Source organism: Dendropsophus ebraccatus, chromosome 3 (assembly GCF_027789765.1).
Source record: "Dendropsophus ebraccatus isolate aDenEbr1 chromosome 3, aDenEbr1.pat, whole genome shotgun sequence".
Taxonomy (NCBI): domain Eukaryota; kingdom Metazoa; phylum Chordata; class Amphibia; order Anura; family Hylidae; genus Dendropsophus; species Dendropsophus ebraccatus.
The window spans coordinates 27,786,866-28,778,166 of record NC_091456.1 but is presented as its reverse complement, the minus strand read 5'-3'; the positions used below and the strand labels follow the sequence as shown (position 1 = coordinate 28,778,166).

General features: G+C 43.4%; 8 protein-coding genes and 1 pseudogene across 21 annotated transcripts; 3 read left to right on the top strand and 6 right to left on the bottom strand.

Annotated features, from left to right (window-relative positions):
• Positions 1-29,918: 29,918 nt before the first annotated feature.
• PITPNB (phosphatidylinositol transfer protein beta) lies at positions 29,919-68,553 on the bottom strand. The gene is made up of 11 exons (XM_069961298.1): positions 68,303-68,553; positions 57,198-57,228; positions 53,884-54,029; positions 51,952-52,043; positions 45,527-45,534; positions 43,118-43,192; positions 42,904-42,987; positions 36,539-36,616; positions 34,369-34,479; positions 32,646-32,768; positions 29,919-30,277 (listed from the first exon to the last, which is right to left on the bottom strand). Exons 1-11 carry the CDS (start codon positions 68,548-68,550, stop codon positions 30,227-30,229), a joined length of 1,047 nt encoding a protein of 348 aa, XP_069817399.1. The 5' UTR covers positions 68,551-68,553; the 3' UTR covers positions 29,919-30,226.
• On the bottom strand, positions 32,973-33,145 carry LOC138787677 (U2 spliceosomal RNA; annotated as a pseudogene).
• A 32,434-nt stretch (positions 68,554-100,987) lies between the features above and the next one.
• On the bottom strand, positions 100,988-612,119 carry TTC28 (tetratricopeptide repeat domain 28). 4 transcript variants are annotated; one of them, XM_069961294.1, is made up of 23 exons: positions 611,944-612,119; positions 576,368-576,646; positions 390,299-390,446; positions 379,448-379,720; positions 373,638-373,768; positions 307,465-307,972; positions 254,669-256,010; positions 252,911-253,434; positions 251,238-251,347; positions 246,474-246,603; positions 242,140-242,358; positions 240,961-241,126; positions 211,138-211,278; positions 154,720-154,864; positions 126,467-126,646; positions 124,681-125,401; positions 121,064-121,188; positions 120,311-120,542; positions 116,882-116,958; positions 114,704-114,727; positions 111,319-111,445; positions 109,667-109,774; positions 100,988-107,290 (listed from the first exon to the last, which is right to left on the bottom strand). In XM_069961294.1, the coding sequence occupies exons 1-23, from the start codon at positions 611,974-611,976 to the stop codon at positions 105,729-105,731; spliced, it is 7,305 nt and encodes a 2,434-aa protein (XP_069817395.1). In that variant the 5' UTR covers positions 611,977-612,119; the 3' UTR covers positions 100,988-105,728. The 4 variants fall into 4 exon arrangements, with proteins under 4 accessions (XP_069817395.1, XP_069817396.1, XP_069817397.1 ...); XM_069961295.1 differs by having other exon boundaries at positions 154,720-154,861; XM_069961296.1 differs by lacking the exon at positions 114,704-114,727.
• A 48,594-nt stretch (positions 612,120-660,713) lies between these two features.
• Positions 660,714-712,313, top strand: LOC138787001 (solute carrier family 2, facilitated glucose transporter member 11-like). 3 transcript variants are annotated; one of them, XM_069964095.1, is made up of 12 exons: positions 660,714-660,813; positions 684,160-684,258; positions 685,760-685,920; positions 693,066-693,190; positions 699,288-699,417; positions 700,623-700,771; positions 700,978-701,165; positions 704,508-704,618; positions 706,203-706,304; positions 708,361-708,436; positions 709,582-709,709; positions 712,119-712,313. In XM_069964095.1, the coding sequence occupies exons 1-12, from the start codon at positions 660,766-660,768 to the stop codon at positions 712,311-712,313; spliced, it is 1,512 nt and encodes a 503-aa protein (XP_069820196.1). In that variant the 5' UTR covers positions 660,714-660,765. The 3 variants fall into 3 exon arrangements, with proteins under 3 accessions (XP_069820196.1, XP_069820198.1, XP_069820197.1); XM_069964096.1 differs by lacking the exon at positions 660,714-660,813 and adding an exon at positions 678,066-678,152; XM_069964097.1 differs by lacking the exon at positions 706,203-706,304.
• A 4,074-nt stretch (positions 712,314-716,387) lies between these two features.
• On the bottom strand, positions 716,388-793,582 carry CHEK2 (checkpoint kinase 2). 8 transcript variants are annotated; one of them, XM_069961291.1, is made up of 15 exons: positions 793,515-793,582; positions 741,865-742,107; positions 739,074-739,198; positions 737,657-737,804; positions 735,222-735,312; positions 731,020-731,122; positions 730,278-730,331; positions 727,587-727,651; positions 724,964-725,066; positions 722,217-722,306; positions 720,455-720,618; positions 719,511-719,638; positions 719,300-719,385; positions 718,804-718,875; positions 716,388-717,221 (listed from the first exon to the last, which is right to left on the bottom strand). In XM_069961291.1, exons 2-15 carry the CDS (start codon positions 742,085-742,087, stop codon positions 717,114-717,116), a joined length of 1,560 nt encoding a protein of 519 aa, XP_069817392.1. In that variant the 5' UTR covers positions 742,088-742,107; positions 793,515-793,582; the 3' UTR covers positions 716,388-717,113. The 8 variants fall into 8 exon arrangements, with proteins under 8 accessions (XP_069817392.1, XP_069817388.1, XP_069817385.1 ...); XM_069961287.1 differs by lacking the exon at positions 793,515-793,582 and adding an exon at positions 744,926-745,258 and having other exon boundaries at positions 735,222-735,297; XM_069961284.1 differs by lacking the exon at positions 793,515-793,582 and adding an exon at positions 744,926-745,257.
• HSCB (HscB mitochondrial iron-sulfur cluster cochaperone) lies at positions 744,841-764,151 on the top strand. Its single transcript, XM_069961293.1, has 6 exons — positions 744,841-745,268; positions 747,075-747,171; positions 748,368-748,457; positions 752,830-752,974; positions 755,435-755,482; positions 763,497-764,151. Exons 1-6 carry the CDS (start codon positions 744,943-744,945, stop codon positions 763,583-763,585), a joined length of 795 nt encoding a protein of 264 aa, XP_069817394.1. The 5' UTR covers positions 744,841-744,942; the 3' UTR covers positions 763,586-764,151.
• LRRC74B (leucine rich repeat containing 74B) lies at positions 766,571-807,297 on the top strand. 2 transcript variants are annotated; one of them, XM_069961282.1, is made up of 14 exons: positions 766,571-767,059; positions 768,768-768,945; positions 771,829-771,971; positions 772,179-772,311; positions 772,552-772,758; positions 774,351-774,460; positions 775,548-775,663; positions 776,429-776,507; positions 779,953-780,048; positions 781,572-781,688; positions 784,149-784,277; positions 785,694-785,779; positions 805,616-805,718; positions 807,157-807,297. In XM_069961282.1, exons 1-14 carry the CDS (start codon positions 766,892-766,894, stop codon positions 807,220-807,222), a joined length of 1,731 nt encoding a protein of 576 aa, XP_069817383.1. In that variant the 5' UTR covers positions 766,571-766,891; the 3' UTR covers positions 807,223-807,297. The 2 variants fall into 2 exon arrangements, with proteins under 2 accessions (XP_069817383.1, XP_069817384.1); XM_069961283.1 differs by lacking the exons at positions 805,616-805,718; positions 807,157-807,297 and adding an exon at positions 789,284-789,841.
• A 1,392-nt stretch (positions 807,298-808,689) lies between these two features.
• Positions 808,690-833,780, bottom strand: SLC7A4 (solute carrier family 7 member 4). Its single transcript, XM_069964094.1, has 5 exons — positions 833,635-833,780; positions 819,588-820,637; positions 815,180-815,874; positions 813,493-813,601; positions 808,690-809,556 (listed from the first exon to the last, which is right to left on the bottom strand). The coding sequence occupies exons 2-5, from the start codon at positions 820,567-820,569 to the stop codon at positions 809,360-809,362; spliced, it is 1,983 nt and encodes a 660-aa protein (XP_069820195.1). The 5' UTR covers positions 820,570-820,637; positions 833,635-833,780; the 3' UTR covers positions 808,690-809,359.
• Positions 833,781-849,572: 15,792 nt separating this feature from the next.
• On the bottom strand, positions 849,573-871,098 carry LOC138786999 (protein DGCR6-like). The gene is made up of 5 exons (XM_069964092.1): positions 870,937-871,098; positions 867,162-867,322; positions 865,901-866,001; positions 855,674-855,814; positions 849,573-851,361 (listed from the first exon to the last, which is right to left on the bottom strand). Exons 1-5 carry the CDS (start codon positions 871,044-871,046, stop codon positions 851,278-851,280), a joined length of 597 nt encoding a protein of 198 aa, XP_069820193.1. The 5' UTR covers positions 871,047-871,098; the 3' UTR covers positions 849,573-851,277.
• Positions 871,099-991,301: the final 120,203 nt, after the last annotated feature.

Here is a 991,301-nt window from a genome sequence, read left to right as displayed (position 1 = left end):
TGCTATGTGTAAATGAAAGGAGGAGGAAGCCAATTTGTATATTGCAGTAGATTTTCCGAGGCTTTTTTTTCCCTGCTAGATCTGGATGCTGGGCTGTGATTAAATATTGATTTTATGTAATTAGTTTTCATGTGAACTATCCTCCTTGCTGATGGCTTAGAGATTTCACAAGTAGAAAAGAAATGGATTTGGACATGGAAATTATTACTTTGCAAAGTGACGGGGGAATGGGGACTTGTGATCTGTTTGCTTGGCACAGTTTATGGGATAGATATAAAATGGGATCATTAGAAAAAAAAAAAAAACTCCAGTGTAATGCCATAAGTGACTGTAGATCCTGGCCGTGTCAGCACAAAGGCCTAGTCTGGTTTAACGTTATTATAGAATCAATTGTGCTGATTATTATACTAACTGACCGCCATTCGGAGACGCTTCCTATGGAGATGATGAAGATAGGTTGTTTGCTGTACTTTCCGAGACGTTTTCGAGTTGCCATCTTTATAACTTGTTTTTCTTTCACATAAAAAGGCATCGGATCTCAGACTAATTATGAGTAGCCCAAGTCCAAAAGGCTTGTATCTCATTATATGTAACAATGATTTTTTTTTTTTTTAGTTCAAAGTCAGTTCAAGAGGATTTCTTTTAAGATTGGTACAATGTGTAACTTAGGAGATTTTACTAAACAGCCACACTGCCACCTAGTGGTCACCTGAATTAAAACAAAAAAAAAAAAAAAAAACTAAACACCCAATTGATTTGTACTGTTCATTTTAGAGGAACTTTCCCTGAATGTTATATATTTTTTTTCTTACCATCATAAAGTCATCTCCTCCGCTCCATTCCAATAACTTCATCACGTTTATAAAAGGTTCTGCTTAGGAAACTTTGAATACGGGGATGGTATGTACAGCAAAGATAATCCATTTTCTTCTCGAAATAACACTGGCGGGATTCTCTAGGGAAACACAATCCTTATGAATATTCCAGCAGTGTTTAGACCTTGTGGCCTGCGAGCTAGGAATTACATTCACTATCACATCTAATAGCATTTCCATGGTAGTACATCCATTTGCATAGTTGTAAAGAGGAGAGGCGGCAAGATTACTTGTAATGTATATCAATCGGAATTTTATATATATGTATATGTAATTATATATTTATTTATTTATTATTATTTATATAATTTTTATATATATATATATATATATATTTTTTTTTTTTTACTATATTTTATTTTATTTAGCGTGAAAGTTAACAGGGTGTATATTTCTTATTTGAGGAAGGACAAGAGCACACGACACACACTATTTTAGCTTTCCACTCGCTTTTAGGCTCTTAAAGCTATAGTGTGTTGTATAATGATAGTGAAGAATTGTCACCATTTGGACTCTCTCAGCTTTCCCTATCACTTGCTCCTTAGTTGCCCTTTAGCAATGGAATCATGGTGCTTTGTATGTGCAGAGAAAGTGGCTGTGTGAATTCTATTGCTGAGGAGCAACTAACAATATTTTTAATGGTAACTGCCTGTGAAACACTCACTGTATTCCTTAATAGGGCCGTTGTCACACATACAGTAGCATTTTCTTTGGCGTTTTTACCTTTTTGGCGGTTTTTTTTTGCCTAAAAACACTGTGTGCAATTGCTAGGTGGTGGTCATATAAACCACACTACAATGCTCCTTTTATAATCTTCTGCAATTGTGCTGCTTTATGGGTCAGCAGCATTTTTATTCCAAAACATATAATTTAAAAAAAAAACATTTTTTACATCTTGTGCCTTTTTTGTCATTAAAATATATATATATATATATATATATATATATATATATATATATATGCTAAAAAGTATACAGTACGGAAGGCAGAATGGTCACTTAGGTCACATAGGACCTTGAAGTATAGACAAACAATGACCAAGCAGCACATTATACAGTATGACACTGAGAGAAAGTTGCTATTGCACCTCACACCTATGGCTGTCACTAATGCCACTCGGCTACATTTAAAAACCAACGCCAGGATGTTGGTATATACTTTGCTAATTTGGGACCCACATGACCCAAATTAGCAGGATTCACCTGTGCTCACATGTTAGTACCTCCTATCTCTCCCATTCAAGCCGTAGCAGTAATGGTGAGAACAAGTGCATATTCACACTTGTGTTGTTTGGCGGCAGCTTTCTCCTCTGGTGGTGCCAACTGTTTTGTTTTTTTTTGGGGGGGGGGCACTTTGGGTTTGGTCCTGTGACATTGGGGTTGCACAGCCATTCCATGGCCTCCCTTCCCTGTTTGTGCACGCTCTGCGGGGTTAGCGGTCGCTGACTGACACAGTGTGGAGTTAGTGTAGGGACTCATGTGAACCAGGAGATATACCAACATCCTGGCGTTGGTTTTTAATATAGCCGAGTGGCATTAGTGTCAGCCATAGGTGTGAGGTGCAGCAGCTCCTTTCTCTCCATGTCGTACATTATACAGTATATTATACAGTATACATGGAATAAAAGTTGTTGATTAGAAATACTATTGTGGCCGCTGTAGTACAGGGGTAGGCAACCTTGGCTCTATAGCTGTGGCAAAATTACAACTACCATCATGCCTGGAGAGCTAAAGCTTTGTCTGTCCAGACATGATGGGAGTTGTAGTTTTGCCACAGCTATAGAGCCAAGGTTGCCTACCCCTGATCTAGTAAATGCCTCTTGAGGCTATGTTCACACATTGGGGGAGATTTATCAAACATGGTGTAAAGTGAAACTGGTTCAGCTGCCCCTAGCAACCAATCAGATTCCACCTTTCATTTTCCAAAGAGTCTGTGAGGAATGAAAGGTGGAATCTGATTGGTTGCTAGGGGCAACTGAGCCAGTTTCACTTTACACCATGTTTGATAAATCTCCCTCATAGTATTTCTGTCAGTATTTGTAGCAAAACCAGGAGTGGAACTGACAGGGCAAAAATTTTAATGGAAAGATTTGCACGGTTTCTGTATTTTCAACCCACTGCTGGTTTTGGTAAAAAAAAAAATACTGATTAAAAGACTGCCGGGAATACTATGTGTGAACATAACCTAAATGTAGTGAGATGAAAATCTGTATCCTCTCATTTTTATCTGCAATCCTCAAAGAATCGTCCATATTGCATCTGTAGTGTCTTCTGTATTGTAATACCTTTCTTTTGCGGATTTTATTTGCAAATAAAGGTGTAGTGAAGAAAAAAAGAGGTGATGGCAAAAACTGTCATTAGCTGCCCCCCCCCCCCCCCCCAAAAAAAAAAAAAAAGGTCACATGGTCGTCTGGGGGCCATTTTACAGTCATTTCTATCAGGTAGGGTATTTCTGGCAGGAGGGGCTTGGTGAAGTCATAAAAAACGGATCAGTGATATGGACAGTTTTTCGGATTGAAGTGAACTCTCCGCAAATTTTGCACTCTCCATAGACTTCTATGGGGGTTTCCCTTCCCTAATCACGGACTGCATTACATTTCCTTTTTTTTTTTTTGTTACGGATTTCGGATCCGCAAATTTACCGGGTGTATGAATAGACCCATTGAAATAAATTGGTTGCAGCAGATTCATTATTTCTAGGTCCGTGAAAACGGAAGAAAAAAAACTGACGTGTGAACGTAGCCTAAGACATTTATGGCGTATCCTGTGAATACCCCTTTAGGGTACATTCACACTTACCGGATCCGCAGCTGATTTTCTGCTGCGGATCTGCAGCGGATCCGCAGCAGATTTCATTTAAACAACTGAACACAGCATCAAATCTGCACCATCAAATCTGCTGCGGATCCTGTAGGTGTGAACGCACCCTTAAGATTCTCAGCTAATGAAAAGGCGCATAATGTGTCAGTCAGGGCTGGTACCCAAGTTAATTGGTGTGTCTGTATTTGTGTGATTATTATTATTATTATTATTATTATTATTATTATTATTATTATATCAGTCCAGGATGTGAACAGCAGTAGCCGTGCAGCTTGTTGTCCTGTATAAGCAGTCCTGTCAGGCAGGGTTGTAGCTCAGTGTATTGTATGTGAGAAGCTCCCTGCCCCCCATGTCACTGTTTTAGCTCACATCCCTCCTTGGGCATTTCCATACAAGTTTTATTTTGTGGAGACTTCCATGAAAAATTGCATGAAGAAACTTGCAGGAACTAGTCATTTTAAAGTGTTGGTGTGTTAATGTATATGTAATGGTAATGTAAAGCAATGCATTGTTCATTGTTCTAAGCCACACCATGTTATTGAACATAATTATTAGCTGTTTTCCCAATATGGTGGTATTGATGTCATGGTGAACGTTGAACACTGATGTCATTGATAAGTATATATTACAAGGGAAGATTATCGTTCGAAAAATTGTTAGATCGTTCGGATTTAAACGATAATTGCTCGTGTAATAGCAGGCAACGATTAAACAGCCAATGAAAAAACATTGATCGTTTAATAGAATCTGGACCTATATTCATCATTGATCGTTCAAAAAAATCGTTCGAACATAATTCGGTCCAATAACACGTTGTTCGGACAATCCCTGGTCTATCAGCCAGGAAAGGACAAAAGCAAGAACAACCGCAAGTAACGATCATCATCCTGTGTAATAGGGTGTACGATAAAAAATTTGTCAGAGAACGTTTATTGTTAAACGTTGAAATATCGTCCCATGTATTACTACCTCCCCTACATAATAAACTATTAAACAATAAGTAAACATGAATTAGGCGACAGATGAAAAGAAGTATGTAAGATCAGACTGCACAGGGTAAGGCTATGTTCACACAATGTTTTTTTTGGCTCCATTTAAAATGACGTCTTTTCATTGACTTCAATGCATTGCCATTCCAGTCAAATAAATTGCGGCAAAAACGGCCGATTTTAAATATCAAAATTGGCCACCTTTTTTCTATTTTTGACATTGTGTGTACATACCCTAAGGCTGGATTACATGGCCATCATTTTCCAGCAAATAACAGCCAATATCTTATGACAATAGACGTTATTTGTAAAATTACGGACATTGTTATAAAATAACATACATTAATTTTCGCCAAATGGCATCTGTCCAATAAAAACGCCCGTCATTTTGACAGTGTGTGGACATAGCCTAAATCTCGTGGGCAAACAGCCGTCTCATTAAATAGAAGAATGATAGTAAACAACATGATCTTTATTAACGTCGGTCCATTTAACGACACGGCCGCTTTCCCGCCAACTGTTCCTGAAGTGGGAACATAGCCTTGGGATATTTTTTAGTAGGCTTCTAGTAGTAAACCAGTCTTCTCTGTATCTCGGCCGCATCAACTATACAAATAACTGAATGTGAAGAACATTAATGATTGGATAACCATTGCCACAATAAGTAAGGATGTGTTCACACCAGCAGCTCTATTGGGACCCTCCATTGGCATTGCCCAGCAATGGGCACCATAACAGAACCAACCAGACCCATTATTATGTCATTGGGATTCAAATAGGCAAAATTCATGCTCATCTTTCTGCCCAAGTCCTGCCCAATGTTTTCAAAGTGGCAATGGTGGTGTAAACCCATTGAAAAGCTGCAAACCTGGGGTAAACTAAATGATATATTCCCTTGTAATGTACCGTCCATGCAATAACAGCAAGGCTGCATGCTACACAGTACAGTATTGATGTATTAAAAGAAAAATTATGTAAAATTTGGTAAATGTATGGTTTTTAAATCTATGTTCAGAAGTGGCCGATTTGTTAAGCTGTTCTAAAAAAAAAATGCGATAAATGACCGATTTGTGTGTGAATGTATCCTAATACTTATGAGAAGACCCATTCAACATAGAGAAAAATGAAGAAAAAAAAATCCATGTGAAATTTACGGCATACTGGATATTTTTAGTTTGGCAGCATGCCCATTAGGTTGTAAAGTTGACATTAATTTTTATCCATTAATTTCACCCAAAAAGAAAAGGAATCCACAATGGATATTTTTAAAGGCTTGTTAGAAAAAAAACAAACTATGAGTTCAAAATTGTCACTGTTGTTAAAACTTTTGAAATCCAAATCAGCAGTAGATGGGAAATAAAGCAAGTTTGCAATTCACATACATTTTTATTTTATTAGTTATCATACTTTATAACAAAGCTATACTTACTTGTATCCAGGTCCAGGCGAGTTTCTAGTCTTTTGCTGGTTGAAAAAAAGAGACTAAATGCAGGAAGTCCTGGCCAATACAAAGTGTCACAGCTCAATGTGTCCGTCAATCACATGACTTCCTTCTCAGTGAGTGCAGATGACCTGGAGTTCCCAGGTTTAGTCTTTTTTTTTTTTTTTTTTTTTAAACCAGCACAAGACTAAAAAGCTGCCTTCAGGAGACTGGACCTGGATACAAGTAAGTATGGCTTTGTTATAGAGCATGATAACTAATGAGATAATCACTGAGTTCAGGGAGATCAGCAAAAAAATTCAATGGAGTACTCGTTCAAGAGTCGCTATTTATACATTGCCCCCTAAGAAATTTGAATATGTAAAGAAAGGGGTTCGTGGTGCCTTAGTCACGAGTCTCAGAGAAACAGGAATAGGCACATATCCTTCCTGGGAAGGAAACCCATTGCTAAGGGTTGCTAAGGGCTCCCAGTGAGGAGATCACCAAACCACCGTGATATGTAGCCCATTAAAAAGACTCTGTCAGCAGGTTTTTGCTGTCCTATCTATGAGTAGCATAAACTAGTGACAGAGAAGCTGAACAGAATGATGTATCACTTACATTGTTCTGTGCAGCTGATTCAGAGATCTCCTCCTGAATAACATGGAAAATAAGTAGTCCTCTGCATTATCTGCATGAGCTCAGTAGTCCTGGATATTCATGAGAAGCAGAAAACTCCACCCACCGGCTGCTGATTGGCACTTATCTATCTATGCTATGTTTAGGCAGTCACCTGTCAATCAGCAGTTGGAGGGAAGGGGGAGGGGTGCGGCTAGAATCCTATTCTCCTGCATATTAGGAGAACAGCTGAACAGAATAATGTAAGTAATACACTGATCTGTTCAGCTATTCTGTCACTAGTTTATGCTGCCCTCCTTAAAGCTGGAATAAACCTAGTAACAGATTGCCCATAAGTTCCACTCCATTATGAGTATTAGGACACAAATAGGAAAATACCAGGGTGGCCCCTTTTGTGTCAAAGTCTAACTCAGTTGCAAGTCCATCCACAGACAGCTGTTTCAGGATATTGCCCCTTATCAGTGTGGAGTAGGATTCTGACTAATAGGGATTTCTCCTCTTTTCAAATCCTTTCCTGGCTTTGGCTTCAAATCTTTGGCAGATAATCTGTCAGATAATCTTTCTGTGTAAATGGACCCTTAAAATGATTAATCATCCAACCATTTTACAGTTTTACAGATGTTATGGAGTAAAAATTACAGATCCGCAAAAATTACGGTCCGTACTAAAGTTTGTAAGTAATTTTTGCGGATGCAATTTTTGCGGATCTGTAAATATATGAACAGTGTGAAAAGCTCAATGGAAATCAATGGGCCCTAAATTTGCGGATCCGCAATAACGGACAAAACTGAGGAGCATTTGAATGTATATTTAGACAGCAGTTTCAAATGGACAGATCTATCATTACCTGCAGTAACTTGCAACTCATGAAATAATTGTGTGAATGTAGCCTATGAGGATTGAAACACTAAGCCCCGCCTTTTGACTTAGCTCCTCCTCTCATCCATCTGCTAACCAAAATGGGGATTTTTTTTTTTTTTTTTTTTTTAAAGAACCTTCTGTGTTGTCTGTTATAAGACTGTATCTTTCATAAACATCCTCAGACTGACAAATATTGTTAGATAGTTGTTTTTTTCCTTTCTGTTTTTACTTTTATTATTCATTCTAGGTTTATAGTGCCTTTAAAGGGGTTGTCCAGCCAAAATCTTTTACTTTCAAATCAACTGGTTTCAGAAACTTATATAGATTTGTATTTTACTTCTATTTAAAACTCTCCAGTCTTCCAGTACTTATCAGCTGTTGTATGTCCTGCATTAAATGGTGTTTTCTTTTCAGTCTGACACAGTGCTCTCTGCTGCCACCTCTGTCTGTGTCAGGAACTGTCCAGAGCAGCAGCAAATCCCCATAGAAATCCTCTCCTGTTCTGCACAGTTCTGTCTCGGACAGAGGTGGCAGCAGAGAGCACTGTGTCAGACCGAAAAGAAACCCCCCATTTCCTGCAGGGCATACAGCAGCTGATAAGTATGGGAAACATTGAGATTTTTAAATAGAAGTAAATTACAAATCTATATAACTTTCTGAAACCAGTTGATTTGAAAGAAAAAGATTTTTCGCCGGAGTACCCCTTTAGTATACGCTTAGTTATAGAATTTATTTCACAGGTTAGATATAAATGATACCTTACGCTTATATAGTACAAAGAGCATTATTTTCTATAAAATCGAACTGAAAGGAGATGTTGCTTATAGCAACCTGTTCTATTTATTGGTGTCTATGGGGGAGATTTATCAAACATGGTATAAAGTGAAATTGGCTCAGTTGCCCCTAGCAACCAATCAGATTCCACCTTTCATTTTCCAAAGAGTCTGTGAGGAATGAAAGGTGGAATCTGATTGGTTGCTAGGGGCAACTGAGTCAATTCTACTTTACACCAGTTTGATAAATCCCTGACATAGTATACACTTCGGCCGGGATCGCAAGCAGCGACGCAAAAAACAGACAGCCAAATTCAGCAGAAGTAAAGATCATCTAGCCGATATTGCAGTACCGTTCTCTGATCCAGCCGGGTCACAGAACGGCCGGTGTTATACGCCATGGAAACATGGCCTTACCACCGTATTTTCAGGCGCATAAGGCGACTGGGTTTATCAGACGACCTCTGACTTTTAAGCAAATTGTCAGGGGTTCGCCTTATACGCCGGAAGATGTTAAACACTGCCTGACATGGGGTCAGGTCAGGCATGGGTTAACTGCAGCTAAATAAAAAAAAAAAAACTTTAACTCACCTAGGGCCCGTTCCCGGCCTCCGCGCGCCTCCAGCACCGTTCCTGGCGCAGGCAGTGTAACGTACACTACCTGCGCCGGTGACGGAGATCGCCGAACTTCTCCGGGGCAGCCGAGTGCCTCATCAGAGAGGCTCGGAGACGCTCGGCTGCCGGGAGAGCTTCGGGAGAATGAGAGAGGCATCGGAAGTTCCTGAACCTCTCTCATTCTCCAATGAGATGCTCGGCTGCCCGGGAGAGGTTAGGCATTCTCCGTCCCCGATGCAGATAGTGTACTTCACACTGCCTGCGCCGGGAACGGTGCGGGAGGCGCGGAGACTGGGAACGGGCCCTAGATTAGTTAAAGGTTTGTTTTTTTGTAGTGATTGGATGGGGCCATTTTTGTGCCCCCCCCCCCACACACACACACACACCGTATGGGGCGACCATACCCAGCGTATAAGACGACCGTGGACTATAACCCCGATTTTTGGGGGTTAAAAAGTCGTCTTATACGCCGGAAAATACGGTATATTTTTTTTATTTATATTAGTAAATAATTTCAGTTCATTGGTAGAAAACACAACCTTAGCAAATGCCGAAAGACAATAAAAAAAAAAAACATCTCATGTCTCGTCTGTTGCTGTATATATTGACTGGGAACGGCTTGAAGTGACATACTACTCCCTTCTATCAGAGAAGGAAGCTGACATTTAACAAACAGCCTTCCCCTAGAAATCTTCTCTTCATACACCAGATGATGTTGTTTAAAAAAAAAAAAAAGAAGAGCGATTATGTATACAGAATGCAGGGAGACGGTATAAAATGATGGCTTTCACGTGGTAGCGTTTTAAAAGCGCAGCTTGCGCTATAAAACTTAAAATAACTTGATCCTTAACCTGGAAAGTGAGCTGCAGAAGTTTCATTCTATAAACCCCAATGGTTAGAAATTCCTGTTTTGCTGGAATCCATGGTCTCGGATTAGTCATGCTTTGAAAGTTCCAATGAAATAATGGTTTAGAAAAACACAAAAAGGTCATGCTGTGACCCCTACGCTTAAAGGATATAGTCTTAATTGTTACCAATAGGCTTAGATCTGTAGAACTGGGTGAATGGGGAATAATCTGCAGAATTTAACGTTCCCCTCGAAGCAAGATTCAAACCATCGCCGCAACGTTACGTCATAGTGTCATGAAACGTGATATATTATTTAGAAGTCTGGAGGTTTACGAGCATTTATACGGTGTCAGCTGGGAATGCGTGCTCCATGTTTCTTATATTGTTATGATTATTTATTTCTAGTATTATACACTCGTGTGTTCTTCATTTTGGGGGGGCGGCAGGGTTATGGGTCATTACAAGTTAATTCTCCATATACATTTATTTGCTATGAAGATATACTACTGTCAATAAAATGATAGAAATAAAAAAGAAAAAATAAATAAAAAATAAATACATATATATACATATATATATATATATATATATATATACACACACACACACACACACACAAATATGTATACTCTAAACATAACAGCCTACAATTTAATTCTTAAAAAAAAATATATAATTAAAAATATATATATGTATATACAATATATATAAAAAGTTATGCACATTTGTAATTCACTTCTATTTAAAAAAAAAATCTCAAGTCCTGCAAGAAGTGTATTCTTTCCAGTCGGACACAGTGCTCTCTGCTGCCACCCCTGTCTGTGACAGGAGTTGTCTAAGGGTGCCTTCACACCTACCGGATCCGCTGCAGATTCGCGGATCCAGTCCCATTAATTTCTATAGAGCACATACTCGCAGCGGGATTGACATCCCGCTTTGAGTATGTGCTTTAACTGTTGTCCTGTTGCCTGCAGCCCCACCGCCAAGATCATACATTACCTGCTCTGGCGAAGCGGCTGCATGTCAGGCTCCCGGCTCCCATCGGTCCCGCTCAGCCGGGAGCCTGACATGCAGCCGCGTCGCCAGAGCAGGTAATGTATGATCTTGGCGGCGGGACTGCGGACGGCAGGGCTGCGGGCAACAGGGGGTTAAGGCACATACTCAAAGCGGGATGTTAATCCCGCTGCGAATATGTGCTCTATAGAAATTAATGAGACTGGATCCACAGCGGATCTTGCTGCTAATCCGCAGCATGAGATCTGCTGTGGATCCGGTAGGTGTGAAGGCACCCTAAGGGTAGCTTCACACGTACCGTATCACTGCGTTTTTAACGCTGCGTTTTTGGTGCGATTTTTACATGCGAGTTTTGATTTTCACATGAAAATCATGTGAAAATCAAAACGCGCATGTAAAAAACGCAGCAAAAACGCAGCGATCCGGTAGGTGTGAAGGCACCCTAAAGCAGGAAAGGTTTTCTATTGGGATTTGCTACTGCTGCTCTGGACAGTGCCTGTGACGGACAGAGGTGGCAGCAGAGAGCACTGTGTCAGAATGTAAAGAATATTCCACTTCCTGCAGGACATACAGCAGCTGATAAGTACTGGAAGGCTTGACATTTTAGTAATTTAGAAATCTGTATAACTTTCTGGTATCAGTTGATTTGAAAAATTTGCCCTTTAATATTGCCATTCTGTCAGTGGAGGGTACAGATAATGTGTGCCTCAATATGTGTCCTACATTGGGTTTTTGGGGTAAAACTGATCAACATGTAAGAATTGCTGACAATTTTAAAACTTTTGCTGAGCTGAGACATAAACCAGGCCGGATTATAACACCAATCTGACAAATACATAGGGAAGGGAAATGGTGTAATAATCCTGGAGGGAGAGCTAGTTCATCTTAGAACAGGCAAGGCCTTAGGCTGGGTTCACACACACAGTATCTTGTTCCCCATATTGCAACCAAAACCAGGAGTGGATTGAAAATACAGAAAGGCTATGTTCACACACTGTTGAAATTTAGTGGATGGCCGTCATTTTATGACAAATAATGTCTGTAATTTCATAGGAACGGCCAATTTTTAAAAAATAACGCCAATTATTTGCCATTAAATGACGGCCATCCACTAAATTTCAACAGTGTGTGAACAGATCTTTTCTGTGTTTTCAATGCATTCCTGGTTTTGGTTGCAATATGAGGGGCAAAATACTGAGTAAAAATACTGTGTGTGAACATAGCCTCACTTTGGCCAGTGACCTGTAGAGTGCTAGGTGTAGTATATGAGGTGGGGACTTCTTCAGCTGAACACTACTCCATTTATAAGCACAAACACTAAGGGGGAGATTTATCAAATATGGTGTACAGTGAGACTGGCTCAGTCGCCCCTAGCAACCAATCAGATTCCACCTTACATTCCTCACAGACTCTTTGGAAAATGAAAAGTGGAATCTGATTGGTTGCTAGGGGCAACTGAGCCAGTCTCACTTTACACCATATTTGATAAATCTCCCCCTTTAAGAGCCCTATTACACAGAACGATTATCGTTTAAAAACTCGCTATAATGACTGAAAATGAGCGATTATCTGCCCGTGTAATAACACCTAGCGATCAAATGACAATTATGTTGTCTTTCAACTTGTTAAAAAATCATCGCTGTTAGTTCAGTGATCATTCGCTTATCTGCTTGTCTGGTAATTGGGACTTATTCACTTTTCCCGTAAACTTGTCCGGAATTGCGGATCCGTAATCACGGTTCAACTAAGAGCACATTGATTTATTCATTTATATTGGGCAATTCACACAGTCCGTGTTAATTTTGATTTGTGATCCATTATGTAAAAAAAAAAAAAAAAAGTCACACAAGGAAAAAAAGAAATGGACGTATTTTACAGTAGCAGGTCATAAATAACGAGCATGTTCATTATTTGGATGGTTGGAATCAATCATGGCCGCTATTCTATACAATGTGTGCACTGCCGGACAATTTCCCATTGACTTCAATGGAGCATATTATCAGGCTATGTTCCCACACTGTATTTTTGCTCAGTATTTTTCAACCAAAACCAGGAGCGGATTGGAAATACAGAAAGGCTATGTTTACAGACTGTTGAAATTTAGTGGATGGCCCTCATTTAATGGCCAATATCGCCTATTGTTTTAAAATAACGCCAATTATTTGCCATTAAATGACGGCCATCCACTAAATTTCAACAGTGTGTGAACATATCCTTTCTGTGTTTCCAATCCACTCCTGGTTTTGGTTGAAAAATACTGAGCAAAGAAACTGAGCTGACAGATCTATTTTGTACGGCCGCCGCGTGCGAACTATTTAAAATTAAGGCCGTTGTTCACTGAATAACTGCCGCCAATGAATGTCCTGAACATTAATTTCATGACCGCTGTGAACAACGGCCGTCCTTCTACGCATTGTGTGAACCAACGGCAGTTGTTTCCATAAACTTCAATAGAAATCACTGACGACTAAAAACGTGTTATCTGTGAATCGTAAAATGGTCGTTATTTTAATAAAAAAAGTGAGGAGGATATTTATTAAACAGGTGTAAAGTAAAATTGTCTCAGTTGCCGCTAGCAACCAATCAGATCCCACCAGTCATTCTTCACAGATTCTTTAAAAAAATGAAAGGTGGAATCTGATTGGTTGCTGGGGGCAACTGAGACAATTCTACTTTACACCATGTTTGATAAATCTCCCCCAGTGTGTGTGTGTGTGTGTGTGTGTGTGAACATAGCCTAACGCTGTAATTCACATTGTAAAGGTTTTCGCTGTATTATTTTTGGGATAGATTTTTGCAAAAATTGTAGCAAAAAATAAATAAATAAAATTACAAAACTGTGTAATGGGGGTTAAATAATGTTAATGTTTAAGTCCAGTGTTTTTCAGGATAAACACATTCTGAGACATCTTTCTTGACGTTTTTCTGGACGGAAAACACTGTGGCCAGATGTTAGCTGGAAGTCAAAAGCAAAATATTAAACTAACAACAAACTATTTTTTCTTCTCATGGTTTTCTTCATTCTGGGTGCGTTTTTTGGGGGGGTCGGCAAACAGACTGTGAACTGGTGAGGTTTTCTTTCCAGGCAGGTTGTAGTGTTTTTAGCCATAGAACGCCATAGTTTTCTTTTTTACAAATAGAAATCATTGAACCACATGATCAATGAATGATTTGTAATAGTAAAAAGCGAAAGAAAAAAAAATCAGGTAAAGGGAGGGTGTACTTCTACTTATTAGTGAAAAATATAAATATACAGTATATACACACACACACACACTATGGGAGATTTATCAAACATGGTGTAAAGTGAAACTGGCTCCGTTGCCCCTAGCAACCAATCAGATTCCACCTTTCATTTTCCAAAGAGTCTGTGAGGAATGAAAGGTGGAATCTGATTGGTTGCTAGGGGCAACTGAGCTAGTTTCACTTTACACCATGTTTGATAAATCTCTCTCTATATATATATATATGGTGTGTGTGTATGTGTATATATATATATTGCACTGAAAAATTAGGAAATTACTGTATATATATATATATATATATATATATATTATATATAATATATATATATATATATATATATATATTTATATATATTTTTTTTAAATTCTTATTATCTTAAGCCAGCACTAGATAATTCTCCGATGGCATGGAACGTTCTGCTATCCTGAATTGAACGGGGTGAAGGGTTACCTTTGTGAGCCTCCCCCTTACAAGCATATGGCCTAGCGGTATTGAACGTGCTTACCTAAACAGTGTTTATATCAAAGAAATTGCAATGTATCGATCGCAGCGCAGTGAGTCAGGAGCGCCCCTAGTTTGTGCATCGCCTGCTCACAGTCACTTCAATGAGGCTGTTTATTTTAAATGTTCCCGAGGATCAATAATATGCAAATAATTTGACATAATCTGGCCGTGTTGTCCATACTTGACCTTCTCTGAATTATGGGTTTATTAAAGCTCCTCACCTCAAAGGACACACAGTATCACATCCTCTCTAATAATAGTCAAGGGCTTAGGACTCTCTGGAGAATGGAGGTTTCGGCTCACTTTATTTTTATAGGAATCTTGCTAAAAGCTCATTGCAAACATAAGATTGACGTCCTATGCCGTCTTTGTACATCTCAGTCATAGGCTTTCTGATTACAGATCAGGAGCCGTGCTGACATCTACGTGCTGCACAGGCACACACTATAGTGAGCTGCATTAGCATCATGGCTGCGGCTCTTAAAGCGATACACACCTTCTTCTCTTATCATTTCAGTATTGTATTGTTTGGGGTCAGGATTAGTTCTAATAATAATATTATTTATAAAAATAATCATAATAATAATTCTACAACAATTGGCTTTTTTTATTATTATTAAAATTAATATTAGGTTCTAGGCAATAAATAAAATTAATTTATAATAAATTATAAATAAATTTATAATAATGGATAATTAATAAAATAAATATAAAAAAATATATAATATAATAATAAAAAAAAAATGATGGTTAATGTTCTGTGAGAAGCGGCTGCACATAAGTAACACATTCATGTAGAAGTCAGGAAAACACAATAAAAACAATGCCGTATACAAAACCACCTGCAATCTTTTTCCCAGATGCATTGCGTGTTGAGACTTTATACTTCGTTTACCATTTTCACCACCAAGAATAATAATAATAGAAAAAACGTTAATATGCATCATAATTGCTTTCACTTTTAAAATGAAAGGATTTGCTTTCCTTGAGCTTGAGAAGTTGTGTTACATTGAAGGATGCTCTGCTGCCATCTTTTGGATAAAAGTGGAATTGCAAGATTATTCTGAAAAAAAAAAAAAAGTGCAGCTGGTATGCAGCTGCATACAGACAAAGTGTTTGTTTTAATTTTTTTGCAATGTATGTAAATAGGATTTTTTATGCTGACCTAAAATAGAGGATGAAAGCACTTCTTCCTGGCTGTTAGAACTACTCAATAAAGGGGTTATCCGGGCTTAGAAAACCATGGCTGCCTTCTTTCAGAAACAGCGCATCTCCTGTCCTCAGTTTGGGTGTGGGTTTTGTAGCTCGGTTAAAGGCAAACTCCGGCAAAAAACTTTTTCTTTCAAATCAACTGGTTTCAGAAAGTTATATAGATATGTAATTTACTTCCATTTAAAAATCTCAAGTCTTCCAGTACTTATCAACTACTGCAGGAAGTGGTGTATTCTTTCCAGTCTGCCACAGTGCTCTCTGCAGCTACCTCTGTCCATGTCAGAAATTGTCCATAGCAGCAGCAAATCCCCTTAGAAAACCTTTCCTACTCTGGACAGTTCCTGTCTCAGACATAGATGTCACAGAGAGCGCTGTGTCAGACTGGAAATAATACACCACTTCCTGCAGGACATACAGCAGCTCATAATTGTTGGAAGACTTGAGATTTTTAAATACAACTAAATTACAAATCTATATAACATTCTGAAACTAGTTGATTTTAAATATTCCAAGCGAATAGAGCTGAAGTGCAATACCACACACACCCTGGGGACAGGGGTGGTGCTGTTTATGCAAGAAAGTAGCTGGTTTTCTAATGCTGCGTTTACACAAAACGATAATTGGGCCGATCGTACGATTAACGATGTCGGAGTAACGTTTTTTTTTTCATAACGATCAGCATTTAGATGGTACGATATATCGTATGTAAAAATCGTTTCGCGATCGTTTTAAGATCGCCCGCCCGCAGCCCGCCCCCCCCGCTCATCCGCAGCCCCCTGCGCCGGCTCGATCGCCACCCCCGTCGCCGCTCCGATCGGCAGGGCCTCGAAATTCCTGGCTTCCCTCTTCAGTGCACAGTGCTGCCGTGCATTGATTGGCTGAAGAGGGGAGCCGGGAATTTCAAACGACTCCTTTTCAGCCAATCAGTGCTGAAGAGAAACACTGATTGGCTGAAGAGGTGCTGTTTGAAATTCCCGGCTCCCCTCTTCAGCCAATAAATGCACTGAAGAGGGGAGCTGGAAATTTCGAACACCCGCTACGCCGAGCAGGTAAGGTATGCTTGCGACGGGGCAACCGGAGCGGCGGCAGTGGCGGCGATCGGTGCGGCGGGGGGGGGGGGCGATCGGAGCGGCAGGGTTGGTGATCGGGGCGTCGGGGGTGGCGATCGAGCCGGCGCACGGGGCTGCGGATGGGCAGGGGGCCGGGCTGCGGTCGGCTGGATTTTCGCGACGACTGTTTACAAGGAACGATCTGCGAATTTTTGGCGAACGACGATTTTATAACATATTGTAAGATCAAAATGAACGATTTCTTGTTCGCCGTTTGATAGTTCACTGCGTTTACACGTACGATTATCGCTCAAATTCGATCGTTATCATGGGAATTCGCACGATAATCGTTCAGCATAACTCTGCATAATTTGATGATAACTTGTCACACAAGGGTTAGCCACAAAGCAGATGACCTATCCTGAGCACCAGTAACAAGAAATCTGAGAAAAATTTTGAGATAGGCTATTACTCAGCACCTAGAGCTTTATGAGTTTACATTTCTATCTATTCTACAATGTATGAGTGTAACTTTTACATGAATTTGCAGACACACAGTAATACAGTATGGACCCACAGGCAGGCTATGGGTGATGTATTACGGATATAGACCACACTCTTCCAGTTTTGTATATACAGTACTAGAAAATGTACCCGGCGCTGCCCGGGTATAAAGTGTCAGTGTGTTAATTAGATTTGTTCTAAGGTGCCCAGGAGGCCAAGCTAAAGGTATTGTTTCATCTGAGTTAATCAGTGGAATTAGTGTATACCTGTAGTGCATAGCTGGAGGGGTTCTGTATACCCACAGTGTATAGTTTTTAGGGGTCTTGCATATCTGTAGTGCATAGTTGGGGGGGCTGTATACCTATAGTGTATAGTTGGGGGGGCCTGTATACCTGTAGTGTGTAGTTGGGGGGGGGCTTTATACCTGTAGTGTATAGTTGAGGGAGGTCCTGTATACCTGCAGTGTATAGTTGGTGAAGGTCCTGTCTACCTGTACTGTATAGTTCGGGGGTTCTGTATACCTGTAGTATATAGTTGGTGCTGTATACCTGTAATGTATAGTTGGTGGAGGTCTTGTATACCTGTAGTATATAGTTTGGGGGTCCTGTATACCTTTAGTGCATAGTTTGAGGGTTCTGTATAACTGTAGTATAGAGTTGGTGGAGGTCCTATATACCTGTAGTGTATAGTTTTGGGGTCCTGAATACCTGTAGTGTATAGTTTGGGGTCCTATATACCTGTAGTATATAGTTGGTGGAGTTCCTGTATACCTGTAGTGTATAGCTTTGGGGTCCTGTATACCTGTAGTATAGAGTTGGTGGGGGTGCTGTATACCTGTGTTATATAGTTGGTGGAGGTCCTGTATACCTGTAGCGTATAGTTTTGGGTTCCTGTAAACCTGTAATATATAGTTTGGGGTCCTATATTCCTGTAGTATATAGTTGGTGGAGGTCCTGTATACCTGTAGTGTAAAGTTTGGGGTCCTGTATACCTGTAGTATATAGTTGGTGGAGTTCCTGTATACCTGTAGTGTATAGTTTTGGGGTCCTGTATACCTGTAGTGTATAGTTTGGGGTCCTGTATACCTGTAGTATATAGTTGGTGGAGGTCCTGTATATCTGAAGTATATAGTTGGTGGAGGTCCTGTATACCTGTAGTGGTAGCACCTTGCAGAGGGGCAGTACCCTCCCGTTCAGACTTGCCAGAAAATCTGGTGTCTTTTTGAGGGGGGTATGGCGGTATTGGTCAGGTCTGGTATGGCAGTGTTATCCAGTCACAGTATGGCGGTATTGGTCAGGTCTGGTATGGCAGTGTTTTCCAGTCACTGTATGGCGGTATTGGTGAGGTCTGGTATGACAGTGTTATCCAGTCACAGTATGGCGGTATTGGTCAGGTCTGGTATGGCAGTGTTATCCAGTCACAGTATGGCGGTATTGGTCAGGGGTAAAATGTGACGTGTGGAGCTATTACCTACCTATCCTGATGCTAATTGGTGAGTGAGTATGGGGCATCATCAGGTTTATGGCTTAGGGAAGCAGCAGATGGTAATACTGTCCTGTATACATGTACTGTATAGATGGAGTAGGGGGCCCTGTATACATGTACTGTATAGATGGAGTAGGAGGCCCTGTATACATGTACTGTATAGATGGAGTAGGAGGCCCTGTATACATGTACTGTATAGATGGAGTAGGGGCCCCTGTATACATATACTGTATAGATGGAGTAGAGGGCCCTGTATACATGTACTGTATAGATGGAGTAGGGGGCCCTGTATACATGTACTGTATAGATGAAGTAGGGGGCCCTGTATACATGTACTGTATAGATGGAGTAGGGGGCCCTGTATACATGTACTGTATAGATGGAGTAGGGGGCCCTGTATGCATGTACTGTATAGATGGAGTAGGGGGTCCTGTATACATGTACTGTATAGATGGAGTAGGGGGTCCTGTATATACATGTACTGTATAGATGGAGTAGGGGGTCCTGTATACATGTACTGTATAGATGGAGTAGGGGGTCCTGTATACATATACTGTATAGATGGAGTAGGGGGCCCTGTATACATGTACTGTATAGATGGAGTAGGGGGTCCTGTATATACATGTACTGTATAGATGAAGTAGGGTGTCCTGTATACATGTACTGTATAGATGGAGTAAGGGGTCCTGTATACATATACTGTATAGATGGAGTAGGGGGTCCTGTATACATGTACTGTATAGATGGAGTAGGGGGTCCTGTATACATGTACTGTATAGATGGAGTAGGGGGTTCTGTATACATGTACTGTATAGGTGGAGTAGGGGGTCCTGTATACATGTACTGTATAGATGGAGTAGCGGGTCCTGTATACATGTACTGTACAGATGGAGTAGGGGTTTCTGTATATACATGTACTGTACAGATAGAGTAGGGGGTTCTGTATATACATGCACTGTATAGATGGAGTAGGGGGTCCTGTATACCTGTAGTGCCCTGTATATACATGTACTGTATAGATGGAGTAGGGGGTCCTGTATACCTGTAGTGCCCTGTATATACATGTACTGTATAGTCTACCACTTATGTCTGTGGATGTTGTGAGGCAGCTGCCCTAGCAACCATTTAGTTTCCAGCTCCCTGTGAAAATGAAAGCAGTAATCCTATTGGTTGCTAAGGCTCCCAACTGCCGTTTACTGCTGGAGACATGCAGCTAATTATATCACCTGTGTTTGCAGTGAGGAGATTTTCCCATTCATCTCTATGGGGCGCCGCTCTTCCCCCTCCCCTCCTGTACATCTGGCGGGGACGGGACCTTTGCAATAACCTTCCCGGGCACCCAATGTTGGGGTCAAACAGACAAATTTGGGGTCAAACAGACAGACTTTGATTTTTATGATTATACACTGTGAGGGAGATTTCGCAAACATGTTGTAAAGTGAAACTGACCCAGTTGCCCCTAGCAACCAATCAGATTTCACCTTTCATTTTCCAAGGAGTTTGTGAAGAATGAAAGGTGGAATCTGATTGGTTGCTAGGGGCAACTGAGCCAGTTCCACTGTACACCAGTTTAATAAATCTCCCCCTGTGTGTACTTTTTCACAGTGCCTTACTGGATACCAAACAAAAAGCATAAAAACTATATGAGAAGTAGCCTGACTGTTGAATTGGATATTTGTTCCTGCAGTTATTTAGCTATTAAAGATAAAGGACATAAAATAAGATGGCTACATTTTACTGTGAAGGCAGATGATGTAAGATTATAGGGGAACTCTGCCAATATATATTTTTTTCTTTCAAATCAACTGGTGTCAGAAAGTTATATAGATTTGTAATTTACTTCTATTTAAAGGGAACCTGTCACCCCCCGTACCAGGGCAGAGCCCGGACAACCCCCCAGTGGAGACCCTTATACTTACCCCGTGCACGAAGTCCCGCTCCTGGACCCGCTCCCGTTGCTGAGATATCGCCTTCGGAAGCCCAGCGTGCGCTCATCAGAGATGAGTCCAACGCTCATAGAGAATGACGGCTCCATTCATTCTCTATGAGCGTTGGACTCATCTCTGATGAGCGCACGCTGGGCTTCCGAAGGCGATATCTCAGCAACGGGAGCGGGTCCAGGAGCGGGACTTCGTGCACGGGGTAAGTATAAGGGTCTCCACTGGGGGGTTGTCCGGGCTCTGCCCCGGCACGGGGGGGTGACAGGTCCTCTTTAAAGATCTCAAGTTTTCCAGTACTTATCAGCTGCTGTATGTCCTGCAGGAAGTGGTGTATACTTTCCAGCCTGACACAGTGCTCTCTGCTGCCACCTCTGTCCATGTCAGGAACTGTCCAGAGTAGTAACAAATCCCCACAGAAAACTGGAGATGAGCGAACCTGGAGCATGCTCGAGTCGTTCCGAACCCGAACGATCGGCATTTGATTAGTGGTGGCTGCTGAAGTTGGATAAAGCCCTAAGGCTATGTGGAAAACATGGATATAGTCATTGGCTGTATCCATGTTTTCCAGACAACCTTAGAGCTTTATCCAAGTTCAGCAGCCCCCGCTAATCAAATACTGAACGTTCGCTCATCTCTACAGAAAACCTCTCCTGCTTTGGGCAGTACCTGGCACAGACAGAGGTGGCAGCAGAGAGCACTGTGTCAGACCAGAATGTATACATCAGAATACCAGAAAGAGGCTGTAGCTTTGGAGCCCTGCACTCTAATTTGCCCACAGAAACTTCTTCATGGTATTTGTCTTGTCAACCCATAAATTGCCACTAAGTTATTACAGGGAGACAGTGTTCCCACCTCGAGATGGTGAACGATGGACGTGAAATTATTCTGAGTATACCTGGGAAGCATAGGTTGATGTTGCCATAGAAATAACTGGAACAAACCTTCATGTAACATGTATTGATTTTGCAATGTTGTTTGTCACCTCCAATCGCTTGTATAGCATTTTGGAATCAAGGGCACTTTAAAAATAAATATATAAATAATAATGATCATTTGGTTAGATTTAGTAACATCCATGCAAAACAATATATATATATATATATATATATATATATATATATATATATATATATATATATATAAAATGATAGTAAGTTCATCACTAACTGACATTGCTATGAGGTGCAATGAAGCCCAAGCCATGAAAGATTAGATAGCTGCACCCTCTAGTGGACTCAGTAATACAGTTATAGCACTAATTCTGCAGAAAATCCACCCTATATACCCTAAGGCTGCGTTCACACTACGTATATTTCAGTCAGTATTGCAACCAAAACCAGGAGTGGATTAAAAACACAGAAAGGCTCTGTCCACACAATAGTGAAATTGAGTGGATGGCCGCCAAATAACAGTAAATAACGGCCATTATTTCAATATAACAGCCGTTGTTCTAAAATAACAGCAAATATTTGCCATTAAATGGCGGCCATCCACTCAATTTCAACATTGTGTGAACAGATCCTTTCTGTGTTTTTAATCCACTCCTGGTTTTGGTTGCAATACTGACTGAAATATACGTAGTGTGAACGCAGCCTAACAATGTATGTCTCATATACCATATTGTTATGTGGTTAATTGAGCCTTTATGTAGATCGATTGGATAAGTGAATTGGAGTTTAATGTTGATACACGCTTAATTGTGATTTTTATTTGGGCCCTTATGGTGCGTTTACACAGGCAGATTTATCTGACAGATTTTGGAAGCCAAAACCAGGAATGGATTTGAAGAGAGAAGAAATCTCAGCCTTTCCTTTATGACCCGTTACCTGTTTATGGTCTGTGCCTGGCTTTGGCTTAAAAAATCTGTCAGATAAATCTGCCTGTGTAAACGCACCATTAGCTAGTCTCTAATATCAGTAACTCACAGCGAACCTCACGTCCCCCGTCTATCAGGAAGGATTATGCATGCTGTATGGAAATTAGATTGTACACTGGGATGGGAATATAAGTGTGACAGCTCACCTATAAGGCTTACAGAAATCTGATTGGTTGATAATGGCAAATGCTCCATTGTTTATTTGCTCATGGTTTGATACACTTCCCCCTTACTGTTATTACAATTAACACTAAGGGACCCCCCCCCCCCCCCATGCATGCATATACTCGCATGACCCGAAGGAGGATGCAGCATCTTTTTCAGGGGAAGGAGCCAGGGGCAGATGGCACCAGTAGGCAGTGCCTGCCCCAGCTGTCAGTCCATTGGGGGCATACCAACAGGAGGATGGGATGGCAGTGCCTGATCCTGTCACACAGCCACTGTCTCTCTGGGGGAGGAAGGTGCTGTTGGTGAGTAAGCTGACAGTGCCACCCGCTAGTACCATGGAGATAGACCACGTGTTTTGCCAGTTGGGGCCTGGGCCTCCGTGCCCCACAGCAGTTGCGTGGTCTGCCTCTATGGTAGCTACACCACTGATTGCAGGCTCTCCTCCTCCTCCGTTAGCAGTGTATAGATGTTAGGCTCCGCCCAACAGATTTGTGAGAACTGAAAATGACAAATTTAGGTTGCAGAGCAGAAATCTGAAGATAAGATGCTATATATATATATAAGAGAAATTCAGAATGAATGCAGCACTCGTGTAGCGATGAATGTGGTGCCAGGCGGTATATACCAGCGACCACCCGGTATAGGTAATATAAATCAGAAGAATACCGCAGCACTCATGGGATAGAATTTAACACAACCTGTTTATTTCCCCAAACCGCGACGTTTCGCTCTCCACACTGAGAGCTTTTTCAAGCAGTGGTCTGCTTGAAAAAGCTCTCAGTATGGAGAGCGAAACGTCGCGGTTTGGGGACATAAACACGTTGTGTTGAATTCTATCCCATGAGTGCTGCGGTATTCTTCTGATATAGATATATATATATATATATATATATATATATACACACACACATATATAGCACTAATCCTCATATACACACGCAGCAGCTTATCCTGAAAAGTCACCTGAAATGACAGGTATGCACTAAGGTCAAGACTGGATAGTATAATGCAGTATGGGCTCTACAGAACATAAGACATAAAACAAACATTTGTTGAATCTTAAAATTCAGCTCTCACACAAGGTGACAGTGGCCTTGTCCCGAGGATAGGAGCTGCCAGCGAGAAGTACATGGAGAGTGAACAGTAACCGACCCAGGAGGCCCAATTACTCTGCACTTCCCCTCTCGCTGGCATTTCTTTACACATTCTATATAGTTTCAAAAGAAAAATTTCACTTAAAATAATTGTTCTAACTAGCCAGCTTCATCCCAAGCTAGAGGAACAGCAGCAGCCCCATGTCAGCTAGCCCAGCACTCTCTCACTTAGCTTCCTCCATAGCCATACGAGCAGGAAGCATTTACATTCATTTCACCCAACCATTATTACCATTCAGATCTTGGAATATAATCACTTTTTTTTTTTTTTATAAAATATATTTTCTACGACCGGATCTTTTTATCCCCAACTGGCAGACATCTCGGTGCAGCAAGTCCATAAAAAAGTCAGTCATCATAACATCAAAACCGTAACATATTTAGTTACAATATCATGCAACGATGGGGTCCAACAGCACCAAATAATACAGTCTATAGTGGATGCATGCTGGATAAACCAACAATCCCCATTAAAGGGAACCAATCACTAAAAAAAAAAAAAAAAGGCTGTAATGCTAAAAAAAAATCTTTTACATATCAACCAGCACACTTCCCAAACATGTATATAGTCTATAGTCTACGTCCCTACCAGATACAACCCAAAAACTTTCTTTTATAAAATCCGGTGCTCTGTTATTGAGGGCCAACTAGTCATCTTGGCGATCTTTTTGTCATGATCCCTCTGGACATGATTCAATGAGCTGTATCTCCAGTACGCCACCGAGAGGCAGGCCTTCCATTACATTGGCGCTCCAACATCTTCATTAGATAGGACGCTGCTGTACTGCGCATGCACCGTAATATAGACGTCGGAGCGCCAACGCATTGAAAGGTCTGCCTTTTGGGGACGTACTGAGATACATAGCTTCGCGCCCAGTGGGGACCACCAGAGGACTGTGACTACCTGGCAAAAGGGAAACACCCAGATGACTTGTTGGCCCTCCTTAACATAGAGCACGGGACTTTATAAAAGAAATTCTGAGGGTTATACCGGGCAGGGACATATGGGAAGTGTGCTGGGTGATGTATCAGCACGTTTCTTTAGTGGTATGGGAATTTTTTGGGGGCGATTGGTTCTTGATCCGATTCTGCAGAACACTGGAGTAATACTGGGCCCATCGTACTTTGGGAATACAAAAGGTCATAAGGCCCAGCACCAACATATGTTCCTTAGGGAGGTAGAACCCTATACAGACTCTCAAGATAACATCTACCTTCTAAACCCTCAAATCTAGTTATATCCGTAAGGAGGAGCACAGTTTTATTTATTTCCGCCATTGTTGTAAAACTTAAAGGGGTTATCTAGCGTTAAAAAAAACACACGGCCACTTTCTTCCAGAGACAACATGATTGGAATTGAGTTGCAAAACCCCACCCAAACTGGACACATGCTTCTCCCTAATAACCAGGCTTTGACACGCCAAAAGCTTATGGCTTCAACCATTATTAGGGCTAAAAAGAGAGATTTATCAAGCAGTGTCCTTTTTATCATAGCAACCACAGCTCAGCTTTAAATTAATGAGCTCTAGTAAAATGAAAGCTGTGCTATGATTGGTTGCTAGATATATGTATATTTTTCTATAGACTTTAATGTTGCATATTAGACTCAAAATAGGGCCACATTTTATACCTATGTTACCTTTGTATTTTGCTTTTATTTTATTGTGTGTGAACATAGCCTTAGGGTACTAATACACAAAACAATTATTGGTTGATAATAAGTAAAGTGTAATAGACCATGCTAGGGTCCATTTATACAAAAAGATTACCTGCCAAAGATTTGAAGCCAAAGCCAGGACGGATTTGAAAAAGGGAGAAATCTCAGGCTTTCCTTTATGAGCGGATCTGTTTATAGTGTTTCTGGCTTTGGCTTCAAATCTTTGGCAGATAATCTGTCAGACAATCTTTCTGTTCAAATGGACCCTTAAGGGAACGATTACCCAACATGCACATCTTCTGATCGTTGTCTTAAAGCATGTTTCAGGGTTGTTGACCCTCTTCAGTACAGAGCAGGGTGTTGTCTGGCTAGTGAGAGGCCTATAGACATGGGTCAAATGGATACTAGTTTTCAAAGTCTCATGGAGCCGTCCAATTAGTGATAACCACCTTTCTTAAAAGGAACAAAGCTTTTATTACTAAAACTTTCTTAAAATGAGTCACCAGTAAATCCAGGCGGTAGGAAAAGCTATTGCAGAAAAAGGAGCAGTCTCCAGCTCTCATAAAATCAACAATTTCTTTATTATAAATTCATTTAAAAGGCCGACATGTTTCATGCGTGCTTGCCCTTAATCATGGCTCTGTGTGGGAGGACAGCATCTGACACAAGCCGGGGACCTGTTATGAGGATTTTCACCACCCTGTGGAGGTCCTCGCTATTATTCTGCAATTTTGGCATTATGTAAATGGAATTCACAGAGCCATGATTAAGGGCAAGCACGCCAGAAACATGTCGGCCTTTTAAATGAATTTATAATAAAGAAATTGTTGATTTTATGAGAGCTGGAGACCGCTTTTTCTGCAATACATACATGTTTCGCCTCAAGGTCCAGGGTATCCTTTGGTCTTCCATGCTCCATTTTGGCAACTAGCCTAAGGAGACTTACATATCAATATTTACAAATATGTGCTGACCCATTTCTGGACTTTTCTTGAAAGCTTATCATATGCTGGGCTGTATAGCTAGAGGTGTAACCAGTAGGAAGAGGGAGATTGTGATCCTGCTGTATAGAGCTCTAGCGACATCATATCTGGAATACTGTGTCCAGTTCTGGAGACTAGAGATGGTCGAACAGCGCTGATGTTCAGGTACGAACTCGAACCGTCGGTATTTGACTCCCGCAGTCTTCCCGTTCTTTGGGGAAGGTGGAGACCCGCCTGGAAAACAGGAATACAACCTGGGCCATAGGTTGTATTCCTGTCTTCCAGGTGGGACTCGGGCTGTCTCCACCTTCCCCACGGAACAGGAAGACTGCGGGAGTAAAATACCGATGGTCCAAGTTCGTACGAACCTGAACATCAGCGCTGTCCGATCATCTCTACTGGAGACCTTAAAAAAAAAAAAAAAAAAAAAAAAGGTGGCGGGTGAAGGATGTGAGGCATAAAACATATCAGGAAAGGATCTAAGTCTGTATAGTCTGGAGGAAAAGAGGGACATTGGGGGGGGGGGGGGTCGGGGGAAATATTAATAAGAAAAAAAAAACAAGAACGAGGGGACATAATCTGATGTTAGTTGGAGGAAAGGTCAAAAAACAACAAAAGAAAAATAAATAGTTTACTGAAAGAGTAGTAGATGATTGGACCAAGGAAATACTAAACTGGCAGACAAAATGGACCAAAGGGGTCTTTTTCTGCCGACAATCTTCTACGTAACCAAAATAAAGACTAAATATGGCTAGGGGGATAAGCTGCTCCGATAAGAACGTCCCTTTAATATTTTAGTCTTCTAACAATCCATGACGTTTCTCCGGAGATTAGCAATCCTCTTTAGGTCACTGACACAAATGTAATAAAAAGCCCTTGGTTTTATTTGGTGATCAAATTTATTGGTTACTTACATTTAATTGACATACTGTTCACACACCAGACTGCAATTCTTGACATTTTACATTCATTTAAAAGTTCCCCTGAATATTAAAATCTGGACTGAGACTCTGCAACATTTCCTCGTGTTTGACTCTAATTCCCACCTGAGGGAAATAAGATTTGGATCATGATAGTAACAGATTTCTACATGAATAGCTTTATGTATAGAAGTCGAAACCAGGGGGTATATAGGTGTAGTGTAAAGGCAAGTGTGAACCCAAACTACGAGAGTTTAACGTTGCAGTCCTAGCTGAACATTTTGTAAAAAAATCTTTCCTAAAATATTTCCTTTAGAGTTCAATTTAATAAGCCGAACAAATACTAAAGCATCGAGCGCGCTCTGTTACAAAAAAAACCTATTGCAGATATATCTACAACCGTACTGTATAACATTGTTAACCTCTCTCACTCGCGTTATTAATGTCTTTATATATCATCATAAATTAATTGTTCATTTTACACATAAAAGTGGAGAAATAATGTCAAAATGAAACAGTGTGCATAGATTCCAAACGGCAACATTGACGTCTTCCAAGACTCATTCCAAAAAAAGGGGAAAATGAAGGGCAGAAATTTTTAAAAGAATTTACATGTGAATGTCCATGATAGATTTCAGACACCACCCAAGAAAACTACAGGGGAAATAATATCCCATCCCCTCCGTGTGTGCACAAATATCCTCGCACTATTTCACCAGTAGTTTTCTTGTACTTTGCTCCATTTAAAACAAAAATGGTGAGAAAAATCTTGACAAATATCCCAGACACATCTCCGACAAATAAGCATAGACCGAAATTTTGGGATGTCGATCAACTAAACAAATTAAAAAAAAAAACACTACAATTCTGACAATAGATTGTTACCAATGAAACCAAAAGATATTTGCTGCAATGGTAAATTTAAATTAATCTGGTAAAAAAATAAGCATATATGACCTTACTGGGTATGTTAGAGAAAATCTAAATTTACCCTACGAGAACATAGCTTATAGCAGGTGCCTCATAGATACAGGAGTCAGGCCCATCTCCAGTGTCAGATAAAGGTTTTACAGCAACAGAAGCTTTTAGGAAAGCCGATGGGACGGTGGTGCAATCCCATGGCTGCCTGTGATGACTAGTGGAAGCAGAAGACATAAAATACAGACTACGCATTTCTGGGGGAGACCCCACTTCCTTCTTCAGGGAGGACTTTCTCCCAGAAATGCAAATACTTTGATGCGTTTAAAAAAAAAAAAAAAAGTCCTTTATTATTTTAAAGGGGTAATCTGGTTAAAAAAAAAAAAAAAAAAAAGTGCGAGCATAGGAACATAATAAAGAATGTATACTTACCTGTCCCTGTACCCCTGCAGCGTCAAAAGGGTCCCAGACCCCGGCAAGATATAATTTTCTCCCAGCTTTCTGCTACGCCATGGCCCAAGGGAAAGTACCCGCTCAGCCAGTGAACACACTGATGTCCCGCCGCCCCAGGGCATCCATCAGTACTGTCATGACGTTGCAGGAGGGAGAGAAGGATGATGCCGGCAGAGTTTGGGAGAAGCATGGCAGGTGGGCCAGAAAGTATACATTTTTTTATTATGTGTGCCCCACCCCCTACCCACACTGTATTTTTTATTTTTGCCTTTAAAGGGGTACTCCGGGCCAGGGGGTATTTCTGAGGATTGCCTGGGAGCGGGTGGAAATTGAAGCCGGTCGTCACTTACCTCCCCTGTTCCAGCGTCAGTGCCCGAATCATGCTGCCCGGTACTTCCATCCCGCGGCCGCTTCCTGTCAGAGCTGGTGACTTTTCAAGGCAGCTCTGCCATTCAGCGGCCGAGGCGGGACTCCGCTACAGCCGCTGATTGGCAGAGCTGCCTTGAGACGTCACGTCTCATGTAGCAGCTCTGACCAGGAAGTGGCCGCGGGACGGGAGTACAGGGTGGAGCGATTTGGGCATCGGCGCTGGAACGGGGGAGGTAAGTGACCTCCGTCTTCAAATTTCACCCCCTCCCCGGCGATCCACAAAAATACCCCCCCGGCCCGGAGTACCCCCTTTAAGTCTGGCCCTGGTCTTCTGCTTCCATGAGTGATCGCAGTTGCCACCTACCTACCTGGTTTCCCAAGGAGGTGTGCTTTCTCTGCTTCTTCAACCTTCCCGTTCCTGCTATCGGCAGCAGTAAAGGTTGCACCCAACTTAGTGTTTTAAACCTACAGCTGTGTTGTATTCATGACACAACCCATCCAGGTGGGCGTAGAATCTTTCCATTTTCCGGCACATTTACTTGTACCATTTGTGCCGTTCTTTTCTATATAGATATTTCCTGGGTAAAAGGTTGTGCATGATGCTATAGTAATATTTGGTAAATCTGTTATAGAACAAAATTATAGTTTATTTGCCTGGCATGAAACTAAAATAATTAAAAGTACAACAGGTTTTTGCAAAAAAGATGGCCTGGCTGTCTGGAGTCCATGCCTTGCAATGCTAGTGACATTCATAGGGTTTGTAAACTAGTCATGTACAGTACACTTTCGTTACATTTTTTTTTTTTTTGCTCATGTCAGGTACAGTACACTTAAGTAGTTTATGCTCTGAGTGTTTATATAACTATAAACATACAGGTATATAAACACGGATGTAAATGACAAAATTCTGCATGCGCTTTGGTCAGGTCCATCTTCATTCGTCATTGGCAGCACTTGTTCCTCTCACTTGACCTTGGTTGCGTAGCTACATTAGAAAACAGAAAATGAAGAATTATTAAAATTGGGTAATGCACTAGAATTACCCATCTTCATTAAAAGTCGTACAAAATAGAAGTGCAAGCTCCAGCTGTATAATATAAGCACTTATTTATATCACTGAACAGATAAAATGGTGCTTGGAAGAGAGTCCCCGCCAAAACTAGATCATCCTTAAACTTCCACCAGGCAAGCAGATAGAAAGCACAGAGAAACGACAAAGAAATGTGCAGCCAAAAGAAAGAGCGAAAAACGAAGCGATTTGGGCAATAAAGTAGTACAAGACCATCACCTTATTATTAGCCCGCTATTTACTTACAGACCTTAATACTGCCCCTGTAACTAGCCTTGGCTTGTTTAGGTGTCTGCCGCAGTTGTACCTCGAACAGGACCCCTCTTACGTATCTAAATGTGGAATGAAATTAAAAGCTGCTCAAAAAAAAAACAAACATAAAATGACAAAAAAATAAACATGAATAGGAGAGACTACAGCACTCAAGGCCACCAAAGAAAGCTGAAAAAAAACACCTGGTCCTTTATGGACTAAACCTGAGCAGTGCCCAGTCGGTATGTGCACGCTGCCTGGGAGTCTGTAAAGGAAAAACTTAAAGGAAATCCACATAAAAGAACAGGCTGCATATAGTAAAATACTATGCTATAAACCCCACAAAACAGTCTTTACCTTTCAAGAGAAAATCTGCTAAGAGTAGTTATTTGTGCATAAAAAAAAAAACCCATTTCCATGCAATAGCTCCCAGCTATTGCTGAAAGGCAGGGGAGTAATCCTTACCTCTGTCCTGTCGAATTGGAGTGTGCAAACTCTCTGTGCAGAGCGCCGATAATACTATGCAATGGCACAGCATTGATCAGTATAAGCAATCTAATGACTGCTTATATAAGTCCCTTAGGAGGACTTAGAATGAATTACGCAATTTTTTTAAACTTTATATTAAAATATAACAATATTGTTCTTGCACTGTAAAAGGCATATAGGGAAAAAAAAACCACCAGGATGGTGATATAAATAATTTAAAACTATAAAAAAAATTCTCTCACACCAATATGATACAAATAAAAAACTTAAGATCACGGTGCACAAAAATCATCCCCCAGCTGGCTAAGCAATGTGTTACAGTTAAACATTTATGTAGTATGGAAAGAAGTTGAAACAGGAGGTAGAATAGAAAGTTGTATACCTTTTCATCTATAAAATGAGTAAACTTTATTAACCTAAAACCAGAAAACCCTTTAATTCTGTTCATCTGTGATTTATTTGGGTAAGTATAGTTAGGCCCACATTTTCAGAACACAGCTAATTGCTTAGACATGACCCAGAGGTATGAAGAAGGTGTAATGCTTCTATTCCACCCAGGGTCTCTATTCTTAAAATTTCAAATTCTGGAATAAAGACATCACCAAAAACCGATCAAGAGGCCCCTTAAAGTGATCAGATTCATTCACTTTCACTACGGTCCCTAACACTGTGTCTGGAAATGTTCTATAGTAAAGCTTTAAAAAAAATTAAAGTGAAAAGAATTGTTCTTCTAACAATTTATTCCTTAGTATAGCACTGCACTGCAAATGTAGAAGTCTAGCAAAAATAAAAAATAAAAATACTGTGCAGGCAGAGGGTTAGGGGAACATAAACAATCTATACTTACCCGTCCCTGTGCCCCTACGACGCCACAACCCGGCTGATGGATTGCCTGCTCAGCCAGTCAGTGACTGGGGCCGGACACCGCTGCAGTCACTGAATGGCTGATCGGGCAATCCAACAGCCAGGTTGGTCATTACGTAGCAGAAAGTCAATGGCCAATGAGCTCCAGCAGCTGTCAAGAGAGCCAGTGAAGCAGGGGGAATGGGGACAGGAAAGTATGCATTCTTTATTATGTTACCCGCCAACATGCACAGGATTTATTTTTTCCAACAGACTACTTCTTTCAAGGAGTTGTCCAGGCAGGGGGGACATGTTGATATGTTGGTATTTGCTGCAGGGAACATAAACTGGTAGATTTACCTGACCTACCTAACCACCACTGCTTTTTTCCCCAAGTGCCCAGTCCCCACCGTGGTCCTCTTCTTTACTAGTTCTGCGTGGACATGGGAAAGCGGTTCAGTGGCTTATCAATTTTTATCAGCTGCGGAGTGGGCATTTCCTGCCCAAGTGAACTAGTAAATAAGACGACCATGGCAGAGACTGGGCACCCGGGAAACTGTCAAGAAAGCAGGCAGAACAAGTATACCTGTTATGTCCCTGCAGTCCCAGCAACATAAAAAAAAAAGCTTTATGCCTGAACCACCCCTTTATTTAACAAGACTAACAATTTGAATACTATAGAACAAAATAAAATTCTTACCGCTTCTAACTCTTTTTGCGTTTCATCCTCCATTCGCCTTATGTCTTCCATTGTTAGGTCAATCCATCTGTCAATCCAGCAGAACAACTGGCGATGAAAGTTGGTAAATATTCGTTTTTCTTGCTTAAAAAGAAAAGAAATATTTAAAAATCATTAAATGCAACATTCAGTAACTTTATAATCACTAAGGGTCTTTTTTCTACAAACAGAGATTAACTGGCAGATTTTTAAAGCCAAAGCCAGGAATAGGTTTGAAAAGAGGAAAAATCTTAGACTTTCCTTTATGACCTGTTCTTTTTTTTTTTTTTTTTTTTCTGTGTGGGGGGGGGGTTGTGAACTGAACCTGGAAGCACTACAATATCAGGCCAATGCCTGGAGATGACAGAGCAAGCTATTTTTCCATCTCCCTGTTCTAAAAATCCATTTAATATATGGTCCCCAGATAGGGGACGTATCAGATATTAAACTACACTTGATCTGAGCCAAGACCAAGAAGCGATTTTATGACTTGTTCTCTGTTTATATTCTGTTCCTGGCTTTGGCTTAAAAAAATCTGTCAGATAATCTCTGTGTAAAAGGTCCCTTAGCCAGTTATCAGGTTTCCCTTAACAGGTAGCCCTTAATGGATAAGTCCCACAAAATGTAAAAATCACGAAAGTCAGGGGGTGCCGAAACATAATAAAGTATACTTACCCATTCTTGTGCCCCCTCTAGGCAAGCCTTACTGTTATCTCCAAACTGCCATCCTCCAGCCCATGCTGCTGCAACATCACATACACCATTGATGGACTGACTGCTCAGCCAATCAGTGCCAGGAACATGACATACACGGATGCCAGCTAAAAATGGCATCAGTCTGCTGCTGGAAATGGCGCTATGGAGGCACGGGAACAGGTAGGTATAAGTTCTTTATTATTGTTATATTATATGTTGTTATTATTATTATTATTATTATTGTGTTACCCCCACCATCACCTTCCGGTGATTTCTACATTTCGTGGGACTTCCTCTTTAAAGGGGTTGTCCGACCTAAATGACAAAACTATGTTTCTGCTGGGGACCGCTCCACAGCAGCTGCCAGATTCCGGGCCGCCCACTGTCCTCCACCGCTGTCATCCTCCTCACAACTTAAGATGACATGACGTTCCCACAGGAAATGGCCATTTAGTATAGACAGTATAAAGTCCCAATTTCCTGTGAAAACGGCACGTCACCATAAGTTGTCAGAATGACGACAGCGGCAGTGAGTGGAGGACAGCGGGTTGGCCTGGGCCAGCAGCTGCGGTGGAGCAGGATACAGCACTGTTAAGTCACCCGCAGCCCCAGCAGAAGTGTAGTTTTGTAATTTATTCAGGACAACCCCTTTAAGGCCGTATTAGACAGGTCGAAGCCTGCCCCCCCCCCTCCCCCAAATTAATGCTGAGAATGAAGCAGCTGCAGAACAAGCTCAATATGCAATCTACTGAATTACAGCCCCAAGACATATCAATATCCAAGAACTGTATGTAGATCAACCTCATTCAAGTAAATGCGGCCGGTGGCAGTACACTGCACAGCTGGGTTCCCGAGATGGTCAATGTGCTAGAAAAACAAACCAGCGCTGCCACCCCTTCCGTCTGAAGAGTAGTGTAGGCGTCCAACTGATCATTAAGTGATGGTACAGTATATACTAGCAATATAAGATGGGAAAAGCCATCTGTTTCAGTTACCGGGAGATTCTTACCTTTTGAATAAAACTTTCTACTTTATTTTGAAGTCCCCACCATCTAAACTTAATTGTGACTAGTTTGTAAGCACACATTCGTGGACAGTCTTCTGAGTTTGCTAGTTCTTTCTACAAATCAGTGAGATAAATAAATGTTAGTTTTTCATTCAATCCAATGCAGGTAGACAAGTTTAACGCCTTCATTTTAGTATCAGAAAACAAACAAAAAATAAATAGAAATAAAACCACCATCTGCTACACAAGCCATGATAGGAAACTAAATGTTACATAATACCTGCCCTAGCGTAACATCTGTGCATGTGATCCTCTAAATCCCTATGATGGAAGGTTTCATTACTCGTTTACAGTAGATAGAAGCTCTAGATTCTACAGAATATCATTTTATTAAAAAAAAAAAAGCCATCCTCAGCGCTGGACTATTACATTATAACTAGAAATAAAATGGGTTTTGTGAGTAGTAAATGTTCACCATAAATACAGGACAAATCCCTGTTAGTGCTATGCCATCTAGTGGCAGAAGAATGTAATGCAAACTGTACAGAGTAAACCAGGGACGGGGAACCTGCTGCCCTCCTGCTGTAGCAAAACTATAATGTCCCATCATGCCTGTCAGCCAAAGCTTTGGCTGTCCAGGCATGATGGGAATTGTAGTTTTGAAACTGCTGGAGTTCAGTCATGATGGGAATTGTAGGGCTGCAGGTTCTCTGGTATAAACCATAGGGCCTCATTTAATAATAATAATAATAATAAAAAAAACCCTAACCATATACTTATAAGGGGATAGCTGTTCTTCACCTATAGGAAGGTTGAGTGCCAGGGGATAAACTACTGCCAGATACCTCAGACAGCACTCAGCTCATGAAGGAGATTGTAATGTGATTGCAAGTTTCAGGGAAAGCTTATTCTCCTCAATATACAGTGGATCTCCCAACAATTATCTAAAGGGTAAGGATTAGAGTCAAGTAAACGTCAAGCATGCATGCAGCCCTAAGGCTACCTGCAAAACATGGATACAGCCATAGGCCATATCCATGTTTTCCAGGCAGCCTTAGGATTTGATCCAGGTTCAGCAGCCACCGCTAAACAAATGCTGCACGCTCAGGTTCAGATGAACCTCTAGTAAGGATACTCTAGTAAGGATACAGTACCTTAAAGGCTGAAAATGAAAAAAAAAGGACAAGTGCTTTACTTCCATTCATTTATTTGGGGAGATGGCCATAAATTTGTGGTATAACCTAATGTCAATCCCCCCCCATGCTGAACACCTATTGGTGTGACCCAACTACATGACAGGGGAGGCTACAATGTAGAAAACCCTATGGGCCTAAGAACATTGATAATTAAAAAGGAACCTGTCACCTTAAAAACACAGTCTAATACCCAGGCATCCTGCCATAGAGCAGTAGCTGAGAAGAATTCTACCTAGTTCTGTGCAAATGTTCCAGAATAACTTGTCTTTTGTTCATGTATACCCCTGCTCATTCTGGTCCAAGTAGTCAAGATGGCAGAGTGAGTTATCTGTGTTTACAGGGAATCTGTCACTAGGGTTATGCCTAGTTTAGTTTATGACAGAAAGGCTGAACAGATCAGTGAATTACTTACATCATTTAGTTCAGCAGTTCTCCTAATATGCAGGAGAATAGGATTCCTGCCACACCCCTCCCCCCACCCTCCAACTGCTGATTGACAGGTCACTGCCCATATACTGCATGGATAGATAACTGCCAATCAGTAGCTGGTGGGTAGAGTTTTCTTCTCATGAATATCCAAGACTACTGGGCTCATGCACATAATGGAGAGGACAACTTATTGTCCATGTTATTCAGGAGATGATCTCTGGATCAGCTGCACAGAACAATGTAAGTGATACATCATTCTGTTCAGCTTTTCTGTCACTAGATTATTCTACCTGCTGAAAGAGCCTCTATAAGTGTATATATACAATAAACAGCTGTCAATCAGCGAGTAGGATGGTCCACTTGACTCTGTAGCTCAGAATGAGCAGGGGTTTACATACAGGAGGAGATGAGCAGCTAGCTATATAACATACTGCCTACAGAAAGGAGAACATTTTCACTATAACAGCTTCCCTTTAAGTAAATATCACAAATCTCTATATCTATTAACCACAATCTGTGTGGATTTTTTTTTTTTTATTAAAATTTACCTTCCAGTTGGGTCCCAAAGGTCCCCGTTTTGTTTTGATCGACTGAAATATTGCTGGATCTTCATCGGCTTTGTAATCCTGCAAGAAAAAAAACAAACATGCAGGTATAGAATTGAATATACTGTACATGTACAATAGGAGGTTTTTCTTTTACATTGTGATATTATCATACTGCATAAACCTGCCCAACATTGTTGACACTTTATCAAACAGACCTGTAATATACGATCTGCCGAAACCTGCCCGGACCAGGACACAAAGTCACAGGTCATAAGAAATCCTGCCGATGCCCAGTCTCCTCCTAGCCTTCAGTATAAAGCACCCACTTACTCCATATAGTCCAATGGCACTGCAGGGCAGGCCGGTTACTCCAGTCTATATACAGCACCTACACCAGTACTTACTCCATATAGCCCAATGGCACTGCAGGGCAGACCTGTTCATCCAGTCTATATACTGCACCTACACCAGTACTTACTCCATATAGTCCAGCAGTACTGCAGGGCAGGCCGGTTACTCCAGTCTATATACAGCACCTACACCAGTACTTACTCCATATAGCCCAGCAGTACTGCAGGGCAGGCCGGTTACTCCAGTCTATATACTGCACATACACCAGTACTTACTCCATATAGCCCAGCACTACAAACCTGTTCATCCAGTCTATATACAGCACCTACACCAGTACTTACTCCATATAGCCCAGCAGTACTGCAGGACAGACCTGTTACTCCAGTCTATATACTGCACCTACACCAGTACTTACTCCATATAGCCCAGCAGTACTGCAGGACAGACCTGTTACTCCAGTCTATATACTGCACATACACCAGTACTTACTCCATATAGCCCAGCACTACAAACCTGTTCATCCAGTCTATTTACAGCACCTACACCAGTACTTACTCCATATAGCCCAGCAGTACTGCAGGACAGACCTGTTACTCCAGTCTATATACAGCACCTACACCAGTACTTACTCCATATAGCCCAGCAGTACTGCAGGACAGACCTGTTCATCCAGTCTATATACTGCACCTACACCAGTACTTACTCCATATAGCCCAGCAGTACTGCAGGACAGACCTGTTCCTCCAGTCTATATACTGCACCTACACCAATATGAATTGCCAGCATTTATTCCCAGCAGCAGCATAAAAAAAACCAAACCTCCAGTTCATCTATATTTAACCGAGGATTTAGTTCGTTAAAGAAGCAGAAGAAAACCAAAAGCAGATTCTATGCTACATGACAGTATTCAGCATAGGAAGCCCAATGCGCGGCTCCCAATTACAGCTGCAAATGAGCAATAGTGTGGAAGGAGACAGCCTTCTGGCTTTGTTAGCATGCAATCTCCTTCAGGATCCCACAGGGAGAGCGCAGCCACTGGAGGCCAGCCTTTGGCTTGTGGTTGATGTTGTTTGCCACCAGCTGTACACTTCTCATCTCATTAGGTTAGTTAGAGGACTCTGGGGGATGACAGCTGGAGCCCACTTGAATCTTCGGCTCGGAGGATTACTGGAGGCTAATTCCGCTGTGCACTTTCTGCAGCCCGTAAACCAGCAGCGGCGGCGTCCACTACAGATCACTGTACACAACAAACTGTTTGAGCTCCTGAAGTAGGTTACAAATGCAACAGGCAAAGATGTCAGAACGAATGAAGCTGCTTTCTGTCTGCGGAGAGCGCTCGGGCAATGGAAACAATTCATTGTACAACAAGGGAAAGTGTAGACATGTCACGCTGCTAGCATCCCGGTATTAAAAACACTAAAAATACCAAGCAAAACCAGCAAGTAATATTAGCACAAATGTGGTGTATTACAGCGTACATGGTTATGTTACAAGTGATGGGCAGGAAGACACAGGTTGGATGGCAAAGCGATAATACTACCATGTACAGTAACTGTGTGCAAGAGCAGCCAATGGCTACATGAATTTAAAAGGGAACTCCAGAATTTTTCTTTCACATCAACTGGTGCCAGAGATGTGTAGTTTACTTTTATTTAAAAAAAATCTCCAGTCTTTCAGTACTTATCAGCTGCTGTATGTTCTGAAGAAAGTAATGTATTCTTTCCAATCTGACAGAGTGCTCTCTGCTGCCATCTCTGTTCGTAACAGGAACGCTCCAGAGCAGGAGGGGTTTTCTTTTTTTATATTATAACAGTACAGGCATTAGTTTTATATATTTGTTTGCATCTGCTCTGGACAGAGGTGGCAGCAGAGAGCACTGTGTCAGACTGGAAAGAATACACCACTTCCTCCAGGACATACAGTAGCTGATAAGTATGGGAAGGCTTGAGATTTTTTTTCATAGAAGTAAATTACAAATCTTTGGCACAAACTGATTTGAAAAAATATTTTTTTTTAGTAAACAGCAGCCGCACAAGATAGCCTGTGCTCACAGTGTAAAGTACAGCTCCTGGACATACTTTACATTGTATGCCATCTATGGCCAATTGGAGTGCAGGCACACCCAAATGTGTCCGCATTCCAATTTGAATAAAGTGATGTTCATCCGTCCGATACTGCAGTATTGGCTGGGTGACGCAGGTAAGACAACGTCCATCGTTTGACACGGCTGTGTCAAATAACGTCCATTGTCTTACTCCATGTGGACATGGCCTTAAAAGTGTAACTGACTATTCAAACCACTTTGCAGAAATCAATAGTACAAGTAATTTTAAGTAACTTTGTAATAGAAAGCCTATTACAAAGTTACTTAAAATTACTTAAAATTGGGCAAAAGAGCTTCCTTCTGTACTCACGAGGAAGTTTTCCCATCTCCCCCTCTCGCTTCTTATCTGTTTATTGTCAAGGCAAAGTCATCTACACTACAGAGAAAAAGAGTGAAGACTGGTTTGCACTGCCCATTATGGTGTAAGGTAAAACTGGCTCAGTTTCCCCTAGCAACCAATCAGATTCCACCTTTCATTCCTTACAGACTCTTTGGAAAATGGAAGGTGGAATCTGATTGGTTGCTAGTGGCAGCTGAGCCAATTTCACTTTACACCAAGTTTGATAAATCTCCCCCTGTATTCACATGTTAAACTGCTCCATGCTGGTCTGGGAACTTCTAAAGGCTTACAACAGAGAGGTAGGTTTGCAAGATGTTGTGTTTAGTGACTATATAGTGTATAGGAGGAAGCACAGAGACTAGACTGCATCTACACTGCAGCTGAACATAGGAAAAGCAGGCACCGAGATGGAGTTTGCAGGGGGGTAACAAGGTGGAAAACAGGCATATACTAGTGGCCAGATATAGTCCTGCGTCTCATATACATACACAGGACAGTGCATCCAGACAGGTCTCCCGAAATTACAAATACACTTAAAGGAGAAGTCCAGCCAAAAATTTTATTAAAGTGTTGTATTGCCGCCCAAACGTTATACAAATCACCAATATACACTTATTATGGGAAATGCTTATAGAGTGCTTTATTCACTGCACTTACTACTGCATCAAGGCGCCACTTCCTGGACAACGTGGCGGCGCCACTTCCTGGACAACGTGGCGGCGCCACTTCCTGGACAACGTGGCGGCGCCACTTCCTGGACAACGTGGCGGCGCCACTTCCTGGACAACGTGGCGGCGCCACTTCCTGGACAACGTGGCGGCGCCACTTCCTGGACAACGTGGCGGCGCCACTTCCTGGACAACTTGGCGGCGCCACTTCCTGGACAACTTGGCGGCGCCCCTTCCTGGACAACTTGGCGGCGCCACTTCCTGGACAACTTGGCGGCGCCACTTCCTGGACAACTTGGCGGCGCCACTTCCTGGACAACATGATAATGTCACGCCCCGACTCCCAGAGCCGTGCGGGCTGTGGCTGCTGGAGAGGATGATGGCAGGTGGACATTGAGGGATACAGGGCACTGGAGGGACACTGAGAATCCCTCTGCCATCATCCTCCCCAGCAGCCACAGCCAGCACAGCTCTGGGAGTCGGGGCGTGACATCACCATGTTTATCCAGGAAGTGACATCACCATGTTTATCCAGGAAGTGACATCACCATGTTTATCCAGGAAGTGACATCACCATGTTTATCCAGGAAGTGAAGCCTTGATGCAGTAGTAAGTGTATATTGGTGATTTGTATAACTTTTGGGGGGCAATACAATACTTTAATAAAAATTTTCACTAGACTTCTCCTTTAAAGATCCTACATCAAAGGCAACAGTGGCAGATGCATATCCCTTTCCCTGACGTCTCAGTTAGCGCCCATCATTTCTGCGCAGTGTGAATAGACTTTCATCAGTGAACAGAAGGTCCCACGTCCAGTGTAGGAGAGAACTATGCACCAGCCACTGTTGCCTTTGGTGGTGGTGGTGTTAGTCAGGGCAGATGTATCTAGTCATTACAGAACTGTGATACAGTGACAAGCCCATACTACTTCAATATCATTAAGAATCCAGTCATTGAGCCTCTGCACAAACACCACAGCCGCCTAATCTCTCATCTTCATGGAGGACAATGCTCCAGGTTATCGAGGTCTCATCATTAGGGAACGGCTGCTGGAGACAGGGGGACCTCGCACGGAGTGGCCTGTACTTCCTCCAGACCTGAATCCTATAGAAAACCTATGGGATTAGCTGAAATGCTGTGCAAAGGCTTCTAACTCCATACCCCAGAGGTAAGAGTGGAATGCTAGGCCTCAGCAGACAATAAGATGACTTGTGAACAGCATGTAATGTCCTATGTTCAAGGGCACGTGAGAAGTTATTGAGACATTGACATTTTTTGTTGGGGTATACAACCCATGTTATTGGTCTTTGTTTTAATGCTGTTATAATACAAGCTGAAGACTGCCACTTACAATCGATAAAACAAGTTCCACTGGGTTAAACTGTATTACTAGAGTTCTGATATGTGGTGTCTTCTCACAGGAACATTTAGTAACCCTTTCACTTATACATAAACCTACCATTGTACTGAGGAATAAGAAGGAATAAGCTGATTTCCAGGTTACTGTATTGTTTCTAACAAATAATTGAGGTTAGACTTGACTCCTAACCAGGTGGTGACTATTTTAATTATTTTTTTTAACGCAACACATTTAAAGTTCCAGGTTTTTTTTTCCCCTTGGCAACTTTGTAATTCTCATTGTGGCCACTAGAGGTCAGCAGAGACATCCCTGGAATAGTAAAAAGCCCCTTTCTTCAACCCTTGTGCAGTCCAAATATTCTTCAGTTTTTGATACCTGGTTCAAGTAAACAAACAGTCAAGGTGCGTCTTTATGGGCTGATGATTGGCAACAAATAAATATATGAAGCCAACCACTGCCCAATGTAAACAGGCCACTGATAATTTATACGTGCATGAAAACAGGGATGTGTAGCCAACGTACTGCAAACTCTTTGGGGGACGAGTGATCAGTAGTGTCCATCGGCCTGTGTTATTGGCCTCATGAGCGCACACCAAATGAAACACACGTCTCTGATCTTTATTCTGCCTTTCCGCTTACACTGGTCCTACTGTGCTGCATCTGTGACCAGCGGCTTCTGTGTGCGGTCAGTAAGGAGGCAACGTACTTGTATTACACAGCATAGGCCTTAAAGAAGAGGACGCTGTGCACTACTCCCGGACATAACAGATCAGCAGTCAGTCTCTATAGATCTGGTAAACCAGCAATGTTTTTATCTCAGGAAAACTCCTTTGCAGTAGAACTATGCTCTTGTAAACCTATCAATTCAAATTTCTATTATTTTCTTTTTGCCAAATAAACAAAAAAACTTTCCTTTATCCCTACAGGTAGCCTCAGATATGGTGTATAAGGCAGCAACTGTATTGCTTCACACAGTAACAGCCATGGCCGGGGGATCTTCTCTTCTGTGCAGGCAGCGGGGGTGAAGCGGAGATCCTCTGCTGCACTGGACCCAGCAGGGGGCGCTCTCCCGGGACTCTCACAGTTGCAGCTCTGGGCCACCTACCAGCAGCTGGAGGCTATTAGTGACCATGCTGCTCCCCAGAGACCTGCTGCTCCCCCTGAAGAATAAAGGGGGAGATTTATCAAACATGGTGTAAAGTGAAACTGGCTCAGTCGCCCCTAGCAACCAATCAGATTCCACCTTTCATTCCTCACAGACTCTTTGGAAAATGAAAGGTGGAATCTGATTGGTTGCTAGGGGCAACTGAGCCAGTTTCACTTTACAACATGTTTGATAAATTTCCCCCAATGCGCTACAAAACGTAGTAAGGAGCTTCTGGCATCAGGAGTCATTATATGTATTACATTAATCAGTTTAAACCATTGCTGCGCGGCTGTGCTAGTTCCACGATTCCGTCCCCTTCCACATGTTCCATGCACGGACAGAAAATGACAGTACTTGTGAATACACTACCATATTATATACCGCAAATCACTTACTGCTGGTTCTACTTGGCTTCTATCTGCAATATCGATATGGACCACTTCAACAGTTTTCCACACATTGGGATCTAGACAGTGTACCTAGAGGAGGAGGAGGAACAGGTGAGTCCTTTAGTATTCGCACATTATAACTAGAAGAACTGAAGTTTAGTACAGATAACGTATCTGCAGGTCACAACAATCAGACATATTTATAAAACAAACGACTTACATTTTCTTGAGTCCCCATGTCTGGTTTGTGCCAAGTCTCTATTTTAATAAAGAAGTCTTCTTTCATATATTCATTCTAAAAAGACATAAAATACATAATTATATATGCATAAAATTGAGAAGGGGGGTAAAAAAAAAAAAAAAAACACTTGGTGGTGCTGGTGGTAAGCCTAAATTTAAGGGTCAGTTCACACGTACAGACTCGCAGCGAGTCTGTCAGGTCACGGCTGTTCACTGTCACTACATATTCGCAGCAGTCTGAACGACCGCTGCGTGTATGTAATTCTGCTGGCCCCTTAAAGTGACACTGTCACCTCCTTTTTGCATTCTGACATCTCTACACAGGTGTAAAGGGTAAATTTAGCGGTTTTCATACTTTATTTTATATCATAGGTCATGGTGTTTGTTCAAGTAAAAAGTCATCTTTTATCAACTGCAGATTGTGTTAAGTGGGCGGGGGCTCGCTGCATTAGCGCCACTTAGCCCCACCCACAATGCCACAGTTGTCCCCGTTCCCTCGCTGGCCATTGGAACTGGCTGGCCGAAAGGTCTAGACCCCACCCCCTTTACGACGGCCAACCAATGGGTGTCAATGGGGCGGGGCCAACTGTGCCGTTGTGGGCGGGGGTAAGTGGCGCTACGCCCACTTAATACAATCTGCAGTTGATAAAAGGACATTTTTTACTTGAACAAACACCATGACGTATGAAATGAAATAAGATATGAAAAACGCTAAATTTACCCTTTACACCTGTGTAGAGATGTCAGAATGCACAAAGGGGGTGACAGTGTCACTTTAACCCCTTCTGCTGCCGCCCGACTCCCGCTATGTATACATTACCTCTCCTCGCTGCACGGGGTCCTGGCGTACTGCTCTCCCGCCCGGCCAATCAGTGGCTGCGGCTGGGCAACACACTGATTGGCCGGGCGGGAGAGCAGTACGCTGCGACTCCGTGCAGCGAGGACAGGTAATGTATACAGAGCAGGAGCCGGGCGGCAGCAGTGAACAGTGAACTGCCAGGACCTGACAGACTCGCAGCGAGATTTACACTGAGAGTCTGTACATGTGAACTGACCCTAAAGGGGACCCATCCTGGTGCAAAAGCTTTTTAATTCAAAAATTAGCCCTTGCAAGAATGTGGCCTAAATAAAAGCAAATAAAAAAGGAAAATAAAAAAAAAAAGGTTGATATAACGCTACTTACAGGTAAATTCACACGGGCGGATCTGCCGTGAGTTTCACGCTTAAAATCTGCAGCTAATCAGCAATACATGCAAGTGCGTGTTTAATTGCGGGTAAATCTAAATCTACCTACATGCGATTTACCAGGAATCGAACACGCACTTACGTGTATTGCGGATTAGCTGCGGATTAGCAGCGTGAAACTCGCGGCAGATCCCCCCAGGTGAATTTACCCTACAGCATAAGCCAATAATGCAAAGAAGCCAAATCACCAACAAAACTGTGCAGCTTTCTGTAAAGTAACAGACTTTTGAAATGTACCCCTGACTTGGCGAGCGAGGCAGGATCCCCTGAAAAAATCCTGTGGGTGGGTGGTCCTCTTCTGACACAAGCCGCAGTATGGAACTTCCAGAAGTGCCGTAGACTGCAGTGTAACACACTTACAATGCGGTCTAGCGCTTTCGGAGGATCCTGCTGCACTCACCAAGCGAGAGGAAATAACGTCATGGCATTTACTGTAGCGGATTTTGCAACAACAACAAAAAAAAAGTACCCAGTATTTTCAGTGGTTAAAAAAAATGATGGCTGATAAAACAATTCAGTGTGTGAGATATCCATGGCTCAGGGGCCATTCTTTCTCAGCATGACCATGCCCCAGTGCCCAGGTAAGGTACATGTAGACACGGTTGGGTTAATCTGTTGTAGAACAACTTTACTGACCCACAGTGAGCTCTGAACTTAACCCAGATCAAGTAGAATGGATACAGCGAGCTAGTTTTTTTTTTTTTTTCTTTTTTTACAACATCAGTGCCTGACCTCAAATGCTCTGGAGGATCAGGAATTTCCACATAGGAAAGTTATTAAGACGGCACTTCTGTGTCTATGGGTGGTGCTGGCAGTAAGAAAAAAATTCCAGCAATATTGTAAAAGTTCAATCTCGGCACTGTTGTATCTTGTGATGGATTTTTTTCTACAATACAAATTATGAAGCATTATGGTGAGTGCCGAGATTGAACTTTTACAATATTGCTGGAATTTTTTTCCCGTAGATAGAATGTGTAGGTGCCCAAAACAGTGTAGAGGTGGGAAACCTTTGGCCCATGGGGTCATCATTCAGTCCAGACAATGGTGTATACTGTTATATGGACCATACATTATCCTCCCACTGATTTTAGATATAACAAGAATGCTACCCAGGTCTATAACAAAAACTGAAGTATAAACTCACCGTTACAACTGATCCATCCAGTATAGGAATGCGGATAAACAGAAAACGAGGGAGGGGTAAAAAAAAAAAAAAAAAAAAAAGGAAGAAGGATTAGAAATTTCAATGGACAGCATAAAAATCACAGAAAAAAAAATAACTAGCTGGAAAGACCTCATTTGTATAAGATGCATACAGGTGTGATTTTATACAAAGATTACACTAAATTACCCACACAAACAAATACGATGAGGAGAATATCATCTTATCAGGAGCCAAAACCTCATTTTCCTGTCTATATAAACCACAATCACAAAACCAGATTATAGAATCATAAGACGCTATATCAACCACACAAATGTTCTTCTGGCTCAGATCTTCTCCATTGTGTATGATGAGAGAACTTAAGGGAGAACTTAACAGCAACGTGAGAATACACACATAAGGCAAATTAACCCCTTCCTACCACAATAGTCGCTGCTGTACCTAATAGTCTCCCTATCCCTTGTTGCTGTACCTGATTGTCACTGCTTTACTTCACACTCACCTCATCATTGTTGTACCTAATAGTCTCCCCATTGCTTGTTGCTGTACCTGATTGTCACCGCTCTACCTAACACTCTCCTCATCCCCTGATCATTGCTGTACCTAATAGTCTTCCCGTCCCCTGTTGCTGTATCTGATTGTCGCCCCTGTTGCTGTACCCGATTACCTTTGCTGTACCTAATAGTCTCCCCGTCCCGTTGCTTTACCCGATTGTCGCCCATGTTGGTGTACTTGAAGTTACAAAAATTTGCTGCTAAAGCTCTATAACATCCTAAGTGGTTAAAGGTCCTTTACCAAATAATGCAGATATATTGTAAATGTGAATTATCTAACTTGGGTTCTCTGTTACATTATATTTTAAAATTTTTCACAAAAAAGGGCAAACGTATTAACCAAAAACTCTCTTCAAATCACTTGGATAAGTAAGTTTCACAAAGTTATTAGCTCAAAAAAGAACCAGACCATAAAGGGGTACTCCAGCCAAATTTTTTTACTATAAAATAAACTGGCGTCAGAAAGTTATACAGATTTATAGTTTACTTCCATTTAAAAATCTCCAGTCTTGCAGTACTTAGCAGCTGCTTTATGTCTTGAAGGAAGCGGTGTATTCTTTCCAGTGCTGCTTCCTGCTGCCACCTCTGTCCATGTCAGGAACTGTCCAGAGAAGTAGCAAATCCCCATAGAAAACATCTCCTGCTCTGGACAGTTCCTGACATGGACAGAGGTGGCAGCGGAGAGCAGTGTGTCAGACTGGAAAGAATACACCACTTCCTGCAGAACATACAGCAGCTGATAAGTACTAAAAGGCTTGCAATTTTTAAATTAAAGTAAATTACAAATCTATATAAACTTTCTGACACCAGTTGATTTGAAAGAAAGAAAAAATAGCCGGAGTACCCCTTTAAAGGGGTAGTGCGGCGCTCAGAAATTATTCACAAAATAACACACATTACAAAGTTATACAACTTTGTAATGTATGTTATGTCTGTGAATCGCCCCGTTCCCCGTGTCCCCCCACCCCCACCCGTGTACCCGGAAGTGTGGTGCATTATACATTACCTGATCCGTGTCGAGGGTCGTCCGCCATTTTGTGCCAAACGTCATCTTCGGATGGACGGCCGATTCGCTGCCGCCCGTCCCCCCTACGCCGCGTCACAACTGTGCTCAGCCAATCGCGGCTGACGACGCGGCTGCCTCATCAGCTGCTCAGCCGCGATTGGCTGAGCACAGTTATACTCAGCCAATCGCGGCTGAGCATCGGATGACGCTGCAGAGGGCGGCCGGCATTCGGAACAGTCGGAGCTGTTCGCCGTCCGCTCGAAGAAGACGTCGCTGAATGAAGATAGAAGACTGGTGTCGGCACGTGACAGGTGAGTATAGCGCACCACACTTCTGGGTACACGGGCGGGGGTGGTGGGACACGGAGAAGGGGGCCATTCACAGACATAACATACATTACAAAGTTGTATAACTTTGTAATGTGTGTTAGTCTGTGAATAATTTTTTACTGCCGCACTACCCCTTTAATGCTAAAAGGTGGCTACAGACCTAAGGGGTTAATGTAGAATATGATGACAGTGGCCCTTTATTGCCAAAATAGTCACTTAAATACCTATAAATACCTTATGCCCTAATGTGCATAACTATGTAGCATGCATTGCCTTGTGCGAACATTTTGAAATTCTAACCTATCACTATACAGGTAGCCTTCCTCCAGTCTGCTGACACAAACCTTCTCAATGGCAGAGTAACAGATGGCCGGAATTCCAGAGCAATAATTACAGTAAAATACTTAACTAGCTCTAGATAAGTACAAAGACAGATTACAGGTGACGTCCCCTGGTTCTGCAGCCTGACATGTAACAGCAATATAGTGGAATCTACACTGGTGGTTACAGGTAACGGTATTCACTGCTAAAACCGCTTATTGGAGTAGTTTAAAGTGTACCTGTCGCTGTATTTATATTGCATAATGTAACATCTTAATAGATCGGACAATTCCGCACACTACAATATGTTTATTTTCTACATATTTTTATTTTTATAATGGGAAAGGATGTATTTTAACCCTTAGAGGACCGGGCCAATTAAAATTTTTGCATTTTTTTTCTCCTTGTGTATATAAGGCCATAGCACTTGCATTTTTCCACCTAGAGACCCACATGAGCCCTTATTTTCTGCGCCACTAATTGTACTTTGCAATAACAGGCTGATTTTTTTTCATAAAGTACACTGCAAAACCAGAATGTCTGGTGAAATTGAAAAAAAAACAAACAGAAAAACACATTTCTTTTATTGGGGGGGGGGGGGGGATTTGCTTTTACGCCGTTCGCCCTGGGGTAAAACTGACTTGTTATATATGTTCCTCAAGTCGTTGCGATTACAACGATATGTAGCATGTATAACTTTTATTTTATTTGATGGCTTGTAAAAAATTCAAACCATTGTTAACAAATATATGTTCCTTAAAATCGCTCCATTCCCAGGCTTATAGCGCTTTTATTCTTTGATCTATGGGGCTGTGTGATCTTTACCTTAATTGCGCATATGCGACTTTTTGATCACTTTTTATTACAATTTTTCTGGATTTGATGCGACCAAAAATGCGCAATTTTGCACTTTGGGATTTTTTGCGCTGACGCCGTTTACCGTGCGAGATCAGGAATGTGATTAATTAATATTTTGGCCGATAGCAAACATGTTTATTTATTTTTATTTATAACATTTGAAAAGGGGGTGATTCAAACTTTTATTAGGGGAGGGGGCTTTTTATTAACACCACCACTAGGGATGGCTGACAGCAAGAAATCAGATGCAGCTGTCAACTTTGACATACAGTATAGCGCATTTGTTGCAAAACTCCTTGCGATCACAACCCCTGTAGATTTCTTTTAAAAAAATTTGAAAAATTGCAGCAGTGCCTGTACAAACCAGGGCTCAACAAAACCATCCAAGTCAGCCTAAGGCGATGTTGCCATGACGTGTGCATTGGGCGGACGTCATTCCATTGACTTTAATGCATACCATTGATGTCAATTAAAATGCAGCAATAACAGACACCTTTTCTTTTTATTTTACTTATTTATTCACAGTCTAAAGCAGGGGTGGGGAACCTTTTCCATGTCGAGGGCCGGTCGGGCATTAATAAAATCATTTGAGGGCCGCATACCGTGCACGGCAATTAGTAGTGTGGGTTTGCAGCACCCAGGGCAAGGCAAAGTATTGTTCCCCTAGTGCCCCTGCTATTGTAGTTAACCCCCAGTGATGCCCCTGCTATTGTAGTTAACCTCCAGTGATGCCCCTGCTATTGTAGTTAACCTCCAGTGATGCCCCTGCTATTGTAGTTAACCCCCAGTGATGCCCCTGCTATTGTAGTTAACCCCCAGTGATGCCCCTTGTAGTCTAGTTAACCCCCAAGTCATGTCCCTGGTAGCCTAGTTAACCCCCAAATAAAAAAAATAAACATCCCACTTACCTTACCTCCGCTCCCACGCTGTCCAGGTCCTCTTCTGTCCCAGGTCCTCTGTGCCGGTCTTCTCCTGCAGGCGTCGCGCGATGAAATGACATCATCGCGCGCGGCCTGCAGGAGACTGAAGACACGCGCTGCTCTGCTGGGGAAGGAGCCGGCACAGACAGCATCCTCCTGTGTCCGCCAGCTGTCACAGACACAGGAGGATGCTGTGTGCGCCGGCTCCTTCCTCCTCCAGAGCGGCGCGCATCACAGGGGAGCTGCGGGCCGCATCGGGAGGTCTCAGGGGCCGGATGCGGCCTGCGGGCCGGAGGTTCCCCACGCCTGGTCTAAAGCTTTAATCACAATAAGATGCTATTAAGGTCATAACTAGAAATGAGCAGAGTGAATCTTGCAAATTAAGAACACGCTGTCAATTCGCTTCGTTCTGCGAAGCGATTTCCCGCCGATTTGTTAAGGAAATTCGCAAAAAAAAAAAAAAAATGGCGGCCCCTTATGCTGCCTGGAGCATCACTGAGCAGGAGAAAGGGATAAACCATAAACCCTAGCGCCCATCCAATCAGCTGCAGGCCCCTCTGTGATGTCAGCCCCTCCCCCTCTACATAAGGCGGTTCGGTAACGAAGGTGGCCAGTGGGCTGTGTGTGGAGGAGAGAGCAGGATGGCAGCAGGCAGTTACAGCAGAGCAGGGAGAGACTAACAGAATCAAAACTAGTTTGACCGAAAATTTGCGAAGCTCGTGAAGCGTCTGCTTCTAGTCTACCCATCTCCAATAGTGCAACCCAATAAAGCTGGGGACTTGAATGACTTGGCATTAATACCTACAAATACTGGAGGTAAAGGTTAAAATCTTTTTATTTAATTTTATTTGAAAGTCAAGATGGAAATAATGGATTGCAGAAAACCCAGATAGAGAGAAAGCAGCAGTGATGTCCTGATCCTGAGGGGGGCGTTGTTGGAAAGACACTGATTAAACGTCTGTAAAACTCTTTATCTGGAACATGAAGGTTTGGAATTACTGCTAACATGGCACCCCACCGCCACAATCACAACACCGCCATATTAGCGGGAAATTACCCAAAGCTTCTCATGTGCAAGGTCAGGCCGATAAATCTCAGGACCATTGTGTCTGTGGTGCTCAGCTATATTGTTCCTGTTTTATAACGTATATCTGCTAAGTAGTTTTAAGGGAATATTTCGTCAAAATGTCCTTATTAGAGCCAGATACTAAAACTTGGTCTTTTTTTTTTTTTTTTTTTCCAAATCTGCTTCTATTTTTTGTAATCTTAATTTTTCGTATATTGCTATGGAGGGCATCTATAAAGCGTCAACCATCAAGGGGAGTGCCGGAAAATCCCATGGAGGGGAAATTGTTGTAGAAAATACTGTATGTAGTGCAACCACGCATGTTGTATGTAACTTGTGTATTAGATGTCTTCTTGGTACACCCTTTCTATGTCCATTACAGCATATGGTGCTGGTATAAAGCACGCAGTACCAGTATAATTTGCCCCATCCTCCAGATCCTCCTCCCTTCTCACAGTTTGTAGTCTTACAAAATGAGAAAAAGAATGAAAAAAAAAAAAACACAGAACCCTGCAGCTAAATACAACTGCCCATTTACAGTTTTACACTAGATGGATTTTTTGCTGACTGAGGAGGTCTTCATCAGGCTAATTGAGCGAACCGGACTTCCCGAACACAATTTCGTTTGGAACCAAACTTTCTTCAAAGTTTGCAACAAGTTCAGAAAAAGATGGTGGTTGCATATGTTAAAAAAAATAATGGTTCTCACCTGTCCACGCTCCTGATGTCTTCAGCCCTCTCAGCCAATCCCTGACTGAGGCGGGACCTGACCGAAGCCAGTAATTGGCTGAGCGGGCTGTCACTCTGTTAGTGTTTGGATAAAGAGGATTTGGGCAGCTGTGGGGGACACTACAGAAGGAGGACACAGGGGTAGTGTGGACAGGTAAGTATAAATAAGTGAATTTTTTTTAAACACCATTGAAACAGCTAAACACCTGCAACCATTTAGCTATTTTAGAAACCAAACTTTATGTTTAAGTTCTGCAAACCTGCCAAATGGAACTTTTCAATAGCTTTTTGTATAGCCCAATAAAGTATGTCCTAAAGGTGCCATGTGTCTCCTTGACCTAACAGTTACCTAACAGTGTCAGCAGTTAAGACACATGGATCGCAGCCCTCACATTCCCTTTAAGCATTGCACATTTATATGTACTACTGATTTAGGCAAATAACACAATGATAGGTATCTGCTAATGAGAAAGAACAGGCAGGAGGTGGCTCCCCTAAATGTATAGGCCAAGACTTCATGGTTCAAGCTTATGAAAGCTAACACAAGAGAAACTTTGAGTTTTGCAAATGAAGTAAAATAGCAATTCCCACAAAAGACGCAAGAAACAAAACCCCGCTTACTTGTTCTACAGTAAGGATAAGCGTTCCAGGCTTTTTCATGGAATACCAAGGATCCCTCTGGAGCAAACATCTTTACGAAGCCAGGGACTTTGCTGGGAAAAGAAACAGATCCGATCACTACATGTCTGCATGGCACTGGACAGAACAATTTTAGGCCAGGTTTAGCTGTCGTTTCTCATTACGGCTATTTTCCCATCTATAAATATTAGGCTTCTATAGACCTATAATTGTCAATGTCACAAGTGAATTTGGAGATATGCATCTGAAATGTCAGGCCATTGTTGATACAGACGTTGGGATGTAATTGGACTTCTCCATAGTGGGATGAGATATTGACCTTTCTGCTCACTTCATTATAAAACCTGAGCCTTGTAATATTATTACCCACAGGGCAATGCCAATGCATCTTATGTCAGCCCGAGGAAGCTGAACATACAGAAGGAGTTAGAGACGCACAGAATGAAAACTATCCATATTAATAATATTCATCTCTCATAGAGCAAGATGAATGATTTGGTTATCCACATTCTGTTTCATCTGTAACTCCTGCATTGGGTTTGAAAACTGTGATAAGGGGGGAGGACAGATTGCAGGAGTGCTGGACCTATTCCACTAAGGGTATGTGCACACTACGGAATGGCGACGGAAAATCCATCGCGCATTCCGCAGCTCAGGGACTGTGGTGGGTGCACGCGTCTCCGCCTGTGTCATAGACTCCATTCTATGCATGGGGGGATTTGTAGTAAATCAGCTCACTGCAATGCACGGACCAGCCAGGAAGGAGCTCGTAGCAAACATGGAAACTAATTCAAGCACTCAATGCAGATGAAAGCTTGTATCCAATCTTCATTACAAAGTAGAGTTTTATCCCTTTGTTCGTGATGGATACAATACAGCTGTAGTACCCCTTTACCACCACTGAATAGGACTGACACACATTCAAAACTCTAGACAAATCTGCAGCAAACATACTGAAAATCTGTGGCTGAAGTCAGAAGAGTAAAGTTCCGATTTCTGCCACAGATTCAACAATGGATTTTTCTCAGGGACATCTGTCATGTGAACATACTCCAACTGGGCTAGCTTACTATATACAGAAAACAATAAGGCTGGAATAGTGTCACTGTTGTTTTATTTTATCTTTTTTTGCAGAAATCAATAGTACAGGCGATTTTAAGAAACTTATTGGGTTTATTAGCCGAAAAATGCATTTTTATCATGAGAAAGCAGTTTGAAGCTCTCCCCCCTGTCTTCATGGTTTTCTATAGAGAGGGGAGGGGTGGAGGGAGATAATGCATCAAAGCAGGACAATAAAGAGTTAATTTACAGCTATGTCACCGGGCTATCTCCTCTGAAGTCAGCACTGACCTCTTGACTGACCTCTTTGACCTCTGAATATCAGCTTTCACACAGGTCCCGCTGTGTAATCCATTGTTCTCTGCTCTCTGCTGGTGACTAATCTCCCTCCTACCCTCTCCATAGGTTTCACAGGGCTCGAATGATGTAAAAGTCGAGATTTCCTGATAATGAGCAGTGAAGGGGAGAGAGGAGGGGGTGGGCCTGGGGAAAGGCTTTTTGAATGCAGATAATGACATATTTGCCTAATAAACCCAATTACAAAGTTTGTTAAAATTGCCTGTACTATTGATTTCTACAAAAAAAATAAATCATCAGTGACACTTTAACTATTACACTTAAAACTTTTCTGAGCTTTTGGACATTAACTAGATGTGTTACTGCACCAAGGTTGACTGTTGACTCTGCGACATCTGTACTGACCCCTCAGCATGAGTCAAGTACCAGGCTAGTCCATAGTACCCAGCAGAGGTGCCCTGGAGGGGTCTCATACACTCTTCACAGGATGCTATAGCCAATCACTGGCATCCATGTGGTCACGTCCCCATAAATCAGAGATTGTAGGGGGAGGCTTACCTTTTTAGATGGTAGATTTTGTGTGTATATTGACCCTTTTCTCCATCTTTTTCATATGGTTCATTCTTCAAAACTTCAATTCCTTCGCCGCCCCCTGTTTCATTTTTGCTAGCTTCTGCCACAGAATAAAGCTGACCAACTTGATACTGAAAAATGCAGAGGGGGAAAAAAAAAAGTCATATATGGAATGGACAAACATCTGTCATTCTCAGTGATCATCAATACATGAAAAGTGTACAAGCTATAAACAGTGGGTGACGTGCCAGTGTCAGTCAGGATGAACTAAGGGCCGTACGTACTACACGGCCCGATATTAAGGAGCAAGCAAGCCCCCACCTGTCAGGTCAGTGCTCGCTTGCTGCTCGTTACCCGCTCACTGTCTGTGCTGTAACACGCAGACACAGACATCGAGCAGGGAACAGCGGGAGGGGCTTCCTGGATCATCTTCAATCCTCAGGGTGGCCTACAGAAGATAACGGCGGTCTACTGCTGCTGCTCCTATTACACAAAGCGATGGCTAGCAGACCATCCCTATTGTTGTAGTTTTGATAGGTCATATTTTAACGCAACGATCAGCTGACATCATGCATGTTGGCTGATCGTTGCCTTTTAACATGATCTATTAAACCAAACGATTATCAGACGAATGGTAATACACAGATTTCTGAAGCCAAAGCCAGGAATGGATTTAAAAATGGGATAGATTGCAGGCTTTCAAAATGACCAGTTCTCTGTTTAGTCTGTTCCTGGCTTTGGCTTCAAAAACCTGTCAGATAAATCTGTCTGTGTAAATGCACCCAAGGGGGGCCGATAATCCTTAGGCTCAATAGGGCCCTAACTCAATGCACACAGTAAATGAGGACCTTCAGAGCTGGGAGTCCATTGTGGGAGGACCCCCTAATGTATAAGATGTCTCATAGCAAACAGAGATTAAGAGGTTATACATACACTTAAAGTTTGTTAACGACAACATGGTGTAACTGTCTTTTTTTATTTTGCAGAAATCAGTAGTACAGGCGATTTTAGGAAACTCTATAATAGGTTTTATTAGACAAAAAGCCTCTTTCTGTACTCAAAAAACTATTTCCAAGCCTCCCCCCTGACTTCTTATCTGTGCATTATCAGGCAAACACGTCTTCATTACAGAGAAGCCTGTGAAGACGGGTTCTGCTCTCTCCATTCTATCCTTATGGAGGGGGGAGGGGCCGAGGGAGATGAGGGAGCAGGAAGAGGTGACATGAAGTTCAGCTGTTTGTAGACTGTCTGGGCACCTAAAATGCTGGATTCAGAGGTAAGAAAGGTCAGTGCTTATCTAGGAACTTGCTGAGAGAAGATTGCAGGGTGTTGTGCTGTGCAGGGCTGCTCCGTGCTCACTCACTCCTCTAAGCCCCTCCCCTCTCCATAGACACATAATGGACACAGAAATCCTGCTTCTTCTGAAGTGGGGGGGGGGGGGGGGGGCGGCTAGGAAAACAGCTTTTTCAGAACAGAAGGAAACTCTTTTGGTAAACAAAACCTATTACAGAGTTTCTTAAAATCGCTTGTACTATAGATATTTATTGTTGTCTGAAAAATGACCCTGAAATGACAGTGACACTAACATCATATAAAGTAAATATAAAGTAAAGAGAACAACTACATGTGACAACACTTATCTGGATAACAACAATAGTCACATAAATATCTAATCTTATGTCAGATCTTTAATATCTCCACATCAGAGATGTAAATCCTGTGGTACACCACACACATTTCAGGCCAGCCCTTTGAAAGATGTTGCACAGACATGTTTCCCTCAAATTAACATATTTCCTTGATGTCTCAGCTATAATTCTGTCCTCACGTCACTAATAATACACGTGTCTAGTGCAGCCAAACCCATTACACAGCACTTAGTACCACAGATCATTGGAGGCCGATAGTGTCAGGTATACTACCTAGAACTGACCCGCATATGTTCCTATTCACTATAATACTGATGCTTTAAATAAGGGTAAAAGTATCAGTATAGACGACTTTTCATTAGCGAGACACATTTTACATCAGCATTTACTGTACAGATCAAGCAAGAGGTTTTTTTTTTAGAATTTAAAGGGAACCAATCACACAGAATATGCCCCTAATGTTAAGGAAACGTGCTGGTACATCGCAAAGCACGCTTCCTAAACATGCCCCGTCCCCTCTTTGGTTATGCCGCAATCTTACATTTTTGAAGTCCCGCGCTGTATGGTAATAAGGTGTAAGTAGTCACGGTGAGCGTATGTAGTCATGGTGTGGGCGGCTGTAGTCATGGTCCTGGGCGGCTGTAGTCATGGTCCTGGGCGGCTGTGAACGCTGTAGTCACGCCCAGAGGGGCGTGATTGAAGGAGCTGGCTCTGCCGACGTCACCCGTGGTATGCGTTCCACATCTGCGGCGCGGCGACGTCTTCAGCACGCCGCGCATGCGCAGTACGGCAGGAGGAGACGCTGCTGATCTGCGCTTGCGCAGCGTGCTAATGACGTTGCAGCGCCGCCAACGTGAACGCAGTCCCCAGTGTGACGTCGGCAGAGCCAGCTCCTTCAATCACGCCCCTCTGGGCGTGATTACAGCGTTCACAGCCGCCCAGGACCATGACTACAGCCGCCCACACCATGACTACGTACGCTCACCGTGACTACTTACACCTTATTACCATACAGCGCGGGACTTCAAAAATGTAAGATTGCGGCATAACCAAAGAGGGGACGGAGGCATGTTTGGGAAGTGTGCTGGGCGATGTACTAGCACGTTTCCTTAACATTAGGGGCATATTCTGTGTGATTGGTTCCCTTTAACAGGTTGAAGACATAGCCAAGCAACCTCCAAAAAGGAAAAATCTTGGTTGGATCTCCAAGAATACATAAAAACTTTTTTTTTTCTTTTTAATTCACCAGGTTCCATTCTCCCTCAAACTCATAGATCACTTAGAAATTGACAATTTGATATAAATCAACTCACTGATGGATCAAGTTAAATGCTGCCCATAGAAGACTATGAACAAAGAATGGGGTTGTAATAGTTCGCTGCAGGATCAGACACCTCCAGGTTGCAGCAGCTTTTAGCAAGTGTAATATAATGAGAGTGTAAGCTCTTGTGAGCAGGGCCTTCACGCCTCATGGCTAACTGGATGGCTCCATGTATCTCTGTAAAGTCTGTTTTTTGTCTTTGTATGTACCCCCCAGCTCTATGGAATAAATAAGATGAATGGGCACGCACATGGGCAGCTTATCCTGAAAGGTTAGTGACAATCTAAATACCAGACAAGGAAGACAGATAATAAATAGGTAACACTTACCTCTTCTACGGAGCACGGCAAAACTACTCGGCTGAAAAGACAAAAAAAAATAAAAGTTGTTTAGAAAGGAAAATAATGGTAAGAATTCACAACTATTTACAAGGTAATGTACAGTCTGTATGGTAAGAAATGTGACGGCCAAAGGGTCTGTCCCACCATATAGACTTATCCGCACAGGAGAGACGATAATGTATGGGGGGTCCCAAGTCTCCTGCTGGAGAGGCGCTCATATTCAACCTGGTCCAGAATTGTACGTTTCATTCTTCAGCATCAATACTAGCTATGCATGGCTAGCACACACTGCATTTTTGCAGTCTGTTTTTCCATCATAAATTTTATTTAAAAAGGATAAAAAAAACTGATGAATGAGACCACAAAATGAGACACGGGTGCATCTTGAGCAGTTTTTGAGCCTTTTTTTATAATGCAAGTAAGGCTGGGTTCACACTACGTTTTAGCAATCCGCTTTTTTAACCCGGTCTTTTTTTGGGGGGGGGGGGGGGGGGGGGGGGGCTAGAAACAGATGAAAAAACTGATGCAATTATGTGCATCCGCTTTGATCCGTTTTTTTCATTGACTTTCATTGTAAAAAAAAAAAAAAAAAAACAACGATCAAAACGGATGTTTTTTTTTAACAGACACAAAATGAGGCTGACTACATTTTTGTGTAAGCTAAAAAAAAACGAATCCGTTTTGATCCCTTTTTTTTTATAACGGAAGTCAATGGAAAAACGGATCAAATTGGATGCACACAATTGCATTAGTTTTTTTTTTCATGTTTTTTGCAAAAAGGATGAAAAAAACAGATTGCAAAAACGTAGTGTGAACCTAGCCTAAATGGAAAACAGGATTAAAACAGATGCATCCATGCAAACAGATGCATCACACAAATGCATCCATTTTTCATCCGTTTATTTTTGCATAAATTAATGAAAAATCGGACTGCAGTGAGAACCCAGCCTTAGGGTCCTATTACACGGAGCGATTTTTAACGAATAACGACTAACGATAAACGATTGCAAACAAGATTATTTATCGTTAACCTGAAATCGTTTACCATATTACACAGAACGATAATCGTTAGTTACTATGTCGTTATTGCTATCGTTACTATGATCGTTTACTCCATCTGATCCCAGCAAAACAATGAACAATGAGCAATTACACTGAACGATTAGTGAACAAGTGCGGAACTTGAGCGAACGAATGTGGAATTACAGCGAACCATTAACGATAATTTTAAGTTCAGATCTAAATCAACGAACAACGACATACGAACGATTTTTCGATCGTTGCCTGCTATTAGACAGAAAGACTATCGTTTAAATTCGAACAATTTTAACGATTTTTTGCACGATAATCGTCCGGTGTAATAGGGCCCTAACTAACGTTTAATATTAAAAAAAGGACATAGGAACCCAGATGACTGTAATGCCATCATCAAGAAGTGGTATTGTATATTTTTTTTGTATTCCAAAACAGACTCTGTGATTTTTCAGAACAGGTGTAATGCAACCACCAAGTTATACTTAAAACCACTGAGACATCCCACCCATGGGTGACAGTCATGTACCCTTTCACGCCACCATATAGAAGATGTCCTGGCAGCCCCCCCCCCCCCCCAACAATCCACCTTAAAGGGGTTACCCCACATAGTCACTAAAACACAGGTTCCAGGCCCTCCAGACTTTCTCCCTACATGACTGCAGGGGGAGACCTTCAACTGAGCGGTGTCCAAACATATGATCCACCGCAGATTCACTGACCTGTTGCGGTTATGTGACCACCACTCAATTAACGTTCCCCCACCTTAGTAAAGACCACATTCTAGTATGCAGCTGTCACACTCAGGCCCTCCAGCTGTTGTAAAACTACAATTCCCATCATGCCTAGACAGCAGAAGCTTTAGCTTTGGCTATCCAGGCATGATGGGAATTGTAGTTTTACAACTTCTGGAGGGCCGCAAGTTTGACACCACTATTCTAGTAACTGATGGGGCCGAGAACAATGATTCATTTATCACATATTCTATGGCGGCTCCACATTGTCTTAGACAACAAATAAGCCCAGAAGTTATTTTAAAATTGCAGACAGGAAGGTGACAGAGTGAGAACCGATGTTATTTTTCGCTGGATGTGGCCTCCCATTAGACACACTTGACCTAACAATCTAGGATAATGCTGATGTCGGCTTCCCTGAGAAACGACTACAGGATTATACTGTGCGCTTCCTGGGCTGCAGGACGTTCCACCATTGTCTGCAGTGACAGCTCCAGATTTAGCCAAGAGGGTGGTGTCCTAAGTCAGCTGGTTTTAGAATTTTCGCAATTCAAATATTTCCTGTAATTTTCTACATTTCCATGATGCTTAGACTAGGTTCACACTGCGTTTTCAGCATCCGTTTATTGCAAAAAACGCATGAAAAACGGATTGCAAAAAACGGATTCATTTGTGTGCATCCGTTTTTCCATTGACTTCCATTATTAAAAAAAAAGGATCCGTTTTTTTTGACGGACCAAAACGGACAAAAAAACGTTGATGACCCTATTTTTCTGGACGTTAAAAAAAACGGATCCGTTAAACGGATGCTGAAAACGCAGTGTGAACCTAGCCTTATGTATTGATTATTATAAATATCGATAAGTATTTCCTTAATGTTAAGTGTTCTCATATTTTCTTTTCTCTACTTCATCTAGAAAAATGTGTTTCCATGGGGGAGATTTATCAAACATGGTGTAAAGTGAAACTGGCTCAGTTGCCCCTAGCTACCAATCAGATTCCACCTTTAATTCCTCACAGACTCTTTGGAAAATGAAAGGTGGAATCTGATTGGTTGCTAGGGGCAACTGAGCAGTTTCACTTTACACCATGTTTGATAAATCTCCCACTTGGGACGCGACGTGGCAGCCTGCCCAGCCATTTAGCGGCAGTAGTGGTGTCCCGTCTCGACCGCTGAATGGCTAAGCGGGCCTGCCACCTCACATCGCTTGACGCTACCAGAAAGAGACCGGAACGGCGGAGTGTGAGCATGAAAACTGGAGCCGGAAAGGGGGGGTGGGGGGGGGGTGGAAGGGGTTTTGTTTCCACCCACCCCCTCCCATATTGAAAAAATGTCCCACCCAGAGTTCTTAAGCAGACTGCCCCCTTCACACATCAGGAAAATCTGTCCGTTTTTCTCATCAGGATTTCCTGACCTATAGGGTTGCATTGAACAATGACAGCCTTCAGGATTTTCTCTGAAGGGTGTCCGTTCAGGAAAATGGGTCAGGAAATTATAGAAACTGTCCTATTTTCATCAGGGTTTCCTGAACGGTGCCCCCATAGAAGTCTATGGGAGCTCAGGAAACCCTGATGCACCTCAGGAAATCCTGAAGACACTACTAATGGTTTCCTGAACATAAAAACTGGTCAGTGTCAGAAAATCCTGATGGTTTCCTGAAGCCTTTTAAAGGCCTCCTGATCAGGATTTCCTGACAGGAAAAACTGACACTGATGTGTGAATGAGGCCTAAATCAGTCGTCTGACAATCTGCTAGATCGACGCTCGTTTACTGGGCCTATTACACGGCCCGATAATCGTTTAACAAGGGGTGCAAGGACATCGTTACCCATGTCCTTGCAGGCCTTGCTTACACTGTATACATTACCTATCCATGCTGCAGGGCTCCTCTTGCGCTGTGCTTCTTCCCGGGTCCCGCACACTCCAGCTTCAGAGCGGCCTATCTTAGCTGACAGGCCGCAGCAGTCCCAGCCTGTGATTGGCTGAGCGGCCTGTCATGTCACACAGGCCGCTCTGAAGCTGGAGCGCACGGGACCCGGGAAGAAGCAGAGGGCAAGAGGAGCCCTGCAGCATGGATAGGTAATGTATACAGTTTGGAAATCGTCAACTGCCGACCGTGCACCGTTATTACATGTAGCGGTGCGCGGTCGGCACTCGACAATTATAGGTCCAAACCTATATCAACGATCAGCCGATGATCGTTGTCATCGGCTGATCATTGTGTTTATTACACAGAGCAATAATCGCCGGGATAGGGCCGATTATCATTCCGTGTAATAGGGCCCTAAGGGTACTATTACACCTGACAGGTCAGCGCTTGCTCGCTTCTAAATATTGGGCCGTCTAATACAGCTCTAAGGAGAAACAGGATGCTGAGGATCCCAGTTCTGGTCATGTGTGGGGTCCACAGTGATCACACATTCATCAACTACTCAAAATGTTTCTTTTACAAGTCATGTGATTCTGTCATCATGTGAGGATTTCAATTGAAAAAATGGCTATATGAATAAAGATATGGCTTTTTCCCCCTAGAGATGTCTATGGGAAGAAAAACACCACTATTTCTTTAAAAAAAAAGCATGCTACGATTTTGCTAAACTGCCAGAATGCACCAAAAAAAAAAAAATGTTTGGATGGTGTTTCACATTTCCCATTTAACACTCAGCTAACATTTGACTGCAGCATTTAAAGGGGTTATCCAGCGCTACAAAAACATGGCCACTTTCCCCCCCTCTCGTCTCCAGGTCAGGTGCGGTTTGCAATTATGCTCCATTTACTTCAATGGAAATGAGTTTGAAACCCCACCCAATCTGGAGACAAGAGTAGGGGGAAAAGTGGCCATGTTTTTGTAGCGCTGGATAACCCCTTTAAGCCAAATAATATTCCATTCACCAATTGTGCCACTTGGGCTACACACATTAACACTCCCGTACTTTTGCAATGCACAGACCTACGGTATTCCGATGAATAGTAGTTGTGATCTGTACTAGGACAGATGTGGCACGGATAACCTCCCTGTAACAATTACAGACTTGTGAACTGGGCCATTTAAATTAATGGGTCTGTAGTTTGTCCACAACTGCAGATAGATTTTACAGATGTGTGAATATAGCCTAATACAGTTCTCTTCTCTATCTATACTTCTGGCCTGGGACACATCAAATAATCCCATGGCTTCAAGTACCACCTCTCCGCCGATGACACTTAGATCTATCTCTCCAGCCTGGATGTTAACCCCTTGCTATCCAAAACTCCAGAGTTTATTGGCTATAACGCCCTTCTTCTCCTCCCGCTTTCTAATCTTTCAGTCACAATCAATGGCTGTACTCTGTCCCCCAAGTCCGCTGCCTTGGGGTCACCTTTGACTCTTCCCTTTCTTTTACCGCACATCCAGACCCTGACCACCTCCTGCCACCTCCACCGAAAAAAACATTTCCAGAATCCGCTCTTTTCTCACCCCTGAATAGACAAAACTGCTGGTACATGCTCTCACTATCTCCCGCTTGACCACTATAACATCCTCCTCTCTGGCTTTCCATCTAACACACTTGCTCCATTCCAGCCTATCCTTAAAGCAGAAGTCCGGCGAAAAATTTTATTATTGTATTGTCCCCCAAAAGTTCTACAAATCACCAATATACACTTATTACGGGAAATGTGCATTATGGGTGAGATTTATCAAACTAGCGTAACGAAGAACTGGCTCAGTTACCCCTGGCGACCAATCAGATTCCACCTTTCATTTTTAAAAAAATCTGTGAGGAATGAAAATTGGAATCTGATTGGTTGCTAGGGGCAACTAAGACAATTCTACTTTACACCAGTTTGATAAATCTCCCCTAGGGTGCGTTCACACCTACCGCATCCGCAGCTTATTTTTCCGCGGAAATCCGCAGGTCTGGTAGTGCAGATTTCAACCTGCGAGAAATCCGCGTATGTGTGCGTTTTGCGGTTTTTCCGCAGCAAGTTTATCGCAACTGAAATGTCAGTTTAAAATGTCTCTCATTCTAAACTGACATTTCAGTTGCGATAAACTTGCTGCGGAAAAACCGCAAAACGCACACATACGCGGATTTCTCGCAGGTTGAAATCTGCACTACCAGACCTGCGGATTTCCGCGGAAAAATAAGCTGCGGATGCGGTAGGTGTGAACGCACCCCTAAAGAGTTTATTTCCCTGCACTTACTACTGCTTCAAGGCTTCACTTCCTGGATAACATGGTGATGTCACGCCTCAGATAAAATAGTGATGTCACGACCAGACTCCCAGATCTGTGGGGGATGTGGCTGCTGGAAAGGATGATGGCAGAGGGATGCTCAGTGTCCCTCCAGTGCCCTGTGTCCCTCTGCCATCATCCTCTCCAGCAGCCACAGGCCATGCAGCTCTGGGAGTCGGGTCGTGACATCACCAGGTTATCCAGGAAGTGACATCACCAGGTTATCCAGGAAGTGACATCACCAGGTTATCCAGGAAGTGACATCACCAGGTTATCCAGGAAGTGACATCACCAGGTTATCCAGGAAGTGAAGCCTTGATGCAGTAGTAAGTGCGGGGAAAAAAGCACTTTCTGTGCATTTCCTGTAATAAGTGTATATTGGTGATTTGTATAACTTTTGGGGGGGCAATACAATACTTTAATAAAAATTTTTACCGGACTTCTCCTTTCACTCTGCTGCCCAACTAATCCACCTTTCCCCTCTGCCAATCCCTTCACTGGCTCCACATTGCCCAACACATTCATTTTAAAATTGTTGACCCTGACATACAAGGTCATCCTCTGACCGGATATCCCGCTACCATCCCTCACGCACCCTTCGATCCTCCAATAACCTCCTTTTGTGCTCCCCCTTGTTTGCACCTCACACAACCGCCTCCAAGACTTTGCCCGAACCTCCCCTATACCCTGGGACTCGCTACCCCGACACATCCGGCTCTCATCCACCATCAAGACCTTCAAAAGTAACCTGAAAACCCATCTCTCCAAACTACGCTACAACCTACAAGAATTTAGTTCCACACTTTGTCTCTCTCCCTGTACCTTATAGATTGTAAGCCCTCGCGGGCAGGGTCCTCTTCCCCATGTACCTGTCTACAATTTACCTCATTCACGTCATGTGTTTTGATCTTGCAATGTTCCCATCTGCCCCCCCTATTGTTTGTATACTGCTCTGGAATCAAGGGTGCTGTAAACAATGAATAACAGCTTATTGTTCTCCTATGCAACAACGCCCAGTGTGACAGCACCCTCAACAAAGGGTCCTATTACACGGAGCGATTTTTAACGATTAACGACTAATGATAAACGATCGCAAACGAGATTGTTTATCATTAACCTGAAATCGTTCACCATATTACACAGAACGATGGTCGTTAGATATGATCGTTATTGCGATCGTTACTATGATCGTTTATTCCTTCTGATCTCAGCAAAGCAACGGACAATGTGCAATTACACTGAACGATTAGTGAAAAAATGCGGAACTTGAACGAACGTGGAATTACAGCAAACGATTAGCGAACGATTAACGATAATTTTAGGTTCAGATCTAATGGTGGTTTTACACAGAGCGATAATTCGCCCGATCAACGATTTTGAATGAACGATGTTTTTCTTATAGCGGTCAGCGTTTAGACGGAACGATACATTGTACGGAAAAATCGTTATGCGATCGCTAAAGCCTCTCTCACACATAGGTGAAATCATTGAACGACTGTTTACACGGAACGATCAGCGAATTTTTTGCGAACGATCAACCACGATTTGAGAGCTTGTTGAAAGATCAAAATGAACGATTTCTTGCTCGTCGATTGACCGTTCGCTGCGTTTACACGATAAATCGTTCCGTGTAAAACCACCATAAATCAACGCTCAACAAAATACGAACGATTTTTCAATCGTTGCCTGCAATTACACAGAACGATTAACGTTTACATTTGAATGATATAACGATTTTTCGTACGATAATTGTCACGTGTAATAGGGCCCTAACCTATTCTTCCTTCGGAGAGAATCCAACCATTTCGGTTAGATGTGAAAGAAAAGGAAGTGTGCCAAAACTCTCCGTGTGAAACGAATATTATACCCGGCACTTATAAGATGAAGTAACTTAACAGAGTCATAAAAGGCAGGTTACTGGGAAGTTACACATACTGGTCAATGTGTTCTCGACTACATAACACATTAAACAGCGCAATAAAAATACAATATCTATAATGAAAATAAACCAAGATACTACCAGGCTAAACAGGGCAACCTAACAAATGACCGTGCTGACGCTAAGGGCCCTATTCCACCGGACGATTATCGTTCGCATAATCATTAACGATTACCGATCTCAAACGACCGCTATTGCGAAAGACCTGAAACCATTCACTCATTTCCATGGAACGACAATCGTTACTTATGATCGTAGTTGCGATCGTTTTTTCTTCGCTATTGCGTTCATATCTACTGCGAACGACATAACGACTTTTTATTCAATGCGAATGATTTGCGATTGTTTTGCGAACGAGCAACGATAAAAATAGGTCCAGGTCTTATAAAGCGATCAACGATTTCTCGTCCGGTCGTTAGTCGTGGAATAGGGCCCTAAGCACGCTGCCAGAAGATGGAGAAGCAGGTCTACGCCGAATACCATACGCTCTAAAAAAAACATCCAAACAACAACGAGAATGAGTATAGACATCATTAAAGTGGCCATGTTTTTCCAACACTGTGTAATCCCTTTAAACCCCCCCCCCCCCCCCCCGTCCTTCTACAGGTCACATAGCCGGCTGATGGACAGCCCACTGAGCCAATCACTCAGTCACAGGTGAGCGGGCAATCTGTCGGCGGGGCTGTGACGTTGCAGCAGCCGCCGGACCGCAACGTACCAGGAAGCTGGGAGAAAATAACATCTGACAGCGCTACGGGGGCACAGGGATGTAAGTATACATTATTATGTTCCTGCACCCCCTTGCCTGTTGTTGATTTTGTTTTACTTTTGAGAGAGTTCTCCTTTAAATGGGATGATTCAACACAGCATGGGTCCAATAATAGCGTCAGATAATGCACCGGCCATTACTGATAGTCATTCAGAGATGGAGGAGATAGAGTAAACTATGCATTAGTAATACAGTTACACATTATACACAGTACAGGGTGGAATCCTATTATACAGAGTGCATGGTACAGGGTGGAATAGTGGACGGCACAGTCATAGAAAACCTTACACAAGGCCGTGTATGTCAGCTATGTGCATTCTAGCCGGACTATTCATTCCTGTACTTGGCGACTGTGACACATGAGCAGAGTGTATGGGGTGGAGAGTGGGCACAGCATGACATGTGCGCCATGTTTACAATGTATCCAGCAGATTTCAGTGATGGTGCACGAGCGGCCTCAGGATTTATGTAGACGCGCGCACATGGTACAAAAAAGAGGGGATTATTTAAAGGGGTATTCCGCTCAATCATAACTTTTCATATGTTGCTGCACATTGTGAGACTAATTTTTTTCCATACTTGTTATCTATTCAGTCTCCTTCCCCCAGTTCTGAGCTGCTGCTTTGTGGATGAAGACGCATACAATTGTATGTGAGCTTTCTTCTCTGTCCCCCCCCTCCTTTCTCAGACGGCTGATGTAAACAAGTCCCTGACAGGCTGTATCTGCAACTTTGTGGCTTTTATTTAATGCTGGGGGAGGGTTAAACTGAGTTCACGTTACTGAAGAACTCACTGCGATTTATCCTCCCAGAATCACAGAATTGAAGATAGGGACTTGTTTTCATGAGCCGTCTCAGAAGGGGGAGAAAAGCGCACAGTTTTCTGTGTCTTCAGCAGAAAGCAGCAGCTGAGAACTGGGGGAAGGAGACTGAAAAGATAACAACAAGTATGGAAGGAATTGTTACTCTCACCGTGGGCAGGAAATATACATGTACTGCTACATATCCAGTCATATACAAGGAGGAAACTTTTCCAATATTTCTCCCGCCTGGCCCCTTTGAGCAGGGCACAGTCCTCCCCGCCTGGCCCCCGGTGAGCAGGGCACAGCCCCCCCCCGGTGAGCAGGGCACAGTCCCCCCGCCTGGCCCCCGGTGAGCAGGGCACAGTCCCCCCCCCCCCCCCCCCGGTGAGCAGGGCACAGTCCCCCCCCCCCCCGGTGAGCAGGGCACAGTCCCCCCCCCCCCCGGTGAGCAGGGCACAGTCCTCCCCCGGTGAGCAGGGCACAGTCCCCCCGCCTGGCCCCCGGTGAGCAGGGCACAGTCCCCCCCGGTGAGCAGGGCACAGTCCTCCCCCGGTGAGCAGGGCACAGTCCCCCGGTGAGCAGGGCACAGTCCCCCCGGTGAGCAGGGCACAGTCCCCCCCGGTGAGCAGGGCACAGTCCCCCCGGTGAGCAGGGCACAGTCCCCCCCGGTGAGCAGGGCACAGTCCCCCGGTGAGCAGGGCACAGTCCCCCCCGGTGAGCAGGGCACAGTCCCCCGGTGAGCAGGGCACAGTCCCCCCGGTGAGCAGGGCACAGTCCCCCCGGTGAGCAGGGCACAGTCCCCCCGGTGAGCAGGGCACAGTCCCCCCGGTGAGCAGGGCACAGTCCTCCCGGTGAGCAGGGCACAGTCCTCCCGGTGAGCAGGGCACAGTCCCCCCCGGTGAGCAGGGCACAGTCCCCCCCCGGTGAGCAGGGCACAGTCCTCCCGGTGAGCAGGGCACAGTCCCCCCGGTGAGCAGGGCACAGTCCCCCCCCGGTGAGCAGGGCACAGTCCCCCCCCGGTGAGCAGGGCACAGTCCTCCCGGTGAGCAGGGCACAGTCCCCCCCGGTGAGCAGGGCACAGTCCCCCCCCGGTGAGCAGGGCACAGTCCTCCCCGGTGAGCAGGGCACAGTCCCCCCCGGTGAGCAGGGCACAGTCCCCCCGGTGAGCAGGGCACAGTCCCCCCCGGTGAGCAGGGCACAGTCCCCCGGTGAGCAGGGCACAGTCCCCCCCGGGGAGCAGGGCACAGTCCCCCGGTGAGCAGGGCACAGTCCCCCCGGTGAGCAGGGCACAGTCCCCCCGGTGAGCAGGGCACAGTCCCCCCGGTGAGCAGGGCACAGTCCCCCCCCCCCCCGGTGAGCAGGGCACAGTCCCCCCCCCCCCGGTGAGCAGGGCACAGTCCCCCCCCCCCCCCCCGGTGCGCAGGGCACAGTCCCCCCCGGTGAGCAGGGCACAGTCCCCCCCCGGTGAGCAGGGCACAGTCCCCCCGGTGAGCAGGGCACAGTCCCCCCGGTGAGCAGGGCACAGTCCCCCCGGTGAGCAGGGCACAGTCCCCCCGGTGAGCAGGGCACTTTGGCCGGTAGATACAGCTCAGGGCACATACGTCACTTCCCCAGCCAGCGCTCCGCAGCACATGGGTGTCGGTGTGCCCGGTACACAGGCCGGTGAGCGCTCCCGGTGAGTTCCCGGTAAGTCTCCGGGCAGCAGCCTCTCTATGATGCAACCTGCGCTGCCCCGGGGCACAGAGCCAGAATAACCGGCCCCTCCAGCCGCCAGGCCCCGCACCGGCCACGACTCCCGCGCTGAGTAAGGGCTGAGCCGTGAGCAGAGGCCACAGGCGGCCCGCAGCATTATCCTGCCTGATAACCGGCAGCCCCCTCCGGCCAGCTGCCTCTAAGCCGACTACCGTACAGCCGGCGTGCTGACCTCACACACCACCCTACCTGCCGCCCCCCGGCCCCGCTCCCCTCTCCCCTCTCCACACCGGCCCGCACTCACAATTCCTTGATTAACACCATTCTCCGCAGCGACCGCCGCAGCTCCTGTGCGGCACCGACGTCACACGACGCTTTCCGGGAGAGCGGACGCCGCGCTAAACCACGCCCTCCGACTGCACGGAACCACGCCCAACTATCCGCCTATTGGTTGCTTAGAACAGTCTGGTTTTAAAATCCCCGCCCACAGAGCGCTGATTGGCCGAGACGCTGTCATCTGTCAGAACGCCTATTGTGCCAGGTATTGCTGGTGGGCACTCTCGCAGGGATACCGCAGTCCTGTGCTCGGGCTCCGCTTCAGGACGGACGGTGCCTGCATTTAAAGGGACAGTCACTCGGCTTAAGGCCCTATTCCACCAACAGATCTGACGACAGATTATCTGCCAAAGATTTGAAGCCAAACCCAGGAACAGACTATAATCAGAGATCAGGTCATAAAGGAAAGACTGGATCTCTCCTCTTTTTAAATCCACTCCTGGGTTTGGCTTCAAATCTTTGGCAGATAATCTGTCGTCAGATCTGTTGGTGGAATAGGGCCTTTAGTCCATTGATTACAGTGATTGCTGCCTGTAGGTCTGATAGTAACAATAACTCAAATCAACTGGTGCCTGAGAGTTATATAGATTTGTAACACTTCAGTCTTCCAGTACCTATCAGCTGCTGTATGTCCTGTGGGGTATTCTTTCCAGTCTGACACAGTGCTCTCTGCTGCCTCCTCTGTCCTTGTCAGGAACTGTCCGGAGTAGTAACAAATCCCTATAGAAATCCTTTCCTGCTCCCCAGACTGGAAAGAATACACTACTTCCTTCAGGACGTACAGCAGCTGATAAGTACTGACAGACTTGAGATTTTTTTTTTTTAATAGAAGTAAATTACAAATCTCTGGCACTTTCTGAGCTGTGGTAAGGATTTTTTTATGTGGTTATCTGTAGTTTTTATTATCTTGGACTCCATATGCTTTTTCATAAATCAGTTTATAATGCAAATATCCTGAGGTGAACGAAATATAGCAATTCTGACATTGTTTTTTTTTTTCTGTTAATAGTTTGGATGTTTCCAAATGCAATAATACCAGTTATAGGGTTTTTTTCAACTTTTTTTTTTTAAATTGAGGACAGCTACAGATGCACACCAATAGCACTGTCCATAGATACCGGTCTGCGGCTATGGACGTGAATACAGCCTAAGTTGGCCAACATTTCTAGAACCACCAAGGTACTTTTGTTGAAAGAGATACAATGAGCAAAGTAATTAAAACTATGTTAGAGGCCATGTGCACACACCATTTTAATCGTACAACCGTCATTCAACAATTATCATACGAATAACGTCCATTATTTGTCATTAAAGGAGAAGTCCGGCCAAAATTAATTTTTGATATGTTGTTACTTATGAAAAGTTATACAAATTTCTAATGTACATTAATTATGGGAAATGCACATATACTGCTATTTCCCTTAATTTAGTAGATCAGGAAGTGTTAGAAATATCTCTGAAGAAGTGACGTCACGACCCAGGGTGTAATTCCTATGGAGTGTCCAGCAGGGGGCGCTCTCTATATAGAAGTCTATGGGACTTTATTGTTTCTATGGGTTTCTATGTAATGTAATGTAATGTAGTGTACAGTGCTTTATTGAATGAATACATCTATGGAATACTTTGGGGAGCAAGTGTCCTTGCTCCCCAAAGTATTGCATAAATGTATTCATTCAATACATTCAATACACAGTAAGCCCGCCGATCCGCCGCATTTCCGCCGCATTCCCGCCGATCTGCCACACGCTGATCCGCCGCATTCCCGCCGATCCGGACCATATACATTGAACTACAGCTCCCATCATCTGCTTCTAGTATGAACAGGTGATGGGAGCTGTAGCTGGGTAATGGATATGACATGCCGCCGGGCGCAGGGGGAGCCGCTCAGTACACAGGAGCGCTCCCCCCTCCTCCTCCTCCTTCCGGGATAACTTCCGCCTATACCAATGCTGACTCCCTGCCTGGCCGCCGCTCTCCGCTCACATATACCGGCTCCCGGCATCAGCGCGGACACCAGGATGCATCGGGAGCCGGTATGTATGGGGGGGAGAGCGGAGAGCGGCGGCCAGGCAGGGAGTCAGCATTGGTATAGGCGGAAGTTATCCCGGAAGGAGGAGGAGGAGGGGGAGGGGGGAGCGCTCCTGTGTACTGAGCGGCTCCCCCCTGCGCCCGGCGGCATGTCATATCCATTACCCAGCTACAGCTCCCATCACCTGTTCATACTATAAGCAGATGATGGGAGCTGTAGTTCAATGTATATGGTCCGGATCGGCGGGAATGCGGCGGATCGGCGGGAATGCGGCGGAAATTCGGCGGAAATGCGGCGGATCGGCGGGAATGCGGCGGATCAGCGTGTGGCAGATCGGCGGGAATGCGGCGGAAATGCGGCGGATCGGCGGGCTTACTGTGTATTGAATGTATTGAATGAATACATTTATGCAATACTTTGGGGAGCAAGGACACTTGCTCCCCAAAGTATTCCATAGATGTATTCATTCAATAAAGCACTGTACACTACATTACATTACATAGAAACCCATAGAAACAATAAAGTCCCATAGACTTCTATATAGAGAGCGCCCCCTGCTGGACACTCCATAGGAATTACACCCTGGGTCGTGACGTCACTTCTTCAGAGATATTTCTAACACTTCCTGATCTACTAAATTAAGGGAAATAGCTCTATATGTGCATTTCCCATAATTAATGTACATTAGAAATTTGTATAACTTTTCATAAGTAACAACATATCAAAAATTAATTTTGGCCGGACTTCTCCTTTAATAAAACGTCCATCATTTTGAGTGTGTGAACGTAGCCTTAAAGTGTCAACTGTCGTTTGGAAAAACTTTTTGAAATGTCATGGAGACACATAAAAAGTTTGGATTGGTCCTGTTCTGAGTGTTCAAACCCATACCGATCTGGAGAACAAGCCGCAAAAGCAGTGTGTCCTCTCCCCGCTCCCTGTCTTAGCATGGTCTTCTCCCCGCTTGTTGTCACAATCGGTACAGGTCTGAACACTCAGACCTGGACGGATCGAAACCTTTGACATGTCTCTATTGCAGTGTCCAAGAACAGGAGTCCACTGCTTTATTTCTGCAAGTATAGGTCGGTACTGCTTGTGTAAATGCTCTCAGAGCTGTAGTGTGCTACTCCCACCACCAGGTGTCACTGTGACTTGCACCTTATATGGCACAGCTAAAGGAGAAACAGTGTTAGGCTATGTTCACACTGCGTATGTTTCTGGCTGTAGTGCGAACCGCGAATATACGCACGTAGTTTTGAGGTTGATGCGTTTGCTGGGAAGTATACGATATACGCCCGCACAATGCACACTACGTATGAGCTTACGGCCGGATTGTATACGGCACCGTGAAAAATGAACAAGACCATTGTGTGAGGACGGAAATGTTGAAACTCACGGCCGTGGATTTCCATGCGGTCCCGTACGAAGTACTTATTTCAGCCAAATTGAACTTGATTTTTCGATCCAAAAGGTTCTGTGTGGTTCATGGGGCTGGGCGAAGATTTCCAAGTAAATGACCTGCCTCAGATCGCTTCGAAACAAGCTAGGGAAGCATAACTGTACTATGGGCATATGTTCGCGGTTCGTACGCATCCGGCCGCATGGCGATTTTTCCCACGTCCGTAGTTTCAGCCGCACATGTACGGCGGCGTACGAAATGCGGCCGGACTCATACGCAGTGTGAACATAGCCTAAAGGGTTAACTGATTATATGTAATCCATGTGACTGTCTGGTGAATTATACCTAACCAATCTCTGAGATGGTCAAGCAAGGCTCAAAAAAAGTTCCACACTGGAGCAGAAACGTTGCATTTTGTAAGGCTTTTTTTGTGTGAGAAATAAACTATGGAATTTACTACTGAAACTTAGTGCTACAGGACTTCCTTTGTGCTCTCTCTCTCTCTCTCTGTATATATATATATATATATATATATATATATATATATATACACACTCACCGGCCACTTTATTAGGTACACATGTCCAACTGCACGTTACCACTTAATTTCTAATCAGCCAATCAAATGGCGGCAACTCAGTGCATTTAGGCATGTAGACCTGGTCAAGACAATCTCCTGCAGTTCAAACCGAGCATCAGTATGGGGAAGAAAGGTGATTTGAGTGCCTTTAAACGTGGCATGGTTGTTGGCGCCAGAAGGGCTGGTCTGAGTATTTCAGAAACTGCTGATCTACTGGGATTTTCACGCACAACCATCTCTAGGGTTTACAGAGAATGGTCCGAAAAAGAAAAAACATCCAGTGAGCGTCAGTTCTGTGGGCGGAAATGCCTTGTTGATGCCAGAGGTCAGAGGAGAATGGGCAGACTGGTTCGAGCTGATAGAAAGGCAACAGTGACTCAAATAGCCAACCGTTACAACCAAGATAGGCAGAAGAGCATCTCTGAACGCACAGTACGTCCAACTTTGAGGCAGATGGGCTACAGCAGCAGAAGACCACACCGGGTGCCACTCCTTTCAGCTAAGAACAGGAAACTGAGGCTACAATTTGCACAAGCTCATCGAAATTGGACAGTAGAAGATTGGAAAAACGTTGCCTGGTCTGATGAGTCTCGATTTCTGCTGCGACATTCGGATGGTAGGGTCAGAATTTGGCGTCAACAACATGAAAGCATGGATCCATCCTGCCTTGTATCAACGGTTCAGGCTGGTGGTGGTGGTGTCATGGTGTGGGGAATATTTTCTCAGCACTCTTTGGGCCCCTTGGTACCAATTGAGCATCGTTGCAACGCCACAGCCTACCTGAGTATTGTTGCTGACCATGTCCATCCCTTTATGACCACAATGTACCCAACATCTGATGGCTACTTTCAGCAGGATAATGCGCCATGTCATAAAGCTAGAATCATCTCAGACTGGTTTCTTGAACATGACAATGAGTTCACTGTACTCAAATGGCCTCCACAGTCACCAGATCTCAATCCAATAGAGCATCTGTGGGATGTGGTGGAACGGGAGATTCGCATCATGGATGTGCAGCCGACAAATCTGCGGCAACTGTGTGATGCCATCATGTCAATATGGACCAAAATCTCTGAGGAATGCTTCCAGCACCTTGTTGTATCTATGCCACGAAGAATTGAGGCAGTCCTGAAGGCAAAAGGGGGTCCAACCCGTTACTAGCATGGTGTACCTAATAAAATGGACGGTGAGTGTATATATATTCTTTTATTCCTACCATGGCTGGAGAAAGCTCAGGGATTGACCGAAACGTTGCCTAATTATGTTCTCTGAATAATTCTTATCATTTGTCTTTTTGGCTATTGTTCACAGAAGCAGTGGCAGAGCTACCATAAAGGCAGACCGCGCTGCTGCTACAGGGCCCTTTCTCTGTCAGCGTTCATGATGAGTGCTTAACGGGTAAATGCTGCGACGCTCTGACTGACAGAGTAATAAGCCATCGGCTTTCTGCCCTGCTAGCGTCTCTTGTGGCCAGAGGCAGCATTGCACCTCCAGCCACAAGTGCTCCCCACCCACATACACATACACAGGATTAATGGGGCCATACTGTACAGGGCCCCAAAAATCCTGAATCCTGTGACATCACTCATGCATCGGAGAGCTGGATGAAAGAAGGAACGCTGGGCAGACTGTACCAGGCCAGGTGACTAAATGTGGGGGGGATACAGGTTTTATGGGGCACTGTATAGTTTTTTTGCTATGGCCCCAATAATCCTAGCTACGCCCCAGCACACAATGGCACAGCTTTATTATTATGTTTACTCCAGTTTGTTTGGCTTATTTTGCACCTTTTTTTTATGCAACTGTGTTTTGCGATATGTGTGAAGCCTTTACACTTGTTTTGCACCTTTTTCCCCTGGTACTTTTTTCATGTGGTGTTTCACGAAGCTCTTCGCAGCAACTATTCCAGAAAATTCCAAGCCTTTCCCCGCTGCCATCATCATATTGTCAGATGATGCCGTGTTTGTGAGGCCTAAAGGCTATTTCCACTAGAAAAAAAGCAACACTGTGCGGTGCACATCACGTAAAAATGCAGCTTGCATAGAATTAAGAAAGTGGATGACTGGTGGGGCTCACCTTGCTACGAGCCTGACACCGCCAATCACTTTTATTAGCCGTTATTTAGCCGTTTTCGTAGTAGGTCTAATAAAACTGTATTGCAGAAAACACGTTTCGAGGGGGTCCCTCTACATCAGATGAATAGCATAAAACATAGGCAGACGAATAGGATATTTATAGGGGAAAGGGCAGGAGTTTCAAATTCAAAACCACCCGGGAATGTCTCCCATAGGCCAGTGTATCACCGTGTAAAAGAGCAGGCAATACTATTCATTTTAACCATAGTACCATAAAAAGAAGAAAAAAATATAAAACTATGTGCTGACTCTGAATCTGCCTGTTGCCGTCCTCTATTCGGTTTCATTGACTGTGGAAAACTTTTGTTTGTGCATCGCAACATTGGCCTCATCGAAACATGTGTCTTATAATTTTATCTCTAATAGTTGCGCTCCTGGATTTCCTCAAGATAACTGAGCACCATATGATGTAAGTAAACCACTGGAAGGGGTGAAAACATATAGGGTTGGGGGGCAGGATGGCAGCTGCTTGTCTCTCTTCCGCTCTATACGTTTTGTTCTGATCTGTTAACATAAAAAAAATCAGAAATGTCAGTGAGATACTAAAGATGAATATAGAGAAGAAGAGGCGACACCCAGAAATCCGACTACTCACGCTTTGGTCCTGAATACTTTGGCTATACTGATCACAGCAGCGATTATGAAGATCAGGATGACGGCGGAGATGAAGGCGGATTCGATTTTATCTGGAGAGAGAATGTGCTCATGTTATTCTATAGAGCCCTGTAAAGATGGACGTGACTGCCGTCCATAATACTAAAGTGGTTGGAGCCATTCGCACAGAGAGGGGGAATATATAAAACTGTCTATCATGGGCGGGTATGACAAGGAGGAAGCCACTCCTTATACTGAGGGGCCTATAGGGTGGAGAACCTTAAAGGGGTTTTAGCTAAGATATGACTTCACAATTATAGGGTCTATCTGCTGTTGTGCAGTCCCCTGCACAGCCAGATAATTAGGGGGCGCTGTGCAGAGAAAAACCAGTGAGGAGACATTTATACTCATGATTGTTCGGGGTCCAATAGGTGGAGCTATTACTGACCATAACGCCATAGCACAGTGTAGCAATATGCCATCACTTTATGGAATAGGAAGACCTATTAAAGGGGTTCTCCAAACAAGTTGAAGGGAAATGGAGGACCCTGAGATCCGACTACTATAAAGACACATGAGGAATCCGATATTATAATTAAGGAACATCACAAACGAGTAAGGATGGAAATGTTGTCATCCGGGGGAGATGATGATGCCAGTGATGCCGCTGCTGGTGAGTTTGAGTCTGAAAGAAATAGAGACATTCATTGTGTTAGAGGAAATTCACATCAAATCTCTGGCGGACATAGATATGACTGATGGGACATGTTATCTTGCTGTTGGTCCATCCTGCAGGATACAGACATACTTACCTTCATTATCAGGTACAGATGGAGTCATGTCTGGTAATTCTGCGATATAAAAAAAGGAATGAATAATAAATAAATTAAATAAAAAATATCTATAACATTATTGTCACCTCTGCCCTCCTTTACAGCAGGATACAGTCATACTTACCTTCATCGTCTGCTGGCTCGAAAGTCATAGCTGTTTTTTCTAGATATTAAAAAAAAAAGGTTGATATTGAATAAAAAAAATCTTAATATTAAAGCCTCCTGTATAATAATGTGTTTCTCCACCATTTTTCTATAAAACGAGTTTGGATGAGAGAACATAGATAACGCAGGATACAGTGATACTCACCGTCATAGTCCGGTATAGGAGTCATTGGTGTTATTTCTGAGAAGAAAAAAATTGTGATATTTAAAAAAAATTAATAACATTTTTTTTTTTACAAAAAATGTTATGATAAGAGAACACAGATACAGAAGTATACACAGTCATGCTTACCGTCATATTCGGGTATATGTGTCATTTCTTGTAAATCTGAGATGTAAAGAAAAAATGTAATGTTTAATATTAAAAATAAAACCTATATATAACATTAAAGCCTTCAGCTTAAAGGGGGAGTGGTAAAAGGAGGGGCCCACCTAAAGTGGAGGTGGTAAGAGTATGGGCCTAGCTAAAGGGGGAAGGGTAAGAGGATGGGCCCAAACAATGGTGGTGGAACAAATAGAGGGGCCAGCTAAAAGGGTGAAGGATAAGAGGAGGGACCCATCTAAAGGGGAAGGGTAAGAGAAGGGGCCCAGCTAAGGGGGAAGGGTAAGAGAAGGGGCCCAGCTAAGGGGTAAGGGTAAGAGGGGAGCCCAAACTTTGGTGGAGCAACAAAAGGAGGCACCCAGCTAAAAGGTGGAGGAGTAAGAGGAGGGGCCCAGCTAAAAAAAAAAAGGGTAAGAGGAGGGGCCCAGCTAAAAAAAAAGGGTAAGAGGAGGGGCCCATCTAAAGAGGAGGGGTAAGAGGAGGGGCCCAACTATGGGAAGGGGAAGAGGAGCCTTCCCAACACAGGTAGTCTGATGTGTGAGCACTAAAGCATTATGGGATATTTTACCGTCATTGTTGGTGGGGAACACCTGGCAACAGCAGGAGCCTTGTCTACAAGAAATAAAGAGAAAAGAAGCCATTAAACCAGCAGGAAATCCTCCTGAGGACCATGCTGAATATCCAGCCATCCTCCCGCTCATCCCCTGCATGCCTGTGCACTCACCGGACCCGCCGAGTGTCAGAATTCTCTGATTCATATCAAATCCATGAGTCCGTCCTGGAAGTACAGAGACATAGTTATCAGACTCTATAGATTCTATTATATCTGTGTAAAATATTTCTCATAGTCACAGTTCCTATCCTGTATATAGTGCTATTGTACATATATAGGCTATGTTCAGACAATGTAAGAGACCGGCCGGGTCATGGAACGGACGGTCTCAGAAAAGATCATCCAGGCTGGTACTACAGTACCGGCCAGATGATCTTTAGTACCGCTGAGTTCTGATGCGGGCACATCAGAACTCCCCACTGCACACTATGGAGCGTGCGGCCGGAGCCACTCGCTCAATAGTGTGCACTGACAGGGTTTTCTGCGTCCGCTATTCAATAACTGACATGTCAGTTTTCTACGGCAACGCTAGGGATCCTGGCCGGAGTATATACCACGTGTATACACTCTGGCCAGGATTCCTACGGCCTGCAGCAAAATTTAAGTTCCATACCAATCACGGCCGTTGCAACAACGGCAGGGATTAGTATGGAACTTACGTTCTGTGAACATAGCCATAGAATGTATAAAGTGCTATTGTATATGTATATACTGCAAATAGTGCTATTGTATATATAGACTGTATATAGTTCTATTGTATATATATATATATATATATATATATATATATATATATATATACTGCAAATAGTGCTATTATATATATAGACTGCATATAGTGCTATTGTATATGTATCTACTGCATATAGTGCTATTGTATATATAGACTATATATAGTGCTATTGTATACGTATAACCTGTATATAGTGCTATTGTATACGTATAACCTGTATATAGTGCTATTGTATATGCATACACTGTAAATACTGTAAACTGCTATTGTATATGTAAAGACTCTATATAGTGCTGTTGTATAGATATGGTGGTATTGTATATGTAGAGACTCTATAGTGGTATTGTACATTTTCTCAAGCATGTGAATACATCAATACACACGTGTTTTTTATAGTCAAAATCTCATTAATCAATCAATACAAAATTAGTGAAGTACAATACAGAATTAGTGCAAAAATCGTGAAATCATGTCTCAAAAATTCAAGTGTTAAATTCAAAAGTCATTAGGGATACATGGTATCCATTTTTACATACATAGTGATAGTGAAAATACATAGATCATAAACGTGTTAGAAGTGTAATAGAAAAAAAATACTTAATTATCTAAATATAATCATACGGAGCATTTGGGTCTTCATCACCACACGTCATCAGTAATGATTGAAGCAACTGTTAAACAGCCCTATCCGTTAGATGCCTCAGTGGAACGCACGCCACTAGACAGCGCACGCCGTCCTGGAACGCAGGTTGCTTCCGCACTTGCGCATCAGAGATTCCCGCAAAGACGTCCCCCGTTAGGCTCCTGGTGCAGCACGTCAGCATCCTGTGGACCAATCGGAGGCCATGTGCGGCCGTCATAATATATATTTTTTTCATATATATATATATATATATATATATATATATATATGTGTGTGTGTGTATATAGTGCTATTGTATATATAAACTGTATTTAGTGTTATTGTATATGTATAGGCTGTATATAGTGATATTGTATATGTATAGACTGTATATAGTGCAAACCCAAACCCCCTCCTGGACATTACTGGAGACCCCTATAACTCCTGGAGGAGAAGCTTTCCTATTAGGGATACTATATAGATTACCTGGCATAGGCCGTCCTGATGAGCTACTTATCATGTATACTCCAAGTATATAGAGCAGGAACGCTGCTCCTGCTCCTGTCGCCATGATAAGTGTGAGGAAATCTCATCAGGCAGAAGAATATAGAACAGGATTCTATGATGTCATCACATGATGTCACCACCACGGGGAAGATTCACATGCTACAGGGGGGAGATTATTCCAACTGACAACTTACTTATTGTGTCAATGATGTGACATAGTAATATGAGCTCTGTGGCGCCCCCCACAGTTGCAGGTAGATATCACCTACTCTTGGTTACACCTTTAGGACATTGAGATTCTTTGTAGAATTTGTAGATTTTATCAGAGCTCCATTAAAGTCTATGGCCAAATAGCCCTCACATTCTGTGCACAGACCCACATTGTCCCATAGACTTTAATGGAGCCCAGTAAAGGATTCCAGATACACATTTTACCCTTTTTTACTGTGTGTGAACAAATCCCAATACAGCCTGAGGCAAAGTCTAGTAGCAGCGGTTGATATTACTGAACAATGCTGCAGCAAAGTATAAGCCTATGTTCACACACAGTATAACAATGGCTGTTGCTTAGCAACCGCCGTTGTTATAGTGGCCGACCGCCGGCAGTTGTTTGGAAGTTCCTGCGGCCGTCAGCCGCAGCCACAGAAAAAAATTATTTCCATACGGCCCATTCAGTTTTTTTTATGTAAATCTAAGCATTAATCTCTATACACACCAGGGATGAACAATCTGCAACTGTGTGTATATAGAAGATTTATAACGGCCGCTGTTTGTGGAACAATGGCCGTTATTAATCGACATGCTTATTATTTTGCACGGCCACGGACAAGTGACAAGCGTTGAAGCAGAATTAATTCTTCCCATATCCCCTCCAACAGCTCATTGAGGGATATGTCTCTGCCCTGCCGGACGTTCTTTAGGCATTCATACTATAAGTTACATAAGGGTTTTAGTAGTTTTCAAATCATGAAGGGGGAGATTTATCAAACATGGTGTAAAGTGAAACTGGCTCAGTTGCCCCTAGCAACCAATCAGATTCCTCCTTTCATTTTCCAAAGAGTCTGTGAGGAATGAAAGGTGGAATCTGATTGGTTGCTAGGGGCAACTGGGCCAGTTTCACTTTACACCATGTTTGATAAATCTCCCCCGATATGTCTATACTTTTATCTAGAATCAGGAATCTGGAATTTCTATGTTATTAGTTGGTTCCATTCTATATAAATAGCTTATTATATGTATTAAGTAACATAAATAGATAGATCTAAAAAAGAACTCATTTTTTTGTCTTCATGTTTGTGTTAAAGTGAAAATGATTTATCAGCTTCGTGGTGTGGTGATCGAGGGGTCTACAGGATGTTATATGCAGGGCTAGCAGGGGTTGTGTTATTGCTGCGGCTAGGTTCACACAACGTTTTTGCAAAAAACAGATGCATGTGTGTATCCGTTTTGATCCGTTTTTCCATTGAATTCCATTATAAAAAAAAAAACTGATTCTTTTTTTTAACGTACACAAAAACGTACTCAACCTCATTTTTGTGTCCGTTAAAAAAAACAACGGATCCGTTTTGATCCTTTTTTTAATAATAGAATTCAATGGAAAACGGATCAAAACAGATGCACACACATGCATCCGTTTTTTTTTTCTTCCAAAAAACAGATGGAAAAACACGGATTGCAAACACGTAGTGTGAACCCAGCCTTAGGGGCTTGAGTTGTATGCTAGCCTTTCTTAACCAGTAGTCCCAGAGCATCCAACCTTGCTGTGATGCCACGCTTGCGGGGCACATCCAGGAGGACTTGGCACCAACTTGACAGCTGGTACCAAAAAAACATCTGAAAAACAGTAATCAGAACATACACAGAATAGTAAAACAAATCAAAAAGCCAAGTGTGTTATCATTGGATTCATACTGACACCTAGAATACATGTATTACGTATTTATTTATTAAATGGGGTGATATTGGCCTGTTTGGGCCGTTATCCTCATCACTATTCAACCACTATGTTGAGAACTGTTATAACTCCTACTTCAGTAATTACGCATTACTCTTTCTAATGACTTGTGAGGAACCCCAGCCTGCTCTTCCCCTTACTATATCTCATATCGCAGCCTTTGCGTGTTCAGTTCAGTATTGATGGATTCTTCTCTACAGTAAATACAAGCTGTTCACGTCCTAAGGCAGAAATCCTCCCCACACTGTTACCTTGTTCCTGTGGAATGTGCTTTACTCCAGGCCAGAGTTGTAGCTAGACATTTCTTTCTTCATCGGGCCAAAGATTCAGTATGACTCCCCCCCCTCCCCTCCCACCAAACACACAGAATGTAACACACTCCATAACATATGTAGCACTATACTACACACACATCTTACCGCTAAACCACACACATTCAGCTATGCGTCACCTCACACATATATAGTACTTCTTCTTAACTAACATATTGTCTTGGTAAACCAGGTTCCGAATACTGCTCAACTTTGCTTTGATCAACTTTAAAGGGGTACTCCGGCCCAGGGGTATTTTTAAGCTATGGCCGTAGCGGAGTTCCGCCTCGGCCGCTGAATGGCACGTCACGTCTCATGCGGCAGCTCACACCAGGAAGTGGCCGCGGGACGGGTGTACTGGGCGGCACGATCCAGGACCTGGGGAGGTAAGTGACCTCAGCCATCCATAACCACCCCCTCCCCGGCCATAGCTTAAAAATACCCCTGGGCCGGAGTACCCCTTTAATATCATGGACAGACATTAAAAAAACGAAAAATTGGGGAGCGATCTCTAGCAACCAACATTTATCCTTGATATAATTGAAATAGGTGGGTTACTCACGTCTCGGAGGGGAGATTGGTCAAACTCCCCCCAGCCGCCAGGAAATCTCGTAGCCGGCGGGTGGGAGTTTGACCAATCTCACCTCCGAGACATGAGTAACCCTCTTACTTCAATAATATCAAGGATAAATGTTGGTTGCTAGAGAATAGATTGCTCCCCAATTTTTCGTGCTTAAAGAAGTAGAGTAGAGAGGTAGTTGTAGGGGTGCTTACAGAGTTGAAAGTGAAGAAGAGGAGAAGAGTTTGTAGAGGGAGTCCTAACCCAATGGAGCAATGTAATCTGCCAGAACTTTGAAAGAATACTTCAGAGTGAGAAGTACCTGTGTATAGACTATAGTGTGACCACCTTGTACCCTACAGTGTTGAGTTTCCCATCCTACTAGGGTGATACAAGCCCCAGTCATGGTTATCTTGGTGAAGCTAAGTTTCCAGGGGTGTCCCAGTTTCCTGCGCTGCGAGATAGGATACGTAGACCATCCTTGGTGGCTTTTTTCCTATCCAAGTTAATTCCTCTTGTGCCTTAGAATACTGCCCTGCACTTTTTAGACTGGTTCACGGTGTGGGCTAGGATGTTCCTAGACTCTTCTCCATTTAAGTGCTTAGCACTGCATAGTAGGTAGAGTAGAAATACTGGAAGAACTACAGTAGTTGTCTCTAACCACATCTGCTCACACGTGTGTCAGACTAGACTAGACCAGACTAGACTGAACTGACTTCTGTCCCGGACAAGGGTCCTGGCAGGAGCCAAGCACTTGCTTGGCTACAGCAGGGACTGTCTTGTTTGTGTCCATCCTCTCTGAGAATCTGGATAATACTGAAGCTACACCTCCCCCCACTAAGTAACTACTTCCTACAGGTGATAAGTAATCTACCCTGTGAGTGGTGGAAAGGAATGTGTGCAAGAGAAAGAAGAAAGATAATAGGCTGACAGTAGAGAGCACCTCCTATAGGTCAACAAAAGCACGTGGTACACAATAAAACATTAACCTATTACCTTCCTTGGCTGTGCAATACACATAAACACTGACATCTAGTGGCGAAATTTTAGAACACTACCTTCATCACCGCTTAACCTGTAGTGAGAAGCTTTTTTAGGGGAGACAAAGAAGACCCGTGGTGGGACATCACACTTTGACTCATGATGGATATAGTTAGATATAGTCTGGAAGGAACACTTAATATTGTGATTTTGGTGGTCTCCTAACTGGAGACACCATTTGCTACGTCCTTCCCTTGAGGGATATATGGCTAGTCCCGTGTTTTGAGTCTCTTAATTGAAGCTCTGTGGACTCTTTAGCATATGCAATATATAGGGCTTGGTGGACGGTGGCCCAGTCAGGGTCTCAGGAACGCCATTGAAGTTTAAAGTCATCTTTGTCCTCTGGGGCACAGTTTCTCTCTCTGTTTCACCATGAAAAATAAACATTAAAACGTAGATAAATCTATCGTTAGCTCACACTACAAAAGTAACCATAAAGAACCAAACCTACACTACCACATGTATTGCCTCATACATCACATAAACACTTATATCACCCATACAGAACACCCCACATTTACAAATACATATGGCAGCCAGAGCTAGGCCGTTAACAGGCAACACCTTTAGCTGGCATCTTGCCCATAGAGGACAGTCACATGCCGCAGGACTAATTTTTTGTCCAATACATAATTTAGCAAAAAGATGGCTAAAAACCATGGCTGCCCCTAGCACATGATCACAGACATTAGCCACAACATATAAACATACAGCCATCAACAGCCATCATACAGCACACAACATGTACAGCATGTATAAGATAGCTTGTGGTCTGCAATTATGGTATGGTAGCAGTCTTCACCTTTAGTTAGTATGTTGACCATGCTATACAGTCATTTGCCCCAGGACTTGTATTCTACTGGATTTTTATTCTGGCCAGCACATCCTTTCGCAAATAGGAACCCACAGCTACCCCTAGCACATGATCACAAACATCTGCCAGAACTATTATACAGCAAATAACACTCAGATGTGCAACATAGATGATATTTAGCCAATATTGATTGGAATGATAACAGTCTTCACCCTTAGGGTAATATTACACGGGCCAATGGGGGCCCAATAAAAACTGTAAACGAGTGCAGATCTGCTAGATCGGCGCTCGTTTACTGGGCCTATTACACGGCCCAATAATCGTTTAACAAGGGCTGCATGGACATCGTTACCGATGTCCTTGCAGCCCTTAATTAAACTGCATACATTACCTATCCAGGGTCCAGGGCTCCTCCTGCTCCTCTTCTCCCCGGGTCCCGCGTGCTGCAGGTTCAGAGCGGCCTGTCTTAGCTGACGCGGTGGTCCCGGTCAGTGATTGGCTGAGCGGCCTTTGAGCTAAGACAGGCCGCTCTGAACCTGCAGCGCGCAGGACCCGGGGAGAAGCGGACTGCAAGAGGAGCCCTGGAGCATGGGTACATAATGTATGCACTTTGCATATTGTCAGCCGCCGGCGGCGCACCGCTATTACACGTAGCGGTGCAGAGTAGGTGCCCGACAATTATAGGTCCAAACCTATATCAACAATGAGCCGATGATCATTGTCATTGGCTGATCTTTGTGTTTATTACACAAAACGATAATCGGCTGGATAGGGCCGATTCGGCCGATTATCGTTCCGTGTAACATGGCCCTTAGTTAACATATTGTCCATAGAGGGCAGTCATTTGCCCCAGGATTTGTGTATTATCACATTCCACTCATGACCAATACATAGTTTTGCAATTAGGAACCCACAGCTACTCCTAGCACATGATCACAGACATACACAGCTACAACGCTTACATGAGCAACATATAATGATGGGTATGATAACAAATGATGGGTAGTGAAATGATGGGTATGATAACAGTCTGACAATCTGTAATAATCACATCACATTGGCATCCATTGTTTTATAAGATCAGATATGTATTGTCAGATTGCTGTATCTGTATCTAGTTTACTGTGTGATTTGTGACATGTAGCTTCTACCCTTAGGCTATGTTCACACTGCGTATGTTTCCGGCCGTAGTGCGAACCGAGAATATACGCACGTAGTTTTGAGGTTGATGCGTTCGCTTGAAAGTATACGATATACGGCCGCACAATGCACACTACATATGAACTTACGGCCGGATCGTATACGACGCCGTGAAAAATGAACAAGACCATTGTTTGAGGACGGAAATGTTGAAACTCACGGCCGTGGATTTCCATGTGGTCCCGTACGGAGTACTTATTTCAGCCAAATTGAACTTGATTTTTTGATCCAAAAGGTTCTGTGTGGTTTACGGGGCTGGGCGAAGATTTCCAAGTAAATGACCTGTTTCAGATCGCTTCGAAACAAGCTAGGGAAGCATATCTGTACTACGGGCGTATGTTCGCGGTTCCTACGCATCCGGCCGCATGTCGATTTTTCCCACGCCCGTAGTTTCAGCCGCACATGTACGGCGGCGTACGAAATGCGGCCAGACTCGTACACAGTGTGAACATAGCCTTAAGGTAGAAGAAGAAGGATATGGGTGTATCTGATATCTTGTGTTTCAGTTCTGTTTGTTTAATTTCAGCAGGAATGTCAGGTGGAAGATCACTTATGAATCTTGTAAAGTAGGATTTTGAGCTAATAAAAGTTAAAGGGGTTATCCTGTGAAAAAAATATTTTCTTGCAAATCAACTGGTTTCAGAAAGTTATATAGATTTGTAATTTTACTTCTATTTAAAAAGTCTTCCAGTACTTATTAGCTGCTGTATGTCCTACAGGAAATGTTGTTTTCAGTCTGACACACTCACAGTGCTCTCTGTTGCCACCTCTGTCCATGTCAGGAACTGCCCAGAGGTTTTCTATGAGGATTTTTTGCTACTCTGCACAGTTCATGTCTTGGACAGAGGTGGCAGCAGAGAGCACTGTGTCAGGCTGAAAAGAAAACAACATTTCCTGTAGAACATACAGCAGCTGATAAGTACTAGAAGACGAGATTTTTAAATAGAAGTAAATTACAAATCTATATAACTTTCTAAAACCAGCTGATTTGAAAGAAAAATAGTCTCGCTTGATAACCCCTTTAAGGTGAGACTCGTTATGAGACCTTTTTTTTATTGTTTATGTACTTCATGAATGCAAAATAGGCCACATGGGAAGCAGGGGTATAGGTAGCAGTATAGATGACACAAGGGGCCATGGACAGCAGTCTGTGATATAGGGGAGCCATGGGTTACAGCCTGTGAGAGAGATGGGGTACAGTGGTACAATACAGTCTATTGGACCGACTTCACTGGGACACTGAGAGGACAAGATGATGGATTTGGTTCTTGACACAGGACTTTAAAGTAAAACACTAGTACAATCAGAGGTCAGCATATAAAATATATAATGGCAACATTTAAGTATGAAATGGAAATGTGTCATTTGTTAGTAATGTGTGGGTGTACTGAAGGTACATGGGGAGCTGTGGGTTACTTGTTAGTGATGTGTGGGTGTACTGGAGGTACATGGGGAGCTGTGGGTTACTTGTTAGTGATGTGTGGGTGTACTGGAGGTACACGGGGAGCTGTGGGTTACTTGTTAGTGATCTGTGAGTGTACTGGAGGTACATGGGGAGCTGTGGGTTACTTGTTAGTGATGTGTCAGTGTACTGGAGGTACATGGGGAGCTGTGGGTTACTTGTTAGTGATGTGTGGGTGTACTGGAGGTACATAGGGAGCTGTAAGATACTTGTTACTGATGTGTGTGCACTTGATATACATGGGGAGCTGTGGGTTACTTGTTAGTGATGTGTCAGTGTACTGGAGGTACATGGGGAGCTGTGGGTTATTTGTTAGTGATGTGTGGGTGCACTGGAGGTACATGGGCAGCTGTGGGTTACTTGTTAGTGATATGTGGATGTACTGGAGGTACATGGGGAGCTGTGGGTTACTTGTTAGTGATGTGTGGGTGTCCTGGAGGTACATAGGGAGCTGTAAGATACTTGTTACTGATGTGTGTGCACTTGATATACATGGGGAGCTGTGGCATGTTTGTTAGTGATGTGTGGGTAAAGTGAAAGTACACTGCGAGCTGTAGGATACTTGTTAGTGATATATGGGTGTACTGGAGTTACATGGAGAGCTGTGGGATACTTATTAGTGATGTGTGGGTGCACTTGATATACACGGAGAGGTGTGGGATGCTTGTTATTGATGTATGGATACACTGAAGGTACATGGGGAGCTGTGGGATACTTGTTAGTGATTCGAGGGTGCACTGGAGGTATATGGGGAGCTGCAGGATACTTGTTAGTGATATATGGGTGTACTGGAATTACATGGGGAGCTATGGGATACTTGTTAGTGATATATACTGTAGGTGTACTGGAGATACATGCATAGCTCCCAACTGTCCAGGATTCCGCGGGACGGTCCCGTTTTCGGGGTGCTGTCCCACGGTCCCGGAACGACACCCTGTGTCCTGCATTATATGTGGCCCCACCGAAAAAAACAATAAACCAGTAGGTTTATTGTTTTTCTGGTCGGGCCACACAAATGGGAGGATTGGCTACTATGTGGGGCGCTATATGGGGGATTGGCTACTATATGGGGAGGATTGGCGACTATGTGGGGGCATTGGATACTATGTGGGGCACTATATGGGGGATTGGATAAAATGTGGGGCACTATATGGGGGATTGGCTACTATGTGGGGCACTATATGGGGGATTGGCTACTATGTGGGGCACTATATGGGGGATTGGCTACTATGTGGGGCACTATATGGGGGATTGGCTACTATGTGGGGCACTATATGGGGATTGGCTACTATGTGGGGCAATATATGGGGGCATTGGCTATGTGGGGCACTATATGGGGATTGGCTACTATGTGGCACACTATATGGGGGATTGGATAATATGTGGGGCACTATATGGGGGATTGGCTACTATGTGGGGCACTATATCGGGGATTGGATACTATGTGGGGCATATATGGGGGCATTGGCTACTATGTGGGCACTATATGGGGGATTGGCTACTATGTGGGGCATATGGGGCATTGGCTACTATGTGGGCACTATATGGGGCATTGGCTACTATGTGGGGCACTATATGGAGGGATTGGCTACTATGTGGGGCACTATATGGGGATTGGCTACTATGTGGGGCACTATATGGGGATTGGCTACTATGTGGGGCACTATATGGGGGCATTGGCTTCTATGTGGGGCACTATATGGGGGCATTGGCTACTATGTGGGGCACTATATGGGGCATTGGCTACTATCTGGGGCACTATATGGGGCATTGGATACTATGTGGGGCACTATATGGGGGCATTGGATACTATGTGGGGCACTATGTGGGGGATTGGATACTATGTGTGGCACAATTGGGGCGATTGGATACTATGTGGGGCACTATACGGGGGATTGGATACTATATAGGGCATTTTTTGGGGGATTGGATACTGTATAGGGCACTATTCAGTCAGCAGCATGTGGTGACTGTAGGGGAGTGGCTATGGAGGGTTGCTATGGGGGCGTGGCTATGGAGGGTCACTATGGGGGCGTGGCTATGGAGGGTCGCTATGGGGGCGTGGCTATGGGGACCGCGGCGCACATGTCCCTCTTTGCTCTTTGCAAAAGTTGGGAGGTATGTACATGGGGAGCTCTGGGATACTCCACTGAGTCTGTTTGGGTGGCCATGGGCCCATCAGAAGCTCAGGGCCCCGGGCTACCGCCCGAAACTGACCTATTATTATTTGCTACTGCTTGTTAGTAATCTGTGGGCATGGCCGTTTAAATACATTGGTGGGCCCAGTGCACAGCCCTCAAGAGTGGGCCCCCCCCTCCCTTTCGGCACATTGTATAATGTACTGAATTTGCCCCCACACTGTATCAGGAGCCCCAATATATACAGTAGTTGCCTTATAACACTATTTCCACCATACAGTGATTACATATTACATTAAAACTGCACTGAACAAAACAGAAAGATATCACCAATGATACCATTACATAATACCGCCACATCATGACCCCTAACACTACAACCCTATAACAGAGTGCAGTTACATCCAGTGACTCACCGGGGGCGTCTTCTCCGATCAGAGTCTGTCACCTTTTCTTTTTCTCTCCATCCAGCCTGGGCCACCTTGAAGTCTTCTCCTGGCTGTGAATCTTCTCTCCAGAATCTGCCAGACAAATATTTTAGGCTCCAACACATACAGTAGTTAGGTCCCTTGTACCCCTATACAGTAGTTACACCCCTCTGTACCCCTACATAGTTACACCCCTCTGTGCCTCCATAGTTTTAATGTGTCCCTGTAGTATATAGACCCTCATGTGCTCCTCCAGTTATATACAGCCCTCCTGTGCGCTCCCCCATTAGTATATAGCCCCCCTGTGCACTCTCCCCAGTAGTATATAGCCCCCCTGTGCTCTCCCACAATAGTATATAGCCCCCCTGTGCTCTCCAATAGTATATAGCCCCCTATACTCTCCCACAATAGTATATAGCCCCCCCTGTGCTCTCCCACAATAGTATATAGCCCCCCCTGTGCTCTCCCGCCAATAGTATATAGCACCCCTGTGCTCCCCCAATAGTATATAGCCCCCCTGTGCTCTCCCCAATAGTATATAGCCCCCCTGTGCTCTCCCCCATAGTATATAGACCCCTGTGCTCCCCAATAGTATATAGCCCCCTGTGCTCCCCAATAGTATATAGACCCCTATGCTCCCCAATAGGAAATAGCTCCCCTGTGCTCCCCAATAGGAAATAGCTCCCCTGTGCTCCCCAATAGTATATAGACCCCTGTGCTCCCCAATAGTATATAGCTCCCCTGTGCTCCCCAATAGTATATAGCTCCCCTGTGCTCCCCAATAGTATGTAGCCCCCATGTGCTCTCCCACAATAGTATATAGCCCCCCTGTGCTCTCCCACAATAGTATATAGCCCCCCTGTGCTCTCCCACAATAGTATATAGCCCCCCTGTGCTCTCCAATAGTATATAGCCACCCTTTGCTCTCCCACAATAGTATATAGCCCCCCTGTGCTCTCCCACAATAGTATATAGCCCCCCTGTGCTCTCCCCCCAATAGTATATAGCCCCCCTGTGCTCTCCCCCCAGTAGTATATAGTCCCCCTTGCTCTCCCCCCTAGTATATAGATCCCTGTGCTCCCCAATAGTATATAGCCCCCTGTGCTCCCCAATAGTATATAGCCCCCTGTGCTCCCCCATAGTATATAGCCCCCTGTGCTCCCCCATAGTATATAGCCCCCTGTGCTTCCCAGTAGTATATAGCCCCCGTGCTCCCCAGTAGTATATAGCTCCCCTGTGCTCCCCCATAGTATATAGCCCCCTGTGCTCACCCATAGTTTATAGCCCCCTGTGCTCCCCAGTAGTATATAGCTCCCCTGTGCTCCCCAGTAGTATATAGCCCCCTGTGCTCCCCCATAGTATATAGCCCCCTGTGCTCCCCAGTAGTATATAGCCCCCTGTGCTCCCCAGTAGTATATAGCTCCCCTGTGCTCACCCATAGTATATAGCTCCCCTGTGCTCCCCCATAGTATATAGCCCCCTGTGCTCCCCCATAGTATATAGCCCCCTGTGCTCCCCCATTGTATATAGCCCCCTGTGCTCCCCCATAGTATATAGCGCCCCTGTGCTCCCCAGTAGTATATAGTTCCCCTGTGCTCCCCCATAGTATATAGCTCCCCTGTGCTCCCACATAGTATATAGCTCCCCTGTGCTCCCCCATAGTATATAGCTCCCCTGTGCTCCCCCATAGTATATAGCCCCCTGTGCTCCCCCATAGTATATAACTCCCCTATAGTATATAGCTCCCCTGTGCTCCCCCATAGTATATAGCCCCCTGTGCTCCCCCATAGTATATAGCCCCCTGTGCTCCCCCATAGCATATAGCCCACTGTGCTCCCCCATAGTATATAGCTCCCCTGTGCTCCCCCATAGTATATAGCCCCCTGTGCTCCCCCATAGTATATAGCTCCCCTATAGTATATAGCCCCCTGTGCTCCCCCATAGTATATAGCCCCCTGTGCTCCCCAGTAGTATATAGCTCCCCTGTGCTCCCCCATAGTATATAGCCCCTGTGCTCCCCATAGTATATAGCCCCCTGTGCTCCCCAGTAGTATATAGCCCCCTGTGCTCCCCCATAGTATATAGCTCCCCTGTGCTCCCCCATAGTATATAGCCCCCTGTGCTCCCCCATAGTATATAGCCCCCTGTGCTCCCCCATAGTGTATAGCTCCCCTGTGCTCCCCAGTAATATATAGCTCCCCTGTGCTCCCCCATAGTGTATATAGCTCCCCTGTGCTCCCACATAGTATATAGCTCCCCTGTGCTCCCCCATAGTATATAGCCCCCTGTGCTCCCCCAAAGTATATAGCTCCCCTATAGTATATAGCTCCCCTGTGCTCCCCCATAGTATATAGCCCCCTGTGCTCCCCCATAGTATATAGCCCCCTGTGCTCCCCCATAGTATATAGCTCCCCTGTGCTCCCCCATAGTATATAGCCCCCTGTGCTCCCCCATAGTATATAGCTCCCCTGTGCTCCCCCATAGTATATAGCCCCCTGTGCTCCCCCATAGTATATAGCCCCCTGTGCTCCCCCATAGTATATAGCCCCTTGTGCTCCCCCATAGTATATAGCTCCCCTGTGCTCCCCCATAGTATATAGCCCCCTGTGCTCCCCCATAGTACATAGCCCATTGTGCTCCCCCATAGTATATAGCTCCCCTGTGCTCCCCCATAGTATATAGCCCCCTGTGCTCCCCCATAGTATATAGCTCCCCTGTGCTCCCCCATAGTATATAGCCCCCTGTGCTCTCCCCCATAGTATATAGCTCCCTGTGCTCCCCCATAGTATATAGTCCCATGTGCTCCCCAATAGTATATAGCCCCCTGTGCTCCCCCATAGTATATAGCCCCCTGTGCTCCCCCATAGTATATAGCCCCCTGTGCTGCCCCATAGTATATAGCCCCCTGTGCTCCCCCATAGTATATAGCCCCCCTGTGCTCCCCCATAGTATATAGCCCCCTGTGCTCCCCAATAGTATATAGCTCCCCCTCCCATATAACATTGAAAAAAACAAACACTTACTCACCTAGGTCCACACGTTCCTCTTCTCTTCCCTCTTGTGGCCGCACTTCCTGCGGTCACAAGAGGCTGCACTCCCCTTACCCTTGCGCCGACGCTCCAGTGACGTCGGGCGCTAGAGGGAGAGTGCGGCCTCTTGTGACCACAGGAAGTGCGGCCACAAGAGTGACTGACAGGGAGGGAGCCAATGGCTCTCTCTCTATCAGTATCGCTGCTGCTGAAGCACCGCAGCAGCAGCGGGCGAGCGGGGGCAGCGGTGGACGGGGGGGCCCTGCAGGGGATTACACACCCATGGTGCTTCACCCTGGTAGGCTGGTGGCCGGAGCCCTGTGCGACCGCACTGGTCGCACATAGCAACGGCCGGCCTGCTCGGGGGGGCCCCTTTAACCAGTGGGCCCGCTGCACGTGCACCATGTGCCCTCTGGTTAAAGCGGCCCTGTCTGTGGGTGCACTGGAGGTACATGGGGAGCTGTGGGATACTTGTTAGTGATGTGTGGGTGCACTGGAGGTACAAGGGGAGCTGTGGGATACTTGTTAGTGATGTTTGGGTGCACCTGATATACTGTACATGGGGAGCTGTGTTAGTAATATATGGGTGTACTGGAGATACTTGGGGATCTCTGGGATACTTGTTAGTGATGTGTGGATGTACTGGAGCTACATGGGAAGCTGTGGGATACTTGTTAGTAATGTGTGGGTACACCTGATATACATGGGGAGCTGTGGGATACTTATGAGTGAGGTGTGGGTGTACTGGAGGCAGTGGCGTAGCTACCGCGGTCGCATGGAGAGCTGTGGGATGCTTGCTAGTGATGTGTGGGTTACTGGAGGTACATGGGGAGCTGTGGGTTACTTGTTAGTGATGTGTGGGTGTACTGGAGGTACATGGGGAGCTGTGGGTTACTTGTTAGTAATGTGTGGGTGCACTGGAGCTACATGGGAAGCTGTGGGATACTTGTTAGTAATGTGTGGGTGCACCTGATATACATGGGGAGCTGTGGGTTACTTGTTAGTAATGTGTGGGTGCGATGCCCTGGCCCCTGGGGGCCACTTCCGCAGTGCTGGTGTTATGAGCGGGCAATGACCGGGGCAGCTGCAGGGGTTATACTTGTCACGGTATAGGCCTGAGGGCAGCACAGCTGTAGGGCCGGTCTGTGGAATCTGCGGGTGATGATGGGCATGCGATTCTTCGCTGCACCTAGTCAGGGCACCAGTTAGTGGACACCAATGCCAGAGTTCAGTAACAGCGGTTTTATTATAGATGAGGTAACTAGTAGCAACAGTTCTGTCCGGATGCAACCGGGTATATAGCAGGCTTTGACAAACAAAGCAGGAGTGGTGCTGCATAGGCTGTGAGAATACATGCCGGATGATGGGAGTAGGAGTATGAGAGAAATAGCGTTGCTGGGTGGATTAGCTTGAGAATAATACTTGCTGTGAATCCTTGCAGCGATGAGGAGAGACAGGGTCGGACTGGGCCACCGGGGAGCCGGGGAAACCCCCGGTGGGCCCCTCCCCCTTTCTCCCCCCTGGTGGGCCCCTGAACAGGAGGCTCCCTGTTCAGCAGATCCAGGCCCAACATAAGCTTCTGCAGACTATGGCCCCTAGGACACTCCTGTCACCTCTTAACTATCCTGGCAGGGGCCCCACGTGTCCCCCCTGTGTCCCCCCGAACGGTCTCTGAGAGGAGAAGCCCCGGCACTTCCTGCATACAGAGTGTCTATGGGCTTACTCTGTGCACGGGGCGTGTCTTAGGGCAGCAGGAGCTCTGTGTGCTGTTATCTGTATGGACCAAGAAACAGTGCAGAGAGCAGGAAGTGCTGACACAGGACGGCTGGAGGCAGGAGAGAGAGGTGAGAGGATGGGTAATGTCATCTAATGGCCTCCAGCCGTCCTGCTGGCATCCAGAGTGCAGGTGCCTGTCCCCTCTACATTGTGCAAATACTCCTTCCCCACAGCACAAGAGCCACCTCCTCCCCCCAGCCCTGTACATATTCCCTCTCTGCCTCCAGCCCTGTATATATCCCCCCCCCACACCTCCAGCCCTGTATATATCCCTCCTCCCTCCAGTCCTGTATATATCCTCCCCTACCTCCAGCCCTGTATATATCCCCCCTACCTCCAGCCCTGTATATATCCCCCCTCCCTCCAGCCCTGTATATATCCCTCCTCCCTCCAGCCCTGTATATATCCCCCTCCCTCCAGCCCTGTATATATCCCTCCTCCCTCCAGCCCTGTATATATCCCCCTCCCTCCAGCCCTGTATATATCCCCCCTCTCCTCCAGCCCTCTATATATCCCCCTCCCTCCAGCCCTGTATATATCCCCCCTCTCCTCCAGCCCTGTATATATCCCTCTCCCTCCAGCCCTGTATATATCCCCCCTCTCCTCCAGCCCTGTATATATCCCCTCTCCCCATAGCCTGTATATATTCCCTCTCCCCATAGCCTGTATATATCCCCTCTCCCCCAGCCCTGTATATATCCCTCCTCCCCCCAGCCCTGTATATATCCCCCCTCTCCTCCAGCCCTTTATATATTCCCCCTCCTTTCAGCCCTGTGTATATCCCCCCTCTCCCCCAGCACTGTATATACCCTCTCCCCTCAGCCTGTATATATCCCCCTCCCTCCAGCCCTGTATATATCCCCCTCCCTCCAGCCCTGTATATATCCCTCCCTCCAGCCCTGTATATATCCCTCCTCCCTCCAACCCTGTATATATCCCCTCTCCCCCCAGCCCTGTATATATCCCCTCTCCCCCAGCCCTGTATATATCTCCTCCTTCCAGCCCTGTATATATCCCCCTGTTATCGCTTATCTCATGGTGTATACTGTATATAGTGTTACCGCTTATCACTGGTCTCATGGTGTATACTGTACATATTGTTACTGGTTATCACTAATCCCATGCTATATATAGTGTTACCAGTTATCACTGATCTCATAGTATATACTGTGCTGATGGCTGGATCATTAGTCCGTCTGTTATGTTGTACGTAATGGGCTCAATACATTATAATGGAACCTATCAACTGCAATTGGTGCTGAGCCCGTCACTTGCAATATGACAGGTGAGCAATGATCCAGCCATTGTTGGGGGTCTCAGCACTGAAACCCTGGCTGATCAAACTTTTTACATGTCAGTCTGACAATGTTTTAATGACCACTCTATGCCTTTCATGATGGACATTAGGCTTCACTCTCGCTTAAAGCCGCTGTACTAACGTAAAAGGTTTGTCACTTGTTAAATCCGTCTATGTAGGGTCGGCCTCTAGAGTCAGTTTCCCTGGTGGGCCCAAGGTACCCCAGTCCGACACTGAGGAGAGATAACGGAATGACACCCAGATGAGAGAGAAGAATCCGGTCACTTGAGCAGGCAGATACAGCCGAAGACTTGAATACAGCAGCAGACTCAGTCACTCTTCTGAGGGAGAGGACAGAACAACACAACCTCCTTGCTTGAAAACAGGGGCTGAACTCACTTGTCAGCAGGAAGTGGGAGGTCACATGGTTGCTCCTGGCCAGAGCTAGTCGGCCATTGGAGGAACCATGGTTACAGGTCACGTGATCAACAGCCTTGCATACCACTGTACAATGCAATAATACACAGGAATACATGAGAATACACATGAGAATGCACATTACTGGAGAATACTAGGGGAAAACCAGCAGCAGTTGCAGTGCAAACACTTACCAGAACAGGCATTGACACAGCAAGAGAAATGGTCATAATAGGAGTAGTAGTCTGCATGTTCTGGGACACTGCATGGGTGCACTGGATATATATGAGGAGCTGTGGGTTACTTGTTAGTAATGTGTGGGTGTACTGGAGGTACATAGGGGGCTTTGGGTTACTTCTTAGTAATGTGTGGGTGTACTGGAGGTACATAGGGGGCTTTGGGTTACTTCTTAGTAATGTGTGGGTGTACTGGAGGTACATAGGGGGCTTTGGGTTACTTGTTAGTGATGTGTGGGTGTACTGGAGGTACATGGGGAGCTGTAAGATACTTGTTAGCGATGTGTGGATATACTGGAGGTACATGGGGAGCTGTGGGTTACTTGTTAGTGATGTGTGGGTGTACTGGAGGTACATAGGGGGCTGTGGGATACTTGTTAGTGATGTGTGGGTGCACATGATATACATGGGGAGCTGTGGGTTACTTGTTAGTGATGTGTGGGTGCACCTGATATACATGGGGAGCTGTGGGATACTTGTTAGTAATGTGTGGATGTACTGGAGGTACATAGGGAGCTGTGGGTTACTTGTTAGTGATGTGTGGGTGTACTGGAGGTACATAGGGAGCTGTGGGTTACTTGTTAGTGATGTGTGGGTGCACCTGATATACATGGGGAGCTGTGGGATGCTTGTTCTTGTTAATGATGTATGGGTGCACTTGATGTACATGGTGATATGTGCGATTCCTGTTATTGTACTATTACTGTGTCGGGCCTGAAGGGGGCACTATCACTGTGGAGCACAAACAGTGATACTAATACTGTGTGGAGTTGTGTGGACTGGCTAGAGAAGAAAAGCAAGAGCTAACTACTCTAGCAGTGGTGCTGCCCATGAATCCAAAAGCTTCCAATTGAAGCCGCTTATACATGTAGAATTTTTGTAGTGCATATAAAACACATGTAAAACACACACACACCACATTGGAAGTAAGTACATCTGCTTACCCCTACTGTTCACAGAGCCTGGATGGTTTACAAGACCATCCCTAATTAGGACATAAGGGAGGGGGGATGGGATTTATCCAACATGGTGTAAAGTGAAACTGTCTCAGTTGCCCCTAGCAACCAATCAGATTCCATCTTTCATTCCTCACAGATTATCCGGAAAATGAAAGGTGAAATCTCATTGGTTTCTAGGGGGCAACTAAGCCAGTTTCACTTTACACCAGTTCAAGGTCATCCCCCGAGGTCGTTTTGTTGTTCTATATAACTGGTTCATGGTTTTATTTCATTGGTCAGTCTTGATTCCTTACGGGACTTTTGAACGTGCATTTTGGTTAAGAAACATACAATTTGCATGCAGATCCTTCTGGCTTCTATAATTTTTATAATATTTTTCTTTTCTGTTTTTTTATACCCCACCATAGATTTTGAAGACTTTTTTTTTATCACATTTATTTGTAATTATATGATTATTATTATTATGGCATTCTGGTTCTTATTTGGAGACTGTGCAATCTTTATGCTCACATTTTACCCTGAACTGGCCAAAAAAAAACCATTCCTTCAGGAGACGTCACACCGTATATAATTGGTGGCGACAGATGAAAGTGATGGCATTTTTACTTTGTTGTCTTTCTGCCCAGGCACATGCGCACTTAAGCTTTGGGTCAGAGAATAAAAGCTTCTCCCTTTAAGCGGTATGTGACCTTCTTCGTGTTAACTGCACTTGCCAGCTCTTACAGATGAATGTCTTCAGCTTATCAAGACTTGAATTGTTAAATGCGATCAGACGGTTTTCTAGCTCGTCTTGACTGGCCGCATTCTTGTGCGCTATTATACGCCGCTCTCATTAGATGAATGTACATTACCTGTCCCTTAGTTTAAGGATTATTCATACTGTCAGAAACTATTAGAGAGATAAAATAGATTATATGGATGGGGAGACGGTGACTAGTTACTATTTGGACAAACCTGTATGCATTGGTGTGGTATTGGCCACATGCATCGGTTTGTCGTGTACTGATCTGAAATTGGCACAAGGAAAAGTAGGGTCATATTAGTGTCCAGACTCCAACTGATTGCTAGATAGAGTTGGGAGATGTGCACACTAAGGGCACTATTACATGGAACGATAACCTGCCCGATCAGATTGGCAGATTATCGCTCCATATAATAAAGACAACAATCAGCTGAAGCGCTGATCATCGGCTGATCGTTCTCCTTTAAACATTTAAAAATCATTGGCTGCAAACCGCACATCACTATGTGCAATAGTGACGCCTGGCCAACAGCTGATGCTAGGTTAAAGGAAAAAAAAAAAGCTTATACTTACCTGTCTAGGCTCCCCCAGTGTCCCCCACAGCCAATGCAGGCTCCTCCTCCGACACTTTCAAACTCATCTCTGAAGTGACAGGCCGCTCAGCCAATAACTGGGCACAGCGATGTCCTGTCTCTTCAGAGATGAGATGGGATCAGAAGTCCCAGAGGCGGCTGCGGTGAGCACAGGAACAAGGCTGGAAGACACCGGGGGAGCCTGGATAGGCAAGTATATTTTTACACCGAAGCAAAACCGAGACCCTGACCAATCAAAACTTTTAAAATAATCCTGGCACATATGAAAATGTTGACCGTGTTTTAGTGTACGCTAAAAAAAGGGATGCATTTTGATCCGTTTTTTAACCTGTTATTTTATTATGAAAGTCAATGGGAAAATGGATCAATATGGAGGCACACAAATGTATCCGCTTTTTTCATCCATTTTAAAAAATGAAAACCCAGCCTAAAACAGCTTGGCTAAAAAGCTACGCTAGGGTAGGATTTTGCTCAAAAAACGAAAATTTACACGATAAATCTAATAAAAATAGGAGTTAAGAGAAAACCCCGCCCCCTCCCAGTGTAAACATTGAAAAAAGGCGCAAGCGGTGGAAACTGATGGAAAATAGCGCAAAACCCTTCATAAATCTTGCACAGATACACTATTTGTGAAGTGCACAAAATCTCCTTATTAGCTAAGAAAAAAAAAATTGTGGAAACGCAATGATAAATCCCCCCGATTAGTTCATACTCTTCGTTACATCAGCAGCTTCTCACTTAACTCAGCAGACAAAGCTGAATCCCCGATAAAATGTTAACAAATTAAGTAATTTTCGTGTCTATCACTCAATGTTACTGATATCATGGGGGTATAAAATGGCCTGAGGCGGCTTGAATTTGCCTAAGCCAAAATATACCCTGGGGTATAATCCAGCCTAGGCCATTTTAACCCCGGGTATACTCTGGACTGAGGGTATACTCTGGCCTGTTACAGCAGTAAAAATAATACACAGCAAAGCTTACCTGCCGGCGAGGCTTGCTACTTTAGTGTGTCAAAGAAATTGCATACATGTCATAATAAATTCCCCTTAATGTCTTTCACTTAATACCTGCTTTACTCTATGGAAGTATATAATATTTTCTTACTTTTTATTTGCTGTAAATACCAACCATATATAAAACTGTGAAAGAAACAAATAAAAACAAATGCTTAGATTGCAAGCTCTTAAGGACAGGAAACTCTTGGACGTTCATTTCGTTTTACTTTGTCCATATTTCCTTGTAAGTTGTTGGGGAATATGTTGGCGCTGTATGAATAAAATGTATTTCATGAAATCGGAAGCTTACACTATAAATATTTCCGTTCAATAGTACTGAAGCTTTGTGTGCTTCACATAATGGCGCAATATCGCCCTCTTGTGGTCAACTAAGACAATGATCTTAAACCAGTGTGTGATGTGGAGAGCTAGCACTTGCCAGGTAAGGAGGACTGGAGATGGCATATTAAAGGGATAGTGCGGCGGTAAACAATTATTCACAGAATAACACACATTACAAAGTTATACAACTTTGTAATGTATGTTATGTCTGTGAATGGCCCCCTTCCCCGTGTCCCCCCACCCCCACCCGTGTACCCGGAAGTGTGGTGCGCTATACATACCTGTCACGTGCCGACTCGTCTCCGATCTTCAGTCAGCGATGTCGTCTTCGGCCGAATCCCTCCGTCCGTCCTTAGTGCCGGCCGCCCTCTTCAGCGTCATCAGATGCTCAACCGCGATTGGCTGAGCACAGTTATGCTCAGCCAATCGCGGCTGAGCAGCCGATGACGCGGCAGAGGGTGGCCGGCACTCAGGACGCAGGGAGGGATTCGGCCGAAGACGCCATCGCTGACTGAAGATCGGAGACGAGTCGGCACGTGACAGGTATGTATAGCGCACCACACTTCCGGGTACACAGGCGGGGGTGGTGGGACACGGGGAAGGGGGCCATTCACAGACATAACATACATTACAAAGTTGTATAACTTTGTAATGTGTGTTATTCTGTGAATAATTGTTCACCACCGCACTACCCCTTTAAAGTTTATTACTTTATAAAGTAAGAGATATGTTTTTTTGAACAGACTACAAATGTCTAGAGCAACTTAAAGGGGCATGCAGGTGACATTTTTATTTATTTATTTATTTAAATATATTTACAGATTTGTAATTTACTTCTATTTGAAACGCTGTCCAAAATCTATTTTTTTTTATAAATGTTATTTCCTTAGCAAAGTTAGCACTATATGTACATTGCCCGTAATTAGTGTACATTAGGAATTTGTCTATTCCCCTCAATTTCAGGAAGTCTTCAATTTCTCTAAAACAACCCTTTCATAAATCTCCCCCGAAGTGTCCAGCAGGGGGCGCAGTATATGTAGACATTGCATGTTAAAATTAACTGGGGCCTTTCCTGTGCTTCAGGAACTGGGAGAAGGAGACTGAATAGATAATAACTTGAATGAATTGTTAGTCTCACAATGGGCAGCAACATATGAATAAGTTATGTTTGAGCGGAATACCCCTTTAATTCTACAATTGGTTTTACACGTTTCTATTCTGACAGAGGCCTCAGTTATTTTTTCCCATCTGTCCTGTGTATTTTGTAGCTCACTTTTTTAGGTGTTATCCTATACGTTCCTATACGCATCATAGACAATAAAACGGTGATGGAATCGGTGAGCGCTCATTTCCGATGTCCCCATGGGGTAAATTACGAACGCTAAGGTCATCTTTTCTAATCGCTTTATTTGGATCTCGATAATGACGTCATACTGCCAGGTAGGGAAACCTCAGCACTGTAGAAAAAAGACAATTATGGCTTCAACAATGTGTTAGCATTGGATCAGGTATATGACACATCATATATACTTTCATGCTTTAATAAACACAGATCACAAAGAAAAAGGCCAAATGCCTTTGCAGTTTCAATAAAAAATATGAAATACTTTTTACAAGGTACATATTATATTATATAAAAAGTTTAGTGCTGCCTGGGAAAAAGAACAAAAACAAAAAAACATTGTTTAATTTACAAAACCAAAGTAGATCAGACACACGGATACAAGGGCCGCTGCCGGGAGCTCGGGTGGTTCGGGCCGTCCCGCAGGCTGCTTAGGAAAAGTTCTCTTTACCCAAAGTAGGGATCATCTAGACGTTAACTCTATGAAACCCACCGATACACAAACACAGATGTATTTCAAGGGCTCGGATCACAAAAAAACGTGCATGCAGCTTCTTAACATGGTTCTATGTACAGGTTCTCGAAACATCTGCAGACGAGTCTATCGACGGCCCGATTCTTCACAAACGTTTTTGCATAGGGATAGGTGGATACAACAGTGTCGTCGAGCTTGTCGCTACAAAGTACAAATACAAAAGTGGCTTTTGTAAACTCACAAGTGGCTAAAATATTCAAGGGAAGCAGGGTTTAAGGTTAGGACAGGTTCACGCTATGGAAAAATAACGGCCGTCTTTCATGAAATTTTTTGAAATAACGGACGTTAACGTTATGAAGGGCGGCCGTCATTTTTACATAGCGTCAACCAAGCCGTATAGTTTTGGTATTGTATCTCAGGGGTAGAGGGGTAGTGGTGGAGCTTGTGCTGGGGCTTGTGGTTCTGCAACTGTTGGAGCAGGTTGGCTTCTTTAGGTTCTAAGGCAGCTAGGAGATTGGAGACATTTACAGCAATGGGTTAGAGATAATACAGACCAGGTATAGAGGTTGTGAGAAGAAGTGCTGTGGACTGATACATGCATGTGTTCTTGGCTGTGACCAATGTTATAGCGAGTCCACTAGATTGGGATAGGCTATGCGTCCACAAGGAATTTTTTTGGCCGTTTGAGGCCAATAACGGCCATTACTTCATAATGACGGCCATGGTTTCTACAACAACGGGCATTGTTATGAAATAAAGGCCAATATTTGGATTCAAACAGCCCAAAAAAGATGAACATAGCCATAAAATGCATTATTTTAAGTACTGCAGCCAACCAAGATTGCACCTACTGTATAGGTACATGTTACAGCTTTAAGCCAGGAGCACACAATGTCTTTCTTTAAAGTGACACTGTCACCCCCTTGGTGCATTCTGACATCTCTACACAGATGTAAAGGGTAAATTTAGCGTTTTTCATACCTTATTTCATATCATACGTCATGGTGTTTGTTCAAGTAAAAAGTGTCCTTTTATCAACTGCAGATTGTATTAAGTGGGCGTGGCCTCACTGCATTAACACCACTTAGCCCCGCCCTACAACAGCACCGTTGGTCTCGCCCCCTTGACGCCCATTGGCCGACGTAAAAGGGGTGGAGTCTAGACCTTTCGGCCAACCTGTTCCAATGGCCGGCGAGGGGGCGGGGCCAACGGTGGTGTTGTGGGCGGGGCTAAGTGTGGCCCCGATGCCGCGGGAAAGCGCCAGACAGGTGTGAAACGTCAGTGGGGAGGGAGCGTCCTCTCAGTGTCCTGTGAAGCATGTGTTGGATCTAATAAAGGTGAAATTTTATGGTGAAGTGCCGCTGAGACATTCTCTTCCTTTGTATGTTTAATAAATATGTCGACGGCACGTCCACTTTTTTTTTTTTTTTTTCTTTTTACTGCCACGTCCTAGTTACCATATTTGTGGCACTGATTTTCCCATAGAAGTCATTGGAAGCATCTGGCATTTTTGTGGATCTGTAATTTTATGGATGAGCATTTAAAACCATAAAATCACCTTTCCTTTTTTTTTTTTGCTGATCAGCACAAAATACGAATTATGGATGCAATACAGATGCTTTCCAGATTATTCTTTTTGCGGATTCCGGACATCATATATGGTACTGAAAGAGCACTTAGGATAACTATATGCAGATTGGTTTGCCCTAACTAGGCCTTAAAGGAGTATACCCAACCTGAAAAGTTATATATATATTTCTGTATTTTTTGACCCACGAGGAAAACATCTACACCAAACCTGCCAGAATATTTTTTTTTAAGTAACATACATCTATATACTCCCTGATTTATATTTTTGTCACAATTTTTAATCCAGATTCAAAATTTATTTAGATTTCTAATAGGTAGTAATAAAGAATTCTGCTTTTAGCCTGCAGAAGAACTGTACTGTTCCCTTGTCACAATGGTATTGGCAATGTTAAAGACACTCTTTTAGGCCGTGTTCACACTTAATAAGACAGCGGCCATTCTTTGACACTGCAGTACCAGCCGGAAGAACTTAATTTCTTTTTAATTGGAATGCGGGTGCACTCGTGTGTGCCCACAGTCCAATTAACCATAGCCGACAATGTAAAGTGCGGCTGCAGCCGAAGTTCACATTGTCTGCTCTGTCAGTCTTGTGCAGCTGCTAATCAATGAATAGCGGGTGCACAAAACTGACATGTAAGTTTTTGTGCTGCTGCTTGGAATCCCGGCCAGAGTGTATACAGTGTGTCTATTCCATAGACTTTAAAACGATTCAATACAAACCTGCAACTACGGCTGTTGTTTTTATGTTGTGTGAACTTAGCCTTAGCTGTATGCCCAGGGAGGGGGGGTGAATGAAAAATGTGATTTGTAGTTACCTCCTTGGCTCCTGTGTCGGGAAACTGCTAATTGGCCAGCTACGTCATGTTCCTGAACTTGATAGTGGCCACACAACGTTGACCAGATCACCATAGTACCAAAAGCAGTGCAGGAGCCAAGGAGGTAAGTAGATGCAATTTTTTTTTGTTCATCCCATGCCTGGGCATATAGTTAAAAAGAGCCCTGCCCTGACTACCCCTTTAATGTCCAAATAAACAATCATGAGTTAATGATTGGATATGAGCGAACTTTGAGCACGCTCTGGTCCCTATGAACCCAAACTTTCAGCATTTGATCAGTAGCGTCCGGGATGATCTTTTCTGAGACCGGCCAGTCTCTTACCAAGTGTGAACATAGCCTAAGGTTGTATTTATCTTCTTTAGCCACCAGTCTCCAGTTGAGCTGTGGTTTACAAATAAGCTCCATTCACTTTAATGGAATTGAGTTGCAAACCCCCACCCAAACTGAAGACAAGAGTCATGTTGTCTCTGCAAGAAAGTGGCCATGTTTTTCTAACTCTGGCTAACCCCTCTAAGTAGGGATAAAATACAAATAAAGTTTAAGGCTCAAACATGCCATATCCGCATCCTGTAGGATCACCCCTATAGCTGCATACATATCTGCAGTTATTTATTGGTGGAGACTACATAGGCAGCCATCTAATTTATGTTGCTATCAGTCAGAATTAAACATCGGTCTCAGTTGTCAGTGTTGCTTTATTAATAGAAAAATCATTGTGCTCTTTTGATATAAATCCAGAAATTAATAGATGGTAAAACTTTGGTCCCCGGTAGCTGCATCCTCTCCGCATGGCACGGGGGGTATATTCTAGTACTTGCTGACTAGGATGCTGCTCACTGATAACTATGATGGCAAAGTGGACATACTTGGTTAGTTTTTGTATGGGTATATAGAAGCTGTAAATACAACTATACAACAATTCAAAGGAGACATCCGGCCATCTTTAAAATCAGGCAGCCGGCAGGGGGGGAATTTGATCTGGAGTATGAACTTACCTCTCCCCGTGCCAGGGGTGAGTGGTGGGACCAGTCTCGGGACCCCGTCCGGGATCTCTAGCGCTTACATGTCACGACCCAACTGATGGACTGGTCGCTCAACCAGTCAGTGACTGGGGCGGGACGCCGCTCCAGTCCCTGATTGGCTGAGCGGCCAGTCCATCAGCCAAGACAGGTATTTTCCCCCGAGTCGTGACGTCATCACAACTTGGGGCAAAATGTCTTCCAGCAAGGTCCCGAGGCCCGTCACGCTGCTCAACCGTGGGCAAGTTCATACTCGAAGAGATAAGTTTATACCCGGCTGCTACATTTTAGAGATGGCTGGACTTCTCCTTTAAGTCAAGCTACGATGGGCCAGTCTTAATAATGATCTATCATTTATAAAGCAGCTATTATAATGCCAACAAGGCATCTTAGTGAATACATGAGTAGTCTGTGCTGGGGGCAAAAACAAAAATTTTGCCCTAACTTTTTAACAGGAGTACAGACTTCACCACATTTGCATCATTATTGTTCATCCTACGACACTATGAGGCTGCCCTAAACTAAGCATAAAACAGAATAACAAAGAATAATAGAATGGTCTCCATGTATCAAGCGACAAAATCTGCACACAAAAGTAAGAATTAACGGTTTATAGGAATTATAAATAAATAATGGTCTATGTTTCAGTACTGTGTTAAAGATTCTCTACCCCATCATACAGTTGCGAGTACTGTTGTTCCCAACACATTGCTACTAATATATTATTACTTGTCTAGTCTGTTCAAAACAGACAGTACTTTTGGTAAATGTTCGGTAAAATCCCCTCGATATCATATCCATGATAACCACTGCTTCACAAGTAATATTTTAGTCTTTCAGTTATGAAGGCAATTGGACATATACAATATATAAATGGCAATACAGGCTTAAAAGTTGTAAAAAAAGACATTTTAACACTTTGACGAAGGAAAAAACCTTCCAGGTGAAAGGAACTTGTACCCATTTCCAGATGACAGTTTTAAATTGCGTATAGAACCGGACATGTTTATGGAAGTCGCTGACTGAGTTATGTTTGCTACATTAATGTTTTCCGTGTGTTTATGTCCATTTTGAGGGGTTTGCTGTGTGGCTTCAGCATGCTTTTTCTGAACGGATAATTCCTTAAGTTCAAGATTATCCACAGCCTCTTCCTTCTTGTTATGTCGCGGAGACAAGTTCAATAAACTAAGAACGTCCTTCTTTGAAGTCATTGTTCCAGGAGTTCCACGTAATATTTTGATAGGACCTGATGTATGCTGAGGATTACTTGTCCAGAACATCTTGAGATTGTGGATGGCCTTCACCTTCTCGTCGATTGCAGCAAGTTTTAATTTATCCAGATCGGGTGCATCAGCGGGGCTGGACCGAGCAGATCCGGCGGAGGAGTAAGAAAGAGCTGGAGATGAGGTACTTCCTGCTGGAGACTGGTGACCTGAGCTTGGAGATAGGTTTCGAGGAGATCTCGAGATGTGGGAGCTGTAAGGAGAGCTTGGGTATTTCAGTTTGAATGGTGAATCTGAACTTGGAGAAGGTTGGTTACTGTGAAGACTTGCACTTTCCTTTAGGGATGAATCGGAATTTGCTGGACTGTTGTATCCTGAGCTCACCTTTTGCAGAGAAGAGCTTCTAGTTGGAGGCTTTGGTTTCACAGTAACTGGAGAAGGCATCCCTTTCTGAGCAGGTCTGCTAAAAGCACTTGTTTCTGAGGACCTGAACATCGAGCTGCCATTCGGAGTTGAAGCACCATCAGGTGAATGGTTCACCCTGTTCAAGCTACCACTTCTTTGAAGACGTTCGACCGCGATTAAATGACTTTGGGTCTCCTCCAAGATCTTTTGTGCAAGTTCTTCTGGATTAAGTTTAGGGTTGCCTTCTTCTTGAGACTTCACTGTACTGTCTGTTTCTGTACTAGATTGGTCTGATTCTCCGGTATCAGAGCTTACAAGTTTTCCAACTTTTTGGAAAGGTGAATTTGGACTTGTTATCAGAGAAAGTTTAACAGGTGAACTTGGTGTGCTTATGCTGCCTTTAGAGTTTACAGACACTTGAATTGTTTCCTGAACGTTATCCTTTAGGTTCTCCGTGTATGACAAAAGAGGTTCATTGCTTATTATAGAAAACCCATCGTACTCTTCTTGTTCCTCTTTGCTTAATGACATCTGGGTCTGTGGGGAAGACTGGCCTCTCGTTGAGCTTCGGAGAGAATAAATATTTTTTGGTCTGTCGTGGTCCTGGCGCACCTTCTGTTCACCCTCTAAACAGTCTGGCTTCGAGACAAAACTCATAGATGATGCGATGGAACTTAAGCTGTACACAGAGATAGCGTCTGAAGACATGCTATCTGGACATGTTGGAGAGAAAGGATGGCCCAGATATCCTGGAGGAATGGGGTTAGAGACAGACTGTGCAGATGCCAAGGACTCAAGCGATGAGGAACTGTCAAGGCTAAGGCGTTTTGGAAGCTCAGTGGAATCTGTAATACAAATAACAGTACATCAGCACTAGAAAATACAACGTACAATATAAAACATACAACATAAAATACAATATAACACAATGAACAGGATAGGATTATTATGCTAAACCAGGGATTGAAAAGTTTCTGCAGTTTATAAGTTTATAGCCACGACAACACAACATATTTTTTTTTTGGCTTTTTTTTTGGTTGGCCTTCATTTTACGCACAAATAATGGCCATTATTTTGAAACAACAGCCGTTATTGGGTGCAAAATGATGGCCGTCTAAAAAAAAAAATGGCTGTCAAATGGCCAAAAAAAGATGTTGTGTGGTCGCAGCCTGTACCTCTTGTTATAATTACCTAAAACCTTGAGAAGCCTTGGTTTAATGTTTTATCTATTTTAGGAATTATGTATCAGATGACGAAGGAATATACTGTATTGTAGATGTTAGTAACTTCCTCTTGTCTTCTTTGCTGCGCAGGTTCGGATGCACCTTGTAAATATTATTCCATGGCTAACAAGGGTTTAGAGTTAGGGTCTCTCATTTTAACAACAACACAGAATTTTCTATTCTTTGCCGAGGACCAGACAAGCCAACTATTGTCAAAGTGTATATTTTGTGATATTTACTATCTCGGTACACATTGGTTAGTAAATCCCTGTCCAGAAGCGGAAGTGTTTTATGCTTTAGCTTTTCTGTAGCTTGCACCAGAACTTGTGGCAGAAATGATCCTTTTCCATTAGTAAATCCATCAAGAAAACATACATTACTTCTCTCTAGCCATGCCCCCTGCTCGGAAAGTAAATATCCGAACATGAATATGGTGAAAAAGTGTCCCCCAAATAGTGTACATTTATATTAAAGGGGAACTCCAGAGAGGGAAAATTATTTTCTATCAAAAATACAAAGTTACATAGATGTCTCTATATAATATATTGGATGTACTGAAGAATGACGCGAGGCGGCACTCACCAAAGTCAGCTGTCGGCTGTTTATTGCAAAATCACCGGTAACAAAATGCAATGAATGCACACAGCAAATGAGCAGGGGCGTTCCACTAGGCTACAGCCTGTTTCACGCTATACGCGCATCATCTGGCCTGTTTGGTCCAATAGGCCAGATGATGCGTGTATAGCGTGAAACCGGCTGTAGCCTAGTGGAGCGCCTCTGCTTGTTTGCTGTGTGTATCCATTGCATTTTGTTACCAGTGATTTTGCAATAAACAGCCGAGAGCTGACTTCGGTGAGTGCTGCCTCGTGTCATTCTTCAGTACATTCTGTATATTACTTCCTGAAAAGGGACTGAGCACCGCCATCGACACTGGTAATATACCACTATATTCCGCTATTTGATATGCCACGTCCTCCCATTGTATTGTTGATGTCAGTGAGAGAGAGCAGTGTCAGGATTTTTTTATTGGATTGACTATAAAATGTATTAATGTCTGTGCAGTTCTGCAGCACTGGTAGTTGGTTGACATCCAGGAAGTGAACAAAACTGGCCTCCCTGCAATCCACTCTGCCTCCTGCTCCCCCCCGCAGGAGAGAGAGATCATGTGACCACTGTCTCACATTCAGTTTGTTTGATGAGCACAGATTGAGGATGCAGACATGACGGTTGTGGAAAGGGGGCCAGGTGTGAACAGAGAGGGGCAGGGCATGGACAGGGGGCCTGGGAGGGGACAGGGTTATGGGAGTGGGAGAAATAGGATGTTCTGAGCATACACCCCAAAGATTACTGGGAAATGTAGTCTGATAGCAGTAAAGGAAGAGGAACAGTAAGAGAGATGGAGTTGGCAGAAAACTGCATCAGAGGAGCGGGATTATTGTAAAACCCCATGTCAGGGGGGACATAGGTAAGAAACTTGCATTGTTTTGAATTTTTTTTTTCTAAAAAGGCTATCTGCAGTTCCCCTTTAAAAGCATATAGGAGAAGTCTGTGTGCATCTAGGTCCTTTTCTCTATATGAAGTACAATGTATTGGTAAATTAAAAATAGAGAAATATGTTCAATATAAAATGACACCATTTCATATGTAAAGAAATACTCCCTAAATACACAGGAAGGTATTAAAGGAAACGTAGTAATAAGCTCTCACTCTGTGTGTTGTAAAACTACATTGATAGTTGTGTGATGATCAGCTGTAGATCAGTTTACTCGGTAATAGGGGTCGTCCAACTATCTGAATCCAATATGCTGCGCACAGTGGAATAATGCAGTCCCCGTGCCTATAACTTACTGGAACTTGCACTCATCCAGTGATTTATAGCGATAGCCTTATTACATTTGCCTGCAGTGCAGCAATATGAATTCCAGAATGGTAATGCAGCTTTGATTTTCCTTACATCAGCAAAAATTACCTTATATAAAGTGAAGTGATAAAACTTACCAAAGAGAGCTAAGAGAGACTGTAAGGCAAATTGCATTGTCCTTTTATTTGCCTGTTTGCCAGTCTTCAGTATGACTTCTTCTTGTCCGACTTCACACAGGTCAAAGCCTAGGAGAAGGAAAAACATACATTTTAGGGACGTGTAAAGCTTGTAGTATACTTTATATATCTGTAAATGATCGTGACGAAGTCTATCGATAGCCCTGTAGCTATGGGGACATTGTCACTAACCCCCAATTTTCTATTTACTATCTATACTATAAAATAATTCTGACATTGGTTTTCAGTTTGGCCACTGGGCTTAAAGGGGTTTTCCAATTAAAACAAACGTATCCACAGCATAGGGCACAAGTAAGAGATTGTGGAGAAGCTCTAACCTCCATGCTACCCCACGATCTCCAGATCAGCCCCCGGCTCCTTTGTTTTGAATACAGCCGCCATTACAGCAGTTGGCTCTTTTCGGTGGCTCCATAGAGAATGAAGAGAGTCACGGGTCATGTTTGGGGCCAATCTGGAAAACATTGGGGGCACGGAGGTCGGACTTCCCGCAATCTCTTACTTGTCTGCTATCCTCTCCTATAGGGAACAATGTCCTATGGGGGCAATTTAGTATTAATCAGAGAACCCCTTTAATAATAAGCTGACACTTCCTGTTCTGTACAGATTGCTTTCCAGCAGTGTCCTCCTTTCGGGCGGTAGCCCGGGGCCCAGAGCTCCAGGGTGGCCCATGACCACTCAAAAAGACATATACTTTCAGTGGTGTGTTGTCTCCTGGCTACAGTTCTGCCATGATGTGCAAAAAAAAAAAATCGCTGCTTTTTACCGCAATTTTGTACAAATCAGGGCATCATGACATCAACTATCCTGTACTATGAACATCAAACTAGAGCTGCTATAGTTACAGTGGGGTGGGGGCCCAAGCTTGGTCCACAGCCCGGGGCCTATGGTAAAGTCAATCCGCCCCTGGTCCTCCTTATCATCAAAGACAGGATTACAGAGATAGTTGGCACCAATATATAGATAACAGAGGCTGTACCATCCTTCACAATACCTGATGGGCACAGCTCTGCCGTCGCCATCCTATGGTATGACACAGGTCTCAGGTCTGCACATGTCATAGAGCATGCCTAGAAAATTCTTTCATACACGCGAACAATGTTATCTTAGTTGAGCTAGTTCATCCTTCATGTGATATGTGTAGGAAAAATTACTTGCTTGGAACCAACTTCCAACACATGTGGTACGTAAATCTACAATAACTAAATGTAAAGCAGCCTGGGATAAACATATATCTATCCTAAGATAATAAGAAGGGAAATACTAAAAGGGCAGACTAGATGGACCCAGTGGTCTTTTTCTGACGACAATCTTCTATGTTTCTACCCCTTATATCTAGAAGGGTCACCAGGAGGTCATAATTTGGCTCCTGGTCACTAAATTCTTAGGCTACTTTTGGGGACTTTATTGGTTGGTTGGTGTCCTATCAGTAAACAATCATTCTCCAGATGTGGTCACTCAAAGTGCTTAGGGGCCATATGTAACCGATTATCATAGAAAATGAGGACACACAATGTACACAATGATGAGAATTAGATAATGACATATATGTGTATACAGCATCTTATATTATCATAGTAAAATAAATCATATACCTAAAGCTGCTAAAAATTCATGACACCCGGGCAATCTCCAAAGCTGAACGCTGATAGAAACCTGGATGGGGACTGAGGAGAAATCATGTTCTTTGTCTGTCTGCAGCTGAACAAGGACCTGATGCAGCTAACAGGGAAAAATAACAGCAATGATTATCATATAACAAGCGAACCGCAGAGGACATGGGAATACACTCATGGATAGCTAGTGAAATCCTGAGGACCATTTTCTAACAATAGGAAATAGCTTTTTATTTAAAGGGGTTATCCAGCAAAAATCTTTTTCTTTCAAATCAACTGGTGTCAGAAAGTTATATAGATTTGTAATTTACTTCTATTAAAAAAATCTCAAGTCTTCCCATACTTATTAGCTGCTGTATGTCATGCAGGAAATGTTTTATTTTCAGTCTGACACAGTGCTCTCTGCTGACATCTCTGGCCGAGACAGGAACTGTCCAGAGCAGGAGAGGTTTTCTATGGGGATTCATAGAAAACCGAGACAGAGTTCCTGTCTCGGCCAGAGAGCACTGTGTCAGACTGAAAATAAAACATTTTCTGCAGGATATATAATAGCTAATAACTATGGAAAAACTTGAGATTTTTTAATAGAAGAAAATTACAAATCTATATAATGTATATACAGTAACTTTCTATCAGTTGATTTAAAAAAAAAAAAAAAAAAAAAAAAGATTTAAGCTGGATAACCCCTTTAAAGGAGAATTCTGTATCAGTGGTCATTCCCCCACACACACCTAAATGTAGCAGCCATTAAACATGTGCACTGCCACCCCTCCATTCACTCTCTTTAAGACCAATGGAGATAGTTCAGGTCGAGTATGGCCTTAGGTGATGGATAATTTTAAAGGGAATGTACCACTAGGCACATTGCTTTGTGTTTTTTACATGAACAGACCAGTGACGTCTTTTTTTTTTTTTTTTTGAACCAACGCCAGGTTCAAAATTGTAATGGAGCCGCGTCCCAGAGGCGAGAGGGTTTTGTCACACTGAGGGCCACCGGGCGTGCCTCCAGTGCTTCATGCCGGGCCAGTGCTTGGGAATAGACCAGCACCGTGCACAGGAAGCGGGCAGCAGTTAAAAAAAAGGACCGCAGTACCGGCCTCTCCGCACAGGCGCCAATCTGTTCATGTAAAAAACAAAAAGCACTGTACCTAGTGGTACATTCGCTTTAAGCACTGTGCACAATTCTTTCACTTGACTAATGCACATCTAGTTTGAATCTCCCGCTAATCTCGCGCCAATCTCCATGCTCCCCGCTCTACACAGCTTGACCTTATGATATGGAGCTTCCCACTGTATCTCCATAGCTCATGTCTCCAGTATGACGTCTAGTGCATACACCTACATTACACTGGGTCACACACTGGACACAGGAGCTATGGAGATGCAGACAGGGTCTCATAAAGTATAGCTGTATGTGGCAGCGATCAGGGAAAACAACAGAGGTACACTTTGAAGCGTACCTGTCACACTTTTTTTTATTCTGAAATCAAAAGGGGTTGTGATCGCAAGCAGTTTTTGCAATATACTCACCTTTTTTTTTTTTTTAAGTTTTCTATGTTTAAAGCACCGTTATACATACAGCCAAACTGTGCTCCATGCTCCCTCCGTGCTGATATTTGGCCTTTTCTCTATTCAAATAAAGTGACTTAACACAGGAAGTTACAAGTCCATTGTGCACAATTCAGTCAGAATAATGTCACTGTCTGCAGCTGTATACATACACAGTGAAGGGAGACACGTAGTGGCCATATGTATAACACTGAATTAAACATAGACAACTTTAAAAATAAAGTGTATATTGCAAAACTGCTTGTGATCACAACCCATGTTGATTTTTTTAAACTAATATTGTAACAGTGCTTCTTTAGGTATATACTTTAATTTTATGATCTTTCAAATGAACAAAATTGAAACTGACAGAATTCATGCCACATTCAGCCTTTTTTTTTTGCTTTGGAATTAATGCTTTATCTATGCAAATCCTATTTAGCCAAACTACTAGTCTACAGTACTAGTCCACCAAGGAGCCAACAGTATAAAGTTAAAGTGGCCACACACTGTAGATAGAAGTTGGCTAAACAAGCATTTAGCGGACAGCTATTCCTCTTGACATCTCTCATACACATGTGTTCTGCCAGACACCTCTAGTAGCTGCTGATCTCATATGAGAACATTATAACTGGGTATAAAATGTGACTCATCTAATGTGTACGGCCACCTCTTGCCTCACGCTAATGTTAGGCTGGGTTCACACTGCGTTTTTGCAGTCCAATTAACATATCCATTTAATGGGAAAAAAAAAGAAATAGATGCAACTGTGTGCATCTGTTTTTCCATTGACTTCAATATCTATCTATCTATCTATCTATCTATCTATCTATCTATCTATCTATCTATCTATCTATCTATGTAACAGAAAATCTAAGCAGCACTGCTCAAAAATGTTCGGGTGCCAGCGGTCCTGGATCCTGACCACAGATCGTTCCCAAATAGCAAATAGATAATCCACGGCACTCACGGGGTTAAACGGTGAAAAAAGTAAGTGATTTATTGCAGCATTCCAAAACAAGACACAACGTTTCGGTAACCTCACGTTACCATCCTCAAGGATGGTAACGTGAGGTTACCGAAACGTTGTGTCTTGTTTTGGAATGCTGCAATAAATCACTTACTTTTTTCACCGTTTAACCCCGTGAGTGCCGTGGATTATCTATTTGCTATCTATCTATCTATCTATCTATCTATCTATCTATCTATATCTATATATATATCTCTACAGGGTGGTCCAAAAGTAGGTAGACAGTATGTGTAATAGGGTTATGAATCGGGGCCGATTTATCAAACGTGGTGTAAAGTGAAACTAGCTCAGTTGCCCCTAGCAACCAATCACATTCCACCTTTCATTTTCCAAAGAGTCTGTGAGGAATGAAAGGTGGAATCTGATTGGTTGCTAGGGGCAACTGAGCCAGTCTCACTTTACACCATGTTTGATAAATCTCCCCCGTAGTTACACATACTTTCCACCTACTTTTGGACCACCCTGTGTATATATATATATATATATATATATATATATATATATACACACACACACACACACTATCTCTCTCTCTCTCTCTATATATATTTTTTTTTTTTTTCTTTTTTCAAACCACGGTTTTCTGTACGTTAAAATTTTTAACTATAACAGGACTGCAAAAAAGCGCAGTGTGAACCCGACCTAACAATGTTTACAGTAAATGGTTTTAAGAATTAATGATGAATTTTGGACTTTCTTAGTCATCAATGTGTGGATAAACAAGAATCCTATAGGGAAATAGAGGCACATATTGCAAAATAAACCAATCCATTGTTGTGTACTTACCATTCCAACCATATTTTTAACAGCCTTCAGAAGCCAGCAGATTACAAGCAGAAAAAAATAAATTTAGCGCAGGAAAAAAGAAAAGAGAAAAAGAACCTTAAAACTCAAGCATAGGTTATTGTGTAACATCATCATTCATGTGTGAGCATGCTGAGCGAGGTGGTGTTAGCGTCACTATAGATGGAGACATGCATCTGCAGGAAGGAACCTCACACACTCCATGGATTACTAGAGGTTTATTTTATCGAGATTTTAAATGGCGATACCTATTTTATTTGCTGCCGCTATTCCATGCCAGTCCTGTTGTTTATGTGTAAATGTACAGTACAGTATATGTATAAGTTGCTGATGCTTTTTTGAATATCATAAAGAACACTTGTCAGTAAATAAGAATCTCACTATTACTAGGGGTACTCTTTTTTTTTTTTTTTTCAAATTAACTGGTTACGGAAAGTTTCATAAATTGTTACTATTTAAAAATCTCAAGTCTTCCAGTACTTATTAGCTGCTGTATGTTCTGCAGAAAGTGGTGTATTCTTTCCATTCTGATACAGTGCTCTCTGCTGGTTTTCTAAGGGGATTTGCTACTGCTTTGGACAGTTCCTGTCATGGACAGAGATGGCAGCAGAGAGCACTGTGTCAGACTGGGGAGAATACAGCACTTCTTGCAGGACATGTAGCAGCTGATAAGTACTGGAAAACACCTCCCCCCCACTGGAGTACCCTTTAAGTAACTGTAGATGTGTACTATGCTATGTTCACATGTATAAGAGAACCTATGTTTGTGGTATAAGCTGGCAAACTAACCGAGAAAAAACAGACTTGGTAGCACATCCATAAACTTATGACTGACCATCTGCTTCTCAGCACTATATACTACTAACATCAGGAGTTAGTTACAATTTGATCAGAGTGCATAAGCCCACACACTGCTTTAAGGTTCCTGATTCGTGTGGGTCACCAACTAAAAATGTGGCAACCCCATGCAGTGACCACCACCGCAAAAACAACAGCGCCAGAGGGGGTAGCATGGTTCCATGCGGCAGCCATTGTTGTAGCAGCACAGTGTCTGGGGGTGGAGTGGCCCAGAGCCCAGTGGGCTATGTCTTGCAGCATTGGCGCTGCTGGACTACTGGGTCGCTCCCCCCTCTGGCGCTGTTGTTGTTGCGCTGGTGGCCACCCTGTGGGACTGCACGATTTTTATTTAGGGACCCACACAAATCAGGAACCTTGAAGCGTTGTGCCCGCATTAGAACCCTGCGGCCGAAAAGATAATTTCAGATGATCTTCTTAGAGACCGGCCGTTCCCTGACCCGGCCGGGTCACGGAACGGCCGGTCTCTTACATAGTCTGCACATTACCTTAGAGGGATTCAGATTTGGAGTGAAACATTAAAATAATGCTGTATATGCGTTTCCTTATTCACTATATATAAATGTAACATCACGCTTGGCCAAGTGAAGGTCAGTGAAGCCTTTAGATCAGGGGTAAGGAACCTTTGCTTTCCAGCTGCTGCAAAACTACAACTCCCATCATGCCAGGCAGCCAAAGCTAAAGCTTTGGCTGTCCATGCATGATGGGAGTTGTAGTTTTGCAACAGCTGAAGAGCCAAGGTTCCCTACCATTGCTTTGCCTTCTACCTATCCCTGTACCTGTCCCTGTCCTTTGTGCGGGGGATTAGAACACAGTAAAGCTAGCGTGCAAACAATACAAGCAGTTCAAGCTGCAGATCTGGTCTCCGTAGTTTGTTTAGACATTCGTAACATTCTTAAAGGAGATCTGTTCTTACTTTGGGACGGCACATGCAAAGCTCATAGCGCAGATCAGCTTAAATACAATGTAATAGATGGCTAAAAAGACTATTTCAAGCACAGGACAAACCCAATGGATTATTTATCACATCACATCCATGCATCACTCTGCTCCTAACCGTGCCGGCAGCTCTCATGCACTGACATGGTTGGCTTCAAGGGTGTTAGTATGAGTTATACCGGATTGATAAGTCACAAATATATTGCAATATAAATGCCAGGGTGTATAAAAGAGTTAATGCCTGACAGCATGGTTTCGGCTTGGCAGACATTGTTTTCTCGTGCACCCTAGTGAAGGTATTTTTATTAAGAGATGAATTTCTACCATCTACAGGGAAGCTGCGTTGGTCCGTCTGGCCTCACTTACCCGATTAATCAGCTGTTCTCCGGTTTCTGAAGCGGTGATAAGTTTACACAGAGCCTGAAGTGCAGCGTGCGGCAAGCCTAAGGAAAAGAGTACATCTCTCCGAATGAATTATGATCATGGAGACCGGCACAATATTTTATGCAAGACTGCCAATGCCACAGTTGACTACCACCTAATGGTTGCACCTTAAAGTGTCACTGTCATTTAATTTTTTTTGCAGAAATCAATAGTACAGGCGATTTTAGGAAACTTTGTAATTGGCTTTATTACCCGGAAAATCCATTTTTATCATGAAAAAGCAGTTTGAAGCTCTCCCCCCTGTCTTCATGGTTCTCTTATGGAGAGGGGAGGGGTGAAGGGAGATGAGGCACCAAAACAGGACAACAAAGAGTTAATTTACAGTTACATCACCGGGCTATCTCCTCTGAAGTCAGCACTGACCTCTCTGACCTCTGAATATCAGCTTTCACACAGGTCCCGCTGTGTAATCCTTTGTCCTTTGCTCTCTGCTGGCGACTAATCTCCCTCCTCGCTCCTCCCCCCTCCCCTCTCCATAGGTTACATGGAGGTTAAAAGAGTTGAGATTTCCTGATAATGAGCAGTGGATGAGAGAGAGGAGGGGGGCGGGGGCTGGGGAAAGTCTTTTTGAATGCAGATAATGGCATATTTGCCTAATAAACCCAATTACAAAGTTTCTTGAAATCACATGGACTATTGATTTCTGCAAAAAAAATAAAAAAAATACGACAGTGACACTTTAAATACTGAGAAAAATACTTTATTCTTAAGTCTTACTCTATTCTTCTAATACTGTTCAAGGGGTACTCCGGCTAAAAAAAATTCTTTGAAATAAACTGATTCAGAAAGTCAGAAATCAACTGATTCAGAATGTCAGAAAGTTATACAGGTTTGTAATTTTCTTCTATTTAAACATCTCTAGTACTTATCAGCTGCTGTATGTCCTGCAGGAAGTGGAGTATTATTTCCAGTCTGACATGGCGTTCTCTGCTGCCACCTTTGTCCATGTCAGGAACTGTCCTAAACAGGAGAGTTTTTTTATGGTGGTTTTCTACTGCTTTGGACAGTTCCTGTCACAGGCAGAAGTGGCGGCAGAGAGCACTGTGTCAGACTAGAAAGAATAGACCAGTTCATGAAGGACATACAGCAGCTGATAAGTACTGGAAGACTTGAGATTTTTTAATAGATGTAAATTAGAAATCAGTATAATTTTCTGACACTGGTTGATTTGAAAAGATTTTTTATTTACTCCAGAGTACCCCTTTAAGTATATACTGAGCTTATGAGAATTATAGTAAAACAAAGGACCCAGGACACAGAGAAATACTTCTGGACTGACTTCAAATTCACACATTTTGGACGCAATCTTTCTTTACATTTCATTAAATAATACACTTACAGGGCTCTTCATGATTTCCTATGTATAATGGGGAAGATTTATCAAACATAGTGTAAAGTGAAACTGGCCCAGTTGCCCCTAGCAACCAATCAGATTCCACCTTTCATTTTCCAAAGAGTCTATGAGGAATGAAAGGTGGAATCTGATTGGTTGCTAGGGGCAACTGAGCCAGTCTCACTTTACACCATGTTTGATAAATCTCCCCCTACATGTTTACTGGTTGTAAAAACCCAGCAAATCAGTCAAAAATACTGCAGAGCACACATAGATGACAGCCCACTGTTATATGTAATGCACTGGACTGGAGGGGTTGAGGCAGGAAAGTGGGTCTTCTTTCTCCCTTTAACACCCTAATTATTTAGGTGGCGGTGATCCCCAAGTCCCATCTTGTACAAGCTTCATTGTCCAGTACTGTGTTTGTGGCTGGAACTGATTTCCGTATCGCCATTGTGGCTAAATGACTGTAAGGGCCGTATTACGCAGCCCGATATGCCAGATAAGCAAGCACTAAACTGCTAGATTGGCACTTGCTAAGAGAACCTATTAGATGGCTCGATTATCACTCGGCAAGGTCTGCACGGACATCGTTAACACTTTATACAGTAAAAAATAAACATGTATACTTACCTGACCAGGCTCCCCCATTGTCCTGCTGTAATGGTAAACCCGAGTGACACTTCTAACCTGTCTCTGAAGTGAAAGGATGCTCAATCACTGGCTGAGACAGGACAGCGATTAGCTGAGCGGCCTGTCACTTTAGAGATGGGTTAGGAAGTGTTAGTTGGCAGCTCCAGTCAGCAGGGTAAAGGTAGCAGGAAACCGGGGGACCCTGGACAGGTAAGTATACATGTTTATTATTTTCTATACACTGTGTACCCTTCTCATCAGCTATCGGCCGTGCACGGCAGCAATGGTTTTAAAACATGTTAATAGGCATCGATCAACTTGGCTCCTTGGCTGATGGTTGTCTTTATTACACTGGCCGAATTGGAATTATTTGGCAGAGAGTCGTCCAAAGTAATGTGGCCCTAAGCTTGCTGATTCAAAGCCTCTATAGAATATGGGTCCCCCTTCCTTTCCTGAACCCCTGGTTAGAGGGATGCTGGTGTAGCATGTTCCCTGTTATACTAAACTGTAAGCTTCCTGACCCCTTATACAACTCCAATCTAACTTTGGCCTCTGTCTGTTTCTTCTCTAAGTATTTTTTATAACGTGACATGATTGCAGCTATGGTTCTTGTGAATTGGATGGAACAACTTTACTATTAGCATCAGGGGAATGGAGAGAAACCCTTGGAAAGACAATTATGTTTTTATTGTATATTACTCATCCCATGAGATTATTCTTGTTATCTGAAATTTCAGCAATGACTTCCATCTTTATTAATACTTACCTGCAAAAGTCCCAACAGATCCTACTTTATTAGTAGAGATGAGCAAAGTGTGGTTCAGCAGGTTCTCCGAACTTTAACGTAAAGTTCGAGTTCGTCCATATTGAACCTTAAACGAACCAAACTAAAACAGCTAGGCGATTGCAGGCATTTATCTGTTTTAGTGCGGTTTAAACAATTTGCTCAACTATACTTACCTGCCCTCGCTCCCCTGGTGTCCTCCTTCTCCAATCTCTGGTATTTCTTCTGCAGCTGCCAAAATTCCTTTCAGCCAATTACTGACTGAGATGGGACAGCACCACAGCCGGTGATTGACTGAGCGGGCTGTCACTCTTGTCTCAGCCAATCACTGGTCGTGGCTCTGGCCTGTCTTGGTCAGTTAGTCATTGACTGAATGGGCTGTAGACAGTTGAAAACATGGGAGACCCGGAGGAGGACACTGGGAGAGCACAGAAAAGTGGGGGAAAAAATTTTTTTTTTTTGGGACGGCCGCCATCTTTATGAACTTTGCAAAAAATTTGGTTCCGTATTGAACAGAACTTTTTGCAAAGTTCGAAAAGAATCTTGGTTCGGGAGTTTGGTTCACTTATCTCTGTTTATTAGTATTAGAAATGAAAGGTACCTAAGAGGGACTGTATGGTTGTGCTGCACTGCTGAAGACGATCCCCAGGATCAGATGTCGGGAAGAAGACTGCTGCAGGAAGTCCGCTGGCCGGTGGATCAAGTCGAAATCCGACAGCTGTTAACAGTGACTGCCAGCCTGGTATCCCCCCCACTTTATTCTCCACGCTCTGCTGTGATGTATACATAGAATTCCGCTGTCCATTCTGAATCCGCTGTAAAGACTTTTCAACCTGGAAAGTAACGACATGTGATAGAATGGAATTAATATGAAGAGAAAACATAGCAGATGTGGTATAGAGGGTGACAGCTGACCATTCTCCATAGAAATCAGAACCTGTGAATGAACACTGGCTATACACTACATGTAAATCTCTATTCAGCAAGGTCTTTGTTAAAGTGTAGGTTAATACTACATGTAAACTACATGTAAGTCTCTATTCAGCAAGGTCTTTATTAAAGTGTAGGTTAATACTACATGTAAATCTCTATTCAGCAAGGTCTTTATTAAAGTGTAGGTTAATACTACATGTAAACTACATGTAAATCTCTATTTAGCAAGGTCTTTATTAAAGTGTAGGTTAATACTACATGTAAACTACATGTAAATCTATTCAGCAAGGTCTTTATTAAAGTGAAGGTTAATACTACATGTAAATTACATGTAAATCTCTATTCAGCAAGGTCTTTATTAAAGTGTAGATTAATACTATGCAGGTGAACATCCTAAAACTGAGATGTGAAATGATCTCACCAGATGTAATAAAACCCTCAGAGCATCTCTTGCTCGCTCAGGGTTCTGGAGGATCTCCGATAGAGCCTGACCAATCAATGATGATGTACTATTCAGCTTCACGTCACTCCCGATAAGCATGAATCCTGTGGAGAGGAAACAGACAAGAAATATAAAATCAGTACAATTCAGTGCAAGCATTTAGATGATTTACAACGGGGCCCAAAGTTACCGGCTGGACGTTGAGCTGTGATTGGTTGCTGTGGGCAGTTTACACCACTTTCTATATTGCAATATTGAATATTGAGTTATAGTAATATTCTAGTATGCATATAGTCAAAATGTTGCTCATCCGTAGTATGGTCTGGCCTAATGCTATAGGATTACAGGGCTAAACATGGTGTCAGTTACATGACTCATTGAGTTAAAGGCCACATTTGTCTATGGCCTGTCATCATAGGGCACCCTCATCAGATTTGTGGGGTGCTTATAGCAGGCACCTCCCCGATAAGTTATCTGCCGGAACCGCAGCATCAGCTCACACAGAAAATAGCTGGAAGCAGAGAGATCAGCCCGAAAAACCCTGTTGATTTAGATTTTGAAAGTTATAATGACAGCTACACTTTAACTATAGGCCTCAGGCTGTTCACCAAGCCTGGGCCCCCCACCCTACTGTAAGTATGGCAGCACTAGCACGGTTTACATAGTCCAGGATAGATAATATCATGATGACCTATTTTGTGCAAAATCACGGTAAAAAAGCAGCAATTTTTTGCAAATCATGGCAGAACTGTAGCCAGGAGAGTGTTGGGCGGCCATTGGCCCCCCAGGAACTTAGGGCCCCGGGCTACTGCCTAAAATGGACCTATTATAATCCGCTTAAGCCATTGAAATGTTGTTGCTCTCTGGCTTATATGTCCATATACCCTTATATCCCCTAGCTGTACCATATATGCTCAGCTTGTAAACGCCTATTGACTCCAGCAGAAATGTGAATGTGGTAATGTGACATGAGTAAAGATTATTTCAAGTTGTTTTTATGATTTTTAAAGCTAGTAAATCTATACTGTATGTCCCCCCTGCCTTCTATGTTGCCCTGCTTACACTGCGACTAGCGCCGTTGACCTATCCAGCGTCAGACACCAAAACTGCTGAGTGCGGAGGTCGAGGTAAAACTGCAGCTTTTTACAATTTCTCCCAGTGCTAAAATACTTGCTGAAAACTGCGGATCTGCATTTATGGGCCACAAGTGGCAAATTCATTGTCTACAGTCTGAATAATTAACATGGCCCCAAATGAAGCCATCCATCCCCCTCTCCCCAGTAAGCGGCTATGTTCCATTTATCTGTAATTATTACCGCTATAAGGTACAATAGGAAATCCATTTAGTAAACCTCATTCTTCCAAGTGTTCTAGTTGTGGGATTTTCATTTAATTTCTTAACTTAATAAAGTGGTAATACTGAAATATTGATCCCAACCTTTTCCTTGCCATTATGTTTCGGTTAACGTATGAGAGGCAATAAACAAGAAATTCCCCCGTACTAAAGAATACCGATCAATAATTTAATTTGCTGAATCTTTGTGGATTACTGTACAGATTAGTTACTGCCACATAGGGAGAGCAGTAACAATACTACTGCATCATCCCGGTGTTATTACACCGCTCCATTGTTAGCAGCAGGGGGGCGGTAACTCAACCAATCAGCAATCTGTGTCATTCCAGGTGATATTGGATTATTAGGAGCAAAGGTCTAATTGCTTCTCATTAGGAACTGCACCGTAATCTTTCAGCCTCCTATTTGATGTGATTGGTACATAAAGAATTGCCTTGTGCTGTGGTTTCAGCTGCTCCCATCTTTAGGGTAGGTTCACACTGAGGAATAGACAAGGAATTTCAAGCTGAATCCGCGAACCTATTCCGCTTAAAATTCCGCCTGTAAAATATGTACAGAGCAATGTCCTACTGAGTTCAATGGGATAGACGCGGAATGTTCCGCCATGGATCCGTTTTCGATTCAATAAATGTCAATTCTTTGGGTGGATTCCACAAGAGAAATCCCATAGATTTAAATAGTGCTTTGAATTTCAGCTTTCAGCTCAAATTCTGTGCCAAATCCGAAGAAGGAGAAATTTCAAGCAGAAAACTTTCCTCTCAATTACTCGCCTATTCCTCAGTGTGAACATACCCTTAAATTGGAACAATGCTCTGTAAACTCACTGGATCACTAAAGGGATCATCATGATGTTTTGAGTAAGAGCCGTATTATGTGGCCTGATTCATAGTGTAAGTAAACGCGATCTGCTAGATGGGTGCTCCCTTACATGCCTATGACACACCTCCATTTCTGAGACAGCCTCGCCTGGCAGTGACAGCCCGCTCAGCCAATCACTGACTGAGACGGGACAGTTCCACAGCCTGTGATTGGCTGAGCTGACTGTCACTGCCAGGCGCGTCCGTCTCTTTTTATATTAATGGGATAGTCATGCATATTAAAATGCCTTCTTTATAAGAACCTAAATGTGCAAAGGCCGATGACGTAATAATTTCATAAATTTGTTGAGCTTTAGGCCTCATTTAGATGATCTGTGCAGCGACCCCCTCCGCGATCTGTGACAGGTCATGTCCGGAAGAGGATTGCGGCATGGATCCCCCAATAGAGGTGCAGCCCCCCCCCTTGCCACCGCCCAGCAGCAGAGATGACAGGAGCGCCGGATTACACGTTATCCAGAAGTTATCACTTCCGGTGAGGGAGTAGGCGAGTAATTGTCAGATTATGCGCTCTTGTCACCTTTGCTTCCGGGTGGTAGAGAGGGTTATGCACCTTTATTTGGGGCTCTGTGCCGCTATTCTCCTCCGCACTATAACATGTCCTATTTTTTTGTGGCACAGATCACGGTGGGGGACGAGGCACAGATGATTTGAATGAATTGATTTGATTTCCCGGGACGTGTGAATTCAGTCTTAGGCTATGTTCACACTACGTATATTTTCGTAAAACTACGGATGTTGTTGCCGATTGCAACAACGGCTGTGATTAATACGAAAATATATGTGACGTTGCCGCCTATGGAATCCCGGCCAGAGTGTATACACATAGCATACACTCCGGTCGGGACCTCTAGTGGCGCTGCGAGAAACTGACATGTACGTTTTCTGCGTCCGCTATTCATTGAATAGCGGCCGCAGAAAACCCTGTCAGTGCACACTGCGGAGCAAGCTCCATAGTGTGCAATGGAGAGTTCTGATGAGGGTGTGTATGGATGCGCTCACATCAGAACTCAGCGGCGCTAAAGATTATCCGCCGGTACTGCAGGTGATCTTTTCTTAGACGGGCCGTTCTGTAACCCGGCCGGGTCACGGAAAGGCCGGTCTCTTACAAGGTCTGAACATGGCCTTAAGAAGATAAAAAATAATTTTCCAATATAGGCTCCAAAGAATTTCTAGATTATAATCAGATTTTCTTGCAGATAGTAAAGCGGATAAAATTCGGGCTACAACACTCAAAAGAAATGAAGACAATTAAAGATCTACTGCAAATGTAATGTCAAGTCGCGAGACGCAGCTACAAATGACACGGATAGCAGCTGCATCCAATAAAAATGATGTACAGTGTAGACACGCGGTAATTATCATACCTGCCCAGTTTGATGGATGGGAGTACTGCTTATTGCTCTGCACCGTTTTCATGGCCTCCGAGAGGGAAGCACTGGCTTTCATTCCATTTAGAAGTGACGAATAAAAAGCATGAACAAACATTTTTGAAGCCGCAACAGGAACGGGCCAAAGAGATACAAGGACGCACTGAGCCCCGGCAGCCAGGAAGGCTCTTGTTAAGCCAATAACTCCATCTGCCGTAACTTTGTTGCTGGATTCTTGGTAAGATCCAAGAACTACTAATTTAACGGGGAGCCGAAGATCCAGGACATCTGCCGCTGTCAACAGGAATTCTTGGAGTGGTGGACAATCTGTTATACTCTCTACATCGCTGGCATCGTCCTGCATTTGTAAGGACTCCGGAATAGTATAGGTGTTGCCAAAGGTGCTTTTAGTGGTTCCAGGGTTGTTCTCGCTATTAGGAGTTAGTATCAGAGCTGCAAGTTTCCATGAGATGTGGGTGGCAAAGTGGACGCATTCGGCTTGTGTGAGTGCACTCATGACCTTGTCCTTTGTGGCTAAACCGCCGACCAGAGGTTGACATCCCAACAATTCGGCCACCATGTAGGCTTCTTCTTCCGCTGAGGGCATTGGACCCCACAGCCATCTATCCATCACGGATGGGGGAAGTTTAGGGTTCCCTATGACAGCTGCCATCGAGGTAGAACTTGAGTAGATTGGAGCATTCTTCCGTAAGTGAGACTGAAAAATCAATATACAAAAGTTATGGTGATAAACCATGAGCATCTTTTTACTGGGGGGTGGGGGTGTAGTGTAGGTTTAGATCTCTGCTTGCTGACTGTGGATGAAGACATTCTAGTTCCATCCAGACTCTAAGAACATCAAGACACAAAGACAGGTACATATGCCTTCACTCACTGACAGCAAGCAGAGGTAGAACTGAAACTTTTCATATTACAGAAACCCAGGCTCAGGGACACATGTAAGACTATGGAAGCAGCACAGGTGCATGGAGATGCAGATGCTGTCTCTTGAAGTCAATAGACAGCTAACCTGTCCCCCAGAGAGAAGATTACATGTCTTCTGTCTACAAAGGGAGGGGGAAGAGGGAGCAGAACGTTGTCAGAGAGCACACAAAGAAGATGATTTTAGACATCCAGAATGGGTGTCTGAGAAAAAAAACTGGGAAAGGGTGCAAGATAGGTTATACTTGAATATTAGACATAGGGTGGTATTGGGAAGGGGGATTGTTTAGAATATTGTTTTTGTTACCTGGATAACACCTTTCAGTTTGCTAGAAACAACTGATAATTGTCTTCTACACTTCTAGGTTTGTCTGGAAGATTGCATATGTGAATCTGATCTAGAAGTGGATATGCGCTGTACTATGGAGGGTAACAACTTTTACAAACTTACAATTATAATAGTGACATGTTATAAGATAGCCAACACGCTGACATCTTTATGGTATATTGCTTCCATCACAGCTCCTTTTTATTACAGCTCCCCCTCCCATTATAACGTGCCCCCTTTCCCATGCAGCCCAGCCTCCAGGTCACTGCCCCCATCAGGATAAGTACACTCATCTGCTGCCGGGAAATGATGTCAGATACACAGGGCGAAGACTGCAGATGAAGGCTGGAGAATAAGTGTCCGGAGGCTTCACTAATACACCTCATGATAGCCCCATCCAGCTGATAGCCACAGGTAACAATAAATGCTGTCACTCATAGACAGGAGGAAAGTATTAAAGATGTATCAGCGAATTACTGTCATCTGAGGTGAAGCAATCTTCTCTCCCCTTACCTTGGAGTTTATGTTCAGAGATCGGATGGAGGGGACAGCAATCAGACTGAAGCGTTCATAAAGATACTCATTTGATGAGCTTCCTTTTAAGAGAGCGAATGGAATAAGGTAGAGCTCTCCCTCCAGTACCAGCACCAGCTGTCGGTGTCTCCCCACAGGTCCGCTGGAATGCATAAGTCCCTGCAGAGATGGAATATAAAACATCCTATTACTCCAGCAGATGCTTCCTCATTCATCGCAGAGATGGAACCTGTTCATAAAAGTTTCATTTTTATCACATTGTGTTAAATACTGATATAATTACCTTAGAAGTCCGACCTTGGGAACTTATTAGTGCAGTCGCAGACATGAAATTACCAGGAAAACTATTATTTTAAACATTTTTTTTGTCTCTTATTTCACTTTGTCTTTTATTTCAGTGGGTGACTACTTAACCCTTAGAGGACCGGGCCAATGTCAATTTTTGCGTTTTCGTTTTTTCCTCCTTGTGCTTAAAAGGCCATAGCACTTGCATTTTTCCACCTAGAGACTCACATGAGCCCTTATTTTTTGCGCCACTAATTGTACTTTGAAATGACAGGCTGAATTTTTTCATAAAGTACACTGCGAACCCACAAAAAAATTCAATGTGTGGTGAAATTGAAAAAAAAAAACCTGCATTTCTTTTATTTGGAGGGTATTTTTTTTTACGCCCTTCGCCCTGGGGTACAACTGACTTGTTATGTATGTTCCTCAATTTGTTACGGTTAAAACGATATATAACATGTATAACTTATATTGTATCTGATGGCCTGTAAAAAATTCAAACCATTGTTAACAAATATATATTCCTTAAAATCGCTCCATTCCCAGGCTTATAGCGCTTTTATCCTTTGGTCTATGGGGCTGTGTGAGGTGTCATTTTTGGGGCCATGATGTGTTCTTTCTATCGGTACCTTGATTGCGCATATGCGACTTTTTGATCACTTTTTATTACAGTTTTTCTGGATTTCATACGACCAAAAATGCGCAATTTTGCACTTTGGGATTATTTTGCGATTGCACCGTTTAACATGCGAGATCAGGAATGTGATTTATTAATAGTTCGGGCGATTACGCACGCGGCGATACCAAACATGTTTATTTATTTTTATTTATAACATGGTAAAAGGGGGGTGATTCACACTTTTATTAGGGGAGGGGGCTTTTTTTATTAATAATTACACTTTTTTTTTCTTTTACACTTATACTAGAAGCCCCCCTGGGGTTAGGGTTATTCCCCCAGTGTATAAGTACACTGATCTCTCATTGAGATCTATGCTGCAGCCAGAAGCAGCTGCAGCCAGAAGCAACCGAATGCCGAGCCGGGATCAGCACCATTACGGCGCAGACCCAGGCCAGGTGAAGACACGTGGATCGCACCTCCGGGACAACATCCCGGGGGGGGGGGGGGGGGCGATCTCCGCCACTAGACACCAGGGAACAGCTGCATCAGGTAATCGGATGCAGCTGTCATCTTTGACAGCTGCATCCGATTATCTAATTAGCGGAGACGGCGATGGGACCGTGCCCGCTAATAGCCGCGGCCCCGGGCTACATGCGGCATCCGGTACCATGGCGGTTCAGAGCGCGGCCGCAGCGAGGCCCTGCTCTGAACACCTCTAGGTGGCCCAGGACGTATGGGTACGCCTAGGGTCGTCTAGGGGTTAAAGGGGTATTCCGCTCAAACATAACTTTTCATATGGTGAGACTAAAAATTCATTCCATACTTGTTATCATCTATTCAGTCTCCTTCCCCCAGTTCTGAGCTGCTGCTTTCTGCTGAAGACACAAAAATCTGTGTGAGAGCTTTTCTCTCGATCTCTCCCTCCTCCCTCTCCCTTCCAAGATCACAATCTAAAACTCTAATGACACGTTAAAAGTTAATGACCCTACCATACATGAACATGACATAAAATAAAGAAGTTAGATTGTATGCTTCCCCGAGGACAGGGGCAAATGAGTAATAAAATATGCTGACATGGCTGTTGAGTTACCAAAGGTAAAATATCCACTGCCAATAGTTTCAATAAACAATAGACTAAAGCCCCTATTACACAGGGTGCGCAAGGGGGTTCCGGGGAGCCCATAGGAGATAGTGGCGGTCTGCTGTCTCCTATTACACGGAGAGATGGCGGCAGATAGTTGTTATTGTTGTGTTTTGTCTTTAAACATGATCAGCCGACATCGTGCATATTGGCTGATAATCCGTAATCAGCCAAATACGTCTGATAATCACTTCGTGTAACAGGGCCTTTATATAAAAGTGGACAGATTGATAGATGGCTATGTCTACACTATGTAAAAACGATGGCCATCTTTTTTATAGCGATGGCTGCCATTGAGCAAATAACGTCTCTTATTTTTTAAATAACGGATGTTATTTACTCAATGGCGGCTGCTCTTACAAAAGACGGCCATCGTTTTTACATAGTGTGAACCTAGCCTATCTATGAATCTGTCCAGTATCAATGTATTCCGCTTCTGGTTATCTATCTACTGCATCCCTTATATGCAATAGGTAAACGTCTTGAATCAATGTATCCTTAATAAATCTATACAAACTGGCTCCCACGCATTTCCACAGGCAGACATATAAACCTGTGTTTCGGTTGCAGGCAATCCCTCTCTTTTTCATGCGCAGAATTGTGCTGAATATTTTAATATGTTGAGATTCCCTTGCATCCATAAGCATGGCTTCCCAGTGTAACACATCATATTTAGTGCGGTGCTGATGCTTTCCCAAGAATCGTTCCATAATTTACTGGAATCTCCTACTTGTGCTCATTTGGCATCCCGAGCTCACATCAGCGTATGTGCTAGAATCCGAGATTTAGGGTCAGCCATGCTGACATTAAGCTGCCTCGGGAGACTTCATGAGAAACCTCTTCACTTCATTCTGACAAATTGTTTACAAAAACCAATGATTCCTTTAGGGAGACGTCCATAGACCAAAGCCCATGGTGAACTTGCTCACATTCTCCGAAGCGAAATTTACCAGCGTTTGCTCAATCTTTCCTTTCCCTGCACAGTATGAGCTGACAAGAAGTATCTTCCCACTACCGGGAAGTGTTCTCCAGAAATATTTTTCCTTCTATATTACGTTTGACTTAGTGCTCTCAAAGCATTAGCTCCAGGTAACTTTTAGCAGCTACTGTAAGTCATAGTGACAACTGCCTAACCACAGTTCCAATTTAGAAGAAACCCCCGAGGTTTGGTATTATGGTTTATGGAAGCCGCATGCGAGAGCAGGGCAAATGAAATAACAAAGAACATTTGCATTTCCCTTCCATTTACTGTCATTAAGTAAAATAAAAAAATAAAAAAATCCTTTAAAATGAAGACCGTACAAATACATTAATATTAATGAGCAAAAGGGAAAAACAAGCGAGGCTGGTGTGTTCACGGGAGAAGAATATGCAGATATCGGAGCAAAGAGGAAAAGATAGATTTATAGTAGTAATATCATGTGAGGGGAGACGCATGCATATCATTAAAGCTAATGCTTAATATACAGAAACAAGCCTCATTAGAACACTTGCCATCTCTATACATTAAATAGTCCATCTCAGAGAAAGGTAGGAAGGGTTGCTTTCCCTATTTATTTATTTGTTTATTTATTTTTCTTTGTTAAAAGGAAAATAAATAAATAACAATATGAAGCGATCAACCTGTGGCAGCTCTGCGTGTTTCTAGCTTCGCATTGCACGTTCAACTCTCTTCATCTCAAGCAGGTAACTGGCATAACTAATACATGGGGGCAGGCATGGAGAACAGTGTTTGGCAGTAAGTGCTTTAGCAAGCAAATCCTGCAGAAATTGCTACATAAGATATCAAGCGGACTTTCTGCTTCTGGAAAAGAGACACCTGTCATGGGGTCCGGTATTTTTAAGGTAGCCACGAACATTTTTGACTGATGGGCTACGAATAGCTAGTTTAATAAGCACAGTTCTGTTCATTAAAGAGAAGGAATTAGGTCCAACCCCTTTCATATTTTTGGGTTTATGCAAATCAGCTTTCCTCCAGAAGGAAGAAAGATGGCTCTTTTATGGTCACCTATTGGAGGTAGCTACCCTGTAAGCCGATGTTTGAACCGTAGAAAAGCCTTAAAACATTATTATGGATTAGAAGACAAACTAGAATATGCTTTAAAAGGGAAAGGAGTGATATATAAAGGTCCTTTATATGTGAAAATTTGTCAATCATAATATCGGCACTCATTTGCAGTATCTTTACACGGCATGACAAGTCGAGTTGCACAAACAATCCATTTAACGTTTGTGCAGCCATGGAAACTGACAGCACAGATATACAGATATCTGTGCTGTCAGTTTCCAGATCACACAGCAGTGCATATTTACCTGGTGCGCTGCTGCGGTGATCCGGCATTCTGTGCTTCATCTCTCCTGTCTTCAGGTGGCGCCTCCTCTGGTCATCAATTATTCTGGAGTAGGCGGACCTGAAGACACATGGCTGAAAGGGAGAGCCGGAGCACAAGATGCCTGATCACAGCAGCCGTGCACCAGGTAAGTATGTACTGCTGTGTGATCTCAAAACTGACAGCAGAAAAATATGTATATCTGTGCTGTCAGTTTCCATGGCTTCCAATGTTACATGGATGGTTGTGCAGCCTGGCAGATTGATTTGTTGTGCCGTGTAAAGGCACTGAAAAGGAACGTCGATCTCGCAGCTGACAAATCTTCATGTGTAAAGAACCCTTACATGCTAGGCAATAACTGCTGATGAAGGCCATAGGCTAAAATGCGTCCTCCTTAATTGTACCTGTTTGATGTGACACTTTAATAAAAGAGCATAAAGAACTTTGGTGAGTGCCAGGATCCTCCAGAAATAAATTTTAAAGCATGTTCCAAAAATACAATCAACAAAAGATCAGGTGTTTTCCCTCTCCTTGGCTATTCGTTGTCATTTTTATGTTTCTTGCAACTCTCCTGGGCGATATAATCGGCCTGTGTAGAAGGCCCTTAAAGCGACTCTGTAGCCACTATGGAACCCCCCAAAACTACTCATGCGCATGCTGCGTTTTTTTGAGCTCCGGCGCCGCTGTAGTGACATGGCCGGGTCCGCGCCGCCTCTGTGGTGTCTCCTCTGCCCGTCTTCCAAGCCCTGTTTAGTGACGCTCTTGGCCCAGCCCCAACTCGCATGCCTGTCAGCGGCCACCCCGCCCCATCGTATGCACCTGTGCGGGATCCGATCCCAAGAACTGTACAAGATGACATAGGCAGTATGCGCCAACATGAGATGCGATGGGGCAGGGTGGCCGCTGACGGGCATGAGAGCCGGGGCTGGGCGTGGAAGACGGAAAGAGGAGACACCACAGAGGCGGCGCGGACCCGGTCATGTCACTACAGCGGCGCCGGAGCTCAAAAAAATTGGAACATGGAACCCTGTGAAGGCGGGCAGGGGGCGGCACGGGAGGCAGGGGGAGACGACCAGCAACACCACAAAGGCGGAGCTACACTAGGGCACGAACGCTCTCGACCCGCCTCTTAGACTTGCCAGCCCCGTTACTAAAGTTGGATTTTCTGCCTCATGAAAGCCTAACCTGCTTTATAAAACATACCACCAGAAAGGACTTCGCCTAGGCTACAACAAGGTATAAGTAGTTTGGGGGGGTTTCACAGTTGCTACAGAATCGCTTTAAGATGCCCTACACCTGCTTGGCATTCTCCCCAAGGAAACATATTACCCCTCAGACCCATACAAAGCCATCCAGCACCCAGCTCTGTAGTCACAAGGAGCAGGAAAAAATGTACATGTGGGACCAGACTAAGGTTTGTGTTTGACCATTTAGGACTTGTCAAGTTAGCAAAAACATTAATTTAGCAAACTTGCCTCCTTCTCCTGATCTGCCTGTTCTTTCCCTCCCATTGTTGACAGGTCATTGTCCACCGCCCTGCACTTAAAGCAGTGGTCGGACTGTTAGAACACCATGGTGGTCGGAGAAAAGTTTGCTAAATAAATCTATTTTCAAAAATATTTAACTTTACGAGCCCTTCAAGTATAACTATATTAGCTGAGATGGTGATACCCTTTTGATGAGCTGATTTTATTTGTACATTACTGATAATATAGTCACAGTGGCTGCGCCATTTACTAGGTTAATTTAATGTAACCACTGAACTTTGTATTTTCTCTAATTCTCTCTAAACACGTGGAGATCCGGACGCATCCTACATTGTCCTTGTGAATTATTCAACGACTAATTAATTCCTACTGAGAATATTCTGCTGACTGAAGTGTGTGAAATTTCACTCTTAGATCTGGCATTGGATTCCTTTTAAATACCAGTCGTTCTAAGCCCCAATCTTTCCTACGCTTGGGAATTCATTTAAAAGCGGGCTCTAAGGTAAAACGCGCTGATGTATTTATTTATTAGGCTTTTATCAAAGAGACAACCTTGACCAAAAATATTGGATTTGGTCAAATTTTTATGATTACTGTAACTGAGCTATTAGGATCATGTATTAGATACCACGGCTGGAAATTCTTCCATTCTGGTATAAATAGGTAAATGTGCATTTACAGTTCAATACAACTGTGTATAGACTTCCAAGCAATGGAAAACACAATGAGGGAGATTTATTAAACATGGTGTAAAGTGAAACTGGCTCAGTTGCCCCTAGCAACCAATCAGATTCCACCTTTCATTCCTCACAGACTCTTTGAAAAATGAAAGGTGGAATCTGATTTCTCTCACATTTGCACGACATCATCAGGGGAGAAAAAAATTAGGAAAGCCCCACGGCAATACATACAGGGTACAGTGAGTAGCCAGCTGGCAGCAAATAACACACCACCAAGGCACACTTCACTCATCGACAACATCTCTGAATTTTACACCTTAGTTTGGGTTAGTCTGGCACCTCCAAGTGATCCATTCCCCCAATTTTTTCTCCCCTGATGATGTCACGCAAGTGTGACAGAAACACGTTGGAAGTCAGGCTTACTTAGTGCTCTCCTGTTACTGGCTATAGCTGCACCTCAGTGACTGCTTGTGATAATGTTATACACTGTAATTTTCTGGAAGTACAAAGCATAGGTGGCCACACACAGGATGCTCAAGATGTCTTATGCCTGACAAAATGTAGAAGAAGGCCTCTATATTATGCACCAAGGCTTAAAGGGAACCTGTCACCCCCTGTGCCAGGGCAGAGCCCAGCAGACCCCCCATTGCAGAACCATATACTTACCGCTTCCACAAAGTCCTGCCGCCGAGACCTCCCAATCCGAAGCCGCGCGCGTGCTCACCAGAGATGAGTCCGACGCCTGTAGAGAATGACAGCTTAAGTCATTCTCTATGGACGTCGGACTGATCTCTGGTAAGCGCGCACGGCTTCGGACGGGGATTTCTCGGCGACGGGACCAGGTCCAGGAGCGGGACTTTGTGAAAGCGGTAAGTATATGGGTCTGCATCGGGGGGTCGGCTGGGCTCTGCGCTGGCACGGGGGGTGAAAGATTCTCTTCAAGGTCTCACACATATGGTTCTATTATGGCTTCAAGTTGCACACAGAAGTAATAGAACACCTACAGAACACTGTACTTCTGTATAAGGCTATGTTTGTTCACACTGCGTAAGTTTTGTAATAATCACGGTCTTTGCTGCCGATTTGCAACAACGGCCATGATTATTACAGAACTTACATAGTGCTGCCCTTTATGGAATCCCGACCGGAGTTTATACACATAGGGGGACATTTATAAAGTCCGGCATTTTTTACGCAGGGCTTACAAATGTCCCCGGAGCTCCGGAGCTCCGGGGATTTATGTAGAGGTGCATTGCCTCTACATAAATCCCGATCGCATGGAGCCCGTCCGTGGGGAAATTTTGCTGGCCAGAGCTGGCGTACGTTTCAGTATAATTTTTCCACGGAAAAAAATATAAATGCTGCGCACGCAGAGGCCACGCCCCTCTGCGTGCTGCTGCACTCCCATAACGCCCCCTCTCTGCCCCACTTTTGAAGGTGGCGCAGATGGGAAACATGGCAGGCACATGGGAAAAAAATATTTGCAAAAATACAATTTGCAAATATTTTTTGCCCCATCTGCGCCTAAAAAAAAGGCATTTACGCCTTTTCATACATGTCCCCCATAGTATACACTCCGGCCTGGATCCCTAGCGGCGCCGCAAAAAACTGACATGTCAGTGCACACAATGGAGCCGCGCGCTCCATTGCATGCAGTGGCGAATTGGGATGCAGGCGCACACTGCTGTACCAGCTGGGATGATCTTCTCTGACACCGGCCGGGTCACAGAATGGCCGTTTGTCTTACGCCATGTGAACATGGCCTTGTTCTGTAAAGGACACACCCCTAGTTTAGACAACTGAAATCAGGCAAAAAATATTTATTACTAATTACTTATTTCCCTGGTGGTCTATAGCAGTGAAGAGGTCAAAGTTTATTGAAATGACAGGGCCACTTTAACATTCTCCATGACAGTACATATACACAGCTCTATAACATGCATAATACACACCCTTCTCTGCTACATCATACACACCCAGCTCTGCTACAACAAAACACACACAACTTTGTAGCATGCACAATACACACCCAGCTCTGCTACAAAAACACATTACAGGCACACAAAGTGCTGTATCAATATACAGACACACAGCTCTGCTACATTACCATACACAAACAGCCCTGCTACATAAACACATTACAGGCACACAAAGTGCTGTATCAATATACAGACACACACCTCTGCTACATCACCATACACAAAGTGCTGTATTAATATACAGACACACACCTCTGCTACATCACCATACACAAAGTGCTGTATCAATATACAGACACACAGCTCTGCTACATTACCATACACAAAGTGCTGTATTAATATACAGGCACACACCTCTGCTACATCACCATACACAAAGTGCTGTATTAATATACAGGCACACACCTCTGCTACATCACCATACACAAAGTGCTGTATAAATATACAGACTAGAGATGAGCGAACCTTGAGCATGCTCGAGTCCATCCGAACCCGAGCATTCGGCATAGCGGGGGCTGCTGAACTTGGATAAAGCCCTAAGGCTATGTGGAAAACATATCCATGTATAAATGTTTTCCAGACAACCTTAGAGCTTTATCTAACTTCAGCAGCCACCGCTATGCCGAACGCTCGGGTTCGGATGGACTCGAGCATGCTCAAGGTTCGCTCATCTCTAATACAGACACACACCTCTGCTACATCACCATACACAAACAGCCCTGCTACATAAATACAGACACACAGGCATACTTTAATACACTCCTCGAAATCATGCGAGGCACGTATGCAGCCTGTACACAAGAGATGTGGTGTGAGAGGGGCCTAACCTCAGATAAATACAGAACAGCCTAAACCAATGTGTATAGGGCAGCCAGTGCACCTTACATTACTCATCCGCTGTATGTCTATTACGCTTTTATTGCTTCTTATTCTAGCAGGCAGCTAAGATTTTTTTTCTGTTTGCCCTAAACCTCAAGACATGACTTGATCTTGGGACCTCAGCTATATCCAGGGAAGCTTTATGTCTATCAGCAGCAAATTACAATTTGCCGGCGCTGCATTTCTGCGTCTTTGAAGACCTTAAACACGATCTGTTTATATCCGAAACGAAAAACGATATGACCAGCTCAACAGTTTTCCGAAAATTAAAAAAATTACTGTTTGGCAATAAGCTGGATAAGTCAGATGGACTCAGCCGGAGCCCGGAGCACCGTCCCCGCTTCCAAAGGGAGGTCTATTGTGAGAATTATGTAGAATCCTTGACTTGTATTGTCTTCATTTGTTTTTCTTTGTTTCCTACATAACCGCATGAGACAAATTATTTTTCGACTTATATCCTACAGACAAAAAAAATATATATTTATATTTTTTTTTCTTGTTTAGATGTTGGAAGCTTTACAAATGAAGCATTTTTTTTTTTTTTATCCTTGAGGGATGAAGTGGGATTTGATGTAATTTTCGGTGATGTTTCATGTTGTATGCTGTGTGCTTCTTAAAGATGCAGTCAGTGAAAGTGTTGCTTCATTTATGACAGCAAAGGACACAGCGCTTTGAGGAACCATAGTGTAGTTATCACCCAAGGCAAAAATTAAATCAAATACTGGTATAACACCGGGGGTAGGATGCATTGTTCTCATGTTCGTGGTAGTGGATTAAAGCTGTTAACAATTACATTGGAGGTAACATTAACACTGTACTTTGATTATTCTCATATACAAATGAAAGGGTTGGCATCTTTTAAAGTTTTCATGTCATGTCATTGTTGGAATGTGATTCATATTTTGCTGATACCAATCTTTTTTTTTTTTTTAATCTTTTTGTTCCATAAATGTTATAAGAATGAAAGGAAAATGCATTTTCATCACCTTAATTATAATAAAGACTCCATAGGTGAAATACTGTACATATATGATTATGTTGACAATAGGACTACTGGGTAAAAGATTGTGAGGGTACTAGGGCATCTAATATACTGTGTAAAGCATCAGTTTATGGGGGGGACCTGAGTGTGGCGGAGTCATTATATGGATGGGTCTGGCATATGCACAAGGTCTTCGTTAGATATGAGCGAACTAAACTTCAAGTATCGAGATTCATTATGAACCTTGCAATTTTAACTTGTTACTGAACAGAATTTGTAAAAAAGTTTGTAAAAAGTTTGTATAGTTTAATATTAGGGATGGTCTGAACCTGCCAAGGTTTGGGTTCGTATGAACCCGAACGCTCGGCAGCAGATTCCCGCTGTCTGCCCGCTCCGTGGAGCGGGCGGATCCAGCGGGAGTAACGCTCTGAAAACTGGGATACAGCCTATGGCTATGGCTATACTCTGTTCGGACCATCCCTATTTAATATACATGAAAAAAAAAAAAAAAGAGCCTATGTGTACCTGTCAGGGCTCCCCCCCCCCCCCAGTTCTCTTATGGGTCTCCGAAATCCCCCACTGATGCATTACCGTTAGAGATGAGCGAACCGGGTTTGGGTTCGAGTCGATCCGAACCCGAACGTTCGGCATTTGATTAGCGGGGGCTGCAGAACTTTGATAAAGCCCTAAGGTTGTCTGGAAAACATGGATACAGCCAATGACTATATCCATGATTTCCACATAGCCTTAGGGGTTTATCCAACTTCAGCAGCCACCGCTAATCAAATGTCGAACGCTCAGGCTCAGATGGACTCGAGCATGCTCAAGGTTCGCTCATCTCTAATTACCGTGTATGCTGAGTGCTTCCTCCCCTGCCAGCTTATTTCGTGTATGATTACTTATATCCTCCTTCCAAGCAGCTGTCCTCCTCCTGTCCTCTCTGAGCTCCTGTGGCTCCGTGCCCCGCTGTGCCTCAGAGCTCACCCTGCCGCTCGGTCCCGTTGGGGTGTGCGCTCCTGCACAGGACCGAGCGGCGGGGTGAGCGCTCAGAGAAGATGGGCGGCAGTGAGGGCACGGGCAGCTGCTTGGAAGGAGGTGCAGCGGGGTGAGCAGCAGATAAGGAGCACTCACCCCCCTGCATGGAAGGGAGACAGGCAGCAGGATGGGATGGAGGGGGGACATTGCAAGCACTGGGCACCACTGGAAGGAAGGGAGGGATGGAAGGAGAGGGCACTGATTCACTACACAGACGTTTACATAGATGTCTTTTCTTATTCTATTCTTTACATGCGCCCCCTGCCGGAACATTTGCTTTTTTAGAGAACTTGAGCCTGCCTTATCTACTAAATTGAGGGTAATAGCACTTATTTGCATTTCCCATAATTAGTGTATATTAGGGATTTGTCTAAGTTCCCTTATGTTATAAAAGATTAAAAAATACATTTTGCCCGCAGGACCCCTTTAAAAGTAACCACATTATAAAGTGATGAATATCAGGACACACAGGTTATTGGCATCTTATCATACAGACTTTCCTGTATAACTTTAATGATTTTCATTACAAAAAGGTTTTCTGTCATAAAGCAATGAAAATTTGTCAAGCTTTATTCTAGAAAGGATCTGAAAGGATATTATGGTGGGATACTTTACTTGCCATAGTGTCCGCTAGTCAGTAATAAGACTCACCTTTAATGCTACCGACCTACTAAATCCCATTCAATCAGGCTGAAATGAAATAAGGTGTATTCTTCCGTAAAGTGCTCCGGATCACTCCTCTGAGTACTGGTTTTAGTATTGAGAATAGAGAACTAATTCCAACATAATATTAAAATGCTTCCCCATAAATCTGAAATGGTCTTTAAAAGCTTTCTCCTCTCCATTCAGCATATGGTAAAGTAACATTGCCGTAAACATATGTGGCTAGAAGGTAAAGCTGCGTGTATAGAACATGATCTCATGCACTCTATCAGTTCTGTTTAGCCAAAACAATCATTCATGCACTTTCTACACTGTGGTCGCCATAATGAAGTCCAGGCAAGGAGCTGCTCTATAGATGTATGGGAACCTCGGAGGTATGTGCAGGTGGTAATGACACATAAGCAGAACATAGGATGCACAATGTGTTTTCCGAGCCTGCTAAGTAGGGTTACATATATACACTAAGGGGAGATTTACGAAGCGCACGCCAGAGGCGTACACCAGGGAGAAGGTGCAGATCTGCCCCTTCTCCCTGGCGTACGCCTCCCGTACGCTCCGCTCGCCCGATGGGTGGGCTGCCGGAGCTTGCAGGGGTGTGATAAGGCGGGGAGGAGGCATGCCCTCCTCCCGCGCCTAATTTATCATGATTTACGCCTGCTCGCAGGTATAAATCATGTTAAGAATCATGCGCCAGGCGCAGGTTCGGGCGCCCGGCCAGCCAGATTCACTAAGAGGCGTGCGCCTCTTAGTAAATCCTGCCGGTGGAAAGGGGGCGGGGCCTTTTATAAAGCCGGCGTACTTGTATGCCGGTCTTCGTAAATCCCCCACCTAAAGGGTCCTAATAGACAAAGTGATTTTTAACGATTAATAATAAACGTTCATCATTAACCTGAAATTGTTCACCATGTTACACAGAACGAGGGTCGTTAGTTTACTCCATCTGATCCCAGCAAAAGAAGGAACAATTTGGAATTACAGTGAACAATTAGCGAACAGTTAGCAAACGATTAACAATAATTTAAGGGCCCTATTACATCGGACGATTACCGTGCGGAGAATTGTTATATCGTTCGAATTTAAACAATAAACGTTCTGTGAAATTGCAGGCAGCGATCGAAAAATCGTTTGTGTGTCGTTGATATTTGATTTAGGGTCCTATTACACGTGCCAACTACGGCCCGATCATTTTAGTAAACGAGCACCGATCTGGTAGACCTGGATCTGGATTTTTTTCATAACGGTCAGCGTTTAGGCGGTACGATATATCATAAGGAAATTCGTTTTACGATCGCTTAAGCCTATCTCACAGCGAACAACTGTTTACACGGAACGATCTGCGAATTTTTTGCGAACGACGAACAACGATTTTAGAACATGTAAGATCAAAATGAACGATTCCTCGTTCATCGTTTGATCGTTCGCACCGTTTACACGTACGATTATCGTTCGAATTCGATCGTTATAGTGCGAATTCGCATGATAATCGCTCCGTGTAAACGCAGCATTAGACGGCCTAATAATCAGGCAGTAAGGGCTGCATGGACATCGTTAGCGATGTCCATGTAGCCTTTGCCCAAACACCTGATGCCTTACCTCTCCCCGCACCTGGTCTTCTCTCCTGTGCTCCGCAGCTTCCCATTCCTGGTGGGAGCAGTGTCTGAGCGGGCTGTCAGCTGAAGCTGCTCTGAGAAGCTCCAGGAAGCTGCAGAGCACAAGAGAGAAGACCGTAAGCGGGGAGAGATAAGGTATCCGGTGTTTGGGCAATCGTAAATGTAGCGATGCACGATCTGCGCCGAAGGATTTTAGGTACAAACCTAAACCAACGATCAATCAATGATTATTTCATCGTCTGATCATTGTCTCTATTACACGGGGTGAAAATTGGCCGATTATCGCTCCGTGTAATAGGGCCCTTAGATCTGACCCTAAAATCATCATTAATCTTCCCTAATTATTCGGTGTAATTTTGTTGGGATCAGATGGAGTAAACAATCGTATGAACGAATGGTGAACGATTTCAGGTTAATGATAAACAATCTCGTTTGCGACCATTAAAAATCCCTTTGTCGAATAGGACTCTTAGGGCTCTATTATACGGAACGAGTTATACTGTTTGAATTTAAATGATAATCGTTTTGTGTTCTTGCAGGCAATGATTGAAATATCGTTACGATTGAAATAATGTTTGTGTGTCTTTGATCGTTCATGTAGATCTGACCCTAAAATCATTGTTAATCGTTCGCTAATCGTTCTCTGTAATTCCGCATTTGTTCGCTAATCGTTCAGTGTAATACCGAATCGTTTCTTCTTTTGCTGGGATCAGTGACATTCGTTTACATTCGTACGATTTAACGATTTTCTGCACGATAATCGTCCTGTGTAATAGGGCCCTAAGGCCATGTGTCACTTTTTGGCCAGAGAAGTTTTTCTTCTGACAATTTATAACTCCGGCAGCTCCCTGAATCATTGCGGGCTATTGATCCAGGTTGATATTACAAATATTGACTGTAGGAAGCAATCCGTTCTCTGTGAAACATAAATGTTAAATGTCGTACACTGGGGTCTTTTCTTCTACTACATCACAATCAATAAAACACCTAAGCAAGGAAACACAGAAACAACAACTCTGAAGCAACACAGTGTAGGGCTATGTTCACACAACGTAAATTTTCGTAAAATCACGGCCGTTGTACAAGATTACGAAAATATTCATGCCTTTGCTGCCTATGGGATCCCGGCCGGAGTGTATACACATAGTATACGCTCTGGCCGGGATCCCTAGCGGCGCCGCAAGCAACTGACATGTCAGTTTTCTGCGGCCGCTATTCAGTGAATAGCGGCCGAAGAAAAGCATGTCAGTGCACACTGTGGAGCGAGCGGCTCCGGCCGCATCAGAACTCTGCGGCCCGAAAGATCATCCGGCCGGCACTGCAGTACTTTTCAGAGACCGGCCGGGTCACGGAACAGTCAGTCTCTTACTGTATGTGAACATGGCCTAATGCTCTATATTATAAGTTCCTTACATTTTGTGGAATCTATAGGTAGCAATGCCAAAAACTCAGAGCAAGTTCTGTATGTATAAACTGTTATATTGTCCTGTGATGTTAAGAGTTTTAATTTTGGGGAAAATGAGCTCCAAAAGAAATTCAAAATTCTGTGGCCAAGATATTGTTTGTGTGAACCCAGCCTAAGTGTGGGTTCATACTACGGAATTCTCGCGGATAAACTCCAGCGGAAAGCGGAATACGCCGGCCCATAGAATGGTGTCTATGGAGCCGCCGAAAAGGCGCACGGCCGAGCACGCGGATAAACTGCGGAATTCCGCGGAGTTTATCCGCGAGAATTCCGTTGTGTGGACCCACCCTAAGGCTATCTTCATGCCATGTTTGTAATATATGTTTAGTGTATATACTGGTATAGCTATGGGGGAGATTTATCAAACATGGTGTAAAGTGAAACTGGCTCAGTTGCCCCTAGCAACCAATCAGATTCCACCTTTCATTTTCCAAAGAGTCTGAGGAATAAAAGGTGGAATCTGATTGGTTGCTAGGGGCAACTGAGCCAGTTTCACTTTACACCATGTTTGACAAATCTCCCTCATAGAGTCAGTTATCCTGACTGAGACAAAAAAAAAAAAAAAACGCAACATTTTGGCCTTTATGTGTCTTGTGTACGACAGTATGCAAAAAACAAAACAAACACAAACTATGAAATAGCATAGTAGACTATGTTATTTGGATACACAATAGTAAGCAAAAAATGTATATACTGTAATGAACATACAGAGGGGGGGGGGATTTATGAAGACCGGCGTACAAGTACGTTGGTCTTATATTAAGCTCGGCCCCCTTTTTCGCGGCAGGATTCACTAAGAGGCGTACGCCTCTTAGTGAATCCGGCTGGCTGGGCGCCCGAATCTGCACCCGGCGTACCCACGAGCAGGCGTAAATCATGATAAATGAGGTGCGGGAGGAGGCCACGCCTCCTCCCCGCCTCATCACGCCCCCGCAAGCTCCGCCAGCCTGCCCATCGGGCGAGTGGGGCTAACGGGAGGCGTACGCCAGGTAGAAGGGGCGAATCTGCACCTTATCTCTGGCGTACCTTTCGTAAATCCCCACCACTATGCACATTAAATGGGAACTCTGGAGAAACAAATATTATGTATTCAAAAATCTCAAGTCTTCCAGTACTTATCAGCTGCTGTATGTCCTGTATGAAGTGGTGTTTTCTTTCCAGTGAGACACAGTGATCTCTGCTGCCATCTCTGTCTGTGTTAGGAACTGTCCTGAGCAGGAGAGGTTTCTATGGGGATTTGTTACTGCTCTGGACAGTTCCTCCAATGGAAGGCTAAGCCCGGTTTCCCATATAAAACTCTGTTAGTTCCTGGTGTTTTCATAGTTCTATAGTGGGCTAGTCGTGGAGGAGTCTATCCAGTTTGTTCCTATGTGAGCCACAGCAGCATGCGTTGCTAACACCCTAAGAGGGGCAGTTTCCTCCCAAGGGACCTAACCTGTCAAGGTCTGGTGTGACCTTGTTCTGTAAAAGTATTCATCATCATCATCAAGTCCTTCAGCTGTCTGGACAATCCCCAGTGGCTGGCAAAGATCAGTTGAAGAGTTAAATATGACGTACCCCACTGAACCTTTGCTCGATCTCCTCGGTTAATCTTAAGGGATTAGCTGGTTGTCAAGTCCCATGTTCCCAGATCTGGCACTCCATGATCTCTTTCGGCGTAAGGCGGTATTCTCTAAATCATCATCACCCTGATCATTCCTTCATGCTCCCTGTAGTCTCTGTCAGCCCTTGTGTTTCCCATCCTTACCATTCCTGCTATAATGTGCCTGCACTCACACTCAGCTATTAATACTGCTGCTATAATGTGCCTGCACTCACACTCAGCTATTAACACCGCTGCTATAATGTGCCTGCACTTACACTCTGCTATACACACTGCTGCTAAAATCTGCCTGCACTCACACTCAGCTATAAACACTGCAGCTATAATGTCCCTGCACTCACACTCTGCTATACACACTGCTGTATAATGTGCCTGCACTCACACTCAGCTATACACACTTTGCTTTGGTTTAAGAGTCATTTGGATTAAAAGCGTGGTCCCGGAACGAATTATGCTTGTATTGCAAGGCACCACTGAATATGAATATAAATATATATATATATATATATATATATATATATATACACTGTATATATATAACTTTCAGTTGGTTTGAAAGAAAAACACTTTCGCTGGAATACTCCTTCAATGTCCAAGCACTAAGCTAATCTGTATTTTAAGAAATGGAGGTTAGCTTTTATAGTTGTGAAACACGCCATTCCCTTATGCTACGCTATATGAATTCAGTGTTTCGATGCAATCTGCAATACACACAAGGAAATGAATATGCACGCAAGTGTGAACGCTGATGATCTTAAGGCATCGGTGGTCAAATCCAGCGTCTACATTGTTCTGACAGCATGGCACAAGAACAGCTAATCCTTCAGCACTGAGAACAATAAACTCTGTTGTGTTGCTGTGCTGCCCCCTGTGGACCGGATTGTGTAAATTCTACTATGTAGATTAAGGAGAGATCTCCGAGTGGATTTAGCCGAAGAGGGTCATAAATCTTGCTTTTAACCTAATGCTTTCTTAGAACTATTTATTCTCATTGTCTATTTTTTTTCTTTCTAGAAGACACAATGAAGTAGGCAGAGAAGACACTGAACACGTGCAGACACTCTACACTCATTGTAAATTCTATTACCCAGAAATGATGCAGATGGTGTGACATGGTATGGTGTAGAATTTAAGGCTATTCATATATGCTGTAATTATGTCATTAATACAGTCATGGCCGCTATACAGGATTGTGTAGACTGTAGAGTGATCCATATATATATATATATAGCGTTCATGTCCCCCTGTATGCTGGTAATTACTACTGAGTTTATTAGAACATCAATACAAAAGGTCTAGATATGAACTGGGGTCATTAATACTACTAGAATGATATACAAGTTCACCATTGTCATGTAGGTAAATAATAGTTGTATAAACCTCCCATATTATATTACATATAGAACATATAGCACTGAAGGAAGTTCTTTTTTTTCTATGGATTGACTGATGTGGTGCTTCCTTAAAGGGGTACTCCAGTATAAAAAATTCTTTCAAATCAACTGGTGTAATAAAGTGCCAGAGATTTGTAATTTAGTTCTATTACAAAAAAAAATATCCAGTCTTCCAGTACTTAACAGCTGCTGTATGTCCTTCAGGAAGTGGTGTTTTGTTTCCAGTCTGACACAGTGCTCTCTGCAGCCATCTCTGTCCAGAGCAATAGCAAATCCCTGTAGAAAACCCTTCCTGCTCTCCAGACTGGAAAGAATACACCAATTCCTACAGGACATACAGCAGCTGATAGGTACTGGAAGACTGGAGATTTTTTTTTTTTTAAGAAGTTAATTACAAATCTCTGGCACTTTCTGACACCATTTTTTTTCCTTTAAAGTAGAAGTCCGGCCAAAATGTATTTTTTATGTTATTACTTGTGGAAAGTTAGACAAATTCCTAATATACACTAATTATGGGAAACGAACATAAAGTGCTATTTTCCTCAATTTAGTAGATCAAGCAGGGTTCAATTTCTCTACAAAACTGTGACGTCACGAATCACATGTAATTCACATGAAGTGTCCAGCAGGGGGCACAGTATATGTAGAAGTCTATGTAGTGTAGTGTCTATGTAGCTGAGCCTGCATGTATTCACCATAGGGAGAGGGGTGTAAGATGTATACAGTCTCCGACAGATCTCAAGGAAATGCTACTCTCCCACTCTTGTAGAACTATAACCCTTAGCAGGCTCTGCTCCGGAGCACACTTCATAACCCAGGACATATCTGTATGCCCAGGGTCGTCTGGTGGGCAGGGCGTACAGGTATGTCCAAGGTCGTCTAAGGGTTAATAGATCGGATTGCGGCGGCCCATCATTAACAGTGAGGAGTCGGCTGAGCTGATGATAGCAGCCAGCCCTTACTCTCTATAAAGGAGCTCACTTCATAGAGCCGCTGCAGGTAATAGCATAAATGTATGCCAGGCATCATTAAGGCACAGACTTCCATGGCATACATTTATGTCCATTGTCGTTAAGGGGTTAATGGGCAGTTTTTATTATTTTAATGCAGCCTGAAGCAGAGGCAGTATATAAAAGGGACAAGCCCTCTAACTAGATCCATTTATGATTTGTTGTGAAACTCTCCAACATTTCAGAAGAATCCTAGTTTTAAAGACATAGCGGTAGCAAAGCAAGCAGCTGGAGCCGCTTGCGTCACTGTGTGAACTGACAGGTCTTTCTGCGGCCGGAATTCACCGAATTCCGGCCGCAGAAAACTGACATGTCAGTTTTTTCCGGCGCCGCATGGGATCCCGGCCGGAGCGCATACGATGTGTGTACGCTCCGGATGGGATCCCATTGCAAATAAGGCTATGTTCAACTCCTCAAAACTACGGCCGTAGTTCTGCGGCGAGAACTACGGCCGTAGTTTTACGTAGTGTGAACATAGCCTAACACAGCGCACTCTGCTGTCACCCCAGTGCAGGAGAGGTTCTCTATAAGGATTAGCTGCTGCTCTGGACAGTTCCTGACATTGACAGAGGTGGCAGCAGAGAGTGCTGTGTCAGACTGAAAAGAAAACACTTCCTGCAGAGCATCAAGCATCTGATAAGTACTAGAAGACATTATATTTTTAAATAGAAGTAAATTAGAAATCTATATATATTTTTGAAACCAATTGATTTTGAAGAAAAAATGTTTGTTTTGTTTAAAGAGTATTCCTTTAAGACCCCCTCTACTTTGATTTATTCTTAGCCTTTCGTTACCATGATGTTTGCATTACGTCCTTTACGTCCAGGCAATAGGATTATTACAGCCTTAGGTTATGTTCACACAATGTCTTTTGAGCTCCGTTTGAAATGATGTCCGTTATATTGAGGCTAAAATAACGGACGTTATTTAGCTGCCTAGCCTCCCATTTGGGGTTACAAATTGGACTTTGGGTGCAGCTTAATTGAAAAGTCCATTGAATTTAATAGTAAAAATGGAAAAAGAACGGTGGAAAAAGAAAAACTGTGTGTTAAGAACTAATAAAAAAACGTCCACTGTTTGCAAAAGACGTCCGAAAATAATGATCATGTTCATTATTTTGACGTCCGCGGTAAAAACAACCGTTATTCAATGCATTGTGTGCATTGGACGTCTGTCTTCCCATTGACTTCAATGCATTGAAATTGCAGTCAATTAAATCGTGGCAAAAATGGACGTTATTTTAAATATTAAAATCGTCCGCCTTTTCTTTATTTTTGACGTTGTAGGGGTACATAAAGCATCAAAAAATTTCTACATCTACTCTTTATCTGTAGTTAAAATTACCGATAAATCTGTAAATAGTTGCTCCTTACATTACAATAAACTATACATATATATATATTTTTTTTTTTTCTTTTTTCCCTATATGTAATATTTATACCAGACATAAAACTAAATGTATAATAAAAATAATCATCTAAGTATCTTCTGCACGGCTGAGATTGCTGGAGACCCCGGCACACATCCCGGCACTGACAGAAGACACTGCTGCATTGTTTCCTTTTGTGTTCTATAATGAAAACATGGAACAGTCTCTCATGGTCAGCGATGCTGCGGCAAATCATTAAAGTGGTTAATGATACTGAAATGGCTGCCAAACCGCTGCTGGAGAACATGGTTTCATCAATGAGTTACAAGGTACATGAATGCCAAACAACTCATCCAACACGGCCTGGAGGAATTCATATGTTACACTGGGCGGATAGGTAAAGCAGGGGCTAAGATGATGGAGGGACGTGGGGATACAAAGCCATTGTTACTTCTTTTTCTATTTCCATCTTTTCAGCTGTGTAGTCTTGTAAATATATGCTTTAATGTATATATGGTATCGTATCTGGTTATTATTGTCTTAGCACTGTGTAATATCAGGTGTAACTCCTGCAGACTTGGTTGTGATGCCGACCATCAGATTCCTACGCTGCACAATGTAAGCTGACATAACGGTCTTCGAGGGTTGGTTCAGAAAAGTAGCAAAATATAGGAGAGACCCGTACATCATCATCATCATACTGTATGTTCCCTCTAAAGGCTTTGCTTACAACCATTGTTTCACATAGCCTATAAAGAATTAGGCTATGGTCACATGTAGTATGAGACCGGCCGTTCCGGGACCAAGCCGGGTCACAGAACGGCCAGTCTCAGAAAAAATCAGTGCAGTACCGGCGGGATGATTTTTAGCGCCGCTGAGTTCTGATGCAGGCGCATCTGTGCGCGCCAACATCAGAACTCCACACAGCACACAATGGAGCGTGTGGCCGGAGCCGCTCACTCCATTGTGTGAGCTGACAGGGTTTTCTGCGGCCACTATTCACTGAATAGCAGGCTGCAGAAAACAGACATGTCAGCTTTCTACGGCGCTGCTAGGGGTCTTGGCCAGAGTGTATATGCAGTGTCCCAGAACATGCAGACTACTACTCCTATTATGGCCATTTCTATTGCTGTGTCAATGCCTGTTCTGGTAAGTGTTTGCACTGCAACTGCTGCTGATTTTTCCCCTAGTATTCTCTGGTAATGTGCATTCTCATGTGTATTCTCATGTATTCCTGTGTATTATTACGTTGTACAGTGGTATGCAAGGCTGTTGATCACGTGACCGTGCCAGTGCCCTGTAACCATGGTTCCTCCAATGGCCGACTAGCTCTGGCCAGTAACAACCATGTGACCTCCCACTTCCTCCTAACAAGTTAGTCTTCCCCCTGCTTCCAAGCAAGGAGGATGTGTGTCATCCCTCTCCTGCCTCAGAGGAGTTGGGCTTCTTCTCTGCAGCTCCCACTTCACCACTAGAAGTGTGGATCAGGTGCTCTGCTATATTCAAGTCTTCGGCTGTATCTGCCTGCTCAAGTGTCCGGAGTCTTCTCTCTCATCTGGGTGTCATTCCGTTGTCTCTCCTCATCGCTGCAAGGATTCACAGCAAGTATTATTCTCAAGCTAATCCACCCAGCAACGCTATTTCTCTCATACTCCTACTCCCATCATCCGGCACGTATTCTCACAGCCTATGCAGCACCACTCCTGCTTTATTTGTCAAAGCCTGCTATATACCCGGTTGCATCCGGAGAGACTGTTGCTACTAGTTACCTCATCTATAATAAAACCGCTGTTACTGAACCCTGGCATTGGTGTCCACTAACTGGTGCCCTGACTAAGTGCAGCGAAGAATCGCATGCCCATCATCACCCGCAGATTCCTCAGACTGGCCCTACAGCTGTGCTGCCCTCAGGCCTATACCGTGACAAGTATAACCCCTGCAGCTGCCCCGGTCATTGCCCGCTCATAACACCAGCACTGCGGAAGTGGCCCCCAGGGGCCAGGGCATCGCATATACTATGGGGGAGATTTATCAAACATGGGGTAAAGTGAAACTGGCTCAGTTGCCCCTAGCAACCAATCAGATTCCACCTTTCATTTTTCAAAGAGTCTGTGAGGAATGTAAAGTGGAATCTGATTGGTTGCTAGGGGCAACTGAGCCAGTTTCACTTTACACCATGTTTGATAAATCTCCCCTTATGTGTATACACTCCAGCCGGGATTCCCTCAGCCTACAGCACTACGTAAGTATCTCAGAAATTTCTGCGGAACTTACATAGTGTGAACATAGCCTTAGGTAGTGTGAATTGGCTTTAATAAGCTAGGCTTATATATTATACATACCACCCTATTCTATCATTATAATACCTTTTGCGCTTTTTTCTAGTAGTTTTAAATACATGAAACTTTGTGAAACAGACAGCGAGTGTGGACCTGCTTTGGTACTCCACCAGTTTGGCTTTGGGTCACACTACGGTGCGGAGTCTATGTGCCCTCTAGGTCGTCACCCTTTATCCTGCTTTAGGTTGCGGAAAATGGCAGCAAGAGGGCACCAGTTCGGTCCACAAGTGTGGTCCCAGTGGGAGTAGCAGCTGACCCCTACGAATCAGTCGGTGTGAGGCACTGGGGAGCAGGCCGGGTAATTATAGTCAGCAGGCCGGGTCATCAGCAGAAGAGTCAGCACAGTACCAGGGAAGAGGAAGGTATCATAGTCAGGGAAGGAGGCAGGAAGCGTAATCTGGAGAACAGGCACAGGTCAGGATACACAGAGAATAAGCAGGATCACAGAAAGGCACCTTCACCTGCACAAATGCAACAACACTCAGGTAGGGAAGAGCAGGTGGAGCTAGCTTAAATGGCTGCAGGTGGCTCAGGATTGGCAGAGGGCAGTAGCAGGTAGAGACAGGCTGCTTCTATAAATCCAGAATAGTCTAGTAGCCAGAGGTCTCATTGCTGCAATGACCAGAAGAAGGAAGGCTGCATTCACACGTTCAGTGTTCCTCACGGACTCTCCCCCGCCCGGGCAGCACCTCTAATTAGATGCTGGGAGCGGGGGGAACAGTACAGATATGCGCCGCGCTGTAATGACAGCGCCGTGCGGCTGATTCATTACAGCGTGGCGCATATCTGTACAGTTCCCCCACTCCCAGCATCTTATCACAGATGCTGCCCGGGTGAGGGAGAGTCCGTTACAGGCATTCCACGTCATGTGAATATGTGAATGCTGCTGAAGACATGGGAAAGCCCAGAATAAGCATACAGCACAGCAAGGTGTAATATCAAGTGGGTGGTTACGCAGCCTGGGGTTACTCTTTCTCTCATTGCAGGCTCCTGTAAATGTTTAATGTTCAGTCTACCAATAATTTGTCCATAGTAAATCAAAGGTACGAGGCACCATGAACCCTGTAGGCCCCGCCCCATACATACTCACCTGTCCCAACACAGTCCCCCAGTGTTCCTACCTCTATATCCCACCATGATGTATTGTGGAAAGCACATGGGGCACCTCTCCCTAACTCAGTATACCCTGTAGTTACCATGGCTGTAGTACACAGAAGAAACTCCATTAAATTTACCAACTACTTTAGTAAGCCGAGCAAGTGACACCGACTCCCAGTAAAGCGGCTGATACAGTGAGAGTGTGCAAGTAAGTTCCACTTAAGTGTTTGTTACCTTGATTCTAAACATCTGTAACTTAACATTCCATCTCCTGCTGTAAAAGTTACATGTAAAATTCTTTTTGGCACTTCCATATAAAAGACTTGTCCGGAAGCCAGAAATCACATAGGGAATCATAATTCTAAAACGGCATTGCCAAGAGCTGGTATGCAATGGATGGAGCCAAAACTATCTAAATCATGGTTCACAAACTCAAAGCTACAAACAGGAGGCAATGAGGAGGAGGAGGATGAGAAGGAGGAGGATGACGGATTCACCGGGTCGTCTTGCAGAAGATAATGTTATAATAGGATTATATGATGTGCCGGGTTCTTCTTACCTAATTATAGCAAAACTATATAAGTTCCGCTTAAGAAATTTGTAAGTTTCAGGTTTATAGGCTGTAAATGGCGTATAATATTCTGAGGACAAGCGAGGCACTGAATGAAATAGGTTACTGTATGCCGGATCCATCAGACACAAGATGCGAGGGGTTATAGGCCGGAGTGAAAAAGTGGGATTAAAATATACTCTCTGTGAGATGCAAGGCAGATTTTCTGAGCGAAAAAGAATGGCTGGAAAAGTGTGCAATCTGCCAAAATCAACAAGTGAGCCACTCAAAAGTAGTAAAAAAAAAAAAAAAAAGAAAGAAAAAGAACATATATATATATATATATATTCACGGGAGATGGAAACATTTTTGTAAAATGAGAGAATGCTGGACAGAAAGAGAAATTACAATGTGCGGCCACAAGCTACATTGCTGTGGTCGGGTTAATGAGAAGTACAGATTGGCAACCAGAAAAGTTAATTGAAATGGCAGTACATATGTGAGCGTTACATAATGACCCAGCACAATGAGCAGATATAGTCAAGCAAAAATTATATATATATATATATATATATATATATATATATATATATATATTATAGTGAGGACTAAGAGGGAGCGTTATAGAGCAGTCCTACAATAAGCATGTCCTTTGTTGCCTATAACAACCAATCACAGCTCGACATTCAAATATTCATGAGCTCTGGTGCAATAAGAGCTTCTCTTGGCATAGATCCCCATTAAATTAGTATTCTAGGACTCTTACATGGAGTGAAACACTGACTTCAAGGGACACCACTTTGCTTAAAGGGGTACTCCAGCGAAAAGCTTTTTCCCAGTAAGTGAAGCGCATTACAAAGTTATATAACTGTGTAATATGCTTCAATCACCTATCTGCCCCCTTCCCTATCTTTTTCCCCCTCAATCCCCCACCAGGAAGTAAAGTAAACTCATTCTTACCTAATGACTGTTGAACCCCAGGCTGCTCTGTGGCAGCCATTTTGTGACAATGACCTCATGAAGAGGAAGGCGGGTCTAAGACCTGTTAGGCCAGCCTCCCTTTGTCAGATGACACAGGTTGCTCAGCTCTGATTGGCTGAGCAAGATGTAAGCCAACTAGCAGTTCTACAGAGTCAGTTAGACATTACAGGGGACAAAGTGCATCATGGGAAAGCCCAAACCAGGAAGTAAAGAAAAAATGAAGACACCAACTGGAGCTTTAGGGACCTGCAAACAGTGGGAAAATTTAAAGAGAGACACGTGGTGTTAGAACTATTTTTCATATCCTTTCTGTCCACATTCTAGTAAGGCACAGACCACCACTGGGCTTGGAAACAATGGGATGAAACATGCCTCGTAATCTAGTAATCTGATGGATAAATGCGGGAGAACTTCAGGAGTCCCTTCTGAGACGGCTGGTGTAAGTCCCTGGCAGGCTTTATCTGCAACTTTGTAGCTTCTTTGTGATGCTGGGAGGGTTAATCTGAGGTTAAGATGCTAATGAACTCAGGCCGCATTCACAGGCCTGTACTGGAGTCTGTCAAAGCCGTCATTAGAGCGCTGCGCATATCCGTACAGTTCCCCTGCTCCCAGCAGCTTATCAGAGATGCTACTGTGCGTGGGACAGACTCCGGTACAGGGCTTCCACGTCCGTCTTCCATGCGGAATGTGTGAATGCAGCCTCACTGTGATCAATCCTCCCGGTATTATAAAGAAGCTACAATGTTGTCTTGAAAGGGAGGAGAAAGAGAGAAAAGCTGATACACAGATTTTTGTGCCTTTAGCAGAAAGCATCAGCTTAGAACTGGGGGAAGGAGACCGAATAGATAACAACAAGTATGGAAGGAATTGGTAGTCACACCATGGGCAGCAACATACTGTATGAAAAGTTATGTTTTTTTTTTTTTTTTAGGTCACACTGGAAAAAACATACAAAGTGACTATTTATATATAATTACTATATTCTACTATTATATGCAAACAGTTAAAAAAAAGTACGCCAATGTATATTAATCTGAAATATACCAAGAGGACATTTCTGTAGTGTACCTTGGGTAAAATAAATACGCATGTGATGTGAACACAGCCTACACTACATGTTATTGTTGCTGAATGTCAGTGCGGTTATGCTGGATGAACAGAAGTCACAGATCACCCCTGATGTTCTCTGTTCACCTGTGAAACAATTAATATCGTTGTATCTATCACAGTAATAGCTGCTATGCTGCAGTTAGTGAGATCTGTGTCATTGTTCACAGCCGACATCCAGCAGAATCATTTGTTTTGTGTTTTGATAAATAGATCAGATCTCTGGCTCCCTCTAGAGGTCATTATATGGAAACTCTCCATGTATTCCATCTCTATGGATGTGGGATATAATATAGGCTGCAGATGAATGGGGTATTTCCCTGTTTAGTGTCTTATAGATGGGCTTTTCTCACAATTTCAGGCCTTAAGGACTGATGCAAACAGTGATATTGAAATTTACTTGTCACCTAAATAGTTCTACCTGGTTCCAGAAAGTTGAAAGTTACAAATTGGGCGTCTGTAGTGCATCCGCATTTACGTAAATCCGTTTTTTTTTTGTTTTTTTTTTCAATATGTGACAAATTTTTCTTAACAAAGGTTAACAGAAGCCAAAAGGTTACAATCTGTAGAAAAAAGCGTATCCCATTCATTTCCATTAAAGAATCCGTGAAAAAATCTGGTTCCGCACTAGGACATCTCCTTTTTTTTTTCAGGATTGGTTTGCGTCCTTGTAATCTACTGATCGTGTGAATAGCCCAACAGAGATCAATGTGCACTAACTCAATTATGGAAATATGGATCAGTAGATTACGGGACATGTGAATAAGGCCTTACTAAGAGTAACTTCCTTCTGTATCTCATAGGGCAGGAAATACATTTTTAGGCTATGTTCACACAACGTATCTTTTCGTAAAACTACGTCCATTGTTGTAATCGGCAACAACGGCCATACTTTTTATGGAAAGATACGTTGCTTAGTTCTATGGGATCCCAGCCGGAGCGTATACACTCCAGCCGGGATCTCTCGCGGTGCCAAAAACAACTGACATGTCTGTTTTCTGCGGCTGCTATTCAGTGAATAGCGGCCGCAGAAAACTCTGTCAGTGCACACTGTTGAGTGAGCGGCTCTGGCCACACACTCCATTGTGTGCTGTGGGGAGTTCTGATGCGGGCGCGCACGGATGCGCCTGCATCAGAACTCAGCGGGGCTAAAGATCATCAGTACCAGTCGGATGATCTTTTCAGAGACTGGCCGGTCTCATACGTTGTGTGAACATAGCCTTAATCTGCAACATAATTTGCTTAAAGAAGTTGTCCAGTATGTATGTATGTGTGTATAAGAAGAATATTTACCATATAATGAATAGATAGGTGACCTTCTAACATGCATTTTCAAGATATTTGCTTACTGTCACTGAAAAATATTAATTGTTTGCATTCATTGCGTAAAGTCCTCAGTATGAAAACACTTTTCAAAAGTTTGGTTCGGCAGATTCGCTGAACTTTGAACTGTTGTACTGAATATAAATTCACTACAACATACAGGTACATAAATATAGTATACCACGCATACATAATAACCCTCCCCCCAGCCTTGTTGGCCATAAGAGGTCATGTGACCCCATAAATAATATTATTATGTGCACAGTTGTAATATTTTCTGAACGTTAAGGAACACATCCTTACCCCTTCCATTGGTGCCAGGAGCAAATCGTACAGGGCCCGAAGTGGTGGCTTACTATTACAGGACTGCTTTCGGGGGAGAGAAGAGGTATTTTCCTTCACAGGTGACATGGTGTTGCTGAATAGGCTGGTCATGCTTTGGCAACTTCTGAAAAAAAAAAAAAAAGTTATTAATGCTCCTTATTTTAAAGTTTAAAGTACTGCATATGAATCGTACTATGTATACAGATAATGCAAATGTCCAAGGTAAAAACATGGAAAATATAAATCGGGAGCACATGGTCTCAGGTTTTCCAGGTACAACAAATACGCTACATATCAACACAGTCTCAAAATGGTTACCTACCTTTCATCTAACTTTTCACTACAAGTTCTTGTGATATGTGTGTATACATGAGGAGTAGCTCTGTTTCTGACCATCATATTTTTTATACATTTGCAGGCTTAGGCCATGTTCACAAGGGGTATGAGACCGGCCGTTCTGTGACCCGGCTAGGTCACGGAACGGCCGGTCTCTCCTGGCCGGATGATCTTTCCGGCCGCAGTGTTCTGATGGGGGCGCATGATCGCGCGCTCGAATCAGAACTCCTCATAGCACACAATGAAGCAAGCGGCCGGTGCCGCTCGCTTCATTGTGTGAACTGACAGCTCTTTCTGCGGACGCAATTCACAGAATTGCAGCCGCAGAAAATTGACATGTCAGTTCTTTGCGGCGCCGCTTCGGATCCCAGCCGGAGCATATACGATGTGTATACGCTCTCGCCGGGATCCCATAAAGAACCTGCAGCGGCCAACAACGGCTATCATTTTACGTAGTGTGAACATAGCCTTACACGTTCAGTTGTGCCTGAGCTAGTGAGGTGGAGCCATGACTCTATGATAGCTTTCATATACTGCACACACTTAGAGATGATTTTGCTCTCCTGTATCTCTAGCACAACCTTAAAGGTAAGTATAGAGCAGCTGTACAGCACAGTGTAAGTTGTGCATCAAGCACTAGGGTGAGATTGAAGTTTTAGGGGTCATTCACACTTTTCCGTATACACTGACAATGTGCTATGGAACGGACTTGGGAAATCCTGACATCATCCTTCTTGATGTTGCCGGGAGCTCCAAAACTATTTAAATCTTTGTGCTACTGTACTGACAGAGCTGCGTGGCTGTGTCAGTGTAGCAGCGGAAAGATTTAAACTGTTTTGGATCTCCCCGCTTCATCATGAATGATGATGTCAGGATTTCCGAAGTCCATTCTATAGCACATCGTTCATGTACGGACTGTAATTGCAGTAACTGTGTAACTTTACTATGTTTCCCTACAGCTTCCCCATGTTCCATAGACTTCTATACACAGCTTCAGTGAATGATGAGTTTAAGGGAAAGGAGGGGAGCAGGAAAACAGCTCGATAAGTGAATCAAGAGGCATTTTTCTCTGTTAAGATACTACGACGTTTCTTATACCTGCTTGTTCTATTGAGTTATGCAAGGTTATGAGTTAAGCAAGGTTTGTTGAGAGATAGTGACTATTTGGTCATTCTTTCATCTCTAAAGGTCCTGATACACAGAGCGATTATCTTACCAATCAGACAGATTTAGGCAGATATCACCCCATGTAATAAAGACAACGTGGGAGATTTATTAAACATGGTGTAAAGTAGAACTGGCTCAATTACCCCTAGCAACCAATCAGATTTCACCTTTCATTTTCCCAAGAGTCTGTGAGGAATGAAAGGTGGAATCTGATTGGTTGCTAGGGACAACTGAGCCAGTTTCACTGTACACCATGTTTGATAAATCTCCCCCAATGATCATCGGCTAATCAGCAGGTTTAAAAATGGCATTTCTATTACACCCTGAGGTGGGCGGTCAGCGGCCGATGAAACAATATATATAAAATAATACTTATCTCTCCACACTCCCCCGATGTCCTTTTGGCTTCTCCCCACTCACTGAAGCTTCTGAGGCCATCTCTGAAGTTACAGGCTGCTCAGCCAAACATTGGCTGTCCCATCTCGGCCAGTGATTGGTTGAGTGGCCTGTCACTGCAGAGACATGTCATTGGCAGCTGCGGTGGGAAACCAGGACGACACCGGGGTGTGTGAAGAGGTAAGTATTACTTTATTATTTTCTATATATATAACTATACACTCACCGGCCACTTTATTAGGTACACCTGTCCAACTGCACGTTACCACTTAATTTCTAATCAGCCAATCACATGGCGGCAACTCAGTGCATTTAGGCATGTAGACATGGTCAAGACAACCTCCTGCAGTTCAAACCGAGCATCAGTATGGGGAAGAAAGGTGATTTGAGGGCCTTTGAACTTGGCATGGTTGTTGGTGCCAGAAAGGCTGGTCTGAGTATTTCAGAAACTGCTGATCTACTGGGACTTTGACGCACAACCATCTCTAGGGTTTACAGAGAATGGTCCGAAAAAGAAAAAACATCCAGTGAGCGGCAGTTCTGTGGGCGGAAATGCCTTGTTGATGCCAGAGGTCAGAGGAGAATGAGCAGACTGGTTCGAGCTGATAGAAAGGCAACAGTGACTCAAATAGCCAACCGTTACAACCAAGGTAGGCAGAAGAGCATCTCTGAACGCACAGTACCTCCAACTTTGAGGCAGATGGGCTACAGCAGCAGAAGACCACCCGTTAATAGCATGGTGTACCTAATAAAGTGGCCGGTGAGTGTATATAAACAGCGCTTGCTGCATCGAGCCATGTAACAGGCTCAGTACGCGAACGATGATCTAGCAGATCGGCACGATAAAGGAAACACTACTGGCCACTTTTTTTTGACACAACTAACAATTTCTGTTTGTGTTGGAAAAAACGTATGCCGTGCCCCAGTTAAAGCCATATCCATGGAAGTATTCTCCCTTGCAAATATTACTTTTAGAAGAGAATTGCTCTGTACAACTGGAACCCAACGGAGCCTGTACGGCAGCAGACGGAGGCTGTGCAGCTTTATACTAGGAGGCAGTACAGCCACCATGCATTGCCAAACAGCTCTGCCATGTGTATGGGGCCTAAGATAAGGTAGACAATGCTTTAGTCCTTTCCTTTTAGCTCATCTTTTGTCTTCCTGCATCCATTAAAGCGGACTCAATAGCGCTTCATTTTTCACAGGTTTAATGAGTGAATGAGTCGCCGCAGTTTACGAATGGAGTACAAAACACAAATACATTATAAAATAATTACCCCTAAATATCAGACGGCACAGAACCTTTAAGGAGACTAACAATCTGCTCTGGTTTTTAATTCCACTCAACGTAACCGTGAATATTTTTATGGGAAGTTTCAATTATGAACATTAGGCGACTCTTATCTGAGTTCTCCCGCGCGCCAGACTGTAAATTTTACAGGAAGACTCCTGTAATGTGGGTTGCTATGACAATCTGAAGAGGACCGGACAGAAATACGGTAAAATAAAGAATAATGCATGCATGTTTTCCTATCTTTGCACTTTAAAAAGTTCAGTATTGAAATATGGCCTCCAATATGAAGCCATTACCTATGCGGAGGCTTTGGTGCAAAGTCAACGTTAATTAGAACTTAACATTTTCTTTAATAGCTAATGGCAGTCTGTACATGGATAATATTTTTAAGCTATAATGATCTACTAATGATTTGTAAGTCTGAAAATGCTGTGAAATTCAAATGCAGCAAGTGTGGCTATATAATATTACCCCGCACTGCATGTATTTCATTCTGATCTTTAGTCATTTTTTCTTGTCATTGATTAGATTCAATTTCTTGGAATTTACATAAATATTCATGTACAGTACATGGTAAGTGAGAGACAACGCCATTTACAATATGTCCCAATGTGTCTCTCTAGAATTGAGACCTACGGGGAAGCGTCTGTTTTTCGGTTTGGTACAGAAGTCTATGGATACAGTGCTAGCACATTGATTAAGTTGCCCAAATCATTGTACAAAGGAGGATAAGAGGCTGTTGTCTTAGGTAAATAAAGCACAATTCTAGTACAGTAATACTCTGGTGCTTGAACGCTTCGGAATTCTATCTGTTCAGTATTCAAATGAAAATTTACCTGAAGGTGACGTTCGGAATTCGAACTTTGGTCAGTATTCAAAAGCTTTTGCGAGCATGGACTGTGGGTTGTACCTGTTAAGTTTAGCAGTGGTGAGGCTTCACATACAGTACAGTACTGTATAAGACTGCAGGAGTGCATATACAGTACAGAAGTAGTACAGGCAGTGCACCACCATCTCCCATCCTGTACTGTATAAGACTGCTGGAGTGCATATACAGTACAGTAGTACAGTCAGTGCACCATCTCCCATCCTGTACTGTATAAGACTGCAGGAATGCATATACAGTACAGTAGTAGTACAGTCAGTGCACCACCATCTCCCATCCTGTACTGTATAAGACTGCAGGAGTGCATATACAGTACAGTAGTAGTACAGTCAGTGCACCACCATCTCCCATCCTGTACTGTATAAGACTGCAGGAATGCATATACCGTACAGTAGTAGTACAGTCAGCCATGATTAAGGAGGGGGGCCTCCGCAACGTGTCGGCGCTATTTTAACTGTGTGAAGCTTTTAATGTACCTACAATGAAGACTACAAGTTTTTATGGAGCTGTGGATTCCCAATTTTTGACTGTATAAGACTGATTGACACTGACACACTCTGACACAGTACTTACAGCTCAGTTTTCTCCGTCTTCCTCTCTGTCATGCTGCTCTCCACACTGTATTAGGTTGAGGACCTTCCAGTCATGTGATGAGGTCCTTTACCCTCTCTCTCTCTGCAGGACTCTCACAGGTCTTACTTCTTCTCTGTCTTCTGATGTTCGAACGGACTGAACATCAGAACATAGAGCCCCTCTCCCTCTCTGGGCCCCTAGAGGCGCTGTGGGCCCCAGCACTTGCCCAGATAAGCCCTGTGCTGATGCCGGCCCTGACTACTGTATTATACTTGCTGGTTTTGTTGAACATTTCTTGTTATGAATGTACTGTACAGTATGTGGCTATGTTCACACAACGTATATTTTCATAAAATCATGGCCATTGTACAACGGCTGTGATTATTATGAAAATATACGTTACCTCTCCGTCTATGGGATCCCAGCGAATAGCGTGCACACTGTGCTCCGGCCGCTCGCTCCATAGTGTGCTGTGGGGAGTTCTGATTCGGGCGCGCACAGATGCGCCCGCATTAGAACTCTGTGGTAACAAAGATCGTCTGGCCGGTACTGCAGTCCTGGCCGGGATGATCTTTTCAGAGACTGGCCGTTCCGTGACCCGACCGGGTCACGGAAAAGCCGGTCTCTTATGACGTGTGAACATAGCCTAATACTGTACTGTTCTGTTCTGTACTGCAGTGATTAAACTGGGCACTTTTCAATGTAATAAATGAGTTAGTGCTGGAACCAATGAAACACATTTATATTATTTCCTATAGGAAGACACTGCTCGCTTCTTAAACTGGCCTATTGAACCAATTAATGCTGCGTTTACACGGAATGATTATCGTGCGAATTTGCACGATAACGATCGAATTCGAATGATAATCATACGTGTAAACACAGCGAACGATCAAGTGACGAGCGAGAAATCGTTCATTATGATCTTTGAACATGTTCTCAAATCGTCATTGGTCGTTTGCAAAAAATTTGCAGATCGTTCCGTGTACAGTCGTTCACCGATTTAACCTATGTGCGAGATAGGCTTAAGCGATTGCAAAACGATTTTTCCGATCGTTCTGTCTAAATGCTGATCGTTATAATAAAAAAAACTGTTACTCCGAAATCGTTAATCGTACGATCGGGCGAATTATCGCTCCGTGTAAATGCAGCATAAATTTGAGAACAGAGGTACCACTGTATGATAAAATGTAAAAAAAAAAATACTGGTTTGGAAGTTAGATTGTAAGTAAAGACGAGTGAACTTTCCAGGTTCGACAGGTTTGAAAAATTTTAACAAAGTTTGGGTTGGTCTAAACTGAACCTTAAAGGAGAAGTCCCGCGAAAATTTTTATTAAAGTATTGTATTACCCCCCAGAAGTTATACAAATTACCAATATACACTTATTACAGGAAATGCTTATAAAGTGTTTTTTCCCTGCACTTACTACTGCATCAGGGCTTCACTTCCTGGATAACATGGTGATGTCACTTCCTGGATAACATGGTGATGTCACTTCCTGGATAACATGGTGATGTCACTTCCTGGATAACATGGTGATGTCACTTCCTGGATAACATGGTGATGTCAGGACCCGACTCCCAGAGCTGGTGAAGAGGATGATGGCAGGGGGACACTGAGGGACACAGGGCACTGGAGGGACACTGAGCATCCCTCTGCCATCACCCTCTCCAGCAGTGAAAGCCAGCACAGCCCTGGGAGTCGGGTTGTGACATCACCATGTTATCCAGGAAGTGACATCACCATTTTATCCAGGAAGTGACATCACCATGTTATCCAGGAAGTGAAGCCTTGATGCAGTAGTAAGTGCAGGGAAAAAAACATTATAAGCATTTCACGTAATACGTGTATATTGGTGATTTGTATAACTTTTGGGGGGGCAATACAAGACTTTAATAAAAATTTTTTGCTGGACTTCTTTAAATGTCTACACTAAAACAGCTAAACAATAGCAGACAATTTGCTGTTTTAGGCTGGGTTCACACTATGTATATTTCAGTCAGTATTGTGGTCCTCATATTGCAACCAAAACCAGGAGTGGATTGAATACACAGAAAGGATCTGTTCACACAATGTTGAAATTGAGTGGATGGCCACCATTTAATGGCAAATATTTGCTGGTATTTTAAAACAACGACTGTTATATTGAAATAATGGCCGTTATTTACTGTTATATGGCGGCCATCCACTCAATTTCACCATTGTGTGAACAGATCCTTTCTGCGTTTTTAATCCACTCCTGGTTTTGGTTGCAATACTGACTGAAATATATTGATTGAAATATACGTAGTGTGAACGCAGCCTCAATGTGGTTAAAAAATTCCCTCATCTATATTACCTGCTTCGGTCCCTGCAGCTGCCCAAATCCTGTTTAGCCAATGGCTAAATTAAGTTTTTTTTGTTTCCGCTTATTTTTTTTTTTTAAAATGACGTCAGTCATCATGAGTTCCAAATGACGTCTGTCTTCTCGAGTTTTTGCATTAAAATAACGGCTGCTGGAACATTATTCTAGTTTGGATTGGCTAATTGCTCTTCGTGTGTACGGCGGTTAGTGTGAACAACTGAATAATGTCCGTTGTAGAATTGGCTCAGTTGCCCCTAGCAACCAATCAGATTCCACCTTTCATTCCTCACAGACTCTTTGGAAAATGAAGGGTGGAATCTGATTGGTTGTTAGGGGCAACTGAGCCAGTTTTACTTTACACCATGTTTGATAAATCCCCCCCTATGTGTTCTCAGCCTTTGAACCCTCCCTGGCAGACATGTTGAAGCTATGTAAGTTACCAGACAGCTACTTATCATCTATAGGCTAATGACCACCGTTGCTGGCGTACATTATCATGGAGGGTGAGCCGCTTCTAACTATATGATTGATCTGCAGATAAACACCGATGTGTAAAATAACGGCCAGAGAAGAATACATTTATAGAAAAACATTTACCAAGGTATTATGACTGGCCGGCTCTCCCCATAAGTGCCAGCATGGCCTATTCTCTTTCTTATCTCAATAAAAAGGCTACAGGATAAGTAATGGTTTCTTTTATCTTGAAATGAGGTTTTATTGCTTCACTTGCCTCGCTGATGCTGATACAGCATCTTCTTTGTCTCTATAGTCAAGTATACTTTTCTGGAACAGCTATTGATTTTCCTGCACAAACCAAGAGGAGACCGACTTTATTTTCCACTTCTCAAGAGTAAACAAAACGGACAAATGAGAAGCAGTGAATTAAAAGGGTTTCTAGAATATCGGAGGGCTCATTTCCTATTAAAAACGTCAGAGCTGGAGAATTATAAGATATGAGAGAAGCAGGTCTGGGGGAGAAGAGAAGTAAAATCTTCTATATCCAACCTGTTCTGTTTAGGCTAGGACAAGTTTCATCTTACATGTTGCTTTCCCTGTGGGGTTCTAGTAAAAGTCTGTTAGTCTAGTTAGGATTCTTGGGGCCACATAGCAAGAAACTGTACAGGGCCCCCATTAATCCTGTAGCCCCCCCCTCAATGCACGTACATGACCCAGTGTTGGTTCTGCACTGTGTCGTTCCATTCTCCTAGACCCCCATAACTGGTGTGTCAGGGAGCTGGGAGAACGGAACAACGAGGGACTGAGCCGACCACCGGGTCATGTGAGTATGTGCATTGGGGGGCTGGCTCTTGTGGCTGGAGTTGCAATGCTGCCTCTGGCCAAAAGAGAGACTGGCAGGGTGCTCTAAACGGTAGCCACCATGGAGGCAGACCATGTTTTACTGGGGGAGGGGGGGGGGCCTGCCGCACGGGCTCGGTAGCAGTTGCGTGGTCTGCTTCCATGGTATCTATGCCACTGAGTAGTACGCACCTCATCATCTGGGACGTTGGGAGTAGTGCTGACCATTGTGCTATTCTGTCTTTGTATATGATTTCAGTTTAACTTCTTCCATTCTACATAGAAGTGCCATCTCAACTGTTTGTATAGAGACGTACTGTGTATCGGTAATATTCTGAAGTAACAAACAAGATGACAATAAAACAAAACATTACCATGAAACCACAATAAGAGCTTACAATCTCAATGGTAGGAGAGGTAGGTACATTTTTTTTACAAAGTTTTAAAAAGAAGTGTTGCAGGGAATTCATATACATGAGGTTCAGCCTAAATGGGATTTTTTCAATGCATCTACACTGGAAAATTACCTAAACAAATATGTTTAATTATAGTTAATTCAAAAATAAAGTATAGAATGCTAGGAGTATAAAACACACTTTACTCATCTTGCCTGTCCTGCATCGGCATCTGGGGCCCACCTTTAAATACATTGCCTCACTATGGTTACTTGGTATGGTATGCTCTTAGAGTGTTATTTATTAAGTATCACTATTTCTGCAGCAGTCACGTATGGTTACAGAGTAAGTCTATGTTCACACAATGTATGTTTTGCATAACTCATGGCCATTGTTGCAATTTGCAGTACCGGCTGGTATGATCTTCGGTAACACCGGCTGTTCTGAGACCCGCCCAGGTCACAGAATGGCCGGTGTTATATGTAGTGTGAACCTGGCCTAAAGATACATGCACACTACACAATCCGCGCGGATAACTTTCGTGTGCTCCCCTGCTTGAAGTTCTGCCCAACTTGTAGGCTCCATTCTATGCTCAGGCAGATTCCACCACTCGCCCAAAGAATGTCAATTCTTTGGGTGGATGGCGGAATCTGTCTAAGTATAGAATAGAGCCTATGTGATGGGCGAAGTTCAAGCTGGAGGGGGAGGGGACGAGTGATAGAATCCACTGGAAGTTATCTGCACGGATTCCGTAGTGTGCACCTACCCTCAATTCTTTGGGCAGACGGCGAATTCTGCCTGAGCATAGAATGGACCCTATAGGACGGGCGTAACTTCAAGCGGGAGGGGAAGATCAACGGAATCCTCTGGAAGTTATCATTCCATAGTGTGCACATACCCAAAGGCTACATTCATATGTTCCGTAGTTTTTCAGGACCGTATATGAAGTCTGCAGTCGTCAATCTTTGATAAGGCCATGTTTACACAACGTATGTTCCGCGGTAATCACGGCCGTTGTTGCAACGGCCATGATTAGTATGGAACTGCAGTACCGGCCATAATGATCTTTTCTGAGACCGGACGTTCTGTTACCCAGCCAGGTAACGGAACGGCCGGTCTCATACAGCCTAAAATAGTCAAATACATAGGAATAGTTTGAAAGGACTACCCATCCTTATTTTCTATGGATTTGCAGACATTACAGAAGTTTATTCCGTAAAAATTATGAATCCACAATGGCGGACGCTCGTATGGACTTCTGTGGGAGAATCTGTGCCGCCGTTTGTACTAGAGCTCATCAGTAACTCTTGTGGATGCAATTTTTGAGGGTTTTGGATCCTTTTGCTTCCATCTTTTGGCGTTAAAAAGCCGGGCGGGTGACCAGGAATAGACCATCGCCATGCGTGGGAACCGATCCACTGTTCAATAAAAAGGACCACAGCACTGGCATCCCGACACCGGCGCTGGTCTATTGATATAAACACCACAATAAACACCAACAACTTCCACAAAAGAAAAGACTACTGATACACGTGGACTGTGCTCAACCTGCATAGGAAAAAATACATGGGTCTAATCTATGAAGAGTATCCATAAATTCCCTTTTTTTTCCCAAACATTTTACCAAACTCAACATTTCAGGAAAATAGTATTCCGAAATACTGTAGCAGGAATGAGCTCCAATGCTTCTCAATCACCATAATATTCCGACTATATTATCATAGACATCTGACACGGCGTTGACCCCTAAACTGGGAAGTATATGATTCCACCGACATAAGTGGTACTAAATGTAACGTCTAGCAGAGAGCACTGGGGATAGGAAATGCTTCATCTATTGCTCACATCCCAATGACTTTTTTGATGTCTGACAAGCGGGATTTGATGTGCTGTAAAGTGCATGTGTAGCACCAGTGGGCTAATATCCCATCAATGTAATCAAGTTTAGAGGCGCTATATAAATATATAACCGTTCTAATTCCACGAGTCAAAGGAGGCAGATTAAGGGTTTGCCATAAATTGGCCGTAATGACGGTGCGGTGCTGAAAGCCTTCTAAATCATGTTATCTTCCAGAAGATGGCACTGCTCAGCTGAATATTGGCCATTAAATAATTAAAGCCAAGCCATCTATTACAGCCCGAGCTGATCTGTCTAATCAGTTGAGATTGTTTCATTTTAAAAGAGATGATCACATCATTGTATCCCGGCATTTATCAGTTTGCCTCGGCAAGGATGTTCTTTTATTAGTGCAAATACATAAGGCCAATATAAATCATCACCTCCTCTGAGCTCTCAGCCTGTCTCATGCACAGAAGCCCACGTGGCTCAGACCTGGCACACAGCACGCTGCATATGGATGGCACAGCACTTTTTTTTTGCCTTTTATGTCTTCTCTCTGCTTATGTTTATTACAAAGGTGCAATGTCCTAGGCTATGTGCTGGATTCCTTAAATACAATGGGAGGCTGGTGTTCCACTTTTTGGCTGCTTGCTGTTTTTTTTTTATTTTTTTGTTGTTAGTTTGCATAATGTTGTGTCTGGCAAGTGAGGTGCCTTATTGTGCCATAATTGTCAGATGTCCCCAATTTCCAGAAAAAGATTCATCCCAAGCCTGTTATTTCCCTGGAAATGTCTGGTGGGCCGTCATCCTGCTGTCTCATACATGAACTGTTAAATTATTCTAGTGCTATCATTATTCCTATCATTGATAACATTTAGCTATAGTTGTATCTTTATCAGTATTTCTATCATCAGAATGTTACACTCACGTATGCAGAAACACATTCTTCTGACTGGCTGCTCCTATGTAGCTATCAGTAGGAAGGAGTTTAGAGAATATATATATATATATATATATATATATATATTATTTATTTATTATTATTATTTTATTATTATTGATAAGGATCTCTATAATTGGCCATAGGGGGCACTATATAAGGGGGTACTGTGATTCTCTTTCCAGTTCCTGGCAGAACCTAGCAATACAGAGCTCAGCTGCTGCAAATTAGGTTATTCAGATAAAAAAAAAAATAATAATAATGGTCAGAGTATGAAATGTAGGACTAATGGATTGGGGGGAATTTTGCTAAACACTACAGATAAGCGAACCGAACATCACAAACCGAAATTCGTCACTAACTTAGCAATGCGGAACCAAGTTTCTTGCAAGGTTTGTACCCAGTTTGTAAAAATGGCGGCTGCACAATTTAACCCCTTAAAGACAGAGCCAATTTCGATTTTTGCGTTTTCGTTTTTTCCTCCTTGTGCTTAAAAGGCCATAGCACTTGCATTTTTTCACCTAGAAACCCACATGAGCCCTTATTTTTTGCATCACTAATTGTACTTTGCAATGACAGGCTGAATTTTTGCATAAAGTACACTGCGAAACCAGAAAAAAGTTCAATGTGTGGTGAAATTGAAAAAAAAAAACCTGCATTTCTTTTATTTGGAGGGTATTTTTTTTTACGCCCTTCGCCCTGGGGTAAAACTGACTTGTTATGCATGTTCCTCAAGTTGTTACGATTACAACGATATGTAACATGTATAACTTATATTGTATCTGATGGACTGTAAAAAATTCAAACCATTGTCAACAAATATACGGTCCTTAAAATCGCTCCGTTCCCAGGCTTATAGCGCTTTTATCCTTTGGTCTATGGGTGTGTGTGAGGTGTCATTTTTTGCGCCATGATGTGATCTTTCTATCAGTACCTTGATTGCGCATATATGACTTTTTGATCGTTTTTTATTACAATTTTTCTGGATTTGATGCATCCAAAAATGCAATTTTGGATTTTGGGATGTTTTTGCGCTGACGCCGTTTACCGTACGAGATCAGGAATGTGATTAATTAATAGTTCGGGCGATTACGCACGCGGCGATACCAAACATGTTTATTTATTTATTTATTTACTTTTATTTATAACCTGGGAAAAGGGAAATTCAGACTTTTATTAAGGGAGGGGGCTTTTTATTGACAACAACACTTTTTTTTTTACTTTTACACATATACTAGAAACCCCCCTGGGGTTAGGGTTATTTATATAAATGCTTTGATCTCTCATAGAGATCTCTGCAGCATAGATATGCTGCAGAGATCCATGAGATAGGCACTCGTTTACTTCCGGCTGCTGCAGTCGGAAGTAAACGAGTACCGAGCCGGGGACGGCGCCATCTTGGAGCGGTCCCCGGCCGGCTTCAGAAACGGAGATCGCTCCTCCGGGATAACGTCCCAGGCAGGGGCGTAACTACCACTATAGCAGCCATAGCGGCTGCTATGGGGCCCGCCGCATAAGGGGGCCCCATGGCCTGCTCCTGCAATACACTGGGCCCCCTGAACCGTCATCATTTGCAGCACCGGGTGGCCCTGCTGGTCTCATGGGTTTTGCAAATGTCCCTTTAACTGCAAGCACTCCTGACCAGAGCTAGCAGTTATGTAGTTATGACTTCACTTGACCGTTTAGTGGTCAGTCGGGGGGGGGGGGGGCCCAATCAAAAGTTTGCTATGGGGCCCAGCCATTTCTAGTTACGCCCCTGGTCCCGGGGGAGCGATCTCCGCCACTAGACACCAGGGATAAGCTGAATCCGGTAATCGGATGCAGCTGTCATGTTTGACAGCTGCATCTGATTACTGTATTAGCGGGCACTGCGATCAGACCGTGCCCGCTAATACCTGCGGTCCCGAGCTACAATCGGCACCCGGGACCGCCGCGGTTCAGAGCGGGGTCGCCGCGCGGACCCGCTCTGAATGCCCTTACCGGCAATAGGGCGTAAATATTCGCCCTTTGTCGTTAAGGGGTTAATACACATAAAAAACAAAACAAAAAAGAGCCTATACTTAACTGTCTGCACTCCCCCATCCTCCTATGGGTATCTAGTGTCCCCTACCAGCTTATTCTGTGTATATTTACTTACACGACAGCATGTTTTTGTTCCAATGTTGATTTTGGAAATAAAAAAAAAAAAAAAAAAAAAAAAGAGCAACATTGGAACAAAACATGCTGTTATAAGTAAATATAGACAAAACAAGCTGGCGGGGTAGAAAGCAATCAGCATACATGGGGATCTGGTCTATTGCTTTCGCCAGCTTGTTTTCTGTATATTTGCTTATCACAGCATTGTTTTTGTTATTATGTTGCTGCTGGAAATGAAATACTGTAACATTGGAACAAAGACACACTGTCTTAAAGGACAACTCCGGGAGAGGTAATAGTGCCAGGGAGGCTGAAAGAAATAATGTGCTCTCACCTGCCCAGCTCCAGTGCCTAGTGCTTGCTGGTTAGAGAGGGGCCCCAGGTCATGATGTGTCAAAGCAGCTCAGATAGTTAGTGGCCGTAACGGGGTCCCATATCTACCACTGACTGGCTAAGTAGCCCTGACACTTTACAACCTGGGTCCCCTCTCTAACCAGCAAGCTGCCAGGGACCAAGGAGACCAGAGCAGTGGTACATGAGATCAGTGCTGGAGCCGGGAGGTGAGGGCAAGTTACTTCTTTCAGCCCCCCCCCCCCCCCTTTGGCACCTTTACAAAAAAATTGCCCAGTACGGACTTGTCCTTTAAATAAGTTGGCGGGGTAGAAAACAATCAACATACATGGGGATCATGTCTATGCAAAGCTAGCATACAGAAAACTAACTGTATGCAAGTGCTTAATTATGAATGAATTATATTATTTTAGTGGATTGATAAAAGTTTTCTGAACATTCTTTTTTTTTTTTAAAGAAAAAAACAAAAATAATAATAGGTAGAAGAAATAGAGAGGTGTAAACTTTTGGGCAACCGAGGCATTCACAGAAATTAGCAACTTTTGTACACCAGAAAACTGGTCTACGTGACTTCCTGAATTCCCTCCATTGAGTTTAATGTGTTTTGGGCCATATTAATTAGGAGCGTAAATGTTGATAAGTTTAACTGCTTTCTAGTTCATTTTTTATGACCCAGTCTGCTGACTCCCCAATGAACCAGCCAGCTGCTGACCTGATCAAATCTGCTTTGTGAAATACACAAATACATATAATGATGCATAAATTAACGTACCTCCGAGAACATTCATTTCTTCATGTTTCAAGATATTTAAAAAACAACAGAACAGCTATAGTCATAAAGTAGAATTTTAATATTCTTATTGTAAATATTTATATACATAACACATTGCTTATTATAGAGGAACTCCCCTACCCCTATCCTCATAAGTTTACAGTATTACCACACTGCTTTCTATGCTACTCCGGGAAAACTTTTTTACTTTTAAATCAACAGGTGTCAAAAAGTTATATAAATTTGTAATTTACTTTTATTCAAAAAATCTCCAGTCTTCTAGTACTTATCAGCTGCTGTTTGTCCTGCATGAAGTTGTGTTTTCTTTCCGGTCTGACACAGTGCTCTCTGCTGCCACCTCTGTCCATGTCAGGAACTGTCCAAGAGCTGGAGACGTTTTCTATGGGGATTTGCTGCTGCTCTGGACAGTTCCTGACATGGACAGAGGTGGCAGCAGAGAGCACTATGTCAGACTGAAAAGAATACACCACTTCCTGCATTTACTTAACAGGATCATACACTACAACACGTGTGTCACTACTTCATTGTCAATAACCCGTCGCAAGTTTTAGACCCTCGGTAAGTGAGTTTCGGCAGCAGGAACAGCAGATTTACCAACCACTGCACATGGAACAGGTGCGCACTGCTGTTTTATAGTTCAATAAAATGTTACTTTTGAATGATGATGAGTTTATATTTGGAGTTATTACTATATAAAAGATAATGAGGCGTTTTCATCATAATTACAGGTAAGAAAGAGAACAGATGACGTACTTACCTACATCCCTGACTGGTGAATGTTCTGTTACATCAAATATGAGGATATGGCTATGTTCACACAACGAAATTTCGTGTTCATCATTACCGACGGCTGTCAAAAAGACGTCCGTTATTTGCACTGATGGCTGTTTATAATGAACATGATCATTATAGGCGGCCGTCATCTGCAAATAACTGATGTCATGAGAACATAGCCTTAAAGGCGCTAGGCGTTGAATTAGGTGTAAGTTAAAGGTGAAGCAGAAACCTTGAAGCAGAAACACCAGTGCAAAAAAGAACAAAAAAAAAAAAAAAAGAACCAAGAAGAATCTGATACAAATAAGTAAAATATTATAGGTAGCATTAAGCGAACTGTTTGGGTTCCACAACACCTCTGAACGCTCGGCATTTGACTTCCTCCTGGTGGAGAAGTTGGATGCTGCCCCAGGTCTGCCAGGAACAGATGTAAACACTCTATGGCGGTATCCATGTTTTCCAGGACTCTCTAGGACACCAGCACATCACCAGCAGCTGGGAGTCAAATGCCGAGTGTTCGGGTTTGGAGAATGTTGACGAAAACACTCAACAGTAATTGTAGGGTAAATATTGCAGAAAAAAGAAAAAAACAAAACAAAAAAAAAAAAAACAAGATAAAACTATACATTTTATATATATATATATATATATATATATATATATATATATATTATTTATTTGTTTATTGCGAGACTAAAAAGTGTGGTAGATTACAATTGTGAGTCCTTAAAAAAAGAAATATTAAATAATAATAAAAAACAAATATATATATAGAAGACCACTCTCTGCACCATTAGAGAACAGGACCAAATGTGATTGCAGTCTATTTTAAAAGATTAAATTGCTCCATGATTAGAGTGCTGTATGATTAGAGTGCTCCACAGTTAAAGTGCTCTATGATTAGAGTGCTCCATGATTAGAGTGCTCCATGACGAGAGTGCTGCATGATTAGAGTGCTCCATGACGAGAGTGCTCCATGAATAGGTTAAAACATGATTAAATTGCTCCATGATAAGAGTGCTGCATGATTAAAGTGCTGCATGATGAGAGTGCTCCGTGATTAGAGTGCTCCACGGTTAAAGTGCTCTATGAATAGAGTGCTTCATGACGAGAGTGCTGCATGATTAGAGTGCTCTATGATTAGAGTGCTCCATGAATAGAGTGCTCTATGAATAGAGTGCTGCATGATTAGAGTGTTCCATGAATAAAGTGCTCCATGATTAGGGTACTACATGATTAAAGTGCTCCATGACGAGAGTGCTGCATGATTAGAGTGTTCCACGAATAAAGTGCTCCATGATTAGGGTACTACATGATTAAAGTGCTCCATGACGAGAGTGCTGCATGATTAGAGTGTTCCATGAATAAAGTGCTCCATGATTAGAGTGCTCCATGAATAAAGTGCTCCATGATTAGGATACTACATGATTAAAGTGCTCCATGATATGAGTCCTGCATGATTAGAGTGCTCCATGATTAAAATACTGCATGATTAGAGTGCTCCATGATTAAAGTGCTCCATGATGAGAGTGCTTCATGATTAGAGCATTCCCTGATTAGAGTGCTCCATGATTAGAGCATTCCCTGATTAGAGTGCTCCATGATTAGAGCATTCCCTGATTAGAGTGCTCCATGATTAAAGTGCTTCATGATGAGAGTGCTGCATGATGAGAGTGCTCCATGATTAGAGCGTTCCATGATTAGAGTGCTCCATGATTAGAGTGCTGCATAATTAGAGGGCTTCATAAGAGTGCTCCATGATAAAAGTGCTGCATGATTAAAGTGCTGCATGATTAGAGTGCTATATTTTGTAACTTTATCTACACAGACATAGGAAGCAAGTAGCAAACCTCATAATGACTTGTAATATAGACAGACATGACACATAACACTTTGTATTCTGCATCCCCTCTCACCCAAATTCCAATCACTAGGAATTCTAAAAAAAAAAAATTCCAATGGCCATTTAGTCTGGACAGTTTTGAAGAACCATCAGTATAAGGTGAGACTGATGAATATGTCCTGCAGTCTCTCCAAGCTGACATCGCTCTCATTCTATTGCTCTCCTAAGGGCACTTGCCTGAAGTCCATTGCACATACACATATCCATATTAGAGCAGTCAGAACCCTATAAAGCAGCTACTGTATAACTGAGTTGTTTGAAAATCAACCTTGAGGAGACACTTTACTCCAACAATGTCATTTACCAGAAAAGAGTAAAGCAGGTACGTGAGACCTGAGGCGAATATTAATACGAATCCCGCACCTAAGGGACAATACACATGTTTATTAAAAGTAGAATCATATTTATCTGCAGCCCCGACGGGTTTCGCACATCTGGGATGAAAGTTAAAGGCGTTGTACAGGATTAGAAAAATATGTCCATTGCTTGTGTCTCTATCAAAGTGAATAACAGTTGCACTGCCATGTCTCTGTGTGTAACATACTGCAGAGACATGGCGGGATGTGAATGCAGTATGTTACACACAGAGTCATGGCGGGATGTGAATGCAGTATGTTACACACACAAAGGAATGGCGGCATGTGAATGCAGTATGTTACACACAGACATGGCGGGATGTAAATGTGTGTAACATACTGCATTCACATGCCGCCATGTCTCTGTGTGTAACATACTGCATTCACATGCCGCCATGTCTCTGTGTGTAACATACTGCATTCACATGCCGCCATGTCTCTGTGTGTAACATACTGCATTCACATGCCGCCATGTCTCTGTGTGTAACATACTGCAGAGACATGGCGGGATGTGAATGCAGTATGTTACACACAGAGACATGGCGGGATGTGAATGTAGTATGTTACACAGAGACATGGCGGCATGTGAATGCAGTAGGTTACACACAGAGACATGGCGGCATGTGAATGCAGTATGTTACACAGAGACATGGCGGCATGTCTCTGCAGTATGTTACACACAGAGACATGGCGGCATGTCTCTGCAGTATGTTACACACAGAGACATGGCGGCATGTGAATGCAGTATGTTACACACAGAGACATGGCGGCATGTCTCTGCAGTATGTTACACACAGAGACATGGCGGCATGTGAATGCAGTATGTTACACACAGAGACATGGCGGCATGTGAATGCAGTATGTTACACACAGAGACATGGCGGCATGTGAATGCAGTATGTTACACACAGAGACATGGCGGCATGTGAATGCAGTATGTTACACACAGAGACATGGCGGCATGTGAATGCAGTATGTTACACAGAGACATGGCGGCATGTGAATGCAGTATGTTACACACAGAGACATGGCGGCATGTGAATGCAGTATGTTACACACAGAGACATGGCGGCATGTGAATGCAGTAGGTTACACACAGAGACATGGCGGCATGTGAATGCAGTATGTTACACACAGAGACATGGCGGCATGTGAATGCAGTATGTTACACACAGAGACATGGTGGCATGTGAATGCAGTATGTTACACACAGAGACATGGCGGCATGTGAATGCAGTAGGTTACACACAGAGACATGGCGGCATGTGAATGCAGTATGTTACACACAGAGACATGGCGGCATGTGAATGCAGTATGTTACACACAGAGACATGGTGGCATGGGAATGCAGTATGTTACACACAGAGACATGGCGGCATGGGAATGCAGTATGTTACACAGAGACATGGCGGCATGTGAATGCAGTATGTTACACACAGAGACATGGCGGCATGTGAATGCAGTATGTTACACACAGAGACATGGCGGCATGTGAATGCAGTAGGTTACACACAGAGACATGGCGGCATGTGAATGCAGTATGTTACACACAGAGACATGGCGGCATGTGAATGCAGTATGTTACACACAGAGACATGGCGGCATGGGAATGCAGTATGTTACACACAGAGACATGGCGGCATGTGAATGCAGTAGGTTACACACAGAGACATGGCGGCATGTGAATGCAGTATGTTACATACAGAGACATGGTGGCATGTGAATGCAGTATGTTACACACAGAGACATGGCGGCATGTGAATGCAGTATGTTACACACAGAGACATGGCGGCATGTGAATGCAGTATGTTACACACAGAGACATGGCGGCATGGGAATGCAGTATGTTACACACAGAGACATGGCGGCATGGGAATGCAGTATGTTACACAGAGACATGGTGGCATGTGAATGCAGTATGTTACACACAGAGACATGGCGGCATGTGAATGCAGTATGTTACACACAGAGACATGGCGGCATGTGAATGCAGTAGGTTACACACAGAGACATGGCGGCATGTGAATGCAGTATGTTACACACAGAGACATGGCAGCATGTGAATGCAGTATGTTACACAGAGACATGGCGGCATGTGAATGCAGTATGTTACACAGAGACATGGCGGCATGTGAATGCAGTATGTTACACACAGAGACATGGCGGCATGTGAATGCAGTATGTTACACACAGAGACATGGCGGCATGTGAATGCAGTATGTTACACAGAGACATGGCGGCATGTGAATGCAGTATGTTACACACAGAGACATGGCGGCATGTGAATGCAGTATGTTACACACAGAGACATGGCGGCATGTGAATGCAGTATGTTACACACAGAGACATGGCGGCATGTGAATGCAGTATGTTACACACAGAGACATGGCGGCATGTGAATGCAGTATGTTACACAGAGACATGGCGGCATGTGAATGCAGTATGTTACACACAGAGACATGGCGGCATGTGAATGCAGTATGTTACACAGAGACATGGCGGCATGTGAATGCAGTATGTTACACACACATTATACACGCTTAGGAGTCAGCATTTACAGTCTGGGAAAAGATCAATGGTGAATGACTATACAGCCTGAACAATCTGCTACTGTTATAATAATCTGGCATGGAATTTCCATTAATCCCAATCATACGGACAGCTCTGGACAATGGTTCCTTCAGTCCTGACCTTTGTTTCATGATAATGATGTGCTAAGTAATAGGAATAAACAGGTTTTACTGAGAGTCTGTGAAGTGGTCCAGACAGTACTGCAGATAGATGAAGGGTGAACACGAGAAAACCACAGAAAGAATCTATACATTGTGCAGTCACCTCTCAGGCCATACACTACACATAAAGCAAGTACTGTGTACGGCTATAAGACTATGGAGATTTATCAAACGTGGTGTAAAGTGAAACTGGCTCAGTTGCCCCTAGCAACCAATCAGATTCCACCTTACATTCCTTATAGACTCTTTGAAAATTAAAGGAGGAATCTGATTGGTTGCTAGGGGTGACTGAGCCAGTTTCACTTTACACTATATTTGATAAATCTCCCCCCATGTTCCCAATTCTGAAACATAGCATAATATAGATGGCTGCCAATAATGATCCTGATCTATATTATGAGACGGTCGCCTTCCCCCGCTATATACTCAAAGTCTATGTTTACACACCATTGAAATGACGGCTGTTTTTATTGGATGGCTGTCATTTACTTGCAAATAACGGCCAGTATTTTTTTTTGTATAATAACGGTTATAGGTAGAAACATAAACATAGAAGATTGTCGGCAGAAAAAGACCACTGGGTCCATCTACTCTGCTATTTTAGTATTTCCCTCCTTATTATCTTAGGATAGATATATATTTATCCCAGGCAGGTTTACATTCTGTTATTGTAGATTTACCTACCACATCTGCTGGAAGTTTGTTCCAAGGATCTACTACTCTTTCAGTAAAGTAATAGTTTCTCACATTGCTTCTGATCTTTCCGCTAACTATCCTCTCACTGTATCCTCTTGTTCTTGAATTCTGTTTTTTTTTTTTAAAACACTTCCCTCCTGACCCTTATTTAGTCCTTTAACAGACTATACAGATAAAAATCCTTAAGTCTTTCCTGATATGGTTTATGCCTCACACCCTCCACCATTTTTGTAGCCGTCTTTGGACCCGTTCTTATCTTATCAATATCTTTATGTAGCTGAGGTCTCCAGAACTGGACACAGTATTCCAGATGTGATGTCACCAGAGCTCTATACAGCGGGATCACAATCTCCCTCATCCTACTGGTTATACCTCTAGCTATACAGCCCAGCATATGATTGGCTTTGCTTTAAAGTAATGGCCATTATTTGCCATTAAGTGATGACTCTCCAATAGAAACGGTCGTCATTTCAACATTGTGTGAACATAGTCTAAAAATTGGACCCAACAGAAAGGAGAGGTTTACAAGGCTGGGGCTACACAGTGGGGCACATATATTAAACAGGCACCCCTGGTGTACGCCAAAAAACAGCCTGTGTAGATTGTGCTGCGTTGCACCTAAGGTAAATAGTAGATCACATCGCAAGCCAAAACTTTACTTGCCATTTTATAAAAACTTTGAACATTATTTAGTAATTTAAGTAATGGGAATGGTAGTTTTATCTGGCTGGTGTGTTATATCTCTAGTAAATTGCACCATTTGTAATAATTATTTTATCTCAACAGCTGTAAATCAGCGTATCCCCCCCCACCCCCATGTAAAAGTAAGACAAATAAGAAAGAATGCCTCCACCCTTCATCCTAGGAAAAGTACAAGTGCAATATATTGAATGCTCCTCCGGCCTTAACTGGGAGCACATGTGAAGGTAATGATGAATGAACAGTATTTCAATATGATATTTTATCTGTCCGTCAGAGGTAAAATATGTGCGGCCATCTGTAAGCAGTTTGAAAGGTCAAGGGTCACAGATCAGGGCCTCACACCACCACCATTAATATACCATCCATCATTAGATGCGCAAACAAGGAAAACCCCCCACAAGTTTTCCCTCTGGATCAGAGTAGGTCTTGTTCATTATATCCGGTAAATTAGGAGGCATGTGAAGTTGTGAGATGCAGTAAACAGCAGTAAACAACATACTACGGCTTCCACAATCTGGCGGAGCTGCCACCTACCATGAGTTTTCAGGTGTCAATCATTCTTTGACAATTTGCGGCCGTTCTGCCAGCTACACCAGGATGCACGAGTGCTGAGCCAGCGGATTTACAAAGACAACAACTTACATTTCATGTCCTAGTAAATATCATCGGCTGCATGCTCATGAATATTCATATACTTGGTCTGTTTTCCACTACCGAAACTCGACCTGTAGTGGAAAGTAGCATGACGAAAACTAAACCCCCCCTACTAAAACATTCCTTTCTTTCTTCATCCTCTTTTTTTCTTTTCTTCCCCATTTTTTCTTATCTTTTTTTCCTTTTTTTCTTGTTTTTTTTCCCCTTCTTTTTCTTGTTTCCTTTTTTTCCTTCTTTTTCTTGTTTTTCCTTTTCCTCTTTTTTTCCGCTTGACCCTTGTTTCTGTCCAGGTTTTTAATGCGGCATCTTTCTGTAGGATATTTTGTATATTTAATTTTTTTTTAACCCTTTTTCCCTTTTTTTTTTTTTTTTTTTTTTTTTTTAGCACTATCACTTTGACAGTCTATGGATTGTAAAGAAGTCCCAATATCCTACATGGCCATGTGATTCCTTATGCTATTTTCTCCATGTTTATATATTTAACAAATTATTTGCAGTTATTTATTGTTTGGTATCAATTTAATCTAGCCCGGTATGTCAGGCAGACATATGGTGGCTATACTCCGTGCTCATACTTGTATGCTGTAGCGGAGTTTTAGTTCAATCAGTAACTGGATGGGCGTAGAGTTTGGTATGCAAGTATAGAATATGAGTAGTCATTCATTGAGTAATCAGAGTATTCAATGGCTTATGTGCAAAACAACTGTTTACAAACACTGAGTAATGCAGCCGGTGGGTGATCGGCACAAGGGGCGGATTAACTTTACCATGGGCGGCAACTGTAACTATGGCGGCATTAGCTCTAGTCTTTTTCCTTCATAATGCAGCATGTACAGGACCTGTGGTGACATCATTGTCACATGATAAGGTCCTTCAGTATATTCTCTAATGTTACTGCATTGTCTCCTGGCTGCAGTTTTGCCCTGATTTGTGCAAAATGGCAGTAAAAAGCAGCGATTTATATGGAAATTATGGCAGAACTGTAGCCTGGAGATAATATACCACTTTTTACCACTTTTTTTAATCAATTACCATGCAGGGAGGCTGTGAGGGACCCTGGGAGTAAGCACGCAGCGCGAAAACGGCGTCTACCCTCATTGGATAGCTGAACCACATGACCCCAAATCCTAAATACTTGGCTCACGCCTCTCGACCACAGATGCGCTTTCAACCTAGCCAGGGAAAGATCTTGGAGCAGGGAGAGATAGGTTTTAGTAGCGTTTTGGTTAGGCAGGCTTACTACAGAACCCAAAAGTCCTTTTCAGGGCTAAGATCAAGCGAAAAAGTCATCTCTGAATCAAAAGCACTTCTCAGTGCTAAGACATAGATGATAACAGCAGCAGGTGTATTCATTCCAGTACCCTGTGTGTACAAGTGACTTATAGTGTCCCTGGTTTAGCCCACTAAGGGCACGTTATACATACTGTTCCAGTAGCCCACTAAGGGCACCTGATATATACTCTTCCAGTAGCCCACTAAGGGCACCTGATATATACTGTTCCAGTAGCCCACTAAGGGCTCCTGATATACTGTATACTGTTCCAGTAGCCCACTAAGGGCACCTGATATATACTGTTCCAGTAGCCTAGTAAAAGGCACATCATATATACTGTTCCAGAAGCCCAGTAAATGGCATGTGATACATCTTGTTCCAGTAGTCGAGTAAAAGGCACGTCATACATACTGTTCCAGTAGCCCAGTAAAAGGCATGTGATACATATTGTTCCAGTAAGCCAGTAAATGGCACGTGATACATCTTGTTCCAGTAGCCTAGTAAAAGGCACGTCATACATACTGTTCCAGTAGCCCAGTAAAAGGCATGTGATACATATTGTTCCAGTAGCCCACTAAGGGCACCTGATATATACTGTTCCAGTAGCCCAGAAAAAGGCACGTGATACATACTGTTCCAGTAACGTTCGTACAGCATGACGCGTGATATGCGCAAATAACATGACGCTCTACGGATGCACATTGGAATCATGTAAGTAACACTGCGCAAGAAATAAGAAGGAAATGTGTGAACATTGCCGTAAACGTTCGCAAATATTTTTCCTTCGCAACTGCAGAGAGTGGCATTATACTGCAATTGTGGGGTGTTGAGTGCACCCAGGCATGCTCCCCCTAATGTCCCAGTGTCATTCTGGAGGTGTTGGCATCATCTAAGGTGGTTTCATGGGGGACTTGGTGACCTCCAAGTGGTCGAATTTGGATTTCCAAGTGCCGAGAATTTTTTTCCCATAGACTAAAATGGGATCGAATATTCGTTCGAATAGTGGAATCTCGGTGACTATTCAATTCGAATTCTCGAAGGTCGAATATTTCACTACTCGCTCATCTCTAGTGCACACATAAACTTGACTGTAATTGCTACTGATTTTATGCTTGAAAAAGCATTGTTGCCGAAACCTTGCCTTTTTATGTGGATTTTAATAAAATTCAGTACGGCTGAATCTGATCGGACCTTCAGTTCCATAGTGATCTCATTGTGGTAGTAGTCCATGCAGTCACTCGCGGTGTGGATGGTGACCCGGTGTTGGCTTTACTCCCTTGGGCTATGTTCACACTACGTAAAACTACGACCGTAGTTCTCGCCGCAGAACTACGGTCGTAGTTTTGCGGGGTGGAACATAACCTTACTTTCAATGGGATCCCGGCTGGAGCGTACACACATCATATACGCTCCGTCCGGGATCTATGCGGCGCCGGAAAAAACTGACAGGTCAGTTTTCTGCGGACGGAATTCAGTGAATTCCGGCCGCAGAAACACCTGTCAGTTCACACTGTGAAGTGAGCGGCTCCGGCCGCTTGCTTCCATGTGTGCTATGGGGAGCTCTGATGCGGGCGCACACTGATGCGCCCGCATCAGAGCTCCGCGGCCGGAAAGATCATCCGGCCGGTACTAAATTACCCGCCGAGATGATCCGGCCGGGGTCACGGAACGGCCGGTCTCATACGTAATGTGAACATATTCTGGACTGTTCCAAGCTATTCCTAATAAGATTGAGAAAATGCTACACGTAATCCTTCCCCATGATGAATAATGATTGCTTCATCTTTGTCAGGTTCTTAGAGGGACCATTCCAAAATCACATTAGGTTTACAGTATGTTAAGTTGTTCCACTATAAAAGTAGCAGCTTTAAGGGGAAGCAATGAAGAAGCACTTACAATAAAACGTGCTCCTCACTTGCATCCAGCTGAGCTGCTGATTCTTCATTTTATAACGCATGCTGTAATAGTGGGAGATTGTGTACCGCTAGCATGGGACGCCCATAAAATAGTCCATTTACGGAGCAGCTAAACCCTGAATTGGTCTTCCGTCACCTCGTCTATTGATCACATCTGCTGCTCAAATGCACGTTCGGTCATTTTCATTACTGTAGGCTTCCTATACACATACCTATATTGAGCAGTCATTTCCTATGCTGATGGAAAAGAGGCAGATTTGTAACCCCTTGTATTCTGATCATGGTTAGCTGTAGATGTCTTTATAAATTACTTAGATGGAGATTTATCAAACATGCTGTAAAGTGACACTGGCTCAGTCGCCCCTAGCAACCAATCAGATTCCACCTTTCATTCCTCCCAGACTCTTTGGAAAATGAAAGGAGGAATCTGATTGGTTGCTAGGGGCAACTGAGCCAGTTTCACTTTACACCATGTTTGATAGGGGAAGGATGGAAAAATGGATGCAATTGTGTGCAATCCGCCTTTGCATTGATAATATACAATAAATGGATCAAAATGGACCCTTTTTTATAGAGTAAACAACTACGTTTTCGTGTATGTTAAAAGTAACCATGTAAAAATGTATAATTGGATGCCGAACCACAGTGTGAACCAAGCCCAATGTGAATGGTGGGCTCTCAACTGTCAGCCAATGGCCAGATGTCGGGGACAGGAGAAGGGGCCGTGTTGGGTTTCAACTGCCCTCTTCTGGAATGTAGATGTGTTCCAGTACTTATCAGCTGCTGTATGTCCTGCAGGAAGTGGTGTATTCTTTCCAGTCTGACACAATGCTTTCTGCTGCCACCTCTGTCCAAGTCAGGAACTGTCCAGAGCAGCAGCAAATCCCCATAGAAAACCTCTCCTGCTCTGCAGAAAGGAAACAATACCACTTCCTGCAGGACATACAACAGCTGATAAGTATTGAAAGACTAGAGATTTTTTAATAGAAGTAAATTACTAATCTTTAGCACTTTCTGGCACCAGATGATTTAAAGTGTCACTGTCGTTTAAACTTGAAAAAGCAGTTTGAAGCTCTCCCCCGTGTCTTTATGGTTCTCTTATGGAGAGGGGAGGGGTTGAGGGAGATGAGGCACCAAAACAGGACAACAAAGTTAATTTACAGCTACATCACCGGGCTATCTCCTCTGACAGTCAGCACTGACCTCTCTGACCTCTGAATACTGGCTTTCACACAGCTCCCACTGTGTAATCCTTTGTTCTCTGCTCTCTGCTAGTGACTAATCTCCCTCCTCCCCAGGGAGACCTGGGGAAAGGCTTTTTAAATGCAGATAATGGCATATTTGCCTAATAAACCCAAATACAAAGTTTCTTAAAATCGCCTGTACTATTGATTTCTGCAAAAAAGCAAACAAACAAAAAAAAAAGGACAGTGACACTTTAAAAGACTTTTTTTTTTTTTTTTTGCTGGAGTACCCCTTTCATTTATCCCCTATAAGTGTATAGCTCCAGCAGCTCCATAGACAATGAATGGAGCAGTGATGTGTGTGTGCAAACCCAACACTTAATTTAAGCCAAAGGAGTCTGGTTTGGGCCCCACTTTGGAGGTCAAAGGAGGGTGGCTTGGACCCCTGCAATCTCACACTCATCCCCTATCCTGTGTCCGATTATCCTATTCGGTGCCCAGAAATCCCTTTATTCAGATACAAAATTACAATTTCCTTTAATACAGTTCAACTAATGCAATGTGATTTTGGCTAATAGGGTATTTCAGGTGATTTATATACAGAACATAACCTCTATATACAAATCATAAAATAAGGAATAAGTGGGGCATTCAGATTCGCATGCTTACAGGGAAGAGAGGCAAAGCCTATGCAGATTGCGGCTATAGGTCCACAGATATACTAGGGCAATAGACTTATGGTCACTTCCTATTAGTCAGACCTAGTTTATGCATTGAAAAAATTAACTTTATATAACTAACAATTTCACATCCATTTAGGACAATTGTAACCACGGAATACAAAGAGGCATCTTGTACACTTCATTGACTATTCAGCACAGATAGATGTATTTTGTAGACAGGAGGATGGTTTATCGCTGTCTCCTATAATGGAGCAGAAAGCACAGGCTGTAGTAAATCTGATTTCTCTCAGTTACCACGCTGTATTATTGGATCATTTCTGCCCGTAAAGGTAGCAATTTCTATAATGCTTATATCTTATGGAATTCTTCATCTATTACAGTAGATTTAAGGGAGATGAAATTGCAATCTGCTTGGATATCTATAAGGGGGGTGGGCAAAGCTCAGGCTGAATCTATCCAGGTTATTATGAGCTGCACAGGGATATACCTCTCTACAATAACCAAGTAACAGGAGTCAGAAGACTTCATTAGCTTTATATTTCTTCATATTGTTAACACAAGGACAGTCGTACAGCGTGCTGATTCTTAGCACACAGCGAAGATGTGTGTATACTTTAATATTGGTTCAAAGAACATTATTATAGGAACTTTTTTTTCTTTTCTTCATTTATGAAGGGGAAAGGGCGGAATGCAAATCGTATGCTGGGCTGTATATACAGTGTAATGGTATGCTGGGCTGTATATTTACTGGTATGCAGAGATATGTATATATAGTGGTATGTTGGGCTGTATATATAATGGAATGCTGGGCTGTATATATATAATGGTATGCTGGGCTGTATATACAGTGTAATGGTATGCTGGGCTGTATATACAGTACAGTGTAATGGTATGTTGGGCTGTATATACAGTACAGTGTAATGGTATGCTCGGATATGTATATATAGTGGTATGCTGGTCTGTATATATAATGGTATGCTGGGCTGTATATATATAAAGGTATGCTGGGCTGTATATACAGTGTAATGGTATGCTTGGCTGTATATTTACTGGTATGCTGAGATATGTATATATAGTGGTATTCTGGGCTGTATATATAATGGTATGCTGGGCTGTATATATAATGGTATGCTGGGCTGTATATATAATGGTATGCTGGGCTGTATATATATATAATGGTATGCTGGGCTATATATATATATAATGCTATGCTGGGCTATATATATATATATATATATAATGGTATGCTGGGCTATATATATATATAATGGTATGCTGGGCTGTATATATATATAATGGTATGCTGGGCTGTATATATAATGGTATGCTGGGCTGTATATATAATGGTATGCTGGGCTGTATATATAATGGTATGCTGGGCTGTATATATATATAATGGTATGCTGGGCTATATATATATATAATGCTATGCTGGGCTATATATATATATATATATATATATATAATGGTATGCTGGGCTATATATATATATATATATATATATATATATATATATATATATATATATAAACAGCAGAACGGAGTGCACTCACAGGAACAGGTGCTCGGAGTGCCAGCAATGGAGACTGGATCCACGTCTCCTCTTCAAATAGTAGCAAGGAATTGCAGCACTTCCAAAGTAGTGAAAACAACTGGTGGTTTATTTGGTGAAGCAAATAACAAAAATCAGCAACGTTTCTGTCTCATCACGAGACCTTTCTCATCATGAGGGAAGGGTTTTTAGTAAAAACCTGAACTCAAGAACAAGGGGACACAGTGAGAGGTTATTGGGGGAAAGATCGGAAGCAACATGAGAAACTATTACTTTACTGGAAGAGTAGTAGATACTTGGAACAAACTTCCAGTAGTTGTGGTAGGTAAATCTACAATAACAGAATGTAAACCTGCCTGGGATAAACATATATCTGACCTGAGATAATAAGGAGGGAAATACTAAAAGGGAAGAGTAGATGGACCAGGTGGTCTTTTTCTGCGGACAATCTCCTAGGTTTCTATCTCAAGCAATTGGTTTTGCATTACTGAAGCCTTTCTATAGTTACACATTTACAGAAAGAGATTGATAGTGGAATCACTTATTACAGCAACCACAAGATAAGAGGAATCTACAAAGCTGCAAGAAGAATATTTAGCATTTTTTTCCCGTTCTCATGTAGCATGACGGGAATGTAGAAACCCAGCGTCATCTGCCCATTATTATTTCAGGAGTTTCAGTCTTTCATTTTCTACCTGGTCTTATGATTTATAAATGCAAGTATTTTAAAATGCAAGTACTGTCAAGTGATTCAGAGCAAGAAGAACATACTCATTGTCTGTTATCTAACTGTATCTTTAGCAGTGGCAGGTCACTTTGTGGCTGAGGTTTGTAGCATTGTGTAGTTATTTAATGCTTAGCAGTCTCTTCCTACTGGTTATCCCTCTAGCTATACAGCCCAGCATACGATTGGCTTTCCCTACGGCCTGGTTGCACTGGTGACTAATTTTAAGGCTGTCAGAAATCACTACCCCTAAATCCTTCTCTTCTGAAGTCTTTGCTAACACAGAACTGCCGATATGATACTCGGATAGAGGATTTCTCCTCTCACCTAATACCCAGGGATAGGATCTGGTTAGTGCTCCATCTCCTTAGCTGAGAGTTAACACTGACAGACAGTAACAACCAATCTATGCAATGCTGCAGTTAATAGCAAGCAGGCTGAGATTACTGGAAGGCACGGAAATGGAGGTGTGGGGGACAGGAGTAGGTGAGTATCACTCATCTTTTTATTTTTACTCTATCCGCAACCTCTTCTTGCTTGTACCATCAATGTGACCATGGAGTGTATGTAGTCGACAGACAATGGCAACATGCAAATTTCACCCCCCCATGAAGCTATCCTTAGCACCTAAGTGCAAGCAATAGGGGAACAGCAGGTTTTATTTAAACTAAAATAAATGGCAAGCTTAGCTATGGTTATGTATCCGTTATTTTATTTCTACACTTTTGGCCCCTTGGTTTATTAGTAGTTCTACCCATTATGGTGTATTATCAGAGACTGCCCCTGAGGTCCACCTCCCGCTGATCAGCCAGTAACTCTGTTACTCCCCTTAGTTTATTTAGCAGGAAGTAAGTGCATAGAGAGAGGTTTTTATTTAAACCACATAGTGGAAGAAAGATTATCATGTCTCCCCGAAAATAAGACCTAGCTTCATTTTGCAGATGGAGTAAGCTTGAAATATTAGCCCTACTCCACGAATTAGCCCACAAGAGGAAATGATCCTGGGTGCCCACCAGTGAAGAACCATTGAAAAAAGACATGTCAGTCAGTGTTAGTGCAGGTTCTAAAGCTAGAGGCCCACCGGAGGATTCTCCGGTCCTTTGGTGGGCCAGTACGACACTGCATTGTCCTCATCTATAAGTTTTGTTCCCTTTCCTTGTTGTAGTCACCAGTGTCGGACTGGGGTATCTGGGGCCCACCAATGAAGAACCAGTGAGAAACGACATGTCAGTCAGTGTTTGTGCAGGTTCTAAAGCTGGGGGCCCACTGAAGGATTCTCCAGTCCTCTGGTGGGCCAGCCTGCCACTGAGTAGGGGACATTGAATGGGGGGGAGGGGGGGGAGAGGGGGGGTAGATGGGACAGCTACGAAGGGGGGAGGGAAGTATACAGTATGGGGAATACCTGCATAGGGGGAGTGTATACAATATAGGGGAACAACTACAGAGGAAGCACAGAGGTATACAGTATGGAGGGCCTTACAGCAGAGGGGGGATGTATACAGTATATGGGAGGATCTACAGGGTGGAGGGAGATATACAGTATGGAGGCCTAACTACAGCTCAACAACAGTGAGACATACAATATGGCAGCTAAGTACCGTGTGAGGTGGGGCTACAGAATAGAGCAAGGATGGGGAACCTTCAGCCCTCCAGCTGTTGTGAAACTACAATTCCCATCATGCCTGGAGAGCCGAAGCTAAAGCTTTGGTTGTCTCGGCATAATGGGAATTGTAGTTTTGCAACAGCTGGAGAGCCATGGTTCTCCATTCTTGGTGTAGAGGCATACCAGGCTTCTCCGAAAATAAGCCCTACCCTTTTTTCCCAGGGAAAAAATAATATAAAACCCGTCTTATTTTTATAGAAACACACTGGGGGAGATTTATCAAACTGGTGTAAAGTAGAATTGGCTCAGTTGCCCCTAGCAACCAATCAGATTCCAAATTTCATTCCTCACAGACTCTTTGGAAAATGAAAGGTGGAATCTGATTGGTTGCTAGGGGCAACTGGGCCAGTTTCACTTTACACCATGTTTGATAAATCTCCCCCACAGTGTATATACCAAGCCAAGTGAGCCTCAGTACAAGGCTCCATCCTCCATTTACAGAACAACCTGCAGATATTACTTCCCAGCATAACATTTTACAGTATAACTGAGGACAGGGCATATGCAGGAGTACAAATAAATAACAATATAGGGTTCATTTTTACAAAACAAACTGTTAGCACATCCATAACCACTATAGCCTCCCCATAGGACATGTCTGCCTCTACAACCCGGATCCAGTGTCTCCCTAGTCACGCTTTCTCCAGCTTATATTGTTTGCACCAGTTGCTCTAATTAACTGTTTTTAGTGTCACGGAGACCACCCGCTGCTTAGACAATATTCCGCTGCATATGTTACGCTATTAAGGCAAAATCAAACTTTCAAAGTGGATTAAAAAAACCTCTCCACAAGGACACATTGTCTTGCACAATAAACCAAGGAGGGGAATGTAACTAATTAAAGGAACAATCTGTTCTAAAATAACTTTATTTTTTTATTTTTTTTTACAAGAAGCATCAATAAAAAGATCTATTAAAGTATACTTGTACTTTCATATAACTTTTCAGGATAACCTGTTGCATGTGAAGAATAGTATTTCTAATCATTAAATAACTTGTATATGGCATTTCTAAATAGTTTTCCCCCCAGCAGACTCATTTTCTAATTCAGATGTCAATCAAATGATCACATATATTTATAGCAGACCCACAGATGCACCAGCAGCATGGAAGACATTATAGAGCAATATTGATCAGTGTAAGCGGTGACTTCTAGCAGGTGTTCCATCCTGCTCCAGACTTTAAGCAGTGTATCTGTCTGCCTCGGCAGCTCTCCTAATCCTCTCTTCCCTCTCCATACGCAGCAAAAAAAAACTGACCCCTCTGTTGGATGAGCCATCTCGCAATAGAATTTATCTTTGTTTTTTATTTTTTATTAATGGTAAATAATGAGTTTAGAATGGAGTGAGGAGACGAAAAGATGTCTGATAAGTGGAAAAAAAAGGTAATACTGTAGATGGCAAATATTTGCTACCATATCAATTTATGCAAAGGTTTGTTGGAAGTTAGTGACCAGTTGAGCCATTTACCAATAGGCAACTTTAATGTGTAAGGGCCCTATTCCACCGGACGACTATCGTTCAGATTATCGTTAATTATGTGTTATTGGATCCATCTAGTCGCCTTAGCAGTGTGTACTTCTATCTATAGTGCGATTCAGATATATTGCTATATTTGCGCAGTGCACTACTATCATGCTATGTTATATGGAACATGTGCAGTGCGCAATCGTGTGTCATTGTATCCATCTAGTTGCCCTGGTAGCATGTGTTTCTATTCTTATTGCAATCCATGTATATTGAAATAATTGCGCAGAGCATCATTATATGTTTTATTATTTGTTGGGGTCATTTATTGATTTCTTTAAAATAGCCTATGTTAAAGGGTTACTCCGGCGCTGATTAAAAAAAAAATAAAAAAATGAATCAATCATAAACATAGTTTTCCCACTTACCACCCTTCCTGAGTCTGTCTCCATTTGAATTTCCGGCTGTTTGCAGGTCTCTGAATCTCCAGTTGGTGTCTTAATTTTTTCTTCACTTCCTGGTTTGGGCTTTCCCATGATGCACTTTGTCTCCTGTGATGTCTAACTGACTCTGTAAAACTGTTAGATGGCTTACAGCTTGCTCAGCCAATCAGAGCTGAGCAACCTGAGTCATGTGACGAAAAGAGGCTGGCTTAACAGGGCTTAGACCCACCTCCCTCTTGATGAGGTCATTGTCACAAAATGGCTGCCACAGAGCAACAGTCATTTGGTAAGAATGGTGGGTACTCCACTTCCTGGTGGGGGAATGAGGGGGGAAAAGATAGGGAAGAGGGGCAGATAGGTGATTGAAGTATATTACAAAGTTATATAACTTTGTAATGCGTTTCAATTACTGGGAAAAGGCTTTTCGCCGGAGTACCCCTTTAAATTATTATATTCATTTGCCTATTCATATCATGTTACGTAGCATATAATCAGGCGTCATTTGACCCGCATAGTCGTTGTAACGAAATATATTACTACACTCATTGTCCCACTTGCATTGGGATCTATATATATGCAATATTTGCCCAGTGTACTATTGTTGTTATGATATCTATATCTCTTTATGGAACACATAAGGGGGAGAGAGTTTGCTATATATTGCGATATGTGCCGATGGCTCACGCTGTGACATAACATGGATGAATTGGTGATACCCGTCTTACCATAGATCAGATCATATGTGGTGGAATTGTTTTCTGCATAGTGGTGTGTGCAGATCATGAATGGGGGAAATCACACTTATTAATTTATTTGGTATCAGTTGCGTCTTATTTTTTTAATTTACACCTATGCAAATGCTATTGCTATTTCTATTATTTGCACATTTTGGGGATAATTATGCATTATTCAGTATTTATATTCAGCATAGACTTTATATATATTTCACAATTTACACTTTGATGTTATCCCTCACACTTTGTTTCACTCTATTTCTTTACTATCTCACACTTTACAGCACAATGTTCATTTCTTATATTGTGATATGCTCATTTATTTTTACTTAATTCCTTACTTACTCATTATACTGCAATGGGATCCTAACCATGCCCTCATACTAAGAATAGGTGTAGGGATTCAGATACCGACTGCTTAAAGGGGTACTCCAGCAAAAAGCTTTTTCCCAGTAATTAAATCACATTACAAAGTTATATAACTTTGTAATATGCTTCACTCACCTATCCGCCCCCCTTCCCTATCTTTTCCCCCCTTAATCCCCTACCAGGAAGTGAAGTAAACTCATTCTTACCTAATGACTGGTGACCCCAGGCTGCTCTGTGGCAGCCATTTTGTGACAATGACATCATCAAGAGGGAGGCGGGTCTACGCCCTTTTAAGCCAACCTCCCTTTGTCACATGACTCAGGTTGCTCAGCTCTGATTGGCTGAACAAGATGTAAGCCATCTAACAGTTTTATAGAGTCAGTTAGACTTCACAGGAGACAAAGTGCATCATGGGAAAGCCCAAACCAGGAAGTGAAGAAAAAATGAAGACACCAACTGGAGCTTCAGGGACCTGCAAACAGCTGGAAATTCAAACGGAGACAGACTCAGGAGGGATGGTAAGTGGGAAAACTATGTTTATGATTGATTGATTGATCGTTTTTATCAGTGCCGAAGTACCCTTTCAAGATTTTTTTTGGAATAGGTCACATGATCGGGTCTTGTACCTGATCATGTGACTGGCGATCACATGGCGCATATGAAGACTTACTTCCGGCTCCTAGATATGCGTTCCACTGTGGACCTAGCAGGATGTGACGTGACTGGTTCATCATGTCACATGATGCACCTTTGGCCTATTGTCAGCAGTGGGAAGGAGAGGATATTGCGCCGGCCACCTGGTACGCGCCGACATGAGTGCACATGTTATTGTTGTTAATTGTTTTTTGCGCTTCTCCGACGCTCCCTGATCCGGGCGTGAGCGTCCCACGTGACGCCGCGCCATCTTGGATGTGTTACAGGCTGCAATCGTGACTCCATCTCCTCCCAGGACATCTCCCTCATGTCCACTCCTGATGAAGTTATGGGAACATAAAGGAACGCGTAGGGTTTAAGTGATTCATTTTGCTGCTATTTTGTATTTTTTTGTATATTGAAGTGTCTTTTGTTTGTGTGTGCATTTACATGTTAGCCGTATAGGTTACCCATTTGCCTTTTCCTGGTATTATAGCGTTACCCTAAGGATTGTGGGGGGTCGCTAGATTTTGTATTTGACCCTTGTGGTCAATTTTAAGAGGTTTTAAATTTTGTCTGTGGTGTCTGTTAATAAAGATTTTTGATTCTTTGACAATTCATTTTTTTTTTGTGTGCATCTGGTATATAACGCATTGGCTTTCTGTTTGGTTGTATATTTATGTTATATGACATACACGTGTCAACAGATGTAAAGGTCAAGTGACCTATCATATACAGCACAGATCAAAATTAAAATGGGGCCTCCTGGTTGTTTTTTGCCATCCTGCCCCACAGTCTCTAACACCGAATGGGAAAAGCCATTGGGCCAAGTGCAGCTGCTGAACCTGTTACAAGAGATACTCCAGCAAAAAAAAAAAAAAAAAAAATAATAATAATAATAATAATTCACACATATATATATATATATATATATATATATATATATATATATATATATATATGTAACTCATGTCAGAAAGTTATATAGATTTGTAATTTACTTCTATTCAAAAATCTCGTCTTCCAGTACTTATCAGCTGCTGTATGCCTTGCAGTCCGCCTTTTCTGTCTGCCACAGTGCTCTCTGCTGCCACCTCTGTCCTTGACAGGAACTGTCCAGAGCAGCAGCAAATCCCCATAGAAAACCTCTCCTGCTCTGGACAGTTCTTGACATGGACAGAGGTGGCAGCAGTGAGCACTGTGTCAGCTTGGAAAGAATATACTTCCTGCAGGACATACAGCAACTGATAAGTACTGGAAAACTTCAGATTTTTAAATAGAAGAAAATTACAAACCTATATAACTTTCTGACACGTTGATATGAAAGAAAAAAAAATCACTGGAGTTCCCCTTTAAACTACAGCTGGGCTAGCCTGATATACTAAATATACAACATATACATCATAATGGAGTGCTCAGCTACGTTCCTACTTTAAATTCACTCTTCCCTACTATCAAAATTACTTTTTTTTTTTTACAAGTTTTTAACTAGCAATACATATGTGAATATAGAATATATACCCCAATTACATACATTTGCAGCTGATGGTCCTTTAGATTTTTCACACACATAAAAAAAAAAATTCTATAATAAAGTAGACAGGCCCGCTGTGACCTAATTTATGCGTCCCAGAAGATGACGGAAACAGACTTACAGCAATATTTATACCCTAACATGCCAAAAATGCTAAAGAACTCTATACCTTGTATTCTCCATAGTGAGATGCGCTCTGCTCTAGTGGCCGTGGATGCCCAGAGTCACACATGGATGGAGGCTAAGTGACAGACATATATCACAGGTCATCCTCTGCTGACTGGTGACATCTGGGGGTACCGGGCTATTTAACTAATTTATGTTTTCAGTTCCTTGTTATTAGAATATATGTGTGGTCTAGGTGCACTGACCTTTACTACTGAATATGCCTTTGTTTTATGTATTCACTACTGCCTTGGCTTTCATTGCTATAGTCAGCCTTTGGTTATCGGAGAAACAGCTGCCCGTCCAATCTATAAATAATACACATATATCTGAATATTTATTCATAGCTGCATATTAAAGGGGAACTCAAGTGGTGTCAGAAAGTTAAACAGATTTATAATTTACTTTTATTTAATAATCTTTTCTTCCAGTACTTCTCATCTGCTGTATGTCTTGCAGGAAGTTTTCCAGTCTGACACAGGGCTCTCTGCTGCCACCTCTGTCCAAATTAAGAAAGGTTTTCTATAGGGGTTTGCTACTGCTCTGGACAGTTCCTGACATGGACAGAGATGGCAGCGAAGAGCACCGAGTCAGCCTGGAAAAAACACACCACTTCCTGCAAGGCATACAGCAGCTGATAAGTACTGGAAACATCTAGATTATAGAAGGAGGCAGTAGAAATCACAGTTAAATAACAAAACTATAAAACTTACTGACACCAGTTGATCTGAAATCCTTGGGATACATGGGATTGCTGCCAGCTGAGCGACTCGCTGTCTCTGGCCATTCACTGTATCTCACGTTGATGCATAAAAGAAGGTTTGATTGTATTACTGGACGTCCTAGAGACATGTCAAATGATTTGATGGTTCAGGGCCCTCACTAGTCATTGGATAGAGTCAGAAGAAGCACTCAGCTAAGCGCTTCACTCCCTAACTGACTGTGGTCTCTGTCTCACTGTAGTAGATGGGCTCCATAGACATTCAATACACACTGCCAGGGAGTGAAGTGCTTAGCCAAGCTCTTCTCCCAGCTCTAAGGATTGGTGGGGATCTTAACACCCTGACCAATTAAAACTTTTGACATGTCACTAGGACATGCCCTAATTTATTTATTTTTTTTCAAAGTGACAGTACCAATTTCTAAATAAATTCCAAAGTTTAAAGGGGTTATCCAGCAAAAATCTGGAGTCAGAAAGTTATACAGATTTGTAATTCACGTCTATTAAAAATTCTCAAGTCTTCCTATACTTATTAGCTGCTGTATGTCATACAGGAAATGTTTTCTTTTCTGCTGACATCTCTGGCCGAGACAGGAACTGTCCACAGCAGAAGTTTTCTAAGGGGATTCATAGAAAACCGAGATACAGTTCCTCTATTGGCCAGAGATGTCAGCAGAGAGCTCTGTGTCAGACTGAGAATAAAACAACACTTCCTGCAGGACATACAGTAGCTAATAAGTATGGGAAGACTTGAGAATTTTTAATAGAAGTAAATTACAAATCTATATAACTTTCTGACACCAGTTGATTTGAAAGAAAAAGACTTTAGCTGGACAACCCCTTTAAAGGTGGTCTGTATCTCTTTCAGTAAAGTAAAGCCAATGAACCATACAATACTGTCAGTGAAGTCACACAGAGGACATTATTCTTAATCCATACTGTACTTGTTATCAAAATGAAAAAGAAAAAAACAAACAAAAAACTTCCAGTCAATAAAGTGACAGTCTATTTCCATCACTGTGTTCATATATACAATGTACATACGTATAGGGAATATAAACAGGTGAAGTCTAAAAACATGCCTGAACATATGAACAAAGAGAAGCCTAGCTAAGTAGAGCTGACAACTCAATGGAGCGCAGTCCTTCCAACTTCATCAAGGGACTGCGCTCCACCAAAATGTCAGGTCTCTTTAGATAAATGTTTGTTTGCTCATATTGTCAAGTTTACTTTACCACTTGAAAATGCTATATATGCCCATGTATTATCATCATCATGGGAGACAGATGAAGAGAGTCATTCTAGGAGAATGGGCAATGCAGGATTGGTATAACTGTATGGTACTACTCTGTCTGGGTACTGGAGTATGGACACTGCCCTATGAATAGTTAAAAGCTACCATACCAAGTATAACTATTAGAAATGAGCAAACCTCGTAGATTTGTAAATGACTTCTATTTAAAAAAAAAAATCTCCAGTCTTCCAGTACTTATCAGCTGCTGTATGAAGTGGTGTATATTTTCCAGTCTAACACAGTGCTCTCTGCTGCCTCCTCTGTCCAGGGCAGTAGCAAATCCCCAAAGAAAATATTTTCTGCTTTGGACGGTTCCTGTCGCGGACAGAGGTGTCAGACTGGAAAGAAAACACCACCTCCTGCAGGACATACAAATAGAAGAGTAAATTACAATTATATATAACTTTCTGACGCCTGTTAATGTGAAAGAGAAAAAAATAACAATCAGCGTAGTACCCCTTTAAGAACAAATGTGTGGGAGCTTGAGTAAAGGTACTAAATATTCCATAGAAAAAGACTGCACCAGTAGATGGGAAGTGACTTAGTAGCTTAAAGGAGAAGTCTGGCGAAAATGTTTATTAAAATATATTATTACCCCTCAAAAGTTATACAAATCCCCAATATACACTTATTACGGGAAATGCACATAAAGTTCTTTTTTTCCCTGCACTTACTACCAGTGGCGGTCTTTGGCACCAAGCACCCCAAGCGATCGCTTGGGGCCCCCAACATCCAGGGGGGCCGCCACAACCCGCTCTTGTGCTCAAGACTGCTGAACAGGGCCGCTGCCCCACTCGCTGCTGCCATCTTAACTGTAACTATGAGCACTCGTAATGAGCGCTCATAGTTACATGCAGCAGCACTGACAGGGTGGGAGACATTGGCTCCCTTCCTGTCAGTCACTCTTGTGGCCGCAGGAAGTGTTTTCCCTGCGGTCACAAGTGGCAGCTTTGTCCTTGTGGTGTTGGTGCTGCAGTGACATCACTGGAGCATCGGCTCCAGGACAAGGGGAGTGCTGCCTCTTGTGATCGCAGGGAAAACCCTTCCTGCGGCCACAAGAGTGGAGATGCCCGGACCCAGGTGAGCATAAGTGTTTGTTTTATTGTGTTATATACTATATGGGAGGGGGAGCACACAGGGGTCTGTTTAACTGGGGAAGCGCACATCGGGGGTCTATATAAATGGGGGCAGCACACAGGGGGGCTATATAACAGGGGGAGCACACAGGGGGGCTATAGACTACTGGGGCTGGACAGAGGGGTCTATATACTACTGGGGGCAGCACACAGGGGGTCTATATACTACTTGGGGCAGCAGAATGGGGTCTATATACAACTTGGAGAGCACACAGGAGGTCTATATCCAAGTGGGGGAGTACACAGGGGGGCTATATACTACTGGGGGACCACACAGGGGTCTATATACTACTGGTGGGGCACACAGAGGGTCTATATACTATTGGGGGAACATACAGGGGGTCTATATACTACTTGTGAGGCACACAGGTGGTCTATATATAACTGGGGGAGCACACAGGGGTCTGTATACTACTGGGGCAGCACACAAGGGGTATATATAATACTGGTGGGGCACACAGGGGGTCTATATACTACTGGGGGAACAACACAGGGGGTTTATATACTACTGGAGGAGCACACAGGGGTCTATATCCAAGTGGGGGAGCACACAAGAGGTCTATATCCAAGTGGGGGAGCACACAGGGGGGCTAAATACCCCTGAGGGAGCACACAGGGGGCCTATATACTAGTGGGGGAGCACACAGGGGGTATATACAACTGGAGGCAGCACACAGGGGGTCTATATACAACAGGGGCAGCACACAGGAGGTCTATATACTTCTGGGGGAGAAAACGGGGGGGCTATATATAACTGGGGGAACACACAGGGGTCTATATACTACTGGGGGAAGCAAACAAGGGGTATATACTACTGGGGGCAGGACACAAGGGGTATATACTATTGGGGGCAGCACACAAGGAGTATATATTACTGGCGGGAGTGCACAAGGGGTATATACTACTGGGGGCAACACACAGCGGTCTATTGTTTTGGAACGCGTGTCGAGGGGGGGGGCCCAGACATAACTTTGCTTGGGGCCCCAGAAATGCCAAGACCGCCCCTGCTTAGTACTGCATCAAGGCTTCACTTCCTGGATAACATGGTGATGTCACTCCCTGGATAACATAGTGATGTCACTTCCTGGATAAAATGGTGATGTCACGACCCGACTCGCAGAGCTGTGCGGGCTGTGGCTGGTGGAGAGGATGATGACAGGGGGACACAGGGCACTGGAGGGACACTGAGCATCCCCCTGCCATCATCCTCTCCAGCAACCACAGTCCACACAGCACTGGGAGTCGGGTCGTGACATCACCATGTTATCCAGGAAGTGACATCACCATGTTATCCAGGAAGTGACATCACCATGTTATCCAGGAAGTGAAGCCTTGATGCAGTAGTAAGTGCAGGGAAAAAAGCACTTTATAAGCATTTCCTGTAATAAGTGTATATTGGGGATTCGTATAACTTTTGGGGGGCAATATAATACTTTAATAAAAATTTTCGACGGACTTCCCCCTTAAGGTGCTGTGCCCATAAACACTAACAATGTCTAACCAGTCAGCACATGTTACTTTTTTATGCAAGGAGTGGTGTTTGTTTACTTATTTATTTATTTTTTTGTGGCTATTGAAATTAATGGAAAAAAAACTTGTATTGTAAAGGGGTTTTCTGGATCTATGTATAGGCCATCAATAATTCATCAGCAGAGTCCACCCACCGATTAGCTGATCTGCAGAGCTAATGCTGCGTTTACACGAAACGTTTATGGTTCAAATTTTTGCAACAACGATGGCATTTGAGCGATAATCCTTCTGTGTAAACACAGCGAGCGATCAAGCGACGAGCGAGAAATCTTTCATTTTGATCTTTCAACATGTTCTCAAATCATCGTTTGTCCTTTGCTAAAAATTCGCAGATCGCTTCGTGTAAACAGTCTTTCACCGATTCATCCTATGCGTGAGATGGGCTTAAGCGATCTAAAAACGATCGCAATAACGATTTTTCTAAACGATATATCATTCCGTCTTAACGCTGATCTTTACAAAAAACACATTGTTATTTCCAAATCGTTATTCATTCGATTGGGCGAATTATCGCTCTGTGTAAACGCAGCATAAGCAAAGAGGATATTACTATACTAACATGTCAGGGTGGAGCTTAACTTCTTCAGTCTTCCAGTACTTATCAGCTGCTGTATGTCCTGCAGGAAGTAGTGTATTCTTTCCAGATTGTAGAGCAGGAGAGTTTTTTAATGGGTTTTTGCTACAGGTCTATACAGTACCTGACATGGACAGAGGTGGCAGCAGAGAGCACTGTGTCAGACTGGAAAAAATAAACCACTTCCTGCAGGACATACAGCAGCTGATAAGATTGAGGTTTTTTTTAATAGAAATAAATTATAAATCTCTGGCACTTTCTGACAACAGTTGATTTTGAAGTTTTTATTTTTGGCTGGACTACCCCTTTAAGAGCCTGTGGCACAATGCATTTTAACCAAGGACAGACCTGGAAAATCTTACAACACAAAGCAGAAGTATTCATCAGATACCACACTGCTGACCTAAACAGAACATGTTGTGTTTGCATAGAAATTTCTTGTCTCTGAAAGTAGAGAGCAGAGATAGAGGCTTTATAAATAGACTGTGCATGGATGGTCCTGGATATAAATCTGAACTAGCTATCAAAAAAGAAGAAATTTATGCATTTGAAAATAGTCAGAAAGTAGGAGCAGAGCCTGCGGATGATATAAATCTGGATTCTCTGGATCCTGCGCTGCATTTTAAAGCATTTCCCGAGCCGTGCACTTAAAAACCAGGTAACTGGGATGGAAAAATGAGGAGTGCAGATCCTACAATGGCTGCGGCCTCCGCCAATCCCCCTCACCGCTGCAGAGGGAAGCAGCTCAGGCCTTTACAGACAAAAAGAAGTCGCCTCTTAACTATAGCAAGCGCTCATCTATCCGTGCGAGGAGAAACAATGATCATCAGGACCTGACGGCAGAAATACTAGTTTTCATATAAAAATAATATATGTCATGTATACAGTGTATATATATATATATATATATGTGTGATTTTGACGGAAATACTATGTGTGAATAAGATATTATTAGAATTAAAACACTGCCACTTTTTATACCTATATTAGAGACATTTTTGTTTTACAAAAAGCACACAAAGGCAATGTTTAGATAGATTTTATGTTATGCTGGGTTTACACGGAACGATTATCGTTCCAATTTGCACCATAACGATCAAATTTGAACGATAATCGTACGTGTAAACGCAGCGAACGATCGAACGACGAGCGAGAAATCGTTGATCTTGATCTTTTATCTTGTTCTTAAATCGTTGTTCGTAAAAAATTCGCTGATCGTTTCGTGTAAACAGTCGTCGTGCGATAGTTCGGCCGCCGGCCGCTCGCAGTCCGTCCCCCCGCTCATCCGCAGCCCCCTGTGCCAGGTCGATCGCCACCCCCGCCGCTCCGATTGCCACCCTCGCGGCCCCGATCGCCACCCCCGCTGCCACTCTGATCGCCACCCCCGCTGCCACTCTGATCGCCACCCCCGCCGCCCCGATCGCCACCCCCGCCGCCGCTGCCGCTTTGATCGCCACCACCCCCCTCGCCACTGCCGATCCGATCGCCACCCCCCACCCCCGCCGTCGTACCGTTTAAACACTGATCGTTATGAAAAAGAAAACTTACTCCGACATCGTTACTCATACGATCGGGCCAATTATCGTTTCGTGTAAACCCAGCATTAGGGTCCATTTACACAAAAAGATTATCTGACAGATTATCTGCCAAAGATTTGAAGCCAAAGCCAGAGACAGACTATAAACAGAGATTAGGTCATAAAGGAAAGCCTGAGATTTCTCCTCTTCTCAAATCCACTCCTGGGTTTGGCTTCAAATCTTTGGCAGATAATCTTTCTGTGTAAATGGACCCTAAGGCCCTAATCCACCGGACAATTGTTGTTCAGATTATCGTTAAATCGTTCGAATCTAAACGATAATCGTTCGGTTGAAATGCAGTTAACGATTAACGACCGAACGAGAAATCGTTGATCGCTTTATAAGACCTGGACCTATTTTTATCGTTGCCCGTTCGCAAAACGTTCGCAAATCGTTTGCATCGAATAAGACATCGTTCGGTCGTTCGCAATAGATACGAACGAATAAATAGCGAAGAAAAAACGATCGCAATTACGATCATAAGTAACGATTATCGTTCCATGGAAATGAGTGAACGTTTTCAGGTCTTTCGCAATAGCGGTCGTTTGAGATTGTTAATCGTTAACGATTATGCGAACGATAATCGTCCGGTGGAATAGGGCCCTTATGGTGCGTTTACACAGAGAGATTTATCTGACAGATTTTTGAAGCCAAACCCAGGAATGGATTAGAAAAGAGGAGAAATCTCAGTGTTTCCTTTATGACCTGATCCCTGTTTATAGTCTGTTCCTGGTTTTGGCTTCCAAGATCTGTCAGATAAATCTGTCTGTGTAAACGCACCATAATGCTAAGTTTACAAGGAGCGATAATTGGCCCGATCGCACGATTAACGATTTCAAAGTAACCATTTTTTTTTTTTTATAACGATCAGCGTTTAGACGTTTAGACGATATATCGTACGGAAAAATCATTTTGCGATCGCGCGCCCGCAGCCCACCCCGATCGCCACCCCCGCCACTCCGATCGCCACCCCTGCTGCTCCGATCGCCCCGCCGTCTGCCGCTCCGATCGCCACCCCCGCCGCTCCGATCGCCCCACCCCGCCGCCGCTCTGATCGCCCCCCCGCCGCCGCTCCGATCGCCACCCCCGCCGCCGCTCCGATCGCCCCCACTGCCGCGGCCCGCGAGCATACGTTACCTTCTCCGCGCAGCAGGTCTTCCGACATCCCCGGCTCCTATCTTCAGCGCATTGATTGGCTGAAGAGATGAGCCGGGAATTCCAAATGGCTCCTCTTCAGCCAATCAGTGCTCCTCTTCAGCACTGATTGGCTAAAGGGGAGCTGTTTGAAATTCCCCTCTTCAGCCAATCAGTGCTGCCGTGCATTGATTGGCTGAAGAGGGGAGCCGGAATTTTCAAACGGCTCCCCTTCAGCCAATCAGTGCTGAAGAGGAGCACTGATTGGCTGAAGAGGAGCAGTTTGAAATTCCCGGCTCATCTCTTCAGCCAATCAATGCGCTGAAGATAGGAGCCGGGGAAGACCTGCTGAGCGTAGCAGGTAACATATGCTCTTGGCCGTGCCGGTGGGGGCGATCGGAGCGGCGATCGGAGCGGGGGGGGGGGGGGGGGGGCGATCGGAGCAGCGGGTGGGGGTGGCGATCGGAGCAGCGGGTGGGGGTGGCGATCGGAGCAGCTGCGGATGAGCGGGGGGCCGGGCTGCGAGCGGGAGGGCCGGGCGGCGCGCGGCCGGACTATCGCGCGACGACTGTTTACACAGAACGAGCGCCGAATTTTTTGCGATCGGTGAACGACGATTTCTGAACATGTTAAAAGATTAAAATGAACGATTTTTCGATCGTTCGCCGTGTTTACACGTACGATTATCGTTCGAATTCGATCGTTACCGCGAATATTCACCCGATAATCGCTACGTGTAAACTTAGCATTAGATGAGCCGATGGTGGCCTGATCAATAATGAAAACGAGCACTGTTCGGCTAGATCGGCATGCATTTACTGAGCCTATTACACAGCTCGATAATCGTTTAGCAAGGGCTGCATGGACATAATTTGCGATGTCCGTGCAGTCCTTGTCCTAAACCGTTCATACATTACCTCTCCATGCTCCCGGGCTCCTCCTGCCTTCTGCTCTCTTTCTGGCACCATGTTCTGCAGCTTCTCTGAGCTGACAGGCCACTCAGCCAATCACTTACAGGATTTCTCTGGAGAAAATGTTACTTTTTATATCAACTGGTGCCATAAATTTATATAGATCTGTAATTTACTTCCATTAAAAAAAATCTCATCTTCTGTATCAGCTGCTGTATGTCCTGCAGGAAGTGGTTTATTCTTTCCCTCTCTGTTGCCACCTCTGTCCATGACAGGAACTGTCCAGAGCAGGGAAAAATCCCCATAGCGAACCTCTCCTACTCTTTACATTTCCTGAAATGGATAAGTTTTCTATGGGGATTTGCTACTGCTCTGGACAGTTTCTGTCAAGAACAGAGGTGGCAGCAGAGAGCACTGTGTCAGACTGGAAAGAATACACCACTTCCTGCAGGACATACAGCAGCTGATAAGTACTGGGAGACTGAAGATTTTTTAATAGAAGTCATTTACAAATTTGTATAACTTTCTGGCTCCAATTTTTTATCCTCCAGAGTACCCCTTTAAAAAATAAATCGCAAGCAAAGGCCTGATCTGACTTTACAGTAAATCAGCAGCTACAACATCTCTTCTGATGCCGATAATTTGATTCTTGCTCACGATAAAATAAAAAATCATTACTTGAAACGTGAAGTCTCGCCACGTTATAATAAATTTGCTTTTTGCGGAGGAAGCGGGATATTAATGGGTGATTGCACAGTGTGTGCTAAGTGAAGGTTTTCATAGGGAAGCGTGCGGGAACAGCACTTCCCATTTCTCTACAAATTAAGTGATTAAATAATTATGTGTGAAATATCTTCATGAAGATGTTCTCATAATGATGAAGCGGCTGGAGAGAGGAGCATCCCGCCACACCTGGCTTTCCTCCAGCTAATCGAGTTGTAAGATTCATCAGGAAAATCTCGTCTGCACGGACATAAACAGCAGCTGTTTGCCAGATGACGTCCAGATACTGTAATTGAATAAACACGGATGCTGATTTATCCTAAGAATTGCCAGTAAAGTGCCGGCTCCCATATCCGCTTGGCAATGTAGGAAGCTGAGACAAAGGTCTGCGGAGACTATTCCCCATCCTCAGTGCAGGGGGGTACAGCTGGGTTATAGGAAACGTACTGTCCACATCCAATCTACTGTACAGAATGTGCTCGGATCACTTGCAGGCAAGTATTTGGACCCTATTCATGTATTATACTATTGTGTGCCATAGGAAATGTTACATGACGTGGCTGGCCGTACACATAAGGCAGCTGTCAGTCGAACACTATGCCCTTAGTATTAACTCGAATATATCCATAGCTCTGAATTACTATAAAATAAGGATCAAGTGTAAATTACAGTTTTATAGCCCATAACTCATATTAAAGGGGTTGTCCAGCGAAAAGCTTTTTCTTTTAAATCAACTGGTTTCAGAAAGTTATACAGATTCGTAATTTACTTCTATTTTAAAAAATCTCAAGTCTTCCCATACTTATCAGCAGCTGCATGTCATGCAGGAAATGTTGCTCTCTGCTGCCACCCCTGTCCAAATTCCATAGAAAACCTTTCCTACTCTGGACAGTTCCCGCCTCGGCCAGAGATGTCAGCAGAGAGCACTGTGTCACTGTGTCTGAAATAGAAAAAAATTCCTGCAGGACATACAGCAGCTGATAAGTATGGGATGACTTGAGATTTTTTAAATAGAAGTAAATTACAAATCTTTATAACTTTCTGTAACCAGTTGAAAGAAAAAGATTTTTTTTTTAAATCTATGCATCATTATGAAGGCCGGTGCCACTCAGGACAGGGAGGAGCGCAGCCGGTTAAAAAAAACCTTTTTTTTTTTTTGCTTTTTAGATGTGCGCCCACCATCTTTGTGAACTTGCTCCAAACTGATTGCAAAGTTCAAAATGAATCTTGGTTCGGCAAGTTCAGTTGTCTCATCTCTAAATGCAAGTGTATTCCATGGTGAGTTATACATTGGAGCAAAGCGGTGTACATGGCGACGAACAATGAAGCAGATGAAAATGTACATAGATAAAAAAACAAAACAAAAAAAACAATCCAGCAAAAAGAAAAAAAATCTATATAGTTGATATTATTTATTGGGATTTCCTTACTTCACTAAATTTTATTCTATGTACAGTGAAAAGTTAGAAAATTTTACTATATAATTTCCCTATCTAGGGCTATGTTCACACATCACAAGCATTTTTTTTTTATTTAAAGCCAAATAAAGGCCGATATTTCAATAAATGACGGTTGTCCAATAAAAACGTCTGTCACTTTGATAGCCATAGTAGTGTGGGTTCAATGTGACAGAATATAACACCTCTATGGACGCTGTATGCACTGGGTTCTTCCAGATGCTTATGGTAGATATCCTCCGCTAAGCTATATAGAAGACATACAGCCGTGTCTTGGACTGTAAGCGGCTACATCCCAGCACTCCCACCATAGCAGATAAAGCTCCGGCTAGTTGAGCTGATTAAAGATTCTACACAGGTTTTTAGATACCAACTATTAAAATTCCCCCTATAACAGGTTATACTTGTGAAAGTTAATAGACCGGAGATCTCCCACATACACAGATAGGGGAGACGTGTGAATCATTGCTAAATAAACAGCTTCTCAATGGAATTAGGGAAAACGCCACTATCTTGTATTAGGCTGGGAAGACGTTCCGGCCACAAGGCAGCAGTGTGACCAAGAACTAACATGGCAAAGCCACACATGGTTTACCATGAATTTCTGCAGCTTAGCATCAAGTACGGATGAATTACAGATGCGTCCAGCTTTACCTTTGCTCATTCAGAAGCATTTGTGAAATTTACTTTGGATTCCCTTCTACTGAATTTCCTGTTCACTACTGGTTACTAGGTGCAGCAGTCTCTAGTAAAAGAGAGATTACAGGGGAACTCCAGGTAGAGGCTAAAAAAAATGAAACTTCTGCAGAAGCATAACGCATTACTTACCTATCTATCCCAGTTTTGAAACTACCAAAAATATATTTGTTTGGGGGGAGGGGGGGGGGGTTGCTCTGTTTTGTGTTTCTGTTCTTCCTGGTTTGGCATTTTCCAGAATGCAATGCTTTCCCTCAGGTGACCATCACAGCCCCCACCCATTACAATCAGTAAAAGTAGTACAGCAGCTGCTTCTGTTTGGTCAGAGATGGTGAGTCAGGGGATTGGGGGATCCAGCCGCTCCTCCTGTGACATCACGCCCTGCCCCCTGTATGCATCATCAGCAAACACACACAATGTGAGACAGAAGCCTGGAAGATTTGTCTCCTAAGGGGGGAGAGCAGCAGGAGCAGGAGACAATGTGAATTGGCACAGGGGCCATTTTTTTCACTTCCTGGATTTCTATCAGCTACCAGTGTGGCAGAACCGCACAGAGACAGTAATACATTGTATAGACACATTTATATAACTTTTAATGTACTTTTAATAGAAAACAAGTTTTTCTTATCCGGAGTTCCCCTTTAAGACAGAATACAAGAAGTTTGGTTGTGGAGATTGCTACCAGCTTTCAGATTCTTGCCACTGCTATAAGCCATATTACTGTTCCCCTGCCGCTGCCATCATGCATAAGATTGCTGCCACTTCTATCAGCCAAGGATTACTCTTCTCTTGCCTCTGCTATTAGCCATAGTAGTGCTACCTTACTCTTCTCCTGCCTCTGCTATCAGCCATAGTAGTGCTACCTCTGCTATCAGCCACAGGATTACTCTTCTCCTGCCTCTGCTATTAGCCATAGGAGTGTTGCCTCTACTATCAGCCATAGTAGTGCTACCTCTGCTATCAGCCATAGTAGTGCTACCTCTGCTATCAGCCATAGTAGTGCTACCTCTGCTATCAGCCATAGGATTACTCTTCTGCTGCCTCTGCTATTAGCCATAGGAGTGCTGCCTCTGCTATCAGCCATAGGATTACTCTTCTGCTGCCTCTGCTATCAGCCATAGGAGTGTTGCCTCTGCTATCAGCCATAGTAGTGCTACCTCTGCTATCAGCCATAGTAGTGCTACCTCTGCTATCAGCCATAGTAGTGCTACCTCTGCTATCAGCCATAGTAGTGCTACCTCTGCTATCAGCCATAGGATTACTCTTCTCCTGCCTCTGCTATCAGCCATAGGAGTGTTGCCTCTGCTATCAGCCATAGTAGTGCTACCTCTGCTATCAGCCATAGTAGTGCTACCTCTGCTATCAGCCATAGTAGTGCTACCTCTGCTATCAGCCATAGGATTACTCTTCTCCTGCCTCTGCTATTAGCCATAGGAGTGCTGCCTCTGCTATTAGCCATATGATTGCTGCTCTGCTCATCTGCTAATCTTAGAGATCTACAGACTGACTGTGTATAATATACTACTGTAGCAATCTGCTAGCCAGCATTTGTCTTGATAATCAGTTACATCGGCCTACATTAGTTCTGTGTACTGGATTCATCTTGAAGGCTTCTCAGCACTTCCTATAAGGTTTGCTCATTGAGCATTACTGTAGATACAGCTGCATAAAACTGGTTCAGCACCTAATCCTTAAGGCCCTATTACACATAGCAACTAACTATAACAATTGATTGCTAATAAAAACTAGCGATTTAGTATCGAACAATTCTGAGGTTATTACATTCACCAATTGCTGTTAAGAATGATCATTTTTGCGTTGTTATATGGTCACTAATCGCTCCTGGGCGCAAACTACACAGCACGTTTTATCTGTGAACGACTTATTAGACTGCCAATGATAATTTTTAGACATGTTGAAAGACAACGATTAACGACTTTTTGCTCGTCGTTCGATCGCTGGGTGTTATTACACGGACAAATTATTGCTCATTTTTGGTCATTATAGCAAAATTAGGACCTTCAGACAATGAAACCCAAGGCCTTTTTTTAATTTTTCCACAAATAATCAGTTACCCTTTAAGGATTCAAATTTCTCATGATACAAATTCAATACGATAGCGCAATTTACTGGAAAAATTTACAGGCTAGAAATCACATCACAACTACTGGGTGACCACACACACCGCTTTTTCATGGCATATGCCAGCCGTAACACCCACTCGCCTAATGGGTAGGTTTGGAACAGCAAAGCGGGGAGGAGGCATGGCCGCCTCCCCTCCTTAAAGGGGTTGTCCGGCGAAAAAAAATTATTCACAGAATAACACACATTACAAAGTTATACAACTTTGTAATGTATGTTATGTCTGTGAATGGCCCCCTTCCCCGTGTCCCACCACCCCCACCCGTGTACCCGGAAGTGTGGTGCGCTATACATTACCTGTCGCGTGCCGACCACGGTCTCCGATTGTCAGCAGTGACGTCTTCTTCGGGAGCTTGGCGGATCTTCCCGAGAGCCGGCCGCCCTCTGCAGCGTCATCCGAAGCTCAGCCGCGATTGGCTGAGCATAACTGTGCTCAGCCAATCGCGGCTGAGCAGCTGATGACGTGGCCGCGTCATCAGCCGCTCAGCCGCGATTGGCTGAGCACAGTTATGCTCAGCCAATCGCGGCTGAGCTTCGGATGACGCTGCAGAGGGTGGCCGGCACTCGGGAAGATCCGCCAAGCTCCCGAAGAAGACGTCACTGCTGACGATCGGAGACCGTGGACGACACGACATGCGGTGAGTATAATGCACCACACTTCCGGGTCTAGCGTGGGTGGGGGAAACACGGGGAAGGGGGCCATTCACAGACATAACATACATTACAAAGTTGTATAACTTTGTAATGTGTGTTATTCTGTGAATAATTTTTTTTCGCCGGACAACCCCTTTAATTTATCATGGTTTACGTAAACCATGCAAAAAACTACACAACCTAAAGTTTAGTAGCTAAATGCCAGCTGAAAACTCACTTTAAGTAGATGTCTGGTTCCCTTGAAATAAAAGACAGTAAATATTTGGATAATTTGTAAGGTTTATTAAAGTGATAGTAAGATAAGGTGGCCCGGAGTTATCATTTACTGACCCCTCTTACTAGTTATTAGTCTCATACAATCTTTCTAAATTCCCTCCAATTCCAATTTGGATGGACAGAAAAAAATGATTTCTATAAAACACATTAGAATACACCTTGTAGTGATTCATTAGCGAAAAAGCCATTATCATTAGGCAGGCAGCCTCAGAACCGGCAGCGCTAATTCATATTCTAAAGACGTCACTTATATTAGCTGATATCTTCAAGGTAAGAGGAGGCCTTCCTGATTGTATCATTACTGTAGAACATCAGTCCTCTACGAAGCATGCAGTCATGTAATATACATACATATATATATATATATATATATATATATATATATATTTATATATATATATATATATATATATATATATATATATATAGTTATCACCTATACTGTAAACACCTATTCCCCCCAACCCTCCACATTTTGAGTGAAGTGTTTCAGGTTCTCACTACACACCCAAATCCTGTATACTGTAAATATACACAAAGTACAACATGAAGGGGTGTAAAAATAAAATAATAACATAGTTATTTCCTCAAAGTTTATAAATTGACAGATTACCATAGTGCAAACAATTTTTACGCGGAAAACAGGCGATGCTAATTTATTGGGAACCGACCTCTAGTACAGACCGTGACCCTGTTAGAAGATTTCCATGATTCACTAAAGTTTGTGCGATCAGCGGCAGATTTCCCAATGACAATATTCTGTTCTTTTTGTAGATTGGTGGTTCAGTATTGTATGTTTGTAGCTATTGTAGACAATGTAGAGGACCTTGTAGATTTAATGGACTAGTTTGATTAGGTTAGGGAATCTGTTAGGGCTTCTGAATAGTGATAATCGAACCTCGAACAGTAGTGAAGTTCGGTTCGAAGTTCGACTTGAACTCGAACCCCATTAAAGTCAATGGGAGATAATTTTGACACCTATATGTAGTAGGCTTTAAGAATGAAAGGGGAAAAAAGGGGGATAAAATACTGCTACAGATGAGCGAATAGTGAAATATTTGATCATTCGAAATTCGATTCGAATAGCTCCCGGTATTCGTATATTCGAACGAATATCAAATCCCATTATAGTTTATGGGAGAAAAATACTTGGGAACTCCTCTCTACAAAAGATCGATAATTCTAACAGATAAAGAGATTGATTTTTCAAAAAATTATTCAGCAATATAAACTGGCCAAAATGGGCTTTTTAGCCACTCAGGAAAAATTTGACCACCAACTCCTCTGTACCAAATATTGATTAATCTAACAGATGTTCAGATTAATTAAAAAAAAAATATATTATTTTGCAATGCAGACTGACATTTGATGTATGTTTAATTATCGTATAACAGATGTCTACTATTTCGTATTTTTGCTCATGGACAGAGGACGTTCTTCAGTTTATAGGAATACAGCTGTAATCACTAAACAAATGCACGTACACAAATGAGATGTACGTTTAGTTAATGTATAACAGATGTGAGCAGACCAAAATACACTTTTGGGCACTATGTATAAATTGGCAAATCCAATATGCAGCCTGCAATACCAAAGCTAAGTATTGCTATGACTGCAATGTGTCTATGGACAGGAAAAAGCTTGTTGCAAATATGCAAGCCTAACCTTAATAAACACCCCACTAATCTCTCTAATCTCAATACTTTTCTCAGCAATATCACTAATCTCACTGCCTGTCTAATCGAAATGCCAGCGTGCAGGGAGACAATGATACACTGAGATAGCAGTCTGTACAGCACAGTGAGTGAGGAGAAAATGGCGTCCAGAACGCAGCACAGTGACTTTTATATGAGATGGTCATGTGATTTTATCAGCCAATGAGACCCCTACACCTCAGCAATGACGTTTCTGACACTTCTATGTGCTCTGTACTGATTGGCTGGCAAAAAGGCGCTCGAACGCTAAATTGAACTCAAACGCTAACTCGAACGAACAGTAAAATGTTCGGTTCGAGTTCGAAAAAAATCGAGATGTTCGACTTGAACCTAACTTTTTTCGAACAGTTCGATCAACACTACTTCTGAATCCATGAGCTCTATCTAGAGCTCTATGGTGGCACACACTGTACTATTGGTACATAGCGTACTTTGAATGTTGCCACATATACATGGAAATTACGTGTTCTCCCATTGTTTTGTGTGGGGCTCTTCTGGGTAATTTGTTTTTATAACCCTTCAAAACAGGATAATTTAAAGGGGAACTCCATCAATTCCCCCCCCCCCAAACAACCAGTGTCAGAAAGTTATAAAGATTTGTAAATTACTTCTATTTAAAAATATCCAATCTTCCAGTATTATCAGCAGCTGTATGCCCCGCATGAAGTGATGTACTCTTTCCAGTCTGACACAGTGCTCTCTGCTGCCACCTCTGTCTGTAACAGGAACTGTACAAAACAGGAAATGTTTTCTATGGGAATTTGTTCCTGTTTAGGACAATTCCTGTCACAAACAGAGGTGGCAGAAGAGAGCACTGTGTCAGACTGGAAAGAATGCACCACCTCCTGCAGGGCATACAGCTGCTGATAAGTAATGGAGGACATGAGATTTTTTTTTCTACAAATACAAATTTATATAGCTTTCTGAAACCAGCTGATTTAAAATAATAAAAAAAGGCTGGAGTGCCCATTTTAAATCTACCCTATTAATCTAATTTGGGGACAGCTCTGTACTGTGCTCTGGAATATGTGAGTGATACAGAAATACATTCATGATTTCATATAGACTGTCTTAAAGGAAAAGTATTTATTATTGTACAACACTAAAAGATATTGCTCAAGGAAGCACTTCAGCAATATCTTTTAGTGTTGTACAGTAATAAATACTTTACCTTTAAGACAGTCTATGTCTGTTCTATGGAAGTTTCATCTGTCTAGCAGACACAAATCCTAGAGATTCACCAGTCACTGAGAAGGGATGCTCCTTGCCCGATGCCGTAATGTAAAATATGAGGGAGCAGAACAGATTGCTGCTCTATGGATAATTAGATCCGCTCAAAGAAGCCAATTAAGTTCCATGGTGAGTTATGCAGAACTCTCATAATAGTTGCGATAAAGAACAATTTCATAATAATAACATTTGCATTTTATAGAGTGCGGCTCCTCTGTAGCTGCAGAATGTCTCCGCTAATTGACTCGCACCGAAATTGTATCAGGAGGATAGAACGGACAAAGCCGATGAAATCCTGCGGCTGTATTACAGTGCCCTGTAAGCTGCCCCCCTCTCATAGTGCCCTGTAAGCTGCCACCCTCTCATAGTGCCCTGTAACCTGCCACCCTCTCATAGTGCTCTGCAAGCTGCCACCCTCTCATAGTGCCCTGTAAGCTGCCACCCTCTCATAGTGCCCTGCAAGCTGCCACCCTCTCATAGTGCCCTGTAACCTGCCACCCTCTCATAGTGCCCTGTAATATGCCACCCTCTCATAGTGCCCTGTAAGCTGCCACCCTCTCAGTGCCCTGTAACCTGCCACCCTCTCACAGTGCCCTGTAACCTGCCACCCTCTCATAGTGCCCTGTAAGCTGCCACCCTCTAATAGTGCCCTGGAAGCTGCCACCCTCTCATAGTGCCCTGTAACCTTCCACCCTCTCATAGTGCCCTGTAACCTGGCACCCTCTCATAGTACCCTGTAACCTGGCAGCCTCTCATAGTGCCCTGTAACCTGGCAGCCTCTCATAGTGCCCTGTAACCTGCCACCCTGTCATAGTGCCCTGTAACCTGCCACCCTCTCATAGTGCCCTGTCATCTGCCACCCTCTCATAGTGCCCTGTAAGCTGCCACCCTCTCATAGTGCCCTGTCATCTGCCACCCTCATAGTGCCCTGTAACCTGCCACCCTCTCATAGTGCCCTGTAAGCTGCCACCCTCTCATAGTGCCCTGTAAGCTGCCACCCTCTCATAGTGCCCTGTCAGCTGCCACCCTCTCATAGTGCCCTGTAAGCTGCCACCCTCTCATAGTGCTCTGTCATCTGCCACCCTCATAGTGCCCTGTAACCTGCCACCCTCTCATAGTGCCCTGTAAGCTGCCACCCTCTCATAGTGCCCTGTAATCTGCCACCCTCTCATAATTCCCTGTAATCTGCCACCCTCTCATAGTGCCCTGTAAGCTGCCACCCTCTCATAGTGCCCTGTAATCTGCCACCCTCTCATAATTCCCTGTAATCTGCCACCCTCTCATAGTGCCCTGTAAGCTGCCACCCTCTCATAGTGCCCTGTAAGCTGCCACCCTCTCACAGTGCCCAGTAACCTGACACCCTCTCATAGAGCCCTGTAACCTGCCAACCTCTCACAGTGCCCTATAACCTACCACCCTGTCATAGTGCCCTGTAACCTGCCACCCTCTCATAGAGCCCTGTAACCTGCCACCCTCTCATAGAGCCCTGTAACCTGCCACCCTCTCATAGAGCCCTGTAACCTGCCACCCTCTCATAGAGCCCTGTAACCTGCCACCCTCTCATAGAGCCCTGTAAACCGCCACCCTCCTATAGTGCCCTGTAACCTTCCACCCTCCTATAGTGCCCTGTAACCTTCCACCCTCCTATAGTGCCCTGTAACCTTCCACCCTCCCATACATAGCACACATATACATCTACTAACCCACTTACAGCCACCCGTACCTGTTGAAGGTGTTGTTTCTGTTAACCATCCTTAGGAAACCCGTCGGGTCGGTTACAGAATTCATTTTATTGTTGAGCTCATCGTACTGCTGGTCCATATAATCTCCAGCTTCGCTTTCGGTTTCGCTGCTTGCACAAGTCCTGGGGATAAAAACAGACAACGTTACGTCTTAAACATGCTTGGCAGGATTTAATTTGCTTTCCTTTAAAGACACGCTGATAGGAAATTATATCACTCTGAGCAATAAAGTCGGAAGGATATTAAAAGTGATCGAGCATCCAATAAAGCCTACAACTGAGTACCGGCGCATTCTATGCCACATAGTAAAATATGGAGCGCCCAAAAATATTAACTATTTAAAAAAATATATTGTATTCAAGGTTTGGTAGGAATGTAGGAACAAAATGGCCAACACGATGAACACAGGTCATCGCTAACTGGCTGTAGACAATGACTTCTCTTTAAAGGAGTACTACGGCAATTTTTTTTTTCCCAAATCAAAGTTAGATAGATTTGTAATTTACTTCTTTTTTTTTTTTTTTTTTTTTTAAATCTCCAGTCTTTCAATACTTATCAGTGCTGTATGTCCTGCAGGAAGTGGTGTTTATTTCCAGCCTGACACAATGCCATCTCTGTCCATGACAGGAATTATCCAGAGCAAAAGTTTTCTATGGGGATTTGCTCCTGCTCTGGACAGTTCCTGTCTCAGACAGAATTGGCAACAGAGAGCACTGTGTCAGACTGGAAAGAATACACCATTTCCTGCAAGACATACAGCAGCTAATAAGTATAAAAAGACTGGACATTTATTTTTTTTTTTTTAAAGAAGTAGATTACAAATATATATAACTTTCTGAAACTAGTTGATTTAAAAGAAAAAGATTTTTGCCGGAGGAACTTTTAATTTCCCCAGGAAGCAAAGTTAGTAAAATCAGATGTGTACCAGATAGACGTTTTTACAGGACAGACAAAAAAAAACAGAAGGTGCAACAGCAACCCACAGGTGCAAGGGCTTACCGTATATACTCCTCCCAGTGTAGCTAGAGTAGGACCATGTCTCGAGGACGCCTTAATGTGGCGACATGGTACAGTCTGTTTGATCAAATAGTTTGCTAAGATTCTCACTTTTTAATATCTACAAAGCAGGTGTTTATCGTGTGTACACTGGGAGGAGTATATACGGTAAGCCCTTGCACCTGTGGGTTGCTGTTGCACTTTCAGTTTTTTTGGCTGTACTTAAGCCACAAGCAGCGTGCAACCTGCAGTGTGAACAGAGTCATAGATGTGCTGCCAATTTTTCCTTTTTTTTTCTGTTTTTAAAGGACAATCTTGGCCTTTATGCTTCAAGAAACCATCAGTGTTTCCTGGCCGCAAAAATGAATGAGTAAAGGAAAAAAAAAAAAAAAAGAACATACTCACCTGCTTCAGTGGTGTCCACCTCTGGCTTCTCCTTCCATCTTCTGGCACTGCATGCTAACAAGTTACATCACTCGTGCACTACAATGCTGGGGGTAGGGTGGGGGGCTAGAGACCTCTTGTGGCCAGAGGTATAATGCTGCCTCCAGCCATAAGACTAACTGACAATGGCTCCCAGCCCGGTCAGTCAGAGTGCTGCATTAAACTGTATGTGCTTCTGATTTAAGGAGCACATACAATTAAAGGGCCAGCGTCAGCACCCGGCAGCTAGTGGTCCTAGCCCTGGCCAAAGCTGCCATACTATGCATCCAGAATTCAGGACAGATTCCCGATGTGCATCTGAAGCTGTCCGGAATTCTGGATGCCCCCTATATTTTTCAGAGTTATTTTCCAGACACCCTTTAGGAAAAATCCATGCCCGATAGAACCCTATGGGTCCAAAAATTTACCCGATTTTCCTAATATGAAATCCAGGTAAAGGGGGACTAACACTTTAACTCAATATTTCCAATGATCATCAAAAAAAAATCATAAGCAACATTAATTTGAATCCTGGTTGAAACTATATGGTAAGTGTAGCTCCTCAGATGGTATATAGGTGGCAGGTGCTTTGTCAACAGTAATATTTCCGAATATTCATCGAAACCATTTCCTTTAGAAGCTATAATGGTGAGATATTGCATTTGTAGAATATTTTCTTTCACATTCGTATCCCATTTTTCATATTGAACAACGTATTAGATTAATGAAACAGGTTCCTAAAGTGTTTCATAGTACAACCTGATAACTACATTGGTTCTCTCTATGGACATCGACCTGACAACGGAGACATGCTGCAAGTGTGACATGTCTCGCACCGCCTGCTTCCACTTCTTAATCCCAGTGTTTCCTTGTGATCTAATAAAATGTTAAAAATGGATGAAGTATACTAAATTATGCATGCAAACAAAAAATACCAGCCATGCAGCTGCTTTATAAATTTCACTAGAGATATGCCGAGCTATGAACTGTAACCATGTATGAAAGTCAAACCATATTAATCCCTGTATCACGCGTAGGCCTGATGTGTAATGTACGGCCTGTACAAATCCTCTCTATGCTGCATGGATGACATCTATAATCTTCAAAAACAAATCTAAATACTGGAGCAGAGCAGTAATTATTCTTGTAGGGAAGATGATTTTATCAATTACCGCCCACAGTGCACCGATCCGCCCCACCGGCCAGCCCCTCCTCAAGAACACTTATTTATTCCTGCAGGGATAGGTACCAGAGTGGCGTCATAGCAGAGTGCCGTCCCAATATTCATGAGGAAGGGTGGGCCGGATCGGTGCCCAAGGGTAAGGGTAGCATAAACTAGTGGCAGAGAAGCTGAACAGAATGATGTATCACTTACAATGTTCTGTGTAGCTGATGCAGAGATATCATCCTGAATATCATAGACAATAGACCTTTCCATTATGTACATGAGCACAGTAGTCCTGGTTATTCATGAGAAGCAGAAAACTCCACCCACCAGCTGCTGATTGGCAGTTATCTATCCATGCTGTGTATAGGCAGTCAACTGTCAATCAGCAGCTGGAGGGCGGGGGGAGGGGTGTGGCACAAATTCTATTCTCCTGCATATTAGGAGAACGGCTGAACAGGATGATGTAAGTAATACACCGATCTGTTCAGCATTTCTGTCACTAGTTTATGCCGCCCTTATTTAAGACAGCATAAACCTAGTGACAGATTCCCTTCAAGGTTTAACAAAAATAACAATGAGGATGAAGGTAAGAAAATTACCTTCATTCTCATCATTCTGTGCATCATGGGAACATAACAGCAAGCTACCATCTTCTAACCTGCTATTAGTTTCCCTTCTTGATTGCCAAATGTCTTGGTTCATGCCAATAGTTATATTTAAACATGTTTATTCCCAGAAGAAAAAAAAAAAAAAAAAAAAGATTTTAAAGGTCATCTGTCATTTTTGTATATAGAGTGCTGCGGTAGCGGATCACCACTACCAATATGCTGGAGACTGAAGGCGCACACAGGAACCATGATGGAGGTTGTAGTAGCTTAGAAAAGGATAATGTATAGGATAGTAAAATGTATAGTTTCTTTTTATCTATACTTTTTTATAAATGACTTTTTTATTGCTTTTATATTCATTGTTTTAGAGGCAGATGGATAAAATAAAGCAAATACAATACTTTTTTTTATTATTATTTATAATAAAAAAGCTGCAGTACCAGAGGCAGCCACACGGGTATATATGGCCTTGTATTATCTATATAATTTAATATATTTAATATATTTTTAAACAAATTGAGAAAACTATACAGATTTGTAAATTACTTCTATTTCAAAACTCAAGCCTTCCAGTACTTATCAGCTACTGAAAATGCTGTATTCTTTCCAGTCTGGCACAGTGCTCTCTGCTGCCACATCTGTCCATGTCAGGTAATGTCCAGAGCAGGAGCGGCTTTCTATGGGGATTAGAACTCTGGACAGTTCCTGACACGGACAGAGGTGGCAGCAGAGAGCACTGTGTTACACTCAATAGGATGCACCACTTCTTGCAGGACATACAGCAGCTGATAAGTACTGGAGACTGGAGATGTTGAAATAGAAGTAATTTATAAATCTGTATTGCTGGAGTACCCCTTTAAGGCTAAATGACTAAAAGCCCAGAATTCTCTGATATACAACAGATACTAAATTCTGCAGAAATTGAAAGTAACCAATGTCTACGTTAAAATACTCCTAAATGTATTGCGCACAGATACTTTAGTGGCTATAACATTGGTTTGCATCACTCCTTGGTCTATCAAATAAATCAATACTACTCCTTTAGAGTCCAGCACTAATTGTGTGCATAGCACGGAGCCAGATCAGTAATCCAATAGTTCTATGTTTTCTACTATTCTAGGAACGATTTCTGTGCACATCAGTGACAATCCAGTGGGCAGCTTAATAGAGCCGGACCTGGAGACACCTTCCGTGATTGTCAGCTGAGCCTCAGATCACTGCACAAATGATCCGCTTCTTGGAACTAATTCAAGGGGATGATATTTCCTTACAAGAATGGGGGGGGGGGGGGGTGGCCGATGTTCTACAAATAAGAGATATGGATGGAATAGATACAGATGTTGTTAGTGAAACTGTTCATGGACAAAAGGACAGAAAACGTTTACAGCTGTATCACTCATTCTGTCCTATTAAGTCTTTACAATGTGTCCGGGATGGTTTTATTCTTGCCATAAAAGTTATTTGTCTCCGAGGACAGCTATGGGGGTTTTCATCCCGGGAACTACTCTTAGCTGAGATAAGGTACAAAAACAGGCCAGGACTTTACATTTGGGTCAGTTTTATATGTTCTACCAAATGATAACACAGCCTAATTGTACATCAAATTGGGAGGTTAGGACAATCCACTGAGGACAAAGACTGATGCAATGATGACAGCTGTCAGGTTGGGGACAGGAGGACACAAGACAGGTGAGGCCCTGTGCTGGCACCCGCCCCTCTGTCCCTGCCTACTTACCACAACTGCCCTAAATGGCAGCGGTAACTGGGCGACAGTCCCTAACCTGCACAGGTGAAAACACGGAAACACTGACAAGATAAACAAACACAATAATACGTAGTCAGCAGGGGCGTAGCTAATGTCACTTGGGCCCTGGTGCAAGAGTTCAACTTGGGCCCCCCCTTCCTCGACCAAGCGATGCGATAGATAGATAGAGACCGATATTACCAATAATACCAGTATATAGGAAATATTATCATGATACATATTACCGCCATACTGTTACTGACCAAATCCTGTATCCTGAGACCAATATTGCCAATAATACCAGTATACAAGGGGGAAATATTACCACCACACCACAACCATCACCACCATATTGTTACTGACCAAATCCAGTATACTAAAACCAATAAAACACAGTACCAGATAACAAGTAACAAATATTACCACCACATACTGGTTAACCCACCGCTGCTACTGACTAATACCACCACATACTGACTAACACCACCGCTGCTAATGAATAAAATCTACTGTACAGAGATCACTATCACCTCATACAGTTACATAGAGGTAGCCCCAGCTCCACACAAGGTCTATACACCATATACATTACAATGCAGTTATATCAGGTGACTCACAGGGGACGTCTTCTCTGATCAGAATTGTTTCCTTTTCATCTTCTTCTCCATCTGCCCTGGGCCATTATGAGAACTTCTCCGAGCCACGAATTCACAGAATCTGCCAGACAGACATATTAGGCTCCTCACTTTGTCACCATCCTCATCTGTAATGGCCGCTTTACACCCTCAGTTAGTGGGTAGGCTGACTCTATGTGATCCCCCTTATAGTATATGCCCCACTCTGTGTAGCTGGCCCCTTGCTCAGTCTTCCATATAGATGGCCCCATGTGCGTCTCCTTGAGAGACCCTCTCTGTGTAGTCCCCCTATAGTAGATGGTCCCCTCTGTGTATCCCCTATAGTATACGCCCCCGCCTCTGTGTAGTCCCCCTTTCAGATGGCCCCCTTTCAGATACCCCCTCTGTGTAGTGTCCCTTACAGATTGCCCATTTCTGTGTATTTCCTCTTATAGATGGCCCCCTTAGACGTCCCCCTTACAGATGCCCCCTGTGTTGTCCTCCTCTGCCCCCCTTTTAGATGCCCCCCTGTGATGTCCCCCTTATAGATGCCCCCCTTATGTTGCTACCCATTTTAGATGGCCCCCTCATGCTGCCCCCCCTCCCTTCTAGATGCCCCCCTGTGTTGTCCCCCTTAGAGATGGCCCCCTTATGTTGCGCGCCCTTGTAGATGGTCCACTTATGTTGCTCTCCCTCCCTTACAGATGGCCCCCTTGTATTGTCCCTTATAGATGCCCCTCCCCCCGTGTTGTCCCCCCTTATAGATGGCCCCTCTGTGTTATCCCCCTTATGTTGCCCCCCTTATAGATGGCCCCTCTGTGTTGCCCCCTTGTACATGCCCCCCCTTATAGATGGCCCCTCTGTGTTGCCCCTTATACATGCCCTCCATATTGATGCCCCCTTATAGATGGCCCTTTTGTGTGGTCCCCATTATGTTGCCCCCCCATGTAAATGCCCCCTTATACATTCCCCCGTGTTGTCCGCTTATACATCCCCCCCTTGTAGATGCCCCCACTGTGTTGTCCCCTATACATGCCCCCGTGTTGTCCTCTTATACACCCCCCCTTGTAGATGCCCCCACTGTGTTGTCCCCTATACATGCCCCCTTAAACATCCCCCCTTGTAGATGCCCCCACTGTGTTGTCCCCTATACATGCCCCTTATACATGCCCCCGTGTTGTCCTCTTATACATCCCCCCCTTGTAGATGCCCCCACTGTGTTGTCCCCTATACATGCCCCTTATACATGCCCCCGTGTTGTCCTCTTATACATCGCCCCCTTGTAGATGCCCCCACTGTGTTGTCCCCTATACATGCCCCTGTGTTGTCCTCCTATACATCCCCCCTTGTAGATGCCCCCACTGTGTTGTCCCCTATACATGCCCCCTTATACATGCCCCCGTGTTGTCCTCTTATACATCCCCCCCCTTGTAGATGCCCCCACTATGTTGTCCCCTATACATGTCCCCCTTGTAGATGCCCCCACTGTGTTGTCCCCTATACATGTCCCCCTTATACATTGCCACTGTGTTGTCCTCTTATATTTGCAAATCGCAGAGCAGATAAAAACAAAGAAAAAAAAAAAACTCACCTAACACCTCGCTCCCCCGTCGCAGCTCGCTTCCCATCTATTCTTCTGTGGTGTTGGACAGGTCGCCGCTGATGCTAAGCTCCCTGGGGGTGTCCCCAGGATTCCCGGGCAGAACACGCCCCAGAGAGCTGTGTGCTCTGGGGATGTTACTTCCGGGTCAGGGAGCGCTCCCTGACCCAGAAGTAACAGTCTAGGCACACACAGCTCCCAGGCGAGTGTTCTACCCGGGAATCCCGAGGACACCCCCAGGGAGCTGAGACAGGAACCCACGGCGGCGGAGGGCGGCCGGTGTCTGGGGATAGGTTGTGGGGTGCGGGCCCCCCTCGACGTTGGGCCGGGTCGCAGCGGTGACCCCTGCGACCACGGTGGCTACGTCACTGGTAGTCAGCAAGATGGTTTGGTATCAGTCTGCACCTGCCAGTCAGCATTACAGAGAACTAAATACAGCTGGGACGCCCGAATAAGAAGCGGTGTGGCCCGGGACGCGACGTATGTAGCTAAGGACGCCGGCGGCGGGCCCCTAGAAACCGGCCTGGCTGTTGCTAGCGTTCATGCCAGGGGCCGAGCATACCGGCTAGTGCCGGCTCCGGACAACAGCACTGTGAAATACTATGGTGTTATATTAGTGACAGGAAATAATGTTAATGTAATCTATCTATTTCATGTTTCCAAATAAAACCTGGAAAACATTATTTTCGGACAAACAATACAGAATTGGAGTTGAATAGCTGTAAAGAAGATGGTTATTTCCACTGTAGCGCAGAATAAGCCACCGTTCTCCCTCGCCGTGGCCATGAACCGCTACTGCTGGGAAACCGAATTCCCAATGTAAGACAGCTCAAAATATAATTCAAAAGGTCAAATGAATCTTGCCGAGTTCTGTAAGACGGAGTTTCCACCTGATTACCTATAAAAATGAACACTGCTCCCACATCTTACAAAAAACATCAACCTTCAAATAAATCTTGTTAGTAATTGTTTCTGATCATAAGTCACCACTTCCCAAATAGAGTGAAGCAGAAAAATGTAATCTGACCTATTACTAGGCTTCTAGTCCCAGCTCAGCCAAAAAATTGAAAATGCATCATTTTGATAGTCGTCCCCCCCCCCGACTTGCTTTGTAAATTCACATCTACTTATAAGACGGCACTAGAAGAACATTAAAATTTAAACCGGAATCTGCGAGTAAATTGAGATGAGACCATGTCATCTGCTGAGCCGTAGCGCTAAAAGCAGGCGCACAAACAATTTGATTACAGGTCACTTGTTACAACAGAAATCCAAAAAAGAATGGCGATGTTTAATTAATATACAGACTCGGCAAAACAAAAGGAAGGGGTCAGCGGAGCGATGCCAGCCACAGCTGAGCAGAAAGATTAACTGCATCAAAATGACACATCATTAAAATAGAATTTATCTCTGCCAAAAGATAAGAAAGAATAGTATATTAAAAGCACGCAGCCGACATATGTTAGCTATCAGCCCTTATTATTACTGCTCGGTGGCCGACAAAATGGAGATTTCCCTTTTTTTTTTGTTATATTCAATCAAAATCAATCAAAAATTTTATTTGCACATATTAAAAAAATTGACAAAAATAAAACACAAAAATAAAAATCACATGGATAAAACAACACAAAAATAACACAAATAAAAATAACAAATAAAACAACACAAAAATAACAAATAAAAATATTATAAATAAAACAACGTAAAAATAACGTAAATAAAACAACACAAAAATAACATAAATAAAAATCGTAACATTTCCAGAGACGGCATCGGAAACGTACTTTGCATTTAATATCTTATATTTATCATGACAACTGGAGGTCTACAATTAATGCAATCATTTTCTCTTCTGTCTCTGAAATAAGCAAGGAAGCCGGTTGCCTGGTTTGTGAATTGAAAGCATGTAAATTATTTGCAAGCATCAATCACACAGCTGCGGATCTCAGAATGTATCCTTGCTATTTGGAGTCAAAGTGACTTTGGGAAAAGGGAGGTTCGAACCTTATACTTTGGCATCTGTAAAATTTCCACAACAGCTCCCAATGTGCCCTGGTGAGGTTCAGTTTTGGACTGCTGAACTGGAAAAGCTTATGTTTATATAGAGAAACTATATAGGAGAATGGCGCTGTAGATAAGGGACTTAGGCAGCTCAAACTCACTCGCTTTTTTTTAATTGCTAAATAAATATTCAGATTCCTAAGGCCAAAGTAAAAAAAAAAAAAAGAAAAATCTTCTTATCCATGGAAATGCATTACCATTTGATGTCCTATTTACATGATTAAATATGTAAATATGAATAGGAAGATAGCTATTTTTATTGCCTTGCATCAAAGTGTTAGTCACATAGGCCAGATTTTTTTATTTTTTTTTTTTTGCCCAACATTGCATAAAGAAATTGTATATAATGTCACTGAAATACCATTTCACTAGAGCGGAATCTTGGTTAATAAAATAATTACTCTATGGTCACCTAATGAGAATGTCTAGAGGTGACCTTCATCTAAAGGTCATAGGTAGTGGTGTAATGATGGCTTCACACTGCACAGGATCCATTATCAGCAGGTTGGATGAAAGTAACCTGCTGATAGCTCCTATAGCGCCCAGGGCATTGAGGAGCAAGGTATGTGTCTTACAGTCCTTCTTGACGCCAGTCCCGTACTGTTAGGGCCCTATAACACGGAGCGATAATCGGCTTGATTCGGCCAATTATCACTCCATGTAATAGAGACAACAATCTAAAATCATTGCACACTGACCGCGCATCGCTGCGTGTTATAGTGATGCGTGACGGGCGACCAACAATTCCACAAGCAGCATACTTTACCTAAGCATGTTGCAGGTCTTCGCCAGCACTCCTTCCTCCTCCTGGTCCCACGCGCAGCAGTAGCTTCGGAGCAGCCTGTCTGAGCTGACAGACCACTCAGCCAATCACTGGCCAGGACCACCACGGCCAGTGATTGGCTGAGCGGTCTGTCAGCTGAGACAGGCCGCTCCGAAGTTGCTGCTGCTGTGTGCGGGACCCGGAGGAAGGAGCAATGCAGGAGAAGACCTGCAACATGTTTAGGTAAAGTATTGTGTTTAAACAAAGGCTACAAGGACATCAGTAACTATGTCCCTGCAGCCCTCGCTAAACTATTATGGGGCAGTTTAATAGGCCGATAGGTTTACATTATTGATCGGGCCCCCATCGGTCAGTGGAATAGGATCCTTAGTGTGTTATTCGGCCGGGAGTACTGTTAGGAGCACTACCCCGCCTGCACTCTGCCCCCCTCCCCGCTAAGTAACTTACCCGGCCATGCTCCTGTCCTTGCTCCGCCTCATAGGGCACGCGCGTGCAGGCTCAGTAAAATTTAAAGGGACAATATCTCCCTAATTGGTTGTGCATCTAAGCATCTTCCCTATAAATTCCTGCCCTGCCCCTAGTGTTGGAGCCTCTGCATGCTTCCTTAGTGTGTGGTCCCAGCTCGCCCGTGATTCCTGGCTTTCCTGGTTCCAGCCATCTGTAGTTCCTGCCTGTGACTGCTATACCAGTTCCACGGGAGTCCTGCTGTGTTCCTGCCTACTAGTCTCCAGCTGCACCTTGTCCACCACCGCTAGCCAGCCAAGCCTGGGGTAGTGACCTGGGGGTTGCCTGCCACAGAACGTCTATTCCGCCTTGTGGTAGGCACTGGTAAAGACCACCAGCCCCTTAGACATTGCTCCCTGGTGTGGCTTACACCATAGCTAGCCGCGGTACAGCGGATCCTTAACTCCAGCCGTTACAGCATAACAGCCCTTCCTGACTTGGGTATTCTCTAATGTCACTCTTTAAGCAGGATAATGGGGCCCTGTAACTCTGGACCTTTCCCAGACAACAATCTGGGACTATACAGCAATGGACAGATTAGGCCAAGGATATGTGTGGGGGGAAACGAAGAAACACTCCTTAGTACAGCTAGAATAACATGATTACTATAGATTCGGCAAGAACAACGCTCCAAAAATATATAGGTTGACTTTCAGCACCAGTACGTAGACGTTCAGCTCGGTCGGTATAATTCTAGCATAAGAAAAACACATCTGATATGCGGTGACACCTACCGCGCACGCTTCATTAGCTGCAAATAGCAGAGAAAATTATTTTCTTTTTAAAGCAAAGGAACAATAGCTAATGTAATGTAATGTAATGACAGCACAAGCAAAACAATGCAATAAGATCTGACAACACCGCACACTTGTTTAGCATTGTGCGTTCTGGGTTATCACCGCAACATTGATTATGGAGCATTGATACCGACATAGCTTCAGTCTGCACCTTTTTCTGTATTCATAAACCAGACGTAAGCGTTGATAACAACATGGAATCAATGTCAGCTGATGTTATCGCTTTAAGAAGTGATGTTAATACAGCAAACATGATGTTATCGGGGGATGATGATCCTGGCGTGGAAAGTGATGGAGCTATCAGATTCCGCAGGCATATTAAAAAGCAAATAATGATGTTATCAGATAATGGCGAAGATAATAAAATCAAGCGAGCTGTAGATGTGATATGGAAGGGTTTCTGTTATAGGAGATGAGAAGATGGGGCCTAAAGTGAGGCAACATAGAGCATGTAGCTGTGAGAAGTGATAACACACATTTTATATATATATATATATATATATATATATATATATATATATATATATATATATATATTATAGTAAGGCAGCAGCTGGAAAAGTCTGTAATGGTATATATATCCCGGCCAGGTTCTTGGCATATACCTGGAGAGACGCAGGTGCATGTCACCAAGGTATGGAGTCATGGTGAAATAAGAGCCTTTAGATGGTGTTAGCGGTGTAAGGCAGCTGGTACGTGTAGTGTTAGATTGACTGTTTCAGTCAGTTCCGGGTCGGCTCTTATTGGGAGCAGGCAAAGTGTTGGGTGGGTGCCTGCTCCCCGTGTTCCATGCCGAGATTTGTTAGGTATATCTAAGTCAGCAAGTCAGCTGACTAGGTGTGGCTACTACCCTGGACTAAGAGCCCTATTCCACGGGACAATTATCGTTCGGATAAATCGTTCGGAACAAATCGATAATCCTTCGGTTGAATAGCAGTTACCGATTAAATGACAAACGTGAAATCGTTGATAGCTTAATGAGGCCTGGACCTACTTTTACGGTTGCTGGTTCGCAAATCGTTCGCATGGAATAAGATGTCGTTCGCAGTAGCGTCGAACGCAATAGCGACGACAAGACAACCGCAAGAACGATTATAAGTAACGATAAGTAACGTTCCGTGTAAATGGGTGAACGATTTCAGGTCGTTTCCAATAGTGGTCGTTTGAGATAGTTTATCGTTAACGATTATGCAAATAATAATCGTCCCGTGGAATAGGGCCCTTACTGTTTGGCCCTGGAAAAAGGAAGACTGGAGCAAGCCAGTATCTGCAACACATGGTTCTGTTTGGTTTCTACAAGTGTTATTCCACCTGTAAAAGACCTGTAACTCTGTCAGGTGTCACACTCTGGGATGATTAGTGCCTTTCTGCACTATCACCACTTGGTGTCTCACTCTCCCCTATTCCTAACTTCCTAGGATTATATCACTATTGGGCATGGTCCTGTAGACATCATCCTAGGAACTAAAGGAATTTGCGCTCAATTATCTATCACTTCTGACTGACATCATCTTATACACTAAGAAACGTATTTCTGTGCAATACTTAAACCTGGTTGACATATCAGAGACCTTCTGATGATTTTTGGCACGACTGAATATCCACGTACATCCCTAATGAACCCAGATATCCTTACCATAAAAAGGTGAAACGCGTCGGATGACTTGTGGAGAAGCCAAATCTTTGTTCTAAATACCAACCTGTATATCGGTCAACCCAAAAGTGCATATTGCACATTGTTGCAGCTATTCACATAACAGAGCCCAAGCAAGAACTACCTGACATTCCCTACCTTTAGGAGTGACTGCACAACCTAACCAATCAGACTGTCTCTCCTGTCTAGAAATAGGGAAAGTCTTCCGCTTGGTACTGGGGACGCTCTACCCAAGCGGCTCCTTAGAGTAAGGTAGGGTGTAATAGCTACACCCACCTTCAGATTACCCTTGCTCTATGTCTAATTTATGGATGCTATTTGCCTATTTTTTTCACTGTATATATAGAACACAATTTTCACCTAATAAATATCTAATTTACACTATTTACTCCAGTGTTTAGTCTACCACTTATTTTATATTCACATACTCCTGTCTCCTGGGAGGAAGATAAGTGACCTCTGGCAGTCAGATAGAACGATCGGAACCACCGCATCACACTGTTAAGCAGCGGCCCGTCATTAACAGTGAGGACCTGGCTGCATATAGCAGCCGGTCCCCACATGCTTTGAAGAGAGCTGAGCTCCTGAGCTCACTTCAAAGCACCGCCGGACTCCATGACGTACCCGTACGGCATGGGTCTTTAAATTACAGGATTCCATGACGTACCCGTACGGCATGGGTCCTTAATGGGTTGACTATAATCAATGGAGCGGGCAGGCCAGATAAGCACTCTGGGGGCGTGACAGTGCTCCTAACGGTGCTCCAGGCTAAGGATTACACTACTAACTGAACGGAAATGGTGCTGAGGAGGAAGGTAAGACACATACCTTCCTCCTATGCGCCCCATATGCAATAGGGGGCTATCAGCAGGTTAAACTTGTCTAACCTGCTGATAGTTCCCCTTTAAGCACATTTTACTTAAAATAAATAAGAGAAAATGACTATAATCATAATAATGAATACTAATAGCACAAAACAAAGTCAAAATTGCCCATGATATCATCCATCCTCACTACAACTAAAAAATAAAGGAAACTTAAGAGAAATAAAGAAAACATGGAGAATTAAAAAAAAATGGTAACAATATAAACACCTGAAGAAAATGTAAATGAAAATTTTTTTTACATGAAAAGATTTGCGCTGGTCTATTTCCAAGCACCGGCCCGGCATGAAGCACTGAGGATGGGCCCTCCAGCCCCCAGTGTAACAAAACCATCACACTGGGGACCGGCGGGCATCTCCTCACTGCGGAATCGGCATCCCTACGCCAGCATGGGTTTGTTTGTGTACCTAGTGGCACATTCGCTTTAAAAAAACTGATTTTCATAAATGCACGCTAACCCTTTTACGACCTGGGGTCATTAAAGCATCAATGCCCAGGTCGTTTTAAACATCAGCTTATGGGATCATAAGCGGATGACACAGGCGCAGCTCCTGCGCCTGTGTCATCCTGGATCGTAAATTAACGTCGCTACAGCATCAGGCATAGGCTGCAGGGACGTTAATTTACTGTGGAGTGGCGGGAGGGGGTTAAATAACATAGAAAGGATGCACCCTGCAAGTCACATCGTATCTATACCTTTGTAGATTAAAAAAAAAAAAAAAAAAAAGAATAAAAAAAAGAAAGAAAGGAATTTTGCATCCATTTCCACCACCCCTTAACTGGCTGTCGAGCTCTGACAACATGAGTCCAAAATCATAACAAAGGAAAATGAGGAAGGATGATTGTGGCCTCAGTATCAATTCCGCACCAGGAGCTGGCGAGCGCTCTGGAACATGTTACAATAATTTAACCTCAACTTTATCACTGCACTCTGTACAGCCGATAAGGAAAAAAAACTCATATTATTTGTCTGTCTGGAGGGATCCTCGCTGCTTGATAAGCCGTGGCCCTAGAGTACACTAAAATAATTCTGTTCAATTCACTGACAATGCACATAAAGGGGGGGGTGTAGCCTTTCATGATTTCTCTGTTTCTCTTACTTATAGCCCAGACGTTGAGGATGACATTTAGGAGGGACGTATAAAGCAACGTGACAGACGATTATTACAGGGTAACAACTAGAACGTGTCAAAAAGCCAAACCCTATGCGTAGTAGAAAAAACAAAGAATTATTTGTGTTCTAACGCTATCTTCTGCATGGGCAGAGAGAGAGAGACCAGATATCATTATATCCTTTCACATAAAAGCAAGGAAACAATTGACAAAACAAGACAGCGGGGAGAGCAAAGGGAATGCTGGGATATGTGGAAGGATGTGTTAGCGGCAGGGGATGCGAGGCGCTGGGGGGAGCTTTATAGATCAAAATAACACGAAGAATGGAGACTATACAAGTCACTTTGTCTTAAATAAACACAATAGACTATATTAATAAAAACATAAGCGGATAATAAAGAATTCAATGTATACATTGGATGAGAGGTCCCTATAGCCGCTGCTTTATTCACAACACAGATGACCACTCCACAGACACTTCTCCTCTATACAAATGCTCATCATTCTTAGACCCATAAAATGTTTAACAACCTACCCGTGTCTTTCTGTAGGACTTTTCCCGGCCGTTAAAATGATCTATCCTCACTAATTTCCCCGGAACACTGGATGTTACAAACAGTAAAAGGAATTCAAAGTGTAATGAAATGTTCCGGATGGTAACAATAATGCCAGTTGTGCAATAAGGTTTGGATTTAGAGAAAAAAGAGTGGCGTCAAACATTACATGAAATTACCTTCGGAGGGAAGCTGGCCCGGTGCTAGATAAGTGAAATTACCTTCGGAGAGAAGCCGGCCCGGTGCTAGATCAGTGGGGGTGTTACGTTTAGAGAGTTCTCGTAAAGAGATTTGTAGGGGTGAACTTTATTATAGAGAGCGACTGCTTATTCATCTGTATGGAAATGACAATTACCTGGAAGCATAAGCACAATAGGTTTCATGCCACCTTGGAAAGGTGGCTTTACCTTCAAGTCATTGACTAGAGATACTGTATATGCAAAGCCAAGATGAGGATACTCATCTGCAAGTATGTAGTCTTTCATTTTGGAGAGATTTTTGGCTTGGCAGATATCCCCAGTCAATATTCTAAGGGTCCTATTACAGTGGCCGATGGTGGTCCGATCAATACTTGGCCTATTACACAACCTGATAATCATGTAGCAAGGGCTGCACGGACATCATTAGCTATGTCCATGCAGCCTCTGCCTAAACAGTTTACATTACCTGTTCACACTCCCATCGGACGCCGACCGTGCATCCCTACGTGCAATAGCGTTGCGTAGCCGATGGCTGGCAATTTAACAAACAGTTTACATTACCTTTTCATGCTCCCATTGTGCTCCTGCGCTCTGCATGCTTCCTTCCTGATCCCGCACTCTGGCTGAGCAACCTGCCAGCTGAGATAGACTGCTCTAAAGTGGCAGCGTGCGGGACCGGGGAGAAAGCATGCAGAGCGCAGGAGGACACCAGGAGCGTGTACAGGTAATGTAAACTGTTTGTTGAATCGCCAGCCGTTGGTCGACGCCCAAGGGTTTCAGGTCAGGGGCTAAAGAAATGATTGTTGACTCTAATGCACGGAGCGATAATCGGCCGAATCGGGTCGATTTGGCTGATTATCGTTTCCTGTAATAGGGCCCTAAGACTCCTAGATGGAGTGAAACAATTGGGTTGATTTATTAACAATTTGTATATTTTAAGTCGTTATGTTGTTGGTTGTGTCGAATTTTCCAAATTCACTAATGCGTCCCATTGCCCTCAGTAAATTTGTCAGTTTTTTCAAAGGACAAAACCAAAACCCAACTACCCCACGATTTTTAGAATAGAAAACCTGTAAAAAAAAATGACGGTTTGCTTAATAAATTTGTAAATTGTGGTGGGTTTTAAGGGACACACCCACAACACACCCACGGCACACCCACCTGGTGGGGGTTTTTTGGACAAAAGTGACACGTTTGTCAAGTTTTTGGAAAAATTGTGTCACACCTTTAGTAAACATGTCAAAACACCAAACCGACAGGGAAAATTAAAAAAAAAAAAAAATAATAATAATAATTTGCTGCCGAGAACACGTTAATAATTCTGTCCCAATGACTTGAAAGAACGCTACCTAACCAAGAGGGTGTGAGCTATTTTGCATATCTTTTTTTCTTTGAATTACCAGTAGAGCTGGAATGGCCTTTAAATCCCCACACATCTTCATGATGCTCTCCTTAAAGGAGTATTCCGGGAAAAATTTACTGATCAGCTCCCCACAGACAAACTCTGTTCACTGTACAGTGCGGCGCAGAACAGCTGATTGGCCGATCAGTTACTGATTAACTAACCTATGAAGAGCAAAATTTTGCCTGGAAACGCCCTTTAAGGAGGATTAATTTCCCTGTGATCTCTGTTTTTAGTTAAAAGTTTTTACTGGCAAATAACATGTATCTATTGGTCTGACACAGCGAACACTATGGGAGCTGGATTTTATGGAGAAGTAAAAGCATTACTGATATCTGGAAAGGTCTACACTACCAACTACAGTAAATCCAGAGGGTAAATGCCGAGTGCGATTCTGGTCACTGATAAGTAATGATCGCCATGGCCAAATGATTTGGAGACGGTGTCAGAAAGTAACAGAAATCATGAAACACAGACTGGGGAGGAGGATGGATCAATAAGATAAGTATATCGGAATGATTTTTAGAGTTATAATTGGTGTCCAAATAAATCCCCGGATATCCCCTTTGAGTTGGTCGTTCATTATTTAACACTTCAGGAGGAATCCAAATTTTTTGCCCAAGGGACTCCACAAATTATGATCCAATCCTGATGTATGAAGTTACTTGATGTAGTTGTTGTAGCTCTACAGAAATCAATGGATGTTCAGATTGGGTTGCCGCCATTTACTAAAAACACTATGACATATTTACTGCAATACATTATTGTTTGCCAAATCTATCTATCTATCTATCTATCAATCAATTATCTATCAATTATCTATCTATCAATTATCTATCTATCAATTATCTATCTATCTATCTATCTATCTATCTATCTATCAAATGTGTTTAGTTTAAAGTGGTTATCCAGTGCTACAAAAACATGGCCATTCTCTTCTAGAGGCAGCACCGCTCTTGTCTCCAGTTTGGGTGCAGGTTTTGCAATTTAGTTCCATTCAAGTGAATGGAACTTAATTGCAAACCGCACCTGAACTGGAGACAAGAGCGATGCTGCCTTTAGAAGAGAGTGGCCATGTTTTTGTAGCACTGGATAACCCCTTAAAGGCCATGTTCACACATGGCAAAACAACTCACACTTTTTTTTTTTTTTTATCAAACAACGGCCGTGGTTGCAGGTTTGCACCATTGATTAATCACAGCAGCCAATCGCATTAACCCCCATGGAATCCCGGTCATAGTGTACACACACCATAGCCTAAGGCTATATTAACACACAGTATTTTTGCTCCAAAACCAGGTGTGGATTAAAAACACAGAAAGGCTATGATCACACACGGCTGTTGTTTAAAAAAAATAAAATATTTTCCATTATACTTAATTTCAACGGTGTATAAACATAGCCTTTGTGTGTTTTTAATCCGCTCCTGGTTTTGGTTGAAAAATACTGACCAAAATACTGAGTAAAAATACTGTGTGGGAACATAGCCCAAATGTGATGTTTAGATACGATCTTAGGTTTGTTCACAACCTGCTGAAGCTTCTGCTCTGTCGGCAATGGGAGCCAGGTGAGCTAATCCCCACCTCTTTTAGGTAAACCCCATTCTCTCAGCTGGTCCCTCAGATAAAATGGAGGGGATTAGGACAAGGATGCCTCTTTTCTCTGCAAGGTTTCTGCTAGACTAGCTGTTTTAAGATTTAAAAAAAACAAAAAAAAACAGCGCTTTCAGTTATATTTCTGGATTCACTTTTACCTTTGGTGATCTTTTATACAGATGATCCTTTTAGGAAATGATGGTATTTTAGGCTCCGTAGAAACACAATTTAACTAGAACTAGATTATGATTTAAAAGTGCAATTCCCATCCCACAGTGTTATAGTATACAGCTAGCCTATGACATAACATGATGATGAAAGGGGTTTGACCTCTGAGACCCTCACCCATCCTGAAAGCAAAATGGACATGTTTCCCTCTGCCTTTTTTCCCAGTAATGGCCGCCCGCTGTGCAGGTTTGCATACCAACACCAAAATGAATGCGGTTATGCTGCCGTTCCCTACATACTGGGCAGCCGGGAGCTTTGTGAAGAACCGTGAGGTGCTCTTAACTAGCACTGCCGTCTTTTTATTAATACGATCAGAGAGGACCCTGCCAGTCAAACCCCCACTGATAAGAAACTGACAGCAAAAAGCCATCATTTTCCATGGTGGGAAAACCCCTTTAACTCAAAATTTTCCAGCAACATCAGAAAGCTTGTCATATTAGACTTGACCAAAAAACATAAACTGCCCCCCCCCCAGGAGCAATATTGTTCTATTTTAATAGATAGAATAATTCCTGTAACTGACTCCTTTAAAGGGGATATCCAGTTGTACAAAAACATGGCCACTTTCTTTCAGAGACAACACGACTTCATTTAAAGTGACTGTACCACCAGGCCCAGGCTGAAGCACTGGAGGCGGGCCGACCCACCCTTAGTGGGAGGAAATCCCCGCCCCTCTATGACAGGGTTCCATTGATTCTAATGGAGTCACGTCATGGAGGGGCTGCGGTTTCTTCCCACTGGGGGTGGGTCGGCCCGCCTCCAGTGCTTCAGCCTGGGCCTGGTGGTACAGTCACTTTAAGCTCCATTCACTTCAAAGGAACTGAGCAGCAAAACCCCGCGCAAGCTGGAGAAAAGAGTGGTGCTGTCTCTGGAAGAAAGTGGCCATGGATAACCCCTTTAAATGCCATGATCACTATAGCTCACAGTGTTTAGGAGCTAATGGCAGGCAGCTGAGAGATTGCGGCTGCCTGTTATTATCCCTGGCTCCTGTCGCATTAAAGGGGTATTCCACTCAAACATAACTTTTATATGTTGCTGCCCATGGTGAGACTTACAATTCCTTCCATACTTGTTATCTATTCAGCCTCCTTTTCCCAGTTCTCAGCTTTCTGCTATAAACATAAAAAGCTGTATGAGAGCTTTTCTCTACGTCTCCCCGTCCTCCCCCCTCCCTTCCGAGATGGCTGCTGTAAACAAGTCCCTGGTCGGCTTTATCTTCTTTGTAATGCCGGGAGGTTTAATCTGGGGTAGCTCACTGTAATTAACCCTTCTTGCTACAAAGTTGCAGATAAGGACTTGTTTACATCAACTGTCTCAGAAGGGAGGGAGGAGGAGGGGGAGACGTAGAGAAAAGCTCACATGCAGATTTTTGTGTCTTCAGCAGAAAGCAGCAGCTCAGAACTGGGGGAAGGAAGCTGAATAGATAATAACAAGTATGGAAGGAATTGTTAGTCTCACCATGGGCAGCAACATATGAAAAGTTATGTTTGGGCTAGGAATGTATATAGCCGTATTTCTGATGTGAAGGGGTTAATAGCCAGATAGTAAATAGAAAGCTACACACTGACCAAACAACAGTCCTATATTAGTAGACGAGTCCTTAAAAAAAGTTTTACATAAAATATTTACAAGAATTTCCAAAAAGTACACAGCAAGCCAATCGCTATTCTGTTTGATTAAAAACATAAGTATAGAACTTTTTTTGTACGTGAAAGTGAGGGAAAATTGCAAGCGGCCACTGGAGTCAGGTACGGACATGGAACAGATTAGAATAAGAGAGCAAAGCAACAATCTAAACATTTACTCAGAGCGTGCCGCACATCACATCAAACGGAGTGGCATGCTTGGCAAATGACAATAAACAGACCAACGGTGAGTACAAAGAAGCAACCACATCTTGAAAATGTATAATACAAATAAAAACAGTGCCGCAAGTTCTGAAGGACTTCCAATTCTCCCTAATCCAAATAACTCCATGTATTTTTATTTTTCTGTCATTTGTTAGACCATCCCTGGGAACTGGCAGGATCTCGGTTACCCCGCACTCCGACTGACTGACAGACTTGGCCCCTTCGGGGAAATGCACAGCTAGAAGGGAAATGAGTGTGTTTGATCAAGCTGCAGACTCTTGAAAGGATGCACCTTCTTTGATTTTGTATATCTCAACATGGTTTCTTTCCTGAAAGCAAATAAAGCCAAGAACAAAAAAAAAAAAAAAAAAAAAAGCGAAAAAAGAAAAGAAAAAAGTGTGTTTCTTTATTTGAATTGGGTGAACAGCAAAGAACACAGGAAGAATTAGCCATAGACTGTAATGATATGTGTCCGAGCTATCATAATATTATTGATCATAAATCATCTGTCAGATACTTTTTAGACACCGTATTTCGGTGCCAGGAAGCCGGTTCTGTATCTTTCGATATTTTGTCATTCACTTGACTGAGCAGCTACACGGGGTATTCATGCTCCAAAACCTTCTAAGTCATTGCAGTCATCCGTATACATCCTACCTCTAGTTTTACTTTGGTAAGATGACTTCTCAGAAGAGATTGCTTCAAGTGAGCAGAATAAGAATGATGGTGAAGGGGGGGGGGCAACAGTTTTTTTTATTTCTATTTCAAAAATGTTAGTTTCAACTAAAATTCTGTGGTCTTGCAAAGAAATCCTAATGCACTGTAAATATTAAAGGGGTAGATCAGCATAGAATAATAAAAAATATATTTTAAATCAACTGGTGCACGAAAGAAAGATTTGTAATATACTTCTATTAAAAAAAAGTCTTAAGTCTTCCAGTACTTATCAGCTGGTGTATGTCCTGCAGTAATCGGTATTCCTTCCAGTGTGGAGAATAGGAGAGGTTTTCTATGACCTGCTCTGGACAGTTCCTGACATGAACAGAGGTGGCAGCAGAGAGCACTGTGTCAGACTGGAAAGAATACAGCACTTCCTGCAGGGCATATAGTAGATGATAAGTACTGGAAGACTGGAGATTTTTATTAGAAGTAAATTAGCAATCTCTAGCACTTTCTGGCAGCAAAAATTAGTTTGTTGAACTACCCCTTTAATCTGACAAAATGCTGAAATCCAAATGGGAAAATTGGAGAATAAATGGGAAAAAAACATCAATACTTGGATGAGAACTGTAACATATAACAAACACATAAATGGGAAAATAGCCTTAAAGGGGTAGTGCGGCGGTAAACAATTATTCACAGAATAACACACATTACAAAGTTATACAACTTTGTAATGTATGTTATGCCTGTGAATGGCCCCCTTCCCCGTGTCCCACCACCCCCACCCGTGTACCCGGAAGAGTGGTGCGCTATACATACCTGTCACGTGCCGACTCGTCTCCGATCTTCAGTCCGTGTCATCAGCTGCTCAGCCGCGATTGGCTGAGCCAAACTGTGCTCAGCCAATCGCGGCTGAGCATCTGATGACGCTGAAGAGGGCGGCCGGCACTCAGGACGCCCGGAGGGATTCGGCCCGGCCGTCCAAAGACGACATCGCAGACTGAAGATCGGAGACGAGTCGGCACGTTACAGGTGAGTATAGCGCACCACACTTCCGGGTACACGGGTGGGGGTGGTGGGACACGGGGAAGGGGGCCATTCACAGACATAACATACATTACAAGGTTGTATAACTTTGTAATGTGTGTTATTCTGTGAATAATTGTTTACCGCCGCACTACCCCTTTAAAGCAACTTACAATTTATAAGACAAAACAGTCAGCTATAGTGTCGCCAAGAGGAAGTTCTACAACTGGGGAGGAGGGTGCAAGTATACATGAATAGCTGATGAAAATCTCAGAGGCCGATCCTGGTAAACTAAGAACTCAATAAAGTTATCATGGTCCTCTACACACAATGGATTTCCACTTTCACCTAAAAATCACATTCTATTGTTTTTAAATTTAAAGGTTTTATTTTAAGTTTCAAAAAACAGGAATGAATAGATGAAGGCAGCTCGCAGAACTCCAGATAGGATCAAGAGAAATATTGAGTGCACTGGCTTGTAAAATCCATGTATCTACCAACCGAGAATAGATATGAAGAAAGAAAGATGCCAGCAATCAAAGAAGGTCGCTGTATAGTTGTCATTTTATTCTTATGTTGGTGTAGGTTACACTTAAAAAAATAGCAGTGATGCAAGATGTGACAAAACTGATAGGAGCAAGAATGAAAAAAAATAGATAAATAAATAAAAAAATAATAAAATGAATACAGATAAGCAAGTGACAAAATACTCGAGTATTTTTTAATATTCAAGTATTCTACTTGAATAACAAGCCGCACTGAAAACAATGCGAGATCCAAGTATTTGACCAGGTGTCCCCTACTAGGCAGAGCTGAGGGTACCAGGTTAGTCTGAAAAAGACAGTCTGGCCCCCAGTGTGTTAAGGTAGCCACCTAGGGGGTCACACTGTGCTCTGTTGATGGGGAGGAGGAAAATTATACTTAAAGTGTCACTGTTGTTTCTTCCTTTCTTTCTTTTTTTTTTATGCAGAAATCAATAGTCCAGGCGATTTTAAGAAACTTTGTAATTGGGTTTATTAGGCACATATGCCATTATCAAAAAGACTTTCCCCAGGTCCCCGCCCCCCCCCCCCCCCCCCCCCCCTCTTTCTCATTCACTGCTCATTATCCGCAAATCTCTTTTACATCAGACATGCCCCTGCCTGTTCTTTGGAGAGGGGAGGGGGGAGGAGGGAGATTAGTCGGCAGCAGAGAGCAGGGATTACACAGCGGGACTTGTGTGAAAGCCGTATTCAGAGGTCAGAGAGGTCAGTGCTGACTGTCAGAGGAGAGAGCCTGGTGATGTAGCTGTAAATTAACTCTTTGTTGTCCTGTTTTGGTGCCTCATTTCCCTCCACCCCTCCCCTATCCACAGAGAACAATGAAGACAGGGGGAGAGCTTTAAACTGCTTTTTCATGATAAAAAATTACACAATTACAAGGTTTTTTTAAAATCTCATGTACTATAGATTTCTGCAAAAAAAATAAAAAATTAAAGGACAGTAACACTTTAAAACTCTGGTATTTTATCTGTCTTCAATATTGCTGCTTAGCCAATAAGCGCACACGGTCCTGCCTCAGCCACTGATTGGTACAATCATAAATATACTTTCCCCAGCTCCCCCTCCAATGTGGTTTAAAGTGTAGCTTTCACGGTTGGACCTTCCGGATCAGCGCTGAGATCCTCTGCTAATTCGGAATTCCCACATTTTTCGACCATGTAGAACGTGCGATGGATATCCAAGTGAAATGAAACCTGACCTGTGATTGGTTGTTATGGGCAAATTATACCAGTTTTTGGTTCACACAGATTTATACATCTGGGTCAAGCATAAACTAAAACGCCCAAAGGTCTGTTCACTGAACTAGACAGCCAAAAACCGTTGTGGTTGAAAATAAAAAAAAAACATCAGAAGTGCCACCATGGTGAAGATCATACAAAGACTGCACTTCAAAAAAATATTTATTGGTCGACATTCTTTTAAAGAAATTACTGTATAAAAGATCCTAATCAATATTCTCTATAGGTAAGAACGCTTATAATGTAAATATTCTGCAAGTATAGCAAAACTATTCTGTGTTTTTATAAATATTATTTACTGCCAGAAAACAGTCGGCCTCCAATGTTCTAATTAGATCCTTACAATGACATAGTAAATATAATATGACATTGGGGTCTTGCTTTATAAGCTTGGGCCAGCAGAACCAAGTATGTTTTTTAAAGGGGTACTCCGACCAGAGAGGAAGTGTGTGAAAACAATTACATCCACTTACCTCCCTTACACCCGCATCCAGCTGCTCCAGTCCCCGCTCTTTGCCCACTTCCTGGTTTGAGACTGGACTTGGGACATGACGCCTTAGACCCGCCTATCTATTCAGCAATAGAGGCGGGACCCCGTTACAGCTGCAGAACGGCTGAGTGGGCTTGTCTATGTCCTGTTTTAAGTCTGGCCTCCAGAGAAAAGGCCTATACACCCACCCCCTCCCAGGCGATTGGGAAAAATAGGGACAAGTCCAAGGCACCCCTTTAAGAAAGGACTTTCAACTCCTATTTCACCAATTCTTCTATAGAGACAAGAAAACTCCCCTGGAAGTTGACAGAGAGAGATGACAAACAGCTACTAACCAGAAACTATTAAAATCCAAACACATAATGACATGGCAGCTGTTGATAAGCCAAGAGTAACATCGATTTATGATTGGTGATCATTTAACCTCTGGGATGGGGCTGCTGCACAGCTAGGTGGTTGGGGTACTACTGTATAGGGGAAACCAGTGCTATATCACTATGACTCAGAAATCATGGGTGTCCCAGAAATCATTGGATTGGATGGGAAACCCCCTTTAACATATGTAGTATAGGGTATTGGAGAATATAAACGTACACGTAATATTATACCAAAAACAGCGCAAACAGTAAAAAAAACAGTAAACTGGATGCAGCAGCTCATTATTATGCTAACGCCATTGCTTTATGATTTGGGAAACCCCTTTAACGTATCTAGTATAGGGAGAATATGAATGTACTTGTAGTATTATATATAATAAAAACAGCGCAGGTAAAAAAAAATGTTTTAAAAACAGTAAAGGGGATGTCACAGCTCATTATTATCCTATCGCCCTTGCTTCTTGATTTGGGAATAGCCCTTTAAGGGTATGTTCACATTGTGTAAAAGCGGTGGAGCTCTCTGCCGTGGAATCCCGCCTGCCTCAGTGTCCCACAGTGTCTCTATGGGAGGGCTTGCGTGCCTGTGGGACACCAAGGCAGGTAGGATTCCGCAGCTGAATTCCGCCACTTTTACTTAGTGTGAACATACCCTAAGGGTGGGTTCACACATAACGGATCCACAGCAGGACCCACTGTGGATCCCTGCTCTGTACACCCTATGGGCAGACAAACTCGAAGCAGAATGGACATCCCGCTGCGTGTTTGTCAGCAGCCTGCCCCGTTAACCCCCCGTCGGCGGAGCCTATATATCACCTGGTCCCCGCTCGGGCTTGCTTCGGGGGTTCCCGGGACGTCCTGCTCGACCAATCAGTGCGCTGCCCCGCTGCAGCTCACTGATTGGCTGAGCGGGACTTAAAGACACCGGGAGCGCCGAAGCAAGCCGGAGCGGGGACCGTGTGAAGTGTAGGCTCCGGCAGCCGGAGGGTTAACAGGGCGGGCTGCTGACAAACTCACAGCGGGATGTCCATCCTGCTGCGAGTTTGTCTGCTCATAGAGATTACATGGTAGGAATCCGCAACGGATCTGTTACGTGTGAACGCACCCTAATAAGGTTTCTGTTTACAAAGTGAGTCCTTTTTTATTTTGCAAATAAATATCCTTATTCATAAATAAATAAAAAAAACCTTGAAGCCTTTTAAATGTCTTGTTCTGCTAGATGTACCAGCTTTGTGAGAAGAATCTTGGAAGGTGGGTTATTGCACCCCAGACACCCCCTCGCAATCTGTCTCCTTGCTGACTGTGATATATATCTAGTCGGCATCTAGTCGACACATTGTATGTGAATCTGGCGCAGTCCTGACAATATAAAAATGTAAATCAGCAGTACCAGGGACTTGTCTTTTGACAAGCACCACATGTTCTAGCTTGGGTAAATGACAAAACCTTCTCCTTTATAATGACAGAGTGTTTTTACTCTGAAGCAAACAGAAAGAAAAAAAAACAATAAAAAAAAATCTTATAGTAATACGGAGGAAGTAGCAGCCGTCTGTGATCCTACTGAAATGTGCAAGGAGCGTGTGACGATAGTGGTAGAAGTGCATTGCCGGCGTCATTAAATATAATGGTGCTTGTGCGCAAAGTGCTTTTGTCAGAGGTCTCTTTTAGATCCGTGGATATCTCTTTCCTTGATAAAAAATCCCCTGGAGGTAGCGCTCACATAGAAGATGTACCGGCTGTCAGACTCAAACAGCAAATTATGCAGTTTTTACTGACTTCCCCTGCATGCTGCCTGCCTGCCAAATATATTCCCTTTCTGTTTACATTCTAAAAGGACTCATCCTGCACTTTGTATCGATGCTGCTGACTTGGAGCGGCTTCATTCCGCATTCAGTGGTATTATGGGCTGGAAAATGAGCCGAACTGAGGACTATTAGAGGGAAGATGAGATATCCTCTGTGATGAGCCTGCACTTTGCATCATACACTTTCCCAGGACAGGCCATGACATAAGTGGATCTTTTTTTTTTTTTTTTTTTTTTTTACACTTTCTACATGTACTAAGGTGCTAAAAACTGAAAGTGTCGGATATCATTGGTTTAAACTTTTTGACTTTAGTAAGAAAATCTGTTCTGCAGGTTTTAAAGTTCAGATATATGGATTGCAGAATCCTGATATTCTTATATCTATTTGGCATCGCTACAGGTCATGAGCAATAATTCAATTTTGTGTCATATTTTGTGCAACGTCCAGATGACCTTAGATGTAGACTTATTTATCAGACCAGAACAACTTAAAGTGTCACTGTCGTTTAGATTTTTTTTTTTTTTTTTTTTGCAGAAATCCATAGTACAGGCGTTTTTAAGAAATTTTGTAATTGGGTTTATTAGCTGAAAAATGCATTTTTTATCATGAAACAGCAGTTTGAAGCTCTCCCCCTGTCTTCATGGTTTTCTATGGGGAGGGGGGAGGGAGATGAGGCACCAAAACAGGACAACAAAGAGTTAATTAACAGCTACATCCCGGGCTATCTCCTCTGACCTCTGAATACCGTCTTTCATGCAGCTCCTGCTGTGTGTTGCACATGAATAGAACGGTGCTGGCACGGGGAATCCGATGCCGCGGTCCTTTTTTTTAACTACACACAGCGCCGTTTAATACCGAGCACTGGTCGGGGCTGAAGCACTGGATGCAGGCCAGTCCGCCCCCAGTGGGAGGAAACCCCCTCCCCTCTGTGACACGGCTCCATTGGAATCAATGGAGCTGTGGAATCGAGGGGAGGGGTTTCCTCCCACTAGAGGCGGACCGGTCCGCATCCAGTGCTTCAGCCCCGACCAGTGCTCAGTAATAGACCAGCGCCGTACATGGGAACTAGGCTGCAGTTCAAAAAAGGTTGGTAATCATTGGTAATCAGATACATATAATGTAGTTTAACAAATATTCTAGGTCAAATAAATGACATCACAAGTAAGTACATCACTGTCCTTTTTATTCTCCTCATTAATTTAATCACTTTCTGGTCTCCTCTCTGAATGGCAGACATTAGACCTGGCACACACTTTGCCACAATCCCCCTTGCTTCCATGCATGGTAGAGATAGCCAACACTCAGGGAGAAAACCATGTGACTGCTGTTGAACTGAGCATGCTTGACCACCTAAGTGGAATCTAAAACGTGGACAGAACTACAGGCAATAGGTTGCCAAAGCAAAGCAGGTGCACATAGGGGATCAGTATATATTTCTCCAATAGTAAATTAATACATAATGCATCAGCTTATACTTATAAGTCTTAAAACCCCTTTAAAGCCTACAATTCTGTGGTTCAGTCCATGTTCTGATTGTATTCTGCCTTCTTGCAATTAAATACATTGCGAGTAGATTGAAAACATTGACATCGAGGACTCACAAGGTCATCCAGAGCAAGAATTCCTTTTGCACCTGTGCCCTGTACTTTCTAATAAAAAGTTTTTCTCATATAATACTTACTTGTTCTCTATCCACAGGATAGTTAAGAGATTGTGCAAGTGGTCCGACCTCCGTGCCACCGGCAATCTCCAGATCGCCCCTCTGGTTACTTTGTTTTGAATAGAGCCGCGTGTTGTCACATTACCCTTGGCTCTATTAATTCTCTATGGAGCCAACGAAGGAAGTCGTGTACAGCACTTGTCACTTTCTGGCAGCTCCATAGAGAATGAATAGAGCCATAGGTCACGTAACAACCCGCGGTTCTACTCAAAATAAAGGAGCCGGAGGCCAACCTGGAGATCACCAGTGGGCATGACGGTCAGACCCACCGCAATCTCTGACTTGTTTCCCATCCTGTGGATAGGTAAGTAAGTTTTAATTGAAATCCCCCTTTAAGGAAAGCCCATGTATTAAATGTTCATAGCAAAATATGGTACCTCCCATATTATGCATATTCTATATACGTCAATATCTATATCTGTCAGGGTATTCAAGTTAAGATTGTCTGCTACAATTTTTTTCCTTGTTATAAGAGTCTACAGTGTTTGCAAGAAAACAGCTCCATTATAGAAATAAGAAGACACTTCAGATTTATTTGCTGCCATGTTCATAATAGGTTGTATATTCCTGTACAAGTTGATAAGAGACTTTTTGCCGCATTCCCTACAGTCCCTCTGAGATTAGACTATTGTGTGCAAACTATAGAGAACATTAGTCATTAAACAGGAACATCAACTGCCAGGATGACTATATGCTGAGTTATTAACATAGATGGCTATGGCTGGGCACAAACAGCATTATTATATAAGGGCTTTTCCCAACAAACAGCCAGAAAACAGCACAAATATGGAAATGGTATATATATATACATATATATATATATATATATATATATATATATATATATATATATATATATATATATGTATGTCATATGTATATGAAAGAAAGAAGAGCTGTACCTAACTGGTGGCTCTGCATTATATTTACACATCTTAAGCCCTCGTCTGATGAACATTACAAATAGCACAATGAGTCTTGAAGTAAAATGTTCAATAACTGCACCAAGCGACATAGTATATTGACGTGTAGGACAATGGCTGGGTGGTTAGCATTGTTTTCTTGTGGCATAGGCGCCAATTGATGCAGTTCACTTTTTTTTTTTCCTTTTTGGACACATATACAATTTATCAAAATAAAATACACAAAACACAGTAAACAACAAACCTTGTGTAGTAAGAGTCAACTCCAAGGCTTTCCCGGACGTTTGCGATGTGCTGCTCGAGAACAGAACTGTTTGATCCCTGAAAACTTAAGCTTCCAGATTCGGTGAAATCACTGGTGCTTTCTAAAGTTGTGTCTCCCAAATAGTATTCATGAAACTTTAGTATTCCTGCAATAAGATGTCAGGTGTTATTAGACATTATAAATACATTATCTATCTATCTATTTAATATTATAGACTGACAGGTTAAAGGGTGTTTCCCATATTTTATCTCTCGGATATGTCATCATTTTGGGATTGGCAGGAGTCCTCTGAGACCCTCAAAAATCCTGAGAATGAAGGGAACACAGCTTTGGTTTAGCACTTGGCTATTTTTCCTGTGCACCCCAGCCATCCACTAGGCGGGAAACTGTAGCAACCCCATTCAAGTGCATAGGACCAGCTGTTGTTTTCTGCACAGTTGGGTGGTGGCCAGTGCTTCTATGCAGGGAAACCTTAAAAGAAGATCCTGCATAGTGTTGCATCCTTTTTCTTCTCAGAATCTCTAGGAGGAACAGATAACGGACTCCCACCAATCATAAAGTGATGGCATATCCTAGCAAATGGTAAAGCCCCTTTAAGGGGCAATTTGATAAAAAAAAAAAAAAAATATATATATATATATATATATATATATATATATATATATATATATAGTTTGTAGTTTCTTTTATTCTGATTACTGCAATGCTATTCCTTTTTTACACCCCTCCCACTTGCAAGATATAAGGATTTTACTACTTGACTGCAAATGTGCACATTTCACCAATAGCCAACTGGGTGGTAACTTTGTTTCGAAAAGAACTGTGACTCTGAGGGTGTCAATTGGATTCTCCAGGAGCATAAATCTGTGTCTCGGGAGATGCAAATTTTATGAGTTTAAAACTGAACCCAAAATCCCAAGAAAGTTATGACCCTCTTAGATATAGGTAAAACTGGTCACAGGTCCTCTTTAATTGATTCCCTATAATATTGGCTCTAGTGTTTCTGACATACAGAAATCAACAGAGAAGGATGTCACAACGTTCCCTGCACTGAACAATGCTGTATGCTGTCATTGTACATACAAAACAAAAAAAGTATAGATTTCAGATTCATACTTTTTTTCATTATAAACAAATATAAAATAACGTCAGACTTACCGGATCCAGGAGCAAGCAACCAGCTGTAAAGATAGCCTGCAGCCAATGAGTAGTAGAGCACCAGGCCTCTTTGGCTATTTACAGTCTCCAGGATTTGGTCTATTGTCACAGGTGTGTAAGGATCTGAGTCTTGCTGCCCAGTTTGGCGTTCAACAAGCAGGTCTGCAAAAGCTCGCGTCCTTCCTCTTTCCGCAACTGCTAAAGCCTCATCATGATGTCCTATAATAAAAAATAAAATAAAATAAAAAATAATATATATATATATATATATATATATATATATATATATATATATATATATATATAACACATTTTTTAAGTATTTTGATAGGTATAACACGTTTACAGCCTCTTACTCCTTACTCTGAGATCCCTCGGCACAATCTTTATTACACTCAGTCTCGGCGGAAAGCCGTAAAGTTTTCCTGTGAAATGTTTACCACCTACACCTTTAATGTGTCACCTAGTTGTGATGGCTGGCGATGCTTTTCCATTAGCACATCTCTCCTAATGGCTTATGATGAAGGATTTCATTAATAAATGCATTCTGATTCTCAGGCAAAGTAGGGATGAGATTTATCAGCAGAAAAAAAACCCATAGACACACATTACACTTTTCCGATACCATCCTATTCAGAAAGGCATTCAGTGGGTTCATTTATATATTGAACTTCTTAAACGCTATTTCTGTGATAGAACTGAATACAGATATGAAATTATGTGGATGTATTTGAGATTTTTTTTTCTGATCAGTAGCCAATATTGCAAGAGTTTGGGTCCTATTAAATCTGATCATTTCAGTAAACGAGCACCGATCGGCTAGAACGGCGCTCGTTTACTGGACCTATTAGACGGCCTGATAATTAGGCAGTAAGGGCTGTATGGACATCGTTAGCAATGTCCATGCAGCCCTTGCCCAAACATCTGCGGAATCTGTGTGCGCTATACAAATAAAAAAAAAACATAAAAACAAAAAGACAAACACATGATACCTTACCTCTTCCCGCTCCCGTCTTCTCTCCTGTGCTCCACAGCTTCTGGGTCCCAGCAGCAGCACAAGCAGCCTATTAGCTGACAGGATACTCAACAAATCACAGGCCAGGACCACTGCAGCCCATGATTGGCTTATCGGCCTGTCAGCTGAAAGGACCAGGGGCGGATTAACTTTACCATAGGCCCCGGGCTGTTCACCAAGCCTGGGCCCACCCACCCCTCTGTAACTATGGTAGCAGTAGCCTGGTGTTCATAGTAGAGGATAGATAATGCCATGATGCCCTGATTTGTGCAAAATTGTGGTAAAAAAGCAGCGATTTTTTGCAAATCATGGCAGAACTGTAGCCCGGAGACAGTACACCACTGAAAGTATAAATCATTGTGAGTGGCCATGGGCCTCCCAGGAGCTCAGGGCCCTAGGCTGCCGCCCGAAAAGGACCTATTATAGTCCGAAACTGGAAAGGACGCTCAGACGTTGCAGCTGCCGGAACCGGGAAGCTGTGGAGCACAGGAGAGAAGTCCGGGAGCGGGGAGAGGTAAGGTATCAGGTGTTTGGGCAATCGTCAGCATTGCTATTACATGTCTGCACCCAATGATTTTAGGTCCAAACCTAAACAATTGATCAGCTGATGATCGTTTCATCTGCTGATAATTGTCTCTATTACTCGGAGCGATAATCGTCTGAATATGCCCCATGGCGTACCCATAAGCCGGTCTTAAACAAAGATCCATCGGATTCATAGAGTCACATGTCTTCTAGTAAATCCAGTCGGACCTTCTCCTGCCGCTATGGTGTCCATTTTTTCCATGATTTATGCCATTAGGCGAGTGGGAGCATATACACCAGGGAAAAAAGGGGCAGATTTATGTGCAAACCGAATGGGCGCACAATGATAAATTCCTCCCCATATGTGTAACCATTCCCTATAGTCTAGGTAACACTGTCAGTATTTTACTAATGAATTTCTGGGTAACAGATTCCCTTTAAGTAAAGTTTCTGTTTTAATAATTTAATAGTTAAAACAGTGCTGAATCCTAAACCTATATAAGGCTATGTTCACATTACGTGAACACCCGGGCCGTTCCGTGACCCCGGCCGGGTCACGGATTGGCCGTTCTCAGCCCGGATTAACTTAAGTACTTAAGTACTGGCCGGGTGATCTTTCCGGCCGCGGAGCTCTGATGCGGGCGCATCAGCGCATGCCCACATCAGAGCTTCCCATAGCACACAGTGAAGCAAGTGACCGGAGCCGCTCGCTTCACTGTGTGAACTGACAGGTCTTTCTGCCGCCGGAATTCACTGAATTCCGGCCGCAAAAAACTGACATGTCAGTTTTTTCCGGCGCAGCATGGGATCCTGGCTGGAGCGCATACGATGTGTGTACGCTCAGGCTGGGATCCCATTCAAAATAAGGCTATGTTCCACCCCTGAAAACTATGGCCGTAGTTCTGCGGCGAGAACTACGGCCGTAGTTTTACGTAGTGTGAACATAGCCTAAATGTATAACCGCTTCATTCTTTGGACGGACGGCGGAATCCTCCCGTACATAGAATGGAGTCTATGGCACGGGTGGAGACGTCCTCAGCCGTGAGCAGGGGCGAGCTGCAGAATACGTGGCAGGTGATCCGCACGGATTCCTCAGTGTGAACATACCCTTAGAGTAATCGCTTCTACAAACAAGTCATCATGAATATTGTTTTATAAAGGTCCACCAACATTGGGGGCTCAAAAATCACAGTATTTACACATTTCTTTCCTTCTCTGTACATTAGTGGCGGCCATGATGGAAAAAGGTCACCCTGGCGGATTGCCCGTCATTTAGGTGCATGGCCGTGACTTGCTTTTTAACCAGAAACGAAAGTCAATATACACCACCTTTGTGATCTTTATAACAAGTCTGAAGATCACGTTGACTGAACTTTCTCTTAAGGGTACATTTTTATATCTTGACTATGACTATTATAATCCAGGGTTCAGCTGTTAGAACTTTTACTGCAAATCATAAGGGATACTACTACTACTACAAATAATATTAATATGTAAATGATAAGAAATAGGGATCAGCAAGCACGCTCTATCGAGTATAGTATTCGCTAGAATATCGGGCTACTTGAGAGTACTGTATGCTGCTTAGATGCTCATGTACAAAAAAATTGTTTAAAGGCTGCCGAGCATAATGCATTTCCACAGCCTTAATAAAGTGTACGTGGACCTTCCGGATCAGTAAGGACATCCTCTGCTAATCCGGAAAGTTGTCACGGGGACACAATCAGCCAAAAATGCATTATCATCTGATTGCATCTCCGTATCCATGGAGACCCGACCTTCCAGATTAGCAAAGGATCTCTCCTCTGATTCGGAAAGGTGCGATTGTGACAGGTACACTTTAAACCACGTAAGGGGGGAGGGTGAAGTCTGGAAAATATACCCATTGGAGTGGTCTTCCTACTGTCTTTACTATTGCAGCTCAGCCAATCAGCAGCTGAGCAGGACTGCCTTAGCTGCTGATTGGCTAAGTGGCAATAGAGAAAATAGAGGAAATACCGGAGCGGTAAGTATAATTTCCCCGCCCTCCTCCCCGCCATCAGAGCACAGACCGGCCCCCAGGGCATTAACTTGACCCTCTGGGGGCCAGACTGTCACTTTCATATTAACCAGGTCCCCTTCTCTACTTTGCTGAGCTTGGGCAACTGGTTAAATACTTGAATCTCTGAATTGAGCTCATCTGCTCATCTCTTGGGGGGACATTTACAAAGCGTCCACCCAAGGCGTATGCCAGGAAGAAGGTGCAGATTCGCCCCTTCTCCCTGGCTTAACCACCCGTATGCCCCACTCGCTTGATGGGCAGGCTGGAGGAGCTTGGGGGGGGGGTGACAAAGCGGGAAGGAGGCGTGGCCTTTTTCCACGCCTCATTTATTATGTTTTACTTCTGCTCGCTGGAAGCAGGTGTAAATTTGGTACGCCGGACGCAGATTTGGGCCCCCAGCTGGATTCACTAAGAGGCGCACGCCAGGGGAAAAGGGGGTCGGGGGCCTAATATAAAACTGGCGTAATTGTATAAATACCCCCCAAGGTGTTTGATCATCTCTAAGGAATAATGTACGATAAATTATAAGAAATAATCACACTGTAATCATAAGAAATAATACAATATGCTTAGGTCAGGGATTGGTCCAGTTGAATATTAGTCATTTATATTTCCTTTTGTTGTTTTTAATCTCTATAGAAGATAAATCTTCATGTGATGATGTCAAGACACGAGTGGGTTATTTGTGTATGATAGGTCCCCGGTAGGTGCTATGACAGCATGTCTATGACCAAGGACTGCAGTGTTTCTTACCGAGACTGATGAGCACCCGCTGCAGAGCCTGGTACGATGACGTCTGCAGATCAAAGAGGGAGAGCTTGTAATCCGTGCTGAGCTGCGCCTCCCGTCGGATTGTTTCAAATAACGCTGAAGCTCTGTAAAGCTGAAACCAGAGAGAACACTTTACTCATTAACTATCTGACAACCTGTCTTGAAATGTAAGCTTCCTGAGGGGACTGATGTTATTTCGGTCATTTCATACCGTTGTAATTAAACTAGAATTATGAAGAAAGAGAGAGCAGACGATGCGGTGTATTTATTTACAGTGCGCGGTATGTTTTCATTTTATGTCTATTGATTATGCTACATTTCTGAAACTTGAGCCAAATGCAGGAGAATGTAAGTATGTTCAAAGAAATCTAGCCTCTATTTTTAGGCCTTTCTTTTTTTTTTTTCCATAAACAGGTTCAGCGGAGAATTTGAGCAGGGTTCAAAGAAACAGGAAACTTTTTCATTTTATGGTTGCTATGTTTTTGTTTTCTGAAGGAATAACATAAAAATTGAAACAAAGCAGGTTTCTGTGACTATAACAGTGAAGGTCCATCCTTAAAGTGAATGTACTACTACTGCTTTGTGTTTTTACACAAACAGACCGGTAGCGGCACGGGGATGGCGGTGGAGCAGTCATCTTTTTGAACCGCCATTTTGTTCCTGCACACGGCTCTGGTCTATTCCCGAGCACCGGCCCAGCATGAAGCACTGGGGATGGTCCCATCCGCCATTGTAACAATCTCCCTTCCCCTCTGTGACGCAGCTCCATTGATTCTAATAGAGCCACGTCAAAGAAGGGAGGGGGTTTCATTATGCTGGGGGCCTGCCCCCAGTGCTTCATGTCGGCCAGTGCTCGAGAATAGACCGACCCGTGCACAGGAACCAGGCACCGACACAGAAAAAGAGGACCGAGGCACCGGCATCCCCACTCCAGTGCTGGTCTATTCATGTAAAAAACACAAAGCGATGTACCTAGTGGTACTGTACATTTGCTTTAACATCCTCTGCCTGTTAGCTAACTGAAGGGGCCACAGTTCTCCATTAATGAATATCCCTCACTGTAGTTGGTAGCACAATAGTTCAGTGGTTAGCACTAGAAAACTTTGAACATGCTCAGATTCGTCTGAACTCTCTGCATTGGATTACCTATGGCCAAATCCATGTTTTCCAAGCAGCTTCCAACTTCTTCAGCCACCAGTAATCAAATGCAGAGCGTTCAAGTTTAAATTAGCTCAAGCATGCTATAGGTTCGCTCATCTCTAGTTAGCACAGTTGCCTTGCAGCACAGGGTGTTGTTTTTAGAGACTAACGAACAGCGCTGATTTGACTCCTGCTGCCTTCCCGTTCCGTGGGGAAGGTGGAGACAGCCCGAGTCCCACCTGGAAAACAGGAATACAGCCTGGGCTATAGGCTGTATTCCTGTTTTCCAGGCAAGACTCGGGCTGTCTCCATCTTCTCCACGGAAAGGGAAGACTGCAGGAGTCAAATGCCGATGGTTCAAGTTTGTATGAACCTAAACATCAGCGCTGTTCGATCATCTTTAGTTGTTTTCAGTTTGACCAATGGAAATATCGGCATGGAGCTTGTATGTTTTTCTCATGTCTAAGTGTGTTTCCTGCAAAATCCAGTCTGTAAATTTGCCCCCATCCAGTAGGAAGAAAACACTCATACTAACCAATCCAGAGTCCTCTACAATGGAAGTCTCATTCATTTGTAGAAAGCTGTTTCAGGGTTCCTGACCTCCCCACATTAGTACAGAGCAGGGTTTTGGTGGGCTAGACAGATGTGTTAAGGTGGCCATACACCTTCAATAACTGCAAAGATGTCCGCAGAGCCTCATTTACAAGTGTCAAAGCACAGGAAAAGCAGATATCCCTCCAGGGAAGGAAAACCAAGCAAAGGGGTGGCTCCTATAAGGAGACCATCAAAAGCATCATGATAGGTGGCCCTCAACATCCAACACAGTTACAAGTCTCAGTTATCCTTAGACTCATAACTGAGTATGATATTGACTTAAAGAGACACCTATTATGGAGATTTTGGTGGTCTCCTCGCCCCTTTTCTTGGTTTTCCTTCCCTTGAGGGATATCCATCTTTTCCCGTGTTTTGAGACTCGTAAATTAGGCTCAGTAGACTCCTTTCGAATTTGAATTTACCAGGGGGCAATGTACCTAGCTTTTTACTGTGTTGAGCGCTTTAACAAGTGAACTATCAGTTTTTTTCTTTTGCTGGTCTCCCCGAGATCAGTGATTGTTTTACCTTCAATAACTGACAGCCTAATGATTTTTCAGCCGCCACTTATCTCTCCCGTCCTCCCCATACACAAGAACATTCAGCACATTCGAGAGATCCCATGTTCTCTAAAGAAAGGGAGGGTTAAGCCGCAGCCAGAGAGCTCTGATGGTGGCTTATCTCTCCAAGAACAAAGGGGTTGGGCAGGTAAGGATAATCCCATACACCTCCTACTGGTGTGAACGGCAAGTACGGCCAACAAAAGTATAAAGTGTATGAGGTTCTTTAGATGCAGCTCAGGTGGGTAGTAATTGCATCTGTACTGAGAAAGAGCTTTTTGCTTGCTTTACCTTCTGGAATGAGAGAAAATTTGCATACTTCTTCCAATAGAGAATTGCCTGAAAAATAACACTGATCTATTATCGATTCGATAATAATAATTTAATTTAATATCGATTTATTAAAAGTCCACTATAGTCCCTTCTTCCCTGTGCTTACTACTTGGACTCTTCCTTACTATATTTGTGCACCCATCAGCATGTTCATATATGCCGGGTACATATCTCCATAATTTGATCCACTGGCTTAATATGAATGGAATGTTTTATTTATTGTTGTATCTTTAATGTTTTATTGCTGAGTGAGATTTAATAGGTTAAGGATCTCAAATTGTAACTGAAGAAAATGCACAGCTGTGTACAAGAACAATAAACACGGCGCGGGGCTCGGATGCGCAGAGTGTTTAGTTTGGAAGCCTAAAAATGATTTAATAGACTAATTATTCCATTATTTAGGTAAAGGATTGCTTGAAATGGCTTCATAGAGTGAGAAAAAACTGTACAAATATATGTGCCTCTCCATCCTATGGATCCTTAAAACGCGATATACAATTGGAAACAATTTGCCAGGTATAGGATAGGTGCTATTTTTTTTTCTTTAAAGAGGTGTTCCAGTTAAATTAAATGAGTCTTGTGCCCAAAATAATTTATTAGTATAATACACTTATAATAAAAAAAATTATAAAGAAAAAACCCTCAAGGTTTTTTATTATCTCAGCATACTCACCCTACCCTGGAAACAGTGAAATGCTCTTCTGTGCATTCTGTGCTCGCTTCCCCTCCCTGTCTGAGCGTTGGGAGCTGAATCCTAATCTTTTGTGTTGGTTCACATTTCCTTTTTAAGGGACCACCATGTCGGTGGATAAAGTTAACTTTTTCTATCCATGATACTATTAGCTGTATTTATTCTGTATTATTTATATTTGGACATATACAACTTCTCATATTTTGCTGAGTGCACTATACAAGAAACATACTCACCTACCGGAGTTCCCCTTGGTTCTCAGTATGACATCATCCAGTCACTTTCTTCTCACTCTTATTTCTATTTCTTGTCTTCTTCCTATTACTACCGACCTGAGCTGCATCTAAAGGACCTCATATACTTTATACTTTTGTTGGACCTACTTGCTGCTCGCACCAGTATGAGGTGTATGGGGCTCTCCAGACCAGCCCAACCCTTTTTTTCTTGAAGAGATAAGCTTCCATCAGAGCTCTCCAGTCCCTTTCTTGTCACCCTTCTCAACACGGCCATTCAGCCATGTGCATCACTTTCCCACCTTAAAGGGAACCGGTCACCTCCCTGAGGGAGTGTCGAGAACATAGCTGTTGAGAACAGCTCTTCAACCCTGTGCCCAGCAGACTCTGGCGCCTGGCGGGGTGGCAATTTAAATATTTTGATCTTTAATCTTTAGTCCTGGCACCTTGTAACAAGGCATGGGGGCAGTTCCATGGTGGCATGTAGTCACTCTGACATTACCCTCTTCCCAGTCATTCACATTTGTTTGGCAGCTTGATCATTGTGAACTTAACACATAGCCCAGGGTTCAGGCTGCCAATCAAGCATGACTGGCTGAGAAGAGGGCGGAGGCAGCGTGACTACATGCCGCTGTGGCTCCACCCTCATGTCTACTCACCAGGGCCCGGGACAGAGGAATTAAGATCGATCTATAACAGGTGCTGAGGAACCCAGGTAGGTGAGTTTGCCTTTTTGTTTCCTTTTGTAGCACCTCAAAAATATGAAAAATTGTATATGCCCAGATAACCCCTTTAAATCCTAATCACTAATAAGCAACATATAAAAAAAAAATAATATTGTATAGTAAAATCATTTTGCATCTACCCATCAGAAATAGTCTCTGGTGTTCCTCTATAAGAAAACTTTAAAACTTTATTAGATGGATGGACAAAAAGGGAGGGGGGGGGGAGACTTGAGAAACTTGAAAGCTTTGTAATGAATAATGATAAGCTTTTTACAAAATTTATTTATATATTTTATTATTTTGCCTATGGTGCTTCTAGATTAAAAGTATTATAAGGTTATACGATTACTATTGTTTTAGTTTTTCCGCATGGAATAACATTTTCTTTCAAGCATGTGTCTACACCACACAGGGTAATCATATCCACATCTCCCTAGTGTATGTATGACTTCATGACTGATATACACACTGACCTGGTGTTGAGCTTCTTCCAAGTTCCCACTCGCCCAAAGCGAAAGTCCAAGGCGATGTCTGATTTTTGCTTCATCCTCTCTGCGGGCCAGCTGTTCTGCTAACCTCAAGCCTTTGCATAAGACAAACAAGCAGAATGTAAACTAATGACCGTTCCCTCATTGACAAATTAAAGATGGTTCGTAAAGGGATCATCTTTCTAACACTGAGCCAACTTTCATGTTTGCATAAACACCGAAGTCCTTCACTGAAAAAAATCACAAGCAGTGCAGATGGTAAGTATGAACTGCAACTTGTGATCTTGAAACTGACAGCCCGGATATATATATACATACATTATATATATATATATATATATATATATATATATATATATATATATATATATATATATATTTCTGTGCTGTCAGTTTCCTTTCATTCATTATCGGGCATACATTACCCTGTTTACACAGGATGATGTGTGACAAAAAATGATAAATTTTGAAGGCTGCTCTAAGGAACCGATCAGCAGCTTGGTTGATCGCTGTCACTTTTACACTGCTCTTTTATAGGATGCAGGAGCATTTCTAGCAATGCTGCTGGCCAATAATCAGCCCATGTTAGAGACCCTTAAGCATGTAAGGGTCCTGTCAGGAAAAAGGTGAAGATTGCAGATCACAGCAGCACTGAAGGTAAGTATTCACTGCCATTGTGATGGCATTTGTAAACTTGCAGCACAGATATATGCCTATCCATGCTGTCAGGTTCCCTTTTGCTATCGGTCGCACATCTCCTGTTTACACAAGAAGATGAAGATATGCAGCCATTAACTACCAATCTGGAAGCAAGCTTTAAAGATCGATCAGTTGAAGATCGGGCATTTTCCCTGTCCTCATCTGATTGCTGCTACTTTTACATGAGACGATCATTGTCTGAATGAGCATCAGCTGATTGGCGATAATTGGCCTGTGTAAATGGCCCTTAAAAGGGGAAATCCTGCGAAATTCAAAAAAGAAAGAAAGGACCGAGGGTGTGGAAAAAGAAACAAAGTAAACTTACCTGTCCCCGTGCCTCCGTAGCACCGCTCCCGGGTCCTGCTGATGGATGCCGGATGTCATTTTCAGCTGGGATCTAGGTACGACACATACCAGGTTCGTCCAGTTGCAACGTCACAGCCCAGCTGAGCAATTGCCCGCTCAGTCAGTCAGTGACTGGAGCAGTAACCCACCTCAGTCACTGATTGGCTGAGCAGGCAATCGCTCAGCCGGGTACATAACCGTGCAGCAGGAAGAGCTGCAGGACACCAGTGTCTTTCAATGGAACATAGAAGTGGAGCTACAGGGCACAAGGACGGGTATTTTCCCACACACCCTGCCTTCCTCCCTTTTTTGAATTTTTTGGACTTCTCCTTTAAGTCAACAATTTAAAACATGGAAGAAAGACAAAGTAGCAGCCTGACCTCTGATAAAACCGGAGGTTTATGACAGCCTCCCCCAGATTCTCATTGCCTTTCATAGTTATGTCACACTGAAGCACAGCTAAAAAGCATCTAAGCAGAAGAAACTAAATAAAATACCCACAGCTAGTCATTTACATTTCATTCTTGTGACAACTGCATTTACATCATATCGTCTTTCCGCTTAAATATATTGCACCATTACACTGTAAACATCCTGAATACCATTCCGCTTACCTTCTTGTAAGTACATTACAGCTTGAGAATAGTTCTGTAATGCATGATGGGTCCTTCCTAAACTACTGTAAGCTAATGTCTTTGCTACCAAGTCATTCATTTCTGCTGCAATGCTAAGGTGCTGTTCCTGATAAACCACGGCTCTCTCAAAGTTGCCCAGAGATTCATAGGTAAGCCCCAGATTTCCGTAAGCTCGAGCTTGACATGATGGATTGTTGGTTTCTTCCGCTATCTGTAAGTCCAGCTGATGGTACTGTAATGCTGTATCGAATTCTCCCATCTGCTGATACACCCCACCCAGACCACAGGCCGCATCACTCTCCAGTATCTGGTCTTTCATTTCTCTGGCGATATTTAATTGACGTTCTAGACAGGATATTGCTTGCTCATAATTTCCGAGCTGACTGTGCAGGTTACCCAGTTCACCATATGCTTGGGCTTTGTTTGATGTTTCCCCAAGTTCGTGAGCGACCACAAGTCTCTTTTCAAAGCATACAAGTGACTGCTGTAAGTTCCCCATGGACCTAGAAGAAATACAAAATGGGAAAAAGTCTTAAGACTTCAATATGAGCCAACATGAGTTTACTTGATGGTAACAACTATGTGAGGTTTGTGAAGCAACTAAAGGGCTTTTCCTACTTTACTATTGCTGGAGTTCTGACTTGTTACCCCAAAAGGGAATGTGCACACTACGTAACCCAGGCGGATCACCGCACACATCTCAGCCTGTGCCATAGACTCCATTCTATGGTCAGGCAGATTCCGCCGTCCATCCGAAGAATAAACAGGAGTCTATGGCACAGGTGGTGATGTACGCGGGGGCGAGCTGTGGAATCCACGGAGGGTGATCCACCCGGGTTCCACAGTGTGCACATACCCTCACCCCCCTTTTGTTAAGAGTTAAGTAGCATTAATTCAGCACAGTGATCTCTTTCTCTACAGCAGATGCTCAGCTACCGGGCTATATAGGAAAAAATAAGAAGTTGCAGTGCTGAACCAGCATAGCATCTCCATTGTTCTTAGGATCATCGGGGGGTTCCATTGGCTTGAACCCTACTATTTATCCTAGCAATATGCCATCACACTTTTTTAAACTAGGAAAACAAATTTAAATGTCCAGATATCCTTCCCAATAAGCAATACATCTAAAGGAAAACTGCTCCATTCATTAAAGGAATATTCAGGAAAAATATTTTTCATATGTTGCTGGGGTGCTGTAAAAATAAAAAATTGATACTTACCAACCCAATGTCCCTCAGGCTCCTGTTTCATAGCCTTCCGTTCCCCCACTTCTATACTTCTGAGACGAGGCATCAGAGCAGGATCTGCTTGTTCATGAATGTGATAGGACACCGCAGCGGATCCTGCTCTGACTCCTAGGCTCAGATGTAAGGAGAAGAGACAAGCAGTGGTGGACCAGATGTCATTGGAACAGGAGCTGCGGGGGTCTGAGATAGGTAAGTATCAATTGTTTTTTTTTTTTTTCTGCAACATATTAAAAATGTTATTACACCAGAATAAACTGGAATTGAAATGAGGGGTGTATGGAGGAGAAGTAAAGTGTAATAACGTCTGATATACCTCAAAAGGTGCATGAGGCCTTACATGAACAAAGGCAACAATCATGCGGAGAAGTGTCCATGTGTATAATATATGCACAGTACATAGTTTTCTCCTCTATTTCTTTGTGGAAATTGTCTACTGCTGATTTACATTCAGGCTAGAGCCCAAATATTTCATGTTGAATTATTTTCTTACCTGTGTCCATTCCCAAGTCCCCTGTATGCTTTGGATTGATCTTGGAGGCGGTTTAAGCTCTGAGCTACAGATAAATACTTTTCATAATATTTTATTGCTTCTTCGTAATCTCCAAGTGCATCATAACAATCGCCCAGATTTCCATATGCGCGTCCTCTGTCTAGTATCGAGTCATTTCCACTTAGTTGCTGTAACATCGCCAGCTGCTGCTCAAAATAGCCAATGGCCTCCTCCATCACGTTCATATTCATCTTGGTAATGCCCATATTGCCGTATACCTGAGCTTCGATTGCAGGATCTTTTAGCTTTTGTCCGAGCTCAAGCTGTTCTTCGTAGCATTTAAAGGCCATAGTATACTTCTCTAGGGACATATACACTGCAGCAAGGTGACCATGAGCTCTACATTCTCCAAGTAACTCATTTAATTCTTGGAAGACCTCAAGTTCTTGCGTATGATATCCCAGTGCCTTGTCATACTTCTGTATCATTCTGTAAGCACTGCCTAAAGCGGCATAGGCGCTAGCCTCCAGCCGTCTGTCTTTGACTTGATGGGCTAAGCTCAACTGCTGTTCGTAAAATTTTATTGCACCGTTTATGTCTTTCTTAGCAACGAAAATATCACCAAGGTTCCCGAGAGCTCGGAACTTTGCCTGGGAATTATTCAACGACTGTGCCAAAGACAAAAGGTATTTCTGGCACTCCTCTGCTTTATTATAGTTCATCAGTGCCTTAAAGGCAAGGCCCAAGTTGCAATATGCCTTGGCTTGGCTTAGTTTATCATGGAGATCTTTAGCTAAGGCCAGATCTTGTTCGTAGTATTTAACAGCTTCCTGGTAATTTCCTAGGCAATAATGGGCATAACCAAGGTTGTGGCAAACTTTTCCTTCTCCTTCCATGTCCTGTAATTCTGGCGATAGCCTCAAGTACTGTTCGTAGAAAGGTACAGCCTGCATGTATTCCCCTCGCGAGCAATGGAAGTTGCCAAGATTTCCCAGTGCTCGAGCTTCACTTTGGATATCTCTCAGCTCTCGGGCAATATTCAGATGGTTTTGGTAGTGCTGCAACGCTCTATCGTGAGCACCTAAAGCCTGATATGCCACTGCTAGATTTCCATGAGTGGACGCTTGAGAAGCTCGGTCGTTGACCTCCATTGATATCTGAAGCTCTTGTCGATGATACTTGACCGCTTGGTCGTACATCCCTAGGGCGTTGTAAGCGTTCCCCATGTTGCCATACGCCCGGCCCTGGGCGGCATAATCGTTTAATTCCTGGGCGATTGAAAGGTGAGTTTTATGTAATTTCAGTGCAGTATCGAAATCTCCTTTCATCTGATGAATTATTCCTGCAATGCAAAGTAACAAAACATTGATATTAACTTAGCATATTTAATTACGAGAGAAATCATTTGTGACACCGTTTTTATATGCAAGAAAAATGTGTAAATGATTCTTTTATGGCTCCCTTGAAACACATTCTGAAAGAACCATTTGTCTTACTTCGGTCGGCTTCATCTAGATGCTTAGCTTTTTTTTTTTTTTTTTTACGCTTCAATCCAAAGATATATCACATTCACACTTCTTATTTATTTAACATACTCATGTCTGCGCGGTATTGTCTGTCATCTGGGGAACTCCTGCAAAAGTGCGCTCATGTGCAACAAAGACTGAGGAGCGGATTATGGAATGGGTTGTGTGAATCTGACAGTACACTGTCTTTCTTATTAATGGGAATGGATAATTATCATCTTTCATTCCGGTAAATAGCAGTTTAATAACAGGAACCTTACACCGCAGAGTGATGATGGGCATTATACTGCTTTATAAATAGCCAACAGCGATGAGATATTTGGGTCACTCTGTGTACTGCTTCTATGGCACGGCAGCAGAGTTCATCTATGGGTAAACCAGAAACATACTCACCCTCCTTTACCTCCAAGTATACGGAAAAGAAAAAAGTCTCTTCCCCAGGTTTATGCAAATATTAAAATCCAATTATGTGGATTTTTTTCTACTTACTGCCAATGGGACCTTGTTGCTGTTTTTTCATCTGCTGGCTAGACGCTAAATTTAATACTTCTTCTAGGGTTGTCTACTACTATTTCACTTCTGGATTGCTTAAAGGGGTACTCCAGCAAAAATTTTTTTTTTTTTTTTAGATCAACTGCTTTCAGAAAGTTATAGATTTGTAAATGAGTTCTATTTAAACATTTCCAGTACTTATCAGCTGTTATATGTCCTGCAGGAAGTGGTGTATTCTTTCCAGTCTGACACAGTGCTCTCTGCTGCCACCTCTGTCTATGTCAGGAACTGTCCAGAGCAGCAGCAAATCCTCTCCTGCTTTGGACAGTTCCTGTCACTGACAAAGGTGTCAGCAGACTGGAAAGAATACACCACTTCTTGTAGGACATACAGCAGCTGATTAGTTGTTTTTTTTTTCTAGATAACTTTCTGAAACCCGTTGATCTGACCTCAAGTAAACAACAATCCCATAGATCATCTTTGTTTACAGGTGGCCTATCATCAGGGGTGTATACAAAGGGGAGGTTTCACAGTTTTAAGCGCTTCCTTAAAACCTTTTGAATTGTGTTGGCATCGTAAGGACGCCCACACAGTTGAATACTACACGGGCAAACGGTGCTTTTTATTGAAAGCACATACTAACATGCTTGAAGTCAAGATCAGCTGTGGTAAGCGTCCTGCCTGCGGCTACTAGTGTCTCTTCCTCCATGATACACACATGTAGGATGACATCACTCAATCTGTGCAGGTGCATCCTGGGAGGTTGTAAATGGGAATGGTAGAAAAGGGAAAGAAAAAATGCTGCTGAATGCAGGGAAGCTCAGGTACGTGTTTTTTTTTTTATTTGTTTTTTTTTCGGGGGGAAGGGGGGGGGGGCGCATCGGGGCCACAGGGGGAAAATGCCTTATAGGGACAATTTAGAGTGGGAAACTGGGGACTTTCTAAGGCTACATTCACACTACGTAAGTTTCCAGCCGTAGCGCGCTCCGTGAATAAGCGGCCGGAGATTTGCGTAGTTTGCGTACAATGGAAAGTATACGATCTACGTACGAACTTACGCCCGGATCGTACGCGGCGCCATCAAAAAATAACCAGACCATTGTTTCGGGACGGAAATGCTGTAACTTACGCCCGTAGCGTTACATGCGGTCCCGTACGTAGTGGTGATTTCTTCATTTTTAAAGCCTTTTTTGCCGATCCAAAAGGTTCTGTGGTGTGTTCGGGGCTAGCCGAAGATATCCCAGTAAAAGACCGCTGTCAGATCGTTATGTACGCCGCTCTGGAAGCATACGTAGCTTGCGGGCGTAAGTTCACGGACCGTACGTAGCCGTCCGCAACTTGCGTAAATTCCGGCCAGAGTTTTACACGTATATGTCCGGCTGCGAAAAATATGCGGCCGGACATATACGTAGTGTGAACATAGCCTTATAAAGGTGTAAACTGCCTACTGGGGCTATCTACAGGGGAAGCTACCTACTGGGGGCTATCTAGAGGGGAAGCTACCTACTGGAGCTATCTAGAGGGGGAACTCTACCTACTGGGGCTATCTAGAGGGGAAGCTACCTACTGGGGGCTATCTAGAGGGGAAGCTACCTACTGGGGGCTATCTAGGGGGGAACTCTACCTACTGGGGCTATCTAGAGGGGGAAATGCCTACTGTTGGCTGTCTACAGGGGGAAATGCCTACTGTTGGCTGTCTACAGGTGAAACTACCTACTGATGGGCCTATATATTGGGTGAAACTACCTAATGAGGCCTATTTACTGGGAAAGCTGTCTAGTCCAGGGTGTCTTATAGGGGAACCTACCTACTGGGGCCCTTTAGGCTATGTTCACACTACGTATATTTCAGTCAGTATATGTATATTTCAGTCAGTATATTTCAGTCAGTATTGCAACCAAAACCAGGAGTGGATTAAAAACACAGAAAGGATCTGTTCACACAATGTTGAAATTGAGTGGATGGCCGCCATTTAATGGCAAATATTTGCTGTTATTTTAGAACAACTGCTGTTATATTGAAATAATGGCCGTTATTTACTGTTATATGGCGGCCATCCACTCAATTTCACCATTGTGTGGACAGATCCTTTCTATGTTTTTAATCCACTCCTGGTTTTGGTTGCAATACTGACTGAAATATACGTAGTGTGAACATAGCCTTATACTGGACCTTTAGATTTTAAATCGTCACATCTTTGCCTGTCTTGGAGAAATCCACATCAGCAATGAACTTAAGTCGATTTCCACATATAATATCTGTCCATGGCCCTCCTACAGAATCCTACCAACTTCTTAGAAAAGTAGTGAGTGCGGAGCAAGCACACTGCCAAGTCACAAATTTCTTTTGCAAATGCAAGAAATCTGCAACCATTTTTCTGGCCTATAAAGCACAATACCCCCTATGAGTCTAAATGAGGAAAACCTGTCCATATGTCTAGGTTTTTAGGTTCAAACAAATTTAAATGGGTCAACGCAAGAATCAATTTCTAACTAATGCACATCTCTAAGAAAGCCACGGATCACGGGAAAACCGTATTATATTCTCTCCATCCTCTTACTCGGTATACCTAAGCAGTCAGATGTTTGAAGTCAACTCTTCTTTTCATGCATATACTGTATAAAAGTCAGCCGAAGGGCATGATTAAACTACAGATGTCACTGTAACATGCAAAGGCATCTCAGCACAGATGACAAAACCCTTCATATGTTCTGGCACTATGCAGACTATACAGGCTATATAATATATATTACACTTGATTCTCCATCAAGGCATTCCTTGCAGTTGGAATAAGACTGTATTTTATGCCGCTATTAAATTGTTTTACTGTCAATATGTAACAAGTTTGGTAATACGAATGTAAGAATACGGATTTATGCTCTGAAGGAAGAGATCTTCACTATGATTACAGTTAATCCAGCCTCTCGCTTGGGAACTATTTAATTACAAATAGATTAAAACCCCTTGCACGAAATATAGATAAGTGGAAACACTAATTATACAATGTTAATTAATCTTACACAATATTTTGCTGAATTTCATGAATATTTACCAGATATGATCTTGGGAAGTGGAGCCGAAATATTTTTAGGTAAATTACTTAGTGTACATGGAAAGTACCAAGCACAAAATGTGATATCTAAGTGGCCCTATGGTTGATACAATTTGTTTCTTTTCGTGGATCAGTCTGGGTTATTCCAGTGCCATCAGTGTACGAAGGGGAAGGTTTATTCAGGATAACATTCTATATGCCTTAAAACGTACATTGGTGCAATGTGTGGAAACTTTATGAGAAGGTGCATCCTCTTAATACAGTTGGGGAATCTATGAATGGGGTAGGTTGCTGCCAATATGTAATATTTCTGCTATATGGGTGCATTCAGACTACGGAATCCGTGCAGAGAACATCCTACAGATTCCGCTGCTCACCTCGGAGCGCTCCCGCTTCACTTGCTGCCCGTGCCATAGACTCCATTCTAGGCTCCATTCTAAGCTATGTCTATTCTTTGGGCGGATGGCGGAATCCGGCTGAGCCTAGAATGGAGTCTATGGAACCGGCAGAGAGAAGTTAAGCAAGAGCGCTGGTTTCTTGTGCGGCCGCAAGGAATCCCAGCCGGAGTGTATACAGTGTGTATACACTCTGGCCAGGATTCCATTAAAATCAATGCAATTTATTTTTTTCATTTAGGGTGCTTTCACACGTACAGGATCCACAGCAGATTTGATGGCCCAGAATAGATTCAAAGCAAATCTGCGCCATCAAATCTGCTGCAGATAATAACGGCCGGTGTTACAATCTGCAGCAACAGTTGTTATTGAATGAAAAAATATGTTGTGTGAACGTATGAACATAGCCTAAGTTGATATTAAAATAAAATGTCAGATTTCACTTTTCTGTAGTGCTGGATTCTTCTTCTTGTGGATCTTCTCCTTCTCTCTTTTTGCTCACAGCTCCCACAGACTCCACCTGCATCTCCTCTTCTCTTGTGACCTCTTGTGGCTGCAGGCATAATACTGCCTGCAGCCATAAGTGTCAAGCTGAGCGCTGTCGGAGTAGGGGGACCCCAGTATAAGCCCTAGTTTGCCATTTTTGTAATCGGTGGGGGTCCCAGTGGTCAGGGGATAACTTAAAATTTTGGGATAATACCTTTAAAGTAATCACACACACATACATATTGGAGATGAGCGAATACGATTCGATCGAGATGGTATTCGATCGAATATTGCAGTATTCGAAAGATTCTAATTCAATTTAGTGTGAAGAATACGCGGGAAACAATCGAAAGCCGTCGTATCGCAGTTGCCACTTTTTTAAATCCAATCACCATGCAGGGAGGCCGTGAGGGACCCTGGGAGTACGCACGCAGCGCGAAAACGGTGTCTACCCTCATTGGATGGCTGAACCACATGACCTCGAATATTTAATAATTGACTTCCGCCTCTGGACCACGGATGCTCTTTCAACCTAGCCAGGGAGAGATCTTTGAGCAGGGAGAGATAGGTTTTAGTAGCGTTTTGGTTAGGCAGGATTACTACAGAACCCAAAAGTCCTTTTCAGGGCTAAGATCCAGCGAAAAAGTCATCTCTGAATCTAAAGCGCTTCTCAGTGCTAAGACATAGATGATAACAGCAGCAGCAGCAGTAGCATCAGGAGGTGTATTCATTTCAGTTAGGGCACGTAAACGTGGTACCTATTGTGCCAGTTGCCCAGTAAAAGGCAAGTAATACCTATTGTGCCAGTAGCCCAGTAAAAGGCACGTGATACATATTGTTCCAGTAGCCCAGAAAAAGGCACGTCATACCTACTGTTCTAGTAACGTTTGTACAGCATGATGCGTGATACACGCGAATAACATGACGCTCTACAGAGGCACATTGGAATCATGTATGTAACTCTGTGCAAGAAATATCGCAATTATCTTTCCTTCGCAACTGCAGAGAGTGGTATTATACTGCGATTTGGGGGTATTGGGTGCTCCCCCTAATGTCCCAGTGTCATTCCGGAGGTGTTCGCATGGTTTAGGGAGGTTTCATGGGGGACTTGGTGACCTCCAAGTGGTTGAATTTTGATTTCCAAGTGCCAAGAATTTTTTCCCCATAGACTATAATTGGATTGAATATTCATTCAAATAGTCGAATCTCGGTGCCTCTTCAATTCGAATTCTAATATATATATATATATATATATATATATATATATATATATATATATATATATATATATAGTCTGATAGATTACATGTGGACCTGTTTATTCTCACAATCCTTAAATGCACTGTAAAACTTGGCCCACCAGAAATGTTGTGCCGAGCTGCCTATGTTTAGTACAGTCTCAGAATATAAACATTAAAGGAATTATATAGATTTGGCAAAGAAATATACAACTATATCCCCCATATATCGGTTAATGAATCTCATTCATCTTCACCTAGCAGGAAAACAAACAATAGCTCAAGCAGAGAAGGGGCTGTCCCCTGAACTCACAGTAGCTGGGAGGTGGCGTTCCCAGTATACAGTAACAATTTGACCTTTATTCTTTAGGGGAAACACGATCATTTTCTGAAAGTGCCGGCATCTTACATCCTTGCTGCAATATTGATGACTGTTCATTCTTAGAACTAGCCAGTGTTGACCTGCTGCAGCCCTTATACCTTTCTTATCCTCTTTCCATGTCTTTGTGTCTCTCATGTGTCTTGAAAGCACTGTGCCTACAAGACAACAGTCTATGGTTCTATCGTTATGTAATGCAGAAATGATATCTACTCTTATTTCCTAAATAAGGGCCAGTTCACACAGGAATCAGAGCTGAATTTGCGCTCTGCAGTTCACACAGCAGAATTTATGAGCGGAATATTCTGCGGCAGATAGAGACATGTCAAAAGTTTTGATCGGTCCAGGTCTGAGTGTTCAGACCTGTACCGATAGTAGATGCGCTGCAGTGTGTACTCTCCCAGCTTTGATTCACGTAATCAGTCAGACTCACAATGGAGCTCTATGGAGCCTGACTGATCTGTGTGACTGATCACAGGACTCTGTTGCTCTTGCTGACAGAATATGAGTAAGTCATGTACCCAGCTCTTCCAGCTGCAACATCACGGCCCGGCTGATCGATTGCACGCTCGGCCAATCAGTGACTGGAGCGGTGTCCCACCCCAGTCACTGATTGGCTGAGTAGGTACGTCATATTGCAGCTGGAAGAGCTGCAGGAGGCCGGCCGCTGTCAACTGGACCTGGGAGCTGCGATATGGTATCGTAATCATACTTAGTTTATTATGCTCCTGCACCCCCATGCCTTCCTTTTTTTTTTTTCTATTACATATGACTTTTCCTTTAATGCTGTTATGTTCACAAACGATATGGTATCGTAATCATACTTAGTTTATTATACTCCTGCACCCCCATGCCTTCCTTTTTTTTTTTTTTCCCTATTACATATGACTTTTCCTTTAATGCTGTTATGTTCACAAACGATGGCAGTGAATGTTAAAAGGCAAGGACGAATCTGAACAGCAACATACATATCCAACACAGGCACACACTCCTATCCGGACCTAGTCTGGTTATACGTTACTGAGCCATTGCATCTTCATCACAGCCTGGCACTATAAAATAAACTTTGATAACAAATCATCTGAAGTATCGTATTTTACGGAACACATCCATCTCATATATCGAGAGACGGTTTATATAGATTTTAAATGAATTAAACAGAATCCTAAAAATGTGTTATTACGGCAATGAAACGCTGTAAGGCAATGACTGGCGTTCTTTACGACTAGAGACGGCCATTTTCTACCTGCTGGCAGATATATAAATCGTGCAATGTTCATATAACAAGGAACCCCGGAAAATGGCAAGGAAGAATATCCAGATCAATAATGAAGAAACTGCTTTGAATATCTCACAATGACTTTTGTTTCCAGTAAGAAAGACAATTTGTATCAAACCGTTCTCTGCCGACTTTATTGTCTTTTATGTTTGATAGTAAATACTTTGTCTTTATCTAAAAGATCTGGCTTTTTACAGGCCGGTCTCATGTCTGTATCATGCCATTTAGATTGGCTATTAAATGCGTTCACTAGCTATTAAAGCTGCAGTAATCCCCTTTAAGTTGATGCAGTTTTTCATTAAGCATGAAGATTAATTGTAGCGATTTGACCTTAACAGTGACCAGCAGCGCTCTCCCGCCTTCTCCCGTAACGTTACTGAGAAACCTTGCATAGAACAACAGAACAATATGGCCGCTTTTTCAAGTCAATACATCTTTACAAAGCCATGATACTCCTCTGATCAAATTAGAAGACTGCCAGGGAAATTCAATATATTTATATTGAATTCAGCCATGCTTTATGAATAACAATATATCCCTCCAAGAGATCTCGGAAATTCGAACGCTAGGCTTCCGAAGGATTAGAATATTTTATTTTGTTTGTTTTGGATGAATGTTGCTCTAGAAATATATATTTTATATGGTTGTATAAGATGAATATTAACCGGCAAATTATAACGAAAGTAATAAATTTACATCCTTCCAGTTGTTTATATGTATAATCGAGAAATCCATAGGGAACGGCTATAGATTGAAGCTTCTTGGCCTCGGCATGATCACCCTCCAAATATTTATAAAATATTCTATTATATTGTATTGTTATGGTAGTGCAGAATCATGGGGGATATTTTTCTCAAAACCCCCAACCCATGATGCATGAGCGGAGTCAACAGCCACTTGTGCGCAGACCACCCAAGTGTAACACATTCAAAATTGTGGCACTTCTAGATATTGGATTGTAATTGTGCCTGTCATGTAATTATTGACTATATGGAAATAAAGACCATGGGGAGATTTATCAAACATGGTGTAAAAGTGAAACTGGCTCAGTTGTCCCTAGCAACCAATCAGATTCCACTTTTCATTCCTCACAGACTCTTTGGAAAATGAAAGGTGGAATCTGATTGGTTGCTAGGGGCAACTGAGCCAGTTTCACTTTACACCATGTTTGATAAATCTCCCCCATAGTCTGCTTTGACCTCAAGTATTCTACTGTATTGCTGTGCCTGCGTGATACTAGTGGCTCCGGCCTAAATACTTATTGTGGCATCTTAGAAGTAGATATTAAATTTTACTTACATTTTTGCCTAAAAACTACTACTATGTCTAAAAGGTCATAAAAAAAAGTCATAAACATTTTTGCTATAACTCCAACCATAACAACCAATCCAATAAAGGTAACGTACTATTCAAGTTTCTTTATCAGTTGTATACTACAATTTAAAGGGACTGTAGAAACAGATGGACCTAACTTACTGATGGAGTCTAATAGGGCAGGGGATGGGGAGTGCAACCATTGCTTTATTTAGAAGGCACGCTGCCCCATTAATGATAAATCTTTCATTTTTAATATGTAAATAAGGTTTGGTTCACAGGAGATGACACTGTAGTCCTCGATGAACCGCTCCATTGGCCCGCTAACTCCTCCTCCCAGCGGGTGGGCGAAGTGGTGCATTAGGGACTACAGAACCACCTCATTTACATATTCTGGAGAAGTAATCTGTATCACTGATAGGGGAGCGGACCATATAAATGAGTCTCCACAAAGAATGGAGTAGCAGCTGTTGCATGTGCGTCACTGCTCTATGGGCGATGAGGAGACGTCAGAATTCCTGGGCGCATCTCCGCTGGTCCCATAGGCTTCATTCTATGGTTTGCCAGATTCTGCCATCCGCCCAAAGAATGTGCAGGTTTATTCTTCGGGCGGACAGCAGAATCTGGCAAACCATAGAATGAAGCCTATGGGAACAGTGGAGATGTGTGCCGCCGCCAGTGTCCGCGAGCGGGGGCGAGCTTCGGTATCTGTGGTGGGTGATCCGCCTTACTGTATCTCTGGCAGGTCCCATAGAGTCCTCAAGATCAGGGGAGGCCAAGTGCTCAGATGCCCCTTTAGCAGCAATCACATCCACCAAATGTTTCCTGCAGGGGCAAATAAAATGTGCAGAAGACATTTGGACCATTCCTTGCTGCAAATGTGTTTCAGCAGAATTTCTAAAATGTATCTCAATAGGTTAAGACTCCCAAAAACACAAGTCTTTAAACCATTATTTGGTTGATTTACTTGGGGTGCTTGGGTCATTGTCTTGTTCCATTAGCCCAATAGACTTCTTTAGCTTAAGGTCATGGACTGTTGCCCTTATTCTGCTGTAAAATGATTTGCTATACCTTTGAATTGATTGTTTTTTTAGATGTATACAGCTGTATGCAGGGCTGGTAATAAAGCCATCTCTGCCTTCTCTCTGGAGAGTCCAGTTACCAGCTGACAGATGGCTTTCCTTTCCTGCAGCTGTACAATTTCCATGCAGGTGAAGACTTTCTGGAACGCTCTCGCATTGTCACTTGTGGACCAGATGGATATTTTTTTAATTAACTTGAGGTCCACAAACTGGTAATCGGATGATAACTGAAGTCCACAAGATTGCATACACTTCAATGTTTTTCTCTGGACTGTTGGACTACAGTTAAAGATTAATGAATAGTGGAACAAAAAGTCTCAGTATAGCTCTAGCTTAAAGGGGTATTCCGGCATTCAAGTAATATGGTGCAGGAGTCATGGAGAAATTAAAAAAAGTCTCTATACTCTCTGCTTCCAAGACAACAACACTGAAAAGGACTTGCCTGTTAAGCCAATCACTGGCCAAGACGGAACCAGAGATTGACTGTGCGGGCAGGTCCTGCTCTAACCTCTTATTGACACTAGCAGCAGGGAACTTCCTTTCCAGAACCCATTTTTCAAACCTGACCTGTCTCGTAGTTATAGCTCCATGGTGCTTTAACTTATCCTACAGATTCCTAGTTTTTACGTGACGCTGTGTACTTAAGGTTAGTGGTAAATTTTGGCCGATATCCTAACAATTTACTTGTAACAACGCCCATGTAAATGAAAAAATGGCAATATTGGCATTTTTTTTTCTAATTTAGAATTTCTCTGTGTTCGCCAGGTTAAATCATGAGATTATTTTCTTGGCAGCTTAGTTATGTACACTCCGCGGCAATATCATACATGTGTACTTTTTTATTTTCCTAAATAGATCATGTGCAATGAAGGACATTGGGGAATTGTGAGTTTATTTATTTATTTTCAGTTTATTTTTTACTTTTCACATTTTATTTTACTGTCTCATTAGGGGACTTGACTGTGCCATCTGCTGATGGCTGGTATCATATACTACAAAACTGATCAGTACTGTTGTGTATTATGCCTGGCAGATCAGACTCTGCATCGGGGCGGAGCCTGGTTGGCTTCTGCAGCCAGGACATCGGAGGCCTCACTGAGGCCTCTGGTTGCCATGGCTCGCATCAGGACTCTTGCGATCACTTTGCTTATTTTCAATGGTAAAGAGAGGGAGATTTCTCCCTCTGTATTCCTGCTAAATGCCGTGGTCGCACTGCAGCACCTATAGGGTTAACTGTCAGGATAGGAGTGCAACTCCAGTCCCAACAGTTGCGGCTATGATTGACAATCCGGATCCGCCGCACATAGCACGGGCACTACTTTTATGCCTGAACGAATTCATCTGCTCATGCACAAAACCTGAATTTACATGGAAGGCGCCATTTGCGTATGATATATTTTATTTCTTCATTAATGATATTAAGCAGTATTTATGGTGACAATAGTCTTCTCTGCCTGAAGTCTGGGATATCACTGTTGCGATTAATGAAGAGGTTCACTCTCATGAGGACAAAAGCAATAAAGCGATATCCTCAGGCTATGCAAATTCTTCCCTACAACACAGGACATATAAATAATGCATATTTCAACAATGTTTTAATTAACCATGTTTTAATTAACAGGTAAAACCTTAAATTATATACACATTGTAATTAAGTGTAGTGTATATGTATGAGCATGTGCTCTTAAAGAATACACTGTAATTGTCAGCTAATTCTCAGTATTCTGTGGAATCCCTAAGCTACACAAGTGATGTTTAGTAACACAAGGCGAGGTGTGAGGATGGTCGGATTGTGATAGAATTTTACTAATTCACTGCTAATCCTTTTTTACGGATAATTCTCCAGGTCTCCAGCTCATTACCTTGAAACAAAAATCACCCTAAATTGTTCATTTATGCCACAAGACATGATAAATTGATTTTTCCATTTATAAGGAGGAGGAAGAAGAAGAAAAATTGCAAGTGATTTCCCATAATGGGATGAAATTAGGGAAGACTATCCTTAATGTGCAACTGAAATGTCTTCTCTTCTCTTGGCTAGTCCGATCCTGGAGGATGGCTCCAATCCTTACCAAATTTTCTCACTCCAAAATAAATTAGACAATGGTCAACGACAAATGTTTCCTAATGAAGAACCATACGGTTAGAACCCATGGATTCACTATTTATCGGCTAAGTCGTCCAATTAATAAACAAGACCTTCAGCCCCTCTATTCGGGTCCCGTCCATTTTCCTTTTTTCTTTCCATTTATTTCTAATGAGATATACTGAATGGTACTATTAAAGTTATTGTTATTACTATTGCACAGTTAAATTATTTTTATGTCCGATTTGTGTTTTTTTTTTAATTATGGAAATTTAAAAATTTTATATAAACAATAGAAATTACCCTAAATCCAATTTATAGAAAGCCAAGAAAGTATTTCTGGACACGACCTGGCTGACCTCTATTGATGTGATTTTTTGACATGTCTGAATGAGATGTCAGAATATACCATATGCTTAAACCTCCTAACACATTTCAGTACGGTAAAGCAAAGTCTATACTGCTGACAGGGAAATGATTGCTTTCTTATGAAAAACGAGATTATTACAGGTACTGAAGACCACTCACCCTGATTGAAGGTCATTTTGCAAAATAAGGAAAAATATGTTATATAGTCATAGGGAATAATTAAAATAATGGTCATCGGAGAACTTCTGTTTTCTGTCTAGATCTGGGTTGTACAACCTCTTTTTAATCTGTGTGCTCTATTGTCATATCATGATTATTATTTATTTATTTTTTTACATATAAAAGAAATAAAACTTTTGCCAAATATTTTACCATTAACATACCAAACATAAAAATAATTCTGCCATTGATTTTTAAAGCAACTCTGTACCCACAATCTGATCCCCCACTCCCCCCCAAACCAATTGTATCTTCTGATAGCTGCTTTTAATCCAAGATCTGTCCTGGGATCCGTTCGGCAGGTGATTCAGTTATTGTGCTAGAAAACAACTTTTAAACTTGCAGCCCCGTGCCCTACGGGTGTGGCTTAGCTTGTGTATGCATTAGGTGAACATTGCACAGGTGTCTTAACGATCCAGCCCATATGCCGGGCTGACACAGGTGGGGAATAGGAGGCAATCTGCCTGGAGCATTCCTAATGATGAGGAGGGTGGGGAGGAGGGACAGAGAGGTTGTGCCAGCCTAATGCATACACAAACTAAGCTAAAAAGTTTAACTAAGTTTAACTAAGTAACTTAGTTTAAAAGTTGTTTCTTACGACAATAACTGCATCATCTGCTGAACGGACACCAGGACAGATCGGATTAAAAGCAGTTATCTGAAGGTACAAGCGGTTTGGGGGGGGGGTCAGATTGTGGGTACAGAGTCACTTTAAATTTTATGTTACAGATGAGGTCATAGGAGATTATTCTAGTAAGCGGTGTTACAAGCACCCAGCAGTTCTTACTGTCCTTATGTTTACCAGGTCTGGCCCAAACCCCTGATTTTGCTCTCCCGGCTCACCAGCGCACGAGTGACATCACTCATGCACTGGAGAGATGGGGGAAGGAAAGCCGGGGGACTATGCAAGACCCAGTAAACATAAAAACAGCAGGGACTGCCGGGTGCTTGTAACACCGCTTAACGAAGAAGGTGGGGCAGTGCTTTTGGAGTCGGGAAGAGCCGCCTTATGATGCTGTGAGGGACTGGAAAGGGAAGGGGGGGTATGCACGCCAGACCCTCTGACACCATTCCACTTCTCATGTGGCCCCATGGGAAAATTAGTAAATTAATTGTCTACTCCTGCCCTATAATTATATCCAAGCATATGTACCTCCAAACCAACTATATAATGATCTCCTAGTTTATTGTAAATCCCCATACATGGTAATAAGTGGTTATACTTTCATATAAACAGTATATGGTCCCAGAAGCATAACTTGGAGTTGGTGGGCCCCAGTGGGGAAGAAAGACTTTATGGTCCCCTCAGAATCTTGGACCCAAGTGCAGCTGCACCTTCTGCATCCCCCATAGCTAAGCCCCTGCATGGTCCACAATCTCCTATGTTTTACAGGAAAACAGCTAGCTGTAAGAAAAGTGCTGACCTATGTTATAAACAGCGCCCTGATCTCTTCCCCCCAATCATCACTCATACTCAATAATTAGAGCGTCCCACAGTGCTTAGAGTCCACATGATCTAATTAAAACTGTATGTCATTGTGTCTACCGCTTCGGAAATTCTCTTTGGGCATACATTGGACTCTTTCCAGCTTTGTCCATTTGTTTCAGCAAATTGGATTGTGAACACTGTCGAACATTTGCTTTGAATATACAGATGGGAAACCACCATCTACGAGTAAGAAGATTTAGATGTCACAAATGCCAATTTTTAAAGGTCTAGCCTGGTAGTAAAAGTTACCGGTATACATTCTATTATATTTTATCACCTATTTGTCAGCATTCTCCATTTTTGCCAATGATAAAATGTTCTAATTTTCCACCGTTTTCACCAACGCTTAAAATCGTATCCTTAAAAAATAAGCTGAAATATTAGACGGAAAGGTAATAATCTGCTTTCGCGAACGACGACGGCTGCAGTTTTGTACGGCTAAAAACAGTTGGATTGAAGCATTCAAACAAGATTGCACAGATGGAAAATTAAATCATCTGCCTGTTTGAACAAATCAATGAAGATTATCAGTGTTCAGGAGTACGTGGCTCATGAAAAAGAGGTCGATTATACAGCTGGCGAGAAACGTGTCTGCACAAACCTCTATGGCAAATTCTTCAGTCATGCAAATTTCTCAACTCTCCATTGAAAACTGAATTAATTCAGAATTTAAAAAAAACAAAAAAAAACGCTCTACTCTTTAACAGTCCATTACGTAACTTCGGCATGCAACTCTATACATTTTCCTTACGAAGAGTGTTTCATTATTCTAACTCAGCTGCAATTTGTTTGAAATATAGGGTTTATTAGCGTATCTATGGAGAGCAGTCAGCTGTATTGGCTGACTAGCACAAGACAGGACATTATTGAGAAGCTTAGTTGGGTACTTAAAGGATTATATTGTAGCTAGGGATTATGCTGTTAGAAGGAGTAGGGTCTGACCTGTACACTGGGATGAAGAAGACGGGTCAAGAGATTTAGCTAGAACAAGCTTATCGGAAATCAATAATGGCTATTGTTATTTCCTTTGAATAGAAAGCTTATTGTATGAATGTTTTTGTGAAATATTTGGTAGTTGAAATTACAGTGGAAAGTTACATAGGGAGCCAACATTTAGTTCTCTATAAATGATCATAGATGAGTATTACAGAGGCATCCTGCAGAAGGACACTATGGCCGATTCATAGTACAAAGCACTCAAGCTTTCTTATGGCATTAATCCAAGAGATACATTCATTAGGACAAGCGCTGTCCTTATGTCCTATTAGATCACATTCACAAGCGGAGAATTTGGTGCAGGTTTTTTTTTTTTTTTGCAGATTCTACACTGGAAATCAACAGCAAAGTATAGTACAATATGTATAAAAAGTCTTTAAAAAATTCTGTATACCGATCGGATGTGGGTGAAATGGGGCAAAGCCAAAAAAATGTAAAATGTATTTTATTTGTAAAGGCTAATTAAGATGTATAATAGCTCAGAATGGTAAAAACTGTGGCAGCTGTGTAATAGATAGAATCTAGAGATGAGCGAACCTCGAGCGCGCCAGGTTTTGTCTGAATCTGAGTGTGCGGCATTGGATTATTGATAGTGAAAGTGTAAGATCTGAAATACCCAAATATTACACAGTTGTTATTAGAGAAGAGTGACGCTTAAGTTCGTCTAAACCTGAGCGTGCAGCATTTGATTACCGGGGGCTGAAGAAGTTGGATGCAGCCCTAATTGAGTTCAATGGAACCTGTGCACTGCAGTTCACACAGCGGAATTTCCGTGGGGGATCCACTTTCCGTCAGAAGAATTGACATGTCAATTCTTCTGGCTGAATCCCATTGAAATTAATTGACCAGTAAGTTTCTGCTCTGAAATTTTTCAGTGCGGAATCAGTGTGGATTCCGCACAGAATGCTTGCGGAAATTTAGCTCGGAATCCGGGCGGAATTGGAAAAAATGAATGAATTTGATTAAATGAAAAATGAATTTGCGGGGAATTAAGCCAAAGTTAATTCTGGGCAAAACATTTCTGCCTGGAACACTTTCCTCGCTGATTCCTCGGTGTGAACTAGCCCAAAGAACCAATATGATTCCTATAATACTGGCCTCCATCTATAACCTGTTCCTTTACACACAAAATATAAATCCTCCCACTAGAACAAACCATCTACATATATCACAAGCACACATAGAGTACATAGATCTAGCAGCTACTGTACATTGTTTTGTGTATATCATACAAACATCTTTCCTAGTAACACAATGGGTCCAAGGCCTTGGTAAAGCCCATGAGAAATGTAATTTATCTGAGAGTCGCTGAAGGTTCAATTGTTAAATGTTAGGCACCCGTTTGAAAGGGCAATTTCATGAAGGGTCAATTTGTTTGGTTTATAACACTAACATTTTAGTTTCAGGAGAGCGGCGATTTTACTTGCATCTAGAAAGGTCACATTTCTAAAGTCAGGCATTGCGGGTGTAAATAATCCTAAAGTGGAATCTCTTACTTTACCTGCTTAAAATTCTAAAAAAAACTACTTTTAATAGATAAAATTTCAAATATTCTCAGTAAATATTTAAACTTTTTGTGGCAGATTTATCAACAGTGCGACTGGCGTGAAGCGGCAAACTGAGTGGTCTGAGGGGCGGGCAGGGCAGGGATATGTGTGGTAAGGCTGGGAGGAGGCATGGTCTCTTCATGAGTCTGATTTATCATGATTTGAAGGGGTTATCTGGCAATTTTTTTACATGTTGCTGACATATAAGAAAACATAATAAACATTATGGGGGAGATTTATCCAACACGGTGTAAAGTGAAACTGGCTCAGTCGCCCCTAGCAACCAATCAGATTCCACCTTTCATTCCTCACAGAGGAAAATGAAAGGTGGAATCTGATTGGTTGCTAGGGGCAACTGAGCCAGTTTCACTTTACACTATGTTTGATAAATCTCCCCCTGTGTCTCTGAAGTAGCAGTAGCTGGAGTCAGCAGGGGACACCAGCAGGACTCCGGGAAAGCGGAGACAGGTAAGCATACAATGTTTGTTATGTTCTCTTTTATGGCAGCAACATGTTAAAAATTTGCTAGTGCCGAAACACCCCTTAAGGCCATAGTACAAGTATGCTAGTCTAACATAAAGCTCCGCCCCCCTTGCCACCTCTTAGTAAATCCAATGAATCTGAGGCTGCCATACGCAGTCACAGAAATCTGTCTGACCATAGCAACCAATCACAGCTCAGCTTTCAGTTTTGGTAAAATAAAGCTCAGCTGTGAGCTGTGATTGGTTGCTATGGTCAGACACACTTCTGTGACTGCTGTATGGCAGCCTCATGATTACCAGATTGACTGAGAGGTGGCATGGGGCAAGGGGGGCGGGGCTTTATGTTAGACTAGTGTACTTGTATGCTGGCCTTGATAAATGTCCCCCATTATTTTGAAGATACTAAATCAGGTAGGCATTAATATTTTTAACAATTTTGCCTTAGATTTTTGGTGCAAAGTAAGCCAGCCGACAATTGGCATAAAAAGTAAGACAAATCTACAGATGTGTTAAATTTATTAATTTATCCTTAGATCGTCTAGTTTAACCTTCAGCTAGAAATCAGGCCGATTATTGGCAGGCAGGAACGTTCACTGACTAATCGGCCTGTGTAAATGGGCCAGCGATCAGTTGACAAACTATAAAGCTCTCTGTTGTCAGTTGATCCCGTCTTTTGTGCAGGCATTAAAATCATCAGACAACTATCATACAGTTAAAGGGGTACACGGGAATTTTTGCTTCTTTCAGATGGTATCAGAAGTTATATAGATTTGTAATTTACTTCTATCTAAAAATCTCTAGTCTTCCAGTACTTATCAGCTGCTGGATGCTGTACAGGAAGTGCTGTATTTTTTCCAATCTGACACAGTGCTCTCTGCTGCCACCTCTGTCCATGACAGGAACTGTCCAGAGCAGTATTAAATCCCCATAAAAACTTCTCCTGCTCTGGACAGTTCCTGACATGGACAGAGGTGGCAGCAGAGAGCGCTTTGTCAGACTGGAAAGAATGCACCACTTCCTGCAGAGCATATAGCAGCTGATAAGTACTGGAAGGCTTGAGATTTTTAAATAGAAGTGAATTACAAATCTGCATAACTTTCTGGCACCAGTTGATTTGAGAGAATTTTTTTTTCTCGCTGGAGTACCCTTTTTAAGGGCTGCACAAACAGCATTGCCCTGTGTAAATGTGCCCTTACGATAAGTAAATCTTCCCCAATATTTCTATAATCAACTTATCTGTGATATCCAGGGTCAAATTATGGGAGTCAGAATTGTGTACTTTCAGCAATATAAAGATTTAATAGATGGCAGACGAACTGATTATGATGATTTAATAACTTATAAAGGGCGGAAGCTTAAAGGGATCATTAAGAATTAAAAAAACCTGGCTAACTTCTTCTAGAAACTAGAAGGCATAGAAGTATATTTGATTTTTTTTTTTTTGTTAAACCTTTGGACTTTCCATACAATGATAAATAAATTTGTCTTAGGCCTGAGTGCAGCTTGCAGTTGAAGGCTTCTTACCATGTATCAGTCTGGGCAATCTTATCATTGCGGAACAAAATGATAAAATAAATCTCTATCTAGTCCTTGACTCTAGGTTGATAGTCTTTGCCTACTGATATATTGTAATAAACTCTTGGCTTTGTGAAAAGCACCAGGCCAAGGGGTTACGGCTTTTAAATGTAAGACCAATTTTGGTAGCACATAATACAGTTGTATTTTTGTACCTTTTTTATGGCAGCAAGTCCCCGTTAAACCATAGGTCCAGTGACCCAAACTGAAAGTTTTAGATTAGAAGTTGGATTTTCAGCAAAGTTCGCAAAAATTCACTTAGTTGACGAAGCAAAACTTTGCAAGCTTTGTTTAAAAAATTATTTTAAAAAAAGTTTACTTACCTGTCAACGTTCCCCTGGTGTCCTCTTCCAGTGTCTTCAGCACGCTCAGGCAATCACTGACTGAGAGACAGCAACATGGCCTGTGATTGGCCGAGACAAAAGAGTGACAGCCTACTCAGCCAATCACTAGCCATGGTGCTGTCCCTCAGTGGAATGGAGGTGGCTGAAGACGCCGAAGACTCGGAGGAGGACACTGGGGGAGTACGGACAGGTAAGTATAGATGAGTGAACTTTTTAAACCTCACTAAAGCAGTTGAACACCTACGATTGTTTAGTTGTTTTAGTGCGGTTCGTTTTGCAATGATGAAGAACTAAAAACAAAAGGACACCAACCAAAGATCATGGCACATCTACAGTTTAGGCTGTATCTCACTATGCCACAATTTTTTACTTTTCACTGCTGTGATTGTGGTTGTCATCACTCACCAGTGTCGGACTGGCCCACCAGAGGACCAGGGGATCCTCCGGTGGGCCCCCAGCTTTAGAATCTGCACAAACACTGACTGACATGATCTTCATTGGTGGACCCCCAGGATCATTTTCTCTGGTGGGCCCCAGATATCCCAGTCCAACACTGTCACTCACAGAAGGAAACAGAGAACAATATTCCATTACTTTGATAAGAAAGAGCAAATTTACAGAAGGAGTGAAGCGCCTCGCTGGGCTCGGCAGTCGGCTTGTCAGCTGGCTACCTTTGAACCATCCATGCAATCCATGCAGCTCCATGCTGTTCCGCTCCAGGTGCCTAGAAAAGCTGGACCCAGTCCTGGGAAACTTCTCCCAGTTTCCAAGGACTGGATACAGTGTCTTCAGGTACCCAGAACGGTACGGAGCAGTACAGAGTTTAAAGGCAGCCGGCTGATAAACTGACCGCCAAGATGTAGCCATTAAAGGGGTTATCCAGCGTTACAAAAACATAGCCACTATCTTCCAGAGACAGACCCACTCTTGTCTCCAGCTTGAGCGGGGTTTTGATGCTCAGTTCCATTGAAGTGAATGGAGCTTAATTGCAAACCGCACCTGAACTGGAGACAAGAGTCGTGTTGTCTCTGAAAGAAAGTGGCCATGTTTTTGTAGCACTGGATAACCCCTTTAAGAGCACATTTGTGGGTATCTCTTATGTTTGTTTTTATTATTGTCTGCTTAGTGGTGACACGTAACATACTTGTGCCTCTATTCTCTTGTACATATATAGCATTATCGTGTGAGCTTGCCAGGCTTCTCTGTTACGAAACCATAGAGTCCTTCCCACATAATATTGTTTAACGCTTCACTTCTCTTCCAAATAGCAGAACAATCCAATGGATAACTTAAAAGACCAATGCACAGCAGAATTAATACCATTCCTTGCCCAGAGTCCGCCAAGCCGCTGCTCAAATTGCTTGACACAAATAGCTATTTTCTTCCTTCTTTGTCTTCCTCGCGGGACTCCGGCTGGTTAATCATGCCGGTTCTTGGTTTCCACCTGTGCTGGGTTTTAATTGCTGCTTTATCCAACCTTACATGCCCCAAATCCCTAACCTCTTACATCCGCAGTAAACCGAACTGTAATCTCCGCTAGCGCCTTCACCATGATAAAAAGCCGCCGTCTGCCTTTGTTCACAAATCTTTATTCAGGTGCATAATTGACACAACATTAACTTGGTAATAATAACCGCAGCAGTTCAAATGAGTCACTTAATACATCAGCTTTTGTATCATTCTTTCCCAGTCAAAAAATATAATCGATGTCCCAGTGTTCAATTACTACGTGGTCACGAGCGGCGGTGCTGTAACTGATGGCAGCGGCTAATGACACACAAGGCCGTCTCCTCGTCCATCACTCCGTTGCCTTTTGCTTTTTACCTTACTGTAAATATTTTCATTTTCCGCTGACCTTTCCTTAATCCTCTCTTATTTATAGCCTTGTTTTCCGCTTAGCAAAATTAATCCAAGAAATATCTTTTATTGGAATGCTGCCTTAGTAGCAGTCTCTGTAATATTTCTGAATGCTGAATAAAACGCCTTTACGGATCAATTTTCACTAATGAAAGATTATAGGATCAAGATTGCCAAAACTATCAATCACTGTGCACTTCATTTTCATTTTTTTTATAGTTTATATTAAATGACATGTATATTGGCAAAGCAAAAAGAGGTGGGGTTTCCTGAGGTTGTAACATGCCCTGGGTAAATCTACAGGTCCATTTTTTTTCCCATTTTTTTACTTCTATTTAAAAAAATCTCAAATCATCCAGTACTTATCAGATGATGTATGTGCTGCAGGAAGTGGTATATTATTCACAGTCTGACACAGCGCTCTCTGCTGACACCTCTGTCCATGTCAGGGACTTTCCTGGAAACCTGTTTTGAATAGTTCCTGACATGTCAGAGGTGGAAGCAGAGAGCACTGTGTCAGACTAGAAGAATACACTACCTGAGGCAGGACATCCAGCAGCTGATAAGTACTGAAAGACTTGGGATTTTTAAACAGAAGTAAATTGCAAATCTAAAAAAAAAACTTTTTCACTGGTGTTTTCCTTTAACTGATCAGAAGAACCAATGGATCTCTTTGTGTAGCCATGCAGACCCTGTCAGGTACCTTATTTACAAGAATTTCTTAAAATTTATTGTTTTAAAGATATAGATTCATGTATCCACCAAGCGCTGCTTTGTTTGTTAACCTGTTGCCCTTGGTTAAAGAGAACCAATCATGGACGTAAATCAATTTTTTTCCCCCTAATTGGATGTAAATTATAATTTTATTAATATTTGTAATATTTGTAAATACAATTAGATATTTTTATGGCCGCATTTTAAATTACAAACTTTTTCCTTTCCTGTCGCGCATCGGCTCTTTTCAAAAGAGCCGGCGCGAGACTGGAAGCTCCAGTCATGCAGAGCGGCAGCAAGGCCGGGCACCGCCATCTTGATTACGTCACTTGCGTTCCAACGGTGGAACGCAAGTAATGTAATCAAGATGGCGGCGCCGGGCTTGCTGCACCAATCAAGAGGATTAGGTAAAGTATAAGATACAGACTGCAAAGGCAGTGTGTATCTTCATAAATAGACATAATAGAGATACAGACTGGCTTTGAAGTCTGTATCTTATACTTTACCCAATCCTCTTTTTCGCTGCAGGAAGGCTGAGCGCCGCCATCTTGATTACGTCACTTGCATTCCAGCGGTGGAACGCAAGTGACGTCATCAAGATGGCGGCGCCCGGCCTTCCTGCACCGAAAAAGAGGATTAGGTAAAGTATAAGATACAGACCGCAAAAGCAGTCTGTATCTTCATAAATAGAACTAGGGAGAGATGAACTTTGATAATAGGGACAGTGAGTTTTAGGTGATAGGTTCTCTTTAAGGCCCGCCAGGAATCCACTAACTAGGGTCACTCATGCTCAGTTCAATTGCAGTCACATGATTTGTCCCATTAGTACTGGCAGTTGGTTTTCACATGGAAGCAAGGGGGATTGTGGGAAAGTGTCTGTACTGTTTCATAGCAACCACAGGGTCACAGGGAAGAAAATGGCACAGGGGTGTAAGCTACTTTGCTAAAACTTGCTGCTGATTCGGAAAGTACATTTTCACTAAATTCAAGATAAGTTAAAGGGGCACTATCTGCAGTTTAGAAAATTATAACCTGCTGTTTTGTCCCTATTAGAGATGCTGAGGAGAAAGGCCTACTCCATTCATAATCATTAGAAAGGGGTGGGCCTACCGGGGGGCAGATTGGGGCTATGGGGGCGGGCAGTGCTCCTAACGAGTGCCCCAGTGCTCCTAATGGTGTCACTAGACAATGGAGCACATGACTTACTACACCGCAACGGCACAGAGGAGGAAGGCAAAAGACATATCTTCCTCCTCAGCATCTCCTGTGCAATACAGAGGTATCAGCAGGTTAGATTCGTCTAACCTGCTAATATTTCCCCCTTTATTTCCCCTTTAAGGGTAGACACATCTACACACATTTCAGTATATAAACATAATGTATTGTAATTATTTATTCAGATTCACACAGCTGGACACACAAGTGATAGTAACATAAGGTTTTTAATATTAGTAGACAGGCAGTTCTACCATTTCTAGCAACTATCTAATAGTAGGGAACAAAATCAGTCACCTCCATTGTTACCCAACAAATAATAATATGATGAAGAGGTGAAATCTCATCTAAACGGCGTCCGTTCTAGGAATGGGAAAGCGTGCCTTCCTCGCCATGCAGTAGACATATGCCTGTGTGTAAGGTTCAGTCCCTGAGCTTAATTGATTCTCCATTTCACATCTAGGAAGCTAATATAAAGGGCAGACAATGAGACCGTAGAAGTGTACTACTAGAGTAGCGGTAGCAGTTTTAGATGAGATTAAGAACACAAAGACTGGTATCTCTCCCTGCAGGGAGCCATAATACTCTCTGCTTCCTTTCAGTGCAAGTTTTCACTTAATCTCATGTTGAGCAACAAGGAGGGATTGTACAGTAGAACTGAATTCATTATCTCATCCCTGACTTTCGCAGATGCGAGCCCATGAAAAGACGGACGGTCTTGCCAATTTAATTAAATCTTCGTGATTCAGCTTTACATATCAATATCCCTTACTGATATGCACAAACCGGCCAGGTCAATGTAATTCCATGATCATATGGAATAGCTAAACATTGTACAGTGCAAAGAGGAATATACCTGTATCAAAGCAAGAGAGAAGCAGCAATGTTGGTGGCTTCTCCAATATACTATCTAATTAATTAGAAATGGGCACCCTTGCATGAATGACAGATGAGGCACAAAATGTTTAACCGATATCCCTTGTTCTGTTGGAACCTACTTAACGCTCTTAACAGAAATCTGACAGCCCTACCAGCAGTAAATAACAATTCTGGAGTATATCTTGTTAGAACTTTCCATTATGCTGTCCCTCTGTTATTTCTCTTGAAAATGTATGAATAAATTGACAACTGGGGTATTAAAGTGAATGTACCACAGGTACATTTTTTTTTTTTTTAGAATAGACCGACACCTGCGCGGGGATGCCGCTGCAGCATCCCTTTTTTTGAACCGCCACCCGATTCCTGTGCACGGCGCAGGTCTTTTACCAAACACCATCCAGGCATGATGCACTGGAGATGAGCCTGCTGGCCCCCAGTGTGACGAAACTCCCTCTCCTCCATGACACGGCTCTATTAGAATCAATGGAGCCACGTCACAGAGGGGAGGGCAGATTGTCACATTGGGGGCTGGCAGGCCTGCCCTCAGTGCTCCATACCAGGCCAGGGCTTGGTGATAGACTGGCGCCGTATACAGTCTATTCATGTTAAAAGCAAAAAAAAAAAAAAAAACAATTTGCCGGTGGTACATTTGCTTTAACAACTGGGCATGTCCTTTACACTGAGTGTCAGTGTCAGCAATACAGGTAGGGAAGGAACGGTGGACACAGACCGTGAGCCCTGAACTTGTTCCTACCAGCTGTCCCTGCCTACTTGCCTTGGACAGCCCTACGTGACTGGGTTACAGCCCCTAACCTGCAATAACGTCAAACACTAAACGAAGACAAGACGAACAAACACAAAGGCTAGTCACACAGGCTGAGGTCAAACCACATGGGCAACGTGTGACAAAGACAGGATCCAAGAAGCAAGGTCAAAGGTACAAAGTATACCAGGTATAAGGAAACAGATATTAAAAACAAGGGATTGCTTAGCACACTTTCAAGAAAGACTAACAGTCAGCGGGGGTTGAAAGCATAAAAAGACGTTATATAGGAGGTTAGCGGTCTAGTCCAGGATGTGACTGGACCAGAACCCTGATCCCAACTGCAAACATCTGAAACACGCTTGACCAACTGGTAGGTAGACCGCCAGTCAAACCCAGTAATTAGCAGAAGATTCAAGTCTCCCGTCAAGTGGACCTGCAGAATGCCAGAAACACCGTCAAGGATCCGTGATGTCAAGCGGCCAGAAAGGAGGTGGAGACGATCCAGAGCACCCTCCTGCAGTGCACTCACTGTAACACACCTAGAGCTGGCGGTGCTCCAGCTATGGACAACGCTGGAGGGCAGTCAGGTAAGTATGTAATGTGTCTGAGTGTGTAGAGAGAGAAACCATATACTGATGAGTAAAATGGTCATGCCCAGGAGCAAATACTACAACAGACATGTTAGGAGAGACACAAATTGACTGTGTTTAAAAAAATTGTGAAAGAATATTTTTATTAGGAATGAAATAAGGGCATCAGATAATAAGAAAATGTTAATATCTGTAAAGCCTGTCTGTAACGCACTCAGTTAACCTCAAAGCCTTCCCGCTTACAAAGCCTTTCTGCAACAGACACAATGGATTGCATTGGGAGAGCACCTAATAACTTTTGTTACTCTCATTTGATCTCAATTAATGAATGATTTATTTGTTACAATGTGCTAAACACCTAAGCACTATATTTCCTTTTCAAAAGGCAATTGATGTAAGGGTAAGATCTCCTTTGAAGTACCTCTATCGGCAGGCGGGAGATAAAAGACTGGATGCTGGAAAGGAGCTTAAGGGATCTGGAAATGCACTTCTAATGATTTATATTCTTCATTTCCAAACCCTGTGCAGAGCAGAACTGAGGGAGCCTCCATGACAAGAGGGACCACTCGCTGCTTTCCCCCCAGAATTCACATAGAGCCAGACAACGAGTGATTGTACCTTTGCTACTCTAAGTCTGTTATGTTGTCACCCGAGCCACAAACTAGTTTAATACAAGGAAGACTAAAGGATATTCACAATTAGGACTGACAGTTTGGGTTCATGTCATGGAGGTCTTCATTACCAAGTCACTTTCCATGCCACATTTCATGTAAAATACCATAAATAATTATAAAACTTTGTCTGGAAGTAGAACATGAAATGTTCTAATAAACCTTGACTAGCAGTATAATATGTATTAGGCTTCGAAAAAGTGATCTTCTAACCTCTAGGACATAATGGGGGGTGGGGGGAGATTTATCAAGACCAGTGTCTTAATTTATTCCCCACCTGTGTTGCATACCTCAACATGAATCCCGACACCCGTGAACCACCCTGCACTCTTGCTGACCAAGTCCTGGCATTGATTTCAGCCATAACTATAGTAAATTCAGCACAGAAGGGTGGCATGCCTACTTCACTCTATGTCTAGTGTCCTGTTCCTTTATATAAAGGCTGCTCTGGTGTTTATATTAAAGATGTTGCTGAACCTATAACCTAGCTGAAATATAACCAAGGTCTTTACACCTGTTTCTCTTATGGCTCTACTAGGCATTGCTCCTGAATAGCCAGAATCTTGCTCCACACTAATGAGGGGCAACACCCCGAAACAGCTGTCTGTGGATGGATACCTGGCCTTGGTTTTTCCCTTGTCATTGCATTCACTTTTACGGTCACTTAATATGGTTTGGTGGTTTCTCTACAGGAGCCAACCATTGGCTGGGTCCTTCCCGGAGAGATATCTGGCTAGTCCTGTGTCTTAAGGCTCCACAGGCTCTTCTTTTGTACCTGGAGAGGAACCAGATGTTGGCCCAGCCACCCACACTCAAACTTTACAATTCACTCATCTCTCTCTGCTGCCACCTCTGTCCATGTCAGGAACTGTCTAGAGCGGGAGAGGTTTTCTATGGGGTTTTGCTGCTGCTCTAGGCAGTTAATGACATGGGTTTTTTTTGTACTAAAAAGCTCTGCCTATATTATATTGTTTGCACAACCCAATATAGATGTTAATTTAGGTTGTTGGAGCTGCGTGTCAGATTACTGTTACCTGTAATCAGTAAATTGGAGATAATCTGTGTAAAAATGTGGCTGATCGCGCTCCTGTGTGAGTGCAGCAACTAGAGGAATAGATGACTCTGCCAGATGGATACGCTATCTAGCCGGATGAAACAAACAGTTGTATTAGTATACACTAATGTCTCTCTATGTTTGCTGGCCCTCTTCCTATGTTATGTGATGTGATGGTATATATGCAAGTGGACTGTCAAGCAGTCCAAAAACGTTCCTCTGCCCTGTTTGTATCCACGCAGTGATGGTCAGTGTTTAAAAATAATACGATATATGGGTATCACTCACCCAGCAGTGTGGTTTGTCTTAATGTTCTCCACATTGGGTGAAATCAGCTCCCGGATATCCGAATAGTATTCGGCTGTCTGAGTCCTCGAAAATATAGTATAAGGGGGGGGGGGGGGGGGGGGGGGGGGGGGGGGGGGGGGGGGGGGGGGAGGGTCGCGTTCCGGCCGGTAACGCTCCTCTCTCCGACTGCAGAACTTTGAATAGAGTCCTTCAGATTCCAACATGATGTCACGTTTCCTAAGGAAGCCTGGAATGGTCAAACAACCTTCAGAATGTTTCGAGGGATACGCCCCTCTTTGTCAAGAAGATCTGGCCCTTCCCTTGATACTTTTTATAGGTGACCTGGATCCTGAATGGCTTTATTTTTAAAGTTCTTATATAAATGCAAAAAGTTCTATTTCCGAGTTTAGGCCTGCTGGTGTGATTGTATTGAAGTTGAATATATGTTTACTTTTAGCTCTTGACATTTTTTTGATGTAATCTCCTTTTCTCCAGTCACTCTTCACTTTTTCTATGGAACCCTCTAGTTTCCCTTGATGTTTTTCCTTATAATGATTTGACAATGGGCGTCCTTCATACTTTCTTTGGATATTATAAATATGTTCATTTATTCTTATGTATAAGGCTCTTTTGGTTCTGCCAATGAGCCTTATACATAAGAACGCGACCCCCCCCCCCCCTTATACTATATTTTTGAGGACTCAGACAGCCGAATACTATTCGGATATCCGGGAGCTGATTTCACCCAATGTGGAGAACATTAAGACAAACCACACTGCTGGGTGAGTAATACCCATATATCGTATTATTTTTAAACACTGACCATCACTGCGTGGATACAAACAGGGCAGAGGAACGTTTTTGGACTGCTTGACAGTCCACTTGCATATATACCATCACATCACATAACATAGGAAGAGGGCCAGCAAACATAGAGAGACATTAGTGTATACTAATACAACTGTTTGTTTCATCCGGCTAGATAGCGTATCCATCTAGCAGAGTAATCTATTCCTCTAGTTGCTGCACTCACACAGGAGCGCGATCAGCCACATTTTTACACAGTTAATAACATGGACAGAGGTGGCGGCAGAGAGCACTGTGTCAGACTGGAAATAAAACACCACTTCCTTTAGGACATACAGCAGCTGATAAGTACTAGAAGACTTGAAAATTTTAAATATAAGTAAATTACAAATCTAAAAAACTTTCCGACACAAGCTGATCTAAAATGATTTTTTTCCCACTAGAGTTCCCGTTTAAGATCAGCATCTCGCAACTATGTATCTTACCTTTGAAAGATATGATAACAACACTTACTTCTTCTTAGTATCAGTTTGCACAAAAAAAAAAGTGTTCTTTCGGGTAATGTATATTTTACTACTCGTATAGAAATACATCTGATAACAACGAGGGGCTAATGGAGGGTATCACTGACATTTTGAATCTTTAAGTAAGATGACTTTCTACAGGTATTTTGCCAAGATAACACAATGATCACGAATATGATTCATAAGCAGAATCTGACCACTGAAATGACACTGTCAACAATTTTGGCTGTATGTCTTCTTAATGACCTTGCTGTAAGCTTGAGCTTGGATCAACGTAATATCCAAGGCTAAGCTTACAATTGATTTCTATCTGGTTCACGAAAAGTTTATACCAGCTGTACAAAGACTGCCACGTCTTACTTTAATTAACCCCTAACAATACAAGTGTTCAAATACTGTACGGGCTGGAAAATAACTCTGGAAAACATAGCTCTTTATCTAGATTTTTGTGGATGGTTATGCATGAAACCTGTGTGCTCCTACATACACTCGTGGCTAGAGATAAGTGAATCCAGTGTCAGACTGGGGTACCTTGGGAATTTGATTCTTGGGGCCCACCCTACATACACCAGATATACCCAGCACAAAACTTTCATATTAATATAGCGATTTTACACAGAGCTGTGTATGTGACCAGCGATGCTAGGTCACTGCTAGTAACTGGTCAGTCAGCATAGCGTGCCACTTAAGTTGAAAGGAGAAGTCCCATGAAACTAACTGGGGGATTATATGTCGTCCTGGAGCTGCAAAACAAGGATGCAGACCTCCTGCTCAGGGGCCAACCAAGGGGTAGGGCCCACGGGGGGATTCCCCTGCTCTCCTGTGGGCCAGTCTGAGCCTGGGTGAATCTACAGCAAAGCGTTTTGTTCCTTATATGTATTCCACTCATCGGGGTGCGGGTTTTGAAGTCTGCTCCACTCCCTGCTGCTCCTCCCCAGGTGCTGGGAAAAGTTGGATCCAGTCCTGGGAAACTTCTGCCAGTTTCCCAGGACTGGATCCATCTTTTTCCACCACCAGGGGAGGAGCAGCAGGGAGCGGAGCAGACTTCAAAGTCCGCAGCCTGGTGAGCAGAATCCCGATAGCAACAAAATGCTTCACTTCGTTTCTGCTGTAGAGTCGCTCTTCTCTACTCGTGGTAGAGGAGGGGATGATCACCTGCTTGGGAACGTCCTCTATGAGTTGGCTGCTAACAAAGTATAGCCAGAAACTGTTGATTGGTAGAGATGACCGAACCTCAAGCATGCTCGAGTCCTTCCGAACCCAAATGTTCGGCATTTGATTAGCGGTGGCTGCTGAACTTGGATAAAGCCCTAAGGCTATGTGGAAAACATGGATATAGTCATTGGCTCTATCCATGTTGGCTTCTATCCATGAGCTTTATCCAAGTTCAGCAGCCCCCGCTAATCAAATACCGAACGTTCGGATCGACTCGAACCCGAACCCGGTTCGCTCATCTCTATTGATTGGCTTTCTTTTCAAAAGGGTTTGACTACACAAGAGACAGAAATTTCTGTAGTTGTTATATAAGACCCTATAGATATATTTTGTATATTCTAGAAATTTCGAGGGAGGGATTTCTGGGTGAGACTGACCTTTACTTGGTATCAAAGAGTTCAGAAGACTTTTAATTATGTGTCTTCCAAAGGTCTATCATGCTGATTTATTCATATAACTAGAAAGCAAACCAGCCACAAACCGTTTTTTTTGTAGGTCGATTGTATTTTAAGAGCCTTCTGTTCAGTTTACTGCATCCTAAGGCAGTCGGGTAGTTTTCTAAGCTTATGACATTATAAATCTTATTTATGTCACGCATTTGGTTCTGTATAATAGCAGAGGTAATGTTTAATGCTTTCATTCTCCTTGCCTTTTCTTGTTTTTTATTTTCCACCCATCACCTACAGCTATAACCACTGTAGCAGCAGGACACACTTTTCAATAAGAAAAATAATTTGCTGTAGAGGAAGAAAATATATGTTCGCTATATGACAATATATGGTATCGTTCTACCGGGCTTATTATATTGCTTCTCAATTACTGGCAATGCGTTTCTGTTTGAGGTTGTTCTCTAACTCCTGTGGTGCAGCAGATTATAAAAGGAATAACTTGGCTTAATGAAGTAGGAATACAGAATATTGAAATTGGTATGAACTGAAAGCTGACATAATCCTAAAATACAAACCCAGCTACAGGTGTAGGCAGCTGTGACACTGAACACTTGGAACTATACCAAGTGTTTTGTTCAGTCTCCAATAGTCTACACTAGTGTTGAGCGAGCATGCTTGGATGCCGTTAGAAAACTGACGGCTCTACAAAAGTACAGTGGAACCTTGGCAGTATCGGACTGGAATACCAGTGGACCGGAGGATCCTCCGGTGGGCCCCCAGCTTTAGAACCTGCCCTAACACTGAATGACATGTTCTTCATTGGTGGGCCCCCAGGATCATTTCCTTTGGTGGGCCCCAGGTACCCTACTCCGACACTAAACCTTGGTTTATGAGTAACATGGTCTACGAGCATTTTGCAAGATGAGCGAAATATTTTTAAAAATTTTTAACTAGGTAAAAGAGTAAGTTTTTCTTAAATGAGCAACCCGTCCCGCTACTGCCTGTATCGGAGACCTGGTCAGGACATGAAGGAGGCACAAATACCTGGTGTAATCACTACACGTAGGGGCAGAGAGTTACCGAAAGAAACAGTGTGGAGGGAGGAGAAAAAGAAGAAGGCTGCTGAACCGCTGCATCGCCCTGGATGTCATGGACGACACTTCACCGGACGCTGCGTACACACAATATGAAAGCAGCTCAACATTTCGTAAAATTTTCACATCCAAAATTAATTTTTATTAAAATATTTAAAAAAAAAATATTGACAACTGGGTGTTGCCATTCCTTGTCGACTATGGCCCGATCATTTTAGTAAATCAGCTATACTGGACTTATTAGACCGCCCGATAATCGAGCAGTAAGGGCTGCATGGACATCATTAGCAATGTCCATGCAGTCCTTGCCCAAACACCTGATACCTTACCTCTCCCCGCTCCTGGTCTTCTCTCTTGTGCTCCACAGATAAGACCGGAAGCGGTGAGAGGTAAGGCATCCGGTGTTTAGGCAAACGTCAGCCATCGGCTGTGCATCGCTATTACACGTATTACACGGTTGGTGCCCGGTGATTTTAGGTCCAAACCTCAACCAGCGATCAGCTGATCATTGTTGTCATCTGCTGATCTTTGTCTCTATTACACGGAGCGATAATCACCCGAATCAGCTGTATTCAGACGATTATCGCTCTGTAAAATAGGACCCTAACTTCTAAGTGTCAATGATTTTCTTTTTCACTCTGAAAGGAGAAGGTACTTACCTCTACTTACAGGGATGGATATTTACTAAACCAATTCTTAATGATATTGAGATGTCTACTATTGTATGTCCAGTTATCTTACAATATAAGCATAAAAAACACCACTGGTTACCATTGTCAAGACCTATGTGTTTCTTTTCACTTTTAAAAAGACTGATGTATATTCTGAGCATAGGACGCCGTCTGATACATCTCCTTACAGCGATATCGGGAGACATGTTGTGGAGTGTTTTCTTCTAACCCGAGTGTTATTGCTCTTTTAAAAGAAGATTAAATGGCAACGCAATAAGAATAACTCGCCACACTGAATTTTTTAGCATATGTTTTGTCAGAGTGAATGAACCTTTAGTATTGCTTGAATGAAGCGGCAAATTGAGGCACCCTGCTGGCGGCTGCATATGGAAACAATTAATGACACGCCGTTAATAAATTACCACTGGCCAGATTAGCAGTTCCACTCACCCAGAAAACACAATACTTATGACATATGTAAAAGATGTCCCGTTCTGCGTGGCTATAAAACACACCAGATTTTTACTAAGTACATCGAGTACATTCTTGACTCATAGTCTCGGCAATCTCATAATAAAAAAAATATTATATATATATATATATATATATATGAACATTAAAGGGGTATTCTGGGGAAAAGTAGGAGATCGCATGGGGTCCAACCCCTGAACCCCCCGGGCACGGGACCCACAGCTCTATTCATTCCTATGGAGCAAACCCCTGAAACTCCCCCGGGCACGGGACCCACAGCTCTATTTATTCCTATGGGGCCAACGGAAAGAGCAGAGTACATCGCTCTTCTGGCGTACTCGGCTCTTTCCGATGCTCCATAGGAATGAATAGAGACCTGGGTCGAGGGCCAACCAGGGGCTCTATTCATTACAAAGTTGACGGGGTCCGATATGGAGAATGCTGAGGGGTTCAGGGGTTGGACCCCCTGCGATCTCCTACTTTCATTTTTCTCGAAATACCCCTTCAAAGGAGAAGTCCTGCAGATTGCGGAGCCCAGTGGGGGTCCCACGGCTGCTCCAGCCACTCACCATAGGCATGTGGAGAGGTAAGTTCCTACTTGTAATCATTTTCCCACCTCTCCCTGCACGCTAACGATTTTTAGAAATCGACAGACTTCTCCTTTAAGAATGTATTCACGTTGTGGATTGTGGTAGGTGACCTAAATTTCCCAACACTTGTAACATCCACCACTTCTGACAGTTTGATAGTTTCTAAGGCAATGCTTTCTAGATTCATCTGCTTCCAAGCCCATAAAAATGTAACCAATACAGAACTATAACTGGATTACTCAGTTTATTGAGGCCTCTGGTGGATACATCATACAATGGAATATTACAACCTGCATCACATCTGTCTAACTCTTACTGTTGTATATATGAGACCAACATATTGAAGCTACCGGTGAAATTTCCCAAAGGACTCAGTGGTGATTTGAGACGCATATTGGGTGATTAAGTGACATGTGAGCAAAGGTTTGCAAACTGGTTGTAAACAATAACGTCTAGTGAAATGGAACTTATTGTCTTGTAGTATCTGTTTATCTTTGGGCTCATGACCTATAGATTATCAGTGAAAGGCTTAAAACACATGCCCGAGTTCATCCTATGAAGCACAGCCCGCATGCTGGCCGAAACTCAAGAACACGCAGCTGTTAACGGGACTCGCAGCATCATAGTGTGTTATGATTAGTATTGAGTGCCTATGCTCGGTCGAGAATGGTACTCGATCAAACATTGGAGTGGCTCGATTAAGCTTGAGGCTCGACCAAGCACCACAGTGTGTCAGAACAGTAGCACGAATATTTAAACAGTATCGGAGTCTCTGGCATCATCATTCATGATGATGCCGAAGTTCCAAATGGTTAAACAGTACAATACAGAAAAAAACAACAAAAAGGCCATACTTACCTGTCCCCACTCCTCCTAATGCTCGCTGGCTCTGGTCCCTCGCTCAGTGACAACCCGCTCAGCCAGTCACTGACTGCAGTGGAATGAGGCAGTCAGTGAGCGAGGGGACCAGAGCCAGCATCGGAGGTCATCAGGAAGAGGAGCATGGACACGTAATAGGGCTACAGACTGCATTTTTTTTGTTTAATTTTTTGTAAATTTCATGATGACTTAATTGGATGTTTAAACAAAATAAGCAAAAATCTGATTAGTTTTTGGCAGGATTCTGACAAAAACTATAGACTGTATATAGTCTATAGACTGGCTGTTGTATATGAGCCTAGCCGCACCACAAGCTCAGCAGGATGTAAAGAATTGACCAAGAAATGATACAGTAAGTGTCACAACTGAAAAAGAGCTTCAATAAATATACTGTAGATGTCAATGTTCCCCTTTAAATTGTCTCTTGTACCTACTGGCTAATAATAAGAATGCTTTAATTGTATTTGCGTCAACTGATTCCACATCACTGATCACAATCTAAATTCCCCTATCTGTATGTTTTGGGAGGAAACCCATGCAAACACGGAGAGAACATAGAAATTCGGTGCAGATGTTGCCCTTAGTGGGATTTGAACCCAGGGCCCCATTGCTGCAAGGCTTCAGTGCTAACCAATGACCCACGGTGCTGCTAAGACTCCTATAGTTAAAATGTCTCTGATTGTTAATCATGGTATCCTCTTAGATATTATTTCGGTAATAAATAAATGCAGAAATGCATTAGAGTCAATTGACAATTCCCAGGAATATCAACCTGGACAGCGATATAATTTGTTGCTTGGCTTTAATGATCACCGATGTCATTGCTTTCCAATAAAAGTACAAGAGTAGTCAAAACACATGCTTGCACTGTAACCCTCCAACCCCCCCTCCTGCCATGACATCTGTTCCTCCTGCCAGCAGCAAAAGATGCTTCCCAGCTGTTTGGCTGACTGCAATGATCAAGGTCACCTCCTGACCTTTTTACCTTCCCTTATATCTTACTGCACTGCCTCCCTCCTGCTTACTTACTATGTCTCCTGCAAACCGTGATTTACTAACTTATTGCTCTGCTTGGCTGCTAAGAGAACAGCAATTTCTTCACTCATTTTCTGGATCTAAATGCAAAAAACAGAACTTAAAAAAGAAAAAAAAAGCCTCCTCTATGCGGGGAGTATAAGTTGTGTGAATCTGTTTTGTCTCCTCTGCTAAGATAGGGTTACATAACGTATAACGTTATATATCTCCTATTACAAAGTCTGGTTTCTTTGTGTTTTTTTTATACTTTTCATACTAGTATATTAAAAGTATGTAAGGTTGGGTTCACACTACGTTTTTGCAATTAGATTTTTTTTTCATGTTTTTGCCAAAAAAGGATGGAAAAATGGATGCATTTGTTTTCCCATTGATATTCATTATAAAAAAAACGGATCAAAACGCATCCGTTTTTTTAACATACACAAAAATAAGGTCAAGTACGTTTTGCTGTATGTAAAAAAAAACGGGCCCTAACTCAATACACATTTAGTAATTCAGATCTCATGGTACTTCATTCTATAGTAAACTATAACAGGTGGACCACTTGTACAAGCCCTTGATTGGCATCAAACACCCCCCATCTCCTATGCCCAAACATATGTTCCTATACCACAGTGACAATGCTGTAATGTAATGAAGCTGTGGCAATGTAAGTACAACACTGCATTACAACAAGATTACTAGTGATTTATTTGTGTGCTTTACGTTAAATGATAATTAAGTATTTTATCTAAACCTCGATGATGGACAATCCTGACGAGATCCCAGAAGTTTACTCATGAAGAAAAGTCTTCCAGCTTAATGGGACTCTAATCTAGAAGGAATTCTGCCGGAGCCTCACAGGCCTTCTTTAAGAATTAAACCAGCTGTAAGACCTGTCCTCTTTAACTATTATTACTCTAATAGCTTTCAAGCATTTCAAACATAAACTTTTGTGAACCGTTTTCACGTTTTCATGATAAATCTTCTACTGTGTGTTGTGAGTTATTCTACTGGTAGGACATGTCAGCACCTAACAATTAGAACCATTTGTGGTAGCTACAAGCAAAGATACTCTAACATTCTCGACTTTGCACGGGGCAAATCTCTGCTTTTCATTATGGCAGAACCTCTAACCCCATTTTACAAAGAGTTTATGCTTAAACGGATACATGATGCTTTACTGTATAACAACTATAATTTCCATCCTAACAAGATAGAACAGTAGAAGGAGATGGTGCCTTGTTTCTGTAGACTTATCTAAAATTGTCCAATCTTCCTCGCCTTGGTGTTTAAAATATAATGGCGAAAGGGGAACCCCTATTCATATTTCGTGGGACTATCCCAAAGTTAAACATTTTTGAGAGGAGTATTTAAAGGGAAGCCAACAGCACGGATATGCATACCAAGCAGTTTTTTGAAAAAAGGGTCTTTATTTTGGACTGACAGTGTCGCAGAGGTGGGTCTCTGAAAGTCCTATTCCACGGAGCGATAATCAGCCGTATTGGCCCAATTCGGCCAATTATCGCTCCGAGGAATAGAGACAACGATCAGCTGATGATCTTTACCTAAACATGTTGCAGGGCTTTTCCTGCGCTCCTTCTTCTCCTGGTCCCGTGCGCAGCAGCAGCAGCTTCAGTGCACCCTGTCTTAGCTGACAGACCACTCAGCCAATCACTGGCCAGGACCGCTGCGGGCAGTAATTGGCTGAGAGGTCTGTTAGCTCAGACAGTCCGCACCGCAGCTGTTGCTGCATGCGGGATCGGGAGGAAGAAGGAGCGCAGGAGAAGACCTGCAATATGTTTAGGTAAAATATGGTGCTTAAACAAGGGCTTCAAGGATATAGGTAACGATGTCCCTACAGCCCTCGCTAAACGATCATCGGCCCATTTAATAGGCTCAGTAAACGAGCGGCGATCTAGCAGATCAGCGCTTGTTTACATTATTGATCGGGCCCCCATTGGCCCGTGGAATAGGACCCTGACACTGTTTTCACCCGCCCCATTTTCCCGGCACCGCTCTTTCTTCAGGCCACCCCTGTCTCCTCCAAGAATGATTGACAGCCGGCTCATCTTCATCAACAATGAAATCCTGTACAGCCAAAGATCAGACGGCTGTGAATAGTTCTCCAAAGGAAAGCAAGGGAGGCCTGAAGACAGAGAGGTGGTCGGAGAGTGGCACTAGCACTAACATTGTCATAGACCTCTGTGACACTGTATGTCCGAAATAAAGATCCTTTTATCCAAAACCACATGATCACAAAGACAAACTAAAGGTACCTACAGGATGCAGGCTTAGTAGATAAACTAGCAGCAGAGTTATCCTCCATATTGCGAATCATTATCAAGTTATCTTCCATACGAGCCCTGTAAAATTAAATTATTCCTGGTATTTCTAAACATGACGATAAATGTACCTCTTCCAAAGACTGCAACAGTAACATTGCCCCCCTGGACTAAGTAAAATCTGAACTGAATTGGATAATTATCTATAATCGCTTACATATTATAGTCATTAATAAAGAAGAATTGTTCTATACGATCTGGCAACCATTATTGGATTATTCCATAGTCACATTTAGACATCACCCGGTAAAGTCCACAGAAGTAGAGCCAAAAGCTTTTGGGGTTTAGGGTCACCTCACTGATATAAACTAAGCCTAGTTTCATTTCTAAGTTTTGCATCAGTAAACTTCCCAAAATATTGATAACTTTGTAAAGAACATTGCATCCAGCACTTTTAAGGCCAATGTGAGAATAGGCTTCATATCCCATAGATTACACTATGAGCTAATGTTTCAATAACCAAGAAATCAATTTCCAGGAATAAACTATGTTACTGCTTTGAACTAAAAAAGATCAAACCTAAAACATGTGGCATTTCAATGTAAGTCAAAGAGCTTTCCCAATCACTTTTTCTACTAGAACAAAGTAGACACCACATGGGTATTAAGTGGGCAATCATATATGTTAATAGTTAATTAATAGTCTTTCTGCCTATTAAAGATTCCAAAATCTGCACTGAGGGTTCCCAAGAGCACAGTGGCCTCCATAGTTCTTAAATGGAAGAAGTTTGGAATAACCAGAGCTGCCGCCCCACCAAACTAAGTATTCATGGTGAAAGGGCATTGGTAAGAGAGGTGACCAAGAACCCAATGGTCTCTCTGGGTGAGCTTGAAAATTCCTATGTGCAGATGGGACAAACTCCAAAAAGTTCAACCATCAATGCAGCACTCCACGTATCTGTGGCTAGAAAGAAGCTTCTTTTTACATGGGTATTTCAAAAAATAAAAACTTGTCCCCTATCTGTGAGGCACAGGGAAGGGGGTTTCATCACACTGGGGATGGGCCAGTCCACCTCCAGTGCTTCAGGCCAGGCCAGTGACCAGGAATAGACCAGCGCCATGCATGGGAACCAGGCTGCGATTCAGGACAGCAGTATCGGCATCCCTGTGCCAGTGCAGGTCTATTGATTTTAAAATCTTAAAGCGATGTACCTGCTGGTACATGCTCTTTAAAAAATAAAAACAACCATACTCACCTGTCTCAATCCCTCATCGATACCACTGCAATGGCACCTGGTCCTTGCTGCGCTCCGCTGCTTCCTCTGACTAGTTGTTCCCACAGGAACTGCATTCTCAGTCAATCATTGACTGAGTCAAAGGGTCACTAGCCTTAATCAAGAGATTAAGCTTCAGTATGACCTAATCTAAAAATAAAAGTGATGAGCGAAACTCGAGCATGCTCGGGTTCGTCCCAACCATCGGCAAACCAACTCTCGGCATTTGATTACCAGTGGCTGAAGAAGTTGGATGCAACTCTAGGGAGTTCTGGGAAACATGGATACAGCCATTGGCAGCCTTACCTAGGGTTCATCCAGACCAGAACTCTCGCCATTTGATTACCGGTGGCTAAAGAAGTTGGATGCAACTCTAGGGAGTCCTGGAAAACATGGATACAGCCATAGGCAGCCTTAGGGCTGTATCAAACTTTTTCAGTCACCGGTAAACAAAAGCCGAAAGTTTGGGTTCAGACGAACCCAAGAGTACTCGAGGTTCTCTCATTTCTAATAAATAGCCCAACATACTTCTTGTACAATGCACTGACTGACTAATTTCTAAGCATTATACACTCAGCAGTTCTGTTCTGTGACCTTGTGTGGTGTACCACCTTGCATATGTTGTCACCTCTTGATGTTTCCACCTCCCCGTAATAACACTTACAAATGACCATCTCTAGCAGTGAAGAACAGTCATATATTTTCTATTCTTTATACAGTGCTATTGTAGATCATATCACTACTAGTAAAAAAAAAAAATAACCACTGATGGTGCTAGGTCCACTGGCATTGAGCACACTCCATTCTATCCTTGTTTGCACTATTTTAGCAACGTATGCGCTTGAAATTTTTTAATCCATCCTTTAAATATACAAAATGTCTCAATGCAATAAAAATATGTAATTCTTAGCTCCTTACAGATGATAGGTATTTGCTTACATTACCTAATCCCTAATGTTAGTTATTTGGTTGGCTCTCTGTCAGAATGATCTGACATTACCAGGTTTATACTTCAAGGCTTCACATTGCTAAGGGTAATATCAAACAGTCTGGCATTTAAGAATTCTGCTTAAGATTTACACAGCGCTTACTAAACCTGATTAGGCACTCCAGAAACTAAATGGCATTCATCCATATTATAATTTCTATCTGAAATCAAGCAGGCTTGACATCGAAAACACCAATACTTTTAGGTTTTTTGCTGTTTTTGAAAGTTTTAAGTGCTTTGTGTCCCTTTCCAATTATTTCATTTTGACTATTATTTCATTTTATTTGAAGATCAGCAAAAATTTTGATGAAAGGGGGGGCAGATACATTCTCATAGCACTCTTCTATTCACTATATGCCATTCAATGAGCAGTTGCTATTCTTTGGAATGCTTTGGAGACCTGATCGTTAAAACGCTCCAGCGGTATACCACTTAAAATAACAAAGCGATAGGAAACTGGCCCTTTGGGATGAAGTTACCATTTACTTTTGCCTTAGAGTTTTATTATTTTTGACCACAAAGAAACATACCAGGCATCCTCTGAACTGCGAAATATGGATAACGTCCCACCAATGCGGCCAGAACTTGACAAACAAGCGAATTTGGCATATGGGCTAATTAAACATATATCAATGGCTTCAGAGGAAGCCAATTATTAGATATTTTCCGAATCCCCTCGACACAGTCAGACAAGGTAGAGCCGTAGTTGACATGCCAGATCATCTGAAGCCATCTGCTTTCCCAATGTCGACAGCATGGGGCTTCTGGTAGAAATCCAGACATCCCTGTTGCACAGGACTGAAAACTTGCAACACGCATCAAGTCTGTTAAACTCAGTTTTCTGAAACATAGAGCAATATTATGTTTCCCCTTGGACCACTTCAACAGCTGCATGATGTTTTTGTGCATTCTCAATTCTACAATGCACCAGAGACCACATTTTAAGCGCCATTCCAACGAACCCACTGAAAAATTAACTACGCTTTATCGGTTTTCTCTGAAAACTTTTCTAACCGAAATGAAACACATTTAACAATGTAGATATCTCAGTGTTAAAGAGTAGTTGTTCTTAGCACCTACAGGACGGCAAGCCCGAGAAAGCATTCAGAGTATCCAAAGTGTCAGGTAATTGTCTCGTACTAGACATAGATCTTTTTGTATAATCTTCATTTGAATTTCACTTCAGGGTCAACAGAAGGCTGTGACCACATAATACACAGAGTAAATGGCCTAGTTCTTTACCTGGAGGCTATGTTCACACTTAAAACAATGTGTGAAGAGATAAAAAAACAACAACAACAACAAAAGGTTTAAATAAAGAGCAAGATCACTATTTTTACGCTCATACTCAATTACGGCCATCTTTGTCTACTGCGTTTGCACTGGTGGTCTATTCCCCACAGACTTTACACATTACTACATTGAAAATACGGCCGTATTTTTCACATAAAACTATGACAGGATTTTGCCTTTATTTTGCTGTGTGTAAATAACAGCGTAGTGTTAGGCCATGTTAATGCACAGTATGAGACCGGCCGTTCAATGAATTCCGGCCGCAGAAAACTGACATGTCAGTTATTTGCGGCCCCGAATGGGATCCCAGCCGGAGCGCATTCGATGTGTATACGCTCTGGCCGGGGTCCCATAAAGAAACAGGCATTGTTCCACCGCGCCAAAAGTATGGCCGTTGTTGCCATCGGCAACAACGGCCGTACTTTTACGTAGTGTGAACATAGCCTCATACAGGACTGTGAGTGAGAGAATGGACGGATGAGTGCAGAGAATGTGCCACTTTTTTTTTTTTTTTTTTGGGCGGCTGCTATGTTAAGTGTTCCTTTAAACTTAATATGATCACTATCTAGCAGAAAGCTATGGCGTACCTTTACAATGAAAGATGAAACTTAAGGATAGATTTTTCTTTATTCTAGACTACCGAGTTCACATTTATGCGTGTAGTATTAAAGGATAAGAGTAAGTTATGCCTGGTATGCTACAAATATTTCACCAGGAAACTGTGGCTACAAAGTACTTTTTATATGGCGGTGACTAATACTATTCAGCTTTAATGAAGGGCTAATGCGATTACTGGAGAGACTGGAGCAGACACGGTTGTTTTCTTTGCCATCTTAACAAGAACGTATCGCCTCACAAACCAGCCGACATCTCACTGATAGGAACGTATTATCTCAGTCTTCTCTTACTGTTGCCTTGTCTATGATATTTTACATCAGTTATGAGTACACCGCCACTAACAGCCCATAATCCTGTCACAAACATTTAATCGGGTTACCGCAATCATGTACAAAGTGGACATCTCTTCTCTGCTATACAGAATCAATGACCACAGGAGTAATTTCTATGAACTAAAGTAATAGGACTGTGGAAATTAACTGTGCTGACCATGTTTATCTGGCTGGTGTACTGTGCGCCTCTCAGTATATCCGATGTGGGACATGGGGATGACGCTTTGTGTTAGACCAGCATACTTGTACGACGGTCTTTATAAATGTCTCCCCAAAAGTGTACGGCATAGTGTCTATCGGCTATATCATCCTTCTCCTCCCACTTTCTAAAACTTAACAAGGGTAAAACAAAAACCAATCTTTTTCGCCCATTTTGCTTCACCCCCATCTAATCTCTCAATCACAATCAACGGCTACACTCTGTCTCCTGTCCCCCATGTCCACTGCCTTGGGGTCACCATTGATTCTACCCTGTCAGTTTCACCGCACATTCAGACCCTGGCCACCTCCTGCCGCCTTCACCTCAAAAATATTTCCTGAATCCGCCTTTTTCTCTGCCATGATTCAACAAGACTGTTGGTACATGCTCTCCTTACCTCCTGCTTGGACTACTGTAACATCCTCCCCACTAGCTCTGCTTCTCCTCTCTGCCAATCCCTTCAATGGTTCCCAATTACCCAACAAATTCATTTTAAATTGTTGACCATGACATACAAGGCCATCCACAACCTGCCCCCCCCCCCATATATCTCTGACTTTATATCCTGCTACCATCCCTCACGCTACTATCCGCCATGACTTTCATTTTTCTTGTTCATACTTGTTCCACTGCGGAGCTCTTGCTTTTGAAGGTCTTGATGGTGGTTGAGAGCCTGATGTTTCATGGTACTGAGTTCTAGAGTATCGGGGAAGCTCGGGGAAAATCTTGGAGGTGATTGTGTTAGGGTATGTTCACACGGAGTAAAAACAGCGGAATCCCGTCTGTCCCACATTATCTCAATGGGAGGACTCGCACGCCTCCGCTTCCAGCGTTCTCCGCTAAAAGAATTGACATTTCAATTCTTTGCGTGGAGAGCAGCGGGAGTCGAGGCGTGTGAGCTCTCCCATACAGACACTTAGAGACACTGAGGCAGACGGGATTCCGCTGTTTTTGCTCAGTGTGAACATACCCTAACACAATCACCTCCAAGATTTTCCCTGAGCTTCCCCGATACTCTAGAACTCAGTACCATGACACATCAGGCTCTTACCCACCATCAACACCTTCAAAATCAACCTGAAAACCCATCTCTTTAAACTAGGTTAAAACCTACAATAACAGCATTGTAATAGAACACAGCTCCATTGTTTGTCTTCCGTATGGTTCTGCATGAAATCAGCGGCATACTGAATTACAGTATGGGCCTATAGAACTTCTATGGGTGCTGTATTTTATCTCTGTACACAGCACAGGGAGGTAATATGGCAACGTGCATGAAACCTATGACCTTATTTTAGAGAACGCCAATGATAATTGCCTAAGGTCAGATCTGGAGTATGCTATCAGATGTGTCAAGGTATGTTTTGTTCTATAAAAATTTCCCAACATGAGTGAAAGATAAAACGTGACTCTAGAGAGATATAAGGTATTACAGATAAAATGTGTATGAGTGTAAAATTATCAGTGTAAAAACAATGAATGACTCGAAAAAAATGTCAAAAACAAGCAAACAAATCCTATCAGATTCCCATAAACCTCCCTTAAGAACTATATGGCTATGTTCCCACAATGTAAAAATAAGTGCAAATAATAGCTGTTATTAATGGCCGTGATCATTAATTTCTTAACGACCGCTGGTACGCCTTTTTATGGTGGGCCGACAGTTGTTACATATAGCGCGGGCTCAGGAGCTGAACTCACACTATATGTTGCAGCTGACATTTGTCTGCAATACCGGGAGCGGATTTCAGCTGCAAAAGCATAACATTTATCAGTGTATACAATCTAATAATTGCATACTATAGCACCATAGGGGGACCTAAAAAAAATGTGAAAAGGGAAAAAAAAAGTTTTGAAAAGGAACCAATTAGCACAATTGTGCTAATCTGGTTCCCTGCAGCACAGTATAGAGCTATTGTGCAGCTATGGTTGGTACACTCCACAAGCTGCACAGTAGCTCTATATTGTGCTGCAGGAAACCATATCAGCACAACCCCCTTTGCTCATTTTTAAAATAAAAAACATAAAAAAAACCCACAAAAATGTTTGATATCTCTGTGTGTGTGCAATTATCTAAATTAAAAAAAAACTCAATTATCCCGCACGGCGATCAGCATAAGTAAAAAAAAAAAAAACACCAAATGCCAAAATTGCTGATTTTTGGTAATATTCACACCACATACATTTGATATTTAACAATGACTGACACAGAATTCGTCTGTAGCTTTCTCCAGGGAATAATCTACTTATCTGAATGCACTTTATAATGACCAATGCTTTAATGATAACTGGGATTGTGTACATGAGCGAATCGTCTAATGAAGATTTACCATTTGAGCGTCCAATGACACCTCTGAAACATATGAGGATTTTTTTAAAAATTTTATTGACCACCATTGCCTTGCTGTTTTTGTTGCAGCCATTTAAGGGCTTATTTAACTAAAGCATGGCCTGGCTGTGACCCTAGAGAACAGGGATTGATCTAGTGAAGACATGAAATAGTAACACAAATTGTAATATCCTCTTCCAGTGCATACAGTTCAGTCTGTCAGATGAAAACAGCTAAGGTGCTACTGGGGTCATTAACTAGAGAATGAATCTCCTGTATTAATTATTCATATTCCGTGCGGGTTGTATACCCAAGTGACTTACATGATGAAAGAATTTGCTTTTTGATCAATAAAAACGCTTTTAGCTTAAAACTAAATGAAACGCCCAATTACAGACGCTGGAAGATAAAAAAAAAACTTGACTGTAGCATCGCAGTAGAAATCCCTTTTAATGCACTAAAAACAAATTGTATTTCTAGAGATATTAGGCAGCTGGTGCCAGTTGGCGACTGTAGCATCACCCAACTGACTACATTCATGCGAACGCCTCTTTTAAATGTCTTGAACAAGAATATTAGGAATACTTCATTTTGGCTAATATTTTCTATTTTCCCTTTCCATACCCCTCTCTCTTTCAGTAGTATAGTCTGTATGTCTTGTCCGTGCCTGTTCAGATCTCAGGGCAGTCCTCTGTCTGTAAAATACGGCTGATTGTGCACTTTTGGCCATGATTCAGAGCCTGAGTTTTATGTTTCCTTTGCACCAGTCTGAATTCTGTCTTATTCCAGCAAGTTCTGTGTGGTCATTGACAGGTGTCTACTACACTCGTAGGCTTCTGCTAGCCTAGTCCTGGTTTTATTTGAGTAGCGATGGACAACTTCCTTCGCCACTTATCTCTATTTCTTGTCACTCTGTGTTCTGTGTGGTCTGGATGACAGAGGGCTGGTCCAATCACACCCTGGACTGGGACTCATTTCATAAGAAGTCCACTTCACTTGTGCTTTGGGACCTTAATTGAGACCTTAAAGTCTCTTGTAGAGATGACATTTCATAGTGGATTGTCTTGCTTGGAATTTTGACCTCTTTGCTTGTCCTTCTGACCTCCACATTTGCTTGTAGTTCATGTACCTGTTCTGATATCTCTGGTTTGACCTGCAGCTGCCTGACCATTCATTCTGTGGCGACTTCAAACCTTTGCTTGAGGTTCTGCCCATTCCATAGACTCAAAGATATTTTCCAGCGAATTCCGCCGTCCTCCCAAAGAAGTGACATGTCAATTCTTTGGGCGGACAACGGAATCTGGCAAATATCCAGCATATATTATTAAGTCTATGGAATGGGCAGAACTTCAAGCGGAGGCTGCCCAGCGTAATCCACGTACCCTTAGTCTGTCTTCTGTCTTTTAACCTACCCAGTGCAAGACCAGCAAACAGGTTTGGGCTCACACTGTCTGTCTGTCCCTGTATTCCATCCAGGTCCTGGGGTCCCTTACACTATCACTATTCCTGCCAAAAATACATTACCCAATGGATCCCATTATATGTCAGAGTGTATGTAAAGACTCTTGAGGATGGAACATGACTAGACCGGTCATTGGCCTTGTTTCCCCTTTGTGAATGGAAGCCACAACACTAGTGTGAACAGAGCTTTAGATAGCTAAAGAATACTGTGAAAATACAATACACTGTAGACAATTTGGCACAGGCTTTTCCGCAGTCCAGTATTTTCCTGAGGGGGATACCGCTTTCCTTTGTCACTCAATCTTAATGACGCCACTGAGATTTGCTTATTGCTTAACTGCTATGGAGGAATAAGAATACAATTTTTGACCAAAACTGAATAATCAACGCTGGTCAATGTCAATTCTTCAATGCTTTAGTTACAAGGTGCGGTTTACATTAAACAAACGCTATAAAGGGGTCTTCCCATCTGAACATTTAAGGGTATATGTTATTAATGAGCCATTCACAGAGTGGCGATACAAAAAGAGGTACAAAAAGGGGTTTGGTTTATGTAGACCTTTATCAAACAGCCCGATAATTTTGGCACATTTAAAGGGAAACTATCAGCAGGCTAGACCAATCTAACCTGTTGATATGTTCCTATTACGCACGGGGCATTGAGGATGAAGAAAAGTTTTTACCATCATCCTCGAAACTGTTTATGTGCAGTTTTTAGTTTAACTAGGCTAGTATGGTGGTTTGAAGCACTGGGGATGGGACTACCACCGCTCAGTGCACTGATCTGGCCATCCTTCTAACACATGAGTGGAGCCACCTGGGGGATGGCTGAATTGGTGCACTAGAGGCTGTAGTCCCGCCCCCAGAGCTCCAAACTACTGTACTAGCCTAGAGATTGAACTACAAACTGCACGGAAACCGCTCCAAGGATGAAGGTAAGAAACTTACCTTCATCATCAGCGCCACATGCGCAAAAGGATCATATCAGTAGGTTAGATTCGTTTAACCTGCTAATAGTTTCCCTTTAAAGATTGTTTAGTCTAAGTTTGCACTTAGACAGTTTAAGTAAATGTGGGTCATTGTGTATAGCTCATCAGTACATGTTGCCCAGAAAACCCCCTTTAAGACATACTGTACAAAGTGGATATGCCATTAATATCCCATAGATGCAGGTCACACACACATCTGAAAATCGTGTGATCACCTCTGAAGGACCACTACAAGGACTCAAACCCAGAATAAGCAGGAATTTAAATGAATAAACAACAAAATGCTCCTGCTCTGTAACATGCTGCCTGCTGCTATGCCTGCTTCAGTACAGTGAGATAGGTATAAAGTGAGTGTTTGGTTGGATAGAAAGTAGTTTATGAGCAAAACTTTTTTTGTGTACAGTTTTATAGAAAAGAGGAGTAGACTATGTTTTTTCAGTACAAATAGTATGCCATAGCCTAACATATCTGGACACTGGGGGCATTTATCATGGCCTATCTGTGTATCTGTACACCGCTCTTTCCTAAATCCTTGCCCCTATGCCCAAAATGCTAGATATATCGGAAGGTGAACACCTCTCCGTAAATCTGCGGATCTGAGGCTGCCGTACAGCAGTTTCAGAAATCAAAATAATCTCTGGAGCTGGCATATATTTTTGCCATGTATCATAGGAAACTCAGGTGCTGGAAGAGGCCATACCACCACTGCGCCTTGCTGGGCCCTCCCTGATGTGCCCCCATGAGGTATGTAGGGTGTACGTCGTCGAAAAGTTGCAGATTTTTACACAAACCATTTGTTTTTTTGCAAACATATGTCAGGCACTGGGTTAATACCTCATATGTTCTTCTTATCTTTGCAATGATTTAAGGAGAAGCCCGGAGGCGGCCTTTTTTTTTTCCAAAAGAGCCGGGAAGGAGGTGGCTGAACGTGACAACAGGCACCTCCCTCCTCGGCTCCAGAGCTGGGGTCCGCTGTCCTTCGCTCTGGTTCCCCGGCCGCTTCCTGGTCTGAGCAGGGACCTGGGTTGTGACGTGTTAGTCCTGCTTAGCCAGTCAGCGGCTGTAGCAGGGTCCCACCTTGGCTGCTGACTGGCTGAGCGGTCCTGACACATCACAACCAGGGGGCCCCGCCTAGACCAAGAAGCAGCCCTGGGAACCAGGAACTGGAGAGGACAGCGGACCCTAGCACTGGTGCCAGGGAGGTAGGTGCATGTTAGCTCTTTTGAAAAGTAAAAAAAGGCCGACCCCGGACTTCTAGACAATTAAAAAATAAACTGATATGTTACTTGACACCCTATTCTCCTGAGTGATTACAGTCTTCATGCAGCACTAAAGAATATATTGCCATTTTACTATATGAGCAAAAAGGGGAGAAGAGAGAAAAAAGCATATATATATATATATATATATATATATATATATATATATATATATATATATGGAGAGAGAGACAGAGAGACAGAGAGAGACAGAAAGAAAAAGAGTGGTAATGTCGCAATTACACTAAAAAGATTTTGCCATGTCTCTTGCTATGTCAGTGATGGGTGAAGAGCTGTACCACTCATAAATATGCACCACATCCTCCAAAAATATTAATGACTATTTCTGACACAGCGTTGTGTTTGAAGAATAGGCGGCAAGTTGTCTAATATTTTTCTCAATTATAAGACAATTTAACTGAACTAGCTACTTTCATTAAAATCAAGGGTCTGACAGTTCCACCTTAATAATATGTCCTTTGAATTTGCTGTGATTGCTCTAGTACAAGGGCTTCTCTAGACTGCAATTAGCATCTAGAAATTAAAGAGAGAGGAGAGGATCCCATTTTCCAGGAGATCAGATCTGACCAAACTAATGGCTGAACAGAGAAAGAGAGAGAGATGCCCTGTTTTCTACAGAGCTTGTGGTGGGTATGTGCTTATGCTTAGTAGCCAATCTGAAGAAGCAGAGTTTGTCCCACCAAGCTTCAGGGACTCTTTTTTTCTGCTGATGAGGTCCTAGGGCGTGGTACACTAATATAAAATCCCATAAAAATCATTTAGTAATAGGGATGAGTGAACTTTTAAAAAATTTGGTTCAGCAGGTTTGCTAAACTTTGAAGCAAAGTTTGGGATCAATTCGGACTAACCCAAACTTTTCTTAATTCTATAAAATAATATAATTTATATTATGCTGTGAGAAAACATGCTATGATAATATATACACAAAACAAGCCAGCAGTATAGAAAGCAACAGACACAATTGCTTTCTACCCTGCCAGTTTGTTTTGAGTATATTTACTTATCACAGCATCGTCCCAGTGTTGCTATTTTTTCATTGCTGTCCTGAGTAAATATAACACCGTAGGAGAATACAAGGGGAACTCAGACAGGTAAACATAGGCTCTTTTTAGTTTTTTATGTGTATTAAATTGTTCTGCCGCCATCTTTGCAAACCAGTTACAAACTTCGTTGGAAAACGAACCGAACTTTTTGCAAAGTTCATAACGAATCTCGGTTTCTGAAGATCCGTTCACTCATCTATTTATTACTAATAATAGCCTTTTCTTACAAGGCCATAAAAAAAAACATTGTAAACCGTGTTTAAATGAAATAAATACATGAAAATATTAATTTCATTATGAAAAACGCTGTAGCAAAATGATGACAGAACATGTGATATTCATCCACCCACATTACAGAGCAGACAGACTCACAAATACAAAAATACATAGTTTTTCCAAACCCCAATGGATTTCAAAGCAGCCAAATAGTCTTGGTGTGAGCAAGCTTAACAGAGAAGCAAAGACTGATATTAATAAAAAAAAAAAATCTCTGTGCTACTAATATTCCTAGACACATTTATTATTAAATTTCATGAATAGCACAGCATCATTTGATCAACAGCATGTGTCGGAACCGAATAATATGTAGCACACTTGAATTCAATTTAATGGGAGTCTCATTTATAACATGTTTGCTAAGCCCATGCATAAGGAAATAGATGGCCAAAATTAGGTTTCTATATTGTTGCAGATATTCAAGACTCATCCAGTTGTGCAAATGTTATAATGAAATCTGTGAATTTAATACCGTCAGCAATTTATTCTTTACACGCTAGATTCAAGCCAGGCACAGATAATAGCACAAGCAAAAATTCTAGAGTCTTCAATAATAATCTTATTATATACAGAGGCAACATGGTTTCACTGTGATTACTAACTCATTTAGAGAGACTGTCCAATGGCGGATATTGTATCCTAACCAATGTTCTGGGCAGCTGTCTAGCGATAACATGCTTTAAAGCTGTGTGACCGTTATGATCACACATCGCTCTACAAAAGTGTTGGCGTTGTTCATTAGTGACATGTCATTAACCTTTCAGCACTCAGGATTTCTGAGAAAAATACGCGGCCATGGTACTAGTCTTAATGATTTCTGTTGGCGGAAGGTTTGCCAGGATGTATAGGTAGGGTTGAACTGGGAGGAAACAATTAGTGTTTTTTTTTTTACATGGTAATGCATATATATATATTGTAAGGCAGCGGCTGGAAAAGTCTGCAATGGTATATATATCCCGGCCAGGTTCTTGGTATATACCTGGAGAGACGCAGGCGCATGTTACAAAGGTATGGAGCCTTGGTGAAATAAGAGCCTTTAGATGGTGTCAGCGGTGTTAGGCAGCTGATACGTATTACTTTACTGAAAGAGTAGTAGATGCTTGGTAGAAACTTACAGCAGATGTGGTAGGTAAATGTACAATAAGTGAATATAAACCTGCCTGGGATAAACATATATCTATCCTAAGATAAGAGGAAAGGAAATACTAAAAGGGCAGACTAGATGGACCCAGTGGTCTTTATGTGCCGACAATCTTCTGTTTCTATGGTCCCGAATTCTGATTATTTTTGATATGATGAATTGTTGCATGTATGTTTTCCTGTCTAATATACCTTTACTTATCACCGGGCTAATGTAGTCATATTTTACCAAATGCCCACTTCTTTCTCTTTAGCAGCTACTAGTCCAGAAAAATTCACAATTTTGCTTCTGGTCACCAGAGCTTCACCCACATTCATCACACATTCATAGTCTGCAATACTGCCTACTCATCCAATCTTAAAGGGAACCTGTCACCCCCCCGTGCCGGTGTGACAGGCTCCCGACCCCCCGTTAGAGCCCCCTATACTCACCTGATGAGTCCAACGCTCATAGAGAATGACAGGAGAGTCCAGCGCTCCGTCATTCTCTATGAGCGTTGGACTCATCTCTCAGCGCGCGCGCCGGGCTGCAGCGGCTGAGATCTCCGTCACCTGACCGGATCCAGAAGCGGGATCAGGTGAGTATAGGGGGCTCTAACGGGGGCTCGGGAGCCTGTCACCCCGGCACGGGGGGTGACAGGTTCCCTTTAATGTGGCCATGCACTTTATATACTGTAGATAGCTGTCGGCTGAACACTCTTTTGGCCAACAGCCAATTTCTTAAACACAACCACACATCTAGTATACACAATCAGATTGGCATTCTCTATGGCAACAGAAGAATAGACAGCTGCCAGACTCCGACATGTCCAATGCTTCACCTGGCATCTTCTTATGGGGGGATGCCTCCATATACATTAATACTAAAAGCTGAACACTGTCACTTTCCAAAAACTCTCATTGATCTGAAATGTAATAACCACCATGTATAAAAATCTATGCTCATCATAAAATGGCCAAAGTATAAGAGTAATATCATATATAGACTCCATCCACCAATCTATTCAATTGGAAATGGTTTGGAAGTTGCTCATTGTGTTTGGTGGACATCTCTTCATACCTATTCCTAATTATTTGAAAAGGAAGACTATTTACGGAAATAAAGGAGAACATTAAAAGGTGTATGGTATGGGAAAATCAATCTAACCATGGCCAATTAATCTGTTTAATTTCATTACAAAGCTAAAAAAGAAACCTTGTGAAACAATTTGGAAGAACACTGAAAATTTTTTAAAATTGTAATGGCACTTACCTAAATTGGAAGAAGCTCTACCCTCGGCTGCCCGGTCTTTGAGACTTTCAGCAATAGACAGTTGTTGCTCATGGTATTGTTTAGCCCTCTCCAAGTCTTGCATACAGCGTGCAGCGTGACCCAAGCCGGCGTAGGCACGCATCTCAATGGACTTTTCAGATAACTCCTGCGCAAGTTCAAGAACATGGTTGTGGTAGGACATTGCCTTGTCAAAGTTTCTCCTGTAGTGAAAGGCACTGCCAAGGTTACTGTACGCCCGGGCCTCTTCCCTCTTGTTGCCAAGTTCCTTTGCAATCTTCAAATGTTGTTCATGGCAATGAACTGCATTCTCAAAGTCCCCCATTGCAATGTAGACGGCACCCATGTTCCCCAGTTCTCGAGCTTCAGACAGTTCATCTTTGGATTGTTTAGCCAGGAGAACGCATTGCTTGTGGCTGGCCAGTGCATTAGGGTAATCGCCAATTGCAGTGTAGACATGACCCAAGCTGCTTAAAGCAGATGATGCTGCCTGTTAAAATAATGGGAAAAATGTAGTTAATGCAATATAATTGATTTTTAAAGGGTTGTCCAGTATTTGAAAAAATAATCTGCTTTTTTTTTTTTTTTTTTTTAACACAAACAGTGCTACCCTTGTTCATAGGTTGTGTCTGATACTGCTCATTCCTTTTTAAAGGTAACCTGTCACCAAGACAATGCTATCTAATATATTACCATAATGTTATAGAGCAGGAAGAACTGAGCAGATTTTTATATATATATATATATATATATATATATATATATATATATATATTTATTTATTTGAGGGAAAAGATTCAGTAACATGTTGATTGAAATCCCTGATCATTCTGTGGTAAGGAGTCCAGTGGGCGGTGTCACTCAATGGACTGGACTCTTTAGCATGGAAACATCAGAGATTTCAATCAACAAATTGCAAGTTATACTGAATCATTTACCATATAAGATATATATCAATCTGCTAAGCTTCTTCTGCTCTATAACATGATGCAGATAGCTTAGGTAGCTTTTTATGGGGACAGGTTCCCTTTAAAGGGGTTGTCCAGTAAAAATCTTTTTCTTTCAAACTGGTTTCAGAAAGTTATATAGAGTTGTACTTCACTTTTATTTAAAAATCTCAAGTCTTCCCATACTTATCACCTGCCATACGTCCTGCAGGAAATTTTCTTTTCATGCTGACATAGTGCTGACATCTCTGTTCGACAGGAACTGTCCAGAGTAGGAGAGAGAGGAGTCCAGAGTAGGAGGAAGATTTGAGATTTTTAAATAGAAGTAAATTGCAAATCTATATAACTTATTGAAACCAGTTGATTTGGAAGAAAAATATTTTTGCTGGATAAACCCTTTAAGTAAATAGAACTAAACTGCAACTCTAGACATGGTCCATGGACAACTGTGACCAGTAAAAAAGAACTTTCCTTCTAATTTCGTAGGGTGAGTTTAAAAGGAGAACAAAAGACACTCTGTTCTTGTACTTCATCCTGAAAGGATATGTGAGACGCAGTCAATTTCTATTGTTTATAAAGTCCATCAGCCTTTCTAATGCAAGCCAGAATATAGCCAAATGACTTTTAAAAAAAAAACTGCTAATTTTTGACTTTCTAGTATTGTCTTGTTATATTTAAGACCTGGGGGGAAAAAAACAATACAATAATTTTTGCCTGAAATATAAAAACCTGCAACCCATTGCTCAATGCAGCGGAAATTTCACCTATTATATCTGCCATCCTATAATTGCAGTTTGCCTGATGTTAGGATATAAAGTAATACATTGGATGACTCGCCTGTTCAGTAAGGAATTTAATCTGTAAGATACGGCAGAAATGCCCATAAAAAAGATAAATTTCCAAATGAGAAGATGTCTTCTATGGAAGCTTGCAGGGAGAAGGAGATTATCACTCCTGAGCTTGATTATTATTATTAATAAAAGTATAATATTTCTTCCAGAATTATATTTTATTATACTCCTAATCCACGGCCCTGTGAAGAGCTTATCTTGCCTTTTTCATGGTTAACAATAAAAATTAAACACTTAAATTAAACTGAAGTAGTTGAAATTATGCATTTTATGTAGAAGCAATGAAGATGTCTCCAGAAAACCCAAAGAAAAATGATTATTCAACATAATACTTTCCGCGTATGATATAAAGCCCCTCTATGATACCTTCTGATGGACTTCCCGGAGATTTATGCCGCGGCTATAATTCTTTTTGAACATCAAAAATCTTATCCCGTTTTAATATTTATGGATATACATCTTTTTGATGTCTGGCTTCCACATAGCACAGACTCCCAATTCTATAAAGTTACTCTAAATCACTGAATAGATTCCAGGAGTAAGCCAATATGTAGACAATAGTTCAAACAATGAAAAAAAAAAAAAGGATTCCCGAACTCCAAAAGTAATTACTAGGGTCGAGCGGACTTGTTGAAGTGTTCAGGTTCGGCAATGTTCTTCGAAACTTAACTGAACCTTTAACTCCCAGGGTCTGGAGAAGTTGGATGCCGCCCTAGGGCTGCCAGGCTGTATCTGTGTTTTCTAGGACTACCTAGGGTTGACATCTAATTTCTCCAGACGCCGGGAGTCAATGCAGTGGTTTCGTATTTGGAGACCGTTACTGAATCTTGTCACAGACAGAGGTGACAGCAGAGAACACTGTATCACACTGGAAAGAAAACCACACTCCCTGCATTACATACAGCAGCTGGTAAGTACTGGAAGGATTGATATTTTTAAATAGAAGTTAATTACAAATCTGTGTAACTTTTTGAAAGCAACTTTTTGAAAAACGTTGGCGGAATTCAGTTTTATCATACACATATTAATAGATATGGCCCTTGGCAATTATTGTCATTATTTGGCAATATAGCGCATTACTGCGACTCTGTAGTATGGAGCTAACTAGTTGTTGGTAAGCAAACGTACACTGGTCTGCACATAAGAAAGGCCAAAAGCAGAGTGTTTTGGGGGAAATAATTATGCCCAGAGATTAAAAAAAGAATACCACCCTATATTTCTGCACAATACAAATATGGAGGTCATGATAACTGTATCTCACAAATAACTAAACTAGACACTTATTAGTATTCATACACGCTTGGCACAGCTGATAGGTTGGCTATAATTTTCATTCATGAAAGTCATACAGAAGCATGGAACAATAAAACACCCAATATTGTCCTCTTGTATATATTTCCCCTATGCAGAATAAACAATATGCCAGGAAGACACATAGCAGAGTCCTTAGTACTTAGAGGATGCAATAAATTAAAGCCTCCTGTAGCAAAGGAAAAAAAAAACAAAACAGCTTGCCATTTTGCTGTATAAATCCTGGTGCGCTGTTTTTGGAAAGTAAGAGATTAATAAACAAACAATCTTTCTTTTTAAGAAGGAGCAGTAACAGATTAGCTATAAAAAAAACAATTTATAGCTAATTAGATACGGAAGTTGGCAGGATCCACTACCTTTACCAGCTTCCGAAATTGAAAAACTATACCGGGTTTCCCCGAGGCAATTTAATTGCAACATAAAAGCTGACAAATTGTAATGACTTACAGCGCTGTAAAATCAATATTATTTTTGCTTATTTTGGGGTAAAGTGATAGGCTTCTACTTAAATTAAATTATGGCCGAGTAATTTCCGACCTTACCAAGAGGCTCACAAATACCTCTCCGCTTACAAGTGGGAAAAATCCGGTTAGGTTTTTGGATTTTCAATTTCGTTTCACAGAGTCGAGACCTACGGGGACCTAGAGGTATTTACAAATGTCCTCTCAAATGATAAATTGAGCTGTTTATCAAAATTAAGCTGATATTTCAATCAGTCTACCATAGAAAATTGATTGTAGAAAAAGCTCGTTTCTAAAAGCGTTGACTTAAGACATACGCCTTACATTGTAGTTTTCTCCAGGCAAAATATATTTGGGATTATTAAAATTATCACAAAAAAGTCTTTAAAGGGGAAATGACTATGTTTTGGAACTTATTATTAAAAGTTATTGCCTGTTTCTTCAACAGTATTTGCCCTCATTTGGTCTGTGGAGATAATGGCCTCAGAGGGCAATGGGGACCACCATTTATATGGAAACGGCACATTGGTTTTCACATAATTCTCACATTCATTTACAGCAAATGATCACAAAAATCTAAATATGAAACCAAAGAAAACCAAGATGCAGTACTATTACATTATATTAAAGTAACCTTTGCAGCTCTTCCTGGAGGGAACACCCTTCCTCCAAAGTTATACTTACCTAGTCCCTACTGTTCCGGTTATCCATGGGTGGGGGGGGGGGGTCTTAAAGTGGTTGTATCCTTCACAACAGACCTCCGTGCAGGTCCTGAGCAGTGGCTGTCATCAGTAAATAACTCTGCAATTACCCTGATGATGGAGCTGCTCCCATGACACCATATAGATCTCCAGGATAGCAGGGAACTTGTAAGGAAGATAAAAGCTATATCTATCTTGCTCTAAGATTTTTGTTTAAGTCTTGTGATATGAAAATGAAGGAGAAACGAGTCTCTCTGTCTCAGCCTGTATCTGAGACTTGTGCTGTGAGAGGGAGGAGGGAGGAGAAGAGTCTCTCTGTCTCAGCCTGTATCTGAGACTAGTGCTGTTAGAAGGAAGGAGGATGGAGAAGAGTCTTTCGGTCTCAGCCTGTATCTGAGACTTGTTTTGTGAGAGGGAGGAGGGAAAAGAGTCTCTCTCTATCTCAGCCTGTATCTGAGACGTGTGCTGTGAGAGGGAGGAGGGAGGAGAAGAGTCTCTCTGTCTCAGCCTGTATCTGAGATTTTGCTGTGAGAGGGAGGAGGGAGGAGAAGAGTCTCTTTGTCTCAGCCTGTATCTGATACTTGTGCTGTGAGAGGGAGGAGGGAGAAGGGAGGAGCAGTCTCTCTGTCTCAGCCAGTATCTGAGACTTGTGCTGTTAGAAGGAAGGAGGATGGAGAAGAGTCTTTCGGTCTCAGCCTGTATCGGAGACTTGTTTTGTGAGAGGGAAGAGGGAGGAGAAGAGTCTCTCTCTGTCTCAGCCTGTATCTGAGACTTGTGCTGTGAGAGGCAAGAGGGAAAAGGGAAGAGACTCTCTGTCTCAGCCTATATCTGAGATATGTGCTGTGAGAGGGAGGAAAAGAGTCTCTCTGTCTCAGCCTGTATCTGAGACTTGTGCTGTGAGAGGGATGGAGGAAGGTTCAGCCTATATCTGAGACTTGTGCTGTGAGAGGGATGGAGGAAGGTTCAGCCTATATCTGAGACGTGTGCTGTGAGAGGGAGGAGAAGAGTCTCTCTGTCTCAGCCTGTATCTGAGATTGTGCTGTGAGAGGGAGGAGGGAGGAGAAGAGTCTCTCTGTCTCAGCCTGTATCTGAGATTGTGCTGTGAGAGGGAGGAGGGAGGAGAAGAGTCTCTTTGTCTCAGCCTGTATCTGATACTTGTGCTGTGAGAGGGAGAAGGGAGGAGGGAGGAGGGAGGAGAAGAGTCTCTTTGTCTCAGCCGGGTTTTGATACTTGTGCTGTGAGAGGGATGGAGGAAGGTTCAGCCTATATCTGAGACTTGTGCTGTGAGAGGGACGGAGGAAGATTCAGCCTATATCTGAGACTTGTGCTGTGAGAGGGAGGAGGGAAGAGTCTCTGTCTCAGCCTATATCTGAGACTTGTGCTGTGAGAGGAAGGAGGGAGGAGAAGAGTCTCTTTGTCTCAGCCTGTATCAGACTTGTGCTATGAGAGGGAGGAGGGAGCAAACACAACCCTTTGGGCTTCCCTACTTTTAATCCACGTTTACAGATACCTAGCATTAGTATATTTTTCTTGCAATGATAGATACACTTTAAAACACAACATTAAATCCCCTTTCTGTTCAGTATCTGGCAGTGCACAATAATTGAAAAAAAAAAAAGGCACAAACACGACAATATGTATTTCATATGTTGGATATGGTCTTCCTCCGGCTTACTGACAGCCAGAATAAGTAGTACTTTTTGTTTCCCATTTGTTTTGTAATCTTTTATATGGGGAATTACAGACTACACGGCCACTTATGATTTACATAAACTAAACATCTCTCATTGTGTTCCGAGCCTTCCTGATGCCATTTCACAAAGCTTCAATTCAGAAATTGCCATCTGTCTGGTTATACATTTGGGAGCAACATGTTTTGACTTAGCTTTTTAATGTGAGTTTATGAAGCAGTACGAGTGTCTACCTGAAATGCCATTTATAAAGAACTTTTATAAATACCTTCGGTTTCCAGCTCCCTTAATGGAGCTTCTGCTGTAACTCAATATCAAACAGCAGAAATACATAAACAATGAAATTGCACATTTCATTACAGGCTAAAAGCAAAGTGCAGCATAATTGTCTCAACATATTAAAAGAAAAAACTTACAGCACAGACTAATGTTATTTATATTGAATAAAATCCGCCGCTCGCCTGTAGTTTTCACAGGTTCCAAACATTATGCAGATTTATTATTCCAGAGTTATTAAATGTATGGCTTATTGCAATGTGAAATCAGTGGGGGCTCAATACCTGGGAACCCAACGACCAAGCTGTGTTTTGCCCTTCATAGTGCCGCTTTCTTCCAGGCCCTTTGTCCTAGGGATGCCATCAATGTTAGTCCATAAAATCTAAAGCTGCTAGAAAATAGGTAAAATACCCACTAAATGAACCTTAAAAGAGCCGATTGTGACTATAAATATATATACTGTAATTTCTTAGGCTATGTTCACACAACGTCCAAAAAAGGAAAAAAACATCCGCTTTTTGTGTTTAAAAAGACGGCCGTTATGTTAATTGGCTTAACAAGAATGCATTGAAGTCTATGGAATAACGGATGCTGTTGAAAAAGGCCTGATGGCCGGAACGCGTGCAGCGTCCCATGTGTGAATAAAACACAGAATCTTACTTTGCTTCGCAATACGTGAGTGCCAGGATTTATTTCCTTATACGTGTGTGACTATTCCCTTGGCACCTCGGTGAGCTGGTGTGCCGATCGTTGGTTTGGAATAGATTCAAGTCAAGCATGTATGGTGAAAATATACAAAGTCCAAATTCAGAGAAATGCTGGTTCTAGAAGAGTCCACTAAGCTAAAACCAAGTATAACTGTTGACGATACAGTCTTCAAGGAAGACTGGAGAGGATTAGTGAATTTTACTTTACTTTGAAAGGGAAAGGGGTTATGGATTTAGAAGAGACATTGCATGTATTAAAGGATTTCCGAGTCTTCAAGCACAAAATGGAAAGTATATAGCATGAAATTATTTATAACTAGTGATTGTGTAAGTCGGATGCATTATGTACATTTCATTTATATTCCTCCAGCATACTGGCAAGGATTAAGTGTTACTGTAATGCATTTCACAAGAGCCACGCTGTCAAAACTTTTACCATCTCAAATAAAATATTAACTTTGGTGTTCGGTAACATGTAGAAAAACTTCAAATACAATTTTAAAAGAATAGAAGCACCTTCAAGAATCTGGACGTCAGCGTGCTGTATGTAGGAGCGGGACACAAAAATGTACTTGACAATGTGGGTTGCCAAGAATACATGAAAGATTAAATACTTGAGGTGAGCAGAGCTGCCGGAAATTAGTTGCAACAAGCTTTGCAAATTTTTGGTCAAACTCATTAAGATTCGCAAATGGAATCTTAATGAATTTCATTAAAACAGCCAAAACTATAGTAGCTACAATGCTGGGACTATTATAGAAGGAAGAATTTGTTAAAGCATGTTGGTGTAAAAGTGTCAAAAAAAATCAAAAAATCACAATAAAAAAAGTCACTCAGCCAGTCACTCAGCCAGTCACTCAACCAATTTCCGCCATTCCTCTCCTTTCTGTCTATATTGCTGTTAGTCTCTCCCTGCTATAACTGCTGCTTCTGCCATCCTGCTCTCTCCTCCACACACAGCCAACTGGCCACCTCTGTTACCGAACCGCCTTACATGGAGGGTGAGGTGCTGACATCACAGGGGGGCCTACAGCTGATTGGATGGTTCAAGAAATTATGGTTGATCCTTTTCTCCTGCCTAGTGACGCTCCAGACAGCATGTGCGGCCGCCATTTTGTTTTTTGGGGAATTTCCTTAACGAATCGGCAGGAATTCGCTTTGTAGAACAAAGGGAATTGACAGCGTGATTTGCAGCAAATCTTGATTCACCAAATTCGCCTCACTCATCTCTAATAAAAACCTTTTTGTGTATAATTTTTTATTGTATATTAAAGTGAGTTTTATGCCTATCATTAGATTTTAGGACTGACCATCGATAGGTGATCAGTGATACCTGATGATCAGCTATTTAGGGTAGGTAAGCTGCGAAACCCTGTGGTTCGATACACTGTGTCACCTGAACAGCTGATGAGTGACAGGTGTTAGTACCTCACCAATTAGTTACTTATGGGCTATCCTGAAGATAGATCAATCAATTTTTCCTGAAAAACCCTTTAACAAGAAAAAAAATCTCATACTTAATACAGTTGACTTCTATAACGGTGTCCTTGACCTTATATGAAACAATCTACAAAGTCACCTATGTCTTTGCAAGATCCTTAAAGGGGTTGTTTGGATTTCATTATTTTATTAAATGAGTTGTTTGTCTGGGACACCATCTTTACGTGAGGATTAGGAGGAACACAATATAGTCCTATAAGTGGAACTTTAGGATAAATATACAGAAAATAATTACGATTGATAGTGTATTTTAGATGCTGAGGAAAGGCAAATCAGATATAGAGGATCTGTTCAATAAGTCCAATCAGGCTTAGAGGGAATTCTTAAGAAGTCAAATCAACACAGAGCCAACATGCAGTCAGTGGTTCAACAGATCTTTGAAAGAAATTATGATTTCAGCATGTTCTAAAATCCCGATTACGATAGCAACAATCTGCTGCCCTTTGCTCTGTGTAATAGCAGCAGTGGCGGCAGCAGACCGTCACTCTCCTCTATGGGCCACCCAGACAATCTAAATATAGTCCCGGCAACACCTGCAGCTTCCCGCGGCCTCCCTGCTCCTCTCCGCTCAATGTCTGTGCGTGTAACAGCACAAACAGCAAGTAGGGAACAAGGAGGAAGCTTCCTCCTCAATATCGGGCCGTGTAATAGGGGCTCTAAGATATTTTTGTAATGGACATCCCTGAAGATGCTATTCATGAACCATTGGAAGACAGGGGGGGCACTGCGGAGTGTCCATCTTGGGTATTGAAGATGGTTTTACATTCATCAACCTCTTAGTGAAATTAAGTGCAAACCAGGTCTTGGAGACAATACTGGAAACTCAGGGGACCCCTCCATACATCTAATAAAAAAAGACTTATTAGCAGACAACCCATCCAATTTTCTCTGAGGCCTTTGAGATTTTAGTAGATAGAAAATCAAAGAACTGTATGTCTCTCAGATTGAAGATGTCAGCATAGAGGGGCGTGGCGAGCCGCTGAGGAGAATGGACGCGGAGTGAGGGAGCTCCTCAGCCACACAGCTGCATTACAGGGACCCAGACCTGCCTTACCCGACCCAACACCCCCAGCATATGTGGAGGGGCAAGAGGGGGACCCCCAGACAACGGCCGCCTCCAGCGGGACCGGATTCCGGGGCTCCGTCGGCGTCCCCGTACCTCACACGGGGCGCCGCTGCTACTACGCCGCGACCGCGGCCATCTTTTCCCGCCGCTCCGGAGGCCCGAGAATCACCTGTGTGCCGGGGGCCTGTAGATCCGCTCCCGCCCGCCGGCCTCTCCGCTGAATCGCAGCCGCGGGCACAGTCTGTCCGGACCCTGGAACCGAGCTTCCCTGCAGATCCCTCTGTGCAGCCTGAGGAGGCCGCGGCGCCATCTTGTTTTCTGGAGCGCGCCTCCGGCCTCGTGGGTGAGTTAACCCCTTCCCTGCGGCCTGCCAGCAGCCAGACGTTGTCCCTGCCTCATCCCACCTCTAACGCTCTCCATTCCAGTGCCCTAGACCCCCGTCATCCTCCATCACCTCTCAGTGACCCGACAGCCAAATCTCACGGGCTCTTAAAGGGTCAGCAGCGCATTTCAGCATACATCATGGCGACCTCAAAACCGCCAAAAAAGGACAAAACTAAGGCTGGCAGTAACAACCAAGATGCCACCCTGCCCAGAACCTCTCAATCTGTTGCCCGATCTGAGGTCCCACGTAATCCTGGGGGACGGCACTCTGACTCGGACTCTGAAGCTTCCCTACTGGGGCCTGCATCCCCCCAGGGCGTTCGGGATATGCTTTCACAATTGCCTACAAAGAGTGACCTCCTAACCCTTATCACTGAAGTGAAAGATGCGTTCAGGGTTGAAATCGCTGCAGTCCGGAAGGACATCCAACATATTGCACTGAGGGTTGAAACCTTGGAGGATGATCATGACTCTACTCGGGCATACATTTCTAGCCTGCACTCCACTGCTTCCTCACAAGCTTCTGCCTTGGATGATATGCAGCGCCACATTGAGGATCTCGACAACAGAGGCAGGCGCAATAACATCAGGGTCAGGGGTCTCCCAGAGGCGACACAGGACAATGACCTAGAATCTACCCTGGAAGGCCTCTTCAATATGCTTCTGGGCGAGCCATCTACCCACAAAATTAAATTTGATAGAGCTCACCGGGCCCTTCGACCCAGGAACTCTTCCGGTCCACCCAGAGATGTCATCTGCTGCTTGCATGACTATACCTTGAAGGAAAGCATCATGGCCAAGGCCCGTTCCCTTCGAGAACTGGAATTCTACGGTGCCCAAATACAGCTGTATTTGGCTCCCCCACCCCCTCCCCCACCATCCATCTGGCACTCGGCTAGCCAGAAGAGGCGACGTCCCAGATCTGCGAGTTCCCGCTCCCCCCCTGGTCCTACTGGCTGAGGGAGGGGCCCCCTCCCCCCCCCACCCCTCCAAGATATGTTATAGTGATCTACATTGTTGCTGATATTCTGGGTCCCTTCTTTCCGTTACTCATTTGCTATATATAGCTGTGTGGTCTTCTTAGGCCCTCCTCTCCGGAGTGTTCCCATGTTCTTTGTTCCCCTCAGGTGGCGCCCTCTTCCCTCGTGGGGCTGCCAGTTGACAGCCATGGTGCTGTTTTGGCATTTTTTCCTGCCTCGTTGCAGGCCACTTAGGCTTGTTTTTTGGGCCATGTGCCCTTCCTTTTCCTGGTTCCTTTTTTCTGTTTTTTGTTGTGTTTGTGTGTCCATGTGTTCTCCCTCTTGTTCCCCCCCCCCCCCCCCCCCCCCCCCCCTTTTTTCTCCTTTACCCTCTAGGAGTCCACGTTGGCCGATGCTGCTCTGGAGACTGATCCCTTCCACCCATTGGGACGGAGTGAGTACCCTCATCCTCGTTAGTGCCCTCTTATCCCTTCCCAATGGCTAAGTGCATATCTCTCAATGTCAAGGGCCTAAATTCTAACACCAAAAGACGCCTTCTCCTGAGGGAACTTCGCAACCTGCATGCAGATGTTGCCTTCCTTCAGGAGACGCACTTCGATCAGGAGGCATCTTTTAGGTTCGCCCGCCATTCTTATCCCACTGTTGCTTCGGCCTCTAGAGGCAATAAGACGGCGGGAGTAGCTATCCTATTCTCTCACAGGTGCCCCATACAGATTTCCTCCTCGTATTCTGATCCAGGGGGGAGATATGTTATTGTAGACGGCACCCTACAAGGCCGCCAATTTATTTTCTGCAACGTTTATGCCCCTAACCGCTCCCAGATACCCTTCCTCCGTAGGGTCCTCAATAGATTGGCGAAATACCCTCCGGCTCCACGGATCCTTGGAGGGGATTTCAATATGCCGTTCTCTGAGATAATGGATAGGCACTCAGTGGACGGCCGGCCTTCCTCTACGGAACAGGCTAGACTATCAGCAGAATTCCGCAAGCTCATACGTGCTCATAAGCTTTATGACCTCTGGCGGCTTGACCACCCTACGGAGCGGGGGTATACCTTCTTCTCCCATCCCCACAAACTCCACTCTCGCATAGACTACCTCTTTGGCAACATTCCTACCGTTCGACTGCTTCAGAGTGCGACCATTGACCCCATTTCCTGGTCTGATCATGGCCCCGTGATAGTTCACCTCAAGGCCATTCCCCTACGCGACACTGTCACTGGCGTATGAATGACACCCTTTTGAAAAATCAGATTACCAGAGACTCTATCAAGACTGGTATCTCTAATTACTTCTCGGAAAACGAGGGGTCTGTTGCCTCTGAAGGGGTTCTATGGGAGGCCCACAAAGCAGTTGTCCGGGGTCATTGCATAGCATTAGGATCCCGCCAGAAAAAAGACTCCATGATAGCCATTCAGAATGCTAAATCTGCCATAGCTTCCCTAGAACAGCGTCTGGCCCGTCGCCCCTCCCTGGGTGTCCTGCGGAGGCTTGTGGCGGCTCGTGAAAAACTCAAAGACCTTTCGCTGCAAAAGGTGGAGAAGCTTCTTCTCTACTCTAAGCAACGCTTCTATGAAAAGGGCAATAAGGCTCATACCCTCCTGGCAAGGATGCTCAACGACCGGGCTGCCGCACAGTCTCCGCAGGCTCTCAGGGATGCAACGGGGACCCTACACTATCACCCTAAGGACATCTCCTCTATTCTCCACCAATTCTATTCTAAACTTTACTCCCTCCCCTCAACCTTACCATCGGACCCGGAGGCCCGAACCCGATGCCTTTCTGATTTCCTTAGCGAGTGTAATCTGCCTTCTTTGACCGCTAGTGCGCTCGAGGAATTGAATGCACCGATTACCGTGGAGGAACTTGCAGAGGTTCTTAAGGCCCTTCCATCGGGGCGGGCGCCTGGGCCGGATGGCTTTTCCTACCTCTACTACAAAACCTTTTCTTCTGAACTGTCCCCTAAACTACTTTCTCTCTATAACTCCTTTCTCCAGGGATCTCCTATCCCTACTTCCATGTCTCACTCTTTCATCACTCTTATCCCCAAACCTGGCAAGGACCCCCTGGATTGCTCCAATTACCGGCCGATTGCCCTCCTAAACTCAGACTTTAAAATATTCACTAAATTGCTGGCTACTCGATTGGGGTATTGGCTCCCTTCCCTAGTTAATGCAGACCAGGTGGGGTTTGTGCCGGGGAGACAGGGTGGGGACAATACGAGGAGGGCTATTGACCTCATTGATGTTGTTAATCAACGAGATGAGAGTGCCCTTGTGCTGAGCCTAGATGCTGAAAAGGCCTTTGACCGCCTTGGGTGGCCTTTTATGTTTGAGGCATTGCAATGTTATGGCTTTTCTGGGCCTTTCCTAACAGCGGTCAGGACCTTATACTCCAATCCCACAGCGGCACTTAAATTTCCTCATATGTTGTCTGAGACCTTTTCCCTTGCGAATGGCACCCGCCAGGGTTGCCCTCTGTCACCCCTACTTTTTGTTCTTTGCATTGAACCCCTGGCGGCGGCGATTCGAAACTGCCCGGACATCAGAGGTGTGTCGGTCAGAGGTAAGGAGTTTAAAATCATGTTATTCGCAGACGATGTCCTCCTCACCCTGTCAGACCCGCTCATTTCCCTTCCGAACCTACATTCCCTCTTGGGTACGTATGGTCGTCTATCGGGGTACAAAGTCAATACCTCTAAATCTGAAGCTATGCCCCTAAATCTGACGGCCCCCTTGATTGCCCAGCTTAGCTCAAATTTCAAATTTAAATGGACCTCTACCTCCATTAAATATTTAGGTATCCGCCTTACTCCCTCCTATCCGTCCCTATACTCAGCTAACTACCCAGCCCTCTTCCGAGATATACGGAACCTCCTGACTAAATGGTCCCCCCACTATATTTCGCTCCTAGGCCGTGTGGCGGCAGTAAAAATGACCATTTTACCTAAACTTCTATACTACTTTGAGACGCTCCCGGTCCGTATCCCCCTTTCAGAGCTGCGTAGTGTCCAAAGAGCAGTGTTCAAAATTATCTGGGTGTCCAAGGGGTACCGAATCCCCAACTCGGTTATGATGAGTAGCAGATCTCGAGGAGGGCTGGGGGTCCCTAACTTTCTCCACTATTATTGGGCGGCACACCTACGCCAAATCACGGCATGGTCCAAATATTTGGCATACAAGAAATGGGCGGAAATTGAGAAAATATGGCTAGCTCCCTTTCATCCTAACTCTTTCCTGTGGCACTCTTCACCGCCTAGTTTCTCACATCTCTCGCTCCTGGGACCTATCCGTTTTACCCTCCACATATGGTCCTCATGTTCTGCCAGGTTTGGGCTCACCTCCTCTGCCTCCCCCCTGAACTCTTTCTTGCTCTTTCCAAATTTCCCTCCTGGTCTTCAGTCCCATACTGTCAAACTCTGGGGATCGAAGACACTCTTTCAGTTTGCCGACATCGTTGATCCCATATCTCGTGCACTCCTTCCATATGATAAATTGACTGACAAATATGCTCTCCCTCCCTCGGCGCACTTTATGTACCTCCAGCTCCGACATTTTATGATGGCGCGTCTGGGAGCCCTCACAGTTTCTAAACCTTCGGCTTTCGAGCAACTAGTCAGAATGGGGACCTCAACCTCGGGCCTTATCTCTGACATTTATCGCATCCTTGGCTCCCCAGCGGAGGGAACCCAGGTGCAGCACGCCTATATGACTAAATGGGAAACGCTATTAGGGAGGACTCTGCCTCCAGAGTGCTGGGCCACTATATGGGACAGAGCTGCCACCTCCTCCATATGCACTACCTACAAGGAATCCCATTATAAAGTCCTGATGTTCTGGTACCGCACGCCGGAGGTACTGCATAAGTTCAATGCCTCTATATCCCCACTATGTTGGAGATGTGCTAGAGTATTAGGCTCCCAGTTCCATATCTTCTGGGAATGTGAGCTTATCCGACCCTTCTGGAGGGAGGTGTGCGAGATATCATCAGCTATCCTCAGTGTTAACATACATAGGGACCCAGGCCTTTGCCTCCTCAACCTTTTCCCTAAAACTATCAAGAAAAAACAAGCTAAATTGCTTTTGGTCCTCTTGACCGCGGCCAAGTCCCTAATCGCCAAATGCTGGAAGCAATCGTCCTCACCTTCCATTTCGCATTTTAAGGCTCGAGTCAGGGAGCTACGCTCCCTCGAGCGCCTTACGGCATCCCTGAACAACCGGCTGGAGGCCTTTGAATCTATTTGGGCTCCTTGGGACTTGTATTCCGCCCCGGCGGCACCTGCCTCTGGTTCATCCTAGATTCCCGTCCTTGTCCGTCTGTTCCCGTCTTCGTTTTCCCCTGTCCTTGTCTTCCCCCCCTCCCCCTTCCCCCCCCCCCCCCCCCCATTATTCCCTGCTCCCTTCTCGTCCTACGTCTGTGTATTGTTCTGTGTTGTTTTTGTTACTGGCTCAGTACGGTCTACGGACCCTACCCACGCAGACATTGTTTTTTCTGAACCCTGACCGGGACCTGGTAGCTGCTGTTCTATTACGGTTTATCATTTTGGACTTCCTACCTGCTCCTGCTTAGGGGCTAAGTTATCCCATTAACATTTATATTATGCATTATGACAATGTTCTGCTGCCTTTACATGTGCTTCACCCAGTTTGTACAATTTTATGTCTTTCTTTTTTGGAAAAATAATAAAAATTACAATTGTTAAAAAAAAGAAGATGTCAGCATAGAGAACCGATTAACAATGGAAATTATCCATATTAGTTTCTAGGACTTTTTCTTTGATGGTCACAGACTATGTGCTTTAAGGTCATGTTCACACAATGAAATTTCAAGCAGATTTCAATGCAGAGTGGGCTGAAATTCCCATGAACTCAACTTTAAGGTTATGCACCCATTTAGGAATTTTTTTATAGTCCAAATAACGATCATTATTTCATAATGGCGGCCAATATGTGTACAATCACAGCATCACTGCCAAATAACAGCCGTTATTTGAACGGCCGAAATAACACAGTGTGTGAACATGCCTCAAAACAGCATTCTATTCTCTTCAAAGAGAATCTACACCCTAGTCATACAGAGCAGATTTGTCAAACAAGGATTTGCAAAACAGAAAAAAGTGACATTGTAAGGGTGTAAAACAGCAGCATAAAGAGTGAAAATCCATATCAGAAATCCAAGGGTATTACCTTGGATTTCTGCCAAGAATAGGCAATGGATTTTTTCAATGGAAATAAATGTATACATGGGGCTCTGTACAGATTTTGATTTGTGAGGTGACTTTTAATATTTTTACAGAATAAGGAGAGGTACATTGTTCCTGATATATATATATATATATATATATATATATATATATATATATCTCAATTGCTGCATGCAGAACCTCATTTTAAAGTGCAAGATTGAGCTTAATGTTAATGTTAATCATACAAACCTCTTCTTTATTATATTTAGAGCCACGATGGGCACCACATGCAGTGCCAACCACAATGTCAATGTCCCCCACTTGCAACCACAAAGCCCCCACTGATAGTATCCCTATGTCAGAATGTTAAAGGGGATATCCAGGCTTCCAAAAACATGGCTTTTTTCCTCCAGAAATAGCACCACTCTTGTCTTCAGTTTGTACGTGAGGTTTTTCAGCTGAATTGTAATACCACACGATCGGACTTGGGTTTCGCTCATCTCTAGTGAGTACTTATACAGATTAAGGCTATGTTCACAAACTGTCAAAATATGGATCATCATTTATTTACTATATATTTATTATACGAGTAATGGACGTTGTTATATGGGTAACGGACATTGTCGTTACCAACGCCCACAATTTTGATGGTATATGAACACAGCCTTATAATGTCATGTTCCAAGAAAAAGTTCTGATCTAAGTTTTCCTCTTCGTCTCCCTCCTTTATTTTTCCTGTTGTTCATTTACAGACAATTCCCGCTTCTATTTATACAGCCCATTTGCATTAAACCTTCGCTTATACAGAAGGAAATTACAATATATATACGTCAGCCGGACATCTACACGTTACTCTCAAATGACTCTTCAAATTGATACCCTAAATAGGTTTCTACAGGAAGGCCTCATCTGATGTATGGATCATTCATAAATATGTGATTCACCATAAGATTGTGATTATTAGAGCAAAAAATCTGGAAAACATGCAGGAAAATTTCCAAATGAGTCTGTCAGAAACTGCTAAGAGCATATATTTCAGCTCCAGTTGGTCTGTATTTTAGTGGGGAAAAAAAAATTATGCCATAATAATCAGAGCAAGCCATGAATAATTCATGAGAACAATTTGGTTAACCTCTGTGTCAATGGAGACAGCAATTAAACCTGGAATGTGTGAAGTGAAGAAATGTATGCATGTAGCTTTAAATAGAACATGCTAGCCTAAATTAATTGCAATTATTACAATGAAGCAGCATAATAATCTAAATATCTCCATCAAGTAATTTATGGAATCATTGTAATTAACTGTTTCCAGCAGAAGCCGGCTTTACTAGGGGGATGTCTCGGCGGCATTGTTTGTGCATCATGATGGTAACCACTACAGATTACCATAAATTACTAGATTAACCAGCACTTCTATGTGAGAGGACTGATCAACATAAACTACTAGATTAACCAGCACTCCTATGTGAGAGGACTGATGACACATTGTGCTATCACAGTGATAAACATGGTAATGCAAAACCACGTACATAGTACTGTGTAGGTGCCCTTGTGCATTGACTCATGGACAGTGTCGGACTGGCCCACCAGAGGACCGTAGGATCCTCCAGTGGGCCCCCAGCTTTAGAAGCTGCACTAACACTAACTGACATGTCTTTTCTCACTGGTTCTACATTGGTGGGCCCCCAGGATCATTTCGTCTGGTGGGCCCCAGATACCCCAGTCCGACACTGCTCATGGATTCCACAAGACTGCTAGTCTGTATCTAAGGCCCCGTTTACACTATGGAATCGGCGCTAAGATTTCTGAATCCTGCCTTCAATGTGTTTGAATGGGAGAGCTTGCGCGCCTCCACTCTCCGCTCCTCTCTGCTTAAAGAATTGACATGTCAATTCTTTGAGCGGAGAGGCGTGTTGATCGGAGGCGCACGAGCCCTCCCATTCAAAGAGATTAAAGTCCATGCGGGGGGGTTTCTACATGGAATCTCGGAGCTGATTCTGTAGTGTGAACGGGGACATTAAAGCGTTTAATTCCTACTTCAAAATCAGTCTCCTTCATCCTCTGGTAGCTGACAGAGAAGGAGCTCTACCACCATGTTTTTGCATAGGCTTTTGTCCTTTCTATATGAGCAGATATCAATCCGATCAAACTTCTCTAGGATGTGCTGCAAAAAAAATCTCTATCCCAGAGTTAAAGGGGTATTTTCATCTCCTAAACTTTTAATATTTGATAGAAAATGTTTTTTTCTTTCGCAAAACTGATTTGTTTTGTATTTTGACTCTATCCATTTACACTATAGTAGACATTTCAATGCCTGTTGCCCCACACCAATCTCCACTCTTTGAGCAGTGGCTGTAATGTCTCTCGGTGGTTGGGATCCTCGGGAGAGGTAAGTATGCTTTTTACTCCTTCTATGTCTCCCTCTGGGATTACAGACATCTCTAGTGGATTGTCCATAGAGGCGTGTGTAATCTCAGCGGGAGACACAGAGATGCAGAGCTGATTCAGTATGCGCCTTCATCTCAGCTGAATGCTAAGATATTTTAGATGGGTGATTGTGATAACAAACCTGCTGATATCTCTCATGTTTCCCGGGATGGTCCTCTTTTCTTTGTCAGAAAGAACTTTAATCAGAAAGAAATATGTAAATGAAATATGTAAAAGAAATATGTAAAAAGTTTCTGCCCCCCCCCCCCACAGTGCTCCAAATGGCCTGCCTTGTTGAAGTGTTGGAAACAATTGGAACAATACGTTGGAACCAGTGTATTTATCATGTGTCAATGGAGATCGCAGTGCAAATTATATCACTACTGTAGCCAAAAAGTAGTAGAAAGGTACAAAAATATTAAGAATAGGCATAAAATACATAATAATATCCAAAGAAAAGCCTCCAAAACATCAACTATGTGTAGACTTCACTTGAGGTAAGAGCCTTGAATTCTTAGCCCAGAATTCATATAGAACAAGAAGCCATGTAAAATGTATGGTCCAGACGATAAATAAAATATTGCGGTGACATTCCAAATTCTACTTATTACTTGGCTGGCAGACATCTTTACGTTTGCCACTGGCAGGTAATAATTCCTGAACCTGAAGGTGACCTCCCGCTTCACAAAGCTGTATAAAGAAGAGGATGGAATGGGGATAAAATACAATATTTCTCTTTAAATGAGAATTAATTTTCTATGTGCCAAATAACATCTCTTATTGACATATTCATGTTTTTCTGTTATTATCCTTGTACCAGTAGCCATCATTGACAATGAACCAATCTTACTGTTTTTTATTAAAAAAGTTCAATTATCAGAAGAACGACATTCATGAACCACCGGTATACACTGAAGATGCTTATGGCATAGATTTTAAAGACCCCCCCCTATAATGAGACTGAATTTTGTCACCTAGGGTAGAAGGTTACCTACGTCTTTAAGATGAACAACAATGTAGTTTCTCTGGAAAAGTCCAACACAAGTTCTCACCTCCTAGCACTACAGGGTATGAAATTAGGGCCCTATTACACGGGATGATTATCGAGGCAAAAATTGTTAAATTGTTCGAATTTAAACGATATATTGTCCTGTGTGATTTCAGGTAACGATTGAAAAATCGTTTGTGTGTCGTTGATCGTCGATTTAGATCTGACCCTAATCGTTCGCTATTCATTCTCTGTAATTCCGCATTTGTTCACTAATCGTTCAGTGTAATTCCAAATAGCTCCTTCTTTTGCTAGGACGAGATGGAGTAAACGATCGTAGTAAAGACCATTGTAACTATCGTAACTAACAAATATCCTTCTGTGCAATATGGTGAACGATTTCAGGTTAATGATTAACAATTTTGTTTGCGATTTTGTTTATCGTTAATCGCTAAAAATCGCTTTGTCTAATAGGATCCTTAACTAGAGATGATGTTTTCCCCGCTCCATGTGTACAGTGATTTCCAGTCCAGTTCCCAGTATCTGGTGGCCTAAAGGAAACCTAATCAGGTGCTGCATCGCGCCCGGACCACAGGATCTGACGGGAGGCTAAACAACCCATTTAACTGTGAATGGCCAAATGGATAACGCAGGAAGACTGAAGTTCATCTGTACATGAGCTGCCCTCATAGTGTCGGGGAAGTGGGGGGTGGTCTTGAGCTGTAGACCCCCATTTATGATGTCCACGAAGGAAGATGTACATTTTGTTTTATATATGGTACATTAGGTATGGTACAATATGAAGAAGTAAAATATCTTGGGAAACAACAGACTATTTGAAGGCATTAAAGAGGACCTGTCACCCCCCGTGCCGGGGTGACAGGCTCCCGACCCCCCGCTAGAGCACCTTATATGTACCTAATCCCGCCAGGTCCCGCTTCTTAATCTGGTCGGGTGATGGAGATGTCAGCGCCCGAAGCCCGACGAGCGCGCTCCTGAGATGAGTCCAACACTTATAGAGAATGACGGAGCGTCGGACTCACTATTCATTCTCGGGGGGTGACAGGTTTCCTTTAAAGCGACTTTGTACCCACAATCTGTACCCCCCAAACCACTTGTACCTTCGGATAGCTGCTTTTAATCCAAGATCTGTCCTGGGGTCCGTTCGGCAGGTGATGCAGTTATTGTCCTAAAAAACAACTTTTAAACCGTGCCCAACGGCCGGGGCTTAGTGAATCTGTGCCCTAACTTTGCATCACCCCTCCGTCCCTCCTCCCCACCCTCTTCATCATTAGGAATGCCACTGGAACATTTTCTCCTGTCTGAGCATTGCACAGTTCCCCTATGATCCAGCCCATGTGCCGTCCTCTCACAGCTGATGAATAGGAGACAATCTGCCTGGAGTATTCCTAATGATGAGGAGGGTGGGGAGGAGGGACAGAGAGGTTGTGCCAGCCTGATGCATACACAATCTAGGCCATAGCCGTTGGGCACAGGGCTTCAAGTTTAAAAGTTGTTTTTTAGGACAATAACTGCATCACCTGCTGAACGGACCTCAGGGCAGATCTTGGATTAAAAGCAGCTATCTGGAGGTACAAGCGGTTTGGGGGGTCAGATTGTGGGTACAGAGTCGCTTTAAATCCTGGCATGCTCGTGCTGGTCTAGTTATCCCATAATCATTGCTCATTCCATACATGTACATCTATGAGTTATGAGGCCTTATTTATGTGTAATGTTAACCCAGATCTTTCACATTCATTATTTTCCAATTTTAAGAACAAAGAAAATGAGTAACCCGCAGTTCCTAAAAGCTTGAAATTAATTTTTTATTCCGATGCTGTGTTTGCTATGCATTCTGTAATTAAATGAATACACAAGAGCGCTTTACTTCTACTAGACCTCCTCCATACTTGCCAACATTTTCCTTTGGCTCAGATCCCAAGCAACGGAACGTAAAATATGAAGTATAAACACCGTGCGTGGTGAGTGGAAAAATAGCGATAGCACATGGATTTTCTGCTAGGCCTCCATATACATGTCTTAGTTTATTATTTTAATTTGTGCAAATCAGTGGTAGTTGTACTGGGAAAATAAAACCCACAAATCAAGTTCTGCCGAGTATATGTATTTGGTGCAATGGTCGAAGTAAAAAAGAAAAAAAACCCGTGTGAAGTATACGCATCGTAAGTGTTACTACCCTCTATTAAAAAGAAAAGTCCGGACAGACCCATTTTTTTAGTAAGTGTCGGGGAGGGGGAGGATGAAGAAATACTGTTTCCTCCCCCACTCCAGTGCCGGTGGCCACATCTTGCCTCTTCAGTCCCTGGTCGCTTCCTGGTCTTAGCAGGGATCCGGGTCGTGACGTGTGAGGTCTGCTCAGCCAGTCAGCTGGCCGTTCCAGCACTGGTGGCCACATCCTGTGGCTCCAATCCCTGGGTCTCTGGCCACTTAACCTCTATACATCCAGTCTCCCCCTGCCTTCTGCTCTCTTCCCAGCACTGCATGCTTCAGCTTCTCTGAGCTGACAGGTCATTCAGCCAATCACTGTCCGAGACTGCCACGGACAGTCATTGACTGAGCAGCCTGCCAGCTCAGAGAAGCTGCAGAGCATGGTTCTGGGAGGAGAGCAGAAGGCAGGAGGACACCGGGAGCATAGAGAGGTCATGTATGAACAGTTTAGTGCAAGGACTGCATGGACATCCCTAACGATGTCTGTGCAGCCCTTACTAAATGACAATAGAGCCAAGTAATAAGCTCAGTAAACAACCGCCAATCTAGCAGATCAGTGCTCGTCTACATTATTAATTGGGCCATCTAATAGGACCCTAAGGCTACATTCATTAAAGGGGTAGTGCAGTGTTAGACATTTATTCACTAAATAACACACATTACAAAGTTATCCAACTTTGTAATGTGTGTTATTTAAGTGAATGCCCCCCTTCCCGTGTTCCCCCCACCCCGGAAGTGTGGTGCATTATAATCACCGCATTACTGTCTTTTTGGAACAATGACTTAATCTTCAGGAGGCCGGCAAGACAGCTCCAGCCGTCCCTCATGCCGGCCCCCCTCCAGCGCGTCATCAGCTGCTCAGCTGCAATTGGCTAAGCATAACTATGCTCAGCCAATCGCGGCTGAGCAGCTGATGACGCGCCCGAGGGGAGCCGGCATAAGGGCCAGCTGGAGTGTTCCAGCCGGCCTCCTGAAGATGATGCGATCGACCCAGGATGGCGGCCGTGGTCAACAGTAATGCGATGAGTATAATGCACCACACTTCCGGGGTGGGGGGAACACGGGAAGGGGGCCATTCACTTAAATAACACACATTACAAAGTTGGATAACTTTGTGTGTTATTTAGTGAATAAATGTCTAACACTGCACTACCCCTTTAATAAAAAACGGAACTGCATTTCCTCAGCACATAGGGAATCCTACTAGTTAGAAGATCGTCAGTCTTTCTCAAGTTGTGTCAGATTTTCTCCCCTTCACTCATACTGTACCGTACTGTAATTCCTATGCAAATTCTGTGAATAAAATTCCACCACTAGTATGCAGCGCTTAGATACAGCCCAATGTTGTGTCAGGCATTCAGACAGCTAGAATACCTGACATTGCCTGTAACCTTGTTATATACCTCCCTGTAAGCTATAATTCTCTATTACATCAGTCATTTAGGCTCAGACAGTCGAACGGCCGTTTCATTTAAAGGTCTTATTATCCGAAAATCTAGAGCACAAAGAACACAACGTCCTCCAGCTAATGACTTTCTCCGAAATATCTTGAGTTTTCATATTTTCTAAAAAAAAAACAAAAAAAAAAACTTTCTACTCTTTACCCATTTCTTAATGTTATTATTGCCATCGAGATTAAAGGAAATTGGCCTTTCGTTTTAATGAACCTTAATGGCCGAGCGCTGGCTAGGACGTGGAGTGGTCCGGTTAGACAGAAAATTATACAAAAAAAAAAAGTACTTGGTGGCGTTTTATAGCTTCCGAGTGATTCCTGAAGCAATTAATTTTACAATCCCTCATTTTCTTCTTGTTTTGTCATTATCTCACGGAAACCACTTCAGGGACTGAATCGTGCCTTTGTCAACACCAGGGACCTGTGTGATCCTGACAAATTTACCTTTGTACATGCAAGTTAATGAAAAAAATACATCAAAATGAGCCTCTTGTGTGTCTGCTGGGCTGCTAGCTAAAGATTAGGCTTTATGGTAAAAGTATCGCTAGTACGTCTTACAGCGGCTATTTAAGATGCATCAGTCTCTACAAATGGATGTGGCTGCGACGTATCTATTATTACTCCGGTTTAGGATTACTTAAATGTTCTGTTTTAGACTGTGGTGAAGAATAGACGTGTATGGGCTCACTATTCACATCACTATTGTGTGTGTACATCAACAACCTGTCCAAATAGGTTGTGAAAGTATATGTGCACACACCGGCAATGGCCTCATAGACTTTAATGGCCCGGACTTACAGTAGCTAAACAATGAATGCATTTGGGCCATGTTTGCAATTATGAGGTGGGACTTAAAAAAGCAGCTCACAAAGTAAGGCCATGTTCACATGGCATAAGACAAGGTGTCAGAGAAGATCATCCCGGCCGTTACTACAGTACCAGCCGGATGATCTTAATTTCTGATGAATTAGGATGCGGGTGCAACTGTGTGCGCCCACATACCAATTCGCTGCTGCACACAATGGAGAGTACGTTCGGAGCCGCACACTCCGTTGTGAGAACTGACAGGTTCTCTGCGGCTGCTATTCATGTCGGTTTTTCATGCGGACGGATGGATACTGTGTATATGCTCCGGACGGGATTCCATTCATTCAAATGCAACATATGTTTTGCATAAATCATGGCCGTTGTTGCAAATTGCAACAACGGCCTTGATTTATGTAAAATATACGCTGTGTGAACATGGCCTAACTGTGGGAAATGGCCATAACATAGTCACTGGTTAACTGCGTTCAGACGTTGAGCCAGTATGCTCATGTATACATCAGTATTCTACTTTGACAGGTTGTGAAGTCATGCTTAAAGAGATTCTGTCAGCAGGTTTGTACTGTCCTATCTCAGGGTAGGATAAATAGCGACAGAGAAGCTGAACAGAATGATGTATCACTTACATTGTTCTGTGCAGCTGATTCAGAGATATCCTCCTGAATAACATGGACAACAAATAGTCCTCTCCATTATGTGCATGAGCCCAGTAGTCCTGGATATTCATGAGAAGTAAAAAAAAACTCCGCCCACCAGCTGCTGAATGGCAGATATCAACGCATGCTGTGTACAGGCTGTCAACTGTAAATCAGCAGCCACTTTCTTCCAGAGACAGCACTACTCTTGTCTCCAGTTTGGGTGATACTCAGCTCTAACTATTAAGTTGGCTTACAAACAATATAATAATACTGGACAAACTGCAAAGGGGAACCCCAAAGAAAAATAAATGTTTTCATATCAACTGGTTACAGAAAGTTTACCAGATTTGTAAATTACTTCTATTAAAAAATATTGAGTCTTCCAGTACTTACCAGCTGCTGTATCTCCTGTAGGAAGTGGTGTATATTATTTTCAGTCTGACACAGTGCTCTTTTAAAAAGAAATTCCAAAAATTTAAATTAAATTTTTTTGGAACCGAATAGGCCACACATTTTCTCAAAGACCACCCAATGGCGTGTAGTTGCCACAGCGGTAAATCTATGTCTCTTAGGATATCCTAACTGTACCAGATCTGCTGGATTTGGCACAACCAAAGAAATAATTTAATGGCGGCAGCATGTTTCCCTGAGAGAATAATGGCTTGTATGTCTTGTACATCGGAGAAGCAGGCGGCTTAGCCCAAATTTCCATTCATCAAGCTGACAATTTACCACCGACTCGAAAACTGTCTGTGTTTAAGACATTGTCTCGTTCGTCAAATCACTTACTGTCTCCCTAAATTAGGATTTACATTAGTTATGGATCAATTACGCTATCATGTCTGCTTAGGATGTTACAGTCTATTGTATCAGAACATCTGAAAGTATTAAACTTTTATTGTATCACACATTGTTTAGCCATTTGGAAAATCCCCACTTAATGTCTGTTTCTCCCTCCGCTGTGAGCGCAGATGCTACGTCGCGATTATTATGGCTGCAGTTGTACTTCTAAAACATACTGCGACTTTGATGGCCATTATATATGAAAGCCATACTACTAGCCAAATTACGATGCGTATAAACACTGTGCATTTATATGTTACATAAGAAAGTTATGGCTGTAAAGTATTTTACCAGATCCTTTACAGAGGATATCATGTAGAGCGCTCATCGCTGTAAACGATTATGTAACATTATTTACCAAATTATTTAAAATTTTGGAATTCTATCATAGAGGAATTGTTAATATAATGGCTTGCTAATATAATATTAATGTATATAAAGGAAATTTTGCTATGGAGAATATAGAAGAGAATTCAATTCATATACATAGGAGGGGTTAAAGGGGATAACAAAAACAATATTCTAAACGATCCCCCTTCCCAATAGCACCCTATATCTAATTTATATGTATAACCTATCTTGCACCCTTTCCTTGTTTTTTCTTCTTCTCATATTTACCCACTCTGGATGTCTAAATTCATCTTCTCTGGGTCCACTCTGTGGGTAGGTTGCACTTGATCATGCCTGATCCCTTTGTTTTCAAGAAAATAAGGAAATAAGGAATAAGGAAACTCCAAGTGCTTATTCCCCCTTCTTTATGGCTGGGTGGAGTATACATTACATGGTGCGGTCTATCAGCCAAACTAGCTTTTGGCTAAGATTTATCTAAGGGCTCGTTCCCATACATCTGGCAATGCAGCTCCGTTTCCCTCTGGCATGGTAGTAAAACAGAGGAGGGAAAATGATGTCAGAACTGACCCCACAGTTGTCAATGGAATTCTTCCTGTCATCTGAAACTCCGCTAGTAGGAAAGAAAGTAAAAACCTGATGGATTTTTGGGCAGGAGTTCTTGCACACAAACACTGATCCCCATGCACAAGATCTATGAGAACCCTAACATGTATGACCACAATTAGATTTCATATTACAGGTCAAAAAAATGTCTACATATACAACAATAGAGACTGTCCAGCATGTCAGAGATAACCTGTTACAACCATGGCCAAACATAGAACTGAACTAACAACAAATACAACATAATACAGAAGGATATTCTGAATGTAATATATATACAGTGGTGCCTTGGATTACGAGCATAATTCGTTCTGGGACTTTGCTTGTAATCTAAATCTACTCTTAAACCAAAGCAAATTTTGTCTGATCTGCAGACAATTGGTTCTACTCCCCAAAAATAATGATTTTATATTTTGAATAACATGTAAAACAAATGAAACAAACATTTATAAACAGCTGAATATGTGATATTATAGGTTACTGTACAGTATAGCAATCAGCATGTGGAGTAAAAAGTATAATAAGTGCATAACCTGAAACACAGCCGCAGTTTGTAGATACAGGATGAAACTGCAGATCCCTATAATGCAGTAGCGTAGTACAACAGGCTAGAATAGAGAGGAAGGGCTGCTGTCAGAGATCTGTGTGGTCACATGACAGCAAGAAGGGGTGTGTGCTCAGCATGGACCAATCAGGGCTAACAGAGACTGCAGGGAGCAGGAAGGAATGAGCATTGCAGATGTGGGCACATACATGCAGCGCTCTCTGTCCGGGGAGTGAGGGGTTACAGCTATGGAGAGGTTACCTCCCCAGTCCTGTCCCCTGATGTAAGCCCCAGCCTGAGGTGGATCTGCTATGATTTGGAAGGCAAGGGAGACTTCCTGGGTCAGAGTACAGTGCTGTAGACCCCGCTATACAGACCATGCCCCTCCCCCACTCCCCCTCCCACCCAGTACAGGGAGCTCTTAAACCAAGTCACAATTTTGAAAAACTGTGGGCTCTTAAACCAAAACGCTCTTAAACCAAGTTACTCTTAAACCAAGGTACCACTGTATATATATATATATATATATATATATATATATATATATATATATATATCTAAGAGACTAACAGTTTATTCCATACTTGTTATTTTCTATTCAGTCTCCTTCTCCCGGTTCTGATATTGCTGCTTTGTGTTGAAGACAAAAAAATCTAAGTCTGAGCTGTTCTCTCCATCCCATTCCTCTCCCTTCCAAGACAAGTCCCTGGCTGGCTTTATCTGCAACTTTGTAATGCTGGGAGGTTAATCTGAGGTCAAGTTGCTGATGAACTCACTGAGATGAACCCTAACAGCATAACAAAGTTGCAGATACAGCCTGCCAGGGACTTGTTTACATGATTCATCTCAGAAGGGGGGGGGGGGCTGAGAGAGCAGCTCAGACACAGATTTATTTGTCCTTGTCCCAGCATTACAAGATACAGCCTGCCAGGGACTGATTTGTCTCAGAAGGGAGGGGGGAGGAGGGGATGACAGAGAGAGAGCAGCACAGACAGAGATTAATTAGTCTTCAGCACAAAGCAGCAGGATCAGACCTGGGGGAAGGAGACTGAATAGATAAGTATGGAATAAATTGTTAGTCTCACCATTGGTGGCAAGATGTGAAAAAATACCCCTTTAAAGTCTATCATTTACTGACACTGTATGATTATCGGTTGTGAGTGGCTGACCGGCGGACAGTGGCACATCATATGCTTTCCAGAAGGTTCTTGGCAGCAGGGCAAGGAGAATGGCGCTTTAACTGGCAGTGCCCAGGATCTAAACTTTCCATTTGTTCCCATGCGGTTAGCCCCTATGAAGTGGATACATCTTAGCTCTAAGATTGAAGAAAAATAACTCTCCCATACAAGCAGAATCTGGGCTGGTCTCCCAGAACACACTGGTGACTAATGGGATCTAATAGTTTCCAGAAAGAACTGTGCAGTCCTCTGGTAAGATAGCTGAAGCTATGTGCTATAGAATTCTGTCTGCATATCTTTAAATCATTCATTTTCCCTCTTGGCTGCAACATGCGGAGTGGATAAATTAATTACAAGAGAGGCCAGCGGGAGAAGGCCCAGCGAGTCGCACTTCATTGCCGGCTTGGTGCTGACAGTACTGAGCTCCGATGCTCTAGTCATGAGCTGACATCACTGCGAGCAGGAGATCTGAAAAAAACCATGACACAATTCTTTTTCACAGAGAAAAGAGTCTACTTAACCTCTTTCTGCCCCATATCCCTAACTGGGACTCGTCACTAATCTGAATAGTACATAGCGCCGTGCGTGGTATACATAGAAATGGCTCTCGGAGGCTCCCTTCAGGCCCTCGGCAGCAACTTAAGTACTTTGTGAGGCTTTTTACAGGAAAGTATTGCGTGCCAGGGGCAAGTCAATTACAAGTGCAAACATCTTGGTTAAACAGATAAAGTATTTATATTACAATGTGTCCCGTAGGTGATCAGGATAAAACGGCAAGTCAGAAAAGTTTCTAGGAACTCGCCTATTTGTCTACAGTGTGATACCGGCAAAGCTTAATACAACGATATGTAGCGTCCTACAGTATGGTATGTTGTTAGAGTGAACACAATGGGTAAGGTTTATCAAACATGGGGGGAGATTTATCAAACAGGGTGTAAAGTGAAACTGGCTCAGTTGCCCCTAGCAACCAATCAGATTCCACCTTTCATTCCTCACAGACTTTGAAAAATAAAAGGTGGAATCTGATTGGTTGCTAGGGGCAACTGAGCCAGTTTCACTTTACACCATGTTTAATAAATCTCCCCCATGGTGTAAAGTGAAACTGGCTCAGTTGCCCCTAGCAACCAATCAGATTCCACCTTTCATTTTCCAAAGATTCTGTAGGAAATGTAAAGTGGAATCTGATTGGTTGCTAGGGGCAACTGAGCCAGTTTCCCTTTACACAATGGGAGAGATTTATCAAACATGGTGTAAAGTGAAACTGGCTCAGTTGCCCCTAGCAACCAATCAGATTCCACATTTTATTTTTTAAAGAGTCTGTAAGGAGTGAAAGGTGGAATCTGATTGGTTGCTAGGGGCAACTGAGCCAGCTTTACTTTACACCGTGTTTGATAAATCTCCCCCATAATGAGTGCTGCACAATAATGGTTGTGCGAATGTAGAAAGAGCGATCGCCACTATGGTACAGGTGCATGTCAATGTGGGGGGACCGGGCTAGCAGCCAAGTCCATTTAATGGGGTGCTTACTTTCCTATGAAAAGGTAGAGTATTTGCAAAATCCAAAACTGAGTAATAGTAATGAGAAGTGAATCTGAAGAAGTGTGCACAAAACAGCTGTAATGTTCTGATTGTGGAGGAGCCGGAGTCCATGCCGTCTGCTACAGCTCCATATAGATTCTATATGCTGAATTAGGCTATGTTCACACAGCGTATCTTTTCGTAAAAAAGTATAGGCATTGTTACAAGCGGCAACAACGGTCGTACTTTGTACGAAAAGACATGCTGCCTTATGTTCTATGGGATCCCTGCCGGAGCGTATACACATAGTATAGCGACCACAGAAAGCCCTGTGCTATGGAGTGCAATGACAGGGCTTTCTGTGGCCACTATACAAGCATAATGAAAATATAAACTGACCTTCCCTGAATACTATCTGGGTAAGAGGCTCCTGCATTTCCGGGTATGGAGCCACACCGTAATACATAGAACATAAAATACATATTGCTGTATTACTGGGCGGCTCACTGCCCGGACAGAATGGAGCCTTTTACCTAGAGAGTATTTAGGGAAGGTCAGTTTGTATTTTCATCATGCCTGAAGAAGGCTTGTTAAAATTTTCTGAGCCAAATTGTGTTGTTTTTAGTTGAATAATAAAAAAAACTATTGCACCCGTGAAATTGCTTCTGTGGTCCGTGAATCTAGAGGCCTTCTCTGTCCTGCCTACATGGTCCAGTACAGTCCCACACCTCAGAAACCTCCATTGGTGTTGATCCATGTTCTGTGTTGATTGATGCATATAAGATTCGATAGTGTTGTGCCTACTGCATCACACAACCTCATAAGGCAAGTCCGTTTCAACTTGGATTTGACTAAAGTATTGTATTACCTCCCAGTATTGTATTACCAATATACACTTATTGCGGGAAATGCACAGAAAGTGCTTTTTCCCCTGCACTTACTACTGCATCAAGGCTTCACTTCCTGGATAACATGGTGATGTCACTTCCTGGATAACATGGTGATGTTACGACCCGACTCCCAGAGCTGTGCGGGCTGTGGCTGCTGGAAAGGATGATGGCAGGGGGATGCTCAGTGTCCCTCCAGTGCCCTGTGTCCCTCAGTGTCCCCCTGCCATCATCCTCTCCAGCAGCCACAGCCCGCACAGCTCTGGGAATCAGGTTGTGACATCACCATGTTATCCAGGAAGTGACATCACCATGTTATCCAGGAAGTGAAGCTTAGATGCAGTAGTAAGTACAGGGAAAAAAGCACTTTATAAGCATTTCCCATAATAATTGTATATTGGTAATTTGTATAATTTCTGGGGGGTAATACAATACTTTAATAAACATTTTCACTGGACTTCTCCTTTAACTCGCACAGCACTAAATATACACTTGAAACTACTACACTAGGAAGCGGCCCTCCCTCCCTTCTCCTCCTTCTTTCAGACTTCTCGATTCTGCTGAAGCATAAGGTCTCTTTACACAGTGATAACACATGGAGGAACCTCACAGAAACAGCAGCTGTTAAGCCACAACCATGTGAATATGACTGTTAATGCTCAGCAACTTGTTGATGTGCAGTTTACAACATTTTCTACATACCAATCAGACCAAGAATACAGATTATCATACCTCCCAGTCTTCTATGTGTTCCGTCCTATACTAGGCCAAACCATAATGACTGCATGGTCCTAGGACTCAGGAGATCTGTGGCATGGTTGGGGGGTCTGTGTGGTTCTCTCAGGTCATGACTTTGACCACCAGTTTTTCACCAGTTACTCCCTCTTATACTCAGACACAGATATGGGGAAAGTGCTAGAAACTGGTGTTTTACGGGAATGATTATAGGCTGCCCCAATCATCGGGGCATAGTTGCTGAATCCCTATTTAGTTTACGATTTATTATAGTTTGTATGGCCAAGAGGAGTAGCTGCGAAGGCACGTATAAAACATCACGTACAGTATCTGAATCCCACCACTTCTAAAAGTCCACTTGTAGTGTGTAGAGATGAGCGAACCTGGAGCGCGATCAAATTGGTCTGAACCCAGTCAACATTTACCAGTGGGAAAACAAAAACGTAGAAATGTCGGTCAGCGCCCAGGAGAGTGGATGAAGCTTCTTATAGTAGAGGTAACAGAGCACGAAGATGTATCCCCTGGATACCGGGGTATATACAGTGAAGAAGAACAAACTGGATTCCTTCAGCTCACGTAAAATCATTCAAGTTTATTTCAATAATTCATTAAAACGACAGCCGACGCGTTTCGGGCCCAACCTGGCCCTTAATCATGGCATCCGTAGGACCCGGACAACAGGGGAAGCGCAGATTGTTCTTCTTCAACATTTACCAGTGGCTGTTGGATGTAGCCCTAAGGTTCCAAAATTTAGCTGGCTCCACTTTACAGGACTGCAGAAACACCCATTACCACTCTAGATATCTACTGGCCCATCAGGACTAGATATTACCCTTTAGCCCCCAAACTGGGTCTACCTGGGTCTCACTCTCTTTGTGAAACCCACCACTCAAACCCTATATGTTACCCATACCAAACTGATTTTATTGATGATAGATATCATTGGAAGTCTTGACAGATACACACGAGCATCCTCTGGTGGCTTCTCACAGGTATTTTCCATGTCAAAGGGAGCAGGAGTGAGGCACAGTGCAGGAGTAGGGTTAGGTAAGTATTAATAATGCATTGTGTGGCTGCCAACAGGGGGCACTAGAGGGCTGTTTGAGCCCTAATTCAATTAACAATTTAAATGAAACTGAATTTATTGTGTTATGCTTTTTAAAAGCCTTTGGAGAGATGGTGCATGACTGTTTTTTTCTCTTTGGTGTTCTTTGTATTCCTTTGTCATATACTGCTCCCTACTCTAGACATAGTAGTGCATCAGTTTTATACGGTCTTTTATGGTCCCTTGGAGTGCTACAATATGACAATGTTGATCCTAGACCAGGAAAGGTTATACACCCCCCCTCCAAACAGTGTATAATACAAACAGCACTCTCTGATGACAAGAAACAGGCTTGTATGTGTCACAATCACAAGGAATACTATATTTCACAAGCACCGTAGATATAAAACAGGTATTTCCCTGACAATGTACCATTAAAGCAGAAGTGAAAATTGCCATCCATGCAGCGTAAATAATATATAATATTGATCATCATATTTGCCCAATTAAAAGGAAATTTACCAATGCTGTCAGCGTGATGGAGGACGGTCCATTGTCTGTGCAGATAATGCGGAGACGCGGAGTAACAGGCAATTATTTTTCACAGCAGGTTCTATCGGAGGACCTTAGTGATGGTCAAAGAGATAACCTAAAGTGATTTCAGACAGCTGTCATGTACCTTAACATCCATTAAGTGTCTACATGTCAGATGCGATAGAATGCTTTCTAAGTCAAAGTGTCTCTTAGAAGAGACCTTTACATATACAAGGGAAAAGGCCATTGTCATTTCACGTTACAGTATGGTACCTGACTCTCTTAATTGCTATCAGCGCACATTACTGCTCCGGAGACAGCGGGGACTCTATTCCTGATTCCCCTGATGGTTGGAAACATATGGACACATAGAGAATAAGTAGCTCTAATATTCCAGCGATGAAACGACTATATCTATAAGGATTTTTGCAGTTGTTTACAAGGTGTCACTATATCTTGTATGGTAACAAAACGGGTCACTTGAGTCCTACAGATAGTACACCGAGCTGATGGGAATGTTCATATGCTCCTTGCAGACTTATATGGACTCCACTGTATATCCAGACTGCAACTGCAACCTGTTCTCACTAATCACTTGTGTGAAAAACAACTGTCCACAGAATCAGACAGATCACACAGATTTCAAGTCTCCAACATGGGTAAAACCAAAGAGCTGTTACAGGACCTCAGAGTCAGAATTGTTGACCTTCACAAAGCTGGAATGGGCTACAAAAAGATTAGTAAGGTGTTGGATGTGAAAGTAACAACTATTGGTGCAATTATCAGAAAGTTTAAAGAGTATAACATGACAATCAACAGACCTCAGCCCGATCTTCCAAAGAAGATTTCGCCTCGTGGGGTGGCAATGATGCTGAGAACAGTCAGAAATCGTCCTGCAACCACTCGGCAGGAGTTAGCAAATGACCTGAAGGCAGCTGGGACCACAGTTTGCAAGGAATCAATTGGCAACACTTTGCGCAACAATGGATTCACATCTTGCAGTGCCCGAAAGGTTCCCCTGCTGAAGAGAGCACATGTGGAGGCGCGCCTCAAGTATGCCAGTGATCATTTGAAAGATGAACCAAGTTATTGGGAGAAGGTTTTGTGGTCAGATGAGACCAAAATTGAACTTTTTGGCCTCAACTCCACCCGCCATGTGTGGAGGAAGAAAAATGCTGCCTATGACCCCAAGAACACTGTTCCCACCGTCAAGCATGGAGGTGGAAGCATAATGTTTTGGGGGTGTTTCTCTGCCAAGGGTACAAGGCTACTTCACCGCATCACTGGGAAGATGGATGGAGCCATGTACCGCACAATCCTGAGGGACAACCTCCTCCCCTCTGCCAGGGTTCTGAAAATGGGCCGTGGTTGGGTCTTCCAACATGATAACGACCCTAAACATACAGCAAAGGCACCAAAGGATTGGCTCAAGAAAAATCACATTAAGGTCATGGAGTGGCCCAGCCAGTCGCCAGACCTCAATCCGATCGAAAATCTATGGAGGGAGCTGAAGGTCAGAGTTGCCAAGCGACAGCCCACCAACCTTCATGATTTAGAGAGAATCTGCAAAGAAGAGTGGGCCAAAATTCCCCCTGGTGTGTGCGCTAAACTTGTGGTTAACTACATCAAACATCTCACCGCTGTGCTTGCAAACAAAGGCTTTGCCACTAAGTATTGAGTGTGTTTGGCAAGAGGGATCAAATACTTATTTTCTCATTGAAATACAAATTAATTAAAATATATTGTTTAAAATTATATTCTGGATTTTTTTCTTGATATTCTGTCTCTCCATGTTAGACTATATCTACCATTAAAAGTATAGAATGATCATGTCTTTATTAGTGGGCAAACAAAGAAAATCAGCAAGGGATCAAATACTTCTTGGACTCACTGTATCATCATTTGTGTTGTTGTAATGATGTTTTTATTTACTTTTTTTTTTCTTCTAGTTTTTCTAGTTTCTACTAGAAGAGAAACTACTATGGTCAAAATTAGTAAGATTATGGTGCTGGAATTTAGGCTTCAAATACATAAGAATTGTGCCAAAATTGTGGCATACTGTTTTGTTCCAAAAGAAAGCTAAAAAACAGTCTTAAAGGGGTACTCCAGCAATTTCTTTTCTTTAGATTCATAATTTACTTCTATTTAAAAATCTCCAGTCTACCAGTACTTATCAGCTTCTGTATGTCCTGCAGGAAGTGGTATTTTCGTTCCTCTGCCACCTCTGTCCAAGACAGGAACTGTCCAAAGTAGTAGAAGTTTTCTATGTGGATTTAATACTACTTTAGACTGTTACTGACATGGACAGAGGTGGCAGCAGAGAACACTGTGTCAGACTGAAAAGATACACCACTTCCTGCAGGACATACAGCAGCTGATAAGTACTGAAAGACTGGATATTTTTAAAAAGAAGTAAATTATAAATGTGTATAAAAGGGTGCGTTCACACCTACAGGATCCGCAGCAGATTTGATGGTGCAGATTTGATGCTGTGTTCAGTTATTTAAATGAAATCTGCTGCGAATCTGCTGCAGATCCGCAGCAGAAAATATGCTGCGGATCCGGTAAGTGTGAACGTACCCTAATGTTGCAACACCAGTTGATTTGAAAGTAAAAAAAATAATAAATTGAGAATTTAAATAGAGTACCCTTATAAAAACTAGAACAAAAGTGCCCACTAGACAGTCTACAGATGCTCCAGATTTATCAATGTTTGCACTCTTAGGGCCCTAGTCCACCAGACGATTATCGTTTGCATAATCGTTAACAATTAACGATCTCAAATGACCGCTATTGCGAAAGACCTGAAAACATTCACTCATTTCCATGGAACGATTATCGTTACTTATGATCGTAATTGCGATCGTTTTTCTTCGCTATTTATTAGCTATTGCGTTCGTATCTATTGCGAATGACCGAACGATGTCTTATTCAATGCGAACGATTTGCAAACGTTTTGCGAACGGGCAACGATAAAAATAGGTCCAGGTCTTATAAAGCGATCAACGTTAAAGCGGTCGTTAATCGTTAACTGCATTTCAATCGAACGATTATCGTTTAGTCTGAACGATAATCGTCCGGTGGAATAGGGCCCTTAGATTTAGACAGTTTTAGTACATTTTTTCCCAATGTCTCTATCTACTTTCACTCATCTGTGTTATATTGTGTACTATTTTTCCTATCTTGGGTCTTTTTCTAAATCTATAAATGTCAAACAGTGAAAAATCATTGATGGCATATTCTTAGGAGCGACCATGAATGAGTGACTGGTAGAGGAGTGACCCCCCAGGATCCCCACTGATCCACAGTCCAGTGAGTGCCGCAGCCCATTCAATGCTTGAATCTAAGCACAGCAGTATACCATAAGCGCAGCTGTGCCAAGCAGTCTCTGAAAGCTTGCATCATAAAAAGCTATGGTATAAGGAAGGTACTTGTACATATATGTGTATCCAGGATGGTTGGAAATAAGTGACCCGGGCAGAAGAAAGTACACTCCATGTTTTGAATGCTTGTCTCTGTATCAATATTACCTAGTTTTGTAAAATAATGGCTTTCCTAGCAATGTATGTAGTTTTATTTATGTGACATGGCATTAAAGGGGTTATCCAGCGCTACAAAAACATGACCACTTTCTTCCAGAGACAGCCCCACTCTTGTCCCCAGTTTGGGTGGGGTTTTGCAATGCAGTTCCATTGAAGTAAATGGAGCTTAAAGGGGTTATCCAGCACTACAAATACATGGACGCTTTCTTCCAGAGACAGCACCACTCTTGTCTCTAGGTCACAGGTAAGCTTTGGTATGCAATTAAAGGGGTTATCCAGCGCTACAAAAACATGGACGCTTTCCCCCCTCTCTTGTCTCCAGTTCAGGTGTAGTTTGCAATTAAGCTCCATTTACTTCAATGGAACAGAGTTTGAAACCCCATCCAATCTGGAGACAAGAATGGTCCTGTCTCTGGAAGAAAGTGGCCATGTTTTTGTAATGCTGGATAACCCCTTTAATTGCATACCAAAGCTGACCTGTGACCTGGAGACAAGAGTGGTGCTGTCTCTGGAAGAAAGCGGCCATGTTTTTGTAGCTCTGGATAACCCCTTTAAGCTCCTTAATGCACTGCAAAACTCCACCCAAACTGGAGTCATGCTGTCTCTGGCAGAAGGTGGCCATGTTTTTCTAATGCTGGTGTTGCTGCAGTGCAGTAGGTAGGCCCGAAGCCTAAACTTAGTTGCCTGTGAGAACCAAATTAGAGCTAACATGTTAATATGAATTCTCCCTTGGTGACGGAACCAGCTGGGGAGAGGGAAACACATCCACGCAGATTGGTGTATTATAGAGTCTCTCTGTCTGTTTGTTTTAGTTGCCCTTACCAACCAATCAGATTTCACCTTTCTGTTTCCAAAGAGTCTGTGATGAATGAAAGTTGAATCTGATTGGTTGCTAGGGGCAACTGAGCCAGCTTCACTTTACACCATGGCGGAGATTTATCAAACATGGTGTAAAGTGAAACTGGCTCAGTTGCCCCTAGCAACCAATCAGCTTCCACTTTTTTTCCTCACAGACTCTTTGGAAAATGAAAGGTGGAATCTGATTGGTTGCTAGGGGCAACTGAGCAAGTTTCACTTTACACTATGTTTGATAAATCTCCCCCATGGTGTCTATCTAGAGCAGGAATGAGGAACCTTCGTCCCTCCAGCTGTTGCAAAACTACAATTCCCATCATGCCTGGACAACCGAAGCTTTAGCATGGTGGGAATTGTAGTTTTGCAACAGCTGGAGGGACGAAGGTTCCCTATCCCTGATCAAGACAGATGACGAATCAAGCCCATGACAATTTCCCCTTTAAATTAGTTGTTCAAAGACTAAAAAAAAAAAAACAAGTTTCAACGCTTATCCCTAATCTGTTCAATGTAATATTAGAGACAGCCCATGGAACTGGTTCTGGATATTAAAAAAAAAAAGCTAATCCTTTTGCTTTAGGGAGGCTAGATTACCTTATCAGCAGTGAGTCTTGTTAAAGGGATTCAGAGTAGGGATCACCGACCTGTACGCTAGATCTTAGGAAAATAAACATGGTTTACCTGCTAAGAAAATTGGTATACATGGTGTTCACAATCTATCATCCATGATTATAGGATCCCCAGTGCTGTGACAGAAGCTTAGAGATGTATGGTCCCTCTCCCCAGGTTAGTTAGCGTTCTTTGTACCGCCAGCAACAATATTAGTCTCGCTCATATGATCTATTACTTAGGTGACGCTGCCTAAGATGAGTGTTTTCTGCTCCTTTATCCCACATTATCTGGGCTGGAAATCCACCATGTCATTTTATGGTGACACCTTTCCTAATAAACTGGCAGAGTACATAGAAGCCCCAGACATTATAATAATAAGGAGCCACCGACTTAAGTCTAGGTGTATAATCGGTAACTGAGGCGAGATGCATTGTTCGTCTCATCCCGGTGTGTAAGACGTTTATTACTCGTTTAACGTTTCACAATTTTCCTATTTGGTTTTCACCTAATATATGCAAACCAGATGGGCCATATTGGAGCACTTGCCTCGATTGTAAGCCAAGCGCTTTGACTGTAAATGTAATGATTGAAAGCACCAATGAACACGTTTTACATCACCTCTCTAGCAGCACTTTATCTCTCCCTCACAGCTGACATTCCCCTCCTCCTTTGGCATCTGTCACTGTATCATGCTGGGCTTTGCTTCACAGATCCGGCTATTCCTCATGTTTAATGCTTTGCTCCTGCCTATTAGGGTAACATAGACGCTTTCTACAGCAAAAGCTACCGCCGCTTATTACGGGGCTCGAAACGATGGAGAGATAACTCATTTAGACGGCACGGAACTAAAGACTTGTGAGTGCAGCATTTAGAGGGTCTGTTGAATCAAGCACCCTCTTAGGTACCAGCTGAGAACCTCACACTTTCCATTTCCAGAACGGTGGGAGGTCTAGTGAGCCAGGCACTACATGTCCTCATACAGCCTGGCGGAGGAGATTTGTCAGGCAGGCGTATTAGATCTGCAACAATGTCATTAAAAAGACAAAAGTGTTTTACAGTAATACAAGCTTTTCTGTATAGGGTGGCATGAGCGATCCAATCCTTGTCTAGCTGAGCACTGGATTAGCTGGACCGTCCAAAATGTTTCATCAATGTCATTACAATTGTTAAAGGGGCTGTATGGGAAATATAATTTTATATACATATATATATATATATATTGTGGACATGTCACTGGTAAAGTGCTCGAGGGGATGTACATCTCACCCAGGTTGATACATAGTGTGAGATGGTGAGTCCAGGAGGCATCTGTGCTCAGCAGTGTTATGCTGCTGAGCTATTATTTATTATTGCCGGGCCTGGACTTACATGGAATGGCAGGTAGGTTTTGGTAGTGGGACTTGCCATTCCCTCCCCCTCGATCCAGTGTGGGTTTTGGGATCAGGTGAGCTCTGATCCCAATCAGCCTGAGAAGGCAAAAGGTGGGCTCAGTATACAGGTCTCTCTCTCTCAGCCAGGAGTGAACAGCCTGCATGCTGTTTGGTGAGAGCTGGGAAGACAGCAGCTGCTGGGGCCTGTTCACACCCCGCAAAACTGACCACTGAAGTGCCAGAGAGGTAACCTGTGTTGTTAGTTAGCGCCCAGACGGGCAAGACCTTTTTGTTTTGTTCTTAAAGCACAGTGTTGCTATATTTCTGTTACGGACTGTTTATGCTGAAAATAAACGCCAAGCTGTTGTTTTACAAGTCCAAGTCTGCTGTGAACTGTGTCCAAACACACCATCCCCCGGGAAGATCCCTACAATTGGTGGAGGATGCGGGCAAAAGGGTTGCTAGGGGCAACGGTGTGCATCAACTTGGCTACAGCGGCATATGTCCTGGGTGAAGGCTGCTGCTTCACTCCAAAAACAGACAAGCAACATGGAGGAGATGATGAAGCAGTTAATGCAAGTGAGTCTGCAACAGCAACAGGCATTGGCCGCACAACAACAGGCTCAGGCAGCCGCTAAACAGGATCAGGAGGCCGCTAACCTTCGCCATGAGCAGGCTAATATGCAGCAACAACAGGCTCTGACAGACGCTAACCTGCGCCATGAACAGGCTAATAGGCAGCAACAACAGGCTCTGACAGACGCTAACCTGCGCCATGAACAGACAATGGCTGCACATCAGCAAGCAATGGCTCAACAACAAAGACTTATTGAGCACCTGATAGCAAAGCAAGAGGCGTCTGCAGGTGCTAATCCCCAGCTGGTGGCAGCAGCCGCGCCAGAGACTTTGTCTGTAAGAAGAGCTGTGCAGCGTGCGCTGCAAAAGATGACTGCTGATGACGATGTTGAGGCCTACTTAACTGTCTTTGAGCGTGTGGCTGAGCGAGAAAAGTTACCCTCCACTGAGTGGGCAGAAGTGATTGCGCCCTATTTAACAGGCGAACCTCAAAAGGCCTACTATGACCTCAGTGAGCAAGAGGTCAAGGACTATGCTCGGCTAAGAGCAGAGATACTCGCCCGACTAGGAGTTACTGCTGCTGTCCGTGCCCGGAGGGTCCGCAACTGGAGCTACAGTCTGGACAAGTCAGCGAGGTCCCAGATGTACGACCTGATTCATCTGGCAAGAAAATGGTTGGAGCCAGACACTTCTACTCCTGCCCAGATCCTAGAGAGGGTCGTGATGGATCGCTACCTCCGTGCACTTCCTGCTGATCTGCAACGCTTGGTGGGACAAGGCGACCCTAAGAGTGCCGACGAACTTGTCAACCTTGTGGAGAGGTTCCAGGCGACTGAGGACTACCTCCGTGATGTTCCTGCAGCACCGTCACCTCCCCGGAGTGCCAGATCTGTGCCATCAGCTGGTAAGAGACTTCCATCTATTGGGGGAGTGTGGAGGGGTGCTGATAGAGGGAAGAGCGCTCAGGAGGTGTCTCAGGGGCAAAAGACTGGTGATGGTCCCCGGTGGCTAAGTGGCCCTAAAAAGGACTCCCTGCCAAGGAGACCAGGCCCTATCCAGTGCTGGAGATGCCATGAGACGGGACATATGTCTGCCCATTGCCCTCTTACCACTGAGCCCATGGAGTGTGACGCTAGCCGGCGTCAGTCGCTATTTGCGGAACCGTCTTTTGTTGCGGTCACTGGACTAGAGACTGAACCGCAAATCTGCAACATTACTGTAAATAACTTTCCTGTTAAGGCGTTGCTGGACTCAGGAAGCCTTGTCACCCTGGTGCATGCCAGTCTGGTGACTGGGGACTTTGTGCCAGCAAGACATATGAGTGTGGTATGCATACATGGTGATACAAAGGTTTACCCTATAGTACGGGCTAATGTCGGGACTGAACTAGGCGCTGTACAATATGAAGTGGGTGTGGTTAAAAATCTTATGCATAATGTGATATTGGGGCGTGATTTTCCATTGTTCTGGGCTCTATGGGGAAAACAACAATCCCCTGAAAGGAGTGAGGAGACCCCTAAGTCTATTGCATTACCCACGGTAAATGATAAAAATGTACAGGATGAAAATGATGCTTTTCCTTTGCAGGTCCTGGCTGGTGAGGAAGAGGCTCCTCCCACTGCGCAGAATGTTCCAGACTTAGAGGTGTCTAGGGATAATTTTGGTACTGCACAATTACAGGACCCCACTCTCAAAAATGCGAGAGAGCAGGTCACTGTTATGAATGGGGTACCTCAGGAACCAGAAGCTGAGAGAAAGTTTCCACATTTTTCTATGGCTAATGATCTCTACTATAGAGTCACTAAAATTAATGATGAGGTTGTGGAACAGCTCCTGGTGCCTAAGTCGTACCGGCGTCAGGTACTCGACATGGCCCATAATCACGTCCTTGGGGGCCACTTGGGGACAGATAAAACGCAGGAGAGAGTCCTCCAGAGGTTTTATTGGCCTGCGATTTATGCTGACATAAAAAAATACTGTGAGTCGTGCCCCACATGTCAGCTTAGCGCTCCAGTGTCGCATTTCCGCAGTCCTTTGGTCCCACTCCCCATCATAGAGGTACCTTTTGACCGGATCGCAATGGACTTGGTGGGTCCCATTGTAAAGTCAGCTAGGGGTCACCAGTACATTCTAGTTGTGTTAGACTACGCGACCCGCTATCCTGAGGCTGTACCCCTAAGAAACACTGCCTCTAAAACAATTGCACGGGAATTGTTTTATATGTTTTCCAGGGTGGGGATCCCCAAGGAAATCTTGACTGACCAAGGTACCCCATTTGTGTCAAAGGTGATGAAAGAGCTATGCAAACTGTTTAAAATCTCACACCTACGTACCTCTGTATATCACCCACAGACAGACGGGTTAGTGGAGAGGTTTAATAAAACCCTGAAACATATGTTAAAAAAAGTGGTGGAAAAGGATGGTCGTGATTGGGATCACTTACTACCTTACCTGATGTTTTCTATTAGGGAAGTACCCCAAGCGTCCACAGGGTTCTCTCCCTTCGAATTGGTCTATGGTCGTCACCCTAGGGGTTTGTTGGATATAGCGAAAGAGACATGGGAAAGTGAGTCCACCCCATACAAGAGTGTTATAGAGCATGTAGCACAAATGCAGGACCGTATAGCCACTGTAATGCCCCTAGTAAGGGAACACCTCCAGAGGGCGCAAGAGGGCCAAAGCAGAATTTACAATCGTTCTGCAAGAGTCAGGACATTTAGCCCAGGTGACCGGGTACTCATACTTGTTCCCACGGTAGAAAGCAAATTCTTAGCCAAGTGGCAGGGTCCCTATGAAATTGTAGAGAAGATCAGTGAGGTCAACTACAAGGTACACCAACCAGGTAGAAGGAAGCCTTTCCAAGTTTATCACATAAACTTGATCAAGCCCTGGAAAGACAGGGAATCCTTGGTGGCGACAAAGCCTGTTGGTCATCTGTCACCACCAATCCCTCCGGTCAGGATTGGTGACACCCTATCAGTATCCCAGAAGCAGGAAGCTAAGGAGTTCCTGCAGAGAAATAAAGACAAGTTTTCTGACCTACCAGGGCGTACGCATCTCATTAGTCATCATATTGAAACTGAGCCTAGAAGCAGAGTAAACCTGAAGCCCTATAGGATACCAGAAGCACGGAGGGAGGCGGTATCATCTGAGGTAAAACGTATGCTTGACCTAGGAGTCATTGAGGTGTCCCAGAGCGAGTGGTCCAGCCCGATTGTGTTAATCCCAAAGCCCAATGGAACTTGGAGGTTCTGTAATGACTTTAGAAAGGTAAATGAGATCTCCAAGTTCGATGCCTACCCCATGCCCAGGGTAGATGAGTTGATAGAAAGGATGGGTAATGCCAGGTACATAACTACCCTCGATCTCACTAAGGGCTACTGGCAGATCCCACTCACTCCTAAGGCTAGAGAGAAGACTGCATTCTCCACCCCTGATGGGCTCTTCCAATACGTAGTGATGCCATTCGGGTTACATGGAGCCCCTGCCACTTTTCAGAGGTTGATGGACTTGATTCTGCGACCACATCGTGATTACTCTGCTGCCTACCTCGATGATGTGGTCATTTTTAGTCCGGATTGGGAAAGTCACCTCTGTAAGGTCCAGGCGGTGTTAGATGCCATAAGTGCTGCGGGGTTAACCATCAATGCAGAGAAGTGTGCATTAGCCTTAGAGGAGGCCAAATACTTGGGCTACATTATTGGGAGGGGGTTAGTGAAACCACAACTAAATAAAATTGAGGCAATACAGAATTGGCCTCAACCCCTCACAAAGAGACAGGTCAGAGCTTTCCTGGGTATTACGGGCTATTACCGAAGGTTTGTGCCGAATTTTGCTTCAGTTGCAGCCCCACTAACTGACCTGACAAAGGGTGCGAAGTCCGCAATGGTGACATGGACTCCAGAGGCTGAGAAAGCTTTTCAAAGCCTTAAGTCTGCCTTGTGCCAACAGCCTGTGCTAGTTACCCCTGACTTTAGGCGAGAGTTTCTAGTACAGACAGATGCCTCTAACACAGGGTTAGGTGCCGTCCTCTCACAGGTCGTGAATGGCGAGGAGCATCCGGTGATGTACTTAAGCAGGAAACTATCCCCGGCCGAGAAAAACTACGCCATAGTTGAGCGAGAATGTCTGGCAGTGAAGTGGGCCCTAGAATCCCTGAAGTACTACTTACTAGGCAGGAGGTTTAAGTTAGTGACAGACCATGCCCCCCTAACATGGATGAAATTAAACAAGGAGAAAAACGCGAGGGTGACTAGGTGGTTTCTTTCCCTCCAAAACTTTAATTTCATGGTGGAACACCGGCCAGGGAAATTACAGGCAAATGCTGACGCCCTATCTAGGGTACACTGTCTGTGGGGACAAAATGCTCAGCCCTCCGGTCTGAAGAAGAGGGGGGGGATATGTGGACATGTCACTGGTAAAGTGCTCGAGGGGATGTACATCTCACCCAGGTTGATACATAGTGTGAGATGGTGAGTCCAGGAGGCATCTGTGCTCAGCAGTGTTATGCTGCTGAGCTATTATTTATTATTGCCGGGCCTGGACTTACATGGAATGGCAGGTAGGTTTTGGTAGTGGGACTTGCCATTCCCTCCCCCTCGATCCAGTGTGGGTTTTGGGATCAGGTGAGCTCTGATCCCAATCAGCCTGAGAAGGCAAAAGGTGGGCTCAGTATACAGGTCTCTCTCTCTCAGCCAGGAGTGAACAGCCTGCATGCTGTTTGGTGAGAGCTGGGAAGACAGCCGCTGCTGGGGCCTGTTCACACCCCGCAATACTGACCACTGAAGTGCCAGAGAGGTAACCTGCGTTGTTAGTTAGCGCCCAGACGGGCAAGACCTTTTTGTTTTGTTCTTAAAGCACAGTGTTGCTATATTTCTGTTACGGACTGTTTATGCTGAAAATAAACGCCAAGCTGTTGTTTTACAAGTCCAAGTCTGCTGTGAACTGTGTCCAAACACACCATCCCCCGGGAAGATCCCTACAATATATATATATATATATATTTATATATATATGAGGTGATATTAAAATTTAATGAATGCATACTCACCTACCTTGGTCGCTTACATCTCCTGGTACTGGTGTTTATTTAAAGGGGTTATCCAGTGAAAATCTTTATCTTTTACATCGACTGGTTTCAGAAAGTTATATAAATTTGTAATTTACTTCTATTTAAAAATCTCAAGTCTTCCCATACTTATCAGCTGCTGTATATCCTGCAGGAAATAGTGTTTGCTTTCAAGTCGGACACAGTGCTTTCTGCTGCCACCAATGTCCATGAGAGGAACTGTCCAGAGCAGTAGCAAACACCCATAGAAACCTCTCCTGCTCTGGACAGTTCTTGACATGGACAGAGGTGGCAGCAGAGAGCACTGTGTTAGACTGGAAAGAAAACATAATTTCCTGCAGAACATACAGCAGCTGATAAGTATGGGAAGATGTGAGATTTTTAAATAGAAGTAAATCTCAAATCTACATAACTTTATGAAACCCATTGATTTGAAAGAAAAAGATTTTCACTCGATAACCCCTTTATCTCTTTCTGTGTTTCACTTACCCAGCATAGGGACTGTCACCCTGTTGCTGCTTGTGGCCTACTGCTAGACCTGCAAGTAGGTAGGGACAGTCTGGGAGGGGGGGGGGGGGGGGGGGGGGGGGCGTTTAGCGTTAGGGCTCTCACTGTCTGTCCCTATATTCCATCTAGGTCCCAAGTTCCCTTACATTCACACTCACAAACATGCATTGATTTTGCAAAATGTCCATTCCTTCCCAATAAGGCATCTAAGTCCAAAAATACTTGAGGCTACTGTACAGAAGGAGAAAACAATACAGTGTAGTACAGTGCTTTTCTGGTGTAAACCTTCCTTGCTTTGGACAGGCTCATAGGGGGACAGTTATTAAGGGCTTTGCCCCTATTTTCTGAATAATTGGATTTTCACCCATTTTTGGTTCTATTTATGAACCAGTATTCGATGGTCAAATATTTTTTAAGTGCAACTTTTTTTTTTTAATCTGTCAATTTTGAGTATTCACCTAAAAATTCACATAATACGGAATTTGCGCCAAATTTATCATTTGCAAATTTCAGGTTAACAATAAACAATCTCGTTTGAGATCGTTTATCATTAGTCGTTAATCGTTAAAAATCACTATGGTAATAGGACCCTATGGATATTTGATAAATGCCTCCCCCCCAATGGTCTCTATGACATTGAGAGACATTACGTCTTTGGTCTTGGTTCATAGTAGTTTATGGCTCCTAAAGGCCCTATTACACGGAACGATTATCGTCCGTTACGGGCAATAATCGTCCCGTGGAATAGGAGGCAACGATCAGCCGGCATCATTCATGTCAGCTGATCGTTGAAGTTGTTTGTCTTTCAACATGTTGAAAGACAAACGACTCATATAGCAGTGATCTGGTGCTGTCGCTCTGTGGAATAGGAGCGGCGGCAACAGACCACCGCTATATCCTATGGGCTGCCCGGAAGATCAGCGATCACCCGGCCAGCCCCCCCCCCCCCCCCCCCCGCTTTTGCTCCTCACTGTCGGCCCGTGTAATAGGGGCTTAACACCTACCATCTCCAGAGACTACAGATTGTAATTGACCACTATCGTAATAAATCATATATGTACAGCTGAATTGAACATATCGGTTATTAATGAAACATGTGATCAAAACTGACCTTCCATGTCTCTTTCTGTTAAATATATCACAAGCTTTATTTTCAGGAAATTCTGAAGTCACACATTTGGCAGGGATTTTTTCTCAATGTTAAAAGTTTGGCCTGAGCATAGGCTAAAAGCAAAGTGATACTATGTAGATCTATAAATATACAATGACCACATTGTTCTCAACCCTAAAACATCATGTCCAAAATGGAAAAAGAAAGCTTGCAAGATTTAAGTAGATTATGATATGCTAGAAAGCCAAAGTGCCACCCACCATAACAGGTTTATGTCCATACTGTAATTAACCAATCTCATGAACCACATGGTCGGATGAGCGTACACCAGAATGTCAGGGTGTACACTAATAAACAGAAGCATGGCATGTTTTATTTTATATATATATATATATATATATATATATATAGCTGCCCTGTGGATTCTCCTAGTTAACAAGTATATACAGTGTTTATTTAGCTATAACTAGGAGAATACATATAACCGAGGTCAGCACTCACACGTTGCTTTTAAGATACCAAACAGAATTGCTAAGGGGAAACCCTTTTAGTGGTCTTGTCAGCAGCAAACACAATTATAAAGTTTTCTCCTAAAACTAATACAGTACATGAATAAAGCATATGCCATCCCATCCCAACCGTCAGACATTACAGAAAGATACCAAGGTGGCAGCAATATATTGCAGAGAGATAGCGTCGCTGTCAATGTATTTATGGTGGCACTCTTATCACTCTGTGATATACTTGACACAAAATATTACCACATCACTCATACTAGTGAATTATCATGCTGCCTTATTCTAGGTAAACATATACATCTCCACAATATGTTTTACAGAAACATCAAAACTTGAGGTATATATTATACTTTAGGGAGGTGTACCCACATTGCAACGGCATACCCTAATTTTCAGAGTATTTTCCAGCGTATAAGACAACTTTTTAACCCTGAAAAATCTTCTTAGAAGTAGGGGGTCGTGTTATACGCCGGGTATGGTCGCCCCATACAGTGGGGGAGTTAAAAAATGGCCGCATCCCCACCGTATGGGGCGACCACTATAGAAAAAAAAAAACAGTACACTCACCTAGGCATTGGCACGCCTCCTGTACCGTTCCCGACGCAGGCAGTGTGATGTACACTACATGCGCCGGAGACGGAGATCGCCGAACCTCTCCCGGGAGGCCAAGCGTCTCATTGGAGAGGTTCGGAGATGCTCGGCTGCCGGGAGAGCTTCGGGAGAATGAGAGAGGCGCCGGAGGTCCCGAAGCCTCTCTCGTTCTATCGGGGCTGCGGTCAGGTAGGGGTTAACATTTTCCGGCATTTAAGGCAAACCCCTGACAAGCCAAACCCCTGGCATGTTTCCTGGAGTGGCCATAAATTATACTGTTGGCTATACACCACTGACTTCATTGACCCCATGGCCTGCGAGACAGCTGGAGACAGACGTAGGATGCAAGGAAGTCAGAATTGCAAAAACTTTGCAGGTATTATTATATACTTCAGACAGAAAAAAAGATCACTACCCCTTTAAATTGAGCACAAGGTGTAATGGTAGTATGACCATGAATAAGATCACAATGAGTAGTCAAAATGCCTTGTGTATGTCAGGGGCTTTTATTCTGGGAGAAGCAATAAAGATTAAAGAAATTGGTTACACACTGGTTTAATTGGGAACCTTGGAACTTTTTCTGTTTTGTCTTCACCAGGGTTGGATGGCACACACAGGAAGGGAGAGAGGGTTGGGGGTGTTGGAGTCTGTACGCTGGGGGTGGGGCGCTTCAAGTTTCGCCTTAGGCAGCAGACAACCTAGAATAGGCCCTGTATAGGTATAATAATAGTGTATTATTATCCTTGTATCTAACGATACAGAGGAGACTACAGAGAAGTGATCTTTACAAAGCAGGAAGTGCCAACTTATTATCAGGCTTAGTGGCCAGAATGAAAACTGTAAGATTTCAAAATTAAAACAATCAAATTAAAATTAGAAAAACAATCAAAATTTCTTAAAAAATATATATGTATAACATAAAAAAGTTGAATCATATGTGATGGCACATTTCCTTTAAAGGGGTAATGCGGCGTAAAACATTTATTCACAAAATAACACACATTACAAAGTTATACTACTTTGGGCTATGTTCACACTACGTTAGAGACCGGCCGCTCCGTGACCCGGCCGGTACTTAAGATGGCGGCCAGGGGTCGACACGAATGCAGTGAGTATAATACACCACACTTCCGGGGGGGGGGGGGGGGGGAACACGGGGAAAGGGCCATTCACATACATAACATACATTACAAAGTTGTATAACTTTGTAATGTGTGTTATTTTGTGAATAAATGTTTACCGCTGCACTACCCCTTTAAGTAATTCCAAGTCTGAAACATAAATACCATGCAATGGTAGATGGAGGGGTTATGATTTTTATATTGGGGCCCAGGAGTCTCTGGTCTTTATGGTCTATGGTAGTTAAAGAATGGATAAAAGATATACGATTATAAGAAAATGTGACCGAACCAAATCGAGCCGTTTCCTGGAGTACGGACAAGCCATACATTTCATGTCTTGGATGTGATATCTCTCTATTTGGTCCAGCAAGTAGCGGGGATTATTTTTAGAGTCATAATGTTAGACCTAGCAGAACAAAGACATGAAGGTGCCAGCCCTGGGGTATTTAATAAAATTCCTTTCTTGGCGGTGATACCATGATTAAACTATAAATCACTGCCGAATCCTCGAATTCTTTTATGAGCACATTAAGTTACATTATCTAATATGCTGCAGGAGAGTCCAGACATAATATCGTTTGATTAGAACAATCACTATACAATCGCTTTATTTTCATATGCGGATTATTTTCCTGACACGTCAAATAAAACAAATTCCAATTATGCTCGGAGACATCGGATCAGGAGTTAAATTCTAGGGACCAGAGTCTGTAGTGTGTGACTATAGGAAGGAGACTGGGGGTTCATTAGGTTATTCATAGGGGAAATTCCTGGTTTCGTTTTTAATTTGTGGTTTTCCTCTGGGGATTTTCATGGAGAGAATTTAAAATGCCCATTTCTATTTACACATATTGTACCCAGGTTGAGGGGGAAGCTGTCAGAAATGAAAGCACATCTAACATTATTTTATCCACAAAGGGAATAAGCAGTCAGTTTACCATCATATTATATTCATTTATTACTTTAATTTCTTTTGTTAGCTGCATTTTTTTTTTCATATGTCTCTACGAGAAATTGTACTAATGTTTGATTCAACTTCAATATGGCATATTACAATTTTTTTATTTATTTATTTTCATTTTTGTACTGTGTTAGTATGCTCACTTTCAGTTTAAAGGGAACCTGTCACCCCTGGCAGCCCCCGAACCCGCCCCACCCCTGGACAATCTAATGGCCATAATAAATTCCCTATGGCCATCGGACTCGGCTCAGCTCATCTGCATATTGAGCATGCAGATCTCTGCGGTGGGACCATCATCAGGAGAGGGACACGGAGGAGCCGGCTGTATGCAGGGGCCTGTCCAGTGGAAGGTGGGTTCGTGGGGTGGGTCTGGCTGAGGTGACATTTTACCTTTAAGGCACACTGATTAGAGATGAGCGAACCTGCCGGATTTCTGGTTCGTACGAACCAGAAACCTCGGCATCTGACTCCCGCTGTCTGCTGGCTCCGTGCAGCGGGTGGATACAGCGTATGGCATAGGCTGTATCCCAGTTTTCTAGGCGTTCCTTAGGCTGTATCCACCCGCTGCACGGAGCCAGCAGACAGCGGGAGTCAGATGCCGAGATTTCTGGTTCGTACGAACCAGAAATCCGGCAGGTTCGCTCATCTCTAGAAATGATGGCCGCCCAATTCACATTGGAGACATTTATTAAGTCTGGCGTTTTTACGCCAGCCTTAAAAATGTTCCTGCAGTGCCGATGCTCCCCGGATTTATGTAGCGGCACAACGACTAAATGCATAAATCTCGGTGCGCACACAGTAAAACCTCTCAGAGCTGAATTTTTCAGCTTGAAGTGGACACAGAGCCCATACCCCCGTTCTGCCCCCTCTCTGCACCACCGCGACCCTCTGGCGCTTCTGGTTTAACTTTGATAAATATCCTCCAAAATCATCAGACGTCGGCCACACTACCTATTACATGTATCGATGCACGGTTGGCGGCCAATGATTTTTAAACTTGCCAAAAGATAACTATCAGCCGATGATTGGCTCTTTGGCTGATCGTTGACTTTATTACACTGATTGGGCCGATTATCGCTCCATATAATAGGACCCTAAGGATCTATTTCTATACAGATACAAGGCAAGCCCTTAAAACTGCAACGCTTCTAATTATGTGTGAACAGAACCAGTAGACCAGTCACACAAAGGGAATGTTTTCTGCCAATTTAAATCTTGATGGTTTGAAAATTTGGATGGTATTCTAGTATCGAAATACTGTATACAAGCACAATATTTAGCCACCGCTTTACCAGATCTATTCTGCACATTCGAAATGTAAGCGTAAGACCTGGTTGTGTGATCCCTCAGATGTGCAGAAAACAACTCTCATTGATCTGGGCAGGCAATGGCATTTGATTTATCACCACAGAGAGAGTTATTAAAAGCTTGCTATTTCGATGTCTTTTTGGAGGCTCAAACCCCGCGCAGCTTTCAGACATATTTTAATGAACTTCTTTATCTTGAAAAGTGAAACTACAAAATCAATTTCAAATAAATTCCGTATAGAGCAAGAGTTTCCCGAAGCCCTGAGTGGTAATCGTTCATTTTCTTGTTGCTCCTTTCTTTTTTCCATAAGTCCTCTTGCTGTTTGTACATCCTCGGATATGAGAGACGACCCAAGAGATACAAAAGCATTTCTGTGTGGTATCTCCGCGCCAAGAATTCAAATGCCACGTCAGTTACTATTTGAGTACTTGATCGCCAGGGGCACGAAAAAACAAGACATATTCGATCACTTAAGTTGTATTTCTATTTTTAAATCCATATGGTTCTCTTATCCTCTATGATGCGATGCTATGAATTCCATCTCAACTATTTATTTGTGACATTTAGGAAGAAGGTTTGTAAAAAGTGGGAATTTCTACTCGTCTAGTGCCAAATGTTCATAGCTGAGGTCTGAGGCAGCTGTTCTAGTACATTCTATAAGCCTTACATAGAACGTATTGTTATACAATGTAATACAGCTAACATCCCTGCTAATACTTATCCAAATAGAGGGCATGGTCAGTGCTTATACTTATTTCTTACACAACTGTACACAGGAAATCCTTCAAACCTCAAGAGTCTAATAGGGTTTCCCAATCGAAAACTATTGCCGGTTTATCCACAGGATAGGCCATCAATAGCTGATCTTTGGAGAGTTGATCAGCTGACTGGCGTGGGTGCAGCACCCTGATGATCGACTATTGATGGCCTATCATGTGGATGGGCCAACAATCGTTTTTGCCCCCAAATCGCTTTGGGTTGTCTATATGCAAGAGATAAAGATCAGATGATTTTGGCCTTTTCAGCAAACCATCTTTTGTAAATTATACAGAAACACTTGTTCATCATGGCCAATGGTGGCCTACTGCCAAAAAGTGATCAGCCGCAATGAATGGTTTGATTATGGTCAGCTAAAAAATCAGTGCATTGTGTGATCAGCTGAATTTTCCCAGTTATTTGTCACTTTGCCACTTTGTATAAGATCACTGTATTTTATTTTTTATTTTTTTTAATTTTGCTTTTTAATCAGAGTGATCTTTCAGGTTATGCCATGGAGGGTCAGCCACATTGTGTCCATCCAAAGTCCTATGTACTGGCCAGAAGAGTAAAGGCCCTATTCCACAGGACGATTATCGTTCAGATTATTGTTAAATCGTTCGAATCTAAACGATAATCGTTCGGTTGAATAGCAGTTAACGACTGACGACTGAACGAGAAATTGTTGATCGTTTAATAAGACCTAGCGCTATTTTTATCGTTGCGCGTTTGCAAATCGTTCACATTGAATAAGAAGTCATTCAGTCGTTCGCAGTAGTGACGAATGCATTAGCGACGACAAGACGACCGCAAGAACGATAATAAGTAACGATTATCTTTCCATGTAAATGGGTGAACGATTTCAAGTCTTTCGTAATAGCGGTCGTTTGGATCGGTTATCGTTAACGATTATGCGAACGATAATCGTTCCGTGGCATAGGGCCCTAACAGCTGAAAGAAGCCATATTGCCTCTGTATATCAGGGTTCTTTCTTAAAATTCATAAGCTATTTAGGACACAAGAAATATCATAGGGGAACATCCTGGCTAAATGGGATATTGCAACGTTCTGAAAAATTTAGATAAATTCTGAAATAGAACTTTCATACAGTATACTCTAAAAATTGTCTTCCCAAAGCTGCAGATCCATTTATGATCCCACCAATATTGATAATGAGTGCTAGTAGTGTCCTGTTCTAAATTTTCCTGCGCACAGCATCACTTCTGGCCATCCATTCGTGGAGTGAACTACAGCCTGACCTCTTTCCCTAAGTGTCAGTGCTACATCAGGGTTGCATCCTCTTCATTCTCAAAGGAAAACTATCAGCAGGTTTGTACAAACCTGTACTCCATCTTTCCAGGACCAATCTTCTTCCCTTAGTTTTCCCCACTGATTTTGAGTACTTTATTCAAACTGCAATACGTAAATTAGCGCATAAGGAGCACAGAGGGTATTCCTTGCACCCCCCCCCCCCCCTCATCCAGTCTGCTCGCCACCCCCTTCAGTCACGCCTACCTATGCATATTCAATTATGGTAAATGTGACTGAAGAAGGCAGCGAGTGGGCAAAATGGTGCTCTGGGGGGCCAAGGAATACCCCCTGTGCTCCTAATGCACTAATTTGCATATTTATGTTTGATTAAAGTACTCAAAAACAGTGGGGAAAACTAAGGAAAGAAGACCGGCACCAGAAAGAAGAGGTCTTTCCATTTAGGTCAGGCAGTGGTAGCAATAGGCCATCATTTTAAGAGATAAGAAATTGCTTCAAATTAAAAATCTGATTAAAAAAAAAAAAACAGTTTTCCATATTGCTAGACCAATTTTGGAAAAGTTGACTCTTTAAGTTGATTCTTTAACCTTCATAGAACGGAAGTGCTGATAATGTAGCCATAATAGCTCATGAGCTCTTACTATCTAAATGGTCCCACTCCTATTACTGGAGCAGAGAATGTAGGGTGGACAACTTTTTTCTGCTTGATTTGCCTCACATTTTTTTCACTTTGATCCCTCACGTTGGTCCCTATACCCAGTGGAGCTCATTATCTCATCTCGCTCCCACATATCCACTAGGGCTAATGGAATAGAAAGCCAATTAATGTATCAGTATGGTTTTAATTCTCAAATTTTGTTTGTAAACCCAACCAAGTGTTTGAAGGCAGATCAGCTTCAGTGAACAGTATCCCCTTAATAACTGTCCTCCTGTCATCTGTCAGATTTGATAATATATTAGGAAAGTATTTATCTGAATTGTTTTTATATTCTCTTTACACTTTGTTGATTTCATTAAATGCAATGTGATATAAGGACTGTGGGGTTGTAGATGAAGTCCTGGATGAGTCCCGTGTGGCTGGTTGGCTGTCGAATGACTTGTTAGACTCCCAATGCAAAATTCTTACACTTGCTAAATAATTTTCTTTTTTTCAAATTCCCAATTCTTGGATATTGTTTCTGCCTCCTCTTATTTTGGTCCCTGCTCATTGTTTAGGGTTGTGAACAACACAGCAGTAATGAACATCCTTGAGCAGTGTCCTATCTTTAGTTTTGTAAGAGAGTGGCTGAAATCTTGAAAGGCCACATGCTAGAGCATGCGCAGTAACAGGGCCGGTATCGGCACAGGGCTTACCTGGGCAAGTGTCGGGGGCCCACAGCGCCTCTAGGGGCCCAGAGAGGGAGAGGGGCCCAGTGTTCTAATGTATAGCCTGCTCACTGTAGTGCAGGGTGAGTGGCCTGAATGTCAGACAACACAGGAGACTGAGCAGGACCTGCACAGAGAGAGAAAAGGGTCAAGGACCTGATCACATGACCCGAAGGTCCTCAACCTTACAGTGTGCAGCCCGATAGAGAGGAAAAGGGAGAAGACTGAGCTGCAAGTACTGAGTGTGTCAGCGTCAGTCTGCAGTGTCTGTGTCAATAATGTGTGTTTGTTAGTGGTATCTAAACTGTGCATAGTTTGTGGATTATGGGTGCATTGTGGATGAATCAGGGGCCCGCTGAGGCACTGTCGCCTGAGGGCCTTCAAAAACCTGGAGCTGGCCCTGTGCAGTAACTCCATGTCCAGTCACCTCTTTGCAGACTTTTTTTGGGACAGCTATAGGGCATGATCATTGTGTGTGCTGGCATCTAGCCCAATGCGATGTCCATTGTGTCTGTTTGAATACTCATTCGGTGAGTGCCTTTGTCCTTCTTACATTGAGAAACACCATGAAAATAGAGCATATTAACGGAAAAAAATTTAAAGGGTTCTCTTACTGGAACTGCAGTTCTGTGAGTTAAGGTGTATTATTCATGACTGTACAGAGCTTTCCCATATTAATTTGGACTCTGGCAGCAGCATTGTGGATATGATATATATGATGGTCTACTAGAGTGTAGTGCTCTAAGGACAACATAGCTAGGTAAATTATATACCACCTCAATACTTATTACAGTACTTAATTTGCACTATATATATATATATATATATATATATATATATTATTATTATTATTATTTTTGAAACTGTAACGACTGATCTTTACAAGGTGGGATGCACTTGCTGTGGCAGACGACCCACAGGTCGCTACCCCTGGCTTGGCTTGCTTGTGGTGGCGGGCGAGGTGCAGCTGGAGACAGGTAGGCAGGCAGACTGGAACACAGCGGGTCACAAATGGAAGCGGGATGGCAGTCACAGGCAGGATTCGCAGATAACAGGAACCAGGAACCATGGGCAGGAACCACGGGTGAGCTGGGACCACACGCTAGGAAGCATGCAGAGGCTCCAACACTAGGGTCAGGGAGGTGCAGGGATTTATAGGGGAGTGCCACACCAATTAGGGATGTACTGTCCCTCTAAAGTGCCGAGAACCAGCGCGCGTGCCCTAGGAGGTGGAGACGCACATGTCAGGCAGAACAGGAGACAGAAGAGTGGCAAGTTAAGGCGCCCCTGGGGGCCGAAGAAAAGGAGGCAGTGGGGAGCAGGGTGAGCTGGTGTGGTGGCCCAGAGCACAGGATGGTGCCGTAGCTGTGACACAAACAAGATTATTCAGTCTTGCTATTTTATTATCAATATATTTTTCTATACGGTATATGAAATAGTCACTGATATTCTTCATATTAACATTAATGCAAAAGTGGGACGTAGAAAATGCATTTTTTTTTTTTTTGCGGACGTGATCTATGCATCCATCCTTAACACACAGCTCTCTGTATTTGAAGATGATTTGGAGGTTCCTGAGCTTTAAATAAGCAAATAAAATATGTGGAATGAGACAGGAGATCATGAGAATATTATTCAGAATCTTTGAGTGTGTTGACATATTACACTATTATTTTTTCTTTTCTTTTACTAAGCCTGGATGTGCTGACGATAATGCAGTGAAGCCTCAAATAGGTATTTGTAGCTTAGTGCCGGGGAAACAAAGATTTATGAAATAGAATCTGCCATTGGCTTTTTCTATTATTCTGTGAAAGTCATTATATCTCATTGTATTGCTGGGGATTTTCATACTTTCTGCCATACTTCCTTTAAAAGACAGCACATTTTATTCACAAACCAACAGATTTTGCCCAGTCTATTAAATCCATGTGTTTGTGTGTAAAAGAATTGCTTGTTCAAACTTGGTGAAAAAGAGCTTCTCGTAGTATTACATTCAGCACATGCCCATATTTTATAAGTCAAGTAGCCAATATTTTTGTTATATATTGGTAAGGACACAGAAAAAAAAAGGAAAACAAACAGAAAATGTGCAGTATCCAATCTGAGTTACCTGCAAATGCATATAAATAAAACAAATGTCAAATGTTTGATCAATAGTCTGTGTTGTGGTATTTTCTAGATGTTTCAGACCTTTTGTCTCCCTTTTTAATCCTTTTTCATCCTCCATTTTTACTCAGGGGGCTTTCAAAATAATAAAAAAAAAATTGATACTTACCTACCCTGATCCCCCGCAGCTACCATATCAATCCCCTGCTGCATCATTCCTGCAAGACAAGATTGCTCAGCCAATCACTGGCACAGTAGCAGTGACGTGCTGAGCAGTGACAGAGCGCAATTTCCTGCAGGAACAACATGTCAGAAGGAAAGGGAAGCACCACTGCACAACAAGGACTCAGTACCATTGGACTGACACATGTGGGGGATCAGGGAATGTGAGTAAAGTTACTTTTTTATTTTGAAAGCACCCAGAGTAAAATATGAAAAAAATAACCCTTTAATGACAATCTAAATATACCTTGGTCTTGACTGAATGCAGAATAAGCAGGATTCCCTGCAGGACAGGATTTTTGTGCCAAAGACAGGACTGAATAAGCCCCTCTACCTATGGTCTGCAATGTTTCTGAGACCCACACAGATGAGAGATACGTTTAGGAAAGGGACCTAATTTAGTTATTAAAGTCTATAGGTCCAGTAAACAGATCAGTGCTTGTTTACTAAAATGACCCTTAGGGCCCTATTCCACCGGACGATTATCGTTCAGATTATCGTTAAATCGTTCGAATCTAAACAATAATCGTTTGATTGAAATGCAGTTAACGATTAACAATCGAACGAGAAATCGTTGATCACTTCATAAGACCTGGACCTATTTTTATCGTTGCTCGGTCGCAAAACGTTCGTAAATCGTTCGCATTGAATAAGACGTCGTTCGGTCGTTCGCAGTAGATACGAATGCAATAGCGAAGAAAAAACTATCGCAAATACGATCATAAGTAACGATTATCATTCCATGGAAATGAGTGAACGTTTTCAGGTCTTTCACAATAGCGGTAGTTTGAGATGGTTAATCGTTAACGATTATGCGAACGATAATCGTCCGGTGGAATAGGGCCCTTAGAGTGAACTGATGCCTTTACAAGGGGCAGAGGATGGCTCTGAAATTTTTAAAGACCTCTACTTTTCAAAGCCTAGATGGATCTCAGGATACCTGTCTACTAAAGAAAGGTCCAACGGAAATCTGGGTACTCCACAGGAGCTATTAAATCTTCTTTTTCGGGTATGTCTTCTTATTCCTGGTACCCATACATAACCGTCTCCCTACACACTATACAGTGGTCATAGAGAGGTCAAAACCGAAGACACGTTCCTTTAAATGTCAATAGAAAAATAATATTTATTGCATCCACTGAAAAACTGGACAAAAAAATTAATGTGACTGGAAACGGCAATTCTCAATTGCATCAGTTGTTTTGTTACACAATGGAGCAGATAAAAAATGCAGTCTGCACACCGCCCGGTAATGAATCCAATTGGAAAGCTATTTAATTGCTTTTTCTTAGTATAAAAACATTAATTCAGGAGTAAAATGGAATTTACATCAGTCAGCAGGGTGAGACTCTTGAAGAAAAAGCATGCGTTACACAAATCTGTTAGCTATGCCAATGACAACAATTTTATATACTTAGGACGACTTGTGGTCGGGATGATGTCACTAGTATCAAACAGCCAATTTCCTATGACCATTTCCAAAAAGGAAATTCAAAAGTTTCACTTTTCAGTTAGCTGGATATCTGTTTATTGTCAATAACATGCGATTGTCGGCTCAGGTGTCAAATAACAGTATTTTGTCTAGATTCCATCCAGACCGTACACTAATCACTCATGTATGTGTGTTATGGCTCCATACAGGTTGAACAAAACAGTAATCCTAGATAGGAATATGGAGGTTTCATAGAGGAAAAAATACTTCTATAGGGCAATAGGGCACTGTATTGCAGAGCTGTTCTCCTCCAACAGCAATGCAACATAATACATAGTGAGATCTGGTGTGTAGGAGACCTTAAAGCGACTCTGTACCCCCAATCTGCTCCCCTCCCCCCCCCCCCAAACTGTTTTTACCTTCGGATAGCTGCTTTAATCCAAGATCTGTCCTGGGGTCTGTTCGGCAGGTGATGCTGGTATTGTCCTTAAAAATTATTTTTAAACTTGCAGCCCCGTATCAAACTGCTGGCATGACCTAGAGTGTCTGTGCCCTAGGTCTGTGATGCCCCTCCGTCCCTCCTCATCATTAGGAACATCCCTGGGCAGGATTACTCCTAATCATCACTTGTCTGAACACTGCACATGTGCCTTAACCATCCAGCACATGTGCAGTGTTCAGACAAGTGATGAATAGGAGAAATCCTGTCCAGGGGTGTTCCTAATGATAAGGAGGGTAGGGAGGAGGGACGGAAGAGCATCACAGGCCTAGGGCACAGACACTCTAGGCCAATTTGACACAGGGCTGCAAGTTTAAAAGTTGTTGTTTTTTTAGGACAATAACTGCATCACCTGCCGAACGGACCCCAGGACAGATCTTAAAAGCAGCTATCTGACGGTACAAGCAGTGGGGCAGATTGTGGGTACAGAGTCGCTTTAATGAGAATTATCTAACCTGCTGGTATCTCTCTATAGTGCAGTTTATTCCCTATCCTAGTTATTTTGGTGCACTGGAAGAGGGTCTACCACATCTAATGCACCGATCCAGCCCCCGGCCAGCTTGCTCGGCTGATGGGGGCTATCCTGCTGGTGGCAGATTGGTACAGTATGGTCGGTGCATAAAGATTGAACTGCCCTATACCCTATAGGGAAATATCAGCAGGTTAGATACTTCTAACCTGCTGATCATTTCCCTTTAATTGCAATAGTGATATGACTGCTATCTATACTGGCATATTTTTCTTCCTAGCGTGCCATGAGTACGTCTGCGGGCTTGTAACATGTCCCTCATTAAGGATCCTGTATAATTAATTGGCTTCATTTATATGTGAGGGGGTGTTGTCCATCTTGCCTCAACTCTTCATGTTTTAAGTTTCCTTTGTTTTTATAGTATGTATCCAGCAATTTTAAGCCATGCTTGCTTTATCACTCCATTGATGCGTGACTGAAAGGGAACTAATTGAAAACGAAGCCGCTGCATAATCCCGTCCTTTATCATTATGAAGAGTAGATTCAAAGTCTAATAAAGGTCATAAACCTACATGAATATGCTATTTTTGTCCAGAAACGGTGGCGTGTCTACAGGTGGTATCCATTATGGCAGTGCCAAATTTATTTTAAAGGTGCAATTCAGCCTTGAAAAACTGATGGCCTATTCTCCACATAGGTCATCAATATAAAACCACAACGATCTCGCTCCTAGTGACTCCTACTCATCAACTGTGTTAGGAGACAATGGCGTGAACGCACCACAGCCCTTCAATGTTTACAGTGGCTGGAGGCCAGCTGATACATGCAACCATACATACTATTACTAGCAGTGGTGTAAGATACGTTATTGCATCCACTTGAACGGGACAATGCTGCGATACCTTTCACTGCAGCTGATATAAAAACAGAAGAGGCTGCAGCTGCCAGGATCCTATTATGCTACGTTTACACGAAAAGATAATTGGCCCGGTCGTACGATTAACGATGTTGGAGTAACAGTTTTTTTTTTCATAACGATCAGCGTTTAGACGGTACGATATATCGGACGGAAAATTCGTTTTGCGATCGCTTAAGCCCATCTCACACATTGGTTAAATCGCCGAACGACTGTTCACACGAAACGTTCTGCAATTTTTTTCCGAATGAGCAACGACGATTTGAGAACATGTTCAAAGATCAAAATGAACGATTTCTCGCTCGTCGTTTGATCGTTCGCTGCGTTTACACCTACGATTATCATTCGAATTCGATCGTTATCGTGCAAATTCGCACGATAATCGTTACGTGTAAACGCAGCATTAGACGGCTCCATCATAAAACGCAAGGGCCCTATTCCACCGGACGATTATCGTTCAGATTATCGTTAAATCGTTCGAATCTAAACGATAATCGTTCGGTTGAAATACAGTTAACAATTAATGACCGAACGAGAAATCGTTGATCGCTTTATAAGACCTGGACCTAATTTTATTGTTGCTCGTTCGCAAAACGTTCGCAAATTGTTCGCATTGAATAAGACGTCGTGCGGCCGTTCGCAGTAGATACGAACGCAATAGCGAAGAAATGGGGAAGAAAAAACGATGGCAAATACGATCATAAGTAACGATTATCGTTCCATGGAAATGAGTGAACGTTTTCAGGTCTTTCGCAATAGCGGTCGTTTGAGATCGTAAATCATTAACGATTATGCGAACGATAATCGTCCGGTGGAATAGGGCCCTAAACGAGTGACAATCTGCTAGATCTGAGCAATTACATAGGCCGACTATTTACTTACCTTACTACATTCCCCAGTGTCCTCAGGCCTTCCCCGGTCTTTGCCACAGCAGCTCTGTTCCCTTCTGTTCCGGTCTCTACACCGACAAGTCGCTCAGCCAATCACTGGTCCTGTCTCGGCCAGTGATTGGATGAATGGCCTGTCAGCGCACAGACCGGACCAGAAGGGAACAGAAGGCCGAGGACAATGTGGTAAGGTAATGCTGCGTTTACTTAAAGGAGAAGTCCGGCCAAAATTAATTTTTGATATGTTGTTACTTATGAAAAGTTATACAAATTTCTAATGTACATTAATTATGGGAAATGCACATATAGAGCTATTTCCCTTAATTTAGTGTATCAGGAAGTGTTAGAAATATCTCTGAAGAAGTGACGTCACGACCCAGGGTGTAATTCCTATGGAGTGTCCAGCAGGGGGCGCTCTCTATATAGAAGTCTATGGGACTTTATTGTTTCTATGGGTTTCTATGTAATGTAATGTAATGTAATGTAGTGTACAGTGCTTTATTGAATGAATACATCTATGGAATACTTTGGGGAGCAAGTGTCCTTGCTCCCCAAAGTATTGCATAAATGTATTCATTCAATACACAGTAAGCCCGCCGATCCGCCGCATTTCCGCCGAATTTCCGCCGCATTCCCGCCGATCCGCCACACGCTGATCCGCCGCATTCCCGCCGATCCGGACCATATACATTGAACTACAGCTCCCATCATCTGCTTCTAGTATGAACAGGTGATGGGAGCTGTAGCTGGGTAAGGGATATGACATGCCGCCGGGCGCAGGGGGGAGCCGCTCAGTACACAGGAGCGCTCCCCCCTCCTCCTCCTCCTCCTTCCGGGATAACTTCCGCCTATACCAATGCTGACTCCCTGCCTGGCGGCCGCTCTCCGCTCACATATACCGGCTCCCGGCATCAGCGCGGACACCAGGATGCATCGGGAGCCGGTATGTATGGGGGGGAGAGCGGAGAGCGGCGGCCAGGCAGGGAGTCAGCATTGGTATAGGCGGAAGTTATCCCGGAAGGAGGAGGAGGAGGGGGGAGCGCTCCTGTGTACTGAGCGGCTCCCCCCTGCGCCCGGCGGCATGTCATATCCATTACCCAACTACAGCTCCCATCACCTGTTCATACTAGAAGCAGATGATGGGAGCTGTAGTTCAATGTATATGGTCCGGATCGGCGGGAATGCGGCGGATCAGCGTGTGGCGGATCGGCGGGAATGCGGCGGATCGGCGGGCTTACTGTGTATTGAATGTATTGAATGAATACATTCATGCAATACTTTGGGGAGCAAGGACACTTGCTCCCCAAAGTATTCCATAGATGTATTCATTCAATAAAGCACTGTACACTACATTACATTACATTACATTACATAGAAACCCATAGAAACAATAAAGTCCCATAGACTTCTATATAGAGAGCGCCCCCTGCTGGACACTCCATAGGAATTACACCCTGGGTCGTGACGTCACTTCTTCAGAGATATTTCTAACACTTCCTGATCTACTAAATTAAGGGAAATAGCTCTATATGTGCATTTCCCATAATTAATGTACATTAGAAATTTGTATAACTTTTCATAAGTAACAACATATCAAAAATTAATTTTGGCCGGACTTCTCCTTTAAAGTGATAATTCCCCCAGTCGATCGTTTAACGATTTTGAAGCAACGATTTGGTTTTTATAACGATCAGCATTTAGACGAATTAATCGTTGGAAAAATCATTAGAAAACTTGTAAGAAAAATCGTTATTGCGATCGTTTTTACGATCGCTTAAGCCCATCTTTCTCAAAGGGTGAATCTTTGAAAGACTGTTTACACAAAGCGATCTGCGGATTTTTGACGAACGACGATTTGAGATCAAGTTGAACGATCAAAATGAACGATTTCTCGCTCGTCGCTTGATCATTTGCTGCGTTTACACGGAACGGTTATTGCTCAAATGCGCTTGGTTTTATGAAAATTCGAACGATAATTGCTCCGTGTAAACGCAGCATAAGTGAATACTATATTATTTTATACTACAATCATCCGCCGTCGGCCAAGCATCGCTATTACACGTAGCAATGCCAGCCCAATGATTTTGGGTCTGCACCTAAAGAAACGATCAGTCGATGATCGTTTAAACAGCTGATCGTTTTCTCTATTACACTCAGCGATCATCGTCCGAATTGGCCCGATTTGACTTATTATGGCTTTGTGAAATAGGGCCCTAATATTGTGAACAGGCTATTAAATTATAAATGCTGTATAACCCATTTAATGGGAGAAAAACTCTCAAAAGACTGAACACCCAAATCCAACATACTCGGTTTTGTCCCTCAAAAATCCAAGCCAATGGCCAATCTTGCCTAAAATAACAGGTTTAGTTAATTTTCTTTTTAATGTACACGGGCACAATGTACAATGGGTATTCAAACAGTGACATCATTAGGCCATGTTCCCACTACGTAAGTAACAACAGCCGTGATTCCTATGGAACTTACGTAGGGCTGCCTTCTAACGAATGATACTTGGGCAGTGGCAGTCCTTATTATGAAAAATGGACAGCATTTTCACATAGAGCGAACCTAGCCTTAAACTGTGTATGTTTCTGCTTGTCTCACCAGAAAAGAGAAAAACTGAAAAAAGACACAAGCAATAAACAACATACTGTTATGGTCAACCATACTTCAGGAAATGAAGAAGACATGTTCAGTGTACACACACACTTACTATGGTTTATGAAAAAGCTATGTTTTGTAATAGAATCCTTTCGTTTCCCACAGTCATCAGGAGGGTTGGGCAGCATTACCATATACTACACATACTGTAGACGATGGTGACGTAAAGTTTTGTGCAAGAACGTTTATGCTGGGGGATAGATTGCCTCCTCGGATGACAGGGCGCAGCTTTGCCGCGGATGTCTCCAGTGTTCAGGACTGCTAATGATTTGCTGCATATATTAGACAGTAAAACAGATGACGTTACGTAGATCACATATCAATGTAGTCATATTGGAATGGCTTATTTATTTCCAAACATAATTGAGTTAGACTACAAGTGACACCATATCTGCACATAGTTCTGTGTTCCGGGTACCAGGATACGAGAATTAACATAGAAACGCATTATCAAATTATGTCTACATTATGATTTGTCAGGCAGATAGCGTAGCTATGTTCTTGGAACAAAAATGGAAGCTGTGGGTGGTTTATTATAGAGAATGTCCGAACGCCTGGCGGCAAATACGAGGATTAAAAAAAAACTCTAGCCAATAAAAATATACTTGTGGTTTATTGTTATTTTGCATTGACACCGGTTACTGCCCTTTTGTTTTAAAGTGACCCTGCCCCTGAAACTGCTTGTACCGTCGGATGACTGCTTTTAATCCAAGATCTGTCCGGGCAGGGCTCGTTGTTTTTTAGGACAATAACTGCATCACCTGCTGAACAGGCCCCAGGACAGAATTTGTATTAAAAGCAGCTATCCGAAGGTACAAGCGTTTTTTTTTTGTTGTTTTTTTTTTGGGGGGGGGGCATATTGTGGGTACAGAGTTGATTAAAAGATCTTATAATAGCTAAAAATAAGGCGTTTGCCGCATATGAGTAGATCGAGCTCGTCCACGCTAAAATGGCATTTATCCATAAATATTTCAGAATCACATCTGGTAGATAGAAAGCCTGAAGCTACTGGAAAATTGATGCCCAAACTGAGTCCCAAATATCAACACTAAAGCGTCAAATCACCCAAAAGAGTCGATCTTTTTCTATGTAAATCTGGCATACTGTACAAAGCTATTTCTCAACAAAACAGGGTTCTGGAACCTAAAAGTATTAGAATCTTTCCTATGAGTTATTATATGGACCTTTGCAGAAAATGTGACTGTAAACTAGAGATGAGCGAACCAGCCGAGGTTCGGGTTTGTATGAACTTGAACTCTCGGCTTCTGACTGCCGCTGTCTGCCTGCTCCGTGGAGAGGGTGGATACAGCCGGAGGACCGCGTGGAAAACTGGGCTACAGCCTATGGCTATGGCTGTATCCCAGTTTTCCAGGCGGTCCTCCGGCTGTATCCACCCTCTCCACGGATGGGGCAGACAGTGGCAGTCAGAAGCCGAGAGTTCAAGTTCATACGAACCTGAACCTCGGCAGGTTCGCTCATCTCTACTGTAAACCAATCAATGCAGACCACCACTTAAGTCTATAGCTGCCCACACACTTTGGATTGCTGTTGGCTGACAGCTTTTCCTACCAGTTCCTGCCTATATAGTATAAGCTTGCTGGGCTGAATTGTTGGGTTTGGCTGACTTGCATATAATGTGTGTGGACACCTTAGGGCAGGTTTTACACATCAGTATTTGGCTCAGGGTTTTGCATCAGTTATTATGAGCCAAAACCAGGAGTGAGAGAAAACGTAATGGAAGGATTTGTACCTATTCTGTGTTTTTGGGACACTCCTAATTTTGGTTTAGAAATACTGATGCAGAATCCGTAGCTGAAACGCAAAAACGCAGCCATACATAGTTTTGATGCATGGAGCCCATTGTATTTCCCCAATAAGAGCCAGTGATAGGGTCCAAAAATCATCTATAGCAGGGGTAGGGAACCTTGGCTCTTCAGTTGTTGGAAAACTACAACTCCCATCATGCCTGGACAGCCAAAGCTTTAGCTTTGGCTGTCCAGGCATGATGGGAATTGTAGTTTTCAAACAGCTAGAGAACCAAGGTTCCCTACCCCTGCTCTATAGAATGGAAGTATTGAGAATTTGGCTATGACCAGGTAACATTGGAATCGCTTCTATAACCAACTATTTGTTTAACAGACAAATGCAAAAACACGAATTCCCCAAATTCTACAAAATAAATATTCAACGGCAAGTATAGCATTATAAATATTGAATATTCCCACAATATATGCCTGTACCGTATACTGATAGAGCAAATCTGCTCCAAATTGTCCAATGTTCCTCCAATTCCCAGTACACGCCGCAGACTAAGCTTTCATCTTGTGCAATAAAAATACAAAAAAAATCACATACTTATGTGTCTAAAAGCCCGAACATCGTGAGAGTTCAAAAGCGTCTGACTGTGGAAAACAGAAAGAAATAGGCTGCTCACTGGTCTATGACATATACAAGCCCGGCTGAGCGCAACAAATCAAACCGTGACAAGTGCTGATGTAAAATATAGAGAGAAAAAAATCAAAGTACTCCCGCAATTCATCTTCTAGTGCATTTATATCATAAAACAGGTCTCTTACCTCTCTCTCCTTCAGTTTCATGGCAAGAACTAGCTGATGTCTGTGGTTAGTAAGTGCCTCCCGGAAGTTTCCTTTAGAAAAGAATGCAGATCCCAGATTCCCATAGGCTCGGCATTCTCCCGTCTGGTCACCTACATTAGATCAGATATAATAAGGTTACACACAATATATCTGTGTGACATAGGAAACGTACATTACTGATATATATGAACTCTAACTTGCACTGTATTTCACACAAGGGTGTAAAAACAAATCTATTTTTTATTATAGACCATTATAAATAGCTCCTATAGCTACAGCTGCTGGTGAGAGTACATAGCAACGAAAAAGACGTGGACAAAACGAGAAAATATCTATGGAACAGGTGGAGAAATCGCTTACGTCTCAATATAGTAGCATATACTGGAAATACACATCATACTTAGTAATAATAAATTTATAATGTCACTTGTTTCAAATTTTTTTAAATATTGTAAGAACTGGAAAGGTTTTCCCCAATAAAATGTAGTTTTAGCTTAAAGGGGTGTTCCACTCAAACATAACTTTTCATATGTTGCTGCCCATGGTGAGACTAACAATTCCTTCCATACTTGTTATTATCTATTCAGTCTCCTTCCCCCGGTTCTGAGTTGCTGCTTTCTGCTGAAGACACAAAAATCTGTGTGTGAGCTTTTCTCTCTGTCTTCCCCTCCTCCCCCCTCCCTTCCGGGACGGCAAGTCCCTGAAAGGCTTTATCTGCAGCTTAGGAGCTTACTTGTAATGCTGGAGGGTTAATTTGAGGTCAAGTTGCTGATAAACTCATTGGGGGACATGTATGAAAAGGCATAAATGCCTTTTTTGGGTGCAGATGGGGCAGATCAGCATAAAAATATTTGTAAAGGGTATTTTTGAAAATATTTTTTTCCCATTTGCGCCACCTTTGCCAGTGGGATGGAGAGGGGGGTGTGACAGTACGCAGAGTGAGTGCGGCCTCTGCGTGTGCCGCATTTATCATTTTTACAGTGGAAAAATGATACTGAAAATTTTTGCACGGACGGGCTCCATGTGATCAGGATTTATGTAGAGGCAATGCGGCTGTACATAAATCCTCTGAGCGTCAGAGCTGTGGGGACATTTGTAAGCCCGGTGTAAAAAATGCCTGACTTCATAAATGTTCCCCATTACAAAGAAGCTACAAAGTTGCAGATAGGGACTTGTTCACATCAGCTATACCCACAAAATGTTTATCTAAGGGTGAGGTAGGCATTTGGAGCCCACATGTGTTGAACGAATGTTTTTTTCTAATAATATGTACATGCAGCTTAAAATTTTAGCAACACGCCATAAAATGTGTTATGCAATATGAAAATGGGACCATAAAGGAGCATCATTGTTAGTTTAGATTTTGCTGGCATGGTTTAGGTCGGTCTGTCACAGGCACAGTCCCTAAGGGACCAGTATAGTGTGAACCGCTAAAAAGGGATCCCATTTTTGAAACTTTAGAACATTAATCTAGGGGTGTAGTATGCTATTAAAGGAGAAATCTGTTGAGTAATGGGGTAAAAAAACACTACGGGCAGGCGGTGGGGGGAAACTGAAAAGGGCAATATGCTTACCAGTCCCTGAGCCTACACAGCACTGCATCATGGAGCTCCCTGACCCCACCGGCTATCATCTAATCCCTGGTTCCGGGTCATCACGACCCGAGATCCATGTACCAGACTGGTGGGATTTAGCCCGCTCAACCAATCACTGACTGCAGCGGTGTCTTAATTCAGTCACTGATTGGCTAAGAGAGGCATCGGTCAGCCGGCGGGGATTCAGAAGACAGCTGGCAGGGTCCAGGAGTGTGATGTGGCTCTACACGGGCAGCGGGTCCGGTGACTATAAGGTGTTTTTTATTTTCCCCCAACCCATAATGATTGTTTACTTCCCGGACTGACTTTTCCTTTAATGGCCACTTAAGCCAAAGAACTCCCTTCCTACGGCTCCATTTGTCAAAGATTCTTGAACAGACACAAGCTCTAGGTGAATTTATTTTTTTCTTATTTTATTTTTTTCTTTAGTTATTGCAAACCTTCAGAAAATGAAAATCTGGCAGAAAAAATAACAATGCTGACATGACTCCCTTTCTCTGCCTGGAGAGCGGGGCTAGAAGCTTCTCTTGACTTGGAGTCTCCCTTGCCGGTTTTAGCATGAGCAGTTTTATAGACTCCAGACGTGTCTCTGTGACAGACGTCAGCACTAACCCATTAAATTGCCATTTAATGGCTACAAACAGCCAAATTGCATTGACTTGGGTCACTGGAGGTTGACATCTCCGCCATGCAAGTTTGTAATACATGGCTTGTAAAACCTATTTACATAACCACACAGCAGAAAGGTGGGATGAATGAGGTTACTAAATGGAGGTAAAAAAAAAACTACCTCAAAATGAAAAATCTGTGAAATGACAGGGCCGCCTCTGTGATTTAATGATCTTGGGATTTACAGGACAAAATATAAATAAATAAAAAAATTCCATTGCCATTTTAACAGTATACAGAGTCATATACTTCACTCTTTTACCTCTTTGCAGAGAAAATTATGAGGCGGTAATGTAATTATTATTATGGTCATCATCACTCTGAATAGGATTATTATCAATAAAACTATTTGGACCATTAGCCGCTAGGTCAGGCCTCAAACGTAATATCTTTCCACTTCATTCCCAAATCTCATCTACGTCTTCTATTTTCCATGTTCGGGTCTCTGGCCCGGTCACTGCGATTGTTCTGAGCCATCATCTGCATGCGTGTATAGTAATAAAATCAGCGTCTTTAGACAATCAATATCATTGGAAAAACGCTGTCTACTTGTCCTTTTTTTTTTAACCACAGCCTGGTTCCCATGTACAGCGTCGATCTGTTATTCTACAATGATGGGCGTTATTGTACAAATAATGGCCGCTATTCTATTATTTGACCTCAAATTGATGGGCATCCTAAAAAACAGTTTTCAAGCGGCCAAAAAAAAAAAAAGACATAGTAGGAGCATCATTTGACCGCATCAAATAACAGCCGTCATATAAAAACAGCGGCCGATATTGTAAACCAAAAATTAACGTCCATCTTGTTATTTATAGACAGCGGCTAATAATGATCACAATCTTTTTTAGCGCCCATCTATATAAAGAGATGTCCGCCTTTGCCCGAAATGTTCTCGAAGTGGGAACATAGCCTAAAACTGTTGAAAATAAAAATGGGGCAAAATGCTAAAAAAAATGGTGCATGTGATACCATACTTAAATGTACAATAAATCACGGTAGAAACATGTTTGATTTTACTACGGTCGGACTATATCGAACACATAAGAGACTAAAGGTACAGCTGCAAAATTATTTTCCTAATGTTCTCACTGATCTAAAGAATGGAGGTGGTGTTTTTGGACAGAACGACATGAGCATATGGACAACAGATGTGTATTCAGATTCTATTCATACACAGGCTAGGACAGTCCCTTTAAAAGGGAAATTTTTAACTGCTGGCAGAGTTTTATAGCAATGATAGCACAGACAGTAATGGTACTGTAACAAAGAGAGAGAGTTAACCCACTGTGCTACTCACTGTGTTAACCCACTGTGCGAGTGTTAACCCACTGTGCTACTGGGCCACACCAGGGAGCAGTGTCCATTCACAAGGTACAGGTAGGGGTCAGACAGAAAGCATAATCTGAAGAACAGGCACAGGTCAGAATCCACAGAGAGGCAGTAGAATAGCAGACAGACATCTCTGCTTGGAATGCAAGAATCCAACAATGTTTAGGCAGAGAGGGGCAGATGGAGCTCTCACCACTTCTCTACACCACACTATGCAGGTGTCATTCATCAGGACTATGGTGGAGCAGTAAGTCAGTAAAAGACACTGCTGCTGCATTTCCTATGCATTAATAGTATGAAGTATGTGAGAGGGAAGTATGCTGGCTTCTGTTGTTTTAAAGAAGTCCGGTGAAAATTTTTAATGAAGTCTTGTATCGCCCCCCAAAAGTTATAAAAATCACCAATATACACTTATTACGGGAAATGCTTATAAAGTGCTTTTTTCCCTGCACTTCCTACTGCATCAAGGCTTCACTTCCTGGATAACATGGTGATGTCACTTCCTGGATAAAATGGTGATGTCACGTTCCGAATCCCAGAGCTGTGCGGGCTGTGGCTGCTGGAGAGGATGATAGGAGGGGGATGCTCAGTTTCCCTCCAGTGCCCTGTGTCCCTCAGTGTCCTCCTGCCATCATCCTCTCCAGCAGCCACAGCCTGCACAGCTCTGGGAGTCCGGTCGTGACATCACCATGTTATCCAGGAAGTGACATCACCATGTTATCCAGGAAGTGACATCACCATGTTATCCAGGAAGTGAAGCCTTGATGCAGTAGGAAGTGCAGGGAAAAAAGCACTTTATAAGCATTTCCCGTAATAAGTGTATATTGGTAATTTGTACAACTTTTGTGGGGCAATACAATACTTTAATGAAAATTTTAGCCTGACTTCACCTTTATAGGGGTTATCCAGGATTAGAAAGAAAAATATAGCTACTTTCTTGCAATAACAGTGCCACCCTTGTCCTGAGTTAGTGATGGGTTTTACAGTTAAGCTTCATTTACTTCAAGGGAGTTATACTGCAAAACCACACCAAACTGAGAACAAGAGTGGTGCTGTTTCTGAAGTTTCTGTTTTTTTAATCTTGAATAACCCCCTTTAATGTATAGGCAGGCAGAAAATTAACTATTAGGTTTTCCTGGGAAAATCCTTTTAACTAAACCTTATTTAAAGGCTGCTAGATAAAACTGACATGAACATGGGGGCGTGCTGCAGATCTGGAAATCTGCAAGCTGTTCATGTCTTCAGCATATGCAGTAGAGTTCAGGAATTGCAAAACAAGAGTGAAATCTGAGCAGAATCTGCAAAAAAAAAAAAAAAGTCTTCTGCAAATTTCATGATGACGTGCAAATTTTTGCAGTTTTCGGGCCTTATTGTTGCAGAACATTCAGCATCTATACAGTGCCCCCCACATTTAAGAAAATGGGTGGGGCCTCATGGGAAAGGGGGCAGTTGCATTACCTATATATAATTTAAAATAGGACATAGTGAAAATGATAGTGGCTGGCATAGATTTCAAGGGACTGTACACTGGCATCTGCTGAATCACCGCATCTATTAAGAGGCATTAGACTACTGGTCTATGGGCAGAAGGAATTTACGGAAGACGGAAGACTGACATGTGACACACTGGTCTTAATAAATTCTCACATAATTTCTAGATGCATGTTTGGTAAACTTAAAGGGGCTTGTCCAACAAAAATATTTTTCTTTAAAATCAACTTTTATCATAAAGTTATATAGATTTGTTACTTCTATTAAAAAATCTCAAGTCTTCCCATACTTATTAACTGATGTATGTCCTGCAGGAAATGTTTTATTTTCAGTCTGACACCGTGCTCTCTGCTGACATCTGTGGCCGAGACAGGAACTGTTGAGACCAGGAGAGATTTTCTATGGGAATTCCCATAGAAAGCCTCTCCTTTTCTAGAGAGTTTCTGTCTCGGCCACAGATGTCAGCAGAGAGACTGAAAATAAAACATTTCCTGCAGGACATACAGCAGTTAATAAGTATGGGAAGACTTGAGATTTTTTTATAGAACTAAGTAACAAATCTATATAACTTTCTGACACCAGTTGATCTGAAAGAAAAAGATTTTCACTGGACAACGCCTTTAATTTCGGCAACATGTACATGTTGTATTCCAACTGTTATAGTCACGTAGATGAGGACAAACACACACTAGATGGCTGTACCTAGAGTCTTTGCTACGTCCAAGTCCTGCTGCATATATCCTGTACTTTTCTCTGTGTTTCCGAGAGACCAATAAGCGCTGCTCAGAGCAGAGAATACGGAGCCCCTCAACTTCAGACTGCAAGTCCCAATTTTCAGTGCAGCTTCTAATACAACCACTGAAGCACCATGATGCCCTGCCGTCAGAAGTTCTTGACCAATCACTGAGACCACCACAAAGGGGCTCTTGTCCAGTTTCATCTTCTGAAGTTGCTGATATGTAGGTTCCAGAGACTCTAAAACAAATGAAGTACAATAAAATATTATAATAGCAAACTTGTATGTAGAGTAAGATTAATAAAACAACATTTATGCTCAAGGCACCTATGAATGGATCTTCTAAAATTAGGAAATTTTTTTTTTTAACCCCTTCAAGACAGAGCCCTGTGATGCACAAAAGTCCGAGTCAAATTAATCCCATGTTCCTCCTCGCCTTCTAAGAGCCATAGCGCTTTTATTTTTCCACCTACAGGGCTGTTTGGGGTGTTTGGAATCGCCGCACCTGTAATCTCCCGAACTATTAAATTATCACATTCCTGATCTCGCACGGTAAACGGCGTAAGTGCAAAAATATTCCAAAGTGTAAAATTGCGCATTTTTGGACGCATCAAATCCAGAAAAAATGTAAGAAAAAGTGATTAAAAAGTCACATATGCGCAATCAAGGTACCGATAGAAAGTAAACATCATGGCGCAAAAAATGACACCTCACTCAGCCCCATAGACCAAAAGATAAAAGCGCTATAAGCCTGGGAATGGAGCGATTTTAAGGAACATATATTTGTTAACGATGGTTTGAATTTTTTACAGGCCATCAGATAAAAGAAAAGTTATACATGTTATATATCATTTTAATTGTAACGACTTGACGAACATATATAACAAGTCAGTTTTACCCCAGGGTTTACGGCGTAGAAACAAATACCCTCCAAATAAAAGAAATGCGTTTTTTTTTTTCAATTTCACTACACATTAAATTTTTTTCTGGTTTCGCAGTGTACTTTATGCAAAAATTCACCCTGTCATTGCAAAGTACAATTAGCGACGCAAAAAATAAGGGCTCATGTGGTTTCTAGGTGAAAAAATGCAAATGCTATGGCCTTTTAAGCATAAAGTGGAACAAGCAAAAGCGCAAAAATGAAAATTTGCATTGACCTTAAAGGGGTAGTGCGGCGGTAAAAAAATATTCACAGAATAACACACATGTACCCGGAAGTGTAGTGCATTATACATACCTGATCCGTGTCGCACCCGTCCGCCATCTTGTACCAAACGTCATCTTCGGCCGGCCGGCCCGAACACCTCGTCATCAGCCGCTGAGCCGCGATTGGCCGTGCACAGTTATGCTCAGCCAATCGTGGCTGAGCAGCTGATGACGCGGCAGAAGGCAGCCGGCACTCGGGAAGATCGGAGGTGTTTGGGCCGGCCGGCCGAAGATGACATTTGGCACAAGATGGTGGACGTGTGTCGGCACGGATCAGGTATGTATAATGCACTACACTTCCGGGTACACGGGTGGGGGTCGTACGATTAGCGATGTCGGAGTAACGATTTTTTTTCTCATAACGGTCAGCGTTTAGATGGTACGATATATCGTACGGAAATTCGCTCTGCGATTGTTTTGCAATCGTTTTGCGATCGCATAAGCCTATCTCACACATTGGTTAAATCGGCGAACGACTGTTTACACGGAACGATCTGCAAATTTTTTGCGAACGACGATTTTGGAACATGTTGTAAGATCAAAATGAATGATTTCTCATTCGTCGTTTGATCGTTCGCAGCGTTTACACATATGATTACTGTTCGAATTCGATCGTTATTGTGCGAATTCGCACAATAATCGTTCCGTGTAAACGCAGCAAGACTTCTATCTTTTAAGTCTGCCATCCTTCCACCTTAAAGACCTTCATTAATACTAAGCTACTATATGTCAAATCATATCTTTTCCTTGGTTAGTACTTTATGCTTGACTCATATGCTATGTCACCTATTATTGTATAATAAAATACAGTGTAACAAATGTTGTTTACAGATAAGGTTTCAGGGAGCTCAAAATGTCCAACGGACACAAGGGGGGAAGTTTTAATGTGGCTGTCGCTCTCTTTTATGTGTTTCAATTTCAGGTTGCATTTCAATTATGTCTGGCACAGATGTGTAAAGGCTCCTTTGCTCCTTGAAGGAAACTCTGCTGATCCTAAAGTCTGTCCTCAAAGACCCTTAACAAGCCTTGGTTCCTAAGTTATAATAGCTTAATGACAAATGCAACAGTCTGGATTGCCATGATTTAAGGGGCCCTACCTGCACATAGGCAGAGTTCTCATTAATAAATGACATAGTCCACATAGGCTGCAAAAAGCCACCCAGGAAATAAGGGAAGCACATACGGTAAGTGACTAATGGGACAGATAATAGGGGACTATTCTATCACTATAAGAATGATTGGGTAAGAGGCACAATATATATGAAGAGTCATAAAATATTTTTGCCAAGGCCTAGAAAATGCACTTTAATTTTTTTTTATCGTTTAATTTTTTTTTTATTTATTTTTTTTGCAGAAATCCATAGTACAGGCAATTGTAAGAAACGTAATTGGGTTTATTAGACGAAAAATGCGTTTTTATCATGAAAAAGCCGTTTGAAGCTCTCCCCCGTGTCTTTATTGTTCTCTATGGAGAGGGGAGGGGTTGAGGGAGATGAGGCACCAAAACAGGACAACAAAGAGCTAATTTACAGCTACATCATGGGGCTATCTCCTCTGAAGTCAGCACTGATCTCTCTAACCTCTGAATACCGGCTTTCACACAGGTCCGCTGTGTAATGCTTTGTTCTCTGCTGGTGACTAATCTCCCTCCTCCCCCCTCCCCTCTCCATAGAACAGACAGGGCCGACTGACGTAAAAGAGTCGAGATTTCCTGATAATGAGCAGTAAATGAGAGAGAGGAGGGGGGGGGGGACCTGGGGAAAGTCTTTTTGAATGCAGGTAATGGCATATTTGCCTAATAAACCCAATTACAAAGTTTCTTAAAATCACCTGTACTATTGATTCTGTATGAACTACCCCTTTAGGCTATGTTCACACTACGTAAAACAACGGGCGTAGTTTTTGTGCAGTGGAACACAGCCTATTAAGCAATGGCATCCCGGCTGGAGCGTACACACATCGTATACGCTCCGGCCGGGATCTGTGCGGCCCGGCAAATAACTGACAGGTCAGTTTTCTGCGGCCGGAATTCAGTGAATTCCGGCCGCAGAAAGCCCTGTCAGTTCACACAGTGAAGCGAGCGGCTCCAGCCGCTTGCTTTACTGCGTGCTATGGTAAGCTCTGATGCGGGCGCACGCTGATGCGCCCGCATCAGAGCTCTGCGGACGGAAAGATCATTCGGCCGGTACTTAAGGCCGGACTCATACGTAGTGTGAACATAGCCTTAATGTGTATTCTCACATTAAAGAGGTAGTTCACCAAAAAAATGTTTCTTTCAAATCAACTGGTCCAAGCAAGTGCCAGACATTTGTACTTCTATTAGAAAATCTTGTTTTCCAGTACTTTTCAGCTGCGGTATGTCCTGCAGGAAGTGGTGTATTCTTTCCAGTTCTTGACACAGTTCTCTCTGCTGACACCTCTCTCCAAGTCAGGAACTGTCCAGAGAATCTCCATAGAAAACCTCTCCTGCTCTCCAAACTAGAAAGAATACACCAATTCCTGCAGTACATACAGCTGCTGATATGTACTGGAAGACTTGAGATTCTTTAATAGAAGTAAATTACAAATATCTGGCACTTTTATTAATAATAATAATATTTATTTGTATAGCGCCAACAGATTCCGCAGCGCTTCCACACTTGCAGGGACCCATTGATGTGAAAGAAAAAAAAATGGTTAACAACCCCTTTAAGGGGTACTTCAGCAAAACAGTTTTCTTTCAAACAGAAAGTATCAGAGATTTGTAAATTACTTCTATTAAAAAAAATCTAAAGTCTTCCAGTACTTATCAGCTGCTGAATGTCCTGCAGGAAATGCAGTCTGGAGAGCAGGAGAGGTTTTCTATGGGGATTTTCTACTACTCTGGACAGTTCCTGACACGGATAGAGGTGGCAGCAGAGAGCACTGTCAGACTGAAAAGGATACACCACATCATGCAGGATATACAGCAGCTGATAAGTACTGGAAGACTTGAGATTTTTAAATAGAAGTAAATTACAAATCTCTGGCACTTTCTGACACCAGATGATTTGAAAGAAAGAATGTTTTCACTGGAGTACCCCTTTTAGCAGCAATCAATAGCCGAGTGTAATATTGAATATTTCTTACTATATGCGTAGGAGCTTTTACTAGGAAATCAAATAAGTGTTGCCATTCTTAGAGATACTGCAGTATACTGTAGGATGTGTGTTGAGTGTATCGAGTAGCAACATCAATGGGAAATCAATCCTTTGCTGATCCCTTAAGGAAGGCATGCATAATGTCTGTGTGTGTGGCAGAAGTCAGGCTGATACTAAACAATGATATATACCATAGAACTCATTCTGAAGTATAACAATAGGTAGATATTCAAACTGATTCATCGGCAGATCGATACATAATTGAGCCTAGTTTACGTCTTGGCCGTTCTTTATTCTTATGACTTTAAAGGCATTAGGAGGCAGTTATTGCCGTTTACGCTTTAGGATTTATTGTTATCATATAGTTTACAAGTGATTAACAGTATACAACAGCTTCTATATCCACTGCCCTTTATAAAGTGAGCTGAATGAGGCAGGGAGCATCTAGAATGAGCCCTGGAGGTTTCTGCCTTCTGGTATCTGCCGCTTTCAAGTGGACAATTGTGATGTTACTTAGCAATCTGTCAGTTTCTGTAAGACGTAGTTACTTATCGTAAAACAATACAATTTAAATTTCATGTTAATGATTTAGAACTTGATGTTTTTATATGGAAATTTAAAGGTAATGTACTATCATTACGGGCCAGCCCTCCTCCAGTGCTTCAGCCCCGGCTGGTGTCCGGGAATAGAACAGCGCCATAAACGGGAACAGGGCCGCGGTTCAAAAACAAGACCGCAGCACCGGCTTCCCTGCACCGGCGCCGTTCTATCCATGGGCAAAACTTAAAAGTGAATGTACCATTAGGTAGATTACTTTCAGATTTTTACCTTAACGGAACGGCGTTGTTGTGGGGATGCCAGTGGCATGGCCCTTTATTGAACCGCGGCCAGGTTCTTGCGATCTATTCTGAGGTGCAGCACAAAGCAATGGGGATGGGTCCGCAGTGTAACAATCTCCCCTCACCTCTGTGATGCTGCTTCATTAGAATCAATAGAGCCATGTCACAGAGGGGAGGGGGTTTTGTCACTATAGGGGCGGCAGGCCCGCCCTCAGTGCTCCTGGGTGGGCGGGTGCTCTAGAAGAGACAGGCGCTGTGCACGGGAACCGTGCGGCACTGGCATCCCACTAAGGTAAAAAAGCCAAAAGAAGGTGGGGGTACCTTACAAGGGAAGCCTACATGGTGGGAGAGTGCTATTTTACAAAGGAAGGGGGTTAACTTACTGACTACTATATAGGGGCATAGAGGTGCCTATCTACTGTATAGATACAGAGGGGACTAACTACTATATGAGGGCACAGATGTGGAGGATGACGATGGTGAGCGAGGAGCCTAAAATGTTTTTCTGGCAGATTCTACAGGAATGACTTGTGACTGAGAAAAGTCCTCATGATGGCACAGGCCAAATGGAAAAGAAAAGGAAAAGTTATCAACTCCAAAGCCCCGTGATTCACTCAAAGAGGACATCCCCTGTGAGTCATTGGCTGTAACTGCACTGTAATCACTTATGGTCAGCAGAGCCTGTGTAGAGCTGATATCTTCTATATGGTCACTGTATGAGGTGATACTTGTCTTTGTACAGTGGATTTTATTCTGTAGCTGAGTGGTGGTATTAGTCAGTATGTGGTGGTACTATTTGTCCCTTGTAAACTGGTACTTTTTGTATTATTTGTCCGTAACTTAACTTAACTTAAGTATGGTGGTAAAGTTAGTGGTCATGGTGTGGTGGTAATAGTTGCTCCTAGTATACAGATATTAAGTTTAATAGTGTCACTTTTGTTTTATTTTTATTTTTTTGCAGAAATCAATAGTCCAGGCGATTTTAAGACACTTTGTAATTGGGTTTATTAGGCAAATATGCCGTTATCTGCATTCAAAAAGACTTTCCCCAGGTCCCCCCCCCCCCTCCTCTTTCTCATTCACTGCTCATTATCGTGAAATCTCGACTCTGTTACATCAGTCGAGTCCTGTCTGTTCTATGGAGAGGGTAGGGGGGAGGAGGGAGATTAGTCGCCAGCAGAGAGCAGAGAACAAAGGATTACACAGCGGGACCTGTGTGAAAGCTGGTATTCAGAGGTCAGAGAGGTCAGTGCTGACAGTCAGAGAAGATAGCCCTGTGATGTATCTGTAAATTAACTCTTTGTTGTCCTGTTTTGGTGCCTCATCTCCTTCCACCCCACCCCTCTCGATAAGAGAACCATGAAGACAGGGGGGAGAGCTTCAAACTGCTTTTTAATGATAAAAATGCATTTTTCAGCTAATAAACCAAATTACAAAGTTTCTTAAAATCGCCTGTACTATTGATTTCTGCAAAAAAAAATAAAAAATTAAACGACAGTGACTCTTTAATCTGAACCGACGGATCGAACGGCACCGTTTTTCGGACCGCGGCCCGTTTCCCGTGCACGGCGCCGTTCTATGCACCGGAACAGGCCGGTGCTCAAGCACTGGAGGTAGGCCGGCCCGCCCCCAGTGGGAGGGAATTCTCTCGTCTGTATGACGCGGCTCCATTAGAATCAGAGGGGAGGGAATTCCCTCCCACTGGGGGCGGGCCGGCCTACCTCCAGTTCCGATGCATAGAACGGCCCCAAGCACGGCTTCCCCGTGACAGCGCCGTTCGATCTGTCGTATCAGATTAAAGAGGACGTACCTGGTGGTACATCCTCTTTAAGACTATACTTGGTGGGTTATTGGCTGGGGGGAGGGGGGTAAGGACTTATCAAAAGTTTAAAAGTTTGCTATGGGACCCAGCCATTTCTGGTTATGCCCCTGATTCCCTCCTATATGTCTTTAAGTCAAGAAATATCACCAGTGTAGTACTATTCATTAGTCTAGGACTAGTCTGCACCCATTCACTGGCATCCATGATAAATGGCAATAATGATAGAATGAAGTAAACTGGGAAACAAAATAAATAAATGAATACCCCCCCCCCCCAAAAAAAAAAAAAAAGAAAAAGGTCTTAATAGTGATGAAGATGAAGTGTGAAAGATTTATGAGAAAGCAGGTCCTTTAAAGCCAACACTGAAATCCATTAAATGTCCAAAGAATTAGGAATTGTCTAGTTAGCTTAAATGTCAAATGTAACATTTCTATCCTTTTCTTCTATTAGATGAGTTCTGGGCACAGCTACATGGAATGTGTGAGACATATAACAAATGACATTTCTTTTACGGAGCCTTCACTGCATCAATACATAATGATAGTAGACAGGAGCGAATTATCAGCAGTCTACTTAAGCAACCAGGATAATGTATCAACTGATGGGTTAAGGTAGTCTATGTATTAACCGTGTCTATGAACTAAAGTCCTTAGACCCTATTTTCTAGACTTAAAGGAGTTATCTCGGAAAACCTATCAATATTCAAACTGGTGGGAGTCTAACGCACGGCACCGTGCCAATCACCCGTCTGGTTTCATTGTTTACGGCTGTGCCTGGTATTACAGTTCAGCACACCTTCACCCTGAATCAATTCATCTGAAGGGAGTTGCAAAACCAGGCACAACTAAAGGTGTATAGGGGAAATAATTAAAGGGGCACAATACCTGAAACAGCTGACTGCTAGGCTGCCGAGAGTCAGACCCCTAATCTGACAGCATATGCTAAGAAAAGACCTTCAATTAAAGTCCTGAACAACTCCCCCTTAAAAGTGACTCTGTACCCACAATCTGCCCCCCCAAACCACTTGTACTGTCAGATAGCAGCTTTTAATCCAAGATCTGTCCTGGGGTCCGTTCACCAGGTGATGCAATCCCTGTATCAAATTGGTGTGGCTTACAGTGTCTGTGCCCTAGGCCTTCACCGCCTCTCCGTCCCTCCTCCCCGCCCTCCTCATGATTAGGAATGTCCCTGGCAGGATTTTTCCTATTCCTCACTAAATATGTGCAGTGTTCTGACAAGTAATGAATAGGAGAAATCCTGCCTGGAGCATTCTCAATCTGCCCCACACAAACCACTTGTTCCTTCGGATAGCTGCTTTTAATCCAAGATCTGTCCTGGGGTCCATTTGGCAGATGATGCAGTTATTGTCCTAAAAAACAACTTGCAGCCCTGTCAAATTGGCGTAGCCTAGAGTGTCTGTGGATTAGACTGGCACTGTCCCTCTGTCCCTCCTCCCCGCCTTCTTCACCATAAGGAATGTCCCAGGCAACATTTTTCCTATTCATCACTTGTCTGAACACTGCATATGTGCTAGATGATTAAGGCACATGTGCAGTGTTCACACAGGTGATGAATAGAAAAAAATCTGCCCAGGGACATCCCTAACGGTGAAGAGGGCGGGGAGGAGGGACAGAGAGGCGGTGCAATCCTAGGGCACAGACACTCCTGGCCATGCCAATTAGACACAGGACTGCAAGTTTTAAAGTTGTTTTTTAAGACAATGACTGCATCATCTCCAAAACAGACCCCAGGAAAGGCCTTGGATTAAAAGCAGCTATAAGAAGGTACAAGCAGTTAGAAAAGGGGCAGATTGTGGGTACAGAGTCGCTTTAAAAGCAGCTATCTGACAGTACAAGCGGGAAGGGGGGGTACAGACTCACAGAAAGCACTGTGTCAGAATGAAAAGAATACACCACTTCCTGCAGGACATACAGCAGCTGATAAATACTGAAAGACGATTTTTAAATAAGTCAAATACAAATCTATATCACTTTCTGAAACCAGTTGATTTAAAAGAAAAAGGTTTTCACTGGAGTACCCCTTTAACTTCCGAATGATCTTTTGGCCTGCAGAGTTCTGATGCGGGCGCATCCATGCTCGCCCGCATTAGAACTCCCCACAGCACACAATAGAGCAAGCGGCTGCAGCCGCTCGCTCCACAGTGTACACTGACAGGGTTTTTTGAGGCGGCTATTCACTGAATAGCGTCGGCAGAAAACTGACATGTCAGTTGTTTGTGGCGCCACTAGGGGTCCCGGCCGGAGCGTATGCTATGTGTATACACTCCGGCCGGGATCCCATACACAGCAGGGTAACGTATCTTCTTGTAATAATTTTACGAAAAGATACGTTGTGTGAACATAGCCTTATACTGTTGAGAAAGCCTTCCTTTTTACTTTCTGCATGACCAATCCTGACAGCACCAATAGGCAATGCATACTTACCTTCTAAGCTGCTTGTGATCCTGCATCCTGCTCTCCCATCAAGTATCTTCGGGTTCTGCCTCCTCCGGCTGTCAATTATTCTGGAGAAGGCAGCAGCCTGGAGATACAGCAATGGCCGGAGGACAGGAGAGCCGGATGCCGGATCAAAAGCAGTGCTAATGGTAAGTATACACTGCTTGTGATATATACATATCTGTGCTGTCAGTTCCCCTTTATCATTATCCGCCGCCCATAACCCTGTTTACACAAGGAGATGTGCAACCAATAAAAATAAATTTTAAAGCCTATACTATAACTCTGCATCACACTTGAATGGCTGCACTTTACCTCCTGTTTCTCTCCCTATACCCTATAGATTGTGAGCCCTCGTGGGCAGGGTCCTCTCCCCCCATGTACCAGTCTGTCTTTTGCCTTCATGTAATGTTTTCTGATCTTGTATTTTTCCTGCCTGTTGCCTTTCTATTGTATAGCGCTCTGGAATTAAGGGCGCTTTATAACTAAATAATAATAATAAATAAATAATAAAAAGCCTGCTCTAAAGACACGATCAGCCAAGGATCAGCCGAGGATCGTGCCCTGCTTTCAGCTGATCGCTGTCACTTTTACAAGGGTCGATTATCAACAACAATAGCATTTCTAGCAACACTCCTGTGTAAAAGGCCCCGTAGACACAACTTTCTGTTACTGATAAAGAAGCAGCCTTAAACATCCTATATTATTTGAGTAGGGCAGATTAAGGTGATTGGTTTTGCTAGTCTTGCCCTCTTTTAGGTAGTTACAAGTCAAAGTCTCACGTGAGTGTGATACAGAATGGAAATCAATGGCCACTGTCTTAATTATCAAGCACAAAACAGTGAAAGCCGCCATTAATAACCATTATATATGCACCCATTTCCATCCATGTAGGTGATACAGGGTAGCCTGGTCTGCTATGCTTTACTGTACAGAGGGACACAGTAAAAAACATACACTGTGCAATGTACTTTCTACAACCATAACACAATAATGACTATGAATGGCTGACCTATACAACTGTATTATGATAGATAGATAGATAGATAGATAGATAGATAGATAGATAGATAGATAGATAGATAGATAGGAGATAGGAGATAGATAGATAGGAGATAGATAGATAGATAGATAGATAGATAGATAGATAGATAGATAGATAGATAGATAGATAGGAGATAGATAGACAGACAGACAGACAGACAGATAGATAGATAGATAGATAGATAGATAGATAGATAGACAGACAGACAGACAGTGGCATAGGACCGAGAAATATGTTAAAAGGAAATACTCCTGCCCTATACCTCTGATGAGTCCACTGAGCCTTACAAACTATAAGGTGTATTATACAATAAAGGATTGAACTGCTCACCTCTCATTGGAGACTTCATTGCAGCCTCCACCATTCCAAGCAATAGTTGTAAACTCTTGGGATCCTGAGCCAACCCAGACGCAAATGCAGCCAGGGCATCTGCATGGCGACCAAGATACTGAAGGGCAACACCCTGTCTGAAGTATGCCTAGAAGAAAAAATATATATATATAACAGCAAGCAAATAAATAGTACTATTGTTACAAAATATCAATGTATAAAATTATCTCTGGTTAAAGAAGAAAAAAACTGAATTAAGGGCCTGCCAACATCACCTCCAACACAACAGTATCTGTATTTAGTTGTACAGCAGTATTAGTATTTATTATTTGTACATTAGTATTTATTATTTGTACACCCCCTACAGCAATATTAGTATGTATTATTTGTACACCACCTACACCAGTATTAGTATTTATTTGTACACCCCCTACAACAGTACTAGTATTTATTATTTGTACACCCCCTACAGCAGTATTAGTATTTATTATTTGTACACCGCCTACAGCAATATTAGTATTTATTTTTACACCACCTACACTAGTATTATTTAGTTGTACAACCCCAATAACAGTATTAGTATTTATCATTTGTACACCCTCTACATCATGTTTACGTGGCGTAAGACACCGGCCGTTCTGTGACCTGGCCGGGTCAAAAAACGGCTGTTGTCAGAGAAGATCATCCAGTACCGGCTGGATGATCTTCATTTCTGATGAATTGGGATGCAGGCGCACCTGGGTGCCGGAGCCTCACGTTCCATTGTGCAAACTGACACGTCTGTGCGGCCCCTATTCAATAAATAGCGGCCGCAGAAAACTGACCTGTCAGTTTTTCGTGTAGCCGGATGGAATCCCGTCCGGAGCGTATACTATGTGTATACACTCTGGCCGGGATTCTATTCATTCAAATGCAAATTGCAACAACGGCCGTGATTTATGTAAAACATACGTTGTGTGAACATGGCCTTAGAATGTATTATTTGTACACCACATATAGCAGTATTAGTATTTATTTTGTACATCACCTACATCAGTATTAGGCTATGTTCACACAATGTCACAAACAGAGAGAAGGCGGACAATTTTCATATTTAAAACAACGTCCGTTTTGTCGCAGATTTAACTGACTGCAATGGCAATGCATTGAAGTCAATGGGAAGGCGGACGTCCAATGCGCACAATGTATTGAATAACGCCAAAATAATGAACATGATCATTATTTTTGGACAACTTTTGAAAACAGCGGACGTTTTTTATTAGTAGTTCACACACAGTTTTCCTTTTGTCACCGTTCTTTCTCCATTTTTACTATTAAATTCAATGGACTTTTCAATTAAGCCGCATCCAAAGGGCAATTAGTAACCCAAACTAAAATAATGTGCAAACACCAGTCATTGCACTAAGGGGAGGCCAGACAGCTAAATAACGTCCATTATTTTAGACTCAAAATAAAGAATGTCATTTTAAACTGAGCTCAAAAGACGTTGTGGGAACATAGCCTTAGGGTTTATGTGTACACCGCCTACAAAATCATTAAAAAAAATCCCCTTTTACACAGAAAAAAATAAGGAAATGTTCTTCTATCAAGATTTCTAAGGTTTTTTTTCTATTTTAAGAGTCAAACGCTTAATTTTTTTGTAATCTGTGTTTGACCTTGACTCGTATCTGGTGAGATGGCCTGATACATATCATTAAGGTGGCTCCAGGACGCAAATCTATTGTTACCCCCTTTTTCCAGCATTATATATGTGAACAAATGGAGTACTTGACTTAAACCTGACATTTATCAGCTCCACCTTCAATCAATAATAGTCCATATAAATTCAGTAGGAGCTCAGGTCAGTTACTATATTTCTAGCTTATCAGTGACCTTCCTGACACCTACACAGACCAGCTCCGCTATCAAAAGGAGGGTGGCAGATTCATTTGACACGGCTGCCCTTTCAGGGAATGGTATTGAGTGACATCATAAAAGTCTCCCTGTCCTTAATTACTCTGTCCTGGAAGATTTATTTAATAACGTCTATACCGCTGAAGAAACTATTGTGCTCATTCCTGCCATTCCAAAGTGATGCATTCATCCCCCCCCTCCCCCCATCTGTCTGCCAGCAAACTCGAATATTTATTCGCCGTACAGTGTTTAGCGTGAAAAACTAGAACAAATCAATACAATAAACCAAACGCCTAATAACTGCCCTGATCCCCGGGCAGCACTTTATTTCTTCATCTTAGTTGTAACTTTGCAATCAATGGTCATCGCGGCAGATTTTGCATCTTTTATTTCACATACAAAGAGGGTAAAAATTCTAAGCAAAAGATAAGAAGGAACATATTGTATCAACATACAGTATAGTGTAATGGGGCTATCAACGCCGGCCCTAAGGGGGCCCTGGAGGGCCAGTCTGCCAATCAGTGTCACTGTGTCTGATCCAATTGTGCTCAGACAGGTAAGCCGAGGCTACTAGGATACACAGCCAGAGAGCCTGTATATAGTGCTTTACAATAGAAACAGCAGGATGTAAATTGCACGGACAGTAAGATAAGCAAGCAGAATGTTTATTATGAGTACAGCTGAAATTGTACCTAGACATTATGTAAGGGGGGAATGAAGGTGATAGGCAAGCATTCATATTTATCTCCTTACCAAGCCGCAGTATTAGGCCCCTTTCAGACATCTGTTTATTCTGACCGTACGTGCTACTGATGTGTGTCGGGGCTGGCAAGTCATTATTGTTGCAGCAAGTCACTGTAGTTGCCTCACAGATCATCTATTGTGAATAAAGGTGTGCATGGAACAAAGGAAATGGTGGCCCCAGGTAATAAGCAGCGTACACAGCAAAATACTAAAACCATAACTATTAAGCTTGTGTACCACTATTGTGATAGTCATCTTCATATTTCTTGTGCCTCCAAGAGAGAACATAAAAGGGTTCCAACAAGCTCTGTACCTCCTATAGATACTGTAGCTACTGAAAGCTAATCTGGCGGATCAAGATTTGTTGCGAATCCTGCTGTCAATTTGCTTCGTTCTGCGAAAGGAAATTTGCAAAAAAACAAAATGGCGGCCGCACATGTTGTCTGGAGCGTCAGAGGGCGGGAAAAAGGGACTAGCCATAATTGCTAGCACCTGTCCAATCAGCTACAGGACCCTCTATGATGTCAGCACCTCCCCCTCTATATAAGGCGGTTCGCTAATAGGGGTGGCCAGTCGGCTGTGTGTGTATCAGAGAGCAGGATGGCAGCAGGCAGTTACAGCAGAGCAGGGAGAGACTAACAGAGTGATAAAGGGGCAGAGGAGAGGAAAGGAGAGAAGGGCTGGTTGTGGGTGAAGTCAGCACCTCCCCCTCTATATAAGGCGGTTCAGTAACGGAGGTGGCCAGGCGGCTGTGTGAGGAGGAGAGAGCAGGATGACAGCAGGTAGTTACAGCAGAGCAGGGAGAGACTAACAGAGTGATATCGGGACAAAAGAGAGGAAAGGAGAGGAGGGCTGGTTGTGGGTGATGTCAGCACCTCCCCCTCTATATAAGGCGGTTCAGTAATGGAGGTGGCCAGTCGGCTGTGTGTGGAGGAGAGAGCAGGATGGCAGCAGGCAGGTACAGCAGAGCAGGGAGAGACTAACAGAGCGATATAGGGACAGAGAGGAGAGGAATGACGGAAATAGGATGAGTGATTGGCTGATTGACATTTTTTTGAATTGTGATTTTCAGATTTTTGACACTTTAACAACATGCTTTAATAAATTTGCCCTTCTGCAATAGTCCCAGTACTGTAGCTAGTATTGTTTGGGCTGTTTTATTGAAATTCATATAGATTCGATTTGCAAATATTAACGAATTTGACCGAAAATCCACCAAGCTCGCGAAATGAATTTCTGTCTGCTTCGCTCATCTCTAACTGTAACTATTACGCATGTGTACCACTATTGTGACAGTCACCACCTCTATGTGAAATGAAGGGCACCTGTCTGTGACATTAACGTGGATTACAGTGCAGACTGACATGACAAGGGGAGCTAGTTGAGGGTGAAGTAGATATACTGACACTATAGCCGGTTGTGTATGAGCCATGGACTATGACTATGTTTTGGTCTCCATAAAGATGTGATCTAAATATCCAAAACGGCATCTTTGGTTCTGATATAAACGATGGAGTCCCCAAGTAAGATATAGAATAATATTAAAGGGCACCATAAACTGGTACTAGAGCTGGGCATTAATATCGTCTATATTATACTAGACAGGGTTTAACATATAACAACCTATTGCAGCTGAATAAGCCAACTATTTCCTATTTTTCCCCCTCCAGAAGACATTTTCATCTTAGCTTTATGTAGTTTGCCAAATCTAATCCTAGCAGCATCTGACATATGATATAGCATTTATTAGAAAAAGAGACCTGAAAGCTCTCGGAGTCGCAGACATGACATCAGTAAATGCCATAACTCTGCTGACGCTCACAGACTCGGGAGCTCTGCACCCATGTTGTATTGATCCTTCATCTCTTTCAGCTCTAGAAGAGATTACTGAGATCAAGCTAACAATGTGAAAAATGTATCCTATCATAGCTCATGAATAACAACATCGCGGTACTCAAGGGCATCAACAATAATAAATGCTTTATCTCCAATCTCGGAACATTAAATGCTCCAACTCTATTTCATGCCGAAAGAATTCTATTCGGATAGCAGCAATGTTGGCGAGGCATTCGGGACTGCTGGTGACTGTAGATATAGTTGTCCATCGGCATGGGCTGGCAGTTGTGCGGCTGCACTCATAAGTCTCCTTAGGGTCCAAGCTTAATCCTCTACCCCAAAAACAATTAGATTCAATGGCTTACTATGGAATTGGCTTGTGTATGTGTATGAGATCCTGGAAATACATCACGAGCCCCAGGGACACCAACCGACCTGACTGATTCTACCTTGTGTTCAGTGCACTACAGTACGCCAGTGCTCCATGGCAAAGCACATGGCACTATACTAAAAATGTGTCTGTCCAAAACTTTGTTTTTCATACATGGGCTAGGTTCACATGCCATCTTTTTTTTTGACCGTATAGCGGCCGTCTTTTTGGACGTCCTTCATATAGAGGCTAAATATGTATTTTGAAATCACGGACGTCGATGCAAAATAAACGTCGTTATTAGGCCTCGAAATGACGGACGTCCAAAAAGACAGCCATCAAATAGACGGTGTGTGTGAACCTAGCCTTGTGCTGTTTTATTGCTGTTTTGGTGCTTTTTGCTGAAATAAAAAACAATAGAACAAATAGAATACAAAAAAAGAACAAGGATTTGTAAATTCGTACTATTAGGGGAAATTTAGCCATTCATATTTTAGAAGTTTTCCCGATTTTGGTTAAACAAAAAACAGCAAAAGTCTCAAATAATCTAGTAACACTGCAGTCCCAGTCTATGGTAATACGGTGAGATGGTATAGTTCCACATGTATGTATTTTTTAGAAAATACAAAGAAACAAGATAATGAACATCTATACATGCACTTTGTATAGATGTTAAATAAGGAGACTTTAAGGAGAAATCTGGTAGGGAAAAAAAAAAAAAGAAGAATCCTGTGCAGGCAGGTACTGGGGCGAACATAATAAAGAACATATGTGGTGTCCCACCACGGGTGTTGCTAGTCTATATACCCCTCGCAAAAGCCTGTACTTCTAATAAAGTAGTAAGTTTTGCCACTAGATGTCGCTATTATTTGTATATGCACTTGTATATCGCACAGATGTAATAAACAAGGGGTTATTTTTTGTTTGTAATCTGTGCACCAATAAGAGCTCTTTTCTGTTCTCCACCTATCTCTATTTCCTTTCTTTTCTCTGCACTTTCTTCTCTACCACTCACAGGAGGTACTGATCCGGATAGAACAAAGTTGCTACAAGCCTACGTACTCTATCTCGCAGTGCTGGTGTAACCAGGTAATTTTGTCCACCTTGCTCAACTCAGGTAACAAGGTCTGGGGCTTGTGTCACCCTACAAGGATGGGTAACCCAACATTGTAGGGCAACAGGTGATGCAGAAACAACAAAGGTCGAAACACAGGTACAAGTAGTCTTCTATTTTCAAGTGTTCTCAAATATTCTATTTTTTCTTCTAAAGTTCCTGCAGAGCAGACTTCTACCCTGGGTTGGGACTCAAAGCACAAACTCCTCTCTTGTACTCTGAACTCTCAGCACAAACTCCTCTCTACTGCTCTAAACTCACTCTACTTCTCAGCACGCAACCAAGTCAGCACAGCTCTTCTATTCCAAAAGCTCTTAACGCAGATTGTTTCTAGTCTAGCCAGAAGTCTATTATCTGTTACTGTACTAAGTATTCTTGAAGTAAAGAATTTTATTTATGGTAACAGGACTCAGTGATTATTGTTCCAGCACCTACACAGTCATTACACCATCCTTGGGTCATCCCCTTTTGTGGGTGACGGTACCAAGAGTCCAGGTGGGTCACAACTCCACTCCGGACCATCGTGATAAGTACCCAAGGGATCCCCTCAAAGCCCGACAGGTCACCGACCACAGGGGAAAGGGTATAGCCAGCCTTCCTAAAATAAAAGCAGGTGTGCCACTATACCTGTGTGCTTAACCGACACTGGCGTCACGACAACCGACCATCGGCTGAGCTACACTCCGACTAATCACCACAGTAGTGGCGACACAGTGCCATGTGGCAAGTGACCGGTCGACCATAGTGCTCCACACATATACTTACCTGCCCCTGTCTCCCCGCAGCACTGAATCGCTGTCATACAGCTGCTAAAGCTCATTTTCCCTCGGCTTCCTGTGACATTACAACTCGGGGGAAAGTACCTGACCCGGGTGGTGGACTGTCTGCTCAGCCAGTCAGTGACTGCAGCAGTGTCTTGTCCCAATCACTTGCTGGCTGAGCGGACAATCCATCCACTAGGTCATGACGTAGCTGCAGCAGGAGCTGGAAAACGCCACCGGGGGTCCGGGAGCGGTAATGCACCCTTCATTATGTTCCCCTCCTTGCACAGTATTTTTTTTTATTTTCACCAGACTTCTCCTTTAAAAGTAAATGTTGAGTATCTCATCCTAATAAACCTTGTTTTGCATTACAGAAGACCTCTGCTCATAGTAACCTGTACTAGACCTGTATACTAAAAGCCAGTAAATCTATTCCTATAATAGGCATGAACAGAAGCCACAACGGCACACATCTGCACGAGATGGGCCCCCATGGTCTGGAGAAAACCCCACCAAACATGGCATTAGCTAAAATGAGAGGTGACAAGGCACATTTGTGAGCATAAATATCTAATCTGCTTTCCATTAGCAAACAGTGATTGGAGGGCAATTTCTAATTAATTGAATAGAAGACAGAATTTATTCCATTAGCTGCCATTACAATTGTAAGGCTCTGCAGCCAGGAACGGAGCACCGGAGAGGAATCGGGCCAATAAATTACATTTGCGGCGCTCCGTAATACAAACAAAGACAAGAGAATTTGCTTTGCTTAAACAGATGGACGCAAATTAAATATTGCAGCTAATGAAAAGTGATAGGCAGCTTGAACTCTGACACGCAAAGTGACATTTACCATACCGAGCTGTCGCTGCCTGACATCTAACTCTCACCACTGGCCGGCACAATATCGGCAAATATGCTGCTGTCATTTGCTGTGAGATCTTTCAAGCGCCTAGAGCAAGGTCCAACTTCTGCGGCAGGAGGACTGAAAGATCTAAGCTGACATTCAGCCCCAGATAAAAGAACTTTCCAGTGTCTTGAGACGTCAGTAGTTTAAGGAGATCTCACACCTGCCTATCGACCGGCATGCTATTTCTTGTAGAGATTATCCAGTTGCTGCGGATATCTCTGTAGTCGTCCTCCTGAATTACTTCATAATGATTCTGTGAAATGTAATGACTGACAACTCTGAGGCACCACAATCGTGTTGCGTCAGGATTCTAAATGGTTAAAGAGGTTGTCTAGGGAAAATTAACTTGTCCCCTATCCACCGGATAGGGGACAAGTAAGAGACCGCGGCCAGGTCCGACCTCCATATCCCCCACCCCCTGTGCCAATCTCTGTATAGGGCCCCCGGCTTCTTGTTATGAATAGAGCCATGCGTACGGCACGTGACCCACTGCTCTATTTGTTCCTGTGTAGCACTCTTCCAGCTTACTCTGCTCTTTCCGGCAGCTCCATATTATTGAATAGAGCTGCTGGAAAGAGCCAAAAAAACTCTCTTCCGACTTACTTGGCTCTTTCTGGTGGATGTATAGGAATAAATAGAGCCGCGGGTCACATGCTGTACCAGCCGCTCTATTCATAACAAAGAAGCTGGGGGCCTGTTATGGAGATTGGTGGGGGGTATGGAGGTCGGATCTCTTATCTGTCCCCTTTCCTGTGGATAGGGAACACATTAATTTTCCCTGGAGAACCTTTAGGTCTATTAAAGGAGATGTCCTGCGTTTTCTAAAAGTTACCTCTCTCCATGCTTGTAGTGAGCGGCGGGACTGGTCGCGGGACAACCTCAAGAAGGCATTTCCCCCCGAGTTTTGATGACGTCAGGGGAAAATGCCTGTCTTGGCTAATGAACTGACCGGTCAGCCAATCAGTGACTGGAGCAGCATCCCGCCCCAGTCACTGACTAGCTGAGTTGCCAGTCCATCAGCCGTATTATGACGTGGACACCCCGGAGATCCCGGAGCCTGGCAGTAGTCCCGTTGCCGGTCCCGCCGCTCACCGAGGGCACTGTGAGAGGTAAGTTGTTACTTAAAATTAATATCCCCCCTGCCGGCTGAAGGTTACCAGCTTTTAGAAAACGAAGAACTTCAGGCTTAAGGTTTCCAGGCCTGTCTGTCTTTTAAAAAGTATTACTTCTGACCTGTTTTAAAGGGGTTTTCCAGTTTTATGTAAATTTGGTCTAAATTTTTGAATGGGAACATTATTATTTTTTCATAGAGGATTCAAACCTGCACATAACAGGGCTCTTAGAGCGGAGAATTAAAGAAATTATCTCAAAACAGATACTTATTACCCATTCAATGGATAAGTGTCTGATCGCTAGGGGTCCCACCACTGGCAACCAGAGTTCGTCACTAGTGTTAAGTGAACCTGTCAAAATGTTTGGGGTCAACAGCGTTATCCAAACCTATTATATCCGCTTTTGATTCCCCCCCACAGTTCTGAGTTGGGGTCTGACAACACTGGATCACAGTGAAGAGTTCTGTAGAGGTGCTTTGGGGATGATCTGCTGGAGAAGGCTGAGACTTAGGTTGCTATTTAAAGGGCCGATGGCAGCCTGATCAATCATCATCTAGATCGGCGTTCGTTTACTGGCCCTATTATATGGCCTATTTATATATATATATATATAGATTATGCAAAACCATTTGATCCTGTACAGTACAAGAGCCTTGTACTGAAGCTGCAGGGACTATGGGACGGAAAATAAAAAATTCATGGCACATACAGAGGACGGGCTAAAGTCAGCAGTACGGTACCATAAGGATGTGTGTTAGGCCCAATTCCCTTTATTAATAGCCTGGTGGATAGAAGTGAAAGTAAAGTAACAGTTTTTGCTGATAAAACAAAAAAAAAATGAAGGATACTTAAAAAACTCAGCTTGACTGTAAAATAGTGCCGAAATTCCTAGATAAGCCGGCAGTACGGCAAGGAGGTGGCAGATGAATTTTAATGTTGATAATAATAAGTAATGTACCTAGGCCGCAGTAATCATATTAATGCATATACATTAAATGGAATGGAAAGCCTGGGATAAGAGAAGGATTTGGGTATTCTGCTAACAAGCCAACTGAGCAATACTACTCAATGTCAAGCAGCAGCTGCAGAAGAAGGTTTTTAGGTGTATTAAAAAATAGAGATAAAAAAACGCAATCCCAATGGAATATTGCCCCTCTATAAAGATTACATATAACACGGTACTTATCAGCTGCTTTTTGCCCAGCAGGAAGTGGTGTTTTCTTTACAGTCTGACACAGTGCTCTCTGCTGCCACCTCTGTCTGTCAGGAACTGTCCAAAACAGGAAAGGTTTTCTATGGGAATTTGCTACTACACTGGACAGTTTCTGACACGGACAGAGATGGCAGCAGAGAGCACCGTGTCAGACTGGAAAGAAAACATCACTTCCTGGAGGACATACAGCAGCTGATAAGTACTGGAAGACTTTCTATATCTACAAAACTTTCTGACACCAGTTGATTTAAAAATAAATAAATAAATAAATATATATATATATATATATATATATATATATATATATATATTTGCTGAAGTTTCCATTTCAAGTCATCACTACTAAATACTAGCCTAGCGTCTATGTAACATTTTAGACCACATCTACTTAGGGTACGTTCACACTTACCGGATCACACTTACCGGATCCGCAGCTGATTCCACTTAAATAACTGAACACAGCATCAAATCTGCACCATCAAATCTGCTGCGGATCTGCTGCGGATCCTGTAGGTGTGAACGCACCCTTAAAGGGATTAGTAACATTACAAAAAAGCACAGCTACTTTCAAACAACAGTGCCACCCCTGTCCTCAGGCTGTATGAGGTATTACAATTCAGCTCCAGTCACTTCAATGCAATAGAGCTGCAATATCACACACAACCTGAAAACAAGAGTGGCGCTGTTTCTGGGGGGAAAAAAAGTGAACATGTTTTTTTAAGCCTGGATAACCCCTTTAAATATGATGGTCATCTAAGCCGGTCCAGTACATTTTGTACTTTTCAATGTAAAACTCAAATAAGTTAGAATAACACAGTACAATTTTTTTTTTTTTTTTAAAGAGAAGGTCGATATTTAGTGTGATAATAAAAACGGAATGTATTATCGCTATTTAGGAACAATCTCGACAATCAAAGGGGTTTACTAGTGTTTTTTATTAGCAGATCCAAGTGTGTGAACTGCAGCCTGATATGAAAGACAAGGCACTGTTATGTGAACAGGGACCTATCGACTTTCTGTGCGACTGTACACGGCATCTACCAATCCATTTTAGAGTCTAATATATCCCTCCTTTAACTGTCTGTAGGAGACCCAGGTTATACCGGGCTGTTTGTTCTGTATACAGGTTACGGCAACACAGAGACCCCCAGCTTCAAAGTCATCCTCAAGGACATAGCCTGTGACGTATCGCTATGTAAATCCTCACTGAAACCACAGTCATGTGAGGAAACATTTTTCTTCTAAAAAGAGCAGCAGGCCTGCGGAGTTGATTATAAAACATGCCGTCATACCAAGTGCACTGTAATACAATCCCGGTGTAGTCTCAAAGCAAAGAGCAAGCGGGCGAATCTGCGTCATTCTCTGCAACCGCTACAACTTAAATAGATCAATGGGTAAATCTAAATAGAAGGAGATTTTTTTTTTTTGTACATTGTATGTTTTGTATATGTATCTCGAGGAGAGAATTCAAAGCCACCAAAGCCTATTACGCCTCTTTCTAAAGATAAGCCTTTTGGGTGCTTTCCCATGTTTGTGTTCTGTATTAAAGGAAAGCCGGAGACTAATTGAATATTTATCTTACGCTGACCGAAATGCTTACATCAGAGGATTAGGCTGGTGTTTCGACACTGTAAAAATGGTAGTTAGTGCCATAGAGTACATGTTTGCTCCAAGATTCCGTTCCAGTTCCTTCTCAGCCAATCACTAGCCCGGAGGCTGTCCTGTCTCCATCAGTGATTGGCTGAGCGGGCTGTCACTCCTGAGACAAGTTTTTCTGACAAGGAAAGGCTCTGCAGTCAAAGGGGTAAACCAGAAGAAGACACCGGAAGGAGCGCGGAGAGGTAAGTATAGGATGTTTATTGTTTTATATGCACCAGCCGCAGTATAATATAAAATACTGAACGACCTCTTTAAAGCAAACCTGTACCCACTGAGGAGGTACAAACCACTGGTACTGTTGGTTACATGAACTGATGCTGTCTTTGTAGTGTCATCTTTGAGGTGAAAAATCAACTTTCATTGTGAAGGCAGCAGTGGTGTCAATGAGTTAGGGCCCAGGGCGTCTGTGTCTGTGCCCTAGGCCTGCGACACCTCTGGATTCTTCTTCTCTGCCCCCCTGTTTTTAGCACCACCCCCGGCCTAGATCTCTGCTGTACAATGCTGGTTATTAGAACATGCACCATAGAGAATATAGCAGATGAAGTGACGCGGCCAGGCTTCTTGTTCCAGACTAGACCTAGATCTAGAATCGATATGGTGCATGTGCAAGTAACCAGTGTTGTACAGCAGAGGTGGTACCAAAAATCAAGGGGGGCGGAGAAGAAGAATCAAGAGGCGTCGCAAGTCTAAGGCACGAACGGTCTAGGCCCCGCCTCATTGACAATAAAAGATGATTTTTCACCCCAAAGACAGCACCATGAGGATGTAATGAGCTGTACCATTTACTTGGGGGGTGGGGAGTGGATGGGTACATATTTGCTTTAAATCACACATCTACAGCCTATTAAACAGCACTGTCATTCATATAATGAGAAAGTTGAGTATTAAAAAGGCCTAATATACTGCTTGGCTTATCATGTAATATATGTGCATTACATTTTTTATATATTTCACTTCATAAACAGTCTTATTAGTCATATCTATTTCTTAATAATCTTGTATTTTTCAGAACTTTATAATGTTATCCAACTGCGCAATGGTTAAAAAAAAAAAAAACATACAAAAAAATAAAATAAAATAAAAAGACTAATGTTGCCTGAAGGATCTCTAGATAATATTTCCATACAAATGAGCCAAAATAAATTCAGATTTTAAATTCATGGAAATCATAACTTCTACCCCCGGGAAAGGAACACTTTCTTCATAGCCTATTTCATATGTCACACGACTTTTGCTTTGATGGCTCATAGGGCAGTTCTGCATGTTATATATATAAGCAGAGGATTGGGATTTCCAATAGATGAGTAGGAAAATCTCGCTGACCTGCAGTAAAGACCACAATTTATTTTTCTAATTGCCTCCAACTAGGCCCATAAAGGCCAATGAATAGTGGACACCCAAGGATTGACCTCTATGCGCCATGTATAATTTATTACAAGACAAATATAATAAATAATGTATACATGAATTTAACATTTTGTCTCCACTTGGTCATTTAAAATTGATCTATGGTATTTCCAATGAGAATAATATTAGTTTACACTGGAAAGTGTGTAATCGAGTTAGTTAGACCACCACATTGAGAAGACCACATCTTTATCCAGACCGTTTTGGTTGGCATAGTGGCCATTTTTATGTTATGTAAACAAGGTAGCATGCGTGGCTTTGCTGTTTAAGCAACTCCAATTAAAGTCAATGGGTGTTAGCAAATAGCGTAACTTGCCAATGTTGGCTGTCTTTTTGGTTTCCTGCCTACTGCCAGCTGCAAATAGGCCAGAGGAAGTTGGAGAACCCTCTATCTGAAGATAAATGCATTCCATTAGTTTCCCTGGTTTCCCCAAAGTTGATTGATGACCCTATGACTGATAAGCCTTATAGCTGATAAGCAGGGTGCCATCACCCAACACGGTACATCTGGCTGCAGAAGCCTTGCAGAACAACTGATTGGTGGGGTGCCCAGTGTCAGCACCCTGACTTATCGTAACAATAGGGCATCAGTCAAAGTCAGCATAACATTTATGTGGTCAATAGCTATATCTCTCGGTTACCCCATACAAACAAATATTTGGCTTGGCTAAAGGCCCTATTATACAAGGAAACTGTCGGCTGTATTTGGCCGATTATTGGCAATTAGGGCGATTATCGCTTCATGTAATAGAAGGCAATGATCACCTGACATGCACAATGTTGGCTGTTGTTGTCTTTGAAGATGTTGCTGCCGGCTGCTGCCATTCCGTGCAATAGGAACAGCGGCAGCAGACCGCCGTTATCTCCTATGGATTCCCTGACCCCACACTTATCCGCTCGCTGTTGGCGCGTATATTAGCTCCGGCAGCGAGTGGGGAATAAGGAGCAAACTCCCGCTGCTCTGACAGGTTGGCGCTCGCTTGCTCCTGCTGATTGCCCCATGTAATAGGGGCTTAAAGGAGAGGTCTGGCGAAAATTTTTATTACAGTATTGTATTGTCCACCAAAATCCCCAATATACACTTATTACAGCAATATACACACTTATTATAACATGGTGATGTCACTTCCTGGATAAAATGGTGATGTCACGACCCGACTCCCAGAGCTGTGGGGGCTGTGGCTGCTGGAGAGGATGATGGCAGAGGGACACTGAGGGACACAGGGCACTGGAAGGACACTGAGCATCCCTCTGCCATCATCCTCTCCAGCAGCCACAGACTGCACAGCTCTGGGATTGGGTCGTGATATCACCATGTTATCCAGGAAGTGACATCCCCATGTTATCCAGGAAGCGACATCCCCATGTTATCCAGGAAGTGAAGCCTTGATGCAGTAGTAAGTGCCGTTAAAAAAGCACTATAAGTATTTCCCATAATAAGTGTATATTGATAATTTGTATAACTTTCGGGGGGTAATACAACACTTTAATAAACATTTTCTATAGACTTCTCTTTTAAGTGTTTTTGAGTTCTGAATGGAGAGGAGGGAGGTATGCCTCTACTACACCCTCTGGCAGCGATTTATATTGCCAAAAACACGTTAACTTGAAATCAAACATTCCTGAACCCTCTCTCCTCTGACATCATCATCCGGTCAGCCGATCCCACCAAAAATAGGAAATTCACTGACGTTTATGGAGGCCTTTAAAAATAATAAACCCTTTACTCCAGATGTGGAAACACATTGAGTATTATGCATTTACAAGATTATTAGATGATACAATAGCCCTATTACACGATCAAATGATATAGTATCACGGACAGATAAATTTACAGCTATGCACTAAAAGACAATTACATGGACATATTGCTTCCCCGTGAGATAGAGAACATCCTTATGTCAGCTACTAATGCAGCCAAAAAACACTACTAAAATTACCCTTCAGAGTGGTCTCAGGTGGAAATCTGGGTCAGAACGAGTCCGGGTTACCAGGTTTGATTAATTATATGACCGTAAAGGGACGATTACAACATCCATGGGCCGGGTAGAATACTTCATAAATGGAGCCACGTTGTTTTCAGGGCAGCCGATGTAAAAGCTTTACGAACGGAGGACAATCAAATGAAAGGCACATAAAACAGCGTAGGTAGGGAAGCTGAATGGAGCCGAGGACATAAATATCATTTTCAGATGTGAATGCTATAATTTCACTTTTTAAAAGCCCGGCTGGGTCTTAGGTGTTTTTCCCCCCAATTTCCACATAAACTGTTTAAACGTTTTAACCTGGTGAAAGCGGGGCCAAGATCTCCTCGCTGTGGGATTTATGGAATGTGGACAGGGAGATCAGAAATGTGATTACAAGGAAAATGAATTCATCTTAATGCAAAACACGTGCAACATGTCTATAAATATCTCACTCGTTCTGTGTCGGTAACCCTGTTTTCGCGGAGATCCTGTTTTTTATCCATATACGCCACCCCCCCCCCCCCCCCGCCCCCTTCGAGGCAGAACAAAAACGGTTCAGACAACCTTCACGGTAAAAGCGTAGGTGTAAAATGTCTCTGTGTCATAAGTCATCAGTTTCAGAGCGTGCGTGGTTATCATCTACGGAACAATATAAAAGTTAGCCTCAACATCCGAGCACGGATTCTCCAGTCACATGCTAACGTTAACGTGGATCTAAACTGGCTTCACTCTACTCTCCGACATAAATACCAAAATAGGAAATCCAGTTTCGCCCTGATGCATTCTTAATGAGACCGAGAAATCCGAGTCTCTTTCCTTTCAACTGTGTTGGATGTCCCATATTTGGCAACAAAGACAGAAAAGCGTATAATGGAAAAAAAAAAAAAGTTCTCCGCAGTTCACTTTGTTATAAAAACTTCCCCAAACAAAAACCTAGAACAGCTTTATGAAAATAAACAGTCCCTGACAAATAATGGGGTAATGTTTCAGAAGCCGTAACTGCCTTTCCAGCAGGATATGTGATCCAACCGGGAAGGAGAAGGGATATATTTGTCTTGTTTTCATAATAAACATAGATGGATATTTTTAATCCACTTATATTACCTATAATCTATAAGTATAAATAATGAGGACAGCTGTCAATGAGCATCATGTTCCAGTCATAACAGATTACTGTATATTCTGAGTAGGTCGTTGATTGAAACATTTGTTATGGAAGGATTACCAAACTTTAGAAAAGCCCGTTTACTGCGCGCTAAAGAGGTGAGAACGTTATTGTTACTAATGAGATCTGGAAATGTCTGGAAAAGTCATTGATATATGTTGAAGACAATGGACACCTTTGAAAAGCGGTTTTCATTATTGCTTTGTGTATATGGTACCAAAAAAGCGGGTTTTAATACGTCTTCATTAAAAAATAATGTTTAGTTTGTTGTCTACAGCGTCTACTATGATTAATTAATGTCATAGAATTCTGTGAGGGAATTCTTTTCAGCCTTTCTTTCCTTGTCTAAAAGAAGTTTTAAAGCAACTTTGTACCCACAATCTGCCCTCCCCAAACCACTTGTACCTTCGGATAGCTGCTTTTAATCCAAGATCTGTCCTGGGGTCCGTTAGGCAGGTGATGCAGTTATTGTCCTAAAACACAACTTTTAAACTTGCAGCCCTGTGTCAAATTGGCGTCTGTGCATTAGGCTGGCACCACCTCTCCATCCCTCCTCCCCGCCCTCTTCATCATTAGGAATGCTCCAGGCAGGTTTTCCACTATTCATCACCTGTGTGAGCACGGCACATGTGTTGGATCGTTAAGGCACCTGTGCACTGTTCAGACAAGTGAGGAACATAAGAAATTCTGCCAGGGCCATTCCTAACGGTAAAGAGGGCGGGGAGGGGGGACGGAGAGGTGGTGCAAGGTTAGGGCATGGCCACGCCAATTTGAAACAGGGCTGCAAGTTTAAAAGTAGTTTTTTAGGACAATAACTGCATCACCTGCCAAACAGACCCCGGACAGATCTTGGATTAAAAGCAGCTATTTGAAGGTACAAGAAGCGGTTTGGTGAGGGCATAGTCTTCTGTTGCTCTTAAAAGCTGCCGTTTTTTGTGATATTCAATGCTATAAAAATTTACAAATTGGCTTGTTAGGAACACTGGGGGTCTTTCCTCTGCCCTCCAGGGAACTGTTCAACCTGCTCGCCGCCCGGTTGAAAAGTGCTCTGGAGAGACGCCCCCAGTTGTCCCAACAAGGGAATTTGCAAATTTTTGTAGGACCCACTATGGTATAAGTAGTTCAACAGCTTCCAGGAGATGTCAGCAGGTTCGTGAGCTCATTCGTGATCACATGATAATTAAATTTGTCCTTTGATCTGGTCATAAATCAGCTCAAGGCTATGTTCCCACTACGGGTTCATAGCTGCGTCAGGTGGCTGTCTCGTAATATTGACAGCCACAAATAATGATCATGATCAGTATTTGCGGCTGTCATTATTATGATACGTCCGCCACCCCCATTATGATGTCATAGTGAAAACCACCATCTATAAGTTGGCTGATAAGAAGCACATCAGAGAATTGTTCTATGATGGACTTTACTGATACCAGAAATTGTTTAAAAAATGTCCATAGGCCCAAACTTATCGGTCTGTGTACAAAAAAAACTGGTGTAATTTTCTGATCACAGCAAATCTTAACAAGCTCTAGTAAAGCAATGATTGGTTGATATCGGCAAATTAATTTAGTTTTTGTTTTACACAGATTGAAAATGTTGGGCCAAAGTCTATAGCTGCTCTAGTCAAGAGTCCATACGGCTTTTGTGATAAGGATTGTTGTTGTTTTACAAGTCCAGTCCATGTTCCCTATTAAGTTCAAATCAACTTTTTGCCAGGGGTCTCAGAAGCATTGCTCACATTAAAGAGGTTTCCTGGAGAGCAGAAAAGGTCCTACCTCTCCTGGTCTCCAGTGCTCCACTTCCTCCCTCCGACCATATCTGCTGATAACTTTCTTCGACAAGAGGGGGGCAGAAGCATGTTGCAGATGTTGCAGTCGCTGCAACATCAGTAACATCGGGCAGCATTGTAATATTTCAACATGTTGCCTGCAACAAGCTCCCAACGGGGGAAATAGAATGCCAGCGAGCGGAAGAGGTGGGACCTTTTCTGTTCTTTGGATAACCCCTTAAAAAACTTTCCAGTGAATACATATTTGCCATGTTTTGCCACTATGTAAAACTTCTGTATATTCCTCTGCCCTCTAAGTATTATACATGGAAGGTGACAGAACAGACTACGTTCACAGATAGTATTACCGTCAGTCTTTTAGTCAGTATTTTTTTTAACCAAAACGAGGAGTGGGTTGAAAACACAGAAGCTGTGCAGTTCTTTCCAGTATGATTTTGCTCTGTCAGTTTCACTCCTGTTTTTGGTTGAAAAAAAGATTGACGAAAAGACTGTTTCACGGGAGCAAGCGAGCGCCGGCCTGTCAGAACAGCACCTGCGCTATTACACGCACCAACAGTGATTGGGTAAGTGCGGGGGGCCACGGAGAGCTGCAGGAGGGGCTCACTGGACAATCTTTAGATCGTCTGGGGAGCCCATTGGAGACAGCAGCGGTCTACTGCTGCCGCTATTACTCAGTGTGACGGCTCGCAGTTTTTTTCAACATGTTGAAAGACAAGGATCAGCACTGTGAATGGCGGCTGATCATTGCCTTTTAACACTAGCTACTACACCAAGGGATTATCGTCTGTAACGGCCAATAATTAGAAAAATACGGGCGATAAACACTTGATGTAATAGAACCTTAAAGAGGTACTCTGGGCTAGGTCCATTTTCAGTGTACAGCTGGGGAGGGGGTGGATATAGACGCCACAGGTCACTTACCTCCCCGGTTCCAGCACCGGGTCCCGGATCGCACTGCCCCGTTCTCCCATCCGGCTGCCGCTTCCTGGTCTCAGCTGAGTTAAGTGACCGGCGGCTTCTATATCCACCCCGTCCCCGGCTGTACACTGAAAATGACCCCAGCCCGGAGTACCCCTTTAAGTCAGCCCAAACCTAGCAGTATTTCCTTTGCCCTGAAATAAACAAGGATAAATCGGAGCTCACATGACGCCTACATAAAATCTTCTATTACATAAGATATAAAATATTTTCAGCCAATTAATGGAGTGTGAATTCTTAGAATATTAATTTAGGGTTTTTAAAGGCAAGGATGCATGCATGGCATTAAGTGGTCATATGTTGTTCATAACTGTGCCAGGAATTTACTGACATAAGACATAAAAAGTGCCATGGCCGTCAGAAGAAATCAAATAAAGCTTAAATAAAATATGGATAGGCGTCAGGTTTGGGTAAAGCGGGCATAAATCAAGCAGATGTTACATCTTAAACATGTCATGGTATTAAGTCACATTGGTCCTGGGAGGGATTGCACATTTGATGCCATGAATCACCAGGCATCTATTACTGCAAATCAACCTGATGACATTTATCTTGATTAATATTTACGGACAACTCAACTCCATCTGCCTAAACTTTCTCCCTCACTTTAGAGAAAGGCTTGCAGGCAGCTGCTCTCTCCGCACAGACCGTGATGTGAACGATTTCTCAAGTATTTGGAACCAAACTGATATTAGGCTATTTGCTCTGCTATGTTCTTGTGGATAATAAATAAAGCTGAGTCCAAAGAAACTCATGGTAATTTGGAACTAATAGGAATTGAATTACAGCAGCAAATATTTACAGAAAGTTTTAGAACGGGATTACAAATCCTTCATTCTTGTAGGTCTCAGCATAAATTATTCTTTAGGATTCCATGTAGATTATCGTGCTAAAACATACAATTTTTTTCTAATACGGATCATACTTTTTTACCTCGTGGGCAACCCAACACTGTGGCCAACATGGCCTTTGATCCCATCAAGGGGTTGGACATTAGAGTTTTAACCTGAGCAAAGCAGCATTTCATCAGCAGTGGCTGCTGAAGTTGGACAAAGCCGTAAGGCTGCCTGGAAAACAGCCATAGGCCATTGGGACTTCAGGCCCTATTACACAAAGTGATTATCGGCCGTTAAGGTCGATAATTGCTACGTGTAATAGAAGATGTCAGCTGCTCATTGTCTTTCAACATGTTAAAAAGAGTAACGATGCAGATAGCAATGATCTGCTGCCGTCACTCCGTGTAATAGGACTAGACCGCAACTATCTCCTGTGGGCTATGATCTAAAGATCGTCCGGGGAGCCCCCCTGTACAGCTCCCTGTGCCCCCCACCACCACTTACCCGCTTGCTTACAGCGTGTGTAATAGCGTCGGCAGCCAGCGGGGAGCGAGAAGCAAGCGAGCACTGTGTAATAACTTAAAGGGGTTATCCAGCGCTACACAAACATGGCCACTTTTCCCCCTACTGTTGTCTCCAGTTCAGGTGCGGTTTGCAATTAAGCTCCATTTACTTTAATGGAACTGAGTTTCAAAACCCAACCAAACTGGAGACAACAGTAGGGGGAAAGTGGCTATGTTTTTGTAGCGCTGGATAACCCCTTTAAGCATACTCGAGCATACCATGTAATTAACTTGAGCATACTCGAAGTTCGCTCAACTCTGTTGAACATTGTCATTTAGCTAGGGTTTGAGTAACCCCCTCCTGCCTCCTCCGAAACTAATGTTGCGACGTTAATTTACGATGGGGACCTGCCGCAACTGTTAGCACTGGAGCCGTGCTCCGGTGTTGACAATTAATACAATAGATACTGTGGTCGATACAACCACGACATCTATAGGGCTTTAGACAGAGAATTCTCCCTCTACACAGGGAGAATTTTCTGTCTGGTAACCATCAGGGCTCTGTGATGTGATTGCAGAGCCCCGATGGGAGCCTTAGGCTTCCCTTGTCCTGATTACAGAAGACGGCAAGGAAGGGAGGGAGGTAAGGCTGGAGTGCGGCCACTCTCGTTGCACTGCCGCAAGCTCTGCCCCCTCCCCTCTCTCCCCTGCCACTGTTAAAAGCTTCTAAGAGGGCAGGGGACAGAGGAGATGGGGCTGAGATAGGGACTTCAGCTTATGGGATCATAATGGTCCCATAAGCTGACCTGGGCATTAAGGAATCAACGACTCATGGTTGTCAAAGGGTTAAGGTAGTAAATACATACAGTATACATACATGATTCTTTTGCACATCGCTATTCGTACCAGTGTTTTCTCCATATGTTTTATTTTGTTAAGAACAAGTTTGGACTGAAAATAAAAGAAACTTTCCAAAACTGTTCTTGTTCTTGGCAATACACATGGAAGGAATACAGGTCACAGGCATAAGGAACAATGCACATACATAAATATAAATATTTGCACGACATATCTTGGATGGTTAGAGATATCACAGCGACCAACAAGAGGAAATGTTTACAGCAGGGTAGAGTATCTGCGTATGTTCATATGGGGGCCACATGTGGCCTCTAGGTCTCGAGTTGGGCGGCACTGATTAAATGTACAAATGATGGATAATTTGGTAATTTATGATATGTATTACCCATGTTTCAAGGCTCTTTAAGAGGTCAAGCATTGACCCAGTGGGAATCTACCTCTAACAGGTGGCACCAGAGAGCCACATCCTTTTCTTCTGGAGAACAGCTACTTTGCATACCTAGATTGACCACATCATAAAAATAAATAACTAAATAAACAAACAAACAAACAAACCTTTTACCCTTATATTTTTTTTATTAATGTGCCATATCATTTAGGCCCAGTAGTTCTTCTTAGTTATGAGGGTATAGAGGTCACTGCCAAATCTGGCAGCCTCGGCCATGTGCTTCCTGGGGGCACTGGTACAGATTTGGAATCAAAGCCCAAGACTTTTCAAGTTTTTTCTGGGACAAGTTGTTCTTTCTCTTGGTACCATTTTTAGGTACATTTGACTTTTTCTTGCTTTCTTTTCCTTTTTTTCCCCATAGGCAAATTACCAAAATAAATTATTATCCTATCAATGTAACATTGATAGGTGACTCAACCAGACTTGCTGGAATCAAAAAGGCAAAAATGTATGACATACCTGGGGGGCCTTCATTAGGCCCCCTGCTTCTACAGAAAATAATCTACATCCCAGCGATTGCGTCACCCGGTTCCCAGAAACCACTTAAATGCCACAATCACGAATTGACCACAGCATCTAAGGGGTTAAACTACAATGATCAAAGTATTCTCTGCTCTTCATAGGGGGCCTGCAGTTATGCAACATCCAAGTTCCAAGTGCTATTCTGGCCAGGAGACCAGTACCGGGTTACTTTTGCCCCGCCGACAAAAGACATATTGTAAGCATTAAGGGGCTAAACCATATATTGGACTTTCTTTTTAAAAAGAGAATAAAATATACACTATGTGCAATTCTACAGCAAATCCAGGGTATCTAAGAAGTTATTAAAAAACATTAATCAAAGATTTTTTTTTAAAAAATCACAACCTCAGAAAAGATTCACTTTCCCACTTCTGTTCCATCATTTATAGCCGGCTGTTCTACCACCGTTTCCTAAATGAAGCCTTTCCATTATAATGTGTCCCGTTCCCCTAAAATAAAATGTATCTGTAATAAGATTTAGTAGTATTTATTACAACGCGTAACACAATATCTGTTTTCTATACAGAAAATAGATTGGAATTCTGTAACTTCGCATAGTCCCATCATCCCATTCCAGATAAAAGATTCCATATTTCATTGTGTGTTTGTTATTTTATTAACTTCCAAGAAAAGGATTGGCTCTGCCCATAGTACTTAGAGTACTTAAGAGTGCAATAAAAAATTTGGTTGCAAACAGTGTTCACTATATTCTTAATGCTCTGCTCTTTTGCGGCTTCTAACAGCTTCTCTAAGCTTATGGTCTCTGCATAATTTACGATTCTTCCCGGCTCGCTATGAACCTTTGTAAATCAAAGCCCTTACACGCCAAATAACACGCATTTCACGCATACTTTCTTGACCATGATTGTTTTTAATAAACTTTGCACATGAATGTATAGGGTCGTGGCTTATTGTATGCAGAAACAAACTGGCATAGTGCTATAAATTTTATAGGCTACATTGTAGGAATACCACGAAGCAAGGAACAATTATTAAAAACACTTAATGGACAACTTATGGTTATGGACTTCTAATCTCCTGATTTATTACACAATGGTCACTGGTCTTCTTTTCGTTCTTAGTTCAGCTGTTCCTATCTCTATCTTCAGTAGCACTAAAAATATCTAGTTGCCATATAACGTTCAAGGGGTTGGCACTAGAAAAAGTGGTGCAAAAAAGAGTTGTTCTGGGAAAGAGCAAGTTTTTGTCCATTCTCATCCCCATTAAAATGGATTGGATACAATTTATGGATATAAGTGGTGCTGTCTCTAAAAAAAAATAATATAATGACAGGTCTATATGATAAAATGCCGTTAAGGCCCTGTTACATGGAGCGATAATCAGCCCAATCAAGCTGATTTGGCAAATTATAGCTCTGTGTGATAAAGACAATGATCAGTCGAGGAACAATAATCTGCTGATCGATGTCTTTCAACTTGTTAAAAAAGCATCGGCCACCGCTCATAGCAAATAGTAATAGCGATGCATAGCCGATGGCTGAAGGCTGTGTAAAAAAAAATAAATAAAAAACTATTTATACATACCCATCCACGTTATTTGGTGTTCTTCTAGCTTCTGCCCACTCCACTCTGAAGGGACAATCCGCTCAGCCCGAGGCGGGACAGAGCTGTGGCCAGTGATTGGCTGAGCAGCCTGTCACTTCAGAGACCAGCTCGGAAGTTCCAGCGGCGGCTACGGGGAGTGGGCAGAAGCTAGGAGAATACCAAGGAGCGTGGACAGGTATGTATAAAGTTTTTTTATTTGACACTTAGGCTATATTTACACAACGTATATCTTCTATTAATCACGGCCGTTGTTGCAAATTGCACTGCATATAGCGTACTTTGCATTGAAGTCAAATGAATCTCGACCGGAGCTTATACTGCAGTACCGGCTGGGATGAACTTCGCTGACACCGGCCGTTCTGTGACACGCCAGGGCCACAGAACGGCCGGTGTCTTACTAATTGTGACCCCGCCCTAAAGGCAAGGGTTGCATGAACATCACTAACAATGTCTATGCAGCCCTTGCTACACGATTACTAAGCAGTATAATGGTGCGTTCACACGAAACTATTATCGTTCGAATTTTTTACGATAACGATCACATTTGAGCGATAATCGGTTTGTGTAAACGCAGCGAACGATCAAGCAACAAGCGAAAAATTGTTCATTTTGATCTTTCAACATGTTCTCAAATGGTTTTTGGTCGTTTGCTAAAAGTTCGCAGATCGCTTTGTGTAAACAGTCTTTCATCGATTCACCCTATGTGTGAGATAGGCTTAAGCGATCTTAAAACGATCGTAATAATGATTTTTCCAAATGATATATCGTTCCGTCTTAACGCTGATAGTTATAAAAAAAAAACACATTGTTATTTTGAAATCGTTAATCGTTCGATTCGGCGAATTATCACTCTGAGTAAACGCAGCATAATAGGCTCAGTAAGCGAGTGCTGATTTAGCAGATCAGCGATCACTTATCGGGAATATTGGGCTGCATAATAGCCCCCATACTCTCTATTTTTAGAGGGCTACAGCCTTAGGTGAAGTCCTCCTCTTGTATTTCACGAAAAGCAACCCTGGTTGTATGTAACATTGCTGGAATCTGTCCGTCACTATTAATATACACTTTTGGCATAGCTGTCACTGTCATCTCTATCATAACATACAAGTCAGTCTGAATCCTTATCCAGGCTTAAAAATGCAAACCCAACATTACACAACGTCCAAACATACTGTTACCCAATAAATGCACCAGAGACGCTTTCAACATGCTGACATGAACATTATCCCAGTGAACTGACAGCCAGATGCCTTTTGTTGTAACAGGAAAATGGGGGAGCTGACAACGTAATACGGGGTTTATCTAAAAAGCAACATGGTAAAAGGGGTAAGCCGCAGTTCAAAGACATACACGTCCTTGTAAATGGCGTGGACGGGGAACAATGAAAAAAAAACCTGATAAGAAACAAAGCCATGATGATCTGTAAGAACTCATAAACATAAAGACACTGCAATCCCTGTTTCTAGGTCTTCAGAGTAAATGATTAAATCATTCAGGCAGATGTTTCGAATACAGTCTGTGCATTTCAATGAGGGAAGTGGCTTGTACAGCGCGCACCGGATGTGGGACATTCACTTCCAAATTCTGAATCAACAAGTTGCTTTAATATGTGACCTTCATTCTATATCAGATACTCTGGACGACTCATCTTGGTGGGTGTTTAGCTTTAGTCATATAAAGTACCTGACCATCAGTAGTGGATTACAAAAGGTCTGCATTGGGCTGTAGCCTGGGGTCCTGAGCTCCTGTGGGGCCCATGGCCACCCAAACAAACTTAGGCCCTATTACACAAAGCGATTATCTGCCACATTCGGCCAATATCAGCCGTTACAACCAATAATCGTTTTGTGTAATAGAAGACAATGATCAGCCGACTTGCACAATGTCGGCTGATCATTGTCTTTCAACAGGCTGAATCGGCAACAATCAGCCTGGCAACGATCTGCTGCCGTCGCCCAGTGCAACAGGAGCGGCCACAGCAGACCACCGCTGTCTCCTATGGGCTACCCGGACAATTTGGTGATCACTGGGCAGCCCCTACACCGCCCACCCGACTCTTACTCATTTGCTGTAATAGCGTCAGCGGGGGCGGGGATTCAAACAGCAAGCGAGTGCTGACCTGACAGGTCGGTGCTCGCTTGCTCTCCGCATCACCCCATGTAATAGAGGCTTTAAACTTTTAGTGGTGTATTGTCTCCTGGTTACAGTTCTGCCATGTTTTACTAGAAAATGTATAATTTAAGGGCACCAGGCTACTGTTGCCATAGTTACAGTGAGGCGGGGGGGAGGTCAAACCTTGGTGAATAGCCCAGGGCCTATGGTAAAGTTAATCTGCCCCTGCTGACCATAAGGAGAAGCTATGAAAGCTGCCATCCTACACCTCCCACAGATGTCTATATCATGCTGCTACTTTGGCGTCAAAACACAATCGTTTTAAAAAATGATACCATTATAGGTTATCAAGAAAAATCATTACTGAGTAGAAGAAATAAACACCAAGGGGGAGATTTATCAAACATGGTGTGAAGTGAGACTGGCTCAGTTGCCCCTAGCAACCAATCAGATTCCACCTTTCATTTTCCAAAGAGTCTGTGAGGAATGAAAGGTGGAATCTGATTGGTTGCTAGGGGCAACTGAGCCAGTTTCACATTACACCATGTTTGATAAATCTCCCCCTGTATGTATAGCAAAGTATTAGAACTGTAATATTATACATAGCAGTCACCATTTGTATGCTGCATGGACTACCATCATTGGGATGGTGCCCTATGGCTTCTGCCCCTGATTGATACATCTCTTTATACCCAAACTGGAAGTGATCTATCAATCAAGGAAGGTGGGGGGAGGAAGAGGCCGCCAGGACCACCCTCATGGTTTAGTGATGCCAGTGAAGACAAATATAAAAAAACACAATCTTACTAAACTAGTAATTTGAGTACACATGAGTAAACATCCACAAAGCAGGGGGAAAAAGTAAATATTATATAATTATATATAATATAATAAAGAAGTAAATATTAGTACTACTTTAATAGAAGTAAATTACAAATCTCCAGCACTTTCTGGCATTACCCCTTAAACTACCCCTTTAGGCTATGTTTACACTACGTATCAGATGGGTCACGGAACGGCCGGTCTCTGGCCGGATCATCTCAAGTACCGGCCGGGTGATCTTTCCGGACGCGGAGCTCTGATGCGGGCGCATCAGCGTGCGCCCACATCAGAGCTTACCATAGCTCGCTTCACTGTGTGAACTGACAGGTCTTTCTGCGGACGGAATTCACTGAATTCCGGCCGCAGAAAACTGACCTGTCAGTTATTTGCGGGGCCGCACAGATCCCGGCCGGAGTGTATACGATGTTTATACGATTTGTATTTGGGTTTATTAGGCAAATATGCCATTATCTGCATTCAAAAAGACTTTCCCCAGGCCCCCCCCTCCCTCCTCTCTTATTCACTGCTTATTATCAGGAAATACTGACTCTTTTACATCAGTCGAGTCCTGTCTGTTCTATGAAGAGGGGAGGGGGGAGGAGGGAGATTAGTTGCCATCAGAGAACAAAGGATTACACAGTAGGAGCTGTGTGAAAGCTGCTATTCAGAGGTCAGAGAGGCCAGTGCTGACTTCAGAGGAGATAGCCCAGTGATGTAACTGTAAATTAACTCTTTGTTGTCCTGTTTTGGTGCCTCAGCTCCCTCCACCCCTCCCCTCTCCATAGAAAACCATGAAGACAGGGGGGAGAGCTTCAAACTGCTTTCTCATGATAAAAATGCATTTTTTGCTAATAAACGCAATTACAAAGTTTCTTAAAATCGCCTGGTTTCTGCCAAAAATGTAAACGATAGTGACACTTTAAAAGTGATTTGGATTACAAGCATGGTCCCGGAACGATTCATGCTCGTAATCCAAGGCACCACTGTATTACATTCCTTTTATAGTGTCCTTTTGTGGTTTTTTATACTTCTACTATGCAACGGCATCTTCTGCACTAGATGGCTACGGCTCGGCTATAGTAGAAACATAGACAAACAGGCGATAGAGAATCTCATCTCATTAACCTAGATATGTTCTATATATCTGCAGGCCTTTCCTTTGAACAGATGACAACCTAAAGACAATTCTCCTTTCCGTCTCCTACGTAAGGGTAGTCTCATGTACATCAATGGACTTGACAGACACGCAGTGTACTGCATGTAAGTCGTCTCCACTCCGGCAATTCACATCTTGATGCTCGATAGTGTGAATCTGCTGCGTCTGTGTTTCGGGCTCGCTGTAATGCTCTCTAAGGGGTTGCTTATTACAAAAGCCTCCGCACTCTCGTTTTAGTGACCGAGCAAATGGATACTGAACACATATGAACAAAACATTCTGCTGGAGCTGTGTACTGCCAGGATCTGCAGAAGCTATTTATGAGCCAGTCAGTGGTGCAATGTGTATATCCGCTGGCAGCGGCAAAGACCTATATTGTTATTATCTTGATCTTTTATTTATAAGCCAACAAGGCAATTTTTGCTGGGAGGGATGAAAACAAGAGATAAAAATAAACAGATGTAACAACAAATCCATATTAGCATATTATAACAAAGACGGTCCCATTCTACCCTGGATGTGAGGAGGGAAAGGCTGAGGCTAGAGGCATTTAAACAAAGAGGCTAATGCAGTAGACAGATATGTTGGTCTATATCAGGGGTAGGGAACCTTGGCTCTCCAGCTGCTGCAAAACTACAACTCCCATCATGCCTGGACAGCCAAAGCTAACGCTTTGGCTGTCCAGGCATGATGGGAGTTGTAGTTTTGCAACAGCTGGAGAGCCAAGGTTCCCTACCCCTGGTCTATATTATAATATCATCAGCGCTGAGGCCCTGCAACCTTCACGTAATCGGGGATGACTGCTTTACTTTATTGCTTTCCTTACAAGTCTATAGCACTTTATGGAGCGGTCAGTCATTTTCGAGGTTCGACAGAGATCACAAAAACACGACTTGATTTATATTTTAATCTTTTCTTTGGTCTGTTTCTGTGTCCTTAGGTTAGGCTGGGTTCACACTATGTTTTTTGCAATCAGTTTTTTGCAAAAAAAACTGATGGAAAAAAAGGGATGGAAAACATGTATTTGGGTGCATCCGTTTTGATCAGTTTTTCTATTGACTTCCATTGTAAGCCTATGTTCACAACGTTTTTTCAGCTCCCTTTTAAAATAACGTCCGTCATTTTGAGTCTAAATAACGGACGTCATTTAGCTGTCTGGCCTCCCCTTAGTGCAATGAATGGTGTTTGCACATTATTCTAGTTTGGGGTTACTAACTGGCCTTTGGATTCGGCTTAAAAAGTCCATTGAATTTAATAGTAAAAATGGAGAAAGAACAGTGACAAAAGAAAAACTGTGTGTGAACAACTAATAAACGTCCGCTGTTTGCAAAAGACGTCCGAAAATAATGATCATGTTCATTATTTTGACATCCGTGGTAAAAACGTTCCTTATTCAATACACTGTGTGCATTGGACGTCTGTCTTCCCATTGACTTCAATGCATTGCCATTGCAGTCAGTTAAATCGCGGCAAAAAACGGACATTATTTTAAATTTTAAAAATGTCCGCCTTTTCTCAATTTTTGACGTTGTGCGAACATAGCCTAAAAAAGAAAAACGATCAAAACACATCAGTTTTTTAACCTACACAAAAAGATAGTTGACAAAGCAAGTGTGTACGGATGCGTTTTGATCCGTTTCTATTATTATAGAAGTCAATGGAAAAATGGATCAAAACGAATGCACAAAAATGCATCCCTTTTTACCATCCGTTTTTTCATCAGTTTTTTTTGCAAAAACAGATTACAAAAACATAGTGTGAATTCAGTCTTACACAATGACAGCGATTGCTATTTCAGTGCATTTAGGTGTTTGCACATTGCACTTCCCGATGCCACATATCAGAATGCCATTATGTAGACAAAAAAAACAAAAACATTTATACTGCAAGTTATAAGTTGCTTTACTAGATGTTTCTGTAAGGAAAAAGAAGATACAGGGATGTAGACTGTTTCAATAGAGGCCACAATAACAATCTTTTGACCTTCATCGACTTAACATGACCTATGGATACAGCTGACACATGCAGCTTTCCTGTAACATACAGCAAACATACTGTAAACTGCCGATGCCTTAGACTTACACAATTGTCAAGAGGAAAACAACTCCTTGCTGCGTTTGAATAATTCTATACAGTGGCCAGAAAAAGGAAAGTGAACCCTTTGCAATTAAAGGGGTACTCTGGGGAAAATCTTTTTCTTGCAAATCAACTGGTTTCAGAAAGTTATATAGATTTGTAATTTACTTCTATTTAAAAATAACAAGGCTTCCCATACTTATCAGCTGCTGTATGTCCTGCAGGAAGTAGTGGAGTTTTATTTTCAGTCTGACACACTGCTCTCTGCTGCCACCTCTGTCCATGACAGGGACTTTCAAGAGAAGTAGCAAATCCCCATAGAAAACCTCTCCTGCTTTGTACAGTTCTTGCCACGGACAGAGGTGGCAGCAGAGAGCACAGTGACTAGAAAGAATACACTACGTTCTGCAGGACATACAGCAGCTGATAAGTATGGGAAGAATTGAGATTAGAAGTAAATTACAAATCTAGTTCCCCTTTAATAAAATGTTTGATGTTATCTGTGACAAATATATAAAAACACAATCTTAGTAAACTAATAATTTGAGTACACACAAGTAACCAACCACAATGCGGGAAGGGGGGGGGGGGAGCAGTGGACTGTTGTGTTAATGAATTCTAATTGGCTTAAGGTGTTTTAGTTGAGGAGACAAGACTGGAAGTGAGGGGGTTCACTGACATTTTGCTCATTAAATAAAAGCCCCCAAAAGCCTGCTTTGTGACCAATCTGTTCTTTTCAAAAAGATTACTGTGAACCATGCCTAAGGGCCCTATTCCACCGGACGATTATCGTTCAGATTATTGTTAAATCGTTTGAATCTAAACGATAATCGTTCGGTTGAAATACAGTTAACGATTAATGACCGAACGAGAAATCATTGATAGCTTTATAAGACCTGGACCTATTTTTATCGTTGGTCATTCGCAAAACGTTCGCAAATCGTTTGCATTGAATAAGACGTTGTTCAGTCGTTCGCAGTAGATACAAATGCAATAGCGAAGAAATAGCGAAGAAAAAAACGATTGCAAATACGATCAAAAGTAACGATTATCGTTCCATGGAAATGAGTGAACGTTTTCAGGTCTTTCGCAATAGCGGTCGTTTGAGATCGTTAATCATTAACGATTATGCAAACGATAATCGTCCGCTGTAATAGGGCTCTAAATGTAAAAATCTTTCAGAAGACCGTGGATGCATGAAACTAGAAAAGGCTACAAAGCATTGCTAATAGAAAGTCACAATTGCACAAATTGTCTATAAATAAAGAAAATTTGGGGGGAATTCCTCTCCCCCCCAGAATAGGTATTCTGCTAAGACGTCATCACAATTCAGGGGACCTCTCCTTTAAGAACATTTTGGAGTATTGCTTCTCTGTAGGGATGGTCCAAACCGAGTTCGGTTCGGGTTCGTACGAACCCGAACGCTCGGCAATGATTCCCGCTGTCTGCCCGCTCCGTGGAGAGGGTGGATACAGTGGGAGGACCGCGTGGAAAACTGGGATAAAGCCATAGCCATAGGCTGTATCTCAGTTTTCCAGGCGGTCCTCCCGCTGTATCCACCCGCTGCACGGAGCGGGCAGACAACGGGAATCTGATGCCGAGCGTTCGGGTTCATCCTCGGCAGTTTCGGACCATCCCTACTTCTCTGCATAGAACGTGCATTCTGCTAATATTACTTCAAGATCGCAATAGTAAAAGGGCCCTGCACTGTGGATGTTTACACAATGGGGGGGATATATCAAACATGGTGTAAAGTGAAACTGGCTCAGTCGCCCCTAGCAACCAATCAGATTCCACCTTTAATTTCTCAGACTCTTTGGAAAATGAAAGGTGGAATCCGATTGGTTGCTAGGGGCAACTGAGCCAGTTTCACTTTATGATAAATCTAAATTATGATAAATTAGCTTCTTTTCTTTTTTATAAGACATAATGAAGCATAAAACATAAGTGTCCCCCTGAATCCATTGTGATATTTCCTGTCAATGATGCCGGTATCTCAGTCCCCCGGTCTGTGTTTGCTCGTATGGCTCCTTTCCACTGCTCCCTCTGTTAGTTCTGCCTGGAAGCTATGTATTGATTTCCAATTATTTATACAGTGCCAGCACACTCCGCTTAGAAAATGTTACCGCTGCAATGGCCGTGTCGCACCGCTTGTTTCCAGCGTAGGTTCCAACAACGTCTGTTATGGTTGCTATGACAAAGTCATATTATACAGTAGACACTGTGAATGAGAAAATGCTGTGTTTCTCTCCAGAATCCTTGTGATGTATGAACAGCATAGTACATTTAACCTCATTTAAATGCCAAGTCAGCCGGCATACAGTGTTTGTGTGATAATGTGCTCCCTGTGTGTATAGGCTTTGGGCAAGTACTTAAACCAGGATTTGATCTCCATTATAGTACTGTACTAATGTGTTCTTCATTAACATCCCAATGCGTATGTACACAAAGACCCAGACCACATCTTAAAGCAGACTCACGTCCTCCGCCGTTCCACTCTGTTTACAAAGTTGGTGTTTGATTGTTCATTAATGTTGTAGTGAAGCCGCGCGTTATTCTTGCATCTCCGAAAACAAGCGGCGTAATGCGTTTAAGGGAAGGGCGTGATTTAATTAGCAAAAATGAAAGCTTTTACACTAAACTAATTTACAATGAACTTAGCAGAGAGATGACTACATGCCAGAAAATGAGAAGCCATACGGAATAATAGAAAAAGAAACAAATGCAATTCTACGCCTCAAATTAGAAAACAAAAAGAGTGAGAAGACGTAGACATTAATAAGGAAACATATCAATACGCATGAAAGGCTGCCGCTAAGAGGGTTCATGGGGAGTAGTGACAGTCATGCAGTCAGACTAAAGTTTAACTCATTTTCGCTGATCAATTCCAATTTTTGTTAACTTTGCAAAGCTGCTTTACTATGTATATCTCATTTATTCTCAGACATGAACTAGCCAAACAAGTATTTCTATCTCATTAAAGGGGAACTCCGGTTAAGAAAGATTTAACCCTGTTTAATCCCCACCCATAATTTAAGCCTGTTTGTAATAGGTTCATATTACATGAATTGGTCCATTTGTATGGAGCACACTGAAGCTCACACCCTGAAAATGCTCACTTCCTGGTCCACTTCCTGACTCTTCTGTTCTCCCCCTCCCTTCTAAAACAGAATTCACATGATCTCTGTCACTTCTGTTGCCAGGCAAGCTGTAACCCCTCATAACCCTGCCCACCACTGACCTCACACAGTGATCACCTGGCCAAGGGCGTGGAAACAAAAGCCTCTCCTGAGTAGTATAGGGGAAAGGAGACACTGTTGTTTCATCTCTCTTTATTACTGTAATCGACTCGAACCCGAATCCCGTTTCGCTCATCTCTAATGCTGGGAAATGTAGGTTCCCAGCCGGGTGCCATGATGAGTGCCTATGGATACGTAGCAATTCAACATTGCTATATTCACTAAGCAGGTAGAAATAGTATCTTACATGTATGTCATGGAAAAATTGCGGGATTACTAAAATGTGACCTTAACATTTCCCTAATGGAAAAAATGTTGCAAAGATTTTTGGAGATGTTTTCAAGGTCGCCTGATAGATAGATAGATAGATAGATAGATATTTTAACTATCTATCTATCTATCTATCTATCTATATATATATATATATATATATATATATATATATACACCAATATAAATTCTGAATAACTATAGAGGCAATGCAAACTGTGTCTCTTCTACGTACAGTACTTCCTTGTGTCTTGTTAACTAAAGTGTTAAGTCTACAAAGAACACAAGCTAGCCAACTTAAAATCAATACTCCTCCCTAAACCGGGGTAATGACTTAAGACTACTTAAACTACTGTAGTTAAAGTGTCACACAACATCGTACAACCATTTCCATGCTTTATTGACTTGATATCCCAAAGGGCTTTGTGAGTTTAAAATTACGTACGCCATACACACACAAAAAAAGGAGAAACATTTTATCACAGTGGGAACGTTGTAATTTCTTGCATTTGTCTTTAATGCTATGTCATTTTTCCCATTTCCATGCCTATTATTCATCAGAAAGCAGCCCTGGATCCCGGGAATAGAAAGCAGCTAATTAAGGTATTTAGGGTCCCGCTGCTCGTCTCCTAGGGAGTGGGCAGGTAATTAGAGCGTGTGTGATAAATCTGTACAAATATCACACCGGGAAGTCTCTGCCCAAATCTGCACGACTGCTGATGTGACTACAAGGCGACCGGAGATAGGAATTCATACTGACAAAGAGAGGTGCAGAAATGGGATATAACCTGATAGGACTGGGGTCTAATGTTCAATTATACAGTGGTCCCTTAAGTTACAATGGACTCCCAAGATTTTGCCCGAACTTCCCCCTATATTCTGGAACTCACTACTAGAGATGATCGAACGTCGGGATTTTGCAGGTTCTATCAAACTTGAACTTTTCCTAACCTTCCGCATTTGATTCTCGATGCCTTCCCGTTCCGTGGAGAAGGAGGAGACAGCCCGAGTACCGCCTGGAATTCCAGGATACAGCCTAGGTAATAGGCTGTATCCCGGAATTCCAAGCGGTACTTGGGCAGACTCCTCCCCCACAAAACGGGAAGGCATCAGGAATCAAATGCAGAAGGTTCGATAAGGTTCGAGTTCGATCAAACCTGCAAAATCCCGATGTTCGATCATCTCTACTCACTACCCCAACTCGTCTGTTACAGCTGATAATCACTTGGTGTAATAGCTCCTGCTAAAAGGCAATGATTAGCCGATGCCGAGTGTTCACGTGTATATGGAGATCCAGAGAGAGAGCTGTCAGCCACCAGAAATGTATGAAGGCTAATACAGAAATTGGTTAAATCCTGCCCAGAACACAGGGGATAAATCCCTGCGGAGCTCTATTATGTTTGCCTGTTATATGACTAACATGACTGATCATAGGGCTGAGCAAAGGGATGGAGTTGTACAGTCTATGTATCCTATTGAGCAGTGGGGATGGGGATGTTCCTGCTGGGAGTAGCATTACAGCCAGACACAATAATTAATTTTATATATATATATATATATATATATATATATATATATATATATATATATTCCTGTTAATTGCAACAAGACATAAAATGGGATCGATTCTCTGAGCAAAACCACATAGTAATATCCCAAAACACAGCGCAATAGTAATATCCCCAAACACAGCACAATAGTAATATCCCCAAACACAGCACAATAGTAATATCCCCAAACACAGCACAATAGTAATATCCCCAAACACAGCACAATAGTAATATCCCCAAACACAGCACAATAGTAATATACTTTTTGGCATCTCTGACAGTTCATCTACTGTAGATTGACAATGGTGAGATCCAGATGGAGAGTGGAGATAGATTCCAATTACTTCAGTCATATTATAATTGAAGAGTACCATTAAAGTCAATGGCACTCCATTCTCGCAGCAAATTTTCATTCCGGTTTGAGAATGTAGTGACATAGCCTTGTAAAACCTAGGAGGCTGTGCTGCTGCTATAGAAAAAACAATAAAGCAGCCATTCTCAGCTGTCCGCGCTCCTCGGATGCTCTCCGGGGCTGTTCTGGGTCCTTGCTTATTGACTGCCTGTTCAACCAATCACTGAGCTTTCTCACTGCAGCCAGTGGTTGGCTGAGCGGGCTGTCACTGGGCAGGACCTGGAGCCGGCACCGGAGGGCATCGCAGAGAGTTAGTATCTCAGTATCGTAGCGGATTTCACTGCAAAACTCACAGCGTGAAATCCGCTGTAATACGCTAAGCGTGAAGGCACCCTTATACTGGAACTGGTTAAAATAAATATATATATTTTTTTATTATTATTATTTATTTATTTTTTATTTTTTTATTTTTAAGAATAATGAGTTAATTCAGTATTATTATTATTATTATAATAATTATTATTATATTTGTCGAGCTTTACTTTACTAATATAGAAAGAGTTTATTTCTATGCGCACAGATCTTTTGGGTCCTAAAGCTTGGCAATAGTCTCGGAGAGCCTACAGGCATATCTGAGGATGGAAACTCATTTCCAAGAATTATGCTACATTATTTAAACTGTTGATTCTATACTAAGGCGTTTGGTAATAAACCCGTTCCTAACACATTCTTAATGTGATATCATTATTCCTTTTACTTTTAGTTAAATGCACTTACAAATATGATTCATATTATAAAAATATGGGGGAGGATATCAACGAGAGGGCACACGTATTAGTGCAAATCCACCAGTAATTTGTGGCAGAAGAAACTGGTTTACAAGACTTGTACTAAATTAAATATGTGTTTTACACACTTCTGTGGCTAACCTAAGAAAGGGGTGTGGCTAACCTAAGAAAGGGGTGTGGTTTATCAGAAAGGGGTGTGGCTAACTTTAAGAAAGGGGTGTGACTGACCTAAGAAAGGTGTGGTTTATCAGAATAGGGGTGTGGCTTCTGAACTGACGTCAATATGAAATATACAAAAAGTCAGGAACTTACCTGTCCTACGCCGCTCCTTTCACGGCGACACCCCCCCCCCTCCTGCACGGTGTGGAAGGGGGGTAACTGTTATGATGGAGGCTCATCCTTCTCTAGACAAGGTTGAGTCCAATTAGGTGTAGGAACAGTGTTAGGCTCCCCCCCCCCCCAAAAAAAAAAAAAGTTGTAATATTTGTATTATTTGTAGTTAGTGTTGAGCGGACTTGCCGAACTGTTCAGGTCCAGCACCTGTCTCTAAACCCAACGCTCGTCATTTGACTCCTGGCATCTGGAGAAGTTGGATGCCTTTTTAATAAGCCCTAGAAAACATGGACACAGCTATAGGCTTTATCCATGTTTTCCATGGCATCCCCAAGGTGGTATGCAACTTCTCCAGATGCCAGCAGTCAAATGCTGAGATTTTGGGTTTAGAGAACGGTGACAAACCTGACCAGGCAAATCTGTTCAACACTATTTACAATTTATCTTATTATGTATCTGGAAACCGGGCCCATCTTAGGATTCTAACTCTGTATGTCCAGAAAGACGACTACAGTGTTCTAACATGTAAAATATCATACATACTTTCCATGTGGTCAGTACCTCGTGAGCTACCTTACAATGCGCCTGCTCTCTATTCCAGTCTTACGCATCTTATTCCTGCTCATTCAACTTTACGATAGTATATTTTAGAATAAGCAACAGCTGGCAACTAATGCGGCCAATACATGAATAAAATCTGGAAGAGCCATAGTCAGTATATGTTAACAGGAGGTGAGACAATTTCGTTACATTATGCTGGGCAAGAAGCCAACACCTTGCCAAGGGGATTGGTGGGCACAAATCTGGGCCGCCTGCCAGAAACACATGAAATGGAACATGGTCAGATACAAAAGTAAGAGTTTGCATGCTTCATCACCATTTTACTATGAGCTCTTTTGCAAACACTTCACAGTGATCACATCACAACATTATTTTTTTGGCGTAAAAGAAAACGTTAAAGTAAAAAAAAAAAAAAACAGTACTGGCCGAAGAAAAACCTATATGAAGCCGTAAATGTATTTTTTACGACCTGAGTGATGAGTCTGCTCACATGAATATACTATGACAATGGCTTTGTAGGGTTATTTATGATAACATATTACATCTATGATAAGAAACCTTTATTATTCTACATGATTTCTGCTTCATTGCCATCACAGCTATAGATAAGAAAGCTCCTTTGTATTCTATATCACAGTTCATATATATTCATCTAACTCTAATTGGATAAGGTAGGCTAACCATTCGGAAACATTGATGGACGGGTGGCTTGTTTTTATTTCTCTCATTATTTTTATGAAAATAATATTACAACAATAATAACAATTAAAGAGACTTTCTATCTCATCAAATGAAGGCACAGTGCCAGGATATCACTCTTTGATCGGTAGGGGGCTGACTGCTGGGACCCCTACAAATCATGGGAATGAAGGAGGCAAGGGTTGGTGTAGCTCTGTGGAGGAAAATAAAGTATATATTACATGTCTGCTTGGTGGAGGGGTCATCTTATTAGGAGACATCAAGACTGATAAAGAAAATAATATTTTTAATACCCCAATACTTTTAACGACTGCAATGAGATTAGATATTATAAAAACATTAGGTACTGTATTATAAAAAGAAGTAGTAGTGCAGGAGAAGACAGAGAACGTGGCCAGGTAATGTAAACGGTCTGTTGAATCGTTACCCCTTGGCCACACATCGCTATTATACGTAGCGATGCGCCGATCGTTTCATCGTCTAATCGTTGTCTCTATTACACAGAGCGATAACGATAATTGCTCCATGTAATAGGGCCCTTACTTGAACCAGGACTCCTGGTCTTGAGGATGTATAATTTTAGGGTTTTCTGGTACTAGCAGTTTAGACCTGTTCTCCCTAGGGCCCTAGTACATGAAAAAAATGTGTGCGAAAAATTGTTATATCGTTGGCCACTTTATAGTAAAATTAGTAACTGTGCTCACTATTTACACTGACCGCAGCTCCCTGTGTACCTCATAGATTTAAAATCAGACTCCCCTCCTCCAGGATGTGCTGCCCTGCTCTGTGGTGAGTCTGTCCATAAGATGGCTGACATGGAGGAGCATGTGACCATGCCCCGCCCCCAAGTGTCCAACACTGAGCCTGTATATGTCTATGGTGGACACTGGAAGGTGGAGCATAGTCACATGTTCCTCTATGTTGGTCATTTTATGGACAGACTCACCACAGAGCAGGGGAGTACAGCTTGGAGGAGTGGAGGCTGCTTTTAGCTCTATAAGGTACACAAGGAGCTGCTGTCAGTATATACAGTAAGTACATTTACTAATACTGTACACTGAGCTATTTTACTATTTTTTAAGTGGCCAACCCATTTAAGTGATAATCTTTCAGTGTGTATGCAGGCAACAAACGAGCATCTTTTCAAGTGACACTGTCACCCCCTTTTTGCATTATGACTGCTCTACACAAGTGTAAAGGGTAAATTTAGCAGTTTTCATAACTTATTTTATATCATACGTCACGGTGCTTGTTCCAGTAAAAAGTGATCTTTTATCATCTGGGATACCTGGGCGGGGCTTTATGGGCGAAGCACCACTTAGCCACGCCCAGCGCCACTTAGCCACGCTCTCTGTGACGACATCACTGCATAGGCCCCGCCCCTCAGCAGCCGTTGGAAGGGCCGGCCTAAAGGTCTAGGCCCCATCCCCACTAGATTGGCCCACACCAATGGGCGCTGAGAGGCGTGGCCTATGCAGTGATGGGGGCGTGGCTAAGTGGCCCTTCGCCCGTGAAGCCCCGCCCAGGTATCCCAATCCCAGATGATAAAGAACAAGCAGCATGACGTATGATATAAAATGAGATATGAAAACGGCAAAATTTAACCTTTACACCTGTGTAGAGCAGTCATAATGCAAAAAGGGGATGACAGTGTCACTTTAAGCTAAATTGTTCCTAAATTGTTTGCAAATCTTTCAGTGTATGTACACATCGTTCTTTCTTTATAAAGGTTGTTTGTATACTTATTTTAGAGTATACCAATGATACAATCATAATTAGGACCTAGGCTGGATCCCTGTTTTCCAGACGGGACTCGTGCTGTCTCCACCTTCCCTTCGAAACGGGAAGACAGCAGAATTCAAATGCCGATGGTTTGGGTTTTGCTTCACTCATGTCTGTTCTTAACTAAAGACTATCGTTCCGTGTATCATAGCGAATGATTTCAAGTTGGTCACAAAAGTCCTACTTTGCTATTGTTTATCGTTAATCGGAAAAAAACCGAAAAATCGCTTTTTCCAATAGGACCCTCAGTACGGTGACTCTGCTAACTACTTATGACTGATTCTGCTCTTCTTATTTTTATTTTTTTCCTTCTTCTCCTTTCTCTCTGGAATGACTATGTTGGTTGTTTTGTTGTTGCAGAATGAATGTAGTTCCGGCATGGACTATTTGACAATTTCTGTACTTCGTTCCCTATTTGTATGCCTTTCATTTATATTGTTAAATGCTTCTTATAAACATCGAAATAATAAGAAAAAATAAGTAGTATTATTTGTTTTGTAAAAATTTGATTCACTAGGTTTGAGGTTTGACAGGACAATAATTCTATGGAACACATATTGAATATATTCGCAAGTCACCAAGACGTTTTTTCTCTTCTTTTTTTTTTTTCCTTCATCTTACAAAAACACATTCTCCATATTGTAGCTAGAGGCTATTTTCATTGATGAGATCAAACATATGTCCATGGATCCCCGTCTGCTTTGTCATGTGTCTCTAATAACACAGCTACTCCTCACACACCTCTGATGCTCTCAGTATGTTAAAGAGCTTCCAAAACATCAGTCACTCTTATCCTTAGGCTAGCTGTAGGCTTTCTATAAAGGATGGATCTCAACAAGCATTCGGGAACCATAGAAAGAGAGCACATATTCATGGCCAATAAATGGTTCATGATTAATACTGATCTACTGGGGTTGTAATCCATTGGTAGGCATGGAGTGTAGCGGGATTTACGTTGCTGTAAAAATCATTATGTGATTGAATGTAAGTAGGTGGTGGAAATTTCACATCCATTCCTGAGATGAGTTTCCTGACCTGCCGTTCCATCTCAGGTTTCTAAACCTTTTATGGTAATATGCATACTTATATTACAATTACATAAATATATGTGAGTATATATATATAATGCTGTACTAGGCAGAGAAGTACTGCACATAAGCTATGTTCACACTGTGCAAAAAAGCCGTCCGCTAAATAAATTAAAAATAATGTCCAATATTACCGAATTATAATTATCTGCATTAAAGTCAATGAATTGATGGCCGCCCAACAAACAGTGTATTGAATAACAGACTTTTTTGACGTGGACGTCTAAGAACGTTCATGACCTCTAATCGCGGATGTCTTTTTTGGGAATGAAATCCATAATTCAGTTTTGGTTTTTTTTTGCCTGTTCTTTCACCGTCTTTTTAACAAAATTCAGTGGACATTTAATAATAGCCACAACCAAAGGGGTGTTGAAAACGTCCATCATTCAGCCTAAATAGTGTATCAATTGCAATGACGGCCGCCAAAGTAAGTTAAACAACAGCCTGTATTTGGAACTGAAGACGACAGCAATTATAAGGTACTCAAGACAACGGCTGTTATTTGGTACTAAAGACGACAGCCGTTATTTGGTGCTAAAAACGACAGCCGTTATTTGGTACTCAAGACAATAGCCGTTATTTGGTACTCAAGACGATAGTCGTTATTTGGTACTCAAGACAATAGCCGTTATTTGGTACTCAAGACGATGGTCGTTATTTGGTACTCAAGAAAACTGCCGGTTTTTGGTACTCAAGGTGACAGTCATTAGTTGTTAGTCAAGATGACAGGGTACTCAAGACGACAGCCGTTATTTAGTACTCAAGACGACAGCCGTTATTTGGTACTGAAGACGATGGTCGTTATTTGGTACTCAAGACCAAATGTGATCCCGCTGTATAGAGCTCTGGTGAGGCCACATCTGGAATACTGTGTCCAGTTCTGGAGACCTCACCTAAAAAAGGACATTGATAAAATAGAACGGGTCCAAAGACGAGCTACAAAAATGGTGGAGGGTGTGAGGCATAAACCATATCAGGAAAGACTTAAGGATTTGAATCTGTATAGTCTGGAGGAAAGACGGTAAAGGGGGGACATGATTGAAACCTTTAAGTATGTTAAGGGACTAAATAAGGTTCAAGAGGGGAGTGTTTTTAGTAAAAAACTGAGCTCAAGAACAAGAGGACACAGTGAGAGGTTAGTTGGGGGAAAGATCAGAAGCAATGTAAGAAAATATTATTTTACTGAAAGAGTAGTAGATACCTGGAACAAACTTCCAGCAGAGGTGGTTGGTAAATCTACAATAACAGAATTTAAACAGGCCTGGGATAGACATATATCTATCCTAAGATAATAAGGAAGAAAATACTAAAAGGGCGGACTAGATGGACCCAGTGGTCTTTTTCTGCCGACAATCTTCTATGTTTCTATGTTTCTAAGACGATGGTCGTTATTTGGTACTCAAGATGATGGTCGTTATTTGGTACTCAAACGAATGCCGTTATTTGGTACTCAAGACAACTGCCGGTTTTTGGTACTCAAGATGACAGCCATTAGTTGTTAGTCAAGATGACAGACGTTATTTGGTACTTAAGACGACTGACTTTATTTGGTTCTCAAGACGACAGCCGTTATTTAGTACTCAAGACGACGGACGTTATTTGGTACTCAAGACTACAGCTGTTATTTGGTAATCAAGACTACAGCCATTATGTTAGTCAAGATGACGGATGTTATTTGCTATTTAAGATGACTGATGTTATTTGGTACTCAAGACGACTAACGTTATTTGGTACTCAAGACGACTGATGTTATTTGGTCCTCAAGACGACAGACGTTATTTGGTACTCAAGACTATAGCCGTTATTTGTTAGTCAAGATGACGGACGTTATTTGCTATTTAAGACAACTGACGCTATTTGGTCCTTAAGACGACTGCCGTTATTTGGTACTCAAGACGACAGCCATTATTTGGTACGCAAGACTACAGCTGTTATTTGGTACTCAAGACTACAGCCGTTATTTGTTAATCAAGATGACGGCCGTTATTTGCTACTCAAGAAGACTGACGTTATTTGGTACTCAAGACGACGGCCGTTATTTGATACTCAAGACTACAGCTGTTATTTGGTACTCAAGACTACAGCCATTATTTGTTAGTCAATATGAAGGCCATTATTTGCTACTCAAAACAACTGACGTTATTTGGTACTCAAGAAGATGACCATTATTGTGAGTATGGAATAACGGTCGTTGAAAATCGCTGTGTGAACATAGCCATACACATACATGATATGATTTGTATCATGTATGTGTATGGAACACAAGAAATCCAATGTAAACAGACAAATAATATATAAATTCTGAACCAAATTCGCAAAGCATTAGGGTTAACCGATATATCACTGATGAAGGGATACGGAAATCAAGGTGATGGCTACCTGTAAAAGTGTTTATAATCTGGATTTAGGCGCTTCCAACTACAATAATATCAATAACTCATTAAGATCCTTATAGAAGTAACAAATGTGCGAGAATGAGGAAAAGGGGCCTTGCATCATTGTAAAAACAGATAAGATCATTGCTGATGCGAGTGTATTTCATACCGTGTTAGCTGCATCACGCTACGGTCACGTCCATCCCCCCAGTCCGCATTAGGGAAGACTCACTGATCTATTTAATTTGCTTTCAGAGCCGATGCAGCACACGTCAGAATCCGGGAGAATATGATCTATTACTGCTCGGAGATCAGCACCCGGCCATGTTTGGCTTTCTGACGATTTTAAATCAGTGCTATGGAATTTCCAGAAAAATAAACATATAACATAATAACGGCTGATCCCTCCACGGAAAGGGGAACCTGACCTTGCCCGGTTTTCATAATTATAATAATAAGGGCGCTTAGGAAAAAAACCCAGCTTTATTAAGAACAGAGAGAAATGCTGCGCTCCTCAGGGCTCAAGTGCCTCACCTCTTGACCCTAAGAAATGAATGTTACTCTAACACTTACAACAGTTACCAAAGCTTAAAGGGAACCTGTCACCATGAAAATACGCCTTAATCCACCAGCATCGCCTTATATATTGCAGAAACAGCTGAGCAGATTGATATGTAGTTTTGTTAGGACAGACTCAGCATAATGTATTGCCTTAAGTTCCAGCTTTTTCTAGGCCTTTTTTTACTGAATGAAAGCCGTCCTTGTATGAACACGCATAGACTTGACTGTCAATCACTGATTAGGGCCGCCCACTTGACTCCTAAGCATAGATAGAACAGGGATGTCCAGTTATATTGAATCTTTCCCCATTGCACTGTAGATTGGACTGCCTAGGCAACAACATGACAGGGTTCCTTTAAAGAGAATGTGTCACATGGTTTCACACAGTGTAAGGGACCAACAGGGTCTAGTGCTCCTTGTATGCATACGAAGATCTACTTTGTTTGTTAGCTTTCTCCTCCAGATTAGTCATCTCAGTTGAATATCTGATTATTAGGTATGTTATCATATGCCAATAATATTGTCTGAGTGGCTTCATGTCATGGTGTGCGTGTTGGGCCAAGGGCCTATTTTATATGGTGGAGGTTTACTACACATATAGGTGTGTTGATATATTTTAAGAGAATCATAAAAAAGTTATGTTTTAATGTTTTTGGGACCTATTCTGTGATTATACATCTACATTATAGCGATATATACACCAGCCAGACCACTTCTTTTACAGCAGAGTGGTGGTCTGTAACCTAGACAATGAGCTGTCAACAATAGGAGGGAAACAGCACCATATCGGGAGAAGAAGGCAAGTTTCCTAACATTTAACTTGATGAAACCCTATGGGGGATATTTATCAAACTGGTGTAAAGTAGATTTGTCTTAGTTGCCCCTAGCAACCAATCAGATTCCACTTTTTATTTTTCAAAGAATCTGGGAGAAATAAAAAGTGGAATCTGATTGGTTGCTAGGGGCAACTGAGCCAGTTTCACTTTACACCAGTTAAGAGTAAGGGCCCTATTCCACAGTAACGATAATCGGCCAGATCGGCCCCATTTGGCCCGATTCGGCTGATTATCGTTCGGTGAAATAGAGAGAACGATCAGCCGATGATCGTGTCATCGGCTGATCGTTCATTTAGGGCCAGACCTAAAATCACTGTTCCTCCACCGCGCATCGCTACGGCTGACAAGCAGCAGCATCATACTTTTGCCATGATTAAGGAGGGTTTCCTCCGCAACGCGTCGGCGCGGTTTTATAGTTTTTATTATTTTTGTATGTACCAATAAAGTTTTTCATACTACTATAGGGAGCTGTGGAACCTTGTATCGTTTGGAATTACCTACACGGGTGACGGCCCGCACCATGATCCACGTGCTCCATTCTTCCTGAGAACTGTGCCAGATATTTATAACTACTCGCTTGAGGGTGAGCTGATTCCCCCTTCTTTTCCTGCAATATTAGCATCATACATTACCTGTCCAGGCTTCTTCTCCGCGTTGTCTTCATCCCCGGGTCCCGCGCGCCTTTATCTTCAGAATGGTCAGCTGACGGAGCTCTCAGCCAATCACAGGCCGGCTTCAGGCTGTCAGCTGACTGGGGATGAAGACAGCGCGAAGAAGAAGCCTGGACAGGTAATGTATGATGCTGCAAGGGCTGCAAGGACATCGGTAACGATGTCCTTGCAGCCCTCGCTCAACGATCATCGGGACGTGGAATAGGCCCAGTAAACGAGCCGCGATCTAGAAGATCGCCGCTCGTTTACATCGTTGATCGGGCCCTCCTCGGCCTGTGGAATAGGACCCTAAGAGTATAATTATTCTGGTTAAGATGACAATACCCCATTGTGATTTTTGACCTGGAAACTGTGTCCATCTCCCTATCAAAAAGAAGAACCACATGAGAAAAGAAGTCCCCCCACACACTAACTGTAGTTTAAACTACTAAGATTTTTTTCATAAACACAAATGAACATCAAATAACCACAGGATGGGGCAGTTCACTTTAAGGCTATGTTCACACAACGTCAAAAATTGAGAAAAGGCACCAGATTTTGATATTTAAAGTAACGTCCGTTTTTGCCGCGATTTAACTGACTGCAATGGCAATGCATTGAAGTCAACGGGAAGACGGACGTCCAATGCACACAATGCATTGAATAACGGAAGTTTTTAATGCGGACGTCAAAATAATGAACATGATCATTATTTTTGGACGTCTTTTCCAAACAGCGGATGTTTTTTATTAGTTGATCACACGCAGATTTTCTTTTTCCACCGTTCTTTCTAATAAATTCAATGGACTTTTTTAATTAAGACACACCCAAAAGCCAATTAGTAACCCAAACTAGAATAATGTACAAACACTAAAGACAGCTAAATGGCGTCCGCTATTTTAGACTCAAAATGACGGACGTCATTTTAAACAGAGCTGAAAAAAAGTTGTGTGAACATAGCCCAAGTGTTAAAAATTTCTATTCTATCCCCTCTCACCACTTGCCTCCTCCCTCTGTATTTTATTGACAGCCTCTATGCTTTGTACTGTAGGGGCTGGTAATGCTGGACAACTGAGGCTTCGAGCTCTACCCTATAGGCACTTGCTGCTTAATTACATAAATAAGAAAATTATAATCTTCCAGATCGCATAGACCTCTGGGAAGGCGCTTTAAAGGAGACCTGTCACCCCCCGCGCCGGGGTGACAGGCTCCCGACCACCAGATAGATCCCCTTATACTTACCTCATGTCGCTGAGTCCCGCTGCCGGAGCCGGTCCCGGGACGGAGATATCCCGTGAGAAGCTGGCGCGCGCGCTGTGGAGATGAGTCCAGCGTCCATAGAGAATGAATGGAGCCGTGCGCGCGCAGCAGAGATGAGTCCGGCTCCATTCATTCTCTATGGACGCTGGACTCATCTCCACAGCGCGTGCGCCGGCTTCTCACCGGGATATCTCCGTCCCGGGACCGGCTCCGGCAGCGGGACTCGGCGACATGAGGTAAGTATAAGGGGATCGCGGGGGTGACAGGTCCTCTTTAACCCTTATCTTTGCTACATGACAACAAAAACAACAAAAACATCACATCACATCAAAAATCACCTCCTAATCACTTCCTGATTTTCTTTGTTTTCCAAATTCTTTTTGACTTTGTGCCGGTTTACCTGCACCAAACATAAATAGGCAGATAGGCAGTAAAGGCATTAAAGTATGATAAATAGGAAAAAATGAACTTCCTTCTCATCCTCAGCACATTCTAATTGGAATAAGTGACCCTCCCTTTTCATGAACAAGATTACAGCCCGTAAATCTATTACGGCCATCCAAATATTTTTGATGTCGCTTTATGAGTAGTTTTAATGAGGAAGGCGTCAGTCCAAAAATTAAACATTGATTTTCAGGTTTACATCAATGCAAATCTCTCCCTCTTTGTTGGTGTAAGTAATTGCCATCTGTTTTCTTTTTTTCTTCTTCTTCTTTGCTTGAAAGAAGTTCTTGATATCATCCCCACTGAGCATTTCTTCTAAGAGCCTCAATTCCCTAAACAGATCAAACATGAAGGTCCCCTCATTAATCTGTAATCTCCGAGGAATGGAACTCAGCGTTTCAGTCTCTTCCTATTTACCTTCTCTTACGTGAATCTTGAAATGTCATCTTAGTTAATGTTTCGGATGGGGTGCCGTGACTCCACATTCATTGAAATGGTTGATAGCAGAGTTAATGAACAGGATAAAAATGTCTTTGTCCTATTACGGCAAATTTTTACTTAAAGATACAAGACTTCTTGGCAAAAACCAAAAGCCCTATTACACAGGACGATTACCGTGCCGGAAAATCGTTATATCGTTTGAATTTAAACGATGACCGCCCTATGTAATTGCAGGTAACGATCGACAAATTGTTTGTGTATTGTTGATTGTTTAGATCTAACCCGCAAATCATTGTTTGGCTATGTTCACACAACGTCAAAAATAGAGAAAAGGCAGCCGATTTTGATATTTTAAATTACGTCCGTTTTTGCCGCAATTTAACTGACTGCAATGGCAATGCATTGAATTCAATGGGAAGACGGATGTCCAATGAACACAATGCATTGAATAACAGACGTTTTTACCGCGGACGTCAAAATAATAAACATGATCATTATTTTCGGACGTCTTTTGCAAACAGCGGACGTTTTTTATTAGTTGTTCACACAGTTTTTCTTTTGTCACCGTTCTTTCTCCGTTTTTTACTATTAAATTCAATGGACTTTTCAATTAAGCCGCATCCAAAGTTCAATTAGTGACCCCAAACTAGAATAATGTACATACACCAGTCATTGCACTAAGGGGAGGCCAGGCTGCTAAATAACGTCCGTTATTTTAGACTCAAAATGACGGACGCTATTTTAACTGGAACTGGAAAAACATTGTGTGAACATAGCCTTAATCATTCGCTAATCGTTCTCTGTAGTTCTGCATTTGTTCACTACTCGTTCAGTGTAATTGCACGTTACCTGGGATCAAATGGAGTAAAAGATCATAGTAACAATCGTTGTAGCGATCGTAAGTAACGGCTACCGTTCTGTGTAATATGGTGAACGATTTCAGGTTAACGATAATCTGGTTTGCAATCTTTTATTGTTCATTGGTAAAAATCACTTTGTCTAACAGGACCCTAAGACTGGGTTCACACTGTATTTTTGCAGTCCGTTTAACATATCCGTTTTATGGGGGGGGGGGGGGGAAACAGATGGAAAATGAATGCAAAAACTGATTGTGGGCATCTTTTTGGATACTTTTCTCCACTGACTTTCATTGTTTTAAACAAAACAGATGAAAATGGATCCGTTTTTGTTTTTTTAGTGTACACTTTTTACTGTATGTTTTAAAGTAACAAAACTAAGCGATCACTGAGCTCAGGGAGATCAGTAAAAAAAATCCAACAGAGTACTCTGTAACTCTGTTGCGAGTATTGCAACATGACAAAGGTTTACCACAGACAGTTGTTTCAGGGTATTTGCCCCTCGTCAGTGTGGAGCAGGATTCTGGCTACGGGTGGGTTCATATTGAGGGATTCTCGCAGATAATATCTGTGGAATTCCGTCGGCTGTCCGCCGGCGTATTCAGCTATCCGCTGAAAGAAGTGACATGTCACTTCTTTCGGCGGATAGCGGAATACACCGGCCCATAGAATGGTGTCTATGAAGCCGGCGGAGAGGCGCGTGGCCGTGTGCGCGATCAGTGGAATTCTGCGGACATTATCCACAAGAATTCCGTAGTGTGAACCCACCCTGACGGGGGCAATGAAAAGTAGACCAAAAAAACACAATAATCACTGAGCTCAGGGAGATCAGGGAAAAAAATCCAATGAAGTACTCACTCAAGAGTCTCCTAGGCTGGGTTCACACTGCGTTTTTGCAGTCCATTTAACGGCTATGTTTTTAATTGGCTACTTAAATGGCTATTTAATGTACACAAAAAGGTGGTGAACCCCTTTTTGATCTTTTTTTTTTTTTTAAGAAATCAATGGAAAAACAGATTCAAAACGGCTGTACACAAATGCGTCCGCTTTTGCATCAGTTTTTTTTCCATTAAACAGATTGCAAAAACGCAGTGTGAACCCAGCCTTAAATCAACTTGCGAAATAGAACTATAAAATAACAAAAGCTCTATATATTTTCTGGTGATTTTTCATATGAAAAAAAAAAAAAAGAAACAAGAGGAAAAAGAAGAATCCTGTTGATTTCATTTCAAAGGGTATGTATCACAGCGGCATTTGTTGTCATCTCTTGTCACAATGCATATTTTTTTTAGACATATAGGAAACACAGCAAGCACCATTTTTCTCTACTGTATGTCACAAAAAAGTATGTTTCACACTAATATCATCCGTCGTTCAATTTTTTCATCTGTCATGTCTCTGACTTCAATGTAATTTGAAGTTAGCAAAGAGAGGATGACAATTGACAATGGATCTATATACATGGAGGAGAAAGTATGACAACCGATTTCCTGCATAGGTGTCTGTATTACAAGGTTTTAACATAATAGGCGCCTTTCCTTTCCTGAGGCCTTTACAAGTAATAGAGCTGAGTACAGATGGAAAAGGACAATCTTCCATTAGGCTCAACCAGGGGAGGAGAGAATATGTGGATGAGGGTATAAGTGTGGTATAGGGTATGGCATCTATGGTATCCAAAGAAACATATCGGGCACTTCCTAAAATGTTAAAATGCCACTTTCTTCCAGAGACAGCACCACTCTTGTCTCCAGTTTGGGTGGAGTTTTGGAGTTGAAGTGAATGGAGCTTAATTTCAAACCACACTTGAACTGGAGACAAGAATCGTGTTGTCTCTGGAAGAAAGTGGCCATGTTTTTCTAATGGAATTCCGGCCAGTACAGAGAGTCACGGCTCAATCACATGACTGCCTTCTCTCTGTGAGCGCTCAGATGGCCTGGGATACACAGGACTTCCTGTTTGCTGACTGTTTCTTTTTTTTTTTTTATAGAAAAAACAGTTAGAAAACAGGAAGTGCCGTGTTTTCTATAACTAAAAAAAAAAATTATGAATGTATATTGCATACTTGCTTTGTATCACATCTATTGTTGATTTAGATTTTGAAAATTATATTGACAGTGACACTTAGTTTTTTCTCGTTGCGAGGTTCAAATTGGTCCTGGTGCCTTCTTTGGGGTGAAAAAAACACTTGTAATCTGGAGGAGCGGTGTCAATGAGCTAGGGCACAGACGCTCTAGGCCCCGCCTCATTGACACCGCTCTTTTGGATTACAAATGTGTTTATTACCCCAAAGAAGGTACCAGGACCAATTTAAACCCAGTGATGGGAAAAGACCTAATGTTAGCTAACCAATGGTACCTATGGCTTGGGGGGGGGGGGGGTGTCGTGAGAGGGGCAGATTCCCTTTACAGGGGTTCTCGAGCAAAAATATTTTTTTTTTCAAATCAACTGCTTTCAGAAAGTTATATAGTTTTGTAATTTACTTTTGAAAATCTCAAGTCATCCAGTACTTATCAGCTGCTACACGCCCTGCAGGAAATGTTTTCTTTTCAGTCTGACAACAGCGCTCTTTGCTGCCACCTCTGTCTATGACAGGAACTGTCCAGAGCAGCAGCAAATCCCCATAGAAAACCTCTCCTGCTCTGGACAGTTCCTGTCTCGAACAGAGGTGACAGCAGAGAGCACTGTTTCAGGCTAGAAAGAATACACCACTTCCTGCAGGACATACAGCAGCTGATAAATACTGGAAGACTTGAGATTTTTAAACAGAAGTAAATATTACAAATCTATATAACTTTCTGATTTGAAAGAAAAAGATTTTTGTGATATAACCCCTTTAAACTGATATTGACCTAATAACTGTGATTTCATGCCACAATCTACGGAGAGGGAGAGTTTGTGTTTTATATGAGAGATTTACCTTGGTGCCTACTTTTTAAAATGCATTGGTGTTTTGTCAAATCCCATAAGCCTTTGCACTACAGGTAGTAATTTCCTTAGCTTAGAGCGTGGATAACGCATGCCGTTTACCATCTATTTACAGTCTTTACATGGTAAGTGAGCTTTCTTCTTTTGCACCGAAACGGTTATAATTCTGTATTTAAATAAATACCGTACACATTGGTGTATTTCTAAGGGCATGTTTTAGGTTTATCCAGCAATTGTCGTTCTATTTTTTTTTTTTATATCATCGTTGTGGTGGAGATAATGAATGAAAAGTAATAGGATTCCATTTGTGAGTTATATGTAACAGCAGGTGTCATAGCATTAATCATACTGTCTCAGAACATACATATGCCTTCCAGGAGAAAGTACATGCTGTCAGCAAATAACTTCACTAGGCCAATAGTGTTTCTTTTTATGTTGCATTTATACCGTGTTATATGCATTTCAAGGCATTTAGTAAATCTTTCATCATAAGGCAGATGAATAATGAATTACCCCTGAGATCCTGGTATTTACTGATGAATCTTAATCATGCTTCCTCCAATATAATGAACTACTTCTTAATTGTAGAGATACTGTCAGGCAAATGGACACAAGTGTCAACATGGTTAGAAATATTGTTAACCCTACTAAATGATTGTCTGAATACTTATTTATAATTAAATATAATAAGGGGTTGCCCAAAAAAAAAAATGTACAGTTGAAAGTTTGAAATAAAAAAAAAAAAGTCATACTCACCTCTCCTTTGTCCACCACAGCTGTCAGTCTGATGCCCCTGTTCTCTGCTACTCACCTGGCTCCAGGGATGTATTGACCCTACAGAAAATGCCAACTGCTAACCAGTCAGTGATTGGCCCAGTGAGTTTGACTGATTTCAGTAACCAGGAAGTGGAGGTGACTGGCAGGGACTGGGAGCATTGGACCGGCAGCTGCAGGGGAAAGGGAAAGGTGAGTATGGGTTTTTTTTTTTTCATGTTACCTTCTGCCAACTGTACATTATTTTCTGGGCTGAACAATCCCTTGAAATGCATTTTTAGCTAGAGTTTGCTTGACAATGCCTTTATTTTCTCAGATTTTGAATGTTAAAGGAGAAGTCAGGCGATTAAAAAAAAAATCACAACTGGGAGGGGCAGGGGAGAACATAATAAATAATCATTACTTACCTCTCCCCTGCCCACGAAGCGCCACGCCACAGGCCACAGGTTGCATATCATTTTGGCTTGAAAAAGAGGCTCTGTAGCCTAGAAACGCGTTGCCGCTATGCAATAAAATAACCCTTCTTATTACCTACGTGTCCTGAGATCTCCCTGCGCCACAAAGACTCCACCCACTGTGGTCACTACCTCATCTGCACGATTCTACATACCTGATACCTTCGACGTGAGGCATCTCGTCCTGGTTCCCCGGAGCGGCAGCATCGAGATCTCCTTTTTACATTATGCGCATTGAGGTGTTGTGCTCTCAGTACAACCGGACCAGGTGAGCACACCCATCACTCCTACTTATCCTACATGACTCGTTACTGATTCACCCAGGGAGCGCCTATCTTTTTGTGTTTCCAGCTATTATCTACACGCCACAGGCACTGGGACCCAGTCACTGGGCTGGAGGTCCCGGAGCAGCAATCCAGGGCTGCAACTGCACGGGGAGAGGTGAGTTGTGATTATTTGCTATATTCCCCCCTTCCCCTGCTGGATGAAAAATCACCAGACTTCTCGTTTAATATATAGACCCTTTTCACATCTGCTTTATTGTTTGTTTGTTTGTTTTTTTGTTCTATTCATAGAAGCAAAACACTGAAAAGCAGTATGCAAGACACCATTTCGTTTCTGTCATCCACCACGGTGTATTATACTCTTGCTGCACTATTTCGTCCTGCACTTTTAGCTAAATCTGTGACAAAGCCTCCTAGGGGAATCTCCGTTGCAGATGTGAACACGGCCTTCATCTGCATTTACAGCAGTTTGCTAATCACCATAAATAATCTATTTAATATGTTTACATGATGTCCTGTCCTCAGATGTATATAGTATAAATTGTTTATTTTGTTAGACTTTTTATTTTACCATTAGCACAGGAACTGATGAGAAGAGCTGCATAGGTTGTCTCCACATCTGCATATAAGCCAATGGGCCGATTCCATTATGTACTGGAAACTGACAGGCTCTGAGGTTATGCATAACAAGTAAAGGTTAGAGATAACCTTGGATACAGAAACAGGTAAAGGCGTTATCCAGGATCATGAAGACTCCCTGAAGGAAGTGGTGTATTCTTTCCAGTCTGACACAGTGCCCTCTGCTGCCACCTCTGTCCATGTCAGGAACTGTGCATAGCAGCAGCAAATCCACATAGAAAACCTTTACTGCTTTGGACAGTTCCTGACATGGCCAGAGGTGGCAGCAGAGAATGAAAAGAGCAAATAGACTACTTTCTGCAGGACATATAGCAGCTGGTAAGTACTGGAAGACTGGAGATTTTTAAATAGAAGTATATTACATATCTATATAACTTTCTGGGTTTTTTTTTTTTGGTTTTTTTTTGCCGGAGTACCGCTTTAACAGACTTAAATTTAATAGGGGATATATGGCTGAAAGCTGGTTGCAGCAAAGGGCTTGCTCAGTTTTTACAAAAAACGGATAGAAAAATGGATGCATTTTGTGCATCCGTTTTCATCTGTTTTACCATTGACTTCCATTATAAAAAAAAAAAAAAAACAGATCAAAACGCATGTTTTTTTTAATGTCCACAAAAACGTGATTGACCTTACTTTTGTGTACGCTAAACAAATGGATGCGTTTTGCTCCTTTTTTTTATGGAAGTCAATGGAAAAGCGGATCAAAACTTATGCCCTCAAATGCATCGATTTTTCCATCCTTTTTTGTTGTTGTTGTAAAAACGGATAAAAAAAACAACATAGGGGGAGATTTATCGAACTGTAAAGTAGAATTGTCTTAGTCGCCCCTAGCAACCAATCAGATTCCACTTTTCATTCTTCACAAATTCTTTGAAAGGTGGAATCTAGGGGCAACTGGGCCAGCTCTACTTTACTCCAGCTTGATAAATCTTTACCTTTGTGTGAACCCAGCCTTAGCTGCAAAAACTAATATTTTACTATGCATCCCTCTACAGCAGGAATAGGGAACCTTGGCCCTCCAGCTGTTGCAAAACTAAAACTCCCATCATGCCTGGACAGCCAAAGCTTTAGCTTTGGCTGTCCAGGCATGATGGGAGTTGTAGTTCTGCAACAGCTGGAGAGCCAAGGTTCCCTACCCCTGTTCTATAGGGTCATTAATAAATATATTAAGGAGAATAGGGCCCCGAACTGACCTCTCTGTTACCCTGTCCTGTCCCGGAAGAAAGCGACATGAGAGCATGTCCTACATTATAATATCACATGTCAAATCTGAAACTGTCACTTTGCTTTAAGAAGAGGTTAACCAATTCAATGGTCCTCGAAGGCGCCTCTTCTTCACAAAGACCTTCAATGGAAACGGACCATCTGTCTGTCACCGAGACTTTTCACACTTAATTTCACCAACCTATTGAGAGTATAGCCGGGAAGTTGTAAATATAAGTCCAACTGGTCTTTTACTGGTGTCTTTCAAATCTATATGTTTTATTCTCTCTTCTGTCCACCACCTATTCGAACCATTCAACAGCAGCCATATATCCTCATTGCCCCCCTGTTCTAATATCTATTCATTGCCTTGAGAAACAGTAATTCATTACTTTAAAAGTCCCTTCGCGGAGGTGTCAGCCGGACCCATGGGAGACAGCTTGAAAGCCTTACTGCAGTTCTTGCATCCCAAACCAGCTGTCAGTCAGCTGAGGCTACACTACGTCTACAATGGAACGAGTGAAGCCCATCAACCCTCGACCAAGGAGCAAAGAGCATCCGATTTGAAGAGCTTCAATAGCGCTACTTATTCAACCACTTATGTTAAAATGTCAAAGTACCCAAGGATAAACCATCATAAAAGTCGTAATAAAAAAAAAAAAATGTCTGATATGATTTAAAGCTTCAATTCCTCCAAATTCCTTTAAGGACAATACAAACACTTTCAATTTTTTTAAAACATTTTTGAGCTGATCTGAAGCCTCTGCTCTAATTAGAATTAGTATGATAAATAGAATTCTGCAACTTTCTTTCAGAGGCGTCGTAAAAAAAAAGACAGCAGATTCCCACATGGGCCATAAAATAAAAGGTCTTGCAAGAGATAAAAATTCTTGCTTCTCTCTGGAGAAGGTTATTTTATGATCAGTCAGATTTTGATACAATTAAATTTTGCATTAGATCTCATTGGTGCAAATATAAAACTTAACCATTGGACACTTCAGACGTAATAGAATCAATATTGAACGTTCTGTATTTTGGAACGATGATTCCATAACTATGTTTTTACAGATGTGTATAAACAAAGTAACGTATAGTATATATAGTATGATAACAAAGAGGTATTCCAGGAAAAACTAATTTTTTCCTTATTCACAGGATAGAGGAAAATTAGGAGATCTCCGTATCGGGCCCCCAGCTTCTGTATTCTGCACCTGACCTGCGGCTCTATTCATTCCTATGGAGCCAATGGAAACAGCCAAATACATCGCTCTTCCAATGCACTCGGCTATTTCCGTCGTTCTATAGGAATGAATAGAGCCAAGCGTCTATTCACAATACAGAAGCCAGGGGTCCGATACAGAGATTGGCGGAGTGTACAGAGGTCGGACCCCCAGCGATCTCCTAATTTTCCCCTACCCTGTGGATAGGGGAAATGTTTATTTTCCCAGAATACCCCTTTAAGCCACTGCTTAAACATGCCATGCAATATGTATTCTCACATTTTACAATAAGGGTTTGTTCACATGCTGTATGAGACCAGCCGTTCCGTGACCCGGCCCGGTCACGGAACGGCCGGTTTCAGAAAAGATCATCCCGGTGATCTTTAGCACTGCTGAGTTCTGATGGGGGTGCATCGGCGCGCGCCCGCATCAGAACTCCCCACTGCACACTCCAATGGAGCGTGTGGCCGGCGCCGCTCGCTCCATAGTGTGCACTGACAGGTTCTCTGCGACCGCTAATCAATGAAAGGCGGCCGCAGAAAACTGATATGTCAGTTTCTAGCGGCACAGCTGGGGATCCCGGCCGGAGTGTATACTATGAGGGAGATTTATGAAAGGGTGTAAATATACACCTGGTGTAAACTGCCCACAGCAACCAATCACAGCTCAGCTTTCAGCTCTGGTAAAATATAAGAGGAGCTGTGATTGGTTGCTGTGGGCAGTTTACACCAGGTGTATATTTACACCCTTTCATAAATCTCCCCCTATGTGATGTGTATACACTCCGGTCGGGATTCCATAGACTGCAATGTAACGTATATTTTCGCATTAATCACGGCCGTTGTTGCAATCGGCAACAACGGACGTAATTTAACGAAAATATATGTAGTGTGAACAAAAAAACAGGAAGAAAAATAAACTGAAATGAAGATGGACTGAAGCAAACCGATGTAGAAAAGTCAGTTTTTTTCATCCAAAATGCAAATGGGCCACTAAAAAACCCTTTTTGCGCTTATCTATTTAATTAATATGGACAGATTCGTTATCAAACGAGAAACCTGCTAGTGTGAACCCGACCTAAGCATTGTTTTCTTCCAATAAAATATTGCAATATTCATTATTGACCCTGTCTATGGAGAGTTGCCTTCACGCTCCTGCCCTCCACGCATCCATAACCTGTAAACAGACAGAAGGCTGTTGTTTTACAATCCACCCCATTACAATGTGGATGGCTTCCATCGCTTGACTACCCATCCTCCAATGTTGGAGAAAATGAAAAGGAAGGCAATCAGAGAGGAGCAGTTTAATGATTTGTGCTTTCTCATTGATGTCTTGCTGCATTTCAATTGTTGAGTGAATCCAGTAAAACATCTGTTCTTCCCCCCCTTCAGCACGCAAAAGCTAGAAAGTCTTAATTTCTATTTGATCTTGTTAATTGTATCTGTTTCTTTTTTTATTTATAAAAGGCACATTTCAAAAAGATGTCACCTGGAAAAAAGAATAAAGAAAACACTCCGTGCTATTTCATGTCTTTACAAGGTTCATAACCAGCTCTCCATTGTATACATGTTATAAGATACTATTGCTATTGTATTATAGTGGGTAATACGGTTACCATGCTGGATTTAATAGGCTCATTCACTAGCGATATAAACGTTCTCAAGATCAAAACCACTGTAACAAGTATAGCTGGTAAAAACACCTATGAAGCAGTTGCCAATTATCCTTACGTTTAGGGGGGGAATTTTTTAAAAAAAAATTCCAGATTTCAACATGGCAATCAGAATAAATCCCTGGATCAACGTCCCATCTCAGCAATCTAATACAAATATCCTGTAATGTTATGTCTATCAAGAAAGACATCCAGACTTATACTTAGGTAAATCATAACATCTGGTGGCAGAGAGTTCCATAGTCTCACTGCTGTTATATGTTTATGAAGACACCTTACAGACGGGAAGTCTCCTTATCATGGCTACAGGCCGCGGTATGAACAGCGCCACCATCAGGAAGTTCAGGGGCCCATATAGCCAGATCATGTATCCTTTCCTGCCATGCCGCACATCACCAGTTCTCATTTTTCATTTGAGGGGAAATAAATAAATTTTTTTACTGGCAACATTTGAGGGTGTGTAGAACTTAGATCATGTTTTATTACCTTGTTGAACCCCTTGGTGAACGCCAATTAGCCCTTTTACGTCCTGGTCGTAATAAGGATATGTCACGCTCCTGCAGCAGCACAGTGGGAGATCAGCTGTTCGTAGGACGGCCAGGCTCCTTCTACAACCACCGCTCTGGGAAGTTTAACCCGTTACATGTTAAATCACGGCCGCAGCATGTAACGGGTTCCGGTGATGTAGTTATAGTTACCAATCAGAAGCACAGCGGCGTGGTCCGGCTTCCCATCTGTAACAATGGCAGTCGTTGAGAAGTGACCGCGGTGAGTGGTAGGACCAGGCTTGGGACCCTCGCCAGAACGCATTTCCCCCGAATTGTGATAACGTTACTTCTGTAATGGCCTGTCCCGGCTCCAGTGACTGGAGTGGCGTCCCAGTCAATGTGGCCTGTCCATCAGCTGGGTCGTGAAGTGTCAGCGCCAGCGGGGGTTCCGGGGCCGATGCCGCCACTCACCGCGGGCATGGAAAGAGGCAAGTTCAGACTTGTAAAGGTTCAGACTTTTGATCAATTTCCCCCTGCCGGCTGACACATTTTAAAAATCGCCGAACTTCCCCTTTAAGCAATAATGAAAAGAAAAATGAGGCATTAGGTTGGAATATACCTCCCCACCTGGTAGGGTGTCTGATAAGTTTAGTTTTGGGGACCATCATAAATGGTACACTGATAAAAAAGAAAAAGAAATCAAGAATTTAATTTCCTTAGATAAATATGGCGATTAGAGTCTTAAATGCTTGATGTGCATAGTAATATTTGGAATGCATCATAAGCCCAGGCCCAAATGTGATTTTAGGACAACTTGGAATGCATGGCTGTAGTCCAGGCAATTTATAGATTTCTTAAAGGCAATAGTCGGGCTGGGGATTGTATTTATGAGGTTTTTAAAATTGTATCTTAAAATGTGGTGACTCACATTACCTCTAACATTCTAAAATCAGGAATTATATGCAGCATGACAACCAGAGACATTTCAAAACTTAGCCTAGATAGTGTTTTACGCTTTTTTTTTAAAAAAAAGAACACAACCCTCTGCTGTAGTCATTTCAATATTCTCCGGTATATTTTGCTATGAAATATAAGGTTCATTTCGGCAAGTCAGCAATACCTCATTTCTTGAATCAGCTCTTATACAATCCACCCCGGGTCATATAATTAACTTCAAAAAAATTGTTCATCGCCACCGATTCAATTTACAACGTAGCAAGGTACAAAAACACAGATGCTCTTATTAGGTAGTAAATATTATGTGATTGCGAGAAGGGAGACGGGACTCGAACACAAGGTCGTAGTTATAAACTTTATTCCTTATGTTCTTTTTATCGGAAACAATGGGGGGAAAAAACCTATAGCTTTCCGCATTCCGATTAATTGAAATATGTTGTTCTGTTAATGTGAGATTAATGTGTGGAAAGTGTTTCTAATACTAATGAAATTATAGTTATAGTCTGGTGAAGGCCATTAAGCTCAGTGAAAAGTGCAAAGGAATTACTGCAGCAGCACAAACCGAGAACATAAATGTAATCTCATAAGGGACCGGCCAACCAGCTGTACGTTGCAAAGTGCCGTAGAAAATCACTACGCCTTGGACGGGTATATACACACGTAGCAGTGCTGAATGCGCAAAATATATCACTGCTGTAGTTTGTCATGGACGTGGAGGTTAATTAAAGGGGTAGTCCCATTCCAACTGAAATAATTAAATATTTTTGCAAATACATTCATTTAGCATATATTATGTTGCTCTTTTCTTTCCATTGTTGACAGATTGTTGCTAGGTTACCGACCATCACTGTGCGATAAAAGCAGTGGTGGACTGCTTTACAGGCATACACCATGGAGAAGGTAAGGTAAGTATCTACACCTTCTCCGTGGTGTACGCCACCGGTGCAGCTTCCATAAATCTCCCCCAAAGTGTATATATACTGTAATAGCTATAATATATAATCCAAGGGGAGACGTGGATTCAGTCTCCAGCTGCTGGCACCCACTGCACCATTGAAGCAGAGTGCTCTCCATTGTGGAAGTTTTATAATATATATATATATATATATATATATATATATATATATATATATATATATATATATATATATATATATATATAGCTAAGTATATGCCAGCCAGACCACTGCTTCTAGAGTACAGTGATGTTTGGTAGCCAAAACAATGGAAGGGCAAGAGCAGACACAACTGGGAAAGAAGAGAAGTTTGCTACATGTATTTGCAAATATTTTACTTGACAAGATCTACAAGTTTCACTATGTTAGTAAAGATGGATATTCCCCTTTAAGATGGTAGAAATAGATTTAAATGGAACTTGTCACATATAAAATGTGTAAAGGCATTATGCTACAGATCAAGGGAATATAAGATTAATATACTGTATAGAGTTTTGGGGGGGAAAGTTCCCAGATAACATATCACCTATTTATGTAAACCTCAGCCTATTCTGGGCTAAGTAGTCAAGTAGGTGGTCCTACACAGTAACTGAAATCTATCTGTGTATAGGTGTGCAATTACTGATTGGGACTGCCTACTTGACTACTTAGCCCAGAATGGGCAGGCACTTACCTGAATAAAAGACAAGTCCTGGTACTTTTCCCACAAAACAACATTTTAATTTGCTCAGTTCTTCCTGCTCTATAACATGATGTTGACGGATTGGAATATATTTTCTATTTTAAGTGTCAATGGGGAGATTTATCAAACATGGTGTAAAGTAAAACTGGCTTAGTTGCCTCTAACAACCAATCAGATTCCACCTTTCATTTTCCAAAGAGTCTGTGAGGAATGAAAGGTGGAATCTGATTGGTTGCTAGGGGCAACTGAGCCAGTTTCACTTTACACCATGTTTGATAAATCTCCCCCAATACCTCTGTATCTCCAGCACCTGTCAGAGCCTGTGCAGCACCAGGCTATAGGCATGGTCTCTAGTATTCAGGACAAAATAGACAATTTTGTTAATCTGTTCTCTTTTTTCCCACTTTTACCAAACCCCAATGTGCTTGTTGGTTTACCACGCAACCGGACAAACAGTGATTTAACATTTAATGTCTATTGTCTCTGTCTTATTATAGTGTTACAGCCAGAATACAAAGCAATACAAAACAAAGACAAAAACAGCAGAAACAAAAGCATAAGATAATTTTTAGGCACAAGGGACAAGCTGTTTCGAAAGAATGAATTCAATTGTCTTCGGAGAAACTAATGATTAATAGGCTTTTTAGACTTATACAGAATAATTGCCTTTTTGGCATTACAAATCATGCAATTTGTCTAGAAAGAAAAAAATAACATGCGCCATGTCTAGTCCATACATTTCTTGTATATAAAATAAGCATACTATCATAAAAGAGTCATTTTGTATGATTAAATCACTCATAAATCATGTCTTTTGCCTTGGGAAAACCAAGTACATACAGTATCTGTCAAATTCCAGTGCATTAGCTTCAAGGGTTTTTCCCACCATAGTAAGTAATAGGATATCAGTAGGATATGTGAACAGTTGCTGATCAAGGGTGGTCAACTACCGATAATCAAATAAAGTTAACTACAAATATTAAACTTTTGTCATCAAATTTTACCAGTTTTTACAGAATTCATTGACCATCTTAGTTCTATGGTGCACTCAGAGAGTTTCTAGATTTAAGGTCCTAATCAACAGATTATCGTTCCGTTTAATAAAGGCAATGATCAGGCGAAGAGCCGATCATTGGCTGATCGTTGCCTCTTAGCAAATTTAAACATCATCTGCCGCCGGCTGCGAATCGCTGCTTGAAATAGTGAAGCGATGCTGACGGCTGATGACAGTGTGGAGAAAATAATAAACGTTATACTTACCTGTCCAGGTTGCCCTGGAGTCCTGCTGCATTTTCTCTCCTAACCGCAGCCACTGCTGAAGCTTATGAAACTGTCTCTGAAGTGACAGGCCCCTCAGTCAATCACTTGGCCAGTGATTACTGCAAATATGGGTTCAGGAGCTTCAGCAGCAGCTGCGGTCTTCAGGGAACAGGCGGGAGGACACCAGGGAGAGTGGAAAGGTAAGTATATACTTTATTACTTTCTATATAAGCAAAGGATATCTATTCACAGCCTTGCTTCACGATAATTGCACCATTTAAAAGGCTCTGCAAGTGAGCGCTGATCTAGCAGATCAGCGCTAACTTACTGCGCTAATCGGGCAGTGTAATATGGTTTTTCCTGGCTAAACTGTATACACTGTATGCTAATCCCCAGCCTTAAGTCATGCAGGTGGACTTTCTCGGCAGGAGTCATGGAGAATTAATCTGCCCATTCTTGCTTGATTGACAGCCCTATGGCAAGAATTTAGAATGGCTTTGTGATGACATATGCCTGCTGTCAATCAAGCAAGAATAGACGGACCACCCACCATGTCTTCTCCAAGGTGCTCCACCCCCATGACAGCAAGCTGATACTTAGCATACAGAGAATTCAGCAATAAAAGTATGTGCTTTAACTAATGCAGCTACAGTGGTTTTAATATGTATATAGGGATGTTTTTAAAGGGGGACTATCAGCAGGTTAGACAAATCTAACCTACTGATAGCCCCCTATAGTGCCCTGGACGCTGAGGAAGAAGGTATATGTCTTACCTTCATTGATTTTAATTAGAAGGGGCGGGCTGGATGATGCGGCAGTGCTCCTAAGGATCCCCCGGAGCAGACTTTATCCCGACTAACAGCATAGGACCAGCACCGAGGAGGAAGGTAAGACACATACCTTCCTCCTCAGCGTCTAGATATGTCTAACCTGCTGAGAGTTCCCCTTTAAAGCTATTTAATGACATTACAAGGCAGTGATGGAATAGTCCAGTTGTGGATACAGTAGTGAACCTTCACATACCTAGGGCAGAAGGTATCGGCAGTGTTCATTTTTCTTTCTCATTGTTCTTTCTCATTTTTGCTAACAGACAATATAAATATAAAAGAAAATATTGTAATGTAAAGATGTAAGCTGCTTTTGCTCACTTGGCAAATACTCGTAATGTAAAACAATATCTAATCAGGAAGTGACCATGATCTATCTCATCCAGATTTCCTTCTCTCATTCTACGTCCACATTGTCCTATTAACCTTTTCATTTTCCACCTTCGCTCAGCTTTCCTATACTAAATTATCTATACCTGGGCCACTGCACCATTTGAAATTATAAGCAAAAAAAAAGGTTATTGTTCTGATTATTCTTGGTATATCCAACCAGACATATGACAATTTCAGGCAAGTTTGAGGGGTTACGGAAGAAAATGCAATGATGTAAATAAGTGATGACCACATATAATAGTCCCTCAGGCAAGGTCTATGAGGACGTCACGTGTGGCTTTGTGCATGGATGACCTTGTGGATCACAGTAAACTTTCCTGACACTCCAAGTAATGACTTCTCTTACCGCACAAGGTTGCATAGCTTCAGGATTTAGTGTGGACTATAGACAGTCTTGGGTAAAACTTCCTAGATTCCAATCCCCACTATCACAATCTCAACCCAGATCTGTATTTAGTGAAGACTGGAAGAGGATTCTACTGTAGCAAATACGATTTTCATTTCTTGTTTGTAGCAGATGTTAACTTGGAAATGTAACGCCCGGAGTAGTGGATCCACTGGACCGGCACCAGCGATGGCACAAACCTCACCAGGGAGCGGAGTCTAAGGGGCCGCTGGTTTTCACCAGAGCCCGCCGCAAGGCGGGATGGACTTGCTGCGGCAGGCGACCCCCAGGTCGCTACCCCTGGCTTGGTTGCTGGTGTCGGCAGGCGAGGCGTGGCAGGAGATGGCACAGGCAATAGTCTGCAGATGAGAGAGCACGTGACAGGCTGGACACGGGAACAGGTGGAGTGACAGGGGAACAGGAACCAGGAACAGGGACTTGGGACCAGGTAACGGACAGGACTCAGGAACAGGGACTTGGGACCAGGTAACGGACAGGACACAGGAACAACAGGGAGCTGGGCCAAACGCTATGGGAAGCATGTAGAGGCTCCAACACAGGGAACAGGGCAAGCTGGGATTTATAGGGGAGTGATTAGGTGCAACTACCAATTAGGAGCGCACTGCCCCTTTAAATCTGAGACAGCCGGCGCGCGCGCGCCCGAGGAGGCGGGGACGCGCGCGCCGGCCGGCACAGCGGGAGACAGGAGCGTGGAGAGGTGAGGCGCCCCCCGGGGCCGAGGTGATAGCAGCGCCGGGTCCCCGACTATGGACACCGGCTGCTGCATGGGGCAGGAAGCGGTCGCGGCGGCGTCCCGGAACGCGGGACGCCGCCGCGGCTGTGACAGTACCCCCCCCCCCTTTGGCCTCCCCCTCTTTCTTGCCTGCAGATGGCACAGGAAGCCACAAAGTCTTTGACATCTTGAAACAAACTGGACCACCAGTAGTGGCGAGAGATCCGTTGGCCGGTCTTACGGACTCCAGGGTGCCCGGCCTCCAACGAGGAATGACCCCACTTCAAAATACCTCTTCGAAGCGCAGGGTGAACATGAGTCTTTCCGGGGGGTACTCTCCGAAGCGAGGAGGTGACGACTGGTGCTAGGCGATCAGGCGGTAAAACATGGCAAGGGACTGTGGGTCTGTGGACGAGGACCTTCTGTAAGTTCTCCTGGTGGTGAGAGGACCCGACCTTAGTCTTGGGTATGGAGAGAGGGTACACCTCGGCAGAGAAGGCATCCGCCGAGTCTTGGTCTTCTGCCGATAGGTCGGATAGAGGTTTGGCTGGGACAGGAAACGACATAGAACACTTGGTCTGAGGTGACCTGAGACACTGGTTGGAACAGTCCTGACCCCAACTGAGAATCTCCCCGGTTCTCCAGTCCAGTTGAGGGGCATGTTCTTGCAGCCACGGGAGTCCCAGGAGGACCGCGGGGGAAGAATGGGGCAGGACGTAGAAGGATATCTTTTCTTGATGTAAAGGACCCACCTGGAGGACTAAAGGTGCGGTTTGGTAGTACACACGGTCGGTAAGAATTTCGCCTGTGACCGAGGAGATAGTCAGGGGCCTGGCTAGTCGGGTCACGGGTAGCCGCCATCTTTGGACCAATGTTGCCGCAATAAAACTGCCTGCTGACCCAGAATCGAGGAAGGCAGTAGTCTGATGATTTCGTCCTGAGAGAGTCCGGATGGAAACTGGCATAGACAGACTTGGAATGGTGGCATTCACACCTAGGGACACCTGTCCCACCGGACCTAGGTGCGAGCATTTTCCGGATGTTTGGGGACGTAGGGGACATCCCAGCCGGAAGTGATCGGAACCACCGCAATAGAGACAGAGATTCTGCTCCAGGCGCCGGATTCTTTCATCAGGCGTCAGGTGAGCCCGTTCCACCTGCATAGGAATCTCAGGAGAGTGTTGGGACATCGAAAGGTCAGGATTCTGGAAAACCGGCGCCAGCTGGGGATGGCGACGGGAACGGGTTAGTAAATGTTCATGCCGAACCTCCTCCTCCCTCTCCGAAAAACGAGTATCAACTCGGGTGGCCAGTAGAATGAGTTCGTTCAGGGAGGTAGGCAGGTCTCGGGCAGCGAGCACGTCTCTCACACGACTAGACAGGCCCTTCTTGAAGGTGGCCAATAGGGCGGCCTCGTTCCAGTCCAATTCGGCTGCCAGGGTGCGGAACTGGATGGCGTAGTCACCAACAGAGGAGCTGCCTTGAGAGAGGTTGAGGAGAGCAGTCTCGGCTGAAGAAGCACGGGCAGGTTCCTCAAAGACGGAGCGAAACTCGAATAGGAAGGCCCGGAGATTGGCAGCAACTGGATCATCACGGTCCCACAGTGGCGTGGCCCAGGCCAGGGCTCTACCCTCTAATAGGCTGATGATGAAAGCCACTTTAGAGCGCTCGGTGGAAAACTGACTACACAAAAGTTCAATGTGCATGGTGCACTGAGTCAAGAATCCTCTGCACAACTTAGAGTCCCCAGAGTACTTGCTTGGGAGGGCCAGTCGGAGTGAAGAAGAAGCGTCAGGAGGTGGTGTGCGCTGGGCAGTAGTCTGCTGCTGTAAGGCGGCAGTGAGTTGCTGGATCTGCTGTGACTGTTTCTGGATTTGTTGCGCCTGCTGAGTGACCACTCTGGCGACGTCACGGAGATCGGGCACCTCGCCGGGATCCATGGTTGGAGCCTACTGTAACGCCCGGAGTAGTGGATCCACTGGACCGGCACCAGCGATGGCACAAACCTCACCAGGGAGCGGAGTCTAAGGGGCCGCTGGTTTTCACCAGAGCCCGCCGCAAGGCAGGATGGACTTGCTGCGGCAGGTGACCCCCAGGTCGCTACCCCTGGCTTGGTTGCTGGTGTCGGCAGGCGAGGCGTGGCAGGAGATGGCACAGGCAATAGTCTGCAGATGAGAGAGCACGTGACAGGCTGGACACGGGAACAGGTGGAGTGACAGGGGAACAGGAACCAGGAACAGGGACTTGGGACCAGGTAACGGACAGGACTCAGGAACAGGGACTTGGGACCAGGTAACGGACAGGACACAGGAACAACAGGGAGCTGGGCCAAACGCTATGGGAAGCATGTAGAGGCTCCAACACAGGGAACAGGGCAAGCTGGGATTTATAGGGGAGTGATTAGGTGCAACTACCAATTAGGAGCGCACTGCCCCTTTAAATCTGAGACAGCCGGCGCGCGCGCGCCCTAGGAGGCGGGGACGCGCGCGCCGGCCGGCACAGCGGGAGACAGGAGCGTGGAGAGGTGAGGCGCCCCCCGGGGCCGAGGTGATAGCAGCGCCGGGTCCCCGACTATGGACACCGGCTGCTGCATGGGGCAGGAAGCGGTCGCGGCGGCGTCCCGGAACGCGGGACGCCGCCGCGGCTGTGACAGGAAATGAGTAGAGATGAGCGCAATTCAAGCATGTTTGAGTTTGATCATTCGGAATTTGAATACTGATGGCTGAAGATGTTGGATGCAGCCCTAAGGAGTCAACCATAGGCTGTATCCATGTTTTCCTAGGTCTGCATCAAACTTCTTCAACCACTGGTATTTAGATACCAAATGATCAGACTCAAGCATGCTCGAAATGCGCTCATCTCTAGACAGAAGTAAATGTTCTCACACCTCTGGACAAGTACCATATTTTCCAATGTATAAGGCAACTAGGTGTATAAGACAACCCCTGACTTTCAAGAAGATTGTCAGTAGTTCGCCTTATATGCTGGAAAATGTTAACCCCTGCCTGACCGCAGCTAAATAATAAAAAAAAAAAAAACAGTTAACTCACCTAGGGCCCGTTCCCGACCTCCACGCGCCTCCTGTCCCGTTCCCGCCACAGGCAGTGTGACGTAAACTGTCTGCGGCGGGGATCCCCGAAGCTCTCCCGAGCAGCAGAGCGTCTCATCGGAGAAGCTCAGAGACACTCGGCTGCCGGGAGAACTTCGGAAGAATGCCAAAGGCTTTGGGTACTTCCGCAGCCTCTGTCATTTTTCTGAAGTTCTCCGATGAGAAGCCTGATGCTCGGGAGAGCTTCAGGGATCTCCGTCACAGTCAGTGTACGTCACACTGCCTGCTCCAGGAATGGGACAGGAGGTGCGCGGAGGCAGGGAACGGGACAGGAGGTGCCCGGAGGTCTGGAACGGCCCCCGGGTGAGTTAACTGTTTGTTTTTTTTTGTAGTGGTCGCCCCATACGGTGGGGATACGGCCATTTTTGAACTCCCCCACCGTATGGGGCAACCATACCCAGCGTATAAGACGACCCCCGACTTCTAAGAAGATTTTTCAGGGTTAAAAAGTCATCTTATACGCCAGAAAATACGGTAATCAACGAGAGCACACGTCTTTGGTAAAAACCAAGCTGTTAAGAAAGAGGGTCAGACTGGGTTTGCATGGCTGTCCAGGCATGATGGGAATTGTAGTTTTGCAACAGCTGGAGGGCCGAAGGTTCCCCATCCCTGGGGCCTGTATCACTTCTCTTAGCAGGAAGTATGTAGATCTTGCTTAGCACTTCCTGCCAGTATCTACTTGGATACTGAAAAAAAGTGGTATTTTTTATAATTTACTCATTGTTAAGTATTGGTCAAAACAACAGGTGGACAATTTACCCAGCTCCGATAGATAAGCAGGTTCTGCCGAATAATAACTATTCATAGGCATGCATCACATTTACCGATTAGAAGAACAAATTTTCAGTGCACAGGGTCACTAAGATACGTTTTCTGGCAAATTGCTGTATAAGACGAAATAGGGTAAGAAATGGACAGCCAAAAATGTGTCTTTTCATATGGAAAAGTGAGCTGTGGGATATAAAACCACGTCTGTGTCCTCCAAGATTTCTCTTGTTATTACAATGTAATACAGAACAGGTTATACACAGTATATAAGGCGAGCCAGGGCTAGAGTTAATTATACGAGTATGAGAAATCACAAGTGTTTTATCTTCCTCGGTGCCATCAATAAGAAGCCTTCCAGTGTTTCCCATTGTTCCTGGAACGCAGCAGCTCAGAGGATGTTGGTGAATAAGCTGTCTTATTGCTGAAATGGAATTAATTCTCGCAGAACATAATGAACCATATCAAACTCCATTTCTGATCAGGCTTAACTTGCTCGCTGCAAACGGATCTGAAACTCCCTTTAATAAAACACTGAAAACAAAGAAACACTTCGGCAGCTACAGTATGCTCCCACATTTATCTAACATGTGACTAGGACATTCCCCGGTGGTCAGTGTGTAACAAGATTATTATAGGTTCTCACATAGAGGTTCCCATTGAAACACTGTAATGTCCCCTAATATAATCTTGTGCTTAGGCCGTCTATAAAAACAAGCAGCGTAGACTTTTTCGTCCAGGCGGAATTCCTTAAATTTGGGACCTAACAGCTGATTGGCCAACAGTGATCACCATGACTAAGGTGTCAGCTATCCCACAATACATTGCAGAAGGTTAAAAAAAAATCACAGTCAGGGCCCCCATAAAGCAGTTAGCTTCCTCTGTGTCCATATATTGTTAAAGGGCCATCTGTGCCCCCATATAGTATATGGCACTTCTGTGTGTTAGTGGGTAGGCCTCCAGTAGTTAGTATACCCACTGCAGCTGAAGATCCTGAATGCAGACATAGGCTATGTTTACACAACGTTGAAAATATTGAAAAGGCGTACAATTTTCATATTTAAAATAACGTCCATTTTTGCCGCGATTTAACTGACTGCAATGGCAATGCAATGAAGTCAATGGGAAGACGGACGTCCAATGCACACAATATATTGAATAACGGACGTTTTTGCCGCAGACGTCAAAATAATGATCATGATCATTATTTTCAAAGTCTTTGGCAAACAGCGGACTTTTTTTTTTGTGATTTGTTCACACACCTTTTTCTTTTTCTCAACGTTCTGTCTCCGTTTTTACTAGAGATGAGCGAACCAGCCGGATTTCTGGTTCGTATGAATCAGAAATCTCGGCGGCTGACTCCCGCTGTCTGTTCCCTCAGTGCAGCGGGTGGATACATCGTAAGGAACGCCTGGAAAACTTTTCCAGGCGTTCCTTACGATGTATCCACCCGCTGCACGGAGGGAACAGACAGCGGGTGTCAGCCGCCGAGATTTCTGATTCATACGAACCAGAAATCCGGCTGGTTCGCTCATCTCTAGTTTTTACTATTAAATTCAATGGATTTTCAATTAAGCCGCACCCAAAGTCCAATTAGTAACTCCAAACTAGAATAATGTACAAACACCAGTCATTGCACTAAGGGGAAGCCAGGCTGTTAAATAACGTCCGTTTTTTAGACTCAAAATTACAGACGTAATTTTAAACAGAGTTGAAAAAAATGTTGTGTGAACATAGCCTCATTGTGGTATTACACGATTTTTCGTCGATTAACGATAAACGATCTCAAACGACATACAATCTTAAATGGTTTACCCTATTAAACAGACCAATGATCGTTACGGTCGTTCTTGAGCTCGTCCTTTCCTGGCTGATAGACCAGGGAACAACCCAACAGTGTTTGAACAATTTGTGAAGGATGAACGATAAAAAAAGAAAATAGGTCCAGATTCTATCAAACGATCAACGATTTCTTGTTGGTCGTTTAATCGTTGCCTGCTATTACACGAAGCGAGTATCGTTTAAATCTGAACAGTCTAACCATTTTTTCAAATGATAACCCTCCTGTGTAATATGACCCTCACAGTCACTTTATCTAAACCTGATGAAAACAGTCTAACACCCTCGAAACATTGTTGTCCTTTTATTTGGAGTCAAGAACCACTTCATTTGAGATATTGGGCTCTAGTGCTATCTGGTAGCAGTGGTTTCCTGGCAGACTTTGATATTATAGAGTTTTGATTATTATGAAATCAATCGGCATTTTATTTTGGACCTAAACCATTTATGAAGCTACAATTTATAGACTATCCCTCAGAATTTTTTTTGTATTTTTTTTAGGTATTTATTGATGAAGTGGACCATCTATCTTTCCCAGCTCACAGATAGTACACGTCAGTTATTGGACTGTAAAGGCTATATACCCCCAGCTAATGAGAACTGCGTCTATTCTAGAGGTGCAGGACAATTCCGCCAGCCTGGCCAGCAGGTTATTTTTAGCATTGCTGACTTGCTGTTCTGCAGCTATGGTTTTTATTCCAATCGCAGCATTATCTGCATGTCGTTCCTATGTACTGCCTGTATTTCCATGGTATTTTTTTTATACAGTCATGTCTCATCCCACGATTTAAATCCACACTAAATTGTTAAATGGCATAATACTAGAGTAAACGCACTGGTGAATATTCTTCAATATGTGTTTTGCTGAATAAGCTTCTTTTATTTACACTACAGAATCTGTGTTAAAAAAAAAAATAAAATAAAAACACTAAGCATAGAAAATCTAATACAAAAAGAAACACCAATTTCTTCCGTCATTTCCTCCTATCCTTTGTTACTATTTTATCCAATATTATAATTAAAAATGTACCATCAAGTACATCGCAGCCCGGTTCTCATGCATGGTGCTAGTCTATTCCCGGGCACCGGCCCGGCCTGAAGCAAAGGAGGCAGACCCGCCGGCCCCCAGTATGACAGTCTGCCCTCCCCTCTGTCACATGGCTCCATCTGAATCAATGGAGTGGTGTCACAGAGAGGAAGGGGTTTCGTCACGCCGGGGGCGGGTGGGCCTGCCTCCAGTGCTTCAGGCCGAGCCGGTGTCCAGAAATAGAATGGCGTCATGCACGGTAAAAGGGCCGCAGTTCATAAAAAGGACTGCGGCACCGGCATTCCCGCACCGCCACCAGTCTATTGATGTAAAAATTTTAAAGCGATGTACCTGATGGTACATTCACTTTCATATAAATGCCAGTGCACCCTTGCATTGCATGTATGAATAGGCACTGCCTTACTATATAAAATACTGTTAAGCCCACCCCCTTTGGTAAGCCCCACCCACTCCACCAGTCCGCAGCAAAAAAAATGGAAGAAATCAGAAGAAACTTCCCTGTGTTTTCTGTAGAATTTCTACAAGAACAAGAAAAAAATCCAGTATCCAGTTACCTTGATGTAAAGATTACATCCTCATAATTTTATCATTTCTTTCTGTGTTTAGTTTAGAGTTTCTTAATGGATGATTGTGAATGACTATTCTGTTCTTAGAACTACACAGTTAGAACGTAGCCCTTATCCAAGTCCAAGCCCTCATACAAAACTACAGCCAGACTGCCAAGTCATCTGAATAGTCCATTGGTTTCAGGATGTCAGGACGGAAACAACATCACTCATCAAAGTAAGAAACGGGTGTATCCAGGAAGCTATTAAAATTATAAAATACTAAATTTCTAGGACACCTTTCCTGCACTCTCCCACACTGTACACAATAAATTGAATAAGCTCTCTGCACAGTTCCCATGTTATCATAGGGAGCGTTCTCATTCATTCAGCAAGGGATGGTATAATCTAAAAGTCAACTATGACCTTGGCACTGGGAACACTATTAAGTGGATATTCCGCAAATACGTATCAAATCTCTTAGGTTAAAGGAATACTCTACTCTATAATAGGTTCCTCCTCTTTTTAACCCTAGTCAAGAGCCTCTTGGTTTACAGGTCAGGCACACATCATAGTCCTACATGCCAATTCTTTGGGCAGAGAGCGGAGGTGCGCAAGAAATTGAATCAAATGAGACAGGCACAATTTCAAGCCGCGCTCTGCTTGAAATTCCGACTCTTTTGCTTAGTGTGAATGGGCCCTAAGAGTACTTGCCTACATCATTGTTATGTGCACAGCCCCTATACAACAGCACCTAAAACTTCTAGTTTCTGAGAGCATTATGGATCTACATTAAGGCCGGGGTCACACTACGTAAAACACATTTAAAAAACTACGTAAAAAACTGTGTCAGTGAAGATCATCTTCATTTCTGTTGAATTGGGGTGTGGGCGCACCGTGTGCGCTTGCATCCTTATCCACCATTGGGTAAACTGACAGGTCTTTCCACTGTGTGAACTGACAGGTCTGTGCGGCTGCTATTCAATGAATAGCTGCCGCACAAAACTGACATGTCAGTTTTTCAGTGGCCGGTTGGAATCCCGGCCGGAGCGTACACTATGGGGGAGATTTATCAAAGGGTGTAAAATTTAGACTGGTGCAAACTGCCCACTGCAACCAATCACAGCTCAGCTTCCAGCTCTGGTGAAAGAAAAGAGGAGCTGTGATTGGTTGCTGTGGCAAGTTTGCACCAGTCTAAATATTACACCCTATGTGTATACACTCCATCCGGGATTCCATTCATTAAATACAACATATCTTTTGCATTAACCAGGGCCGTTGTTCCAAATTGCAACAACGGCTGTGATTTATGCATAGGATATGTTGTGTGAACACAGCCTAAAACAGACGGTGGCTTCATGAGCTCTGCCGATACTACCATATATCTACTGGAACAATTATTTTTCTCATAGATTTACAAAGAATAAAAAAAAAAAACAGAAACGAGTATGAGCCTACGGCAGACTACTGTATTAGATACATACCCAACATTATGACTGCTCAACTTTTTTTTAAAGGATTGGAGCTAGAAAAAAAGATGAATAAGAGTTACAAGACTGCAATATTATAATAAGACCTACTGAGTAATACCCCCAGAACACATTCTCCATGAGGAACGCTGATATCTAGCAAATGTGATGCTTCATAACTATTTCTTTTATAGGAGAAAGAGAAAACTGCTGAACTCCCTATCTTCTCTTTTGTCCGTCTGACATGCGGCTGTACCGTAATAAATGACCGGCAGCCCATCCAGGCTATTCATATGCTGGGTCTTCCTAAATGCTTGATGCGTCTGCCGCTCCTCAATGTCTTACTTAAGTAATCCCGGGGGCTGGAGGTTGAAGGAAGCGCACAAATAAAACAACTGTTTTACAACAATAATGAAACAAAATAGATATTGCCTCTTAGTGATTGCTTGGAAGCTATACTTAAGAGACGAGATATACGCCACCATTTTTTATGTCCTTCTGCAGAACAAAGGGCTGTAAGAACTGAATGCGGCTGCTTCGAGTGAAAAATGGCACTTCTCTTCCAGACCAACACGAGTCATAAAAAAACTATTATGGCTTCAAATATTTATCTCACTATTTTGTTCTTCGCAGCTCCAACATATTCAACCCCCCTTCCCCCAACCCAAAATAAATGGAAATGTTAAAAGGCAACTTTTTTAGCAAGTTGACATTTTAACTTTTTTTTCCCCCCCTGTCCGTGTGCCTTGTTTTAATAATATATAACAAAGTCAACACATTATGACACGGCCAGGAATGGCTAGAGGAGGTATTTCTGCATCTGCAGCCTTCTATAAGGACAGATTGAACTAATAATAGTGATTCTTAAAGGTTACAAGTAGGTCGTTACTGGCTCCTGGAAATTGTTGTATGAGGTGTAACTAACTATATGTTCACACCACCAGGCTTCCATAGCCCAGACTTATCCACTCTGCCTCAATAGATCTGTTCTTATATAAGAAACATGTATAATAAATATAGCACAGGGGCTTAAAGGGGGTAAGATGAAGATCTAAATTTAATTTTAAAAGGCTGGAAAGAAGAGATACCCATCCTGATGTTTCCCACTGACACTTGCTGGAAACTACCCCCCCCCCCTGTCCTACCTTCATGGGTCTCTACTTTGTGATCCATCTCAACATCGACATGGGACTGCAGCGACTAATCAGTGGCCCCAATGGTGCCCAACTACAAAGAGTGACCATCCTCTGCAGTCAAATACCCTTTGTTAAACTGGTGACGGGATAAGACACTGTTTCCAGTATTTAGCTAATAGACATTTCGAGGCAGTCAGGATATATACGAACAGCCTAGATGGGTGTTTCTTCATGGTTTTGGGGGGAACATTAAGCAAATAGGTAAGTGGCGCAAGAGGCACCACTTTGCCCAGTACTGCTGCTATCAGACCCTGTATCCCCTTCCAAAGACCGACAGCCCCAAAATATGTGGGGTAAAGTAAGGTACCCTTTAAAGCAAATGTGCCATCAGGTACATTTGCTTTAAGTGGTCCACATGAATAGAATGGCGCAGCCGAGGGGAAGCCAGTGCCTTGTTCCCGCACATGGAGCCGATCTAATACAGAGTACTGGCCCGGCACTGAAGCAGAGGGGCAGGGGTTTCCTCCCACTGGGGGTTTGGCCGGCCCATCTCCAGTGCTTCAACCCAGTGCTGAGTAATAGACCAGTGCTGTGCACAGGAATCATCCGCGGCTCAAAAAAAAGTACCGTGGCACCGGCTTCTGCGCACTGGTGCCTTTCTATTCATGTGAAACACTTACAGCAACTCTGTACCCACAATCTGACACCCCCCCCCCAAAAAAAAAAAAAAAAAAAACACTTGTACCTGCTTTTAATCCAAGATCTGTCCGGGGGTCCATTCGGCAGGTGATGTAGTTATTGTCCTATTGTCCAGTTATTGTTTTAAACTGGCAGCCCCGTGCCCTACGGGCGTGGCCTAGATTGTGTATGCATTAGGCTGGCACACCTTCTCTGTCCCTCCTCCCCACCCTCCTCATCATTAGGAATGCTCCAGGCAGATTTTTTACTATTCATCACCTGTGTAAGCACGGCACATGGGCTGGATCGTTAGGGCACCTGTGCAATGTACAGACAGGAGAAAATGTTCTAGGGGCATTCCTAATAATAAGGAGGGTGGGGAGGAGGGACAGAGGGGTGCAAAGTTAGGGCACAGATATTCTAAGCCACGGCCGTTGGGCACAGGGATGCAAGTGTAAAAGTTGTTTTTTAGGACAATAACTGCATCACCTGCCGAACAGACCCCAGGACAGATCTTGGATTAAAAGTAGCTATCCTAACGTACAAGTGGTTTGGGGGGGGGGCAGACTGTGGGTACGGAATCACTTAAAAACGAATGTAGTAATGCCATACATCTGTATACAGGTCTGTTTGGGGAAAATGTGAGTAAATATTTATTATGTATACAGTACTCTAATATCTTGTTACATGTTCTGTTTTGCACTTGCACTTTTTTTCTATACATAGTTTTATACATCATCTTATATTACCAATTATACTACCAATTGTTCTATATTAGCAATCCAGGGGCCCTCATACCGCCACGATTCATGCTGTTTTTATGTTTTGTTTTTTTTGGAGAGTTGATTACAATAAAATGGATATTTTCTACTAACAAAAAAAAATCTGACCAATTTATTGTATGATGGGCTATCATCTTTTCATAGTTATTATTTGAATTTTTCCCCTCATGTACTACTATTTTGGTTGGGTTTAGCTGAGTGTAGGTGTTAAATTACTAGTAGGTTTTTTTTAATGATGTTCCCAACCCACAGAAAAGAATAGATAGCTTGATACCCTCTAACGATAATTATCCCTGTAATTATTATTCCGTGAAGAAGTGAAAAGCTGATGTTGCATGAAGCGTTTTGCAATAGGCAGCCACAATGAAAATCATTACTGGTTATTGATTTACTAGGACAGATAGATAGATAGATAGATAGATAGATAGATAGATAGATAGATAGATAGATAGATAGACAGATAGATAGATCATAGATAGATAGGAGATAGATAGATAGATAGATAGATAGATAGATAGGAGCTAGATAGATAGATAGATAGATAGATAGATAGATAGATAGATAGATAGATAGATAGGAGGTAGATAGGAGATAGATAGATAGATAGATAGATAGATAGATAGATAGATAGATAGATAGATGATAGATAATAGATAGGAGATAGATAGATAGATAGATAGATAGATAGATAGATAGATAGATAGATAGATAGGAGATAGATAGATAGATAGAAGATAGATAGATAGATAGATAGATAGATAGATAGATAGATAGATAGATAGGAGATAGATAGATAGATAGATAGATAGATAGATAGATAGATAGGAGATAGATAAATAGATACAGATAGATAGATAGATAGATAGATAGATAGATAGATAGATAGATAGATAGATAGATAGGAGATAGATAGGAGATAGATAGATAGATAGGAGATAGATAGATAGATAGATAGATAGATTTGATCTAAATTATGTTTCCCAATTACATGAAAGGTAACTTACAAGTATAACATTTACAGCAGTTACAAGGCCAGGATTAATGCTTAGTGAGTGACTTTAAAGAGGTATCTGTGAGTGACTGTAATATCCTTATCCTCTCTCATTAGCGGTATTAGCAAACTTCAAACGATTACTGGGTAAAAAGATTAGCTATAAGCTGATTTCTAATACAAGTCTTTGATGTCTCCATGAAGTCCTGGTATGTGGAGTCAGGTGCAAAAGAGGCAAATAGAGTCTTATACCATGAAAATAAAATGTATGTCCTGGCATTAAGGTCACAATTCTCACATGTTTATCATGAGCAAAAACACAGCCGTGACCATTAAAGGGGTAGTCCCATCTTAACTAAGACAGTTAATCTTGTAGTAAATGGCTAAGATAGTTTTGAAAATACATTCATTTGGAAAATGTATCTCCTTGTCCTGATATGCTGCACTTTTCTTTTCCTTGTTGACAGTTCGTTGTCTGGGACAACAAAAGTCGCTCTGCTCTAAAAGCAGTGGTCAGGCTTTTAGAGCAGAGTGGTGGTCGGTGGTGGAAAAGTGCATGCATATCAGTAGACAAATTAGTAAAAATATTTCACTTGACAAGTCCTACAATATTACGCCTATGTTCACACACATTTTTTTTTTAAAGTGAAAAAATGGCTTTTTTTTTTTTTTTTTAAATAACGGCCGTAAAAAGTTATAATGATCCTTACGTCTGTCCCCATCATTATAAAAAGTCATTCTTTCACTTTAAGAACAATGGCGATGTTCATACACCATTGAAATGACGGCTGTTTTTACTGAACTGTCATCAATTAACAGCAAATAACAGATGTTATTTTATAGTAATGTCCCTGCTTTGTACGGTCATGGGCATTATTATGAAATAACGGACATTATTTGCCATTAAATGTTGACAGTCCAAAAAACTACACAAGCACTGAACATTACAGCGTCCGTTGTAATTTTATAAGGTGCTTCACCTACTTAAGTGACAAAATATGTTGCTCCACAAGGTCCCAGTGTGGGTAGGGCCTAGTCCCAAGATTCACACAGTGCCCATGTAAGGCGCTGAAGAACAGGCCAAAGAACATCAAAGCCGTCAACAGGAAAGGCAGATAGTACAGAAAAAGTCACATAAGCAAGCGCAATCGGAGGAACAGGCACAGGTTAGGATAAATGGAATGGTAGCGAAATAGCAAACACCTTCTCTCAGAAATACAAGGATGCGACAATGCTTAGGCAAGGAGGAATGGAAGAAGCAACTTAGGTGCAGGATGAACAGAATTGGTGAAAGCAAAAATAGGTGGAGACACACTGGCCCTTTAAATTCCAGATGAGCTGCCGTCCACTCAACCTAGTGGACAGTGGTGGCATGGAGGTGGCGAAAGCCAGCAGCAGAGGACAGGAAGCGCAATCAGAGGAACAAGCTCAGGTCAGGATAAATGGAAAGCTAGCGGAATAGCAAACACCTTCTCACAGAAATACATAGATGCGACAATGCTCAGGCAAGGAGGAATGGAAGAAGCAACTCTAAATAGGTGCAGGCTGAAAGGTGAAAGCAGAAATAGGTGGAGACACATTGGCCCTTTAAATTCCAGATGAGCTGCCGTCCGCTCAACCTCATGGACAGTGGTGGCATGGCAGCAGCAGAGGACACCAACAGACCCAGACTGGCATAGAGTGCACTAAAGGTTCGGGCAGAATTAAGCCCAAGGAGGTGGGCAGTACCGGCAGAACCCCGCCGGCGCTAATATCGGGACATCAATGTTTGTAGACTGCATACTTTTATAAATACAGCAAAGCAGTGAATGTTTCTTCTGGGGCTGGTTGAACACCACCACATTACCTTCACAGGCACGTGCAATATTCATTACAATCCAAATAATTATTTCCTGTTTTTCTATCTACCTACTCAACAGATGAAGTCTCACAAATAATATAGATGCTGCTTGTTCTCATATTTATGCCTCCCCATAAAATAAGCAGCTTTATACGTGTAATACCATTCCCTCCGTTATGTGAGAAATCATGATGTCAGATTGCAGCTTGAAAAGACAGTGATTACACCGGTGATGTATGTGACTATAGGTTATTCATTTATCACATTCTTCAGCTATAATCTCTCTTCTTTGTTAAAGGCTATTCACCTTTTCTAACATTCTTTAGCTCAATTGGGCAGGAACAAATAACCCAGAGCAGCAGGTTAAGAAACCCCAGTGTTAGGTAGGTAGGCGCTGAATGCTATATGGTTGGGTTTACACATAGGGATTTACACACAATTTTTCCTTAACCCACATGTAAAGCTGTAATTTGCAGCTCGTTTTCCAGAGAATATTTTGTGCATGGTCTAATAATTGTTTCCATCCACTAAGGGAGGAATGCAGAGATGTTGGGCAACAGGGATGGAATTCCCAGCATTTTACTTCTATCAAACAGGCTATAGAGCAGGGGTAGGGAACCTTGGCCCTCTAGCTGTTGCAAAACTACAAATCCCATCATTCTTCAGCTGTTGCAAAACTACAACTCCCATCATTCTCCAGCTGTTGCAAAACTACAACCCCCATCATTCTCCAGCTGTAGCAAAACTACAACTCCCATCATGCCTAAACAGCCAAAGCTAAAGCTAATACCATACCTAAAAGGGAGCCTGTCTCAATGGACAAGCAGTCTGATCTGCGGGCAGCGTTTTTTGGGTGCCTTCACACGTACCAGATCCACAGGGCATTTCACACTGCGAATTCGCAGCGAAATCCGCTGTGGATCCAGTGCCACCCACCGAGCAAGTAATGCATGCTGTCGGCGGTGGGCTGCGGGGGGTCAACTCACATACTCACAGCGGTATGTCAATCCCGCTGCGAGTATGTGTTCTCATAGTGATGAATGGCACTGGATGCGCAGATTTCACAGCGAATTCGCAGTGTGAAATGCGCTGCGGATCCGGTACGTGTGAAGGCACCCTTACAGAGTATTCCAGATTCTGGTAAACAGATACTGGTAATAAACTTATCCTCAAAAGAGATGTGAATTGCCTTGACAGTGGTCCTCTTCGTCTCCTGCTTCCTCCGTCAACTCTCCCCCCCCCCCCCCCTTCCCCTGATGGGAGACCAAGGTCATGTGACTTTCATCTCGGATTGGAGCCTAGCTTAATGAAGGGTCCTAAGCCATGCCCGCCACTATACTTACAACTACGAGTCAGACCCCTCTGCGTAACGTGCCGCAAAGACAACAGGGAAATGTAATCTGACTTTGGCATGAGGAGGAATGGCTAGGACCAGAGGAATGGACCAAAGGAGAAAGACCAAGACGAGAGTCAGTAATAGAGGCAAGTATCCAGCACTAATTACATTTTTTCTTTTTATTTTGCCAGAACACCCCTTTAATTTCTGCTCATTCAGGGTTTAAAGAGCCAGCGAGTGGTGGTACGTAAGTTTAGAAAGGCCAACCAATGGGAAACCACGGATCACAAGATTGGAGGTCACTTGTCCCCTAGGAAAATTTAGCAGCAGCACACATGCTAGAACACCATTCCATTCACTCTCTATATAGAGAAAAATGGACAGCGCTCCATAGCGAAGATCAATCAATAATGGGTGAGAGAATTTAGGTATGGTAACTCTCACCTGGTCGAGTTGTGCTCACAAAAGAGGCAAAACTCTCGTGAAATAGACAGCAACCACACCAAGGGATAATAAACATAAGAAACAATTCCTCCAACCACCAAACTGGTAACCAGACGCAAGTCCAACGATGATAGACAATGGAAAATGGACATCCAATAAAAGGAAGTTCATCTAGACCCAACGTGTTTCAAAAAGAGTTATGACTCTTGAAAAAGAAACCAAAATGATTTTGAAACCTGTTGGGTCTAGGTCAACTTCCTTTCTTTGGACATCCATTTTCCATTGTCTGTCACGGACCTGCGCCTGGTTACTCGTCTGGTGGTTGGAGGAATTGTTCCTTTTATTCCCTTTCTATGGGACTGCCAACAGCTGAGTGCAACAAAAGCGCCATAGAGAGTAAATGGAGCAGAGGCTGAGAGTGCAAGCTGCCACTTCATTCACTCGGAGAACAAGGGACCGGTATTTTCGTGATTGATGGATAGGTGATAACTTTGAATTTTGGCATAACCCCTTTAAGTGTATGTTATCATGGTGCACAAAAACAATGAACCTTTCAGTGACAATGAGCATTTTTACATATTTTTACTGGATCTAGCAATGCACTACATACAGTACTACTGTGCTTATTGGTCATATGTGATTGATAGCGCAAAGCGACTTAGAACCAATTCCTCCCACCCCAAATGTTTTTCCTCATATTAAAAGTATTTATGAATATATAGAAAAAAAACACAAAGCTTCTAATAAAATTAATTCTGTCAGATCACCCCTCATGTCAGTACAGAAGAAAAACTGAAAGATTATTAATGCTTGGCACACAAATATTCTCACTCAATCTAACAAACTACTTGGCTGCTTCACCCACGATGAGCGTGCTATGAAATCCAAGTCACTGTCTACGGTCTGGATGCCATATGCTATTATCTGCTAACTGAAATCTTGCCACAATCAACTTCAATAGTCACTAATCATAGAGGAGAAGGTATTTTACTCCCGACATAGAACGGTGATGTCATGAAATTAACCCTTTCCAGTTACCCCTCTGCAGTCTGATATAGGTTGGTCAGCACACATTTAAAGGGATATTTCCATCTCAGCTTATGTAGTTAATAAAGTTGAATATTTTTGCAAATACATTTATTTAGCAAACCTAAGCAACCCATACACCATCAATAACTGGTGGACGGATGGTTGTCCAACCGTCAGTTATCTGCCCAGATCGGTGCCCGTTCCCTCAATACGATCTGCACCCATTCCCTCCATGTGATCGGCGACTGTTATCTCCATACAATCAGTGCCCGTATCGTCACTTGTTCCTTCCATACGATCGGCGCCCGTTCCCTCCATACGATTGGTGTCTGTGCCCTCTGTACAATTGGTGCCCGTTCCCTCCATACGATCAGTGCCCGTTACCTCCATACAATTAGCTCCATATAATTGGTGCCCGTTCCCTCCATAAGATCGCCGCCCATTCCTTCCAAACAATCGGCGCCCGCTCTCTCTCCCTATACAAAGTGGTAAGGTTTGATTTTCCATCACGCCCAACCCCTATCTCCACTGACATCATCTGTTGAGGGACGGTCGGAATAACCCCATACACTGTTTGTTTATGTTTATGTGGGAGTATATACAGTGTATATATATATATATATATATATATATCTATATCGGATACATTGCATCTCTATACATCTACATTATAGCTAAATATACACCAGCCAGACCACTGCTTTTAGAGCAGAGTGGTGGTCTGCAACCCAGACAACAAGCTGTCGACAATAGGAGGGAAAGAGCAACAAGAGAAGGAGGCAAATTTACAAAACGGATGTATTTGCAAAAATATTTAATTTAACAAGCCCTACAAGTATAACTATATTAGTCGAGATCAGGATACCCCTTTAGTATTGGTATTTTTTTGAATGACAGCTAGAAACATCCTATGTACAGGATCACTGGCATGTTCTAATGAAATCTGGCCTACTTACATAGTTAAAATGTGTGCCGCTCCTTATGAACAGCAAGGATCTAGATCAGACTCTTTATACGGGGTGTAAGTAGTATTGACTTATTTACTCAGGTCAAAAAGGTGCCTTATCCTTCCATACAAGCGCCTGTAATTGGATTGTTTGGTCTGAGAGCAGAGAACGTTGCTGCAGAGCCTATACACTTGTCAACCATCAGCATTTATAGATTGCCTCCATACCAAGAGATACCTGGGCGAGTGCCGAGAGAAACCCTATAGCTGTATAAATCAACCGGCACTTCTTCTCGGTGAAGGATAGCCCATGGTTCCCTTATGGATTCCAGTAGGACAAGCCAATTGCAACAGACCATAAATGAACACACCAGAGGATTCCAAGAGAACATGGCAGCTCTGCCTGTCTATTATTCACATACATTTGTACAGACGAGACAGTTCATTCCTCATAAAAACTAATGGAACAATGATGGGGATTTTGCAATAAGTCTTTGATAACTTATTTTCAGCCGAACGTAGGGTATACTTTATCATGGTAGCTAAAGACTGGAAAAGGGAAGTCTGACCACGATGCATTGATTAAAGAGAATTACACTTATTCCTCTGTCTCCATTATTGAACATGATAGTTAGTTCTACATGGTAAGTGCTACCAACATTTGTTCATGTCAGACCTCATTATGCCAATGTTCTTTATCAATACTTTGCTCTAGCCAATTTACACCTGCTGTCTCACCAGGGACCCCATTTAACCTTTTTCAGCTCTCAAGAGCTTTCGAAGCTGCATTAAGTAGAGAGACCTCCCTTTCCAAGGCTTACTGGCAGACGTTCAAGCTGTCGCTACCCTGTAAATGACCTCCCGTCTCATACGAAATCCTCAGTCTTTGCTGCGTTACAATGTGAATTTAGAGGCTCGAAATTACAGCAAACACCATTGGGTGTTCTTCAGGACTGATGCCGATCATACAATATGCAATTATGTCGGAATCTATTCAGACTCGGGGCCACAAGCAACCCCCATGTTAATATCTGGTCACAATGGATGGCAATCTACACAAAGCTGTGCCGCTAAGATCATTTGCCTAATTCTTTCATTCTTTCGAGGAGTATTTATAAAAGGGAGAAATTATGTTTTGTAGGGAAAAGGCATGGAGTTGTAGTGGCGATGGGGGTGCTTTTATATGCTGTCACTGTAACATACTATAATTAACATGGTGACTATCAGCGCTACATGGTTTTTGTTTTTTCATGTGTTAAACTAATTGTGGAACTCTCTAGTGACTTAAGTATTTCGAGTAATAATAATTGTTTTGGCAGCCTAACCTCTGTATTTAATAAAATGACTCCATAGTCTAGCCACCACAGAGATGACTCAACGTGTTAACTGATGGCTATTGTTTATCCTTACGGGGAACATTGGACATTAACACTCTCTTCCTGTGACTTAAGCTGGTCATATATATTAGTATTACGTTGGTCAGAGCCGCTGAGTTTAGCAGGACTGGCTTACTATTTTAAGCTCCTCATACACTTTCAATAACTGGTGGATGAACAATCGTCCAGCCGTCAGTTATCTGCCCCAGTCTGCACCAATTCATACTATATGCTGGGAACTGCCAAGTGTTCCTGTCTTCTCTATGGGGAGAGGAGAGCTCTAGCTGTGGCCTATCTCTCCCAGTCAGGTGTGATTTTCCATCATGCCCAACCCCTAAATCAGAACGGTGGATCATCTGTTGGTGGACGGTCAGGATAGCCCCATACACTTCAAATGGCGTGTTCAACCGAATAAAGTCTATGGTGTATCGGGATGTTTATATGTGTGTGGGAGGGTGTCCTAAAAGAAGGATTGGGCTGTTGGATTTTAACATTCCCATTCCCTTTGTTCTCAAGGATGAAAAGCTGCTGTAAGGACTGCTTATGAGCAGCTTAGAGTAATTTTATAAGCACATGCCCAGTAAAAGTGCCCATCTAGCAGACTGGCAAGTGATTAATAAGCTTTTTACATGGCTCAAGACATACAAATCATCACAGAATCGTTTGTATCTGTTGCATCATTGTATCATTGTCGGCCACACAGGAAGATGTGTGGCTGACCCCGACCAGTAACTGTTAGGACTACACAACCTGTTCAGCTGATAACTGCTCTATGTACAAGGTCCCTCATTCAGAAGCATGAAGCATGAGTATTGTATGTGTATAGGGGGGTCAGGAAGGATAGATACTCAGACAATAGTGCATGGCCAACTTTAGGTCAGTCCTAGACAACTGTCTTAACTATTCTAATAGGTGGAATAGGGGAATAAGACCCCTTCTATTAGACCCTGCCAGGCTCCAACATATTGGGTACACTAAAACCTTGGATTAAGAGCATAATTTGTTCTTGGGACGTGCTTGTAATCCAAATCCTAAGTATAGCAAAGCAAATTTTCCGATAAGAAATGACTAAATTGCAGACAATTTGTTTCACAACCCAATTAAGGTCGGTAAGGTGTTCTGTATCAGTAAAGAAGAGGTAATTAGTTGACTCTCCCTCCACACACAACTCCCCAGCTGGCTGCAAACCCGCTGGTCCTGGTACTTGGTGTAGGGGTTAATTCATTGGTCAGAGGGAAGCGGCAGTGACACGGATGGGCATCGGAGAAGAGCGAGAAGGCGTTCAATCACTGACAGAGTTGATCCGGGAGCAGTGGGTTGAAATGAGAAGGCTTTCTATCTAGTACAGTAAATGGGGAAATAGGGGGGCTCGTATTAAGAAATCTAGCTCGTTAGCTGACAGTGAGCCCTGATACTGAAACCACCCTCTGTCCATACCTACTTGCCTCAATCGGCTCTAGGCAGCCGCCGACAACCACAAAGACTTTCCCTGTACTGGTTACGTGCAACACAGAACAAGACAGACAGACGAACACAGTAAAGGGGAGTCAGGGAGCCAAGTCAGAACCAAACGGGCAACATGGTACAAAGTCGGAGAGCAAACTCCTGCATTGCCGGAAGCTGAGAAGCAATCGGGTGTGTCACACAAAAGTAGAAACAGACCCAGTTCACACCAGACTACTGCACATTCCTGACAAAAATTATCCTGCAAAATACTCTCAAACTAAGTCACTTGTAATCCAAGGTTTCACTGAAATCCAAAATGCTCCATTTTATTTTCTCCAATGTTGCCTATAAACAGCCCACATACAGATCTTCCTGTTTCCACTGAAATGTGTATGGACAGCTTTAGGATCAATGTAACAGTATATACAGGCTCAGATCTATAATAGCTGTACTGGAAGAACGTGTAAATTCACAGCACAGCTTGACCACCTATTTAGCACTATTCACTTAATGTATGCGGCACACAAACAATGTATGGAACAACCAGAGGGAATATGTACACGTCAGGTAAAATCTATATGAGCAGGTCAGTCTTGGCGAGGGAAAGCTTAAGTGCAAAACTGCCTTGGATTGACGGAGTTAATCAATAGATGTGTGTATGTGTGGACGGAATGGGTGGAAATATTACAGTCTCAGTGTGAACACACCTCAAGTCACTGGATAAGCTAATGAAAGTCGGAGAGACTATATCAGTTCTGGCAAAGCGTAATTGGTAATGGATTATACTGAGCTCACAGAACACAGCATTTACCCTTAGGCTGTTATATTCTAGAAGTTGTGCCGGCTTCTATGTCTGTCTATGTATACAATAACGGTAAGGCCGCAGCCAACAAAGGGGGAGATTTATCAAACATGGTGTAAAGTGAAACTGGCTCAGTTGCCCCTAGCAACCAATCAGATTCCACCTTTCATTTTCCAAAGAGTCTGTGAGGAATGAAAAGTGGAATCTGATTGGTTGCTAGGGGCGACTGAGCCAGTTTCACTTTACACCATGTTTGATAAATCTTCCCCCTTGTGTATACCTGTTTTGCTTGAGCATTATTTCTGGGTTTTCTGACCTCTTGATTCATTCTCCCCCCGTTAATCTTTTTTGTTTGTTGGTTTTTTGTGGGGGTCAGTGGAGTGTTATTACTCTGCAGCTAGTCATTGTATGGACCATCCTGCTATATCACTACACTCCTGCTTCCTTATAGGGGGGGGGGGGGGATTAGATATTCAATGAGACTGTATACATAGAAGGACTTAGGCTATTGTTCATACATCTTCTTTTTTAGGCCTTTTTTTTTTAACATAAACCGTTTGCGAAATAGCCAAAAAAAAGATATAGTGTGAACATGGCCAAACAGGTGCACATGGGTGACAAAGCTCGCTGGGGAGGGGAGGTATCTCAGAGCTGCCATTACAGATTTGATAGGTGAATGAATCAGGTAGTTCACGGGACGTTAGTCCCACAGGAGAGAATAAATCTCCTGTTACACTTGAAAGCTCGTCATTTTTTGTGGTGGTCTCTGTGGTGGTCACATGACCCAGCCGCACTAAGGAAATGTATGGATGCAGCCCAGCTGTAATGAAACTAATTATATTGCAGGAATACTGTGGGTGACTTTGCAGCAGTACATGCCCCCTGTGTGCACAGCTTTGCATAATGTATATATATATATATATATATATATATATATATATCGCACAAACAGAGCACAATGGAGCATTGATCAAATACAAATTCGATGTAACTTTGTACTTGATCAACAGGAAAAGTCACAGCTTGACGGAAAACTGTCTGGAGTCGAGGGCAGAGGATGAAAAAACTGTTATTTCTATATAGAGATCTCAGCAGAGAAACAGACAGATCATATGCAAAATATAAAAACATAAAGGAGTGCTATGATTCTATTTTTTTTTTTTTTTTTACATAAAATACTGCATTTTCCTTTGATGTTCAATATTACTTCCGATGTAAACATGACCATACGTGATTTGTGATCCTAGTAAAACCACATCCATGTAGTGACATTACATAATCACATAACTACATACTTGCTAGCCATTTGCATGCATGTACTTTTCTTTCACAATAAGGCCAGATTCACACGTCATTGTTCTGTCCATGGTATGGGGTCCATAAATTAATAGTATATCACAAAATGAAGTTTTCAACTCTTATGGGTCTCCCTCCATCATAATTTAATATGATGCAGTAAGCGTAAAAAAACTCAAACCCTCCACCACTGAACTGACACAGCTGTGTCAGTACAGTAGCATAGAGCTTTAACTGTGTGTGTGTGTGTGTGTGTGTGTATGTGGGGAAGGGGGGTGGGTTGTCGTACAGGTTTTTTTCTATGGGGAACCATAAATCCTAGCTAAGCCACACTTGGGACTGCAACCAAATCGCACCGGGGTGCACCTGTCAAGTAGACATGTATGTGACACAGACACAGACATGATGGCCATTTCGCGCGCATGTGCGCCTCATCTGATGAAGCGCGCACACACGCGAAATGGTCGTCATGTCTGTGTTGTACATGTGAAGTGGTTTGGCGTCTGCTGAATAATGACATGTGTCAACAAAGGTTTTAACATATGTTAAAATAAAGACGTATCACTACGATCCAGTGAGTGCCCTCAGTCTTCGGCTGTCCAGGCATGATGGGAGTTGTAGTTTTGCAACAGCTGGAGAGCCAAGGTTCCCTACCCCTGCCATACAGGAAAGACTCATAGACATTTTGTAATCTATCTGAACAAGGTCCGTGTCTGGACCGTGGATGATACCGAATTCATAGACATAGTTAATTGCTCAGCGCTGAAAAACACAAAAACACAGCAGCCAAACTGAGCACAAAGATTGACAAGAATTATAGCGTATTAACAGGTGCTGTCAGGAACTGTTCTTCATAATGACTGCAACAATGAGAGAGAAATGGCAACAGCTCTGTTTAATCACTACTTTCAATAATGGATAACTACCACCTGCTGCGTGTTGTGACAAGTTTCCGACTGAGTGTACGCACTCCATGAATTTCAGGCAATCTGCATTGTATATGCTCGGTGCGAAGAGACAATAAAGAACACTGACAGATTTTTGGATTAAAAAGAAATCTCCAATGAATTTCAGTTTCTTTAATGTTCAGCGCTGCCAAACACTTGAGATTTCAGTTTCGGAATAGACCAAAAAAAAAATGTATTTATGAGATTTTAAACATAAAAAAATTATTTTCCATAATGCTTTTATTCAACTAAATCTGTGTCCCTGGATGTGAAAGTCAGTGGACCATTACCTTAAGTGACAAAAGAAGCACGAGATGTCACAGCAAATCATGGAATTATACATCAGAATCATGATTTGCGTGGTCGAACCTTCCATAGCAGGGCAGTAAATCCTACACTACACTTTCCAATACAGACAAAGAGTATTTTAGAAAGTATAGTTCTGATTAGCTTTATGTATTACAAATGTACACAGAAACACCAGGCTGTCAAGAACAATGGGCCTTATTTAGAAAGGCTGGGTTCACACTACGTTTTTCCATCCGTCTTTGCAAATTACAGATGGAAAAACAGATGCATTTGTGTGCAACTGTTTTGACTAGTTTTTTCCATTGACTTGAAAGAAAAAAAAAGATCAAAAAGCATCCCTTTTTTAAACATACAGAAAAATAAGGTCAAGTAAGTTTTTGTGTATGTTAAAAAAAGGATGTGTTTTAATCCGTTTTTAAAAAATGGAAATCAATGGAAAAATGGATGACACAATGGCATCTGTTTTTCCATCCATTTTCCTGTTTTGCAGGAAAAACCAAAATGAAAAAAGAAATAATTCTATAGAGTACACTATATTATTTTCCGAAGTGAGAAGAATGTAAAGGGTCCGCCATCTTTCGAGGTCTTTGAACATGCCCCGTCACTTTTCTGCAATGTACAGAATGCTTCACTGTCTCTTAACTTGATTTTCTTCCACTAATAGGAAATAGTTCTGGTTATTTCAAGGCCAAGAGGCTTTCGGCAAGGCAGCCCTGACATTACTTGCAGTTCTGCAATTAAATAATCTCCATAGTTTATATGCCCATTGTGCATGAAGGGAAATAATGTTTGACTTTAAGAAATTGCTGCCTGCGAATCAATGATTCGAGATAATAGATGGGAAACTTCTAAAGACGGTTATGACTGATTCGCTCCAACGTATAAATAATCTCGTACAAAAATCAGTATTTAATAATTCAATTATAGGATTGGACCAGAGGTTGAATCATAAATCACATCAGTAGAATGTGCCGGTTCGTAGACCGTCTTCTGCCTTGTTTAACCGTGGCCTAATAGTTGCATCAAAGTTTTTTAACTCTTTAGTCAAATACTTTTAACAACTACATTATGTGGATATCCAAAGCTTCTGTGGATAGCATGAAATTCCGAGATATTCACCGAAATACAGATGAGTGAACCTCAAGAACACTCGTTTTCATCCTAAAATAACATTTGATTCCGGATGGCTGAATAAGTTGGATGCTGCCCTAAGACTGGATGGGAAACATGGATATAGTCATAGGCTTATAATATGCTCCATTGGGTTCCACTGGAATGTCCATCATTGTGATGTGTAAAACTGAATGTGTGTATGAAAAATGAAAGGCCACATTCACATATTTGTAAGAGGCTTCATAACAGATTTCATCGTTTTTGACATAGTCAAAGCAATGGACACTGTGATGGAAACCCAATGGACCACTGGAATGAAGCCACACCGCTGGAACCAGATCATCAATGCTAAGTATACAGGTCAGCCGGGAAAGGAATAAAAAAATGGACTGCTTCAATATTCTTTCTTTTTTTTTCTTCCCAAATCTAAAGTATAGGAATGTCTGCCAGTGCAATTACATTACAATTGTCTGTCTGACATCCACTGAAAATAAAGACATATAACTCATGGCTGTCATATGATGGGGAGTTCCCTTGCAGGAGATGCCCCTTTGATGAGTTGGCTTTGGAAGTCACTGTGACCTTTCAGATGGGATGACCTGTGCCCCATATGACAGTGGATCTAGCAGATCAGTCTTCATTTAAGAAATTTTACATGGCCTAACTATTGTGTGAGCAGGGATGCAAGAACAATGGCTGGCCTTTCCCTTCCATCACTGAAGGCCACATATTCCATTTACTCAATTCCTAGGCCCAGAAAAAAAGATGTGATCACTAATCGAACAAGCATTTGCTTGTCTATCTCTTTACCGCTGGGAGTAAAATTGGCCCATTTGGCCCCCTGTCTAATGCCCTCTTTAGGCTACCTCACTCTTCCATTATATTAGTATGCGGCTTCCTTTTTCTCTGTATTAATTTGTGTCGTAGACAATGCTTTTTAATATTGTCAACCAACTTTATGGAGATGTTAAAGGAGAAATCCAGCGATTTATAAAATCCGGCAGGGGCGGGGGGAAACTGATTACAATACGAACTTACCTCTCGCTCTGCCTGCGGTGAGCGGCGGAACTGGCCTCAGGACCCACATGAAAGGTATTTCCCCCCTCAAGTTGTGATGACCTCATGACTCAAGGGGAAAAGTCCTGTCCTGGCTGATGGACTGGCCGCTCAGCCAATCAGTGACTGGAGTGGCGTCCCAACCCGATCACTGACTGGCTGAGCGGCCAGTCCATCAGCCAGGTCATGACGTGTCAGCCGGTCCCACCGTTCACAGTAGGTTAGTTCTCCCTGCCGGCTTCTGGATTTTAGAAATCACCGGACTTCTCCTTTAACCCTTTGAGGACCAGGCCCAAAATGACCCAGTGGACTGCGCAAATTTTTATCTTAGTGTTTTTGTTTTTCCCTCCTCCCCTTCTAAGAGCTCTAGCACTTTCAGTTTTTTATCTACAAGGCCATGTAAGGGCTTATTTGTTACAGGAATAGTTGTACTTTGTAATGGCGTCTTTCATTTTACCATAACATGTATTATGGAATTCCAAATATATTATTTATGAAGATATAAATAGGTGAAATCGCAAAAAAGAATACAATATGGTAAGGTTTGGGGGGTTCCTGTGTCTACGTAATGCACTATATGGTAACAGCGACATGATACAATTATTCTATAGGTCAGTCCGAACACAACCACATGCAGGTTACACAGATTCTCTAATGTTATATATGTATTTTTAAATGAAATCCTTTTTTTTGGCAATTAATTATAAATAAAATGGGACTATTGTGACGCTTATAACGGTTTTATTTTTTCACCTATGGGGCTGTATGGGGTGTCATTTTTTCCGTCATGATCTCTAGTTTTTATTAATACCATATTTGTGAAGATCGGACGTTTTGATCACTTTTTATAAAAAAAAATTCTATATAATGTAACATAAAATCGGTAATCCGCGCACTTTTTTCCCTCTTTCCGTGTACACCGTTTACCGTTCGCAATGACGCTTGTTATATTTTAATAGATCGGACAATTACGCACGCTACGCTATATTATATGTTTATTTATTTATTTTTATATGTTTTATTTATATAATGGGAAAGGGGGGTGATTTCAACTTTTATTGGGGGAGGGGCTTTGGGGTAGTGTGTTAGTGTTTTTAACTTTTTTTTTTTACACATTTGAAGTCCCTTTGGGGGACTTTTACATACAGTACTTGGATTTTTACACTGATGATTGCTATGCCATAGGCATAGCATTGATCAGTGTTATCGGCGCTCTGCTCATTGAGCCTGCCTGTGCAGGCTCAGTGTAGCAGATCGCCGATCGGACCGCACGGAGGAAGGTGAGAGACCTCCGGCAGTCCGTTTTACCGATCGGGACCCCCGCAGTCACACTGCGGGGGTCCCGATCGGTAAGTGACAGGGGACTCCCTCTGTCACTTACACTTAAACGCCGCGATCGCAGCGTTTAAGGAGTTAATGACACGCGGCAGCGCGATCACTGCAGCGTGTCATTACCGGTGAGGTCCTGGCTGCTGATTGCAGCCGGCCCCCACCTGCTATGAAGCGCGCTCCGCTCCGGAGCACGCTTCATAGCGGGAGAAACACCCAGGGCGTACAGTTACGCCCTAGGTCGTCTGGAGACAGACTTCCATGGCGTAACTATACGCCCTGGGTCGTCTAGGGGTTAAAGTGTCACTGTCGTTGAATTTTTTTTTTGCAGAAATCAATAGTACAAGCAATTTTAAGAAACTTTGTAATTGGGTTTATTAGCCGAAAAATGCATTTTTATCATGAAAAAGCGGTTTGAAGCTCTCCCTCCTGTCTTCATGGTTTTCTATGGAGAGGGGAAGGGTGGAGGGAGATGAGGCACCAAAACAGGACTACAAAGAGTTAATTTACAACTACATCACTGGGCTATCTCCTCCAAAGTCAGCACTGACCTCTCTGGCCTCTGAATACCGGCTTTCACACAGCTCCCACTGTGTAATCCTTTGTTCTCTGCTCTCTGGTGGCGACAACTCTCCCTACTCCCCCCTCCCCTCTCTATAGCTTAGACAGGGCCCGACTGATGTAAAAGAGTCAAGATTTCCTGATAATGAACAGTAAAGGAGAGAGAGGAGGGGGGGGGGACCTGGGGAAAGTCTTTTTGAATGCAGATAATGGCATATTTGCCTAATAAACCCAAATACAAAGTTTCTTAAAATTGCCTGTACTATTGATTTCTGCAAAGAAAAAAAAAAACAAACGAAAAAAAAACAACAGTGACACTTTAAGCTGTCAGACATACAGTATACCAAAAGGGCCCACATTTGATACATATGCACCATAGAAACCTGTCTGGATGTTCTTCAGATGTAACCCATAAGCGGGTGAATACAGCCTTTGTGTTGTGTTACTTAAAACAGTCATTATGAGCGTATTATTAAAGCTGGAGATTGTTAGTCCTTTATTTAGAAGTGTGAGCGATCATAGGGAAAGCTGTTTTCCTTTGATGTTATTGTTACATATCCATGGCATATGAGTCATAGTTTCCGACAAAATTGAGCCTTTCGGTCCTTTGACATTTTAGTATGTTACCAAAAATGTCATCAAATAAATAACATAAAATCTTTTTTCGGTTCGCCTTTGAAAAGTTAACATGAAACATTGAGTTCATAAAGGAATAATTAGAAATCTGACATTACAACCCTCAGGCTTGTTCATAACGCCGGATGTTTGGGGTCTATGTCCTTAGCTATCCCCATATACCAATCAACCAGAACATTAAAATCACCTACCCAAAATTGTTCAAGGGTCGATCCATCAAGCAAGGGCTCCACAAGAACCTTGAAGGTGTGTGTGTGGTATCTTCCTTTTAAACTTTAGCAGCAGATCCTTTAAAGTGTCACTGTCGTATTTTTTTTTTTTATTTGCAGAAATCAATAGTCCAGGCGATTTTAAGAAGCTTTGTAATTGGGTTTATTAGGCAAATCTGCCATTATCTGCATTCAAAAAGACCTTCCCCAGGTGTCCCCCCCCCCTCTCTCATTCACTGATTCACTGCTCATTATCAGAAAATCTCGACTCTTTTACATCAGTAGAGCCCTGTGTTACCTATGTAGAGGGGAGGAGAGCAGAGAACAAATGATTACACAGCAGGACCTGTGTGAAAGCCGTATTCAGAGGTCAGAGAGGTCAGTGCTGGCTTCAGAGGAGATAGCCCGGTGATGTAGCTGTAAAATAACTCTTTGTTGTCCTGTTTTGGTGCCTCATCTCCCTCCACCCCTCCCCTCTCCATAAGAGAACCATGAAGACAGGAGGGAGAGCTTCAAACTGCTTTTTCATGATAAAAATGCATTTTTCGGCTAATAAACCCAATTACAAAGTTTCTTAAAATTGCTTGTACTATTGATTTCTGCAAAATAAATTTAAACAACAGTGACACCTTAAGGGTACTCACACACCTTATACTTTTGCTTGCTGAAATTTCCTTTTACTAACTTCCAAACTTGTATGTTCATTAGCTGCCTAATACATTCCCAATATGATGGAATAACTCAGTGTTATTCACTTCACATGTGATTGGTTTTAATGTTATGGCTTATCAGTGTTGGTTATTTGTTAATCTATTGAACTTTTGAGCATTTATATTTTGCGTCTACACGACGGGAAACGCTCCTGACGTGTAAATAATATGGGAGCTGTGGAAGTGATATCCGTCACCCATAGGATAGAATGGTGTTCGTTTAATGTATATGTCATGAGCTTTTCATTAGATTTCTATGACGTATCCGTTAGGCAGATGCCAGTATAGCCTATGGGTGATTGATGCCATTCGTTTAATGCATCTATCACCCATAGGCTATTAGGGCTCATGATGCAATGTTTAATGAATGACTGTGACGGTTCCCATTCTGCAATCCGTCACAAAAAACAAAAACATACATTTTTTATGTATACGTTTTATTAACGGACACAACAGCAGCGCATACTCTACTATCCTATTCCACACATCAGTTTCTGTTATAGGCTATGTTCACACAATGTACAATTTAATAAAAAAAAAGTGCAAGGATATGCATTGAAGTCAATGAAATATTGTGTGAAAACAACAGCCGGTGTTCCATTGACTTCAATGCATACCATTGCAGTTTAAAAAGAACGGCCGTTGTTTTAATGAAAATCAATGGCAGTTCTTCTCAATAATAGTACCTTGTGTGAACATAGCCATATACTGAGATATACCAACCAAACAGAGGCTAACAGGACACTAGGCACGTTGGGCACATTTAGCGAATAGTTCTGGATAGTTCTGAACTTCTGTCTTTTTACAAACAAAGTTATTTCACAATGACATTTGGCACCAAAATAAAAGATGTCTTTATTAAATAAAGAAAATTTGAAGAACACAAATCGTTTACAAATCGACTGGTGGCGCACAGTTATATAGATTTGTAATTTACTTCTATTAAAAAAAAAACCTCAAGTCTTCCAGTGCTTATCAGCTGCTGTATGCCCTGTAGTAAGTGATGTATTCTTTTCAGATTGATACAGTGCTCTCTGCTGCCACCTCTGAATGTTCAGAGTAGAAGCAAATCCCTATAGAAAACCTCTACTGCTCCGGACAGTTCCCATCACGGACAGAGATGGCAGCAGAAAGCACAGTGTGTCACATTAGAAAGAATACACCACTTCCTGCAGGGCATACAGCAGCTGATAAGTATGGGAATACAAGATTTTTGACAAGTATTAATATACAAATCCCTATAACTTTCTGTTACCAGTTGATTTAAAAAAAAAATGCTGGAGTACACCTTTTTAGGACTCTCTTCTGAGATGCAACTTTACATAGACATGTTTTGAGGCATATGAACTGTTGAAAACACATCCCAAACTTTGAATATACCGCATACTCCATTTTAGGGCAGCATTCTGGCACAGTTTGCTTAAAGGGGTACTCCAGTGAGTCTTTTCTTCTTTCAAATCAACTGATTACAGAAAGTTATATAGATTTGTAAATTACTTCTATTTAAAAATCTCCAGTCTTCCTGTACTTATCAGCTGCTGTATGGCCTGCAGGAAGTGGTGTATTCTTTTCAGTCTAACACAGTACTCTCTGCTGCCACCTCTGTCTGAGACAGGAACTGTACACAGAAGGAAAGGTTTTATATGAGGATTTGCTACTGCTCTGGGCAGTTCCAGACAGAGGTGGCAGCAGAGAGCACTGTGCCCGACTGGAAAGAATACACCACTTCCTGCAGGGCATACAGCAGCTAATAAATACTGGAATACTGGATGGTCCGAAAATGCCTCAGATTCACGCTGTCTGCCCGCTCCATGCAGCGGGTGAATACAGCGGGAGGACCGCCTGGAAAACTGGGATACAGCCTATGAACCCGAACCAAACTCGGTTCGGACCATCCCTAATAGAAGTAAATTACAAATCTATATAACTTAGTTGATGTAAAAGAAAAAGATTCTCCCCGGAGTACCCCTTTAACTAAATCTCTGCGTAATCTTTCTAAGGGTAGGTTCACACGTACCGGATCCGCAGCGGATTTCACGCTGCGGATTCACAGCGAGATCCACTGCGGATCCAGTCGCATTCATTCCTATAGAGCACATACTCGCAGCGGGATTGACATCTTGCTGTGAGTATGTGCTTTAACCCCCTGCCAACCTGCCGCCCGGCACCCCGCCACCAAGAGCATACATTACCTGCTCGGCGATGTGGCTGCAGGTCAGGCTACCGACTCCGGTCCCGCTCAGCCAATCAGTGCACGGCAGCCCTCATTGGCTGAGCAGGACTGAAGCCGGGAGCCTCATAAGCAGCCGCGTCGCCGAGCAGGTAATGTATGGCGGCGGGTTGGCAGGGGGTTAAAGCACATACTCCCGGGGGATGTCAATCCCGCTCCAAGTATATGCTCTATAGGAATGAATGGGACTGGATCCACAGCGGATCAAGCTGCGAATCCGCAACGTGAAATCCGCTGCGGATCTAGTACGTGTGAACCCACCCTTAACAACTATCCAGCGCTAAATAATACTTCCGTCGAGTTGTATGATTTATGTTTCCCGGCGCCATCCGTTTTGTTAATCCTATGCTGCTTACACGAATAACACCTTTAATGATATCGAAATCTAAATATTTGCAAACAAACTCAATAAAGACAAAGAATGATGGATACGGAGCCTAACAATAAGCAACGCGACAGAGTTATTCCGGAGGAATAAAAACAGCTGATTTAAAGCGGAAACGCAGACGTACACAAAGGAACGTCACGCATTGAGAGAAATCCTATTTGTCATTAAACATCTCGAAATCAATGGTATAAAACATGCATATCACCTAGCATTGTTCTATTAATTCCCGCCACACGCTGAGGGGACAGATTACCTTTTTCTAAAAAATGCCGGCAGTTCTCAAATAAATTACCCTAATGTCAAAACATCTGGGAGACAAAGCAGTTATTTCTCATGTGAGCGGAGAATTACATGAAATTTGTATGCTTCCCTCTCAATCACATCCCGTCGCCCTGGAGGGAAGTGTCAAAGCAACATCAAGGAAAAAAAAAAATAGATTTCAATACATAATGTAGGTATGAAAGCGGTGGCAATTACATGGCGGGAGCCTGGCCTTCTTGTGCTGATGTAATCTTACATTATATTATTCCGGCTCCTATAATAGTATGCTTACTCATAGCGGCCTCCAGGCCAAACGGACTGGATGGAAAAATAGAGACGACTTGTTCCCTTCGGCTGAAAAATTCCTACACCTTAATACAAACATGTGGGATGAGATGGGAAAATGTCATATTTTTTTTTTTATTTGCCTTTTTAATGGCGGAAGTAGGTTTATTCGTAGTCTTTATGGAAGCTTTGCGTGTAAGTAGTGACTACTAGAGCTTGGCTTGGCTGAGATTTGGATCTGGTCTACGTATATATTACCAGATAGAGCCGGCGGCCATCAATATTTATTAATAATGTATCGGAGAGAACTAAATATTTAGCTATAGATGCTACTGGCCCATTCTTTAAAAATCTCAATCTCAAGTCTTCCAATACTTATCAGCTGCTGTATGTCCTACAGAAAGTGGTATGTTTTTTTCCAGTCTGACACAGTGCTCTCTGCTGCCACCCCTGTCCATGACAGGAACTGTCCAGAGCAGCAGCAAATCCCCAAAGAAAACCCTCTACTGCTCTGGACAGTTCCTGTCTCGGACAGAGATGTCAGCAGAGAGAACTGTGTCAGACTGAAAACAACATTTCCTGCAGGACATACAGCAGCTAATAAGTACTGGAAGATGTGAAATCTTTAAATTGAAGTAAATTACAAATCTATAGAACTTTCTGAAACCGGTTTATGTGAAAGAAAAATATTTTCTATATGTTAAACAATGGCTGTTATTTTGAGTATGGCCACTGAAAATAGTTGTGTGAACATGGCCTCATAGTGCATATGAGGATATTGCAGTTACTTGTGTTCTCCTATGCAGTATAACTCCTTATTCTCAATGTCACGGTACTGTCCTTGTCCCACTCTTCACATCGCATCTCTGCTCATAAAATACACATTTCAGCATTCATTATGTAACAAAACTTGATTTTGTACATCATCAAAGTAAATAATTTAGTTTACTCTCATAAATGTATCAAGCCGCTTCGTGAGGCCTTAAAAAGCCTCCGAGAGGATAAAGTCTCGGCCTTTGCTACAAACCACTTAAAGGCAGAGCTTGTTTCTGTGACCACATCTAGTCGTGCCTTGCGCTGTCAGAGTTCTTCAGCACAAAAAAACTGAAATGTGAGATCATTTCTTGGTGAAATGTAACGATAGCGGGATGGGCTCAGTATTCCTATATTGCAGCTTAGAAAAAAAAAGGTACTTGCCACCATTGCAATCAATGATAGTTTATTCCATGACGGAGGTGCAGCACAGAGGGGGATACACAATTCCTATATTCCAATTCCTATATTTAGGTCTCCACATGTCTTTATGATGGACTATCCTTTAAGGGATATTCCACTCAAACATAACTTTTGATATGTTGCTGCCCATGGTGAGACTAACAATTCCTTCCATACTTGTTATTATCTATTCAGTCTCCTTCTCCCAGTTTTCAGCTGCTGCTTTCTGCTAAAAACACAAAAATCTGTGTGTTAGCTCTTCTATCCGTCTCCCCTTCCTCCCCCCTCCCTTCTGAGATGGCTGATGTAAACAAGTCCCCAACTGTCTGCTTTCTGCAACAATGTAGTTTCTTTGTAATGTTGGGATGAGTCATTACAATGAGTTCATCAGCAACTTGACCTCAGATTAACCCTCCCAGCTTTACAAAGAAGCTACAAAGTTGCAAAAAGGGACTTGTTTACATCAGCTGTCTTAAAAGGGAGGGGGAGGAGGGGAGACAGAGAGAAAAGCTCTCACACATATTTTTGTGTCTTCAGCAGAAAGCAGCATCTCAAAACTGGGAGAAGGAGACTGAATAGATTATAACAAGTATGGAATGAATTGCTAGTCTCACCATGGGCAACGACATATGAAAAGTTATATTTGAGCAGAATACCTCTTCAAGGAGCATTATTATTCCTTTGACCCTCTCAATAGCCAGCCAACACCCAGTTAATTTCTCCTGGATAGAGTGAGACACTCACTTGAAGGGTAAGGGCCCTATTCCACCGGACAATTAGCGTTTGCATAATCGTTAACAATTAACGATCTCAAAGACCGCTCTTGCGAAACACCTGAAAACGTTCACTCATTTCCATGGAACGATAGTCGTTACTTATGATCGTATTTGTGATATTTGTGATCGTATTTCTTCGCTATTTCTTCACTAGTGCGTTCGTATCTACTGTGAGCGACGTCTTATTCAATGCAAACGATTTGCGAACATTTTGCGAACGAGCAACGATCAAAATAGGTCCAGGTCTTATAAAGCGATCAACGATTTCTCGTTCGGTCCTTAATCGTTAACTGCATTTTAAACAAACGATTATAATTTAGATTCGAACGATTTAACGATAATCTGAACGATAATCGTCCGGTGGAATAGGGCCCTAAATCTCTTTGCCTAAGTGGATTGAGAGCTATTTTGCATATTCTTTCTTCCCATAATTTCCAGTAAAGTAGGAATTTCCTTTAGGTCTTTACATGTCTGTATGACGGACGGACTTTTACCCACGTCAATACATTAGAAGTCATGTGCAATGTGTGTTCTGTGGTTCTGAATAAGCAGACTACAGGCTGTTTTATGGCAGTCTGTATACCGGGACTCACACTGCTGTGAACAGTTTGATAAATATCCCCCTATGTGCTTCTTCCCAACTATTCCGTCCATTGAGATTGGAAAGAGTTGCAATATTAGACCTAGCCTATAGGCAAGTGTGGTGTCGGAGTTAAAAAAAAAAAAAAAAAGAGCTCTGCCTTCTAACTAGGTTAAAGGTGTTGCCTCTTTTGGACATCTCCAATTTATTTGATAAAACATTGACTGTAAGCTGAAGGAGGTTCCTGCTGAATGCAAAAGATTTGTTGGACAGACTAGACAGGCTTTTAACAAAAGAACACCGGATCATCGGGGCATCTGAAGAATTAACAGAGAATTGCCGACACTGGATGAGACTCTACAGCAATGAGTGATTTAAAGTTTGACAAGGACATTATAGGTAATGCACAGAGCGAACCACTTTGGCACCGCTACTCTTTCGATGCAAATTTGGGCAATAACCCGAACGTGCATTTTAAATTTTTTTCCACTCAATTAAATCTACAATGATGCATATCTGATTCCTGAAATGTCTTAATATACGGCTTGATGAAATAGCTTTACGAATAGCTGTTCTACTTGGTTTTTAATATGCAAAGTAGCCGTGTACAAGTCGCAAAGTCAAGGCTGAGCAGACTGACCATCGGAGAATGGAGCTTTTGTCTAATAAACGGAAATCACAATCACTAGCAATAACAATTAAGTCGGTAAAAAGCAGATTAATTTTCTGGCAAAAAAATCATAATTATAAGTAATTATCTGGGGCTAATGGGAAACTGCACAAGTGTAATTACCAAGGCTTGCATCTCATTATTAGCAAAAACCCTATGCATGCCAATGATTCTGGATGTCAATAAGACCGGGAGTCCAATGCTGTAAGTACCTGCACAATGCTATTGTATACATACACTGTCATCTTACTAGTCACATTTGTGTAAATAGGCTAATATTGTAAGCATTGCATGCATTAAACATTGAACAAAGTTTCATCTTAAGGTGCCTAAACACGTAACAAAAGTTGGCAAATGCATTGATTGATGGTAAAAACTTAGACTAGATAGTCCAAGGCTAGGTTCACATACCGTCAAAATGACAGCTGTTTTTATTGGACAGCCATCATTTGATAGCAAATAACGGCTGTTATTTTTAAACTTGCTTTAAACCCCTTCACGCCAGCCATACGGCTATATACATTCTTACTGCTGATGCCCCGTGCAGTAGGAATGTATATATATATGTTCCTGTCATGAAGGGGTTTTAATGTGCGTGGGGCCACTTCAGTGTGAGAATCCCCCCCAAAAAATTAATGTGCCAGGAGTCTGGCCTAATAAGATCTAAGGAGTCAGTGACAGGAGAAGTACCTGTCACTGACTGATTGAGACCCCCACAGGGGTTCCAGTCACTTTATCTGACAGAATGAGAAGGAATACTTACCTCTATCCTGTCGCATTGGTGATCTTCTCATAGAGTCTGCTTCAGGAAGACTATGAGAAGAGCGCTGATGATACTGATCAATGCTATGGAGGAGGACTTATAAAGTGTAAAAAATAAAAGTTAAAATCCCCCACCCCCCAATTATACAAATGAAAATATGTAATTGTCAAAATTGTCCGATCTATTAAAATATACCAATATTATTCCCGCACAGTGAACAGCGTAAAAAAAAACTGGATTGCTGAATTTTTTTTATTATTGTTATTATTATATATCAGAATTTTTTTTTAAATGTGATCAAAAATTTTCTTTTACACCAATATGATAGCAATAAAAACTATAGATCACGGTGCAAAAAGAGAGTACCCAACCAGCCCTGTAGGTGGAAAAATAAAAGTGTTACAGAACACTGCTTTAATGTGACCTGGACATCCTGGCCTCAATGACCTCTGGTCAAGAAGGGATTAAATGACAGACTTCAATTTAAACAGCCGTCATTTTGACGGTGTGTGAACATAGCCTAAAGATGTGCTAGAGTTTAAAACAGTATGTCCAACCGTGATACATCTGTAACATTCTTAGACCGTCAAGTCCAAGTTTATACTGTCAAGGGATTAGACAATAAGTAGCACCAATATGTTTTTGATTTCTCTACATTATCAGATTCTAAAGATCTTTCTTAATTGATCTTCCATTTTTTGTAGTATATTGGCGTGTATAATGCTGGTAAGGTCTATCTATCTCCTATCTATCTATCTCCTATCTATCTATCTCCTATCTATCTCCTACCTATCTATCTATCTCCTATCTATCTTCTATCTATCTATCTATCTATCTATCTATCTATCTATCTATCTATCTCCTATCTATCTATCTATCTATCTCCTATCTATATCTATCTATCTATCTATCTATCTATCTATCTATCTATCTCCTATCTATCTATCTATCTATCTCCTATCTATCTATCTATCTATCTATCTATCTATCTATCTCCTATCTATCTATCTATCTCCTATCTATCTATCTATCTCCTATCTATCTATCTATCTATCTATCTCTTGATTCCACAGTATATAAAGGTGTGTTCAGCATGAATTTAGTATCCTGGATCTTCTACAACTGCCCTCAGATTCCTCTAAATTTTGTAAAAAAAAACAACTTACAGCTCGTACTTGTCTGTCGCTTCCCACACATTTATATAACCGCCTTCCCTATCACTGTCAAACCTCCCATGCCCAATGCATCTGTCACTTCTCCAACAACATCTGTCGTTGAGCCAGATCCATGCCTACACCTGTCATCTTTCTAATCCTCACAAAGTGCTAGCTATCATTAACCAGTTGTGGTCATTTAGGTATATTTATGGACATGCAGCCCTGACAATATATAGTAGATTTATTCTCTGTGTCTACTGATGTGGGACTCTGAAAATTCCACTTTGCACAGCTTGAAGTCAACTCCCTATTATTTACTTACAGGGAAGACCCAGGTTTTTTCACTTTAGAGAAACCGTGTTTAGTCTCTGAACCCGGTGTTGTTGTTTTTAGACTCCCCTTAGCGTCTGGTTCTGTGAATGCAAGACAAGCTCCCAACATACATGGTTAACATTTCTATTGGAGGCCAAAACAGTATTCCTTAGGCTGCATTCACACGTTTAGTGATTTTCCCGGTCCGTGATTGTGGTCCGGCAGCTACCTCCGTGATCCGTACAAAACAATCCGTTTTGTATCCGTGTCCGTTTTTTTCACGGATCTGTCTTACAGCATTTTAAATGACATTGATTACATCACATTCGTGTTGTTCACGGATGAACACGGATGTCACATCCGTGTACATCCGTGAAAAACACGGATCTTATTGATTTCTATGGGGAATCCTTTCCGTGCATCCGTTCCGAGTAATGACATGTCCTATTTTTTAACGGAACGGATCACGGATCCGTGAAATCACGGAACATCTGAATAGCTCCATAGAAAGCAATGGGCTGTAAAATTGTCCGTGCGCACGGATCTGTGAGCACGGGCAACTTCCCGGAACGTGTGAATGCAGCCTTAGGCCTTCAACTGGCGGGTGCATGTCAGTAAACTGCAAGCAAAATGAGGATGCAATAGCATAGTGGACTATATAAAGTAAAAAAAAAAAGTATACTGTATGGCCTCCCTCACAGCATTGTATAAACTTTTCATGACCTGCCCATTAAATGTCACCATTATGGGTAACAGATGATCGTGACAGATGCCTCGCGGTGGCGTCCATCGCCAATAGGCTATAAAGGCATTGGTAGCATCCAAGTAATATCTATTCTAGGATCACTTTTTAACCCTTTTAGTGTATTTCTAAAACAGCAACAGCCACTTATATAAGGTAAAATTACCATACGAAAGCCATGGCTCTCATTAATAACAGATGCCATGATGCAGAGACTGATCTATCATGAGACAGATCCAAAAAAGTGACTGGCAGACTCCACTGCCATCAAAATGATGAAAACCATGCCGAAACCCCAACAGGGACTGTGAACACAGGTGTGAACAGAGCCTGGTGTATCTCAGTTTAGTTTTGCAATTAGAGCTTATAATATCCCAAAAATCCCAGTTCTCACATTGATAGTTTTTATGCACAAACCCTGTATACATACACTTTCCCATTTGATGACCCTAAACCATGGAAGACTGCCAGTTTGCTTAAAAATGTCTTTTATATACATTCTACCCCTTTTTTAGAGAGTTTTAAAATATCTAGGAACTCTTTGTTAGATTCTGCTCACATTGTGTGCACATTCAGCATTTACTAATAGAAATCAACTTCTATGGAATCAACATGCTGCCTGAATGGTACAGTAGATAGACTACCATAATGCTGCTGGACGAGACTCGTCAGCAATGGCGCCATCCTGTCCATTCCTCTGCTTTGCTCGACGCTCGTCCTGAGGTTGCTTATGTCTTCCGGCATCTTCTTCCTCCTTTTGCTGCAAGAACAACTCACTTGCACCTATTTAAACTGGCTCTACTTGCCCCCCCCCCCTGCCTGAGCGTTGTTACATTTGTGCATTCATAGCAAAGGTGTGTGACCCATGCCTCTTCTCCAGATTGCGCTTTCTGTCTGACCTTCGTCTGTACCACCTGCCTCTCCCCTTGCCGACTTGGATTGTCTGACCTGTCTCTGAAGCCGTTTGCTCTGATCCTTTGCCTGTCTGACCACCATTCCTGTCTTGTCCCTGGTACTGTGCTGACTATCAACTATTCTGTTGATAACCCAGCTTGCTGACCTTGTATACTCAGCCTGTTCCCTGGTACCTTGCACCAACTATGTCTGGTTGTTGGGGACCAGCTGCTTCTCACACTGGGACTACATATTTGGATCAACTTGGTGTCCTCTAGCAACAGAAGTCCAGCTTCAGCATCCTGGAGCGGGATAAAGGGAAAAGACCTAGAAGGCATTTAGACTCCGCTCCCTGGAGTGACCCAAAGCCAAACCAGTAGAGAAGCCACGCTTGCTGTCTGATACAACTACCTTATAAATACAATGGGACTATGCAGTGTACTTTTTTAACACTTGGGGTAAATGGGTATGTATGCGTCAGCATAGCACCAAGTCATACTTATGGGGTGCAGTAAATTCTACCAATATCCTAAACATGACTACTACAATGGTTTTGTTGCTTACGTTCATAGTTGTTAAAAATTCTAACTTTAATAGTGGTCGAGGAACATAAAAATGGCTTCACACTCCCAGTCTGCAAGTCACCACGCTCAAAATTTATCAATGCACTTCAGTGGTAACTGGTTGGGAATTGATCCTAGTGTAGCCTGACCGAACCAGAAGACGACTTGCTAAATATATCCAAATTGTTTCAACCAAAATGACCCTTTACGCATTGAAATCCCAAGACTGGTCCAATAAAATCCAGACAGTTGGCTGGTATGGAAATGGGACAGTAAAAATTCAACCATTTGGCCCAAATTCTGCAATTTTTCATTTTCATTTTTACAATGAAATCCCTTTAAGCGATGCAGCGCACATTCTATGCATATCTACAGACACCCGGAGATCTTTTCTCTTTTAACTTTTATTTTTTTATAGAAAAAGTAGAAACCAGAGACCGCAATAAACCAGAACAAATTAAACCGACTTCTAAACAGAACCTCTAAAATTTTCTGTCTAACCTAGTGCATAATAAAAGCTACGACCATGGCACAATAAGATTATCATGTGCCCAGATATCACTGTGGGTAAAAAAAAGGCAATGCAATAGAAAAGTGTTTGAGAGAAAACACTGACGTCTGATGATATCTCGGCACAAAAGAGTCACAGTTTGAAAGGAACCATTTACAGTATATTAAAATCTCACGCTCCTCACACATTTCCTCCTGTGACAGGCAAGTCAATAAATGACTCGGCAAACAGCAATCTTTGGGGCGACCGAGATGCACGGTGTTGCATGGGCTGGCACACAACGGGAACCGCAAAGCAATTACTTGGTGTAAATAGTCAGGAAAATGTGGAGCCATCCTGATCTAAATGAAAATTTGCTTGTATCCAAATGAAGAAAGGCTGAAATATTTCACAATGCCCCGAGCCCTTTTGAATAAACTTTCTCTGCACATTGCATTTATGTTTATTCATAATGCAAAGGAAAAGGTTGACCTAGGGTTCGAATTTATGCATAATTTTCTAGTGTATGGATATGTACCCACTAGGTATAAACAATGGCCGTTGTTTTAAAGCGACTCTGTATCCACAATCTGCACCCTCCCCCAAACCGCTTGTACCATTGGATAGCTGCTTTTAATCCAAGATCCGTCCTGGGGTCTGTTCGGCAGGTGATGCAGTTATGGCCCTAAAAAAATATTTTTAAACTTGCAGCCCTGTGTCAAATTGCCATGGCCTAGAGTGTTTGTGGCCCAGGCTGGCACCGCCTCTTCATCCCTCCTCCCCGCCCTCTTCATAATCAGGAATGCCCCAGGCAGGATTTCTCCTGTTCACCACTTGTCTAAACACTGCAAATGTGCTTTAACCATCCAAAACATGTGCAGTGTTCAGACAGGTGATGAATAGGAGAAATCATTCTAGGGGCATTCCTAATGATGAAGAGGGCGGGAAGGAGGGACAGAGAGGCGGTGCAGGCATAGGAAACAGACACTCTAGGTCACACCAGTTTGACACAGCACTGCAAGATTAAAAGTTGTTTTTTTAGGACCATGCCTGCATCACCTGCCAAACAGACCCCAGGACAGATTAAAAGCAGCTATCTGACGGTAAAAGTGGTTTGGGGGCAGATTGCGGGTCGCTTTAAATGAAAAATTGCATTGAGGTCTATGGACAACAAGCGCAAATAAATGACATGGACATTATTTTGACGGCCATAGCCAAATTGTGTGTGAAACAATGGCCATTGTTTACATCGAGTTCAATGCAAATGATTGCATCATGGAAAGAATGGCCGTTGTTTTAATTGAAGAAAACGGCCGTTCTTTTTTATTTTTAGTATGTCATGGAAACATAGCCTCAGCACGGCAACTATTAAAATCTGTTTTTATGTCGTTAATCGCATCTTTTGAGCTGACCTCAAAATCATTGTTAATCATTCTCAAGGTTTTCAGTGTTAACACTCATCGATCACAGTATATAGATACGGACAAAATTAGATCATTGTATGGGTAAGATTTATCAAACTGGTGTAACATAGAATTGGCTCAGTTGCCCCTAGCAACCAATCAGATTCCAGCTTTTTTCCCCAAAGAATCTGTGAGAAAAGAAAAGTGAAATCTGATTGGTTGCTAGGGGCAACTGAGCCAGTTCTACTTTACACCAGTTTGAAAAATCTTCCCATATGTGTAATAGGGTTATGAAGGGGGAGATTTATCCAACACTGTGTAAAGTGAAACTGGCCCAGTTGCCCCTAGCAACCAATCAGATTTCACCTTTCATCCCTCACAGACTCTTTGGAAAATGAAAGGTGGAATCTCATTGGTTGCTAGGGGCAACTGAGACAGTTTCCTATATCCACCTACTTTCTGTCCGCCTTCTTTTGGACCACCCTGTATATAGATACGAACGCAATTACGATCATTCACAGTATATGTATGAATACAATTACGATCATCTTTACAACTTTAATCACGACTGCATTAACGACTTTTCATAGCGATTTAACTTCCCGTCTAAATGTCTATTGTTTAAAAGAAAAAGTGAAATGATCAAGCGATTTATCTGTAAAAGGACCCTTAGAGGAGTAGAATAAGAAGCACATAGATATCTGTATACTATGGCTTCTATAAGAGGCGGTGGGGGCTATCATACACAGTGTAGACACTGTAGAGCCTTCCATTTCTCTCCATTGCTCTATGCCCTCCCTGCTATGGAAGAACTATTTGAAATATTTCCCCCTGCCCAGTATGAATATAGCCAATTCATACCTTGCCCTTGTTCAACTTTACTATTGCTTCCTGGAAACAGGCGTAATGCGCATTGTGGTTAGTTTGTGGTTTTTGTTGCATTTTGGCAAAAACCACTACTATTCTGCCACAATAGTGTACAAAATCTCAGCAAGTATGTGACTCTAAACTAAATGTGTAAATAAATGAAAAACAGTCGGATTTGACCATAGCAACCAATTACAGCTCAGCTTTTATTTTGCCAGAGCTTGATAAGGGGAACCAATCACCTCCCTGATGGACAGTAAACTGACCCCAGTACCTTACAAAGAGCGGGGACCGAGCATTAAACGGCTTATCCAGTATTAGGGAAACTTGTCCACTTTCTTTCAGAGACAGAACCACTCTTGTCTTTAGTTTGCAACTCAGTTCCCCTGAAGTGAATGGAGCTTAACCCTTAGAGGACCGGGCCAATTTAAATTTTAGCATTTTCGTTTTTCCCTCCTTGTGCTTAAAAGAATTTTTTCATAAAGTACACTGTGAAACCAGAAAAAAATTCAAAGTGTCGTGAAATTGAAAAAAAAAACGCATTTCTTTTATTTGAGGGTTTTTCGTTGTTACGCCGTTCGCCCTGAGATAAAACTGACTTCTTATATATGTTCCTCAAGTTGTTACGATTACAACAATATATAACATGTATAACTTATATTGTATCTGATGGCCTTTAAAAAAATTCAAACCATTGTTAACAAATATATGTTCCTTAAAATCGCTCTATTCCCAGGCTTATAGCGCTTTTATCCTTTGGTCTATGGGGCTGTATGAGGTGTCATTTTTTGCGCCATGATGTGATCTTTCTATCGGTACCTTGATTGCGCATATATGACTTTTTGATCGCTTTTTATTACAATTTTTCTGGATTTGATGTGACCAAAAATGTGCAATTTTGCACTTTGGGAATTTTTTTGCGCTTACGCCATTTACCGTGCGAGATCAGGAATGTGATTAATTAATAGTTCGGGCGATTACGCACGCGGCGATAGCAAACATGTTTATTTATTTATTTTATTTTTATTTATAACATGGGAAAAGGGGGGTGATTCAAACTTTTATTAGGGGAGGGGGCTTTTTATTAAAATCAACACTTTTATTTTTACTTTTACACTTATACTAGAAGCCCCCCTGGGGGACTTCTAGTATAAGTAAACTGATCTCTCATACAGATCTAGGCTAGGTTCACACTACGTATATTTCAGTCATATTGTGGTCCTCATATTGCAACCAAAACCAGGAGTGGATTAAATAGAATAGATCTGATCACACAATGTTGAAATTGAGTGGATGGCCGCCATATAACAGTAAATAACGGCCATTATTTCAATATAACAGCCGTTGTTTTAAAATAACAGCAAATATTTGCCATTAAATGGCGGCCAACCACTCAATTTCAACATTGTGTGAACAGAGCCTTTCTGTGTTTTCAATCCACTCCTGGTTTTGGTTGCAATATGAGGACCACAATACTGACTGAAATATATACGTAGTGTGAACCCAGCCCTATGCTGCATAGATATGCAGCATAGATCGATGAGATAGGCACATCTGCTGCAGCCGGAAGCAATCAAGTGCCGAGCCGCGATCAGCGCCATTACGGCGCTGACCCCGGACGGGGTAAGATGTGTGGATCACTCCTCTGGGACAGCGTCCCGGAGGAGCGATCCTCCCCACTAGACACCAGGGTACCGCTGCATCAAGTAATCGGATGCACCTGTCAACTTTGACAGCTGCATCCGATTACTGTATTAGCGGGCACAACGATCAGACCGTGCCCGTTAATAGCCGTGCTCCCGGGCTACGAGCAGCACTCCGGACCGCGGTGGTTCAGAGCGCGGCCCCGCTCTGAACACATAGAGGCGGCCCTAGACGTACAGGTACGCCCAGGGTCGCCTAAGGGTTAAAGGAGAAGTCTGACGCTTGACATTTTTTTCAAAGAGCCAGGGAGGAGATGGCTGAACCTGACTAAATGCACCTAACTCCCCGGCTCCAGTGCCGGGGAGGTAGGTGCATCCAGAGACAGCACCACTATTGCCTCCAGTTTGGGTGGGGTTGTCTAACTCAGTTCCATTGAAGTGAATGGAGCTTAATTGCAAACCACATCTGAACTGGATACAAGAGTCATGTTGTCTCTGGAAGAAAGTGGCCATGTTTTTTTAGCGCTGGATAACCCCTTTATGACCGTCGAAAAGAAGCTACAACGTCTTTTTAGTAAGAAAAAAGAACTTTTTTAGAATAACACCCTTTAATAATGATCATGATCATTTATAACCGCCGGCATTATAAAAAAAAAAAACTGCATTTTTTTCACCTACAAAAGATGTCATGGGAAATATCATTTGTCAGTATTTTGTATTTCTACTCATAAGTAAAAACTAGGAATGGGTCCAAAAACACAGAAGAGGTGCAAATCTTTCCAGTATCGATCTTCTCGATATCTATTCCACTTTTTGTTTTTAGCTTTAAATTACAAATACTGATGCTAAATAGCGGCCAAACACACTGCTGCGTGAAAGTGGCCTAAAAAGAAATCTGTAAGCCATTAATTATTATTTCTTCTACAATTACACAGAATTTTCTTTTTTTTCCCCCCAACTATGTAAATCGGTGACTAATCTCTTGGCTGGTAATTTAATTACATTTCATATTCGTAAATGTATTTGTAAGATATTAACTGGATAGTGGGCAGTCTAGTCGATGGGTGTTTAGATCCGCGGAAACAAAGAACGAAAAAAAAAAAAAAACTACATAAAAAATAACTACAGACTCGAGAGATGTCGAGAGATGAGAGCTGATTTTTTTTTTTTTTTCAATTTGCAAGTATGCCGCACCAAGCGTTGACCCTTGATTATCACATTATTTCTATGGACTCAGGTGTACAGAGTATGTGAATTTCCCCTAAGCACCTTCTTTTTTTTTAATAGCACTGCAGCTTAACCAGGGTTTGTCGTTTCTATGTCAACCATCGCTCCCCAGTGGTTACATAATCGCAATATTAGTACAGAAGCCTGGACAGAAAAGGAGGAGCTCTTCTTGATTGCTGTCAGGGTCGATCTATTCCAAAAAAAAACCTGTAAAGAAGATAAGGTCTGGCACCACATAGCAAGAATACCACACCAGCTTCATGATCGACGAAGACTTCCCGATAAGTTTTATAGTCATTAGCATTATCACATTCTTCTAGCAGGTTAATGGGTGTGCATTACCGTTCCCCAGTAATGTAACATCTCATTGAAGGTGCTAGATTTATAAAACCGGCTATTAAATTATGCCGTAATTACCAGCAAAAAACAAACGCAGGCGAGAAATGGGAAGGAATTAATTAGGAGACTTGACGGAAAGAGTTAATCGACAAAGTCCTTGGTAGACGGACTGTAACCTCCACCCTTTCTGCGTCTGCAGCAATAACAGAGACACGTGGCACTTTACTATGATGAATATGCATGGACCAGTGCTCCCAGAAAGTGATAGGAGAAAGCGTAGAGAATACTATACTCTATAGCTCTATAGAAATATAGATGGGGCATTGGGGTGGTAAATTGTAAGAATAATCTGAAAATGAAGGACTGTTTTAATCAAATTTCTATTTTATACATATTTTTGGTCATTCTCGTTTATTCTCAATGTCACTATCCATAGTAAAAAAAAAAAAAAAAACACTCTCGCAGTTTTCAGTAATCATAGAGTAGTATTCTTTGTTCTACAAAGACCACTTCTTAGCAGTCATCTGAATATTATTACAGGCAGCATTACTGCGAAGGCTAAGACCTAGATATAAGTGATGCAGAATAACACAATAGGTTATATAGAGCCTACTTCTCATGTAGCAAAGCATACCTAGGAAACTCTTCAATAGAAATCAATGGCTCAATGTCAATATGGCTGCTGTAAAGTGCAAACTTACTTCTCCCCGTTTCCACATGACCGGTGGGACCAACCTCGGGACCACCGCCGGGCTCCGGGATCTCCGACACTGATACTGTACGTCATGACCCGGCTGATGGAATGGCCGCCCAGCCAGTCAGTGACTGGGGCAGGACATCGCTCCCGCTCCATCCATCAGCCGGAACAGGCCTTTTCCCCCGAGTTGTGACATCATCACGGTTTGGGGGAAAATGCCACCGCGGGCACCGAGAGAAATGTACTTGTAATCAGTTTCCCCCCTACCATCTGACAGATTGTATTAATCAATGGACTTCTCATTTATCAAGAGCTCAGACAAAATGGCTACCCCCATAATAAAAGAGAAAGTTTGAAATATTATGTGTAACTTGTGCCTTCTCTTTACATATATCTAGCATAGAGAAAAAGTTAAAGCCAACGTACCAATTCACTTGGCTTTTCTTTTTTTTTCTTTTAACATTCCCCAGCGTGGAGATCCCGGTGATGCGGTCCATTTTTACAAAACACTGCCTGGCTCCTGCTATTGGTGAAGGTTTCTTCATGTGCACTGACCTGGCTTTACGCACTAGAGGTGGACTTGGCGCCCCCCCAGTGTAACGATATCCTCGGTGATGCGCCTCCATTAGAATCAAGTCCGCCCATGTCACTGAGGGGAGGGGATAGCGTTACAATGGGGGTGCCACTAAGCGAATTGGTGCATTCTCTTTAAGCTTTTTATACCCCCATGAATTTATTATTGTGAGTTATTATTTTATTATCCCACTTCCATGCTAAGGAAAAGATTAAAAGGGGGAGATTTACACAAAGGGTGTAAAATATTCCCTGGCTAAAGTTTTTGCCTAGATCTCAAATCTAGGAGAAGTCTAGGGGACCTCAACGTAAAGGAAAAGTCCGGTCATTTTTAAAACCCGGCAGGGGGGACTTTGATAACAAATAGGAACTTAGCTCTCCCCATGCCTGCGGTGAGCAGTTGGACCAGCCTTGAGACCCCAAGGCATTTTCCCCCGAGTTGTGATGATGTCACAACTTCGGGGGAACTGCCTGTCCCGGCTGATATACTGGAGCGGCATCCTGCCTCAGTCACTGACTGGCCGGTCCATTAGCCAGGTTGTGACGTGTGCGGCACCAAGATCCTGGAGACCAATAGGGGTCTTGAGGCTGGTCCAGCCTCTAACCACGAAACGGGGAGAGGTAAGTTCCTTCTCGTTATCACATTCCCCCCTGCTGGCTACCAGATTTTCTTCTTCTATAGTCTTGCTAGTACATTAATTTAGCAAGCTTGCCTCCTTCTCTTAATATGCCTGCTTAATATGCCTCCTCTACTCCCATTTTCTAGGTTAGCAACCACCACTTTGATATATATATAAGACAAAGACAAAAACTGTTTTACTTTAGAAGTCCAAAAATTTAACTATGTTAGCTATGATGGGAACACCCCTTTAAGCACTGGAGATATATCCTATCAGTCCGGCAGGCATAAGAACAGCTTACCAGCTACGCATTGTGAGGACCCCACACTTCTGCCTACTGCACCCCATTGAGCTGAATGAAGAAGGGGGGATCGGAATTGCTATTTCAGGCTGATTCCCCAATAGTTCTATCACGTGTAAATAGGAATGATATTAAGAGTTACAATGTATTGATCACCCACTATAAACACTTGTAGAGAACACAAAGATATTTTACAAGACACAAAGAATGAAGTTTTTGGTGAAATTCTTCGGCACAGTTACTTCTTCTATCAGGCTATATAGATTTTTTTTGTATTGACAATAAGAAGTTTATGAACTTTATAGCATGTTGTATTTCATAAAGCATCTTTATAGAGCGTTTTATACTTTTTTAACTACAAGTCATTGAGTGCTTCATCCTCTTCCTCTTACACAAACTGCGGAGACACAAAGCCTCAGTTGTTTGGATCCTCAAAGAAACAGTATCAGCTTTAATAATGCACAAGTGCTGCTTCTATCTGACTCCTCCAAACATGAGGATACATAAGCTCAGATTAATATGCCTTGCCCCTGTGTCATGAATATGTATGTATTTATGTCTGGAACACCACAGCACAAAGACAGACAGACAGATAGTATGTGTAGTCCGCACATGCAGGTGCAACATAGCTTTTATTTATGAGAATCATTCACGTTTATTCATTTCTGCAATGAATAAACCACAGGATACCATGCGAGATATAGTTCTGAGAAATAATATATGCATATATACAGGATGAAGAATGAATCATGGTATCATGGCATCCTATGAATGAGTTATGTCTACTGACTGGTCTGTACCTCACAGGTCTGCATAAAGGTGCATTCAGACCTGGCTGAACTATTCTGCCATGGATCTTATTGCAAATCCATGGTACATATAAAGTGGTGTTGAGCAAAATATATATTAATCCCACATAAGCATGATACACACCCTCCTTAGCCTCATATTCACCCCTCTAAGCCTAATTCACACCCTCTAAGCCTCATATTCACCCTTCTAAGCCTAATTCATACCCCTCATCCTCCTTTTTACCCCTCTAAGACTCACATTTACCCCTCTAAGCCTGATTCATACCCCTAAGCCCTATATTTATTTAACACATTAGCCTATTAGCCCATATTTAACCCTCTAAACCTGTTTCACACCCCCTAAGCCTTATATTCACCCCTAAGTCTAATGCACACCCCATTAGCCTCATATAAACCCCTCTAAGTCCGATTCATGTTCATCAGCCTCATATTCACCCCCTAAGCCTGAATGACAACCCATTAGCCTTATATTAAGCCTGCTAAGGCTATGTTCACACTACGTAAGTTCCGTGGAAATCACAGATGTTGTTTCAACGGCCGTGATTTCCTCGGAACTTACGTAGTGCTGCAGGCTGAAGGGATCCCGGCTGGAGTGTATACACATAGTATACGCTCCGGCCGGGATCCCTAACGGCGCCGTGAGAAACTGACATGTCAGTTTTCTGCGGCTGCTATTCAGAAAATAGCGGCCACAGAAAACCCTGTCAGTGCACACTGTGGAGCGAGAACCGCAGTGTGCAGTGGGGAGTTCTGATGCGGGCGCTCACGAATGCACCCGCATCAGAACTCTGCGGCACTAAAGATCATCCGGCCAGTACTGCAGTACCGGTCGGGATGATCTTTCCAAAGACAGGCCGTTCTGTGACCCGGCCAGGTCACGGAACGGCCAGTCTCTTACAGTGTGTGAACATAGCCTAAGCCTGATTCACACCCCTAAGCCTTACATTCACCCCAAGCCTAATCCATACCCCATTAGCCCCATATTCACCCCTCTAAGCCTGATTCACACCACCTAAGTCTAATCCACACCCCATTAGCTTCAAATTCACCCCTCTAAGCCTGATTAAACCCCCCTTAAACTCATATTGACACCCCTAAGCCTGATTCAAACCCCACAGCCTCATGTTCACCCCTCTAAACCTGATTCACACCCCTTAACCCTAATCTACATCCCATTAGCTTCATATTCACCCCTCTAAGCCTGATTCAACCCCCCCCCAGCCTCATGTTCACCCCTCTAAGCCTAATTCATGCCCCTCAACCTTGTGTTCACATACCTCTGAGTCCCCATCAGCCTCACACCCTCACATCCCAATAGACCAGAATTACACCCCTTTAGCCTCATATTCAACCTCTTTCCCCAAGCCTGCCATTTACATTCCTTTTAAACTGAAGTTCACATCCACCTGACTATTCTAAGTGCAACTAAGTGCAAAACAGGGATAGGACCGGATCTAATGGACTTAGATGGTATAGAAAAATGTTGACTTTATATATATATATATATATACTTACCACGGGTAAAGATTTATCCAGTGGTATAATTCTATTTATGACAGAGGCAGACTAGGTGGAAAAAGAAATAAGCCATACTCACCTCCCTATCTCAGCAGCTGGTGAATTGTAAATGTCATTTCCTGTGTGTGAAGAGGGGACCAGGAAGTTGTTATGAGTGGGCACTGGAAAGCATTGGAACAGCCAGTGTCGGACTGGGGTATCTGATGCCCGCCAGAGGAAATGATCCTGGGGCCCCAAGGACCGTTAAGACATGTCAATCAATGTTTGTGCAGGTTCTAAAGCTGGGATCCCCTGGTGGGCCAGTCCAATATTGGGAATAGCAACAGAAGGATCAGACAGGTAAGTATTGCTTATTTTATCCTACTTTATTTCAATCTGGGCCTGTCCCCTTTTTTTTAACCCCCTTTAATGAATAGCTTTGTGACTTCACATGGTGGATGGTCTTGTATCCAAAAAAAGATACAATGTAGCTTTGCATAGATCCGACGGCACGGATAGCGCCTAATTCATAACCAACCAACATTCCATTCATTACATATGAAATTACTAATTCATAAGGCAATTAACTATGGTTGCATTGCATTACTGGAAAATATGTAAATGTCATTTGAAATATCATTCACCAGATCCAAAGGGGGGAAAAAATATATATATAGCGTACGGCCCATTGTAAGGCATCACATCGGACACCTTTCACAATGACACACGAGAGTATCAATTGTGTAGCAACAAGCTACATAGAGTCATATGTCTCCATAAACCACCGCAGAGGTGGAATCTCTCTCCTTTATTCCTGGAATCCCTAATTAACGGAGAAGCGGCAATATGTGTCGCCACTTTTTCTAACCCTTGAATAAAACGTCTCTAATTAATATTATTCTTTCTAGCTGGTTTTCCAGAGGAGAAGGAACAGGCCTCCTGAGGTCAGGAGGGCTTTATTGCAAAATGTCAGCAGTGTGAGCCAAGGGCTATTTCATCATTTACAACCTATACTTGTGGTCAGCCTGGATATACTATATCTTTCCACTGCAGACCATTTCTAAAAAAGCGGGGCCACTGATTGGTTTTGCATCACTCACACAGTCGGTCTCGAACTATCATAACACGGCATACGCTTAACAAAGTAAGCATCTTTCAAGCAGACATTTAACCTTTTTTCCAGCGCTGGTATGTAAGCCAAAAGTGTTAGTCATGCTACTATTTGCTTTAGATCTATTAAGAAAACATATGTTCCATTGTTACATCTGCTGCTCGCCCCCCAGTGGGCCCCGGGAGAAACTCTCCGAGAAAAGAAAGACACATTAACTGCTTCAGCTCTCGCCTTCAAAAGAGTTAATAAACACTTTGACGCTGGGTCACCGCATATTGTTCCAATAGATAGAGCCGCGTCAATTCAAAAATACATCAATATAAACAATAACAGTTGTTTTGTTTGCCAAAAAGTCTACAAGTAGGCACAGCGACCGTAGCACAGCATAGCTAAGAGAGGTCTCTTAATGTTACGGAGGACACAGTTGGTTGTCGAAAAGGCAGTGCTTTCTTGCTGAGATATGTCAGCAAATAACAGGTTAAGGTATTATTTCCCATTCACCCATAGGGAAGAGGGGATTTTGTCCCTGTACCGTTCTGAGTAATGATACTGATTTGGTCACTCTCAAAGTTTTCCCTTCTGTAATTTACAGTTTAAAAAAAAAAATAAAAGGATCAAGTGCCAGTGAGAATTACATGTAATCCCATCCCTGGTCGGGTCTTCTTAGTGAGAGATCCCTTTTGTAGCAACAGCAGTTGGACGCCCCTTCTCAACCCCTGAGCATTACACGGATTACACCGATATTACGCCGAAAAATTTCAATTGCCCTGCCAACATAATACAAGCAGCGAAATGCAAAAAAAAAAAAAAAGTTAACTGCAGGGCTCAGCTCCGCAAGGAAAGGATTCATAATAAATATGTGACAAGTATCTCCAACTAAAGTGACACTGCAAGCGTAGGGGAGGAGGAAGAGGAGGAAAAACAGACAGTCTCTTTAATTCGTCTACTTACCTTCTTCCTGGGCTGCCATTTCATCATATTTGTACGTAAAAAGGATGAGCATCAAGAGACGTGAGAGATACTTGTAAACGTGGGAATTTTACAGCTGCTGATAGTCATGCTTCCTGCCCCTTTAAATATGTTGCATATTTACTTTTTGGAACATAATCACAAGAAGAAGAAGAGAAAAAATAAAAAAGTGCAGGAAGGAGATCTTGATTCCAGCTTAGTTTAACCAAATCCAAGGAGGCGGAAAAAAAAAAATTAAAAAGAAATATAAAAAAAAAAACAATAATAAATAAAAGGAGCGTCAGCAAAATCAGTTATCTGGATCGGAAGAATTCAGAGTGAGTTGGAAAATCCAATGCTTCATGGTGTTACGTATCGGAAAAGGTTTTGCGGATTTTAGTCAATTCTCTTTTGTCATAAATGCTCACATCTGCAATCCAAGATCTGGAAGTGTCCTGTACCCTCACGCTGCACAGCAGAGATCGGATTTGGTCATCTTGCAAATCCCTCTCCGCTTTCTCTCCTTAAAATCCGCTATCCTCCGAGTGTTCTGCACTTACAGCCGAAGGTTGCCAGCCATCTCCTTGCATCTTTCCCCAAAAAAAGTACATTCCAGGATACAGTTCCATAAGAGGAAAAGAAAAAAAAAAAATCGCACTCCGCTGATGTCTTCAATTTGTAAAATGTTTCAGGAAAGGTTCCGTGTGAACGATTCACGCCGGCTTAAGACGTTGAAAACAGAAACAAAAACAAATCCACCAAAAAAACAGGGAATTTTACTTGGGAAATGCTGGAAGGAAATCCTGCAACAGCAACAAAATGTACTCCTCTACACTAATGACTTCCTTCCCTTCTAGTATATGCAGAGCCCGCACTGTTCTGTTCAAGACATTGCAGCAGCCTGCAGGGTCTTACTGCTAGTCAGATCAGCTACTACTGGGTTACAATATCTGCTTTCATTTACCCTGTGATCCCACTGTGCAAAGGCATACGGAGCTGCAGTAGGATAGGTCTGCTTTAACAAAGCAAATAAATAGTTCTTATCCATGTAAACGTGGCTAGGCTAACATGGTACAATTAAAAATATGTTCATAGATTGCGAGCCCTTATTCCTCTTCGTTTAATAATTCATATGAAATTCTGTAATGTCTGATTGTGTGCTTATGTATCTACAGAATTGTAATGCTGCAGAATATGTAGGTGCTATATAAATATTATTATTATTATTATTATTATTATTATTATTATTATAAAATTATATATATACATAATAATAATAATAATAATAATAATAATAATAATAATAATAATAATAATAATAATAATAATAATAATTTATTATTATGATCATAGAAAATCAATCCAATACTTCTATTCTGATGACTAAACAAATTACCCAGGTGTATAGATACAATGATACAGAACAAAGATCCTTCCTACCAAGCACTTTTACACCTGAATTCTAGGTAGGTCATTGGATGAACCTAAATATTTTTAAAAAAAATTAAATTTCCTTGTAGTGTAGTGAGTTATTATTGGCCATATAAAACAATGAGGGCTTATTATGTATGTACAGTTCGTCCACCATTGTGTACATGTCCACAAACAGGATCTGATATCATGTAACTGTTCTGTAACCGAATGCAAAGAGCAGGTAGTGTCCACGTGCGGGAAGGTCACCGCTGTCAGTAAGGTAGTAACGCTAGACAGGAGTCACTTAGGAAGGTCTAAGGGAGAACACCTACAGAATCATCATGTATAATCTAGATCAAGGGTAGGGAACCTTGGCTCTCCAGCTGTCACAAAACTACAACTCCCATCATGCCTGGACAGCCAAAGCTTTAGCTTTGGCTGTCCAGGCATGATGGGAGTTGTAGTTTTGTGACAGCTGGAGAGCCAAGGTCCCGTGCCCCTGATCGAGACACTGAGGGCGATTTATCAAACATGGTGTAAAGTGAAACTGCTCAGTTGCCCCTAGCAACCAATCAGATTCCACCTTTCATTTTCCAAAGAGTCTGTGAGGAATGAAAGGTGGAATCTGATTGGTTGCTAGGGGCAACTGAGCCAGTTTCACTTTACACCATGTTTGATAAATCTCCCCTATGTGCAATAAACATCACCATTTACACATGACATATGGCTAAAGCATTGAGTTGGCTATGTTCACACATAGTATTTCTGTCAGTCTTTTTTCAACCAAAACCAGGAGTGGAATTGACAGGGTAAAATTATTTGCACAGCTGGGCTAGGTTCACACTACGTAAAAATAACCGCCATCTTTCATAATACCGGACATCATTTCGTCATTGTGCAAAGTCTAGAGGTTATCTGTGGTTAGATTAAGAGGGATATCCAGGATTAGCTACTTTCTTGCAAAAACAGCGCCACCCTGTCCCCAGTTTGTGTGTGGCATTGCAGTTCAGCTTCATTCACTCCAATGAAACTGAGCTGCAAAACCCCCACCCAGACAATAGTGGTGCTCTTGCGGAGATATTTTTCTATGTCTGGATAACCCCTTTAACATGGCTGCTTTCTTCTAGAAACAGCACCACTCCTGTCCTCAGTTTGTATGTGGTACTGCAGCTCGGCTTTACTGAAGTGAAGTGGAAGAAGTGAGCTGCAAAAAAGACAAGAGTGATGCTGTTTATGGAAGAAAGCAGCTATGTTTTCCTAATCCTGGATACGCCCTTTGCAGTTTTTTAATTTTTTTTATTGAAAATTGGCAAATTCTGCCAATTTAATTAATGGTCTCCGAAATCCCATGCAGTAAATACAGCTTTCAGCACACTTAATAGGAGAACCCCGGGCTGGGTGATTTTTGGCAGAATGATGTGGAGGATGAAAGAAGTAACATGCTCTCACCTCCCCTGATCCAGCGCTAGTGCCAGTATCCTGCAGCTCCGGTCCCCCCACTCTTGCTGCTTCTGGGTCTGAGACGTGACGTGCCAGGCCCATTCAGCTAGTCAGTGGTTATAGTGCGGTCCCACCTCGCTCATCTAAACGAAGTGCTCTGCTGATCAAGCCGCCGGCCTTTTAGCACTGCTCCGCTCCCTGCTTCTCCACCCCGGGTGTCGTGGAAAAGCTGGATCCAATTGGATCAAACTTTTCCCGGCATCCTGGGAGGAGTGGCAGGGAGCGGAGCGGCGCTGAAATTTCAAACAAAGTCCTTCCCTTAGTTCAGATGAGCGATTCGCGATTCTAAGTCTATGGGGTAATCCAGAGACTGAATCACAGTCAACCAGTAAAGCATACTACACAGCAGCGCACTAGGTATGTACAGTATGCACTGTGGGTGATTTGGAAACTGACAGCACAGATAAATGCATACCAAATCTGTGCTGTCAGTTTCCATGGCTGCATGAATGATACAAGGATCATTCGTGCAGCCCAGCTGCAAATGTTATTGTGACAATCTCGCGTCCTTGCACTCCCCACATTCACCAGTGGCCTTAGGGACTTCTCATTGGTTCACAACCAGTCTTTCCTTGTATTATCATTGCTAGGTACTAACCACTGCATTCCAGGACCACCCCACAAAGGCCTGCCGTTTTGGAGATGCTCTGACCAAGTCATCTACCTATTACAATTTGGCCCTTCTTACAGTCACTCAGATCCTCACACTTGCCTATTTTTCCTCTATGCAAACACATCAACTTCAAGAACTGACTGTGCACTCACTTCCTTATATATTTCACCCCATTATCACAAAACTCTTCCTTTTTCCTGTACGTGATTTTAATTTTATGGCCGATCGGTGTATGCCACTTTGTTTTTAGATGCACCTGCTGCCATACATACTATGCCCCCCCCCCTTTTTTTATTGCGGCACTCGCATTGCCATTTATGCGTATATCATAGGAGTCTGGATCTACATGGCTGAAAACCAGTCACACTGTACTCAGATAAAACAGGTATAATTGGAAAATCGAGCCCGGCAAATGACAGGAAGGCAGAGATACTGGGCGAGTATAAAATATTTACTCTGATACAAGAACCCCTGGTAAGCAATCTCTTTCTATCTGAATGACTGCTTTCACTGTGGATGGATTATAGCACATACCACTGTGTTTTCATGTCCAGGCACAATCTTTATCACCCTTACCAACCTACCAGTTTTCCGATGAATAATGCAGTAGGAAGCGTCTACTGGAAAGTCTTTTTACCACTGCTGTTCTATTTTATATTGTTTGAGCAACCCTTTCTTTTATTATAGAACATTTGAGTGTTCTTACGAGCATACAATATACGGTCGCTAAACAATGAAACCACCAAAGTTACCATTTCAATATCAGATTTCTAGTCTTTTCTACACTTTCAGATATTTTTTTGCAGCGGATCTTTATTAAAATTCATTGCGTTTTAATACATCCTGAGTGCGGTGGAACAAGCTGCTGCAAGTAGACAGCAAAATAAGGCTCGGTTTAGGCATATTCAGGTCAATTTATGTGCTGCTTATTTCTTTTCTTACTATAGTTGCAAGCTGACGTATTGTTTTTTGTACTAAATCCTACTCACGTTTTTTAAGGGCTGATACACGACATGAGTGAAGAGAGTGCCACAGTACGTTATTGGCTGAGTGGGCTGTCACTGCCGTGTCTCAAGAGAGACAGCCCCGGTGTCCGATTGGGGTATCTGGGGCCCACCAGAGGAAATGATCCTGGGGGCCCACCAATGAAGAACCAGTGAGAAACAACATGTCAGCCAGTGTTTGTGCAGGTTCTAAAGCTGGGGGCCCACCGGAGGATTCTCCGTTCCTCTGGCAGGCCAGTCCGGCACTGGACAGCCTCCTTAGCCAATCACTGGCGGGGCGCTGTCAGTCAGTAATAGGCCAATTACTAACTGACTAAAAAGAGACAGTGGCCGGTCACTGATTGGCTGAGTAGGCTGTCACTCTCGAGACATAAAAAAGTAACAGCCTGCTTAACCAAACACTGGCAGTAGCTCTGTCCCACAATCAGTGATTGCCTGAGTGGGATGGAGGTAGCTGAAGACACGGAAGAGGACATGCGGACAGGTATGTATAGATTAGTTAAGGTTTGGTTCGTGAAGTTCACAAATTTTGCTGTAAAAATTTGAGAACATTGTAAACTGCATTTTTAAAAGGCCAGTATGTGGCCAGTATGTGGTATATGCTTTGATTTGTAACTGTGGCAAATATTATATAGGGAAGACCAACCGCCCCATGTGGAGGAGATTCTCAGAGCATGTCAGATCAGTGCAGACAGGGAAAGGTAGCCCCCGCATGATCAGACATATTCAGCAGGAACATGATGGGGATTCCTCACAGTTACATTTTGCTGGGTTATGTATTGTCCCTCCCCCAAAAGGTGGGGGTGATAGAAAGCGGTTGCTCCTTCAAAAAGAAACTGAACTTATTATTAAATATGATGCGCTTGGCGCCCTGGGTCTTAATACTCGTAGTGATGTGAATATTGCATGAATCCCTATATCCGAATATGCTAGCCAGTGTAATTTGTACTTTATTTTAATGGATGTTTGTTTGTTTGTCACTCACATTGTTTGATAAAGTTGCACACATAAAAGGAAGTGACGTACCAGTCACATGAGGGTTCGTCAAAGCGGCACTAAGCCGCGCAACTGCGGTCACCCACCTTGTCTCCCCCGCTCCCCCTGCGCACAGCAATAAAAGCCGGATGGTCTGAATACACTGCTGGTGAGTGCCTCCTTTTATCCTTTATTCATTGTGCATTTTTAAAAGATTCGCTCATCTCTAATCATGACCAATGCATATGAACAAAACATAGAGACATGGACCATTACTTTACTATTAATGGGATATCCAGGATTGAAAAAAAAATGGCAGCTTTCTTCCGAAAACGGCAAGACTCTTGTCTCTGATTTGGGTGGGGTTTTACAACTCTGTTCCATTGACGTAAATGGAGCTTAATTGCAAAACAACAACCAAACTGGAGACAATAGTTGTGCTGTTTCTGGAAAATAAAAGTGGCCATGTTTTTCTAATCCTGGATAACCCCTTTAAAGTGTTTAGGGGTAATGTTTCTCCTTGTGGAAATAACCAGGTAAATCTTATAGGCCAGACAATGTTCCCTTGGAAGGAAAAAACTGGCTCTTTAGGGCCACCTACTGGACCTTCTAAGTCTATGTCTAACCCTTTAGAGATCATTGGGTTAAACTACGCAAAATAGCTATAAAGAAGCTATCTCCAATAGACAGGCAGCTTTCTTTCTTCTCTGTCCTAGGGAGCATTGTCTGGCATATGACTCCCCTGACCAGTTGGCTGTCTTCACAAGAAGAAACATTACTTCCCAAGATATACATCAAATGCCTTTCACCCTGCCAACTAGCACTATGTTCTGTACTTATGAGGAGTACACAGAAACAAAAGCAAGAACCCTAAAACAACTGTATACTGATTTGTAGTGTTGAGTGGACTTGCCAAAGTGTTTGGGTTCGTCAACGTCCTCCAAACCCGAATAGTATTTGACTCCTGGTGGCTGGTGAAGTTGGATGCAGCCTAGGGCTGCCAAGAAAACATGGATACAGCTTATGGCTGTATCCATGTTTTCCAGGACTTTCTTTGGCGGCATGCAACTTCACCAGCCACCAGGAGTCAAATACCGAGTATTTGGGTTTGGAGGACGTTGACGAACCCGAACACTTTGGCAATTTCACTCAACACTACACATCTGGGGTTTGGAGGATATTGCTTAACCCAAACAGTTTGGCCAGTCCACCCAACGCTACAGATGAGTCCTCTTTCTTTAGAGAAGATGCTGGTTTGGCTGATAATCATGTTTCAAGGTTCTTATAGTTCAGGCACAGACTTACAGGGTAGCTGCTTACAATAGATGGCACTAGAGAGCCAGGTTTCTTCCTTAAAGGGGTTATCCAATGCTACAAAAACATTGCCACTTTTGCACCACTCTTGTCTCCAGATTGGGTGGGGTTTGAAACTCAGTTCCGTTGAAGTAAATGGAGCTTAATTGCAAACCACACCTGAACTGGAGACAAGAGTGGGGCAAAAGCGGCCATGTTTTTGTAGCACTGGATAACCCCTTTAATTTGCAGGAAGGTTCAAACAACCAAAAGCCTACATAATCCCTTATTGAAAACATTAAAGCAAGGTGAGCCTTCCACAGACTAAGAACCGCACGAGCCAGCAGAACATAAACTGCATTAAAAATGCCAAAATGGTAAAAAAAATTGTGTCAATTTAGACCTTACTGACAATTTTATGGCTATAGATAGATATATCTAAGCGTATTGAGAAAGCTGGACTGGCTTTGATCACTGTCCCTGGAATTCTCCCTTAGGCTAGGTTCACATGTGGTGTACTTGCTGCATATTTTCAATGCAGATTCCACAACAAAGGACAATACATTGCGTGTAATCTTGGTAAACGCCATTCACACACTTTACACAAACCTGCCCAATATTAGCAGCATTCTGGAAATGTTACGATCTGCAGCACGCTCTATGTGATCCAGAGGAGTTCTGCATTTCTTGTCACCGTTTGCTGCAGACTTCACCTACTCTGGAATGAATCATGACGTAACTCCAGATGTTACTGATTTGCTGCAGACTTTCTCCAAAATGTGTGAACTTGCCCTTAAACGATGTCCAATATGATGTACACTATTTTTTTTCTGTTACTCTACCACACTTCAAGTTTTGGTATTCTAGGAATTAGGTGTTTTGAGGGGATCTGGAGTAGCTCAATTCCAATATTGCTACATGACCTGATGGCAGAGCCAAATAGTGGACGGTGTATTCACTGTGGTAATAACAGAGAATGAGGAGAATGAAGAATACATCTGTATATGGTGGCATCTCTGCAATCCGGAGGAATACCTTTGGAAAAATGATGTTCCTCTAATTTTGACGTATTTAAAATGTGCATATCCCTACTGAATACTATGGAAGCTCATTGCCCAAGTTCTGTGACACCTTTATAAGCATCAAAATGTGCATTAAAAAAACCTCTCTGTGAATATAGCCAAATGGCCATATTAGACGGGCCGGCATTCACTGGAAGCGAGCTTACCAGGCCTATTAGAAAGCTTAATAATCATGCTGTTAGGGCTGCATGGACATCATTAGCAATGTCCGTGCAGCCCTTGCTTTAAAGTTTTGAAACATTAAAGATGTTCTATACTTACCTTACTCCTGCTTATTCCCCGTTCAGACCCCATTGAAACTTTCAAGCCCGCCTCTGAAACGACAGGCCGCTCAGCAAATAACTGGCCATGGCGCTGCCCTGTCTCGGCCAGTGATTGGTTGGGCAGCCTGTCACAGAATTGGAAGTGTCAGCTGTGGCTGCGTTGAGTGGGGAATGCAGGCAGTAGGACACCGGGGAGTGTGGAGAGGTAAGTATAATGTTTTTTATTTTACTTTACACTGACATCAGCCGATATTTAAACTTACTGAAACACAACGATCAGTCGATGATCGGCTCCTCAACTGATCGTTATCGTTATTACACGGGACCATATTTGCCCAATTCTGCCTGACTGGGCAAATAATCCCCCAGTGTAATAAGCCCCTTAGTCTTTTAAACCCTTAGGGCCAGTAAACACAACGTAATTCCGCGGCAGAGAGGCCAGTTCACACTGAGTAAACACAGCGTAATTTCGCGGAAGACCTCTTCGCCGTGGAACCCCGCCATGCTCAGTGTGCTGCTATAAGTAAATGAGAGGGCGCACGCTCGTCCGCTGCCGCCACTCTCGTTCAAAGAAGTAACATGTTACTTCTTTAAGCGGAGAGGGAGTGCACCCTCTCATTCACTTACAGCAGCACACTGAGCATGGCGGGATTCCACGGCGGAGAGGTCTGGCCCTTAGACCTGGTGTACTCATATACTAGTCTTAGATAAAGCCCCACCCCCCTTTCCCTGGATGGATTTACTAAGAGACGCATGCCTCTTAGTAATGCCAGTTGGCCTTGCACCCAACGCAGCTATTGGGCAAAAATGTACACCTGCTCTGGTTTATACCTGTTTCCAGGCATAATAGTTGATAAATTAGGCACAAGAGAAGGCCATGCCTCCTCTCTGCCTTGCCCTACAACTTCAACTTCAACCCTCCACCGGCCCGCCCATCAGGCAAATAGGGGTTTGCAGCTGGCATAAGCCATAAAGAAGGCAAGAATCTTTGTCTTCTCCATAGTGCATGCCATTGTGGCATTGTTATTAAATCTCTCCCTTAGTGGTAAAGGGGTTAGGGTCCTATTCCACGGGCCGTGCAGGGCCCGATCAACCATGTAAACGAGCGCCGATCTGCTAGATTGGCGCTCGTTTACTGGGCCTATTCCACAGCCCAACAATCATTTAGCGAGGGCTGCAAGGACATGGTTACCGATGTCCTTGCAGCCCTTGTTTCATACATTACCTGTCCAGGCGCAGGTCTTTTCCTTCTCCCGGTCCCGCGCCACAGCAGCTTCGGAGCGGCCTGGCTGAGGTGACAGACCGCTCAGCCAATTACTGCCCGGGACCGCTGCGGTCAGTGATTGGCTGAGCGGTCTGTCAGTTCAGACAGGCCGGTCCGAAGCTGCTGCGGCGCGGGACCAGGAGAAGAAGAAGACCTGCAGCCTGGACAGGTAATATATGATGTTTTTGAAATCGTCTATTCCACGTAGCGATGCGCGGGTGGCGAACAATGATTTAGGTTTGAACATAAAAAACGATCAGCCGATGACACGATCATCGGCTGATTGTTCTCTCTATTCCACGGAGCGATAATCGGATGAATCGGGTCAATTCGGCCGATTATCGCTTTGTGGAATAGGCCCCTTAGAGTAACAAAAAAAAAAAAAAAAGTATCCCCCTCTACTGGACCTGGTCCCTGGTCCTTTTGACTGGGGAGTGGAGCAATTCCTGCAGGACAGCATATTATCAGTAACCAAGAGCACTGGGGACCGCGAGAAATCAACATGGTAGCTACAGGGAATGCAAGTAACTTTCTTTATTATTCTTACCCCACCCCCAGTAACCTATACATTTTTTTTGTCCCCAGATAACACCTTTAATGTAAAACTCCATGTTATAAGACGTCATGATAAATAGCTGAACAGAAAGTGGGCTAGTTTCTCCTCCAGCTTCTCTGAGATGAATGATATGGTAAAAAACCACCCTTTTCTATATGCATATATGCATCACCTAGGTACAACTCACGACCCTTATCTGTGCCTACACATTTCTCCACTGACAATTTGTTGACTGTCATAAAGACCTAATTCCCGGGCTATGTTTCCTAATATGTTTTCCTCTCGCACTTACAGACAGAGCATGATTCAATGATATGGCGGTACAATAGCTAATTATCTATAAAAATAAATTAGAGCAATATATAGCAGTAATTATTGTACAGAACAACCTGTGCCGGGACATAGATCACAGCTCGGGATTGTCATCTTGATGTTAGGATCAAATTAATATAATCAGCAATAAAAGCAAGGAGACGTCTTGCCAGGGAAGGAAACTACTTGTGATGGTTTCGAAAAGAGCTCTCTCCAATCTCATCTTCACTAAGCCCTGTAATGTGTACTGAAAAACAGCTCACATGCCCACAACCCTAAGCAGTATTAGGGGTGACGTAAAATGGCCTATCCTTAGGGCCCCATTACACAGAGCGATAATTAGCCGAATAGGCAACGAGCAGCCGATAAAACGATCATCGATGCGTGGCCATTGGCCGATGACTTGACAAACAGTTTACATAACCAGGTTCCCGGTGTTCTACTGCACTCTGCTTAATCACCAGTCCTGGGGTTGCAGCTTCAGAGCGGCCTGTCTGAGCTGACAGGCCTCTCAGCCAATCACTGGCCACGTCAGTGGACCGAGGATTAAGCAGAGTGCAGGAGAACACCGGCAATGTGGACAGGTAAAGTAAACTGTTTGGGCAAGGGCTGCATGGACATCGCTAACGATGTCCTTGCAGCCCTTGCTAAACGATTATCGGACCGTTTAATAGGCCCAATAGGCACAGATCACTATCTTTTATGTAGTATTCCATAAATTACGGAGCACTATGGATGCATATCGATTGTGTGGGCACATCCGAATACGCTCACATCCAAATTCCCAGATGTACAAAATGGAGCGTGCGCCACGAGCCGCACACTCCATTGTGTGCACTGACGGTTTTTTTTACAGCTGCTATTTATTCATTTATACTATGTGTATACACTCGGCCGAGATTCCGTAGAAGGCAGCACTACGTAAGTTCCGTGGTAATCACGGACTTTGTTACAACGGCGGTGATTATTACGAAATTTACGTAGTGTGAACATAGCCTAACAGCGCAGACAGGGGGTGGGGGGAACACAATAGAGAACCAATACTTAACGGTCCCTATGCCCCCGCACTTCCGCATCACCAGCCTCCTGGACTCTGCTGGATGCCATCTTCTCTCCTTTTCTTGATACTTCACAACTCAGCAGGAAAGTGCGGGAAAGACCCCACCCAGCCAGACAGTGACTCTAGCGGGGGCCCCCCATTGCAATGACGGCCGCCATAGTATGTTCAACAACGGCCATTATTTTTATAGTCAAAATTACAGCCATGGATTTGAGTATCAAATCATGGCTGTTAAAAATCACTGTGTGAACATGGCCCAAGTCTGCAAGATCTAACAAATCTTGGGTGCAGGAGCACAAAAACATTAGTGTTGAATATTATGAAACCATTATTTGAGTATGTAAAATTGTAATTGAGCAGACAAAAAGGAAGCCTTATAACTAGATTATGAGCTGACATACAAAAGGAGCTGTCAATTAGGTGTCTCCTCCTAATGGAGGCCATGTGGGCACTTCAAGACGCAAACATTTTATAGATGAGAAAATTGGAAACTGATCCAAGTGAAAGCATACAGCTGACCACCGAAACAAAGACGTGACATGGCTCCCTTTGTCTTCACAATCTCATTAGTCATTTAAGCCTACACATCAACTGGATAAGAAGGACCCACTTTGGTACAGCACTGGAAATTGTTTTTGTGCATAAAATGTCTTCAGGCACATAAAAAAAAACTTAAAGACTATGCAAAAGGTAGAATAGACTATTGAAAAGATAGCAAAAACCCTTGACATTCTCTCTTTGGAGGCCATTTACTGCTAAAGTAAAAAAATAAAATAAACTGGTGGGTTGTCTACTTTGGACAGTGCCTAGACAAGCAAAAAAAAAAATAAACTACTTGAAGGATAACCCCTTTAAGCATTAGATGCATTATACAGACATAAACTGGTATTTAAAATGGATTTTCCAAACCAGAGAAGATGGCTACTAAACTTTTCCGCGCATCTTCGACTGATTGCCTCTCCAAATGAATGGAGACCCGAACTTCCAGTTTAGCAGTGGATTTCTTCACTAATCTGGAAGAACCCTGTTAGGGCTGGTGTGCATGCCCCCGCCTCCTAGGGCGTGTGTGAGTGCCGGCTGCCACAGATTTAAATGGACAGTACGTCTCTAATTGGTTGTGCACCTAGTCACCTCCAGTATAAATGTGCACCTGCCCTGCCATTCCCTGTTGGAGCCTCTGCATACTTCAAATAGATGCCCATGATTCCTACCCGTGGTTTCTACCTGTGGTTCCTGCTGCCTGTAATTCCAGCCCGTGACTGCTGTCCTAGTTCTAGCCGTGAGTCCTGCTGTGTTCCTGTCTGCCTTCCCGTCTATGAGCACCTCGCCCGCCGCCGGCAGCAAGCCAAGCCAGGGGGTAATGACTTGCCACAGCAAATCCAACCCACTTTGCAGTGGGCACTGGTGAACATCAGCAGCCCCTTAGTCTCCGGTCCCTGGTGTGGCTTACACCATCGCTAGTGGCAGATTAGCGCATCCATTACTCCTGCCATGACAAGCTTGTTGTGACAAATACACTTTAAGGCTGCCTTCACACATAGTTTTTTTTTAAGTATCACTGCAGTTTTTTAGCCAAAACTGGTCCACATTTTTACTGTCTATTTAACATATCCAACAAAGACGGATGGTAAAAAAAGTATGCAGTTGTATGCCATCTATTAGGATCCCTTTTCCATTGACATACAATATAAAAGAAAAAAGTAAATTTCTTTGTGTGACAGCAAAGGCCTGGATGCTTAGAGGCTATGAAGCTATGTTCACACACAGTAAGGGTGATATTACACGGGCCGATGGGGGCCCGATAATACCTGTAAACGAGCGCTGATCTGCTAGATCGGCGCTCGTTTACTAGGCTTATTACACGGCACGATAATCGTTTAACAAGGGCTGCATGGACATCGCCACCGATTTCTTTGCAGCCCTTGCTTAAACTGTATACATTACCTGTCCAGGAGGCAGGGCTCCTCTTCCTCTGTGCTTCTCCCCAGGTCCGCACGCTCCAGCTCCAGTTTTGTCCCCTACACCTTTTCCTAAAAATCCCTTCTAGAGTATTGACACTGATTTGTTTTGACTCATTACAGGAGTATCAACTAATGTTCTCAAAAATACATGTATATGTATTATATTAAAATAAAATTGGATGCTTTATGCCAGATCATCCACAAATTGACGTAATTACATTTTTGCCACTTTTTCGGCTAATTGTATACATTTCCATAATACTAAACACACAATCGAAATTAACATAATAAACTGTGTTATTGCATAATTTCAGCTTCTGATGATTACTTAGAAAACCAGTAAATTATTGATGCACTTTATTGTAAATGCCAACACTGATGATTTAAGGACTGATTTAATGAGAGTTTGGCTAATTGTAATAGAAACTAGTATTAGATGAGATGATAGGACTAGTTAATAGACAACGGGGCAATTAACTTTATTAGCTCTTAACTAAATAATTCTATAAGAATCAGCATAACAAAAAAAGGCAATTAAAAAAAATACACTTATACTCATTAAAGGCTTCTTAGAGCCCGCGCAGCTCTGTCACTACAGTGCTGTGGCGATTTAAAGAGTTTCCACGCTGTCGGCATGGTATTGACACATCGTGCCGGAAAGGGAAACAATCCATTACAGGCATTCACTATTCGTAGGTCCGCAAAATCTACGGACATGTGTGAGCAGCCTTAGAGCTTGTTCCTACATCCCATATTTTACAGGCCCTAAGAACGGGGAAGCCCTGTACAGTGCCACAGAGATTCAGTTTCCCTGCTCCCGGCATGATATCGATACATCATGGGCTTCCCCACCCGCAGGGTCTGTAAAATATTGAACGTGGCTTAGGGCTGCAACCAACTTCTTCTGCCACCAGTAAAGAAATGCTGCATGCTCATGTTCAGGCAAACCCAGCCGAGCTTGAGGTTCACTCATCTCTTTTGTGTACTTTAGGAGAATTTTGTCAATGATAAACTTTTTGCTAATTAACTATACTTCTGTTCATCTATATAAAAGTCTATTTACAGTCACTAACTTGCTGCGGCCTGTCGGCCTATGTAAGAGGGACTTAAGGAGTGTTTACAGGATGCTGCCTCGTGATAAATGATGCTACAGAAAGAGCAGACAGGAAGCAAATGCAGAACATGCTGCAACCCCACCGTGCAATTGTCTGCAGTGAAATTAGATATTCTGCAACAGCTTTGGGTGGAATGGCAGAAGTGCTGCGGGAGGGGAGTAGGCAGGGTGGGAGAGCTGTGATGGAAAGCTGATGGAACACATTTGTTCTCAAGGTTGCAAGGGATCCCAGTTTTTGGCTTCGCCCAAGATCAGATGCCCTGTGGATTGGCATGCTTGAGTCCAATTATTTGGCATTCAAAAACTGAATGCTAAAGAAGCCATAGGCTGTATCCATGTTTTCCTGGACTCCCTATGGCTGCATCCAACTTCTTCAAATTTGGAATGATCGGACTCGAGCATGATCATCTTTCCTAAACATGTATATACCATACTAAACATACCAAGAGTAATTTAGGTATTGAATCACTTTTAGGCCGGGTTCCCAGTACGTATGACACCTTCAACTCTCCATTGTGTGACCTGTCAGGCTTGTGAAGCTGCTTTTCAATGAATAGCGGCCCCCCAAAACTGACGTCATTTTTTTGCTGTGGGCGCTAGGGATCCCGGACGGAGCGTATACTATGGGGGAGATTTATCAAACATGGTGTAAAGTGAAACTGGCTCAGTTGCCCCTAGCAACCAATCAGATTCCACCTTTCATTTTCCAAAGAGTCTGTGAGGAATGAAAGGTGGAATCTGATTGGTTGCTAGGGGCAACTGAGCCAGCTGTACACCATGTTTGATAAATCTCCCCCAATGTGTATACACTCCGGCCGGGATCCAATTCATCCAAAAACAACGCATCTTTTGCAACAACGGCCGTGATTTAGGCAAAAGATACGTTGCGTGAACATACAACTAATACAACTAATATACCTTAATATACGTTACTTGTGAGAGTCTACAAGCAGTACTTCAGGACATGTAGACTTCTCCTGTACTGAATACGTGTGAAGCCTATAGACTGGTGTAAATAAAGGATGTAAGAATAATGCAGCACCAAAGGTTGACAACATGGGTTGCTTTCCTGGATCACTAGCTGCGCTATATTGTGATGCAGATCTTTCTAATTATTTACAGAATACAGAATGTAAAGGAGAGACGTGTGATTGAAAGTAGATACTGGCCTAGGAAGATTACGCCAGAATGTTCTCACTCAGCATCTTGGGCTGACAGTCAAAATAAGGCAATTAAAATAATAACAAAAGAAAAGCCACATAAAGTAGACAGCTCGTGACCTCTGGCTTGCTGGCTTGACCCCTTAGAGGTCTTGATCTAATCCAGAGAGCAGGGACACATGAGACTTCATTTACAGTTGCAATGGAGCAAAGAAAAAAGTATTCTGACATCACAACAGGACAACAATAGCAATGAGTCATAGGAGAAAATACATGAGGCGTGTCGTTTACCAGCTGGATGAGGATATTTATCTATACTGCTCATTTACTTACTGGCTGTATTAAACCAGAGATGTGGAAACATCAGGACAAGACAACTATTGGGCTGTAAAAAGTGGGGAAAATTTTAAATAGTAGGAAAAATTTATGTGAACACCCCCCCCCCCCCTTCCTCCCACTGCCTTGTCCCATGCACACTTACTTTTTTATTTTATTTTTTTTGCTTTTATAGAAAGTAGTAATTATTTAATTTTTTTCAATGCAAATTAATAAAATTTATTCCAATTTTAGGCAATGTTCACACAATTTTTTTTCCCTCTCCATTTAAAGGAGACCTGTCACCCCCCGTGCCGGGGTGACAGGCTCCCGACCCCCAGTTACAGCCCCCTATACTCACCTGATCCCACCGTGTCCCGCTTCCTGATTCGGTCGGGTCACGGAGATATGAGCGCCCAAAGCCCGGCGCGCACGCTCACAGGAGAGTCCGATGCTCATAGAGAATGAATGGGGAGTCCGATGCTCCGTCATTCTCTATGGGCATTGGACTCTGCTGTGAGCGTGCACGCCGGGCTTCGGGCGCTCATATCTCCGTGACCCAAGCAGCTCAGGAAGCGGGACCCGGCGGGATCAGGTGAGCATAGGGGGCTGTAACAGGGGGGTCGGGAGCCTGTCACCCCGGCACGGGTGGTGACAGGTCCTCTTTAAAATGACGGACAACATTTCACTGCTTGGCCGCTCATCAGTGCAGGGACGGTTGTTGGTACATTATTCTAGTTCAGGTGGACTGACTGGCCTTTGGGTGTGTCTTTAATTGAAAAGTCCATTGAATTTAATATTAAGGGTATAAACCCACACACCGTATATGCAGCGTATTTACTGCTGCGATACACAGCAAACTCGCAGCAAACTCGCAGCAAAATCGCAGCAGATTAGATCTAAATAACTGAACACAGCATCAAATCTGTACCAACAAATCTGCTGCGTATTTGTTGCATATCTGCTGCATATACGGTGTGTGGGTTTATACCCTAAAAAAGGATGGGGGAAAAGAAAAATTGTGTGAATAACAAAAAAAAATAACGTTTGCTGTTTGCAATTGACGTCCGAAAATAATTGACATGATCATTAATTTTGTGTCCGCGCAGATAACGTTCGTCATTTTATATATTTTGTGCATTGGATGTCTGTCATAAATAAATCATGGCGATAACAGGCGTCTTTTTAAATAGAAAAAGCGGAGGCCTTTTCTCTTTTTGTCATGTTGTATGACTATGGCCTTACCATGTTATCATTATAAAATCTGATTGGTTGCTAGGGGCAACTAAGACAGTATTACTTTACATCAGTTTGATAGATCTCTGTATAAATGCAAATAAAAGTATTGCTAATATTGGATACACAATTATTATGTGGTAACAAGTCTACATTGGAAATTTGAATAAAGCTGACATGTATAAAGGATTTATTTGTAGATTAGGAGCTGAACTGTGTTATATACTGGCAACTGATATCGCGAAAAGCGGGCAGCGTTTTGAAAAATAGACTTTCGCCACCGTGATCTGTGTTCTGGCGCTGACCAGGAAGTGTGAAAAAAATTCACCACTTTAACTGGTACATTCTCTTTAAATTATCCAAACAGTATGGTTTAGGGACTGGTTCTGGGTTGTTATATAGGCTGGAGATGGCTAAAGAGACAAGAGGCCAAAGACGTGATGTCACTCACTCGTCACTGGATTTGCTATCAGCAAGACAGAAAGATAATGCTGACTATAGACAATGTATAGCAAGGCGGTGTCACATAAGGCCCAGGTTTGGGGAACAGCCTATGGTTAAAGATGAGCAAACCAGGTTTCAAGTCGATCCGAACCCGAACATTCGGCATTTGATTAGTGGCGGCTGCTGAACTTGGATAAAGCTCTAAGGTTGTCTGGAAAACATGGATACAGCCAATGACTATATCCATGTTTTCCACATAGCCTTAGGGCTTTATCCAAGTTCAGCAGCCACCGCTAATCAAATGCCGAATGATCGGGTTCGGATGGACTCGAGCATGCTCGAGGTTCGCTCATCTCTACCTATAGTATAATCAAAGGACAACTCCGGCGTCAGGACTTCCGAGGTCCAATGGCGTGCGCACCGCCAGCCTTTTCATTGGCTGGATCGCATCACATGGCTTCCAGCTTGCTCAGACAACCAAACCTGAGCAAACTGGAAGCCATGTGATGTATTCCAGCCAATGAAAAGGCTGCCGCTGTGCACACGCATCAGCAGCCTTTTCACTCCCATTCATCGTCACAAAATGGCGGCGGGAGAAGAGGATGGGGTCAACAGTAAATGTGTAAGTATTCCAGGGGAAGGGGGGGGGGCAGAGGCAGAACGGCTCTAAAGCCCCTATTACACGGGGCGTCTGGAGGAGCAAATGAGTGCTGTCAGAGCTCGTTTGCTCCTTGTTCCCCGCTTGCTGCCACTTGCGGCAGCGAGAGGGTGAGAGACAGGGGGCGCAGATAGCTAGATCGTCTGGGCAGCCCATAACATATAGCAGTGGTCTTCTGTCGCCACTCCTATTCCACGGAGCGAGGGCAGCATATCGCTGCTATATGAGTCGTTTGTCTTTCAACATGTTGAAAGTCAAACGGCTACGATGATCAGCCGACATTGTTTTTGTCGGCTGATCATTGTGTTCTATTACACAGGCCGATTATTGGCCGAATACAGCCGATAATCGTCCCGTGTAATAGGGTCATAACACTGTCAAGCTGTTGTCCATATCTTGGGAGCTTATATTTATCCAGTTATGATGCTGAGCGGACACTGTGTACAATCTCCAGTATAGCAGAACGTCAGTCTGATATGAGCTTCATACTGTAAACATCAGACTCGCAGCTCAAACTGATGATTTTATATTAGGGATGTGTAGCTCTAGGCTCAGTTTATATTGCTGTAGAATAAGAACAGGATTTTATCTCTTTTTGTCTTCCCAAATAAATATACTATATAGGAAATGGATTGTCTTTTGTACTACGGGTGTAGTAGGGACTGCTTTATATGTATACAGACAGTCCTGTTCTATATACCTCTGGGAATCAGACACATTACATTAACCTAATTTCCATTGATTAAATAAAGCAATTCTGTGATTTTCAGCTATATGTAGTTCTCTTGTCACCAGTCCACCCTCCCCCCCCAATTTACAAAAGAGAGTTGCAGGTGCACAATATGATCACTGAAACTGTGCCTGGGGCTGAATACATTGGGATCAATCTTGGGACCTTAGTCCTGACTCCTCACATTGGGATTTGTGGTACTAATGATGCATTCTGTACAACAATAAGACCATAACTACATAATACAAAGTCATACTGTCTATCCTGGGTCCATCACCAGAAGCAAAACATTTAAAAAAAAAAAAAGCTTGCCTCTATGTCCACCCATTTTATTGTTTGTGTGTTTTCTTATACAAAAATGTACATTCAGAATAAAGTGTCCCTGTCATTATAACTTTCAAAATCAAATCAGCAGTAGATGTGATATAAAGCAGTTATTATGGAAAACACGGCGCTTCCTGTTTTCTGACTCGTTTTTTCTCAAAAAACAGGAAACAGTCAGAAAACAGGAAGTCCTTTATATCCCAGGCCATCTGAGCGCTGGCAGAGAGAAGATAGTCATGTGACTGATGAACACATTGAGCCGTGTCTCTCTGTACTGGCCGGAATTCCTGTGTTTAGTTTGTTTTTTTAACCACCACAAGTCAGAAAATCTGCCTTCAGGAGACCGGACCTGGATTTCTGGTAAGTTCAGCTTTGTTTTACAGCAGGATAACAACAAAAAAAAAATAATGAATGGAAATTGCAAACTTGCTTTATATCATATCTACTGTTGGTTTAGATTTTGAAAGTAATAATGACAAGGACACTTTAAATCCTGCCTGCCTGAAATTGTCACATACATACTCTAGGAGTTGGGCATAGGCACTGAGGGACAGACAAAGGGACCCCAGGACCTGGATCAAAGACAGGGACAGACGGACATAGCCCAAGCCCTAGCCTCCCAATATTGTCCCTGCCTACTTGCCGGACTTGTGCTAGGCCGCAAGCGACAACTGGGCGTCAGTCTCTACGCTTGGTAAGTCAAATAAAAAACCAAGTGACCAGTTGAAAAAAATGGCAGATACACGTCAAACCGGAGATAGCAGAACAGTACATAAACGGGCGTCAGATAAATAGGCAAAGATGTTAGAATTCAAAATAATCTAATACAGTATAAGCACCAGCTCGAGAGATTATCGCAAGCAAGGACCCAAGTGAACCTTTATAGGATGTCAGGGCCCCAGTCCAGGGAGTGATTGGACCAGCCCTCTGACATCCAGACCACACAGAACAAAGACTGGTAAGGAGGGAAGGTTAAGGCTGAAGGCAACAGTCTATCACCACTCAGTCTAAACTACCTGTAGCCAAGGAATAAAGCTAGCAGAAGAACCCAGAGGGGTGTGGTCGAACATGTCAATGACCAAAGAGCAAGTACTGGTATAACACTGTTCAGACTAATGCAAAGGAAACATACAACCAACAGCGCAGTCTTGGCCATATTTTACTGGTAGAGGACCACGCGGAGGCCTGAACAGGCACGGGCATACCGTTAAACTTAGTGAATAACCCCTCAAAATTGCCTTAAAAAATTGGCAAAAATCTCTTCTAGAGAGGGGGGTCTCTCCAAAAAGATGGCCAGTGGGTTTAGTACATGATGGGACTGAAATCTGATCTCATTCCAAGAAATGGTCTTCTCCCAATCCACTGTATATACTGTATATCTATACACAAACAAATATCCACGTGAATTTGTTTATACAATCCTAAAATTAATCGTCCACACAAAAGTCCCGTACATTCAATCTGATTTCCCTATGTTTACAATGGCTTCGATGGTGTTTGACTAAAAAGGTATCATACATGTTAAAGGATAAAATTAGAGCAATGTACACAAATACCTTCAGTGAAATTAAGCAAAAATGTATACAACGCTCCGTCTTGTATAAGCATCTGTTGTCCAGGTGAACAAACTTATACGAGAGTTTCGGATCATGTCTATGCTCATGCTAATAAGTACAAGCCTTTATGCCATTATTCTTCCACACAGATCGTGTGTCACTGATACTTACCAAACACACAATTCTTCTTATATTGTGGGGGGCCATAGATAATTTACAGGCATGTCACTGGTGAAATACCACCCCATTACTCTATATGGTGACGGCAACGACTTTCTGTGATATCCATAAAGATTATGTGCAGATGTTACATTAAAGAAAGCTCGGGAACACATTGTAGAACAGGGATTAACATGAAATACACACTATTATTATCTAATTATTTTAACATACAACTGTATTTCTGTATTTAGGGCATTAACTCCTTCCCCCATCATGCCTTCTGGGACTTAAAGCGACTCTGTACCCACAATCTGCCCCCCCTACCCCAACTGCATGTACCATCAGATAGCTGCTTTTAATCAAAAATCTGTCCTGGGGTCTATTTAAAACAACTTTTAAACTTGCAGCCCTGTGTCAAATTGGCTTGGCCTAGAGTGTCTATACCCTAGGCTTGCGGCTTGCCTCGTTCCTTTCTCCCCGCCCTCTTCACCATTAGGAATGCCCCATGCAGGATTTCTCCTAATTATTACTTGTCTGAACACTGCACTGGTGCCTTAAAGGAAAAGTCCGGCGAAACTTTTTATTAAAGTATTGTATTGCCCCCCAAAAGTTATACAAATCACCAATATACACTTATTACGGAAAATGCTTATAAAGTGCTTTTTTCCCCGCACTTACTACAGCATCAAGGCTTCACTTCCTGGATAACATGGTGATGTCACTTCCTGGATAACATGGTGATGTCACTTTCTGGATGAGATGGTGATGTCACTTCCTGAATAACATGGTGATGTCACTTCCTGGATAACATGGTGATGTCACTTCCTGGATAACATGGTGATGTCACTTCCTGGATAACATGGTGATGTCACAACCCGACTCCCAGAGCTGTGCGGGCTGTGGCTGCTGGAGAGGATGATGGCAGGGGGACACTGAGGGACACAGAGCACTGGAGGGACACTGAGCATTACCCTGCCATCATCCTCTCCAGCAGCCACAGCCCGCACAGCTCTGGGTGTCGGGGTGTGACATGACCATGTTATCCAGGAAGTGACATCACCATGTTAGCCAGGAAGTGACATTACCATGTTATCCAGGAAGTTAAGCCTTGATGCAGTAGTAAGCGCAGGAAAAAAAAGCACTTTATAAGCATTTCCTGTAATAAGTGTATATTGGTGATTTGTATAACTTTTGGGAGCAATACAATACTTTAATAAAAATCCTCGCCGGACTTCTCCTTTAAGATGCAATTTTAATCTTGAAGAGTGTTAAACAGACATTGTTTTGTCTGTGAAGGTTGTAATTTACACCTTATATACATGACCCTCCAGTGCGCATGGTCCATAAACACAGCATAGACAGCCCACAAACGCTCTTACGGACTGCGTGCACTAAAAAGGTAAATGTGGTCAACAAAGGAAAAGTCCAATATTTTGCAAAAGAATATAATGTGCCCTATCTGCAATGGCAGCTCCACAATTGCGTATAATACGCATAGCTATGCAGGGTCGTGTGCATTAATTCTAAGTTTTTCTTTAAAGAAAAGATTGATTTGTAACATTAATAAATTTCATACATTGGATTATACATTTCAGTAGAGGGCTTTGTTCACACTGTCAATGGAATGACAGCTGCCTAATACACATGTTGTATTGAATAATGGACGTTGTTTGCACGGATGTCAAATTAATGTTCATGACAATTACTTGTGAACGTTATTTTGCAAACAACGGACATTATTTTTACTTGTTCACACACATATTTATTTTTTCACCTTTATTTCTAAATTCAATGGACCTTCAAAAAAGAACCGCACCCAAAAGGGGCTGAACTACAATAATGTACCAACGGCCGTCATTGTAATGACTCACAGGTGACATTTTCTTTCATCTGAGGTGACTGAGGACCAACATAGGTCCTAGACAAACTTTGTTTTGACAGTTTAATATTATTATAAGGATCACTTGGCATCTTACACATGATATCATATTGTGAATAATTATTTTGTGAATGTGTCAGGGACAACCTGTACATACATGACTGGACATACAGTCTAGACTGGTCAGACCGACACACGAACAGACAACCGACAATTGGTACTGTCTTATTGTATATTTGTATATAATTTATTGGTGACTGGTAACTAACAGTGGCTTCACCTACACAATAAATACTTTGTATCACACATAGCCCCTATCTTGTGTTGTCATTTATTAGATTATATTGCAAGGGTCATACTATCCTTATGGTGTTACGTATACACACTGGTATTGTGTATATTTGCCCTACCAAAATAATTTTTCTTACCACTGGAGATCAGCGAGTTTCTTGGAGAGAAGCAGTATGTGACATGACATGGAGACTTGACGACCATTCAAATAAATATTTGTCCATGGATAGGCTGGGTCTACCAGAGTGACTCTCCTGTCTATAGACTATATACCCCTCCATGATGTTCCTATGCTCTAAAAGGACATATAGACAGGGACTGTCTGTACAAGACAACCCCTTCAAGACATAGTTTAATGGTATATTTCTATAGTATAATATTTTTCTTTAATATTTTAAGGAGGACTATTAAATATTAAATCTTTCCAGCACTTGTCATCACCATCCATCATATTAAGATATAGCTCAATAAAACCCAGTGCTCCGGGACCTGCCCATTTCTGCCACAGAACAATACAGTTATGAAAAAAAAAAAAACACAAAAAAAAATTTCATAGAATTTTTTTACTTAATATGCATCTACTGACTGCAACGCTGGGCACCACTTCAGCTCTACGGAGGACTTATTACAGTGTAAGTGTTGAATTATTCAGTACTCATTGAGCCACAATGTTATTTAAAGTCAGCGTTAGCTGTTGTATCAGAGATCTGTACAAATATCAATCTGAGGTGTTCTGCGCTCCGCGATGTGATAATGTGTTCTTCAGGATGAGAAGCAGCGTCTTACATTCGAGTGTCTGAATTTCAAATAGTTCGTAGCCGACACATTTATACAGTTAATGGCCTGGACAACTAGTGGTTTCCATGGTAGGCTTTGCGTTGGACGTTACCATGTCTCCATAATTGGACAGAGCCATAGTTAATCTACAGAGTCACTTACTTACACTCAATCAAACTCAAGAACGTTCCATTGATTAGGATGGGGGTCTTTGTCTACATCTAGGATCTGGAGATTTTGTGTATTCCATATAATTCTCTGTTTCTATAGCATTCAGCAACTTTTTTCGCTGTGAAAATTAATATGTGGAACAAATTATCTTTGCCTGCAATGAGTTTTATATTTCGGCTATTTTTTCAATTAGATTTTCCTATAGCTAATATTAATAATTTTTTATTGCTTTGATTTGGAATAATAAGAGCGTGCAGATTATTTAATGCGGTGAAGCAGATGTCTGTATGTCCAATGGTGTGAATACGACTTGTAATGCATACAATATTTACAGCAAGCGCTGCTGTCATTTCGGGTTTCAGCGTAAGCTGCCATGTGTGTGCACAGAAAAGTAAGGCTATTTCTGGCCATTGCTTAACTTGAATTATACCCCAGATTTCTCCTCTGTAGGCTTCGGGTATGTTTACATAACAATTTTTAACGGCCATTATTTGATACTGAAAATTACGGCCGGTATTTTGAGCACCAAATCTTTCATACTGCAATGACGACCGTTGGTACCATTTTTAATTTTAGGTTGAATTCTGGTCACGTTTAATCACCTTTCGGGTGTGGCTATTTTTAAAGGTCCGTTGAATTTTGTTGAAAAGACGGTGAAAGGACGACCAAAAAAAAAAAAAACACTTAAAATAACGGCCAATAAATGGCTGGCATATGAGCATTAATTTAACGGCTGCTGCAAACAACAGCTGTTATTCTAGGCTTTGTGTCATCTAACAGCCCTTTTTCCTATCCAAGACTGAAAATAACGTCCGTTATTTTACTAAAAAAGACAGTGTGTGAACATAGCCTAAGGCCATGTTCACACACAGTATTTTGGGATTAAACAATGGCCGTTGTTTAATGACATTGATCAATTACATTACAGTGTATAGAATCATGGCTGTGTCAAATAACGGCTGTTGTCTTACACCCTGTAAACATAGCCTAAACCTGTAATTTTTAGCTGCCCTTGAGCTAGTGGGTGAAGATCTGGATTACAAGCACGGTCCCAGAACAAATTATGTTCATAATCCAAGGCACCACTGTATATCTTTTCCAAGATAATAACAAGAAAATACTTATAGGGTAGACTATGTTTCCTCTAGGCTTCACTATAGGAAGCAGCTGCAGCACAGAGAACATTATAGAGCATTAGTGAGCAGTCTAAGCTGTAAATCAAGCACCAGGGTGCAATCAAATATAGACAGCATTTGCAGACTATTTGCAGTCTTCCTCTCTGCTCTCTGAACTCATTCCTCCACCCATCTAATCCCTCAAAATCCCTTCCTTCAACTATAGACTCCTTCTAGCAGCATGTAATCTGATCTCTCAGTGAGCTGCTAGTCTATTTTGTTAACACAGGATGAAATTGAGCTGTTTTTTGAGTGAATAAAAGTTTTGCAGGGTGGTTGTGGCGGTGAAAGAAACTTGATAAGAGGAGACAGAAGCCCTTTTTTCATGGATATTATCCTACTGTAAAACATATGCTTTTTCTAGCCAGTAACTGTGTCTATATTTCAGATAGCCACTTCATCTGCAAGTCCGGGCATGCGTAATGGAGGGACAAATAAGTGACAGCGTGGGTTCTTGTATCATTATGAAGTATGCACTACGCCTTGGTATGTAGCTTAGTCTTTCTCTTTCTAGGGTTTGAAGCAGCTGGAGACACATTCGTGTAGCGATGTTTGAGGTTTGCTGACAACTGATACATGAATTGCGTGTACTAGAACTTTTTATAGTGTTGATGAGTTGCGAAATAACATTTGGAGTACACAAGGACCCTCCCTTAACCAGTTACAGATGTGGACTCAGTCATGGCTCTCAGACACTGACTATTCACAATGAAACAATAGAACAAAATGTAGACTTTGCCCTCAAACGCTAATGTAGTCAGTATAATAATTCACTATAGGAACATAATGTCCATAAAAGACGTTTAATACTTACACATAATAGCTGCTTGTAATAAAAAGTACAGTTCTTATTGCTGTTACTGGCTGATATAAAGAGAAAGTAATACCACTGCACTGGGTCCTTAGGCGTATGCTTATTCCGGTCTAAGGATGCTTTGTGTGTATATGTACTCCCTGTAGTCTTTGATGTTTTTACCCATGTTCAACAGACAAAGAGGCCTTGTGATTGGTTAATGGAGGACATGAATTGAGTAAGGGTCCTGTTAGACTTCCCAATAGGGTCCTATAGTTAGCGATGTCCGTGCCTTTAGTGTAAAATAATAAAGTATTAACTTATCTTACAACATTCCCGGTGTCCTTGGAGGCCATTGGCTGAGATAGGCCACGGCTAGTAATTGGTTGAGCGACTGGCGGCCTGTCTTGGCCAGTGATTGGCTGAGCGGCCGTGGCCTGGCAGTGCAAGGACCGGAACAGAAGGCAGAGCTGCAGACACCGGGGAAGGCCTCTGAAGACACTGGGAAACGTGGTAAGGTAAGTTATTTTATACTACAATCAGCCCTCAGCTGCACATTGCTATTACACATAGCGATGTGCACCCAACATCTGATGATTTGAGGCCTGGACCTAAAGAAATGATTAGCCAATAGAGATGAGCGAACCAGGTTCGGGTTCGAGTCCAGCCGAACCCGAACGATCGGCATTTGATTAGCGGTGTCTGCTGAACTTGGATCAAGCTCTAAGGTTGTCTGGAAAACATGGATACAGCCAATGACTACATCCATGTTTTCCACATAGCCTTAGGGCTTTATCCAAGTTCAGCAGACACTGCTAATCAAATGCCGATCGTTCGGGTTCGGCTGGACTCGAACCCGAACCCGGTTCGCTCATCTCTATTAGCCAATGATCGTTTCCTCGGCTGATCATTCTCTGTATTACACAGAGCAATAACCGGAGCCTGATTCAGTCGATTATCGCTCTGTGTAAAGGGCCCTATCTGTGCCATGGATTAAAGGCAAAATCCAGAGAAGTTAGGGAAGATATCAGAATATAATAAAAAAGTCATACTTACCTGTCCCCATACCCCAACAGTGCAGCTCCATCTGCTCACTTTCAGCCCCTGGTCTCCAGTTTTCTCTCAGTTCCTGTGTAGTCACTACACGGCAGGAACTAGCCGCTCTACCAGGCTGTAGAGGTTTCCCGCCTCAGTCACTGAGTGGCCATTTCTCAGCCGGGTCGCAAGAGGCCGGCAGGTAATGTTAAGCAGTGGCACTGTGCTGCAGGGCACAGGGGTGGGTAAGTATAGCGTCTTTATTATATTCCCATTCCCCCCTGCATTTGTACATTTTGCCGGAGTTCTCCCTTAAGTCCATTTTTACTAAAAAGACAATTAAACTATGATCTGACCATTAAAGTCAACTGGGCTGCAGTTTAAAGTATAGCCCAGTGGAAGCCTTAAAGGGTCAAGTGAAAGGAGCCTAAGAAGAGACTTGATGTAGCAATAGTAAAGAGCAGGGTTCTGTTTTGTTTTTTGTTTTTTATGTTGGGGAGGAGGCGGCTTTTTAGGCTGCCACTTTTACAGGAAACCGTAGCCAGTACTCACTGTATGTTCACACTATTGCCGCTACAGCGGCCGTTGTGTATATTACAGTCTGTCCCTTGTTGTAAATAAGATTTTCACAGTCACCTTACTGTTTGCTGACCTGTATAAAAGACCCTCATGCAGCTATAATTTATCATGCTGACTATGTTGACCTCTGGAGATGTCTCTGGTACAGACCTAATGAATGTACAGGTAAAGATGTACATGGCTGCTTTCTGACAAGGGTGTAACTATAGCGGGTGCAAAGGCTCCATCCAAACCTGGGCCCTAGGGCTAAAGTAAATACATGGTTTATTAACAAAGTAGTGTGTGCATAGCTCTGTATGTGATGAATAGTTTATTATGTCCCTACTGTGGCATCACTGTGAGCAATCACATCTCCTACGACTTCTGCGTGTTTATTATTCATGCACTATGACATTGATGTAACTATAGTGCTGCTATTTCACTTTGCTCATTCCTATGTGCCGAGACATCACTATATTTATTATGCCTATTCAGAGGTATCAATTTGATATATCTGTATTATGACATCACTGTGTTCAGTATAGGAGCATAGGGGGAGATTCGTCAAACATGATGTAAAGTGAGACTGGCTCAGTTGCCCCTAGCAACCAATCAGATTCAACTTTTCGTTCCTCACAGACTCTTTGGAAAATGAAAGGTGGAATCTGATTGGTTGCTAGGGGCAACTGAGTCTGTCTTACTTTACACCATGCTTGATAAATCTCCCCATAGAGTGTATTATCCAGGATTTGTGACATCATTGTAAGAATTAGTCCTTTGCGGTGACTTCGAATATGTAGTATATGAGGTGCAGAGATATCTGAGATGGCCCTATAGCAACTGTAACTATGCATCCTCCATAGACATATACAGGCCCAGTGGGGGACATAGAGGGAAGAGCATGGTCACATGCTTCTCCATGCGTGGTCACCTTATGGACAGATTCATTGTTCAGGATACAGAGCAGGCCGGGACAGCCTCGAGGAGCAGTGTCTGATATCAGTGCTATGGGGTACACAGGGAGCTGGTGTCAGTAAGGGTAGTGCTGACCCTTACTAATACTGATTACTAAATCATTTCATTGGAAAGTGGACAACCCCTTTAAATCAGCTCAGCTCTGGCCCATTCAAGAATAAGGAGGCATGTCTTAGACCACAGAAGAACAATGTGAAAAGAGCAGCAGACATTTTACCTAAATGAAAAGGGGAAATGTTTATGGAGGAGGTGCCACACAAGGATGAAAAAGAAGGGTGTAAAATATGTTCTATGGCAAAACAAGAGGATCACTCTAAGGCTCCGCTCACCAACCATCCAAAATCTAAGAGAAACTGAGGGGTTGGGTACATTGTCATGATTTGGATATCCCCTAGATCCAATACGTGTTTGTGTGTGTGTAGTTGTGTAGTTTATTTGCACTCCTTTTATAAAACAGCAAGCGTAACACATGATACATAAAACAACTTGCATGACAGGACATGTAGTAGGGCACTTATATATCACTAAAGTTGTTTTATATCAAGCAAGTTGCTATATGTAGGATGTTTTTTATACAAAAAGTACAAATGACCTATGCAGTGGCGTAGCTAGGATTCATGGGGCCCCACAGCAAGAAACTGTACAGGGCCCATGAATTCTGTGCACCCCCTTCCCCCACAAAACATACTCATGTGGCTACTCTTCACTAACTCTACGGTCCAGGGGAGCAGGGGAGGGAACAGAGAGGTGCTGATGTGCAGCTCTGAGGTCCGTGGCCTGCTGTTCGGCGCGAGGGGATCAGTAGCTAGATTCTGCCACATTCTGCCTGAGCCCCCCTCACTACACAGGCCCCATAGCAGCTGCGTGTTCTGCCTCCATGGAAGCTACGCTACTGGACCTAGGGCATAAACGTTATAATGGTTCTAAAAGAATGCTGCTATCCATTTTCTTTGTTATGCCAAATATATATATATATATATATATATATATATGTCCTAAAAGGAACTAAATGATATTTTTGCTGAGACATCTTGGGAGACATGTTTTCTTCATATACGCATTGGAATCTCATCTATTTATGCACAGTCTGTACCGACATCACTTGCTATCCAAAGGAATACAATGAGTATGCATTGACTGCATTCTCCCTGTGGCCACAGATGGCAATTTCTGGAGTAGATGCACAAGCATGAAAATTCTTAATTTGTGAGCAGACATCTCCGGCCATTCTGCCAATTACCAGCTATGCCCATTATACAAATACAGGAGATAGCAGAGGAAGCATAGAGGGGGGGCCCTGCATCTAACATAATGGTGACTGGAGCAAAACAGAATACCTAAAAATGTTGGGTCCTAGCAATGATCTCTTTCCTAAAGTTGTGGAAAAGAAAAGAAAAAAACATGTTTCAGTGTAGTTTAACACACTGCAGTATTTGATGGCAATTTTTCCTTTCTTTTCTTATTTAGAGACAGAAGTGGATTCAAAAGTAGTGATAAATTTACTTTTTGAAGATAAAAAATGAAATCCGTCATTTCGCTAATGGCCGCCCGTCAATGCAGTGCAATAACAGCTGCTGGTACATTATTCTAGTTTGGCTTACTAATTGGCCATTGGGTGTATCGTTAATTGAAAAGTCCATTGAGCTGAATAGTAAAATGGTGAAAGGACGGTGGAAAAAGAAAAACTGTGTGTGGAAAAAAACAATGTCCGCTGTGAAAATAATTGACATGATCATCATTATTTTGACGTCTGTGAAGACAACGTCCGTCATTTTATACATTGCATGCATTGGACGTCCGTCACCCCATTGACTTCGATGCATTTCCTTGAAGTCAATTAAATCACGGCAATAACGGACATCCTTTTAAATCGAAAAAGCGGACGCCTTTTCTCTTTTTTTGATGTTGTGTGAACATAGGCTATAATAGAGGGACTCTTACTTCTGCTTCTTGTTGGATCCACTTCTGGCTTTGGAAAAAATAAAATAAAATTGTATAAAAAGCTGCAGTGATAAAAATAAATAAATATATATAAAAAAGAAAAAACGTTGTGCATGAACTCACCCATAAAGCACTAATAAATATGTCTGTGGCTGAGGAATAAGAGGAGACCAGGCGGCAGCTGATCGTTTCTCTTCTGTGCTAATATAACTCCAAGCGATGTCATTCAGTTGAGCCAATTCATTAAGTCTGTGAAATCATATTCTCTGCTTGAAATACTATCCTTGAAGAATAACAGTTTAGCTGGGTTGGCAGTATAACCTTTACCCACTTCATGGGCATACATTATGTCTTGCAAATTACTGCAATCTGACAAACTTGCTTCATAGTTTTTTTTTTTTTGCTGTGCACACAGGGAAAGAAAGTCACCTGCTTATTAGACTAAGAGATCCCAGTGTTTTATTCATTTGTCTATATAGTTCTTCAGACACTTCTAATGAGCCATGTCTGGTACTTCTGAAAATTACATTAAAATTATATTTGGATGTGTAGAATTTGGGGGAAAGGATATCAAGTAAGTACTGTCTGCAGTGTATCGCAACGGTAGTATTGTGCAAAATGTAAATGAGTTCTCTACAATTATTATTATTATTTTCACAAATATATTTACTTAAATGAAAAATTATGTCAAATAAAAAAAACAGGTTTGTCATGTCCTGGAAAAATATTAAAGGGCAACTCTGGCGACCCCGTCCCTTTTCTCCCGGGTGTGTTGGGGGGGGGGGAAGGCGGGTCATCCTCTTCAACGTCTTCTGCTGAAGTGAATGGGACATGAAAAGGCTGCTGGTGCACTTGCACTCCCATTCACTTCACACAGTTTCGGAAGTGAGGAAGTTCTGAAGACCGGAGCCGGAGTCACGGGCGGTGGGGGATTCGAGTGCCGATCGTCACCGGAGGGATGGTGAGTATGATCTGTGTGTGTGTCTGTTTTTTTTTTTTTTTTTCCGTCCTGCCGGAGTTGTCCTTTAAGTCTATGGAGCCTGTCTCCTGCAGTGAGAGGGTGGGAGAAGTGCTTAACCACATACTTCTCCTTGTTAGTTTTAACAGTGGCAGTTTGACAATTCAAACCTTGACACATCAAAACTTAAAGGGGTTGGCCACCTTATAGTACAATTGCTCCATGTACAGTATTAGTAAGTATACTCGATGTATATACTGACAGCAGCTGCCTGTATACCCCATAGAGCTAAACTCAGACTCCCCCTTCCAGGCTGTACTGCCCTGCTCTGTTGTGAGTCTGTCCATAAGATGGCCAACATGGAGGAGCATGTTAACATGCCCCTATCCCCCCTATCCCCCCCCCCCCCCCCCAGTGTCCACCATTGAGCCTGTAAACGCCTATAGTTGACACTAGGGGGCAGGGCATGGACATATGCTCCTCTATGTCGGCCATCTTATGGACATACTCACCAGAGAGCAGGGCAGCCCAGCCTGGAGGAGGGGAGACTGATTTTAGCTCTATGAGGTACACAGGGAGCTGCTGTCAGTATATACAGTGAGTACAGTTACTAGTAGAGTACATTGAACCCCTTTAAGTTTTGATTGGTCAAGGTTTGAATGGTCAGACTGCCACTGTTAAAACTAACAAGGAGAAGTATGTGGCTAAGCACTTCTCCCACCCTCTCACTGCAGGTGACAGGCTCCATAGACTTGTATAGAAGTCTGATTTCTCTGGGGAGGATAAAATGGGGGGAGAACAAGCAGGTGTTTCTTTCTATTGCTTCTAGAGATCAGCAGGTATCCAAACGCCCACACCCCATCCAATCAAAGCTATATGTATTCTGTAGAGCACTATCCTCCCAGGGCAGTAGTTGCATCTACTATGACTGTGCTTTTACAAAAAGTAATCAATAGGTGGTGCTATGCAAATCATGTCACAAATGTTCAATATGTCCCTCTTGGTTTTCAACAATGCTCTCCATTCACAAAACCATGTGTTCCCCTTTAAGGCTATGTTCCCACAACGTCCTTTTTTAACCGTTTTGTGGCCTTTTTTTGGACGGTCGTCATTTTGGTGCTAGAACATGTCTGATTTATGCAATTTAAAGCTTTGTTCACACACAGTATTTTTGCTCAGTATTGTGCAACCTAAACCCGGAGTGGTTTGAGAACAAAGAAAGGCTATGTTCCCACACTGTTGAAATTGAGTGGTTGGCCGTCAATAAATGGTAAATAACGGTCCTTACTTCAAAACAATGGCTGCTGTATGTCCTGCAGGAAGTGGTATATTCTTTCCAGTCTGACACAGCGCTCTCTGCTGCCACCTCTGTCCTTGACAGGACCAGTCCAAAGCAGTAGCAAATCTCCATAGTAAACCTTTCCTGCTCTGGACAGTTCCCGACACGGACAGAGATGGCAGCAGAGATCACTGTGTCAGACTGGAAAGAATAAACCACTTCATGAAGGACATACAGCAGCTGATAAGTACTGGAAGACTTAAGAATTTGAAATAGAAGTAAATTACAAATCTGTATAACTTTCTGACACCAGCTAATTTGAAAGAAAAGAAATTGCTGGAGTCTCCCACTGACTTCCATGGGGTTTATTACTCAAGTCGAGCTCTTGAGCATCTAAGTGCTCAATCAACACTAGTGAATGCTAAACACAATTGTTTAAAGTAATGGTGTGGTCCACAACTAGACCACCGTGATGGCTCCAGCATTCTTACATGTGAACTTGGCTTTGTGCAGGTCTGGCTGGCTATGTGTATGACGTGGAGTATTGGAAGTATGAGTCAGATCATAAGTGTATGAGTAACACGTTCTGATTGACCACAGGACGCAGCTTCGTTTTGACATCAATAGCTGAGAGATTTAACCATGTAACAAGATTACCGCTAATCCAGTCTTAACCTATTTGAGCACTTCACCGGGCAATAGAACACCGCCAATTAGGAGGAAACCACCTGGAATACGAGGATAATCCCGGCTCTATGACTACTTTGTTCTCTGTCTCTCACCCTCTTCACGTTGCTGAAAATGCCATGTGTTGCTTTTCAGCGCTGCCTCCGGCTTTTCTGCCCGTCCTTGTAAATTTCTCTTCTCGTAAATGTGAAGGACTCCATCCCATTAGCATCGTTTTACTGAGGAGCTTACATTTCCACTTTTTTTTAATCAGTAAGGAATAGAGATGAGCGCCCGGTCCAATTGTTCAGTATTTGAAGACCAGTGGCTTAAGAAGTTGGATGCCACCTTAGGGAATCCGGTAAAATGGTCATATAGCCTTTAGCTATATTCACACACTGTCTTTTTTTTAGTAAAACAATGGCCGTTACCTAGTATTAGAGATGAGCGAATCCAGTTCGCAGAAATACTTGGGAATAGCATACAAGCAAATTTTTATTAAAACAGGCAAACTATAGTTGCTGCAATAGTGGGACTATTACAGAGTAGTGACTTTTTTAGCAGCTGTTGCTCTGACGGTGTCAAAATTGGAAAATGTCAATCATTCAGTTTCTGCCATGGACAGTAGTGGACGTTGGTGGATCAGTGTCGCAATATCAATTCTCTCCCAGGACAGCAGTGAACATTTGGTAAATGAGCACCTAGTGAGGTATTAAGATGGACACTGTGTTCACTGTGACTTCCTATAATGCACACCCAGCACCCAGTGACTTCCTATAATGCACACCCAGCACCCAGTGACTTCCTATAATGCACACCCAGCACCCAGTGACTTCCTATAATGCACACCCAGCACCCAGTGACTTCCTATAATGCACACCCAGCACCCAGTGACTTCCTATAATGCACACCCAGCACCCAGTTACTTCCCATAATGCACACCCAGCACCCAGTGACTTCCTATAATGCACACCCAGCACCCAGTGACTTGGTATAATGCACACCCAGCACCCAGTGACTTCCTATAATGCACACCCAGCACCCAGTGACTTCCTATAATGCACACCCAGCACCCAGTGACTTCCTATAATGCACACCGAGCACCCAGTGACTTGGTATAATGCACACCCAGCACCCAGTGACTTCCTATAATGCACACCCAGCACCCAGTGACTTCCTATAATGCACACCCAGCACCCAGTGACTTCCTATAATGCACACCCAGCACCCAGTGACTTCCTATAATGCACACCCAGCACCCAGTGACTTCCTATAATGCACACCCAGCACCCAGTGACTTCCCATAATGCACACCCAGCACCCAGTGACTTCCTATAATGCATACCCAGCACCCAGTGACTTCCTATAATGCACACCCAGCACCCAGTGACTTGGTATAATGCACACCCAGCACCCAGTGACTTCCTATAATGCACACCCAGCACCCAGTGACTTCCTATAATGCACACCCAGCACCCAGTGACTTCCTATAATGCACACCGAGCACCCAGTGACTTGGTATAATGCACACCCAGCACCCAGTGACTTCCTATAATGCACACCCAGCACCCAGTGACTTCCTATAATGCACACCCAGCACCCAGTGACTTCCTATAATGCGCACCCAGCACCCAGTGACTTCCTATAATGCACACCCAGCACCCAGCGACTTCCTATAATGCACACCCAGCACCTTCCTATAATGCGCACCCAGCACCTAGTGACTTCCTATAATGCACACCCAGCACCCAGCGACTTCCTATAATGCACACCCAGCACCCAGTGACTTCCTATAATGCACACCCAGCACCCAGTGACTTCCTATAATGCACACCCATCACCCAGTGACTTCCTATAATGCACACCCAGCACCCAGTGACTTCCTATAATGCGCACCCAGCACCCAGTGACTTCCTATAATGCACACCCAGCACCCAGTTACTTCCTATAATGCACACCCAGCACCCAGTGACTTCTGCCTGCTGCAACCTCCTCTCCACTATACACAGCCGACTGGCCGCCTCCAGGAAGCCAATCACCTTATATAGAGGGGGGGGGGGGGGGGGTTGCTAACATCACAGTGGGGTTTACAGCTGATTGGATAGATGCTATTGATTATGGATAATGCCTTGTTCCTGCCAAAACACAGTTCTGTAAGCTAACATGTGCAGCTGCCATTGTGGCCACCATGTTTAGTGAATTTGCAAAGCGAATCTGGCGAATTTGCAAATCGCTACAAAGCAAATTTAATGGCCGATTCGCTATGAATCAGAATTGGTCAGATTCGCTTCACTCATCTCTACCTGGTACTTAAAATAACAGACAATGTTTTTTTGCAACGGCCAACAAATTAATGTACGACACCTATAACGTGTACCTGTCGTTATAAAAAAATGTCATAATGGACATGTCAAAAGTTTTGGTCGGTCCGGGTCTAAATGCTCAACCCGTAACGATTGGGGGTTAGAGCGGGGAGTAGACGTGCTGCAGTGACTCCACTCTCCACTTTTTGATTTTTTTTTTCATTTCCACGCACATATCAAGCATCTGTTATTTTTGAAGCAAACACACACAATGTGAGGCAGAGGCATGGAAGATTTGTCTCCTAAGGGGGGAGAGCAGAAGGAGCAGGAGACAATGTGGATTAGCACAGGGGCCATTTTTCTTTACTTCCTGGATTTCAAACAGCTACCAGTGTGGCAGAACCGTACAGATATGGTAATACATTGTATAGACACATCTTTATAAATGTTAATGTACTTTTAATAGAAAACAAGTTTTTCTTATCCGGAGTTCCCCTTTAACAGCAAATGGCGTTATTTCCATAATAACATCCGTTGCTATAAAATTAAGTTTATCCAATAAAACCATCAAAAAAAGATGTTGGGGGGGGGGGGGGGTGTTGTCTCTCAATAAATCCAGCGTGGGGGATAGGGGTGGGGATTTATGTAAGACTGGCCTACAGATACACTTCGAATTTTATACAAAGGCATACAGTTGTGGCCACAAGTATTTGGGAGGGGGTTACAGCTCAGTTCAATTAAAGTGAACAGAGCCAAATTGTAATATCACTCACAATCTGATAAAAAGTTTTTCTTTCAGGAAAGTAGCTGTGTTTTTTATAATCCTAGATAACCCCTTTAACTTATCACAAAAACTCTATTTCCTCTAAACGTCTGCCCTGCCACAGAATGACCTGCCAACATCATGTCAGTGATCTTCTAGTAAGGTCAGAAGAAAGTGTTAATGAGGACAAGGCAGCTGATGTCACCCTGCCATGCTGGCTGAAATATAAGAGCAGACTGGTTGCTTGGTTGACACATCTGTTAGGAATGTGTCGCCTACATTTTATTTTACTGATAAGAATCGGATACAAAAACTTGTTCTTTCATTCCAATCTGTTTCTATTTCCTGACTGTAATTTTTGTTTTATTTCACTTTTAAAGTATTAGTATGGGAGCAGCCATCTTGCCTGAGCTGTTCTTAACAGCAATTAAAGCAAGCTTTATGGACATTCATGACTATAGACAAAGTCTGTCCCCTTGAGATGAATGTGAAACATTACTGAGTGTACTCTGTGACCTTTAAAGAGGTCATTCCACAGGGAGCTGCTATTGTCTCCTCTATGTACTGGTGTCACATGTTGCTAAAATGCTGTACAGATCGCTTTACTGCAGCCTCCTCTTATCACCACCAACAAAACAGGAAGTCTCAGCTTGATTTTAGCCCCAGTGGTGAGAATGAAAACTGCAAGATATCAGGATTATTTTATACTATAGATTTAAAAAAAATGCAAAATGTGAAGTCACTGGGTGCTGGGTGTGCATTATAGGAAGTCACTGGGTGCTGGGTGTGCTGGGAAAAAATATGTTTAACATAAAAATGATATTTAAACAATAGGTCATTTTCTGATGACACATTCCCTTTAAGGCTGCGTTCACACTACGTATATTTCAGTCAGTATATGTATATTTCAGTAAGTATTGTGGTCCTCATATTGCAACCAAAACCAGGAGTGGATTAAAAACACAGAAAGGATCTGTTCACACAATGTTGAAATTGAGTGGATGGCCGCCATTTAATGGCAAATATTTGCTGTTATTTTAGAACAACGGCTGTTATATTGAAATAATGGCCGTTATTCACTGTTATATGGCGGCCATCCACTCAATTTCAACATTGTGTGAACAGAGCCTTTCTGTGTTTTTAATCCACTCCTGGTTTTGGTTGCAATACTGACTGAAATATACTGACTGAAATATACATATACTGACTGAAATATACGTAGTGTGAACGCAGCCTAAGAGTGTGTTCACACAGTCAGGCCTTTAAATTGCAATTATTCAAGGCAAAACCAGAAACAGATTATAAATGAAGGACAAGTCATAAAGGACAGACTGCTATTTCTTCTCTTTCCAAATTCCCCCCTGGCTTTGTTATAATTTTCAAAGTACTGTATTAAAATATCTCTCTTATAACAGCATTGAGACAAGTGAAAGGAGCAGCAATCACCCCTTAAAATCCTGAGTTTATTTTAGAAATAATTCATGGTGGAGTCACCAATACAGCAAGAGTATACAAACACAGGAAACGGCTGTTTTGTGCAGATGCGCTTCTTTCCCCCTGTACACTCATTGGTATGCATTTAAAGGCTATGCTCCTACAATGTAAAAATAAGGGAAAATAAAGGCCATTGTTACAAAAATGAGGGCCTCCCTTATTTTTACATTGTGGGAACATAGCCAAATTCTGCCTTCCGCCACTGTCACAACTAGGTTTCTCATTTCCTCATTTCTATGTACTTGAATAAAAGCACAATAAAAACTCAAACAACAACTAAAAAAAAAGTCTCCTGGTTTAATCGTTTGCCATTATTATTGGAGCAGACATTACTCCGCTCAGCTCATACCATGTTTTTTTTATTCAACACATACTGCAGCTGTATAGAAATAGAAAACCTGAGACGCAGCAACTCCACGCAAAGAATGAATAAATGCTGATTCTGCAAATCCTGCCTCGTATCAGTAAAGGCTGAATTCCAAAACTGCAGGCTTTCACATCAAATTCTTTTTTTATGACATTACAGCTTTTCAGACAGTATTTTTGGGCAGCACATGAGTCCGCATAATGGTACAAGTTGCCAGCTACAAAGCTATACATTACATGGGTACTTGCCAGGATAGTGTAAAGCCCTTTTCTATGTGAAAGAAGTTTAGTTTTAAAAGAAGAAGTTTAGTAAAAAATTTTACAATCTTAGAGCAACTGTCACTTACTATATTTCCATGTATACCTACATTTTAAAACAGTTAAAGAGAACCTATAGTTAAACCCCCTAAAATTAAAGGATACTACTGTGTTTCCCCCAAAATAAGACATCCTCATAAAATATACCTAGTCTACCAACTAGCCCAAAGTAAGGCATCCCCCTGAAAACAAGGCACCGCCACCCCCAAAGTAAGGCGCCACCCAAAAGTAAGGCCGCCCATCACCATCCCTCCCCGTACTGCTCGCATCCCTCTCCATGCCGCTCACCACTTGCATCCCTTCCCGTGCCGCTCACCACTCTCCATCCCTCCCCGTGCAGCTCATCGCTCTCTTCCCTCCTTGTGCCGCTCACCACTCTCCATCCCTCCCCGTGCCGCTCATCGCTCTCTTCCCTCCCTGTGCCGCTCACCACTCTCCATCCCTCCCCGTGCCGCTCATCGCTCTCTTCCCCTCCATCCCTCCCCGTGCCGCTCATCGCTCTCTTCCCTCCCTGTGCCGCTCACCACTCTCCATCCCTCCCCGTGCCGCTCATCGCTCTCTTCCCTCCCTGTGCCGCTCACCACTCTCCATCCCTCCCCGTGCCGCTCATCGCTCTCTTCCCTCCCTGTGCCGCTCACCACTCTCCATCCCTACCCGTGCCGCTCCCGAAAAATAAGACATCCCCCGAAATTAAGACAGAGTGCCTCTTTGGGAACAAATATTAATATAAGGCACTGTATTATTTTTGGGGAGAAACTGTATAATTCAATAGGGTAGGATCTAGACAGTTTCTAGATATGTCCTCCCGTTCCCAATATATGTGGGTTTATAATTCAGTTAATAGTCAGGTGGGTGTGAGCATAATTTTTATAACAGTATACCAATCACACCCTCTGATTGTATAATCCCGCCCATCACCTGATATTAACTCTCATGAATAAAATTAAGTTCACACCCATCTGACTATTAACTAAATTGTCAAAAATTTATAAACTCACATACCTTTGGAACGGAAAGGCGTATCAAGAGACCGTAAAAGAGTGTGTAATTAGGACACTCTAGGCTATTTCATAACTCCTCATTTTTGAGGGCTCCTCTTTAAAGGAGAACTCTAGCCAAATGAGAGGATGATGGCAGGGGGACACTAGGGACACAGGGCACTGGAGGGACACTGAGCATCCCTCTGCCATCATCCTCTCCAGCAGCCGAAGCCCGCACAGCTCCGGGAGTCGGGTCGTGACATCACCATTTTATCCAGGAAGTGACATCACCATGTTATCCAGGAAGTGACATCACCATGTTATCCAGGAAGTGACATCACCATGTTATCCAGGAAGTGAAGCCTTGATGCAGTATTAAGTGCCGGGAAAAAAAGCACTTTATGTGCATTTCCCGTAATAAGTGTATATTGGGGATTTGTATAACTTTTAGGGGGCAATACAATACTTTAATAAAAAATTTTGCTGGACTTCTCCTTTAAGTGACTCTGAAATATGTAAATCACCCCTAGTAATCTGTCTGTCTTCCCTGTGTGAATTGATAGCAAGCTGCACTGTAGCAGTATCCTCACCCAAGCAGCCAACATCCCATAACAGCTCTGTCTCTGGTAACAGCAGAGCATTACAGATTTACTAGCACGTCTACCGTTATATGTTTGTTGCCAGATTACTAAAGTACTCTGCACTATTTTATTCTGTCAGGATGTATTCCACATGCTGATAGTGGCGGAAAATACATGTTTCATCTATTAACACCAAGCAGACAAAAAACACTTAAAAAAAAAACAATGATAAAACATGTCAAGATTAAGGCAGACATCTGGTTTACATCACTACAGGGCAAATGAAGGAAAACCTGTCAGCCAATGTTGCTAGACTACTTAGCCCAGAAAGTTATCCTACAACCTTTGCTATCTATCTACATATATATATATATATATATATATATATATATATATATATATATATATATATATGCTATTGCATGTCCTGTGTCGGTTTGTAACCAGAATACTGCCACCATGTGGTTGGATGACCTCATGACATGCTAAAATATATACAGGGTGAGTCAAAAGTCTCAGGACCTCATGACATGCTAAAATATATACAGGGTGAGTCAAAAGTCTCAGGACAGTCTTTTATTTTATAAACAAAAGGGAAAATTACACATCTGAACACCCCAGCAAGTAATTGGTGAGGGGGCATTTATTTTTAGGCTTTGTCCAGGACATGTCTGCCATCTTAAAAGTAGAAAGTATATCAAAGAAGCCATGAATTGTGTCAGAAATAGATTGCCACAGTCGGATTTGCAACCTCTCTTGTAGTTAGTATGTATATATAGCAGAGCTCTATGTATATGTTGTCATAGCAGAGCTGAGTGTGTGAGTGTGTGTGTGTGTGTGTGTTCAGACTAAGTATATATATGAATCCACACAAAAGGAATAGTGCAGGGCAACATGGGGAAATCACATGACAGGAGGAACATTAAAGTGTCACTGTCATCTAAAATATTTTTTAGATGACAGTAACCTATCAAAAGCTTGGATCGGTTGGGGTCTGAGAGTTCCACCAATCTCAAGAATGATCAGAAAAAAGTGATGTGCTCCATAAAATTTCTATAGAATTTGTCTCCCCCAAGAAAGATTGGGGAAACCTCAAAATCTATAGAAAGATTATGGGTCCCATATGTTGCAGTATAGGGGTCAACTATGAGGCGGCACATCTCCTTTGTTGCCGTGGGTTGCCACTTGACCCGCGGCTCAAATCATAACAAAGAAGCAGAGTTGTCAATGAAATCCCTGGGTGGCACAGAGGACGAACCCCCCCACGATCTCATACTTATCCCCTTTCCTGTGGATAGTGGACATTTATTTATTTTTTTGTCAGAAAAACCCTTTTAAACCCACTTTATAGTAAAATTGTTCAGTGTACAGAACTAGTAAGTGTACTCACTGTATATACTGACAGCAGTTCCCTGTGTACCTCATAGAGCTAAAATCACCTCCCCTCCTAAAGGCTGTGCTGTCCTGCTCTGTGGTGATCCTGTCCATAAGATGACTGACATGGAGGAGCATGTGACCCTGCCCTGCCCCCAAGTGCCCACCACTAAACCTGTATATGTCTATGGAAGACACTGGGGGGGGGGGCATGGTCACATGCTCCTCCATGTCGGCCATCTTATAGACAGACTCACCACAGAGCAGGGCAGCACAGCCTGGAGAAGGGAAGTCTGATGTTAGTTATATGAGGTATACAGGGAGCTGCTGTCAGTATATACAGTGAGTAAACTTACTAATACTGTACACTGAGCTATTTTACTATAAAGTGGCCAGCCCCTTTAACTAGTAGGTTATATGTGTGCCAATGTACATAATAATATTCAACAGCTACAATATAGACCAGCATACACCTCAACACATCTCCGCAATTAAATAAATGACTTACTTTCTAGCAACCAAGATTACTTATAAAGCCAAAGGTGGACTTGATCAGTTCACAGGGCTGGATGCCGCTTCCCTGGTATACGTAATCTTACACAACAACCCTTGTCGGAATAGAATATATCCCCAGAGAATATAAGCGCCATGGCTTCTATGAAACCACTACCTTACTTGCTTGTATGTCTATGGCTACTAATGTTACTAAACAACCCAGTGTGGGGGATGAAATATGTACAAATGCTTGCACTTCACATGCCAGCTGGCAATAATATTTCCCAGTACACTGGATAGGAGATGAAGAAGTAAAAGTTGCCATGGAAACTAAATTGATGCATTTGTGCAGACAGTCTAATAAAGCTGTGATGGGACTCTTAGATATATAAAAAAAAAAAAAACTTCCACCATAAAAATCAATCATAAAAAAAAAAGAAATCAAAAGAAAAAAAAAAAGCTGGGGAAAAAAAACAAACAAAAACAGTTTGTCATTAATGAAAACTGAAATGGCGTCCGCCAGTATAAAGGTTAGACAATTTAGGATGAATTAGATTCACAACATAAAACAAGACCAACCCATTATTCAGACCAGATTTCATGTGATTAACATATAATCCACCATATATTGTGCATAGGAGTCATATTCTTTGAGAAGGTCGCCCCCACATCAGAAGACTTTTTCCATATAACCTTGGAGGTTCTTCTTAGGGTACGTTCACACTTACCGGATCCGCAGCTGATTTTCTGCTGCGGATCCGCAGCGGATCCACAGCAGATCAGCAGCAGATTTCATTTAAATAACTGAACACAGCATCAAATCTGCACCATCAAATCTGCTGCTGATCTGCCGCAGATCTGCTGCGGATCCTGTAGGTGTGAACACACCCTCAGGGTGCGTTCACACATACCGCATCCGCAGCTTATTTTTCCACGGAAATCTGCAGGTCTGGTAGTGCAGATTTCAACCTGCGAGAAATCCGCGTATGCGTGCGTTTTGCGGTTTTTCTGCAGCAAGTTTATCGCAACTGAAATGTCCGTTTAAAATGTCTAAATGTCTAAACGGACATTTCAGTTGCAATAAACTTGCTGCAGAAAAACCGCAAAACGCACGCATACGCGGATTTCTCGCAGGTTGAAATCTGCACTACCAGACCTGCGGATTTCCGCAGAAAAATAAGCTGCAGATGCGGTAGGTGTGAACGAACCCTTAAGGAGTTTTCACTGTACATCTTACATCTCCAAATATGGTTCCCAGTGGCATAGCTACCATAAAGGCAGACTATGCCACTGCTACAGGGCCCATGCACTAAGGGGGCCTACAGGCCCGGACTGGCATCTGGCCCTTTAACTGTGATCATTCATGATGAATGCCCACAGTCAAATGCTGCGGCGCGCTAATTGGCAGAGCAAGAAGCCATTGGCTCGCTGCCCATCTCTCTTGTGACCAGAGGCAGCATTGCATTTTCACAGCTGGAAGAATGAACACTGTGAGACTGCGCTGGGCCAGGTGAGTATGTGCATGATGAGGGTGGTGATGAGGGTGGTGGTGCAGAGGGTGGGTTTGAGGATCACTGGCCCCATAGAAAAAAATTGGGGGGGTGACAATTTGTTGCTTTGGGAGTGTATATTTTACACCTCTTAAAGCGTAACTGTCATATTTTTTTATATTGAAGAAATCAGTAGTATAAGCGATTTTAAGAAACTCTGTAATAGGTTTCATTAGCCAAAAAGCCTTCTTCTGTATTCAAGAAGCAATCTCCCAGCCTCCCCCCCTGACTTCTTATCTGTGCATTATCAGGCAAACACGTCTTCATTACAAAGAAGCCAGTGAAGACGGGTTCTGCTCTCTCCATTGTAAGCCTATGAAGGGGGGAGGGGCCGAGGGAGATGAGGGAGCAGGAAGAGGTGACATGAAGGTCAGCTGTTTGTAGACTCTCTGGCCAGCTAAACCGCAGGATTCTGGGGTCAGAAAGGTCAGTGCTTATCTATGAACTTACTGAGAGAAGATTGCAGGGTGTTGTGCTGTGCAGGACTGCTCCATGCTCAGTCACTCCTAACAGCCCCTCCCCTCTCCATAGCCACATAATGGAGACAGAAATCCTGCTGCTTCTGAAGTGAGGGGGGGAAAGCTGGGAGATTGCTTTTTCAGTCCAGAAGGAAACTCTTTTGGTTTATAAAACCTATTACAGAGTTTCTTAAAATTGCTTGAACTGTTGATATTTAATGTTTTTAAAAAAAATGACCCTGAAATGACAGTTACGCTTTAATTATTCTCACCCTATGTGTTAGAACATTAGAGAAGAATGCGGCCACGCTAAATAGAAAACATAGTAACCGCCTATATAAAATATGACTATAATATTCATGTTAAACTGAGCAAAAGAATAAGGGGCAAACCCAAAAATTTGGTAGGTTCGCTCATCTCTAGTCTTTACCCAAACAACCATTAGTAACATATAGTTTAACTTAAGTACTTCCACTACATGGGTCATAGTGATGAAACTAAGCTATGTTCAGCAGCCTATGGCTATGTTCACACTGTGGGAGATAATTAAAACTGTCTAACTATAACACAGTGTTAACTTTTTTTTATAAATTGTTTATTTTTGGATATTTCAAAAAGACATACAAAATAATCAAAAGCAGATAACCATATGTCCAGGTAACAGGGTTCACCAGGTTTCACAACAGAGAAGCTATACAATCAGCATAGTACATCCCACCAGGTGCTTGGTATGTTCTAGACACAAAGATTATGGGAATGCCAGCAAAGAACAAATGCTGTGGACTTCATTCACAGGAAACCAGGGTCCCGAACCTGAGGAACCAACCCATAGGGCCAACTGGGCCTCTATATCAAGAGAACAGTAAACACTTAATACAACATCAAACATAGAGAGGGGAAGACCAGGACAGGACAGAAACAAAAGGGGCAATAAGTTGTTCATGTCAAGTGCCCGCTGGTGTATGAGAGAGCTCATAATAAGTATCCCAAGGTGCCCAAACCTTCAGGAATTTGTCCACCCTGCCGTCCTGGGACGCTGTGGTGTACTCCAGTCTCCTGACATCTTGTATACGATTGACAAGTTCAACAGCAGAAGGGATAAGACGTTGTCTCCAATACTTAGCCAGAAGGCATTTGGACGCTGTGAGTATATACAGAAACAACCGAGCTTGGTGCTTCCTCATAGTTTTTGGGGGGATATTCAAGATGTAGGAGAGCGGAGTCAGAGGTACCACTTGACCCAGTACCGCCGCGGTCAGCCCCTGGACCCCAGCCCAAAATGGTTTCAACTGAGGGCAATCCCAGAAGATATGTGGGAGGGTCCCCCTGTGAGCAAGGCATCTCCAGCATTCTGGCGGAGTAGCAGGATACAAACGATTTAGCAAATCCGGAGTGTGGTACCAGAAATAAAGGATCTTATATTGATTCTCTTTATAAGAAATACAAGAGGAGGATTTGGCCGCCTGGGCCCAAATAAGTTGCCACAGGCCCCGCGACAATGGCCGCTGCAGGTAGTCCTCCCATTTCTCCATATATTTATGTTGCAAGGTATCGCCACTAGAGGGAGAATTAATAAGGGTATAGATGGTTGATATTAGCCCCTTAGTACACGGGACACCTTTACACAGCTGTTCAAATAAGGTAGGTCTCTGGAAAGGTTTATAATCCGTGATCTGGGCTGCATAATAGGATATCATCTCGTGATAGGCTGCTGCCCGTAGGGGTAGGTCAAATCGCTCTCGGAGTGTCTGGAATGGCAAGACCTGTCGAGTAAAGGGGCACACTACATCAGCAAAATGGAACAGTCTAGCCCTTTGCCAGGGCAAGATTGCGTCATAGCTATAGGCCTCAGGTATCCGATCTGTATATAAGAAAGGTGTCAACAGAGATGGTTGTGAATGTAAATGAAATTGGGCATTGGTCTGTCTCCATACGTCCCAGGTATGTTTCATCGGACTCAGCAGAGAGAGGGTGTCAGAAGGAGGGGTAGGGGACCAGATTAGGTTACTGGGGTGCAGTGGGGCTATCCACAATTTTTCGATCTCCGCCCACTTAGTGTAGGCCAGGAGATTAGTCCAGAAGGGTATATTCCGGAGATGGGTCGCTAGATAATATTTATAGAAGTCTGGCATGGCAAGTCCCCCATTACTACGCCCCGCACAGATCACTGACTGAGCCACCCTATGTCTTCCCCCCTTCCAAACAAACTTTAACAACGCCCCCTGTAACTTCCGGATGGCTAATTTAGGTATAGGCACCGGCAACGTTTCTAACAGGTATAGAAACCTAGGAAGGACGTTCATTTTCACGGAATTTATCCTACCTATAAGAGATAGAGGGAGTTTGGCCCATTTAGTCAGCTGTACTGAGATATCTTGAAATAGTGGGGGAAAATTTTGTTTATATAGTGCAGAGTAGGTCGGGGTTATATTTGTGCCCAGGTATCTGAGGGATTGGTGACCCCACCTATAGGGATAGGAGGCCCGTAAAAGGGAGACCACCGAATCAGGAAGGTTAATCGCCAGTGCCTCACTTTTATGAGGATTTATCTTATAGCCTGATAAGGTGCCAAATTCATTCAAGAGAGAGTGCAAGTTAGGGAGGGTAACCAGGGGGTTCCTTAAAGTTAGCAAGACGTCATCCGCAAAGAGGGACAATTTGAATTCCCGATCCCTAACCTGCACTCCCTGTATGTCTGGAGATAGACGTATTTTAGCCGCAAGGGGTTCCATACTGAGGACAAACAATAGCGGGGACAGGGGGCAGCCCTGGCGAGTCCCATTTTTGATGGATAACGGTGACGACATAGCATGCGCCAACTTTACTCTAGCTAAGGGGGTTGCATAGAGCGCTCGCGTTGCCTCTAGAAATGCACCAGAAATACCAAAAGCCTCCAAGGCCGAGAACAAAAAAGGCCAACCTAGCCTATCAAAGGCTTTCTCGGCGTCGAGACTCAAGAGAAGGCCCTGGGTCTCAGTCTTGTTCAGGATCTCAATGAGGTCAATGGTACGCCTGGTGTTATCCCCTGCCTGCCTATTCACAATGAACCCCACCTGGTCCGCATGTACAAGTGTCGGTAAATACTGTCCCAGCCTAACCGCTAGAATTTTAGTAAAGATTTTCAAGTCTGAGTTCAGAAGGGAAATAGGGCGGTAGCTCGCCGGGTCAGAGGGGTCCTTTCCCGACTTGGGGACCACCGTAATAAATGAATCCAGCATCCTTGGCGGGATAGGACTACCTCGCAGAAAGGAATTATACATTTCCAGGAGATACGGGGTCAGCATAGTAGCGAACGTCTTATAATAAGTATAGGGCAGACCATCTGGTCCAGGAGACTTCCCATTAGGGAGATTTTTAATCACCTCGCATAACTCCTCTAGGGTGATGGATTCATTTAGAGAGGCTAGGTCAGAGGGTGCAAGTCGCGGCAATTGGCAGGAGGCTAGGTATTGGTCAAGGAGGTGTGTACGTTGTGCTGGGTCTGATGGGAGGGAGTCAGGGAGGGAGTATAAGGAGGTGTAAAACTCCGCTAGAATTGCGGCTACTTTATTGGGGTCATGATGCAGGTGACCTTGTTTATCTTTCATGGCATGAGGGGAGGTCAGGAGAGTATTTTCCCTTAATTGTGAGGCTAGTAGTGTGTGAGTTTTGTTGGCTCTACTGTAATATTTATGCTTGGTAAAATAGAGCATACGGTTGGCCCTGGCTGCGGCCAAATCTTTCAATTGGTTACGTATGGCTACCACTTCTCGGAGGAGTGGCAGGGAGGGGCGACTGGACAGAAGGGTTTCCTTAGATTTCAACGATTGTGTAAGTAAAGAGACCTGCTGTTCCCGGTCTTTTTTAAGGCGGGAAGACAGGGATATACAGTTTCCCCTAAAAACAGCCTTGTGGGCCTCCCATAATATGGACGGGTCGGATACACTACCTTCATTAAGTTGGAAATAATCTCGCAGCCCTGTCCCCAAGGACTCTCTATGCGGAGGGTGTTTCAATAACGCCTCATTGAGCCGCCAATGACAAACCCTACGAGGGCGTGATGATAGTTCAACATCCAAGGAGACAGGGGCGTGATCTGACCATGTGATGGGGTGTATATCTGCTTGTACCATGGATCTAAGCCCCAGTATATTTCCTAAGAAAAGGTCAATTCTGGAGTGGGTGTGGTGAGGATGTGAATAAAAGGTGTATGCTTTAGCTGTGGGCTGTCCAACCCTCCACAGGTCATAGAGAAAGTGCCTTCTAAGCGTTTTGCGGAAGGCCGCTGAGAGCTGCTTCACGTGTTTAGAGGGGGAAATCGATGCGACCGATTGCCTATCCCAGACCTCCGAGGGCGGTATATTAAAGTCGCCGCCAACCAACAACAGGGCAGGCGGGAGGCAAGCCACCCTGGTCAGGACGCTCTCCACAAACCCGACTTGACCCGAATTAGGAGCATAGAGGTTACATAATGTGACTGGGGTCCCATATAGGGAGCCCTGGAGGAGAATATAGCGACCCTGAGAGTCAATGATCGAAGTATCTACCTGCAGCGGGCAGTGCCTGCCAATCAGGATGGCCACACCCGCTCTCTTTTTATCTTTGGGAGCAGAGTATACCCGGGGAAATTTATGAAGGGCGAATTTAAAGGAACAGGTCTCATCATGGTGGGTCTCCTGAACAAACGCAATGTCCGCTCCAAGATGAGTCAGTTCTCGCAGCAATAATCGCCGTTTCAGGTCAGAATTAAGGCCCTTCACATTAATAGTCACTAGACGCACCATGATGAGAACAACATAAAAGTGATCCAGTCATGTACCTGCGCCCTATGCATCAGGGCCTGTGAAAGAATCCCTCCAGGTCCCAGCGAGCCCTTCGGGAAGAGAGGAGATCTCATGGTGACACCATGCCAGCCGACATCACAAAGAAAATTATGGAACAGAGGAACCTGAAACAAAAGGGAGGGTACACAACATATAGACTCGGGGGACTGACAAGACAAAACATGGACTGACAAACACCAAGTAACAAAAGAAAAACAACAAGACAGCATTATGCACCAGAGGAGCAATCCAGGCTCCCCAGGTGACCGCCAGGCGTAGAGGAAGGCGTAAACCACACATTCCCTACGGCTGCCCCACCCATAACCCAGGGGAGAGGGCACCAATCCCAGCAGGTAAGAGGGGAGTCGAGTCAGGAAGAGGAGAAGGTGAGTAAGAAAGGAAAGAGCAAGGCCAATGCCCTGCATGGTCATTTGAACAGTAAAGGGAGGAAAAAAAAAAAGAAAAACACAGAGACCCTTCCACTGCAAGTGAAGGACAAAACAGTAGAATGGATAGCGGTATGACTAAGTAGGGACCAACAATCAGTAACCAAAATAGAGAAATCAGGGCCTTAGCGGCCTGTCAAAAAAGATAAAAGGGGGTCAGGAGCCTCCCAGCTCCAACGGGAGGGCAGTTCACGGGGGATGAGGCAGTCCACTTGCGTTCATGCGTCGGGGCTGGGTGCCAGGAGAGGGACGCTTCTTCCGTGATCGCACCGGAGTCCAGACCGGTGGTGGTGGGGGAGGTGGGGGTAAAAGTTCCCAGTTTTGAAGGCGGGGAGGTACAATATCAAGTGCCTCGCAGAAACTTTCCAAGTCTTCCGCCGCTCTCAGTGTGGCCGAGCGGCCATTCTTCCGGGCTGTCAGGCTAAATGGGAACCCCCAGCGGTATAAAATATGGGCATCTCGGAGCACTTGGAGCAATGGGCGTAGCCGCCGCCTCTTCTGAAGGGTGATCCAAGAGAGATCAGGTAACAATTGTAGAGGGGCTCCATCATATTCAATGTCCTGTACATCACGGACTTTAGCCATAATAGCATCCTTTGTCAGGTAGTCCGTAACACAGCAAATCACATCTCTAGGCAAGGGGGAGGCATCTTTGGATCTCAGGGCCCTATGCGCCCTATCCAACTGTATCTGGTGATCTGGTGGAGCTCCAAGGATCTTGTTAAATATCATTACCAGTGTGCGTCTAAGGTCAGTATCACGAACCGTTTCAGGGAGGCCTCTCACTCTGATATTATGTCTGCGGCCCCTGTTGTCTAGGTCCTCCAAATGGCGTTGGTAGTCACATAGAGCCCCATGGTGGGAAGCAACCGTAGCCTGCAAGTCAACAATGTAAGAACGTGTATTATCATGGTCATCCTCCAGGGATTCAATTCTCTGGGTCATAGCTTGCAGGTCCTGTCTCACTGTGGCTATTTCTGCTTTGCAGGTCTCCCTCACTTCAGTGATCAGAGAACGAAAGTCCTCCTTAGTAGGCATATTTTGCAGAAAACGTGACCAGTTGCTATCTGCCAGAGTGGGGAACTCGTCCCGGTCAGAGGTGGTAGATTGGGAGGACCACCATTCGTTTCTGGCTGTGGCTATATGGCTAGGGTCCCGTATCCCCTCCCCCTGTTCCATATGGCTCACCATCTCTCCGGTAACGGCCGAAGTATGTGGCTGTGGCGGGAGGCGCTGAGGTTTAGGGGGCAGTTCTCCACCCGGTCCGGAGGGTTGTGAGGGTCCCGGCCGGGGAGAAGCAACCCGTTCTGCGGCGTGGGGGGAGGAGGGACTCACGTGTTGCCGTAATGGCGGCCAGGCCTGGTCGTCTCGGTCTACTTCCGGTTGCGGTCCCGGCGGGTTTTCCGACCGTTCAGGGGACCGGACAAGCTGGCCTGCGGTATTCACCGCTGTGGGGATCCCCACCGGGAGATTCAGCGAGGCGTTCAGGAGCGGGGTGCCTGGATCTGAGGCGCGCCGCGCGCCACTGGTAGGTGCCGGCGCCATCTTGGGATCTGTAGCTGGTCCGGACGGATTCAGGTAAGCGTCCAGGGTGCCGGATTTGGAGCTCAGCTTCAGGGTGGCACGGGTGACAGGCTTCTGGGAGGTCTTTTTCCCCTTCATGGGTCACTTTGGTCCAGGTGGGCAGTAGATATACCGCTTTACAGGCAGTGTGGAGCGGGAGCTCTGGCTTAAGCGTCCTCACCCATCAGCTTCCGGGCACGCCCCCCCACACAGTGTTAACTTTAACCAGGCAGTCCGAGGATGCCCCAGATTTGTAACAGTGGCTCAGGCTGTTCAGGTGCATCTTTAGGCTATAATTCCACTACAAGGTCGTATGGGACAAAGGTGACCATCTTGTAATATTGACAGCTGCAAATAATGATCATGGTCAAGATTATGAAAACGGCCGCCTTTCCCCACTATGTTCCTGAAGTGGGAACATAGCCTTAAAGTGTCTAGTGTCAGTTTGCACTCTCTCTCTCTTAGCTGATTTAATTTGACATCGAACCTGTGTGACCAAAAGTGGTGTATTTTTTTCATGTTAGGCCCATCCCTTTTATAGAAGCCACACCCACTTTTTTTTTTTTAAATAAGCCATGTCTAAGTTGAGTGAGGTGTAAAAGTATCTAAAACACACTGCATATGTGCAAGTCATGTAAGCCAATTTTAATTGAGCACAAACTGCAATTTCAAATTTTTTTGGGTTTTACCAATTTCTTTCATGGTATTTTTGCAAATCAGATCTATGTTTGCAATTTGCAAGTGTGTCGAAGAGCTTACACACACAGGGGAAAAAAGGCTCAAAAACATGCGAGAAACAGACCAGAAAAAGTAGTATACAGTTGTTTTTGATGGCCAGTATCATTACAGCTGTAAGATACATTTGGAATGTCAGTCGCTTTCCTATTCAATTCAATATAATTCAGATGTAAATGTATTGCAACCAAAACCAGGAGTGGATTAAAAACACAGAAAGGATCTGTTCACACAATGGTGAAATTGAGTGGATGGCCGCCATATAACAGTAAATAACTTCCATTATTTCAATATAACAGCCGTTGTTTTAAAATAACAGCAAATATTTGCCATTAAATGGCGGCCATCCACTCAATTTCAACATTGTGTGAACAGAGCCTTTCTGTGTTTTTAATCCACTCCTGGTTTTGGTTGCAATATGAGGACCACAATACTGACTGAAATATACGTAGTGTGAACGCAGCCTAAAACAGACTCCAAATACTGTGTGTGTGTGTGTGTGTGTGTGTGTGTGCATAGCTGATGAAGTCTATGAACTTTTTATAGCATTGATGTTAGTACAGTACAGTACTACAGTTGTACAGTTGAGAAAATGATAAGTGTAAACCTCCATCTAAACACTAGAGGGCGATAAAGTAAGCAAGATGCAAAAGAACAGATTACCATAACAAATCATGCACCAAAACAAGATAGCACAATGCTTTAAAAAAAAATAAATAAATAAAAAAAAAAACTATTTTGCTTCTACTGATCAAATGGTTGAAAATAGTCACTTAACTGCTCCATCAAACTGAATGACAGCATTCAATGTAAAAAAAAAAAAAAAAAAAGGAAAATCTTGATGCTGCAAACAGCCGGTTATCACTGTTAATTACTTGGGAATTTATTTGCACATCGTCTAACACGTTCTGTCTACAAAGTGTATAAAAAAGGAAACTATTCCATCTCTAAAAGGGAAGATGGATGGTGCAGCATGCAGACAAGCACGTGGACACCGCTGGCAGCTTTTATTGACAAACTGTCTTTGTTTAGTCCTTTAAAACCTAAAATTTTCACCCGCAATTTCTACTGAAGCTTAAAATAACAGGTTTCGCGTCCAAGCTCCGCAAACGGTCCAGCTCCGCTGTAGAGCAGTCAGACGGCTTCTTGTCAGCAGCAAACCAATAAAAGAGAATTGAAAGATGCAAATAATTACGACTAAAATGTTGGCTCGGATAATATCTGAGGTTAGGCTCCCACTGCTATAACCTGTTAGTAAGGGGGGGGGGGGGCTAAATTGTGCGGTACATGTGCCATGTGGTAGTGATGGCTGCAGTATTTCTGCTTATTTTACATATCTAGGCCATTCACTGCTTACAGCTGGGCAAAGGGAGATTTGTGCTGTCTGGACCTAGGGAAGCATCCAATCCCGTCAGGCTCCCTGATCACTGACAGGTGGTCTCCCTGGCTTCCCCCGCACCTCTGGGACACCTCTCTGGTGCCATGGCATTTCAGAATGAAGCTTAGTCATCAGTGATATGAAAGCTTGTCAAGGTTTGATGTACCCATGGTTCGGGCAGCATAAACCTCCAGACAGATTCTCTTTAAAAGGGAAACTCTAGCAATTCCATAAAAAAAATAATAGGCACAAAAAGATGCACAATAGGTGCAATCACTGATCCCCGACCAATTGTTTGACACCTTTCCCACTTGTCTACGCTGCTCCTAGCCCCAGATTCAAATTTTTATCAATGATACCAGTTTTACATCCTGGCATCTGGCCAGGAAACTACATCTCTCAGCATTCGTTGCACATCAGAGCCAACTGCTGTCTCATAGTATCTTTCCAGCACTGGCTCAATCTGCTTCTGCTTTGCACAGTAACCACAGAATCTTTTTATCTATTCATGTTCATTGAGATATGAAACAACCGTGTCTCCTTTTCCCTATACTACTCAGGAGAGGCTTTTGTTTCCCTGCCTTGGCCAGGTGATCACTGTGTGATGTCAGTGTTGGGCGGGGTTACAGATAAGGTGTTACAGCTTGCCTGGCAACAGATGAGAAAGAGATCATGTGACCTTTGTCGCAGAAGGAAGGGGGAGGACAGAGGAGTGGAGACAGAGTGGACCAGGAAGTGAGGATTTGCAGCAGCTTCAGGGTGTAAGTCAGGATGTGCTGCAGACAAACAGACCAATTCATGTAACAGGAACCTATTATAAATAAGCTTAGGTCATGGGTGAGGATTGAACCAGTTTAAATCTTTCTTATCTGGAGCTCCCCTTTAATGCTGCAGGCACATCAGTGTTGCATGCAGCACTATTCTTCCTGGTCAGAATGATTGACACCGTACATTCCATTATAACTCACTGCCATACATCACAGGTTCTGACGCAGACCCTTAAATCTTCAGCAATGACAGTGGGATTCACCTCCCCCACCGAGTAAACCGATACAATGTATTTAATGAAAATAACGTAATAAGAAAGAATGTCAAACTAAAGGGTGATCTAATATAAAGCAATTTCCAGGGGAAGGGGAAATAAATCTTCTATGCAGGTGTTCTAGATCCCTGAATCAATAGTACACCAGTCAATTAAACACCCAGGTTATATAGCCCTGAAGACACAGTAAAAAATGGTGTGCCGTAAACTAGAGCATTGACTCCAGCAGTATACAGCTGTTCCTTCCTCATTAGATTCCATTAGCATGAAATATGGAGGCCGACTGTCCTAGGGTAAACACTGGACCGGAATAGATTACTTTAATAGATAGATAGATAGATAGATAGATAGGAGATAAATAGATAGATAGATAGATAGATAGATAGATAAAAAGGATCGCCCACAGCACTCCAGATAAGTTGAAAATTCACAAATATTTTATTCCATGATGGTGCAGCACAGCATACAAGTCAAAAAGTGCGACGTTTCGACGACCTACCGTCGAAACGTCGCACTTTTTGACTTGTATGCTGTGCTGCACCATCATGGAATAAAATATTTGTGAATTTTCAACTTATCTGGAGTGCTGTGGGCGATCCTTTTTATATATTGTGGAAGTCTTGGTCAAGACCACCTGCGGGCACCCTCCTACAACAAGTTGTGCTGCTCTAGCTAAATTTATACTAGATAGATAGATAGATAGATAGATAGATAGATAGATAGATAGAGAGATAGATAGATAGATAGAGAGATAGGAGATAGATAGATAGATAGATAGATAGATAGGAGATAGATAGATAGATAATAGATAGATAGATAGATAGATAGATAGATAGATAGATAGATAGATAGATATCTTGAAGTATAATCAGCAGCACAGTCTTAGATAGTGGGTGCCAGTGCACACGTCCTCCAACCACAGGTTTCACACTAATATGTAAAGTAGTCGTCACTTGATTTTTTGCTGTGCTGACTTCTATGGAATAAACACATTTTTTTGCTACACTACATTGGGAGTGCCGTGACGACTACTTTACATAGATAGATAGATAGATAGATAGATAGGAGATAGATGGATAGATAGATAGATAGATAGATAGATAGATAGGAGATAGATAGATAGATAGATAGATAGATAGATAGATAGATAGATAGATAGGAGATAGATAGGAGATAGATAGATGGATAGAAGATAGATAGGAGATAGATGGATAGATAGATAGATAGATAGATAGGAGATAGATAGATAGATAATAGATAGATAGATGGATAGAAGATAGATAGGAGATAGATAGATAGATAGATAGATAGATAGATAGATAGATAGATAGGAGATAGATAGATAGATAGATAGATAGATAGAAGATAGGATAGATAGATAGATAGATAGATAGATAGATAGATAGGAGATAGATAGATAGATAGAAGATGGATAGATAGATAGATAGATAGATAGATAGATAGATAGATAGGAGATAGATAGATAGATAGATAGATAGATAGATAGATAGATAGATGGATGGATAGATAGATAGATAGATAGATAGATAGATAGGAGATAGATAGAAGACAGACAGATAGATAGATAGAAGACAGACAGACAGACAGACAGATAGAAGACAGACAGACAGACAGACAGACAGATAGATAGATAGATAGAAGACAGACAGACAGACAGACAGACAGATAGATAGATAGATAGATACATAGATAGATAGAAGACAGACAGACAGATAGATAGATAGATAGATAGAAGACAGACAGACAGACAGATAGATAGATAGAAGACAGACAGACAGACAGACAGACAGATAGATAGATAGATAGATAGATAGAAGACAGACAGACAGACAGACAGACAGACAGATAGATAGATAGATAGATAGATAGATAGGAGATAGATAAAAGAAAATCACGTAGCACTCTTGAAATTCGGCCAGGTGCCTACTGTAAAACCGGGGATCAACCGATGTACGTAGATAACCAAAGCAAAGTACTGCAGCACTCTGATTATACAGTATAAAGTCACACAATATCCCTAGACATAGAAGGGACCTCAGATCATATAAGAGAGCAGCTGCAAATGTTACACTTGGAGCCATCTCATCCTAGTAATGTATACTCAGAAGTGTTCCTAGATTGCATATAGCATACTATTATACCATGGAGCAGCATGGTGGCTAAGTGGTTCACAGCTCTGCATGGAGTCTGTATGTTTTTACTCCGGGTAATCTGCTTTTCTCTCACACTCCAAAGCCATCCAGACAGCTTATATTCTGACACTTAGATTGTCCCATTGGACACAGAGAATGAATATTTGTAGCCACTATAAATGAATATACAGTGAAACCTTGGATTACAAGTAACTTAGTCTGAGAGAGTTTTGCAAGACAAGAAAATAACTTGACGAGAAAGATTTGGTCATCCAAGCCCCCCCCCCCCCCCCCCCCCCCCTACTGTATGTCCCATCCTGATACTATACTGGGTAGAAAGCCCTCAAATTTAATCCACTGCTACCTGATCAACGCTATCAGTGATTGGACACCTTCTGGCTCTACTACAGTGCCTGTCTGCGTCAGGAGATCCTCCTGTGGAAGCGAGCAACTCGGCCTTATCTACTCTCTCTGCTGCCGGAGGACTGACTGTGAGAGAGGCTGTGATGCCCTCCTACTCCAGTGTTCAGATAGCCTTGTCCAGACATATCCTACCCCTGCCGCACACATGTTACAACCATCTTGCCTACACGTGACACTGAATGATGTATGACCTGATGCTTCCCTATGACCCCTAATTTACCCCTTTACCAATATCTGCTCCAGGTAGCCGGCACCAATACCAGTAGGTACCAGCACCAGCAGGTTTGTAACCACCTGGGAGCTGTGTGTGGTGGGAGAGTTAACCCATTAACCCCTTCCTTACTGATAGTGTTCTTTATTGATACAGAACACCCCACCTACCTTATTTTTGGGCTGTATTGTCTGTATTGCAAATATTTTTTATGGCAAAAATTGCTTTGACATACAAGTGATTTAGTGATTTGGATTACAAGCACATTCCCAGAACAAATTACATTCGTCATCCAAGGTTTCACTGTAAGGCTGGGTTCACACTATGGGGGACATTTACGAAGCGTCCACCCGAGGCGTACGCCAGGGAGAAGGAGCAGATTTGTCCCTTCTCCATGGCGTACGCCTCGATGGGCAGGCTGGGGGAGCTTGGTGGGTGTGACAAGGCGGGGACGAGGTGTGGCCTCCTCCCGCACCTCATTTATCATGATTTACGCCTGCTCGCAGGAGTAAATCATGATCCAAGTACATCAGGCCAAGATTTGGGCGCCCAGCCGGCCGGATTTCACTAAGAGGCGTGTGCCTCTTAATGAATCCTGCCGGGGAAAAGGGGGCAGGGCCTAATATAAGACTGGTCTTCATAAATCCCCCCCTATGTTTTTGCGGTCCGTGAAAAAACGAATGCAATTGTGTGCATCCGTTTTGATCCGTTTTTCCATTGACTTCCATTATATAAAAAAAAAACAGATCAAAAGGGATCCGTTTTTTTTTTGTTTTTTTTTTTACAAACACAAAAATGAGGCTGAGCACGTTTTTGTGTACAGTAAAAAAACATATCCGTTTTGATCTTTTTTTTTTTTTCATAATGAAAGTCAATGGAAAAATGGATCAAAACAGATGCACCCTATTGAATCAGTTTTCTTCATCAGTTTACAAAAAAAAAAAAAAAACACGGATGAAAAAAACAGATTGCAAAATCGTAGTGTGAACCTAGCCTAAGAATAAAAATCATGTTAGGTGGTTAGCTCATATTCTGTACAGCATTTTCCACAGCTACTAATAACCAACTTCAGTGCACTTCAAATATTCTGTCCCTTGCAAACCCCGACTACTGTAACAGCATCAGACTTTCCGTGTATCTGGACCAATATTTCATCAGCTTTCAATGACAATAAAATCAGAATATAACATATGAACGGCAAGGTATAACTCCACCCTGGTGCTCCGCTGTTCAATGTTCAGAGCTGTATATTAACCCTCTACTGATCATAGAGATTACATGCAAATGTGGACATCTCTAACCAAATATGATGTTCTGAGGCAGGATATTAAAATGAGGTCGAGGAGATGGGGAATTCACGTGAGATGATCCATCGATGATTTGGACCTATGACAAAGCAGTCACATATCTACTCTCATTTCTCTATATACAGTAACTGATGCATTCATATCGCACTTGGAGCTTACTATCTAATTTTTCCAGCCTTAGATAAACATAAAGTGCATTTCCCTAGAGGCAAAATATTATTCCTTTCATAAAGGGGTAGTTCACAAAAAAAAATCTTTCAAATCAATTTTTGCCAAAGAGATTTGTAATTTACTTCTATTAAAAAAAAATCTCAAGTCTTCCCATACTTACCAGCTGCTGTAGGTCCTGCAGGAAGTGGTGTATTCTTTCCAGTCTGACACAGTGCTCTCTGCTGCCACCTCTGTCCATCTCAGGAACTGTCCATTGCTGTAGCAAATCCCCATAGGAAACCTTTCCTGCTCTGGACAGTTCCTTAGATGGACAGAGGTGGCAGCAGAGAGCACTGTGTCAGACTGGTAAGAATACACCACTTCTTGCAGGACATGCAGCAGCTGATTAGTATTGGATGACTGAAGATTTTTTAATAGAAGTAAATTACAAATCTCTGTCACTTTCTGGCACTAGTTGATTTAAAGGAAAAAAAATGGTGAACTACCCCTTTAAGAATTGGATGTTTATCTCATTTGCAGCAGTGCTAGCTATTTCGCCATGATAGCTACAAAGCACACTCGATAAAGGACATACATTTAGCTCAAACAGACATAGTAAAGTGAAAAAAGGAAAACTATAAAGAGACTATGTCAAATAATTTGAATAGCTGACTTGTATGAGACAATTGGCCACTCATTATACGTCCATTGTACAGATGATTGGAACCCATTACACTCCAGCTATGCTAAGATAAAATTGGCTCAGCCTCTTCAAGTCATATTGATCCGGACAAAAGCTAAAGAAAGAAAAATGATGCGTAAAACATTTGTCAATTACAGCTAATAATGTGCAACAGCTCCTTTACTGCCTGTGTAACGGCCATCAGACATCAATGCATATCACCTGCCGGCATCTTACAATTTGCAAATAGGCTAACCAAGCAGGGATGTCAGCAGGAAAGTGATCAGGGCAAGGTTTCCTATCTATTCTTGTCTTGTTCACCAATTTTTTTTCTTTCAAATCAACTGGTACCAGAAAGTGCCAGAGATTTGTAATTTACTTCCATCGAAAAATCCCAAGTCTTCCAGTACTTATCATCTGCTGTATGTCTGGAAGTGGTGTATTTTCTCTAGTCTGACACAGTGCTCTCTGCTGCCACCTCTGTCCGTGTCAGGAACTGTCCAGAGCAGTAGCAAATCCCCATAGAAAACCTCTCCTGCTCTCCAGACTGGAATTAATACCACTTCCTGCAGGACATACAGCAGCTGATAAGTACTGGGCACAGACTTCTACGTCTATGTCTTCTGGCCACATATTATTAATACTCTACATGTAAACTGCTGTTCATTGTATCTGTTTATGTCTATATTATTTCTGATCATAATTTAAAGCATAGCTGTCATTTGAGGGTCATTTTTCAGAAAACAATAAATATCTATAGTTCAAGCGGTTTTAAGAAACTCTGTAATAGGTTTTATTAAGCAAAAGTTTTCTTCTGTACTCAAAAAGCAGTTTCCTACCTCTCCCCCCCCACTTCAGATGAAGCAGGAGTTCTCTGTCCATTCTATCCTATGGAGAGCGGAGGGATCAAGAGGAGGGAGTTGCTCACGGAGGACTGAAACACAGTTTACACACTTTCTGCTTATCCCCCAAGCTGCTAGATAATAACTGACCTTTCTGACCTGTGAAGCCAGTGTTTTATATGCCCAGACAGTGAGAAAACAGCTGCTATGTGTGTCTCCTCTTCCTGCTCACTCCTCTGCCTCGACCCCTCCCCCCTCCATAGGTTATAATGGACATAGCAGAACCTGTCTTCACTCTAAAGTCGGATTTGCCTGATAATGCACAGATAATAAGTGGGGGTTTTGAGCACAGAAAGAGGCTTTTTTGCCTAATAAAACCTATTACAAAGTTTCTTAAAATCGCTTGTAATAATGATTTCTGCGATAAAAAAAACAATACAGTTACACTTTAAGTTTCTACTTTCTGTTTTTAACAGCTTATAATGACATGCTTTACAGCAAAGTGCATGGATAGTGTGTTGCATGAGCATGCTTGGATGCTGCTCAATAAATGACGGCCGAAAGATCGTTTGATTGTCAGTTATAAATCCCAACTAGAGATTAGCAAATTTACAGTATTAACTTAGCAAAGCGCTTTGCTATACTTGGCCATCAGCTTGTCAGACTGCTGTTCTTGAACTCAGCTTCTCTTTAGGTGCCTGGAAAAGCTGGATCCAGTTCTGGGAAACTTCTCCAAGACTGCATTCAGCTTTTCCAAGCACCCGGAACGGAGTTCAAGAGCAGCTGCCTGACAAGCCAACGGCCGAGAATAACAAAGCGATTTGCTTCCTCAAGGCCGGGTTCACACTTAATAAGGCAGCGATGTTCGGTGACACAGCCGTGTCAGAAAATGGCTGCTGTCAGTTAAATTTACACCGGAAGGTATGGCAGTACCGGCCGGATAAACTTCACTTCTTTTGATTTGGAATGCGGGCGCATTCGGGTGTGCCCGCATTCCAAATCACCATAGCTGACAATGTAAAGTGCGGCCGCAGCTTCACTTTACATTGTCTGCACTGTCAATTTTGTGTGTCCGCTATTCAATGAACAGCAGCCGCACAAAACTGACATGTGAGTTTTCTATGCTGCTGCATGGAATCCTGGCCGGAGTGTATACAGAGTGTATACACTTCAGCTGGGATTCCATAGGACACAATGTTATTTTAATCTTCAATAAATAGTGTTCGGTGTTGCAACGGCCGTTATTTATTGATAGTTTACATTGTGTGAACTTAGCCTAATACTCTAAATTTGCTTGTCCATCAAAACAATTTCATTTTTTTCTACTGCTACTGATTTTTGTATATTTTCTTCCTTCAGGGGATGTTTAAATAAAATATACAGAATAAGCAATTGCCATAATTCATTTGTTTTTTTTGTTTTTTTTTATTCCAACTGTAGGAACGCCACTATGAGCATCCTTGAACCCTTCTGTACCACCCTATGTGTCATAATTATATCACGCAACTACTACCGCAGGCCCTGGCCGTCCCACCTGACCTCAGATCTGGCCTCACTCTCAGATCCATTACCAGATCAGCCCTACTCATAGCTCTAAGATGGTCTCTCATACCCGACCTTGATGGGACTTTCAGAGCTAATACAGCCCTTCTCAAGGCTGCTTTATTTGCATCAATGAAACCTTTGATTCTCCATCACTCTAAAGACCATATTACACCAAGCCAATATCGTCCGTACTTGGCTGATTATCGTCCGTTACAGCCGATAATCGCTTGGTGAAATAGCATCTATTAAAGGGCAACGATCAGCCGACATGCACAATGTCAGCTTATCCTTGTCTTTCAACAAGTTGAAAAATGTTAGAACAATAGACTGTTGCTATCTCCTATGGGCTCCCTGGACGATCTTTAGATCCCGCAGCTCCCAGTGCCCCTTCCCACTCTGACCCGCGGGGAACGAGCAGCAAGCGAGGTCGGCGCTCGTTTGCTCCTCACCATCGGCCGTGTAATAGGGCCTTTGGCCTGATATCCATCACCATTCGACCCTGATGGACGACACCCCAGGACTCCTCATTTATTGGTAATTTGTTTTGCATAAAGCTATAGATTTTTTTCATTCTAAGTTTTGATTATTTTGTTTAAACATCCGCTGCAGGAACGGGCACCTGGTAAGATGCTGGAGTCTCCCATTGGGGCATGTATGCTACCCCTCCATTTACTCAGTGGACAAGGAACCTCTGTACTTGTAATTGGCGGAGGGTTCCAGGAATCAGACCCCCCTCTTTTCAGATATTTGCAACCAAGATATTTGGGATAACCCCTTTAAGACAGGCTCTGAAACAGAATATAAACCTTTTTTCTACAAAATGCTGTATGACAAACTAAGGCTATGTTCACACTTGGTAAGAGGCCAGCCGTTCCATGACCCGGTCGGGTCATGGAACGGCCGGCCTCAGAAAGGATCATCCCGATCCTTAGCGCCGCTGAGTTTTGATGTGGCCGCATCAGAACTCCCCACTTCACACAATAGAGCAGGCGGCCGGAGCCGCACACTCCAATGTGTGAACTAACAGGGTTTTGACATGTCAGTTTCTCGCTGTGTGGCTAGGGATACCGGCCGGAGTGTATACTATGTGTATACACTCCGTCCCAGATTCCTCAGAAGGCAGCACTACGTAAGTGCTGTAGAAATCACAGCCGTTGTTACAATGGCCGTCATTACTACGGATCTTACGTAGTGTGATCATATACAACGTATATTTTCATAAAAGTACGGCCGCCATTGCCGATTGCAACAACGGCTGTGATTAATGCAAAAATATACGTTATGGAATCCCAGCTACTATGTTACTATGTAACTATGTAACCTGTCAGTGCACACAATGGAGCGTGCGGCTACGGCTGCACACTCAATTGTGTGCAGTGGGAAGTTCTGATTCCGGCACACACTGATATGCCCACAACAGAACTCAGCGGCACTAAAGATCATCCGTCCGGTACTGCAGTACCGGCCGGGATGATCTTATCTGACAATGTGTGAACATAGCCTAATAGTGTAAGTGTCACACATGTAAAAAGTGTGAGCATGTTCTCTGCTATAGAAACCTGTAGGTCAAGGGTGTCATATATTGCAAAGTATCTAAAGGAAAGGCAAATGCTTCTTGCAAATTTACAAAGGTCTATGCAAAGTCTTCAATCTGCTGCAGAACAATCAGGCAAAGCAACAAAAGTGTTAGTATAACAGTACCAGAAGATACATCTAAAAAGTCTTTAGAAATAAATAAAAGGAAAGACAATAGAGTTATAAAAGCGCTTCATTATGCTGCAGTAACAGTATGGCTATAACTGGTACAGTATATGTTATGTTCTGTGCCACAGTACTGTATACCAACACGTCAGCTACAGTCACCTTTATATGAACTTATCATCTGTGCAACAGCAGACCACAAAAGTGCCATAGAGTATACTATACCTCTCCAGGCGAGGATATGTCAAATTCCCCGCTTCCTTTTCCCTAAGAAGCCTAGTTTAACTGGATTCAGATTCCATGCGGCTTTCCGTTGCTTTGCTCTTATGTGAACAGAAAGGGGTGCAGGACTATCGATATCAGATTGCTGGGGGTCCAACTACTCTGCCTATCTGACTGATTCAGCGAGTGCTGGTGTTTTTTCATTGTTTATTGTATAGTGGTTGTGCCTGGTACTGCAGCTCAGTTTCACTTAAAGGGGTTATCCAGCATTTAAAAAACATGGCCACTTTCTTCCAGAGACTGCACCACTCTTGTCTCCAGTTTGGGTGGGGTTGAAGTGAATGGATGTACCATCAGTACATTGCACATGAATAGAACAGCACCTGTGCGGGGAAGCCGCTGCCGCCATCCTTTACTTGAACCATGGTACAATTCCCGCGTATGGCACCGGTCTATTACTGAGCACCGGCCAGGGAAGCACTAAAGGCGGCCCAGCCCACCCCCAGTGGAAGGAGACACAGCTCCATTGATGTGGCCCTGTTCTATTCATGTGCAAAACTGATGCTACATTTGCTTTAAAGGGAATCGGTCACTATGTTTATTCTGCCTTAAATGAGGGCCACAAAAACTAGTGACAGAAATGTTGAACAGATCGGTGGTTTACTTACATCATTCTGTTCAGCCGTTCTCCTAATATGCAGTAGAATAGGATTCTTGCCACACCACTCCCCAGCCTTCCAGCTGCTGATTGACAGTTGATTGTCTATACACAGCATGGATAAATAACTGCCAATAAGCAGCTGGTGGGCGGAGTTTTCTGCTTCTCATGAATATCCAGGACTACTGAGCTCATGCACATAATGGAGAGGACTACTTATTATCCATCTTATTCAGGAGGAGATCTCTGAATCAGCTGCACAGAACAATGTAAGTGATACATCACTCTGTACAGCTTCTCTGTCACTAGTTTATGCTACTCCACCATAAACCTATTGACAACAATAGCAAACCACACTTGAACGCGAGACCAAAGTGAAGTTATCTCTGGAGGAAAGTGGCCATGTTTTCCTATGTTGGATAACCCCTTTAAATGGGACTGGGCTGCAGAGAGTTGCACTAACAGGCATGGCCACTAAAAATGTACAGAGCTGCTGTGCCTGGGGGTTGTGGCACACGCTGTATAGCGCACCAGCCGCTTCAATTAGATTTGGCCCACCACCTATTTGAAATTCAAGGCCTACTGTATTCCACAAACATTAGAGTCCCAGAAACCCCCTTTAGGCTATGTTCACATACAGTAAAATAACAGGTAAAATAGAGGTATAATAAAAGGAAAAATACAACAGTAAAAAAAAAAAAAAAAGTATAAACTGTGTTTAGCTAGAAAAGTCTGCATAACTTGATTTACTTCCCTGTTCACTTTATGCATACGTGACTGGAGGGAGATCTCTGAGTTACTGACAGCTCTCCCTACTGACAGCTCTCCCGCCATTTAAGCACATAAACAGATGGCTGTAAGCAGAACAATGAGGTCCAAAATTGAAAGAGAAAGCTTCAAATAGCAACCAGGTATAGACAATATCATATGTGGTTTCCAACCAGCAGAGGCCATTATGTAGTGGTGCACTTAATAGAGGAATAGAGGGTCTTGCTGCGACTTAAAGGGTAAAACATATGTCCTGCTATGATTACTGAGGAAAATGAGAAAGATCCTGCTGTGACCAATGGGGAGGGGGAAAGCACAGCTGTGTAGGTTAGGGGAGGAGAGGGAATCACTCCTGTGATGACGGGGACACTACTGTGAATATGCAGGCATACTGCTGAGATTATTGTGAGGAAAAGAGGACATAGGCCTCCATTCACCAAGTAGAGGTCAATACAGTATCCCTGTGCCCTCAGTTCAGTGGTATATGTTGATGTTGACAAGTTATTACTGTACAGAACGGTGCAGCAGGGAGAAATAATTCATAGAGGCATCAAGTATGGAAAAAAACATATTCTGCCTGGTATACATTTATCTAACATGACAGCCTATGCATGATGGACGCCACTCAGAAGCATCCATCACATGTGTAACCAGTGGACGTATACGGCAGGGAATCCTCTGACATTTACCTCAGAGACACTGGGAGATGCAGTGAAAACAAGTCAGCACTGTTCATTGCATATGGCAGAATGAAAACCCTAAAACGCCATATTTTACCACATCATATATATGTTATTATTTGTGCTACTACATGTATAAGACTTAGGGCTCTAATACAGTAAAAAAAGTATAATACTGCATGAAGAGTAGAAGATTGTCGGCAGAGAGAGACCACTGGGTCCATCTAGTCTGCCTTTTTAGTATTTCCCTCCTTATTATATTAGGGTAGACATAGGTTTATCCTAGGCAGGTTTATATTCTGTTATTGTAGATTTACCAACCACATCTGCTGGAAGTTTGTTCCAAATATCTACTACTCTTTCAGTAAAGTAATATTTTCTCACATTGCTTCTGATCTTTATCCCAACTAACCTCTCACTGTGTCCTCTTGTTCTTGAGTTCAGTTTTTTACTAAAAACACTTCCCTCCTGAACCTTATTTAGTCCTCTAACATACTTAAAGGTTTCAATCATGTTCCCCCTTTCCCTTCTTTCCTACAGACTATACAGATTCAAATCCTTAAAGGGGTTCTCCAGCGCTACAAAAACATGGCCACTTTTCCCCCTACTGTTGTCTCCAGTTCAGGTGCAGTTTGAAATTAAGCTCCATTTACTTCAATGGAACGGAGTTTCAAAACCCCACCAAAACTGGAGACAACAGTAGGGGGAAAGTGGCCATGTTTTTGTAGCGCTGGATAACCCCTTTAAGTCTTTCCTGATATGGTTTATGCCTGACACCCTCTGCATGAAGAACCAACATTGAAGACTCGTGATGCAGTTATTGTCATAATAAACAACTTTTAAACTTGCAGCCCCGTGCCCTACGGGAGTGGCCTAGATTGTGTATGCATTAGGCTGGCACAACGTCTCTGTCCCTCCTCCCCGCCCTCCTCATCATTAGGAATGCTCCAGGCAGATTGCCTACTATTCGTCAGCTGTGTTAGCCCAGCACATGGGCTGGATCGTTAAGACACCTGTGCAATGTTCAAACAGAAGAAAATGTTCCAGTGGCATTCCTAATGATGAAGAGGGTGGGGAGGAGGGACAGAGGGGTGGTGCAAAGTTAGGGCACAGATACGGCCATAGGGCACGGGGCTGCACGTTTAAAAGTTGTTTTTTAGGCCAATAACTGCATCACCTGCCAAACGGACCGCAGGACAGATCTTGTATTAAAAGCAGCTATCCGAAGGTACAAGTGGTTTGGGGGGTCAGATTGTGGGTACAGAGTCACTTTAAAGTTAACATACACTGAGCTTCCTCAGTGCACTGGGGGTGGTCCCAGCACTCCCAGTGCACCTCTTTACCTGCCCGCTGATTATGCTGCCCAATAAATATTCTCGATGATTAAGCTGTGACATCTCACCCAGTATTGATGAAGCAGCATCATTGGCGGGTAAGGAAAGAGGTGTACTGGAGCGGTGGGACCACCTCCAGTGCACCAAACTCATTCACATATAATGGTTTAGGGCAATATCTCAGGAACCAAACCACCAGTTTACAAATACTGCATAGCATTTATCTCAACGCCATAATCCCAATCTGCCCAAACTAATAGGTTAGTACAGAAGAGGTTTCACCTAGATTTCCTTTAACCCTTTGAGGACCAGGCCCAAAATGACCCAGTGGACCGCGCAAATTTTGATCTTAGTGCTTTCGTTTTTCCCTCCTCCCCTTCTAAGAGCTCTAGCACTCTCAGTTTTCTATCTAAAAGCCATGTAAGTGCTTGTTTTTTACAGGAATAGTTGTACTGTGTAATGGCGTCATTCATTTTACCATAACATGTATGATGGAATTCCAAATATATTATTTATGAAGATATAAATAGGTGAAATCGTAAGAAAGAATGCAATATGGTAAGGTTTGGGGGGTTCCTGTGTCTACGTAATGCACTATATGGTAACAGCGACATGATACCATTATTCTATAGGTCAGTCTGAACACAACCATATGCAGGTTACACAGATTCTCTAATGTTATATATATATTTTTTTATGAAATCCTTTTTTTTGGCAATTAAATATTAATAAAATGGGCCTATTGTGACGCTTATAACGGTTTTATTTTTTCACCTATGGGGCTGTATGGGTTGTCATTTTTTCCGCCATGATCTCTAGTTTTTATTAATACCATATTTGTGAAGATCGGACGTTTTGATCACTTTTTATTGATTTTTTTTAATATATAATGTAACATAAAATCGGTAATCTGCGCACTTTTTCCCCTCTTTTCGTGTACGCCGTTTACCGGTCGCAATGACGCTTGTTATATTTTAATAGATCGGACAATTACGCACGCTACGGTATATTATATGTTTATCTATTTATTCATTTTTATATGTTTTATTTATATAATGGGAAAGGGGGGTGATTTAGACTTTTATTGGGGGAGGGGCTTTGGGGTAGTGTAATAGTGTTTTGAACTTTTTTTTTTTTACACTTTTGAAGTCCCTTTGGGGGACTTCTACATACAGTACTTTGATTTATACACTGATGAATGCTATGCCATAGGCATAGCATTGATCAGTGTTATCGGCGCTCTGCTCATTGAGCCTGCCTGTGCAGGCTCAGTGTAGCAGAGCGCCGATCGGACCGCATGGAGGCAGGTAAGAGACCTCCAGCAGTCCGTTTCAACGATCGGGACCCCCGCAGTCACACTGCGGGGGTCCCGATCGGTAAGTGACAGGGGACTCCCCCTGTCACTTACACTTAAACGCTGCGGTCGCGCCGCGATCGCGGCGTTTAAGGGGTTAATGACACGCGGCAGCGCGATCGCTGCAGCGTGTCATTACCGGTGAGGTCCCGGCTGCTGATTGCAGCCGGCCCCCACCTGCTATGAAGCGCGCTCCGCTCCGGAGCGCGCTTCATAGCGGGAATAACACCCATGACGTAAGGTTACGTCATGGGTCGTCTGGGGACAGACTTCCATGACGTAACCCTACGTCCAGGGTCGTCTAGGGGTTAAAAATAGACTAAATAATTATCAAGATTTCAGTAAATTATTATGTTACTGGAAGAGTAGTAGACGTTTAGAACAAACTCTCAGCAGATGTGGTGGCTAAATCCATAGTAAGTGCATGTAAGCACACCTAGGATAAACACATAGCTATCGTAAGATAAAAAGGAAATCACAAAGACTTCAGAAGAGAAGGATTTAGGGGCAGTGATTTCTGACAACCTTAAAATAAGTCACCAGTGCAACCAGGCGGTAGAGAAAGCAAATCATATGCTGGGCTGTATAGCTAGAGGTATAACCAGTGGGAAGATGGAGATTGTGATCCCACTGTATAGAGCTCTAGTGACACCATCTCTGGAATACTGTGTTCGGTTCTGGAGACCTCACCTACAAAAAGATATTGATAAATTAGAGTGGATTCAAAGACGTGCTACAAAAATGGTGGAGGGTGTCAGGCATAAACCATATCAGGAGAGACTTGTATAGTGAAAAAACATGAGAAAATATTACTTTACTGAAAGAGTAGTAGACGCTTGGAACAAACTTCCAGCAGAGGTGGTAGGTAAATCTACAAAACCCAAATTTAAACCTGCCTGAGATAAACATATATCTATTCTACGATAACAAGAAAGAAAATAGTAATATGGCAGACTAGATGGACCAGGTGGACTTTTTCTGCTGACAATATTCTCTGTTTCGTAGCATTTACAATTGAAGCATGCAAAATACCTTTGGCCATTTCGGATTTAGCAGTCGCGCTTTAATGGCGTCATCCAAGGCTTTTTCATACTGTGTAGTTTTAAGGTAGGCGGCTGATCTGTTGCTATACAGTATACAGTTCTGTGGATCGACCTGCAGAGTCTCACTGTACAGCTCGATGGCCAGCTCAAAGTCTCCATTTTTACAAGCGTCATTGCTCTGACGAACTTTGTCTATAAATTCTTCCTTGCTGAGAATAGAGTTTTCAACCACTTTTCCGCCAAATGCTTTCGCAGCAATGGCTGACGACTGCAAAATAAGATGAAAGGGAAAGCATTAAAAACAGCTAAAATCAAACATCTATATAAAGAGGATAGTAAAGACAATGCTGTAATTTATCACATAGGACAAACAAGAAGAGAAGGTGCAAAAAGCAATAAGGGGGAGATTTATCAAACATGGTGTGAAGTAAAACTGGCTCAGTTGCCCCTAGCAACCAATCAGATTCCACCTTTCATTTTCCAAAGAGTCTGTGAGGAATGAAAGGTGGAATCTGATTGGTTTCTAGGGACAACTGAGCCAGTTTCACTTCACACCATGTTCAATAAATCTCCCCCTAATGGTCCGTTTACACAAAGCGATAATTCGCCCAGTCGATCCTTTAAAGGTTTTGAAGCAACGATTTGGTTTTTATAACGATCAGCGTTTAGACGAAGAGATAAATCGTTAGAAAAATCACTATTAGCGAACGACCAACGACAATTTGAGAACATGTTGAAAGATCACAATGAACGATTTCTCGCTCGTCGCTTGATCGTTCGCTGTGCTTACACGAGCCGATAATCGCTCAAATGCGATCGTTATTCTAACGATAATCGTTCCGTGTAAACGCACCATAAGAGTCCAGCTCCTGTTCCTAGTTGGGTAGAAAATAGTTATTTGATTGGCCACAATTGGCAACATCTGTTCTCTACTCTTCTAGTCTTCTTAAATGAGGCTCCATATTACTTCTGAAATGCCTCAGATGACAGAGAGATTTAAAGCCAAGCACTTATACGCACCCGCTTAAGGGTGAATTCACATGCAGTAAATTTGTTGGACCCATACGCATCAGTGAAAAGTGGACATGTCTAATATCTGTGGCCGATCATCCAATATGTATGGAGAACCATCGACTATGACAGATGATATCAGGAGAGAAGAGGGAGACATACAGTATTAGATTTGCACCTTCACATCTGTTATATGGCTATATATGTTGCAATTGCCAATGCCCTGTAGGAATGTATATATAGGCTCCTGATGTGGAGGGGTTTTAATGTGTGACGGGCTGCTTCAGTGTGATCAGCCCAGCACGCTGCCAGCAATTAAACTTTTAAAGGGGTTGTTCAGCGAAAATCTTTTTCTTTCAAATCAACTGGAGCCATAAAATTATATAGATTTGCAATTTACTTCTATTAAAAAATCTCAAGTCTTCCCATACTTATTAGCTGCTGTATGTCATGTAGGAAATGTTTTATTTCCGGTCTGATACAGTGCTCTCTGCTGACATCTCTGGCCGAGACAGGAACTCCGTCTCGCTTTTCTGTGAATCTCCATAGAAAACCTCTCCTGCTTTGGACAGTTCCTGTCTCAGTCACAGATGTCAGCAGAGAGCGCTGTGTCAGACTGAAAATAAAACATTTCCTGCATGACATATAGTAGCTGATAAGTATGGGAAGACTTGAGATTTTTTAATAGAAGTAAATTACAAATTTATATAACTTTTGTATCAGTGGTGAGCGGCGGGACCAGCCTCAGGATCTCAGGCGCTGACATGTCATGACCCGGCTGATGGACTGGCCGCTGGGCCAGTCAGTGACTGGGGCAGGACCCCGCTCCAGTCACTGAATGGTTGAGCAGCCAGTCCATCAGCCAGGACAGGCATTCTCCCCAAGTGAAGACATCATCACAACTGCCCCCATTGCCCGAGTCGGCCCGCTCCTTATAAAGATAATCAATGGAGCGGGAGGACAGGATAGGCACGATGGGAGCGGGGCAGTGCTCCTAAGGGATTCAACTACTAACTGCATTGGAACGACGCCAGGGAGGAAGGTAAGACACACACCTTCCTCCTTGGCACTCCGTGCGCATTAGGGGGCTATCAGCAGGTTAGATGCATTTAACCTGCTGATAGTTTCCCTTTAAGACTTCAAAAGTGGAAAGCAGATCTAATCCAAACTGTTCATTAAGCCTTATATCATAAGTGCAGAAAGACTAGGACTGCAACCTTTGTTTTTGCTATGGTCACTAATGGTGTGTTTACACAGAGAGATTTATCTGACAGCTTTTGAAGCCAAAGCCAGGACCAGATTATAAACAGGGAACAGGTCATAAAGGAAAGACTGAGATTTCTCCTCTTTTCAAATGCATTCCTGGCTTTGGCTTCCAAAATCTGTCAGATAAATCTGTCTATGTAAATGCACCACTAGGGTCCATTTACACAGAAAGATTGTCTGACAGATTATCTGCCAAAGATTTGGAGCCAAAGCCAGGAATAGATTTGAAAAAAAAGGAGAAATATCAGACTTTCCTTTATGACCCGATCTCGGTTTATGGTCTGTTCCTGGCTTTGGCTTCAAATCTTTGGCAGATAATCTGTCAGATAATCTTTCTGTGTGAATGGACCCTTATTCCTATCTATCATTGGTAACATCATTTATGCTGCCAGTCCCCCGGAGGGCAAATAACACAGTGGTTCAGCCACTATGACCATTCTTTATAGAGTTCTGTCTTATAACCTATGTTGTTTTTTTTTACCTAACTAATATAAAAGCAAATGAAAGTCTGACAGAGGTTAAAAAAATATATGAATTTTATTAGTTTATATTACTTGCCTGTTCTGGTGAGAATAACAATAGAGTAATTTTTATAGGCAGAAATTAAAAAAAAAAATAGTGCCCGGCTCCTATCACCATGAAATGTACGGCTGGCAGAAGAGCAATGGTTACAGTTAATAGCTTACAGTTAGCTTTTCTAAAGTAGGACACTAAATGAAAACCAGCGCTTTCATTAGGAAACAGGCAGAATACCAAAGGTGTATGTCATCACTGGATAGACAAAACTACTACTTAACTTTAAATATAACCCCAAAATAGTAGGCTTTTAGTAACGGCAAGAAAAACAAGACGTTTAGGCATGGCAAATTCTCACTGCAATGTACAAATACTAAGTTTTATCTAGAAATGTATTCTTACACTATGTATGCATATAGTGGTCCTGGGCTATATATGAAAAAGGCAAAAATTCTGTCTAATAAGAAATTAAACACTTTAGTTATATGTAAGTATATCCATGAAATACACATGTATTTGCAATAAAGAAAGTGTGGGGAAAAAAAATCTAATTAAAGGGGTATTCCCACATCAAATATTTATGGAAAATCTAAAAGTTGGGTCTCACCTCAGGGACCAACACCTATCTGTAGAACAAGGGCCCCTTCTAGCCCATCTAGTCTAGCTGCAGCACCCTGAGGTGTCGGAGAGTCTAAAAAACGGCTGGGGGAGTCACCCCACAGTGATGCCTCTATCTGTCCTGCACATAAAGTTATGTCTGCATTAAAGCGAATGTACCACTAGATACATCGCTTTGTGTTTTTTACATGAACATACCGGTGCTGGCGTGGGGATGCCAGTGCCCCTTTTTTATGGACCGCCGCCCGATTCCCGCGCACTGCACCGGTCTATTACCGAGTACTGGCCCGACATGAAGTACAGGGGGCGGGCCCACTGATGCCTGGTGTGACGAAACCCCCTTCATTGATTCGTCACAGAGGTGAGGGGAGATTGTCACACTGGGGGCCGGCATGCCCACCCACAGTTCTTCATGCCGGGCTGGTGCTCGGGAATAAACTGGTGCCATGAGTGAGAACCGGTCAGTGGTTCACAAAAGGGACTGCTGCACCAGCATCCCTGCGCTAGCGCTGGTCTGTTCATGTAAAGAACACAAAGCGATGTACCTAGTGGTGTTGTACATATGAAGTTTTTTCCCTATGGGTGATGCACCATAACAGAAAAGTGTAAACAAAGATGCTGCACATGAGGTATGGTGAAACATTGGCTACGGCTACACCCTGTCTTTTTTTGGCTGTTTGACAGACGTTTTTTTGTGACAGCTGTCATTTTGAGCCCAAAGAACGTCCGTTATTTTAAATAATGGCTGTTAGTTTGAAATAATGGACGTTATTTGGGTTCAAAATGACGACCTCCCAGAAAAAAAACAACCGTCAAACAGCCAAAAAAAGGTAAAAATAATCCGCATTTGATCCATGTTTTATGCAGACATCACAGATGTTACATCCGTGACGTCCGTAAAAAATACGGATGCCATAGACTTCTATTGGTAATCCGTACCGCAATCACAATCTGCACTGGGACATGTCCTATTTTTTTACGGAACGGATTACGGATCAAAATTAACACAGACCCAATATAAATCAATATGTTCTAAGTTTAACCATGATTACGGATCTGAAATTACAAATAACTTCACAGGAAGTAGGAATAAGGCCTTAGGATAGATATATGTTTATCTCGGGCAGGTTTACATTCAGTTATTGAAAATTTACCAACCACATCATCAGCTGGAAGTTTGTTCCAAGCATCTACTACTCTTTCAGTAAAGTAATATTTTCTCACATTGCTTCTGACCATTCCCTCAACTAACTGTTCACAATGGATGCAAAACCTGGTGCACAATTGCATCAGTTATCCTTTTTTTGTTGTTTTTATCTTACTATTTGTTACTAAAAAAAAAGTTTTAGAACCAGATACAAAAGCGCTGCAGTTGACTAATGCCTATCTGGCATCTAGACCTGCCCAATGTCCCCTTGCTGGATTTTTTGAAAAATCCCTTTGAGAGCAATAGAATTAGTTCCACCATCAGTTTCCCTCTAGCACTTTACTACCATATTGGAAGGAAGCTGAATGGGATGACCAGACCAGTGGTTTGGTGTACATCCCAGATTAATGGGATATTTGTACCATTTAATGTCTGTTTACAGGAATTTTACTGTATTTTCTCAGCTGTAAAATAACCTGCATGTGTCTGACTCTGCGTTATTTTGTCAGGCTGCAATGTAACAGTTGTCAGCCTACACAATGGAAAAATTTGGAATAGTCACAGGTGCAGCATCATTGAAGAGACTATGTAAGGCTATGTTCACACCTAGTATTTTGATCAGTATTTGTAGCCAAAACCAGGAGTGTTAACGAAAGAGCAAAATTATAATGGAAAGGTTGGAAGTTCCTGCTTTTGAACCCACTCCTGGTTTTGGTAGGAAAAATACTGACCAAAATACTGTGGGGGAGATTTATCAAACATGGTGTAAAGTGAAACTGGCTCAGTTGCCCCTAGCAACCAATCAGATTCCACTTTTCATTTCTCACAGATTCTTTGGAAAATGAAAGGTGGAATCTGATTGGTTGCTAGGGGCAACTGAGCCAGTTTCACTTTACACCATGTTTGATAAATTTTACCCTATGTGTATTTTTTTTTAGACTGCTGTCCTTTAAAGGAGACCTATCACCCCCTGTGCCGGGGTGACAGGCTCCCGACATCGTTACAGCCCCCTATACTCACCTGATCCCGCCGGGTCCCGCTTCCTGATCCGATCGGGTCACGGAGATATAAGCTCCCGAAGCCCGGCGCGCGCACACAGGAGAGTCCGATGCCCATAGAGAATGATGGAGCAACGGACTCCCCATTCATTCTCTATGAGCGTCGGACTCTCCTGTCAGCGCGCGCGCCGGGCTTTGGGAGCTTATATTTCCGTGACCCGACCGGATCTAAAAGCGGGACCCGGCGGGATCAGGTGAGTATAGGGGGCTGTAACGGGGGGTCGGGAGCCTGTCACCCCGGCATGGGGGGGTGACAGGTCCTCTTTAAGCGGCGTCATTTGCATAAACTGGACACAGTTTGGCACCAAAGTGATGGCTGTCCACAAAAAAGGTAGCAAAAAAAGACGTGTGAACATAGACGTATTGGGGGAGATTTATTAAACTGGTGTAAAGTGAAACTGGCTCAGTTGCCCCTAGCAACCAATCAGATTCCACCTTTCATTCCTCACAGACTCTTTGGAAAATGAAAGGTGGAATCTGATTGGTTGCTAGGGGTGACTGAGCCAGGTTCACTTTACACCATGTTTAATAAATCTCCCCCTGTGCGTGTACATAGGAACATAGCCTATAGGCATAGGCTATGTTTACACACTGTCAAAACGACGGCCATTTTTTGTGGCGTCCGTCACGTAACTTTTGCAGTTATATGCTGGCCGCTCACTAAACACGGCCGTCATTTTAATGGTATGTGAACATAGCCTAAATCTAATTTAATAAAATATAGAAATTATACAATGATATAAATGTAGAAGTGATCACTCTATTTTACAGAAACCCAAATTTTACCGTATATAAGGTACTATAAATCTCCAACCTGCTACATCTGTCACCACAAGACATAAAATGTACTAAATCTCTTACAGTACTGGCTTCAGCTTGATTTTGTGTGGTTCACCCCTGACAAAAAATAGAAAGTAGGAGAATTACAAAATGTGTATTGTCTACAGCTCCCCAGCTCCTTCCTCTCTCTGTAGACAACGCATAACCCTCTGATGTCACAGGAGGCTTAGCCTGACAGAAACTGTCCAGATCAGAAGCAAATCCCCATAGAAAACCTCTCCTGCTCTGGACAGTTCCTGTCACGGACAGAGGTGGCAGCAGAGAGCACTGTGCCATACTGCTAAGAATACACCGCTTCCTTCAGGGCATACTGCAGCTGATAAGTACTGGTTTAAAGGGGTTATCTAGCATTAGAAAAACATGACTTATTTCTTCCAGAAACAGCAACAGTTTAGGTGTGGTTTGCAATTAAAGTTTTAAAAATTAAAAAAAATTTTGTGTGTAGTATATGTAAGTGTGTTCACATTACTTACTGACAGCAGCTCCTTGTGTACCTCATAGAGCTAAAATCAGACTCCTCTCCTCCAGGCTGTGCTGTCCTGCTCTGTGGTGAGGCTGTCCATAAGATGGCCATCATGAAGGAGCATGTGACCATGCCCCATCCCCAATATCCTCCATAGCCATATACAGGCTTGGTGGTGGACACTGGGGGGGCGGGGCATGGTCACATGCTCCTCCATGTCGGCCATCTTACGGACAGCCTCACCACAGTGCGGGACAGCACACCCTGTTGGAGGGGAGTCTGAGTTTAGCTCTGAGGTAGACAGGGAGCTGCTGTCAGTAAGTGTAATGCGTACACTTACTAATACTGTACACTGAACTATTTAACTATAAAGTGGTCAACCCCTTTAAGCTAAATTCAACTGAGATGCAACACTGAACCCAAACTGGAGACAAGAGTCATGTTGTCTCTGGAAGAAAGTGGCCATGTCTTTCTAACACTGGATAACCTTTTTAAATAGAAGTCATTTACAAATCTTGGTTTAAAAACATTTTTTTTCCTCCGGAGCATCCCTCTAACAAATTCATGGTCCATAAATGTAGCTGGCTGATGGAATGCCATCTGCGGACCACCTGCAATCACAGTCTGTGGACTTACTAAGCCACATAGGGCTATGTGAAGGAGGCCTTACATCAGTTCTCAATTCTAGAGCAATTTTGGTGCAAGGTGTCACATTTTATACCACATTCCTTTTTGCCTTTGTCAGTTTTGTTAAATTGCAACAGTCTCTACGTTTTTTTTAAGAAGCGGTGGTAGTTTTTTTCCATAGACTTCTACTGGGGGGATAAAAACGCTAGGAAAAAAATGTTGCATGCATATTGCCATTTTTTTTCCTAGATCTTTAACAGAAATCCTGAAATCATATGATAAGAATCCCATAAACTGTAACGAAAAAAAAAAAAAAAAAAAACAGTGCAAAATTTGTGTCTGAGTGAGCCTTAAACACATAAATGTGGTCCACAGCATGTAAGCAAACTGAAAACCGTTCCAGAATTTGTGTATTTTCATTGATATATTTGGCTTATTGTGGTTGCGGAAAAAAAAATTTTTTTAGATCAACTGGTATAAGAAAGTTATACAGATTTGCAATTTACTTCTAGTTAAAAAATATCAAGTCTTACAGTACTTATCAGCTGCCGTATGTCCAGCAGGAAGTGGTGTATTTTTTTCAGTCTCTCTGCTGCCACCTCTGTTCATGTCAGGAACTGTCCATAGCAGTAGCAAATCTCCATAGGAAACCTCTCCTGCTGTGGACAGTTCATGTCATGGACAGGAGTACCCCATAATCAACATGGACAAGAGAGCGTGCTCGTAGAGATCCATATAAAAGGCGACTTCTGGCCTCCATAGACTCATAACAGTCAAAGGAGAGGTCAAGTGGGTGCCAGTGGGACCTGAATGGCATCAGAACAGGGAAAAATAACAGCACTGTGGGACTGTGTGGGACACTAGTGCCCGTGTGTGACTGCATCTCTGCTGCAAATCTAGAAGTGGACGTCAGGGAAGAGAGGCGAGAGAGTTTTAATTTTTTCCAATTGGAAGTTGAGTTGCTGACAGGCAAAGCCCGGACGCTGCTGCACTGACTACATACGGCTGTAAGGTCGACGGAAAGAAAATTAGCACAATCCAAATTCATCTCTCTTGATAACAGAGAAGTCTCCCAAGGAGGCTGGTATGTATGTCAGGTACAAACATTCCAGCCACCAAATAATGCACCGCGGATTTACAAGCATAATCCCTATTTAATAACATAATCTCTTTCTTAAAAGCAACCAAAATAGCTGATACGTCCCCTGGGTGGCCGGCTGAAGTGAAGGACTCTTTTTATTCTTCGTTGACATTGGACTGCCACAAAGCAGTTTCAGCATAGATAGCTTTTTGAATATATAGTAGAATTAAGGGGGGGAGGGGGGGTCTGTAAAAAAAAAAAAAAAGTCAAAGTTTTTCTTTTTGTACAGCCATTTTTGAGCTTCTGTTCCATATTTAAAGTCTCACTGTCACTTAAAAAAAAAAAAAACTTTGACACGTTCTAGAGATATGTCAAAAGTTTTGAAGTTCGGACAGGATCTGAGTGCACATACCTCCAGCGAATGTTAGAATAAGCAGGAGAAGCACTCAGCTAAGGGTTTCTCTCTCTCTGTCTCTCTACATAGAATGGTCTTCAAAGATTTACAGTAGAGATTGTCAGTGAGATAAAGAGAGAGGTGCTTAGTCAAGTTAAACGGGTACTCCAGCGGTTAAAAAAAATCTTTCAAACCAACTGGTGACAGGAAGTTATATAGATTTGTAATTTACGGATATTTTAAAATCTCAAGTCTTAAAGTACTTATCAGCTGCTGTATGTCCTGCAGGAAGTGGTGTATTATTTTCAGTCTGACCACCTCTGTCCGCCACAGGAACTGTCCAGAGCAGGAGAGGTTTTCTATGAGTGCCTGAAAAAGCTGGATCCAGCCCTGGGAAACTCCTCCCAGTCTCCCAGGACTGGATCTAGCTTTTCCCAGCACCTGGAGTGGCGCGTCATAGAGTTCAAAGGTGGCAGGCGGCGAGAACTACGGCTGTAGTTTTACGTAGTGTGAACATAGCTTTAGCGTATGTGCACACTAGGGAACCTGGACAAATCACCTGCTGCGGATTCCGACGCTCGCCTCTCTGCCTGTGCCATAGACTACATTCTATGCACAGGTGGATTCCGCCGTCTGTCCAAAGAATAAACCTGTCTTTGGGGCGGACAGCAGAATCTGCCTATGCATAGAATAAAGTCTACGGCACGGGCAGAGATACGAGCGGCAGAATCCACCAAGGGTGATCCGCCCAAGTTTTGTAGTGTGCACATACCCTAAGGCTATGTTCCTTCACAGTATTTTTGCTCAGTATTTTGCAACCAAAACCAGGAGTGGATTGGAAACACAGAAAGGCTCTGTCCACACACTGTTGAAGTCGAGTGGATGGCCGTCATTTAATGGCCAATAATTACAGTTATTTCAAAACAACGGCCTTTATTTGCCATTATATGGTGGCCATCCACTCATTTTCAATAGTCCTTTCTGTGTTTTCAATCCACTTCTGGTTTTGGTTGCAAAATACTGAGCAAAAATACTGTGTGTGAACATAGCCTTTTACTGTCACGGTATGTAGCAGTATCTAGTATCTAGTATGACTCTTCTTTTGAGTTTTTTTTGTTGCTTTTTTTGCACATCTGAACGTACCCCTGCAGTTTCCCTGCAGGAAAAGTATGGACGCCAATTTTCTATGCAGTCTATGGTGATGCTCCTTCTTATCTGGCAGCGAGGATTTTTATAATGGAAATATTAATAAGATTCTTATATATTCTCATATAGTATTTGGATAACACAGCCTTTATTTTTTAAAAAGCTTTTACAGAAGGAAACCTAATTTATGCTTTTTAAGTAGTTTCCTTATAGCTATAATTACCATTTATAGTACGCTACTGATCTCCAGCTTGGAAACACAGATTTTATTTAATTGATTCTCGGGTGATATCTCTAAATAGATATTTGAGTTTATCAGATAATCTTAAGGTAATAGCTTTACACACAAGGGGAGATGCACACATAGGATAGAAACCATTAGATATGAAGATTACATTTTACTATCTTGTAAATGGATTTGATGCTTGGTAATTCTCAGAGTGCAGTCATTTGGATGAAAGTATGTAATACAATGTAATACATGTAATTATTGGTTTATTTATTGGTCAGAATGCAGTCTGAAGAGCAGCATTATCCTACTACACAGTTAAAGTACATATGAACAGAATTAACCTTATGAGAATTCACTGGTCCCTATTCTGCATACACTGGTGCCTTGGATTACGAGCATAATTCGTTCTGGGACCATGCTTGTAATCCAAATCCACTCTTAAACCAAAGCAAATTTTCCCATAAGAAATCACTGATATGCAGACAATTGGTTCCACACCCCAAAAATAATGATTTTTTTATTCTAAATAACATGCAAAACAGATGAAACAAACAACGAGAAACATCTAAATATGTGATATTATAAGTTACTGTACAGTATAGCAATCTGTATGTGGTGTATAATGTATAGTAACTGCACAAACCTGAAATAACATCAGCAGTTTGTAGGAAGGAACTACAGATCCCCATAATGCAGTACCGTAGTACAACAGGCTAGAATAGAGAAGCAGGGCTGCTGTCAGAGGTCTGATCACATGACAGCAATGGGGAAGGGGGTGTGTTCAGCATAGACCAATCAGGAAGTGAGAATCACAGAGCTGTGCAGGACAGTGACAGAAACTTTTCTATACAGCAGTGTGTATAGCTGAGTGTAAGTGCAGGCACATTATAACAGCAGTGTGTATAGCTGAGTGTGAGTGCAGGCACATTATAGCAGGAATGGAGAGGATGGGAAAAACAAGGACTGACAGAGACTGCAGGGAGCATAAAGGAATGAGCAGGGCAGATGTGGGCACAGTATAGCAGCACTGTCCAGAGAGCGAGAGGTTACAGCTATAAAGAGATTACCTCCACAGTCCTGTCCCCTGATGCAAGCCCCAGCCTGAAGTAGATCTACTATGATTTGGAAGGTGAGGGAGACTTCCTGGGTCAGAGTAAAATGCTTTAGACAGGGCCGTTTCTTGCACCGTGCGGGCCGAGCCACCGCACGGGGCACCGAAAACAGTACAAACCCCCTCCATTCCCCCATCTCTCCCTCTTTTGGCAAAGCCCCCCCCCCCCCAGCATCCCACTCAGCTCCTGATCGCACCATCACACCCCCACCCCCCGCCCGGTCTCAGCTCCTGTCCGCCCCGCCGGACCCGTTTCGGCGAACTCCCCACCCCAGACCCAAGCATGCCGTCCCCCCAGCAGATCGCACTGGGCTCCCCATCGCCCCCGGTCTCAGCTCCAGGCCGCTCCTGCAGCTCAGTGACGCTCCCGCCGGTCTTTCCCGGCTGCTCACAGGCAGAAGAGAGGAACACCAGCTCCATGCTTGGACTAGGTGAGTATTTATTTAGTTTTATATGTTGGGGCAGTGCAGGGGGACATTCTTACTATATGGAGGCACAGGGGGACAATACTACTATATGATAGCACAGGGGGCAATACTACTATATGGAGGCACAGGGGGACAATACTACTATATGGAGGCACAGGGGGACAATACTACAATATGGAGGCACAGGGGGACAATGCTACTATATGGAGGCACAGGGGGACAATACTACTGTATGGAGGCACAGGGGGACATTCTTACTATATGGAGGCACAGAGGGTCAATATTACTATATGGAGGCACAGAGGGATAATATTACTATATGGAGGTACAGAGGGACAATATTACTATATGGAGGCACAGAGGGACAATATTACTTTGTGGAGGCACAGAGAGACAATACTACAATATGGAGACACAGAGGGATAATATTACTATATGGAGGCAGAGAAGGACAGTATTACTATATGAAGGCACAGGGGGACATTATAAATATTAAAGCACAGGGGGACATTATAACTATTGAAGTACAGGGGGACATTATTACTATTGAGGAACAGGAGGACATTATTACTATTGAGGCACAGAGGGACATTATTACTATTGAGGTACAGGGGGACAATATTACTATATGGGGTACAGGGAGACATTATTACTATAGGGGCACAACACTGGGGGGGCATTATTACTATTGAGGTACAGGGGGACATTATTACTATATGGGGCACAAGGGGACATTATTACTAAAGGAACACAACATAGGGGGGCATTATTACTATGGAGGCACAGCAGTGGGCAATATTACTATATGGGGTAGGGAGACATTATTACTGTATGGAGGACACAGCAGGAGGCATTATTACTATATGGAGAGGCATAGCACAGGGTGACATTATGACTATGGGTGCACAGCACAGCAGGGGACATTATTACTATATGGGGGCACAGCAGGAGGCATTATTACTATATTGGGGCACAGCAGGAGATCCTACATGCATCCTTACTGCACATGACACAAAAAAATACTACTGTATGGAGGCCTATGGGTGGGAAAAAAGGAAGAAAGCTGCTGGATAAGTGCAGAGCCTGAGATATTTGGCAGGTTCTGACAAGGTGAACCGTAGCTGTAAGAAATCATCATGGAGGTCCGGGCCAGATGGAGAAAAAAGGGAAAGTAAAGTCTCAATCAAAGAAGATGTCACCTGTGAGTCACTGGATACCTGAATTTCTTTGCATGTTATTTGGTAGGGGTACCCTGAGGTGAAAATGGTTGGAAACCACTGCTCTTCTACAATACACACATTGCTTCTTCCAAACATACCCTCCCGACCTCACTCGATAGTGGCAGGTGGGGGAGGGGGGTTGCTTTTATCAAGATTCGCCCTGTTGCCAAAATTACCTAGAAACGGCCCTGGCTGTAGACCATGCTATGCAGACCATGCCCCTCCCTCACAGTACAGGGAGCTCTTAAACCAAAGCAATGCTCTTAAAGCAAGTTACAATTTTGAAAAACTGTGAGTCTTTCTTGCAAAACGCTCTTAAACCAAGTTACTCTTAAACCAAGGTACCACTGTACATATATATATATATATATATATATATATATATATATATATATATATATATACACAAACACACACATACACAGTGGTTCCAGGACGGCCATTGTATATTGAAATTATTGTACTGAGAGCCAAATTCTATGGAAAACTGGTTACTGGTTCTGAAGCCTCCATATCATCAAAAATTACTTTCTAGGTAGGGTCCCAGGAAAATAAAGTGAAGCTGTCCTCACCTAGTGCCCAAAGGAGTGACTCATCCCAGCTGGAATTTGTGCAGTTCTTGCTTTCTTAGGGCTAATGCACACATCCGCAAAAACCCATCCGTGCATGGACCTCGGAGCTCCCAGCATCATGATTAATTATGATGTCTGGAGCTCCAATACTGTTTAAAAGTTCAAGTTAGAGCGGCGCCACTGTGTCGGCACACTAGCACAAATTAATTATGATGCTGGGAGCTCCAAGGTCCACTCCAGAGGACACCTTCCGTGCACAGACAGGTTATTGCAGAGGTGTGCATTAGCCCTTACTTTTGGATTCGCTCCTCACTCAACAAAATGTAAACATGGTTTTACACTCTTTCCTTATTCTGTTTTTTAGCCATGTAAGGTTGGAATCACACACAGCAGTTTTTTGTAAAACTGCCATCAATGGATTCAAATGGGAAGGAAAAATATACAGGGAGGACTTGTACTTCTCTTTCCAGTTGGATCCACTTCTGGTTTTGGAACAAAAACTGCCATGTGTTATTCCAGCCTTAGAGGTATATGTAAGGAGTATTCCTCGATGGATGCCTAGATATTTTGTATAACAAATGCTTAAAGTGAAACATCAAAAACTGCACTGTGTGAACCTTATCTTCCATGTATGTATTTCTTTTTTTAGCATCTACTCTTGACTTTAGCCTAAAGTGTCACTGTCGCTTAATTTTTTTTTGTAGAAATCAATAGTACAGGCCATTTTAAGAAACTTCGTAATGACCTCTCTGACCTCTAAATATCTGCTATCACAGTTCCCGCTGTGTAATCTTTTGTTCTCTGAGTAATCTCCCTCCTCCCCCCTCCATAAAACTCAGGGCCCGACTGATGTCGAGATTTCCTGATAATGAGCAGTGAATGAGAGAGAGGAGGGGGGGGCCTGGGAAAAGTCTTTTTGAATGCAGATAATGGCACATTTGCCTAATAAACCCAATTACAAAGTTTGGTACCATTCCTTCGATGAGGTGAAGTCCTTCCCGGGTGTCTTTCCAAAATGCTGCTGTCACTGTTTTTGGGGCAAATAATCATCTTATTCCTCAGTAGTGATGTCAATGAGGCAGGGCCTAGAGCGTTCACACGCTACCTCTGTGGTTTTATTCTCTGTACCACCCCCGGGCCAAATCTAGTCTCCAACACTCGCTTCCTCCATTGCACATGTGCCATAGCGATCCTAGATGGCACAGGTGCAGTGACTTCACGTTCCATGCCACCAGTGCTGTCTAGGATTGCTACGGCCCATGCACAAGAAACAAGCATTGGAGACCAGAGATCCGGCCAGGGGCGGTACGAGAATCTGGGTGGGGGGCGGAAAATAATACCATACAGGCGGCACAGGCCTAGGGCTCGAACACTCAAGGCCCCGTCTCATTGACACTGCTACTACGGAATAAAATATGATTTTTCACCCAAAAAACATCCAGAAATGACTTCACCACATCAAAAGAATGGTACCAGTAGTTTGGGAGGGGGGAAAGCAGTGGGTACAGATTCACTTTAAAGCTATTAAACCTAAATTTTGCACAAAAATTGCCTAAAATTAAGCTATTAAAACCCAACCCGTTTATTTGCCTTTGCTATTTATATATTTAGAAGAAAGTGAGCGGGATGGGCAGGATTTTCCGAGCTGTTCTGTAAAGGATTTGTGAGTGTGTTTTTCAGCCACTCTCTTATAATGACTTTGTGTTTCCAGTGTCAGGGCCGAAGAATTGTAGCTTAGCCAAACACATGGAAATCAGTGCATGCTTTCACTGCCGGCCCTAATCAGATCTTCTACAATGAAAGCATTCCTTTGAAATGCTCATGAAAATAACATATAATTCTAGTGGCCTGAATGATCACTGTCAGGGCTGTCTCATGGCAGTATTGCTTTCCTGATTTGTGGTGTCCTGTGCCGTACTCATAGCTATGTCCTACCAGATTTATTGTATTCACTTCAATTCTACTGGATGAATACAGTATCATAAACAATTCATACAGAGTGCATTCACTACTGAGCCCCATTGATGCAGGAAGGCAGATGGAGGACTACAGATTGATGACTACTAGAATGCCAGAAAGATTTGTATCATGTGCTTGAAATACTAAAGTTCAAAAGAATAGGTACTAGATTGGAAGGAAATACAGGTTTGGTTTTTCATATACAGACTGTAGAATTCATTTCATTCATTTGGATATAGAATACGATCAATGACTGATAAGGAATATGTAAGCAACAGATGAACAACTGATAGGAATATGTAAGTAACCGATAAACGACTCATAAGGAATATGTAAGTAACTGATAAACAACTGATAAAGAATATGTAAGTAACCGATAAACGACTGATAAGGAATATGTAAGTAACTGATAAGGAATATGTAAGTAACTGATAAACAACTGATAAGGAATATGTAAGTAACCGATAAACGACTCATAAGGAATATGTAAGTAACTGATCAACGACTGATAAAGAATATGCAAGCAAACGATGAACGACTGATAAGGAATATGTAAGTAACTGATAAACAACTTATAAGGAATATGTAAGTAACCGATAAACGACTCATAAGGAATATGTAAGTAACTGATTAACGACTGATAAAGAATATGCATACAAACGATGAACGACTGATAAGGAATATGTAAGTAACTGATAACGACTGATAAAGAATATGCATACAAACGATGAACGACTGATAAGGAATATGTAAGTAACTGATAAACGACTGATAAGGAATATGTAAGTAACCGATAAACGACTCATAAGGAATATGTAAGCAACTGATAAACGACTGATAAGGAATATGCAAGCAAACGATGAACGACTGATAAGGAATATGTAAGTAACAGATAAACAACTGATAAGGAATATGTAAGTAACTGATAAATTACTCATAAGGAATATGTTGTGGTGAGCCCCCGGTGTGGTGTTATATCAGAGGATCGGCCGGTCACTTGCTAGATGTTGAGGTGTGACACCACTGCTGTGGTGGTTGGCCAAGATACAGCCGGACCTTAGAGCGTTGTCTCGTGATGCCAGTGCCTGGGGGGCACACAGGTGTGGTGGCACGCCTCGTTTTAGTTTTAAAGGCCGGTTGTACCCTTTTCCCCTATGGTCAGTGTCCTGCCGGGTTGCTACAGGGTCCCTTGGGTTAGAGTGATCACGGATGGCCAGAGTGGTGTAGTGACCCTCCCGGACTATAGGAACCGCCACCCACAGAAAGGGGAAGTGTCCCAAGGTTGCGGTGTGTGCTGTGTCGGTGGATAGCGAATAATCACTGAGTCTCTTTAACGTAAGGAAGGCTGATTTACTAATTGCAAATATGCAGCAGGTAATACAGAGTCGATAATATGACGTTTCTCTGGATAAAGCACTGGAGAACACACTTGACAATAGTTCCGAATAAATACTTGACAAACTGCAATCTGATCTGTAGTGAAAGTATAATGTAGGATATAGTCGTGTTGACTGAGTAGTGCTGAGTGATACAAAGAAGCAGAGTAGTAGAGAGGAGGATGCCTTGAGAGTCTCAACCCATTTAGTAATGTGCTCTGCCAGGATGTTGGAAGATGAGGTAGAATACTTAAAGAAGAAGACCACCTGTGCCCGTGTATTGACCTTGAATTAGTCTTCACACCATCTTATGCCCACTAGACTCGGCTGAACCTTCCTAAAGGGTGACACAGGCCCCAGACCTTGTTACCTGTGATGAGCGGAATGCGAGGGGTGTAACTAACTGTAACACCCGTGGTAGGACACCACAATGTAAGTAACTGATAAACGACTGTTAAGGAATATTTAAGAAACCGCTAAACGACTGATAAGGAATATGTAAGTAAAGACCGTATTACACGTAGTGATTATGGCTCAATGATTCACTATAACGATCGGCCGCAAGAGATAACTAGTGATTTTTTTAGCGAACAATTCTGAGGTTATTACATTCACTAATTACTGTTATGAATGATCGCTTTTACGACATTATATGGTCGCTAATCGTTCCTCAGGACAGCCCACACAACATGTTTAATCAGCGAACGACTTATTACACGAACGATTGGCGAACTACCAACAATAGTTTAATACATTTGGACCACAGAAATAAATGGGATCCGTGTCTGTAACGATACAAGGAAAACTAACATATATGCCTGTATTTGTGCTGTCAGTTTAAAAGTCACAAGCAGAAGTGTATACTTACCTCCGCGCTGCTTGTAATACAGCATCCAGGTCTCCAGTGCTTCGGCTGTATCTTTATGGCCCCGCCTCCTCCAGCTGACAATTTTTCTGGAGGAGGCGGGGCCAAAAGGTACAGCCAGAGGCCGAGGACTGGAGACCTGGACGCCGATTTACAAGAAGCCCGTTGGTAAGTATTCACTGCTGCTTGTGATCTTTGAACTGACAGCACAGATACATACGTATCCTATATGTACAGTTTATCCTACTGTATATACATATCTGTGCCACACATAATCCTGTTTACAAAGGGAGTTGTGTGGCAGACAACGGTTTTAAAGCCCGCTCTAGTGACCCAATCAGCCGAGGATCTGCCTTTTTTTCCATCCTCGTCAGTTCGCTGTCACTTTTACACTGGCCGATTATGGGCCGCAGGATCTTTTCTAGCAACGTCCCTTTACATATAGAGAACATATCCTTGCTACATAGAAAAAAAAATTATCATTTTCAAGATTCTCATTCTTTAACAAAAAAAAAAAATCCAAAAATTAACCAACTGGCTAAATAGACCCTTTTATATTCAGTAGACTTTAGGCTGTAAACTGCAGTGAGGTAGAGTACTATATAAAGCATTGCACTATATGTTAGATGCCATATAAAAAAAAAAGCTAATAGCCATAATGACTTGTCATGCTGGTATTAAGTAAATGAGCACTAACCACAAAATACAGAATAGCATCATAAAGGCAAAGAGCTGCATTAAGTGCTGTAGAAGCTTTGATTGTCAGTCTAGTCTTCTGAGTAGCTGCACAGAGCATCCGACCGTCCCGAATAAAGCTTGCCATAATATTTGCCTTAATTATGTTGCTGTAAATTGATTCTTAGATAGCGGCATATTACTTTTTCCCTCCCTGGGGCTGGACCATTTTTCAGGCACACAGTAAAACGAAGAGTATCATAAAAAAGAAATGTATCCTCGTTCCAGAGTCCCGGTTATTTTCTATGTGTTCCACAGGATCGGCTTTTGTGTTTGTCATTCTACATGTTACTCTACCACTACTGGGAAAGTGATTGCGAATGAACATTTATATACAGTACCTCCTTTATTCAAAAAGACTGGTTGCTTAACCAAAGCACTATATGGGATTTCTGTGAATAATATCATCTGTCAATTGTGGAAATAATGTCTGACTATCTCATTTTGGGAATTTAAAAAAAGTTGTTAATGGGTAGGCTGTAAAAGTTAGTTTGGCATCTGGCCCTAGGGAGAACTAGGCACTTGCAGTCTTGTTGGTGCCTCCTTCCAATACCAAAAGGGTTCCCTATCCAATTAACTTTAAAGTTTTATTTAAAAAAAAAAAAAAGGAATACAAGAATAAAGCTATGTCCACACAATGTACTATTGTTGAAAAGAACGGCCAATGGTTTCCAATAAAACAACAGCCGTTGTTTTCATACTGCAAAGATATGCATTTAAGTCAATGGAACAATGGACGTTGTTTTGAGCGCCAATCAACAGCCATTGTTCAATGCACTGTGTGAAAACAATGGCCGTTGCTCCATTGACTTAAATGCATACCTTTGCAGTATGAAAAAATGCCCGTTTTAATGGAAAACAGTGGCCGTTCTTTTCAAAAATAGTACATTGTGTGAACATAGCCTAATGTTCTCTGCAGTAACCACGTAAATACTTAATTACAAGCGTCATTACGCACGCGACAATACTAAATATGTATACTTTTTAAATTCATTTTTTCTACATTTATTATTGCATTGGGGGCTATGTGTTTTGTACTTTATTTATTTATATTTTTATTTGTGTGTATGTGTTTTTTACTTCAATATAGGGATTGCCTGATGGCAGGCAGATTACAATGCAATGCTGATCTGCCTCTCATAGGCATTGCTCATGAGACTTAAGGCCCTATTACAAGGAACGATTATCGGCCAATATCGGCCGTTACGGGCGATAATCGTCTTGTGTAATAGAAGACAACGATAAGCCGACATGAACGACATGATCGTTGTCTGTCATTGTCTTTCAACATGTTGAAAGACAATAGCAGCGATATGCTGCCATCGCTCCGTTAAACAGGGGCAGCCGCAGCAGACCACCCCTATCTCCTATGGGCTGGGCGGACGATCTAACAATCGCTTGGCAGTCCCCCTGCCCCCCTGGCTCCCACTTGGCTCTTATTCACTCGCTGCCAGCTCATGTAATAGCTCTGGCAGCAAGTGGGGAACGAGGAACGGTGGTCACTCAATTGCTCCTCTGCATCGCTCCATGTATTAGGGGCATATTCCATGGAGCGATAATCGTCCGAATCGGCCTGATTCGGCCAATTATTGTTTCATGTAATAAATATAACGATCAGCCGATGACAACGATCATCAGCTCAACGTTGATATAGGTCTGAACCTACAATTGTCGGGCCCCGACCGCACATCGCTACGTGTAATAGCGGTGCGCGGCCGGCAACTGATGATTTACATGACCTATCCAGGCTGCAGGGCTCCTCTTGCAGTTTTCTTCTCCCCTGGTCCCACAAACTCCAGCTTCAGAGCGGCCTGTCTGAGCTGACAGGCCGCTCAGCCAATCACTGGCCGGGCCCACCGCGGCCAGTGATTGGCTGAGCGGCCTGTCAGCTGAGACAGGCCCCTCTGAAGCTGGAGCGCGCCGGACTCAGGGAGGAGAAGACCGCAAGAGGAGCCCTGCAGCCTGGATAGGTAATGTATAAAATTTAAGTAAGGGCTGCAAGGACATCGGTAACAATGTCCATACAGCCCTTGTTAAGCGGTAATCGGGCCATGGAATAGGCCCAGTAAACGAGCGCCGATCTAGCAGATCGGCACTCGTTTACAGTTATTATCGGGCCCCCAGCGGCCATTAGGGGTTTTAGCCTTAGGGCTGAGCCTCATGAGCTTCCATAGCTATGACACAGGAGGACACAGGAGGCCTCAGGAAAGCCTCCTGTTGTCATAGCAACCATCAGGGCTGTGCAATCGCTTCTGCACAGCCCCGATGGTAAGCAGAGTGGAAACCTTCTTCTCTTCTGCACTATAGGTGCTGCAATCGCACAGATAGCAGCATCTATAGGGTTAACTGTCCGCATCAGAGTGCGGCTCCAATTCTGACAGTTGCGGCAGGTCCCCAGCTATCACTGACAGGGCGCAGCGCCTGCACTTGTTTCATCCCAGGACGTAACTGTACATCCTTAGGGTACAAACCCACTTGACGTATTTGCTGCGTGAATCAGTCTTAAAAATAAGCAGGCAAAACGCAGGTTGGCTTTATACAATTGTTCTGTGTTAAAATACGCAATTGCGTATTTTTGAAGCATGAAGCTACATGCGTTTATCGCACAGGTTGTTAACAACTGATGCTTTGCTAACAACAAGCTTCACGCTTCAAAATACGCAATTGCGTATTTTAACGCAGAACAATCGTATAAAGCCAACCTGCGTTTTGCCTGCTTATTTTTAAGACTGATTCACGCAGCAAATACGTCAAGTGGGTTTGTACCGCAGTAACTCACCGCAAAAAAGTATGTACATTGACCTCCCCAGTCCTGAAGGGGTTAATTGTGCGGCTACTGGGGATCAACAGCGGTTGTTCACAGCATCGTGCCTATAATTGACCGTTCTTTTCATTGCCTTCCATGGAAATTATTGCAGATATAAAAAACAACACTTCTTTTTGTTTGTTTATAAAAAGAATGGCCGTTTTTTTTTTGTTTTGTTTTTTAAAGTATAGTCATAGCCTTAGACTATATTCAGCACATAGAAATGGATGGATCCAGCAGGGATATGCTGTGGTATACGTCATTGTTATGGGTTTCTGACATATACTAAAAAATATAGTTTACACCGTCTTTAGACAGTTATTACTTATCTGCCTTAGTGGGTTTAAAATCCACAATTGGGGTGGGTTCAAACTACGGAATCCGCGTGGATAAATTCCGGTGGATTCCGTCGCTAGTACGCGCTCACGGCCGCGCGCCTTTCTGCCGGCTCCATAGACACCATTCTATGGGCGGGCTGAATACACTATACGATGAAAGAATTGACACCCTTGTAGTGGATCTGCAGTTTATAGCATGTTCTTCATCTGATCAATCCCTTGACCTTCAATTGTGGCTGTACCTTGTAAGGCAGCTCAATCCCTATTCATTTAAATTAGACTGAGCTGCTCTACCACGCCCAGCCACAAACAGGCATGCCCACTAGAGATGAGCGGGCATGCTCAAGTCCGATCAATTGGCATTTGATGACTTGTGGCTGAGGAAGTTGGATGTCTTGAAAAACATGGGTACAGGGGCTCCCTAGGGCTGCATCCAACTTCTTCAGCCACCAGTTCATAAATGCTGATCGATCAGACTTGAGCATGCTCAGGTGACGCTCATCTCTAATGCCCACAACTAAATTCAGCTAGTTGGCAGGGGTAGCAAGAATTGGACCCGATCAATAAGATACTGGTGCAAAGGTCAATATTACAGTCCATAAAAACCCCTGTGATATATAAACGCTCTAAAATGATTTATAACAATAATATCCCAGCTTCTTCTTTACACTCTTTTCTTTATCTCTGTAGGTTTAAACGCTCCAATGCTTTTTTGGAAAAGGGATGCAGATTAATGGGCTTGTCTTGTAAGATAAGTCCATTGTGATAATGGGACTTGCATGCACATGAAAAGAAGGACATGAAAGAAAAGGCAAGGTCAACAATCAAAGCCAACACTAATGAGCAAGATAAACAACAAGAACCTAAGAGCATGTGAAAATAAAAAACAGATTGAAAAAAGCAGACTATGGGAGGAATAATGTAATACACCAAGAATTACTAACAAAAAGAACACTGTACCATGTGTATTCAGAAGGAATACTAGAATATCCAATGCACAACATGTTTTTGGGGTATGTGGCTGCTATATGTCAGGGCACCAGCAAAATGATAGGTCAACCAATATATTTCCCCCTTTGCTTCTTTGGGGGACAAGGGCACGGTCTAGAAAAAAATAGAACAAGCATAGTTTTCAATTAGGTTAATGGATCCACCATGGTATACCATTTTGCTGGTATTGTAACTTATCCTGGCAAAATACGTAGAAAAAATGATAAAAATGGGATCTGAAGAGTATTTTTTTTTTTAAATCATGTTTTTCTTTTAAAGATTAACAAAAAAGCACAGGACTTTTTAACAGGACGCAACAAAAATGTGGTATAAACCTAGACTAGCCTATTCAGTTAAAGGGGTTGTCCGGGAAAAAGTCACACTTAGCCATGGTGCCGGGGATGCGGGGAACATGTCAGTAATGTACACTTACTAGTAAGCATACATTACTGACATGTCTCCTGCAGTCTTGGCAGCATGGCTAAGTATGAATTGTTCCCAGAAAACCCCTTTAAAGGGGTATTCCGCCAAGGCCACTTTAACAAAAAAAGCAGCCCTGTTGTACCCACTGGGCCCCCTGAGTCTTTTGACACCATCTCCAAGTTCTCAAGATTGAAGTTTTTCTTTTTAATATGGGTTTGGCCGGGAAAATAAAGCTCCCAGCATGCAGTGCACCTCCTAATATCTATTAAATGACACACAGGGGCTGTGCTGTAAGACTAAACACAGAGTGCTCATGCGTGTCGGGGGAGGGGGGGGATAGGAGCCCAGATAAGAACACAGATAATCGACTCATAATATGTATAATGAAGGAGCTGGCGCAACGGAGTGAGCAGGTAGAGGGTGCATACGCAGTATACGTGCTCTTACTGGAGACACAGCCCACTGGCAATGCAATAAGGGGATGTAAGGGGATCACGTTCTCCATCTCTTCAGTGGGCGGGGTTAGAAGGGCTTATCCAGCCCACTGAAGAGACGGAGGACACGTGTTCCAGTCAGTGCTGAAAGGGGATAGCCTGGTGATGTAGCTGTAAATTAACTCTGTGTTGTCCTGTTTTAGTGCCTCATCTCTCTAACCCTCCCCTCTCCATAGAGAACCATGAAGACAGGGTGGAGAGCTTCAAACTACTTTTTCATGATAAAAATACATTTTTCGGCTAATAAACCCAATTACAAAGTTTCTTAAAATCGCCTGTACTATTAATTTCTGCAAAAAAAATGAAACAACAGTGACACTTTGAACTTAATCGCAATTAATTTCGGCAATAGTGTGAATACACCATCAAGTTTTCATATATTTTGCACCAAAATCTGCAGTGGAATATTTGTACCACTATCTGCACAATTTGGAGCAGATTATGATGCAGAATATCTATGGCTTTCCCACTGCAAAATATTTGCCGCTATGGGTGGCCGTACCCTAAATGTAAACGCAGCAGAGACCATGGCTATGTGCACTTGATGAAGGGATTACAGTAACCTGGTATTAGGAAACCTCTGAGCAGCTGCCAACAATGTCAAGTCCTTTTCCAGGGACACTTTGTTAGGAGTCAGCATGTCAGAACAAGTTTACTTTTTTTTTTTTAATAACTTTGTGACTTTGTAAATTCCTATTATATCACATTTTCTGAAATTGTTCCTATAATAATAGTCATTGTTTTACATGTTCATCCGGACGATGCTGCATTATCAACCGTATGAACAGTATTTAAAATCATTACAATCCGGCCGCTGAGAATCAATTAACTATTTATTTTCAGTCACACTATGGCCGCAAGAAAGCCACACGCTATGTGGACTGTCAGTTATTTCCACCGCTCAGCTCATCCCCCCCCCCCCCCCAAATGGGAGAGGAAATAGAATACAGAATATATACTTATATATATATAGAATAGAAAACAGAATATATACTTACCATCCCTCCAATGACAATCGCCGATCGAATTTCCAACCGGCCGCGTCCTTGCCATCTTCAGCCGCCGTCCTCACTTCCAGGCCCGGGTGTAGTAAATGGAAGAGAAAAGGTTGCTGGTGTACATGCGCACCAGCAGGCTCAGCCAATCAGGGCCGAGAAAACTGGAAGCCATGCGCTCCAGCCAATGAAAAGGCTGCTGGTGCGCATGTACACCAGCAGATTTTCCTCTCCCATTCACTGCTGTGGAAGACAGCAAAGAGGAAGGAGACCAGGACCAGCCTCTGCTGTGACATCGACCCAAGATGGCGCCTGGGAGAAGAGGACAGGGTCGACAGTGTTTTTGTATGTATACTTTATTTAACTTCCGGGGGGAGAGGGGCCAGACTGCTTATTAAAGTTATATAACTTTGTAATGTGTGGTAATTAAGCAAAAACGCTGCACTACCCTTTTGATTTGACGAGCTTTTTCGGCAAACAAGAATCTTGTTGATCAGTCTTCATGTAACAAAGAACCACATCAGGTTAAACAGCATTAATAAATCACTCAATTTGCACTGCCTATCAGCGCTGTGAAGATGAAGCCGATTGGCGGTGCACAGTGAGTAATTTATTTATGGTGCTGAACCCAATACTGTACGTTTGTTTGTTATATAAAGACTGATCCACAAGATTTCTATTTGCAAAATAAATACACCTCTGTATATTAGATCATGATACTATTGATGGTGGAGCAAGGCTAGTCAGTGTAAAGTTTTGAAACTAGAGATGAGCAAATCCATCCGAACCCGAACTTTCGGCATTTGATTAGCGGTGGCTGCTGAAGTTGGATAAAGCCCTAAGGCTATGTGGAAAACATGGATATAGTCATTGGCTGTATCCATGTTTTCCAGACAACCTTAGAGCTTTATCCAAGTTCAGCAGCCCCAGCTAATCAAATGCCGAAAGTTCGGGATCGGATGGATTCGAACCCGAACCCGGTTCGCTCATCTCTACTTGAAACCATGTGTGCCTAATTTATGGGTCTACACAACTGTTGAGTCTAATAGCTGTGTTTTTTCTATCTAGTTTTGGCCATTTGTATTTCTCCTTGTGTTTGGTGAATTTATAAAAAATTGCACACGTCCTAAAAAAATAATGCCGTTAAAAAAAAAACAGCACAAAGTATTTTTTGCCCAAGAAACAAGTGAAATGCATTCACTTGGTGCGGAACAGACTTGCGCCAGTAGGTGTTAATTTAAAAAAATTTCTGCACATGATAAATATGATGCAAACCCTGGATTATGTGAACATTAGGGGAATATTAGGGTTATTACCTTATATTAGGGTTATCTAACAGAAATTTAACCCTTTGAAGAACCGGATACTTTTCATTTTTGCGACTTTGTTTTTTCCTCTTTGTGTATATAAGGCACGTTCAATTTTCCATCTAGAGACCCAAATGAGCCCTTACTTTTTGCGCCACTAATTGTACTTTGCAATGGCAGATGTAATTTATGCATAAAATATGCAGTGAAACCAGAAAAAAATGAAAAACACATTTTTTTTTTATTTGGGGGGGGGGGGGGGGGTTGTTTTTCAGGCCATTCACCCTAGGGTAAAATTGACATGTTATATATGTTCCTCAAGTAAGTACGATTACAACGATATGTAACTTGCATAACTTTTATTTTATTTGATGGCTTTTAAAAAAAAAAAAACCTTTTAAAAAATAAATAAATGTTTCTTAAAATTGCTGTATTCCCAGGCTTATAGAGCTTTTATCCTTTGGTCTATGGGGCTGTGTGAGGTGTAATTTTTTGCGCCATGATCTGTACTTTCTATCGGTACATTTATTGCGCATATGTGACTTTTTCATGGCTTTTTATCACAATTTTTCAGGATTTGATGCGACCAAAAATGCACAATTTTGCTCGTTGGAATTTGTTTGTGCTAACGCTGTTTACTGTGCGAGATCAGGAATATGATAATTTAATAGTATTATTATGAGGTTTATCCATGAGATCGGTGTTCTTTTGCTCTAGGCTGCTGCAGCTGACCGAGCGCACCCCCCCCCCCCCTACGGGACTACTCCGCGGTCGCGTCACGGGGGGTGGGCAGTCCTGCCACTAGACCACCATGGATGTGGGGGGAAAAGCATTTAGATGCAGCTGTCAACATTGAGAGCTGCATCTAAATGCCTAATTAGCAGGCATGGCAATTGGACCATGCCCGCTAATAGCAGCAGTCCCAAATAGCACCCGCGATCGTGGCGGTTCAGAGTGGGGTCTCTCTAAACTCCCCTAGAGGTGCCATGATGTACAGTTACGTCATGGGTTGTCTAGGGGGTTAAAAAAAATGTGCATCTAATAATTATTTGCGCATCAAATACTGGTTAATAAATATCACTTAAATCAAAACATGATCGCAACCAACACTTATTCACTAAAAAATAGGCACAAAGCCCTTGATAAATGTATCACTATATCTCCTCTGTGCTGGAGATGCCTATTGGAATCAGTTCCCTATTTGACACCTTCTGACACTGTCCCCTTATTAAAGGGGTATTCCACTCAAAATATAACTTTTTATATATTGCTGCCCATAGTGAGACTAACAATTCCTTCCATACTTGTTATTATCAATTCAGTCTCCTTCCCCCAGTTCTGAGCTGCTGCTTTTTACTGAAGACGCAAAAATCTGTATGTGAGCTTTTCTCTCTGTTTCCCCTCCTCCCCTCTCCCTTCTGAGACAGTTGACGTAAACAAGTCCTCGACTGGCTTTATCTGCAACTTTGTAGCTTCTTTGTAATGCTGGAAGGGTTATTCTGAGGTCAAGTTGCTGATGAACTCCCTGTGAGTATTCTTCCCACATTAGAAAGACAGTGGAAAAGAAGAGACATATTAGTTCTTTCCATGTGGCTCTGAGCTTGAGCTCCATATACAACACCATGCTGTTACTCACCAAATCCAGTGCACCAAGACCAATAATACCAATACTGCCAGTTAGGAACAAATAATACCACCACATAACGACTAGTTTACCTGCAACTTCTACTTGACAAAATCAATAAAAAGTGTTGAAAGTAACTGAAGAAGGCCTGTGCATGAGCAAATCTTTATGGTATTTTCAAAACAAAATAATGTTAATAAAGCTAATTATAAAATCAGGTTATAGTAAGATCCAGCTAGAAAATGAAAAAAAAAATGGTGGGTATCTGCCTTATTAGGGCATGGAGAGTAGAGGCTCCTAAATCTGGAGGATTGCTGGCATCCATTCATAATGAACATTTCATTCAGGTTCCCCTGACTAAAGCAGCAGGGGCCCTCCGCCCCCCTTCCTCAGGAAAAGAAAAAGTGCATACTGTTCTAGTGAATTAGTCGTATTATTTCAAATCCTGTATTCTATAAAATATATGGCAAATGAACAACTCTTTAAAAAAAAAATCATCAAAATCTAACCAAAAATATAAATATGCCCCCCCCCACCAATAATAAAAAAAAAATATATATATATATATATCTCAAACATAGTGTAAAGTGAAACTGGCTCAGTTGCCCCTAGCAACCAATCAGATTCCTCCTTTAATTTTCCAAAGAGTCTGTGAGGAATGAAAGGTGGAATCTGATTGGTTGTTAGGGGCAACTGAGCCAGTTTCACTTTACACCATGTTTGATAAATCTCCCCCATATATATATATATTTTTTTTTTCATAATTATTTTTATTTTCCCTGGGATGAAAGAACTTACACAGGTGATGTCCTCTAGAGTTTCCGCTTACACCAATGTGCATGGATAAGGCAGTGTAAAAGTACATTCTCTGTTTACATTAAAGGGGTATTCCAGCAATATTTATTTTTCTTTCAAATCTACTGGTGTCAGAAAGTTATACAAATTCATAATTTACTTTTATTTAAACATCTCCAGTCGTCCAGTACTTATCGGCTGCTGTGTGTGCTGCAGGAAGTGAGTCTGTTTTTTCCAGTCTGACTCAGTGCTCTCTGGTGCCACCTCTGTTCATGTCAGGAACTGTCCAGATTAGGAGAGGTTTTCTATGGGGATTTGCTACTGCTGTAGACAATTGCTGACATGGAAAGAGGTGGCAGCAGAGAGCACTGTGTCAGACTGGAAATAATACACCACTTCCTGCAGGACATACAGCAGCTGATGAGTTCTGGAAGAATTAAGATTTTTAAATAGAAATAAATTACAAAACTAACTTTCTGAGACCAGATGATTTGAGAATTTTTTTTTTTTTGCCGGAGTACCCCTTTAACAATAATGCCACTGGTCACAATGCACTTCTGGAGCAGCACTGAAGCCCACCCACAGGACACCAAGGATCAAGACAAAGAAGTATAGGTATGCAAAAAAATTAAAATAAATAAAAGCACATAAAATCACATACAACGGGGGAGATTTATCAAACTGGTGTAAAGTGAAACTGGCTCAGTCGCCCCTAGCAACCAATCAGATTCCACCTTTCATTCCTCACAGACTGTTTAGAAAATGAAAGGTGGAATCTGATTGGTTGCTAGGGGCAACTGAGACAGTTTCACTTTACACCATGTTTGATAAATCTCCCTCAACGTGTTCAATAAACTATTGTCATTTACACCCATTTAAAAGGAACGTGTCATCAGAAAATGACCTATTGATTAAAAGGTTTGACTACTTTATAGTAAGGGAGGGGTGCTTGATATCAGTGCTGTAATGCACCCATGGAGTCCCTGTCAGTAAGTGCAGTGCTTACATTTACTAATACTGTACATTGAGCATTTTTATTATAAATTGGCCAACCCCTTTAACCCTTTAAGGACCAGGCCAACTCACATTTTTGCATTTTTGTTTTTTCCTCCTCACTTTCTAAGATCCATAACTTTTTAATTTTAGCATCTACAGGGCCATGTGAGGGCTTGTTTTTTTTAGGAACAGGTGTACTTTTTAATGCAACCTTTCAATCTACCATAAAATGAATGACGGAACCCCCAAAATATCATTTATGAGGTGAATTTGGGACAAATAATGCAATTACGCAATGTTTGGGGGGGGGGGTCCGTGTTCACGTCATGCACTTTACGGTGAAACTGACATTTTATCTTTATTCTATAGGTCAGTCTGAATACAGCGATATGCATGTTTATATACTGTAGCTTTTCTAATATTTTACTTTTTTTTCATTTTTTGCGCCATGATCTCTAGTTTTTATTAGTATCATATTTGTTAAGATCAGATGTATTGATCACTTTTTATTAATTTTTTAATATATAAAATGTAATTAAAGAAATCAGAGATCCTGGCATTTTGGGGCATTTTTAAAAACATTTCTTTATTTATTTTATTACACTTTTTAAGTCCCCCTATGGAACTTTTACACAGTCACATTAGATTTCATACATTGATCACTGCTATGCCATAGCATAGCAGGGATCAGTGTAATCTGCGATCTTCTGATAGAGCCTGCCTGTGGCCTGTGGCAGACTCTATCAGAAGATCGGACTACACAGAGGTAAGCAGTATACCTCCGGCAGTCAGGCAGTGTGATCGCAACCCCACGCAGACACGCTGCGGGGATCCCGATCGGTAAGTGACAGGAGATGGTCCTGTCACTTACACTTAAACGTGTACATTTATGCCTCCTGCGTTAAAGCCCAGGCAGCAGGGGCATATATGTACGCCCTTGATCGTTAAGAGTTTAAATCAAGTTTTTATGATAGCTAAATATATATATATATACAATATATATACTGTATACATAAATATATTTTTTTTTACTTTTTTATTTTCCATGTTATTGTTTATATTTTTAAATAATCTAAAATACTGCTGTTTTCATTCTTTCCACTAGGTCTAAATCTGTTGTGTGACTCTCTTCTTTGGGGCTTAGGGGCCTATTTCACGGAGCGATAATCCTCCGAATCGGCCCGATTCAGCCGATTATCGCTCAATGGAATAGAGAAAACGATCAGCTGATGATCGCGTCAATGGCTGATGGTTTATTTAGGCCCAAACCTAAAATCATCGGTCACTGACGACTGACGATTCAAGCAGCATACATTACCTAGCAGGGCTTCTCCTCTGCTTCGTCTTCATCCCGGTCCCACGTGCAGCAGCAACTTCGGTCACTGCTGGGACCACCGCGGTCAGTGATTGGCTGAGCGGTCTGACAGCTCAGTCAGGCCGCTCCGGAGTAGATGCTGCAAGCAGGACCGAGAGGAAGACGGAGCTGAGGAGAAGCCCTGCTAGGTAATGTATGCTGCAAGGGCTGCAAGGACATCGGTAACGATGTCCCTGTAGCCCTCGCTAAATGATCATCGGGCCGTGGAGTAGGCCCAGTAAACGAGCGCCGTTTATATTATTGATTGGCCCGTGAAATAGGGACCTTACTGTAAAGGATATCCCTAAATGCTGCTAAAAACTGTTCAGGAAAGAGGGCTGCCCCTATAACAATGTACAAAAAAAATTACAATCAGAAAATAGAAACCTATTAGTGAAAAAAAAGGCTCAAGTTTCAGTATCTGGCTCTCATTAGTCAGGTGATAGACGCCCTTTAAGGCAATGTTTTTGATTTGTGACACAAACATTAGACAGCTGGTTTACAGACTGATGGGACACAATATTCCTGCACACATCACTGTGATGCACTGATGGCTCCTTTGTCATCCCATTCTAGAACAACACACACGTTTCCTCTAGAAAATGCAGGGAAAGTATATTCTGAACAGGATAATAAGTGGACATTGGAATTCAGAGAGAATTCCCGAGTGCAGCAGGTTATATACAAGTGGTTCCCCAAACCGATCACTAAAGAAACTAAATTTATCAGCTGAAGACTTGGTCTGGCAGAATGGCATCTAGATAGATAGATAGGAGATAGATAGATGATAGATAGATAGATAGATAGATAGATAGATAGATAGATAGGAGATAGATAGATAGATAGATAGATAGATAGATAGATAGAAGATAGATAGATAGATAGATAGATAGATAGATAGATAGATAGGAGATAGATAGGTAGATAGATAGATAGATAGATAGATAGGAAATAGATAGATAGGAGATAGATAGATAGATAGATAGATAGATAGATAGATAGATAGATAGAGTTTCTGACACTGTATTCATATGAAGTATTTTTTGTAACAAACCAGTATTCTGAAGAACCCAATACCAAGTGATAAATATTTCCTTAGAATATAATTATGTTAATCTAACAGGTCTTATATTTTCCAAACTGTAAGCAGCTAACTGCATTTACAACACTGTACACCACAGAGACCTAATTTCTTCCAATTTTATAATGTTTTCTCTGAGTAATTGCCACAGGGGCTCAGACAGATCTGTACATCTGCCATTATATTTATGAACCGATAAAGTTCTTCTCTGTAGTTCCCTTCCAAATAGACATGAACGTCTTAAAGGGGTATTCCGCTCAAATATAACTTGTCATATGTTTCTGCCCATGGTGAGACCAAAAAATCATTCCATACTTATTATTATCTATTCAGTCTCCTTCCCCCAGTTCTGAGCCGCTGCTTTCTGCTGAAGACACAAAAATATGTGTGTGAGCTTTTCTCTAAATCTCCTCATCCTCCCCCCCCCCCCTTCTAAAAAAGCTAATATAAACAACATTCCTGGCAGGCTGTATCTGCAAATTTGTAGCTCCTTTGTAATGCTAGGAGGGTTAATTTGAGGACAGGTTGCTGGTGAACTCACTGTGATTATTCTCCGTCATTACAAAAATGCTACAAAAGTTGCAGATAGGGACTTACATGAGCTGTCTCAGAAGGGAGGGGGGAGGAGGAGACAGGGAGAAAAGCTGACATACAGTTTTTTGTGTCTTCCACAGAAAGTAGCAGCTCAGAAATGGTGGAAGGAGACTGAATAGATAACAAGTATGGAATTAATTGTTACGCTATGTTCATATAGTGTATTCTTCTTTGACAAGAACAGCCGTTGTTGCCGAATACTGCCCCAGGAAGTCCCGGAAAACATGGATACAGCCACAGACTGTATCCTGGTAGCCCTAGGGTGGCATCCATCTATTTTATTGTTGTTAAAAATAAAGTGTAGCAGGTGATAACATACAGTAATAACTCTGCAAAATAAACCCTTTTTTGAGAAGACCACCCCTTCACCCACAACAGAGTTTTGGTTACCTTTTATGATAGATAGATAGATAGATAGATAGATAGATAGATAGATAGATAGATGGATAGATATTGCCCTTAGCATACCTGTAGTTTCAAAATATTTTTAAAAACCTGCATGGTTTTGTTACATTAACCCTTCAGAATGGCGACAAAGAGATTGTAATACCCTCACTGCTGTTACTGAGGCCCTGAGAGTCCCACTATTGTCACACACATACTTCCTTTCCCTTACTTCTCTGTCTGTCTGTTACTAGAGACAGAATTCCCCTATCAACAGGCAGTGAACAGCAGATTGCAGGGAAGGAAGACAACTAAGAGTTTAGAGCAGGTTTTTTTTTACTAGGAAAAGGAGTCTTTTTGGTACATGAAGGGATGTACAAAATTACTATGAATCACATAGGCTAGGACACATGTTGTTTGAAAGGACAGTAATTGATTGCTATCTGTTGTGATCTCGGAAGATGTGGTAATGGTAATCATACATGTAGAATTTACATAAACAGCATAGCTCAAAGTGCTAAACTGTTTACAGAACTCCCATTAAAGGAGTAGTGCGGCCATTTACTTTTTCTGCTTAATAAACCCACATTACAAAGTTATATAACTTTGTAACGTGTGTTAATAAGCTGTCTGGCCCCCGTATCTGGTTCCATGGGGGCTACCAGAGTGGAGGAATTTGGTGATTTCAACTATTAAGACGGGGGGGGGGGGGTAAACACAGATCATACTGAGCATTTTTATTTTATATAACATGGCCAGAGTACCCCTTTAAATTAGGTGCAGATCCCAGAGGCAGGCCTAGTGGGGGGGATTTATTAAACATGGTGTAAAGTAGAGCTGGCTCAGTTGCCCCTAGCAACCAATTAGATTCCACCTTTCATTTTTCAAAGAATCTGTGAGGAATGAAAGGTGGAATCCGATTGGTTGCTAGGGGCAACTGAGCCAATTGTACTTTACACCAGTTTGATAAATCTCCCCACTCTGGCGCGATTCCATAGACGGCAACGTAACGTATATTTTCGTATTAATCATGGCCGTTGTTGCAATCGCCAACAACAGCTGTACTTTTACAAAAATATACGTTGTGTGAACATGGCCTGTGGCTGTATCCAGGTTTTATAGGACAGTTAATAGTTCTACAAGACATTGTGTAATTCCATATCTAAACTCATTACTACATGTATGTAGTATTGTTATATCATCACTGTTACCCCTTTTATTATTATTATTATTATTATTATTATTATTATTATTATTATTATTATTATTATTGTTGCCTTTGTGTATCATTGCTTCATTGCTCATACAGGTACGGCTGAACTACATAGTTTTGGGTGTTCGATAAATGATTTATTGGTGATTTATTGGTATTAATAAGCTACTTCTTGAATGAGGTTTATAATTTCACAAGGTTTAAATCATATCTAGTGTTCAGCGCACTCGCCAAACTGTACGAGTACGCCAACGTTTTCCGAACCTGCCAGAAAGGTTGGCTGTATCCATGCTTTCCAAAGTTGCCTATCCTGAACTGTTCGGCAAGTCGTCTCAACACTAATCATGTCCCCTTAATGAAAAAGTAAGACCAACATCAAAACACCCCAATAATGAGATTTTCTTGTTAAAATGTGTCCACCATTTTTTATTCACGACAACCAAACCTGATTCCCGACAATCACGCAAACGGTGTATGACGGGTTCTAGAAAAATAAATGATCATAGGACAAGGCCTGTGTTCAATGACTTCCCAAGGATCACCTTTATATCGCCTCCATTCTCCATAACCCATCCTTCATGTTCCTGAATGGCCTGTCACTCTAGCCTTTGTTTCATCCATCTATGCCCCCTACTCTGAGACCCCACTTGTTCTATAGGTTTCCTCTTTAACATGCTGCTCATCACTTCACTATCTATGAAAGAAAGTGCAATATAATGAATGGGATCGAAACTTTTGTACAATGAATATACATATACGCCTGTCATAAAAACATCATGTCTAAACATAAACAATGCAGTTGTATAAAACCGCTGAAAGGCATAAATATAATAATAATAATAATAATAAAAATAATAACAACAATAATAATACATAAATATAATAACAAAATAATAATTAATATAAATATAAAAATAAAATTATAAATATATATATTTTTATTTTTTTTATTTTTTCCAATGCCATGTGGTCATAAAAACGCGTGATATGAGAGAGAGCGGCATAGGTCCATATTATATTACTGCCAGTCCCAATCCATGCCCTCCTATTGCTCTGACATCCCCTGCCCTCACCCCCTAGAGAAGAAGTCAGCACAGTGTCAGGAGGTGTCACTTCAAGTGTTATAAACTTTTACTACTACTCTCTTCACAGCATGGACTCTACAGGATCACATGGAAAACCACAAAGAGTTAACCCTTGAACATCCTACACAGGATTACACATCACAATGAGCAGGAGAACAAGCATTTAAGTTAGGAAGTAGAAGCCAGCAGTGAAAGGGTTACATAAAGTTGTATTGTCTCAAGTGAAAGACTTGGAAGGACACAAAGGTTTACATTACCCCCCTATAAAACACTACACCTCCCTTCTGGGGCTTTGTGCCCAAGTGCATCTAATAATAATAGCCCCATTACCCACCCATCTAATAAAAACAATGGTGCCTGCATGAGGCATCCGCACAAGGGGTTAATTACAAAGTCAACAAAGAAGTTGTGAGCCTCGTACCCTGTCTCTCCTCTTCATTGCCTGTTGCTCCATTGTTCCTCCTCACACAGTGTTAGCAGTGCTGACAGTGGCAGCCATGGCAGGGCTGAGGGAGTAGTGGTGACGGGAGCAGCCTCTCTCTCTCCTATTACAAGTAACGGGTCGCACTCAGCATTTCCCAGGAAAAGTTCGCCATATTTTCACATCCTTTTCTCGTAGCCAAGTCTCCCCCCTTTTTTTTCTCTAAGGAGGAGGAGGAGGAGGAGGAGGAGGAGGGAGAGGCGGAAAGAGGTTTCAGTTTTCCCTGCAAAGTCAAACAATGAGCTCAACCCTGCTGGAGTTTAGTTACGTCCTGCATTGAGGAAAGCAACCAAGGCAACGGGAGCACAGTGCGAGGAGAGGGGACTGCACAGTGCGAGGAGAGGGCACTGCACAATGTGAGGAGAGGGAACTGCACAGTGCGAGGAGAGAGGACTGCACAGTGCGAGGAGAGGGCACTGCACAGTGCGAGGAGAGGGGACTGCACAGTGCGAGGAGAGGGCACTGCACAGTGCGGGGAGAGGGCACTGCACAATGTGAGGAGAGGGAACTGCACAGTGCGAGGAGAGGGGACTGCACAGTGCGAGGAGAGGGCACTGCACAGTGCGAGGAGAGGGGACTGCACAGTGCGAGGAGAGGGCACTGCACAATGTGAGGAGAGGGCACTGCACAGTGCGAGGAGAGGGCACTGCACAATGTGAGGAGAGGGCACTGCACAATGTGAGCAGAGGGGACTGCACCGTGTTAGGAGAGGGCACTGCACCGTGTGAGGAGAGTGGACTGCACGGTGCGAGGAGAGGGGACTGCACCGTGTGAGGAGAGGGGACTGCAACGTGTGAGGAGAGGGCACTGCGCAGTGCGAGGAGAGGGCACTGCACAATGTGAGGAGAGGGGACTGCACCGTGTGAGGAGAGGGCACTGCATAATGTGAGGAGAGGAGACTGCACCGTGTGAGAAGAGGGCACTGCACAGTGCGAGATGAGGGGACTGCGCAATGTGAGGAGAGGGCACTGCACAGTGTGAGGAGAGGGGACTGCACAGTGCGAGGAGAGGGGACTGCACAGTGCGAGGAGAGGGCACTGCACAGTGCGAGGAGAGGGCACTGCACAGTGCGAGGAGAGGGGACTGCATGGTGCGAGGAGAGGGCACTGCACGGTGCGAGGAGAGGGCACTGCACGGTGCGAGGAGAGGGCACTGCACGGTGAAAGGAGAGGGCACTGCACGGTCCGAGGAGAGGGCGCTGCACGGTGATACGGGGACAGGGGAGCATATTGTTTGTTTGTTATTTATTTATTTTTTTATTTATTTTTTTTACCTTTGTTTACCAGAAATAACTCATTAGCTGTATAGCAGGGGGTGTTACGGTTACAGGTTTCCAGGTTGCGGTTACAGGACACATATCTGTGTATGTGTAATATTTTTGTAACCTTTGTTTTCTAAACACTGTTTACATAAAACTCAGGTTGTGCACATTAGTTTTTTACTTTTGTGTTTATTTATTTTGCAAACTTTTTATTTCCGTCTATAACTGTAATATTACTGTAAGTGTCTGGAAAGTCCAATGCATTACTGCATAGGAGACTTTTCCTATATTATTTTTTCTTCCGTTCCCCGTTGAAAGGTTGCAGTGTAGCATACATTGTCTATTGCTTACCACAAACATATTTCATGCAGGGTTTTTGTTGTCTTTTTCTATCCATCTATATAGTAAAGCAGAGCAGAATACTCTACAGTGGGACTAAAATGCTGCAAGACACATTCTCCTGTCTGACTAGTCCAGCGTCCCACTTCACACTGGCCCGGGATGCTTTAAATAAGATCAGTTCTAGCATCAGGTGAATCACCAGTCAATGGAGAAGGGACCAAAAGAAAGGTATGCTTTAAAGTGACTCTGTACCCACAATCTGACCCCCCAAACCACTTGTACCTTCGGACCTTGCTGCTTTTAATCCAAGATCTGTCCTGCGGTCCATTCGGCAGGTAATGCTGTTATTGTCCTAAAAAATAACTTTTAAACTTGCAGCCTTTAAACTTGCAGGTGCCTTAACCTCTCTGTCCCTCCTCCCCACCCTCCTCATCATTAGGAATGCTCAAGGCAGATTGTCTCCTATTCATCAGCTGTGTGAACACTGCACATGGGCTGGATCGTTAAGGCACCTGTGTAGTGTTCACTGCAGAGGAATAGGAAAAATCCTGCCAGTGGCATTCCTAATGATGAGGAGGGTGGGGAAGAGGAAGGGAGGGGTGGTGCAAAGTTAGGGCACGGATACTCTAGGCCATGGCCGTTTAGCACGGGGCTGCAAGTTAAAAAGTTGTTTTTTAGAACAATAACTGCATCACCTGCTGAACGGACTCCAGGACAGATCTTGGATTAAAAGCAGCTATCTGACGGTGCAAGTGGTTTGGGGGGGGGGGGGGGGGCAGATTGTGGGTACAGAGTAACTTTAAGCTACATGCACAACCTATAAGGCTATGTGCGGTCTCCACTGCTGTTGTGGCCCCTGACAAGTTGGGAAGAGACATAGTTGATTATGATTATTGGTTATTACATGACCCTGCTAGAGAAAGCCATAGTGCTAGGCTATCTTCAGCAGATGGATCGACAGTGCACACACTTGATTCCCGCGCCTTTCAGACAGTCGACTTTTCAGGAGGGGTCCTAACTAGTGTTGAGTGAGCATAAACAGTTCAGTATGGTGCTCGACTGAGTTTAAATAATCTCAGGTGCTCAGTATACAAAAAGCTTGTTGACAGGCTGTGGTTCCCCTTCCTCAGCCGACGATTGGCAGAGTGGAGATAGTGAAGTGTAACGGTCCGTTTACACAAAGCGATAATTAACCCAATCGATCGTTTAACGATTTTGAAGCAACAATTTGGTTTTTATAACGATCAGCATTTAGACGAATAAATCGTTAGAAAAATTGTTATTGCGATCGTTTTTAAGATCTCTTAAGCCCATCTCACACATTAGGGTGAATCTTTGAAAGACTGTTTACAGGAAGCGATCTGCAAATTTTTAGCAAACGACTGTAAGGAACTTACCTTGTCCGGCTCCAGCGGCGTCTCCTTCCAGCTCGGCTCCGGCTGTCGGCTCGGGAGCGCGCCGCTGCTCCGCCCGCCGGAGCCGAGTGACGTCACGGAGACCCGACGGCGTCCCTAGCAACCGGGGACGCCGTGGGGTCACGTGACCGTCAGCTGGCCGGCCGGCACGCAGCTGATGTGTTTTACACTCAGGCTGAGTGACAGGTCGCCCGGCCGCTCAGCCTGCAGTGCACCAGCTGCAGTGAGGCTGGACTCAGGAGGCCGGACCAATCAGCCTTTGGTCCGGGCTCCTGGTCCAGTATAAAGTTTCAGTGTAGCCAGCAGGTTATCGCTGGCTATTAGTTGTTTCTGATCCCAGCTCCCCAGTCCCTTGTATTCTGTCCTATCCTTTCTCATTTCGACTTGCCCGGATTCTGACCTTTTTGCCTGTCCCCTGACTCTCCGTTTGGTTCCGATTTTGTACTGCGTTGCTCGTTTGGTTACTGACTCGGCTAGTTGACTTCCCGCATTGTGTTTGTCTGTCTGTCTGCGTTTTATGTTCTGCACGTATACAGCATAGGGATTGTCTTCGTGGTTGTCCGCGACCGCCTAGGGTCGACCGAGGCAAGTAGGCAGGTGACAGTGGGTGGGGTCAGAGTTAGGGCCCACTGTCTTGTGTCTTATCTTCCCCAGCCACTCGTGACAGAATAGCCAGCCTAAAAATTTTGTGTGACGTGTGCCAACGATTTGTTATCATGGATCCTATGAAGGCGCTAGTGGAACAGATGCAGAATCTGAACACATTGGTTCAGAATCTCGCTGAACGGGTTCAAGAGCAGGAGGCTGCTCCTCGACAGGTTACGATGACCACGCCCTCTCCCCCTGAACCGCCTGTACAACTCCCGGAAAAATTTAAGGGGGATAGAAAGAGTTTTCGAGCCTTCAGAGAAGGGTGTCGGTTGTTTTTTCGACTGCGTCCCCGTTCGTCAGGAGATGAGGCCCAAAGAGTGGGAATAATCATGTCCCTCCTGCAGGGTCCCCCACAAGAGTGGGCATTCTCTCTCCCTCCTAACGCCATAGAACTAACTTCTGTGGACTTTTTCTTTTCGGCCTTGGGACTATTGTACGATGACCCTGACAGGACTGCAGTGGCCGAGCGACAATTGACGTCCCTAAAACAGGGGAAAAAACCAGTTGAAGATTATTGCGCAGAGTTCCGCCAGTGGTGTATCCCATCTGGTTGGAACGACTCCGCTCTGCGCTACCAGTTCCGGGTGGGTCTCTCTGACCAGTTGAAGGACCTGTTAATAGCTTATCCTCCCCCTGAAACGTTAGAGGAGACCATGACGTTAGCCATTAGGGTAGACCGCCGGATGCGAGACAGACGAAGGGAGAAGTGCACCTCTGAACCCTGTAGTACCTCTTCCTCTCTTGTGTCTTTTCCTAAAAACCCCTCTTCCCTGCTGCCACCACCGGAGGAACCTATGCAAATTGGCGCCACCGATGCAAGAACTAGACGAGCCCATCGGATGCAGCATAATCTTTGCTTATACTGCGGCAAAGCTGGACACCGGGTTCGGGAATGTACCTCCAGGCCTGGAACATCATCGGAAAACTCCAGCGCCTGAGTGACTATCGAGGGGGTCACTCAGGCGCACAGGTACCACTCGATAAGAATAAATTGATGGTTCCCATCTCGCTATGCTTGGGCGAGAGATGTATCTCGGGGTTTGCCCATGTTGACTCAGGGGCATCCGCTAATTTTGTTAATTCCGGGTTTTGGTCCGGTCTGGGGGTATGTCCGCTTCAGCTTAAATGCCCGCTGAGTATCACGGGGGCGGATTTTACCCCATTGGCCCAAGGAAGAGTGAAATATATTACTCCTCCTCTCGAAGTGAAAGTGGGGTCGATCCATTCTGAGTGTCTAGATTTTTTGGTTATGGACAATTTGTCCTCTGATGTTATTTTAGGTTTACCATGGTTGACCCAACATAACCCTGTGTTTGATTGGGTAAACAGAGAACTTGTCCAATGGGGACCAGGTTGTGCCGCCCATTGTATTTCTTTGAATCTAACTGAATGTTCTTTGTTAGAAGGAGAGCTCCCTGAATTTCTATCTGATTTTCTTGATGTCTTTGATGAAAAATCGGTGGACGAGCTACCCCCTCATCGTCCATACGATTGTGCTATTGATTTAGTTCCTGAATCCAAGTACCCGAAAGGACGCATTTTTAACTTGTCTAAACCAGAGAGAGAGGCTATGCGTGATTATGTTAAAGAGAGTTTACATAAGGGTCACATCCGTCCTTCCTGTTCTCCCCTTGGTGCTGGGTTTTTCTTTGTGGGTAAAAAGGATGGTGGCTTACGCCCTTGCATTGACTATCGGGAATTAAATAAAATCACGATTAAAAATCAACATCCTCTCCCTCTGATTCCTAATTTGTTTGATCAGATTGTGGGGGCCCGGTGGTTCTCCAAAATTGACCTCCGGGGGGCCTATAATTTGATTCGTATAAAGGAGGGCGATGAATGGAAAACTGCCTTCAATACCCCCGAAGGACACTTCGAATACCTTGTCATGCCCTTCGGGTTGTGTAATGCACCTGCAGTTTTTCAACGTTTTGTTAACGATGTTTTTCGCGACTACCTGGGACGTTTTTTAGTGGTATACCTGGATGATATCCTGATTTTCTCTCCAGATTGGTCTTCGCATGTTGGTCATGTTCGTAAGGTTATGGAACTCCTAAGACTTAACCATTTATTTGCTAAATTGTCAAAGTGCCAGTTTGGTGTTCAGGAGGTCTCTTTTTTTGGGATATAAAATCACCCCTAGTTCTTTTGGGATGGATCCCCTTAAGGTGACGGCCATTGCCAAGTGGGAGCGCCCAAGGAATCTTAAAGCTTTACAGAGATTTTTGGGATTTGCTAACTATTACAGAAAATTTATTAAGGGGTTCTCAGTGATTGCTAAGCCCTTAACAGATCTTACCAGAAAGGGAGCTGATGTGGATAACTGGACTCCTGAAGCCATTCTGGCATTTGACAAACTTAAAAGATGTTTTTCTGTAGCTCCGGTGTTGATTCAACCTGACTTTGAGCAACCTTTTATTGTCGAGGTGGATGCCTCAGAGGTAGGGGTGGGGGCTGTTCTTTCACAGGGTCCTGAAACTCTCACCAATCTCCGACCCATTGCCTATTTCTCTAGAAAGTTCTCCAAAGCAGAATGCAACTATGATATAGGCAATAGGGAACTCCTTGCCATTAAGTGGGCGTTCGATGAATGGAGGCACTTTCTAGAGGGGGCTAAACACAAAGTTAAGGTTTTAACTGACCACAAAAACCTTGTTTATTTAGATAAAGCTAAGCGTCTTACTCCACGACAGGCCAGATGGGCACTCTTTTTCACACGGTTTAACTTTGAAATCACCTTCAGACCGGGTTCCAAAAATGTAAGGGCAGATGCTTTATCTCGTAGTTTCAACGTCAATGAAGTCCCCATAAAGGAGTCTGAAACCATCTTATCTCCGGGGGTGGTGGTGGCTATACTGCAGCCCGATCTGGCTGCCCAAGTCGTCCAGTCTCAATCTATGGCGCCTAGAAATACCCCGGAGAACAAACTGTTTGTTCCCCCAAATCTTCGTTTGAGAGTTCTGGAAGAAACACATTGTTCAGTTTTGGCAGGTCATCCAGGTATTGCTGGTACTAAGTATTTGTTATCTCGTCATTATTGGTGGCCATCTTGGGTCAGAGATACTAAGCTGTTTGTGGAGGCTTGTGAGATTTGCGCCAGGTCCAAGGTTCCTCGCAGATTACCCGAGGGACTTCTCCAACCCCTACCGGTACCTGCTAGACCGTGGACCCACATCTCTATGGACTTCATAACTGATTTACCACCCTCTAAGGGTAAAACTGTGATTTGGGTGGTGGTTGATAGGTTCTCTAAGATGTGCCATTTAATTCCTCTCAGCAAGCTTCCTAATGCTCGTACCTTGGCTTCTCTTTTTATTAATCATATCTTACGTTTACATGGTGTACCAGAGAATATTGTTTCTGACAGGGGAGTACAATTTGTGTCTAAATTCTGGAGGGAGTTTTGTGGTCGCCTGGGCATATCCTTGTCCTTTTCTTCAGCTTTCCATCCGCAGTCCAATGGTCAGACGGAAAGGGTTAACCAGTCACTGGAGCAGTTCTTGAGATGTTTTGTTGCAGGGTCACAGGAGAAATGGAGAGAATACTTATCTTTGGCAGAGTTTGCCCTAAATAATCGTGAAAGTCAGTCTCTCAAAATGTCACCATTTTTTTGTAATTTTGGGTTTAATCCTCGTTGTTCTTCTGTACATGCGGCCGAGTCCATTAATCCATCCGCTGAAAAAATCTACAGAAAACTGTGCACAGTTTGGGCCCAGGCTCTTCAGAACCTGGTTAAAGCCCAAGAAAATTGTAAGAAACAATCAGACAAAAGACGTATATCTGGCCCTGAGTACAGGGTAGGTGACAAGGTATGGCTCTCTACTAAAAACTTGAGATTGAAAACACCATCTGGTAAACTTTCTCCTAAATATATTGGTCCTTATGCCATAGTAAAAGTCGTCAACTCAGTTTCGTTTAAGTTACTGTTGCCTAAGAGTCTAAAAATTCACGATGTCTTCCATAAGTCTCTGTTAAAGAAATATATTAATCCCGTGTTACCGTCTGCTCCCCCTGCTCCTTTGATTATTCAGGGTGAACTTGAATATGAGGTAGAGAGGATTCTGGATTCTCGCCGAGTTCAGAGTTCTTTACAGTATCTGGTTCATTGGAAAGGATTTGGCCCAGAGGAGCGCACTTGGGTAGCAAGTAGGGATATGCATGCACCACGTCTCATTCGGCAATATCATTTGCACAACCCGTCTAAACCAGGTCCTGTTACTAAGGGTCCTGAGGCCCCTCATAAGGGAGGGGGTAATGTAAGGAACTTACCTTGTCCGGCTCCAGCGGCGTCTCCTTCCAGCTCGGCTCCGGCTGTCGGCTCGGGAGCGCTCCGCTGCTCCGCCCGCCGGAGCCGAGTGACGTCACGGAGACCCGACGGCGTCCCTAGCAACCGGGGACGCCGTGGGGTCACGTGACCGTCAGCTGGCCGGCCGGCACGCAGCTGATGTGTTTTACACTCAGGCTGAGTGACAGGTCGCCCGGCCGCTCAGCCTGCAGTGCACCAGCTGCAGTGAGGCTGGACTCAGGAGGCCGGACCAATCAGCCTTTGGTCCGGGCTCCTGGTCCAGTATAAAGTTTCAGTGTAGCCAGCAGGTTATCGCTGGCTATTAGTTGTTTCTGATCCCAGCTCCCCAGTCCCTTGTATTCTGTCCTATCCTTTCTCATTTCGACTTGCCCGGATTCTGACCTTTTTGCCTGTCCCCTGACTCTCCGTTTGGTTCCAATTTTGTACTGCGTTGCTCGTTTGGTTACTGACTCGGCTAGTTGACTTCCCGCATTGTGTTTGTCTGTCTGTCTGCGTTTTATGTTCTGCACGTATACAGCATAGGGATTGTCTTCGTGGTTGTCCGCGACCGCCTAGGGTCGACCGAGGCAAGTAGGCAGGTGACAGTGGGTGGGGTCAGAGTTAGGGCCCACTGTCTTGTGTCTTATCTTCCCCAGCCACTCGTGACAACGACCAACGACGATTTGAGAACATGTTGAGAGATCACAATGGACGATTTCTCTCTCGTCGCTTGATCGTTCGGTGTGTTTTCATGAGCCGATTATTGGTCAAATTCGAACGATAATCGTTTCGTGTAAACGCACCATAAGGGTCCTATTACATGGAGCGGTTTTTAACAATAAACGATCTCAAACATGATTGTTTATCGTTAACTTGAAATCGTTCACCATACTACACAGAACGATAGTCGTTGGTTACGATCGTTACTACGGTCGTTATTGTGAGTGATCGTTACTACGATCGTTTACTTCTTCTGATCCCAGATTACACTGAGCGATTAGTGAACAAATGTGGAACTTGAGCGAACGAATGTGGAATTACAGCGAACGGTTAACAATAATTTTAGGTTCAGATCTAAATCAACGATCAACGACATAAGAACGATTTTCTGATCGTTGCCTGCAATTACACAGAACGATTATCGTTTAAATTCAAACTATATAACGATTTTTCGCAAGATAATCATCCCGTGTAATAGGGCCCTAAAATCCCTCTTCCACGGGCCGACAGCTGTCAGCGCTCGTTTGCTCCTCGTTCCCGGCTCGCTGCCACCGCGGGAGGGGCTGCGGGGGGGCTGCCCGGGTGATCGCTAGAATGTCCAGGCAACCCATAGAGGACAAACGACTGCAACGATCAGCCAACATGAACGATGTCGGCTGATGGTTGCCTTCTTTTTCATGGGACGATTATTGGCCATAACAGCCGATATCGGCCGATAATCGTTCTGTGAAATAGGGCCTTAAGATTTCAGGTTAATTAGGTATCCTCCACATTGCTGGACAAGTTGTTGTCCCAAGGTTTACAGTTATCACCTATTCACAAGTGTCTATTCGTTAGGACATTGTTCACAGGAACAGGGTCCTAAGTTGTCTGTTTGAATGGAGTGGCAGTCTGTACTTGCCTATCTTCATCAGTCCCATAGAATGTAGTGGCAGTCTGTACTTGCCTATCTCCATCAGTTCCATAGAATGTAGTGGCAGTCTATACTTGCCTATCTTCATTAGTCCCATAGAATGTAGTGGCAGTCTGTACTTGCCTATCTCCATCAGTCCCATAGAATGGAGTGGCAGTCTGTACTTGTCTATCTTCATCAGTCCCATAGAATGGAGTGGCAGTCTGTACTTGCCTATCTTCATCAGTCCCATAGAATGTAGTGGCAGTCTGTACTTGCCTATCTCCATCAGTCCCATAGAATGTAGTGGCAGTCTGTACTTGCCTATCTTCATCAGTCCCATAGAATGTAGTGGCAGTCTGTACTTGCCTATCTCCATCAGTCCCATAGAATGGAGTGGCAGTGCACATGCTCAGCCACAGCTTCATTTAAAAAAAGGAACATAAGACTCCTATTGTTGTGTCCCATTGGGGTCTCATGAGTAAAAGCCCCAGCAATCAGATACTTATCACCTATCCAGTGGATATGTATTGTTTCCTGACTCGATCAGCATGAAATTCATTCTAGCGGAAGTTCAGGTATCTGTAAATATGACAATGTCGCACCTGTTCCATGCATGAGCCCCATTTTGATCCAACAGGGCTGCTGCACAGAACTGAATCGGCGTGGTCGTACCCATGGATACCCGAACTTCCGGCAGCAGAATGGATTTCACACCAGTGAGATTAGCGTACACCATGACAGGTAGGCTTCAATTAAGAACCAACACCATAAAAATAGGACAGGCTGAGGATGTGGGTGTAACTCCTGATCCTGCACCATCAGCTGCAGGAGGATGCGCACACGGTAATGGGGGTTTCTGACATTGGTCCGGCACAGGGCATATGATGTGGGTCTGTAGTGGGATGTAATATTTGTGTGCCTGACTCTGTTTATATAACCTGTATATTGCTACCTACCGCTATCTACCTCTATATATATCTGCCCTACCTCATTGCACTTTAATTCAACTTATGGTGATACCTGAGGTTGTTATTTGTATATTTATTTTTACAGGTTGTGTGGCACAGTTTATAGATATCTGTACATTTGCATGATATTATAATTTTTAGGTATTTTCCTCAGACCCCATCTATGTAAACTACCACTAGTTAAATTAATATTGGACTATTTACTTATTTTGATTGTTTGTCCCACTTGCCCTGTATATACCGGTACCTAGTCCCCCCTATCTGTATTTCAATGGGTGTTTTTAACTATTTTGGATTTTTGTGTCAATAAAATGGATATCTAATATATATTTATGTATGTTGTTTTTATTATTCTTTGTGGGGGTGGAAAATATAGGTGTTAATGATTCCCAAATGGTGATTTCCACCCGCAGGAAATACTAGCTACTTTGGGGCTGAAATTTGTAGGTGTATTTAATTAGGAGGATGATTATGGTTGACACCCAACCTCCTAACCAATGGCAGAAATCAGATATATCTTAGTGCTTGGTGTTTTAACCAATAAAGTAGAGCCTGCTGCAACTAAGAGATCAAAGCAAAGGAAGAAGGCTCCCTTTGTTCTCTATGCCAATTCTAACGTGCTGATACTTCCCTGTTGGGCACAGGGTGCTGAGGGTGAAGGTAACTTTCAAACCTTCATCCTCTGTGCCGTTTTGTGGTATTAGGGGTTTAATCTTTATACTAATTAGGCGTGTTGGTTCCCTCCCACCCTTTCTAATGAATATCAACCCCTGCTGGGGCACTGGGGGTAGTAGTCCCACCCCCAGTGCACCAAACGCCTAAACAGGTACCACTGGGCATTAAATAGGGGCATTCACGTGACATTTTTTTGCCAGGAAAAACATACATGTAAAATAAAGACTGAGAAGATGGCTAATAATTACAGCCTTCACCAATAGACTACAATGGGATCCATTTAACAGATACATTATGAACTTTACTACTTAAAGGGGTTGACCACTTTATAGTAAAATAGTTCAGTGTACAGTATTAGTAAGTGTACTCACACTCCCCTCCTCCAGGCTGTGCTGTCCTGCTCTGTGGTGAGTCTGTCCATAAGATGGCTGACATGGAGGAGCATGTGATCATGCCCCACCCCCCAGTGTTCTCTGTAGGCATATACAGGCACAGTGGTGGACACTGGGGGGTGGGGCATGATCACATGCTCCTCCATATCGGCCATCTTATGGACGAAATCCCCGCAGAGTAGGACAGCACAGGGCCGCCGATAGGGCAGTACAAGTGGTACTGCCGTATGGGGCCCGGACCCTAAGAGACATGGGGGGGGGCCCGCCGGCCGCCGCCCCCCGTCCGCTACGCTAGGGGGGCCCGCACGGCCCCCCTAGCCACTTGTTTTTGAGCATCCCGAGAAGCTTCTCGGGATGCACAAATCGCTTCTATGTTCCGCCCGCACAGTGAGCGGGCGGAACATTAAAGCGATCAGAATACAGGAGCAGGACCTGTCAGCGTCCTCCTCCTGTATTCCCTCCCATAGGCTGCCGGCACTTCATACCAGCAGCCTATGGGAGGCCGGGACGTGACCTCTCCGGCAGGCGTGATGATGTGACGTCATCACGCCTGCCCGAAGTGCCGTCCCTGCGGCTCGCAAGATGGTGCCCAAAGAGGAGGAAGAGCTGCTGCCTGCACAGCGCGGATTAGGTGAGTAGGATGTTTGTTTTTTTAGGGGCACCTCTGGGGGCATTAATAGTTCATGGGGGGCACCTCTGGAGGCATTATTAGCTCATGGGGGCACCTCTGGGGGCATTATTATTTCATGGGGGCACCTCGGGGGGCATTATTAGCTCATGGGGGCACCTCTGGGGGCATTATTAGTTCATGGGGGCACCTCTGGGGGCATTATTAGTATATGGGGGCACCTCTGGGGGCATTATTAGTTTATAGGGGGCACCTCTGGGGACATTATTAGTATATGGGGGCACCTCTGGGGGCATTATTAGTGTATGGGGGCACCTCTGGGGGCATTATTAGTGTATGGGGGCACCTCTGGGGGCATTATTAGTGTATGGGGGCACCTCTGGGGGCATTATTAGTGTATGGGGCACCTCTGGGGGCATTATTAGTATATGGGGGAACCTCTGGGGGCATTATTAGTTCATGGGGGCACCATTAGTTCATGGGGGCACCTCCGGGGGAATTATTAGTATATGGGGACACCTCTGGGGGCATTATTATTTCATGGGGGCACCTCTGGGGGCATTATTAGTTCATGGGGGCACCTCTGGGGGCATTATTAGTTCATGGGGGCACCTCTGGGGGCATTATTAGTATATGGGGGCACCTCTGGGGGCATTATTAGTTTATAGGGGGCACCTCTGGGGACATTATTAGTATATGGGGGCACCTCTGGGGGCATTATTAGTGTATGGGGGCACCTCTGGGGGCATTATTAGTGTATGGGGGCACCTCTGGGGGCATTATTAGTGTATGGGGGCACCTCTGGGGGCATTATTAGTGTATGGGGCACCTCTGGGGGCATTATTAGTGTATGGGGGCACCTCTGCAGGCATTATTAGCTCATGGGGGCACCTCTGGGGGCATTATTAGTATATGGGGGCACCTCTGGGGGCATTATTAGTATATGGGGCACCTCTGGGGGCATTATTAGTATATGGGGGCACCTCTGGGGGCATTATTGGTATATGGGGGCACTTCTGGGGCATTATTAGTTCATGGGGGCACCTCCGGGGGCATTATTAGCTCATGGGGGCACAGCAGGGAATCCTACATACAGGGGGCACAGCAGGGGATCCTACATACAGGGGGCACAGCAGGGGATCCTACATACAGGGGGCACAGCAGGGGATCCTACATACAGGGGGCATCCCACACAGCGCAGTTACTATGGGAGCCGACAGGGGGGAGAAAGGAAAGGAAGCTGCTAGAAATGTGCGGAGCCTAAATTGTTTGTCTCGCAGGTTCTGAAAAGATGAAACATATCTGGAAGGAATCATCATGGAGGACTGGGCCGGATGGAGAGGAAAAGGGAAAGTGACGCCTCAGATCAAAGAAGACGTCACCTGTGAGTCCCTGTATGACACTTTTCTTATTTTGTAGAACATCATTTAGTAGGGGCGCCCCGAGGTGACAGCTACTACATTATCTGTACTCAGAGATATCACTGTGTTATCTGTGGTGTTACATAGGACTGCAGGTGACATCCGCTACATTACCTGTACTCAGAGATATCACTGTGTTATCTGTGCTGTTACATAGGACTGCAGGTGACAGCTACTACATTATCTGTACTCAGAGATATCACTGTGTTATCTGTGGTGTTACATAGGACTGCAGGTGACATCTACATTATCTGTACTCAGAGGTATCACTGTGTTATCTGTGCTGTTACATAGGACTGCAGGTGACTACTACATTATCTGTACTCAGAGGGATATCACTGTGTTATCTGTGCTGTTACATAGGGCTGCAGGTGAAATCTACTACATTATCTGTACTCAGAGATACCACTGTGTCATGTGGTGTTACATAGGACTGCAGGTGATATCAGGTGATTTCTCCAGGTTGCAGAAGTTCAAACTTCATCGTGCCCTGCTGACAGTTTATTATGGGAGTTGTAGTTTTGCAGCATGTGGCTCTTCAGGTTGCAGCACTACAACCCCCATTGTTTCCAACTGGCAGTTTATGATGAGAGTTGTAGTTTTTCAGCTGGAGAGTTAAAGATTGGAATACAATGACTAGACAATGACACAGTACAGTCCATTAATTATAGGGGGCAGTAGTGCAGTACATGAGGTGGAGGCAGTGACAGTGCATTAGAACATGGTGGCACATTAGAGTAATTGGATATAATGTTAGATATGACTTTGCCTGATCGGGTGAGATGGGGGGGCCCCAAGCTAACATTTTGCACCAGGGCCCATCAGCCTTTAGCTACGCCCCTCGGTACAGCTGTCAGAGGCCTGAGCTCAAACAAGGATCCAGGGGGGCCCGGCCATCCAGCCTCCCTGCATACAGGCTCCTGACAGCTGTACCGCATAGGCAGGAAGCAGTAGAGACACAGGGCCCCCTCCCCGCCCCTCACTATCTCTTCTTCCTGCTTTCACTTGTGCTGGGATGTCGGAGAAGGAGGGGGAGGGGCGGGGAGCCGCTGTGTGAGGAGAGGGACTGCAGCACCTGGGACCTGGAGCTTCCCTGGTCAGAGTAAGTGTGTGTCTGTGTGTTTATATATACATGTGTGCTGGTGTCTGTGTGTTTATATATACATGTGTGCTGGTGTCTGTTTGTTTATATATACATGTGTACTGGTGTCTGTATACATGTGTGCTGGTGTCTGTATATGTGTATACATGTGTGCTGGTGTCTGTATGAGTGTATACATGTGTGCTGGTGTCTGTATATGTGTGTACATGTGTGCTGGTGTCTGTATACATGTGTGCTGGTGTCTGTATTCATGTGTGCTGGTGTCTGTATACATGTGTGCTGGTGTCTGTACGTGTGTATACATGTGTGCTGGTGTCTGTATACATGTGTGCTGGTGTCTGTATACATGTGTGCTGGTGTCTGTATGTCTGTATACATGTGTGCTGGTGTCTGTATACATGTGTGCTGGTGTCTGTATGTGTGTATACATGTGTGTCTGTGTGTGAGATCAATTCTAGAGAACTGGCTCATATACCCCATTTTCCCCAGTGGCTTAAAATGTAACCTCTGTTATACAGTTATAAAATTGTAGAACCTAAATGTGAACAAGGTGCAATTCAAATAGACACTTACTTGTATAGCTGTCTCTTGTGCTCTGTATGCAGTGCATTATATTCACCCTTGCAACGTACAATTTATAGCGTGTCTACAAGCCCAGCGGGGCTCATTATGATGGAGACTAAAACTTATACAAGAGTGGGGTAGGGGTTCCCCTGTATTCAGAATGCTGTTGAGTGCTAGGCAATGCCCCGTCTGGGATTATTGAATTTCGAGGGTCTATGCAGAGCAGGATAAAGACACCTCTGCTGCACAAACAGGATCTCCTAGAAAGCGTTCTCACCGCCATGTATTCGCTATCACTGTCTCGGGTGAGCTAAACTAGTCTGCCTGGGAGGGCTGTGTGATTTGTATATGCTCACTAACATGGAAAAGCCTCATTATATTAGCCTTATCAACATATTCTATGTTAGTGAGCATACCGTGGGGGATATTGGTGAACATATACAAATCACACACACCCCCAGACCCTCGAAATTCAATAACCCCAAACGGGGCATTGCCTAGTACTCAACAGCATTCTGAATACAGGGGAACCCCTACCCCACTCTTGTATAAGTTTTAGTCTCCATCATAATGAGCCCCGCTGGGCTTGTAGACACGCTATAAATTGTACGTTGCAGGGGTGAATATAACGCACTGCATACAGAGCACAAGAGACAGCTATACAAGTAAGTGTCTGTATGGTGACATTTAAATTGCACCTTGTTCACATTTAGTTTCTACAATTTTATAACTGTATAACAGAGGTTACATTTTAAGCCACTGGGGAAAATGGGGTATATGAGCCAGTTCTCTAGAATTGATCTGAACCAAATTATACCTCCCAGCAAGGCGTGGGTCGAACACACAAATTTTTTTTTTTATTAATGTGGGGGGCCCAGACACTTTGGTTGTATGGGGCCCCGAAATTCCTGATGGCGGCCCTGCGACAGCACAAGCTGGAGGAGGGAAGTTATGCTCAGCCAATCGCGGCTGAGCACAGTTATGACGCGGCGGAAGGGGGACGGCGGCAGAGATTCAGCCGTCCGTCCGAAGATGGCGTTTGGCACAAGATGGCGGACGGGCTCGACACGGATCAGGTAATGTATAATGCACCACACACTTCCACTTCCACCACACACTTGTATAACTTTGTAATGTGTGTTATTCTGTGAATAATTTTTTAGTGCTGCACTACCCCTTTAATGTAGCAATGACCATTTGTTTAATGAATACATCATAAAAAGCTACTAAAAAGCTCACAATCTTTCACTTTAACCAATACCTGTGATAGATGTCGTACATTGGCTAATATAGTAGTTATTTAACTAAAAGTGTTTGCTTTTTTTTATCAAACATGGTGTAAAGTGAAACTGGCTCAGTTGCCCCTAGCAACCAATCAGATTCCACCTTTCGTTTTCCAAACAGTCCGTGAGGAATGAAAGGTGGAATCTGATTGGTTGCTAGGGGCAACTGAGCCAGTTCCACTTTACACCATGTTTCATAATTCTCCCCCAATGTTTCTATTAGATTTTTAGTAATTAAACCCAGATACCCACTGCTGTTCCGTCAGGCGCCATCCGTTATTCTGTCAGAAATGCTTGTGACATGACCAAGATGGCGGCGCATGACAGAACAACAGTGGGACACAGGATTAGGTAAAGTATTAAATACAGACTACAAAGGTCTGTATCTTTATAAACAGACTTAGGGACAGGTACACATTTATTATAGGGACAATTAGTAATTAGATGATAGGTTCTCTTTAAGGCTGGGTTCACACTATGTATATTTCAGTCAGTATTGTGGTCCTCATATAGCAACCAAAACCAGGAGTGGATTAAAAACACAGAAAGGATCTGTTCACACAAAGTTGAAATTGAGTGGATGGCCGCTATTTAATGGCAAATATTTGCTGTTATTTTAAAACAACAGCCGTTATATTGAAATAATGGCCGTTATTTACTGTTATATGGCGGCCATCCACTCAATTTCACCATTGTGTGGACAGAGCCTTTCTGTGTTTTTAATCCACTCCTGGTTTTGGTTGCAATATGAGGATCACAATACTGACTGAAATATACGTAGTGTGAACCCAGCCTAAAGATGTATAACCTGCCCCTCCAGATTAAACACCATCTTCCTGAGCAGATGAGGAATGAAAGAAACAGGTGCTGCAATTTCACTGATATAGTCTGCAGTGACATGAGATGTTCTGCAACAGTCTTGGACAGGGAACTGGCAGGAGTGCTGGGGGAGGGAAGTAGGCAGGGTGGGAAGGCTGTGATGAATAGCTGAGGAAAAACAATGCATTCTGGGACTTATAGTACTGAGCAACTGCCCAAGAAGTACAGCAACAAAATATAGAACTAAGACCCCCAAAATTAATGGTTCTTGGGGGGTTTAAGAACTCGGGAAGACAGATAAGCAATACTATATGTTTATACTTTTACCTGATGTCGGAATACCACTTTAACCTAATGTGTATGGGTACCTTAAATGGGCACTGTCACCCAAAAAAAACCTTTGATATGTCATAGTGAGTTTTTATCGGTCATGGTCTGAGTGTTTATACCACAACCGGACAGGAAAACAGACCAGAGGAAGACTGCGCTCAGCATGTTCTCTCTCAACTCTGTGTCGGCACACCACCGACCAGTTACTGATAATTACTGATGTTAATGCTGCGTTTACACGATGCGATAATTGGCCTGATCGTACGATTAAGGATGTCGGAATAACGTGTTTTTTTTTCAAAACGATCAGCGTTTAGACGGTACGATATATCGTACGGAAAATTCGTTTTGCGATCGTTTTGCAATCGCTTAAGCCTATCTCACACATTGGTTAAATTGGCGAACGACTGTTCGCACGGAACGATCTGCGAATTTTTTGCGAACGATCAACGACGATTTGAGAACATGTTCAAAAATCAAAATGAACAATTTCTCACTCGTCGTTTGATCGTTCGCTGCGTTTACACGTACGATTATCGTTCGAATTCGATCATTATCGCGCAAATTCGCACGATAATCGTTACTTGTAAACGCAGCATAATTTACTTCTATTAAAAAATCTCCAGTCGTCCAGAACTTATCAGCTGCTATATGCCCTGCATGAAGTGGTGTGTTCTTTCCAGTCTGGAAGCAGGAGAGGTTTTCTATGGGAATTTGCTACTACTCTTGACAATTCCTTTCGCAGACAGAGGTGGCAGCAGAGAGCACTGTGTCAGACTATAAAGAATACACCACTTCATGCAGGACATACAGCAACTAAGTACTGGAAGACTGCAGATTGTTTAATAGAAGTAAATTACACATCTGTGGCACTTTCTGGCACCAGTTGATATGAAAGAAAAAGAAAATTGCCGGAGTACCCCTTTAAATCAGCATAATAAAAATAAAGTGATAATTTACAAAGGAAGAGAGGTGACAAATAAAGAACATATTTCAGCAATAATCACAAGGAAGGGTCAAACATAAAGGTCAAAAGGTCCTTTGGTCCAAGACTAGGGTCATAGTCCAAATACCAGACAAAGTATTATGTGAGAATTCCCCATTAATAGTCACATTCTTTACCTCATTGTGTGAACTAATTTCCCTGATAACAAAACAGTCTGCTGCATTAATACAAGCTATGTGGATAAAAATAAGTTATTGTGAGCAACAGCAATAAGGTGTCCACCCTAGTATGCTGCCATAAACTTGTGTCCGTTCACAGCTACATATCTGCCCCAAGTAGTTTAGCATGGTTCCTTTTTTTTAATTTTAAAGTGATATTGTGTGTCCCCCCCCCCCCCCCCCTCTTTTCTGTATCAGGAGTTCTCAGCACCATTCCTAAGCTTATATTCTGTACATTTCTTACCTTACCATATAGAGGGTTTTTTGGTGGTCTCTTGGCATAGGCTCCACCCGCTGTGTCGCATCATCGGCGTCTAGGCCTCACCCCCTCTGCAGCCATTTGAATGAAGCTCAGCCCATGCCAATGACTGCGGAGGGGGTGGGACCAAGACGCTGAGGACGTCACGGAGAATGAGACCTACAGCTTTGATGTAGGGCACCACGGCTGTTAAGCCCCACCCATACGGCACTGTCCACCAACAATAACATGCATTTTTGAGGGAGTGACCACCAAGAAATCCTTTATATGGTAATTAGAGATGAGCGAACCTGGAGCATGCTCGAGTCGATCCGAACCCGAACGTTCGGCATTTGATTAGCGGTGGCTGCTGAACTTGGATAAAGCCCTAAGGCTATGTGGAAATCATGGATATAGTCATTGGCTGTATCCATGTTTTCCAGACAACCTTACAGCTTTATCCAAGTTCAGCAGTCCCAGCTAAGGGGCAGTATCACTTGAAATTGTTACGTATGCTAATCAAGTTACGTATTTATTGATACGGAATACCCATTAAGTTACAAATTATGATTTCAACGCACAAGCACAAAATGTGACTGCATTACAACTAGTCCCAGTTCATCACCCAGGACAAGCCTCGGTGCGACCAGCCGTGGGACTACCACCGGAAGGCATTTTCCCCTGAGTTGTGATGATGTCATAACTCGGGGGAAAATGCCTTCATGTGGGGTCCCACGGCTGGCCGTGCCGCTCACCGCGGGCACAGGGTGAGGTAAGCTCCTACTTCAATTTCAATTTGAAATTTCTATATCAACTTCCTACTTTCCTAAATTCCTACTTCAATTTCCCCCCTTCTCCTGCTGGCCGCCGCACTTCTCCTTTAAAAGTATATCAAATAAAAAGTTTTTTTTAAAAAAACCCATTCTCCTAAAAAATAAATAAATGTTCCCTTTATGTTTTCTTTTTCTACATAAAATATAATAAATAAATATAGAAATAAATACACATATTAGGTATAGCCACATCTGAAATGACAATAAAACTGTTTTATTATTTATCTGGCACAGTAAACACAGTGAAAAAATAAAATAAAATAAAAAAGTTTGCTAGTATTTTCTTAACCCGTCTACAAAAAAAAAAAAAAAAACAGTAACAAAAAAATAAAAACAATCAAGAAGTGATAAGTATTTAAAAATGGAACCAATCAAAAGTACAACTGTACAACTTGGGAGGTGACCATGGAAAAAGAAAAAGAAAGTTACTTGGGCAGATGTGATATAAAGAAAGTTTGCAATTTACATTCATTATTTATATCATTGCTATCATGCTGTAAAACAAAGCTGAACTTACCAGAAATCCAGGTCCAGTCACCTGAAGGCAGATTTCCTGACTTGTACTGGATAAAAAAAACAAAAAAAAAAACAGACTAAACACAGGAATTCCGGTCAGTACAGAGAGTCACGGCTACGGCTCAATGTGTCCATCAGTCACATGACTATCTTCTCTGTTTGAGCGCTCAGATGGCCTGGGATACACAGGACTTCCTGTTTTCTTACTGTTTCCTGTTTTGTTTTTTTTACTACTACTGATGATTTAGATTTTAAAAGTTATAATGACAGTGACACTTTAAGGCCCAGAATGCATGCTGGAGGAAGGGGTTAATAATATAACATGCCTGTAGTACAGCACATGACCACCTGCAGCAGTCTCATGTTGGCCACAAGTACAGACTCAGGCACTCATCGGAGCACCGGTACTTTTTTTATCTTATTTTTATTTTTTTCAAAATGCGGATAAACCCTTTAATAAATAGGTGTCCTCTCTCTTCCACTTGACTCTGATATTGTTTTGTCTGTATATAATATTTGTTTTCGTCTCGTGTCAGAGCGATGATTTATCGAGCCTCCTATATCGTCTACCCTTCAGGAGTAAGAAGGTTTACCCCACCATCAGGTAAACAGACTAAACTCATTTATATCATTACTTTCCCCAGACATGCCGAGCATCGCTCTAACCCACAGGGAATATTAAATCCATAACATGTTCCCTGAAAGCCGCTAATGTATCCATTTTTAATCAAATTGTTTCACTTGGATGTTCTATACAATGATACTGCGCACTCTCTCTTCATTTCTCAGGGTTGGGAAATAGACCGTTTCTTTTTCCTCTCTCTACAGCAAAATATATGCACTTCTAGCAGGTTTATTTAAAGGGATTCCGTCAGCTGTAATTCACGGTCCAAACTGCTGGCTCTGTTAGATACAGTAGCTGTCAGGTCAAGGAGACACGTGGTACCTTCCATATATGCAGCTGTGCTTCTAGAACATAGAGAAACGCTTTTAAAGTGTCTGAGAGGCTTATCCCATTATACCTATGCCTGCGTGATTGACAGTCAGCTAAAAGCTGAGCCTCAAACATTGATAGGGATGGTAGGGCAGGGATGGGGAACCATCAGCCCTCGAGATGTTGAAAAACTACAATTCCCATCATGCCTGGACAGCCGAAGCTAAAGCTGTGGTAGGGGAATGATAAAGCATAGGTAAAGCATTGCTGCAGCTGCTCTTCTGGGGATTCAGAACACCTCTTTTTACTGAATAAAAGCATTTTTCTACGTTCTTTTATTCTTTAGTTTTAAAAAGAAAAAGGCTTCCTCGCTCCCCCTCCCATCCCTTATCACTGCTTGAGGCTCAACTTCTAGCTGACTGTCAATAAAGCAGGGAACAAGTCTAAGGGCCCTATTCCACCGGACGATTATCGTTCTCATAATCGTTAACGATTAACGATCTCAAACGACCGCTATTGAGAAAGACCTGAAAACGTTCACTCATTTCCATGGAACGATAATCGTCACTTATGATCGTATTTGCGACTGAACAACGTCTTATTCAATGCGAACGATTTGCGAACGTTTTGCGAACGAGCAACGATAAAAATAAGTCCAGGTCTTCTCTTTCGGTCGTTAATCGGTAACTGCATTTCAACTGAACGATTATCGTTTAGATTCGAACAATTTAACGATAATCTGAACGATAATCATCCGGTGGAATAGGGCCCTAAGGGTGGTATTACACGGGCCGATAATACCTGTAAACGAGCGCTGATCTGCAAGATCGTCGCTCGTTTACTGGGCCTATTACACAGCCCGATAATCGTTTAACAAGAGCTGCAAGCCCTTGCTAAACTGGCATTAAACTACATTGCTAATTGCTAAACTACATTACCCATCCACGTTCAAGGGCTGCTCCTGCCGTCCGCTTCTCCCGCGCGCGCTCTAGCTTTACAGCGGCCTGTCAGCTGATAGGCCGCTCAGCTAATCACAGGCCGGGACCGCCGCGGCCTGTGATTTGTGCGTTTTTTCCTCCTTGTGCTTTAAAGGCCATAGCACTTGCATTTTTCCACCTAGAAACCCACATGAGCCCTTATTCTTTGCGCCACTAATTGTACTTTGCAATGACAGGCTGAATTATTGCATAAAGTACACTGCGAAACCAGAAAAAAATATAATGTCTGGTGAAATTGGAAAAAAAAATGCATTTTATTTTATTTGGGGGGTTTAGTTTTTATGCCCTTTCCCCTAGCATAAAACTGAGTTGTTATGCATGTTTCTCAAGTTGTTATGATTACAACGATATGTAACTTGCTTAACTTTTATTTTATTTGATGGCTTTTAAAAAATGAAAACCTTTTTGAAAAAATATATGTTCCTTAAAATCGCTCTATTCCCAGGCTTATAACGCTTTTATCCTTTGATCTATGGGGCTGTGTGAGGTGTCATTTTTTGCGCCATGATCTGTGCTTTCTATCGGTACCTTGATTGCGCATATACAACTTTTTGATCGCTTTTTATTACAATTTTTCTGGATTAATGCGACCAAAAATGTGCAATTTTGCACTTTGGAATTTTTTGACGCTTACGTCGTTTACCGTACGAGATCAGGAATGTGATAAATTAATAGTTTGGGCAATTACATTATAGTTATACTGCATAGATCAATGAGATCAGTGATCTATTGCTCTCGGCTGCTGCAGCTGAAAGCAATAAATTGCCGAGCCGGGATCAGCGCCATTGCGGCGCAGATCCCGGCCCGGCTCTGATGCGGGGATCGCTTCTCCGCGACCACATCACAGGGGGCGATCCCCACCACCAGGTACTGGAGAAATAGCGTTTTAAATGCAGCTGTCAACTTGGACAGCTGCATTTAAAAAGCTAATTAGCGGACACAACGATCGGACCGTGCCCGCTAATAGCCACGGTCCCGAGCTGCAGATAGTACCCGGGATCGTGGCGGTTCAGAGTGAGGTCGCCGTGCGGCCCCCCTCTGAACTCCCTTAACAACCTCAGGGCGTAAATGTACGCTCGTGGTTGATAAGGGGTTAAAGGGATAAAGAGGTACTCCAGAAAAAAATCAAATCAGCTGGTTTCAGAGAGTTATATAGTTATATTTGTAATTTACTTCTATTTAAAAATCTCAAGTCTTCCAGGACTTATCTGCTACTGTATGTCCTGCAGTAAGTGGTATATTCTTTTTGGTCTGACACAGTGCTCTCTGATGCCACCTCTCACTGTGACAGTAACTGTCCAGAGCAGAAGAGGTTTTCTGTGGGGACTTGCCAAAACTAGACTAGAACAGGATACTAGACAAATACAAGGCACAATGGAATACACTATGCTCCACACTACTTTGTAAAAGTCAGGATTATTTTAAGGGAATTTGTCACCTAGATTTTTTATTTTTTTTTACTAATTAGAATCAGATACTAAAACTTGTTCTTTTATTCTAATCTGTTTCTATTTTGTGACTAGTATTTTTTATTTTATTTTTTGTACATTGTGGTGGTGGCTGCAATCTTCTCTGGGCTGTTCTTAACAGCATTTAGTGGCATGCTTTACAGCAAGACTCATGGACATAGATGACAATATTCAGACTCTGTTCCCTTGAGACGAATGTGAATCATCACTGAGCGCGCTCTGTGACCTTAGAAGAGGTCATTCCACAGGGAGCTACTATCGTCTCCTCTATCTACTGGTTACAGATTACTTTACAGCAGACTCCTTTGATCACCACTGACACAACAGGAAATCTTAGTTATAGCCCTCAACAGAAAAATTTAAGAATTATTTTATAATATAGATGTAAAATTAGAAAAAAAAAGACACCAAAAATTCTTTAAAAAATGTTGTACATAAAAACATTGTTTAAACAATAAATAATTTTCCGATGACCCATTCCCTTTAAATAGAGGCTGACCAATCAGAAACGCCTATTCCCAAGGAGCCCTGGACTGAGGATGAGGATGATCAGCTGATCCAAACTATCCAATCAGCTGGGTAGTAGTTGCATAGCCACTGCCTCAAACAAATAGGAAAAGACGAAATAGTAGGAGACAGTAATCCTGCTTCTTCTGATGCGAGGGGAGGGGGGGGGGACAGCTTTTTGAGTACAGAAGAAAACTCTTTTGCTTAATAAAACCAATTACAGAGTTTCTTAAAATCGCTAGTTATTGATTTCTAAAAATTTGACACAAAAATTTTAAATGACATTTAAATGACAAGTCCACTTTAAGCAATTATCCCCGACTATTCATAGCAATCTCTCCCCAGGTCCCTAAGTGGCCGTCTACTTGCAATAAAACAGGAAGAACCCATTAAGCGTCGGTGTTAATTGTCTGTTGCCTATTATGATCACTTGCATAGTAAGGACTATGTATTTCTTTATCCAGTGTAAATTATCATAGTATTGGACGTCTTTGGGGAATTCTATGAACGCATGAAAACAAGGACTGGAGGACAGATGGTTTTGCACAGAAATCCAAGCTGACTGGTTATAGGGCCACATGCCAGATACAATCTGTGGTGTATTATGTCTTCTGATACATTTCATAATTACTATGGAGGTGATGACATCAGAGCTCATCAATAATAACAACAACACCAGATCTCACCATCTGTTTGTTGCATCATATCGTAGAACAAGACAGAAGGTGACACGTATACAGAAAAGCTGCATATCATTCTTTTGGTATAAACTGAACTAGTATATACCTCATATTGACTATAATACTGTCAATGAGAATGATGTAGGAGCAGAATCTGTGTAGACAGTGCCGGACTGGCCCACCAGAGGACCGGAGAATCCTCCGGTGGGCCCCCAGCTTTAGAACCTGCACAAACACTGAATGACATGTTGTTTCTCACTGGTTCTTTATTGGTGCGCCCCCCCGGTCATTTCCTTTGGTGGGCCCCAGATACCCCAGGCCGACACTATGTGTAGGATTTCTTATCTTATTGAGAAAAGGGAAATAGGACCTCAATGCATCGAAGTGGTCTGGAAAACATCTGAAGGCCGGACTACTGAGGCCCTGTGAACACATGAGTGGCCATTTTTACAGTCAGGAAACATTGATCTGGAAGCCTTTTAGAAAACTATCTGTATTTCCCGACCGTAGAAATGGAAGAGAAAACAAACATACATACTCACCTGCAGCAGAAACATCACTTGGGCACCCAATGCTGGGAGGACAGAGCGGCCTCTTGTGGCCGGAGGCATAACCCTGGACCAGAAGAATGATTGTCATACTCAGGATTAAGAGCGCATACAGTTAAAGGGATAATGTCAAACCGGATGGCACAGTACAGTACCATGAACATTTAAACTGATTGAGAGCTCCCGTCATCATAAGGATGCTGGGAGGTCCATTAAGCAGGACCACATCTGAGCAGGGACTGTATTGATGGAATGTATGCATGCCCCCCTATTTATTATTCGTGCTTCAGTGTAGCAGGGGCCCCTACCATTGATGCCATTGATTTTTTAAAAATTTAAAACAGTAATTAGCCGAGGAGAGTACAAAGGTGAAGCACTAGGAGGCTCCTCTCTCTAGCTCAAAGTACATTCACTGCACCAGGCATCAAACAGATACTTTCTTCTTTATTTGCTTATTTGCTATGCTCTATTCAACATGATACATTTGTTACAAAAACAGTTCATATCACCCAAAAGTGCTCAGGTAAACTGCTCCTCCTGGACTCTGTGATCCTCCATATGCATCTCCGGTGTCTGGTAGGCGTGCATACATGTGGCTGGATGTTACAGGGATTGGTAGATGTGCAAAAGCATGGCTGGATGTACCCTTGTCTTGTAGGCGTGCATACATGTGGCTGGATGTACCCTTGTCTGGTAGGCGTGCATACATGTGGCTGGATGTACCCTTGTCTGGTAGGCGTGCATACATGTGGCTGGATGTACCCTTGTCTGGTAGGCGTGCATACATGTGGCTGGATGTACCCTTGTCTGGTAGGCGTGCATACATGTGGCTGGATGTACCCTTGTCTGGTAGGCGTGCATACATGTGGCTGGATGTACCCTTGTCTGGTAGGCGTGCATACATGTGGCTGGATGTACCCCTGTCTGGTAGGCGTGCATACATGTGGCTGGATGTACCCTTGTCTGGTAGGCGTGCATACATGTGGCTGGATGTACCGGGGTCTGATATTTGTTCAAGCACGCAGGTGGGTATACCAGAGTCTAGTAGGCGTGCACACATAAGGCTGGGTGTACTGGGGTCTGGTAGGTGTGCAAACATGTGGCTGAATGTACTGGGACTAGTAGCTGTGCAAACATTTACCGGGGTCTGATAGGAGTGTAAACACATGGCTGGATGTATTTTCTCACATACTGTTGAAAAACATACAATATTTTTCCAGGGACAACCCCATTATAGCTGGCCGGACCGTTGTATAAACAAAGCACTTTCTGCCTTTTGTCTTAGGCTGGGTTCACTCTACGTTTTTGCAGTCCCTTTTTTTCATCCATTTTTGAAAAAAAAAAAAAAAAAACGGATGGAAAAACAGATGCAATTGTGTGCAATTCGTTTTGACCTGTTTTTCATCCCCACACAATTGCATGTTTTTTCAAAAACGGATGAAAAAAAACGGACTGCAAAAACGTAGTGTGGCCCAAGCCTTATCCCTATTTCCTATAGATTGTGAGCAGGGCCCTCCTTTATATCTATCGTATATTCTGTAATGTCTGATTCTTTGTGTACATACACCCTTGTTATTGTGAAGTGTTGTGGAATATGTTGGCGCCATATAAATAATATAACAAATAATCTTTTTCTTATTATTATTAAGAACAGTACAAGAAATATAAAAACAACAAAAAGCTTTAAACTCACAGATTTGCGCATCTGCATTTCTAACAATCTAATAATTATACTGCAGTATTAACTACTCCCCAAAATAATGTAATTACACTAACTGTGAATACCATTATATGCTCCATAGGCGAGAGAAAAAAAAAAAACCCTCTTCTAGGTAAGAAAACTATACAAGTTCGCCACCTACTGGCTGCTTGATGCACAGCAAGACTCAAAAGTCAGTTGTGTCATTCCACAAAGAATGTTTGATGTGTGTGATGTTTTATTTTTTTGTTGGCTGTTATTTTTGCATACATGGACATAAAATAAAAATGCCCATTGGGCAGCATGGCATCTACCCATGTAAATACAGTATGTGTTGCAAACATACTGAGACAGTTTAGGGATCAAGTGATCCCATGAATGACCGGTCCTCCCCCATGCAATGTGCATTGGACTATGTAAAGACCCATTTAAAGGAACAGCTTGTTATATCTATGTGTTATATCACCATTCAACTCTCTTTTTTGTTCATAATAGTCCCCTATAAATGGTTGGTAAGTTATGTTCAGACATTGGGCGACACATCAATAGGATAAGCCATAGCTATAAACCCAGGTTTTTGTTACAGATGGCAGGGCAATAAAGGTGATAACCTGGCAGTAGAGAGATCTGGGGTCAGTCTGCTGGGAGATGTGGAGTGTGTCCATGTAATAGGTCATAAATCCTGGTATTAGGCTAAGTCCTTGTGTCAATGACTGGAATGTGCTTATCTGCTTGTATTTCATACTCTGTCATTCTTAAAGTGACCTTTTGATATCAAGTCTTTTAAATGTGTCGTATTAAATCTTCCAGATTCTTTATTATGGTGTATCTGTGTACTGGTATAGCAGAGCTAAGAGACAGGCTGGGTGCGTTAACAAGGACTCTGATTGTTAAAGGGGTTGTCCAGTGAAAATCTTTTTCTTTCAAATCAACTGGTTTTAGAAAGATATATAGATTCCTAATTTACTTCTATTAAAAAATCTTCAGTCTTTCCATACTTATCAGCTGCTGTATGTCCTGCGGGAAGTGGTGTATTCTTTCCAGTCTAGCACAGTGCTCTCTGCTGCCACCTCTGTCCGAGACAGGAACTGTCCAGAGCAGCAGCAAATCCCCATAGAAAACCTCTCCTGCTATGGACAGTTCCTGTCTCAGACAGAGATGTCAGCAGAGAGCACTGTGTCAGACTGAAAAGAAAACAATATTTCCAGCAGGACATACAGCAGCGGTTAAGTATGGGAAGACTTGAAATTTTTAAATAGAAGTAAGTTACAAATCTACATAGCTTTCTGAAACCAGCTGATATGAAAGAAAAATCAGACAGATGCCCGATCTTCGGTTGATTGTGTCTTTAGAAAATGCTTTAAAATTTATCGTCATTGGTCGCAGATATCCTGGTGTAAACAGGGGATGTGCAGCCGATAACGATAAAGGCAAACTGACAGCACAGATGTGTATATATCTGTGCCATCAGTTTCTAGATCACACAGCAGTGCATACTTACTAAGTGTATTGCTGCTGTGGTCCAGCATCCTGCTCTCCAGCCCGGCTGTATATTCAAGCCCCACCTCCTCCAGAGTGATTGACAGCCAGAGAAAGAAGGCGAGCCTGAAAACACATAGGCTGAATGGGAGAGCCAGAGAACAGGATGCAGGATCACAGCAGCGCACTAGGTAAGTATGTACTGCTTTGTGATCCAACAGGACAGATTTACCTATAGCTTTCAGTTTCCAATGCTGAACGAATGTTCATGCAGCCCGGCAACTCAATTTCTCATGCCATGTAAAGGCACTTCAAACAAGCTCTGATCTCGCTTATTTGTGCTCGTTTGTGGCTGCATATGGTCTAGAAAACTATCTGGAAACTGGGAAAAGTTTCCCAGGACTGGATCAAGCTTTTCCCAGCACCTGATCAGTCGTGGGGCTAGCTCTGTACAAATGTACATACAATATACATAAAAAATAACCCCCTGATTTCTCCCCTGCAGGGCACTAATCTCACTGATCACTGCTGAGCAGGAGAGGGGAGAGGACTGTGCAGCTATCAGTCGCCCCACAGGTCACCGAGCAGTCAGGCACAGTGCTGAATCAGAGCTTTGCTTGAACATTAGGGAAACAGTCAGGGCGGTCTGACACCGTTCGACCTCCCTGTCTGTGGAATATAAGATGCAGGCACTTCTTGCTAAAAAGTTTGTCTTATAAACAAGGACGTAACTAGAAATGACCGGGCCCCATAGCAAACTTTTTATTGCGGACCCCCCTTCCCTCCTCCCCAGCTACACACAAAAATTGTACATATAGGGAAGCTCTGTGGTCTCCTCTTTACCTCCAGCAGCAGCTGTCAGTGTTCGGCTTCCCCCTTCTTCTTCCTATGTTCTGATATAAGAGGGGAGCAGGAAGAAGCCTAAGCCCATAGTGGAGGAGGGGTGCAGGGGACCTCGGTCTCTACACCTTCTAGCCTGTCATAATCACTGTCTCTATATAGTAAGCTGGTGGTTATCCAGCTTACTGTATAGAGCCTGTGACTGGGATGACAGACAGTAGTATATTGAGTGGCTGGGCTCAGGAAACTTCTGAACTAGAAGGCCAGCTCTGCAGGGCCCTCTTACGTCATGGGCCCCGTAGCAGTCGCTATGGCTGGTACAGTGGTAGGCCACTGGTTGGCCATGATTACTCTGTTCCCCTCCTTCCTTTCAATATACGGTCAGGGATACTATAGACGAATGTAAATGAAATGTAAAAGCGTCCAATATTTAGGCTCCCCATTATTCCGTGCCGCCCTAGGCACACGTCATGTTGGTTTGTTCCGTAGCTGCAGGCAGAACATTGAACGGAGAAAATCAGAGACAAAGAATGAATCTTCGTTATCGTAGAAAGAACATTGGAAGAAATTGGGCGTTTTTGGAAAGATTTATAGTACAAGTCACATTCTAGCAGAGAAGAATCCTCTCCGAGAGAAAGACACCAGGATAGAGGGACATCAATTTATCACAAAGCTTGATACACCGAAAACAGACCTCCAGTTAGCCCATAAATTTATGTTTATAATCCTAAAGAAGCCTGTCTGCTCCTCTCTGGGGTCATCACCTCTGGGAAACAAACACTGATTAAAAGACTATGGACCCTCACTCCTTATCTGGGGAGTAGATCCATCACTTCCCACATTCTGGTTTATAAATGTGTCCACAGATGGTCAATAAGGAAAAGAGATCTATCTATCTATCTATTTATCTCCTATCTATCATCTATCTATTTATCTCCTATCTATCTATCTATCTATCTATCTATTTATCTATCTATCTATTTATCGCCTATTTATCTATCTATCTATCTATCTATCTATCTATCTCCTATCTATCTATCTATCTATCTATTTATATTCTATCTATCTATCTATCTATCTATCTATCTATCTATCTATCTATCTATCTACCTATCTATTATCTATCTCCTATCTATCTATCTATCTATCTCCTATCTATCTATCTATCTATCTTATATTCTATCTATCTATCTATCTATCTATCTACCTATCTATTATCTATCTCCTATCTATCATCTATCTATTTATCTCCTATCTATCTCCTATCTATCTATCTATCTATCTATCTATCTCCTTATCTATCTATCTATCTATCTATCTATCTATCTCCTATCTATCTATCTATCTATCTATCTATCTATCTATCTATCTATCTATCTATCTATCTCCTATCTATCTATCTATCTATCTATCTATCTATCTATCTATCTATCTATCTATCTATCTATCTCCTATCTATCTATCTATCTATCTACCACAGGTAGAGTGTATGACATCAGAAAATACCTTACATGTAATTCTGATTGGGTTGTGTATTTTCTTCATGTGTCCATGTCCTAAGCTATATGTGGGTGAAACTACATATGATGTAAGAACGAGATTGGGGCAGCACAGATATACAATTCGTAAAGGCAAAATGGACTTACCAGTCTCGAAACTTTTTGTTGAACTTCAGCATAAGGAAAGTGATCTTAAATTGATGGTATTGGACCAAGTAGCCCCACTGAGTAGAGGTGGTGATCGCCTGTCCATTCTAAAAAAGAAAAATTGGAATGGATTTACCGACTGAACACACTTAGACCACAGGGTTTGAATGTGGATTTTAAAATCCTTCCCAAATACTGTACTTGATGTCGCTCATGGTTGGTTGCGGTAGGGGGTGGGGGGTTACCCTGGTCATGTTCCGGATTGTCCTGCTTGCCCGTCTGTAAAGATGGGGACTACTACACACGTGTTATTTTTTATACTTTAAACAATGACAGATTATCGTACTATTATCAATGAGTAATTTTTACGTTGTGTTTCTTTATCTAGATTCAAGCATTTCTTTGGGAGCATGTAGTCGAGCATCCATGAAAAGGAAAAACCGCTGTCATCATGAACGAACATCCATGGACTCTGTACTTGTCGCCATCCATTAATTTTGTGTTATGAATAGAGATCTAAACTAATTTTGTTTATGTTTATATTTAAATTTATTATTTTTAATGATTCATTTATTTGATTTTATTTACTTATTTTGACATTATTTATTATTCCCTTGGTGACTTTATATGTTGCACTATGTTTAGGCCCCCATGGACGTAGCGCGGGTGTTCGCCCCATGTTCACACGGTGCGGCTTTTTAGCGGCATAGTATTGGACTTCGGTATTGGACGCCTGTATCGGGATGATTATGAAACCCTTATTGGGCTCTAGTCCCAAGTCCGTGCTAATGGGTGGCCAGCACATAATTATACGCTAATCCTGAATTCTTAGTGTTTATTCATATGGCGGAGTTAATGCCATTCAAGTTAATGCCATTTAAGCTTATTTTCATTTTAGTGTATCGTTATATGGTTATAGATATCTAAACATACGAGTAGGTTAAGGGGCGGTCCTCATAGACGAGTCAGAGACACACTCTAGCGCGATTGGTTCATGTTTCACGCATGCGCAACCCCCACATACACGCATTTGATTGCGTTCCAAATGGGTTTGCGTTCCACACTCGCGTGGATCTCTCTGATGTATCAGCGCGGTCTTCCTAACATCGGGTGAGCGATCCTGCATGCTCCTTTATGTTTATCTGAATGTATATGAATTTTAATACAATATTGAACACTGTTTATATATTATCATGGATATATCACTTTGTAAACATATTTGTAATGAGACCAGGTCCCTCCAATCACATGTTTTGTACACGTCACTATGTTCACAGCTGAATGTACTAATTGTTGCACTATTTGAGATAAATACCCCTAGGGGGACACGTGTGTGTATCTGGCTTGAAAAAAGACCACAGTTGTGGTCAGAAACGTCGCTGCTGTATATTGCATGGGTTGTGAATAAATTTCCACGTTGTTTATCACTACCTTGAAGTGCCGATACCTTTTTGGACTCTATATTACATAGCCTGGAGGCTCCCCGGCTTGCTAGCTGGCACCCACCCTCACATTTTTTTTTGAGTGCCGCAATATTTTTGTTTTGTATCTATCTATCCATCTATCTATCTAGGTATCTATCTATCTCCTATCTATCTATTTATCTATCTATCTATCTATCTATCTATCTATCTATCTATCTATCTATCTATCTCCTATTATCTATCTATCTCTCTATCTCCTATCTATCTATCTATCTCCTATCTATCTATCTATCTATCTATCTATCTATCTATCTATCTATCTCCTATCTATCTCTCTATCTATCTATCTCCTATCTATCTATCTATCTATCTCCTATTATCTATCTATCTCTCTATCTCCTATCTATCTATCTATCTATCTCCTATCTATCTATCTATCTATCTCCTATCTATCTATCTATCTATCTATCTATCTAGGTAGAAGATAATCCACAGCACTCAGCAGATACGGTGAAAAAATGTGGGTTTATTCCATGTACAAACGGTGATCCACGTCAATCAAATTCAAAAGCAAGGTGCAGCATACAAAAAGACCGGAGCAACGTTTCAGCGAACCAACATCGCCATTTTCAAGCACGGTGAGTGAACACATGAGCAATCTATATATACAGGTGTGATACAAAATACAGTGTTTCCATTGGTTAATCAAAGTGTCAATCAAATGTCCATGTGACTATGGGTATTAACTCCATCGTGACCCATTCAGTGTCCTATACGGAGTAGATACTTCATAATTTCTACTCTTTACACCTCTAGTGCATATAGTGAGTAATAAGAGGCTTGTAAATGATGAAGTCCATTCATTTCTAAGAAAGTCCATACGCAAAAACATCTGTGACAGGTTCCACGGTTTAGGAAGGTCCTCGCTGAATGCAAGACATGACTGAAGCCTCCATGTTTCAATGGGTGACCAGGAAGCAATGTAATGGATTCCTCCGTGCTTGACCTCGGTACGGGCAACCGCATCGTGTGAATCAATCTGTGATCTGTGATTCACACGATGCGGTTGCCCGTACCGAGGTCAAGCACGGAGGATTGACGTGGATCACCGTTTGTACATGGAATAAACCCACATTTTTTCACCGTATCTGCTGAGTGCTGTGGATTATCTTCTACCTACACAGTTTAGCCTTTGGTCAAGGCAAGATCCGCTGGCACCGTTGTTGCCTGGAGTGCTGCTGAATTATACTCTACATATCTATCTATCTATCTATCTATCTATCTATCTATCTATCTATCTATCTATGATCTATCTATCTATCTATCTATCTATCTTCTATCTATCTATCTCCTATCTATCTATCTATCTATCTATCTCTCTATCTCCTATCTATCTATCTATCTATCTATCTATCTATCTATCTATCTCCTATCTATCTATCTATCTCCTATCTATCTATCTATCTATCTATCTATCTCTCTATCTCCTATCTATCTATCTATCTATCTATCTATCTATCTATCTATCTATCTCCTATCTATCTATCTATCTATCTATCTATCTATCTATCTCCTATCTATCTATCTATCTATCTATCTATCTATCTATCTATCTATCTATCTATCTATCTATCATATATCTACCTATCTGTGATCAAATGGGCATCAAACAAAATGACAAGAACCTGCCTGTAAGGGCTCTATTACACAAGACGATTATTGTGCGAAAAATTGTTATATCGTTCGAATTTAAATGATAATCATTCTGTGTAATTGCAGGCGACGATCGAAAAATCATTAGTATGTCGTTGATCGTTGATTTAGATCTGAACCTAAAATTATCGTTAACCATTCCCTGTAATTCCACATTCATTCGCTGTAATTCCTCATTCGTTTGCTCAAGTTCCTCATTTGTTCACTAATCATTCAGTGTTATTGCACATTGTTCATTGTTTTGCTGGAATCAGAAGGAGTAAACAATCACAGTAACTATCGCAATAACGATCATAGTGACAATCGTAACTAGCGACCATCGTTCTGTGTAATATGGTGAACGATTTTAGGTTAATGATAAACAATCTTGTTTGCGATCGTTTACGGTTAGTCGATAATCGTTAAAATCTTTCCGTGTAATAGGACCCTTACTATCTTAGGCTCACACTACGTAAGTACCATAGTGATCCCGACCGTTGTTGATCACGGCCGTAATTACTACGGTACTTACGTATTACTGCACCAGAGGGAATCCCGGCCGGAGTGTATATACATAGCATACACTCCGGCCGGGATCCCTAGCGGCGCTGCAAGAAACTGACATGAAACTGCGCCCGCATCAAAATTCCCCACTGCACACAAGCCGCTTGCTTCATAGTGTGCACTGACAGGGTTTCCTGTGGCCGCTATTCATTAAATAGCGGCCACAGGAAACCCTGTCAGTGCACACTATGAAGCAAGCGGCTTGTGTGCAGTGGGGAATTCTGATGCGGGCGCACATGGATGCGCCCGCATCCGAATTCAGCAGCGGTAAAGATCATCTGGCCGGTACTGCAGAACTGGCCGGGATTATCTTTTTTGACACTGGCCGTTCCGTGTCACGGAACGGCCGGTCTCTTACAAAGAGGGAACATGGCCTTATGTTACAAACTAACTTTTGCATCATGTCCGGAAAAGATAGAAGCTCCCTAGCGAGTCAATTCTCCATACAGGCCCTGTAGGACCTCTGGTGATATCATAGTCACATGTCAAAGGTCCTGAAATGTTCCAGATAGGAGGAGAGCAATACATGCCTAGGATAGACAGGGAGGCCACTGGTTGGCTGAGTGGGGAGCTTCTGCACAGTCAAGAGAAACCGGGTCCCATGGAGGATCAGGGTAGGTCAGTATAGGTTATTTTTAATTTATTTATTTAATATCTGTTTCTCCCCCAAAAAGTCCTTTAAATGGGAAGTCCCATGAAAATATAACAAAAGCACGGCAGGTAGGAGGATGCAGAAACTTACAGGAGAAGTCCAGCAACATTTTTTATTTAAGTATTGTATTGCCCCTCCAAAAGTTATACAAATCCCCAACATACATTTATTACGGGAAATATGCGTTTTTCCCTGCACTTACTACTGCATCAAGGCTTCACTTCCTGGATAACATGGTGATGTCACTTCCTGGATAACATGGTGATGTCACTTCCTGGATAACATGGTGATGTCTCGCCCTGACTCCCAGAGCTGTGCGGGCTGTGGCTGCTGGAGAGGATGATGGAAGAGGGATGCTCAGTGTCCCTCCAGTGCCCTGTGTCCCTCAGTGTCCCCCTGCCATCATCCTCTCCAGCAGCCACAGCCCGGGCAGCTTAGATGAGCCGACAGTCACTCAGCCAGGTACATGATGTTGCAGCTGAAAGAGCTGCATGCGTCTGGCAGCTGGACCCGGAAGCCGCACTTCAGAGCACAAGGATAGGTAAGTATACTTTGTTTATTATGTTCCTGCACCCATTTTCCCATTCCCCCGCCTTTCTGTTTTTTTGTTTTTTTTCTTGGTCCTGGGACTTCTCCTTTAATCCATCAGTATATATCCAGAGTGTGTATGCGTGTGTGTCTTTCTTTCATATGTCTGTATATATATACATATATATATATATATATATATATATATATATATATATATCCAAGTGCAGACAAAAAAAAAAACCAAGAGGGCATACCCTCAATCCCGGCAGTGACTATGTATGTGAAAAATTTACAGTATTTTTACAGTAACAGCAAAGTGGATTGGATCTGTAGGACTCCCATCCGTATGCTGTGTATAAAATAGTGGAATAGTGGAAGTGAAGCTTTGGTGTAGATTGTAAGGGTGCGTTTACACAGAAAGATTTATCTGACAAATTTTGGAAGCCAAAGCCAGGAATGGATTTGAAAAGAGGATAGATCCCAGTCTTTCCTTTATGACCTGTTCTCTGTTTATAGTCTGTTCCTGGTTTCGGCTTCAAAGATCTGTCAGATAAATCTGTCTGTGTAAACGCAGCATAAGGCTATGTTCACACTACGTATCTTTCCGGCCGTAGTGCGAACCGCGAATATACGCACGTAGTTTTGAGGTTGATGCGTTCGTTGGGAAGTATACGATATACACCCGCACAGTGCACAATACGTATATACGGCGCCGTGAAAAATGAACAAGACCATTGTTTGAGGACGGAAATGTTGAAACTCACGGCCGTGGATTACCATGCGGTCCCGTACGAAGTACTTATTTCAGCCAAATTGAACTTGATTTTTAGATCCAAAAGGTTCTGTGAGTTTTATTGGGCTGGGCGAAGATTTCCAAGTAAATGACCTGCCTCAGATCGCTTCGAAACAAGCTAGGGAAGCATAACTGTACTGCGGGCGTATGTTCATGGTTCGCCCGCATGTTCGCAATCCGGCCACATGTCTATTTTTCCCACGGCCGTAGTTTCAGCCGCACATGTACGGCTGCGTACGAACTACGGCCGGACTCATACATAGTGTGAACATAGCCTAAAGCTGGAGCAGGTTATTTCATGCTAAGTTGCTGTGGATTCATTGTAGATTTTCTCTTTTGACTTCAATGGGAGAGTCAACATCTGCAATAAATCGGTAGTTGTAGATTTGGCTGCAGAAGCCTGGGCCAATGACTCGGGCTACAGCCGCTGAATGCCTCACAATTACGGCCATAGTTTAGTATTACGTTACTGTGTGTGGACATAATGCAGAAAGTGAATTCTTCATTGTCTGGTTTTTACCATTATTATCTGATGTGCTGACATCTAGTGGCCAATATACAAACTGCAATAAATCATGATGAATTTTTAGATTGCCACAAAAAAAAAAAGTGAAAGATATGTTACTTATTATTGATACCTTCATAACACTGGTAATAACTAACACTATGGCTTTCTAAGTCCGGTGTGGATGGAGGCAGCTGTTCATGTAGCGGGGGCAGCAGCCTGTTTAGTATGCTGCATTACTTCCACACCTTCTCTATAATGTTACACAATGAGGGAATCCTTCTTTCTTTTCCCCCTCCTATGAACATATCAGCATAGAGAGCATGATTAGACTCTGCTCTGTGACCCTGGGCTTTTCCCCAATGACCTATGGATCAAAGCCTGGAATCTGAGAACACCGGGGGCTACTTGGAGCCTGTCATTTCTGTGGCTTCTGAGTTTGGAATCTGAGATCATACGGGGTCTGTGGGATTCATGTATTTCAGGTAAATTAAGTTGTAGTGTTGAAGGTGCGACCTACATATAAGAAAGGTCATATAGGCAGAGGCAGAAATGTTCACACCGCACCATGTTTAGACCTGAAATTATGCTTCTCCTTTTCTTAGGATTTGTACTGTGATATTATTGCCTGTTAGGGTTCATTCCTTTTACTTACATACACTGTAAGGGTGGGTTCAGACATAACGTATCCGCAGCGGATACCTTTACTGTCACTTTAAGATTACATGCTCCCAGCGGAATTGTCATCCCATTGCAAGTATGTAAAAGGCCACCCCCTATACCCCCCACGGCCTGATACATACATTACCGGTCCACAATCCGGCTTTCTTCTGAGGTTTCTGAAATGGCTGCGGTGGGGCAGCTGCTCTCTCCATCTCCCCCCTCCCTCCCTTTCATGATGGCTGATGTAAACAAAGGGGGGTCTATACTAAGTGGGGGCTACAAAGGGGGTCTATACTAAGTGGGGGCTACAAAGGGGGTTTGTACTATGTGGGGGCTACACTGGGGAGCACTATACTAAGTGGGGGCTACAAAGCGGGTCCATACTAAGTGGGGGATATACTATGTGGGGGATACACATGGAGGACTATATTATAAGGGGCTATACGGGGGAGCTATACTATCTGGGGGCTACAAAGCAGGTCCATACTAAGTGGGGGCTATACTATGTGGAGGCTACACATGGAGGACAATATTATAAGGGGCTACATGGTTGGGGGCTATACTATGTGGGGGCTACACAGTGGAGGGCTATACTATGTGGGGACTATACTTTTTTGGGGCTGCTGCACAGAGGGGCACAAATGGGGAATAGATAGGGCCAAATTACTATGTGTGGCACACAGGGGCTTGATTACTATAGGGAAGCATAGCAGAGTGGCCTAATATATGGGAACGCAGTACACAGGGGGCCTAATACCATATGAGGGCACAAAGGGTACTGACTACTATTTGGAGGCACAGAGAGTTGCTGTGTAAAGCAGATAAGCAGTTTGTATAGAGATGAGGATAATGCTGGAGAGAGGAGCCTGAAATGTTTGTCTCACAGATTCTGTAGAGACGAGACAGGGACAGAAAAGTTTTTCAAGATGAGCTAGCAAGATGGCGAAGAAACACAAGAGAGAACAAGAGAAAACATTCCCTGTGAGCCATTGAATAATTGCAATATAACCACTTATAAGGTCTGCAGAACCATTGTAAAGCCTAATATACCGCTATATGGTCAATGCTGAGGGAGATTATTGGTCTTTGTAGTAGATGTTATGTAGTAATGGTATGTAATGGGGTGTAAGTCCCTATGTGGTGAAGATGTGGTGATAATATTTGTTTCTTATATAATGGTAATAGGTGATGCGGCAATGGGGGTGTGGCTATAGGGCGTGGCACATTACCGTTAATGTCCCTCCTTCCTTCCATCAAAAGTTGGGCGATATGGATTAATCCTCCCACCATCACAGAGTGCAGAAACTGTCTCCTCTCAGAAGAGAGAGCACCTGAACTGCTACAAGCTGGACTACCTCCTCGCACCCCCTCCCATCCCTGATTCTGTTCAATTAACAGTCAGCTAAGCAGCTTATGGGAAAGACTCTGATATATGAATGTTACCATGTGTCTCCCTGACCTCACAGATAAGGGCCATTTTAAAATGACTCTGTACCCACAATCTGACCCCCCCAAACCACTTGTACCTTCAGATAGCTGCTTTTAATCCAAGATTTGTCCTGGGGTCCGTTCGGCAGGTGATGCAGTTACTGTCCTAAAAAAATACTTTTTATCTTGAAGCCCATGTCCAACAGGAGTGTCTGTGCCCTAACTTTGCACCACCCCTCCGTCCCTCCTCCCCACCCTCTTCATCATTAGGAATGCTCCAGGCAGATTGTCTCCTATTCCTCACCTGTGGCAGCCCGGCACATGGGCTGGATCGTTAAGGAGCTGTGCAGTGTTCAGCATGGAGAAAATGGTTCAGTGGCATTCCTAATGATGAAGAGGGTGGGGAGGAGGGACGGAGGGGTGGTGCAAAGTTAGGGCACAGACACTCCTGTTGGACACGGGCTTCAAGTTTAAAAGTATTTTTTTAGGACAATAACTGTATCACCTGCCGAACGGACCCCAGGACAGATCTTGGATTAAAAGCAGCTATCCAAAAGTACAAGAGTTTTGGGGGGTCAGATTGTGGGTACAGAGTGGTTTTAAACAAGCTAATGGTGTGTTTACACAGACAGATTTATCTAACAGATATCTGAAAGGTCATTGAAATATAAACAGAGAACAGGTCATAATGGAATGACTGAAATTTCTCCTCTTTTCAAACCCATTTCTGGCTTTGGCTTCAAAAATCTGTCAGATAATCTGTCTGTGTAAACGCACCATAAGGCTGTGCCGGAAGCAGCAAACACACGGTGCTTCATTAGCGTTAATTATACATTTTTGACATTATTTTGTTGGGAATTGAGCAATCGTGGTAAAATATTTCAATTTTTTTCACATGATGGAATGATGGAATTGCGGCAAAAATGGCTTCTAGTAATTTTATTGTGATTGCACAAATCCCTGCAAAAATGCGCAATTAACACCAATTAAACTCCACATGTGAACAAGGTTCAAGGGGGACAATGGGATCTAAAGTTGTCCCCAATTGAAGATCTGCAAATTTTGTGGAAGTGTGAATAAGGGCTTAAAAAGGTGTGTCCGACCTGGGAATACTAACACTAAGCTATTTACATCTGAACTAACTGGGAAGACCCTTCCCCCACCGCTGGGTCATATACCACATGCATGGCTGCAGGACAATACAAGATGTTCAGCGGTCCCCATGTTACAGGATTCCATACATACTGAGATCCAGGGCACATGATCACATCACTAGCGACTGCTGAAATACACAGGACACAATATAAGGAGGTATGTACAAGTGTTTCTATAGCAGATAAGAGGGTTGTAGAATTGTGATCACATGTGCCATGAGGACATGTGATCAGCTGTAAGCTATATAGACTGAAAAGACTAGCCACATGGCCTGGCCATGTCCTAGGAGGGGAAATAACACTTTATAGTAGTATTTCTGATAGCTATTACTATATTCTGGAATGCCAGGCACAGTGCTTAGGCTGGGTTCACACTACGTTTTTGCACACACGTTCTTTTTTTCACTTGTTTTTTGCAAAAAAACGGATGAAAAACTGATTAAAAAAACGGATGCAATTGTGTGCATCCGTTTTGATCAGTTTTTCCATTGACTTCCATTATTAAAAAAAAGATCCGTTTTTTTTTTTAACGGACACAAAAATTAGGCCGACTAAGTTTTTGTGTACGTTAAAAAAACAAAAAAAACAAATCCGTTTTGATCCTTATTTTTATAATGGAAGTCTATGGAAAAACTGATCAAAACGGATGCAGTTTTTCATCCGTTTTTTGCAAAAAGCGGGTGAAAAAAATGGATTGCAAAAACGTAGTGTGAACCCAGCCTTATTGAGGAGGGCATGAACCAAGAACTGTGAAAGAACATAGGCTGAGTTCACACTATGTTTTTGCAATCCATTTTTTACATCCGTTTTTTTTTTTTTTTTTTTCAAAAAACAGATGCATTTGTGTGCATCCGTTTTTCCATTGATTTCCAATATTAAGAAAAACTGATGTTTTTTTAATGTACACAAAAATGTTGACCTCATCCGTTTTGATCCGGTTTGTTTGTTTGTTTTTTTATACTGGAAAAACAGATCAAAACGGATGCACACAAATTCATCCGTTTTTTGGAAGAAAAAAAAAAAACTGATTACAAAAACGTAGTGTGAACCTAGCCTAATATTTAAGATGTATTTCTTATGTAATGCAATCTCTATAGATTTTTAGCATTATGCTTCTTTCTAGATTGCAAATAAAAATGTCATTTTATATATAGATAGTTTAGGTTTTTTTAGACACAATTAATTTTTTTTTTTTACCACTAATGATCATTATGATCATTAGTGGTAAAAAAAAAAAAAAAGTAAGAGAAATGGATTTATCCACTAGATGGCGATGTTTCTCCCTAGCTAGATTTTATTTTGCTTTAGGGTACAAACCCACACACCGTATACGCAGCAAATACGCAACAAATACGCAACAAATACGCAACAAATACGCAGCAGTTTGATGGTGAAGATTTAATGCTGAGTTCAGTTATTTAGATCTAATCTGCTGCGTTTTTGTTGCGTATTTGTTGCGTTTTTGCTGCGTATTCGCTGCGTATCGCAGCAGTAAATACGCTGTGTATACGGTGTGTGGGTTTATACCCTTAGAGAAAAAATATTTTCTATTCTTGCCATGTTGGTAAATGTAAAATTAGAAAAAGAAAGAAGTGTAGATATGAAACAAGTTGAATATCTTATAAATGTTGCAATCATCCCATTCCAAGGGCCACAGAGACCCCATAGGCAGTGACAGAGAGTACCCATATATAGTTTATAGAGCAGTGTTTCTACTATAAGCACAGCCAGGGAGTAGCAATAAGCAGAACCTTGGAAACCTATAAACTTTGCTAAGGTTCCCCTAATAAACAGTGCCTAAGGCTGGGATCACATTGCATTTTTGTTGTCTGTACTTTTAACGTACACAAATAAGTGGTCAGCCACGTTTTTCTGTATGCAAAAAAAATAAAATAAAATAAAGGAAGACAGTTGAAAAATGGATCCAAATGGATCTTTTTTTTCCATTCTGTGCGGATTCCGCTTAGAATTTCCCCGAGCATTCCGCGTTGAACAATTTGAGAGCGGAAACTCGCTGCTCGATTCATTTCAATGGGATTCTGCCGTCGGAATCCGCCAGAAGAGTTGACATGTTAATTCTTCTGACGGAAAGTGGATCTGACGAAAAAAATTTCTCTGTGTGAACTGCAGAGCGCAAATTCCATTTACCTTAATGAAATTTTAACACACAATTTTCAGCGTGGATTCTGCTCTGAAATTCAGCACTGATTCCTCTGTGTGAACTGGCCCTTATGGTCCTTTTACACGGATCGATTATCAGCCAAGAGCGTCGCTTGAAAAACTCTTGGAGCCAATAATCGGCCTGTGTAAAAGGGACGGCGATCAGCTGAGGATGGTGGAAAGACACCCGATTATTGGCTAATCACATTCAGCCTGCTATAGGCTATGTTCACACTACGTATATTTCCGATCGTAGTGCGAACTGCAAATTTATGTACGTAGTTTTGAGGTTGATGCGTTCGCTTGAAAGTATACGATATACGGGCGCACAGTTCACACTACGTATGAACTTACTATCGGATCGTATACGCCGCCGGGAAAAATGAACAAGACCATTGTTTGAGGACGGAAATGTTCAAACTCACGGCCGTGGATTTCCATGCGGTCCCGTACGAAGTACTTATTTCAGTCAAATTGAACTTGATTTTTCGATCCAAAAGGTTCTGTGAGTTTTATTGGGCTTGGCGAAGATTTCCAAGTAAATGACCTGTTTCAGATCGCTTCGAAACAAGCTAGGGAAGCAAAGCTATACTATGGGCGTATGTTCGCAGTGCGTACGCATCCGGCCGCATGTCAATTTTTCGCTCACCCGTAGTTTCAGCCGCACATGTACGGCGGCGTAAGAACTGCGTGCAGATTCGTACGCAGTGTGAACATAGCCTTAAAATGTATCCTTACAAGCCGCACCTCTTCCTCTGTAAACAGGGGTTTGGGGGGCTGAGAAAGATAAATGGAAACTAACAGCACAGATATGTATATAGGATATGTACATGTGGTAGGTGTCTAAGCCTCGGCCAATGTTTGTAGATGTTACTTGTCATGTCTGCAGTCCCTCCGCAGTGCCATAGAAATGAGCCAACCTAGAGGCATATGTGGTTTCCCACCACTGGTGTTTCGTGTTTCTCTTTTACACTTGTCGCAAAAGTTTCTTACTCTAGGTTAAGTGGTGATGAAGGTAGTATTCTATAGTTTCACCACTAGATGTCAGTATTCTTTATGTATGCTCTTATGTATTGCACAGCTGAAGCCAACAAAGGGTTTTATGTGTGCCATGTGCTTTTGCCAGCCCATAGGAGATACTCTTTCCTCCTAGCCTATCACTCTTCTACTTTTTCCTGCACACATTCCTTTCTACCACTCACAGGGTACCTTACTTAGCTCCTGTAGGAAGTTACTTGGTGGGAGGAAGTGTAGCGCCAGTTCTACAAAGATTCTCATGGGAGAAGGACACACAGCGGATGTCCCTGCTGTAGCAAAGCCAGGGCCTGCCTCTGCCAGGACCTTTGTCCAGGACAGTTCAGTGCAGACAGTATGTTAGTGAGTCGAGTTGGTTAAAGGAGAAGTCCAGCCAAAAGTATTTTTTAATATGTTATTACTTATGGAAAGTTAGACAAATTTCTAATGTACATTAATTATGGGAAATGCACATATACTGCTATTTCCCTTAATTTATTAGATCATGGAGTGTTAGAATTTTCTCAGATATCGTGACGTCACGACGAAGGGTGTAATTCCTATGTCCAGCAGGAGGGCGCACTATATATAAAAGTCAATGAGTACCATTGACTTCTATATATAGTGCGCCCCTGCTGGACACTATTGAATCAATGAATGTGTGTGTAAAAATGTTATGTACACTACGTTTTGATTGAATACATTTATAAAAGTGTCCTTGCTCCCCAAAGTATCCCATAAATGTATTCAATGAATACATTTGGGGGGCACCAAGCAGGGAGAGAGAGTGGTGTCTATGCATCTACCTCCCCCCTCCCTCCCTGCTCGGTGCTGGGCACATATACACAGTACTACTCCCCCCATCCTCTGCTCAGAGTATGAGCAGAGGATGGGAGGAGTAGTACCTGTGCTATCCCCAGCACATCGCCGCCGCCCGCGCCGCTTCTCGCACTTCACACACGCCACCCGCACTGCTTCATCATGCCCCCTCCTCCTTCCGGCTTCAAACATGTAACTATCCCGCCGCTGACTCCCCGCCGCCGGCCGTCGGGACACCAGGATGCACTGGGAGGGCCGTGCTCCCTGCGGGGTGGGGGAGGACTGACGTGGCCGGCATGCAGTGCGGACCGGGAGCCAGTATGTAGGAGCAGAGAGCGGCGGCCGGGGGCGGGGAGTCAGCGGCGGGATAGTGTGAGGAGCGGCGTCTGGCGGCAGGATAGTTACACGTTTGAAGCCGGGAGGAGGAGGGGGCATGGTGAAGCGCTGCGGGCGACGTGTGTGAAGTGCGAGAAGCAGCGCGGGCGGCGGCGATGTGCTGGGGATAGCACAGGTACTACTCCTCCCATCCTCTGCTCATACTCTGAGCAGAGGATGAGAGAAGTTGTACTGTGTATATGTGCCCAGCACCGAGCAGGGGGGAAGGTAGATGTATAGGCACCTCTCTCCCTCCCTGCTCGATGCCCTCCAAATATATTCATTGAATACATTTATGGGATACTTTGGGAAGCAAGGACACATTCCATAAATGTATTCAATCAAAACGTAGTGTACATAACATTTTTACATACACATTCATTGATTCAATAGTGTCCAGCAGGGGCGCACTATATATAGAAGTCAATGGTACTCATTGACTTCTATATATAGTGTTCCCCCTGCTGGACATAGGAATTACACCCTTGATCGTGACGTCACGATATCTGAGAAAATTCTAACACTCCATGATCTAATAAATTTAGGGAAATAGCAGTATATGTGCATTTCCCATAATTAATGTATGTTAGAAATTTGTCTAACTTTCCATAAGTAATGACATATTAAAAAATACTTTTGGCCGGACTTCACCTTTAAGACACGTGTATGCAGAAGCAACCAGAGACACTCAATTCCTTCAGTATTTACCCTATATCTACTATGCAGTGCTAGGCACTACAAAGGGAGAAGAGCCAGTGATCATCCTAGCCCACACCGTGAACCAGTCTAAAAAGTGCAGGGGGGCAGTATCCTGATACACAAGAGGAACTAGCCTGGATAGGTCAAAGCTACCAGAGGGTCTACGTATCCTATCTTGCAGAGCAGTTAACTGGGAAGCCTCGGAAGTTTAGCTTCCCCCAGATAATCAAGGCTGGGGCTTGTATCACCCTATGAGGATGGGAAGCTTGACACTGTAGGGCAGAAGGTGATCAGACTATAGCCTATACATGGTACAAGTATCTCTCACACACAAGTATTTTTTCAAGTTCCAGTAGAGCACAGTACTACATTGGGTTGGGACTCCCTTGACAAACTCCTATGCTGCTCTACTCTCCTTTCAGCTTTTCCAGCACCGCTGTAACTACCCCTACTCTGCTCTACTACTTCAAGCATCTCCTCAGCACAAACGAGTCTAAGCACTAAAGTCTGTACAAAGATTTATATATTTGCTGCCAAAGTGTTTTTTACTATCCAGAAGCTGTACAGTAAAGTGATTTTTTCATCACTGGTACTCAGTCATCCTTTCCTCCGCACCAGCACCTATACACACTAGCCGTACCCCTTGGGTTATTTTTCCCCTTTCTGTGGGTGGCCGTACCGATAGTCCGGGTGGGTCAATTGCCACTCCGGACTACCGTGACAGGAGCCTAAGGGACCCACTACAACCCGGCAGGTTACCGGCCATTTGGAGAACACTACAGACCGGCCACACTAAAGCAGATACACACATCACACTTGTGTGCTGGAATAGCACTGACATCAAGACACTACCATCACTGGCTGAGTACTACACCACACATAGACCCCGCCCCCTCTGTAACTACCAGATCAGGGGGTGTGGCCTAGGCCTCTAGGTCAGCCCATTCTGATGAGGCCATGGAGGGGTCGGGGCCTAGGTGGCGATGACATCACAGAGGGGCAGGGCCTATGGCAATTATTTGCCATTAAATGACAGCAATCCACTCAATTTCAACAGTGTGGGAACATAGCCTTTCTGTGTTTTCAATCCACTCCTGGTGTTAGTTGCAAAATACTGACCAAAATACTGTGTGGAAACATACCCTCAAAACTGTTCAGTCTCAACCTGTTTTTTTTTATGATGTAGGTCAATGGGAAATGGATTTTGACGGATTACACACAACTGCATTTGGTTGTTTTTTTTTTTGGATTTTTTTTTCATAAAATGGATATTAAAAATGGACAGCAAAAACGCAGTGTGAACCCAGCCTTACTTATATTTCCTGCTATGGCAGTTAGGTGGTGCAACACATAATACAGCAGCCTACGTGGTTGACCTGTGTGTGAATTCAGCCTTAGGGTCCTATTACATAATCTGTAAAATATGATCGTTTACTGAGCAATTGCATGGGCCAACTATCAGACAGCAAGGGCTGCGCGGACATCATTAGTGATGTCTGTGCAGCCCTTGGCTTTAGTGTATAATAAAGTATTAACTCACCTTACCACACTCCCTGGTGTTCTTGGGCGCCTTCCCCGGAGTTTGCAGCTCTGCCTTCTGCTCCGGTCTCTACACTGACAGATTGACAGCCATTCAGCCATTGTTTTTGCCAGTGACTGTAACAGAAGGCAGAGCTGCAGAGACCGGGGAAGGCCCTTGAGGACACCCAAGAACATGGTAAGGTCAGTTGATACTTTATTAGGGTATGTGCACACTGAGTAATTTTGACGGAAACTCTGCCGTGGAATTCTCAGCTTGTGCCCGCCCGCGGATTGCGGCGGGCACGCGCGTCTCCGCCCGTGTCATAGACTCCATGCTATGCATGGGCGGATTCTGTCGTCTGTCCAAAGAATGAACTTGATCATTCTTTGGATGGATGAAAGAATCCCCCCCTTGCATAGCATGGAGTCTATGACACGGGCAGAGACGCGCGCACCCGACACAGTCCGCGAGCGGGCACGAGCTGAGGATTCCGCGACAGAGTTTCCTGCAAAATTACTCAGTGTGCACATACCCTAACTTTATACTACAATCATCAGCTGTGCATGGCTATTACACGTAGTGATGCCCGATGATTTTAGGTCTGGACCTAAACAAACGTTTCATTGGCTGATCTTTCTCTCTATTACACGGAGCCATAATCAAGCGTATCGGCCTGATTTGGCTGATAATCACTCCGTGTAATAGGGCCCTTAGAGTCATCTGTATAAATTGAATTATATAGATCCCTATGCTGGAAGGTTGCTTTTATAGATAGTCCACAAGGAGACATGATGTGCTTATGTTATTAGTTGTTAGGAAACAATGACAAGCTTTATAAAAATTCACAAAATAGAGTTTTACTATACTATGCATTATGACAAGCCTTACTTTGTCTTATACCAAACAGTTTTTTGTTTGTATGCCTTTAAAAATCTAGCATTCTTTACATTCGTTCTTTGGTGTATAGCCAAAGGGGGTTATTTGCCCCACATAGCTCAGGTCTGTCATTGCCATCCAGAATTATCAGGGCCTAATAAACAAGCTGCCTCCTATGCTCCTCTCTTTTGCCTGAACTTTGAAACTGAGACAGCAGACAGGGTGTAAGAATAGACATAAGAAAAAAAACAAACTCCTAGGTCAGTCACATGAAAATTCCACATGAGCTATAAAGAGAAAAAAAAAATCACCATCTAAAGCGAAAAAGATGGAGATAGTCAAGGTACGTTGTGAGTTTTTGGAACTAATTAACCGTAGATCCCATTGACTCAAATGATCTGAAAAATGACGCGTAGGATGTAGCTGTGAAAACAACTTGTATTAAATTATGTCTGCATGATCCTTTTTAATTTGCATGGTTTATCCCAATAGTATAATGCTGCATATTGTTTTCACTGAGTGAAAGAGAGAGAGAGAGACAAGGGCAAAGTCATTCCTCCGGGTAGCTAGAGGAACAGCAGTGCTGGCGATGGCCATGGAATACCAGCCCTTATTACACAAGCAGACTGGGAGCAGGGTAAGTGGCCGCTATCTGTCCGTAATGTAGATGATGATGATGATGATTAATTGGATGATGTGTGCTCACGACAAACCATTTAGAGGAAATTCTCAACTTCAACAAAGTCCTATACATGTCTGACTTATTCCTCACATGACTGCTGCTGTGTCTTCAGAATCTACAAGGATCCTGTATAACAGTAGAGAGACTCACTGTACATCAGTCTGAGTACTCTAATACTCTACTGTTCATAGATATTTCATAGGAAGATACTTAAAGGGATTTCGTCACCTAAACCCACTAAAAGTAAGTTATCAATAGATTATACATTGGTAGACTATACAACGCTGATTCTATATCTGCAATTCTATCTTCCTATGTTCTTGTATTCCTTTGCTATAAGCCATAAATGAAAGAGTCTAAGTAGTCCTCTCTATTATATTCTGGAGCAAAGTCGTCTTCTCCATTATATTCTGGAGCTAAGTAGTCCTATCCATTATATTCTGGAGCTAAGTAGTCCTCTCTATTATATTCTGGAGCAAAGTCGTCTTCTCCATTATATTCTGGAGCTAAGTAGTCCTCTCCATTATATTCTGGAGCTAAGTAGTCCTCTCTATTATATTCTGGAGCTAAGTAGTCCTCTCTATTATATTCTGGAGCTAAGTAGTCCTCTCTATTATATTCTGGAGCTAAGTAGTCCTATCCATTATATTCTGGAGCTAAGTAGTCCTCTCCATTATATTCTGGAGCTAAGTAGTCCTCTCCATTATATTCTGGAGCTTAGTAGTCCTCTCCATTATATTCTGGAGCTAAGTAGTCCTCTCTATTATATTCTGGAGCAAAGTCATCTTCTCCATTATATTCTGGAGCTAAGTAGTCCTATCCATTATATTCTGGAGCTAAGTAGTCCTCTCCATTATATTCTGGAGCTTAGTAGTCCTCTCCATTATATTCTGGAGCTAAGAAGTCCTCTCCATTATATTCTGGAGCAAAGTCGTCTTCTCCATTATATTCTGGAGCTAAGTAGTCCTCCCCATTATATTCTGGAGCTAAGTAGTCCTCTCTATTATATTCTGGAGCTAAGAAGTCCTCTCCATTATATTCTGGAGCTTAGTAGTCCTCTCCATTATATTCTGGAGCTAAGTAGTCCTCTCTATTATATTCTGGAGCAAAGTCGTCTTCTCCATTATATTCTGGAGCTAAGTAGTCCTCCCCATTATATTCTGGAGCTAAGAAGTCCTCTCCATTATATTCTGGAGCTTAGTAGTCCTCTCCATTATATTCTGGAGCTAAGTAGTCTTCTCCATTATATTCTGGAGCTTAGTAGTCCTCTCCATTATATTCTGGAGCTTAGTAGTCCTCTCCATTATATTCTGGAGCTTAGTAGTCCTCTCCATTATATTCTGGAGCTTAGTAGTCCTCTCCATTATATTCTGGATCTTAGTAGTCCTCTCCATTATATTCTGGAGCTTAGTAGTCCTCTCCATTATATTCTGGAGCTAAGTAGTCTTCTCCATTATATTCTGGAGCTAAGTAGTCCTTTCTATTATATTCTGGAGCTTAGTAGTCCTCTCCATTATATTCTGGAGCTAAGTAGTCCTCTCTATTATATTCTGGAGCTTAGTAGTCCTCTCCATTATATTCTGGAGCTTAGTAGTCCTCTCCATTATATTCTGGAGCTTGGTAGTCCTCTCTATTATATTCTGGAGCTTAGTAGTCTTCTCTATTCAGCAACATGCCCAGTTTGTAGGAATACAAAGAAGTAGAAAGCTACATATTACAGAGTTTTGATCAGCATCATTTATGCTACTTACAGATGACTTTAATTTAGGGTTTTCAGGAGGGTGGGTTGGAGGTGACAGAATCCCTTTAAAATACTATTTTTATGCATAAATAGAATGATGTGTGACGCTGTGGAGGTTTTAGCATTGTAGATCTGTATGATAGGCATTGTATGTGTGTATGATAGGCATTCTATATGTGTATGATAGGCATTGTATATGTGTATGATAGGCATTGTATGTGTGTATGATAGGCATTCTATATGTGTATGATAGGCATTCTATATCTGTATGATAGGCATTCTATATCTGTATGATAGGCATTGTATATGTGTATGATAGGCATTGTATGTGTGTATGATAGGCATTGTATATGTGTATGATAGGCATTGTATATGTGTATGATACGTCTTATATATCTGTATGATAGGCATTGTATATGTGTATGATAGGCATTCTATATCTGTATGATAGGCATTGTATGTGTGTATGATAGGCATTGTATATGTGTATTATAGGCATTGTATATGTGTATGATAGGCATTGTATATGTGTATGATACGTCTTATATATCTGTATGATAGGCATTGTATATGTGTATGATAGGCATTCTATATCTGTATGATAGGCATTGTATGTGTGTATGATAGGCATTGTATATGTGTATGATAGGCATTGTATATGTGTATGATAGGCATTGTGTATCTGTATGATAGGCATTGTATATCTGTATGATAGGCATTGTATATGTGTATGATAGGCATTGTATATCTGTATGATAGGCATTATATATCTGTATGATAGACATTGTATATCTGTATGATACGTATTATATATCTGTATGATAGGCATTGTATATCTGTATGATACGTATTATATGTCTGTATGATACGTCTTATATATTGGTATGATAGACATTGTATATCTGTATGATACGTATTATATATCTGTATGATAGACATTATATATCTGTATGACACGTATTATATATCTGTATGATAGGCATTGTATATCTGTATGATACGTATTATATATCTGTATGATAGACATTGTATATCTGTATGATACGTATTATATATCTGTATGATAGGCATTGTGTATCTGTATGATAGCCATTGTATATCTGTATGATACGTATTATATATCTGTATGATAGGCATTGTGTATCTGTATGATAGGCATTGTGTATCTGTATGATAGGTATTGTATATCTGTATGATGGGCATTGTATATCTGCAAGATAGGTAAACAGTGAAATTATTGTCGTTTTTATCTTCAAATTTAATGTTACTTGAAAAAAACTTTTTATGTGACAGCTAGACATGTCAAAGGTGTAGATGGTTAGGGTGCTGAACCAGTGACGTGCTGTGATGTTACTGGTGACGCCACTTGTGTGGTGGTTGGTCGGTTTTGTTTTACAGCTCAGCCAGAGATGTAAATGTTGTGACGCCAGTGCTAGTCCAGCACACAGGTGTAATGTTGTTACCTGCTTTGTATAGTGGCTGGCTGTACTCCCCAAATGGCTGGCGACCTGCTGGGTTGTGATGGGTCCCTTGGGCTCTTGTCACGGTAGTCCTGAGTAGCAATTGACCCACCTGGACTATCGGTACCGCCACCCCCAGAAAAGGGAAAAATAACTCAAGGTGTGTGGCTAGTGTGTATAGGTGTTGGTGCGGAGAAATAGATGACTGAGTCCCAGTGATATAAAAATATAACAGCTGTACTGCGACCCCCACCAATCTCTAGACAGGTGCATCACTTCCCAGCTCACACCTTGATCTGACTCTTTACACGCGTATAAGTCCCGGTGGATTCCGCCGCAGTTCTTTTGGCGGAAGGCGGAATCTGGACAGCCATAGAATGGTGTCTATGGCACAGGCGGAGAGGCGCGCTGCCATGAACGGGAACGAGCAACGGAATCCACCGGAACTTATCTGCGCAGATTCCGTAGTGTGAACCCACCCCTGTAATGGAACTTGTCTCCTGTAGTGAGATCGGTTGGGATCTCGGCACTAAAACTTTTGGCGGGTCTATGTGACATGTCAAACTGTAAAAGTGACAGTAATCCTTTAGCATAATGATTGTATGTTGTTGTTTTTGTTGTTTTGGTATTTTGTTATTGTATAGTAGAATTGCCTTTCCTATAGCTCCAATCCTGTCAGCATGCGATGTGTATTTCCATTTTACTGTATTATAGAAAATATAGCACACCTTAATATGTATGACTATGACTATTGATGGTATGATGCTCTTATGATGTATTTGTATCTTTCTTTTGTTGTATTTGTGTGGGACCATGTTAGGCTAGGTTTAGATAGGATAGGGGTTACTTAGCTGGTTGCTGGGGATCTGACTGCTGGGATTTCCATCGATCACAAGAATGAAAGGGAAATGTTCTCCAGGATGAATGAAGCCTGACACACATGTATGTCCAGTGCTCCATTGATTCACTCGCATATTGCAAAGCTCAGCGGTTGGACGCCACTGATCGGCTACTTATCCCGCTTCAGTGGCGGAACCATAATATAGATAAATGAAGGATTTATTACAGTATAAATGTATAAGGCTGCAGAAGCATAACATAAATGTAAGGATTATAACAAAGTCAAAAACACTAGTGAAATAACTTCCTTAGTTGGGGTCTAATCCAGAGGTGTGATAGGTCTATAATAGGATGTGGTCTTTGACTTCTTACAGTTGCATAAAAAAAAAACTCACCTTGAAGGGGTTTTCCAATTTAAACTTTGTTAGAAGGGAGCCACAGGTAGGCGCAACCCACGGCTGCATTCATAACAAAGGAGCTGGGGCGCCGATCTGTGGATAAGGGACAAGTACGTTTAAAGAAGCAGTTCACAAAAATTATTATTGGCCCCCCCAGTAGGCACTGGCTCTACTACCACTGCTCTAGCGTCCCCCACTGGAAGTGCTGCAATGATATTAGTGGTCTCTCCCAGCACGGATGGCATTAATTGTACAATTTTTGCACGATGAATAGAGATGAGCGAACCTGGAGCATGCTCGAGTCCATCCAAACCCAAACTTTCGGTATTTGACTAGCGGTGCCTGCTGAACTTGGATAAAGCCCTAAGGCTATGTCGAAAATATAGATATAGTCATTGGCTCTATCCATGTTTTCCAGACAACCTTAGAGCTTTATCCAAGTTCAGCAGCCCCCGCTAATCAAATACCGAACGTTCGGGTTCGGATGGACCCAGTTCGCTCATCTCTAACCATCAACCTTATAAATTATATGTTAAAACACAATTTACTGTAACCTTTTTTAATAATCCAGAATTAGAAAAACACAGCTGCTTTCTTCCAAACACAGTGCCAGGCCGGTCCTCAGCTTGTCTGTGTGGTATGACAACTTGGCTCCATTCACTTCTGAGCTGAGCTGCAATTATACACACAAGCTTACTACTAATAATAATTTTTATTTATATAACGCCAACATAGTCTGCAGCACTTTACAATTCTGTGGGGTACATACATAGACATAACAGAGATACAAATGTAATTATCAAGCCAGACATGAGAAGTGAGGACAAATGCGAAAAAATATATGAAAAAATATGGGTGCAGCTCACAATTGTACTACTGAGTAGGTCGAGGTTTAACTAAAAAAGGGGCCCTTACCTAGAAAAGGGCAAATAGTGGATACAGTAATGAAAAAGGATTCTTTAGTCCTAAAGACCACAACAGCCCTATCTCCTAATTAATGTGGTGTATTGACTACAAATATAGTCAAATTGCAACAATTTAATCATAATAAAACATATTAAAATTCATACATTAGTCAAAAATACCATAGAACATCATGCAGTACACATACGAATCAGAAACTAGAAGGTTAAATAAAGCTAAAATCACAAACTCTCTATATGATGAATTGCATCACTGGGTGCCAAACGATTGAGATATTGGGTTAATAATTAAAAGCCATTATTTCAAATGCATTCCTTATGTCATAAAAGCAGTTTTAGATTCTATCTCGGACTTAGTCTTTCTAGATAAACCGAGTCTTGGACTTGCAGTCCTTCTGATTGCTTAGTTAGGATTGGACTTGTAGTTCTACTGGGTATATAATTGTCCTTGGACTATTAGTCCTTCTGGATACTCAGTACCGGTTTCGTTTAGTTGGGTCACTTCTCTATAAGCATCTCTCAATTGGATGCAACGAGATCCAGGTAGGGAAAAAAAAAGTACATTGATACATTGGTATTTGCAAATACAATCAGCGTTACTGAATAAAACACTGTAGCGGTATTACCGCTTCTCACCCGTCCCGAGTCAGTAGATGGTATCGTTGTTTTCCCTTTCCCTTGCTGCGTCTCAGCGGCCGATCGATCTCAGCGGCTCTCAGGGTAGAGGGATCCTGTAGCGCGTCCTCGTGGTTCTGCGGATTTCTTCGCACGCGGTGTCACAGCCTCGATATCATCCCAGGTGACTCTGTCCGGGACAGGGTGATAGAGGTGATGATGCTCAATCAATGGCCAGATGTAAATCGCATTTGGGCCCCCCCCCCAGAGGAACAATACAATCAAAGATATGATTCCAGTAAAAAAAAAAAAAAAGAGTTTGTATAAAAAAATTACGAGATTAGTTGGAGTTACAGTAAATAATCCTATATGGTGTTAGTCCGTAAATGTCACTTGCCAAACGCGTTTCAGGGTTCTCAAGTTTAACCCTTTCATCAGTGGCGATCATATCAGTCTATAGACTGATATGATCGCCACTGATGAAAGGGTTAATTAAATGGCTTTAATTATTAACCCAATATCGCAATCGTTTGGCACCCAGTGATGCAATTCATCATATAGAGAGTTTGTGATTTTAGCTTTATTTAACCTTCCAGTTTCTGATTCGTATGTGTACTGCATGATGTTCTATGGTATTTTTGACTAATGTATGAATTTTAATATGTTTTATTATGATTAAATTGTTGCAATTTGACTATATTTGTAGTCAATACACCACATAAATTAGGAGATAGGGCTGTTGTGGTCTTGAGGACTAAAGAATCCTTTTTCATGAGAAGTGAGGACCCTGCTGGCAAGAGCTTACAGACTAGTAGCTATTGTGGTACTGGACCAGTGACGTGTTATGATGTTACTGGTGACGCTATGGTTAAAAAAAAAAAAAAAAAAAAAAAAGGACTGTGGCACCGCCATCCCTGTGCCGGTACCAGTCTATTGATGTAAAAATCTTACCGCGATCTACCTGATGGTACATTTGCTTTAAGTTGATTTAGTGCAGTTCACAAAGTTTGCTCATCTATACTTACCTGTCTTCCTCTGTGTCCTTCTCCTCCAGTGTCCCCCGCAGCCACAAAAATTCTGCTCAGCCAATCACTGGCTGACTGAGACAGGACAGTCCTGTCAGCGATTGGCTGAGCGGGCTATGGCAAAAGTGGCAGCCCACTCAGCCAATCACTGGCGGAGGCATTGTCCCGTCTCAGGGACTGGCTGAGTGGGCTAGGGGGGGCTGGAAACACTGGAGACCCAAAGGAGGACACCAATGGCGATTGGAACGTATCATTTTTTTTTTTTTCAGATATGCGGCCACTATCTTCACAAACTTGTTCTGAACTTTTTGCAAAGTTCAGAAGTATTCTTGTTTCAGAAGGTTCACTTCACTCACCTCTAGTTGAGATATTCTGAACCTATTCCGTCTACTGTTGCTTTATCGCACCATTATATGTGAATTTTGCAATATGCACATTACCATAATATGAATTGCAAACAACCTTACATGCAATTTTATAATTCATTTGTTACCTTTAAACACGCTGTAGTTCTCCTCCAACGTTTCCATTGTACTGTATATGTCTAATTTTAGTCTTTTTAAATAGTCATTGTTGTTTAAAGGTTGCCTTGTCATGTTTGCGGGGAAACTGGATTTACGTAGGTTACACCAGATGGATTGAGTTTCTCAATTAGATGTTTTACTTTGGCATTTTCGAAAACGTATGTTTTACTGAACATACGTTATCATATTCTTCCTTCATTAAAGGGGTTTTCTGGCATAAGCTGCCTGGGAGGCAGAGGACATAACAGTGCTCTATAATTACCTGTCCCACTCCGCCACCCTCATTGTTTTGACAATATCGGCCGCTCAGCATAGTGCATAGCAAAGTATACTGCAGTCTATGCTAAGTGGCCATTTCTAGTGAGAGCAGCATGTCAGCGGATGTTGTCATAATGATGATAGCAGTGAAGAGCGGTAAGTATACCACAGGTACAGGTAAGTATACCACAATGTGTGTCCCTGCAGCCCCACAAGAGTAGCACATTTTCAGTTTATGCCAGACAACCCCTTTAAAGAGCTCCAAGATGTACGACTTATCGCTGAATTTTACAGATTTAATAGTTTCAAGAATAAATGTAAGTCATATTATCCAGAAAATTGCTTAGAGCAAAGTGAGCGGAAAGTATCATGCAACCTGCATGTGATACCCAGGATCCACGCTTGATCAATTCTGACTTTATAGCACAAAATTGTTATAAATGACCACAAATAGGTTGATGTTCTCACTGGAACCAAACTACTTAAATATTATTTCTACCAGTGTTTCTTTGTGATTTTAGCACTTCACCCAGTGATATCTGAGGACATGACCTAGTTTTGAGATTATATGAGTGAATTTGTTTTATAATAATTTTGTATAATAACAAATTTAAGATAAGATAATCCTTTACACAAGATCAACTACAATGAAATGAGGCCTTATGTGTACCTGTCATTTCAAAAGATATTTAAAGGGAAACTAACAGCACCTTCGCACATATGACCTTGCTGTTATGTACTTGCAGGCGATATGATGCAGATTCCACAGGATATCTTTTCATTTGGATTCATTGCACCGTTTTGTAGTTATAGATAAAGAATACAAATATGTAAATGAGCTGCTTTGGTGCACTGGGGTGTTGCCCGACCCCTCAGTGCACCTGCCTGCTGTCACCAGCTTCTTTTCCTCCTCCCCTTTGGTGAGCAGGGTGCAGACTGCTAAAAAAAAGAGCCACATTTGTGACTCTTCACAGGATTGTGGCTAAGGGTATGTTCACATTGAGAAATGGGCACGGAATTTCAATTGGATTCTGCGTCAAAATGTATATGGAATCCACTTGAAATTCTGCCCGTAAAATATGAACATTTCTATTTTCCATTGTGTATAATAGGCTTTCCACTCATTTGTGCGCACTGTGGAATTTTCATCAAGAAAATTACGTCGCGTATTGACTTTCCGCCTCGAGAATTGACATGTTGATTCTTTGGGTGGGTTCCTAAAAGAAGAAAAAGCTTTGGCTGCCCAGGCATGATGGGTATTGTAGTTTTGCAACAGCTTAACCCCTTAAGGACCCATGACGTACCGGTACGTCATGGATCACTGTCACTTAAGGACCCATGACGTTCCGGTACGCGGGCCCTTTAACCGTGTGCCGCGCGAAATCGCGCGGTGCTCCGTTAAGGATGGCTGCTGATTCTTACAGCAGCCATCTTCCTTTGTCACGTAGGGGGCAGTCTCCCTGCCCCCCGTGACGACGATCGCTGTAATTGGCCGATGACTTCTCATCAGCCAATCACAGCAATTTCTCCGGTTTCCGGCACCGGACCCCGGCACTAAGCTGTAATTGGTGCTGTCCGAGACAGCACCAATCACAGCCGTGCCCGGGCATCACCTGCCCGTGGATCCGGCCCCCAGATCGCCCGTGATTGGCCAGTAACCACCAGCCGGCCATTCACAGGCTATCTAATCGGCGAGCTGAGGAGATGATGGGAGCAGCGTGCATTGAGCCCGGCGCCCGGTGCATACCTGGTGTGTGCCGGGCGCCGGGTGCCTCCTCCCCCGTGCTGCCTCCTCCTCCGCCGCCGCCGATCTCCGTCTGCAATGCAGGGAGATCAGCTAGCAGTTCCCTGCTGCTAGCTGATCTCCCTGTGTTGTGTCTCCTCCTCCCCCAGGCCCCCTTTGCCACCCTGACACCCTCCCACCCTGCTGACAACCTCCCTCCCACCCTGCTGACAACCTCCCTCCCTCCCACCCTGCTGACAACCTCCCTCCCTCCCACCCTGCTGACAACCTCCCACCCTCCCTCCCTGCTGACAACCTCCCACCCTCCCTCCCTGCTGACAACCTCCCACCCTCCCTCCCTGCTGACACCCTCCCTCCCTGCTGACACACTCTCACCCTCCCTGCTGACACCCTCCCTCCCTGCTGACACCCTTCCACCCTCCCTCCCTGCTGACACTCTTCCACCCTCCCTCCCTGCTGACAACCTCCCACCCTGCTGACAACCTCCCACCCTGCTGACAACCTCCCTTCCTGCTGACAACCTCCCTCCCTGCTGACTACCTCCCACCCTCCCTCCCTGCTGACTACCTCCCACCTTCCCTCCCTGCTGACACCCTCCCTTCCTGCTGATGGCACCCTCCCGCTGCCACCCACCCTCTCCTGACTGCCACCCACCCTCCCTGCTGCCACCCACCGTCTCCTTATTGCCACCCACCGTCCCGACTGCCACCCTCCCTCTCCTGACTGACACCCACCCTCCCTGCTGCCACCGCCTGTCCTGCCACCCTCTCCACTGCCACCCTCTCTTCTCTTACTCTCTCCCCTCCATCCTGCCGCCACTCTCCTACTACCCAACCGCTCTGCTGTCAGCCACCCTCTCTCCTCTCCGCTGCCACCCTCTCTTCTCTTACCCTCTCCCCTCAGTCCTGCCACCCTCTCCTCTTACCCTCTCTCGTCTCCTCTTACCCTTTCCTGCCACCCTTTCCTTTTTCCTGCCACCCTCACCCCTGGATCGGTGGTGAATAGTGTCCCCTGCCTCTGCCCTCTTCTGTTTCTTTTTTTTTTTTTTAGAGTAAATTTTCTTTTCTTTTTCCCTCGGTGTACCCCAAACAAAAAAAAAAGTTAATAACTCACACAAATAAAATGTAAAAACAGTACATAAAACACGCACACTAACACTTTTACGTGTAAAAGCATAACACTTACACACCCCTCTAAGGGTACCTTCACACACACACACACACGATCCGCAGTGGAGTGCATTCCTATGAGAATACATACACGCAGTGGGATTGACATCCCGCTGCGTGTATGTAAGTTAACCCCCCGGCGGCCGGAGCATACATCACTTCCTCCTCCCCGGCAGGACTTCTGGCTCAGCCAATCAGTGGCAGACACCGGGATCCCCGAAGCAAGCCAGAGCGGGGAGGAGGTGATGTATCCTCCGGCCGCCGGGGGGTTAACTTACATACACGCAGTGGGATGTCAATCCCGCTGCATGTATGTATTCTCATAGGGATGCACTGACACTGGATCCCAGCTTCCAAAATCCAAATTGCGCTCCTTCCCTTTGGAGGCTTTCCGAGCGCTGGCTTTGCACTTTGTGTCCACATGTGGGGTATTCATATAATCGGGGGAAATTGCTCTACATTATTAGTGGTTTATTTTTTTCTTTTAACCCCTTGTGAACATGGAAAAATTCAAAGTTATGCCAACGTTTTAGTGTAAAAAATTAAATTTTTCATTTTCACGGCACATTGTTCCACATTTGTGTCTGTCACCAGTGGGGTCCATATGCCCAATATACTTCTAGTTACATTCTTTGAGGGGTGTAAGTTTCCATAATGGGGTCACTTGTGGGGGGGTTACAATGTTTTGGCAGCACGAGGGCTCTGCAAACCCGACATGGCCTCCGTCCTCCATTCTGGCCAAATCCAGCTCCCAAAATACAAACTGCGCTCCTTCCCTTTGGAGGCTTTCCGTGTGACGGCTTTGCACTTTGTGTCCCCATGTGGGGTATTTTTGTACACGGGGGAAATTTCTCTAAAAGTTTTATGAGTTTTTTTTCCTTTTAACCCCTTGTCAACCTGAAATATTTAAGGCTAGACCAAGATTTAGTGTAAAAAAATTAAATTTTTCAATTTCACGGCACATTGTGTCTGTCACCAGTGGGGTCCATGTGCTCACTATACCCCTTGTTACATCCCATAAGGGGTGTAGTTTCCTAAATGGTATCCCTTTAGGGGTGTTTGTTAGGTTTTGGCACCCCAGAGCCTCTGCCAACCAGAAGTGGTACTTTGAAAATTGGCCAAATGTAAGGAGGCTTCAAAATTCACTAGGCACTCCCTTATGTCTGAGGCTTGTGGTTGCGTCAAATAGCGCATTAGGGCCACATATCGTATATTTCTATAAACTGCAGAAGCGGGGCAATAAAAATTGGGGTGCATTTCTCCAGAAATAGGTTTTCTATTATGAGACATATTGGATCACAATATAATTTCTACAAAGAAAATTGAAATTTTCAATTTTCTCACACTCTTAGCTTTTATTTCTGTGACTCACCTAAAGGGTTAAAAAACTTTCTGGAATGGATTTTGAACAGTTTGGGGGGTGCAGTTTCTGAAATGGGGTGCTTTGTTTGGCTTCATAATATACAGCCCCCTCAAATACACTTCAAACATGAACTGGTCCCTTGAAAAATCAGATTTTGAAATTCTTATGAAAATTTGAAAAAATGCTGCTAAACTTTGAAGTTTTCTATTGTCTTAAACAATTGAACGAAAGTTTAATAAATGCCGCCAACATAAAGTAGACATATTGCTAATGCTATTTCATATATAATTTATGTGGCATAACCATTTTCTGTATAAGAACAACATTTCAAAGTTAGAAAAATGCAATTTTTCTCAATTTTTCACGTTATTTTGGGGTTTTTCATAAAGATAGGCTGTAAGTATCGACTCAATTTTTCCAGAAATATAAAGTATAACATGTCACAAAAAAACAATCTCAGAATCAGCCAGATAGGTAAAAGCATCCCGAAGTTATTAATGGATAAAGTGACACAGGTCATATTCCTGAAATTTGCTCCGGTCCTTAAGGTCATTTTGGGCTCTGTCCTTAAGGGGTTAAAGGAGAAGTCAAGTGAAAATTTTTATTTAAGTATTGTATTGCCCCCCAAAAGTTATACAAATGACCAATATACACTTATTACAGGAAATACTTATAAAGCACTTTTTTCCCTGCATTTACTACTGCATCAAGGCTTCACTTCCTGGATAACATGGTGATGTCACGACTCCCAGAGCTGTGCGGGCTGTGGTTGCTGGAGAGGATGATGGCAGGGGGACACTGAGGGACACAGGGCACTGGAGGGACACTGAGCATCCCTCTACCATCATCCTCTCCAGCAGCCACAGCCCGCACAGCTCTGGGAGTCGTGACATCACCGTGTTATCCAGGAAGTGAAGCCTCGATGCAGTAGTAAGTGCAGGGAAAAAAACACGTCATAAGCATTTCCCGTAATAAGTGTACACTACTGTTCAAAAGTTTGGGGTCACCCAAACAATTTTGTGTTTTCCATGAAAAGTCACACTTATTCACCACCATACGTTGTGAAATGAATAGAAAATAGAGTCAAGACATTGACAAGGTTAGAAATAATGATTTGTATTAGTAATAACATTGTTTTTAAATCAAACTTTGCTTTCGTCAAAGAATCCACCTTTTGCAGCAATTCCAGCATTGCACACCTTTGGCATTCTAGCTATTAATCTGTTGAGGTAATCTGGAGAAATTGCACCCCAGGCTTCTAGAAGCAGCTCCCACAAGTTGGATTGGTTGGATGGGCACTTCTGGCGTACCATACGGTCAAGCTGCTCCCACAACAGCTCAATGGGGTTCAGATCTGGTGACTGCGCTGGCCACTCCATTACCGATAGAATACCAGCTGCCTGCTTCTGCTGTAAATAGTTCTTGCACAATTTGGAGGTGTGTTAAGGGTCATTGTCCTGTTGTAGGATGAAATTGGCTCCAATCAAGCGCTGGGTCCACTGCGCTTGATTGGAGCCACTGGGTATGGCATGGCGCTGCAAAATTGAGTGATAGCCTTCCTTATTCAGAATCCCTTTTACCCTGTACAAATCTCCCACCTTACCAGCACCAAAGCAACCCCAGACCATCACATTACCTCCACCATGCCTAACAGATGGCGTCAGGCATTCTTCCAGCATCTTTTCATTTGTTCTGCATCTCACAAACGTTCTTCTTTGTGATCCAAACACCTAAAACTTGGATACATCCGTCCACAACACTTTTTTCCAGTCTTCCTCTGTCCAATGTCTGTGTTCTTTTGCCCATCTTAATCTTTTTCTTTTATTGGCCAGTCTCGGATATGGCTTTTTCTTTGCCACTCTGCCCTGAAGCCCAAAATCCCGCAACCGCCTCTTCACTGTAAATGTTGACACTGGTGTTTTGCGGGTACTATTTAATGAAGATGCCAGTTGGGGACCTGTGAGGCATCTGTTTCTCAAACTAGAGACTCTAATGTGCTTATCTTCTTGCTTAGTTGTGCGACGCTGCCTCCCACTTCTTTTTCTACTCTGGTTAGAGCCTGTTTGTGCTGTCCTCTGAAGGGAGTAGTACACACCGTTGTAGGAAATCTTCAATGTCTTAGCAATTTCTCGCATGGAATAGCCTTCATTTCTAAGAACAAGAATAGACTGTCGAGTTTCAGATTAAAGTTCTCTTTTTCTGGCCATATTGAGCGTTTAATTGACCCCACAAAAGTGATGCTCCAGAAACACAATCTGCTCAAAGGAAGGTCAGTTTTGTAGCTTCTGTAACAAGCTAGACTGTTTTCAGATGTGTGAACATGATTGCACAAGGGTTTTCTAATCATCAATTAGCCTTCTGAGCCAATGAGCAAACACATTGTACCATTAGCACACTGGAGTGATAGTTGTTGGAAATGGGCCTCTATACACCTATGTAGATATTGCACCAAAAACCAGACATTTGCAGCTAGAATAGTCATTTACCACATTAGCAATGTATAGAGTGTATTTCTTTAAAGTTAGGACTAGTTTAAAGTTATCTTCATTGAAAAGTACAGTGCTTTTCCTTTAAAAATAAGGACATTTCAATGTGACCCCAAACTTTTGAACGGTAGTGTGTATTGGGGATTTGTATAACTTTTGGGGGGTAAAACAATACTTTGATAAAAATTTTCACCGGACTTCTCCTTTACAGTGTGTTCACATGTACAGGATCTGCAGCAGATTTGATGGCTCAGATTTGAAGTTGCAGATTCAATGCAAAGTGACTCTGGGCCATCGGATATGCTGCAGATTCAAATCTGCGCCATAAAATCTGCTGCAGATCCTGTACGTGTGAATGCATCCTAAGGGTAGCTTCAAACACACCGTATCGCAGCGGATTTGATCTAAATAACTGAAAGCATCAAATCTGCTGCAGATCCTGTACGTGTGAAGGCACCCTTAAGGTAATGGATCAAGCAGGCAGCCGTTGTTTTCAGCGTAGTAATCAGTAGTGGATTATAATAGTGGCGTTTCGGGCGGCAGCCCGGGCCCTGAGCTCCTGGGGGGCCCATGACCACCTGGCTACACTTCCGCCATGATTTGCAAAAAATAACAGTTTTTTTATGGCAGTTTTGCACAAATCAGGACATCATGACATTATCTGTCCTGTACTATGAACGCCAGGCTAGTGCTGCCATAGTTACAGTGAGGTGGGGGGCCCAGGCTTGGTGAACAGCCCGGGGCCTATGGTAAAGTTAATCCGCCCCTGGTAGTAATACAACCTGAACCAACTATGTTTAATCCATGTACCATATATTACATGCTGTATGTTTAGTGAGGTCATGTGACTGCATACAAGTGGTTTAAAAAGTGAGATTTAGTCCCAGCTATATAGGCCATGACCAAGGAGTATCATCATCCAGGATGTGGCAGTGGCTGCTGCACTAGGTTTGCTATGTTTGGATCTATCTTTTATTCAATAAAGATACAAGGTTTTAAGGGCTTCCTGCAGTAGTTTAGGTTTCTTTTTCTTCTGTTAGTGAGACTGTTGCTTTTATTTTGTGTTTTTTTTTTTCTTTTCTATAAATGAAGACACATATAGGAGAAGATTTATCAAACATGGTGTAAAGTAAAACTGGCTCAGTTGCCCCTAGCAACCAATCAGATTCTACCTTTCAGTTTCCAAAGAGTCTGTGAGGAATGAAAGGTGGAATCTGATTGGTTGCTAGGGGCAACTGAGCCAGTTTCACTTTACACCAGTTTGATAAATCTCCCCCATAGACCTGGGTAATAGCTGAGGACAAAAATGGTAGTTTGTTTTGTTTGTTTTTAATTTGGGCTATATGCATATTATGTTTTACACAAATGCAAAATGTATACTTAAAAACATATACATACATACATGCATATATTAAACATATTATTGTGTTTTTATACATTGTTTTACATAGTAAAGTCCGTTCCTTGATTCAATAAACATGGAAATGTAAGGTCTCATGTTTCCATGTGTTATCCATTAAATCTAATGTTAAAAAAAAAAAAGTATATTAGGTAGCAATTTTTCACGAAAGACAGAAAAACAGTATGCTGTGATAATAAATCCAGAAAGAAAAAAAGGATACAGACTTGAAGGGTTTGTTCGCTTTTTTTTTTTCCAAATCAACTGGTGCCAGAAATTTATAATTTACTTCAAATATAAAATCTCAAGTCTTCCGGTACTTGGGATGGCCACCATTTAACAGCAAATAATGGTCGTTGTTTTAAAACAAATGGCTGTTGTTTTGAAAAAAACAGCAGTTATGTTTCATAAAATGGCGGCCATCCACTCAATTTCGACAGTGTGAGAACATAGCCTTTCTGTGTTTTCAATCCACTCCTGGTTTTGGTTGCAAAATACTGAGCAAAAATACTGTGTGGGAACATAGCCTAATGCTGTTTTATGAGGCAGGACGGTTTCAGGATCCCCTCAATGGGAGGAAAAAAAGATTACAGGTAGAAGGTGATATGAAAAAAACATCTTCCCAAGGGTGAGGGTATTGAGAAATGGGGTGAAATTCCAACAATAAATGCACAGGTAGCAAAGGTCACAAAAAAAATAGCTTATTCTTTAAAGATTCCTTGCAGTTAAAAGAACCAATGGCCTGTAAAGCTCTAATAGAAGGTCCTGGGCAAATAGTAACTTATTCCTTAAAAAACAACATTGTCGATACATGTGGCTAGGGCAATGCACGTCTGGATTAACCAACTGGAAGAACATTTAAAAAGGAAATGTCCCAGAGAACAAATCATTGACCTGCCTCCACTCCTATAAGACACTATTGCACTTTTGGAAGATGCTTCTGCCGAGTCAGTAAGAATTCCTGTAAAAGGACGGGGCTCTGACTAATGCAGCGGGTCGAGCGCTTTGGTTGAAAAATTGGTCTGGGGACAATGGGGGAGATTTATCAAACATGGTGTAAAGTGAAACTATCTCAGTTGCCCCTAGCAACCAATCAGATTCCACCTTTTATTCCTTACAGACTGTTTGGAAAATGAAAGGTGGAATCTGATTGGTTGCTAGGGGCAACTGAGCCAGTTTCACTTTACACCATGTTTGATAAATCTCCCCTATAGTCTCAAAAACTAAAGTTAGTTTCATTCCCTTCTAAGCCCTACCAGAATGGAAGTTGGTAAAGAAGAGAGATTACCGGCGTCCCAGATTTCATTAAAATTATAGGGAATAAGGAAAAGATGTCTGCTGGAGTTATGGTAAAGGGGGGGGGGGGGGAGGGGAAGAACATGTTTTTCAACCCGAAGCCCTCCCAGGACAAACAATGACGTCTGTCCGGCCGCACATTACATTGAAGTGAATGGTTAATTGATTTGCAGGCACACATGGTGCCCGCAATTCAATTGTAAAAAAACAAAAAAAAACGTTCCTGCAGCCGATACAGAGATATTGGCTGCAGGAACGTCCTAAATGCAGCCTGGCGGCTGGCAGTTTAACAGCGTCTGTTGCTATGTGTGAACATAGCCTATATCAGAAAAGCAACAATAAGGAACAATCAAGACCTCCCTTCTACACAAATATAGGGGGAGATTTATCAAACATGGTGTAAAGTGAGACTGTCTCAGTTGCCCCTAGCAACCAATCAGATTCCACCTTTCATTTTCCAAAGACTCTGAGGAATGAAAGGTGGAATCTGATTGGTTGCTAGGGGCAACTGAGCCAGTTTCACTTTACACCATGTTTGATAAATTTCCCCCATAGTATCAATGAAAACTAGAGATCATGGTGCAGAAAATAAGACCCTAAAAAGTCCTATAGGTTAACAAATAAAAATTGCTATGACTCTTAGAAGGCGGGAGGGAGGAGAAAACGAAAACGCAAAAATTAAACGTGGCCAGGTCATTAAGGGGTTAAATGTACATATAATATAGTATCAAAAGGGCTAGAATACCTAAACTATATATACAATACAGCTGTTTATCATCATATTGCACAGTCCATGCTATACCGGTCACCATCTCCCAGCTGCTGTATATGCACATTAGATGGCTCATACCTTTATCTCGCTGCTGTATTATGTCGCCCTTTTATTACGTTGTAGAGCAATTTAAGCCTTTGGGATGAAATATCAAATAGTCATTTTATCATAGCGGATTCTCCTTCTAGTATTTGTGACTATATAGTGTTACATATCTGTGAGGCATGTGATTTCTCCCACACATGTGATCACAAGATATGAAGAAGAAGCAATCTAATAACGGACACTAAATTGGAAAACGTTGTTATTGTTTGCTAGAGCTACAGCAGTGATGCAGGGAAACCTCTCTATACACAGTGTAATGTGTTTTACAGTATGTGCACAGACTGACATTGTTCCATAGACTCTCATGTAGCACATTATTCGCTTCAAAATACAGCTGCATTTTCTGCCTATTTTACTTTAAATTTTTGCGTTTCTTCTGTTGTTAAAGGGGTACAACTGGTGTCTAAGTTATATAGATTTGTAATTTGCTTCTATTCAAAAATTTCCAGTCTTCCAGTACTAATCCATACCTCTCAACTTTTGCAAAGAGGGACATGTGCGTCGCGGTCCCCATAGCCACGCCCCCATAGCGACCCTCCATAGCCACGCTCGCATAGCAACTTCCCTACAGTCACCACATGCTGCTGACTGAATAATGCCCGATATAGTATCCTTTCCCCCTAAAAATGCCCTATATAGTATCCAATCCCCCCAATAGTGCCCACATATTATCCAATCCCCCTATATAGTACCCCACATAGTATCCAATCCCCCCAATAGTGCCCACATATTATCCAATCCCCCTATATAGTGCCCACATAGTATCCAATCCCCCCAATAGTGCCCACATATTATCCAATCCCCCTATATAGTGCCACACATATTATCCAATCCCCCTATATAGTGCCACACATAGTATCCAATCCCCCTATATAGTACCCCACATAGTATCCAATCCCCCATATAGTGCCCCACATAGTATCCAATCCCCCATATAGCGCCCCACATAGTATCCAATGCCCCCATATAGTGCCCCAGATAGTATCCAATGCCTCATATAGTGCCCCACATAGTAACCAATGCCCCCATATAGTGCCCAACATAATAGCCAATCCCCATATAGTGCCCCACATAGTAGCCAATGCCCCCATATAGTGCCCCACATAGTAGCCAATGCCCCTATATAGTGCCCCACATAGTAGCCAATGCCCCCATATAGTGCCCCACATAGTAGCCTATCCCCATATAGTGCTCCACATAGTAGCCAATGCCCCCATATAGTGCCCCACATAGTAGCCTATCCCCATATAGTGCTCCACATAGTAGCCAATCCCCCCATATAGTGCCCCACATAGTAGCCAATCCCCATATAGTGCCCCACATAGTAGCCAATCCCCATATAGTGCCCCACATAGTAGCCAATGCCCCATAGAGTGCCCCACATATTAGCCAATGCGCCATAGAGTGCCCACATAGTAGCCAATGACCCCATATAGTGCCCCACATAGTAGCCAATCCCCCATATATGCCCCACATAGTGGCCAATCCCCCATATAGTGCCCCACATAGTATCCAATGCCCCATATAGTGCCCACATAGTAGCCAATGCCCCCATATATGCCCCACATAGTAGCCAATCCCCCATATATGCCCCACATAGTAGCCAATCCCCCATATATGCCCCACATAGTAGCCAATCCCCTATATAGCGCCCCACATAGTAGCCAATGCCCATATAGTGCCCACATAGTAGCCAATGCCCCCATATATGCCCCACATAGTAGCCAATGCCCCATATAGTGCCCACATAGTAGCCAATGCCCCCATATATGCCCCACATAGTATCCAATCCCCCCATATAGTGCCCCACATAGTAGCCAATCCCCATATAGTGCCCCACATAGTAGCCAATGCCCCCATATATGCCCCACATAGTATCCAATCCCCCCATATAGTGCCCCACATAGTAGCCAATCCCCATATAGTGCGCCACATAGTATCCAATCCCCCCATATAGTGCCCCACATAGTAGCCAATGCCCCCATATAGAGCCCCACATAGTAGCCAATCCCCCCATATAGTGCCCCACATAGTAGCCAATCCCCCATATATGCCCACATAGTTGCCAATCCCCCCATATATGCCCCACATAGTATCCAATCCCCCATATAGCGCCCCACATAGTAGCCAATCCCCCTATTTGTGTGGCCCGACAGAGCACGAACTCCCGTCATCCTCCAGGGCGGGCAGCGGGGTACAGAGACACTGACTGTGCCGGAAGTGACCTGCAGCCTCTATCATGAATTACTTCCGGCAGAGTCAGTGTCTGTATACTCCGCTGCCCGCCCCGGAGGATGACGGGAGTGCGCGCTCTGCCGGGAGAGGAGCTGCTGGGACCGGCGGACAGGTGAGTTACTGCTTTATTGTTTTTTTTGGTCGGGCCACACATAATGCGGGACACTTGGTGCCGTGCCGGGACCGCAGGACAGCACCCCTAAAACGGGACTCTCCCGCGGAATCCGGGATAGTTGGGAGCTATGGTTATCAGCTACTGTATGTCCTGCAGGAAGTGGTGTATTTTTTTCCAGCCTGACACAGTGCTCTCTGCTGCCACCTCTGTCCATGTCAGGAACTGTCCAGAGCAGGAGCAAATCCCCATAGAAAACCTCTCCTGCTCTGGACAGTTCCTGTCATGGACAGAGGTGGTAGCAGAGAGCACTGTGTCAGACTGAAAGGAATGCACATCATTTCCTACAGGACATACAGCAGCTGATGAGTACTGGAAGACTTTAGATTTTTTTTAAATATAAGTACATTACAAATTTAATAACTATCTGACACCAGTTAATTTGAAAGAAAAGAAAAAAAGGCGGACAGTTTTTGCTTTCATAATATCTGATCCTAACGTAAAGATTAGGGCTCCACATAACATCTAGGTGGACATAGCATAAGCATAGAATAACAAAAAAAATGTATGCATGGCATTTCATAAAATACCAAAAAAATCTTTTTCTTTCAAATTAACTGGTGTAAGAAAGTTATTTAGATTTGTAATTTACTTCTATTAAAAAATATCAAGTCTTCCCATACTTATTAGCTGCTGTATGTCCTGCAGATATTGTTTTCTTTTCAGTCTGACGCAGTGCTCTCTGCTGACATCTTTGGCCGAGACAGGAACTGTCCGAAGCAGGAAAGGGTTTCTATGGGGATTTAGCACGGTAGTGACTGAATCCCATACGGCAAAGGGCCCTGCCCCGGCAGGATTTCATTGGCTGCTCCACTCCAGTCTTCCTAGCAATCAAAATCAGACCCTGACGGACCCCCCGACCCTAATCCGAACGTTCAGTATTAGGGTTAGGGGTCGGCTTAGGGTTACGTCCCACGGATTTCTCATGTCTAACCGTCCCCACAGCCCCAACCTTAACCCTCCTGATTAGCACCAACCCCGAGGGTTAGGGTTAGGGTTGTTTTGTAGTAAGGGGATAGTTAAATGTTTGTAGTAACCCTAATCCAACCCCCAACTCTAACCCTAACGCCATGGGGTGACCCGCTGGGGAATGCTAGTTGGTAGTAGCAGTAGGTAGGACCTGGGTTGCCACTTGCCAGATGTTGTGGTCACGGTTATGGCACGAGGGGAGGTGACTAACCCACGGGAGCCTGACCATGCGGGACCCCGGCGATTCTTCGTTGCCCTTAGTCAAGGCACCAATAACTAGACCAATGCCAGGGTTCAGAAACAACGGGAGTTGTGCGTCTATTGTAACCGCAAACGCTAGTAACGCTAGTCTCTGGATGCAACCAGGAATAGGCAGAGTCAAATACAACTGAGCAGATGGGTGGTGTTGCAATAGGCCGTAATATAGTAGTGACACTGCAGTTAGGAGAATCTTTACGGAGGATAGGAGTAGTAGTTCACTTGAGAATGATGCTGGGTATAGTGATAATGAGGGAGATACTTGCTGTTAGAGATGGGACAAGTATGGAGACTGAAAAGATGTACCCAGATCTTGAAGATAAGCGAGAATCTTGAGAATAAACCAGGTCAGGACTGGACCGGAATACATTTTGGAGATAACAGACTGAAGAATACTGAGCAGCGGCCTTCTCCCTGAGGAGCAGCGAGGCAACACCCTTCCCTCTTGAAGGTAGAGGGAGGACTGACTGACCCCAGCCAAAAGCTCGACGGCTATTGGGGTTGCATTCACATGAAATGATTATAAGTTTAAATTTAAACGATATAACATTTTTTGCACCATAATCATCCTGTGTAATGGGGCCCTTAGTTTTTTAACATCTGTGCATTTCCATGTAGTGCTTCCTGGGGTATCCTGTGCAGCAGTGATCATGTATAATTCTGCTGCTTTCACACAGTGGAACAAATCATAGAGCAATAAAATGTACCATATTTCTGACCTGTCATGACTTCTACTTTCTAATGTAGAACTATAATGGAGTTACAGTTGTAGTTTGCTTGTGGTTTTAACAGGAGGAATAGTGCTGCATGCTGTGCTGTTCTTGCAGTTAAAAGTGGAGTACTATTTCATTGTTTCCAGTTACTGAATCCTGTTATAAGCAAAACAGCGTCCATCCTGTGCCACGGCCATGTCACTGAACAGCCGCTGCCGATTGGCCGGGTGAACATCACGCAATGCGGGTACATTCAGGTGTGCCTGCACTCCAATTAGCCATAGCACACAATGTAAAGTACGGCCGGGTGCCATACTTTACATTGTGTTCACAGTGTATTTTGTGCGGCCGCTGTTCATTGAAAATGATAGTTTTCTGTGCGGCTGCATAGTACATTGGCATAGTACACTGTTGTTCTATAGGATGTAATGCAAAGCCAGGGGCATAGCTAGGATTCACAGGGCCCCAGAGGTCAGAGGTTATCAGTGCAGTGAAGCAAGATCTCTTTGTCTTTTGCTTGTTAACCCTTTTTTGTGTTGCAGCATGTAAGTAAACATTGGGTCACTTACACACTGCAGTACATAAGGGTTTAAGCAGAAGGACACATGCTCTAACCTTCTCCCCCGGGCCTCCCTCCTGCATGGGCCCCAGAGCAACTGCCTACCCTGCCTCTATGGTAGCTATGCCACTGTGCAAAGCCTCAGCGTCAATAAACAGCGGCCGGTGTTGCAACCTGAAACACCTGCCTTTGTTAATTGGAAAAATACCCTGTGTGAACGTGGTTTCCGTCATGTTGTTAGCCACTAGAAATATAATCCTTCTCTTTTTTTCCATAGACTCCGACAAAGAAATTATTTTTGGCCGTTTGTGCTGTAGGGATTGGAGGGGCATTCCAATATGGATATAATCTATCAATTATTAATGCACCTACCACAGTAAGTACAACTTTAAGCTTTGTTGGGTCTTTGGAAATATTTGGTCCTACCTGTTCTGCTCCCTGGCCCACACTTCTGCCCTCTGCACGTTTCTGGAAGGAGAGGGTGTAGGTACCAGTCCCTATCATTGCATGCAGGCTAAACCAAGCCAGTACACCATGTCCAATAGCTGCAGGATATCGCCACAACATCTGCTATTAGTTGTTGTCATAGTTAAAAAGATTGGAAAAAGACAAGAGTCCATCAAATTCAACCTATAACCCTACTTTGTTGATCCAGAAGAAGGCAAAAACCCTCATAAGACAGATGCCAATTTCCCCATCACAAGAAGAAAAATGTCTACGTGACTCCAAAATGGCAATCTGAATAACCCCTATCACATGAAATCTATTGTCCACAACTTGTAATATTATATTTCTCAAGAAAAGCATCCAGGCCTCCCTTGTACTTATGTAATGAATCAGCCATGACAACATCATGTGGCAGAGAGTTCCACAGTCTTACTGCTCTTACAGTAAAGAACCCGCATCTCTGCTGATGGTAAAATCTTCTTTCCTCTAGGCGTTGAGGATGCCCCCTTGTCATGGTTACAGACCTAGGAGTAAATTCATGTATTTGTATATTGTGTTCAGATTGTCCCTAAGACGTCTTTTTTCTAGCGTAAATAGCCCCAAGCTTGATAACCTGTCCTGGTACTGTAACCCCCCATTCCCCTAATGACATTTGTTCCCCTCCTCTGCCCCCGCTCCAGTTCAGCTGTGTCCTTATATACCGGTGCCCAAAACTGTACACAGTATTCCATGTGTGGTCTGACCAGTGATTTATAAAGAGGCAAAACTATGTTCTCATCTTTAGCATCTATACCTCTTTTGATGCATCCCATTATTTTATTAGCCTTGTCAGCTGCTGCCTGGCACTGATCACTAAAGTTGAGTTTACTGTCCACCAATACCCCCAGGTCCTTTTTCGAAGCAGTTTTACCCAGTGTTTTATTATTTAGCACAGAACTGTACTTATTATTTCTATGTCCCAAGTGCATAACCTTACATTTATCCACATTAAACCTCATTTGCCATTTCTCTGCCCAAGCCTCCAGCTTCTCCAAATCCCTCTGTAATATGATATTATCCTCCTATGTGCTGAATACTTTACCCAGTTTAGTATCATCTGCAAAAATGGAGATTCTACTCTGTAGCCCCTCTACAAGGTTATTAATAAAAAGAAGTGGGCCCGACAATGCGGTACCCCACTAGTAACTAAAACCCAATCTGAGTATGTGCCATCAATGACCACCTTCTGTTTTCTATCACTCAACCAGTTACTTATCCATTTACATATATCTTCTCCTAGCCCCAGACCAATCTTTTATGCAGCAAAGTATCAAATCAAGTGTGGTTTTCGAGACTGGCACCCATCCCCTCTAGTCGACTTCTTGTAACCAAGGAAGAGCTGTGTTCAATACCTAATTAACTTACATTTTAACTTATTTACTCCCTTGCAGCATGTACAAAAGTTCATTAATGAAACCTGGTACGCCCGCTACCACTACCCATTAGATGAAGATCTGATAACCCTCATCTGGTCAGTAATTGCTTCAGTCTTCACAATCGGTGGACTCCTTGGTACAATTATTGGTGGACATGCTGCAGTAAAACTTGGCAGGTGAGCAGACATACCAATTTTGCATACACAACAGAGACCTATAGTAGTTTAATGCAGGTATGGCACACTCTGTAACATTTTCAGATGCTACTGTAATGGAGAATACCACAGTCCCCCATAACAAAAGCTACAATGACAGTCACAGTCAAGCAACTAAACAGCTCATGACTAATGCCAGCATGAAAGCATCTATGCATGGACAGGTTGGGATAGTGACATATCTATAGAGGTCGCAGCAGGACTTGGCCAATCATAGGGACCCAAAGTCCCCCCCACACACACCACATTAAATGGGGAATTCTGCTCATTCCATGCTTGTTTTTATCTATTCAATCTTTATCTATCTATGTGAGCTTTTCTCTTTGTCTCCCCCCCCCCCCTTCCAAGACGGCTAATGTAAACAAGTCCCTATCTGCAACTTTGTAGCAACTCTGTAATGCTGGGAGGATTAATCACAGTGAGTTAATCACCAACTTGACCTCATATTAACATTCCCAGCATTGCAAAGTTGCAGATACAGCCTGCCAGGAACTTGTTGTCATTAGCTGTCTCAGAAAGGGGGTGGGTCGTGGAGTGAACTGCTTACACATAACAGCTGCTTTCTGAAACTATGTGTTCACTCCATCGCCTACGCCCCCGCCCCCCTCCCTTCTGAGACGGCTGATGTCAGCAAGTCCCTGGCAGGCTGTATCTGCAACTTTGTAGCTTCTTTGTAATGCTAGGAGGGTTAATCTGAGGTCAGTTTGATGATTAGCTCACTGTGATTTATCCTTCCAGCATTACAGAATTGTAAATCAGTCCCTATTTGCAACTTCAGATTAACCCTCTAAGCATTACAAATGAGCTACAAAGTTGCAGAAACATTCGTTGATATCAGCCGTCTTAGAAGGCAAGAGAGAAGGACAGGGAGACAGAGAGAAAAGCCCTCACAGATTTTTGTGTCTTCAGCAGAAATCATCAGCTCAGAACTGGGTGAAGGGGACCGAATAGATAACAAGTATGGAATACATTTTTAGTCTCACCATGGGCAGCTACATACGAAAAGTTATGTTTGAGGGGTAAACCCCTTTAAAATTGACGGTTCTTGCCTGACATGCTAAAATTAATCTTGTAATGTGTAATGTGGTGGCCGCTTATCATTCCATAAACAAAAGGATATATAATGTGTGTTTGTTTGTCTGGGGGTGGGATCACTGTCACCCTTATAGAAACACTGACTATCCAGCAGCTCGGTGTCTTCAATTAAAGTTTAACCAATATTGGTAAATGATTGTAAAAGCTTCCATCCAACTGCTGGCTAACTACCATTAATCATAGTGTCTGGGAAAAGTGCAGACAAAGAAATACTTATACACCTATATAACCATCTCACATGACCACAGTATGATGCACCCACCTCACTTGACACATCACCTTTAGGCCATGTTCACACGTTGTAAAATAACTTCAGCCATTTGACTTGAAAATAACAGCCATTGTTTTCATTCTTCAATTATTTACATTTAAGTCTATGGAAACAACGGCCATTGATCAACACAATGTGTAAAATGACGTCCGCTGTACGTCGGCTGTTATTGTGCAGTAGCTGTTAAAATCTGTTCACACACAGTGTTTTTTTGTTTTTTTCCACCATCCTTTGTATTAAAATCAATGGACCTTTAAATTAAAGACGCACCCAAGAGGGCGAGCGTTGTCTTTGAACCGTAATAATGTCGCACTGGCGTAGCTACCATGGGGGCAGGGAACGCGGTCGCTATGGGGCCCGGTGTAGCAGGGGGCCCGGGCCCCTTGGGAAGACAAGTGACCCAATGATGCTCCCCGGACTGAGAGAGTACGCGATCCAACAGTGCCTCCCCCCCCCCCCCCCCCCCCCCCCCCACACGCGCGGGGGCAATCCAGAGAGGGGCGGGGGGGGGAAGGGGTGTTGCGGTGTCGGGCTGGCGGGCAAGCTGTAGAGGGGCGGTGTGGGGCTCACGGAACATGCACGCTGGACAGGGGTAAGCAGGCTGAAGAGGGGCGGTGCGGTGGCGGCGGCCTCCATCCGCTTAACAGTGCTGCCGCTGAGCTGCCCCAGCCCCTTCCACTAGGCGTCCCGCTCCCCTCCCGGCCAGACGTGGAGCTCCCCGTTCTCTGGAAGCAGCCGCAGGGACAACAGGAAAAGGTGATCGCGCCGCTGCAGGTCCTGGAGCTGTACAGGGGATCACGGGGTTCAGTGCAGACCCCCGTACCGCAGTACAGCTCCAGGACCTGCAGCGGCGCGATCACCTTTTCCTGTGGTCCCTGCGGCTGCTTCCAGAGACCGGGGAGCTCCACGTCTGGCCGGGAGGGGAACGTGTGTGTGGAGGTGAGAGGAGGAGGAGGTGTATGTGCCCTCCTGCTCCAATCACCCCCAGCTGCCCCAGTCCCCCTAGTCCCCTAATTTCCCTTCAGTCACCCCAGTCCCCTTCAGTGTCCCCCCTGTCCCCCTCAGTGTCCCCCCTCAGTCACCCCAGTCCCCTAATTCCCCCTTAGTCTCCTTCAGTGTCTCCCCTCAGTCCCCCCAGTGTCCCCCCTCAGTCACCCCAGTCCCCTAATTTCCCCTCAGTCACCCCAGTCCCCTAATTCCCCCTCAGTCACCCCAGTCCCCTTCAGTGTCCCCCCTCAGTGTCCCCCCCAGTCCCCTAATTCCCCCCAGTCCCCCTCAGTGTCCCCCCATTCCCCCTCAGTCACCCCAGTCCCGCTCAGTGTCCACCCTCAGTCACCCCAGTCCCCTAATTCCCCCTCAGTCCCCCCAGTCCCCTTCAGTGTCCCCCCAGTCCCCTAATTCCCCCTCAGTGTCCCCCCCATTCCCCTAATTCCCCCCAGTCCCCCTCAGTTTCCCCCCAGCCCCCTTCAGTGTCCCCCTTCTATCACCCAAGTCCCCTAATTCTCCCTCAGTCACCCCAGTCCCCTAATTCCCCCTCAGTCACCCCATTCCCCCTCAGTGTCCCCCCATTCCCCCTCAGTCACCCCAGTGCCCCTCAGTGTCCCCCCATTCCCCTAATTCCCCCCAGTCCCCCTCAGTGTCCCCCCAGCCCCCTTCAGTGTCCCCCTTCTGTCACCCAAGTCCCCTAATTCTCCCTCAGTCACCCCAGTCCCCTAATTCCCCCTCAGTCACCCCAGTCCCCTTCAGTTTTACCCCATTCCCCTTCAGTGTCCCCCCTCAGTGTCACCCCAGTCCCCTTATTCCCCCTCAGTCACCCCATTCCCCCTCAGTTTTCCCCATTCCCCTTCAGTGTCACCCCAGTCCTCTTCAGTTTTACCCCATTCCCATTCAGTGTCCCCCAGTCCCTTTCAGTTTACCCCCAGTCACCCTCAGTCATCCACTACTACACCCCATATCCACTATACCTCCACTACTACACCCCATATCCACTATACCTCCACTACTACACCCCTTAGCTCCCCAACCTCCCCCCCATACACATACTTACTTTGCCCGACGCAGCATTCCTTTATTCTCCCAGCTCCATGGTGCATGAGTGGCACGCCGGGGAACTGCGCCAGGCCAGGTGAGTGTGTGTCTGGGAGGGGAGGGGGGGCGGCCCCATACAGTCCTTTGCTATGGGGCCCCATGAATCCTAGTTAGGCCCCTCTTCCAACGGCCGTTACTGCAATGATGGCCATTTGAACATGCTAAACCAGTCCGTTATTTGTGAACTTGTACTATTGAACATTGGAACCATATTAATCAGTTAGTTAAATACTTGTTATTCTTTTTTTTTTTCCCCTGCATGCAATTTGTAATTCTTATACAGTGGTACCTCAGTTCTCAAACTGCTCGGAACTCAAATTGTATTTTTAAGGAAACTTTGCTTTGTTTCTCAAACTCTTGCTCGGTTCTCAAACAGTTTTTGGGCCCCCAGTCGTGAAGCACTCAGTATCTGAATGTTTTTGTGAGGGTGGATGGTGGGTTGTACATAGTGAGTTTAGCCCTGGTGAGGTTTCACATACAATACAGTACTGTATAAGACTGCTGGAGTGCATATACAGTACAGTAGTAGTGCAGGCAGTGCACCACCATCTCCCATCCTGCACTATATAAGACTGCTGGAGTGTATATACAGTACAGTAGTAGTACAGTCAGTGCACCACTGCAGTGTCCCAGAACATGCAGACTACTACTCCTATTATGGCCATTTCTATTGCTGTGTCAATGCCTGTTCTGGTAAGTGTTTGCACTGCAACTGCTGCTGGTTTTCCCCTAGTATTCTCTGGTAATGTGCATTCTCATGTGTATTCTCATGTATTCCTGTGTATTATTACAGTGTACAGTGGTATGCAAGGCTGTTGATCACGTGACCGTGCCAGTGACCTGTAACCATGGTTCCTCCAATGGCCGACTAGCTCTGGCCAGGAGCAACCATGTGACCTCCCACTTCCTCCTAACAAGAGAGTCTTCCCCCTGCTTACAAGCAAGGAGGATGTGTGTCGTCCCTCTCCTGCCTCAGAGGAGTTGGGCTTCTTCTCTGCAGCTCCCACTTCACCACTAGAAGTGTGGATCAGGTGCTCTGCTATATTCAAGTCTTCGGCTGTATCTGCCTGCTCAAGTGACCGGATTCTTCTCTCTCATCTGGGTGTCATTCCGTAATCTCTCATCGCTGCAAGGATTCACAGCAAGTATTATTCTCAAGCTAATCCACCCAGCAACGCTATTTCTCTCATACTCCTACTCCCATCATCCGGCACGTATTCTCACAGCCTATGCAGCACCACTCCTGCCTTATTTGCCAAAGCCTGCTATATACCCGGTTGCATCCGGAGAGACTGTTGCTACTAGTTACCTCATCTATAATAAAACCGCTGTTACTGAACCCTGGCATTGGTGTCCACTAACTGGTGCCCTGACTAGGTGCAGCGAAGAATCGCATGCCCATCATCACCCGCAGATTCCACAGACCGGCCCTCCAGCTGTGCTGCCCTCAGGCCTATACCGTGACAAGTATAACCCCTGCAGCTGCCCCGGTCATTGCCCGCTCATAACACCAGCACTGCGGAAGTGCCCCCCAGGGGCCAGGGCATCGCACCACCATCTCCCATCCTGTACTGTATAAGATTGCTGGAGTGCATATACAGTACAGTAGTAGTAGTCAGGGCACCACCATCTCCCATCCTGTACTGTATAAGATTGCTGGAGTGCATATACAGTACAGTAGTAGTAGTCAGGGCACCACCATCTCCCATCCTGTACTGTATAAGATTGCTGGAGTGCATATACAGTACAGTAGTAGTACAGTCAGTGCACCACCATCTCCTATCCTGTACTGTATCAAACTGCAGTAGTGCACATACAGTACAGTAGTAGTACAGTCACTTCACCACCATCTCCCATCCTGTACTGTATAAGATTGCAGGAGTGCATATACCGTACAGTAGTAGTACAGTCAGTGCACCACCATCTCCCATCCTGCACTGTATAAGATTGCTGGAGTGCATATACCGTACAGTAGTAGTACAGTCAGTGCACCACCATCCCCCATCCTGTACAGTACTGTAAAAGACTACTGGAGTGCATATACAGGACAGCAGTAGTGCAGTCAGTGCACCACCATCTCCTATACTTTACAGTACTGTATACTCCACTTAGTGCATATATTGCACTCTCTAAGTTATAGTTTAAACTTGGCAGATTACCTATCAAGCAGCTGAACTCGCGCTATCCACCTTTTGTGTGTGTGTGTATATATATATATATATATATATATATATATATATATATATATATATATATATTATGTCAGTCGCCTGACTTGCTAACATGGATGTAAGCTTTAACAAGATTTGTAAAGTTTAACAAGTTAAGTTGTACTTGATGACTCCGGGCTGCTGAATATCCCAATAGTATAAGGTCACAGTGGCCCTATAATAGTGACTGAAAAAAAGAAAAATCATGTCCCTGAGGACACCTTAACATTGGTGATATGGTACACTCTGATCAAATAGTTTGCTAAGAACCTCACTTTTTAATATCAACAGAGCAGGTTTTTATCGTGTGTACACTGGAAGGAGTGTATACGGTAAGCCCTTGCACCTGTGGGTTGCTGTTGCACCTTCGTTTTTTTTTGCCAATAGTAGCGACTGCCACTGCGTCTCCATATTGGTGACATTGGTGCCTCTATACTTATGCTAGACTAATTCAAAATAAAAAAACACTCAATGCCTCAGTACTTCTCTCACTTCCACTAGCATTTACCTTGGCCGGCAGTCAGCTGCTGCTCACATGTAGTCTTCTCTTCCACAATGTACAGTCAGCCGGTTTCACATGAGTGTAATATAGATGCACTTCTGTGTCCGTGTTATAGCCTGAAGTGCCAGCCTGACTGGTCGCCCTCATGACCCAATCTGAACAAAATGTAATACTGTACATTCCAAAAACAATAGCGAGATGTTATGGCCTACACAACAAAGCCGTATGTACTCGTATACCAGTCTTCATAAATGTCCCCCTCTGTGAATAGCTTTTTGTTCTTATATACAAAGAGAAAATATAGGCGGCTAGACCCTGTGATCGGCAAATGTCCTATAGATACTATAAAAGTAAAGAATGTTTCCCTGAGCGAGTCAGCCGGGATGTAGACAGAATGACTAATGGGGATCAATGAGCAGTTAGCAGCATAGAGCTGCGGTGTAGTGCGACTACTGGCTATTGGGACAGATACTGTAACCGACTAGGAGCACTCAATACAATGAGGAAAATGACTTACAAGTCTTGCCCAATTCCACGGGTCAACAGTGAGGAGCTATCAGCACTTGTTTGCCGCCGCTATTCCACGTGGCAGCAGTGAGTGGGTGAGTGCAGGAGGGGCTGCAGGGAGCTTTCCGGGTGATCGCTAGATCATCCAGGCAGCCCATAGAGGAAAGTGGCGGACTGCTGATGCTGCTCCTATTCCTCGGAGCGACGGCAGCAGATTGCTGCTATCCTGGTCCTTTGTTTTTCAAATGTCTAAAAAACAAACGATGCAACGATCAGCCGACATGAACCATATCGGCTGATCGTCGCCTTCTCTTTCACGGGACGATTATCGTCCGAATACGGCCCATAATGGTTGCGTGGAATAGTGCCTTTACTTGAAGCAAATAGTTTTATTTTCTGCACATACTAAACTCTCTGCCTATCTGTATTGCAGGAAACAAGCTCTACTGGTGAATAATGTTGTAGCCATTCTCGCTGCTCTTTTCTTAGGAATTGCAAAACCGGCTGGATTATTTGAGCTCCTGATAGTCGGGAGATTCTTAATAGGAATCAATGCAGGTAAGATATAGATACCTATAAACATGCACGGCTAGTGAAGGTCAACACTGTCACAGGGGGAGATTTATCAAACATGGTGTAAAGTGAAACTGGCTCAGTTGCCCCTAGCAACCAATCAGATTCCAATTTTTATTTTCCTAAGAGTCTGTGAGGAATGAATGGTGGAATCTGATTGGTTGCTAGGGGCAACTGAGCTTCACTTTACACCATGTTTGATAAATCTCCCCCTGTAAATGTAAAAGACAGAAAACAAATGTCAGTGGTTTGTAATATCCCACACTAGTAGATGTGAGATCTATAGTGACTATACTGCTGAGAGTTTCATAGTGAAATACTCTGTGAGAATGCAGGGCCATAGACTATAATGGTACCCAGTATTGCAGAGGATTTTCATTGTGTGTAGTAACAGCCATATTTAACTAATTAGCTGCCGGACCAGTAAAAATAATAACCAGCCCATGCTTACCTGCCGGCGGTCCTGCTTGAGTCTCCGGCTCCCTGTTCACTGACGGCCTGCTCAGCCAATCACTGGCTTTGGCAGGACTGCTAACTGATTGGCTGAGTGGGCTGTCAGTGAGCAGAGAACCAGAGACTCTAGCAGGAGCACGGGCAGGTAAGCATGGGCTATTTATTATTTTCCCAGTGCCCTGGTCCATTTTTCAAACCACTGCCTGGTTCCCATGATCTGCGCAGTTTTCTTCATGTGCTCTTTGGCTCGCTCTATGCCCTGGAGGCAGGCCCAACGCCCCCAGTGTAATCATACCCCCTCCCCTCGGTGACGCGCCTCCATTAGATTCAAGCCTGGCTGCATCATTGAGCAGATAGGATATTGTTACACTGGGGGCGCTGGACCTACCTCCCCCATATAGAGGAGGCCTTGGCACATGAAGAAAATAGTGCCGATTGCGGGAATCGGGTGACATTAAAAAAAAAAAAATGGACCGCGCCACTGGAATCTCCGTGCCGGCGCAGACCAGGTAGTGTAAAAGAAATTGCTACATTCACTTTAAGCTTTCTCCTCCTCACAGTCCGGTGTTCTTTATTTACCGATAATATATAGTCGGTTCATCAAGCCTGTCACCTGAGAGAATTAGGCTTTCTCCAAAGCTTTCAGTCTTTACAAAAACCGCTCCAGTAATTGCTGCTGTGTCCCAGGAGTCGGGAAACCGAGGATTTGCTTAGACATTTCGATCTGGAGGAAATTAAAATGTAATTACTTCTTCTTTCAGTCGGAGCGCCTTTTTGACTGCGTGTAACAAGTTAATGCCATTACACTGAACTTCTCCAAACTAGAATTTAAAGTGGCTGTTCACATTATATAACAGTTTTTTCTATAATGACCGTCATTGCTGATGGCAGCATTTAAACAGTTTTCCTGTACGTTGTTGGAGGTATAGAGGTTCACATTGGCTCCATGTGAGAGAGGTCAGATCCACTGTAATGGCAGCCTGAAGCCTGTACCATATACCACATCACTAAGGTCCAAACTAGTAACATGTAATGTTAATGAAACCACATGGTGAATGTCCAAATGTCACAATAATTTTTTTTTTATATTTAATAAACTATATAAATAGGGCATGTCCCATGAACACCATGAAAATGAACACACCCGTGCCACTTTTTTTTTTTTTTTTTTTGCACAAATTTAACCACACAAGTTTTTTCAGTTTTGCTGTATTTTACGGAAGATGGAAAAATGAGGGTTATGGTAGGTGAGGAGGAAAAAAACGAAAACCCAAAATTGAAAATTGTCCTAGACTTTAAGGGGTTAAAACAGCATCTGCCAGCTAGGAGAACACAGTTAAACATGACACAAATGTTGTGTGTGATGCCACCCTGTGTAATTCTTAAAGGGGAGAATACTGGTATACTATAGAATGTGATGGAACATTACACTGTCTGCTGTTGGAGTCATATGAATTTCAAGAGCTACTGCTGTATGTTCTGTGGTGTCCCACCACGGGTGTTACTAGTCTAGCCACCCCTCCCAAAAGCCTTTAAAGTGTCACTGTTGTTTATTTTTTTTCCCCAGATAATAAGTACAGGCGATTTTAAGAAACTTTGTAATTGGGTTTATCATGTAATTTTATCATGAAAAAGCAGTTTGAAGCTCTCCCCCTGTCTTCATCATTGTGTATGGAGAGGGGAGGGGTGGAGGGAGATGAAGCACCAAAACAGGACAACAAAGAGTTAATTTACAGCTACATCACCCGGCTATCTCCTCTGACAGTCAGCACTGACCACTCTGACCTCTGAATACAGCTTTCACCCAGCTCCGTGTCTGTAATCCTTTTTTCTCTGCTCTCTGCTTCCGACTCATGTCCTTCCCCCCCCCCCCACTCTATAGAACAGACAGGGTTGTGTCTGATGCAACAAGTCACAATTTCCTGATATTTTGCAGTGAATGGAAAAGAGGAGGGGGGGGGGACCTGGGAAAAGTCTTTTTGAATGCAGGTAATCGCATATTTGCCTAATAAACCCAATTACAAAGTTTCTTAAAATCGCCTGGACTATTGATTTCTGCAAAAAAAACGACAGTGACTCTTTAACTCAAAGTAAAGTGGTAATGAAGTCATGTATAAGTTTTGCTCAGGATCTGAACCACCAATTGAGAACTGCTCTTCTCTTCCACCTATCTCTATCCTTCTTTTCTCTTTGCACTCTCATCTCCACCACTCACAAAGGTTGTTACTTGAGATGAGCGAACCGGGTTCGGGTTCAAGTCGATCCGAACCCGAACGTTCAGTATTTGATTAGTGGGGGCTGCTGAACTTGGATAAAGCTGTAAGGTTGTCTGGAAAACATGGATACAGCCAATGACTATATCCATGTTTTCCACATAGCCTTAGGGCTTTATCCAAGTTTAGCAGCCACCGCTAATCAAATCCCGAAAGTTCGGGTTTGGATCGACTCGAGCATGCTCCAGGTTCGCTCATCTCTAGTTGTTACATACACCATGTAGGAAGTTGTCACATAGAGAAAGGAAGTGTAGACCCACACTTAGTCAGTCTTATCCAAGTTACTGTAGAGAGAGGACGCAAGACAAGACGGTCCCTGCTGTAGCCCAGCTGGGCACTGGCTCTGCCAGGTCCCCTACCCAGTCCAGTCTAGTCTGGAGTGTTGTAGTAGACAGACGTATGGAAGACACAGACTCTTTTCCTTAAAGCAACACTTCTACCTCTAATGCAGTGCTAAACACCAACAGAGAGGAGTCCGGGATCACCCTAACCCACTGATCCAGATAGAGTACGTAGACTCTTGGCTGCTTTGCTCTATCTCGCAACGCAGGTAACACCGGGAAACCCTCGGACACTTCTCTCAACTAGGGTAGCTAAGACTGGGGCTTGTCACCCTAGGAGGACGGGTCACCTGACACTGTAGGGCAACAGGTGGTTACAATGACAAAGGTCGAAAAACGGGCATAAGTATTCTTCTTATTTTAAGTATTCTCCAGTATCCTTCTTCTAAAGTACAGGCAGAGCACAGTACTAAATTGGGTTGGGACTCTCAAGACAAACTCCTCTCCACTACTCTGAACTTTCACCACCTACTCTCCTCCACTGCTCTCAACTCACTCTATTCTTCTCAGCACGCAACCAAGTCAGCACTGCTACACTATGTTCACTGCCTCTACAGTTCTCTGTTCAGATCTAGTCAAGTCTTAAGTACTGTCTACTTGTATGCCAACGTATTCATCAGTAAAAGAACAAGTTTATTTATTCTACCAGGACACAGTGGTTATTGCTATAGCACCTACACAGCAACTACATCGTCCTTGGGTAAAGGGGTCATCTCCCCTTTCTGTGGGTGGTGGTACCAACAGTCCAGGTGGGTCATAACTCCACTCCGGACCACCCCAAGGGACCCATCACAATGCGTCAGGTTACCGACCATTGGGGAAAGGGTAAAGCAGGTTTGCCTCCATACCTGTGTGCTGAGTCAGCACTGGCGTCACAACAACCTACCATCCGGCTGAGCTATATTCCACCGACCAACCACTATAGAAGTGGCGTCACCTGGAACAACTCAACAGGTGATCGGTTGAGCACACACACCACAGTTCTCGGTATATTCGGTTCTCTTAGCAGACTATGGTGGTTCAACTATGTGGTTGTATAGAGCCGTAATACATGAGACTCTGTATCCCCCAACCCACTCTACCAAACCGCTAGTACCATCTGTTGGATAAGAGTAAATCCTTACTGGTTGAGTCTTTTAAAATGTGCCTGGTGCCTTGGTTAGAGTAAAAAATTATCTTTTAAACTTGCATTACTGTGTCATACTGGTGTGGCATAGAGTGTCTGTGTCCCACGTCATTAGGAACACCCCCAGGCAGGATTTATATTCATTGCTGGTCTAAACAGTGCACTTGTGTCTCTATGGCACGTGTGCACTGTTTAGACAGGTGATGAAAAAGAATCCTGCCTGGGGGTGTCCCTAATGATGAGGAAGGTGGGGAGGAAGGAGAGGCATCACAGACGTGGGGCACAAACACTCTAGGCCACGCCAGTATGACACAGTTCTGCAAACATCACTTTTTTTTTTTTGCTTTAACCAAGGAACCAGGCACGTTTTAGCCCCTTAAGGACCCATGACGTACTGGTATGCCAGTGAGTCCGGCAGTGCTATGAAGTGACCTCAGAAGCTGAGCTCACTTTAGGGCTGGCTGCTATCAGCAAGGCCGCTGTGATTGTGTGACAGCCCGCCACTAACCCCTTCAGTGCCACAATAGCGGCATTTAAAAGTCAGTAAAATGAGCTAAAAGTATCATACTCATTTTAGGTCTGGATAAATGATTAGAGAAAATACCTATGGTGGTTATGAGTACTATAAAAAATTAATCAGCTGCTCCTGTAATGAAATGATGTGTTCCTTATGTATCTGTGCCTCCCTTGTATTTCCTGGAAATCAGGCCAACATTGCTTCCATGAAAACTTGCATTCACGTTTGTGAAAAACTTCAAAAAGAATAAACAATGTTAGAATGGATAAGAACAAAGGAGAAGTGGAATATAAAATATATGGCATATCAAAAAAGAGCAGTGTAACCTTCCTGTCATTATTAATTCACGACGTAAAAGAGAATGTTTTTTTTTTTTTAAGGATAAAAATGCAAATGTATTTACTAATGAATCGGGGGGGGGGGGGGGTCCTGAAATGATAATAGACTGTGATGTGTTCACTGTATTAATCATGCAAATAGCAGCCAAATCTTAACCGTATGCCTGCCACTGAAATTTCTACTGCATCCTTTAAGGAATCTTTTTTCTGATTAGGGAGGGGGAGGGACTTAAAAAAATATATTCTTAAATTTTTTTATTTTTTTTTTATGTTTCAATCAATGTTATATGGCCACATAAGGGGAAAACCTGAATGACCCGAGGGTGGTCCTTAAAAATGACTTGTGAACAGCATGAGACATGATTGTCAAGCTTTAATTGATGCTCAAGGGCGCATGCCAAGTTATTGAGACACTGACGTTCCTTCTTATTGGCTTTTGTTTCAATAAATAGTTTAAAATGGGGAAATCGCCACTGCATGCTTCTACTTTCATGATGTAATATTCCACCTGCAAGCCAAATATCCTTAACTTTTTGTGAGTAATGCATGTGTATAATATATTTATTATAATAGGCAGCAAAGATGTATCAATGGCGCCTGCCAGACTCATGGGTCAAGCAGTTTATTTCAATAACATATAGCAGGGAGGGGGATTCAACAGGTACGCTGATTCCTGGAACAGGCTGTTTTGGGCTGAGGCCCCTTCTTCCAGCCAGGTTGGAGGAAGGGTGTTAGCCCAAAACAGCCTGTTCCAGGAAAGAGCATACCTGTTAAATCCCCCTTCCTGCTATGTTTCATTGAAATAAACCGCTTGATCTACGAGTCTGGTGAGTGCAGATTATACATTTTTGCTGCCTATTGTTGGACCTTTGTCTCCACTTCAAGCACTGCTGACATTGATCAATTATACTGACATACCGCATTTTTTGTGAACTCGGACTGTTCCAGGATTGGTGCTGGTCACCTGTATCTTATTGTATCTATTGCTTTATTTATTATGTGTTCTGTTTTTTTTGTTTTTTGTTTTTCCCTAGGTGTTGGAATGTGTGTACAACCTTTATATCTGGGAGAAGTAGCTCCAAAGAAAATAAGGGGCCTTACATCCGTGGGAATTAATATCTTTCTGACTCTTGGGATCCTGTCAGGGCAGATTATCGGTTTACGGTATGAGATCTAAAATTACAGAACATAAGTTTGGCTGTTAAGCATATCAAAGTTAAAGGGGAACTATCAGCAGGTCAGATGAATCTTGGCATCGATCCCACGCTGTTAGTCAGGGTAAACTCCGTTCTGGAACACCATTAGGAGCACTGCCGCTTTTTCTGGCACCAGTTGTTTTAAAACATTTTTTGTTGTTGTTGCTGGAGTACCCCTTTAAGAAAGTTTACTATAACGAACATCATTTCACCAGTCTAGTTATGTAGTGCAATGTAACTGTCCCCTTTAGGGTACGTTCACATGTACCAGATCCGCAGCGGATTTCTCCCGCTGCGAGTTTGTCCGCAGCCCGCCCCGTTAACCCCCGCCAGAGCCTATACGCCACCTGTTCCTCGCTTCGGCTTGCTTTGGGGCTCCCGGTCTTTACGTCCCGCTCAGCCAATCAGTGCGCTGCGGCGGGGCAGCGCACTGATTGGCCGAGTGGGACGTGCTGGGAACCCAGAAGCAAGCCGTAGCGGGGAGCAGGTGATGTATATGCTTCGGCGGCCATGGGGGATTAACGGGGTGGGCTGCAGACAAACTTGCAGCGGGATGTGCATCCTGCTGCAAGTTTGTCTGCCCATAGAGTTTACTGGGCAGGGATCCGCAGCAGAAATCCGCTGTGGATCCGGTACGTGTGAACGTACCCTTAACGTGTTTTCAATACAGTGCATTATTCTATTCTTGTATTATGCAAAAAAAAAAAAAAAAAAAAAAGGAGGTGTTATTGTACATTATACAGAATATCTTAGTGACCAGTCATTCAATGCTGTTGATGTTGGCAGTGTGATTCGGAATAAGTATTGCTGTTATTACCAGGTAAAATATAATGGAGAAAACTGTTAGGTGGGTTTTTTTTTTTTTACATACATTCAATGATATAAAAAAAAAAAAATTCCACTTTAATAGTATTTTTATTACAATCTAGAACAGGACATGCTCAGGTATATATGAATATATGCCTGAGAGTGTCCTGTTATAGATTGTAATAAAAATACTGCCACCATGTGGTTGGACAACCACTTGACACGCTAAGGCTTTTTAATGTTTGTGTGTGTGTGTTTATTTAAATGTATTGTCCTGGAACAAGAATTCTGCCCTTAAGTGGCTAAATATTCTATAAGCCACCGTCCTGGGAAGTGCTATCACATATGTATGTTTGTATTTCATAGAGAGGTGCTGGGTGGTGAAAACTCCTGGTCTTTACTGCTGTCCTCCTGTGCCATTCCAGCTCTCATACAGCTAGTGACACTACCATGGTTTCCCGAAAGTCCCAGATACCTTCTCATAGAGAAGAAAAATGAATATCAATGCCAAAAGGGTAAGACATTAACCCTAATAAAACCGCATTGTAGAGTTAACATATTGTACCAATTGAAATTGAATACAACTCAGATTTTCTTCGGTTATAACTCGTTTTTTCCATACAGTGAATGGGTTTTGGGGAGTGTGTAGTTGTGTTTTGTTTTTATTGATTTTGATACAAAAAAAATAAAACAACTTTTTTTTGTTTTTTTCTTCAACCAGCACTGCGATCCTTTTATGGGTCACATCACTACCAAATGGAAATGGAGGATATCCAGAAAGAATCGCATGCTTTGAATGGTGAGAAGCAGAAAAAGATACTGGAGCTGTTTTTCGATCGGTCAGTAAAATGGCAGCTTATTACCATTATTGTGGCGAATGTTGGACAGCAGCTCTGTGGGATCAATGCAGTAAGTGAGACATATATTCCCTGTATATAATCTAAAGCTGGGATCACACACAGTATATATTAGTCAGTATTGACAGTATGAAAACACAGAAAGGCTCTGGTCACATAATGTTGAAATGGAGTGGATGGCCGCCATTTAATGGCAAATATTTGCTGTTATTTAAAAACAACGGCTGTTGTATTGAAATAATGGCCATTATTTACTGTTATATGGTGGCCATCCACTCAATTTAACCATTGTGTGACCATAGGTTTTCTGTGTTTTCATACTGTCAATACTGACTAATATATACTGTGTGAACCCAGCCTAAGACCGCAAACCCTCATCCTGGCATTTACCAAGGAGGCAGACCAAATGCTTGTTGTGCTTTTCTCTGCTGACTGTTGGTAAATCATTGGTTCTTCGGTAAAACTGTTGGTTCTTCTGCGCTGTTGGTAAATCATTCTTTCTACTTTATAATCACAATGGTCATAGATGTTGTATCTTAAACATAGGGCAACATGTCTGATTTTGGTTACTTGTATGACTCAATGCTGCTTTACCATACCTACACACTTTAGTTTCAAAAGTTTTTATTAAAACTTTTAATATGTCAAAAGTTTTGATCAGTCAGTTTGTGAGTGTTCATACAACAACTGATCCGGGAGTCCACACTTTGCACGTTCTCTCCCGGCTCTGAGTCGCAGGACTGAGATGGCTACTTATTGTAAGTTTATGGAGCCATCTCACCCACACAGGCACAGAGCGGGGAGAGGAGCACACGGCAGTGTGGTTGTCACAAAGCTGGAACACTCAGATCACGACCGGTCAAAACTATTGACATCACAAAAAAACAGGAACCCAGATAGAGTCCATATCCACAGCTTGTAAGGTGGGGTGCACGCTGGCAAACTGACAATGACAAATGTCGGCAACTAGACACGGAGAAATGAGGGAATCCAACAGCACCTGGTATTTAAGCAAAAATCAAAATATTGTATTGGATATCCACAGCACAGCAGCGACGCTTCGACCAATGAAGGGTTTTATCGAGCATCACTGCCATCACTACCATGGATATGCAATACAGTCTATCGATTTTTGCCTAAATACCGGATGCCGTTGGATCCCCTCATTTCTCTGTTAAGTTTTTTTCTAATGACAGGTACACTTTAAAATTTTAGAAACGGGCTTGAATAGAACAATGTTTGTTACAGTAGCGCGTACGAGATCCTTTTAACATCATACAGAAATATTAAGAATACGGGTGTTTAGGCAAGAAACACATACCCACTAGAGATGAGCGCAACTCTTGAGTCCGATCATTTGGCATTTGAGCAGTGCTTCGTGCCGTTATGGCTCCAGCCAAGATCCCTTTTTCCGCAATCTCCGGGGAGGTGGTGGATGAAAATAACTAGAGATGAGCGACTCGCTCATCTAAGCGAAGCAAAGCACTTTCTTTGATCAGTGTCTGCTCGTCGAGTCGGCTGGCTGTCAGTGCCGCTCCTCCCAAGATGCCGGGAAAAGCTGGATCCAATTCTGGGAAACTTTTCCCAGTTTCCCAGGATTAGTTCCAGCTTTTACCCGGCACCCGGGGTGGAGTGGCAGGGAGCGGAGCGGATTGCTGATCAAACGAAACGCTTTGCTTCGTTTAGATGACCGATTCGCTTATCTCTAGAAATAACATCCACTTACCTCCCCAGCTCCAGTGTCCTGCCGCTTCCTGGTCTGAGATGGGACTTGGATGTGACGTGGCAGGCCCCCTCAGCATTCAACTGCTGAAACGTGTCCCACCTCTGCCGCCGAATGGCTGACTGAGCCTGCCACGTCACGTCTCAAGTCCCGTATCAGACCAGGAAGCGGCCAGACACCGGGGGACCAGAGTGTGGGAATGCAGGCATGGCAGCGCTGGAGCTGGGGAGGTAAGTGGATGCTATTGTTCCCTCCCCGGGCATTGTTGAAAAAGGGGACCGAGTCGGAGTACCCCTTTAAAATAAAAACTAAGTACTGCATCCTAAGCATAAGGCCTCACCTGGTCCATCTTATAATATTACCTCTATTATCTAAGAATATATATATGTTTATCCCAGGCTGGTTTATATTAATGTAACCTGACACTTTTGCTGAAGAGCCATATTCTTCTGGTGTGAGATCAGACAGGTCAGAAGAAGCGATCCATCATCTCTGATTATACTCTGAATGATTTGGGGTCAGATCTGCAGGTCACACACTTTGCCAACCTGCATGTTACTTGTAATAGTATCTATACAAGGAACGAAACCTTTACAATAACCGATACTGCCCTTTCTTAGGAAAGGAAGAAAAAACATATAATCCAGTTACATGGACATAACCTATAATATATATAAAAGTTATGTAACTTGATACTATATTTGGCTGTTTAATTCTTCTCCATTTGTAGTCTCTCTGCTCTTATTCCGTAAATGTTATTATGCTTCTTTACATAAAACATCCTGGCCAAATCTTATAATAGAGGACGCAACAAATGGGGCAGATGATAAAAAGAAAAAAAACACATAAAAAATAAATGCATTCCCATTGGACAAGAAATACTCTTAATGTAGCCGCCATACTACGTTTAGGCAAACCATTTTTTTCATCTGTTTTTGCCGGAAAAAAAGGAAAAAAAAAAAGTATTGAATAACCGATGCATTTGTGCGCATCTGTTTTGATCTGTTTTTCCACTAACTTCCATTGTAGAAAACGGATCAAAACGCATCCATTTTTTCTTTTTACCGTACATAAAAATGTGATAAGCTACATTTTTGTGTATGGTAAAAAAACTGATGCGTTTTCTTTTATGATGAAAGTCAATGGAAAAATTTATGAAAAAAAACAAAAACAAATTGCAAAACCCTAGTGTGAACCCAGCCTTAGGCTATGTTCACACAACGTAAGAGACTGGCCATTCCGTGACCCGTCTGGGTCACGGAACGGGCGGTCTCTGAAAAGATCATCCCGGACGGTACTGCAGTACTGACCAGATGATCTGTAGCACCGCAGAGTTCTGATGCGGGCGCATCCGTGCGCACCTGCATCAAAACTCCCCACAGCACACTATGGAGCGTGCGGCCGGAGCCGCTCACTCCATTGTGTGCACTGACAGGGTTTTTTGCGGCCGCAGAAAACTGACATGTCAGTTTTCTATGGCGCCGCTTGGGATCCCTTCAGTTTGCAGCACTACATAAGTTCCGTGGAAATCAACGGCCGTGATTTCCATGGAACTTATGTAGTGTCAACATAGCCTTATACTGTAATGTCCTTGTTAATGACGTCACACCTTGTATCACTCATCGCTAAATATAGGATACATTTTAAAACTAAAGTTCTTATGCTTTACAGATCTATTTTTATGCACAGTACGTGTTTCAGAAATGTGGGATTCCCACTGAAAACATCCCTTACGTCACACTGGGGACCGGAGTCTCTGAATGTATGACTGCTTTGACATGTGTAAGTGATACCTGCAAGCTGTGTACATTATTGGTGTCCTGATTCAGGTAATCTAGGCAATAAGCTTCGCACATCAGGAAGCCCAAAGGTCAACAGTGAGCCCTTCTGTATGAAAACACTACTAAATCATATTAGAGGACCAATTTTGTTTTCTGTACTGGGGGCTCCTACTTTTCTTTACATAACCCTGTTAGAAAAGAAAACACATATGGTAAGTAAAATCAAAAGTAAAAAAGAAAAAAAGTAAAATGGAATTGGTCTGAAGTTTGGGCACAGTAATAACACATTGCATATGACTGAGAACCCAAAAACAGAAATTGGTCAGCACTCCCAATACTACTATTCACACTATGCAGGTGTCGCTGCTGTGGCAAGATACAGACAAAACCAGAGTGCAACAGCGTTTTCACTGTAGATACTTAGCAATGTCGATCTCTGTCTTTCTTTCTTTCTCTCTCTCTTTTTTCTCTCTTTCTTTCTCTCTCTCCTCATTTTTCCTCTTTTCAAATCCATTCCTGGCTTCAAATCTTTGGCAGATAATCTTTCTGTGTAAATGGACCCTTAGGGCCTTATTACACCAACAGATTATATGACAGATTTTATAAAACCAAAGCATCGGCGTAGCTAGGATTCACGGGGCCCCATAGCAAAAATTTTTAAGGGGCCCTCCTCCCCTACGCACAACACAAAGCACTGTACGTTTTACACTTTACGCTTTACTTTAACCCCTGATCTCTGCAAGGAGCTCTGCACATTTTCCTCTCCTACTTGGTTGCGCACTTGGACAACAGAGGTCAGAGGTTATCAGTGCAGTGAAGCAGAAATCTCTGTCTTCTGCTTGTTAACCCTTTTTGTTTTGCAGCATGTAAGTCAACATTGGGTCAATTACACACTGCAGTACATAAGGGGTTAAGCAAAAGGACACACGCTTCTACCTTCTCCCCTCGGCCCCCCTCCTGCACGGGCCCCATAGCAATTGCCTACCCTGCCTGTATTATAGCTACGCAACTGGCCAAAGTCAGGAATGGATTTAAAAAGAGGAGAAATCTCAGTCTTTCCTTTATTACCTGTTCTCTGTTTACAGTCCATTCCTGGATTTGGCTCAAAAAACCCTGTCAGATAATCTGTTGGGTGTAAATGGACCCTTACTCATTCTGATCCCAGCAAATGAAGGAACCATGTCGAATTACACTGAACAATTAGTGAATAATTTGTTTTGCTGAACCTGACAATGATTTGTTAGGTTCAGCTCAAAAGATGCGATCAACGACACATGAACGATTTTTCGATCGTTGCCTGCATTCGCACAAAACGATTATCATTTAATATCGAATGATACATCGTCCTGTGTAATAAGGCTCTAAGTCTACAGGATCTGTATTTCTGTATCACCCAGAAACATCTGCATTATGCCAGGAAGGGATTGGCAGATGGGCAGCATATACAGGGCAGACTATAGTATTCTTTACTATTTATTCAAGCTAAGAGTGCATAAACGGTGATCATTTACAGAATATGCCTGAGGCGGTGTTCACACGTGGCAGAATTGTGTGGACACCCTGGTAATCAGTTTATTATTTGCAGGGTCTTCTGATAGACAGAGCCGGAAGACGGGTTCTCATCATTGGAGGATATGCTCTCATGGCGTTGTTTTGCCTCGTACTAACCTTAACGCTCACGTTTCAGGTAACAAACAAATCTCATTGTATCTCTGACCTGTCAATGGTCATTTACCCAGGGAGATTATTGCCAGTCACAAACGCTGATCCACTATATAGCAGTCAGTAAGTGCCAGAAAAAAGGATCAGTTACACAGCCCAGTTGTCAGGAGTGAATGGCAGCAAAAGACCCTACAAACTCTCACTCACTTCCATCACTGCCTGCTTAGATGTGCCGGTCAATGATCGGGTGTTTGTAAAAAGCAGAGAGCAAGAGACAAGAACGGTCACAAGTTTTGTTAAAATGAGACTAATGAAAAGTTTTGACTTATCAGACCCCCACTGAGTGTTAGAACAAGCTGGAAGAAGCACTCGGCTGAATGTTTCTCTCCCCAGCTCCTGTCTTCTGTTGAATTTCTATAGGAAGTCTATGGAACCTGTCTCCTGCAGTGAAGCTGAAACAAAGAACAAAAAGAAAGGCAGAGGGCCTCATAGAGTAGTACCTCTGGATTGAAATAATGGTCTAATACCTATTAAAAATCACTGCTCACCTTTTGGGGTTGTGGAGACAGAGCCACAACACCCAACAGCACATGTAATGGTGTGTCCAACACACCTCCCAGGTCCAAACTGGGCTCATTGTGCAAGGACCCATGGAATCAGGGAAAACCAAATGGTGCCAAAAAAAAATGACCTGGAGATTGCGCTCACCACCGAACAACGAAGTAGAAACCGATGTTCACATAAAACACGATTTATTCAGTCCAACAATAACGCGTTTCAGGGCTATGGCGCCCCTTCGTCAGATTCAGGACAAACATAGTATGCTCATGACACAGACCATACTTAAATACAGCAAGGAATCATAACGATTAGGCTAAAGGAGGGGCTGTCCATTTCCTCCTCCCGGGTAGTTAACCCTAAACACATCAGTGCAATATTTACATAGTCAAGGTGACATATACAGAATTAACATAAAAAATACACATATAAAAAAACCAAATTCATGAGGGTAAGTGAATCAATTCATGATGGGCAACCCAGTGTACATATATCAATTCCTAATGAACAACTCATTCACAGTTCTACATATCAAAAACGTTCTATATTAGTCCACTTACCACATCTTGAAGCATAAGGAAAGGGAAAGGGGCAATTTCTCATGGATTCCCTTGCCTGATTGCTTCTCTCCCTGGCTGGACTGCAGGAAACTGGATCGTTAGAGCTACTATAGAATTCATCTCCTACATAGAGAAAGGAAGAAGGTGACCTGGGGAAAGAAGCATTTAGCTGAGAGCTTGTTTTAGCAATTGGTGGGGGATCTTTGTAGCACTTCAGATTTTGTTTAAGGGCTGTATTAAATGGCCCAATCAGCACAGTAAGTAAATGCTGGTCTGCCAGATCAGCACTCGCTTACAGAGCCTACTAAATAGCTCAATGATTGTGCTGCATGGACATCGTTGGCGATGTCTGTGCAGCCCTTGCTGAAGTATATACTTACCTCTCTTCGCTCCCCGGTGTCCTCCTGGCTTTTCCCCAATCACTGTAGCCGCCATTGAAGCTTCTGAACCTGTCTGTGCAGTGATGGCCCACTCAGCCAATCACAAAGATAGGACAGTGCTGCTTTCAGTGATTGGCTGAAGAGACTGCTTTACCAGTGGCTGCGGGGAAAATGCAGCAGGACACCAGGAAACCTGGAGAGGTCAGTATAATCTTTACACAGTCAACAGCCACCGATCACACATCACTATTAAGCCCCTATTACATGGGGCAATGCAGAGGAGCGGTCAGCGCTCGCTTGCTCCTCATACCACTATTACACGCGTCGGCAGCAAGCCGGCAAACTCAATTGACAGCTGCAGTACACAACATTACATATAACCCCCATGGATTCCTTTGAGACTTTTTTTTTTCCTAACCATTGTAGTCCAGCCTAGCCCTAACCTACTAACCACATAAATAGTCATGTAATAAGAGAAATACATTCTTCCAAATACAGTACAATACTGTGACCCTCATCATTTGCAATATACTTTTTTTTTCCTCTTAGAGTGAATGACTTATTTATTACTGTCTCTTTCTAGGATTCATATGCATGGGTGCCATATTTTAGTATGGCCGCTGTTCTAACCTTTATACTGAGTTTTGGTCTAGGACCAGGTATGTAATCTATATTGCTAAACTCAACAAAAAATGTATATGATGAGCAAGGTGATACAAATATTCAGTCATTATTAGGCTATGTTCACACAACGTTTTTTTCAGGTGCGTTTAAAATTACGTTCGTTATTTTGAGTCTAAAATAACGGACGTCATTTAGCAGCCTGGCCTCCCCTTAGAGTCCATTTACACAGAAAGATTATCTGACAGATTATCTGTCAAAGATTTGAAGCCAAAGCCAGAAATGGATTTGAAAAGTGGAGAAATCTCAGGCTTTTCTTTATGACCCGATCTCTGTTTATAGTCTGTCTCTGGCTTTGGCAGATAATCTTTCTGTCTAAATGGACTGGTATTTGTACATTATTCTAGTTTGGGGTTACTATTTGCCCTTTGGATGCGGCTTAATTGAAAAGTCCATTGAATTTAATAGTAAAAATTGAGAAAGAACGGTGACAAAAGAAAAACTGTGTGTGAACAACTAATAAAAAACGTCCGCTGTTTGGTAAAGACATCCGAAAATAATGATCATGTTCATTATTTTGACGACCGCGGCAAAAACGCCCGTTATTCAATACACTGTGTGCATTGGACGTCCATCTTCCTATTGACTTCAATGACTTCAAATCGCGGCAAAAACGGACGTTTTTTTTAAATAGCAAAATCGTCCGCCTTTTCTCTATTTTTGACGTTGTGTGAACATAGTCTATAGCTATGTTCCCACAATGTCCTTTATTGGCCGTTTGAGGCCAAATACCCGCTTTAGGCGCCTGTAGACTATCAATGCCACATCTATGCCAAAAAGAAAATCTCTTAATTGTATTAATTTGTCTTGATAAAAAAAAAGGTTGAGATTTCAATGTGTATGAAAAAAGAAAAAAAATGCCACAAAAGTCAGATTTATGTATCTTACAAATGTATATAATTGTAACAAATATCAAAAGACTAAAACTGTTTCATTATAGTTTTTCTCTGTTTCTAATACAAAACTACTCACCTTTTTTATGATAACAAACAGTATTTAAAAAATAAAAAAAAGTTGTAGTTTTGAGTGAAATTTAAATAGGTGAAAAAAAAAAGTGCCATACCATGCAGTTTTTGGTGTACCAGAAAGAGTTGACAACATTCTTGTGTTTTTTACTCTCTAGGTGGTGTCACTAATACCCTCACAGCAGAGTTATTTACCCAGTCGGCTCGTACAGGAGCTTACATGATAGGAGGATCTGTAAACTGGATGAGCTTTTTTGTAATAGGAATGGTTTTCCCATTTATAGTAGTAAGTATTACTATGTGTCTTCCCATCAAAGGGATGTGATCAGTGCTCAGGACTCCATGACTGATCTGTGATCAGCTTTTACTGTAAAACATGTATATGTGCGCAGGGATACAAACCCCTTGTGTGTTAGTTTTATATATTCAACAATAAAAGGTAAGAGTCCTATTCCACGGAGGAATAATCAGCCAAATCGGCCCAATTCAGCCGATTATCGCTCCATGGAATAGAGACAACGATCAGTCGATTATCATGTCATCAGCTGATCGTTTATTTAGGTTCCAACCTAAAATCTTTGGGCACTGACCGCGCATCGCTGCGTGTAATATCGATGCACGGCGGGCGACCGACGATTTCACAAGCACCATACATTACCTAAACATGTTGCAGGGCTTCTCCTGCACTCCTCCCGATCCTGCACGCAGCAGCAGCTTCAGTGCGGCCAGTCTTAACTGACAGACCGCTCAGCCAATCACTGGCCAACATGGGACAGTGCTGCTGCAAGCGATTGGCTGAGCGGCCTGTCACCTGAAAGACAGGACCAGAAATAAGAGCTGCAGCTGCATAGACTGGGGAATCCCACAGGTGCGGGCTGAGCTGTGTGGCAAAGGAGATGGGCGCGTGAAGCAGGGTAACCTCCGCTAACACCTACAACTCCGGTGTGCGAGAGAGACCACCAGGATGATGTGACATGGAAATTCTCATCCCAGTGGTCTTTCTCCTGACCCTGCGCTGGAACGGTCATTTAGCTGTATTGTGTGGGCAGCCAGTAGACTGGGAAAGACTACTGCTCCGTACCTGCTGCCCGTGTTACCGACCTCAAGTCCGTACCTTCTGTGTCACTATGCTCTTGTGGAGAAAGCAGGCTTTGCCTAAGTGCAAAGTGATACAGCTTTGGGGAGAAGTAAAGGAAGGTCTGGTTGGCTACACAGGCAGCCAGGACAGAGCATGGTCCGAGGAGAGCTGGTGACAGTGGCTCCCCCAGTATTCCATCTATCCAGGTCTACTGGCTGCCCACACAATAGAGATGATGACCGTTCTGGTGCAGGGATGGGAGAGAGCCTTGAATCGTCATCATCCCAGTGGACTCTCTCCCGTCCCACACTGGAGTGGTTACTGGACCTTACTTCACGCTCCCATCCCCCGCCCAGCCCGCACCTCTGTAGGTTAGAAAGTGGGTTGTAAAGTCACCAGTTTTGCTAGGAACAGATGACTTCAGGCTGTTTGTAAGCAAGCAAGCTTACAACTTGTCAAATCTAGTTGTCTGAGTATACTGATACAAAGATCGAGTTAAAGGGGTAGTGCGGCGCTGAACATTTATTCACAAAATAACACACATTACAAAATTATACAACTTTGTAATGTGTGTTATGTATGTGAATGGCCCCCTTTCCAGTGTTCCCCCACCCACGCTAGACCCGGAAGTGTTGGTGCATTTTACTTACCGCATTTGTGTCGACCCCCGTCCGCCATCTTGTGACAATGACGTCGTCTTCGGGAGGCCGGCCGGCCGAACCGCTCCATCCGTCCCTCATGCCAGCACTCCTCATCAGCCGCGTCATCAGCTGCTCAGCCGCAATTAGCTGAGCATAACTGTGCCTAGGCAATCGCGGCTGAGCAGCCGGTAACGCGGCAGAGGGGGGCCGGCTTGAGGGCCGGCTTGAGCGGTTCAGCCAGCCTCCTGAAGCAGTCATTGTCACAAGATGGCGGACGGGAGTCGGCACGAATGCAGTAAGTATAATGCACCAACAATTCCGGGTCTAGCGTGGGGGGGGGGGGGGGGGGGGGGGGAAGACACGGGGAAGGGGGCTATTCACATACATAACACACATTACAAAATTGTATAACTTTGTAATGTGTGTTATTTTGTGAATAAATGTTCAGCTCCGCACTAGCCCTTTAAGATTCGAGATGAGTGAATCTACGCACTTCACTACACTTCATTTTCTGCCTTTGAACTATGCTCCGTCTGCCTTAAAAATCTGGATACAGTCCTGGGAGAAGTTTCCCAAGACCACATCCAGCTTTTCCAGGGACCCGTACTGGAGTTCAAAGCAGCCAAGTCAAGTGCACTGAACCGCTTCGCTAATACTGTAGATTTGCTCATCTCTAGTTAAAGGGGTTATCCAGCGCTACAAAAACATGGCCACTTTTCCCCCCTCTCTTGTCTCCAGTTCAGGTGCGGTTTGCAATTAAGCCCCATTTACTTCAATGGAACGGAGTTTAAAACCCCACCCAATCTGTAAACAAGAGAGGGGGAAAAGTGGCCATGTTTTTGTAACGCTGGATAACCCTTTTAAGACCATACATTTCTAAACCTAGATCTGAGATTAGCTGGTAAATAAGAATTGTTTCATGTCCTATATTTCATATACATAGTGATGTGATTTCTGTACTTTTTTTTCCCCCCAGAACGGGTTAAATCAGTACTGCTTCCTGTTCTTCTTTGTGACATGTGTTTTAATAGCCGGCTTTATCTACTTGGTTGTACCGGAGACAAAGAACAAATCGTTTCTTGATATCAAACAAGACTTTCATAAACTTAACTATGGACACTCTTCTGTACCTTCCCAACAAGAGGAAGATGAAGGCATGGGACCTTTGTGAATGCACACTTTAGATATTAAATAAAAAAAATAAAAAAAGCTTAATTTGTACATTTATTTAATGGTTATAAACATGACAATGGGCAAAGTGGCGAGGTCTGTGTAGCATGCCGCGTATTGCTGCTAAGACTAGACAACACGAGGACAGAGGGAACGACAAATATCGTATGAAGCATAAACACGCACAGAAGTGAAGATGTCCACTAATTGAAATCTATAATAAGTATATAAAGAAAGTTGCCATAGAGCAGTAAAACAGATTAGGTTCTGTTCACGCTGCCACCAGAGGTTTTACTTAAAGTGACACTGTCACCTCCTTTTTGCATTCTGACATCTCTACACAGATGTAAAGGGTAAATTTAGCGGTTTTCAAACCTTATTTTATATCATACGTCATTACGGCATTAGCACCACTTAGCCACGCCCACAACACCACAGTTGGCCCCGCCCCCTCATCATCCATTGGAACAGGCTGGCGAAAGGTCTAGACCCCATCCCCTTTATCAATGGGCGTTAAGGGGGCAGGGCCATCGGTGCCGTTGTGGGCGGGGCCACACCCACTTAATACAATCTGCAGTTGATAAAAGATGACTTTTTACTTGAACAAACCATGACGTATGATATGAAATAAGGTATGAAAAACGCTAAATTTACCCTTTACACCTGTGTAGAGATGTCAGAATGCACAAAGGGGGTGACAGTGTCACTTTAAAGGTCCTATTATGCTGCGTTTACATAGAGCGATAATTCGCCCAATCGATCGATTTTGAAGTAATTTGATTTTTAGAACGTTGAGTGTTTAGACGAAGAGAAAATTCGTTAAAAAAAATCATTACTGCAATTGCTTTAAGATCGAATCTTACACACAGGGTGAATCAGTGAAAGACTGTTTACATAAAGCGATCTGCAAATTTTTTGCGCACGACCAAAGACTATTTGAAAACATGTTGAAAGATCAAAATGAACGATTTCTCGCTCATCACTTGATCGTTCGCGGTGTTTACACAAGCCGATCATTGCTCAAATGCGATAAACGTTCTGTGTAAACGCACCATTAGACTAAGCGATTTTTAAGGATTAGCGATAAGCTATTGCATATGAGATAGTTTATCGTTAACCTGAAGTCGCTCACCATATTACACAGAACGATATTCGTTAGTTACAATCATTACTACGATCGTTTACTCCATCTGATCCCGGCAAAAGAAGGAACAATTTGGAATTACACTGAACGATTAGTGAACAAATGTGGAATTACAGCAAACGATTAGCGATGATTTTAGAGTCAGATCTAAATCAACGATCAATGACACACAAACGTTTTTTTCAATCGTTGCCTGAAATGACACAGGACGATTATCGCTTAGATTCAAATGGTATAATGATTTTCCAAATGATAATCGTCCCGTGTAATAGGGCCCATAGACGTCACCAGTCCGATCAGATTTGACAGAAATAGCAGCTTTTAAAAGAGAAGTCCAGCAAACATTTTTTTTTTTTTTTTATTAAAGTATTGTATTGCCCCCCAAAAGTTATACAAATGACCAATATACCCTTATTAAGGGAAATGCTTATAAAGTGCTTTTTTCCCTGCACTTACTACTGCTTTAAGGCTTCACTTCCTGGATAACATGGCGATGTCACTTCCTGGATAACATGGTGATGTCACTTCCTGGATAACATGGTGATGTCACGCCCCGACTCCCAGAGCTGTGGCTGCTGGAGAGGATTATGGCAGAGGGACACTGAAGGACACAGGGCACTGGAGGGACACTGAGCATCCCTCTGCCATCATCCTCTCCAGCAACCACAGCTCTGGGAGTCAGATCGTGACATCACCATTTTATCCAGGAAGTGACATCACCATGTTATCCAGGAAGTGAAGCCTTGATGCAGTAGTAAGTGCAGGGAAAAAAGCACTTTATAAGCATTTCCTGTAATAAGTGTATATTGGTGATTTGTATAACTTTTGGGGGCCAATACAATAAAATTTTCGCTGGACTTCTCCTTTAATGCTCCATCAAAACAATAAGTAATAGAACCTGACAGACCTCATTGTAAAGGGGTCCATCAAGCACCAGTGCTATTGAGCAACAAGTCTAGCACCGACTCCATTATAAGTTAGTAAACCCAACAAATGTACTGCATATGATAAACAATGAAACTTAAAAAACAGTATGCAATACAACCTGACCAGTGTGCACTGCTGCTAAACTCAGAGCAGAAACTCCCATACAGCGCTTCTACATGAATTTAGTAAGTGCACTTTTATGCAGTCAATACATTTGCATTTAACCTGCTGTTATGTCTCCATAGCGCACAGGGCACTGAGGATGAAGGTAATTTTCTTACCTTGATTCCCAGTGCCGTTTTCTGGAAATCTTGACTTTAATATGCAAATGAGGTGGTTTCATGGACTAGGGATGGGACTATGGCCTTCAGTGCACTGATATGAATGTTCATCAGGCGCTCCGCAGCGAAGAGCGCCTAAGTGACATCACTGCAGAGCACCGGATCAATATCAAGAACTTAATTTGTCACAGCTAAACATAAGGGAAGGAGAAAATTGTTGTTTTTCGTTAACATTTACAGATTAGGCATTAGGATGCAGGCTGTTTTCCTTGGATGGGGCCATAGGTCTACGGGTGTGTGGAGAAGGAGCGGGTGTGATGAAGTTGTATGCCAGCTTCCTCTGAAAACCTCCTTCAATGCTTAGCCATATCACAATCACTCAGCCAGTGGTTAGCGGCCAGGGCCAGCAGGCAAAGTCCATCCTCCTCCTTTTATCTAACAGGTAGATGCTAAGAAATTGGTGCAGAATGCAGAAGCCAACCATAAAGGCCACATCTCCCTTAATTGCTGTACATAACGCTTACTTCACTTCAGGCTTTGCTGCAAAGAGGTGTAGTTAGCTTTTTCTGTACAGACAAAGATTCAATTAAGCTAGTCTGAAACCAAATCATTTGAAAGATTTTTTTCACCAGAGTTCCCCTTAAAGGAGTTATCCAGTGCTACAAAAACATGGCCACTTTTCCCCCTCTCTTGTCTCCAGATTGGGTGGGTGGGGTTTGAAACAGAGTTCCATTGAAGTAAATGGAGCTTAATTGCAAACTACACCTGAGCTGGAGACAAGAGAGGGGGAAAAGTGGCCATGTTTTTGTAGCGCTGGATAACCCCTTTAAATATATTATTTGCTGGCTCCTCTTTCCCTTAGGCTGCATTCACATGTCCACGATTTTGCGGACCTTATGGACAGATGTATCAATATCATGCTGGCAGCAGGGGAAATGATTGAATCTCCGCGGCACTGTAATGATATGGCCACACAAATATCCGTAATTTTAAGGATCCACAATCTGTTCTGCAAAAAAATAGGACATGTCCTAGTACGAACTGTAATTGCGGAACAATTAGCCTATAGACGTTTAAATGACTAACTATAGTTTAAACTACAAATTTTGGATACACTGAATTTTTTTTTCGCGGATTACAGTTATAAAAGATGTAAAAAAATAACTAAAAACCCAGGAACTTTATTATACAATGAAAAGTGCTAAAAAGTCTCAACATTTCCAATCTATAGTTGCAGTTGAGTTAAGATTATTCTTGTTTACACTCGGAAAACGTAAATCTGCACAAACATGATACCTCTCAGTCTTGATTCTGCTACAATTGACTCGTCTAGATCGATGAACCACCCAGATTCCAGGACAATACACTGTAGTTAACATTCCAGAGACAGAAATGATTAGATTTGCTTGGGTTTAAGGGCTCCGAACGTCAACAAGGTCATTTTCATTCACTGACATTAAGAGAGAAATCCGTCTATTTTTAAAATCTTGCAGCTGGCAGGGGGGAATTTCATAACGATTACCAACTTACCTCTCGCCGTGCCCACGGTGAGCGTCTGGACCGGCCTCGGGACACCCGCCAGGCTCCGGGATCTCCGGTGCAGACACGTCACGACCCCGCCAGTCCATCAGCCAGGACAGGCATGCCTTCCAGCAGGGGTCCGGAGGCCGATGCCACCGCTCACTGTGGGCACGGGTAGAGGTAAGTTGGTATTCCTTATTAAATTCCCCCCGCCCGACTTTTTAAATGTCCAGACTTCTCCTTTAAAGCAAATGTAACATCAGTACATTCACACATTTGCACATAAAGAGCAGTCCTCTTTTTGAACCACAGCCCGGTTCCTGCGCACTGCGCCGGTCTATTGCCAAGCACTGGCCGGGGCTGAAGCAGTGGGAGGAAACCGCCGCCCCTCTATGATGCGGCTTAATTGATTCCAATGGAACCGCGTCATTGGGGGGGGTTGGGGGGTTCCTCCAGTGCTTGGTAATAGACCGACGCTGTGCGCTGGAACTGGGCCACGGTTCAAAAAAGGGACCACGGCACCAGCTTCTACGCATCGGTGCCGTTCTATTCATGTGCAAAGCTTAAAGCGAATGTACTGATGACATCTTAAAAAACTGCAATGAAGTAAAAACACGTTATTAGAAAGTTGCAAAACTTTATCTACAACATATTAGACAAGCGTGTTCCCAATCACAACTTTTCTGTTGCAGAACAGACAAGTATACAAAGTACAATTTCTTCATATATTACAATCTCTTTTAGAAATTCAAAAACATTTTTTTTAATTCCATATGAAAAAAAAATCATAGCAATGCTACATAAGGCTATGATCTCTTATCTGGCGTCAGTAGTTACAGAGAATGGCGAACGTTAAAAAAGTGGAGTTTGATTACTGTACAAAAAAATACAAATATTACATAAGGATGCAAATAGTTACAGGATCACATCATTTTTTTGCCCTCTTTTCATACTGGATTGTTAAGTTCTCGAAACTTGTAGAAGTACTGGCCTCTCCGTCCCCTTCATGCATCCGTTTCCGACTGAAATGCTGATGCTTAAAACCAAAGAAAACCTTTATTAAAGTCCAAGCATATAGTTTACACTGGCTTACAACTGCTATATTAAGGAGAAGTCCAGTGAAAAAAAATTGTATTAAAGTATTGTATTGCCCCCCCAAAAGTTATACAAATCACCAATATACACTTATTATGGGAAATGCTTATAAAGTGCTTTTTTCCCTGCACTTACTACTGCATCAAGGCTTCACTTCCTGGATAACATGGTGTTGTCACTTCCTGGATAACATGGTGATGTCACTTCCTGGATAACACGGCGATGTCACGACCCGACTCCCAGAGCTGTGCGGGCTGTGGCTGCTGGAGAGGATGACGGCAGGGGGACACTGAGGGACATAGGGCACTGGAGGGACACTGAGCATCCCTCTGCCATCATCCTCTCCAGCAGCCACAGCCCGCACAGCTCTGGGAGTCAGGTCATGACATTCCCATTTTATCCAGGAAGTGACATCACCATTTTATCCAGGAAGTGAAGTCTTGATGCAGTAGTAAGTGCACTTTATAAGCATTTCCCGTAATAAGTGTATATTGGTGATTGGGGGGGGGGGAAATACAATACTTTACTAAAAATGTTTGCCGGACTTCTCCTTTAATGTTAAAAATAAGCAAGCAAGCCCGGCAATGGCAGTAGTACTGGATGTGACTGCTGAGCGCCTGTTTGGATGCAGCAGTCACATGACTATACAGATCATCTGCAAAGTAGAATGATGTTATCTTAACTGCAATATTCAATACTTACAGACCCTCTACAGAATCTGCATCTACCTTCCCACTATTCTTCTGTGGGTCTGTATGTGAGGTTTGTTGATCCTGGATGTAGCAGTACAAGCATAGCTTCATCCCTGAACTGATTTATCCTTATGGGTATTTGCTCCTGAAGTGTACACTGCCTTTAAGACAGGGTTTACCCAGCTGCCTAATACCATCTATATTATGATCACAATGCTAAGGTCCCATGGTTCTAGAGCATATGGATGTTGAAGAGGAGAACCATGACAAAACCGCTTACCAGGTAGCTTACCCTAACGATAACATCTTATTACTGGAAGTTTATGAAGCCAGACCCTTGTGATCAGCTGCTCGCTGGGTTGGATTTAATATAGAAAGAGGTCGCTGTATTGAGATAACCTCTTTTAGGCTATGTTCCCACAATGTCTTGTGGGCCATTATTTCATAATGGTGGTTAAAGCGAATGTATCATCAGTACATTCGCTTTAAGTTGTGCACATGGATAGAATCAATGGAGCCGCATCATAGGGGTGGTGGTTTCCTCCCACTGGGGACAGGCAGGCCGGCTTACAGTGCTTCACCTCTGGCCGATGCCCAGGAAACGAATGGTGCTGTATGCGGTAATCGGGCCGCAGTTCAAAAAAAGGACTGCGGCACCGGCTTCCCCGCGCTGTTCTATCTATGTGCAGTGCTCAAAGTGCATATACTGATGGTACATTCGCTTTACTGACCGTCACTAAAAAAGATGTGGGAACATATCGTGGATTGAAATGCTTTTCAGTATTCCAAAAAATCAAGTGCCAGATGCAGTAAAACAGAAGGCCTTAGTACCTGTGACGGAGGTGGCATTGGATGAGCAACATCATACATTAACTTGTCAGCAAGTCTTCTCATGTCATCATCCTAAGAGAAATAGAAATGGCGACCAAAGATTACAAAGACATGTATAGTACATTTCTGAGCAAGACAACGAAAATGTATATTCACATATTATACTAAGCAAGACATATGTAATGCTTTTTCACTGCACACATGGATGACAGTGGTCCTTATGTCAGTGGTCGTGCACATGGACAGGATGTCCAATATAAATGTAATGAGAAAACATTGTGGAAGCACTTGAAGCTTTAAATTCAAAAACACATGTAAAAAGTACAACGTGTCTGTGTTTCGGCAGATGCCTTCTTCAATGGACAGTCAGTTTGGACGTGTGTTTTTACCAATTCCCTATGTACTGCATTAAACGGTAGGTACTAAATATAAAATCTTATTCACACAATGCAGGTGGATAAAGATAGATGACGCTCCATAGAGGCCAGATCAATACCTGCAGCCAGGGATGCTCCAGGGCTTGCTTTATTGTGAGCCTGTTATTTGGATCGACAACCAGCAACTTCTTAACAAGATCTTGTGCTTGGAACATACAGATTTATTCATAGTTATTCTTCCAAATTTACAGAAGTTACACAGTAAAATGTTTCTTCTTTAATTATCAGAAATTAAAACCTACAGTCCAGTATGATGATGTAAGTCCATACCTGGCTGTGATACATGACTCCAAGCAGCTGGGATAAAGGTATAAAGCCCTGTGGTAATTTGTTCTTTTAGAGGCCTATTACAGGTGCTTTCTGAGAAAGGTGGGTACTTACTGAGGCTGAAAAACAAACTGTATCAAGGAAAGTTGTTTATAGATGAAATGTTATCCTATACCAGAAAATATTAGGATTCCCTAGGCATGTCCAGTGGATCGGTGCATCTCAAGTCCAGTCCTAAGAGGTCAGGACTTGATAATTTTCCGCATTCACATGTACTGAGACACGTGTGGCACACAGTTTTGCATCAATACACAAGTTACACCACTCATATTGTTCTAAGTGGGCGGGGCTTCACAACAACCGCATCATTTAGCCCTGCCCACAGCTCCACCGTAGGCCTATCCCCCTCCATTACATCATCGCCCATAGGCCCCGCCCCTTAATGTCCATGCCATACCATGGGCCGACCTAGAGGGGGTGGGACCTAGACCTTAAGGCCAGTCTGTTCTAATGGTCGACTAGGGGGCGGGGCCTATGTGCCAATGATGTAACATAGGGGTGGGGCCTTCGGCGGGCAGGGCTAAGTGGCGCAGTTGCTGTGAAGCCCCGCCCTCTTCGCACAATCTGCAGATGATAAAAGATCACTTTTTACTTGAACAAGCAACATGATGTATGATGTAAAATAAGGTATGAAAACTCCTAAATTTACCCTTTACATCTATGAAGAGAGGTCAGAATGCAAAAAGGGTGTGACAGTGTCACTTCAATATTCTTTAGGTACATATTTTTATTTTGAATCGAAAAACACAAGAAGCTTGTTCAAACTAATCCTGCTATGTGGATAAAGGATGTTTTGCAGTATAAGCTATTACTCTCTGTATATAGCATAGTTTACATTAGTGACATCACGCAGTTACACATAGACATCTCTCGCATTTTATAGTTACCAAACGAAAAGAATGACTCCTAAGCTCCAGTAGTCCACCGCTTTACTATATCCACCTGTGCCGGCTGTGCTCAGCACCTCAGGCGCCAGGTAAGTCGGGGTCCCACACAAAGTTCTCATTAATGAGGTCTCGCCAACTATTTTAGACTGGCCAAAGTCTGTGATCTGTAAAATCAATGACAGCGATTGAAGTTACACTTTCTGGTTTACTCTTTAGCATATTCTATTACTGACTTACAAGAACGTGGGTGGTGTTACAGTATGCCTGACACTGTCCTGCTCTGGTGAAATGCTCATTTACCAACCCTGTTGGGACTCATGAGCCTTGACCAGTGCTAATAGCTGGCGTGAGTCACAATATATATACTACCGCACATGAGTATGATCATATATGGATGCCGCACATCTGTGGTGTGGATGAAACTCACAACTATGGCTGCCATCTGTATAATGGGGTCCTGAATCATCGGTAAAATAAGCTTGTAATACACTTACAGTAGCATCTTCTGGGTGACACTGAAACAAATAGGGGCCATACTAAAAATGTTTACATTTCTGGTGCAGGTTGTATATTATTGTTTGTAAAAGGGTTTTTAATACTTTCAAAAAAACCTTTGATATATGTGTCGGTGATGTACAGAAATTTTGATCAGCAGAGGTGTGGATGCAATTCATCCAAAAATGACAAAGATTAATAAGCAGTAGGCCGAGCGTGCCATGTACAGTCTCAGGCTTTCTAAAAAGTGTATATTTTCTGGAAGCAGCGCCCAATGGAAACACAGAACATTCGAGTGGTTCTGCCTGCTCATTGTAGCAATCTGCTCCTGCATCCCCCACCGATGAAGATTTCTGGCATGTCCGAATTGTTTAAAAATGATAGTTAAAATGGACCTTAGAGTGTCACTTTTGATTTCAGCAAAAAAAAAAAAAAAAAAATTGTCCAGGCGATTTTAAGAAACTTTGTAATTGGATTTATTAGGCAAATATGCCATTATCTGCATTCAAAAAGACTTTTCCCAGCCCCACCCCCTCCTCTCTCCCCTTCACTGCTCATTATCAGGAAATCTCGACTCTTTCACATCAGTTGGGTCCTGTGTAACCTATGGAGAGGGGAGAGGGAGAAGGGAGATTAGTCGCCAGCAGAGAACTAAGGATTACACAGCGGGACCTGTGTGAAAGTCAGTATTCAAAGGCCAGAGAGGTCAGTGCTGACTTATAAGGAGATAGCCCGGTAATGTAGCTGTACGTTAACTCTTTGTTGTCCTGTTTTGGTGCCTTATGTCCCTCCACCACTCCCCTTTCCATAGTAAACCATGAAGACAGGGGGGAGAGCTTCAAACTGCTTTTTCATGATAAAAATGCATTTTGCAGCTAATAAACACAATTACAGAGTTTCTTAAAATCGCCTGTACTATTCACATTACGTATATTTCAGTCAGTATTGTGGTCCTCATATTGCAACCAAAACCAGGAGTGGATTAAAAACACAGAAAGGCTCTGTTCACACAATGTTGAAATTGAGTGGATGGCCGCCATATAACAGTAAATAACGGCCATTATTTCAATATAACAGCCGTTGTTTTAAAATGACAGCAAATATTTGCCATTAAATGACGGCCATCCACTCAATTTCAACATTGTGTGAACAGATCCTTTCTGTGTTTTCAATCCACTCCTGGTTTTGGTTGCAATATGAGGACCACAATACTGACTGAAATATACGTAGTGTGAACCCAGCCTAGGGATGTAAGAGAAACAATTACCTTTATACAGCATTCGTCTTCGGTAGCTGACGACAGCAGCACATTTTCCAGTTTCAGATCGCGATGTATGATCCCATTATCATGTAGATACTAAAAGGTATATTATGTTTAACACTCTAATACAAAGAAATGTACAGTAAAGTGAAAACGTAACAGACTAGACCTTTTGTAATAATTACTGTCAGTTTACAAAATACAACCTAGGAACACACAACAAGGTGATGGCACAGGAGCTGCACCCGCATATTATGGTCAGCGGGTGGGACTGTAAAAGCTGACATTCTGCTGTAACAACAGGGTTCAGCAATAGCTCTGATTTGGTCCCGTGTGGTCAATAAGGCTGGGTTCACACTAAGTTTTTGCAATCCGTTTTTTTTCTTCCTTTTTTTTGCAAAAAACAGATGAAAAACAGATGAATAAAACGGATGCAACCGTGTGCATCCATTTTCATGTTTTTCCATTGACTTCCCAAAAAATAAAAGGATCAGTTTTTTTTAGCATACACAAAAACATGGTCAACCTCATTTTTGTGTATATAAAAAAAAAAAAAAGGAACAGTTTTGATCAGTTTTTTTTTTTTTTTTTTTTATAATGGAAGTCAACAGAAAAACGCACACAGTTGCATCCATTTTTTATCCGTTTTTTGCAAAAAACGGATTGCAAAAACATAGTGTGAACCAAGCCTAACCACCACATTATTTACGAAATTTAAATGTAGGCAATTATGTTAGGTAATTGAGGCTCAAAAACCCAGAGGCCATTCAATAGCACAATAAAAGCCCAGACAAGTCCAGCCTATGCCTTTTTAGAGCTGAATTAGATGGCCCAATGACTAACGCAAACAAGCGTCGATCTGCTAGATCTGCGCTCGCTTACTGAGCCTATTACACTGTTCGATAATCATGCAGCATGGACTATATGGACATTGCGATGTCTGTGCAATCCTTGCCCTAGTATAAAATAATAAACCTTTTACATTATCTCTCTGCGCTCCCCGGTGTCCTTCTGGCTTCTGCCCGTTGCTGCCACTGGAACTTCTGAGCTGGTCTCTTGATGTGACAGGCCGCTCAGCCAATTAATGGGCAAGACGGCCTGTCACTTCAGAGACTGGCTGAGAAGTTCCAGTGGCAGCTGCGGGCAGAAGCCAGAAGGAGACCTTGGAGTGTGGAGAGGTAGTATAAGATTTTTTTTTTTTTTCCACTGTCATCAGCGGTCGGCTGACTATTACACGTAGTGATGCGCACCCGGTGGCCGATGATTTTTAGGCTGGAATAAACTACAACAATCAGCCGATGGTCGTTTCATTAGCCGATTGTTGTCTTTATTACACAGAGTGACAATCTCTTATTAAAGATATAATAGGGCCCTTATTCACAAATTATGTATCTCGTTCAATCCACCTACCCCATTTGACTGACAGCCACTAGATAAAGCAGACATGTGCTGTACTCGCCTGGGCTCTTGCACTGCTAGGAAACACCTTCTGGACACTTGAGCCTCAATTACATATTAACAGAAAGGCTTATATCTCGGCACTGGGAAATTCTAAGGAGATTAAGGAAGGAAAAAAAAAAAAAAAAAATTGCCTATCTATGAGCATGTTATATACACCTGTTTTTTTCCTGCCGATATGTCCACTTTAAGAAGTTAAAGGAGAAGTGTGGCTAAATTTTTCATTTAAGTATTGTATTGCCCCCCCAAAAGTTATACAAATCACCAATATACACCTATTACGGGAAAGGACTAAGATGGCACAGCAGACAATAGAATAGTCTGGTTTAAGGAGCTGCGACATGTGATTTACGGTTGTGTATATAATGCTTAGACGTTACCTTACTAAATCAGACTTCTGGTAATACTATTGTTTTATTCAGGATTTATAAATGAACCGTTCTTTTAAGCAAGAGATATAGATATATATATATATATTATATGATAATTTATTGGAACCAAGAACCCTTTTCCAACAGATTTCAATCTTTTTGTTATATTCAGTCTCCGTGTAAACAGCTGCCTGTTGTTGGAAAACTAGGACATGTTTATATGGAAGATTGTAAGATTCTTGCCCAGGAAAATGAATTTTCCCTTATTCACAGGGACATGTTCTTCTCGCTTCTGCCCGCTCCCCACAGCCGCCACTGGAACTTTTGAGCCGGTCTTTGCATTGACAGGCAGCTTAGCCTATCGCTGGCCAAGAAGGAGCAGTGCTGCAGCCAGTGGATTGGCTGAGCAGCCTGTCACTTCATCTCATGGAGCAGGCAGAAGCTAGAACACCATCGGAGACTGTGGACAAGTATGTATAAAGTTTATTTTTTACACATCCATCAGCTGTCAGTCGCACGTCGGTACTAAACGTAGTGAGGTGTACCCGGCGGCCAATGATATTTCAACATGTTGAAAGACAATTAGCCAATGATCCTTTCATTGGATGATTGTCTATTACACGGAGCGGAAATCTGCATAATTGGCCCAATTGGGCAGATTATCACTCTGTGTAATAGGGCCTTAAGGGTATGTTCTCATGTTTCTGCTGCCACATTATATGATACTATGCTTGCATGGGGTGGACAAAGGCTGCAAGCAGTTTTTATGGTAAAATCTTGGGGCCTTGGCACAAGGGACCATACACTTGCTAGGCTGAAAAGTGAAGATAATTATTGTGTGCTAACCATTTGTATGTACCTTGTTTGTCACACAAAGCTGACAATGCTAGAATCTGCAGTGATATATACAGGATTGTAATTTACCTGAACTGCAAGCAGCATCTGATAAAAATACAGTTTTACGGTTGACTCTTTAGGTGCTGTGTTGTGTTTTGCTACCCATTCATATAGTTCACCTCCTTCCATCCTAGAAGACAATGGGTAACTGGGTTACAGGTCTACTCTATTAGGTCTAATAGAATCAGACAGCAATGTGGTATCTGCTTGGAAAAACACTGGGACACTTTGTAACTAGAGATGAGCGAACCTGGAGCGTGCTCGAGTTGATCCGAACCCAAACTTTCGGCATTTGATTAGCGGTGGCTGCTGAAGCTGGATAAAGCCCTAAGGCTATGTGGAAATCATGGATATAGTCATTGGCTGTATCCATGTTTTCCAGACAACCTTAGAGCTTTATCCAAGTTCAGCAGTCCAAGCTAATTAAATGCCGAACGTTCGGGTTCACATAGACTCAAACCCGAACCCGGTTCGCTCATCTCTATTTGTAACCCATGTTACCGGGTGTGTTCCCACATTGAGGTTTTTTAAAACCAAAGCCAGGAAAGGATCATGATAAAATTATAGAAAGAACATATAACCCACGGGATCAGCACTGCCCATAGAGACTAAGCAATCAAGTGAAATAAAAAGTATCCCTGAAACGCATATTTGTATTTTTTAAAATAAACCCTTTCTATTTCTGAGATTGCTTAGTGGCTATGGGCAGCGCTGATCCTGGGGGGGGGGGGGGGGGAGGGGTTACTTGTTTTTTTTCTATCATGTTATCTCCACAAGGGCCCCTACCTAGAGAGTAGTCCATTTACATTACCCCATCCAGCCTGCAGCCCTGAAAGAGGAACAGTAATCCTCCTGCATCCATCTCCAGTACTCCGCAGTGGGGGATATTCACAAAGCCCAAGGGGCAAAGGGGTGGGTTACTACTTCTTTCACCATTAAAAGGGAACCAATCAAGCCGAAAACGTCCCTAATGATAAGGAAACGTGCTGGTACATCACCCAGCATGCTTCCCAAACATACCCGTCACGTCACCCGAGCCTGCGTTCCATGTCAGCAGCGCACAGACATCTTTAGCACACCACGCATGCGCAGTACGGCGGGAGAAGACGCTGGCATACTGCGCATGCAAGGCGTGCTAAAGAGGTGGAACGCAGGCCCTGGGTGAGGTCAGCAGAGCGCAGCTCTTTCATTCACGACCCTTAGGACGTGATTACAGCGCTAGCAACCGCAAAGGACCAGGACTACATACGCCAAACGTGACTACTTACACCTAATTACCATACAGCTTAGGACTTTATAAAAGTAAGATTATGGTGTAATCAAGGAGGGCACGGAGGGTAGAGGGGAATGCTTGGGAAGCGTGCTGGGTGATGTACCAGCACGTTTCCTTATCATTAGCCGCATTTTCAGCGTGATTGGTTCCCTTTAACTATACCTACATCAGTGTTATTACACAGGGTGCTGCCTCTTGCCTGTGTGTTCTCTTTCCCCATTTTAGGAACGGATCATAAAATGAAGACATAAATAAAATCAAAGAGCATCTAAAAACCTGAACAATTGATCACACCCTTCTAGATTACCTGTTTGTAGTGAAACTGTAATTATGGGGCTGCGTCTTTTTACTCAAATGGTCCAGTGTAGTTTGAGGGTGGTCTCCATCTAAAGGCCCTATTCCACGGAATGATTATCGGCCAATCATCCCATGGAATAGAAGGCAACGATTGCGTCATTTGTCTTTTAAACATGTTGAAAAACAAAGACTGTGATAGCAGCGATCTGCTGCAGTCACCCCGTGCAGCAGACCGCCACTATCCTCTATAGGCTAATCTAGTGATCACACAGGCAGCCCCGCCGCAGCTCCCCGCGGCCCCTCCCGCATTCACCCACTCACTGCCGCCATGTGTAATAGTGGTGGCAGCAAGCGGGAACGAGGAGCAAAGGAGCGCTGATGGCGCTCGTTTGCTCCACACAGTCGGCCCATGGAATAGTCACAGTTATCTCATCAGCTTAGAGATTTCTCCAGACTTCAGAGTTTACTTGCTGAATTCATTAAGAAGGAGAAATCAGAGCAGCTTTTCTGTACTTAGCCTAAGTAGAGCAGCAGGCTTGAATGACTGACAGCGATTACAATGTGCACAGGGGTATAATCCATGCCTGTGTGCAGCATGGCTCTGTGGCTCTCTCTGAAGCACGGGCAGCCATGAAGCTCCCACTGATGCTCATGGGAGTGTTACGATGTACAGTATCTGTGCACAAAAGTAGCGATATGTCACTTTTGTGTACGATTCTTCATCTCCCTCTTACGTCCTAGAGTGCAGGGATGTTTGAAACTGACAGACCATGGTTTTTCCACAGAAATCAGCATACATACATATCAGCCAGCTTGATCCTATTTGTATTGGCAAACAGCCTATTTAGGCTATTTGCACACACTCAAAATGATCACAGTCTTTATTAGACGGCCATCATTGAACGGAAAATAATGCAAGTTATTTTAAAATAAGGGCAGTTATTTTTAAATGACGGCCGTCCAATAAAAATGGCCGTCATTTTGACGGTGTGTTAACATAACCTTAATGTAAAACAAGGCTCATATTACAGAGCAAGGCTTTCTTTATTTGAAATGAGTATTAATATTTTGTATACTCACAGTTCCAGCACGATGTAGAAGTAATCATTGGTGTCAATAAAATCTTCAATCTTAATTAGGCACGGCTGCTCAAACAAAATAAATAATTAAAAGGGGAGTTTAGCAGTTTACATCAACTGGTGCCAGAGAGTGCCGGTGATTTGTAATTTACTTCTATCAAAAAAAATCTCAAGTCTTCCAGTACTTATCAGCTGCTGTATGTCCTGCAGGAAGTGGTGTATTCTTTCCAGTCTGGAGAGCAGGAGAGGTTTTCCATGGGGATTTTCTGGTGCTCTGGAGAGATCCTGACATGGACAGAGGTGGTAGCAAAGAGCACTGTGTCAAGGTATGTTCCCACTACAGAACACGTGTGGAAATTTGAAGTTCTGCCTGTCTCATTCTCAAACTCAATCTGCCTCCCACCCAAAGAATTGACATGTCAGTTCTTGAAATTTCTGCGCGTTTAGTGGGAACATACCCTCGGACTGGAAAGAATACACCACTTCCTGCAGGACATACAGCAGCTGATAAGTACTGGAAGACCGGAGATTTTATCTGGCACCAGTTGATTTGAAAGAAAAAATGTTTATGATGAACAACAAGGAACATTTCATCCAGTACATTGTATTGGTTTAGTATTGTATTTACAAAGTTATCCTTGCACCTTTTACAGTCTGTATGCTTTGACAATTCTGCATAATTGTAACGGAAAAAGTCAATAACCGTTTCGACATTTCAGCTGGGGGTAATTTTTTTTATGTAGAATTATAGCTTTAATTTATAAAAGTTTTTTCATTGACTTATTGTGTAAATGGTGAAAAGTGCACTTTTAACTCCTTCCCGCACGAGGACGTAACTGTACGCCCTCATGCGGGTGGGGGAGTTCAGAGAGGGGGGCCGCGCGGCGATCCCGCTCTGAACCGCCGTGGTCCCGGGCTACATGCCGCACCCTATTAGCGGGCACGGTCCGATCGCCGTACCCGCTAATTAAGTCTTCAGATGCAGCTGTATTTGAATACTTACTGCAGCCTCATCCCTGGTGTCTAGTGTGGAGATCCAGATCCAAATCCAGAAAAATTGTAATAAAAAGCGATCAAAAAGTCGCATATGCGCAGTCAAGGTACAGATAGAAAGTAAACATCGTGGTGCAAAAAATGACACCTCACACAGCCCCATAGATCAAAGGATAAAAGCGCTATAAGCCTGGGAATGGTGCGATTTTAAAGGACCATATATTTGTTAACAATGGTTTGAATTTTTTACACGCCCTTATATAAAATAAAAGTTATCATGTTACATATCGTAATCGTAACGACTTGAGGAACATATATAACATGTTAGTTTTTCCATAGGGGACACGGCGTGAAAACGAAGCCCCCCCAAAAGAAAAGGGTTTTTTTTCCCCAATTTCCCCACGCATATAATTTTTTCCTGGTTTCGCAGCATATTTTACGCAAAATTTCAGCCCCTCATTGCAAAGTACAATTAGTGACACAAAAAATAAGGGCTCATGTGGGTCTGTAGGTGTAAAAAAGCAACTGCTATGGCCTTTTAAGAGGAAAAAACGAAAACGCAAAAACGAAAATTAGCCTGGTCCAGAAGGGGTTTAGGGGGATTTAAATTACCACTATGAACATTTAAAGCGTAACTGTCATTTCAGGGTCATTTTTTTTAAAACATTAAATATCAACAGTACAAGCAATTTTAACTCTGTAATAGGTTTTATGTACTAAAAGAGTTTCCTTCTGTACTGAAAAAGCAATCTCCCAGCCTCCCCCCTCACTGCAGAAGAAGCAGGATTTCTGTCTCCATTATGTGGCTATGGAGAGGGGAGGGGCTGTTAGGAGTGAGTGAGCACAGAGAAGTCTTGCAAAGCACAACACCCTGCAATCTTCTCTCAGTAAGTTCATAGATAAGCACTGACCTTTCTGACTCCAGAATCCAGTGTTTTAGGTGCCCAGACAGTCTACAAACAGCTGACCTTCATGTCACCTCTCCCTGCTCCCTCATCTCCCTCGGCCCCTCCCCCCTCCATTAGGATTGAATGGAGAGAGCAGAACCAGTCTTCACTGGCTTCTCTGTAATGGAAGACGTGTTTGCCTGATAATGCACAGATAGGGTGCGTTCACACCTACAGGATCTGCAGCAGATCTGCAGCAGATTTGATGCTGTGTTCAGTTATTTAAATGAAATCTGCTGCAGAAAATCAGCTGCAGATCCTGTAGGTGTGAACGCACCAATAAGAAGTCAGGGGGGGGGAGGCTGGGAAATTGCTTCTTGAGGACAGAAGGAGGCTTTTTTGGCTGATGAAACCTATTACAGAGTTTCTTAAAATCGCTTATACTACTGATTTCTGCAATAAAAAAAAAAAATGACAGTTACGCTTTAAGTCCCATCAACAGGATAGGAGTATGATCAAGGGGGGTATAACTGCTGGGTCCAACAAAAATCTAGAGACATTAGGGGAGATTTATCAAACATGGCGTAAAGTGAAACTGGCTCAGTTGCCCCTAGCAACCAATCAGATTCCACCTTTCATTTTCAGAAGAGTCTGCGAGGAATGAAAGGTGGGATCTGATTGGTTGGTAGGGGCAACTGGGCCAGCTTCACTTTACACCATGTTTGATAAATCTCCCCCATAGTGCACAAAAATAAGTTAAATAAAAACTGGAAACCAAAATTACAAGAAAACAAATAAAGTTCTTCACTTACATGGTTGATTTTCTTTAGAATTTCGATTTCAGTGTCAACTGAGCTAGACTCGTCCTGTGAAAGAAAAAAAAAAAAGTTTCTGGATGATTAAATTACAAGGACTGTTTGACTCAAAGTTCCCTTATGAAGCAGGCACCCCTATCATAGCTATGAGTATTATATAACTCCTGTCACATAGTTAAAATGGAGATGACAGTTTTGGGAAATGAACAACAAATGTTGGGGAGCTAGAGTATGGAAGTACACATGTGCCCATAAACAGAGAGAGTAGCGATTTTCAGGGGAACCCCATTCTCCTGAATAGAGATGAGCAAAGCTACATTACAAACAAGGTGAAGTGCCTTGTTTGCCTGGCAGTCTGCTTATACTCAGACCGCATTTGAGCTCCGTGCCGCTGCACCCTGGGTGCCTTGAAAAGCTGGATCCAGACCTGGGAAACTTCTCCCAGTTTTCCAGGACTGGATCCAGCTTCCCCGGCACCCAAGGTGGAGTGGCACAGAGATCAAATACATACACACACATAATATATATATATATATATATATATATATATATATATATATATATATATATATATATATATATATACACACATACATGTCACACAGTGGGAAGGGGTTAAACACATCTTTATAATGTGATTAAGGTGAGAAGTTGTAGAGTCTACATATTTATACGAGTAGTACGTGATCCCACCGATAAGTAGAATCACAATAACCTTTCTGCAGAAAATCTTACTTACGAATGAGGAGCTTAATGAGAACCTTCTTTTACTCATGATTTTCACGGCCACCTTCTTGCATGTTGATTTTTCAAAAGCCAATTTGACTTCTCCACAAGCTCCACTGCAGTAACAGAAGACTTGTTAGGGTGCGTTCACACCTACAGGATCTGCAGCAGATTTGATGTTGTGTTCAGTTATTTAAATGAAATCTGCTGCAGAAAATCAGCTGCAGATCCTGTAGGTGTGAATGCACCATTAAAGGGAATCTTTCAGCTCCCAGGCCCTACCTAAGGTGCTGACAGTCCCCTAGTGAGCATGGTGACTGTTGGTAATTATCTGTACACAATCTCCTACTGTAATAAAGAGTCTAATGCTGCGTTTACACGGAACGATTATTGCTCGAATTTTCGCTATAACGATCGCATTTGAGCGATAATCATTCCGTGTAAACACAGCAAACGATGAAGCGATGAGCTAAAAATTGTTCATTTTGATCTTTTAACATGTTCTCAAATCGTCGTTCGCTAAAAATTCGCAGATCGCTTCGTGTAAACAGTCTTTCAAAGATTCACCCTATGTAAAAGATGGGCTTAAGCGAGCTTAAAAACTATCGCAGTAACGATTTTGCTTACGAATCTTCGAATTTTTCCCCATCTAAACGCTGATCGTTATAAAAACCAAATCGTTGCTTCAAAATCGTTAATTGTTCTAATGGGCGAATTATCGTTCCGTGTAAACTCAGCATAAGCAGTTGTTTGTGCCACAATCTGGCAAACCATGCTACTCCTATCTCCTTCCTCTTCTTCATGAATAATCAATGCTGCTCAGCCTCCTGCTCACTCAGCTGTCAGCCAGTGTCTCTGATTGCAGATCAGTCCTCTGTAGGCAGCTCATGTCTGAAATAAACATTCAGATATAGTTGATTCTCTGAGCTCAAATGTGTTGGAGCTGTGGTCTAGGGGTAACTCACCTGTCTAGAGACCTGCCAGCAGTTCATTCTCTGGTTCAAATCCCCTGATGGAAATGAAATAGAGGTCTTTATTTTTCTTCTCATTATCATATCATTTTTAAGGCTATGTTCACACACAGTATTTTTGCAACCAAAACCAAGAGTGGAATGAAAACATAGAAGAAACACTGTTGAAATTGAGTGGAAGGTCGCTAGTTAATGGCAAATATCGGCCGGTGTTTTAAAACAACAGTAATTATTTGCCATTAAAGAGGATGTTTAACACTAATGGAAAAAAACAGGCTGAGATAGTGGCTACTGCTTACCCAAGTCCCCCTGGCAAGTTTCGCCGGGATCCGCTCTTTTTTGAGGCCACTATGGAGTCTTTTCTATCTTCACTTCCTGGTTCTGATGATTTGCCCACCCACTGTCTCAGACTACATGGACCAGCATGCTATGCCAGCCAGAGCCAGCCCCCTGCTGCTAATACCTCCCACATTTCTTCTAGTTACCTTCCCCTGCCCAATGATGCTACTGACTGCAGACACTCTCTATGCAAGGCAATGTACCTTATCTAATATACTGCTATTTGCTTATAACAGTCAACTACTATACATAGTGCAGCTGCTTGCAGCATTGGGTCACACAGACATATAGATCCTGCAGCTGCTGCTGGACTGCATGCACTAGGACTGAGCGGGGGTGGGGGCCAGGCCTGGTCCTCACCTACAGTAAGGGTCCTATATTTCACGGGCCGATGCGGGCCTGATCAACAATGTAAACGAGTGCCAATCTGCTAGATTGGCGCCCGTTTACTGGGCCTATTCCACAGCCCGATAATCGTTTACATCATACATTACCTATCCAGACTGCAGGTCTTCTCCTGCGCTCCTTCTTCCTGGGTCCCGCGCGCAGCTCTGCTACATCTGGGTAGTGGAGACAGATTCAGCTCTGCTATAACTGGGGAGCCGTTCAGCAGCTATGGGGGTGGGGGTTTATTGGCTAAGAAAGTGCATGTGATGAAGGTCCTGCAGAGCTCTGTTATTGGTCGGATAGGTACATGTGAGAATTGGACCAATCAGAACGCATGTATAGATTAGCCACGTGGAGCAAGTTCCGCCTAGTTTCAGAAAGTCACAGTGTGACGTATTGGCACAAAATGGCGACCTGTAGGTTAGTGGTGACGACAGCAATTGAAAGTTCTAGAACTACATGACTTCCTGGGCTGCAGGGTAGGGATGAAAAGCGCAGGAAAACACCAGGACTGGTACTAGAAGCACGTGTGAGTAATGTATAACTGGGGGAAAGGGAGAGAATGGAGAGAAAAAGATTTAAACCAGACAACCCCTTTAAGTGCCTACCATCCACTCCATTTAAACAGTGTGAGAACATAGCCTTAACAATATTACAATGAGAAAAAGAACAAAGAGCTCTATTTCATGTCCATCAAGGGATTTGAACCAGAGAATGAACTGCTGGCAGGTCACTAGACAGAGGATTTACCCCTAGACCACAGCCCCTACACATTTGGGCTCAGAGAATCAACTATATCTGAATGTTCCTTTCAGACATAACTTGCCTACAGAGGACTGATCTGCAATCAGAGACACTAGCTGACAGCTGAGCGAGCAGGAGGCCGGGCAGCATTGATTATTCATGAAGAGCAGGGAGTTGGAAGGAGGTGGTGAGGCGGCCAGAGTGTGGCACAAACAACTCTTCTGACTCTTCATTACAGTAGGAGAACTGAGACTGTACATAATCCACTGCATTGAAAATTACCAAAAGGCCCCATGCTTACTGAGGGACTGCCAGCTACAGCACGCTGTCAGCAACCTAGGTAGGGCCCCAGTGCTGACAGATTCCCTTTAACATGAGTTAAATTAAAGTCGGTCTTAAAATCAGATAAATGGCATAGCCCATATTTTCACCACTTAAGGTACCCATACAGCTAGGTTGCATGGATTTTAACACTCAGTTTATAAATACTCTAAGACTGCATCCATATTCTACAAATTCATATTCTCATTAAACCAGAGAAGCCCTCGCTACAGGATAGATGCTTATGTACATCAAAGCATTACACAAACAGAGCATTGACTTTATTGGTGTCCATTCAATATTTTGTTTTCCCTGTGATGGTGCTGCACTAAATTGAACACTTGTTGACTAAAGTTGTGTTACACAGAGTGATTATCTGCCAATTCAGGCAACTATCACCCTGTGTAACGAAGACAATGATCAGCCAAGATATTTGGCTGATCGTCATCTTTCATCAGGTTTAAAAATCATTCGTGAAATGACATCGTGAAATAGGAGGTGTGCAGCTGACAGCTGATGATAGTATGTAGAAAATAATAAAGCTATACTTACCTGTCAACGCTCCCCAATGTCCTTCTGGCTTCTCTCCGCAGCCAGCACTGGCACTTCTGAAGACTTCTCTGAAGTGACAGGGCGTTCAGCCAATCACTGGCCACAGCACTGCCTTGGCCAGTGATCGAAGCGACAGGCTACTCAGCCTTTAGAACTTCTTCAAAAGTGTCTGTGTCAGCTGCGGGGAGAAGCCAGAAGGACATTGGGGAGTGTGGACAGGTAAGTATAGCTTTATTATTTTCTACATTCGCAGAAAGGGCAGCATGTTACAGGATTAGAAAAAAAAGATGGCAACTTTTTCTTTTTTTTTTTTTAACTAAAAATATGGTCACACTTGCCCACAGGTTGTGTCTGATAATAAAGCTTAGTTTGAGGCCCTTAAGTGGAACCAAGACACAATACCAGACAACACATACAGGTGTGGCAGCTGTTCAGCATCTGAACACACATCTAATATAGCGACATCTAGTGGTGAAACTTTATCACTACCTTCATCACTACATAAGTACAGGCTTTTGCGAAGGGTGTATATAGCAGTAACATCTGTGGTAGGATACCACAAGTAGCCATGTTTTCCTTTAACACTGACTGTAAAAGGGGCATTCTAGGGACAATTTTAGTCCCAGAAATACCCTTTTAATGTATAACCAGAATACATAATGTTGAATCTTTAAAAGTTCTCTAAAAGATGCAGCAGCCCCTATGATATATGTAAATACTAAATAGACATATTTAGAAATTCCATCTGAAGAGTATACAGCACATTTTTAACCACATCAGAAAGCATCCTCCAACTCTGCCAAGATATAGAACACTTGTCCACCCTGTAGCTGAAGTTTTCCAAAGCTACAGCTCTGTAGGGAGGGATTTTTTATTTTTTATTTTACAATTTTTTATTTACCTTCCAATAGTTTTTGACATTATATACTTGTTTCTAAACTCTATTGGAAAACCAGACTGATCATCTGCCAACAAATCTGTAAATACAAAAACTGAAAACATCATCACAAAACTATGTATAGCATAATAAACACGGAAAACAATTACATCTAAAACAAACAGTTCAATAGGTTGTCCAGTGAAATTCTTTTTCTGTCAAATCAGCTGGTTTCAGAAAGTTATATAGATTTTTAATATACTTCTATTTCAAAATCTCAAGTCTTCCAGTACTTACCAGCTGCTGTATGTCCTGTAGGAAGTGGTATATTCTTTCCAGTCTGCTGCCACCTCTGTCCATGGCATGACCTGACGAAGCACTACAGCAGCGAGAAAACGTTTGTCTGAACGCACATGCTCCTCCACCTTCCCCCATCCTTACCAAATTCTCAGTGTGGTCAGTAAAGTAACCACTTCTTTTTACTTCATAAACCTATTGTGGATTGACTGTCTTGCGCTGAGCACCTCCGCTAGCCAGATCTACCACACTGTATAGCGGGAAGGTTTGCTGCCTTACGTTTCCTACACCATGCTGTATAATCAGTAGTGCCGCCTACCTGACTCTCTACCTAATCCCAATAGAAAACCTCTCCTGCTCTGGACAGTTCCTGTCACGGACAGAGGTGGCAGCAGGGAGCACTGTGTCAGACTGGAAAGAATACATCACTTCCTGCAGGAAGACTTGAGATTTTTAAATAGAAGTAAATTACAAATCTATATAACTTTCTAATGTCAGTTGATTTAAAGTGACACTGTCGCCCCCTATTTGCATTTTGACTGCTCTCCACAGGTGTAAAGGGTAAATGTTACAGCTTTCATTACTTATTTTATTACACACACCATGGTGCTTGTTCTGGTAAAAAGTAGTTTTTAATCACCTGGAGATTTGTATATGTGGACGGGGCCTCGCTGCCTTTTTGCCACATCGCTCTGCCCCTAGCAGCACTTATCCCCGCCCCATCCGTGGCGTTATTGCCGCATAGGCCCCGTCCCCTCAACAGCCATTGGAAGGGCCAGCCTAAAGCTCTAGGTCCCACCCCCTAGATTGTCCCACACCAATGGCTGCTGAGGGGGCGGGGCCTATGCAGTGATGAGGCCACTGATGGGGCAGGGCTAAGTGGCGGAGCGATGTGGCACATAGGGCGCGAGGCCCCACCCACATATATCAATCCACAGGTGATAAAAATGACTTTTTACCAGAACAAGCACCATGAGGTATAATATAAAATAAAAAATTAAAGCTGTAACATTTACCCTTTACACCTGTGGAGAGCAGTCAAAATGCAAATAGGGGGTGACAGTGTCACTTTAAAAGAAAACATTTTCGACTAAGTACCCTTTTAAGGGCCCTGTTCACATCAGCACGATAGATGCAGTGTTAGAGGAGGCAATGGTGCTATGCCAGATCCCTTCTAAAATGGATATGAGAGGCTACAAAATAATAACAGAGCCGCACACCGATTTAAAGGGAATGTGTCATTGGAAAAATTACCTATTGTTTGAATCAAATTTATTGCTGAACATAGTAAAATTACAGAAACCTGGAATTCCTAAATATGTAGAGTATAATAATCCCAAAACTGGTACACTTAACCACAATAAACATTTCACTTGTGACTTTCTCTGCCCTCTTGTGGGACAGAAAGAACACAGGTTTTAAATAGAAGATTCTCAAATATTAGTACGTGAACCTCAGGTTAAAGGAGAAGTCGGGCGTTTTTGTTTTTTTTTTGTTATTGGACAGCTGGCAGTAGGGAACATAATAAACAACAACTAATTATGTCTCCCTGGGCCCACAAAGGGTTGTGTCTGAGGCTCCGGGACCTCTGCCAGAAGGCATTTTCCCCCCAGTTCTGAAGTTGTCACACCTCAGGGGAACATCAGCCAATCAGTGACTGCAGCGATGTCCCGCCCCAGTCATTGACTGGCTGAGCGGGGCATCATCCAGACGGGTCATGACTTTGAGCATCCGAGAGCTGTAGAATGCCAACTGGTGCCCTGGAGAGGGATGTGACATATTTAGCCTTCAGGGATATTAAACTAGTTATTATAATAGGCATATATCAATATTTAAGTACTGTAAGTGCCATAACAGGAGTTTAATATATATTTTTAAAAACTTAACCTTTTTTTTACTGTATTTTTTAAAGCCGCATTTTGCTTTAATTTTACTGGCTTTAAACATATCTGTGACCAGTCTGGGATGGTAGCCAATGTGCTCAGAAATTTACTGCTGTTTTCCCAATGATGTTCATGTGAGATTCTATTGTCAAACTGGTTAATTCATTGCATACTTCTAAAAATCTCCAGTAATACAATATAAAGCCCACCACTAACAGTTACTAATATGTGGCAATATAGTCACACTGTATTATCACAGAAACACCAATACAGGCATACCTTTATTTGCAAGTAAAGAAAGAGAAATTTCAGCATTATTTGTTAGAGGTAATTTCTTTCCACGTCCTATTAGGTCTTTATTTAAAAATGTTCCATTGCCGCTTAAATCTTCTATATAGGCGACAGGATACAGACCAGGTCCAGCTTCCTAAAGGGATAGGAAAACAACAATAAAAAGTGTTGTGAAAAAAGTATTCAACCCTTTTTACTCTATTCTTACAGAGCTGGCTACTTCAAGACCGAACTGGCCTCATAAGACAAAGAAAATCTCGATTAAGATTTGAAATCTCTAATCTGCTTCTCGATAATTTTACTTCACTGCATAGTCATCGGTCATGTGTTTGTTTGAATCTTTTTATGTGACCATTGTATTATGCTCTTTAGTACTTTTGTATCATCATTCTTGTTTTAAAAAAAAAAAAAAAAGTCATAGTACCACATTAAACCCTTCAGGAACACAGACGCAACTGTATGTCCATTTAAAAAAATAGATATGTGAATATAAAAGAAGGATACAACAGCGCTGCATGTGCAGGTCAATAAAACACTAACATATAGATGAAAACTGTGCTCATGCACGCTCACCTGGAGGGGTCATACACAGTTGGGCACGACTCTAATGTGTGCATGTAGTTATATATAGCAGGGTTGCTGCTTGCTACCTTCCAATCCCCAAATGGGTAATCGGTGCAATGTAGAACTTCAGCGAGTGAAAGAAAAAAAGTGGTGGATTCCTATTGGCGCCAAACCCTCTTTTAAAAACCATCCAGGTGTCTCCAACTTCCCAGAGAAATGGCTCACAGCTTCTGGAGTCAAGCCACACTTCATTGGTATGCTACGCGTTTCGAGGGTGAGAATCCCCTCTTCATCAGGCAAGATGGAGGGGATTCTCACCCTCGAAACACATAGCATGCCAGTAAAGTGTCACTTCACTTCAGAAGCCATTTAGAAAAATAGTAGTTTTGCATTTTTTAATAAAATTGGGGCAAAAATTGTACTGATATTGGCCAAAATTTACAACTAACGTAAAGTACAATTTGCCCCCAAATTTCCCAGTTTCAGAATCACTTGAGCAAGTTAAAGCAACTTGGAGCCATAACTGCATAAAGTGAGACCAGTTAGATTTGAAAAATAGGCTCTCTGGTCTGGTAAAAAATTAGCCTAGTCCTGAAGGGGTTAAAAGAAGTTAATCAGTGGCAACAGAAAAAAAATTTTGCTGTAGATTTTTGTCTAAATCGTGACAATTTTTTTTTTTTTTTTGATGTTTGACTCTAGGCTTAAAGCTAATAGAGAATAGTGTCCAGAATATAAAACCTTTGGGTAAAAAGTAGCACTAGTAAGACTTACCTAAAAAAGTGTCTAAGAAGTGTACAATTGCTACTTTACCAAACGTCAATGAGAAGTTAAATCCACTTACCCTAAATATCCGGAAGTGCTTTTTACTGTAGGTCTTGTATCTCTCGGTCTGGTTTACTACTGGCCTATCAAAGGTATAATCGCATTTCTTATCCCTTCCAAATGTGTATTCGTCATTCACACAGTCTGTACAGAACAAAGAACTGCATTATTATGACCACAAGGAGAGACCTTAAGGTAACTACAGCGTTATACACATCACCGGTGTTCTTGCTTCTGCCTGCTCCCTGCAGCAACCCCTGGAAGTGACAGGCCCCTCAGCCAATCACTGGCCACGGTGCTATCCCTTCTCGGTTAGAGATTGGCTGAGCTGCCGCCTGTCATTTCAGCTCCAGCTGTAGAAGCTTCAGCAGCAGCGCCGGTCAGCTGGGAAGAGGCAGGCGGACATCAGGGAGCCTGGACAGGTAAATATGTATCTCGCTGTGAGATTTCCACTGTGATCTGTGCTCTGTGAGATGCCCTTAACCCCTTCCCATCTGCAATCTGTATATATACGTTCCTACTGCACATACCCCGTGCAGTAGCAATGTATATATACTTTCCTGCACTGACGGGGTTACTGATGTTTGAGGGACGGCTGCAGTGAGAGCGGTCCCGCACACATCAGTGTGTCCGGGGCCAGAGGTAATGAGAGGCAGCTGCAATTCCGCAGCTGCGTCTCATTAACCCCTAAAGTGATTGCGGCATTTAAGGTACTCAGTGACAGAAGAAGAATCTGTCACTGAGTGATCGGGACCCCCGCAGCCATGATTGCATCTTTTACAGTGAAACCAAGTGTGTAAAAAAAAAAATGCAATAAAAAAAAGTTTTTACAAATATTAGAAAACCCTTAACCTCCCTCCCAATAAAAGTTTAAAATACCCCCTTGGCCATTATAAAAATATAAAAAAAAAATTAAACAAACATATTACATTGTAGCATTCGGAATTGTCCGATCTATTAAATTATAACATTATTGTTCCCGCACGGTGAGCAGCATTAACAGAAAGAAGAAAAAAGAAAAAAAAACAACACCAGGATTAATAATTTTATTAAATTATATATCAGAAAAAAAAAGAAAAAGCTATGAAAATGTTTCTGCTACACCAACATGGTATTAATAAAAACTAGAGATCATAGCGCAAAAAATTACACCCCATGCAGCCCTGTAGGTGGAAAAATAAAAGCGCTATGGCTCTGAGAAGGCGGGGAGTAACCTTGCATTAATTTGACCCGGAAATTCAGGCATCAAAGGGCTGTCTTGAAGGGGTTAAAGGGGAAATATCTGCAGGTTATACTAATTTAACTTGCTAATAGCCCCCTATAGCACCGGGGAGGCTGAGGTGGAAGGTTTATGTCTTTTCTTCCTTCCTGGCACCGATCCCGCGCTGTTAGTTGAGGTAAACTTAGGAGCACTGCCACATTATCCGGACCACCCCTTCTAATAATCAATGGAGGTAGTAGGCCAGATGACATGGCAGTGCTCCGAAGCAAGCTTACCCCAACTAACGGAGTGGGACCGGCGGTGGGGAGGAAGGTAATACACAAACAGTCCTCAGCATCCCCAGTGCTATAGGGGGCTATCAGCAGGTTAGAGGTGTCTAACCCGCTGATCGTTAAAGGGGAACTATGTCCAAGAATCTCTTTTGCTGCACGATAGTCGAGCCATGTAATAGGCTACGTAAGAGAGCACCGATCTAACTGATCGGCACTCACTCATTCAGCAAATCGGGCCTTGCAATACGGCCTTATGGAAGCGTTACAGCTTGCTGCACTTCAGGAGACTGGGAAAGCCTCTTTGATTTGTGCACTTGAGAATAAAATCATTTTGTACGTCATGGAACCACAGACAAATATATACAAGGTACCATACGTCTCCTTGCTCTAACAGCTATGTAACAGTGTCAAATAAAAAGCAAATCGAAAAGGTCCCAACTACTGATACTGATAAAAAGTACAGATCACGGTGCAAGAAACAGCCCTCGCACAGAGACGCTATAAGGGTCAGAATATGGCAATACCTTTTCATGTTTTGTACTTTCTTAACAGTAGTTAAAACAAAAACTACATAGGTAGAGTTCTTTTGTGATTGTACGGATCGAAAAAAATGAAGGTAACACTGCAATTTTGTGCAAGAACATATTTTTTCAGTTTGAGCATTAGGCTGGGTTCACACTACGTTTTTGCCATCCGTTTTTTTTTTTTTTTTTTGCAAAAAGTGGATGGAAAAAAAACGATGCAACTGTGTACATTTGTTTTGATCCGTTGACTTTCATTATTAAAAAAAAAAAAAAACAGATCAAAACGGATCCTTTTTTTTAAGAACACAAAAATGAGGTCAACCACGTTTTTTAGTCCGTCAAAAAAACAGATTTTATTTTTTTTTTATAATGGAAGTCAATGGAAAAATGGATGCACACAGTTGAATCCGTTTTTTTTCCCCAAAAAACGGATAGCAAAAACGTAGTGTGAACCCAGCCTTAAACTGTACCTGTCATGAGAGCCGTTGCCGGATTAGTTTGAGTCTTTATAGATATCAACACGCAATGATCCATAATCTGCCCAACCTTCATTTTGATCCAATGGGGGTCACCTGTATTATGGTCTTAATGCCTGTTCATATCCATGGAGAGCCAAACTACTGGATAAAGAGAAAAATTGACTGCTGATCCGGCAGCAGCTCTTGATAGGTACACTGTAAGGCAAACCCAACACCAACTTATAAACACTTACAAAGTGTAAAAACTGTCTACGATTACCAAAAAAATGCATTATATAGGTAATTACTATAAAAGAGTGTATATGATACATGCCATGATTCAAGAATCCCTTTCCAAGTGCCCAAAGTCGACCCCATGCCAGTGAACTCTTGTCATCCACTTCTTCAGGAATGGAAGCGAGATCCTGCACTGGTAATGTCTCTAAAGAGCTCAGAGTCCCAGAGCCGGAGGAGGAGGACTGGCTGTATGACTGAGGAGCACTGGAAGAAGAGCTGGACGTGCCCTGAGACTGCTGGGATGGTTGAGATTCACCCATTTTATTCTGGGACAGTGAACCTAAACATAACAGAATACAACAGAGAATTAGAAAGCAAAAAAAAAAAAAAAAGTCTCTAGACATCTATGCTGAGCATGTGGCTTATCCATATCCTGCTGTATATGTATCATGTTGGGCAGGATGAAATATTTATAGAATGTTTTCAGATTTTACTACAAATTAAAAAATTTAAATAAAAAAAATAAAATAAAAAAAACTGGAGAACTTCTTAGTTCCTTGAGTAGTTTATGTTAGAAGAGCCCACAGCTGATTAAGGGAGTGGGCCGCACGAACATCGCTAGTGCTGGCTGCGTGATCATCAGGCAGTGTAATAGGCTTAGTACGCCATGAGTGGAATAAATTACAATTATAAAAAAAAACTTGTTACTTTATTAATCACATGTAGTCAGATACAGTGGGCAGATGGGGGAGTGGGGGCAGCAAGCAGACAGGAGTATAACAAAGGCATTTCAGACTTTTTTTTGCTGTTACCATGACTTGGGGCGATAACAGCCCAAAACACGTCGGGTAACCTCCTTACTGTTGCTGCGCCCACTCCCCGCCTGTCTACTCTATGAGACTCCATTGAGGATTTTACACCTGACCTATAAAGCATGAAGTTTTATTCCACTTTTAATGTTAAAGGGGTTGTGCAATGTTCAGAAAACATGGCCACGTTCTTCCAGAAACAACATGACTCTTGTCTCCGGTTCAGGGGTGGTTTGCAAATGAGGGTACCAGATCCGCAGCGGAATTCACGCTGCGAGTTCGCTGTGGATCCTGGTATAGTGAAGGTCTATGGGGTCACATACCCGCAGCATACATGACCTGCTCAGCGCCGCGGCTGTGTGAAGCTCAAGGCTCTCTTCGCTCCTCATCAGCCAATCAGTGCTGCCGTGCACTGATTGGCTGATGAGGACCGACAGGAGGCAGGAGCCTCACACACAGCAGGTAATGTATGCTCCAGGCCGGGGGCAGCCCTGGAGCATACATCACCTGCTGCAGGCTCCTGCTTGCTTTGGAACCTCCCGGCAGTCAGCCAATCAGTGCGGATCCGCAGCGGATTTCGCTGCAAACCCACAGCGTGAAATCCGTTGCGAATCCGGTACGTGTGAAGGCCCCCCTGAGGCTGGGTTCACACTACGTTTTTTTCATCAAAAAACGGATAAAAAAAAAAATCTGATGCATTTGTGTGCATCCGTTTTTTCATTGAATTCAATTATATATAAAAAAAAAAAAAAACACAGATCAAAATGGATCCTATTTTTTTTAGCGGACACAAAAATGGGGTTGACTACACTTTTGTGTACGTTTAAAAAAAAAACTGATCAGTTTTGATTTTTTTTATAATGGAAGTCAATAAAAAAAAACGGATCAAAATGGATGCACACAAATGCATCAGTTTTTTTCAGCTGTTTTTTTGTTTTGTTTTTTGCAAAAAACGGATTGCAGAACCGTAGTGTGAAACCGGGCTAAAGAGGCTCACAAAACTGGAAAACAGCAGGCAGGAGGGTGTGAGAAAATAATAAATAAGTACACTCACCCGTCCCCGTGCCTCTGTTGTGCCACTCCTGGGCCGCGTTGACAACCACGGGCTGACATCTTTGGATGGAATCCGGGTATGCAGCTTTTCCAGCTCGAACGGTACAGCCCAGCTTTCTCTGGAAGAAAGCTGCCATGTTTTTCTAATGCTGAATAACCCCTTTGATCGACTTGAGACTGAACTTGAGGCCCCTTGGGGCCCTTTTAAACCAGCAGACTATAGTCCAACAGGCTCCAATCACTATATACTATACAAGCCAGTCAGAACTGAGGGCTCTCTTACACACAGCACTAGCGGCCTCCGCTGATTCTGGTAACGGCAGGTGGGACCTGGATTTGCTGTATTTAAAGGGGTACTCCAGCTGAGAAAAATCTTTTAATTCAACTAGTGGCAGAAAGTTATATATATTTGTAATGTACTTCCATTTCAAAATCTCCAGTCCTCTAGTACTTATCAGCTGCTGTATGTCCTGCAGAAAGTGATGTATTCCTTTTAGTCTGGAGAGCAGGAGAGGTTCTCTATGGGGATTTGCTACTGCTCTGGACAGTTTCTGTCAGGGACAGAGGTGGCAAACTGCAAAGAATACACCACTTCCTGTAGGACATACAGCAGCTGATAAGTATGGGAAGACTGGAGATTTATAAATAGAAATAAATTACAAGTACCTGTCACACCCAGCAGACTTATACAGGGGTCTATATGGAGCGCCTACAACTCCCATCATGCCTGCACAGCCAAAGCTAACGCTATAGCTCTCTAGGCATGCTGGGAATTGTAGTTCTGTAACAGCTGGTAGGCCTGACATCCCTCTGCCTGGATAAGAGATAACCCCACCCTGTGGCCCCCGCCATACTTACCCCATACCCTCCCATCTATCCCCTTGCACATTACCGGTCCCCTCTTTGTAGGCCCGAGCGTCAGTCTATTCATAGATAAGATAGGACAATGGCGTCAGCATAGCGCCCCCCCATGTACCGCATGTCATACTCCATAGCTCGGTACTGGGGACACCTCAGAGCCGGACGCCCCCTCATAGTCCTCCCTCACTCTCACCTCACAGCTGCCGCATAAACAGGAAGATACAGCCAGAGACTTTTGCCGCCATGCAGTCAAGTACAATCGGCCAATCAGGAGCCGTGACGTCACGGGTGGGCGGCAACTTTTTGTTTTGCCTTTCACCCCTAGAGAGTTTCCTTCATGAATGAACAGTGGGCCGTACCATACGCACAGGGGATAGGGGGGGAGTCATAGTATGACAAGGGGTCGGTGACTGGAGCTTTACTTCCGGGTCTCACCTGAGTGCTCCTCAGCCATGGAGCCGGCCGGCCGTGTAGTGTGGGGGCGCTGTGCTGGTCAGTGGCGGGCGTGCAGCGGTGCGGCTCCCCGTGTGGCCGCGGTCACGTGTCTGCTCAGCCGGTGCCGTGCCCCCCTGCCCGTGTCTGGTGTCCTGGCCCGGCGTGCCTCTGTGTCCCTGTGCAGCAGCGCTGTGTGCCCCCGGAGAGCCCTGTGTGTAGGTGCGGGGAGCCCTCGGTGCTGGAGCTGTCAGGCCGGGCTCAGCGGCTCCGAGCTCTTCTGTCCCTCCTGCCGCTCCATCCAGCCGCCGGGGGAGGACAGAGACTACTACCGGCTGCTGGACTGGTAAGGAAGCCGTGTGCTGCACTGCTCGGACATTTAAAGGGGAACTCCACACATGGGTTGTTTTACTGCTGTCAGAAAGTTATATAGATTTGTAACTATTTAAAAATGTCAGGTCTTCCTGTACTTATCAGCTGCTGGATGTCCTGCAGGAAGTGGTGTATTCTTTCCAGTCTGACACAGTGCTCTCTACTGCCACTTCTGTCCATGTCAGGAACTGTCCAGATCAGGAGAGGTTTTCTATGGGGATTTGCTGCTGCTCTGGACAGTTCCTGACATGGACAGAGGTGGCAGCAGAGAGCACTGTGTCAGACTGGAAAGAATACACCACTTCCTGCAGGACATACAGCAGCTCATAAGTACTGGAAGACTGGAGATAGTTAAATAGAAGTAAAATTACAAATCTATATAACTATCTGACATAAGTTGATGTGAATTACCCCTTTAATGGTGTGTAGTGTAGTGTGACTAGTCCCATCATGCTTATCGCCTGTCCTGGGGATACGAGATGGTATAATGTGATTATCTGGTCGGAATTCTTATGTAAACCTGATGAGTTTGTACAGAGGAGTAATATGATATACAGAGGATATATATGGTTGCCATAAAGGTGTATGATATACAGAGGAGTAATAGGGTTCTCATAGAAGTGTATGATATACAGAGGATATATAGGGTTACCATAGAAGTGTATGATATACAGAGGATATATAGGGTTACCATAGAAGTGTATGATATACAGAGGAGTAATAGGGTTCCCATAAAGGTGTATGATATACAGAGGAGTAATAGGGTTACCATAGAAGTGTATGATATACAGAGGAGTAATAGGGTTCCCATAAAGGTGTATGATATACAGAGGATATATAGGGTTACCATAGAAGTGTATGATATACAGAGGATATATAGGGTTACCATAGAAGTGTATGATATACAGAGGATATATAGGGTTACCATAGAAGTGTATGATATACAGAGGAGTAATAGGGTTCCCATAAAGGTGTATGATATACAGAGGAGTAATAGGGTTCCCATAAAGGTGTATGATATACAGAGGAGTAATAGGGTTAACATAGAAGTGTATGATATACAGAGGAGTAATAGGGTTCCCATAAAGGTGTATGATATACAGAGGAGTAATAGGGTTACCATAGAAGTGTATGATATACAGAGGAGTAATAGGGTTACCATAGAAGTGTATGATATACAGAGGATATATAGGGTTACCATAGAAGTGTATGATATACAGAGGAGTAATGAGGTTACCATAGAAGTGTATATGAGCCCTGTACTGTACAGAGGAGTAATGAGGTTCCCATAGAAGTATATGAGCCCTGTACTGTACGGAGGAGTAATGAGGTTCCCATAGAAGTATATGAGCCCTGTACTGTACGGAGGCCCGGGCATCGCTCCTAGGGGACTACATGATTATAGGCAAGAAGCCCAGCAACCCAGTATAGCTCTGTACTAAGAGATTCATATGGGCTCTATATGCAGCTACAGTATATCTCAGGCCGAGTGCGTATTTGCATATTTGATCAGATGAGTATTTGGCAATTATAAGGGCAGGAGAATGGCCGTCTAATGTATACCACAGCGTATATACAGTATGACAGATCTATTGCTAGTCTGAAAGTAACTGGTCCATTTCTGGACATATACCATCCAGTCTGGTGACCCCTGGGTCTTGCTTGTAGTTGTAGTTTTGTGTTCACATTTACTATGTTACATGATGTGTTCAGGTTTTTGTTCGTTTGCTTGTTGTATTTTTCATTGTAAAGTCCCAGTGAAATCTCTTATATCTTGCAGTGACCGATCATTTAATGTTGATATTCAGGATCTGCAGAGAAAATACAGGAATCTCCAGCGCTTACTGCACCCGGATTACTTCAGTCAGAAGTCTCAGGTACAGGTCTCCAGACTGACGGCTCCGTCATATTATGCCTTTATCAGTCCAGTGTATGAAAAAAGTATTGTACAAGGTCCTGGTATACAGTATATCTGTCTGTGCTTCCAGCATGTACAAGGTGCTTGTGTTCTCCTGTGTGCGCCATAGGCTTTCCCAAGATCATGAAGTGCTCAGGGCTGGAACACTTCCTGACCCTCTCCTATACCCTGACCCTGCTTGATCTAAGCCCAGACTGTTAGTCATGTACCCTCAGCAGGTCACAAGCTCACGAAAACCTCTTTAACACTTTGCACTGGAGAATAGAAGCATTGTTGTGCTGTATGGAAGCACAGACCGATCTATGAAACCTATTGTCTTCTTCATGTTCTAACAGTATTGTCGGTTTGTATCCGTCAGCTGCAATTCAGGTTCTATTGTGAGGGTGCCTTCACTTGTGGAAAATTGCAGCAAAATCCGCAGCAATTTCAGGCATTTTCATTTTGAATAGGATTACATACTCGCATTATAATGATCATCCCACTGTGAGTATGGAAAACGCTGCCCTCTTAACCTGCGGCGGCCCAGTGTATACATTACCAGTCCACCCTAGGACTTGCTTTGGGGGCTCCTGGCATCCTGCCCCACCGCAGCCACTGATTGGCTGAGCAGGATGGCAGGAGCCACTGAAGCAAGTCCTAGCATGGACTGGTAATTTATACACCGGGCTGCCCCAGGTTAAGGGGGGCAGCGTTTTACATACTCGCAGCGGGATGAAAATTCTGCTGTGAGTATGTAATCCTATTCAAAATTACAGTAAGGTATCCGCTGCTGATCAGTCTGATTTAACTGTGCCAGAGACAAATGGGAGTAGCAGGAAAATAATTTCTTTCCCCTGCTCCAGCAGAGTATTAATTATTACTCGAAGGTCGCCCCCACATAGCCTGTACAGCTGTGTGTAGACTGTGTGGCTCTTTATTATGGAGCAGCGACCTTCATTTACGGCTGCTCAGGCTTTGTCAGTACCTAGGGGGCCATGACACATCTCATTATATCTCCCTATGCCTCCTTATGAAATTGGAAATTTACAGAGATCCAGCAAAGGCCTCATGTACAGTACTACAGTTGGACCCCTGTCATATCACTATAATATATTACATCATTAAGTGACTTTGTTTTTGTAAATTTTGTGAATTTTTTTCAAATTATTTTTCTAGCGTGAACGGGATATTTCTGAAAAACAGTCTTCCTTGGTTAACAAAGCTTATAACACCTTGTTGTCACCATTAAGCAGAGGCATATATCTGGTAAGTTTATATTTATGAGTAAATCGACACATACGGGATCAGATTTGAATCTGCAGCAGATTTGATGGCCCATAGTTGCTTTGCATTGAATCTGCAACTTCAAATCCGCGCCATTAAATCTGCTGCAGATCCTCTACGTGTGAATGCACCCTTAAAGGGGTAGTGCGGTGCTAAACAATTATTCACAAAATAAAACATTACAAAGTTATACAACTTTGTAATGTATGTGAATGGCCCCCTTCCCCGTGTTTCCCCCCACCCACGCTAGACCTTGGAAGTGTGGTGCATTATATTTACCACATCTCGTGTCGACCCCCCGTCCGCCATCTTGGGACAATGACGTAGTCTTCGGGAGGCCGGTCGAACCGCTCCATCCGTCCCTCATGCCGGCCGCACTCTGTTGTGTCACCAGCAGCTCAGCCGTGATTGGCTGAGAATAACTGTGCTCTACCAATCGCAGCTGAGCACAGTTATGACGCGGCAGAGGGGGGCCGGCATGAGGGACGGATGGAGCGGTTCGACCGGCCTTCCGAAGACTACGTCATTGTCCTAAGATGGCAGAGAGGGTCGACACGAGATGTGGTGAGTATAATGCACCACCGTGGGTGGGGGGAAACACGGGGAAGGGGGTGATTCACATTCATAACGTACATTACAAAATTGTATGAATAATTATGAGTTGTGTGAATAATTGTTTAGCGCCGCACTACCCCTTTAAGGGTGAGTTCCCGCATATAGGATCTTCAGCAGATTTGATAGCGCTGATGTAAAGCTGCAGATTTGCTTTGAATCTACAGCTTTAAATCTGCGCCATCAAATCTGCTGCAGATCCTGTGTGTGTGAACGCACCCTAAGGGATATTCTGGCAAATAATTTATTTTTATTCTTTTTTTTTTTTTTTTTTTTTTTTTCTCCACAGCTTACAAAATTATATAACTTTATATAGCTTTATTGTTTTCTACATTGAGTGGCAACAGTAAGGAGCAACACAGCCCCCCTGCTGCAACCAGTGGCTATTTTGAGAACTGCAGGGCTACTCAAGCTCTGATCACATAAGTTTTATATAGTCTGCCTGATGAGAAAACCGGGCTGAGGTTTGGGCTCATACACACCCAAACCATCAATATTTGAATCCTGCTGTCCTCCCGTTCCGTGGGGAAGGTGGATATAGGCTGTGTCCCGCCTGTAAAACAGGGATACAGCCTATGACCTAGATAACAAGCGGTCAACAGTGGGAGGGAAAGAGTAGCGTAGAAGGAGAAGGAGGCAAATTCACTTTAAGGGGTAGTGCGGTGTTTCTAAATAACACACATTACAAAGTTATGTCCCCCCCACCCCCGGAAGCGTGGATCAGTATACTCACCAGAATACTGTCAACCCCGCCATCTTCGGGAGGCTGGCCGGACCGCTCCAGCCGTCCCTTATGCCGGCCCCCCTCTGCCGCATCAGCTGCTCAGCCGCGATTGGCTGAGCATAACTGTGTATAACTGTTGTATACCTTTGTAATGTTATTTAGTGAATAATTTTTAAACTCCTCACTACTCCATAGGGTCCGTTCACATCTACCGGATCCGCAGCGGGTTTGACGCTGCGAGTTAGCAGCGAAATCGCTGCGGATCAAGTCCTGTGAATTTGAATGGGCCCCATACACGCAGCGGATCCGCTGTGTGTATGGGACCCGGCCCCTTTAGCCTCTGCGCCACCGGCCGAAAGCCTGCCCGCCCGCAGCCCTGGCCCCCCGTCCACCCGCACTGCCTGCCGCTGCGAGCATACATTACCAGCTCGGTGCCGCGGCTTGATTCAGGCTCCCGGCTCCCTTCGCTCCTCTTCAGCCAATCAGGGCTGCCGTGCACTGATTGGCTGAAGAGGAGTGAAGGGAGCCGAGAGCTTCACACAGCCGCGGCACAGAGCTGGTAAAGTATGCTCGGTGCGGGGGTTAAAGGGGCCGGGTCCCATACACGCAGCAGATCCGCTGAGTGTATGGGACCTATTTAAATTCACAGTACTGGATCCGCAGCAGATTTCGCTGCTAACTCGCAGCGTCAAATCCGCTTCGGATCCTGTAGGTGTGAACGTCCCATTAAAATGTATTAGCAAAAAATTATTAAACTTGATAAGCTTTACCAGTTTAACTATTGGTTAGGATGGGAAATACTCTGTCAAAGGGCTCAATATGTGTGGCTGCAGCTGAGCTGGGATGTACAGTTAGGGCCAGAAATATTTGGACAGTGACACAATTTTGGCGAGTTGGGCTCTGCATGCCACCGCATTGGATATGAAATGAAACCTCTACAACAGAATTCAAGTGCAGATTGTAACGTTTAATTTGAAGGGTTGAACAAAAATATCTGATAGAAAATGTAGGAATTGAACACATTTCTTTACAAACACTTCACATTTTAGGAGCTCAAAAGTAATTGGACAAATAAACATAACCCAAACAAAATATATTTTTTTTCAATAATTTGTTGCGAATCCTTTGAGGGCAATCACTGCCTTAAGTCTGGAACCCATGGACATCACCAAAGGCTGGGTTTCCTCCTTCTTAATGCTTTGCCAGGCCTTTACAGCCGCAGCCTTCAGGTCTTGCTTGTTTATGGGTCTTTCAGTCTTAAGTCTGGATTTGAGCAAGTGAAATGCCGTTGCAGAATGTTCCACTTTTTTGCACTCATGAACTCCTGGGTAGCTTTGGCTGTATGCTTGGGGTCATTGTCCATCTGTACTATGAAGCGCCGTCCAATCAACTTTGCAGCATTTGGCTGGATCTGGGCTGAAAGTATATCCCGGTACACTTCAGAATTCATCCAGCTACTCTTGTCTGCTTTTATGTCATCAATAAACACAAGTGACCCAGTGCCATTGAAAGCCATGCATGCCCATGCCATCACGTTGCCTCCACCATGTTTTACAGAGGATGTGGTGTGCCTTGGATCATGTGCCGTTCCCTTTCTTCTCCAAACTTTTTTCTTCCCATCATTCTGGTACAGGTTGATCTTTGTCTCATCTGTCCATAGAATACTTTTCCAGAACTGAGCTGGCTTCTTGAGGTGTTTTTCGGCAAATGTAACTCTGGCCTGTCTATTTTTGGAATCGATGAATGGTTTGCATCTAGATGTGAACCCTTTGTATTTACTTTCATGGAGTCTTCTCTTTACTGTTGACTTAGAGACAGATACACCTACTTCCCTGAGAGTGTTCTGGACTTCAGTTGATGTTGTGAACGGGTTCTTCTTCACCAAAGAAAGTATGCGGCGATCATCCACCACTGTTGTCTTCCGTGGACGCCCAGGCCTTTTTGAGTGCCCAAGCTCACCAGTCAATTCCTTTTTTCTCAGAATGTACCCGACTGTTGATTTTGCTACTCCAAGCATGTCTGCTATCTCTCTGATGGATTTTTTCTTTTTTTTTAAGCCTCAGGATGTTCTGCTTCACCTCAATTGAGAGTTCCTTTGACCGCATGTTGTCTGCTCACAGCAACAGCTTCCAAATGCAAAACCACACACCTGGAATCAACCCCAGACCTTTTAACTACTTCATTGATTACAGGTTAACAAGGGAGACGCCTTCAGAGTTAATTGCAGCCCTTATGGTGCGTTTACACGAAACGATAATTGGCCCGATCGTACGATTAACGATGTCGGAGTAACGATTTTCTTTTTTCATAACAATCAGCGTTTATACGGTACGATAAATCGTACGGAAAATTCGTTTTGCGATCGCTTAAGCCTATCTCACACATTGATTAAATCGGCGAACGACTGTTCACACGGAACGATCTGCGAATTTTTTACGAACAATGATTTGATACCATGTTGAAAGATCAAAATGAACGGGTTCTCGTTCGTCGTTTGATCGTTCGCTGCGTTTACACGTACGATTATTGTTCGAATTCGATCGTTATCGCGCAAATTCGCACGATAATCGTTACGTGTAAGCGCACCTTTAGAGTCCATTGTCCAATTACTTTTGGACCCTTGAAAAAGAGGAGGCTATGCATTACAGAGCTATGATTCCTAAACCCTTTCTCCGATTTGGATGTGGAAACTCTCATATTGCAGCTGGGAGTGTGCACTTTCAGCCCATATTATATATATAATTCTATTTCTGAACATGTTTTTGTAAACAGCTAAAATAACAAAATTTGTGTCACTGTCCAAATATTTCTGGCCCTAACTGTAACAGATTACATATTACTGGTTTTACTGGTGTTAGCATTATATGTCCAGTGACATGGCGCTTTACGCATTTCCCACTTACGATCAGAGAGAGAAAATATGGAGAACTTTTACTTCTAAGTTATAATTGGTTAATATCATAGGAATATCTTTTTAAATATTAATGGCTTCTCTTTTCCTTTTGTGCTTCTTCCTAGTTAAGTCTTCACGGCATTACAATCACTGAAGGTACAGAAGGCGGCGCGGATACTCCCTTTCTGTTTGAAATCTTGGAAATCAATGAGAAACTTAATGATATGACCACCGAGGGCAAAATTGTAGAAATTGGAACTTTTGTACAAGGTATTTCTTGTTGGCTTTAAAATTGTATTTCTATTAGAATTGATACATAGCATCCGATAAACGTATTTCAGCGCAGTAGTGGTTAGTTTGTAGCTACTACAGTTCCAAGGGAAAGGCAGAGGAATGCAAAATGCACATATCCGTCAGGAAGTGCTTCAGGAAACAATTGCTATTGGGAAAAATACAAAGCCATACTTACCTGCTGCAGCAATGCTCTCCAGCTTCTTCTCCCACTTCCTGGTCTGTGAGCTTAATGCTAGTGGAGGGAGTGGCCTCTTGTGGCCAGAGGTAATGCTGCCTCAAGCCACAAGTATGACTGATAGGGCAGGGAGCCGGTGGCTCCTTGCCCTGCCAATCACAGTGCTGCCTTTTAACTGTATGCACTCCTAATTAGGAGTGCATACAGTTAAAGGGAACCATTCACCCCGTGGCCCCCGGCAGAAACTGACATACAGTGACATAAAGGTCAATATACTTACCACATCGCTCCCGGTCCCGTCCCGAAGCCCGTTGTTGACACGGAGAAATCGACAATTCTTCTTCTCGCGCCCATTATGTTAATGAGCGCCGCCGGGTCCGAAGTCCAGCCTTCTCCCCGCCTCCGACACTTGATTGACGCCAGGTCCTCTTCCTCCTAGTCTTCTTTCTTCTCGCCGGATCCCGCGCAGGCGCCGTGACAGTCGTTTTCGGCGCATGCGCAGTTCACAATTGAAGCCGCTCCGCAGCTTCACTGTTTACTGCGCGTGCGCCGATTTGCTCGAACACCATATCCTGTTTACCGCGCAGGCGCAGAAGAGGTGACGAGACCATCACAGCGGCGCCTGCGCGGGAATTCGGCAGAAGACTGAAGACGTCAATCAAGTTCCAGGAGGCGTGGATGGGCGGCGACGAGAAGAGGACCTCATGAATAAGTTGGACTCGTCCGTCGTTTCCTATGGACGTTGGACTCATCTCAGCTCATTACCATAATGGGCGGGAGAAGAAGAATCGGCGATTTCTCCGTGTCAACAACGGGATCCGGGACGGGACCGGGAGCGATGTGGTAAGTATATTGACCTTTATGTCACTGTATGTCAGTTTCTGCCGGGGGCCACGGGGTGAATGGTTCCCTTTAAAGGATCTGACGCAACACCCAGTGGTACTTGTCCAGGTGCTGGCCTGGGGTGCTTAGCAACACTTCCAGAATTCCGTCCAGTTTCTGCATGTGCATCTGGACAAAAATAGGAAAGATTTTAAAATTTCCTTACCCATTTTCCACAATGGACACTCTACAGGAAATAAACTGAAGGGTGTATGTGCCCAATAGTCCACAGGTTCAGAAATGTATCCAGATTTTGTGGCAGAAAAAACTAACTAAAAAAATATGGTCCAGTTAGTCCTTGTATGAAAGTTGCAGCGGTTTCGTTTTTCCCCTTAATTAACACACATTACAAAGTTATAAAACTTTGTAATGTGTGTTTTTAAGCGGTCTGGAGCCCTGATTGGCTGAGCTTGCTAGAAGCCATGTGATGCGCTGCAGCCAATGAAAAGGCTACCGGTGCACATGCACACCAGCAGCCTTTTCTCTGCCACTCACTTCACCCGGACCCGGAAGCGAGGATGGCGGCCGAAGATGGTGGGGACGCGCCCGCGGGAAATTTGAACGGCAATCATTACCAGTGGGATGGTAAGTATATTTTATGTGCCGTACCCCTTCAAAGTGTCACTGTCGTTTAATTTTTTTTTTTTTTTGCAGAAACCAATAGTACAGGCGATTTTAAGAAACTTTGTAATTGGGTTTATTAGGCAAATATGCCATTATCTGCATTCAAAAAGCCTTTTCCCAGGTCTCCCCCCCCCCCCCCCCCCCCCTTCCTCTCTCTCATTCACTGCTCATTATCAGGAAATCTTGACTCTTTTACATCAGTCGAGCCCTGTCTGTTCTATGCAGGGGGGAGGAGGGAGATAAGTCGGCAGCAGAGAACAAAGGATTACACAGTGGGAGCCGTGTGAAAGCCAGTATTCAGAGGTCAGAGAGGTCAGTGCTGACTGTCAGAGGAGATAGCCGGGGATGTAGCTGTTAAATAACTCTTTGTTGTCCTGTTTTGGTGCCTCATCTCCCTCCACCCCTCCCCTCTCCATAAAAGAACAATGAAGACAGGAGGAGAACTTCAAACTGCTTTTTCATGATAACAAATGCATTTTTCGGCTAATAAACCCTAATACAAAGTTTCTTAAAATCGCCTGTACAATTGATTTCTGCAAAAAAAAAATTTAAACGACAGTGACACTTTGAGTTATTTATATTGTTGTTGAATAGTAGAAATAAATGCACTTGTGAAATAGTCTAGATACATGGTCTGTTACTATTGCTGTGTTACCGTGTGTGTGTGTGTGTGTGTGTGTATGTATGTATATATATATATATATATATAATTAGTTTCACTTCTGCAGCTAACTTCTTAAAAATTGTTTTCACAGATAAGTGTCAGTCATTGACTGAAAATATTAGACAAGCTTTTGAGAAAGGTAAGTTTTATCCTTTATGCTTTAGGATGGGTAACTTTATATTAACCCCTTAAGGACAGAGCCTGAAATGGCCTTAAGGACCGGAGCAAATTTTATGAATTTGACCAGTGTCACTTTATTCATTAATAACTTCGGGATGCTTTTACCTATCCGGCTGATTCTGAGATTGTTTTCTCGTGACATATTGTACTTCACATTTCTTGTAAATTGGAGTCGATACTTATAACGAATCTTTATGAAAAAACCCAAAATAGCGTGAAAAATTGTGAAAAAATGCATTTTTCCAACTTTAAAACTTTTCTGCTTATACAGAAAATGGTTATACCACATAAATTATATATTAAATAGCATTAGCAACATGTCTACTTTATGTTGGCGGCATTTATTAAACTATATTTCATTTTTTTTAGACAATAGGAAGCTTAAAACATTAGCAGCAAATTTCCAAATTTTCAGTAAAATTTCAAAATCAGATATTTTTAGGGAACTGTTCAGGTTTAAAGTGTATTTGAGGGGACTGTGTGTTAGAAAGCCTCACGAAGCACCCCATTTCAGAAACTGCACCCCCTAAACTCTGCAAAAGCACATCCAGAAAGTTTTTTAACCCTTTAGGGGAGTCACAGAAATAAAAGCTAAGTGTGTAAGAAATTTGAAAATTTTAATTTTCTGTGCAGAGATTTTATTGTAATCCAATATTTTTCATAATTATAAACCTATTACCAGAGAAATGCACCCCAATATTGATTGCCCCATTTCTGCAGTTTATAGAAATACCCCATATGTGGCCCTATTGCGCTATTTGACGCAACCACAAGCCTCAGATATAAGGGAGCGCCTAGTGAATTTCAATGGCTCCGTTATTTTTGGTCATTTTTGACTGTACCACTTCAGGTTGGCAGAGGCTCTGGGGTGCCAAAACCTAAAAAACACCCCTAAAGGGACACCATTTAGAAAACTACACCCCTCAAGGAATGTAACAAGGGGTGCGGTGAGCATCTGGACCCCACAGGTGCTTCACAGATTTTCCAAACAATATGGCTTGAAAAAAGACTAAAGTATTTTTTACACTAAAATGTTGTTCTAGCCTTCAATTTTTCATTTTCACAAAGGGATAAAAGGAAAAAAAAAACACAAAACATGTAGCACAGTTTCTCCCGAGTACGGAAATACCCCACATGTGGACATAAAGTGCCAAGCGGGCGCAGGACGAGCCTCCAAAGGGAAGGAGCGCCAATTGGCTTTTGGAAGCTGGATTTCACTGGAATGGATTTCAAGGGCCATGTCGCATTTACAGAGCCCTCGTGCTGCCAAGACACTGGAAACCCCCCACAAGTGACCCCATTCTGGAAACTACACCCCTCAAGGAATCTAACAAGGGGTGCAGTGAGCATATGGACCCCACTGGTGACGGGCACAAATGTGGAAAAATGTGACGTGAAAGTGAAAATTTTCATTTTTTCACTTTCATGGCACAAATGTGCCCGTCATCCAGGGGTCCATATCCTCACTGCACCCCTTGTTAGATTCCTTGAGGGGTGTAGTTTCCAGAATGGGGTCACTTGTGGGGGGTTTACAGTGTTTTGGCAGCACAAGGGCTCTGTAAATGCGACATGGCGTTCATCATCCATTCTAGCCAAATCCAACCTCTAAAATCCAAATGGCGCTCCTTCCCTTCGGAGGCTTGCCCTGCACCCACATGGCGCTTTATGTCCACATGTGGGGTATTTACGGACTCGGGGGAAATTGCTCTACACATTTTGTGTGTTTTTTTCTCTTTTAACCCCTTGTGAAAATGATAAATTCAAGGCTAGACCAACATTATAGTGTAAAAAATTTAATATTTCATTTTCACGCCACATTGTTCCACATTTGTGCCCGTCACCAGTGGGGTCCATATGCTGACTACACCCCTTGTTACATTCCTTGAGGGGTGTAGTTTCCATAATAGGGTCACTTGTGGGGGGTTTAACTGTCTTGGCAACACAGGGGCCTTTTGAATGCAACATGGCCCCTCGAAATCCATTCCATCCAAATCCAGCCTTCAAAAACCAAATGGCGCACCTTCCCTTTGGAGGCTTACCCTGCACCCGCATGGCGCTTTATGTCCACATGTGGGGTATTTCCGTACTCAGGGGAAATTGCTCTACACATTGTGTTTTTTTTTATCTTTTAACCCCTTGTGAAAATGAAAAAATCAAGACAAGATCAATGATTTAGAGTAAAAATTTTAAAAAAATTACACTAAATGTTGGTCTAGCCTTGATTTTTTTCCATTTCCACAAGGGGTTAAAAAAGAAAATGAACACAAAACGTGTAGGGTAGTTTCCCCTGAGTACGAAAATACCCCACATGTGGACATAATTTGCCATATGGGCACAGGGCAAGTCACCAAAAGGACAGAGCGCCATTTAGAGGCTGGAATGGGGGATGGAGGCCATGTCGCAATTACAAAGCTCCTGTGCTGCCAGAACAGTAGAAACCCCCGACAAGTGACCCCATTCTGGAAACTACACCCCATAAGGAATCTAACAAGGGGTGCAGTGAGCATATGGACCCCACTAGTGATGGGCACATGTGTAGGACATGTGCCGTGAAAATAAAAAATACCATTTTTTTCATTTTCACGTCCCAAATGTGGCCGTCACCAGGGGGCCATATACCCGCTGCCCCACTTGTTAGATTCCTTATGGGGTGTAGTTTCCAGAATGGGGTCACTTGTGGGGGGTTTCTACTGTCCTGGCCGCACAGAGGCTTTGTAATTGCATCATGGCCTCCTCTAATGGGAATGGCGGCCATACCTACTTAGCTGGGGAAAAGGGACAATTCTAATTTATTTGGGGGTATTAGGCCAATTATTAGTTTATAAGGTTGGAAAATGACAGGTGTCCATCAAACTCAACCTGTGTTGATCCAGTGGAAGGCAAAAACCCCTCGTGAGGCAGACGACAGTAGCCTCATCATAGGGGAAAAATTCCTTCCCGACTCCATAATGGCGATCAGAATAATCCCTGGATCAACGTGACCCCTGAAATAGGAATAAGGGACAGAATTTAGATAATGTAGAACCCCAATGACGTGTAGTGCGCCTTGGAGCGATCCAGTATGCAGAGGCCGGGGGGATCAGGACAGGTGGCACACTGGTAAATGGTGTCCTTCCTGATCCCCCTGTTACCCCACACTCTGCACTTCTTCTGGGGTCTCCTGTTCTCCAGTGTGGGGGACGTCACCTGAAAAATGTTGTTCTGGTGCGATACGGGGTCCTTCATATCCAGAAGCGCAGTGTCCGCTCCATGGCTGCTAAATATTAGGGCTCTATTACTACTTCTGATATGTTCGGATCGTGCCGCAAGCTACAGTAGCTCGGGCAGCGAGGGACCGGAAGAGGGGGTGCTGGTATAAAAGTTATCCCCGTACGGGTGGTGGTGACCTTTATCCAGCAGTGGGAAGATCAGTTCCCGGACGATCTCCCCACTAACTCCGAGGATGGGGGGGGGGGCATCTGGCGGCTGGATTCGAGTGTCCCTTCCTTCATACACTCTAAGGGTACGTGCACACTGCGGAATCGCGAAGGATAACCCTTTGTGCATTCCGCAGTTGGCACCCGCCGGCGGACTGATGCAGGCGCACGTCTCCGTCCGTGTCGTAGACTCCATTCTATGCACGGGCGGATTCCGCTCTGCGTCCAACGTGTTGATGGAATGACGGATAATGGAATCCGCCCATGCATAGGATAGAGTCTATGACACAGGCGGAGACGCGCCCCTGCATCAGTCCGCCGGCGGGTGCCAGCTGCGGAATGCACGAAGGGTTATCCTTCGCCATTCCGCAGTGTGCACGTACCCTAAATCTGTAAGTGTACCCTGAGGTACTCTCACAGAGTTTGTAGAATTTCACTCCATACCGTCATCTCTTATTGGGACGGTACTGGCGGAAAAGACGTGTCTGGGGGGCAGCGTACGCTACGCTACTCCCAGACACGTCACTGGATGATGAGGAGGATGAGGATGAATGGAGGAAAGAAGGATCCCCCCAATTCATCCTCACTGGCTGTTTCGGTGTCGGAGGCAATAATAATGTATGCGTCCGACACCGAAAACACCCTGGGGGCCATCTTTATATGGGGATTGGTATATGGGGTATGTAGTGGTGTAGTGTCAAACTTTATTCAATGTAGTGTGGTGTAATGTAGTGTTTTTTTACGTGTTTTTTACAGTAAGTATACAAAAAAAACCTACGCCAAAAATGGTGTTGCTGATGAATGCCGCACTTATGTTCGGCACTTATAAGCAGACCGTGGCAGTAGGATATAAAAAAAAAACACCCTACGCCAAAAAGGAGGAGTTGCTGATTAGCAGCGCACTTTCGTGCGATGCTGATCAACACTCAGCGGCGATAGGGTGCGGAAAATAGAAAAAAAAAAAATTGGGAAAAAAATTTTTTTTTTTACTACATTCTGAACATCCCTGTAGTGGCTGATACGTGTATTACACTTATCAGCCGCTAGGGGGCAGCAGAGCGCAAGATCCGAAAATAGACGACGCTGGAGCCGGAAAAATACGAAAATAGACGACGCTGGAGCCGGAAAGAGACGATCGGGACTCACGGAAGAAGCCGAAGTCCCAACAAGAGGAAGTGGACGCCGGGAACCCGGAAGACGCCGATCAGGACCCCGGGACAGGTGAGTAATGTACAAATACCTGCTCCGGACCCCTCAGCTACCTAGCTGAGGGGTCCGGAGCAGGTATTTATTACTTGTGGGGACTTTGATCGCCGTGAACGGCCGGCCGGCTGGCCGGCCGTTCACAGCGATCGGGACGGTGGTACCGTGACCACCATTACTTTTTACAGTAATGGCGGTCGGTGGCGTCCTCGGACAGCACCGACCGCCATTTTTTTCCGGGTCATCGGGCCACCGATGGCCCGGAAAGGTTCCGATCGCCGCTATGGGCTTATCAGCCAATAGCGGCGATCGTCGGCATGGGGGGGGTTAACAACCCTCCATGCCGACAGGGAGAGATGGCCTGCTATGTATTATAGCAGGCTATCTCCCCCGATCGGGACCCGGCCGGCCGCGGCGCCCGTTTAAAGGGATGACGTACCGGCACGTCATGGGTCCTTAAGTGACAGTGATCCATGACGTGCCGGTACGTCATGGGTCCTTAAGAGGTTAAAGGACAACTCCGGCGAAATTTTTTTTTGGCTTATTTAACACACATTACAAAGTTATATAACTTTGTAATGTGGTTAAATACCCGGTCTGGCCCCCTTCCCCCACTTTCCGACCCCCGACCCCCCCACCCCGGAAGTTAAAGAATATATACATTACCTATTACGGTCGTCACGGTCCTCTTCTCTGGTGTCAGGTGATGTCAGAGCTGGGGGCGGTCCGGGTCTTCTTCCTCCTCGGCGTCTTCATTGAGAGTGAATGGGAGAGAAAAGGCTGCTGGTGCACATGCGCACCAGCAGCCTTTTCATTGGCTGGAGCGCATCACATGGCTTCCAGCTTGCTCAGCCCTGATTGGCTAAACTTGCTGGAAGCCATGTGATGCGCTCCAGCCAATGAAAAGACTGCCGGTGCGCAAGCGCACTGGCAGCCTTTTCTCTCTCATGGACCCGGAAGCAAGAGACATCGCTGGACGGCGGAGGCAGGTGACGGTGAGGCGGACGGCGGGCGAATGGAGTGGCGATCGTCACCGGAGGGATGGTGAGTATGGTGTCTGTGTGTGTCTGTGTTTTTTTTTTGGGGGGGGGGGGTCCCGCCGGAGTTGTCCTTTAAATAAAGTATATGTTGCTTAGTATGTATACTTTCAGTTACACTTATTGTCAAAAAGCGAATGTACAGTGGTACCTTGGTTTAAGAGCGTTTTGGTTTAAGAGCTCACAGCTTTTTAAAATTGTGACTTGGTGTAAGAGCATTGCTTTGGTGTAAGAGTTCCCTGTGCTGGGTGGGAGCGCGAGTGGGGGAGGGGCATGGTCTGCATAGCGGGGTCTACAGCCCTGTACTCTGACCCAGAAGTCTCCCTCACCTTCCAAATCATGTCAGATCCACTTCAGGCTGGGGCTTGTATCAGAGGACAGGACTGTGGAGGTAATCTCTCCATAGCTGTAACCCCTCACTCCCCGGACAGAGAGTGCTGCATGTATGTGCCCACATATGTCCTGCTCATTCCTTCATGCTCCCTGCAGTCTCTGTCCGCCCTTGTGTTTCCCATCCTCTCCATTACTGTACAGTAACTTATAATATCACATATTCAGCTGGTTATAAATGTTTGTTTCATTAGTTTTACATGTTATTCAGAATAATAAATCATTATTTTTGGGGTGTGGAACCAATTGTCTGCAGATCAGTGATTTCTTATGGGAAAATTTGCTTTGGTATAAGAGTGGATTTGGATTACAAGCACCGTCCCGGAACGAATTATGTTCGTAATCCAAGGCACCACTGTACTCAGAAATGATGGATTGCTCCAAACTCTGCGTGCAGTTATGTCTCGGGCAGCGCTTCCTCTGCTGCTCTAGTGTGCTTCTTGGTGAGTGATGTCTGACTGGTAGACTTGCCTCTATGATATGATCTTTTTTCTTAGGCTGGGTCCACACTGCGTTTTTACAGTCCGTTTAACGTATTAAAAAAAGGCTGCAAAGAAGAGATGTATTTTTGTGCATCCAATAGGATCCGTTTTTCCTTTGACTTCCATAATAAAAAAATCAAAACTGATGCTTTTTTTTTTCGTATACAAAAACGTGGCTGAACACGTTTGTGTGTTAAAAGTAACCATTTGAAAACTGATATGTTAAACGGACTGCCAAAACATAGTGTGAACCCAGCCTTGGTTCACAGACTCTGATGTCATTAAACTGAGGGAACCAGGATGGTCATTTGCTGAATTGCTCACCAGCTATTAGGAGCAGCGGTTAGGAGCAGCGGTTACATAAGAGCAGCTGCATAGTGTGAACAAGCTCCAGACAGACCACCAGCACTGAGGATAGTTTGTTCTTCTGACAAGTACAAACAGCTCCCGCAGTTCTCTTGTCTGGCCACTACATAGTGAGTAGCGACAGCCACTTCTGTCCCCAATCACTGGGTAGTGTGGGCGCCGATCAGTGACCAATAGCTCATCAGTATGTCTTGCTTGGGAAACCTCTTTAATAGTCATACATTAACGAGAAACTATAAGAAGTATCTATCTAACCTCCCTATAGGACAAGGGGGGCTGAGGAGGAAGGTAAGTTCTTTTACCTCCATCCTCGGCACCACTTCCACAATATTAGGAGTTTAATTCTAATGTTAATAAGTTGTTTTGATGTACTAGGGTGGGACTACTGCCCCCAGTGCACAATCCTCCCCCAACCAGCCTTCCTCTCCTATAGAATACCAGCAAAACAGGCTGGCCAGGGGCGGATTGGTGCCCTGGGGGCAGTATTCCCATTCCAGTACATCAAAACTACTTATTAGCTTAAAGAGGATGTACCACCCGGTACATCCTCTTTAACCTGAACCCACGGATCGATCGGTGCCAGCACGGGGAAGCCGATGCCGTGGTCCGTTTTTCGGACCTGCTGCCCAGTTCCCGTGCACGGCGCCGTTCGATCCAGCGGTACCGGCCGCTGCTGAAGCACTGGAGGTCGGCCGGGCCGCCCCGAGTGGGAGGGAATTCCCTCCCCTGTATGACGCGGCTCCATTCATTGCAAGCGAGCCGCGTCATACAGGGAAGGGAATACCCTCCCACTGGGGGCGGCCCGGCCGACCTCCATTGCTTAGCACCGGGCGGTACCGCTTGATCGAACAGCGCCGTGCACTGGAACCGGGCGGCGGTCCGAAAAACGGACCGCGGCACCGGCTTCCCCGTGCCGGCGCCGATCGATCCGTGGGTTCAGGTTAAAGAGGATGTACCGGGTGGTACATCCTCTTTAAGAATTAAGCTCTTTAAAGAAAAGGCACAATGCTGCCTCATGTGTCCGGACCTGAAATTCCTATAATATGTGTATGCTTATGTTATCTTTGTTCTTTCTTTAGGTGACCTCGATGGTGCTAAACTATTGTTAGTCGAGATGAAGTACTATGTAAACATACTCGATCAGGTGAAGAAAAAAATTATTCCATAATTTGGACTGTATCTATTGTGTATGGTTGAAATACTTTGAGAGATCAATATGGGATGATCACCAAAATTCACCATACAAAATCGCCTTTCAGCTTCCGAGCTCCGTTACACTTATTTTTTTTTTCTCAATAATTAAAGGGGTTATCCAGGATTAGAAAAACAGAGCTACTTTCTTCTGGAAACAGCAACACTTTTGTCCTCAGTTTGTGTGGTTGTGTGGCTCGGTTCCATTGAAGTGAATAGAGCAGAGTAGTAATACCACATACAACCTGAGGCCAGGGGTGGTGTTAGTTTTGGGAAAAAAACAGGGATGTTTCTTTCAATCCCGGACAATCCCTTTAAAAGTTTGAATGAAATGACTACTGTGCACATATTTTGGCTCAACTTGTGAGCCACGTTGTCATGTCTCAAGGCTGAAAGACGCCCATCTGATTCATTGCTGTGAAAAAACAAGTGCTGATAAAATGTTAGTTCCCAGGTCTGGTTCATTTTTAATATACTGATGTAGTTTTATCTGCTATATAACTGGTTGGACTTTTAATGTGTTTGGATTTGACTATTTTATGCAGTGCAATAATATTATTAAACTATATTTTGAAAATGTTGGTTCATTCCTGTCCCAGTTTATTTACATCCTTTAAATTTTTTTTTTTTTTTTTTTTTTAATAGTGTTTGTGTTTTGGTAATACCAGTTTTCTTTACAGAGACACAGGTCAGAGTAAGGGTCCTATTACACGGCACAATAATAAACAGTAAATGAGCGCTGATCTAGCAGAGCGCTTGTTTACTGAGCTATTACACAGGCTGATTATCGGGCACCAAGGGCTGCACGTACACCATCAAGGATGTCCGTGCAGCCCTTGCATTTAGTGTAAAATAATAAATATTAACTCACCTTATCATGTTCCCGGGCATCCTCTGAAGCCTTCCAGGCTGTGTGCAGCTCTGCTTCTCCAGTCTTTGCAGTGACAGGCCGCGGCCAGTGATTGGCTGAGCGGCCACGGCCTGTCACTGGAAAGCGTGGAAGGCCTCCGAGGATGGCCGGGAACACGGTAAGGTGAGTTTATTATTTATTTTACACTATAATCATCAGCTGTCGGGCACGCATCGCTATTACACGTAGGGATGTGCGGTCAGCGCCTAATGATTTTAGGTCTGAACCTAAAGAAACGATCAGCAATGATTGTTTTATCAGCTAATCATTCTCTTTATTACATGGAGCGATAATCGGCTAAGGGTGCCTTTACACTGAGACATTTATCTGACAGATTTTTGAAGCCAAAGCCAGGAATGGAGGAGGAATCTCACTCTTTCCTTTATGACCTGTTCTCTATTTATAGTCTGTTCCTGGCTTTGGCTTCAATGATCTGTCAGATAAATCTCTGTGTAAAGGCACACTTAATCTGCCAGATTTGGCTGATTATCGCTCAGTGTAATAGGGCCCTAATAAGTACGCACAATGCCCTACTTCTAAATTTAGGATTCTGGCATAGGAAACATACATAAAGCATATGAAAGACTTAATAAAGACTCAATAAACTGCAGCAGCACTTAGTGCACTGGTAACACTGGCACCCGTAACAAATCAGATTTGAGCTCCCCATTTCTGTTAAAGGAGAAGTCCGGCGAAAATTTTTATTAAATTATTGTATTGCCCCCCAAACTTTTATACAAATCACCAATATACACTTATTACGGGAAATGCTTATAAAGTGCTTTTTTCCCTGCAATTACTACTGCATCAAGGCTTCACTTCCTGGATAACATGGTGATGTCACGACCCGACCCCCAGAGCTGTGCGGCCTGTGGCTGCTGGAGAGGATGATGGCAGGGGGACACTGAGGGACACAGGGCACTGGAAGGACACAGAGCATCCACAGCTTTGAGAGTTGGGTCGTGACATCACCATGTTATCCAGGAAGTGACATCACCATGTTATCCAGGAAGTGAAGCCTTGATGCAGTACTAAGTGCAGGGAAAAAAAGCACTTAATAAGCATTTCCTGTAATAAGTATATATTGCTGATTTGTATAACTTTTGGGGGGGCAATACAATACCTTAATAAAAGTTTTTGCTGGATTTCTCCTTTAAGGTGGGCATACTGTATACTTTCAGTAACTGACACAAACGCAGGAATTACCGACAGGCTTATCCCTCCCAGAGCAAAGGGTTGCATGGGGATTTTTTTTCTCATCACTCCTGACCCCTATCTCTACTGTTGTCATCTTTCGGTGGCTGAGTGGTGGGCTCAGCTGACAGAAGTATAAGGTGTATGTACCTTTAGGCCCCCAGAATTAAAGCAGTGACTAGACTAGTTGCTAAGGGCTATTCCACTATCCACTTAAAGGGGTGGTGTCATGAAGAATCAGGGGCTAAATATCAGGGGGGTATGGTGATCTCCCCAATGGGAGGAACCTCTTGGCAACAGGTTTTCCTTCCCTGGAGGAATATCTGGCTATTCCCATGTTTTGAGACTTGAAACCAAGGCTTCACGGACCCTTTTCTTGCACAGTCCTGGTAATGCCCCATAATCAGAGGTTATATCTGACTAAGCGATTTGTCATTTTGTCCTGTTAACGATAAATGGTTGCAATAATTACACTTTTGCGAACGACCTCAAATCGATCACCATAATACACGGAACGATAGTCGTCAGATATGATCACAGTTACGATAGTTCATATACTTTAGTATACCAGCAACCTTAACAAGGAGCGAATGAAGTGTACATACACGTAAAGGTTTACAAATGATTAACAATGATTTTATGGTCAGCCTGCATACACATAGAAAGATTATGACTTAAATTTGAACGATATAACAATAATAATGGGGGTCGTATAAAGTAGATATGAGCTCCATGTTATAATCCAGAAGTACAGTAAACTACATCCACTGTCTATGAATGTGCAGCAGGTATCCTGCCCGTGACTGTGTGCATGCTGAGCGTGCCGGGCTGTGGATGCGAATCACTGCAGTGACTGTCTCCATGGTGACCATACAACAAAGCCGGGGCCTAGCACTCCCGCCCATGACTTCAGATTGGCTTCTCTCTAATCTCAGCTGCTCTCCTTGGGCTACGGCCGTGTCTCTCTGCCTGTGAGAAGCAGCCTGGCAGGTTTATTTGTTGTCACAGTCAACACAAATCTGAACAGATTCTACTTGCTGCTTCTTCATGTAGCTGCATATTGTGACTTCTCCTCATTGTTGTGTTCCTTATAGTTTGGGTGATAAGTTTTAATAGTCGTCGTCCAATTGGAAAATAAATTACATTATTGTGAATGGTAAAGACAGTGCTCACTGCAATATGGTGCTGAGCAAGAGGTTTTCTAAGGACATGAGTCCAATGCTTCCTGCAGTAGAAGAGGCGAAAGATGCCGAAGAGGAAGAAGTCAGCCATTCCTTAGGAGGAATCCCTAGCAGACCACCCAGCAGACCACTGCCACACCTCAGCCGAGGAAGCATTGACAATAAAGTAAGTTTATTGAAAGATATTTTAAATAAGTTATATAACTGATTGATGGGGGTCTGACTGTGCCCCTCCCCCCCCCCCCCACAGATGACATTCCCCAGGGTGCACCTTGTTCAGTATGTACTGAATTTATTTGTCTAAGGGGCTTCGAAGTTCTGTAAATTATAAATTGAATGGTGGACAGGCATACATACTGCCACGCCATTCACTTGGGGTGCAGCAGCCCTCAGTTCTTATGATCAATCAGACGCCTACTGATCAGCTAGTTATCTCCTAACCTATGATTGTATGATAACACAGTTAACGCATGCTTCATTTGCGCAATAATTTCTGCACTTGTGCACTTTTTCCGTGGTGCGCAAAAATCTCCGTTCCATGTGCAAAACAAATATCATTAGGAGCATGGGCCTTGATAAATATTATGTCATTTTTGCACCTTTTTTTGGCTAAAAAATGGCTAACAAACTACACCAGGGTCTAACTAAAGTACTGCTGCACATTTTTTTGTCCACAAACTAAAAAAAAAAAAAAAAAAAAAAATCTCACTATAAAAAAATCTGGCCATAAACGTAGCTACTATAAACTATGCCCCTCTGAGGGAAAATTTTGAAAAAAGGCGCAGAGAGCATAAACTGCGCAAAAATAATGCAAACTGCTTGATAAATGCTGCTAAAAATATATGCCTTATAGTAGCAGTATAAATAATGTATATTTGTCTTTGAAGATGGATCCTGTATAATAAGTTATGCTTTCCACCTGTGATTGATCACATATAGAAAAAGATAGTGTTGTACCGTGTTAGGCCCCTTCACACGTCTGGTAAATGTATCCGGATTTATCAATTTATCAGGATTTTCTGATAAGTTGATAAATTTATGGACCCATAGGGTTCTATTGGGCATGGATACCCTACAGGATTTTTCCTGTGTTTGTCTGGAATTTAGGCATGGATGCCCCATAGAACCATATGGAGGCCTCCAGAATTCCAAACAGCTTAAAGCAAATGTACCATTAAGTACGTTGTTTTTTACATGAATAAACTTTATATTGTAGTTAATTGAATTGCGGGCACAATTCAGTTGTAAGAAGATAATGTGCTAATTGCCACCCGGTGTCCAGCAGTATAACACCACCGCTTGCTATGCTATGCAATGGACGGTGTTATACGATGTGTGAACATAGCCTCAATGTGCGCTAATAGCACTCCACTAGGAAAGGAACATAATTACATTAAGGCTGGGTTCACACTACGTATATTTCAGTCAGTATTGTGGTCTTCATATTGCAACCAAAACCAGGAGTGGATTGAGAACACAGAAAGGCTCTGTTCACACAATGTTGAAATTGAGTGGATGGCCGCCATTTAATGGCAAATATTTGCTGTTATTTTAAAACAACGGCTGTTATATTGAAATAATGGAAGTTATTTACTGTTATATGGCGGCCAGCCACTCAATTTCAACATTGTGTGGACAGAGCCTTTCTGTGTTTTTAATCCACTCCTGGTTTTGGTTGCAATATGAGGACCACAATACTGACTGAAATATACATAGTGTGAGCCCAGCCTAAAGGGGTACGGGAGGCCTTTTTTTTTTTTTTTTCTTTATGGCCTTCCGCCTGGAGTACCCCTTTAAAAGAAGTGGCATTTACTGTGTAAAATACATTAATTTCTTGTTATAATGTTAAACTACTCATCTTGCATCTTTTCCAGATTGTACCAAGATCAGGTAGAGCAAGGTCTGTCACTGAAGAAGATGAAAAACAGGAAATAACTGAGGATATAACCACGAAAGAAGAAACAGAAGAGACTGTATCAGAAGAACACCCTGAAGACTCCAGTAAACCCACAGAAAATCCAGATGGCTGGGACAGTGACTTAGAAATTGAAGGTTAGTTACTGTAGTATGTGAGTTGTTATATCCCCGCATTAGAGCACATAAGCTGAACTGGATGACACATAAAACCGGAAAGCTTCATTACATCTCATCAAAGCTTTAAGATATGAAGTAAAGGAGAATTCTGGCGATTGCTAAAATCCTGCAGCCAACAGGAGGGGGGGAGATTGATTACATGTAGGTACTTGCCTCTCCTCGCGCCCGCATTCAGAGGCTGGACCCCCGCCGTTCAGCCAATCAGTGACTGGAGCGATGTCCCAACCCAGTCACTGACTGGCTGAGCGGCTAGTCCATCAGCCGGGTTGTGACGTGGAGATCCCGGAGCCCGGCGGTGGTCCCGTGGCTGCACACGACAGGCACGAGGAGAGGTAAGTGCCTACTTGTAATCAATTTCCCCCCTTCCCCTGCCGTCTGCAGGATTTTAGCAATCACCGGACTTCTCCTTTAGGGTGCGTTCACACCTACAGGATCCGCAGAAGATTTGATGGTGCAGATTTGATGCTGTGTTCAGTTGTTATTTAAATGAAATCTGCTGCGGATCCGGTAAGTGTGACCGTACCCTTAAGGGGCATATTTATCAAATGTGCCCCTGGCGTTTGCCATGAAAAAGGTACCGATTTCCAATGGGGTGAATGGGGCTAAGGCCTAATTTAAGATCTGCGTACAAGCATGACAGTCTTAACATTTTGGTTATAAAGTTATGGAAAATTTGGAGGTAATAGAGAGTGGAATATTTCACCTCAAGCTGGTTTAAAGCTCTGTTCACACTATATTTATGCATATCATTGTTGTTGCATGTACCAGTAAAGCAAGAGCGATAAATGGACACCCCACTTCATAAGTAACTGGATGGAAAATTTTAGTATCATATGGAAATACTCCCTATCTGGTCAGCTGATCTGACTTATTACAGGGGAGGCTTTACCCGGCTATAACTAAAAACTGCAGTGGGTGTCAGAATTAACATATCAAAATTTGTTTTACAAATAACACTAATATTCCTAAGGTTCTGTTGCTATTGTACCACACAACACCTTCTTAGATCTCATGGAGTCCTTACCTCAATGGTCCATGAGAGAGGGGTCTACATGATATAAAGCAGTTGGGCAGGTGAAATTAAAGGGGCACTTCAGCAAAAAAAATTCTTTCAAATCAGCTGGTGCTAAAAAGTGCCACAGACGTTTACTTTACTACTTTCAGTAATTATCAGCTGCTGTATGTCCTGCAGGAAGTGGTATATTCTTTCCAGGCTGAAAAGCAGGAGAGGTTTTCTATGGGGAATTTTCTGCTGCTCTGGACAGTTCCTTTAACAAACAGAAGTGGCAGCAGAGAGCACTGTATCAGACTAGAAAGAATATACTCCTTCCTGCAGGACATACAGCAACTGATAAGTAGTGTAAGAATTGATGTTTTTAAAGGGGTTACCCAGCATTAGAAAAATATGACCACTTTCTTGCAGAGACAACATCACTCGTCTCCAGTTCAGGTGTGGTTTCCTCTCGAGGGCTGAGAGGAAGTGCGCAATCAGAATGCGAAACAGGCTGGTGCCCAGTTCACTTGTCCGCGTCTAGTGTGACCTGCTATGAGATGAATTAATCGTGTGCTTATTGAAATTCACATAGTGCTGAGTGCCTCATCATTACAAAAACTTTCTTGCTTTTGTGGTTTGCAATTAAAGCGACTCTGTACCCACAATCTGCCCACCCCAAACCGCTTGTACCTTCGGATAGCTGCTTTTAATTTAAGATCTGTCCTGGGGTCCGTTGGCAGGTGATGTAGTTATTGTCCTAAAAAACAACTTTTAAACTTGCAGCCCTGTTTCAAACTGCTGTGGCCTAGATTGTGTATGCATAAGGCTGGCACAACCTCTCTGTCCCTCCTCCCCACCCTCATCATCATTAGGAATACTCCAGCCAGGTATTCTTCTATTCCTCTGCAGTGAACACTGCACATGAGCTGGATCATTAAAGGAGACCTGTCACCCCCCGTGCCGGGGTGACAGGCTCCCGACCCCCGTTACAGCCCCCTATACTCACTTGATCCCGCCAGGTCCCGCTTCCTGATCCGGTCGGGTCACGGAAATATGAGCGCCCGAAGCCCGGCGCGTGCGCTCACAGGAGAGTCCGACATTAATAGAGAATGAATGGGGAGTCGCGCGCGCCGGGCTTCGGGCGCTCATATCTCCATGACCCGACCGGATCAGGAAGCGGGATCAGGTGAGTATAGGGGGCTGTAACGGGGGGTCGGGAGCCTGTCACCCCGGCACGGGGGGTGACAGGTCCTCTTTAAGCCACTTGTGCAGTGTTCAGACAAGTAATCAATAGGAGAATACCTGCCTGGGGCATTCCCGATGATGAAGAGGGTGGGGAGGAGGGACAGAGAGGCGATGCAAGCCTAATGAACAGACACTCTAGACCACGCCAGTTTGACACAGGGCTGCAAGTTTAAAAGTTGTTTTTCAGGACAATAACTGCATCACCTGCCGAACAGACCCCAGGACAGATCATGGATTAAAAGCAGCTATCCGAAGGTACAAGCGGTTTGGGAGGGACAGATTGTGGGTACAGAGGCGCTTTAAGCTCCATTCACTTCAATGGAACTGAGTTGCAAAATCCCACCAAAACTGGAGACAAGAGTGGAATAAAGTGGCCATGTTTTTCTAATGCTAAATAACCCCTTTAAATAGAAGTAAATTAAATCTCTGGCAGTTTCTGACATCAGTTAATTTGAAAGATTGGAGTACCCATTTAATTTTATGGCTAATTGTTTTATGTGTGTGTGTATATGTATAATATATATATTTAGTCTAGATTATGAATTATCTCTTTCATGATAGCTGAGCATTACTCCTACTTAACATGTGCTTTACCTTTGCAGAAGTGAAACCTTCATATGATCCCTCTGGTAAAGCCAGATACCTGTCAGCCTGCCAGCTGTTTGGCGTAGTTCCAGTTTCATACTTTCTGCGTCATATGGGGGACTCCGAGCTCATAATGAGGCATCATGGGCTAGGTGCACAGGTACAAGCTGCTAAGGGAACGGTATAATGGGAGACTGGGCTGGAGGGTCACACATTATTATGTAAGAATAGTTTATTAAATGTGAATGAGAAATGTATCAGTACTTTATATATTATATTGTAATATTAACTGTAAAAAATCATATACATTTCTAATTCTACCTAAAAAGTTTACAACAAAGTAAACTAACCTAATGTCTTATTCCAGGCTACAAAAGCAATTGCTCTTTCTCTGGTCACCAACACCTCAATTGTGAACTTAAATCTGAGTGACAACTGGCTGGAAGGAGAAGGAGCAGCGGCAATTGCAGATATGTTAAAGGAAAACTGCTATATTTCAGGTTTGTCTATTTGTTGTGTTTATCATCATTCGCAAGTTGGATGAATACAGACCTGATCAATAAGGGGGCTGAATGAGCTAGAATTGGGCCATGTATGTGCCTACAGGGTCTTAAGCTGGGTGGGCCCCCCACCTACCATGTGCCATGTAAAATGCCGCCACCTCTGCACTCCGTATACCTACCCATTGTCTATAACATAAGGTACTTAGAGCCTTTTTTCGAACATTTATGTGTTTTCAGAGTTACATTTGTGTGATAATAAACTTGGACTAAAAGGTGCTCAGGCCATCTCGGCGATGCTCATAGAGAACATAACACTTCAGAAGGTCAACCTGTCCGGCAATGAGTTTGATGACCAGGCCGCTTCCAGTTTTTCTGAAGCCCTTATGAACAACCAGAAGGTGGAATCTATGGATCTCAGCCATAACATGTTTGGACATGGAGCAGGTACAGTATACATGTAAAAGTTAGGGGCTAAATATATTTTTCTTCATGTATTTCCACTTTCATAACTATCAAAAGCATTCCCATAGGATACTTAAAGGGGTTATCTGATTAGGTAAAATATATGTTGAATCATCTCTTCTCTTGGAGACTAAGGGCCCGGAACGATAATATTACACGGAACGATAATAGTCTGAATCGGCCCTACCAGGCTGATTATCGTTATGTGTAATAAACACAATGATCAGCTGATGGCAACGATCATTGGCTGATTGTTGATATAGGTTTGGACCTATAATAGTCGGGCGCAGACCGCGCATTGCTGCATGTAACAGCAGTGCGCGGATAGCGGCTGACTATTTCCAAACTCAATACATTTTCTGTCCATGCTGCAGGGCTCCTCTTGCTCTGTGCTTCTCTCCGGGTCCGCACGCTGCAGCTTCAGAGCGGCCTGTCTGAGCTGACAGGCCACTCAGCCAATCACTGGTCGCGGCCTTAAAAGTAATTCCATACATGTCATTTCTTTTTCTGTCTCCTTCCCCCAGTTCTGAGCTGCTGATTTCTGCTGAAGATACAAAAACTGTGAGCTTTTCTCTCTGTCTCCCTCTCCTCCCTCTCCCTTCCGAGACGGCTCCTGTAAACAAGTCCCTGGCCGGTTTTATCTGCAACATTGTAGTTTCTTTGTAATGGAAAATCTGAGGTCAAGTTGCTGTTGAACTCACTGTGATTAATTCTCCTGGCATTACAGAGTTGCTACAAAGTTGCAGATAGGGACTTGTTTCCATCAGCCATCTCAGAAGGGAGGGGGGGAGGGGACTGAGAGCAAGGATGGATTGAACAGCTCAGATACAGATTTCTATGTCTTTAGCAGAAAGCAACATGTTAAAAACTGTGGGAGACAGAAAAAGGTAATAACATGTATGGAATAGATTGTTAGTCTCCAGGAGAGGGGGGGGGATTCAACATATATTTTACCTAACCTAATGCCTTTAATAAGTTATGAGAATTTTGTACCCCCTTTTTCTATACCTTTGCCTAGTATAACACTGCAAGGAAGGTCACTATAGGATCTTGTTTACCCCTTGAAATCCACTTTCCACTCTTTTCAGTGGTATCAATGCCGTAATTAATACTATACTACAGTCCAGATTTTTCCTGATGTGGATTTGAAATCCATGTTGTGAATTTAAAAAAAAAGCAGTGATGCAGGATTATTGCTTTTATTCCTAAGATTTGTTGTGTCAAAAAAGGAGTGTTATGCGAGCATACCCTACATATTACATGAACTTGCCACTAGAGGGCCACGTTCAGACAGTAAAAGAGATGAAAGCATCAATAAAAGTGATTTTTCCATCATTTAAATTTGAAATATTTAGCTCATTTACTATGTTGACAGGTCAATGCCATTAAAATGAACTTGTATTATATTCCTAAAATCAGTATAGTGTAGGGGAAAAAAACACTTTATAAGCATTTCCCGTAATAAGTGTATATTGGTGATTTGTATAACTTTTTGGGGAAAATACAAAAATGTATTAAAAATTTTTGCTGGACTTCTCCTTTAAGTATATAAGGCAGTATTATTGTTTGTATAGGTGAGATTTTGGGGGCCGCAATTGCTGAAAACACAGGAATGCTGGAACTGAATCTCAGCTGGAACTATTTCCGTGGAAAAGGAGCTGTAGCTATTGCCAAAGGATTAGGGGTAGGTATTTATTCATAGATTTTATACATGATAACTGACCCCTATAGACTGTATAAGTTTTCTTATTAGTCATTGTCTTGTCTATATAAGAAGCAGTAAATGCTATGACATGACTGTGTGTCTGGAGGAGTTCATATGATTTCTAGGTTATTTTATATCTAATTATATATTTAAGACTGCTGTATACAATAGTAGCAGACACTATGCAGCTCCAGGGCTTGTTCCCACATAGTATTTTGCCCATTTTACAGTTAAAAAAAAACAAGAAAAAAAAACAGCTGACTTGTATTGAACTTGGTAGATTGCACAGACATTCAAACAGACAGACCTTTATTGATTCTATGACTCTAATAACGTAAAGAAAAATCAAGGCCGGGCTATTTGCAACAAAATATGGCCATTTTTCTGGCTGTATTTTGGTATGTACTTTGGGCCGCCCTTGCTCTAGTCCAAAACATGGTAAAATTACCTGGAAAATTATTTTAAAAAAAGGGCCAAAAAAAAAAAAAAAAAAAGCAAAAACAGTTTAAACACCGTCTCTAATTTTAGCCATTTTGTGTGTTTTTTTTTAAAGAAGGACCAATCAGCAGGTTACAATAATCTAACCTGCTGATGTCTCTTACCTTCCCCCTCAGTGCCGTTATCCTTGGTCAATAGTACCATTAGAAGCACCCCCCCACCCCCAGAACATGAGTTGGCCCACTCGCTCCATTCATTATCATTAGAAGGACGAGCGAGCTCATGCTTTGGGGGTGGGGCAGCACGGAAACAGTAAGAGACATACCTTCTTCCTCAGTGTCCCAGTGTCTAACTTGCTGATAGTTCCACTTTAAGCTGTAAAATTGCCTCAGAGAGAACAACTCAGCCTTATTGTCCTACATGTACTTTTTTTCCTACCAAAAGATTAAGTGAATCTCATTGGCTCAACTGAATGACGTCACACACTTTTGCTTGTGACACAGACCTCAGTGAAAGAGAAAAACACACACACCTACACACACATACACACACACACACACACACACACACATACACACACACAAAAAGATAACTTACAAATGTGTTTTTTTTTTCTATTACCTTGTAGGCCAATATTTTTTTGAGAGTGGTGGACCTCTCATACAATGGATTTGGAAATGATGGCGCAGCGGCCTTAGGAGAGGCTCTGAAGGTTAATAATGTATTGGAAGAAGTAAACATCAGGTATAGACATAGATAACATTTGTATCTTGTAGTTATGGCTGATATGTGGTTGTGATGCTCCATGGCCACTGTGTGGCAGTGCTAATACAGTTTATTCATAAGTCATGGAGTCTTTCAGAGACAGGAGAGTCCTAAAGGCCAATATGCCTGTGGTATACAGTGATTCTTTTTGCATTCTGTCCATATATTCCAATGCACATATGGTTAGAAGACATATATATATATATATATATATATATATATATATATATATATATAAAAAGTCATTAATTTCTTTGTGTGGCCGTGTTTCGAGACTCAGTATTAAGGGTGCGTTCACACGTACAGGTACAGTTCCGTTGCGATCCTGTGTCCTGTCATTCTGTATGGGTTTATATACTGGCAGCAGATTTTTCATTCCACTGCAAGTAAGTAAAGCTCCATCCCCCTTAACCCGCTGCAGCCAGGTGAATACTTTGCCCGTCCACACTCCGGCCTGCTTCTGTGGCTCCTGGCTCCCTGAAGTCCTGTGCCTGAAGCAGGACAGCGTACTTATTGGCAGAGCAGGACGTCAGAGAGTCGGGAGCCACAGAAGCAGGCCAGGTAAAGTATTCACCGGGCCACAGCGGCTTAAAGGAGGCGGAGTTTACATACTTGCAGCGGAATGAAAAATCATGCAGTTCAAAACTAACAAAAAAAAATAATTTTGAAATAAACCTTAGGGAGTATCTTGGACAGAAGAAGGAAATAGAGAAATAAATTTTTGGGGGGTATTCTATTTTTCAGTAACAACAGAATCTCCATACAAGGGGCTGTACGCTTTGCATTGTGCCTTAAAGAAAATAAAACTATAAGAGTGCTGAAGGTAAGTAATGTGATGTAGGTAAGCACTATGGCCCACATCAAATGCACTAAAGCCAATAAATATGTACAGCTCCTGGGGGGCCCACGGCTGTCCGAACTGCCCAAATGTATTTTCTTTTATTTATTTGTGTAGCGCACACAGATTCCGCAGCGTATCACTTACCCGTATGTTTTTGGGTGTGGGAGGAAACCGGAGTACCCGGAGGAAACCCACGCAAACACGGAGAGATGTAATCTTATTACAGCTGCACATGACACAGGGGCCCATTGGACGATTCTCTGCTGAGCCCCCGAGCGATGTGCAGCTGCAGGGCAAGTTGCTGTAGCTCTCCCGACGCTGATTTTCCTGGTTTCATCTGCCAGCACAGGCAGCATGTGTTACAGACACTGCCTGCACCGGAAACCCCAGCTGTCAGGAGAAGGGGAGAGCAGCGCCGGGAGACCTCCAGTGATGGAGAAGCATGTGGGAGGTAAGGGTTGTTTATTTAATGGGGGTAGGGGGGGGCTTGAGCTGTTATAGTGGATAAGGGAATGATGCTGGAGGATGAAGGTGGTGCTGCTAGACGATGAGGGGATTGATGCTGGAGGATGAAGGTGGTGCTGCTAGAAGATGAGGGGAGTGATGCTGGTAATGGAAGATGAGGGGAGTGATGCTGGATAAGGCGGGGAGTGATTCTGGATAAGGAGGAGAGTGATGCTGAATAAGGCGGGGAGTGATGCTGGATAAGGGGGGGAGTGATGCTGGATAAGGCGGGGAGTGATGCTGGATAAGGAGGAGAGTGATGCTGGATAAGGCGGGGAGTGATGCTGGATAAGGCGGGGAGTGATGCTGGATAAGGCGGGGAGTGATGCTGGATAAGGCGGGGAGTGATGCTGGATAAGGCGGGGAGTGATGCTGGATAAGGCGGGGAGTGATGCTGGATAAGGCGGGGAGTGATGCTGGATAAGGCGGGGAGTGATGCTGGATAAGGAGGAGAGTGATGCTGGATAAGGCGGGGAGTGATGCTGGATAAGGCGGGGAGTGATGCTGGATAAGGCGGGGAGTGATGCTGGATAAGGCGGGGAGTGATGCTGGGTAAGGCGGGGAGTGATGCTGGGTAAGGCGGGGAGTGATGCTGGGTAAGGCGGGGAGTGATGCTGGGTAAGGCGGGGAGTGATGCTGGGTAAGGCGGGGAGTGATGCTGGGTAAGGCGGGGAGTGATGCTGGGTAAGGCGGGGTGTGATGCTGGATAAGGCGAGGAGTGATGCTGGATAAGGCGGGGAGTGATGCTGGATAAGGCGGGGAGTGATGCTGGGTAAGGCGGGGAGTGATGCTGGGTAAGGCGGGGTGTGATGCTGGATAAGGCGGGGAGTGATGCTGGATAAGGCGGGGAGTGATGCTGGGTAAGGCGGGGAGTGATGCTGGGTAAGGCGGGGAGTGATGCTGGGTAAGGCGGGGAGTGATGCTGGATAAGGCGGGGAGTGATGCTGGATAAGGCGGGGAGTGATGCTGGATAAGGCGGGGAGTGATGCTGGATAAGGCGGGGAGTGATGCTGGATAAGGCGGGGAGTGATGCTGGATAAGGCGGGGAGTGATGCTGGATAAGGCGGGAGTGATGCTGGATAAGGCGGGGAGTGATGCTGGATAAGGCGGGGAGTGATGCTACAGAATGAGGAGGGTGATGCTGGTGCATTGGGGGGTGATATTGGAGGATGAGGGGAGTGAGGCTGGAGGGTGAGGGGAGTGAGGCTGCCAGATGAGGGGAGTGAGGCTGGAGATTTAGAGGTGATAGTGGAGGATGAGGGGAGTGAGGCTGCCGGATGAGGGGAGTGAGGCTGGAGGATGAGGGGAGTGAGGCTGGAGGATGAGGGGAGTGAGGCTGGAGGATGAAGGGAGTGAGGCTGGAGGATGAGGGGAGTGAGGCTGGAGGATGAGGGTAGTGAGGCTGGAGGATGAGGGGAGTGAGGCTGCCGGATGAGGGGAGTGAGGCTGCCGGATGAGGGGAGTGAGGCTGCCGGATGAGGGGAGTGAGGCTGCCGGATGAGGGGAGTGAGGCTGCCGGATGAGGGGAGTGAGGCTGCCGGATGAGGGGAGTGAGGCTGGAGATTTAGAGGTGATAGTGGAGGATGAGGGGAGTGAGGCTGCCGGATGAGGGGAGTGAGGCTGCCGGATGAGGGGAGTGAGGCTGGAGATTTAGAGGTGATAGTGGAGGATGAGGGGAGTGAGGCTGCCGGATGAGGGGAGTGAGGCTGCCGCATGAGGTGAGTGAGGCTGCCGGGTGAGGGGAGTGAAGCTGCCGGATGAGGGGAGTGAGGCTGGAGATTTAGAGGTGATAGTGGAGGATGAGGGGAGTGATGCTGGAGGATGAGGGGAGTGATGCTGGAGGATGAGGGGAGTGATGCTGGAGGATGAGGGGAGTGAGGCTGGAGGATGAGGGGAGTGAGGCTGGAGGATGAGGGGAGTGAGGCTGGAGGATGAGGGGAGTGAGGCTGGAGGATGAGGGGAGTGAGGCTGGAGGATGAGGGGAGTGATGCTGGAGGATGAGAGGAGTGATGCTGGAGGATGAGGGGAGTGATGCTGGAGGATGAGGGGAGTGATGCTGGAGGATGAGGGGAGTGATGCTGGAGGATGAGGGGAGTGATGCTGGAGGATGAGGGGAGTGATGCTGGAGGATGAGGGGAGTGATGCTGGAGGATGAGGGGAATGATGCTGGAGGATGAGAGGAGTGATGCTGGAGGATGAGGAGAGTGATGCTGGAGGATGAGGGGAGTGAGGCTGGAGATTTAGAGGTGATAGTGGAGGATGAGGGGAGTGATGCTGGAGGATGAGGGGAGTGATGCTGGAGGATGAGGGGAATGATGCTGGAGGATGAGAGGAGTGATGCTGGAGGATGAGGAGAGTGATGCTGGAGGATGAGGGGAGTGATGCTGGAGGATGAGGGGAGTGATGCTGGAGGATCGGAGGGAGGGGGGGGGGGTTGTGATGCTGGGGGATCGGAGGGAGGGGGGTGGTGATGCTGGTGGATGAAGGGAGTGATGATGAGAGTGAAGGAAGCCACTACACAGGGGGCCATCTATTAAAGGGGCACTACACAGGGAGCCATCTACTATAAAGGGGATGCACAAGGACGCACTGATGGTAGTGTGTGTTTGTGTGTGTGTGTGTGTGTGTGTGTGGGGGGGGGTCAGGTTGGATAGACAGCCCAGGCCCCAAGGTAAATTTGATCCACCCCTGTCTGTAGCATATCCATCCTGTGTGGAGGCAGCCTTTATCAGTGTGTCTGGTACAATACTTTGGTATAGGAAGTTATGTAATGAAGAAGCAGGTTGAATAGTGAAAGGTGTCATGTAGCCCAAGGGGCATATGTTCCTTTTGTAGCCTTATTCTACTGTAGTAGTTTTTCTTTAATTTCGTTTCTATGCTGTTTTCTATTATTAGAGTTATTTTTTTGCTGCTGTTCTTTTAGATGGCCAGAAATCCAATACAGAGCGATGGATGCTTTGCAATTTTAAAAGCAATTCAAGCAAACTCAGAGTCAGCTATAGAGTCACTTGATTTCTCTGTAAGTAGAATATATAAATAACTGTAAACCATCAAATGGATAATTTAAAGAGACACGGTCCCTATTCTTTTCTAAAGAAATTTACAGGGGTTGTGATCGCAAGCAGTTTTGCAATATATTTGCTTTATTTTTTTACTTTTTTATGTTTATCCATATAGCCACTAGGTGTCTCCCTTCACTGCACATTTGTACAGCTGTGCATCCACATTCAGTAACAGAAAATCCTGGGGGTGCTTGCACTGTATGGTTGGCTCTCCTGTCACACTGAATAAACTGTATAACAAAGAGCATTGTCTCCTGGTAAGGCTATGTTCACACATGGCATTAATTATGTTATTTTGCTGTGACTTTGACAAAAATTGCATAATCACTGTAAAATTGTGCTATTTTACAGCGGTTTTGCAATTTAAAGGCAAAATAGCGGGTGGACAGAATTCTGCAGGAAAAGGAGACATCTAGTGGCCAAGACACTCAAGCCAAGGGACTAATTTTTAATAAATCAAGTGATATCAAGGGACGTTGCTTGAAACAACAGTGACCATTTAACATTTCATGCCCTTTATTCACATCAAACTGGGCTCACACATCGCAAAACATTTCTGCTGCTACGGAGTGTATCCACAGTTCTATACTGATCTGCTGCATATCTTTTTGGCATATCCCAGGGCAGCATGTGTTATGTTGTGAGTGTTGGATCCTGTGATGTTGTATGTCAGTGGCATTTGCTGAAGTCTTTCAACAGAGGTGTATGTCTGTAAATACTCCTGACACCTCTGATGGGGCCAAAGTAAGATGAGAGCCTTAGGTAATGCTCCTGGCCTGTTGCTGCTGCACCTTTACAGTAGTATTGGCAGGCTTGTGACTGTATCGTCTGTACACCTTTTGGAGTTAATAGATTGTCTGGTGTTCTGTATTTTTTATTAATATGCTGATACGTTTAAAACAATAATCATCCTATACTTACCTCTCCGCGCTTCTCCAGCGCCCTCTTCTGCTGTTGTTGGTGTCCCCCGCTGACTGCAGAGCCTCCACTTCCGAGACAGACTCCACTCAGGAGTGACAACCTACTCAGCCAATTACGGACTGAGACATGTCAGCCCCGCAGCCAGTGATTAGCTGAGCAAGCTGTCACTACTGAGTGCAGTCTGGAAGTGGAGGCTCTGCAGTCAGCAGGGGACACCAGAAGAGGACACTGGGGGAGCACGGAGAGGTAAGTATAGGATGTTTATTGTTTTAAAAGCACTAGCAGCAGTATATTAAAAAATACCAAATGCTGGAAAATCCTTTTATGGATATTTTCATCACATCTATGCTATATATCTGATAGGTTTGGTTCCCAGACAAGTGGGTCTTCCAGTTTTTGTTCTGATTAGTGAGTTGTATTCAGCTTGGAGACCATAGATCCTTTCAATTAAATGAAGCCATTTACCGGTATTTATTTTTTTACTGACCTGCTTATTTTAAAAGAATGAATATGTGTGTGATATATTGCTTCATAACTTCTGTTATTGTCATTATTCTAGGATATTTTTGTAAATAAACAGTTTGACGACCTATATGCTGCGGTAAAGACAACTATGCCAAACCTACTCATCAAGCTTGGAGGGAATTCTGACATGTTCAAAAGAACAGTTCATAAGGTAACAGCCACCGATGCTGTACTATTACAGTTATTATAATTAGAGATGAGCAAACCGGGTTTAGGTTCAAGTCCATCCGAACCCGATCGTTCGGCATTTGATTAGTGGTGGCTGCTGAAGTTGAATAAAGCCCTAAGGCTATGTGGAAAACATGGACATAGTCATTGACTGTATCCATGTTTTCCAGACAACCTTAGAGCTTTATCCAAGTTCAGCAGCCCCAGCTAATCAAATACCGAACGTTCGGGTTCGGATGGACTCAAACCTGAACCCACTTTGCTCATCTCTAATTATAATATTTACCTATCACTGTTTACTACGGGGGACATTTATTATGCAGCTAAAAGGTCTTTGTAAGGTGCAGATGGGTCCAATCGATGTAAGAATATTCGCAAATTGTGTTTCGCTAATATTTTATTCACATTATGCCCATCTGCGCCTCTTGTGCCAGAAGAGCGGGCAGGGGGTGTAACAGGGAGTGCAGCCTCTGCGTGCGCCACATTTATAATTTTTCTAGGGGAAAAATGACGGTGAAACCTACGTCAGCTATATCATTTAACCCCCTGGCGACCCACGGCGTACATTTATGCCTTGGCGCAAAAGGGTGTTAACGTACGCCCGGCCGGGGCGAGCTCAGGAGCTGAGCTTGTCTCATATCAGGTGAGGACTGGCTGCTATTAGCAGCCGGGGCCTCACCCTCACTGACCCGCCATTTACCACTTAAACGCAGCGTTTAAGTGTAGGTGACAGGAGAAGCTCCTGTCACTTACTGATTGGTCCTGATCGCGTAGCTTGACTGCCGGGGGTCTCTTACCTTCCTCCGTGCAGTCAGGTCTTCAGTCTTCTGGAGTCTGCCACAGGCCACAGGCAGGCTCTATCAGAAGATTGCAGATAACACTGATTCCTGCTATGCTATGACATAGCAGCGATCAGTTTATACAAGCAAATGTGTCCCTGGGGGGGACTAAAAAAGTGTGAAAAAAATAAATAAAAAGTTTTAAAAAACATGCCATAGACCCTCCCCCAATAAAAGTCTAAATCACCCCCCCCTTCCCATTTTTATAAATAAAACACATAAAAACAAGAATACGAATAAACATATAACATACCGTAACGTGTGTAATTGTCCAATCTATTAAAATAAAATAATAATGTTCCCGCAGGGTGAGCGGCGTGAACTAAATGTGGTAAAAACGCCAGGATTGTTTATTACATTTTATATATAAAAAATAATAATAAGTGATCAATCTGTCCAATCTACAGTACACAGATGTGATACTTATAAAAACTAGAGATAATGATGCAAAAACGCCCCATACAGCCCCGTAGGTCATAAAATAAAAGCGCTATAAGAATCACAATAGGGCCATTGTAATCACACCTATTTGCAAAAATTTTTTTTTAATAACAATAGTAAAACATTAGAAAAGCTATATAAACTGCATAATGCTGTATTCAGACTGACCTTTAGAATAAAGAACTCATCTCTGTTTTACTGTAAAGTGCATTACGTAAACATGGAAGCCCCCCAAAATATGTGGAATTGCATTTTTTATCTGTTTCCCCCCATAAATGATATTTTGGGGGTTCTGTCATTCATGTTATGGTAGATTGAAAGGCGGCATTACAAAGTACACCTGTACTTGAAAAAAAACAAGCCCTCACTTGGCCATGTAGATGGAAAAATAAGAGAGTTATGGCTCTCAGAAGGCGAGGAGGAAAAAATGAAAACGCAAAAGTGAAAATTGGCCCGGTCCTTAAGACAATTTTAGGCTCTGTCCTCAAGGGGTTAACTGACTGTTTAGTGTTCAAACAGAGTGGAGCTATTACCTTCAAAACGTTTCCAAAGCCAAACCTGGAGTGGCTTTCACATACTATGGCTTAAAGTGAACAACCACTTTAAGAAACTCTGTAATAGGTTTTATTAGGCAGTACAGAGGAGCAAAGTGAAGACTTCTTTGCTGAGTCCCATTATAGACTATGGAGGGGGGAGGGGTTGAGAGGGCGAGTGAGGAGGAAGAGGAGACAAGCAGCTGTACAGTTTGGAGACTGTCTGGGCACATAAACCGCAGGTCAGAAAGGTCAGTGCTTATCTGGGAGCTTGGTGAGCAAAGATTGCAGGATGTAGTGTTTTGTACAACCCTAGTTTTCTCCTCTCTGTGCTCACTCATCCCCCTTGACCCCTCCTTCCTCCATAGAACATAATGGACACAGAAATCCTGCTTCTTCTGAAGTGAGGGCGGGGGAAGGTAGGAAAACAGCTTTTTGAGTACAGAAAGAAACTCTTCTGCTTAATAAAACCTATTACAGAGTTTCTTAACATCGCCTGTACTACTTTGAGTGGATATGGTAAAAATGACATGATTACCAGACTATGTTGGGTCTGTCATTGATGATTCTCTATACAGTATGATCAGTCATATGAGAAGCTTCAATACTGACAGCTAGTTTATTATTCAGGAAGATCCAATGAGCAAAGTAAAAGAGTATGTAAAGAAAAATAGCCTGCAGGCAACTGAACTGTTTGGAAGAATGAAAGAGGAAAACTGTGACCAGGTGACTCATGAAGATTTCGATCGTAACTTGAAGGCAAGTTCCCTGTTTAATATCCTAAGGCAGATACAAGTAATAGAAGCATCTCATCATTATTGCATGAAGCAGGTCTGGCAGGTAAAAGCTGAAACACCATTTGTATAATACAGTGACGCGGTACGGTCTGGTGGGGTTGTTCATGCTACATTGCCCTTATTAATTAACTAGCAATAGAGAAACGCCAGTACTGCTCACAGGGAACACAAGGGAAAAAACAAGAGCCATATACAGTGGTACCTTGGTTTAAGAGTAACTTGGATTAAGAGCATTTTGCAAGAAGAGCTCACAGTTTTTCAAAATTGTGACTTGGTTTAAGAGCATTGCTTTGGTTTAAGAGCTCCCTGTACTGGGTGGAAGGGGGAGTGAGGCAGGGGCATAGTCTGAATAGCAGGGTCTACAGCACTGAACTCTGACCTTGAAAGTCTCCCTCACCTTCCAAATCATAGCAGATCCACTTCAGGCTGGGGCTTGTACCAGGGGACAGGACTGTGGAGGTAATCTCTTTATAGCCGTAACCCCTCTCTCCCCGGAGAGTGCTGCATGTATGTGCCCACATCTGCCCTGCTCATTCCTTCATGCTCACTGCAGTCTCTGTCAGCCTTTGTGTTTACCATACTCTTTATTCCTGCTATAATGTGCCTGCACTCACAGTCAGCTATATACACTGCTGCTATAATGTGCCTGCACTCACACTCAGCTATACACACTGCAGCTATAAGGTGCCTGCACTTACAGTCAGCTATACACACTGCTGCTCTAATGTGCCTGCACTCACACTCAGCTATACACACTGCTGCTATAACGTGCCTGCACTCACAGTCAGCTATACACACTGCTGCTATAATGTGCCTGCACTCACACTCAGCCATTCAAACTGCTGTATATAAGGTTTCTGTCACTGTCCTCCTGCACAGCTCTCTGATTCTCACTTCCTGATTGGTCCATGCTGAACACACACCCTTCCTTATTGCTGCCATGTGACCACACAGACCTCTGACAGCAGCCCTTCCTCTCTATTCTAGCCTGTTGTACCACACTACTGCGTTATGGGGACCTGCACATCCATCCTGTATCTATAAACTGCTGCTGTGTTATCAGGTTTATGCAGTTACTATACATTATACTCCACAAGAGGGGAAGCCACAGTGATCCCTAACAGGTACTTTAGCCACCTGCAGCAGCCACAGCAGTGTCTGATGCTAGACTAGTGGGGGCTGATACTGACAGGGGGAGCGAAGTTAGGGTAATGTGTGAACCACATGACTGCAGGATCAGACCACTCCGGGGATCTTTTCAGTCTGTATAACAATTGTATACACACAATGGTAAAATAATCTTTATTATAACTATTAAGACTTCAAGCAGAGGTGTGTGTCTTATGTTATTTCATCCCGTCTTTCCTTTCTATTACAGAGCACTGGGATAGTATTGTCAAATGAAGAACTTCAGGAACTGATTAATTTTCTGGACAAAGACAATAGTGGCATGATTGATATCAGGTACTTACTGTAATTATTGTTGGATATATTTTACCTTATGATTAAGGTTGAGCTAACTTGGGTTTGTCCATATGCTGTATCCATGTTTTCCTGGACTCCCCAGAGCTGCATCCAACTTCAGCCGCCACCGCTAACAATTCAGAAAGAATGGTTTAAAAGGGACTGTGGCCAACTTCCCAAAAAATGTCATTATAATTAAAGGGGCGGAATTTATTTTTTGTTTTTAAATCGACTGGTGAATTAAATTACTTCTATATAAAAATCTTGTCTTCCAGTACTACTTAGCTGCTGTATGTCCTGCAGGCAGTGATGTATTTCCAGTCTGACACAGTGCTCTCTGCTGCCACATCTGTCCAGAACAGGGACTGTGCAGAACAGGAGAGGTTTTCTATGAGGATTTGCTACTTCTCTGGACCGTTCCTGTCATGGACTGAGGTGGCAGCAGAGAGCACTGTGTCAGCCTGGAAAGAATACACCACTTCCTGCAAAGCATACAGCAGCTGATAAGTACTGGAAGACTTGAGATTTTTAAATAGAAGTAAATTACAAATCTCTAAAACTTTTGTTGGAAACAATTTTTCTCTGGAGTACCCCTTTTAAATAGGTCAGGTTGTCCTGTCCTTTCCAAGATATGGGAGTTTATAGTTTTAGACAATTCAGGAAATCGTCAGATGGGCTTGAACCCAACGGCACTCTTATTTCAGCATAAATCAGTAGTACAAGCAAATCTAAGAAACTATGTAAAATATCTTATCAAACAAAAATGCTTCCTTCTCCTGCCATCAAGCATTTTCCCTTCTCGCTCCTGCCTGCCAAACTGTTAAGGTCCTCTGAAATGACAGGTATGTTTTAATTTTAAGGGTGGATTCACACGTACCATATCCACAGCAGATTTTACGCTGCAAATTCGCAGCGAAATCAGCTGCGGATACCTTTCCAGTCACTTTAATGAGACGACATACTCTCAGCGGGATTGTCATCCCGCTGCCAGTATGGAAGAGTCGGCATCCTTAACCCGCTGCGGCCCAGGTACATACATTAGCGGATCTGCGCTCCAGCTTGCTTTGGGGTCTCCCGGCGCTCACCCAATCAGTGCGCTGCGGCGGGGGGTTAAGGAGGCTGACTTTTGTAACCCCGCTGCGAGTATGTCATCTCATTGAAGTGACTGGGAAGGTATCCGCTGTGGATACGGTGTGAACCCACCCTAACAGTGGGAGTGAATATCGGGTGATGGGTACGATTATAAAATCAGGGGGTGTATTAGACATGTCCCCGAACACCTCCCCTGACTGTATAATCACATGCATCAACTGATATTCACTACCATTTAAAATCTATTAACCCCTTAAGGTCAAAGCCAATTTTCGTTTTTGCGCTTTTATGTTTAAAAGTCCATAGCGCTTGCATTTTTTCACCTAGAGACTTATATGAGCGCTTATTTTTTGAGAAACCAATTGTACTTTGCAATGGTAGGCATTATTTTTCCATAAAATATGCTGCGAAACCGGAAAAAAATCATTTGCGCTGTCAAATTGAAAAATAAAACAAGTTTGTTTTTATTTCGGGGAGTTTTGCATTTACGCCGTTCGCCCTATGGTAAAACTGACTTGTTATGTATGTTCCTCAAGTCGTTACGATTACTATAATATATAACATGTATAACTTATATATTATCTGATGGCCTGTAAAAAATTCAAACCATTGTTAACAAATATATGTTCCTTAAAATCGCTCCATTCCCAGGCTTATAGCGCTTTTATCCTTTGGTCTATGGGGCTGTGTCAGGTGTCAGTTTTTGCGCCATGATGCGTTCTTTCTATCGGTACCTTGATTGCGCATATACGACTTTTTGATCACTTTTTATTACATTTTTTCTGGATTTGATGCGACCAAAAATGCGCAATTTTGCACTTTGGAATTTTTTGGCGCTTACGCCGTTTACCGTGCGAGATCAGGAATGTGATTAATTAATAGTTCGGGCGATTACGTGCGCAGCGATACCAAATATGTTTATTTATTTGTTTATTTAATAATTTATATTTATAAAATGGGAAAAGGGGGGTGATTTGGACTTTTATTAGGGGAGGGGATTTTTTATTAATAAAAACACTTTTTTACTTTTTTTTTTTTTTTTTTTACATAAACTAGAAGCCCCCCTGGGGGACTTGTATATACAAAGCACTGATCTCTCATAGAGATCAATGCTGTGTATATACACAGCAAAGATCCATCAGATCGGTCATAGATTGCTATGGCCTGCTGCAGGCCATAGCAATCTATTGCCGAGTCGGGATCAGCGTCATTGCGACACTGAGGCCCGGCACGGGCAGAAGAACGGATCTCCCCCCCACTATCGCATCGCGCGGGGGAGATCCGTCCCACTAGACACCAGGGATGTTGTGCATAAAGCACTTCAATGCAGCTGTCAGGTCTGACAGCTGCATTGAAGTGCTTAATTAGCCGGGGCAGGCAACGGGACCCGCGCCGGCTAATAGAGGCACTGCCCGGCTGCAGATTGCAGCCAGGATCGGTGCCGTTCAGAGCGGGGTCCCGGCGGGACCCCGCTCTGAACACCCCCCGCGGCACCATGTTGTACCAGGTCTGTCATGGGTCGCTAAGGTGTTAAAGTTTCACTGGGTTTTTTTTTTTGGTTTGTTTTTTTTGCAGAAATCAATAGCCCAGGCAATTTTAAGAAACTTTGTAATTGGGTTTATTAGGCAAATATGCCATTATCTGCATTCAAAAAGACTCTCATTCACTGCTCATTATCAGGAAATCTCGACTCTTTTACATCAGTAGGGCCCTGTGTAACCTATAGAGAGAGGAGGGGGGGAGGAAGCAGATTAGTCACCAGAAGAGAGCAGGGAACAAAGGATTACACAGTGGGACCTGTGTGAAAGTCGGTATTCAGAAGTCAGAGAGGTCAGTGCTGACTTCAGAGGAGATAGCCCGGTGATGTAGCTGTAAATTAACTCTTTGTTGTCCTGTTTTGGTGCCTCATCTTCCTCCACCCCTTCCCTCTCCATAAGAAAACCATGAAGACAGGGGGGAGAGCTTCAAACAGCTTTTTCATGATAAAAATGCATTTTTCAGCTAATAGACCCAATTACAAAAATTCTTAAAATCGCCTGTACTATTTCTGCAAAAAAAAAAAAAATGTAAACGACAGTGACACTTTAAGTGAATTGTCAGAAACGTACCTGTGTCTTTTCTATACCACGGTAACTTAATGGAAAATTACAATATTTACTGAGCCCCACTAAACCAGTATGTTATTCATATATGCTGGCTTTGAATTGCTATAGAACAGAATTACCCAAAGTTACAAACTATGAATGCCAGTTGGAATCAGATAGCTATATTATACTAGTTTATGTGTTTGATGTAGGTTTTATAATTATATTCTTTATTGTACAAGCAGTCTATTAGATGGTTTTGTAATGATCAGTTGTTGTTGTTGTTGTTGTTGTTGTTGTTATTATTAATTCTTTTCTTTCTTTACAGTGTGTTTCACAAGGCCCTGTCTTCTTGACGTTAGCTGTGAAGTCAATGTTTTTTTTCAGTGGAACACTTTCATCTGACGTTTATTATCGTACTTACATGCATTCCTTACGGCCGTTGTTGTTGCTTAAAGGGTCTCTTAAAAATTACTATAAAGCTCTAAAGTCAGATTGGTCTGGACTTGATAGGATGTCCTCTTTATCCCAAGAATAGCTATATATATAATATATATACACCACATCCCTTACAGAGTGGCCACATGTCCTTTCTTCCCAGAATTCCCAGTGGAGCAGGAATGGCCATTAAGTCTCTACACGTCTTTATCACGGACTCTCCTAGGAGAACTGGTATCCCTTTCACCCACAGATATAGTGTCACTTAGGCCGGGCCCTTTTAAGCGGAACCATTAAGAAATGTAAAATATGTTATGTTTGTCACAAAACTACTGTTATACGACCATTGGTTACAGTTCAGATATAATAAGCTTAAAATATTCAGCCGTTACATTCACGGTTTATGTGAATACTATTTTCTTAAACAGATCATTACATTTACTGTGTTACTAAGTAATTATAATATATTTTCAGGCTGCTTTTGAGTGGAGTGTGAATTATTTCTTTTTGTGATGTATGCAATTTGGGGAGTGCAACCAACACATTATAATGGAATCTGCAGAGCTGTTCTTAACGTAGACATAAATCCTGTACACACACAAAAATTCAAAAATATTAGACATACATTTTTTGACTATCATGATTTTTGGGGGAAATTTTCCATCTCTAGTCTGTCACACACTGTATTTTGAAGTTAAACAACGGACGTTGTTTAACAGCACAGCTTAATTACATAGTAGTGTATGAAACAATGGGCGTAGTGTATAAACTACAGCCATTGTTCTCTGTAGCCACACAAAATAATTGACAGGTCTATTTTGTACGGCCACTATTCAGTAAATAGCAACTGTACAAAATAGCCTGTGCTCACGAAGTAAAGTACAGACCCCGAACGTATTTTACACTGTGGTCTATGGCAAATTGAAATGCGGACACACCCAAAAGTGCCCACATTCCAATTAAAAAAAAAGTGATGTTCATACAGCCGATACTGCAGTTTTGGCCGGGTGAACATGTCAGACATCGGCCGTTGTTTGCACAGCGTCTGAACATGGCCCTAAGCTGCATAAACGTGAATGCTTATTGGATTAAATCATATCAGATGATGTGGAGTTGTGTAATGAGTAAACGTGTGGTCTAAGGAGATAAAGACTTTATATTACAATGTCTAAAATTATTAAAGGAAAACATGCATACAAACCTGCTGATAATTCTCTGTTGCCCCTTAACTCCTCGTACTGGAGCCACTCTAGTGACGCTTGTAAGTTCTGCCGGTTTTGTGAAATCCAATATTATAAAAATATGCAAACTTGTTAGGAGAACGCAAAAAAAGAAGAGCACGTGGAGCCTCATTTAAGAGTCTCGAAACACAGGACTAGCCAGAAATCCCTCCAGGAAGGACCCAGCCAAGAGGTGGCTCCTGTAGGGAAACCACCAAAACCACCATATTAAGTGGCCCTATAAGTGAATGTAATGACAAGGGAAAAACCAAGGCCAGGTATCCATACCTTGACAGCTGTTTCAGGGTGTTGCCCCTCATCAGTCTGAAGCAGGATTCTGGCTAGGTGGGAGCAATGCCTAGTAAAGCCATATGGGAAACAGATCAGCAAAAGATAACACTCTCGGCTGTAGGTTAAACTTGTTAAGAGCCCTGGGGGCCTCCCCTAAGTCCCCCAGAGCACCGATTATGTTACCCACCGGCACAGATGCTCTCGCCTCCTGATGCATTTTTTTTTAGCCTGTCTCGTTATGGATATGCATAATTAGGCTTCAGCATCTGAGTCGGCAGGCAGGCTGACCAGTGATCTGTGGGGCCAAGGAATGCCCCCGGGGTTCCCGAGTTAATTTGCACGACTTACAAATGTCAGAAAACTGGGACTTACAAACGTCAGAAAACTGGTGCCAGTAAGAGTAGTTACCTCTGTCCTGTCGCTTCGGCGATCTGTGCATAGTCTGCTCTCAGGCAGGCTCTATGCACAGATTGCTAATCTATGCTATGGCATCTTATGATTGCATGTTTTACAGTAAAAAAAAAAAAGTGTAAAAAAAAAGTGTAATAAATTTTTTTTAAGTATTAAAAAAAAAACCTTATAACCCCCTCCCCCCCAATAAAAGTTTAAAATACCCCCTTGCCCATTATAAAAAAATATTAAAAATAAATAAACATATTACATATAGTAGTGTGTGGAATTGTCCGATCTATTAAAATATAACATTATTCTTCCCGCATGGTGAATGGCATAAACGAAAAAAAAACGCACCAGGATTGCTGATTTTATCAAATTATATATGCGAAAAAAATATTAAAAAGCAATCAAAATTTTTCTGTTACACCAATATGATATTAATAAAAACTAGAGATAATGACGCAAAAAAATGACACCCCAACCAGCCCTGTAGGTGGAAAAATAAAAGCGCTATGGCTCTTAGAAGGCGGGGAGGAACATGGCATTAATTTGACCCGGGCATTAAAGAGCTCTGTCTTGAAGAGGTTTATTATCCTAACCCAATCAGTATGCAGGTGCTACTGCCGCCAGAAGATCGGGTAGCTGTGGATATGACCATGCCGGGTGAGTTCCGTGCACGAGCCCTATTAAACAGAACTCACCTGGCTTGGTCGTATGATCCACAGTTTGCAGTGGCAGGAGTGGTTGCACGCTGATGGGGTGTAGATACGTAATTACAGGTAGACTTTGAGCACCTTGTTTGTCTCTCGTAAAATGGGACAAAAATAGACTAAAACGATTTTTTTAAACGATTTAAAGATATTGGGGTGATCACAGATCTATGTAAATTAATATGTAAAACTAGTAAACGTAAATTAACTGGCAAAGATCTGAAAAGAATTAAACATGAAGTGACCATGTAAAGTGAATGTCATTCGCCCCACTCCTTCAGGGGTGTATTTTTCCTTCGTTCTCAGGATCAGTGGGGGTGCCAAAGGTTAGACCTGCATCAATCAGAATATTCTTCCCTATGATGTAATAGGAATATTCTTTTGAATCCTGTCGATGATTAGAATAGGATATAGTGGAAAATACTGGTAATCCCTGCAGATAGATACAGGAGTCATTAGTGACCGGGATGGTCTTCAGTCAACAGACCTGTATCGTTGTGCACACAAACTCAATTGTCTCGATGAATCATCTTCCTACGATGGGTGTTGGCATGGAAACATGCTGGGAGGTTAAGGGACTTAGTCACATCAGTTTCTGGGATCAATGATAGTGAAAACTGCTCGTATTTAACACTGTAAACTACAATTGCTAAGCAAGAAGCGCAGGTTTTGGAAATCTGAGGTCCGTAGATTGTCATAATAAATATGGACTGTAACTGATAGGACTGAGGTTGATGGGGTAATTTAAAAGAGGAAAGTATTAAAGGACAACTCCCGCGGGACCCCAAAAAAAAAAAAACACAGACACACACAGACACCATACTCACCATCTCTCCGGTGACGATCGCCACTCGATTCGCCCGCCGTCCGCCTCTCCGTCGCCGCCGTCCGCCATCCAGCGATGTCTCAGACTTCCGGGTCCAGGGGATGGAAAAGGCTGCCAGTGCGCTTGCGCACCGGCAGCCTTTTCATTGGCTAGAGCGCATCACATGGCTTCCAGCAAGCTCAGCCAATCAGGGCTGAGCAAGCTGGAAGCCATGTGATGCGCTCCAGCCAATGAAAAGGCTGCTGCTGCGCATGTGCACCAGCAGCCTTTTCATCCCCATTCACTTTGCATGAAGACGCCGAGGAGGAAGAAGACCCGGACCGCCCCTCGGCTCTGACGTCGTCGTCACCAGATGCCGCCCCGGAGAAGAGGACCGTGACGATCGTAATAGGTAATGTATACATTCTTTAACTTCCGGGGTGGGGGGTCGGGGGTCCGAAAGTGGGGGAAGGGGGCCAGGCCGGGTATTTAACCACATTACAAAGTTATATAACTTTGTAATGTGTGTTAAATGAGCAAAAAAAATTTTTTGTGGGAGTTGTCCTTTAATATATCTTACATCCATGGTGTTTACTATAAAACCCTTTAAATAAACTCTGTCAGTAGGTTTACGTTGTCCTATCTAAGGGTAGCATAAACTAGTGACAGAGAAGCTGAATAGAATGATGTATCACTTACAATGTTCTGTGCAGCTGATCCAGAGATATCTTCCTGAATAACACGGACAATAAGTAGTCCTCTCTATTATGTGCATGAGCCCAGTAGTCCTGGATATTCATGAGAATCAGAAAACTCCACTTACCAGCTGTTGATTGGCAGTAATTTATCCATGCTGTTTATAGGCAGTTAACTGTCAATCAGCAGCTGGAGGGTGGGGGGAGGGGTGCGGCAAGAATCCCGTTCTCCTGCATATTAGGGGAACGGCTGAACAAATGCTGTAAGTGATATTCTGACCTGTTCAGCATTTCTGTCACTAGTTTATGCTGCCCTCATTTAAGGTGGAATAAACCTAGTGACAGATTCGCTTTAATGTCTAAGCTCGAAAAAAATCTGCATAAATGGCTTATGTCAAGTTGAGCAGACCTGCTAAACTGTTTGGGTTCTGCAATATTCTCTGAACCCATACGATCGGCATTTGACTTCTGATAGCTGGAGAAGTTGGATGCCAACATAGAGCTGCCGGGAAAATGTGGATACTGCCTATGGCTATATCCATATTTCCCAGGACTCCCTAGGGAAGCAAATGCTGAGCATTCGGGATAGGAGAATGTTGCTTAACCCGGATAGTTGGGAAGTCTCCTCAACACTACCTATATCTAATAATCTCAACGAGATGGCAACCTTCTTTTTTTACATCTATGTATAGCATCATCTTAGGCCGGGGTCATATATACATCAGCAAACTGTCACAATGAAATGTCCACATATACAAGTATATGTTTTTTTAGACCTGATTTTTTTTGCACAAAAACCACTCTAAATGTCGCCTCCGTGCGCACAGTTATTAGGCAAGTTTTATTTTTGAGTATTCATTTTATAATTGAACAACTACAGTGCTGTCAGTCAATCCAAAATGTTAATAAACCTGAAACCTAAATATTTAAAGAGTGTAAAAGTGAGGTTTTGGCTTTCTTGGGAGAATATCTTTGTGTGCATAATTATTGGACAATTATTAGTGAGCAGAATCCTTATGTCACTAAATGAAAGTGGGAACAATAAACTTAAAATTTACAAATAAACATTAGTGAAAAAAAAATTATATATATGTATGTGTATGTGACCTTTTTTCCGTAAACAGGAGTCCCCTTTGTTTCGGGAGACATAAACCACTATGAGAGCTCTCTTTTTTTTTTTTTAATTCTTTATTTGTACCAAGACATAGAGCAGTGTACAGTATAGGCCCACTACAGCCGACATGTTACAACTTATAAAGAACAGGTATGAACAATCAGACAATCTGTCTTAAATACAAGAAAAATTTGCTGAGGACTGTGTATCTTCGTGGCGGGGAGGGCCCACCGACCCCGCTCAAGTCCTGTTTTTACTAATATATAGGGGTAAAGAACAGTAGTTAGACCCTAGAACGGGACAGATAGAAGAAGACAGAGCAACAGAGGAGGAGGGGGGGCGGTTATAGGAATCAGAGGGAGGGGGGGGGGGATAGGGAAAGGCAGGGGGACATCGTCCAAGCCCTCCGTACCAACCATGCCATAGAAAGATCATAGAGCGTGTTCAGTGAACGGCTCTCAATAGGCTTCTATATTCGTCTGTTTCTTGGAAATCCAGAGAGCTCTCTCGCTGTGGCTTACCCCTCCTCTGCTTAGAGCAGGCGTGTCAAACTGAAATACACAGTGGGCCAAAATTAAAAAATTGGACAAAGTCGCAGGCCATCCATTATAATTATTGAAGCGCGAATTCGGCGGTCCTGGCACTGTCAGAGTAGCGTGTGGTGTTCCTGGCACTGTCAGTGGTGTTAGTCTCCCAGCACTATGATAAATTACATGATAAATTGCTATGATATGATTAAACCCAAACTCATGTAATAGCAACCCCCCAATATTGCCCAATGTTGTAGCCAACCCAACCAAAATTGCCCCACATATTAGCCAGCCCTCCCAATAGTGCCTTAATAGTAGCCAGCCCCCCACGTGTCCCATATAGTAGCCAGCCCTCCCCCGTAGTCTCATATAGTAGCCAGTCCTCCCCATAATCTCTTATATAGTAGTCAGCCCTCCTCAATAGTCTCTTTTATAGTAGCCAGCCCACCCTGTAGTCTCATATAGTAGCCAGTCCTCCCCATAATCTCTTATATAGTAGTCAGCCCTCCTCAATAGTCTCTTTTATTGTAGCCAGCCCTCCCAATAGTGCACAAGTAGTAACCAGCTCCCCAAGTGTTCCATATAGTAGCCAGCCCTCCCCAATTGTCTCTTTTATAATAGCCAGCCCTCCCCGTAGTCTCATATTGTAGCCATCCCTCCCCCCATAGTCTCTTATATGGTAGGCAGCCCTCTCCAACAGTCTAATATAGTAGCCATCCCTCCCTAGTAGTCTTATATAGTAGCCAGCCCTCCCCATAGTCTCTTATATATTAGCCAGCCCTCCCTATAGTCTCTTATATAATAGCCAGCCCTCCCCCATAGTCTCTTATATAGTAGCCAGCCGTCCCCAATTGTGTCTTATATAGAACCCAGCCCTCCCCAATAGTCTCTTATATAGTAGCCAGCCCTCCCCAATAGTCTCTTATATAGTAGCCAGCCCTCCCCCATAGTCTCCTATATAGTAGCCAGCCCTCCCCCATAGTCTTATATAGTAGCCATCCCTCCCCCATAGTCTCCTATATAGTAGCCAGCCCTCCCCCATAGTCTCTTATATAGAAGCCAGTCCCTTATATAGTAGCCAGCCTTTCCAATAGTGCCCAATATAGTAGCCAGCCCTCCTCAATAGTCTCTTATATAGTAGCCATCCCTCCCCCATAGTCTCTTATATAGTAGCCAGCCCTCCCTCATAGTCTCTCATATAGTAGCCAGCCCTCCCTCATAGTCTCTCATATAGTAGCCAGCCCTCCCTCATAGTCTCCTATATAGTAGCCAGCCCTCCCCCATAGTCTTATATAGTAGCCATCCCTCCCCCATAGTCTCCTATATAGTAGCCAGCCCTCCCCCATAGTCTCTTATATAGAAGCCAGTCCCTTATATAGTAGCCAGCCTTTCCAATAGTGCCCAATATAGTAGCCAGCCCTCCTCAATAGTCTCTTATATAGTAGCCATCCCTCCCCCATAGTCTCTTATATAGTAGCCAGCCCTCCCTCATAGTCTCTCATATAGTAGCCAGCCCTCCCTCATAGTCTCTCATATAGTAGCCAGCCCTCCCCTGTAGTCTCTTATATAGTAGCTATGGCGGGCCCGATGTAATTCAAACTCTGAATTGCCTGGTAGGCCAAAAATAATGGCACCGCAGGCCAGAGTTTGACATGACTGATCTAGAGAGAGAACACAGGAATGCTTGGCTGTGCTGGGGAGAATGGGGGTCGGTTGGGAGAGATGATTGTTCCCCCATCCATTATCTCTACCGACCAATTGTTCGGCTGTCAGTTATTAAAGCTGTATGGCTAGGTTAGAGTGCGTTCACATGTACAGGATCTGCAGCAGATTTGATGGCTCAGATTTGAAGTTGCAGATTTAAAGCAAATCTCCAGCTTCAAATCTGCATCATCTGCTGCAGATCCTGTATGTGTAAACGCACCCTTAAAGGGAACCTGTCACCCCCCGTGCCGGGGTGACAGGCTCCCGACCCCCCGTTAGAGCCCCCTATACTCACCTAATCCCGCCGGGTCCCGCTTCTGGAGGTGGTCGGGTGACGGAGATCACAGCCGCTGCAGCCCGGCGCGCGCGCTGAGAGATGAGTCCAACACCCATAGGGAATGACAGAAGAGTCCAGCGCTCCGTCATTCTCTATGAGCGTTGGACTCATCTCTCAGCGCGCTCGCCGGGCTGCAGCGGCTGAGATCTTCATCACCCGACCGGATCCAGAAGCGGGACCCGGCGGGATTAGGTAAGTATAGGGCACTCTAACGGGGGGTCGGGAGCCTGTCACCCCGGCACGGGGGGTGACAGGTTCCCTTTAAGGAGGTACCCCGGGCGGGGGTTATTTTTAGGGTATGGCCGGGAAAGGGGTGGAAATAGAGGCCTTCGGTGACTTACCTCCCCGGTTTCAGTGCCGGGTCCCGGATCGCGCCGCCCAGTTCCTCCGTCCCGCGGCCGCTTCCTGGTCTGAGCTGTGGCCTGAGACGTGACCTCTCAAGGCAGCTCAGCCTTTCAGCGGTCGTAGTAGAGTCCCGTCTCGGCCGCTGAATAGCTGAGCTGCCTTGAGACAACTTCACGGGACATGTAAATAAGGCCTAAATCTAAGTGAAACTAGGACTTCTACATTTTCGCTTCCACCTTGTGACTTTATATAACATACAGTACAGCACGATCAGTGTGGCAGATCCCCATGATGTCTATGTCTCTCCCGTTCTGTATTTATGAGATGTGGTAGGTCTGCTTCTTGTACACTCATCTTATAGCCTCCATCTCATCCAGTGCTCCTGTCTCTTTAACAACAAGCTTAATGAAATGTAAAGGTTCCATTTCCCATTCCCAGAAATGTTGTTTTGCTGTGTATTCATCTGATGTCTATTACAATTGTGCATGTTGTTACCATGGAGCCATCTGTTCAGGTGACACCAGAGGCACACAGGATAGCAGATTTATTCTCTGGATCTTTTATATGACAGGCATCACAGATGGACTAAACCTACTGTATTATTATTTATATTCTCATTTATTCTATACTGGATTATGGAAGTACCTGGTCCTGTAACCTATTCTTAAATTGACAAGGATTTTTTTCTGTTTTTTCCCCCCAATTCACTCGCTGACATGCCTTGATCAGTATTTTACATCCATTGTGTTAAGCCCAAGGCCATGTTCACACAACGTAAGTGCACTGCATTCTGAGGGATCCTGGTTGGAGTGTATACACATAGGGGGAGATTTATCAAACATGGTGTAAAGTGAAACTGGCTCAGTTGCCCCTAGCAACCAATCAGATTCCAACTTTCATTTTCCAAAGAGTCTGTGAGGAATGAAAAGTGGAATCTGATTGGTTGCTAGGGGCAACTGAACTAGTTTCACTTTACACCATGTTTCATAAATCTCCCCCATAGTATACACTCCGACTGGGATCGCAGGCAGCTGTACAAAAAACTGACATGTCAGTTTTGTGCAGCCGCTATTCATGACAGGTCACACAATTGGGTTTAATGGTAAATTGGGATGTGGGGGCACACGGATGCACCCGCTTCCCAATTCAGTACAAATGAAGACCATGCGGCCGGTACTGCAGTACCCGCCGGGATGATCTTCAGTAACGCAGGCCGTTCTGTGCCGATGTGTGAACATGGCCTAAATATGGTTTAGATATAAAATACCAAACCAAACATTGAGGTGTGAATAAGTCATAGGCTATGTTTACACAACATCATAAAAAGAAAAAAGACGTCTGTTTTTGCCGCGATTCAATTGACTTTAATGGAATGCATTGAAATCAATAGAATGACGGACGTCCAGTGTACACAGCGTATAAAATGACGGGCGTTATCTGCACGGACATCAAAATAATGATCAGGACAATTACTTTCAGATGTCTTTTGCAAACAGCGGACGTTGTTTTTTTTTTGTTTTTTTTTTAGTTTTCACACAGTTTTTCATTTTTCACTGTTTTTAGTATTAAATTCAATTAACTTTTCAATTACAGACACAACTAATGGGCAATTATTCCACCTAAACTAGAATAATGTACCAACAGCCGTCATTGCACTCATGGTCGGCCAAACAGAGAAATTACATCCATCATTATAAACTCAAAATGACGGACATCATTTTAAACGGAGAGGAAAAAACGTTGTGTGAACATGGCCATAAAGTGGATGCATTTAAAGCCACTATATTAGGGAACTTCATAACTAGCAATTAGTTTGTGTATCTTTTATTAAAAGTATATATATATATATTTTATTATTATTCAAATCACCATTAATTCCATTGAGTGGATGAAAGGAGACTTGACATTTTGAAACATTTATTAGCTACTTTCATTATGAAATAAATACATCACTGTACAACAAAAGAAAACAGAACAAAAATCTAAATCATTTGGAGAAACAACTTCTGCAAAAAAAAATAAAAAATAAAGTTATAATACATTGATACAAAAATACAAGATTTGTTTTGTTGTAGCCATAAGCACTGATAATAGTTAACTTTGTGTTGAAATCACATGATCAGAGCTCACAAGATCAACTTGGACAACTGTGATATCACTTTGTTTGTACAGAATGAAGGCAAACAGAAAATCTTTAAAGGGAACCCGTCATCATGAGTCACGGGGGAATTCCTTGACGGATTCTCCACCTTGATTGACAGATCTCTCTTAATATGCAAAACAGAAAGAGACTTCTCAATCAAGGCCGGGGACCACCCAGACGACTTCAGGTTTAGGGCAGAATGAAAGTAATGACAGGTTCCCTTTAAGGGTGCATTCACACGTACAGGATCTGCAGCAGATCCGATGGCCCAGATTTGATTTGCTTTGAATCTATAACTTGAAATCTGCTGCAGATCCTGTACATGTGAACGCTCCCTAAAAGAACATTTCCAACAGCTGCTTCTTAAAGTGACAGCTGCCATGATTGTGGCAGTACATGCATTTGCGGTGTACTTTTATACTACTTTACATATGAAGGTATGTCCCCATCCCTAACTTTTATAACATTTTTGGCCATTTATTTAAAGGTATGTTGCTTAAATGCAATTAATAACGGCTGGATGGCAATGAAATGATCAGTTACTGCAATGAAATAGATGCATTCACATTGCATTTTCATTGTGATACGTCATGTGTGAAGACAGCCTTAGGCCTCATTCACACGTTCAGTGATTTTCCTGGGCCGCAAAACCTCCTCTTATTTTTTTTCTCCATGATTTGTGGAAAATCATCAGTATTTGCATCCGTTTCTGTAAAATGTGAATAGTACTAGTTTGCATAGCTTTGATCCGTGCTTTTTGTGGACGTCACGGATCCAGATCCCAATACCTTCTATTGGAAATCCGTATCGCAATCACAATCTGCACTAGGACAAGTCCTTTTTTTTTTACAGAACGGATTACAGATCAAAATTAACATGGACTGTATGGATAGCCCAATATATATATCAATGAGCTCTAAGTTGAACTATGATTACGGATCCGCAATTACGGACAGCTTTAAGGGACGTGTGAATAAGGCCTTCAAAGTGAAATACATGTTAAACTTTACAAGGGTTTTCCAGAAATAGAAACAGGAAAATTATTATTTACTCCAGCTCCCCAACGCTCCATTTCCACCACCCTGTCATTTCAATATAGTGTTTGCTGCATCTGGGTCAAACCATACCCAGCTGCACGGGGTGGTGGCAACATTGTGTGGCCGTTGGACACCACGTTGTTGTCTGCAGCAGTAGATACAGCGTAATTCTCTAAGATATTAGTGTTGGAAACTGATTGCAAAAAAACATATGAAGTGCAAATCTCTTCCGTTTCAAGGAATAAATAAAATCCCTGAAGGCTAGAGACTCCATCTGCCGAAATTTCAGATCGGCGCTGCTGCGTCCCCGTTGAGTTACACATATCTCCTAACTAAAGTTTAGGTGATGGGATAGATCCTTTAAACTGACCATAGTAAAGTTAATTCTCAAGAACTACAGAATACAATGTTTATTGTGGAGCTAATTGTAAGGTGGCCGACCCCCCTTGGTCCTGACTGTATTGTCCCTGAAGGACACTAAGCAGGACGACCCCCCCAGGGAGAGAGACAGACCCCAAAAGGGGGAAAGAGGGGAAGGGGACAGAGAAGATACTCACCTGTCCGGCATCTTCAGGTGCACGCAGGGTCCCGCTTCGGTCACCTCGCACCTGGGTGGGGTACCGGCATCCTGCCACAGGGAGCGCGTGTTGGGGGACGGGTGACGGGGGCAGGAAAAGAAAACTTTCCGTGCAACCTCAGGGGGAACTGCGTCTGATGTGGCAGCCCACGCCGACGGTCCCCCTGAGAATCTAAAAGAAAAGGAAAAGAAATAGAACTAAAATAAAAAAGGAGGTGCATAGCACCTGTGTCTACCTCCTATGGACACTAGACAAAAACTGGGTTAGCCTGGTGTCTGTAGGAGGGGTATAGCCTGCCAGGCGGAGTCACTTCTTCTTCTGTCTAGTGTCGCCTCCTAGTGGCAGTAGCCTATACCCACTGGTGCTGTGCCCCCCAATGACAGGCACAAGAAACAACTGCTAATAAATGTATGTGTAAATTGACCACAGAGGAGTTAAAGGAGAAGTCCTGTAAAATTTAAAAAATAGGAAGGCAGGGGGGTGCAGAAAATAATAAGCCAAGTATTCATTCAGGGGGTATTATGTTGGTAAAAACTGTGCCCGGAACGTGTAGTGTTGTTGTTTACCTACAGCCAAGTACCAGCGGAGCTGTGCACTGGCATTGCAGTTGTTGACATGGACATGTAGTGGACACCAGGAGACCATGGACAAAACAATGTTTGTGTATCACTTTTATTTGGAATGTACATTTATTTGATGGTATTGTGCTTTGTTTCTTTTGATATACAAATTCCAATTAAAAAAAGTTTAAAAACCCCCAAAGTATTCATACCCATCCCTTTGCCCTGTAGTGCTGCTTAGGGTCCCATTGACAGCTTACGGCCACCTGCAGCTCTTCCAGCGGCCTCAGTCACTGATTGGCTGAGACGGGCCCTGACACTGCAGCTGGAAGAGCCTAGTTTGTGGCATACCCGGATTCTATCCAGAAATTCCATCTGTCAGCCATCAGCAGGACTCGGGAGTGGTGCTACGGAGGCACGGGGAGGGATAAGTTCACTTTGTTTATTATTTCCTTGACCCGCCTGCCTTCCTCCTGTTTTTCAATTTCAGGGAGTTGTCCTTTAAATATTCCTGAATTAGTAGAACACAATAAGGCTGCGTTCACACTACGTATATTTCAGTCAGTATTGCAACCAAAACCAGGAGTGGATTAAAAACACAGAAAGGATCTGTTCACACAATGTTGAAATTGAGTGGATGGCCGCCATATAACAGTAAATAACGGCCATTATTTCAATACAACAGCCGTTGTTTTAAAATAACAGCAAATATTTGCCATTAAATGACGGCCATCCACTCAATTTCAACATTGTGTGAACATAGCCTTTGTGTTTTTAATCCACTCCTGGTTTTGGTTGCAATACTGACTGAAATATATTGACTGAAATATACATATACTGACTGAAATATACGTAGTGTGAACATAGCCTAAAAGTGTATGTAGCACGCCATATAAGAATCCCTTGGTTTATATAATATAGAGATGAGCAAACCTGGAGCATGCTCGAGTCGATCTGAACCCGAACTTTCGGCATTTGATTAGCGGTGGCTGCTGAAGTTGGATAAAGCACTAAGGCTATGTGGAAAACATGGATATAGTCATTGGCTGTATCCATGTTTTCCAGAAAACCTTAGAGCTTTATCCAACTTCAGCAGCCCCAACTCATCAAATACCAATCGTTCGGGTTCGGATCGACTCAAACCCGAACCCGTTTCGCTCATCTCTAATATAATATTATGAAATTAAACCTTTTAAAGTCTCCAATAAGCAAATCTGAGGATTTTCCTTGACCTCTTCATACAAATGACACCTACCAGGACTCATAAACCTCACAGCATTCGCTATTCACTATAAAACAAAGCATAAAGGAGGAACACTATACGCTCAAGGCTGTTGGAAGAGATTGAGAAAAGCGAGAACAGCCTGAGGCTACAGCAACAACAGTACGTACAAGGACAGGAGAGAGCTGGGGGACGTAGATAAATGACAACAGCCTTGTCCGGGGAAGCTGAAATGTAATAACCGACTGTCACCGGAAAATGGCCGATTACCGGCATGACCAGGCAGGTACTAGGATACACATCTGGTGAGGACGTGCAGTCACTCTATAGTGGGGATGACTATTTAAAAAAAAATTACTGAAAAGTAAAAGCTATGATATTTATAGCTGTCTGGATATCCTGGCAGACACCCAACGTAATGGCAGCTACACGCTCCGTGAACGGCCAATAAGCCAGGCTCATAAAAGCGTGCTTAACAGTTCTGTTCTGCTCTATAAAATTGTGACTATAACAATGATTACAGCACACGCCATATTAAATAAAACCTGCAGAACAGGTTAAAACGCTGCTTGTTTCAAACACAAAAATGTGCACTAGACAGATTACAAACCCTGGCAAAAATGAAGGAATTAGCACATGTAGGGGATGTTCTGTCAAGTTCTCTCAAAATGACAAATCAGAGACAGGACACAAAACAATGTCTGCTTAATAGATGAACATTATGGCTTCATAAAAAAAAAACACAAATTTCAAATAAAAGTAAATTAAAGGAGAAAATGTAATAATCTGGGGTGGGAAGGTTGGAAACATAAGAAAGAAGCCATACTTACCTGCCCCCCCCCCCCCCCCACCTCCACAGTGGTCTTACTTCTCACGGACTCTCGACATTCTCCTGTCTCAGCTTCCCAGCTTCCTGCATCGTCACATCCCGGCTGGAAGAACCTTTCAGCCAGTCAGTGACTTCAGAGGTGTCCCAGTCATTGACTGGCTGAGCGGGCATTTCTAAACTGGGATGTGATGTGGCAAGATTGGGAGCTACAGGAGAGCCCATAAGTGGAGATGCTGCACTGCAGGGACACAGGGACAGGTAAGTATAGCTTTCTTATTATTTCCCCACCTAGGATTTTTATATTTCCCCGGGAGTTTTTCTTTAAAATAATTAAGGATTTTTTTTTTCAACATTAAGTGGAGAGGAAAACCAAGTAATCACCTTGTAATTGAAATTTCTAAACACATATCCCATAGTCAGAAGTGAAAAGGGAAAGTGAACATGGGTAACTAAAAAAACAAGGCCCCCAAATGAGGGAAAGGATATAAAACCTAAAACCAAAACCCAACAAAATGTTTGCAAAAAAATGTTGGTCGTTCCCGGCAAGCTGCGTGTACCATTTGGTCCAAGTATAAACAAAATGAGAAGACTATTAAAGGACATATAGACCAAGAGAGACAGTGAAGTGGCAAAAAAAGTCAAGGCAATGGGGGAGATTTATCAAACATGGTGTAAAGTGAAACAGGCTCAGTTGCCCCTAGCAACCAATCAGATTCCACCTTTCATTCCTCGCAGATGCTTTGGAAAATGAAAGGTGGAATCTGATTGGTTGCTAGGGGCTACTGAGCCAGTTTCACTTTACACCATGTTTGATAAATCTCCCCCAATACACCTTGAAAATAGAAAATGTGCAAAAAATACAAATGAAAGGACAAACAGGATAACTGAAATACATTGACCATCACTGACATCTTAGAGGAAAGCAAAGTCAGCTAAAAAACAATCATGGATTGCAGATAAGAGTGATATTCTAAGATAAGTCACCAATCTGTAATGCACATGGAGATGATAATGGAACTTTTGTCAGGCGCTGTGCTAATAAAACACCTAAAATCTAATTTCTTCTCTCATTTATGATATAGGTTTACAAGTTAAAGGACTAGAGGGTATGGCAAACATTAGCCACAGTTAATGTACAGATGTACATAGAAATGGAAACAGTGGCTACAGTCTTCAGCAGGTTTATGGTGTCCTATATAAGAGTAGCATAAACTAGTGACAGAGAAAAGGAACAGATGCATCACTTACATTATTCTGTGCAGCTGATATCCTCCTGAGAACATATGTAGTCCTCTCTATTATGCGTGTGAGCTCAGAAGTCCTGGATATTCATGAGTACCAGCATTGGCCGTTATCTATCCATGCTGTGTATAAGCAGATAACTGTCAATGAGCAGAGGAAATGTGCGGCACGAATCCCATTCTCCTGCATATTAGGAGAACGGCAAATCAGACTGATGTAAGTGATACACTATTCTGTTTAGCATTTCTGTCACTAGTTTATGGCGCCCTCATTTAAGGAGGAATAAACCTAGTGGCAGATTCCCTTTGAGGAGGTAGGAAATAATTTTAAAAGTAACAATTATTCTACTGCTTTTTAGTTCTAACCTCTGACTATGTTCTCTAGGACCCAGGTTGGGAAACATTAAGCATTGGTGAAAATGTAAAAAAACACATTTATTTATTAAGTTGTTTGTTTTTACACAGTGCTTGCACATTCACAAAGAAGTGTGACATGAAATGCGACAGACAACAATGTCTGAGGATGCACCAAATGTATCAAACAGCACGAGGCACGGCAACTAATCTGGTACATTCTAGGCTATCTAGTCCACGTTTGCACTGTATTAGTATTAGATTTCGTAAATCTCCTTTGTATAATATGTCAGGTTTCCCTAACTGGTAAAAGATAAAGGGAGTCATTCAGGAGACTGATGATGCCCGAACCACAGGCAGCATGAAATCCCAACATGCTACCTTGTTACGAACACCTTCACGAATCACAGTTTAAAACAGCTTTGGGTTATTGGATGTTTATGGTACTTAGGACTCCACCCCCTCTCTCTGCAAAGCCAGAGGCTTCATGGGAAGTGTCGGCAGCATTCATCATGTCAGTGGGGAAATATGAATCAATATGACTGTCTAAAACAGGTAAGCACAAGGCATACACAGAAACCTCTACATTATTCTGTAGTAATAGCCTTTGCTGCACTAAAGAAGGAAATGTTTTGTTAACCCTTTCACGACCTGGGTTCATTGATTCCTCAATGCCCAGGTCATTTTAGGACATCAGCTTATGGCATCATAATGATCCCATAAGCTGATGTCCCTATGTCTGCCCCCTCTACTCTGCCCCCTGCCGCTGTTACAATCTTGTGACAGCGGCAGGGGAGAGAGGGAAGGGGACAGAGCTCACAGGCGAGCGCCCCGCCTTTCCTCCCTCCGCCTACCTCTGTACCCAGGAAACCGAAAGCCTGAGGCTTCTGGTTTCCATGGCTACCATCGGGGCTGTGTGATTACTTTGCAGAGCCCCGATGGACAGCAGACAGAGAATTCTCCCTCTGTAGAGGGAGAATTCTCTGTCAGAAGCCCTATAGATGCTGCGGTCGTGCTGAGCGCAGTATCTATAGGGTTACCTCTCAGCACCGGAGTTGCAGCGGGTCCCTGGTAGGGATGGTCCGAACCTGCCGAGGTTCGGGTTCATAAGAACCTGAACTCTTGGCAATGATTCCCGCTGTCTTCCACCTCCGTGGAGAGGGTGGATACAGCCGCAGGACCGCCTGGAAAACTGGGATACAGCCATAGCCATAGGCTATGAACCCGTACGAACCCGAACCTCGGCAGGTTCGGACCATCCCTAGTCCCTGGCTATCACTGACAGCCGGGATCCGCAGCGGATGACACAGGCACAGCTTATGCGCCTGTGTCATCCTGGATCGTAAATTAACAATGCTGCAGCGACGTTAATTTACAGTGCGGCAGCGGGAGGAGGTTAAGACTAATGTATGAACCTCCACTATTAGTCCATTGCCCCCTATGTTTCTCTCTGAAATGTTTCACAGTAATGTATTGTTGGTAGTAACAATGGATTGCTGCCTGTGGTTCGACGAGCACAAATCTTTAGACAGACTCCCTCTAGCTGTATAAACTAATAAAGCTGTATATAAACATCTGCGATAACAATATACCTTCTTGACTACTGTATGTCTAATAACTTGTTTGCACTTATGCTTGCTTTGACCATGTAGATTGCCACCATGTTTGGAAAGCAGGACACAAAAACAGACTCAAACGAAAACTCTAAAGAAAAATAAACACAATAGTAAAACTGTCATAAAAAATGCTGAACTGTTTCATGTCAAAGGAGGAGACGGGGCCTGAAGATACAGCCGGAGGACTGAAGAGCTGAGTGCCGGATCACGAGCCGGGCGGATGGTAAATATGCAGTGTTGTGTGATCTGGAAACTGACAGCACAGATATATACATATCCTATATACACATCTGTGCTGTCAGTTTCTAGGGCTGCACAATCGACACAAGGATTGTTTGTGCAGCCCGATCACTTGAATTGTCGTGCAGTATAAAGTTACGCTCGTTCTCACCCCCCGCAGCCAACAAATCTTTAGGTCTAAAAGGACCTTCAGAAAAGTGCCCTTTTCCTTAGAAGCTCAATCTCTCCTCAGGCGGTGCCGAGCCACAGAATGCAACCCTTCTTCCTTCCTCCCCCACCCCTCCCTGCCTTGAATGACTGATGTACAGGGTACAGTTCTGTGTACATCAATCATGCAGGGAGGGAGGGTGGGAGGGAGGAGACGTGCAGGCTAAAGCTTATCACTTCCTCTGTGGTACTTGAGCTTTTAATGGTAAAAAAGTTTTTTTTATAACTCTGCAAATGGCCTTCAGCCACAGCAAAGGTATGAACTGACTTATCTCCATACCTGTCCTTTAATGCCAAGACATATCTAAGACTGCTAATGACACTTCTGAATGCGGACGTTTATGATATGTAACTATCAGGGGGAGAAGCTTCACAAGTCCTGGGTGATCTATGACGAGTTTGGAGACCTTTTACTTATTTTTTCTACACAAAGCCAAACAAGAGACACTGATAAACAAGCCCCTCAATATGGAGGCATATACAGCTTTGCTATAGTCGGATATAACATTCCCTTTCAGTTAGGGAATGGTTTTAAATCACTTTATCACAGAACAAGTCTCGATAACGGATCAGATAATAAAGCAGCTGTATGCTCCTTAAGAGATAACATAGGAAACACAAGTGCCTTTATCTCAACGTTTTGTGATGACATGCCAAGAGCACTGCTTGCATCCCAATACGGATAGAGAACAGACAGATAGGTCTTTGAATGTTGCTTATTATATACATATATATTCCGTATTTATAAACTAAAAATATGCCTCATAATGTATTCAGTGAGAAGAACACAGGCAGCAATTGTTCAGGCAGTGTGTTACCATGTAAATCATCAGGTATGTGAGCCATGTTCCATAGGAGGATAATGGCAATACTGTGAACCTGATTTATTTCATATATACACACATTTGTTGTATGTGTATATATATATATAGTAGTCCAAAAGTAGGGGGAAAGTATGTGTAATAGGGATTTATCAAACATGGTGTAAAGTGAAACAGGTTCAGTTGCCCCTAGCAACCAATCAGATTCCACCTTTCATCCCTCATTCATCCCATTGAAAAATGAAAGGTGGAATCTGATTGGTTGCTAGGGGCAACTGAACCTGTTTCACTTTACACCATGTTTGATAAATCTCCTTCCTAGTTTATATGTAATAAATAAATGTTATCATTATTTTGTGTCCACCGACTTCTGCACCGCCCTGTATATATCTATATATGTACATACATACAGTATATATATATATACACACACATACATATATATATATATATATATATAGATATATATATATTATATTTGCGTGCTTAGAGATGAGCGTGCTGGAGTCTGGTCGCTCGGCCTTTGAATACAGCTCTTATACTAATGAATATTATCACTTTGCTTTTCGATTGTAATGTTGTATACATTACAGTTTTTCATGTGATTTCCAGCAATTTTAGTGCAAATGTCGAATCCTCCTTGTGAAGGAATAAAGTATAATATACGCACTTGCCCACTGGTCCTATTCAGGCCTTTTGCCCACCTGCTGCCATCCGTGCCCATTAGATATGAGTGAGGATTTGGGAGAGGAGAAGCAGCCAGGATTGACTACATGGAATATTTTTCAAAAAATAAATAAATAAATACAGAACAATAGGGCAGTTGGTGCCAAGGCGGCACTATTTGCCACACTCAGTATTTTAGCCTCCCCATTAAGCGACCTGCACGTATGGCAGTAAAAGGGAAAATGGAGAGAGTAATGCCAGTGTGCCCACAGCCTAAAGGTTTCCTAGTTTACAGCTTGTAACCATCATCTCTTCTGGGTTTCTTCTTCTGTCAGCTCAGCTCTTCCCATGGTATCCTGCAGATTTGGTTGGATCTGTTGTACGGTTTCTTCTAGGCTGCTGGTTGGAAATACAACATAGCGTGCGGTGACTCCGTGCCCTTTTGGGCCACGTAAATTCTCTTTGCTGTGCCAAATGCCGTAACCAAAATACACAATGAGACCTGGAAAACAAAACAAGCAAAAAATAACATTACCCATTGGTTATTACATGTCTATCTCTTTATTACTAGGCAGGTTCACTGATCAGTAGTCAAGAAAAATAGGTAAATAACCCCTAGTGACGGCACAGCAATGGGGGCAGACATTTGGACACAGGGAAGAAAAGTTAAAAAAAAAAACTAAGAGGAAAAAAAATATATTTTTTTTAATGCGGTTAAATAAAAACATTTATGTGCAAAATGAAAAACACTTGCACCCCTCAAGAAATGAGATACACATGTACCGGATCCGCAGCGGATTTTACGCTGCAAATTCGCAGCGAGACCCACTGGGGATCCCTACCCTGTACACTCTATAGGCAGACAAACTCGCAGCGTGATGCACATCCCGCTGCGAATATGTCAGCAGCCCGCCCTGTTAACCCCCCGGCCGCCAGAGCGTATACATCACCTTCTCCACGCTACGGCTTGCTTCGGGGGTTCCCGGCACGTCCCGCTCGTCCAATCAGTGCGCTGCCCCGCCACAGCGCACTGATTGGCTGAGAGGGACGTGAAGACGTCGGGAGCCCCGAAGCAAGCCGGAGCAGGGACCAGGTGAAGTATACGCTCTGGTGGCCGGGGGGTTAACAGGGCGGGCTGCTGACATACTCACAGCGGGATGTGCATCACGCTGCGAGTTTGTCTGCCAATTGAGTGTACAGGGCAGGGATCCACAGTGGGTCTCGTTACGTGTGAACGCACCTTAAAGGGGTTTTTAGAGCTCCTGAGCCAACTCCATCGCTGTGCTGTACATTTGCTATAAGGCCTCATTCATACGTCTGCAAAATTTGCCCGTAATTGCAGACCCTTAATTAGGGACAAATTTTATAAAGCCTATTGGTTTCTACGTGCCTAATGACACATCCGCAAATTGGACGCACCAAAAGTAGTCTTTGGGAGCTATATTTTTGCAAACTTTACCTCAATTCTAGCCAGTCTCATCATTTTGATCATTACTTTTCACTTTTACGGATCTGCAAAAAAATATGGACCATACGGATGATACTACGGACACATTTTTTTGGGGATAGAAAATTGCGGATTCAAAATATGTTTTGCAAAAATATACTGATGTGTGAATGAGGCCTAACTGTACAGCAAGAGGTGGTAAAGGGTTAACCCAAAAGACAATAATCCAGAAATGCTGATAATCTGTTACTTGATACCAGATCAAAACTACAATACAAGAGCCAATACAAGTGACATAATCTGACAGCTATGAATGAATCTCAGTGGTTGTTTCTTTCTTTTTTTTAATCCATTAGGAAATGAGATTATAGAATTGTAATGGAAACCCTGCTGAAGGATATAGCTAGGGAAGCCCCGGAGAATAGGAACCTCCCTATCAGTCCTGCTGTGGACTGGAAGATTGTTCTTGATGATTTCTTCAGTATAATATTCCCTAATTGATTTACAAGCAATTTTCAAAGGGGTTATTGTTATCCAGGATTAGAAAAACATGGCCGCTTTCTTCCATAAACAGTATGACTCTCCTTTCCTGGTGTGGTTTGCAATTAAAGGGGTATTCCAGTTGAAAAAAAAATGTTTTAAAATCAACTGGTGTCAAAAAGTCATACGGATTTATAAATTACTTCTATATAAAAATCTCAAGTCTTTCAGTACTTATCAGCTGCTGTATGTCCTGCATTAAGTGGAGTATTCTTTCCAGTCGGACACATTGCTCTCTGCTGCCACCTCTGTCCCTGACAGGAACAGCCCAGAGTAAATGCAAATCCCTATAGAAAACCTCTCCTGCTCTGGACAGGACTTTCAAATCAACTGGTGCTAGAAAGTGCCATAGATTTGTAATTTACTTCTATTAAATAATCTCAAGTCTTCCAGTCCTTATCAGCCGCTGTAGGTCCTGCAGGAAGTGGTGTATTCTTTCCAGTCTGGAGAGCACGAGATGTTTTCTATGGGGATTTGCTGCTGCTCTGGACAGTTCCTGGCATGGACAGAGGTGGCAGCAGAGAGCACTGTGTCAGACTGGAAAGAATACACCACTTCCTGCAGGGCATACAGAAGCTGATAAGTAATGGAAGACTAAACATTTTTAAATAGAAGTCTGTATAACTTTCTGACACCAGTTGATTTGAAAACAATTTTCTTCCTCATTCACTTCAAAGAAACTAAGTTGCAAAACCACACCCAAACTAAAGACAAAGATCGGGCGGTCTCTGGAAGAAAGCGGCCATGTTTTTCTAAGCCTGGATAACCCCTTTAAGTTTCTTCTACAAAGTGGCTCTAAAATGAAGTAGCAGTTTTAGGTTTGCTGGAAAACGTGTGTTTATATAAAGTCATGTGGTGTACTTATACTGTATAAGGTAACTATTGTCACGGTAAACCTCTAAAATTTCATTTAGGGCAAGTAAAACAGGAAAGGCAGAAATTACATTGTCTCAAGTTACTGTCCAGGTATGTTAGTGTGTTTAACCTCTATGGACTGGCAATAGAAACAACAGTAAAGACAAGTTGCATCTACCCGCCTGCCCCTGCGAGAACAGTTTATCAATGTAGATTTTCTCCCATTGTGATTATATATCTGTTTTATAGAAACATGCTGAGTGCTAGATAAGTCGCTTCTAAAGCTCCTGTACCCAAACACAATGAAAATAAAACAGTGCAGTTGCTGAAGTAAATGTTTGCACTACATAGCTCTTCTTCAGGAAGAACAGGAAAGTTCAGCCTGTTGACTTCCTTGTAAAACTTCATAAATTCGAGAAACATGTTGACAATTTGCAACCACTTTCTGTTTAGGAAGTTGGGGAGGGGCATTTATGAAGTCTGGTGGTTTTTACGCCGGGCTTACAAATGTTTCCGCAGCTCCGGAGCTCAGGGGATTTATGTAGAGGTGCATTGCCTTTTCATAAATCCCGTTCGCACGGAGCCTGTCTGTGCGAAGATTTTGAGCTGGCCAGCTCAGAGCTGGCATAGGTTTCAGTGTAATTTTTCCATCGTAAAAATAATAAGTGCGGTGCACGCAGAGGCCGCGCCCCCTCTGCGTGCTGCCAAACCCCCTCTCCGCCCCACTGGCGAAGGTGGCACAGATGCGAACAAAATATTCGCAGAAATACACTATGGGAATATTTTGACGCCGATCTGCGGCAAAAAAAGGCATATTCGGCTTTTCATACATGTCCCCCTTAGTGATTTATTACAACCTATTTTTTTGAATGTGTAATCTGATTAGTCACTCCATAAAGTTCCAGTTTTAGAGATATGGTCACCTCCCTGACTCTATGTGCGGTTCTCCGCATAGATATGTAAAGAAGCCGGTTTGGTGCACTGGGGGTGGGGCTACTGCCCTTAGTGCACAAATCCACCCGGGCCGGCCCACCCCTTGTAGGGAATATTGGGGTGGCGCTCTGCAGTGACATCTCTCCAGCACACATCACTGCAGATCACTTACCTGAGTGGATCAGTGCACCGGGAGCACTGATCCCCCAGTGCCCCACCCCCAGTGCACCAAACCGCCTCAATTACATATCTTATAAACTACAGTTATCAAAAAGGGGACAGAGGATCAAGGTAAGAAACCTACTGTCATCCTCAGGGCCCTGTGCGCCATTAGATAACCTAAAAGAATATTTATTAAATTATGGAAAAGATGTATACATAAATATTCTGTTTGTCTCAGAACTACCCCCCCCCCCAACATTTTATACAGACAAGAATACGCATTAATAATAATAATAATAATAATAATAATAATAATAATAATGCTTTTATTTGTATAGCGCACACAGATTCCACAGCACTTTACATAGTTTTTGCTCCCTGTCCCCATTAGGGCTCACAATCTAAATTCACCTATCTGTGTGTTTTGAGGTTGGGAGGAAACCGGAGCACCCAAAGGAAACCCACCAAATGTATAATATAATAATATAATACAGTACTTACCTAAAAGAAGCCATACTGTGAACCGTATCCAGGTCATGTAGTTTAGCTTGAGCATGAGATATACGTTTAGCAGGATACTAATAGATGGGATCAGCGGCACCAAGGGAACCTGCAGATTAACGTTACATTAAAATTAATAGACTCCAGGATTTTTCCAGCCTCTCCCCCATACATGAAACCTTCAAAAGCACCTTGTAGACCAATTTCTCCACAAAAGACAACAACCTACAATAACCCTTCTGTCTCACCACTACTAACAGATGAAGAGAACCAGACATAGACAAACAACGCCTATTCAGCTATTAAAAAGCCTCTTCATATACAAGGATTAGAGAAAAGAAAACCTCAAGCACGGTCAGGTACGTCTGAACTCCGGATAAGAAAAACTTTTCTATTAAAAGTTATATAGATGTGTCTATACAATGTATTACCGTCTCTGTGCGGTTCTGCCACACTGGTAGCTGATAGAAATCCAGGAAGTGAATAAAATGGCCCTTGTGCCAATTCACATTGTCTCCTGCTGCTTCTGCTCTCCCCCCTTAGGAGACAAATCTTCCATGCCTTTGTCTCACATTGTGTGTGTTTGCTGATAATGCATACAGGTGGCAGGGCGTGATGTCACAGGAGGTGCGGCTGGATAACCCAATCCCCTGACTGATTCACCATCTCTAACCCGCCAGAAGCAGCTGCTGCACTAATTTTACTGATTGTAATGGGTGGGGGCTGTGATGATCACATGAGGGAAAGCATTGCATTCTGGGAAATGCCAAACCAGGAAGAACAGAAACACAAAACAGAGCACCCCCCCCCCCCCCAAACAAATGGATTTTTGGTAGTTTCAAAACTGGGATAGATAGGTAAGTAATGCGTTGTGCTTCTGCAGAAGTTTAATTTTTTTTAACCTCTACCTGGAGTTCCCCTTTAAAGTGATACTGTCACCCCCTTCTGTTTGAGGACTTCTCTACACAGCTGCAAAGCCTAAGTTCTACAGTTTTCATACCTTACTTTATATCAGATTTCTTAGTGCTTGGTAAAGAGAAAAATACTTTTTATCGTTGGTGGATTGTGCCACCTGGATTGGGGTTTCACGACTGCTGTGCCACTTTGCCCCACCCACATCGGTGGTGTACAGCACGCCCCTACATGATGTCATCGTCGTATAGGCCCCACCCCTTTGGCGGCCATTGGCATGAGCCGGCTTAGAGGTCTAGGCCCCACGCCCTTTAGGTCAGTCCATTACAATGGTTGCTGAGAGGACAGGGTCTAGATGGCAATGATGCCACAGAGGAATGAGGCCTACAGCGCCAATGTGGGTGGGGTGAAGTGACACAGCGGTCATGAAATCCCACCCCGCGCTCGGGTTCGGACATGCTGAAAGTTTAGTCATCTCTAATAACCTTACCTTAGGAAAGTAACTTCAAGTCCACACGCAAACCCCAGTGTGAAATAACTATTAACATTGGGGAGCAGGGGGGACCAAAAACTGCAAAGTATCGGCAGCTGAAGAGGCTGGTCAGCAGGGGGAGCCGGTTACCATCACCAGCCTTATGCTGAGAGGGTAAAATTACATATTTAGTAATGGAACTGGGGGTGATATAAGTTGACTTTAGTATCGTTCAGGAATAGAGATGGACAGGAGATCTTAGCAGCTACAAATAGAACAAGAAATTGTGAATTATATAGGTACCTGGAATGTTGTAGTTTTCTGCTGTTGCTCATGAACCCAAATCAAAAATATACTGACTAAGAACCCGATAGCAAAAATCACCAGAAGTAAGTAAAAACTCCAGGCGGGCAAATGGAGATGGTTATTGCCAAACACCAAAATGGAGCACAGGCAAATGGCGCAGAACATCATCATCACTACTGCAATGGTGACCACTTCTCCAGGATAACAGTCACTAAGGAACTTTAGATATGGTTCAAAGGCGGCCTTCAGGTGTCCCGTTTCTCTTCGCTCTTTGGCTTTTTTCTGAGTTTCCACTAGTTGAAGCTTATCTGAGAACGACTCATATTCCTTCATCTCTTCTCCGGCTATCCTTTCGGTACTGACACTGGGGTCACGGTGCTGGGGACTTTGCTCCGATTCGGCTCCATTTGAAGGTTCTGTCTTTTCTTGTTGAAATCTTAAAACTATGATGCTGGCTGCGACAAAGGTGTAGGCCAACAGAGTGCCGATGGATAAAAACTGCACTAGTGCTTCCAGGTCAAATATGAGCGCTAGGAGGGCCATCAATATGCCGAATACCACAATTCCAATGACGGGGACTTTGGTGGTCGGGTTCACTTTAGCAAAAAATTGAAAGAACAATCCGTCTTCGGCCATTGCATATACAATTCTTGGGAGGGAGAAGAGGTTACTGAGCAGCACTGTGTTCATGGCTTTAATAGAAAACAAAAGCTATATTAATTATTTACAGCCTCACAATATCAAAAGAGAATATATTTTATATATAGACAAGTCGATCAATCTGAAAACAGCCTTAGAGAGGTTGTCCGGGCAGTACTATTTTTAATATGGCGCCAGAAAAGTGGAAAATAGGAAAACACAAACCACACTTCTCTTGGTTGCCCCCCACCCTGATGGCGCTGGCTTCACGCAACTCTGCTTTTTGTTGTAGCAGGCTTCTAGGTTCGGTGACGTGACATCACAAGCGCACTCAGCCAATCAGAGGCAGGAAACTGCAGAAGCTGCTAATCAGGCCTGTGATGTCATGTCCCGGAAGCTTTCTACATCGAGTGAGGAAGTTATGTGTGTATTTTATTTTATTTTTTATTTCCCACCTCACTGGGCACCAAATCAAAAAATTACTTTGCCTGGGCAAACTCTTTAAAGGGGAACTATCTGCAGGTTAAATGACTCTCCCTATAGTGCATGGGATGCTGAGGATGAAGCTTTGTCTCGTACCTTCATCCCCGGCGCTGTTCCCGTGCAGTTTTAATGTAGTGCTCCATACGGTAAGGCTGTTCGGAGCACTGTCCTGCCCCCAGAGCACTGATCCACCCGTGGCCATTTATAATCATTAGTAGGGGTGGACTAGCTGGCGCTCTGGGGGAAGGGCAGTGCTAAAAACAGCCTTACTGTACAGAGCACTACATTAAAACTGCACGAGAACGGCATTGAGGATGAAGGTAACAGGCATACCTTCATCCTCAGCATCCCATGCATCTAACTTGCTGATAGCTCCCCTATATTGTCCTGAAACTAGGCACTTGGGTGTCCTATTATTTAATCAGCCCACCAGGATTGAGGTTTCGGCACCGCATGACCTGAGCCTTACAACACATTGGGCCTCATTGTCATTTTGTCTGTTTTTTTCACATTAAATTCATTAATGTGGTGCACGTACTGTACTGTAAATCAGGAAGGTTTTTTACAGGACAAAACTAAAATTCAACCATCCCGCCCACACTAGAAGTGGCTGGTTTCTAGAATAGAAAGCCTATCGAAAAATGAAAGTTTACTTAATAAATCTGTCAGATGTGTTGGGTTTTAGAGGACACACTCACTTGGTGGGTTTTTGGACAAAAAATATGGATTTCTGGAAAAATTGTGTTGCGCACCAAACCGACAGGGAAAATGGACAAAAAACGGACAATTTCCTACTGGGAAAACACTAGTAAATCAAACCCTATTATGTGCATCATAAAATAAAATAAATAATAAATAAATAAATGTATTTACTTACAGGTCCTCTAACTGTGATCATGATCGTGTATCAACAACCTCTTTGTTGAGGCTTACTGTCAAAGTTGTTCGAATGTTAATTTTGCTTATGCTTTAAAAGAAGGTTTAATTTTAAGGTCATGAATTATTACAAGTAATAATTTAAAGGGGTTTTCAATTGGAAACTTATTGATGGTGTATCCTCAGTATAGGCCATCAGTGGGGTGCCAGCATCCCTGACAATTAGCTGTTCAGAGAAGCTGCCACATCCGCACTGCACAGTGAATGGGGCAGGAAGCAGAAGGCTCGGTCATCATTATGTAGCGGCTGCACTGAGTTACTGTGGCTCAGCTCCCATTCACTTCAATGAGTGACCCAGCATAGCCACAACATAATGTATGAAACTGTCCAGCTTGCAGCACAGGCATTGTGGCTGACAAAAAGTAAATAAGCTGGGGTGTTGGCAACCCGTCAGATATTGATGGCTTATCCTGAGAACAGACCAACAGTAAGTGTCCATTGGAATCACACTTGCAGGTTTTTATGCCGTACACCATTAGGAATTACAAAATAAGATTTCTATACGACCAGATTGGGACCGCAGAGCAGATCCTAACGGCGCTGTCCGTTCCTCCAACGTCACCCAGTTTCTTAGATCTTCTCTGTTATGTAATTATTCCAATGTGCTAGTTTGGTGCACTGGAGGAAAGCCCAGCGCCCCTAATGCACCGATATCCCCTCCCCTTGGAGACGCAACCAGACTTGATCCTGAAGGAGGCGCGTCTTCAAGGGGAGGGGATATTAGTGCACTGGGGGGCTGGGCTAGCACATTTGCATACTTAAAGAGGACCTGTCACCCCCCAAGAAGCGCGATCAGGTACGTATAAGGTGCTCTAGCGGGGGGGGGGGGGGGGGGGGGGGGGGGTCGGGAGCCTGTCACCACGGCACGGGGGGTGACAGGCTCCCTTTAAATAACAGAAAAGACCACAGGAACCAGTTGGTGGTCGGAGGAACAGATGGCACAGTTAGAATCTACTCAGTGGCGCCAATCGGGTTGTATAGAATTATAGGGGGAGATTTATCAAACGCGATATATAGTGAAACTGGCTCAGTTGCCCCTAGCAACCAATCAGATTCCACCTTCCATTTTCCAAAGAGTCTGAAAGGAATTAAAGGTGGAATCTGATTGGTTGCTAGGGACAACTGAGCCAGTTTCACTTTACACCATGTTTGATAAATCTCCCCCATAGAATAGAAACTTTTGTAATTCCTAGTGGTACATTAACTTTAAAGGAGAAGTCCGGGCATTTTCAATATTTGACAGGCGACAGTGGAGAACATGGCAATGAAGCATTGCTTACCTCCTCCCATGCCTGCGATACGCTGTGTGGCCGACCCTGGGACCCCTGCCCGAAGGCATTTTCCCCCCGAGTTGTGATGATGTTACAACTTGGCATAAAATGCCCATCCCGGCTGATGGACTGGCTGCTCAGTCAATCAGCCAATCACTGACTGGCTAAGTGGGCTGTCCATCAACCGGGTCGTGACATCGGCAGTGCAAGAGATCCCAGAGCCCAACGCAGGTTCCGAAGCAGTGATCCAGCACTGAAGAGGCACCCCCTCTGCCCCTGGAGTTTAACATTTTTCAACTAGTGGCCGGACTTCTCCTTTAAAGTGTCACTGTTGTTTCATTTTTTTTGCAGAAATCAATAGCCTAGGCGATTTTAAGAAACTTTGTAATTGGGTTTATTAGGCAAATATGCCATTATCTGCATTCAAAAAGACTTTCCCCAGGTCCCCCCCCCTCCTCTCTCTCATCCACTGCTCATCAGGAAATCTTGACTCTTTAACATCAGTTGGGCCCTGTGTAACCTATGGAGAGGTGAGGGGGGAGGAGGGAGATTAGTCACCAGCAGAGAGCAGAGAACAAAGGATTACACAGCAGGACCTGTGTGAAAGCTTTATTCAGAGGTCAGAGAGGTCAGTGCTGACCCCAGAGGAGATAGCCGGTGATGTAGCTGTAAATTAACTCTTTGTTGTCCTGTTTTGGTGCCTCATCTGCCTCCACCCTTCCCTCTCCATAGAGAACGATGAAGACAGGGGGGAGAGCTTCAAACTGCTTTTTCATGATAAAAATTGATTTTTCAGCTAATAAACCCAATTACAAAGTTTCTTAAAATCGCCTGTACTATTGATTATTACAAAAAAAATGTAAACGACAGGTACACTTTAAAGCTCCATTCACACAGAGCAAAACTGGCGGAATGAAATAAAAATAATTTGAAGCCATTGGTAATTTAATAAAACTGCCAAGAAACAGCATCGGAAAACAAAGAATAAAAATTATATTATAGAAAGGCTTTAGGACATCACGCAGACCATACAGCTATGCCAGAAAAAGAAGAAATAAAATAGAAATAAGACGTACCGCAAATGGAGCCAGCAGCTACAATAAATCCTGCCCATGAATAACCTCGCCTGTAGAAAGCATCCGATAGAGCTGAGTCTGGTATTAATGTATTCCAAGGCACCATCAGAGTGAGCACAATAGACACAAGGATATAGGCCCCGGTAGCCAGACCTAATGACACCGCTGTTGCTATAGGGATAGCTCTTTGCGGATTCCTTGCCTCTTCACTCGATGCCGCAATCACATCGAAGCCAACAAAGGCGTAAAAACAGGTGGCCGTACCGGACATGATACCAGAGAAGCCGTAGGGAGCAAAACCACCATGTGCGGAGGACCAGTTTTTGGGGTCTGCAAGAACAAACCCAAATATAAGAATAAAGATGATTATTCCCATACTAATGGCGGCAAAAATGTGGTTAAGCCAGGAGGACACTCTGACCCCAAAAGAAATAAAAGCCGTGGCAAAAAGCAATATTCCCGCGGCTAAGAAATCGGGGTAGTGAGCCAAAAACTGAACGTTCCAAGTTCCAATATGGCTTTCGGTATAGTTTTTGATCTTGTGATCAAATATGGAGTCCAAATATCCGCTCCATGCTCTTGCGACCGCTGCTCCGCCAATCATATATTCCAGGATGACATTCCAGCCAATCAGAAAGGCCCACAGTTCACCCACCGAAACATACGTAAACATGTAGGCAGATCCCGTCTTTGGCACTCTTGCACCAAACTCGGCATAGCAGAGAGCTGCAAGAAGAGAGGCAATGCCGGCGATAAGGAATGATATGACGACAGCTGGACCCGCTATCTCCTTGGCCACTGTGCCAGTCAGTACGTACAGGCCGGAACCCACCATGCCCCCCACACCCAAAAGGGTCAGGTCAAGGGTCGAAAGGCATCTTTTAAATGATGTCTCCATCAAGTCATCCTCCAGAGTCTTCACCCTGTTCAGCTTCTGGCAAAACCGAACGAGGGCGGAGGAGGAGGGCAGTCTGTTCCCCATCTTGTACAGCGGTTTTCTTTAACACTTCGATTAGAGGTGCGTCGCTTTCATTTCTATTAGTAACAACTCTAGAAGAACAGAAGAAAATATAATGGTTTAATATTTAAAATCACATGCATGTAACATCATACCACAGCGTAGAAGCAGGCAGCTATTCTTTGCATAATACTGTGTATATTTTCTTGCTCTCCACCGTTGCTGTAAAGATATATTTTATTACTTGTGCATTCACTCAAGTGCTCAAGGGGTACTCCGGCGAAAATCTTTTTCTTTCAAATTAACTGGTTTCAGAAAGTTATATATATTGTAATTTACCTTTATTTAAAAATCCCCATTCTTCCAGTACTTATCAGCTGCTGTATGTTCTGCAGGAAATAGTGTATTCTTTCCAGTGTGACACAGTGCTCTCTGCTGCCACCTCTGTCCGAGACAGGAGCTGCAGCAAATCCCCATAGAAAACCTGTCCTGCTTTGGACAGTTCCTGTCATGGACAGAGGTGGCAGCAGAGAGCACTGTGTCAGATGATAAGTACTGGAAGACTGAAGACTTTTAAATAGAAGTAAATTACTGACCTGTATAAGTTTTTGAAACCAGTTGAAGAAGAAAAAGATTTTCGTTGGACGCTAAAAGATGAGTGATGGCCGTTTCGTGCCAATGCGTTTCCTCTCGTCTGAAAGCATACAGGTATATTGCAAACACAACAGTGCTATCTATACATTTATTACCAAGAATTAAGCATTACTGCTACAAAAGTCTTAAAGGGGTACTCCAGTGAAAAAAAAATATTTTAAATCTACTGATGTCAGAAAGTGCCAGAGATTTGTAATTTACTTATATAAAAAAAATCTCAAATCTTCCAGTACTTATTAGCTGCTGTATGTCATGCAGGAAGTGGTGTATTCTTTCCAGTCTGACACAGTGCTCTCTGCTGCCACCTCTGTCCGTCACAGGAACTGTCGAGAGCAATAGCAGAGAAAACATCTCCTGCCCTGAAAGAATACCCCACTTCCTGTAGGACATACAGCAGCTGATAAGTACCAGAAAGCTTGAGATTTTTTAATAGAAGTAAATTACAAATCTCTGGCACCAGCTGATTTTAAAGATTTTTTTGTTGTTGTTGCTGGAGTACCCCTATAATAGACCCAACAAAGTACTGATCTGCAAATACTTTAGGGCACCTGCAGCAGTTCCTGTATATGTATACTGGCTCTCTCCCAGGAATAGGCTGACAAGGACCTAGAGTAAATGGAGCCTAGGTGCGCGAGCAGAATAGACTCATCAGAGACTGGAAATCCTGTCCTGGGTGAATGTCTATTACAGCACCTATTGCCAGATCTTGGAATCCAGCTGGTTTTTCTGCTTCTTTCGCTTTGTATACAACATAAAAGCTCTGTATACAGAGTAGGAGACCCTGCATGTATACACTTCAAATACCAAACTACTGTGCTTTTAGGTTGGTATTGTTTGGGTTCAGTGTTTGTTCTCTGACACTGATAAAAAGAAATGGTCAATCTGTCATTAGTTTAGAACAGGGATGGGGAACCTTCCGCCCTCCAGCTGTTGCAAAACTACAATTCCCATCATGCCTGGACAGCCAAAGCTAAAAGGTCATGTGCTGCTTTATCGACCCCTGAAGCCTGCCAGAAACCTGATGCCCAATGACTTGGGTGTTGCCGCTTGCTAAGATCACTTAAAGGGGCACTGTCGCTACATATAATTTATCAGTGATCAATAGGGCATGTGATCATCTTTGTAACTTACAGTTTTTTTTCTTTTTATCTGGCTGTTTTTGTGTAGTAAACAGAGGCTACCACTAGGTGTCTCTGTTCCTCTGATAGTGAGTTCCTGGCTTTATTTCTAATTCTTTTTAGTCTTTTAGGTATTCCAAAAGAAGAGACTAGCCCTGTCCCCACCCCTCCGACATGCCCCCCAGATGGGAGCCTCCCAGCTAGTCTTCACTGCACAGTCAGTGTGTCCACAGTCACTGGAGCCTGGGGCTGTTCTGTGCTCCAGCACAGGGCTGTGTCTTCAGTACAGCACACAGCAACACGTCAGCACTGGCAGTGCCCTCAAAACAAACAACCTAAGCAAAATTGTTACCTGTAAATCTGCATAATCACTATAGAAAGTACACAATACACCTTGAGAAAAATCTCTACAAAGCCTGTTGTTTATTTTCCAGCAGAGCCCATTAACCCTCTGCTATGCTTCTCAAATATCACTTATACAAACTATACCATGTGTGCTGCAGTTACTAGGGAGGTTTCCTTACTGCACCCCCCTACTGCCCTAACTTGGCAGGCTGTGAGGGGAGGTGACATCACTTCCTCCTCTACTGCCCTTACTTGGCAGGCTGTGAGGGGAGGTGACATCACTTCCTCCTCTACTGCCCTTACTTGGCAGGCTGTGAGGGAAGGTGACATCACTTCCTCCTCTACTGCCCTTACTTGGCAGGCTGTGAGGTAAGGTGACATCACTTCCTCCTCTACTGCCCTTACTTGACAGGCTGTGAGGGAAGGTGACATCACTTCCTCCTCTACTGCCCTTACTTGGCAGGCTGTGAGGGAAAGTGACATCACTTCCTCCTCTACTGCCCTTACTTGGCAGGCTGTGAGGGAAGATGACATCACTTCCTCCTCTACTGCCCTTACTTGACAGGCTGTGAAGGAAGGTGACATCACTTCCTCCTCTACTGCCCTTACTTGGCAGGCTGTGAGGGAAGATGACATCACTTCCTCCTCTACTGCCCTTACTTGGCAGGCTGTGAAGGAAGGTGACATCACTTCCTGTACACGTCCAAAGAGTTTAGGAGAACTGCAGATAAGGTGAGTAGAGTTATGGGGCTAATTGCTGCCAAAGCAAAATATTTATTTATTCATTTATTTTTAAGGGTCTAGAAAGGATCACAGATACCGCCCAAGCAAGTCTGCATGTTTGTTTTTTTAAGACCCATACTGAAAGGGACACTTTAACAGTAGGAATATAATGTGCCCAAGCCTAATACACCTAATATCCAGAAGACGCTAATGTTCTTAACAAATGCTACTGAATTTTTACAAGTGGCACTATTGTGATTGGTTTTATTTAAAGGTTAGTCATCATTTAAAGGGAAACTATCAGCAGGTGATAGCTCCCTAATAACGCACAGGGAACTGAGGATGAAGGTAAGTCTCTTAAAGAGAATGTGTCAGCTCCCGGGCCCTACCTGAGGTGCTGACAGTGTGCTGTAGCTGGCAGTCCCTCAGTGAGCATGGTGCCTTTTGGTAATTTGTCCGTGCAGTGGGTTATGTACAATCTCACGTCTCCTACTGTACTGAAGAGTCAAACAGGAGTTGTTTGTGCCACACTCTGGCACACCTCACCATTCCTTCCTCCTCTTCATGAATAATCAATTCTGCCTGGCCTCCTGCTCGCTCAGCTGTCAGCCAGTATCTCTGATTGCAGATCAGTCCTCTGTAGGCAGCTCATGTCTGAAAGAAACCCTCAGATATAGATGAATCTCTCAGAGACCCAACCAGTTCAGTCTTTGGTTCAAATCCCCAGATAGAAGTGAATTAGGTCTTTATTTTTTTTCTCATTATTGTATTATTTTTTTAAGGCTATGTGCACAAATAGTATTTTTGCTCAGTTTTGATGTGAATATAGCCTTTACAATGATACAATAATGAGAGAGGGGGGGGACAAAGAGCTCTATTTCATGTCCATAAGGGGATTTGAACCAGAGACCAAACTGCTGGCAGGTCACTAGACAGGTGAGTACCATAGACCACAGCTCCAACACATTTGGGGTCAGAGATTCATAAACTGCCTACAGAGGACTGATCTGCAATCAGAGACACTGGCTGACAGCTGAGCGAGCAGGAGGCCGGGAAGCATTGATTATTCATGAAGAGGAGGAAGGAGTGGTGAGGCGGCCAGAGTGCAGCACAAACTCCTCTTTGCCTCTTCAGTACAGTAGGAGACCTGAGAGTGTACATAATCCACTGCACGGACAAATTACCAAAAGTCACCAAGCTCACTAGGGGATTGCCAGCTACAGCACACTGTCAGCACCTTAGGTAGGGCCTAGGAGCTGACAGATTCCCTTTAACTTCATCCTCAGCGCTGTTCGTCTGGCAAGGCCCTTTGAAGAACTTGGGAAAACACTCCACTCAGATGTTCGGAATCCTTCACTCTTTTTTCTTCGCCTGACTCTCAGACAATGTGTTGTCACATGCCGCATAGTATAACCCCACAGCCCTATGAAATCCTCAGATGATCCATCCATATGCTGGCTGTGCTCTATGCCATCACAGAACACAATTATCTCTGTAAACAGGAATTTTCCCCAGGGTGTTAGGGTGCAGATTCTGTACATTGCATCCTAGATGTAACAAAGAAGAATAAAGAATTCAGACCATTTACCCCTACCCTTTATCCTAACCATAGGAGCCCCAACCGCAGCAGTAAGGGGATAGAGATATAATGGGTCTCCTTACACAACCTATTTTAAATTCTTTGAACTTTTTCCACGATTAACCAATCAATATTCCAGCCAGTGTATTTAATATTCAGTATTCTTCCGCCTCCTTGTCCTTTTACCCGGTCAATTGTTCATTTAGCCCATATACTGTATAGGTTAAAGGGTGTCTCTTAATTAATTTTCATGATATGAGCTGCAGACATCATCCTATAGATGTGCAAGCAAATAGATTATACCAGTGTTGTATCTGATGTCTTAAAAAATTTTAAAGGTTTTTTTTTTACCTAAGTGCATTTACTTCTTGTTCCCCACACCTGCATGAGTTATATACAGGGTACAATTTCCAGCACCAAGCCCCATCAACAGATCGTGCATCGAAATTGAGCTGCTACCACCAGAGACAGGAACTGTGCAGAGCAGGAGAGGTTTTCTATGGGGATTTGCTGCTGCTCTGGACAGTTCCTGACATGTACAGAGGTGGCAGCAGAGAGCACTGTGTCAGAGTAGAAAGAATACCCCACTTCCTGCAGGACATACAGCAGCTGATAAGCATGAGAATACTTATAATTTTTTAAAATAGAAGTAAATAACAAATCTATATAACTTTCTGACACCAACTGATTTGAAAGAAAAGGATTTTAGCTGTAGTACCCCTTTAAATCCTCGACCATGTTCACACATTTTTTTTTTTTAAAGGAGAAGTCTGGGGGATTCTAATATCCTTAAAGGGGTTATCCAGCGCTACAAAAACATGGCCACTTTTCCCCCTACTGTTGTCTCCAGTTCAGGTGTGGTTTGCAATTAAGCTCCATTTACTTCAATGGAATTGAGTTTCAAAACCCCACCCAAACTGGAGACAACAGTAGGGGGAAAGTGGCCATGTTTTTGTAGCGCTGGATAACCCCTTTAAGTCGGCGGGGGGAAATTGATTACAAGTACTGACTTACCTTTCCCCGTGCCTGTGGTGAACGGCGGGACCAGCCGCAGGACCCCCGCCAGAAGGCATATTCCCCTGAGTTGTGATGACGTCATTAGAGCCTGGCGGGGGTCCCACAGCCAGTCTAGCCACTCACCGTGGGCACGGGGAGAGGTTAGAAGTTAGAACCTGCTAGAGTTCTCCTTTAAAGCGACTCTGTACCCACAATCTGACCCCCCCCAAACCACTTGTACCATCAGATAGCTGCTTTTAATCCAAGATCTGTCCTGGGGTCCGTTCGGCAGGGGATGCAGTTATTGTCATAAAAACAACTTTTAATCCGGCAGCACTGTGTCTAACGTCCGGGGCTTACATTTGTATATGTATTAGGCTGGCACCACCTCTATGTCCTTCCTTCCCACCCTCCTCATTATTAGGAATGATCCAGGCAGATTGCTCCCTATTCCCCACCTGTGTGCATAATGAACATGGGCTGGATCGTTAAGACACCTGTGCAAAGCTCAAACAGCAGTAAATGTTCCTGGATCATTCCTAATGATGAGGAGGGTGGGGAAGAAGGACGGAGAGGTAGTGCCAGCCTAATGCATATACAAATGTAAGCCCCGGCCGTTAGACACAGCGCTGCCGGATTAAAAGTTGTTTTCAGGAGAATAACTGCATCCCCTGCTAAACAGACCCCAGGACAGATCTTGGATTAAAAGCAGCTATCCGAAGGTACAAGTGGTTTTGGGGGGTCAGATTGTGGGTACAGAGTCGCTTTAAGCCTTCAGACTTTTTCTTTTTTTTTCTTTTTTTTTTTTTCAAACGCTGGAAACTGCCCCCCTCCCCAAAAAAAACAGACAGACAAAATAAAAATGTACTAACGTATGTTTTTTAAAAAAATTACTGTTGTTTACTAAAAAATTTTTCTCAATAGTAAAAAAAAAAAATAATTACTAACCGTAGTGCTAGAGTGAATAAAAGGTCTAAAAAGTCCACCCTTTTACAGACGTAAATCCAAGAGTCCTTTACAAACGCCACACTTGCCCAGATGTCACCACGTGGCGCAGCCTGCACAGCTATCCGTATACCATCAGCAGAGGTAACACCTGCTGTATATCACTTGGGAAAACCTCACTGACTGATAAAGAGGGTAAATAAAGATAACAGCCAGTATATAGTATACATAGAGTCTGACAGCTGAGGGAACTATAGGAGCGTGTTACTAGTCACAGATTACCTGTCACTCTTCTGACTACGGCGGTATTATAAGATTAGAAAATGGCGTATAGGGAAGATAGCACCAGATAATAGTCACTAGTACGATTACATGTGATTTCCAAAGGAAGAAGCAGAAGTCTGAATCAAATCCCCAGGTAACTGTAAATGCTATAGACGCCTCCGGCTAGATGTGATCCGTATACATTCTGCAATATACAATATTTGATCCCATATCGCCAACTATACAGGAAAGACTAGCCGCCTCCACGTTACAATAAACTGTATGTACAGAACAAACATATACAAGGCGGCAGTCTATGAGAGTTGTTTCTTGTGACAGTACAGGCGGCATGCTGCAATGACATTGTGTACATTATATACATGATGCAGTATACGGCTGGTGTTCTTTCCTGTATACACAGCATGTTATCACAGCTTTTGTGGCAGGGAGACACTGAAACTGCAGCAAAACAGGCTTAAAGGGGAACTCTGGCCAAAATGAAAAATTGGCTGCAGACAGAGAAGGGTGCAGGGTCATAATAAAGAGGCTCTATTTACCTGTTCCTGTGCCCCCCACAGCGCTGATTCACAGGCTCCATGACCGTGGACGGACTACAGCTTCTCCCTTGTTCCAGTGTTGTCACCACCTGGCGGGAAGGGTCTGCTCAGCCAGTAAATAATTGCAGTTGTGTCCCATCCCACTTCACTAACTGGCTGAACGGCCATTTCTAAGCCAGGTTGTGACGTTGCAGGAGGGTCTGTAAGCGGTAAGGCAGCACTATGGGGGCACGGAGATGAGTAAGTAGAGCTTACACCCCCCTGCATGCTGCCAATCAGTCACCTTGGCCGGACTTCTCCTTTAAGGCTAGGTTCACACGCAGTAAAATGAAAGCTAAACGGGACCGTAACTTTGAGTAAATAAAACGTGTGAACACAAGAAAAAAAATCGTAAAAGGTCGTAAATAATGAGAATGTTTATTATTTGGATGGCCGTAATCAATTATGGCCGCTCCTCTATACTGCGTGTACACTGCCGGACAGTTTCCTGTTGACTGTAGCATATTATTGTATTGAAAACGTATTTTAACCTCAAAATTACGGACACTCAGTTTTCAAGTTTTCTTTAAGTAAATAATGGAAGTCAATGGAAAAACGGATCCAAATGGATTGTACACAAATGCATCCGTCCCCCCCCCCCATAAAACGTACACATTAAACTGACTGCAAAAACGCAATATGAACCCAGCCCTATGTATCCGTCATCATCAGTTTTTTTCCCTGGGCATGCGCAAAAGAAGTGAGAAACCAGGAAATAATATAAACCGATATGGAAGCGGACAATGAATGAAGCCAACGGATGGGCAAAAGTCAGTTTTTTAAAGCCAAAATGCAAATGGACCATTAAAAAAAAATTTTTTTAACCCCCCCCCCCCACCCCCAAAAAATTAAATCTTGCATGCATCTTTTTTTTCTCTGTTCAAAAAAATGGAACACAAACTGAAAATGCAGTTCCGTTTTTTTTTTTTCACATTATAGTCAATGAGGATGAGTTTTTGGCAGGTTTTGGCAGTGAGAAACTGATGCAAACTGATGGACAAAAGTCTCTTTTTTTTTTTTTTTAAAGCCAAAATGCAATCGGACCATAAAAAAAAAATGAACATTTTGCACTCAGTTTGCAGCAGTCTGCTCATCAGTTTATACTTATCCATTCAGTTAATATAGAGGGGTCTGTTAGCAAATAGGAAAAATGCTAGCGTGAACCCAAGTTTGTGAGACGTGAAGGGGACAGGGGCTGAAACTGACAAATTATGTAAAGTGCTGCGGTATCAGTTGGCGCTATACAAAAAGAAGGATTATTATTATTATTGTCCGTTCATGAATAAGACAGGTTACGCATTTTTACTTCTAAACTACACTAATGGCATATCTGCTATACCTGACTGACAGGATTCCTGCATTGTATTTTGGGCAATCCAATCAGTGGTTCTCGGACTGTTGCTGTCTGGGCATGCTGAGAGTTGTAGTTTTGCTGCAACAGTTGGAGATGACTGTGAGTAATCCTTACATGCACCATATGCTCACACCTGAGTAAGTATAGGAAAGCTCAGCCAGAACCTCCCAGTCCAGTGGGTGCAGGCCTCCATGCACATATAAAGCACATACACTGCCCCAGTACAGCACATACACAGCACATACACTGCCCATATACAGCACATACACTGCCCATATACAGCACATACACTGCACATATACAGCACATACACTGCACATATACAGCACATATACAGCACATACACAGCACATACACTGCACATACACTGCACATATACAGCACATACACTGCACATATACAGCACATACACTGCACATATACAGCACATACACTGCCCATATACAGCACATACACTGCCCATATACAGCCCATACACTGCCCCAGCACATCACATATACTGCACATACTGTATACAGCACATATACAGCCCATATACTGCAGATATACAGCCCATACACTGCACATATACAGCCCATACACTGCCCATATACAGCACATACACTGCCCCAGTACAGCACATATACAGCACATACACAGCTCATATAAAGCACATACAGTATACAGCACATACACTGCCCACATACAGCACATATACAGCACATACACAGCCCATATACAGCACATACACAGCCCATATACAGCACATACACTGCACATATACAGCACATACACTGCCCCAGTACAGCACATATACAGCACATACACTGCACATATACTGCACATACACTGCCCATATACAGCACATACACTGCCCATATAGAGCACTTATACAGCACATACACTGCCCCAGTACAGCACATACACTGCCCATATACAGCACATACACTGCCCATATACAGCACATACACTGCCCATATACAGCACATACATTGCCCCAGTACAGCACATATACAGCACATACACTGCCCCAGTACAGCACATACACTGCACATATACAGCACATACATTGCCCCAGTACAGCACATATACAGCACATACACTGCCCCAGTACAGCACATACACTGCCCATATACAGCACATACACTGCCCATATACAGCACATATACAGCACATACATTGCCCCAGTACAGCACATATACAGCACATACACTGTCCCAGTACAGCACATATACAGCACATACACAGTCCATATACAGCACATACACTGCCCATTTACAGCACATACACTGCCCATATACAGCACATACACTGCCCCAGTACAGCACATACACTGCCCCAGTACAGCACATATACTGCCACAGTACAGCCCATGTACAGCACATACACTGCCCCAGTACAGCCCATGTACAGCACATACACATCACATATACTGCCCATATACAGCACATACACTGCCCATATAGAGCACATATACAGCACATACACTGCCCATATAGAGCACATATACAGCACATACACTGCCCCAGTACAGCACATACACTGCCCATATACAGCACATACACTGCCCATATACAGCACATACACTGCACATATACAGCACATATACAGCACATACATTGCCCCAGTACAACACATATACAGCACATACATTGCCCCAGTACAGCACATACACTGCACATACACTGCCCCAGTACAGCACATACACTGCCCATATACAGCACATACACTGCCCATATACAGCACATACACTGCCCATATACAGCACATACACTGCCCATATACAGCACATACACTGCCCATATACAGCACATACACTGCCCCAGTACAGCATATACACAGCCCCAGTACAGCCCATGTACAGCACATACACAGCCCATATACAGCACATACACTGCCCCAGTACAGCCCATGTACAGCACATACACTGCCCATATACATCACATATACTGCCCATATACAGCACATACACATCACATATACTGCCCATATACAGCACATACACTGCCCCAGTACAGCACATACACTGCCCCAGTACAGCACATATAGAGCACATATACAGCACATACACTGCCCCAGTACAGCACATACACTGCCCCAGTACAGCACATACACTGCCCCAGTACAGCACATACACTGCCCATATACAGCACATACACTGCCCATATACAGCACATACACTGCTCATATACAGCACATACACTGCCCCAGTACAGTACATACACTGCCCCAGTACAGCACATACACTGCCCCAGTACAGCACATACACTGCCCCAGTACAGCCCATACACTGCCCCAGTACAGCACATACACTGCCCCAGTACAGCCCCAGTACAGTACATACACTGCCCCAGTACAGCACATACACTGCCCCAGTACAGCCCCAGTACAGCACATACACTGCCCCAGTACAGCACATACACTGCCCCAGTACAGCCCCAGTACAGCACATACACTGCCCCAGTACAGTACATACACTGCCCCAGTACAGCACATACACTGCCCCAGTACAGCACATATATTGCCCCAGTACAGTACATACACTGCCCCAGTACAGCCCCAGTACAGTACATACACTGCCCCAGTACAGCCCCAGTACAGCACATATATTGCCCCAGTACAGTACATACACTGCCCCAGTACAGCCCCAGTACAGCACATACACTGCCCCAGTACAGCCCCAGTACAGCACATACACTGCCCCAGTACAGCCCCAGTACAGTACATACACTGCCCCAGTACAGCCCCAGTACAGTACATACACTGCCCCAGTACAGCCCCAGTACAGCACATACACTGCCCCAGTACAGCCCCAGTACAGCACATACACTGCCCCAGTACAGCCCCAGTACAGCACATACACTGCCCCAGTACAGCCCCAGTACAGCACATACACTGCCCCAGTACAGCCCCAGTACAGCACATACACTGCCCCAGTACAGCCCCAGTACAGCACATACACTGCCCCAGTACAGCACATATATTGCCCCAGTACAGCACATACACTGCCCCAGTACAGCCCCAGTACAGCACATATATTGCCCCAGTACAGCACATACACAGCCCCAGTACAGCCCCAGTACAGCACATACACTGCCCCAGTACAGCACATACACTGCCCCAGTACAGCACATACACTGCCACAGTACAGCCCCAGTATAGCACATACACTGCCCCAGTACAGCACATACACTGCCCCAGTACAGCACATATATTGCCCCAGTACAGCCCCAGTACAGTACATACACTGCCCCAGTACAGCCCCAGTACAGTACATACACTGCCCCAGTACAGCACATACACTGCCCCAGTACAGCACATATATTGCCCCAGTACAGCCCCAGTACAGCACATACACTGCCCCAGTACAGCCCCAGTACAGCACATACACTGCCCCAGTACAGCCCCAGTACAGTACATACACTGCCCCAGTACAGCCCCAGTACAGTACATACACTGCCCCAGTACAGCACATACACTGCCCCAGTACAGCCCCAGTACAGTACATACACTGCCCCAGTACAGCCCCAGTACAGTACATACACTGCCCCAGTACAGCCCCAGTACAGTACATACACTGCCCCAGTACAGCACATATATTGCCCCAGTACAGCCCCAGTACAGTACATACACTGCCCCAGTACAGCCCCAGTACAGTACATACACTGCCCCAGTACAGCCCCAGTACAGCACATACACTGCCCCAGTACAGCACATATATTGCCCCAGTACAGCCCCAGTACAGTACATACACTGCCCCAGTACAGCCCCAGTACAGCACATACACTGCCCCAGTACAGCACATACACTGCCCCAGTACAGCACATATACTGCCCCAGTACAGCACATACACTGCCCCAGTACAGCCCCAGTACAGCACATACACTGCCCCAGTACAGCCCCAGTACAGCACATATACTGCCCCAGTACAGCACATACACTGCCCCAGTACAGCACATACACTGCCCCAGTACAGCACATACACTGCCCCAGTACAGCACATACACTGCCCCAGTACAGCACATACACTGCCCCAGTACAGCACATATATTGCCCCAGTACAGCCCCAGTACAGCACATACACTGCCCCAGTACAGCCCCAGTACAGCACATACACTGCCCCAGTACAGCACATACACTGCCCCAGTACAGCCCCAGTACAGCACATACACTGCCCCAGTACAGCCCCAGTACAGCACATACACTGCCCCAGTACAGCCCCAGTACAGCACATACACTGCCCCAGTACAGCACATACACTGCCCCAGTACAGGGCTGTCCCTGCTGTCTGTGCTGTCTTGCAGCCAGGATCCCTGATAGAAGAAGAAGAAGCCATAATCCTGCAGCCCCCACACAGGCTGAGAGCAGCTGCTCCAGGATAAGGGCTGCCCAGCACATACAGCACATCCAGGCAGTCATCCATTATTCATCCCGGCAGCCAGGACACCGTGCACACTGTACATGATGGAGGAGGAGGAGGGCGCACAATGCACTGGTATCACCTCACAGCAGCCGCTCCCTCTATTCCCGGCTCACCTGTTCCCGATGTAGCATCAGCCGCTACAATGGCCGGGGAGGTCACAGATGGCGGGCAGCCCGGGGCATCCTGAGCGGCCGGGATCCGGTCACCTGCCTCCTCACCGCCTCTTCTCCGGGATCTCCCAGCACCGTGACAGCCGATCGGGCGGCTCAGGGCGGAGCACAGTGACAGATCCCGGACAGTGACGTGGACCTGGAGGCTTAACCCGTGCGGCTTCTCCTAGAGACCTGCCGGCTCCCCTGTCACTGAGGGACTCAGCACTGGGTGTACTCACTGTATACTGTATATTCCTCTTGTATATTCTTATTGTATATACTTACTGTATACTGTATATTCCTCTTGTATATTCTTATTGTATCTACTCACTGTATACTGTGTATTCCTCTTGTATATTCTTATTGTATATACTTACTGTATACTGTATATTCCTCTTGTATATTCTTATTGTATATACTTACTGTATACTGTATATTCCTCTTGTATATTCTTATTGTATCTACTCACTGTATACTGTGTATTCCTCTTGTATATTCTTATTGTATATACTTACTGTATACTGTATATTCCTCTTGTATATTCTTATTGTATATACTTACTGTATACTGTATATTCCTCTTGTATATTCTTATTGTATATACTTACTGTATACTGTATATTCCTCTTGTATATTCTTACTGTATATTCTTATTGTATATACTTACTGTATACTGTATATTCCTATTGTATCTACTTACTGTATATTCTTATTATATATTGTATATTCTTATTGTATATACTTACTGTATACTGTATATTCATATTGTATATTGTATATTCTTATTGTATATACTTACTGTATACTGTATATTCATATTGTATATACTTACTGTATACTGTATATTCTTATTGTGTATATACTTACTGTATACTGTATATTCCTATTATATATTGTATATTCTTATTGTATATACTTACTGTATATTGTATATTCTTACTGTATAGTATATATTATATGAATATACTTACTGTATATTCTAATTGTATATACTTACTGTATATTATATATTCTTATTGTATATAATTATTGTATATACTTACAGGATATTGTATATTCTTATTGTATATATTTACTGGATATTGTATATGATTATTGTATATAATTATTGTATATTGTATATACTTACTGTAGATTGTATATTATTATTTTATATTGTATATACTTACTGTATATTGTATATTCTTATTGTATATACTTCTATAATTCCATCTTTTATTCCTCACAGACTGTTTGGAAAATGAAAGGTGGAATCTGATTGGTCGCTAGGGGCAACTGAGCCAGTTTCACTTTACACCATGTTTGATAAATCTCCCCCTCTGGCTTTTAGTTATTTTTTTCCCTCTGGTGTTTTAAAGGGGTAGTGCACCAAAAAAATTTTTCTTTTAAATCAACTGCTGCCATGAAGTGCCAGAGATTTGTAATTTACTTCTATTAAAAAATCTCAAGCCTTCCAGTACTTATCAGCTGCTTTGTGTCCAGCAGGAAGTGGTGTTTTCTTTCCTGTCTGACACAGTGCTCTCTGTTGCTTCATCTGTCCATGTCAGGAACTGTTCAGAGAAGGAGCAAATCCCCATAGAAAACCTCTCCTGCTCTCCAGACTGAAAATAATACCACTTCCTGCTGGGCATATAGCAGCTGATAAGTACTGGAAGGCTTGAGATTTTTTTAATAGAAGTAAATTACAAATCTCTGGCACTTCATGGCAGCAGTTGATTTGAAAGAAATTTTTTTTGGTGCACTACCCCTTTAAGGCTCTGTGGTAGTTTTTTTTTTTTTTTTCCAAAGCGCAGCATGCTGAGGGTGTGGCGTTTTCTCTACCATAGACTTCTTCAATGGGATTGCTCTGGTTGTCTCAAAAATGCCATTGCTGTGCATATGGCGGTTTTGTTTTGTGGTGCCTTTGTCACCTTTTGTGATGGCAGAAGAAAAAAAAAAAAAACATTCAGCACGCAAAAATGCCTAAACCACAAAAAAGATCATTCATACTAAGTAAAAAAAAATGCAATGCATGGGGAAAAAAACCACCATGTGCCGCATTGGTGTTTTTTCTGGCATTTCTATCTTTTTACTCTCTGAAAACCGCCAGACAAAAAGTTTGTGAGGGCATGTGCACACTAAGGAATCTGGGCGGATTACCCACCGTGGATTCCGCAGCTCGCTCCCGCGTGCATCTCCGCCTGTGCCATAGACTCCATTTTATGTACAGTGAGATTCAACCGTTCGCCCAAAGATGGTTCATCTTCGGGTGGATTGCGGAATCTGCCTGACCGTAGCATGGAGTCTATGGAGCGAGCTATGGAGCAAGTCTAGCGAGCTGCGGAATCCATAGTGGGTGATCCGCCCAGATTCCTTAGTGTGCACATACCCTTATAGAGTGCTGCTACTGACAGGAGGTAGAGAGAATGTGCTTGGTGTTACATCACATCAGCGTTACACGGTGAGAAGTAGGAATAAGCAAATCTTTTAACAAATTCAGTTTGTGAATTTCACAAATTTTTACCAAAAAGTTCTCAAAATAACCTAAACAAATTTATACTCACCTGTCTGCACTCCCCCTGATGTCAACTCCTGTCATTGCCCGAGTGTGTGGCTGAAGACATGGAAGACGACACCAGGGGCGCACGGACAGGTGAATAAACTTTTTTACAAATTTAGCAAAAATTTGCAAAATTGACTGCAAATCCAGCTTCACTCATCTGTAGTGACCAGGCTTTGATAAATCTGTGAAAACAATTGTGCCATTCGAGGCAATAATACCTCAGCACCCTGCCAAATATAGATGCAAAAACTGGCTCAGACCCCATTTACTTCTATGGCCAGAATATAGTCAGCTAGTGACAGGTTATATCCCACATGTGCACACAGTATTTTGAACCTTATTTCGGCCAGTATTTTTTACCAAAATCTGGAGCCTGAGAAAGGCAATTCCAGCAACTCAGGCACGTCCAGATTTTCTTTATTCAGTTTCACAAAAAAAACTAAAATTGTTGATCATTTGGTCTTCCGTCATGCTATGAATAAGAGCGGTATGTAATCGAAACACGTCAGATGTGACAAGCATGGGTTTTTATTGTTTTGTGAAGGTGAATAGAGAAAATTTGGACGTGCCCGAGATGCTGAAATTGCCATTTTCCTGTGGTGAACATTATCCGAGCACAGGGTGGAGAAAATGTGGAATCAGGTGAGGTGAGGTGAGCTGGGACATTTTTTTTCTATATTCCTTAAAGGGGTTATCCACCACTCGTCTCCAGATTGGGTGGAGTTTGAAACTTAGTTCAATTGAAGTAAATGGCGCTTAACTGCAAACCGTACCTGACCTGGAGACAAGAGTAGGGGGAAAAGTGGCCATGTTTTTGTAGCGCTGGATAACCCCTTTAAAATCAGACGATGGACGCAAACACAGAAAAGATGCAACTCTTTCCATTATAGTTTGTCTGACCAGAATACTGAGAGCACAGCCTGAAGAGTGTAAATCAGGAATGTTAAAGGGATTGTCCTATGCCCCACCAGTGCCCAGGTCCCTGCTATTCAGTGCTTTCTGGTGACACCCTGACAAGCAGGAAATACCAGTTTGGGCGGTCACTCATTGCCAGATATCCATCCACATGGAGCTGACAGATTCTCGCATATCCCAGGATAATTAATGGGATTGGTACAGTTGTCTGAAGATGGAGGACAAGTATTAGATGGCAGGGGGTCTGACCTTCGTGCCTCCTGGGAATCTGTAGATCGGCACCCCAGCAACTTACTTTTCAATAGAGCAGTGGGTCACCAACTTCTCAGCAGCTCCACGGAGAATGAATGGAGCTGTGGGTCCCTGGGAGGCATGGAGGTCAGGCTCCCCTCAATCTCTCCTGTGGATTGGAGAGAAGTTTAAAGGGGAACTATCAGCAGGTTAGATGAATCTAACCTGCTGATACGTCCCTATGTCTCTTACCTTTCTCCTCTGCGTCATTTCGGTGCAGTAAGTCGAGTCTCCACAGTCCAGTGAGACTGGCAGGATCACTGCCCGCCCCTATAGCACCGATCTGCCCCCGTCCGACCCACTCCTTTCTAATCAATGGCGGATTATAATGTGGGCGGTTTGGGCGGCCGCCCACATTAAGATCTTGCATAGCAGCGCCAGCAGCACATCACTTTCGGGGCCCAATGGGCCCCCGAGTGATGTTCTGCTGTGGCGCGCTGTCGTCGGAGTCCGCCGCGGCACCGCCCCCTCTCTCCTTGCCGTCTTTGCGGTGCCCGTACTCTCTCCTGGCGGCGTGATGACGTCACATCCTGCGCGCCGCCAAGCAGAGAAGTTAGGGCACCGCGGGGCTGCACTGTGAGCTTCCGGCCTGCTCTCTCTGCCGGAAGCTCACCCTGGCTCCCTGCCGCCCGAATATACCCCCTGCCACCCGGCTGTACCCCTTGCCCCTTAGCTGCTCTCCATGCCGCCCCATCTTCTCCCCCTGCTGCTACCCCCATCATCTTCTCCCCCTGCTGCTACCCCCATCACCTTCTCCCCCTGCTGCTACCCCCATCATCTTCTCCCCCTGCTGATACCCCCATCATCTTCTCCCCCTGCTGCTACCCCATCATCTTCTCTCCCTGCTGATACCCCCATCATCTTCTCCCCCTGCTGCTACCCCCATCATCTTCTCCCCCTTCTGCTACCCCCATCATCTTCTCCCCCTGCTGATACCCCCATCATCTTCTCCCCCTGCTGATACCCCCATCATCTTCTCCCCCTGCTTCTACCCCATCATCTTCTCCCCCTGCTGATACCCCCATCATCTTCTCCCTCTGCTGCTACCCCCATCATCTTCTCCCCCTGCTGCCACCCCCATCATCTTCTCCCCCTGCTGATACCCCCATCATCTTCTCCCCCTGCTTCTACCCCATCATCTTCTCCCCCTGCTGATACCCCCATCATCTTCTCCCTCTGCTGCTACCCCCATCATCTTCTCCCCCTGCTGCCACCCCCATCATCTTCTCCCCCTGCTGATACCCCCATCATCTTCTCCCCCTGCTGCTACCCCCATCATCTTCTCCCCCTGCTGATACCCCCATTATCTCCCCCTGCTGCCACCCCCATCATCTTCTCCCCCTGCTGCTACCCCCATCATCTCCCCCTGCTGCCACCCCCATCATCTTCTCCCCCTGCTGCTACCCCCATCATCTTCTCCCCCTGCTGATACCCCCATCATCTCCCCCATCATATTCTCCCCCTGCTGCCACCCCCATCATCTTCTCCCCCTGCTGATACCCCCATCATCTTCTCCCCCTGCTGATACCCCATCATCTTTTCCCCTGCTGCTACCCCCATCATCTTCTCCCCCTGCTGCTACCCCCACCATCTTCTCCCCCTGCTGCTACCCCCATCATCTTCTCCCCCTGCTGCTAACCCCATCATCTTTTCCCCCTGCTGCTAACCCCATCATCTTCTCCCCCTGCTGCCACCCCCATCATCTACTCCCCCTGCTGCCACCCCCATCATCTTCTCCCCCTGCTGCCACCCCCATCATCTTCTACTCCTGCTGCTACCCCCATCATCTTCTCCCCCTGCTGCCACCCCATCATCTTCTCCCCCTGCTGCCACCCACATCATCTTCTCCCCCTGCTGATACCCCCATTATCTCCCCCTGCTGCCACCCCCATCATCTTCTCCCCCTGCTGCTACCCCCATCATCTTCTCCCCCTGCTGCTACCCCCATCATCTTCTCCCCCTGCTGCTACCCCCATCATCTTCTCCCCCTGCTGCTACCCCCATCATCTTCTCCCCCTGCTGATACCCCCATCATCTTCTCCCCCTGCTGCTACCCCCATAATCTTCTCCCCCTGCTGATACCCCCATTATCTCCCCCTGCTGCCACCCCCATCATCTTCTCCCCCTGCTGCTACCCCCATCATCTTCTCCCCCTGCTGCCACCCCCATCATCTTCTCCCCCTGCTGCCACCCCCATCATCTTCTCCCCCTGCTGATACCCCCATCATCTTCTCCCCCTGCTGCCACCCCCATCATCTTCTCCCCCTGCTGCTACCCCCATCATCTTCTCCCCCTGCTGCTACCCCCATCATCTTCTCCCCCTGCTGCTACCCCCATCATCTTCTCCCCCTGCTGCTAACCCCATCATCTTCTCCCCCTGCTGCCACCCCATCATCTTCTCCCCCTGCTGCCACCCCCATCATCTTCTCCCCCTGCTGCCACCCCCATCATCTTCTACTCCTGCTGCTACCCCCATCATCTTCTCCCCCTGCTGCCACCCCATCATCTTCTCCACCTGCTGCCACCCCCATCATCTTCTCCCCCTGCTGCTACCCTTCATCATCTGCTGCCACCCCCATCATCTTCTCCCCCTGCTGCTACCCTTCATCATCTTCTCCTCCTGCTGCCACCCCCATCATCTTCTCCCCCTGCTGCTACCCCCATCATCTTTTCCCCCTGCTGCTACCCTTCATCATCTTCTCCTCCTGCTGCTACCCTTCATCATCTTCTCCTCCCGCTGCCACCCCCATCATCTTTTCCCCCTGCTGCTACCCCCATCATCTTCTCCCCCTGCTGCCACCCCCATCATCTTCTCCCCCTGCTGCTACCCCCATCATCTTTTCCCCCTGCTGCTACCCTTCATCATCTTCTCCTCCTGCTGCTACCCTTCATCATCTTCTCCTCCCGCTGCCACCCCCATCATCTTTTCCCCCTGCTGCTACCCCCATCATCTTCTCCCCCTGCTGCTACCCCCATCATGTTCACCCCCTGCTGCTTCCCTGCCTTCCCAGCTTCCCCCCCCCCCCTCCCCGGCCTCATTTGCCCCAGCTTCTCCCCCTGTCGCCCCAGCTGCCTCCCTTCCCCAGTCACCCCCAGCTCCCCGCCTGCAGTTGAGTTGGGGCTGGAGAAGTCTTCATGATGCTGCGCCAAATAGAGAGGAAAGGAAAAAGTGAGCGACGGCAATCGGAGAAGACGTCACCTGTGAGTCATTAGTAACTGCACTGTAATCACTTATAGGCTGGGCTCACACACAGTATATTTCAGTCAGTATTGTGGTCCTCATAGCAACCAAAACCAGGAGTGGATAGAAAACACAGAAAGGCTCTGTTCACACAATGTTGTAATTGAGTGGATGGCCGCCATTTAATGGCAAATATTTGCTGTTATTTTAAAACAATGGCTGTTATATTGAAATAATGGACGTTATTTACTGTTATATGACGGCCATCCACTCAATTACAACATTATGTGCACAGAGCCTTTCTGTGTTTTCCATCCACTCCTGGTTTTGGTTGCTATGAGGACCTGACATGAGGACCAAATACTGCCTGAAATATACATAGTGTGAACCCAGCCCTATAGTGTGCAGAGCCTGTGTACCATTGGGGTCTAAATGGGTCAGTGTTTTGTTTGCGGTAGTGTACTGACACAGCCCCGGGGTCACTACAGTACACTAGCGAAAACTTTTAAACTAGAACCCAACTACAACTGCAGGCACTACAACTCCCAGCATATTATGAGGGCTGCAGACTGTCAGTACATGCTGGGAGTTGTAGTGCATGTAGCTGTTGTAGTTTGGTCCTAGGTGCATTATACACTGGATTCTTTGTGGCATATAAGAATACATAGATCTGTGGGGGCTCAGTGCAGGGAAGTGACCCCAGAACATCACTAATAGGGGATAGAACAAAAACATCCCCCCTATCCCCTATTAGTGATGTTCTGGGGTCACTTCTATATACTGATCCCCCTCAGACCTATGTATTCTTATATACCCCACACAGCCTGCTGGGGTGGCTGGGGGGGGGGGGCCCAGGTTGGGTGGACAGCCCGGGGCCCAGGGTACATTTAATCCGCCACTGTTTCTAATGTTAATGAAATAATATTGGAGCTCACCGGACTGTGGAACACAGGACTAACTGCACCGGAGCGGTGCTGAGGAAGAAGGTAACAGACACACCTTACTCCTCAGTGTCTCCTGGTTAATAGGGACATAGCAGCAGGTTAGATTCGTCTAACCTGCTAATAGTTCCACTTTAAATCAGAAAAACCCTTTAAGGCTATGTTCACACATAGGGGGAGATTTATCAAACATGGTGTAAAGTAGAACTGGCTCAGTTGCCCCTAGCAACCAATCAGATTCCACCTTTCATTTTCAAAAGTGTCTGTGAGGAATAAAAGGTGGAATCTGATTGGTTGCTAGGGGCAACTGAGCCAGTTTCATTTTACACCATGTTTGCTAAATCTCCCCCATAGTATTTCTGTCAGTATTTTTTCAACCAAAATGAGAAGTGGAACAGACAGGGCAAAATTGTGCACAGTTCCTTGTATTTTCAAGCCAATCCTGGTTTTGGTTGAAAAAATACTGACAAAAACATAGTCTAAAGGAGTGTATTCTGGGAAGAGAAATTTTACCTCACAGAGATCTCTTTTGGTTATGTTCACACTATGTAAGTTACGTAATATTCACGGCCGTTTTGCAACAACGGCCGTGATTACTACGGAGCTTACGTAGTGGTACCTTCTATGGAATCCCGGCCGGAAAGTATACACATATGGGGAGATTTATCAAACTGGTGTAAAGTAGAACTGGCTCAGTTGCCCCTAGTTTCCCTAGTGAACCACACACTGGTTTTCAATTAGCTTTTTTCAGTCATACAAAGCGTAAGTAAAAAGAGTTATGACACTCGAATTCCGCAAAACAACTGTAAACTTTACTAAGCCGTTTTTATGCAAAAACCCAATAAATGTATAGTCTTGTGTAGCACAAGGCAGATGAAGCTTTTACGTCTGGAAGTAAGAATATTTGGTAACTGTCCCTTTAAGGTTACTGCAAATAGGTTAATTGAACACTGGCTTTAAGGAACTTGTAGAATTGTAACTTGGTTATGGGTTATGAATCTACTTAAAGGGAATTTAATCTAATTAGACTAATCTCTGCTCACAAGCATCTTCATAGTTTGGCTGGCTGTGGTTAAGAACAGAACATTCATACTCACAAAAGAACTTTGCAGATCTATTAAGGATATCTGGAGGAATGCTTGCAGAAGCATGATCACCAACATAGAAGCCAATCAGCATGGTCTCCAACTGGAGGTCTACTATGAAAACGGCAAATGGCAGGGGGCCCTTGAGCAAATTATCCAACCCTGGACTAGTAGTGACTTGCTTCATTCAGGAAATACTGGGATTGACTCCAGTAATGGAGCAGAATGTCTTGCTTTTAGCTTGCTCTTCTCACAGATGATTCTGGAACACTTGACTTGGAATATTGAAGAAACCCATCTCTTCACAAGATGTATTGACTTTTACACACCATCAGGTAAAGCTCAGGGACGACCCCTGGAGGCTGGATCTAGTCCTGCAACTTTCCCGCCCTTTCTGCATGTCTCACTTCCTGCAGACAGTAAGTCAGAAAATGTATGGAAACTTAGAGACTTTGCTACTGAATAGCTGATTAAAAGAGTCTGACTGGCAGGAGCTGAGCTGGCAGACATGTGCAATGACCGGCTTAGGTTCAGAGGTCACCATGTGACTAAAGCATCTTATTTTATACACTGTATTTGGTAAAGAAACAGCAGAAATGTTAACCTTTGCACTAACAACATACTTCAGGGTATGCTGTTAAAGTGATACTGTCACTCCCCCCTACTTGTATGCAGTTCTCTGCACCATCCACAAGCTTAGATGCTGAACATTCCATATATACCTTTATAAAACTTGGCTGTTTTTTCTTTCTGCTCTATTCGCTTTATTTTATCAGTTGAGTGTCACCTAGGCGGGGCTTCACAGCAGTTTGACCCCCTTTCCTCATGAAGCCCCACCTAGGTGACACTGTATACTGATGAAATTAAGCGATTTTAGAGCATAAAGAAACAGTCGCTTCACATTCTATATGTAAAACTTCTAAGGTTGTGTATGGTGCGAAGAACAGCACATAGAGTACGGGGGGAGGGGGTGACAGTCTCACTTTAAGCAGTATGAGTTTCAAGTAAAATATACAATAGAGTTTACATTGCAAAGCAAGGTATTCCTTAGCTACACAACAACCTTATACATAAAGTAACTAGTGAACGGGTAAAAGACACTGCACCAGCAAAACACGGCTTCTATGGGAAAAGAAACCCAGCAGCCCGAAAGCAGCTCTAACACTGGGTTAGCACATTAAGGCTGGGTTCACACTACGTATATTTCAGTCAGTATTGTGGTCCTCATATTGTAACCAAAACCAGGAGTGGATTAAAAACACAGAAAGGATCTGTCCACACAATGTTGAAATTGAGTGGATGGCCGCCATATAACAGTAAATAACGGCCATTATTTCAATATAACAGCCGTTGTTTTAAAATAACAGCAAATATTTGCCATTATATGGCGGCCATCCACTCAATTTCATCATTGTGTGAACAGATCCTTTCTGTGTTTTTAATCCACTCCTGGTTTTGGTTGCAATATGAGGACCACAATACTGACTGAAATATACGTAGTGTGAACCCAGCCTTCAGGTGTAGTGCGGTGTTCAAAATGTATTCACTAAATAACACACATTACAAAGTTATACAACTTTGTAATGTGTGTTATTTAAGTGAATGGCCCCCTTCCCCGTGTTCCCCCCACCCTGGAATTGTGATGCCATATACTCACCGAATCACTGTCGATCCTGGCCGCCATTTTGGGTCAAACCTGAAGATAACGTGTTTGACCCAAGATGGCGGCCAGGATCGCCAGTGATTGTGTGATTATACCGCACCACACTTCCGGGGTGGGGTGGGGGGGGGGGGGACACGGGGAAAGGGGCCATTCACTTGAATAACACACATTACAAAGTTGTATAACTTTGTAATGTGTGTTATTTAGTAAATAAATGTTGAACATTGCACTACCCCTTTGAAGTCTTCTGCTGTATCTGTATTTTATTTATATTTTATCTGCCATTGCCATAACTCATTCATTTTTGATAAATCGATAAATCCTAAAAACTGGTTTATCAGAAATTAGTGACAACTAGAGAAAAAGAACATATACAGAAGAACAATGCCTGTACATAAAGTAACCTTCTTATAGATATATAGTACCGGCACTACTCACTGGACACAGGTGGATAATCAGGCTGACATGTTCAGAAGCTTTGGATGAAAATGTCTCGTCCACGGGGTGCTCCCCTTTAGAGGATAAACAGTACTAGGACAAAAACTGTATTATGCGGAGAAGAAAAGCACGGGGGCACTCACCGTTTAGATGCGTAGACTTTATTACATGTGCGCTTTAAAATACAGCAGGTACCATCTGTAGCGGGTGCAGACGCCAAACACTTAGCACACAAGCTATGACAGCTGTTTCACGCGCATGCGCGCTTCGTCAGATGACGCTTCTCCCGCAGGTCCCAGGTAAAAATACCTTCAGTGACGTGCGTGAGGGGGCGTAGCTTACTGTAAGAAAATATCTGTTACACATTAAAATGTAATGTTAAAAACAGTAAACAGGTGCTATTTAACACCGAGTGTTCATAAAGTAACACACTGTGTAGTTTCACTCTACCGTTTCCACTACGGACTTATAAGGCTGCATTCCCACGTTCCGTGATCCTGACGGATGGGGTGTAGTGTAGGTTTAGATCTCTGCTTGCTGACTGTGAATGAAAACATTCTAGTTCCATCCAGATTTTAAGAAAATCTATAACATTTACAATATACAGAGCTGTCACAAATGTACATATGCCTGCACTCACTGACAGCAAACAGAGATACAACTATAACTTTTCATATTACAGAAACCTAGGCTCAGGGAGACTTAGGCTACATTCTCACGTTCCGTGTTCCACAGGGAACACGGACGTGGAGTGCCTGTAACGGACTTTCCACCCACCCGGGCAGCATCCATAATTAGATGCTGAGAGCGGGGGAACTGCACAGATATGCGCCGCACTGTAATGAATCAGCCGCGCGCAGTGCTGTCATTACAGCGCGGCGCATATCTGTACAGTTCCCCAGCTCTCAGCATCTAATTACAGATGCTGCCTGGGTGGGGGAGAGTCCGTTTCAGGCATTCCTCGTGTGTGTTCTGTGAGGAACACGGAACATGAGAATGCAGCCTAAGTAAATCTATGTAAGCAGCACTTTCACTAGCAGGGAACAGGTGCAGATGATGTCTCCTGGGGGCGGGTGGTCCCCAGTCAATAGACAGTTAAACCGGCCCCCTGAGAGGAGATGACCTGTCCTGTGTCTACAAAGGGAGGAGGGAGAGGAAAGGAGCGGTGTGTTGTCAGAGAGGACATAGAGAAGATGATTTTAGACATCCAGAGTGGGTAAATGAGAGAGGGAAAAAAAACAGGCAAAGGGTGCAAGATGTATACATGTATATTAGACATAGGGTAGTATCGGGAAGGAGTATCATTTAGAATATTGTGTGTGTTACCTATAATAATTATGAACACTAATTCTGGCCGTTGTTAGCGCTTATCAGTACGTAGTGGGAACATAGCCCAAGGCTGGATTCACTTGGTGCATTTTTTTTTTTTTTTTTTTTTTTTTAATTATCTTGTTTTTAAGGTTAAGGAGAAAAAAAAAACACAGCAAACTTTGTGCATGTTACTTCAAATCTAGGCAATGTGACCTTTACTGGTAAATTCTTAAAAAATTCCAACTGTGAAACCCTTACCACCAATACATACAATACTTCTGCCGTTTCCTGGAAACATCATGCATTTTCGTGTTTTTTTCTCATAACTGTGATAGAATTGTTAAAAAAAAAAAAAAAGCCTAAACGCAGTTTCCAATTAAAGGGGTTATCCAGCAAAAATCTTTTTCAAAGTGCTCTCTGCTGCCACCGAGCAGACAGGAACTGTTCAGAGTAGTAGCAGATCCCATAGAAAAACCTCTCCTGCTCTGGACAGTTCATGTCTTGGCCAGCGATGTCAGCAGAGAGCACTGTGTCAGACTGAAAATAAAACAACACTTCCTGCAGGACATACAGCAGCTGATAAGTATAGGAAGACTTTAGATTTTATTTTTTTTATAGAAGTAAATTACAATCTATATAACTTTCTGACACCAGTTGATTTGAAAGATTTTCGTTGGATATCAAAGTTACAACTATAGTTTCAAAACCATGCAGCCTTTGGGATGAGGAAACCTGTCCCGTTTCATGCTGTCCGTGGTTTAGGCCGCATGAAACTAGTGACAGGTTCCTATAAGAAACCAACCTTGTTGGTGTAAAAAAAAAAAAACTGAAAGTGAGAGGGACAACCTATGGAAGTCCAGGTGCCATGTTGGGGTCATTAGTTTTCAATCCCTTTTTTCTTATATTTTCTCAGTTTCTGAGAAGAAAACCTATCTATACTGTTTATAATTCCATTAACTGAACCTTATAAGCACTTTTTAATTTTTTGCTTGCTTGACAAGTTGTACTTTTAGTACTTCACCCAAATTTTTTTCTTTCAAATCAACTTGTGACAGAGATTTGTAATTTACTTCTATTTAAAAAATCTCCAGTCTTCCAGTACTTATCAGCTGCTTTATGTCCTGCAGGAAGGGGTGTATTCTTTCCAGTCTGGAGAGCAGGAGAGGTTTTCTATGGGGATTTGCTACTGCTCTGGACAGTTCCTGACATGGCACAGAGGTGGCAGCAGAGAGCACTGTGTCAGACTGGAAAGAATACACCACTTCATGCAGGACATAAAGCAGCTGATAAGTACTGGAAGACTGGAGATTTTTTTTATATAAGTAAATTACAAATCTCAGGCACTTTCCAGCGCCAGTTGATTTGAATTTTTTTTTTTAGGGTGAACAACCCCTTTACCGGCAGTACATGGTACCTCCGTTCTCGAACCCCTCGGCATTCTAACAACTCGTTACTCGCAAAGTCATTTGTTAGTTGAACTTTGCTTGTTATCTAAATAAAACTTGGGGGGGGGGAGACAACTGTCAGCAAAGTGATTGACAAACAAGGAGGCCTGTTAGCGGCACATTGGAACTGTGCAACTGCATCATGGGGTTACCACTCAGAGGCATGACAGGACTGGAACCCGTGATGTAACCTTGTAGATGGTGTGGTTGCTACCAAACTCAGTGACTGACAGAATGGGTGATCTGTAGCACTACTTCACACTTACCCATCCAACATATTGGGGGAGATTTATCAAACATGGTGTAAAGTGAAACTGGCCCAGTTGCCCCTAGCAACCAATCAGATTCCACCTTTCATTTTCCAAAGTCTGTGAGGAATAAAAGGTGGAATCTGATTGGTTGCTAGGGGCAACAGAGCCAGTTTCACTTTACACCATGTTTGATAAATCTCCCCCTATATAATGTACATGTGTCAGGAAGGTGTTAAAGGGGTAGTGCGGCGGTAAAAAATTATTCACAGACAAACACACATTACAAAGTTATACAACTTTGTAATGTATGTTATGTCTGTGAATGGCCCCCTTCCCCATGTCCCACCACCCCCGCCCGTGTACCCGGAAGTGTGGTGCGCTATACTCACCTGTCACGTGCCGACACCAGTCTCTGATCTTCAGCTAGTGACGTCTTCTTCGGGCGGACGGCGAACAGCTTTGACTGTCCTGAATGCCGGCCGCCCTCTGCAGCGTCATCCGATGCTCAGCCGCGATTGGCTGAGTATAACTGTGCTCAGCCAATCGCGGCTGAGCACAGTTGTGACGCGGCGGAGGGGGGACGGGCGGCAGCGACTCAGCCGTCCGTCCGAAGATGACGTTTGGCACAAGATGGCGGACGGCCCTCGACACGGATCAGGTAATGTATAATGCACCACACTTCCGGGTACACGGATGGGGGTGGTGGGACACGGGGTGATTCACAGACATAACATACATTACAAAGTTGTATAACTTTGTACTTTGTAATGTGTGTTATTCTGTGAATAATTTCTGAGCGCTGCACTACCCCTTTAATAGCTGCGGCTGTATCCACTGTATTTTTTCTTGCATGACAAGTAAGTGGGTGACAAATAAAAAAAAAAAAAAGAAACCAATCTGTCACAGTCTTCTTCAGTTGGCCTAAACCCTTTAAGATGTTCTCCACATTTGTACACCCTCCAGAGCACTACTATTTTGTGAACAGATGGGAGTTGTCACTCATAACCATGGAAAGTTCCTTGTCATGGAAGTAGTTACAATTGACACGGCTATTCTCATTGTAATTACTAAAATCCTTTAATTATATAGCATCCAGGCTCCAATTTACCTCCAGGTCTGGTAAGTGGCAATCGTATCGGCAGTAACACAGCCCTGTATCCAAGTGTAGCCAACCTGCTTTTCCACACGTCATCACATGCAAACATTAGAGACACCATTAGTAGGACAAAAGGATTACTGCACATAAAAGCTACAGGTGTCCCATCTGCTCATTGTAATGCCTTGTACAGACCTACTTACCTGTAACAATGAGCAGATGGGACACGTGGTGCCAGAAGTTTGGTTTGCAGTAACGCTCTATTTACAGGATTATGAATTTATCACTAGCAAAGACAAAGCTATATCACATGGGGCAGTTTTAAGACCCCCCCGCATATACATAATAAGCATATGTCCATTATATAATTAAGGACCCTCTGACTCTCCCAAGAGGAGAGAAAGATCAGACATGTTAAATTTCCACTTCCTAAGCTCATTTTGGGGATGTAAGCTGCTACCAGAAGAGTCTGTAGCAGCACATCCCCTCCTCATTCAGAAATCATGTGGCGTAGACATGAGCGAATAAAGCTTTGGCTGTCCAGGCATGATGGGAGTTGTAGTTTTGCAACAGCTGGAGACTAAAGACGAGCGAACCTGGAGCATGCTCGAGTCGATCCGAACCCGAACTTTCGGCATTTGATTAGCGGTGGCTGCTTTAGTTGGATAAAGCCCTAAGGCTATGTGGAAATCATGGATATAGTCATTGGCTGTATCCATGTTTTCCAGACAACCTTAGAGCTTTATCCAAGTTCAGCAGCCCCAGCTAATCAAATGCCGAACGCTCGGGTTTGGATCGACTCAAACTCGGTTCGCTCATCTCTACTGGAGACACAAGGTTCTCACTATCTGCGTTATTAACTACAAGCACATTAAGTACTAGACACAGCCTGTTATAGAGTCAGCTACATGGATGCCCTATATTTACACGCTGCACAATATTTTGTTCCTTGTAAATAGTCACTGGGTCTTTGGAAAAGTAACAACAAAATAGTATACAGTCAGTCACTGGTCTACATAGGCTGGATATATATGAATCAGTTACCGGGGAAAAAAAGGAATTTTTATGCCTCATATGCTAGTATAAAGAAAAGATGTATGTTAGAGACAAAAAAAGATAAAGCAAAACAAACCATGGAATACAATATTTACAGTAATATAAATTCACAGAATTCGCATTATACATAGACAGAAAATGAATCTGTGTGAACGGCAAAACATATATTAACAAAAACAATAAATAACAAGAGTTATCAAATACAAGTTCTAGACTGCAGCAAACAGAAACAAGGAAAACAGCGTAAAGGCTACATTCACAAGTTCCATAGTTTTGTCCGTAATTGCAGATTTGCAATTATCAACAAATTTAGGGCCCATTGCTTTCAATTGGGCTGTTCACACTGTCCCTATGTTTACAGAACTGCAATCCGCAAAAATTACTGACAGACACGCCAATAAAAGGTCTAAGGGATCTGCATTTTTTTTTGCAGACGTTATGGACACTGCCCCAGTAACATCTGCTAAAAAAATATGTGGATCTGCAAAAATGTACTGACATGTGAATGAAGCGTAACTTGGGGCAAAAAAACTAAAACAAAACAGCAGCTGCCTATGGTATGGACCTCTATACCCTTTATGGCGTTATTCACACGAAGCAGATTTGTTACAGAAACAAAAAAACAAACATGTCTGGAATAACTGACAGTGCTGTGAGAGTGAGTATTTTTAGTTCAGTCAAAGCAAGGGGCAGTTTTCAAAAGTAATGAATCAGCAGGGTTTGACTAATCTACCTTGCTGATAGCCCCCTATAGGGCCTGGGACACTGAGGAGGAAGTTATGTGTCTTACCTTCCTCCTTGGTGCCAGTCTCGCACTGCTAGTTGTTGTAAACTCAGCTCCGGAGCACTGCAGCATCATTTGGCCCGTCCCTCCTAATAATGGAGGTGGAGGAGGGGGGTGGGCCAGATGATGCGGAAGTGCTCCTAAGGGTGCTCCCGAGCAGAGTTTACCCCAACTAACAGCGCGGGACCGGCGCCGAGGAGGAAGGTAAGAGACATACCTTCCTCCTCAACGTCCCCGGTGCTATAGGGCACTATCTGCAGGTTAGATTCGTCTAACCTGCTGATAGTTCCCCTTTAAGAAACAGAGGCTGCACTCCTCCTTTGAGGCTTGTACAGACTTATTTATTTAGCACCATTGTTTGTATGTGTGTGAGCACAAAAAAAGAGAGGTCCGTAGAAGCATCAAAGGGCGGGTGCAGCCTCTGTTTCCTTTATCCATCACTGTTATTCACCCAATTTGGAGCTATCACCACTCTGTATCTCTTGGGTTCCTCCATTAACGCTACACCAGCTGCATGTTACGGCAGTGCCGACCATATTCTGTGGTCCTCTATGTCTATGGCGATCTTCACTCCTTTGGTCATCTGTGTCCACATCACACAAGCCATCAGGAACAGGTTTTGCTGGTTGACGATTCCTTCTGCTGTAATTTCCGAATTAGTTCCAGTAAATTTATCTGTAATGTTAGCTCCTAAAACAAACAAAAAAATAAATAAATGAATTACACTTCACATTTCTGTATCTCAGCCCACTGAGCCTCCATATTTATAATTCACTGTGAGTGACTTCAATCTTAATGCACAGCAGCTTGATTCTTTGTCCAGCTCAGAACCTTGGTCATGAGATCAGATGAACTTATGATGTCCGCCCAGCATAAGTGGATTATCGCCAGGAGGCAGGACGCAGTTTGCACGAACAAGTCACAGAGTGCAGAGCTGCCAAAATGAGTAACATACACACACAAACACATAGAGCATAAGAAACAAAGAATTTAGAGGAACCGCAGAAATAGCCATTAATCTATGTACAATTAGATGAAGTCTTTGTATGAGCAGGAACAATACTAAAGACAATACAGCCTATGTGACAGCATTGGGGTATTTATCACTGCTTCACTGTATCCAATTAACAGACAAAGTGAATGGTTGTCTGATGGCATATGGGTCTACTATATCAGTATGTAGTGATCTGGAGCTACGTACAGTATATGGGGGGGCTTTCTCCCAAATCTCCCCAACGGCAGATGTTGGGGGGGGGGAGATGGCTGGGCATGTTGCAGTTCAACATGCCTCATCCTTTTGTTCTCAGGAAGATAAGCCTGCACCAAAGAAGTCAGGCAGCAGCTTTCTCACCCATGTTCAGTGTCCATGTGTATGAGGAAACTGGGATAAGCAGCTGTTGGGCAAACAAACATTCAGCCGATAGCCGCCTAACCTGACCCTATGTACAATTTTACACCCACATTGGATATGTGGCCATAGTGTACCTTTACTTTAACACATTTTCTTCATACTTCAGAACATTGTAAAGGGTTTCATTGTCTTTTACTGTTTTAACTACGGTACATATCATTTACTTCACTGTTGAAAAAAAAAATAAATGGTGAAAGTAACATTTTTGCAGTCTCCTCCTTTGGGTATTGTCTGCTTTGCATAAACTATTTTTGTAAAAAAAAAAAAACCCTTGTCGATAAACTGATCATGGGTTATCTGGTTATGACCCGCAGCAACCAGCTGCAGGATAACCTAGCTGCAATTGTTCATTACCCCTGCATCACAACCCGAGGAGTAAGGGACATTACATGATGTCCATTGAAATAATTTTGGTGGCTGGGAAGCCCTAGTGCTGAGAGACAGATGTGCTTCTGGGAAACACAGGAGAGACAGTGCTGCGGAATATATATAACATATTATAATTACACACGCGCACGCACGCACACACGCGAAGTAAATTACATGGAGCGACAATCAGTAGAAGACAAGTAAAAAGGGGGAAACATTTGAAGTGTTCTTAAATATGAAAAAGAATGTGAAACATGAAGGAAATGTTACAGCAAAGGTACAAAAGTGCTTACCAAGAAAGCAAAAAAAGCAACACTGTGCCACATGAAAAAAAACATCCAAATGTAGATGTCTCCAACAAGGATATAAACTGGCTTATAATGGTTTACCAGTGTATCAGAAAATATAAATTAAATAGATATGAATATAAATTTCTAGGTGAAATCTAATACGACTGTCAGTTCTGAGTTGCAGCTTCTTTGTTGCCTCTTACCTCTCGTTCTTTTTGTCACATATTAATTATTTAAGCCAAGACGCATAACAAATGCACAAGTAACCCGACTACTAACCAATATTTATTTATGCCAATCACACAAAGATCATAAACCAATACAACTACCAAAACTACTACTGTAAATGGTGTCTGTCTGCAGGTCCCTTTCCATGTATCACTGGATCCCTTAGCTCTGTCTACAGAACAAGCATTACCTCTCTTTTTAAAGGGAATTTTCTGAGACATTCACCAGGATTGGTGGGAGTATGGCAGCCAGGACCCCACCAATCCGGAGTCTTTTTTTCACAGTTATTACCTGCGCATTACCTCTCATTGTGCAGAGAAATACATCATAGCGCCATGCACTTGGAATGAGCAGTGGTACAAATCCCTGCACAGCTGCTGGCTGGACGCATTACTGTGCCGTATACACACAAGATCAGATGCCATCCCAGAGGTTGGATCCCTACTGATCAGGAAGGTAGGGCATATGCTACTATTCCACACTATGATATATATGTTTGTTTGTTTTTTTTACACTTTATAAGCCCTCCTAGGGGACTTATGCAATTATTAGATTACTTATACTGATGAATTCTAGGCTATTACATAGCACTGATCAGTATTATCGGTGCTCTGCACATAAGAGTTTGCCTGAGGGCAGACTCTATGAGAAGATCACCAATCCGATAGGCCTGATGTAAGTATGAAAGGGGTTATCCAGCGCTACAAAAACATGGCCACTTTCTTCCAGAGACAGCATGACTCTTGTCTCCAGTTCAGGTGCGGTTTGCAATTAAGATCCATTCACTTCAATGGAAATGAGGTAGAAAACCTGCACCCAAACTGGAGTCAAGAGAGGGACTGTCTCTGGAAGAAAGTGGTCATTTTTATGTAGCTCTGGATAACCCCTTTAAACCGCCGTCTGTCTAAGTGGTTGGGACCCCAGCAGACATGCTGTGGGGGTCCCGATAAGTCAGTGACAGGTACTTCTTCTGTCATCAACTTCCTTAAATGCCATGATTGCTACGGTATAAATCGCAGGCTCAGCTGGCTGTCTTTGAAGTCCGTGCTGCTCCAGGTGCTTGGAAACTGGGAGAAGCTTGATCCAGCTTTTCCAGGCACCCAGAGAAGATCAGCACAGATTTGAAAGGCAGAAGACTGACAAGCCGACCCCGGAGCCTGGCGAAGCGCTTTGCTAGTACTGTAAATTCACTTATCTCTAGTGAGCCTGGTACCTAACGTTTATTTTTTTATTAAATATACTGAATATTTTCCAGTAAAATAAAATAAAATAAATTCTGTCTCCTGCAGACTGTATTAAGCTGTAGACTCCCATTTAGAGTGAAATCTGTCACAGATCTTGTCTGTAGGCTTCAACCACTGAGGTGATCAACCATCTGGATCCAACCAAATAATATATGTAAATGATCATATATCTACCTCTATAACGCTCTCAGACGTTGACACCATATTTATTCGTTAAGAAGTGTTAACATTAATCTTTACATGAAGCACAATCCTCCTGCTTTATCTGCATATGCTTCCAGTTTCATAATATTACCTAGAGGCCCAAAAACAATGGGGGGAGATTTATTAAACATGGTGTAAAGTGAAACTGGCTCAGTTGCCCCTAGCAACCAATCAGATTTCGTTTTCCAAAGAGTCTGTGAGGAATGAAAAGTGGAATCTGATTGGTTGCTAGGGGCAACTGAGCCAGTTTCACTTTACACCATGTTTGATAAATCTCCAATATTTCTAAATGGAAATTGCCCTTTACCTCAAAATTGCCCTATATAAAGCCCATTATCCCAGATATATTAATAAATTGGACAAATGTTATTTTGCATAACTGCATCCTATAGCATAATGAATCAAGTGAAAGATTTTCTAAATACAATGTATATTTTTAGGGTGAAAAAATATTTTTAACTCAACTGGTTTCAGAAACTTAGATTTGTAAATTACTTCTAATAAAAAAAACAAACCTTCCAGTACTTCGCTCCGTGGAATAGAGAGAACGATCAGCCGATGATCGTGGCATCGGCTGATCGTTCATTTAGGTTCAAACCTAAAACCATTGGTCGCCACCCGCTCATAGCTATGTGCAATAGCGGGTGCGGTGGGCGACAGACGATTTCAAAACAATGTAGCAGCAGCTTTGGAGGGGCCTGTCTGAGCTGACAGACCACTCAGCGAATCACTGGCCGGGACCGCCACAGCCAGTGATTGGCTGAGCGGTCTATCAGTTCAGACAGGCCGCTCCGAAGCTGCTGCGACACGGGACCGAGAGAAGGAGAAGACCTGCGCCTGGACAGGTAAAGTATGAAACAAGGGCTGCATCGGTAACGATGTCCCTGCAGCCCTCGCTAAACGATTGTCAGGCCGTGGAATAGGCCCAGTAAACAAGTGCCGATCTAGTGCCGATTGTTGATCGGGCCCTGCTCGGCCCATGGAATAGGACCCTAAGGCACAGTGCTCTCTGCTGCCACCTCTGTCCATTTCAAGAACTGTCCAGAGTAGAAGAGGTTTGCTATGTAGGTTTGGTTCTGCTGTGGATGAGATTCCTTACACTGAGGTGGCAGCAGAGAGCACTGTGTCACACTGGACAGAATAAAGGACTTCCTGTAGGGCATACAGCAGCTGATAAGTACTAGAAGGCTTCAGTTTTGACGCCTTTAAATGGAGGATTGCATATAAATAATATTATATATATGTATGACACTTACCTGGGGGTTAGTTGTAACATAGAAACCAGACACACCAGCTTTTTCTAAGGTACTTTGCTGGTCTATAACTTTTTGGTCTAATTCTAGAACTATCTTTTCATCCATCATTCGTTGTTCCTCCCGGATTCTCTGTTCTAGTGCCTAGAAATAATAAAAAAAATATGAACAGAATGTTAAAGGCTGACAAAAGCATTTAGATCAAAGTCGTCATCTAGTGTTAGAAACAGCATCACTTTTCCTAGTACCACTGTACTTAAATGTTCACTCAAGGGGGCGTGGCTTGAGCATGGCTGTGTGAGGACGCGTTTGCTCTGAGCTCCGGGCACGCTCCGCACTACCGGGATCCTCTCCCACACTACCGCAATCCCGTTATGCCCACCGGGTCCCGGAAGACCCCCTGCACGCCACAGGTGACGCCTCAAACCTTTCTGGCCCGCTTTGCCCGTCCGGTCCGACGGATCCCGCCGACGTCCCAGCAGCGCACCAAGATGGCCGCGGCGCCGGTGACAAGGAGCACCGCACAGAAGTCGACTCCCGCCTTCCCTGAGCTGAGCCAGACGACCCCGGAGATCCTCCGGACACCGCTAGATCTGGATGCAGCCTCCCCGGCCACAGCTGATCAGGATCCGCGCTCTTTGCTGACTCCGGCCATGCTGCTGACTGAGGTGAGGTCTCTCCTTCATGCCCTCCCGACACGTGAGGACCTCACAGCTCAGCTAGCCCGCATGGAAGAACGCCATGCTGGCGACATGGCGGACCTTAAATCCGGCATTACGGCGGTTGCAGCAGCTGTAACCGGGCTGGAGACACGGCAGGCGGCTCTAGACCAGGCCGTCACCACTCTGACCCCCCGAGTAGACACACAGGAGGCCATCTTGAGGGATCTGATATTTCACGTGGACGACCTCGAGAACCGGGGCCGACGCAACAACGTAAAGGTTCGCGGTCTCCCGGAGGAGATTGGCCCGGAACGTCTCGCTGGAACAGTGCGGTACATTTTTAATAAGTACTTGGGGGACCCCGGTGATACCCATATTGAGATGGACCGGACACACAGAGTGGCAGGCCCGCGCCCACAGGATAAAAACCGCCCCAGAGATGTCCTGTGCCGCGTTCATTATTACCAACAGAAAGAGGCGCTGCTCCAGAGAGCATGGGAACTGGGCCCTATGGACTTCGAAGGAGCCGAGATCACCCTTCTGCCCGACCTATCTAGGCGCACTCTAGCCATGCGCCGGATGCTGCGGCCTCTCCTGGACGCTATCCGTGACTCCGGAGCATCCTACAGGTGGGGATACCCCTTCCATCTGATTATACGGCAGGCGAACACCACCTATATACTCCGCACACCCGCAGATCTCCCGGGTGCACTTCAGCTGCTGGGCCTTGCTTCGCTGCACCTGCCGGACTGGACACTCCCGGCCCTTCCACCCTCGGCCTTTGGCCCCCCACCAGGTAGTCGCTCCCCACGGGCGGAGACACGCAGGTCGCGATCACCGATGAGAAGAGGCCCCCGTTCCCCTCGCCAACGTGACCCTCACTCTCCCTCGCACCCCCCGAGTGGAAACTGCTGAAGAGCGACCCCGATATGCCTCGTGTCTCCCTCCGACACAGCCGGCCACGAGACTGACTGCTCCACGCTACTCCATGGACAAGCCAGCTAACAGAGGGTTAGCGTGCTGCTTACCCTGTGTCGATGCATGACCGCCTTAAGGAAGTCGATAGGGGAGGGATGTTTTTTCTGTCCTGTTATTAGTTACTTGTTGGGTACAGGGGGCCCTGTTGGTTTGTTATTATTACCGAGTCTCTCCCCCCCCGTTAGCATGGTTAGTCACCCTCCGGTGACGGTTTCTCCAGTCTCTCCTTTCCTAACCTGGGGACTAGACGTAGGACTGCTCTCCTCATGGCCCTTACAGTTGTTGGTGACAGCATGCCATAGTTTCAGCCGCCAGTGACTTCCCCCCCCCCCCCCCCCCCCCCCCCCCCCCCCCCCCCCCCCCCCCCCCGCCCCCCCCCCCCCTCCCCCCCCCCCCTTCCCTCCCCTCTCCCTCCCATCCCTCCTCCCTCCCATCCCTCCACATTCGCCCTCCGACTTTCCTCCCCGCCTCTTGGTTGGGGACCTACTCCCGACCCTCCCCCCCCCTGCCCCTTCCTCCCTGCCTCACAGTCCGGTCCCCCCGTATTTGGCGCGGCTCGGAATCTGCTGTCACCCCTTCCCTACACCGTGCGATGGCCACGCACAGGATGCCAAAGACTTTCGTACCATAGGGACAGCGACAACGCGGTGATACACGGTGCTATGGATCTCACCCCCTTTATGTACAGGGTGTCAATATATCCCAATGCCTGATGACTATTTGTGTACTGCTGTAATCTCCCCCCCCCCACCCCCCCCCTCGTTCCCACCCCTCGCTCCTCCCTCCCCCCATCCCTCCCCCCCCCTCGTTCCCACCCCTCGCTCCTCCCTCCCCCCATCCCTCCCCCCCCCCTCGTTCCCACCCCTCGCTCCTCCCTCCCCCCATCCCTCCCCCCCCCTCGTTCCCACCCCTCGCTCCTCCCTCCCCCCATCCCTCCCCCCCCCCTTCCCTCCCTCTGTCCGCACACCTTCCCTTCTCCCTCCTTCCCCTGCCCCCTCCTTCAGCTGTTCTCCCCCAACCTTCTCCCCCTCCACGACCTACCCCCCACTGGCTCCATCCCTCCCCCTTCCCCTCCCTGGTACTCTGGCCCCTGGATAACTGTTGATTTTTCGCAGGACTCACCGATGATATGGAGACTTTCCTCCGCCCTCAGTGGTTGGCTCGGTGTACAGGCATGCGCAAACCTCGAGCCGGAACCGCTCATATGTGTGTGTGCCCTCTCTGGGGTGTATCTGTACCCATACCCTTCCCTCCCCCCCTTTGCACTCCCTGGCACTCTCCTGGGGTCTCCCGGCTTCCTCCTCTCTCTCCCCCCTGAACCCTTGACTTGGCCATATCGGCTGGTTGTAGCCTGGATCCCTAAGTTACCCCATTTCCTTTTTCTGGAGCGTTTTGCCCGAGCTCCCCCACCTGGCCTGCTCCTCCACGTTCCTCGCCAGTTCTTTCCACAGGTTTCTGGCTGGTGACCGTATCGGCCCCTGCCAGTCCTAGTGTTTGGGTCTTTGACACCCGTAGTTGTTTTCTCTTCCCCCTCTTGTGCAGGTCCCTGCTCTTCTGTCTCGGTTCCCCCCCTTCTTCTTCTTCGCTTCCCTCCCTTCCTTCTCCCACCTCCCTCCCCTTCTCTCTCTTTTCTCTTCGTTCCACCCCCTCCCAGGCTGTCCCTCACTGAGCCATGTCCTCGGTTCTGTGTGTTTCTCTCAATGCACAGGGCCTGAATATCCCGGAGAAGCGCTCATCTCTGCTGCGCCTTCTGTGGGCCAAACGAGCCTCGGTGGCATTCATCCAAGAAACACACTTTCGTGCGGACCAAGTGCAGAAATTGACGGACCGCAACTTCCCTGATGTCTTCCATAGTTGCTCACCCGACTCCAAAACGAAAGGGGTTTCCATCTTGTTTTCCCGCACTGCCCCATGGGAACTCATTGACCAGGTGTCGGATCCGGAGGGGAGGTTCCTCTTCGTGAAAGGTAAAATGGCAGGTACGTTATGCACTTTTGGCACAGTCTATCTTCCCAACTCAGGCCAGCCAGCCTTCCTAGAACGCTGTCTTGCCGGAGTTGAGGATTTTTTGGAAGGGATGGTTGTTCTCGGTGGCGACTTCAACATGGCAATCGACCCGACTCTAGACTCCTCCTCCGGCCGCTCATCACTCTCTTTCTCGTCCCTTCGCCACACTAAACAAACCCTACATTCATACCAACTGATGGACGTGTGGAGGCTTCATCATCCCCGGGATAGGGATTACACCTTCTTCTCCAACCCCCACAACCTCTACTCGCGTATTGATTATTTTTTTCTTTCTCACACCTACCTTGAGTACGTGACAGCTACCACTATTGATCCCATTTCCTTCTCCGACCACGCATTGATCTCCCTCTCCTTGGCCTTCAACCCGCCGCAACCCCGATCATGGCGTTGGCGACTTAACGATACTCTACTCAGAGATCCCGGGATCCTCGCTAACATCCGCACAGACCTGACCGACTATTTTGCCACCAACACCACTGCAGACTCCTCTCCCCTGATGGTTTGGGAGGCCCATAAGTGCTTCATCCGGGGCACATTTATTAAGTTAGCCACCCGCCTTAAGAAGGACCGTTCTGCCAAGATAAAGGCCTTGTTATCCAAAATCGGGGAACTAGATAAACAACACAAGAGGTCACTTGCCGCAGATACCGGGATGGAACTCGCCACTTTACGGGGTAAGCTGCGGGATCTTACCTTTGCGAACGCAAAGGCCTCATTGGCGCGCTGCCGTCGTCACTATTTTGAGTTCGGCAGCAAGCCAGGCAAGACTCTAGCCCGGGCCTTGCGGTCGCAAAGAGCTCGATCCTTTATTCCTCAGGTGTCCCCGGCCTCCGGCCCTAAAATATCTTTAACCCCCCAAATTGCTGAGGCCTTCCGCGCATACTACGTGAATTTATACGGCCTTGCTCCCACCCAATCACGTGCCGATCTTGAGACACTTAACTCCTCGATATCCGCATACCTTCGGGACTCGGGCCTTCCTCCCCTTCCTGAAGACAGCATCTCCTCCATTGAAACCCCCATCACAGACGCGGAATGGGAGTGGGCTCTTAAGACCTCCCCTTCCGGAAAGGCCCCTGGTCCAGATGGTCTCACCCTGCCCTACTATAAGTGCTTTGGTCCCCTCTTAAAAGATCACTTCCTGGCCGCGTACAACTCCATCTCTACCGGTTCCCTCCTGCCCGCTGACTCTCTTCGTGCCCACATTTCTGTAATTCCCAAAGAGGGCAAAGACCCCTCCCATTGCCAAAACTATCGGCCTATTTCCCTCCTAAACTTAGACCTCAAGTTCTTCTCCAAGATCCTCGCGGCCCGCCTGACCCCCCTCCTTCAACCCATTATACACCCAGATCAGGTTGGTTTCATGCCCATGAGAGAGGCCCGAGATAACACTACTAGGGCAATAAACATCATTCATTACGCCCGCTCCTCACCCCTGCCTTCCATTCTATTATCTACTGACGCGGAGAAGGCCTTTGACCGAGTCAGCTGGCCTTTTCTCTTTTCCACCCTCCGACATATAGGCATCGGTCCGCATATGATGGAGTGGATTAGCTCTTTATATTCTCACCCCACTGCCCAGGTCTCGGTCAACGGCCTTCTCTCAACCTCGTTCCCTATTTCAAATGGCACGCGGCAGGGCTGCCCTCTCTCCCCTCTCATTTTCGTCCTGACATTGGAACCTTTTCTCCGACACGTCAGGAACAATACGGACATCTCTGGAATATCTGTGGGATCGAGGGTACACAAAGTAGCGGCTTATGCGGATGATCTTCTCTTTTTCCTCACACAGCCCTCAGTGTCCCTCCCCAATCTCCTCTCAGAACTTTCGCGGTACCAGACTCTGTCCCACTACAAGATCAACCTGCAGAAATCCGAGGCGCTTAACCTCACCCTTCCCGCTGCCAGGGTCTCCGTGTTGGAGTCATCTTTTCCCTTTCGCTGGGCGCGCTCATCTCTCACGTACCTAGGGATCCACCTGACGCCGTCGGCCTCGGACATCTTCAAGACAAACTTCCCACCTATGCTTCGGCGCATTGAGGCGGACTTGCTGCGGTGGCACAAGGGCACTTTCACATGGTTCGGGCGCTGTTCGATCTTCAAGATGAACGTATTGCCCCGCCTATTATACCTCTTCCAGGCCCTGCCTGTGGCGGTGCCTATGTCCTACTTTCGGCAACTCTCGTCCATTCTCACCAGGTTCATATGGGCACATAAGCAGCCTAGACTGGCAAAGCTGGTCTTAAACCGGCCTAAATTAAGGGGGGGATTGGGACTTCCCAACCTCTACCACTATTACGTTGCGGCCCACCTCTCTCGAGTGGTTGACTGGCACCGCCATGCATCCACGAAAGCATGGGTGAGCCTAGAAATGGCGTTGTCCCCCCTCTCTCTGTTGGCGGCCCCGTGGCTACCTGGCGCATCCAGTCTAGTAGGCTCACACCCTACCATCACTCCTACCCTGAAAGTCTGCCAGAAACACCTGTCCTCGGGCTTCATGGCCCCGCATCCCTCTCCTCTGTTTCCCGTCTTAGGTAATCCCTCCTTCCCGACTAGTGTTGAGGACCCGGTCTTCCGTACTTGGCTCCGAGCGGGTAACTTCCGTGCTTCCTCCTTCATTACGGGTCAGACTTGGCTTTCCATCTCAGCGCTTACTGACCTGACTGATCCTTCACCTCTTGGGTTCTGGAGATCACTCCAGCTTCACCACTTCCTCCGGTCTCTCCCTAACCCCTCATGTTTTACACGGCCACTTACTCAGTTTGAGTCTCTTTGCTTAAGCTCCGACCCTCTCCGCCATACCCTTTCTCTCATATACGCCTTGTTGGGCTCTCCACCGGAACAACCGCCACCCCCATACCTCACCGCATGGGAGGAAGACCTCGATACTACTTTCACGCCGGCACAGGTTGAGCGGGTCCTCACCTGTACGCACTCATCATCCATTTCTTCTCGTCTCCAAGAGGCAGGCTATAAGCTTCTCTCCAGATGGTACCGGGTTCCTACTCGGCTGCATAGGATCTTCCCGGACGTATCTCCCCTGTGTTGGAGAAACTGTGGTGGAGAGGGCTCCCTTTTACATATTTTCTGGAGCTGTCCTAGGGTGGTGCCTTTTTGGAAGGAAGTGTGGCGCATTACCTCCACCTTCACTGACCATCAGCTTCCCTTTTCTCCATCGTTCTTTCTCCTACACCTGTCGGAGATCCCCCTCAAGTCCTACCGTCGCTCTGTGCTCCGACACCTGGTCAATGCGGCACGGGCCTGCGTTCCGGCCCTCTGGCGCCAAGTGAATCCCCCCACCATCTCTATGTGGATACATAAAGTGGAGGAGACCAAACGAATGGAAGACCTCACGGCGCAGTTGTATGGCCGCGACTCTCAGTTCTACAAGACATGGTATTATTGGGATCAATTCACTGAATCGGCTGAATTCCGGAATCTCATGGCGCAGTGAGGGACTGCTCTCTCCTCTCCCCTTCTGTCCTTCCTCCCCCCCCATCCCCCCCCCCCCCCCTGACACGGGGACCTGCCTGCCTTCCCCCCTTTTTCCTTCCCTTCCTCTTCTCTTTATTCTCTGCCCTCTCTCCCCCCCCCCCCCCCCCCCCCGGTTCTCCCTTAGGATTCTCTCTGTTTGAGCGTTAGCTCACTCCCTTATTTCTAAGTAGGTGCCGACACCACCGCCCACTGGGAGCGGTGGACGCTCCGAATTCTGTTGACACATGTTTGTTCTTTGGTTCATCTGTACTTGCATGTTTGATTTATGGGCCTGCGCCTCCTTGTGAAGGTGGTGTTGTAGCCCTCATTTGTTTGTTTTATAAAATGGAAAAATGAATAAAATTGAGAATTTAAAAAAAAAAAAAAAAATGTTCACTCAAATCATACAGAGATCATTTGTGCGGCCAGGCAGCGTGACTGATTATGCCTTCTGAAGGCACTGCAAACAAGCGCTGATCTCACTGATCGGTGCTCTTTTGCTTCCGGTCGCATATCAGTCCGTCTAAAATGACCTTAACAAGGAAGTCCAGTAGAATTACAATGATTCACCATGGACAGACTGCTATGTAAGTGTAATCCGCACTTCTATCTGTACAGATAAAGATAAATCACCGCAGTATTGGAAGTCAGGTGGGGCAGTATGAGCAGGTTTACAAAAGGGATGTTCAATACTAGACATGCAATTGTATAGGATTTTATAGGACAAAGAATTGTAACTCTGACACAAAAGCTTAAAGGGGTAGTTCGAGAAAAAAATCTGAATTAACCATGCTGCTGGGGCTGAGGGGGACATGTCAGCACTTACCTGTCCCACCTGTCCCTTACTGCTGTCGGTTCCCAGGCCGCCCGCTCTGCGCTGCTGTCAGTGTTTTCATAACATCTGATGATGTCCTGTTCCCATAGGAAATGACCAGTCAACATTGGGGGAGATTTATCAAATATGATGTAAAGTGAAACTGGCTCAGTTGCCCCTAGCAACCAATCAGATTCCACTTTTCATTTTCCAAAGAGTCTGAGGAATGAAAGGCGGAATCTGATTGGTTGCTAGGGGTGACTGAGCCAGTTTCACTTTACACCATGTTTGATAAATTTCTCCCAAGATCTGTGACAGATTCCCCCATAGACTCAATGCGGAACAGGTATGTATATATTACTGACATGTCCCGCCGCAGCCCTGGCAGCACTGCTACGTGTGAATTTTTCCTGGACAACCCCTTTAAACTAAGAGTTATGGGTATACTAGAGAATATGCACTTTATTTCAGTCTCTTTCCTGATACAGCATCCCATCCAGTAAGTGATAGATCTTCCAGCACCCGGCAGTGAGGATGTCACTTTACTGCAGATTAATGCGATATAAGCTGTGAAGGCAGAGATAATGGGCAGGAGGCTGTTCATCAGCCCTTCATCCTGTCACATTGCAGCTGCCCATCCACACATGCTGTAATCTTCTTTACAGTCTATGGCTGATTACTAGACACCGCCGCATTAAGGACATTAGCACTTGGAATCTGCTATAAATTTTTATGTACAGTTCATCACTGAATACAAAGCAGCTTCTTCGCCTCCTACAAAGGCTATGTGCTTTCTCACGTCCATTCATCAGTCTGACTGATAACCTGATTGGGGGGGGGGGGAGGAAATAAAGCAAGTGTGTGTATATATATACATACATACATACATATATATATACACACACACACACACATATATATTTTATCTTTATTAACCCCTTCACATCAGCCATCAGCTGCTGCCTTTGCCCCTGCACACATTAATGTCCCAGGAGTCAGGGATAATGAAAGGCAATGGCATTTAAGAAAGTTAGTGACAGGAGAAGAAACTGTCACTGACTGATTGTGACCCCACACAGCGTGACTGCAGTTGCCCCGATCACTTTTCCAGACAGAGGAGGAATACTTACCTCCGTACTGTTGGATCAGCATTGACCAAAAAAATAAAAAATAAGATGGGGAAATAAAAACCCACCAGCATTGTGTGTAATTTATATTATATATATATATATATATATATATATATATTTTATTTTATTTTTTATTTTTTTTTAAATAGAAAGCGATCTAAAAAAAATTATTATAGACCAATTTGATATCAGTAAAAACTATAGATCATGCCGCAAAAATGAGCCCCCCAACCCCCCATAAAATACATCTACACAAAGAACTTATAGGGAGGGAAGACAAAATAAAAACCTCAGTAAACATTGTACATTTCTCCTTTATGGATCTAACACTCCTTGTGCAGGCAGGGTAGTTATAAATAAAGTACAGCTGCAGAAGAAATGAGGACAAGCAATGCATCACAGGAATAATGTGTGTCCCTACATTGGCTGTGCAAGTGCAAAATGAGTCTAGAGAGTTCAATGTATAGGCACATTGTCCCAGATAAACAAAGATTATTACTAGGGTACAGATGACAACAGATTAATGGCTAATGCCCTGCCAAATACAACAAACAGAATTAGGCCAGATATTTAAAGGAGAAGTCCGCCAAAGTCTTTTATTAAAGTATTGTATTGCCCCCCAAAACATATACAAATCTCCAATATACACTTATTACAGGAAATTATTACAAAGGGCGTTTTTCCCTGCACTTACTACTGCATCAAGTCTTCACTTCCTGGATAACATGGTGATGTCACTTCCTGGATAACATGGTGATGTCACGACCCGACTCCCAGAGCTGTGCGGGCTGTGGCTGCTGGAGAGGATGATGGCGGAGGGACACAGGGCACTGGAGGGACACTAAGCATCCCCCTGCCATCATCCTCTCCAGCAGCCACAGCCCGCACAGCTCTGGGAGTCGGGTCGTGACATCACCATTTTATCCAGGAAGTGACATCACCATGTTATCCAGCAAGTGAAGCCTTGATGCAGTAGTATGTGCAGGGAAAAAAGCACTTTATAAGCATTTCCCGTAATAAGTGTATATTGGTGATTTGCATAACTTTTGGTGAGCAATACAATACTTCAATTAAAATTTTCGCCGTACTTCTCCTTTAACCCAACATTCAATACAGGGGCACACCCATTTAGTGCTGTACTTGCCTCTAGCTCTTTTTGCTGGGAAGATCGGAGTACAGGTAGATTGTGAGCTTTACATGACTGCTGGGCCTCTTTATGCTTCTTATGGAGATCCTGTTTCAATGCTTCAGAGAGAAACACAATGTACTAAACAAATATTATTTTGCCTTTTGTTCTTAGAATATTTTTTATTTCTTCTTTACACAGGATTTTAATAGCCATTCTAATACTGTCTGAAGGAAAACTAACAGCAGGGTAGATGCATCTAACTTGCTGTTATGTCCCAATGCACAGAGCATTCAGGATGAAAGTAGGTTCTAGAGACTAGCACAAATCAAGTATGCTCAAGTCGGATTGTGCAGCATTTGATTAACGGTGGCGGAAGAATTTGGATACATCCATAGGCCATGTTCACACACTGTATTTTTACAGTAAACAACCTGCAATTACAGCTGCTGTTTATTAAGTGTGAAACGTCCAGTGTGCTCTGCGGCCGCACAAAATAATTGACAGGTCTATTTTGTGCCTCCACTATTCAGTGAACAGCGGCCATACAAGATAGTCTGTGCTCACAGTGTAAAGTACGGCTCCCGGACGTACTTTACACTGTGGTCTAACTGGAGTGTGGGCACAACCGAATGTGCCCGCATTCCAATTCAAATAAAGTGATGCTCATGGTGAACATGTGAGACAGCGACCGTCACACAATGGCCGCTGTAATTGCAATGCGTAAACATGGCCATAGGCTGTATGCATGGTTTCCCAGACTCCCTAGGGCCGCATCAAACTTCCAAGATGAGCGAATCTCGAGCACACTCAGGTTCGTCCAAAACAGAGCATGTGGCGATGGCTGCAGTAGTTGGATGCAGCCTGGAAAACATGGATACAGCCATGGGCCATAGGCTGTATCTATGATTACCTGGAGTTAGGGGGAGGACTTAATCGGGCAAAACAGATTTGACAAATAACATTTGACAAGGCTTTAGTAAGCTCAAAAATTGCTGCAAACTAGAATAGCTCCTCGCTCCTCCTCCCATCCCTGACCCTGCTTCTTTGACTGTGAGCTGCCAGCTGAGTTTCAAGTAAAAATGGGAGGGGGGTGAGGAAGTGTTACAACCTGCAGCCGATCAGGAGCTTAGGAAAGCCTATCTGACATTCAGCACACGTTCTGGAAGCCGTGTGTACTGTGTGTCTCCTTGACCAAACAACTATGGTGAATTGCAGCTGACAGATGGGCTATAAGTCAGTGAAATGAAGTGACTAGTACTCTAAGCTTATCCTTTACCTCTGTGCTCTGCGTGCAGCTTTACTCGCTGGTTATATAGGTTCTTTTCTGTCAAATGCTGAATCTCCAACAAGCCTTGGACAATCTCAAAGACCGTGCCATCAATAAGTGCCAGGGCCAAGTCACTGAGAGTGGTGTAAGACAGACGCTGCTGAACAGAGCTAGAAAAAAAAAAAAAAAAAAAAGGATCACAGTGATGAATATTAGAAGACATTACAGGATTATAGAAATCATAGTGAAACCCTTACATCAAATATTCATTGTCTTAAATGGGTTGTCCAATGCTTGAAAGTTTTATTCAAAAGGTCCCAGGAATACTGACCTGCCCGCTTCCCAAAATTTGACATGGAGACACGCAACTGCACTCTGGGTGGTCAGGTACTGTCTAACAATAAGAAAGGATGCGCATGTAGATAAAATATACAATTTATTAGATATGCAGTAAAAGGTAACAAGATATAATTTACAATATGTAATTCTCCGATATCCAAATAGCATGAGTATTATGTCAGTTCGTCTTGTTGTGTCGTGTCTAGGAATCATCTATGTACTAATCACAGATCTCGATTCCACAATTCAAAACACCTCCACGGTATGCTGACTACTCAAAAAGAAACGTGACAATTCACGAAAACCAATAAAGAAGTTGCTCCTATTCAAGCTGTCCCAGTGCCGGAGCCGCGGCTCTCTCTATCACACTCAGAGGCCGAACACGCCCCCGGGGCGTGCAGGGGGCGTGACCGAGTTCTGGCGCGCGTCCATGATGTCTGTGACGTCAGACGCGCCGGGCCGCACGGCGGCTACAAATTCTAGCTTACGGCGGCACTCCCGGCACTCTGCCAACGCAGATGTCAGGGACTTTTCTCCGGAATGCACACAAACTGTAAGTAATAGGCCCTGGCCTCTCCTTAAGTTTTTGCACATTGAGGACCTTACTGTGCATATCTCATTTAGGTGTATGGTTTTTACCTTAGGTAACACGCTCACATACGCCGGCACATACTGCCTTGCCCCATGATAGACCCTAACAGGGGATTCAGTAAGTAATGGCAGCACACATACGATACGATACATTTGTCTATGTCTGTATATGCTTATACTGCCCCCCTCTACATTATACAGTGTCCACGTGTACAAACTTGACAGGTGGGACATCCTCCTGAGGGTCGCACTGAGGGGACACAGTGAGTACAGTATGTGGCAACGCATCATTGTCTTGTCACATCACTTTATGGCATAAATAGCCTCTAAATAGAATGTGACGTTTGTGACTTAACCTATGTACCCTGACCCATACTGACCTACCCGCACCCTACGGCCCCTGATGACGTAACGTACTGTGTTACTGAAACGCGTTGGGCATTATTGGTTTAAGGGACATTATGGTCGAATGATCTCCTGACCTCTACTGATGAATTATGGTTTTGGTTGAATAGGAGCAACTTCTTTATTGGTTTTCGTGAATTGTCACGTTTCTTTTTGAGTAGTCAGCATACCGTGGAGGTGTTTTGAATTGTGGAATCGAGATCTGTGATTAGTACATAGATGATTCCTAGACACGACACGACAAGGCGAACTGACATAATACTCATGCTATTTGGATATCGGAGAATTACATATTGTAAATTATATCTTGTTACCTTTTACTGCATATCTAATAAATTGTATATTTTATCTACATGCGCATCCTTTCTTATTGTTAGTTTATAGACGCAAGGATATTGTCATTTATTTGGCGGTTGTACCATTATTTACACTACTTGTTATATGGTCAGGTACTGTCCAAGGATCCTAATCTAATTATTAGGACTCGAAACAAATTTTCACAGAACATTGGATTGTGCAATAGCAGCTGTCTAAGCATCACATGTGGAGATCGCCAGTAACTGTGACCCACCTTAAAGGGAAACTATCAGCAGGTTATACAAATCTAACCTGCTGATATGTCCCTATTGTGCACAGAGCGCTGAGGATGAAGGCAAGTCTCTTACCGTCATCCTCTGTGCAGTTTCCGCGCAGTTTGTAGTCTAATCTAGCATCTAGTAAGGCCGTTTGCAGCACTGGGGATCTGCCCCTATTAATGACTATCAATGGAGCAAGCTGGCCGGGACGGAACGGTGCTCTGTGGGCCATAGCGCTGCACCCAAATCTCCAAAAGGCCTCACCAGACACTGGATTAAAAGAGAAGTCCGGTAAAAATTTTTATTAAAGTATTGTATTGCCCCCCAGAAGTTATACAAATCACCAATATACACTTATTACAGGAAATGCTTATAAAGTTCTTTTTTCCCTACACTTCACTTCCTGGATAAAATAGTGATGTCACAACCCGACTCCCAGGGCTGTGGCTGCTGGAGAGGATGATGGCAGGGGGACACTGAGGGACACTGAGCTACCCCCTGCCATCATCCTCTCCAGCAGCCAAAGCTCTGGGAGTCGGGTCGTGACATCACCATGTTATCCAGGAAGTGAAGCCTTGATGCAGTAGTAAGTGCAGGGAAAAAAGCACTTTATAGGTATTTCCCGTAATAAGTGTATATTGGTGATTTGTATAACTTTTGGACGGGCAATACTTTAAAGTGACTGTACCACCAGGCCCAGGCTGAAGCAATGGAGGCGGGCCGACCCACCCTTAGTGGGAGGAAATCCCCGCCCCTCTAAGATAGGGTTCCATTGATTCTAATGGAGTCACGGCATGGAGGGGCTGGGGTTTTTTCCCACTAAGGGTGGGTCAGCCTGGGTCTGGTGGTACAGTCACTTTAATATAAATTTTCGACGGACTTCTCCTTTAAAGGGAAACTATCAGCAGGTTAGACAAATCTAACCTGCTGATATGTCTCTATTGTGCACGGGGTGCTGAGGATGAAGGTATGTCTCTTACCTTCATCCTCGGTGCAGTTTCTAGTTTAATCTAGCATCTAGTAAGGCCGTTTGGAGCACTGGGGATCGGCCCCTTCTAACGATCATCAATGGAGCAGGCTGGCCGGGACGGACAGTGCCCTGTGGGCTGTAACCCTGCATCCAAATCTCTAAAAGCCCTTACCAGACACTGGATTAAACTACAAACTGCACAGACACTGCGCCAAGGAGGAAGGTAAGAACCTTACCTTGATCCTCAGCGCCCCGTGATTCGTCTAACCTGCTGATAGTTTCCCTTTAACCAGTGATGTGCCAATCAGGCATTTCCTTCTGTCGAGAGGGGACAAAGTGTTGGGCGGCGTGAACCGGACACAGTCAGCAGAGCAGGCAAGTGCTGATTTTTTATTTTTTTTCCAGCCCACCCCTTCAAGTGTACTTTTCAAATCTCAGGGCAGGCCATCACTATCTGATCAGTGGGGACCCTGGGTGTATACACAATGAAGTGAGACAGATGCAGGCAGCTTTGTACATTGTATAGCGGCAGGGCTGGTTTACTACATCTCCCATATGGCTCAGACTGTACAAGCAGAGCTCCTGGTGGGGGCCTGAGACATGTCCCTGCAAATCAGTTTGGGGGGAAACCATGGTAAATCTGTGTTTTTGCCTCACTCTGAAGGGTAAAGCGGGTGATATTTGTATATAACTTTAGAGAGGGCCCCTGCTGGTGGGCCCCGGAGACCCCACTCCTATACTGACCCCCAGCACAGTATACACAGCCATCTCCTCCTGTTTCCTATGTGCAGGTGCTTAGGCAGACAGGGTGTCAGACCACTATAGATCTATTTGTGGCTTATCCTCATTCATTACAATAGAGCTGTGCTGTGGATAGACTCCGGGGCAATGGCGCCTTCCCCACCTGGGTAAATCCTTGACGAGACTCTGCAGCTCGGACAGCAGGTAGTAGTGGCGCTCCTGCTGCTGGGTGATGTCGCTCGGCTCCCCGTACATCCCCAGGTAGCCGGCCATAGCTGCTGGACCGACGAGAGCTCCAGCTAGATGCTCTTATCATGTGACCGAGACAGCTGGTCACGTGATACTTCCCGGGGGTCATGTGATCCTTCCAAAGCAGTCACGTGAGCGCGTCCTCCGGATGTAGAACTTCGTCACTGTCGCACGTGCCGCTTCCGGGGTTGTGGTGGTTTATACCGGAAGTAGCGGGATACGCGCGATTGCTGTTGTATAAAATGTAATATAATAGTAATATATATTAGTAATATAATATAATATATAGTAATATAATATAATAATATAAAGTTGTATATAATGTTATTTATTATAAATGTTTATAATAATTGTTATAATTATACAGTTCCTATATTTTTATGGTACCTACATACGTACAGGGCTTGTGTGTAGAAGCCTGTAGCCTCAGTAGTGCTGTATTACATAGGATCGGCTTACCACCGCCTCTAACGCTAGGCCCATTGACACTACGTAGTCTGCGCCGAAATTCGACTCGGAAGCCTCACCCGTGGACTCCGCACCGAATCTCGACCGCCATCTCCTTCAATAAGAGACCTCGCATAGAGTCTGCGATCAGGGGTTCCTAGTGGAATTTCGGCACCGATTCCATAGTGTGAACTGGCCCTAACCACCAAAGTTTTTTTTTTTCCACTTACATTTTTTATTTGATCCCGCTGTATAGAGATCTGGTGAGGCCACATCTGGAATACTGTGTCCAGTTCTGGAGACCTCATCTAAAAAAGGATATTGATAAAATAGAACGGGTCCAAAGACGGGCTACAAAAATGGTGGAGGGTGTGAGGCATAAACCGTATCAGGAAAGACTTAAAGCGTAACTGTCATTTCAGGGTCATTTTTCTGATAACATTAAATATCAACAGTACAAGCGAATTTAAGAAACTCTGTAATAGGTTTTATGTACTAAAAGAGTTTCCTTCTGGACTGAAAAAGCAATCTCCCAGCCTCCCCCCTCACATCAGATAAAGCAGGGTTTCTGTCTCCATTATGTGTCTATGGAGAGGGGAGGGGCTGTTAGGAGTAACTGAGCATGGAGCAGTCCTGCACAGCACAACACCCTGCAATCTTCTCTCAGTAAGTTCATAGATAAGCACTGACCTTTCTAACCCCAGAATCCTGCGTTTTAGGTGTCCAGAGAGTCTACAAACAGCTGACCTTCGTGTCACCTCTTCCTGCTCCCTCATCTCCCTCAGCCCCTCCCCCCTTCATAGGCTTACAATGGAGAGAGCAGAACCTGTCTTCACTGGCTTCTCTGTAATGAAGACGTGTTTGCCTGATAATGCACAGATAAGAAGTCGGGGGGGAGGCTGGGAGATTGCTTCTTGAGTACAGAAGGAGGCTTTTTTGGCTGATGAAACCTATTACAGAGTTTCTTAAAATCGCTTATACTACTGATTTCTGCAATAAAAAAAAAACATGACAGTTACTCTTTAAAGAAGAAGTCCAGCCAAAATTAATTTTTGATATGTTGTTACTTATGAAAAGTTATACAAATTTCTAATGTACATTAATTATGGGAAATGCACATATAGGGCTATTTCCCTTAATTTAGTAGATCAGGATGTATTAGGATTCTCTCAGATCCAGTGACGTCACAATGAAAGGTGTAATTCCTATGGAGTGTCCAGCAGGGGGCGCACTCTATATAGAAGTCTATGGGACTTTATTGTTTCTATGGATTTCTATGTAATGTAATGTAGTGTAGTGTACAGTGCTTTATTGAATGAGAACATCTATGGAATACTTTGGGGAGCAAGTGTCCTTGCTCCCCAAAGTATTTCATAAATGTATTCATTCAATACATTAGGATATCACAGTAAGCCCGCCGATCCGCCGCATATACACTGAACTACAGCTCCCATCATCTGCTTATAGTATAGAACAGGTGATGGGAGCTGTAGCTGGGTTATGGCTGATTTGCCTGCCGCCGCTGATGCCACTGCTTATGACGCGGGGTGCAGGGGGGAGCCGCTCAGCACACAGGAGCGCTCCCCCCTCCTCCTTCTTCTTCCGGGATACCTTCCCCCTATAGCACTGCTGACTCCCCGCCTGGCCGCCGCTCTCGTATACCGGCTCCCGATGCATCAGCGCGGACACCAAGAAGCATCGGGAGCCGGTATATGAGAGCGGAGAGAGCGGCGGCCAGGCAGGGAGTCAGCAGTGCTATAGGGGGGAAGGTTCCCGGAAGGAGGGGGAGGGGGGAGCGCTCCTATGTACTGAGTGGCTCCCCCCTGTGCCCGGCGGCATAAGCAGTGGCATCAGCGGCAAGTGATATCCATTACCCAGCTACAGCTCCCATCACCTGTTCATACTATGAGCAGATGATGGGAGCTGTAGTTCAGTGTATATGCGCAGGGAATGCGGCAGATAGGCGGGCGGCGGGAATGCGGCGGATCGGCGGGCTTACTGTGATATCCTAATGTATTGATTGAATACATTTATGCAATACTTTGGGGAGCAGGGACACTTGCTCCCCAAAGTATTCCATAGATGTATTCATTCAATAAAGCACTGTACACTACACTACACTACATTACATTACATAGAAATCCATAGAAACAATAAAGTCCCATAGACTTCTATATAGAGAGCGCCCCCTGCTGGACACTCCATAGGAATTACACCTTTCGTTGTGACGTCACTGGATCTGAGAGAATTCTAACACTTCCTGATCTACTAAATTAAGGGAAATAGCCCTATATGTGCATTTCCCATAATTAATGTACATTAGAAATTTGTATAACTTTTCATAAGTAACAACATATCAAAAATTAATTTTGGCCGGACTTCTCCTTTAAGGATTTGAATCTGTATAGTCTGGAGGAAAGAAGGGAAAGGGGACATGATCGAAACCTTTAAGTATGTTAAAGGACTAAATAAGGTTCAGGAGGGAAGTGTTTTTAGTAAAAAAAAACAAAAAACAACAACCCGAGAACAAGAGGACACAGTGAGAGGTTATCTGGGGGAAAGATCAGAAGCAACGTGAGAAAATATTACTTTACTGAAAGAGTAGTAGATACTTGGAACAAACTTCCAGCAGATGTGGTTGGTAAATCTACAATAACAATGTAAACCTGCCTGGGATAAACATATAGCTATCCTAAAATAATAAGAATGGAAATTACACAAACAGGGGAAGGATCCGACATCTCCTAATTCGTACAGGCCAATCTCTTTAATAAATTTAGACCTAAAATTGTTGGCAAAGATTATGACCAATAGATTGGCAGACAACCTACCATCACCAGGGCCGCCGATAGGGCAGTACAAGTGGTACTGCCGTATGGGGCCCGGACCCTAAGAGACATGGGGGGGGCCCGCCGTCCGCCGCCCCCCGTCCGCTACGCTAGGGGGGCCCGCACGGCCCCCCTTGCCACCTGTTTTTGAGCATCCCGAGAAGCTGCGGCCGCCCAGCTTCTCGGGATGCTCAGATCACTTTGATGTTCCGCCCGCACATTGAGCGGGCGGAACATTAAAGCGATCAAAATACAGGAGAAGGACCTGTCAGCGTCCTCCTCCTGTATTCTCTCCCATAGGCTGCCGGCACTTCATACCAGCAGCCTATGGGAGGCCGGGACGTGACCTCTCCGGCAGGCGTGATCATGTGACGTCATCACGCCTGCTGGAAGTCCCGTCCCTGCGGCTCGCAAGATGGAGCCCAAAGAGGAGGAAGAGCTGCTGCCTGCACAGCGTGGATTAGGTGAGTAGGATGTTTGTTTTTTAAGGGGCACCTCTGGGGGCATTATTAGCTCATGGGGGCACCTCTGGGGACATTATTAGTATATGGGGGCACCTCTGGGGGCATTATTAGTGTATGGGGGCACTTCTGGGGGCATTATTAGTGTATGGGGGCACCTCTGGGGACATTATTAGTGTATGGGGCAGTAGTGGATTATAATAGGGGCGTTTCGGGCGGCAGCCCGGGGCCCTGAGCTCCTGGGGGGCCCATGGCCACCCAAAAAGACTTATACTTTCAGTGGTGTACTGTCTCCTGGCTACCCTTCCGCCATGATTTGCAAAAAAAACCACAGTTTTTTTAATGGCAATTTTGCACAAATCAGGACATCATGACATTATCTATACTGTACTATGAACGCCAGGGTAGTGCTGCCATAGTTACAGTGGGGTGGGGGGGCCAGGCCTGGTGAACAGCCCGGGGCCTATGGTAAAGTTAATCCACCCCTGGTATGGGGGTACCTCTGGGGGCATTATTAGTTCATGGGGGCACCTCTGGGGGCATTATTAGTTCATGGGGGCACCTCCAGGGGCATTATTAGTGTATGGGGGCACCTCTGGGGGCATTATTAGTATATGGGGCCACCTCTGGGTGCATTATTAGTTCATGGGGGCACCTCTGGGGGCATTATTAGTGTATGGGGGCACCTCTGGGGGCATTATTAGTATATCGGGGCACCTCTGGGGGCATTATTAGTATATGGGGGCACCTCTGGGGGCATTATTAGTATATGGGGGCACCTCTGGGGGCATTATTAGTATATGGGGGCACCTCTGGGGGCATTATTAGTATATGGGGGCTCCTCTGGGGGCATTATTAGTATATGGGGGCACCTCTGGGGGCATTATTAGTGTATGGGGGCACCTCTGGGGGCATTATTAGTATATGGGGGCACCTCTGGGGGCATTATTAGTTTATGGGGGCACCTCTGGGGGCATTATTAGTTCATGGGGGCACCTCTGGGGGCATTATTAGTATATGGGGGCACCTCTGGGGGCATTATTAGTGTATGGGGGCACCTCTGGGGGCATTATTAGTATATGGGGGCACCTCTGGGGGCATTATTAGTTCATGGGGGCACCTCTGGGGGCATTATTAACTCATGGGGGCATCTCTGGGGGCATTATTAGTGTATGGGGGTACCTCTAGGGGCATTATTAGTTCATGGGGGCACCTCTGGGGGCATTATTAACTCATGGGGGCATCTCTGGGGGCATTATTAGTGTATGGGGGTACCTCTAGGGGCATTATTAACTCATGGGGGCATCCCTGGGGGCATTATTAGTGTATGGGGGTACCTCTAGGGGCATTATTAGTTCATGGGGGCATTATTAGCTCATGGGGGTACCTCTGGGGGCATTATTAGTTCATGGGGGAACCACTGGGGGCATTATTAGCTCATGGGGGCACAGCAGGGGATCCTACATACAGGGGGCATCCCACATTCCTACTCGCTTTACTGCACATAACACCAAATAGCGCAGTTACTATGGGAGCCGACAGGGGGGAGAAAGGAAAGGAAGCTGCTAGAAATGTGCGGAGCCTAAATTGTTTGTCTCGCAGGTTCTAAAAAAAGATGAAACATATCTGGAAGAAATCATTATGGAGGACTGGGCCGGATGGAGAGGAAAAGGGAAAGTGACGCCTCAGATCAAAGAAGACGTCACTTGTGAGTCACTGTATGACACTTTTCTTTTTTTGTATAACATTATTTAGTAGGGGTGCCCCGAGGTGACAGCTACTACATTATCTGTACTCAGAGATATCACTGTGTTATCTGTGGTGTTACATAGGACTGCAGGTGACATCTGCTACATTACCTGTACTCAGAGATATCACTGTGTTATCTGTGCTGTTACATAGGACTGCAGATGACATCTACATTATCTGTACTCAGAGATATCACTGTGTTATCTGTTGTTTTACATAGGACTGCAGGTGACTACTACATTATCTGTACTCAGAGATATCGCTGCGTTATCTGTGGTGTTACATAGTACTGCACGTGACAGCTACTACATTATCTGCACTCAGAGATATCACTGTGTTATCTGTGGTGTTACATAGGATTGCAGGTGACATCTACATTATCTGTACTCAGAGATATCACTGTGTTATCTGTGCTGTTACATAGGACTGCAGGTGACTACTACATTATCTGTACTCAGAGGGATATCACTGTGTTATCTGTGCTGTTACATAGGACTGCAGGTGACATCTACTACATGATCTATACTCAGAGATACCATTGTGTTATGTGGTGTTACATAGGACTGCAGGTGATATCAGGTGATTTCTCCAGGTTGCAGAAGTTCAAACTTCATCGTGCCCTGGTGTGCTGGTGTCTGTATACATGTGTGCTGGTGTCTGTATGTGTGTATACATGTGTGCTGGTGTCTGTATACATGTGTGCTGGTGTCTGTGTGTGAGATCAATTCTAGAGAACTGGCTCATATACCCCATTTTCCCCAGTGGCTTAAAATGTAACCTCTGTTATACAGTTATAAAATTGTAGAACCTAAATGTGAACAAGGTGCAATTCAAATAGACACTTACTTGTATAGCTGTCTCTTGTGCTCTGTATGCAGTGCATTATATTCACTCTTGCAACGTACAATTTATAGCGTGTCTACAAGCCCAGCGGGGCTCATTATGATGGAGACTAAAACTTATACAAGAGTGGGGTAGGGGTTCCCCTGTATTCAGAATGCTGTTGAGTGCTAGGCAATGCCCCGTCTGGGATTATTGAATTTCGAGGGTCTATGCAGAGATGGATAAAGACACCTCTGCTGCACAAACAGGATCTCCTAGAAAGTGTTCTCACCGCCATGTATTCGCTATCACTGGCTTGGGTGAGCTAAACTAGTCTGCCTGGGGGTGGGTGGGATTTGTATATGCTCACTAACATGAAACAGCCTCATTATATTAGCCTTATCAACATATTCTATGTTAGTGAGCATACCGGGGGGGGGGGGGGGGGGGGGGGGGATATTGGTGAACATATACAAATCAAACAGCCCCCCAGACCCTCGAAATTCAATAACCCCAGACGGGGCATTGCCCAGTACTCAACAGCATTCTGAATACAGGGGAACCCCTACTCCACTCTTGTATAAGTTTTAGTCTCCATCATAATGAGCCCCGCTGGGCTTGTAGACACGCTATAAATTGCACGTTGCAAGGGTGAATATAATGCACTGCATACAGAGCACAAGAGGCAGCTATACACGTAAGTGTCTGTATGGTGACATTTAAATTGCACCTTGTTCACATTTAGTTTCTACAATTTTATAACTGTATAACAGAGGTTACATTTTAAGCCACTGGGAAAATTGGGGTATATGAGCCAGTTCTCTAGAATTGATCTGAACCAAATTATACCTCCCAGCAAGGCGTGGGTCGAACACACAATTTTTTTTTTAATTAATGTGGGGGGCCCAGACACTTTGGTTGTATGGGGCCCCGAAATTCCTGATGGCGGCCCTGACCATCACTAATAGGCAGCCATCAAGTTGGCTTTATAAAAGGACGTTCTGGTGTCACTAATATAAGAACGGTACTAGCGGCCCAGTCTGGTGTCCAATCTGGGGGTTGTTCCAGCCACTCTCCAGGTCTGTTGGCAATTGACGCCGAAAAGGCTTTTGATAATATCAGCTGGGAGTGGCTGGACATGACCTTAACAAAATTTGGTATCACAGGTCAATTCAAAGATTTTATTTCCACAATATACACATCTCCAAAAGCTAGAATTCATACCCCGGGTTTCCTTTCAGATAGCTTTCCCTTACAAAAAGGTACCAGACAGGGTTGCCCCCTATCCCCTCTATTGTTCAATTTGGCGATGGAGCCTCTTGCTAGATATCTTATTTCTTCTGACTTTTTCTCAGGCATACGGGTTGGTTCCCAAGTCATCAAAGTTACATGCTTTTCTGATGATACTTTAATATATTTAGATAACCCAGATCTACATGTTCCGGCAGTATTAGATGCCTTAAAATTTTTTGGTTCCTTCTCTGGGTATAGAATCAATATACATAAAAGTCAACTTCTTTACCTAACTCCACATAAGAGGTCTACTTCGGGTCCTGCGGGGGTCTCCATCGCTAAATCCTATATTACTTATCTTGGAATCCAGATTGGCAGAACTCCCTCCTCACTATATTCCCTGAACTATCGCCCTATAATTGAGAGAATAAAACAAGATCTCCAGAGATGGGAATCTCTACCATTGTCAATTCTAGGCCGTACCCACCTAATCAAAATGATGTGTTTTGGAAAACTGTTATATCCAATGCAATCAAATCCCCTTTTACTCAAACATTCTGACGTTTCCCTACTCCAATCATATTTTACTAAATTTATTTGGCAATCAAAGAGACCTCGTATTGCCTATTCCACTCTCTGTCTCCCTACTTCTAAAGGTGGCGCTCAATGCCCAGATATTAGATTATATAATTTAGCCGCTCTCTTTCGCCATGCTAAAGATTGGATTATGGACACGTCATATTTCTCCAATATTTTAATTGAGAAAGCTTTAGCAGCACCTTGGCCTTTACCCACCCTGCTACATGCTAAATTACCAGAACTCCCCCCAGAAATTAAGAGAAGTGTTATCTTTAAAGACACCAGTGCCACATAGAAGGCGATACGAAAATTATACGGTTTACCCTTTTGCCTATCGAAAAGATTTCCTCTGTGGCATTCACCACTTTACCCACCTGACTCAGACAAATTAGACTACTCGGAGTGGCAGAGTGCACATGTTTCTTCTGTTAGGGATCTGCTGGATACTAATTCCAACACTTTCTTATCATGGGATTTAAATTGTCTTCATTTAATTTACCTCAATACGATTCTATAATTGAATTTCTTACTTCCAGAGTACGGGACATAGCAAAAGCAGAAAGTGATATAGAATTTGATAATCTATTCCCAACACCACCGGTTCATAATTCTTTATCACATACATATGGAGAACTTAGATCATGCTCTCAAAAGAATTTATCTAGACAAATTTTTTTTTAAAAAATGGTCCTCCGTAATTTTTTCAGAGGATCTGACCCAACAAATATTGAGAGGATCTCAACTAGTGCATTCTGCCACTCCTTATGTGGTTCTAGGTGAATTACATTTCCGCTTTATACACAAGGCTATATATATGCCTTTAATATTCCTTTTTCCAACTCCCACACTTCTCACATAAACAGTTGCCCGAAATGTTCACTTCCTAAAGCAGACTTGTTTCATTGTGCCTGGGCCTGCACGCGAGTGCAGGAATTTTGGGACTCTGTGCGGCTCTATCTTTTGTCCACTTGGGGCCATGCCTTACCACTTCTCCCTCTTAGTTATCTTTTTCATTTTATTGATATAGACTCTACTACTCCCTCTCCTAAATTACTTACTTCTAAAGGAATTCATTTAACTCTATTAGTTTCCCTGAAATGTTTATTAAGACACTGGATACTGGATACTCTACCAGACATTTCTGAGGTAATCTCCGCTCTGAAGGAGATCTTTCATTGGGAACTTTTGGATGTATTGTGCACCAAAGAAAAATCAACAAAAACATTTATGTGCAAATGGACACAATTTCTAATTCATCATTTTACTATAGAAGAGAGAGACTCTGTCATTAATCAATTTAAGGACACTGATTGGTATTGCATGGCCGCCCAAAAGGGAACTCTGGGAGCACTCCAAATATCTTAAGCTTTTCCCTTTCTCTGTTAAAGACAATTCTCTCCATTCTATTGGTAGCATATTTGAATATCTGACATCTATACCATATTTTAAGGTGATATTATAAATTACTGTTTTTCTACTTATGTTTTTGGTAAGACTATGTTGTATTGTATATGATAATATATCTTTTAAGGTTATTACAAAGGCTCATTGTATCTGTATGATATTGTAAACATACAATCCTTTGTTGCCTGTGAGCGACTTTCTTTTTGAATATGTAATGAATTTTCTATATGTATGTTCAAATATTACATAAGCCACTAATAAAATATTGTTAAAAAAAAAAAAGAATGGAAATACTAAAAGGGCAGACTAGATGGACGAGGTGGTCTTTTTCTGCTGGTAATTTTCTGTTTCTGAGAAGGGGGTGGGTTGAATTTTTATTATGGTTAGACTTTTAAAAACCCTTTTAGGGTGCCTTCACACCTACCGGATCCACAGCGGATCTCACTTCTGCGGATTCGAAGCGAGAACCGCTGTGGATCCGGTATCAATTCACCCCTATGATAGCACATATTCGCAGCGGGATTGACATCCCGCTGTGAATATGTGCTTTAACTCCCTGGTGCCCGCAGCCCCGCCGGCGCATCCCCCCATCCCGGCCACATCCCCCCATCAGCTCACCCCCAGCCCGCCGCCGAGAGCATACAGTACTTGCTCGGCGGCACGGCTGAAGTGAGGCTGCCGGCTCCGGTCCGCTCAGATCAGCTGAGCGGGACCGTAGCCGGGAGCCTCACTGCAGCCGCGCCGCCGAGCAGGTAATGTATGCTCTCGGCGGCAGGCCGGAGATGGGCTGATGGGGGGATGTGGCCGGGATGCGGGGATGTGCCGCTGCCGGGGATGGGGGATGCGACGGCGGGGCTGCGGGCACTAGGGAGTTAAAGCACATATTCACAGCAGGATGTCAATCCCGCTGCGAATATGTGCTATCATAGGGGTGAATTGATACCGGATCCGCAGCGGTTCTCGCTTCGAATTCGCAGAAGTGAGATTCGCTGTGGATCCGGTAGGTGTGAAGGCACCCTTAAATTTTTTTACATTGTTTTCGAGCTTACACTGATCAGTGCAATATATTTCCATTGAATCGATCTAAAATAATTGACAAACTTTGGCAGGTTGTAACAAAAACTTTGACATAGCAGCTGTGGAAAGCTAATCCGAGCCATGAACCAGCAGTGACCTGGCCCCTAACTCTCTAGAGCAGTGCTTCTCAAACTTGTTCAACTGGAGCCTCACCCAACAGACCAAGGCAATGCCTGGGCCTCACCAGACTTACCAAGAGGGTGCCTGGGCCTCACTATCTGTGGTGAAAGTCCATTTAAAAGCTGAAATAATGCTAGGGCTATCTTTCACCTATCTCCCAAGCTCTATATACTAATAAAGCAAGTACAAAGTAAATTAATAATGTTGTTAAATGGAGATATTTGCAAACAGCAAAAGGACTGTACAGATCATCTTTGCTTTGTGAATACTGACTCCTCAACTGGGCCTCACCAACAACTAGGGGGCGCCTCACTGGTGAGGCCCGCCTCACAGTTTGAGAAACACTGCTCTAGAGCCTAGAACAGGGTTATCAAACTCAGGCTGTCCAGCTGTTGCAAAACTACAATTCCCATCATGACTGTTTCTCAACAGTTGGAGGGCCTATGTTTGATCCCTGTGGTAGATGATGCCATTAGTTGTTATGTGAAACAAAAAGAATTGTGGAGTGAAAATGAAAAGGACAAAAATACTCAACATCCTTTCTTTGTTGACCTTCGCCCAAAATCTCTGCTTGGTTCAGTGTGCAGCGTTCAAACCATGATCCCAGACAGTTCCAGGTTGGCCTTTAGGTCTTTGGATGTTTGACAAAGTGTTTTTTCCACTATTCTCACCAATCTTCAAAGACATCTCTTGTCAATATTGCTCTTTCAACCCATTCCAGGGAGGTTCTCGTTGGTTCCTTGCTTGGCAAACTTCCTAAAAAGACACTCTGTCTTTTTTTCGGGGGGTGTCTTATTCCCTGGGAGGGAGACAAAGGGCTGAGCGGTACAGGAGGGGAGACTGGTGAGCGTCACAGGAGAGAGATGGGAGTGAGCGGCACGGGAGAGAGATGGGGGGGTGAGCGAGCGGCACGGGAGAGCAACGGAGGGGTGATCAGCACGAGAGAGAGATGGAGGACTGAGCGGCAAGGGAGGAAGACAGAGGGCTGAGCAGCACGGGATAGTTATGGGGAGGGAGGGGGTGAGCGACGGCGGGTAGTGATGGACGGCCTTACTTTAGGGGGGTACCTTATTTTTGGGGAAGTTAAATGGCCAGGATCAGAGTTAATTCATACTCCGTAGTCCACTACTTATGTCCTATGTGCACTGGAGTATGTCCAAGATTATCCAGGATTAGAAAAACATATGGAAGTAAACTGAGCAGCAATACCACACACTAATAGTACTGTGTCTTAATAAAATACAGCAATGTTTTTCTAATTCTTGTCAACCACTTTAAAGGAAAATTAACAGCAGGTTAGAAAGGGAGTGGTTATAAATGTAGTTTGTAGTAGTGGCAGGAAGAGCGAGCGAGTGAATGGGTTAAATTACTAAAGCAGTCAACTGATGATGATGTGGTGGAAATAGGCACCACAAGAGTCACCCAAACTAGGTCCTCTTAAACTCGCTGCATTTCCCTAAGAGTGGATCCATTTGTAGTGTCGGGAATGCTGATTATGGTAGTGCCGGAATTGTGGACCATAATGTAGATGGTTCAGACGGCTGTCCAGGGCCCGAGGACCACATATGATCCTGTCCTGAAGCTGCAAACAACTCGGGCCCACCAGAAGATCTTTTAATGGGCCCCTGAGTGATATGCTGCTGCAGGGCCTTCCCTGAGCGCATGGACTATTCAATTGTGCGTGCACCGAATGCTGACACGTGCCTGGGGTACACGTTGCCTGTGCTGGAAGATAAAAGAGGAGAGCCGTGCCTGCGCCAGGACAGCTACGGTGATGGGGAAGGTGAGTTTTTTTTTTTTTTCTTATTTTATTATCATGATGGGGTCCATCTACTAAAGGGGGACTACACGTGGGGCCATTTAGTAAAGGGGGACTACACTGGGGGCCCTTTACTAAAGGGGGAATACACTGGGGGCCATTTACTAAAGAGGGAATACACAGGGGGCTATCTACTATGGGGGACCTACACAGGGGGCTATCTACTATGGGGGACCTACACAGGGGACAATCTACTATAGGGAGACTACAAAGGGGGCCATCTACTCAATGGGATTGAGGTAGGGACACATTGCTGGTCAGTTTAAAACAAGACGCAGCAGAGCAACCCCACAGCATTATGGATCCTTCACCATGCTGAATTGTTGGTAGGGAGTTCTTTTCCTTATAAGTTTCATTGTGCTGTCTGTAAACAAAGTGTTGCTTTGCTTTGCCAGGAAGCTAGAATTTTGGTTCATCTCTCCACAAAAACATTTTCCTAGATGGATTGCGGTTTGTCAGGGTACACTTTGATCATTCATTGTTTTTTTTTATGTCTACAGCAATGCTTTCTTTGTTGACCTTCGCCTAAAATCTCTGCTTGGTTTAGTGTGCAGCATTCAAACCATGACCCCAGACAGTTCTAGGTTGGCCTTTAGGTCTTTTGATGTTTGACAAGGTGTTTTTTCCACTATTCTCACCAATCTTCAAAGACATCTCTTGTCAATATTGCTCTTTCAACCCATTCCAGGGAGGTTCTCGTTGGTTCCTTGCTTGGCAAACTTCCTAATAACATAACACTATTGAAACTGGGATACCAAGGTCTTTGGAGATGGCGCTATACCCTTTGGAAGTCTTGTGATTGCTAAGGGGACAAACACACTTGCCGGATCCGCAGCGAGTCCTCTCGCTGCGTATTTGCAGCGAGACTTGCTGCGGATCCCGGCCCTATTCTTTCAATGTTAGACAAAATTGCAGCAGGGATGTATATCCCTGCTGCGAGTTTGTCCCCAGCCCGCCCCGTTAACCCCCCGGCCGCCGGAGCATATACTTTACAAGTATATGCTTGCTCCAGTGGCCCCCGCAGCCCCGGCCGCCTGATCATCCCCCGGCAGCCCCGGCCAGCCCCCCGCAGCCCCGATCACCCCCCACAGCCCCGGCCGCCTGAATCTCCCCCTGCAGCCCCGGCCGGCTCCCCCGCAGCCTCGACCCGGCCAGCCCCCCCGCAGCCTCGGCCGCCTGATCACCCCCCGCAGCCCCGGCCAGCCCCCCCGCAGCCCCAATAACCCCCCGCAGCCCCGGCCGCCTAATCACCCCCCGTAGCTCCGGCCGGCTCCCCCGCAGCCCCAATCACCCCCCGCAGCCCCGGCCAGCCCCCCCGCAGCCCCGATCGCCCCCCACAGCCCCGGCCGCCTGAATCTCCCCCTGCAGCCCCGGCCGGCTCCCCGCAGCCTGGACCCAGCCAGCCCCCCCGCAGCCCCGATTGCCCCCCGCAGCCCCGACCGCCTGATCACCCCCCGCAGCCCCGGCCAGCCCCCCCACAGCCCCGATCGCCCCCCGCAGCCCCGGCCGCCCCCCGCAGCCTCGGCCGCCTGAATCTCCCCCTGCAGCCCCGGCCAGCTCCCCCGCAGCCTCGGCCCGGCCAGGTCCCCCGCAGCCCCAATCGCCCCACGCAGCCCCGGCCGCCTGATCACCCCCGGCAGCTCCGGCCGGCTCCCCCGCAGCCCCGATCGCCCCCCCGCAGCCCTGATCGCACCCCGCAGCCCCGGCCGCCTAAATCTCCCTCTGCAGCCCCGGCCGGCTCCCCCGCAGCCTCGGCCCGGCCAGCCCCCCGATCGCCACCCGCAGCCCCGGCCGCCTGATCACCCCCCGCAGCCCCGGCCGGCTCCCCCGCAGCCCCAATCACCCCCCGCAGCCCCGGCCAGCCCCCCCGCAGCCCCGATCGCCCCCCGCAGCCCTGGCCACCTTTAAACCTCTCCCGCAGCCCTGATCGCCCCCCCCCGATCTGCGGGACTGTGGGCGATCGGGCGGCCGGGTCTGCAGTGGAGCGATCGGGGCTGCAGGGGGCGGGCTGGGGACAAACTCGCAACAGGGATGTATATCCCTGCTGCGATTTTGTCTAACATTGAAAGAATAGGGCCGGGATCCGCAGCGAGTCTCGCTGCAAATACGCAGCGACAGGACTCGCTGCGGATCCGGCAAGTGTGTTTGTCCCCTAATAGTAGCAATTCTGATGTCCTCCGACAGCGCCTTTGTCTTCACCATTGTGACACAGTAACAAGGCCTAACATGTGGCTTTTTTATTCATTTAAAGTGACACTGTCACTTTTTGCATTCTGACTTCTCTATACAGATGTAATGGGTAAATTTAGCTTTTTTCGTACCTTATTTTATATCATACGTCATGGTGCTTAGTCAAGTAAAAAGTGATCTTTTATCAACTGCAGATTGTGCTAAGTGGGCGGGGCGTCGCAGCATTAGCGCCGCTTAGCCCTGCCCGCAGCACACAGTTGGCCCTGCCCCTCCATGATGTCATAGGCACATAAGCCTTGCCCCTCGTCGGCCATTGGAGCAGGCTGGCCTAAAGGTCTTTAGTGCTTCGGCCGCTAAAATCTCAGTCACCCGACCGGCTCAGGAAGCGGGACCCGGCGCAATGAAGTAAGTATAGGGGGATATAACAGGGGGTCGGGAACCTGTCACCCCGGCACGGGGGGGGGGGGGGGGGGTTGACAGGTTTCCTTTAACACAATCTGCAGTAGATAAAAGATCACTTTTTACTTGAACAAGCACTGCAATCTTCTCTCAGCACTGACCACTGAATCCAGCGTTTTAGGTTCCTAGACAGTCTATGACAGTCTTCCTGCTCATTCATCTCCCTCGGCCCCTCCCCCCTCCATAGGATATAATGGACACAGCAGAACCTGTCTTCACTGGCTTCTCTGTAATGAAGACGGATTTGCCTGATAATGCACAGAAGTGAGGGGGGGGGGGGGGGGGGGGTCTGGGAAATTGCTTTTTGAGTACAGAAAGAGATTTTTTTTGCCAAATAAAACCTATTATAGAGTTTCTTAAAATCATTTATACTACTGATTTCTGCCCCCCAAAAAAAGAAAAAGACAGTTATGCTTTAAGTCCTCATTTATTGGCTAATTCATATCACATGGGCATCGGCAGTTTCTGACTGGTGATTCTTATTTGTGATTTAACACAGGCGAGTCACAGTGTGTTTCCATACTAGTTAAATATAAAGGGTGCCAAAACCAGAGTTTTTTCACTTGATAATTTTTTTCAGGAGATATTCCACATTATGTACATAAACTGCCTGGTTGCCAATATCGTATGAGCAGGACGTCACTGTCGGCTGCTGTTCACTGCAGAGCGTTGGATGCATATTTATCAGTAGGCGTTCTCAGGGGCGGTCTTGGCATTTCTGGGGCCCCAAGCGAAGTTATGTCTGGGCCCCCCCCCCTCGACTTGCGCTCCACAACAATAGAGCGCTGTGTGCTGCCGCCATTACTATATACCCCTTGTGTGCTGCCCCAATAGTATATACCCCTTGTGTCCTGCCCCCAGTATTATATACCCTTTGTGTGCTTCCTCCAGTAGTATATAGACCCCTGTGTGTTCCCCCAGTTATATATAGCCCCCATGTGCTCCTCCAGAAGTATATAGACCTCCTGTATGCTGCCCCAGTTGTATATAGACCCCCTGTGTGCTACCCCCAGTCGTATATACCCACTGTGTGCAGCCCCCAGTTGTATATACCCCCTGTGTGCTCCCCCACTAGTATATAGCCCCCCTGTGTGCTCCCTCATTGGTATTTAGCCCCCCTGTGTGCTCCCCCACTTGTATATAGACCTCCTGTGTGCTCCCCCACTTGGATATAGACCCCTGTGTGCTCCTTCAGTAGTATATAACCCCCCTGTGTGGTTCCCCCAGTAGTATATAGACCCCCTGTGTGCCCCACCAGTATTATAGACTCCTATGTTCTCCCAGTAGTATATAGACTCATGTGTGCTCCTCCAGCAGTATATAGACCCCTTGTGTGCTGCCCCCAGTAGTATACAGACCCCTGTGTGCTCCCCCAGTTATATATTGACCCCCTGTGTTCTGCCCCCAGCAGTTTATAGACCCCCTGTGTGCCTCACCAGTAGTATATAGACCCCCTGTATATTCCCCCAGTAGTATATAGACCCCCTGTGTGCTCCCTCAGTAGTATATAGCCCCCTGTGTGCTCCCCCACTTGAATATAGACCTCCTGTGTGCTCCCCCAGTTGTATATAGACCCCATTCTGCTGCCCCCAGTAGCATATAGACCCCTCTGTGAAGCCCCAGTAGTCTGTAGCCCCCCTGTGTGCTCCCCCAGTTATATGTAGCCTCCCTGTGTGCTCCCCCCATTTATATAGACCCCCCTGTGTGCTTCCCCCATTTATATATTCCCCCGCTGTGCTCTTCCCCAGTTAAACAGACCCCTGTGTGCTCCCCCTTCCATATAGTATATAACACAATAAAACAAACACTTATACTCACCTGGCTCCGGGCGTCTCCTCTTCTCTTCACTCTTGTGGCCGCAGGAAGGGTTTTCCCTGCGATCACAAGAGGCTGCACTCCCCTTGTTCTGGCTCCAATTCTCCAGTGATGTCACTGGAGCGCCGGCACCACAAGGACAAAGTGGCCACTTGTGACCGCAGGGAAAACACTTTCTGTGGCCACATAAGTGACTGACAGGAAGGGAGCCAATGGCTCCCGCCCTGTAAGTGCTGCTGCTGCATGTAACTATGAGCGATCATTACGAGTGCTCATAGTTACTGTTCAGATTGCAGCAGCAAGCGGGGCAGCGGCCCTGTCCAGCAGTCTTGAGCACAAGAGCAGGACGTGGGGGCCCCCTGGATGTTGGGGGCCCCAAGCGATCGCTTGGGGTGCTTGGTGCCAAAGACCGCTACTGGGCGTTCTGCAGGGACAGGTGAATTGGTGCACTAGGGGTAAAGAACCACCCGCGGTGTATCGAACACCCTTACATATTAACAAAAGGCACATGCAGCCTCCCCGTCCTCTGGACTTTTGGAATCTATCAGCAAGTTAGGGTTGTCTAACCGGCTGCTAGAGTCCCTTTAATAAAATTTATGGCTGTCTTTGTGCCACAGAGTAAAATCTATGGTATCTACAGGGCCGTATTTGCCACTTGGCACCTGTGGTCCAATGCCTAGGGCGGCGCCCTGCAGGGGGCGGCACTTTCAGAGCACTAAAATAACAACATTTTTTATAGTAATGGCTGAAAGATGGTGAGGCCACTGTTACAGGGGTGGAGGGGGTGTGGAGCGCTCACTTGAGTCAGCTCCTTCAGTGATGTAGCAGGCAGCACAGCTCAAACAGCTTTCCTGCTCCACTAATGAAGCAGGTCACTGGGAGACCCACCCGCTTCCCGGGAGAAAAGAGACAGACACCCCCTCCTGCTCAACTGTCTGGGCCTGGAGGAGAGGAGGACATGAAGACATGAAGTCTTAGATAAGGACAATGATAAGGGGGCGGACCAAAGTTGCAGGGGGCGGAACCTTGTGTGTGTGTGTGTGGGGGGGGGGGGGGGTCGTCTACTAGGCCCTGAAAAGTATCTTGGGGGAATCATGCATTATACAGTACCCCCCTCCCTATGTACTGTTCAGGGCCTGGTGTCCATATATGGGGGGGGGGGGGGGGGGGGGGGGGCTTTTGTGGGCATCAGGCTCTGAACAGTACATGGAAATAGGAGGTTCTGTATCTCCATCCTCTCCCCCTCTCTGTATACTCTTTACTCAGAATGATAGAGGACACCAGCATCTCAGTATTATAGAAGTCACCCAGTTTTCTTAGTGTCTAGTACTGTGTATAATGGGGTCATCAAGCTTTCCAACACCTTGTACTCAGTAGAGGTCACCCAGCTTTTCTAGCCATCTGTAATTATGATGAGGGTCACCTTGCTTTTTCAGCATCTTGTAGTCAGTATCATGGTGTTCACCCAGCTTTCTCACCATCTTACACTCAGTTTCAGGGACACCCAGCTTTCCTAGCCTCCTGTTCTCAATATGATGGCGATCACCCAGATTTCACAGCATCTTGTACTCAGTATGATGTGGTCACAGCTTTCCCAGCATCTTATACTTAATTGGTGGTCACACAGCTTTCCTAGCCTCCGGTAATTAGTATGATGGTGATCATTCAGCTTTCACAGGGACAGTTTCAACTTGGTATCAGCAGAGGTTGGGGAGCTGAACAGCAGGCACAATTAGAAACCTGGGAAAGCTGGATAACACTCTCTGATATGAGGGTAATATGCTAGGGGCTTAATACTGCGGTTTATAATATACTGGGGTCTGTAATATGCTAGGGGCCCAATACAGGGGTCTATAATATGTTGGGGGCCTGGGGACCTGATACTAAGATCTGTAATATGCAGGGGATCTAGTACTGGGGTCTTTAATATACTGAGGGTCTGATACTGGGGTCTGTAATATCCTATGGGCCCGATACTGTGGTGTGTTATATGCTGGGGACCTGATACTGGGATCTGTAATATGCTGGGAGACTGATACTGGGGCCTGTAATATGCTGGAGGCCTGATACTGGGATCTGTAATATGCTGGAAGCCTGATACTGTGGTGTGTAATATGCTGGGGACTTGATACTGGGGTCTGTAATATGCTGGGGGCCTTGATACTGTGGTGTGTATTATGCTGGGCACCTGATACTGGGATCTGTAATATGCTGGGGCCTGTTATATGCTGGGGACCCAATACTGGGATCTGTAATATGCTAAGGGCCATATACTGGGGTCTGTTATATGCTGGGGACCCTGATACTGTGTTGTGTATTATGCTGGGCACCTGATACTGGGATCTTTAATATGCTGGTAGTTGAATACAGGGGCCTGTAATATGCTGGGGGCCTGATAATTGGGTCTATATTATGCTGGGGGCCTGATACTGAGGTCTGTAATATACTCCTTCTGTATTGTCCTAATTGTAAGGTCCGTACAATTAGGACAAAATAAGGAAAATTCTGAAAATCCCCCACTGGTAAAAAGACCTCCCCCCATTAGGTCACACCCTCACGATAAGTGGGGGGCACCTCTTAAAAACAAAAAAAAAATTACTCGATTTTTGTGCAAAATAGTACAGCAGGGAGGTGTAGAGAAAGTGGTACCAGAGGAAGACACTGTCTGTATGAATGTCAGGACACTGACACCTCCCCGCACCAATCCATCATCACTAACCACCGAGATCATACCCCGCATTATAAGCTTACATATTCCACCTCAACGGCACACTGAACTTGGTAATTGTATGTATGGGACCTGTGAACCAAATCATTGAAGGTCCCAGTAATGCCTTTGGCTATTACCGTTCTATAAAATGCTCTCTCCCTCCACAATATACACAGAAGCTGCCATTGTGTCTTCTCAGCCCTTTGTCGTCAACCTATCATTTCTGAAACGTTCCCGATCGCCATTCAAGCCTTGTGTTAATGCATTTTCACATTGAATTGTGAGTTTTGCTAATTATTTGACTATCCCCAGCCAACATCTGGTTCAGCAATGAAGAAACGTCGGTAATTATGTTGCGAACGTACAGCCGACAAATACAAATAATACACTGACATAGGAGAAATAATCTATTTACTGCTTGTACTGATCTCTAATTAGGAACTTGCTCGTTCATGAATCTGTGTGACCATGAATGACTAATCATTTAATGCTTAGCCCGCTAAAAGAAATTGATATATTTCCCGCATTTCTACACTTGTCCACTAGGTGGAGCTCACACACCATATTTGAACACACCAAATAATAACAAATTTTTATGTATTGACGGAGCAAGCAGTGTTTTTCTGGCCTTTCCAACTGAAATATGCATCTCTTTTTTGCAAATTGAGTTTCTTTGCTGTATGTGTTACTCTAGTTTGCATTAATTTGGCAAATAATGAACAGAATTTTACGTGCCGGCAGCAAAACGGGGTACACGGAAAATATCTTCATCATAGTTTGTAATACAATTTTGGTGCATACAGAATATTCCCACATACCGTGATGTTACAGCAGCAGCACGGAGTGACAGATGGTCTAGAGGGAAAGGTTTGCATTTTTTTGCAGATGACACAAAAATCAGCAGCACAGCAGACATTCAGGCGGTATAATATAGCGGTTGGGGATTTAGGCAAAGGACGGCAATGGAGTTTATTTTGAAAACTAGGGTTGACTGTAAATAAGTATAAAATCATGCACTTGGCAAAATGTAGTCACAATGGCTAAGGGTTCACAAAGACAACATATGACGCTGCCCGACCGACCTCGCTACCTAAGAATAAATGAGTTAAGGCCATCAATATTAGATCAATGGTGGGTTGTGGGGATGGGGGGGGGGACTCTCAGCAACCACCCTCATAAGCTACTGAATGGGCTTCTTGCATTGCTCTCCTGTTCACTTGAGCGTCTTCAAACAACTGCCTGGAGCCAGCTTTCATAATCTAATATTGATGACCTATCCTAAGTATGACCTATGACCTCTCCAGGCCCAAAGCATTAGATGCACAATGGTGGATTGGTGATCATGAGCTGATCCATCACCACTTCACAAAGGGTCACCTTATTTCTATATCCCCCTTTCTTCTGATTATTTTATGGGTGGGTGAGAGGGTAAATAACACTCCAGAAGGGAAAAAAAAAAGTGTTTTTAAATTAAGTGGTGTCAGAAAGTTATACAGATTTGTAAATTACTTCTATTTAAAAACTGAAGCCAACCAGTGCTGTATGCGCTGAAGGAAGTGGAGTTTTCTTTCCAGTCTGACACAGTGCTTTCTGCTGTCCGTGACAGGAACTGTCCAGAGTAGTAGTAAATCCCAGTTGAAAGCCTCTGCTATTCAGGACAGTTTCTGACATGGACAGAGGTGGCAGCAGAGAGCTCTGTGTCTGACTGAAAATAAAACACCACTTCTTGCAGGACATGCAACAGCTGATAAGTTCTGGAAGGCATATGTTTTTTTTAATACACATAATTTACAAACCTGTATAATTTTCTGAGATCAGTTGATTTGTAACACATTTTTTTCCCTTAAGGGAAACGGAACGGCCGGTCTCAGAAAAGATCATCCCCGCCGACCGGTACTGCAGTAACGGCCAGATGATCTTTAGCCACATGCTCCATAGTGTGTATTGGCAGGGTTTTCTGCGGCCGCTGTTCAATGAAGAACGGACGCAGAAAATTGACATGTCATTTTCCCGCTGCGCTGCTCGGCCCAATAGCAGGGGCCCAGCACCGCCATCTCTTCACCCCCCCTCCCCGATGCCATACATGTCCTGCTCTAGTCATCTGCTCCCTTGGCCAGCACGCACGTCCTCGACTCTTAGGGCGCACACAATTTAAAGGACAGTGTGCCCATAATTGGTCTTTGTGCAAAAACACTCCTCTATAAATTCCTGCCCTGCCCCTAGTGTTGGAGCCTCTGCATGCTTCCTATAGCGTGTGGTCCCAGCTCTCCTGTGATCCCTGCCTGTGGTTCCAGCTGTGAGTCCTGCTGTTGTTTCAGTACCAGAAGTGAGTCCTACTGTGCCCCAGCCTGTCTGCCTATGTGTCTCAAGCTGCACCTCGCCCGCCGCCACTAGCAACCCAAGCCAGGGGTAGCAACCTGGGGTTTCTCCTGCCCCTGCAAGCCCATCCTACCTAGCGGTGGGTGCTGGTGAAGATCAGCGGCCCCTTAGACTCCGCTCCCTGGTATGGCTTACGCCATTGCTAGCGGTGGTACAGCGGATCCACGACTCCAGTTGTGACCATTAGAAATACTTTCCTAGTTAAAAGGGGTCACCCAACCTGTAAAAATGCATGGTCTAAGCTGAATATTAAGAAATCCTGCTGTACTGAAACCAACATTATATAAAAGCTGAATAATATCATCACACTATGGCCAAATATTATCACTGCATAGTGTCTAAATATTTTTACTGCATAAAAAACAGTATGCAAAAGACAATATTACAAATAATAACACCATACAAGTGATAAATAATACTGACACACCTTGACCAGGCTCAGACTGGCTCATTGGGCAATCAGGGAATCACTTGGTGGGCCTGGGCTACAGTGCACCTCCCCTGGGTTGGCGTCTTTAAAGGAGGAGTCCGGCGAAAATTTGTATTAAAGTATTGTATTGCCCTCTAAAAGTTATATAAATCCCCAATATACACTTATTATGGGAAATGCTTATAAAGTGCTTTTTCCCTGCACTTACTACTGCATCAAGGCTTCACTTCCTGGATAACATGGTGATGTCACTTCCCGGATAAAATGGTGATGTCACTTCCCGGATAACATGGTGATGTCACTTCCGGGATAACATGGTGATGTCACTTTCTGGATAAAATGTTGATGTCACGACCCGACTCCCAGAGCTGTGCGGGCTGTGGCTGCTGGAGAGGATGATGGCAGGGGGATGCTCAGTGTCCCTCCAGTGCCCTGTGTCCCTCAGTGTCCCCCTGCCATTATCCTCTGCAGCAGCCACAGCCCGCACAGCTCTGGGAGTCGGGTTGGACATCACCATGTTATCCAGGAAGTGACATCACCATGTTATCCAGGAAGTGACATCACCATGTTATCCAGGAAGTGAAGCCATGATGCAGTAGCAAGTGCAGGGAAAAAAGCACTTTATAAGCATTTCCCGTAATAAGTGTATATTGGGGATTTGTATAACTTTCGGGGGGCAATACATTACTTTCATAAAAATATTCACCAGACTTCTTCTTTAACTGGAGCTGGTTGGGAACTGGGAAGGTCATTTGGCTGCTGGGTGCTGTGTACCTATGGGAGCTACATCCAGATGGTACCTCTGGTAAGGCAAAACTAGTCGTTGCTGGGGGGTGATCTGGTTTGCTATTTTAATAAGCATCCACACTTCAGATAGTTTTGAGTAGACTGCAACTTCCAGCAGGTGTACTGTAGATTTGCATCATGTTTGACTCCTGCGAGCAGACGTAAATCATGATAAATCAGGTGGGTGTTGGAGGCCAGGCCTCCTCCTCACCAACGGCAGGCAGGCGTACGTCAGGGAGAAGGGGCGAATCTGTGTCTTTTCCCTGGCGTACGTCAGTGGTGCAGATTTCATACATGTCCCCCAAGGTGTCACCAGGAGAAGTGATGGCATTGAGCTTCCACAGAACTATGTATTCTCATCTTTTAATATACAATCTATGACCCTCCAACTACAACAGCTGCAGCACTTAGGATATGCTGGGATTTGTAGTATAAATAAACAGATAACTCCTTTGCCAACAACTAGCACTGTCAAGAGATTTATTAATGGACCATCAGATTTGATGGTTTGAGCCATAGATACCAGCTACTAGGACAACCATCCAGCCATAGATACCAGCTACTAGGACAACCATCCAGCCATAGATACCAGCTACTAGGACAACCATCCAGCCATAGATACCAGCTACTAGGACAACCATCCAGCCATAGATACCAGCTACTAGGACAACCATCCAGCCATAGATACCAGCTACTAGGACAACCATCCAGCCATAGATACCAGCTACTAGGACAACCATCCAGCCATAGATACCAGCTACTAGGACAACCATCCAGCCATAGATACCAGCTACTAGGACAACCATCCAGCCATAGATACCAGCTACTAGGACAACCATCCAGCCATAGATACCAGCTCCTAGGAGCCTCTGCACAACCATCACTTTACCTTTTTATGTTATCGCCATTTATGAAGGATGCTTCTCTCAGAAACTAAGCCCCCCCAGCATACAGTGAGAGCTTAAAGCGACTCTGTACCCACAATCTGACCCCCCCCCCAAACCGCTTGTACCTTCAGATAGCTGCTTTTAATCCAAGATCTGTCCTGGGGTCTGTTCGGCAGGTGATGCAGTTATTGTCCTAAAAAAAATACTTTAAAACTTGCAGCTTCGTGCCCAACGGCCGGGGCTTAGATTGTGTATGCATTAGGCTTGCACCACCCCTCTGTCCCTCCTCCCCACCCTCTTCATCATTAGGAATGCCACTGGAACATTTTCTCCTGTCTGAACATTGCACAGGTGCCTTAACGATGCAGCCCATGTGCTGAGGAAGCTGAGGAATAGGAGACAATCTGCCCGGAGCATTCCTAATGATGAGGAGAGTGGGGAGGCGGGACAGAGAGGTTGTGCCAGCCTAATGCATACACAATCTAAGTCACGGCTGTTGGGCACGGGGCTTCAGTTTAAAAGTTGTTTTTTAGGACAATAACTGCATCACCTGCCAAACGGACCCCAGGACAGATCTTGGATTAAAAGCAGCTATCTGGAGGTACAAGCGGTTTGGGGGGTCAGATTGTGGGTACAGAGTCGCTTTAAGAAGTTTAGGGCATTGCTAGAGTTGTACTTCTAAAAGCTTGTTGTTCACAAGAGAGTTTTGGACACAAAAACAGCTGAATCCAGGATGAAACTGGGTCATATTACCACCGCTTAATAATTGAATGTTACCACTATACTGTTATTGAATAAAAACCTACACATACCAACATTACTCCCATGCTGTTACCACAATATGCGTGGGGTAATTACACTGAAATTACAACTAGTTATTTACAGAAACATTTTCTCTGATTGGAGTCATCCTCCATCTGGCCTAGGCTGTCACAATGATTTCTTCTAGCTATGGTAGATGTCCCCACTAATTAGACGGGTGCCCCCAGTGGGTAGTTTCCCTTGTATAAAGGCCTCCAGTAAGTAGTATCCCCCATAATATAGGTGCCCAATTAGATAGTTTGCCACAGTATATAGGTGCTTACAGTAGGTAGTTTCGAAAATGAATAGGTACCCCCAGTCTGTAGTTTACTTCAGTATATTGGTGCCCCCTGTAGGTAGTTTCTCCCACTATATTTCCCCTAGCACCATCTCGGACTTGTAAAATCACCGTTATAACTGCTCGACCAAGCCCCAAAGAGCCAAGACCGAGCTGCTCAGGGGCCTACTGCTGCGGAGTACACCAACTGATTCACCAGTCAGCTGGAAACTGACATCGGGCCATTCCCCTCCTCTTCCATGACTGCTATCCACTTCTTTCCACCTTCTCTTAATGGAGGGTAATAAACTGTTAAAAAAAAAATTAAAATAAAAAAAAATCCAGGAAATCTATAAATGTTATAATTAACCCTTAGTCCCTTAAAACTAAACTTTGGATGAAATATTTTAATCATTTTTTCTTTTAAACTGTCCGCTGATAAAATGCATTGCCTATAAAATCTGTATTTATTTTTTAAAAAATTCAATGTTGTGCTGTTGATAGTCTTTGGCAACGATGTAAGCCCATCTGCGGAGCTATATCAGATGAAGTATATGTTAACTGCTCTGCATATCGTCACAGCCGTTTGACAAATGTGAGACTGAACAGGAATGTATGCAGCAAAAACTAATCTAAAATAGAAATGATTGCAAAGTAAATCATAGTAATATGAACTTAATAAAAAGCCATTTCAATTCTCCACTCAAGTTCGAAAAAACTAATGTCTGATGATGATATTCCACTGACGGCATTTCTGTTCTTAGATAACTTCTGTCCAAAATGTATTAAACAATATAAAGTAATAAAATTCTTTGTGGGAACACACTGATGACTGTCCAGTCCTGGAATGATACAGGGCACACTCAACAGGCCGAAATATCATACAGAACACTTACCGTTCCATCATTATGGGAATTATTTATTTCTTCCACCGACAGTTCATTACAGAAACTTTTATTGAATTGAGTAAATTAAAGTGTTACCACAAAACTTTTGACATGTCATAGAGAAGTCAAAAGTTTTGATTGGTCTGGGTCTGAGTGTTCAGACCTGTACTGATAGAGAGATAGAGCTAGGAGAAGACGCTCTGAAGCACTTCCTTTCCCGGCTCTGTGCCACATGATCAGCCGGGCTCCATAGAGCTCCATTATAAGTCCTACTGATCACATGACTCAAAGCTGGGAGAGGACGCGCTGCAGTGCGTCTTCTCCCGGCTCTATCTCCCTATCAGTACGGGTCTGAGCACTTATAACCAGACCAATCAAAACTTTTGACATATCTCTGTGCAAACAACCAATTATAATCACATCTTACTGACTGGGTGAGAAGGGCATCTATCAGCCAGGTTGTGGCATAGCCAGCGAGGAGCTCAGAAGACAGACGGTGGGGTCCAGGTGCGGGAATCGGCTCTGCTCAGGCATCGGAACAAGTGACTATGACATGTTTTTTTATTCCCCCCCCCACCGCCACCCCCTGCCCCTAATGATAGTTTACTTCCCGGCCGGACTTCTCCTTTAATATATTATTCTGCATCATAATTATTTGCTAGCCATTGAGTGTCAGAACTTTAGATGAGGGGCCACACCCTAAGACAGCTGTCTGTGGATGGATACCAGGCTGGATATCTGGCTAGTCCCATGTTTTGAGACTCTTAAAGGAGGCTCCTTGGACTCTTTTTGCATACTTGTATTTCCCAGGAGGCAATGCACCTAAGTTTTCACTGTGTTATTTAGCTGGTCTCCCTGAGATCGGTGATCATTTTATCATGGGAGAATTTTACAGATTTTTAGTTTTGGCTTCTCCTGTCCTTTAAACTTTTTTATATATATATATATGTCTGGTGCTTGTGTGGTGTACCCCCGGGATGATGTTATATCGGAGGAGCGGCCGGTCACTTGCCAGATGTTAAGGTGGGACACCACTCCGGTGGTGGATGGCCGAGACACAGCTGGACCTTGTAGTGTTGTCTCGTGACACCAGTGCCTGGACGGCGCACAGGTGTGATGGCATGCCTGCTTTTAGTTTGGAAGGCCGGTTGTCCCATTTCCCCTGTTGTCAGTGTCCTGCTGGGTTGCTACCGGGTCCCTTGGGATAATATGTTCACGGATGGTCAAAGTGGTATAGTGACCCTCCCGGATAATAGGACCTGCCACCCACAGGAAGGGGAAGTGTCCCAAGGCTGCAGTTTGTGTGATGTGTCGATGGCTGTGAGTAATAATAGTCTTTTGAGTATAGTTAAGCCGGTGTCAGGAACTTACCTTGCCCGGCTCCAGCGGCGTCTCCTTCCAGCTCGGCTCCGGCGGTCGGCTCGGGAGCGCGCCGTTGCTCCGCCCGCCGGAGCCGAGTGACGTCACGGAGACCCGACGGCGTCCCTAGCAACCGGGGACGCCGTGGTGTCACGTGACTGTCAGCCGGCCGGCCGGCACGCAGCTGCTGTGTTTTGCACTCAGGCTGAGTGACAGGTCGCCCGGCCACTCAGCCTGCAGTGCACCAGCTGCAGTGAGACTGGACTCAGGAGGCCGGACCAATCAGCCTCTGGTCCGGGCTCCTGGTCCAGTATAAAGTTTCAGTATTGCCAGCAGGTTATCGCTGGCTATTAGTTCTACTAGTCCCAGCTCCCCTGCTCCTTCCCAGCGTTCCCTGTCCTAATTCCCTTCTGCCTGTTTTCTCGTGTTCTTGACCCTCCGCCTGACCTGTGACTATTCTTTGCTTGCCGATTCTGTACTGCGTTGCCCGTGTGGTTTGACCTGGCTTTGTTCACTACTCTCTATTGTGTTTTGTCCGTCAGTCGTGTTTTGTGTCCCACGTATTCAGTACAGGGAACGTCTTTGTGGTTGTCCGCGACCGCCTAGGGTCGACTGAGGCAATTAGGCAGGGACAGTGGGTGGATTCAGATTAGGGACCACTGTCTGGTCGTGTTTGTTTCTGCTGACAGCCGGTTTACTATTTGTAAATGTGCAGCAGGTAATACAGAGTCAAAAATATGAGGTTTCTCTGGATAAAGCACTTGAAACACACTTGCCAAAGTTCCCAATAAATACATGACAATAGAACAACCTGATCTGTAGTTGAAGTGCAGTGTAGGATATAGTCGTGTTGGTTGAGTTGTGCTGAGTGATACGAGAAACTGAGTAGCAGAGAGGAGGATGCTGTGAGAGTCTCAACCCATGTAGTACTGTGCTCTGCCGGGATGTTGGAGAATGAGGTAGAATACTTTAGAAGAAGAAGAATAAAAACAGCTGTGCCCGTGTATTGACCTTAAGTTTTAGTCTTCACACCACCTTATACCCACTAGCCTCGGCTTAACTTTCCTAATGGGTGACACAGGCCCCAGACCTTGTTACCTGGAATGAGCGGAATGCTGAGGGTCCCCTGCTGACACCAACGCTGCGAGACAGAGTTCCTAGGCTTACTGCAACTTTGCTCTGTCAGGATCAGTTCCTAGCTCTTTGGCTTTTGTGGATACTGTCCTGCTCTGTTACTTCTCCTTGTCCACGGCATGGGCTGAGATTGTGCGATGCCCTGGCCCCTAGAGGCCACTCCGCTGATAGGTGTAGTTACTGGCAGGAACCGGGGCAGCTGCTGAGCAGAGGATTGTCACGGTTTTGGCACGAGGGATCAGAGCTGAGAACCGGGCTCCTGACCATGTGGAGGCTGGGCATGCGATTCTTCGTTGTCCTTAGTCAGGGCACCAATAATTACACCAATGCCAAGGTTCAGAAACAACGGTAGTTGTATATTTATTGTAACGGTGGTAACCGGGTATAAGGCAGACTTGGATAAGGCAGAGTAATGGGTGATGCTGCAATAGGCTGTGCTGATAGCGTGCTGAATGATGGGAGTAGTAGAGATACTGAGGATAAGATGCTGGGTGGAATGAAACTGAGATGAATACTTGCTGTTGATGATTAGAGAAGATGATGAGAGGAATGACTGAAGAACGGCACCCAGATCTGGAGAATAGATGAGAATCTTGAGGACTTGAGAATAACACACAGCCAGAAATACTTCTTGTGGAACTGGAGCAGCAGAGCACACGTATCTCTCTCCTGACAGGGGAGAGAGAACACACACAGAACCTGTCCCCCTGATGGTGGAGGACAAGACTGAGGCAGAGAGGAAGTCACATGGTATTCCCCAGCCAAAGATCGATGGCCATTGGAGTTACCATGGAAGCAGGGGCAGTCACGTGACATCCAGCCATTGCATCATCACACCATTAGGCATATACAGTGAAATATACATGAGAAGTACCATACTTTAACACTGGGGGGCGACATAATACCCTTAGGCACTGATACCTGAATATGCATACAAGAAATGAATGGAATAGCAGACCTGAACACTGAGAGGGGTGACACAATACACACAGTTTGCAGTGGACCATAGCTTTCCAGAACAGGACTGGTTATAATAAAAGTGTGAGGATAGAACAGCAGACCAAAGGGCCTGTTCTGGGACACTGCATACCTCCCTACTAGAAATGAGCCGACCTCGGCGAACCACAAGTTGAGGTAGATGTGGATAAATGAAACATAAAGGACCAAGACAACAAGACGAGAGGAAGGTATGTGAGTGAGAGTGAGTATGTAGGTGTGTGTTTCCCACGCTCAAGGCACAGGTGAGAGAAGAGAAATAAAAACCCTAGTGGCAGGACTTCACCTAGGGGTGCCTAACGTACTCTGGTTACAGGTAGTTAGTGCGTGAACCATCTGACATGGAAGTCAGGACTACTTAACTGCTGGCGGGCGACCCTCAAAATTCCAGACAGTTTAGACAGTAGGTTTCCAATGAAATACGTTACCCTACTGGAAAAAGAACATGAAGACCTGTGTACTGCCTTGGGTGTCTGTGTGAAGTGACTTGAACACCTGGAAGAGAAAGAAGAAAATAACAAGAGCAAACATTTGGGTACCCTCACACACGCCACTCAATCATACGACACAAGTATTCCGTAGGCCAAACACACGAAAAGGTATCCAAGGTGCAGTATGTATGAACAAATGTAAATGTGAAGGTTGACTATGTGCAACAACTACTGTGTTGGGACAAGACAGGGATGTAGAGGAGGCCCCTTGCAGTCCCCTTATAGCTTGGCAGAGGAAGTCAACCACCTGGGTAAGGAGGTCATGGGTAACTGGAGAGTTAGCAAATGTAGGCTGTTGTGAGGCTTGAATAGCGGGAACAGGTGTAGCCACAGGTGAGACTGGAGGTACGTTGGTAGTCCCCACCAGATCTACGGGAGTTGGGTCCGCAATACAGCCAGCACAGGGAGTGTTGATTCCAAACACCCGTAGGGCCAAGGTCTTGAAGTCCAGGAAGGACATGGTAGGATTTTGGGCGGCTAGCATGTGTAGCTGACTCTGGATGAGCCTGGAGTCCACTCCCTCTATAAAGTGATCAGTAATTATGCCTTCGGCGGCTGAGGGGTCTATAGTATCGACTTGTCTTAGGGCCCTTTAGGCAGATTGGAGGGCCAGTGCATAGTCTCTTAGAGTCTCACCTGGCTTCTGGCGTTGGTCGTAGAACTGGAGGCGGACCTCCGTGGGTGACTGTACCTCAAATTCCCTGCTCCGGCGGGCCAGGATCTGCTGGACGTCAGATTTTTCAGTATCCGGCCATGACCGTACCTCTTCAGCGGCGGGGCCTTCCAGTTGCCCCAGCAGCAGCTGCACCTGTTGAGTGGAGAGAGTGAGACAATTTCGAGAGTACGTGAGATCTTTTCTCTGAAAGCAGCTAGAGTGTGGGGTTCCCCTTGATAGCTGGGGAGGTTGGAAGACCCAATAAAGAATGGTACTGCGGCAGTAACTATGGGTGCAGGGACAGCAGCAGGGGGCCTTGCTGCGGGGGCAAGGAGATTAGCAGACGATGCGGGCGGGCTGCCCGAGCCATCAGAGTCACTACTGTGAGCCGTGGACATGGTGGTAGAATCCAGGGTACTGCTCCTTTAAGAGATATACTTGCTGCTGAAGCGCCGGGGCTGCAGGCTAAATCCGGAGGACAGGAGCGCAGCGGGCGTAGGTGGGCCAGTGAGCCGCGCTAATGAGAGGGAGACCACAGTGGATCCGGTGGGCGCAGCTATGCGGATGGCTGGGGTTGCGGTGATGGCGGAAGTCGGGCTCGGGGACTTCTGGTGGTGCGACAATAATCTTCTTCCTACCGGCAACGGAGGCTGCAACACAGTAAGGCCAGGAGGCGGGGCTTGAGCATTGTATTGGTGGGAAATCCACCAATACACTGGTTAACCCCTTCCTGGACCGCAGCACGGGCAAAGTCTTTCTGGGTGTTATAGTACAGTTTTTGGGGTTGCGGCACACTTTTGGGGGCACACAATGTGATCTGTATCCTGTTCGTGACGCCAAAAATGCGATGCCCTGGCCCCTAGGGGCCACTCCGCTGATAGGTGTAGTCACTGGCAGGAACCGGGGCAGCTGCTGAGCAGAGGATTGTCACGATTTTGGCACGAGGGATCAGAGCTGAGAACCGGGCTCCTGACCATGTGGAGGCTGGGCATGCGATTCTTTGTTGTCCTTAGTCAGGGCACCAATAATTACACCAATGCCAAGGTTTAGAAACAACAGTAGTTGTATATTTATTGTAACGGTGGTAACTAGTAGCAAGAGTCTCTCCAGATGCAACCGGGTATAAGGCAGACTTGGATAAGGCAGAGTAATGGGTGATGCTGCAATAGACTGTGCTGATAGCGTGCTGAATGATGGGAGTAGTAGAGATACTGAGGATAAGATGCTGGGTGGAATAAAACTGAGATGAATACTTGCTGTTGATGATTAGAGAAGATGATGAGAGGAATGACTGAAGAACGGCACCCAGATCTGGAGAATAGATGAGAATCTTGAGGACTTGAGAATAGCACACAGCCAGCAATACTTCTTGTGGAACTGGAGCAGCAGAACACACGTATCTCTCTCCTGACAGGGGAGAGAGAACACACACAGAACCTGTCCCCCTGATGGTGGAGGACAAGACTGAGGCAGAGAGGAAGTCTCATAGTATTCCCCAGCCAAAGATCGATGGCCATTGGAGTTACCATGGAAGCAGGGGCAGTCACGTGACATCCAGCCATTGCATCATCACACCATTAGGCATATACAGTGAAATATACATGAGAAGTACCATACTTGAACACTGGGGGGGCGACATAATACCCTTAGGCACTGATACCTGAATATGCATACAAGAAATGAATGAAATAGCAGACCTGAACACTGAGAGGGGTGACACAATACACACAGTTTGCAGTGGACCATAGCTTTCCAGAACAGGACTGGTTATAATAAAAGTGTGAGGATAGAACAGCAGACCAAAGGGCCTGTTCTGGGACACTGCGTCTCTGGCTGGTCCTCTCCTAAGAGGCTTTAAGACTGCATAATGCTTGGTAACATCACTAGCAGTAATGTTGTGAGAGGTACACTCCTTCCCATGCGGGGCACTGACTAAGACTGACTTGAAGTATGGGGACCATGCAGAGGGCCGGGGCCCAGATAGGACCACTGTGGAGAGCTATCTGACTTGTGTCCTTCCTCCACAATATCCGGAATGAAAAACTCTATGCTCCTCCTCCACCCATGTGACTTACTTCCTCCCCAGCGTGTAAGATGCGCTGTGAGTGGGTGAAGGGTGCAACAAAGAAGAGAGAAGAGAGGTGATAGGAAAGAAGACAACTAGACTCCTACTGGTCCTGGTCTACAGATTCAGGTGACACATAGAGAACAGTAACCCTTTACAATCCTTCAGCTGTGTAACTTCCATATACATACATAATACAATATAGGGACATCTAGTGGTGAACCTTGGCATTACTTTTCATCACCACAACAGTACAATAAGTACAGACTTTTTCTATGGGTGTGTATATATATACGTAACACACATGGTAGGACAACACACTTGTGTTACTCAGTTACTATATTACTTTTATGGTAAGATTTATTACAAGTTGGGGTTTATATGGCTGTCTAATAGGATGCCAATAAACTATGTACAATTCAATCGGTGCTCATTGAGAGGAGCCATTAGTCAGTCCAATAATTGGCATTGAACAACCTTTTTACGAATCACTGGATCATTTATTCAGCCTTTTACTTCCATCTTTGTGGCAGCACATTCAGTAGTTACATGGCGAGATGTGTGGCCCAATAATGAAGATTTCTAAGCCTGGATAAAAGATGCCACTACGCGTACTGTGAATACTCCATTATAGTGGGGTTACCTATAGGTAAGCAAGCATTCATGTATTTAGAATAGAAGGGGAAAGGGAGGGTCACTGACAGACTCCTCTGGTGGTGGCCTATCTATCTGAGAACAAAAGGATTGGGCAATTGAAATCCAACAGGCTCAATACTTCTCTCTACGGGACTGCTGAAGAGTCACAGGTGAAAAGTTTTGGTTCTGTGAATATCCCTTTAAAGGGGTCTGTCATTCTTGACAAAAAAAATAATGGTACAGACTTTGATGTCAACAATACCAGACAGGCTAATGGAAACTCTAGCAAAACTCCTTAAAGGGGTAATCTGGTGGGGAAAAAAATGTTTTCAAATCAACTGGTGTCAGAATGTTATACAGATTTGTAAATTACTTCTATTTAAAAATCTCAAGTCTTCCAGTACTTATCAGCTGCTGTATGCACTGCAGGAAGTGGTGTATTCTTTCTAGTCTGACACATTGCCCTCTGCTGCAACCTCTGTCCATGACAGGAACTGCCCAGGGCAGTAGCAAATGCACATAGAAAACCCTCTACTGCTTTAGGGTATATGCATGCAATTCTTGTAGAAAACGTCCCCACACGCTCCCGCTTCCCTCTCTCCTCTCCATTCTATGGTGGGGTGGATTCCGCTGTCCGCCCAAAGAATTGACATGTAATTTCTTTGGGCTGACGATGGAATCCGCCCGAGCATATAATGGAGCCTATGTGACAGGCGGAACTTCAAGTGGGAGTGCGGGGGAGTGAGCAGAGTTTTCCGCAAGATTTACTCTGTGTGCATATACCCTTAGTCAGAGGTGGCAGCAGAGTTTACTTTATCTGACAGGAAAGAATACACCACTTCCTGCAGGACATACAGCAGCTAATAAGTACTGGAGGACTTGAGATTTTTTTTTATAGAAGTAATTTACAAATCCATATTACTTTTTGCCACCAGTTGATTTAAAAAAATTTTTTTCCACTGGAGTACCCCTTAAATACAGGCATGAGTATATATAAGTAAACACAGCATGTATCAGTAAAATTCCTCACTTTCTCACAGACTATGCTCGATGTAACATATGTTCTGGGGGGGGAGGGGGGGGATACATAAAAAACAACAAACATATACTTTACTTTTCCAGTATATTGTTATAGTATAGTATATATAGTATATGGCCTACCCTCTTTGTCCATCAGCAGTATATGTACTCTGTGCAGTAGCATCATGCACTCAGTGGTGTGAACAGAGCCTTATATGTAATTAGAGGCCTTGTGGTGTCTTATTTAAGTCTTTATTCTTTTTCGTTTTATATTACTATTATCCTTAACCAGAGATGACTGAAAGCTAAACATTTACATTTATGATTCACACTTTCTCCTTAAGTAGGAGTTTGCAGTGAAGTAAAATACCGTACACCCGGCTACTAAATACGTCCTGCTGTTTGGCCTCTGAGAAAATTAGCGGCTTTGCTTTCTAATTTGAATTTGTTCCTCACCACATTGCTTTATAGGCTCTAATTTTTAGGGAGTAGCCGTAACTTACCAGAGTATGTCATTTTCATTTACATGCCGTGAAAATGTACAATTACATGGTGCGCGCAGTCTACAGCAGAGCAACCATCACATTATCCTACATCCACATTGCATTACTTACTTTCTACCGCTTTAGACATTTACTTCACACTATCATTTTACTACACTAAGCAGAAATGTAAAAATAAAAAGTAGTGGAACAGCAGTAGAAACACAATGTAGCTGAAAATAAATAGCTGGTCTGTATTAGAAGGAAAAGTATATGTTTAAAGGGATACTTCAGAGAATTTTTTCTTTCTTTCTTATCAACTGGTGTCAGAAGGTTATATAGAGTTGTAATGTACTTCTATTGAAAAATCTCATCTTCCAGTATTTATCAGCTGCTGTATGTCCTGAAGGAAGTGGTGTATTCTTTCCAGTCTGACACAGCGCTCTCTGCTGCCACCTCTGTCCATCTCAGGAAATGTCCAGAGCAGGAGAGGATTTGCTCCTGCTCTGGACAGTTCCTGTCACGGACAGAGGGTGCAGCAGAGAGCACTGTGTCAGACTGGAAAGGAAACCGCACTTCTTACAGGACATACAGCAACTGATAAGTACTGGAAGACTGAAGATTTTTAAATAGAATTAAATTGCTAATCTATATAACTTTCTGACACTAATTGATTTAAAAGAACATTTTTTTTCACTGAAATCCCCCTTTAAATCTACTTATCTTATGATAGCATTAGAAAACATAATAATTAGACATCTCACCATTAAACAACAGCGTATTATTTAAAGGTGTTTCTAGACAAAAATTTTTTTCATGTATGGCTGTGGATGCAGAATAGTTCCAAGCAGCCGATCAGCTTACCACTATGCATGTACCGTAATTGGAGATATACACAGACCCGCTGGGAGTGTCAACGTAAACAGCAAACCGTAGAAAGAGAATGTTTAGCATGATCACCTCTTCTAGAACCATGTGACAGCATGACACAGATGTCTGATGCATTTCAGCAGTTATCCCTTAGGCCTCATTCACACGGCAGTATTTTTTTTGCTTACCATATTTTGAGTCCACAATTTTCTTTCTGCAATGCGCAAAGTTTAGCACTTAGTGCATCCTTAGTATTGTCCGTATCATCCATATTTTTGGCAGATCCGTAAAAGTGGAAAGTACTTGTGGTCAAAATGATTAAACTAGCTACAATTGCTGACCCGTATTTTTTAAGGATGGTGCGGAGGTAATTTCTGCACAAAATCGGGATCCCATAGACTTCTGTAGGTGTGTCTGTGCCGCAGTTACAGTCCGCACTATAAAGTGTCCTTTTTTGCGGATCGGCAAAGAAGGGGAAGGTGATAGTTAAAAGTTATTTTTTACTGATTTGCAGACGTTACGGACGTGTCCTCTGTAGAAATTATGGTTCCGCAAAAAATTACAAGCGCTCCCATAGAATTCTATGGGACAATCTGTGCTGCAATTACGGTACATACTAGCGCAGCTTGGCAGTAATGTTTATGGATTACAGATACGTAAAACTACGGACAATGGGGGAGATTTATCAAACATGGTGTAAAGTGAAACTGGCTCAGTTACCCCTAGCAACCAATCAGATTCCACCTTTCATTCCTCACGGACTCTTTGGAAAATGAAAGGTGGAATCCGATTGGTTGCTAGGGGCAACTAACACAGTTCTACTTTACACCATGTTTGATAAATCTCCCCCAATGTGCCTAATTGAAATCAGTGGGCCCTAAATTTGTCCCTAATTGCGGACATGCAGTTAAGGACAAAACTACAGAACGTGTGTAGACGGCCACATTCACACATCAGTTGTCCTGTCCTCAATTCCGGACAGGACATAGGACCAATGTTATTTAGTAGCTAGTAGACGTTGCAGTGAACAATGACACTGTACAGGGCTTCAGAATAGGTTTGCCCTATATAAATTATTTTTAAAACTTTAGGTTTTATCAGTTTTTCCCTTTAGAGATGTGAGCCTTATATACCTTCCTATGTAATTTCAGGTCTTTCAAGTGTCCTTGTTACAGTAAGTCAGCTCATGACTTTTTCTTAGAGGGCTATTCCACGGGAGCGGTAATCGGCTGAATTGGCCCGATTCGGACGTTTTTCGCTCGGTGGAATAGAGGAAACGATCAGCCAATGATCGTTTATTTAGGGCCAAACCTAAAATCATTGGTCCCTCACCGTGCATCGCTACGGTGGAATAGCGGTGCGTAGCGGGTGACCGACGATTTGAGAAGCAGCATACATTACCTGGCAGCATCAGCTTCGGTGCGGCCTGACTGAGCTGTCAGACTGCTCAGCCAATCACTGGCCGCGGCGGTCCCGGACAGTGATTGGCTAAGCGGTCTGACAGCTATCCGAAGGTACAATCGGTTTGGGGGGGGGGTCAGATTGTGGGTACAGAGTCACTTTAAATGTCTCCTATGTCTCCCATATTATTTCTGTCAGTGAGGCTGAGAGCACTTTTTTTGGACCCCTTACTTCAGTTTGTAAATATATCACTGGTAAAATTTTCTTCTGTTTTCCATGTTTTTCTTAAACGGTTTATCTGAAGGTTAAAAATATTCTCAGCTGACAGGATAGGGGATAACTTAGCAGCTTGTGGACAAACTATGGGGGAAATTCATCAAACATGGTGTAAAGTGAATCTGGCTCAGTTGCCCCTAGCAACCAATCAGATTCCACCTTTCATTTTCCAAAGAGTCTGTGTGGAATGAAAGGTGGAATCTGATTGGTTGCTAGGGACAACTGAGGCAGTTTCACTTTACACCATGTTTGATAAATCTCCCCCTATGCCTTTAGATCTCAAACAAAGTGAGATACTATGCAGGTGCTGTTTGTCTTTATAGGGGCACTCTTTGACCAGTCAGCCTTGTTTTTCTATTTTACTGTGTTCTTTTCATAAACAACATGTAAGTTTATACTGCAGGGCTGTTTTAAATTTTCTTAGACGTTTTAGAAACATATTACAATCTTTAGACGGTATTACCTTTCAGCACTCTAGCAACGTCCTCCTTTTCGTCCTAGATCGTGGCCCCGGACTGCAGGAGAGCGCTCTGGATCTTTTGCGCTGAGCTCCCAGCCGGGTGGTGTTACAGAGATTCAATGGTGTTCCTGGCAACACAGGGCGCAGCGGGTCCATATCCCCCGGCGGGAGTTTTGAATCTTGCAATTGTGCTGCAGCATTGAGAATGACAGCTCTCCCTGCCAGTCTAGTTTCTTGTCAGCATGTGTGCCTTGTGAGGATCAGGGGGCCAGTCCAATCACATTCTGGACCAAATTATATATATATATATATATATATATATATATATATATATATATATATATATATCCCCTAGTTCCCATAATCCTTGCTAGCTATTAGACTAGTATTACTAGCATGATATATTCTGTATCATACTGTATCTACTTTATTTGACCTTACTGACCTCAGGTCTTGTTTATCTGACTATTCTCTGGGATTCTGTGTTGGTGCTTTGCTGCTCGTTTGACCCCAGCCTGTTGACTACCCCTTATACGTTAGATTGTCTTGTTAGTTACAGTTGCCCCTTTGCCCACAGTCATCTAGGGCTGTCAAAGGCAAGAAGGTGGGGACAAGTTCAGGGTTCACTCTCTGTGTCTACCCCGTCCCTTCCCTGACCCTACCCTACCTGCAGTATCTTGACAGATGGGTAGAATTTTTTTTTTAGCAAAAATTGCTCGCCTTAGAAGGTGTCTAAAGTTGTGCTAAAACACATGAGGTCTGAGCAGGGGCAAGTAAACTATGCTGCCACCCCCAGAGCACCCCTTGCTAAAGTAAAATTCCTGGGTGCGTCCCTGGGTGGAGGCTCTCTCTTCTTCTCTTCTCATCCATTTACATGTTTATAATACTCTTCAGCTAGGCCTGATGAATGGACTCTTTCCAGCTCAGATCTACCATTTGAAAAATAGAACAATTTTACTTTTCCCAGATGACCTGAAATATTCCGAGGCAACCACAGTCGGTGTTTTAAAAATTCCTCTCCGCAGCTGCTGTCTTAATGATCTGCAGTTCAAACCATGAGCGAAAAAAATGAGTCTTCTTTATTCCCATGAATAACTGTAGTCTGCTGCTGCCTGTCCAATGCTTTTTCTTTGTTTAAGTTATGAGTCATTCCATTTGACTGATACCTCTGCTAGTGTTTTTTGGACGGGATTCACAAGTTACAGCTCAACAGCCCTTCGCTTGCAACACATGCTATGCATTGCTTTAGTGAAATCAGAAAATGCCATGCAACATTAAACCTCGGTTATAGTCCAATTTATAGAGGAAGCCTACTTTATTTAGACTAAATTGCACTGCTTAACTTTTAAATACAGAAGGAGGCTTTGTCTGGAAAAGAGGCATTTCACTGTTGCTGCGATACTGCTGTTTTTTGTAAATATTTATTCAATCGTCAGTATTTTACATAATAGGAGACAGAAGTTTAGAATATTTAAAGTGTCACTGTCGTTATAAGTTTTAAAATCTAAATTAACAGTAGATGTGATATAAAGCAAGTTTGCAATATACATTCATTATTTTATTTTTTTATAGCTGTCATGCTTTATAACAAAGCTGTACTTACCTGTATCCAGTTCCAGTCTCCTGAAGGCAGCTTTTTAGTCTTGTGCTGGCTGAAAAAAAAAGAGACTAATCACAGGAATTCCGTCCAGTACAGAGAGTCACGGCTCCATTTGTTCCTGTGTTTAGACTCTTTGAAATAAAAAAAAGAGTTTAAAAACACAGAAAGTGCCATGTTTTCCATGATAACTAAAAAAATAAATAAAAAAAGAATGTAAAAATTAGAGATGAGTGAATTTACAGTAATAAAGAAGCAAAGCGCTGCTTAAACAAGTTTAAAATTAGTCTGAACCATGTTTGTTTTAGTTGTATGCTACTCTTTTTCAATTAACCCCTAGACGACCTAGGGCGTAACTGTACGCCCTGGGTGTTTCTCCCGCTATGAAGCGCGCTCCGGAGCGGAGCGCGCTTCATAGCAGGTGGGGGCCGGCTGCAATCAGCAGCCGGGACCTCACCGGTAATGACACGCTGCAGCGATCGCGCTGCCGCGTGTCATTAACTCCTTAAACGCCGCGATCGCGGCGCGACCGCGGCGTTTAAGTGTAAGTGACAGGGGGAGTCCCCTGTCACTTACCGATCGGGACCCCCGCAGTGTGACTGCGGGGGTCCCGATCGGTAAAACGGACTGCCGGAGGTCTCTCACCTTCCTCCGTGCGGTCCGATCGGCGATCTGCTACACTGAGCCTGCACAGGCAGGCTCAATGAGCAGATCGCCGATAACACTGATCAATGCTATGCCTATGGCATAGCAATAATCAGTGTACAAATCAAAGTACTGTATGTAAAAGTCCCCCAAAGGGACTTCAAATGTGTAAAAAAAAAAGTTAAAAACACTAACACACTACCCCAAAACCCCTCCCCCAATAAAAGTTGAAATCACCCCCCTTTCCCATTATATAAATAAAACATATAAAAATAAATAAACAAATTAACATATAATATACCGTAGCGTGCGTAATTGTCCGATCTATTAAAATATAACAAGCGTCATTGCGAACGGTAAACGGCGTACACGAAAAGAGGGAAAAAAGTGCGCGGATTACCGATTTTATGTTACATTATATATAAAAAAAATTAATAAAAAGTGATCAAAACGTCCGATCTTCACAAATATGGTATTAATAAAAACTAGAGATCATGGCGGAAAAAATGACACCCCATAAAGCCCCGTAGGTGAAAAACTAAAACCGTTATAAGCGTCACAATAGTCCCATTTTATTTATAATTAATTGCCAAAAAAAAGGATTTCATTTAAAAAAATTTATAACATTAGAGAATCTGCGTAAACCTGCATATGGTTCTGTTCGGACTGACCTATAGAGTAATAATATCATGTCGCTTTCACCATATAGTGCATTACGTAGACACAGGAACCCCCCAAACGTTACCATATTGCATTCTTTTTTGCGATTTCACCAATTTATATCTTCATAAATAATATATTTGGAATTCCATCATACATGTCATGGTAAAATGAAAGACGCCATTACAAAGTACAACTATTCCTGTAACAAATAAGCCCTTACATGGCCTGTAGATAGAAAACTGAAAGTGCTAGAGGTCTTAGAAGGGGAGGAGGGAAAAACGGAAACACTAAGATCAAAATTTGCGCGGTCCACTGGGTCATTTTGGGCCTGGTCCTCAAAGGGTTAAAGAATCTTTCTAGACAATTGAAAAATCTAAAGCATGGGTGCTTTTCTCAGCTGTTTTTAATGAATAAAGAAGAAAAACAACCATGCCCTTCTTAAAGTGAATCTATACCCGTGGAGATGCCCCCCAAACTGCTGATCCCTTTTGATGATTGCATTAAGACCGCTGGTCCCGGGGTCTGCCTGTCTCCTTCGACCATCATTCAGTGTAAAATCAACTTTGATTCTCAGCAGCGTGGTGGGGTGTAAATGAGGATCCGTGCCCTAGGCCTTCATCACCCCTCTCCCACTCTTTCTTCGTTTTTGGCATGCCCATGGGTTAGATCTTTATTTTCGGCATGCTGAAGATTCAGCCCAGGGGCGTGCTGAAAAAGAATAAAGGTGGGGAGAGAGACAATGCGGGCCTGGGGCACAGAAGACAGGGGGGAGAGCTTCAAACTGCTTTTTCATGATAAAAATGCATTTTTCGGCTAATAAACCCAATTACAAAGTTTCTTAAAGTCGCCTGGACTATTGATTTCTGCAAAAAAAATGTTCACGATAGTGACACTTTAATGTGATCATCAAAATAGTACTGGTGGTTTGGGGGGGCATCTACAAGGGTCCAGATTCTCTTTAAACTTGTTCAATAAATCAACCATCATAACATCCCATGGTAGAAAGTTCCATAGTCTCTATGCTCTTACAGTCAAGAATCCTGATCTATGATGATAGGAAAACTTTCTTTCTTGTAGATATAGAGGCATTGTTACAGGCCAAGATGACTAGAATGATATTTGTACAATCATTTTATGTTTGTATTTGTATTTCATTATGAACTAAATAACTCCAAATTTGACAACCTGTCTTGCTAGTGCAATCCACCCAGTCTCTTAACTATGTTGAGCGATCTTCGAGTGTGCAGCATTTGATTAGCGGTGGCTGATGAAGTTGGATAAAGATCTAAGGCCGCCTGGAAAACATGGATATAGCCTATGGCTGTATCCTTCTTATACACCATTGCCTTTTTGTACACACCATCCCATGTGTGGGCTGACTAGTGATTTATATAGTGGCTTCTTCCTGGCTTCTGTACTGCAGACGTTATTATGCCACACCAGTCCCTGCTGTGCAGCTGCTTCCAGGATGTAACATCACAGGCCTGCCCAGCCATTCAGAAACTGCAGCAGTTTCCCATCATCCGGGAAACTGGTACTCTATGAGACCAGTAAGATAAGTGTATGTTGTGTTTTTTTTTTATTCAACCCTTATCCGGCCTTATATCTAAAAAAAAGTTTGCTTCCCGAACAATCCCTTTAATCAGTATACCCAAGTTTGCTGCTTTGAACACAACTTTACACATCTTTGACAAAGAGTAGTGGATTTCAAAAACTTACCTAAGAGCCGTTATGTTAGTGATAGTTTCTCCTTCCAGAGGGCTAAAATACGTGAAGATTGACATTTGACGACATTAAGTAATGTGACTTGAAAAAAGTGATCATTATGTAAGAAAGTCGGATTAGAATGGCCACAGGGCATCATATATCTCCTTGAGTAAGTAACTCTCTCGGTTCACTTCACCTTTTACGTTTGAAATAAAAATCTATTTATCATATGTTGCTCTGAGGTGCAGGAGGACGGGCAACAAATAGACTTAGGCAGTTGTCCATGCAGCCCTTGCCTAACAAGTGTAAAATAGTGAACTTTAAATACCTCTCCGCACTCCCTGATGTCCTGCTAGCTTCGACCCACTCCCGGCGGTGTCTGAAGTGACAGGCTGCTTGGCCAATTACTGGGACAGTGCCACGGCCAGTGATTGGCCTGTCACTTCAGACACTGAGGCTGAAGCTAGCAGGACATCAGGGAGCGTCGAAAGGTATGTACAGTTTTTTTTTTTTACAGCGATGCCATGCATCGCTATTACCCAAAACTATGTGCGGTCTGCGGCCGATGATCGTTGTCATCGGCTGATAGTTTGTCTTTATTATACAGAGCAATAATCTGCTAAATCAGCCTGATTCAGCAGATTATTGCTCTGTGTAATAGGGCTTTAACCACTAGGTGTCTCCCTTTTTTACAAGCTGCTGTCCATTGCCTGTTGTTAAGGGAGTTCTGTCTCTAGTAACAGATCAGGAGAATATGTCTTCTTAAGACAATAGCTTTAATATACAGACATACATACAGCTGCTTTTGCCATCCAATCCAAATAATGTAACCTTTTTCCCAGATTATTAATTAGGTTAAAGTTCCTTTAAAAGAAGTATCTAGACCCAGCAATTGAGACATATAGCATCTATAACCTTAATTAGAGTGCGGCTAGTACAAAATTAGCAGCTCCCAAAAGAGCAGTATATGACATCGTATCTCGGCAATGTTAGTCTCCTGAACAGCAAAGATCAGTTTATGTAATTAATAAATATAACCCGCTATATAATTTTACAGCATCTATATATTTTAACCTAAGTTAATTGAGTAAAACAGTCAGTGCTATGTTTAGGCCTGTATCACTTACATAGAATGTAAGTAGTTCATATCTGATTGGCTTTACAAGCTCTAACATTACACAATTAGATTTCTAGAACTGTAATAAATCATAAGAGTAACATCCTTTTGCTGCCAACATGAGAATTTCTACCTAGATTTCTACTAGTTATGACTATTGAAGTCCATGCAAATTTACTACAATTGTCAATTGACCTTTATAATAAAAATATGGACTTACAAGTGTAAAAGCAGTTTTGGACGGCATGTTTAATGGCGTGTTTGCTTTTCAGCTATTAAACTAATGGAAGCAAAGAAACACTATTGTGACATATGTTTGGCCCATCATCCTCGAATGCTTTTGAATAGTTTTTTTTTAACCAACCTTCTAATATAGCAATAGATGTGGTTGGAAGGAGAAGTCCGGGCATGGTGATTTTTTTTTCAAAACGGCTGGGGGGTGGGAGGTTGAAAAAAATAACGTGCACTTAGCTCCCTAGCTCCAGCACTGGTGCCTATATACCTGCCGCTCCAGTCCCTCAGTCCCCCTCCGGTTCCTGGTTGAAGAGGTGACCTCCAAGCCTGATCAGCCAGTTAGTGGCTGTAGTGGGTTCCTGCCTCTGAGTGGGCTTGAAACTTCACTTCCCAGGTCCCCTTTCAAACCAACCAGGAAGTGACCGGTGATCGGGAGACTGGAGCATTGGTATGCAGGCACCAGTGCTGGAGCCGGGAGGTAAGTACATGTTATTTTTTTAATCTTCCCCTCCCCAGTACTTTTTAAAAAAAATCTCCCTGCCCAGACCTCTAATTTAAGGCCTGGTTCACACATCGTATGACACCTTCACAGAACGACTGGTGTCAGTGAAGATCATCCCGATGATCTTCATTTCTGTTGAAATGGGATACCGGGTGCACCCGCGTGCGCCAGCACCCTAATTCACCATTGAACACAATGGAGAGTGCGGCCGGAGCCACACTCTCCATTGTGTGCACTTTCAGTTCTGTGTGGCTGTGATTCCCTCTGACTGCAGTACAACGTAAGTTTTGTATTAATCACAGCCAATTGCAAGTTGCAAATTAGCAACAACAGCCGTGATTAATACAAAACTTACATTGTGTGAACATAGCCTAAAGGAGAACTTCGATGGATTATAAAATCTCAGGGGAAATTAATTACCAACTTACCTCTCCCCATGCCCACAGTGAGTGGTGGGACTGGCTGCAGGACCCCCACTGGCTCTGGGGTCTCTGGAGCTGGCACGTCACAACGCCCAGTCACTTATTAGCCGAGTGACCAGTCCATTAACCGTGACAGGCCTTTTCCTCAGAGTAATGATGTCATTGGGGGAACATGCCTCCCGGCGAGCGTCCCGAGGCCAGTCCCATCGCTCATCACGGGCACTGGGAGAGGTAAGTTAGTACTTGTAATAAAATTCCCCCCGACCCTGCTGGCTGCAGGATTTTAAAATCCGCCGGACTTCTCCTTTAAATAAAGCCTCACTAGCAGTAATTTTTTTTATTTTTATTGAGCAAGTAACATGGGGTTATTGCAGTGTGACTGCTGGGAATGCACCATGTTCTTTAATTTACTACTAATAGCCATTGTAAGAACAAATCTTCATTTAAAATAATAACGCTGCATGCATTCTCACATTATGACACATAAGCTTTTGCGTTTATGATGTAAATGGTTATGAGAATTGAAAATGAGTGCAGCAAGTAAGCGTGCGCTGTGAAATGGGGTAGGTTTGCCACAGTGACTCTTCCGCCATGACAATAGGTGATGAAAGTCTTTCTAGCCTAACATTTTCAGAATGACTGCTTGCATAGCTAAGCATCACACAAGTTCATTGGGGAGAGCGTATTACAAACCCATGGGCCGATTGTTCAAATAACTCGACCAAACATTGTGCAAACATCTGCAGAGCGGAGTCCCTGGCCTGTGTGTCCAGATGGCTCGACCATTGACATAAATATGCAAAACATACATCAGGTCCTATAACTCACGTACATCTGTTCATTACGGATTCTATTACATTGCTCATTTCTCAATCCAACAACTACATCAGTCAGTTTCCACTTTACACGCCTCACGTCTGGGACCATCAAGCAACCTTATTTGTCTGTTTTACATAACAAAATCTTTGAATCAAATCCAATATATTAGCAAGATATAAGAGGATGGGTTTTTCTTTCCCTTGGTTATTACTCTATATTTTAAATTACCATGTTTCCCTAAAAATAAAACACCCTCCGAAAATAAGACACCCCAACTACTCTATCCTCTAACCTAAAGTAAGGCATCCCCCTGAAAATAAGGTACCCTCTACTCTCAACTAGGGCACCCCTCGAAAGTAAGGCCGCCTGTTGCCACCCACCACCGTCACCCAGGACTCACCTAATCCCCTTGTGGACCTCTGAAACTGGCACTACAGACGGCCTGGTCCATGGCCCCCACGTTCTCCTCACGCCTCACGTCACGCTGCATGCCTGACCTGCAGCTGATGCGCTCTTGGTGAGTATTCCAGGAGGTCCAAAAATGAGACATTGGAGGAGATTTATCAAACTGGTGTAAAGTAGAATTGTCTTAGTTGCCCCTAGCAACCAATCAGATTTCACCTTTCATTTTCCAAAGCATCTGTGAGGAATGAAAGGTGGAATCTGATTGGTTGCTAGGGGCAACTGAGCCAATTCTACTTTACACCAGTTTGATAAATCTCCCCCATAGAGTCTGTTTTTTGGGGGAATAAAATATAAGGCACTGTCTTATTTTCAGGGAAACACGGTAGTAGTCAAGAAAGTGAGGGTAAGTAGACTTATCACTAGGAAAGAGCGAATTTACAGTACTAGCAAAGTGAAGCGCCTCGCTAGGTTCGTCCGCCGGCCTTTGAACTCCCTGCTGCTCCATGCTTCGCCTTTCCGGGTGCCTGAAAAAGCTGTATCCAGTCCTGGGAAACAGGGAGAAGTTTCCCAGAACTGGATCCAGCTTTTCCAGGCACCCGGAGCAGAGTGACACGGAGTGGAGTTCAAAGGCCGCCAGCTGACAAGCTCATGGTCGAACATGGTGGCAGTATGTGGTGACAGATTTCGTAGCCGAAACGTGGTAGCAGATTTTGTGGCCAGATATGTTCCAGACAGTATCTTGAGGTCCACAAGGAGAGACAGAACGGGTAGGCTGGAATAAGTTCTAATAACAGCTCTTTAGGGCTTATGGGAATATCTACATCAGGGGAACACATCTGCTATGAGTGCCATGCACATGTACTCCTGCTTGGCAGAACTTGGAGTTGAGCTGGACCCCTCTGTCAGAGGGAATTTGTAGAAACAAGTCATTTCAATGGAAATTGAACTTGACGTACAGGAAAAATAGACCAGATGCTTTGGGCAAACCAGGTATAATAGAAAAGCACTACGTAGAATACTTCACATTCCAAGGAACAAAATAAGGCTATGTTCACACAACCTATGAGACCGGCCGGATCATCTCGGCTGGTACTTCAGCGTGCGCCCGCATAAGAGCTTACCATAGCACACAGTGAAGCGAGCAGCCGGAGCAACTCGCTTCACTGTGTGAACTGACAGGTCTTTCTGCGGCCGGAATTCACTGAATTCCAGACGCAGAAAACTGACATGTCAGTTATTTGCGGGGCCGAACAGATCCCGGCCGGAGCGTATACGATGTGTGTACGTTCCGGCCGGGATCCCATTGCTTAATAGGCTGTGTTCCGCTGCACAAAAACTACGGCCGTTGTTGCCATCGGCAACATAGCCACAGTGTGAACATAGCCTAAGCCTCTAATAAAATTGTTGAGTTAATGAACTCCTGAGCCACTGATGGGGTATTTTTAACACCAAAGGACATAGTACAGTATTTAAAGTGGCTGCCTTGGATATTGATACTGTTTTCCTCACATCTCTGTCTTGAATTTAAATAAATTGTAGCCCCCCCCCAAAAAATAAAATAAAATATATATATATATATTTAAAAATCTCAAGTCTTCCAGTACTTATCAGTTGCTGTATGTCCTGCAGGAAGTGGGGTTTTCCTTCCAGTCTGACACAGTGCTCTCTGTTGCCACTTCTGTCCCTGACAGGAACTGTCCAGAGCAGTAGCAAATCCCCATAGAAACCTCTTCTGCTCTGGACAGTTCCTGACACGGACAGAGGTGGCAGCAGAGAGCACTGTGTCAGACTGGAAAGAATACACCACTTCCTGCAGGACAGGAGGACCAGCTGCAATCTTGCTGCTGTACGCCATTAACACATTGAACGCTGAGAGTACAGCATTTAAAGGAAAAGTACAGGGTCAAACTTATTTTTTTTCCAGAAGAGCCGGGGAGGAGATGGCTGAATATAAGAACATGCACCTGCATGACATGTCAGGCGTGCTAAGCCAGTCAGCCGCCGTAGCATGGTCCTGCCAGGAAACGGCCAGGCGATTGGGAACCGCAGCAGCGGTGCCCCAACGCAAGAGCTGGGGAGGTAGGTGCATGTTGTTATATTTATAGAGCCTCCCTGGCTCTATTGAAAAAAAAAAAGTCCAACCCCGACCTTTATTAAAAGTCAGTGACAGAAGTTGCACTCTTGTCACTGTCCAATCGGGATCTCCGCAGTGTGGCTGCAATCCCAATCTTTTCCCCTTGACTGCTAGAGGTAAAATACATCCCTCCCCCCGTGCAGTCTGATCAGCGATCTTCTAAGGGCCCTATTCCACGGGACGATTATCGTTCGCATAATCGTTAACGATAAACGATTCCAAACTACTGCTATTGCGAAAGACCTGAAATCATTCACCCATTTACATGGAACGATAATCGTTACTTATGATCGTTCTTGCTGTCGTCTAGTCATCGCTATTGCGTTCGTCACTACTGTGAACGACCGAACGGCGTCTTATTCAATGCGAACGATTTGCGAATGACCAACAATAAAAATAGGTCCAGGTCTTATTGAGCGATCGACGATTTCTCGTCAACCGAACGATTATTGCTTAGATTCGAACGACTTAATGATAATCTGCGCGATAATCTTCCTGTGGAATAGAGTCTGCCTAAGAGAGTCTGCCTCAGGAAGACTCTATGAAAAGATTGCAGATAACATTCATCAACGCTAATGCAATAGCATTTACCAGTGTATGCAATCTAATGCTTGCATGTAATAGTCTAAGAGAGACTTAAAGAGGACCTGTCACCCCCCCGTGCCGGGGTGACAGGCTCTCGGCCCGCTGAGAGATGAGTCCGATGCCCATAGAGAATGACGGAGCATCGGACTCCCCATTCATTCTCTATGGGCATCTGACTCTGCTGTCAGCGCGCACGCCGGGCTTCGGGCGCTGATATCTCTGTGACCCGACCGGCTCAGGAAGCGGGATCACGTGAGTATAGGGGGATCTAACAGGGGGTCGGGAGCCTGTCACCCCGGCACGGGGGGTGACAGGTGTCCTTTAAAAGGTGTAAAAAAAAAATAATAATAATAATAAAAGGTTTTAAAAATATGACAAAGCCCCTCCCCACAATAAAAGTTTGAAGGGGTTGTCCAGCGAACTTTCTGACACCAGTTGATTTGAAAGAAAAATATGTTTGCTGGACAACCCCTTTAAATCACCACTCTTTTACCATGACCTAGTGATTAAGGCCAAAGTAGGCTGCAGAAGCAAGGAGTTAAAGGCACACTGGGGGAGGATGTCTACACATTTTCGTCACATTTATATATCCCTGATAGAAATAAAATTCATTACAAGGTATGTGTGAGAGTGAATTACCTGGCACCATGACTTCAATAGATGTGACAATTTCCCCCCCTAAATAACACTAACAGTATCGTAGCCGTTTGCATATTGAAAGTTGTGATTTATTGTTCCAGGAAGTGAGCTACAGTACCAAGAAATATCTTCTTTATTCTCTTGGGAAATGAAACCTGTATTTCTTGGTTCTATATAAAAATCCTACGACAAAGAGCCAAGCTTTGAAGCTGAGATTTAATACACAAGGGGCTTATATGGAAAAGCTGTTTTTGTACAGACATAAAAGAATGGCATGTAACGTTCTTTCAACTTAACTAAATGTGGCAAAAACAGGAAAGTAGCTAATTTAGAAGCATGGATACCTAAATAGGAAACACATACGTATTACAATAGATGGAGCTCGTGGACATGACGTGGCCATAATTAACATCATACCCCCGACTGGTGCATCAAATCAAGCATACGACCATGGAATTCCCATTGGCAAACATTAGAATAATGTATATTTTTGAAGATTTTTTTTTATTTTAAATGAGGCGCTGTCATAGGAAGTCAGTTTGTCATGTTATGCCTTAGCGAAATGAGTCAGCTATACCTGCTGTTACTATATATCAACTCAGCTACAACGCACTGGCCCATGCAAGCTTACAGAATGGGACAGCTAAATTCTATGTAGTAAGTATGTAGTGTGTAAACATCATTTTGTAGCTGCTAACACTTCCAAGCCTTGATATAAATATCACACTGTGGTATACAACAACAACAAAAAAATCTGTTTGTGACTGCGTAAAATTGGAGGTACATGTTGGTACATTGTGGTCATGTTGGCCCATTGGTGGGAAAATTCAGCTAAACGTACTAAGCACTTAAAGGGGTTTTCTGATTTAAATGTACTTGTCCCCTATCCTGTGGATATCCGTAAACCCCTTACCCGGGTACAAACCCACTTGCCGGATCTGCAGCGAGTCTCCTTGCTGCGTTTTTGCAGCGAGACTCGCTGCAGATCCCAGCCCTATACTTTCATTAGCAGAGAAACTGGCAGCAGGGATGTACATCCCTGCTGCGATTTTGTCTGCAGCCCTCCCCATTAACCCCCTAGCCGCCGGACATGATACATTACCGGGTCCCCGTTCCTGCTTGCTTCGGGGCTCCCGGTGTCTTCACGGCCCGCCCGGCCAATCAGTGCGCTGCGGCAGGGCAGCACACTGATTGGCCGGGCGGAACGTGCCGGGAGCCGCCGAAGCAAGCAGGAGCGGGGACCTGGTAATGTATATCCTGCCCGCCCCCCCGCAGCCCCGATCGCCCCCCGCCGCATGATCGCCCCCCGCACCCCCCGGCCGTACGATCGCCCCCCGCAGCCCCGATCGCCCCCCGCAGCCCCCGGCCGCATGATCGCCCCCCGCACCCCCCGGCCGCACGATCGCCCCCCGCTGCCCCCTGCAGCCCCAATCGCCCCCCGCAGCCCCCGGCCGCATGATCGCCCCCGCACCCCCCGGCCGCACGATCGCCCCCCGCACCCCCTGGGCGCACGGGCTGCGGGGGCCGATCGTGCGGCCGGGGGCTGCGGGGGGCGATCGTGGCTGCAGGGGGGGGCGGGCAGGATATACATTACCAGGTCCCCGCTCCTGCTTGCTTCGGCGGCTCCCGGCACGTTCCGCCCGGGCAATCAGTGTGCTGCCCCACCGCAGCGCACTGATTGGCTGGGCGGGCCGTGAAGACACCGGGAGCCCCGAAGCAAGCAGGAACGGGGACCCGGTAATGTATGATGTCCGGTGGCTAGGGGGTTAATGGGGAGGGCTGCAGACAAAATCGCAGCAGGGATGTACATCCCTGCTGCGAGTTTCTCTGCTAATGAAAGTATAGGGCTGGGATCTGCAGCGAGTCTCGCTGCAAAAACGCAGCAAGGAGACTCGCTGCAGACCCGCCAAGTGGGTTTGTACCCTTAGGGTGCGTTCACACCTACAGGATCTGCAGCAGATCTGCAGCAGATTTGATGCTGTGTTGAGTTATTTAAATGAAATCTGCTGCAGAAAATCAGCTGCAGATCCTGTAGGTGTGAACGCACCATTAAAGAAGTTATTCAGGACTGTTTTCTTCATTTATTTTGGAATTATAGATACAGATTCTTTGGGGTATAAAAGCTTAAAGGGGTTGTTAGGGTATGTTCACACTGAGGAATAGGTGAGGAATTAAAGAGTTGAAAAAGTTTTCAGCTTGAAAATTCCTCTTCTTCAGCTCTGCCGGAATAGGCGCGGAATTCGAGCGGAATGCAAGGGAAAAGCAGAAATTCAAAGCTCCAATGATTTCTATGGAATTTCTCTAGCGGAATGCGCCCAAAGAATTGGGCGGAATTACAAGCAGAATATGCATAAAATTAAGTGCAGATTCCTTCCTTAGTATGAACATAACCTAAATCTATGCTGTTGCCGGGGCTGCGAGGGACATAACAGCGCTATGTATTTAGCTGTCCCACTCTGCAGCTGCAAGTTTCTGAGCTCTCCCTTGTCCCCTGCTCCCATTGTTTTCCCAACATCCACTGACGTGCTGTTCCCCCAGGAAATGGTCACTCACTATAGAGTGTCAGCGGACAGTGTGAAAGCGAGGTGGAGCTGCACAGGTAAGTATATAGCACTGTTATGTCCCTTGTAACCCCGGCAAGAGCATAGATTTATAGTTTTTGCTGGACAACCTCGTTAAAGTGTCATTGTCGTTATAACTTTACATTCAATTTACATTCATTATTTTTTTTTTAGTCATTATGGAAAACACGGCACTTCCTGTTTTCTGAATTCTTTTCCCAAAAAACAGGAAACGGTAAGAAAACAGGAAGTCCTGTGTGTCCCATCTGAGCGCTCACAGAGAGAAGATAGTCATGTGATTGATGGACACAGTGAGCCATGACTCTCTGTACAGGCCGGAATTCCTGTGTTTAGTCTGTTTTTTTCAAGTCAGAAAATCTGCTTACAAGAGACTAGACCTGGGTTTTACAGCAGGATAACAACAAAAAAATAATGAATGTATATTTAAAAATGGCTTTATATCACATCTACTGTTGATTTAGATTTTGAAAGTTATAATGACAGGTACACTTTAACCCCTAGACGACCCTGGACGTAGGGTTACGTCATGGAAGTCTGTCCCCAGACGACCCATGACGTAACCTTACGTCATGGGTGTTATTCCCGCTATGAGGCGCGCTCCGGAGCGGAGCGCGCTTCATAGGAGGTGGGGGCCGGCTGCAGTGAGCAGCCGGGACCTCACCGGTAATGACACGCTGCAGCGATCGCGCTGCCGCGTGTCATTAACCCCTTAAACGCCGCGATCGCGGCGCGACCGCGGCGTTTAAGTGTAAGTGACAGGGGGAGTCCCCTGTCACTTACCGATCGGGACCCCCGCAGTGTGACTGCGGGGGTCCCGATCGGTAAAACGGACTGCTGGAGGTCTCTCACCTGCCTCCATGCGGTCCGATCGGCGATCTGCTACACTGAGCCTGCACAGGCAGGCTCAATGAGCAGAGCGCCGATAACACTGATCAATGCTGTGCCTATGGCATAGCATTCATCAGTGTATAAATCAAACTAAACTATGTACAAGTCCCCCAAAGGGACTTCAAAAGTGTAAAAAAAAAAAAGTTCAAAACACTATTACACTACCCCAAAACCCCTCCCCCAATAAAAGTTGAAATCACCCCCCTTTCCCATTATATAAATAAAACATATAAAAATGAATAAATAGATAAACATATAATATACCGTAGCGTGCGTAATTGTTCGATCTATTAAAATATAACAAGCGTCATTGCGACCGGTAAACGGCGTACACGAAAAGAGGGGAAAAAGTGCGCAGATTACCGATTTTATGTTACATTATATATTAAAAAAAATCAATAAAAAGTGATCAAAACGTCCGATCTTCACAAATATGGTATTAATAAAAACTAGAGATCATGGCGGAAAAAATGACACCCCATACAGCCCCATAGGTGAAAAAATAAAACCGTTATAAGCATCACAATAGGCCCATTTTATTAATATTTAATTGCCAAAAAAAAGGATTTCATAAAAAAATACATATATAACATTAGAGAATCTGTGTAACCTGCATATGGTTGTGTTCGGTCTGACCTATAGAATAATAGTGTCATGTCGCTGTTACCATATAGTGCATTACGTAGACACAGGAACCCCCCAAACGTTACCATATTGCATTCTTTCTTACGATTTCACCTATTTATATCTTCATAAATAATATATTTGGAATTCCATCATACATGTTATGGTAAAATAAAAGACGCCATTACACAGTACAACTATTCCTGTAAAAAACAAGCACTTACATGGCTTGTAGATAGAAAACTGAGAGTGCTAGAGCTCTTAGAAGGGGAGGAGGGAAAAACGAAAGCACTAAGATCAAAATTTGCGCGGTCCACTGGGTCATTTTGGGCCTGGTCCTCAAAGGGTTAAAGTTTAAAGGAGAAGTCCAGCGAAAAGTATTCAACTTTATTAAAGTTTTGCATTGTCCCCCCAAAATCCCCAATGTACCCTTATTACGGGAAATGCTTATTAAGTGCTTTTTTCCCTGCACTTACTACTGCATCAAGGCTTTACTTCCTGGATAACATGGTGATGTCACTTTCTGGATAACATGGTGATGTCACTTCCTGGATAACATGGTGATGTCACTTCCTGGATAACATGGTGATGTCACTTCCTGGATAAAATAGTGATGGCACGACCCGACTCCCAGAGATTACACAAAAAAGTGGTTGATCATGTTTTTCTGTAAGTGTTTCATGCTGGGCTGGTGCTCAGGAATAGACTGGCACTGTGCACGGGAACCGGACGGTGGCTTGAAAAAAGGACCCCAGCACCAGCATCCCCGTGTCGGCACCAGTGTGCTCATGTACCTAGTGGTATCATTTAATAGATACAGGGGGACATTTAAGTCCTGCATTTTTAGCACTGGGTTTAAAAATGTCCCTGCAGTGCCGATGCTTGCCAGATTTATGTAGAGGCGCACTGCCTCTTCAAAAATCCTGCGCACACAAGAGCCCCTCTGTGTGAAACCTATGTGAAACCTATGCCAGCTCAGAACTGGAGTAGGTTTCTGTAACATTTTCCGCCGGAAGAATATTAAATACGGTGCACACAGAGGCTGCGCCCCCTCTGCGTGCGGCCACACCCCTGATGCTGCCCCTCCCACCCCCCTCTGGCATGAGTAGGGCAGAGAGCCCACTTGTAAATAAATTATCCGAAAAACAAGCTTTTGCAAATAGATTTATTCATAAGTGGGCCCTCTGCGCCACAAAATGGCCGCTGCGCCACATGTCCCCTGTAGATTCACTAATCCCCCCATGTGCTGCTTAGTTTCATAACCTGTTGGTAACAGCCCACCAGGCATCCACTTTCTTGGATCACTCATGCTCAATTTAATCCCAGTCACATGACTTGTCTAATTAGTACTGGCTATTCGCATTTATATCACATGCAGTAAGGGGGATTGTGGGAAAAGTGTCTGCACTGTTGCATGGCAACCACAGGGTCACAGTTCAGAGAGGAAACCAGGAAATAACCAGATGCATGGGGAATAAAAATGGTACAGGGATGTAAGCTACTTTGCTAAAAACAGCATATTTATCATATATATATTTACACATCTGATATTACCTTCATTGCTTTGTGACACTACCCCTTTAAATTTCCAGCGTGTGACCCAAATCGTTAATTAGTGAATCACATTAGCGCTCTGGAGCGGGCTACCTCTGACCCGTTCTCATTAGGCCCCACGTTGTCACAGCTGTGAAGGATTGCAGCAAAAAATAAATACAAAAAAAAAAATCAATGTTCACAATCCTCCAGTACAGATTAAATATAATTAGACTGCAAGGTTAGTTTGAGAGGAATGACAAACCACGGGGTCATTCGGTGACCCCACCATTGGAAGAAGGGATGAGCAATTAGGCTTCTTGTGTGCTCACATTAGATTTGGCTCCGTCAGGATTGTGTGGTAGTAGCTGACATTAAACGACACAAAGTAGCATATAACTATAAAAAAAAGTGTGATATTATTACTCATAAATAATAATAAGCCTCCTTTCTGTTGATGGCAATTGTGTTCAGTTAAAAAGGGTCTTGAAGGGGTTGGCCACTTTATTCTAAAATATTTAAGTGTACAGTATAAGTAACTGTACTCAATGTATATACTGACAGCAGCTCCCTGTATACCTCATAGAGCTAAAATCAGACTTTCGTCCCCCAGGCTGTGCTGTCCTGCTCTGTGGTGAGCCTGTCCTTAAAGAGAACCAATCACGGGCAAAAATGAATTTTTTTTTATTCCCTAATTAGATGTAAATCTTAATTTTAACAATATTTGTAAATATAATTAATTAATTTTAAAGCTGTGTTTTTAAAATATTTCTGTTTTACTTTCCTGCCTCGCGCCGGCTCTTTTCAAAAGAGCCGGCGCGAGACAGGAAACTCCCGTCATGCAGAGCGGCAGCAAGGCCGGTGGGGGCCCGCCATCTTGATGACGTCACTTGCGTTCCACCGCTGGAACGCAAGTCACGTCTTAAAGTTGGCGCCCCCCCCCCCCGGCCTAGCTACACCAAACAAGCGGATTAGGTAAAGTATAAGACTGTAAAGGCAGTCTGTATCTTCATGAAGTCTATTTATGAAGATACAGACTGCCTTTGCAGTCTGTATCTTATGCCTTACCTACTACTCTGTGCCGGTGCAGCAGGGCCGGCGCCGCCATCTTGATTACGTCTTTGCGTTCCACCGCTGGAACGCAAGTTACGTCATCAAGATGGCGACGCCGGCCTTGCTGCACAGAACGGAGGATTAGGTAAAGTAGAAGATACAGACTGTAAAGACAGTCTGTATCTTCATAAATAGACTTCATGAAGATACAGACTGCCTTTACAGTCTGTATCTTCTACTTTACTTACTCTGTTCTGTGCAGCAAGGCCGGCGCCGCCATCTTGATGACGTAACTTGCGTTCCAGCGGTGGAACGCAAAGACGTAATCAAGATGGCGGCGCCGGCCCTGCTGCACCGGCACGAAGTAGTAGGTAAGGCATAAGATACAGACTGCAAAGGCAGTCTGTATCTTCATAAATAGACTTCATGAAGATACAGACTGCCTTTACAGTCTGTATCTTCTACTTTACCTAATCCTCTGTTTCTGTGCAAGCAAGGCCAGGCGCCGCCATCTTGATGACGCAACTTGCGTTCCAACGGTGGAACGCAAATGACGTCATCAAGATGGCGGCGCCCGGCCTTGCTTACACAGATACGAAACAGTAGGTAAGGCATAAGATACAGACTGCAAAGGCAGTCTGTATCTTCATAGATAGACTTAGGGAAAGATATACTTTAATATTAGGGACAGTGAAATTTAGATGATAGGTTCTCTTTAAGATGGCCGACATAGTGAGCATGTGACCATGCCCCGCCCCCCCAGTGTCCACCATCGGAATATACAGTCTCATTGTTGGACACTTGGGGGCAGGACATGGTCACATGCTCCTCCATGTCGGCCATCTTATGGACAGACTCACCACAGAGCAGGACACCACAGCCTGGAGGAGGGTAGTCTGATTTTTAGCTCTATGAGGTATACAGGGAGCAGCTGTCAGTAAGTTCAGTCAGTACACTTACTAACACTGGACAATTTTACTATAAATACTACAATTTTACTATAATTATATTAAACAGTACTTTTAGATACTGTATACCTTTTATTTTTATTTTTGGACGTCTTTTGCAAACAGTGGATGTTATTTTTTTAGTTGTTCACACACAGTTTTTCTTTTTTTACCGACCTTTCTCCCTTTTAACTATTGAATTCAATATACTTTTCTATTAAAGCACAAAGAATTGGGCGACCAATCCTCAAAATAATGGATGTCATTTTGGACTTAAAACGACGCACGTCATTTTACAAATTAAACAGACAAGAAAAAACGTGTGAACATAGCCTAAGGGTCCTATTAGATGAAGCCATTTTTAACGATTAACGATAAATGAACACAAACTAGGGCTACCTGAAATTGTTCACCATATTACATATAACAATATTCACGACCATTCCTACTATCATTTACTCCATCTGATCCCAGCAAATGAAGGAACAATGTAGAATTACACCAAAAGATTAGTGAACTCTTAGCAAATGAATGGGGAATTACAGCGAATGATTAGCAAATGATTAACAATGTTTTTTGGTAAAGCTCAAAAGATGCTATCAATGACACACCAACAATTTTTTCGATTGTTACCTGCATTCACACAAAATGATTATTAAATTATTATTAAATTCAAACAATATAATGGTTTTCGCACGATAATCGTCCCCTGTAATAGGTCCCTGAGATCCGTGGGATTACTCAGCTGCAGTAGTGTACAGGGGCATGTACGGCTGCTGGCCAATCAGCATTCAGCTTCACTGAGCCAGTCTGTCACTTCCTACATTTTGTCTTTTTTGCTGTTACTAAAGACTAAATGGCCTTAGTGATGGAGCCTTGACTGCAGTTTTCTAGTAAGTGAGACACCTAGTGGCTGAACGTATAGCATTGTATTACATATACAAAACAGGCATAAAGATAAATGAACTAAATTGCAAAAATGTATTATATTACCACCACTGCTGATTTAACATTATTTATTTGTAATGAAAGTGCCTATTTTAAGTGCTACTGTCACCCCCTTTCTGTATGAGGACCCTTCTACACAGCTGTAGAGCCTAAATTCTGCAGTTTTCATACCTTATGATAGATTGCTTTTAAAATGCTTTTTTATCATTGGTGGATTGTGCCACCTGGGCGGGGCTTCACGGCCGCAGTGCCACTACATCCCGCCCACATTGGTGCCATAGGGTTACGCCCCTACATGACGTCATCACCATCTAGGCCCCATTCCTTCTAGGTCGTCCCATTCCAATGGCTACAGCTGTGTAGTGAAGTCCATACAGAAAGAGGGTGAAAGTATAGGTAAAGTGTACCTGTCGTTATAACTTTCAAAATCTAAGTCAACAGTAGATGTTATATAAAGCAAGTTTGCAATATACATTCATTATTTTTTGTTGTTATCATGCTGTAAAACAAAGCTGAACTTACCAGAAATCCAGGTCCAGTCTCCTGAAAGCAGATTTTCTGACTTGTGCTGGTTGAAACAAATAGATTAAACACCGGAATTCCGGCCAGTACAGAGAGTCACAGCTCAATGTGTCCGTCAATCACATGACTGCCTTCTCTCTGTGAGCTCTCAGATGGCCTGGGATATACAGGACTTCCTGTTTTCTGACTGTTTCCTGTTTTTTTAAGGGAAAAAAACCTCAGAAAACAGGAAGTGCCGTGTTTTCCATGATAACTAAAAAATAATAATAAATGTATATTACAAACTTGTTTTATATCACATCTACTTTTGATTTTGAAAGTTATAACAACAGGTATACTTTAAATCTCTGCGCTACTGTACTGGCTTTGACAAGAGCTCTGAGGTCCAGTTCGTGTATATATATATATATATATATATATATATATGTACACCATGCATGGAACATGTGAATGTAGCCTTAGGCTGGGTTCACACTACGTAAAAAACACGTCCATATTTTATAACAGCGGCCGTATTTCACAAACAATGGCTGTTATTTGCGCAAATACAGCCGTTGTTATGAAATACGTCCGTGTTTTTTACGTAGTGTGAACATAGTGTGCGACATCAACAGTACGCGAGCTTGCAATTGTGGTTTAATCCAGGCCATGGTATGAGCTGACCCAGAAGTCCTTTTTCCCACTTGCATGTTTCCTATATTTTAACCCCTTAACGACATCGGGCGTAAGTATACGCCCCCGCAGGGTGGGATTTAACGCAAACGGGCGTATACTTACGCCCGATGTTTTCCCACTCGGGGAAGATGGCCTGGTATAATGTATAGCAGGCCATCTCTGCTCGTCGGCACAGGGGGTGATTAACCCCTCCCATGCCGACGATCGCTGCTATATGCTGATCAATACAGATCAGCATATAGCAGCTGAAAACAGCTTTCCGGGTCATCAGGGGGTTTTCGGCGTCGAACGCATACGTTATTATTGCCTCCGACACCGAAACAGCCAGTGAGGATGAATGGGGGGATCCTTCTTTCCTCCATTCATCCTCATCATCCTCATCATCCAGTGACGTGTCTGGGGAAAGTGTAGCGTACGCTGCCCCCCAGACATGTCTTTTCCGCTAGAAACGTCCCAATAAGAGATGACGGTATGGCGTGAAATTCTACAAACTCTGTGAGAGTACCTCAGGGTACACTTACAGATATAGGGTACGTGCACACTGCGGAATGGCGAAGGATAACCCTTTGTGCATTCCGCAGCTGGCACCCGCCGGAGGACTGATGCGGGCGCATTTCTCTACCCGTGTCATAGACTGCATTCTATGCACGGGCAGATTCCATCGTCCGTCCAAAGAATGAACACGTTCATTCTTTGGACTGAGCGCAGAATCCGCCCGTGCATATAATGGAGTGTGACACGAGCGGAGACGCGCGCCTCCATCAGTCCGCCGGCGGGTGCCAGCTGCGGAATGCACCAAGGGTTATCCTTCGCCATTCCACAGTGTGCACGTACCCTTAGAGTGTATGAAGGAAGGGACACCCAAATCCAGCCCCCAGATGCCCCCCCCCATCCTCCGAGTTAGTGGGGAGATCATTCAGGAACTGATCTTCCCACTGCTGGATAAAGGTTACCACCTGTAAAGGGATAACTTTTATACCAGCACCCCCTCTTCCTGTCCCTCGCTGCCCGAGCTACTGTAGCTTGCGGCACAATCCGAAAATATCAGAAGCAGTAATAGAGCCCTAATATTTAGCAGCCATGGAGCGGACCCAGCGCTTCTGGATATGAAGGACCCCGGATCGCCCCCGGGCAACATTTTCCAGGTGATGTCCCCCACACTGGAAAACAGGAGACCCCAGAAGAAGTGCAGAGTGTGGCGTAACAGGGGGATCAGGAAGGACACCATTTTCCAGTGCGACACCTGTCCTGATCACCCCGGCCTCTGCATACTGGATCGCTTCAAGGCGCACCACACGTCATCGGTGTTCTACATTATCCAAATTCTGTCCCTTATTCCTATTTCAGGGGTCACGTTGATCCAGGAAATATTCTGATTACCATTATGGAGTCGGGAAGGAATTTTTCCCCAGTGATGAGGCTACTGTCGTCTGCCTCACAAGGGTTTTTGGCTTCCTCTGGATCAACACAGGTTGAATTTGATGGACATCTGTCATTTTCAACCTTATAAACCAATAATTGGCCTAATACCCCCAAATAAATTAATAATTGTCCCTTTTCCCCTTCTAAATAGGTATGGCCACCATTCCCATTAGAGGATACCATGATGCAATTACAAAGCCTCTGTGCTGCCAGGACAGTAGAAACCCCCCACAAGTGACCCCATTCTGGAAACTACACTCCATAAGGAATCTAACAAGGGGGGCAGTGGGGATATGGCCCCCTGGTGACGGGCACATTTGGGCCGTGAAAATGAAAAAATTGTATTTTTTATTTTCATGGCACATGTTCCACTTATGTGCCCGTCACCAGTGGCGTCCATATGCTCACTGTACCCCTTGTTGGATTCCTTATGAGGTGTAGTTTCCAGAATGGGGTCACTTGTGGGGGGTTTCTACTGTCCTGGCAGCACAGGAGCTTTGTAATTGCGACATGGCCTCCATCCTCCATTCCAGCCTCTAAATGGCGCTCTGTCCCTTTGGTGGCTTGCCCTCTGCCCATATGGCACATTATATCCACATGTGGGGTATTTTTGTACTCAGGGGAAATTACCCTACATGTTTTGTGTTCACTTTCTTTTTTAACCCCTTGTGGAAAAGGAAAAAATCAAGGCTAGACCAACATTTAGTGTAAAAAATGTTTAATTTTTACACTAAATCATTGATCTTGTCTTGATTTTTTCATTTTCACAAGGGGTTAAAAGATAAAAAAACAAACACTAAATGTGTAGAGCAATTTCCCCTGAGTACGGAAATACCCCACATGTGGACATAAAGTGCCATGCGGGTGCAGGGTAAGCCTCCAAAGGGAAGGAGCGCCATTTGGCTTTTTGAGGCTGGATTTGGCTGGAATGGATTTCGAGGGGCCATGTTGCATTTAAAAGGCCCCTGTATTGCCAAGACAGTTGAACCCCCCACAAGTGACCCCATTATGGAAACTACACCCCTCAGGGAATGTAACAACGGGTGTAGTGAGCATATGGACCCCACTGTTGACGGGCACAAATGTGGAACAATATGGCGTGAAAATGAAATATTACATTTTTTACACTATAATGTTGGTTTAGCCTTAAATTTTTAATTTTCACAAGAGGTTAAAAGAGAAAAACACACACAACATGTGTAGAGCAATTCCCCCTGAGTCCGTAAATACCCCACATGTGGACATAAAGCGCCATGTGGGCGCAGGGCAAGCCTCCGAAGGGAAAGAGTGCCATTTGGATTTTGCAGGCTGGATGTGGCCAGAATAGATGATGAACGCCATGTCGCATTTACAGAGCCCTCGTGCTGCCAAGACACTGGAAACTCCCCACAAGTGACCCCATTCTGGAAACTACACCCCTCAAGGAATCTAACGAAATTTTTCCCTTTCACGTCACATTGTTCCACATTTGTGCCCGTCACCAGTGGGGTCCATATGCTCACTGAACCCCTTGTTAGATTCCTTGAGGGGTGTAGTTTCCAGAATGGGGTCACTTGTGGAGGGTTTCCAGTGTTTTGGCAGCACGAGGGCTCTGTAAATGCGACATGACCCTTGAAATCCATTCCAGTAAAATCCAGCTTCCAAAAGCCAATTGGCGCTCCTTCCCTTTGGAGGCTCGTCCTGCGCCCGCTTGGCACTTTATGTCCACATGTGGGGTATTTCTGTACTCGGGAGAAACTGCGCTACATGTTTGGTTTTTTTTTTTCTTTTATCCCCTTGTAAAAATGAAAAATAAATGCTAGAACAACATTTTAGTGTAAAAAATAGAATTTTTCCTTTTTTACACCACATTGTTCTGAAAATCTGCGAAGCCCCTTTGGGGTCCAAATGCTCACCGCACCCCTTGTTACATTCCTTGTGGGGTGCAGTTTTCTAAATGGTGTCCCTTTAGGGGTGTTTTTTAGGTTTTGGCACCCCAGAGCCTCTGTTAACCTGAAGTGGTACAGTAAAAAATGACCAAATATAACGGAGGCGTTGAAATTCACTAGGCGCTCCTTTGTATCTGAGGCTTGTGGTTGCGTCAAATAGCGCAATAAGGCCACATATGGGGTAATTCTATAAACTGAAGAAACGGAGCAATCAATATTGGGGTGCATTTCTCTGCTAATAGGTTTATCATTATGAAAGATATTGAATTACAATAAAATCTCTGCACAGAAAATAAACATTTTCACATTTCTTACACACTTCGCTTTTATTTCTGTGACTCCCCTAAAGGGTTAAAAAACTTTCTGGATGTGCTTTTGCAGAGTTTGGGGGGTGCAGTTTCTGAAATGGGGAGCTTTGTGGGGCTTTCTAACATACAGTCCCCTCAAATACACTTTGAACCTGAACAGGTCCCTAAAAATATCTGATTTTGAAATTTTACAGAAAATTTGGAAAATTGCTGCTAATGTTTTAAGCTTCCTATTGTCTAAAAAAAATGAAATATAATTTAATAAATGCCACCAACATAAAGTAGACATGTTGCTAATGCTATTTAATATATAATTTACGTGGCATAACCATTTTCTGTATAAGCAGAAAGGTTTCAAAGTTGGAAAAATGCATTTTTTCACAATTTTTCACGTTATTTTGGTGTTTTTCATAAAGATTCATTATGAGTATCGACTCCATTTTACCAGAAATGTAAAGTACAATATGTCACGAGAAAAAAAATCTCTGAATCGTCCGGATAGGTAAAAGCATCCCGAAGTTATTAATGAATAAAGTGATACTGGTCATATTCATAAAATTTGTCTTTGTCCGGCCATTTCAGGCTCTGTCCTTAAGGGGTTAATCTGTTTGCTGTTTACAAGCAGTTTTCAGATAGTTTGAAAACACTAGAAATTTCTGGAAAACTCTGCTTGGAAAGCTTGTGTATATGATGTTTTTTTTTTGTCCAGAGCTGCCAGTTGAACTTGAGATGTTTATCATGGAGAACATAGTTATTGTACAAAGCTTTCTGCTATTTACAGAACTAGATGCCACACCGCTTCACTTTCTCCACAATCTCATTGTTGCTTAGAGAAAATATGTCTGCGATTTCCTTCAAAGCTTCTTATTCCTATTTTTGTACTCTAAGTACATAATGTCCCAGAGTATTTTCCTAGACTGAAGCTCCTCAATGAATGACTTTTTTTTCCCCGCATCCACATACTTTTAATAAAAGAAAATGGATTTTCGATTAGTTGAAATACAGGAAAAGGTAACTTCACACCTGTGTTTGTCTCATTCATGAAAAAATCTGTTCATATTAAATGTACTGATAAGGCTATGTTCACACAACGTCTTTTGAGCTCCGTTTAAAATTACATCCGTTATTTTGAGGCTAAAATAACGGACGTCATTTAGCCGTTCCCTTAGTACAATGATGGCTGTTGGTACATTATTCTAGTTTGGGGTTACTAATTGGACTTTGGGTGTGTCTTAATTGAAAAGTCCATTGAATTTAATTGTAAAAACTGAGAAAAAGAAAAACTGTGTGCGAACAACTAATAAAAAAAGTCCGCTGTTTGCAAAAGACGTCCGAAAATAGTGGTCATGTTCATTATTTTGATGTCTGTGGTAAAAACGTCCGTTATTCAATACATTGTGTGCAATGGTCATCCGTCTTCCCATTGACTTCAATGCATTGCTATTGCAGTCAGTTAAATCGCGGCAAAAACGGACGTTATTTTAGATATCAAAATCGGCCGCCTTTTCTCTATTTTTGGCGTTGTGTGAACATGTGTTAGACGAGAAAGACGACCATTATTTATCCGGTTGTGAGAGCATAGCCTAAAAAGGTGACTGGTGTCTTTCGGAGAGGAATGCTTCCTGGGGTTATCCAGCACTACAAAAACAACGATTGTAATTAATGACTATCGTTCCATGTATTAGGCTATGTTTACATAACATTTTTTTTTATTCCGTTTAAAATGACGCCCGTCATTTTGAGGCTAAAATAACGGACGTTATTTAGAAGCCTGGCCTCCCCTTAGTGCAGGGTCGGCTGCTGGTACATTATTCTAGTTTGGGTTACTAATTGGCCTTTGGGTGTGTCTTAATTGAAAAGTCCATTTAATTTAATAGTAAAAATGGAAAAAGAACAGTGACAATAGGAAAACTGTGTGTGAACAACTAATAAAAAATGTCCGCTGTTTGCAAAAGACGTCTGAAAATAATGATCATGTTCATTATTTTGATTTCCGCACCATACATTGTGTGCATTGGACGTCCGTCTTTTCATTGACTTCAATGCGTTGCCATTACAGTTAGTTAAATCGCGGCAATAACGGACGTTTTTTAAATTAGCAAAATCGGCCGCCTTTTCTTTATTTTAGGCTAAGTTCACACAACGTCCAAGGCTATGTTCACACAACGTTTTTTCAGCTCCATTTGAAATTACGTCTGTTATTTTGAGGCCAAAATAACAGACGTTATTTAGCTGCCTAGCCTTCCCTTAGTGCAATGATGGCTGTTGGTACATTATTCTAGTTTGGAGTTACTAATTGGCCTTTGGGTGCAGCTTAATTGAAAAGTCCATTGATTTTAATAGTAAAAATAGAGAAAGAATGGTGGAAAAAGAAAAACTGTGTGTGAATAACTAATAAAAAAAGTTTGCAAAAGATGTCCGAAAATAATGATCATGTTCATTATTTTGACATCCGCTGTAAAAACGTCCGTTATTCAATACACTGTGCGGATTGGCCGTCCGTCTTCTCATTGACTTCAATGCTTTGCCACTGTAGGCAGTTAAATCGCGGCAAAAACTGACTTTGTTTAAAAATGAAAATCGTCCGCCTTTTCAATATTTTTGACGTTGTGTGAACGCCTTTTGCGTTTAACATAGCCTTTGACGTTGTGTGAAGCCTAATGGTGAATGATTTCAGGTCGTTCACAAAAGTGCTCATTTATGACCGTTTATCGTTAATGGGCGGAAATAAAAATATTGCTTCATCTTATATAGAAGCAGGGAACCTTAGTTTGGCTGTCCAGGCATGATGGGAGTTATAAAAAAAATTGCTTCATCTTATATAGAAGCAGGAAACCTTAGTTTGGCTAAGAAATCGTAGAAAAAAGAGGAATTGGAGGGCACTCACCATTAAAATATAGCCTTTATTTCATTTCTTTAAAACCGTCCATTCAGTCAGGTACGAGGACGCCAGCTCCGGCGTGATTGTGAAGGGCGTGACAGCTGTTTCACACGTAATTCGTGCTTCTACAGACGCTGTAGCGTCTGTAGAAGCACGAAGCACGAATTATGTGTGAAACAGCTGTCACGCCCTTCACAATCATGCCGGAGCTGGCGTCCTCGTACCTGAATGAATTGACGGTTTTAAAGAAATGAAATAAAGGCTATATTTTAATGGTGAGTGCCCTCCAATTCCTCTTTTTTCTACGATTTGTGGACTTGTACTTATCTGATTTTTCAACCAGGGGTGAGCACCACCATATAATATCTATACACACTACATTTCCTGCGCTATTTTTTCACGAACCCAATGCGAACAATCTGGTAGTGCCAGCCACAGTATCTTATCAATTTTTGTTGCTTAGTTTGGCTAAGTTTGGCTGTCCAGGCATGATGGGAGTTGTAGTTTTGCAACAGCTGGAGGGCCAAGGTTCCCTACCCCTGATCTAATAGGACCCTTATACTTTGCCTTAATGAACAGTAGAGCAAATGATTGTTTCTATTTTTTCATTTATTCTAATGACCAAACTTCTTCCATAAAGACTGATATAAAATATATTAATACATACACATAATAAAGTTTACATATTTTACTTGTCATTCTGGAACATTAAAAAAAATATATATTTTTCCTAGAATTCACTGTCAGTCATCTGTAGGCAGCGTAACTGAAAGCCAAGAGTGAGATTAAGCCGTAGTCGAGTTATGAAACGGAGACTTGTTCGGCTGCTATGTGATTGATCAGGTGACAGGGCCTGTTCTTTACTATAAACCCGGAGCCTTGGCAGCTCCTGAGTGTATTTGTTAAATGGGTTAGTTCCGATTTACAGATGATGGCTATACGCCGGGATGTCTGGGAGGGTGTGCGAGTTAAGAGAAAAGGCAATTTTTTTGGAAAGTGTGTCGCGGTGATTGGGTGTCGGAGAGTGACTGTGAGTGTATATATGGCTCCATGCCAGAGAGGCATTCGCAGGGTAGTGGTTTGTAAGAGCTAAACTTGGCAGCCAGTATTTAATATGAAGAACCTAATCCACTGCCTAGAATTATAATTTCTTACATCCTAAGGCCATGTTCCCACTGCGTAAGACACCGGCTGTTCCGTGACCCGGCCAGGTCACGGAACGGCCGATGTCAGAGAAGATCATCCCAGCCGGTACTGCAGTACTGGCCGGATGATCATCACTGCCACTGAATTCGGGTACGTGCCCCCCATCCGAATTCCCCGCTGCACACAATGGCGCGTTCGGCCGGAGCCGCACTCTCCATTGTGTTCACTGACAGGTTTTCTGCAGCCGCTATTCACTGCTAGGGATCCCGGCCAGAGTGTATGCTATGGGGGAGATTTATCAAACATGGTGTAAAGTGAAACTGGCTCAGTTGCCCCTAGCAACCAATCAGATTCCACCTTTCATTTTCCAAAGAGTCTGTGAGGAATGAAAAGTGGAATCTGATTGGTTGCTAGGGGCAACTGAGAAAGATTCCCTTTACGCCATGTTCACTTTACACTATGTCTATACACTCCGGCCAGGATTCCTTAGAAGGCAGCACTACGTAAGTTCCGTAGTAATCGCGGCCGTTGTTACAACAGCTGTGATTACTACGGAATTTACGTAGTCTGAACAATAGCCTAATTCTGTAAAGTGACTGAGGCTATGCTGATATAGTTGGCATGTCTCTCAGAAGATAACCGTAGACATTTGTCATTTTTGCTAGTTGTGATAAGTGATTCACTAAGGTATTTCAAAGCATTTCCTAGTCAGGACAGACGAGAGACGTACATCTGGTTAGAGTTTCAGCCACATAATAATGTAACATTAACCCCCTCAGGGCTTAAAAATATATCATGTTAATTGGATAGATGCCATATTTTACACATGATTCCCAGGAACTAAGGATCAGTGAAGTATTTGTTCTCTGGTCAAAGTTCTCTATGGCCTAATGTGCTAGAATGAAGCCCCGCTATAATATATTCTAATCACTATCAGGTGCATTGACATCCAATACTTAGTTAAACGCATACAACTCATAATGGATATCACAGAGAAAGCGAGTTGCGTCCAGGTCTAATCCCATGTTGTAAGCGTTTGTGTATCTCATATCCTTTTCATTTTCACAATCACATAGAGCTCAGCCAAGAGCCAAAATATATTATGGTATAGTATCCTTCACACAATTAGAGATGAGCGAACCTGGAGCATGCTCGAGTTGATCCGAACCCGAACTTTCGGCATTTGATTAGCGGTGGCTGCTGAACTTGGATAAAGCCCTAAGGCTATGTGGAAATCATGGATATAGTCATTGGCTGTATCCATGTTTTCCAGACAACCTTAGAGCTTTATCCAAGTTCAGCAGCCCCAGCTAATCAAATGCCGAACGTTCGGGTTCGGATCGACTCGAACCCGAACCCGGTTCGCTCATCTCTACTCATAATAAGTTTTTCGTTTTGTAATTATTATTTATTATTATTATTATTATTATTATTATTATTATTATTATTATTATTATTTTTTATTTTTTTTTAACCAATATTTATTTTTTTTGCTGTCAGCAGGGCATGATTGGAGTTGTACTTCTGCAACCTAGATGGTTGGATGGCCACATGCTGCAGAGGTACAACTCCCATCATGACCTGTCAGCAGGGCATGATGGGAGTTGTACTTCTGCAACCTGGATGGCCACAAGCTGCAGAAGTACAACTCCCATCATGCCCTGCTGACAGGTCATGATGGGAGTTGTACTTTTGCAGCATGTGGCCATCCAAGTTTGCAGAAGTACAACTCCCATCATGACTCTAGGACATTGTGAGAGTCTTAGTTCTGTGGGGGGGTTGATGTTAACTGTCCACCCCTGCTCTGGTCGGGGGGGAGGTGCCAAAGGTCCGGGGGGCCGGATATCGGCAGCTGATACCGGCAGCGGCCCCCCTCTGGCCCGGGGGGGGGGGGCGTCCGGTGCTGAAGATCCCGAGGGGGGGGGGGTTGGCGATTGCCTGCGCTGCTCCGGTCCAGGGGGCGGTGCCACTGAAGGTACGGGGGGGGGGGGGCTCAGTGGAGGTCTGGTCTGGCGCTGAAGGTCCAGGCTGAGGGGGGGGCCGTGTCGCTGAAGGTCCGGGGGGGCGGGGCGGTTGCAGAGGGGTGTGCTGAGGGGGGTGCCAGTGGTTGCGGGGGTTCGGCGGGCTCTATCGGGGTGTCCGGGCCGGAATTCTTGACAAAAAAGGACATGTCCTATAAAATCCAGATTTATTTACCGGAACGGACACCCTTCCGGAAAAATCTGGAGGGGTGTCCATGACTAATTAAAGTCTTAAAGTCCGGGTGCTTTTTCGGACGAGTGAAGGGGGCCTTAAAGCAGAAGGACACATTTTCTTGGTGATGTGACTATTGATTTCAATATAACTCAAAATATTTATTTCACCCATTAAATAACCAGATAATAAGAGGAAACATGGCCTCACACTGTCTACTGAATGGATAATTTTAAATTTCCCTATTGGGCAATGGTAACACCCAGTTGTCAACTCATTTATACTTTTTCAACAGGAATAACAATGGAATGGCACAATTTTCCACAAAAATCTTATTTTATGGAGAATTCAAGAATTTACTAAAACAAGCAACACCCTAGTGCTTTCCAAAACAGCATATAGGGGGAGATTTATCAAACGTGGTGTAAAGTGAAAGTGGCTCAGTTGCCCCTAGCAACCAATCAGATTCCACCTTCATTCCTCACAGACTCTTTGGAAAATGAAAGGTGGAATCTGATTGGTTGCTAGGGGCAACTGAGCCAGTTTCACTTTACACAATGCTTGATAAATATCCCCCATGATCTATAGATACATAATACCACAATCACAGGTTTTGTAATTAATTTATATCTATGCGTTGTTTCAGCAAATTACGCAACCGCTATATATCAACGCAATACTTTGTGCAAATTGCTGCAAAATAAAATTAAAATCAAAGCAAAAGCACATCAAAAATGCCATTTGTGAATGCAGTGAATCCTTGGACGATGAGCATTATTGTTCCAGGAATGTGCTTGTAATCCAAATGACTTTTTTTTTAAGCAAATATTTCCATAAAAAATAATTCAAACAGATTATTCATTCCACAACCGAAATATAAGGTGGGCAAGATGTTCTGTAGCAATAAAGAACAGTGTATCAGTAACGAAGGGGTTAATCAGTTAACTCTCTCTCCACACACAACTCCACAGGTGGCTGCAAACCTGCTGGGGCTGGTACCTGCTGGTTCTAGTGTCGGCTGCCTGAAGCAGCTATTGGGGAAGGGGTTAATTTAGGGGTCAGAGGGAAGCAGAGGTCATACACCATCCAGCACCACATGTAGGCAAGATGGTGGTGACGTGCTCGGCAGTGGCGGCAGAGGCCGTGAGTTGAGGCCGTGTTCAAGCAGTCACCGATTGGATTACCTGAACAAGGCACCGCAGCCTCACTCACACTCAGTCCTCCGGCAGCAGGGAGAGGAGATAAGGCCGAGCTGCTCGCTTCCACAGGAGGATCTCACCATTTCTATAGGGTCCCTTTCTGCATTGGAAGGCATCCAATCACCAGCAGAGTTGATCAGGTAGTAGTGGGTCAAAATGAAAGGGGCTTTCTACCAAGGATGGGACACAGTTTACTAAATTATAATTTTTTTTTAAATGGTCAGCTTGTCTTGTAAAACTCAGACCAAGTTACTTGTAATCCAATGTTATAAAGTAATGTTACAGTATGCTGCTAATCACTCCGATACCTGCCAATAAACTCTAAAGCAGATCTAGGAGGGCTGATTCTGTCCAGTCTGGCCTCTCACACCTATCACATCTAATAAATGTTTAGTAGTTGCAGTCAGCATCTGGAAAACCTAATTTTGCACATTGGGGCCTATTACAAAATGAAAGTTTACGGAAACAAATATGTGAATAATATGTAAATCCCCTGGCATCTGATCAGTCGGCATGCATAAGAAATTTCCACAATACAAATTTGATTAAAAAACCATAGAATACATAGAGGATTTTACTGTACGGCAAATGGAAATGGGCACAATATGTGCGGTGAATATTGATGACTTAGGCCAGGTTTACATGAGAGTATTACAGACTATTATCTGGCCCAAATTACAGCTGAGTGTAGAGGATATGGGAATGATTGCAGGGGGTCCAGCAATTGGAAATAGTCAAGCGCTGTTCTTGGTTATATCAGGCAGATACCATAGATTATGATTGGAGCAGCACTAAGCATGCATGACCACCACTTCATTTCCATAGGAGTATTGATATGTACAAGATTGTAGATGCTCCCTACAGCCAGAATCCCTATAATCGGGTACTTATCCCCTATGCCCCATCCTGCAAAACCATAGGGATCTATGATGCTCTGATCTCAGGTCATAAAAATAAACTGCTGGGCCAGGACACTTGACCATAATATGAATACAAAAATATGCTTGTGTAAAACTGAAAAATATAGCCAAAAAATGAATAAATAAACAATTGACCCTTTCACAACCTGGGGTCATTGATTCATCAATGCCCAAGTCATTTTTAGACATCCCCTTATCATAATGATCCCATAAGCTGATCTCCTTGTGTCTGCCCCCTCTCCTCTGTCCCCTGCCGCTGTTACTATCTTGTGACAGCAGCAGGGGAGAGATGGAAGGGGGCAGAGCACACAGCCGCACGCCCGGCGGGCGCCCTGCCTTTCCCACCTCCCCCCGCTGGCCTCCGTTGCCAGGAAACCGGAAGCCTGAGGCTTCCAGTTTCCATGGCTACCATCAAGCTCTGTGATCACTTCGCAGAGCCCCAATGGACACCGCCAGAGAATTCTCCCTCTCTAGAGGGAGAATTCTCTGTCAGGAGCCATATAGAGGCTGCGGTCATGCTCATTGATAGCCGCGACCCGCCGCAGATGACACAGGTGCAGCTTCTGCGCCTGTGTTATCCTCGATCGTAAGTTAACATCGCTGCAGCATCAGGCATAGGCTGCAACGACGTAAATCTGGCAAAAATTGTTATTTTTTAAATCAACTGGTACCAGAAAGTTATATATATTTATAATTTACTTCAAAAATCCTAAGTTCTTCCAGTACTTATCAGCTGCTGTATGTCCTGCAGGAAGGGGTATATTCTTTGCTACTGCTCTGCACAGTTCCTGTCATGGACAGAGGTAGCAGCAGAGAGTACTGTGTCAGACTGTAAATTATACACCACTTCCTGAAGGTCATACAGCAGATGATAAGTCCTGGAAGACTTCAGATTTTTAAATAGAAGTAATTTACAAATCTATATAACTTTGTGGTACCAAGGACCAAACTGTGGGACAAATTGGTGGATACCAGCTGCGCAGCGGGAACCAAGGATGCAGGGATGTAAGCGTACTTTATTATTTTCCACTGACCTATTCCCAAGCATATATTAAAAAAGGCCCCTGTGCAGAGTATTCCTTTAATATTTTGTGAAAGGTGTGCAGAAGTATATATATATATATATATATATATATATATATATATATATATATACACATTTGTTTAACCATTTTTAGAATGCTACTTTATGAATAACCAGGAAGGATTCCAGCCTTTGGTTAACTCCATAGACATACACGTTGAATGTAAATTTTTCAGTAGATCTGAACATACCTTTCACAAAGTTTAATAAAAATATGTACGACAGAGGCCTTTTTGTCTGCCTGGCACAGATGGAAACTAGACACTGCTTCTAAGCGGAGCTCGGCAGCCTTATTAATACTGAACTAAGCGGGGGATAATAATGACCTTCCCGTTCAGAATACATCTATTGTATGACATCACTTCCTCGGTGTGAGGTGTACGGATATTTCCTTTTCACCTTCTCAAAGAGGCTTTGTTTGATTATGCCGAAAGTCAAACAAATCCATCCAGCTCTTTGCCTTATCAAAACAACTAGTAGGTAATGGAAGGAAGTGATATCATTTTTAAGATCATTTCCATGAAAATTATTATTATTTAATAAATAAGCTAGGTAGAGAGCCGTCATCTAGAGAGCTGAGAAAAAGGAGACATGTACAGATATATCTCAAGGGTCGGCTTTGTCATTGTTGGTAACATATACAACTGACTATAGCTATTGATGGCTTTTATGATGGGAAAGTGATGAGTGACAGATACCGCAGGAATACGGACGCCTAGCACATGCTATAAATATATATTATTTAGGGGGAGTTTTATTAAAGATTGTGTAAAGTGAAACTGGCCCAGTTGCCCCTAGCAACCAATCAGATTCCACCTTTCATTCCTCACAGACTCTTTGGAATATGAAAGGTGGAATCTGATTGGTTGCTAGGGGCAACTGAGCCAGTTTTACTTTACACCATGTTTGATAAATCTCCCCCATTGTATATATATATATTTTAGATTTTTATGTTTTCCACTTTTAGGCCATGTTTATGGAGTGGTCTGTCTCTAAAAAGATCATCACTGCAGTACCAGACGGATGATCTTTTGGCCTGCAGAGTTCTGATGTGGGCGCATCCCTGCCTGCCCGCATCAGAACTCCCCACAGCATACCATGAAGCTTGCGGCGGCAGCCGCTCGCTTCATAGCGTGCACTTGATATGGTTTTCTTCGGTCACAGAAAACTGACATGTCAATTGTTTGCGGCGCCGCTACGGCCGTAGAAATACGAAAAAATATGTTGTGTGAACATAGCCTTATAGTGGACACATGACGTGTCTAGGCTTTGGAAAAATTCTATAAGCAAACCTTATGAATCATTTTTCTTAAAGGGAACCGGTCACCATGAAAATGCTACCTAAGCTATCACCATCATGTTATAGAGCAGGAATACAGTGGTGCCTTGAATTAAGAGCATAATTCCTTCCGGGCAGTGGCGTAGCAACCACGGTCGCAGTGGTCGCCCCTTGCCACTGAACTGCCTCTCTTTGACTCCCTCTTGTGACCGCAAGCAGTGTTTTGCTTGCGGTCACAAGAGGCTGGTCCTCGGCTGCCGCGCGGCTTCCCGTCTCTGTCTCCATCCTGATGTTACTTCCGGCACAGAGAGCGTCTATAAAAAGCGCCCGCTGTGCCGGAAGTAACATCCCCAGCGCACACAGTGTGTGCTGCCGGGGATGGGAGAGAGTCGGGTAGCCGCGCGTCAGCTGCGGACCGGACTGCAGAAGTGAAGGGCCCAAGAGACATTAGCTACGCCCCTGCTTCCGGGACCACGCTTGTAATCCAAATTACTCTTAAACCAAAGTACCACTGTATATCTTTATGGGAAAAGGTTTAGTATAACTTGTAATTTATTGATTGAAATTTCAATGGTAAAGAGTCCAGGCCATTCAGTGACACTGCCCACTGGACTCCTAACACAGAGTGGTGGTGGATTTCAACATTTTTAAAGTTATACTGAATCTTTTCTCACAAAGATATATATCAATCTGCTCAGTTTTTCCTGCTCTATAACATGATGACGATAGATTAGATAGCATTGTCTTGGTGACAGATTACCTTTAAGAAAAATTAGTCATAAAGTTTGCCTTAGACAAGCCTAGACAAATCATGTGGCCACTATAGGGCTATGTTCCCACACAGTATTTTTGCTCAGTATATTTGTTAGTATTTTGCAACCAAAATTAGGGGTGGATTGAAAACAAACACAGAAAGTTCACACACTGTTGGTATTTAGTGGATGGCTGCCATTTAATAGCAAATAATTGCGGTTTTAGTTGCAAAATACTGACCAAAATACTGTGTTGTGAAAATAGCCTCAGGCTATGTTCACACTGCGTATGAGAATTGCCATAGTGCGAACCGCGAATATGCGCACATAGTTTTGAGGTTGATGCGTTCACTTGAAAGTATACGATATACGCCGCACAGTGCACACTACGTATGAGCTTACGGCCGGATCGTATGCGGCGCCGTGAAAAATTAACACGACCATTGTTTGAGGACGGAAATGTTCCAACTCACGGCCGTGGATTTCCATGCGGTCCCGTACGGAGTACTTATTTCAGCCAAATTGAACTTGATTTTTTGATCCAAAAGGTTCTGTGTGGTTTACTGGGCTGGGCGAAGATTTCCAAGTAAATGACCTGCCTCAGATCGCTTCGAAACAAGCTAGGGAAGCATAACGGTACTACGGGCATATGTTCGCGGTTCGTACGTATCCGGCTGCATGTCTATTTTTCCCACGCCCGTAGTTTCAGGCGCACATGTATGGCGGCGTACGAAATGCGGCCGGACTCGTACGCAGTGTGAACATAGCCTAAAAGTGGAAAACATAAAAACTAGAGATGAACAAACCGGGTTCGGGTTCGAGTCCTTCCGAACCCGAACGTTCGGTATTTGATTAGCAGTGGCTGCGGAAGTTGGATAAAGTTTTAAGGTTGTCTGGAAAACATGGATACAGCCAATGACTATATCCATGTTTTCCACATAGCCTTAGTGCTTTATCCAACTTCAGCAGCCACTGCTAATCAAATGCCGGTTCGGATGGACTCGAGCATGCTCCAGGTTCGCTCATCTGTAATAAAAACCTATAAAATATATTTATGGCATGTTCTAGCTGCAGTATCTGTCAATCATTACTTTCCCATCATAAAAGCAATCTACAGCTCTGTCAGTTTTATACGTTACCAGCAATGAAAAAGTCGAGCCTTGAGATTTTCTTACTTAGCTGAATTCTCGCTGGCCTTCGTGTTCTTTTTTTTAACAGGTTATATTCACATGTGGCAGATTTGTTGCTGGAATGTCTATTGTCCTATTAATCTGAATACAGCTTGCAGAAAGAAATCTATGCACATTGCAGAAACATCCCTATCTAGACATATGGAAGGGTTTTTTTGGCTGCAGATTTTTTTGCCACAAAAAATGCATCAAAAAGTGCAGTGGTGTTGTCCCAAAAATGCTGTGATTGACATGGGCCCAACAAATCTGCTGCTAAATACTCCATTAAAGGGGTACTCCAGCAAAAAAAGTTTAGTTTTTTTTCCAAATCAAGTGGTGCCAGAAAGTTATATAGATTTGTAAATGACTTCTATTAAAAAATTCTCAGGTTTTCAAGTACTTGTCACCTGCTGTATGTCCTGCAGGAAGTGGTGTATTCTTTCCAGTCCAACACAGTGCTCTCTGCTGCCACCTCTGTTCATGTCAGGAACTGTCCAGAGCAGGAGAGGTTTTCTATTGGGATTTGCTACTGCTCTGGACAGTTCCTGACACGGACAGAGAGGGGGGCAGAGAGCACTGTGTCAGTCCGGAAAGAATACACCACTTCCTGCAGAACATACAGCAGCTGATAAGTACTGGAAGACTTGATCTTTTTAAATAGAAGTAATTTACAAATCCATATCATTTTCTTGGAACCAGTTGATTTGGGATTTTTTTTTGTCAGAATACCCCTTTTAAGGGGTTGCCAGGCCAAGATTCATTTCTAGTCTAATGTACACTTACCTCTCTGGCTTCAGTGCTACCCCTGTACTATGTCCCCTGTATGAAGGTGGAAGGAGTGTAATACATTGGACTCATGAATTATTCAGCACAGAGCTGTCCCCATACTATACTGCCTTTGCATAGGGGAACTCTTATCAGCTGCTGTATGTCCTGAAGGAAGTGGTATATTCTTTCCAGTCTGACACTGTGCTCTCTGCTGCTATCTCTGTCCGAGACAGTAACAGTAGCAAATGTCTATAGAAAACCCTTCCTGCTCTGAACAGTTCCTGTCTCGGACAGAGATGGCAGCAGAGAGCAGTGTGCCTGACTGAATATAAAACACCACTTCCTGCAGCACATAGAGCAGCTGATAAGTATGGGAAGATTTAAGATTTTTAAATAGAAGTAAATTACAAATCCATATAACTTTCTGAAACCAGTTGATTCCGTTAGAGTACCCCTTTAAATATTCATTTCTATTCTTTTATGCATTACAGCAAACCTTTTAGAAGCCCATTATATATATATATATATATATATATAATTTTTTTTCTGATTGAATTGCTGTTACTCTGCTCCTAAAGGTCATTTTTGAAAAACCTTTAAAATTTATAAAGTGAACACATTAAATAGATGTAATAAAGAAAAGAATAAGACACGTGAAATTAAATAGTAGTACATAGATGCATATCTCCAAAAATAATCCAATGATACAGATGGGAAGATTCTCAGCCAGCAGATGGCACTATTAAAATGATATTAATCATGTTGTATATTGTAAATACAACATTGAGCAAACTCTACAATTATAAATTACATTGGTTAACCACATGGAACATAAAAGATTTGTATGTAACAACAAAAAAAAGTAATAAAAAAATGGCAAAAAAATCGAAAACTGTTTGGCAGGAAGATGCATACAGGCAAATCGAACTCATGCGGTTGGCCTTTTGTCTATTGTGAATGATTATTCTGTAGGTTTCTATCTTTGCATATTGGATAATAGTTTAAACTTTTTAAAGAGGAACTATCTGCAGATTAGACAAATTTAACCTGCTGATATGTCCTTAGTGTGCACGAGGCGCTGAGGATGAAGGTATGCTTCTTACCTTCATCCTCAGCACTGTTTAGTAAAATCCCTAGGCTACTCAGGCCTGTTTGGTGTACTGGGAGCAGGACTACTACTAGGCCAGCCTATCCCTTCGAATCAATTATTGCGGAGTGGGACGGCTGGGGGTAGATTGATACATTAGGGGTGGTAGTCCCGTCCCCAGTGCACCAAGTCACCTTATTATCCAAGGGATTTAACTACAAACTGCACAGGAACTGCGCCAAGGATGAAGATATGAAACGTACCTTCATTTTGTGTCACTTTCTAAGTTCAGAAAACCCTTTTAATTTGATATCATACTATATATCGCCAGTATCATCATAAAAGGAAAAGAAAAAAAACGAGAAAATTCCTAGCTGCTTCAGTTATCACTTACATAGTCTCCTTAAAGGGAACCCGTCACGCGGTGTGCCGGGGCAGAGCCCGCCCCACCCCCGGTGGAGCCCTGAATACTTACTTTTTCTTGGAAGTCTCGATCCTGGACCCGGTCCCGGGACGGATATATCGCCGTCGGAAGCTGAGCGCGCGCTCACCAGAGATTAATCTGACGCCCATAGAAAATGACTGCTCCCGTCATTTTCTATGGACGTCGGACTCACCTTTGGTAATTAGCATACAGTGCGTGCGATATCTCCGTCCGAGGTCGGGTCCAGGATCGAGACTTCCAAGAAAAAGTAAGCATCCAGGGCTCCACTGGGGGTCAGGCGGACTTTGCCCCGGCACACCGCGTGACAGGTTCCCTTTAAGGGTAAGTTTCAAATCTTTCATAAAAATGTAATGTAACTGTGCTATAAACTCTTTTCACATCTCCTTTTTGGGAACCAATCAGCATGATTTGATATGGTTGATTTAGTTTCCTGCTGCACAGTGTAGCTCTGCTGTGCAGCTCCCCGAAGCTACCAGCCGCGTCTGCGACAGTTGCTTTACAGCAGGGAAAAAGTAGTTTTATTCTGCCGCACGAGGACGGGAGACGAGCGGCAAGTAGTCATCTGGGTAGGGAGCTGCCTGTGACTAGTCTCTACCTTTCAGCGTGCAGTGCGGCATGATTGACAGGCAGAGAGACCAGTTAGTGGTCTCTCTGCCTGTCAATCATCCCTGCACTGCCCGCTGACAGGCAGAGAGCCGTGACTAGTCATTAGCGGCTCCCCATCCAGATGACTAGTGGCCGCTCCTCTCCTGTCCTCGTGCGGCAGAATAAAACTACTTTTTCCCTGCTGTAAAGCAACCGCCGCAGACGCGGCTGGTAGCTTCAAGCAGCTGAACAGCAGAGCTATACTGTACAGCAGGAAACCATATCAACCATATGAAACTATGCCGATTGGTTCCCTTTAATGCAAAACCTCCCAGCATATCGGCCAAACACAAACCCTCATACATGCAACTGTACACTATCCAGATCCAGGTATACATGGCCATTGGTTCCCAGTGTTTTTGAGATTTTTTTAGTTCCTATTCACATTGTACAGCTTCGTCAACTTGTTTCTTGGTACTATATAAAGGGTTGTTGGCTCGGACACAAAATAGACTATCTTGCCTTAGCTCCGGTCAGTTACTGGCTACGCATCGCCCCTTCTGGCAGCATTTCCAATGCATATACTGGGCATACAGTAAAAGAGACTGTATACTAAGCCTAGTATTGCTTTAGAGTATTTTATTATATTTATATGGTTATTGCAGACAGTCATAGTAAAATATCGTTATTAACATATTTAATGACCAAAATAATATTTTTCCCCCATAAAACGAGGCCTGCGGTTATACACATGACATGGTGCACATAGCGGGGAGGGTTTAGGTGAAAATAAACAATTTGCTCCAATGTTCCTATGATTTCTGGCTCATGAGTCAAATGCCTTAAATTGGCTTTATAAAGTAAACCAAACTCCAGGTGGAGGTCAGCTGCGACCGGCCTCTGTCACCCTCTTAGGATTCCAAGCATCTTACAAACATTTCATGGAAATGAAAACCACTCGACATGTTGTAATCTAACCCCCTTTCCAATAACTTTGCAGCAGATGGTAAATATCCATTGTATATGAAGAGTATAGTAACACAAATTATAAACAGGCCTCCTCTGTGGATAACTGGATAGCAAGAGCTGTTACATTGCAGTCAGGAAATTTGCTCTGGTGAACATGAAAGCTCTTATGTTATACAGTGTTCAGAGATTCAGAGTTCCTGGGTACAACATAAGGCTATGTTCACACTACGTAAGTTCCGCTGGAACAACGGCCGTGATTTCTGCGGTACTTACGTAGTGCTCCAGGCTGAGGGAATCCTAGCCAGAGTGTATACACATAGTATACACTCCGGCCAGGATCCCTAGCAGCGTCGTAGAAAACTGACATGTCAGTTTTCTGCAGCCGCTATTCAGTCAATAGCGGCCGTAGTAAACCCTGTCAGTTGACACAATGGAGCGAGCGGCTTCGGCCGCATGCTCCATTGTGTGCTGTGGGAAGTTCTGATGCGGGATGATCTTTTCTGAGACCCGCCTTTTCGTGACCCGACCGGTCTAATACCACGTGTGACCATAGCCTTAGGGTGCATGGAACAGAGCAGGAGCCCCACAATTTATACTTACTGGGCATACTGGGCCAATTAGGACAAAGTGTTGTTTTTTTTTAAGAAGCACTCCAGAATTTTTTTTATTTGTCCCCCCGCTGCGTGCTGGCGCGTAAACTGACCAGCAATGAACGGTGTCCTGTGATGCGGCTTTTCCTGTGGCGTTGTTCAAATCCCGCAGGGGCGTTCATGTTACCGCTCTTCTGTCTCCATGTTGATTGAAGGTTGGAAGTCACGCTCTCCAATGCATTCTCTATGGAAGAGCGTGACTTCTGGCATTAAATCAACAGAAGAAGATAGGTCAGAAGAACGGTGATGGGAATGCACGTGGGATTTGAACAGCGCCGCAGGACCGGAACGAAGCCGCGCCGTGGGACACCAATCTTTACTGGTGAGTATACACACCAGTGCACAGCAGGGAGACAAATGGAAAAAACTTCTGGAGTGCTTTTTTAAGTGTACCATGCTTTTGTGTTCCACAGATAAAAGGTGTACCGTGTATAGCAGACTAAGGGTACTATTACACGGAACAATAATCGGCCGAATCGGCCCTATCCGGCCCATTATTGTTCCGTGTAATAAACACAACGATCAGCCGATGATCGTTGTCATCGCCTCATCATTGATATAGGTTTGGACCTATAATTGTTGGCCGCAGACGGCGCATCGCTACGTGTAATATCGGTGTGCGGCCGGCGTTTGACGATATACAAACAGAATACTTTATCTATCCATACTCCAGGGCTCCTCCTGCGGTCCGCTTCTCCCCGGGTCCGGGGCGCTCCAGCTTCAGAGTGGCCTGTCTCAGCTGACAGGCTGCTCAGCCAATCACAGGCTAGGACCCCCGCAGCCTTTCAGCTGAGACAGGCCACTCTGAAGCTGGAGCGTGCGGGACCCGGGGAGAGGCGGACCGCAGGAGCAGCCCTGGAGCATGGACAGGTAATGTATACAGTTTAAGCAAGGGCTGCAAGGACATCGGTAACGATGTCCTTGCAGCCCTTGTTAAACGATTATCGGGCCGTGTAATAGGCCCAGTAAACGAGCGCCGACCCATGTAATAGTACCCTAAACATAGTCATTAGTAGACTACATTTGGTCTACTAAAGCCTATGAAGATGGAGCACACAGGATCATGTTGATGTAATTACACAGGCTTTTAGGCTGAGAAATAGATGGAGAGAATATGTCATACTATGCCATTTTCCTTATACATTATTTATTGAGATATTTTTTGTTGGCACTAAACCACCCCTACATGGAAGCATTGTTTAAAGAGGCACTGTCGCAAAAATTTCTTAAAGCAGTTTTGCATCACGTTTCTATGTTTAAATCAATGTTATACATATGGCCACTAGGTGTCTTCCTTTACTGTACAGGTACTTTACTGTATGTGTACAGCTGCAGTGTGTCCACATTCAGTAGCATCCTGGAGCCTAGAGGCGCTCGTATTGTATGGTCAGCTCTCCTGTCACTCAGCACCAAAAATTCTGTTACCACACTGTGACATTATACTGACTGTATTGCTGAATAACAAAGAGCATTGTCTCCTGGTAAGCTGCGTGGTTGATAATATAATTAGCCTAAGTGAATTGCCCTCAGTTGATATACAACCTGCATGATGAGCAGGTGTCTTTCCTTGTGTGAGCGCATAAAGGACCAGGACCTCCTGTGTTTGGTCTCTGTTCCTCTGTTTGGTCTTTGGCTGTATGTATAACGTTAAGTAAAACATAGAAAACTTTAAAAGAAAATAAAGCAAGTATATTGCAAAACTACTTGCGATCATAACCCCTTAATGTCTTGAATGGTTATTATTTGTCATGGAGTTTGAGATGAACGTTTTATTTTTTTCCTAAGGCACCAAAATGTAGAATAAGCCCAGATCATCACACTTACAAAATGTTCCCATTGGAAAAATCTGCAGTGCAATATGTGGTGGAAATTGCAAGAATACACATTTTTAATGGCAGTCATGGGCACGATTTGGCCCTATTTTATGGGAATAATCGATATCCTCCATCTTCAATGTGCGTTCCTGAGAAATATGTTTAGAATAAGTGCCATGCCAGTTATTTCGACATAGGGAAAATGCATGCTCAAGAAAATAGGTGCTACAATTCACAGAATATATATCACAATGGTATCAATGGGAGTGCATTGCTCATGTTTTTGCCACATTTTGTCATGTAATATATGCCATAATATGTGCAGAAAAACTCTGTGTGAACCTGGGCTGATACTCTATACTGCCCTAAAGGGGTTGGTCATTTTATAGTGAAATAGTTCATTGTACAATATTAGTAAGTGTGCTCACTGTATATACTGACAGCAGCTCCCTGTGTACCTCATAGAGCTAAAATCAGGCTCCCCTCCTCCAGGCTGTGCTGTCCTGCTCTGTGGGGATCCTGTCCATAAGATGGCCGACATGTAGGAGCATGTGACCATGCCCAACACTATGACCTCTCTATTTCTCAAACTCATCCTTTCTAAAACTGAACTTCTCATATTCCCTCCCTCTAATCAACCCAAACCAGACATCTCACTCTCAGTCGGTGGTACTAGCATAACTCCTGTGCATCAGGCTCGATGTCTGGGGGTTATGCTAGACTCGGATCTATCCTTCACTCCATATATTCAAGGTCTTGCACGCTCCTGTCACCTACATTTCAAAAACATCTCTAGAATCCGCCCATTTCTTACCACTGACACAGCTCACATTCTTACTGTCGTCCTGATCCATTCCCGTCTTGACTATTGTAACTAATCAGTCTTCCTTCCTCTAAGCTCTCCCCTCTCCAGTCTATCCTAAATGCAGCAGTCAGGCTAATCTTCCTCTCCAGCTGCTATACCGACGTCTCCCCTCTGTGCCAGTCACTGCACTGGTTACCCATTAAATCCAGAATCCGCTTCAAGCTCCCCACCCTCACCCATAAAGCTCTCCACAACTCTGCCCCTCCATACATCTCCTCCCTCATCTCCACCTATCATCCTACCCGTGCTCTGCGCTCTGCAAATGATCTCACCCTAACATCTTCCATAATCAGAACCTCTCATTCCCGCCTCCAAGACTTCTCTCGTGCTGCACCAGTTCTCTGGAACTCCCTACCCAAAGACCTCAGACTCATACCCAATAGTCACAGTTTCAAGCGTGCCCTGAAGGCTCATCTCTTTAGGTTAGCTTATAACGTTCCCTAAACTTGTTCCCCTTTCTGTTGCTTCCCTCGCTCTATATCTCTGACAGTTCCCGCACTTGATATGTTTTACTTGCAATCAGATATTGGCGTGTAACTGGCTCATCCTGTATTTCCAAGTATGTACAATGGCTGGACCATATAAAGCCCTTATGCCTGGTGTCGACCCAAGTTGTAGTCTGTAAGCTCCAACAAGAAGGTCTCGTTTATACTTTGTATTTTTACTTTAGGTTTTATTTATTCTAATTATTTAACTGTCTATTATGTACCCCTGTACTGTATGCATAAAAAAGTGCTGCGGAATCTGTTGGCGATATACAAATAAATATATTATTATTTTTTATTATTATTATTTATTATTATTATTATTATTATTATTATTATTATTATTATTTTTATTATTATTATGCCCCGCCCCCAGTGTCCACCATAGGCATATACAGGCTCAATGTTGGACCCTTTGGGGCAGGGCAGGGTCATATGCTCCTCCACGACGGCCATCTTATGGACAGGATTTCCACAGAGCAGGACAGCCCAGCTTGGAGGAGGGGAGCCTGATTATAGCTCTATGAGGTACACAGGGAGCTGCTGTCAGTAAGTGCAGTGAGTGCACTTACTAATAGTGTATTCTGAACTATTTGAATATAAAGTGGCCGACCCCTTTAATTTAAAGCCCCTTAGTAACCAGCCTATTTTTGGCCTTACAGGGGACTTTTTAACAAGTTTTTAGCTAAGCGTAGTAATCATTATGACAAGGTACTTTCTAATATATATTGTCTTTACTGTTACTGTTTACTGTAATTTATTAATGTCCCATTTAATAAATTAATGCAGCTCCACACCTCCCAATCCTCCATCCCTGTGTTCTTTCTGCACAGCTTCTTTGTCCATAAGTTGGCTGCCTATGAAGAAGCATCATCACATACATGACAAACGTGGGGGCTTTCATAAGGCCCCCTGGCTGCCTTAGAAATCTGCTGGCACCATGTTGTGGCGATGCCAAAGGGGTTATAGGCACCCCAGAAAACAATTAGATGTTTATTGTCACAATTTTACAGCGGCACCTAAGGGGTTGAACCACCAGAAGGTCTCTCTATTTCTGGCAGGTAACACGGTGCCTAGTTGTCATGAGACAGCCAAGCTCCCATGATACCCAGTATGGCAGATCCATGCTATTCCTCTGTCACCATAGGCTATGTTCCAACAATTTTTTTTGGGGCCATTTTGCAGCCTTTTTTTTGTTGGCTGCCATTTTGGCACCGAATGCGATCAGTTTATGCAAATTAGGGCCATAGTTTGCATAAAACTGGCACCAAAATGAAGGATAAAGGCTGGCCAAAAAAAGATGTTATGGAAACATAGCCTCAAAAAGACATTTTGACAGGAATAAATCCTGTTAGTAACGCCACAAAAAAAAAAAAAAACACATATGGGCGGTCACCAACGGGTTAAATGAGATACTTATGGTTACGTCATCTGTACTTTATTAGAAAACCTGCTACACACATAAAGTTTAGACACACAGGGGGAGATTTATCATACATGGGGTAAAGTGAAACTGGCTCAGTTGCCCCTAGTAACCAATCAGATTCCACCTTTCATTTTCCAAAGAGTCTGTGAGAAATAAAAGGTGGAATCTGATTGGTTGCTAGGGGCAACTGAGCCAGTTTCACTTTACACTATGTTTGATAAATCTCCCCCACAATGTTGCTTCCAGTTTGTAGAACTGTTTAATCTTCTGGATGTGAAAATTGCTGTAACAGTATACCCGTCTGAACAAGCGCTAGCACACATCTGGAATCTCTACACCATAAATGACTCCATCCTTCCTTAAAAAGCACTTAACTTTTTCCACTTTGACCCTTTCTGTATCAAATATGTATCACCAGATAACATTTCTCCCTAGTAGCAGTGTCGGGGAGGGGAATCAGTGGTGAATGCCTATTTTATTCTGCTCTGTTGATTTACAGCTACATTCCAGTCTAATTGAAAGCTCATCTATGGGACGTGTATACAAGGTTTAAATAGCCATTGGTTTGCATGCCAGAAAATTAAGAACTGATTGATTTCTGTTACAAAGTTTTCTTGTAAATGGCCATAAATGTGAAGCATTTCTCAGCCGTCATGTTTCCCAATCAAGAGCAGATGAAAGGACAATTTAGTGGGAGTCCCATTTACAGTAATTAGCGGAAACGCTGACAAAATTAATAATGATAACTTGCATCTGGCTTTTCTCTGAGATGATATTGACAATGAATTCCTATGGGGGGGGGGGGGGGGGTTGATATCATTAAATCTAAAATTGTATATTGTTTATAACTTAACAAGTGAAAAGTCCAATGAGTTAGGCCTGCAGAAGGCCGAATAAAAAACAACAAAATTCTCAATATTTAAACAAATTGTCCTGTTCCTCTGAAACATTGGCCTGTGGGAACACTGGTGGGAACTACAGCTTAAAGCAATGCTATGTCAACCAATATTATATTTTAGAAAGCTGCACTTTGAAGAAACTGAACAGAAGTATATTGTTATATAGTACAGTTAAAAAAAATACACATGTCCATCAAATTCAATCAACTAGCTGTTCAAATAGTCAGCGACCACTTTATTCCCAACTTTATTTATCTCCCATTAAATATATTCCCCATTACTAATTTTTGGAATTTCAGATTTTATCTTCTTCCTGTCACTAATATATCCAAAGAAGGTTTTATCCCTCTTCTTGACAGATGTGGCCATTTTCTTCTCTTATGAGGCCTTAGCAGCATTTATAATCCACTTTGCCTTCTTCTGTCTAATTCTACCTCCTTGACAGCTACACTTCTCTTTATACCTCTTATGTGTAGCTTTTTTTCTTTTACTTTAGTTCCTACCTCTAACTTTATGCAGTCCTATCTAAAGATGGCAGAGAAGATAACTAGTGACAGAGAAGCTGAACAGAATGATGTATCGCTTACATTGTTCTGTGCAGCTGATCTAGAAATATCCTCCTGAATAACATGGACAATAAGTAGTCCTCTCCATTATGTGCATGAGCCCAGTAGTCCTGGATATTCATGAGAAGCAGAAAACTCCGCCCACCAGCTGCTGATTAGCAGTTATCTATCCATGCTGTGTATAGGCAGCCAACTGTCAATCAGCAGCTGGAGGGCCGGGAGGGGTGTGGCAATAATCTTTTTCTCCTGCATATTAGGAGACCGGCTGAACATAATTATGTAAATAATACACAGATCTGTTCAGCATTTCTATCACTAGTTTATTCTGCCCTCATTTAAGGCACCATAAACCTAGTTCCTTTTACCTTTAAAAATTGCCAATACTTTAGTTGCAGTATAGGATTCCTCCCAATCAGTTTGTATGTCAAACCATAAACACTGGTGGTCACTGGAACCTAATTGTTGGGATTAGAAATTGGTTATCACACATAGTCTCTGATTTACTAAACAGCCAACATTTATTATAGCCCCCTCTTTTTAGCACGTTCTAAAAATTTTTAACATATTTATCATGAATTTATAACTGGAGTGGGTGAATCCACACCTGCGTGACTAGGAAGACCAGACTGGCGACCAAAAGTATTTTTTTTAAAATCACAATTGGGGTTGTTAACTTGTCAATAGAAAGACATCACCCAGACACACTTCACAGTATGTATACGGTATGGGAGTGGGAGGCAAAACCAACCTTACTGGTCCCATTGAAATCAATGTATTATAGAAAGAACAAGCATTTCGTGGACCATATAAAGGAAAATTCAAAAAAACTTTGTATTTCTGTCTTACAGATGACTGATAAGAATTTCATTCTTATCAGTTATTGCGTAACACTTGATGATTTACTCTACCATATATGAGTTAGATTGTAAGCTCTTGAGTAGGGTCCCTTCCTCCTTTTATTTTTGGTTGCAATTTAATTTTTATCAAAAATTCTCATTTTGTGTCTTTGCAGTTGTAAAGTGGTTTGGAATATTCGCTCTATATGAATAGAGAAACAATATTAATATACTTTATAACTTTCTAATATTACTTTTATTATCTCAGGAAAATCTTAAGCTTTTCATATGTTCCTTTGTTTGTAATTCTTATTATTCTTTACTGATACTGTAATGTAATAAAATAAAGAGCCGGTATCCATATTTTCTTTAGCTCTTACTTTAGTCCTGGTCTCCTAAGAGGTAACTCCAAGACACATCAGTCATCTTCCCTTGGATAATTGCAGAGATCTTTTTTCTAGAGATATGTCAAAAGTCTTGATGGGTGTTCAGACCACCACCAATAGTTAGAGCCAGGAGAAGCACTCGGCTAAGTGCTTCCCTCTCAGGCTGGCTGCCCTCATTGTAAGTCTATGGAACCTGTTCCCTGCAGAAGGATGGAAAGTCAGGGACTACTTAGGTGAGGGCTACTCCTGGCTATCCTGCAATCCGCGTGGATCTAGACGCCCAGCCCCCGACTGATCATAATTTTTGATATGTCTATAGGGCGTATCCAAAGTGACAGGTATACTTTAAGGTGAAATCTTTTATTGACAGACTGAAAAGACTTAGGGCCGTATTAGATGACCCAATATACTGGATAAGTGAGCAGCAAGGATTGATGTCTGTGCAGCCCTTGCCTTAAGTGTAAATAATAAACTGTATACATACATTTCCATGCTCCCCGGTGTTCTTCTCGCTTCTGTTCGCTTCCCGCCACCAATGAAGCTTCTACACCGGTCTTTGAAGTGACAAGCCACTCAGCCAATTACTGTCCAAGACAGGACAGCGCTGCGGCCAGTGATTGGCTGAGTAGCCTGTTACTTTAAGGCTACGTTCACACAGAGCAAAAGGAGCGGATTACGCTAGGAAATATTTCCGCCTGAAATCAACTGACGCTGAATTCCGAGCAGAATATAAGCAGAATGTAAGCAGAATCCCTGAGTATTCAGCTAGCAAAGTGTTCAGCTCGTAATCAGCTCTTGACAAATTCAGCGCGGAATACTCGAGGAATCCGCGCTGAATCTGCATGCATTCAGCGCTGAAATTCAGCGAGTATTTGGTGAGTAAACTAGACTATACCAGAACATTTACTAGAATCCTCCTCCCCCCCCCTTTTCCCCATTTCCGCGCTGATTCAGCGAGTAATTTCCGCTTGTATTACGCTTGTATTCCGCGCTGAATACGGGCGTATTCAGCGCTGAAACAGAAAATCAGAGCCCCATTGGTTTGTATAGGCTTCCGCTAGCGGAAGAATGAACATGTTCATTCTTCTGGCGGAAAGCGGATTAGTTCAGTGCGGAAATTCCACTGTGTGAACTGCAGAGCAGAATTTCCATTCAACACAATGGAAATTAGCTCTGCACCTATTTTAACGGCTGAAATTTCAGCGCTGATTCAGCGCAGAAATTCAGCTGCTTTTGCTCAGTGGGAACGAGCCCTTAAGACTGGTGTTGAAGCTTCAGTGGTAGCAGGGAGCGAACAAAAGCGAGAAGAACACCAGAGAGCATGTATCACTATTACATGTAGCAATGCGTGGGCTGATGATTATAGGTCAGGACCAAAAGACATAATCAGACAATGATGATTTGTAATTGGTTGATCGGTTTTCTTTATTACATGGAGCGATAGTGTGCCAAATTGGCCTGCTCCATGTAATAGGGCCCTTAGAGAGTAATTTTTTTCAGTAGAGCTTTAAAAAACGAGAAACATATTCAGCATTAGCTGATTATAAAAAATATCTTTATATATTTTAAAAACTACTGTAATCACAGTAAGGCCTTATTCACACATCCCGTAAAGTTGTCCGTAATTGCAGATCCGCAATCACAGTTCAACTTAGAGCACATTGATTTATTTAGAGCTATTCATACAGTCCGTTTTAATTTTGATCCGTAATCCGTTCAGTAAAAAAAAAAAAGAAAAAAAAAAAGGACATGCAGATTGAAATTGCGGCATGGATCAGCCCATAGGACTCTATGGCATCTGTGATGTCCGTAAAAATCACGGATGCAAATGTGTTCAAACTTTACTGTTCCCATTTTACAGAAACGGATGCAATTACGGATGCAAATACAGATGATTTTCCACGGATCACAGAGAAAAAAAATAACGTGAGGTTTTGCGGCCCAGAAAAATCACTGAACTAAAAGAGGCCTTAATCAGTGATTCAGGTGGACACCGCTGCATTTTCTGCCTTGCTGGATGGGCCTGGAACATCGTGGCCCCAGAACACGGCCAAACAGCAGGGGCAGAGCGGTAAGCTACGGGGGTGGGAGCCAGGGAGGTAAGTGTACTTTATTATTTTCAATCACCTCCTCCCTGGTTATATATTGAGAAATTCCCCTGCCCAGACAACCCCTCAAGTTCTTTGGAATACCCCTTTAAGGATAGAAAATTGTATAATTGACAAGTTTAGAGATGAGTGAATCGCTTTGTTTGATCAGCACTCTGCTCATCAAGACGACTGTCTGTCAGCGCTTCTCCGCTCACTGCCACTCCTTCCAGGATGCCTATAAAAGATGGATCTAACCCTGGGAAACTTCTCCCAGTTGCCCAGTATTGGATCCAGCTTTTCCCTGTCACACGGGGTGGAGCGGCACTGACAGCCAGCCAACTTGATTCGCTCATCTCTAGACAAGTGGTAATTCAATACAACTCCAAACTAGTAAAAAAAGAAAGAAAAATTCATCTTAACATGTTTGAAAGAATAAGGAAAAGAATTACTTGGTAACCCGGTAGAGTAGGCCTTGTAACAGTAAAATATCAGCCCTATGAGTCTGCACATACTGGCTTGAATATTCTTTAAATGTTTCCAACTTCCTTCGCGCTTCTCTGGATAGCAACACGCTTGATTTAATATATACTTTCCCTGGTATTGGATATGTGAAGTACATCAGCAAAAATAAAGCTAAACAGATGAGACGATAGCAATGAACATAGGGCTGTGCGAAAAGAAAGAGCCCATGATGGGAAGGGTTACGTGACCATATTCGCCTGGAAGAAATCGGAGGAGCCAAAGCATATTTGTATATGCACCATAAAGGACTCATCGGCTGGTGTTAGAAAAGTACTAAATAAATGTGATAGTGGTGAAAGGGTATTTTTTTTCTGGTTCATGAACAGCTCCGAAAGAATGTGAAAGCTGAAACCTTTAACCACAGAACTTCCTTTGCAGGGAGAGAAGTAATCTGTTTCCCATTAAACAAAGCTTCCTTAACTCCTAGGATAGAGTATGCAGGCTCTGCGCTGGTGGCGACTTTCCAAGAAAACATCCCTTCTGACATTTCCAAATTGCAAAGCCTGTGCAGGAATATTGCCAAGCCTCCATTGCAGGCCCGCTCTCTTAGCAGAATCAGTCACCACATTTTTACAGCAAAACTTTTTTTTTTTTTTACCCCTTTACTAGTCCTAAGGAGTTACCAAGGAATCTCCAAGTGGTACATATAATGTCACAGCTTGTATTGAACTAAAATAGAACAATCCTAAACCCTAGTGCCTAGAGCCCCCTTCAAAGTCATGGCCCCTTTTGCCGGAGCTGTAAAACTGAGCCAGTTTCACTTAACACCATGTTTGATAAATCTCCCCCACAGCATATATATATATATATATATATATATATATATATATATATATATATATATATTTATATCGTATTTTCCGGCCTATAAGACGACTTTTTAACCCCGAAAATTGGGGTTAAAGTCAGGGGTCATCTTATACGCCGGGTATGGTTGCCCCATACAGTGGGGGGGCTCAAAAATTGCCCTAATACCACTGTATGGGGCGACCACTATAAAAAAAAAAAAACAGTTAACTCACCTGGGCCCGAACCTCTCTCCGGCAGCCGAGAGTCTCATCGGAGAGGCTCGGAGACGCTCGGCTGCCGGGAGAGCTTTGGGAGAATGAGAGAGGCATCGGAAGTTCCCGAAGCCTCTCTCATTCCCCCTGGGAGAATTCGCCGATCTCCGTCCCTGGCGAAGGTAGTGTACGTCACACTGCCTGCGCCGGGAACGGTACCAGAGATGTGCGGAGGCTGGGAACGGGCCCAGGTGAGTTAACTGTTTGTTGTTTTATTAGTTTAGCTGCAGTTAACCCCAGGGCTGCGGTCAGGCAGGGGTTAACATTTTCCGGCTTACAAGGCGAACCCCTTGACAATCTGCTTAAAAGTTAGGGGCCGTATATATATATATATATATATATATATATATATATCTCACTAGCATAGACACTCACAAGACACTCTTTGCAAAGGTGACTAATGCTTTGTAACATACCAAGTCACTAAGACCCTGGATACCTGTTGCACACTCAGCGCCGGTTTCTGGCAATCTTCCATTTTATTAATATGTTAATTAGGCGGTTCTGTGCACTGGAGGTGATAATACGGCCCTTGGTGCCCCGATCCAACCTGCCCACCCAACACCTCTGCTGGCGCTCTGTCGTGACATCACTTTGGCCACTCATCGCTGCAGAGTGTCACCTGAATATTCATGAAGAAGGGTGCACCATGGTCTGTAGTACCACCTCCAGTGCACCGTAGGGTAATGGCCCTATTTCAGCGCTCGTTTGCTCCTCGTTCCCCGCTCGCTGCCGCTGCTATTCAACACGGCTGCAGCGAGCGGGTGAGTGCGGGAGGGGCGGCGGGGAGCTGCGGGGGCTGCCCGGGTGATCGCTGATCGTCCGGGCAGCCCATAGGATACAGCAGCGTCTGCTGCCGATGCTCCTATTCAATGGAGCGCCGGCAGCAGATCGCTGCTATATCAGTCGCTTGTTTTTCAACGAACGATGTCGGCTGATCGTTTCACTCTATTCCACGGGACGATTATCGTCCGTAGAAGCCAATATCGACCGAATACGGACGATAATCGTTCCGTGGAATAGGGCCTTAAGAAAGTGACCTTCTTCCATAGGGTCCTTTACTCTATGGGAATGTTAGATTCTTCTAACCCAGGGATGTCAAACTCAGGCCCTCCAGCTGTTGCAAAACTACAATTCCCATCATGCCTGGACAGCCAAAGCTTTAGCTAGAGGGCCTGAGTTTGTTCTAACCTAACGTTGGTTTTCCCTTTAATACATAGGCATAAATGTGATTTTCATTCAGTCATTGTATGTTAATTAATAAAGGTTGGGAGTTGCTTAGAAGTTAATTTTCAATATGATACACTTAAGATACACCAATGTTAGTGATCCCATACATTTATAGAGAAGAAATATAGAAGCCTGAATAATCAGGTTCCTATATATCATATGGTCAAACACCCACTGGTCATGGTTATATGTCAGCTGTACGACGCAGACAACAAATACATGTATATTCTTATACACATGGTGGATCTCATGTGTAGTGAATTCTATAGTAGTATATATATTGCATAGAACGTGTTACGATCCTTGTAGACAACCTGCCAACGCGTTTCTGTCACATTTCAGTAATGTCATCAGGGGAGACGAAATGTGATTGACCCAGAATTGACTTTGTACAAAGTAAATGAAGTTTGCTGCCAGGCGACTACTCACTACAGCTATATGGGTATAAGATGCCATGCGGTTGAGCAGTGTCGCTCTTGCAGTAATTTTGGTAAGTATAATATTAAGCTAAAGGTGGTCAATGATAGATGTGTGGTCAAGCTATTACGTTACCCCAGGCATTTTGTTTTAATGTAGATCACTGTGGGTGCTTGCGGCCACGTCTGTCCTGAACACTAGACACTGTATGTTATCCTGTAACTGACTCTTATAGGCTATGAAATGTAAAAAAAAACAAAACACTGTGATAATAATGTAAATAATAGTGGTTATCAGACTGCTTATCCACTTCTATGAGTATACTAGCATGAGGTTTCAGATCCTACTAAGCCAATTATTAGATAAATTAGAACTGAGAAATATCAAACCTCTCTATTAACTACAAATCTGAACACAGACCACCAAAACGATCTGACTGGCGCCACGGTTTCTTGTATGAGATAACTGCTGACGTGGACGTCTTATAGTCAAAACCAATTGCATAAGTGGCTACATGACTCCCTCATCTTGTACTTCTTTGGCACCATGTTGGTATACTTTAAAATGGAAAGTCAGACTTTTGGGATTCTGGGCATCAAACCAAAACATCCCGACATTAGTTTAAGGTTTTAATAATTCAGATCCATGACTATTCATATAGTGTTTGCTTTAATAGGAGGTCTGTGTATTGTGACTCTATAGAGTTGAATAAAATGTCGGATTTGTCCATTAGAATAGGAAAATTGAACACGAGCCGCTACTTATTTATCACAAGTAATGTATAAGGCGCGACTGCAATATACCGTATAATGTGGCATGCTGCGATAAATATACCAGTAATGAGATACACTTCTTCATTAGGTTGCTATAATGATCACTAGAATGTATTCTATATACAAATTAATTTTACAAGATATAGATATAGCGGTGATCTACTCTAACCTTTTAACCCCGAGTCTTTGCTGTATGCCTCTAATACTGGTAATATTGGGAAGTATATTGTACAGATATGTCCAACTCTACTGTTCTGCCAATTTCTACTTCGATTATTAATTACTGTATATGAATTCAGTACAATTTCATGATATTCTACCAAACCCCTCAACAGGCTGCAATCTTCATCTAAATATAGACACATATAGAATAATCATCCTCTAATCATCGAATCCAATCTTCAATTTTTTTTATTTTACAGAGCTGGTCGTCTCCTTCCATCTCATAATAATCCTCATTTATGTAATGTCATCAATCTATAACGCAGAACTTTAAAGTGACTCTGTACCCACAATCTGACATCCCCCCCCCAAACCGCTTGTACCTTCTTATAGCTGCTTTTAATCCAAGATCTGTCCTGGGGTCAGTTTGGCAGGTGATGCAGTTATTGTCCTAAAAAACAACTTTTAAACTTGCAGCCCCATGTCAAACTGGTGTGACTTAGAGTGTCTGGGCATTAGGCTGGCACAACCTCTCTGCCCCGCCTCCCCACCCTCCTCATCATTAGCAATGCTCCAGGCAGGTATTCTCCTATTCATCAGCTGTGTGAATACTGCACCAAATGCTGGATCGTTAAGGCACCTGTGCAGTGTTCAGACAAGTGAGGAATAGGAAAAATCCTGCCAGTGGCATTCCTAATGATGAAGAGGGTGGGGAGGCAGTCTGACACAGGGCTGCAAGTTTAAAAGTAGTTTTTTAGGACAATAACTGCATCCCCTGCCGAGCGGACCCCAGGACAGATCTTGGATTAAAAGCAACTATCTGAAGGTACAAGCGGTTTGGGGGGGAAGGACAGATTGTTGTGGGTACAGAATCACTTTAGTATATAATACATGCACTACAATTTTGAGGGTACATATAGAGAAATACACACTAAGGGTGCCTTCACACCTAATGGATCCACAGCAGATGTCACTTCTGCGGATTCGAAGCGAGAACCGCTGCGGATCCGGTATCAATTAACCCCTATGATAGCACATATTCGTAGTGGGATTGACATCCCGCTGTGAATATGTGCTTTAACTCCCTGGTGCCCGCAGCCCCGCCGTCGCATCCTTGGCGCATCCCCCCATCCCGGCCACATCCCCTCATCAGCCCACCCCCAGCCCTCACATCAGCTTAGCGGGACCGGAGCCAGGAGCCTCACTGCAGCCGCGCCGCTGCGCAGGTAATGTATGCTCGAGGCGGCGGGCCAGAGATGGGCTGATGGGAGGATGTGGCCGGGATGGGGGGATGCGCAGGGGATGTGACGGCGGGACTGCGGGCACCAGGGAGTCAAGCACATATTCACAGCGGGATGTCAATCCCGCTGCGAATATGTGCTATCATAGGGGTGAATTGATACCGGATCCGCAGCGGTTCTCGATTCGAATCCGCAGAAGTGAGATCCGCTGTGGATCCGGTAGGTGTGAAGGCACCCTAAAGATCAATTAACAGTAAGGCTCTTCTCACAGGAGCTTAAAATCTATGAGGAACTAGTATTGATAAAAAAGGCAGTAATAAAAAAAGATTAAAAAAAATATATATGAATAGGGTAGTGCACATGAAGGAGGTTAAACCAGTCCCCAGCCATTCATTGTATGTACAGGTATGCAAGCATGAAGGATTGGGGAACAGTGCTACAAGAAAGTGTCGGCTCTTCCTGCAGGACATACAACAGCTAATAAGTAATGGAAGACTTCAGATATATAAATAGAAGTAAATTACAAATTTATATAACTTTCTTTTCTTGTTTCTCTGGAGCAACCCTTTAGGCTATGTTCACACACTATTTTTAATATGCAAAAAACGGACGTAAAAAAAAAATGATCAAGAAAGTTATTTACGGCCGTCCTTTCCAACAAAGATCATTATCTGCATAAAAAAAGGGTATGTGAACGTAGCCTTAATTTCATTTAACTATTATCCACTCAGTAACTCATGAACAATACCAACTCAAAGACACATAAGGTGAACTAAATTTTTCTTCGATTCCGTTTTTGCATTTCTATGTATAAAAAGTCCATAAAACATTAAGTACATCATTATTGCTTTAAAAACAATATCAAGCTAAAAGATAATAATAAATCTAGCCGTCTAGTAAATAGAAAAAGTAGGCCAAGCAGCAGTCAAGATTTAATTTATATGAAATACTTCCCTCGCCAATATCCTTAGGTGGCCTATGGGGTATTGAGCAACTACATCCTCTGTAGACTTCTACTCAAGAATAACAAGCTACTTTACAAGGGAGCTAAAATAAAGCTTAACCCATAGCTAGACCAGGACGTTACTGAACGTCCTGGTGCCCCTAGGGGAGTTCAGAGGGGGGTCTTGGGCAACACCGATCTGTACTGCCGCGATCCCGGGTGATATATGCAGCCCGGGACCGTGGCTATTAGCGGACATGGTCCAATCGCCGTGCCCGCTAATTAAGTATTTAGATGCAGCTGCATCTAAATACATACTGTCCCCCTTCCCTGGTGGTCTAGTTGGGGGGACCGCCACCCCCTTCCCGATCGCAGAGGGGAGATCCCCACACCTGTTACCGGCCGGGGTCTGCACTGTAATGGCGCTGATCTCGACTCGGCATTCTATTGTTTTCGGCTGCAGCAGCCAAAAGCAATAGAACACATCTCATGAATCTATGCAGTATATCTATACTGCATAGATCTCTATGAGAGATCAGTGTGGCTATACTAGAAGTCCCCCAGGGGGAATAACCCTAACCCCAGGGGGAATAACCCTAACCCAGAGGGACTTCTAGTATAAGTGTGTAAAAAATAAATAAATGTTTTTTTTTTATTAATAAAAAAATCCCCTCCCCTAATAAAAGTTTGAATCACCCTTCTTTCCATATTATATAAATCTGCGCATCTAATCGCCTGAAATATTAAATTATCACATTTCCGATCTCAAAAGGTAAATGGCGTAAGAGCAAAAAAACTCAAAAGTGCAAAAATTGTACATTTTTGGTCACATCAAATCTAGAAAAATTGTAATTAAAAGTCAATAAAAAGTCGCATACGTGCAATCAAGGTACCGATAGAAAGTACAGATCATGGCGCAAAAAGTGACACCTCGCACAGCCCCATAGACCAAAGGATAAAAGTGCTATAAGCATGGTAAAAGAGCAATTTTAAGGAATATATGTTTTTTTTTTAAAGGTTTTAATTAGGGATGGTCCGAATGATTCCCGTTGTCTGGCCGCTCCGTGCAGCGGGTGGATACAGCTGGAGGACCGCCTGGAAAACTGGGATACAGCCATAGCCATAGGCTGTATCCCAGTTTTCCAGGCGGCCCTCCCGCTGTATCTGCCCGCTGCACGGAACGGCCAGACAGCGGGAATCTGATGCCGAGCGTTCAGGTTCATACGAACCCAAACCTCGGCAGGTTCGGACCATCCTTAGTTTTAATTTTTTAAAAGCCATCAAATAAAATAAAAGTCATACAAGTTACATATCGTTGTAATTGTACTAACTTGAGGAACGTGTATAATAAGTCAGTTTTACCCTATGGCAAACGGCGTAAAAACAACCCTCCCCTCTGGATAACATGGTGATGTCACTTGCTGGATAAAATGGTGATGTCACTTCCTGTATAAAATAATGATGTCACGACCCGACTCCCAGAGCTGTGCAGACTGTGGCTGCTGTAGCGGATGATGGCAGGGGGATGCTCAGTTTCCCTCCAGTGCCCTGTGTCCCTCAGTGTCCCCCTGCCATCATCCTCTCCAGCAGCCACAGCCCGCACAGCTCTGGGAGTCGGGTCGTGACATCACCATTTTATACAGGAAGTGACATCACCATGTTATCCAGGAAGTGACATCACCATGTTATCCAGGAAGTGACATCACCATGTTATCCAGGAAGTGACATCACCATGTTATCCAGGAATTGAAGCCTTGATGCAGTAGTAAGTGCAGGGAAAAAAGCTCTTTATGTGCATTTCCCGTAATAAATGTATATTGGTGATTTGTATAACAATATATAATACAAAACTTTTATACATACATTTTCGTCAGACTTCGCTACCATACCATCAAAATATCAGACGCCAAAATATTGCACAATTCTGGAGCAAGCTGCGGTATACTGTGTATAGTATAGACAACATCACGTTGTAATATGTTCACATCGGCTTTCTGATCTATAGCACGGGCGAGTTTTTTCATTCATCAAAGATAGAAATAAAGAGGTTGTTATTGACTTAGTAGCCGCGTCAAATGCTTTTTGTGAAATGATGATTTATCAGTGGATATAGGCCATTTTAATAGAATCCTTAATTCATGTCTATTTATTACCACTCAGTATCAGCCGACATAATAGATGAATGTGTTCTCTAGGATCATGTGAATATTTAATCTAAATAAACTCTGGCTGATTTGATAAATCGTAGATGAAAGAAGTGGATTTTTCTTTTATTTGCTGTTTTGTGCCACGGTTGTTAAATAAACGAATTGTTTAAGGGATTTTTATTCCACCACGAACAGCAAATAATCCTAATAAAATTGAAACCTATATAGCGTATACCCCCTGAGCCGGCATTGTCGCAACTTTACAGCAGTAAAATATAACAAGAACAAAACAAAAGACGCTGCTAAATGTATTACAGAATAAACCAAACAACCTGTGTTCCCGGTCTACAGGTCTACAGCACTTTAGTAATAGATCCATAGAAATAATCTATAAACCTATATAGAGGAGCCATTGATCAGCACTTGAGGTGTTCTCATCTCAACTAACAAAGTTAGGATAAGTTCACACAACATTTTATTTATTTATTTACTTTTTTTTTGGGGGGGGGGGGGGGTGTAAATTTTTGGGCTGTCATTTTGAGGTGAAAATACAGGTGTATTTCATGGTCATAATTATACAATGCAAATGTACAAAATATAATTATACTATCATATATATTTTTGCCTTGAAATAACAGCCGCCCTAACATGCGGCAAAAAAAAAAGTTGTGTGAACATACCTTTTAAAGTGAATCTATCCCCAACATTGGACCAGTATAATTTTGTGATAATAAAAGGTGTTGACTAGAGATGAGCGAACCTTGAGCATGCTCGAGTCCATCCGAACCCGAACTTTTGGCATTTGATTAGCGGTCTCTGCTGAAGATGGATAAAGCCCTAAGGCTATGTGGAAATTATGGATATAGTCATTGGCTGTATCCATGTTTTGCAGACAACCTTAGAGCTTTATCCAACTTCAGCAGCCCCAGCTAATCAAATGCCGAACGTTCGGGTTCGGATTGACTCGAACCCGAACCCAGTTTGCTCATCTCTAGTGTTGACCAGTAAAAATCATCCTGTCCACAGGAAAGGAGAAAAGTAGAAGATCGTAGGAGGTCCGACCTCTGTACCCCCTCACGATCTCCATATCGGGCCCCGGCCTCTGTATTATGCATGTGATCTGTGGCTCTATTCATTCCCATGGAGCAATGGAAAGAGGTCTATACTTGGCTCTTTCTGTCAGCTCCATAGGAATGAATAGAGCCGTGGTTCACATGCCGTACCAGCAGCTATATTCATTACACAGAAGCCGGGGACAGATGTGCACATTAACGGCGAGTACAGAGGTCAGATCCCCGCGATCTCCCACTTTTCCCCTATCCTGAGGGTAAAAGTACCAAACAGACAGTACCAAAACCAACATAGGTCCGAGGTTAGAGATAACTTTTCCTTAAACATGTAGAGCCCGTCATGTCAATTATTTTTACAAATCCGTTCATTTAGCCTCCTTCTCCTGATATACCACCACTTTTTGTCCCCATGTTAAAAGCTTGTTTTCTAAGGGCCCTATTACATGGAGCGATAATCAACCGAATTGGTCCGATAGAGACATCAATCGGCCAATGACAACGATTATCGGCTGATCGTTGATTTATGTTTGGACCTAAAATCGCCGGGCACCGACCACGCATTGCTACGTGTAATAACGATGCGCAGCCGATGGCTGACAATTCCCCAAACACCTGACACCTTCCTCTCTTGGTCTTCTCTCCTGTGCTCTGCAGCTTCCAGCGTCTGAGTGGCCTGTCAGCGCACAGGTCGGGACCGCCACAGCCTGTGATTGGTTGAGTGGCTTGTCAGCCAACAGATGCTGCTGCCGCTGGGACCAGAAAGATTCGGAGCACAGGGGAGAAGACCAGAAGCTGGGGGAGGTAAGGTATCAGGTGTTTGAGCAAGGGCTGCATGGACATCGCTAACGATGTCCATGCAGCCCTTACTGCCCAATTAACAGGCTGTGTAATATGTCAAGTAAATGAGCGCCGATCTAAAATGATAGTCGGCCCGACCCTAAGTTGCCTATGCCAATGATAACTCTCTTGGATTGTCATTCACTGTAAATAAGGGGTTACACGGATAGAATTATTGGATGAACAGATACAGGTAGCTCAGGTTAGAAAGGAACGTTCAGGAAATGCATTGCTAGTAACTACATCATGTCATCCTAAGCATGTGGCTCATAATATCCCTTATGGAGAGTGAATACATTTACGGAGGAATCATAGCAGTCAACAAGTTTTTGACTAGGCTGGGTTCACACTATGTTTTTGCAATCCGTTTTTTTTTTGTTGCAAAAAACGGACGATGAACGGATAAAAAAAGCCGGATGCAAGTGTGTGCATCTGTTTTGACCCGTTTTTTCCATTGACTTCCATTATTTAAAAAAACAAATCCGTTTTTTTTTTATGGACACAAAAACGTGGTCGACCTCATTTTTGTGTCCGTCAAAAAAAATTGATCAGTTTTGATCCGTTTTTCTTATAATGGAAGTCAATGGAAAAACGGATCAAAACGGATGCACACACTTGCATCCGTTTTTTGCAAAAAAACAGATTGCAAAAACGTAGTGTGAACCCAGCCTTAGGAGTCCAAGTTTTTGTGCTCTAAATCCCTTTAGACTGTTGTTAGTAACTTAAAAGACCTCGCTTCAGCACCGTTCTCCTTGACTTGTGATGAGCGGCCAAGACTGCTCTGATGGTCAGGTTTTGTTATTCATAGGGTAGTCTGTACACTGGCCTATTTCTCTGCTCTGCTGTTGTGTTTTCTGGCAATTACATAGTTAACTTTCTAAAACTAGTTGATTTGAAAGATTTTTTTAAAAAATTTTTTAACCAGAGTACCCCTTTAAGGCAACGAAATGTCCTAACAAACAGTACCCGCAATCTTGCAGGTATGTAGGCTATGTTTACTTTTCCTTTAAGCTCTTTAAAGTTAATTTTCAGTTGTTCTTTGATAGCCGGAAAAGTGTGGCATGCTACACTACTCTATCCAGTAAAAGAAAATAGAAACCTGATGGACCCATTAATGTTCAATGGGTTCTGTCAGGATCAGTTAGAAAACTGCATTGCACTTACTTGTGCTTCATAAAGTTGCAATCATTAACCTACAAGTAGTTCTGAGCGTGGGCTAAATAGTCTTTGGTGCAGTATATTGCAGTCGCACAGTTCAGCACATCAACTTTATGATAAATTCAGCATGTATTAGCCCCGCTCTACCTTTCGGAAAAAAGGTCTTACATTTTCAGTGTTTAAAGAAAATAAGTTTCTTGTCTTTGAGTTTTTTTTATTGTATTGCCACATGCCTCCCTGTTTACTGTGTATTTGAAACTGTGAAAAATAAAATTGTGCCATGTTTCATTATACCGTTAGAAATACAAAAAAATATTCACCCCAGGAAGCAGGGCCGGCTCCAGGTTTTTGAGGACCAAGGCGACAGAGCCTCATTGGGCCCCTCATCCATCCACTATGCACCCATCATCCACACAATATGTACAATCACTTGAGATGCCACTAACATACAAACACACATTATTGACACAGACACTGACTGACTCACACTCACTGACTGACACTGACTGTAATGGTATGTGCACAAAGGAATCTGGGCGGATCACCCGCCATGAATTCCACAGCTTACCCCCGCTGGTGGCTCCGCGCATTTCCACCTGTGCCATTGACTCCATTCTATGCACAGGCAGATTCTGCCGTCCACCCATAAAATGAACCGGTTCATTCTTTGGGCGGACGGCGTAATCCACCTGTGCATAGAATAGAGTCTATGCATGCGGCCAAGAGCGGGGGGGTGGGGGGTGGGGAGATTGGAAGGGGGTTGGATTCCGCGGTGGGTGATCCGCCCGCATTCCTCTGTCTGCACATAATCAAACACTGACACTGATTGACTGACACTCTGACACAGACACTGACTAACTGATTGACACGGACTGAATCTGACTGACACAGACAATGACTAACTGATTGACACGGACTGAATCTGACTGACACAGACACTGACTGGCTGAATGACTGACACACACTGACTGACTCACACTGACAGACTGACACCGACACTCTCAGACATTAACACGCAGCACTTACAGCTCAGTCTTCTCTCTCGGGCTGCTCTCCACATTGCAAGGTTGAGGACCTTCAGGTCATGTGATCAGGTCCTTTACCCTTTTCTCTCTCTGTGCAGGTCCTGCTCCATCTCCTGTGTCTTCTGATATTCAGGCCACTCACCCTGCACTACAGGGAGCGGGCTGAACATCAAGGGCCCCTCTCCCTCTCTGGGCCCTTAGAGGCGCTGTGGGCCCCGGCACTTGTCCAGGTAAGCCCTGTTCTGATGCCGGCCCTGCCAGGAAGCATTGCTTCCAGAATAGAACATGATGCCTTATGCAGCATATGAGATATAGGACGTCTATATAGTAAATAAGTAGATTGAAATCTTTGGTCACTAAGGGTTTCATGTCCGATCGATCATGGAAAATGTTAAATGTGAATGTAAGGATAGAAGTTTAACACTGAATCATAAAATACTCTTTTCTAAAGTGTTAAAATGTCTCTGGCATACATTATGCTTGCCTTTGCAGAAAATACTCAGATCTTTTTTTTTATCCCAGCCATATTTTTCTTACACAATAACTAGCAGATGTGATGGGTCACATGCTGCAGCTTCCATGGTAACCAAAGGATCTCATTATTCTACTAGGCCTAACTAGCTGGCGCTAGGACAGGACCACTGAGGAACCTATTTTAATATGAGATCTGGCGTTGCCTTGAAACCTGCCGAGTAATATGATGTTTAACTTGGAGGCGAGCTTGTGTTTTTTGTTTCGCTTTTACTCCCCCGTTCTGTTACAATATGGATTTCTGTCAAGAGAAGAAAAGGTTTCTCCAAAACCATGACATAAACGTGGAGTAGACCCAGTGACTTCTGCAAAGTACGGCTCTGACAAACAGCACTGTCCTGGTTTCAACTGCCGTGGTATTTCAAAGCATAGTCTTTTCAAACCATAATATAGCTTCTAGAATGAACTAGAATTTAAAGGGGTATTCTGAATCTTCCCCGCTTCTGGAGACTAACAATTCATTCTATACTTGTTATTATTTTTTCAGTCTCCTTCCCCAGTCCTGAGCCTTCTGCTTTCTGCTGAAGACACAGAAAACCATGTGTGAGCTGTTCTAGCTGCCTTCACCTCCTCCCACTGTTCATGTAAACAGCATCCCTAGCCGGCTGTCTCTGCACTCTGTAATGCCTGGAGAGTAAATCTCAGTTCAAGTTGCTGGAGACCTTATAGTGATTAACTGTCCCGGTATCACAGAGTGCAGAGAAAGCCAGCAAGGGACACTGTTTACATGCCATCTCTGAAGGGAGGGGTGAGGAGGGGAAGGTGGAGAGAACAGCTCCAACACAGTTTTTTGTGTCTTCAGTAGAAAGTGGCAGCTCAGAACTGGGAGAAAGATACAGAAAAACAATTAAATGTATGGAAGGAATTGTTAGTCTGGGGGGGGGGGAGACTATCAAGTATTTTAACTTAGCAGAATACCCCATTAAAGCTTCTTGAGACATAAAGGGATAACACAGTCAGCTATGAAATGCAAATTGTAAGAGACATGCCTTCATCCTCAGCGCCCTGTGTGCACTAGGGAGCTATCAGCAGGCTAGATTCGTCTAACCTGCTGATAGTTCCCCTTTAAACCATGATGGTGGATTATATCACATGCCAGAATCTCCACCAGAAGTTATCTATCTCTAGACAGCTGTTTTGGGGTTCTTGCCCCTAGTCAGTACAGATCAGGGTACTCATTGGCTAGCGAGAGGCCTTTACTGTTGGACCAGAGGAGCCTGTCTCCTTGTAAAAGCTGTTTAAATATGCACTGAAATTTTTTTTTTTAACACTTCAAAGTGACGTCAAAAGTTTTAATCCGATATTGGGTAAAGCGTTAGTTGTCCTCAGTGCTTGACTATGTTTAAAGCCCCATAGAGAATGAATGGAGTCCTGCTTGCACATGTGTGCTGTACTGCATTTATTTGGGGGACAATTTTTATCTATTCTTAATATTGATGGGGGTCCCAGTGGTAAGATCCCCATGATCAGCTTGCTCTCCCCTTTCCTGTGGATAGGGGATAATATCACTTTTAAAAGCTCTATTGCGCTAATATAGACAAGCAGACAGAGTCGCTGATGCACATAGCTAGTGTTGCCCACCACTGAACGGTTCCAAAGCCAAACAGTCCCATCTGGTGGTGGGCGTATGACCACAAATTGTACCCTCTTAGTAGATTTTAAGTTACAGGGTCCTTCTATGCAGAATTGTAGAGTTATATCAAATAGTAAAAACTAATGTGTTTATTTACAGTGCAGGAACATAAAATGCCTGCTAGTAATTCCAGTAGCCGGGCCTCCTGGACGTTCGCTATGAATCATAACCACAGACCAGGGCCGGGACAAAGGGTAGGCCAGGGTAGGCGATGGCCTAGGGCGCCATCTCCTGGTGAATTACAGGGGGCGCAATGTAGCTTCACGTAAAAATCCCCCCACCCCACCTCACCTCACCTCACCTCACACAGCAGCATCCCTTCTCTACTCTGCTCCAGCTCCGCAATGGCAGGACCTGCGCTGCTCCTCCTCTCTTCTGCTTGGCTCCGGAGCAGAAGAAAAGCTTCTAATTAATGTCACATGACCTCTGGAGCCAATCAGGAGAGGGGGGAAGTGCAGGGACAAGTGTAATGGCAGATGCCCCAACCCCCGCCCCCCCTCCCGACAGAGAACCATGAGGAGACTGATCGGCATCCTCAGAAACATCCTCAGTGTCCTCCTCCACTGCTACTGCTGTGTGGGTGGGTGAGTATTTGTGTACTAATGGAGTGAGTGTGTGTGTGTGTGTGTGTGTACTAATGGAGTGAGTGTGTGTGTGTTTGTGTGTACTAATGGAGTGAGTGTGTGTGTACTAATGGAGTGAGTGTGTGTGTGTGTGTGTACTAATGGAGTGAGTGTGTGTGTGTACTAATGGAGTGAGTGTGTGTGTACTAATGGAGTGAGTGTGTGTGTACTAATGGAGTGAGTGTGTGTGTACTAATGGAGTGAGTGTGTGTACTAATGGAGTGAGTGTGTGTACTAATGGAGTGAGTGTGTGTGTGTACTAATGGAGTGAGTGTGTGCGTGTGTGTGTACTAATGGAGTGAGTGTGTTTGTGTGTACTAATGGAGTGAGTGTGTGTGTGTGTGTGTACTAATGGAGTGAGTGTGTGTGTACTAATGGAGTGAGTGTGTGTGTGTACTAATGGAGTGAGTGTGTGTGTACTAATGGAGTGAGTGTGTTTGTGTGTACTAATGGAGTGAGTGTGTGTACTAATGGAGTGAGTGTGTGTGTGTGTGTGTGTGTGTGTGTGTGTACTAATGGAGTGTGTGTGTGTGTGTGTGTGTGTGTGTACTAATGGAGTGAGTGTGTTTGTGTGTACTAATGGAGTGAGTGTGTGTACTAATGGAGTGAGTGTGTGTGTGTGTGTGTGTGTACTAATGGAGTGTGTGTGTGTGTGTGTACTAATGGAGTGAGTGTGTTTGTGTGTACTAATGGAGTGAGTGTGTGTACTAATGGAGTGAGTGTGTGTGTGTGTACTAATGGAGTGAGTGTGTGTGTGTACTAATGGAGTGAGTGTGTGTGTGTACTAATGGAGTGAGTGTGTTTGTGTGTACTAATGGAGTGAGTGTGTGTGTACTAATGGAGTGAGTGTGTGTGTGTACTAATGGAGTGAGTGTGTGTGTGTGTGTACTAATGGAGTGAGTGTGTGTGTCTGTACTAATGGAGTGTGTGTGTGTGTGTACTAATGGAGTGAGTGTGTGTGTTTACTAATGGAGAGTGTGTGTGTGTACTAATGGTGTGTGTGTGTGTGTTTGTGTACTAATGGTGTGTGTGTGTGTTAGTGGAATTTGTGACTGAGATAGGACAACTCCCAGCATGACCTGTATGACTAAGGTAGGACAACAACTCCCAGCATGACCTGTATGACTAAGGTAGGACAACAACTCCCAGCATGACCTGTATGACTAAGGTAGGACAACAACTCCCAGCATGACCTGTATGACTAAGGTAGGACAACTCCCAGCATGACCTGTATGACTAAGGTAGCACAACAACTCCCAGCATGACCTGTGTGGCAGAGGTAGAACTACAGCCCCCAGCATGCACCTGTGTGACTAAGGTAGAACTACAGCACCCAGCATGCTCCTGTGTGATAGAGGTAGAACTACAGCTCCCAGCATGCTCCTGTGTGTGTGTGTGTGTGGGGGGGGGCGCCATTTGCCTTCTCTGCCTAGGGCACCAAAACTCATTGTCCCGGCCCTGCCACAGACCACATGATGGGCTCAGTGTTACTGCTTATCTGTCAGAGTCCGGCCTAACATTTACATTTCTTATAGATGTGATGAGTAAAACAATGAAAGTTAATATTTGTATAATTAGGGTGTTGTTGCTCTAGTTACAAACATTTGTAGACTTGCTGTGTAAATCCATGAGAACCTCTACAGTGGCTAAACATGTATAGTGAAAAGATGTGTTAACAACAGAATTTAAACAAAGATACGGGAATAAAAAATAGGGATGGTCCGAACCGAGTTTGGGTTCGTACGAACCCGAACCCTCGGTAATGATTCCCGCTGTCTGCCCGCTACGTGGAGCGGGCGGATCCAGCGGTAGGACCGCCTGGAAAACTGGGATACAGCCATAGCCATAGGCTGTATCCCAGTTTTCCAGGCGTTCCTCACGCTGTATCCGCCCGCTCCACGTAGCGGGCAGACAGCGGGAATCATACGAACCCGAACCTCGGCAGGTTCGGACCATCCCTAATAAAAAACACCAAATGTTTTTGACCATTTAATTACTTTTTTGGAAATCTTTGACCCCTAAACATAACATGCGGTTATGTAATGTTACCAGTTTGTCATAGAGAAATATCCCTTTAAGGGTACGTTCACACGTATCGGATCCGCAGAGGATTTCTCAATGCGAATTCGCAGCGAGACCCGCTGCAGATGCCTGCCCAGTAAACTCTATGGCCAGACAAACTCGCAGCAGGATGCACATCCCGCTGCGAGTTTGTCAGCAGCCCGCCCCGTTAATCCCCCGGCTGCCGGAGCGTATACTTCACCTGGTCCCTCTCCAGCTTGCTTTGGGGCTTCTGGAGTCTTTATGTCCCGCTCAGCCAATCAGTGCGCTGCGACAGGGAAGCGCACAGATTGGCCGAGCAGGACGTGCCGAGAACTCCCGAAGCAAGCCGGAGCGGGACCAGGTGAAATATATGCTCCGGCGGACGGGGGGTTAACGGGGTGGGCCGCTGACAAACTCACAGCAGGATATGCATCCTGCTGCGAGTTTGTCTGCCCATAGAGTTTACTGGGCAGGGATCCACAGCGGGTCACGCTGCGAATTCGCAGTGAGAAATCCGCTATGGATCCGGTATGTATGTAAACGTACCCTGAAGGCGTATTTCATGTAAAACAAAAAGAATTCATGCCAAGTAGAGTTGAGCAAGTGTCAAAATACCTGAGTGCTCATTACTCGAGTCAAGTATTTTTCTATGTTCGATTGCTCGACTCCAGTAACAAGCCCCACTGAGTGTTTTACCAGGTGCACCCTGTATGGCAGAGCAGATGGTAGCTGTTTAATCTGAAAGTGACAGTCTGGCCCCAAGGCGGTTAAATTGGTGGTAGTGGTGGGATCGAAGAAAGTATACTTACCACTACGGTCTTCTATCTGTCTTTACGCCTAATAAAATAAATCTTATATGACCAAATTCTGTGTGTATGGTGTGACTCTAGCCAACCACATAAATCCTACAAATACTGTACACACCAGTAAATATACTCCAAGTCCAAAGATAATAAACATTAATTTCCTTTATTCAAAACATATAATAGGACACACAATGTTAAAAAGTAATGAGATATGCAGAAATAGATACAGGTAGACCACAGATCACACCTGGACAGGATAGTATCAGAAAAACCTGGGTAAACAACTACACTAGATATATATAAAGTGCATGTGCCAATGATATATACTAAGTACAATCACTTAAGTGTAGTCAGGGTATGTAAACATATAGAATGCCTAGCTTCCAAAGGTGCAAAATAGCAAAGTGCTCCGTATACCTATTGTCCGGTGGTCTATAGTGGCTCCCTCTCCCCAACGCACGTTTCGCGTGGCAGCTTGATCACGGGGCTAATGAATACTGGCTGCCCGCCGGTATTTATAACTGTGGACCAATTCATCTTTTAGATTTTTAGCACGTTGATATGTAATCGACGGACTATCCCCAACCCATTTTTTTAGGATCGGGTCTGTCTGTAAAATCGGCCAAAACTTCTGCAGGGCCGATTTCATTTCTTGCCACTGCGAATTGAAGGGAGTAATGAATCTTACCACATCTTGTTGTTTCGTATTTCTCTTCCTTAGGGTCAATAGATCTTTCCTTTCAGTTGCTTTGGCCCTATCAAGGCCCCTTTTGATGTTTCTCTTGCTGTACCCCCTTTCACAAAATCGTCTGGTAGTTTAGTACACTTATGGACACATGCACATTAATACTGAATGCACACACTATTATGGATTGTATATATTTTATATTTTATTTATTACTTATTTTCTATGGATGAGAACGATGTCAGTTTCATCATTTTCCATGTTACTTCGCAATGTGTATATATATATATATATATATATATGATTGTCATGCTATTTAATGAAATGGTCCTCTTTGTAGAATGCTCAGCTTCCATCTTGTCACCGTACCTACTTGTGCAATTATCCCCCCGTCGGACGCTGAACCCTGTGCGAGCTGCGTCTCGGCTCCCATGGCAACGTGCCACATTGAAGTCCGGCCTACTCCTCTCACGTGACGTGTCACGTGTGGGGGGACCGTCGGACTGAGCGGCGTTGCGTCATTGACGCGGTGACGTCAGCCGCTTGGCGGAAGCGTCCAGAGACGGGGGTTGGATCCTTATACATATAAATACCGGCGGGCAGCCAGTATTCATTAGCCCCGTGATCACGCTGCCACGCGAAACGTGCGTTGGGGAGAGGGAGCCACTATAGACCACCGGACAATAGGTATACGGAGCACTTTGCTATTTTGCACCTTTGTAAGCAGGGCATTCTATATGTTTACATACCCTGACTACACCTTAGTGATTGTACTTAGTATATATCGTTGGCACATGCACTTTATATATATCTAGTGTAGTTGTTTATCCAGGTTTTTCTGATACTATCCTGTCCAGGTGTGATCTGTGGTCTACCTGTATCTATTTCTGCATATCTCATTACTTTTTAACATTGTGTGTCCTATTATATGTTTTGAATAAAGGAAATTAATGTTTATTATCTTTGGACTTGGAGTATTTTTACTGGTGTGTACAGTATTTGTAGGATTTATTTACGCCTAATCAGCTTCTGCAGAGGAGTTCCGCCTCAGCCAATGATTCGCTGGTTGGCGATAGTGAGGACAGATAGAAGACCTGAGTGGTAAGTATGCCTTCCCTGCCCCCCATCATGATCGGCGCTTCCGAATCAGAGCAGAGATCCTCTAATCCGGAAGGTCGAGTCTCCATTGATATGGACACACAGTTAATGCATTATCGCCTGATTGCGTCTCCATGTCCACGGAGATCAAACCTTCCAAATTAGAAGACAATCTTGCCGCTGATCCGGAAGAGCCAATTGTGGCAGGTACGTTTAAGACTGTGGAAATGCATTATGCATAAAGCTTGCTAAAAGGCAGTAGCACACAGTACTCGCTCGATAATCGAGAACTTTCAAGTAGCCCGATACTTGAGCGAATACTATACTCGGTAGAGCAGGCTTGCTCATATGTAGTGCCAAGACTTCCCATACAGCTGGATATTAATGCGCTCCTTATAGATGGAGTAGAGGTAAGGTACTGTCAGACAGCTCTGACAGCCGATTACTTATCTGAGAACAAATGAGTTGGGCAGTTGTAATCCAACATGCTTGACCCTTTTCTACCCTGACATCATCTATCAGGGTTGAGTCATTTGGCTTCTATCCACTTTATACAGTTGGTGGATATGCCATAAGTCCAGATGGGAATACCCCTTTAACTTTCCCAATCGTTTTTCCTATTCCTCGCTTGCATCAATGAGTTATAGACACCCATGAACATGTTTTGCGTTGTCCCTCCATGGACCACATTTAGTAACTATCACTGCATACCAGAAACGACTTCCAGATCTACCATTTTGGAGACGCTTTGGCCGAGTTATCTTACAGTAACGGCTGTGCAAGCTTGTTGTTTCTGTGTGTTTCCAAAAATGACCATCTCAAACATGTTCTGCCTGGGCTCCATTCCCCAGACGGTCATTTTCCATACAAAGACAGACAAAAAAGCTGAAATGAAATTGAAAGTGGAATTTCCCAATTACTGCCGCAACATTTCCAGAGAATACTAAATATCCCTGCCAATGTGTGTATATTGCAGAGAAGACTACAGATCTCTGGGGTCATCGGGGAAAGACAATTGTGTCTTTAGAAGTTGAAGTTACAGCGTGCATCGTAAACATTTGTTATTCACACATCAAAGACCTCATTATAGTTTACGTGATGGGATTGAGCCAATTCTCCAGTGAGGCTTTACAAGAGAACACTTTGTGTGAATCATGGCTAATTATTTCAGATTCATAGAAATTTAATAATTGGCCTCCATTACTCATAGTACGTACAGTGTTTGCATTGCAATGTTTGACCAACGTTATTGGATACTACTAAATTATTATTGATATTATAGTGTTGGCGATACTGAACCTCCTCTGATGTCTATTATATAGGGAATTTGTCAGATGCAATTCAGGTTCCAAACTGCTGATACTGTTAGATAGCTGTAAGGTCAAGGAGACATGATGTACCTTTCATATATCCAATGGTGCTTCCAGAACAGATTTTTTTTTTTATTATCCAGTGTCAGGTAGGCTTTTCCCAAGCTCCTGTAACACCTCTTCATTTCCACCCCTAAAGGCTTATTCCCACGTTCCATGAAACACAGAGCCAACAGACAGGTAAGCACTGTAGTGGACTGCAGTGGAGAACGTGTTTGAATCTTTGCGCCACTGTAATAACATAGCCGCATAGGGATATAGTCCACGTCCACAACGGGGGCAGATAGTGATACATGATGCCGGACGGGGTTAGAGTCCACTACAGAGCTTACCTGTCCGTAGGTTCCATGTTCCATGGAACGTGCAAAGCCCTTATGGAAACATGTTCTGTGCCGTATGGAAACAGAACTGCAGTTAATAGTCTTGGACATGGCATGTGCCAATTTTGTGTTTCAGATATTTTTATCCTTTATATAACAGTTTAGAAATAGGGCGTGGCTAAGAGGAGTTGTGAAATACAACAAATTTATTAAAGGGGCACTCTCATCTCAATCAGTTATCTCCATCCACAGATCTGTAAATTAGGGACAGAATTTTGATGAAGGGTGCACATCACGCGTGCACAGTCAGCGCCTCCGTTCATTCTCTATGGGGCCACCAAACGTCAGCAATCGGCTGCAGAGCACAGGAGAGAAGACCAGGAGTGGGGAGAGGTAAGGTATCAGGTGTCTGGGCAAGGGCTGCATGGACATTGCTAACAATGTCCATGCAGCCCTTACTGCCTGATTATTGGGCCGTCTAATAGGTCCAGTAAAATCTAGCAGATCGTTTACTAAAATGACCAGGCCATAGTCGGCTTATGTAATAGGACCCTTAGTATCTTTTATTTTTCCATCTATAAAAAAAAAAAATTAGCAGACTATAATTGAAAGCCTTTTTGTAGCTTTTGTTCATTTAACGATTTAAGATATCTTAATAAACACGGCGGTCCATCACACACCTTCAAAATCAGATCAGAACATCCTTTGTTCACCACACGATTTTCTCATTATCTTTACTGCACTGGAGATTTATCGACACCAATATTGTTGATTTATTAAACCACTTTAAGACAATTTTTTGAAAAGTTTTTTTTTTTTTTCCTTTTTCCAAACTATCGGTGAAATGTAATCAGTGTAGTCAAATTGATTGCCAAAGTACACTGGTGCTGTTCCTCATCAAAAGTTTGTAATTTCAGCACAGCGGTAGCAAATTGATTCAATTTTAATTGAAAATTTAATTGAAAGGAACTCATTATCATATTCCTCCCTTATTTACCAAATAGTGTCTTGTGGATTGTAGTGTAAGTGCTATTAAATTTAACCCCACAAATCATGGACAGGTGTTAATGTAGTTTGATCGCTTTCAATATAAGAGAAAAGTATAAAACCTGGTCTATTAATCCGGCATGAGGAACTCAATTCCAGAGGGGTCAACTTGTGAGGCGGCAAGTAGGCTGGAAAGTTCTAATTTAAAAAATCAATCTCTATGCGGCGTATTATGAGATTTTCCCTTAATTTTGACAATAGATCGTTGGTTCACATGGGAAAATGGTTAAAGCGGTTCCTGTCATTTCAGGTAACTTTTCACAGGTCCTTAGACATATCAAAAGTTATTGATCACTAGAGATGAGCGAACCTGTTCGGCCGGTATGGGATCCGGTTCTGATTTTTCCAAAAATCCAAGTCGATCGGATTTGGATTTTTGGAAATCCGCTTCGATTTTTTTTTTTTTCTTGCTTTCTAAAATGGCAGCCATGTTCCTGACATGAACAGAGGTGGCAGCAGAGAGCACTGTGTCAAACTGGAAAGTAAACACGACTTCCTGCAGCACATACAGCAGCTGATAAGTACTGGCAGACTTGAGATTTATAAATAGAAGTAAATTACAAATCTATATAACTTTCTGAAACCAGTTGATTTTAAAGAAAAAGTTTTTGTCTGGATAACCCCTTTAAATATAAATATAAGCACTGGAGAGCTTTTATAGATTTTATATAGGGCATACATTTCACAGGATTCTGAAAAGCACAAACACGTGGCTGGTGTCTTTTTTTTCTGGAATAAAAGAACTAAATTGTAAGGGTTCTTTTCTTGTTTAGTCTGCCTTGGTGTGGAAAGCACAGCACTATGTCATCACTTTGACAGCATCTGGATCTAATTATGAGCCACATGATCGGCATTTTCTTCTCTTTACTGCCATGCTTTTCCCCTTGAGAGTGCAAATATTCTGCATATGATACATTAGCTACATGACCCGCACACAGAGCATTGGCTGTTAGGCCATGAATGGTCCTCTTGTCCTCAGCTTAAAGCAGCAGTGGCTCTTTGACTTTAATATCTAGGCTAACTTGATATAACCTACCATTTTTACCCTAAAAGGTGTTCAGCACTTTTATAACAGTTTATTTTTCTTTTTTGTACTTTGCAATGAAGTATGTTGTTGGCAGCACATCCATTCAGAGGTAGGTGATCAGTTCACAATCAAATTCACCAGGGAGAATTAACTGTAAAAGAGTTTGTAGCTTTAGAAAATAAGATATATTGGGTTTTATTATTATTGGTATGGCTTATGCTGCGTTTACACGTAACGATTATCGTGCGAATTTGCGCGATAACGATAATCGTACGTGTAAACGCAGCGAACGATCAAATGATGAACGAGAAATCGTTCATTTTGATCTTACAACATGTTCTCAAATCGTCGTTCGCAAAAAATTCGCAGATCGTTCCGTGTAAACAGTCGTTCGCCGATTTAACCAATGTGTGAGATAGGCTTAAGCGATCGCAAAACGAATTTTACGTACGATATATCGTACCGTCTAAACGCTGATCGTTATGAAAAAAAAATCGTTACTCCGACATCGTTAATCGTACGATCGGGCCAATTATCGTTTCGTGTAAACGCAGCATGATGTGTTAATCCTGAGTGAATAAGAATTTGCATAAAATACCGCTGGACAGGTGGGAGTCGATCATCATAGGTTTGTTCTCTTACATAGTAATAACTACAGTAGGCTGGAGACAAAAAAAAATCCTTTGCCGATCCCGACAATGTTTGGAAGCCTAAGGAATAAAAGGAATGCTGGTCAGGCATATGGGGTGCCCTACATATATTCAGTAAACCTTTATCCACTATTCTTGAGATCAGCGAGGGTTCCAGTGGTTGGACAGCCAATGATCCCCTAGATATTCCGTATCTTGTTTATAGGGGATAACTTTCTGAAATTAGACAAATTCCAGGAAAACTAAGTTAACACTATTTGAGTAGCGCATTTCGACAAAAAAAAAGTGTAGGATAACCCATTCCAGTTTTCCACATCCCACTAAATAGAAAAAAAAAAAAAACACAAGTTGATGGGGGGTTTGGGCAGAACATAATAAAATATACTTACCCATCCCAGTGCCCCCCCTAGCACGACTCTCACCTCTCTTGGATGGCCATTGAATGTAATTTTCAGCTGGCTTCCTTGAGTGTCAGAGTCCGTCTGCTGCTCCTGCAACGTCACAGTCACGATGATGGATTGCCTGCTCAGCCAGTTAGTGACTGCAGCAGTGTCTTGCCACAGTCACTGATTGGTTGAGTGGGTAATCCATCAGCTGAGTATGTGACATTGCAGCAACAGGACCTGCGGGAGGCTGGCAGCTGTCAGAGACTGGGAAGGCAGTGCTGCAGTGGCATGGAGATGGGTAAGTATACTTTTTTTGTTCCCGTACCCCCGCTTGCCGCTTGATTTTTTAATTTTCGTGGGACTTCTTGTTTTAATTGTAGAAATTTTTTTAGCACCACAGAAAAATACAGATCATAATAATAACATAGGGCGAGTAAAGGGAAGAATTTACTAGGAACTTTCCAGCACTATCTTGACAGAAGAAAACTTTGCAAATTTTGATGCACTCCTATGTTGGGCAAAAATGTAAGACTTTTTGGATTAGAGGTGTTTTTGCCACTGGTTGAAAAAATTGTAATCTGTGTTTTATGGATCCGCAATAATCATTGACAAGCTCTAGTACGGACCATAATTGCGGCACGGATTGTCGCATAGAAGTCTATGGGAATGTTGGTAATTTTTGAGGATCTGTATTTTTATTTTTTTTACGGAAGAAGCGTAAGTAATGTCCGCAAATCTGTAAAAAGTATGGATGAGTAATCATTTTAAAGAAAAACTGTCAGCAAGTTTTTGCATACGAGTTCCTGGTAGCTGCTGAACTCCTCTTACCAATGCCGATCTTCTCACACTCTTGTTCCATAAGTTTCGCAATAATCACGGCCGTTGTAACAACGGCCATGATTACTGCGGAACTTACATAGTGGTACCTTCTAAGGTATCCCGGCCGGAGTGTATACGCATGGTATACACTTCGGCTGGGATCCCTTGCAGCACCACAAGAAAATGACATGTCAGTTTTCTGCGACTGCTATTCATTGAATAACGGGCGCAGAAAACCCTGTCAGTTCACACATTGTGTGTATTGGGGAATTTGGATGCGGGCGCGCACTGATGCACCCACATCCGAATTCAGCTGCAGGAAATATCAGTAGCAGTTGCGGCTTGGATGATCTTTTCTGAGAATGGCCGTTCCATGACCCGGCTGGGTCACAGAAAGGGTGGTGTCTTACAGAGTGGGAACATAACGTCAGGCTGGGTTCACACACAATATTTTTGCTCATATTGCAACCAAAACCTGGAGTGGATAAAAAACACACAAAGGCTATGTTCACACAGTGTTGAAATTTAGTGGATGGTCGTCATTTTATGACAAATAATGGCCGTCATTTCATAACAACGGCCGATGTTTTAAAATAATGGCAATTGTTTGCTATTAAATGGCGACCATCCACTAAATTTCAACAGTGTGTGAACATCGCCGTTCTGTGTTTTTAGTCCACTTCTGGTTTTGGTTGAAAAATACTGAGCAAAAATACTGTGTGTGAACATAGCCCTAGGTGTCACCATTTTTGTGATATTCAATGATATAAAATTAGGCAAGTTCGCTCGTTGGAGCAGTAGGGTCATTCCTCGGTCCCCCAGAGCACCAATTAAAAAACCCCGTATTGTTGAAATGACGGTTGTCTTTTGGATGGCCATCATTTAACAGCAAATAACGGCCATTATTTTATAACAACTTTATAACAACTTTATGACAACTCCCACGAAAAATTTTTTTGGCTTATTTAACACACATTACAAAGTCATACAACTTTGTAATGTGGTTAAATAACCGGTCTGACCTCCTTCCCCCACTTTCCGACCCCCCCCCCCCGGAAGTTAAAGAATGTATACATGACCGATTACGGTCGTCACGGTCCTCTTCTCCCGGGCGCCATCTTGAGACGACGACTTCAGAGCCGGGGGGCGGTCCGGGTCTCCTTGCACCACGGCATCTTCATGGAAAGTGAATGGGAGAGAAAAGGATGCTGGTGCACCAGCAGCCTTTTCATTGGCTGGAGCGCATCACATGGCTTCCAGCTTGCTCAGCCCTAATTGGCTGAGCTTGCTGGAAGCCATGTGATGCGCTCCAGCCAATGAAAAGGCTGCCGGTGCGCAAGCGCACCGGCAGCCTTTTCTCTCCCATGGACCTGGAAGTGAGAGACATCGCTGGACGGCGGACGCAGGTGATGTTGAGGCGGACGGCGGGCGAATCGAGTGGCGATCGTCACCGGAGGGACGGTGAGTATGGTGTCAGTGTGTGTCTGTGGGTTTTTTTTTTGGGGGGGGGGGGTCCCGCCGGAGTTGTCCTTTAACGATTTGTGAATATAGTCTAATCCTCCCCCTATTTATCTTTTTCTATGTAAAAAAAAGTCTGAAGGAAAACTTCTCAAACTGACAGATGTTTTATTAAGGAAATACTTTTGTCAGTTCCATTTCTATTCTCATTCATGCAGCTTATCATCTCGGAAGCCATTGCATAGCAAAATCCTGCTTCTGGCTTCTGTCTTTGACTTTTGTTAGACCTAGAGGTGTCAAACTGTGACTTTCCAGCTGTTGCAAAACTAAAATTCCCATCATGTCTGGACAGTTAAAGCTCTGGCTGTAGTTTTGCAATGCCTGGAGGTCTGCAAGTTTGCCACCCATGCCCCAGAGCATCTTCATACATTATAACTTTGCACCTTATATATCCTTTAGAGCAGTGATTTTCAACCAGTGTGCCGTGGCACACTAGTGTGCCGCGACACATGGTCGGGTGTGCCGCGGGGAAAGTTCCCCAAACTATGGTGCCCTTGTGAAACAGAAGAAAACAATGGGGGAGAGAAACCTGGGGATGGGGGAGAAGCAGGGGGGAGAGAAGTTTGGTGGAGAAAAGCACAGGAGAGAAGCACGGGGGAGAGAAGCACAGGAGAGAAGCAGGGGGGAGAAGTATGGTGGAGAGAAGCACGGGGGAGAGAAGCACAGGAGAGAAGCACAGGAGAGAAGCAGGGGGGAGAAGTATGGTGCAGAGAAGCACAGGAGAGAAGCACAGGAGAGAAGCACGGGGGAGAGAAGCATGGGGGAGAGAAGCACAGGAGAGAAGCAGGGGGGAGAGAAGTACAGGAGAAAAGCATGCGGGAGAGAAGCAGGGGGAGAGAAGCACAGGAAAGCAGGGGGGAGAAGTATGGTGGAAAGAAGCACAGGAGAGAAGCACAGGGGGGAGAAGAAAACAGGCCCAGGTTTCACACTGAGTGAGTATAAATACATTTAGAATCTATATTGTTAACTATATGTATAATATGTACTGTTTTAGTGTCATTTTCTGCCATTTTGGTTGGTGGTGTGCCCCGGGATTTTTTAAGTATGAGTATTAAGTAAAAAGTGTGCCGCGGCTCAAAATAGGTTGAAAATCACTGCTTTAGAGTATGTTATTGTAGTGTTTTGTCATGATGATCAGAGGAAATTTTCTTCTGATGGTAAGAGCCCTATAACATGGAGCGATAATCTGCTGAATCAGGCCAATTCAGCAGATTATTGCTCCAAGTAATAGAGATCAGCCATTGTCTTTTACCATGTTTGAAACTAATTAGCTGCTGATCGTGCATAGCTAAGTGTAATAGTGATGCAACTGACACCTGATGCTAGGGGACAGAAAAGAAAAAAAATTATACTTACTTGTCCAGGCTCCCCTGCTGCCTTGTTCCTGCATTCTCTGCTCACCACAGCCGCCTGCGGCACTTCTAAACACGTTTCTGAAGTGACAGGCCACTCAGCGAATCACTGGCCGCGGCATTGTCCCCAGTGATTGCCTAAGTGGCCTGTCATTTTAGAGATGGGATCAGAAGTCCCTGAGGCAGCTGCAGTGAACGGGGAACACAGGAACAAGACTGGAGGACACTGGGGGAGCCTGGACAGGTAAGTACATCTCTTTATTATTTTTACATCCAAAGCAAGGGCTGCACAGACATTGCTAACGACAGAGGCGGACATATCAATTGTGCAGCCTGTTCAGCTGCACAGGGGCCCAGGCCAATTGAGGGGCCCGCCAGGCTCAGATTCTAATGTGTTAGCTCAGCATGGCACATGTCTGTAGTGGGCCCCCCAGGTGGCATCAGCACTCGGGAAGTGCAGGCCCCCTGCTCCTGTGGGACCCACTTAGTGACTGGATGCTGTGCCCAGTCGGGGCTGGTTCTCCTCTCTCCTCCTGCAGGCTGCTGCTGATAGCCCCTCCCCCTCCTGTACTCCACTGTCCGGCATTCCTTGTGTGAGGAGGAGAGGACAGAGAGCATGTGATTACAGGGGCTGGAGGAATCCTGCAGGGTTATGGCTGCCAAGGACATGACTGTGAAGAGGAGCAACAGCAGCAGCTCCGACAGTGAGGGATTATTGTCAGTGTTTCTGTCAGGCTGCTGGAAGTTGTGGGATAGAGGGTGGACTGTGTAAGAGAAAGCACTAACCCCCCCCCACCCTCTGATGCTGATGTTTGATTGTAATTTTTTTTGCCAATAACTGTGCCCCCCTCCCCCCTGCAGAATGGTTGTTTTTCTTTTTCATCTCCCCCTTAAGCAGCCACATACAGTCCATGTCTTCCACCTGTGCAGCCACATACAGTCCATGTATCTCATCTGTGCAGCCACATACAGTACATGTATCCCACCTGTGCAGCCACACACAGTACATGTATCCCACCTGTGCCCAACAGTGATTAAGGGCCCATTTGTTCTATCCCCTGTTAGTGCTGTTCTGGGGTCACTCCCACACTCTGAGCTATATACTCTCATCCCCCACAAAGCATCCAGTGTATAATGCACCAAGTACAACAGCTGCAAACACTACAACTCCCAGCATTTACTGCAGTCTGCAGCCCTCAGGATGTGCTGGGATTTGAAGTACAAATAAGTAGACAATTTAAGGGGTTGTCCCCTCGGAAAGTACAACTCCCAGCATTCTCTGAGAGCGTCATAAGTGTAAGGCATTCTGAAAGTTGTAGTTATTGTTATTCCGGGAGTTGTGGTCACAGATACATCAGTCAAAGAGGCGACAAGGTTTGCATGTCGCTTCTGATGGGTTCTTTATTTGGGTGCCCCCATGATCAGTTCTATTGGTGGACCACAGGTATCCCAGTCCCACACTGGGGCCTGCACAGACTGCAGTACAGTCCTTTAGTGGGCCCTGGCATCAGTGCTGTAGGGCCCTCCCGAGAAACCAGGACACATGTACCGGATACCCGGGCGTTCATATGTGTGCGCCTTTAAAGGGACAGTGTCATGTTTTTGAAAAATTTTTAATAAAAGGTAGTAAGAAAAAGTAAGTGTGTTCTATTTTTATTTTATTTTTTTTTTACATAGGGCTTAAGTGTTTTTTAATCACATTGATGTCTTCACAGGGGGCTGTCATGTTTATAGTGTCTGTGTGTGACGTCATTTCGCGACACACACACAAACACTATACGGCACCTCCAGAACATTGCAGTGAACCGAGTCTGTCTGGTTCACTTGCACTGGAGGCTCCGTCACTGTGTACTGCGCATGTGCATAGACATGCGCAGTACACAGCTGAAGTACATGGGGAAGGGTGGAGGCGCCATTTTCCTGAAGTCCCAGCCCAGCAAGAGGCACAGGAACGGGGGAGGAGAGAGACCGCACTGTGAGTTGGCAGGAGAACTGTGTGCAGCTCTCTCCCCTCCCCCAGTGTCGGACTGGCCCCCCTCCCACCCCACTCACCGTCTACCGGACCGCAGGCCAGCCAGGGGTGGGCTGGGGGTAGGACGCCCCCCCCCCCCCATCCAGTACAGCTACGGGGCCGGAGTGAGCTTCGGGAACACACAGGCTGTAATACATCAGCCTAGAAGCTCCCAGCTGCAGGTCCTCGGTGCCCGGACTTCTCCCCTGTCTCCTTCTAACATGTCCGCCGCCGAACAGGAGGGAAGTCCGGGCACCGAGAAGCTGCAGCTGTGAGCTTCCGGGCCGGTGTATTACAGCCTGTCCGTGCCGGAAGCTCACTCCCGTCCTGTAACTGTACTGTACCAGCCTGCCGCTGCCGTGGCTTATCCCTGTGC

What these genes read in the sequence shown, in the direction of transcription:
- CHEK2 (XM_069961284.1), bottom strand. An exon ending in AGATGCTGCTTGCAGTTCAG is followed by an intron (nt 722,307 to 724,963) that starts GTAAATTACAAT and finishes TATACCTTTTAG; the next exon opens with TATCTACATGATAATGGGAT. An exon ending in TGGAGCATCCCTGGCTGCAG is followed by an intron (nt 718,876 to 719,299) that starts GTATTGATCTGG and finishes TATTTCTCTTAG; the next exon opens with GATGATGACATGAGAAGACT.
- TTC28 (XM_069961294.1), bottom strand. Translation starts at nt 611,976, where the DNA reads ATGGAGCAACAGGCAATGAAGAGGAGAGACAGG. An exon ending in TGTAATGTACTTACAAGAAG is followed by an intron (nt 251,348 to 252,910) that starts GTAAGCGGAATG and finishes TCTTATGCAAAG; the next exon opens with GCTTGAGGTTAGCAGAACAG. An exon ending in AACCATACAGTCCCTCTTAG is followed by an intron (nt 116,959 to 120,310) that starts GTACCTTTCATT and finishes TCTTTTCCTTAG; the next exon opens with GCTTGCCGCACGCTGCACTT.
- HSCB (XM_069961293.1), top strand. Translation starts at nt 744,943, where the DNA reads ATGGAGCCGGCCGGCCGTGTAGTGTGGGGGCGCTGTGCTGGTCAGTGG. An exon ending in TACTACCGGCTGCTGGACTG is followed by an intron (nt 745,269 to 747,074) that starts GTAAGGAAGCCG and finishes TATATCTTGCAG; the next exon opens with TGACCGATCATTTAATGTTG. An exon ending in TAAGCAGAGGCATATATCTG is followed by an intron (nt 748,458 to 752,829) that starts GTAAGTTTATAT and finishes GCTTCTTCCTAG; the next exon opens with TTAAGTCTTCACGGCATTAC.
- LOC138786999 (XM_069964092.1), bottom strand. Translation starts at nt 871,046, where the DNA reads ATGGCCGGCTACCTGGGGATGTACGGGGAGCCGAGCGACATCACCCAG. An exon ending in CTCGTCAAGGATTTACCCAG is followed by an intron (nt 867,323 to 870,936) that starts GTGGGGAAGGCG and finishes TTTTTTTTCTAG; the next exon opens with CTCTGTTCAGCAGCGTCTGT. An exon ending in ATGTTACAACTAACCCCCAG is followed by an intron (nt 851,362 to 855,673) that starts GTAAGTGTCATA and finishes TGTTTGTTTTAG; the next exon opens with GAGCTAACATTACAGATAAA.
- LOC138787001 (XM_069964095.1), top strand. Translation starts at nt 660,766, where the DNA reads ATGGCCATGGAATACCAGCCCTTATTACACAAGCAGACTGGGAGCAGG. An exon ending in GGGCAGATTATCGGTTTACG is followed by an intron (nt 699,418 to 700,622) that starts GTATGAGATCTA and finishes TGTATTTCATAG; the next exon opens with AGAGGTGCTGGGTGGTGAAA. An exon ending in GAGTTTTGGTCTAGGACCAG is followed by an intron (nt 708,437 to 709,581) that starts GTATGTAATCTA and finishes TTTACTCTCTAG; the next exon opens with GTGGTGTCACTAATACCCTC.
- SLC7A4 (XM_069964094.1), bottom strand. Translation starts at nt 820,569, where the DNA reads ATGGGGAACAGACTGCCCTCCTCCTCCGCCCTCGTTCGGTTTTGCCAG. An exon ending in AGAAAACTACAACATTCCAG is followed by an intron (nt 813,602 to 815,179) that starts GTACCTATATAA and finishes GTTAATCTGCAG; the next exon opens with GTTCCCTTGGTGCCGCTGAT. An exon ending in CACAGTATGGCTTCTTTTAG is followed by an intron (nt 809,557 to 813,492) that starts GTAAGTACTGTA and finishes TTTGTTTTCCAG; the next exon opens with GTCTCATTGTGTATTTTGGT.
- LRRC74B (XM_069961282.1), top strand. Translation starts at nt 766,892, where the DNA reads ATGGTGCTGAGCAAGAGGTTTTCTAAGGACATGAGTCCAATGCTTCCT. An exon ending in AAACTATAAGAGTGCTGAAG is followed by an intron (nt 776,508 to 779,952) that starts GTAAGTAATGTG and finishes CTGTTCTTTTAG; the next exon opens with ATGGCCAGAAATCCAATACA. An exon ending in AGTGGCATGATTGATATCAG is followed by an intron (nt 785,780 to 805,615) that starts GTACTTACTGTA and finishes GTTTTTACACAG; the next exon opens with TGCTTGCACATTCACAAAGA.
- PITPNB (XM_069961298.1), bottom strand. Translation starts at nt 68,550, where the DNA reads ATGCTGCGGGCCGCCTGTGGCCTCTGCTCACGGCTCAGCCCTTACTCA. An exon ending in TGCCGTGCTCCGTAGAAGAG is followed by an intron (nt 54,030 to 57,197) that starts GTAAGTGTTACC and finishes TGCATTTTTCAG; the next exon opens with TATCAAGTTGGTCAGCTTTA. An exon ending in AAAATCTACCATCTAAAAAG is followed by an intron (nt 52,044 to 53,883) that starts GTAAGCCTCCCC and finishes TTCTTTTCCCAG; the next exon opens with CAAAGTCCCTGGCTTCGTAA.